Source organism: Ictidomys tridecemlineatus, chromosome 2 (genome assembly GCF_052094955.1).
Source record: "Ictidomys tridecemlineatus isolate mIctTri1 chromosome 2, mIctTri1.hap1, whole genome shotgun sequence".
Taxonomy (NCBI): Eukaryota; Metazoa; Chordata; class Mammalia; order Rodentia; family Sciuridae; genus Ictidomys; species Ictidomys tridecemlineatus.
In genome coordinates, this window is record NC_135478.1 from 227,893,046 (window position 1) to 229,040,544 (window position 1,147,499).

Here is a 1,147,499-nt window from a genome sequence, read left to right on the forward strand (position 1 = left end):
AAAAAAGATCGGGTGGCGTCCTGTAGAGCAGCTTGGGTGAGCTGCGGGGGAGCGAGCTCCTGTATCCTGAGGGGAGTGTGTTGAGCCGGATCTCAAATGGAGCAGCGCCTTGAGACCAGGCCAGCTCAAGAGAGGGAGGGGCAGGGCAGACCCCCTGCATCCCAGCCCCTGCAGCCACCAGCTTGCTCTCTGGTATCCTGTTTTTGGACCAAATACCCTGATGTTCTAAATAGCCACCTCTTCCCTTGCTCCCACCCTCCATGCCTGCAAAACACTGAAGACATTAGTTGAGTTATTCTATCAGGAAAAAAAAAATTAAAACTTCAAAGATCCTTTAACAAAAGCTTTTTTTTTCCCCAAGAAGTCAGGAATGCATCAGAGCATTTCAATTCTTATATTAAATCTATATGTCCTTTTTAGTACTCAGCTGAATTCTCTAGAGAACTGTTCCATCCATGAACAATGAGAAGTCAGTAGTATATTAGTCAGCTTTCTGTTACCATAACAAAATATGAGAGGTAATCAACTTATCAAGAGAAAAGGTTGATTTGGCTCAGCGTTTTGGAGGTTCCAGTCCATGTGGGTTGGCCCAATTGCTTTGGGCTGTAGTGAGGCATCACAGGAGATCCAACAGAGCAAAACTGCTCACTGTGTTCAGGAAGAGGAAAGAGCTGGGGTTCCAAATTCCCTTCAAGGGCATGCCCCTTGACCTTAAGGACCTGCCATTGACCCTGCCTCTCAAAGGTTCTGCTACTTCCCTGAAGCATCACACCAGGGAGCAGGCCTTTGGCCTTTGGCCCATGGGGGACATTCTAGATGAAGACTGGAGCAGACCATCATGTAAGGAAGGGGGGACATCCAGGCCACCTTGGAGTGGAAGCCAGTTTTTCCAAGGACAAACTTGCAATGGCTCTAAGAAGTGGACAGTGAGCCTGTCACCTGTCACCTACCGTGGTGGGTAGCATCTGCCACATCGGCTGTTCTCACCATGGGGCTGGGGATCAGGGAAAGTGGAATCACAGCTACGAGGGGTTCAAAGGCAAACAGATTCACCAGCTGCTCTACCCTCTGATAACCACAACCAAAACTAGAACTGTAGGTATCTTCTCCCAATGACAAGTCCAATTAAAAACAGCATCCCAGGACTAATTAAGGGGATTTCCTCAATATGTTTTTTGTGTATAAGTTCATATTTCATAAATGTTTTTGACAACCATAAGGCCTTGGAACTCTGCAAAATTCAGATAATTTTCATGCCTGACAGAATAGACAATATTAAAAAGTTAAGCTTCTATCTGCACAAACTAACTGATGCTGTTTTTTCCATGTTCATGAATGTCAACTCAGTACTGAAGGAATTGGTTCCATGCTACATATTCTTCTGGCAATTAAGAGTAAGTTGCTGGCAAGTTATCAGATGTCTAATATGCATAGTTAAACTAAGAGGGGCCACACTTAATGAAGGCCAGCTGGATACAGGTACATTCCTGAGGACCCTTCCCAGAATCCATGACGGTCACTCTGGCAGATGCAACAGAAGTGTGTAAATTGGCTGCTGAGATGTTGTGAGCATCAGTGACAGGAGATGGACAAGTTCTAGAGCCTCTGCAAACATGGTTAGCTGTATGAGCACATGGAGCTTAATTAGGTGGATAGATCTGGGGTAAGCATTCTCACTAGACAGACATACAAAATCGCAAGACAGTATGAGGAGACCCCGGGAGGTGCCAGTTAGGTCTGCTGCTTTGATTAGGGTGAAGCTATCACAGGGGTTGGCACACATCCAAACTCATCAAACCACGCATGCTAAATACACGCGGTTCTTTGTTTATCAATTGTACATCAAAAAGGATTCTGACAAAGGAAACTTGAAATGTAGTTCAGGCAAACACAGGTACTCAGACACAACACACGCCATCATCTGTATTATCTAAGACCTTCACTGGGAAATCATTAATTAAATGTGTTGGGGGTTTCAAACGAGGCAGACTGTGACTAGGCAGCCCTGAAATTGACAGCTGTTCTGTCTGAGACAGGATTCCCTGGGATGCATCACCAGCCAGAATGTTCTCTGTAGGAGGGCTTCAAAGGGAGCGCTGGGGTGCAGATTTGCCCGTGAGGAGCTGGCTCTCTGCTCTGGGCTCCAGGCTGGGTCTGACCCCTTCCTTTAGCCTTTCTGCAGGAAAACTCTGTGCTCAGAGTGGGCTGTCCAGCCTGAGGACCAGGCAGAAGTTCCTCTGTGCCGATACTTTTAGCACGGAAGTCCTTGGGCAAAGAAATGCAAACCACTTCATTCTGCCTTGGCCCACATGTGAAAAAGGGGGTTTGGATTTGTGGTTAAAAAAGAAAAAGAAAGAGAAAAGAATCAAGCCGGCCGGGAGGCAAAGCAGAAAAAGAAACTGAGAGGCACCTCCTTAGGCGCTCCCATACCTGCTGTCCTCTAAACCCAGGTCAGCCTTGGACGGCTTCCAGAACCGGATCGCAACGGCACCTGGGGTGGGGCGACTCTGTTCTGGCCCTGTGGGTTCTGGACTTGGGTATCGGTGTCCCTCACAGGGTCCTGTGGTCAAGGCTGGTCCCCACTGTGGTGCTGTTGGAAGGGGCGGGGCCCTCAGGTTGTTGGGGTACACCCTGGGAGGGGTGACGGCACCCAGGCCCCCTTTCCTCTCTGCCTCTTGTCCATGAGGGGACTGGTGTTGCTCAGCTGTGACGTGCTGCCCGACCACAGGCCCAAACACAGCGGAGCCAACCAGCTCGGGGAGAAACCTCGAAAACCGTGGGCCAAAGAGCTTTTCTCTTCCTGAGCTGACCGCCTCAGGTGTTTGTGAGATGATGGGAACCTGACTCTCACGGTGGCCCATAAAGCTTCAGGTTTACATAATAAATGAAAGTCTGACTGCAAGGTTCCATGGGGAGCAGTGGGCCAGGCAGGAGGCCCGACCCCTCGGTTCTGCCTTTGACTACGGCACCAAGAACCATGAGGAAGAAAACACACTCGTCTTGTCTTTAAAACTTTGATGTGAATCTTCTTTGTTTTTATGAGAAGCACATTCAGAGACATCAGAGCGCCTCTTGGTGATGCTTCACCTGTCTACCGCGTGCTTCTTGGCGTTCCTGTACTGTTCCCCGAATGTCCAGGAAGCTCACAGACGGACTTGCACAAACTTGTCCCTCTGCAGGGCCTCAGTCTCTAGGCGTCTCTCCCTCCACCCAATCACATCTCTGAGAAGCACAAAGAACACCCGGGCTGGCCTAACTACGGCCTCCTTCCTTTCCCACCCCACTTTATGAAGACTGTTCTTATTCTCAAGAAATAGAAACTTTCCCGAGATAAAAACCTACCCATCCCTGAGATGGAGAGACCGGCCGGTCTGTGTTCTCTCCTAGAGAGATAAGAGGCTGTCGGTCACCATTCTCTCCTTGATTCTCCTTGAGAGATAGGAAGACTTGCCCGACTCTGTTTCCAAGAACAGAAACTTGCCTTCTGTAACATCAGGGATGCTGGCTATGCCAGTCACAAGGGCTAGAACCACCCCTCATGGGCAGCCATGGGTCTGGACTATAAAAGGTAATGCTCGACGGGGAGCTGCCGCTGCCCCGTCTCCCGCCGCCCCCCACTTGCTTCTCTCCCCCTACCCCTTCTCTCTCCCCCTCTCTGCTCAGAGCAGCCTGTCAGGGTCCTCACGGCAAATCTTCTTATGCCTCTGTCCTTGGAGCGTGCCTGTGTGATCATCCTGCGCCAGTTTTCTTTCAACCTGCTTTTGGTCCAACACCTAAACAAGGACTTTCAGCAGATTAAAACTTGGAGAGCAGATGGAGTCCATATAGCTGCTACTTAGAAATACCAATAAGGTTGATGAGCTTGGGGCTGGGGTTGTGGCTCGGCAGTAGAGCACTCACCTAGCACATGCGAGGCCCTGGGTTCAATCCTCAGGATCACATATAAATAAATAAATAAATAAAATAAAAGTGTGTGTCCAACTATAACTAGAAAATAAAGTATTAAAAAAAAGAATGATGAGCTTACTATGAAGGCTTTACCCCACACCAAGCGCTGTGCTGGTCACCGTCCATGCACCATCTTCACAGGCATGAAAGAGTGACCCATGTAGGTGCCAGTTTAATTGTTTCACAGATGGAGGAGACCGAGGCACAATTCAATACTGAAGTGGATATTCTGCCTCAGTCAGGTACTTCAAACACATTTCACCAGGGAAATATCTGCTCATTAGAGAAAGCTGGAATCAAGCGCAAAGGGAAGCGATTAAGCACATCTCTCTGGAAGGGAAAGCCGTCCTTTTGTCCTAATCAAAAGTTTTCTTGATGACTGGCATGAGCTGTTAAAGCAATTCACAGGGAGACTGCAGCGGAGGGCACGGAGTTTGGGAGCAAGTGCTCTCTGGAAAGCTGACACTTAAGGCAGGATTTCAAGTGACTATTTCAATACTAGCTATTGGCATGAACTAGTTAACACTGGCCAGAGCTAGTTAACACTGTTTTTAAACCCGCTGGTATCCAAACCCAAACCTCGTACCCCCCAGATATGACACCCCATGACCTTAGAACCTGCCACTGAGCCTGCCTCTCCAAGGTCCCGTTACTTCCCTCACTTTGAAAGTGAGGGCCTGTGTCTTCAGGGAGCCCCGAGGGTGCAAAGGCCAACTTTGTGCCAAAGCCGATCAGGATCCCTCCCTCTCTCACCCACCCACCTAGCCAGTGTTCCTATGGGAGGAGCGTTTCTACCCCCTTTCATTAAAACCAAGGTGGTGAAAGCCAGCGGGGAAGGGACCCAGCCTGCTTGCTGCAGAGACATGATTCAGATTTTAACAACAACAGAATGTGACAAGGTCACAGAGGAGCCTGGCTCCAGCAGGAGGGCCGAGAAGAAGGAAGCCAGCGGAGGTCTGCGCGGGAGTTAGCGGGGACCTGTCTGCATCACCTGCACAAGAGCAGGCCTGCTGTCCCCAGAGCACAGCCTGCCCAGCAAGCACCTTCGCCTGCGCCCTCCTTCAGGGTTGTGCGGCTAAGGGAGATGTGCTCTGGGCATGCAAGGCTACCACAGGTTCAAAACCTTTGCCACTTGGTTGTCATGGACCTTGGTGGCTCCTTGGCTTCCTCGTGTACCAAGTGAGAATGGTCATAATAATTATGCTAATAGTTGCTGTGAGAATTAAACTAGTTAATACATCTTTGAACAGCCCATAATGAGTGCTATAGATTTTTAGCAATTATTACAACTTTGTTAATATGTAACATTAATTAATGCACTATAATCAACTTTCTATAATTATACAATGTCATTTTAATTAATCATTGTAATATATTTAATTGTAACTAATATAAAATATATGTGAAATATGTTAAGGCAGTTCTAGCAACTGCTAAATTCTATAGCACTAATTATATGCCATGTATTTAAGAAACACACACACACACACAAGCAGAAACTTTTAAAGGGTAAGGTAAACTTAATGTAAACAAAATTTACGTTTTCCTCTAGCCCCACAATACATGGCTTGTGAACTCCCTGGGTGTGTGCATGCTCTAGTGGGAACATAATTTTCCATAAAGGGTCAGATAGGCAGCATCCTCAGGCTTGCAGGCCACCGCAGCCTCCTTAGCAGATACTCAACACAGAAGTAGCACAGACAATTTTTAAGTGAAGGATTATGCACCAATAATAAGTTTGTTTTGAGTTGTTTTACAAACCCAGGGGCAGGAAGTCCAGGTCTGCATAAGGGCCACAGTTTTCCCACCCTTTCCCTTGGGAAAAGAACTGGACAAGCATGGGGCAATGACGAGGAGTGGGACCAGCTCATCCTAGTTGTGAACGTCCCAGCAGGCCGGCTGTCTTGTGAACTTCCCAGCACCGGGGTTAGAAAGCAGCACCAGAGGAGGCCCTCCATGCACCACTCTGTAGGGATTCTGAGATCCAAGGGTGTGGCTAGACATAGAGTTTCACAGACCTTTCTGAAGCTCAGCCTTAATTTCGTAAATAATGCTGAATGTAGATCATCATAGGTATTCTGGGAGGTCCAGAGGTGAAATATAAAATGATTGCTATGTCTAAGCAGTTGTAGAAGAAGAAACAGGAGGCAGGTTTAGCCTTCCTTCCCAAAGTTCTGAGGATAGCCAAGTTCTCCTAAAATCAGATGAGTTTGAAGCAGCATCAAGTGTTCTAAATGCTGCCGTCACAGGGCAGGAGGTGTACCAGGAGGCACGATCTTTATCTTTTTGGTGATAGGCACAAATGGCAGCAGCCTGTCTTTCAACTTGGAAGTCACCAAAATGCCCAGAATCATCCCTGAGGTGGGAGGCCCTGACCTTTCATAGGCTCTGTCCCCCGCTCTCCAGGTTGCAGGTGTCACATGAAAGTACCTGCCACTCATCAGAACTAGGCAGGATGGTTTGTGGACACAGTGACATTCTGTGGAGTGTCAAGACAAAGCCCGTATCAGGAACGACTTCACCACCGTCAGAGTCCTGAAGCAAGATTGTGAAGTCGAGCTCCCCTGGCAGGTGAGAGCAGCCTGCTTCTCATTGCCCTCGAAAAATAACAGGTGGGAAAAGAATCAGCCACGTCCACAGACGCACACCAGATGCTGGGGGGTGTGCTGACGTCTCCCAGGAAAGGTCTACATCAGGAGCAGCAGGGGGAGTGGAGTCACCACGCCATTCCACCAGGATGATCCAGAGGTATTCCCCAGGGCCTCCAGCCACCCGACACCTGCACAGGGAGCAGGGGAGGCGAGACAGGATCAGCCGCTGTGTCTGTGGAGGTGGACTGCTGGTCGACCAGCGTGGCAGGGAGGGAAGCTTCCCGAGGCTACTCCGTGGCCCTTCCTAGCACAGTGGTCCTCACCCCTGGTCGGAGGTCTAATGAGGGGATTCTGCCAGTTACTGAACACATTAATTCCAGATGGACATTCGGGACTTAGGGAAACGGCCACAGGTGGAGCCTGGACTCTGCACCCACCAGCACTGATCAGCTCCCACCCCACGTGTCCCCTGACCACCATGCCACCCATCCGGGAGCCCGTGGCTCCTCAAGCCATTCAGAGGCACCTGTGCTTGCTCTCCTGAGGAGAGAGCCCACCCTGGGAGCAGCCCCCTGCCTTCCTTACACCCGGAATCCAAACTCAACACAAAAGCAACCGCAGGAGAGGCTGACCTTCTTAGTGCTCACTGTGTCACCCTTTAACTTTTATTTTTTTAAACTTTCCAATTAATTTACTTAAATTCATTGATATAGCAAAAGTATATTTACCAAATCAGGACACAAGCCTGCTCCCTGTGCAGGTGTGGGGTGGCTGGAGGCCCTTGGGAATATCTCCGGATCATCCTGGTGGAATGGCGTGGTGACTCCACTCCCCCTGCTGCTCCTGATGTAGACCTTTCCTGGGAGACATCAGCACACTCCCCAGCATCTGGTGTGCATCTGTGGACGTGGCTCATTCTCTTCCCTCCATGTTATTTTTCGAGGGCAATGAGAAGCAGGCTGCTCTCACCTGCCAGAAAAGACCAAAGACTTCCTTTTGGTCACCTCCCAAATTTTATATTGTAAGCCCCAGGGGAAAAGATTAGATTCACTTACCCGAAAAAAAAAAATGTCCTTTGTCAGCCCAGCCCATCTGTAATCCTATTACTGGTCGGTCGAGAAGCAGCATTACAGTTAATAGGACACCAGGGGCCTGCTGGGAGTTTATGACGATTTCCGGGTCCCACCCAGCCTTTACTGGGCACTTTATCCTCATCATGCCAGGTGCCTGATGGTCCCTGGGCACAGCAGACCGTGACAGGTATTCTAAATTATCAGAGAGCAGAACCAAGCGCTAACTGCGAGTTCCCCATTTGTCCTGTCCTTTGGACTTGGTGGGTATCTGAGATCACATATTTCAGAAGAGCGGCCAGAGCTTTTTCGCTCCTCCCAAGAGAGAGAGCTTTCCCTAACATGGGGGCCTCAGCGGTGGCACTTCCCATCTCTGTGCCATCAGATGTCCCCGCACTCTGTCCATAGTGTCAGCTTTGGCTGTCTTGCTTCTGTCTTTTCCTTTAGCGTCGACCCTGGGGCCAGAGAACCGACGCTGGGATGTAACCAGGAATCGTGGACACTGAGTAGGCAGGTTGCTGCTCTGTGATCATGTTCTTGAGGAAGAGGTGACACAGACATCCTTGACGGACACCGACGGCAGACTGCCACTTCACCTCCCCTGACAACATCACCTGCAGTTTACTAATTGTCCAATGCCTGCCAGACACGCATTATTTTTTGTCTGCTCTGTAATATTTCAGAAATTGCTTCAGTCCCTGATTTAATGGGGAGGAAATTGAGGTTTAGGAAATCAAATGATTTCTCCAAGGTTACGTGGCTGGGAAAGGGCAGGGCTGCAATTTCTACGATGATGCCTAAAAGCCCGGTCTTATTAAATCTGTAGTCTGGAGACAAGGAAGCCAGGCAAGAGCCGGGCACGCAGAGGAAATCCATTTTCCGTGGCGGGGAGTGAAGCCAAGGTGTTGGGGCGTGAGACATCTCTCTCTCCCCTCCCTTGATCAGCTCCCCCGCTGTGGACCCTGGAGCGTGAAGCCACCATGACAAACAGTGACACTTGGTTCTGCTCTCTGATAAATCTGACAACTGCGGCTCTGCTGTTACCATTAGGGAAGCAGAGTTTGGAAGAGATGAGGCGTCCCCAGTTATAGCACTTCTGAATCCTGGTGCAGGGTTAGAAACTCAAGGTGTAGCCCTAGGCAACCTCAGTGGGTCTCCTTTGCTTCAACCATGATTTATTCAAGGATCTCTTATGAGCTTATGGACAGAAACCTAAGCCCTGGGAAGATTATGATATGCCGTCCCTCACCAAGGTCAATTCAACATGAAAACAGTAATAAATATAGGCAGACAATAAAGTCGTGACTCTGACACTTTCTTGAGTTATCAAATGTCAAGTTGTTCTAAATACTTTTTGTTCCTTCTTTGCTCTGCTAATCCCTTCTGTTTGGGGCACTCATCCATTCCACCCCTGAAATCCTACACCTGGTCACCTGTGCAGCCTACTCTGGGAAGATCCACGGGGTCAGGTTGGAGAGTCAATCCCATGGAGAGTGGCTGACGTCTCACTGGCACTGACCAGGACCTGCCACAGACTGGCCTTCTGCTCAGAGATGCTGTCTCCACGTGGTGCTGCCCTGTGTGTGTCCAGGTGCTGTGGCCTCTGCTGCCTGAATGTGTCCAGGTGTCGTGGCCCTGTGGTCTCTGTTGCTTGCATATATCCAGGTGCCATGGCCCCATGGCCCCTTCTTCCTGCACACGTCCAGGTGCTGTGGTCCCTGCTGCCTGTGCATGTGCAGGTGCTGTGGCCCCATGGCCTCTGCTGCCTGTGTCCAGGTGCCGTGGCCCTCTCACCCCTGCTGCACTGCCTGTGTTCAGGTGCCGTGGCCCCGTGGCCTCTGCGTCCCTGTCTTTGGACCTCATCTTCTTGTCATTTTCTGCCCAATCCCCACCCACCAGGCTGACTCTCCCCAACCCACCTGATTTGCGTCACGCCCTTTACCATCTGTGCATAAGGCCTGTTTGTCCTCCCGTCCTCTCTGTTGGCTCTGCATCCTGCAGTCCTCTGCCCCAGGCCCACCGACTCACTACAGCACCACGGAGCACACAGTACACAGGCACCCCCCTCTGTGCTCTTCTGTGCCCACGGGGCCAGGCCCATGTGGGCTTCCCAGCCCTTTCCAACACTGAGTGCATGACTGAAACTCATGCACACTACATCTTGCCTGGGCATTTTTTTTTTTTTACCAATTTGTGTAAAGCAATCAACACTGACCATGGCTCGGCAGTGTTTATCATCCATTGTGTCTGCCTGGTGCCATCTCCTGATCTGCAGAGCACTCAAGGCGAGAACCAGTGACAGGTGATGTGAACAGAGAGTTCAGCTCTTCTTTTCAAATTCCCCGTTTTCAAAGATGACAGAAATACAAGTGACTTGTCCACACGTATGAACTTGAACACTGACATCCTGCATTTCCATCTCCCTTGGTTTATATAAATAACACAGCCTGCATGTCCTTGGTGAAGTAGTGATAGGTTTGTTCAGTTCAGTGTTCACCCTTCTTTGCAGCTTTGGAAACAGTTTTAGCTCCCTGAGGCCCCACTTCCTCCTCTTCAAAAGAATGTCCAGGCTCTCCAGACCCTGTTCCCAGTCCACTTACCAGGCTATGTTGAAACTGAAAATATGGCAGAACTGTTACTCAGCTGTGGGTTCCAGAATAAGCCGTCGGCCAGCTCCTTTGTTCTCCATTCCAGGAAAATCGTGTTTAGTGCCTTTCACGGTAGAAATGTCGGTGCCTGAGCCAGGCTGCGAGGACAGATCCTTTGGCAGTGGCAGGGCAGTCCTCCATCCACAATGCATCATCAACTACACCATCCACCTGTCGCATGAACACAGGTATCTTGTGCATGGGATATGCCCAAATATGCCGCAGGAATGGACAGAAGAGAAACCAGGTGGAGCAGGTCAAACCTTCCTGTCATGCACGTGGGCACCACGTTGTTCTGACTGGAGACCATATTAATAAGAACATGTATTGTTCTGGTCTTCCCTGTTGCTCCACCCACAATCGTGAGCATGCCAGGTAAGCCCATGGGTGAATATACCTTCTAGGAGACCTTGAGGCAATCAACTGATAACCTGGGAAAAGAGCAACTTGCCTTCTATTTAGATCCTTTTTTGGGGAAACACTGCTCTTTGGCTCGAGATGGTATAGAGATGAGGGTGGACAGATAAGCTCTACATTTTCTTAGTCTTTATGTTAAAGCAGAATTTGGTACGATTTATTAATCAGTCTGTGGAGAGTTGAAAATGAATTCTAGCCACTTCATTGCAATCACCAGTGTGATTTCATGAGGAAAGGGTTATGCTTCACCAGCTTGTTAAGGAGTCTCTGAATTTTACTTCACTTAATCAAAGCAACTGCAATGTGCCCACACCATAGCAGTGGGTCATCCATACTGCTTTATCACAAAGTTTCCTTGTGTTGAGTTCAACTTCATTCAGGGGACAGAGCAAGCAATATGAGCCAAGAGCAAGAAATTCAGTAATGCTGCCAACGGCACAGAACCAGCCGCAGACCCAGAAGCAGGGAGTCCCAGATCTGGAAAGGTCTTCGAGACTCCGGGCCATTCCCCAGATTTTACAGTCAACAGTTCCCCAGAATGCGATTCTCATCCTCCCTAGGAGCAGCAGACTGGAGAAGACGTCTGCCCCTGGGGCATTTTTCTTCTTTCTCAATAACACAGATTTCCTCTCGGGTTCTGCAGGAGTCTCTGTGCACGATGGCATGCTGTTTCTGTTGATGTTACGGAGGTGAAGAATGATATGGAAAGCGCAGCTTTTCAGCCCAGTACATGATACTAACTAGTGTTACGTCGACCAAGCGGTAGCAATCAGGTCCTGAGGAGCAAGCCTGGAAGGAACTCCAGATAGGACTTCAGGGGGCAGACATGATGAAGAACAGCTGTGTGGGCAACGACACCTTCCTGAACAAGGACAAAAACACAATAAAATAAACTCTTACAGCATTCCCAGAATTCCCATTCTCTTATTTTATAGATGAAAACTGAGGCTTCAACCGGCTGGGATTTACCCAAAGTCTCTTGGTGATTACCAACTGTTTTGGTTTAAATGTGAAGTGTCCCCAAAAGGTCATGTGTGAGACAAGGAAAGAAAGTTCAGAGATGAAATAGGAGGTTATGAGAGCCTCAACCTAGTCAGTGCACTAACCCTCTGAGAGGGACTAACCAGGTGGTGACTGTAGACACGTGGGGTGTGGCTAGAAGAGGGAGGTCACTGGGGTATGACCTTGGGGTTCATATTTTGTCCCTCATGAGTGGAGCCCTCTCTGCTCTCTGGTGATCACTCTCTGGGATGCTTTCCTCCTCCACACTCTCCTGCCGTGATGTTCTGCCTCCTCGAGGGCCCAGAGCAGTGCAGTTGGCTGGCAGTGCACTGAGACCTCTGAAACCATAAGTCCCACATAAACGTTCCTCCTCTAAAATTGATCTTGTTGGGTCTTTGGTCACAGTGACAGAAAAGCAGGCTAAAACACCAAGTATGGCTAAGCCAGTGACAATTTCAGATTTTGACAAAACTTGGACAAATAGACACAGAGACGAGCTTTTCTGAGAATCCCCTGCTTCTCTGGGACTGATGCTATGCCTAGCTCAGACAAACCCAGGTCCTCATCTCACGGGGAATTATCACTACATCACTCAATGGACCACTCTGAATCTCTCAATCCCCCAACACCTCTTCTCAAGCTTTCAAACAATCAGTACTGACAGAGCCAGTCTTTCTATAGTGTCAAAAAAGCCTCTTCTTCCATTGTTCCCGTAGATACAATGACCACATATGGGAGATGAGCTAAACTGGATCTCAGAAACTCTATCCCTAGTGTGTCTGTAGATAGATACGTACATAGATACACAGACAGATACATAGATACACAGGTAGATATGAGAGATACATAGATACACAGACAGATACATAGATACACAGGTAGATATGAGAGATACATAGATACACAGACAGATACATAGATACACAGGTAGATACGAGAGATACATAGATACACAGACAGATACATAGAAACACAGGTAGATACGAGAGATACATAGATACACAGACAGATACATAGAAACACAGGTAGATACGAGAGATACATAGATACACAGACAGATACATAGATACACAGGTAGATACGAGAGATACATAGATACACAGACAGATACATAGATACACAGGTAGATACGAGAGATACATAGATACACAGACAGATACATAGATACACAGGTAGATACGAGAGATACATAGATACACAGACAGATATGAGAGATACATAGATACACAGACAGATACATAGATACACAGGTAGATACGAGAGATACATAGATACACAGGTAGATATGAGAGATACATAGATACACAGACAGATACATAGATACACAGACAGATATGAGAGATACATAGATAGACAGATACATAGAAACACAGGTAGATATGAGAGATACATAGATACACAGATACATAGAAACACAGGTAGATATGAGAGATACATAGATAGACAGACAGATACATAGATACACAGGTAGATACGAGAGATACATAGATACACAGACAGATACATAGAAACACAGGTAGATACGAGAGATACATAGATACACAGACAGATACATAGAAACACAGGTAGATACGAGAGATACATAGATACACAGACAGATACATAGATACACAGGTAGATACGAGAGATACATAGATACACAGACAGATACATAGATACACAGGTAGATACGAGAGATACATAGATACACAGACAGATACATAGATACACAGGTAGATACGAGAGATACATAGATACACAGGTAGATACGAGAGATACATAGATACACAGGTAGATATGAGAGATACATAGATACACAGACAGATACATAGACACACAGACAGATATGAGAGATACATAGATAGACAGACAGACAGATACATAGAAACACAGGTAGATACGAGAGATACATAGATACACAGACAGATACATAGAAACACAGGTAGATATGAGAGATACATAGATACACAGACAGATACATAGAAACACAGGTAAATACGAGAGATACATAGATACACAGACAGATACATAGATACACAGGTAGATACGAGAGATACATAGATACACAGACAGATACATAGAAACACAGGTAGATATGAGAGATACATAGATAGATACATAGATACACAGGTAGATATGAGAGATACATAGATACACAGACAGATACATAGAAACACAGGTAAATACGAGAGATACATAGATACACAGACAGATACATAGATACACAGGTAGATACGAGAGATACATAGATACACAGGTAGATATGAGAGATACATAGATACACAGACAGATACATAGATACACAGGTAGATATGAGAGATACATAGATACACAGGTAGATGTGAGAGATACATAGATACACAGACAGATACATAGAAACACAGGTAGATACGAGAGATACATAGAAACACAGGTAGATACGAGAGATACATAGATACACAGGTAGATATGAGAGATACATAGATACACAGACAGATACATAGAAACACAGGTAGATATGAGAGATACATAGATAGACAGACAGATACATAGAAACACAGGTAGATACGAGAGATACATAGATAGATACATAGATACACAGGTAGATATGAGAGATACATAGATACACAGACAGATACATAGATACACAGGTAGATACGAGAGATACATAGATACACAGGTAGATATGAGAGATACATAGATACACAGACAGATACATAGATACACAGGTAGATACGAGAGATACATAGATACACAGGTAGATATGAGAGATACATAGATACACAGACAGATACATAGATGATTAGTGGAATTTGGTTGAAAAGGTAACATTCCGTATTTTCTCACCCTTGCCACCCTCATCCCCCATTCCCCATCGCTCGTCCCCTCCCCCTGTTCCTTGTGGTGCAGGCGAGGTGACCTGCTTTCTTCCTTCTCCCCGCGGTGAGCATTGGCTCCCGTGGGTGGCACGCGGCTGACCCACAGCACGCCCAGGGCTGCAGAACAGGGAGACGGCTTCTGGGTGGCTGCTGAAATGGCGAGTGGGAGCACGAGTGTGTTAAATCCCATTGAAGCAAAGCTTCAGTCAACAGGAGGGAGCAGGCAGGTGGCACGCCCTCTCCCTCCTTCCAAGGGGTTTTGGAGAGACGGGTTCTCCTGCCTTAAGAGATGCGCTTGCTTTCTGTGGACCTCCTGCAGAACAACTGGCCGCATCTGCCTCTTCCTGGGCGCTGCAGTTGGCGGTGAGCTTGGGGAAGCATCGCACACGGGGCTTCATGTCCTTTCCTGTCTCCCTTTTCTCTCACTCTTGGATTCCATAAAAACAAAGCCTTGCTGGTTAGTTTTGGCTCTGGGTCTGGTTTCTGGAAAAACTATGTTAACACAATCTGTATCATGCAGTTCAAGTTATGCACTAGGAGAGAAGGGAATAAAAAAATGACTGGGTTACTCTCAATACCACTGGCAAATATCTGGTCTTATAAGTAAGATGCAGTTTAATTTCCAAGAGCCATTTCAACCATTCCTGTAGAAAAAGCATTTCTCTTCTCTATATAAGAAAACCCAGAATGGCAATCATCAAGAATATAAGTAATAATAAATGTTAGCAAGGATGCGGTGAAAAAGGTACATTCCTACATTGCTGGTGGAACTGCAAATTGGTGCAACCACTATAGAAAACAGTATAGAGATTCCTCAGAAAACTTGGAATGAAACCACCATTTGACCCAGCCATCCCACTCCTTGGTTTATACCCAAAGGATTTAAAATCAGTTCACTATAGTGACACAGCCACATCAATGTTTATAGCAGCTCAATTCACAATACCTAAACTATGGAACCAACCTAGGTGTCCCTCAATAGATGAATGGATAAAGAAAATGTGGTATATATATTCAGTGGAATATTAGTCAGTTTTAAAGAAGAGTGACTCTATGGCATTCACCAGTAAATAGTTGGAGTTGGAGACTATCAAGTGAAATAAGCAAATCCCACAAAACCAAAGGCTGAATGTTTTCTCTGATATGCAGATGCTAATTCACAATAAGGCAAGGGGGGCACTAGGGAAGAATAGCATTACCTTAGATTAGAGAGAGGGAAGTGGTGGGAGGGAGGTGAGGGAATGTGGGGATAGGAAAGATGGAGGAATGACACAGACATTATTACTGTATGTATATGTGTGACTGCAAGACCAATATGATTCTGCAACATGAACACTCATAAAAATGAGAAAAACGATGTTAACACAATCTGTATCATGCAGTTCAAGTGATGCACTGGGAGGGAAGGGAATAAAAAATGACTGGGTTACTCTCAATACCAGTGGCAAACATCTGGTCTTATAAGTAAGATGCATAAAAATGAGAAGTTGTATGCCATCTATGTATGATATATTAAAGTGCATAAATGCATTCTACTGTCATGTATAACTAATTAAAACAAATAAAAATAAATAAAATAAAAACTGCCAAACAAACAAACACAAAAAGAAAACCAGTGCACTTATAGATTCTCCCTTGCGAGGTCCAGAATGAATACGGTATGGGAAAATCCAAACAGTGTTCTTCCAGGGAGTGGAACTGTTCCTCTTGTTATTTCTTTCTCTTTTCCCCTGCTCTATTAACTCTCTGAGCCTCTACCTCCATTCACCCAACAGTAAGCCAGGAGTGACAGGACGGTGTCCTAACAGCTGATTGCAGAAGAAAGCCTTTGCGTGGGAAGCTCCACTGAGGATCTGCTGGATGTGGCTTTGCACAGCATCCGAAGCCTCACCTTCCCGGTCGGAGCCAATAAGGGTTGGAGAACGGCCGCGGGTTCACCTAGTGTGGCTGGGCGCGTCATGAGCACATGGGTTTATTCAAACAAATGGCTTTCCTTTACATAGCTCTTGAAAGAAGTCCTATTCCACCTCTGGATGCTAATTGCCTCTTCAGATTAGGAATCTCATTAAGCTCTGTGTATCTTCATTTTCTAGCCTCAGTGGTAATTGAGTGCTCCGTCATTGTTATGTTCACTATCCTGACAACATTTATTAAAATAAAGCAATTAACTATTGTCTTAAATGGAGTTTAGAGGTAAGGCTCATTAGACTCAGGCGCATTACAATTAACTTAAATGATAAATGCAAAATTATTTTATCCAAAGCTTTACCCTGAAAATTAGTTCAACTGGATTTCTCTAGAGCTGTCTTTCCTTCCTCTCAGAAGAGCAGAACTGCTTAGGAATGTCTTGGTGAAACACAGTCTTCATTAAAAACATATTATTAGAGATGTAAAGCCCCGAACTGGCTCACAGGGGACCTGCACTGCTAACCCCCGACCCAGAGCACAGCTGGCTTCACGGGCCGCCTTGGAATTGCACTCCCAGGCCTCTTGATTGCAGGCACAGGAGGAAAGAGGCCAGACTAAAATGGCTCAGCCTCGCCCTGAGCTCAGCTTCACCGCAGACGTGTGCCCTGTGCTGGGCCATGTGAGGGTGATGGGCAGGGAGAGGTTCTTCTTGCCACCGGGTGTTGAGAGCCACAGCCAAAGGGGCCCCAGCAAACTTCCAGCTGCCGGCTGATGATTGGCTCACAGTGGCCCCAGCAACATCTAGCTGATTGGCTCCTCTGCGTTGATGTTCATTGGGCTGTTTCCCTGCCCTTCAGACTGCCAGCTGATGATTGGCTCACAGCGGCCCAGCAACATCTAGCTGATTGGCTCCTCCACGGAGCTGCTCATTGGGGGACTTCTTTGGCTCCGCCCACGCGACCCAGCCAATCGGCCTCAAGAGCAGGAGGATTGTGGGAGGTGGAGAGGCTGGGGTGGGGGTGAGAGGCTTGTGGAAGTCGGTGGTGGCAGTTGGGCTCTGAGGGTTTTTCCTGAGGAGCTGTTTTGTTTGGCGTGTGTGGTTCTAAAAATAAAGTTAGTTTCTTTTTGACAAGTGGCTCCTGAATTGTGCCCAGCCAGACTGCGGCAACCGGTTTGCTCTGGGGAGGCTCTCAGAGCTGAGTGGTTTTCTATGGGGTAATTGGTAGTGGTGGAAAACTGTGCTTTCCCTGGCTCTCTGGCCAGACTGCATGCATTCGAATTTTATTTTTGTTCCAAAAGACTTAAGAAAAGGTAATAGAAGTACAGGAAATCTTGTCTAGCTTCATCCGATCCCTTCCGTATCACATCTCAACAGAAAGGAAGTTTCTGGAAAAGAATCGTCTCAGGGCTGTGCCCAAGCATGGGCTCTGGAAAAAGGCAGGGCATAGTCCTCTCCCGAGGGTACCATGAGTCCCCATGTGATGCCCAGATGCACACGGCCTCCCAGATCTCACTTCTGTGGCCTTAAATAACCTTGGATCCTCCAGTTGTGGGACCAGATGAGAAACGAAGGAGAGCCCCTGACACGGTCTCAGGTGCAATGAACACGAAAGGGTACGTGCTCTTCCACCCGGGCTTCTGTGGGCATCCTCACCACTTATGTTTAATTGTTTTTTTAAAAATAAATGACAGCAGAATGCATTACATGTATTACATGTATACAGCACAATTTTTCATATCTCTGGTTGTATTTAAAGTATGCTGACACCCAATTCGTGTCTTCATACATGTATTCTGGATAATGATGTCTATCACATTCCACCATCCTTGCTAATCCCCTGCCCCCTCCCTTCCCCTCCCACCCTTCTGCCCTATCTAGAATTCGTCTATTCCTCCCATGCTCCCCCTCCCTACCCCACCATGAGTCAGCCTCCTTATATCAGAGAAAACATTCGGCATTTGTTTTTGGGGGGGTTGGCTGACTTCACTTAGCATTATCTTCTCCAGTAAATATTGGTGAGGATGTGGGGGAAAAGGCACACTCAGCAAATTGCTGGTGGAACTACAAATTGGTGCAGCCAATATGGAAAGCAGTATGGAGATTCCTTGGAAATCTGGGAATGGAACCACCATTTGACCCAGCTATCCCTCTCCTTGGTTTATACCCCTTAGACTTAAAAACAGCATACTGCAGGGACACAGCCACATCAATGTTATACAGCACAATTCACAATAGCTAAACTGTGGAGCCAACCTAGATGCCCTTCAGTGGATGAATGGATAAAAAAAAATGTGGCATATATACACAATGGAATTTTACTCAGCAATAAAAGAGAATAAAATCATGGCATTTGCAGGTAAATGGATGGAGCGGGAGAAGATAATGCTAAGTGAAGCAACCACATGTTTTGATAGAGAGCTTTGATATGGATGTGAAGCTCTCTCCTAGAAGTCCAGCAGATGTTACCTGTGCATACAGTTCTGAGTTTTCCCCTCCCATGCCAATGATTATTATGTACTCTAGTTTTTGATTCAGAGGATAAGGCCTCTTTAATATGATCCTTAGAATCACGAATAGTCTTGAAATATTTAAAACAGTCCTCTCTCAGTGACCACAATTTGATGTGACCTAACGAAGGAATGTAAGAAAAGGGGGAAATGCATCGTGACCTCAAAGCTGAACGTGAGCAGACTGGGGAGCTGTGGGGCAGGCAGTGATGGGAAGAGATGGGGAAATGAATAAATCAGGTAACAAAACCAGAAACATGGTGGCTTAAATAATCAGATTTTGTACTTTTTTTAACCGTACAAAAATCTAGGAAAGATGTCATCAAGAGGGCAGAACAGGAAGCCGCAGACCTGCCTGCCCCCCATGGAGGCAGTAGTTAAGCAGCAATACCCAGGTGGATCCCTTTGGAAGAAAGGCAGAAAGTAACTGAGAGGCATCTGTCCCTGGCAAGTGGGAAGCCAGCCACACTGACACTGATGGGAATTTGGACCCACTGTTTGAACCAACACACCCAGTCCTCTGCAGGCTCGGCTGACGGCCAGCAGTCAAAATCTGCTACCACTTTCTGGCTGCCATGGGAAAGAGTGAGATCATGCATCCAGTGCTCTGATTTCTCCAGGCTCCAAGGAATTGGCTCCTGCCTCCTGTCTGGAAGTGCTGACTGGTCCTGGCCTACTCTAGGCTCTTGGGAGCCACTGAGAACCAAGATGGTGGTCTGGACTAGCATGAAAGTTTCAGAAGCTGTAGCCAGAATAATTAAGGTTTTCTCCTGAATGGGTGAAATGCATGAAGAGGGGGATACGACTTTTTCCTTAGTATATAGATAGATACTCTAGGATCAAAGAAAATGAAGAGATGGGGAAACAATTTAAACGAAGGAACAAGATAAAACTCTAAAAATCGACCACAATGAAACAGAGATGTGAGTTACTGACAGCTAGCCATTGTAAAAGTGGAAATGGCCCCAGGATAGAAATGTAACAAAGTGAGAATTCACCATCAGAAAATCTTAAAAATAGCAATCTTAGCATCAAAGAAATACAATCACTGAATTGCAAAATCAATAAAAGGGTTTGAAAGAGACTAGAGAAAACAGAGTTAAGAATCAGTAAGCTGGAAGATAGGCCACTGGAAGTCATTATAATCAGAGAAGCATAACAGCAACCAAAAATTGCAAAGGAGTGAAGAAAGTCGAGGGGGTCTAAGGTACACCACCAAGCACAGCAATCCACACATTGTGGGAGTCTGAGAGGGATGAGAGAGAGGACCCCAAAGCTTGTTCAAACCAGAGTGGCAGAAGGCTTGTTAGATCTTGGGGGGAAATGGGCAGCCAGATACAGGAAGCCTAAAGGATCCTAAATCAGGTGCACTCAAAGAAATCCATCCCAAGGTACATCACAACCAAATTCACAAAAGTCGACGACAGAAGCATGGTTGGCCAGTACTTTGTCCCACTCTGCAGCTGCGATGGTCACTCTGTTGTTGCTTTTACTGTGCAGAACGGTTTGGGTTGGATGTGATCCCATTTGTCAATTTTTGCTTTTGTTCCCCATGATTTGGGGTCCTATCCAGAAAATCACTGCCTGCCTCCATCTCTTGAAGGGTTCCCCCATGTTCTTTTCTACTTGTTTCAGGATTTTGGGTCTTACAATGATTTTTTTTTACACCTTTTGGATTTATTTTATTACGCAGTGAGAAATAGGAGTCAAGTTTCAATCACCTGATAGAGAGTTAATATCCAGAATATATGAGAAACTCAAAAAACCTAACAACAACAACAAATGCAATCCAACTAGAACTGGGGAAAATGACTTAAATAGGTAATTCTCAAAATGAGAAATATAAATGACCAAGAAATATATGGAATATACCCGTCAGGGAAATGCAAATCAAAACTACACTGACATATCATCCTATCCCAGTTAGAATGGCTATCACCAAGAGAAAAATATTAACCAATGCTGGCCAGGATGTGAAGACAAGGCAAGTCTCAGTCACTGTTGGTGGCAACATAAATTAGTGTGGTAATTACGGAGAACAGTTGAGGGTTCCAGTCTACCAGACGATCCAGATCTCACTCTTCTAGGTATATATCAAAACAAAATGAAATCAACGTACCAAATGCAAATCTGTGTGCACATATTTATTGCAGCACAATTCACAATAGCCAAAATATGAATTCAGCCTAGATACACATCAACAGACAAATGGACCTAGGGCCACTCATTTTTGAATGATTATCAGTGCAATATAATTATGCATAATAGCCGGGTTCATTCTGAATTATTCATAAATGCAGTGTGTTCCATTTCAGTCCTCAGTACTTCCTCTTTTCCTCCCCTCTTCCTTCCCCAGGTTCCCTTCCTCTACTCTTCCTTCTGCTCATGTTTTGAATTGGTGCATATAGTTTTATATGAAGTTGGAATTAGGTAAAAAATAGGAATGAATTACGACAATCCATACATGCACAGAGTATATTTTGGTCAACTTTATTCCCTGGATCTATCCCTTTCCCTTCTCTCCTTGCACATTTCGTCCCCGACTTCTGCACTACTGATTTCCCTTCGATTTTCACAAGATCCCATTTTTTAAATTACTTTTCCGTCTCTAACTTCTGCATAAGAAAGAGAGGTCAACTCTCAATTTTCTGAGTCTGTCTTATTTCACTTATCATGATACTATCTGATCCCATCCACTTAACAGCAAAGGATATGGTTTCATTCTTTTTTATTATTGAGTAGAACTCTGTTGGGTAAATGTACCACATTTTCTTTATCCATTATCTATTCAGTGGGCACCTAGGCTGGTTCCACAACTTGGCTATTGTGAATTGTGTTGCTATAAACATTGATATGTATATATCACGATAGTATGCTGCTTTTTAGTTCTTTTGGATAAATACAATGAATGGGATAATTGGGTCATATGGGGTTCCATTCCTAGTTTTTTGAGGAATCTCCAAACTTATTTCCAAAATGATTGTATTAATTTTCAGTCCCACACACAAAATATGTGTACGATTTTCTCTCCTCATCCTTGCCAGCAATTATTGTTTCTTGTATTCTTGATGATTCGTCATCCTATGGGATGAGATGAACTCTCAGTGTAATTTTGATTAGCATCTTTCTAATTGCTAAGATGTTGAACATTCTTCATATGTTTGTTAGAATTTTGTATTTCTTCTTTTTAGAAATATCTCTTTAGATTTTTTTGCCTGTAGTGAGTGGGTTGATAATTTTTTGGTGTTATACTTTTGAGTTCTTTATGTAATCTGGTTTTTAATTCCCTGTTGGAAGAGTAGCAGGCAAACATTTTCTTTAATTCTAAAGACTTTCTCATATTGCACTTTTTATTGTTTCCCTTTCTGTGTAGAAGCCTTTAATTTAATGCCATCCCACTTATTGATTCTTGGCTTTATTTTTTAAACTTTTGGAGTCTTATTAAGGAAGATGGGGCCTACACCAAAGCATTTTCAGTGTTTCTGGTATAATTCCTAGATCTTTGATCCACTTTGAGTTGATTTTTTGTGCAGAGTGAAAGACAGGGATCTAGTTCCAGTTTTCTATATATGCAAATCAAGTTTCCCAGACATCATTTGTCTAAAAGGCTACTGCCACATCGATGTTCATAGCAGCACAATTCACAATAGCTAGACTGTGGAACCAACCCAGATGCCCTTCAATAGATGAATGGATTAAAAAAAAATGTGACATTTATACACAATGGAGTATTACTCTGCACTAAAAAATGACAAAATCATGGAATTTGCAAGGAAATGGATGGCATTAGAGCAAATTATGCTAAGTGAAGCTAGCCAATCCCTAAAAAACAAATGCCAAATGTCTTCTTTGATATAATGAGAGCAACTAAGAACAGAGCAGGGAGGAAGAGAAGGAGGAAAAGATTAACATTAAACAGAGACATGAGGTGGGAGGGAAAGGGAGAGAAAAGGGAAATTGCATGGAAATGGAAGGAGACCCTCATTGTTATAAAAATTACATATAAGAGGTTGTGAGGGGAATGGGAAAAAAACAAGGGAGAGAAATGAATTACAGCAGATGGGGTAGAGAGAAAAGATGGGAGGGGAGGGGGGATAGTAGAGGATAGGAAAGGTAGCAGATACAACAGTCACTAATATGGCATTATGTAAAAATGTGGATGTGTAACCAATGTGATTCTGCAATCTGTATTTGGGGTAAAAATAGGAGTTCATAACCCACTTGAATCTAATGTATGAAATATGATATGTCAAGAGCTTTGTAATGTTTTGAACAACCAATAAAAAAATAAAAAATAAAAGGCTACCTTTTCTCCATTGTGTGCTCTTGGAAACTTCGTGAAGAATCATATGACTATATTTATGTGAATTTGTCTCTGTGTCTTCTTGTCTATTCTACTGGTCTTCATATCTATTTTGTCGCCAATAACATGATGCTTTTATTACTATAGCTCTGCAGTTAACTTGAAATCAGATAGTGTGATGTCTCCAGTCTCACTCTTGCTGATCAGGATTGCTTTGGCTATTCTGGGTCTTTTATTCTTCCACATAAATTTCATAACTTTTTTCCTAGTTATGTGTAAAATGTCTTTGGCATTTTGATGGGGTTTGCATTGAAACTGTAGATCACTTGGGTATTATGGCCATTTTGACAATATTTATTCTAACTATCCATGAACATGGTACATCTTTTTATCTTCAAAGTTATTCTTCAATTTTTTTTCAATGTTTTATAATTTTCATTTTAGAGGTCTTTCACCTTTTTAATTAAATCTATTCGGACCTTATTTGAAGCTGTCATGAATGGAGTAGTTTTCTTGATTTCTTTCTCAGCAGATTCATTACCAGAGTATAAGAAAGCTATTGGTTTTTGTAGGTTAATCCTGTATCCTGTTACTTTGCTTGGGATTTGTCTATCAGCTTTCAAAGTCTTCTGGTGGAGTACTTGGGTCCTCTAGTATAGAATAACATCTTCAGCAAACAGAGATAGTTGGACTTCTTCTTTTCCTGCATGGATCCCTTTAATTTCATTCTCTTGCCTGATTGCTCTGGTTGGAAGTTGCAAGAACTATATTGAATAGAAGCAGTGAGAATGGACATACTTGTCTTTTTCCTGATTTTATAGTGAATTTTTTGTTGTTGTTGTTTGTTTGTTTTTTCCCAATTCAGTATGATGCTGGTTTGGCTTTATCACAGGTAGCCTTTCTGATATTAAGTTAATTTCCTCAATTCATAGTTCCTTCAGTGTTTTTAACATAAACGGGTGATAAATTTTGTCGAAGACTTTTTCTGCATCAATTGAGATGATCATGTGAGTTTTGTCCTTAATTCAATTTTGTGATGATTTACATTCATTGATTTATGTATATCGAACCAATCTCACATCCTGAGTGTGAATCCAACTTGATTATGTCGTATAATCTTCTTAATGTGTTCTAAAATATGGTTTGCTAATATTTTATTAAGTTTTTTTCATAACTATGTTCATCAGAGATATCTGTCTGTAGTGTTCATTCCTTGGTATGTCTTTATATGGTTTTGTATCGAGGTGATAGAGATCCATATTATGAGTTTGTGAGTGTTCCCTCCCTTTCTAGTTCATGAAATAATTTGGGGAGGATTGGCATTAGGTCTCCTTTAAAGGTCTGTTACAACTCTGCTGAGAATCCATCTAGTCCCAAGCTTTTCTTTGTTGGAAGCCTTTTTATTACTGTTTCAGTCTCATTGTTTGATACTTGTCTGTTTAGATTTTCTATATCTGTTTGGTTCAAATTTAGAAGGTCATATGTGTCTAGAAATTTGTCAATATCATGTAGATTTTCCAATTTATTGCAATATAAATTTTTGAAATAGTCCCTAATGATCCTCTGGATTTCAGAAATGTCTTGGATAATAACAAAAAAGTGTTCCAATTATTGAGGGTCTATTAAGCAAACACTGCTATACTGGTTGCTGTAAATCTTGTTTTATTAGTTACCACAATGATTCATATCCTAGGCAGAAGTCATTATCACTTCCACATTCAGCAACAGCCACCAAAGCATTAACTAGATTACCAAGGTCAAGGAACAGGTTAGTGGCAGAACTGATTGGTGAGCAGTTGGGTCTGTCTCACACCTGCACACTGTATGAAATATTGAGCATGACACCTACATGGAGCGGTAGGAAGTAAAATGAATGAAGACAAGCTGCAGCTCTCCCGGTTTCCACATGCCAGCTTCCCCATGCTGTCAACAACCTGCGGCTGACAGGTTTTGATTTGGCATTTGCTCAGTGGTTGAGGAGGAGCAAGGATATTCCCTGAGAGATAGAGCAAGAGATTGCCCGGTGCAGCCCTGGGTCCCTTGAAGGCCAGATGGTCCTTGCTGTGTGCTTTCTGCTTGTACAACTCAGCAAATAAATTTTCTCTGACTTTAATTGCACTTGACACACAAGGACAAACACATTTGCTTTTAGCAATCCTTCAGTGGTCTCTGGAGCATGCACAAGCATGGCATTTACATGATCCCCTGGCTGCTGCTCTGAAAGTGGCCCCAGCTTGACTGCTTTGGCATCTCTTCTCCTCCTCTTTCTCTCTTTGCTGTTACTTCTATTGTTTTATAGATTTAGGTTTTATTCAGGAACATGACACTCTTTGAATTACTGTTATATATGATGTGAGGCATGCAATTCAATTTTTGCATTTGTTTATCCACTTGTTTTAGGCTGATTGTTGAGAATACAATATATGTAAAAATTTCTCTTCACCTTTGTCAAAAATCAATTCTCCATATATGAGTGGCTCTATTTTTAACTCATTTTTTGTGATTTTTTTTCTATTTCTCTGTCTTTAAGATAATTCTAGAGTACAATAGCTTTATAATAAATCTAAAAATAAGGTAGTCTTGGTCTTACAACTATTTTGAAGATATGTTAAATATTCTAGGTCATTTGAATTTCCATATGAATTTAAAAATAGCTTGCCCATTTCTGCAAGACTTCTGCTGGAATATCAATTGAGTTTGCAATGAATCCACAGAACAGTTTGAGAAGAATTGTCATCTAAGCCATTGAGTTTTACAAACCACAAACATGGCATAACTCAGTCTATTTAAGTCTCTGCTTCCTATCAGTGAGGTTTATGGTTGTCAATGCAGTGTTTTCAGAGAGCCTGAATACCGTTTGGGAGACGTGAGTACCTGCCTGCCTACGTAGTTCATGCTTTTCTGGCATTGTAGGCAGTATTTTTAATATGAACTTTTTATTTTAGAACAACTTTAGATTTGCAAAAAGACTGAACAGGTAGCATTGAGGGTTCTAATACACTCCTCAGCAGGTACCTATTCGTATCTCACGTTGGTAAGGAACCCCCACTAGAACTGGGGATCTGCTTAAGTTCACACTTCATTTAGATTTCCTTAGATGCCCCCTGTCCTTTTTCTGTTCTAGACTCCCATCCAGGGGGACACATGCCATTTAGTGGTCACATCTCCTGGGAGTCCTCTTGGCTGTGACAGCTTCTCACACTTTCCTTGATTGATGATGCCGTTGGGAGGGTCGAGAGGTATACTGATTATGTATTTTGTAGAATGTCCCTCTCTTGGGATTTGTCTGACATTTTCCTCATGATTTGACCAAAGCGATGTGTTTGGAGAAGGCACAGAGGTAAAGTGCCCTTCTCTTACTGTCACACCAAGGCTGCTTCTATCATCAGGTCACCATGGATGACGCTGACCTTGGTCACCTGACTTGAGATAGTGCCTATCCGTTGTCTCCACTGCAAAGTTACTGGTTTCCCCCCCTTTTTCATATTTACACTCTTCAGAAGGAAGTCAGTATGTGCTGTTGGCACCTGCCGTGTGGGAATTCCACCCCTTTTCCTTGAGGGTGAAGTGTCCGTGGGAATCATTTAGAATTCTTCTGCAAGGTAGATTTGTCTCTTTGTCCATACCTATTTATTTGTGTATTTATTTAAGCATGGGCTCATGCATACTTATTTTAAATTTTGAGTTATAATCACATATTACTTTATGCATTGCTTGCTCACAATTGGCCATCTGTTGAGGTGTCCTTCAGTTGATTGGTTCCTGTGTCCCTGTGACCTACCCCCAAGCCTTGTGTAGTTATCGCTACTGTTTTGGGTTGTTTTCTTTTTTTTCCATTTCCTTACTCTCTGGAACTGCAAGATGCTTCAGTATTCTCTTGGATACTTTCTTCCCCGACCTAAACTCAGCCATTTCTCCCAGGATCCTGGTTTCTGTTATTGCAGAGGTGTTGGGCCCTGAGAGCTGGGCACCAGGGGTACTTACTGCTGCTGGGTGGGGAGACAGTGGTTCTTAGGCTCTTCAGTTCACAGAGCAAGGAGATACTTGTGGGCATTTTCATACCTATGCAGATAAGGGTTTCTACATGTAACAGTCATTCTACAGTAAGCTAAGCAGGAGTTTGTACTTATGTCTCCGATTCCAATACATTTCCACATGGATCACTCTAGCCTGAGGAGGGGGTTTCAAATGGGAAATTATTTTCTCTTGATTACTATCGTGATTAGTCTGTGACACAAATCTCTCAACGTCTGGCATAATATGCTTTTCTCTACATTGTAATGGCTTCACTTGGTCAGGGCAGGCTAGGCCTATTGTGAAAGGCTAACCTACAAATCTCCGCAGCTTGACAGATTGCACATTGCTTTATTACTCCTGTTACGTGTCCAGTGAGGGCCATGCTCACCAAAGGCTGCATTTCCACCTGTGTCACACAATCGAACAGAGGAACATGGAAATCTAAGCACTGACAGCTAGAGTTTGCACTGGGAGTGAGTGACATGTCACTTCCACCCGGGTGTTACTGGCCAAAAGAACCAACATCGGATGCATCACTTGTCCTTAAAATACTAACTTTAAAATGCCTAACTCATCATCCAACTATTGGATGAACAAATAAATATATGAATAGATTCATCAACTGAGTAATTAAAAAAAAAAAAAAAAGAATCAACATCGGCTTGACTGATTGGAAACAGAGCTGGGAAACCCAATTCTATTGCAATGCCCAGAAAAATCAAAGCCAGAATTTTTATGGACACCTGTAATATTCACCAATAAAAGTCAGGGCTGTGTTTGGCTTTCTGTTCCACATCTGCTCATTCAAGTGTGTTAGTTTTCTTTTTTCTTTTGTTAGTTGAGGTTGACATACAAAAAGTCATACATAATTGAAAATATACAGCTTGATGAATTTGGAGATGAATACACATCCATAAACCCAAAACAACAATCCATGCTTATACCTCACCTCCCAAAGTCTCTTCCCCTCCCTCTCTCCATTTATGATCATTATTGGGATGAGAAAGTCAACATAAAGTCCACTCTTACCACTTTTAGAATCAGGGTCTTGAGGAGTCTCCTGCCTGCCCATGTTCATTGCCACACCATTCACAGCAGCCAAGACAACGAACAAAGCAAGTGCCACAGCCGATGAGGGTCAAGTAGAACGGGGTGCCTGCATGTGGTGGAGTGCGATTCAGCCTTTAAAGGAAAAGAGAAAGAAATCATTCCCATTTACACCCACACGATGAACCTGGAGAAGGTCATGCTGTCAGTGGAGCCAGACGCAGAAGGACCAACCTTACATGATCCGCTCATGGGATGAACCTAACAGGAAACTCAGAGGGGCGTGGTTTCCAGGGGCTGGGGAGGCAGGGATGGGAGGGAGCTGACTTGTGAGCACTCTGAGAGACCGCCTGCCCGGGGGTCATGACACTGAACACGGCCCCAGCGAGACGTGGGCAGAGAGAGGTTCTCCTCACTGACTTGAGTGGGTAAGAAACAAATGAAACAAACGTCCCTTCTTGCTCTCTTGCTGCTTCCTGGACAACATTAAAAATGCAAAGTGAAGCGGCTGGAGCGCTGGCGTCCTCCTAGTTCTCACTCAGTGGGCCCAGGATGAGAAGATACGGAGCCTTCATCTCCTGGCAAGCGCTCCAGGCATTTCCCTCCCCCTCCCTCCTTTCCATCCTGAGGCACGCGTGGAGGGAGAGGCCCACTGTCTTCCACGCTGCGCACTCGGGGGTCCTTCCACAGTAGAGCGCAGCCTCGGGTCCTGACGTGGCAGAGCATGAGGAGGGGGAAGAGGAAGGAGGCCCCCTGAGGCCTGCTGTGCCCTTGCTGGTGCTCAGGGGCCAAGCTCCCTCTAGTCCACTGTCCCCAGGCCTCGGTGAGGGCTGTCTGCCCACTGTTGAGTTCCCAGAAGGCTTTGCACATTAGAAAGGAGAGCTGAGAGGACTGGAATCAGTGATAGTCGTTCCCCAGCAGCCTCATCCCGACCCACGAGGAGAGGCCTGTGTGCACTGTGATGAGAGGCAGCTCTGAGGGGGCTGTGCCCAGGGTCCCACAGGGCAGGGAGGTGGAGCATGACGAGGAGGCTCCAGGAAGAGTGTGCCCTAGGGTTCTATGACCCCAAATAAGTTTGATCGCGGAATTGTAGGTGACCTCAAAAAGCCAAACAAGGTGGATGCAGATAATGCAGAAAAGTATCCTGTTAGGTTACGAGGGGTCAAGCAGAGCTAGCTTTCCACCTGCACTGATCAGGGCCTGTGCCTTGTTGCCCATCGACACAGGGACCGAGCCCTACCCTCCTGGAGGAGAAGGGAAATGAGATTGGCATTAGTGATTCCTTTAGAAATACAGCTGCTAACTAAAGAGAAAGATGTGTCTGTCGCAATTGTGGCAGGAGTAAACAGAGTGTGTGTGTGTTGAGCACTTACTATGTGCTGAGTGCTCTACAAAATAAACTCGTGGAATCATCACCACCTGTTGGAGAACAGTGTGCAGAGAAACACCTTTCCCACGTCTCAACAGGAGCCAGGACTGAAACCCAGGAAGTCTGTCTCCGGAGCCGCCGCTCGGCTCACTCAGATCACAGTTCAGATCTCAGCCAGGGCCTCTCAAGGTGGCCCGGCCTTTTTCTGTTTGATTACAAAACAATTTTCTGGTCCAGCTCCCAGGGGCTGCTCCTAGGCTCATTGGAGGAATCTACAACTGTCATCGTCCACCCGAGATCTCGTGTGTGGATCTGGTCGTCGACAGCTGGCGCTGACCCTGTGGCGCCTCGGCCTTCCTACCTCCAGCCTGGGACACTTGCTCTCACTTAGCATCACTCTGTGTCCACCGGGGATCAAGCCCCTCTGGGTCCCCTCCGCCTGGCCAAGGCTCCCAGGAACACTCCCGGGCGTCGGAGGCACAACTGGAAGAATCAGCTGGCCCCCACAGGAGCCGGGAGCAGGGCCCGCCGGAGTCGGGGCAGATGTGTCTTAAGAGACGACCTGTTTTCAGGGAACAGAACCCTGGGCTTCCTTGAGGAAGCTTTGTGGCCCTCAGGCCCTGCTTGGTTCAGGAGGTTCTCAGCTGGAATCTGTGCAGAGGCCTTGGTACCCATGTCGGCTGGAAAAGGTCCCACCTGAGTCTCACTTCTTCCTGGGCTGCTCCAGCATTCACAGGTAGGAGCATTGATGATGGATGATTGGGGACATTGTCTGCCCCACATGCGATGTCCCCCACACCAGTCCCTGCACGTTTTCTGAAATGTTCCCATTCCATACTGAGTTCTTTACACTCTTTAGGATGATGATTCCCTTGAGTATCTGGTGAAAGTTGCAGATTGTCTCTTTAAAATTTCCGTGTTTGCTTGCACACACGAACACCCAGAGCTCCAGGGGCTGCCCACAAGGCCAAGACGCCGCCATCAAGCTGTTCCTCTTGGATTAAAACCACGCTGTTCTAGAAGCATGCCTTGAGGATGGAGCCCCCTGTAGGGTGTGGTACCCAAACGAAGACCTGGCCTTCCAGACGTGGCTCTATCAGAAATCAGCAAACCAGACACGGCTTGACTCCGACAGAGAACGGTTTCCTTGGCGGAGAAGAAAAGGCCTTTTAGAAGGAAGAAAAGATCCTGAGCCCTGGCTGGGCTTCGGGATGGTGTCAGCAGACACCCCAGGCAGAGGCATCTATTCCAGACCCTCTTGCCTCACCCCCTCCTTCCTTCCCGCTCACCCTGAAGGCACCAAGGTCAAGCTGCTTGTGGTTCCAAGGACCACAGCCGCCTTCTGCACCCCAGACACTAGCTCTGACAGCACTTCCACCATTTTACAGATTAATGAACCAAGGCCCCGAAGTCCAAGTGGCTCAGGCAGGTCACCTAAGGAGTGAGTCACAAGCTGCAGTCCAACCCTGGTCCTTCTTGGAGCCGGCCTGCAGGTGTGTGCTACACATATGCAGGACTCAAGAACTGTCCATGTAACTGAGGTGACATCACGAGCAGAACGTGCCAGTGCCTGCCCTTTTGAGGGAACTGCACTAATCCTACATGTGAAATAACCAAGAAATAAAACAGGTGGTAGAGTAGCTCTCCTTGAGCTATTTCCCATCTAATTAGGAAAACAAGATTAACCCACATGAACTTAGAATAGTGATTCACATCTGTGGCTTCTGTGATGGGCCTTGGATTTTTCAAAACTGTGCAAATATTATCTGGATTAACCATGGAAATAAGTAATTCCATGCAGTTCCGTTTTTACACAGGACTGAAGAGAAGTTGGTGCATGACCTGGTAAGTGGACCGTGCAGGACTTTTAAAGCCAACGTACCTGAGTGCAAGTTCTCACAGTGGTGGGGCTTCCTGAGGCCCTGTGGGCATTCAGTACAGGAGTCTGGTGACAGTGAAAGGTGGTCTAGCACCTTGACGCTCCTTGCCAGCGTGCTCACCTGTGGGCAGGAGGACTCCAGTCATGTGACACCAGCCTGGAGTTAAGATTCCGAGTGCTGCTTTTTTTTTTCTTTTTACTTTCAAGCCATAAATAGCACTTGATCAACCTAAAATGAGGAGAAGGGAATGTGCACCTCAGGAGTGTTTATGCCTGCAGTTCTATGATAACCAACCCTTATGGGCTTCTGAATTGTACCTGAAGATGTCAGTCACTCTCATGTTAGTACTGACGATAAGTGACCCATGAATCATTCGGGTACAGTGGTATGTCACTATATTTTCTCCCATAAAGTTGGCTCTGGACCTGCTCTTCTGTGAAGTCCTCCTATTCCTGCTAACCATCAACTAGCCGTGAATAAAAGTTGTTTGACAATTTTTGCACTAAAAATATAAGATGACGCACGTGAACTCGTGCAGTGGTGGCCTTAGATGCCCATGAGATCAAGGAGGGTCATCTTCACCTGAGCCACTGCTCTGAGGGTGTGAACTGGAGAGCTGTGCGTTTGCACAGGAACTGACTGATGATTGATTGGTTGACTGGCTTGAACCGGACCTTGCTCGAGGGCCAGAAGTGGCCACAGTCTAGTGGGGAGAGAAGGCTCTTTAAGCGAAGGGGCTCAAGCCAGGATTTGGTAGAACAAGTGAGTCCTCTGCAAAGCGGTGAGAGGAGGAAAGCCGTTTACCAGGAGCCACAGCCTGCCAGGAGCGGGGTGGGCGGTGCCCAGTGTGCACGTGCATCGTCCTGTCGGCAACTGTCCACCTGAAGCCATGGGACTCGTTAACTGTCAACTCTACCTCCACAAGGTAATGGGGGAGGGACTTGTCCACAGATGACCAGCAGTGGCCTTCTTTCCAGAAGAGTTAAAATAGCACACCGACCAGTTGTAGCATTTGAGGGACGTAGCAGGCCATCCCCCTCCAACTGAGATCGCACACTGTCTCTGGGCCTTTCCCTTTGGGAGTGCAACCCCTGAGCCCCTGTGAGCCGGGGGGATGCTGAGTGACAGGCACATCTCAGGAAGGGAAGCAGGAAGAGAGGCTCAGGGGACACCTTTAGCTGCATTGTGAACCATGTGTGATTCGCCTCAGGGAGAAGATTCTCAGGGGCAGAGAGCATCTCCCAGCCCAGACAGCACGGGGGAGTGTCTGAGGCTGAGTAGGGAGTGAAGGGAGCAGTCTCCACCACTGCCCTTGAGTTTCCACCCGACCCCCGGCCTCCCCTAGAGACTTCTTGGATACTGGAGGGGAGAGGGGAGAAAGACTCCAGACGCTCTGAAGAGGAGTTGGGACTTGGACAGTCTCTGAAAGGTTCAAATTAGGGAGTGATAGGACACGGTCTCTGTTTTAGAAGGAAATTCTGGAATCCTGATTCTGGCATATGATAAAACTAAATATCTTAATATTTAAGGCCTAATAATCAATTTCAGTAATTTTAGAGATAAGTTCTAGATTTGGTTTTGTTTTGCAGATCAGAATGCTGGTGAAATTCTGTACTTTGCATCTTTTTTGTTCAATACAGTAACCAGCAACTTCACATTCTGGACCACTTCACAAATGGACCACTGTGGGGGCTGTCTCCACGGCCTGCCCTTCTGTCTGTCTGTCTGTCTCTCTCTCTCTCTCCCCCTCTCCCCCATGTCCTAGTTAGTATCCCTGCATGCCAGACTTTGATGGAAAATTCCAGAAGGTCTGAGAGGACTTCCTTCCAGCAGGCATTAATAGCAGGTCTACTTGATCCAATAATGCACTTAGAGTCTCGAGCGTGATTTCTACCTCTGGGGGATGATTTGTCCTTCCTGCTGGGTCCTCGCCTCCTGGTGTGATGGACTCTAGGGTGTCTCCAGCACCATGACTTCAGGGCCCCTTGCCAGAGGTGTAAGCCGACCCCCTAGGAGTCAGCCCAGCCTCAGCAACCTCCTCTCTAGCCTCGACCCTGAGACCTCACTGCCGCAACTCATCTCCAACATCTTCAATGGCTGGCAGTTTCTTTTATCCTTTATTGAGAGTTTGTGAATATTCTTGTTCAGAGATTTGGTCTGATAGGATCGACTACATCACAGCCAGATACAGAGTTCCTGGCGCCTCTTCTGCCCCCTGGGGGTTTCTCTTCAGCTTGTTCCCATATCATGGGGGCATTGCCCTTCTCTTAGAAACCCAGATACATTTAAATTTGCATAACAGAATTTGTGTTTTGTATTGGAAAAGTCTTCTAAGGGTAGATGGACAGTGGAAAGCAGTGGAATGTGTTACTTTTATACATTTTTATATGTCAGATATTTCATAACTCATAAAATATTTTATGATGGTGACTAGAGTATCATCAGGAAGTGGAAAAAACCTTCAAGCAGAAAGATTTTGGAATAATGCAGGCACCTTAAAGGGAATGAATGAGGGTCGTGATCATTAAAATGGAGTGTTTTAAATAATGAAGATTTTCAAAGGAGATCAATAGAGGAAAGGAACCAGGGGTAGAAGTCGGAGATGCAGGGGAGAGATATTGGCCGGATTGCACTATCATATTGTGTGCATGGGTGACTATGTAACATCAAATCCCATCATTATGTATAACTGGAATGCACCCATGAAATAAGTGGAAAGAGAAAAGGTAATGAAGAATTTGGAGAGAAATCTTCTCTTAAGGTTAAAGGAAATAATCTTAAGAGGTTAAATTAAATGTGGTGGTTGGACTACTTAGGTCTCTAGAGGAAGAAGAGTGTGGGTGCTAGTAGCCCACGGGAAATGGAAGGTCTTTTTCCAAGATAAGGGGTAGTTCAGGAGGAGTAAACGGCATGGAGAAGAGGTCGGGTGTGGGTTCACACTGCCTTGGAGTCACCTGCGGTGACCTTGCTGGTGTCAGTGAGTGGTAACACCCCAGGTCTGGATGGTTGACAGAAGCCTGCCTTCTAGTGGTGCTGAGTCATGTTGCACGGAACTGCAGAAGACAGGCTCGGGCTGTGGGAGACAGGGGACCTGGGAGGGGAAGAGGAAGGTGGGGACTTCAGCAGCAATTCACCCAAATGGGCAGCCACCTGCGTTGGGGTTTTGCAAGATGGTTCCATGTGGTGTGTTAAGACCTCCCGACATCAGAGGAGGAGTTGTGTGTTTGACACTTCTTGGTCATTGCTTGTTTGGGGTGACATGTGAACTGAAGGGATGCTAATTCTGGTCTTCTCATCTCCAGTTTCATATGGGCAGTTCCGCCCTTGCCTCCAGGCCAAGCCTTGGCTGTGCCATCACCCACCCTGGGAGCCCGCCACCTGCCACTTCCCACAAGCAGCCATGGCCACGGCCCTCCTGTCCCTGTCTCCTCCCTGTCCTTCACCTTTTCCCTCTTACCCCCCTGCATTGCTGAGTGCTGGACCTCAGTGCTGCCCACATGTCAGCTACACTATACACGTTTGTTGGACAAATGCACGGATTTTAAGCCTGGCTAGGAGTCCTACTGTGAAACGGTCACTGTCCTGGATCCAAGTTGAACTGGTGTGATTTTACCCAACCATGGAGATCAGAGTGCTGGAAGGAGTGGGAAAAGGGGGCTTCTCTGCCTTCCAGAGTGGGGCGGACCATCACGCCACCCTGCCCCTGTGCTCAGACGAAGCCCTTGTAAGATACAGCTTGAGTCGGCAGCAGGTCCGTAAAGAGGACTCTGTTCTCTTCCAGTTACTCGGAAAGAACGGAGATACTAATGGGGACAAGAATCAAAGTTGCAAGTAAGTACACAAAATATACTGCCAAGAGGCTCGCGCAGAAGAACATTAGCCATATCATTAGGAAACCTGCTTAAATATTGATGTAGCTTCTTATTTTTATCTGAGGCAAAAGAATTCACAATAACTAAGACTCTTTTCTTTCTTTCCTATGAAAAAAATATGTGGGTGTCCATATTAGAATAACATCATAAGCCCTTTTATAAATATTTTATTCATGCAACTCTTGTGTTTATCCATATTTGCCTGGATTCTAGATATTATTTGTGCATGTCTTTTGAATTGATGGGTTTTATTAATATTACCAGTTCTGCTATGACCCTGCCCGATGCCCAGAGGTGGTCTTTTCCCAGGGCCAGTCTTCTGAACGAACCAGGGCGGGGACTGCCTATGTGCCCTACACAGACAATGGCCAGAACATCCCTCCACCGGGAAAGACCTTTCCTTGAGCCTTTGCCGTTTGCCGTGGGTGAGACATGCTGACGGTGGTGGGTAACTTCAGGCTGAAATGATCTACAGACCTGGTGTGGGTCAGTAATGCCTAAGGAACAAAAGGAGGTGAGACCAGCGAGCTGGGCTGGGGCGGTGTTGGGAACGGCTTCACAAGTTACACCGCGGAGCTTGCATTTCACCTTGCAGGTGTTTCCGAAGCCTTGGAGATGTTCCAGAAGCTCGGCTTTGCAGAGACGTGACTCTTTTTGCAATGTGAAGAATAAGAGCACAGGGAAGGTCTCCGGAAGGGACGGCGAGGCACTCAGTCAAGTCAGGGAGAGCAGAAACTGGGTAGATGTAATCCACCCAGGACATTCATGAACCAACAGCAGTAGATAAGGGTGAGGAAGCTGTGGAGAAAGACTTGGCACTTCCTAAGTGACCAGGCAGGTAGGTGGTGGTGTCATAAAAGGAGACGGAGAAGAAAGTGGAGAATATCGGAAAGAGGCTCTTGGATTTAGGAGCGCCTGGTGGTGCCAACATAAGAAAAAGCAGTCTTAAGCTCCTTACATTGATCATTTAATGTATACATTCAAAAACATTTAAACAGTTTTGTTGAGATATAAATGACATAATTGTTTTGTGCAGCTCCACAAATGTTGCTGTAGCTCTGCTCCCGTGACTCTGTGTCCACAAGCCACACAGGAACGCCGCTGCCCTCCCCAGCCCTGCTCCCCTTCCCCTGGCCCACCCCAGCTGCCGAGGTGACCTCCCTCCGCTCTCTGTCATTGCAAACTCGTGTCTGGCTTCCAGAGCTCCAGGCAGGTGCGAGCACAGGCTGTGCACTCTCCTTTTGCACAGATTTCTTCATCTGTGAGCCTCAAAAGACACTCCCTTCTTTTCCGATTCACTGTAATCCTCCTTTCCATCAGTCGTCCAGTCGCATCAGTTGGTTTTTGAATGCTGAATTAGCTTTGCCTTCCTGGGCTGAGATGCACTTGCTCACGACTCACTGGCCTGCTGTACACTGTGGGCTTTCTCTGCCGGAGCTCAGGGACCAGGCCTTGCTCTGTGTAGGAGGGATGCTGAGCAGGAGTCTTCTTATTTCCCAGTGTCTTTATCTAATTCTGATACCTGGGAGGTGGATCTTACATCTTCCTTAAATGTTTGCAAAATTTTGAAGCCATCCGCGTCTGGGATTTCCACTGTGAGAAGGTTTCCTAAACAGCAGGTGTGATTTCTTGAACAGATCTAGAGCTGTTCAGATGGCCTCTTCTTTTGAAGCGACGTTTAATGGATTCATCCATACAGCTGTCCATCATGTGCCCTGGCTCTCCTTTCTAACGACCACAGATCTGTCCACGTGACTGTTTCATTCCTGACTTTGGCAATCTGCATTTTCTCCATCCTTTTTTTTTCTATTCAGTCTAACTAGAGATTTATCAATTTCACACCTCTTCCCAAAGAATGAGCTCTTGATTTCATGGATTGTTTTGTTGATTTCCAATCTGTATTTCCTTTTCTACTTTTATCCCAGTTGCTAAAGTAACTGAATTAAAGTGTGGTTAACATAGGTGGTTATCACCAACATTTTCTAAGCACCTTTTCCACTGTAGCCCCCAAACTTTGATAGATTATGAAAACTCAATAGTTTAATTCGTTTTTGCCAGTACACCTTTCGATTTCTTCTTACACCACTTGTTATTTAGGAGTGTGTTGTTTGCTTCAAAATACTTATGAATTGCCCCAAAGTTTATTCCTTATTAATTTCTAATTTAATTCTATGTGGTCATGGATCTCATTTCCATGGCTTGAATCCTTCAATACAGATTAAGGATTATTGAATCCTTCAATACAGATTAATAAGACCCATCACGGTCAACATTCTGCATGACTTGAAGGTAACACCCATGTTTTCAGTGCTAGCACGACCCACGTCTTCCATACCTCCCTGCTTTAGTGACTCCGTCTGTTAGCTTTCTGCTCCTGATCGGAAACCTGTCAGGAGAAAAGATTCAACATGGCTCAGGGTTTCAGAGGTTTCTGTCCACACTCCCTTGGCCCCTGGCTTTGGCCGGTGGCACAGGAGAGCATCCTATGGGAAGAACGGGGAGAAGGAGCTGCCGAGCACACAGCAGTTAGGAAGCAAGGAGAGAAGAGGCTGGGATCCCAGAGTCCCTTCACGGTCCCCAGTCACCCGACCTCCTGCACCAGACTCGTGGCCCAGGCCTCCCCCTTGCCTTTAACATGTGCCTTCTGGGGGCCACTGCAGGTCCAGGCCACGGCACTCCGTCTCCTTTGTCTTATTTAAAGATGAATGTTTAAATCCTCTTGACCTCTATTTGTGGATAAGGCTTTTAATTCTTGAATTGTCCTAGTTTGTGTTTCATATTTATTGAAATTATGTTTTTTAATATTTTTTCAGTTGTTCATTCATTTATTTGTGTGTGATGCTAAGAATTAACCCAGTGCCTCCCACAGGCTAGGTCAGCCTTCTACCCCTGAGCCTCAACCCCAGCCCTGAAATTACGCCATTTGGTGCAGAAAGGCTTGGAAAGTCCTCTTGACCCCGTTTATCAATAAGGCATGGCTCACTTCCCCTCGTCACGTTCTTGATCTGAAATCTACTCCATCGGATATTAATATGGCCACTGCACCTTTCTTTTGATTTCATAATTTCCACCATTGAATATTTTCCATCTTTTTACTTTTAGTCGATTTTTATTTTTATATTTCATGTGGCTTTATAATAAGTAGATTGTGGTTGGGGCTTGCTTATCTCTGCCTTGTAGTGAGGTCATTTAGGACATTTACAGTTAATGAGATGGTTTCTATTGTTAAATTTAAACACATTGTTTTATTTTTTAAAATATTTTTCCCATTTGTTCTTTGTCTCATTTCCCCTCTCTGTTTGCCTCCTTTTGGATTAGGCATATTTCGGAGCTTCATTGATTCTCCGTGGGTGGGTTAGTGCAGTAGTTACCACAAGGTGTACAGCACGTATTTGTACCACCACAGTCTGTTTCTTCATTTGTGTTTTGTACCAGGGATTGAACCTGGTGGTGCTTAACCACTGAGCCACGTCCCCAGCGCTTTTTATTTTTTTATTTAGAGACAGGGCCTGGCTAAGTTTCTCAGGGCCTCACTTACTTGCTGAGGCTGGCTTTGAACTTGTGATCCTCCTGCCTCAGGCTCCTGAACTGCTCAGATTACAGGTGTGTGCCACTGGGCCGGACTCTGAGCCTCGTTTTCACTGATAAGTGTACTACTCAGAGCACAGGGCATTTCTATCAGCACATTGCCACTCCCCAACCACGTTGCCGCTCTTGTCCTCTATTTCACTTCTGCTATTACATAATAAATCCCTACATACATTGAGACAGGGGAGTGGGGGAGATTGGATGCAGGGGAGGTGGGGACACTGGAGGCAGGGGAGTGGGGGAGGCTGGTGGCAGGGGAGGGGGGGAGGCTGGAGGCAGGGGAGGTGGGGGAGACTGGAGGCAGGGGAGGGGGGGAGGCTGGAGGCAGGGGAGTGGGGGAGGCTGGAGGCAGAGGAGTAGGGAGACTGGAGGCAGGGGAGTGGGGGACACTGGAGGCAGGGGAGTGGGGGAGGCTGGAGGCAGGGGAGGTGGGGAAGGCTGGAGGCAGGGGAGTGGGGGAGGCTGGAGGCAGGGGAGTGGGGGAGACTGGAGGCAGAGGAGGTGGGGGAGACTGGAAGCAGGGGAGTGGGGGAGGCTGGAAGCAGGGGAGTGGGGGAGACTGGAGGCAGAGGAGGTGGGGGAGACTGGAAGCAGGGGAGTGGGGGAGGCTGGAGGCAGGGGAGTGGGGGAGACTGGAGGCAGAGGAGGTGGGGGAGACTGGAAGCAGGGGAGTGGGGGAGACTGGAGGCAGGGGAGTGGGGGAGGCTGGAGGCAGGGGAGTGGGGGAGGCTGGAAGCAGGGGAGTGGGGGAGACTGGAAGCAGGGGAGGTGGGGAGGCTGGAGGCAGAGGAAGTGGGGGAGACTGGAGGCAGGGAAGGTGGGGAGGCTGGCCCTGGGTGCTAGGCACAGTTAGAGGAGGGAGGAGCTCTGGGACACGAGTGCACAGCAAACTGGAGCAGACAGCAATGTCGGACTGTTTCAAAAAGCCAGAAGAAAAGAGTTTGGATGTTTTCCCGTGAAGAAATAATAAATGAGGAGCAAACATTACATAATATATGAATGTATTAGAACATCACGTGGTATCTCATAAATAGGTCTAATTTTTACATTTTTATATATCAGTTAAGATAAATTTAAATTCAAGTTTTGTAAAGAGTATGAATGCCAAAATTATTATGAAGCTAGAAGTTTCTAAGGACCTAGATTTTAATTGCCCGTGATAAATATCCATTTTTATCAGAATATTTGGACATTGACTTCCAGGTAGGATACACAGAGAAGGAAACACCGTATAATTCTTTAGGGATAACGGGAGAATCCATGGGAGACTTGGGAGCCCTGGCTGTCTGAGCGAGAGCATCGGAAGGTTCCCAGAGGAGCCATGACAGAGAGCTTCCTTCAGACGCCGGCTCCTCTGGGCAGTCCAGGCAGCGTGATTAACCCGGTCCCTGGCTCTGACAGCTGTACAGGAGCAAGGCCTCCTCGGGCCCCTTTCCAGCTCTGGCACCTCAGCGGCAGGGGGCTCCCCGTGGTGGCAGTGGGTCAGAAGGAGCTGCACACTAGGTTCCGGTCTGTACAGGTGAGCCCCACACCCTGATGGGCGCAGCAGAGAAGGGAACGCAGTGCAGTGTGCGTGGGGAGGGTCCATATCAGCCCTGTGGCGAGGGGTGGGGGTGGTCAGAGGGGAAGGCAGTGTCCTCTCTTTCCAGAAGTGCCTCCACGTGGGCACCATTATGTAGCTGTTTTCAGTAGACATTCTTTATATATATATATATTTTTTCCAGTTGTTGGTGGAACTGTATTTTCATCTGTTTATGTGGTGCTGACAATCAAATCCAGTGCCCCCCCCCCCCCCCGCTGTGCTAGGCAAGCGCTCCACCACTGAGCTCCATCCCCAGCCCCAGGAAACCTTCTGTTTACCTTTAAGGAGCGAACAGTGTAAACGTCCTGAGTTTGTCCACATTTGTCTCCTTGGGCCCCACTTTCCTCCACGGCAGCCTCCCTGAGGCCTGGCTTTGGGAGGATATGTTCCATAGACATTCTGAAAGTGGAAGGAGAGACCTGAGCTGGAGCCATTAGAAGAGCCGTCACCTAAGGGCCGATGAGCCCCTGCGGTCACCCCGACTGATGCCCAGAGCCAGGTGGGAGGGGAGTGTGCCCAGGGGAGCAGGAATCTGGCCTCGCAGTGGGCTGACCCGCGTCAGCTTAGCAGAGGAGGAGAGAGGCTTCAAGGCCACCCTTTGTCTCCCACCCAGAGGGCACTGTTCTGGGGACATGGGGACAGTGTCTGGACTGCCATGCTCCGAGAGGAAACCTGGATACACCATCTGCCTTCGGCATCTCCTCTCTGCATTTTCTTTTGAGGAGTTTGATATGTGTGAACACATGCTGTACTTATTGTTTTTGATATGTCAAAACAAAAGACGTTTCCTTTCATCCGAGTTGCTTGTATTTACTGCAAAATCATTCTAATTTAGTGTAGAAAAGAAAAATATTGGAGTGAATACAATCGGGCGGCATTGTCTGCGCGGTTCTGCGTGATGGTTCCTCATGCCGCCTCCTGTTTGGCATCACACATCTCAGCCAAAAAACACCCCTTAGTTTTTCTTGGTGACTTTCTGCAGCTCGCCCTGCTTCCTGAGGGTGTGAAGTCTTGGGGTGAAGTGACGGACCGACCTCTGGTTGTCGAGGGCCTGAGCTCCCTTCCCCATGGGAGTTGTTCTGGGAGAGTCTGAGACTGAGTGGCCACATTGAGAGGACTGGGCTTTGTGTGGAGGTCAAGGGAAGTCCTGAGGACAAAGCCCCCACCCAGTGTTGGGCTGGTGGTCCTGGCACTCAGCCTGGCCGAGCATCCTTTCTGGGAGCTGTGGGGCCGGGCTGATTTCAGCAGGAAGAGGAGGACGGCCCCTCACACCGACTTCATCAGGTGTGTCCCGGGCACCACACTGTCCAAACAAACCTCAGAATGCTGTTGTGGGTGGGTCGGTGGAAAGATCCACCCTGATGCAAGGGCCAGATAACCAGCAGGTATTCTGCAAATCAAATAAATTGATGTGCAAAAGAAAGAAAGGAAAGAAGGAAGTAAGAGAGAGAAAGAATGTGGTGTTTTCAAGCTTCAGAATATACCAATGTTCAACGGAAGGCTTGTTAGACACCGACAGCTAGGTCCTGCTCCTGAGTTCTGGCTATGCTGCAGTGGGACTCTTAACAAGTTAGGCCGCAGCTGGGTGCACTGGTACAAACCTTGAATCCCAGTGATTCAGGAGGCTGAGGTAGGAGGATGAAAATTTTGAGGCCCACCTCAGCAACTCAGAGTTCAATCAGCACCCCAAAAATAAAGACAAAGAAGTTAGCTCCAACAAGGTTCAGTGACACTGATACTGCTGACCCAAGGTGCACACTTTAAGAGCCCAGCCCAGCCCAGCAGGTTTGACTCAGATCACAGGGGACTCCAAGTCTCCAGCCAGGTCAGGTCTGAGCATGTGAAATGACGTCACCTTGGCCCAGGAAGCCCCACTCAGCACTCCCATTTTGCTCCCCCCTGGGTCCTGGTTTTATCCTCAGCCCTCTTCCACCCGTGTCACCACCCTGATGACAAAACCAGTGCGAGCTCCAGGCCTCGCGTCTCCTCAGCTTCTCCTCCAGTAAGAAAGATCAACTTTCTCTCTCCTAATATTAAACTAACATTTTTTGGCTTAAACTGGAAAACATATCCATTTTCCCCTAAAAACCTCCAGAACCAAGGGATGCTGGCTACAACCCGCAGGGCCAATCCTTGGTGCTGATGGAGGTCAGCTTTATTTCATCCCAAGAACAGAGCTGGGGGAAGGACGGTCACTGCGGAACTCCAGCACAGGGGTTTCCAGGACAAAGTGAAATGGATGGCAGCCACCTGGGCGGATGGGACCACAAGAGCTCTCCTCTGCAAGGCTCAGCTGATCTTGCAGTAAAAGAGCAAGTGAACCAATGTCAGAGCCCGAGAGTTCTGCAAAGACAGCTTGCTGGGTAAGGACGGGAGGAGAGCGTCTTCCAGTCAGGGCTGGCTCTGGACACTGTGGGGCTCGGCAGATGGGGCTTTCTGGGAATTACTGGGCCTAAAGACTGTGGGTCATTGTGGTCCCCAGGCATGAGTTCCGGGCCTGGCCCTGACAGAGTTGTGCCCAATGCCTTCCCTGCCTTGGGGGAAGAAGGGCCGTGGTCCGTTCCGATTCTCTAGGATTCTCTATCTGTCACTGACACCACTATCAATATTCACTTAGGAGGTAGGTCTCCACCCTCCCAAGCACGAGCGGAGGCTGGCAGTTTTCAAACGCCAAAGCCTTTCGGTGTGGATTACAAAATTCCTGACTCTAGGGGACAAAAACGAGACATTCTTGGGGGGGGGGCAGCAGGATGGGGAGTTGGCTGTCAGGACTCAGGTCCTTCCTGGTATTGGGGGCAGTGCCCCCACGTCCATCTTGCTGTCAGCCCTCCAGATACCCTTCACAGACCTCCCTTCCCCTAGGTGTGCCTAAGAAGAGAAAGAGTACCATGGGGCCCCATAGTAGAAATTACCTCACCACATTCACACAGACCCCCACCAAGCCCCATGTCACCGGAACGCACATCTAGGGTACAGCAGGTCTCCAGTGAGCTCGCGTGGTTGTGTTCCTGGCAGCGAGCTGCCTCCCTGGGGCCCTCCTCTCATCCCACAGGATTGCCGCAGCCTTCATCCCTGTCTGTCACACACACGCGGCTCTGTCAGCCGCAGCCAAGCCACCGTTAGGAAGCCGAAGAGCAGCCTCTTCCTCAACCTCCAGTCGGCTCCAGGCACCTCTCCCTCAAAGACCGGGGTGGAGGGGCCGGCTCTGTGCAAACCTGCGGGGAGAAAGCCGGTCTCCCCTTCTCTGTTTCCCAGGGAGCTCTCCCTGTGTGCGCTCCCGAGTCAGAGCCCTGGGGGAAACAATGGCCCCGAGGATCAGCCAGGAGAGGTGTAGGCATTGTGGGGGCCGAGCATGGATGGGAAGCGGCAGGCGGGCAAAGGTGGCCGCAGATGACAGGGCTGAGCAGCCGTTTGGGCAGGAGGGAGATCACAGACTCCGCAGTGAGGCTGCGGGACGCGTCCCTGCCTTCAGGTGGAATTTTTTCCTTCATTCAACCGAAAAATACATCTACCCACTGTGGCAATTTTACAGCTATTAGATTTGAGCCAGGAATTTCTACCTTGCAGAGATGATGCAGTAACAGGGCCAGGAAATAAAAACGGAGTGGGAAGATCAGGTGCTATATGGAGCCTAGAATTCCGCAAGGGGCTCACATACACTTTAGTATCTGTAGCAGAGTACACGCTATTGTCCCAGCAGTGTATGCTAACTGCACACACCCAGGAAACAGAACAGGGAGTGAGGAGGAAAAACATTACTCCTATCACCAAATAATATTTATTTGTTCGTTCATTCATCCATTCATTTTTCAATTCTGGGGATAGACTGAGGGCCTCATGCATGCCAGGCAAATTCTCCACCACTGAGCCCATCCCTCAGCCTGATAATTATTATAATTATTTTATTGTATTTCCCTCTAGCCCTTATACTATTCAAAAGTTGTTAATTTTTTGTGGTTGTTTTTCACATGTTTAAGATCACATTTTTTGAGACCTAAAAAAGCAGGATATGAAATTGCAATTTATCACAATTTTATGATTAGTTCAGAGAAGAAAATGTACTTCCTTCACTCTGACGTTGGCCAGCGTCTTGGTTTGTGGTGTTGTGACGTGTCCAGGGGAAAACATCCAGCAGACCCTTCACACTCAAGAAGAGGTTGTCTCAATTATTCACTATCCAAATTAGTAAGAGACTCACAAATTTTAGCAAATGCTCCATTAGGCATGCTTTAGCCTTAAGATAATTATCACTTAAGTGATCCATTTTGAATTTGCCAAATCTGGGAATAAAATTTTAAAAATTAAGCACTGATCCTGCCTCACTGAGCCCTGTGCAGTGAAGACCCCTGAGGACTTCAGCACTGTGTCCCTGCAGAGATTCTGTAACAACCGTCTCAGAAATGAGAACAGCCACCACTCCCACCCCTGGCCTCAAGGTATTCCTCAAAGCCTGTCGCCCCCTGGCCCCGTGTGACCTGCTGCCACGCCACGTGGCATATTCAGCTGTTGACCGTCAGCTCCTACACCACCCGGTCCTTCATGGTCACCTCAGTCTGTAGTCCAGCAGTGGAAGAGTCTAGCATACAAAATTGCCTCAAAAAATATTTGTTGAATAAAGACTGAATTTTTAAAGGATTTAATCTCCTCCAAGAATATTGCAGAGGTGGGTGGGAAAGGAGACTCAAAATTTCAGTCTAATCTGGTAAATTTACTTGGATGCAATAATTTAAGCAATGTCTTTAGGCAAACTCTGGCTCTTCAGATAAGCTGCTGTGGTCGGGATGTGAGGTGTCCCCCAAAATCTCACGTGTGAGATAACGCAAGAGGGTTCAGAGGAGAAATGCTTGGGTGGCGAGAGCCTTAACCCAATCAGTGAATTATCCCCTGGTGGGATTAACTGAATGGTAACTGCAGGAGGCAGGTGGCATGAGGCTGAAGAAGGTGGGGTATTGAGACGTGGCTTGGGGGTACATATTGGTATCTGGCTAGTAAAGACCTCTCTGTCTGGGCTTTCTGATCATCACGCGAGCTTCCTCCCTCCCACACACTCTTGTGCCATGATGTTTGGCTTCACCTCCAGGAATGGAGCCTGCTGTCGATGGACTGAGTCCTCTGAAACTGTGAGCCCCCACATCAACTTCTCCTCCTCTAAAGTTGTTCTTTTTTTAAAAAAAAAAGAGAGAGTGATAGAGGGAGAGAGAGAATGTTTAAATATTTATTTATTAGTATTTGGTGGACACAACATCTTTGTTTGTATGTGGTGCTGAGGATTGAACCCGGGCCGCACGCACTCCAGACGAGTGCACTACCGCTTGAGCCACATCCCCAGCCCTCTAAAGTTGTTCTGATTGGGTTTGTAAGTCACAGCAGGGAAAAAGCTGACCAAAACATGAGCGAACCTTGTAGCGTACTTGTGTCCCTCTTTTCCTCTGAAATGGCGACTAAATCAAGGGGGACACGTCAGATATTCTCTTTCTAATCCCCAGCCCAGCCCAGATCCATCCTCCGTCCTTTTCTGGAATGCTGTCCAGGAGGACGCCCTGAAGGGCTCCGCTGGGCTCCCCTGCATGCCGGCTTCTGGGTTTGACCAGTGGACGTCGCTGCCAGGGGAAGGAAGACAGGAGAGATCATGCAGGGGGCACCTTCCTCCCACCCCCTTGCTCCTGACAGCGGCTGAGTCGCTTCACCCCTCCTTGGGCAGGCCTTCCTCCAGGGCTCGCACCCTGCAAGGGCCATATCCCCTCCAGGCCTCCCGCTGGCCCCAGAGGGTTCGACCTGTCTGCTGGTTCCCGAAGACTGCTCCCCCAGCTGAAGCAGCCACATCATCAAATCCTCTTCAAGTTCTGACTTGCTGTACCTTCTCTTTCCTCCTGGAACCTGGAGGGCACGAGGAGCCAGGGGTCCTCATGGTCACGCTGCCTCCTGCCTTGGTTCCAGTAAACTGAGAAGCAGACACCAAGATGAGACTGGGGGTGCTTGTAGGGAGGGTGCAGAGGGAGGTGCAGAGGAGGTGGGCACGTCTGTGGGGGAGAGGGAAAGAAACACTGGACCCTGGGTCTTAGACGGCAGTGCAGCTCCAAGGGCAGCCGTGCTAGGCTGAGGAGTCCTCAAGCCCAGGTCCTCCTCTAAAGAATCCCACCCTTTGCCCAAACGGGCCTGCCCTTCCTGCCCACATCTGCTCAGCCCATGTCTGGGGCAGCCCATGGAAGACATGGCTTCGGTGCTTAGGGTGATGGACAAGGGCAGCAGCTGAGCCATTGGTCAGCTGCCCCACAGCAGAGGTCTGAGGGGTTGGTTTTGCTGCTGTCACGTGGCCCATCAGTGCACCATCTCCACGAGGACACAGCTTCACCCATGTACCCTCCATGTCCCCCACTGTCACAGTGCATGCCTCCAGAGCCCTTCTCTACACAGAGAGCTGAAAAGTGCTGACCATGCTGGGCTCTACAGAGGCTTTTTTTTTTTTTTAAGTTGGGAAGACAGTTTTTAAAAGTTAAAAGAAGAGAAATAACTTTCAAAGTGATGTTTGTAGCTGTATGTATGAGGAATTCCCAACTGTGAAATACCAAAGGGCAAACTGGAAGGAAAAGTGTTACATTGTTGGATTTTGCTGTATATTTTCTTACTGGTTACATTTACACTATTAATATATGTAAAGAGGTGGCAATTTTCTTTTTCACTGGTGAAGATGGGGGCTATCTGAATGGACAATTCAGCTATGGATATAACCCTTGACTGGGATTTCACTTTGGAATTATCTGATTGCTATAAAGAAATTGCACCAGGGTTATTGAGAAGAATGAATTTGTCAGAATGTGCATCTGTTTACAGAAACAGTAAGTCCATGTTCTCACAGAAGTTGGGAGTTTTAGTTTGGTGAGCAGTTGTGTAATAGAGTCTGGGCTACATAGATTTATTTGTTTTTACTTTCCAAAACATTTTTAAAGGTTGCAGTGTGATCCAACATTTTATTAGAGTAACCCTTCTATGGGCATTGGAAACCACAACATGAAGCCTGTTTAGAATATCCAGAACACGTCCATGCTGCCAGTTCCCCAGACATATAAGCAGCACAATTCTCATGGAACCGATTCCACTGTTGTTTCCTCCACTCCTGAGGGAGGAGAGGTGTTTGGGACCCAGGAAGGCCTGTAACAGTGTAGCTCCACATTTTGTGTGTGTGCACACAATGATTCGCTGAACTCCACAAACCAGCCCTGCACGAGCACCTAGACAGTCCGGATGTGGGGACCTGGGTCCTGCCTGGTATTGGAAAGGTGGCACCACATTGAGTTGTGTAACAACAACAACAATCCTAACAGTGGGAAACATCTTCCCCACAGAAATGAGTCACTCAAGGAATGAGCCCCACACCGCACTTATTTAGGTTCTCTACTTCTATGGGGAAAACTCCCAGGAAGTTAAATATGAGCCTGTAGCTAAGGGAGTGAAAATAGCCTCTTTATGTGATTTTCCAGCAGATGGGCCACGAAGTGGTATCCACTCTGTAAATACAACCAATATGATGGGGAAACTGGGAATCCTTACGATGCAGGTTATGTGACAGTCATTACAATGACCCAACAGTGTTTCATGAAACAGACATTCCATCACCACCGAGTCTACTATCAAAGAAGAGCTGTCAGTGAAGCACCTGTTGATCACACTCCATTCATGTTGCACACTGAGCTTGCCCGTGGCTGTGCCGTACATGCAAACCTATGGATTTTTATCAGATTTAGAATTAGTAGAGATTTAACACTAACAGGAAATTCATAAAGAATCTGACCTTCCATTCTTTCCTACCTTGACTTCTGCCTTTGTTTCCCTAAATCTCTGCAGTCAATACTACCCTTCTGTATTGGTGAGACACATTTGTCTTTGACTTTGAGTCCAATTTATGTTCCCAAACCTTTGAATTTTTTTGTCACTCTCATCTCCCCCACACATACTCCCCATGACTCCCAAGGTCCATCCATTTGGCCTCATTCTTCCCCTTTTTAATTAAAATTGATAGTTAGCTCCTGTATCATGCATATCATGATCCTGATATCATGCATTTCAAAAAAGTATCATCCAACAACTATTGAGCATTTACTATTGGAGCAAATGTCACCCTCCTGGAAGAAACAGAGAAGAACAAATTCATCAGACCATAAAGCACTCTCTCTTTGCTTACTGGATCCAATACAGTCTCCAGAGGCCTCCTGGGACCTCACAAGAGTGAAGGCACCTAGACCCACCAGTCACCATTTTGAGGAGAAATGCCCAGGAAGACTGTCTGATGGGACATCTGCACAGGAATATGCAAGAACAAGAAATAGGCTTTCACTCTTTTTTTTTTTTTTTGTAATCAGGGATTGAGCTCAGGGACACTTGACCACTGAGCCACATCCCCAGCCCTATTTTGTATTTTATTTGGAGACAGGGTCTCACTGAGTTGCTTAGTGCCTCACCATTGATGAGGCTGGCTTTGAACTCCTACCTCAGCCTCCCAAGCCACAGGGATTACAGGCTTGCATCACTGCACCCCGCCAGCCTTTCACTCTTCTAAGCCACTGAGCCTGGGGGCCAGCAGTCCCAGAAATCATGCTATCATGACCAATATAGAAATTAGAACCAGGAGTGGGGTTTGGCAAGAAGTTAAGAAGGGAGAGAATATCTAAAATATAGGACGATAACTTCATGATTGAGCAAAGGGGAAAACTGGCATAAGAATTATTGTACAGTAATAAACATTTGCTAAAGCTGCTGCTTGCCACAGATCAGGGAGCAGACGACATATCTACTGAGTCAGCAACCTCAGCCGACATGATTGGGAAAGATGAAAGTCCTGGTATGGGGACATTTATTGGATGCATTTATCAAAGTGTCGTCAGAAAAACTGATTTCAAAAACCTATAACATGAGAAAGAGTTCAGAACACGGAGGCCTAAATGGCTGGCCTGCTCCTGAACTCAGTCAGAGAGCAGGGGAGTCTTGGAGCAACACTGGGAGTCAAGTCTCAGCCTTCCCGCAAAGACCATAACCACTTTTCCATCCTTCCCTGATGACCAAACTTGCATGAGGCCCCTTTAAGCCCTGTGAGAACTATGCTCCTATGGCCTCCTTGCATCTGGTTCCCCAGCTGAAGTGGATCCCTGCATGTCAAAGGAAGCCTCTGCTGCTCTCCGAATCCCAAGACTGTGTAAGAGTCGGTCTGCCCATGAAGCCCTACCCTGCACGGCTGAGCACTTCTAGGTGAAACGCTGCTGTGTCTCGCCCCCTCCTTCCTGCACTCTAGCCAATAGGAATGCCTGGAGAGAGCCCTATTCACTCAGAGAAGGAGCTGGTAGACACTGATCCTTTGTGACCCTTGTGAAAGGCACTGCATTTTACATTCTCCCTCTTACTGATGGCCAGACACCCACCCTACTGGAGGCCCCTCTGCAGCGATACTGCAGTTTACCTCTAAATAAGAGCAAAGCATGTGGACAACGTCTGCATTGAGTACTGGGAAATACCCCGTAGAAGGAAATTGCCAGGTCCAGAACCTAGAATAAGAGTTGCACATGTTATTTGAGCAACTAAGTGATAGTCAATATAAGAGATGCAAAAAGAAGCCACAAAGATGAGGGACAAAGCACTGTCATATCTAGAAACAATTTTCAGTTCAACCTGGGACTCTTCCCCTCTCTGGTGGCCCCCCACCTCCCGATGGAGGAAGCCCGTCTCTGACCTACCCCTCTCCTCTAGCTTGGCAGCATGGACTGTGCATATTATGTTACCCCAGAGGATCTGGATGAGAGTTTGTATTTCCAGGCCATAATTTACTATTTCAATATCAACGTGAATACGTGGGTGTAAAAGTTAATCCTGCTTTGTACCTGGGAGAGGTTCCTCAGAACTTGGAGTGTCTAGTTAGGCATCACCTCCACAGGAGCATGTTCTGCCAGTGGCTGAGACGGGCCAGACCTGGGCTTCCCCCCACTCTATAGCTTTGGCTTACAGTCACTCAACAGTCTGGTTGTCAGACAGAATGTGCAAAAACAGAGCTTTGTGATTCTGAGTTATCCTCTTTTTCTCTCTTCATATATTCTCACTTTTGAAACTCTTTCTCCACTATGGATCAAACAAGTCAGTTTTGAGACTAAAATTTCATTCTGCATGCCAAAAGCTTAACACCATAGATATAGATATATGGATGATGGCTTTATAGATAGATGATAGGTAGACGATAGGTATATAGAGAGATGATAGATAGATATTCTGTCTTTGCGTGTAGGTGTGACAATCCTAAACTGCCAGAGGCAACTGAATTTCTCTAATGGAACAGGAGAGATCACCAACAAGGAAATGCAAAAGGGGAGTCTCTCAAAGTCATTTAGAGAAATGCTGTTCCTATTAAACTATGGTCAGTAAAATGCATATAATTCATCTTCTAAAACACACTGAAGATGGTAAAAAGCTACATGAAAGAGCTTCTCACAAATGAAACAGTAAAACAAAGCCCAGTCGTTTATCACTGAGAAACTTTCAAGAGAAAAAAGCGGGGCCTTGGGGCCTTCGGAGATAAGACACTCACCTGGGTTTCCTCTTCCTTCTGATCCTCGGGACTGAGCAAAAGATAGAGAGAAAAATCTCCCTGCTCCCCCACATCCTAATTTAAGCTTTTGTTTGCATTCCTGGTGCTGATTCCGTAGGGACTAAAGGGTCACAGGGTCAGGCTGTCCACTTCTCAGAGCCGTGTCCCTGGAGTGGTGGGAAGTGGCAGCTTCACCTTCAAGGGTGGTTCTGTTTGCAGCATCTGTTTCTCCATGGCCCTGGCTCTTGGCCCCCTCCCTTCTGCTCTCAGGGCACAGACCCCGCCCTGCCCCAGGTCACCCGAAGCAAGCAAAGCAATCACATCGCCTGCCATCCTGAGTGTGGTTGAGACTTAGGGAGTTTCAGAAATCATGGTGGAACCTCTTACCCACACACCAAGCAGCCATAGGGATCAGATGGCAAAAAAAAAAAAAAAAAAAAGGGCGACGATTAAAAAACTGGAACTTACGTATCCAAAGGAGTGATTTTTTAAATTGATGCTGTGTTCTTTACCAGCATTGCTTGAGGCTCTGGGCACACTGCAGCATGCCTGGTTTGCCTCCCACTTGGAATCAATAGCAAAATGCAGTAGAGCTGTGGGGACTCTTGCCCAGGAGGCTGGAGCGAGGGACTTTGCTTGACAAAGGGGATCCCTAATGTTGGCGCCCTGGTCCCGCTGCCGCTCTCCTCTTTCCACTTTGCCATGAGACCACAGAGCAAAGACAGGAGGGGGGGATCCAGGACTCATCGCACTCTGCACATCATCAACAATCACATTCTGAACACAACCTCCTCAGCTCTTGTGAGTTGCTGAGTGATGAGAGGAAGAAAAAGAGAGGGAGTGGGGAAGAGAGACGGAAGGAGGGAGAAGGGGAGCAACAGAAGTGGAGAATGGACAGAGGAAGAAAGAGAAAGTTTTCCAAGGAAGTTCTGGGTTTTTTAAGTTTTGATGCACTTAAAGTTGATGAACAAGTTAAAATTTCCCTATTTCCTATAAAAATTGGCCAGACAATAAAGAAAATCAAAATCTAGATCAAAGCACCAAGAATATATTGAAGTCAACTCAAATGCTATTTGAAATGTAATATTTCCATCCGTGAACCAAAAATATCTTCTTGGGAACAAGAACTGCGGCAGGGAAGAGTCTGGCAGCCGACAAGCAGCCAGGGGACAGCGAGCCCAGAGTGCCCTTGGCTGTGCCACTCCCTGGATGTGGTGCTAGGGCGCCGAGTCCACAGGGACCCAGGAGGCAAAGTGGAAAAAAATAAATGGTTTCCCAAGATCGAGACATTGTGCCCCCTTCTTCCCTGCCCCTCAGCTCTAGAAGGTCACGCTCCACTCCCACTCCTCACTGCCCCCTCCTCCTGTACTCACCTCAGGCACAGCCCATATCCCCAGAAGGTAAAGCCCGCTGCACTGTCACCCCACCCCAGACATCCCCGTGAGTCACTACGAACACTGCTACAGATGTGCCTCCTGGACATGGCGTCCAGCCAGGAAGGCGAGGAAGGAGGCCATGGGCACTAAGCTGGCGTCTAAGGTTGGGAACATGAACCCAAGCTGGCGGCTTGTTCCAGCAACACGTCGACAATTCACAACAGCAAGAAGGGCTGCTGGCAGGAGAGAGGAAGGGACTCTGTGCATAGGAGGGGGGATAAAACAAGGCTTCAAAGACACCCAGGTTTGTGGAGATGACTTTGAAACCAGGATGATCATTTAGAAAAACATAAAAACACAATTAAGATTTTGAAAGTTGTAAAATACTTACAAATTAACCGTGAAAAGCAACAAATGGATTCACACGTGGACCCAACTGACAGATGATCCCAGACTCTCTCTGCCAGCGACCCTAGATCACAGTAGTTCCCGAGGACAAGACGAAGAGTGGGAAACGCTGAACTCTTTTCTGTCATCTTGTTGGTGGCCTGGGGTGGCGATGGAGCTGTGGTTCCTGCTGTGGGACAAAGCAAAGCATTCCTTTGTTCACGTCTCTGAGACTAGGATTTTTGAGTAAGGGAAAAAAAGAAGTGAAGATGTAACATTAATAAAACAAACAGAAAGAAAACCATGTATAGTCCCGAATTTTAACTAGAAATACTAATGTGGACTCATGATGTCTTATACCTTTGAATGATTCCCTAACCCCATCTGCAGAAAATGCACGTTTTTAGACACTGGCAAACCCCAGAGCACAGAGCTCCCCTAGTGCCCGGAGTGTGACCTCCAGCAATTGCCTACTAAAAACCAGGGCTCTTTGGAGAAAAACAGATTCCATGTTTGTAGCAGAAAATATACCAGGAGAGCCTGCAACGTCTTGAAACAGCAGAAAGCGAGGAGGATCACCAAGACCCCCAGGTCCTGGCCAAGGACACAGGAGCCATTGCTCAGGGGCTCCCATGGACCAAAAGTGGAGCAGCTGAGCATCAGTGGATAGCGATGGCCATGGCCTGAAGCGCACGGTGTTTAGGTCTAAGATTCGTACTGAGGCTAACTAGGTGAAGACGTCATCTGTCACCTGTGGAGGGTGTGACCATCTCCTTCCCACTGTCACTTTCTCTGGTTGATTCTAATTCCCTTCCTCAGGAGGCTTTCTCCCCCCGCCCAGGGCTGGGTTTGTGCCCTGCATAAGCATATCCTGTGGTCACTGAGTCAGTCAGTTTCACAACTGTGACTAAAACACCTGACAAGTCACGAGAGGAGGAAGGCTTGTCTGGCTCATGGTGTCAGAGGACTCACTCTGGCTGGCCAGCTTCATTGCAGAGACACCATGGCGGAAGGAAGTGCATGTGGAGGAAAGCTGTCAGCTCATGGCAGCTGAGAGGCAGAGAGAGGAGAGGCCAGGACAGAGTAAAAGCCACGCCCCAGGGCCCACTTGCTCCAGCAGGCCCGCCGGCATGTCCTTTCAGCTCTCCACAGATTCGTCCAGCAAGTGGGTTAATGCTCAGTGAGGGCTGAGGCCTGGTCTTTTCTAAAAGCGCCACTTCTGAACCGTGCTGCATTGGGGATCACGCTCTCAGCACATGAGCTCTGGGGGGACACCCTAGATCCAAACCAGACACGCAAGGACTTGGTGGGTACTTAACGGAGCTCAATTTCAATTAATGACGAAGTGAATTAGTTACAGGTAGGAGCAGGGGAGGAGGAAGAAGGGCAGGAAGGAGGGAAGAGAGGCAGGAACATTCAGGTGTTTAATAACCTGAGACAAACTCTGGTCTGGTAAATCCTGATTATACTAAAAACCAACATAATCCTGAACTACAAATCCTCCAGTAAGTAAATGTACAAATAAATTATGTGTAATTAGCATTAAATAATGTTGCCATATAATCAGGAGAATATTCTTAAAGTGTATCAAAGCTCTATATTCATTATTTCTGGATTATCTTTAAATGAAAAGACCCTCAAAAATCTAAGAACAAAACCATGTAATAACGGCTGTACCAAGTTGGTATTTAACTTTACCACTGGAACCGATTTCCTAACCTGTGGTTACTTAATGCATTAGTTTCTCACCAGCAGATATTCTTTATCCTGGTGCTGGCCACAGTAAGCACAGGCAATATTTTTAAATCCTAAGGAACAATCCAGACCAAAACCAAACTTGTTTTCTTTCTCATCAGTGCCAGCGGCCTGGCTTTTGCATCTGAGCTTACTCTGTGTGGTACCCTCATTGCCAGAGGAAGGTCAGGGATACAGCGGCACGTTCATCACCAAATCAGTATCGGCAATAAACAGCTTCAGGCTGCTCCATTATTCTCCCATGCATGATCAGCAGGAAGAGAGAAATCTTTCTAGTGAGTAAAATGAACAGTATCACAATTATTACTGCCATTGATCCTCACCCACTGTGTGGGCAACAGCGAGTCACGGGCACTCAGAGAAACAGCCCCCAGCAAGTGCCACTTAGGGTGCGAGAGGGGCCCGTGGAGCAAAACTGGGCACTAGTGCTGGGCATCAGGGAGGCAACAAGTGGGTGAGTGCAGAGTCTGGGCCTGCGGTGTGCAGGTGACAAAGGACATGCCTGTGTGGGAGTGAATGGGAGACACAGACACAGGGGAGTCAGTCACAGGAAGCCAGGCTCCTTCCTGGCTGGGGGCTGAGGCTCCCTATGAAGGCTCTCACGGGAGGGCTCTGTGTCTCACCTCCCAGCATGCAAGGGCCCATCCCAAGAGCAGTTTAGCATAGAACCCTGTGACTTAGAGCAGTGATTGTGAGCCCCATTCTGCAGATGAGAAAACGAATAATGAAGGAAGATAAAAGTGACTTAATTTTTTAATGATATTCATAGTCAAGCCTGGAGCCCAGGGATTTGGGCGTCTTCCCTGAGATTTCACAATACAAGGGCTCGAGCTTAGGTGTGTGCAGAAAGACCCAGTGCTCATCTATAGGGTATCGTTTGAGAGAAAGGTAGGAAAGGCTCCAGGGCCCACCCCAAAGCACCTCCATCAGTTAAGAACCATTATGTAAAGCTGAGAGGATCGTGGGGTGGAGAGCCCAAACTCCCTCAATGTGCCTGTCAGTCAGCTGTCTCTTCCTAGGTTGGTTATGGGAGAAGACAGGAACCTTTTCCCCCAGAGTGAGTGGCATAAGAGTAGGGAAGGCCCTGCACAGAGAGATATATGTGCCAGGATGCTTGCAATTCCGATAGATGACTGGATCCTGGGCAGACAGACAGATATAGGTAGACAGACAGACCAGTACATGGATCATGGACAGATGGACAGACCAGATGGATGGATGAATGGATAGATAGATAGATAGACAGACAGACAGACAGACAGGTGTAGGGGACACCCTAAATAGAAAAAGCAAAATAGATGATGGGTAGATGGACAGACTGGATGGATGAATGGATAGCTAGATGATACGTTAATAAATAGACAGATAATGTATAAGGATTGAGCTGGGCCCTGGACCAGCTGTTTGTAGCTGGACAAAAGGTCATGTTAATCCATAATCAGGGATTGGGTATCTATGGAGACAGGGCCACCTGAGGACATTAGCACCTGGAAGGACATGAAAATGACTTGGGCACATTATGTACTGCCTCCCTGGGCTCCTACGAGGCCGAATTATGCTCTAGACCCTTTTCCTGCAGGTGTCTTCACTTTTAACAAGATTCCGGGGCAGCTGGGTGTTGATATTGTACCACAAGTCCATAGCTCCTGATGGGTTCATTTATATTTTACTGCAGTGATATCTGTGAAGCATTATTGGGCTGCAGCTAAGAGACATTTTTCTTATTGTTTCTTCCTTCCGTTCATCTAATTGACATCTGTGTTTTGTTCTGTATTATCTCTTGGTATTTTATGGCAAAATGCTCACATTTCTCAAGCAGTTACCCCAAGGTGTTTCTTGCAAGCAAAGATGATTCTTAAGAGACACGGTTTCCCAGCTCCTTCCAATTCTGTGCTTATTTCAATAGCTTGGATTGTTTGACAGAAGAGACTTCAAAGTTGATTGCAACAATAATCTACAAAACTAAATAATGACTTGGGAGGCCTGGGAAAAGATCTATTCTTATAAAGTTAGTACTGGTTCTTACCTGGTACAAATGCACAAATAGACTATTTTTACATATAACTCAGTGGGTATAATGAAGTTTTAAAAACAGCTATAGAATTAAATTATTCCAAAATCAATTGCAAAATTCACCTTTTTGAAATTCAGATCCTTTATCATAAGATCATTGAATTTCTAAGCTACAAGGATCTAAGAGGTATTATCTAATTCATTTGGGGGCCTCCATCAATCCAAAAGTGAATCAATCAACCACAGTTTTTCCCTGTGACTGATGTAAGTGAAGCAACAATGAACCCTGCCCGGCAACTTGGACCCAGGACTTAAGCTGAGGAGTCCAGGCGGAGATCTGGCACAGTGTGTGCCTGCGAGTGGTTTGCAGATTCCACGAAGGGAGAAATCGGAGCCAGACCTCTGCATGGAAGAGGTGGAATTTGAAACTGACTTTGAAATCGCACAACTCTGGAACTGGAGAGAGGAAGGTGGTGAGGCCTGGAGCCTATCGGAGCCCGCCAGCACAGGTCTAGGCCCAGGGAGAATGCAGGGCGGCCACACCTGGGTGGAGTCTTCAGGTCTCTATCAGTGGGTGCAGCAGACTTCAAGTACTCAAAGATGGGTAAGTCCTGATCACTTTAAGGCAGAGTCCAAGGAGGAAAACCAACTCTAGAGAGAGCTTATAAAATGGGAGGATCACCTCAATGACTCTGTGTGGCCCCTGACTTCAAGAGCTGAGTTTTCTCTGGCCCCTTCTCTGGACTGCTGCAATTCCATGCCCTAAACATGATCCTCATTATGTGACTCATTTATGTCCATCAGTGATGTCTGAGACCCCCCTGATGTACACCACTCCCAGCAGTGCCTGAAATTGCATTGGGTATGCTGCTTTAGAAATTCAGGTACGACCAGGCCTGGTGGTGCATGCTTGTAATCCCAGCAGCTAGAAGACTGAGGCAGGAGGATTGCAAGTTCCACACCAACTTCAGCAACTTAGCAAGACTATGTCTCAAAAAATAAAAAGGGCTGGGGATGTGGCTCAGTGGTTAAGTGCCCTGGTTTCAATTCCTGCCCCCCTCAAAAAAGAAAGAAAGGAATTCAGACCCAAGCCCACCAGTGCTGGGGCTCCCTTCCCAGGCCCACTGTGCCCCTGCAAGAGGTAACCACTCCTACACCAGCCCTGTGACCACAGGAGCAAGGCCTTCCTTTCTCCACCCCAGTTCTGTACTTGCCCATTCTGAACAGGGAAGACCACCTGCTTCTCTTCTCTCCACTGCTGTAATCTTCCCGGTGTTTCTTTTCTAGGGGAGACTCTGTTGGGTTTGGTGTGCACACGTGGCTGGTGTATCAGCACCAGAGACTCAGGCCTTGCCTCTCCAGCACCAGTTGTTAGACGCTCTCCTTCCAACGGTGGGCCTGTCATTGAACCCCTAACTGTACACGTTTACAGGTTCTACATGTTCATGTTACAGGATTAGGTGGCTACATTTAAAATTGCTGTATCTTCAGCAATCCATCAATGAGTAATTAATTTCATTATTTAAAAATACTTCCCCTTTATATTTTCTCTATGTTCAGTTTAGCTTATAGCTTACTATATATTACTATTTTCATAATTTTCCTAAAAAACAAATTGATATTTGTCTTATGTATATTTTTTAAATATTTCAATTTTTTTCAATTTTTTTGAGGTATAATTGACAAAATGTTTACATCCACAGTGTATAGTTTAAGGTTTTCCCATTCATTGATTCTCAAGTTTCTTGCGTTCTTATGGTTCATGTCTTCAGTTGGAGAAGTCTGGCCAATTCTGTAATGAATAGTTTGTTTGGATGGGTTTCTTCCACATATTTTTTTCTTTTCATTTGTCCTACTTTTTCTGTACTTTTCCATCTTGCTCCCGTTTTTCCTAATTTGAGGTCTATTTTTGTTGTTTGCATTTTTCATTTCATTTTCCCTGCACTAGTTTGGATGACATTCTTTTTTGTGTTGTTGTTGTTCCTTTTAGTTATACAGATTCTGGCATCCCTAAGGGTCTCAGCATTCCTGATTACCTTTCGCCAGTTTAAAGGACAGCCTAGGCTTGGAATGCAAGTGAGTTACATCGCTGTAGCTGGGGCCAGCCTTTCTTGACCACTGGACTATTGTTTCTAACTTCAAGAGGTCAGTTTGTGTGAGCATATTTCTTGTAATTTTTGTTTATTTCTTTGTAGGCTTCACTCCATATTATATTTACATCTCAAATTTTTCTGTACTTTTTTTCCTTGAACTTCGAACACTGATATTCAATATGTGGACTGCAGATTAGCATTAGCCTGCAAACTGCTAGTTACTGCTCACCCCACAAGGAGCTTGATCCAGAACACAAATGAACCACGTCATTAGGAACTGCACTTATTGCCCCTGACAGGTTCCTCATAGCAAGCTTTGTTAAAGAGATCCGTCTCTTTATATTCTGAAGAGAACTCTTTGCTTGTCTTGGACCTACCTATGCCCTGAAGTACACAGAATTCTGCTAGTGTTAATTCCTTCAGATTTTTTAAAGCAAAATGTTATTATTTTGTGTTTATTATGAAAAAACAGTTAATGAGTAATTATCAATTGAGAAATTCTATTTGCTGATTGCACTGTTGAGAAAGTAGTGCTCAGTCTAGTCATCATTCCATTGCAGCTAAACTTTTTCTAAGAGAGATTTCATCTTTACTGTCATCCCTCTGGGTCGAGATTCCTTCTGATTTCTCCTGCATGGGACTTATTTGCTTCCTATATCTGAAGGTAGGGTTTTCACCAACCACAGAGGATTCTTTTCCATTATCTCTTCAGTGACTCTTGATGGTAGTCTGATGGGATCAATTTCAGACCTTCTTAGTTAACCCTCTCTGTCCCTTCAGTTGCCTGGCATTTTGATATAGCTGTCTATGTGCTAACTTAGCACTTCCTCTAGATCTGTCTTCCAGGTCAATAGTCTTCTTCAGCATCATCTAGCATGAATCTTGTGAAGTTCAGAGACAGATATGATAGTTGATAGGTAAAAAGGTGATAGGTAGATAAACAATAGATAAATAGGTGAAATTGATAGACAATAGAAAGACTATAGAGAAATGACAGGTAATAGATGCTAGACAACAGTCAGCTTTCTGTCACTATAACAAATGCCTGAGTCAATCAACTTATGAAGAGAAAATGTTTATTTTGGCTCAAAGTTGTGGAGGCTTGGTCCTCTAAAAACCGAGACAGCTCATTTCAGTCCCTGAGCGGTCCCATTACTCTGGATGTTCGTTTGTGCATCGTGGTGAGAGTGTGGGATGGAGCTAAACCACTCACCTCCTCAAAAGCAAAGGAGGGGAAGAGAGGGCTGGGTTCCCTGCTCCTCTGGGGGACACCTCCACAGTGACCCCAAGGTCTCCACGAGGCCTCACCTCTTAAGGGTTCCACAGCCTCCCGAGAATCCCAGTCGGAGACCAAGTCTCTAACACGTGGCCTTTGGGGGACACCCAAGATCCAAGCCACAACAGATAGAGGACAGAGAGATGACCGATAGGTGACGGCTGGCTTGCTTCTGACAGAAGATAGGAGGTCTCCGGGTCAGAAAGCAGCCTTAAATACCCACAGAGCCTCTCAGCCTGGACAGCCGCGGGGCAGCGCCATGGAGCCAGGTGTTCAGGGCACAGTTTCCAGGTTCTGCTGACCACGCTGAATCGTCACCTGTTTCCTGTGGCCCTCTCAGGCACTTCCTGTCGTCCTCCCTGAACAGAGAGCTCCGAGCCTCTGTTCCTGCAGACAGTGCTTCCAGTCCTCGCCCTCCTGGGGGACTGTGCCCTCCTTGGGCACTGGGTCCTCCAAGAGCCTGCGTGGAGCCCCCTGGCCTTCGCACCTGTGCTCACCCCGAGTGGTGCGCTCAGGGCGGTTTTCTGCCACGGGGTGTGTCTGTGCGCCACACTCTGACCCGTCAGAAAGCCCGGCACACCGTAGCTGTCAGTGTCCACGTCTCTCATCAAACAACCATTGCTCTGGGGATTCCTGTTCCTCGTGATATTTTGTAAGTTACATGAGCATGAAAAAACTCTAGGGAATAACTGTTGCCTTCTATGAAGTTGTTCTATTTAGAGTGCATTTTGTCCGGGTGCTAAGGATGGATATCAATCAGGAAATTCAGTCCCACCTTCTCTTACATCTCATAAACCAGTAAGTTTGTGGGCCCAAAATATCAAATCATGGGCAGAAGGAAAAGTGGGTATCTGCTGGAAAGGAGGGAAGAAGAGGGCCTGTGGTCCCAGCAACTCCGGGGCAGAGGGAGGAGGATCAGCAACTTAGTGAGGCTCTGTCTTAAAATATAAATAAAAAACAAAGAGGGCTGGGGAGGTGGCTCAGTGGTTTAGCACCCTGGGTTCCATCCCCAGTACAAGAATAAAAAGATGAGGAAGTGGCCATTGGGCAGTGAAACACTTCAATAAATTTGTCAATCTATTAGTAATTCCTCTCCCCCAGCAAATAGCTTGGTTTAGAGAAGGAAAGGATCATAGACATTTCTATCCTTACATTGTAGACATTTTCCCGCCTGCACGCTGAGTTCCAATCAGCCATGCGCGAGTTGACAGAGCAGCAGCTCTCCCGATCTGTTCAGGAGTTCTGAGACCCGCGAAGCTTCAGAACCCTTCGCATCTGCTGATTAGGAATTCTGAGCCTGTGCTTCCCTGCTGATTTTTCACCCGCAGAGGTGGAAAAGCACTAACTGGCAATTTGTCCCTTTAATTTTCCTGTGCAAACAAAGTCAGGGAACAAGGAAAGATGCATAGTGAAATGTCATTATTATTTTATCAAGAATAATAGTACAATGCTCCATTAGTAGAACTTCCTAGTAATAAATGCACACAAAGGCAAGAGAGTGCAGGCAAAAGTGAAATCCCATAATGCTACATCAATTTTTGCATCCCACCAACTATAGCCTCTCATTACCTAAGAGATTATTGCAAACCTCACACTCTGTGTCTGTCTCACCAGCTTTCTGACCATTGGCCAGCTATGTGATGGCTACCCAGCCAATGCCATCCATAAGCAGGACCCTCGTCCACGGTACAGGTCTGCAGGGCTACTTCTGAGGTGTGTGATGTCAGAGGCTAGTGATAGAGATTTCTTTAAAAGGAAAACGATATCTCCCAGGTGACTGAATGGTACAGCTTAAAGGGTTCCTCTCTGGGGCGGGGGGAGTGATAAAGGTCATGAAGTTAACTTATCCTTCAGTTGAACTGATGAAGGTGAGGTATAATTTAGGTAGAAAGCACCAGATAAATGTAATGCTTGATGTAGAAAAAAGGGAGCCCATGAAAGAATATAGGGAGCATATTACATATTTCATTTAATCACTAAAATGGTGAATATAAACAACAACCCCATTTCATTAGCAAAACCTATGACTCTGTTTCCATCAGAAATAAATATTTTTTGCTATTTCTTTACAGTAGTTATAAACATCTTGAAATGTTTATTCCCAGCATGACTTTGAAATTATAATTGTCCTTATAACTGCCACATTTAATAATCACAAGTGTTACATATCAAAACTTGGCTTTTAACAAAGTTTGAATTGTGAATTATCGGTAAGATTCATTTCCTCCATCATCCTATGTTCTCCTTTTGCTATATCTTCTTCTCTTTGCCATGAAGAGCTCCTTTCTGAGAAGCATCTCCAGACTTTGCCCTGGGCCCAGGGGTCCAAATCTCAAACAAGGTCAAGTGCCTCTGGCTCAAAGGTCAGAGGAGGAGGGAAAAGTCGGGGCTCTGTGAATCAAGATCTCCAACTTCACGAAGTTGCACTTGGCCAAAAAGCACCGGTCCCTTATGAATACACTAATGGACAATTTAAAAATCAATTCCAGGGTAATGACAGCGAGCACAGCTTCCCAACAGAACTCCTGTCAGTGCTGCCAGGGGTTCACGCAGACCCAGAACCCTAGTGGGGACCCCTGGGCTGGAGACTCACTTTTTACTCAGCAACACAAGGGCCCCGTTCCTGAGGGGGAGACTGCTTTGACTGGTGTTAGTTGAGGTTTACCAGCAAAGGAAGAGATTAAGTGGCAACAGAAGGACCAGGCAAGGAAACCTCCCTTTTCCCCCAAAAAAGAAAGGGAGAGAGCACACGCCCCTTTCCTCCTGCCTCCTAGCTCATCAGGATCCGTTTGTACAAACATTCTTCTGGGCAAATTTCTAGGAATTGGATTCTCTGATTGGGCCATACTGCTAATCAAATGAGACCAAAAAAATCACCACTTTTGAGGGCTAATTTTGAGCTAGCTTCATTAAATGAATGGATATTTATTGAGCACCTACTGCATGCCAGGTACTTTTGTTTTTAAAATTTCTCTAGCTGTAGATGGACATAATACCTTTTACTTATTTTCTATGTGGTGCTGAGGATTGAACCTAGTGCCTTACGTACGCTGGGTAAGAGCTCTGCCACTGAGCCCCAACCCCAGCCCCAGCAGGGACTTTTCTACACCAAGGGTTGGCGACTCTTTCTGTAAAGCACCAGGTCGTAAATACCAAGTGCAGTGTGAAAGCTGACATGAACATACCCCGAATGGGGTGACTGTTCCCATGAAACTGTGTCTATAAACAGGAATGGGGCCATATTTATCCCATGGACTGTAGCCTGCTGACATCACAGCAGTGAACAGAAGCTTCAACGCTCCTACTAGGCGGAGCCGACCTCCTAGCCAAGGGGGCTGCAGGGTGAGCAGGGTGAGCACTCACTGCACAGATGGGTCCTGAGGTGCAGCTGGCCCTGGGGAGGAATCCACAGGCTCCCGGGTGGCAGGGGTCATGAGAGAGGTCACGGCGTAGCTCTCACTTTAGAAGGACATGTTGGAGGACGTTTTGGAGAAAACGAGGGACCAAGCCCCAGGCAAGAGTATCCCAGTTTCCAGACTCATGGTGATGACGGTGCAGGAAGGCAGAGCAGCATCCGTCTCTGGGAGAAGGAACACTGGGAATTGATTTGCACGTCAAGACCCTGATAGCAAAGCCCACTCAGACCAGCAACCCTAGAGGCTGGGGGATGCTGATCCATCTAGTCATTGTCACTGTCGGCCTGAACTCACCTGATTTATTTTAAAGAAAACAGCCTCACTCCAACAGGGACACTTGTCGGACATGCCACCGTGTCTGAGCCACTGTCCTGCTGGGCAGGGTCTTCTGGAAAGCGGACACCAGCTCAGGAGTGAACATGACAAGTTCATGGGGGAGATCATGGGACAGAAAATGGATAGGACCCTGGGAAGCAGGGAGAGCCAGGAGCCTTGACAGAAGAGTGAATGAACCCACCGCTCATCCCGTGTCGGTGACCCTTCCTGGCTGGCCTTGCTAACCGGAAAGGAAGACACTTTCAGGGGGAGGGCTGCGGACAGTGGTGACAGTGCGGCTGCTGCAGCGACTCCATCAGGCCCAGCTAGCTCCCCTGGTCCCTCCCAGCACCTGCCCTGTCTCTGGAGAGGCACCTCTGGAGAGGCCATGGAGAGTTAACGGGAGAACGACAGAGACCCCTTTTCCTGGTGTTCCTGGGGTCCCTCATGGTGGGGTAAGCCCTTGCCATCTCTTCTGGACATGGCCCGGCTTTTTATTCCTGTTTTCCCAGAAGGGTGAGGGGGGATTTCCAGAGGTTGGTACTTGGTGTCACTCACTGTATTTGTCAGCTTTTTTGTCACTGTGACCAAAATCACCAAGAAGAACAAGTGAGAGGAGGCAAAGGTAATTTGGAGCTCACATGGGCAGAGACCCAGTCCGCCATCAGCTGGCTGTGCAGCTCTGGGCGCGAGGTGAGGTGCGGAGGAGGGGTGAGGAAGCTGAGAGGGAGCATGAGGAGCCAGGGACAAGTCCCCAGGCCCACCATGGGGACCTATTCTTCCAGCCAGGTCCCACTGCCCGCAGCCAACACCAGGAGGTCGTTGGAAGTATTAACCCATCAAGTGGATTAACCACTGATGAGGGCGGCCCTGTCATCCCCTATCGCGTCACCTCTGAACACCTCTGCATTGTCTCACACGTGAGCTTTCAGGGGACACATCCAGATCACAGCACCCTCCAGGACAGTCCCTATCCCTCATACAAGCCCAGAGTGTTCAGGGGCCTGAAAGTCCATGTGCTCTAAGGTGCAGAGCCGTCCGCCCCTGCACTGTGTCCCTTGGTCTCAGTCCTCTTTTTGAGAGTGAGCTTGGCCATGGGCCAACCATGCATCCACTTGCCCCTGGGCCAACCATGCATCTATTTGCCCCTGGAGCTTTGTACAGTAATAACCAGGACTTCTGTGAGTCCTTCAGCTTTGGGCACCCCTCCCACAGACGGAGACACGAGTCACCAGGAAAGCCAGCAGAGGTTCTCTGCTCCCACCCTCAGCCCCTGGCCCTTCGACAGCCTCAGCCTCTGCTCACTTGGTGTAGGTGTTTAGACATCTCCCCATGGCCAGCCCACTCCACTTTTTATCCACCCTGCTTCTCTAGCTGCAGGAATTCATGAATGCACGACAGCTCTTGCTTGCAGAAACCACTGAAATGTCTGTTTCAAATTCTTTCAGTGAGCTTCTAAAATCCCTTTCCCACTCAAACTTTGTGATGGCCGAGGATGGCCAAGTTCCAAGTGACCTACCACAGTCCTTGAAGGGCAAGTGGACCACACTCACGCACACTTGCGCCCTGGGTGAGAAAAGAGGGAGCTGGGTCTTGGGATGCTCCTTCCCTAAAGAGGGCGTGCCCGTTGCGGGTGGGGAGTAACCGACCATCTGGGCGTCAAGTCCCTGCAGTGGCCCCTCTGGTCTCCCGCAGCACTGCAGGCACAGTGGCTTCTCTTCATGGTCATTTTCAAGGGGCCTGAGGGTCCCTCAGACTGACCAGTGAGTGTATCGAGCCCAGGAATACACAGCCATCCCCGCAGAGGGTGGTGTGCAGCCAGAAGCTTGCCAGTACTCAGGGCAAACCCTGACTCGGTTGAAAGAAATGGCACCACTCAGCTGTGAGCAGAGATCCACCTGGTCTGTTAACAGGGCTGATCCGGCTGCTGGTTTCATAAGCTCAGAGAATAAAGCAAAAGCAAGGAACCACCCCATGCAGCTCTGGGCAGATTTCTAGGTCCCCTGGGAAGCACTTCACCCCAGCAAGGAGCACTTTGCTCCCATGGAACACACACAATCTGCAGAGAATTCCAATGTTCGTGGGCTGTGACTTTTGGAGCATTTACACTTCTTTTATCTAGTTCAAATTAATTCTTGGAAAACGATGGGGTGAAACCCAGCAACCTGGATACCACACATCCTGTGATCAATTTGATTCAAAGTGCGTTTATTTCAACGCCATGTAAGTCAACCCATCAAAGCTGCAGGGCTACTTTCAAACTTGATGCCGTGTTCCCAAAAGATGAGCTGTGAAGAAGATACCTGTGTTCTCTGGGGAATGGTTTCATCTCAAAACCCTACTTTAAACTCGATTCTGAAATTTACATGTTTATCTTTCTAATTATAAATCAGGACCAGGTTGCGAGTGCAGAAGTAGACTTAAGATGCCAGTCAGACACGCCACCAGTTCTGCAAGCCATCCTCCAGCATGTCACTCTCACTATGAAGGGTGCTCATAAGCAGGGGTGATCCATCCTCTGCCCAATACTCAACACTCCACATGTACTCCCAGGCCTGGGTGGGACCGGAACTGCAGCTCCTCATCACGAACCACAGGTTACTTACGGCATATCTGTGCTACACACCATGTAAAAGTTGGAGTGGGGGTGTCAAGTGGGGAGGTATTTAAGGATCTGTTGAAATTAATTCTCAAGTTTTCAAGCTCAAACTTCTAGGGACCCTACTAACTCTGGGCCTGTGACAAAGGCTTAGAGGAAACCCTGTGCCAGCAAGTCCAGGTTCAGTATATTGCCACTTCCCCTGGCAGAGGTGCGCCTCATTATGCCTGTGGATCAGCGGGGATTGCATATTGTCTCAATTAGTACTAATACACTGATTGGCAGCTTGCCTCTAAAAAGTATGGACACATAATTTAGAAAATGGCACAAACTGGGCCAGGGCTGTAGCTTAGTGGCAGAGCGCCTGCCTAGCATGTGTGAGGCACTGGGTTCAACCCTTAGCACCACATAAAAATAAGCAAGTAAAATAAGGGCATGATGTCCTTCTACAACTAAAAAAAAAAATTAAAAAAAAGGAAAATGTCACCAACTGTACGTAAAACTGTACTATTCATTATAACCCCAAAGTATTCATTCCCACATCTGGACATTAAGCCTGGTATTTGGTGGTTCCAAGCTTCTCTGTAATAAGACAATGCCCTGACCGTCCCACTAAGACCAACCCACAAAGGACCAAAGCTACATTATGCACAATCCCCAGAGAGGGAACAGAGATCACCGGTGAGAGCCAGATGTGACCCAACCAGACCCAAGTGTGTGTGTCGAGAAGGCAAAGGCTGGAGCTGGGCTTGGGCCACTGACAAAGTCCTGGAACACAGTCAGCAAGCACAACTCTGCTTCCGTGGGACTCGGAAGACGGGCAGGTCAGTCTTGCCTGAGATGAAGAAGTTCTGCAGACTTAGAAAGGCAACTTAACGTGTTAGAGGTCAAAGAGAATTCACTCTGTCCCGAGAAAGGACCGTGTTGCTCTATTTCAGGAGTGGTCTCAGGACAATACCCAGCAGGCCTCCACCTCCCACACAGGCTCTGCCACCACCTTTACACACCAAGCCAGTGACACACTCACTGTGCTCTGCACTCTTCAGCTGTGAGCAGAGATCCACCTGGTCTGTTAACATGGCTCATCTGTTAACCCACGACTCAACTGAGTGGGCACCTCTGTAAATGGACCAGCCCTGGGGCGGATGCTCCGCCCCTAACACAGGATAGTCCAGAGGGCCCAGGGGTCACACCTGCATCCTAGTAACTCAGGATGCTGAAGCAGGAGGATCACAAGTTCTAGGCCAACCCGACCCTGCTCAAAAAATAAATAAATAAATATAAGTTTAAAGGGCTTGGGATATAGCTAGTGGTAGAGCATCCCTGAGTTCAGAACCCAGTACCACAAAAAATTTTAAAAAATATTACCCATAATTGCAATAGCTGCCAGACCTGGATATCACTCATGTCATATTAATAAAAACAATAAATATGCCGGCATTATTTTACCTAAGTGGAATTTGATACCAATTTAATTCTAGAGCACATCTTGCTTCTGGTATTTTATTTTTAAAATGCTGTTAGATGTCCATAGAAGGTTTAACATAAAGGCATTTCAAATTAAATATTAACTCTGAAGATTTCAAATATTATTTCATGCAAAGCTTTTAAATCACAATAAAAAAGTTATGAAACAGCAATAACTTAGCAGTCTTTCTCCATTAGCTTTAAATTGCAAGGTATTATGCTAAAATATTCCGTAAGTCGACTTTCTCTTTACTGACTTGCCTTAAGGTCTATGGTACACTTACATCTTGTGCTCTTCCTGAGATGAACTGCTTTTGCTGACCAAATCCTAACCATTTTAGCTTCTGCATCCTCCATTGTTTGACTGTCCTGGTGATAAACTCACATGTTGAAGTATAACTTTGAGGCAAGCATATAAAGCAAAGTTCATTTAAAAAAGGGGTAACACAAACTACTTCTGGGAGGGAGAAGTGGGCCATAGCTGGTATCCTGGTATCCCAAGAAGGGAGAGTGTTTTGCCTTTTTATATATCCCAGACTTCCTTTGTTCTCCTGCTCTCTTCCCCTTATCTCTCCTTTCTGCATATGGACTAGGCCCAGGCCATATGGACCTGGCCACCAGACCAGCTGTTTCTGACCCCAGAGTAAATGATGTCACTGAGAAATCCAGTGGTAGCTGATAAGGATTGAAAGGGGGGTCAAAAGTCCCCAAATTTAGTATAAATAATAGAGCAAATGAATCGATATGCAGCCAGCACACAAGCTGGAGAGCCTGATGAGGACCTGGACTGGCACCCCATCACTTGTCATCATTTGCTGATCCTGTGCACTTCCTCACCACCCTCCAATTCTACAGCCACATGTTGACCCTGGTGAGAGCTGCAACTTCTCCCCAGGATCACCTCCTCAGCCAGCGTCAGCTCCACCCCAGGAGAAACCTGCCTTGGTTCCGGACCTGCTCATTGCGGTCAGAGAGAGTGTGCATCTGCTGGACTTAAAGCTTAAGGCTTGAGACTTTTTGACCTGACACTTGAACTTAGCCACAGAGGGAACCTCTGTCATGAGCCTGTCATGATCGTGTTTGCAGTGCTTAGACCTGATTAACCTAGAACTGCTTGCTGTGAATTAATTAATCTAGAATTGTCTGCTGTGAATTGATTATGTCTATTGCAGTGCCCAGTATTAAGGATTGTCATTTTCTTGATTAAGAACCTATAGAGTGAAATTTTTTGAGTGATTTGAGTGAATAAAGCATTGAAAAAGGCAGAAGCATGTAGACATCCTTTATTTCTCCCCCTTGAACCCTGGTAGCCCTTATTAGCTTCATTACAATATTTCTTGGATTTTTGTTCTCAATGTGCGCTGTATCGGATTGCACTTCTAGTAGCCACATTAATAAATGTTTTGTGACTGTGTTTCCCAAAGAAATTAAGAAACTGCTGGCACAGTGTAGGAGCTTTAGAAATACTTGTTGATACACAGGAATTTGGGAGAGTTGAATACATTTATTTTCTTTCATTGCGAACACAGACATACACACAGTTACACTGTGGTTAAAATTTTAAGCCAAATTGAAATGTTGAATTTAAAACTCTCAAAAAGAGGTATAGCGTCACTGGGATTAGCAGTGCTGGACTCCTGTCCCTGTGGAGAGCACAGGGTCGGGTTTCTGCAGCCTGGCCTCAGCACACCTTTGCCAACCAAGCTGGTTCTAGATGTGTTAATATTGACTCACTAACACCCAATTGCCCAGAGCACCGTGGCTCACCCTGAATGAAGCCTGTCTCTGTGAGGCACGTCACGATGGCCTTTTGGACGCAGACAGCACTTTGCTATAACGCAGCAAAATCACTGGCAAAAAGCACAGCCCTGAAAGATGTGGCACCAAACAGGAGGAAAAGGACGCTGGCCTCCAGTGTGAGCTGAAACAGGAAGGCCGGGCTGCTGGGGATGGCTGGGCTAACACACGGGGACTCCCAGGAGACAGGACCGACTCTGGTACCCTAACCCTCCAGATCTGAACCAGGAAGGTCTAGAAAATCTGAGCAGATCAATAATTGATAATAGGATTGAATCAGTAACAAAAAATGTCCCACAAGGAGAATCTCAGAATTGGATACTTCACTGCTAAATTTTGTCAATTTTTTAAAAGAAATACTAGCACCAATTCTTATACTATTCCAACAAACTAAAAGAGAAGGAAGTCTTCCAAACTCATTCTATGAGGCCACCATTACCCTGATACCAAAGCCAGACAGAGACACAACAACAAAAGGAAACCAGAGACCCTTACCCCTGAAGGACATGGATGCAAAAATTTTAACAAAACTCTAGCAAATTGAATACAAGAGTTAATCAAAAAGTTTATATACCGTGAGCAAGTGGGATTTATCCCAAGGATGCAAGGAAGTTTTAACATGCAAAAATTAATAAATGTCATATATCAATTAATGCAGTCAAGGGCCCCAAATGTATGATCATCTCAGTCGTCACAGAAGAAAATTCAATAAAATTCAACAATCTTTATGATAAAAACCTTAGAAAAATTAGGTGTAGAAGGAACGTAGCTCAACACAATACAGGCTGTGTATGTCAACATTCTACAGAGTGGGGAAACGCTGACATCATGCTCACTAGGGTCAGGAAGATCAAGGACAAGACAAGGATGTCCATTTTACCACTCATATTTCACATAGCATTGGAAGTCACAGCAAGAATGATTAGACAAGAGACCAAAAGGACATCCAAATGGGAAAGGTGGAAGTCAAATTATCCCTTTTTGCACATGACATGATTTTATACACAGAATAACCTAAAGAATCCAACAAAAACCCATTATAACTGAAAAAAAACATGTTAGCTAAGTTACAGGATACAGAGTCAACATATAAAAATCAGTAGAAGTTTTATACACCAATAGTGAGCTTTCAGAGAAAGAAATCAAGAAAGCAATCCCATTTACAATACACACACACACACACACACACACACACACACACACTACTTAGGAATAAACTGAATCTCATGAATAGATGTCTCTCCAGGGGGGTTAGGGTCCCAGCAGAGAGCCCCAGCCCTTTGTACCTCCCCTTCACAGGAAGCTGCTGAATCACCTATCACCAGACCCTTCCTTCTCTCCACAGATGCCCTATTCCATTGCTCACTGGGCACATTTCCACAATAAAACTTATCATATTGGTGTCTTCTGTTAGGGAGGGAACTAGTTCACAGGTCTATGGGCTTCACAGAAGTTTCTGCATTCTCCAAGGCAACATGTAAGTAGGACCATAGGGCTGCTTTAGAGAAAAAGGTCCTGTCTTTGTGGAAAACAGTGGAAATTCCAAGGCTCTTGGGCACAGAGTAGTATTGAATATGCATAGTAACTCACACTGTGGAGAAAAGTATTCAAGATAGCTCTAACCAAAGGTTCATTTGGAATGAATATAATTCAAACTCTAATTTAATCTATATTCAAGAAATTGCATGTTGTATTATAATTCCATTCTTTAAACTCATTTCCCTTTTATTATAAAATGTATCTGACATACACCACCATGAATCTTTGTTTTTAAGCCTTTTACATCAAATACAGCTTTTAATTCCTTATGATGTAGAGAGAATCTGTAACAACCAGATTTGAAAGGGTTGAATATTGTTATAATTCAATAAAATGAATAAATAGCATTTTCATTAAATTAAAAAGTCCTTCATCTCTTCTTAAATTTTATTCATCAATAAATTATTCTATGTCTTCATTTTCTCTTAAAACAGGAGGAAAATGCAGTCGGTTTTAGTTTTAAAAGCATCATAAATTTAAGAAAAACTTAGGAAAAATTACTTAACCCAACTTTATTTTTAATAAAGGAATTAGAAATAAAATGTAAAGTACACTGGTGTTTATCCTGAGTAAGATAATGTAACTGCACTCGGCAGGAGAGCGAGGACCTGTGAAGACCGCTGGGCAAGACCCAGTAATCACTGCTCAGGTCGCTGAGCACCTAGGGGCCAGCCCGTGGGCACAGTCAGGGTAGCCAGCGGACACGGAGATGCACCAGACTCCAGGTGCTACCTCCTGACCAGCCTCTCAGCCTTGACCCACCCACTGCAGTCCAGCCTGGCTGCCCCTTGCTCTTCTCGGCCATACCAGGCAGCGCACATGGGGTCAATGGTAATGCATCGACAACACAGACTGAACGATTTGCTTTAAATAGGAACAAGAGTGGGTACTCTATTGATTGTTGATGACAATACTGACCAGAGGCTCTGGGCAACCTCGCCCTTTGGGAACACTGGTCTATGATGATAAAATTCAGTGTTCACAGGGCTGTTAGAATATACTACCATGGACAGCAAGGATCCACTTGGAGACCTGGCCTTGCCTGCAGTGGGGAGGCGTTGCACACAGCGGCCAAGGGATGCAGGGCAGAAGGGACACACTCAAGTGCACTGGTTTGCTCATGAAAATGCCGTTCCTGCACACCGTTCAGCCATCTGGATGGTGAGATAAGGCAGAAGTAGATTCCGTTGCTTCTCACTGAGTGGATGAGACCCTAGTGCTCTATACACATGCTCAATATGGGTTCTGCATTTTAAAACTGGAACATGGTTATTTCTAGCAACCAAGTTGATTAAAAGAACAAAAAGTGAATTACGAACTGCACCTGGACTTAATTTAAGATTACGTCTCTATGGGACTGATTTTAAAAAATTTAGAGTACATATATCATTTTCAATGTATGTGCCTTGAGCTTACATTTTTTTTCTATGCAGCTGCTTAAAAGTATAATTCCTAACTACAGACAACCTCCGGATAGGGTTCAGGATATGCTACTCCCCAAACAGCACCGTGGCCCTGGAGAACGCAGGAGCAGGAAGCTCACTCTCCCCTTCCGCCTGCTCCCTGCAGCAGCTCCTGAGACCTGCATTCAAGAGGCACCTCCTCAACAGGGGAGGAAAGGGACCAGCCAGGAGACTGAGCTGGCAGGCCTTGCTGGGTCCCTCCCACCTGGCCACAACCCAGGCACATCCAGCTTCTGTGCACCTGTCCTTCTCCCCAGCCATTGTCTGTCCACCAAACCCAGCATCAAAAATGCACAACTTTTCCTTCTTCTTTGGGACTTTATACCTGAAGGCTCCACATCAAGTAAAACTTGTGTTAAATTAATGGGTAGGCTTTTCTCTTGACAATCTGTTTTTGTAATGGGGCATTGGTCACGAGCCTAGCTCTGGGTAAGGAAAAGATAAATATCTTCATCCCCTGCATGATTTCTATGGTTTGGATCTTAAATGTTGCCCAAAGTCCATATTCTAGAGGTCACCAGGCTGCGGTGCTGGTTGGTGGATCTTTAGGAGGTGTGTCCTGTTGAGAGGAAGTCATGACATGTGGGTGTGAACTTGAAGGGGACTCTGGGACCCAAGCTCTTCCCATCTCTGTCTTTCCTTCCTGGCTGCCATGAGGTCAAGTCTTCCTTCATCATGCATTCTTGCCACCATGATGTCCTGTGCGATCACAGGCCCAGATCAACAGGGCTAAGTAACAGAGACTGAAACCTCTGAAACTATGAAACATAATAAACCTTTCTTCCTTGTAGGTTCCTTTTCTCAGGTATTTTATCATAGTGACAGAAAGCTAACACAATTGCAGTCCTTAGAACCATATTATCCCCTGATCTTTCAAATGTATTTAAGTTGTATCCCATAAGTATACATATTATTATTAGTCAATGAAAAAATATAAAAAATAAAATAATTCAAAGCTCCTAATACTGGTCTATAAGACTACAAATGATTTATTCATTGCTTTGTTTAAAACCTTTTTACTTAATTACAAATTATTTCAAACAAGGGAAGCAGTTTGGGTGTTCCAAGAAGTGTCCCAGGAGACGTTTATCCTACATTTTGCCTATAGCTTCAGGTTCTGGTTAGGAAGCTACATCAGAGATCTGAGCTCCCGTCTCTGCCCACTTGCTTCTCCCACCCTCCTCTCCCAGGAGTGTCCTGGAGCTGTAGGTGGCTTCCATATCTTGCTTGGCACACTCACTGCTCCTGACAGAATCATGGAACACAGTCTGGTCCTGATGTCTCGTCTCCACGTACAAAAAATCATTCTTACATTTCCTCTGAACTTCTTATACGGTTAGCTGTTTTCCCCAAACTGCCAATCTCTTCCTTCTAATCATTAGCCAATCACTTACCTAAGGCAGTCATTGATGGATTAGGACTTAAGTCTGCCGTTTTATGATTATTTGATGATTGTTGTCTGTTTTACTCTTTCATTTTACTCTTGCTCACCTTCCTATGGGTTCTATGCACATGGTTTTAAGAGTCCAGCTTGGTTTTTACAGCATATTTGAGTACACTTCTTCATCTAGTTTTCCAGTGGTGGTTCTAGGTGTTAGAATATACAAACGTCACTTATTGCAGTCCCTAGAGCGGGCGCCTTACCACTTTGAGGCATGTGCAGGAATCTCCCTCTGTCCGATCTCTTGACCCTCCTGTGTATTTAGATGTCTCAGGTCTCTCCTCCCTGGGCTTTGAGCATCACATCAGATGACATCATAATTTTTGCTTCAACCATTAAATGCGATTTTTTAGAGACTCATGAGGAGTAAGATGGTCTGTTGTGTTCAGCAATGTTTTTATCCATCCCTACACTCCTTCTTTCTGAAGTTAGTAGTTTTCCTCTAATATCATTTTATTTTTTTTATAAAACTTTCCTCTCCCGTTCATTAAGGGTAGATCTATGCCAGCAATGGATTCCTCTCGCTTCCTTCTATCTGGCAACATCTTCGTTGCTCTCAGTTCCTGGAGGATAACTTCTGTGGATGTGGAATTGCAGCTGACAGTTACTCTCTTTCAGCACTTGGAAAGGGCTTGCTTCCTTCAGCCTCCATGGTCTGTGATGAGAACTCCGCTGCCATCTGAGTGGGTGTTCCTCTGTGAGCAATGTGTCACTTCTCTGCCTGCTTTAGAGGTCTCTTTTTTCTTGGAAGGCGGGGATGCACCTTAGCTCTTTCATTACCTTGTTCAGACAGGGTAACCTGTATCCATCAGCCCTCAAGTCCACTGATGCCACCCTGTGTCCTCTCCATTCTCCTCCTGAGGCCACCCAGAGTTTTATATTTGATGCTACTAATTCCACTTCACATTTTATTCTCACTTCTTTTTCTTTGTGGGATTTTCTTGTTTGTTTCAAGAGAATCCATAACTGCTTCCCCTTTCCTAGGGCGAGGCTGACCTGCCTGGTTTACCCAGACAGGCTGCAGGAGGTCTTCCCTCCTCTCTGAGCCAACAGGGACAGTCTGGAGGAACATAAACCCTTCTCCTTATCTCCCCAGATCCTCCTGTGTCCTCCAGGTCACCACTGCTCCACAGGGTCATTGGAGCCCCCTTGTCTGCAGCTCCTGCCTCCCTATCACTAATACCACACGCCTGGGGACACAGAACCTGCAGGCAGCATTAGGAAGCAGGAAGAGCCCAGAGAGGAATCCAAGCTTTCTATGGGGGAGCCCTGGTGTATCGATGATGCTAAGGTCACTTCTAAACTCTTGTCATTTATTTTAAAACTCTATAGGGTTTTCTTTACTTCATATCTTCCATAAACAACAAGTATTACTTCATTTTTATCTTTTTGCTTTTTAATTCTTTTGCTTGCCTTAGTAATCTGACCAGGATATCAAGTATCATACTTGGTAGAAATGCCAATAGCCATAAAAGCACCTTCTTTTTTTACACGTTCAATCCCTTTTTTAGGTGGTAGGGAGTACCTGAGATTGCACTCAGGGGGCACTCGACCTTTGAGCCACATCCCCAGCCCTATTTAGAGACAGGGTCTTACTGAGTTGCTTAGCACCTCACTGTTGCTGAGGCTGGCTTTGAACTCATGATCCTCCTGCCTCAGCCTCTGGAGCCTCTGGGATTACAGGAGAGCACCACTACACCTGGCCTGTTCAGAAGTTTTTATAGCCACTCTATATTACCATTCCTTTCCCCCTTCCACAGACAAATATTTTATTGTGCAAAATGGACTCCTTAAATATATACTAGAAAATTGACATCATTGCTTTGGTGCAGATATTTTTAATATTGGTGAGTTACGTTATATGGTACATACTTTTCTTTTTTCCTAGGGGTTAGCAAATTCTGACTCACTGGCTAACTCCAGTCTACCACCTGTTTTCATATAGACTGTGAGATTAGAGTGTTGTTCACATTTTTAATTCATTTTAAAATTATCAAAAGAATATTTCACGATGTGTAAACATGATGAAATTCAAATTTCAATCCATACAAATAAAGTTTTATTGGAACACATCTGCTCCCCTTGGTTTACATAGGGTCGATGGCTGCTTTTACACATCAGCAGAGCTGAATGGTTGCAGCAGAAATCATCTGCATAGCCTGAGTATTGAGTGCTGGACCCCCCACAGAAGCTTGCAAACACCTGGTGGCCAAGTTGCCTGGATGCATTCCATTCCCCTGCATTGGTCGACCTAGCACACAGCACTCCATGGGCATTCTGCACATTTTCCTTTTCTACTCTCCTAGTAAAGAACACAGGAGCTATTACCAGCCCCATCATTGCACACAATGCTGTAATAGGCTTTCAAATAAGGGTCATTACAATTAGAGAGATGGAGTTTGCATTTGGTATGATAAAGAACTCTGGGACTAGTTAATGGGCTGTTTACACAACAGTGTGAGTGTACTTTCATGCCACTGAATCCTACATTTTGAAATGGCTAAAATGGTAACTTTATGTTGATAGGTAATTGATAGTTTAAATTGTTTAAAGACCATTTTTTCCCTTAAGTGGTTGAGTTTTATTTACACTATTGATCCACTTAGTCAACCCCCCTTCATAGAGAATATAAAAGCAAAGCAGCAGATTCTCAAATAAATATGGTTCTGTGTAATAAACCTCCCTCCAAATATAGTAATCCACTTAATTTTCCTAAAGTGCATGTATATATATTAAATATATGTAGTACACAATGTACAGAGTCTTTTCATGTTTCTTCATTAAAATATTCCAGATCTTCCAACTGCATAGTGGCAACGACTTTAAGAGAAGCAGACTATAACTTTGAAGAGCATATTTGACAGAGGTGTGTATATTGACCATCAATATCAATTCCAAGGAAGTTAGTCCACGGGAGTTGGTGGAACTGACTCTGGCACAGCATGCAGGTCTCATGGAGGAACTGGGCAAGCGACTGAGATTCAGAGGACAGGGGCAGAGTGCATGGTTTGCTGAAGGAGGCGGCCCCATGTGCAGGAAGGAGGTACCTGAGACACAGCCTAGGATGGGAGGGGCGCAGGCCAGGCACAGGAACACCTGAGTAGGTGTAGATTAGGGGCACGGGGAGGGAGGGCAGTGGCAGACAGGACAAATCACGAGGGAAAAGGTGGCAATTCTCCCTGACACTTGCTGAGTTCTGCCAGGATGATTTTAACATCTAATTAAAATAGGAAGAGAACAAACAGTGGACTTTGCCTCATCAGCATTTGTGGGGTGTGATAATAATTCGGCCCACTGCATTGACCTAGAGTGGGTTCAGCAGCACCTGCCTGCTTTCAGGAGTGCCCTGAATCTGGCTGCTAGGGCTGAAGGCTGAGTGGGATTTTATTAGCTAGGAAAAGGGCAGCAGGGAGGGACCCACCTACTCAGGTGGCATCACCGGGAGGCAGGACAGGTCATTTTCTACAATTTCTTGATATGATGCTCTTTCTGCAAACATTCAAGCAATTCTCGTAACTGAAGAACGAGAGGGCAACCTTGCAGGCTCTGCCGAGAACGCAGACTGCACTATAGATGTTTGTTAATAAAATGCTACCTCCTGGACAAGTCTATCTGCAGCGTGATCACACCCTGAACCGGTTGTGCGCAGGTGAACAAAGGAGCCCATCCCGCCTCGGCCTCCGCGCTCAGGGCCCAGGGCCCAGGCAGGTCCCAGGCGCTGCGCAGGGTTCACACAGCGCTATGGCCGCGGGCGGCTCCTTGGGACGGCTCCGTACTAGTCGTCTGGAGGGAGTTCCGTCAAAATGCAGGTCATCGCAAGTCACTGTCTTCACCCCAGGGGCGCTGCTCCTGCCCGGCCACGATGGAGAGGCCCGCAGATGGCTTTCTCCGCTCTTATGAGACGTGAGCTCGCGGTGCCGCCTCCCCTGTGAGACGTGAGCTCGCGGTGCCGCCTCCCCCGTGAGACGTGAGCGCGCCGTCTCCCCCCTGAGACGTGAGCGCGCCCTGCGGCCTCACCCTGTGAGACAGACGTGAGCGCGCCGTCTCCCCCGTGAGAGTGAGACGTGAGCGCGTCGTGCCACCTCACCCCGTGAGACGTGAGCGCGCCCTGCGCCTCCCCCGTGAGACGTGAGCGCGCCGTCTCCCCCCTGAGACGTGAGCACGCCCTGCGGCCTCACCCTGTGAGACGTGAGCGCGCCCTGCGGCCTCCCCCCCCCCCCGTGAGACGTGAGCGCGCCCTGCGGCCTCACCCTGTGAGACGTGAGCGCGCCGTCTCCCCCCTGAGACGTGAACGCGCCCTGCGGCCTCACCCTGTGAGACGTAAGCACGCCGTCTCCCCCGTGAGAGTGAGACGTGAGCGCGTCGTGCCACCTCACCCTGTGAGACGTGAGCGCGCCCTGCGGCCTCCCCCCCCCCCCCCGTGAGACGTGAGCGCGCCGTGCGGCCTCACCCTGTGAGACGTGGGCGCTCTGCCGCCTCCATCAAGTGAGGCTATTGGGGCGGTGGCCGTGAGGCTGTGCCTCCTCACAGGCCTGGGTTGGGGGCTCTCCCCAGAAGTGGACTCCAGGTTGAGAATTGTGGCCTAGGGCTGGGGAGGTGCGGCCAGGAGGCCACTGGACAGCGGGAGGGGAACCCGTGAGGGAAAGGAGTAGGAAGCCGGTCCTGCGGGGCGGGAGGAAGCTCTGCGGGGGGTCAGCGGCCAGCAAGGCCCGCACCCCAGGGAAGCCCGGGCGGCACTCCTGCCACGTCTGTGGGGGGCAGGGGCAGGGGCGCCAGCGGCTGGCGAGGTCCCGCGGCACAGCTGGCGCTCCGGCTCCCTCAGTGACCCCAAAGGAAGGAAGCCAAGCACGGCTGCGGGCTGATGGGGAGCCCAGGAGGACAGTGGGATGGCGCACCTCGAGGACCTTCCCTGGGTTGGAGGGCAGCACTTACTCTGGTCACCATCTACCATAAGGTTCTAAGGGCACTTTTTTCTTCGTGGGAGGTTTTGAGAAAATTACCTAAATAGTCGGGTGGTCAATTGAGAAGACTAAACAGGCCTGAGGCAAGGACACAGGTGCAGGACGGTCACCTCCAGAGAGCAGAGGTGCAGGGCAGTGAGGAGCCCAGGGAGGGGAGGAGCAAGCGGGGTGGGAAGAATGGATCCTGGAGAAAAGGGTGCTTAGGGCAGCTTCTGACTTCAGGGTCTGTTTGCCAAGGGCAATGTGGACTCCTTCACAGTTAGCCTGGAGCCATGTAATCAACTGGGCTTCAACAATGGCAGAGAGTGACAAAGCATCAAAGCCATACACATGCGACAGTCACAGGTCCTGAGAACACAAAGCCTTCAGATTATGAGTCCAGCCAGTTGCTGGTAATTTTCTCATGACCTTATTGGATTTAGGAGTATTCCAGAATTTACCTAGATGCCAGTGTGACAGATACATATTGGAAATAATGTTCTGCAGGACCAGGAGCTCCATGAAGCACCCATGGAGTGCTTAGCAGGTGCTCAATAAATGTGACCGAATTCCAGTGGTACATTAATCATGGGAGTGGTAGGTGCTCCTCCTAAGACAACCTTCTCCACCCTGGGTGCATTTCTTTGTCCTCTTCTAGAATGATGGCAACAAATTTGGTTCACTGTTCTCTCAGATTCAGGACTAAAGGTGAAATGGACAATATTTTAGTAAGCCAAAAAAAAAAAAAAAAAGTCCATGGTCATTGCTTGTGCCTCTCTCTTCCTCTGCTGCAAATGCCAGATGTGAGTTTGCAAAGCACATGGTTAAAGTACAACTATCTCACTCTTCTGAACGAGACCAGAAAGAATATAATGTGCGGCACATAACCTCACCTCTTAGTGTTCTGCTACTGCTCAGCCCAGTGTGGAAGGTGAACTACTAAAAGAATGAGAAGTCAGCAGATCTTAAACTTACTATCAGAAACATGGAATCACCACCCCCCCCCCAAATTGGATCCAAAAGCTCCCAGCACTGGTGGTATAATGGTGACCACATAGCTTATTCGCTGGAGCAAGTGCTATTCCCAGATATTCATTCTTTCCTCTGCTGCTCACTATCAGCACTTGTGCTTGCCTACGTTCCTGATGAAATTTTGTGAAATGCAAAATATACACTTATGAAGCAAGAAAATGGAGCCAAATGAAGCCAATGATATGTGGCTGCATTTTACTTTGAAAAACCAATGTTCGACCTGCTTTAAATCCTGCTTTCCTCATTCTTGGTAGGAAAGGGAGCTGGCAGGTAGGTGTAGGGTACTTTCCAGAGCTCAGGATTCCTCTGTCATGCTCATACTGGGGTGGTCTGTGTGTGCTCTAATTTAAGAGTCATTGAAAAGATATTTAGGTGATTTGAAAGACAGGACCTACAGGATGCAGGAGCGATTTCATAGCTCACCAGTGTCCCAAGAAAGAGCTGTGTGGAGGGGAAGGGAAAGCAGGAGGAAGTTTCTGCTCATCTTCCCCGAATTGGACCCTTCAAATCTGATATAGTGCAACCTATTGTGTGGAGGGCTGAATAGTGGGCCTCTAATGAGTATTACCACATGTATAAGTTCCAAATTTTACTATTAAAAAGTACAATTTATCATTGTAGCTGGCCACACTACTCTGAATGCTCTAACCCTCATTAATTACTAAAATATGTATTGCGGTTAGAGTAGGCTGCTTCTAGAATGGCTCCCAACAACCCCACCAGAAGGGAGATGTTTTTCATGAAATGGCAAAATCTTGGTGATAGTGTGGTCTGGAACTGTGTTGAAAAGAGGGGTACCCAACAGTCTCGGTTCCAGCTGAGCTTCCCTGGAAGTGAGGAAGGGGGCACCTGGGTTTCTCTTGCTGCTGATGGCATAACATGAGACAAGAGACTTAAATTGGGGGGAAAATACTAAACAAAAGTACAACAGGAGAAGCTAAGATCAAAAAAAAAAAAAAAAAAGATACCAACTGACACTGTTTTAGCTTTGAGAGGATGGCTTGGAAGTTACACCTCCACACCTTCAGGAAAAGCCTGGGTAAGCTGGAAGTCAACAGCATTTGCTGGACAGTCAAGAATTAAGTTTCCAGACAGGCTGTCACTCAGGAACAGGCAAAAACAGGAGAACTCAGGAAGTCACAGCTGTGCTCTGCTCACTGGGGGACAAAGCCTTGGAATCACTTCAAGAGGCAATGGGATGACCTGCCTGAGACTGAGTGGAGGGGTGCGAGAGTGGGGCCTCCTGGGTCACATTCTTAGGGCCCCCACACTGTGGATTGCACCTCCAGAGACCCCGCCAAGTTCTCACAGCAAGGAGCAAGAAAGACACCACCATGGCCTCTGCAGAAGGTGAGGAAGAGTAATCACTGCGACCTGACTCCGCTTCCTCCAAAGACCTGCTCTCAGAGGAGCACCTGCCACTTTTCACACTCTGACTACACTGCCCTTTCTATCCCTCCTAAGGGGGGTGAGATACTTGTGAAGATGACATCCGAGGGACAGCAGCTCTCTGAAAGACTGAGATGCGATTATGATGTTCTAGACTGCTTCCCCCCTCCACACCTCACCACCACATCTCAGGGCTGCCACACCATAACAGGGTGCTACAGTGTGTTAGGGTTGGGATCGAGGTGTCCCCCAACAAGCTCATGTGGGAGACAACGCGGGGACGGTCAGGGGTGAAATGAGCAGAGGTCGAGAGCTGCACCTATGCAGTAGATTAATCCACCTCATGAATTCCTAATTTGAATGGGACAATGGGTAGAACTGTAAGTGGGGTGTGGCTGGAGGAGGTAGGGGTGTGCCCTTGGGGATTATATCTTGCTCTTTCTCTGCTTCCTAGGTCCTTGGAGAAGTGGAGGATTCTAGTGGCAGAAAATGTAAAGATAAGTCTGAACACTTCATACTGCCACAGAGTCAGGAAGGATCCACCACACACACGTGCGCACACATGATGATGGAAGTAGGACGAAGGTGCCCAGGAGCTACTGAAGGTCACCGATGACCAATGCCAGAATCACTTTTAGCCCCAAACAAAACATTCACGCTTTTATATATCACAATGTGAAACATAAATATCCACAAGTCCATGGCCATATTATTAAATTACTGAATATATGGGTGAGAAGACACAGCCTCCCATGGAGAGGAGCACCAAAGACTCATACCGGCCCTCTAGAGGCGTATATCACTCCCCTCTCTTGAAGCCTGGGCTGCACAGAAGCTTCCCAGTGCCCACAGAAGACAGCCTGAAAATCAGTAAAGTCAGTATTAACTCTACTGTGAAGAACCTGAGGAGCACGCTCAGGCCAGGACTCTCCCCCTGTGCAGGCTGGTTCAGATTTCCCACCTTCCTCCCCCTGAACAGGCATCCCTGCCACTAGTGCCCATGCCCGTCCCACTGCTGTCCTGGATGAATGGGTGGGGAGCCATCTTACCCCACCCCTATCAGTACTAGGGATGGAAACCAGAGTTCACCTGTGCTAGCCCAGTGTTCCACCTCTGAGCCACACCCCAGCTGGCCACCTTGCCTCCTTACCTTCACAGGTCTAACGATGGAGGGCGGCTGTGCCCCAGGGGCACCACCCAGGAACCTCATTCACACCTGGATCTGATCCAGGTATGGAATCTGACTCTGAGCTGCTGATGAGTGGGGTGACTTCCCATGGGAAGGGACACAGATCCGTGGGGGCTGGAGGGCAGACTGACAGATTGCTTCTCCCAGGGCTCTCAGTGATCCTTCCTCCAGCTGCTCATACCCTGTGGGTGTGGATGGACTTAATGACTTGCTCCTAAATTAAGGAATGTAGTACGGGGAAGGCTGTCGCACCATGATGCAGCTGTCAGACTGTGACCTCCATCTTGCCTGCACTGTCTCTGGCTCCTCTTGAGTACTTGCCTGATGAAGCCTACCCATGTAGAAAGGGAAAGTAGGAAGCATCACAGAACTGAGGCTCCATGCAAAGTCTTGGAGGAACTGAATCCTGTCCACAGCCGTATTTCCCAGCACAGCCCTCTGATGAGACCACAGTCCCAGCTGCCCACTTCATTTCCACCAAGGGGGAGAGCCTGAAGCGGAAGACAGAGCCAAGCTGTGCCTGGATCCCAGATCCTGAGAGACTCAGAAAGGAAACGTGTTTTGTCTGGACCTTCTTGTTTTCAGATTATTTGCTAACTATTAATGAGTAGTTTAAAATGGTACAGACATTTGGAAAATGATAATTTCCTTAAAATGCTCTACCTGCATCTACCTCAGGATCCCCGATTTCCACTCCTAGATATTAATGAGAAATGAAAGCACATGTTCACAAGCAAAACTTATACACAAATGTTCATTTTGATTCCTTAGAGTAAAAAACTAGGATCAGCACATATACTCATTAGTAAGAGAATAAATAAATAATGGTGCATCCATGGAAGGAACTAGTGAAATATGCAAAAACATGATGGAACTCATCAATGCTGTTCAGTGAAGGAGTTCAAATTATATGATTTAATTTATATGAAATTCTAGAGCAAGCAAAACTGGGTGATAAAATCAGAAGTTACTGCTTGTGAGGTAGGTTTCCTGGAAAGTGGCAGGAAGCACCCCTCTGAGGATGGTGAGGATGAATCCCACAGGGTGAGGGCTAATCAACATATGCATGTGTCCAGACAGACCTGCTGTTTGGTTATTTTTCCCCCCTTTACTGAGTTACGATGGTTTTATTACATGTAAATTACAACACAATAAAAAAGCAGATGGGATTCAAAAATGAAAGAAAAATAGTGAAACCCAAAGTCTTGGAATCTTTTGGAATAAAACTGTTCATGGCATGGAGAAAAAACTTTCTAAAGCACAATCGACTATGTCAAAGTCAAACATACCTGTATACAAGTGACACAAAATCAATTAGGCATCAATGGCTTTCCTGTCTTTTTATTTGTAACTTTTCAAGCTTGATTAATCAAATATGTTTTCTATACAGGGTGAACCATCCAGCTTGGAGGTCATAGGAAGTCTCTCTGGGCCACTGACAACTGCTCCCTTGAATCATTCTCCAGGACTGGTTTCCTCCACCACATCAGAGCCTGGTCTAGAAGAGGAGTGGGAAATGCGCACGTGACCACACGGGTCCTTGCACATGAGCAGACACGGCCAGAGAGAGAGTGGAGTCAAGTGATAGTGTCTGTGGACTAGCATGAAGTGGGTGGATTCCAGACGGTGGGCAATAACAATGTCTGCCATTTATGAGCTTCTGCTACTATGCCAGCGGCCCTCCATACATCCACATTTCTAAGCCTTGGTTTTCTCACTTGGAAAACACAGCTATAACACCTGCCTCAGAGATGTTAAGAATCATTGAGAGAAATATAATTTGCACAAAGATACACATTAGCAAGAGCCAAGCCAGGGTTCTAACCAACATCTGCCCACACCCAGCAGAAATGTGGAGCTGCTTTTGACTTCAGTAGGCAGAAGCAAGCAAACGTGAAAATGTGTCTCACAAAGTGGGGATTATTCCAACTTGGAAATGGGAACATCAAGAAATGATGAACAGCAGCAAATAACTTAAGAATTAAAATTAATCTCCTCTTATTCTTAAAGCATCCCATGGGGTGCTTATGTCGCCAAGTCAATGTGCCTGAAGCACAGTGAGTGAGTCTGGGGTCCTCATCCAGGAGCCCAACTTATTGATGCACTTTTCACATGATAAAATTGAGGAATCAGGTCTGGCAAGTAGACGTTGAATTACATGCCTTGATTTTCCATCCAGAATATTTAAACTCAGCTCTCTCTGCCTGAGAAAAAATCTAAGAAAAATAAATAAATAATGACCTTATGCTCATTAATATGTGCTCCTGATCACCATTTGGACTCATTCTGCAATGTTGCAATGCAGTCTTCATGAAGCGGTTGCTCTTTCCTGATTTTTCTTTCTTCTTCCTCACAGGTCAATATTCCTTCCACCTGTGTCCAAATGCTGCCTAATTAGATCATAACTTCACAGTTGCCAAAAGAAAGACAAGGCAAAACACCAACCCACCAACCGCAGGGCCGGCATCAGGGGAGGCAGGGTAAGCTTTAGGGACCAGCAAAGACTTCTCTTGCACAAAGAGGAGATTTACCCTGCTGCCTTCCACTAAATAATAATAAGGCCCGAGTCCAGCAGGTGGGGCCGCCCCAAAGGAGACCTGGTTCCTGGCGCACAGCGTCCACCGGTGGACAGGGTGCTTATATCCCTCAGCAGTAGCTTGTAGGGACTGTGCCAAGGATCCGGGGTAGGATCCCTGCTCCTCCTCCGCCCCCTCCACTTTCTCGCCTTCGCCTGTGCGGTGGCTCTGGCAGGGCCTCGCGTGCCACCTCCCGACCATCCCGAGAAGGTTTAGCGACTGAAGCCCTGAGCAGGCGCTGCAAGCCAGAGTGGGCGCCCGCGCCTCGGAGTTGCCTGCAACTCCGGTCTCAGTTAACCCCTACGGCGGAGGGATGTGCTGGGATCCGCTCTGATTACGCTCCGCTGGAGCCTTTGGGGGTGTGGAGGGGTTTGCAAAGGTCCGTGCGGGAGCGGAGGGCCAGCCCCAGAGTCCCTCGCAGCGGCGGCGCTGCCCCGCAGCGGGGCGCGAGCGCGTTAGGGCGCGCATCTCTTTCTGGGCTTTCGCGGGTTTCCCCTCCCTTTGCGCAGGGAAGAGCTCAGCCCTACACACCCCGCTCCCGAACACACCTCTTCGCCCCTCCTCTGAGCTCCTTTGGGTTTGCTCGGGCCTCTGATCTTGAGTCCTGGACTGTTTCCCAGGAAGGCAGTACTGGGCAGAGCGCCCTTGGAGCCGCTGGCGCCGGCCCGGGCTCCCTCCGGGGTCCAGGCAGCTGCTTCTCCTCCAGCGCGGGGCTGCGGATTTTGTCGTCCCTAGGCGAGGAGCCTGACAGAAACCCGCAGCGTGAAGACTCCCTTCGCCCTCGCCCTCGCCGCGACCACCTGGAGAGGGAGGACTCACCTTGCACCTCATCAGAGGGGCGCACCTGTGCCGCCAGCCTCCACGCGCCGAGAAGTTCTCAAGGTAGCGAATCCGGAACCCCCAACTTCCTCTGGACATGAATCAAACAGCTGGAGCCTCCAATAACATCAGGTGTCCCCCCGGGAAAGGCCACAAGGTAAGGGATCCGCGACGGAGGGGGCTTGTGCGCGTCTGGAGAGCGGGTCGAGGGTCCAGTTTGCTGGCGAGGAGAGACGCTAGCTAGCTTGCAGGTCAGAGCAGACGCGGGTCTGCGGGTCTGCCCGCGGGTCCCAGCCGGGTCCCAGCCTAGGCGCACTCCTTCAGCTAGAAGATTGCTCGGCCGCCGGGGTTTGCTAGATGTGAGATGTGTAATGGACCCACAGCCAGCCGCCCTGCTCTGCCTGGGCACCTGCCCCTGGCTACCCTGGGCGGGTCTGGAAGAACAGCTGTTTCCCGTTGACGAGTTGCCAGGGAGAAGTCTGTGGTGAGGGTCCGCGGGTGCAAATCCCTTGGGGGGAGCTTGCAGAGGAGGCGTACCTGAAGCGCGTGGGGCTCCCCCCAGGAGGCAGTTCTTTTCCGCACGGCGGACACGTGCTTCATTAACTTTAATGGACCAACTCGTGCATGGGATTATTTCCAGGAAATTATTGAGGTCCAGAGAAAGTAGGACCGGCAATGCCTGAGGAACCCTTGCGGCACCTCTCTAGTGCCAGAGTGTGCAGGGAACGTGAATACTGGACACGTCTACTTCCAGGCGGGGAAAAAAAGAGCTCACGATTCGCCCACGTGCCTTGTGCACCTGGCCCAGCCTTCCTGGGCCTTGCCCACCAGTCCTCCTCTCTTCTCCCTTTTCTCGGCTTTGATTTAGGTCGTAATTGTAAGGAAATTCCTTACCTGGGTTTTTTTTACATAGGAAAGTCACACAGCAATACATGGATCAATGTCCTTTTAAAATATTTTAGAGTGTTTGTATTTTCTTTTTAAATCTGAAAGGCAGAAAGTAAAACCTGAATCTATGTCTGGAATTTTGTCGTACGTTACACCTATTTCTGCATATACATTCTATATGCATGTTTATTAGCCTATTGAAATATTCTCATTAATATCTACTTGTTAGGGTTTGAGGCTTGGGTGGAGTTGGAGTGATGATGTTGAATCCATTCGAGGGATAAAGGAACTTGTGGTCTGGTACAGTTATGTAAGATGAGGATTTAGGGCTGAATACTTTCAGCTGAGTAATATCCAGTATTTCCTTCTGCTATTAGATTTCGATGAAATATTTGAATCAGGAAGTCATATCTCTGATCTCTGTTCTCATTAACTATGATTCTAGTAGTTACATGTTTCACATTTACTTTATTTAATATCCATAGGAAATGTCTTTTTAATACATAGTAGCTGACATTATCCGATTTTAAATGAAAAATAATAAAGTTTCACACATCAGTGATTATGTAGTGTAGATATCTGTGCAGTTCAGCAGATCATCCAGTAATTTCTTTTAAAAACTGCCTTTGGCTCCTGTGTTAAAGTGGCTTCTTGGCAGAATTGGACTGCAGGGTATTGACACCAATAAACCTTTCTGGAAAGTGTTGGAACACACACCAACAACTGAGAAGGTACTGGAGAACCTGTTCATCGAGAGTCGGTGATTACCCTGTGCATCCATGAAGTGTCCAACCAAAACTTGGTCCATGGACTCATGTTAATTCAAAATATAGTCACCATTAATATTCATTTAGCAAACAGAAGCCCCTATGAAGTTCCAAGAACTGAGAACCCAAATGAAAAGTTGGTCATTACTTTTGTTCTAACCCACTTCTAGCCACTGCTCCTTTGCTGTGCTTTAAGATCTGTGGTGACTGACCATTGCTGACTGTGAGACCATGGCTGTTTGTTAGCTGAGAGAACAAAGGCCAATTCCTTTTCTCAAAGAAGAATCCACACAATGCGTAGTTTGCTTTCAAAGTTTGTAGTTTGTGTTGAAGGTTATTGTGGTTCATTGGCATTGTTGGAGATGGAAATGATGGGGGACAGATGTCCCTGGGTGCTCTGGGGAATGACGGACACAAAGGCAGCAGCCGGTGGACAATTTATATTGGAGAATACTGGAAAGATCATGTGGGATTTAGGATGCAACATTTTAAATTAAAATATCAACCTCAATAATGCCGGTTTATTTCATTAGGAGTTTGAAACAGGTTTGCTGGGAGCTGGTGTTTGGATTGGAGCCTTCCCTGGGGGAAGGCTGGGACCTCTCGGGAACTTGTGCTGGCTGGGCCGCTTTGTCTTGTCTCATCCTCCGCTGATTACTGCTGAAGCATTTGAAACTGGCAGTGTTATTGTGATTTGTTCTTGAGCTGACGTTTCTTGAGAAGCACTTTTTGTCTTTCTCTTTCCACTGGTTACTTGATGGTTGACCTTAGCTGCACTTAGATGTGTTACCACTCGGCCCATCCTTGAACACCGAGCCTCAGAAATGAGAAGCAAAAGGCCTTTGTTGTAGCTTCCTAGTTTCTGCCTGTGGGGCAGTCTGCTAAGGACCACAGAGGGTAACTGCCCACACTGTCACCCTGGTATAGGCAGGAGCACTGCTCCTGAGAAGAAAACTCCAGGAGTTATAGCCACATGGGGTGGGTAAGTTCAGATAGCCCAGCTCTTACCCCAGCTGTGTTCTATGCTGGGCACAGGGGCTGGTGTTCATCACGTCCTGGCCAACCACCAGGGCTGTTCTCCAAATAGCTGAGGCTAGACTGACGTGGATACTGCCCACAGCCTGATGGATAACTTTCCTACGTCGTAGTTGGAAACTTAAAAGGGGGCATCCATTCTTGAACAAAGGATACCAAATTGAGTTTTATGAAAAATGTGACGTTTGAACATGTGACTGGAACTTTAGTTCTGGAAGCCTGCACTTACCTCCCAGACAGAGCAAAGGCACCCAGGTAAAGATAATGGCAGCCCGAGCAGAGGCTCTTCCTTCAGTCTCAGGTTTCAAGAGGAAACTTCTGTGGCGGCTTGTGGTCCACATTACCTTAGGCAATAAGTCAGGTTGTTTCTCAGCCTCTGGACACCTAGAGCTAGCTGTCTAGAACTCGGACTTGGAACCCAACTGACCTGGTGTCATCGTGGATAAATTAGCCTCAGTGTTCAAGTTTCATGGGGCCTTCACTGTAGACGTACTGTGAAGTTCAGGTAACAGTCCACGTGTGGGGCTGACAGCAGGACCTGCCACACAGGGAGAGGCATCACGCTCCTCTGGAACTCCCCAAATCAGGGATAGGAGGACTTCACTTTATCCCTTCCATTTACTGCGGCACATAGTGCACAGGTTTGGATACCAGCCACTTTTTACATGGTCACCCCCTTTCCTAGACAGTCCGCTCCTGAGGAGCAGGTCCCAGAGAACATGGGCAAGGAGGTATGCTCCTTAGAAATTGGGCTTTGTAGAGAGACACATGGTAATAAGCTAGAGATCCTGCAAGGAGCAAGTGACAAAGGACCTGATTTAATTTCTCTTTATAGATCTGGAAAAAGTGACTAGAGTGTGGCCTCATCTTCCCCAACCCTCGGGAGAACCTATGCAGCACTGCATTATTGTTCAGCAGGCAGAGTCTAGGTCGCTATAGGATAGAGCTTGATGCTCAGCATGGGCAAGGTGTCGAGATATGGGAAAAGTTCATATATATTATATATTTGTAACACAAAAAGGTCTTTACATCACATATAATCAGAGACCTCATTTTATCTCAGTTCTTCAAAACTGATATTTTATGTCTGTTTGCGCTTTTCTCTGTCTTTTAAGATTTTCTCCTTCCTTTAGTTTTCCACATTTGACTAGGATGTGCCTAGCCATGGGTTTATTTATCCTCCAGGAGGTAGAATTCTTGAGACCTTAAAATCTTTCACCATATTTGGAGATTTGACATCCTTATTTCTTTAAATATTTTTCTTCCCCATTCTTCACCTCTTGGGAAAACAGTTGCACACATATCACACAATTTTACTGTCTACTGATTTATAAATTTATAATACCCACTGGTGGATCCCTCAATGAAACCATGGTCACTAGAACAGGTCTCTCAGCACCTTCTCCCTTTTGAGGTTCCTTTGCTCGCCAGCTTTTCAAGTGAGAACTCCCGGTGAGCCAGCAAAGATCCTGTCAGTTTAACGCACAGCCAGGCACAGCAGCCTGAGGGTGAAGATCAAAGACTGTTCTTTCTGTTGGTGGAAGTGAATGCTTAACATGGCACCTTTAGTTCTCACCCTAGCCTTCCCGTGTCCCAACAGACCAGGCTGTGCTGGTTTGCTGCAGGGCCTTTGCTGTTGTCACCATCCGTGAGACTGCGAGCTGGGTTTTGTCTTGACTGAGCTGCTGCAGTCCCGGGAGGGTGGGGGAGTCCCCAGGTGCTCCTCTATAAATGGCGAGATGGGTAATCACTGTGTCTTGGTGACCCACATGGTGGGAGCCCCGCATGAGCAGGAGGTCAGGCAGTGCTCAGCACCTGGCACTGTTGTGGGGACAGAGCATGACTTTCTGCCTGTGAATTGCCAGAACAGTGGCACTTCCTTCACAAGTTCATGTGGTAAAAAAGCCCCGGGTGTTGGCTTAAAGCTGACCCCAACCACCAAGGGCATTTTCCACAGCGCCAGGCTTGCTGCCCAGGCCTGCTGACTCCTGCCAGCTCTGGGGGCATTCTTTCCGAGAACTTTCTGAGTCTCTCACTTTGTACTTCTAGAGTGACTTCACCCCAGGACAGGGCAGCAGAGGGGGGCTGTGGGCCATGTGCCTTGCCTGTCTGCCATTTCCCTTGAAGGCATGAAGGGGAAAACTGTACCATTGGAAGTCATTCTGCCAGTAGGAAGGCACTTCATGAAACACTACGAGCAAGCCCCCCTGCATCCCCCACCCCATAACAGTTCTGAGTGGGCAGGATTTTGTTCCTCTTTCCGCCTTCAGGGATGGGGTTCCATTAGTCTTAGGTGTCAGGTTTTCCTGTGGAAGGGAGGGAAGTGGTTTGCTGTGTTGTTCCCTATCTGCATTGTGCCATTTTTCTCAGTCTGTTTTCAGGACCTTCTCCTTGTCTTTGGTTTCCGGTCATTGACTGCTATGTGCCTGGATGTGGTTTTCTTCTTATTTATACTGTTAGGGGTTCAGAGATCATCCTGAGTCTTTAACTGTACCTTATTTTGTACCTTATTTGTAGTCATTGCCTATTTTTTGATCCAATTCTTAATCTGTTTGGATGACAATTATACATCTGTTATATATAAAGTTCCTATTGTTCTATTGGCCTCGGAGATTCCTCATTTTTTGCAAATTATTTTTCAGTCTTTGGATACAATTTCTGATCCTTTATCTTCACATTCAGTGACTTTTATGTCTCTTCCATTCTGCTGTTTGCACATTCAGAGGTTTATTTCAGATATTGCTTTGTTAATTCTAGAATTTCCACTTTGTTCTTTATTATACTTTTTATTTTCTTTATTTTACTTTTTATTTTGAATTTACTAGTTTTTATTCATCATGAGCTCTTTTACTTTTTTTTTTTTTTTTGGTATTAGGGATTGAACCCAGGATACTTTACCACTGGCTACATACCCAGCCCTTTTATTTTTAAAGTATTTAAGCCACAACCCCAGTCCTTTAAGTTTATGTTTTAAAAATTTGAGGCAGGGTCTCCCTAAGTTTCTGAGGATCTCATTAAGTTGCTGAGGCTGGCCTTGAATTTTTGATCCTCTTGCCTCAGCCTCCCGAGTCTCTGGGATTACAGTTCTTTTTCCTTTAATTAAGGGATCCAATTATGATGCCACTTTAAAATCTTTGCGTGACAGTTCTAACATTTGAGTCATCTTGGAGTTGTTCTATGTCAACTGTATTTTCTTTTTCAGTACTGGCCACATTTTAGTATTTCTTTGTGGGCTGGATAATTTTACATATTCTGGACATGATGACTGTGGTTGTGGAAACTCTGGATCCTTTTACTGTTTTGCTGATTGCTTGTCTTAGGGAGTAATTGGCAACTCAGATGTCAGTTTGTTCTTTTGCCCCCATTGAGGTGGTTTGGAGTCTCCCAGCCCCATGTGACTCTGGGTGCAACTAGGGCCTTGGGAGCCTTGTACATAGACTGGGAGGCTGTCTTTGCAGTTTCTCAGTTTCAAAGATCCTTTCCCTTCCTAGCTGATGTGGTGACCTTGCTGCTCCTCTCCCCAGAATCTGCCACCCTTGGGCTCCTCTCAGGGACATCCACATGTGTCTCCTGCCTGTGTGAGTGTTCGACAGGAGCTTAACCGAGGCGGCCTCCCTGGCCTGCAGCTCCCTGCTTCCCTCCCTAGTGAGTCCAGCACCGAGTCAGACCGTTGTGCGGCCTCTCTCCTTGGTCTAGAGGCGGGTGGTGGGTTTCTAATATAGCTCTGCAGCTTGCTCTTCTGACACCAAGTGTTTCACCAAGAGTACTGCTCTCCTCGCCTTGTCCCACGTCCAGGACAGAATGGTTCCCCGTTTCCCTCCTCCAACATTGCTGTCATCTACTGTGTTCCCGTCAAGACTTTGTCCTCATGTTGGGGGGCCTTTCTTTCTTTTGGTACGAACTCCATCTCTGTTTTGTCTCCTCTTCTGCCAGTTCTTCTGCTCCTGCCCCCCTTCATTTTCCTAAGGTGTCATAGTCTCCAAATCACATTTTTCAATCAGTTGGATCATCTAATGGTTTTCATTTGTTCCTTTTTTTCCCTCTTATTAAGAGCAATATCTGGGCTGGAGCTGGGGCTCAGTGGCAGAACACTTGCCTGGGACGGGTGAGGCACTGGGTCTGATCCTCAGCACCACATAAAAATAAATAAAATAAAGTGTCCGTCTACAACTAAAAAATACTTTTAAAAAAGCAACATCTGATTCACAGTTCTCCCTCTCTCCAGATGGCCTCTGTCTCCCTTTTCGACACCCCTGCTCCCTGCCGCTGCCTCTTCCTCACACGCAGACCTCCGCCTTCCTGGGGCGTTGCGTCCCTGTCCATACTTCTCCTAGGTCCACACAGAGCTAAGCACCCCTCTGATGTCCACAGTTTCTCAATGTTCAGACATAGCTCAGCACGGGCTTCCTTCTGTGGGAGTCCCTCCCACACATGACCAAGTGTTCCACTGGTCCCCAGGCCACCCTGGCCAAGACAAGCTCCCTGAGGCTTGTGACTTTAGTGATGGTGGCATGCCATAGCAGGGTTCCTTTCTGTCTCCTTTCTCACACACACAGCTCCAGAACCAGTGCCCCTCGGCCACAGGATGTTACGGAGCCAGAGTTCCCTTAGGAGGGTTCCCCCACTCCCCAGGGGCTCAGGATAGTTCTTGCGGGGGGGTTGGTTTTAAGTTGAGACCTGCTCTGACACCTCTGCGCACCGTCTCTGAGCTGCCTTCTCTTCTGAGCACCAGCTTCCTGTTCTGCCCGCCCCACGTCGGTGTCATCTTCTGGGGTAGTGTCCAGTTCCTCCTGTGCTACAGAATCCTCCATCCCTAAAGGCCACATTTAGCACCAGTGTCTAGCCTCAGGGGTCATCTCTTTCAACCCCCTCATTTTCTTAAAAACTGGGATCCAAAAAAATGGAGCCGGTTAGTGAGAGAATCCTCATCCTCTGACGCCCAGTTCTTGGCCCTTGCTGTTATGCCAGGCTGCTTCCTGGCTCTCTTCTCCATGTGAGCACGGTGTCAAGGGCCACTTCTGACGTACTCTGGGCTTCGTGCAGCCTGGTGAACCAGCCCGAAGGTCACTGCACCAATTCTTCATACGGGAAGGATGTGTCCAATTCAGTTTCTCTCGCCCACTCTTGTTCTGCATAGTAAATGAGAATCCACTTGTTTGGTTGGTTATTTCCAAAAGAAGTAGGAAAAGGCACCCATATAAATAAAAAATGTAAATTCATTTTACTACCCAGAACTTAAATCATCATGAAGGTTTTTAGAAAGTTTAATGCAATGCATAAAACATAAATTGCTTTAATGACTTCCAGGATATTAGTGAAAATCTATTTATGATATTTTGGCTTTACATTTTATTGGTTTTAAAGTTTTTAATTGTCCTTGTTTTTTGAGTAAAATACATAAAATGAATATAAACTCCTGCATAAGTTAATTTCCAGGAATAGAAAGCAGTAAATGAGTAGTAATTGTTTTTCTGGTTTTATTTCTTAGATTACCTTTTTTTAAGTAACAAGCTGTACCTCCAGTGCACCACAGTTAGTCTTCCCTATTCATTGGCCCTATATTCATTTAACTGATTTAACTGACTGTGGATCAAAATTATTTGGAAAAAATTGCAGCTAATCTGAACATTTACAGATGCTTTTTTCCTGTCATCGTTCCCTGAACCGAGGACTTCAAAACAACTGTTTCCATAGTATTTGCACTGTGTTATGTAAGTCATCTAGACACAATTTAAAGTGTGTGAGAGGATGTGTGTAGAATCTATGCAAATACTGCACCACTTTAGTATGGGTACAGAAGGGACCCGGCATCTGAGGGGTTTTATATTTGCAGGGCTTCTGTGTCAGATCTCCTGTGGGTTTCAAGGAGTGGTCTCACATCTACTCTGTGGTGGAGATAGACTGTCTGAGATTTTGCAGGACCACCAGATCAGATGCTGTCTTATCCTGGCCCTGGAAATCTGTGGTTAGTCTACAGGCAGAGACAGAAGTCATGCTACTCCTCCCTCATCTTTGTCCCACCATTTTGAGGCTTTCAAAAGTTTTATCATTTTCATCCCATAGAGATACAGTGTGCAGAATGTGTAGGTTCTGTCTGTATCTGGGTCTTCCTTTTCTAATGAGAGATGTAAATATGGTATTAAGAGATCACAAAGGGGCTGGGGATGTGGCTCAAGCGGTAGCGTGCTTGCCTGGCGTGCGTGCGGCCCGGGTTCGATCCTCAGCACCACATACCAACAAAGATGTTGTGTCCGCCAAGAACTAAAAAAAAATAAATGTTGGAAATTCTCTCTCTCTCTCTCTCTCTCTCTCTCTCTCTCTTTCTCTCTCTCTCTCTCTCTCTCTCTCTCTCTCTCTTTCTCTCTCTCTCTCTCTCTCTCTCTCTCTCTCTCCTCTCTCCTCTCACTCTCTCTTTAAAAAAAAAAAAAAAAAAAAGAGATCACAAGGCATTTAGATATCACCACAGCTTGCAGTTACGTCTGACAACACATGCCCGCACCAGAGCAGCCGTGTATTTTTCTTAAGTAAAAGGGTTCAGAAGCCTGGGCCCTTGCAAGGCCTCATAACTGTACATGTTTAGATGGGGAAAAGCTCCCCAGGAGGGTTACCCATGGAAGTCAAGACAGGGAAGGAAGAACTAGTGCACTAGACCCAGCGTTTGCTGAGCTGGGCCTCCTGATGGCCAGCCATTGCCTCTCTGAGCCTTTGCACAGCTGAAAGCTGAGGGCATGCACTGGGCTCTCACTTCATGGTGCTCTAACCCTAGGAAGAGCCATAAGCAGCGCAGTTGACACCATCAAGGGTGCCTGGGCATAGACAGCAAAGACAGTTAAATGGTAGATTATCCTTCACATAGAGCCAAAGCCGGGGATCCTTCAGAGGTGGTGTAATAGCAGTCTTTCATGGACACAGCTTGCATCTCATGTAAGGCAGGTAGATACCTAGGAGTGGGATATCTGGGTCATGTGGTAGGTATGGTTAACTTTTTAACGTTTAATCTGTCAAACTATTTCCCATGAGGTGTTAGAATTTTCCATGTCGCCCACAGTGTATAAGGCTACTGGTTCCTCCAAGGCCTTGCCAACACTCAAAAGGCTCAGTCTCAAGGAGGGGCCACTTTGGCAGGCTTGGGCTTGCCTGTTGCAGTGTAGCCTTGGACTCTTCTAGTGGCTAATGAGGTTTACATCTTTGCACTTGCCTCATGTTTTTTGCTGAAGAGTCCATAATAAAAGTGACAAATTAAGTGGCTTGATCGTATTCTATGGAGTTGAGGGTTCTGCGTAAATTCCTTTGTCATATTTGTGATTTACAAGAGCTTTCTTCTCATCTGTGGCTTGATCTCTTAGTTCTCTTCATAGTGGCTTTTAGAGAGCAGAATGGTACACTGTGGATATCTGCATGCAGGAAAAATAAACAACTTTGCTCCACCCTGGCCACTGGGTGAGAATAGTGTCTCAAGTGGATCTTTACTACGAATGTGAAACCAGACTGTAAGAATTCTAGAAGGGGCTGGGCTGTGGCTCAGTGGCAGAGTGCTTGCCTAGCATGGGTTTGATCCTCCACACCACATAAAAATAAACAAATAGAGGTATCTATCCATTTACAATTACCAAAAAAAAAGACTTCCCGAAGGGAGCCTGGGCAGTGCTGGTCTGGCCAGAATCAGCATTTTATGGGTGTTCTGAGATAATTAACTTGTGACTTCACTCTTCTCTATGCTTCTTTTCCTTCCTATTTTATTGATTTCTGCTCTGATTTTAATGTTTCTGTTACTTTACTTTGAATTTAATTTACTGCTCTTTCCTACTTTTAAAGTAAGAGCAAAAGTCATTAATTTAAGCTTTTCCTTTCTAATATGGATATTTAGCATGATAAGTTCCACAGTAAGTGGGTTGCTTTAGTGACAAATTTTCCTTTTGTGACAATTCTGCATGTTGTGTTTTCACTTGAACTCAGTTCAAAATATTTTCTGATTTTCCTTTGTATTACTTTTTTGACCCACGAGTGTGTATTATTTTTTGACCCATGAGTCACATAAAGTATTTAGTGGTTTCCAAATCATTGGAAATATCCAGAAATCTTGCTATTTTTTATGGCTGATTTAATTTCCTTGTAATCAGAAAACAAGCTGAACAACTTGCATATTTTTAAATTTAGTAAGACTTGTTTTGTGGCTCAGAATATGGTCTATCTTGGTAAATATTCCAGTGCACTTGAAAACGGTGTGTTCTACTGGTGTTCATTGGCATGCCTCAAAATGTTAATCCCATCTAGATGAGCAGTAGCATTGTTCAAGTCTCTTATAGTTATATGAGTTTTCTTCCTATTTATTTGGTAAATTGAAAGAGAACTATTGAAATCTGTAACTGGAATTGTGAATTTGTCTTTCTCCTGCACCTTTATTAGTTTATGTTTTAAGGATTTTTTTTTCTTTTGTTTTTGGTGAGGCCACATCAATATTTGTATAAATGTCTAGAATATTTCTACCTTTTAGTAAATTGATTACTTTGTTATTATAAAATGACTTTATTGGGGTGATATCATTTGCATTGAGATTGAACTTGTGTGATATTAACGTAGACATTCAACTGTTTTTGATTGGTATTAACATGGTAATATCTTTCTATCCTTAGACTTTCAACTCATTTGTGTCTGTATATTTATAGGGCATTTAGTTGTTTTTTCTCAATCTGACAATCTCTGCCTTTGTTTGGGATTTTAGATCATTTACATTTAATGTTATTATTTATACAGTTCTGTTCTTAAAAAAAATTCTTTTTGTTTTCTGTTAGTCTCATCTGTTATGTAACCCCCTTTCCTTTTTATCTACTGCATGTGTATGAAGAACTTTTTCTGATTTTAGTTCCATCATTTGCTTGTTAACTATAATCCTGTTTTGCTAATTTAGTAGTAGTTTTAGGTGGTGTAGGATACTCTCTCCACATTTTCTGGAATCTTTCACTTTCATTTTTGGAAGACATTTTTACTTGCTGTAAAATTCTAGGTCAACAGACTTATCTTTCAGCACTTTAAAGATGTGGTTCCACTGATTTTGCGACTCATGTTCTTAATAACGATAAGTGTTCTGCCATCTTTATCTTTCTTTTTTTTGTACAAGCAAGTTTCTTTTCTCTGGGGGCTTTTGAGATTTTCTCTTTATCACTGGTTTTAGATAATCTGGTTGCTGGATGCCTTGTGAGTGATTTTCTTTCTTTCTCCTGCATGAGCTTTAATGAGATTTTTATAACTAACTGTAGGTCTATCTTTTTCATCAAATTTGGAAATTTGAGGGCATTTCTTCAAATATTTTTCCGCATAGTCATCTTTCTCTCCTCCCAGGGTTCCAAGTGCTTACATATTAAGCTGTTGGAGTTTCACAAATGTCACCGATGTTTTGTTGTTTTCTTGCAATTCCATTTCCTCTGTTTTGTTTTGAATTATTTATCTTCTTATTTCTTCAAGTTCACTAGCATTTTCCTCTGCAATGACTGATTTGTTGTTGATCCCAGCCAGCATCTTTTTTATCTTGCATGTAATTCTTTTTCTCTGTAGAATTTCAATTTGGGTCTTAGTATGGTTCATGTTTTCATTTAATCTGTCTGTATGAAGGACAGCTGTCGTGACTCTTATGTTCATATTTGCTGATTTTAAAAGCTGGGTCAGTTTTGGCTCAGCTTCAATAGATAGTTTCCTTGTTGACTAACTATGCGTCCCTCCTCCTCTCAGGCCTGGTGGTATTTGCTCAGATGTCAGTTTGGTGGTGAATTTTACCTTGCAAATGCTGGATATTTCTCTTCCTGTGCATATTCCAAGGAATGGTTTCTGGAACTCAGTTAAGTCACTTGAAAATACAGGTTGAGTGCCCCTAATCTAAAAAAATCTGAAATCTAAAATGTTCCAAAATCTGGCATGTTTTTAGCACAGATATAATAATCAAAATGTTTAGATGTCAGGACATTTAGGGTTCAAATCTACACATTAGGATGCTCAGCTGGTAAAGTCTATGCAAATATTGCACAATCCAAAACCCCAAATCTGAAAACTTGTGATCCTAAACACTTTAAATCAGGCACACTCGGCCTTCACATCTTACTTTTAAGATTTATTACTTGGAACCAATAATGTGCTCTCTCTAGGACCCATTGTCCCCCTACAGGACGTAGGCCCCTTCTGTGCACCCCATGTCTCTGGGTCCTACCGTTGTGTAGACCAGCTGTGTGTGGAAGGCACTCTTCCCTGCCTGTGTGTCAGGGTCCTTGCTCTCTAGTTCCTTCCCTCTCTTCCACAGTTTCCCACAGGTGTGGCTTTGTGAGTGGAGCTGACGTTCCCAGGGGACCCCTGGCAGGTCTCCAGAACGCCTGTCCTTCCTGCTGTGTCCCCTCCTGCACCCCCTCGCTGTGAGCTGAGGACTGTAAACTGCATCCTTCTGCCCACACTCCTGCTCCTTCTCTTCAGTTCAGGAATCACCTGGGCCCCTCTGGGTTCCCGTCATTCATGTGGCCTGAGACTTCACGGCAGCAAGCTGAGGCCGGCTCCTCTCTTTCATTTCCCATCTGTCAGAAATCCGGGGCCTTCTTTCCTGGAGGCTGTGTCTCGACGTGTTTCCGGATTTGCACGACACTTTTCAGGAGGGAGAATCAGTCTGTCCCCACTTAGCCATTTTGGCCAGAAATGGAAGTCACTAAGGAAATCTTTTCTATCTCCCTTTCCATTCAGAAGTCCTGATGTAACTCACAGTAGGCATAGGAGAGAAGGCGCGGGGTAAGGAAGCCTGTCCTGCTGAGCGGCCTGGCCCCAGCACTCAGTGCTTGGCGCTGAGACGGGAGGCTGAGGTGGGAGAGGCAGCCTGAGTCCCCTCTCCAGCCTCCAGCCTCCAGCCTCCCACTATTTGTGACTTTTCTTCTTTGAGTGTATTTCAAAGTGGTTTCTTTTTTTCTAGCTGCTGTCAATGGGATTGTTCTCTTGGTCTTCTTTGTCTTCCTTGGTCCTCACAGTGACCCCTGAGACAGATGAGCTCTTATCTCTCCTGTCCTTTTTCTCTTTGACTAAGGAAATGGGATGATCCTGTGCAGGTCTCTATGGCTCCAATTGAAAATGTGTAAATCATGATCTTTATCAGCAGCTTCTGGGATCAAAGGATCTAAAAAATAATTGCCCAGACCAATGTTAGGCTGTTTTTCTCCTATGTTTTCTCCAAATAGTTTATGTACAGCTGCATATCTTGAGTTTTAAGTCTTTCATCCTTTGAGTTGGGCTTTTTGTTCTCTTGCATATGGATGTTCAACAATTACTGACATTGTTTATTGAAGAGACAGTCCTTTTCCCATTGTAGAAAATCAGTTGGCTGCAAGGGTGGGGGTTCGTTTCTGAGCTCTCTTTTATCTTCCATTGGTGATGTGTCTATTTTTATGTCCTTACCATGCTGCTTTAATTACTATTGCTTTGCAGTATAATTTAAAATTAGGTAGTGTGATGCCTGCAGTGTTCTTCTTTCTGCTCATGATTGCCTTGGCTATTCAGGGTTTTTTCTGGTCCTGTAGGATTGTTTAGTGGCATGGAATGAGGGTCAGGACACAAGATCTGGACACAACACTTTATCAGCAGTGCCAAGGCCCAGAGGGATAATCCCCAAAGTCTGAGCCCCGAGGGTAGCAGGCTTTTACTTTAATACTTGAGCTAGTTTGGGGTCCATCAAGGCCAGGGAATTGGTGCAGTTCTACTGGAGGGTGCATCTTACATTCCTTACACAGGTACAAGCTTGTCAACAGCTGAGGGACTTTTACCGCACCAAGCCAAAAGGGGGTTCTTCTGTCCCTGGTGCTTTGTTTCAGCTTCTGCTCCCGTGGTTATCTGTCACAGTGCCCGCAGCTGCTGCAGGCCTCTGGGTTGAAGTGTCAGTGAGCAGAGCTGCTGTAGGGCAGCCTGCAAAGCCATGGCCTGTCAGCTCCTGAGCACCAAGGGTTCCTTTGTTCTGCTACAGTTTTACTGTATCTATGAAAAATAACACTGGGATTTTGATAGGGTTGCCTTGACTCTAGGTTATTTTGAGTAGCACGGACACTTGAACAGTGAATTCTGCCAGTCCTTGGATGCAAGTTGTCTTTCCATCTACTTGTGTCTTCTTCCATTTCTTTCATTAGAGTTTTACAGTTTACAGGGCACAGGCCTCACCTCCTGGGTTGAGTGTATTTCTAAGTGGTTTCTTTTTTCCTAGCTGCTGTCAATGGGGTTGTTCTCTTGGTCTTCTTTGTAGAAAGTTCTTATAAGTGTAGAGAAATGATCCTCGTTTGTGCAGGTTGACTTTGTATCCTGCAACTCTATTGAATTTTAAGAATCAATTGTAACTGTTTGGGAGACCCTTTGGGGCTTTGTGGATGTGAGGCCCTGTTGCCATCCAGCAGCAGAAGTTTCATGGCTTCTTTTTCGTTTGTTTCCTTTCCTTTCTTTCTTTTGCTTTCTATCAAGGACTCCCTAACCCTAACCCTAACCCTAACCCTAAGCCTAACCCTAACCCAGCACTGTGTTAACACACCATCATTTGCACCAGTGCAGATGGAACTGGGGGTCCTTGAGTTTTGTGAGATAAGCCAGGCACAGAAAGACTGTGCAGTCACACTCACGTGAAACCTGAGAAATCTGATCCTATGGAAGTGGAGAGTAGGAGGGTGGGCTACAGAGGGGTGGAGAGAGGAATGGAGCCCCAGGAATGGAGGAATGGAGCCCCAGGAATGGAGCCCCAGGAATGGAGCCCCAGGAATGGAGCCAGCCTTCTGTGGACTGAGAAGTCTGAAACAGTTAGCCCCCAAATAAACCTTTTCTCCTCTAATTGTTCTTTTCGGGTCCTTTGGTTGGAGTGGGTTGTCCTGGCTGAGGTTTATATGGGAGGAGTGGTGGCCTCATTAAAAGATTTTAAAAGCAGGCCCTACTGCTGAGTTCTTGGAATAGTGTGTGGAGCATTGGTGTTAGTCCCTCTCGACGTCAGCTGGAGAGCCATCAAGCCCTGGGCTTTCTCCTCACTCGTTCTTGGTTTGTTCCAATTTATGTTTTCTTGATTCAGTCTTTGTAGGTTGTATCTGTCTAAGAATCAATGCTCTTCTTCTAAGTTATGTGGTTTTGTGTGCATTATTTTACACAATAGTCTCCTGATTTTTTTTGTGGTTCCACTGTCTGTTGTGTTAGTTGTAACATGCTACTTAAGATTTTTTTTTTGGAATCTTTTTCTTGGTTAGTGTAACTAAAAGCTTTGATTCTATCTTTTTAAATTCTCAGTTTTGTTAGTCTTTTGCATTGTTTTTCTAGTGTCAATTTCTTAATTTCTGACATTGGCCTTAATTTGTTTCTCTTTTTCTATTGCCTCGAGGGGCATGTTATTTGTGATTTTTCTCCTTTTTTTTGATGCAGGCATTTATTGCGAAAAGCTTTCTTCTTGGACTGCCTCTTGCTGCAGCCTATAAATTGTGTTGTGCATCCATTTTCATTTGTCTCCACATGTTTTAAATTTCTCTTTTAGTTTTTTTAATATTTATTTTTTAGTTATAGGTGGACACAACATCTTTATATTATATTTATGTGGTGCTGAGGATCAAACCCAGTGCCTCACACATGTTAAGTGAACTCTCTAGCACTGAGCCATAACCCCAGGCCCTTCTCTTTTAGTTTTTAATTAGCCAATTAATTGCCCTGAAAACCTGTGCCTTGTAAGTTCTCAGAAGTACCTCCTCTTACTGAATTCTAGTTTCATGCCGTTGCAATGTGCTTGATATGATTTAAATTTAAAGTCTTAAATTTGCTAAGGCTGATCTTGCCTGACATGGGCTCTGTCCTGAGGAATGTTCTGTATGCATTTGAGTAGAACGTGTTGCCGTCAGATTTTTTTTTTATGTCTGTTGGGCCTGCTTTGTTCAACGTACTGTTCATATCCAGTGTTCCATGATTGATTATCTGTCTCCATGACCTGTGTTAGTGAAGCTGGTGTATAAATTCCCCTACAGTTGCCTCACTGCAGTCCCTCCTCCTTCAGATCCTGTGTATACTGAGGTTCGTCCCCCGTTGCACATGTATTCACAGCTGTCATATCTTCTTACTGAGTGCACTCCTTTATCATCACACCCCAGCGTTCTTTGTTGCTTTCTATAGTTTTGACCTAAGTCTATTTTGCCTGGTGAAGTCACAGCTGTCCCCTCTGTTTTGGTCTCCATTTCCATGGAATAACTTTTTCAGCCCTTCACTTTTGCTCTCTGTTTGTCCTGAATGGTAAAGTGAGTCTCTTCCAGGCAACATATAGTTGGATCTTTATTTAAATCCATTGATCTACTTTGTCTTTCATTCAATAATTTAACCCATTTACATTTAATGTAATTTTAAAAATGTTATTGTATTTTTTTATATCTTTATTTTGTTTATTTTTATGTGGTTCTGAGGATCGAACCCAGGGCCTCACACATGCTAGGCAAGGACTCCACCACTGAGCTGTAACCACTGATCACTAATGAGATTTTTTGACAGGTAAAGACTTCACTACTGCCATTTAAAAAATTTCTCTTTGTAGATTCTTTCTTTCTGTTTTGCTGGATTCCTTCATGGTTAGTGATTTCCTACATTGTTATATTTTGAATCTTTTTGTTGTGTTTTGTGTATCTACTATAGATTTTTGGTTTTGATCACTATGAGGCTAAAATAGAACATATTATGCTTATAATATACTTACTATGGCCTTTTTCAATATAATAAGAACTTTTTGTACAATAACTGGACACTTGACTCTCCCTCCATGTTTTATCTTTGTTATACCTGAATTGACATCATTTTATGGTATGTCTCTCTTGAAGATTTACTTTAGCTGTGGAGTTCACTAATAGTTTTGATTTTTTAACCTCATGCTATGCAAAAAACAATATATTACTTTTGTAGTCCTGCAATGTTCTGAATATTGATTGTTATTACTTATACCATTGTGTTTTGTGCTTTCCTGAGTTTCATGTGTATTAACTAGAAGCCTTTTCTTGTAGTTTAAAGAACTCTCTGGAGCAGTTTCTATAATACAAGTCTAGTGGTGATGAGCTCATGTGGCTTTTGTTTTTCTGAGAAAGTTGTGTTTCTCCCTCATTTCTGAGACTCAGCTTTGACGGTCAGGTGCACTCAGTAGTGTTTTCTTCAGTGCTCTGAATGTGTTATTGCGCTGTCTCCCAGTCTGCAGGGTCTCTGCCAAGGAACCTGTTCATGGCTGTCATGGGACTCTATGTGGTATATTTCTTTTCTCATGATGCTCTCAGTAGTTTTTCTTTGCTTTTGAATATTATGTGTTGTGAAGGATTCGATGGGATTTTGAATTTGATGGGATCTTGTCCTGTTCCTAGATAGTACATTTTTTCTTCAGGCCAAGAAAGTTTTTATCCATTATTTCTTTAAATACTATTTCTGGACCTTTTTTCTGATTTTTTTCTCCTTGAGTTACTGTTATGCATAACTTGAGTCTTTTAATGATGTACCTTGATTCCTGTAGATGTTCCTAATTATTAGTCATTCAAATGCTCTATCTTTGATCATAAAAAGCCACTGAAGCTTTCTATTGCATTTTATCATTTAGTCATTGTATTGTTTGCCTCTAGGATTTTGATTGTTTATTTAACTAGTTCTTTATTACACATCTTGTGTGTATGTGTGTGTGTGTGTGTGTGTGTGTTGTGGTTTTGTATGGTACTTAGGATTGAACCAAGGAGTTGTTTACCACTGAGCTACCTCCTTAGCCCTTCTTCTTATTATTGTTGTTATTATTTTGAGGCAAGGTCTCCCTAAGTTACCCAGCCTGGGCTTCAACTTGTGATCTTCCTGCCTTAGCCTCCCATGTCTCTGAGGTTATAGGTGTGCACCATTACACCCAGTTTAAACTTCACAGAACATTTTTAAGAGGATTGTTCTGAATTATTTTTCTGTCATTTCGTTGGTTTCTCTTTCTTTAGGGTCCACTGTTGGAGACTTCATAGTTTCTTTGATTTCCTGCGTCTTTGCAGTCCCAGGGTCCTTGCACTAGTGTTTGTGTATGTATGGAAACGTCCACATTTTTGGCTTTTGCAGGTATTCTTTGGCAGCCCACAGTCACTGTTGAGTCTGGCCTGTGATTCTGGATAGGCTAGTAGATATTGACCCTCAGCAGACAGAGCTTATTTTCGGGTTCTATAGATGACTGAGCATTTGTCTGGGCCCTGCTACCCAGTGAGACCACTGACCGAGCTCTGCAGCCAGGCTGAGCTCAGGAAGGACTCTGCCATCTCTTGGGACCCAGCTGGCTACAGATGTGTTCCATGACCACAAGGTACTGCTTGTTGAGTGCAGCAGTTGGACAGGTGCAGGAGCCATTAGGTTAAGTGGTTCAAAGTGGACAGCCAGATACTCTCAGGAGGAATGCACGGTTGGGATGTGTCTCCTCTGTGGGTAGGGCCTGAGGGTGTGCTGTGGGGCCACAGGGAGCACTAAATGAATTCCCAGGTAAGGCAGAAGCAGTGCCTGATTTTTGTCCAGAAAAACAAGTAAATAAATTACTGAATTATGAATCCCTTTCTAAGCAGGAATGGAGATGACGGTGCTTTACTGGTTATTATTGCACAGAGCTCACGGAAACTGAAATTATCAGACAAGTGGAGGGTGTCTGTAGCCTTCATGGCAGGAGATAAAGAGAATAGCAACAAAAAGCTGCCGGCACCCTGGAGATGCACTTGGGAGCAGAATAGAAAGGTTGCTGTGTTATAGCTTGTTTTTCAGAAAAGCGTCCGTAGAAATCTTTTGGATTCACTAATGTGGTTTACATCCGGACCTGGGGCTTTTGTGACAAGTAGGTTTGGCAGTTTTATGTGACATTAAGTAGAGGTCCAAGGTGGGAGTATGGCAAGAGCCTAGACTGCCCAGAGGAGCTCGGAAAATCCAGGTCACCTCCACAATGTGTCTGTCTGGTGTTTGCTTTCTTGCTTGCTTTTTAACTTTCACTTTTTCTTTGAGCTACTTTGTATGGGTATCGATTATTTTCTTTTGCAATCAAAAGAGCTCTAACAAAAATGATGTATTATGTACCGAGCACCTTGAAGGCTTCAGTAAGCACTGGACACGACCTGCACCCTTCAGCAGATTCATCAGTGTTATACCGACTGCGGTGGCCTCAGGGACAATCATGAAACAACTTGATTTTTCTTTCTCCAGCTCTCTCTTCAAAACAAGCCTTTGACTAGTTTTAGCCAGAACTACCTTGGCTTTTTAAGACATTATTGCGTTTCCTGGTGCTTTTGCATTACAAATTGGTAATGCCCAGTCCCGCCGTGCAGTGTCCCTAACTCCATGTTCTCTCCAGGAGGAGGCTGTGCTGGGCCTGCTCTGGGCCTGGACCCCTGTCCTTCAGAAGGACAGAGGCTTCTCCTGGGCCTTCCCAGTGCTCGCCTCAGTTTCTCACTTCTCCAAGTCTGTGGTCAGCGGGAGCAGGAGTCCAGGAGCAAGTGTTATGTGACTTACCGTTTACTCTGGTGGCGGGTCTCAGTGGACGGAATGAGTGCTCTCAGCTGACACTTTCCTCATGGGGACCTTGGGGGACTTTTCAGATGCTCAGACCAGACACTGAGATGGCATAGCCACTGCTCCTGCTGCGTTACCACTGCCACTCATCCTCTGCTCCCTGTTGTCACTTCTGCTTGTCGCTGCCTTGGTGGAGTGCCTTCCAGAGTGGCCTTGTCCTCTTGGGGTCCGTGAAAACAGCCCATGTCCCACTGTCACCAGAGTGACAGACACATCTTGCTCCCAGCTCCCCCTCAGCTCCACCATGGGCACTTTCCAGGGGTCAAGATGCCACTGCTCATGCTCGCAAGGCACCCTGTCCCTCAGAACGCAGGAGGACGCTGCAAGCCCTGTGAGTGGTCCTGTGACACCCTCCTCCTGGCTTGTGCCCAGAGATAGTGGTTGCCCATCCCCTCCTTTGCCAGAGACGGGGACGCCAGAGAAGCCCACTCCTCACCGTGCTGGAAGCTCCCTCTCCGGTGGGTGCTGTAATACGTGCTGACCAATTTGTACCTGTTTGCCGTTTCCCTTATTGATAGTCCTAGAGACCACTCAGGCTGTAGGACACCTGGCGGCCATTTCTACAGTGCTTCACCATTGTGCCTTGGCTGAAGCTGAGATAGGAAGATGTGGGTGAGTGTGGTGATCTGGTTATCCTTTATTTCTAGCAATGCCAGCCAGTTGTGTGTGCATAGGGCTAGAGCTAAGATCAGTGTGTGTGTGTTCAGTCTCAAGTGATGGAAAAGGATTCATGGCAGGGATGGGGCTTCTGCTGGGTGGGGAGGACCCGGTGTTACACCTGAGACCCACCAGGATCTGGAAAACACTTGCAGCCTCTCCAAAGTGGAAGCTTTCCATTTTGTTTACACACTGTGATCCACCCTGACCTGTGGTTTCACCTTCCACAATCCTAGTGACTCACAGTCAACCATGAAACAAAAATATGAAATGGAAAATTCCAGAAATAAACAATTCTTGAGTTTTGGGTTGCCTTCCAGTCTAGTAGCAGGGTGCAGTCTCCTGCAGTTCCACTCCTGCTCGCCCAGGTGTGAGTCATCCCTTAATGAGTGCGGTGTGCTCATTGCCCACCCGCCAGTCCCTTGTGGCCCTCTCGGCTGTCACGGTGCTCCTGCTCGAGTGACAGCTGCTTTCCCTCATAGCGTGACTTTATTATGGTCTATTGTTCATCTCCTATTGTTTCTACTCTATAAACAAATTTTATAGGAAAAATGTAACTCATGGGAGTGCCCCACGCCCTTGGTTCCAGGATGTGCCGGAGCCTTGGAGCTGTCCCGATGGAGAAGGGGCTGACTGTGTGCAGTTGCCCCGTGCCCGGGCACAGGGGAAGGGGAGCTTCTGGATGGCTTGCTTTCCCGCTGCCAACCCCCCATCTGCTTCCCAGATGTCTTTGTTCACACAAGTCACCTGGGTTTTCTTGTTCAGAGACGCATGAGTTGGTCCAGCGGGGAGCCCCAGAGTCTGCATTTCTTAAAAAGCTCTCTCATCTGTGGCTGCTGCTGGCCCTCTGTCCACTCTTTGAGAGGAGGGTCCCATTGCTTTTCTGAGTACTATACACTGCATTGGGTCATAGATGAATGACAAATTGGTAGAATTTTTTATTTTGTGGAAATGATCCTTGTGTTAGTTTGTTAAGATGGCTTTTATTTCCGTGAATGATCAGGTGGCATTTATGAGGAAAGGAAGAGTGAAGGAGGGAGAAGCAGCTTAGGTTTCCCGTCAGCTGGGCTAACTACTGGCTTTTTGGCTGTGGACAAGCACCTGCATCCCCCGCCTCTCCCAGTGGACCAGGCGTTTGTGTCCGAGGTGTCTCCAGAGGTCTGCCAACACGAGCATCCTATTTCCCAATACGCTTTCTGCTCCTCTGCCCAGCGACATCATTAAAACCTTGGCAGCTAAGTCTGTAGTTTTATATATATATATATTTCTTCCTGGAACAAAAGAGAGAACTTTGCCATTAGAGGCTGTTCATCAGACATTCACGGATGTTGATGCAGAAGAACTTTGAACACTGGAGCCCTGAGAGCAAATCTAGACAACGAGGAACCCACAGGCTTTTAGAAACTTCTCTTTAGAAATCTTTATTGCTTAATGACATCAACTTACTAAAATGAAAAGAATAAATCTCATCATGTTCATGTATGGTGAGTTTCTTTTTTCTGAGTTTGACTTGGGTCAATAGAGGCAGCTTCTCCAAAATCTACTAGTAACAGTAGAGTTAAAACAAGATCAAAACAATTACTTGTTGAAGGAAAAGACTAAAAAGCTGTTAGCCCACACGTTTCAGTGATTCTTCCTCAGTGAGATCTCTAGCTTTAGAACATGATTCACCAAGACATCATGACAACCACTTAATCTTTCTGGGTGGCTACTATAGCCTACGACTGTTTTAATGCATCTATTTTGATCCAATCCGCATCAGATTCCACACAATAATTTTAAAAGTCAGTGATGGAGCTATGAACTGTCACTGTGATTTATTGGGTGTGGGATCCATAACTCAAGGAGACTTGAGAGACAGATGAGCGGGGAAGGCCAAATGGCCTGTTGTGGTCTTGGAACCATGTGTTATTACAAATGAGGAGATGTCACTATGACATTTACCAGCTCGGGAAGGAGGAGGAGAAGGGGAGAGGAGCAGGAAGTGGGTGATGTTCAGAAGTGCCTACTTGATAAGTCTAAGCGATGCCAAAGAGGTGACTGTTCCCATTTATTGAGCAGAGCAGGAGAAGAACACTCACTTTTCTTCTACCTGTACAATTATAGCTATTGCTTTAAAGAATAAAGTTTGTACTTAATGCACTTTGAAGATAGGGACAGAACATTCAAGTGTTGAACTTACAGCTTACCCAACTTCCAGAAACATCAGTTGGCATTTATATATCTTTATTTGATATTAGTGAAACTTCAAGATCTTGTTCTGGACAAACATGCATGAGTTTTTAAGTTGAAGTCACTCTAAATCGCAATTCCTTGGCAGCACTGTTGTTTGGAGAGCCCCCCATGTTTGTATTTGTTGTTCACGTTATGAAGTGAATACTAAACAGGTGCACGGAGGATGCGTGGGAAGGCCACGGTGAGGAGCGTGGGGCTGAGGAAATTGGGACCAATACAGCTCTTCACAGCGGCAAACCTACCTCAGTGTCTGAGCAGGAGGCTCGGCATTGGAAGGGTGAGGGTTGCAAGAGGAAAGCGTTACTTGGATGTGTGTCTGGTATTATGGGGAATGAGCTAGAAACTTAGTACAGGATCACTACGCAGTATTTAGACAATGGGAGAATGGAGTTTAAAATAAATAATGTGTAAGTCTGTGGAAAAGGAATTTTAACTGTCTTTGGTTAAGTGCAATGACCTGGGAGAGGACAATGCAGTCCTTGTCAGTAATCGGGGAAGAAAAGGGCGAGAGAAGGATGGGGCCCTGTGTGCCAGGACATGTGTGCTTTCGCTTAGCCTCTGGGACCCCGTGGGACTGTGCTGTGTCAAGAGCACTCGGGGTCCCAAGTCAGTTGCCTGCAGTTAACTGTCTGTGGAGGTGCAGATCCTGGCTTCACGCCCAGATTCTGAGACTAACAGCTTCATCGTAGCTCTAGGTGCCTGATAAATGGTAGAAAAAGTAAATCAATTAACACGACAGAGTCGCATGGGTGTTAGTTAAAGTGGCTTCTATGTGAAAGTTCCTCCCACCCTGTTGGAGCAGCCCTGGCCAGTCTCATGGTCCTGCTAGAAATCCTGGCTTTGCTCTATTGGTTGAAAAGCCGCTGGTTTTCATTAGCTGATCTTGTACCTTCATCTCACAACTCTCTCATTAGCTCTAGCAATTAATTTTGCTGATTTGCATAGTTGATCGGACTACCTACAAACTATGGTAGTTGCATATCTTAATTTCCATGCCTTATCATTCCCATTTCTCTTTTCTTAATGTCTTTGTTGTTCTATATATTTAAGTTGCCCTGGGTAAGATATGTAGGCACCAGAATGGTTAAAACAGGCTGATTACTGTGTCCCTTGTCCCATGCAGTCTTGGTCAGCCTCTGGTGCTTGTGAAGCAGTAGTGCATCTCGAGAGAGTCGCTCACATTCTGCCATGATCAGAGTCATGGTGGCTTCATTTACTACAGGGAAGAAGAGGGAGGACAGTCTAGAGGCAGATATTGTCATCACTGGATGTGTCCATGGAGACTTGGCCATGGAGGTCTGTCCCTAGCTCTGGAAGGAGGTAATCTTAGAACATTTAGACATCATCAGCTTACAGGTATTAAGCTGTGAGGTCGCTTTGCAGTTTTTCTCAGGGGATTGAGAAATGGGGAAATCCACATAACCTTATGACAAGGTAGAAAGAGAGAAGAGGTCATAGTTCAGCTAGCTAACCCGTCCACAGGCTGACATGGGACATGGACACTTTTGGCAGACCTGACTCATGTATCGTCAGACCTTAACCAGGGAATTTGAGTTGAAAGAGCAGGTGATTGGAGGTGGTCAGGCACAGGCCCTTGGGCCTGCTTGTGTGGGGGAAGAACAGGGCTCATGTTCTCTGGAAGTTGTGGTCTTTCTGTAAGTCCACCATTCACAGGAAAGACTGGGAAGAGTGCAGAGGAACTTCCTTGCAGGCTTGAGGGAGGGGAAGGCAGCTGTGGGAGAGGCATTGAATCCCTGAATCCTGCCTGGGCCTACCAAGGGAACTGCTGCCCTTTGCCCTGCTGCCTGCCTTTGCAACTGGGCATGGACATGGGAAAGACACCTACTGCAGGGAGTGGACAGGAGTGCGTGCAGGGTGGCAAGCTGCAGCTGAGAGGGGAGGAGCACTTACTACTGAGCTGAGAGGGGGTAGCCATACTGCCAGGAGCAAAGGACACAGGACCCAGGTCAAGCCATCAAGCTGAGGCAAGTTAGACCAAAGAAGGATATCCTGAACATGCCGTGTTGATGCGTGAATATGAAGCTGGCAGTTTGATAAAGGTAGAATAGCAACTGAAAAGGCCTAATTAAATTACACTTCTCCTTCCTAATTTCACTGCTCCTTGCTATAAAACAAATCTCAAAACCCAGTGCCAGTCCTCACTAGATTAAAACAAACCCCCATCCAAAGGCCTGGGAGAAGGAAAGAAATGCCAATTTATAGGCAAAACACTAATAACCCAGCTCTCAACAAGGAGAGAGTGTGAGGAACAAGAAGACAAGAGACAGAGCCATGCGAAGAACCAGGCTCAGATAAAATGCATGTAGAGCCATCCAGCAGAACCTCAGAAACATCATGCTGAGGCATGAGTAGAAAAGGTGACCAGATCTGGTCACTTGGGTAACTTTCAGTGAAGAAGAGTCAAATGGATATCCTGAAATTAAACCCAGGTCACCTTCATAGGATATAGTTGGTACTCCTCAATTGCTCATAACCAAAGTAGCCATCACTAGATAGGAAGGTAGAATAATAGCAGTTACAAAAAGTGAAACACAAGAGACAAGAAAAACAAAACGGAGTCAGCATCAGTGAGAAGTGGAATAGCACAGAGTGGTCTAACACAGGCATTATTGGAACCCTGAACGGGAAAGAGAGAGAGAGGGGAGAAGAAATGTTTGAAAAAATGTTAGCCTAGAATCGCCCTCTCCAAGACAGCCCATCCCAGACAACAACGAATATCCGATAAAGGGTATCACCTGTACAAGGGCACAGACAGACCCTGTAGCACCATGTACCAATGCTGGAGACAGGGAGGAAGGAAGCCCCAGGCATCCAGGGAAAAGAAAGGCACTGAGGACACAATGAGATGGCGGCAGACTTCTTGACTTTTTGTGAGAACGTGCAAGGCAGAAGACCACAAGGTGTCAGTTTTAAATGCTGAAAAAAGTCAACAAACTGGGAATATCATCAGACAAACTAAAAGAGGGAGAAAGATTTTTTGCCAGTTGACCTACATTGAAAGAAGTTTTTTTTTTTTTAAAGAGGATATTAAAGGGATATCTTCCAACAGAAGGAATAAGAAACCTGGAACAGTGAAATAAGAAATGTTTGAGAAAGAGTAAAATACTTCTTACATTTAATTGCTCAAAAAGATAACTGATCTCTCCAGAGCAAAAATTATTAGCATTTACTAAATATAAAATGGTTTCTACAGAGGACAAAGATGTTCAATTTTGATTAAAAAAGAAAACCACATTATAACTTTCTTCAAGAAATCCAATTGTAATATAAAGATTCAAATAGGTCAAAAGAAAAATAGTGTAAAACGTGTCATGCAATCATTAACTAAAAGAAAAATGGAGTATCTAGATGAATTTTAAGATAATTTTAATATCAGAAGTGATAAGGAACATTGCACAATGGTACGGGGGAGTTCTCCAGGTTGGCACTGTCCTAGGTATGTGTGCACTGACAACAGAGCCTCATTACACATAAAGCAGAGTGATTGCATAATGAATTTACTTTCTCACAATAATACACATGCTCACAACATATAGATTTTAAATAATATATATGTGCATATATATATAGGCATGAAATTAGTAAGAATTTATAGGAACTGAACATTACTCATGCAGTTTAACTAATGACATTTATAGAACATCACACACACTAGAGCAAATTAAACATCGTTTTAAGGGCACCTGGAACATGTCCTGGACCATAAAATGAACTTTATCAAATTTAAAAGAATAGAAAACATGTAAAATATGATGTCAAACTATTAGGGATTTGAACTAGAAATTAATAACAAGTATTTGGAAAATCCTCAGAGTTGTGGAAATTAAATAACACATTTCTAAATTGCCCATGCATCAGTAAGAAAGCTTCAAAGAAATATTTTTAAAATTTGAAATATGTGGTGACACTAGCCTGTAATGCCAGCCTCTCAAGGGGCTGAGGCAGAGGGGACATGACTTGGAGGCCAGCCTTAGCAATTTAGCAAGACCCAGTCTCCAAAAAAGAAAGGGGGAGGAGGTGAGGAGGGTGTAGGTCAGTGGTCTTCAACCCCTCGTACTGAAAAAAAATCAAGTAAATGAAAATACAGTATGTGAAAATTTTTGTGAAAACCATGCTCAGAGTCAAAGGTAATCTATTGAAGGCTTTTGTTGAAAAAAAAAAAAAGACAGAAACCAGGCAAAGAAAAGACAGAATGGCAATTATCAAGAATACAAGCAACAATAAATGTTGGCTAGGATGTGGGGAAAAGGGCACACTCATACATTGCTGGTGAGACTGCAAATTAGCACAGCCAACATGGAAAGCAGTTTGGAGATTCCTTGGAAAACTGGGAATGGAACCACTATTTGACCCAGCTATCCCTCTCCTCACTTTATAACCAAAGGACTTAAAATCAGCATCTACAATGACACAACCACATCAATGTTTGTAGCAGCTCAATTCACAACAGCTAAATTATAAAACCAACCTAGGATGAAGGGATGAATGGATAAAGAAAATGTGGTGTGTGTGTGTGTGTGTGTGTGTGTGTGTGTGTGTACACACACACACACAGTGATATTACTCACCTTAAAGAGAAATGAAATTATGGCATTTACTGGTAAATGGATGGAGCTGGAGAGTATCATGCTAAGTGAGATAAGCCAATCCCAAAAACCAAAGGCAGAATATTTTCTCAGATATGTAGATACTAATTCACAAAAAGGGGCGGGGCTAAGGAAGAATACAGGTACTTTGGATTAGGTAGAGGGGAGTGATGGGAGGAGAGGGGTATGGGGGTAAGGATAGTAGAGTGAATCCCACATTACCCTGTGTACATATGTGATTACATGACAGTGTGGTTCAACATCATGTACAACTAGAAGAATGAGACATTAGACTCCATTTATGTGCAGTGTGTGAAAATGCATTCTACTGTCATGTATAACTAATTAGAACTAATAAAAAAATTTAAAAGATGAAATGGAACTTATATAAAAAGGAAAGAAATAATAAAGAATAGAAGCAAATAATTACATAGAAACAAATAAATCAAAAATTTTTAAAAAAAGCAATATTATCAGAAACACAAGAAGTAACAAGTTCTGATGAGGATATGGAGAAGGGGGCATATAAGTTAATAAAGCCATTGTGAAGAACCATATGGAGATTCTCAAAAAAATAAGAAATATTCAGAACTCTTTAATATAGCTAAAATTATTTCAAAATAGAGTTAAATGAAAGGATAGTATGTTAATGGCTTACAGCACATAAGAAGTTAGTTCATTAGTTCCCCTAATGAACTTGGGGGACATTAGGGGAAGAGCAGAGGAAGGTGCCCTCCTGGAGACAGAGGGAAGGCTCAGGGCAGGAGCAGAGCCCCAGGAGGGGTGTGTCTCATGCACACGGAGGTGGAGGCTAGGATCTCTCGAGGAGCCTTCTTGCAGAGCCTTCTCCTGTGAATGCAGAAATGGGTCCAGGGTCAGCCAGTCTTCTGAGGTCAGCGCACTCCACAGCTCCAGCAGGCCCTAGGATGGGCAGAGTATTGTGACTGAGAGGCAATGATGACTTTGAAAATAACTCTGAGGCTGTGGAGGCAGTAAGGAGCAGTTCTCTCCTCAGCTGCTCTTGAGAAAAATGAAGAGAGAGTTCGGGTGAGTTGTCGAGAAAGAGTTGTTGGAGTGGTCAGGACATGATTTTTCTGGTTCAGGTTTCCACCTAGATTACAAAGCAATGGCTGTAGGCTTTGAACAGGTTGTCTTCCTGTGAAGAGGATCAACCCTTGCTGTCTTCTCATAACCTGGACTTGGAAGAAAGCAAATAAATATCACTTCAAACTGCTAAAGAAGGAATAAAAAAGAAAACTGAAAAATGATTGCCATGATAAATTTCCCTGGCATATTTAGTGTCATTCTTTCCTGAAACATTTGTCAAGGAGACGTTGATGAGGACCGGACCATTTCACACACTTAGGTGTGCTCCCTGAATCATTTTAAAAGAGGGAGTTTCAAATGCAGATTAATAAATTACCCATGCAAGTCAGGATAAGGAAGCGCCATGATTTTTTCTGGGTCCATTGCACATCTTGCCTGGGCACACTGAAGTCTTTCACCAGTTCCGAGTTAGCTGCCCATTGTATTCCTTTCCTGTTGTTTTAGTCCAAGATGAAAAATAGCCCAGCAGTTTGCTTAAATCCCTTATTAATCCTTGATCAGAATCCCTAGGGGCTGCAGGGGAAGCCATTCCTGCAGAGAGGCAGCTTGGCAGGGAGTGATTGGCAGGGAAGATGTTCTGGAGGGGGCACACTGGCCTTTTATCTGGCTGGGTGCCGTGAGGAAGCATCTCCTGTGGTTCTCCTCGGGGCACGGGGAGCGGTTGGGGGTGTGTGCTGCTCACATCACCCCTCCACACACACACACACACTCCTCACTGCTCATCAGCCCCCTTGAGGGAAGACAGGCACAGTTTGTCCATGAAAGCGTCTGCGTTCTTCCCTGCGGATCTCCTAGGGAAGAGGGAGGAAGGCCGATTGGTTTCTTGTCACTCTGTGTTCCTCACATAAGCCACCCCTTATGACGCTGAGATGCATGGAGATGTGAAGCAGTTTCCAGGCACCATAAAAGGCCTTGGCGGGGTGAAGTCATTTCCCTGTGAATCTGCCTCAGCATCGCAGTCTGTCACTCCTTTATGGAGAAATAGATGACACCTGGCGAAAATAACAAATTCAACCATCGTAAGGATGATTGAAACTTAGCCTATTATGAGATGTTACTGAAGATTTTTTTGTATATTGAATCTGTCAAGTCATAAAGCAGAATCTGGAGAAAGTTATAGGCCCTTCCCCCAGAGGACGTGCATACCTGTTGGATGTGAGCGTCTTATACTTCTCATAACTGTTCCATCTACAGGGAACAGTCCACCACTGGACACTGCACCTTCTGTATCAGCTCCAGTTTGTTTGGAAGGGTTTCATCCAGTCCCATCTTTGGGCTGGACTCTGTGTCCTCCAGACCAATAACATCTTCCCTTACCCACACCACAGTGACCCGTTAGTTCCAGGAAGTTAGGCAGTTAATCCTGACATTCCCCAAGCATGGCTCAGGCATGGCCCAAAGATCTTAAACAGCAGGCTATTTGCTGGATATCCAAGACACAGCTGCTGTCCCTCCCGTGGCTGGTGGGAAGCTGAGAATAACAGAGTTCCAGTGTTTGCTACGGAGGAGGCTCACCCTGGTGCATGGTGATGGAGCTGTCAGCCAGAGGCAGGCACAGTGAAGGGGTTACAGGGGATGAGACTGCAGGCCCCTGGATTGGGAACACAGCCAGTTCCTTATGTGAGCTCACCTCCTTCAGCCTATGGGTGCTTGTGGGTGTTGGTGTCTGTTCCTGGAAACGCAGAGTCCTAAGTGACTGTTACAGAAGTGCTAGTTAGGTGGTGAGGCAGGTGGGGAGCTGAAGGAAGGGCTGGCTGTGGTGCTGTGGCAGGCTGTTCTGTGTGTGCACAGAGCTGTCACACACCCAGAGCCGTGCCATGTTTCTCAGGAAGGCAGCCAGCCTCAGGCCCTGCTCCCCTCTCGTCATCAGTCTTAGTGAGTGAGTGCCAGGACCTGGTCACATCTAGCAGCCTAGGAGAGAGGGACAGGCTGAGTGAGGGACCAGGCCACCTGCAGCCTGGCTGCACCAATACCAGCTGCTGCACCTGAACAGACGTCCAGCTGTCCCCGGCTCTGGGGCATCCCCTGGGAGGTTGACCACTCCTGCAGGTGACAGGCTGGCAGCCCTGTGAGGCGTCACCTGCTTCACTTCATGAAGGAGAAGCGGGGAACCAGCAAACCTTCAAAGCCAGCTTGGAGTGCAGTACCAGGCACATCTCAGACACATCGAAGGACATGGCCAGGTGTGCAGGCACTGGGTCAGGTGTCCCTGACTGTCACTGTCACCTCTCATTTGGGGCATGTCCTAAAATCAGTATTAGTTATAAAGATATGGAAGCTGAAAATACACGTGTTTGATACCTTTTCCTCCCAGCTCTGGTAAAATGAGGGGAGGAGCTTGATACCCCAGTGCTAGGTGCTGGAGAGCTTGCCCGCACGCTCCTCCCCAGGGCTCCACAGAGTATTCACAGAACCATTGTCCCAGGAGCCCCCACTGAAAACAACTTCCATGTCCATAAAGGCGGTGGGATAAATACACTGTAGTATTTTTAATATACTAGAATGTGGTTCATCTCACTTTTTTAAGTAATTTTTAAATTTGCTTTAATTAGTTATACATGACAGTAGAATGCATTTATGCACTTTGATATATCATGCACAGATGGGGTATAATTTCTCATTTTTATGAGAGTACATGTTGCAGAATCATATTGGTCAGGTAATCACATTCATACATAAAAGAGTAATGTCTGCTTCATTCTACTATCTTTCTCATCCCCACTTCCCCTCCCTTCCCTCCCATTCACTTTCCTCTACCTGATCTAAGGTAATGCTATTCTTCGCTAGTGCCTACTGCCTTATTGTGAATTAGCATCCACATATTAGAGAAAACATTTGGCCTTTGGTTTTGTGGGATTGGCTTATTTTGTTTAGCATGATATTCTCCAACTCTATTCATTTACTGGCAAATGCCATAATTTCACTCTTCTTTAAAGCTGAGTAATATTCCATTGAGTATATATACCACATTTTCTTTATTCATTCACCTATTGAGGGACACCTAGGTTGGTTCCATCATCTCACATTTTTAAGGGAACTAATTCATAACTTCTCTGCTAACACCTCCTATGGTGCTTGGAACAACAGTCACTCTATAGATGTAGTTTGTGCTCAGTGCAGTTAGTACTCAGGGAATAAACTAAATGACTCCCTCCTTCTCACCACGTGGAACGTGGCACATGTAATCAAGGTGCACCAACAAACATGGTGAACCTGTCATCAGCATTTGGGAGGAACACTGATGTCATCTAGCCCATCTTGTAAATCCTAACTCATCAACCTGGAAGCAAAATATGTATTTGATGTACTTAGCACAAACTTAATTGTAGCACTCAGAGTTTCTGAATTGCAATTATGTGATGGTAAAAATGATAGAGAACATTGTCTGCTGATGGATTCTATCTTGCTTATTAATATTTAGCTGGCATTCAGCCTGTAATAACTTATATCACTGAGAAGAACCAAATTGTTTGAAAGATAGACATTTGATAATCCTGAAGTTTTCAGTTAACTGTTTTTGAAGAATTAGCTTTGCAGGATATATTGTGATAAAAACGGCTTAATCTCAGATGAAGGCATGAGTATGACTTCCGTTTTAAATCTTTACCTCCCACAGAGTTAAATTGCAGTGAAGCTCATAAAAATCGTTGTCTGTAATTGATGGGACATTGGACTTTTAATGATATGCTTAGGAGTAGGAAAGGACCTAGTGGTCCATTACTAATAGGTCACCAAAATAAGGTCATTGTTTCTGTTATTTTTTCCCCGAATCCTAAATTTTATAGGGAACAGGCACATGGATAAAGTTATGAAGTAGATATCGATTTTATTCGTGTTTACTAGATTTGAATAAAACAATTTAAGGAAACTCTTAAATCCTTAAATATCAGATCAAAGTTGAAGACTGAGTAAGCACCTTAATCGTTGCGAGGTAAAATCTTCTGTAGTAGCTAACAGATTCCCAGGTAGCCAGGGTACTGGGGGGAAAGGAGGCTGAAACTGCCTCCAGCTTGTGGTCACCCATACGCCTGGGTAGTGGGCCCGCCGAGTGGACAGTGGACGGCAGCTTTTCTTGTTGCATCATTCTTGTTTTGTTTGTTGGTTTTAATGTGTGGATAATGACAACTGGGACCCGGACTCAGTTCAGAGCCTCAGGGGTGTCAGAGAGAAGCCTGAGAGACAGGAGCTGGCCGCCGTGGACTTTCACAGGCCCACCTGTCCATTCCACTGCCTGTTCCTGCACCCTCTGCTCTGCCCCTTCGTGGTGTCCACTCTCCCCAAACAGCAAGCAGTGCCGTCTGCAGACTGAGCTCCCGAGGGAGGCTCCTGCTTTCCTTATGGTGCAGCCAGACTGTCGCAAGGCCTGGCAGGTAGGGTTTAGTGCACGTTTGTTGACTGAATTAATGACACACAGTTTATATTTGGGAGGACCAGTTTTGTCCCCCTCCCACCTTTTCCCTTTATGAGTCTCTTCACACATTTCCCAGGTCTCCTCATTTTTTATTTTCTTTTCAAATTTTAATATGCTCCATTTTTAAATTTGTGAAATGTTTCCTTTTTAACGTCATGGCCGTGTCTTGCAAATTCACTTAAAATTCTAAATAACTTCATTTTGAGTTCTCTCACTGACAAGTGGATGCTGTCTTTATTTTTACAAGTGTTCTTTTGTATCTTTAGTGGTGCTTGCCTTCTTCCTATAGGAATGAAAAACAAATGTGTAGAATTTGAGAACTTCAGAGCTTATGCTTTTGAGTGTAATGTTTTATCCATTGGGGACCCTAACTGAATGTATTTTCCAAGACAGCATTGACTTGGTGCATTTATTTTGTACTTGGCTATGTGGTGAACTTGGACTAACAGGTGGCTTCTTAGGTCTTGAGTATTCTTGCCAGACATTCACAGCCCTTCCCCTTCTCATTTGCAATATTTATACTTCAGTATTCTTATATTAACCCTTTAGTGTTATTAATGATCCATGACTAGAAATATCTGTTCAAAGTAGTGATCTCATTAGCAAATAAGGGATTACACTATCAATACAGGTGTGAGCACAGTGAAAATAGTGTGAACTGTCACACAGCATGTCTCAGATGACAAACACCATAAACATGCTCACAACCATAGTAGTTAAAACAATAGAAATTAAAATGAAAGTGCTACATTGGTCTGTCCACTTGGGCAAATCGTTGCTTTTATCCTTTCCAGTCTGTCAGTGTGGCAAACACTTGCTGGCTGGGAGCAAGGGGTGAGCGCACTCCAGGCCTGCATTGGCAATGAGTGTAAAAATCCGGGTGTGGGGGTGTGGGTGCAAATCTCCTTTAAGAAATGGGTCTTGAAAAAGTAATTGGAAAAATACACAAAAAAACATTTGTAGAGAGATGTTTATTAGAATAGAGTGCAAAGGAAATGATGTAATATCCAAATTGAAGAACATCTCTGAAGTCTTGTTTCTTGCACATGCAGCATAATTGAGGAAAGCACTGTTTGTTTTTAAAGATCAGGTATTGGTATGTAAAGTTTTAAAAGCAGGCGTGCTGTGGTTGGTTGAGCCCTTGCGTTTGAGTGATTTGCACTTGTTAGCCTTGAGCTTATTGGCCTTGTCTGCTGTCTCTCATGAGCTATGAGCTGGAAGTGCCCTCTTCGTGGGACCCAGAGGTACATGTTGGGAACAGGCCTGAGGAAGGAGAAACCTGGGGCCTCCTGTATCGGTGGCTCAGCTAGCCAGCCTGAGGGCACCAGTGCTGAGCCACCCACCTCTATGCCCCAGTTTTTCTCTAATGACAGGGAAAATTAATTCGAATTCTTTAAGACTTGGAGAAAAATCGTATTTGCAGACGTTAACTCTGAGAACCTCAAAGCTATCTGAATGCATTAGTTTTGGGTCATGGCTTTGAGGGTATTCTTTTTCTCCTTTACGTTTTGTGACATGCCCAACCACTTGTCAGAACTGTCCCTGGGAGAACCTGTCTGAATCTGGAAGTGTGGATCCACTGGCATTTGTAGCATTTGATGAGCTATAATTTGTGCTGCCAGTTAATGACCTGTTCACGATTAGGTGATCTGAGGAGTTCCTGGGTAAAGGTCTGTAGTCATGCTGGGAGAAAGAGCCAGATGACATGGTGCCATTAGCTCATTGGTTCCAGAGCTCATCAGCTCAGGGCCCACTCTGGCACTGCCATAGCTGACATTTCAGTCCCCGGGAACCACATGTGCTTTCCAGTGGATGCACCACAGTAGGCGCTGGCCAGCATGGTTCAGCGGTCGTTGCCAGCACCTGCGAGCACCAGCTCAGAGTTCCACTATCAACACTGAGTGCTGTGACGTTCAGTTCACACCTTGTGTAACACCAAGAAATTGTTAACATCACTGCTGTCCCATGGGAAAAAATCCAGGTGTCAATAGCAGCGCATATGAGAGGCCGTCACTCAAGGTCTTCATGGCCCACAAGAGAACAGGAGGGTTAGGCACTGTGTTTTCTCTGAATGTCTTAATATACAATAGGTTGTGCCTTACAACTGATGAAGTCTTGGAGTCAGTCTAATAAAGAACATAATTGTGACTTGCCCTTTGAACCCGAAATAAAATTCACAAATAGTAAAACTACCTACTTATGTAATTTTTGAGAACAGATGTAATTGCCTCCTTCCACAATACAGATGAATGAATGGATATCAGTGTGTATTCACCATGAAAAGGACTTGGCAGTGCCATACCTGAATACAGAATGAAGCTGTCAGGTGTCGTTTCTACCTGTGGTGAATAGCATCAGATTTAGGAGAAACGAGACAATCAGAAGCTATTATCAAAGGAGAAGCCCAGGAAAATGGAAGACATAGGCACACTCGGATGCTGGAGTGAAAAAGGAAAGCTGTGATAAAGAATGGCAGGTGAGATTTATTTGTATTGATCAGCAAAAGAATAAAATAACCTTAATTGAAGTGAAGATAATACATTTGGAAAATTATAAACTGTTGAAGGGGAAATGATGAGGAAGTGCTTTCACAGAGGAGCTGGGACTCATTTACAAATATAATATCAACATAATTGTCTTTGTTATGACATGGGACGGGTTAGTGACAAACAGCATGGAAAACATGTTTTTCGATAGGGGGTCCTGATAGAAGTCCAGGTGTGCATTCTGCTCCCAAGAACTTAGACTTTGGAAATAATACGCAGCCTTCTCCAGAGGTCCACCAGGAGCACCGTAAAATCGGAGCGTGCAGAGAATTTGCGTGTGGACCTCTGGGGATGTTATCAGAGTGCAGAGATGGGCATCACAGTTCACTGCAAGTGAATAAATAATTTCAGCAGCTAACTTTCATAAAATGAAGTTGTATCATTGTGCTATATAATTATTTAAATGTAGGAACTGGCAATAATACGAAATATTTTTAAGAAGCCATCTTTATTAGTGATGTTCAAAAAGATCCCTGAATCTCATGTGGCTGCTCATGTAATTGTGTTTGGTTTGAGTCTCCTAAAAGGAGTCTCCAGTCTCCTCTCTACATCATTGCCATTGGATCCATATGCTCCTGCAGAGCTTTTGTGATTGCTCTTTTCTGCTGAAAGTGAAATTGGAAGCTTCGTCATACATCGAGTGGATGTATGAAGTGGCCAAATTATTCCATTATTCAAGACAGTATCTTTAATTCATGTGAGCACTCTTCTCCATAACAATATTTTGAAACACTTGTACTTTTATGAAGGTTCTGGTAAGGCATTTCCAGGGTGATTGTGTCCCCATATGTTAGTAAGATAGCTTACACACCAGGTTTCATCATCTGAGACATTCGAAGCTCATGAAGAGATGAGGGGCAGTTTTGTTCTGCAGCATTGACCTGTTCATTGAAGAATAGTTAAAACACCCCCTGATCTGCAGAGTGCCAGCAGCACCCTGACCAAGAACACTCAAGTTTTTAAAACACTCCTCTCTGGGCTGGTGTGGCACCCATGAGAGTGGCTGCAATCCCTAGCCTTGAAGCTTGGAGTAGAAAGCAAGTAAAAGAGGAAACCTAAGTCCACTCCCCGGGCTCTAGTTGAACACTACTGTCATACAGGGTGTTACTTACGTACCCTAGTAGGCCAAGAGTTTGTTCCCCAGGTTGGATCCTTCCATAAGTCAGCTCAGGAGATTAGGAAACAAGATTTTAACTTGGGAGATCCCTCACTGCAAATTAGGACCTGATGTTTAGCCAGAGATACAGTTTCTTCACAATGATGTGCAGCTATTCTGCAGAAAGGAGCCCACAGGCTTGTCCACCTGTCCTCATTACTGCACCCCCAATACCTTAAGATGCTCTTCAGCCACCTCCTCCACCATCTTCCTCCACGAAGGATTCCTCCAATAGACTGCAGCTGAGACTTGTCAAATTATCAGAGAAAACAGCCAGCCTCCTGCCTTCCACACAAATGGACAAACGGGTCACGTTCTTGGCCTCCCTGGCTCACTCACTTCACATTCTTGAGAGTGCCCTCCAACTGTCCTAACGAGGCTCCCAAGTCCCAGGAAGCCTCAGTGCCCATGTTCTGCCTGAACAGAGATGGGAGACAAGAGGCCCAAGATTCCTGCTGACCTGGGTGACAGTGTGGCAGTCCCCAGCCCTAGCACAGGGTTAGCAGGGAGATGGAAGGCCTTTGCAGGACCCTGGAAAGCCCTGTGCTCCCGGGGACATGCCTGAGACTCGTGCTCTTCATGTGTGTTCACTGTGCCTGGAACATAACACTTAAAAATATTTATATTAACCCTCGCCAGGTCTAAATTGGTTTGCAATATTTGTGCTTCAATGTAATTTCACTTCACATTTTATGTTAGGTTAAGCTTTTGAAAGAGATCTTCCTGTTTTTGTCCCTGTGCCCTCACAGTGAAAAGTCGGAGGAGCCATCAAATGATGACATACCCCGTTTCGGTGACTCTTGGATGCTTGCCTTGCCAAGGCTTATTGGGAGAGAGTCTTTCCCTCACCACGTCACACCCAGCTTCTTCCTCCCTCCAGGTGTGAGGTCTGGGGCCTGGTCAGCGTGCTCCCAGGACTAGGGAAGTGAAGACAGGGTGAGGGTCGTGTGTCTTCAAGAACCTGGTTGGCCACCTTGGCGAAGCTTAGGGGGCATCATGTGATCTTCCATTTGGTGATGCAGTTAAATGTAGATCTGTTAATTATAGTCATTCTCTTGTTTAAATCTGGGCTAAATTAATTTGATGTAAAAGTCTCAGAAACATTTGGAGAAATGTGTTTTACCACCAATTTGGGGGTTTCATCAATATTCTTAACCAAGGTTCCTCATCAGTAAGCTAGAAGACAGGCCTGAGGAGCCTGTGCTATGTTTCAGTGTCCCTGAGGGTGAAGCAGTATCAACTAAACACAGGTTTGTGACAAGGGTACTCAGGATTACAGAGTTTGCAGCTCAGTGTACACGTTCTGCCCACTCACGCCTCCAGATGAGTCCAAAAGCCAGTTTTCAAGTAGTCTAAATAATGATCATGTTCCTACAATGGCAGCAACCTGCCTGAACCCATAATGTAAGTTAAAGCATGATAGAGGGCTGGGGTGTGGCCTGTGGTGGAGCATGTGTGGGCCTGGGTTTCACCCCAGTGCCAGGTGGGCACACACCCCACAGCGGAAGACGAGGGCTCATGCGCTGCAGGCTTGACTGTGAGTAAGGCAGGGTGCTGTTCCATCTCTCCTCAGAGAGGGACTCACCTCGACTTCCTGGTAACGAGTTCCTCCTGTTTGTAAGGCACATACCCTTTCCTTGTTCATCAGCTTCATTTTGCTGGAATCGTTCAGCGTGAATTCTTTCATTACTTTTCCTTTCCTCTTTGTGAGGTACAAGTGTGCTAATGTATTCTGTTTTCCTATATCCTTTGCATTTTCATTTCTGTATGAATTTTAGAATCAACTTGTGAATATCTACAAACACTATTTTGGGATTTAGATTGAAATTAGGTTGAATCTGTAGAAATTCGGGGAGAATCAGCACCTTATCAGTATTCCGAACCAGTAATACTTACATGGCCTGTTAATTTCAGAAGAGTCTTGTCTGGGAGACTGTGAAACTGGTAATATTCACTTCTTGAATGCTTGCTAGATTCACCCTAGAGGTCCTTTGAGCCTGTAGTTTTCCTGGTGGAAAGGTGCTCAGGAACAAATTCAGTTCCTCTGGTAGACGTAAGACTGGTTAGACTGCAGATTTCTTCTTGGGTGGATTTTTGTAATGTATGTTCTTTCCAATAATGAGACCATTTCATTGATGTTGTCACGCAGTGTTTCCTGCAGTTACTCTTGATATTCATATTATCCTCACATATCTACCATGATGCCACCACTTTCATTTGTTTTGTTTGTAGGTGTTGTCTTTTGTATTTTTTTCCTGATTATTTTGGCTAGAACTTTATTTTTATTGATCTTCTCAAAGAACGAGCTCTGGTCTTATCTATTTTCTGCACTGTTTTCCCAGTTTCTATTTCATTGATTTCTACTCTGAACTTTTATTATTCCTGTTCTTCTGTTTCCTTTGATTTTATTTACTTTTCTTTTTCTAGCTTCTTAAGATAGAAACCAAGTTGTTAATTGGAAACATTTGTTCTATTCTAACATAGACTTCTTAAAAATTCTTTGGATCCTTTTATTAAGGGGAGAGAGATAATGGAAACCCCCTCTGTTCTTTCTTTTGAGGCCTGCCTTTCCCAGCAGCAGCGTGTTTTCAGGCATATTTACTACCTAAATGGGAGTCGTTTAGGTGTTTATATATCAGATGGCATTAACAGTCAATTCTTTCATGATTGCATCATATTTTGAAACAGACTTTGAAGGCAATAACTTTCCTTTTTAAAAATATATATGTGTGTGTGTCTGTGTGTGTATATACACACACACAGACACACACACAAACACACACACACACACACATATTTTAGTTGTAGGTGGACACAGTGCCTTTATTTTATTTTTATGTGGTGCTGAGGATCAAACCCAGTGCCTCACGCATGCCAGATAAGAACTCTACCACTGAGCCCTAACCCCAGCCCCAATAAATTTCCTTTTAAGAATTTCTCTAAAAGAATAACACAAATATCGTTTTCATTCCTTTCAAAATCATTCATAATTTTTTCACTTCTTTTTTGATTTCTGTATTATTTGAAGAAGTTTAGTTTACTTTCTTTCTTTCTTTCTTTTTTTCTTTTTGATACCGGAGATTGAACTCAGAGGCACTAAACCACTGAGCCACATCCCAAGCCCTATTTTGTATTGTATTTAGAGAGAGAGTCTCACTGAGTTGCTTAGTGCCTCACCACTGCCATGACTTTGAACTCGCGATCCTCCTGTCTCAGCATCCCAAGCTGCTGGGATTACAGGCATGCGCCACTGCACCCAGCATCTGGTTTACTTTCCAAATATTGAGACCTTTTCTGGAGACCTTGCTGTCACTGGGTTCTGATTTATTCCACTGGAGCCAGATCACACACCTCTGTGACTGGACTTCTTTTAAATAAGTTACAAGACTGGTTTGATGGCCCAGAATGGGGTCTGTCCCGAGGAGTGTTCTGGGTGCAGTTGACCAGGTGGCACATTCTCCTGTGGTGGGTGCTCGTCATGAAGGAGACGGTGCTGGGTGACGCCGAAGCTCCTGGGCTCCACATCCCCATTTACTTGTTCTCACCATTGTTGAGAGAGAGGTTCTGTAGCTGCTGTTATAGATTTGCCAGGTTCTCTCTGTGGGCCGAACAGCTCGCTGTATTTGAAACTGTGCTATCAATTGCGTAAATGTTTAGGGTTGTGGACTCCTGACAACTTTGTCATCACAACATGACCTGTTTTCTCGTAATATGCTTTGTTTTGTAATCTACTTTATCTGATGTTGGTGCAGCTGCTCCAGCATTTCTTTGACCAATGTTAATATGGTATTTGGGGAAGCATATGATTTTATCCCAATGGAAGGCCGGCCCTTATCTCTGGGAACCTCAAGATCCCTGAGATTTCCTGAGTCATGGAGGAACTTGTCATTCACACTGGGTCTGGGGACCACAGCTGATCTTCCATGCTGACTGTGTGATCCATGCTGAGAATGTCACAAGTGGCCTCTGGGTGAGCTGGAGATGATGCTCAGGGAGCCACCAGGCCCACACAGTGAAGCCTCAGGAAAACCCTGCTGAGCCTCCTGGTTGGCAGGAGCTGCGTGAGCTGCTACATGTCCACACAGGAGGTTATGATGGGCAGGACAGAGGGAAGGGAGACAGGTAGAAAGACCACAGAATGGAAGGGAAAAGACCCCGTAGCTGCAGATCTAAAACCCTCAGCAGACTTATCTGTTTTTTCCTCCAGGCCTGTCACTTTCAAATTTCTGAGAAAACTACAAATCTTAGGACTTACTCTACCCACTCATCTATGAAAATTCTCTCATTTTGATTGAAGTTTTAGAGTACTGTGAGGATGTATTTTCAGATTAGATAAAGCAAAGATGTGCTTTAAGAAACCTGTAATAAAGGCACATTCCAAAGCCTGTCTAGACGGAGGAGGTGGTGTGAACCTGAAGACCCTGGAGGGGACCGCAGCTCCCTCAGTGCCCATGATCAGAGAGCCGAGCTCACCAGGCCCACCTCGTGCCCACGTGCCTTCCCAGCGCCCCCTCACCAAGTCCTGAGGCCCCAGGAGCCCTTCTCCCCCTGCAGATGGCCCCTGTTCTCTGAGGAGGCATTTCTTCACCTCTCATTTTCTAATAAAGCCCTTCCTCTTTGCTAAGACCTGATGCCCTGTTGTTCTTTTCTGTGACTGGCCTATTGAACCTATCAGTGGACAATGCTGGTGCCCACAGCCAGCGGTTCTTGTGATGCTTTGACAGCCGTTAGTCTTCCCGGTATTCCACTGTCTTCTGACTTCCAAGTGGCTCCTGCAAAGGGTTCTGCTGATCGGATTTTCAGTGCTTGGTTATCTGACTTCTTTCTTCTGGAAGTTTGTTTTTGTCCTTTAATTTTGAACTTCTACAGTTTAGGTGTGAATTGTCACCTGGCTAATTTTTCTTTTGCTGTGACTTGAGTAGAGTTCATATTGCTTCCTGAATATGAGGCCTGGTGGCAATAGCCAGTTCCTGAAAAACCCCACCTTCCTGTTTTAATGCTTCTGCACGCCTGCCCCGTGGCCTCCCTCAAGAAGTCTTTTATAACTTCGCAGTCTTCTCCATGTTTCTGCTTTACAACTTACATTTTTTATGGGTCTGAATTTTAGTATTTATGTTCTTTTTAAAAACTCACAATCAGTTCTGTTTAATCTATTGGTTTATTTGAATCACTTTTCCATTTCTAGAAGTTGTCTTTGAGCTTTTTCCAAACTCTTCATTTTGAGTCTAATCATATATTAGAGTCATTTTCATCATTTGAGCTTGTTAGAAAGCCGTGTGTATGTTCTGTGTCTGCTCGTTCAGACCTGGCCTGCTCGGAGTCTGACTTCTCCTGTTCTGCAGGCGCCTCTTGCCTCTGGTATTTGGTGTCTTTTCAGTTGGTCGCCATCACCTTATGCAATTCTGTGCTCCTTCATTGTCCTTCTGACCTGCTGCAGGCTCCATCAGAGGGAGACCCTCTGTGCTTTGCTCATCTCTGCACATCCCTCTCTATAGTCGGACCTCAAAGACACTCCTATCTGAATGGACAGGGACTGCTCAGGGCTCTTGGGAGGGAGGCACTGACCTGGAGCACCTTTTCCATGAGGGAGAGACTTAGGGGCAAAAACAAAGTGTTCAGAATTTTCTTCTTGTCTCATCACATGTTTCTCGGTCAGATGCAGCAGACATCACTGGCAAAGGCACAGGGTTGTTAAGACTTTTGTGGGGCTGGGTGGAGCCCCTTCCTCTGAGGTCCTTCCTGGGCTGTGAGATATGGAGGGGACCTAAGTAACATTGGGATAGGTGTTGGCAGCTGGCTCTTGTTTTCCATTTTTCTTTGAAGGAACATTTCTTAAGTGTGTATATGTGCTGCACTGGCTTTTGTGCTGGACATAGTGGACGCAACCTGGCCCTCGGGGCTCACACACGTCCCTATGCAGTGCACCACGTGAATCCACTGGAGCCTGTCTACCATACTCATCATAGTATGGCAAGCTCCTCCTGGTAGAAATGTTTGAAATTTGCCCATTCCATTAAAAGGACATTTTCTTCAGTGATCATTAATTATATTAAGATGGATTTGCACCATTGAGACTGGATTAACTGTCTCTATTCTTCTAATAATGGTACATTTGTAATTTTAGATAAGAAGGGAATTATCAATTCAATTTGACCATAAACTGTATCTCAGAGACTAAAAGTGATAGTAGCAAGTCATCTTGTATGAATACTGTAGAATATTCTTTTTATTGTTAAAGTTGTTTGTGATACTTTGCTTGTGTGGCAAGCAGTTGGTGGTGGGAGGAGAGTGTGCAGCACCTCTGAACTAGAGCCCTGACGCTTCTTCATATCACCTTAATGTCTGGGTGGAAAACTGTATTCTTTTAAAGAGCATTTTCTTTTCAAATTGCAAAAACAAAGCATATTTTATTTTTCAGTTTCAACATTAAGAGATATATCTAGTACTCACAAAGAACAAACAAGAAAGCCAAGTTTGAAAACTCAGAATGGCTCAAGACAATGCTGGGCATAAGCCACGCATCAAATCTCTTTCTAAGTGCTCTGTCTAGCACTGGTCCCTCCAGTCCCCTCTGATCCCCACACCATACACCAAAGGCAGCAGGCTTGCAGTTGTAGAGGAAAGGAAGAGTATTGGGTCATGAGTTCTGTATCCTGCATGAAGGGTTCCTCGGAGTAGGACCAGGGGGAGGGTGGCAGGAAAGGGCTGCAGCACCTGCCGTGCAGGGGCACTACTGAAGCTGACGCATCCCTGGGCTTTTGAGGGCAGAGCAGGAGCCTGGGGACCCTATGCTGGGAACAAAAAAAGGGAAAGAAAGAAACTGAAAGTGGTCTCATGGCAGAGTTTGGAAACTCTTTTGGAGGATGTAGAAAACTGTGGGAACTCTCCCCAGCAGGTATGTAAACAGAAAACCATGCATTAAAATTCAGAGGTTCCTTGAGGCCGCTTCTGCCCTCCGTCCGGTCGGTGGTGGTTCATTAAACCCGGCTCTCCTTTTCCACCCTTACCCTCTCTTTCTGAAGTCTTCACACATCTAGTATGTCACTGTATTTTCAAACAAGTTCTGTTCAGGAAGAAGGGCAGATATGGATCTTATCTCTACCACAGGTGGGGAAGCACACAGGAAGTTCAGTGACTAATTCAGGACCATGGTCAGGGGGCCGCAAGGCTGAGTCCTTGAATTGCTCAGAGCTGGAGCTCAGAAAGCTTCCACCTGCTGCTGGAATTCTGTGCAGCCCCGTTAGCCAGCTTTGGAGAGCACACACCTAACTCCACATGACACTGCCACACCTTCTATAACCCCCAGCTGCTCTGCTTCCTCACCTGTGACGCGGGAACAAAGATCCCCAGCACTGAGGTTCCTTCAAGGGTTCAGTGAGGTTGAAAGAAGTAATGGAAGCTCCAGCTCCAGGTCCAGGGCTCGCCTGTGCCTGCCGGTGGAGAACTGGTCCCATCTTGAGTGGCCTTGAGCTTTCCTGAGGGGCTTTGTTGCTGAAATGTGAAACTCATACTGAGGCTCTAATCCAGTTAGTATTTCCAAACAAAAATTCTATTGCAGAAATTTGACAGAAGATAAGAAAGTAAAGACAAAAATATTGGCTTCTTGATGATATCTGAAGTTGGCTCATGCACTGCCTGAAGCAAGGCATCTGATTACCCCTCTTTCAGTACAAGTTATTACACTCCTTCACTAAATTATTGATGCTTCAAGTGCACTGAATTTTCATCTCTGTGATGGTGCTGCCTCCCATTTCCAGGCCTGTTCAGAAAATCCATGGGAAAAGGAGATCTTAATTCTTGTTTCTGAAGATAAAACTAGGTTCCAAAGTTATAAAATTGCATTAATCATAGATCAAGCTCCCTTATTCTTATAAATACTCTGGAAAGAAGTGCATCAGGAAGTCCTGCTGGCTCTGCTTCAGGTGTACCAGAATCTGACCATTTGCATTACCATGCTTACCACAGTTCTGAGCCACCACGGTCCCTTGCCTGGACAGCTGTCAGGGCCTCATCACGGCCTCCTTCCTTTCTCGTTCACCTCCCCTGAGTGCAGCAGACATGTGGTCATGGAAAAGCATACATGGGATCCGTCACTCCCCTCTCCAAGTCCTACATAGGCACCTCGCCCATGGGGGATAAAGCCATCCCTACCCATAGCCTGTCAGCCTCAGGGACCCCCTTGGCCACATCTCCTATCTGTCCCCACCAGCCTGCGTGTTCCACACCCCTGGACTCCTCTCCAATGCTGGACTGCCCAGCCCACAGTGTTTGTTCCCAGCCCAGATAAACTGATGGTTAACTTAATTTGTCAGCTTAACTGGGCCCTGGAGCACCCAGGTTGAACCCCACGTCTGAGTGTGTTTGAGTGTTTCTAGATGAGATGACCATTTGCATCTTGGGATGCAGTCAAGTGTGAGTGGGCACCCCCAGTCCACCGAGGGCCTAAGTGGAACAAAAGGTAGAGGAAGAGGAACGTGGCCCTTCACTGCCTGCTGGCCTCAGCTAGGATGAGTCTTATCTCCTCTGGACCCCAGACTAGGATTTTAACCAATGGCCACCTAGTGCCCAGGTCTTTGAACTTGCACTAAATTACACCTCCAGAGGTTTTAGGTCTCCAGCTTGCAGACAGCAGGTCATGGGACCTCACACCCTCCATGATCATACCATCCAGTTCCTCAAAACAAATCTCACATGCATGAGTGAAAGATTAATGTGTGTGCACACATGTAGATGAAGATACCTAGCTAGAGAGAGAGAAGTATCTCTTTTCTATATTGTACATTACATAAAATAATCTCCTTTCCTATAAATTAATATATATACATAAATATATGTAATTTATGTAAAAGCAGATTCTTATAATTAAGAAGACAGTTTATGTATAAACTTATATGAATTTATTAATACATAAACTTATTAATATAAGTTTATGTATAAACTTATATTAATTTATTATATATTTCATATATAAAGTATATAATTATATATGTATGTAAAAAGAATTTATAAGCTTTAAAAGGCTGTATGTGTATAAAGCATATATGTGAATGTACATTTAATGTATATGTATATATGTATGTAAAGCTATGTATATACTAATTTAGACATAAACCTATGCACATGTGTGTGATAAAGGGACATATGTATAACTTCTTTGGCTCTTTTTCTCTCGAGAACCAGGCTGACAGACCCTCCTTTCCTTCAAGAGCCTGCATGCCTTATTCCCAGCAAGGTCAATTCTTTGCTCAGATGTTCGCTCTTAAAGATCTTTCCTGCACCTGCTCACAGTTGCTCCATGCTCCCTAAGGCTCTTGAGAACTCTTATCTGTCTCCACTTGTGTTCTTTGTTACAACACCACAGTTCATTAATTGTAATGCAAAGATTTTTTTCCAAATTTTAGTCTCTCTGAAATTGGGATGCATCAGGGGAAGTGGTGATACTGTTGCTGTTGTTGTAGATTTGCATCAACACCTGCAGCATGGGTGTCAGAGGCTGGTGGGAACACCCACAGCGGTGATGCTGCGGAAGTTGGCGTGTACTCTCCCTTGGTCTGCAGGGAGGAGTGATTTGGAAGAGGCGGCCCCGAGGGTGAAGGTGTTCTAGAAATGCAGCAACAAACCCGTCTTGTTTATGTTTTCCTTTCTAATTATTGACAAGGATGATATGTGACAATAAAATACAAACAGATGTGCTCCTCTAATAAATATTTACATGAATTTAAAGTGTCAAGATGGAGCCTCTTTCCCATGGTGCACAGAGTAGGAGTCCAGCACAACCGGAAGCCTCTGGGACTTGGTAAAATGCAGCGTCCAGTGCGCTCAGGTCTTGCCCACACTATCCATGTGGGAAGCCTCAGGGAGGACCAGCAGCACCCCTGCTGTGGGTCACGGGACTCGCCCATTGTGGTCCTGACTGCCCTCCGTCTGGCTGAGGGCAGGCTGACGTTGACAAAGAGGAAGGACGGGTGTACATAGGAGGCTCACAGTGTGGCTTTCTGTCAGCACTCGTTCCTGGTCCATGTTAATGGTGTGGTGTCTCCACATGTGCCCTTCCTGCACCGTCATCATCAACGGGACTGCAGCCTTCCACTCCCTGCTAATCCCCTCCTACCTTCAGATCGACCTTTTTTACTTTCCATGTGTTCAGGAGCACGTGTGGTTCTTGTCTTCGCGTCTGGCTTGTTCTGCCAGACGTCCAGGCTGCTTTATTCAGTGGTTTCAGAGTTTCCAGTCTTGTATTGAGGTCTTTGACCTTAGGTTGATTTTTTTTTAATAGGGTAAGATGTGGCAGGTTGGACTCTTCTGCACGTGGAGACCCAGTTTTCCCAGTGCCACTTGTTGGAAAGGCTTTTTCTGGTGTGTGTGCTGTCCATTGGTCTGTGTGTCACTGTAGCTTGTTAGTGTGTCCTGAAGTCAGGTGCTGCAGTGCTCCAGCTTTGCCTTCCTCTCTCTTGGCTGTGGTGCTCCTCCGCGGGTCTTAGGATTGCTTCCTGCAGTTGCCATTCCAGGGGTGCAAGAGTGCTTTAACGAGGCAGCGTGTCTATGATCCTAGTCTCTCCACGGCCTTTATCCTGAAGGCACGATGGCCTTCATCACATGCTTTGCCGCATCTGTTATAGTGTAGATATTGTTGTCCCCCAAAAGATCATGTGAGAGACAGTGAAGAAGTGAAGACAGCCTAGAGGTGACGCTGTTGGGTTATGAGCACCTTAGCCTAATCAGCGCATTAATTTCCTGATGGGGACTAGCTGGGTGGTCACTGTAGGCAGGGAGGGTGTGGCCAGAGGAGGGGGTAGTTGGTGGTGTGCCTTCGGGGTTTATGTTTTGTCAGTGGTGATGGAAGTCTCTTTCTGCATCGTGGGCCATGTCCTAAACTATTTTCCTTCACCACACTCTTCCACCCTGATGTTCTGCCTCACCTTGGGCCCAGAATGGAAGCCTCTGAAACTGTGAGCCCCAAATAAGCTTTTCCTCTCCTAAAACTGTGCCTTTCAGATCTTTTGGTTATAGCAATGAAAAAACTGAATAAAACAATACCTATTGAGATGACCACATTGTTTTTCTCCTTCATTCTGTTGCTTTGTGTCACACTTATTGATTTACGCATCATGACCCATCCTTTCATCCCTGAAGGTACACCAACTTGATTGATGACAGTGTTTGCTTTGTTTGATGTGCTGTTGAATTTGATTTGCTGGTGTTTTATTATTTTTGCACCTATGTTCATCAGGGATATTAACCTGTAGTTTTCAATTTTTGTTGTGTCCTCCTTGATGTCACAAGCCATCTGTGGGCTGTGTGTGGATTGTGATGCACATAGTAGCCTCTTGAGGGGACAGGCCTACCTCTGTGAACTCCCTGTTAGGGATTGAACATGTGATGCAGGTGTGTATTCACCTCTAGCTCTGCCCAAGACCCACCCAGCACCTGAGATGGGTGTGACTCACCAAGATGTCAATCAATCTGTTGACCGGAGACATCTCAGAGCAAGACTCCACCCTTGAAAAACCTTATCTCTGCTCTCTTTCTGCGGACCCTTAAAGTCAGAAGGAGCCGACACAGCGATCCCAAAGAAAAAGGGAGGCAACATGGCGGCTGGTGAGGAGGCAGCACTTTCAATACCTCCGCAGTAACGGGATCAGAGAGACCCATAAATACACCTACATGCGACCTGCTGAGGAACTTCTAGCAAAATTCCGCTGAAAGGAGACCTGCCGGGAATTACATCAAATAAATTTATAGGAGTAAACAGTAACTCAGCAGTCAAACAGAACAAGAAGCAAAATGAGCAGCATGAAAAAGCAAGGAAGAAAAGGAGTACAAACAATGCAGGGCAGCCTAAATATTCAGGAGGACCTAGAGTCATCAGAAAAATGGTCATATAAAGAACTCAAGGAATACCTTAGACAGATGGAATGGAACCTTAAAGAGGATACGAGACAGCAAATTCAAGCAGCAAAAGAAAACATCGAGAATGAATTACATAAACAGATAAAAGAAGAAGTTAAGCATCTTTATCAGGAGATAGAGATTATAAAAAAGAATCAAACAATAATCTTAGAAATGAAGGAAATTATAAACCAAATTAAAATCTCAAATGAGAGTATCACTAATAGAGTGGAGCAAGTAGAAGCCAGAACATCAGATAATGAAGACAAAATATATCATCTTGAAAAGAGTCTAGCCAACTCAGGCTGGTTAAAAATCACGAGAGAAACATACAAGAGATATATGATAATATAAAAAAAACAAATTTAAGAGTCATCGGGATAGAGGAAGGGATAGAGATTCAAACCAGGGGAATGAGTAACTTACTAAATGAAATAATTACAGAAAACTTTCCAGAAATAAAAAAGGAAACAGATATACAAATTGTAGATGCATACAGGACACTGAGCATACAAAATCACAGTAGACCAATGCCAAGACACATTGTTATAAAGATATCCAATATACATAACAAAGAGAAAATATTAAAAGCTACAAGAGAAAGGAGGCAGATTACATTCAGGGGTAAACCAATAAGGTTAAAAATGGATTTTTCATCACAGACGCTGAAAGTGAGAAGATCCTGGAACAACGTATTTCAAACACTGAAAGACAATGGATGCCAACCAAGAATTCTATATCCAGCAAAATTAAGCTTCAGGTACAACAACGAAATAAAAATCTTTCAGGATAAACAAAAGCTAAAAGAATTTGCAGCCAGAAAACCAGCATTGCAAAGCATCTTGAGCAAAACACTACACGAGGAAGAAATGAAAAACAATAACCAAAGCCAATAGTGGGATGTACCTCAGTAAAGACAGACGGAGAGGGGAAAGCTAATCATGGAGAAACAAATTAAATTAAAAAAAAGAGAGAGATAAATAATCAAACATGGCTGGAAGTACAAACCATATATCAATAGTAACTCTAAACATTAATGGTTTAAACACTCCAATAAAGCGACATAGGCTGGTAACATGGATTAAAAAAAACAAATCCAACATTTATGCTGCCTCCGGGAGACATACCTGACTGGAAAAGACATACACAGGGTGAAGGTGAAAGGTTGGGAAAAAATATACCACGCACACGGTCCTCGCAAGTAAGCAGGGGTGGCCATCCACATATTGAATAAAATCGACTTCAAGACTAAGTTAATCCAAAGGGATAAGGAAGGACATTATATATACTGTTAAAAGGAACCATTAAACAACAAGATATAACAATTATCAATATTTATGCACCAAATAATAGTGCTGCAAAGTTCATAAAACAAATTCTCCTCAAGTTCAAGAATCAAATAGACCACAACAAAATAATTATGGGTGACTTCAACACACCTCTCTCACCATTGGACAGATCCTCCAAACAAAAGTTGAATAAAGAAACTATAGAGCTCAATATCACAATCAATAACCTAGACTTCACTGACATATATAGAATATATCAACCATCATCAAGTGGATATACTTTTTTCTCAGCAGCATATGGATCCTTCTCAAAAATAGACCATATATTATGCCATAGGGCAACCCTCAGTAAATATAAAGGGGTGGAGATAATACCATGCATTTTATCTGATCATAATGGAATGAAAATGGAAATCAATGATAAAAGAAGGAAGGGAAAATCCAATATCACATGGAAAATGAACAATATGTTACTGAATGATCAAGGGGTTACAGAAGACATAAAAGGAGGAAATCAAAAAATTCTTAGAGATAAATGAAAATACAGACACAACCTATCGGAATCTATGGGACACAATGAAAGCAGTTTTAAGAGGGAAATTCATCGCCTGGAGGTCATTCCTCAAAAAAAGGAAAAACCAACAAATAAATGAGCTCACACTTCATCTCAAAGCCCTAGAAAAGGAAGAGCAAAACAACAGCAAATGCAGCAGAAGGCAAGAAATAATTAAAATCAGAGTGGAAATCAACGAAATTGAAACAAAAGAAACTATTGAAAAAACTGACAAAACTAAAAGTTGGTTCTTTGAAAAAATAAACAAGATTGACAGACCCTTAGCCATGCTAACGAAGAGAAGAGAGAGAACTCAAATTACTAACATAAGGGATGAAAAAGGCAATATCACAACAGATGCTACAGAAATACAGAAGACAATTAGAAATTATTTTGAAAACCTATATTCCAATAAAATAGAAGATAGTGAAGATATTTATAAATTTCTTAAGACATATGATTTGCCCAGACTGAGTCTGGAGGATGCACACAATTTGAACAGATCAATATCAATGGATGAAATTGAAGAAGCAATCAAAAGACTACCAACCAAGAAAAGCCCAGGACCGGATGGGTATACAGCGGAGTTTTACAAAACCTTTAAAGAAGAATTAATACCAATACTTTTCAAGTTATTCCAGGAAATAGAAAAAGAGGGAGCTCTTCCAAATTCATTCTATGAGGCCAACATCACATTGATTCCAAAACTAGACAAAGACACCTCAAAGAAAGAAAACTATAGACCAATATCTCTGATGAACCTAGATGCAAAAATCCTCAATAAAATTCTGGCGATTCGGATACAAAGGCACATCAAAAAAATTGTGCACCATGATCAAGTAGGATTCATCCCTGGGATGCAAGGATGGTTCAATATACGGAAATCAATAAATGTTATTCACCACATCAATAGACTTAAAAATAAGAACCATATGATCATCTCGATAAAAAAGCATTCGACAAAGTACAGCATCCCTTTATGTTCAAAACATTAGAAAAACTAGGGATAACAGGAACTTACCTTGACATTGTAAAAGCTATCTATGCTAAGCCTCAGCCTAGCATCATTCTGAATGGAGAAAAATTGAAGGCATTCCCTCTAAAATCTGGAACAAGACAGGGATGCCCTCTATCACCACTTCTATTCAATATAGTTCTCGAAACACTGGCCAGAGCAATTAGACGAAAGAAATTAAAGGCATAAAAATAGGAAAGGAAGAACTTAAATTATCACTATTTGCGGACGACAGGATTCTATACCTAGAAGACCCAAAAGGGTCTACGGAAAAACTACTAGAACTAATAAAAGAATTCAGCAAAGTGGCAGGATATAAAATCAACATGCATAAATCAAAGGCATTTCTGTATAGCAGCGACAAAACTTCTGAAACGGAAACGAGGCAAAACACTCCATTCACAATATCCTCAAAAAAAAAAAATACAATTGGGAATCAACCTAACAAAAGAGGTGAAAGATTTATACAATGAAAACTACAGAACCCTAAAGAGAGAAGTAGAAGAAGATCTTAGAAGATGGAAAAATATACCCTGTTCATGGATAGGCAGAACTAACATCATCAAAATGGCGATATTACCAAAAGTTCTTTATAGATTTAATGCAATGCCAATCAAAATCCCAATGGCATTTCTTGTAGAAATAGATAAAGCAATCATGAAATTCATATGGAAAAATAAAAGACCCAGAATAGCAAAAGCAATTCTAAGCAGGAAGTGTGAATCAGGCGGTATAGCAATACCAGATTTCAAACTATATTACAGAGCAATAGTAACAAAAACAGCATGGTACTGGTACCAAAACAGGTGGGTGGACCAATGGTACAGAATAGAGGACACAGAGACTAATCCACAAAGTTACAACTATCTTATATTTGATAAAGGGGCTAAAAGCATGCAATGGAGGAAGGATAGCATCTTCAACAAATGGTGTTGGGAAAATTGGAAATCCATATGCAACAAAATGAAACTGAATCTCCTTCTCTCACCATGCACAAAAGTTAACCTAAAATGGATCAAGGACCTTGATATCAAATCAGAGACTCTGCGTATGATAGAAGAAAAAGTTGGCTCCGATCTACATATTGTGGGGTCGGGCTCCAAATTCCTTAATAGGACACCCATAGCACAAGAGTTAATGGCAAGAATCAACAGATGAGACTTACTTAAACTAAAAAGTTTTTTCACAGCAAGAGAAACAATAAGAGAGGTAAATAGGGAGCCTACATCATGGGAACAAATTTTTACTCCTCACACTTCAGATAGAGCCCTAATATCCAGAGTATACAAAGAACTCAAAAAATTAGACAATAAGACAACAAATAACCCAATCAACAAATGGGCCAAGGACCTGAACAGACACTTCTCAGAGGAGGATATACAATCAATCAAAAAGTACATGAAAAAATGCTCACCATCTCTAGCAGTCAGAGAAATGCAAATCAAAACCACCCTAAGATACCATCTCACTCCAGTAAGATTGGCAGCCATTATGAAGTCAAACAACAACAAGTGCTGGAGAGGATGTGGGGAAAAGGGTACACTTGTACATTGCTGGTGGGACTGCAAATTGGTTCGGCCAATCTGGAAAGCAGTATGGAGATTCCTGGGAAAGCTAGGAATGGAACCACCATTTGACCCAGCTATTGCCCTTCTCAGACTATTCCCTGAAGACCTTAAAAGAGCATGCTACAGGGATACTGCCACATCAATGTTCACAGCAGCACAATTCACAATAGCTAGACTGTGGAACCAACCCAGATGCCCTTCAATGGATGAATGGATTAGAAAAATGTGGCATTTATACACCATGGAGTATTACGCAGCACTAAAAAATGACAAAATCATGGAATTCGCAGGGAAATGGATGGCACTAGAACAGATTATGCTTAGTGAAGTTAGCCAATCCCTAAAAAACAAATGCCAAATGTCTTCTTTGATATAATGAGAGCAACTAAGAACAGAGCAGGGAGGAAGAGCAGGAGGAAAAGATTAACATTAAACAGAGACATGAGGTGGGAGGGAAAGGGAGAGAAAAGGGAAATTGCATGGAAATTGAAAGAGACCCTCATTGTTATACAAAACTACATATAAGAGGTTGTGAGGGAAATGGGAAAATAAACAAGGAGAGAAATGAATTACAGTAGATGGGATAGAAAGAGAAGATGGGGGGAGGGGGGATAGTAGAGGATAGGAAAGGTAGCAGAATACAACAGTTACTAGTATGGCATTATGTAAAAATGTGGATGTGTAACCGATGTGATTCTGCAATCTGTATTTGGGGTAAAAATGGGAGTTCATAACCCACTTGAAACTAATGTTTGAAATATGATATGTCAAGAGCTTTGTAAGGTTTTGAACAACCAATAAAAAAAAGAAAAAAGAAAAACCTTATCCCCCTCTGATGCTTCTGCTATAAAATAAAGGGATTCCGAGCTCATGCTCCCTTTTCCAGCGCTCTTTCCAGCGTGGAAGCTGACCCGTAAGGTCACAGAGCCATCCTTCCGTCGCTTTAAAAACTACTCTCTGTGTTGTGTGATTTTTCACCACTTTCTTAGTTTAGTGTTGCAGCTAAGAGCTGTCCAGCTCTTTTAAACCCAGTTCGTCTCCTCTACATGGGTCGTGGGCATGACCTTGAGTTTTGGTAACCGAGTGATGCTGGTCATGCATAGACTGAGTTTGGAAGGGGTCCCTCTCTTTCAATTTGTGGGAAGAGTTGAGAAGCATTGGTGTTAGTTCTGATTTAAAGTTTGGTAAGACTCAGCCGTGGATCCATCCAGCCCTGGGCTTTTCTCAGTTGGGAGACTTTTTGTTAGTGATTCAATCTTATTACTTGATATTGATCTGTTCTGACTTTTTGTATCTTCTTGGTTCAGTTTTGCTAAGTCATTTGTGTCCAGAAATTTTTCCATTTCTTCTAGATTTTCTAATTTGTTAGCATTTAAAACTTTTTTTAAAACCCTCTGTACTCCTTTGTATTTTGTGGAAGCAGTTGTAACATCTCCATTTTTATCAGTGTGGGTCTTCTCTCTGTTTTCTTGATGGGTGAAGCCAGAAGTGTGTCAAGTTTGTTTATCTGTTGAAGAGCCAACTCTTTCATTAATCTTTTCAGTCTCGGGCATGTATTGCTGTTCTGATCTTCGTTTCTTTCCTTAAACTATTTTGAGTTGGTTTCTTCTTGCTTCTCTCAGTTTGGGTGAGTATCATCAGTTTGTTTATTTGAAATCTCTGCAGGTGCTCAGCCCCACCTCACCTTCATCCTTCTGGCCCCCACCTAGAACCCCGCCCAGGCCCTGGCTCCACTCCTTGCCCACCCACTTTGCCCTTTTAGATCCTTCAGATTTAAATGTCCCTGGGGATACCTTCCTGGAAGTGCCCTAATCTGTCTTCTCTGAATTCCCAGCCCTTTCAACTCCTGCCACTGAATGTGTAAGTCACTTTTTCATTCATCCATTTATTTATTTGACAAATACTGGTTGATGTTCATGCATCAGGCACTGTTCACCACCTGGAACACAGGTGACTGCAGATGAGTTTATGGATGTCGCTCGCTTTCCAGCCACAACCTGGCCTGAACCCCACGACAAGGAGATCACACTTCACCCTGTGCAGTGCCTTCAGTGACGCCTGTGAGGATGACGACGGCCCGCCCGGTTTTTGTTGCCTGTCACATCAGGCTCTGTACTGTATAGCAAAAATGAAAATCAAAGTGCCACTGAGTCCCCTTTTTTGCTTATTAAGTGTGATTCCTAATTCTGGCTCGTTTGTGAACTGTCATGCATTTGACCCTTGAGGGCCTTTAGGAATGAGCATTTCTCTTTGGTACAGTAGTGGGGGTACCAGGTGGATGGAAACTGACCTAGCTCTAGGGAACAGAGGTAGGAAGGAGCAGGGGGAAACAGAATAGAGAATGGAGAATGTTTCTTTTGAATATACGTAAACACTAGCATGGAAATCTGATTCACCAAAACGAACTGGGAATCAGACTTTGGGCTGTTAAAAATGATTTATCGGGAGCCTGTTAGTGCCCTCTCAGCTCCCTCTGTCTTACCAGAAGTCTGTGTCACAATGTAAAATCTCTGTCCCCTGTCCTGGCATGTAAACGTCAAGTCATAAGTCAACATTTATAAAGTTAAAAAAATTATTAGAAATTAGAATGTATGGAAATCTCTTGGCTTAAAGACGACAAGTGGGTTCAAAGTCCAAGGGATCTGGCAGGACATGCACTGGCTGTGAGAGTAGACAGTGTCCAGGTTAAGACCCTGAAAGCAGCCTGCTTCCTGTGAGCTCGCCACTCTCTCCTCAAGTTCAAAGTGCAGGAAGCATTGTTAGGTGGGGTTTTGGCTGGGTGTGGGTGGAGTTGTGTGATGAATTATTCCTTAAATGCTCTGAGACCCGGTGCGTGCTCTAATCTGGCTGCTGCCAGCTTGGTCGCAGGAGGAAAGGGAAATCCAGATGGAGACTTTGTTGTGCATCAAAGCTAAACACCTTCTGTCCCTGCCCACGTTTCATTTCCAAATACCCATATTGATTCCACCCACGACTCCAGTCCACACTGCGGCTTGAAAGAAGAAGCCTGTGCCTGGAAGCTGGGGGGGGGGGGGGATGAGAGAGAGAGGAAGGTCAGCTGACCTGCCCAGCAGCAGGGAGGCCTGGAACAGAAACACTGAGCACCTCACCTCAGAGTGAGGAATGCCTGCAGGCGCAGCACCCAGGACTCCAGCAGCGGCCCAACCGGCCTCTCCTGCGCTTCCTCCTGCTGCCCACTGGGTACTTCCTCCAGCTGTATGGAGAAGCAGTGGACAAATAAGAACTACCTGTGTTGAGGTGTACCAGGAGATATTGTGATGTGTGTATGCGCTGTCGAGTGTCACCTCACTTGAGCTGAGGTGTCCCTACCTTGCTGTCATTCTGTGTGTGGGAGTGGGGACAGAATGCTCCAGGGCCTCTCAGCACGTTCAAGCACACCCTGGTGTCCTTGGCTGTGGTTCCCTGCTGTGCTTTATTTCTCCAGAGCTTATTTCTCCTGCCTCTTCAAGTTTGTAGCCTCCCACCAAGATCGTATCCTGCCTGTGTCCCGGGCCTCTACTCTGTTCCTAAGAGTTGGGCTTTTACGTTCCACATACCTGGAAATCTTGATGTGTTCTTCTCTCTGTGTCTGGGTTTCCTCGCGTGTCCCCAGGCTTATGCCTGCTTCCTGCGCACGGTGGCTCCACCTCTCTCTCCAGGCTGAAGCACATTTCATGCCCATGATTGGATACTGACTCATGGGTCAGCGGACACTGACATGGCTTGACTTGTGATTAGTGACCGTCAGCATCTCTTCATATGACTGTGGGCCATGTTGCTGTTGTCTTTGAAGAGCTTTGTATCCAAGCCCTTCACTTGTTTGCTAATTGGCAGTTTGCAGTTGAGTTGCACAAGTTCCTTATTCCTTTTGGGTGCTCTGTGCTTCCTGGTGGACCCAGCATCTCTCTGTTCCTCCCCTGCACCTTGCCCTGCACCACACTCTGCACACTTCAGTTCATCCCTGAGCCCACAAGAAGACGGGTGACTGGAGGGTCAGTCATGGGCCTTGACCCTTCCCCTGGGATGGCCATGAGCTTGCAGGCTCTCTGTAGTGCCACCTCCCTGGAATTCCTGTCCTTTCTCTGCTCTTCTGTGGACCCCACTTAGACTGTCCAGTGGGAAGGGTCTGGCAGCCCCTCACTCAAGGTAGGGGTGGTGACTTGCTTTTCTGCCCAGGAATTCAGTTCCAGAGACAGTGAGACAAACCCCATGAATGATGTGCTGCTGCATGGGAGCAGCTGGGAGGGAGCAGCGGACAGCACCGGAAAACCTGCTGTCTGGGGTCTGCTCCCTGCGGGATGCAGCGGGGCCCACTCACCCTGGCCCTCGCCTAGACTGCATTCTCCTGTCTGACAGAGTGGTGGCTCTTTCTGTCTGCCTCCCCCAGGGCTGTTATAAGGGTCACCAAGTTGCCTGACTTGAAAGCATCCACATGAGCTCTAGCAGTATTCATGTGTCAGGGGTCATCACTGTTGAGCTGTTCTGTCCCAGGGAACATGTGTGCAGAGGTCCCCAGGGCCTTAGTGGAGCTCCCATTAGAAGAGCAGGCACACTACTGAGGAAGATGCTTGGGTGTCCTGCCCAGGCCCCAGGGCACCTGTGTGGTCACCCCAGGCTGATGCTCCAGGCAGGTGCTCTGACGAGATGCTGGGAAAGTGGCTCTGATTCAGCTGGGCAGGTGCCATGCGGCTTCTCAGAGCTGCGAGGCTTGTCTGCCCTTGACTCGTTGCACAGTCATGTTGCTTTACAGCAGCTCATTTATGGGACCAGTGCATGGCTCCTGGGACTTCAGAGCGGCAAGAGAAGTCAGAGGTGGTAAGACTGCAAGAGGGACAGTAAACCAAGCCACCATGAGCTGGGAAGTTTCCATGTCACATAAGACACATTGGCAGGGATGTGCCTATTGTCCTGCATTTTTATTTCAGTATCAACAGAAATACTGCCACATTCTACAGAAGAACCTGAACACCTGACCCAAATGCTGGGGCTGAAGGGAAGGCGGTGCCATTGGTGTCAGAGTGACAGGAGGAGGCAGTAGAGAAGGAGAGTCAGAAGGAAGGTAGAGCATTCATCTCTCTAGTGCTTTTCTCAGAAACAACGGAAATTTAAATGGAATGGCCTGTCTTTTCCACAATATCCCTTTTCTCCTATCTATTTTCTCTCCAAATTAACCCTAATACCTCCCCCTCAACAAACATCACAACATCTGTCCTTGGGCTGCAATGGGCACTTTTTTTTGGTACCAGGGATTGAACCCAAGGACACTTAACCACTGAGCCACATCCCAGCCCTTTTTATATTTTATTTAGAGACAGGGTCTCTCTTAGTTGTTTAGGGCCTTATTAAGATGCTGAGGCTGGCTTTGAACTCAGGATCCTTCTGCCTCAGCCTTTGGAGGCACTGGGATTACAGGCGTGCGCCACTGCACCCAGCTGCACTGGATACTTTTGACTGAAAGTCTGAAGGCTCAAGTTCTAATTCACTCTCTTATTACTTCATTGAGAGCTTAAGCATTATGTTAGTGATAAGGACATAAGATTAGGAAATAGACCCTGCAGCCCCAGAACGAAGCCCCGACTTATTGTTCCCACGGCCCCCAAGTTGATCTTTCCTGGAATGCATCTGTGTGTGTGGCTGGGGCCCATCGTCTGCCTGGCTTCTACCAGGCTAGGACTTAACACATAGCTTGAACAGACCTTGTGCTTCCCATAGTCCAGACTGTTGCCAGGATGTGACAGGCTGCTTACCCTGCAGAGAAGAAGCGGTGACTCAGAGGGAGAGGCCTTCAGGTGCAGGTAGCTCCTGCTGCTGAATCTGGGATGCTGGCTGGATTGTCTTGGCCAGCACCTCAGGAAAGTGCCCTGCCAGGGTCCCCTGGCCCGGGACCTTCTTCAAGGTCGGTTGAAGGAGGCTTAGCAGGCTCATCAGTGCATGAGCTTTTGTTCTTCAGTGCCTTCTTGGTGGGTGGACTTCACTCCAGTACCTATTTAGAACTCCAGCTCTTCTGGGGTGTGGCTCAGGGTGTGAGTTAGGGGCAGAGACATTCCTCCATCAATTAGGAAGCCAGGCAGCCCAGAAGGAACTGGGTTCCAGGAGAATGCTGAGAGTGCTCCCCCCCCCAAAACCTGCCACCTGCTGCATGGTTGTTGATTTGGGGTGTGCCTGTCATTTCTTTGGGACTCTCTACTAGTGGAAGGCAGTATTTCCATCCTCTAGAAGCTGCCCCTGAGCCATGGTGGGAGTGTCACCACCAAGATAGAGAGGCCAAGTCAGCTGAGGCAGCTGTAGATTTCACAGCTGTCTCCTAAAATCGCACCACGGTCGTGTGCGTGCCCGGGTTCTGCTGAGAAGCAGGACGGCATGATGGTGGCATGTGAGTGCCGTGTCCTCGTGGGTCTTCCTCATCCCAGCCTTGGACTTTGCTGCTGGTGGTATTTTGGCGAGCATGCTACCTATGGAAAGCAGGGGGCAGAGCAGGCCACTGGGGGTCAGGGCCAAGTGTCCCCGCGCTGCTCCGTGGTTCTCAGCTGTCCCCAGTGCCCTCCTCATTCACAGGCCTCCAACCCAGCCCCCTGGGGCACGGGGTCCTGGGGAAAAGAGGATCCTTCAGACGTGCCACCTGTTTCCATACCTGAGAAAGTTTTTGTGGGCCTCCATAGACCTAAGTATTCCTTTGACACCGTTCCCAACCAGCCAGCGCTCTAGAGTGGGGGTCTGGGCCTGTGCAGCCCAGGCTGCTGGAGGCTGTGACTGGGAGGGGCTGCTGGGGACAAGAGCACAGCCTGAGGGGTGATGCTAACAGGCTCTGCAGGAGCCAGAAGAGCCACTCAAAGTGTGGGTTTTAGAACAAAAAGGGTCACAGCTCTGTGATTCTTTGCCTCTGGACCCAAAACCAAGAGGTGTAACTCTATAGAGAGAAGGACTGAAATCAGGGCTTGGAGGCCGGGGGATGGCGATTCCCGCCCTTGACCTGGGCGTCTGGCAGCTTGACTCAGGACCCCCTCAGCCATCTTCCCAGCCTGCTGGTGTCTCAAGAAAGCCTGGTACCTGAGGAGGGCACAGAATACTGCAGCCAGAACAAAGACCTGCTCCAGGCAGAGAGGAACAGACCCTCCTGTGTGTCACCAAGCATTAATGCTAATGAAGATGAGTCCTGGAGACTCTTAAATGCTGGATTCTAGATCAAATGCTGAATGAACACCATTTTAAATCAGAATTACCCCAGGTTAGCCTGACATGGAAACCCCAGCAATACTCAGCAACAAAGGCTACCTAAACCCAGGGAACTGAGCCTCAGTCAGAGAAGGTGGAACTCTGCTCCTCTCCTCTTCTGCATCAGCCTGCTCATCGCTCATCTCCACACTGACTTACCTCCCACTTGTAACTCGAGCTGATATTCATAAACTGGCATCCCCAATTACTGCTCAGTATTCCACATATTTTAATACAAGATGCCTACTTAGCAGACTAAGGAATGGCCAGTATTTTTTGAAGGCCTAGCTAAGTTTTCAGTGTCAGTGTCAATTATTATATAAATTAATATTCTCATAAAATATCATACCCCAAACTTAATTTCAGATATATTTAAGTAAATCAATAGAAAAAAGATACTATAAAGACAAAAATGAAAGTAAATATTATTTCTCAGTATAGAATATTTTACTCTCAGAATAAAATGATCACAAACAAAAGTATTCTTAGAATTTTACTAATAGACATGTCCTGTATTTAATCATCAAGCATAAGTTTTTCAAAAATCTAATGAAATATTTTGCAACAAATTCCAAATGTCACCATATTTAACATATTAAGAGATCAAACATTTATTAGAAAAATCAGGTAAGATAGCAAAGATATTCTAAAAAATAAAAAGAAACAAATTTGAACTCAATAATTATTATTGCTGCTTATAGCAGTGAAAAATTGTAAATAAACTATTCCCCTAAGGTGAAATATTCACAACTGCATGCAAATTATGATACATTTACATAATATTTAAATTGGAAAATAAAACTTACATAATGAAATCCTGACTCTTCCCAAAGCTACTGAAAGAAGACTAAATACTTGTGAAAGAGCCTTTGTTTATGAGATACTGAAAAGCAAAAGAGGACGCAGCTGGCCAAGATTTTGACAAGTTTCTGTAAGAAGGACAGTCAATGGGGTCAGTTAACACAGGCATGTAAGTGAAGGAAACCAGGCTCAGTGCAGACAGAGGGGTTCCAACAGGTGAGACCCATTCCCTGGGAGGCTCTCTGTACCCTAGCCACCCTCCCAGGGGAGCACAGAGAGACCAGGTGAAACTTAGGCCACTGGTTTGGCCTAGATGCAGAGCTATGTGTCATGCACACACAGGTGTAGATCACATACTCAGGTTCATCTGGCCACCTTATCTGAAATATACCTACAATTCCATGAGTAAAAAAAGAACTAAATAGAAAAACAGATGAGTGACACAATCCAGCAATTCAAAGAGAAAGATGCAAAAGGCTAATGAAGATGGGTATGTGATTCCAGACTTTATTCATAATCAGGAACTTGTCAACTAAGCTGGCCTCAGACATCACTTCACACCATCCTCACGGCAGAAGTAGCTCCCTGACACTATGAAGTGCTGGAGCAAAGGGCTGGGCTGCTGCCCTGCAGGACAGTGGGGAGCTGTGGAGGGAGCAGTTCCAGCCCTGGGTATGAACTGTGCCAGAGCTAATGTCCATCCAGAAATGGGCTGGAGAAGGTGCACAGCATCACTGTGTGAGAGAGGAGGGGCAGCGACTGGAGCATGGGGAGTGGGGAGAGGTGAGTGGAAAGGCTGCTCCCTGGTATTAAAACAGGAGCAAGAAGTTTGGGTGCTGGTGCAGCAGGGCGACAATAGACAACAGCTATGAACTCTGCTGCAAAAACTAGCAGAAAGCATATTGAAGGTTTTTACCAACAAGAAATGATAGGTGTTTGCAGAGATAGTTTAACCTGATTTAAACATTTCACAATGTATGCAATATGCAAATATTACATCTTATATGTACAGCTTTTCAATTAGTACTATAGGCAATGAAAAATCTGAGAAGATTGTGCATGAAAAGTTGGTAAGAAATGGAGGAAAGAATTGAATAGTGGAAAAAAGTTTTTATTCTTCATTTCTAGAGGTGGTAGTCAGTAGATTCTACTTGAGGTTAATGAATCAAGAAGTGAACGTGTGTGTGTTCCCTAGGTGTGTGGAGGGAGTCACCAGAAGAACTTGAGTCAACATCATGTGAAGTGGTTTTCTTTGAGAATGTGGGCTGAGAACGGTGGTCGTGTTGGCTTTGGGGCTCACGAGTGATAATTTACCATTACTTTTTAGTACTGTTTTGAATTTTGACTTTCTTGTGCATGGGTAACTTTTATAATTACTTGATTGATGATAGAAATAGTGGTAAATATAAGCTATAAAATTAAATCCAAGAGCAGATCCACTTTGATAATAAGCATCCATACTCAAGGATTGAGAGATGATATTTTTTCATAATTTTATTATTATATTAACAAATCACACTGTTAAGGGGGAGATGTAGGTAGAAATTGTAGACAAATATTTTTACATAAATGTGCATATAAAAGACTAGGAGGGAACCACTGTTATTTTTCTGAATTTACTAATAATAGATTATATTGCCGTCGTTATTTTTGCTTACATTTTGTCTTTAATTGCTATCTTTCTTTATGATAAATTATATTAATATCCATACTTTTGCATCTAGAAAATTGATATCAACTTTGTTGTCAAAAGATGGGCTCTGAGGGGGACCCCAGGGCTTGAGGGAAGCAGGACGGAGGTGGTGGGGTGAGGATGTCCAGTGCTGGAATGGTAGGTGGCTAGCTGAGTGCATCGCCCCATCCACGTCACTTTATCAGGTCCTCAGTTTTTTATTTGCCAAGTAACGTTTGTATTTTCACCACCTACAACCTGGACAATTTAATGCGGCTGTAAGACACAGCAGATTAAAGATCACAAGGCCCTGCGGTAGGAGAGCACTGTTTCATTCCATCTCAGGTGATAAGAAAGCCTTTGTAATTCAGCAGGAATCTGCTGCCTGTGGCTTTCATCCATGGGCTGTACTCACAGAAAACCAGCCTCTCCGGGGGAGCACTCCAGCCCCTCTCTTCTCCAGACATCCCAATGTCTCCTCCCCGTGGGACTCCCCATCCTCATTTCATCTCTGAACTGGGGCTTATGGCCCAGTTAGTGCCCTTGAAATGTTCTGTTTTATGTGTCCCCCAAACTCTGATCTTCCCCTCGGTGATTTGTCCAGGTAAGCTGTTTGCAGGAGAAAATTAGAAAAAAAAAAAAAAGTAATGCCTTTTATTATTAAAAATTTAAAACAAAAAAACCTAGGTGGAAGATGCCCTAGTGCTCCCTTCCCATGTACAAGCAGGTGACAGTCTCTACATGCCATGTAGGTGTGATTTTTAAACATCTAATAATTAGAAAGTATTGCAGAAATAAAATCAGTACGTTGATACCCAGCAGCATGAGAATGATTCAGCTTCCTACCGTGGAGGACAGAAATGGTCGTCATTTCTGTTTGTATGCGTTTAGCTGATCTAACAAAAATTACATTTGTAGGAGCCCAGCCAGGGATATTTCCAAGTAGTAAAGTATAAATTATAATGCTATGGAGAGACTACATCCTTTTCTCCTCTTAACATTTCAAAGAAATTACCTCTTATGTATCACTTAAATAACATCAGGCTTTCTAAGGACTTTAACACCATCTTAGCAGGACTGACTTAAATATATCTTCAGCATGATATTTTTCCTGGTCTTTAGGGGAGCTTTATTCAAGTGCTTTTTCAAAGGTTTTTCAAAGTGAAATATTCAGAGAGGGCCTCATGCATTATTGCTGAATTTAATAATTCTTAGCAATCAACTGAAATCCATTCCTTTTCCACTCAGCTGCCTTTCCTAATTCTGTCATAACCACTCTCTTCCTCGAAGGCTACTTGCCACCCTTGCAGAAATGACAACTTGTATTTCAGCAAAAAGGTATGCATTAATTTGTAAACTCTGGCCTTTGCCTTGCTCTGCGTAATTCTTGATGAACACAGAAGCCGGACAGGCATCTGTGAATCTTGCCCAGTGAAGAGCTCGATTCCCATCTCATCCAGCAGCTCTCCCAGCTTCATCCCACCTACACCCTCACAGGGACTTCTGGCCTGAGTCCAGTCAGTGGGAGCCATGGTGGGAGACCCCAGGGGAGGGGTGAAGAGGCTGGGTCAGGGAGGTGGGCCGATGTGGTGATGGCTCTTCTCAGAGCTCCCGTGAGGTGGCCTTTCCTGCAGCAACAGGACAGCCAACGCAGGACAAAATCCCCAACCCAGAGCCCACTGATTTGCCTACTGCTCCTCTAGTTCCACCTTTTCCAGGATGACACACAGATGGAATCGGGAGATTCCACTTCGGGGATGGAGACAGGACTTAGAAGGGAACAGGAGGGACCTCCTGGGAGAGATGAGGATGTCCAGTACCTCGACTGTGGTAGCCACCACATGACCACATCCTCAAACAGTAAACCAAAAAGAGTGAAATTTATTGCATGTGAATTGTACTTCAAGAAAGCCAGCCACGGTGAGAAGAGCAGAAGTAGTGATTGTGTGTTTCACTGCAGTCCGTCGCCCTCTCTGCAGAGGGAACCGGGAGCCTGGCTGTGTATCTGGTGTTTCTATCAGGACACTAATGTTTCCACAGGTGTCTCCATCCCTCCTTATCTCGATTGTGCAGGGAGAGACTGGACCACACGTGTTGATGGAGAAGGTCATGCGGTGGCCAGTGTCTTCCAGTTTCCTCCTTGATCATATCTGGGGTGGGTGTTGGGGTTTGTGTCTTCCTTGGTAACTGGGCAGCTTCATGACCAAATTCCTACTTGTGGAGTCTGAAGGCTCAACTATTCAGGATACAGATTTCTTTGTACAGTGAGCCCCCCAAACTTAAGCTAATGTCTCCTCAATTCTAGTGACAGCACCTGCATCTCAAGATTGCCATTCCCTGGCTCTCGGTCACTCTACAGCGGCTGGCCTGAGACGGTCAAGAACAGTGCAGGTGAGGCAGCCCCTTTGGTCAGGCCCGTGGCCCAGGGCACACTGCAGACCTCCACGGGTCCTTCCTGGTGAAGCTTTCCGCACTCCAGCTCTTCCTGCTTGTGTTCAGGGAGCAGCCAGCTTTTCCTGACCTCCAGGTGCCACTCCGTCCTTCCTGCATCTCATCCGCACACTGTCTTCCTTTCCCCTGGACCCACCTACGTCCTTTCTGTTTTGTGGTAGGAAAATGGTCCTGGTTTCTCATAGGAGAGGGACCCCTTTGAAGGGGACTGTTCATGGGCAATGTCCAGAAGACTCTGCTATGATCTAGACACCGTTTCCTTCCTGCATCCACTTTATGCTGTCTTCCAGGTCTTCTCTGACTTCCCCAGATGTTCTCAGAAATCTGGGGAGCCCAGATGCCAGAGTATTAGCACAGCATTTGTATCTCACCCAGTTGATTCCGCTATCCTCCCCTGATGCCCCCACACAATGCCCCTTAGGGACATGCACAGTGTATCTTGCTCATTTTCCTGTCTCCTCTAGTTCACTTTTAGGGTCATAGTTGACCCCCAGTACTTGTTTGCCACATGAAATTGTCTTCATTAAAAAAAATAAGGAAAACTTGGCCACTGTGTGTGGATTGCTGAGCATGCGTGCCTGCTCCTGTGGAGACCTGGGGTGTAACCCTGCACAGTGTTTATTTATAAAGATGTAAACCCGAGAAGGAGCCAGGACACGGCAGCACACATCTGCCTCACTATGTACCTCACACAGCCCATCTGAAAACAGTAACTCCTGGGAATCGAGCAGCAGGGTTGTCTTCACTGAAGAACAGAGCTTCAAAGTGTGTGGGGTTTGCATAGATGGGAGCTGGGTGCTGGACGTGTCAAACTAGAGGAAAAGCGGAAGAGACGGCTTTAGGAATGAGCCCTGAAGGTTGGGAGATAGTAAAGCAACCTGCCCACCAAAGTGATCTTACGTTCTGGGATGGAATTAGGTTGCCTGATTTCCTGTGGATTTTTCTAGACATGGAAAATGAGGCTACCTTTTCTGTGATTCTGTGCATGCAGCCTCCGGTCTTAGTGAACTACAACCACTCATCTCCATGTCCTTGGACTTCTTGGTTTGCTTAGTTGGGTCTCAGACATTTTTAAAGGCTTTCAGTTTCCTTTGCTTACAATAGAGATTCTGAAAATTTGTATTGCTATCAATAGTTAGATATAAAACATTTCTGCTAATATACTTCACCTGCTACAAATTGATTTTTGTATTTTTCTTCAAGGGTCCAAGTATCATCACCCTCATTAAAAATTTGCCTCCAAGCTCTTATGTCCCTATTCTGCATACAAAATATCTATTTGGCTCCCAGGAAGATAAAGAGGTAAAGAAGCCAAGATGTGAACCTGGGGCATGCAATTTGTGATCTGTGTTGACCTTTGCTTAAACATTATTTTCAACATATATAAGCATAACCATATAATATAAAGATTATGTACAAATATGGATTTTGATAAAAATATAACATTGTTCAAATGTTTAAATGTAATAGAAAGCTAAAAATAGAACTAAAATAAATAACTTTCATGATGTTTACTGGGAAATTTATGAGAATCAACTGTTAAAGACTGAGTTTGAAAATAAAAAAATTAGGATTCATAGATGAAAACATTAAATCATTTAATGATCAAATATTATGAAGACATTTTCATGATAAGTTGATAATATGTAAATATGACTTTCTCATGTTTTAGAAGATAACAACACTGAGGTATAAGTTACATCTAGTTATAATTTTAGCAGTTTTCTGAAGAACATTTAATCTGTCGAAATATCCATAAAGAAATCAGAGATGATGTTATAATTGTTATTGTTATTATTAATATATATTATTCCCTGTTCTTCCTGTCAGTTGGCTCCTCTCCAGCTTCTCTTGGGTGTTTTCTAAGTGTTAGGGTCTGGATATGAGGTGTCCCCAGAAGCTCATATATGAGACAATGCAAAATGTTCAGAGATGAAATGTTCAGATTATGAAAGCTATAACCCAATCAGTGGATTGATCCACTCATATGAGTATGTATATGTGTGTATTATATATATATATATATATGTTGTATAATATATATTATATTGTGTGTATAATATATAAGATATATCATTATCAATAATAGTATGTATTGATAATGATATATATTATTATACATCATTATCAATAATATATATTCTTATATACCACTATCAATATATATTATTATTAATATATAATTATGATATATTGCCTCAGTCTGGCTGGGCACGAATCACTGAGCCGCCACAAAGCACTTGTATCTACAAACAGGAAACTTTATTGCCTGAACTCCAACAGCATTCCACGCACACTCACTCTCCGGGAACTCTCCCCAGTGCCCACTCGGCTCCTCCAGGAACCACCAACCGGAAATCCCTCCTCTGGAACTTCCCCAACCAATGGGAACTCTCTGGGAATCCCTGCGAGAACTCCAAAGCAGGGCGCCCGAGGCAGCAAGAGCTGCCCCACTGCCCAACAGCAAAGGCCAAATATACAATACAACCAACCCAGCATCACAGCAACTATACACAGCCTAACTCAAATCATCATCTCAATGGTTTGCTGGCATCACCTCCCAACCACTCTGTTCTGGCAAAAATGCCATGCGTCATTCGGACTCGGCTATGGCTCTCAGCAATATATTTTATCAAGTAGGAAAGGATTACCTTCAATTTGAGAGTACATTTATGTGCAAAAATGAATATGAATGGATACTTGCATATGCATGAGAAGCTTCCAAAAGGTTACACAGAGACTCTGGGTACTGGGGCTGACACCTGAGATGGAGCTGGGAATTCACTTTTCATTTCTGCCTTTCTGTGTTATTTGCAAATTTTACTATGAGAATTTATCACTTCCATAATTGAAATGCACTACCTTAAGGCTATAAAGGAAGATGATCTTGAAAACATATAATATTTAAAAGACCTTGTTGGAAATAATATTAAAACTAAATTGAATATAAACCATAGAAATCTGGATTTGGGATAATTCCAACACAAGGTCCCTGGAACCCTTGGATGTATTTATGTCAAAATTTTAGTTTCTTTCCAGTCATCCCTGGGGCGAGGTGCAGTTAGAGAGATACATTATGGTGGTGCGTTGCCTTGTGTCTGTGTTATCTCCATGGCCACATGGCTGGTGAAGCAAAAATGCAGGACTGTGAACAGTAGTGGAAGCAAGAGTTGGCAACTTTGGTGGCAGGGGGTTCCTCACAGCAGAGCATTATAAAAAGCCCTCAGTCTTTTAGAGACCATGTTTTCTCTTGTTTCCCCCTAGTGTATATAATTGCCTGTCCTCCTTTTTATCCCTCTCTCCCTTGCTGACCCCCAGCCTCTTCTCTGATATTTGTTATGTCAGGATTTCTGTCCACACTCTTTCTGCCAATCATGGAGTGAGCATCTTCTCTGTGTCAGCCGATGTTACATCTAGTTATAATTTCAGCAGTTTTCACGTTGAGAACAGCTGTGCAGAAACCAGCGTCACTACCAGCATGGAGCAGCTCAAGCACACTGACTGAGTTCGGGGTGCCCGTCGTGTGCAGTCTTGGACACAGACAGTGAAGCCACTTCTCGGGGTGGAGGAGCACCCTTCCTCTTCCAGTAGGACCAAATGTCAGGGGGCACCACTGTGTGCTGCACTGTAGGCATCCAAGGCAGGCAGGCAGATACTTCATCCGAGATGGTGATTCAGGCACAGAGTTGTCTTGGAACTTGGGATTCACTTCATTATGTGTTTATAGGAAACTGAAATAGAACAAGGCAAATAGATTTAGGCTTGACAATAATGCACTCGCCTCCTGGTTATGGCTTCAATCATGTGTTAAATTGTATAAGCCCTTTCCAATTATATTAATTTAGCTCTCCATCAGAGGCAGGGGACTGGTGTTGGGAACTTGGTCGGTTTCAGCAGTTCACCAGGAGCCTGCAGTGAAGTAAATAGCTCAGGAAGAAGTTTCCACTCTTCTCAGATGAGCTTGGAAGGGTTCCAAAATAACATCTTCCATTCAACTTGCTAAAGGAACTTCTCCTGCCAAATTGTTTGCTATGATAACATGAATCTGTGTTCATTTTAAGAAATGAAACCGTGATTGGCTCACACTGGTCCCTGACGATCTTGAGAATCTCACATGTCTTCTAGACTTGCTCAGAGCTAGCCTACGTCAGGCAGCCTCTGGTAGACTGTTTTTCTTAGTGTGATAGTCAGTCTTTCATCTCTGTGACCAGCAGACCTCCCAAAACATAACTTAGAGAAGGAAAAGTTTATTTGGCCTGTGGTTTCAGAGGTGCCTTTATGACTCCATAGCTCTGGGCCCCAGGGGAGGCAGAACATCATGGTGGGAGAGCTTGGTAGAGGAAGGCTGTTCAGGACCTGGTGACCAGGAAGCAGAGAGCTCTGCTCACCAGGGACAAAATGCAAACCCCAAAGGCACACCCCATAGTGAGGACCTCCTCTAGCCACGTCCTACCTGCCCACCATTACCACACAGCTGATCCATATGAGTGGATGCATCCACTGATTGGGTTACAGCTCTCATCATCTAACCATTTCATCTCTGAACATTTTGTATGCTCATATATGAGCTTCTGGGGACCCTCAAATCCACTCCCTGACACTTAGGAAACACGGAGAGAAGCTGTCGAAGGCCAACTGACAGGAAGAGCAGGGAAGAGCAGGCCACACAGAGTGTTGGCAGGGGCTTGCTCTTCTCCCTGTATCCATTTCACGGTTGGCCACCGGTGGTCATTCTTGTGTTTGTGTTCAGGGGCACCAGCTTGGGGACCTGGAGGATGTCCTATTAAACATCTCCATCATGGCTAGCATTTTAGCTCCTTCCCAGCCTAATGTCCTGACGACTTAAACAGCATTGTGCCCAGAGAGAACAATATCTCAGGACGTCTTTCAGGTATTTGGGCCCAAGAGCTTAATTAGGCAAGAGAGAAGATGTAAGTCACTTTATTAAATATCAACTTTCACTTTCAGGAAATAAAGGGTTTATGAGCATTTTGTAAGCAAGCTGTTTGGCATTTGTTTGACTCACCAAGCGTCCATACACATTTTTATTTAGATGTAATATTCTTTTTACATTTTTACAAGTCATACTGGAGAAGAGGAAAATTTTCCAGGAATGAATTAACTTTAAAATGAGAAACATTAACACATCCAGTATTTACGAACCTTTGACCAGTGCTCTCACATATTGCCTCCCGTGTATCACGTGACTAATTTCACATATGGGGTGTCCAGCAGATGGCCCTGAAGCCCAGCTACAGGCGCAGCACTGCGTGAATTCAAGGTGGACCCCAAACAGTGTCAAACAAACCCTCCTCCTGGAGACTGATTCTCGCAGGGGGAGGACAGAACTTTTCCAAGGGCAAGGCCATGTTTCAGGATGGTCTCGAGGGAGACGGCAGAGCCACGCACACGGCTGAGTGGAGGGGCGGCCGGCAGAGCCCTCCTGAAGAGGCATGAAGAAGCCAAGGCAGGGCGAGGAACGAGGGGCCGCCAGTTAGGGTAGAGCAGGGTGCACAGGTGTTCTCTGTAAAGGTCAGCACGGGAGTGGTTTTATCTCTGTGACCCACACGTCACGACTTCATGAAGTGGCTTTGGCAAGGCCAGAGCACCCAGAGGCAGTGTGTAAACCAGCAAGTGTGGCCTGTTCCAGTGAGACTCTTCCATGGACTTCAGGATGAACATTTTACATACTTTTCATGGGTCACAAAATAGTGTTCTTTGAATTTTTTTTCAACCATTGAAAAATGTAAATACCATTCTTAGCTCAGAGACTGTTCAAAGCAGGCAGAGTTCTGGGCTCGGCCCTTGTGATGGGTTTTTCCCAACCCTTGGGCCCAAAACTAGAGAGAGACCTGAGGTGGGCAGGAGGGATTTCAGCAGAGGAAGCAGCATGGGTTGATTCATGGCGTCACAAAGCCCTCCTGGTTACTGTTTGGCTAAGGGTTACAGTGGGCAGTGTGGAAGCAAGAAGGCTAGTTAGGGGGCTGCAGGTGCAGGCTGGTGGGGGTTTTAACCAACTCTAGAGAAGTGCAGGTGTGTGTGCAAACACCAGTGCATGAAGCTGTGCGGCCTCTCAGTCTTCAGGTTGCAATCTGCCAGCAGCTCAGACTCACAGATGTTCCAGTTCAAGCAGCCAGCTCCTGCTCTCTCCTCTGTTAGCCACCCATGAATGCTGACCCTCCGTTGGTAACAGAGGAGCAGACAGAAGCACTCGCTCTGTGTTGGGAGGCCTCCAGCACGAGAGGCCTCGGCCTCCCTTGTGACCCCTCTGGTTTTGATGTGTCATCTGCACATTAGATGCTTCATGGCCACTCTCTTTTGCTGTGGAAGTGAATCTGATGGCGAGGGTGTTTGCATTTTGTAAGAACAAACTCCTAATAGAGTTTAGGGACAGCGACCCCTTTTCAGAAGGTGCTCACGTAGGCTAGTTTTCCCTGCGCAGTTTTCCTGATCCCGTGCACTTGGTGGTACCACTTGCCTTGGGGAGAATTTGAGCAGGGCCTGGGGGTACATAAATACGTCAAGAATCCATGGCCTAAGTGCAATATTAATGTTGGCCAATGAGATGCCATAAAAAATATGGGGTACACGTAGTTAGATATTGCAGTGTTGAATATTTAGCAGAGATTGGGCTTTTTCTATATGCATATGGCTATAAACATAAGTTTCTGAGCAGATTTCAGTCTGTTGTCTTTTTGAATGATTACAGTCTTCACATGACATGGGGCAAGGGTGATGGTCTACTGTAGTGTTGTCACATCCCAAAGCACCTCCTGACATTCCTGGATGCAGGATGACTTTCGAGGGAGGTATTTGCTCACTTCTCAGTGAGATACAGCTAAGAGGCCTTTCGTCTTCCTCTGTCTGGGACACTTGGGACTTGCCCTTGGCACTTGGTGAGGGCTTTGGGCTGCATGGTTCCTTTGCTGAGACGTGGCATCTGTTGGAGTGGGTTAGTGTTGATATCCGGGTCTCCTGAAGTTCTCCCAGGTGCTTCAGTGGGAGTGCACCGCATTGTGACAGGGGTTCACAGGAGCTTACCAGAGCTGTTGATGTGAATAGTCCCCAGTTAGTTCCTGTCTCCAGACCTTTGTCACCTGACTCTACTCCTATTGCTCTGAATCCCTGTGTAGGCAGGAGCACAGGGTGTAGACAGACACTCCAGGACTTAGACATCCAGGAGGTAGGGTGAGCGGCACTCGCCAGCCTGGCTCTGGGTGCTGCCTGCTTGGGGTTCCACTCCTGTCGCTGTGCACACAGTCCCAGATGGTCTCCCTAAGGCTGAAATGCCCGCTCACCGAAGAGTCCACCTGCAGAGTCCACCTCACATCTGGGCTCCTGTGTTTCTTGCAGTTGGACTGTGGAGCCCGTTCTTTCCTGGGGCATCCCTAGGACATAGTTGGCCCTGCTCATCGCAGACCTGTGAACCACTTGTTCTTGGCACAGCTGTTGTACTTTGCCATGTGCTTCAAACTCCTGACCGTTGGTTAGTAATGGGCATGTGATTAACCCAGAAAGACTAGAGGTATTCAGGAAATAGCTGCACCCTCCTTTCCTCTGGGATTATAATGCAGCAGCATCACAGATCTCCACCAACACACTTAACCCTTCTGGGCTGGGCTTCCTGAGTCCCAGTTCCCTGAGTCATGGTTTATTCACATGGAAAATGAGGACAAGAGCATCTGCTTTGTTTAGTGCCTCTAAATATGAAAACCAAAGGGCCAGCCGCGTTTCTCCCAGAATAAGTTGGTATGGGTGCAGATCACCCTTGGGTTGAGGTGGTGCTTCACCAATACGCTCTCCCTTGATTCTAGAAACCTTCATGTTTTCACCTCTGTCTCTCAGGTGAGTAAACGAAAGCTCAGCAGGATGAGAACTGTTCATGGGATGACCTGCTAGCGAGTTGCTTGTACTGGAACGTCAGGATTTTAATCATACTTCAGTATCTTGCCTATTAAATAATTGTTGAATAAATGATCAATCGAGACAAGAAAAAAGAGTGTATCTGTTCATACCCTGAAGACAATGTGGCAAAAAAACATAATCCAGGTAGAGTAAGTAAGTACATTGTAATGCTAGATTTCAGGTTGGAGGGGCTGGGGCTGGGGCTCAGTGTAGAGCGCTTGCCTACCACGGTGAGGCACTGGGTTCCATCCTCAGCACCACATAAAAATAAATAGATGAAATAAAGGTACCATGTTCGTCTACAACTAAAAATATTTAAAAATTTTCAGGCTTGATTGTTTAGGTAGATTTGTGTTTCCCAGTGAGCACTCTGCACTGTCCAGGCAGCCCGCCGCAGGGCAGGGCCACACTTGGGCAATGGCATTAGGATTGAGAGAAAAGCAAGCAAAACTGACAAGGCAAGGATTTGCTTCTCTTGGCCCAGGTGACACAAGGTGCCCTTCATTCTTAGGCAGGCAGGAAACAATGTCAGTCAGCATGATGGTCATGAGTCCAGAGGTGACCTAATGCAAGGAAGCCTAATTGATTTTTAACACTGGGCTGCTTGTCAGTTTTATTCCTTTGTAATATAATTTTTAAACAAAATGCCAGACAAGTAATTTGGTGACAGGTGTGATTGCTGCTGATATGGCTTCTAAGTAGCGGTGAGCTGTTGGAGGAACACTCTAACGGGCCATCTTCCTGGTGGAGTTAAAATACCTAGAAACTAAAAGACTAAGTTTGCCCTCTGCTGGAGTTCAGAATTACACCACTGGGGCTTCATGTATATGGCGAGGAAACGATCTGTATAATTTTTCTTCACACATTAAAAATATCAGGCTCCTTTTACCATATTAGTTGTTACACTTCTGTTTGGTTCTAGACATAGATCAGATTCAAGAACCAAATGCTTCCATGGAAGGTGGCTTTGAGGAGTGAGGGTCAGGTGTTCTCCAATAGAATCATAGCGGTGATTTGTATCTTCTTGTTAATTTGCAAAATGTGAGGAATCCACTAACATACCATTGGGAGCCCTGGTTATTTGGGGTTGCTGTTAGGTACTTAGTCTACCCAGAAACAAAACCATGCCAGAGTGTAGGACCCCATCACATAGTGCTCAGAGGGAAGGCGATGGTGAGGCAGAAAGTTGCTCATAACCTTGATATGAACTGCGTTCCCAGTGCCTGGGTGCTGGGCATTCCTGGCACAACCAACTGGGTGGAGGTACTGGGGACACAGCCTCTGGACCAGTGCTAGTGAGGGATGCAGGCTTGGAGACGTTGGGGAAGATAAAAATGGATCACAAGAACCATCAGCTGCAAAGCACTGTTCCTAAACTTGGCTGTAGACACAGGGAGTGTAGCCCTGAGTTGTCCTGTCCTTCTAGCTAGACAACTTGCAGGTCCCTCTTATCTCTCTCCAAAACCACCAGCTAGCTGGAGCCTCATTTTGTCATGGCATGAACATTGGCAGGCACACCCTCACTGGTGCAGAGAGTCCAGAAACTGGAACCTAGGAAGGAGGCTAATGAAATCATGGCCCATGAAATCATCTCGTACATCTCCCTGGCTACAATCTTTTTCACATTTTATTGCATTTGGCCAAAGGTTCAGAGGGAAAATAGAATCAATAATTATCTACCTAATATAGAGTAAGTGTTTGAAGGGGGTGAAGAATAGCATATTCTAGACCTAGTCATCACCATGCTGTGTAGACTTCAGTATCCAAAATAGTAGTTTGCTCTGATTTTGAAACAGAGCAAAGTGGGTTTGAACCATTCACATGTGTTTCCATAAAGAACATCATACAACATGTCTTTCTGGTTTTCTACATTGCTAGAAACCTTTTGCTGTTTGGTACACCAAGGTGGTCCATTGCAAAAGTGGAATAATAGATTTTTTCCAAGTTTGCAGAAAAAATAGAGGATCAAATTTTATACACATTTGAGTTTTTTCTCAATAATTTTTTTATAACTTATGTGTTGGCCATGACTTCAGCACCGGCCAGAACTCAAGGAAATGAGAATATCTGAGGTGTTTTCACTCTGAGTTTAGCGTCTGTCCAGGTCAGTGAGATGGTACACACTTATCTCTAAAAGAAAGTGGGGGATTCTTGTTATTAATCCAAGCTACTTGATGTCAGTCATCGACCATCAACTGTGTGCCACATGCATCAATTAACTAAGTCAGTGTTGCCACCAACCCCGCGGCACGTATCATTAACTCAAGGGTTTGGTCAAAGAAATAGAGGCTGAGACCACTGAAGTGGCTTGACTAACTCACTTGGCTCACACACAGCAGTCCCTGGAGTTGGACTCAGGTTTGTCGGGTCTCCAGCTCTCCAGGCAGCCTATTAACTTAAAGCCTCTTGTCCACCCAGAATGGATACATCTTAGCACTGATGCAGGACCCGTTTTCTGGCACCTTCTTGGGCATAAAATGGTCAGGGATACTCTCTTCAAATGACTGTAACTTTCATAGCTCTGGAGTCCTCTGGAGGTCCTAACACTGTGTCCTGGGGGCTATCATGAAAGCTAGTATTGGGGAAGAAGCTACTCAGGGAAAGAAAGGCTGGAGCCATCATTGGAAGAGAATAAACAGGGTGGTGGCAGTTCCCAAGAGGGTGGGCGCGGAGAGGTGTCCCCATGCTGATCTATAGCCCTCATTCTGGGCTTCCAGGGGCTGCTCGTGGGTGTTGAGGGTGAACCTGGGAGAAACCCCGACATCACAACCCAGTGGAACCTCAACTGGAGAATGAAGCATTTAGGGTGCAGGTCCCAGGGTCCAAACTACCAGACCAGAGAACCTGGCCAACACTGTCACACAGGAAACCTGGTGAGCCGTGACAAACTTGCCATGCTGCCTGACTGTTTTTCCGTGTCCCTGTGGAGGTGACGGACCAAAAGAAAGAGTTGGGTTCTCTGTCTGGTGCCACTGACCAGCGAGATCTGGATCCCACAGTCAGGCTGTTGTCCTGGCAGGTTGAAGCAGAGTGTAGAGCCCTTGTGGGGAGGCCCCTCTCTGAGGGGGGCAGGGTGCACCATCTCGCTCTGCGGAGCCCTGAGCACACTCACTTGCCAGAGGATCAGCAAGGGAGTGGTGAGGTACCCAGTGTGTCGGGCTCAGTGGGTGGAGCCTGGGGACCAGCCCCAAGGCCAGCTTGCACCCACCCGCCAGCGCCCACCCCTCCACGGATGGTCCAATCCCTGAGGAGCCCAGCAGTGAGGACACTTCCCGCTGGTGCAGGCTTTTTCTCTCTGTGATCACAGCTGCTCCTGCAGATTTCTGCCCTGCACGCTCCACCCTCCACGGGGTAGAAACCCACACGGCCCCACAGTGACACAAGTGGAGTCTTTACACTCAATGGTCGGGAGGGTCCAATGGGTCTCCCCCCACAGCAAGCACCAGCACCCCTTGGAGGACCTGTTCTGAGCAGATTGTGGTGCCCGCTGCCCGCCTTCTGATGGGGGGAGAGGCCCAACACTGATTCTGGACCTTGTGTTTGCACTTCTGTTTTGCACTCAGGTGGTTCCTGCTGGTCATACTGTGAGAACCAAGGGTTTTTATCAAAGATGCATCAAGCCAGGCATGGTGGTGCACGCCTGTAATCCCAGTGGCTCAGGAGGCTGAGGCAGGAAGATGCTAGTTCAAAGGCAGCCTCAGCAACTTAGCAAGGCCCTAAGAAACTCAGTGAGACCCCATCTCTAAATGAAATATAAAAAAGGCCTGTGGCTCAATGGCTGAGCATCCCGGGTACCAAAACCAAAACTAAAACATAAAAACAAGAGCAAAAAATGAGTTTAAAAATTTCCATTGACAAAGTGAAGAGAACTCTACGGCACCACGGGTGTGTGTGCTTGTCTTGGACCAACGATGGCAGCTCTCTTACAAACCGTCATGTCCCCAAGTCTTCTGAGAAAGCAGTTTCGTCAAATGCAGAAATTTATACTACTTCAACTCTGTACAAGGACAAACCCTACACAGGACGCCAGTTTCAACGAAGACCAGCTCTAGACCTCAGCATGTAGTTCATCCCAGCTTGCTCACTTGTTGCAAAACAGATAGGATTTCAGTAATGTTACTAATCCTAAGTACTAATTGCATAAAAATATCTGAGAAGAGTGTACTGCCCAGAAAAGCCCAGCTCAGGCAAGAGTGCAGGTGTATACAGCTCCTCCTAAATTGTCAGTTTGTAAGTTCAATCTTAGAAATTAGAGCATCAAATTAAAGGTTTTGAGCCGTCTAGTACAAATTATTATACTTTTCTTAAAACAACTTACATGTTCTGACATGTGCCAGTCGTAACAGTATTTATTCATTAAGTCAGAGTTTTAGCCCTGTCCCTTGGTATAAGGAAGTGGCTTGGAGATGACATGCAGATCTGCAGATGGGAGACTCTAAGGCCGTGTAGAGAAGCCTAGTGCTGAGAGTTCTGCAGCTTCTGGGAATGGCCGGCGGGAGAACCAGCCCCATCGGTGGCTGTAGAACTTGAATCCTCATACCCAGCTGCTCATGGAGAAAGAGCAGACATTTCTGCCAAGGACTCGATACATGATCACCGAAAGCTGGGGTGGGATCATGTTTGCCTCCAGCAATGATGGACCCTGCCCTCCGTTCTTACTTCGTGGGACAGGAAGCTCTGGGCAGCTTTTCTCATTTGAGCTGGGCCTATAAAACAAGAGGCCAAAGGCTTTCCTGGGGACAGTAAACATGAACAGTGCCCACCATTGGTGAAATAACCATGGAGACAGCAAAATAAGGACCTGTTCTTGGGAGGGAAACCATAGCTCCAGAGAGAGCCGAGAGCCCCACCCTGAGCTTCCTCAGTGGGCTGCAGGCTGAGCCACAAAGAGGGTGGGAGGTCCCTCATGATATAATGAGGTACACGGAGCCGATTGCCTCCTCACCAATAACATTAAATGTTGCCCTGATGATACATAATGGTGGGAGTGCTTGGACATGGCACCAGGATTTTGGAGAATGAATTGCCAGCCCTCAGACATATTACATTGCTCTTACACAGAGATGCACTCTGAGAGTCAGGATATCACTTGGTTGAGTAACATGGAGGTCTCTTCTCCCCAGAGACAAATAGCGTGAACACCCAGGCCCCCTTCTTGTGGATCTCAGCCATCTCGCCTGCTGACAGCCCACTTTTCATCCCATCCCAAGGGCTGCGTTTGGGCTGCTGAAATTCATTTTTCTTGTGCTGAATGAGGCATCGAATTAAATTCTCTAAATACAAATTAAGGGTATCTGCATTACCAGGAAGATTTGTATCTTGTTACAAAATAAGATGGTTGGAGTCGAATGAGTTTGCAACAACTACTCGAACCAAATTGGCTTTGCCCATGTTTTAAAATCTTTTCACATTTCACTTATATATTCCACACAAATGCATAAATCTTAAAGCAACTAGAGTCAGCTGAAAAAAGAAACATTCTAAGCATTCACCACGAACAAAAGATATTTGAGAAAGTAGGCTGAGGAAGATTGGGGAGAGTAATGAAATGAGTATGGAGAGCTGATAAGCTGCGCCTCTAACACCTGGAGAAAAGAGCAGGCTGCAATCAGCTGGCACCATACTTTTTCCTCCTGTGCAATATGTTTGTCTTGCCTTATGTATATGCTTCCCAGTACAACCTGTTGGTAGCTACGTGATCCTGTATGAGTCACTAGTTTAATATGTATCTGTGTTTCTCTGGGCTTGTCATCGACAACTGATGGACAGGAGGACAAAGAGACCTGGATGGAACCAGCTGTAGGACATGGGCAGACAAAACAGGAGCTCCTCACATTGAGTGCATGGCTCTTGGAGGTGAGAGAGACCTAGAGTCAGCGCCTCTCATCAGTGTGCACATTTACCCCCAGGAAGGTGCAGAAGTGCCATCAAACCTGACCCACACGGCACACTGGGTTCTGCTCTAGGAAGTGCCTCCCGTGGGTCAGTCTGCATGTGCCTTCATTTTCAGTATGTGTTGTCTGGTTATATGTTTTTTTCTTATAATTTACCATTCTTTGTTCTTGCCAATCATTTTGCCTAAGAAAATGGATCAGTAGTGAATATGTTACTTTTGTGGTTAAGATATTCTGGGGTTAATATTCTCATTTTTTTACCTGATAGCTTCTCCTTTATTTTTCTGTTTTGCATTCATATTTTCCTTTATGGTGTTTGCCTATTAAATCCTGTTTAAAACTACATCAATATTCCCAAACTATGTGTTTACCTTAATTGTCTTATCATCCTTTCATGAATTTTCTCTTTTACATTTAAATCTTTAAATCATCTATTTTATTTTACACTAGTCAGTAAGGAAGGGATAGGCCTTAATTTTCTTTCCAAAAAATTAACAAGCTGTCACAAAACCTTTTGAAGTAATGATTTTTTTCTCTGGTTGACAGGAAATCCACATTTAATCCACAGTAAGTTTTTCTGAATATTTGTAGCTATGATTGAGAAATGGACCTGAATATTGGAAGAGACTCTGGGGCACAAGAGGCACTCTCACATGGCTCAGATGGTGTCTTGGTCAGAACCACACAGGTCCGCTCACTCTTGCACAACCGTGACAGTGATAGGGAAGAGGACCCCCCCCCCCGCACCCCCCCAAGAGACTTTCTGGATGGATGAGATTAGAACGTGCATGATTTTTCACATGTCAGAAGAATATTCTTTTCCGATTCTTATTTCAACACTTTGAAAATGTAGCGGATACTCTTATCTCACGGATCATACAAGAGATGGACCAAATAGGGCCCACGGGACATGGTTTTCCACCCTTCTGTGTGTGGTAGCACTTCAAATACTTCTCGTTAGTAATTAATACACTTTATAATGCTTTGAATTGACATAGGTATATATTATTTGAGGTGAATTTCCATGAAAAATTATATAAGCAAATATAAACTTGTAAGTATGATCAAAATGAAAAAAATAAGAATGTATGTCCCAGATTTAGATGAATTAACACATCATTAAATTTTGCTATGAAGTTTCTGGAAGTCAAGACATAATGAGCAATATAATGAAGTGTTTAGCTTTCATTTTTGAATTAAAGAAGTAGGCAATTCATCAGAAGAAATACAATTTAGTACCAGGAAATTTTTAAGACAAATTTGGTTTTAGCACATGGATTCTCTTTAGGAGATATTTATCTATGTAATAGATAATGTATCACAAAATTTTTTTTGAGAGAGAGAGAGAGAGGGAGGAATGAATTTTTAATATTTATTTTTTAGTTTTTGGTGGGCATGACATCTTTATTTTATTTTTATGTGGTGCTGAGGAGCGAACCCAGCGCCCCACGCATGCTAGGCGAGCATGCTACTGCTTGAGCCACATCCCCAGCCCCTATCACAAATTTTTTATTGTACAACTTTTTTTTTTAAAATAAGCTAAATTTGAGATCCTGTATTAGGAATCTATGTAGTTGAACCTCATTTTTCCATAGCTAAAATCCATTCCTTAGTGACTACAGTAGTTTCCTCCATTCTTCTTTTGAGGAATATATTTTAAGTTATGCTATTAGGTTTAAAGAAGTGCATTCCTTTTACCTTTGTGACTTTAATAAGGCTTGTGGTCTTAATGCCTGCCTTGTCTGTTGCTGACACGTTGCTGCAGATCTCTGTTGACGTGTGTATCACGTATTTTTGTACTTTCAATCTCCATCTATCTGGATTGTGGATCTACCTCTCCCAAATAGCACAAACCAGGACTTTAGTTTTCTGTCTGGCGATCTCATTCTTTCCATTTTAGCCTTAACTCTGATGATAATTAGGGATACACTGGAATCCCCTGTTCTGCGTTCCATTTATCTGCCATCCTTGGCTGGGTTGTTCCTAGACTTGCTTTATTTGGAATAAAACAAAACAAAACAAAACAAAACATTTTTTGCTCCAGAAGTATGAAAGTGAAACACTGTATTTCTGTTCTTTGGTGGTGTTTGGACATGCACATTCAATATAGAAAGCTGAAACTTAATTTCTTATTCTAAACCAAGACTTCAAAGCAATTTAACTTGAATCTGCCTCTCCTTCCCCATTGCCCTGATTATATTCCTCTTACTGCCCAGGTTTTGTGGTACTTTCTTTTACTCACACATTTGTTCATTTTAATTGTCTTAATTATTTTGATTGTTAAAATTGTTTATCCAATGATTTGCTGTTTTCTTTCTCTTGGGTAAATATGTAAGAGTAGAATCCTTGCTCCTATGATAGTGAACGTTTTACTCTATAATGCCCTGCCAAGCATCTTTCCGCGTTAGTCAACGTTTCACCCCCGTAGCTGTAGCTCAACAATACAAGTTTCTGTTGCTCCAGGTCCTCATCAACATTTTTCGTTGTCTGTTTTAATTTGAGCAATTCTATCAGGTTTTAACTTTTCTCCCTGATAACTTACAATGTTGAGCAACTTCTTTTTCTTCTATTCTTACTGGCGTCTCAAATTAATTCTTTGAAGTATGTATTCAAGCCCTTTTTATTGTTTTAGCACTGGGTGGTTTGTCTTTTGATTGTTGATTGGCAGGAACTCTTTACGTGTTCTGGATATATGTCTGATGTCAGATGTAAGCACAGGTATTCTTCCAGTATGCCCCTTGCCTTTGAACGCTGAATGTTGCTCTTGATGAACAAAAGTTTTTCACATCGATGAAGCTCAGTTTATCAGCTTTTTCCTTTGTGTTTACTTCTGAGAAAGATATTTGAATCTATTTTGTGGTCCGGCCTATGCTTCAACCTAATGAAAGTTCACGTGCATTCCCTTTTCTGTCGTCCAGTCTCTCTCCTTATGGACTTCCCATTGTCTGCATCATGCCACTTGATATTGCCCCAGAGAGCCACATGCCCTGTTCCCTTTCTGTTTTCCAGATTGGACAGTTACTGTTGACCTAGTTCAAGGCCATGTCAAATCTGGTGTTAAGAACATTCTGCAATTCTTTTATAAATTTCAGATGATTTTCAGTCTTAGAATTTCCAGTTGTTTTTACCTCCTCCCCTGTCATTTTCTCTGACAGCTTTACCCTTGAAGCCCTCCACCTTGTTTATGGTTGCTGTTTGAACCTTTGCTAATCCTATGTTGACCATCTCAGATGTCTCTGTTGCACCTGTATCTGGACTATGCATGACCTTCCCTGTTTCCTTGCTGCGCAGTGATTTTGGAGAGGATACGCTGTGAACGCTGCAATGAAGATCCTGGGCCTTTGTTTCGGCAGGAAGTTAGATGCAGGCATCTGCTTGGCCGGATGGAGGTTTGGTTCAGTGCTTCATGAGTGTAGGCCTCGGGTATGAATTCTGCCATTTTAATAGTCTCTCTGAAGTGTTTGCCGAGCCTCTCTAATTTGGAGGGAGTTGAACTTTGCACTCTGTCTTCCCCCAGAGCAGCGCCTGCACTCCACGCTCCTACAGGGCTCCTCCTGGTGTCTTTCAGGCACACCTGCCATCACAGTGCAGCCCCTCCTCGCGGAGCTCTTCACGGGTGGGATTTCTCACCTCCGTTTAGCTACTCTGGTGGTCTCACACTGTCACCCAGAGATATGAGCCTGTGGCTGTCAGCTTTCTGGCTGACCCTCCTGGGTGATCGGTGCTGGTTGGACTCCTGGGGGCTACTGACTGCAGTGGGGTCTCACACGGTGCAGTTCTTTCTTGGTTCACCTTATCTACTTTAAGGAACTCTCTAGAACCATCAATTTATCTACTTTGTCACTACTGGATCAGAACTATCCAGGTGGACACTGAGCTCGTGGTTCTCTGGAGCTGTTCTGTGGCATCCTACCTTCCCTTAGTCTTGGTTTGCCTTTCACCATTTTACTTCTACACACCACTTCGTTGCTTTTCTAAAGGGGGTGTCAGTCTTGATTGGTTCTCGCTCGAGTGTCCTTTCAATCGTCTCTTTTCTCTTTAATCACATTTAAATACTCATTTCATTCAATAACCTGTCCTCCGCCTTATCTTAGGAGCAGGTATGTGGGGTGGGGGGGGGAGGTTGTCCCTTCTGGCTTTAATTTACAATGGCTCATTTCCTTATGCTTACTGAGGTATTTTTATCACAGGTTTTCCCTGTAGTATATTAACTGTGGCAATCCATTGAGCATGGACATTAAAATGCATTTCTACAGAGAAGAGTTTGTTTTATTCTCTTCTACCAAAATATGGAGACATAACCACTACCAGATTGCCTTAATGTTTGACTTGATATTTTATAAGCCATATAGTGTTATCAGTAGTACAGTGAATGGGGGCCCTGAACCCAGAGGTGGTTACAATTATTAGCAAGCACGCGCACGCGCACACACACACACACACACACACACACACACACACACACTCATTTCTTTTTCTTATTTTCTTCTAACACTCTGTAGAGCATTACGACTGAGACAGCCATGTCCCCAGCCCACCACTACACCTGCTCCTGGCTGTGTCTTACGCTCTTGACCTCAATCCAACTTTGCCTATTGCTTGGGCCCAGGACTTGGCTCCTTTCAATGCTCCATAAAACCCTAAATAGAATTTTCATTTTAACCCCCATTAATCCATATGATTTTTTTTAAAGAACTGTTTAACATCTTAGCCATCACTTTGGAATGCTATAAAAGCCAATTTTCCCCAAAAAACTCTTTTTTAAAATTTCATTGGAAGTAGAGATTTTCCTATATTGTATTTCATGTATTTTGGCAATATTGTTAAGTACACTAAGGGTCCTAACTTTTCTTAGGGGTCTTTGAGAATTGATCCCAATGCCAGCACGAGACGTCCTTCCTTGTAGATGGTGATGCTGTTGGTTTTGTGAATTCTCCTCTGTCTCGTGTGAATCTTGCCACATCTCCTTTTCTTTGTGGTTAGCATTCATTTTCTTGATAAACCTTAATTTTCATCCCTCATTCAATTTTAAGTATCTTTTTCATTCACTGAAAAATAAAAAATAAATTTGCATTGTTTACAGGACTCCCTCAGGTACCCAGTGGATAATTGGGGACCCATTAGTCGTTCCTGAGAACATTAACAGGACTTCCTCGTGCTGTGGTTTGTGCTTTCTTCTTTGTGGCCTTCCAGTTGCTGCCCGCTCTGGCACTGTGGTCTGTTGCTGTGTAACCACAGTACTGTCCCCGGGGTCTCAGGACCTTATGCTGATTGTCAGGGGGCACAGGTGCTGGCACTGCACAGCTGGTCCTTGGCTTGGGACTCTCGCTGCCATCGCCAGGATGTCAGCAGGCCCTGGTCTCACCGGAGGCTCAGCTGGGAGGGTCTGCTTGCAGGACCCCATGGCTGTTGGCAGCTTGGCATTCCTGTCTGGAGGTCATGCTGAAGGCCACCTTCCTGGCTTATAGGCCTCTCTGGTGACAGCTCAAAGTGTGGCAGATGCTTCCTTAAAACCAACAAGGGAACGAGTCAGTCACCCAGACAGAGGACACGTCGTGCAGGGTGCCGCAGACATGCAGGTGCAAACACCACAGGCTCCTGCCCATGGGGTGGGTCAGGAGGAGACCTCAGTCCTGGCCCCATTCAGAGAGCGTTCAGAGCACAGGAATACCAGGAGGCCTCGGCTTGTCCCCATGCTGCCTGGGTTGTCCTCGCTGTCCGTCACCTTCTCTGGCAGCTGGGAGGGTGTCTGCACTGTAGCTTCCCCAGCAGGGCCCATGTGGTCAGCCTGGCATGGGCAATCTTGGGCTTCCTCCCATGCCTCCTGCGGTCAGCTCACCTCCTGACCAGCCAGAATTCAACTTGAGATTTAAAAATTACACAAGTACGAATGTTCAGCAGTCATTTAGCTTAGTAGCACACTGTTAAAGTAGGCAGTGTGGTTGTTTGCACATTCTTTCATTATTAAACCATTTCTCCACTTTTTTTTAGGCCCATTTCTTCCTCTGAGGTTTCTGGGACATTTCTAATATTGTCTTCCTCCGGCTCCTGACTTGCACCTTGGCTCCTCCATGCTTGGTTCAAGGCTGGTTTTCCTCCAGATTGTTCAAGTTGCTGCTTGGTTCTCCCTTTGTCTCCAGTGTTATGAGTGAGACTTCTGGGTCAACTGGATGTTTGTTTCTCTGTACATAATCAGATTATTGTCCTTTAGTGGCTTTTAAGAGTTTCCTCTTTGTCTTTGGTTTCCTAAAACGTGACAGCCAGAGTTATCAATTTTGGTTCACTTGCTCGTGTCTTTGTGGCCCTCTCGTTTACGGAGGATGATTCAATGTGTTTTTTTCCAGGTCTAAGAAGATTTCTATGGTTATGCTTCATTTGTCTCCTACATTATTTTTATTACCCTTTTCCAGAAGTTCTAGATCCTGTACGCTCCTGAGCCAGCTTCTAGGTCTCTTCTTTCTTTGGCTAAGTTCTTGAAGAATTCCCAAGAGTGAGTTCATGGCTGTGCACTTTACATTTTAGAGAGCTCTGCCAGTATTTGGTGCTGTCCCACGTTGTCATTCCAGTGATACGATTTCTATTCTGCAGGATTTCTATTTAATTTGCACATATCGTGTTCTCTCTCACTTTACATTTTTCTCTTCCTTGGCTACCAGTGATTTGGTCTTTGAACTTCGTGTTTCATGGAGGTTTCTCCCTCTGACAGCAGATGAGTCTTGGTCATGCTCCTGGCTTTCTGTTGGACTCCACACCTGGGCAGCCTTGTTGGGAGGAGTGGCAGACCTGCTGGAGTGACCACAGCATGCACCAAGACGTGCAGTGTGTGCTGTGAGATGTGGGGAACACACCTGAATGAGTGCGTGTTTGCACATGGAACAACAAGCCGTTGATGACTCATCTTCCTAGGAAACTTAGTGTTTGTCCTCTTGAAAATGAACTCTGGTGTTGTATGTTCTCATTGTCAATTTTATCACTAGTTGAGCACTTTATTGATTTCAGTGCACCAAAATGCATTTTGTTATGTTGATGAACTCTGTTTTAAGCCATTTTCCATAAAATGATGGATTCTATTAGTATGTTCTAACTTTTAAAAAATTAGTTTTCAGGCTGGGGATGTAGCTCAGTTGGTAGAGTGCTTGCCTTATGATCACAAGGCCCTGGATTCAATCCCCAGCACCATTAAAAAAAAAAAAAAGAGTTTTCCCTTTTTAAGATGATGGCAACTATTCTATATTCCTTGTGTTTCCATGAGGACTTTGAGATTGTACTTTCTAGTTTTCCTTTTTGTTCATGAAAATTGGACATCAGGTATAGTAAAATGTGGCAATTCTGAAGTTCAGACCACCCCTTCTTAGTGCTTTGTTGTTGTGATTTTCTTAATTAGTTTTTTAAAGTGTCTTTTTTAGGTATGGACCTCAATAGCTTTGCTCAGGCAGCTTAGTGGTCAGTTAATGATTGGACAGGTAACCCTCCCACCCCCAGCGTTGGTCCGGAGTCAGTAAGTCTCTAGTCTTGCTCAGTGTGTTTTGTGCATGTGGGGCACACCTAAAGATCCAGCCAGGCATTGGAAAACCCCTGCCTTAGTGCTCTCTGCCTGTTTAGTTGTGCCTCAAGGCGTGCTTCAAGGTCAGCCAAGGTGACAACATCAGCACCGAGTCTCCTCTGTCCATGTCTGTGTCTGAGGGTATGTGTCTGGCCTTCCATATTCTCAGGAGTGTGTTGAGGCTTTCCTTCCCAGCCTCACCTCTTTTGCTTTTTGGTTGCCTGCTGTTTCTCCCAGTGGCTGTGTTGTCCCCATGGACACCCGAGAAGGTGAATAATTGACTCAGTCATTTCGATAATTTTCCCAAGATCATAGCTTTCTGGACAGAGCACGCACCAAGTCTCATCAAATAAGATGGCCTGAGCCACCTTCCAGGGCACCACGGGCAGGGCAGATAATGTCAGTTCTCTGGAAATGAGGCCATGCAGGAGCCTCGGAGCCTGCCCTTCCTGCAGTGCTGCCAGGCCGAGGTGGCCCTGCAGCTGGGAAGAGTTGGTGAGGAGTGGGCATGGGACAGGAGAAGGGGAAGCACTACAGAGTTCACCATCAGTGGCCACTCTCCAAGATAAGTGCTCCATAGATTTATAGTAAGCTTGTTTCTAATTTCTGTATATCTGAAAAATTGGTTCTGGCAATTTTTGTATGTTTTCTCATTGCTTTAATAGAAAAGAAAATGTTTAGAGGGTCTTACTCTGCCATTTTCATTGATATCCTACTAAATTTTATTTCACTCGCAATATCGTATATGAAAAGCATTAGTATCAATCTGAGACTTTGGATATGACCAAAGGAAAGCTAGTCCTAAGCAGGATTAAGTCTTAGGTGCAGTCTTTCCTGTAGACTCGTGTTGGACCCTGCACCAGGAGTTGACCATGGTCCTCACTGACGTTTGTGCCCCTCTGCAAACACACATGCCCTGGGTCCCGTTCCCAAGGTCTCTGCTAGCTCATGAGGATAATTAGTGTTTAATGTTAATGACTATAGTGGCACTTTCTGTGATCTTTCAAGTCACATTTTCAAGGTCACCTAGGGCTTTTGTGTTTTCATCCAAGGGAGGGAGCATGTACACAGTGTCTGCTGTGTGAGAGGGTCAGTCTGTCCTGCACAGAGGAGCTCCAAGCAGGACAACATTCCCAGACAGGTCAGGTAGTATGTGTGCAGTTAGATCTTCTTTTATTGAAAATGCCCAAACATAATCTTATTCAAAGCCTATGAACATCACTGCACCTCCTATCACCTCATTTATTGTCTATTTACATTTGCAAAATATTGATGGAAATTATTAGATACATGATTATGGTTTGGATGTGAGGTGTCCCCAAGAGCATTGTGTGAAACAATGCAAGAAGGCTTGGAGGTGGAATGATTGGGTCATAGAGCCTTGACCCAGTCAGAGAATTGATCCCCTGACAGGATTAACGGAGTGTGACTGAGGGCGGGTGGGTATGGCTGGAGGAGGTGGGCATTGGGGATGTGGCCCTGGGGTATATATTGTGCATCTGACAAGTGGAGACTCTTATCTGCTCCCTGATCGTCATGTGAGCCACTTTCCTCCACCACACTCTCTGCCATGATGCTCTGCCTCACCTCCAGCATTGAGGCATGGAACCCCCTGTCGATGGACTAAGACCTCTGACAATGTGAGCCCCCAAATAAACTTTTCCTCCTCTTAAGTTGTTGTTGTCGGGTCTTTTAGTCACAGCAGCGAAAAAGCTGACTACAACAATGCTCCAAATCAATTCCTTTTTCTGCTACGCAGAAGCCTTAAAAATGGAAATAATTTATTTTTTTACAAGGTCACATTTTTAGTTCACAAACTAAATGAAAACCTTCATCTAAAAATTTTGAGCATCTCCCTTTTCAAATAAGTTGATAAAAATTCTTAGTAGTTATTTAGAAAGTATTGGGTGTAATTCTAATTTATTACTGTTTCCTGAGAACTCAGACACCCTCTGTGTTGTGTAAAATTGCAGCTGCTGGCTGCTGTAGTCAATATTTAAAGTGCTAAGCTCAACACAAAATCTCAGATTCTGTCAGAAAGGAACTATTTCTACTGCTTGGAAAATGTCCTCTCTGCTCAGCCCCTGCACTAGTTTTCTAGCATGTGATTTTGGAACAAAGCCACAATTCTCCTTCCAGCCAGTGCTGGGGATACCCTTTGAATGTTAAACCGTTCAGGATGATTATTCTCCCTCCATGATGCATCCATTGTCCCTGCAGAACTGAGACCTCCCTTCAGCCACATGGATGCTGAACAGACGGCACCTACGCCGAGGGTGGCGCCTGTCTGAGGGCTCACCTCGGCACACTGGCTTCCACAAAGAGGTGGCTCCCGAGATGCCGAGATGTCAAGATGTCAGTAGTGTTTGACTTGTCTGATGCAATTCACATCAGATTTGCATGGTTTTGAAACCTCATTAAGGGCAATGACACATGTTTGGATTTTTTGACAGCTGGACTTGGTTGTGGCCAGGTGACCTTTGTATTAATGAAGATTAGGTTAAAGCAGTGAATTAATTGTACACAAATGTTACAAGTTGGGTTCTCAGTAGACTCCAAAGTTCTCTCTAGCTCCAAAGTCGTGCTGTTGGGACTTTCGTCAACACCGTTTACCTACTGATGTGCTTGTTACATTTCATTCTAATTAGTCCTTAGCATGTGTCAGGAGCGTGTTAGCCAAACTTAAATTATGTGGTTTTCCCCTTTATTTTTACTCTTCCCTATTTACTTGAAAATGACAAGATAATTTCCTTTGCAATCAGTTGAAAGAGGCTCAGCTGAGTTAGAATGAGCTGATTAGTTGGACATTTATGGTGAACTGTGGCGAGTCTTTGAGGAAGACGTGTTGCTGATGATTTTCCCACCAGAAGTGAGATTTTGCTCCTGCCTTGGGGAAGGTCAGCCCAGGGCACTGGTTTTGCTGTAAGGCAGGTGATGGACAAAAATTTTCCAGGTGTCAAAGAAAAAATAGAGACGCTAGTAACAGAGTCAATGCCATCTTCCTCCAGGGGAAGGGCTGGACCTGCCTCCAGCCTGGACACTGGCCTGAAGTTGCCCTGGACCCATAGATTCTGTGATTCCTGGCCCATTGTGATGGCGTCCTCCTCCAGCCGCCCTGTTGTGTCAGCTCTTCCCAGGAACCTTTGCTCCCTTTGAAAGCTCTGCAGGGCCCCTGTCAGCCAGCTGTGTGGGAAGAAAGCCAGGCCCCTGCACAGGGACTCCACACGCCGCTGGGCCTTTCCGGTGTCCCTAGCCAGGGATGTTTATTGAAGGTGAGATTTCATGTTCTTTTCCATTTTTAGGACTTGCTGAATCGAGGGGCAGAGGGTGGCTGGACACTCTGGTGGAGGCAGCGATGATGACCACTGTCTGCCAGGATCAGGGTGGCGTCAGGCTGTGTTGTGACAGTGTGGTGTGGTCCACGACATGCCGGGAAGTGGACACACAGCTCACCACTGCGGCACCGTTCAGAACTCTGCCACGACAGCAGCACGTGCCTCCACGTGGCCCTGCTGGGCTGCTCTTTAAGTTGAGACTGGTCCCCAGTGAGAACGAATCCGCAGATACATCAGAAAGCAAACGTGACGACAGTGAACGGAGCCCTCGCCCGTGCACTTAATGTCGGGGTCCGTGGGCAAGAGGCCTGAGCGGGGGTGGGGGTGGGGGTGGGGTGGGGGGGTGTGATGGGCCAGAACCCAGAGGCAGGCCCGGCGGAGGTGGAGGTGGACAGGCCCCGGCCCCAGGCTCCTGAGGGCCGTCTGAGGCAGGGAGGGGGGCCCGGGCCGACTGTGCACCCAGAGGCAAGGCTCACACTCCACCTCTGCTCAGGCTGGAGGCAGCTGACCCCCGCAGGGGACCCAAGAGCACCGCCCAGTGTCCGAGGGCGATGACAGAGGTCTAGACTTCATCTCACACGGGACAGCCTGGGTGAGAAGGGAGGACTGAAGTCCACGCGGTCCCAGTGACGTCTGTAGTGTGAGGACACAGTGATCCCCACCCACGCTGGGTTTGAGAGTCCCCTGCAGGGCGTAGGAACTCGACTGCTGTCGTGATGGTCGTGAGGCGATGGCAGCCTCTTAAGCGGCAGGACAAACCCCGGCAGGACTGGGTGGGCTGCTGTGAGAGCGTTTTGTTTAACGTGAGGCGCCTCTGACTGCCACCTCCGCCTGCGCCCGCTCCCACCTGGTCTCCTTCGCCATGCAATGACCCAGCATGAGGCCCTCACCAGATGTGACTGTTCAATCTCCAACTTTAGTTTCTAGAACAGTAAGAAATCAATTTCTTTTCCTTATAAGTTATCCAGTCTCAGGTACTGCGTTATAGTAGCAAACGATGGACTAGGATGGACAGGGTTACGTTGGCTACTGTCTGTCAAGTGCTCAGGGTAGCATCTGACACAGTCTTCGCTGAAGAAAGGCTGTCCTTACAGTTTTTTTAATGATAAAAATCAGTATTGTTTTTGCAGGACAGATGGTCGTACCATCTACTGTAGTGTATTTACTGTTTCATCCCAAAGTCTACACTTCTGTCACCCGAGGGAATCTCCCTGTGTCCACTGTGTGTGCAGTACCTCCTTTTGCCCTTGGGGGCCTCTCCCTCCTGCCCATTCCCCCAAGGAGCCTGACTGGCTTGGTCAGTAGGAGCCCTGGCAGGAGAGAGTGAGGTCAGCGGGCTCTTTTCCTGACCCCTGGGTTCCCCAGGCTGGAGACAGGGGTCCAGCAGGTGGCCGCCACACCCTCTCAGGGTTCTGGCTCCTCTTGCTGCTGTGGCTCCTTTAAGCCCAGGACTGGGCTGGCTGTGCCGTGACCGGTCCACACACTGCGCTGCCTTTGGGTGGTCCTCCCAAATCTTGCTCCTGCCGTAAACTGGTGCCCCTCTGCTAAACGGTCCTCCACTTTTCAATGTGAGTGGCCTTTGTCTTCCTGCCACAGGCACACACAGTCACACTGCTGCCCTCACAATCACACCCACGTCGTGGCTTCCGTGGCTCCAAAGCTGTTGAGAGCCCACTTTGCCTCCTCTCTGCCGTGCCCACCAACTAATGCGACTCCTGTTACTGCCTCTGTCACCAAGAGCCACAAGCACCAAGTGCACAAACCTGGCAGAGGAGAGAGGAAGCAGGTCTGGGCCTGCATCCCCCGTTTTAATTATGTAGGATGTGTTAATGTTTAAAGCATCACTGAGATACTTAGGATGGAGCAGGTGTTTTGAAATTGCATTTTTATCACACTTCCCCATATCAGGCATGGAAATTATGATCTCTCCTGCAATTTCACCATTTGCTAAATGTTCCTAGGTAGTTATCATGGATAATGCTTCTTTTAACATCGTATTTAGACATTTAGAACTTTTAGGTTAATTAATTTTATATATTAGAAGAAAGGCCTTTTATGCATTTAAGGCAATGAGATTAATATTATTAACAATAATATTTATTGTGAGCTATGGACATATTTAGAATTCATTTGTATTAAAAAAAAAATAGTCCCTGCTTGCAAAAATACTTGTCTATTAACAACACAATTTGAGTTCCCAAATGCAATCTTTGTGAGTAGCTGCACTTTCTGAGTAAAACCTATTTGGCCACAGGCTCCGTATAAATAAGTGGGAATCATTTATTCATGCATAGCAGGATCTGAACAGACGTCTCTCAAAAGAAGACAAACGAATGGCCAGCCTATAAATGAGCTAGTGCCCAAGATCTCTCCTCAGAGAAATGCAAATGAAAACCAAAATGAGATAGGAACTCACGTTTGTTAGATTGACTTTACCAAAAATGTGAAAGATAACAAGTGTTGGTGAGGATGTGGAGAGAAGGGGACGTTGCTGATGGGAATGTCAATTAGTGTGGCCATTTGGAAAACGGTGTGGAGGCTCATCGAGGAACAACAAAAAAGAAAGAATTAGAATTCCCATATAATCCAGCATCCCCGCTCCTGGGGGGCCATCCAGAGGGGTTGGGATCATCGTGCTGCAAGACTCCTAACAGCCAAGACGTGGAAACAACCCGAGGGCGAACTGGTGATTTGGGGTTCCGCAGCCCAGGCAAGTACTGAAACCAGAGTGTATCACTCACCAAGCGGAAAAGTCAGGTTGGACACGAGGCTCCCCTCCAAAGACTCCACATTTTGGTGGCCGAGTCCTCTTCCAGAGCACCTTCTGCCACGTCAGTGATGGTCACCTTCACCCAGAGTGTGGAGGTCCCACCTGTAGCCCAGCTAACCCTCATCCTAAATGCTGGGCTTAGTTTCGTGGTGTGGTTTTTCTTCTGTTTTAATCTTAGGCATCGTATCTAAATAGTTACTAAAACATATTCTCCTAACATGCAGACCTTTTGGTAAGTAAAATGGCAGACACGAATTCACACTGTGCAGACATTTTCAAAGGGAAAACAAGCTAGGTTTGGTGGCCCCAGTGCTGTTTTCTTATCCTTTGTTTTTCTGCATTTGTCAACAACAATCAGTACGTTGAATATTTGGAATACATTTATAAAAATTGTACAATTAAAGAAGTCTAGAGCCAAACAATAAATGAGTAATGCATTACTAAAAGTACACATCATCAAAGGTCAATTTTCTTAATGCAAAAAGAAATCATGCAAATCAATATGCAAAAAGAGAAATAGACCAATGGGAAAAAACTGGCAAATATCACAAACGGTTTACAGGAAAAAAGATACATAAGAAGATGTAATTATTGTAAGTAATATTAGTTGAGTAATATTCTGTTTTAAATGTTTTATTTCTGCTTAAAGCACATAGATGTGCATTCATTAGGTGTCTTTGGATGTAACTGGCTTCTTGCTTTCTTTGTTATTGAATCTCTCCATCCTGCAGTGCTCAGGTTTCCAGTCTTAGTTTCTTTGAAACCCAGAACTTTAAACCATCTAACTGCACGGGGCTTCCAGGTTTCCTTCAGCCTATTTTCTATCAGTTTTATTGAGGTAGAATTATCACATCATAGTATTCACCCATTTAAAACTCAGTGATTTGTAGGATGCTTGCAGAGTTGTGCAGCTTTCAACTGAATCTAATTTTAGAATATTTTTGTAAGTCAAAAAGAAAAAAAAATCACCCTTAAACCCATCCCAGGTGGCTTCATCCTGATCCCCACTCTTCCCAGTCCTAGGCAGCCATTTCTCTCAGCCTGTCTGGACTTCCCTGTTCTGGGCATTTCATATCCATGGGATCCTATAGTATTTTCTCTCTTGGGACCGACCTCTTTCATTTAGGGTAAAGCATTTCCACAGTTAATCTGTGTTGTAACATGTATCAGTACTTTATTCCTTTTCATGGCTGAATATTATTCCATTGTAAAATTCACACACTAAACACATTTTGTTAGACACAATTTTATCTCTTGTTAGTCTGTGGACACTCAACAGTGCTGCCATAGTATTTGCCTACAGGTTTGTGCGAGGTGTAAGTTTCTATTTCTCTTGGATGTGTGCTCAGGATTGGAATTGCCGAGTCAAATCGGAACCCTGTGGCCAAGGTATGTGTAACCAACAAGCTGTTCTCCACAGAATCTGTACCATTTTCCTTTCCCACCAGAGATGGGTGAGGGCTCAGGTTTCTCTGAATTCTTTGTGGTGCTTATTGTTAGGTGACTGTTTTATCATAGCAATTCTAAGGGGCCGTGAAATGGCAACCCACTGTGTCTTTGAGTTTAAAATTCTTTTTGTAGAAAAGCAAAAGGGTCAAACTTGTGACTTTAAACATAACGTTGGGGCATTTTTAATAGGGAAGAAATGACATATGCAGTACAAACACTTCCCCTTAGCCCTACAGAGAGCTTGCAACCCCAGAACTTGTAAAATCAGCTCTTCTTCATTACTGAGATGGATAACGGTCGACTGTGTGAGTCCCCAGAACACAGCACCTGACTCGTATTCGTGGGGAGGACCTGATGTGTGTGAGAGCAGAGGTCCAGCCGTGTGCTGCATCCCACTCTTCACCGCTGGCCTGAGAACCTGCGCTCTGCACATGTGCCCAGCTGAGGATTGGAATTGCTTTTGCTCCTTCAGGCTTTTGCTCCTTTCTGTGTGTACAGAATCTCAGGATCAGTGGGGAAAAGGTGAGCGAAGTCGGGAGACCCAGGTGTCTCTAGTTCTGTTGCTCCACTGGCCCAACCTCGTCTGCAGTGGAGAGGAACTTGTCTCTGGTACTTGATGGGCGTGGTGGGAAGATGAAGCACACTGATGGGGGGGTATGAGCTGTGGCCCACTTGGTGTTCTGATGATGTGAGGTGTCCACACACCCTGCTCCCACATGCACCTTGGGCCACTTGCACTGCGTCAGTGGCAGACAGTGGAGATGGCAGAGCATCCGGTAAAGCCGGCTGTGTACACAGAGCCGCCCCAGGGTTTGTGCTGCTGCTGCTGAACTTGTTTTGGCTTCTTTTTTAAATCCTGGGGAGGGTGATGGATTTATGGATACCCTCTCTTGTCTGGGAACCCTAAACTAAACCTTCAAAATGTGAAAGGGGGGACTCTTAAGTTATTACCCCTTTTATAATACAGCTGTCACCTAACAACTCCAGCCTGGGGGACACCTGGGGGACAGAGGACGTTTCAGTGGATAAAATATGGCTGTAAGTAAGTCATGCGAATCAGGGGCACATCTTATTCAACTCACTTTTTTGCTAATAATATGATCAATATGATTTTCACCCAGGAATCTCTCATCTACTACTTCTTGTTCAGTTCTGTGGCCTGTCTTGTCACAGTGGGCACCTCCTCCCATGGTGGCTGCCCCTGCAGTGGGCGTCCCACAGTGACGCAGTCCTCCTCTTGAGCCTTCTGTGTTTCCCTTCCCGTGTCCACACTAGGGGGCCAGTGCCTGCTGGTATCCGTACGCTGTGCTGTTGACCTGCCCAGCTCGCCCTTCACTCTCTTCCCAATAGATCCTGATGTCTGTGGCGGATGTTTTGCCCTGAAGAACAGTTTTCCTCCGGGGTCTCTGGGAGCCCATTTGCTGAGCCTCAGCTGGGCGCGTGTGCAGGTTCTCAGGCCAGCGGTGAAGAGCCGTGCTGCGTCCCGAGGGCTGGACCTCTGTGCTCCCACACTCATCAGGTCCTCCACACGAACACAAGTCAGGTGCTGTGTTCTGGGGACTCGCACAGGCACGCCACAACAGCTCCAAGCCCAAGCACGGATGCTCTCCACCATGGCCGCAGAAGCCCACTCCGTCTCCTCCAGACCCACGTTGATGAGGGTGGGAATTGGCACACGTGGTGTTTGTTTAGGCCCTTTTAAATTGTTAGTAAAATATGCAATGTTCAAATGTAGCTAGTTCTCCACTGGTGGCCAGATACAACTAATTCTAGCTAATTTAGCAAATCTCATATTTATTTCTAGTTTAAAAACAATAATGTATGTTGAGTGCTCGCTATTAGCCTGGCACTGTTTCCATGAACTAATTCATCTATAGGAGTACTTCACAGTTACTCACATGAGGAGCCCAGCGGGTGCGCCCTTTTGCCATTTTAGATGAGAAAACTGCAGCTTGGTCTCTTGCAGCTGGGGAGAGGCAGAGCTGTGGTGGTGCTGGTGACCCACACAGGAGCTTGTTGCTGAGCACTGGTTATCTGTAAAGAACAGTTCTTAATCAGGAAGAACCCGTGTCTCTTCCACCCTTCATTTGAACAGTGTTTCAAAGATCTGCGAGTGATTAGCTATAACTGAACTTGTATCATGCCTTATCAGAACTCTGTAAATAGGTAACTGTGGCATTTAAAAATACATTCATTTAAAACTATATTTGAGGCGCACATAATTTTAAATAAAGAATAAAATTCTGATCCCACTCATAAGGTTTAAAATTTAGCTTCAGAGATTTAAAATATCATAATCATAAAATAAACAGATATGCAAATTTGGCAAATAACACGAAGTAGGATTGTGCAGGATTATGGGAGCCTTTGGTGGGGGGCTTATTCCAGATCAGGTATTGAGGAGGGTCTCCCTAGGGTGTGGATGGGAGGACCAGGGGTGGCCCTGGCCCTGAAGTGGCAGGTGGGTGGCTGAACAAGCCAAGCCCCCTCAGGACCAGCCAGGAGAGGTGGGCATTGCACGGCTGTCATGGAAGGGCGGCTGTGAGCAGCTAAGTCTAAAAGGAATGGGAGGACAGGCGGGGGAGGAAGCAGGGCTGCCACTTACCATTTGCACGGGGCAGCTGGCAGGTGGGACTCTGCGGAATCAGGGCTGGCCAGTGAGGAGAGCCCTGGGCTCCACGCAGTGTGGAGATGGACACAAGGATCTCAAGACTGAACGCCGAGTGCTGAATTGAGACCACTGCTCCTGCCTAGCCGCCTGCAGGGGGCAAGACCAGATGCGCTGTAGAGGAAGACAGAGCGTCTGGAGCCCCAGAGTGTCTTTACAAATGGCACTGAAAACCAAACCCCAGTCAGAAATCACCGGGGAGATGATCAAAGTCAATGATAAAGCATAGAGTGTGCACAGGGGCGTGCCCACGCGCGCGCACATACACGAAGGCTTGTGGTACACCAGAAAGAAACCATCAAATGTGGACTTCAGTAAACACATCATTAGCACATTTTAAGAAGTAAATTGTAAGGTGGAGACGTATGCCACATGTTGGAATCTGTTGAGAAACACAAAATGGAAATATTAGAAATGCAAAAAAATTAAGGTATGAAATTATGAACTCACTGGATGAGTTTAACAGCAGATTTAACACAGATGGAGAGAGTAAGTGAGCAAAAAAAAGTTTGTGGTCAGAGAAAAATATAGAAAAGAGCATAATATACCCGACACATGTTGAAACCTCTAACATGGCTGTAGCTGAAGTTCCAGAAGGAGAGGAGGGAGGAAGTAGAAGAGAACCTCGATGATAGATGGGAACATCTCCAGAGCAGCAGAATGAGCCCACAGATCAAGAAGCACCAGGAAATCCAGCCTAATTTATAATTACATACATAAATTTACAAAGACAAGGCAGCCAAGGACAAGACGATCAAGTTCCCAGGAGCTGAAGACAAGAGGATCTCGAAACCTGAAGAGACGAAGTGTGCACCCCCACCCCGGGATGATGGTGAGGTCGGAGGTCAGAGGTGCCTCACTGCCACAGGAGCAAGGGAACAGGCGCCAACCTGGGAATCTGTGCGCTCTGCACTTCTCTTCAAAAACAAAAGCAAATTAGGGCAGTTTCTGAAAAATGAAAACCTAGAAAACTTGTCACCAGCAAACTTCCAGTAGAGGGAAAACTAAGGCATTTCTTTGAATCCCAGAAACATGATCACAGATAAAAATGGGAAAGCTATAAAAAAAAAAAGAATGGAAAGGATAAATATCTAGATAAATCCAATTAAATATTGGGTGTGTAGCAAAATAATTAGAAAAACCCTATATCAATAATTCATGACAAACAGGATTTTGTTAAATGCCATTTGATTATTCAAAGTTCCTTATTACTTGGAAAATTGTAAATTTATTTATCTAATTATAAATTAAACAATATTAATCATTTAAATTAATATAATATTCAATATATTATACTACTTATATTTACTAATAATATATGTTGAACCTCATGGATAGACATTGAAAGAATAGTGATAATTGGTCTGTAACAAGAGGGAAGGAGAGTCATCAACAAAGATAATTAAGAAAAGGAGAACAAATATAAAACTAATAAGATGATTGATTAAAATGCTAATACATCTGTAATTGTGCCAATGCAAATGGATTGAATGCCCAGATTCAAGGAGAAAATCTGGCAGATTGGATTAGCAAATAGATGTAGCTCACAGAAAAAAAAACATAACCTGTGTAAAATACGTAGACAAAAAGTAACTGAAAATAAAATGAGAGTAAATTAAATACAGTACAAGTAAACAGTAGGCAAAATAAAGTTGATATATATGGTCTTGCATATAACACTAAACTAGTAAACATAAGTAGGGGTGTTTCACACTGAAGAGACTATCTGACAAGAATGTGTTATTTTAAATCACTATGCACCTAATAAAAAAGCTTCAAAACATGTAAAGCAAAAATGGACAGAACTTATTAAAAGGGCAATAGATATATCTATAATCTGAGGTTTTACCATACTACTTTGAGTAACTAAAAGAACATCCAAACCAAAGTTAAAAAGGATATAGAATATTGGAAAAGCAAATGTGAACAACTGTGACCTAGCTGAAATTTACAGATGCTGCATATAACCTCAGAACATATATTGCATTCTCTCCAATATATTCTTTGCCAAATTGAAAATAAGCATGCACACACACAGTCTCTCTCTCAACCACAAATTATTATTATTGAAATTCTTAGCATAATTTTTCTCTTAATAAAATTAGTTTATTCTTAGCATAAATTTTCTCTTGATAAGATTAAGCTAGAAATCAATACCTAAAATATAGCTAACATATCCCTAAATGTTTAAAAATCACTTCTAACAACATGTTGGCAAAAGAAATTACAAAGGAAATTAAAATCTCAATTATGTAACTTAACATCTCAATAATTTAGACAACAGAACAGCAAATAAAAACCCAAAGAAATTAAAATAATAAAATAGTACACATAAACATCTTTATTATTTGAGTGGGAAACAAATGTGTGATACACTTCAACAAACTAAAAGTTGTTTTCTAAGCAACTAATGAAATTGATAAACTTAACATTGATGGAAATTGATTAGATTTCAGATTGATTTGTTTAGAAATCAAGTCTTACTACATTCTTGATGAAAAAGGAACATCATGTTAATATAATTCAAAGAGTAGTAGAATATATTTCCAATTCTTATTAACTGACAAATTATTTATATCCTAGGCATATTAAAAGATTTTACAACATAAATTTAAAAAAAGTCTCAGACACTAGAGTTAACAAATGGATAAAAACACTGACAAGTACTCACAAAAGGAAAATGGCACACTACAGGGCCACACCACATCAGTGTTCACGGCAGCACGATTGTGGAAGGAGAGACTTGGACTACAAGTCACAGCATCCTTACTTAAACTGAGCAGCTAATGATGATGGAATTGATGAGGGCATGCTCACAGCAGGGAGCCAGATCACAGTGAAGACAAGCATCACGAGTCTCCCCAGCACACGCCTGAGTCCAACAGCCAGGCTCAAGGGCACACGTGGTCTAATCCCCTTTACATGAAGTTCAGAGCTCGACAGTGTTGGAGGGCCTGGTCAGTGGGGGAGAGCACCTGGTCAGTGGCCTGGTCAGTGGGGGAGAGCACCGGGAGAGCCGCTGACCCAGCTCGGGTGCCGTGTGCTTGGAGTGGTGCTACGCAGTCCTGTGCTCCCTTCCAGATGGCTCACGCAGATGCGGACTTGGGACTTAACACACATCTCTGAATATGCTGTACTTGGACAAAATCTTTGGTTTGTTTTTATTTTTAAACAGCAGGAGAGCATTTAAGGTAAAGGAAATAACAAGTAAAGGCCTTGTGCAGCAAGTGAGAGAGCTGGGTTCAAGGGCGGAATGGAGCCCCTGTGCCTGGAGTACAGAGATGGAGACATGCAAAGGTGCAGGGGTGCAGAGGTGGGGGAGAGAGAAAGCAGGGGGACAGGAGGAGAGAGTGAGGGCAGGAAGGAGAAAGAGAAGACCAGAAAGAAAAGAGTGCTCAGACAGGCCGAAGAAGGGCGTCCACTGCCTCTGTCCAGGGTGCAGGAACTTGGGAGCCTTCCCTCACAGCACAGGGAAGCCAGCCAGGGGTTGGCAAGTGTCCAGCTGAATGCATTGGAAAGGAGCAAGTAGGTAAGGGTGGGTGAGCCAAGAGCTGGCAGCAATGGCCTGGAGAGAGAGGATGTGATACCTGGGTGTGAGCAGCACAGTGGTTAGATAAAGAGCCAGCACCGGTGAGGACCCGGGGAGCAGAGCCGGGGGACCGGGGTGACACTGTGCTTCAGATCCCAGGCTGAGCTCCCTGACTCCAAAATGCTTAGACATCATGTAAGCATGTATTTCTCTTGTTTCATAACCCTTTTATCTTAATTGCCTGTATCCGGTTATTAAGAGCTTTTGTATTCTAGCCTAGTAATACTATTTTGTGGATTAACCATTTCAACAGGGGTTTCCTAGTCCATCCAGTTTTATTTATAATCTCATTCAAAGAAGAGTTTTATTATATGTTTGATAGTGGTGGGCCTAACAGTCCCTGCCCAATAGCTGGGCATAAGTAATACATTTTTCAAAATTTACTACCCACTGTTAATTTCTCATCTTTTTTGAAAAAAAAATAGACTGACAATTTTGACTTATCTATTAATTATTGTGCCACTTTTTGGGAAAATAACAAGGCATATTTATGAATGTGCCTCTCAGCTTCTTTCCTGAAACTATTTATGCCTGAAAATTATAATTTAAGCTAATTTGATTGTGTCATATAAGTTTTATTATAAGCAAATGAAAACCCCTCCTTTTGCATAAATATATTTTCTGTGCATTAGCTTCAGTTTATAATTGTTTGGCCATTTTTGCCCTATAAAAGATTCCATAGGAACTCTATAATAGAGAGTCTGCCCTGCTGTTTCTGTAAAATAGACATATAATGTGAAGGAATTTCACTTTACCTAAAGAGGATTCTCAAACATTCAACTGCTTCTATTTTCCAAAATGTGCTTATTTACAAAGATTCTTTATGATGGTCTTCTTTCGTATAAAGAACCCATCAATAGTCAGCATTTTCATATTTATCACACTTCCTTGTGAGTATCTAATATTGACATCTTACTGCTCGAGTCAAGAGTCCTTATCCAACGTGTTGGAGTCAGGAGACTGAGTGGCTGAAGTAGCTGTGGCCTTGGGCTGACATGGGGCACCACTAGGGATATGGAGCCCAAACGGCCTGCAAGTTGTTCTTCCACTTGAAATGTGGGTATGTGGCAGGACTCACTTGTTGATATTCAGAGATAAGCAAGGGGAGGGAGACAGGGAGCTGGATCCCCATGTATTTTGGTTCACTGAAGCCTCTTACCCAACATAGAAAACCCCTAGGGCCAACCCAGTCCAGAGGATTTGGTCAGAATCATCTCATTCTGAAAGTTTATGATTTCAGTGAACTTAGGAAAAACTGTGTCATGTTAAGCAAGGCCTGAGATGGAGGTTGACTTAAACAATGTCTGTGATGCTTGCTTTACTCTGGCAAAGTGAGATCAGGTCAAGGTGGAAGGTCTTTTAAAAACTGAAACATTTATGTAAACACTTGTGGTTTCTTCAATCAATTTTTATCAATAGGGCAACATGCCCAGGTTTTAAAAGGATATTTATTTTTAAATATTATAAATGTCGATTCATGATTGACAGTGTCACAGGAGAGAGGTGGTGGCACATGTGCCCCTTCATTCATCGTAGAAACACCAATTGTTCGCTCGCTGCTTGTCAGTCAGATTTTGGAGCTGGAGGGTGCAAACGTGGGTGTGGTGGGTGCTTCTGTGGCAGGTTGGGACACGTGTGTAAATACACGTGGGATTGCTAAGAGTGCTGTGTAGCTCAGGAGGGGTGGCTGAGGAGAAGGCCAGCTCAGCTGTTTTAATGTCACGCTGTCCTGGGGAGACAGGAAGTTTCGTTTCCACCTCTCCACAGGGTCCCCATGTGTGGCTGGACAGGAGGATGGAGAACCATGACAGCGTGGGCAGAGGTGGCGCTGCACAGCTGGTTCTGTGGGTGAGGCAAGGTTGCCTCCACTCTCGTCCCAGAACCTCCATGGACTTACCCTTCGCACACAGAGTTAGTGCAGGAGCTCCCCAGTTGCCCCGCCTGGCTCCTGCCTCTCTGTCCTTGGAGGGGAGATTAGAGGAGAAGCCACCGCTTTTCCAGCAGGCTGGCTCTGGCTGCACCACTCTCCGCCTGGGAGGCCTTGGCTGCGGCAGTCCAGTTCCCACATGGAACGGCTCACGGAACCCCTTCTGGGGTCCCCGTGTTTCCTTCCACCCTCTTTTACATCCCTCACCCTGTGTCCCTGTGTGAGTGTTCTGAGAAACTCGTGAAGCTCTGCAGGCACTGCCCTGCTCTGGCTCCACATCCCTAATGACCACGTTTCTAATGGTCCGACTGATGCATTGTCTGTCACGACTCTCGCCCAAACACCCCACCAGCACTTTCCTCTGTATTCCTCTGTCATGTTTAGACTATTATTGTTACCATTGTTAATTTTGATGTCTCCCATCAGACACTGTGAAATCCTCAGAGGCTGGGACTGTGTTCAGAAAACCAACCCATCACCTATCATTTGTGCCACAACATATTCTATTTGTCTAATTTCTGAGTGGATGGAGAGAAGGTAAAAATGATTTGTTATGTGCTGCCTCCAAACCATTTTCATCCTATCTTGTGCATTTGGTAAAATAAATGCTGACCAATCTCATTTTTCCCAATAGATCTCTTCCTGAAATTTGATGAGTAAATTAAATTATATAGAGTGAATGATGTTTACAGAGCAGTGGGATTTTAAAGAATGCCAGCAAAGAATCTGGGTCAAAGAGTAATCTGTGATGAGAATAACTGCTCTGTTTTTCTATACCACCTGGACTTTCATGTTGACAAACTGGGAATTTCACACGTTGAGTTTCCTTACCATGGTGCTCACCTAGGTAGATATCCATGCAGATAAACTTCAAGGACTAAGTAACAAGAAGAGAACAGAGATAATGGCTGTGAGGAACCTGTTCTTGTGGTGAAAGTATTACCTGATAGCAAACGTGAAACTGAACATTTTGCGGGAAGTCTCAAGTCAAAGCTACTGTAATCAAAGAAGAGCTGATGCCAGCAATTCATAAATCAAGTATGGAGCCAAACTTAGGCAAAACCAGTGGCTGCATTACAGCAGGTCTGGAGGGATCCTGCCAGGGTGAGATGGATGCCCATGAGTCAACGAGAAGCCAAGTAAATGGAGGTTGGGGCAGGTCCCCATACCCCAACCTCCAGAAACACCATCGTGCAAATTACAGGACAAACATACTCTTCTGCAGATACCTGCCCGTAAATGTCAGAACCACATTTGTGTCTGCTAAGGTTTTTCTTAACTTTTCTATTGATGCATTATAATTTAACAAAATAGTGGGAATTACATATAGTTGTATAACAGTTGTTACATATTTGCACATGCACACAACAGAACAATATAATTTGGTTGTGTCTGCTACAGTCTGAATGTCCCCACCAAATATTGAAATGTATTCCCCCTTATGAAATATTAAGAGGTAGGGCCAGTTGAGCCTTCAGGAGGTAATCAGGATTAGAGGAGGTCGTGAGGTGAGGCCCCCATTGCTGCGGCAGTGGGTCTGTAAGAAGGGGAAGAGGCCAGGTCAGCATGCTCTGCTATGTCTCACCATGTGACATCGTCTGGAGGTCCCAGTCAGACCCAGCTGCTCAGTCTTGGACTTCCTAGCCTTTAGAACCATAAGTTGAACAAACCTGTGGGCTTTATAAGCTATTCTCTCTGTGCAGTTCAGGTTGAGCAATGGAAAATGGACTAGCACAGTGTCCCTACATATGGAGGCAACAGCTCAAGAGAGTTACTCAGGGTGGGAGGGGGAGAGAGATGCCATTTTCATGTAGTTCCTACTCTAATTTTCTCATAGGATAATTTATTATCCACAGTCAGTATAGAGAAGGAGACTCACCTGTTCTATTCTCCTCCTTTCTCACAGAGACCTCTTTTCCATCATTCTTGCCTTCCCAGCATTCCACCTGGCGATAGCTAAAAGCCAATGAGTTGCAAAGAATGAAAAGGAACATACTTGAATTCTTTCCTCTTCCATGCCTTCCACTTTTCCTCTTTGAGCTTCTTAGCCCTCTTTCCTGAGGCTTTTTGGCATCAGGTGGCCTTGGGATGGGAGAAGACCCCTTCTTTAAAGATACTTGAAAACTGTGTGCTCTTTGGAGTCTTTTTCCTAATTCTGGGTGGGAAAGAGGAAGACTCCAGATGAATTAATGTTACTTCAAAGAAAGCAGAAAAACCATCATTTTAATGCTGCTTAAACAGACTGTACTGGGTTAGACTGAGATTCAACTGTGCACAGATGATTGGTGCTCCAGAGTTCATTCTAGAGAACAGTGGTGATGAGAAGCCTGTGGTCTGAATGTTGTGTATGCCCCCACTCATGAACTGAAGTCCTGACACCCCAGGTGACAGTATTTGGAAGTGGGGCCTTTAGGGGGTGGTAAGGTCATGAGGGAGGAAACCTCAAGTATGGGGTCAATCAATATCCTTATAAGAGACCCCCCAAAGAGGCCTCTCCTCCAGTGGTTTGAGGACACAGCCAGAGCTGTAAGTGTGAACCAGCCAGACAGGAAATCTGCTGGTGCCTGCATCTTGGACTTGTAGCCTCCACCACTGTGAGGAATAAGTTTCTGTTGTTTATAAGCCACCCACTGTGGGATTTTGCTTCAGCATCCAACAGAAACCAAGATAATCCTAACCAGGGAAGAGTACTTCTAGAACCTAATATATGCCTACTAGGTAGGCAAAACATAATCCCCATTCCTTTAAAAGCTACTTTTCAACCACAGGACTTTGGATTAAAGTCTTCTTTATTAAAGTCTGCTTATTTCTCAAGCCTAAATCATTAGTGTATACCTGTACTGCTTATGTGCTTATATATATTTGTGTGTGTGTATATATAAAATACATATGTAATGTATAATATATGCAGGCTTAATTGACATGTAACTGCTGTTGCAGTTACTTCAAATTTTCTGCTTCCGTGAGTTAAAACTGGCCTGATTCCTTTTTACACAGAAGAATTTTTATGAATGTAAAAAAAGGAAAGGCTTCTCAAATCTCTACCAGACTGTCACTCCCGCCGCTGCCCCTCCCTCCCAGACGCGGGCGTGCTCCCCCGCCGTACCCGCCCCTCTGGCTGCGAGTTCTAGCCGGAATGCCTGTTGGATTGGAGCGGCCTGGGCGATTCTGCACGGGAATTTGGCCACCATCCGCTTGCGCGCTCTCGAGAGCGCGCGTCAGTGGGGTCCAGGCAACGAAATCGCGTTTGAGAAAGATTTGTCCGAGTGCCCAGGGGTGGCGATAGGGGAACCCAGGGCGTGGCTACTGGGCAACCCGCCTCTTCCGGCAGATAACAGAGAAATGGGCTCTGGAGTCTGAGCCCCGGAGGGTGGTGACAGCATCCCGCAGAGCCCTAGGTGCTGGGCTGGGCTGTGGGAAGCGGACCGGATCAGATCTTGCTGGCAGGGGAGAGGGAGCCGAGAAAACGGCGGGGCTTGAGGGGCCTGCAGGGTGGAGGCCCCGAGGGAGGCGCAGCCTGGGAAACCAGGTGCGCGGCGCGGATGCGGCGGTTCCAGGCGGCCGGGAGCGGGTGGCTGTGGCCCCCAGCAAGGTGCTGCGCGCTAGGGAGCGGCTGCGGCCGGAAGAGTGCAACCGTGGAGACCCAACGTGTGCCTCCAGTAACCGAAACATTTTTCATAATCCGCCATCCCAGCCTCCCACGTCTTCCCCTGCGCCTAAGCTAGACTTGGGGCCGGCGCAACCCCGCGCCTGGCCTCCCAGGCTCTCCCTCCCCTCGCGGGCGCCGCCGAGAGGTAGTCGCAGCGGATCAATAGTTAACACCGGGCAGCGGGAGGCGGCTCCACCCGCGGCAATCGCCCTAGTGCCTGTTTGTAAAAGCCGCGCGCCTGCGCCGCGGAGGGGGCGTCTACCGGGGAGGGGTGTTTGGGGAGGGGCTCCCATCGCTACCCAAACAGTTTGGGCTCCTTAACCTTGCTGCAGCCGGAGGCTTCCCGGTCCTGCTCGGTTCAGGCAGAACACCCGGCGCGCGCGTGCACGCGTGTACACACACACACACACACACACACACACAGCCGTGGCGTCGCCGCCTGACTGGCCCCCGCCCTTAGGGACTAGTGCAGCGACCGCTGCGCCCAGCGCTGCCAACCAAGAAGCCCCGCCAGCCGGGGCTGCGCCGCCCAGTGTCCCCGAGTGAGCCCCGCGCGCGTGCCGCGCCGCTGTCGCTCGCTCTGTGTTGACGGCGAGCGCGGCGGACACGCACGCTGTCTGCTCGCCGGGCTCCCAGCCCCTTCCCCGCCTCGGCTCCGGCTTTTTGTTGAAAGCATCACTTCCACCATCCGGCTCTTTTGATTTTCTCCCTTCGTTGGCGGCGACTGAAAAGAGTTGATTGGTATTGGATCCGCTGGGGAGCGGGAGTGAAGGTGGGGAAACGGAAGACCTGGAAGAATCTCGTCTTCAGAAAGGCATCTCCGCCCAGTCGCCAGCCAGCCCAGCCTCTACTTTCATCCTCGCCAGGACAATGGATTAAGTTACTCTTCCTGGGGCAGAAGTCGGTTTCAGATTCCGGGCAAAATGAAGGAAAAGGCGATGATCAAGACGGCTAAAATGCAGGGGAACGTGATGGTGAGTGTGGACGGCGGGCGCGCGGGATCTGGGGACCCGCAGTGAGGGGCATGGAGGGGTGTCTCTCCTCGTCGGTCCCTAATTCCACGGAATGACGTCCACCTGGTACCCGTGCAGCACCGCTTCCACCGCTTGCCTGTGGCGCCCTGGGTGCCAAGGATCACGCGTTTATTTGCAAATACCAACTTGATGGCTTCGCGGTCGCTCTCCTTTGGGCATGTGGCTTTGTGTCTTTGAGCACAGACTGCGATGGAGCCCTTGCTGGCCTCGTGTCTGTCAGAGTTCCAAGCAGATCCCAGGGTCTATTCTGGGAGAAACGCAGAGAGAGGAGGTCATTTCAGCCAGGATCAGGGCCACTGAGCTCTTATACTTGCGCTGGCCTCGGGGTTGAGTCCCCAGAGCTCAAGACCTGTTGGGGTTTGCTGAGGCTTTGGTACTGTCAGGCCAGTCACTGTGCCTGAAGGCTGCCACTGCGTCCAGGGCTGCTTCCCCAGCCAGGCCCTACTCCCCAGGTTTAGGAAAGATGACTCCCAAAAGGTTGATGGTGCCAGAGAGGGTAATAATGGCACATCACTGCCAGCGATGACCTAGCACGAGGGGATCACCCCTTGTTCTGGGGAAGCCCAGGTTTGCAGGCCCAGGGGCCTCTCAGCATGGACAACTTTGCTGACTTGAGGACCTGGAGTCTCACCTTCTCAGCAAGTGAGACACCCCCTGCCTGCTCCCAGCTGGTGCACTTGACCTAAGCACACCTGCTCCCTCATTTCCTGTAGAGAGGGTTGGGGGTGGGGCATGGGACACCTGGGAGGATGCTGGAATCTCCTGGTGGGGACCAGAAGGTTGCCATCTTGCTCTGGTGTGCCTGCTGTGTGTTTATTTGGGCCATGTTTTAACCTTTCAAGTTGGTGAGAGATGAGGGTCCCTGGTGTTGTATTGCTAGCTGGTACTTTCTGTGTGAGGCTGGGACAAGGAGATAGGATGGCTGTGTTCCTTTGGAAGGTCCAGCAGGAAATGCAAGAATTGTTTCAGCTGCAAGATCTAGAGTTGTTTACAAAAGTGGGCATGGGCAGCGTCCAGGGCAGAAGTGTGAGGAGACGTGTTTGGAAGACCCAGATAGTGGGCCATTTGGAGGTCTTCCTTCAAGCAAAGAGAGGAAGGAAATGGGAGTTGATTTAATTGAACAAATACAGGCTGGCTTAACCACACCCACAAGCAGCAAGGCACCTGTTGCCTGGCACAGAGCAGCAGGGTGGGTTGGTCCAGAACTTGACTTTTGATGAAGTATGCCCTGCTCCACTCAAGACCCTAGGGTGTGATACCTGCTCAGAGGCCACCTCATGGCCACAGGCCCTCAGTCAAGGGCTGTCTTCAGCCCGGGTTCTGCTGCTGGCTGGCCTAATTGCTCATTAATGTAAGCAAACTGTTTTCCTGATTTTTCCACCCTCGTTTTAGTCATTGTGTTATTTGGCATGATTCCTGTATAATAGAGCAGAAACGTGTGTAGAGTAATATTTTCTAATTAAAGGTCCACCCACATCTATAAGTTTTTTTTTCATATAATGTGCTACAAAAGCCTTCCCATTGAGGACTGAGGGTAAAGATAAGGGTACAGGTTAGTTACATTGATATTATGATGACATATCTCTGTCAGTGATTATCACCAAATAAGTCATAACTTACATGGAATGTTCTAGTGTAGCATCATCTTAATTATATCTTCTTTGAAAACTTTTAGAGTGTTCTCTCCCATCCTCCCCTTTCTGCCTTTACTTCAGAAAATGAAGAATTAGAGGACTGCTGGCCACTTGCTGAGGAAGGCTAGCCCATTCTCACATGTGTTCTCCCAAGCCTGAGGCTAATAAGTATAATTAGAGCAAGTTGCAGCGCGCCTGCAGAATTCTACAGCAACCAGTGTGTTAAGAGCCATCCATTGGACCAAGAGCAAAAGGAGAGGTGAACTGGCTCAACTTTTAAATGTCCTATCCATTCTTTGATTGATAATTATGACTTTGCAGTCTCGTTTGTAACTTATTTGAAACTTGCTTTTCCAACTAAAAGTGTGTAGCTTCAATCTAGTGATGGTTCCAGGTTTAAATCATAAATCCGGGACTTCATATTTTATCATTTGCTTTGGAAGTTAATCATAGCCTGTCTTGAATTAGGTGACTGGCACTTGTGTGTACTCCCAACTTAATTGAAATTCGGGTGATATTTAACATTCACAATGTGGATTAGATGATTTACTCCTGTTTCTTGACAGTTGAGTTGCTGCACATTCAGCTATAAAAACCGCCAGTGTTTTCTGCTGTGCTGTTTCACTGTGTCCATGCACACGGCAGTCAGAGCCAAAACTGGGTTCAGAGTATGCAGTGCTTCTTGAGGTGCCTGGACTCGCAGGAGCCTTGATGTTGAAGGAGGGTCGGGACAGAGAGGCAGATGCGGCCTTGGTACTGCCCTTGTGACTGGGGGGATGCTGTGGACGTTCACCCAGTGTCACCTCTGAAGCGTTCACACTGTGTGTTGGTCCTGGGCTTGCAGAGTGGCCCTTCATGCCAGCCCTGCTAGGCTGGGGCAGCAACCTCCTGGCTGGCACTGGCTGTGCCATGTTGCTTGGTTGAAATTCATTATAAAATCTTATTCCATCTTTTATTCTCCAGACATTGCTTTTGGAAACTTTTTCCTGATTACAACTGGATGATTAAGAGAAGACAGATTATTTGTACCCTCTGTGTTCTTGTTTGGTGTTAATCAATGAGTAAAAGAAATACTACCAGTGGATAGTTCACAACTGCTGTTTTAATTCTCAGAATGAGTCTATTTCATAAATATTGTGAGAACTCACAGACTAATCATTCAATCTGCCATTTACTATACTGAAAAAGAAACAGGATTTTCTAATCTCTTGGAACAAAAACTGATTTTGAAAAGTAACTGTATTTTCATGAAATCTGTTTGAAAATTCTTGGGTGGGGGCTGTCAATATGTTGAGATCCTGCGTATTGAATAGAGGCGTAGCCTTTTGCAGTCATTCCTGAGATCAGTGGAAAATTTTGTTATCCCAAGGATATCACTTCCTGCTAAATTCCCCAGCTCTGTGCATATGAACTTCTTCCAGAAACTGAATTGGTGAGTAAAGGTTGGTTAAAAATGAAAGTCTTTGGGGACTGCAGTATGATCAGTAGTGACTCTCCCTCTCCTGGGGGATTGGTGAGGGTTGGACATGCCTTTCTGACCAGAGTGGTATCAGAGGTTCTTGGAAGGATCAGGGGTCTGCCAGCCATTTACCTTGAGAATCCTGTCATTGATGGGTGTTGGATTTAAATGAAGGTGGCAGTCTGGGAATTCCCTGTATAGAAAAAGCAACTTTTTCCTCTTGCTTACTGGAATTGACTTAAGCCTTTGGTCATTGATTGGATGTATCTGTGATACCATGAGCCTGGAAACTTTTCAGAATTATAATCTTCCCCATCCTATGTTGGATAAACACCTGGATCTGCACTGTCCACAGTAAGAGTTTTCTTTTCAACCACTTGAACACAGTCTGACATCCGCCATGAAGCTCTCCCTGTAAAGACGCAGGTCAGCAGAGGCTCTTTTAGGAGAGTTATTGGGCTTATGGGGACACGGCCTCCTGTTGGGAAGCCCTTCCGTGGATCATCAGCCTATGCTCATGAGATGATTTTTAGGGGGTAGCCTTTGGTACTGCAGTATTTCCCCTCTCTGGAGTACTTGGGACACCATTCTTGCTGCTGCTTACACACTGGTGGTCTGGAGCTGGTTCTAACCGTGGTCATCGCGGCGTGGATTTTGAAGAGAATGTGCCTTCTGTTAGTGGGTTGCAGAAATGACTTCAAGGCCTTGGGTTCTGAGAGTTCTCACCACGTGTCCCAGTGATGGATGCTCAGCATGCATTTTCTCTTTCCTGGTTGTTCAGCATCCCTTCATGGGATCACCAACCCTGTAACTAGACTCCTTTGGGAAATCTAGATTAACCCTGTTTGTGCAGAGAAAAGGTCTAAGCCTTAGTCCATTTTCCGCAACTTCCTAGGTGTGGGAAGACCTTAGCATGTTAGCAGTCTGTAAAAAATCAAATAGCAGGAAGAAATCCCCAAATTTAGATAAACAGACAGTCAGCTCAGGATGTTTTGTAAAATGTCTTAAATAAATAAAACTTGGGTGGAGAGGGCTGTCCTAGTTTTCTGCAGAGCCCCAAGCAAGTCTTTAGGGCCTGCATCCTCTGGGTCTGGATGTTTGTTCTCCTCTTTCTATAACCCATCCTGGTTACTGATTGCTTTAAACCTGTGTATCATTTGCTCTTTGAACCCTCTGTGTTATTACCAAGAGATGTAGTGCATTTTAAATTATTAGCATTGATCAATGACAACAGTTTTGCCTGGTAAGCCCTCAAGTGGATGAATCTGTTAAACGAGTGGATGGAGGGTCTTTGACAGGACTGTGTGGCCTGGGCCTGGCCTTTGTGAGAACGGCCCAAGGCTTCAGTTGTACATTACTGTCTTTCATTTCAAGAACACCTTCATGTCTGAATCAGGTAACAGGAGAGAGAATTCCATCGTACAGTCTTTTTCCCCCACTTTTGTAATAACATTGAACCATATGCCCAGTTTACTATTAGGTAACTGCTGCCTTCACGCAGTTTTTATTTGGGGAGGTAAATACATTTACTCCAGGCCAATGGTTTTCTTTTCCATTTATTAGTTTAAAGTAAATGCAACAATATAGGAGAATTGTGTGAACTGCTTTGAGAGCCAATTATATCTAATAAGACCATGTGTTAGAACTCAAGAGCATGCCCCCAGACTTCGTAGGTGTTGTGTGCTAAGAACACAGGAGTAGACAGAACCAACTGGAAGTCCCTTGGTTGTGTGTGGCTTGCTGGCAGGGTGGGAGAAAGGTTTCCACTGAGTCGGTGGCTCTTAGCAATGAGTGGGTGGTTTTGAGAAATGCAGGGGCGTCCACAGTCATGGTGTTGACCAGTGGTTGGGGATGGAGGTCTGCTGCCCTGCCTTGTGCTGTCCACACTCTCCTCTGCCTGGCCTCCCTACTGTCCCCAACCCGACACTCTAGAGATGTGAGTTAGCTGCCCTGGGCTGCTGCTGGGCAGTAACGGGTTTAATGCTGGTTCTGTGGTGCGCCGAGGTCCAGAACCACAGGATGAGACGTGAACTTTCAAACGCTGCCATCAAGGACTCGGGAGTAATGGAGAGACTGCAGGAGGCCTTTAGAAAGTGGCAGTGGGGCCTGGTCTCAGCCATTGTGGAGGAAGCAAGATCCAAGGAGAGACGTGGAGGACAGGCAGTGAGGGGAGCAGGGAGGGAAGCGGCCACCTCAGGAAAACAGAGCCAAGGCGCAGGTCTTCTAAACATTGGTCTTCAGTGGACACCTAAAAACATAGAGGGCATGTTGACGGGGTCACAGGAGCATCTCGCTGCTCTTGAACTCTCAGTGAAATTGGTTCCCTAACGAAGACAGATGGGTGGACGCATTATGTGATATTTACGCCCGGTGGATGTGTCTGTCTCCTCAAACATTCACCAGTTTTTACGGAGAAAACTTTGGAAATCCTTTCTTCTAGCTTGAGTTTTTCCTTTAGGTTTTCTGGGCTCCGTTGTAACCTATGGAGGGGGAAAAGCAAGACTGTTTGAAGAAGCAAAGCTGTGCCTCTTTCTCTCTTTTTCATGCCCTGAAAGAGTGATTGTTTTCTTTGAAGGATGACATTGTTTGTCTGCGATTCACCTGAACATTTATTTCACAAGAAACAAAGTGGGAGCAAGGAGGTGACCGCCTAGCTGGAGAATGCGGGGCCAGCAGAGAGGTTCTGGGATTGGCCAGGACGGGAGCAGCCTCTGGGCAGCTCTGGGGCCTGTTTTTCTCCCCTGGGAAATGTGGGCATTTGAATAGATTGTTCCTGAAGTCCTGTTCGATGTCCCCTCCCTGTCCAGGTAGTCTTATTGCCGTCTCTCAGGCTTACTCCTAGAGCATGCTGTGGAAGTCACCTTCCCTGCCACAACAAATAATCTACTGGCTGTGGTCTGTCCTGCACTGACCTACATGGCCTCTCCCAGCTCATCATCAGTCTGTCTCCCACATGTCACCGTCTCCCGGTAAAATGAAATAGGTGGCATAAATTTATGAGCCTCTAAGCTGCAAGATCTGGAGTGATCCCACCACAGCGGCAGAAGACCAGGGCAGAGGTGTGAACAGAGTGTGCAGTCAGCACATGTGCAGGGTGCACACACAGGTGTCATAGGAGCAGCTACCCCCTTCCTGGTCACAGCTGCGGGTCTGCAGAGTAGAGCAGTCATGGGCACAGCGGCCTTGACCGCTTGACTTTCTTGACTGTTAAATAAAAATCACGGTGCTCTGATAAGGTGGGAGCGAGCACCTGGTGTCGCGCTCACTGCTGCTCATCTGTGCAGATGGAAGGGAATTGCTGGCTGGCCATAGGGGCGCCTGGGAGAAGCCTGGCGGATCACCCTGTCCTCACTGATTTGTAAGGTCTTCCTTTCTGTCATTTCCCCCTCCTGCTACAGTAGTGACCCTCTGAATGCAGCATTTAATTTTACTTCAACTAATTCTCATTTTATGATTTTAGTTTTATATGACCAACATGTAGTCAAACTTCTGCAAATAGGCACCCAACCGTGAACTTGAGCAAAGCAAACTAACAACCTCAGTTGATCTACAGATGGAACATGTAGGGTTGGTCCCGCCTCAGATCAACCAGCTCCATTTGGTGTACCTTTGTCTTCCGTATTTTGGGGAAATAAGTATTGATGATCTTTAAGCCTAAAGATCAGAATTATTTGATCATAGGCTGGCTTCTCTCTGCTAAGGCAAAAGAAACACATTTTAAATATACTAGCTATAATTATCTGTAAGAGACAAAGTTTTATAGTTAAATACTAATTTTTTCCCCAGATATTTCTGTTTACCAGACCAAATCAAGTCTTGAGTAAACATTTTACAACAGGAATTTTTTTCTTTTGCTGTTCTTCTTCCTGTGACTCAGTAAACTGTGCCTGCATTCACAAGGTGCCACCCTTTCATTTCAACATTATTTAATAGCTCACAGTGGCATAGAGCCTTTTATAGCTCACAATATAGTTTTCTGTACACGGTGTCGTTTTCTTAGGGCAGCGCATTGTGTTGGCAGGACAGACGGTGTTTGGGTTTTGTGTTGAAAGGGCAAGACTTGGAGCGATTACATGGCCACAGGGAGGAACCCAGGTGCATGCCATGTCCGGCTAGGTCCTTGCAGTCCACAGCATCTCATTTGGAAGTTCTCCACTCTCCAGTCACTCCTAGAGAAGGACTAGGGTCTGAGAGATGGGGATGTGGAAGCTTCTAGAGCAGGGCCTCTACTGCTCTGTCTTTATGGCATCTCTAGCCTCTTCTGGGCCCTGGAAACTTCACCGTGGCTGAATGTTCCATTTGTTAGGATCTTCTGCAGGGAAGAAAAAGGAAGTTGATCAGTTAATGGCAGTATCGGGAAACGAGAACCCCCTGCACTTGTGAGCCACTTCAACCCTAGGAGGAGGTTCTCCTGGGAGCCCCTACCTCCACATCGTGGAAAACACCTGCATTTCCTGAGAACCCTGGGCTGGAGTATCCCATGCCCACTGCAGCAGCAGAGTCTCCACCCTGGATTTGTAGAGCAGTATTTCTCTGGGTCAGGGGAATTTTACAGAAATGCATTAGCAAAACCAGAAAAACACAACTTGAAATCACAGTGAGAAAACGGTCAATGAATGCTAAGGCTTTAATATGTTTTCTAGCACTAAATTTTTCACCATTGTGGAGAAATGGAAACCCTGGACATGGGTGTAAGACACTAAACTTTGAAAACCTTTCATCCTAACTGCCGAAGTTGTCTGTCTACATAGCTTATGACTCAGCCATTTTACTCCTGGGTATTTCCCAAAAGAAATGTATAGATGTGTGTCCCCTAGAGAATGGGCAAGAAGGCTTGTTGTGCAGTGTCAAACTGGAACAACCCAATCTCCATCGGCAGTGCAATGCACAGATACCTTGGTGTGTTTGGACAGTGGGTACAAGTACAGTACCAGGCAGTAGTGAGGTCATTCCACTTGACACTCAAAACTGTGAGGCTTCCTCAACTGTGGCATTGAGTAAAGGACATCAGACCTGGAAGAATGTCTCATGTGATTAGTTACATAAAGTTAAGAAATTAGTCAAAACCGAAATATTGTGCTAATGGATATTGACATAGTGCCCATAACAGAAGTGATAACATTTTCAGAAAAATTAGGGGAATTATAACTGTCTATTTTACAGTAGGCGGGCCATGGTGGAGGGGGGTGGGGTGTGGGGACTGTGGCTGGGAGGCACACCCAGGGGCTTCTGCAGCATGGGTGGTGCCTGCACAGGCTGCTTCCTGTGATCTAGTTTTCTGTCTATGCGCACAAGTTTGGAGCACTTCTGTGTACCTCTGTTGCATTCACAATGTGTAAAGATCTTGAAATGTGTTCATATTTACTGAATGAATGTCCTGTGCCTCTCATAGGTGGACATAAGTCCCTCATTCCTGTGGAGGGAGATTGAAGTGTCGAGGTGGCCGAGGCCATGATGTCCAGTGTGCCTCCATGTCTAAAGGCATGGCTGTGTGCCCACAGGCAGTGGCCATTTAGAAGTTGCTGTGTGGAGCCGTGAGTGGACTCAGAGGACAGCAGTGGAGGGGGGATCTCCAAAGGCAGGGGCCATGGAGCACCCAGAGGGGACATATCAAGGCAGGAACCTGGGGGACATGTCACGGAGGCTGGGACAGGCGGCAAGCTGCCACTGGAGTCTTTGGGAACAGGCATGCTGGCTGAAGGAGGAGGGTGGACAGCTGCTTTTTCCACGCGGGCTCAGTGGCCTTCCAAAGTAAGCTATGTTGGCGGGAGGACAGGGTGAGAGAAAGCAGAAGTGACGAGAGAAACCTCCTTACCTCTCTGAGAGCAGGGGTCATGCCCAGCCTGCCAGGCACGTGGTGAAGCAGGGTCACAGTGAGCCTGCTGGACCCCGGTGTGGAAACGTGAAGTTTGTCAATCCGTTCAGATCTGTCGCTTTAATAAAGAAGTTTCCTGCATTCTGAGTAGTTGGTTTTATGAATTATTGCTGATGATTTGCTATTATATAAGAAGGGAGATGGCAGAATACAGGCTCTGGACTTTATTAGTGTTTAGAATCACAGCTGTGTACGAAATCAAGGACAAATGGAAAGAAATGCTGCTTTTCCCTCCTTCGCTCCCTTCCTGGTCCTCTTCCCTCCCCTGCTCCTCCCCTGGAACACGGATGTACCCTAGACTGAACTTGCACTGCCGCCCAGCATCGTGGACCGCCCTCATCCGTTTTCATAATGGGAAATTGCATGCCACAGTGGGGGACAATTTGATCACCTCAGATCTGCCATCCAACCATGATCCCAGACTGAGGGAAACAGTGACTTGGCACAAAAGAGCCCAGGAGGTGGCTGGCAAAGAGGTAGGTGGGTCTTCTCTCTTACTCGTGTTTCCTTGTTGGTTTGTTTTGTTTTCTTGTGTGACGTATTTGTCCCTGATCAACCTGGCCATGTGGTGACCTATGTGATTTTTATATGTAGGTTTCCTTGGGAAACGGACCTATCTTAGTCTTGGATTTTGAATATCATTAAAGTTCTCCTGGTGCCTTGCAAATCATTTTTCGCAGAACACTTCAGCGTGATCCAGTCTCTTGCTGCTGCTTAGCTCTGGAGAAATGTGTTGTGCTCCGAGTGCCCGAGGCTTTATTGGCTTTATTAAAGTCGAAGGTGCTGGAACCAGCAGAGCCGAGGGCCTCTTTTTCATGTGTGTGTCAAGTGTGAACGTGAGTGGACAGGAACGTGCTGTGTGTGTTCATGTGCTTATTCACGCTCAAGAAGATAGATTTTGCTTCCCTCCTATTATGGTTGGGATACCAAGGGTCCCCAAAAAGCTCACGTTTGAGACAGTGTAAGAAGGTTCAGAGGAGAAATGATTGGGTTATACAGGACTTAATCAATCAGTGAATTGATCCCCTGATCAATTAACGGAGTGGTGACTGAGTGGTGGGTATGGCTGGAGGGGGCATCGGGGGCTTTGGAGTAACATTCAGTGTCTGGTGGGTGGAGTCTCTCTCTGCTTCCTGATGGTCATGTGGGCTGCTTCCCGCAGCCACACTCTTCTGCCATGATATTGAGCCTCACCTTGAGCCCTGAGGAATGGAGCTGGCTGTCGATGGATGGAGACCTCTGAAACTGTGAGCCCCAAATAAACTTTTCCTTCTCTAAAATTGTTCTGGTTGGGTCTTGTAATCACAGCAGCAAAAACAAAACAAAAACAAACAAACAACAACAACAAAAACTGATTAGAACACCTTCTTGTGGTGGCTGAAGACCATCATTATCCAATCTGGGTCAACTTGATGTGGACCCCAGTCTGGCTGTGATGGTAAGTGGAGGCATGACTTCTCTGCCGTCACTGGAGGTCAGTCTCATCAGCATGCGGTGCTTGGATCAGAAGTGTCAGCATCACCTGACACTGAGGTTTGGGGGAGTGTCCACCAAAGGCCATGTGGTGAAGGCACTGTCCTCCGCCTGGAGCACCCTGGGAGGTGGTGGACCTGTGAGAGGTGAGCCTAGGGGGAGGAAGCTGAGTTGTTGGTATGGCCTTGTGGACCAGGGTCTCATCCTCTTCTTCTCTTTCTGTTTCCTGGCTGTGGTGAGGTAAGGCCACCTTGCACTCCCACCATGATGTGCCACCTCACAGGCCTGAAAGCAACCAACCTCCAGAACTGTGATCCACAGTGAACCTTTCCTCTTTTTAGGTTGATAATTTCTAGTATTTTGTTATACTAATGGAAAGCACGTGATACACCTGGGAACATCAGACGCACATTTTTGGGCTCCATCTGGAGCTACTGCAGAAACTCAGAAGCTGGGAGGTTATTCTGAAAATTTTGTTCTAAGCTAATCAGTTATCAAACTGTGGTGATAGGGTTGGTTTTTCTTCTTGTTTTCAACATTTTCACTCTATCATAGATCATAGAATATTATCGGAATGAAATAATTATAAAAAATGTTGTACAAAGTACAAACACATGTTCTGTATTGTTAGATCCAGAAATGTAAAATTAGTCTTCAAATTTCTCTAAACTGTTCTAAATAACATACTCTTGATTTTCCTATTTGACCCTTAGAGAACCATCCAGTGGCCAGCAGTACGTGGACAGGCTGGTTGCAGGTGATGCTCAAAGCAGCCGCCCCTTTCTGTTATGTGTCAAAGCTGTTGATGAGGATCTATCATCAAGAAGGGAGTCCTTCCACCCAGTAAACCTCCCCATGAAAGTAGAAGAGAAGGCAAGGTTGCGTTGCTCAGCACTACGCGATCTTGCGGTGGCCATCCCAGACAGACCCCTGAGAGGTCACAAGGACAGATTGAAGTCCCATGCTTCTAAATAGCATGTTGCTCATTCTGCTAGCTGAGTTCTGCAGTTCAGAGTCTGGTGACATGTTAGGCCATCTTCTTCAGGAAACTGGGATTCAGTTGGTCTCCCTTTGCCCAAAGAGCTGGTGCCACAGTCCTTGATGTGCACATTCGTAAAGGACAGAGAGATGCTTGGAAAGCAGGGTTGTGTGTCCGTGTGTGGTGTCTCTTTCCTTGCTTCAAACGGAGAGGAATCACCTGTTATTTTTAACCCTGAGGGTGCTGTGACTTTGCTTGGCTTTTCAGCCTCATCTTACTTAGCTGATTTTTGGTGGCAGGAAGGCCTGTGAGCCATGACCCCCCAAATTTTATTTTCTCAGTATAACTATTCCATTTTAATTTCAGTTCACTGTAAAGTGCTTACATGGTAGAACTAGGGTCAAAGAGATGTCTTTCCTTTCAGAGTTTTATTGTTAAGGAAGAACTGGGTATTTTCTCTATAAAGTTTATTTTTGGCTATGATTATTTAAACAGGTTCAATTTTTAGACATCTAGGAAATGTTAATTACTGCAGATAAAACTCCCAATTCTAAAGCCAACCACAAAAGCTTTTCTTCTTCTTCTCCTTCAATACATAGAAAGGAGATAGTGTTAAGATACTCTTATGCAAATTTTAAAATTCCCTGTTACATTAACAATGCTAATGACAGTTAATGCATTCCTAAAGCTTCGGTGAGATCCAGAACATTCAAAGTGCTTAGAAATGTTTCAGGACCACCCTGCAAATATATGGGAATAGGATTTTCCATGGCGATTGGCTCTTTGGAAATGGTGGATATAAGAGATGAGGAAGAGTGGAAGGTCAGTGTAATGCACCCAGAGGCTCTTCCAAATCAGGGGTGAGACCCTCCTCCCAGGCCACTGCCAGGGTGGGCACAGCACTGAGCTGGCCTCTGCAGTTTGGTCAGAAGGGGAAGCTGTCCTTCATAAAGCACAGTAGAAGACAGTGAGGGGCAAGGTGTTAGGATGGTCAGCCGATGGTCCTGAAGAGGCTCCCTTGCCTCCAGCAGGACCACTGAGCAGCTGTAGGAATGGCATCATTGTTTAGTATGTGTGTCAGCTTTCTGTTGCTGTGACAGAATACCTGACATAAATGAGGTGAAGGAGGAAAGGTTCGTTTTAGCTCATGGTTTCAGTCTATGGTCATTTGGCTGTTTCTTTGGGCAGTTGGTGGTGTAGTGTATCATGGTGGAAGCCTGTGGAACAGGAAGCTTCTCAGCTCATGGCAGCCTAAAAGCAAACAGGAAGGGGCTGAGTCCCCTCTAGGGCACAGCTCCAGTGACCTGACTCCTTTCCAGGCTGCCTCATAAAGGTGCCAAAGGCTGCAGGTGAACCCTTCAACACGTGGCCTTGGGGGACGTTTAAGATTCAAACTGTAATAGTAGGAGCATGTCTGTAAATCCAGTATCAGAAGAGAAGTCCTAATGTTTCCATGACTCAGGAAGTTCTTCCTGCAGCCAGGTTTTAAGAATAAACAAAATATGTATTTTAAGAATAAATATCCTTTGCAGATAACTTTTTTTCTCTTTGAGAAAAAAAGGGTGCTCTAGAGTCTTCTGTACTGCCTGTTTTCTAGACGCTATCTTGACAGCATCAATCTGTACTTTTTTCCTCCCTTCTTCCTTGAATTCCTTGATATTAAGCACAACACGGGGACTTGTGTAACTTACATTAGGGTTTAGGGACTTGTGTAACTTACATTAGGGTTTAGTTGTAGCAAACAAGGCCATGTGCATGTTTGGGGGAGTTCAAGTTTCCAGGAAGGGTTGGTGTTTGAGCGGTGTCTGCTGAAACAAACTGGCAAGAGATTCACAGGAGTCAAACATGCAGATCTGTTAATGTGCAGGTGCACGGGAGCCAGGCAAAATAGGGAACTTGAAGAAGGTCCAGATGGTTGAGAGGAAAATGGGAGCTGTAGAAAGTTTTAAAGGGGAAGAACATGATTTTTAAGGAAATGCATGGCCCCTTGGACAGAGTGCCTTGGTGCCCTAGGTGTGCTTGACTTTCAGGCTCTTCCTGGGTGCTGTGAGTTCAGTCTTCCTTGGTTGACGACCTTCAGGAAGAGGATGAAGGGGGCTGTGTTCTCTTTGCTCCTTCCTATCTTTAAGACAAACAGGGACTTCAGGAAAGCCGCCTTCTGCCTTCGCTGCTCACAGGGGCTCTCAGTCTGAAGTCCAAGGCAGACATGTGAGGATGCTGCTCTCAGCCCCAAAGGTGCCTTCTGGAATGTCCTCCTTGTTAGGGTTTGGACGTGAGGTGTCCCCCATAAGACCACATATGAGACAGTGCAAGCAGGTTCAGAGGAGAAATGACTGGGTTGTGAGAGTCTTAACCCAGTCAGTGAAATAATCCCCTGATAGGATCAATGGGTGGTAACTCAAGTGGGGGGTGTGGTTGGATGTGGGAATTGGGGGGGTGGCTTTGGGGCATCTATTTGTATCTGGCAAGTGGAGACCTCTCTCTCTGCCTCCTGATCATCATGTGAGCTGTTTCCCTCTACCACACTCTTCCGCCATGATGCCCTGCCTCGCCCTGAGCCTTATGGAAGGAGCTGGCTATGTATGGATTGAGACCTCTGAAACTGTGAGCCTCCAAATAAACCTTTCCTCCAGAAATTGTTCTGGTCAGATCTTTTAGTCATAGCAGTGAAAAAAGCTGACTGAAACAGAAATTGGTACCAAGAATTAGAGTCGTTGCTGTGGCTAACCTGACCATGTGGTTCAGAAGCTTTTTGAGCTTTTTGGAATAGATGGGAGGAATTTTCAGATGCTTAGCAGTGGCTGCTGCAGATCTTTAAGTTTTTGTGAGCAAAGCTTACCGATTCTGGTGGAAGCTCAGAAGAACAGAATGCCAGTAGGACTATGGACAATGCGAAAGGGCTCAAGAGAGTTCAGAGGATGACTCTGTTGGAATGTGGAGTAGAGGCTATTCATATTGTGTTCTGGCTGAAAACTTGTCTGCATTTTGCCTGTGTCCTGAGACTTTCTGTGAGGCTGATTTTCAAAGCAATGGACTTCTTAATCTGGTGGAAGAAATGTCTAGGCAGCAAAACATTCAGGAAGTGTCATGGGTATTGCTGGTGGCTTTTAGCCAAGTTTACTGTGATATTCAGAAGCAGAAAGCAGAGCAAAAAGATTGGAAAATGTGAACTTGAAAGGCAGGAGTAAAACTGGCTCTAAGGAAGTTGCAGTTGTTAAAGGCATTATTGCCACTAGAGAAATCTTGAAGACTTTGCCCAGAGATGATAAGGCCATCTCGGGAGCTGGCAACCACCCCCATTTCAGACTCAGGCAAGTAAAAGTAAAAATTCTCCTGAGACCAGTGGGCACCCTTGTTGTACATGGGGGCCCAGGAAGGTTTTCCAACATTCTCAGCCACCCTGGGACTCAGAGGCTGCTGCAGCCAGGGCTGTTGGAGGTTTGACTACTGCCTGAGATGGTGGCAGACCTTGGCATCAACCACATGGTGCTGGTTCTGTGGGATTGCAGGATCCTGGGGTTGGAGGGTCATAGAGGCTTCCACCAAGATTTCAAAGGAAGGCATTGGAGCCCAGGCAAAGTGTCCCAGGGTCAGAGTCCCTGTGGGCAGACCCTGAGAGTGCAGTGCATGGAGATGTGAGGAGGAAGCCAAAGCTGCAGTGGAGACCCCCAAGATTAAGAAATGCCACTAGTGTGGGACATTGTCCTAGGAAAGCGGCAGGAATCAACCAGAGACAATAAGCCAGCAGAAAGGCCACTTGGGCACAATCAGCAAGGCCACAGGAGTGAAGCTACATAAAAGCCCTTTGGAGAGGACATGATGCCATGTGCTGCAGAGGCTGACCGCACCTCAGGACTGGTTTGCCCAGCTGGATTCCTGTGGTCCCATCCCTTTTTTCTAAGCCCCTATTTTTGTGAATGGAAATGTTTATTCTGTACTTTATATATTAGGTATTTGTAAATTGCTTTTAATTTTACAGGAGCTCACAATGCAAGATTGCCTTGAGTCTCAGAGAAGACTTTGGACTTGGAAATTTGAGCAATCTTGGAACTGTTGAGACTATGGGCACTCTTGGAAATGGTTGAAATATGCTTTGCATTGGGAGCTTTTGGGGGCCAGGGGCAGAATTTTATGGTTTGGATGTGAGGTGTCCCCCTAGAGCTCACATGAGACAATGCAAGAAAGTTCAGAGAAGAAATGATTGGGTTGTGAGAGTCCTACTCCAATCAGTGAATTAATCCCCTGATAGGGATTAAATGAGTGGTAACTGAAGTGTTGGCTGGAGGAGGTGGGGATTTGGGGACATGGCTTTTGGATATATATTTGTATGTGGCAAGTAGAGACATTTTTCTCTGCATTCTGATCTCATGTGAACCACTTCCCTCTGCCACACTCTTCCACCATGATGTCCTCCTCCCTCATATCAAACCCTGAGGAATGGAACCTGCTATGTATAGACTGAGACCACTGAAACTGTGAGCTCCTAAATAAAACTTTCAATTGTTCTGGTCAGGTCTTATGAATCGGGCACCCCCTTTCTCCACAGAAACGCCCTCTTCACCACAGCTGATTTTGGGACTGTCAGCAAAAGAGTCTCTGTGAAGGAGTCCAATGTAGATCAACTTCCTATTTTCGTGTCGCCCTGTTTTACTTGGCCACTGGACGAGAAGATACCAGCACTCCAGGTGCTGGACACCCCCTTACTAGTTTTCACAAACATATCCAGTAGAACACTTTGAAGAAATGTGTAAACAGGCCTCTGGCCTTGGGCTGGGCTTCACAGAGATGTTCACATTTTAAGATAAGTTACAAATGGGCCCATGGTAACAGCTGCAGGGGGAGGAAAGAGAGGGGAGAAGAAGCTCTCCCCCTCTCAGGTGTTGTCCTTGAAGAGTTAACATGCTCAGAACAGTGAGAGAAAAAGCTGCTTTATGTGAACTTCTGCAGACTGGGAACTTCTGAGCCCTTCCCCCTACACACTGGGTATAAAACTCTGAAACTCCCTGAACTCGGGGTTCAGGGGATTGATTGATTACAGCAAAAGCTGTGCCCTCTGAACCTGGCTGCAGCCCAATAAAACTGTTTCCTGCTGTCTTCGTTGCCTTGCCTCCTTTGTCCCTACAAACACTTATAGTCTCAGTGGCAAAAAAGCTGACTGAAACACTTATGGAGTCTTTTTGGTAGAGGCCTGTTGGGGGAATATAATTAAAAGCAGAATCCATTCCCACACTAGAAATCCTGTCCGTGAAATGAAAGAAGAGAAAGAACACAGTCATTAGTTGAACAGGCACTGGGCGAGGGCGTGCACCCCAGACTGCAGCCGGAAGACTGCAGGGAGAGAGGAAGCTCTTGCCCTTCTCAGCCAGGCAGAGGCAGCCCATTAAGTAGGTGTTTTCCAGGCAACGCTAACTAGTTCTTCAGGAGGAGGACTGGCGGCATCATGGGTCACGCACAGTCCATCCTCAGTCTACCTGGCAGTTGGGTGGCAGCTGTGTTAGCTGATCACTGAATTTATCCACAGAAAAACGAGCTCCTGCCTGCCTGGCGGAAGCACCCCTGAGCAGGGCCTCTGAGGAGGACGGCAGCCCCCAGAAGCTGGAGGTCCCAGAGCTCTCTCCTTGACCTCTGCATTTCCAAACCACAGCTCCCACGCCCTGGGGAAAGACACTCCTGGGTCATAGGCCAGCACTGCCCTACTACGCTTCAGTGACCCATTTCAAAGAGATGAAAAAGTACAGGTACCAGTGCTGTCAGATGAATTCTCTAAGACACAGGAGGAGAGAGACATCTTTTCCCTTACTACTTTTCTTCCTCTTCCTCCTCCTCCTTCTTCTTTTTAGTTGTAGATGGACACAATACCTTTATTTTATTTATTTTATGTACCCAGTGCCCCCCACATGGTAAGCCAGTGCTCTACCACTGAGCTACAACACTTTTCCCTTATTTTCAATGAGAAGAATTAAGCCTCTTATTTTAATGTGAACTCATTCACATGAGCCACTGTATTCATATGAGTGACCTACAGTGGCCAGTGACCCCAGACACCCAGGCTTGTGGTTGCCGAGGTCTGAGGGGTCGGCAGGGTGCAGCCTAACCCAAGGCTCAGAAGGCAGCTGGCAGCTGTGCGGAAAGGGCCGTTCCCCTCCCACAGGTGCGAGAGCAAGGAGAGCTCAGGGGAGTCCTTGGGGCCCGGGCCGGGCTTTCCTGTCCTGGGCTGGAGTGTGAGGTGTTGCGTGGGACAGGGAGGGCAGGCAAAGGGAGCAGGCGCTTCTCTCCCAGCATGGCTGTTTCTTCAGCGCTGTCTGACGTCTGGCAAGCAGGGAGGTGTGCATGTTCCCTGCTGTACCTCCCTAAGTCCCTGCACCTGTGACAGCCCTGCATGCAAGGGTATTGTCTTCAGTTTTCACATGGAGCTCTAACAAGTTCAATCAGCAGGTGGCCCAAGGTCACCTTGGAAGCAGGGAGAAGGCCAGTCTCCAACCCATAAGTATAGAACCCAGTCATGTTAAGAGAAGGGATCAAGTGTTGAGTGTCCCCGACTAGGGTGACACTCTTCAAGAAAGCAAGCTGTAGGCTATTAGGAGATGAAGTCATACTTTGGAAGCCCACCCCATACCTTGGGTCCCACTCTCCTGCCAGGGCTTTGAGTCTACTTTGCCATCTACCTTTCCTCCACTGCTGCCTTGGCTGGGTGTTGAAGTCAGGTGCTGGATTAAGCTACTGCGGCATTCGGTATTCTGCTCTTTCTCTCATGGAGATCAGCAGCCACGCCAGCCCTCACCATGCAGGGAGAGGACTCTGGGTAGTGAGGCTTCTCGCTGTTTTTTGCAATTTTCAGTCATCCTGTCTGACAGGTGGAGGGTGTCTAGGGTCTTGGCTGCTGGTGCAGGTGTTTTGCTCACTGAAGAGCTAAAATGAGGTTATCCTTGGCTTCTCCTCCATGGTCTTTCAGTTTCTTACACTTGGGTCAGTTTGCTTGTGCTCAGCAGCCTCAACGTTGTTTGCTGGGCCTGGGAGAGGTGGAAGCAGGGTTCCTCCAGGGCTGATGATCCATTAACGAGTTTGAGAGATGGCAGAGGGGGGTGGTGGTAACAGTGAGCACTTGAATCTCACTCTGATCATTTCTCAAAAGACTGAGTGAGTTACAGGTGTACCTGTGCTGTTTATCAAGGGTTCTGGTGTGGGTCCTGAGATGTCTCAGCAATAGACAGCCCTACCCTTCTTGGGGCAAAATATTCTAGTGACAGAAATAGCATATAATTAACTATGCAACTACTCATTTAATTGCGAGTTCTGATGTATTCATTGCAAAAGTAGATTAAGAGAATTATTATTTCAACATAGACACTTCAATCTATGTTTAGATGATTGTACACATAAGAAAAGTGTCTGGAAGCTAATATCTATGAGAAAGACATGATAGACAAGAAGATGTTTCCCCTAAATTATCAATCTAAGGCAAAACAAAACTGTCATGATTAAGACTATTTCTTGAAGAAGATGAAATCACTATAAATTGGCAATTTATTACTACAGTGAGGATTTTAAAAAGAGACTAATTTAAATGAAATTTAGTGGAACTTGGGTGTCTATAATTTATGAAAGAGTTCCACTTCACTGAGGAGAGGCACTGGGATGTGCTGGACCAGTGGGAGGCCTGCAGTTCAGATGTGGGAAACAGCCTGTGGGCAGCATCAGGTTTGGAAGGTGGAGAGGAGTTTCTCTTCAGTCCTGCGACAAATCACCAACAACTTAGAAGAGCTGATAAGAACAAAGCAATAGAAACAGAGGCCATAGAGAGGGGCCCGTGGTAGGATTCGTGGTACAAGACAGTTGGGGAAAAGAAGCTCTTTTAGTCAGTTTTTCCATCACTGTTACCAAAAGACCTGACAAGAATAATTTTTGGAGGAAAAATTTATTCGGGGGCTCACGGTTTCAGAAGTCTCAGTCCACAGATGGTTGCTGAATCTATTGTTCTGGGTCCAAGGTGAGGAAGAATATGGCGGTATATACCCCAAAGGCATGCCACCAGGGTCCCACCTCCTCCAGCCACCCTCCCACCTGCCTACAGTTACCACCCAGCTACTGCCTGTCAGGGAATTAATAGGTGACAAAACCCAGTCATTTCCCTCTGAACTTCCTTGCATTGTCTCACATGTGAGCTTTGGGGGCACCTCATATCGCAACCATAACAGAAACTAAGGAGACTAGTGCAGTGTTAGACATGCGTTGTTCCTTACCCATGGGATGGGATAACTTAAGGGCACTAAAGGCCCTTTGAACTTAGCTTTTATGCAGAGATTCATGTCTAGGTAGAGGAAAAATTTTGTAGGCATCTGTTAAGTTAATATCAAATCCCATTAGCTAAAAGAAAACCTAATAGTCAAGAGCTGAGCATTCTGGTCCTTTGGGTGCTGATCAAATTGCAACTGGATTCATAGATTGGGGTACTGTATATAAAGAGGAATGCACAGATTGGCATGCATCCAGGAGAGAGTCCTCAGAGTCATGAGAGATTGGGAAATGTGTTGTACAGCAAATTTGAAGACAGTGACGAGCCCTCACCTAGGTGTGATGGCTAGTTTTATGTGTCTGGGCCTCTGTGCCAGGGGGCTGTCACAGACACTGTTCTGGGGTTTATGCCAGGGTGTTTGCAGATAAGTCTAATGTTTGAATCAGTGGTTGTGAGCAAAGCAGAAGGCCCTCCCTAAGGGGGGTGGGGCCTAAGGGTTGAAGGCTGGCATCCCAAGCAGGGGGCGTCCTGCAGGAGGTAGCTTTGGCCTTGAGCTTGGGTAGGTCTCCAGCCTGCCATCCCTCCCGGTGGGTGTTGTACCTGGCATCTCCCGTAGTCTCATGAGTTGACTCCTTAATGTAAATCCCTTTCTGTGCCCACACACGTCCTCTTGTTCTGCTTCTCTCAAGAGCCTAACACACCAGGAAGCAGAGGCACCGCATGGTGTGTGCCCAGCATTTATAAACGTCTGGAAGGCTTTCAAGGAAGTAGAATCAGGTGTGATTTCGAGAGCTCTGCATCCCTAGGTTAAAATCAGAGGCTGGCAGCTTTTCGCTTAAGAGGGAAAAGGCAGCAAAAATCCATGCCTTGATAGGAAAATGAAGGATTGACATGTGAGACAGCAAAATTCAAAACAGGGGCCCTTTTTATAAAGTTAGTAGAACACTTGTGCAAAAAGTACTGTCAATAGATAGGCTCAGTGTGTCCATTGGGAGTTGGAATTTGAAAGGATTCTAGAAGGTTCTAATCTAACAGTTCTGTTTCTGGTAATACGAGCTGAGAAATATTTGTTTATTCCACGGAGGATGAAATCAGACGTAATCCAAAAGAGACAGTTATGGGTTTTAAATGGAAAAATTCAGACCACAGCTGGATAAGAGCAAAACAATTACAGACTCAGAGTCTGGTTGTTATTTTAATACTATTATTTTGGGGGAAATATGGGTAGAAAAATACAGATAATAGGGTATCAATAAATGGCTGACATATAAAGGAAGTGGTGGTCAGACAGTTTCTACAGGCACACAAAGAACAGAGCTTATTGCAGAAAGAGCTCTTTGTCTACAGCTTTCTTACTAAGATTGTGAGGTGTATTTTTCACTTTTTACCTTTTAATTTTCTACTGGGCATCATGATTACATGTAATCAGGATGTAATCGTGACGAGTTGTACAGGAACTTAACACAGTTGGGTCCATCTCATTCCCAGGCTTCCTCTGTCCCTCCCTGATTGCTTTCCTAATGCCGCTGGCCTCCCTTCTATTTTCATGTGGCTCCTTGTTAAAATTTTCTTCTCTCTGGCCTCTGTGTACCAGAGCAAACACATGACCCTTGACCTTCTGAGGTCAGCTTAGTTTTCCCAGCATGATGTTCCTGCTTCCACCTATTTTTCTGCAAACAATGTGTTTTCTTTCTTTATAGCTGAATGGAATTCTGCCATGTGGAGGTGCCTCATTTATCCATCCATCCGTTGACACACTCCTTGGCTGATTCCATAATTCGGCTGTTGTGAACTGTGCTGCTGTAAACATGGTGTGCACGTGTCACTGTAGTAAGATGACTTTAATTGTTCAGGACAATACAGAGGAGTGGTACAGCTGGGCCTAGAGGATGCCATCCCTAAGGTCTGAGGAACCGTGGCTGAGTTCCACGGTGACTGTACCATCGGCCACCCAGGGCTCCTGCTCTCAGCTCTGAGTGGTCTTTGGTTCCTTTCTTCCCTCCCAGCTCACAGCCACTCAGCCAGCAGCTCCAGCCTCATGTGCCTCCCAAACTGAGCACTTTCCCCTGCCGGTGCCATCGTCATCTCCTGCTTGGACCATAAATCGCCTCCCATGCAGCCTCCCTGTCTCTCTCTACTTGGGGTCAGAGAGTGCTTGCCCCTCAGAGCCTCCAGAGTGATCTTTTAGACACACATGAGGCTGCTTCCCTTGTTGTTCCCGCGGAGCTGGGATGACACCAGGATGATTCCTGGCAGCTGTGGGGGGCTGTGGCCTCACCCCCTGCCGTGGTGTGTCTCTGGAACCCATGAGGTCCTCTTCAGCCTTGGCCCCTCCACACCTGTCCCTCCTTCATCCTGGATCTTCATCCTGGATCTTCATCCTGAATCTTCATCCTGGATCTCCCTTACCCCAGATATCAGCTGCTGCTTTCTGGAATGTTCCTCCTTTAGACCTTCAAGCTCAGACCATTGTCCACATGCTATACTCTTGGCCCAGTATCAGGCACCTCTTAGCCTTTGTTGACCAGAACTGCTGACACTGACGTTTTTGTAAGGATACTCTCCACTGGCTGGTTAGTTCTCCATAGCTAGGAGGTGAGGCGACTGGTGCAAGGCTCGGGTGTACTTTCTGTGTCCCCATTGTCTGCACACAGCAGATGCTCACAAAAATCAAGAAGGAATCCAATTGAGCAGTTGTTCAGATTATGATTTGTTTATTTAGAGAAAGGTTTTTGGGCATGACCCTCCCTCCATTTGCAGTTGAAAGAGATTTCAAGGCAAGCATAACAAATTGGTAGTACAGGTGAGCAGTGCACCTTCATCGTGTAAAAAGTCCTGTGCTGATTGCTACCATGTAAACAGAATCATTCCTCTGATGGTCCTGCTCTCAGTAGCAGCAATAGAGCAGGAAGACTCCTACACCGGGGTCAGAAGGAATTCCTTCTGCATGCACAGAACGCACAAAGAGAAACACACATAGTATTCCATTATCATCACCATTTCTGTTTCCGTTTCTATGTTGTTATGCTTTGATGCCTATTTTTAAACTTTTCCTGTCACATCTTCTCCTCTTTCAATAAGATACACTTTAGGACACTTGGTGCAGCAAGGACCCACTAAGCGCTTCTTGGGGTGACAATAGCAGGCTCCATGCTGTATAGCCAGTAGTGCTGCCAGTCCAGACCACCTAGCTGAAAACCTGGCTGGAATTAGGGATTCAGAATTTTTCAGTTTCAAAACTAAGTGCTTTTATTGAATACTAGGTAACACCTTCAGTGACATACGAGGCACCACCCCCAAAGCATAGTTTCTTCTGCAAAAAATAGTAACTATTCTAGATAGAACAGATGTGATTTTTAATGTCTTTATATCAGTTCCTATAAGTTTTACCATCCAGGGAATTAAGGGCGTAAATGTTTGGTTGCCAAATATATTACAAGGAGCTTCATGAATCTTGAAATATGGTCTACCTAGGATATAAATGCAGCTTTTCTGGAGCTGCAACACAACTTTGTACATGCTCAGTTAAAAGGAGCAGGTATCCCTCCGGTATGGGTGCAGGGACAAGCTGGAGAGTCCGGGAGAGGGAGCTGAGCGGGGCTGGCAGTGAGTGCCCTCCTGGAGCAGGTGCATCTGAGAGCCTCTTCAGTTGAAGGCCCCTCTGCCAAGAGCTGAACCCTTCCCAGCCCGGATCCTCATTCTCTTTCCTATTACATTTCAGCTGCCAAAATAGCTCTTTGAAAATTTGGTGCTTAGAAGGATTTAGAGATACTAAAAATTGCAGCATTTCCTACAGTGCTATTTGTTAGAGGAAAGCAGTGGAGGTAGAGAAGTGGGTTGTTGAGAATAATAGGGCGAAATCGAAAAAGAGGGGAATAGGATTAAAATAAGGACTATCTTCTGCATATTAGTTTCCCAAACTCGGCTTTCTCCCAGAGGTCTTACTCTGGTTTTTCTTATAGGGTGGGGATTAGACTTTTCAAAGTTCACTCTCTTCTCTTCTTTCTCCCTCTCCCTCTCTCTCTCGCTGTCTCTGTCTCTCTGTCTCTCTCTCTCTCTCTCTCTCTCTCTCTCTCTCTCTCTCTCTCTCACACACACACACACACACACACACACACACACACACACACTGTTGGGGGGGGGTGTCACTGAGTTGTGAGGACTCCACTCAGGATCTCTGGGCCTCTGCATTAACACCCATCAGCCCCATGACATCATCTGATTGAAGGAAACAGAAACTCTCTGGAATAGTCTGGAAAAAGTTGCCCAGCTACTTGACCATCATGGTCATCCTGTTAGCTGGTCACAGGGACCAAAGGCTCCCCCTCCCCATGGTGACTGTGCAGACTGTCCTACCTCGATGAGGTTTCGAGATGCCCAGTCCACTCTCCTCTCCTCCTCCTCTTCTCGGTGTTCCAGTTAAGACACTCTGGTTCTCTCTAGTCCTAACATGTCCCTTCTTTGGTTTGAAGGAGGATATAACAAAATAATTCTTAAAGAAGATTGTTTCTTCTCGTGTCTATCAGCTACAGAAAAGGAGTCTCAAGGTGGCTGTGGCTGCTTCCCCAGACTGTGACACCATCTCGCAGACCTTGGCTCCACCCACGAGGCTCACTGGTCTAGAGGTGGTTTGCACCAGCACCATGAGCATCTTCTTTTACCTGACACATACTGAGTGTTTGAGGAATTCCATCTCAGCCTGGTCAGTGTTTTTTTGAACTGTAAAAGGCTACAAAGTCCAATTTGGGGAAGCATTGTTACCTTTTTCTTTTTTAGACCTTAGAAACATTTTAAAGCTTTGCAAAGGAGCCCTTTGTTCCTGCTCTGGGAACGCTCTGCGTAGGCTCCTGTGAGTAATGATGGGGAGAGTGTCGGCCACTTCTGGAGGGTGCTCTTGCACCCAATTTTCACAGTGGACAGTTGTACACTGGGAACATGTACCTGGTTCTGAATGACCAGAAACTACTTGCTTCTCTTACTATGGCCGGAGTGCAAGCATTCCTTGATATTTACTTACCACTCACTTGTTTGCTGAAGTTAGCTCCTGAGCCCAGGAATTCCCTGGTCCCCTTGCAGTACCAACAGGTGAATGTTGATCAGAATCCGCTCTGCAGGGGACCCTTCTATACACAGGCACATTTATTTAAGAAATCTATTGGGGTATAATTTACCTAGCATATTCAAGTGCACTATTCACTATATTTAGTATATTTACTAGTTGTACTTCCACCACTACCATCCAATTTTATAACATCTCCCTCTCCTCATCCCATTTTGTAGGCTTATTTTGGAAAAGCCACTTGTTCCTTTCTTTCGAGATGAGGACACTCAGGTTCAGAGATTAGCTGTCTTTGTTCCTTATTCCCAGGGTCAGCAAGGCATCCTCTGAGAAACTAATGACACATGGTCAACGGCTGAGCATCATACAAAGCAGAGGTGCTTGCTATTAGATTATTTTTGTCTATACTCGGGCTTTCTCCTTGGCACTTCAGTAATTGGGTCTGAACTCATGATTGAACACTTTAAATTGCTTTTTATATCGTCTAGCAAAAGTTACCAATGATGCTTTTTAGCTTTAATAAAGTGATTGTTCACAGTGAAACTTTTTGCTTGGCAAGTGTGTTCTCTTAGAATGAATTTGTTCCTTTAACCTGGCTGGTAAATGTGTCAAGGATCAAAGCTTGACATCAAGCCCTGTAGTTTCAGTTCCAGAGAGGGAAAAATATATTCCCTTCTCCCAGAAAAGTTGTAGGAATCTTCTAAGAATTCTCTAAACTTGCCCAAAGTGACTACTCTGTAAAGTCTTATAGAAGGTCATGTTTCTGATTCATGTCCTGGTATCCTGGGGACATCAGGTGCTGGCTGATGACACTTCAGCCCCATCTCTGATTCTGAACCTATTTCTTGCCATCTGTCCCCAAACTGGCCTCTAGCTGGGGATCAAGTTCTGGAGGTGCAGCTTGCTCTCCGAGAAGTCGTTCCCTTATGTGACTTCCTGCCCGAGTTCAAGTCAAACGAGACCTTCTTTTCAAGAATAGTTTTCTTCCTTCTATCACCAAAGTGAGGTTGGTGGGAACTGGGAGGCTCACAGTCAGCGGAGGATGGAGAGGACCCTCAGGAGGGCCATGCCAGGCATCAGGCTCAAGGGTGAGGTGAGGACTAGGCAAAGGTGGCTGTGACCGCTGGGGCTGGGGACAGAGCTGCTGGGTGGTGGGATGTGCCAGGGGACATGGGAGGTTGCCCCCGCCCCCTGGGAGCTGATGATCCTGGGCTGTGTGGCGGGAAGAGTTCTAGTCTGCTGTTCGAATTTTTGGTGAAGTGACGTTAAAGCTACAAGACAGTTATATCTTTAGACATACCTTGAAGGACAAAGACGTTGAAGTTTTAGGAGGTAAACCTTGTAAAACTGAGAGCCCCTCACCTGTGCCAGTAGCTGAGCCCCTAGGATGAGTAGTTCCTTCGCTTGACTTCCAAACAACGTGTCTGGGGACAAGTGGGCCCTTCAGTGGAGTCTTGTTCCCCTCTGTCCCTTCTCCTGCATTTTTGTGCATTGACTGAGAAACAGCTTTCAGTTTATCTGGCTCTTACTAACAGACCTAGAAGAAGGAATTAGTGATTTTTATTAACCTTTTACTTTAGAAATATTATTACTTGGCATGTGTGGTGTGTGCTAAAGAAAAACTTGTGGTTCTTTTTGTTGTTGTTGTTCTAATTAGTTATACATGACAGTAGAATGCACTTGGACATATTATACATAAATGGGGTATAACTTCTCATTCTTCTGTTCTTATTTGTCTCTAAAACCAGTGCTTTGTTCCCACAGGATTGTCATCTCTGAAATACCACCCTTCTGTGTTCATATGTTCTTCATCCACAGATTCAGGGAGCCAACTTTGCATAAAAGTACTTTTTTAAAAAAAATTTTTAAAATTTTTAGTTTAGATGGATACAATATCTTTTATTTTGTTTATTTTTATGTGGTGCTGAGGATCAAACCCAGTGCCTCACATGTGTGAGGAAAGTGCTTTGCCACTGAGCCACAACCCTAGCCCCAACATGGAAAGTACTTTTAAAACATAGTTACTGATGTGTACTCTGTGGTTAGACCCACAAAGACGGCACCTGTGCTGGGTTTGCAGGAACAGTGTCCCTCTTCCCTGAACAGTGCAGCGTGAGAACGACTTCAGCAGCGTTTTCTTCATATTAGGTATTCTAAGTGACCCAGAGACGACTTAAGGCATCCTGGATGGTGTGCGTGGGCCCTACGCAGTTACTGTTCCCTTTGGGATAAGGGCCAGCTACTTACTGGTACTGGTATCCAAGGGTCCAGGAGCTAGACCCCATGGGTGCCAAAGGAGTGCCAATTCACAGGTGTACTGTCGGTGACTGTCACCATCACAGCTGAGCTCCTGGTACTGTGGCTTTGCTTTTCAAACTGGAAATGTGCACATGGGTCCTGGACAGTCCCTTTAAAAGTGCAAACTGTGCTCCGGGGTCTGCACAGGGCTGGGTTCTGCATTTCTAACAACCCCCAGCTAGGCTGATGGTGCCTCTGGGAGCCACACTTGATGAAGTGAGTTCTCCTAGGGTCTGTAGGTGACCATCCAGGCAGGGCAAGTCATGCGCATTTCCTGGTCTGGCTGCCCTGCACCTCCGTCTGCGGTTTGGGGCACAGGGCCATGTGAGTTGGATGGGGACCGTGTTGTTGAAGGGAAGGCCTGCTGGGGAGAAGGCGTCCTCTTTCCTGTGGGTTGGCACATGTGGTCAGCTCTGTGTGTAGTGTGGGCTTCCTGCAGTGGGTGGTCAGGCCCGTGCTGGGGCTGCTGCTCACTTGTGCTGCCCCTTCCTCCTGCGTCTGGATGCCACGGGCCTGGGCAGGTGTGGAGGTATTCAGGAGTGGACTGCCACACTTCTCTACCTCCCCAGGCTTGGCTTTCCTTCCCATGACCTAAAGTGACGCAAGGCTCTGGGAAATGGAAAACCTCCATAGAAAATGGAAATGCTGACGGAGCTTCCTTCAGGTTCAGGTGCATCTGTGGGTTCCACAGGCTGCTCTGACTCAGTGCGGGAGGAGCCGGCCAGGCCTTCTGCTGACCGATGTTTGTTTTGGCAACATTTCTATCAATGCAGATTGCATCAGGACTAGGTCCTAGCAAAAGCACATCCCTTTGACCTTCTGTTGGTGGGAAAGGGAGAGGAGATGTCTCAAAGACTTCCCTAAAATGGTTTGATCTTCTCAATATTAAAATCTGTTGCCCCAATATTTAGAAAACTCAAAAATCCTTTAGATGGGTTCACTTGGGATGTGTGCCTCTCATGATGACTGGGAGATGGCATCTGGCACACTCGGGCCGCCTGGCCTGGCCTGGCCTGACCACCCTTCACTCCCAAAGCTGTCGCATCAGATAACATTTTCTGGAAAGCACTATCATAAATTGTGGTGTCTTCTTGTCTCCACAGCATGACCCCAGAGTTCTTTGCTGTGGGACTGACACTTAAAATTGAGTGAGAAATAATTTAAATTGCCTGTTGAAGGTTTCTTCGTCACTCCTTATTAAAGCTGTGGAAATGATGTTCCAGCAAAGACTCCTTCCAGCCGAATCTCTTTTGGTATCTTAAAATGATTGACCACATTAATCTGTGTGGCTATTTCTACTAAGGCAGGGGAAGGGGTAAATTTTTAATAAACAGTATTGAGTGATGTCACCTTCTTGCAGCCAGTTGGGTGCTACAGGTCTTTGGCCTCTCCAGGAAGTCTGGAGTGAAACCCAGTTTTACCATTCTGTACCTCTCGGCTGCAGCAGAGGGTGAGGGGAGGCGGGTCTCCTGCCATTCTCCATTGCGGACAGCAGTCCGAATTCCTGGGTAGAAAATAAGTACCGAACCTCAGGTGGATCTCCTTGGTCTTGCTCCTGAACTGTTTGTACCTGGGAGAACACCGGGAGCCCGGGAGCCCGGAACGCAGGAGATGCTCCGTGAGGACACTGCTCAGTTGCCAGGGGAGCTGGTCTTGCCGCCCCTCCTCCACCAGGGATGCTGGGTTATGCTTTCCTCTTAGCAGCTGCTCACGCAGGCTCTCAGGGCATTCGTTGCCAGGATTCCTGGCTGGGGTGGCAAGACAAGGGGACATTATAGGAAGCTGGCTCGGTAGGAGCCCCAGGTTCATTCAGCTGAGCGTCTAGCATTTTCTATGCCTTTAATTCCATGGTAGATTCCAGGTGTGCCTAAGTTGAATAGTTGTCTGCAGTGATGGGAAAATGATCTTAACATAAGATTTCCTTATTAGCAAATTATAAGTGATGACTTACAGAGGCTTAGAAATATATTTAGACAAAGAAATACAAACCCTGGTGGATGTGTTTCATTTATAAAAGGAAACAGTCATTCTCCAGGGGAGGGGACAAGTTTCCCAAGGTTGAGCTCATAAGTGACCCCAATCCAGCGCTCTTCTTACTCTGCTGCATCAAAAGCAAGAGGGAAAAAAAGAAAAACGTCATTCAGTGCTTACTCAGTGTGACTAAGGACTCGGGGAGTAGGGCCGAGCCTGTTCCCTGGGGCAAGTCTCTGCGTGCTGTGACCTGGCTGTGAAGAAGTGCTGGGCCACACCGTCACTGTGCTCAGGTTCTGTGGAGCTTCTCGGCCCCTCCGGAGCCCTCCGCCGCCGGCATCCAAGCCCCCACCGTCTCAGTGCACCGCAGATAGGCTTCCATTCCCACCCAGCACTCCCTGGGACCCAGCCCACCCGCCAGCCTGCCAAGTGTGGCACTCCGGGTGTGGCCAGCAGGCCGCTCTGTTGTCACTATGGTTAGCTTCTCTGAGAGGGGCTGAGGGGTGAGCAGCTGAAAAGCTGCCACTGAGTCCCCAGGCCTGGGCGTTGAAGCGCCGCCCAGGACAGTGCTGTTGGGAGTGGGTGGAGCCCTTAGGGGGCGTGCACTGGTGAGGGTTCTTAGGTGACTGGGGTGTGCCCTGGAAATGGGTGGCATTCCCAGTCCCTCCCTTATCTCTCTATGCTTCCTGGCCATGGGGTAAGTGGGTTTGCTCCACCCTGTGCCCCTGCCATGATGTCCTGTCTTGCCACAGGCCCAAGGCAACAGGGCCAGTTACTCATGGCCTGGAAATTCCATCTGAGTCCAGAGGAACCTTCTCTGCTCAGAAGTTTATTATCTCCAGTATTTTGTCATAGTGATGGAAAACTGACTAAAACACTGGTTGACAGTTTTGCTTTTGCTTTTTCCAATTCCTTTGAAGGAAAGCTGCTTTGTATGTCTGGTTGGCCCAGAAGTGGTTGACAAAACGGGTTTGCTATTCCCAGTGTTAAGATTGTTGTGATGCAACTTGGGAATAATCCTGTCTTGATTTAGTCACTAATAGAACTAATTTAAAAGGGAAAAGAGGAGGAAAGAATGAGGGAGAAGGAAGGAAACCAAGGGAGGTGGGAGTGTCTCCAGTATAGGCACAGAGCTCCTTGCGGTGGGATCTGGTCCGTGGCTCATTTCCTGTTCGGATAGTCAGCCTCTTCATTGTGATTAATATTGTTACAAATGATGCCATTAATTTCACCACCAGCATGTACTAATTAAGTCACTTCATTGAGGAAAAAAGCTAAGGCTGAAAAGGCTTCAATCCTGATATCAACCCACGTGATCCTGAGGGCGTGTGGGAGAGCGTGTCTGTCTGTCACACTCACTCAATTTGGCTGTAGGTTTGTATCAGCCAACAAAATGTAGGAAGATGTGGCGGGTGGATGTTGGGATCTGCTCGTGGCTCCCTGTGTCTCTCTCTCTCCTGTTAGGAGGTCAGCAGATACCCCAGGTGGAGCTGTGACTCCAGCCGGGGTCAGAGCGAGGAAGACAGCAGAACTCGGTGACATGATGGATGTTTTGCAGGATCAGACCGCTGTCCCTGTGAGCCACCGGGCTCTGGAGCTGTGTTAGCACAACCCAGCCCGCGCTGCCCGGTGACAGGCACCTGCAGAGTGTCCATGCGGGGACCCTTTGTTTCTGTTATTTAAAAATTTATGCTGTCACATTGTTCCAGAAAAAGATAGAATCCTGCCTGAAAGATCCACCCCACCCAGTGGAATCAAAGTGCACAAATTACATAACTCGTCCAAGCTGGCCACTAACTGATCCCACGAGCATGAGAGGGGCCTCCCCATGGCAGCCGCGGTGCCATTATTAAGAGAAAACACATTGTTTGCGGCTTAAATGGACCAGTTGTTTTCAGGCCCATGAGCACTGCACACGTGAGCAACTGAGAGGAACTGAAGTTCACTACTTCATCAGTAGCTGGGCACTGCAGAGCCCCTGAAGTACAGCGCCGGGTGAGGGCGTGTCCCTGGGGTCTGCAGACACAGTAGGACATCTAGCCTCCCCCTGCTCCTTCTCCACCCCCAGGTCCAAGTCTTCATTCCAGCAGCTTCCATCATATCTGCATGGGAAGGAGACGGCTGGCCCTGAGGAGCAGGCTGTGGCCAAGCTCAAACACCAACTTGGCCGTGCTATTGTTCAGATTGCACATGAAATGCACAGCAGCAGGCCTGGAGGAAGGCTGAGCCGGCTCTTGGCCTGTCAGGCCCGGCAGCTCCTGGCTCTGTCAGTCTGGTTCAGCTGACATCTTGGTCCTGAGTGGGCTCAAGACGTAGGAACAGAAGGCAGCCCTCAGAATTAGGGAGGAGTGCTTCCCACTCCACAGTCTGCACACCCAGGTGGGTTTACTGGCTTCATTTAGTATACAAGCAATAATCCCAGCCACCTAACACTGGCGTAGCTCTGTATGTCTTCCGATCTAAAAGACTAATTCTTTCTTTTTTATATTTCTCATATCATGGCATATCTAAAAATGGCATGTCATATTTTAATTGGAAGTCATTTTTCCTTCCTAGTGGCCCATAAACTAAGGTTGTATTGAGCAATCGGTGGCCTCTTAGATTTGATGAAATATTATACAAAGACATTGCCATGACAGAAGCATCAGCTTGCCTCCGCATGAATAAAGAGATGAGGCTGGGTTGAGGAGGCCCCTGAACCAGCCCCTGGTACTCCTGCTGGGGCTGGCATCCAGTCTGAAGTGAACAACCAGGAATGGGAATTCAAAGATGGTACATTTATGGAGAGGCAGCATGGACATAGGCAGTCTCTTGGTTAGTTAGCTTTCTGTTGCTACAATAAATACCTGAGGTAGATCAACTTAAAAAGAAGAAAAGATGATTGTAGCTCAGGGTTTTGAGGTTTCAGTCTATGGTTGGTTGGCTTGTTGATTTTGGACCTGTGGAAAATCGGTTCATCATGGTGGGAGCACATGGTAGAGGAAGCTGGGCACCTCAGACCAGCTGAGAAGCTGAGAGAGAACGGGGCAAGACTCCCAATATCCCCTTGAAAGGCATGTCCCAGTGACCTCCTCCCCCTACCCCACCCACCTCCTGAAGATTGCACCTAAAGACTGCAGTAGTACCACGGGCTGGCACCCACGGGGCTTTGAAGGACACGCTTCCAAACCACCCCAGTCCTGATAGCAGGGGTTCTGGACAGTCTGCACCTCTTATTCTTTGCTCCTTGCTGAAGGCTTGGAAGTCTAGGGAGGCTGTGCTCCTGCCTAGGGAGCCTGTCACCCGGCTGCAGGAGTGCCAATGCAGAATTCTCACCGAGTCATGGGCACATCTCCTTAAATAGTAGAACTAGAAAATGAAAGATTGGAAAATGAGTCCCAGCTTGGCCGTGCTATTGTTCAGATTGCAGCAAGCACACAGGACTCAGTGTGGCCTGATCAGTTTGTAAGTAAAGGTGTTCACTGTCAATCATCAGATGGATAACCTCAGGCTGCCTAGTAACCTCTGTGCCTTACTTTGCTCCCATGTGCAATGTGGGATAACAATATCTGCCACTTAGGGTGTACAACAAGTTCAAATGAGTACATTCATTGGTGACAGTGTCAACAGTTAGTATTAAAGTTGTTAGGAAGCTGTCCTTCCTGGTGATAGCTCACCTTCCTTCTTGGTGATTTTATTAAAACTCTTAGCTCTGGGCTCTTTTCAGAGCTTCCTCTGCTCTCTGCAGATCCCGGCACTGGGCATGTGCTCTTATTTCAGGTCAGCGCTTTGAGAAGGGAGAGGAGACTGTAGCCATGACAGGCTGATCTCTGACGCCGATGAGCAATAGACCATCTGCCCAAATTTTTGTCTGAGTCACTGAGGACCAGATTCAAAGATCAGAGGGCTCCTGGGCCAGATGTTCCTGCTGTGGTGGGTGCCCAGAGCCTGACTGAGCGGCAAAGTCAGAGCAGCGCCGTGGGCACTCTGCTGGCCAAGGAGCGCCAGGGCCCCTTGGAGCGGCCAGTGCTCTGGGCATCGGGCTTGGTGGATGGCTTGTGCTTTGTTCTGGACTTGAGGGACGCTGCCTGGCTTAGGTGGTCTAGCTACCAGCTTGCTCTTTCATGGCTGTGGGTTTTCTGAAGCCTGGGCTATTGGAGCTTGGAGCACAGCTGAGCGGGGGAGAGACGAACCCGTAATCGGGAACTCGGGAGGGCTGCCAGGAAGGCTGGTCCAGGACCCTGCTGAGCGTATCCTAGGCTCTGCTGAGGGATGGAAGGACGAACTCCCCTGGAAGCTCGTCTCAGGCAGGTTCTTGATCTTTCTGAATCTGTTTTCCGACACTCTGAACTGCCCCCTCAGTAGGGTAACCGGATGGTTACAGTGGCCACATAACCTAAGGGCCTGGCGGGTCTTCAGGCATACTGTAGGTCCTCCTGCATGGTGTGAAGATGATGACCTCCTGGGATGGGCAGCTGCTGTCACTGGTTTCTTGGGGACTCACACTCATCCAAAGGAGGACTTTACTACATCCGCCACCACATAATCTCTCCTGCTAAACTCGGAAGTCTGTTCATTCAACAGAAATTTATGGAGCCCCCGCAGAGTTCCAGCCATTCTTCTAAGGCCTTTGACATTCACAGTCTCAATTCACAGCTGCTCGGCCCTGACGTAATCTGTACCTGTCACCGATCACGTACTTGTTTCTGTCTCCCAGTCTCTAGTGCTTGCATGTATAAATAAATCACATCAGATTAGGAATCGCCTAATTAATTTGTGGAGTTCTATTACAGATTGCCTGAAATCACATTTCTATCCTATTTGAAAAGAGAAAGAGAGAACAGCAGCCCCTAGTCCAGGTGCTATGTGAGAGCACTGACATGCCAAGGGGGGAGGGAGCCAGGGGGTCATTAGGGAGGGAGAACGTCCATTCTTGAGTCTTACACTCAAAGGGTCAGAGTTTTTCCTCTATCTGGTTTGTAGAATATTTTTGGAAGATGGCGTATTTTATTTAGGTGGTTCAGATATTTGAGGCAGGCAGCTTTTGTGGAAGTTGATAGGTAATCGTTACTTGGTTGAAGGACAAATGAAGTGTAGAAAAGTTAGCTCTGCATTTTACCTCCAGATCTGCTCCCGAGGATGCTGCAAGGGACCAAGAAGCTAGTTCCTGGTGGGGTTGAGGAGGGAGGAGATTACTGGTCACTTAGAATTGCTCCTTATTCTTTCCAGGTCCACTGGAAACATGCATATTTTTTAAAAAATAGCATTTGTTGCAAAAATGTGTTCTGGGTGTGTGTTTTTATTTTATAGAAAAAAAGACGATTTATTTTACCTAAACTCTTACTATGAAAAATGAATGCACCCATATATTCATTGTAAGAAATTTCAAAGTAAAAATGTGCCTGAAATTATATCATGCAGAGATGTCGCCTTTAAAACATGGATGGACACCCTGTAGTTCATCCCTGGTGTACATGTGCCCATGAGGTGTGGAATTTTGCATGCCATGAGTGAGATCCTGAGCTCCATTTCAGTTATGCCCATTATAATACCCACAGGAGATGGTGCCATGGAGAGGGGCCAACCAGTTGCTGAGAGTGAGAGCAAGAAGTATCTCATGCTGTTGTAAACCTGGCTGAGTTCTCACACATTTGTATTATGGATGAGTTAAAAATGTGGAGCATAGAAAGAGAAAATATCCTAACACTCATCTAGACACCCTGGAGACTCAGAGAACACAGAAAAAGTCCTAACACTGACCCATCCCCTGGAGGAAGCCTGTTCCATCCGGGCTGCTATAACGACAGATCTGGTGGCTTGTCAGGCCAGGGAAGTGTGTTCTCCTAGTTCTGTAGGCTGCAAGTCCAAGATCAAGGTGCCAGCAGGCTCAGTGTCTGGAAAGCCACTTCCTGGCTCCGAGATGCACCTTTCTCCCTGGTGGGAGGGGAGCTCGAGCCCCCTCAGACCTCTTTCATAATGGCACTGATCCATTCTCCAGAGCTGCACCCTCGGACCTACTCGCCTCCCAGAGGCCCACCTCTTAATTGTCACTTTAGTGAGGTAGCATCTCAGTATGTGAATTTTTCTTACAGGGAACATAAAAACCCAGTCCCTAGCCGACTTGCACAGGCAGTGTTGGGAGGATAGGTCAGAGAGCGACTGAGGGGCCAGCCTGCTAGGGCCCCAGGGCATGGTGAAGATGTGGGCTCTGCCTTCAGGCATGGGTGAGTTTGGAAGGTTTTTAGGCAGAGTCGTGCGCGGTGATTGCCCTGAGCTTTGACAGGACAGGGCTCCTGGCTGGATTGAGACGCAGGAGACGGCTGACAGGAACCCCACACAGCCAGGAAACAACAGTGGTGGGTGCAGGGAGGTGGGCGCAGGTGTGGAAGAGAGGATGCCAGGTCGGGTCAGATGGGGACTGGGACAGAGAGGTCGGGGAGGACCCCGGGAGGGGAGCCTGGGCAACCTGAATGGTGCTGTGTGGTGTTTACATGTGGAAAGCTGTGGCTCCTGAAGCAGGCTGGGGCTGAGGATTTCTGTTGGGTGTACTTTGAGTTTGACGTTGTAGGAGGTCGAATGAGTGAGTCTGGATCTGGACACTGGCTAAGGTTGGGTGTCCTCTCAGGGGACATCAGCAAACATGTGGCGTTTGCAGCCTAATGATGGGTGAGCTGAGAGGGCAGTGGATGTGGATGGAGAAGAGAAGGCCCTGGGGCAAGACGAGCCTGAAAGGCTGTTCGTGACTGATTTGCAGATGGATTTGGATAAGGGCTCCGAGGTCCTTCCCGTCATCAAAGGATGGAGTGACCGACTCGCTGAACCTACATCTGTTCTCTGTGTTCTAGCTTTTTAATCATGGACAACGTGAAAGAAGGCATACCTGCTGTTTGATTTGTAATTTATTTGTCAGGAAGAATGAATTTTCATAAACAATATCGGTCATTTGTGTGGTTTACAGTGAAGTGAATTTTCTGGTTTTTCCTCGTGATTCTAAGTCAGAGGAGGTTCCTCTTGTCACAGTGGAAGCCGTCCAATAGTGTGGACAGAAAACGGTCCCTGGCTGGTCATTGTCTTCAGGGTAGGTGACATGACTTCCTGCTTAGCAACCAGTGACCCTGATGGTCCAGGCAGAATGTGGCCCCCAAAGACCTTTTATTTTATTTTTTTATGGCAAAAACCTCACATGCATTTATCCTGTACAGCATGATATTTCAAACTGGGTATATATTGGGGTAACAGTTCCATCAAGCTGGTCAACATTTTGTATAACATGGTGACTGTAGTTAATAACAAAGTATTGTATACTGAAAATCACTAAACAGATTTTTAATGTTCTCACCAAACATTTTATAAGTGTTTAAAACATCAGGGGTCCTGCTGGCTCTCACCAAACCCCTCTGATGTGGCCACTCAGAATCGCCAGTGGTGGTTGAGGGAGGCAGGAATTGGAATTGCCTTTAGAACCTGGGCTGTGACCTGGGGTACCTTCTCTTGAATATCATGAATCTGCAGAACTCAAGGGTCACTCAGTTGGGACAACTGGGGCGGGCGAGCTGGACCTGGGGCAGTGCTTACTAGGCTTGGCTTGGAGCAAGTCGGTGAATGCCAGCTCTACTCCCTAGGCACTCTTCATTTTGGAACAATGTGACTAAATTTCTTTTTATGGTTCTGAGAACAATTCTCAAAAAGGAATTCCAAAAATATTTTGAATAGCAGCAGCATTATTAGGATTGGCTGTGTTCCACCCCAAGGTGACTCCTGTATGGGAAAGGATGGTCCCTTGCCTGAGTAGTCTTGGTTGGCCTTTAAAAAGCAATCTTGGAAGATGAGTGTCACAGCCCAGTACTTAGCGTTCCCACTGAGTTAAAAACACTGACTAATTACTGGAAGGTATCATTTAATATCACCTGGGAAGTCAAGCTCCAGGATCTTTCTTTAGGAAAGTAAATTCAGTGATCACATTCAGAATAAAGGTGCTTAAAAGCTTTGCCATTTTATTTTTTTAAAAGTCTCACACTTAACCAGCACATTTGCCCACAGAATGAGGCAGCGACCATCCTGCAGCTCCAGGCTCAGCCTGAAGACCCCACTCTGCAGCTGCAGGCTCCCTCAGCCTGACTACCTCACTCTGCAGCTCCACTCTCTCTCAGCCTGACTACCCCACTCTGCAGCTCCAGGCTCCCTCAGCCTGACTACCCCACTCTGCAGCTCCAGGCTCAGCCTGACTACCCTACTCTGCAGCTCCAGGCTCCCTCACCTGACTACCCCACTCTGCAGCTCCAGACTCCCTCAGCCTGACTACCCCAGCCTGCAGCTCCAGACTCCCTCACCTGACTACCCTACTCTGCAGCTCCAGGCTCCCTCAGCCTTACTACCCTACTCTGCAGCGCCAGGCTCCCTCACCTGACTACCCCACTCTGCAGCTCCAGGCTCCCTCACCTGACTACCCCACTCTGCAGCTCCAGGCTCCCTCAGCCTGAAGACCCCACTCTGCAGCTGCAGGCTCCCTCAGTCTGACTACCTCACTCTGCAGCTCCACTCTCTCTCAGCCTGACTACCCCACTCTGCAGCTCCAGACTCCCTCAGCCTGACTACCCCACTCTGCAGCTCCAGGCTCCCTCAGCCTGACTACCCCACTCTGCAGCTCCAGACTCCCTCAGCCTTACTACCCTACTCTGCAGCTCCAGGCTCCCTCACCTGACTACCCTACTCTGCAGCTCCAGGCTCCCTCAGCCTTACTACCCTACTCTGCAGCTCCAGGCTCCCTCAGCCTGACTACCCTACTCTGCAGCTCCAGGCTCAGCCTGACTACCCCACTCTGCAGCTCCACTTTCCCTCAGCCTGACTACCCCACTCTGCAGCTCCAGGCTCCCTCAGCCTGACTACCTGGCCTACAGCTCCAGGCTCAGCCTGTCTACCATGACCTGCAGCTCCAGGCTCAGCCTGACTACCCCACTCTGCAGCTCCAGGCTCAGCCTGACTACCCCACTCTGCAGCTCCAGGCTCCCTCAGCCTGACTACCTGGCCTGCAGCTCCAGGCTCAGCCTGACTACCCCACTCTGCAGCTCCAGGCTCCCTCAGCCTGACTACCCGGCCTGCAGCTCCAGGCTCAGCCTGACTACCCCACTCTGCAGCTCCAGGCTCAGCCTGACTACCCGGCCTGCAGCTCCAGGCTCAGCCTGACCACCACAGAAAAGGAGACAGTTTTGCCATCATCTCAGGTTCCTTGCTATAAATGTAACTTTTCTTTCTTCAGGTAAATCTCCCAGAAAGAAAAATATTGTTCTTTACAGGAAAAAAAAAATTTATTGGAGTTACACACACACACACACACACACACACACACACACACACACACACAGCTATTTGAATTAATTATTTCATCAGCTCAACTGAGGTCCACCGAGGCTGTCAAAAGCAGCCACTCTCCGAGCATTGTTTCTGTTGTGCCCTGAGCACACATTCTTTCCACAAAGGATTTTTCTTAGACAACAATTGAATTCTAATATGTTTATTTGGGACTTATATGATGGCTGGCAGCCTAAGCTTTGTGTTTCAACAGCCTCTTAAAAATGTCGATAATGGAGGTGGAGAATCCAGGTGCCATATATCTAGTTGTTTTGAGCTTTTTGTGAGTTAATTTGCATCACCTGATCAGCTGATCAGCTGCTAAATGCGGAAAGCAATCTTCATGTGCCGGTTAATCTATGACATTGTAGAATAGTGCGATTCCAAACCACCTGGAAGAGTCACTGCTTGTTCTTGATCAGAAAACCCTCCTTCGCTTAGGAATGGCAGACACGGGAGCAAACCTTCTCTTTTACTTTGGGTTTGGCTGCTGGCCTTTGGTGTATCATTTTGTTCACATGGATTCTAGGCCCCAGCACACACAGGGCACACACACGGCTCCCTTTCCTTTTTCAAAAAACAAAGAAATAGCAACAGCCAGAGGACAAGAGGCCCTTCAGCTTCTCTCAGAGATGACAAGAGCAGGAGATGGGCGAAGCATAGAGAAGAACCTCAGGAGGAAGGCCACCTGCCCCTCGAAGACACGGAGACCCTCAAACCATGGTGGCTTCAGGAAACACACAGGGCGCCTGGAGCCCCATTTCTCCTCCAAGACTGCCCCCACCGTCTTTGTCCTCTCTATGATTATCCCTGGTTCCATGGATTGTGAGGGAGCCTTTCTTTCTGAACTGGTGACTTCCCCAACCCCAGGCTTCAGTGTTTTACGATCCGTGACAACCGCCACGGTGATCCTTCCTCCGGTTCAGATGCAGCTGTGGTCTGGAGGAACAGAGGAGTGGCCTGCGGGTCCTCCCACCCTCTGCCTGTCCAGCTTAGGTAAACCCTTGTCTATGTCGAAGGTACAACCAACTTCCTGACAACCAGGGAGACAGTCCAGGAGCGTCCTGTGTCTGTCAGCACTGGGTGCACGACCACCTTCCACTAGTTAGTTTCTTCTGATGATTCCCTAGTATCCGGCTCTGTGCATCTGCTCATGGCGAATTAACAGGCAGGAGGAAATGAGAGTGTGCTTCTTTTAGATTGCACACACGATGGTTTTGCCCAATCACCTTGTTATTTCTCGTTGGTTAACATGTTTCCAGTGTCCTCCTGTGTTTCTTTGTCTTTCTCACACACAGGTGGGCACACACATACTTGCACACCTATGTAGAAATATACAACCCAGAATCAGGCCCTCTGCCATTTGGTTCCTCCCAGGCACACGTCTTTGTCCACCTAACCAAGTGCTGCATAGCCTGCCAGGGTCAGGCCTGGGTTTCAGATCTCCATGGGGCAGGTGGGCAGACCACAGCCTGGGGCCACGTTAGCCTGCCCGGCTCTGAGCTAGTGCCACTACGGCAGCGCTGAGCAGCTGTGACAGAGCACCCCATGTCTCCCTCAGAGCCTGTGCTGGGTACCGTGGGGACCTTTACAGGGGGAAGATTCCTGAGCCCACCCTGGGGTGGCACATCCACCTCCACACACCTTTGTCACCTCCAGTTCCTGCTCCAGGAGGTGCCATCCCTGGAACCTGTGGAGTTGGGGGTGCCCTCATTTAGGTTGAAGCCCCTTCTGGTTTTCCCTGCGGGCCTGGTGGCCTGCACTTTGCCCCGCTGGCTGAGGGCAAGTGAAGAGGGTGAGTGGGGAGCTGGAAGAGCCTGTGGTCCTGCTGTTCCCCTGTTGCCCCGTAGCTCAGGAGCAACACACACCAAGGGCTCAGAGGCTGTGTCCTTCCTTTTCCCATTAAGGCTATTCTTGGGTTCATTTTGACTAGACTCCATCTGCACTAAAATAATGGTGGGAAGAGAGGATAGTTGAGGTTCCAGGGTCAGCATCTCAGGTTCTTTGACACTTATTTGTGATCCCCCATCAAAATCGAGTGAAGCTTCTCCTGGAAACAGATTGCCCTGAATTTGGCCTGTTTGCTCCAACTCATAACCATAGACCAAGGGGAGAGTATTCTCCAAGGTATGGGGACACGCCCGCGAGCCTCCACTCCCCATCATCATGATTCTGCATCACGCTCTCAGGCACCCACAGCTACTGACTGGAGCTGGAGACATTCCAGGACCACACAGTAGTGGGGAGACCTTGGTTTGCTGTGGCACCCATTTGTAGAGGGGGAAGCAGAGCACATGCCAGGTGCTTCAGTGAGCCAGGGCAGTAGGGGACCATCTGTGAGCTGGACACTGCTGGCTCATGGTGCCCTGTGGATGGACACGGGTCATCTGCTCACTGGAGCCAGGGCTGCCAGCCCCAGGGGTGGGAAGCATGGTGGCCGTGTCTGCCCGCACAGCCAGCCTTTGTGGATGAATGTGAGAGAACAAGCTCTGGCTCTGAGGTGGCCACAGCTCGCCATGTCCTCGCACTGTCCTCGCAGGCCAAGGGTGTGAGTGAGTGCCAGAGAAGGTAAGCCCCAGCAGACGACTGAGCCAGCCATTCCAGTGGACCTGCAGGAACTCGATGGCAGGACTGACCCAGGTGGAGACAGGCAGAGACACTTGTTGTCACTGGTTCTGCAGGCTGGTGACCAGCAGACGGTGGAGAAGGTGCTGGTTAGACATGGAGGGACCAGGTATCCTGGGCCTGGGGAAGGAGGGGCTCTGTCTGGACCAAGGATAGAGGAAGGGGTAAGGACGAAGTGTCCAGAGAGGGACACCATTGCCATGTGGGCTACCCTGACTCTGGCTGTAGTCATGTGATCCTTAAGCTCAGGAATAGACCACTGCCTTGATGTCACCGTTAACAGCCCAGCATTAAAATCTTTCCTGCACTGGCCTCTCCTCCTGCGCAGCCTTCTCTCCCAGCCCCCTGCACAGAGTTTGTCCTGCACCTGGCTGGGCTGGCCCTGTGCTGGGCATCCAGTGGATGGCACAGCGTGGCACATGGTTCAGGGGCCTCATGCTTGGCACAGATTATCTTGTCCCCTGTTTAGGGCAGCCCTGGGAGTTCTGTGATTTGGGCCCTGCTCTGCAAACTAGGAACTGAGGCCCAGGCAGGAGGGTGTAGGTGGCTCTGGAAACAGATTGCCCTGAATTTGGCCGCTCCCCACCTGGCTCTGGCGCTTAGCCATTGCTTTACCTGGAAGCACCTCACTCCAGGCTTCCTGAGGAGGGCAGCCCCAGGAAGACTTGGGTCCCAGCTCACACCTGCTCCCTCTTGGTTTTGGGCTCATCACCTGCAGCCGTGCTGGAGCTGGATCATGGGCCACATGCTCAGGGTGCAGCGCTGAGCCTCACTGGTCACCACCAGTGTGCATGCGTGGACCCGTGGACCGGTGGTCTAAGGGATTCTTGCTTCCTTTTGTTTCCAGAGATCTGATGTCACATGGAGCCCCTGGTTCAGCCCTGGGCCGGATGCAGTTGTCTTAGGGGAGGGGAGAACCACTCTGCCCATGCCAGCTTCTGGGCTCTGACTTCTGGACAGCATGTGGGTATTGTAATGAAGTGCGACAGAGGGTCAGTTTGTCTCCCAAGGAGCTTATGAACTGGGCCTTAGGGACAGGTGTAGATGTCCGGGTGAGATAAGCAGGGGAACAAGTTATGAGAAGCCACTCGTAACCTGCAGGCTGCACGCAGTGGGCCATCAGGTGAACGTGGCTGACAGCATGGCTGCCATGGCCAGGGCAGGCTCAGGGTGGGACCCGGGGCAGGTGCTGTTAGGGTGACCAGGGGCTGATCACCCCGCGCTTCCGCCTCCTTAAGTGCATGAATGAGGCGTCCTGTGGCTAGAAAAGAGCCTGGGAGGGAGTGCTGCCCTGGGCCGGGGTGGCCGGTGCTCCGCAGGACTGTGAGGGCACTCTTCCCTCTGCAGTGCCCACTCATGCCGCTCTGTGGGCTCTGGAGGACTGATACACCACCAAGGGGTCTGTTTCCTCAGGGGACAGAAATGTGGGGTCAGGACTCGGAAATCTTGAGAAAGGGGCTGACCTGAAATCGGCTCCCATGTGTGTGGCCAGGGGGGATGTGGAGTCGTGGCAGGGGGCCCATGGGACAGCTGGTTGTACCATGGGGCTGGGGACAGGACCCAGACTAAGTATCCTGTGGTCTCAAATTCTCGGGCCTCCCTAGGATAGACAGGGAGGTCTGGAAAGTGCCTGAACTCTGGCTGCGCGCCCTCAACCCAGGAGACGGGGATATGAGATCCACGGGCCAGCCACTCTCCAAAAGCCAGGTTGATTACATAAAAGTGGCTCCAGTCCTCCTGTCACTAGAACAAAGGAGCTGTGCTGCCCAGGATGCTCAGGGCACCTTGCTCAAGTTCCTTTATGTTCCGCCCCCCTTCAGAACTGCCTTTGAGTCTGATCCCACCCGTGGGAGAGACTTCCTAGGAGGTCTGTGCCCAGGGCTGGCCTGGGACGGCGGGTTCCTGAGCTGCCCGTGGTAGGCAGCAGGTGGAGCAAGCCCATCCTTGGTTAAAACCAGTCGAATTTCTCGTGCAGGTCTCATTCTGCTCAGAGAGAGGGGCACAGGCTCAAAAACAAACAAAAATGCTGGTCTGGCAAGAGCTGTCCTGGTTCCTGTTAACAAGGAGAACCTGGGAGCAAGGGAGACAGTTCTCAGGCCCAGCCGCCAACCAGGGTCCCTTTCCCTCTCAAGCACATGGGAGCTCTTCACAGATTGCATCAATCCCTGGTTGGAGGGCCTGAGAGTGGACCCGGGACTTCTTTCCTACATTCATTCCCTTCATACATTTGCCCCAGACAAGCAGGTCAGCTTTCTGGATCCCAGGGATTAGGGACTTCTCCTTTTGTACTGAAGCCCTGCCCTTGGGTCAGCTAACAGGTGCAGAAGGATTCAGCCAGACCGGTCATCTGGAAGTCCAGGACAGAATTTCAAATACTTGTAGGATAAATCCATTTCCAGGATGGAGACCAAACCTCCAATTCTTAGAGCAAAGCAAAGGACATGTGATCTTTCAGGACCTTTGAGGCTTTTCTGCCTGTAGGTGACTAGATGCTAGAAAGAGCCCAGTGGATGAGTGGAGAAAAAGCAGCACGAGTCAGCACTGCTAATGTGTGCGCCTCCTGCAGGCCTGCGCCCTGCCGAGCCGGGCTGCTGGTGTTCAGCCCTGAGGCCCCTGCGACTAGAGCTCATCGCTCTCACTCACCTCCTCTCCCTGCCCGCCAGCTTCTCTCCTCCTTCCTGTCTCCACATCCTGTCTCTTGAAGAGCAAAGGTAAAGAATGGAAACCCACAAACACGAAAACAAGTGTCCCTAGGCGAGATCTGAGGGGTCATGGGTTGTCACTCTGCAGAGCACGCAGCAGGCCTGGTGGAACCCCCTCAGTGCAGTGGTGGTTAGTCACACAATGTCCCCAACCAAATCTTCTAATTAAAAATTCTCAGGCTGTTGACAAAAAGACACTTTTTCAATATCCATCAGTGCCAACACAAACGTAGATTTTAATCCATTCGTGTGCCCTCAGCATACAAAGGTTTTCTTCCCCCAAATGAAGTGAATTTCTTTGCCAGGCCCTCACTGCAGTTCTCTACAACCAGAATAAAAACACTCAGTGAAAGGTTGAATGATGTCACTTTTGGTCATGTTATTTTTATTTTTCAATGCCTACAAGAATGCGCATCAAGATCATCCTCCATTACTTCAGACATACTGCCATTAGTCACGACGTTAAATATAGTACAAACTCGTAATTACCAGCTAGTATCGGCTCTGTGTTCACCGTGTCCTGAAGGCTATGCAGAGTCCGTGAACTGCAGGCCCTGAGTTACAGCAGTGTGTGATTTTCCTCCCGACTGCCACGAAGTGCTCTTATTTTACTCAACAAATACTTATTAAGTCCCTGCCCTGTGACACGGCCATGAGCAAATTGCACGGGGCCCCGGACTCCCAGAGTGTGCGGCTTCGCAACCCCACAGCGAGCACAGACAGTGAGCAATCACTGGAAGTAGTCTTAAATTGCAGTTGTGACAGGGACTCAGAGGTGAGTGAGGGACACCGTGAGGAGCCTGGCACAGTGACCTGACTCGTGCTGGGCTCTGACAATGCTTCCCAGAGGCAGGTTTTCTTAAAAGTCCCCAGACACCGGCTGGGCAGTTATTTGAGTGCATCAAGCCCTGTGCTGGGTTCAAGAGGTGAAGAGGGCAGCTTCCTGCTCTCGAGGGACCGCGCACCCCTGTGTGGAAGACGGAGATGAAGGTGGACAGTCGCACAGGCTTCAGTTACATCACTTCCTGCGCTTGCTGGGAAGGATCATGTGCTGATGTGTCTCCCAGAAACAGGACCTGAGTGACAGCTGCACTGAGGACCAGAAGAACCAGCGGAACCCATGGGACTTTGTGCAGAGTTCTCCATCCACACTGCAGGGAAGAAACACCACTGACCATCACGTGATGAGCGTCATCAGGGAGCAGAGAGTGAAGAAGGCTGGCTGATATTGTGCATGGGACAGGGACTTAGCCAGGATAAGAGTTGGAATGGTGTCTTCAGATAAAGCCATGCTAATAATGACGTCGGGCCTCCAGCTCCTCCCACCTCTCTGACTCGGTGCCTAGTTCCTGCTCCTGGAACACAGAAAGAATCGGGGATGCCTCTCCATGGCTCCCCTTAAAATCCCCTGGCTTAGGAACTCTGTCCTTCCACTGGAGGCTCCAGTCAGTGTGGGCAGGGGCCAAGATGTGTAGCTCCCCTGTTGGGACCCTCCATGTGGCTTTGGTAGGACTGATGCAGAGTAAATGAGCAGTGACTCAGGACTTTGCAGTGTGGTGGTGTGATCTCAGCCACAGCCTGGGGACTCACTGGTGATGTGCGCTGGGGCAGCCCTTCAGAGGCTGTGCTAGGTGACCCCTGGGCTGTGCGTTTCCTAGTGGGGGAGCCAAGGTCTCAGAGGTGTGGCAGTTGGCTCCAGGTTTCACTGTGTGTTAGAGCAGGGGTGGGGACCAGAGCCTGGCCGCTTCAGTATCTACTGCACTGAACAAACCATTCCCTACAGCCCCCTGTGGGCTCTGATGATGACACGTGCTAAAGCGTGGTCAGTGCCACAGGTCACACTTTGTCTAGAGCTCATCTCCACCTCTGAGAAGAGAGCCTGCCTGGTGACAACCAGAGGTGTGTCACCACCCAGGGACATTCTCCATGGTCTTGCTTTCCAAACCTCAATGCCCATAAGACCTCCCTGTGTTCCCAAAGCAGTGTAGCTTCAGGACACCAGTTTGCTGCTTGTAAATCCAGACTCTCAGGCACTGTGGTCAGGTCTGCAGGCAGAGGGGAGTGTGCCCAGGGTACATTCGCTCTCCAGGAATGATGGGATTCCCTCAGGAACTTTCCCGCTGTGGAGCAGGGAACAAGCTTGGGCAGGTAACTGCAGCAAGGGTTCTGTGTCACCGTGGAGGGGCACATGCTCTGCCGTGGTTTCCTCAGGACTGAATGAGCACCTGCCACTCAGCACAGAGCACACCCTCGGTGAGCCCAGAGGCCAGCCTCGACATGCTGGAGGACAGCAATGCTACCTTCCAGCCTCTGTGGGGCAGGGTGCCACTCCTGTGACCCATGACTGTCGCCACGGTGACTTTGGCCTCTTGTCTACAGTGAGCATGTCACCTGTAGGCTCCCTGACCTTGATGTTGGCTATGGGGAGCTGCTGGGTGACTTCAGTAGGAGGGGAGGATTCCACTCCCCAAAGGCTAGGAAGAGTCTCCCATAGCCCAGGCCTGGACCCACTGCCACCGAGGGTCCTTTCTGAGTGAATCACTGGAAGGTCACAGCTGGATGGACAGAGCCCCAGGGAAGCCTTCACACGATGACCCAAAGGAGAGAGGAAAGGTGAATTTGCTGTCCTGGCTGACGGCTCCCGAGGTCCCTGCCAGCCTCTGGCCTGTACATGCAGCCATGAAGGGTGAGTGAGCGGATCAGATCACACAGACTAAAGGGGCACCACGTCCCAGTGTGGTCAGGGAGGGCGCCTTGATGCTGGAGCTTCTGGGTGAACAATCCCGATGGGCTAAAGAGAACCAAGCTCTCTCCATCCCTCCTCCCTCCCTTTCTCTGCCTCTCTCTTTCCTTTCCTCTTTCCCACTCCTCCGCAGCATGGTTGCAGGGTAGCTTGAAATCTTCTGAGGAAACATGTTGGACAGAGAGTTGGATCAGCTGCCCCAGGTCGGACGGTGCCAGAGGGACCTGCTGCCCCCCCTCCATCTGTTTCAGTTCGGCCTTGAGTACCTTTGCACTGAATAGACCAAAGCATCTCTCTGTTTGTGCAGTCCTCCATATTAAGTACCTTCTGTATACAGGCACCAGTTCACATCCTGTATCTTCCAAACTTCACTTCTTCCCACTTCATTCTGGGTTTTGCATTTCTTTAAAAGTACACACCTCACCTGTTGGTTGATACGGGGAATTCTCCCGAGGCAGAGGAATCTTTCTCATGACACCATGTATGTTAGCCAGCGTTTTGTTGCTGTTACAAAATATCTGAGAAAAACAACTTAAAGGAGAAAAGATTTATTTTAGCTCATGGCTTCAGAGGTTTTAGTTGATGATCAGCCAACTTCATTGCTTTGGGCCTGAGATGAACAGAACATCATGACACCAGAGTGTGGCAGAGGAAAGCTACGTACAGAACCAGAAAGGAGAGGGAGGGAGGGAGGGAGGGAGGGGAGAAGGGGTCAGGCACGTCCCCAGTGACCTCCTTCCTCCGACTAAGACCCACTTCCTGCAGTCTCCACCACCTCCCTTAGTCCATTCAGTCATGAGCCCATCATTGGATTAACCCACTGGGGAGGTCAGAGGCCTCATGATCCCTTGCTTCCCGGAAGCCCAGCCTCTGACCACTGCTGCACTGGGGACCAGCCCTCCCCACACTGGGCCATTGCAGATCCACTGTGACACTGTGTTTGGAATTTAGACCCGCTCCCTGAGAGAACCCCTGGGCTGGGCAGTTGACCCCCAGGCCCCAGCAGCAGCCATTCCTGTTCTGAGGGTCACATTTTTAGGAGTGGACTGACGAGTTGCCAGAGGTGGAGAGGAGAGTGACGGGGGACGATAGGAGTGCGGGAAGGGAGACCTGGGATCCGTGGCCCCTCGTGCCACCTGAAGCCCAGAGTCAGGGGAGCCCTGCTCCGGCATCTCTGACCTGAGCTCTTGAGGGCCGCTGGCCTCCTGTGCCGGGACACCTGGGAGGTGGGCCCCTGGGTGCTCTGGAGACTGCCCCGCACTCAGCTCAGGTCACCACCTGCGATGGCCCGTGAGTCTGCCTCTTTCCTGCCGCCCTCCCCGAAGCCTTTCCTTTCAGCCTGGTATTTAGGCTCCTGATCAGTAGCTGTGGCAGCCTGATGGACAGGCCCATGCCAACTGCTGAGTGGCCTCGACACAGAGCTGACCTTTAAATGGTGTCCACGAGGACTTCACTCAGGCAGGCCCTGAGGCTGAACTGCCGCTGACCTGGTGAAGCGTGGGTGTTGTTCCAACTTCTTTGTTTTTATCTCTTTTCCCCGATATTTGCCCTCATCTTGACTTTCAGACTGTTCCAATTTTGGAAGAGCCTGTTCCTCACCAAATATCTAGACGTCCCTAATAAAGTTCTATTAAAAAGTGGTTTAAAGGGGACTCTCAGGTTTGGGAGATCTTAAATACAAACCACTTAAGATCCAAAGGCATGAATCTCTGAGGGCCCATTCACGGCACGGCCTGGGGGTGGGGAGCTATCTTGAGAGCACCTGAGGCCCCTGGTGGGGACCTGGGGGACTTCGGTGGTGTCGTCACCTGTCACCTCCGACACCCGGGAGGACACACAGCTGTGTTGGGCTCCTAGGTGGTGGGAAGGAGCAGGCAGCCAGGAGAGTTTCACAGATCTTGCCAGAAGCCGTCCGAAGGCGCCGGTGTTGGTGGAGAGCGGCTGTGCTGGGCCATCGGGCGTGCTTCTTCGGCTGTAGTAGAGACTTGGCGTTTAACATGGAAGCCTCCCTGTGCCCCGTGAAGGGTCTGAGTCTGCCTTTTCTGGTAAAGGGAATTTTAAGTGCGAGGGCTGCAGCCTCCGCCTGGAGCGCAGCCCACTGCAGGGAGCCTGCCAGGTGCTCTCTCCTGCCTCTCTCGCTCCCAGGGAGGCACCTCCGCCTCCCCGCTTGGGCAACTGAGCCTGTGCTGTGCCCGAGGGGACGGTGCCAGTGAACTGGCAGAGGAGGCTGCTGCTGAGGGGGCCCAGGTTGCTGTCGGTGGGCTGCACAGAGGAGCCTGTTCCCAGAGCCCTTCTGCCCTTCCCAGGCACCTACAGCTTCACTGCTGGTGTCCCCTGGCCTCTGTGTGCCCTCCCTCTCCACTGCAGGGAGGCCTTTACAGCACTTTGCCTGAGCCCCTAGAGGAAGGAGCAGTTTCCGCAGGACAGCCAGCGGGCGGTTTGTAGGGGAGGGATGGCGGAGGACAAGGAGCATGCGGGAGTCTCTGTGGGGGGAGGTCTCTGAGCAGCTTAGAGGCAAGGCCAGTCTCGCAGGGACAGGGAGGCAGCAGTGGCACTCAAGGCCTCACTCCACCAGGGCATATGGAATGGGAGTGCCCCTCAGGTCCTGTTTCTGCCGGATCACTCAGTATGGGGATCACTCACCCAGATCCCGAACAAACCGAGTGGCTCCCGGCCTCAAGGCCTTGGGCCCACTGTGCTCGCTCTCATGCCCTGGGGCACAGCTCCTCGAAGGTGTCCTCTGTCGCAGTGGCTGAGGGGCCTCCCTGCGGTGCCTGGAGGTTCGTTCTGCACCAGCGGCTCTGTCGCCCACCCTGCATGCTCCTCTCAGATCGCACCCGGCTCATGAACACCTCATTGCTTTATTTGCAATAAGACTCCGAGTCCATCTGTTCCTTCTTTTGTAACTTGATGGGAGCAGAGACCCATCTCCCCAGTCCACCCCAAGCCCAGGTCTTCCCCTGGCCCAGAGGCCGATGGTGAGCCTGTGTTGGGTGGAGGGATGGAAGGGGGATGACGTCCCATGGAAGGCTGCCCAGGGCTCACGGGATGAGGCAGGTGGTGTGGCTGGAGTGAGTGGAGGGGACTTGAGAGAAAAGGCTGCAGGTGAAACCAGGAAGTTAGGAAAGTAGAGGAAGGGTCTCTGGAGACCCGAGGACGCAGGCGCAGGCCTGGTGGTGGGGAGCCCGGGGCCCTTCCTCCTTCTTCTTACCCACTGTGACCCTCTTCTGACCTTTGGCTGAGGGTCTGATTCATCCCAGTGAAACTCAGATCTTACCTTCCTCCAAAGGTGGCTCTAGGAGTGGCTTCAATGACTCGTGGCCCCACGTAGCACTTGTGTTTCTCCATCCCCCATGCGCTGATGACCAAGGGTGGACTTTGCTCCCAATCTTTGTTCTTATGGAAGGAGACGAGTATTGATGTTCCGTTAGTTGATCAAAGTCCTGAATGGAGCCGTGTGAGCAGGTTGAACTTGCAGGGCTTCTTCTGTGGGTTCACGAGAAGGTCAAGACCTGGTGTCTGCCTTCACGGCATCGCGGCGTCTCTGGTGAGGGCATGCTGACCTGGCAGAAGACACAGAAGTCACAGAGGTGGCTGTGCCCAGCGTTACAGGGGTTTAGGTAAGTAGGAAACGGTCAACATGGGTGCCCGCTAGGAGGCGCTCAGAGAGAGTGCAAGTCAAGTGCTTTCAGTCCCTGAATACGATTGGGCAGTGCCAAGAAGGGATGGAGAATCCAGGCAGAAAAGAGGAGCAGTTTGGGCACATCTGGGGAGAGACCACCCTGGAGCAGGTCAGTGCTTCCTGGCGTGGAGTCCGTTCCAGACGGACGCGGTGTTCCTGCAGCAGCAGCAGACTCACTGGGTGAAGGTGGTTCCCCTCACAGAAGCAGCTTCTAAAATAAGCTCTCTCGAGCGCTCTCCTCCTCGGGCATCCCTGGAAAGCCATCCTAGGCCTCACTAGAAGCCGGGCTTATGTTGGGGAGATCATGCCTTCCAAGCTGAGACAGCAGGTTTCAGGGTGTGGGGCTGCCGTAACTAAGCACCCCAGGCGGGCGGCTTCAGCAGCAGGCACTAAAGGTCTCGGGGTTCTCCAGGCTACAAGGCTGAGGTCAGGGCAAGGGCCGGGTGGGCTTCAGGGATGGGAGCCAGGGCTCTGCCCTAGCCTCTCTGGCTTCTTCCCCTGTGATGGTCCCTCTTGTGGGAGGGGTGACCTTTTCATCTTGTCACCTGGTATCTCTGCCAGGACCCTGTAAATTTAGACTGCCAAAGACAAACAAGAGAAGGCAGACAGCTCCCCTGATCCATCACAGGACGGGAGAGCCTTCGCCAGGAAACCAACAGTGAGAAGCAGCCGGCCTGAGTGCTCTGGGCTCCGCCGATGGTGGGCAGTCCTGGAGCAGCGAGGTGGACAGAGCTGGGAGCTAGGGGAGGAAAAGCCAGGCCTGACCTCGGCCTCCTCTGAGCACTGAGTGGGCAGGAATGGCCATCCCTGCAGTGCAGGAGGTCCCTCCCTCACGAGGGTCTCCCAGCTGCCTGGGGAAGGGGAGGGGGGTCCCTCCGTGCCTGCCATGTCTCAGACTTCTTCAGGTCAGGATACCCCTTCCTTACAGTCTTCTGGTGTCCTATTTGGGGGTAACATGGCCATAACCCTGCCACCCTTCATTTCTGTCCCTGTGTCCAGGTTTCCCCTTTGTATAAAGACACATGTCATACTGGGTTAGGACCACTCCCGTGACCTCTGTAACCTGATTGCCCCGTAAAGACCCTGCCTCCAAATAGGGTCACGTTCTGAGGTGTAGGGTTGGGATGCAGCCTAGGAGTGCCGCCTAGAGTGTCTGCTGTGCTTCAAGCTGCTCTTTACTAAGGAAAAAGAGGATCATTCTAACATTGTGGCCATACCTTTTCTTGTCACTAGCAGATGGCACTTCTGTAGTCCAGGGCAGGAGCAGCCGCCTGGTTGCCTCCTGCTTTATTGTGAAGAGAAGCATTGGTACGTACGGGAACACAGGGGAGACGAGGGGAGGGCACCTTCACTGGGTACCTGCAGGAAGAGGTGGGAAATGAAGGCCCAGTGCATGCTGAGACTCCGAGATGGCCACATGTTCAGGATGTGTGGTGAGAGCCCAGCATGTCCTAGCAGTTGGTCTGCGTAGGATGGAGGTGAGGACTCACGGTGGACACCAGCCCCGGCTCCCTTGATACTGAGCTGCGTGGCTCTGGGAAAGTCACTCTGAAAACTGTGAATGTTTTAGGGGTGGGCAACTGTGACCTAGGGAGACTTTTATATATATATATATATATTTGTAGTTGTAGATGGACACAATGGCTTATTTATTTTTTATTTAGTTTTATGTGGTGCTGAGAATCGAACCCAAGGCCTCACACATGCTAGGCAAGTGCTCTACCACTGAGCCCCAGCCCCAGCCCCTAGGGAGACTTTACACTTCATCCTCCAGGCGCTTTTTTCTAATCAAATGAGGTAAACATGAACTTATTAACATATTTATGAAGTGCATCACAAGCTGAGTGAAGCTTTCACGTCCCTGTCCTCCGTGACGCAGATTCCCACTCTAGAAAGCCACCTGGGGTGGGAGGGAAGGCCATTTTCCCCCAGCACAGTGGAGACCACTGGGAGAGTTATGCCTGGGTACGGGGTGATGGGACGCCCAGCCAAGTTAGGAAAAGCACAACATGGTGGTCTGTGCTCCTCAAAAGCTCTTGTTTCATTTTGCCAAGTTTTAAAAGGTAATCACAAAATGCATGCTCAGAAAGGAGAGTAATCTTGATTATGTCACTGACAACACCGTGTGCCTCTGAGGCTGCTCTCCACCACGGAGAGCTCTGTGCTGGGCACTTGCTCAGGGTGCATAGAGCATGTCCTGCCAGCTCACGCCCAGCACATGCTGGTGGGGATTGGAACACAGCTGTGAGGTGCAGCTGAGGGCACAGACCCTGGCCTCTTACTTCTGAAGATGGGGAGCAGTCCAAATGCCCGGGAGCCTGGACCCTTTGTCCACTGTCCTTGCTGCTGCTGGGACCTCCCTTGTGGCTCCAGCCATCCCTCCCCAGCCGCAAGTGTCTGCCTTAGCACTCAGTCAGGGAGCTGCAGGCTCTGGGTTGCCAGCGCCCATTTCAAAAACTGCTTGAGGAAGATGTTTCCCAGATCTTCTGCTAGGTTTTCATGCCTCGTGCATCTTAGTGAAGGTATTTGCAGGTAAAAGGAAAAGGATACCAGGTTGTACTCTAGTCCCCTAAATCATGGAATTGATGTGTGTATCTTCTGAAAAGTGAATAAGCTGATTTTTTGACCCATATAAACTTTTTGTGATGTAGCTCTGGTCTGGGTACTGGGAACTAGGTGTACACCTGATAAGCCTCTTTTCCTCTGGTCATTGGGAAGGGTTCACTTGACTGTGCTACGTGGAGGCCACTCAGGCATCCTTGTGCTGAGTGAAACTAACTGTCGCAGCATGGTGGCCTCCTGGTGAGAGTCCCTGAGTCTCAGTATTTAGACCTTAGGCCGGCTCCCGAGGATGAGCACCTGCTCTAATGTGGGGGATCCCCAGGGTTTGGGGATCCATCCATCAAGTCCAGTGTTCTCTCTGCCCTGGGCCAGCACAAGTAATGCTCCTGCTGAGAATGAAGGAAGCTTACCGTCCAGCGTGGGGGCGGGTGGAGAAGCAGTGGTTACTCTAAAAATGCCACAAAAACTGATAGCAGTGTCCAGGCTCAAGGTAGAATAGGCACCTGCTAGAAATAGCTAAGCTCACCTGGGGACAAGGCAAGCAAGGTCTCAGGGAGGAGGAGCACTCAGGGGATTGTAAATGAACCCCGATACTTGCGGGTTGAACAGGAGTGTCAAGCAGGCATGGTGGGGAGGATTCCAGAAGTCCTGAGGCTCAGAGCTTGTCCTCTGAGATGTGCTGGGTGAGGTCTGGAACTTGGGGAGAGGTGGAGCCTGAGGTCACAGTGCACAGTGACAGTGGAAGCACAGGCACATGGGGGTTCCCTAGGGCAAGCAGAAGGGAAGGAGCTGGAGATGGCTGGCTTAGGAGGCGAGCAGGCCCGTGGGCTCTGCTAGCACGGCTGGGAGCGGGGGCCAGGACGGCAGGTGGGGAAGCGAGGAAAGGGAGATGTTCCAGGAGCAGCAAAGACCGAAGATGCCACAGGCTGGAGAAGATGCCATCGCATGCCCTCTGCCCTTTGGTGACCCTGGTGAGAGCCATCTGGGAGCAGTGGGGGCGAGGGCCAGAGCTCCCCAAGTTGGTGAGCCAAGAGCCTGAGATGGTGGGAGCAGAGTGCTGCCCCAGAAGCAGAACTGCAACTGAAGGCCGGGCATGGCTGGGCACAGCGAGGAGGGAGGTGCCGCACCCTGGGGAGGATGGGAGCAGGCTCCTGTGGAAGGCACGTGCTCACGTGAGGACAGACATCAGACGGGGGATGAGAATCAGAGTTTTGCCTGGGGGATTTCAGTAGAAGGGCAGTTTGGTGTTCCTCAAGCAGACTGTGCTGGGCAGTCTCACAGAGAGCTTCCACCCCAGAGCAGGTCAGGACAGAGAACCAGGGGCTTCCAGTGTCTCTGGAGGGCGTTTCGACCCCACCCAGCAGAGAAAGGACTTATCTGAAGATTTATTTATTAATTTTTGCTTCTATTTATTTTATGAATAGTTGATGAGTCTCAGCTAACTCTAGGTTCTAACAAATCACGTCCTTTGCCATGACGACTTGACATGGAAACAAGCATTCAGTGGTGACAATTGATGACCAGTGCTTAAAATGAGGAGAGCCACAGTCTTTCAGAGTCGTCTTGGATACAGATGTTGGTCAGCTGCAGTTTTCAAAGGCTTTCAGAGACAGCTCTAAATCTGTGCATAGTCAAGAGTATCTTAACACAGGAGAAAATTTTTAAATCTTTCCTGAAAATTTTTCATGTTCTTTTGTGTAATCTCGCGGTGTGGTTGGGGGCAGCAGAAAGGAAGGGGAATAAAAGCTGTGCTTATCTCCGGCTTGCCTCCGTGAAATGAGATGGCCCAGGTGGGCATTGCCGGAAACCCAGGGAACATAAGCATTATCTTTCTTCTGAAAATGTGTTTTTATCTTATTTAAGTTTCAAGGGTACCCTCAGATCTATTTCTTATTTTATCTGCAAAACCACAAGAATTAAATGAGGCTTGGTATTATCATTGCCATTTACAGATAAGCTGAAGCCAAAGAGATTTAGAAAATTTGCCCAAGATCACAGAGCTAGTCAGAGGTGGAACTAGAGGGTGACACAGATCTCCCTGCACTTCCTTTTTCTTAAAAAAAAAATAGCTAATATTTTCCCCACTTAACCCTATTAATGTTACACACTGTCCTTGAAACTGTCACAAATTGCTAAGTTTCAGGCTAGAGACAGTGTCCAGGAGATGAGGGACGATGGAGGGCAGGGGCCAGCCTTGGTGACTTAACTACACAGACTTTCATTATTCAGTGTCCTAGTTTCCTCTTCAGAAACCTGTGGATGGGTTTTGCTCTTATTTCTTTCTGGGGCTGGGAGTGGAATTCAGGATCTTGAACTTGGTAGATGGGCACTGTTCCCCTGAGCTACACCCTAGCCTAAGCCATGGAGCTGGTCAGAAATGGTAAACGTTATCTGAGCACCACACTAAACCGGGTTTGATACACTATTGTGGAACCAACTGACATGAGTGTGCATGCACACAAAGAATATGACTCCTGGGAACTGGCTCACGTGGTCTTGGGACTGGCAGTGTGGCAGGTTGGAAGCTTAGACGTGAGTTCTGTGTTCCAGACCTGAAAGGCAGAATTCCCTCTGTTCCAGGAATCCTCAGTCTGCCCTTATAAGACCTTCAACAATCATATTCTCGAGAGTAATCTTCTTTAAAAGTCAACTGATTACAGATATTAATAACTTCTCTGAAGGCCCCTTTGACCAATCATCTGGGCACCGTAGCCTTGCCAGGTTGACCCAGGGAGTTAACTGTCACAGCATGATGGCCCTTGTACTGTGGTCATGGATGCCTCTAACACTAACCACTACAACTGTGATGTGTCTCCCTGGACAAGATGCATTTGTATCTTACCACTGTGGCCAAGGATGCTCAGTCCCATAGGATTTCCTTTCTTGAACAGAGTGCAGAACTGACAAAATTCAAATTTCTAATAAATGTAGCTATGTTTTCCCATATTCATCTGAAAATGCTTCTATGTTAAATTCCATGGTTCTAAGCCGGAAAGAAGATGGATATCGATGGTTTTGAAGAAGGTTGGTACATTATGGAAATGGAATCAGTCTCTGATGCTTAATTTTATGTGTCAATTGGCTGGGCCATGGTGCCCCGATATTTGTTTAATCATTATCTAGGTGCTTCCTTGTATTTTTGTAAGAGATTAACATTTTAACTTTGAGAAGAGCAGATTACCCTCTACAGTGCAAGGGTCTCATGAGTCTCCAACCTTCTGGCCGCCCCTGTTCGGTTTTGCACCATCATAGAAATAGATTCCTTAAAATAAGTGTCTTCTGCAAACACATATATGCTTGCACACGCACGCGCACACACACACACACCCCAACTGTACTGTTCCTTGGGACTGCTCTAATTCTTCAACAAAGGCAGGGGGTCATACAAGTGAGAAACATGAGAGCAAGGGGTGGGCTGTGAGATTCTGCACGCGTGCAACTTGGTGTATGGCTGGGGCCCTGGCAGCCTGAAGATCCCAGTCCTTACAGAGAAAGTTCTCACAGTCCCAATCTCAGAATCATCAGATTTCGGGGCTGGGGATATGGCTCAAGTGGTGGCGCATTCGCCTAACCTGTGTGAGATACTGGGTTCGATTCTCAGCACCATATAAAAGTAAAATAAAGATATTGTGTCCAACTAAAAAAATAAATATTAAAGAAAATAAAGTAGATTTCTAAGTATTTTTAAAAAAAGAATCATCAGATTTCCTCATTTTAAAAGGTAAGCTGTAAACATGGACTTTATGTGAAGTTTTAAAAAATCTGAGTGTTGGCAACTAACACTTAAAAATTGAACTCTAGCTTTCCTGAAGACTTCAGCTTAGACGCTGCACAAGGGTGACATCTGTGGATTTCAGGGGGCATTATCAAGTTATGTCATAATGTCATTATGGACGAGATGGAGAAAAATAAAACAGCAACCTACAGGGAAAGTCCTGCTGGCTTTGAGGGACCCCATTCTTCACCCTGTTCTAGTGAATATTTGAGTAAATGACTTGGTAGAGAAATAGTCATCCTGGAGGTGAGATCATCATCATCCCCATCACCATCACTGATTCACGTGCCTGGTGACTGGGCCGGTTTTGTACTACCCTGTGTCACTGGACCTTGGTGACACTATGAGGCAGTATGACCCTCACTGTTACTTTAGAGCTAAGAATCTGAGGCGGAGAGGTAAAGTCACATGACAGGGCACATGATGGCAGATGTGGGTGCAGGACTTGAGTGTGACTTCAGAGCCCACATACGTGGCCAGGTGTGCTCTAGACGGTGGTTAAACCTGTGGAGAGCATGAGAAGGAAGACATAGTGAGTATGTGAAACCCCGAATTTGGCCCTTGTTGGCGGGATGCATTTGTCCCATCACACCTGTAAAGGGCAGGGAAAACTCTGCCCTTTGGCACCTGTTCACACTTGTGAAAGCTCAGGATGGGGCAGATGTTGGCTGCGAGTGATGGTCCCGAGCCCAGGGCAGACCCCACGTGACTAGAGAAGCCCATGGCCCCTCCAGCTGCATCGGTGGAGAAGCAGGACTCGGACCTGGACTCTGAGCTCAGGGCAGAGCCGTGGTTCTGGGGGCCTGGGCCTGCCTGGCCTTGGCTTGGCTGCACTTGCTGGGCTGGCCAGGAGCCCAGGGTTGTGACATGCAAGGCACGTCTGGTTTTTTTCCTGATTTCTTTTTAAATCGAGAATTGCTGGGTGGGGTTTTCATCCTGGGTACAATCACTGTCTCTCTCCTGTATATGCAAAGCTCCTCTCCCTCCCCTTATTCTGCCTCTGTCTCTGGGGGTGGAGGACAGCAGGAGCAGATACTGCAACTAAAATCAGCTCTCCTGGCACGGTTCCCTGAACGCCTGTTGCCATTTCTCCCTGAACATCTGGCTCATTTCCTGGGGTGTGTGGAGAGAGGCCTCTGTTCCTTCAGGGCCTGGGTTCAGCACCTGTGAACACGGATGTTAGCTGGCCAGTGACTTGGAGCAATCTGCTGGGCTTGCAGGCTGTGCACCCCCTGCCTGTGATAATAACATTTACCTGCTTGGCAGAGAGGGCCGTCCTGGGGAGCATGGGTGGACCAGCTGCGAGGAGCTGATAGCTTCTCTAACGAGAGGCATTTGTAGGCCGAAATCAATGACGGCATATTTCAAAGGCGTCCAGGAACTTGGCCCCCACTCTGTTCTGTCCGTGGGCAGCTCCCATGCTGATGGTCACTAAGGGGATGGCAGTAACAGTAATTCATGACTTTTAGTGTTTTTCTATGGTAGAATTAGCAGGGTTGGCCTGGGCTCCCGACCTCAGCTCCGCAGCCTTTTGTTCTGGTACCTGTGACCCTTGGAGCAGCAGACCATGCTTGTTATTAATGGGTCCAGAGTGAACCTAGAGTATCCTGGTGTTCATTGGTGGGTCGAACGGCAGGTGCCCGGTGAGTGTGACCCCCTTAGTGACACCACATTATGGGGGGACTCCAGTTGTTTCCATATTTCACAAGAGCACCCTGAGAAGAGTGATTGATAGAGTGAGCAGGTTACCTGCACGCACCCCACGTGGAGGCCAAACTGTTACATTTTCTACTAATTAATTCCCGCTATGAAAGAATACAGAGAGTTCATTTTCGGCTCCGTTTTGGTCAGGAGACCTAATTACAATGAGAATTATGCCCACTTCCACCACCGATCACACTTCTGGGTGTAATTGCCGTGTGATGCGTTGTTCATTCCTTTACCCGTCCCTGTTCCGCTCCCACCACCCTCCCCCATAAACATGTTAAGGCCTAAGCTGCGGTTTGCTCAGGAAGCTGGCACTGTGCATGTTGGCTTAGCCTCACAGGGGCCTGCTTGAAGGTGGCCAGGGACCCCAGGCTGCACAGAAGAGCTGGATCCCCCCGAGGGTTGCCAAAGCCCTGTGTGTTGACGAGTGTGTGCTGATGAGTGTGTGCCTGTGTGTCTGTCTGTGTTGTATGTGGGCACTGAACTTTTTAAATATGACTCATTTATTTTTGGCCCCTCTTTTGTTTTCTCTGAGTAACTTTTCCTAGGAGTGAGCTCTAATAAGCTTGTGAGACAGAGTTCTTTTTATGATGGTATTGAAACTCCTCAGAGCTCTCTGAATTCAGATGGTGTAGATTGGAAAGACACTACTGTGCATCCTAACAACTTGTTAATGAATTTCAGTGAAACCCACGTTCAGTCTCAGCGTAATGAGGACTTGAGCCCGTAGCTGCTGAAGAGCACTGCTCTGGTGTGTAAGTTGCTGTGTGTGTGTTCATGTGTGTACACAGATACACACACGTGTCTGTGTTTGTGCACACAGATATACACATTCGTATACCTGGGAAGATATGTAGAGGCAGATACATTTTATATATGTATGCATTATGCTCTTTTCTACAAATGACATGCTGAAGTGGTGTTTACCAGTGAGTACGGCTCAACAACGGGATTTGGCAGTGCCCACTCATCAACCTAGACTTAAACATACCCACTCACCTCTCATCTCTTCAAACCGCTGCCGGGGTTCTGTGGTGGGGCGTACACAGTGTAAAGCCACACCTCTGTTCTGCGCATGTGCACCTGTGACTTCTGAGCTCTGCTTTGGCTGCAGCGCCTTGGTGACCATCATGAATTGCTTCTCCTCGTGCTAGAGTGCTGGTGTTCCTCCAGCAGAGACTCAGACAGGTGGAGTGGCTGTGAGGTAAGCAACGTATCTTTTCTCTTCTTTCTTTTTTGGGGTGTGGGAATTAAACCCAGGGTCTCTGCCACTAGAGCACCCCCCAGCTTTTTGTTTTCTTATTTGGAGACAGGGCTTTCTAAGTTGCTAAGAGTCTGAGTTGACCAGGCTGGCCTCGAACTCGGGATCCTGCTTCAGTCTCCCTCATCACTGGAATCACAGGCCTGCACCACAGGGCCTGGCAAGTGACACACATTTAGTTGAAATTGAAAGTGACAAGTCATATGCCCAAGTGGTGGCCCCATTTGTAGCCCCGCGAAGTGTCTGCAGAGCCACACCCCCCTCACCTGTCCTGTGTGACTTCTCAAGCACCCCAGTGTGGAGGTGGAGTCTGGAGCGCACGGCAGCTCTGGGCACGCTCTCTCCAGCCTTCCTTAGGACTTCCTACAGAGACCAACCAACTCCCCTTATGCAAAATGCTTGGGACCGGAAGTGTTTCAGATATTTTTTTCTTTGGATTTTGGAATATTTGGACATATACAGCAAGATGTCCCGGTGATGGCTCAAGTCTAAACCGGAAATTCATTTATGCATCACAGACGCATTAAATAAACAGCCCGAGGGGATTCGCAGCTGTCTTCAGGGACTCTGTGCATGAAGCAGGGCCTCAGGGTGCAGTTTCCACTTGTGGGGTCGGGTCTGCACTGGGAGCCTTCAGATACTGCAGCCTTTCAGAGCTCTGGAGTCCTAGCGCTCAGCCTGTGTCATCCTTCGCAACACACGAGAGGTGGGAATATATAGTAACACAACCGATGGCCCCTCCCGCAGTGACTACAGAGCATCCGCATGAGCACTGTCCCTTAGCAGACACCGTCGTGCAGCTCTGGTGGGGGCGGTTTGATGATCTCCTTTGAAATTCTGTGACAGTCTCTCTCGGATCTCATCAGAAATTGAGGGCAGAGGTTGATCCCTTAAAGATAGGTTTTTGGATTTTGAAGAGCCAAAGCCATTTGGAGCCAAATTTAGCAAATGGGGCTTGTGAGGGACCCTCATTGCTTAGCTTTCCCGTGTCATGGGAAGCAGGGTTGCCTGCCTCATGCAGACGTCACTGTGCCAAAGGCATGTGCCAAAGGCACTGTGCCAAAGGCATTTCACTTGTCAAAAACAAAATTAGTCACGTGCTTTATAATCGCACTCCACTTGAGCTAGGAAAAATTCTCGTAGGGAAAGCTGTAGGAATTCGCCCTTTCCATCTTCATGACGGGGCAGTGGTGCCGGGTAAGGGTGGGCAGTGAAGGCTGAGGGGGTGAGCAGCCCTGGCCTTGACCTCCTCCAGGACATACACGCAGGGTGTTCTTCACGGTGCTCCAGCACTTGTGGACCACAGCCCAGCTGAGCATTCGTCCCTAGGGACAGGCGTGTGTGCTCTTCAGGTGCCACAGGGGAGACTCGGAGGCTAGGTGCCAGCAGACCCCCCAGGGTGTCTAAGACAGCTCCCCTGCCCAGGCCCAGGCTCCTTCAGTGTCACGGAGGGCTGGTGTCACAAAGGGCCCGTGTCCAGAGGACCTGCTCCCTGGACTCCTCCCTGGACATGACTGGCATGATAATGAGAGCTGGAAATCGTGCTGTGCTTTGAGTTTCGTGGATGTGATTATTTGTAACACCTCCTTTTATGACTATTAGTCTTTGAAAATTGCTTTGAGCTATTTTTAAGGAGTCTTGGAATAAAAAGAGATTATCAGGGAAGGTGAGAGAAGCTGATGCCGTGCGCTGCGGAGAACAATGCTGTGTGGTGTTTATCTAGGTCTCTGTGTCCTCAGGGCTGGACAGGGCCTCAGCTCCCAGGCCAGGTGGAGTTGGGGATCTGACAGCAGAGAGCTCAGGCCGCATTGCAGCTGCCCGTCCTCCAGGGAGGAGTTGGAGATGGCCGACTCCTGCTTCCTCTCCATTTGCTGGGTCAGGCCTGCCTTCTGGTGGTCAGAGGGCTGAGGCATGGCAGCTGAGCCATGGGATTCAGGGTTCATGGAGAACGCCCCCTTCCAGGGGTCACCCACTGGTGTTTGTGCGCAGCTGAGACCATCACGAAGGGCTTTGAATGTGGCTCGCCTATTGTTCCCAGATTAGACTCTTGTCTCCTTTTCTACAGGTTTTTATGATTCTCTTTTTTGTGCTTCTCTACCTCTGCCCAGACTTTGAATATTGCTGTGCCTGCCCTTCCGTCCTGGATATGTTAATTACCTAAGGTCACATGGGATATTGTCAACTCCTTTGGTCTCATCAGCACTACCTCATGCCATGTGTTCAGCCAATCCCTTCTGTGAGTTTGATTTTTATTTTGGGACTTGCTAGCAAGTGTTTCTAAATGGAAGCCCCACAGAGACCTCAAGCCCAACCCCAGGGAGTTGGGCTTGAGGTCTCATTTTCCCCTCCAAACCTTCTCTGCTTCCTATCTGCTGTCTTGGTTAATGGTGCTCTCTCATGCCCAGATGGAACAATCTAGAATAACCTTCAAACACTGCATCCCCCGCTGTAGGAACTACCCGCAGCTCCTAGAAGGCAACAGGACCTTTCTCATCCCACGCTGCTGTTCACGTTGCTCCTCGTGGGTGCCCTTCCCTCTTTCCTCTACTCCACACCCTCCCGCACACCCTTCAAGGCCCATCTCAGAGGGACTTCTATCTGGGGCACTGTTTGGACTTTCTACCCAGACTGCTCTATCTGCCCCTTCATCTGTATCCTCTAAAGGGTTGCCACTGTTTTTTTAATCATGCTCATCAAAGGCCCATGAGCTAGGAAAGTAGTTTTGCAAGTGCTGATGTGATGTTAAGGAATACACCATTTTTAAGGGTGGGAGAAGGGAGCATGACCATAAAAGAGGAAGAGAAGGTGAAGGTCAAGAGCAAAGTGTTGGAGGGGTCATGACCACACCACGAAGGAGCTGGCCCTGGAGCACCTTCTGCTGCGGGCCCTGTTGGGCCTTGGCGTAGACCCCTGTAGACGTGCTCCAGCAGGAGCAAGCTGCAGCCTGCAGAACACCTGGAGGAGGGGCCGACACCCTCCCCGGGCCAGCTGGAGAAGGCTCCCGTGTCGGACCCTGCTGGGCTGGGGGCTGAGGCCCGGGGAGCTCCTGTTGTGAGGCTGCTGCTGCACAGTGGGCTTGTCCAGCCTCCACCGTCCACAGACGCTTGTCTGCCCCAGGGTTGTGGGAATGCAACGGATTCTTCTGGAAAAGGAATGAACGATAGGCCATCTCCTGTGGAGTCTTTGGTACTGCCTCTGTCCCCTAGCAGCACCCACCCTCCTGGGCACACGGGGCTCCGTGATGGTGGCCTTCCATCAGGCGCCAGGGTTCCATCTAGGAGGACCGGCTGCCTCCTGAGTGCACCAGCTTTCCAGAGGTTGGGGCCAGTGGCTGACGAGGTTGGGAGCCCCCAGTTGTGATTTCTTCCTCATCAGAGGGACTTGCGGCTGGCCGTGGGAGCAGCTCTGCTCTCGGGCTGCAGGTCACTGTTGCTTTTCTGTGTGTTAATGCAGACAGTTAGGGTTTGGTTAATCATGACAAGCTATTAATAATTCCTGCTCTATTAATTTTCTCACATAATATAATGTTTTAACAGCTAGAATTTCTCCTGCCCCCTTATCTCATCACATTTATTTTCTACAGCCGTCTGGGATGGCATGCAGTGATTTCCCCGGCTCACATTTTGGGGCAGTTGCTAGTTTGCGGTCTCGATAACCTCGTGGTGTCTCAGCATCTGCATCTCAAACACATTCACTATTTTAATATTTGGCCATTTCTCTGGTTTTCCTTCATTGGCCCTTACAGTCCCTCTTTGGGGCACATCCACATGGCCACTAGGAATGAGGTGGAGTCCCCTGCAGTAGCTCCTACGTAGACGGGACATGACCACGTGTTTTCATCCGTGTGTTGGACCTACAGGCACCGATTCTGCAACATCCGTGTGCCATGAGTGGTGGGGGAACTGCGCTGCCCCACAAGCCTGGGGTCTGTTGGGGACAGTGGGTCTCTCACTGCAGCATCCCACTTCCAGACTGAACTGCTGGCGATTAATTTTTCTGATTGTACAAACTCCTTGCTGGTTAAATTCTCCATGAAGAAACTCACAGCCGAGCGTCACGTGTTTGGACCCATGGGGTGGGGAGAGCTTTAAAGAAGAGGTGGCCAGGGAGGACCTTTCAAAGGGCACCCCTGACTTTGCGACAGATTGGATGCAGAGGGTGAAGGGGCAGAGTCAAAGCCGAATCTGACAGCGAGCGCTCGGGCAGCGGGGCTTCTCCATCGTGGGGATTGTTGTGTTGTGAGGTGGTCAGATTGGAGAGAGTGCACACGGGATTCTGACGGACGACCAACTGTGTTAGAGAATGGCGTCACACGTGGGCAGGGTGTGGCCAGGTGTGTTGTGACTGGTCTGGTGTTGGGGACGTACATTTGCCGCGAGGCTCCTGAGAGGAAATGCTCCTGCCTGCCCAGGGCCCTCCTGTGGGGAGAGTGCTGTCCTCTCCCTGCCCTCAGCCCTCAGCGCTCAGCTTCCACCCACACCCATGTCCACCGTGGTCTTCCTGACCTCCTGCCCAGAGAAGGAGCAGAAGGACACGCTGTTGAGCTGGCTTTGTAGGCGTGTACACCTGGTAATATTATAGTTACCCTCAGCAGAAGAACCAGAGGACACGGACAGAGCGTTGTTTATCACAAAAGAAACCTCTGGGCCAGAAGTGGACTCTGAGGAGACCAGCCTCCAAAGGGAGGCAGCAAATGGCAGATAGCCAGGGGCATGCCACCTGCCTGGTGCTGCCCTCTGAGGCTGTGTGTGCACTGCGGGCTTCACTCTGTCTCTGGGCTTGTGCTGCAGGTGTGATGGTTCCCATCACCCCTGATAAGCTCAGCCTGTGAGGTTATTCAGCTCTTAGCTCTCCTATGGAGATGTCCCCACGTTTTGGATGCCAGATGTTCCTGCGAGACACATTGGGATGAGGCCCAGGCATCTGACCCTGGGGAGGTGGGCCAGTGGCCCAGCATGGTGGTTTCAACCACTTGAGACTTTCCAGCATGTCTTGCAGTGACTGGTGGTGAGTGGGGACAGTACTCTTCATTGTCACCTTTTTTCTGTGACAAGTTCCCCTGCTGACCCTGGAGACTGTTTCCTTGGTGGGTGGGATGCCTTCAGCCATCTGGCCAGGCACGTGCAACCTAGGGCTCAGTGTCTCTTGGCTTCCTGCTGTGAGATGTGGGGGCTGTGATGTGATTTACGGAGTGTGGAGGTGAGAGGTTTTAACTTTCCCCATTAACAAACCTCGACACAAATCCAAGAGTCAGAGCTTGGGAACAGGAATCCGGATGAGCCCATGGTTGGTGGCCCAGGGGATTGAGTCAACTTCTGGTTTTCTCCAGGTCTGTGAAGAGGGGTGTCTGCCTGTGTGTCTGGGCCTACAGACAGTCCCCAGGGTCTTAATAGACACTGCAGCTGGAACTTGCCTGACTGTGCCCCTGTCTTTTTCCCAGAGCCCCAATAGCCTGCACGGTGCTCAGTGCCCAGTGCTGTGTTATTTGGGGCCTGGAACATGTTGCAGAGCAGGGCGCCCATCCTCAGCATGCCCCTGAGGCAGAGTAGAGAGAGGGCAGAGGGCTTGGGGGAGGCACCTGAGTCAGGGCTTCTTGCTTCACATTTCCTAAACACGCGTGCAGAGTTCTGACTCAGAGATGCCTATGGGATGGCACAGTCTCCCTCTGTCCTCCTCCTTCCCCAAAGCAATCCGTCTAACCTTTCCCATGTGTGTTCTTTTATTTAAATAGTTTACTGTAGATGCCACATTATTGTTCTCATGGGTATTAGATTATGTTATGACAGATGTCTTCTTGGAACGTAATTCACAAACTGTAACATTGATATTTTTAAAGTCTTCAGTTCCTTGTCCTGTCATGTACGCACAGGGCCATACAACCTACGTCTTCATCTGAGCTTAGAACAGTTTCATCACTTCTAACAGGAAGCCCGGGTTTGCTAGCCTTCGTCCACCATTCCCTCCTGCACCCTGGAAGCCGTGACCGCCTGTTTCTGCGGCTGTGCTCTACGTTTCTGTAACTGGGCTTCGTGGCGGTTCCTTCCATGTGGCGTGGTGGTCTCAGGGTTCATCGGTGCCATAGCTCGGGTCAGTATTTCCCTGCCTTGTGTGACCCAGTCGCCCCAGGGTGTGGCAATACCATGTCTTGTCTGTCCACGCGTCAGTGGTGCACACCTGGCGTCAGTCCCCCCAGGGTCTGCTGTCGTGTGCAGTTCTGTGATGAGCACTCGTGTCCAGGTGTTTGCATGGATTGCTTTCATTTCCTTGGGCAGACACCCAGGAGTGCCATTGCTGGGTCCGAGGGTAACTCTTTTCCCTGCCCAGCTGCAGGAGAGGTTTCATAATAGGGGCAAGTTATGGCATGAAACCTGTCCTAGCCAGTGTCCCCCCCGTTTCTCTTGATGGAACTGTCCTCAAATAGTTTGGGTTCACTTCCAGGGTTCTGAAGGAACTGATTCGATTGTTGTTATTTTCTTCTGAAGCTCTGCTAATGTGCTTGAACTTTGCTTCCAACAGATGCATCATGGTGGTCAACCAGCCCATTAGAAAACACTCTTCTCCTCACACTTTGACAGAAAGACACTCTAAGAAGGGCATGTTGGTGTCTAAGGTCCCCTGCAATAGTTTTCTTACACCGAACAGTACATAGGCTGCTACTCTACTTCTCTTTCATTTTCCTTCATCCACTATTTTGATTTCTTTATTGAGCTGTAATTTGTATTCATCAAGTTCTCCAATTGAAGACTGCAGTTTGATGAGCTTTGAAGAATGTACAGTCGTGCAAGCTCCATCACAGTTATGAGGTGAAATGTTTCCGTCCCTGAGAGCAGTCCCTTCCCCCTGCACAGCCAGTATCCTCTTGACATTCCAGCCCCTGGAAATCACAGGTCCGCTCTCCGTTGCTACAGTTAAGTCATTTCTAGTATCTACAGTGTGTGGAGGTGGCCGTGCTGCTTGTGCCCTCTGCGTCTCTCTGGCTTCTTTCTTCTCTCAGTGCGACACTGTCAGGGTTCGTACCCTGCATCCATCAGCAGGATCCTGTGTGTGGACGTGATATAATGTGTTCTCCTATTTGGCAGTCCATGGGCATTTGTGCTGTTTCCTTTTGGACCATTTTTGTATAAAGCTATGAGTATTCATGTACAGGTAACGCAGTGATCCCAGGTTTCATTTCTTCTATGAAAATGCCCAGGAGAAGAATTACTGCTCCTGTGATCTATTTTAACTTTGGTAAGTTGTAACTAATGGTGTAGAATATGTTTTTGTCTTCTTATTTGCTGTTTGTAACTTCTTTTGCAAAAAGATTGTGCAAATCCTTTGCAAACTTATTATTAGGCTGTTACCAAAATTTCAAATTTCTAAAAAATTCAATAAAAATTTTGTACATAGTTGATTCCAACATAGGACTTAGCATAATCTTTTTAACATCCTTAATTGTCCTTTGAAGAACAATCTTTTAATCTTGATGAAGTCTAACTTATCAATTTTTTTCCTTTGATAATTTTGCTTTTTATGCCCTATTTAAGAAAATTTTTTTGTCTCACCCAAAGTCATAATGTTTTCTTCTTTGTTTCTAGAAATTGTATAGTTTTAATTTGTGCATTTAGTTCTGTAATGTACTTCACTTCAATTTCCTAAACAGCAAAAAGTGGAGTTCAGGTTTCTCTCATGCTTTGTGGAGACCCAGCTGTCTCAGTGGGAGATGTGGAAAAGTGACCATTTCCACTGAGCTGCCTTGCCACATCTCTGTCCAGTGAATTGGCTGCTAGCATGTGGCTTTATTCTGGATTCCACTCTGTTCCATCTACCAATTTGACCACCTTTACTTTATTATACTGTCTTGATTATTGTCACTTTATAAAAGTTTTAAAATTACATATTTTGGGTATATTTTCTTTCTCTTTAAAATTGTTTTGGTCACTCTAAGTTTACACATTTTACCAAAAATTTTATAATAAGTTTGCCAAATTCTAGAAAATCTACCTGGGGTATTAATTAGGGTTGCACTAACTCTGTAGATGAAGTTTAGGGAACTTTACATGTTAGTAGTGTTGAATGTATTTTTACATATCTCTCTTTGGTCCTTTTAAAATTAGTTTCTACAGTGTTTTATAGCTTTTGCTGTACCAATAGTACACATTTCAAAAATCTTACCCCTTATTTAATATTTTTAATAGTTTTGTTAAGAAACTTTTAAACGTTCTATTTCCAATTGTTCACTCTCTGTATACACACATATAATTTGTTTGCACATTGACCTTTGTATCCTATGACTTTGCTCACCTGGTTTGTTAATTTTTGTAGTTTTCCATAGATGGTTAGGATTTTCTACAGAGATGATCATTTTACCATTTTAACAATAAAGCCAGCTCGGCTTTGCCCTTTTCATTTTATTTCTTTTTCCTATCTTATTGCACTGTCTACGCTGCCAGAACACCAGTGAACAGACAGGTGTAATCCTACCTGTCTCTTGATCTCATGGGGAAAATGTTCAGTCTTAAACCACTTGGTGTCATGTGACTTGTGAGCTTTTCATGGACACTTGTTTGTGCATTATGGAAGACCTTAGAGTTTTGGAAATGGCCTTACATTTCTTCTTAGCAGCCCACAAGTTTTGATATGTAATGATTTAGTTTTTTTCTGCTCAAAAACACGCTTGTGCACAGATACGTCCTCAGCTGGAGACTCTGTAATCATGCTGTAGATCTCTAGGGCTCCTCTCCAGCATTCTGCTCTACATATTTGCTGGCATCATTGACCTCTTTGACCTCTAGACCCTGTCCTTCACCCATGAGGCAGCCAGGTTGTATGTCACATCCTGTCTTCCACCAGGCAGTGGCCGGGGGCCCAGGAAGGCCGAGCTGTTTGTTCCCATTTCTCAGGGGTCACTCTCTTGTGCTGTCTACTTTCCCAAGTCTGAAGACCATCACTTTGTGTGGTTTTCAATGTACATATTGTGGACAGTAAGTAAGTTCAGTCCCTGTTACTCCTTTATGGCCAGGAGCAGAAGTCCACTTTGAACACCCTGGAAACCTGAACTTGGTCTGTGGCTACGACTTAAGAAGGAAGCACAATGAGATGCAGAAGAGCACAATGAGATTTCAGAAGCTGACCTCCTCTAAAAGAGGAAGGATGAGAAATGTCAAACCGTGGCGGGACAGGAGGCCTGGGACAACCACTCTGGTGTTTACAGCTTTTGATCATACCTTAGCTTGACCAAGGGAAGATCCAGGAAAGTGCTGATGTTCCGTCCACCTCAGACAAACCAGATTGGAATCTGCACATCAGCATTTTGTACGCACTGTCCTCCTGAGCCTAATGTGCACCTGGGTCACTGTGAGCTCCGGAAGGTGACTCTGGCCTCTTACATGAGGTAGTTCTATGACAACTACCAGGACTGAAGGATACACAAACTACGGTGACGCAGGCGACATGATCTGGGAGTGTGCAACTCCAGACACCTTCCGACAGGCTGGGATTATTCTGTGGAGCTGAGGAGCAGTAGGGTGTGACCTCAGTCTGTACTACAGTGGCAGCTGGGAAGTAAGTCCCCATGAATATTTGCTGCTTGTGTTCAGCTTTGTGATCAGGTATTTGGATGCTTATCCTGGAACCTGCCAATCAATGATGTTTTTGCCGTGATGAAAATTGCAACAGACTTCTTACAGGAGGAATTTGATCAAGGCATTTAATATCTCTTGAGTCTCCTTATTGTTTTTAGCATTCTCATGTGTGAAATGGTCAACTTCTGTTATCTTTTAAGATTTAGGGACATTCAAGTAAATTGACCATATGGAAGCATTTAGTAATTTATTAAAAAGATGAAGGGGACTGCAAAAACATTTTGTGTGCAGTATGTCATAGGATAGTGTGATTTATTTCTAAGCCCAAAATGGCTTAGATGTAATGGTGCCTTTATAAATTAGGCTGTATAAATATAAGTATTGCTTTAATTTGAGTTGGCTCATAGAGGAAAGTAGGCTTACTTTTAGAAGAAATTAGAAACACATAAGTTTTCAATAGAAATGATTTTAATGAACAGGCTGGAAAAAATACAATAAAATAGATATGTTTTTCTCTTTTATAATTATTTGCACTTTTAAAATATTTACTCTTTATGTAGAACTGAGTCTCTTTGAATTTCTCTTTCATGTAATAAACAGTGGCATTAGTCACATGCAGAATTGAGCTCAGCTGTGGGACTTTAGGGTGTGGCATGAGACATTTGCAGCTCCTGGGGGTCTTAGAAAGATGAAGGCACTGCTCTGGCCTGCATGAGGCAGTACTTTTCCAGAATTCCATACCATTTGGAAAAGGGCTCTGGAGGTGGTATGGGCAGCACTGGAAAGGACTTCCTTGGGTCTGGGTGCATCTTCTGCTCCTCATTACGTTGTAGAAAGCCTATGTCTAGTCCAAGGTTCTATAAGTGTGTGAGTCCTCCCTACTCATGAGTCGAATGATAGGCCTGGGCATCTGGTGGTGAGGCTGGCATTTGTACTCATGTCCTTGTGGTAGCTGACAAGGTGAAAGATGGCCTTCGTATGGTGCATCATGATTTAGACATGAAGTGTCCCCCAGAAGCTCCTGTGTGATACCATGTAAGAACAGGCAGAGGTGAAATGAGTGGATCGTGAGCTTTAACCCGATCAGCAGCTAAATCTGCATGGATGGGTTGACTGAGCGGTAACTGAAGGCAGGTAGGATGTGGCTGGAGGAAGCAGGTCCCTGGGGATGTGCCCTTGGGTTTATTTTGTTCCTGATAAGTGGAGCCCTCTCTCTGCTTCCTGGTGGCCATGATCTGAGCTGCTTTCCTCTTCGACCGTGCCCTTCTGCCACATGTCCTGCCCCACCTGGGGCCCAGAGCTCTAGAGTCAGGTGACCATAGATGGAATCTCTGAAGTCATGAGTCAGCATTCTCTTCTTGTTCTGAGCTGTTCAGGTCTTTTGGTCATGGTGACACAAAGCCGACTAAAGCACTGTGCTTCAGTGCTGCTCTCCGGGTCTTGAAGGGAAGCGTGACCCTGGGCTTGGTGTTAGAGACTCGGCTCCCTCACAGGGAGGCACTTGGACTTCCTGTTTCCTCATCCATGACCAAAATGAAACAAAAACAAAGGGGTTTGGTGGAGGTGGTGGGTTTTGGCCCTCCGAGTTTACTTCCCACTCTCCGATGCATGGACTGTGTGAATGTGGAGAAGAAGAGGGAGGGGCTCAGAAAAAGCCAGACTGGAGCACACACAGAGAGGCCAGGTCCACGTCAGTGACAAGCACCCTCCTCCAGCTGCTGCTGCCTGCAGGCTCTGGCTCTTGCTCGCGCCCCGAGGGGCGAGGCAGAGTCTGAACATTCTGTCCCACGTTCTCCATCCAGGCTCATTTCAGGGCCTTTGTTGACACTTGAGACCAAGGACCCTGTGGTCAGAGACACCCTGGTCCAAGGTGCTCCATGTGCTGAGACTCCAAGCTCAGCCAGGTGGCCCCTGAGTGCCGGCTGGCCTTGCCTGGCTTGCTGGCCCTTCTACCACATCCACCTGAGCGTCACATTAGGGTTCGACTTTTGATTACGTTTCAGGGAATTCAGTTCAATTCATTCAGTGTCCCTGGTTTAGTGGATTCAGTGTCCCCTTTATTTAGCAAACATTTAATGTGTACTGAGCATCAGGCTGGGTAGTGGGCACTGGGGTAACCATGCACCACTCAATCTTGGCACACAGTGAGAATCTGGAACTTAGGAGTACCTCCAAATTTAAAAGATGTAATAAAGAAATGTCAAATACCAAAAAAAAAAAAAAGAATAGAATTCCTAGTTTTACAAAAAATGTATTCACACATGAAAGGAGTTCTCTGTGATACCACCTCTAGGTCCACGTTTTGAGGATAGATCTTTGGAAAGAGGATGCACAGAAAGCCCCACAAAGCATCTGCAAACCTGAGCCTGTAGAGACTTTTAGATTCTCTATTAGAAAAATTCTGCCGAAAGATTATGTTTCAGGAAAATGGGGATCATGCTACCCACAGGCCTTGCAAGTTTCAGAGCTGAGACTTTTTATTATGGGTCTCTAGAGAATCAAGGCGACTCGAACTAAGAAAGAGAATATGGTACATTTTCTTAACACACACTGCAGTGACAGTTCTGTTTCTTTACTTGGCAAAGTACAGCAGACGTCAGACTTCCCTGTCAGGCCTTGGTCAGGACGTTTTCTTATTACTTTGGCTCCATATCAAAATGGCGAATCATGAAGTACAAGGTAAGGTAGTAATTTTCTTTAAATCTTCATTGTTAAGTCTTTTAAAAGGAAAACGTGGTGTGAAAACTGTGGCATAGAGGCTGAGATGGGGCTTCTGTAGTAGAAATGCCTGGAATCCAGTGGCAGCTCTGCTCCTCACCGGTGTAGTTTCTGCAAACCTCTCTTAGCTCCGGCTTCCCATCTGTAAAACAGGGAGAAGGACAATCCCTACGGCAGAGTCACTATGACCAGTTGGTGGGTAGGTATTTGAGAGCTCTTTAGTAGTGCCCAGCACAGAGAAGATACCTGTGAGCTTCTGCTGTGCTCCTCTTGCTCTGTGATTGTGATGATCATCTGAGCACCCAAGACATTGCATACCCCTGGGCGTGGGCGTGCACAGGGTTCTGTGGTCCTAACCGTGAGGTGCCTGGGTCGGCTTGAAATCCTCTTGGGGTGCCTCACTAATGGACGAGGGTGAGGAAACCTGATCCAACTAACAACAAGAGCAGCACTGAGAACCCGCTGCATTTGTGCCAGGAGTCCACCAGGGTTTAAAGGAAAGGTTCCTGCTCTCATGTTCCTCTGTAACTCCTCCTGGGGACCTTTGCAAGTCCTCTCGGGGGACATTCCTGTGACAGAGAACAATGAAGGTATCTGGTCCAACTTGCAACAATGACTGCATCCAGAACTGACCTGCAACAATGACTGCATCCAGAACTGACCTGCAACAATGACTGCATCCAGAACTGACCGAACACTGTCCATCCTCTGCAGACAACACCCCGGGTCTGATGTCAGATTCCTGTGATGGTTCAGTTCCGTCTTCCCTTAGGGACCCGGACGTCATCCTGGAGCTATTTCAGTAAAAGAGCACTCTTACGGTTAAGCACTAAAATGGAAAATGTTTTGTATGAAAAAACAACATGAACTTCAACTTCCATTGAAGTGTACTTCGTAAGTAATTTTAACAAAAGTAAAGATGAGCTTTGTAATCAGGTTGGGAAGGCAAGAAACAGTTTTCATTAAAAAGGAGGCAATATGTGGATTTTAAAAGCTCAGCTGCCTGGGAATCTTGATACAGCATCACAGAATACAAAGGAAGTGCTCGTCCAGCATGAGGCTGTCCCCAGGAGAGCTTTCTCAAGTAAGAGGCTGTCGGGGGCAGGTGCTGCTGGACGTGGAAGTGGGTCAGGTGAGACTTGCTCAGAGGCACATAAGGAGGATGAAGGGATGTTAGGGGCTGCGTGCTGGTGCTGGGACTGCACAGGAGGCCCCCAGGACCTCCTGCTCCCTGGGACAGTACCTGGGTCTCAGTGCTCACCACACCCAGGCTCCTCAGTTACCCACACTCCTCAGCTGAGGTGGATCAGGTTCTTTTTCATGTCACCAAAGCACGTTAACTGGACTAATTCTGCGTTTCCTTCCTTTTGTGCCCTCTGTGTCCTACTGCCCTCCTACCTGAAGCCTGGCAGGGGAGCCCTTGCACGGACCTAACAGTAGGTGTGTTTCTCCTGGCTGCAGTCAGCTGTCATCACAAAGGTGTGCACCGCCATGCCTGCAGGCTCAGGTGCTGCTGGGAGGCAGGGGCCCAGGCTTGGAACTGCGCACTCGGGTCAGAGGAGGCCATGCTGTGGCCGACAGTAGCTCACCTGCCAGTTAGCACAGTGCTTTAAGTCCTCCTCCTCCCTGTTCTCAGGTCATGAGATGTGAAAGCTCCCTGTGCACCTGCCTCTGATCTCCACTCCTCCAGGGGACATCAGGACTAGGTCACCTCTCCTCCCCAGATGCCAGCAGCAGCATCGCACCTACCCCTTCCTCTGACAGTCCATCTCCCTTACGCACACGCACAACTCACAGGTGAAGTTTCGGGCAGGACGTTAGATCTCCCTGAACACCGTCCTGCAGTGAGTTTGTGCTCCTCCAGGGATCAGTAAGCAGTTGTGCTCATTCTCAGATCAGACCTAGGCCTCCTTGTGTCTGTGGGTTCTGCCTGTTTTACAGTTCATTAAAGAATTAAAGATGTTATATAGTAACATTAAAATTCAAGAAAGCTTCATGGTCAAAGGGCTTCCTGCTGCATTTCATAAGAAAGTTTATGAAAAACTCTTCATGGAAGACTTCTGCAGATTAATGCTTCCTGAAACCAGCTCAAGCCCCTATGTGTGGGTGCAGAGCAAGGCCTGCCCAGCCTGCTGAGTCTGCCCCTGGAATCCCAGGGTCCTGGCATGGGCTGCCTCTGAGCAGGGCCCCCGTTGGAACCGCTCTCATCCTCAGGCTGCAGCAGCTGCATGGGACACAGACTCTGTGCCACTGGCTTTGCGTAGTTGAGTCAGGACAGGAACCTGTGGGCAAAGGCAGGTCCTGGTGCCATTCACAGTGTCCACTGTGCTCTTTCTTGCATGGTCCCCATAAAGATCTTAAAATCGTTCAACCTCTTTTAATATACGCTTTCTAGATACAGAGCGCCCGGCAGGTGCCTCCTCATGGCTTCGGTGGCTCTGTGCTCCTGGAAGAGCTGCCTGGGTGGGGTGGATGGGGAGGGGGCAGCCTGGTTGTGTGTCCATCTCCCAGCCTCTGACTCCACTCTGGAAAGCCAATGTGTCACCTGATAGTCTTAGTATATCACCTGGGTGGCTTTGCCCATGCTGGCTCCCTGTGTCCCACCAGGCAGAAATCCTGCAAGAGACCCCAGGCATCACAGCGGAACAGGGCAACCAACTGTGAGGGCCAGTGCTCTGGCCATCCACAGCTCCCAGGTCAGCCTGGACAGTTGGCCTGTTCATCCTGGTGCTGTCCATGGTGCTGAGGACAGGAAGGGCTGGGATTACAGAAAATACCATTTGTCACTCCGAAGAAAAGAGTGAAAAATTGCTTTTAAATCATTGGTGTCCTCTAATTTCTTTAATTTGCTTTTGTATCGAGAGGTTCTGTTGAATGCTGTCAACAGAATAGTGGAGAAGTGCGTTCCATCTTCCAGTGAGACCACACAGCCCAGCAGAGTAGCACAGGACAGAAGAGGACCATATAACACCACAGGGAACAGTTACTACATTTGGGGTTGAGGGAAAAAATGCACTTTCCTTCTCTAAAACGGTGACAGTGAGATCCTGAAGCCATATATGGTATCCTAAGAACCTGTCTGTGAGAAAGGGACCTATTTCAAATCCATAGTCATCTTTTGAGGAACAAACTGTTGGGAAGAAAAAGTAAAAGACCTTAACAGGAAACCTAGTCATTTGAGCAAGCACAAAGGGAATTTACACTTCTCTTTCAAAACAGGAAAAATGGCCAGTACAGGTTGGGAATCCCTTATCTGAAACAACTGGGACCACAAGTGATTCAGAATGAAGGGGTTTTTTTTTGTTGTTGTTTTTTGGACACTGGAGTGTTTGTATGCATGTAGTGAAGTTCCTTGGCCAAGGGACTCAAGTCTACACATGAATTCATTGGTGATTCATATCTACCTTATACACATAGCCTAAAGGTATTTTTCTGTACTACTTTTAATAATTTTGTATCTGAAATGAAATTTCATGGTGTGGAAATTTCCACCTGGGGCATTATGTCAGTGCTCAAAGGTCTGAGAGTTTGGGAATTTTTCAGTTTTCAAAATTTCAGATTAGGAATGTTCCACCCGTGTGACAAAGAGCTCTCCAAAGAGAAAGAAGAGGGGAACGCACCCCTGGATGGGCACTCTGATGTCTCACCTACCTCCTGTCTGCTGAAATGCAAACAATGCCCTTTTCTTTCTCCATTCTCATTGAAAATAGAAAATACCTACCCATTTGACACTCCTTGAAGAATAAAGTGAAAAATTGCTTTTAAATTCATTCGATGCAAACATGTTTTCCCCAGAAATGCTCAGTGTCTTTTCTCTGTTTGTCTAAGTAGAGAAATAAGTTACCTTACTAATTTCTTATGGCCTCCTCTGAACAGTTTCCAAGAACTGTACATTTTTATGTGGTGCTGGAGATCGAACCCAGCGCCTCACATATGAAGGCAAGCCCTCTGTCACTGAGCCACAACCTAGACCAACACATTCATTTTTAATCAAGATGTGCTCCAGCCAGGCAATTGCCTAGATCTTGCAGATCTGAAACAAAAATGCCACAAAGAAAAGATTGAGCAAACAGAACAGATGCCAGCTCCTTGTCCCAGTCCCAAAGTGACAGGACTCGTGGGTGGGCAGCAGAGCAGGGAGCCGGGAACCTTGAGAACTGTGTGGAATGAAGGGTCATTTTTGTCAAGATCAATGAGATTCCATGAATTGAATTCAGTGTGTAGCAGGAACCATTGGTGAAGTTTCCTTGTAAATCCTGCAGATACTTTATTTTTTAGACATAGAGGAATTTATACTAAAGACTTTCTTAGGCAATTTAAATTTCAGCAAGAAATACCACTGTCAGCTAACGAGAGTGCCCAAAGGGTCCAAGTTGAATCATTTCATGTGAATGAAGCTTTGTGGGGAGAATCTACTTATAAAAGGAGTTTGCAGAAAAGTCTTACTGTGCCAGAGATGAGGTTTGTTTGGCCAGGCTTGATCTGTTTAATTTTTAGGCAGGCACAGATTATTTAGAAAACGAACATATGTCTTGATTTGTCGATGCTTTTTGTTCTTTGCTACATTTTGATGCACGGAGACACAGGACCTCGTGCCTCTGAGTTCCACATTACCAACCCTGCTGGTCTTCCATGATAGGTCAAGAAAACCCCTGATAAGGAGAAGAAGATGGCAGGACGCGTTCCTGTTGTTTTTAAAGCCCTCTATGAGTACCCCTCCAGCAAGGGCAGGTCCTGGCTGACTGTAGCTTCAATGTCTCCTCATTGTACAGCGTCAATGGCTGCCAAGTCCCTTGTAAATTGAGCAGGTTTTTAAAATCATCCCAACATACCTACTGCCCCCCAGCCTTAGAACAAACTCCTCTTGCCAGCTGACCCCATCATGGGGACGGCCTGGGGCCTCCTGTCATATCTGGGGATGAGCACCTGCCTGGTGAACCCACACTGCAACAGACTAGGGAAGGAACAAAGTCAGACCATCCAATTTTTTCTACCCTCAGAAAACTAACCTAAATGCAAGACCCAATCCATTTCCTTAGGACCTCCCTGGTAATCTCCCCAATACGGAAACAGGGGCAGCAGCTCAGGAGGGGGGCAGGTGCTGGCCCTAGCCAGGGGAGTCGTCACCCCAGGGCCAGCGGTGAGTGGCGGAGTGCTGTGCTGGGAGGACGTGCAGGGCCTCCTCCATGGCTCCCCTTGCCAGCCCTGATTTGTCGCCTGGTTGAAATGTGGGGTTCAGCGTGCAGGTGTGTGAGCGCAGCATGGATAGAGTGGGGCCTCCTTCAGAGCCAAGGGCCTTCATCGGGCTGTAATTTATGAGGAGCGAGGCAGCAGCAGAAGCACGCGGTGCTGTCACCCGCCAGCATGGAGCTGGTCAGAGAGGAGCTTGGAGGAGGGGCTGGAGGGAGGGAGGACAAGGTGCCACCAGGACCTGAAGTGGGGCATGAACCGGAAGCCAGTCCCCAGGCACGTGCAGAGGGCTCCACAGACACTTCTATTACTCTCTGTCCCGGGGAGTTCTGGAGAGAGAGGATGGGAGTGTTGGTGAACTTGATCTTAGGTGAGGGTTCCCCGCTTCGTTTCTCCCCTGGATGGCAGAGGAGGAGGCATGGAAGGGCCATGCATCACACCCAGAGTGACAGGACACTGGCGCTGGTGCTCCACTTCCCAGCCAGGACGGCCGACAGTGCTGATGTGGATGAGCCGGGAGCGCCCAGGCTGGACACTGGTGAGGTGTGTGGATGGAGCTGGCCACGATGTCCCTCCTGGTGGCCGCACATCAGAAGATGGAAACCACTGTGTCCTCCGGCTTCCCTGCCCTGCTGGTAAGGGCTGTGGGTGCATGTGTGGGCAGGAGGGTGGAGTGGTCAGCTTTATTCATTAGGGATGAGATCATTGAGGTTGGCACTGCTTTTGGTCTCCAAGTTCCAATCACGCCCACCCTTCGTTCAAACATCAGCCCTACCCAGCTTTCTGAGGAAGGATGAAGGAGATTTGGCAGCAGGTCTCCCCAGTCCACCAGGCGAGAAGGGCTGGGGCATGCTCACAGCCAGGAGGCCAGGTGCTGAGTGCCAGGAAGGGGGAGAGGGGCCAGCTGGGTCCGGCTCATGGGCAGATGGGGGGCATGTGGGGCGTCAGAGCCTCCCAGCCTGGATGGGGAGCTGGGGAATGAGGAGTGTGGGACTCCAGCTGTTCACTGGAGGGATTAAGGAATCCTGGAAATGTGGTTCCCGTGCACTCCAAATTAGTATGGAGACGGCAGCGCTTTCCTGAGACGTGGAACCCGGGAGTCGGCAAAAGGTTCTGGTGTGGAGTGTGGAAGTGAGTCAGGACGTTGCAAAGGTGGGGGACAGGGCGGGATGAGCTCCTCTGGCACTGAACAGGATTTCTGCACAGAAAACCTAAACCAGCGCTTTGCCCTGGTGGAGAATTGATGTGTGTTTCTGAGTGTGTGTGGATGGGAAGGGCCACAGGGCCCCTCCTGGTGGCAGCCATCAGAGAGACGGCACCCAGGTATCCTCCGGTCCTTGCCATGCGGCTAAGGGGTACATGTGGAGGGGCAGAGCAGACAGCTTGACCTTCCCAGGTTTGGGCTGAGACTCATCGAGGTTTGCACTTGCTCTCTTTGGCCTTCCGAGTTCTCATGATACCAACCCTGTCTTTCCAGTGTGAATCCTACAGATGGGGACATGGCCAACTGGGGCAGAAAGCTGGTGGGGTGAGGAAGGCAGCAGGTGTGCAGCCCTGGGTGTGTGTGCGTGGTGTGTGTGTGTGTGTGTGTGTGTGCACATGCTGCTTGCTGGGCCCCAGCAGGTATTTAAGCAGATCCTCTGGGGCTTGCTACCCCTCCATGACCACAGCACCATGCCTGCCTTCCCCTGGTGCAGGTGGGCAGAAGCAGAACTGGGCTGAGGGCCAGTCCGGGAAGGTGTGGCTCGTAGCAGGGGGTGGGGGCTCCCAGGAGGAGGCTGAGGAGTGACTCCCCACAGGGTGAGCTCAGGGCAGCCTCGCGCTGGAGAACATGGGGACACTTGGTGCAGTGCAGTGGCAGGAGGGCCTGGCTGCTGGGTGGCCCTGCCCCCAGGAGAGCCTCATTTTGCCACCAGCTTACTTCCCAGTCGTGTCCCTGAGTGACCCCCGTAGACCTGGGTGACTGTCCAGAATGCATCAGAAGAGCAGACAGGAGAATAATTTATTAAATGCTCCTAAAGGGCCACTCTTTTTATTTATTTTTTCCTTGCCCAAGGAATTGTAGTCACTTCTGATATGCCGTTGATAAGACAGGTGTCCTTGGTGCGGACCTGCTACTCTCAGGTCTTGTGTTTGGGAAACAGGTGACTTCCCAGAACAGGCTCCTTGGGTCCTGCCTTTGAGCTGGAACTCCCGGGGAAGCTGGCTTGCCTGGCAGGGGAGCAGGAGAGCCCCCTCCAGTGGAGGTTGCTGGTATTGCCTACCGTCCTGCACTGGTGGGGATCTCAGGGAGGGTGGTGACCTGTCCATACTTAATACACACGTTTAAAGCTCATTGAGGAAAAGGGCTCTGAGGAATGATTTCAAGTTTATTAAGCTTCAGAGAGACACTGGCTGGGTCCTATTTAGGGATGTTCCCTCATTTGCTGAAAATCAATTCAAATTTTATCTCCCTTCTGCCTTGTTAAAAAGTGTGAGGATACCGCCCCTGAAATGCGCAGTGACACCCCATCTTCACAGTGAGAGCATATGGGGTGCCCTGCACGTTTGGAGAAGGAAGGTGAAGGGGTTTTGAAACTAGAAGCAGAGAGCTGGCTGCAGTGTCCCAGGCAGAGTGGATGGATGGGTGGCAGGCGGAGCAGGAGTGCCCATGCCGGTGGAAGAAGGTGACCCGTGGCTTTTGCAAAAGGCATTGTGAAGACGCCTGCCTCTTCCCCTAGGAATCAGCTATTTTAAAATGTCCACCTTCCATTTAGAAAGATCGTTCTGATGTTATTTTTATAAAATGGAAAATAGGGATTTCTTTTTCATTCTCTACTTACATTTTTCTGCATTAAGTGGTTTTACATTCTTAAAAGAAAATAAACATTCAGGCAAAGCTACAGTAATTCCTCTGTTAGATTTTGATAGCTATTCTAATAAAATAGACTATACTTGTGGTTAAAAAGGAGAATGGGGGTTTCTGGTGACAGGGGTGTTAGTGTGCATTTCCCCCAGCCGCCGGGCTCTGCCACCGCTGCCTGGGCATTCTTACCCCACTCAGTCCTGCATGTGCTCCCTCCCTGCCATGGGGCGCAGCCTGTGAGGGACAAGCCGAGCCCACCAGGAGATGTCCTGCCAACCTGGGGTGCTTCTCCAGCCCCTCACCCTCGGTCCTGTTGCTGTCCGCTCTTCTCCCCTCCCTGTCCCCTCTCCCTCTCTTCCTTTGCTCCCTCTCCCTCACTGGGCTGCTCTCCTCCTCCCCTCCCCTGCCCTCTCAGGCTCTCCCCACCTTCGCTGGCTCCTGGTCTTCCAGGCTGCCCTGGTTTGCAGGTCCGGTCCAGTCTTGCCAGAGCTCCCATCCTGGCGCCCCGACACAGGCCAGTTCCCGTGGTCAGCCTCTGGTTCCCTCACCTGCCCCTTCTCCCTCTGGCTTGCCTGCACCTCCTCAGGAGCCACACCTTGCCACTCTTCCTCCAGCGTGAGGGCGGTGCCCATGACAGCCCCTTCTCTTCTGGACCCTGGCTGGCACCCCTTACTGTTTGGGTCCTGGGTGTCCCAGTCTGAAGCTCTCCTCTCCAGGGTCCAGTCCACCTCCCGCTGGTGCAGGTGGGTGCACAGGAGCCCAGCCCAGTGCCCACCATGCTCAGCCCAGCTGCACCAAGGTGCACTGTCGTCTCAGCCTCAGAATTTGCCCCTCCTGCTGTACCTCCCTTTTCTTCCTCTCACCAGGGGGTGCTCTGCTGTGCCCCAGAGCTCCCTGCCTTCCTGTCCCTTGCTTCTGCAAGGCAGCTTCTTTGCCTGCAAGGTCCCACTCTGTCGCTGAAGTTCTCATCGTCCCTCGAGTTTGTCTCTTGAGGTTTCATCCGTTATTTTAAATACAGATCACACCCACACACATGCATATGCATGTTTAAAATAATTTTACAAAAAATGGATATGACAACATACATGTCTTATGTGATGTGTTTCCATATATGTTTTCATGTAAAGTACTTCAGATGTACGTGTCCACGTTTTTCTTAGCCCTCTGCTAAACGGGAAGCGCTGTGAGTAGTGGCCACTCCTGCTCCCCTGTCTTGGTCCCCTGCCTGCCCCAGGCTTCGTGCTCCTCTGTTTCGTAGCACCACATCTGGACCACTGTCACACCCGTGCCTGGCACGTGGCTGGTATTTCAGGAGCATTCACCCAGTGAGTGGCTGAGGGGACGTTTGCTGAGACACAGGTCGAGCACCATGCCTGCTCCTGTCACCTCCCAGATAGGCGTGTGAGCTGTCCCTCTGTGCCTTCATCAGGATTGACACCAATATCATTTAAACCTTATTTTACTTGAATCATAAAACAATGTTGTAGGGAGATGTATGCTTTGTGACCTGGACCTGCAGCCTCAGCAGGATGCCATAGCCAGCCACAGCTGGGTGCTGCTCAGACCCAACATGGTCAGTCTGAAGAGTTTGTGCGTCCCCTGCTCCCCCCACCCCGGCCCATGGCCATCTTCACCTCCTACACATGTGGCTCAGGGCAGCTGGGGCTGAGGACGAGAATGGGGGCTTGGTCCTGTGCCACCTTGCCACAGTGGCCTCGCCTTTTCTCTGTCTGCCTTGCTGGAGCGAGGCTGATGAGTGCCTTACCTTCCCAAGAGCCCCTGGGGCTGGTTCTAAACCAAACTGAAAAGTAGACCCCAGTGAAGACCCTGTCTTCCAGGCACCCGCTGCCTTTCCTGCCCACACACGGGGGGAAGCCGGGCCCGTGTTTGCTGAGTGCTAACTGTGACTGTTCAGTAGCTGTGGGCTTAGTGTGATGTCTAGCCAGAGAGGTTCTTGACCAACTTGTGTCTGAACCGTTGGGTAAGTGACCTCACACTGTAGAATCGTCCGGCAGACTGGTCTCCTGTCCATGCAGCGCTCACCCAAGGCCCCGTGGCATCCTGGAGGCACTCACAGCACTGAGCCCTAATACACCCTATTTTCTCCTGTATGTGCACCCCTGTGATAGAACTTAGTGTATAAATCAGGCACAGGAAGAGATCGGCAGCTATAACTCTAAAGCAGGGGGCTCATGTTTCGAGCTGGTGGTGCTCCTCTTGCCACAACGCCTCTGCCTACCAGGAAACTGCAGCTGTGACCTCCAGGAAGGAGGTGTGGGACAACGCACTGCACGTGAAGTTACCCGGGACTGGTTTTAGAAGTCATTTTTGTGTCCGACTTACATTCATCACTGGCCACCTTCACTACACGTGAGTCGGGCAGTCTGGAGAGAGCTGCGTCTGAGTGGTGGTGGTGGCCAGTGCTGACTTGTGGGGACACGCGGCTCCAGCCATTTGACATCATCTTCAGTGGTTCCTGAGCACCTGCCAGAGTTACTCATGCTAAGTCAGAGATTTTGACATTTTTCTGGTGTTCTGTTTCTTTTTGCTAAACAGTCTTCTAAAATTCTGATTTCATGAAAGTTCTGATGAGTTGGAAAGCAAGACTTGTTCTAGCTGAAATGCAAGTCAATAGTGATGCTGACTTCAGCTTTCCTTCTTGTAGTGCCTCTGAAAGACTAAGATTGTCCCATTCACAAATGTTCCCACAGATAGGCCCCACTTAACTGGTTTTAGAAAGAGGGTCAGGAGTGCTTTGGTTTGGTTGGTTGTTTTTTTCCTCACAGTACTTTACCACTGAGCTACATCCTCAGCCCTTATTTTGAGACAGGGCTAAATAAGTTGCTGAGGCTGTTCTCAAACTTGAGATCCTCCTGCCTCAGCCTCCCCAGTCACTGGGATGATAGGCCTGTGCCACTGCACCTGGAGGATCTGGAGCTTTCGATTTGCCCTGCACAGCATCTGACCTCTCTCAGGTGAAATTCTGGCGTTAACCACCCTTAGATCCCCATATTTACTTTGAGTCAGCTTTCTCCATTCGAGATTTTCAGAAGCTTCAAAAGTGTATCATCCTTTAAATTTACAAGTGAATGCCTGAATGGAAGACAGGGATCAGGGGGGCCACCTTCAGGAAGACTGGACACTGGGGGCCGTATTCCAGTGCAGTGGCCACAGGTGAGCCCCAGCAGGGAGGGAGAGCCACTGAGAAGCCACTAGCTGCAGCCACCTGGTCACAGCGAAGCCGCCACTCACTGCCATTTCCTGCTAGTGAGACCCAAGGACAGTCTCTCAGGGGTTCTTTAAAGAAAAGAGGAAGAATGCGGATGCCGTGTGATATGGGACTCTGCAGGTGACGTGCTGGAGAGCCTCCTCTAACAGAAACGTTTTGTCCAGCTGTAGAGCCACACCCTAAAGGGCTCAGGAGCGGTCATTCCCAGGCATAAAGCACAGGCGGGAGGCAGAGGCGTCCCACTCACCTTCAAAACCCTCAGGAAGCACCACTTCCTCCAGGAGACTTCGACAGGCTCAGCCCCAGCCAGGCGCTGCCTCTGACCCTCTGGGACACGGTTCACCCACCTGCCACTTAATGTGGGGAGCGTCTGCAGGAGCCCTGACTCTCCATGTCTGCATGGACACATCCTGCAGGGGCTGGGGTTGTATCATGTGCCATTGGAAACCCAGTGTCGGCTTGTTTCCTGGCACCCACAGGCCCTTGGACTTGGTGCCATTGGTGAATTCACATGAAGCCCTGTCCCATGTGGCATTCGGGACCACAGCCATTGGATCAGGGTTCAGAAGAACCTGTGACTACATGTCATGAGGAGAGGAGAATCAACCCCATTGGGAAGTAGCAAGGGTCTCTCTTTATTTCACTTTGTATTGGCTCAAAAAGATCCATGGTTTACTTAAGGGTGAAAAAATAGTCTCTATGTTTGAGTATTTCTTTTTAAAGTACCATTTCTTAAACCTTGAGTCACCAGTCCTCCTGCCTCAGCCTGGTGGAGGTTGGAGTAAGATGCCCTTACTCTGGGAACAGTGACGCCTTTAGGGTAGTAACCGCCTCTTGAGTCATTTGCTCTTGAGACTTTCGAATAATTTTTAGGTTCTCAAGTTTTTAGATCACTCCAACAGACATATTTCCTCAAATAATCTGTGATTGATAAAGGTAACTTGGTGCCAAGAGTAATCCATAAAATAGGTATGAAAATGGGTAATAAATTATATGAAGTTTGGCTTCCAAAAGTTCGTCGTCCCAAAGGCAAGCAGCTGGTTGTCCCCCTAGAGTTCACAGAGGCTGAGCTTCTTTTGTGATTACCCACAGTGCGAGCGTGCCCTCTGCCAGGGCAGGGCCACTGAAGTGGATGACAGGTGGCTTCTGGAAAGCAGCGTTCCCTCCCTTTGAGTTGAAAAGCCGTCATCCGCACGCCTCTGTCCTCCTCCTGCCTGTAACCCCACCACAGTCCCTTCTGCTCAGGTGTGGATGTCATGCTCACTGACCACTCGGGGCAGCCCTCACAGCAGGGAAGACCAGGTCCCGCCATGGGGTCCACGGCTTGGTCCTCCACAGATGGACCGAAGGGGACCTCTCTGTGGGATGGTGCTCAGCTCCCAGGGCATCTGGACTGCAGTCTGGATGGCTACTCCTCTGCTCTCCGGGGGGCTCTCCTGAGCTGAGACCAAGCTGGGAGCCTGGTTACTCCGTTTTAGATCTCCATTCCCATGATCTCTCGGCCTCAGTCAGGTCTTACTAACCTGGTGAGTGTGTGAGTGGCGTGGTTTATGAATCAGAGTCCTTCAACATCCGTTCTATTGAGCACATGCTCCAAGTGAGACTTGGCTGGTGGCCACTCTAGGTGTCCTTCCTGGCTCCCAGTTTGCTTCCCTAGAACAAGGAGGGTTCTTTTTCTTCTCTGTGAGCGTGCAGGTACACCCACATACACACCTGCTTCATGCTCTCACACACGTATGCCTTTTCCCCCTTAAGCACAAAAATAACAGCAGCTAGCAATCAGATAAGCGAATGTGTTTATCAACCCCAACAACAAACAGACACGGGTGCCCCCTGGTGCAGCGCTGTCCAGGTGCCCGGCACACCATTTACGTTTTAATAGGAGGAGAGGAACTGGAAACAAGGAAATGCTTGTCAGGGGGTGAGGGGTGCCCGGGAGAACCATCAGGGAAGGGACAGCGGTGATGAAGACATCTGTTTCAGAAAGTGAGGCTGCAGAGGCCTCTCTGACAAAGGGACTGAGTGGACAAGGGCTGCGCCCGGAGGACGCAGGGCCGGCAGTGTCTGGTTGCCCTCCACCCTCCTGAGCCTCAGAACGTGTGAGTCAGGGGGAGCAAGGAGCGTCAGCACCCCTCATCTAGTATCCTCCGACTCACTGCTTACCAACATGAGACCAAGAAGCAGTTACAGACCCAAGTCCAGCCTCTCAAAGGCACCCCTCTCTCTAGGAGGGAGAAAAGGGGAGAGAGAAAGCATTCAAAGTTGACGGTGCAGAGAATCTGCCAGAAACATTTAACAAAATGTGCAGGAACTAGCTGAAAGATAAGTCTCTGAACATTCAGCCAAATGTTCTATATTTAATTTCATGCTGTATGAATGAAGTAATGTGGTAGGTATTTGGTCTCTTAGTAAACAGATGCTTTTAAAGTTGATCCACATCAGATTCTTAGATTACAGGAAAGTATTCTAGAAAAGCCATCACTCTGAATCCTTACATGCAGTTAAGCCATTGGCACCAGGACTCAGAGAAATGTCTGGACATGTGCTTTGACCACCTAATTCCAGACCTCTGTGTCAGGGAGATGGCTGCAAGCCCTGGGCTCGGGTCTGAGAAAAGCTACTGGAGAAGCATTGCAACCAGCTATCAGATCACCCATGGTAGAGATGGGAAGCAGTTATGTCATTTCTCTTAGTGGTGGTTGGAGTTGGACCCCCACCTCCGTGGATTCTGTGTTCCTGCGGCCCTGGAGCCTCCTCCGAAGACTGTCATTAGGATTGCTGTTGGCAGAATTGCCCGGCCTTTCTCTTCCTGTTAGCATGAACACATGGTAGCTACCTTACTTCTCATCACACCTCAGCCTGACCAAGTGTGTAGTACTTTATGATAATAAGGTTCCATCCATGGGGTCACCTGTGCCTCTGTGTTAGCAAAGGTGATCTTTTGTCCGGTAGCTTAGTCACTGCAAGGAGGTGGCAGAGTTGGAGCTAAGGAGCATCTGGGAGATGCTACATTGCCAAAGGAGGCCAGTGGTGGACTGCATCCCCAGAGCTCAGCTGCTCCCTACCAGGGAAGCTAGGAGAGTGTCCATCTTGTGGCCCAGTACAGTGTGTGCTTCCTATTCCTCCCTGGGAGGAGAACTGGGCCATTGGGTCTTGTTCTCCCAGAGTCTGAGCTGCATGGATTTTCGGTGTGGGGCCACCTTCTCCTGTGGTATCAGTGCTTTTGTCTTGTGGGAAGGATGGCGTCCCTTACCTTGGGCTGCAGCTTGCTGAGTGGTACAACTTCCCTGTAGAGAGCTAGTTCCCGGAGGTTGTTAGCGGGGCACCTTGCCATCAGAACAGACGCCTGCTGTCCCTCACACTGCTGACTACCCACATAGCTTATTTCTGTATCTCTGCTCTGCTCAGGCCTCGCTTGACCTTCGGGGTGCTCACTGACCTCGGGCTTTTCTGAATTTGTGTAGCATTTTCAATTTGAATCTGCGGGTTCCTTCAGCTTACATTCACCGAGTGCAGGCTGCATTCTGTGGGATGGAGAGAAGGTTTTGACGATGGACAGCTCCAGAGAGGCAGAGGCCACTTTAGGTCTGGTTCTTTCCTACTTCAGTAATATTCATGAATTCCAGCACGGTGGGGAAGCAAGACTAAGACACACTGACAAACCCAGGCCCCTCGAGGGAGAACGTGGACAGGGAATAATGGGGAAAACAAGACTAAGGAAGTCTGCCTTGTGAGGTTTAGAGTCATTGTGCATTTCGTGCTTATAGCTCACCTGGCCCATGAGGCTGGTTGCTAAAGAACCTGAACATTGTCCCACAGACACAAAATAGTTTGACATTTTCATTTTAAATAAAGATGCTGAATACAGTTTTATTTCAAAAGCCAGAAAACTTAGAGCAGAGGCCAGCAAATAAATGGAGCTGTTTCCTGATCACTCCATGCTGACCCTCAGCCACCTACATCTAGAATGGGGGCTGCTCCCGGGGCTGCAGGGGAGGGAGGGGTGGCATCAGAGACTGATCCTGTGCTTTTTAATAGGAAAGGTTTGCAGTAACAGGAGAAATACCTAACGTCACCAGCATTTCCCGGGTGCGTATTTGGGTCAGTGCTCTTCTACAGGTACTCCTGCAATGCAAAGTCAACTGGCTCGACCTGCCGTCCCCTGTCATGGAGGAGCACCTGAGTGGGTTGCCCCGGGTTGCAGAGCAGAAACCATGTGAGTGGAGGAGGAGCTCAGGCACCGACCCATGCTGCCATATTGTGCTCATGTGACCTGTGACATCAGGGCCCACCCAGAGAGCCAACCCCAGGAAGAAGACAGGCAGAGTATGGGGTGGGGACCTCCAAGCCCTTTTCCATCTCTAGGTAATGTTTTATTGTCCTTAATTGGTAATGATGACGAGACAGAGACTCCCAAAGATTGGTTCTTATTTGAAATCTCACCTCAGACGATTAATAAGCAGAAGTCCTGGGTTGACCTTGCCAGGTGAATGAAGGAGGAGTTGATGCGGACTCTGTTCACTCTCCTAGTACAGTGACAGTGGACCCTGGGGATGCTGCTGCTTTCAGGTGGCAGTTGGGGACTGTGTGACCCACCAAGCTGCATAGGGGTTAGCCATGAGATCCTTGCACCTTCCTGAGCACATGGGCTGTGTTGTCTCTGCTGCTCTCTAGAACTGAGCCTTTACATATTTGTACTGTGAATTGTTCACAGGCATGTGATTTCAAAGTTGCTGCTGTGCCAACCTTTTTTATATTTTTTGAGTCTAAAAAACACTTTGAAGTTTCAAAATGCAGTTTATGAAGTTTGAGGTTTGAAAAGGAGCAGCAGGTAAATAGATGGTGTGTGGCTTGGATGAAAAGCCATATTTAGTGCCCTACGTGATTCCACCTTCCCGAATCCTGGGTGTTTGCAGATCCCGAGGAAAACAGGCCCTGGCTGCCCTTTCTAGCCTTTGGCCAGCTCACCCCTAATAGGGGTAAGTAGCTGCCCTGTGAGGGCATTTGAAGGTCACTAGGCTCAGCCCACATATCTCTTTGTATGTAGAGCTGCTGTGGTACAAGGAGGGTCTGCAGCACCAGCCCTAGGCCTCGGGCTCAAAGCCCTCTAGCAGGCACAGGCTCCTGGGGGTGTGGCCAGGCCTCACAGTTTTGGATGTCCCTCTCTGGCACAGTGCTTGGAAGGTAGTAGGTATCCCCAAAGTATTATCCGACCTCTCAAGGTGTTTGGTGTGTCATTTTGAGGGAGCCTCGGGTAGGAGATGGGGTATGGATGGATGTAAGTGAACAGTCAGCTCATGTGATGAAAAGCACCTGCTGGGGGCAGTGTGAGGAAGGATTCTGAGGGAGGAAGGGCTGCAGAATTTGTTGGCAATGTCTGCCCTGGGCGTGACGGGGGTGATGGGGAGACATCAGACCTGTGTCTGATTCTCTTCTCTGCTTTGAGTTCAAGTGCAGGAGGTGGGTTGGACTGAAAGAGCTGGCACCTGCTGTGGTTTGACGTTGTTTCCCCCAGAGGCTCATGTACTGGGGACATGGTCCTTGGCGTAGCCACGTGATGGGTAGTGGGATGTGTAAGAGGTGGGATCATGTGGGAGGAGATGTGGCATTGAGGGCTCTGCCCTTGGAAAAGACTAAGGTCATTCTCTTGGGACCCCCACCAGCCCCTGCAAAGGTGAGTTGTTATGAAAGTGTAGGCGTTAGCCCTGTATCACTCTTTTGTTTCCTGTCTCATCATGTGACCTCTGTCTTTTTCATATACTCTCTCCATAATGTCCTCTGACAAGAAGTAACACAACCATGGGGACCTCCAGTGGGCCCCTGATCCGTGGAGCTGCCTGATCTTGGATTTTCCGCCTCCATAACTGTGAGCTAAATAAACCTCTTTATAAACTACCGAGCCTCAGGAATATTGTTATAGCCACAGAAATCAGACTAATACAATAAAAAACCTTCAGAGGGAGAAACATGGCTGACCAGAAAATCCTACTCCTGCCTGTCCCGACTCTTCGGACAGAGAACCCTGGCTTCCGTACCGGGTATTTCAGTTAGCTGTTGCTACGTGAGCACCCCAAACTCAGTGGCTCAGCACCACAAGCCCTCCACTAGGAAAATCTCAAAGCCAGACACATCTGGGCTGGCGAAGCTGAGGCAGCCCTGCTCCGTGTGACTCCCCACCCCTCCCTTCTGGGGAGTCTTGGCCCCTCCATGGCAGAAAAGAGAGCAGCTGGGCGTGTGCAAGGTCTCTTGAGACACAGGCTCCGATCAGGCCTGCGCTGCCCTCTCTGTGTGCTGTTGGTCCAAGCAAGTCCATGCCGAGGTCTGGGAGGTAAGTTCCATCCTTCTGCAGGAGGAATTGCAGGGCTACGTGTGGAGTTGAGCTCTTATTGATAGCACTGATGATCCTTCTGGGCTCCAGGCATGCCCAGCTAGCCATTAGGGTGGTGACAGTTGGAAGCCCATGTGGGTTACCATGGCTGGCTTCCCCTCACTGTTGACCAGTGCTTGTTGACCAGTGTTGGTTTTCACAGGCTTGTTGAGGTTAAGATTCTTGGATTGGCAGAGAAGTTTACTTCTTGGAATTTTCTTCTGTCACTGGTTAGTAAATGAACCAACCTTCACTGTGTAGCTACCAGATGAGAAGAACTGCTACCTCCTGGGCTCATGGGGACGTAGGGCTGAGGAGGAGTCAGTCTCATGTACTGGGCGGCCATCTGGTGTCAGCAAGTGTGCAAAGAACCTGTAAACTCAACGGAGTAGACAGTGCAGGGGGAGATGCTTCGTGGACTCTGATTGTTAGTTCCAGCACACATCTAAAGTGTGGAGGGATTTTAGAGCCAGTGGTGATGGAGGAAATGGACCCCATTTTCAAGGTTTGATCTTGAATGCAGAAAATAAAGTTGGTAAGAAAGAGTGTTCTGTGGCTTTGATCATGGCTGTAGTTTTGATGTGTAGGAAACAATGATAAATTGTCATCCTCCAAACTGAATTGTTTAAGTAATGTCTGCCACGGCTCGAAGCCTCAGACAGCTGGAGCTGGTTCTCCATCCTCCGTGGCATCACCTGCTGGGGTCCGGCTGCAACAAACTAACCGGGGGGTGACGAATAACTTGTGTGCGTTGATACAGCAGGAGTGGAAGCCGTTTATTGTAGGACAACAGAGGTATTTGTATATTTTGCACAGCTTATCTTAATTAGCATAAACTAGATACATCAGTCAACCAATAAGGAATCTCCACACTTAATGGCTCGCTTTTGTTACTTCTCAAACCACTCCCTCTGGCATTTTGCCAGGCACCATCCAGACTTGTTTACAAACTCTAACATTCCCCTGGCAAAATACCAGGTGTTATTTTGACTTGTTTACAGACCTTAACAATCACCAGACTCCTGCCCATGGCCTCTGGAGGGACACAGGGAGGACGACTCCTACAGCTTTACACTTGTGCACAAGGTGGTTTGTTCCTCTGACACACCCGCCTAGAACCGACGCACCCGTGGGTTCATCTCTCTTGCCAGCTGCCCCTGCACACCTGTCTCCCATGATGGCTGTTAATGGCTTTGAAGAGGCTCATGATAGTCTCTTATGCCAGGAAGTGACACTGCCTTCTGCTTTTCCTGTGTGTTTGTGGTTTTGAAAATGAGGATACAGATAGACCTGAACACAAACACCTTCATTTCATGACCTGCTAAAAGAAGTGTTAAGTGTGATGCAAATTCTTACTCTGAGTGCACACAACTGCAGGCCACTAGAAGAACCAGAGGTTACCAGAAAAGGCATGTTTTTCAGGTTTCATCTTGGAGATCATTAATCCTAATGATTATGATAATTCCTTCCACAAGAAGATACTAATTTGGTTAGACTCTGCTGGGATTCTGATCCTTATGGAACAGTCTGGAACAGCTGCCTGGGCCATCTGAGAAGTAGACCAGCTCTATTCAGGGCTTCGTGCCCTGCCTGCTGCCCCCCAGGGTGTGCTCACTTCAGCTGACTCTGCTGGTTCTGATGGGAACACATCAGACAAGGCAAAGTACTTGGAGGTTAGTCTGTGGTCAGACCCAGGGCCTGATTTGCAAGAGCAGGAAGGCACTACCTGGGAAGGATGCATACAGAGTCGGCTCATCAGGAGGGGTGTCTAGGCTGGCAGAGGGTGGAAAGGTGGAAGAGGGTGCCCAGGAGGAGAGCCGGGGCAGCCCTGGAGACTGGAGCAGGTGGGTGCTGGCATGGGACTGCTTGCTACCCTTAGTGTGGAGGAGTGGGCGAGGCTTTCCTTGGACTCGCACTTCACTTCTCGGGGGACAGATGGCTGTCCCTGTGTGCTTTGGAGGAGGAGCCAGGTGCCCTCCTTGCCATTCAGAGGCTGGCCACAGTTGTCCACGCCATGCTCATTCAACCTGCACTTCACAGGTGCCATGTTGAGTGAGAGCCGGGCTTTCTGTCCACCTAGTGATGGGTCTGGCAGACAGGATGCTGCTAGGTCTTGGGGCTGGGCTGCTCCTGGAGGTGCCATGAGCAGCAGCCTGGACTAGAGGAAGCCAGACCTCAGAGTAGCTTCTAATCAGAGACCTGGCTGAAGGTCAGTGCTTCTGGGTACTGATGGGGTGGCCAGCACCACGGAGATGGAAATGAGCCCTCTGCCCTGGGCCCTGTGATGGCTCCACAGGGACAAGGGCAAAGAAATGGTAGCTGATGGTGGGCTCGCCTTGTGCTACATGCACCCCAGAAAATTAGGGTTCAGGATTCTGTGACACTCAGGGCCAGAGTCGGCCCTGCCTGAGGCCTCAGGATGGCCTTGGATCAGAGGGGGATGAGGTGGCTGGAGGCTGAGCCAGGTCATTCTGGGTTCTATCATCCAAGGACCTTTCCAGACATTCTTTCTGAATGTCCAGAGGTGAGCTCAAGTGCTAAATTCAGCTGCCTTTGAAATCATAAAACAGGGTCAACAAGCACTGGTGTCTTCCGCCAGCAAAGCAAGCCATGGCACCATGCAGTCACGGCCGGGTTCTGAGTCTGCAGGGCCTGAGTTCCACCCATCTCCATCCTCACCACTCTGGGCATCTGAAAACCAAGGCTGTGGTTGTGCCGCGCCCTGGGGTTCCTGTGAAAATTGCCTGAGTTACAGCTGTCCCTCAGTATCCTGGAGGTGTCTCAGGACCCCCAGGATACGCCCCTGTGGATGTTCAAGTCCCTCCCATAAAACGATGCCACATCTTCCTGTGTACTCGAAGCCATCTGGAGTTCTTCTGAGTGTAATGTGAGTGCTGTCTGCACAGTTGTTACACTGTGTCATTTGTTTAGGGAATAATGTAAAAAGTGGTCTGTACACAGCATTTTTCCAAGGTTTGGGGTCTGCAGCTGGTTGAATCTGTGGATGTGGCTGATATCTGGATCAGGTAACAGAAGTGTTGAGCGGCTTGGCTGTTTTCCAAGGGTAGTCACCTCTCCCTTCAGGCCCACGCATGGAGCTTACTTGACAGGATATTGGGCTCTTTCCAAACTTTGTGTAAAGCCCAGATATTCCGCCTGCAGACCCCTGGACTCGCCACTCTGCGAGAATTCCCTGAGAAGGACCGTGTGGCGCCCTTGGTGCTGTGAGGTAGGGTCAAGGACTCCCGAGGGACCAGAGGTCTCATTTGTGTACCTGCCGCAGCTCTTCAGCCCTCCACCCCAAGTCCTGTCTGCTCAGGTGTGCCACCCCACATGGCCCACTTAGACGGAGTGGGTCTGGGCCAGGTCATCACCCTGTATGTTCCCAAGAAGTGTCCCAGCTTGCTGAGCGCCTGCCATAGGTTTTGCACTATTAATTACCTTACGACGATAGAAGGTAAGCAGTTCGCTACCGGATCCTGGCTTTTCGCTGACGTTCCTTCACAGCAGTGATCTGGCCAGGTAGGTTTTCACCTTCCCGTTTTACAAAGGTGAAAAACTGAGCTTCAGAGACTTTAGGTGACTGGCCACAGGCCACACTCATTTGTAGAGACATAGGTTCAAGGCCAAGTGTGGACCATATGGTCAGCTGCCTCGGCTGCCTGTGGAACTGGAGCTAGGACCCAGCTAGGACCAGGTTTCCCGACTGCTGCTTGCTGTCACTTCTCCTAGTCCAGGCTGGTTCTCTGTCACCAGGGGGAGGTGGGCAGACTTGAGCAGGCTTTCCTGCCATGGCCCTGGTGGGGAGAACACAATTTTAGTAAAAGTTGCCAGAAGATTTTCCTGTTGCCACATAGAAATATGGAAGTTTTTTGCTTCCTGAGATCTGTTCATCCCTCTTCTGAGGGCCTTGTCCCCGAGGGACTCAGAGACCAGCAACTTCAGCAAGTGCAGTGGTCAGGAATAGTATTTACAGCTTGGGGGGACTCCTGCACGTTAGCTGCTTCTGCATCCTCCCCGGCACACACCCACATGTCTTCAGACAGGTCTCAGCGCCTCTGTAAGTTGATAGGGCTCTGGGGAAGCCCGCGGCTCCGGCAGCGTTAGCCTCAGCAGACTGCACTTCTTCTCAAGTTAGCTTCCTCTCTCTAATGGTGCTGTTTACTCCAACTCTGCTGAGTCCTGTTCCTCTGGGACTTGAGAGCCCCTGGCACCCCCAGGGAGCCACCAACTGCCAGCAGCAGATGGCACGGGCCATCTCTGCAGCTCCAGCCTGACCAGCCGGCCGAGACTTCCAACTGTGAGCTCATCTCCTTGGAAGACAAACAGGGTTTAGCCAACGCTGACCTTGGCCTGTTGACCTTCAAAGACGGCGGCTCCAGGAGGATGTTGTGGGCCTCCAGACCCCATGTGAATCATTCCTGACCCTTTGCCCTGGCTCATGGGAAGGAATCCAGAGTCCTGCCCGGCTGACCTCCTGCTGGTAAGATGGGAAGCAGGGGTCCTGACCGCGACCTGAGATGATGTTGTGTCCCAGCCGTGGCCCACGTTCAAGACTTGCCTGCCAGCTCATTAATTCTCGCTGTCCTTTCAGAAGGAAGAGGACTGTGTCCTCTCTGCTGGGCCCTGAGCCCTTGCCACATGAAGCAGCTACCCTCCCTCACCCCAGAATCAGTTGGCACTGTGAGAAGATTTAGGGATGTTATAAAACCAAGCATGCAAACACCTGAGGAACGTGAAGCCACGTACCCTGACTCATAGAAAGCTGGAACTCTGGACTAAGCATTGCGTCCTGCTTAGAGCAGGGTTCTCCTGCCTGGAGTCACCTGGGCCACTCACAAGGTTGGGTGGGTATCTGTGGTGGGAGGCACTGTGCTGCTGTGCCTAGGTTCAGGGGCATTCCCCAAAGAGGGACCACCTCTTCTTTCTTGGGTTTGTTTGGTTTTTGACTTTTCCTGCCCTGCGACAGGCTGGCCTCTGAGGAGGCCGATCCAACTTAGCTTGAACAATGCTGGATTTTTGCCTTCATTCAAAAGCCTCTAAAAAGAATACAAATCAGCTTAACTTCCCCCTCCAAGGTCTGGCTGTGCTTCATACACCTTTCAGTGACAGAATGCAGCAAATCTGTCCCAGCAAACGTGCGTAGGGCTTTGATCTGAGCAGGCAGTTTATGGACAGCTACAGCTGATGCCCAGAGGGGCCCAGCATGTTGCAAAATCAAACACAGCCTAGAAAACAAACTGCCCCAGACTGCCGTTCAGGTGGTATCTGAAGTAGTGGCAGTCAGAGCAAAACTTGTCAGGTAAACCAGAATCAATTTTTCATCATAATATCCACTGCCTGGTGCTTCAATCATTTCTCACAATATAATGAGCCCATGTACTTATATATCAATATTTTATTTTAAACCAGAGGATAAAACACAAGATGATTTTTTGTATTTACTGTCTTACTTTTCTGTTATATCGATTTGATAGCAACTAAAGATTGAGTCACAGAATGGTTGTTTCTTTATTTCATTTTTTAAAATGGCTTTTATTTTAATTGGTGACAAATGAGGAAGGGTGCATGGCTTGGGGACATTCAGACTGAGGTCATCAAAGTGGCCCAGAATTTGGAAATTTTTATAAAACCCAACTGTGCAATTGGATTGGAACTGTGCTAAGGACAGGTTTTCAAGCCAGACTTGTGCCCAATTCCATTTGGTTCCTGGCAAAAAAAAAAAAAAAAAAAAAAAAAAAAAAAAAAAAAAAAAAGCTTGAAGAATGGTATTTGGTTTTGTTTACTTGGCATTTTGAAAGCTGGTTCATCTGGCTCCCATCCTGGTTCAGGAATAAAGAGACCTGGACATGGGAACAGCAGTGTTGAGGGGGCTGCGGGGGGCTGGTGCTGGGCTTCTAGGTCTCCAGGGTGCTACCAAGGGTGTACAGGGTGCAAGATGACCTTGACCGTAGCACCTGTGTCCCCCAGTTGCTTTGCAGCCTGATCTGACCATCTTCCCTGGGGCCAAAGCACTCTCTTCCTCCCCATCCCAAGGAGGAAGGCCTTCCACATAAGCCCTGGGTCCAGCACTGTTCCTGAGCCCTGCAGCTGCGTTAGGGCGTCTCCTTGGTGGGAGAGAGGCCTGCCCTACTTGCCTGCAGGGAGAAATGAATGCTGAAGCCTTCACCCCAGTGCTAACGAAAACTTGTCTCATTGGCTCGTGTTCTCATCGGGACACCCCACAGCTTGATCTGTGGTGTTTGGGACTAGCACTCTGAGCTCTGCCTTTGGATCACTCCATAGCACAGTAGGCAGCCAAAATCTAAGCTTATCTCCATAGGAAGTAAAAATGAATCGTTTTTAAGTGGGCTAGAAAAATAAACCTCAGTTCATGAACCTTAAAAACTCAGAAATGATCAGAATTTTGTCTTTTCACTAAAAGTATAATTTCCAAGGTGAGAGATGCCCATTTTATACATTAGTTTTTCCATGCACAGTGTTCTTCCTCACTGAAGTCATTCATTGAAGCAGTGTTAGAACTGGTGGCAAGGCCCACCAAGGGAAAAAACATGTTTTTAAACAAAACACTATTCCCTAAGGTGAATTTTAAAAATTTGACAAATTCATACTTAGGATCAGTGATGGAAAGTTCAGAGTTGGAAGGGAACTGAGTAGAGGTGAAACCCAGCCCTTGCTTCCCAGGAGAAGACATGCAGAAGCAGGAGGTGGAAGAGCTCACTCTCCAACCTGTGCGTGGGGACCCCCACCTTAATGTCCTGATGCGGAAACCATATACAGTGATGGAATGAGAGCTGACCACGCAAGACGGCCATGACCGTACTTCACCTACAGCATCTCTCTAACTCGCAGCAGGACAAAGCAGATGTCTCATTCACATGCAGGTGGAGAAACTCAGGCTCAGGAACATTAAGTAACTTTCCTGGGGTCACAAAAGGAGAGGGTGCTGGAGCCAGGCCAGTACATGGAATGACCTAAAAAGAGACAGTTTTAGTTAGTAGGAAATAAACTTTCAAAGTTTTAAGAAAAAAGCAAAGGCATACATCTAATATACAACAGAAACAAATGGAAATTTTAGAATCGAAAAACCACAATATATGAATAGAAAAGAAACAAATCTGACATATGACCACAAAAACACAAAGAACGAGGAAAGATAGAAAAATTGGCTTCATCAAAATCAAAAACTTTTGTGCATCCAAGAATGCCATTGAGGAAGTGAGAACACACAGAATGTGAAAAAATTTATGAATTCATATCTGACCATAGACTTGCATTTAGAATATATAAAAGTACAATAAATAAAGAATTCAATAACAGAAGAGACAACCCAGATGACAGTGAGAGGTATTGTGTAGACCTTTTCATTTAAATCATCAAACAGTTCATACAGCTGTTGTGTAGTCTACCCACCCTCTCTCAGTCTAGCTCTCTGGAAGGGTTTTCCTCAGGCTATAGTTGGTCTCCTGGTCCTTTGTCTCATAGCTTTGAACGTAGGACATCATAGGTTCTATCTTAATCTGAATTTAAGACATTCTTTTAAAGAGTTGGAGATTTGGTCTGGGCTGCATTTCATCCGCTGGATGCGGGGCTTGGTCCTCTGTGCTTTCTTTCCTGGCTTTGTCAGAGGGGGTCCACAGCAGAGGTCTGGTCACTGTCCCTGCACATACTGCTGCTTCAGCAGAGTCCCACTCTGACTTGTGTTTCCTCCCCCATCCTGACTGCTGCTCCCCGTGTCTCCACGGCCCCGTGCTGCAGTGGGAAGCGGCGCTGGCAGGAAGCTGTGAGTGGCATGCTGGTGCTCCCTTCTCCCAAGGGCAGCCTGCAGTGTCTGTAGTCCAGTTCCTGAACCTCAGCTTCATGTGTGGTCCAGCTCTGCAGGCAGGCCGACCACCCATTCCCCTGTCATGACCAGAGTCACACATCCCTCCTTCTTTATATTTACTCCTTCTCTTTTCAGTATACTTAATTAAGCCTTCTGCCATGTTTAAATTCTTTTATGGGGAGAAGCTGAAGATAAATAATAAACCAGCCAAACTTTTAGTCTGTGATGTATTATTTAAAGAAGCATCAGGCTTAAAAAAATTGAGGCTTTATTTGTTTTATAAGTTAAAGTAAGTACAGCCAAATATGGTTAAAACAGGAAACTGAGTGGACCTTACTCCATGCTACCGGGTCAGATGGTAATCCTTAGAAAATATCGCAGAGTCCTCACTTTGCAAGTGTGGACATGCTGCGGTCGGTGCTGTGCAGGAAGGCTGCACAGTGAGAGGTGGAGGCGCGGTCCATTGCCTGGGTCTGCGGATTTCTGGATCATGGCTCTCTGTTCCGGTCTTGGTCTCCTGCCTTGATTGACGTGTAATTTCCCTGTTACCTCACGCTTCCATTCATTTAGAAAATGCCCTGGGACCATAAAAGGTGTATAATATGTAAGCTGTCTTCTGGTGCCCTTCGGGTTACCCCGCTATCCTCTGACTTTAGCAGTCTGAGCTTTGATGCTCCCCTAGTCACCAGAGAGGGGGAAGCCAGCAGTCCTGGGGTCCTCTTCCCCACTCCCTTGCAGCATCCCACCACCCTGGCCCCGGCTCATCTGCCTCTCCCTCCAGCTCCAGCACTGGTACTGACAGGAAGGAGTGGGCTTGGGGTTCTGGAAAGCACAGCGAGGATGTGGGGTCCTCACACACAGGGGCCTTCCCCACTTCTCCTGAGTCAGACCTCCACCCAAAGAGGAGGCTTCTGAGCCAGCCCAAAAGGCACTGGAGGTTGGAGTGCGTAGTTCCCCACTCTGTTTCTGTCATGTTTCAAATTTCCCCCATTGTCAGGCTGGCCTGGCTGTGGCCCTGTAGGCACTTGGCCACCTCCTCATTCTGGACGTGATAGCAGATGAAGTAGCTGCTCTGCTTGTATTTTCCAATTCCTCATCTCCTACTTGACATCCCTCGATGTTCTGCAAGTGAAACCTCCCGTCTGGGCCCTAGTGTATCTCCTAAGGATAATGAAGCAATAGTCTGGTCTGGAAGAACCTGGGTAAAATGGGCATGGAGGATCCCAATGAAGGTCAAGTCTCAGGATACCTGCAAGAGGGCGATGGATTCTTATTAACCTTATTCTTTATGGGTCTCAGAACTGTGCTTTTAAGAAGGGTCCCACTTTTTACTCAGATACCTGAACTTCACTAAAAGAACGGTTGGAAAAGCTATTTTCCATGGACAGACTGTTCCTAATGGAACAGAACATTAAGAAGGGCCAGTGTCATCCGGGGGTGGTGGAGGTCCACAGTCCACCCTCGCTGTTTTCTGCCTTCAGCCCCACTCCCTTTGTTTGCACAGAGCTGGCCCCATCTCACGTGCTCGCTCCTGACTGCCCCTTCTGCTCGGGCCCTCCTGCTCCGTGTCCTTGGCTGATTCTGTGTCCTCCACTTGACCTCTTGGACCCCAGCCTGGAGCCTTCCCTTCTCCAGCTGTGTCTTCTTCCAGGGGGGATCACCAGCACCATGGGCTGGCATGTGCCATACTTTTCTGCCCTCGTCCCCTGAGTGAGCTACACTCAGTTTTCAAAGTACCACCGACCACTCCTGAGGTCGGACGTGTCTTCGCTGAGCACTTGGCTGGAAGCGAACTCCTCACCCAGGAGGCCCCGTGAGTGGCCTCCTCCACAGTTTTCCATCTCAGGGAACATCTCCACCGCCCACCCCGTTGCTCAGACAAGAAGCCCTGGTGTCACTCGAGTTCCCTCATGGCCATCTGTCCATCAGTGAGTCCTGTCAACCCCATCGTCAAAGTATGACCTCAGGGATTCATTTCACCACAGTCCCCAGACCAGCTGTAGCCTCCGTCCTCTGGGGGATCACTGGAGTCACTCCACAGAGGCCTCTGCTGCCACCCTCCCTGCTGCAAGCCAGTCCTCATAAGGAGGCCAGATGAGTGTTAAACGTAAATCAGACCAGGGCACTGCCTTGCTTGGTTTGGCCTCCCTTGCGATGTCCTTCCGGTGTCCCCGGCTGATCTGATGGGCTGGCCTGGTGAGGACACTCTTCCCTGCATAGCAGATGTGCTGGCCACACTGGCTCCCGTCTACTCACACCTGTGGGCTCCCCTGCGTTGGGCCTCATCCTGGCCATTTCTACCCAGAGGCTCTGCCCTGGATCTTCCCCGGGCTCTCTCCTTCCTGTCACTGCCGTCGACCCCACGGCAGAGAGGTTCTGCAGCCCCTGCCCAGGTCCCTCCAGGCTGGTCACGCCATCTGCTCATCCAGGTTACCCTAAGCATGCGTTGTGTTAAGACACTGAATGCAGAAACTCTGAGAGGTTAGCATTCCGGTTTTCTTCCGCAAGGAGAGAAGGACCTGGTTTATTGGTTTTGTTACATCAGGGCCCAATGTGCTCAATGAATGTTTATGTATTATACAAAAATTTTAAAAATGAAAACATTCGAGTTTGAAAGTAGGTTTGTTTCTTTCAGGATGCCAAGTAGGTGGCGTGCACAGTAATAAAACATCTGACCCGGGGACCTGAAACCTAGCCAGAATTTGCCCTTGCATAGGGTGACGCCGAGCTTCCCTTCACTCATTTACAGACACTTACGCCCCTTTGTCATCTTTGTAAGACTAGTGAGGAGACTGGTGGGACAAGGCCTCAGCCCAGGAGGATCAGGAAGCATGCCTAAGAATCCTTGTTTTGTTTATTTTATATTGAAATAGCCACTTGAGGAATTTTCTTTGGCAGTGTAAAGACGGTGAAATCCACATCAACCAGGCTGTGGTCAGAAGTGCCTGGTCTTCAGGACGGCTGTGCGTCCAGGGCTGTGGACGGTAGTCAGAGCAAGGCCATGTGCACATCCCCCAGGCAGCACCACCCGGAGCTTCCCCTGCAGCTATGGAGGACCTGAAAGGCGCTGTCCCTGAGAGGCTGCTTGCCTTGTGCTGACCCTGGACAACTGACGAGTTCCTTGCAGGACCCTCGGCACCGGGTACAGGCTAGATGCTTAATGAGGCCATTCAGGAGGGAGATGAAGAACAGCTGCTAGTGTAAAAAATAGAACAAGGATGCAGAAAGGGGATGAGAAGGAGAGCTAGACACCATTTTTTGCTCATTTAGTAGAATTTCATGTACTCTGCAACTGGTTTCACAGTCACAGCCTTATTTTCTCCCGAATGAGGAAGCCGACTCCTCAAGGAGTCTAGAACAGGCAGCTGTCCCTATGCTGGGACACAGCTTTCTGAGCTCACAGCCCAGCTCGTCGGGCTTTCTAGGAGATGGTTGCCATGACATTGCGCAGGAGAACCTTCCCAGCGGTTCCCATGCTGAGGGCGCAGGGTGACTGTTGCTCTTTGTACTCAGAGGAAATCAAGGTGGACTTAAACTCATTAAAAGCAGGACTGAGAGCACATTTGCATGAGCAGACTGTGAATTCCAGCAGCTTCTCAAAACCTCTCTTCTCCCTTAGAAGAGAGCCAGAACTCCTCCTGAGCCTGTTTGTTCTTAATTAAGAGGAATCCTTTTGGGATAAAAAGGTTCCATAATGGCATTTTTACCCCACGACACAGCTTCTCAAATTTCACTTTCCCCCTCATCCCCAAAGCTTCAAGGACAGCCCTTAAAGAAAATTTGAAGGGGGAATATGGAAAAACACAAAACAAATACAATAAATAGAGATAACAGTTTTAGAAGACTCTGTGCCCAGATGAATAATGTGCAGCTCTGCCATGTGTGCTGTCTGTGGTGCATCCTTGAATATGAGTAATCTGCAAAGCAAAGTGGCAGTCACCATTTTCTAGCAAGCCTAGTGCTCTCTTCTGTGTACCTGAAGCCCAGCCATTCCCAACACACATCTTATTAACAGTTTGTTATCGGTTTCAAAATTCTATTTTGTGAATACTGTTTCTAAGAGGAAAACAAATATGCTGTCCAAAGCCAGGTGCTCCTCCTTCAAAAATCCCCCTGGCTCCAACATTCTCCTTCTTTCTTTTGGTACTTAATTTTCAGCACGGGCTCGGGAGTCGGTGCACATGCGTAACCGGCTTCGATAGCTGATCATTCTGTCTCCGGGGAGGTTTTAGTACAAGGCAAGGAGCACATACCAAGCAGTCGCCTTGTCTTTCAGATTTCCTCTCAGTGAACACAGTCATTAAAGAATCGTAGCAGAGGAAACACTTTTGTAATGGGGCTCTCTCCAAATTCTGAGGATGGTGGCGTTATTGATTTAGTAATAGCTTCCAAATAATGACACAAAATGAGTTCTACACTCCTGCTCTCCCCCTCCATAAAACCTTTATAGAACAACCGTGGCCAATAATAATAATAGATGATACTCTTTAAATTCAGTCTCCCACGGGTCACATAAAGTCTTTTGTGGGAGCTCATATATGGGTCCTTGAAGCCTTTGTTCTCTCTGCTGTCTGTAGGAACTGCTTTCATTGTGGAATCTGGGTGACCATGTGGAATCTCACACCAACAAGGGCACCAATGTCTATCTTAGTCCATCTTGCTGACCACACCCTGGGTGTGTAGCTGACCAGACATCCTAGATTTCAAACTGGACATCATGACATTTTACACACAGATGCACACACACACGCACGCACACATACCAGCTCTACTCTCTAAGATTTAACTAGGTACAGGGTTTGTTCTTTGGTTTGGTCTGTGTACATTCTGAATTCTGTGTACATACTTTTAAATTTTTTCTTCAAATCAAATGTGGTGGAGCTTCTCCATAGAGATCTAGCGTGCAGAACCTGCAGGGCTGACTGTGGTATGGGTGGAGTTGGGGGAAAGGGATGAGGTAAAGGAGGGAGGTGGACAGAAGAGAGAGTAAGTAACCAGGGCAGCTAGCCGGTGACCAGAGTCCTTACTATGGCAAGGTTTAAACCTCCCATTTTGCAGGTAGTTTGGAAAACATTGAAGGATTGGCCTGGAGTCTTGGGTAGTCAGAGTTGGGGCCAGGTTCTCCGGTTCGATCCAGAGTCTGTTCTTCCATGTGGCCTTCAGTTCCAGCCATTCATTTTGTGTTTTAGGCATTTCAGCCGGTGCTCTTTGAATGCTGACTTTTCTCCAGCGTGGTGGAGCCTTTGAACATTGCAAGGGACTTTAAATAGTCTCTGGCCTCAATGAGCTCAAATTCTCACTGTGGAGATGGTTCCAGCCACCAACGGATCAGCGGTCAGTCACAGAGTGCACTGGGCAAGAGCCAGGCCCAGACGGAGGTGTGTGTTAGGACAGAGGAGTCCACGGAGAGGAGTGGCAGGAGGTGAAAGAGAAGGCTCCGAGATGGGGGTGCACACGGAGGAGGGAAAGATGGAGCTGGGAAAACAGGATCATGGTGACCCAAAGGCAGACACGACCCTGCCCTGACGGTGGGGTCTGCAGAGTGACAGAGCCCCCAGCCCCTCCACCCAGTAGCTTTTGTCCACCCAGAAGCAGCTGGTGCATGTGGAAGGAGCCAGGCACAGAGGAGGAGAGACGTCTGTCAGGGAATAGCACCGCTCCACCAACCGAGGAGACAGGAGTCTCATGGAGCCAACAGATCCGTCAGAGGATGACCCTCCCTACTGCCAGGGGAAGGGCTCAGCACTCAGCTGCTGGAACCCGATTGCCCGCACGCCTGGCCCCCATGGCTCTGAGGCTGATGGGCGGTTGCCGTTTTCTCCTCCAGGAGATGGGCCCAAGATCCCAGTGGAGTATTCATTCAGCCATAAGTAGGATTCCCAGGGTTTCCTCCTGCCCAGTCACCACTCATCCCCACAGAGTGGAAAACACTAGGGCTCAGGAGCACATTCCTGATTGCTGGGCTGCTGCAGAGCTGCCCCTACAGGAGGGCATGCTCCCCTGACCCTGGGGCTGTGCGGTGCCCCCGGGAGAGGTCTGTGTGCCCTGCTGTTGAGCAGAAGCACCTTCAGGTCACTTGGAAGAAGCAGGTACTTCCAGCTCTCTCCACCCTGCCCCCTTCTTCATTTAAAGATGGAGAAAATTTGAGATAGGAAAAGCCGTGTGTCCCAAACCAGGGCTGGCCATGCTTGTCCCTGTGGGCCAGCGGCTCACGATACCATGCAGGGCTGATGCTCCCTTCCTTCCAGTGTGTGGAAAGAGGCTGGAGGTGACCTGGCTCCATCGGCCTGCTTATTTTTCAGTAGAAGTGATTCAGCTTGGCTTGTTCATATACGAAGGGTTGGACACTCGGCCCCTGATTCCTCTGCTGCACCAGGCCACGGACCCTGAGCCTCTCTGTTCCATTCACCGAGGCCTCCATGGTGGCCACCCACTTTGAGCCTGTGGGTCTCCTTTAAACGTAGCCTGCCAATCAATGATGGTCTTTCAGAAACTCCTCACAGACACAAACTAGGAAGGTTGTTTACCAGCTCTCTGGGCGTCCTGTGGCCCAGTCAGGTGCACACACAAAACTAACCATCACAGTCACTAAGGTGAGCTCAGGTGTAAGGGGAGGGGAGTTGAATTCCACCACTCAGTGGGAGAAATCCTAGAGCCACTGGAGTTTCTTCATATATTTTTACCAGAATGAACTCTGCATACAGCTGTGGAGGGGGACCAGACAGAGCAGGAAGCTCCAGGGTGATGCTTAAATCCACTTAGATTTTTTGATATGAAAACAAAAAATAACTTATGTCAGTTGCCACCAAAAGGAATTCTCCTTTTCTTGAGAATTTGGGGAGAATCCTCTTTCTTGAGAAAAATGATTTTGAACTAAATCTTTTTTTTTAAAGAGAGAGAAAATTTTAATATTTATTTTTTAGTTTTTTCGGCAGACACAACATCTTTGTCTGTATGTGGTACTGAGGATCCGAACCTGGGCCGCATGCATGCCAGGCAGGTGCACTACCGCTTGAGCCACATCCCCAGCTGAGAAGAATGATTTTGAAAGTTGCTTGAATATGGAAAGTGAGATGCTGAGAACCCAAGTAATAAAACGTTATTTGTGGGAAGGGGGATGTTTGCACTTGGGAGGGCAGGCAAGAGAGCAAGCAGAGAGAGGAGAGGGGAGAGGCTAGAGAACTGGGGAGGCGTGAGCACCACGAGAAAGTGCAGAGCAGGGCAGATTTGAGCCGTGGCTAGAAGGGAAGATTTTTATCACTTAAAAGAACCACATCCCACTTCTTGCCACAAACCCTTCCTTCTCATGTTCTAAGGCAAGTCCCATACGCTGTCCCGTGCTTTGTGTGTGTGTTGTCTTGTGTATGCACGTGGAGCATAATGTTAGGAAGAAGCTGGACCAAACCGTCAGACTCAGCACGAGTCAGTGTCTCATGGAATATGATGGGAAGGAGGCCGGAGAAGAAAGGAGCTGGCTGCAGAGGTGGCCAGGGCAGCCTCCCTCTCCTGGGAGTGGAGGAGTCTCTGTGAGCATTCTGGACTTCCCTCCACCAGGATGAGCCAGAGGCAGCAGCTAATCTCCACCATGCCCCCCGGGGCAGAGAGAGCCCTCCTGCCACCTTGCCTTCGTGTGGATGGTGGCATGGACAGCTTTTCCTTCTCAGCTTCTAGCCCAAGAGTCAGTAAGGACCATTCCCCCTACTTCTCCCAGGGAGGAGCCTCCTAAAGCTCAAGTCTCCATCCACTCGTCCTCATCACAAGTCGGGATCACCTCTGGCTCCATGCTCTGCTGACCTCTGTGCTTTGCTTAATCCTCACCAGTGCATGAATGGTCACTGAGTGCAGAATGCAATGTGGCCTGTCCACGTCCTGCCTGGGAGGAGGCCCAGTTCCGGCTCAGCCTTGGGGTCGCCTGCACTGTACAAGGACTGGTGGCTCCGGTTCTGGCCTCGGCTAGTGTGTGGCGTGACACAGGAGTGTGCTAGAGGTATTTCTGCACATGTGCACCCACACACACGCGCACACAGAGCTATGTTCCCCAAATAGTAATGCACATTCCAAAAGCTTATAGAGTTTTGTAGTTAATTTTAATGGCACTGGTACCTTTGAAATATTACCTTCATATCTTTTAGATAGTAGATTGTAGTAATACAAAGGCCTAAGCTCCCCCAAAATAGTTTATGTATTTTTAAACTTACCCCAAAATGGAGAAAATAATTACAGAAGGTTTATCTGTCGAGGCAGTAATTAGAAAGGAGGACTATCAAAACACCTTCCTGGATTTTTTTAGGGTGATCACCACTTTTGAATGCTCCCCTGTGGCCTTCAGTGTTCTTACCATTTGGGGAACTTCCTGATACTTATTTCATGCCATCTGCCATGAGAGAGAGCTCTGCTTCCAGCTGCATGATTTCCTTCTCGCCTGTAAAATATCTCCTTTAAAAAAGTGTGGGTGAGATGGAATTATGGGAGCAAATATGGTATTTATCACTTGAACTAAAAGACCAAACCTGGCAAATAGTCCAGCTATCAATCCACAAATAGCATCTGTTGTTAGCAGTGTGAATCAAAGAGTCTGGTGAGTAGATATCTTTATATGTGAGCATCATAAGCATCAAAACCACTTTTATGTGTATTATTTTTCTTGTCACCCACAAATCATGCTGCAGGAAGATTGATGGTAATTGAATAAATTGCCATGTGTACTTAAAGACTGGGCTTGTTGCAGGCATAACAGATTTATTAGAGGATCAATTTCATTTTTTCTTTCATGCCAGTGCTCTTGGAACACTTCTTTTCAGACATAGGAAAACCAAGCTCTTTAGGTTTCGAAAAGTGGCTTCTATTTCAGGAATGACTTTGAAAGGTGGAGAACAGTGAACCGGACGTCTGACTCCCAGCACAGATTCCAGTCATTTATGGTCTCTCTGACTGAGATGGTCTGTGAGATCGGTTTGAACCTGAATGTGTTATGATTTCACCATGTAAGGCCCATTTGGGGGGTCACAGGGCTGACTCTTACCTAAGTAATTGCACTGTCATTATTGGAGATGGGCTTCTCTCCCCATGAATGCAGGGTCTTCTTCATGCCGCCGTCTTAACCCTCTTGCTCTCCTTTCCAGGCACCAAAGTCTTTGTAAGATACCCTGGACTGATATTTTGTAACCCAGAGTTTTAAACTCTTATTTCTGTGGCATGCACTGAAGCCCTGCAGGGTCATATAACCCAGCAAGTGTTCTTCATAGACTAAGCCACAGGGTGGAACTTGAGGAATCTTGAGCATACCATCTCTTGCTGGTTTCCAGAAATCATGATGTTCTGAGAAAGAAGAGGGTGTTAAGCTTTTGACTTCTAGAACTCCTTCCTTAAACCTTAATATGGGGTGCAGTAACTACTGACTTATTGGGAATGAACACTTTGTGCTCACTGTGTTGTCTGATTATTTTCCTCCTTTGTGGTTTCCATCTGAGAAGGGATCAGAACAGGAATTAATGTCGCATCGGAGCCACGGTCTTGAGGGAGAAGGCTAGATGAGGGAGTGGGTATGTTGGACTCACAAGAGGAGAAGGAATGAGAGGGTAGCCAGGAGGTCAGAGGGAGCACCCAGAGGAAGAATTTGGAGGGAGATGGAGAGATGGTTACCTTTGCCTGAAGTTGGACCATTGCCGGCCACGCTCCCGTGGCTCAACAAGATCCCCCTCTCTTCCTGGTGCCATTTGTTAAATATACAGCTGTCGTGATGGATGATCCCATGTCCAACATAGTTACCAATGCAGCTGCCCTTTCTTAAAATAATGGCTCTGAGCTCCTTAGCACTTTAAATGTATCAGCTCTCTTGTGCATTTGTTTTTTTCATAATGTGGGCTGTGACATGATAGAAGGTCATGAAATTAATTTAGTGGGTCATGATCAGCTTACAAAAATAAAATGCAATAAAAACAGTGCCCCATAGAGAGTCACTAGCAGAATGAGTGATTGCACTTTGGAATCGTGTCTGTTACTTATGTGCAGGTTGTTTGTTTACTGAGTTGCTATGTAAAATCAATTTCTTGCAGCAGAATGCGGTCACAATAGTTTGAAAGCCCTTGAATTCTCTCTTGACTGTGGAAGGGAAGTGGACATTGTAAGAAGGCTTCACTCAATAGGCCTGGGCTGCCCAAACCCACACGTTCCCATGGGAGACCTGCGTCAGGACTGGCCCTGGAGTATTTGCTGACACTGGTTGGAATCTTGCCCCCTGGGAATGTTTTTATCTTATTTATATTCCCAAGGCCTTGGGCCACATGGATCGAGTTTGATTGTAGTTTACTATAACAGTATGATGTATGGGGAATACCTGCTTTGCTCTGTGGTGGTGTGAGTAGCTGAGGTCATGTACATGCCACATGACCGCGTGACCAACCTCAATCAGCACCCTTGGCACGGAAGCATGGGTGAGCTTCTTTGGTTGGTACTTAGTTTTTCTGGATGAATTAATTGTGCCCACGAGCTTCCATTAGCATGCAACTCTGGGAGCAGACACCTGTTCACCTTTACTCTGCCGACTTTACGCTACGTCCTTTTACTGTAGCGCGCCACAGCTGGGAGGACAACTTGGCCAAGTGAGCTTTCTGAGCCCTCTGGGTGCTGCTGAATCACTGGGCCCTCGGGCATCTCCAGGACCCCAGTGAGGTGCGGAGACTGGACCTGACCTGAGAAGCTGAGGGACTTGCTGGACACAGACACAGCCTGAGCCTGGAGTCTGCCTAGGGTGTGGGGCTTGGAGTAAGGGCCTAACCTATTATGGTGAAAGGCCTCATTCTTTTCTCCATCGGGGATGACAGTGATCCTTGGACACTCCTTGGGCAAGTGTCATTTGTGAATTTAACTGCATGAGAGCCAAGGAAACAAATATTGTATTTCTTTCTTGGTCCCCATCAAGGGAATTAACAGCAGGGACCTGGTACAAAATGACAAGGTGTGTAGTCCATTTTCCATAACTATCATGGGACTTGTGGTGCTAGGCACTTCATCAAGAAATGAGGTTCATTTAGCTCACAATTGTGGGGCTCAGGGCATGGCTCCAGCCCTGGCTTGGCTCTGGTAAAGACCCTATGAGAGTGGCACATGGTGGGGAACCACATGAGACAGAGGGGTCACATGGCGAGGTGGGGAGCCAGAGGGACTCAGGGGTTGGACCTGTTCTTCTAGCACCACTTTGAGAACTAACCAAAGACCCAGAGAACCACGCCCACTTCTTTCAGTGATCAACATGCCTCCTGCAAGGTCCCACCTCTTTAAAGTCCCACCACCTCTCACCTTGAACCCCAAGAACCCAGTGCCCCACACACCAGCCCTTGGTGAACGTAGTCAAACCAGATCCAGACCTTAGCCAAGGCTTCCGGGAACTCTCTCCAGAGGCCCTCTGGCCCTTCCGATGTCTGTCTTCTGTCTACTGGTCAATGAATCCCAGTGATACTTCACATTCAAGTTTACATTTAGTCATGGCATATTGTAAGCCAACGAGCTGCCCTTCAGAGCCCACAGGACTGTGGATGGGTGGGAGATGAGAATGGAAGGCGGGGGGACAGCAGAGGCCTGGCCTCGCTCCTTGGCCCCATGGCAGCTTTGTTCTCAGGCCTCCTCGTGCGGCTCGGGAGAGTAACACAAAGGAGATTAGTCACAAAAGCTTTGAAATTTAATTATGACGAGAGAGTTCTAAAGGAAATTAAACATAGCATGTTACTTTGAAAAAATATAAATTCAATAAAGCCTCTTAGCAAATAATTCTTCTCATACTGTTAGCTCATACTTTCTACCATCAGGAGGTAGAGAAGAATTTTCGAGAACTCTTATTAACTAATGATGGTGTCTGAATTTTTAGAGCACTTTTACTGTTTCTGAACTTTGTTTTTCTACATATTGTTAAACTTATTGATTCTTTTTTATGACATGGGTTTGATTTATGACACAGTCACTTGCAAATAATGAGTATTCAGAAATGACTGTACGTCCCCATCTTCTGAGATCTAAGAGCGCTAGGCTTTCCGTGCAAGGTCCGGGACTGTGTGGATTGAGGGTGGGAGGAGGAGGAGACCATGCACGGGCAGCACTGGGGCCTCCTCCCTCCTGCCCACCAGGAGTAGCCCTGCAGTTCAGGTAAGAGCGTGGCAAGCTTGGGCGTGCGGAGGGCATCCTGGGTGCCACGGTGTCAGCTTCCTGGAGTCACACCTGAAGACTCTCTTGCTCTGGAAAGCCTTTGCCTTTTTCCTGTCCATGTCCCTTTTCTACGCCATCTGGATTTTTTCTTTAATCTCCCACTGTGACAAATCCCTCAGAATTCAATCAATTGATTTTGGCTCTTAACATAGAAGGATCAGAAAAGATGATGCCTCTGGGGCTGGGGACGTGGCTCAAGTGGTAGCACGCTGGCCTAGCACGCGTGAGGCACTGGGTTCAATTCTCAGCACCACGTAAAAATAAAAAAATAAAGATATAAAACAAAAAAGAAAAGGTGAGGCCTCTCTCTTTACACAGGACCTCTGTTCCTTCATGGCCGTACGTCTGGTGGGCATCCGGTAGACCTTGGTCTCAACACTGGGCTTCACAGTTCACTTTTTACTCATTTCCTAACCCTTCACCTTTTCCTGAAACCAATTCAATTTCTTCTCTGTCACCACCTTCTCCTTGGAAAGGCTCTATGCCTTCTGAATAGTTCTGTCCTTTGCCATGCATTTAGAGTACAAAGACCTTTTACATGATGACTTTCCCTCCTCTGACCATGAACCTTTCAATCTGAGGACACATAGCTTCTGTATTTCATTTATTAAACGCAGATCCTGTCCAGTCCACCATATTGTCCTTTCTAAAGTGTCCTAATCTCAAGCTCGGTCCTTTGGATGGTTTATCTTCTTGTGCAGCCTGGTCACTTGCTCTGAGGTTAGTCCAGGTCTTGTTTCCACCGGGCTGACCCTGCTCAGCCTGGCACCCATCAAGCCGTCCACACCTGGCTTCCAGTGGGCGCGTGCTTCCCTCCGCAGTGCTGTCCACTCTCCTCGAGGCTGCTTCTGAGTCTCCTGCCCTCTCCATCTGGGCTTCCTGTGCTCTCCCCCTTCCCTCTGCCCCGCCTCTCTGCAGTAGGCCTTCCCAGTGGATACGGGCTCTGCCCGAGTGCCTTTCCTTCCCGCCCTGGCTGCACCCGTTTTTTGGACTGCCCTTGCTGCTTGCCTCGGTCCATTCAGGGTGCTCATGGATCCTTCTCTAAAATAGGCTGTATCTTAGGCCACAAAGCAACTCAGAAAATATACCCTGCATTCTATCAGATCACAATGGGATTAAATTAGCAATCAATGATAAAATTGAAAAACTGAAGAGACTAACTAATACACTGCTGAACGAGCAATGGGTAGCAGAAGAAATCAGGGATGAAGTAGAGAATTCTTCGGGGTAAATGTGAGTAGCCACACAGCACATCTCTGGGGCACGGTGAAGGCAGTGCTAAGAGGAAGTTCGTTGCACTGAACGTGTTCTTGAAAAGAATAGAGAGTCACCAAATGAATAAAGAAGAACAAATCAACTCTAAAAGCAGTAGAAGACAGGAAGTAATTAACCCAGTTACTCCTGGGCTTGGAATCTGTGCGTGCACACACGTGCGAGGCCTAATGATGCCTCTCAGATTCTCTCTTCACGGAAAGCCTCCTTCCCTCCCCACACGGTCACGGTCAGTCTTTGTTCTTTCTTCTTCCTTTTGACTTCGCTTTAAAGAAGGTGAGGAAACCTGGTTCTGCAGCCCGGGCCTCTGCTCCGCCCCACCCCTTCACTCTGCCCCCCCCTTCACTCTGCCCCCACCATCCTATAGCTGTCCTCTGCCTTCCTGTGTGAACTCCTCACTTCGAGGCTACACCAGGCAGAAGCGTCCCAGAGTGCCATGCCCTGGCCTGGGGCCTCCCTCTGTGGGCCTCCCTCTGTGGGCTCTGAGCTCAGCTCAGCTCCCCCTATGCCACCCCCACACACTGGGGACTGGAGGGTGCCCTGTGGCCTGGAGGGTCTGGCGCTGGGCAGACATCAGGAGGTGGGGCCCTGTCTGACCCTGGGAGTTTCACTCTGAAACACTCCCAAATACTTCCAGAAATTCAGATTAGAAATTGTTAACAAGTACTCACCTTGGCCTCCAGCTGTTTCTCTGCCACCTACACATTTTTCTGAAGCCATTGACATCTTCCCAGTGGAATCAACCACGAAATCAGAAGTCACCTGTTACTCTCCTTTGCCCACACTTGTCCTGGTAGATGTGGTGGGATCAATGTGGGGCCGTGGGTGTGTGGTCCTGGGGCCAAGCTGATGCTTAAAGTCCCGAAACCGAGGGTCAGTTCAGGAGTCCCTCCCAGAGACAGCTGCCCAGCAACAGGCCACCTGAGGGTCCTCCCAGGCCAGGCCTGGGAGGCGCCAGCACTTCAAAAGATGCTTCTCACCTCGAACACACACCTGGGCCAGGTGAGGCAGGCCTGGACCTCAGTCCTGAGCTTTCTCCTGGATCTGATCCTCTCCTTTTGTGATGCCCTTCATCTGGGTACCTGGAAATGCCCCCAGAGTCCCATCCCGCCTCTCGCTGCCCTGTGGGAAAACGTCCTCTCTACAAACCCCCGGTGACCCCTCACAGCCTGACCTGTCACTCAGGTTTCCCCCTGGAAACAGCTGTCCCTGTCGCTGTCCTGGGAATTGACTGTCCCCACAGAGCTAATGCACAACCCCAGCCCCCGCGGGCCTCCCCGATGTCTGGGGACGCCTTACGATGCACACGTCTAGTCGCTGCTGGATGCCCGAGTTGGCCGCAGGTCAGAACGGCCCCACGTGCCTTGCTGGTGCTGCTGTCACTGCTGCCCTGTGCGTCCTGCCCCCAGGCTGGATGCCATCCCCCCTTCCCCCCAGAGCCATCCCCATGGTGATGTGCATGTTTATGGTTTCACCTAAGAAGCTTCAGAGAGCCGAAGTTTAAACCAGAGAATCCTAAATCAAATGCTGGGCGTCTCTGGTCCTGACCCTTGTGGTCCTACCCGAGGAGGCGCTCTCCGATTCCTCAGGCCCCGTCTTCCTCATCTCACGTGTGAAAGTGAGGCTTCTTATCGTGGGCCCTCGGGGTCCACGAACTGGGGAGAAAGCAAAACCGTCATGATGGTCTTTGCCAAGTCTAACCAGAGCTGGCTGCCCTTTGGCATGGCTTCGGCAAAACCTGGGACCCGTAGAAGTCGCAGGTGTTCTCACATCACAGTGGCACTTGTGATTTCTGAAATGTAGCCAGTCACCGTGGTGAAGCTGAGCAGTGTTCAGCCCCACCCATCGGGACCAGGCAGGCACCAGAGCGGCTCCATCTCAGGCAATCCCAGGCCCCGGAACAGCCGCTTCCAGCACACCCCCGGACAGGGACCCCACTCGGAACCTCTGGAAAGTCCCGGGTCTGGTCTTGTGTCCCTGAGGAGCTCTCCTGTGTTTTGTGTGTTATATTATGAATCATGGACGAATCAGTGTAAATGTATTTTATTTTTGGAGATTTGTGATTATATTTCAAAATAATACATGACTTAGTTTGTATATTTAAACACGTGCTTTTGAGAAAAGAAATGCAGTCTTCACTGGACCCTGGGGATTCATTTCTTGTGTCATTTTTATCTAAAGAGAAGAAAAAGGTCTAGACTATTTCTCTAAAAATAAATTAAATTGTCTCTAAATTTTAGGGACTCAATTCCTTTTCTCTTCAAAACTCATCTCTGCCCGTGCCCAAGCACAGCTTAGCTCTGTGGGACAGCTGAGCACTTTTAGTCGCGTCTCTGGGGCTTTCCTCACGAGGCAACAGCACTGCTAAGCACAGGTGACACTTGGCAGAGTCCTGTGTGGCAAGTGACTTCCCGGCGAACCCCACGATGTTCAGTCATTCGCCTAAAACCCCACAAGTGGTGGGGATGGGACCCCGATCCAGGGGTTCTGCCTCTGGGGCTCCAGCCTGGGTGTTAGCCACGGTGCAATACGCTGTGGATTCATTATAATGTCTTTCTGCATGAATACATCTGTACCTGTCACCTGCTTTGTCCCCAGAATGCACACACTTCTGCAGTCAAGGAAACTGAACCCCTCCCCTCTTTTTTCTGTCCCTCTGCTTTGGGATTCGACTCTTGCATTCTGTGACTGTGTTCTTGTTTCTGCCTGAGAGAGGCCACTCTGAGTCATCTCCACAGCCTCCTGAAGCATCAGTGTTTTCATTTAGATCCAGCTGAGACTCCTGACGCCTGACGATGGCCCCTAACCTGGTTGGGGACTGATCCTTCTTTGTATTGACTGTGGTGTTGCAGAATTTGCTGCGAGGCTGTGAATCTTTTCCATGAAGAGGTGACCTTGTGCCTGCAGCCCCTTCATCTCCATGTGTCTTTGGGCAGTTGTGTTTGTCACCTTGAATGAATTCACACACTAAGCCAACAGTTCCCCACGTTCATTGGTTGGTTAATTTTTCTAGAACAGAAATGGCTCATTCATGTCCACGGTTCCTTTGTGAAGACTCAGCAGGACTGTGCATGTATCTGAAGTACTGGGACAGAACACCTCTTCTTATGTGCTCTGGTTCCCAAGCAAACAAGAACAAGTGGTAGTTCTGACAGTCAACCCCTTTTCAATTCACGTTAGCCTGATGTGGTTTCTAGGCCCTGTTGCAGGGTGAATGGAATTGATAAGTCAGTTCATTTATAGGCACCAAGTGGCGTGTTTATAGGGACACTAGACAGAGTACTTACACCATGGTGACAGGGGTAGGAAGTTTGTTGAGGTGATTTCTGTGAATGATGTGAACTCTGTGCTTCTAGTAATGGTTTTGTAGCTATTTACATTAGGGCCTGTGAGATCATTGAGTAGCCCAGGCCTTTCCACCAGGCTGCTGTCAAGCTGAATTGGTTCCTTCCCCCAAATCGCACAATGTATTATTTTGTCTGAAGCGGGAGATGTACCTGGTCAAATCCTTTCATAACAAGGGGGGTTCTGTCGGTGATAAATGTTTCATGAAGCTTAGAGTGTGAAAGAATTCCAAATGCTCTGTTGATCCAATCTGTTGAATTTTTTTCTGAGGACATTGCAGTCCAAGAAGAGCATGAGTTTATTTGGGGAGGGGAAGAAGGGTCTAAATGATTGTCACCATGCCTTTGTCCCACCTCTGCTCACCACAGCTGGTGTCATGATACAGTTTTCTGCAGCCATGGTACCCTAAAAATTCATGAACCCTTTTCCTCCTCTCCTCCCCTCCTTCCTTCCCTCCCTCCCTCCTTCCCTCCCTCCCTCCCTTCCATTTCATGTGCATTTGTGTGTGGGTATGGGGGGTGCACATGCGTGTGTGTTTTGCTGTTGATATTAGTGGTTCATCTTGCAGCTAACTCTTGACTTGAATCAAGAAATGGTTTGCTTCAGAGCTCTACCCGCGTGGCTCAGCTGCACACACTCCTGACCTTTCTTCTTACTGTTATTTGTGGAAAAATATGCATAACATAAAATTTACTCTCTTAACCTCCCTTCCCAATTTTATTTGCACAAATTACCAGTCTATTCTTACACTGGTCATCAGCACAACCCAATACCACATTCAAACGGTGTGGAGTCATTACCCAGCCAGGTGTCATTACTCAGTAAGGTGTCCTTGCATATGTCTGGTACAAAGCCTCCCTTCCCTGCACCTTGGCATATGGAATTCATTTCAATTCCGCGTTGCCTCAATCTCCTTTCCCTTCTGTTACGGACTTCATCAAAGGTTACTGTGTCTCATTAAGGATTAACCAGTGGGAAGTTGAGAAAGTTAATCCATCACCTTATTTGGCCAGTTTTAGTCACTGAATTCAGAGATTCACGCCATCTATTCCTGATTGATGGAGCCAGGCCTCCATAAAATGGGCAGCAGCCCTGGTTCTCACGGGCCCTGGAGCTGGGTATTGACTTCTGCATGCGGAATCCCTCCCATCTGGTTCTGAACCCCACCAAACTCAGCGACCTCTGCACCCTGAGATTTTTCAGACAAAGGGCTCTTTCGTGGGCCGTGCTTTCTTTGGGTAGTTTTACCCTTCCTTTGTGGAAAATTTGCTCACTAGCTGATCACTGGGTTCAACAGACAACATATCCTTTTCTGTCACCTCTGAGTGACAGAGTAAAAGTCCTCATTGGGAAAGGATGATGGTGTGGTCAGGAGTGGATTCACTGCAGGACCTGAAAATAAAGCGAATAAGTTCCACTCTGTAATTCATCACCTTTCATATGTAGCAATAATACTGTAACACAACAATTACTTTAGCTTTCCATGTTAAATTATGGGAAGCATTTCATTCATTACAGATAATGAACCAGTAGTACAGCCGGCGGTAATGTCTTCCTTACACTAGGAATTGACTTCATTTCCTTCCTGTCCACATCAGAGTACAGCATTTGGTTGGTTGGTTTTATTTCCTTGCAGGAATCACTTGTAACGGTGGTGGTAGAACCAGGGAATTAAGACTTCCAGCTTCTGATGTGGGAATCCCACCTGGCTGTACTGACAATAATCTAGTATTATGCTTTTACCCAGAGAGACGTTTACCTCTTTACACACACCTGGAGAAACTGCAAGAAAACACAGAAGAGTCCAGAAGCACAGAATTACTGCAGAGACACAGACTGGTAGATTTTAAGTCTCGTCTCTTCCACAGATATCTGCAGAGACTATGTCCGTACCTCATTGCTGTGGACCAAGGGCATCGTCATACCATTTGCCCTTTCTACATCCTGTGCACAATATATTTATTAGCTATAATGAAGAAAATAGGAGGTCAGTTCTCCTCAATGTTAGAGACCTTGGCAAACCTAAACTATTTTAAAAATAAATTGTCTTATAAATGGGAACTCACTGGCTGAGTCTTATAAAAAAAGATAGTAATGGCATGGCAGCAGAGACGACCAGTGCCCAGCAGATGTGCCTGAGTGTGCCTCTGTGTGTGTGTGTCTGTATGTGTCGAAACAAATGACACATAATGAGTTTGCTTTCTCTCAGTGGGAAAGCTACGGGAGCTGACCTCAGATGACTTCTTACAGCAATTCTGAGGCCCCGAGTGGGGGTTTTTACTCTGTCCTTTTTGAAATCGTCCAGTTGGTGCATCTTTTCATGCACAACTGAGATGTAGAAAGAGCCTCAGCTCAGATAGTGCTTGTGCCTATCACACCCTAGCCATCATTTTTACTCTTCTTCAAAAGGAAGACCAGAAATGGACAACAGATGGCCACTCTATAGAAAGTGTTCTACCATTCAGGGAGGGGAGGTATCTTTCCACTAGAAAAGAGTTTCTGAACAGAATTCTGTCTCAGTAGTCCGTTGCTACACTTCAGTGCCCAAGGAAGAACTTTGTGTGTGGTAAGACAGCAGGTGATAGACATGTACCAACTCTAACATCAACACTGTACCATCTACCATGAGGTAGGTCCCAGCGGGAGGTAATCCTTGGGATCTGGAGAGCCAGGAGGCACACACGTTTGATGAGTGCTTGGTCATTTGCAGTTCCAGCAGAGGTTATGTACTGAGGTTAAAGGAAACCAAGAAGTGGTTTATTTGTGGATTATAGTCAAAACTACATTATCGTTTTGTTGCATCTTTGTTGGCCTTTCTAGTTCAAGGTTGATTTCAGATGCATGAGCCTTGATACAGACATTTGAAAATTCCGAGACTTGATGAAACATGGTGATCCAGAATCAGCAGGAAGGCCCTACAGGAGCAGCTTTGAGCTTGGTAGAAAGAGCCTTCTCAGGAGGCCAAGAGGAGACAGCCAGCTTTGGCCTGGACGATACTTTGAGAGATTTCTGTCTGCTTCTATTCTGTGGATGTGTTGTCTCTGCTGCCCTTTCCAGGTGTCCACCGGAGAAGTCATGGCTTGGAGTCATGTCATAAGTGCCCAGGGACAATGGCAGGCTCACCCAGGGACTAGGGCCTGAGCCACACATGTTTTTCAGGGTTTCACAGGTGGCTCTTGGAGCAGATATTCATAGAGTAGCTTTTAAAGAATCATGGCTGCTGGGATTAAAAAACATACTTGGTCATTAAAAATGACTAAATAAATGAATAAATAATTAAAACATCTGGTATCGCTAAAGAGGCATCAGCAAAAGAGCCCACTGTGTGCCTGAGTGACACATACAGCATAGTGGGTCTTCCAGATTTTTCTCTGTAATGATACACTGATCTCATAATGAATTCGACCTACCAGCCACATCTACATGTAAATACACATACCCATATAAAGGCATGAATGAAATGAGTTAATTACAGACTGTGGGAAAATTACTGGACTGGCTTATCAATGCTATTAAACTATTTGAGGGCATTTTATATCTGTTATACGTGCTGAAGAGCAATGCTCTTTTTCTAGGATTCGTTGCTGCTATTAGCCTCTTGGTGATAAATGGCCTTGCCAGTAAAATATTTTTTAAAATCCCCAATTAAAGCCCTTTCCTTTCTCACCCTGTTTGGTTCACGCCAGGTGGAGGATTGGTTCATCCCCGAGAGCTGCTGGAGGCTCAGGGGCCCATGGGTGTGCAGCTCTGAGCACTGAGTAACTTCCCTGACCAATCGGAGTCCTGTGGCAAGATCCTCCCTTGATAGCACACACACTCAGATGTTTTGCTTGACAGATGTAAAAATGATTTGTCTCTCTATTTTCACCTTGGGAATCCAGGGTGTTAGAATCCACAGATCCCTCCCCGTGTGGAAAGCACAGTGACACTTTCAGGGGAAGGACCTGACTCGGCTGCACAGCTCTGCCATGTGGCGAGACGCGGACTCGCTGGCCACAGGTTTATGGCTGTTGTTACAGCATCATTTGTTGTTTTAAAAAGTGTCTACTGCTCACCTCCAGGGTCCAGGCACCGTGACCGTCACTGGTCACAGCACCAAGGGATGTGGCAGCAGTCCCTGTTCATGGGGAACTTGTGTCTCAGGTTTTTCTTTAAAGAAAATGTGCTTTCCTTTTAGAAAAAGATATCTTCCATGCTTGTAGAATTAGATCAAAATGGATTCTGCCATCATATATAACTAAAATAACCAATGAAAAATAAACATATGTTAGCTCCAAAAAATAAAAATTCAAATAACTTTTAAAAAAAGAAAAAAATGTATATATATACATTAATTTTCTAACTGACATGGCCTGGGGCGGGGAACCTTAAGAACATTCAGAACCTTAGAGAGCAGCCTCATGGTCACCGCTAGTCTTCTTATAGAACATGCACTTTTGATTCCTGAAAAGCTATTGGTTCATTTGGGGAAAAAATACATTTATGATTTGTTTCTGAAAGGCACCATTGTTAATAAAATAGCATTTTCATATCACTAGTGTAGTTGCTTGTCCGAGCCGTTCCTATCAACTCTATAGTACCATCTTCCATCTGATCACCTGAGGAAGGCTGCAGATGTTTGGTTTTTAATGAACTTCCTTCCAGTTTGAATTCTTGCTCTATCTGCCACAGAGCTCCTTGTGTGAACCTAAACTGAATACATCTCATTTTCTTAGAACTTAGAAGACATGGCCAGTGTGGTCAAAGATGCGTCATGGGTTTTCCATGGTGAAATGAGCAGGTAACACAGGCTAGGCAGGTGTGTTTGATAAGACAGGTGCATTGAAGAATCAGCAAGACTGCTAGGACTCCTAAAATGTTACAAAGTGTTGGAGGAGCTCTTGGAGGAAGGAGATTTTGAGCTGGGCTCTGCGGTAAGGCTGTGATTGAGCCGTTTGGAAATTTAGTTTCACAGCTTCCTGGAATATGCTTCCAGGGAGGGACTTGTCACAATGACAAAAGTGGGTGAGTCAAAGACTTCTGGGATTTTCCTGGTGATGTAGCTTGCAGACAGACCCAGGATGTAAACACCATTCCCTACTGCCTGTAACACAGAACCTTTGAAATTATTAAATAGGGTAGTGTGCATAGATCACATGACTGAAACAAATTTGAATCTCTTTTTATTCATTAGTAAAACCCAACATGGGTTGACAGTCTACATATAGATTCAGACTTAATGAAGAGGCAGGCACTGGATGGACCTGTGGATAGCTTGCTTCCAAGACCACTGCCAGTTTCTAGGAGAGTATGTATTTAAAAAAAAAAAACATGGCTAAAAACAAATTATAATGTTTCCCCAAATGAATCAATAACTTCTCAGGAATCAGAAAACGTGTATCCTCCAAGACCAGTGCTGATGGACCCTGGAGCTGCTGTCCGAGGTCCTGAACTCATTGACTCTTCTCAGAGAGTGTCCTCTGTCACCTCACAGCTTCTCCCTCCCCCCACCCCAAACCTGGGTTTCTTTTTATTCTGTAAGAAGAGGAAAGTGATAGCTGGAATGAGCCTATCCAGGCTCAGTGGTGTTTGATTTAGATCCAGGACAGCCACCACCTATAGCAGTGCCTCACGGTCCCTTCCCTTCTTCAATGCCAGTTCTGTATCCAACACACCAAATCAAATATTTGTTGTGGATAGAAATAAATAAGATGAAATAATTCTTAAAATGACTGAAGGCATTCCAGGGTCCCTTCTGAGCCCATCCACTGATATGTCTGTTCTCCATGATGAATGGAAATTACACTCATTATCAGCCCCCCCCCTGCCCCCTGAAACATCTGACTCTTCACTAATGAGAAAACAGTTACGGTTCACCTACTGACTTGGCTTTACTATTTCTGAGAGTATTGCAAACATTTGGAGAGCAGCAGTCTTCCTTTTCATAGGAAGCAAAAGTCTTCTAAGGCTGTCTCCTTGCCCCTGGGAGGAGCTGAATACAGAAGCCGTGTGATCAGAATGCAGGGCTGTCCTCAGGCAGAGCGAGGCTGTGCGGAGCGTGACTGCTGAACTCCCACAGCACCCTCCAGCGGCAGCCTCCAGCCCTGAGCTGCTGGCCTGCTGGGGACCTCCGCAGGGCTCTGCTGCTGCTAGCTTGTTTTGCCTTGGCTTTTCTGTGCTCTTGTTCTGCACCTGGCTGAAGTCAGCAGGGGGCCATCAGCGTGCAAAGCTGTAAAGCTGGAGGAACAGGATCTGCACCTCCTTTCGCAGCAATGGGGAGGCTGTTGGTGTGGTCAGGTGGGAAGAGAAGCAGTTAGAAGAAAGAGTAGAAGAGAAATCCCAGAGACTGAGAAATATGTGTTGCTATCTTTGCCTGATCAAGGCAGACAACAGACAGCACACCTTGTCCAAAGTCAATCAGGCTGCAGGGGAGGGAGCACACTCTGGGGGCCTTTCCTGCTGGACTTTCCCAATCTCCAGTTCTGTGTAAGAGCTCCTGCACCATGGACAGTCCCTGTTGACTCTGCTTCATGGCTGGCCCCTGCTGGAATCATGTGAAATATGGGGTGGAACTCATCTTTCACTCAAAGGCCCTAAGCATCAGATTGTGTTCCCTGTGTGCAATTCCAAAGTGAGGCATCGTCTTGTGAAATGATGAAAACATGCTGAAAAGGAGGCTCTGCTCAGAGGGTCTGAGTGTGGAATTCTGTATGTGCTCATCTGGCTGGAATTTTTCTTACTGCTTTGTTCCTGTTCTGAGTAGGATCGACAGAAGGCACTCTTGTCCCACCTGCCGCCCACTGGGAGCCTTTCAAGCCTACCACCTTGCGGCTTGGCAGCCTGGTGGAGTGGGCTCTGAGACTGCTCTTCTGGCAACAGGTCAAGGTCAGCTTCACAGGGCCCTCAAGGGGAACTGGGTTGCATATCTGAAAGCACTTCCTGGGTGATGGGTGATGAACGAACGCAAGGATCTTGTTTTTAAATAGTGCATTCTCTTCTCCCACCCGCTGGATTCCTCCCCTCTCCTCCCTGTTTGGGGCCGGTACTTCTTTGTGGCTTCTCTGTTCTCACCACCTCTTGTATGTAAGAGACCTTTGAGCCTGAAAAACATTTTCCTCCAAATATTCTAGGTGAAGAAATGGGAAAAGTTCACAACAACAACAAAGATACAGTGAGTTTCCCCTCCCCCAGAATTAGGGACATTGGCCAACAAAATTCGGTGTAAAAGCTTAATGATTCATGTTTTAGATTATTAACTACAGACAGCATAGCATTTTCTAGAGATTAGGAACTCATGAGAAGTTTCTGATTCCCCATGTAACAGTTGATATGAGCCTCTCAGGAGCCCTGTGCTGGGAAAGCACAGGATTAGCCTCCCTAACATCCTCATGCCCTCAATGAGAAAACCAAGGCTTAGTGACTTATTTAAAAAGCCGGGCATCCAGCTGTGAAATAGGGGTGCTTTTGTCATGTAACAATTCCTGCATGAAGAGGGCTGAAGCCCTCTTAACTGGGGTGGCAGGGCTCTGGTTTCAGTTCAACTCCATGCTATTCAGGCTGTGGGTTTGCATCATTGCCAACACCTGCCCCATTTCCCATAGCCACAGAGAGGCTGCAGTGGCTCTGAGCATCAAGTCCTCACACAACTGTGTTAAGACGGGAAAGAGAAGATGTTGGGGAGGGAAGAGAGTCCTCACCCCATTACCACTCACTGTCTTTTAATGGGGAAGGAAAAAAATCTTCACAGTAGTCACCGGGGAAACTTTTCATTTTTCTTTGGTGGGAGAGATAAAATAAAACAATTCTTAAAATGTCCTTCCCTTGAGGACAGAGGTTCTGTATTGGGTGGCAGACCAATGAGAGGGATATGGAGGAGCACCCAGGTAGCCCAGGAGGGGTGGGTCGTACCAGCAGGTGTGGGTGCTGAGTGAGGAATGTGTGGACCATGTTGCAGAGGCCTTTCACAGGGCTGCCCCTCTCTCTGCAGAGCAAAGCAAACCTTTGGTCATCTTGAAGGCGCTGCTTCAGGGACACCCTGCTTGGTCCCAGCAGGCAGCACAGTGCAGAGTCAGGGTTATTTTTAAATGGATGAGCGGTGGGAGCCATCCCTGTAGAGCACTTCCGTCAAGCCTGAGAAGTTAGGTCCCACCATACCGTGAAGGGCAATGGAAAGAAGATGTGCTCCCTGAGCTGAGAGTCCCAGAGTTCCATGCTCTCCATGTCTGAGCTCTTTCCAGGAGCTTAGGGCCTTCTGCAGCCTCCTGCTCAAGAAGGACATTTGAACAAAACCAGAATTGCATTGAACTTGGTGATTTTTTTTTGCTCAAAGTTCAGTGACATGAGCTGGACATTGAAGAGTGTGAATCACTTCCTTCGAGTCTCCTCAGAGCTGCGGAAATTGGTTTAAGAAATTACATCTTTCCATTTTAATCAGGAATAGAATCTAATGGCTGGGTGTGGCTTGCCCCTGGGATGCTCTGCACCTAGGAGATGTCAGCCAGCATGTCTGATGACCGTTTTCATCACATGGACACATCCAAGCAGGCTGCCTTCCAGGAAACCAGTAGCTGTGAGGGGGTTGGATGCCAGACCAGCACCCGTCCGAGTGTCCACGGAAGACCCCTCACAACGTGAGCAGACACCTGAAGGACTGTGGTGAGCTGGGTCGCTTGCTTGAAGTCTCATGTTTCCTCTGAGAATACGCATGACTTCTGTATTCTGTCCCAGAGTCTAATCTGGATTTGATAATTTTATGTTATTTGAGCAAATTGTCTACTCAAGAAAGATGCTTAGAGATTTGAATATCTCAGTGGAGAAGCTCGGCATTCATGGAGGTCACAGTCAGCCATTTGCATCTCATTTTGAGTTGAACTCAGGCTGTGGATGAAATCGGCATCCTGAGAGAGAGAAAGGAAGGAATCCTGAAAGGCAGGCATAAATGGGGCCCGCACTGCTTCATCTTTTACCCTGAGATGGCTGAGACATCCTTCAAAGTCCTTTGAAAGCATTAATTTATCCAACTTTCCCTGTGAAGATTGAAAAGGCTGGGTGCAAAGGATGTGATTTGGGTATTGTTGGGTATAAAGAGACGTAATGGCCGTGATTGTGGGTGCATTGCAGAGGATTGAGCTAATGGGCCCTAACAGGGACTCAAAGCACAATCCAGGGAACAAATGGGACCCACCTCATCCTACCGTAGCTGAGAGTCAATTTTGTTGTTGCTGTGGTTGAGGAGAAAGGCTGTTCAAATTGCAGGCTTATATGACTAATGGATTTATTTAGCCAACAGGCAATTTCTGTTTACCTGTCAAGCAAAATATAAATATAAGTAATTGTTAAGGGAATTACTTTTTTTGAGTTCCAAATTACTATGATTTGAAATGCAATTAGTGGTATAGACAAACCTATTTTCCCCTTTACAAGAAGGAAATTGTTCAGAAATGAGTGGAGTGGAGCTGATAGAGTTGCAGTCCTCGGTGAATTGAATTACCCAGAAGACACAAATGGGTGGCTTCGTTTCAATTTTATTGCTCCTAATATAATCTGTTTCCATCGATGAGTACCTACTGCTTCTCTTATCTGATGCACCCACGTACACAGGAGTTGGTCTAGCATTGACGTCTGTATTGGGTCATGAGGAAGTCAACATACAGCACATTTGGTCTACCGAGGTCAGGTCTGATACTCCATATGGAACATCTATCATGTGCACGTTGATGTACAGCTGTAAATAGTAAATATGCACTGTGGTCTAGAGAACATGTTGAAATTCAAGGAAAATATCAAGACATCCAAAGTAGTATTGACCCATTGTTAAATTTACAGGAATATTCCGTGGAAATTTGGAGACTATCTTAAGGGATGGTGAAAAATTAAAAAAAAATGGATTTTGTAATGAGCATTTTAACGTACTTTAAAGAGTAGACTTGGGAAAATTAGGTTCATAAAAGCCAGCTTTCAACTTAAATATGTTTATTAACTTCATTGATTTTTAATTAAGGACAGTTTTTTTTTATTGCATGAAGCAATGATTCCAAAGCAGAAGCACTGAGGATTTTTTAATGAAATCAATTTTTGAAACTAAGCCTTTTCCCCCTTGCAGCTCTGCAGAGCTTTTCTGCCAAATTGCATACATTCTGGGAAGATGGAAAGGCTCTTTGCTAAGGCACAATATCAGAGTATCTCTGAGATAAGTGCCACGATTGTGATATCTTAGCTCTCGCCGTTTCTGTTTCTGCATTGACAGATCCCTTTTGGCCACTGCTGCTTCCTGAGGAGCCTTGAGCAGAACTCAGTGGTGGAGCAGAGACAGCTCACCCCTCTCTATTGTGGCCTTGAGTGAGCAGCTTCCACAGCCCCATGGCAGTGAGGCAAAGGCAGGGGGACTTCTTTTTGCATTTTTAGAAGGCCCTCCCCCTGAGAAGGAGCCTTGTTAGGTACTCTACTATGTAAGCTGTTTCCTGAGAGGAGCAGGCATCAGAGATCTTCCAGGCGCCAGGAAATGGTGTAGAAAGTTGTTCTAGCACATTATTCTAGTACAGTGATGTGCCTCAGGATCGCCTCAAAGTCTTGTTAAACACAGACCACCTGACCCCAGATGTGGTTCAGTGGGTATGGGATGGAGCCCTGAAATATGCATTCCTAAGTCCCCAGCTGAAGCTTAGGCCGCTGGTCCAGAAACAGCCCTGTGAAAGCCACAGCCTTGGTGGACTGAAAAGGCTACCCAGTGCTCCTGCAATAGAAGGCCCGGCGTGTACTGAATGCGGTTGTGATCCAGAGGTCTCTAGCAGGGTGGTTTTTTTTTTTTTTTTTTTTTTTTGTAATAAAATTGGCAGTGCTGCAAATCTTCTAAACTGAGTAAGAAATTGAAGACTGCATCTATTCACAAAAGGAAAGCATTATCAGTCAGATCATTTATAACACCATCCTGGCTCACTGTGAGGAGTGCTGACTTGTGTGCTGCGTGAATATGAGTTCATTCTAGTTCATCATTTCACCCTTGGAACATAGCACAGTAACTGGCACATTTTTTGGCATTCAGGTATTCACTGAATAAGCAAGTGAAGTGCTTATGGTAAACTCTGCCGATGCCTATACCATCTTTCATACGTGGATTCACTTTTGTTCTAGTGAGTAATGATACCCACACAGAGTAAGACATCAGCCCCAAACACAAAGGCCTGTACAATAAGCATTTATTCCAAGACTTCTGTCCACTGTGGCTAGCTGGTCTGTACTGGGCTCAGCTAGTTGGCTGTGCCCTGTGTTTCCCAGCTGCAAGAGATGGGTAGGTCCATGTCTGCTTCGGACATGTTGATTTGTAGGCTGGGCCACAGTGGCAGCAGCCAGCTGGACTTGTTCTCTTTGAATGAATCAGAGATAGCCAGGCTCCACACATATCTGCAAGGCCTCTGCTGGGTCATGTCCGTGCATGTGTCATTGGCCAAAGTCAACTACAAGGTCAAGTTCAAAGTCCGTGTGTCAGGTCAGGACTCCTCTGAAGTGGGTGTGGGGTGAGTAAAGATTTGTTGGAAAATCGTCCCATCTGTCGTGGTTTTGAACATGGGAATAATAGCTTGCCTCAGAGATGGACCACAGAACGTAGATGCGTGCAGCTTGGGGGCAGAGTCAGATGCTACATCCTGCTCCCGGCAGAGGCTGCTGCCCAGACCCCCCTTACACACCCGAAGAGGTGGCTTCTGTGTGCCCCAGTCAGCACAGTCACCCCCGCTTGCTTGCTTGTTTGGCTTTCCTGAAGGCGGGTCGTTGGCCAATTGCAGTTCACCCACAGTATTCCAGCAGTACCTTAACTCAAAGGAGTCGCCATCCTTCTGACGATTCTTACAAGGGGTGAGGGGGTCCTTTTCAAGAGGCCTTTTCAAATGTGGCCACGTGAACGACCCGGACGCCGTCTATGCTTCTCCCACCCTGGCAGGCCTCAGAGGTGGCTTCAGATCCTGATGCTATGCCATCTCAGCGTCACTATGAGAGCGTAGAGGAAGCCGGCCTCCTCCACCCTCCTCACACCACACAGCCAGGGAGTTTCTGGGAGGAGACACAAGAACCACCCGGATGGGGGAGGCCGGGCCTCATCTCACTTCATTTTGCTGTTTCTGGCAGGCCTCTCTTAGCAGGGTGGATGACCTCAGGCTCACACTCAGTCCTCCCTGGACCCTTGTCCCCAGGCACACTCTGTGCACACCATATCCCCTCCCTTTCTTGTGACTGGTTTTTAATGAAGCTGGCTTCTCTGCAGGTAAGTGGGGATGAGCTGGCACAGCTGTTTCCTACTGTCCAGAGAACACTTGGCACCTGACCAGGCCCCACGAGTCCACTGCTCCTTCCAAATGAAAGCTTGAGAATCCCATGGGTGACATGATGCAGGTGCACCCTGGGGGCTGTCTGGGCCATTGCCATGCCTCCGCCTCTCGGAACTTCCTCCTGCCTGCTGCTGACCAGGAGTGCTTGCCAAGGGTGCCAGAGAGAAGAAACACATTCTCCTTCTGGGCACAGCCACTGCCTCTGTTGAATAAAAAATTAGAGCAACAAAGTGTAGAGCCTCATTAATATGACTTTAACATCAAAGGAAACATATTTAACTTAATCCACAGAAAGTGCATGGTCTGTAAAGGGCAAGGAGCTCTTGGGGCATCTCAGAGCAGACGTCAGGTCCCTTTGAATGTCACGGCTGCAAATTAAGACATTCAGAGAATGACAGGGTCATGTGCAGATGGTCCCAGGAACACGCAGATATGCAGGCTCTGCTGCACCCCGAGGCCTGCAGCTCCTGAGAGCCCCAGAAGGCACCGTGGGAGCCCTCTTTGTGTACACAGAAAATGGCAAAACACAGAGCTTGCTCCTCCTCCATTATTCGGATCATTTCTGAGGCCTCTTGGATTGTAAAAAGTAGGATTTTATAGTTATTTTGACAGAAGCAAAGAATTTTTAGAGAAAAGAAAATGTCTAGCCTCCTGACACTGATCCCGAGAAAACAGGAAGGAAAAGCAAGAAGGGGAAGAGGAAAGTGAAGCAAGAGGTGGGGAGGAGGGCACGCGGGGTCCCAGGACAAGAAGAGCACCCTCAGGGGAGTCCACACGGCCACGGCCACGGGCTGAGGCAGTGGGTGGTCTGACCCACTTGTAATGAGCCTGGACACCTGGTTGACTTCCCGCCTGTGTCAGTGCACAAGCAGGTGCACTGCACTAGTAAATGCAGAAAAACACACTACTGGGAGATGAAAGTTCACTGATTTTGAAGAAAGACTTTTTATTGAGTTAAAAGAAATGTTTTTCCTTAAAACTTATATTTAAGTAGCAAGTTAAAAAGCTCCAGATTAAGTCAGTTCATACATTGTCTTTTTTTAAAAGCCAATAATAATAATAATAAAATAATTCTGTATGCGCTTGCGTGTGTGCTGGACTCTTCCTGTTTGAACATTTGTAAAGACGTCACATAATCCAGTCTCAAATTGGCAGTCACAAGATAAAGAACAAAACAAACAACAAACAAAAAACATTTGTTGAGAGTTACAGATTTTCAACATTGAGAATTTGCTTTGTGTATTTTCTCAAGCCACCCCAATACTTGCTTTCTCCCCATTCATACAAGGTCAAGGTGATAATATCTGCAAGATTTTGGAGCTGGTGTTTTAGGGAAGACCCTTCTTTGGAGTATGCTGCATTGGCCATTTATTTCTTCAAATATTAGTGTTAGAAAGACTAAAAATCTACACAGTCTGCTCTCTTTCCTCACCACCGACAGAAAAAGAGAGTGAACTACAGCCGACAGCTCTCCCAGCCACAAGAAAACCTCTTACCTAATACAAATCATGCTTGGGTTGCTGAAATCAGCCTTTGGTTCCCTGCATTGCTTAGGTAGCATGCAGCCCAATGGCTCCCTGTGCTGTCATTTTTAAAATGACTACCTACCACGTTTTGCAACATCTGCCTAATTCCAATGACTTATCATATTTGTTTTGTAAATTGGTTCCAGGGAAAGTAAACACAGTCACATCTTTACCTAAGAAACTGGGAACTGAATCAAAACATGGGTCAGTGGGCCTTGTGTTTTAAGCAGTATTGAGGAATTAAAGTCTTGACATGAAGTAGTCCACAAAACAATTTCAAACACACTTTCTTAATACTAGTCCAGTAAGCAGGAGTGAAAATCTGCTTCAGTACAGTAAATGGTCAGGGACAGTTGAGAGGTGGGAAATAGCGACTGTTTCCTTCCGAGCCTGCACCCACACTGACAAGGGGCAAGAGTTAAGTGACTTGTGTCTCCTAAACATGAATGGCAGCCTTGCCTTTCTCTGCCTCCCTTCCCTCATTCTACAGCATGAAACACAGTCTCTAAAGATGCTCTGGGATCTGTTTCAGTGTTTGAGACAAATTTGGATGTGCTGCTGCGTAAATACGATGCACATTCTCACACACAATCTAGAACATTCCCTGGAATGCCCCGGGAGCTTTGAGTTCACTGTGCAAGGTGAAAGAAAGCATCTGAATTCTCAACTCAGCTCAGGGCCCTGGTCCAGAGTGGACCAAGGACCACCCTTGCCCTCCTGCTGCTCTGCTCTCCCTGGTGCTTTGTCTCTGCACACCTGCCCCAGCCTGCCTCTTGCCCTTCCTGCCCACCTCTCCTGGCCTCCGTTTCTCCTCTTTAATTTTCAGATTCACGCCTCTACACAAATTTTGGTCTCAGCTCTTTCCCCAATTGTTTATGAGTTTTATGGTCTTTTTATTTTATAGATAATTTTAAATAAAAATCACACCTTCAGAATAACTGAATCCAGGATTTTTAACTTTGGCCAGACTGTAATTTGCATACCTACAAGCTCAGCTGAGAAAATAATTTTTAAAAGTGAGGCACATGTGCCTTCTTTATCAATTTATTCAATTTGTTATTGAACAAAAGATTCAAACTATATTCTGCACATATCTTTAAAGTGTGTGTACCATATTTACTATATTTGTATAAAACATATTACTATGATGTGTATATGTATATAAATATATACTTCTCATAGTTTGTGTAAAATCATACATGCCTATTTTTTTTTCTATCGTGAGCAAGACCCCAACAGCACCTATATATAGTGAAATGTCAGGATCTGAAGGCTGCAGTCAACAGCATGAGCTTTTCTCTTTGAAGTCTGCTAGGAAGGAGCTTCCTCCTATCAAAAGCACAGATGGTATGAGAGGGGAATGAGAGCCTGGGTTTCCACTTATTAAATGGGATGACTTTTAAAGTTTAGTTCCTGGCTCTTGTAATTGTTGCAAGTTTCTTCAAAGTGAAGCAGGTGAGGAAGCTCTCCCTATGCCAGACGCTTCTGGGTGGTGTTTCCCATGCAGTGAGCCACATAGTGATAGAAATATTGGTTTTAATATTTGCTACAAAGGCAAAGTGTTTTTATGTACTTTAGTGATTGCACTTTTTTTTTTTTTTTTTTAATCCAGAGTTCACAGAAACCATAGGAACGCAGGATGGGTGTGTTCTAGTTTTGACCAAAACTAAGAGCCACCCACTGGACTGGCTTGGAGAAGGGCAGCAGGGCAGAGGCATGGAAGGGTGCTGGTCCCAGCATATGCTCACTGGCCAGCAGCCCATGTCTTCCTCCAAGCTGAGGGTACAGGGAGGCCATTGCACTGCCAGACAGGCCCGGCCCTGGGCTTTCTGGCTGGGGCAGAGATGCAGGAGGTGGCTGGTGGGCTGGGGGCCTGTGGGCCTGCCGCCTGCCTATGGAAACTGGAGCACCATTTAGCCCGGGGAGAGGCGAGGATGCCTTGGACTCAGTGTGTGGAAGGGCGCGGCTGGGCCGGGGCTAATACTCCCTACCACTCTCACCAGCTTCGGGTCCTGGCCCAGCTGGAGCCCATGGCAGCCAGGAAGGACCGCAGGAAGAGGTTATGGGGACCAGATGAGAAGCAAGAGCCATAGGACCCTTAAGAAATACCATGGCGAGGGCTCTAGAGAGAAGGCAGGGGGCCAGGTTACAGGAGAGGAAGGTGGCCAGACTGCAGGAGAGGAAGCACAGCGCCGGCTGGAGCAGGCGGGCAGCACACTATGCCGTCTCTCCACACAGGGGCGCTGAAGCACGTTTTAATGCAGCAAAACCGGTTAATGCGAATCCCTGAGTGATGCACATCATTTGGGGTCAATGCGCCCGCCCCTCTCAGTTCCTTACCGTGGGAGGTGGGGTTTCGAGGGGTGGTGGAACAAGCTTTGGAAAAGTTGCTGGATCCCAAATGCTTCAGCCTCTCCCTAGATTTATGGAAAATTAAAATGGAGTTCGTGATACACACAAATAGGCTGGCACACTGGGGAGGAGCGTGCGATGGGACTGCTCCCGGGGCTCCCACTAGGCCTCCACTAGCTCTCCTCCAACAACCTTCGCCTTCTTTCCGAGAGTGAGGGAGGGATATGAAGTTGTTTTTCAAGACTTCGGTTTTGGAAAGAAGGTGGGCTCCTTAGAAGCCCCCATCACCCGACCACCTTCGGCGCAGGCCTCCCTCCTTCTCCCTCCTTCCCTCCCTCCCTGCCCGCGCCCCCGCGCCCCCGTCGACCCAGGCCCTCAGGGTCTGTGCTGTTGTTCCGAGTTGGGCCAGAACTGGAAGAGACTAGAGGGGAGCTGCTCCGAGGCGGCCGGGCGCTGCGGTCGGGAGCCCACGAGCGGTGGCCGCGAAGCCGAAGCCGAGCCACGCGCGTGGACGGGGCGCCCCCGGGGGTAGTCGTCTCCGCCCGCCGCCTCGGGAGTCTCCGAGCATGCCACCTGCCCTGGAGCGCCCAAGCTGCCCCGCACGGGCAGCGCTCGCCCCCAGACCCCTGCTCCGCGCCCTGTGCGCCCCGCCCCGCCCTCCGTGCGACCCGCGCTGCCGGCCCCCGGCCACTCCGGCGCCAATCGCCGCCCGGCGGGCGCGGGCCGGGCTGGGCGGGCCGAGGAGGAGCCGCAGGGCCGGGTGGCGGGGCGCGGAAGCGCCCTGGGTGTGCGCCGGTCTCTAGGTGGTGCCAAATAATGGGGCCTAGGCTTCCCCTCCCTGCGTGTGTGGTTCTTTCCTGCCTCCGATCTGTGATTAGGCCGTACGTGGCCCTGGCAAGGAGTTGAAAAAATAAAAAGCAGCAGAAAAGAAAGCGAGCACACAGCCCGACCCCGCTTCGCGGAGCGCCGGGGGAGGGGGCGGAGGAGGCTGAGCCAGGCAGAGTCGCCAGCGGCGACTTGAGAGTGGCGCGCGGAGGGGCGGCCGCCTGCTCGCCCTCTTCGGCCGATTCTTCCCCGCCGCCGCCGCCGTTCTCTTCCTTTCTTTTCCTTTTCCTTTTTGCCTGGAGGCGGTGGGGAGCGGGAGCCGAGAGAGTGAAAGCAAAATATTAAAAAGCACCCAAGACAGCCAGCGAGAGCGCGCGCGGTGACCGATGGCTTCGCTGTACCAGAGGTTCACCGGCAAGATCAACACCTCGCGCTCCTTCCCGGCGCCCCCGGAGGCCAGCCGCCTCCTGGGCGGCCAGGGGGCCGAGGAGGACGGCGGCGCCGGGACGAAGCCCCTCGGCCCGCAGGCGCAGGCGGCGGCGCCCCGGGAGCGCGGCGGCGGCGGCGGCGGCGCGGGTGGCCGGCCCCGGTTCCAGTACCAGGCGCGGAGCGACTGTGACGAGGAGGACGTAAGAGCATCGCGGTGGGTGGGGGGCGGCGGCGGGCTGTGGCCGAGCGCACCTTGGAGGCGCAGAGGCCTGGAGGCTCCGCGGGTCTTGGGGCGCCCTCCTCGCCTCCCCTCCCCCGCTCCCGAGCGCCCAGACACTCTGCTTAGCGCCGGATCTCGGTCACCGAGGTCCGGAGCGGGGCTCTGTCTGCGGTGGCGGCAGCCAGGAGTTGGTGGCTGCGGCCAGCAGGGTTTTGGAGCTGCTCCTGCTGGGATCTGGAATCAGATTGGGGTTCAGTAGATGCACGGATCTGTTTGTAACCGCAGGCTGCTGTAGATCCCAAGGAGGAAATTAGATCTGTCTGTGCCTACAAGTTGATAGTGTTTATCATTTATTTATTTATTTTCCTGCTTTAAGGCTCAGGGAACATCAATTTGGGGCTCTTTCTTCCCCTTGCACCTGTCACGGGAATCTACCCAGGTGCCTCTCCTCCCTTCCCCTCTCTGTCCCTCCAGGCAAGTGCCATCACATCCCCTTCTTATTTCCCCCAGCCTCTCCCCTCCCTCCCCAGCTGATGGTGGTAGTGGTGGTGATCTTTTCGAAAAAATGTTGAAGTACTGCCTTGGAGGCCATCCCTGTCCCAGGTCCAGCACAATTTTTGCTGATGGGTGCTAGGCCCTGTCCATCTCCTGGCTCCTATCCTTGGGCCAACAGCTCTTCCTTAGACTGTGTTCCTTCTCTGCAAACTTCTCTCAGACCCTTTCCTACTCTTCTCCGAGCTGGAAGCCTGGGTTTCAAAGGTTGAATTTGCATATCACCTTAGTAACGCTGACTCCTGCAGAGAACCGGGTTCCAGGGGTGGATGGGTGGAACCACCTCCTATTGATCCCTTCCAGATGTTCAGAGCACTGAAGAACCAGAAGAGAGGAAACTGTCCTTTTTCTTTGAGATAAAATCCCAGACTAGCTCCCAGGCAGGCAGGTCTGCCTTGGGTGGTACAGCCCATAAGGACAGGCAGGGTGTGTTGGGTTGCAGAAATCACTGTGTGCGCCTTTTGAGCAAAGTTGAGCAGCACCTGGGGTCCTGCACAAAATACTCGGGTCGTCTTGCCCACCACTCCCTGCACTGAGTGGCCATTGAATGTGTCCTGTCAGGTCACACTGCTTCAGCTTCAGCATGTTGTATTTCTTTAGCTGTGTGAATGCTTCCATAGGGACAGTTCTCAGTTGCCAGTGAGATTGTGCTGTTTTATGATACAGGACAGATGTGACCAAAGTTTGTGGGGGTGTGACTTGTACATAGGTGGGCACACAAATGCATGACGCATGACCCTGCATCATCCTTGCGGGAGATTTTCTTATTCTCTCTTGGGTCATTTCCAGACTCTCCTGGTTAGATAGAGAAATACCAGAGGTCCCTTCACTGCGGTGGGCCAGGTCTTGAGAAAAATGGACAATCTCAATCTCTTGGGAGGGTGAAGAATTCCTACAAAATAGCATATATATAGTTTTAACGAGTCTGACAACACATTTCTAGGGTTATATTGCTGGGGATCTTGGGAAGGCTGTTAAGCTGCAATGCAAACAGTAAAGATTCGTTTTTTGCCTCAAAGGTGACTTAACAACTAACTCTCACGTTGTGGATGTTTGGAGTGAGAACAGTGGCATTTCTCCTAATAGGCGCTAGGTGTCGCTAGGGGAAAGGAAAGGCAAAAGCTGAACACTGTGCTGCCTGCCTCCACCCATCCTTTTCAAAAATCTTAGCTTGAAGCATATATTTCTTTTTAGCGTGTACAGAACTGGTTCTCAGATAAAGCGAAAGTGTTAAAGTGAGGAACAAATCAGAATTTCACAGGTGCAAGTGATTTCCATTGATAGAGCTCTGAACAGCATTTCTTAACAGAACCTCTTAACAGCACCCCTTAAGATTTATTAAGTCCTGATCTCAATGTTCGTTTTCTGGAAAATACAGAGAGTTGTGTTGTGTGTATGTGTGTGTGTATGCCCATGCACATGTATGTTGGTATTGGGTGGGGTGTGCATAGTTAGTATACTATGGTATGTATTTCTGATTTTCTGTATATGTTTGGACGTAATCAGTACGCTTTGGCAAAGATGCATCACATGTATTTTCTACAAAATAACAGAGGTGTAGGTTGAACAGGCCTAGAGCTCTAATGTACAGCACAAAGATTGTAGGTAATAAAATTGTGCCATATGTGGGACTCACACTAATGAGCGATTTCAGCTGCTGTGTTGCAAAAGCGTGGCTGTGTGAGGTGTAAATCTGTTCATTTGCTTCACATAGTAACCTACACACACACACACACACACACACACGTGTTCCGTAACACCATGTTGAGTACCATACACACACACACACACACACACACACACGTGTTCCGTAACACCATGTTGAGTACCATACACACACACACACACACACACACACACGTGTTCCGTAACACCATGTTGAGTACCATACACACACACACACACACACACACACACGTGTTCCGTAACACCATGTTGAGTACCATACACACACACACACACACACACGTGTTCCGTAACACCATGTTGAGTACCATACACACACACACACACACACACACACACACCATGCACACCATGGCATTAATTAGTTATTTTTTAAGTGTATAGGCAAACCCATGATACTGGGCTAAAGGTAGCATCAGTTTCTTAAAAACTTTAATGAAATTTTCTCAGAAAGATAATCCAAATTGGTATATTTATGTATAAAAACCCTACCAAAAGATGATTGAATATAGCAAACCACTTTTCTTGCAGAAACAAAACAAAACAAAACAATGCATTTGCCTTAGACTCACTAGTTAAGGAAAAGACATTTGATCTGAAAACTTTTAGATGCCAGCTCTTCTCAAGATTGAAGGATCTCAGGTGATCAAACTGAAAGCCAAAGATGTGCCACCAGTTGGGGGCACACTGAGCCTCACTGTGTGTGTCTTGGCTTGGCTGAGAAACGCAGGGCATTGGCGCAGGCTTTTGTTCTCTGTTGACCCCCAGGGAGCTCAGGGCTCGGCTGGGAGCTGTCCAGGGTGCTGAAGCGTCCTCTGGGCACTTTCATCTGAGCAGTGCCCATCCAGAGCTGGTGGCCTCAGGGCCCCTCCGAGGCTTGTTAGTCAGGGAGAGCTGTTCCAACACACAGAAACAACCTCGCTGTGGTCAGTGAGGTGATGGGAAGTGGAATACCTTTGGGCTTTCTTCGTCTTCTCCTTCAATCCAAAACGGGAGAAATAAAATGTAGTTCCTGACCTCTGAGCATGTGTACGCACAAGCATGCCTGTGTGTGATTGAGAATGAGGAATTTAACCTAAAAGAGAGTTTAAGCTAGTCTTCTAGGACTCACACAGAAAAGACCCAGTGGTCTACCCAGATCAAATGCAAGCGTGAACGGCCTGCAGTTAACTATTAACATTCTGCCTGAATGTAAGCACTTCACTTAGAACAGGGCCCTGTCAGCCGGGCAGTTCCATGGAAGACCCTCTTTGGGTGGGTCAGTTCTAAGTGGCAGGCTCTGACTGTGACATAGAAACCATGCCCAAGTGTCTTTTCTATCAGTTTCCTTATAAATCAGATTCAGTTAAATATGAAGCCAATTGCTTGGGCAACTCCTCTGAAGGATCCATAACCACGTTGATCTAAAATTCATCGTGTAGGTTTGAAAATAAGTTGACTCCTAAAGAAAATGTCGTTGGAAGTGACTTTCAATGGGATTTAGTGACTTCCAATTGGAATTAACTGACTCATTTCAAAACACTGAGTTAGTCATCCTCTTGAGCATTTCTTTTCAATTTCTTAAAGGGCTTTGGAGGCCTTATGTACTGCCTGGGCAGTAGTTTTGTTAGGGTCATGTATTGTGTCCCTGTAGTCTTTCTTCTTGATGACATATGACTTCCCAACAATATGAATGTGATGAAAACAGGATTTTAAAACAGCAAATTGGCCAAAATAGGGATTGGATGGCCAATTACTACCCACGATGTCTGTTGGCATGAGGGGCTATCTTGACATCCGTATGTCTTGGGCAGCAGCCCGTCTGCTTTCTCTCTGCCTTGGTCTTTCGCTGGTATGATGTCAACATCCTGTTACTGTGTCCTTGGGATTTATCAGTTTGGCAAATGATTTCATGCATAGCCTGCCTGCACAGATGACGTCGATACATGCTGTCACTGTCTTCACAGTTTTATAAAAATGTAGTTTCTCATTATTTCTCACACGTGGGGAAAGGACTAAGCCTTCCGTCTCTGTTCTCCATCCCCGGCTCCCATCATCCATCAACTCCAGAAGGGGCCTGGGATGTCACAGGGTCCTTGGCCTTTAAACAAGGGGGCTGCAGGTTGCAGTGTCACTGGTTCCTCATTCCAACAGGAGCGTGGAGCTGTGAAGTGCCAGGGACGTGCTCAGGGAGGACGGTCTGCTGCCACGGTGCATGCCTTCCTCTCTCCACCAGCTCTTTCTTCTCTGCCTGCAGGCAGAACAAAGATGGCCTTCCCTGGTCCCTCCCACCATCCGGCCACGCTTCTTCCTTTTATTTTGCAGCTTCTCAGGCAAGTGGGGGACCACTGCTCCACTTCCTCCCCATCAGCAATCCTTTCCTCCTCTGGCTCAGATGTGGCTCTGCGTTCTATGCTGTCTTCATTACAGCCCTGCCCATGACATGGCACCAGTGTCCCCTGACTTGAGATGATGGCGCGTCTGACTCCTCCCCCACCTTGATGCGATGGCCGCTCTGCTCTTGGTGGCCACCACTCTGCTCCTCACACTTTGTATCTCATGCCTTTCATGAAGCTGCCTGGATTCAGGCCCTGCCTCTCTCAGCTCAGCCTTTGAGCTCTTTAGGAAATCATTCCCTTCTCTCCCCTTTAAGGTCTTTCTCTCCAGGATTCTGTTCTCCCCTTTTCATGTTTTCTTTGTGAGATAAATTGTCCTTCTTTGTCCAAAGGCAGCCCCACACATTGCAGCTTCTGCATTAGAAGGTGGTTAAAATGGCTTGATTACTCTGATATACTTTTGCCAATTGTTGTGAAGATAATTTGCTCTTTTATTTTACAAAAGTAGAGTATTCTAGCAATGCAGGGCCCTTGGGGGCCTCCACCTTGATCCATTTTGTAAATTGTACCACATGCCAAGTGTCCTTCCAGGTCATTTCTGTGGTCCTGGTGGGACACACTCCTAGAGTAAGTCCCTGACGTCACCTGTCTGAGCTTTCAGCTCAGCCCCTACTTCTGCTTCTTGTTTGGTGGTCTTTGCAGTTGCCAGCATGGCCCACAGTGGGAGTGTGAACACATCCCAGTCTCTGCGTCTTGGTTTCTTTCTCACAACACGATTTCATTAGATAAGTGCTAAAGCCCCTTGTGGCCCTAGAACACTACACTGAATGCTGGATGTGATAGTTTAGTAGATTTTGTGCTCCAGAGCATCCTCAGCACACAGGAAGTGTTTGTTACCTACAGTAGCGCCACCGTAAATGCGTAGGTAAAGTGAGTAATCACTTTTTCATAGAATTCTGTAACAACAAAGAGTTTGTGAAGCTATACTGTAACAATGTTAAACAAAACTCTGTTTACCATTTTGGCACAGAGAAAGTAATCATAATTAGGAAGTTGTGTCTGTTAGAAGAAGGTAATGTTGAGGTACACAAAGAGGCAGTTTTACTTGAATGGTAGTTAAAGCCAAAAATAGCACCTGACTTCTGCACTCCAGACCTGTTTAGAGTGTTATTTCATGCATCTCATTTTACCTTCACCGTTACCTTGACTGCCGTGGAAAACTATGACCAAGAGCTTCTCTTTTGGCTTGGAACATTAATAAGGGTGAGCTTAATTGGCTTTCTGTTGGTGGTTCAGTGGTCAGCTGTGGACTCTAGTAATCAAATTTCACTGTGTTAACATGATTTTGCTCTCTAAAGCCAGCCCCAAAAGGTGTGTCAGTCATATCTTCCCAGGGGATTCGAGCTCTGCTGGCGGCCAGGGATCTGGAGAGAGAATGAAACCCACCTTTGTACGACACGCCTCCTGCTGCCAGTGCACACGTTTCCAAAATTTACTCATATGTTACCTGTAGACCTCAGGAGGTACGGCTTATCAAAGGAACATCACGTTATAGTTTTGACAATGGAATCAGCTCATTTTCCCACCTTAGTATTCTGTCATCACTGGGTAGGCAGGGGTGTTTCTAGATGTTGACTTTGGACACTTTTTCCTTCCTCAAATAGAACTTTTTATTTCTTACCCAAAGCTTTTTATCCTTTAGAGTCAGATGATTAATGAGTTTAATTTTTGCAAGCAACTGGCAGGAGTTGCTGAGTAAGATGTACATGCTGATTGGATATGACCCTGTTCCTTTTAATTACTCAGATGATAACAATGCATTAATCAAGTGGGTGAGGAAAGCTTCTCCCAATGTGCAGTATTGATCCTTTCATGGAGCATTGCCTATAAAAACAATAATCACCATAATCCTTTTAAAATTAGACTCTGTAATAAATTTAGTGTTAAGGGCATTGAGGACCTGTGGGCCACGTTCTAATTTGCTTCCATTTCAAGCACATAGATTTGACTTTATATACAGATAAAAGTATATTCAGTGTTTCTCATGAACAACTTTGGGAGCTCTCTCATTCAAATGATCTAGCATTCTGAACTTATCCTAAGTAGACAATTTTAAAACTTTGGCCTCAACCTAATTTTACATATGAGAGGCCTGCAGATAATTACATGGACGCAGGGCATTGGTGTTCTCTGGAGCTTCTGTTCCTAGTCTCATGCTCTTCTTAGTGTACTCTGCTGTGCCACAATCAAGTTGGGAGCTTAATTATACCACTGAGTTAAAAGGGTACATTATAGGGGGCTGGGAATGTAGCTCAGTTGGTAGAGTGCTTGCCTTGCGTGCAGAAGACCCTGGGTTCAATCCCCAGCACCACCAAAAAAAGAAAAGAAAAAGTGTACATTATAGAACGTAATGGTCTGATATTTTGTTCCGAATTGGTATATTTGCCGAAGGGAGAGAAAACCACACTTGTGCGATAGCCACATAAAAGGTTCTGACTTATTTTCTTCACTAGTTGGACCTTTTTCCAGTGGATATCACTTTGTTTTCCAGCTGCTTCCATATCCTTTTCAAGCACAGGAATATTCAGTTCTTCCCCTGCTGGTGATGCACACGTCACAAATAGTACAGGAAAATTAGAAGCCCAGAGGCCTGAGTGGCCCAGTGGTGGAGGTCCATTGGTGACAGGCGACTGGATGTCCACTGCCCAGAGGTGAGTCTAGTGACAGGATAGAGCATGCAGAACCCTGGGGGGTGGGGAGAGTTAGGTGCAGAGGACCTGGGAGGAATGTGCCAGAGAGGGAGAGCCTGTCTCTGCAGCAGAATGGCTGGCAGGTCCTGAAATAGTCTTTATCTTTAAGAACATCAGCAAACTCACGTTCAGTCAGTCCTGCGTGTGTATAAACAACTCACAGACACTTAGAATGCATGAAAATCATCCTGGCACAAGCCCAGGGGAAAGGGGAGGAAGCACACACACATACATACACACACACTTATTGTAAATCAAAAAAAACCTAACAGTTTTCCAGATCATCCGCATCGTTGTAAAAATCAATTTTTAATTTTTCATAGTGGTCAGATTTTACTTTGGCATCAGATTTTACCTTAGATAATTTGGGGTCAAAAATTCTAACATAATACGTATGTTAAAAACAACAACAGTGGGATGAAGGATCAAGCATCCACCCCCAACTCTGATCTGAGGCACTGATTGATTTTTCCCATCTTCTTTTAGCTTTTACTGCAGGAGGATTTGGTTTAAAGGAAGAACTAGTCAAATTAATGCAGCAGCTTCTGTATAGCAGTGGCCTCTTGGTTATATAACCCATAATATCCGTATGTAATCTTTTCCCCCCCTAGTTCTGGGGATTGAGCCTGGGGCCTTGCACATGTTAGACCAGCAGTCTACTGCTGAGCTACCTCCCAGCCCTCCATCTGATTTTAGTTACGTCTGTTATGGACATAATATGTGCCCACAGTGTACTTAAAGGTGCCATTAACTGGAAGGAGAGTGGGAGTGGAACTGGGGGCCCTGGGAGAACTAGGAATCTAGGACCTCATCCAGGGGCAGGTTAGAGGAGGGAGCAGAGATTAAAGGTGAAGAAATGCCAGAGAAAAATCAGTGGACTCCAACTCCTGAGTCATTTTCTCCAAAACACTCAGTTTTCTAAATTGTTTTCAAACTCTTCTTATGCAATGGCAAATCTTATCTAATGTTTTTTAATGATTAAAATCAAGAAACTGCCATAAAAGTCTTGAGAGGTGACATTCCCTGTCTTTGAAAATGTTTGGTTTTCGGGGGCTCGTACCCTGTCTGGAGCAGCCCCATCCCAGAGTCCCGGCTCTGAAGACTAGAGAGTAGCTAGAGACTCCTTCCTATTCTGGGCTTCTCGCTGGCTCCATCTGTAGGTCCCCACTTCCCTGGCCTCTGAGATGGGCCGTCTGCCCACCCCGCAGATGAGGCTGTCTGGTCTCAAGTCTTCCCATTGTCTTCAGGCTGCCTTGGGGGTCTGCGGTGACCCTCGCCACCCCTACGGGTCTTCTCAGGAATGTTTGAGGGGGGAATCGATGCCATCTTCTAGGATCCTGGAGCTGAGCTATGGGATGCCTAGCTGCTTCCATAGTGAGCTTTGGGTCTTCCTCATAGTCCCCCTGTCCTGTCCAATGTGCAAAGACGTGCCCTTCCCGGCCAGGTCTGAGTAATGTGCTGTGGGGAACCAGAGTCCAGAGCAAATCCAGCTGTGAGTGCACCCCATGTTTGCTCGTGCACTGCAGCCCTAGCACCTTCTAGAAGGAACCCAGGCCCACTAGGACCCACATGTCACCAGTGCTGTCCTTCAGGTGTTTCCAGGGTGTGCACACCCAGAAGGACTGTGCTCCTCTGTCCACTTGGAGTCGACTGATGAGACAGGAGCAGATAGAGGCCGTCAGAGCTGATGAATGACCTGCTGTGCTCTCTCCATCTGCGTGGTGACCAGCAGTATTCCGGTGGCGCTGCACAGAGAGCAGGGTATTCGCTGGATCCGTGAACCAGAGACTGTTGCTGCAGCGTAACGTAGCTGTGCTGGCTGTTGCGTAGGACAGATGACAGGGTGCGCCTGTGGCTCATTGTTGAGCCTCGATCACATCATCTGGGGGCAGTTTACACTCTGCCTAGAGGAGGGCAGCCCTCTCCTGCAGCTCACAGAAAGCTTCCAGTTCTCAAAGAGACCAAGGGGGAATCGCCCCCGAGAGGACTCAGACTCTGCAGCGCGTGGTCTCACCAGCTCCTCTGTTTGGGCAGTTTGTGTTGTGGGGTGTCAGGGCAAGAACTGTTTCCGGAAGGCTAGTGTGTGGGGTGTGGCTGGGTGGACAGGTGGGTTGTGAGGAGCCAGGAAGAGCAAGCATTTCTGCCTTCAGAACGTCCACGAGAGTCATCTGTGCAAATGAGGCCTCTGGCCTTGGACTGCGGGCCTTGGGGTGGGAGAAGCAGAGGATCTCACAGAAGCTCTCACAGTGGAAGGTTCCCCGTCTGTGTCCCTGGTGGGCTGTGCCCTTCTGGTTTATGTGGATTCAGGACGGGGCTGTCTGCGGTCAGGTGCAGGCTGCAGGTCGTCAGCCAATAGTAGGAAGAGTGGCAGAAACATTCAGCTTTAGCAGGACCCTCGCTGTTCCCACTGTCCCCCTTACTAGCATTTCAAATCCATTTCATACATGGAAAGGGCATCATGGATTTGTCCTTCTCCTTTCCAGATTTTTAAATCTCAAACAGGAGGAAATCTGCCCCTAATGTTTCCTATGACTGGTTATCTGTTGGAAGGAGAGGGGTTGCTGGAGAGGGGAGGCACTGTTTCTATAGAAACAGGAGCTGCCGCGAGACAGCAGGCCTCTGGGCTCCGTGGCGGGCAGCTGGCCTCACTGAACACCAAATCATCGATAGGCTTCCTCATCGCCGTCTGGGGTTCCAGTGAGATGGGATCGGCAAGCCTTTTGCTTCTCAGCTCCACGACGGCACCTGTGCAGAGACCCCTGCTCCGTGCCTCCCTCCCGATGGCCTCTCCAGGCCTGCTGTGATTTCACCACAACCACCGAACAGCACAGCCTTCCTCCAAGGGCTGTTATGTGACTGTGCTGATCTTGGCGTCCCTGAAATGGGCAAGGACCTTGCGTGCCAGTCAGCCTCTCTCTGCACGCCCCACCACGTACCCGACGATCATTCCCCTGCTTGAACAGGGGAAGGGTTTTCATCATGGTTCAGGAAGTGCATCCTCCTGCACCAATCCAGTCCGAACTTGCGCAAGACACGTGCTCTCCGGGATGCCCCCACCGTGCTCCGTCTACCTCTGACCTTTCCCAGATTGGGACCAAGGGAGGCCACTCCACTTCACTCAGAGGGAAGGAAGCCAGAGTCCTCTCATGGCCTGAAGGCCTGGTTGGCCTTGCTCCTGCTGAACCCCTCACCCACACCCACGCACACAGCACCCACCTGCCCAGCCCCCTCCTGCCCCTGCTCAAGTCTTGAAGTCTTGCCACCACCCTATTTAAACCGAAGGTCATGCCACCTCTCACTCTCAGCGCTGCCCACCCTGCCCTTCCCTCACCACGGGGTTTACCACTTGCCAATATGTTGTGTAATGGGATGGTGACGCCTACTTTTGTCTTGGTCGTCCTGTGTCAGAACGTTCGGTGAACTGAAGCTAATAAGGGTCTTGGCTGCTTGGCTGTCTGATGAGAGAAGGGCCTTGTACAGTGCCTGGTGGGTGGGATGTCTCAGTAAGTGCTGATGAATCAATGACTGGCACCATATGAAAGCGTCTCTGGTCATGCCGGTATCCATAATTCCAATTCCTTAAATTCTTTTTTCTTTTTTTTCTTTTTTTTTGGTGGTACTGGGGATGAACCCAGGATCTCCTGTGTGCCAGGCCAAATCTCTACCACTGTGCCACACCCCCAGCAAACATTTGCATAAATTGTATGAGCTCTGAAGTGAGAACTCGGAGCCTTGGAAGTGGCTGCTTCCGAGTGTCCACGGGTGGATTCTCATCTTTTCGGGATTTCCCTTTGTTTCACTCTGCACAGGCTTTTGCTGACTGTCCCACCTAGGAATACAGTTGAGTAAACACAGTAGTTGTTAGAAAATCAGCAGAATTTTATTTTTTTAGCATTTGCTTAATGAGTATTATTTAACATCTGGAATATTTTATATTTCTTTGCTGAATCAAAAATGTCTGAATTAAATTAAAATTATGTATGACTGCCATGAGTGTCTTGTTAATTTGTTTGTGTGTATGTATGTGTGTGTTAGAGAGAGAGAGAGAGAGAGAAATGAAGCAGTAGAAAAGAACTACTTAGGGAGAATGTGAATCATTGCAAAGGAGAGGCACCTGGGATCCAGCAGAGCAAACGGAGCTTTTGATTAGAACCTTACATCACCCAATCCTCAAGTGAACTGGAAGAAAAGAATGGGTCTCTTTTTCTGTGATACTGTGATCATTTCCTTAGTCGGCAGGTAGGAAGTCAAATCAGAGCATCTTGGAACATGTACCATTAGAGGAGAGCTAAAGTTCTCAGACCAAGGTGCTTGATTTCTGCCGGGTGGAGAAAAGAACAATAAAGACGTTCCTGGGTTCTCTGATCTATTTGGAGCTGCCTGCGTCTCTCTGGCTGTCTCCAGCCTCCATTTCTGTGATAATGGGATCAAAACAGTCTGGTATCGGTGCAGAGCTGGAGCAGGGAGCTACGTCTTGACTTTGGCTCTGGCCTCTGCATGACCTGGGCAGCTGCCTCCTTGGGCGCTGTGGAGGCTGCAGCAGCACACTGTGGTGCAAGTCTCTGTAAACCGAATGTGCAGAGTAAAATGCACAGTTTTCATTTCCTGTTGTCCCATGGGGTAGGAGTGCAGCCTGGGTGGCTGCTTTTCCATCCACACCAAACTGCATTGAACTGATGGGCAACCTGAGGGACCAGCCAGACCCTGCCACTGTGAACTTGGGTCTCAGGCAGCATGTGGGTGGGTGAGCAGAGGCCTGCAGGCGGTTACATCCTCCGTCTGAAGACACAGTCATACGCCCAGTGGTCCTGGAGTTATCAAATAGTGCCAAAGTGTGCACAATTAGATAAAGATCAGGTGACAGATAACAGCAGGATGCATAGCCGTCCATGCTGTCCTCTGACCACTGGCTCTAAGTAGCCAAAGGGCCTCAGAAGAGCACTATGATCAGTAATCAGAGTTCAGAGCTCAGCAACCAGCTTCAGTCCAGGCAAGAGAAGGGTCATGGTACATCTGAAAAGCCACTCATAACACTGGCCACATGTTAGGGCCAGCTCTGCACCTGAGAGGACCTGGGAGCCCTGGGCACCTGCCAGACATCAGCAGAACTGCCCGGCAGGGGCTCCATGGAGTTGGACCTCCGCAGTTCCTCCTTTGTGTCTCTGGGGGAACCCAGGCTTAGCAGCAACTAAGGTAATTGGGGTGTCAGAACATCAGGACCCCCCAGCCTCTGCCTTCAGCCCTCACTCTGGGTCAAGAAAGCAGTGCTGGGACCTGAAGGGAGGTTTGGATGGGGCTGGGGAGGCCAAGGAGGAAGGAGGAGGGTGGCGGGTATTTGGGACAGGAGCCTAAAGGGGAACCACGGAGGAGATGGCTGGGCGGGGTTCTGAAGCAGAAATGGGTACAGGTGGCCTGGGTGGCCTGGGGAGTCAGTGAATCTTCACGGTTGGAATTCCTCCTGGGCTGCGGGGAAGGTCCAGCGTGCCCACGTTGGACAGCCCCGCTCAGTGCCGTGTGAGCCGTGAAGGCTGCTGAGCCAGATCCCAGGCTCTGACTTGGTGTCCTGATTTTCACTTCTCAGAGCCGGGGGTCCTTGCAGGAGCTGCCTAGGAGAGGAAGGGAGACGGAGCTGATGGAACCTTGGCCTCCTTAAAGCAATTGTGCTTTTTAAATATTTTACTTGTATATACAATTTCAATGAAAAAAAAAAAGGATTTTGGTATTGAATGAGCTCTGCTGGAGTAAGAACCAAATTATTCAATAAACTCATAGATATCCAACAGGGTTGTGTAATGAGATGTTCTTATTACAGTTCATAAAAGCCCTGCACATAGAATTCAATCAAGCCAGTGCCCAAGACCATTATTTTCGTAAGCAAGGCTGGGGCTGCGTAAGACGCTACCTGGTGGCTGACCCAAGCCCATGGAGAGGTCCACTTGGGAAGACAGGGCAGCCCAGTGTTGGACTGCTGGCCCCAGGTTCAGACTGCCTGAGCTTGAATACTGATCATTCAGTGGTAGATTCAGCAAATCCACCACCTGCTGGTTATTTTACTGTAAAATATCACTTAACTCTTTGGGGGGATTTAGCTTCCTCATTTGTAAAATAGGGGAAATGATTGTGGCGTTGTTCCTGGTGGTTTATCAGAAGGTTTTATTGACACATGGGAAACACTCAGTACGCGGGGACCGCAGGTTGACCTGGTATTGTCATCAGACCCTTCCAAGCTGACCCAGTTTGCCAGGAACAGCAGAAGACAGACATGGCTGCAGGGCAGAGCCAGCTTGGGTCTGGAAGCAGGAGGAGAAGGGAGGGCCACAGCTCCTGTGGCCACATGTGCAATTGGGCCCTAGTGGTACGTCTTCAGAATGGGCTACGATTCCAGCGTACAGGCTGCTTGAGTGGTTTGGTGATGCAGAAGCTGGTACGAGGCAGTCCAGGTCTCCCTGGGCGTGGTTCCATGCCCATGGCTTCTCTGCTGACCACAGTGTCTTTTCTCCCACGTAAGTCACGCCTTGGAGTGCTCGCCCCAGGACTGTGTATTTGGAGGTGCACCGTTGGAGGAAATTAGAACCCCAGGTGGAGTTCTCCAGGTTGTAGTAGAGCCTTATACAACACCCACCAGAGCTCTCTAGCACTTTCTGTGCCTCAGGAGGCTGTTATTAGAAGTCAGCAGTCTGAGCTCCAGAGAAGGACCTCACCAGAGCTGAAGAACTCCTGTTGTTTCCCAGCCCCCTGGGCAGGGCACTTTGTTCCAGCTGCCCAAGCTGACCAAGACACAGAGAATTGAAACAAACCTGAGCCCAGCTGCCCCCATGAGGAGGGAGAATGGGGAAGCCCAGCCTGACCCGAGATCCTCCAGGACCCGCAGGGCAGCTGAAGAGAGGACACAAGCCACTTGCCAAGTCACTCACCAAGGCCTTCCTGAGCTGGATGCCTTGTCATTGAGCTAGAGAAGGCTGTGGAGAAATTGTCACTTCTCTTAGAGTCCAATGCGTCACTCTCATGATTGAGAATTTGAGATATAGCCTGTGACTGCTCAATAACTGGCGTTTTAGCAGTGGCCAGAAGAGCCCAGCTAAAACACACTGGGTGTGTCACGGAGGAGCTTGCAGCTGGGCGACCGACGGTGGGGCTCCGCTTGAGAACCTGTTCCGGGCCCACCCCAGGCTCAGCATTGCAGAACAGAGGGCAGGAAGGTGGACTCAGTGTGCTATTTAGGAAAACAAAGTGTAAGATTTGACTGCAGGAGTTTAAAAAAAGTCACTCTAACTGTAAATAATGATCCGGAACCTACTTCTCATGTTGCTTCTGTCGTGAGTGTGCTGTGTCTCTCCACCATGTCAGAGTTTATTGAATTAATCAGTTCACAGGCTACCCGACTTTCAGAGCAGTGGGTCACCTGGTGGTCATAAGCCGGCAAACACAGTTTCTTCTTTCTCGTTCCTTCATTTCTAATATCTAGACAGTGGAGTCACACACTTCACTCAGTGATCTGTAAATAGGTCACAGAAAGACTAACAAAGGGTCAAAGTGTCCATAGGGTTTTGGGGTGCTAAGCCAGGAGCACAGGAAGAGATGTGAGTGCAAAGAGTCACTGTAGGTGGTCAGACAAGGATTTTTAAGGAACGAGTTCTGCAGAGTGTTAAAACCGAGGACGGGGTCAGCTTGGAACAGGCAGTGGGTGATCTCTCAGGCAGGAGAATTCACTTGACTGAAGCCCAAGAGGAACAGGAAATCCCAGACTCATTGCTATGGCGATTTTTCTGGACAAGACCTGGGTTGAGTGACCAGGATGGCATGGTCAAGGTGCCACCTCATCCAGCTTTGAGGGGCTCCTCCTTTTATGGGCCTCAAATGAGGAGTCCTTGTCTGGTAAGATCGAGAAGTTCCCGATGTGATTTGGGATGTCCGTGTGCCCGGTGCCCCTGGGTTTAGTTTGATAAGTTGACACATAGAAGTTATTTATCAACCTGTGCCTTATGTGGTGCTGGGCAGATGGTAGTGGTTTACTTAAAGACGAGGTGCGACGTCGTCCCACTTGGCACGTGTACTTAAGATGGAGTAGCTCGTGGCAAACTATGCTTTGCAGAACGGGGCTCGGGGTCAGGCACAGCCTGAGAACTGCTCTTCTGACTACACATTAGGGGTCAGAGCAGGGCAGGGCCTGCTCACCACAGCTTCTCTTAAAATGGCACTTTCAGCTACGCCTGCTGTTCAGTGGCCTGCCTGTCATCGATGACGCCAGCAGCTTTTCTTTTGGTTCAGCACATCCCAGAGGTCTCCTCCCTCGGGCTTCAGGGCCAGGCAGAGACCTGGGCTTCTCTGGGGGCCCATCGGGAGGCTAACTGGGTGAAGTGCCAGGAGCCCTGAAAGGCTGGGGACGCCTCCCCCGTGCAGGAGCCAGGGAGCGTGGGCTCGGGAGAGGATGCTCCAGGGCTCAGAGCCGCAGCACTGTACTGACCTGCCTCGTCAGAGAGATCCAGGTGTCCCGTCACACTCCCACGGACACGCCACATTCACACGCACCACCCATCGTACACACATAGCACGCACATTCACGCCACGTGCAACACATGGACAGACACGTGGAAGGCCAGGATTCCAGAGCCCTGGCAGGCTCACAGGTGCAGTGAGGAGCTCAGAGCAGTGTGACGTGCTGCCGTCACGGGCTCCGCAGGCGTCAGCCGAGGGTCTCTGGGGGGTGAGGAAGGCTGTCCTCTTCCTGTCCTCCTCCAGAAAGACTGGTCTGACTCCGGCCACGATCCCAGAGGGCATGGAACCTCATGGTGGCCCAAGGTGCTACTCAGGGAGTGCAGACAGAACACAGTCGAGTGCCAGGTGGCCTTGGGCCAGCACCCCTGACAGTGTACTGGTGGACACAGCACTGTTAGGGCAGAAGGAAGACGAGGCCAGCTGAGCCTTCAGCAAAGTGAAACAAACAGAACGAGATGGTAGGTGAGGAGTGTTTGGGGGGTTTTCTGAGAATTCAGAAATTACCAGGGTCAGAAGCATCTGGTGGACCAGTCAAGCCTTGGAAAGGTGGCCCAAGGTGTGCACCTGGGCCTCCCAGTCCACCTCCCAAGTGCGGCCCCCAGCGCCCAGGTGTGGCTGAGGTGACCTGGGGAGAAGCACAGGGGCCCTGTGAAGACTCTGTGGACCCTGCTGGCTGGCTCTGTGGGTGTCCCTCAGCCACTCAACACTTAGGAGGCGGTGTCCCCAGGAGTCAGTCAAAAGACATCAGGGGAAAGCACGTCCAGGGAGAGGGTGAAGAGCAAGCTCCTCAACTGGCCAGCTCAGCCACAAGGCACCATGTGGATTTCAGCTGTGCCAGAGCAGAGTGACCGGGGAGAAGCTGGCCACCACGGGAGAAGCTGACCACCACGGGAGGAGCTGACTGGCGGGAGGAGCTGCGGGTAGCTCTGAGCGTGTCGTGCTCAGGTCTGGGCATGCCCACCCTCCCTGTGATGCTGAGCTGCCAGCTCCACGTCCACAAGTCAGAGCACATCTGATTTTTCTGAATAGCGAGCAGCCACTGGCCCTCTTCCTGGTCTCTGTGGCTCGGGGACTGGCCTGTTCTCACAGCCTGGAGTTCAATGCATGTGTTGACCAGGAGAATAGGAATTCCTCTTACAGCTGCAGTTACACAGAACCTGATCTGATGTAGCTCTTGAACATCGGTGACACGTGGAAGTCCTTCACTGTCAGCTCTTCAGTTCCTTGGAAACAGGACCGTGCTTGCTATCAGAGAGCTTGGAGAGGGCTTCAGGGCATTTTCCACGCTGTCCTTTGGCAACCTCTGCACAAAGTGGCTTCTGTGGTCAAGAAGTTTGGGAACGTTGAATCTTTTTTTTTTTTTTTTAATATTTTTATTTTTCAGTTCTCGGCGGACACAACATCTTTGTTGGTATGTGGTGCTGAGGATCGAACCCGGGCCGCACGCATGCCAGGCGAGCGCGCTACCGCTTGAGCCACATCCCCAGCCGAACGTTGAATCTTAAAGGTTGTCTTATGGCCCCTGAGTGAGAGTTCACGATGCAGATCAGAATATTAAGTAGAGCTATTCCTGGCAAGGTTTCTCACTTCTGTCACTTGGGCATGAGGACAATATTTTGGGGCAAATACTCTTCCTGCTTCGTCGGGGAGGGGACGTCTTCACGTCCAACCCCCACAGCCATTCCGGTTGGATTGCGCCCTCCCTGGTTCACAGTCCCCCTCTGACTCCACTCGTCTCCAGAGCAAATCCCTGCAGCAGGCCGGCCTGGAACAGCTCTTAGGCCTGGAGTCTGGAAGTTCAGCACCTCGCTCCCCTGAACCTGGGACAGCCTTTCCTTGTCTCGCCCAGCGGCTGGCAGCCCCAGGCCCTCCTCGGCTGTGTGTGCACCTCTTCAGCCTCAGTCGCCCTCTCCTCATGGCCACGTCTCCCTGTGTCGCTCGCCTTCCTACGAGGACACTCGTGATACGGGAGGAAAAGCCCTCAGTACCAGACTGGCCTCGTCTAGGCTCCTTACAGCTGCAAGGCCCTGTTGCCAAGTGAGGTCACTTTCTCAGGGACTGGGGGTTACAACAGCATAGCTTTTGGGGGGAGAGGGGTCACAGTTCAACTGGGACACTGACATCATGACATTCTTTCTCAAGGCACGTAACTCTGGTTACCAAGGGTATTCTGGAGGTTGATTGCCAGGAAGCTGGGCTCATCTGCTCCGTGCAGTGGATCAACCATGCGTTCTCCTTTTTGGTTGTTGTTTTGCTGTTTTCAGTTCTCGGTGACCTCTTTTCATGCTTTGGACAAAGTAATTGCAGGAGGAAGAGAAGGAACTGATTTTGATATAATTGGGCTGTTTCACCTGGTGAGACGTGGGCATCACACTTGTGCATCCGCAGGTGCAGTCAATCAGGGACACATCTCAGTGAAGGCAGGGAGGGCCAAGGGCAGTGAGTGCCCCTGCGGCTGGAGAACACAGCAAGTGTTTGCAGAGCGGAGCTGCCCTTCTCCTGTGTGGGTGGCTCACTGCACGCTGCAGACTCCTGGCAGGTGCTGTGATCTGGGAAACCAGGGAAACAAGGCATAGCTAAGAACTGAGAGTGTTCTGGAAACCCCAGAATGTACACCTGCTTTTATGGCCCAAGAACTGTAAGCTCTATCCAGACAGGAAAGCATGACTTGGTTTATAGTGCTAGTCTAGGTAGATGGCTGTCACCTTCACCCAGAACACTCGTGTGAATCTTGGCTACTCTGACATAAAGATGTCTAGAATCTGGGGCTCTGAAGGTGTCCAAACAGGACCCCATGGGTGCCTGGGCTGGGTGGCATCCTCCGTGAGCCAGCATGGTGGCCTCAGGATGTCTCTGTGCCCCGTAGGAGTGAGGCTAGAACCAGATGGGGTAGAGCAGAGGTGCTCAGGTGTGGGGAGGCTCTGGACAAGCCACAGCTAACCTGCTTGTCCCAAGCCTGTGTGTCACATGCCACCTTTAGTCTGGGCTTCCTGTGGCACTGGAGCACAGGAGAAATGAGGTGAGGACCAGCAGAGAGCAGAGGGTCTTAGGGTGTGGGTGGGACTTTGACCTCCCTCCACAGCACCCCCACACCTCCCCAGGGTCCTGGCTGGACACTGTTTTGTCCTTGAGAGCAGGTGCCAGCCCTTGACTCCATTGCTGCCAGGTTTCTTTCTTCCATAGTTAAATGTAAAACATTTAATGGACACATAACAAGTTGACATTCCTGCTGTAGGGCACGGTGTGATATTTGGACACACCCGTGCTGTGTGGTTACACACTCAGCGTGACGGTGTTTCTATCTCCTACACATTTTTCATTTTTTGGGCTGGGAACATCTGCCATCTCTCTCTTAGGGGAGATCTGTATAAGTTGTTCTGTGTTCACCCTCCGGCTCCATCGCCCACTCCAACTCTTCCTCCTCTAATGGTTCTGGCGACGCCGTACCTCTTCGCTCTGTCCTGCTCCCCTCTCCCTGGCCACTGACGGCTCTTGACCACTGTGACCAGCCTTGTCAGGGAGACACCTGCATCCGTGTTCACTGCAGCCCCGTTCGCCACGGCCAAGACACGATCAACCAGCCCACCAGCGGGCGTGCGTAGAGAAACGTGGCACACGGGTGTCGGGTTGCTCGGCTCTAAAAGAGCATGGATCCTGTCGTCGGCAGCAGGCTGGGCTTCCTGGAAGACGAAGTGGAACAGGCCAGGCCCAGAAGGACACTCGCTGCGGGCTTTCCCTCCCTGGTGGACCTCAGTGTGCGAGCGTCACAAGGGAGCGGTGGCACGTGGGCCTTGCTGAGCCACATTTTCCCTCCCTGTGTGCTGGGCCTAAGCTTGAAGTTAAGCTTTGGGGGGAGCTTGGAGAGGAAGGAGTCCCACTTAAGGCCCTTCTTCCTGGTCCCCCGGAGCCCCAGTCTGAGTTCAGTGTCACTCTGACACGCCTGTGGCCCTGTGTTCTGTCGCAGGAGCGCTGACCGTGTCTGCTGGAAACTGCCTTCTCCTCCGCTCTCCTCCACCAGGACCTGGGCTCCTGTGCCTGGTTCCTGGGGTGTCTCTGACCCCAAGCCTGTGCTGACAGCTGCGCTCCCCAAGCTCTTCATCCCTGAGTCCCCCGACACCGGCCTCGGCTGGAAGAGAGGGCATCAATAATACATCCCAGGCCCACGCGGGGGAAGGAAGGGGCCTGCAGGAGCCCGCGGGAGGGCGCCTGGGCCGTGGCATTTCTCCATTATTCATTATTTCCTTCCCGGCTGCTGCGTGTCATGCTGTGTCCGACTTCACAGGAAGGAGGTTATTTTTAAGTGTGTCCTTTCAGAAAGCCACAGCACATCTCTCTTGGGGTTTCTGGCTCCTTCCGAGGCAGGAGATCACACCTGCGTTTGAGCAACAAGAGGGAAGAGTCTGGCTGGGAGGGAGGGGCCCGTGGGCTGTCACAGCAGCATGGCGGGGGCTGGCCGCTCCTGTCCAGCCTGTCACGGGGCTGAGTGCACACCTCCAGGGTCTGTCTCTGCACTCACTGGCTTTCCACAGTGACCCATTTCTGCCCTCTGCTGGGCCTCATGGCCAGCAGGCAGCACCGTGGCTCCAAGGTCCAGGCCCTGCGGCCTCTCTGCAGAGCACCTCCCCACACAGCCCTGGCCTTCCCTCCTGCACACCGGCTCTCCCTGGCCTCCACGTGTGCTCATGCTTGTCCACTGCCCCTTGCCACCTTCCCATTTCTGCAGAACGCCGGATCATCCTCTGAGGCCAGCCTAAGGGCCACTTTCTCCATGAGGGACAGTTGGAGATGGGGTGGGATGAACCCCTCTGCTCTGCAGCCACCAGGTCTGCAGCTGGTCTCACATGAGGACTGTACTCACCGAGGTGACCCTCACTAGGCCAGAGCTCTGTGCTGTAAGGATGAGTCTGAATGCTTGAAGGTGAAGCGTACTGGGGTGTGGGCGGAACTGGTGAAAGGCAGGTTCTGGGATTATTCCTTGAATGTCCGCCTCCTGATTTATGAAGCTGGAGGTCATCAATAAAACCAGCAGGAGCTGGCTGTGGTGGGACAGCCCTGTAATCTCAGTGGCTCAGAGGCTGAGGCAGGAGGACTGCAAGTTCAAAGCCAGCCTCAGCAACTTAGTGAGACCCTGTCTCAAAATTAAAAATAAAAAGGGCTGGGGATGTGGCTCAGTGGTTAAGTACCCGGATTAAATTCCTAGTACCCCTACCTCCCAAAAAGAGTAAAAAGAAAATTAACCCAGCAAGGAGACAGGTCAAAACAACTTCTGGAGCGTTGGCTTGGCCTGAGGACTTACCTTCTCTTTCTGGGAAGAGCCAAGCTCTGCATGCTTTGGGCCCCACGGGCTGCGTGGTCTCTGCCATGATGTTCCCACTGTGTTTCCGTAACACTGAAGCCCCCAAGGGAGCTGTGGACAAATCGGCATGCTGGTGGCCCAGGGGAACTTCCTTCATGAAGGCAGGCGGCGGCTGGAATTCGCCCACGGGACGGAGTCTGCAGTCCCCCGAGTTGAGGACTGAGAACTGGACACGGAGCGTCAGCAGGGACGTGGGGTGAGCGGTCTGCAGGCCAGGTGTGAGTCAGACCCTGTGGGTGGGGAAGACACTGACGAGGCAGGGGAGGTCCCTGCTTGGGGCTGAGGCGAAGGATCTCCGTGGACGGGCGCAGGTGGAGGCCAGTCAGCCTCGAGCCCGGGTTGCAGGGCGGCTATGGAAGGTTGGAGAAGTTTTCTCCGAGGCTGCGGGAGAAGGAAGTTCATGTGAAACACTGATGGGGATGACAGTGAGGGACAGTCATGCCAGCACGTGACAACAAGTCCAGGGGGCACTTGGGGACAGAGTCCAGAGCCAGAGAGTCCGAGAGCAAGGGGGAGAGCCTGAGAGCCAGAGGAGGTGGGGACGAGGGGCTTTGGGAGGAAGGCCCCAGCGCTGTCCCCTGGACCGCAGGGTGGGGAAGGGTGGTTTCAGGAGGGGGTGGCGCAGGGGAGAACACGGCCGTGCACCCGCACTGGATGTCAGTTTGGGGGAGTCAGATCCTGACCTGGTTTCTGTCCCTCAAAAGGCGTCCACCTGAGGAGACAGGCAGGGTCTGCCACACGGGGCCTGACTTCGCAGTGACACGTTAAGACGGAGCTAATAAGGCAGGCTTGAAGCCCCTCCAAACGGAACCTCCGACTCTCCCATTTGGCCTCATTAGGCGGCTCTGTGAGGACAGACGGGCAGCGTCTTGGCTGGGCAGTGCCGCTGCTGCTGGGCCTCTGCCATGCTGGTAACTAGACGTGGCTTCTGTCCAGCCTGCTTTGAAGTCACACAGGTCTTTAGACACCAGAGCGCCTTGCTTCCTCAAGGACGCCGTCCACTCTGGCTCCCTTGTGGATGCCCGTCCCCTCTGGCCCTGGGTGGGTTTGTCAGGTGTCCTGCTGTGCTGGGATATGTGAAGCACTGCTGGCCCTTGGCCCTTGGCCTCCCCCTGCGTGCCACCCCCTGCTCTGCTGCAGTCCTCCAGCTCCCGTGGATCTGCACATGGCACGGGGCTGAGCCGCTGCTGATGGCAAGTGCACACTCTCTGGGCTGTGTGGGGCCTGTCTGGGTGGGGACAGCAGTGTGCTCCAGTGCCCCGTCACCCTCTCAGTGCCTCAGGCCTGCTGTGCAGCCCCCACAGCCCTCTCCCCTGCACGGCTGCAGCACGCAGCACCTTCCTGACCTCCCATGACTCTCCAATCCCCTGTCCCCGACGGCAAGTTGTCAGCCTGGCGTTCGCCAACCCCTCGGGTGTCGTGGCTCTGGGCCATTTCTGTTGCACTTGGACCCGTTGCTTCTCCTCTGGCTGTCAGTGACAGACACATCCTAAAGTGACTGACAGGGAGCCGTCCGCCAGGGGGTGAAGCTCCCTCAGAACACCGTGGTCCTCCAGGTCGCACAGGGCACCTCCGGCTTCCTCCCGAGTCCCCCTGGCTTTCGGGTCTTGTCCAGTGCTGTCAACCCACCCCTGCTGCTGTCTAAAGACCGGCTCGCTTTCCTGTCCTGACGCCTCGCGTGCCGCTGTCCTGCGTCAGGTTCCCGTGGGACGTGGGCTCGCCATTCTTCCCATCTGCCTTCAGTCACAGCTCCTGTTGTGATGGCCACAATCAGAGCTCCTGGCCATTAGGAACAAGCTCTGATCAGGCAGAGGAGAAGGAATGAGCTGAGAAGGGGGGACGCTGTGAGCACGCGGGCAGCGGAGCCTCCTCTTGGCCACCAGACAGAAGTCCAGTCTGAGTTCCAGACGCCCTCCATGATATCCCTGCACGAGGCCCAGGTCCTGCAGTAGCACCGTGGAGTCCGGCCTCTTCACACCTCGCTGGCTTGGGACGCACAGGTGGGCCCCTGCTGTATGGCCCCGAGCATGGTCACACTGTTGGCCGTGGTCCCAGAACAATTTCCACAGGCAAATCAGCCCTCGAGGCGGCTTGAGCAAGGGCACACGTAGTGGTCAGGCCGACGGCCCAAGCACACCTGCCTGTCACTCAGCCTGAGCTCTGCAGAGGCTAGTTGCTGCCTGTGAACTTCAGATGGGCTGAGGCTCTGGGACAGGCAGCTTCGCCTCAGAGGAAGCCTGAGCTGAGGTCCCTCCTGACCCCCCGGCCTGGTGGCCTCAGACCTGAAACATGAATTGTGCTTCACCCTCCCTGAGTCCCTGCCTTGGGCAGCGCTGGTGCGCCTGTTTGTAGTGTGGGGACACCTGCTTTCCCCCAAATCTTTAATTCTTCTGTGTTGAAGTAAATGTCAGCTCAACTGAGTTGAAGTTCCCTCTACTCATGCCAACAGGCGGGCGTCAGTGGACTGTGGCTTCAGGACAGAGCCCCCGCAGGTCAGCTGTGGGGCCAGGCTGACCGGCTCCTGCTCAGGGCTGTGGGGACGCCAGCCAAGCTTAGGGTGATGTACTTCTGAGCCACCCTGCACCTAGAAGAGGAGCAGCCGTTCTGGAGCCAAGAGGCAGGAGAGCTCAGGGTCCTGGGGGGACGTGGGAGAGGGGACTCTGGAGCAGGGACTGGGGTGTAACCTGCGGGTGGTGGGGACGCCTCTCTGTGAGAGCAGGATCATGCAGGAGAGGAGTTTCCTGCAGGCTCATGCAGCCGCCTCCTCTGAGCACCTGGGCCCATGCAGGGGCTGCCTTGGGCCAGGAAGACGCCTGAGGACCTCAGTCTAGGGGGGAGGACGACCCCTGAGAACGGTGTGGAATCGAGCCTGGAATCATGCAGTCCTGCAGAGCGGCTTTGTCCACAGCAATGCGGAGGGTCCACTCCGCCCAGGTCAGTCTCCACGGACCACATGTGGCTGCTGAGCACTTGAAGTGTGGCAGGCGCAATTGAGGAGCCGAACTTCAAATTGCATCCCATGCTCTTCTCCCCCAGGTAGCCACATGCACCAGTGAGTGGCATTGGACAGCCCGGGGCGGGAGTAAGATGAGGAACTCACATTCAAGTCACGGATAGGCGGCAGCTCGATTCCTTCATTTGCTTGAAGCCCCGGAGAGTCTCTTCAGAAGTGCTGGGGCCTGAGTGCAGGATCCAGGGCCGAGACGGCGCTGCCTCCCGTGAGCCCGAGTCTTGTCTTCTCCCCCGTGACCTGACGGGGAGTGCACAGGGCCCTGTGGGAGCAAGAGGAGAGGCTCTCCATGCAGCCTCCAGGGTGCCTCATGATGGCTCTTGGAGGAGAGGGACTCGCAGGGCAGGTTTCTGCCCCTTCGGAGGCTCAGGGACACGAGGGCGCAGACGTTCAGCGGGCGAGGGACTGAAGCCCTGGGTGTGCCGGCCCAGTGCGTCCCAGGCCTGGGCTGCTGCAGGGTCTCACTCCTCAGAGGACCTTTCAGAGGGAGGAAGGGCCCTGGGAAGCTTGAGAGGGATGGGAGGCCAGTGAGAGGTCCGCCTCAGGCCTCCCGTCCGTTTCAACCTTTCTGACCTCAGGCTGAAGGGAGGGGGAGCCTGGGAAGCAGTGGAGCATCTTGCTGTCCAGCCACCTCCCAGCAGAGGCCATGAAGAGGCCGGGCGGCTGGAAGGGGTCCCACGTGCCCAGCACACGTGCCCCAGGCTGGCCCTGCTGGCCTCGTGACTCTGTTTCCCACAGCGCAGTCAGGATGCTGGGGTGGGGGGCTGAGGGGTCTCTGAGGGCTGAGTGAGCCTGCTGGGTCGGATGTGGAGGGCGCTGGCGGGGAAGGCAGGTTCCAGGCTGAGGGACACGGATGGGGTGTGCGGGACAGTGTCATCCTGCGGGGACTGGATCCAGGACCACCATGCTCGGGTGCTCACCGGTCTTTACTGGGGATTCTGGAAGCTGCAGGACGGTGGGCAGTATGGGCGGAGCGGATGCCTGGGGAACATGGGGAGCACACCTGTGTTTACAGGGTTCAGGAAGCTGGCGAGCCCGAGACAGAACACAAGGAGCGGTGCTGCTGGGGAACCCAACGGAAAACTTCATGAAAGAGAGTATGGGTTCACAGTGGACCCCTACCCCACACGCAGGAGAGCACCTGGGGATTGAGGGCAGCTGGTGTGGACAGCTCAGGTGGCCACAGCTGGAGAGAAGAGATGTCCCTAGTAGGACAGTCAAGGAGATTCTTGAGAATCGAGGGCACTGGGCAAATTAAAGCTGCAAACAGTGGTCTAAACTCGGGAGGTCCTTGTGGGCACCGGGAGGGGCCCACAGAGCCCCCGCTGGAGTGTGCGTGTGGAAGTGTAAGTGCCAGGATGAAAAGCCACCGCTAAGTAACAAAAACGGACAGTGTCGAAAGCGTGGCACGGAGCGTGCCCCAGGTCATGCCAGGCTTTCTGAGGCTCGGAGGCTCACTGCTGGGGCCTTAGTGCTAAGCCACCACGGGTTTCCCCTGCTTCACACTCTCTTAGTCAGAAGCTAACCCGTGAGAGTTGTGAAACAGCAATGATTTGGGTCCTTTTTTGGGGGGTTCATCTATCATGCACTTACACACACACACACACACACACACACACACACACACACACACACACACCTTTCAAGAGACCAAAAACAAAACAACACAACCCAAAAAGCTTGGCCACGGAACTGTGCCACCTCTCCACCTCTGTGGGCCCATCCTGGAGGTGAGACGTGCTGCCTCAGGGCCTTGGTGGTGGCTGTGTGTAGGGGCAGACCCTACCAACAGATTCTAGATCATCACAAATTTCTCTTGGAGCACACGTGTAGCTGTTGCTCTATCACTCTCTCAACTTAGACATAAAACCTTAAGGAGAAAACTCAACGGAGAGGGCTGATTTACCTAGGTTCCCCGAGGCTGACGGGAGTCCCAGAATCTGAGAGGACAGTGTGTTTGCAGATGTTCAAACGACGTTGACAAAAGTGGCTCATGTTTTTATGTTTGGCACTTATTCAAGGTTTTATTTGACTTCTCAAAAACTTCAAGTTGCTCAAGGTTGTCGGGGTTCATTGGTTATTTTTGTTTTTCTTTTAGTGATGCTTCATTTAATCATAAATCAATGTCTTGTGTTTAATAGAGTTAGGGAAGTTAATGTCCTCAAAGTGACATTTTCTTTTCATATTTCTTTTGCAAAATGCAAAACTGTGATTTCCTCAAATGCCAAGCTTTGTATCTCCTCTGAGTGCTCCAGTAGCTGATATCGGGGATGTAGGCGGAGCAGGAATGTGCCTTCCCCTGCCCGGTGGTGGGCACAGGCCCTCTGCCTCTCGGGAGGGTCCTGCCTTCCTCCCCAGAAGGGCGTGGCACGAGAGAGCCCTGCTCGGGCAGGAGGACTCGTCCATATGTGGCTGTCACAGATAGTCACTTGGAAGAAAATCTTCACACCTCAGTTCACGTCTCTCCTTTCTAAGATGAAACAAAAGACACATTTATTTCTCGGAAGGCACTTGTGATTATCCATCACTATGAAATTCCTGCTAATTCACTGAAAGGGTCCTAGAAAAACACGAGGTGCTCTGGGATTGGTGGCGGGCCAGTGAGGACCCGCCGTGGACCCTGGACGTTCTCACCTTTCCTTCAACGTCTCCGTCGGCTTCTCTAGATTTGCTTTTCTAGACATAATTAACGAGTGAGGCGATGCTTTCAGAAAATTGCCAGATGGGTTTCTTCCAATCAGGTCTACCCCTGCTCAACCCTTCGCGTAACAGAAAAGTACAGAGAGCAGCGAAAGCATTCTCCCAGTACATTGATGAATCAAGGGTATGGGAAACCATAGTGGTCATCAGACAATTCCCAGTCAATAGGTGGCCCCTGGACCCAGCTCATGGAAGCGATGAGTGAGCCGTGTTTTCTGGAGGAGTGGGGTATCAGCAGTCACCCGCTCTGGATCTTGAGCCTGAGGCCTAGGTGCTGTGATCCCCTGGGCCGGCCGCCCTGCCCAGAGCCTGCAGCAGCAGCTCGCCCCCTGCCCATGCACACATTCTTACGCTTCTTACTCTTTCACTAAATGGTTTCAGAGAGGATTTCGCCTTGAGAGTGTGAACGAAGGCAAACGTCCTGTCGCCAGGGCTTCTGGGTGATCTCTGGGAAGCCGCCGGCTCACTCTGCTGCCTGTGAACCCCGGGAGTCTCTCTGAGGGTGTTGGAGGAAGCAGGCAGGACAGCCATGTCCTTGGCCTCCTGGGCATGGCCTCCCAACCGTTTGTCTCTCTTTATTCCCGTGGTTAAGCCTGGGCACGGTTTGATCATCCTCATACCACAAATAAGCAGAGGTGCTGACTGAGGCTGAGAGGAGGAGGCCCCACAGTCAGGGCCAGGGGGAGTCCAAACCCTGCCGAGTTGAAGCAGGCCCTCCCCTCCCCCGCTTCCCGCACCAGGGGGCTTCTTGTCCTCTAGCCGTGGCTGCCCTGTCTTGGCCACAGGGGAGGAGCTTCTTCACAGACTTCCAGACCCAGGAAGGTGGTGGGGACTTATGCAATGAGACCGTTTCCCTCCCACATCACTCATCTCCTTCCACGGGAAACGGTTCTTGATGTTGGCCGGGTCCTGACCGGGTCTCATGCTCTGCAGGGTCTCACGCAGGCCAACTCCAGGATGTCTCCAGATGGCTGGGGAAAGGGAAGGGTACAGCTCTCTCCCACTCCCTGTGTATGGCCAGGAGAAATCCAGCCAGCAAAATGAGCCCAAGGTCTCAGTCACTTGAAAAGAGAGGGGTCTGGCTTGTGCTTCCCGCCTGCTGACAGCAGAGGGCAGAGCGCGCCAGCTGCATCCTGCCTCCTGGCCTCACCATGGTGCAGTGAAGCGAGAGGAGGAGGAGCAGCTTAGGGGAAATGCTCCTTAGGTCCGCAGAAGGGGTTGTTCGTGAGGAAGGCTGGCCACCGGCCCTTCTGTTGGTTCCCTTGGATTCTGTGGCTCGTCCTGGGATTTCCATGGGCGGGGAGCTGTCTTTTGGAGAACTGTGGCTTCCCCCGTGATGTTGCTTATGTTCTGAGAAAGGCCTGCCCAGAGGCCTGGCCCCCAGACCTTGCTAAGTGCCCTGGGCTGCGCTGCACCCTAAAGGCATGCACAGCAGTGGCAGGTGGGACTGGACCCCTGGGGTCAGTGCCCTGGTGTCCCCGCCTCCCCCGCAGGAGGCACACACAGCAGCAGTGGATCCTTAGTCACCCTCCACCCTGACGGTGGTATTGTGGGCCATCAGTGGCCTCCTGCTCACAGCTTCAGCGTTTGCTTTTGTCTTGTGTGCTCGGGGTTGTCAGGCCTCACGGGTAAGCACAAACAGCCTGTGGCCAGTGTGTGGACATGACGGCCTGGGGACCTGTCTGTGCACCCTGGTCGTGCTCAGGGCCCGACCTTGACTTCTGGTGTGACCCACACAGCCCGGAGAGAACGCCTGTCAGAAGACATGGGGCAGCCCCTGCCCCTGGTCTGTGCGTGGTCAGCGGTGCTGTCCCTGTGGGGATGCTGGGCTGGCATAAGAGAGCCATCCGGCCTACTTGCCCACTGGGACAGTGAGGCAGGATGACCAGGAAGGATGCAGGGAGTCTGCCATCGTGAGTCCTTCTGCCCCAGCATTTCTGCAGGTGCAGGGACCTGGAGGCGGCCACAACTCAGCTCCATGGCCTCCATTGTCCCTCATTGCCTGGAAGTTAAACGCCATCGCTCCAGGCCCTTCGTGGCCTGGCCAGCCTCGACCTCCCCTCTGCTCTTCCACACCCCAGGCTCATCTTCCCGCAGGTCCTGCGTCCCTCCTGTCCCCTGCCCGATGCGTGCCCCTCTGCAGTGCCCGATTCAGTGAGCTCCCCAGGGGTCATCTTCCCCTGGATTGGTGCCCTGTAGCGGGGCTTCCCAGACCTCCCCAGCTCCCGCTCCTGTGGTCCATCCCCAGACTGGCCTCCTAGGTAACAGGTCGGGCTGTGTGTGGTCACATCCATGCTTGTGTCTTGGCCCTGCCCACCAGACCTGGACAAGGACCCTCACATGTTTTTCTTTGCACAAAATAGGTGCTACTTGGTCATCATCCTTTCAGAGAAAGAATATGTCATATGTAACAGCATCGGGAACACGACCTTTAGTTTTTCTGCTAGAAATTAGATTGAAGTCTTTGGTAGTAAATAGAGATCTGGAGGGGAAACTGGTATTCATGGGGCAAGGGAGGGTCTTGCTATTATTTAATTTATTTTAAAATATGTGATTAGTTTTTAAATACAGCCATTCTATAGAAGTTATGTGATAAAGTTGTTTTGTCATTAAAAGGTAACAGAGTGGTCCCAGGTAAAGGTGGCCGTCAGGATGGTGTGATGCATTAGAAAGTATCCAGGTGCCCGGGCTTTGAAGAGCACACACAGGAGGAGGCCTGGGCTGCCCGGACCCAGGGGCACACACTGACGGTGGTGACCGGCAGGGGAGGGGAGGAGGAGGACAGTGTCCTGGTGAGCTGTGCTGTGTGGACTGTGACGTCGTCCTGCAGCAATGAACTATTAACTGAGGCAGGAACAAGCTCTGGAAGGCCAGGCCAGCTCTGACCTCCAGGAGGTCAGGCCCGTGGTGAGGCCTGGTCAGCTGGCTGCTGTCCCTCTAGTGGAGAGGACCGGGAAGCAGACCAAGGATGGTGGAGATGAGGAGGCTCAGCCTGGCCCGAGGCTTTCGGGGAGCCAGGCACTGTTCACACAGTCTTCAGACACAGATTCGTCCCTCGCACCCCCATGGAGAACACACAGAGCTGTTCAACGCTTCAGGACGCGGGGGACAGGGCGGACCATCAAACCCAGCTTGGGTGTAAGATATGGGCCCAAGAGACGGGGTTCCCACAGATCACAGGGAAACTATTATTTAGTGAATAGAAACTGCCTATGAAGAAAAATATAAAATTAGTTCTCTCTCTCTTACCTGAAGAAGATTCATAGAGATTAAAGACTAAAACTTTAAAATCGTCAAGAGAAAATAGAAGACTGTGTGCAGAGTTGGGGAGTGGCCAAGGTGGGGATGTTCCCAAACAGTAGGCACATGGTAAAGGGGACCCATGGGCATCTTTCTGTTAGAAAGAAGACAGAAGAGAGATCAGTGGGCAACAGAAGCCACCCTGGAGGGCCCCTCGTCCCCTGCCTAGGGTCCCGTCTGACTCGCCAGCCCCTGGGCCCCCTGCCACCTCCACAGGCCCTACTCTTGCTTTCAGACCCTACCCCATGCCCACCCGCTGCCTCTGCCACCCTCCAGGTAGGAGGCAGGCAACCCTGGCCCCACCTTCAGCCTTCTTGGTTTTTCCAGGTCCAACTCCTTCTCCCCACGAGAGCTCAGACTCTTCATTGGCTCAGGGTTTAATTTTTCCCAGGGCTCCCAGGGTAGCCAGGTGAGAGCAAGGCTGGCCTTGTGATGCTAACCATCGCTGAGCAGATAATAGTTGCTCAACAAAGCATCTGTGGCTGGCAGTCAGGGTGGGTGCACCCCAAGTAGCACCCTGAGAATCCCGAGGAGGTGGCAGTGTGTCCCATGGAGGGAGGTGGACACTTTTAACAGGAACAACCCAGTTCCCTTTCCTTCAGAGTCTCCTTCAATGTTTTTGAATTTTATAAAAGGAAGAAAAAAAATTTTTTTTTTTTTAGTCTACAATCATTTGGAAGGAAAATGAAATTGGCTTTGTTTTATAAGTCATTTTAGGTGAATTTTTTTCTCCCAAATTAAATTCTAAAACCAGGTGGCTTTCTTTGATTCCAATCCTTTTCATGTTCTTTCGTCATGTGAAAGTACAGTTGCTATGGCAACCACTCATTATTTTTCAGGAGTTGGCTAGATATTTTAACACCACCACCAACAACAAATCCCTAAGTCTTTCTAGCCTCCAGATACTCTTGATTTATGTCTTAGACTGGCTTCTAATTTTTACAATTCCTTAACTAAGCACTCTGCCACAGCTTTAACAAGCCTAACCGACCCTCGGCTCTACCACTAAATGAGCTCTGGGGAAATCCAGATTAGCCATTTCTCCTCCTATCGCCCCGAATGTGAGAGACCTTCAGAAATTTCTGACATTCTGGAGCCTTGCTGTGTCTTCAGGTGGAAGTGCACGTAGGTTTAATGACACTTAAGAATGGTGCACGTGTGTGTGTGTGTGTGTGCGTGTGTGTGTGCGCGCGCGCACATACATGCTCAAGGGGAGGACAGAGGTTCTTCTTTCCTCACTTGTCTGTAAGCTGTCTTGGAGTGCACAGGCCATGTTCTTAGCACCAGGGGCTGGAATTGCTGCAGGGTTCGAGGAGAGCCGGTGATGTCTGTGGGCCTAGCACACTGAGTGTCTGCAGTGATTAATATGCAAGTCAGAGCTGTGCTACATAAAGAGAGGTGATGTGAGAGATGATCTCCAAGGGAACGTCGGTAGGCAAACAAGGGGAAGAGTGGAGACGGGAAGGAAGGGAGGGTCGCACCTCCCAAACCGCACTGTAGATTTCATCCTCTGTCGTTCACTGTTTCACAAAACGCTGGCTGTGAAAGACCCTCCCCATGGCAGACGACTTCTCTGGCAAGTGGGACGAGGTGCCTGGCCTCTCTGAACCAGCCGCCTGGCCCCTGCCCATCCTCAGTGCCACTGTCACACCCTCTGCTCTGCGTTTACAGGCCTGCACGGCTCCATGCTCATGTGGCAGACCCCTCAGAGTTGGCCACTGAGTTGTCACACAAGAGCTGGGGAAGAGCCCCGTGAGAGATGTGTCCTGGGGAGACAGGCTGCACCCAAATCAGGGTAATTTAGGGAAAGTGTTTAAAGGGCTCCACATAGTTGGGCGTTGGGAAGCCAAGGGATCAAACAAGTGTGGGGACAACTGAAACCGCTGCCACCTGAAGCCAGAAGCACTGTGTGCCAGGAGAAGGCCCTTCGTAGAGAGGAACATGGGCACCCAGGGTGGCCGTGACGGGGAGCAGGTGTGAGCTCCCGCGGGCTCTGCTCAGCCGGATCCCTGGTGCGAGGTCTGGCTGAAGCTGGCCGCACGGGGAGCCCTCTTCCCTGCGTCCCCGCGTCTCTTGGTTGAGGAACCCAAGGACATCCCTGTGCCAGTCTTGGTGGATGAGGCTGACTGGCCCACTGGTGTCACGAGTCCCAGGAATGAGCCTCAGCTCATTCCTGGGACTGGCGTGGAAGCTGGCACCGGCCACCCCCCTCGGGGCTCTGACAGAACAATGCCTTCCTTCTTTTATACCCTGGTGCTCAGACCAAAGTCGGAGCACCACGTGTCCTCGGTGTTTGTCAGACGTGAGCAGGGCGGACGCGGGGGCATCTCAAGGGGTTCAGCTTCCGAAGGCTTAACTGGAGGAAGAAGAAGGGAGGTGGCCTCAGCGTCTCCGCTGGCAGCCCACGCCTCCTCCTGTCAGAGCCCTGCAGTGGGGCCTGGCCAGCGCCAGGCTCCATGCCCCGCTCCAGCTCACCTGAGACTGGCTCCGTCCATTGGCCAGGCGGCCTGATCCGGCAGGACCGACACAGGTATTTCCACAGTGCTCTTCAGTCAACGGTGCTGAGAGGCGGGGGTCCTGGGGGAGAGCACCTCACACAGAGCGGGGTGGACCTGGACCTGGTGGTCAGAATCGAGAAGGAGCCGTGTCCCGAGGGGCCCAAGAAGTGAGTGTGGAGCCCTAGAGAGCCCACTGAGCCTTAGTACCTTGGGTGCATCACATCAGCTGATTCTCCCATTTGAAGCTGAGGGGACGGAATTTGTCATTCAGCTAAAACACTCCAGAGCCGAGACTTTGACCTGGGCCTCAGAACAAAGTTGAGGGCTTTTTCAAGCACCTGAGGATGCCAAAAGGAGCAAGCACGTGCGCTGTGCCCTTGGATGAGAATGGAGAGGAATGAGGGTCTCCTGCTAGCAGGAGGAGAGGGTAAGAGGAGCCATAAAGGCGCCAACTACATGCTCCTTAGCTCATTCACATTGAGGATCGACAAGATTCATCTGCCACCTGTGTCTCCTGTGCTCCTCGTCACCCTGCTCCCAGAAGTGCTCTGTGACCCTGGAGTGAAGGGGAACCTGGGTCTGAACCTCCAGGCTGGCCTCCGCTTCCTCCTACCACCTTCCAGCCTCACCGGCCAACACCACCTCCATGAAGGCCCGGCACCCTCCAGCTGCGTGTCTTCCAGCAGTGCTTAGATGCCAGGCTTTTTCCTAAATGGGGACATGGACAGAGGTGACTTCATCACCACCTTGTTCCCAAATGAGCAAACCTGGAAAAAATACCAGGTGCCCTTTTCTATCACCATAATTTTACCAAAGGGTGGACATTTTAACACCAACAAGAATAAATACTCTCCTTCAATTGAGAAAAACTCATCTTCACAAAACACTCAGTGTTTTTCTCTTTCTCTTGTTTTAATTTCTCCACGAGCTGAGAGGTGCTCCGTTAAGGATGGGCCATCCTGGAGGCGCGGAGAGTCACCCCTTCGTGCCTGCCGGGCTGATTCTGTTCTCCGTCTGGAGGCCCTTCCTCTCTCTGTCCAGCGCTCAGCACTGCTTCCCACCCGGAGGAATGCACCCCCCAGAAGCCTCCCTGGACCCTCCACAGCCTTTGCAGCCTCGTCTAAGTGGGCAGCTCTTCTCGCTGCTCTCCTGGCTGGCCTCTCGCACTCCCTGTCTCCCTGCGTCCTCCACGGTGGCTGGTCACTAGTGTGTCTTGCCAACTAGACAACAAGACGTCATGCTCTCCTTTAGCTCCCAGCGTTCATCAAATGTGTATTTATTGAATCCACAGCACTGTCATCATTGGTATCCGTGTCCCAGGGGACTGGTTGTGTGACCCTGGTGGTCCCTGAACTCCTGGATGCTCAAGTCTCTTCTGTGAAGTGGCACAGTGTCCCTATAGAACCTATGTACATCCTCCCATGTACTTTAAGTCATCTCTGCATTAATACCTAATACAATGTAAAATCTCTGTCAATCGTTTAGAGAGAAATGATGGAAAAAAGTCTGTACGTGTTCAGAAAGCTTGCAATTTCTTCCCAGGTATTTTCCACCCGCAGCTGGTTGAATCTGCAGGTGCAGAACCTATAGAGGCAGAGGGCAGCCATACTTAATAGGTGACCCCTGAGAATTTGCTGAATGAAGAGAGTAGGCTCTAGCTGTGCTCCTGTTTTTCATGAACTGTCCGAACCAGTTTTGAAGCTACAGCTGTGAGAAATTGAGAAACTGCACCCCAAGTATGTCAGAGTTACAAATCAGAAAGTTTAAAAAAAGATTTGGCTTTCCAGTCTAACATTTGAGTTATATTTAGTGTTTCGTTTCTAAGCCAAATCAAAATATGGATCTTTGATGAAAGTTTTGAGGGCATTGCATCCGACTAGTTATTTAAAAATAGATGGATTAAATTCTCAATGATTTCTTCTCCCAGAGAACTTGGGAGCTGGTTGATAGGAGACAGCTGAGGCTGCTGTAGACGTAGACGTGGCCCTCACAGCCCATCAGGACTCTGCCGACACAGCAGTGAGCAGGGCTGGACACTGGAGAGGCTTTCTGGACAAAGCAGACACCAGACCATCACGGAAGAGGGAAGAGCGCGTGGCATGGTGCAGAGGGCAGACAGGTTGGGATGTGTTTCCTGTCTTTGATCCTGCGCAGGCCCTCACGTAGGATCAACCCCCACACAGCCAGCACAGGGTGGCCTTGTGAGCACCTGTGAATCAACACGGCATTTGGATAAACCCGCTAGCCACATTTCCTTTCTGGTTCTGTCGTATCTGCTGCCTCTGGGATTCCCAGAGGGCTCTGGTGCAGGTCTCAGTGCTGAGCTGTCAGCCTGCCACTCAGCTGAGCAAAGACACATGGAGCCTGCCTGTCACAGCCCAGGCCAGTGAAGGTGGCAGGTGGCTACTAAGTACTCAGACAAGTAAAGGTGACCATCCAGACCAGATGGGGTCCAGAGGCTGTGGGTGGGACCTGGACTACCTGCTCTGGAAAGAGGTGCACGGTTATGTGACATCAATTCCCCTGAGAAGGGAACCTAGGAGCCAACAGCTACTGCATGAGTCAGTGCCCCCTGGTGTCAGGGCCACCCCCAGCTGTGTGGCCAGGAGTTTGTCTTATTCTAAGAGAGGCAGGAAGGCTCTGCAGACTTTCAACAGGCAGGTGGTGGGATCTGACCTGTGCCCTGAAAGACTGGTCCAGCTGCTGTGGAGAGTGGACACTGCAGGGCGCGAGGGAGGCTGGGGAGAGCCACGCAGTGGAAGTGAACGTGGAGGGAGGGAGAGGGGAGGCCTTGGGGAGCACTGCCCAGCTCGGCACAGGAGCAGGGCGGAGAGCCTTCCTGAAAGGGGGTGACCATTCTCCGCCCATCCCTAACCCAGACCTGGAGAGACCCAAGGCTCTGCAGTGGCCAGTCTCCTTGTTGGCTGCTGTCCTTTAGTGCTCTCTGGTTCTGGTTCTCCAAGAATTGACTGTTGGAATTTGAGTTCGGTGGTCAAGTCTAAATGGGCAGTCCACGGCCCAGAGTGGTTGAGGTTGGGGGTTATTAAATCCATTGGCATTGTCACACACGCACACAAGGCACTGGGGTGGCATCCAGACTGGTGCACGGGGAGCTTCTCCTATGATCGCTGAGGGTCTTGCACACCTGGCACAGGGTTCGAAGATCTGGTGGGGCGTCCACTGATGTGTGGGCTCACCATGAAGCTGGCCTTGCCCCTCTTCTTGTCCTCTGGCTTGTTCTAGTGTGGAGGACAGAACCACTTGTCCTCTGTTGGAATCCGCCCCCTCTCCTGGTCTTGTGGCCACTCTGTTGGAGTGATGCAGCCTGCCACTGCCTGGTTGGCTGGCCTGGAGCACCCCACGGCCCTGGCTGTCCCTTGAACTGTGCTCTAAGAAGGTGTGTGTGGCCCACCTGCCCAGCACCAGCACTGCTCCAGCCCCTGGAATCCTGGCCTTGGGCTGCCTCTCAGTCTGACCCGTCGCCTAGCGACCCGGGAGACGGTGACTACTGTTCTCCCCGACTTGTCACCTGCTGTGTCTCAGAGAGGACTTGCCTGCCAATGGCTGCTGCCTGGCAGGCTCCATCCTTCCAGGGCTGTTGGCTTAGGAACAGCGCATCCCCCAGGTGGCGAGTTACCTCCTGCAGCCAGGCCCCGGGGGGAAGCCCTGGAGGAGCTTCCTGAGGCATGAGGGGAAAGGGGGAGGCAGGACTTCAAGCAGCAGATGTGACAGCCTTAGTTTTAATTGATTCTCAGTGCAGATGAGTCAGCCGGGCCACATGGCCACCCAGGACACTAATGTCATGTGTCTGCCAGCGGGAGCACGGTGAGACCTGCCACATGTCAGCCACTCAGCTCCCTGAGACCTGTTTTCAGAGAAACCTGTGCTTCCCTGGGGAGACCAGATCTGCACTAATACGAGAGCCATCAGCCACACATGGGTGTTTAAACCTGGAGTAATTAAAAGGTAGTCAAGTTGAAAGCAGATCCTGGCATCGCCGCGTTCCGAGTGTCTGAGGGTCTCGTGTGGTCACCAGATGGAACTGGGCAGCATGATGCACGGGCCGCTGCTCCAGAGAGAGAGCACGTGCAGGGTGCGAGAAGTCTGGGGGCTCCCGTTGTGAAAAATGTCTGAGCAATCTGCAAGCCGGACAGGCCGCAGCTGGACTTCTGCAGAGGGGGTCAAGAGGCGTGCCCCAAAGGCGCTCAGGAGTGGGAAAGGTGGCTGGCCTGAGCCCAAGCCCGTGTTTCCGTTGGCATGTGTCGCCTACGGGGATTGCGATTTCTCTTTTATTCAAGGTGTTCAAGTGGAGACTGGTGTGCAGGTACTGGAGCGGCCACGGAGGGGAGAGGCAGGGCAGGCCCTGCAAACATGAACTTAGTACCAGAAAACTTTAGCCCAAGTTCAAGTTTATTATTTTGTAAATAAGTAACCATTTCAAGTCACCAGAGCCTTTAAGAGTCTGCTCAATAACGGGGGAACGGTGATGAGAATCATCTCATAAAGTGCTTTGGGTCCTAAAGGGACAGAGAGAGAGAAAGACCTGAGGGCAATGTCTGGCTGCTCTGGGCAGCTGATCCCAGGGCCAGCCTCCTGCCCTCCCTAAACCCAGCCCCTCCAGAAACTGAACTGAGGTGCCAGGAAGTGAGGAAGGTGCTATCACAGGGACCAACTTTAGTGCTTTGTGGTTTGTTTTTTCAGTGAATTATTTACCGGGCAACCTTCACCATTATTAACAGCAGGTTGCTTCAGCACGGTTATCAAGTGTCAGTGGCACACTTGGGAAGCACCTGCTGGTGAGTCCTGATCCCTACCCAGCTTTGGTTGCTGCTGGACTAGCCTCGAGGCTCAGAACACTGGGCTTTGTTCACATGGAATGTGAGACCAGAGAGGCTGGAGGAAGTCCCACAGGGCAGGTGACACCAGTCCTACCCTCATTCTAGGCCCAAGGACAGGTCACAAGCAAGACTTGGAAGACGCCTCTAGGCTTGGGGCTGCAGCTTAGCAAAGGTGGGTGTGTGTGGATTGTGCCCCTGGACCGAGGCCTGGGTGGACATCGGCAGGAGTTTCCCCTGCCAGGACCCCCTGTGGGTGGCAGGGCTGCCTGCCCAGGAGCTGCAGATTCACAGAGTGAACAGCCTGCTGCGGCCCCACAGACAGAGCCACGTCCGCCGGTCTAGGAAGGGGCTGAAGGATCCAGACAACCTTTAGGATCCAGTTGTTAATCGGCTAGAAACATTTCCATCCTCTTGCACTTGATTGAACTGTGAAACGTTCCCAGTGAAAAATGTTATGAAATCTGAAGTTCGTGTTCACACCCATGACGTTGGAAGCTTGGACCCAGAAAAATGTTTCATTTGAAGTATGGATCCCTTGTGTATCAAAGAGTTTATTTTTCCAGTAATTTAAAACAACATCCACCCCCAGGAGTTCATGGAGGTTCCTGCCTGGGAGGCTGGACAGGTTGTTTCAGGTTCTCTAGGAAGTGAAGAGACGAAGCCAGCTCCCGAGGCCACCGGGAGCCACAGGGAGCCAGCGAGGAGGGAAGCTAAATCCAACACTTGGCTTTTGCTCATCTCCTCTTTGAACTGCCATCCTTAAACTTTCCCCCGTCACTGGGGAGGCCGAAACACTTGGAGTGGTGCTTCTCAAGTTCACTTCTTTGCAATTCCATGATATTTATTGGGAAGCTTGCCAGCGCCTGGGAAAACTGAGGCCAGAGGCTGTCCTGCAGGAAATAAGAAAGAAAGAAAAAAAAAAGAAAAAAAATGGAGCAGATGACCAGGGGGCCACCCCACACCCAGTCACACACCACAGTGGCACACACATCACACACTGGCACCTGCACACCACACTCACACCCTTTCTGTTGTGTCCTCCTCTACAGACTGTGGCACTCACTATCGGTCACTCCCCCTCCCTGTATCACCGATTCCTCATTTCTGCTGGTCATTTTCTCTCCCAAGCTAGCGTGCCCAAAGGTGAGGCAGATGAGAACTTTGTCACATCAGTGGGACTTTGGGCCAGGCAAAGTGTGAGGGGAGCCTGCTGGTGACTGTGCACTGAGGACACAGCATGGCCAGTGCGGTGACAGTCTCCCACGTCCTCCCACCCCCGCGTCCCGTCTGTGTTCTGTGACCCTGCGTTCTGTGCGGATGCACCCTTCTTGTTGGTGTGGATGGTTTCCTCTGATCCTTGTTGGCACAGGTGAGAGGGCTTTCTTCCTCACCCACTTCTGAGCCTGGAAGGCCGATCGGGAATGCGGACAGACGTTAGAATGAGTGCGAAGAACACAACTCTCACACCTGTACCACGCTCCTCCCTGCACCCCGGCCGCCTCCCTGCGCAGCCCATTGGCCTCTGTGGGTGCACAGTAGCTCTTGGGGCCCGTGGCTTCCTGGAGTGCTTCGGGACACGAACCCACACACTGGTTGGAGGAATGGGGTTTCAGCTCTGTGGGGCTGTCAGGGGAAGTGGGGCCTGGGAGTCAGCTGGGCGGAGCCTCATGCGGGCGTGTGCCTTCTCCTGAGGGGGTGTCTTCTGTGGACTGTGGGGCTCAGCTCAGCACCTGTAAGAGCTTCCTGTTTCCTCTCCTGCTGGCCGTGCGCCAGGGCCTGGGTCTGCCCTAGATCCCGAGCTGAGGACTCACTGTCCACTCTGAAGCTTTCCGGTACCGTCCCAGCAGGGCTGATGGCCACAGCTGCTCTGGAGAAGGTGTCCTGGGGGAGGCTCACTGATCACCCACCAGGAAGCACCTCTGCCGTGTGGGATCAGCGCACAGAGCACCCTTGTTGTCCTTAAGTAGTAGTTTGTTTAGGTCAGAGTCTGTCCTAATTTAACAGAGTGGAAAGAGTAGGAAGGAGACTGCCACACCCTGTGTTCACTAAAGAGGCAGCCGCTGGGCTCCTGGGCAGCGGTGAGGTTCGGGCCGTGTCCTCACCGGGCCATCTGTGCACACAGGGAGTTGTCCACCGTGAGACCTCTCCAGGGCGTGCATGACGGTCGGAATTGTTTATGATTCCTTCCCCCTTTTCACAAGTAAGAATGATCCCTCGGAGAGTTTGAGCAACTTGGTCACGTTCTCACTTGTCAACCCAGTAACCCCAGGTATAGAAAACGATGCCCAGGGGTGTGCCTAAAGAAAAGTCATGGTCCCTGGAGCAAGTTGGCGACCTGGAATTACTGACGCGGGTGAGATGCCCTCAGGCCGCCCTCTTGTACCCGGTTCTGGGTCAAGTCAAACACTGTGCCTCTTGGAATTTGTGCTTGTGTCGGCTAGTAGACTATCACGCCACTAAAATCAGATTTCAGAAGAGTTTTTCTTTATGTTAGAAAATCTGTGTTGCAACACTAAGTGAAAACTGTGTTACAATAAAATCCAAAACTAGAAATAAAAACCAAATCTTATAAATAATATATTAATAATACTAGCAACAAACAACATAGTGATTAAACTATATCGGTGAGCTCCTGTGTGTGAAATGATGATTAAATAGGGGTTTTCACTTAATTCTTTCTGTTTTTCCAGATATTCTATAATTAGCATCAACTATATTTATAGCCACAACAGATCAAGGGGTTTATATTTTTACAAAGCAGGTGTGAGTCGTCATGGTCATCAGCAGGACTGGCTCTGGAAGCAGGCCAGAGTGTGAGGGGCAAACTGACACTTGGATCTCCTTTTGATGGGGCGCTGCCCTTCCTGGGTCAAGGGGCGGTGGGCTGGAGCTCACTGATCTGTCACAGCAGTGTCCTTGTGGCTGGCACATGTGGTGGACTATAGGTGACCCGCGCCTTCCTCACGGCCTCTCAACTTTAGGACCAGGCTTCCCCGTCGTGTGACCCCCACATGGCCTCACTTGCCTGGCTGCAGGTCAGCTCGCCCACACTTGCTCTTCCCTGTGGCCTGCAGTGCCCAGCACCAACCAGCTCCGTATCTCCCCAGGGTCAGCAGCTGGGCACTCCCCTGCCGGCCCTCACCAAGCCTCCAGTACTACAGCACCCTCAGGCTGGACTGAGCTTGGCTGCCCCGGAAGGGACTGTGCCTGACATGGCAGAATCAGCAGCCACCTCACATGTTCAGGGCTCTCTGTGCACAGCCCGGCTCCCCTCCTGCTGCACTGCAGACCCCGGGAGGGGCAGGACCCATGCTGCCCAGCTCTGTAGCTCCTGCACCCAGCATGGAGCTCCAGGCACAGGCCATGCTCACTAAACACCAAATATACAATCATGATGGACAGATCCATCAAATCCATCTGTACTCTAGATGATTTAAATCATTATATATTTAAAATATAGCATTATCCCCATTTAAAGATTGAGTTGGATGTCTATTATATAACAAATTATCCCAACATTTTGTGGTTGAAAGAAAACAGTGATTACCACAGTGTTGGGGAAAGGAACTGGGGCTGCTTCCCTGGGGGTTCTGATGCAGGCAGCAGGCAGGGTCCTGTGTGGAGCACAGGGTCTGTGTGTAGTGTCCTCACCTGGCACAGCAGGAGGCTGAGTGGCTGGCCGCCTGCCTTTCTTTTTATCTGGGACCTGGCTTCTTCCAAATGAGTGATGGGAGAGGGGTGGAGAGGGGAGTGGGCCGAGAAGCTGGAGCGCTCTGTGTGGCCTCTCCAAGCTGGGCTCAGTCACCTCTGCTGGAGCCACTGGAGCAGGTCACAGAGTCCAGCCCACACACTGGGCCCCACCGCCAGAAGTTGGGGAAGCAAGGTCCTGTCTTCAGTTGCCACCGAGTCTCCGGGATTGAATTCAGTGAGGTTCAGGTGCACGCAGGTACCACAGGGGCCTGCGAGAAGCCAACACACGAAGGCCTGTCCACATGCTGTGTTTGGGGCAGGTGTCGGAGGGGACGCTCCTGCCCCCTGCTCAAAGACCCTCTGTGGAGGGGTTGGCTGAGCCTGCTGCAGTGGGAGCTGCCCTCCCTCCTCAGGGTGCTGGGGGTCCAGGTGCAGGGACAGGAGGAGCCGGGGACCTCCCTGCTGAGGAGCAGTAGCCCTGCAGACTTACAGAGGTGAAGGGTCCTAAGCTCCTGTGTGAGGCAGGCAGGAATGCCTGGGAAACGCTCAGATCACGAGAGCTCTCACCTGATCAGAGGATTAACCCACGGGAGTGGATTAACGGGTGGTGACTGTAGGCGGGTAGGATGGGCTGGAGGAGGTGGTCACTGGGGGCCTGCCTTTGGGGTTTGGTTTGGGCAGAGCTCTTTGTTTCCTGGCGGCCATGTCCTGAGCTGCTTCCCTTTACCGCTCGCTTCCGTGGTGAGGTTCTGCGACACTTGGGCCCAGAGCTCTGGGGGTCAGCCAACCATGGACTGAACCTCTGAAATCATGAGCCCAAATGACCTGTCCTTCTCTGTGTTGTCCTTGTAGATCTTTAGGTCACAGCAATGTAAAGTTGACTGAACCCGTGAGTGTCCATCCACTTCTGAGTGTCTATAAATAAAACAAGCAGCAAGACTCATTCCTGCCCCACGAAACCCTACACCCTCCCAGTAAGTCACGCTGAGCTGGTTGTCCATGCAGGAACGGGGAACAGCCTCTAGATTTGATTTGTGAACAATCATCTGGTGCTTGTTCTAATATACTGATACAGTTGACAGATTTATGATTTTTAGGAGAATGGCAAAGCATAGCATGTACATTTTTACCCTGCACAGGGTAAAAAAGTAAATCCAGTGAAATAAAATGGGCGTTAGCTCCATTAGGAACAAAGGCCATTTAACTCGGGAAGATGGGGGACATCCCTCCATTGCTCTGCCTTCCCACAGAAGCATAGTAACCGCCAGGCATTGTTAGACATAAAGTTGAAGATGTTGTTCAACAGCCACTCATTCATCAATAAATATCAAGTAAGCACCACATATGTACCAGGTCCCAGATACTAGCTTAAGTACTTTGGATACAGCATTGGACAGTAAAAATCCTTGACTTCATTCATTTCATGTTCTTATCATAGAAACTGAATATAAATAAATCAGCAAATGGTATTATACCCTATGTGGTGTTGGAGGGGAAAGGCAAGGATGAAGATTGAGGTCTTCGGGGATGGCTTAAAATTTTAAAAATTGTGGCCAAGAAGTCACATTGGTACGTTCACATCCACTCAAATAGCGAAAAAAGCAGGAGAGCGACCCAGGGCTAGCTGGGAAGAGCATCCTAAACAGAGCGGCTGTGCAAAGGTCCTGGGCAGGTGGTGCCCAGAATGCCCAGGAGCATACAGGAGGCCACAGTGGCCAGAGAGGGGTTCGGGCAGGAGGAGCAGCTGACCACGTTGTACCTGTTGGCCGTTGTGTGAGGATGCTGCTGTGTGTGGCTGCTGGAGGTCGGAGGGAGAGGTGGTGTGCTGCATGGACTGGCCGCGGCGTCTGCTGCTCGGACCTCTGCACTCTCCTCCTTCAAGCCTGGCTATCCTCCCATCTTTCCAAGGAACTGCCCCTAGGGCAGACTCTCCACCCGGCAGTGTCCCCAGCTGCTGGCAGAGTGGCTCCATGCTCCCCTGGCTGGTCTCCCTGTCCAGCCTCTTCACAGACCACACCCCGCAGTAACTGAGCATCCTTTGGTGCTCTGCAAATGGTTGGCCCCCCTCTTGCCCCTCTTGCTGATGGACAGAGAGCCTGCTGGTCTTCAAGTCGCACTTCAGGCCACCTGTGCAGTGCAGCCCCAGAGCCGGCACCCCAGGTTCCTTCTCCACTCTGCAGCCCCCTCAGAGTGGCCTGGGCATGTCTCACTGTGCGAGGTGGGTTGAGTGCATGCCTGGCCCCTCCTTTCCCACCTGTCTCTGGACCTCGAGTCTTCTGTTAGCTCACAGCTGTCCTCTGGGAAGCTTCTGTAGCATTTCAAATTTTAACCAGCTGGAAACATGTGCTCTGAGGTGCCTCTGGATTGGGGTGTCCTTTGGAGCTTTCCTTCGGGGCTTCCAACACTTCTATTCCTGCTCTTCTCCTGCCACTCGCCTGCCCTGGGCCAACCCTGGCTTCCTGTTTCCTGCCTTCCCTGTGTTCTCCTGAGCCCTAGGGCCTCACAGATAAAGTACAGATGCCAGGAATTCGGACTCCGAGACCTAGTCTCTCACTTGGGGCACGGTTCCCATGAAGCCTCCTGTCCCACCTCTTTTCCCAGGAAGCCCTCATTCAGCCACATTCGCCCTGTGATGGCTCCAACTCCCCAGGTGCACGTGCTCCTGTGTCCTCGGGTTCTCTCCTCAGCTAGAGTGTGAAGAATGGTTCACACAGTTTAGGATCTTCCTTAGGACAAACCTTAGGTCTGTGCACATTCACACGTACCAAAAATACCCAGAGGGTGGAGGCACAGGGGCGGGTGCTCCTCCTGTCTCTGTCCTGTGCCGGATGCCCTCCCTCCCCATCTTTCCTCCAACTTCCTTTCTCCTAGTGTGTTGATCGTTGCTATTCCTCTTTTAATATTCACACATGCACGGCTTATCTCTAAAGGGCATCTACAGAACTGGAGATGTGTTCACTCAGCATGTGACCAGATTACGAGAACCATAAACAGGTGTACTCTGAGGGCCAGGCGTAGCACACCATTCAGAATCAGAGTCCAGCCCCGAAGGAGCCGTTGCTGACCTGATTAGCCTCGTCAGCTGAGTTCTCCAACCAGATGTTGAGTTTCAGTCCCTAGGAGGTCACATGCGCAAGATGCTGTGCTCCAAAGAGACTGAAAATTGCAAAAGGGCCGTTCCACCTGTGAGCCCAAGTGGCAGTCCCCTAGTACACTGATTCCAAGAGAGGCGCCACCCATTCAGCTGGCCCTTCCTGTGTCCTGTCCCTTCTACACTCTTGGTCCTTGCAGTAAACTATCCATTACCTCACCCGTACTTAGATCTGAGGTCCCCATGGAGCGTTTAAATGCGTGGACCTGAGCCCAGGAGGAAAGGCCAGAGCTTGAAATGTGCACCCTTCTTGGGTTTGCAGAGCTCCTACGGTGAAGGCTCCTTCCTCTCTGACTTTCAAGGTGGACCCTTTGTTTGATCCACTTTGCCGCCTCCATGCCCACGTGGACCCATGGATCGTGCATTTCCTTACCTTTTGGAATCTCGTCTCCTCGTCACCCCCCAGCAGGAGACACATCACCTGTATATCCATCCCATAATCTTAGAAAATGCCCCTCCCCTGGTCCAGAGGGCAAGGTCTTGGCTTCCCTGATTTTTTGTTTGTTTGTTTTTTGTCTAGACCTTGAGAAATTTTGCTCCTGGACAATTTAGTCATATTTTATGAAGACCATTTGTCAGTGGCTAGGAAACTGGACGTGCGTGATGTATGGCTGGGCAGCACTAATGAGCTCTTCCTGCTGCACTTTGTCAAAGTCAGGTGCGCTGCCCGTGTGGAGCTTGCTCTAGGAACACCAGTGAGTGTGTTCTGATGAGGACAAAGGCACCCCATTCATAGTTCACAGCTCCTGCGACTTCCCCAAACAGCTTGATACCGTGGATTTATTGGGTGGTGTGGACGTGGGACACATTTGGTATTTTCTCAGAGGTCCTTTGGCTTTCGTAGACACCTCTGGATTGGTGCTGAATGTTTATCTGCTTGCACATGTTGAAGCTCTTAACCTGTGAATAATTCATTCAGAACACAACACAAGAATAGGGATGAGCGTTCACAGTAAGATTGAATTCTGCTCCACCCTCTGTCTCTGTCAGTCAGTCTAAGATGTCAGATGTGTTTGGAGGGAAGGCTCATGGAAGGGGCGGGACCTGGGGGACGGTGCCCTGTCTCTTTCTTGTTTGATGACATCATTCACAGGGGGAGGGATGGAAGAGAATCCGAGATGGAAGTGCACTGACGGCGAACTCGTCAAAGCAGCATCGGACTCCAGGCTTCCAGAGCCGGGCCATCTGCTTCCTGCAGCTCTTGAGTCTGAGTCTGTGAGCGCCGAGGCTTAGCTGTGGGGAGCACATGCCTGTCTGTCTACCTCCCACGGCCAGCCTGAGGCCCTCTGCACCACCGTCTCCAAAGTTGAATGTGAAGCCTGCATTGCTCATAAGTGCTCAGCTGGTGCCCCCACAGGCAGCCCTGACTCCCCTTCCTACAGTACCTTCTGCCTGTTCCCCATGTCACCCTGGGCCCAGCCGCGACCCCTGAATCATAAAATCCCCCTGGATATAACATAGATTCTGCTCCTTTGCACATTCTGTCTCCACTGCCCACGGGGAGGAGAGCACGGGCATCAGACTGCTCTGAGCGCCCCGTTTCTTCTGCTTCTTTTGCTGCACAAGGGATTGAACCAGGGTGCTCCATCATTGAGCTACACGTACCCCAGCCCTTCTTATTTTTCATTTGGGGATGGGACCTCAATAAGTTGCTGAGCCTGGTCTTGGACTTGCCATCCTCCTGCCTCAGCCTCCCGAGTCTCTGGGATTACGGGTAGGCCTGTGTGTCTGTTGTCTTCCCCACGGGGCTGTGTTCCCCTCCACAGGACCAGAGGGACGACCTGCTCCGTCTCTCCAGGGCTCAGGAAACATCGGACCCTTGGTGTGTTACTGAACGTCAGGGTAGACACCGAGCTGTCAGGTGAACCATCCCGATGAGAGTTACGTTCTTGTGAAAGGGCGACACAAACACCATTATTAGCTGGTGTGTCCCCTGCTCCCGGTGAGTGCTGGACACACTCCTACAGGGAGGAGGCCCTTGGAGAACAAGCTCGGACAGGAATCAAGGGGTCTGGCTTCGTGTAAGTGGGAGATGGGGAAGAGAGTGGGTGGGACGCTGTCTGCTGGGCCAGGAGGGTGTCCTCTGAGAAGGTGACGCCTGAGCTGAGGCCCCAGGGGTGGGTGGCAGCACCTGCCAAGCCACCTGAGGGGAGGCTGGAGTGCAGGAAGATGGCCGCCTGGCTGGCCCATGGCAGGCTCGGCTGCCTGGACCAGGGTGTGGCCGTGCACGGGCGTCGCGCTCTGCAGCAGGAGCTCTGGCAGTGGACTTCACCTGGCTGTGGGGAGAAGCAGCGCTGGCGAGGATGTGTGGGCAGGAGGCCTTGCACACAGGTAGCGAGAATGCGAGTTGGCACAGCCACTGTGGAAAGTGGTGTGCAGGCGCCTCACTGAAAACAGAACTGGGTGACCCGTTCCCGAGGGAAACGGAAGCAGAGTTGGCGAAGGTGTCCCTCCATGCTCACCGCAGCACTGTCCACAGCGGTGGGTGTGGAAGCCGCCTTGTGCCCAGCACAGTGAGATGGTAGAAGACGTGTAGACGAGCCATGGGTGTGATGTCATCTGTCACAGCACAGGTGAACCTGGAGGACAGGGTGTTAAGTGACATAAGCCAGGTCCAGCTGGAACGTGCTGAGTGACCTCGCCCCTGCCTAGAGTCTAAAGCAGTTCAACTCGTAGCAGCGGCCATTAGACCGAGAGGCAGGAGGGCTGCATGATGGATGGGAAGGGACTGAGTTGGTAAAGGTTACAATGTTTCAGCTAGAAGGAGTGCGTTTTGGTGACCTACTGCACAGCCTGGTGACTGTGGTTAATAGTAATGTGTTTTCAGATGGCTAATTGCTGAGGGCCATTGCCAAGTAGGAATGACACATTGAAATTTCCTTGCCAGCGTACCCCATGTTAAATGGACTTGCCTTGGACATTCGCTGTGACATTGTATGTGTGTTTGAGAAAGGTGACCCTGCTCAAGGACGAGGGTGGATCCAGGTTTAACGTGTATCCTGCAGGTTTGAGGAAGTATCCCGCTCCTTGGGTTTAGGGCGTTCCCGGTTTAAGACAATCTGGGTTTAGGGAAGTTCCAGGTTTAAGGTTATTGCTGCTGGGAATAGGGCGTTCCTGCTGCCTGAGTTCCCGTTGAGTTCTCATGGAATTGAGAAAGTATTTTGGGACGTGAAGGCGCGGCAGAATTTGGATTTCCCCAGAACGTGTGTAGAGGCCGGTGTGAGTTCGGGAATAAAGAATTGCTGTTTGAATCTACAAGGTGTGTGGTGGCTCATGATTCAGTGCCCAGCCAAGACTGTGGCAGCTAATGGGGTAAATTTTAAATGTTTGTGCCACACATAAAATGATAAGCATTTGAGCTTGATTAGCTTGATTTAATTATCCCAAATGTATCCCTATATCAGAACATCATATTGTGTTTCCTAAATATGGACATTTATTATTTGTTAATTAAAAGTCTTACAAAATGAACGAGGGGCTGGACATGGTGGTGCCCACTTGTAATCCCAGCTACTCAGCCAGATGAGGCAGGAGGTCGTGAGTTTGAGGCCAGCTGGGCAGCTTAGTGAGATTCTGACTTAATACAGTGCTGGGTGCAGCTCAGGGGCAGAGTGCTCGCCTACCTCGGGTGAGGCCTGGGTGCGATCCCCACCATGGGGAGGGAAAGGGGCTCCATCTCTGGGTGGATCTGGGACGGAGGCCCTGGCGAGGCTGCTGTGCTCCTGGCATGGGACTCCCTCTGTGGTTCCCTGGGTGGCATGGAGGCTGCTTGGGGGTTCTCTGTGCCTGGTGACATCACAGACTCCGTGAGTGCTCTCTGGGGCCCTTCACCAGTGTGGGCCGAGTGTTGGGGCCACCAGGGGTCCGTGGTGGTGGATTTAGTTTCCATTGTCTTTGAGATCTCATTCAGTTGATTTAATAACAAATCACTTGTGGGCTCTGGAGAACGAAAGGGAACAGAAAATCAGGGCATGTGTCCATCGCAACTCACAAAGGAGGCCCTCGGAGCTCAGCCTGTTCCCCACCTCTGATGTCAGCAGGCCACCTGTTCCCGAGCAGAGTTGCAGCAGCAGAGGACAGTGTGTGGGTCCTTGGGCACTGCAGGTTCTCATCAGGAGATCTCTGTGGCCAACGTCTGGGCCAGAGCTGGGCAGGACCACCTCGGCGGCCCAGCCACTTGGCTACCAGCTCACTAAGTGGCCTAAGCTCATCTCAGGGCCCTGTTTCCTGGCCTGCCAGTGGTCAGTTTGGGTAAATGTCCTGCGTGGACATCAGCAGGTCACAGTGTTCCACGATGCTAGCTCACCCCTCCAGGGACCACTTTGAGGCTACAAGGGAAGAAGCCTGACTGGAAGTGGAGAGTGCTGGCCATTGTCACCTTCAGCTGGCCACCCATTTTCCCATCCCTAACCATGGGACAGCCAGTATTCTGTGAAGTGTCCAGCATCACCTGGAAACATGCCAAAATAGAATCAGGAGAGCGTGTCCACGCTCCAAGGTTGAACTTCAGTTCTTAGGAAATTCAGGATGTTAGTGGACGCCAGGAAAAAAAGAAAAAACAGACAAATCCCAAAGGTGGGACCTTGGAAGGGACAGCTGGCCCACTCTGTTCAGCAGCCAGCGTTGTGTGGTGGTCCTGAGGCTGCTGGGCAGACATGTCCCAGGTCACACCCAGGGCCCCAGAAGCAGGGCCTGGTGTTGGGCTGATGCTTGTCTGTGCCTGCTGCCTCCACAAGGCTTCTTAAGAACTAGGGAAATTACCAGATGATATGAGAAAATCACATTCGTTTTAAGTGTGAAAAACGTTCTTAAATAGGCTAAGAAAATATCTAGAACCTGGGGTATCCACTCTTAAGAGCTGTCCACCACCCAGGTTTGCTTTTTAAGATATATGATGAATTATTCAGAGGAAAAACATCATAATGTCTGTATTTATTTGAAACAATTTTAAAATAGATACAGAGGAAATGTGGAAAATGAGTAACAATTGTTAAGATTCAGATGACCGGTGTGTGGAACTGACCATGCTCCCCCCTGGGGTCTGCTTTTCAAATGGTTGAGAAGGTCCCGTTTAAAGTTGCCCACTAAGATTCTACTGAGAAGCTGCTCTTCACCCCTGGCAGCCCACCATTCTCCCTGGGAGGAGACTGGTGGACAGTCACTGGCCATCCTCCAACACCCGTCAGAGGGTCTACACCCCTAAGCAGGGGTCCTGGATGTACATGCTTTGGGGGACCAGACATAATATTGGGGACCACTCTAAGCTAGTGTCTTTGTGGGGGACGAGAGGTTCCCAGGCCAGTAGCCTCAGACACCTGGGGTTCTCCCCAGCGAGGGTGGGAGAGGTTGAGTGAAACTCTGAGGTGCAGGGCGAGGGATACCACGAAATGTAGACATAGCTCAACACGTGGCTTAAATAGCTGCTGCTACTCTTTAAAAAAAATCAACTGGAGAGTTCCCATGGGGCTAAACACAGGAGGGTGGTCAGGCTGGCCAGGCAGGAGGGACAGAGCCATGGTGTGGCTGGCCTGTCTAACATCCTGCACTTGTCACCTTGGTTTTCAGCTGCAGGGGGAAGCTGTGTGGGACGAGGAGCCAGGTTTGCATCCCGAGGTCCTGGGAACACAGCTGCAGGAACTGTCAGGTCGGCGAGTCTGTTCACTTCTGCCCCCTCGTTTTGCTATTGATGCTGCTTCATGGGCAAAACGTACCGGGGAGGAGACGGGGACAGACGGCGCCCACACTGGCTTCACCGAGGGTCAAGTGGATCAAAAGAAGCCCGACTCTCAACCTTACTGGGGTCATCAAGGCAGAGTCTCGATTCCCCTCGAATCTCGAGGTGGATGCACAGTAACAGCCAGAGTCTGTAAAAATCATCAAGAAGGACGGAACGCTGGAGAAAAGGGCAGAAAGCATCTCAGGCCCCGTCACGAATCCAGCAGGAGAGAGAGCAGGAGGCTGGGAGCAGGAGTGGGTGCAGGCGTTGTGGCCGCGCCACACGGTAGCCTGGGCAGTGTGCAGGGCTCCTCAGGAACCACCCACAGAGAAGAGACGTAGTGAGTCCTGGAGCATGCCCACCTGGCCCCCAGGACCCGTCAGGAAGCTGCTCTTCCATTCCCACAGTCTGGGGCATCAGACTGTCTGCAGACAGAAGAAACCAGAGAAAGTGAGATGGGTGTGGGCTGAGGGCTTGGGGCAAGAGTTCAGGCTAGAGCCTAGAGAGGCGAGGACAGGAGTGGAGAGAAGTGTGGCCTCAAGACAGAAAAGATGAAGAGCAAGAGCAGACCTGTGTGTGGGACTGAGCAGGTCCAGACCACCCAGAATGGGTTGGACTTGAAGGGGGAACACAGATGCCTTTGAACGCTCACAGAAAGAAGGGTTTGGCTCGTGCCCTGCACTGGGTAATGGGGAGGCAGACAGACGATCCTTGGTTGCTCTTTTTTATAGTCACGGGCTCCATCGCTGCTGGTGGGGAACAGGGTGTTTTGATCACCGTTCTCCCACCTGGCTGCCAGTTCCAGGATCAGAGTGGCCACCGAGTCCAGCTGAGTTGGTAGAACAAGCGGCTGGCTCAGTGGCTCAGCTCTGCTGTGCCCGAGTCTCCTGGTCTGTAGCACAGGGATAACGATCAAGTCCATCATAAGAGTGTGTGAGAATCACGCGAGAAAGTCGTGTCAAGCACTACAGCGGTCTCTGGCCATGGAGGAGCACTCGGTAAACATGGCCATTTTCCTCCTCACAGGTGCGCGCCGTTGGGTACCTGTCAGAGCCAATCATGATTTATGCCAGAGGGTAATGGAAAATATTTATTTCAGTTATCTTCTTGTCTCGGTGGTGCCAGAGGGGATAATAAAAATAAAAACAGGCAGGCATTTTTTTCCTTTGTTTGCAAGCATGATTTAGTTGATGAAATTAGATGTCTCTTCTGATCTATTTTCTCTGTCTTCCGACTGGAGCAGAAAAATCCCATCTAAATACAACCAAAGAAAGTCCCCATGGCTCACATGACCAGGCTGTAGGTTCCTGTTGTGTTGATGGGAGGATGGGTTCAATGATTAAGGGTGAAATTCTCACATTACTAATGAATTTTTAGACATACAGCAGGATCCTTACCCTTGGCAGAAACACAGTGAAACACACGTATTTCTACTTTTTAAAATCTGAAGTGAGCAACATTGAGCAACATGTACCCGGTGCCTCCTCCGCCCGTGCAGTCACCATGCCACTCTGAGTGACCACTTGGGGAGCCTCACGTAAGTGGAGTTAGGGAATGTGTGTCCTCTCGTAATGGGTTCCAGGTCACGTGTCACGGCGGGCAAGTGCCACCTTGCGATCTGTTTATCCGGTCATCTGTTGATGGGCATTTGGGCTATCCCTGGGTCTTGGCTACAGTGAAGAAGGCTCGGGGGGACACAGGAGTGCAGTTGTTTCTTTGAGGTGTTGACTGCAGTTCTTCTGGATGACCTCCAGGCTGTGGGACTGCGGACCCTGCGGCCGTCCTGAGCCAAGGCTTGAGCAGCTTCTGCCTGCTTTCCCGCTGGCTGCACTCCTGGGCACATTCCTGCCAACAGTGTAGGAGGCTGCTTTCTGTGTCTCGCCGACCTTTGTCACCTTTTTAAAATAATAACCGTCCTAACTAGCTGAGGTGATACCTGCTGTGGATTTAATTTTCACTTATCTGAACCTGTTGGCCACTTGTCTATCTTTGGAGAAAAGCCTTGGCCCATGTTCCAGTGGAATCATCTGTTCTTTTGCCGTGAAGTGGCAGTTCTTCCGTTTCTCGGAGATTAACCCCTTGCCAGGTGCATGCTCTGCAACTGCTTTCTCTCATGAGAGGCTGGTGTTTCGCTGCTGACGTTTCCTCTGTTACACTGAAGTTCTCACCTGCCCATTTTTTCTTTCATTGCTTGTGCTTTTGGGGTCACATCCAAGAAACCATTTCCTAGACCAGCGTCATGCACCTCCTAGGAGTTTCACAGTTTCCGTCTTTATCCTAAGTCCCTAATCCATTCTGAGATGTTTTGTGTGTGGTGACGGGAGAGTCCTCTTTCATCATTTCGCATTAGTTTTCCCAACCCCGTGTTTCCAAGAGACTGTCCTTTCCCCATGGTGAGGCCTTGGCAGCACTCGCTGGTAAAAGTTGGAAGGTCAGGATTGAGACCAAAGTGGCGGCTCTTGCTGGACTGTGGAGCCTTTGTCCATCCGTCAGCCAAGAGAAGGCATGAAAGTTCCCCAGAGGAAGAGAAGTAAAAGCACCTTTATTTGCAGACAGCATCATCTTCTATGCAGAAAACTGAAACTTTCTTATCCCCACATAATATTCTGCAGAGTTGAGCTCAGGGTAGAGGTCATTTGCCCACCAGGTAACAAGGTGGCCCTACCAGAGCTCTGGGTCCCTCCAAAGCCCCATAACTGCCCATTTCTGATTGGATGGTGAATTTTCACTTGTCCACAGCGGAAGCGTCCTTTTCGGGGTGCCATCTTATAGTAGCCGAGTTACCTTGAACAAGCTACTGAACTTTCTGAATCTTGGTTTTGTTATCTCAAAATCAGGATCACAGGACCTGTTCCCCAGGGATACTCAAAGGTTAAATGAGGTCTTCTAAAGTGGCTCATCCAAGTCCTGAGTCTAACATGGTAACAAAAGCTGAGCCTCATTCAACCGTGGAGATCAAGGAGGGAAGAGAAAGTGCAAGATTGAGGAAAGAGGATCTTTCTGGTGAGCTGCAGGATTCACTGTGTGTTCTCCTCCTGAGGAGGGCTTTTACCCTGTGGGAGGTGGGAGCCCGGGCACACCCAGCCCCGCACTCCACTCCCAGGAGCCCCGCAGCAGGTGCAAAACCTAGGGACTCACTTTCAGTGCCAGTGCCACTGTTAATCTTCCATCTTGGTAACCCCCACCCCAAGCTCTGCTTTTGAGATGTTCCCACCTGTGCCGGGAAGGCTTCTGCAGTTGTTTTTGCTGCCGGGATGTCTGCCTGACTGGCACTGCCCTCCACGACATCTGGGTGTTCAGCTTGGTGCCGCACACTGGCTCTGGCTGTGGGACAGGGTCCAGTATCCTGTGTCTGCCAGCTTGAGCGACAAGGCAGAAATGGCGGGTGGGCAGAGAGGTAGGACCTGCTCGTCACTGTGGCTCTGCCTGCTGCCTCTGCAGCCCACGGGTGTTGTATGAGGTGCAACCCTGGATTCCAGTCCTGGTTTTCCTCCAGGTGAGGGTACCGAAATGCAGAGAAAACCCGAGGACTGGCCAGGGTCATGGCTACCCGCAGTGCTTTTGCTGCCATCTGATGGGGCTCCACTCAAGTGCACCTGTGCCTCAGAGGCCACTCACCAGCACTGGTGGACATGGGGGCGACTCTGCCCTGCTCACGGCATCTCCCATCCAGAGCCCAGGGGTAGTTCCTCTAGAACCACCATAAACCTCAAAGCCAGTCGACAGTGAACTTCAGCAAAACCTCCTTCTGACGTTAGTAGAGCAGAGTAATTGGAATAGCCAACCATCAGGATGCATCTGGGGCCCTTGTGAGATTCAAAAGCTTGTCCTCCTGCTCCCCTCTGCCAGAGATGATATGCAGCTCAGAGCCCAGGCAGAGCAGGCCACCTGCTGTCACATCCTGATGGCCAAAGGCAAGGTCTACTCTTGAGGTCTTATGAATAGCTTAACTACCAAGACAATTTAAAACATCAAATATGAGTTCCTATGGCAAACTTCTACCTTTTACAAAAAAATTAAACAATCATACCCACTGCACATACCCACTCCTTCCCCATCGTATTTAAATAGGGCCCATATGGTAAGATGTACACAGTGTAATTACTCAAATAGAACAAATTGGTTGCAAAAGACATCAGGGAGGAGATTAAAAAATTCTTAGAGGTCAATGAGAACACTGGATACAACATATCAAAATCTCTGGGACACTATGAAGGCAGTACTAAGAGGAAAGTTCATTGTATGGAGTTCATTTCTTAAAAGAAAAGGTCAACAAATAAATGACCTAATACCAAATCTGAAAGCCCTAGAAAAAGAAGAACATTAGTAGAAGATAATTAAAACAATTAAAATCAGAGCTGAAATCAATGAAATTGAAGCAAAAGAAACAATCAGAAAAAATTGACAAAACAAAAAGTTGGTTCTTTGAAAAAATAAATAAAATGGAAATCCCTTAGCCATGCTAACAAAGAGAAGGAGAGAAAACTCAAATCACTAACATACGTGGTGAAAAAGGAAATATCACAACAGACACTATAGAAATACAGAAAATAATTAGAAATTATTTTGAAAACTTGTGCTCCAATAAAATAGAGAATATCAAAGTCATTGACAAATTTCTAGAGGCAGCTGAGTTGCCCAGATTTTGAATCGGGATGATATATACAATTTAAACAGATCAATTTCAAGCAAGGAAATAGAAGACACCATCAGAAGCCTACCAACCAAGAAAAGCCCAGAATCAGATGGATACACAGCCGAGTTCTACAAGACCTATAAGGAAGAACTAATACCTATCCTCTACAAATTATTTGATGAATTAGAAAAAGAGGAAGCACTTCCAAACACATTCTGTGAGGCCAATATCACCCTGATTCCAAAACCAGGCAAAGACACATCAAAGAAAGAAAACTTCAGACCAATATCTCTAATGAACATAGATGCAAAAATTTTCGATAAAATTCTGGCAAATTGAATTCAAAACATCAAAAAGATAGTGCACCACGATCAAGTGGGGTTCATTCCAGGGATGCAAGGTTGGTTCAATATACACAAATCAAAAAATGTAATTCATCACATCAATAGACTTAAAGATAAGAACCCTTTGATCATCTCATCTCAATGCATTTGACAAAAATACAGCACTCTTTCATGTTCAAAACACTAGAAAAACTAGGGATAACAGGAATATATCTCACTGTCATAAAACCTCTCTATGCTAAGCCCCAGGCAAACACCATTCTAAATGGAGAAAAATTGAAAGCATTCCCTCTAAACACCCGAACAAGACAGGGATGCCCCCTCTCACCACTTCTATTTAACATAGTTCTTGAAACACTGGCCAGAGCAATTAGACAGATGAAAGAAATTAAACTGGTATGGATAAGAAAACAAGAACTCAAATTAGCACTATTTGCCAATGATATGATTCCATACCTAAAAGATGCAAAAAACTCCACCAGAAAATTTCTAGAACTAGTAAAAAATGAATTCAGCAAAGTAGCAGGATACAAAAATCAACACCCATAAATCAAAGGCATTCTGTGTATCAGTGACAAATCCTCTGAAAGGGAAACAAGGAAAACTACTCTGTTTTTAATAGCCTAAAAAAAAATAAATAAAATACTTGGGAATCATCCTAATGAAAGAGGTAAAAGACCTCTACAGTGAAAACTACAGCACGCTAAAGAAAGAAATTAAAGAAGAACTTAGAAGATGGAAAGATCTCTCTTGTTATTGGATAGGCAGAATTAATATTATCAATATGACCATACTATCAAAGGCACTGTATAGATTTAATGTAATTCCAATCAAAGTCCCAATGACATTTTTCTTAGAAAAAGTAGTCATGAAATTCATCTGGAAAAATAAGAGATCCAGACCAGCTAAAGCAATCCTTAGCAGGAAGAGTGAAGCAGATGGCATCACTATACCACACCTCAAACTATATTACAGAGCAATAGTAACAAAAACAGCATGGTATTGGCACCAACATAGACTGGTAGACCAATGGTACAGAATAGAAGACACAGACACTAACCCACATAATTACGGTTATCTTATATTAGACAAGTGCGCCAAAAACATACATTGGAGAAAAGACTGTCTCTTCAACAGATGGTGCTGGGAAAATGGGAAATCCATATACAACAAAATGAAATTAAACCCCTATCTCTCACCATGCACAAAACTCAACTCAAAGTGGATCAAAGACCTGGGAATTAAACCAGAGACACTGTGCCTATTAGAAGAATAAGTAGGCCCTAATCTTCATCATGTGGGATTAGGCCCCAACTTCCTTAATAAGACTCCTATAGCACAAGAATTTAAACCAAGAATCAACAATGGGATGGAATCAAACTGAAAAGCCTCTTCTCAGCAAAAGAAACAATCAGTGAGGTGAACAGAGAGCCTACAGCGTGGGAACAAATCTTTACCCCTCACACATCAGACAGAGCGCTAATCTCCAGGGTACATGAAGAACTCAAAAAGCTAAACACCAAAAATACAAATAGCCCAATCAATAAATGGGACCTCTCAGAAGATTATGTACAGTCAGCCAACAAATATATGAAAAAATGCTCAACATCTCTAGCAATTAGAGAAATGCAAATCAAAACGACTCTAAGATTTCACGTCACTCCAGTCAGAATGGCAGCTATTAAGAAAATAAACAATAGTAAGTGTTGGTGAGGATGTGGGAAGAAAGGCACACTCATACACTGCTGGTGCAAACACTCTGGAAAGCAGTATGGAGGTTCCTTAAAAAGCTTGGAATGGAACCTGCATTTGACCCAGCTATCCCACTACTCAGTTTATACCAAAACAGCACACTACAGGGACAGCCACATCAATGTTTATAGCCACACAATTCACAATAGCTAAACTGTGGAGCCAACCTAGATGCCCTTCAGTGGATGAATAGATAAAGAAACTGTGGTATATATATATATATAATGGGATATCACTCAGAAATAAAAGAGAATAAAATCATGGCATTTGTAGGTGAATGGATGGGGTTGGAGAATATCATGCTAAGTGAAGTTAGCCAATCCCCCAAAACAAATGTCGAATGTTTCCTCTGGTATAAGGAGGCCGATTCATAGTGGGGTAGGGAGGGGGAGCATGGGAGGAATAGATGAACTCTAGATAGGGCAGAGGGGTGGGAGGGGAAGGGAGGGGGCATGGGGGTAGGAAATATGGTGGAATGAGATGGACATTACCCTAAGTACATGTATGAAGACACAGATGGTTTAAATATACTTTAAATACAATGAGAGATATGAAAAATCGTGCTCTCTATGTAATGTGAATTGTCATGCATTCTACTGTCTAAATTTATTTTTAATTCTATATATAACAAATTAGAATTAAAAATAAATCTTAAAAAAGACTGTGCCTTGAACTAAAAATTAAAGGGTTACTTATAATACTGGAAGATCATTAGGAATAAAAGTCTTCTGACTTTATTTTATGTTGTAAATCCATTTATAAAATAAACACTTCATATTGCAGAGTAGCTTTCTGAGCACTGAGTTACAGTGGTGGCAGGTGGTGTGTATGAGGAACACTGGGTTCCTGGGGACTGCAAGGAAGAAAGCCCCACAGAGGCCACCCAGCAAAGGGCCATCACCTCATTGCTGTCAAGACCCGACTAGGGGTGCTTGGGTTTCTCTGCTGCTCCCTGTTGCCTGTAGTTTGTTTATTATTGTTTCTTCCCTCTCCTTGGTTGGGGCTCACTGTCGTCCTGCTAGTTTATTAAGGTGGAGTGGCCGGTGATGGGCTCCAGATCTTTCTCCTTTCCTAACAAGAGTGAGCACCTGCAAGTTCTCCCTCTGGGCTGCGTCATTGCATCCCGTAGTCTGGGCATTTCTGTGCCCTTGTGTCTTCCTCTGTGCCCTTGGCTGTTTCTAAGGGCGTTTGATATTTAACATGTGCATATTCCATTCTCCATCTGTTACAGAAGGTTCTGTGATCACAGAAGATGCGCTGGGTGATTCGACTCTGGTCTAGGATGACGGGGATGGGTTTTGTGGCCTGATGTGTGGCGTCTCCTGGGGAGTGGTCCCTGAACAGTGGGGGTTGTGCAGTCTGTGGGTGTCCGTCAGGTCCACAGCACACCTGGGTTCTCACTTAGGCGTCCTGGCCAGGGCGGGCTGCCGCTGTGCCAACAGTGACACCAGAAAAGCACCTGGCCCTCTTCTGTCCTGACACCACTCTGTCGGTTCCCAATTCAGAAACAAGCACGTAGTACCTGAGCAAACCTTAAAGTGGCCCACCACGCAGAGTCCTTCCACCTGACGCTCTTCTCCAATTCTGGTAACTGCTGAAAATACCCAGGAGGCGCAATGACCATTTCATCTTATTTTCTGTTTAATGTGATTTACACACCTGCACCTAGAGCTAAGGAAGGACACAGCTTCAGAACAATGAGCTCCCTTCTCCAGGACCATGTGGGTGTGGTCTGAAGGTGACCATCCGGGGCCCCAAGGCTTATGGCATGATTGGGAAAGACTTCCCATCCCAGGACCCCCATTCACCACTCCTGGGGTACTGAGCGTGCACCTGCGTGTGCACACTGGTGCAGTGATCAGAGGCAGTGGGGGTGGGGGCTGGAGCTGTGAGGTGGAAGATCAAGCACCCCCTGGCCTGGATCTAGAGCTCACGGGGGAGGAAACACAAGAACCAGACATGATCAAGGAAAAGAAGAGGCGCTCACAAGTTTGTGGCGGGATCTCAGAACGGCTTATTTTAGCAAATATAACTTCCATCTATTCTATAAAATGAACACAGGCCATTGGAAGGAGATAGGGAATTAAATGCATGTCACTGACTGGGGGGATGACCTTGGGCTTGTTTCTCAGCCCCCATGAACCTGTTTCTCCATCTGTGTAATGATAGTGTTCCCTGGAATGTGTTCAATGACTGGTTGGCACAGTATCACAAAGCGTCCATGGTGGTGCCTGGACCTCTGTGATATCGGCACCCTAGCCCAGCGGAGTCCCCTAACAGTGGGACCCCATGCTGTGGCTGTGTTTCACTGCCGTCTATCAGACCCCTCCCTCTGCCCATCAGACCTGCCCTGACCATCACTCTCCCTCTCTACCCTCTGGCCCACCTTGATTCCCCCCAGTGCTGCTGAGTGGGCCTGGGGCTAGCACCACAGCAGCAGGCACAGATGCCCCTGCTCTCCTGTGCAGCAATCAGAACTGTATCAGGGGGCGAAGCCTGGACGCAGGGACACCTTTGGGTCATTGGTGATGGAGAATGGAGCCGAGGGAAGCAGAGTGTGGGCTCCAGCTCACAGGTGGCCCTCCAGATCCGTAGACTTCTGTTCAGCCTGTGTCCAGTGAGGACATCAGTTATGTACTGTCTGCTCCTGTGCCCTGGTCCCCGAGGCCTGAGTGCTTCTTCCTTGAAGACCAACTTCGGGCTTCCTTGGAAACAGTCATATAAATTACCATATTTAGTCTAAATTCAATGGACACTCAGTCTTGAAGCTCCTTCCTAAGCATTTGATTCACATTTACAGAGAGGTATTTGGTCTTAAAATGGCCAGGGACCTAGCTCATTTCCAGTAATAGTGGATGGGGTTTTGTAAGCGGGGATTCGTGGCCATTTCCTGTCTAATGGACATTATTCTGCTCCCTGACCGAGCCCTGGTCCTCCGCTATGGCTCCTCGGATTGCTCATCAAAATGCGGTGGGTGTGCTGGACGCATGGCAGGGTGAGGGGCGTCCTGCCTTGGAGGGTGCCTCCCTCAGCAAGCAGGGCTGGTGCCCAAGGGGCTCAGGAGCCAGCAGGGGCCAGGGACCAGGGCGGTGGCGCTGGCCTCCAGGGATGGCCCCGCAGTGAGCCTCTCGCTCCCTTGTCCCCCACCAGGTTCAGTTTCCTTGTCCTCAGGAGGAGCACGCGGGTGTGTCCTGGAGGGAGGGCTGGGAGACATGCTCTTCCGCAGGGGAGCGGAGCTGCCTCCTGCACAGAGGCTCACACTGAAGTAGAGGATGAGGAACTAGTTTGGAGGCCAGCTGGGAACAGGGGGAGGAGTCAGGGAGGATGAGAGGGAGGCTGAGTCTTCAGAGAGGACATCGCTAAAGGAGCCAAGGTGGGAGAGTGCGTAGCTCTTCTCGGAGGCATGAGCCGGTCAGAACTGGAGAGGGACCAACTGCTTTATCCTAATGGCCCTGGGAGACACTGACGTATTTTAAGCCATGGAGGTAGAACACAATTGTCCCAGAACATATTCAAAGCAAAATGGCATTTCCTGGTGGATTTGGTTAGCGGGTTGGGGAAGGATCCTGAGAGCATCAGTGCTGTGGCCGGCCTGCCTGCCTTCTTCCTTCCTTCTTCCCTCCCTCCCTCCCTCCCTGCCTTCCTTCCTTCCTTCCTTCCTTCCTTCTTTCCTTCCCTCCCTCACTCCCTCCCTAGGGATTGAACCCAGGGGCACTTTTTAAGTTTTTATTTAGAGACAGGGTCTCGCTGAGTAGCTTAGGGCCTTGCTAACTTGCTGAGGCTGGTTTTGAACTCATGATCCTTCTGCCTCAGCCTCTGGAGCAGCTTGGATTGCAGGTGTGTGCCATGGCACCTGGCAGTGCTGTGGCTTTGGGAGCAGATCATTGAATATCGATTGCGATTTCTGTAACTGAGGCGCTCAGTGAAGAACACACCTCCGAGGTTAGCACACAGGCCCATGGAGCCTGGGAAATGCCTAGGTAGCAAAGCCAGCCGCCTGGACGTGGAGCGCGAGGAAAGACCTAGACGAGAAGTGAAACCGAGAGTGGTTAGCAGGCAAATAAGGTTTGTTGGAGCCAAGTTGGAAGGAAACGCAGATCAAGGAGAGGGGGCCCCTGACAATCTGGGGAGAAGGCTGAGGGGTGCAGAGAGGCCGAGGACCTGCAGGGGGGAATGTTACGCTCCAGCAGCAGCTGAGGTGGGGCACCTCGCTGCTTGTCATGCCACACGGGGTTCAGAGCCATTGCTGGGAGCAGTCTCCTAGTCGTGGGCGAGGAAGCCAGTTAGCGTGGACCGCAGGGTGCATGGAGTGAGGGAGTGAGGACCTGAACTGCAGGTGAGGACTCCTGCTGTGGAGAGAAGCCAGGATCATGGCAGGATGCCCTAAGGGACTAACCAGGGCAGGAAATCCTCACCCTAGTCTTCAGATTCTACTTGCTTCTCTCTGTGGCCTGCCTGCATGGTTGACATTTCCAGTGAAGAGCGTGCATGCATGTCTGCTAAGTGTGATGTGGTCACCCAGGAAGAACCTCGCTGTGCAACATGAGCACACAGTGAGCAGGGGTTTAGCATGACCGCTGCAGAGCACCCTTTCCCCGGAAGGCTCTGGGGCACAATGTCAAGTGGACAATCAGTTCCCGTAACAGGGCCGCTCCACTGAGGCCCTGCTTCTGACCCACGGCAGGGGGCGCATGCGCTGGTCCTTTTACCAGTGGACAAGTGTGGCTTTGTGCTGTCCTGGCTTTCTTCTGTTGGGCGTGCTAGGTGAGGGGATTCCTTGGGTTTCGGCGGGCTGCCCTGGGCCATCTTCTGGACCCCTCAGCAGAGCCACAGGTTGCCAGGGGTGTCTCCCTGCTGTTCATTTCCACTCTGACACCAGTGTGGCTGGCTGTGTGGGACTCAGCTGTCAGTGTCCTGTGGGTTTTGCTCTAGCAATCCCGTGAACCGTGCCACAGGGAGACCTGACGGTGGTTCTCACACAGGAACAGCCCGGCTCCCGACTCCAACTTGTTATTCCACTCACAGAATGCTCCCTGGGAACAGAATTCCCACCTGGGAAAACCAAACCCGGAGTGTGTTAGAGGAAGGGCTGTTGTGATCAAGACAAGCACTTGGCCATGGTCATTGAACTTGGTGAAATTTCCAACTTCTTGAGATCCGTTTTGGCTTGGAGAGACGTAGCAAACCTGTCTAGAAACCCTCAGTTTACAACCATGTGGGTCAATAGGACTTCAGAGACTCCCTGAGCAAACGTCCAGCCGTAAAAGGGCTGTATATGATACTAAACTGAATTAGTGTGAGGAGAGAAGGACCTGCAGATGGAGTGACCACATAGCTTATCACCCAAATGGGCGAAGGAGAGAGGGAAGGTGGACATTAATATTCATGTAAAACTACAAACGATCTGTCCAAGCTGTAGTCTAGGTCAGCCCTGGGACAAGCCAGGATGTCCTTCACCTTATCAGGGTTTCACATTTGCTAGGAACATTTGAGAAATGCTAATCTTCCTTGACGTGACAGGAGGGACCAGGATACTGTCCTCTCGGAGGATCAGTGAAACTCGTCAGGGTTTTGTTTAAGGTCAACAGGAGTGTCATGTTCAGGACTTTCCTTCCAACACTGTGACATTATGCACAAAATTTGGGGAGCCTTATATCACCTTATATCACCTGCCTTATATCACCTTTCTGGTCCCGTGCTCCTGTTGGAATCCACACATGGAAATGGGAGGGATGGTCTTGCAGCACAGGTGAAGAGCAGGTGTGAAATGGAGAGCGGCCCTGGCTACCAGCCTGACCCAGTTAGCTGCTCAGGTGCCGATGTCACCCACAAAGACCAGTTCACAGGTCCCTGGTTCCCACTCACCTTCACGGACGGTCATCACCTCTCAAGATGGAGCTAATAAATGATTTTTCCTAAATTCATCTGCTCTTCTCATCCCTCTGCCATTTCCTGGGAGAATTCGAAGACTTGGATCCTGGAGTTAGAGTTAAAATCATTACCTCTTCCTCTTTTTCTTTGGAATTTCACTACTTTCAAAAAATCCTGTGTGTATTGCTGCACACTGTTGTGATGATAATCTCACAGTCGCGTCAACTATGATTGATATGGTTTGGGCACTTGGTCCTGAGTTATGTTGTTTCAAAGCACTTAGATTAAAACCACGAAGTCAAAAACAAGCTAATTCCAATGACTGCTGTGGATATTTTAGGAAAATACTCACCAGGAGAAAAGTGATGTCAAAATATACCAGGTTTTTCTCCTGCCAGGAAGACATCACATTTATTTTGGGTGCAGAAAAAAATAGAGTTAAAGTCTTTGAAGAGGAAATGGAGTTGCCAGAAAGGTTTTGCTCACACGGGAGGAGAGCACGCTTCCACACAAGATGTGGACATGGGTGACCCCTGCTTTGAGGACTCGTGTTGGCCACTGCCTCTGCCCTCCTGGCTGTCCCTGGGTACAGGGACCGTGTCACGAGGAGAGCTCTTGCCAGGTTAGAGAATGGTCCTTCCCATTGACTCTCGTGCCTAATGAGGGTCAGATTGTGACCTGTTCCTCTCCAAGTTCGAAGGCGATGCTCCCTCTCTGAAGCTCCTCTTTGTCGGTCCCTCATTTTGTGGTTTCCCTGGCAGCAGGCTGAGCCACACCTGCAGCCCCCTGCGGTTTGTTTAAGTGCATGAGCTTGAACTCCAGGAGAGGCTGAAATGAGCCAAGGGCACTCTAGACCAAGGACGTTGGCTGTTCACCTCCACAGCAGCTGGGCCAAAGGCAACCTCAGCAGGGACCCCACCCTGATTTTTACTGTGGGTCTCCTCCCTGAACCTGGGACGTATAACTCAGAATCCTTCATCAGCATTAAGCAATTGGCCAAGGGAGAATCTCCCGCAGTACTTAGCTCGGTTGTTCCTTGGTGACTCAAGATGGGGTGTCCACCGTGATCAGCAGGAAAGGGCATAAGCCGAGCCCCTGAGCCGTGCCTCCTCTCTGGCTCCTTGAGGTCATTGTGTTGCATGGTGACACCCTCACCACGCCCAGACACACCAGCAGGGCAGCCCTCTGTGGCCAAGTGCGTCTCAGACTCCTCCCCACACACGGTGGACGCCTTCCCAGCCCGGAAACCGCAAGACCAGGAAGATGTCATGGCCACCCCTCCAGTCCCTTCCCTGAGTCAGGGTGTCCCACCGTAACAGGGGACTTCATCAGCGCCCTCCTGCGGCTGGGTTGGAGAGCCCTCCATGCCGCCACTCTCAGGCGGGGCGCCCCAGGGCCAGGGTCAGTGCCACGGTTGGCTGATTCACCTCTCCAGACAGAGCTGCTGGGCAGAAAGTGCAGGTGGCCCAGCGGGCCCCTCCTCTTGGAGCTCGCTCCCCCAGGCTTCCCCTCTGAAAGCATAAGCCATGTTCTAAGAGGACTCCGAGGCAGCTGGGGCTGGGGCTGGACGCGCCCCCCACTTCCTGAGGTCATTGCACAGCCACCGCCCAAGATGATCCTGATGGAACTTGGGAGAAAACAAGGCTGGACCTCTCGGAGTCTGCCGCAGTGTCTACCCCGGGATCATTACGTATGTCACATGAAAGGGTATGCGTGTGGCATGTGTCCTGGAAGCGTGTCCGCGGGCCTCCTTTAAAGTCATCTGTGAGAGCTGGGTGCCGTGAGGCAAGCTCCGTCCAGGTCGCCCCCGTTTTCTCCTGGAGCTCACCTGGGCACTGGTGGATGCGTCATCTCCTGTGTTGGCCTGAGCTCCAGCTGCAGGTGTGACAGCTGTGTACCCCCGGGTCTCACACCACGTGGAGGGTGCAGTGTCCCAGACTGTCCTCTGGGGTGAGCAGCAGATGAGCCTCTGTCCCCTGTGCCTGCAGCACTGACCAGTCTGGACACCAAGTCTGAGGGCAGCTTCTCGGCGTGGATGAGGTCAAGCACGAAGGGGCTGTGTGAGAGGGGTGGACAGGACGGGCTAGGTGCTGCAGACGAGGCCGCGCTCAGTGGCTTCGCCCCCTGGAACACACGCCCGAAGAGAACTGTTTGTCAGATGTAGCAAGAGTCACGTGAGCCTGAAGGGCAGCAGTGTTGCAGATGGAGCCAGGGTGCTGGCCCCAGGAGGGGCCGTCAGGAGTGGGTCGGGGAAACTGGGGTAAGCGTGACATTCCCAGGTCTCACCTTCAAGGGCGATGGGGCTGCGTGGTGAGATCCGTTTCCCATCAGTTCCACAGAACGTTCGAAGATGCGGCGGGGAAACATGATCAAGCAGTGCTGTGAACGCTGGGTTCCATGCAGGTGGGTTCACTTGCTTATCATAAGACTTAGAGGCCATTTCAGGCTGACGTGGACTCTCCAATGGCCCCAGGGGGGTGTGACATGCAAGGTGGCCCAAACTGATGCGGCCATGACATCTCGTGTCTGAGGAAGGAAGTTCTGTTCTGACTGGTCACACACAGGACCTGTGCTGGAGCTCAGCTGGATCATCTCAAAGGCCTTTAGCCCTGGATGTTCTTGGGCTGTGACTGCTTCCTGTCAAAGGTGCTTATTGCTAAATCCCATGCTCAGCATGATTAGGAAGGCCGCTCGGAAAAGGTCCTCTCCTCAGCTCCCTCCTACCGTTTGTTCTGTAATGATAACATGCATCGAGGAAAGTTATCAAAATTCTGTTTGGAGTGTGGGACAAAATCAATAATTGGAACATCAGTAATCAATGTTGGCTACAGGGATAAAACATGGAGCGCTGTTGCTTATGTAAATGAGGATGGTTTGAAGAACTGTCCGGGGGCCCTTTGGACTCTGGTTCCTGTGTGTCTAGTGCAAAGTCTAAAGGGAAGTAGGACAGTCTCCTGAAACTTTACTCAAATTCTAATTATGAAAGAAATTAGTTAAGTTCATAAATTGTGTACTCCTCTGCAAAGTTAAATATTAGCTTGAAAATATAGAAAGAAATTGGATTTTTCATTTTTGCATTTTTATATGCCCACATTTTCCCTCCCAAGTAAAATTTATTCTTAAATGACAAATTTGGCGGGTGGTGCAGCGTGGGGTCCAGCCGTGCTCCCCTGCCCTGAGTCTCTCCCAGGCAGGAGAAGCGTCTCCATTGCCCTGTGCTCTGCCTCTCCCAGAGCTCTTGAGACAGGAGCTCTGGGCTGGCTTCCCCACAGCCATCTTTGTCTTTGACCCGCTGCGGACAGTGGCCTGACCCGCTGGGTTGGTTCTGTGTCCCCTGGGCCTGCTAAATGTACTCTGTGGAATTGGAGTGAAGGTGTTGATGTCTTCAGGGAACCGAGTCACCCACTGAGGTCATTCCCAGCACTCAGCCTGGCTGAGCCCTGGGGACAGCCCGTGACCAGCCCACCACAGGCCCTCCACTCCGCCCTGCCCCGGGCTGCAGTCTGCAGCTGGACTTCCAACTCCTTCCTGTCCTTCCCGATGCCCCCACTCTCAAAGGTCGCCCCATACCCTGGCCACCCCTCCCGCAGGCCCTCCTTCTGCTTCGAGTCTTTCTGAGCTCCTGTGCCCGCATCTCCTGTGCCTCCCTCTGCCGCCCACCACTCCACACAGGTGGAGCAGCAGGCTCGCCCCCCCACACACACACAGTGAGTCACTGTGACCTTGTCCTGCGCTGTCACCACTTGCTCTTCCCAGAGGGCCTTTCCCACACTTCTGCACCCTCCCAGACCTGCCCGTTTGCCCTCCGCCCTGCTCCCTGCTCTGTGGGGAGGGATGCTCTTCTGCAGCCACACTGCGCTGTTCACGTCCCTGTGTTGGAACGTGTCTCCCTGGTCTGCAGACTTGGGTGGGACAGGAGGGTCCTCATGACAGTCGTCCTCACTGGGACTGATACGGACATACAATGAAAGTTGGCTCTGGGCTGAGGTTCTGTTCCTTTCCTTATTTCATCTTTAAGTCTTTTTATCCTTCCTCACAGAAACAGGTTCAGAGAAGTCCAATACTACCCCCAAGGTCACACAGCCACTCACCAGCAGGGCGGAGACCGTACTTCTCCTTCCTGTTCTCCCCCAGCTGTCGTGTCCAGTCCTGAGTGACAGCTGAGCAATGTGCAGGGGAGCTCCTGGGGTGTCTCTGGTAGATGTGAAGGGCTTTCTGCCGTGACCAGCGTCCTTCATGGGAGAGCTAAAGACACGGCAAGGAAGTGGCCACAGGAGGCTCTTCCTCAGGGGCTGTGAGCCAGGGAGGGGAGGCGGCCAGAAAGTTCCTTGAAGTCCCAGACGGGGTGACTTCAGTCAGGCGCCAGGCCCAGAGGGGCCCGGGGAACACAGGAAGGCCACTCTCCTGCAACTTCCTAACTCAGAGTGTTTGGACAACCTGGAGTTAATCAAAGGATAGATAAAAGGCCCAGGTGGGGCTGCTCCAAACTGGCAGCAGGCTCCCCACTGCACCTGGGATGGAGGCGGTTATTTTGGGGAGGGCACCCTCTCATGAACTTGGTGACTCATTCTCCTGGCACAGACCTGGCATGATCCCAGGGAGGCAGGAGGCCAACGCGGTGGCACCACGGGGCCATATGAGTCTCCACAGGCTGCGTCAGCCTCCTGTGGCCTCTGCTAATTAGGTGCACACTCTGCCCAGCATCCTGTTACTGCAGTGAGACTCACGCACGCACGGGAAGACCTTCCGAGCCGGTGTGCAAAGTCACGCCCAAAAGTTCAAAAAAGCTACTTCAGTTTGACACTGCCGTGCTGCCACTCAGTGTGGTCTTTGAATTCAGAAACACTTCCTCCCCAGCAGGCAGCCCACCTGTGACTCAGTGAGACACGCAGCTCTCCCATGTCACTTGGGCACCAAACGTGCAAAGAAAGAACGGCTGCTCCCCCACCGTGTGTCCACCAGACATTCTTTTCTTCTTTTAGCATAGTCACGTGGGGAGTCATCATGATCTTAGTCTAGAATTGTCCAGAAGTATGGCATCATGGGCACTCCTGGCCCTTCCTTTACCACGTCCTCACATTCATCTGTGGACCCTTGCTCTGGGAGGGAGGGAGTGGGGTTGCCCAAGGAGAAAGAGACACTGTGATACGATGCCTGACTCCAGAAGTGCTCCTTCCTGCTGGGCCCCTTCACACAGCTAGGTTCTGACCCGTCCTAGCACAGGTTCTGGCTCCACGGTCCTGAGAGCTCCATGAGGTCACATATGTGGGGAATCCAGAGGTGTGTGGCTCGGATCTCTTCCTCAGGAAGTCTTGACTGCTCTGGCCCCTGCATCAGCCCTGGCTTCCTGCTACATGATTACTATAAGCACACACTTCCTGTGCGTGCCACTTACATGAATACCTACACGGGTTCACACTTCCTGTGAGAGGACACTTCCTATACATGCATGCTTCTATGAGCCCACATTTCCTGTGAGCACACACTTCCTGTAAATCCATGCTTCCTTGTGCCCACACTTCCTGTGAGTGTCACTTCCTGTGATCTCACATTTCCTGTGAGTACCCCTTCCTGTGAGTGCATACTTCCTATAAATGCATGTGTTCTTGAGTCCACACTTCCTGTGAGTGCATCTACTTCCTGTGGGTGCACACTTCTCTGAGTGCACACTTCCTATAAATGCATACACTCAGGAGCCCACACTTCTGTGAGCTCACATTTCGTGTGAGTACTTCTTCCTGTGAGTGTATGCTTCTTGTAAATGCGTGCTTCCCTGAGCCCACACTTCCTGTGAGTGCTACTTCTGTGACGGTACAGTCCTTGGGCGTCCTGGTGGTCTGTGAGCACTTCTTCACTTCTTCCTTATTCCTCATACACTGCAGACCTAGTGAACTGCTTTTGGAAATCTCCATCATAATTATTCAAAGGCAGTTTTCTGGAGGAAGGTAAAAAACACTAAAATGTTAATACTAGAACTTTGAAACTTTATGAAAAGAAAATCTGCATCAGACCAATAATTTAGGTTAAGAGTCCTGGAAAATTAATCTACAAACATATCCTAATGGTAGGTGACTTGAAAAATAATATTACTCCAATTGGTATGGTCTATAAAAATCCACCCCCCTCGGCATAGTCCACTTGCAAAACTGCTCAGTGAAAATGTGTTGCACCTGTAAACAGAGCTTGAAGAGACGCCGCCTTGGCACAGTGAGAGCCCACTCGGAACCCTGCAAGGACCTGGGCAGAGAACCTTAGGGAGGCATCCTATGATCCTCAAGTCCCTCCTTACAGCTTCCTGAGAGTATCTTATCATCCCCCACATTGTCTATCAGAATGAGGAGACGGCCGGGAAATTGCTTGCATTCCTCTGAGGGGGTCTCCTAGGCCCTCTTATGTGACCCTCTGAACTCATCAAGTCTGCCTCTGACCTGGAGAATTCTCTGCTGGCCACTCCTCCCGCAGGCCCTCTTCCCAGCCAGAATCTGACCCTCTCCACTGCCTGTACACGCCTTCCTCCCTAAAATGCAGCCAGACCATGTGAGGCCTGCCCCAGGGATGTCATATGAAACCTGGGAATATGAAGGGACCACGGAGATGGCCAGGAAAGTGCCCCCCACCCCCACCCATGATGAAAAGTGGCATTTCTGCCCAGGAGTAAAATCAGTGAGGGTGGGGTTGCAGTGAGAACACACACCACAGAGCAAGCGGCAGCCCGTTGACTCCCGTCAGGTGCTTAGCCAAAGGTCTATGATGTGGGTGGGTGGGGGCTGGGGGAATTAGCCAACCTGGAGAGGTCCAAGCCCCTGGGTCAGCACCCACTTTCCTTGTTGAAGAAAGTGCCCAGAGAATAGCAGTGGCCTCTGGCCGCCATGGCCTCCACTTCTCCTCTCACAGGGCACCAAGCCGTGAGATTTCAATCAAAAATGACCGTGAGCTGCAGGGGCGTGAAATCAATGTGGCCTCCTCCTCCCCAAATATGGGGCCTTCGTTGCCCCAACTCACAGGCCTACACTGCGGTCCAGTTCTCCCCAGAAGTCGGAGCTGACCTCGTTACTGGGTCAGGAGTTCTTCTGTCTGAGCCCAGGGTGTCCCAGAGAAAAAGACCAACATTCTGAGTCGCCAGCCTGGCTTCTGCTCCCAGCCAGTGTCTTTGAATCCTTACCTCTTCCTTGCAAGTGATTTTTTTTTATGAACAGAGAATATGTGGACTTGACTGTTTTCCTTACTCTCTCGGAAGTTCATTAACAGCCTACGCGCACACCAGTCAGGGCTTTTTATGGGACACAGCCAAGATGTTTCACGCATATGGTGCCAATAAACATGCATCTCCAGAAGGGACGAGTGCTATTTATGTAAAGTAGACACTTAGTTCAGCTGAATGGAAATAGCAAATTAGGGATGCTTGATGGTGACATTGAAGATGCTTTCTAGGGGAAGACATGATTTGGAAAATCTCTGCATGCTCAAAGTTGAGAAACATTAGCATCATATCGGGCAGGTAACTCTTACATGGATCTGAATGGAAACTATAATTCTATTTGAGCAGAGCTCCACTGGAAACTCAGATCCACAGGGACGGGGACAACCCACTCCTTCAACCTGACAACATGGAGCAAGATTGTCCCTTGAGCTCTGTGCTTGTGAGACTCCATACTGATTGTCCGTGGGCAAGAGCTTATTGCATCAGTTGAGAATCTGGTACTAGCAAACCAGACCTGTGACCTCATAGGTAAAACATCAAGACTAGAACGGAGTGCTCCCTGGGCTTGGGGGACTTCTGATCTCAGACAATGAGTTTGAGCAATTTTTCTAAATTGTTTTTTTTTTTAATATGAACTGGCCAAGGCACCCATCAAAGTGAACCCCAACAAACACAGAAAGCGTTGAGGCTGTGAGACGGCTGACACCAGGTCCCTTCTGATGGGAAGGGAGGGAACACTGTCATTTATCAACATAGGCCTTGCAAGGAAACATGCCCGTTATCCTAAACACCTGAGCCCAATTAGAGGCTCCCCTGTTTATGTGGCTTCCTCTTTTCCTCCTCCTGAGAGCAGAGGAAGTTGACGTGGCCAGGCTGCAATGGGCTCTCAGCCCAGACATGTGCCAATCAATCAGGGATCTCCGGAGAAGCAGAACCAGAGGATTGCGTAGACACTGGTATAGGTACAGATAATGGGAGGGGAGTTACTGGGGGAATTGCCTTAGGCAATTAAGGAGGTTGAGAAGTCCTAAGACAGGCCATCTGCAGGTGAAAGGCCCTGGGGTGTTGGCAGTGCGGCTCAGTCCATGACAGAAGGCCTCAGAACCAGGGAGGCTGGTGGTGTAACTCACAATCTGAGGCCTTCAGACTCAGAACCTGGTCCACTAAAGTCCTGGAGTCCCAAGGCTGGAGAACCTGGCCTCTGGGGTCCCAGGGCAGGGGAAGAAGGGAGTCCAGCTCCAGGAGAGGGAGAGAATTTGCCCTTCCAGGGCCCTTTTGCTCTATCCAGATCCTTAGCTGAATGGGTGGTGCTCTGCCACCCCAAGTGAGGGCAGATCCCTTTACTCAGCCCACGGATTCAAATGGGAATCTCTTCCAGAGACCCTCAGAGACACGCCCAGAAGCAAAGCTTCACCAGCCGTCTGTATCCCTTAGTGCACTCAAGTTGGCACCTGCAATTAACCATTGCAGAGGGGCAGGGTGCGAGTGGCTGAGTGCTTTCTGATGGGGAGGACATCAGCCTTGAGTGACTTCGTGGGCCCCCCCTGGTCTAAGAAGTCCAGCGTAGGGAGCTGATGCTGTGGCCATTTCATCCTTGCTGACTTGCAGGCCTCCTGCCTGCAGTGTCCCATGCCATCATGCCATGAACTCTTTATTTTGGGCCACACCCCTCTGCACCCTGCTTCCCTCACACACCCCTGGCCCCGGCAGCAACTGCAGCTGGTTTGTGTGAGAGGCTGGAGCACTGCCCTGGGCGAGGGGTGCAGATGAAGGCACTCCTTTATCCTCACAGCGAGGTGCCCTCCAAGCCCACCTCCCTTCCCAGGGTGTAGACCACCCTGCTGGTTCCAAGTTCCGGCTTCCGCTCAGCTCTTCTTATCCACAGATGCCTTCATGCTCCTGGATCTAGCAATGACACAGAGCCCACAGGGTTTAAAGTGTCCAGGAGTAGCTCATGGGAAGGCGTCCGTCAGCCTTCCAACACATGGATTGATATGATGGGAGGAGCCCAATAACAGGTCTGGACGTTTTGCAATCTGTCCACCTGGTCTTGCCCTCTACCCAACTCTTACAAGATCTTAAACGTGCCCTTGAGGAACCCACTCAAAGTCTGGAGCCCACATTTTTACTTAATCCACCCCAACTGAGGAACTCTTTGTTATGTGCATTTTTAAGGGGCACATTTGGTCAAACATCCATCATTCTGTTTGCAAATACCAATCCATTTATTTTAAAAGAGATACCAAATGTGCCAAAATAATTAGTTTGCTGTGAAGGATTATAGAAAACAGCGATGTAACATGGTAGCCCTCACTCCGATGTAGGTGGTCCATGCCACTTGTCCTGTAGGAGCCTAAGGAGCTGAGCCTGGGGATCCTTGGAAAATCCAGGAGGTTTTGTGTGCTAATGTTTCATTCAAAATGTCATTATGTACTTAATAATCTGAATTATTTACCTGATATAACCTAGATCCATGGAGTTTTAGAATCTTTCATAGTTTCAAACGCAAACTCGCTTCTACTAATAGCACAGTGACTGACTACAGTGATTGGAGAATTGCCTCAAAACCTTTTTGGAAGTAGGCAGAGTACAAATAAATAGGACCTTCTGGTTCCCAGGTTTCCGTACTAGGGGAATCAGGGTTTGACCCATAAGTAAGTTCTAAAGTTCCCTTCTGTGTAGAAGGCCTTCGTCCTGCTTGGCCCAGCTGAACCGGAGGCCCTTTGTCTCTGGTCCTGGTTGACAGTCTTTGAGAGACGTTGAGTCCAGGTTCCTGCTGGGTTCACTGAACCCGAGGAGCACACCCCATCTGGGTGCCCCTGTTTCGGGGGGTGTGGATGTGAGGGCCCTTGCTGGCTGAGGCTCCTGTGTAAAAAGTGCTCAGCTTTAAGGAGCCATGATGAAGTTCATTCTCTGCCTCCTGAGGCTCTGCCCGTTGCCCTCTGGCCCCTTAGAATCCACTGAGCTGGCTGTCCAGTAGCGCTGCTGTTATAGGAGCCCCTTCTGTGCGTTGGCACTTTCTTCCTTGTCCCTGCCCAGCGTGGGTCCAGTCATCCCAGGTGGAGACAGCAAGGGCTACACCTGCTCACGCTGAGCCAAGACGCAGGGTTCACTTCTGTTGGTTTACGACTCTAGCCCCTTCCCCTCGCATGGTGCTTGGCATGAGGTGGCCACCCAGTGGACACTGTTTGGATGCCCACTCCTATGTCCCACTGATCTCTGCAAAGGCTTTGCACTCTTCTCCTTCTTCTGCCTCTCCTCGGGGGCCTTTGTCACCTGAGGTAGACACCCACAGCCACTGTCAGCCCACTGCTAACTTGAGGAGCGGCCGGAGCACACCTAACGCTGCTTCTGTGGGAGCCCGTTTAGAGTGAACGGCTTATGCTTCTGTCAGGAAAATAAATCCTCCACAGGTTATTTCTCACAGTCCTCAGCCAAGGGACCCACATTCCTGGCAGTCTTAGAATCAGCACCGTCAGGGGCGGAAGTAAGGAGCTAAGGACGAACAAGGAACCTGAGTCATCAGTCGGCTCATGCTGCAGGTGGATCTGGCGGTCCGCTGCCCTGCGGTTCATGCCCAGGGCGTGGCTGCAGCAGGACTAGGCCCAAGGGTCTAACCCCAAAGTCCCAGAAGGAGGGGTTACAGCATCTTCACTACAGTGTGTGCAGTTAATAAAGCACCTCCCGTCCAGAACGCTTCTTATTTGTGGCTTAGAATTGAAAGACAGCATACTCCCAGGAAAGGAGCAAAGATCACCACAAGATAAATTGATAATGACCTCATTGTTAATTCATGGCACAAGCACTGTGTTAAGTGGCCAAGATAAGTGATAGAGGTCATCATTTAAATACAGTGTATTGGTAGAAAAGTACTTGAAGTTAAGGGACATCAACGCCGCCACATGCTGGATATTGGATAAGGATGGGAGTTTGGCTGGCATTGAATAATTGACGTTGAAATTTGGTTTTAATGACAGGTAAACCGTGAACACAAATGTAAACAAAAACAGTCTGTGGTTATTATTTATAGCCTCTTCCCCCAAATATGTAAGGATGTGGAATGTGGAGATGGTGAGCAGTGACTGTGTCACCTGACGGGGACCAGGGCTGTGACCCACAGGCCCTCTTGGCAATCCTTGTTGCACTTCCTGAGTAAGACGGGGTGTCATCTGCATATCTGCTGTTTATCTGCTGTTCCTACACGTTGATCACTGGTCCCTTCCTGCCCAGGGGGGCATCAGATGGACCATCAATGTGATCCTTCACTTTAGTGCTCCCTGCTCATGTCATCGACATGACCTCATGTGACCTCAACCCTTTATCTTTGCAATCACCACCTTCATTTTGTAATTTTCTACTCATTTTAAAAAAATGAACAAAATGCACATAAACAAAAATCATTAAACACCCGAGTGTGGTGGGTGAACAGACGCTGCTGGGGGTGATCTCTCATTGCCAGCTCTCAGGGAACGACGTGGGGACTTGGGCATCTTCACAGTCCTCCGCGTGCTGCGCAGTGTCCACAGTGTGCATTGATCCCAGGTCAAAAGACCCCAAACGCATCTCTCTTTAGTAACTATGCTGAGCAGCAGGAAGATGCCAGAGGAGGCTGGGAATCTCTGGGGACATTGCCTGGGACTTGGGATCACCCTAGGTGCAACATCTGCAGGTCATGGGTGGGGACAGTTCTAAGACTGCTCCTGTAGGGTACATTCTGAGGAGCCACAGAAGCAAGCAGCCCCACCTACAGGCACAAAGGTGGCCACCACAGTGCTTTATGGGTGGCCGGGCAGGTGCTCCAAGGGCAGCTGGTCTCCGTTCTGAGTGCTGTCTATCACAGGCCGTCCTTGGTACTAAGTGTTGGAGGGAGACGCATCCCAGGGCACATGACCAATTACCCTGCTGTCGGTAGACCTGAGACTCTAGCCATGGATGTGCGAACATGAGCTTAGCTCTCAAATAAGCTTCAACACAACCTGACATTGTTTTCTTGAATAAGCAAAAGGTATTTGATGAAATAAAAAATGGAAATAGGCAGTGATCATGCCTGCAATCCCAGCAGCTCAGGAGGCTGAGGGGGGAGGATCACAAGTTCAAAGCCAGCCTCAGCAACTTAATGAGACCCTCAGCAACTTAGCGAGGCCCTGTCTCAAAATAAAGATGAATAAATAAAGAGTAAAAAATCAACTGGAGATATGGCTCATATCACCCCTGGGTTCAATCCCTGGTACAAAAAAAAAAGTAGAAACTTCAGGTTAATTTCAGGTTAAGTAAATTAAATGCAAACAAATCCACGGATACAGAGTTCACCATGAGCCCACCATCACCCGCAGGTGGTCACCCTTAGCTGTTGGCAGACGCCTTCCTTTTCAGGCATCTCTAGTTCTGTTTATGTGCACTTACTCATACCTTGTCTCTATGTCGACAGATACTTTTTCTTTACACAACGGTGTCTCTTTTCCTGCTGCTGCCATTCTGCGTAGAAGCCATGACAAGCCAGCTTTCACGTGGCAGCTGTATCTGTCTCCCTCATGGCCGCGTGGCCTCGGATCCTGGACCGCACCAGGATGATTTCACCCCTAGACGTGTCCACTGACAAGCCCCGTGTCACTGCCTCTCACGTACATTTCGCACATTCCTTAAATATTTTCCTGAAGATGGGATTGTTTTTCAGAAATAGAATTGATAAGTAGGTCAGAATTATGTTTCTCTAGCACAACTGGACACTGGACGTGTGCTGGAAAGTCGTCCTCTGGGGCGCAGGGTGAGAGAGCCTGTGCTCCCTGGACACACCTCACATTGGCCCTGGCACTGATGCCAGCCTCGTGGTGGTAGACCCTACTGCTCTGCAGTTTGCCCATTTCTAAGTGAGGCTGCATTTTTAGTGTTTGTTGATCAGTTTCTCTTGCCCCTTCACACTCACTCAGCCCAGCCGCTGGGTGGCATTTCCCCTGGTGCCCTGTATATTATTTATTCATTTCTTTATTTATATCCGTGTTTCATGTGCGTTGCACCCTCTCCCGGTTTATGGTGAGTGTGCAAACTTGATGCATCACACTCTGTGCTGTACGGAAACCTGTTTTATGTAGCCAGTCTGGCCCGTCTTTTCCGCTGTGATTTCTGCTATTTGGGTCTCTGTGAGTTCAGTTGTTCACCTGCATACTCGAGCTCAAGTACAGCAGGGGCTTGTACCTGAAGCTACGGTGTCATTTGCAGTGAGTGTCAGTGAAGTGGGTCTAGGGTCTCAGTGGGCACGACAGAGGGTCCAGACACAAAGCAAGGTAGACCTGCAACTCTAGCCACCAGTTGAGCACACACTAGTGGTGGCCCAAATAAGCTTCAATCTGCTGCCATCCAGGGGTTTCAACCCTAACCTCCAATGCTGTAGTTGGAGACAGAGCCTTTAGGAGGGTATTAGGGGTTAAACATTGTCACAGGCAATGAATTCTGCTAATGGCCAGTGGGTCGGAGGGAGACTCCAAGACCCAGAGAGAACAGCCTTGCCAGTGCCTGCCTTTCAGCCTCCTGGCCCCCGAGCCGCGAACCCTTCTGAGCACAGACTTGTGGCCCGCAGGAGCTGGAGAAGAGCAACTTGCTTGTCTTGTGCTGTTGATTTTGTGGTGACTTTGAACTTGACCTAGGAAGGTGTGCCAGCACCTGCACCCTGCCTAGGGCAGAGAGAGGGTGTCAGGGGACAAGGTCCTGCTTCTCCAGCTGGGGCTCTGTGCCTCCAGGCTTGGCTAATGGTGCAGCTGTTCTGGGGCAATGAGCCCCTGCTCCCAAGTGGAAATTCACTGGGTGACATCTGCTAGGACATTCATGAAAAGCAAGTGGCAGGAAACCGCAGGATTCAGGGTCCTCTGGCAAGATCACTGTCTTTCAGCCAAGTCAAGTCTGTGGGTGTCTGGGGTGTCCCACTAAGTGATAAGAGGAACCCAGCAGAAAGTGCATCTGTCTTGAGGTCTCAGTGTTGTTGGGCACCCGAGGTCTTCAGCCGTGGAGCCAGGGGCAGGGGCAGCACTAGCAGTGTGCCCCGGGCGTTTCTGAGAGGAACGTTCTGAGCAAGCCACCGCCTCTGGGCACTGCTTTCTATCCCTCTGCACCAGTCCATCCTGGCTCCCTGACCACCCTCTTCCCTGTCCACCCCTCTTCCCTGTCCACCCTCTTCCCTAGTCTCTCCCTCTTCCCTAGTCTCTCCCTCTTCCCTGTCCACCTCTCTTCCTTGTCCACCCCTCTTCCCTGTGTACCCCTCTTCCCTGTCCACCCCTCTTCCCTGTCCACCCTCTTCCCTGTCCACTCCTCTTCCCTAGTCTCTCCCTCTTCCCTGTCCACCCCTCTTCCCTGTGTACCCCTCTTCCCTGTGTACCCCTCTTCCCTGTGTACCCCTCTTCCCTGTCCACCCTCTTCCCTGTCCACCCCTCTTCCCTGTCCATCCCTCTTCCCTGTGTACCCCTCTTCCCTGTCCACCCCTCTTCCCTGTCCACCCCTCTTCCCTGGTCTCACCCTCTTCCCTGTCCACCCCTCTTCCCTGTCCACCCCTCTTCCCTGTCCACCCTCTTCCCTGTCCACCCCTCTTCCCTGTCCACCCCTCTTCCCTGTCCACCCCTCGTCCCTGTCCACCCCTCTTCCCTGTCCACCCCTCTTCCCTGTCCACCCTTCTTCCCTGTTCACCCCTCTTCCCTGGTCTCCCCCTCTTCCCTGTCCACCCCTGTTCCCTGTCCACCCCTGTTCCCTAGTCCACCCCTCTCCCATGCCCACCCCTCTTCCCTGTCCACCCCTCTCCCCTGTGCACCCCTCTCCCCTGTCCACCCCTCTTCCCTGGCCCACCCCTTTTCCCTTCCTAACTTCAGTTTCATGCATCTCCATTTCTTCTGCAGTCTCCATTTCCAGAGCTGCCATGGGGTTTCCGGCTCTGTGGGTCAGTGGACTTGCTCTCATGGTACATGGACCAGGCTCATGGCCCAGGGTCTAGCAGCAGTACCACCTACTGCAGGAAGCTACCCGCCTGCCCTGGAACCAGACTAAACCCCATCCCATTGCCCACCCACGGCCCTTCCTGTCACAGCCACACCTCACAGGGTGTTTGGAACGTCGCTGTGCAGGGTTCTGACCCATGGGAACCCTCCTGAGAGAGAAAAGCCCAGTGGCACTCTTACCCGCACCCCACACCTGGCCTGGGGCCTCTCCTGGCTCAAAGCAGGTCTGGGGAACAGGATGGGGGAGGATCCCTGGCTCCGTTGGGGTTGCCGTAGCTGAAGCACCTGTGGGAGAAGTTCACCGGAGCCTGCATTTGGCCTGCGTTCCTCCTGTGAGTAAGCCAAGGTGGCCCTACAGAGCAGCTGCGCTGGAGAGAGCCTGCTTAACAGGGCAGCCCCGGCCATGAGCGTGACAATCCATGGCCTGGGGCGGAGGGCAGACCCCACTCTGCAGGCTTCCTCCTCCCCGAGGAGCTGGGCTGGCTGTCTGGTCCCGTGCCCTCTTGGCCTTGTCTTGCTCCCGGAGGCTGCTCCTATCTCCACACAGCGGAAGCCTCTCGGGTAAGGAAGAGGGAAACCCTCAGACTGGAGCAGGTGTACTTCCTCACCCTGGCGTCTGCCGTAACTGCCCCTGTGTGGAAAGCTGGGGACCCAGGGACAGCTGCCTGGCTCTCCCCTGCTCCCCTGTCAGCTGCACCCGTCCATCTCTTTGACCAACAGGCCACTTCCCACCCACGTACACATTACTGAAGGAAGTTCCAGCCGCAGGCCTGCACTAGAGGGAGTGGCAGTGGCGACGGGAGGCAGGATGTCCCTAGGAGGATACTGAGGTGTCTGGGGCCAGGCTCTGGGACACAGGCCTGTCCCACCCAGGCTTGCTTCACTTGGAAGAGGAGTAACAGCATCAGCTGCCGTGGAAGTCACAGGAGAGAGTCGCTGGGTTTCAGCTGGTGGCCTCCATGTGCCGGTCTGGGGTGAGCGCTCGGGGCTGCACTTCACTGGCACCAGGGATGATGAAGTGCCTTATTTTACTATGAAGTTTCTGATTTCTTTGAAGCAATGATATTTAACTTATTTTGAAATCTCAAATGTCATTAAAGGACATGTGCTATTTTTAGGGTATGAATTTGAAATGCTTCCAAAATGCAACAGCCCCATCATCCTTATCAAAAGCATGGTTGTACCCACGGTGTCCGTAAGAGCACCTGGGGAGCATGCAGCAGCCCCCTGCTCGTGGCTAGAAGAGGCTGTGTGGGGTCTGCGCCGTTATCCCAGCCCCTGTGCTGGTTGGTGTGTGTCGTGCTGCTGTGAGCAACTGGGCCAACACGTGGCGGGGGCTTTGGGCAGTGAGTCCAGGTTCTATCCGTGAGAAAGTGGCAGAACCCTGCAGGGTGGGACGAGCACAATGGGGTCCTGTCCATGGACAGGTGGCCTCCACCCCTCCTGGCCACTCCCCTGTTGTCTGTCCATCCCCGTGTGGATAGAATATTCACACACCTTCACTAGCAGGCACCGTGATCTACAGAGGTCCTTTTATCTGGAAGCCACATGTCCCTGCACTCTCTGCTGGCTCTAGCTCCCGCCCAGGGCAGAGTCCTTCAGCCAGGCTCTCTGAAGGCCAGTGAAGTCCCCAGCAGAAGCCACTAGGATGCTGCGTGTCCCTGCTGAGGGCTCAAACCCTAGCCTGCCTTCTGGCTGTCAGGTGGGGAATTGCAGTAGGATCCCTTCCTGTGGAGCTCTGTCTGCAGGCCACCTGCAGCTGGCCCCGCATCAAGAGGAAGTGTGTGGAGTTGTTAATGATTCCTCAGAGGTCCATGTCAGGAGGCCGATCTGTCTACAGACATGCACATCCTAAACAGCTCCGGGGACTCTTTGCTCTTAGAACCCCATCCCCACTCCCAACCTCGAGAGCTTCCAGGCCCAGTGCATAGCAGGATTAGCCTAAAGATTTATCCACATCTGGATATAGAGGGGATTCTTGGATGAAGAGGAGCCAGAATAGGGTGAAGGTTGCCTCTAGACAGCAGGCCACAGTGATTGACGCCCCCTCCCAGGCAGCTCAGGCCTCCTGGAAATCCAGTCAGGCACGCACCTCTGCCTTCTGGCAGAACAAGTTGGAGAAAGACAGGTTATATTAGTGTTGCCCACACCCCTGCCCCCTCCTCTGCTGGAGCACGCCCCAGGGATCCGGGACCCAGACCTCCACCCAGCCTCTGCTGCTGGGGGACCTGGTAGCAGATGAGAGCAACATTTGGTGAGGCTGAGGAAGGAGGGTGGTTTCATAAAGGCATTTCCGCCTGCCCTGAGTCCCTGTCCGGGTCATTGTGCAGCCTCAGTCTGTACCCCCATATAGCCCTCATGCTTCAGGCTCAACTGGGATCCTCCAAAGACACCAGGCCCCTGGTTCTCACGCTTTTGTGCATGTGAAATTCCACACACTTCAGTCTCAAGAGTCGTCTCCCTGGTGTACGGGAGAGAGTGAGGGACGCCTGGTTTACAGGGGGCCAGAGAAAGAGGGGGAGGGGCTCCACGGGAAGGGGGAGGGGAAGAAGGGGTCCTTCGTGCCCAGGAGTCCACGGCCCCCTGCCCAGCACAGGGAACAGGGTGCAGGAAGAGGGAAGATGGTGGGCCTGCTGCTCAGGAGCCCAGGGTGTCTTCACAGGGCACGTGCGGCAGCCGGGCAGGGGCGGTGCACACACTGTCTCCTTCAGACCTCGGAACACCTCGGGGGCAGGCAGTGCTCCAGCCTTGGTGTCTGCAAATGAAGTGTTGTTGGCCGGGGACACCTCCAGGAGTTTAGTGACCAGGGCATGACTTCACGTGTGGCTGACATTTCAGGCCAATCCACTTTGGGGATTAGAAAGTTAACAGGAAGTAGCCTTGGAGTTCATGCGGTTCAGCTTAAACCTCTTAACTTCAGTTCCCTGGAGGATTTGTCTGGGATCACACAGCTCAGGGTCACCCAGGGCAGAGGTCTGGTGGCCTAAGGCCTGCTTCACAGCAGGAGTCCTGGCCAAGCTTCCCAGGAGGCTGGTCTGTGTGTGTGAGGCGGTCAGCTGGTGGGCTTCGGGAGGGGAGGCCAAGGGCACTGCTCAGCAGGAGGCAGGTGCTCCCTTGGCCTGGCGCTGGTGATCCTGATGTGGCTGTAAGGACGGGATCCAGCGCAGGCTCCCTCAAAGCTGGCGAGGTCTGAGACCCCTGCAGTGCCCAGGAACAGACAGAAGGCCTGGCACACGGAGGCCCTTCCTAGACACAGTAGGTAGAATTGTCTTTGTCACCCGCACCGTGTTCTGTTGTACCCGTCCCTTCTGCCCTGGACAGCACCCTGCCCTTCGTCAGGGTGGAACAGGGCCACACATGTGGTCCCGCTCTGCAGTCCCAGTGGGCCCAGGGGTGCCCTCGCCTGAGGTCGGGGGGAGAAAGCACCACCTTCTCCTCACCCAGTGCAAAGGTCAGGACTTTGTCCTCTGCGACACAGACAGGTGAAGGACAGGAAAGTGCGGCAAGTCTACCCAAGGTCTCAGGGACACGGGAGACTTGCCAAACGGAGACCCCAAGACCCAGGGAAACTGTCACTCTCCTAAACCTGGAGCAGGCGAGGGCTGAGGTTGGGCTGGATGGACAAGGGGGCGTGACCTCAGAGTGTGAATGGGGGCTTCAGCCGCCTCCTGCGTCCTGGGTCTTTCCTGTATCTCTCTGTGACTCCCTGGAATGAGACCCTGTGACCTGCTTCCAGGGAGGTGGCTGGAGAACTCCATTGTGACCATGCTCAGGGGAGGAGGGCAGGGGACGGTCAGAGATACCAATTTGCTTCTTCTCATTCACCAGGTGCCATATTTTAGGGTGTTGTGTCCTGAACCCCAGTAGGTCCTCACATGGGCAAAGTCATCTGGAGGCTGAAATGGGACTGGAGCTCTAAGAGGGGGACAGCAAGGAGCACATGCTAGCTGGTACCATGCCTTCTCTTCAGGAGGGTCCAAGAGCCAGGGACCCAAGAAGACAAGCCCAGTATGTGCCCGGGGCTTTTGCCGTCACCACTGAGCCACCCTTCCTTTCCCATGGGAATGCACGGTGTGCACAGCCGAGTAGTGCTCCCAACCTGCTTCCTGCTCATGCACACCCAGGAGGTCGCAGGCCTCTTTATTCTAAACTCAATCTCTTTCAGTCCCAGTTGGGAAGTGCTTCTAGTACCTTGTGCACTTCCTATGTATCAAATTGTCTTCTCCATTAGCAAAAGTTCCCCCCACACATCTCTGCAGGGCAGCCTCAGCCTTTTTGGTCTGTGAGTAGCTGTGTGGTGGGACAGTTCCCTTAGTGGCTGGGCATCCTCTGTCCAGCTAAGAGTGTGCATGAGGAATCACCTTAAACTCTCCTAAGTTGTGACAAAGGATCCTAGAGCCACGCTGTTAACCTGCTGCTGACGCTGAGGCACAGCTTACTGGCAGGGCCTTGGGCTTGGTATCTACCCTGAGATCATTTCTTAACTTGGACTCTCATTGTGGACAGGGCTGAGCATTCAAATCTGCTCCAGGTCCAGGCCCTGTAGGTGCTGGTTGGAAATTCTCCTCTGAATTCTTGAGAACTGAATCGGTCTTCTTTAGTCCATCTGTCCCTTCCTATGTGTCATACAGACTCAAACAAGCCAGGAGCCCTGCCCACAGGGCCAGGAGGGCCTGCAGCCAGCCCCCGGCTTCCTGGGCTCAGGTCCTCTCTCCCACTTCCCAGCAGGTGGTCTCGCTCACGGTTCCCAGGGCATGTGTGGGACCCTTCTCCACTTCCCAGAGGACTTGTCCCCCTGCTCCCTGGTCTCCAGGCGTCTTTCAGGTCACTGCCTGTCACCTGGCTCAGAAGTCAGCGTACGGCGTTCGAGGTTCGTCTAGTGGCTGTCCCCCGTGTCCGAGGTCCCCATGGTTCACTGGGTCACAGTTCCGTAGTCTTGAGCCCTTCCACAGGTGTGCTGACCTGGTCTGGTCACTCAGGTGTCTGCCGTGCCGGGAGTCTCCGTGAGGGCAGGCTGTCCTAATGTGTCTGCCCTTCAGCAGGAAGGTGTCGTCCAGCCTCTGCCTCTCCACGAGGTCTCCTCAGGGACACTCCCGCCCAGCACGACAGCATCATGGAAGGAGGGCACCAGTGTGTGGCTGCTCACTGGTGTCCCATCGCCCAGGGCAAGCCACACGGCCAGGCCCAGAGCTCTGCCAAGGGCCTGCACTGCCAGGAAGAGAGAGCCCCGTCAGGACCGAGCAGGCCGCTCCTGCTGCAGTCTGCACTGTGCAGACGGCTGCCGGCCACCTCTGCCAGGCACCCAAGATGTCACCTCTACCTCCCTTCTTAGGGCCTGTGACTGGTGGGAGGACTCACGCTGATCTGAAGAAGAAGCTAGCCCACAGATCAGATCAGTGGTGAGTCCTCCCACCGAGTCACCGTCCCCAAACGTCTACAGACAGCCTTTGAGTTGCTGCCTCTAGAGAGCCTGCTCCTTGGCCCCTGCAGATATTCTGTCTGACCACCTCATTTTTAAAAAAAATATGTCTTGTTTAGTTGTAGTCGACACAACACCTTTATTTTATTTACGTATTTTTCTGTGCTGCAGAGGATCGAACCCCGGGCCTCGCACAGGCTAGGGGAGCGCTCTACCACTGAGCCCCAGCCCCAGCCCTGGTCACCTCAATTTTAAGGATATTTCCTCTCAGATTTTTGATAAATGTCCTTCAAGCCCCACATTTGATTATTTTAGACTCTCGAATGGGCACACTTTCCCCCCCCTATTTCTCTTGAAAACCAGAGTGCCTTTGGAGTCTGTCTGGGGTTGGGGATCCTGGAGAACCTGGCCCTGGGCAGTGGGTTGGCGTGTAGGAATTTTATTAAGGAGTACCTTGGGCCAGCCCCTCTGGGAAGGGCTGGATGCTGGGCCTGGCAGGACCCACAGAGGCCTGGGAGGACCTGTGGGGAGCCCTGCAGCAGGGCTGCAGAGGGCCTCCCAGTTGCCTGGCCTTGAAGCAGGGAGTCCAGTGGTCCCCTGCACCCCACATTCTGCCCGCACCGTGCACCTTAGCCTGTGGGAGGTGGGCTGCCGGCAGAGAGAAGCACCATGCTGCACAGCTCCACCCAGGGGCTGCAAGCCGGCTGAGGATCATCCGTGCCCAGTGGCCTAGACTGGAGACGGCTGAGCAAGCAGAGACCATCTTACTGGACCTGACTGGCCCTCTCTGGGGGGACATGATAAGAGGAAACATCGTGGTGGGACAGACACCCTTCACAAACATGATTCACATATGTGCTGCACATACAACCAACAAGACAGTCTCTTCCTTACTTAGTGAAATCTCTTTCCTAATCAATTCTTTTTAACAAGTTGGCCAAGCCAGGTACAGTTTGGCCTCTTGATTGGAATTTACACCTCGAATTCAGTAAGGCTTAGACTCAGCAAGGCTGATAGATTCCATCCGCGTCACACTTAGCCCACGCGGCCACAGTGAGCTGAGCCCGCTCCCATGGGGCTGTGCTTTAAGCACACCTTTGCTCCCTGGCGGCCGGGAGGAGCCTGTCGGTGCTCTTCCTTATATAGCTGCAGGTTGTTTCCCTGGTGGGGAAGAGCAGGCTACCTTTGTGATTGTGTGAGAGGAATTTAATTTAAAAGATATAGCCTCACTGGGATAATTAAATCCTGGTGCGTGAGTCTCATTCTGTCTCAGGTAGAAGATCCGCTCGCGGTACTCACATTTGGTTATTCTGAACATTCTCGTTCCTACATCACAATTCCCAGTGCTTCGGTGTGCACATATTTTTACATCTCATATATATGAATACATCAGATCATGGTGACTCAGCAAGTTGCCGCTGCACATCCTGCATCTCCAGCTCAGGTTAGGAAACTTGGGAGACTTTAGGGAACTCAGATCCCTTCCCAGGTTCTGTTTCTACTGAGTCTCAGAAAAACACAGAGAAGCGACACCCGCTAAGTGGGAATTCATCCTGGAGTAGCTCTCTGCTTTGTTTGATTTTTCATGTAAAGTAATTTTTATTTTTTTAAATTAAGACACAAATAAATATCGTTGGGTTTAGCGACGGAGCCAGCGGTCCTGCACCTCTCTGTCCCTGACCCAGGGCTGTTCCCCAGTTGCTGAGGTCTTCCGGCAGTCGCTGAGGTCTTCTCCAGTCCTCTGGTTCCATTTATTGGTTTCGACTCTGCTCTTTGCTTTCAAACACCCCCTTTCGCCTTCCTGGTACTCCAGGTACCCCAGCCCGTGCGCGTGGGTGACACTGTGCCTAAGCCAGCATGAGGTGTGTGACTGCTGCACCCCCTGTCACCGACTCATCTTCCTGGAGCACTGGTACTCGCCCACCCCAGGGACCAGCCCCTGCAGCCTCTCCCCCCAAATCCAAATGGCCTGGCTCAGGAGCCTGCACAGCCCCGTGGGGCCCGTCCTCCCTGCGGGGCTGGGCCCTCTCCTGTGTCTGGAGCATTCTCCTCTCTTGTGGTGACATCTTATCTCTGATGACTGCCCTCCCACCTCGACTAACCCAGGAAAGGTCCAGGTGGTACCTTTCAGAGACCTGGAGTAGGTGGGCTTGTCTTCCTCTGCCTCACACTGGCTCCATCGTCTGTCTGGGGAAGGCATTCTGGGGTGGACATGAGGGCCCCTGGGCCTCGAGGGCATCCTCCTGTTGCTGTCTGGCTTTTAGGGTCACCCCTCCCCAATCCAACGCCATCCTGACTTCCACCTATTATGGCCAGCCCTCTTGCCTGACTGGGGATTTCTGGGATTTTAGTATGATGGGCCTTAGCGGGTGTCACAGAGTGACCCCTCCAGTCTAGAGCAGGGACCCCTCCCTGCTCCCCATTCAGAGTCCCTGGAGTGGAGCCCTGGGCATGTGCTAATTCGGACAGACTGGGTCTCCTTTCCTGTTCTGAGTCTCCATATTTAGGGGAGGCTGCGCCTTCATTTTCCAACCCATGGATCGTCTCTGCGCTTGGCTCCCGTTCATGCTGGTGCCAAGCCCCTGTCTTTGTTCTCTTTCTTTCCTTTCTATAACATCCACCTCTTAATGGTGAATGTGAAAATAGTTTCTGAATGGGACCCTATTTTCTGAAACTCGTAATAAAATACACATAAAACACATTTGCTCTTTTTGCATTTTCCTGCCCCCCCCCCCCGTATTATGTACCTTCAGTGGCTTATTCCCTGGGTCTCTGGCATGTGAATCCACTTCCCTCAAAAGTCTGGAGGTGCCTGTCTGCGTAGTCGGGATCAGACAGGGTTTGGAACGGGGTGAGCTGCAGACTGGCGGAAGTCCCTGTGCGCCAGGAGGAGGCGCAGCTAGCCTTCAGCCCAGGCTCCCCACTGAGGGGTTTTCTCCGGAGCCCTGGGGAGGTCCCCCACCCCTTGCCCAGGGAGTGTGAGCCTGGCTGCTGGTGTCGGGCCGGGCACTGAGGCCCACTGTGCGCCCGGCATGGATTCCTCCTCAGGGGCCCCAGCCCACTCCCCACTGGATCCCCTTTGCCCAGAGACCCCTCCTGCAGCGTTGTATGTCAGGGTGGGTTTGGGCTGGCTGCAGGGCCCAGAAGGGATCAGATGCCCTGAACCCGGCTTTGGACCCCTGTGCTTTGCTCACCTCCTCACCTAACTTGCCCCACCCCTAGATGGGCCCCTTCCCCTCCCCGTGCCTGCCCTCTCCTGCACACTCCCCTCCCCAGGCCTTTCCTAGGCCTTCACCTCCCCCCATGTGCAGGCTCCATGGCTTCAGTTCTTCCAAACCAACATTCCCCGGCTTCCTGTCTTCTGCACGGGTTGAAGTCTCTGCTTTCCCCTCGTTCTCCCTAGCACCTGGATAGGGGACCAGGGACAGAGAGGACTGCCTGTATTCTAATTCCCAGCTCTTCCAAGAAGGTGGAGTGAGAGAGGTTTGTGCAGCAGGGTTGACTGATAGCTCCGGGAAGCTCCCCTCTAGGCCTGGGCCTGCAGCCAGCCTTCCAGGGGACGCTGTGGTCTGGAGCCCAGACTTCACTGCAGAGGACCCCCGTGGCTGTGGGCTGGAGTGTCTAGTCAGTGGGCAGCCAGTGGATCCAAGGGTGGAGTCAGCTCCCGGGCTCTTGGGAAATAGGTGTCTGCAGTTCCACAACACGCATTTTCATCTAAGGGGTAGCTGAGGGAGTGGTTTAACTCTTGAATATATAAACCAAAATGTGTCTGCTGGTTGCTGCCACAGGGTCCAGGTTCATCCAGGGTCCACTCTGATGGCCAAGTCCACCTCCCACCTCCCTGGCCAGGTGCAGAGCTTCCCCAGGCAGTAGCAGAGTCTGCACCCGACCTCTGACATCACAGATGACCAGCATTCCAAGCTGGCCAGTTGAATTACTTCTGATTTTACCGTTGCTTCTTTTCAATGTAAAGTTATCCTCTGGCATGTCCGGTTTTGAGCACTGGCCTAACCAGATAGCCCACAATTACGTGTTAGAGATGCACATCTATTCCAAAATATCTTTGCACTTGAAATCCCCAAACCTGATTCATAAGATTTGTTTGCATTGACCTGACACATACCTCCTAAGCCTCCCGATTGATTGCCCGGGTGGAGCCAGCTGCGGTGGTACGGTAAGGACCTTCCCCGATTCGGTATCATGAATCACCTTCCAATGGGAATGGCAGGCAGGGGGTGGGCAGGGGTGTCAGAGAACAGCAGAGGTCAGAAGGCCTATGGACTTCAGAGGTGCTGTGGGGGTGCAGGTCGGGAACAGGAGTTGGTGGGCAGGCAGGGCTTGGCCTCTTCCTGCCTCCTCCGGCCCTGCTGGACCCCTGTGGACTAGGCCTCCTTCCTCTTTCCAGCTGTCCTCAGAGGAGAGGGTCTCGCTGGGCTCCAGCTCAGGCCCTTCACCCTCCAAAGGCTCCTGTGATGCTGCTGAGACCCTGCACTTGGACTTCCGAGTAGAGTTGCCCCAAAGCTCCTCATCACGCCCCAGCCCCAGCATCTGTGCTGAGGCCGCGCTGGACCTCCTCCTGGCACCTGGCCATATTTTCAAGGAGCTACTCCTCCTCGGCTCCAGCTCTGGCTCGTCAGACTCAACAGGGTGCCACTTACAGCTGAGAGCCTCTCATCTGGGTGTAGGGATCTCTGAGGATCACGACTGGCAATATTCTAAAGGAGCTTTATTTCCTAACTGGTGCAGCATTTCTTCCCCCTTTTAATCACACTTCAAGTCTAGAGCATATTAAACTCCAGATTGACACTTCCTTTCAGTCCAGGTTTTATATTTGTCAATCAAAGGAGCTCCACAAAGCAGCCTCTCTGTGCAGAGTCCCTGCTGGATGCCCAGGGAGCCCCTGTGGAGCTCCCTGGGCTTGGAGGGAGGGCTGTGGAGGGACCCCCTGGCTCTCACCACGGGACAGTCCCTGTCCAAGGATTAGTCAGTAACTAGGTGGGAGCCAAGAAGTGGAGTTGGAACTTAGGAGCGGGATCTCAGGCCTCCAGGACAGGAAAGGAAACAAGCAGAGATGGCCCATGGCAGGGAGTTCTGCCACCAGGCCTGGGCCACAGAGCCAGTCCCTACCTGAATACTTACGGAGAATATGGACCAGCTGCTCCTCCTGAGCTACTGGGCCACAGCCCCACTCTGCTTCTCAAACTCAGCAGGCTGCCACGAAAACTGGGAGCCTCTCCTCTAGGCTGTAGGGATCTCTGAGGACCACGACTGTGAAGGTTGGGAATCTGCCACTTGTTCCCAGCCTTGGCACGGTCCCCCCGCTAGAGGACAAAGGTGTTTACATGCAGAGGGCATCCGAGCCTAGACGTTCAGTTCTGCAGGAGACTCCAAGGGCCGGGATGCCTGGGGGCCGGGTCCAGAAGTCCTAGGCTCTGAGCTGTTCTCACTGATGAAGACCCCGGGTATCCTGCTCTTTCTTTCACACCTTCCTTCTTCTTGTGAACTATTCGCCCAGTAAGCAAACAAATATGGAGCCCTACGTCCTCGGCTGCCACTGTCCCAGGTCCCAGCGATGCTTGATCTTCTAGACCCACAGTCTGACGAGGGCCGTGTGGGAGGTGTCCCAGCTGTCCCTGTGTACTTGGACAGCTTCCCTGCTGGCAGCTTGGGTGCAGATCTCAACAATGGCGAGCGTCCACCCCCCGCGCCTCGCCTCTCTGACTTTTCTCTCCATGCCTTTCCCTTCACGCGTCTGCCTGGCCCGTCAGCTGCTCGGTTCTTTCTGTGGGTCAACTTTTGCACGTTGAACCCTGGTCACTAAAGATGATAAAATGGTTTCTGGTCTCCTGGAAGGGGGCTGACCTGCCATTGCTCCTTAAGGGCACTTTTTCCCCTGCCCCCAACCATCTGAGGGTCTGTCTCCCTCCCCACCCCTGACCTGGGCACCACCAGGCTGTTGTGCCTTAGGTGCAACCCAGGGACCTAAAGGGAAGAAGGTGGGGGTCCTAGAAGTCACTTCCTGCAAGAGCCCGCGTGTTCCCCAGGACCCACTCCCATGGGGCCAGCAGCCCAACTGCACACAGTCCCCAAATTTGTATAAGATGCCAACATCTCTTTATCAAATAACTGAAAGTAAGGGACTCACCTGCTTGTCTTCCAGAGCAGCAAGGATCCAGCCTGTTCCAGGCGTGTGGCTCCTAGACGTCAAAGAGAAGCCCTTTTCTGTCCAAGAGTTTATAGGTCTTTGCAGATTAGGGGGAGGAGTGTCCCTGCCCATGCACCCCAAGTCCGCCTACACTGTGGAAACGTCTTCAGGTAAACCACCGCCCGAGGCCACCCTCTTGCCCACAGCTGGGTGTGCCACACGGTGGTTCAAAGGGACAGGAGTGTATAAGAAGCAAATATTCCATATAGTCACTGAGGAGAGGCTGGGCAGGTAAATGTCAACTGTCCCAAAGAAACCCTCCCAGACTTGGCGCTGAGCGGCACAGAAATCTAGAGACTGGCTTAGCAGTGGTGTTTTCTGGGAAGCTACTCCGTTTAATGCCAAGCTTCTGCAGAACTGCAGAGCTATAGGTGTCCGTGGTCTTGAGCAAAGCTGTGTTCAGAATTCTTCTGAACACAGCTTGTTTGCTGAGGCAGTGTGTTTTGCCTGAGGCAAATGATTGCTTGAATATGCTTTCCTATTCTAAGCCAGACCTTGAAAGTCAGGAGCTAAACTCTTTGCATAAGCATCTGACAGCTCCCAAGGACACCCTGGTAGGGTGCTCCTCCACCTCCTCATGCCTGGTGCCTCCCAGGGGGTCTCTTCAGATTGCAGTCTACTCAGTCCAGTCATGCAGGAGACTCCAAGGACCTGTGGCCTGCAAGGGCTGGGTGGCTGTTTTACAGGGGTTTCTGAGCCCCCTGTGCAGGTCCCATAGCATTAGTTGCACGTGGACTTGGCAAGAAGAGCCTAGATTTTGCATTAATTTAGTGACTTTGTTAATTTTAGTTAAGTCTCAGTTAATGGAGTGACTCTGTCATTTGTTAAACCCTGTAAACTGCTCTCCATAAAGGATTTCTTTGATCCCCGCACAATGCCTGCAAGATCGTTATCATTCTTCCTGTTAGAGGAGTAAGCTGGAACCCACCTGGGGATAAGCCTGGGATTTGACGTGGGAGGTCTGTAGCTAGATGCTCACAGCCGCCTTGGGTTGCCCGAGGTGCAGTGCAGGTCCACCTGGGGCAAGTGCTGCTGTGCCTCCCAGGGACAGAGTGGCCTCTGGCACCTTTCCTCCTGTGCTGTTTGCCGGCCACACCAGCCTCACTGGGAGCCTCCCTCAGTGAGCAAATCTGTTTCTTTCAGGAGAGAAGCAGGTGCTGGGAGCAGGCAGTGGCTGAAGGGAACCCAGGGAGACCAGCCACCAAGCGAGGAGCAGCCCCCACTCCAGAGGTCTCAGTATCCACACAGAATGGTCAGGGCCAGGACTGAGCCCCTGAAGCCCAGACAGAGGGGAGAGAGGAGCCCAGAAGGCCTCATTATTGCTGTCCAGGAGGACGCCAGATCAATGCAGTAAACGAGCCGTTTCCTCCAGGCCGGCTGGACTAATCCAGGGATGTGGAGGCAGACAGACACATCAACACTTGATCACCCGGCGGAGCCTGCTGGCCCGGCCTCCTGGAAAGTGCAGGTGGACACAAGGCCAAGAGGTGGCACTAGATTCAGTTCTGGCCACAGTTGTGGCCAGAGGCCACGTCTGCCTTCTGTGCAGGGGCCGTTGCACTGGGTCTCAACGCACAGGGAGGCAGAGAGGGCAGCAGGCAGATATGTCATCGCACACGGCAGGTGTCAATCAGGTGGGCAGGAGCTGATTGACGTGAGCGTCTGTGAGGAGTCTCTTCTCACTGTATCTAACTGAACCCAGGTTCCCTGTGACCTCGGGATTGGCAATGTGAAGGGTTAATGGCACTAGCTGGAGGCGTGGGAAATGCATTTCTCAAGAACAGGATAAGAGCAATTGCCACTGTCACAGAGCTCCCTCCCTGAGCCAGGACCTTTTAAGCACCCGGGTAGGACACGGTGTGCTCCTGAAGCCGCATGGCTGCCTGGTCACAGAGTTCATGTTCTGCCAGGAGGAAAAGAGCAAGGGAACATGAACAGGAAACACCAAGGAGGGGTGGCGTTTTTGAGGAGTGAGACGGCAGATGACTGGCACTGTCAGTGAGCAGCCACTGAGGGTGGGGAGGGGAAGGGAAGGGACCCGGGAGGGTGTTCTTCCTGCTGCAGCCCACGTGCTGCTACCTGCTCTGCAGCTGCTCAGGAAAGTAGGGACCCCAGCCCTCAGGGAGCTCTGGGCTGGAAGGGGTCCTGGCCAGGCCTAGGGAATAGCCAGGGGCGGGCTCCTCCCAGGTCCTGCCTCTGCTGTGCTTGGAGGCTTTAATGGAAAACGCCATCTGCAGGGTATCCTCACCAAGAAATCTGTTTTGTTTGTTAAACATCTGAACCTAAAAGGAACTTTTAGCAAGAGCAGACCATTTTACATTTGAAATCCACATGAGGAGTGATTGAATTTCCGGGTGGGATATGTTAAAGGGGATCTCGGACTGTGACCACCTTCATTTCTTTTGGGGGAATTTTTGTCATATAGATTTTGTTTCCTGGCCTAATTGAAATCCCGGTTATTTTATCCCAATAACAGTAATGGTACAAGTATTTGTGAGCTCAAATAGTTTCCGTGCATGCTGGGGTGGACGGGATGGAAATCGCCAACACTGAATGGAGAGTTAGGAAATTCTGAAGAAAATATGTGGACAGGGACTTTATTCTCAGTTCTCTTGTGAGAAGCAAAGTCAAGGCAGCAGTTTGGGGCACGCGCTGGCGCCCGAGGAGCTGAGGCTAGGGAGCCGCAGGCTGGTGTTGGTCACTCCTCCCAGAAGGCCCTGGTCTCAGGCTGGGCACACCCTCGGCCCCACCTGAGCTCTCCCCGGCTCTCTGCCTGTCTCTCCCCTGGTCCATCCTCCTGGCCCTCTTGCTTTCCATGCCCTGCCTGCCTCTTTTTCTTTGGCCACAGAAAGCTGACTCTGAGCCCAGAACTGACCTCTCTCGAGTTCCACGGTTCCTCTTTGCAGTTGTGCCCTGTTGACGGAAGGAGCCAGGAGAGCATTCCCGAGCCAGTGAACTCTGGCTCCACCTGCCCCTGGGCTCGCCCAGGAAGGGGGAGTGAGCTGTTGCCATCCGGGACGGGTGGCTGCAGAGCTCAGGGCTCTGCTGCCCACATGTCTGTAAACAGGTGTGCTGTGGACCGTGCACATCTAATCCTGACGCTTTCCACGTTGGCCCTCTGGGCTGCTTTCCTAGGGATCTCGGCTGGCTGCCTCAGGTGCCGGTTTCCCCCCAGTGCCCGGCGGCAGTCCTTCTGGCCACTTAAGTCTTCCCTGGTTTCCTGTCTGTTTCCATGTTCTCTGGGTGAGAGGAGGGTGAAGCCGTGTGACCAGGACTTTCATCACATTGTTTTGGATGGATGGATGGCAAACGAGGTGGTGGCTCTGGACGGGTTCCCTACTTTCCCGAGGTTCCGTTTCCCCCACACCAGGAGTGGTGAGAACCCGTGAGGTGGCCGGGAGAAGTAAACACACTGGTCGCCCACAGTGAGCGGCTCATCTTATTCTAATTGTGCTAAAGGACAGGTAGGGTAAGCTCTGCCATCTTGCCGTCTTCCAGGCATCCAGTCCACAGGCGCGGCTGGTCTCTGTCCTGGAGAAGCAGGCCTGTGGCTCTGGCAGGCTTACAACAGAGTGGGAAGGTAGTGCTTGGGAGGTCCACCTGCCGAGAAGCAGCCCCTTGCCTCTCGTTATGAACTTGGGAGGCCCAGGCCTGGTGTCCTGGGAGCGCGCTGCCCGCCCACAACCGGCTTGCACATCTTTGTGTTATTAGAATCTTTTTCTGAGCACCGTTTCTTTACTCTGCAAGCCTGGCTCTTTGCAGGGGGATCAATATTCCCAAGGTGAAGCTGCTTATTTCTGCCTGTCTCACTGGAGACACTGGGTCCCTGTCCGAAGGCTTTGTTCCCTTCCCCCGCTCAGGTTCCCAGCCTCCCACCCCGCCTTTCCTAAGTTCTTCCCCTGTTTCTCTTGTTCTTCCTCCCCTCGCCTCCCCTCTCCTCCAGAGTTGTCAATCCACTGCTTCGAGGTTGATTCAGTGGGTTTGAAGTTGGGGACTGAGCCAGGACGGCACCCGGGGCAGCGCAGCCACGGGGCTGGGAAGCGAGGGGGTTGACATCGGTGGCTAAGGAGTGCTTTGTTCTCATAATGACATCGCTGCACTTCCTGTTGGCAAAACAACTCTGGAAATGAATTATTCATGAAAGGTTTGGAGGATTCTTCTGGCTCCCAGTTTCTGAAACTTTAACTGAACACCATGTCTGGGTCATTCCCTTGCCTGTAGAAAGACTCTTGGATGAATTGATGTTCAATAGGGCAAAACCTCATTAATTTAATTGCTATTTATTTTTAATATTACATAGCATGGAGTCATTGCCCAGCTACAATGCCTCACGGCTGAATTATTCTTAGCACTTATACATCCCATCACACAAAGTGACTTCAGTGGCCCATTGTCACAGGCAGAGTTTTGGCTCCTGGGCTCTTTGTCCTCAGGGTTATGCCCATGAATAGGAATGTCCCCAAGGAGATTTTTAGATGGAGTCAAGGCTGGAAAATAATCTTGAATTATATGGTGGATCCATAATCATAGAAACCTTGAGGGCAAAGAGGAGGCCTTGCACCCTGAAGCAGAGGATACCTCAGGGAAGGAAGGCGAGGCCTGAGAAGGTTCTGGACCCTGCCACCAGATGAGCAGTGAGCAGAAGTGCAGCCCTGCTCACACGCCATCCTCCTCAGACTCTGGATAAGCAATCCAGCCATGCTACGTGACCGTACTACAGAACCGTGCCTCAGCAAGTGGGCACTGTCTTCATCAACTGAGCTGTGGCCACTCGTCACAGCAACAGGGAACTAACCCACCGGCCAGTCACTGGTGGGTGGACGGTTCACTGACAGCTGAGGCTGACTTTCCCTACAGGAAGATAGATCCGCTGAACTCACCACAGCTCTTTGCCTCAACTACCATCTGACCAGCCGGTGCACATGCAGGGTCCCTAGCTGGGTGAGCATGGATTCCGTGTCCATGTACTAGGACAAAGTGATCAGCCTTCCAGAATCAGGGACCAGATTCCATCCCAGAACTCTGCTCCACCAAGTGAACTGAGCGGAAGGGTAGAACGTGCTGGCACACCCCACGGACAGTTGGGACGGAGTATCACCTTAGCTGTTTGACAGGGACAAGAGTTAGTCAGGAGGTAAGGAGTGCGCACCCTGAGGTTCGCCGTCAGAGCCAAGGGGAATGTGTGGCCCCAAGTCACAGGCCAGACCCTTTCCTGTCCTGGAGGGTCCACTCCCGTTCACCAGCACCACCCAGTGCATCAGAAAGTACAGAGGTTCAGACAAACCCAGGGCCAGATCTGTAGTCTCCGCCACACTTAGTGCCGGAGGAAGGTGGAATTTCTGTTCAAGGTCATTGCTAACTTGAAGGTGAAACCTTTATATAGACAACATCCTGCAATTACTACCTAGAGCTCAGCTTCCTCCATTTGTCAGGAAGCAGAGAAGTCGTTGACCAGACTCTGAAAGAGCCGGGCCTCAGGGACCACCACACCTCTGTTAAAGTGCTGCCACGCTGACCACCTTTTATTTATTTATTTATTTTTGGCTCCTGTCTTCAGTCCCTGACTGCGAAGCCAAAAACCACAGGAAGGCAGAAAAGTGCAACAAATGGGCCTTCTCTCCCCTGCCCAGCAATTGGGTCCTCATTCTGATAAGTCACGCGAAAGGAGAACCTTGCAGAAGGCCGGTTCTGGTTGAGGATCTCTACTTCACGGTGTGCCCGAGAGGCTGAGGAGGGAGAGGGAGTCCCAGAGCCCAGGACTTGGGATGGGGATGTCTGTCTGGAGGAACTCACAGCCGGGGCTGTTCCTGACACACAGCCTTGGTCACACAGGGCTTCCCCGTGAGAGGCGCTCCCTGCTGGTTGACCCCCCTGCCTTGTCCTGGAACAGCCCTTCGCACCTGAAGTTAGGGGTGCACGAGTGGGAAGCAGACGGGGAGACCCTTTGGAAGCCACCAGAGGAACAGCCTGGGAAGAGAGGGGGAGGGGCTGGCCCCAGGATCTGTGAGCTGCTCCAAGACAGAACCCTAGCAAGTGGCAGGCCCCAGGAAAGCTGGATGGTGACGGAGTCTGGGACCAGCCTTCCAAAGCGTTCTGGGTGTCAGGCTGGCACAGAAGCAGCAGAGCTGACACACTCCTGCAGCCTGTGGCGGGTGACCAGAAGCCTCCTCGCGGGTGTGCTGTCACTGCACAGACCACAGGACTCTGAGCAGGACTGCCTGGCATGGGTGCCCTCGCAGAGATGAAGTGAGTTCCTGCCAGCCTGTTAGAACAGAGCACGGGATTCAAGTTCTGTTTGCTCTAATGGAAATGAAGGAGAGGGACTCTTCTTGCACCCCTGAGTTTCATATTAAGATGACTGAGAGAGAGGTCCAAGGTGGCAGCGCTGTGTGCTTGCGTGATGGTGGAGTGAATGGAACCAGGGCACCTGTGGGGAGTCAGGTTCCAAGGCCTCCGCCTTGAAGAGGGGATTTCCATTAGAGGACCTGGGGACGTGTCCGATACTCCAGATCTAAATCCCTGACAACCCAACACTCAGCCCTGTGCCTACCCAGTGACGTAATGTTGTCCCTGAAATGCAAATGTTACCCCCGACTGCTACGCTCCTAGGCCACCAGTGGGCAGCAGCAATGGCGGTCACTCCTTTCCCCCAGGTGGAAGCCCGGTTCCCTCAGGCTTGCTGAGTCTCATTCACCCCAGGAGCCCAGGAGCCCAGACTTTCCGTGGGAGGCTGGAGGCTCCATGACACTTTTTTCTCTTTAAGGTATACAAACTGCCCTGGCGGCTGTCAGCGTGCCGCGAGAGCTCCATCCTACAGTGTCCCTGACGCTTCAGGATCGCCTGAGCATGTACACTGACACCGTCCAGCAGAGGCCAGAACAGCATGGGCAGCCTCCACCATTCACTTACAAACCAAAAAGTCACCAATATTTTAAAAATAATCTAAGCTAAAGATGATGTGACGATCCTTGGGTTTATAACAACCTCTTAAAAAGACGTGGACCCTCACAGGAGGATTGGGGTTAAAAGGTTGGAAAGGGACATTTTGCCTTGACATATGAGGAGGCACAGGATGTACGAAAATATGGCTCAGTCGCAAAGCCTTTGAGTTCATGTTTATGTTTTTAAAATTTCCAAAGCTTCCCCTTAAACACTGAGATCCATGAATGTGCCACTTTCTGAGTGACAAGGCTGATAAAACCACAAATGACTTGGAAAAAAGGTGTTATAAAAACACAGAGCTCTTTAAAGGAAAGTCTTGCATAATCAAATGTCAGAAACCTGCGTCTTCTTGCTCACATTTTCGGTGATTAAAAGTTTTCTTCGATGCTAAGTTTATGTTGTTTTCAGGGTTATAAATCTGTGGTGCCTGCCTTCCCCAAGTCATATATAAATTCAAGTTCACTTTATTTTTATCAGCCATCAATTAAATATTTATCAGCTCATCTTGATCTTTAGCCCACGTGTCTTGCTTACAAGACTCTTTCGGGGGAGCTAATAGAAACCTGGCCCGTTCAAATCCCTTGGCCTGGAACAGTTTTGCAGCCGTGCTGATTCCTGTAGCTCTCCGTGTTGCTTAACTTGCGATTCTCTGAAGTGGAAGGCTGAAGACCCTGAGAGGTTTCGCTTGCCCTGTTTCCATATTGACGTGATCGATAGGCTACGAACACATCTGATGAGTTTCGATTCCCAAACATGGCCCTGGACACCGCTGTGAATGGCTCTAATTCCAGTCAGCCTGCTGCTCGGGCGGTCATCACCACTGCTCCGTCTGGGTTTTTCACTCACAAACTCATGTCTGTCTTTTGGATGAGAAGGGAAGGCTACTGTCCAGGTGGTGGGCAGGGCATCATTTGAGGGGCATAAACCTGCCCACCCCACTCCCCACCCTGCAGCCGCCAGCTCTGGAGCCAGAAGGTCCCAGAGTTCTCTGGGTTTGTCCGGACCTCCCGGTCTCTAGGGTGAATGGCCTGTCAGTGGGGGCCCGGAATGAAGTCCCTGAGTCCCCTGTTTCCATTCAGCTGAGGAGGGGCTGAGCCCACTGAGCCCAGGTGTTCATCTGTACCAGTGGCTTGTTTCTTGGAGACTGCTCGACGGCACGTGGGCCAGGGCTGGATCCCGAACGCTCCTTGGATCCCCTGTCTCTTTATGGACTGGGATTGCTTCTGGGCTGGTGACATGTCTGCCTGGATTGAGGAGGATGAACAGGATGGTCCTCTCACTGAGGAAGTCACAGACTGCCATCACGCATGCCAGCCTTCGGGGGACTAGTCATTGATTGCTTACGGAGACCAGAAATTAAGGACATAATTTCACAAACCCTAACCTCCAAGGACAGGAGACGTTCTCTCCCCCTGGCCACGTGTCCACGGCTGCTCTACACCCCCACTGCACAGCCTGGCAGAGAGCACCGGCGCTCTGGAGGGCTTTACGCAGGCGATTCTAGGTCCCCAAATCAGGTGGCATGCCACTTCCTCCCAGGGCTCCGGGACCAGAGCTGCCACATGGGTCCTTCCAACCATAAGAGGCTGCATGATCTCACCACATGTGCCTGAGGAAGCGAGCCAGAGTGACTGGCGGCTCGTGTGGCTTACACGCCCAGGACAACCATGTGATTTCTGTGGAAAGTTAAGCCCACAGTCCCTTCCAAAGGGAGCATCTCCACACTCCATGATGGCCCAGAGGTGCAGGTGGTGTCTGGGGCACTCTGTGACCCAGTGTATCACCAGCACGGTCAACAGAATCTGCTTCCCCATAGAGAAAACTCACAGCTTAGTGCTCAGGCCAGCAGGGTGCAGGGGACGGCCTGGCTCTCCACCAGCTCAGCACCGCCCCAGAAACAGGTTCTCGGTTCTCATTCTTCTCTGCTCGGAATCCCCACCAATTCCTGAACCCATGTCCCCAGCACAGACTCTTAATAGATGTGTGAAGGTGTTGCCATTCGTCCCCTGTGTGCCCCACTCCCTGGGTCTTTGGGCACCCACCTCTTCTGTTCCTCCACCCTTCCTGCCTTGCCCATTTGGATTAATTAAGCCAGTTTTCCCCAAGCCCTCTGGCTGGCTCCTTGTACCCCACCTCTGCACCGCCGTCTGGGTGTATGGCCACCAGTGACTGTTGTAACCTATAGTATGAAGGGCCCAGAAAGATGGCTGTCCACTCTGTGCTCCTGTCCCTGCCACCACACTGCTATGGCTCATTACAGAAAGGAGCAGGCCATGTGTGGGTGAGCCGAGGGCGCAGTTTACAGGAGCTCCGGGCCTTGCAGGGAGGTCTAAATGTGAACTCAGTTACCTAAATGTGCCCGATCCCTCCTGCTAAACTTCTGTAAGGCAGAAGCACCTGGGGGCGTGGTCCTTCCAGGGGGTGATGTGAACGCCCTGTGCACAGGTGGCCTCAGCCTTGGTTCTGTCTGTCTCCTGCTCCCTCTTGCCCGCATTCCTCATTGCTGGGTGCCTGTGTGGCTTCCTCACTGTGCCAGATGCTGTGTCAGGGACTAAGATCACAGCCTGGCCTCTGCCCCTGAGGGTCTCAGGGCACGAGGGAAGAACAGCAGTTACTTAAACCTCTACAGCATGGTTCTGGGGCCCCCGTGTGTGCAGAACTGACATCTCTCCATTTCTCACCCAGAACCTGCCACAGGGCCTGGCAGAGAGTTGGGGCCAACACCTGTGTGTTGGATGGGCCACTGACACTGGGCTGTCCCAGAAATGGTGTAAAGAGCGGTGGTCTGTGCTTCCACGCCTAGCTATTGTCTGATGGCACACTGAGCTGGGGGAGGAGGGCATGTGGTGAAACCCTCCCTATCCTGGGTGCCGTCCAGGGTTGCTCTGAAACCCCTCTCCAATCTCCTAGCACAGGGTTAGGGGGGCATGGCCAGAGCCCCTCCTCTAAGCAGCTGAACGCAGCAGTCAGCGTTTAGTCTTTACCAGGAATAACAGAAAGTCCTGTCCCGGCACACCTGCAGGTAGAAGCAAGAACTAGCCCTGGCGCCCTGGGGACCCTGGGCAGCAGGCTGCTGGTTTTGAGCTGAGACAAACACTAATGTGCGTCTGTCTCAGAGCAGAATATGATCCTCACTCCAGGATATAAAAGACCATCCGAGTAAGAACAGGAAGACGGGCCATTTAGAAAACACCGCCTCTCCCTGAGCGGGTCAGAGCTGAGCTTGCAGTGGGGCACGCGGCTCCCGGATCTCCAGAGGCTGAGGCCGTCCTGTGTGGCTATTGGCTGCTCCCTGCTGCACAGCCAACTCTGTGGTTGTCGGTAAGCAGCATTAGGAGCCAGGCAGGGAGTGTCCCTGCTCTGAGAATCCCGGGGCATCTTGCTGCTTCACCAAGGAGCGCTGGCAGCCGCGAAGGCGTACCTCCACCTAGGACACGGGATGAGTGCTTCCAGGCTGCTCAGGGTGGACAGACTCAAGCAATTTTGGAGGGTGAGTGGAAGGACACAATTTACTGGATGGGGGGAGATGAGTTTAATTTCTGGGAAAAAAAAAATCGCTAACCTACAGGGTGAGATGCACTGAGATGCTTGAATTATCTTACAAAACTCCCCCGGGGAGATTCAGTCGGGCAGGCTTGATGTCTTGCCAAAGGTTTAGAATTTAATTTTAACTAATCCACAGCAGATGCCGTCAGCAGCCAGCTCAGTCTGGGTATTTACTCAGGGCAAAAGTTTTTTGGAAAAGGCAGTTTGGCACACAAGCCACAGAAGGATGTTTCGTCATATTTACGGCCACCGGGTGTCGAGCAGCATATCTGAGGGCTGTCCCCGGGGACAGATGTGAGTGTTGATGAGTTGGCTAATAGAATCCTGAAAATAAAGGGTATAGATGTTTTCTTTCAGGTTGGCTCGTCTCTGACCTCTGCCCTGTCCGACTCGGAGCAGGAAAGCTAAGGAAACCCTAACCCTTGTACTGTGCTGTCAAAGCATTAGAAAGTACTCAGGCAGTATAATCGCAGACCATTCAGATGTGGGACACACTGTGGACTCTTGTGCAGGATACCCGGCACCAAGCTGGTCTGATAGCGGAGCTTCTGGCATCTCTGTTTGCCTTCCTCACAGAGTTTGCAAAACTCGGTGCAAACCACGGCTCGTTTCTGGTTGTCAGGAGCTGGATTCAGAGCAATGAGTAAAGACTTCTTTCTTTCTTTTTTTTCCTTTTTTAATTAATTAATTAATTTTAATTAGGTATCTATGAAAGAATTCTTTCTTGAGTGGTTAGTTACTTGAGACTCAGGGTGGTCGTAAATGTCCCTGCCACCTGTCCTAATCAGAGTCAAATTCCACGAGTGGTTAAGGACCTGGGAAGGAAAGGACAGCCTGAGACTGGCTTTCAGAGACCCCTTCACATGTGACGCGGAGCTGGAAGGGAATGGCAGGTGATGGTCATTCACTCTGGGGTTATGGGATTCTATGATTTTTTAATGCCAGGAAAGGCACCCTGCTCATTAGAAATCACTTTGTTGGATGAATAAGTAACCAGCGGTTAGTGCGTTGGATGCGTGTCTGACAAGAGGAGAACGGCTTTCTCTCTGAAGTTCAGAGAGGGGCCTGGAGTGACGGAGGTGCTCTGTCGATTGCTTATCGACTGTGACATCTCTTTATTCATATGCATGATGGTGACAGTGTAAGTTTGCCAGTCATGTTGCAGTGACCTGGGAAGTGGGTTTGCATTCAGCTGGGTGGCACCAAGAGGAGCTCTCCCCAAGGCGCAGAGTATGTGGACTCCATACTCATTTCCTCTCAGCAAACAGGACGTGAAGAACATTTAAATGAAGGTGCCCTTTAGTGGATGCATGGTGCCGGTCACAAGACTCTGACCCGAGGTGGGACCGACCATGATTGTCCTCTTGATCACAGTGGGTGCTTCTCGCCTTTCATCTCCCACCCATCTAAAGTGGGCGGCTCCTCTCAGCTCTGAGATTTAATCTGAACAACATGGAAAACAGATTAGTCTCTGCTCTAAATTGACCAACATCTGTCTAGACAGTGATGGGAAAAGTCTGATTAAATTTCTTGTGTCACTTTCTGGTTGTCAGAGGGCTCTTGCAAAGTCTTGCTGGAGTCGTGCTCAGTTCTGGCTCCAGGCTTTACAGTATTTCTCTCTGGTGTCACTAGGTGGGATGGATTAGCCACTGGGAGGTGAACTGGAGGACAGTTTGTGTCTGCGTCCTTCATTTCAGCCATTCCCATCTCCACAAGCTCTGAGAGTGGGCTGCCTACCGCCAGCATGGCATGTGTCAGAAGGCGCCATGCGCTGCTCCCTGGGCTCCCTGGGGGCCATGCACGGAGCATGCAGTTGCAAAGACAGGACCCAGGCCTTTGAACTGAGGGCCCCCAGGTCTGGCCTGGTGCACTGGGAGGAGGAGTCAGGGATTTCACCAGCCAACTCCACAATCCAGATAATGGAGCCGATTCTAAATAAGCTGAGGAATCCCTTAATTATTTAGGGGATGCAAATTGGTGATACAATTACCCTGTCTCAATTCTGAATTATTCATTCCCTTTTCAATGGTAGTTTCAGGCTGATGACTTCAGGCTTTTATTAATATCTTTTTTAAATCGAAGCTAGATTAGAAAACAATTTCACAGAGGAGAACTGAATGCCTTTCCTGCAGGACTAGCAATGTAGCAGCCCCCTCAGGGGGTGGAAGCAGAGCCTCGCGTGTCCTCCTCAGTAGATCTGTCCACTTCCTGAGCCGGTCCGCACCCCACCTCTGGCTGCATGGAGCTCCCTGGTGCTGGGGATCAGTCCAGTGAAACTGCCAAGGGGGCCAAGTGCAGTGGGGGAGAAAGCAGGTCTCTGGGGTCAGCAGCCAGTGGTCCCATCAAGATGTGCGGCAGAACTTTCTCAAGAGGGCTCCGGGTACTGACATGAAATGACCTTTATCACACTGTAATTTGTTCCTGAACGCCGTGAGAGTCTTCCTGTGATTTTGGTAGCTTCTATCTATTTACATTACTTTTTTATGGATAGCAAGTAGGAAGAGAGCCATGTCTTTTAAGCAAACCCAGAACCATTCTGCCTGCGTGAGTTGGAAACAGGGAGGCTTGGGAATCCCTGCCACCAATGCTTCATGTTCAGATGCTCGTAGGCAATAGCCAAGTCTGAATGACAGATTTCACCAGGAAGTCTGTAATTCCAGCCTGGATCAGACGAGGTCATTGGATTCAGCACACATTTGACAACAGGAATCTGTGGACTGGCAAAGCAGATCCAGATTTATAAGAAGCGGCAAAACAGTCTTTTTTCTCTATTTTGGTTTATGATGAGAGGAAACAACCCAGACTTGGGCATTTAATATGGGCACAGCCCTGAAAGGCGGTGTGACACGACAGAGTCCTGAGCAGGACGCAGGGACCCTGGCTTGGCTGCCTTCCCCTCCCTGGATTTCAGTTTCCCATCTGCACAGCCGGGGGTCGGGGGAGGAAGGTGCAGATCACAGGGTGTGGCTGTGAGGTAGACGGTGGTGACCTCTAACCCCCTCACTGTTGGTGCCCTGCCTTGCGTAAGTCTGACTCCAGGTGGGAGAGGCCTGACACCAGTCCCAGCCCCCAGGTCATTCTGATGGGCGGCCGGTGGGGAGCAGGCGTGCCATCTGAAGGTCCCCTCCGCCGTGTGCCGAGGTTCCAGTGCTGTCTAAGCATTCTGCAGACTGTGCTGTGGTTGGGTTGTTCCTCTGACTGTTCTGGTCACCTCAAAGAGGACAAGAGGACAGTGACAGTAAAGGTATGAAGGACTTAACCCCAAAGTTGACTTCTCAGGTGGTTGGTGAGCGCTGGTGGCTGCCCGGAGTTCCAGTCCCTCGTGGGGTATTTTAGTCACCTTTTTCGCTGCGGGGACTAGAGGATCCGACCAGAACAACTCAGAGGAGGAAGAGTTTATTTGAGGGCTCACGGTTTCAGAGGTCTCAGTCCCCAGAAGGTCGGCTCCATTCCTCGGGGCTCGAGGTGAGGCAGAACAGGAGAGGGTGGCGGAGGGAAGCAGCTCACAGCCCGGGGGCCAGGAGGCAGCGAGACCGACTCCACTCTCCAGATCCAAAACATACTCCCCACTTCCCACCTCCTCCAGCCACATCCTGCCCCTTCAAAATTCATCCTGATAGGATTAAAACTCTTATTACGATCCAATCATTTTTCCTCCGAACCTTCCTGCATTGTCTCACACGAGAGCTTTTGGGGGACACCTCACATCCAAACCCTAACACAGAGTTCTGTTCTCAGGGGTGGTGCGCTCTGGCTTCAGGGGCATACAGCAAGTGAAAACGACCCTTTCCCGTATCCAGGTCTGCCTGGTTGCGCTGGGATGGGGTCAGATGCCAAGTGGGTGAAGCCTGACAAGACAGTCCTTGGTGTGATGGGTTTGCCATCGGCGGGGTGAGAGTCAAGCAGGACCCTGTGCTTTGGGGATGTGTCCATCTGGTTTGCTGTGCTGGGCGACTCTCCAGTCCTAAGGACTTGGCTAATGAATTCCCCGCTGGAAGAAGCCCCCAGCCCACCACGTGTCCACTCGAGGCCCCCAGGCTGTGTGGCGTGCCCCCCGTTACACTTTCCACCTTTCTATGAGACGTGAGATGTCTAGGAAGCACACCTTCCCACACCTGCACACGTGGACACTCCGACAGTGCAAAGCATTCTTATCTAGCAAGTGTCTGAGCCTTTAAATCTGCAAACCTACATTTACACGTTTTGATAAAGGAAGGAAGTGCAGTGGGATATTTCATAAGTAATGGCAGCATCTGCTGCCCCTGGGCGGTTGGAGGCAGTTCCTGTCCCCAAAGTGTTCGATGTCCCTGTCCCAGGTCGGCCTCAGTGCCCCACAAGCCCAGTCCAGCCTTGTCAGGGAGGAGGTGAGCCAGCAGTCTGGACACTGCCTTCTCAGTACTGGGCGGGAGGGGGCGAGTCACCTCCTAAGAACCTTTGTCCCTTCCTTTAAAGTGACGGGTTAGACTGCGGTTCTCTGTCTCCTCCTCATGTGCTCTGATCCTGCCTGAAACCACTTCCTTCAGGTAGGCAGGAGGTGGGAAGCCCATTTTAGAACTTTAATCCGCAGAAGGAGTAAGGCAGGGAGTGGGTCCTTCTCCTCCAGCCCACCAGCCTGCCGGCGTCCCTCAGCCAAGGGGTTGGTGCTGCAACAGGTCAGATTTGAATTTGGATTCTTTTGGCCTGTTTGAGCCTGTGTTCCCTCCTGTGTCAGGAGAGGCTGGTGATGCTGCCAGGTGGTGCAGCTTGTCTCTGGGAGTGGACAGCTCTCCCCGGCACTCAGCAGGGCTCAGTGGGTGGTGAGAGGCGGTGGCCTGCCATGACAGGCTGAGCATGGGTTCCAAGCACTTTTGCCCCTTTAGCTGAGTCTCTGCCTCTATCTGATGCTGACGGGTTCTGGGGTTGCAGAGGTGCCTTTGAAGAAGGAGACACTGCCCATCAGCCTTCTGGGACAGCCATTCCCTAGGTGCACCCTGACCAGGGCTTCCTGCAGGTGTCCAGTGGAGCCGAGACAGGCTGATTGGCAGTGGAGTCTCCTCCAGGTTTGTTTTTTCTCTAGTGTGTATCTTTCCACACCAAGCAGATCAACTGCTTTCAGCTCTGGGAGGAAAACAAACAAACAAAATATAATACCTTCCAACAGTTTTATTTCCCAAAGCCTCCACGGATCAAGCTGCCAATGACATTTTGCAGTCAGTCATTTTGAGGTCTGATAATCAGTTCTCTATTTGGCCTTGAATACCACCCCTTTGGAGAAAGTTTCTGGTTTCTTTTTCACTGACCCTGAAAAATTATTAATTAGCCTCTTTATTCATGAACATTAAAAGCTGGAGATTAATAAATATTTTATGATTCTAAAGCTGCAATGCATATCTCATTGATACCGAGGGATAAAGAAATGAGGGAAGAGAAGAGCCCTCCTCTTTCCAGAATTTGCAAAATCAATGTCAAGTGGGCTTTTGCTAACCTACCAGGAACGAGGGCTGGGGCAGGCAGCGCTGAGGGCACAGGCTGCAGGATCCTGGAGCTGCTCCAGGGGGCCTCCGGAGCCAGAGCTTGACACCCTTCAGGCTTGCAGGGAGGCTGGCTGGGATTCCCGGGGGGATGACGGGGAGGGAGGTAACACCGCCAGCTCATTTAGCCAAGTCGAGACTTCAGAGAAACAGATAGAGTAGCTCTTGAAAGTATTTTTGAAAATCAAAAGTTGGTTTTGGCGTAATAAGCAGGCAAGTCCCCGGGCCAGTTAGAAGGACATGCACACGTTTGGTTCACTCTAATTTCTCCTGCAGATGTGCTTGGGAGCGCAGGTGCCGCAGGATTTTTCGAGAGGATTTTTCTGCCTCCCCTGGTGAACCAGAACGGCGCACTGGGTTGCTGCTGATCCCGCACTTGCGGGGCCGCTCTCATAGAAGACAGAGCAGGATAAGAAGTGTCCATTTTTTCCGGAAGTCTAAAACCCCATGACTTTACCTTGTCATCCCCGGCAAGAGCTGTCTTTCCTTAAAGAGAAGGCAGCACTGCGACTCTTGACGGGTGGCCTCTAGCAACTCTCTGGCCAACGAGATCTCTCAGGAGCCTGCTTGGCTGGGGGCTCCTGTGAGAACCTCGAAAGTTTCTGTTATCAGACATTTTACAAGAAAAAACACTAAATATTTTATAAAGGGGAAATTCATACGTGTAATGTAAATTCTCCGGTGATTTGCTTGGAAGCTGGTAACCAAAGAGCTATTGATTGCAGAGAAGCTCAGGGAACACATTTGAGAATCAGGGTCTGTTGAGGTGCCATTGTTAGGGAAGTAGCTTTCTAGGTTGAGACCTATAGTGAGTGGATTGCTGGTGCCTTTTTCTGTAAGTGTTGCCTGACCAAAGCTCTAATTAGAAAGGGGTGTGTGTATGTGTGTGTGTGTGTGTGTGTGTGTGTGTGTGTGTGTGTGTGTAATACAACACACTTGTAAGATTTTTTAAATGTGACCACTTGATTATGATGTTTAGTTACAATCCCATGGTTACTGGGATCGTGGTGAGGAAGACCGCGAGCTGCCCTTGAGTCTTGCAGGCAGGCAGACTATCACGGTATCTGGGCGAGTCCTTTACTCTCCCATCTCACTTGCCTTATCTGTATGGGAGTGACAAGGTGGCTTAGCCTGTAAGGCTTCCTGGGGAATAAATGAGATCACACGTGTCATGTGCAAGTCCAGAGCCTGTTGCTCCTCAGGGAGTATTAGTATTACCCCTCGTGGGCTCTAGCTTCAGCTACTGTGCGTGGACAGGGAGGGCAGGCAGCTTGTGAACACTGATGAGGGAGGAAGGGGTGGCTGGGTGGAGAGAATGAATGAGAGCTGCTTACGTCCACTTCATCTCTACAGCCGCCTTTAGACGGAACCTTGAATCACTGAGGAGCGTCTGAGTCTCATTTTAGGGAGTCAGCCTCGTGGCTGGGTTAGCGCTGCCTCGTTGGCTGGAGCACCACAAGGAGAGCCCTGCTCCTCCGTCTCTCTGTTCCTGCCTGGCCCTCTCTGAACATCAGCACTGGGTAGTCCTGGCTGTTAGCCACCGCAGGCAGGCAGGACGTGCGCCCTGAGGTCCACCTTTGAATCCACAACTGCTCTTTGACTTAGGAAGGACGGCGGCATTTCTACTCTTCAGTTTATTGACTGGAAAAGGAGGTGTTAAGACCAATCACTTGGCCGAAGCCCTTTAGGTGACCCCTGTTGCTGGGCTGCTGTCTCTGTGTTGGTTCACTCCTTGCTGTCGTCACCTGCGGAGATGCCCACACGGAGGTGGACTGAGTTAGGGGTCCTCCTGGCTCAGGATGCCTTGTCTTGGCAAAGACTTTAGAGGTGAAAGTCTCCAGCTGAACAGTTATCACTGAATTTTATTTACCATCGACTGAGGGGATATAAGCAAGCAGAAGGAGGGTGGGGCCCAGACCAGAAGGCCGTGTCTCAGGATGGCAGGGCTCACGCAGAGCAGCACGCTACGCCTGGGCAAAGCACGGCCAACAGCGTGAAGCCTGAGCTGTGGCATGAATAGAGGATTCTTCAGGACTGGGGTCTGCTCACGCAGGTGGTGTCTCCCCCGGTGACAGGTGTACTCAGGCCTCTGAAGGAAGGGGGAGGGGGATGTCACTGTAGTAACAGTCTCAAGTTCAAACAGCAAGGTGAAATGAGAGGGAACGCAATGGTTTCTTTCTCCCTGCCAAGTAGGCATGAGAACTTGGTTGTCCTCCAAGGCCCTGCCCTGACCACCACAGAGGGTGGCAGACCTCCAGGACAAGACAGAGGGTCAGCCCTGGCTTGTGCATGTCAAACAGCTTCTCTTTTACAAGGGAAGACATCAAACCCAACTTGAATGAAGTCTAGCAAAAGAAAAAGGGTTAACCGTCCGAGGAGCTGCGGCACTTCAGGGGACACAGTCCGTACCTCAATACATCTACGATTCTTCCTTCTTAAATGTCGGTCTTAGAACACCCCCACCCCTGTTCCCAGATGCTATCACTGTCATTTTCTGATGATAAGGACAGCACAGGGATGTTTGTAAGACAAAGAGAAAATTCTAGATGTCAGAAGATACAGCCAGAGGTGAGAGAGAAGGGAGTGAGCCTGAGAATGGAGAGAGAGCATCAGGTCGTGGGCACGGGGTCATCCTTACCTCTCTGAAGAGCCCCACTGAGATGTAAGTGGCACACAGTAAACGGCTCGGACTTGAGCGTGTGCCGATGGGAAGCCTCCTCCTGTGGGCATCCAGAGAGCAGGGCCCACGGCACAATGGGCCTCCAGGGGCTCCTGCCTCTGGGCCTACTCCAGCCTCTCCCAGACAACCAGCAGTCTTTCCACCTGCCTGTCAGCACTTCCAGAAAGTTCCTCTGCATCTGTTTCCATCGGGCTTCTTACTTTCGTCCCTCTAATGCGGTCTGCAGCGATGCTTCATCATGGTTGGGTCGGCACTTCCTGAACACCCGTTCATGGCCTACCCGTCCTCTTTGTTGAAATGTCTGGTTAGATCTTTTGTTCACTGTACAACTGAGGTTTTGTTTGGTTTTATGAAGTGATTGAATTTGGAAGGTTCTGTATATATTCGGGTACAAGTCCTGTGACAACCGTGACGGGCACACATTCCCCCCGACTGCAGCTTTCCTTACCAGTCCCTTAAACGTGTCTTTTGACAAATGCAAGTCTTTCATTTTGATGACGTCTAATTTACCAAGTGGGTCTCTTATAGACCATCCTTTTGATGACATTCTTTTGATTACATATTTAAGAAATCTTTACCGAAAACAAGGTCACAAAGGTTTTCTTCTACCACTTCTAGCAGTCTCATAATTTTAGATTTTACATATAGGTCTATGATTTGTGTTGAATTATTTTTTGTATATTTTATGAGGTGTGCTTCAAAATTCTTTTGTGTGTGTGTGTGTGTGTGTGTGTGTGTGTGTGTGTGTATAGATAGCCAATTGTTCTGAAACGATTTCTTGGAGAAAAAATCTACTCTTTCTCCATGAAATATGGCTCTAGTAATAACACGCTTGATGCAAACAGCTTCCAAAATCACACTTCCAATGTGTATTAGGATCATGTAGCTTTTTGAGCGTGCAGACAGCTGCAGTCAGCAGACGGACTGTTGGGCAAACAGTGCCAGCTCTCCGCCAGGGTACCTCCTGCTCCCTGCCAAGCTCTGCTCTTGGGCTTGGAGCATGAGGCCCCACGGGTGCACGTGGGCAGGTCTGGCTAAACTACTAAGTGTGGAGGAAGAGAGCACTGGATACCAGGGACGTCACCACAGGACCTTCGCCCAGGGGCTAGAGCACGACAATTCAGGTGACCGCCCCATCTCTGATCACCACAATTGGTTGCCTGCGTTGTTGCTAGGTGATGTTTCTTAAAAACCCAAAAATTCTCTTCTATGGCTCCTCTTATTTACTAGAATCCCACAGCAGGCCCTGCTCCTTCAGAAGTCCAGAGAACATCGCCCCCCACCCCGTGCTGTGTTCCCTGCCCTGTTCCCACAGGACCCTGAGCTCCCGTCTCCCATCACTCCCTGCACATGCCACGTCCTTCCTGCTTTGTGCTGGGGCGTGGCCCTCCTGGTACTGCCCCGCTCTGCTTGCAGACACCTGTGGCTTTTGCAGAGCCTTCATGAGGCATCTCAGTGTCCCCAGCAGCACGGGTGCCTCCCCACTGTGTGCACCCTGATCAGCGTCTGCGTCTGAGTATGCTCACCACGCAGTAGGTCAGCTGACTTCCTCCCCGGGCTCCGGTCCCCAGATAGCAGGGACAGAGACCTGTTCCTTCCCAGATCTGCCCTGGCCAGAACCCTGTCTCTGGGAGCAGGAACTCACGAGGGCTGGGTAATGCGTGTGCACCCCAGGGTGAATTCTTATCTGCCCTGTTGGTCTGATTGTCACGGAGGCCCCTGACTCCACACTGAGCCTTGTTCTGGGGACCAGGGGAGGAGCCGGCAGGTGTGCTGCTGGAGAGGACAGCTGTCTGGTCTCAGGCCTGGGTTAGCAGCCCAGGCAGCCTGTGGTTGGAAGGCAAGGTCGACCCTTCTCTGCCTCCTCTGCTTCTCTTCCGCCTCCACCACAGAGCCACCCCGGAAGCCAAGCAGATGCCAGCGCTGTGCTCCTGGACTCCCAGGGCCTGAGCCAAATTGACCCTCCTTCCTTGGTAAATTACCTGCTGTCTCTCAGGTGCTGTGTCACAGTCACAAAAAGCAGGAGACTGGGGCCCTGCTGGGCCACCCCCCACTCAGTCTCCCTCTCTGCCGGGACAGCCTCCCCCATTCAGCATCTCACAGACAGACGCTGCTTCCTGTTCCAGAACCCAGGGCTCCGACTAGGTCATGGGTATTCCTGTGACCCCTGGAAAAGCCTCCCGCACTGCCAGATATGTTCATTGACATGATGAGGCAGTGAGTGAACTTGGGCACCAGGAATGTGTCCACTGAAGGCCCAGCACAGCATGCGTAGGCCATAACCACAGACAGTGATGATTTATTCAAAGAAGTAAGAGAAGCCCCAGAAGTAAGCAGCCCATAGCTTCCTGTGGGTGCTCCCTGCTCCTCCCTGGGCCCTTCCCAGCCCCAGCTCAGAGTCTTGAACACAGAGCACGGTGCTGAGGGAACAGCTAAAGAAAAGCTTGCCTCCCGTCTTGCCCAGGGAAAGGCCTCCTTCCAAACACTGCTCCTCGGAGAACATTCCTAACCCGTGAGTTTGCAAAACAGACGCAGCACAGTGTGGGGAAAGGGGACGGGTCCCTTGAAATACGCCCACGTTCCACATTCAGCTCTTAGATATCATAACAAGGGGCGGCTCTAGGGGACCTGAGCCGGTCCAGTCAGCTCTATCTATTGGCAATGAGCCCCTTTGACTTATCAATATTTCCATGCCAAGACGCCCATTTGTTCTGAATAAGAATCAATGATGTTCAATTAATATAGATTTTGTCACTGAGCAGTTAATTTAGAATGTCACTGCTCTGCAGTCCACACCCTGACCTGATAGAGTCTCACCACACAGGCCTGGACACCATACCATGGGGATGGAGCAAGGCAGAGACTCTGGTGGCCCACAGGGGCAGACACCCAGCTGTGCCTCCATCCCCGGGGCCACTCTCTGATGGTACCTCTGGCTCTGGGGCCAGGCAGCAAGTCCACTGGGGTTTCCTCACCGCGGGCTTAGATCAGAGACCAGGCAGCTGCAGGTGCCTGGCCTGGGCCCTGGGTCACAGTGGTGTTTGCGTGTGCACCTTGCCAGATTTCTTCCAGGGCTCCTTCCGTCCCCTGTGTGTGGCAGGTCTCCTTCCTGCGGGATACCCTGGCCCCTACTGCTGCTCATACAGAGGTGGAGAGTGGGCAATGGGGTCCCTGTGCGGTTTTCTTTCACTTCCTGCGTTTTAAATGACCACAGCAGCGTGAGCCTCGGCAGCTGCCGGTGGGAGGGCAAGCGTGACTGGCCTAGGAGGTGGCAGATCTTACCATCAGCTGCTGTGCGGATGTCGGCTGAGTGTGGCCATCGAGGATTCCCAGGGCCTCCTCCTCCTCTGTTGTCAGTGACCTTCAGTTCCTGTGCTCAGCAGGGGTCTTGGAATGGACAGAGACTGAGGAGCGTGGGTCAGCGAGTGACCTGGCCACGGGTTTACTTTCCTGTCCCGTGAACCCACAGCCACTTCTCTGGCTTTCCCGGACATTGGGGCATGTAACAGCCTCGGCTTCTCAGGTCACCATGAGGGTCCTCAGAGACCCTCCTTGGGTACCTCCACTCATCCACTCACCTGGGCGTTGGTGCTCCTGGGAGTCTGCGTAGCTGTGCCCAGACAGCATCGAGGCTCCTGGAGGCTGCTGGGCCTCCTGCCTGAGTCAGGTTCCTCTCTCCACCTCCCTCGGCCCAGGGTGAGATCTCTGCGGGCTCAGGTGTCCAAGGACATGTTCAGGAGGCTTGTCAGCTGCGTGTGTCTCTTCAGCCCAAGGAAGGCACTTAGGTGGCATGGAGTTTCACGTGCTGTGACTGTGTAGGGCGGAGTCCCTGCATGCCCTCTGTCCTGTTAGGCGGAAGTCTCCGTGGGTCCATGTCACGACCCGGATCACCCTCTGCCCTTCGAGGGGCTTTGGTGACAGAGCTGTCGCTCAGTCCAGGGGCAGTTTTCTCCTTGCACAGTGACTTACTGGACCCCTCTGGAGCATCCTGGTGAGGGGGCACTTGCTGTTTGGATGAACAGCTGACCCTTCTGAGGGACTTTGACAGAGCTGAGGCCTGGGTTGGAGCCTCCCCTTTACCCCTGGCTCATCCCCCCTTTGGTCATTTATGGAGAATGAGCGTCTGGGTGTTGCACTGAGTGAGTGGTGGCGTCCCCGTGCCTGTCACCGCTTGTGAGCAGCTGTCCTGACTCTGCCTGCAGAGCCCCTGTCGTCATGCCTGGCCCTCTGCAGAGGTGGGCCTGGAAAGTTCTCCCCCACTGGCTGGCACAATCCAACCTCCAGGACTTCTAATGAAAAAAGCACATTAATATCTCAGAATCCCAGGAGCACACACACTTGCAGGTCGCACTGTGGGTTCCTGTTTAATCAGCCAGCTGTGGCCTGTCCTCGGGTTTTAAAAGGCCCAGGTGACCCTGCTGCTCAACAATGCCTGGGCCTTTAATAACCCTGGAGCCTGGGTGTGGAAGGGCCGAGAGGTGCTAAGGTGCTAAGGGTCGGTACCCAAAACTACCCAGGCTGTTCTAGGGTATCTTTGTCCCCACAAACGGTGGTGCCAGCAAGTGCTGCCCGCTGTGGAAGCTCTCGGGAGGCACTGGTTGCTCTCCTGAATTAGGCTGTAAATCACCTGCTTTTTTTTTCTCCTGAGTTTTCTTTGGAAGGAGACCTAGGGTCCTGTCATTTCAGTACCTGAATGAAAGACGTAGTATTGTGCGCCCGGAGCACCGGGTCTGCTTTGAGGCCAGCTGTGGAGCTCTGGGTTACCTGAGCAGATGAGGTGGGAGGAAGGCCCCCAACCTTCAGGGGTCTTCTAGTTTTAAACATGTGCTGTGAGCGCTCTGTCCCCTAACAATGCCGTGCTTTTGAGAATAAGAAAAAAGTCTCAGACGTGGCCCAGCCTCTCTGCAGATCCCCCGGCATGGCCAGACTTCATGATCAGCAGTGAAAAGACACACGTCAACTGCAGTGATGGTGGTGGGGGACATTTTCCCTCCCAGGGTTAACGGGCAGCTGAAGGCTGGTCCAGGCTCCTGCACCTAGAATGTCCGTGCATCCACGCTGGAGTGCCGGTGCTGGAGTCTCTTTGAATCCCCATCAGGACAACTCCTCTCTGCAGGAAGGTACTGGACAAGGCATAATGGTGTGCACTGAGCTGGCTCCAGGCAGCTGTGGCCAGGCACCTCCCTTCTCTGGAGGTGAAGCACAGGATGAGACTGGTGGTGGATCAATAGGGAATGGCTGCAGCAGAAACGCAATTAGCAAATCCAGGTGTCACGGTTGTCTTGGAAAGGGAAGTCTAAGTGAGGTGAGTGGGACCGCACACCACCAAGAGAGCTTTTAAAACCAGGAAAATCTAGACTCAAGTCCAGGGTCAGCACTGAGCAACTCTGAATATCGTTATCTCATTAAACTTCCCGGATCTGTTTTCTGCTAAGGCAAATCGATAACCCTTGTGTCCCAGCATCACCCGACCATAAAAAAGGCGATGCATAGCAAACTCAGTAAATGCCGATTTTTTTTTTTTGCTAAATTAGCACATTTTTCATTATTATCGTTAGTATTATCTGAAAGTGAAGCCTGACTAGTTTTCTTAGAGTGAAGTTGGAGGAGTTTAAGTAAGCTAATAGTTGGATGGAGGGTGGAAATCATGGGACACTTCACACAGAGTCCAAACATTCTTCAGATGTGCACGGTCAGTCCTGCGTGGCAGATGCCCAGCGTGTTCTGGAACTGAGAGGTCAAGGGGCATTGTCCTTGTCCTTGTGGTCTGCCTTCAGTTAAGGGCAGCCCTGCACAAGCGGACTTACTGAAGCAGCATCATGGGAGAAGCAGGAATGCAGCGATGGCAGGGGACGTGGAGGAAGGAACTGCAGCCGAGTCTCACCGGAATGACGGTGACGTCCCTGAGCACCTTCGTGGTCCGTGGAGATGTGAGCTCTTCAAGGTCACTACGGCTTCTGCTAGTCCCACGTTTGGCCAGCCTTCCCCGCCGGCTCCCTGCCCGCCCACTCCACGCTCACTGAAGTGCACACCATTCGCGAGCTCCCCCAACACTCCTGCGCCTTTCTGTGCCAGTCCCTCTGGGCTGCCGCTCACTCCAGGTTCTGTACCAGTTGTCACATTTCAGCATGGGCTGGAGGGACCCAGCCCCTCTCCCACCACAGGCTGTGTGGGCTGAGTCCCATCCGTGAACACCCCCCCTGTTCTCCAGAACATTTCTGTGCTCCCACACGCCTCCTACAGGGGGGCAGGACAGGGATCTGGTACAGGCCCCAAACCCCCTCCAGCACTGGGCTTCTTGAAAGCAGCTAATTGGACCAATTTTATCTCTGTGTCCCCAGCAGGGCACAGTGACATTTTCCCTACTGAGGACACAAGTCATCATTGGATGTAGCAGTAGACAATAAAGCTTGGCTGTAAGGAAACTAAAGTCAGGTAAATCGGGTTCAAGTTGTGAATTTGCTACTCACTAGGTGGTGGCCTTTGATAAACTTATTAAACCAAGATTTCCTCTCTCACTTGGGAACAAGAACCATTATCACATAATGCATTTTTGAAAGTATTAAATATGGAAATGAGTTAAATCGAGCTTATGCTCAGCCTATGAAATCTGTAGCTAGGCCCAGTGTGATGTAATCCCAGTGGTTTGGAAGGCTGAGGCAGGAGGATCACAAGTTCAAGGCCAGCCTCAGCAACTTAGCAAGGCCTGGGGATGTGACTCAGTAGTTAGGCACCCCTGGGTTCAATCCCTGGTACCAAAGAGAAAAGAAAAGTCTGCAGCCAGCGTTGAGTGTGTGCCTGGTACCTCTGCCTGGTTCTGAAACTGTGTGAATCCAAGCAGACGGTGGGACACAGAGGACATTATCAGACTCCCTTGGCCTGAAGCTCCATTGGTGAGGGAATGGTTTCCTTGATCTGGATTCTCTGGGGCCTCTCCCTGCCAGGAGCAGAATCTCAGCCAGAGCTGAGGCTGAACAGGGGTGGTGGGCAGCAACCTCATCGCCAGGGCTCGTTCTGGGCTCCCTGACCCTGCACACCAGTGGGTCAGTGCTTGTGCTCAGTGCTGTGGCCACATGGGCACCACTGCCCTCCTGGGTTGCCGTCCAATTCTGCAGGAGAGAGAGGCCGCATGCAGGACGGACACACCCGGCTGAGGGGACAGTGAGCAGGTCCACATAAGGACGCACAGTGCCTACACTGAGGGGGACTGGAGTCCAGGGCCACAGGGTGAGACCTCAGGAGGGCTCCAGCCTCCTGTGCCCTGAGGGCACCTGTGGGGGGAAAGCAGCCCCTACCTTGGGCACACGTGGACTGACCTCTTCCAGACCACAGCCCCACCCTGGTGACCAGGAGGCCACTCATGCAGACTTGCTTTGCCTCAGTTTCCCATAGTGTAAGAAAATAGAGGTACGTGTCGCTCCTTTGACTCTGTATTCAGAAGGTGCCCTTTATCTATCTGGTAGTGCTTGGTGAGCCGTGGCTGCTGGGGGCCCTCTGAAGTCATGGAGCTGCGGGTGTTCAGGGGCAGCCTCCCCGCTGAGCTGGGGTCCCAGGAAGCGAGCCCTGGAAGGTGCCCGCTCTCCTCAGCCGTCTTGTTCCCGCTCCACCCAGCTCTGCTGGCTCTGAGTGCATCTGCCTGCCCGACCACCCCGCAGGGCTGGGCCGCGGGGCAGTTGTGTGTCACAGGCAGGAGCAGCGTCATATCACCAGCGTCCACCCTGGAGGGCTGGCAGCACAGCACTGCCATCTGACCGTGTAAGACGCCCCGGGAAGGCTAAATGCGGATTGCTTTGAATGGACAAGCAGCGTCTCCAGGAACTCACTGCCTCCCGCCCCCGAGTCGCTGTGGTAGGGAGCGGGATGGAGTCCGGGGGCCTGAATCTGGTCTTGACTCCACTGCTCACGGCTCCAGGGACCTGGAGTGTGTGCCCACCATACATACGTGTATTCTCATCCCCCATCTCTTAACATGTGCAGGGATAACCATTGTGAAATCCACACGGAGCCTGTGGGAGTCTGTCCTGTGCTGAGCTCCAGTCTGTCTGTCACGGGCAAGACGATGACGCCCACCAGAGCCTGCCTGAGCGGCACATCTTCTCAGCACCCTTTCCCACGGCCACCTGCAGCTATCCCTGTCCTTCCTTGACATCCCAGATGCAACTTTCCTCTAAATGTTGACTCCTCCCATTTAAAGAACAACCCAGTGAAGTTTCTTCCCCTTCTGTGTAATCAAGCCTTTTGAGAAAATCTGAAGGCATCCTGCAGAGCTCCCACGTCCCCTTGGCCCGGTTCCCTCTGCGGTGACATCCTGCAGAACTAGAGCTCAGCCCCAGGACGTTGACGCGTCTAGGCATACGACCTTCCGTACCTGCCAGGATCCCCAGGTTGCTCTTGACAGCCACCCCTCCCCCAGCCCCCAGCCCCCACTGCCCCAGTCTGGCTGGCACAATTCAGGAGCCACTTGTCAAAAGAAACAAAATTTATTTTTAGAACCACACACGCCAAACAGAACAGCTCCTCAGGAAAAACCTTCAGAGCCCAACTGCCACCACCGGCTTCCACAAGCCTCTCAACCTCCCCCACTCCTCCTGCTCTTGAGGCCGATTGGCTGGGTCACGTGGGCGGAGCCAAAAAAGTCCCCCAATGAGCAGCTACGTGGTCTGAAAGGGCAGGGAAACAGCCCAATGAGCATCACCACAGAGGAGCCAATCAGTTGGCAGCTAGATGTTGCTGGGGCCACTGTGAGCCAATCATCAGCCGGCAGCTGGAAGTTTGCTGGCAGCTGGAAGTTTGCTAGGGCCCCTTGGGCTGTGGCTCTCAACACCCACTCTGGTCTGTACTGTCTCTTTGGGTAGTTATGTGGGTGGGTGGGAGCCTTCCGTTCAGCACATTTCTTAGAACTGGTGGCAGGGACTCTGGTGGCCTCAGTCTTGGAGGACTCTGAGCCTGGAACCCTAGAGTGAGAAATGTCTCCGGATGATTCTGCCTTTGAGTGATGAGCAGGAGAGGCTTGTGGGGCTCATGGTGCCTGGGGTCCACTCATCCCTGGAGACAGGGCCATGGCTGAGGGGGAGGGCTCCTGTCTGCAGGCCTGGGGCACTATCCTCGTCATCGAAGTCCATGTAGCTGCAACAATGCAAACCTGTTGTTCGTTTTACTGTCAAGATGCCCTATCCCTGCCAGCCCCACAGGGGGCTTGTGGTCACCCCAGGCTTCCAGGCCACCAGCACAGTGGTGGCACTGTCGTGGGGCATGCAGCAGCCTGTGAATGCAGCCGCCCTGTGGCACCAACCATGCTGTGCCTTCCAGCCTGACCCAGTGCAAGGGTGTAGTGCAGGGGCTGCTTCCCTCAGTGCCTGGTGCATCTGGAATGTAATCTCATCTGCATGCAGATCCTCAGCCCCCTCTGGCCTCTCTGACGCAGTCCCTTCTGGCGTCTGCAGGTCCTCAGCCCCCTCTGGCCTCTCTGACACAGTCCCTTCTGGCGTCTGCAGGTCCTCAGCCCCCTCTGGCCTCTCTGACACAGTCCCTTCTGGCATCTGCCCTCTCAGAGGAGACCCCCTGCCTACGCCCCTGACCCTTTGGGACCAGGATGGTCGAGGACTGGCCAGCCTCTTTCTGTTCCTCTTCTCTGAGTGCTACTCTTCCCAACATGAATAGCCACCTCCTCAGGGCCCTCAGCGGTGGCCTTCCCATCCCTGGTCCAGCAGCGCAGGGGATCATCTGCCCACTCATCCTCCACTACACTTTCCAGGGTGGTCAAATATCCAGGTCCACTGCCCTGTCCATTCACTCATCCACCCGAGGCCCACGAGTCCAGGCAGACACGAAGGGGCTCCCATGCACAATTAACCACTCCTTCAAGACACTCTGTCTCTTTTCAACGCATCCAGACCATTGGCACGCCCCAGGAAAAAATGTATGTGGCATGGGTTTTACCTTAGATGATGGACATGTTCTAGAACCAGGGAGCAGGGGGGCCTGCACAACCTGTGAGTGAACAAATGACACAGACCTGTGCCCTTCAGAATGCTCAAGGTCATGCCACGTGACTCAGCCATATTTACTATGTTTTAAGTGCATTTGGAGTCACTTCAAGGTGAAGTACCCAGATTGTCAGAGAGGTGTAGACGGAACGTTCTGGAATGACTTCAAGCAGAGCTTAGATGGGTCACAGAGGAGAGGCAAGCAGAGAGACGCCTGTCTTCCTCCTGCTCCCTGAACTGGCACCGCAAGACTGCAGGGGAGCTCCGGTGTGTCCAGGTCTGGAGAGCTGTGGGGGTGCTCATGAGGGAACACTCAGGTCTGCTGTGGGCACCTGTGTGGAGGTCACACCCCTCTCGCCCCTGGAGATCCAGGGCTTGACCGGAGCTCAGGTCAATCAACACAAGGGTGAGGAGGCCTCCTGTGCCTTTCCTGACATTTCGAATTTGCAGGTGCCTTGTCATTTGTTTCCAAGTTGTGAAACGGTGCACTATCTCGAGGGTTTGCATTTTAGCTGTAGATTTTATGTAGTCTGTTTATCAGTTTGCATGGTTGACACAGCTACATGTTGCATTAACACCAAATAGCAGGAGAGGATGTTGAATTTAATATTGGCGCTACTAAGTCAGAGCACTTCATCTGTTGGGCACCCCGAGCCTGTCACACTGTAGGGTGCTGTCAGAGGCACCTGAGGGTGAGGCCATGCCCGCTAAGGCTGCAGCGTTGACGTCCTCCTCCCAAGACTAGAACCTCCACACTCGGGATTGCTGTGATTTATAGTTTGTAATAAATCAGATACGGTTGGAGTTAAGACAACATTCACACTAACCACAAACATGTCTGTTCCCAGGCAAACCCAGTTAGACCCAGAAGAGGCCTTCAAATAACATACTTTCAGTTTAAAAATGAAGACACAGAGCCCAGAGAATTTTTTAAAGTAGGAATTTAAAGCAAAAATACCCTTTTTAAAGTGGCATCTATTTTTAAGAACATTTATTTTCCTGTTTTTTTACCTGTAAAACTTCCAGTTACAAATCATTTTTATTTTTTATTCCAGTGGCATGACCCAGAAAATAGGCATTGGTTCATGGTGTCTCATTATTTTAAAAAAGAAAAGAACCCATCAACCTCCTAGGTGCTTACTAACATGCTGAAGCAAGCCACAGTTTCTGATTGTCACATCAGGGTAGGCGGAAGAGGCCCAAGTACATAGAGCCCCATAACATCCATCAAACACTTTTGTGCTACTATGACTGCTCTTGGCATTTACAGGGGTCCTGAAACAAAAGTTCAGCAATTATTCTTTGGTAAGAGTTGGCTAGAAAAATTAAACATTTCCTGTCCAAAAATAGAGCTGACCTCTACTCCTTTTAGGCTCCAGCCTTCCTGGGTTTATTAATCCCCCACCTCTATTTGAAGAGCTCCTGTTAACCCCAGGTACCCAGAGCTTCCAGTGTCCAGCCAGCCTGCTGATTCATCCCATCTGCAATGTGTGATGTGCCATTTATCACTCACCTAGTCATCCTCCTCTCTGCCCAACATAATAAATATTAAGCGAGGGCTATGTACTTACATAATTTGCAGAATTGATCGGCTGACTTAAAAGCTTGATTCTCCAACAAAAGAAAATGCAGTGCCTTGTGCAGAGGTTAAATGCACAGTTGAGTTGGCAATTGTGCATCAGGAACCTATTGTAAAACGATCACAGTTTGAGGGGACGCTCCAGATAGCACAGTCAGGGAAATAAGTTTTCATCTTTGGCCATTAGAAGTCAGATCCTGAAATTGAAGTGAAGAAATGGGGCAGCCTCGGTCTGGGTTTCTGTCTCACCAGAATGTCATTTTCTTCCTCCTACACTCTACCTCCTAACTCAGATTTTAGAACATATTAAATATGCAGACTTTAAAGATTCCTTCCTTGCCTAAATAATTTATCCCAATCTAGCCAACTGTTAAATATCAGAGAAGCACATGCACACACACAGCCGAGGATATTTTGGGTATTTACCATTTAAGGTGAAGGATGTGGAAATCCAGCAGTCTCATGAAATTGGTTTCAACTGAATAAGAGCATTTTACACCAGTGATTTCCAAAAGTACTCGAGAAAGTGCCTCGCCGGGAGTGAAGGCTGTCAAGTCTCCCCCGGTGGGAGCTGGGTGGAGGTCCTGCCTTTTGCTTCAGAGAGGACCTGGAGGGAGTGGACATCTGACTTCAGGCGCTGGAAAGAGGTTGGAGACCCATGTGTTTCCCTGAGGAGGCAGGGACTGCAGGGGCCCAGTCCCCCATGTGCACACGCTGTCTCCAGGTGGAGAAGGGTTGTCCTGTCTGTGTGTCTGGTATTCTCCGGGCCTCCTGGACCTCCCCTTCTCTCCTCCTCGGTGCTGCACTTACGGGGGCTTTCCCAGGGTTCCAGCCCTGGGGTCATCGGGGGGCCTCTGGTAGCACAGCCTCCCTGCCCACCCCAGGCGCTCAGCCTTGGAATCCATACTCTAAGGAGGTCCCCAGGTGGTTCATTTGCACTCGGAAAAGAAACACGGGTCAGCAGCACCTGTCTGTCTCTGGTCACCCGTTCACTGACCAAGCTGCCCACCGAGCAAGAGCCCAGCACGGGCGCTGGTGGAGCTTTCCAAACACCACTGCATTCCTCAGCCAGCCAGCACGTGACAGCAGGGCTGTCCCAGGACAGGTGCCTGCTGCTTCTCCAGGGTTCACCAAGGGAGCAGTCCTGGGTCAACAGATGTGCATCCTGGCCCTCTCATCCCTCCCTCTGCCAGGAACCACAGTTACAAGGCCAGTTGGCAGCCAGTTCCGCCCTGAGTGTTTGACCAGCAGAAAAAACTCAAAGCAGCCTGCCTCCAGGGAGCCCACGGGCACCATCGGGCATCCAACCGAGTCCAAGAGAGGGGGGACTCAAAAGGAGGAGCTCTGGGAAGTGAGGGGAGGGACACGCTGCTTGGGATTGGTCCTCCACGGTGGGCCCCCACCGGGCTGCCCACGGTATTCCACAGCTGTAGGTCTTTCTGCACCGCGCGCGCCCTCAAGGTCCCACTGGAGAAGCACTGGACAGGGTACTTACTGGAGGATGCGTACGCAGGGCTGCTGCCCTATGAGGGGATGAGGGAGGTCTCCGCAGGCCCGAGACGTGCAGGAGGCCCAGGGCCTGCCCGGTCCTGGGATGGCCAGAGCCTGCAGGAGCTTGCCGCTCGGGGGAGGGATGAGGAGAGGGGCCAGGAGGAGCAGGGAGATGCCTGCAAGCCCATTTTCATGGATCCGGAGGAGGAAGTGGCCCTCTCTTTAAAAGGGGCGCACGCTCACAGTCTGGAGCAGCAGAAATTCTTGTGTTTCCCAGGGAGTCGGGAGAGGCTTCCCCAGGGGCCAAGGCCAGGAGGGGTGGCTGTCCTGGGTCTCGGGAGCTGTCTCATGCCTGGTCGTGACTGTGGGTGAAAAGGACTTTGCTGTTTGGCAGAGTTTTTGTGAAGTTGTGTTTCCAAATCACAGAAGGGCTCAAGCTTCACACGTGAGCTGGTGACTTTGTGGCAGGAAACAGATGGGTCAAGAAGCAGCAAGCAGCACCCAGAGAGGAGGAGACGCCCACAGTTCATTTTACACCAGGGGCCCAGAGGGGACACACTCCAAGTCCTGAGCCCTGAGTCACGGTTTCTCACACATTTCTAGGTTATTTGGCATCATCTTAGACCCATCCTATCATTGGGGCTTTTTTCTCTAAATAAAATACAAAATAGGGCTGGGGATGTGGCTCCGTGGCCAAGTGCACCTGAGCTTCATCCCCGGTACCAAAAAAAAAAAAAAAAAAATCCTAATCTCTGCATCTGGGCTGAGGGCCTTGGGCAGGGTCTGTCCAGCACAAAGCATGCTCACAGGTGCAGGTAAGAAGGAAGGCTCCTTCCGCAGGCGTCTGTTAGCTCTCTAGTCTGGCACCAGGGTGTTTATATCAAGAGGGAGGGTCACAGTCCCAGGGCAGTTACGTGTGATCCAGCAGGAGGGACCCCTGGCCACTCAGGCTGCCTGGGGTAAGGCTGAAAGGGGAGGGGAACTGGCCCCTTCCCCAGGCCTTGGTTTCTGACCATCACATTTTTGTAATTTCATCTCACAGCCAGGTCTGGTTCTGCCCGCCGACCTACCATCCCTGGAGGTGCAGCCGCTCTGCAGGAGGGGCAGGGAAAGGGCAGGAGGGAAGTGCAAGGCTTCCGTGACCTCCAGGGTGCCCTCCCTGACCTCCAGGGTGCCCTCCCTGACCTCCAGGGTGCCCTCCACACTGAGGCAAGAGCCAGACACAGACCTGTCTCAGGAACTGAGATCAAAACACACTGAGCCTCCCACTGGTCAGCAGTCCACTTAGATGCCTTTGGGCACTGGCAAAAAGGTTGAGCAGAAGGAGGGTGTCGTCACCATGACAGGAGCATCCCAGGCCAACTTGTTCTCAGGGCAGGAGCGTCTGGCAGGGCAGCATCTACATGTCACTGTGTCCAGCTTCTGGGGAGTAGCAGGGTGAGCCTCGGGACTTCCAAATGCCTGTTTGCATGAAATAAACACACACTCACACACACACACACACTCACACACACACACACACACACACTCACACACACACACACTCACACACACACACTCACACACACACACATACACACACACACACATACACACACACTCACACACACACACTCACACACACACACTCACACACACACATACACACACACACACACACACACACACACGGTGGAATGGGAGGGAACAGAGTCTCAAATTTACATAAGAAAATCTGTGAACTGTCTCTGAGGAGTTTCTGTGTGCCCTGGGCAGCGAGAGTCAGGGCCTGAGTGCTGTTAGATGGTACTCAGTCATTGAGGAAATAGGGAGGGCCTTTCCTTACAACTCCACGCTGTTGAACAGAGTAGAAGCCCATGAGCATTAACGGACACATCCCTTTTTCCTTGGAGATGTGCATCTGTTGCCTGCTCTCTCACCCAGACTCAGGAAAGTAGAAGGCGCTCCTAAGGAATAAGAGAGGTGTGGATGGGCGTCCCTAAGGTCACGGCCCTCCTCGCCCCTCCCTCACTGCCACAGGGTGACAAGGAGCTCCTGGTCCTTTCCATTTCCCTCAGCACAGGGCAGGCAAGCTGAAGAGGGAAGAAGAAAGAGGGGGGGTCCGTGGCCTGCACACAGTGCCCTGGAGGGCCCACGGTGGGTGGGGCTGAGGGACAGGATGCACGCGGGCGAGTTGGGACTCATTCTGCGTCTCACTCTCCTGGAGCCCGCTGGGCAGTTGAGTTTGTTTCTCTTAGCATCCTCAAGTAATTAATACTAAACAAATCCAAATAAATCACATTTAAAATCCAGCCACCATTTTCTCTGGTCTCTCAGTCGTCCCAGCACCGAGCCGGACTTCACTGTAGAGAGCGGGTCCAGTGCTGGGGAACAGCCCCCCGTCTCGCAGAGACAGCAGAACCTGGCTTCCTGTTCCCACACTGGGGGTCCTCACAGTCTTACCACAATTACTGTCACCCTAAACTGCCAAATGTACAGATTACCTTCAAAGAGATGCAGGAGCACAATTTTATCTTTCAAGATAACTGAAATATCGTATTGGTATTAAATCATATTATTCAGTTAATTTATCAGCTCTCTCCAGAATTAATTACGCCGCGCGCATGTGGACTCACCTTTAGTTGCCCTAATGCGTGGAAATGTGCATTATTCATGGGCTTTCTTGGGGTTGCAGGAAACCTTAACATAGCCTTTGTTTCCCAGAGTGTCTGATGGGCTCTTTGTGTATGATCACACTATGTGGATATTAGTGGCAGTAAATTTTAAATTATATAGTCTGCAGTTTTGCACTAGGAGATGGTGGGAGGTGATTCATCATTCCCCTCATCTTCCTGTTTACATGCAGACGTATAATCCATGCTCACAATCCACCTTTCAGCTCATCTGGAAGTGTTCCAGGCACCACCACAAAATCTGTCTCTGCCAGTCCAGAACTGTAGATCATTTTTCTATTAAACAGCAGGGTTAAAAATACAAACATATGTACTTTAAATACATCTAGACATTTCTCATTTCCAACAGTTTAGCCAGAATTAAAGAAATGTCAGAAAAGCAAGTTTGAGAATTTAATGAATGAGTTATTTGACTTGGGTGCATCTTGGCATCTACCGAGGAGATGTGAGCGTACGGATTCCCCCGGTGGATTCATACTGGGAACTGAGTATTTTGCAGAATCCTCGGTACACTGAGTTTCGGTAATTACAAAGGTTGGCTTTATAAAATCATGTGTTCATGCAGAGATTACGACAGAGTTCACCGAGGAGACATCAAAGGGCTGACTTCAAATTCTCAGTTTCACACAGGGGAAGCCCTTGTCTGGTTCCTCCCTGCCCTTAGGCCCAGGCCAGCACAGTGGACAGAACCCCTTGCTCAGAACGAGGACTCCAGGCTCTGCCTGATCTCCGAGGTGAAACACCCTCACCAGACTTACTTGAAAAGGCAGAGGCGGGATTTAGACTTGGCAGAAAGATGTTCCGTAGTGACCATTTTTTTTGCCAGAGAAACAAATGCCACCAGTTCTCCACTCGCTGAGCCTGATTTAACTGTGGCAGGTGCACACTCACAACAGGGCTTGCTCACACGTGTGTGGGAACGCTCCGTGCCCCTGGTGTTCTTGGCAGGGGGAGGGCTTCCAGGCCCCTGAAGCTGGGCCATTCGGGGCTTTCCCCCCTTCACTCTGCGGCGGTGTTACCAGCTCACTTCCAGCCATTTGGCTGACTCCCTGGCTTTCCTAAGCAAGGGCCCCTCATAGTTGGTGTCATTCTTTCAGTCTCTGGGTTATGACTGCAAGGGTGTCACATGGACTGTTGGGTGCCTGTCTTGGAGGTCAGGCTCCTGTGGCTTCTGTCACATTTCAAGAACTAAGGTCACAGATCCTAAACTCACGTGATAGTTTGGTGTGCATGTCCCCCCAAAATTCATAGGTTGGAACTGAAACCCCGATGTGAGAGCATTAAGAGGTGGGGCCTGTGAGGAAGAAGTCAGGAGAGCTCAGCCCTGTGGGGTGAAGGCTTTTACAAGAGAGGCTGCAGAGAGCTCCTGCCTCTGGCCACCCGTCCACCTCCCGCCTCGGGAGGATTCGCTGAGCAAGCCCCAGCCAGAAAGCAGAGGGCAGCTCTCACCAGACACCAAGTCCTCAGGGCCCTAGATCTCGGGCTTCCAGCCTCCAGAAGAGGAAGAACATACGTTTCTGTTCTTGATAAATTTCCCAGTGTCAGGTATTTTGTGATAGCAGCACCGTGGCTTATAAGTCTAGAGTTGATGAGTCCTACAGAATTCCCCGTGTCCCCTTCCTACAGAGTTCAGCACGAGCACAGTTTGAAGTAGCGTTTTTAGAGACTCAAGGGCTCTTCTTGTGGGGCAAGTTTGGGTGCTCTGATCTCCTATAATCTCATGTTTGGTTTGATCTAGTGATCTCCAGATAAAGGGGGTTTTACTTAGATGTGTGGAGAACATGGAGAGATTTCAAAAGGAGCTCACATTTAAAAAGCATTTGACAGATTCCCAGCATGAAAACAGGGTCCCTGCTTGTCTTCATCTATTTTTACTGCTATAATAAAATAACTGAGACTGGATAAAGAGTAGGAATTTACTTCTCACTGTTCTGGAAGTCCGAGATCAAGGCACCAGCAGGTTCAGTGTCTGGTGAGGGCCACTCTCTACTTCAAGATGGCGCCCTGTAGCTGCATCCTTGGGAGGCAAGAAGCTGTGTCCTCACATGGTCGACAGCAGATGGGCAAGACAGGGCCTAGATATCTCCCTCCAGCACTTTCATGAAGTCAGCGAGCACTTTTTAAAGTGCCCTCACAGTGACAGTTAGGTTTCAGCATGGATTTGGGGAGGCAGGCCCCAGAGCTGCCAGCCACGCAGGCTCCCTCCTCCATCCATCGTCTTTCCTCCTTGATTACTTTCGTGAAAGCGCAGCGTTCGATGACCTTTTCAGTTCTCTGACTCAGTGGCTTAGTTTTTTTTATAATAAATCATAAGAAGGTGGTTCAACTACAGAAAATGTTATTAAAATGGTGATGGTAATGGCTTCATGGCTCCCTGAGGCTTCTAGGTCTCGTCTGCCTTCCAGGGAAGCCAGGCATGTGGCGGCATCTGAGAACTGCTATTAACCTGCGCTGCATCCGAAACAGGGTGGACGAGTAATGTTGGAAGGGGGCCAAACCCTTCTCAGAGATAATGGCCACATCATAGCATCCCCAGATTAAATATAACATGTTTGCATTATTAAAAAGGCATATTAATTCTTGGTAAACGGAGAGTTTAATTTTCCCTGGATTAGTTAGGGGAAAAAAATGAAGAATTTTTACTCTGCTTAATTGGTGACCAGAGGGACAGCAGAGCTCTACAGAAGAGCCTCTGAGACAAGGCCACGCCCTCTGCATGCGACCTTGAATGCCTAGCTCGGCTCCCACTCGCTCTTCTCCATCATTTGCTGCAAACTTCAGATAACCAGACCCACACAGTCTGCCCCCGTTTTCATCTCTTGGCCTTTGCTCCTCATCTGCCACCCTTCATTCTTCCAGCGATTCCCTTTAGTGCATCTTCCAAAGCACACCTCCCATCCCCACATGCCCACACCTTCTCTGCCTGCCCAGGCCAATGGGCAGCGTTAGTTGAGTTGGGGGTTAGAGAAAGGCCTTGCAATAGAGGTGAGTCTCTCAGTGAGTTCTCCAGGTCAGGATCATCATTCCTGCACTTCTGTACCTGCCTTGAGTCTGTCACACCCCTTAGCTTTGCCTCTGTGCCGACAGGTGTCAGGGTCTGTGCTGAGAACCGCACCTGCCGAGTTGGCAGTCTCAGATGATCTGGTTGCGAGGACTGTGACTGCAGGAGTTTTGGTGGTGATTGCTGTCGCTTCCCATCATCTAGGATCTGGGTACCCCATCCATAAACACCACACTAGATAATGATTTTAAAAATGATAGTCCTTGAGAAAGTCAAAAGCAACCCAGTGGGCCCGTGGAGTTCGGGTTTAAAATTGTTGAGCTAGAATAGATCTCCAGCAGGAAGAGGGGTGTGGCTTCCGTATAGGCATCAGGCATATGAGCATATACCTGTCCCCTCCCATGACAAACTCCTGGCCCCAAGCTAACCATTAAATGATGCTTTTATTAACCAGGAAGATAGGACCAAGGACAGCAAGGCACAGGGCACTGTACTGACCAGCAGAGGCTCAGGTCAGCAGGACGTGGCTCACTGACTGCAGATGATAAACATCTGTGCTTACTACTGGTTCGTTTCTTTATTCACCATCACAAACATATTTGCCAGTATGTCTTAGGAACCCACTATGTGATTGGTACCAGGGGTTCAAAGTGAGCAGATAAGGAACTAACGATGGTCAAGGAGATGGGTAAAAATCACATTCAACCACTAAGCACACACAACTAGGCCAATGTTCTGAAGCCACAAGCAAGGACGGAGATGCTGGAGATGGCCAAGGTGGCAGAGTAGGCCAGCGAGGCCCAGCCAGTCTTCTCTGAGGATCTGGGTGGAAGCCGAGTCCTGTGGGGTGCGTGAGGGCTGAGTGAGAGTGGTGGGCAGACCGCACCGCTGCGGAGCAGAGGCAGAGCCCTGAGGGGCGGGCTGGGGAGCATGTTGCTCCAGGTGGAACAGAAGGGAGAGGGCAGGTGTGTGCAGCCCTGTGAGGCCCGAGGCTGGCACAGGGAAGTTGAGCCCTCATGCTCTTGAGGTTTGGGGACCCACGGGAAGGCCTGGAAGGCCCAGGGCGGGACGGGCTGGAGACCCCATCTGCACACAGAACACCTCTCTGTCTCAGAGTGCAGAGCATCCGGGAGGACAGTGAGCATGGAGGTGACATCCCCAGGTCTCTGCCACCAGAACAGTGCGGGGGGCACCAAGCATCTGTGCGAACACAGGTAGCCTGACCCCAGGCAGCACGCAACCTGGGCTGGTAGTGATGGTGACGTAGAAAGAGACACCTTGTTAACATTGTGACGTGGCATCCGGTGACGGGGTGGCCCACTGGGTAGCACCTTCTAGGAGGGGTGGATGGAGCACCATCTCCTGGGCTCCAGACGGGAACAGAACTCAACTGGAGGGAGCTGCCCACTTCCTGTACTTGTGAGTTTGTCCCCAGGTCCCTGCTGTCAAATGCAGAGCTTTGCCTTTTGTGAAGTGGGACCGTGATCAAGATCTGTCCTTTCAGAATTGCCACGTGCCTTAAACAACACAAGGAGTAATCAGAAAGTGGATACTTCCAACCCTTCGTTGGCCTGTGGCGGCTTGAAGAGTTTTGTTTTCAAAATGGAAATCACAACTGTCCAGTGTACAGTTAGATTTCAAAATCTACCACGACTGAGCCACCGCAGAAAGAGTCCAAGTGGTGTCCAGAGGAAATGGACGTCAGCAGCCCAGGGGGAAGACAGTGAGCATGGAGGTGAACCTGAGCACAGCTGTGGGAGGCCCCTTCGTTCACTTCCCTAATCAGGAGCATTTTAAAAGCCCTGGTTTCGGAGTGAGCATGTCATGGTCAAGAAGTTGCCCTAGACCTTTAGTCCCTTTTGAGTCTTAGAAAAACGTGTTCAGACAACGTGCAGGTTTGTGATGATGGTCTACAAAGCATTAAGAAAATGAAGTGCCAGGCGCAGGGGCACACACCTCTAATCCCTGCAGCTCTGGAGGCCAAGGGAGGAGGATCGTGATTTCCTAGCCAGCCTCAGCAAAAGTGAAGCGCTAAGCAACTCAGTGAGACCCTGTCTCTAAATAAATACAAAATAGGGCTGGGGATGGGGCTAAGTGGTCCAGGGCCCCTGGTCCAATACCTAGCACCAAAAAAGAAAGGAAGGAAGGAAGGAAGGAAGGGAGGGAGGGAGGGGGAGGGGGAGGAGGGGAGTGCTTCTTTTCAGATGACATTATGGATACATATAGATGCACAGACACAGATATCGAGATGGAGATGGAGACATAGACACATGTGTGTGCTTTATTCACATGATTTCTCACCCCTGAGGCACTGAGGTACTGAGGTTGTCAATCTCAGAGAAGCGGATGGGATGGTAGTTGTCAGGGGCTGGGGGAAGTGCTTCCTTTTGCATAACTGACACCTTACACCTGCTGTGCAGTGGGCATCGGGTTCCAGTTGTACCAGAGGAAAATTCTAGAGATCTGCTGTACCACACGTGCTCGTTAAGAATATCCTACTGGACTCTTTAGATCATGTTGGCAGGGGGCGCTGATCTCACCACAGTAATAATAGTAAGAGAAGCTTGAAGCACCATGGCGGGTGTCCTTGGGATGCGCTTCCTCCTGAGTCCCTCTGCACCTCCTGCACTCTGCCCCCCAGGGGGTCGGGTGAGGGAGCCCCATGGCCAGGCTCTGTCACTGGGGTCTGTGGCTGAAGCCCCTGCTGTGTGCTGGGAGGAAACACGGGCAGAAGTGGCGAGGTCCGGGCTGCTGCGGGCCACGGCACTCCCACTCTCATGGTTACAACTCATTTAAGCTGCTTGGAAACTTCAGGGGGAGAATCGGTGGATGCAAAATCAATACTAATGAACAACCTCCCTTTTGGAATTATCATAGTGGTTATTTTTCCTTATTCCACTCGTAGCAGGAGATTTAAAAGATACCTTAATAAACTCCTTGGCCCAAGCTTAATAGAATTAATCATCAAATGAGATATTCAGATCAATGATTCTCAAATTGACTTTGTGGTCTGGTAATTCCCAGTGTGTATTCCAGACTGAATCTGACACTTCATTTTTAAAACAACTTGGAGTGACTCTTGTGCCTGTGGAAGATGCCAAGCTGATAGTATAAAGCTAGAGCTTAGAGTCACACCCAAGAGGTGACGCACAGCGAGAGCCAGTTCTTCCCTCCGTGAGTCGCCGGGCCGGGCTCATCAAGCTACCTTGGCATCTTGATGCAATTGATTCAGGTATCTGTACCTTGTCTCCTCATCTCCACCACAAAGGAGAAGAGTGTGTCCTCCATTTTAAGGCAGGACAAGCAATTGACACAAATTCTGTCTCAAGTAAGACATCACTTTGTTTTGATACTTACTTATCAGAGGAACCTCCTGGTAGCCGGAGGAGAGACAGCCACCAGGGGTGAGGGTCCAGGGGCGTCCATCTCCGTCCACTTAGTGAGACTCCCGAGACACTGCACTTGCTTCGGGTTATGGCCACTGAATTAGCACTGAAGGTGAGCCTGGATAACAGCATTTGACGTACGAGCCAGTCGGCCTGTGTGTTCTAAACCCGTCTTAGTGTGTAAAGAGCTGAGCGGAAACAGACTTCTGGTCTGGGAACTGAAGGTCATAAGGAGGTTGGGGAGCTACCAGGACTGAACTGGGAACCAGAGGCCCAGCTGTTGACATTCCTGCCTGTGCCCTGTCCCTTTGCATCCAAGCCACAGATTCTGGGCTGATGACCCCCACCAAGACAGGAAAAGTCCCAGGGAAAAGCAAGAGGAACAAGACACCGTCCCCACCTTTCCCAAGAAGCAGGTGCAGACCTGCCCTGCGAGGCGCCTGTCGGGAGGCTGTTTCTCACTCCAGGTAGAGTGGGTAAGATGGACCTTTGGATGCAAAGAATGACGTGGGTGTGGGTTCCTGGGCCTTCTCTCTCCCCAGGGCTGTGACCCCCTCATCCTCAAGGGGCCAGTGCAGCCCTACCTGGGGCCAGGCCCTGGGATCCTGGTCATCAGCTCCCCCTGGCTGTGAGCCAGGTGCATCCAGCTCTGACGGCTCCACTTTACCTAGAGGGGCTGCAGCTCTCTGCCCAGGTCACCAGGCCTCCCTGAGCTGGATGCTGGGGCCGGGGACAGCAGGAGCCCTCTGGCCTCTCAGGTACATCTCTGAACTCCTTCATGGAGGTCAGAGGCCATGGCGGTACCGAGAAGACCTCACAGATGTTCAGGCTCGGGTCACTTTGTCACTTGGTAACCTTTACTAACAGTAAGTGCCGCACACTGCACCAACCTGAAGGGCAGAACCCAGGAACCACTGGTTATAATAACTCAGTCCACACCGTGTGCGGATTAAATAATTACACGCATTTTCACATGAGTGTGAAGGAATAGCTCACCTTGCCCGCTCAGTTCAGAGCTTGATAATGGGCAACTACTTATTTTTGACATGTGTAAGATGTCTTGAAGGACAGTCTGAATACTACGTCCAGCCATCATCGACTCTTCCTGTACTCGGGCTCGTTCATTATTTTCTACCCTGCTTTAAACTCCAGCGTGGACAGGAATCATCGTGTGGACAGGGTCTTCTGTCCTCCGGTCTCAGCATCTCAGTTTAATGCAGATCACAGGGAACCTACCTTGGGAGCAGTACTGCTGGCACAGTGTCTTATCAGCTTTGTGTCACTGTGACCAAGAGGCCTGACAGGAACAACTTAGAGAAGGAAAAGTGTATTTTGGCTCAGGGTTTCAAAAGTTGAGCCCACAGCCATCGACTCCTTAGCTCTGGGCCCAAGGGGAGGCAGCACATCATGGCAGAAGGGCATGGTGCAGGGCATGGCGGAGGGTATGGCAGAAGGGCATGGTGCAGGGCATGGTGAAGGGCATGGTGGAGGGCATGGTGCAGGGCATGGCAGGATGGCATGGTGCAGGGCATGGTAAAGGGCATGGTGGGGGGCATGGTGCAGGGTATGGTGGGGGGCATGGTGGAGGGCATGGTGCAGGGTATGGTGGGGGGCATGGTGCAGGGTATGGTGGGGGGCATGGTGGAGGGCATGGTGCAGGGTATGGTGGGGGGCATGGTGGGGGGCATGGTGCAGGGTATGGTGGGGGGCATGGTGGAGGGCATGGCTAAGGACATGGTGCGGGGCATGGCAAGAGGGCATGGTGGAGGGCATAGTACAGAGTATGGTGGAGGGCATGGCAGGATGGCATGGTGGAGGGCATGGTGCAGGGCATGGCAGAAGGGCATGGTGGAGGGCATGGTGGGGGGCATGGCAGGAGGGCATGGTGGAGGGTATAGTGGAGGGCATGGTGGGGGCATGGCGAAGGGCATGGTGCGGGGCATGGTGGAGGGCATGGTGCGGGGCATGGTGGAGGGCATGGTGGGGGCATGGTGGAGGGCATGGTGGAGGGTATAGTGGAGGGCATGGTGGGGGCATGGCGAAGGGCATGGTACGGGGCATGGTGGAGGGCATGGTGCGGGGCATGGTGGAGGGCATGATGGAGGGTATGGTGGAGGGCATGATGGAGGGCATGGTGGGGGCATGGTGGAGGGCATGGTGGGGACATGGTGAAGGGCATGGTGGGGACATGGTGAAGGGCATGGTGGAGGGCATGTGGGGGCATGGCGAAGGGCATGGTGCGGGGCATGGTGGAGGGCATGATGGAGGGTATGGCAGGAGGGCGTGACAGAATGGCATGGTGCAGGGCATGGTGCAGGGCATGGCAGAAGGGTATTCTGGAGGAAAGCAGCTCAGACATGGCAGTCAGAAAGCAGAGAGAGCTCTGTTCACCAAGGACAAAATATAAACCCCAAAGGCACATCCCCAGTGACCTACCTCCTCCCGCCATGCCCTGCCTACAGACTTACCCAGTTAAATCCTTATTGGTGGATTAATGCACTGATGAGGTTACAGCTCTCCTAATCCAGTAGTTTCCCCTCTGGACGTCCCTGCATTGCCTCACACATGAACTTGTAGGGATGCCTCATACCCAGATGATCACACACACACACACACACACACACACACACACACACACGGCTGCCATGATCCTCTCTGTTGTCTCTGCCCTTTCCACGTGGCACAACTCTCGGTCCAGAACACTGGGCTTGGGAAAGGAGGGTTCTCACAAGATCAGGTTGCAGACCTGCGGAGCCCCACAGTTTGGGGCACTTAGAGTCGTTTCCATCAGGGGTGTCCCTAGGGTGACACGAGCCTCTTTCCTGACAGCAGGTGGGGTGGGTAGCACTAAGATGCATGTGTCAGGACAAAGCTGGACCCAGAAGTTCCTCTCCCTCTGAAGGCACAAAGCAGGAAGGGGTCTCAGCCACTGTGAACACTGGGGTCATCAACATGAAGTAACAGCACTAGCGCTAGAGATGGGCGGGTGCCCTTCCCGGGGGGTCGGAGCCAGCAGCACTCAAATCAGGCAAGTGGCAGCGTCTGAGAGCCTGGGGATAGGACGCAGGAGCCACGATGGCATCCAGCCCTGGCTCCGAAGCTGAGCTGGAGTCGTCATCGGCACAGGGATGCAGGTCCGAGAGCCAGCTGTGATGGCCAGCTGCCCATCTAGGCAGGACCTGACGGGGATCTGCTGGGGAGAAGAGGCGAGAAGTGGACGGCTCAGTGAGCAGGGCCTCCACAGAGGGTGAAGGGCGTGGGGGTGACGTCCGCCTGTGGGAAGAGGAGGCTTAGCCTGCCCGTCCGCCTGTGCGGCGCCTCCTCCCTGGATTCCCGTCCGTGGGGTGGGAATCTGACCCACCTGCTCCCAGCTGTCCCACGGCTCCCTCATCACTGTGCCACCCTCTGCAGGCCATGCTCATCCCTCTGCATCTCTCACCTTCCCCCAGGACCTCCTGAGGTTAGCCGGCCAGCACAGTCCGCACGGAGCTGCCCCTGTGCGCCCGTAAAAGCTGGTCAACACCTTATTTATGAGTCCCAAATACCTGAGCAGACTCGTGGCCTTTGAGGTCAACTGACATCCTTGAGTATACCCATCTTCCTACTCCACCCCAGGGCGGGGGCTGTCCATGGTCACTGCCCAGCATCAGGCAGCCGCAGGGTGGCTATGTGACGGGACTTCCTTAAAGACCCTAAAGACGTGACTTCTCTGGTCTGCTAACGCTGTGTCTCCAGCTGTATGTCCTGGGCACACGGAGAGGCAGGCAGAAGCAGGAAGTCATGGGGGAATGCAGATGGAGTAGATGGCATGTGAGTGCAGAAGCAAGGAGCGCCGGGTGCTCCAGCCTGTCTCAGCTCAGCTCATCTCCTGTGCATGTGGCAGATCGCTAGAGTTGCTGCTGGTGGCAAAAATAAAGGTGTTGCGGTTGCTGTTTTGATCACGTGATCTCACCTAGAAGACCAGGCGTGAGACTGTTGAATAAGAGGGCATCTGTGGAGAGTGGGTCAGACCAGCTGTGGACCAAGAAGCCTGGAAGAGTTGAACTCGGAAATGATCTTTTGAGAAAAGCTAGAGTAGAGAGGCAGCACTTTGGCTGGCAGGCCTGGGAACAGGGTCGGTTAGAAGTCACACATAGGTGTGAGGGGAGAGGCTCGTGGCCCTGCCACCGTGCCCAAAGGACAAAGCCAGTTCCCCGGCATGAGCTCTCCTGGGCAGTGGCCTGTCCACTTCCTCTCTCGTCGTTCCAACTGAATCACTTACCAGATCTAGAGGATTCACCGTGTGGACCCACGCAGCCCCGGGGAAGGTCTGGTCCATCTCTGGTTCTAGATGAGAAGTTGGAAGCCCTTATGGACCACTGACCTCCTGGGTGGGAGACTGCCCTGAGTGGAAGTGCAGTCAGTCTCTGAAGTCAAACTGCCTGAGTGGACATTCTCCCAAGCCACTGCCGAGGTGTGTGACCTGGGCACCCACCAGCCCCTCTCTCTTGGGCTTCACATGCGATCGGTAATACCCAGACTCATAGGGGTGTTGTTAACCCGAATGATCCAGCCAGCCGCTAGATCACAAGAGACGGTGTCTGGCACACGGCACACACCCTGAAAAGTTAATTCTGTGTGTGTTTTCTGCTTTTCGTCATAACTAAGTCACCCCACGTATCATCTCAGCAGGTCCAGGCACTTGTTCCTTACTGATGTTTAAGACTTTACTGTATTATGATCCAAGTGGCCAGAAAATAATAAATAGTTTCTCTTATAATTTTATGCAGGAAACAATTGAGATTTAAAGCCAGGATCCCAAAGTCGTTTAAATTTTGAGGATAATGTCTCAGTCCTTGATGAAAGACTTACATTTTTCTTTTGAAAGATCAGTGGGTTCCACTGCTACCGCCGTTTACTCCCCTCAATTCCGTGCCCACCACTTACTCCCAGCAGGGGCTCACCCTTGCTCATGTGTCCAGCTGCCCGCCTGTGGTGGGGCCACGGAAAGCCCCGGCCTGAACCCAGGCTTCCTGACTTCTCCTCTGCTGGGCAGAGAGCAGGTTCTCCTCACGGAGACCTGGTTTCACTTTTATCCCTCTCCTCACCCTGGAGGGCCCCACGGCAGAGCTGGGGGAAGGAAGCGAGAAGGTAGGGGACGGGAGGTTCCTCCCTGGGAGTCCCTCAGCCCTCCCCAGCTCCGTCTGGGTGTCTCTGTCGCTCACCTGAACCCCCGCCGCCTGCATCTGGAAGCTCTCCAGCACTTTCCCATTTGACCCGGGAATTGTCAATCCTGCAGCTGGACATGAGGGCGGACAGCAGGATGGGACACCGTGACATTCACCCAATCCCAAGCTGGAGGCAGGGGCAGCGTTTCCTTTCACCACCCGAAGGCCACCCTGTGTTGGTGGCCCTGATACTCCGGGAGGGAGGGTTCCCAGCCATCCCGAGCTCTGCCCGCACCTCGCTGTTCTGGGTGTGTGCACCACGGCACGGCCTCATGGGAAGCAAAGGGCAGGGGAATGAACCAGACCACCTTCAGGCGGCCACTGTCAGCGTTCCCATGGTCATTCACTCCAATCCTAGGGTGTGGGGTGCCTCGTTTCTGCCTGAAGTGGGCCCTCTCACCGGGCGTCAGACTCGCCCCGAGACTTGCCTCAGCTCCACTGGGCTGCAAAGGGGCTGAGCTGGAGATGGCAGCCGCTCAGCCAGGGGCCTGCCGGTGACAGAGCCCGACCGCCCAGAGCCTCACGGCCTGGAACCTCGTGTCCACCCTTTTTCCTTTCTCCCGAAGCCCTGCCCACGTAGGCCTGCCCCGTCAACCTTAAGTGCAGACTCAATGCCCGTGAACGTCATGGCCACCGCCGAGGCAGTTTTGGGGGCCTGGTGGCGGTCCCTTTATGTAAAACACTGCAAGATCACCTCATTGGAAAGGAGAGGCCATGCCAGCTTGGGAGAACTCAGCTCCTGGGTTCGCTTCAGAGCAAGGACGCTGACCACGGGGGCAGCATTGACAGGGAGAGAGGGGGGGTGTTTGGGCATCCGCCTGCCGGAGGCTCCTGTCCGAGAAAGAATCCCAGGACAATTCTCAAAGACGCCCCCTAGCAGAAGGAAGCCTTCGGGTTTCACGAGGACTGTGCTGATGTCTGAGGACCTTTTCCCTTAGAGTGTGTGTGTGAGAATGTGTGTGTGTGAGTGTGTGTGAGAATGTGTGTGTGAGTGTGTGTGAGTGTGTGTGAGTGTGTGTGTGAGTGTGTGTGAGTGTGTGTGAGTGTGTGTGTGAGTGTGTGTGAGAATGTGTGTGAGTGTGTGAGAATGTGTGAGTGTGTGTGAGTGTGTGTGTGAGTGTGTGTGAGAATGTGTGTGTGAGTGTGTGTGTGAGAGTGTGTGTGAGCATGTGTGAGTGTGTGTGAGTGTGAGTGTGTGTGTGAGTGTGTGTGTGAGTGTGTGTGTGAGAATGTGTGTGAGAGTGTGTGTGAGCGTGTGTGAGTGTGTGTGAGAGTGTGAGTGTGTGTGAGTGTGTGTGTGAGAATGTGTGTGTGAGTGTGTGTGTGTGAGTGTGTGTGTGAGCGTGTGTGAGAATGTGTGTGTGAATGTGTGTGTGAGTGAGAATGTGTGTGTGTGAGTGTGTGTGAGTGTGTGTGAGAATGTGTGTGTGTGTGTGTGAGAATGTGTGTGTGAGTGTGAGTGTGTGTGTGAGTGTGTGTGTGAGAATGTGTGTGTGTGAGTGTGTATGAGAATGTGTGTGTGTGTGTGTGTGAGTGTGTGTGAGAATGTGTGTATGAGTGTATGTGTGAGAATGTGTGTGTGGTATTTTTAATAGGATCATCTGGCAGGAAGGGAGAGGCTCTAAGTTGCAATGTGGATCTTGTCACTTTGGGGAAGGGTTTGCTATTTGGGATTATAAATAGCATTTTCATTTGTCCTGTTATTGTCCTCAAGCTGTGTTTGATGGCTGAGCCCCAAAATATCATCGTCTTATCAACTATAAAGATGTACACTTTTCTTGGGGCCTGAAATTAGGATTTAGAAATAATATTGACACATATTAAAGAGAGAGATTTGCTGTGAACCCTTAAGAATTCAAAGGCAGTGTTAAATTCCTCTCCTTTAAAATGAAATAGAGCACAGGATATTGAAAATAACTGGCACTGGCAAACATTTCTGAAGCCCTGACTGTGATTGGGGCTGGTGTTCTGCCCTGAGCCTTGTAACAGTGCAATTGGGAAACACCACCATCACTGCCAAATGAGGTGGCCACTGACCTGTGGCTGGGTAGGAGCAGAGCTGGATGGGAATTTCTGGATTTCTCCAGTGCCGCCGGGGCCCAGGGCCCAGATACAGGTGCTCTTTCAGGTTCTTTTATCTCTTTGATTGGAGCAGCAGAAAATTATTACCATTATTGGAAGCAAGCATCGCCATGAGCTAGCCTGCATGTGTCTGGGTGTTGGACTGGTGCAGGGAATGCCGGCAGGAAGCTCACCAGCTCTTTACCACAAAGCTCTGCAATGCTTCAGGCGATTCTTGGTGGGGCAGTGGGAGCCTGTCCTTGCCCAGGATTGAGCTTGAGGCCATTCCCTGTAGACCAGTTGTCAGAGTGTCTCATTTCCTCCGTATGTGCTTTGGGGCTGAGGTGCAGACTATCCCAGAATTCCTTCGACCCTCACCTTGCCGTGGGTTTTAAGAGGAAGAGCTTTTCCTCTTGAGGTTTCCACTTCTGCCTTCGGCTGTTGGCTCCCGGTTGTGTAACTCCAGCGGTGTTTGAAGATGCTGCCTGCACAGATTCTCAGGGTTAGCACCGGTTGCCACTGTGGAGAAGGCATGTGTCCCCCACATCACAGGGTGAGACGAAGCATCTGCCCTTTCCTTCACTGGCCAGTCCTGCCTGCCTGAACATGCTGACTTCCTCTGGACAGGGTCCACAGGCTTTTGCCTTTTCTTCTGTACAAAGAATATGAATAGAAAATGGCCATCAGGATCTGCAGCGCCATCCCGTGCCTCACCAAGGCAAGGTGGCAGAGGGAGGGGTAATTCCCAGTGTGTTAGAAACAACCATCTTCTGCAACATCACGAACATGGAAGCGCATGGTGTGAGATTGGAGGACCAGTGGTGGATGGTCTTTCCTGTGCACGCTCCCCCAGCATTCCTCATTTAAAGGTGGAGCCCAAGCTCAAAGCCTTGCTAACTTGCATGATGATTATTCTAGTATTCTCTTAGTAGGAAATAAACCATGACAGTTGTTTAATTTCATTCAATGTATTTTATGCATGATGAACATCCCATTCATTTGAAATGAGCAATATTTAACCTCGAAATGATGTCATATTAGGGTTTATGTGACGTGTGGGCTTGGACAAATACACCCTTGGGCTGAGGCTGTGACCTTAAGGAATTCAAGCTAAGAACCCCCGGTCAGCTCATTCTTGGTCTGTTGTTGGAACATCGAGGGTGCGTAGAGGAAGATGTCTGTCAAGACCTTCTTTCTCATAGTGGAAGCACATCATTCTGTGCACCAGTTGAAGGCAAGCGATGGACAAAATGCAAAGCAGCAGTAATTCCTACTTTTGGGAAAATGCGAGTTGCCTTTGGTGCACTTGGGACGGTGTTCAGACTTACTTTTCCTTGACAAGTTCTGGATGGGAGTGTGCCCTTCTGACTTTCCCTCTTTCCCCCAATCACCATTGCTCTAGAAGACCCTACTGCATTCCTGCCACTCCAGGGAGCACCTCAAGGCATCCGCTGATTCACTCTTTCTTTTTCATGTGTGTGTGTGTGAGAGTGTGTGTGTGAGTGAGGGTGTGTGCGCTCATGTGTGAGTGTGAGTGTGTGTGAGAATGTGTGAGAGTGTGAGTGAGTGTGTGAGAATGTGTGAGTGTGTGTGTGCGTGTGTGTGAGTGTGTGTGTGCGTGTGTGTGAGTGTGTGTGAGAATGTTTGAGAGTATGAGTGTGTGAGAGTGTGTGTGCATGTGTGTGTGCATGTGTGTGTGCGCGCGTGTGTGAGTGTGTGTGTGCGTGAGTGTGTGTGTGTGAGAGTGTGTGTGTGTGAGTGTGAGTGTGTGAGAGTGTGTGTGTGTGAGAGTGTGAGTGTGTGTGCTTATGAGTGTGTGAATGTGTGTGTGCACGTGTGTGTGTTTGTGTGAGTGTGTGTGCATGTGTGAATGTGTGTGTGCGTGCGTGTGTGTGTGTGTGTGTGTGCGAGAGTGTGAGTGTGTGTGTGGTCCTGGGGATTGAACCCGGCCTTGTGCATGTGAGGTGAGCCCTCTACCAGCTGAGCTACACCCCAGCCCTCGCTGACTAGGACTGCCTCAAAATCTTGCCATATCACTAGGTGCCATGCTTCCCAGCACTCGGTTTTCACATATTTCACTGTATTTTCCACCAAATGGAACGCATATCACAAGTTAGACCGTAAGCTTTCAAAAATTATCTGTCGACTGGAAAAAACAAAGAAAGTGGCCTCTGTGTCCCTTTCCCTGAAATGCTCAGGTCTCTGATGGTGGCCGTGGCTCCCCTTTGCTGCCCCCTCTCACTGCGTTCTGCTCCGTCGGTGAGCAGCTGAGTTCCTGGTGGGTGTTAGTTGGATTTTTATGTGTGATCACCTGGTCTCGCGTGCGCAGGGTGCAGGGAAACCAGAATGCACTCTGAACTTGTTGGCACTTGTGTCCATCCTTGGAATGGACTGCCATGTCGCTCACTGAAAATCCCTCTGCGTGGGCAGAGGGGCCTGCTGTTTCTGCATCCCCCCGACTGGCACCTCTGGAGTGTCCTCCAGCCTGGTTCCTCCTGCTGGTGCCTGGCGTGTGCACACCCCAGAGCAGGGAGCCTGGCCTCGCCTGGCCTTGGAAGCGCTGCCTGTTCACATGCTGCGTGGGCAGCCAGGAGTGAGAAGCCGAGGCCAGGCTGACGGCCGACGTCGGAGCTCTGAACCTGGTGACACTCATTCCAGAGGTAAGGTGTGCGTGCACACACACTCACTGAAGCTGGTTGTGTAAGGTGTGCGTGCACACACACTCACTGAAGCTGGTCCTGTTAGTCAGCTTTCTGTCACTGTGACCAAAACACCGGATGGATGAGAATAACTCAGAGGAGGGAAGTTTATTTTGGGTCACGGGTTCAGAGGTTTCAGAGCGTGGTCGGCCTGAGGCGAGGCAGAGCATGGGGGAAGAACGTGGCAGAGGGCAGCGATTCAGGACACGGCAGGCAGGAAGCAGGGAGGGAGAAGGAAGGGCTGCAGGGGAGGTGCACTCAGTGACCCCCTCGCCAGCCACACCCAACATGCCAGAGGCACCAGCCAGTCAGTCTATTCAAACTAGGACGGACGGATTAGGTCTCAGCTCTCACAGTCCTGTCATTTCACCTCTGAACACAGCTGCATTGACACAGGAGTCTGGGGGAGCGCCTCATAGCCAGCCCACAGCACTGTGGGGCCCAGAAGCACCCAGGAACTTCCCTACTGGCTTGCTCGAGCAGGTGGCGCTGTGTATCCCCTCCGGGCACAAACAACATGTGACCAACATCTGACACAATCAACTTATAAAGACGAAGGTTGATTCTGGTTCATGGAGCAGAGGTTTCAGTCCATCTTCACTGGCCTGCTGCTCCCGGGCCCCCGGCAAGGGAGACGTCATGAAGGGAGAGTGTGCAGAGGGAACTGCTTCCCTGGTGGCCAAGGGGAAGAGGAAGAGACCGGGGCCCAGCAGTTCCCTTTGAGGACACACTGCCAATGACCTGAAGCCTCCACGGCTCACCTCTTGAAGAGTCTGCCACCTCCCAACAGCACCCAGCTGGGGACCAAGCCATGACATATGGGCCTTGGGGACATTCTAGATGCAGACTCTAGCACACCTCTGAGACTGGGGGTGTGTGTGTGAGACACCAGGTGCAGTCGCTCTCTCCCTGTGTGACTACAAGACTGACAAGAACAACGTAGAGGAGGGAAAGCTGATTTGAGGGTTCCTGATTTCAGAAGTCTCCGTCCACAGCCAGCCAGCTCCGCTCCCTGGGCTCTAGGTGAGGCTGCAGGTGAGGCTGCAGGTGAGGCTCCAGGTGAGGCTGCAGGTGAGGCTCCGGGTGAGGCTCCAGGTGAGGCTGCAGGTGAGGCTCCGGGTGAGGCTCCAGGTGAGGCTGCAGGTGAGGTTCCAGGTGAGGCTCCAGGTGAGGCTCCAGGTGAAGCTCCAGGTGAGGCTCCAGGTGAGGCTCCAGGTGGGGCTCCAGTTGAAGCTCCAGGTGAGGCTCCAGGTGAGGCTCCAGGTGGGGCTCCGGGTGAGGCTCCAGGTGAGGCTCCAGGTGGGGCTCCGGGTGAAGCTGCAGGTGAGGCTCCAGGTGAGGCTCCGGGTGAGGCAGAACGTCATTCTGGAAGGGTGTGGCAGGGGAAGCAGTTTTCATGGTGATCGGAAAGCAGAGACTCCACTAGCTAGAAACAGACTAGCTAGCACCCCACCCCATGGCATGCCCGTAGCCACACCCTCAGTGCCCACCTCCTCCAGCCTCACCCGCCCATGTTCAGTTACCACTCAATTAGTGCCTTCAGGGGATTGATTCAGTTGGTTAGGCTTTCATAACCCCATCATTTCTCCTCTGAACCTTCTTGCACTCTCTCACACGTGAGCTTTTGGGGACACCTCACTCCAGACCATAACACAGCAGCTTCAAGGCATTGAACAGTTAGCACGGAGCCATCGTCCCTGGGAGAAAGGAAGCACAGACTGCCCCCGCTCTGCTGGGACACTTTCCTGCAGACCTGCCGTAGAACCGTGGCCTCCCTGCGCTGAGCAGGTGTTGTAGTTCCCGAGTCAGAAGCAGCTGGAATTTGTAGAGCCAGGGCACCGAGAAGAAGCAGATGCAGGGGGACCCACCGCAGGCTCTGGCTGAAGGCTTCCCACACATGTGGCCACAGACAAGGGCTGGGAGTGCTCGCCTGCTCAGGCTGGGAATGAGCCCCTGGCCATGCACTGCTGGAGACGCTGGCGTTCCCGCAGCCAGGTGGGGAGAGGCAGTCAGCTGAAACCTCGCAAAGTCCACACCTTAGGGGTAAGAGCTGTCCCTCGGGATAAGGGCCTCACCTCTGCCACAGCTGGACAGAGTCTAACGAAGGAAGAAATCAGATCTTTTTTTTTTTAAATATTTTTTTAGTTGTAGGTGGACACAGTACCTTTATTTTACTTATTTTTATGTAGTGCTGATGATCGAACCCAGTGCCTCTCATGTGCTGGGCAAACCCTCTACCACCGAGCCACCACCCAGCCCTGAAATCTGAACTCGACATGACCAAAGGATCCATTTGTAATTAGAACAAAACTGAACATACTTTAAAGTTAAAAAGACGTTTTCAAAGTCTCTAGAACATTTCGTCTGTAGTATATTCTAAATTTTACAATAATTAGAGTTGCAAATAAACACAAATATGTGACCCATCTTCAAAAAAAAAAAAAAAGCAGTTGATAGGAACAAACCCTGAAATGAAGATGGTTTTGATATTGTACTTTTCAGACAAGGGTTTAAAGTAGCCATCATAAATATGTCCAAGGAATTGTGGCCAAACATGATCATACTGATGAACAGAGGGAGATTTGCAGCAGACAAAACTGTAACAAATAAGATTCCAGTACTGAAGATGTATTAAATAAAAATACAACAGATGGCTTAATAGACTGAGAGTACAGAAAAAATGTCAGTCAGACTAGGAAGATGCAGAGAAGGAAATGGGAAGAGGTAACAGACTGCATTTCATGAACAGTGGGACTGTCTCTGAGTGATGAACACTGACTCTCCAAGGGACAGAAGGAGAATAAGTGTTCTTATTCTCAACAACAACAGGAATAATAATAAATTATAATAAATAATAATAAATAATAATAAATATTTCCAGTATTTGCTGAGTAGTTAAAATTTTGCTTTAAGAAGTTCAAGAAACCCCAACTGGTATATAAACATGGTATATAAACTACTCCTATGACGACCACATTTCTGAAAATCAGACCTTCCTAGGAGTTAGAGAAAAAAGCCATTTTCAAATGAGAAAACAAGGCTTTAGTTCACACTTGATTTCTTGCTAGAAAATAATAGAATACTTTTTTAGGATGCTGAAAAATGGGAAAATATAAGCAAAAATGCCCTTCTTAAATATGGGTAAAATAAAAACTATTTCAAATTAGTGAAAACTGAGAAAATCAAGAGCCAGTGAGATTACACTACAGGGCCTGTTAAGAAAGATTTCAGGTAGAAGAGAAAGACCAGAAAATTGTATTCCTAGGATAAAATAAAGGACCCAGTAACAGTAAATATATGACTAGATTGAAAATACTATTATGTTTGTTTGTCTCTTAATTTCCTTGACCTGACTATACAACGTATGATAATGGTGTAGATAGTATGGAGCTGAATGGAATTAGATTGTTATAAATTTCTTGCATTTATGTGAATTAGCATAGTATTGACTTTTATCAACTATAAGAGAGTGTGGATGCCCTCTGCAGCTGTTACGTGGCCAAATAAAAATCCAATACAATATACGTAAAAAAGCCGATAAAGGAACTGAAAATGGAATGCTAAAAATACTTGACTAGTCCCGTAGGAAGGGGAAAGGAGGAATAGAGAAACAGCCATGGGAGGTACCAGGCACAGGGTTACCCGAAACGGCAAAATCAAGGCTACACCCATCCATGATCACACAAAGTAAAGTGGATTGAATGAACAAAAAGATAAAGAGGACAGACTGAGTTTTAAAACCAAAGGCCTGACTGCATACTGTTCACAAGGACTCACACTAAACGCAGACACAAGACTGGAAAGGAAAGAGTCGTTGAAGATACATCGTGAAGCCAGGAAGCCTAAGAGAGCATCCTTGGCTGAATTAGTGTCACACGAGGTGGCCTTCAAGGCAAGGAGTGCTTTCAAAGACAAAGAGAGAGAGACTTGTGATTATAAGATGGTGGCTAATTTATTAGAAATACATAAAATAATGAATATATATGCATACTATTACAGTACTTTGAAATATATGATAACACCAGGCTTGGTTGTGCCTGTCATCCCAGAGGCTCAGGAGGCTGAGACAGTTGGATCACAAGTTCAAAGCCAGCCCCAGCCAAAGCAAAGCACTAAGCAACTCAGTGAAACCCTGTCTCTAAATAAAATACAAAATAGGACTGGGATGTGTGTCAGTGGTTGAGTGCCCCTGAGTTCAATCCCCAGTACCTTCCCAAAAGGAAGGAAGGAAGGAAGGAAGGAAGGAAGGAAGGAAGGAAGGAAGGAAGGAAGGAAGGAAGGAAGGAAGGAAGGAAGGAAGGAAGGAAGGAAGGAAGGAAGGAAGGAAGGAAGGAAGGAAGGAAGGAAGGAAGGAAGGAAGGAAGGAAGGAAGGAACAAGGAAGGCATGATATGAAAAATTGACAGAACTAGACTCCTCAAATAGTTGGAAATTGTAACATCCTTCATTTAGTAATTAATAGAACAATAAGGTGTAATTTCAGTAAGTAAGTATATAGATTTAAAGTGTACATTTAATAATCTTGACCTGATGGACATAAATGATGGACATAGACACAAAAATTTAAGAAAATACATGCTTTTAAAATATGAGTGTAATGCATAATATGCCTTAAAGTTAAAATGACATACTGACAGTAAGTTCTTTAGCCATAAGAAGTTGAATCACAAACCATCAAAAATAGAATGTTTAGAAAAAGCTAACAATACCCTTAAAATACTCTGTTAACCCATGGATTGAAGAAGGTGCAGGACAGGTTAACGCTTGTCTTTAGCTAAATGATGGTACGACCTGGAGCAGTAGATCTTTGAGGAGGCAGGTAGTGTAGTGTTCAGTGAGGATTTTGAAGTTTTAAAGTTTACTTAAGGGGAAAGACAGGATAAAATCAATGATCTAAACTTATTTTTTGAGAAGTCAGAAAAAGAAATGCAAAATGAATCCCAAATAAGCAGGAAGAAGAATTGAAGAAAAAGTAAAATATAAAACTAGCAGCAAGCAACAAATGACACCATTTCTTTTGAAATTGATGGATGGGTTTAGTGCAAGCCCAGTGAAATTCCATCAAGACAGTGGAAACTGGCAAATAGGTTCTAAAATATGCACAGGATCTCAATGCTCCTAGAATGGCTAAAACAAGCTTGACAAAGAAGCACAAGTTTTAAGGACTTCCAGAGCCTGTTTTCAAGGTTTTCCACAAAGCTGCTATGATGCAGCGTGGTGTCAGCATGAGGGAGACAGGCAGTCAATGGCACCTGTGACTGTGGAGTGGAAATGGGGGTCAGGCACCACAATCTGGAAGCAAGGCTTTATTCGGGGCACCGTGACCCTGAGGGATAATTTCCAAAGTCTGAGCCCCAGGCACAGCAGGCTTTTACTTTTATACATAAGCAGGTTTGGGATCCAGGCAAGGGAGTTGGTGCAGTTCTGTTGAGGATGCGTTCTACATTTTTTATCTGGGTACACGCTTGTCAACGCCCAGGGACTTTTAGGGCACTAAGCCTAAGGGGGATTCTTCTGTCCAGCTGCTTTGTTTCCTGCTTCTGCTACTGCAGTCATTTAGTTACAAGTTCCTGTAGGTGCTGCCAGCCCCTGTGGTAAGTCAGCAGGGCTGTGTGTCAGTCTGCAGAACCACCGCCTGTCAGCTCTTAAGCTGCCAAATTCCAATCTTGCCCTCCCACAACTGGAGAATCCAGAGTTAGGCACACATGTGTATACAGATGGTTGGTTTGTGAAAGGAGAGGTCTGGATAAAATTAAGGGAAGCTTCGAGTTCTACCTCTCATTATCGACAATTGTTTGTGTTTGATGAATCATATGCCTAAACCTAAAAACTAAAGCTATGAAGCAGCTAGAAGAAAATAATGAGAGAAGCTGCAACTTTGTGGTTGCTACAGACCTCTTAGGTGGCATCCAGAAAGTTCCCACCAATTCTACTTTATCAGAATAAAAAACTGTGCTCATCAAAGGACATTGTTCAGAAAATGAGTTGTCAGGAAATCCAATGGGAAGTCATATGTACTCCAAATGTCTGACAGAGAACTTATATCCAAAAGATGTGTGTGCACGCCTGCAGATCAATACTTTAAAATGGAGAGAAGGCTGGCAGTCCATAAAAGGAGATATATAAATGGTCAACACGCTTGTGAAATGATCCTTGATTTTATTATCAGTGAATGCCAGATAAAACTATATTGAATCCCATAAATACGTAGAATACTTTTATGTGTCAGAGTAAAAATAAATTTATTTTACATTAAAAAATAAGTACCCTGAGATGGCATTTCACAACCCACTAGAATGGCAATCACCAAAGAGGCCACCCAGCACTGGTGGGAAGAGGAAGCGATGGTAAGTCCTGCACGCTGCGGGTGTGTCCAGGAGGTGCGGACTCGAAGGTCTCTGTACAGCTGAGCCGTGCTGCCCGTGACTCTGTGGCACTCCCGAGTGTTGCCCAACAGCCATGACAGCTGCCTCTGTGTAAGACAGGTCCAGCCGCCCTACCCACCATGCCCAAGCTCCACCGCCCCCAGCGCCTTTCCACGAGATGCTGGCTGCACACTCGAGGTGTGTGCATGCAGCCGTCTACTAGTGAGCTTCTCGGCCCACGAGGGCTGCTGTCTCAGCACCGTGGACTGGGTCAACACAAGCCCTTTGCTCATGTGTGGAAGTCCTATCTCTGTGCCAGCGTGGGCGTTCTGGTGAGGGCTGCCCTCTTCTGTGTCCTCACAGAGCGTGAAGAGGGTCAGAGAGCCCTCTAGGTTCCCCCCTTATAAGGACACTAACTCTGTTCCTGAGGGCTCTGTCCTTGTGACCCAGCCACCTCCTAACTGTCACATTAGGGTTTGGGATTCTAACGTGTGCATGGTGGATCCAAACTTTTAGACCACGTAGTGAGCAGTAAGAAGACTGTCCTTCTACCATGTGAGGCCCACAGGCGGACTCCAACCACGTCTCTCTCCCTGGTGAATAAAGCCAGACAGAAAAGGGTGTGCGGTTCAACTCTTAACAAGTTCTAGACCAGTGCAAGAATCAAAAGGAAAGGCGGGGATGCTGATCCCTGTGGAAGGAAACTGAGGAACTTGGGGACCGATAGGGTGGTCTCGTGTTTCAACTGGTGCATGTACATTTGGGTAGGTGCACCTCGATAACGGCATGTGTCTGCCAGAAGCCCGAGTTGTTCGCCTGAGATGGCGTGTTTCACTGTATCTGAAACAAGGGGGCATGTCTTGGCATGTGCTACACCTGCTAATTCTAAAACTGTGCTACCCAGAGCCCACAGTGTAGCCATAAAGTGGGTGAGACTGGTAGAGAGCAATCTGGGGACCCACGTGTGTAGACCCACTGTGAAGCTGGCCATGATGTCTCAGATGGTGACAAAATCTTTTGGTGTTCATCAAGTAAACCAGGAGTAAGTGGTAAAGAGGAAAAGCAGAGGTGGGGAGAGGGCAGAGCTGGAGAGAAGGCAGACGTGGAGGGAGGCAGAGCCGGGGGAGAAGCAGAGGTGGGGTGGAGGCCGAGGTGGGTGGAGGCAGAGCCAGGGGAGAGGCTGGAGTCAGCAGAGGCTGAGGTTAGGGGAGGCACAGCCAGGGGAGAGGCAGCCTCCTTTCTCTGGACATGCTAGCAAGAGGCAGTTTACTGGCTTAATGCATCAATCCCAAGCACACAACCCACTTTCAGAAACCAAATCTAACTTTCTTTAGAAAAGAACCTTTAATGTGACAGAGAATGAAACATATCAATTAACCTATTAATTAGCCCAGAGAAAGTGTGAGCCCGGGAGATAGTCCAATTGCTTTTTGAAGGATTACTTGGCAACGGAGAAACGGCATAGTTACTTCTGCACACTCTGGTGTTGCTGCTCTCCCTCTAAGGTAAGGCCAGGATTTCTACATTGGAGGATTCAACTCTTTCAGGAGAATGCCCTCCAGCTTCCCTGAATACCAGCCCTCAGTCTTTCCAGGATCTGTCTTGCAGTGGGGAGAGGGGAGACTTGGGCCTTCCAGCGCTGGCCTGCAGCTCATAGCCTGTTGGGCCTTTGTGTCCTGAGCACGTTCAGGACCACCTGCAAACAGAGTCCTGCCTGTGACCTCGGGGCTCATGACTCCTGGTTTGCCCCAGCCCTTAGCCCTGGCACCAGAAGCCCTAGTTCTCAGCTGACCTTGCAGTTTGCCCACTGTGGGCACAGGCCGCTCTGCAGGCCAACGTGGACAGAGTGCACTTGGGGGACCAGGGCAGTTGCCCCAGAGCTGGTCTTGGTCAGTGCCTACAGAAAGCCGCCGTAGGCTTCATTCATTTACTGACTGGAAACCACACGGGAGACGGATTAGTTTCCTTCCTTCTTGTGACTCTGTGTGGGGACTAGAGAAAAGGAGGTTCCACCTGGCCAGGAAGAATGCCTTTCCCAGAGGTGAACTCAGACAGCTTTATTTAATGGGAAAAAATGTCTTTCCTGTCTCTAAATACAGTCTTCCCCAGCGGCATTCACCTGGCAAGAAGAAAAACTAGACTCTCTACTTAAAGAAGCCATATCAAGACAAAGAAGGGAGGGGGGTGAGAGGGCAGGGCCAGGAGGGGCAGGACTGAAGCCCTTGTAGGGTGAGGGGACTCATGTCTTAGAGGCACATCAGCCAGCCCCTCAGGTTGTGGGCACTTGGAGAACAAGGCGGAGGAGCATTCTGTTGGGAGGTGCTGAGAGTCACTTGGAAGTCCAGAGACAGGCCTGGCCAAGCGGGAGGTGGGCAGGAGCTGCGTGGCCAGGCGGAGGCTCAGCTTCCCCATCTTCAGAGGGGAATAACTCGACGGGTGCAGGGCAGGTAACAGGGGGTCACAGATCCTGGCCCCCCAGGGGTGCTGTTACCTGTCTGTTTCTCGACAAGGTGGAAACAGAGCCCAGAGCAGCTTGGGAGGTCGGCTGGTGCCCACTCGGCGTGCAGAGGCCTGCTGCCCAGCACATGAACTACCCCTGGTTTGGGAGATGATGCTCTGGGGATGTGGGACCCAGTGAGTGAGAGACCAGCAAGGGCAAGAGGCCATTAGAGAGCCACCACCTTCCAGAGTCAGCCCAGAGGCTGCAGTTGTATGGGGAGATTGGATGGAGATGGCGGGGTTGACATTTATGGATCTTCACTGATTAAAAAACAAGAACAAACCCCATGAAAGATCTAGATTTATGCCTGAAGAATGTCCCAGGTGGTCGGAGACGTAAGAGTCGTCCATCTGCAATGACTGAGTGGTCTTTGCCCGTCTTGCAGCCAGGGGGCTGCTACTGGAATGGCGCTGGAGACCCTCTGCCCCTGACGATTCTAAAGTATTCATCTTCAAGAGGGGGCCACCTGGGGCCTCTGGAAGCCCTTCCCTGTTGTTTGTAAGGCTTTCGATGGGCTGGGAGTCCAGCGGGTGCCATGTGACCCACAGTGAGCGCGAATTTCAGGGCGGAGGGAATGGGGAAGCACCACCCACATCCTTTCTGACGTCCCCTCTGCCAGTTTCTTTGTAGTGAGGGTGATGACGAGGAAAGGGGCAGGGCCTGGGGCAGAAGAAGACTGGAGACCAGACTCTGGGCCGTGGTGCCCCTGAGCCACGCCACTCCTTGCCCTACAGTAGCTGGTGGACTGGAGTGGGCAGGCGTGGGCAGGCGTGGGCAGGCGTGGGCCAGAAGACCCTCGTCACCTACAGGGGAAGCAAGCAAAGAGAGCCCTGCAGCAGGAGGGGCTGGTCCCCAGCGCCCACCAGCCAACCTGCACAGGAGCCTCCCATGTGATACTTAACTCTCGCCTGCCCCTGCTGTGTGAAAGTTACCAACCATTTCACCAGCAATGGCTTGGGGCATTGTTATATTTAAGGAAAACGTGCAGTTTTGTAGCAGTACACATGATTGGATGAATGTGCTGTAAACCGTGGTGATAAAAGTATCAATGACGATGGTGACGATGTGCTCTCTAGAACAGGAACAGTGTTCCAGGGGTTCCAATGCATTGTCACGTTTATTCATTACAATTATGCAGTGCAGTGACCCTATCGATGAGGACGTGGGGACTCCAAAGGCTAAGGAAATGGGTGCCACCGAGGCCATCTCTGTCTGCCCTGACTGCCTCAAGACTTCCTATGAAGCACTCTTTGCTTTTTGCCACTAGGAAGCCAAACCTAAAGAATCCCACAGTAACTGTATGAGTTGCAGGTGTAATTAGGGGCAGGTTTATTTTGTTTATTTTAAGTTTAGTTTAGGATTTAAAATCCACGTAGTATTGGCACGTTTCACATTGCCCAAATTTTGTGGGGAAAAAAAAACCTGGCTGAACTGAGCTTCCAGGAGAAAGCTGGAGTGGGGTGGGGTCTGCCTCACGCCGCTGCTTCCGACGGCCATTTGTGCAGGGGGCAGTAGGCAGGGGATACGTGACTTAGTGACGATGCCTCTAGGGACAGAGGCAGGTCTTCCCTCGATGTGTGTTCCTGTTGAGACGTGGAGCAGGGTCACCTGTCCAATGGGTCAGGAGTTCAGACAAGCAAAAGCTCAGCGAAGGAGCAGAAGTCACGGGGTTCCGTGAGTGCAGGGTTCAGTGAGTGCGGGGTGCAGGGTGTGAGGTGAGTGTCCACAGGAGACCCGTCTAGAAGACAGAGGTCGAGAGCTAAGGAGGTGGAGGAGTGAGTGGAGGAGGATTGGGGTATGAGGAAAGAAACCAGCGATGGCAAATCCAAAGAAAGGGAGCGAGACCGCCAGACCTCTGGGGGCCAAGACATCAGGGTCTCGACTGTTCCAGAGGGTGCCAGCGGATGAGTGGAGAGCCCCTTCAGGAGCCCGCTGCTCCGGGCAGGAAGCCTCCTCAGAGGGGCCGAGGGTCCAGGAGCAGGAGAGACCCCGGAGAGCTGCCACCCCCCACCCCGGGATATGCAGGAGGCGTTGACGGTCACATCCTAGAAACAGGCATCCATCTTCCTGGGGGCAGTGGGAAATGTTACGAGGTCTCTGATCCCGCCAGAGCCATGGTTAGACAATTAGAGCCGCTCGAAGGTTGACAAGGCAGCGGCTTAGGTGATTGATGCCCCAGCAGAGGAGGGAAGAGCCAGCCCAAAGGTACCTGCAGGGTGCGAGCCGCTCTGGCTGTGCCGGAGGCCCCGGGTAGGCAGGCCAGGCACACACAGAGAGCAGGTGTCCGGCCTGATCCAGGCACTGTGCGTGGAGGCCACCAGGTCCCCGTCCTCGCCTCCTTCCTGACAAGAACAGCGTCCCGTCCCCTCCTGCTGTCTCCAGCCCTCCCTGGCTCTCCGTCTAGTCACAGAACACGGTGCTTTTCGGGAATCTTTGTGCCATGGCTCTTGACTGTCCTTTGGCTTTGCAGTGCTTTTACTCTTTAAAGACAACGTGACACGGTAAATATTTAACGTCATGTGAGAGAAGAGTGGGATCCTGGAAAGACCTGGTTCTGTGTGCAGGGCTCTTGCTCTACTACTGAATTCGTCCCTCAACCTTGTCCCTTGTCCTAGGAAAGCTTTTCCTGCTAACCAGGGACAGTGGTGTCTGCCCTCTTTACCAATTTTCCCAAGGACCACATGAGATGAATATATGGAATCACACAGTGAAAACCATGAAATACTGTCCAGCCTGCAGGGTTATTTTTGCAAGAATCAAGCAAAACTGTAATTGTGTCTGAAATCTAAGAACTGATGAAGCAAAGATGTATTCTGCTGGACTCCAACCTGGTATGATTAAAGTCTGACTCCAAGAAGAAAAATCACTTCCTGATGAATTATGAGACCCAGTTTATGGAATAAATTATTGGACTGGCTTTTTAAAAAGTCCAACAGTGGTTATAATTTATCTTGATTAGTAGAAAGGTCTGTGAACTACGGCATACAAGGTATCGACCTGCTTCACCAGAGCAAGCGCAGGACCCTGTGTAGCTCGGGCACCTCTTGCTGCTCAGGGGCAGTACCAGGGTGCCGCCAGTCCTCATGGTGCTGAGCAGCGCCAGGGCCGGAAGTTATAACGTAAAACCACCCCTCTGCATGGCTGCTGGGCAGAAAGGGGGCAGGGCACTGGAGAACACCTTTCCTCCCAAGGTCTTGAACGATTTTTGAGTAAAACCTCCTTGGTACATTCATATCCTCCCTACTGCAAGCCGAGTCGTTACAGAATTTTGATTTGTGCCTTTTCTGACTCTTACATACTTTTTCTATCTGCTCAGGCCACAACCAAATAAAAGAGAAAGAAATCATATTAGTGGAGGTAGTGAGCCTCCTTTTAGAGTGGAAAGAGAGCAGTGAGGATCTGGATCATTCTCAGTGGGTCATTCTTTTTTTTTTAAATTTAAGATATACATGACAACAGAGTGTATTGGGGCATACTACACATACATGGAGTATGACGTTCTAATTAGGATCCTATTTGCGGTTGTACATGATGTGGAGGTCATTTTTGGTGGGCACTTGCTGACCACACACTGGCCATGCACTCAGCAGTCATCTGGGCTTTTGTGCTTCAGTGTCAGCCTGAGGTTCCAGGGAGGCATTGGGTGTGTTCCGGTCAGGAGTTGCCCCTTGCTGCTCAGCCTCGCAGGGAAAGGCCACTTGCATTTGGAAAAGCCAGGCCTCGGCATGAAGCCTGCTGTATTCCCTGAGTTCTGCAGCACAAGAGCCCTCTGCAGCAGTTCTTCTCCACCCAGCCCTTCCAGGGAGCACCTTCCCATCCACCCTCAGAGAGCTCACACCTCCAGGGGCCTTGCTCTGTCCACAGAGGGTGAGTTTCCCACTTGGAATCCTCAAGTTCAATGTCCAGACACATGGGGAAGGCCACTGAGTGAGACACGGGCAGTGATCCCAACTGCTTGAGTGGAGGGGCCTGCGTGGGCCGGTGGCTGATGTCATTTAATGGAGAAGGCTATCGGCAAAGCTGCAATGACCTTGATCGGCTGCCCGCTGCCAGAAGAGATCCTGACATCAGCCTGGGCCACTTGTCAGCCTGGGCCACTTTGTCTGGATCGCGGCTCTTGGCTCTCCTTTGTTCCTGAGAGCCAACATCAAGGGCAAAGCACTTGACCTCATTTCCAGTTGTCATGTCCCAGTGCCGTGTTTAAAAGCTGAAGAGCCAAAGACGTTGCTGGAAATGGCATCTATTCTAGGGCAGCAGAAGGAATGTAGAACAAGGGCAAGCTGGGAAGGGTCAGCAGGAGGGGAGATTTGCAGCAGCTGCCCCACCCTTCCACCTGTCCACATGGTCCCTGGGCTTCCAATACATGCAGACCGAGTTTGAGTGAAATGCATTATGACAGGAAGTTAGATGTGCCTCTGCTTTAAAACATAACTTGTGTTATCCTCCAACAATGTGGTTTCTGCTTTCATCAAATCCATTTCAGAGATGAGTTTCAGTCAGGCAAATGCCACACATCCCAAGTCACGAAGCAGATGCCTCCTAGAACCTGAAGGGCCATGGACAGCCAGCGAAGGGGGCACAGGTGGGAGGTCAGTGTTGCAGGACTGTGTGCCTCACAGCGACAGGATGGCCTGCTGGGTCCACGAGCAGCAGCAGAATCGTGGACGCAGGGATGGGACAGTGCCATGGAGAGGACCAGGTGCAAGTGCTTTTCAATCTCATCAGTGCCTGATGGTGCTGGGCCCTCAAGCACCTGGGTCAGAGGCACGAAGTTTAAAATGCGCATCCTGAAAAATCAAAGTCACACAGAATTCCTGCATTTAGAGGGGAATGGGGGTCATGGACAACCAAATACTCTGTCAGTGACACAGAAAGAAAAGACAGGAACCTGGTGAAAAATGTGAGTGATGTTTCCACATGTTCAGTGGCTGAGAAATGCATGGAACTGTGATCCGCGTGGCCCTCTGCCTGCAGAAGCCCTGGAGTCTGCTGGGTGGGCTGGCTCTGGGGGCCAGAGTGGGGAGCATGGGGTGCTGAGGGGCCTGTGTCTGCAGCCAGGTAGACGGTGTGAGCCCCACTGCCGTGCCAGGGCAGCACCTGCTGGGGTCTGTGTGCCTTGGGGGCCTCCATGCGGGCACAAGTGCCCAGCCCCGCAACACTTTCTGCATTTACTTGATGTTTCTCCCAGACAAAAATCACATCTTGGAAGCACAGAATTAGAGTTATGCTCAAAATGTTCTCAATATATCAATCACATTGGAGTGAGGCCAGCTCTTCAGAGCAGCATTTAACAGATCCAATAGCAGCCAGCTCCCACTCCGGGGAGTTCACAGTTGTGTTCGGAGCAAAAGACCAGCAGACACCAAACCCCGGGTTGCCAAATGCCCAGGTGAACACACGGGAGGTTCGGAAAAGGCGTGTTGGCTCAGAGAGCAGATAACAGGTATTTTCCTAAAGGAGGTGATTCTAGAAGGAACGATGTGGGCCAAGTTAGAGAAGTGAGATCACTGTGCTGGGAAGGAGGAGGACAGGGTGGGGCAGATGGACCTGGCCCAGGGTGCGAGAGAAACAGAGGTGAGCAGAAGCCAGGTGACCGTCATGAATACCGAGGGGCCTCACAGCGACAGGGTGACCATCATGAATACCGAGGGGCCTCACAGCGACAGGGTGACCGTCATGAACACTGAGGGCCACACAGCGACAGGGTGACCCTCATGAACACTGAGGGCCTCACAGCGACAGGGTGACCGTCATGAACACTGAGGGCCTCACAGTGACAGGGTGACCGTCATGAACACTGAGGGGCCTCACAGTGACAGGGTGACCCTCGTGAACACTGAGGGCCTCACAGCGACAGGGTGACCGTCGTGAACACTGAGGGCCTCACAGCGACAGGGTGACCGTCATGAACACTGAGGGCCTCACAGCGACAGGGTGACCGTCATGAAAACTGAGGGGCCTCACAGCGACAGGGTGACCGTCATGAACACTGAGGGCCTCACAGCGACAGGGTGACCGTCATGAACACTGAGGGCCTCACGGCGACAGGGTGACCGTCATGAACACTGAGGGCCTCACGGCGACAGGGTGACCGTCATGAACACTGAGGGCCTCACAGTGACAGGGTGTCTTGGGGGTCTGGGCCTGAATCCCTCTGCAGCGTGGATGAGGGAAGAGCCCCCACAGAACCCGACCCTCCTTCTGCCCCCTGCAGCCGGCCTGCTGCCTTCTCCCTGAGCAGCGCCTGCTGAGGTCACAGGGGCCGATTCAGCTGTGAGCAGGAGGGCTGGACGCCCGCCCCAGGGAGTCCACATCCCAGTAGAGGAGCCAGAGGAAGGCCGGACAGGAAGATTCCGGGTAGACACGAGGACTCAGGGCAGTGAAGCAAGGGGAGAGGGAAGGTGGGTTTGTGTGGGAGGCGGCTGTTGGAGAGAGGAGGCCTGAGAAATCCCCCCTAAGGGCTCCCCCTTTGAGTGCCCAAGGCCACGCAGGGTGGGAGCAGGTCTGCCCAGGTGATCCCAGACAGAGGAGGCAGCCCACGGATCTGTGTGGGGGAGAGAGGGGCATGGCGGGAGAGCACGCTGGGCAAGCAGGCGCCTGACGTCCAGGCGCTGGGTCCATGATAGGGAGTCAGGGCTCAGGCTGCTTCCTTGGGAAGCCACTGGATCAGCCGCCGAGTGGACAGAGGCCTGGCTTAGATGTGCAGACACGCTCCACTTATGCCGAGAGGCTGGTTCTGAACCTCAGGATGCCACTGTGTCTGCAAATCTGACCTGGAAAGTCAAAGAGCCAGGCGGAGAGCAAACAGGGATAAAGTGGTCTTTGTAGGAGAGGAGTCAGCGTTTCTGATTTGGGATAAAACAGCTTCCGGTGATTTTCTCGGAGCCCAGCTAACCTCGACAGTTATTCCTGAGGTTTAACTTTCACCCAGGGACACTGGCTAAAGTCAGTGTAGCAAAGAGAAGAATGGTTTCTGCAAGTTTCTGTGTGATCAGGTGACAGTGGGGAAGCATGTCCCTTAGTGTCATCAAGGAGCTGCTCAACATGGAGCAGGAATATCCAGGAAGCACAGCATGTGGCTGCCACAATACTTGAGTTCAAGGACAGCCTCCATTTCCACCTTGGGGAGGAGCAGGCAGAGACCTGGAGTCGTTAATGAAGATGGTGCAGAATGCCTACCCCTGCCTGCTAGCAGTCCCAGGAGCAAGCAGGTCGGAGGGACCCAGGGGCAGTCGACAGAAGCTGTGACGTGTGCAGGGTTCTCTACCGAGGGGAGAGAAGCACAGCTCAGGGATAAATGGGTGTTTCCTCTTGACAGGGCAGATTCTTCCTCTTTAAGATCCAGATTAGAAGGCGGATTAGAGCAGGGTATATTGTGCTCATGTAGGAGCAGCTTTTAACTCCCTAGCATTTGGGATCATTGCTTACGTAGCAGAAGCTAGACCCACCTCCCACGAGCTTGTGGTTCCAGGGTATTTGATGGAAGGAAATAGATACGGAGACGTGAGACCCACCGCATTTTGACTAACAGGCTTCCATGCTAAGTGGGTGCTTTGTTATCTCCTGTCTGAACATCTGTTCCTTTCAGTTTGGCAACGGTGACAATGGTGACAGTGAAGATGACAATGATGATAGTAGAGATGATTATGGTCATGGTGATAAGGGTGATGATGATGATGGTGATGATGATGATGGTGATGATGATGATGATGATGATGGTGATAATGAGGAGGATGGTGATGATGATGATGATGATGATGATGATAATGAGGAGGATGGTGATGATGATGATGGTGATGGTGATGATGATGATGATGGTGATGATGATGATGGTGATAATGAGGAGGATGGTGATGATGATGGTGATAATGAGGAGGATGGTGATGATGATGATGGTGATGGTGATGATGATGATGGTGATGATGATGATGGTGATGGTGATGATGGTGATAATGAGGAGGATGGTGATGATGATGATGGTGATGGTGATGATGATGATGGTGATGATGATGATGGTGATGGTGATGATGGTGATAATGAGGAGGACAGTGATGATGATGACGATGGTGATGGTGATGATGATGATGGTGATAATGAGGAGGACGGTGATGATGATGATGATGGTGATAATGAGGAGGATGGTGATGATGATGAGGATGGTGATAATGAGGAGGATGGTGATGATGATGATGGTGATGACAATGGTGATAATGAGGAGGATGGTGATGATGATGATGGTGATGACGATGGTAGAGGAGATGTGATGCTGGGATGACGGTGTGGTTATGGTGATGATGAGAGAGTTGATAGTGATGATGATGGTGATGGTGATGATGCCGATGACATTAAACTGAACAAATTCTCAGATTGACCTGTGGTGTTAACCTCTCTGATCACTGTGCAAAAGAAGAACTCTCAGGACATGTTTCTGCTATAGCTTGTGCCACCCAAGTTCTTGGTATGCATTCTAATAAAATAAAAACAGGTTCATTGAAAGTATTTTACAGAAACACACCATTTAATATTCCCTTGTATAATTCAAGATCAGGAAACACAGTGGTAAACTGCTGTGTTATAACCTTCATTAGTTGGTTCAATCGTAATATTAAGTAAAGTATTACTGTATCATAGCTTGTAGTAGCAAGTATCAATAAACGCTTAGGTGATAATGCAGCTGACAAAAATACACTTAAAATAACTGTTTTGACCAAGGAGTTTCTTGAATCAGGAGAAGAATGGTAGGGAAGGAAAAAGATGTCGGATTCTATTACAGTGTATTCAATGGGGTTTGCTGGATTTTCCATGCTTGTTCTTCACTGTCTTTGATTATTTGTCTTTTATTTTGGTTGCGTTTTAAACTAACAAGAGATAAGACAAGACAAAGGGAATAAACAAAGACAGACACCTGAAGGTCAACATGTTCCACGCGCAGTCTAGAAATCACGTGCTGGCAACGTGACAGGCAGGTGCCCACAACAGCCGAGCCGTGCTCCTACCCCAGGCTCCCCGGGAGCTGGTGCCTGGCAAGGTTTCAGAGAGGTGGCCTGCCGCTTCTCCTGCCCACAGGTGGTGCCCGTGGGCCAGTGCTGCTCGAGAGCACACTCAGTGCAGGCTGAGAAAACACAGATGCACACAGAACACCTGAAACAACCCCAGCCTGCCCCCAGCCTGGAATCTGGCCACTAATCCATCCTGTGGAGGAGCTCAGAAGAATGTCACTCACGAAGACGTGGCTCGGGCTCTGAAAGAAGGCCTGGGGAAGACTTTGGTCAAAGATGCCGGACTCCAAGTTCACTGGTCAACCAGCGGTCTTACTGAGTTTTGATTTTAGAATGGCTCACACTGAATATGCTCCACAGGTTACTCAGCAGCGATGAGCCTCATGATAAATTCACTTAATGAAATGACTCAAGCAGAAGTTTCCAAGTGAGTCTGAAGACCCTGTGGGTAACCATGCCTGCTTAGGAAATGCGGAGAAGTTGAAGCTATTTTCACAATAATACCAAGATGTTATCTGCCTTTGACACTTACATCCTCTTATGAGTATAAAACATTAATTAATTTGGTTTTAGAGTCCACATTGCAACTAACCTTGTCAAGTTTGGATATAGTGTCAAAGAAGAATGTTTGCCGTTATCTTATGAGGCAATTAAAATATCCCTTCCCCTCCAACAACATGTACATGTGAAGCCAGATTGCTTTTATCTCCTTAAATCAAAGGAGCGCCTTGCAACAGCCTGAAGTCAAAGCAGGTGTCAGAATCCAGCTGTCTTCTACACTCCTCCTTCTATCAAGCTAGAGGTGAATGAGACTTGCAAAAATGTAAAGAGATGCCACTCAAAGTGTTCTGGGGGAGAAATAGAGTTATTTTGCATAAATATATTGGTTATATTAATATATTATTTAAAAAAATAATTCCATGAATAAATACTTTTAGTTTTCTTTTTTCATTTTAATTTCCACTCTGGACCAGCTCCCCTTATAAGGAAAAGCTTTTGGGATTCCCAGTGACTTCTGAAAGTGTGAAGCATTCCTGAGAGCAAAGTGTTCAAAAGCCACTTGAATATCTCAGCAACTCTCAAATTTGAAAGTTTACAGTTTCTTGAAAATTCACAGCCTTTATTCTGTGAAGAATGCGTGGCTGTCCTTGTCCTCAGCGGATGTCACATCATCCAGGAAGACAAGGCCTATCTACACCAAGATGGCCAATTAACTTTTGTGTTTGGTTTGAGCTGCTACAACAATGGCTTATAAAGAACAGAAGATTGTTTCTCCTGGTTCTGGAAATCAAGGTGCTAGCAGAGTTGGTGTCCTGGGGAAAGCCTGTGTCCAGGATCAAAGATGGTCCTCTCCTTGTTGTGTCCTCATGTGCTGGGAGGGAGGAGGGCCTTAATCTGGCATCTCTTTGATAAGGGGACCAATCCCATTCATCGTAGGCACTCATGAGCTAATGCCCGTGACTTCATATTGGGCTTGGGGATTCGACATAAGAATTCAGGGTCAGACTTGCTCTGATAAGTTGTTTTTGGCGAGCAGTCTATATAAGGGACATAGGGTGTGGGTCACTTTAGGCTCATGGGAAAGGGGGATCCCAGCCTGCAAGTGAGAAATGCCCTAAGCTCTGAACTCTGGATAATCCAGAACCACTTAGGGGAGTGCCAGGGTGACAGAGATCGCTTCTGGTATAGAAAGTCAAGCTTGTGTTTGAAATGAGCGGCAGGCAGAGCAGAATCACAGGACTGCTCAGCCCGGCTTTCCTGGCACCTAGGCTGGGCATGGGGTAGGCTGTTCAACCTCTCTGGTCTTGAACGTTCTTTTCTATAAACCGTAAGTTTGGGCAAGGCTGCCTTAAGATCCCTTGGATCTTACCCCTGTAGATACTGCTGCTCGAGATAGTTTACAAGCACAGGAGTCCCCCAGATTCAGAATTTACTTAAATGGTAGTGAAGTTCTGCTTTCCCCAGACCTCGGAGGTCCGCACCATGAGGCTGCATTGCAGTGAAGGAAATGCGGGGTGAGGAGAGAGGAGACCGTCTTGCTGCCACTCTTAGGCACCTGCATGACAGTGTGCTATAAAAGTAACCTAAACAATGAGTGATACTAACCTTCCAGACTAGCCAACGGGAAGAGCATCGCCCACCCACAGCCCTCCTCGGGGCACCTTTGACTGTGGGCCAGCCACAGAGATCTTCGGTTCACGCGTCCCTTCATGGTTAGCTAGGTCTCACGTTAAATCCTAATGAAAGAAAGAAGATGAAACCCAGCGTGTGGAAAGGGCCTGGGGCTTGGTTCTTCTTTGTGAGTCTTCCATATTCTCTGATATGTGGCCACTGATTGGTCGATAGCGCTGTCACTGAGTGAGGACCAGGTGTCACGGTGTATGCGGCAGCCATCAGCGTGGCCACAGCAGGTCACTGTGCATGAACAGTGCCTCATGTCAGCTTAGGGAATCTGTCATGACCTTTGTGAACAGATGTTATGGGAAACACTTGTAAGTGAATTGGGTGGGGGGAACCACTTTGCTGAAGGAGGAGAAAACAAAACCTAAGTCAGATGTGGAGCGCCAATTTGGTGTCCCAGGATCCTGTTGAGGGCCTTGGAAATCATCAGCCTTGACCCTGCCAAATAGCGGGCCATGAAGCAACCTGTGCAGGGGACCCTGTGCCCTGAGGCCACTTGGACTCAGTCTGAAATGACTACTACATCAGGCCACACACGTGGGGGGGTTCCCTGCGAGCACAAGACGCGAAGCCCCAGCTTTCAGGGGCAGGGCTGGCCTGAGCTCTCCAGAGGGGAGTCTGGGAGTGGCGCTCCCCAGAGCATGGCTGACTCTGCCCTAGAAGGCAAGAGGCAGGTATCTGTGCCCTGGCCGTGCCTGAGCCGGAGGGCCATTCTGGCAGCTGGAACTCGGGCTGGAACTGAACTTGGATCTGAGCAGGTGTTAAGTGTCAGCGTGGTTTGCTCTTAGCCAGATACAGAACGGCCATCAATGTGGAGGTCAGCATGGGATCAGGAAGGCTGGGAGACGGTCCCAGTGGCCAGAGCCCTCCTCATTATCCACTGGTACAACGGCCTCATCTTATCCTCGGGGCTGCATCACATCAGGCAGAATTTCCAGTTGCAAGGAGCGCTCATCCCGAGATGTGATCCTCATCCAGATGTGATCCTCATCCAGACTGACCACACCTTCCCCTGCAGTCCTCTGAGTCACAGAGGAAGCAAGAAGGTCAAGGCCAGACACAGGACATCAGGCTGCTGATGTGACACAACGTCTTCTCTCAAGCCCGGAGCCTTCAGCGTCTACTCCAGCCTCCGTGTCTCCTGCAGAAGGAGCTGGTGTCTCACTGCCCTCACAGGGTGCCTGCTAACCTGCGCTCTTAACTAGGTGGATATCGTCCAAGCGAAACACAGGCACACCTCGTGCATTACTGCAGACCACCAGAACACACCTCTGTCACCTTGCATGGCCCTTTTGGGACGGCTGTGAATTGAGTTTCATGTAGTTTATTAACGTAATTGAAAAAGACATTAATCCAGAGGGAGGGATTCTGCAGATGCCTGGGTGGAGATGATGGAAGGTGGAGCCACTGCTCTACCGGCTGCCCAGCCTCCACCAGGGTCATTGCCAGGTGCACAGGCGGATCTTCCTTTTCCCATTTGGAATTTGATTTCAAAAACTTGAAGAATCAAATTTTAAAATAACTTTAGGGAAAATTATTTTAAAAGCCATAAGAAGAGTGAGATCATGTCATTTGTGGCAGCATGGATGAGCCCTGGGGACTCTGAGTGAGGTAAGCCAGGCACAGCAAGGCAAGTTAATCCAAAAGAGGACCCGGTGGTGGGTGTGAGTGGGACCGTTGTCACCCGAGGCTGAGGGGTGGGGCTGGGAGGGGCTGGTCACTGGACATGCTCTGGTAGAGAGTATTAGGTTGAGTATTGCAGCATAGTTAGAAGTGAGGGTGCTGAATGTTCTCACCAGAGGAAACCAGGTGTCGGAGGAGAGGGACGTGCCCAGCACTCTGACTTGGCTTGTCGGGGTGCCGCGGCCAGCCCACTCGGCTCGTGAGCTCCTCACCATGCCTGACCTGAACCCATCCTGCCCTTGGGCTGAGGGGTGTTCCTGTTGCTGGGAAGTCTTTTCCCCAAGAGCAGGATTGCAGGGAGATTCCCGAGCTCTGGAGCAAGCTTGCCCAGTTCACCTTGTTCTCACCAGAGGTTCTGGCAGTGTTTCCCCCACGACGGACGCGAGGCACGTTGAACCTTCGGTTTTAGAATACACAAGTTCTATGCAGCACGGTCTTGCTCCGTTTGTCCCCAGGGTCTTCTGATCTGTCTTGAGTCTGATCCATTTGAAATTCCCAAGATCCAGGACCCGTCTCGTTGTCCCAGCTCCTCTTCCACCAGCTGGGTGAAGCCCAGAGATGTGGTCCAGGGAGCAGGAGAGAGGGAGAGCTCTCAAGGCCAGGGAAAGCTCTAGAGGGAGAGTCAAGACCAGAGCCACACAGGCCTCTGAGGACAGTGGACATTAATGGTAGCATGTGGTTTGTGTCACATGATCTGCATGCCCACACACATGACTTTTGCCACCGTGACGATCATTGGCTTAGAAGTTGTCAAGTGGCAATTGCCAGGTTTTTCCTACTAAAGCAAAGGTGGTCCTGTTGGTGGACAATGACCTCCGTCTCAATGCACCTCATCATATACATGACAGAGAAGGGGAAGCAGCTTGTGTTCTGTGCGTTACTGATTGTGTCTAGTTGTATTAATAAGTGGCATGTTTTAAACTATAATTTCTAAGTGCACTTCTGTTGTTTATGCGTAGTTTGGGGAAAAAATGTTTCATTCCTTAAATTGGGTTTTCTTGAGTTCAGCCGGAATGTTGCCATCAGACTGGCATAAGCAGAGAGATGTGGGCACAGTGGCTCAGGAAGAGGAAATCACAAAGCCACGCAGTTCTTGTTACCCCGCCGTAAATGCTGTCCACATTTTACCTCAGACACACACACAGTGCCAAAGCAGTCATTCACAACAGGCATCCACAGAGCAGACCTGTGCTCTCCTGCTCCTGCTCAGGAAGCCGGGGCCAGATGGGAGTGTCCTATTGAGAGTTAGCTGTCCACATGGTGAGACCGAGCCTCACCAGGAGCAGCGGTGTTTGGAGTTGATTTATCACTGATTGAGAGCAGTGCCAAGGACTTGGGCCCTCAGCAGAAGGCGTGCACGTTGCTGGAGTTCTCTCTGCAGAATCCCACAGTCCTGCCCAGTCCCCTTCTCTACCCAGCATCCTCTTGGAGCAATGGAAACCTCATTGCCAGGTTCAAGGTTCAGATCAGCGTTGTGATGGGACTCCACAGTTCCCAAGGCGGGACATGTGCTGAGTCTCTGTGACACCAGGAGGACGTCTACAAATGCACACACAGCAGCCACTTTCTGTGGAGCCAAATGCGCAGGTGCCACAGCAGAAGGTGCTGGTCCATGTGTTTCAGCTGCCACTCTCACCCTGACCGTCCACTTGGCCTCGGGCAGATTTAGAACGCTGACAAGGCCAGTGCTTGACCTCTTGGCAACTCGGACTGTCACACCCTAAATTTTAGTACTTGCTGGTTGGGATACGTCCATACCCTTTAGAAGATTTAATTCTTCTGTAGGTTGAGTCCAAAAATGCAAATGAAGACTCTTCTTCTTGCCCTTGGGCTCTGGTTACCAGAGTCAGTGAATCTGTCTCTGTGATGTCTGTCCCGCACAGTGTCTACATGCAGGCTGGGTTCCCAGCTGGCCCTGGGAAAGCAGGAGCAGAATTTTAAACCCTGTGGGCTCACTGCTTCTCTTGTATTTCAAAGCAATATGTCAGGAATGATTTTTTAAATGAAAGCTGAACCTTTCCAAAGTACACAGCCCTTCATCCTTCCCCACCATGCAGTAGAGAACGTGCCTGGCAAATGGGTCCTTCCACAGTTGGGGTCAAAGGCTACAGTCAACATATACCGCCCATACCCTCAACTGTCCCCTGCACACCTGAGCCAGGGGTGCTCCAGGCCCGAGGCCAGCACCTGTGTCTTCCTTGGTGGGACCCTCACATGCAACTGTGGCCCCTTGTGTGCGGGACAGATGGTTGAAATCCCTGGGATTGCTCCCACTGGGGCAGCTTGGCCCAGAGACTGTCGGGTGCGGACGGGCCTCTGAGGGCTGCCCCGAGGGTCCTCTGCAGGGTGGAGACAGAGCCCCACCTGCCTGACGCCTTCCTTTCCTGCCCCACTTCTTGGGTTTCCTTGGAAATCGTCCTGGGCACCACTTTGGGCACCACAGCCTTTGGGCATTCGAGAGGCCTCGCTGGAGTTATAGACATGTCATGGCCTGTGGCCAGCAGGCCTTATGACCTCTTCTCTAAGGACGCCTTTCCCCAAGCTGAGTTTAAAGGTACCCTTGTTCCAAGTTGAGGTGACCAAAGTGAGCTATTTTTCAGATTTTCATAGTCATTTCAGGCCAGATCTACCACGGGTCAGACTCAGGAGGGTACTGAGCCTCTCGAGGCCTGCTGCCCTGGTGACCCACTACCCGTGCACCAGTCTCGCCGTCCACACTTGGGTGCTCTGTGCTCTGCGAGACTTGGGGGAGAAAGCAATCTGGAGAGCAGGCTGCACTTGGAGGAGCTGGGGTATGAGACCTTGCTGTTCCTCCAGGTGGGACAGTGGTCGCTGCTCGGTCCCTCAGAGGCCCGAGGAGCTCTGAGCTCCTCCTGCTGGAGGTTGGGTGCCCATGAGGATGGTTCCACTAAAGCACAAAAGCGCCTCATTCTGTCTAGGTCCTATGTCACCCTCAAAATGCGCATGCAGCCCGTGAGTGGTTAGTGGCTTTGAAGTGCTCACTGATTCTCCCCAGGATCCCCCAGGCAAAAGAGGCAGATCCTGCATCAAGATCTGGGTCTGCTGATTGGAGGTCACATGTACCTCTCAATAATTAGATGGTTTTCAGGGCCACAGGAGAGATGGCGTAGGTGAGAGTGGGGAGAAAGAGAATTCCCTGTGCTGGCCAGAAGAGGCTCTGTTGGGAACTAGCACTGGTAAGGTCAGGGACTGAGGCTGAGGACCTCTCGGGGTGAAGCCTGCTGCTGGAGTAGAGCCTCCACTCACCTTGGGGGCGGAGGGCAGCGTGGGGTAAGCCCTGGAGACAGGTCCATTCCTGCGGTTCTCCATGGTGCGACTGTTCAAGTGGCCATGACCACTGAGTGAGCGGGCACAGAGCCATTGCTCCCAGCAGAGATGCCGTTCCCTGGGACTTCCGGTCACAACACTCCTGTCAAGAGATGAGAGCCTCTCTAAGTGGGGGTATGTGATAGAAGAGGCCCTTCTCATGTTCGTTGTTGATTCATTGACCCTGAACCCCCAGAGTCCGCTCTGTAACTCGCCCTGGAACGGACCTGGTCTGAGATACGTGTGTTGTCCACGCCGTGGCCTCTGTGCTGCAGAACACCAGACAGTGCTTCAGCGCTGCAGTCAGGGGCTGCTTCAACTACAGAACCACAAAATGCAAAAGATGTGGCCCTAAATAGACTATGAAAAGGACGCCTGTTTACAGTGTGAGCAGAAATGAGAAGACAGAGCCGCACCTTGTACCCTGAGTGTCCTCAGCTGGGGACAGGCCTCGGGGTGACTCAGAATGTTTTCCACTCCATGTGTGTCTCTGAGTGACCTCAGAAGCACCCTGAGTACTGATTTGGGGTTGCAAACAAGCTTCAGCAGTAGGCAAGTTTTCCAGGGTGGGATCCTTTATGATGAGGGTCACCTGTTTCTGCATTCGTCCTCCACCTTCCCGCCAGTCTTCAGGTGTTAGGATGCAGCCTGACCATCAGACCAAGGCTAGTGACCTGCAACTACACGTAGGTGGGAACAGCCATGAGCTCAGGAAGCTCAACTTGCTCCTCTAGTTAAAATGTTGAAGATACAGAAGAGGAAGGCGTCATCTCTGTCCTCGCTGGGCAGTTCAACTCGTCCTGTTCAGGCAGTGTGCTGGTATATTTGCTGTCCTTGTGCCTGTGATGGCCTCTCAGCATGTTAGGGTGGAACCCTCATCCGCTAGCACTTCAGCATTTTCTGAGCCATGCTGAACAGTGTGTCAGGACGATGTCCACCCAGCAACAGGAGGGAGGTGAGAGTGACCCTTCCCAGAGCAGTTCAGCCACCCAGAAGCTGAAAGCCAGGCCTGTGGACCTGTGAACTCAACGGCCACTTTGTTTCACCAATGGGAGATTCGTGGACTCTGAGTTCTCTAGACATGGAGGGGAGGCTCCGTGAGCAGACTTGACCAGCAGCTGAAACTGCAAGACGGACGCCAGGAGCCCACTCCAAGCCCAGCGCAGAAGTGCCATGGCCTCTGACCAGCTTGCTGACGAGGGAAAAGAACGGAGCTCCAAACGCTCTGAGAGAGAGTTCTCACACTTTAGAAAATCCAAATCACTTTCATTTGCTGTTAAATCAGATGTCTTCTTTGAAGAATTTGCTTACAACCTTGTTTTCAAAGAAGCTTGAAGAGGGCTCAGGCAGGAATCAGGCCTCAACGGCTGCTCCAGCCTGTGTCTGCCTGGTGCAGATAGATGGGGTTCCCCCCACTTCCCCACAGGGACAGGCACACACGGAAGAACCTCTGGCTGTAAAGTGGTGTGTCTTCCTAGAAGTCATCACAGCCCGTGTCCAGGCACACACTTCTGCCTTTCTCTGGGCCCCCACGAGGCACACACGTCTAGAAATGCCTGGACATATTCACCATACTGTTGGAATATGTTTAATAACATTAAGACACAGTCCTTCAAGGAAGGACATGGATGTGCACGCTGTGTGTGTGTGCATAAGTGTGTATGGATGTGTGTGATGAGTATCTATGTGCATATCCATGCTTGTGAGGCAGCTGTGGGAAGAACACGTCATTTGAGGCAGGTACGGTGAATGCCATGGGTGGCCTTGTTTTGTGTATCATTAAAAAAACGAGGTGTGTGATTTTCAAGTTCTGTGATTGATTGTGATGCATAGACTCCAGCCAGAGTACCACCTTCCGTGTAGCATCACAGGACCCAGATGAGGCCTCATCTGCCTCACTTTCTAGGAAAACCTGCAAACAGGGTGGTGTTCAGAGCAGCGTACGGGCAGGGACTCCTTTCAAAGGGCCATGTGGCCAAGTGTCTGTCCTACTGTGACACTGAGCTCAGTGGCATTTAGATCATGGCCTCAGCCGTTTGATTTTTAATCCACGGTAAACCCTTCAGAATGATGCGGATGTGTCCACGGAGAGTGGAGGACCAGTGGGGGCCAGCTTTGCCTGGCGTTGGTGTTGGTGCCTGAGTGCTAGCGAGTTCCTCCTTGCTGGTGTAGCCTCTGATGCAGAACCCACACGTGGTAACCACACAGGGGACCCTTCCAGGAACAGCTCCAAGCCCTGGGAACAAGGCTGCGTCTTTCCCGTGGAGATTCTCAGCACATGGCACCGTTGTGTGGAGTTACGGTTAGGAGCTGAGGACGGCATGTGCCTAAGCAAGTGTTGACAGTGATCCGCAGAATGTTTAGATATAAGCTCCACACCTATTCTTTCCCCCAGGACTGCATCTGAAGGCCAGCTGCAGAGACTGTTCTGAGATCCAAAGACCCGCCACAGGCCTGTTGTTAGGACAAGCAGAACATTTAACACTCTTCCTGTTGTGCTAGTGTTTGTTGATTAAAAAAAAAAAAAAAAGTTCCTCTTCCAGAGTTCTTAAGTTTTAGACTAAAATGCAAATGTAGATCTGTAAGTCCTGAGTGTATTCATTTGGGCATTCGACACTAGAGTTAGGGCCAAAAAAGTGCGTCTCGGGTCGCCTCCCTCCTAAACGCGCCGCAGTGTCCGGCCCTTGGCAGCAGAGCATGGCAGGCCCCAGGCGCACGGAGACCCTCGGCTCTTTCTGCTTTCCGCCTCCTGACTTTGGGCCTTGGTTCCTTGATTGGGTAAACAGGGACAATACTGTGGGCTGCTGCGGGGATGAGGGACAATGTATCCAGCAGGGTTTGGTGTTGCTTTAGCTCTTGAGTAGACAATGGCCACAATTATGACTATTAACAATTAATCAGCTACGAATTCAGTTTGCACTCGGATTTAATCAACAATAACGAGGAGCTTCCTTACCACTCCAGTCCCAGTGTGTCTTCAGACGGAAAAAAAAGTCATTCCTAGGAAATTCCCAACATTGACATCTTTCTGTCTCCTCCCACGCCTGGTTGCTGGATGTAGTGAGAGTTGACCTTAATGGATGGATCACTCTGTGCAGACACAGATACAGATATGAGATACAGATGGCTCCCTACATACAGGGTTTCACCACTGTGACTTCACAGCGGTGCCCAGCGATCTGCATTCAGTAGGTGCTGTTCTTGGAACTTGGATACTTCCTGGGTCATTGATACATAGTATGATTCTTACTCATCATTGAGCACAGCAGGTAGCACACTGTGGCTTCCAGGCAGCCCATGTCACAGGGTGAAACCAGGTATTCTAAGCTGGGATAGGCATAGTGCGGTTGTGTGAGATGCATTTCTGACTCCTGATATCCTCCACTGGGGTGAGTTTATGGGACCCCAACCCCACCGTAAGTCACAGGTCATTGGTGTTAATGGGTGTTGTCCTCATGGCCTTCCCTGGGTAGTTACACTTGCTAACTCACTTGAACTGGTGAGGAAACTTGACTAAACTAGTAAGGGATACAGACAAATAGCCACTGAAAACAGCAGTACAACTTTGAGTGCCAAGATCTGTGCCTCCGGACAGAGACTTGGGCTCTCCCTGAATTTCTGTCAGCATCGTTTGTGAGCCACACTCTTCTCATGAGAGTAGAAATGAAACCATGTTACATGATTTAAGAGCAGCGTGCTCACGGTGAATTTCATAACCTGTGGCTAAGACTTTAGAAATCAAGTGCATCACCAAGTACAAAGAAATATAATGTAAGCAATATGAGACCTTATGATGTTATGCTAAGTGGTTTATTTCAAATGCATTTTGTGCCTCCATAGACAATCTCTGCAAACTTAAGTGAGCAATTTGGACAGGCCCTGCTGTTAAGTGGATGGATTCTTGACCTCACAACTTATTCTGTCAGTGGCGTCTGTTTTATATTTCCACGCCACATTTAGGAATTTGAACTCCTAAGGTACAGGAGGCTGCATCCTGCTACCCGAGAAACATGCAGAGCATCCTCGTCCTGCCTGGAAGACCCCTCCCCAGCCCTGAGCTAGCACGGGGAGGTCTGTGGGGGTGGGTTTCAGAGTCACAGACTGACTTGGGACATGGGGGACTTCATCTCAGTCACCTGACCTTTTAGGCCTTCACTTCCTCACCTGCCAAATGAAGAGGCTGACCCCACCTGAGAGGGTCCTCAGGCGGATTATGTTTGCTGGTGTTGCTGGGAGCTGGGGCAGGCCAGGCAGAGTGTCTGGCACATCCTGAGCATTTAGAATATCACTTCTCATCTTTCTGCATCCTACTTTGTGGGTGGCCCCATAAAGAAGGTTCAATCTGTTGTTTTCCCTAGGTGGTGGCCACTTTCGCCAGGTAATTGTTCCTCCGTTGTCCAATCTAATAACTGTGCCTTCACCAACGTCTTCTCAGGGCTGTCCCCCGCATGCATGTCCTCAGAGGTCTACATAAAGACGTTCTTTACAGCACTCGGCCACCAGGCAGCACCGCCGTGGCTCGGGTATTGATGGGCAACCCTGCATGGTGTTTTAGAACTCCGTTTCCTCCTTGCCGGGCCTCCCCTCTCTGGTGTTCTGCACAGCCCAGGAGAGGTGCGGCCCACTGTGACAGTGTGGCCCTTCCCCTGAGCACACTCTCGCCCTAGACTCGAAAGCAGGACCAAGGCGCAGCCCAGCACCACCCTGCATGGCCCTTTCTCAGGAGTGGGGTCTTTTGAGTCTCCAGTTGCAAGCTTGAGTTGCATGCTCGTTTGAAAGAGTTTACACAAAGTGGTTTATTTATGCTAGGTAGGCAGCGAAGAGAAACCAAACAGAAAGCGAGAGCTGGGCAGATAAACACAGAGTGGTTTCCAGAGGGCTTAGAAGTCATCACAGTGACTGATTGGTAACAAGAGCCTAAATGAGAGATGCCACAAGTTCTCAGCCTCCTAGATTAGGGAACACATCTGTCCAGGATCAGAACAGGCATGACATCTCCCTCTGGCCTCAGGCAATGCATACACGGTGCAGGCTCCTGACCTCTCGCATCCTGCCTCCACCTCCGGTATTCAATCACCTTGGTGGATTAGGACCAGGCTCGCCTCTGTGCAGTGCGCATCAGCCCTGGAGACAGAATGAGCTCACCTGTGCATGGGGCCCTGTTGTCTAACCCTGGATCCTGCCTTTGAGAGGCAGATAGGGGAGAGCATGAAGCAGGAGTTCTGCAGCTGCACCTGTTTCCCACTCAGCTGGGAAAACTTAAGTGAGGTATTTCAACTTTCTCTGTCTCAGTTAACCCATCTGTAAAATGAGGATTACAGGTACCTACTCAGCAGGATTATTTTAAGAATAAATAAGTTAATACATATATAAATAAGTATTGGTTAATGAGGGTTAGACATCATCACCATAACCATCACCATCATCACCATCACCACCAGCATCATCATTATCATCACCATCATCACCATCACCATCACCATCATCATCATCACCATCACCACCAGCATCATCATTATCACCATCCCCACCATCACCATCATCCCCATCACCATCATCATCATCACCAGCATCATCATTATCATCATTATCACCATCATCACCATCACCATCATTAACAGCATCATCACCATCACCATCATCATCACCAGCATCACCATCAGCATCATTACCAGCATCATCACCATCATCACCATCACCATCATCACTATCACCATCCCATCACCATCACCATCACCATCAACATCATCACCATCACCATTCCATCACCATCACCATCACCATCATCACCATCACCATCCCATCACCATCACCATTACCATCATCACCATCACCATCACCATCACCATTCCATCACCGTTACTATCACCATCACCTCACCATCATCATCAGAACAGAATAAATCACTATTATTTTGGGGATTATTTTGGGGACCCTTTAGCACAAGGTGTGAGAATTCCATAAACAAATAGGACCTGGGTGCTGCAGTCTGGCTGGGCACAAAATAACCGAGCCGCTACACAGCCTTGTAGGTTCAAAACAGGAACTCCTTTATTCTCCGCACTCCCTGGAATGCCACACACATGGCATTCTCCCGGGACACACCACACACAGAATTCCAAGCAGGGGGGGGGGGCGTCATTGTTACTGGATTCTCCTGGAACTATGGAATAATTTATAGAGGTAGATGAGTCATAGAAATTTCAACTAATTGTATTTCTAAAATTAAAAGTCACTAAAGAATCCAAAAGAATTGAAAACAGAGGCTTTGATAACTACAAGCCAGTGTCCATGCAGCATCATTAACTGTCAAAAGGTGTCCATCTGTTGATGATTGGTAAACCAAAAGTGCCACATACATACCAGAGACTGTAACTCAGCTGTGAAAAAGGAAGGAAGTTCTGATAGAGGGTCCAGTGTGGGTGAGCCTTGAAGACCCAATGCCACCGGAAGTAAGCCAGACAGAAAGGGACAGGCTCCACCTCTGGGAATCCCTAGGACAGGAGACTCAGGAGGATGCAAGCCGAGCGAGGCTGCCCGGGGCCTGGGAGGGACTTGGGCGGACACTGCTTAAGGACTTTTTTGGGGTGATGACAAAGTTTTGAGATTGCCTCGTTGTTCATGAGATCACTGGAGCGGAAGGACACTGTGAAGTGGGGAATTTTTGTCACATTATCAAGCCAGCCTTGGTTGAGTTTCTAAGAGAAATGGTTAAAAATACTTGAGGTCTCAACATGATACTGGAAGGAATATTATAAATTGGAAGAGAAACGATTGGATCTTGTGTTTTCCCTGGAAGGAGGTGATCCTGTTTTAATCTCAGAACGGATTCCATTGCTGTGCGTGTTGGACAGGCAGGTCGTGGTGGGGGTGGACCAGGGGAAGGGCAGAGTGTAAAGAGATGACCGTCCACCCTTTTGTAGGATGGCATGCCTTCACCCAGACAGACTGGTGGTAAGAAAGACAGGGGCCCTTTTGTAACCTGTGTGTCCTTGGATTCTCAAGACCCACGTGGCATCTATTGTTCCTTCGCACTGAAATGTACCTCTAAGAAATCAGAGCTGGGTCCAGGTCTAGGTCAGCCCCTGCTCGGCCACAGGAAGTCTTTTGTGAGGCCTGACTCACGGGTGCCACTCACGCACACCGGGGACAGACACTTGGGGTCAGGTGACAAGGATCACGGGCCACCAGGGACCATTCAGAGGGCAGCACTGCTCTGCTCTCTTGTCCCGTCCCTGAGTCAGCCTTGGGGGGAGGTGGCCTTCATCTGCCATGTGATATTGAGTCGCACGGTGCCAGGAGACAGGGCATCATGGAGAGACCTGAACTCAAAGGAAGGCTCCCCATGGCTGAGTGGTGGCCTCTGACCTCAGGCCAGTCCTCTGATGGCTCCATCTCTCCCAGGCCCTGGGCCTTCCTGCAGCCTTGGGGGACTGGCCAGTGGCTCCCACAGTTTTGGGGAGCAGCTCTCCCCTGACCATTACCCGCCTTGTTGACCACAGCCGAGCCCCACTCCCAGGCTCTCTGACTGCTGGGAAGGGAACCCACAGTGCTGTCCTCTGAGAGCGTCTGAGGCTAACAGCGAGACCCACGTGCAGGTGCTTGAAACGACCATGGAGGGAGGAGAGCAAAGGCAGCGCCTGCTGACCCTCGGGCAGTTGGTGTTAGGAGCCCCGTCCCGCCTGTGCGTGTGCCGGGAGGGCTGCGGAGGTCCCATCCTGCTCAGTGCTGAAGGCCACCCCAGTCGACGGCTGCCTTGGGCCCATCAGGTCACTGCTGCTCGTGATGCAGATCTCAGCGAGCCCCGCCTCTGCGGGCGTCATCTGTTTCCTGCACAGGAGCCGAGGGTGGCCAGGAGCTGGAGCAGGGAGGGACAACACGTGGTGTCTGTCTCCCACCATGTCCATCTGTTCTGCTGGCGGAGGCCACGGCCATACCCATACGTGCGAGAGCCGGACTCCCCCGTGGGCCAGCAGGGGGCGCTTGTCACTTCCACCTCCCTGATGAGCAGGAGTGACGACGGCAGGCAGAGTGGGACAGGCAGAGTGGGACAGGCAGAGTGGGACAGGCAGAGTGGGACAGGCAGACCAGCCAGCTCAGGCAGGAGGGCCAGCCCCGCATCCTGTGGGAGGGTCGCCCCAGACGTCCTGCACTCAGGTCCCATGAGATGGAGGCTATTGAAGGTGGCGGGGCCTCTCTGGAGTTCTTGGCCATCACCACAATAGCTTTCCTTCACAAAAGAGAAGTCTGGACAGACCGCCCAGTGACCCTGCTGAGTGGAGCCCAGCCACCCACCAGCAGAGCTGAGAGGCACCTGCTCCTCAGAGCCCGCTCCGGAGCCTTGGCAACCCGCCTCCCTCCCTCCCTCCCTCCTCCTCCTCTCTCTTCCTGTCTTCCTCCTTCCCTCCCTCCCTCCTCCTCCCTCCCTCCTCCTCTCTCTTCCTGTCTCCCTCCCTCCCTCCCTCCTCCTCCCTCTTCCTGTCTCCCTCCCTCCCTCCCTCCTCCTCTCTCTTCCTGTCTTCCTCCTTCCCTCCCTCCCTCCTCCTCTCTCTTCCTGTCTCCCTCCCTCCCTCCCTCCTCCTCCCTCTTCCTGTCTCCCTCCCTCCCTCCCTCCTCCTCTCTCTTCCTGTCTTCCTCCTTCCCTCCCTCCCTCCTCCTCTCTCTTCCTGTCTCCCTCCCTCCCTCCCTCCTCCTCTCTCTTCCTGTCTCCCTCCCTCCCTCCCTCCCTCCTCCTTTCTCTTCCTGTCTTCCTCCTTCCTCCCTCCCTCCTCCTCTCTCTTCCTGTCTCCCTCCCTCCTTCCCTCCCTCCTCCTTTCTCTTCCTGTCTTCCTCCTCCCTCCCTCCCTCCTCCTCTCTCTTCCTGTCTTCCTCCTTCCCTCCCTCCCTCCTTCTCTCTCTTCCTGTCTCCCTCCCTCCCTCCTCCTCCCTCTTCCTGTCTCCCTCCCTCCCTCCTCCTCTCTCTTCCTGTCTCCCTCCCTCCCTCCTCCTCTCTCTTCCTGTCTCCCCCCTCTCTCTTCCTGTCTCCCTCCCTCTCTCCCTCCCTCCTCCTCCCTCTTCCTGTCTCCCTCCCTCTCTCCCTCCCTCCTCCTCCCTCTTCCTGTCTCCCTCCCTCCTCCTCCCTCTTCCTGTCTCCCTCCCTCCTCCTCTCTCTTCTGTCTCCCTCCCTCTCTCCCTCCCTCCTCCTCCCTCTTCCTGTCTCCCTCCCTCCTCCTCCCTCTTCCTGTCTCCCTCCCTCCCTCCTCCTCTCTCTTCCTGTCTCCCTCCCTCCCTCCTCCTCTCTCTTCCTGTCTCCCCCCTCTCTCTTCCTGTCTCCCTCCCTCTCTCCCTCCCTCCTCCTCCCTCTTCCTGTCTCCCTCCCTCTCTCCCTCCCTCCTCCTCCCTCTTCCTGTCTCCCTCCCTCCTCCTCCCTCTTCCTGTCTCCCTCCCTCCTCCTCTCTCTTCTGTCTCCCTCCCTCTCTCCCTCCCTCCTCCTCCCTCTTCCTGTCTCCCTCCCTCCTCCTCCCTCTTCCTGTCTCCCTCCCTCCCTCCTCCTCTCTCTTCCTGTCTCCCTCCCTCCCTCCTCCTCTCTCTTCCTGTCTCCCTCCCTCCCTCCTCCTCTCTCTTCCTGTCTCCCTCCCTCCCTTCTTTCCTCCCTCCCTCTCTTCTCCCTCCCTCTCTCCTCTCCCTTCCTATCTCCCTCCCTCCCTCCTCCCTCCCTCCCTCCTTCTTTCCTTCCACTGGCCTACTTAGTCATCCGTCCTCCTTCTATTCACCCGACAACCTCTTGGGCCACCAACTCCCGCCCATCCATCCATGTCCCTCTCTCCTCACCAAGTCCCCCCTCCTCCCTGCCCTGCTTCCTTCCTTCTGCCCCCTGCTGTATGGTGGCCATTGTTTGGGGCACTGCAAATTCCTGTCCTGGGAGAGGGAGACCCTGGCGGAGACCTAGTTGTAGACAGGGCAAAATGACAGGGAAAGTCACACAGGGCACTGAAGCCAGAGCAAGTGGGTGACACAGTTATCCACTGGGATGGCTTATTTTTGGAATTAGGGTGCACTGGCAGGCTCGGCCACTCTGAGATGGACTCACTGTTGGTTCCTTTGTCCTGCTAAGTTCAAAGACAAGGAACGGAGAGTGCAGACCCATTTGAAAAGGGCCACATGCAGAGGGATGGGAAGGGGCAGGAGAACAAAAGCAGCGGGTGGAGGAGGGGAGAGAACACTGGGGAGGGGACCCAGTGCAGCAGAGGGGAGCAGAGGAGGGCAGCAGGCTGGCCTCCCATGACGCAGACAGCAGCAAGCCACTGGGCAGGGAGCTGTTTCCTGGACTCAGCAAACCGCCCAGGCCTGGCCAGTCCCTCTGTGGGTCGGCAGGCCTAAGGGGACCCGGGTGGTCAGGGAGGTCCTTCCATGGAGCCTCCTGTGGCCTGTGACATGTGGGGCAGGGCAGCCGATCCAGGTGCACCAGGCCAGTTCAGCCCCCTCCATCTTCACCCACCACTGCACTGAGGGGGCACCCGTGTGTGCAGGTCAAGGCAGGAAATACAGCAGCCAACAGGGCCTGTGGTCCCTGCCCTGGGACAATAAAACAAGAGCCAGGAGGGTAGAGGTGACAAACCACACATGCAGGGAGCAGACCCCACCCCACCTAAAGCTCAGGTGGGCCACCTGGTCCACATCCCCAGAGAGGACAAGTGACCTGGAACTCTTAGGGTTTACTCAGGTTTGCCCAACCCCCCACCCAGGGCCTGATGTGAACGTGGACCCTGAATGTAGATGTCTGCTCCGGACCAGGTCCTGGGCGTGGACCAGGCTGACTGGGTTCATCAGAGTAAGGGACCAAGCAGCCCCAGGCTGCAGTGGCCAGGAAACACGCTGGGGGGAGGGGTGTGAGGAGGGCGGGGCCTGGTGTGAGGGGCGGGGCCTGGTTGAGGAGGGCGGGGCCTGCCCTCTCCGGAGCCTCGCCCACGGCACAGCGGGGGTGCACACCAAGCCTCAGGCCCAGCCACCTTGTTCTGGGCCTCCAGGTGCTGCTGTAGCCAGGGAAAATGCAGTCTTCGCGGGTCACCCTGTTGCCTCAGCTGTCCCCTGACACGGTTTTGATCTGTTTGTGTCATCCTTACTGTTTTAGTTACTTCTCTTTCCCCCTTGGGCAACTCTAAAAGCTTCCTAAACTGTTCTCCGTCCCCCAGCCCATCTTCTGCTCTCTGAAAAGAGACGGGGACATTTATTGCCTAAACTTTTCAGTCATCTGCGGGGAAGGGGCTGTCCCTTGAGGGACAAGGGCCTTCTCAGTCAGCCCAACGCTGTCCCTGCCACTTCACACGGGGGCATTCCAGGTGGACATTCCTGAGGACTCCTCCTGTCCATGCCTCTCTCCTGTGTGAGGTTCCACTTGACAGCCCTTCTCCCAGGCCAGGCCCCTGGGGTTGCAGCAAGACTCTGACATAGGCCCTTCTAGAAGCCCAGCTCACTGCTCTGCCTCAGGTACCCGAGGCTGCTGACCACCTGTTTGTCTTCCCCTAACCTGGGAGCCCTTCAAGGCCAGGGGTGCACTGTGTGCGTCTGTGTTTCCCGTGTCCACACACGAACTGGCCTGTGACCGAGACTCACTAAGTGTGAATCGGAAAGAGAAATACAGGATCAGTAATCACCTCTTCTGTCTGGATGGAGTGAGTCAGGGCTCGCGGCAAGTTGGGAAACGACGTTGGCTCGGAACCTGGGTGAGTTTGCAGCCCCATCTCCAACACACGCATGCATGAGCTCTGCCTGAGCCCAGTGCGGCTCTCTGAGCTGGAGGGGCCTTGCGGTCCTTAAGCACTCGTTGGCGCTGGGACCTTTCACTTGCCCCTCAGTGCCCAGCATTAAACAGGGCCACTGTGGGTCTGAGAAGGAGGCCTGTAAGCTGCCTCTGCCCCCAAGCACTGGCCAGAGTCAGCTTAGCCAGGTTCTTTTTATTGAAAAGAAGAAAAATGTATTCAAGTTGTTTGGATAAAACACTATGTTAAGGATACAGCCCCCTGGAAATGAGAACTGGGAAGCCGCCAGGCCCCAAGGCCCCTGAGTCCAGCTGGCTGCTCCTCACCATCTCCCTCACAGCAGAGCTCCTTCCCTTCCTTGCCTCTTCCTCTTACCAGTGGGTCATTCACGCTGTCATCTTTCTGAGTCTGTCACGCACATGGCCTCATTGGAGCTGCCTGGGCTTCTCCCAGCCCAGACTCTCCTGTGGTCCTTTTCTTTGTGGCTTCCTTCTGCTCCCCATAGAGTCTGGGTTTCTGAAGCTCAAGGTCTTGGAGGAGAGGGAGACTGGCGTGATCTGTGTCTTCAGACTGTCTGCACAGCGCCTCAACCACCCGGGCCTTGCTCTTGTCCTAAGAGGGGGTGGTGAAGGTGGGTTACCATCCAGATCAGCCCAGTGATGGACAGGTGAGGCATTTCGGTGGACACCCCAGGGAAGACTCCAGTGCCCCCGTGCGGATGAGACTCCAGTGCCCCCATGCGGATGGGACTCCAGTGCCCCCGTGCGGATGAGTGCTTGGCCGCAGGCCTTTCAGAGGTACAGCAGGGTCCGTCCACATCAGGAGACCGGGCTTCTCCTAAAAGCAGATGAGCAGAGTGCTGAAAGGAAGCAGTCCCGGACCTAGAAAGAGCTTTCTGAAAGTGGTCCAGCAAGTGCCCCGGCAGCTCTGCTGATCTGGTCCATTGAGGGATCCGCATGTTGACTGCATTTCTTTTCATGGCTTTATGAAGGGCACCGACCACAGATGATAAAGACCTAAGTGTTACTTTAAAGCCTCCATGAAGATATGGAACACTGGAGCCTTACTGGTCGCTCACATGTCGTACAATATCGACTGCCCTTCTCTGCCGGTCATCCTGCTCAGGGTGGGCTTTCTGGAGTGTCCAAAGGCCCAGGTGCTGAAGATTTGATCCCCAGTGCAGCAGAGTTTCGAGGTGGGGCTGTTGGTCACTGGGTGAGTCATAAGGACTCTGACGCCATGGGTGGCTGAATTCCTAATTTGATGGCGTTATTGGAAGGAGGTGGAAACCACAGGAGGTGGAGCCCAGTTGCAGGAGGTGGGTCACTAGGGGCACACCATGCATACCTACCCTCAGTCCCTTCCCTCTTCTGTCTCTTCTGCTTAGTGGCTACTCAGCTTTCCTCTGCTCAGCCCCTCTGCCATGACGTTCTGCCTCCCCTCAGTCAGTGGAACTGTAGAGCCACCTAAGAACCCAAACCTCTGAAATTGCCAGCCAAGATAAATCTTTCCTCCGGCAAGCTGTTTTTCTCAGGTGTTTTGTCACAGCAATGAAACCTGACTCACACACTAATTCTCTATGGGCTTCCATCTCTCATCTTTCTGAGATGTGGCTCAAGCCAGGCTAGCTCCCCTGCAGTGCCAATTTCAACACAAGTGTGGTCCTTGACGGCATTTGGCTGAGCCTCTGTGTAAAGGGATATATCTAACTGTGGTACTTACGTTGCTCCTCCATTGCATGAGAACCCTAGGCTGCCTAGGGTTGGTAGCATATTTTATAAATGGATTTGTTCCAAGGAATATTGGTGAGTGTTGGAACCAGAGGCTACAGAAGGTGTTGTCTCTGATGTCAGCTCAAGCTCTGGTGGAGAAGCTGAGGAATTGGAGAACAAAAGGCTTCTTGGGCCTGTGGTCAGGTGCCATGTCTTTTGACTTCATGGGGAACTTAGCATGGGATGCACCTGTTTTACAAAAGTTCCACAAAGTGGTGCGGTAGGGAGGGCTATAGAACATCGAGTGTTATTTTATTTTACTTCCTGAATGCTAAGTGATACCAGTGAAAGGAAAACTTAATCTGCAATGTAAATCTCATTTTGTTTATTAGAATGGCGGCTCTCCCCGCTGGTTGTCTGTGTCCCCTGCTAAGCGATCATCTTTTCTGGTTCTTGGGGGGCTAGTGGAGGTTCTGCCTTCTCATTCCGTATCTCACTCATTATTTCATATAGGATATATTCTTTTTAATCTCTAGGCTGGCTCCAGCCATCGGGACTGACACTCCATTCTAATTTTTAGCAAATGAGACTTTTAAAAAGTGTAAGTCGCCTGTAACTCCCGCCAGCCTGTGGCTGATGGTGTGTCTTCCTGTGGGTTTCACCCGGGCTTTCCAACATGGGAGACGGCTTCCTCTTTTTCTTCTTTTTTACTCTTTCTCCTTTGGAAGTGGCCGTCTTGGTGGCGGCCCTGCGATCCCCGGGGTCTTAGGCTGTGAAGCCCTGGGTTCTAAAGATCCAGAGCTCATGTCAAGGAGACCAGAGTGGGAGTCGCGGGCTGAGCTGAAACAGGCTCTTGTGGGGCTGCACCTGCCAACGCCTTCACGTTGGCCACAGCAGGGCCTCTCCCAGCACAGCCTGAGCACAGCTGGCTGAGTGGTCCAGCCGACGTCCTCCTGCTGCTGATTTTACTTCTATTCTCCCCGGTGGCTGCAGGAGTGTCTCTGGCGCCCGGGGGCCTCTCTCAGTCATTCGTAAACTGTGGCCGTGGGGCGCCGTGCCGCGGTCCGATTCCCTTCCCTGGTATGTGTGTCTGGCCTCGGTCCAGCGACCCGAGCCCCCTCCGTGGTTGGGTTATTCTCTGTGTGCTGAGCCCGGGGAGGAGGAGATGAAAGGCGCCCAAGGAGAGCTCCGCGTGGTGGTGAGCAAGGCCAGGTTGGTGCTCGCGACAGGGTCCCTGGGAGACCTCACTTCTGCCGTTTAATCCTGACAGCGCTCTCCAGGCTGTCCACTGCCGTGCCCCTGAACACCTGAAAACCAGACCCCAAAGCTGGCACTAGCCAGCCACTGAGCGGACCTGGGACCTGCGAACAAGAAGTTCCTCTGACTGCCAAGCTCTCTCCTTCCTGGGGGGTCTCACCATGGGTCCAGGAAGCCAGCCAGAGACCCACAGGGCCGAGGGTACTGGGCATTAAACATGGGAAGGAGCTCTCCAGAGAGAAGGGGCTGGGCCCGGAGCTGGAGCTAGTGCCTTGCAGGGAAGACCCGGTCTCTGGGTCACCCTGGTGAAGTGCTTTTGCTTAATGTCTTCTTGAAGAAAACGCTAAGTGCTTTAGATTTCCATTGCTTTCATGCGCCTCCAGTTTTAAGTGGCCCATTTGAACATCATTTAAACATTCACTTACACTAATTTCCCAAACCAAATCAGATGCACTTTGCAAAGTTGGACAGCAGGAACTGTTGGCTGATTGTTCTCAGAGAATGTCCTGCCTGTGCCCGTTTACTGATTTATTCTGAGGTTTGGAGACATTGGACTGGTTAGGACTGGTTAGGACTGGTTAGGTTGAAGTCCTCATAACCCTCTGAACTTTCTTGCACGCGTGAGCTCGGGGGCACCTCACATCCGACCATGACACCTGCTCTCATTACAGCTAAGGAAACAGACTAGAGACGCAAAGGCCACAGCACAGGACCGCCCCACCCACCCTCTTTCCCTCTCTTCCTCATCCCCTCCCCGCTCCTCCTCCTCCGCCCTTCCCATGGCTTCCCTCCCGCCATCAGCACAGGTCATGTTACGCTTTCAGGGCACTTTCTGTTTGCATTTTTGTGAAATACATTTTATATGATTATATATTTGTATTTGCCAAGTGGCTGGTTGATGGTGGTGTGCATATACCCTTCCCTATATCCACGTATTTCCTCCTTGGGTCCTTGAGCCTGTGCTGAGAACCCACCAGGATCGTATTTCCTCCTTGGGTCCTTGAGCCTGTGCTGAGAACCCACCAGGATCTGCGTGGGCACATAATCTGTCGCTTCCACCCTCTGCTAGGAGCTGCTTGGGGTGCAGCCAATCTGTCCTCCCGTGACTCCAGTGAGGATGGCACCCGGCAGCCTCACCCCATGTCCCATGGACTCCTCCTGGGGCTTCCCCGGGCAGGACTGAAGGGTGTCAGGACCCCTGAACACGCCTGCTGGGAAAGTGGGGGGGACAAGGAACTGAACTGCAGAGCACCAGCTCCGTCGAGCCTTCCAGGACCTGAAGTGGCAGCCACCTCCACGGGACTCCAGCTTGTGTCTCCTTCCTGTAAATGACATCCAGAGGGGACAAGTCCAGAGATGCTGTGGCTGCGCTTCCTCAAGGTGCTCAGGCGCCTCCTCTTGTCTCCCATGAACCCCTGGGTGGGGAGGAGAGAGGGGGAGAGGGATGGATTTGGCTACAGACTCCTCTTCCTGCAGCCTGTCGTGTTGGTGGTGCACGTCAACTCACCAGGCCATGGTACCGCGTTTCAGGTCCAGCACCCGTTGAGATGTTGTGTTAAGAGCAATATTGTTTAAACCTGTGGATCTTGAGGAAAGTAGATCTTTCCACCGTGGGGGTGGGAGTCCTCCAGCCAGTCGAAGGACTTCCTAGAAGACAGAGGATGCCCAAGGAGGGAGGGATTCTGCAGCAGGTGTGTGAGCCATGGCTTGGCCACCAGCCAACCCATCAGCCCCCTGTCTCCCTCCCTCTCCTTCTCCTACGCTGGTCCTTTGGCCGTTTCTCTGGAGAGCCCTGACCCCCACAGTCCATTCATCAGAGAGCGCTCCAGTGGAGGCCCCTCCGGGCTCAGGGTGGGGGACAGTGGCATGTCCCTTACTCATAACCCAGTCCCATTATGGAGCAGCAAGGGTCTGGGTGTTGAGGTCCACGGCAGGCTGTACAGAGGGGGTGCCCACGAGCTTACTGCCCTTCCATGCTCTGCTTATTTTCCTTAAAGTGAACAATTTCAAAATGAAGGCAGCTCCCCATCAACTGGGCGTGGTGCTCTGCCCTTTCCACTTCTAGTTCAAGAGATTCACCACTGGGTGGGCCTGGCTGGGCAGCTGAGGGCTGCCTGGCCTGCAGAGGCCCTGGCTCCTCCCCAGCCCCTCAGGAAAACAGAGACTGCCACTGATGCTCTTAAACAACAAAGCACCACTACTCCCTCCACCAGCAAGTGGACTGAGCACTCCCAGCAGCCACTCCCCTGGGTCCACACCCGGCCAAGGCCAGAGCCTGCTGCCTTCTGCTGCTTTCCTGCCCTCCCGTCTCCCAGACTCCTCCCTGGTGCTGCCTCTGCCGGCCCATGTTCATCACCTGGGTGTGTGGCCCTTAAGTAGGGCTGCCAAGGTCAGGCCAAAGTGGCCTCCAATGGTAGCTCCTCTGGTAGAGCTCAGGCTTCCAGACAGGTCAGTGGTGGAGGGCTGATCCGTAGTTTGGGAACCTCAGCCACTTCCCATCCCCCCGGGGAATTTCCAGTGGGCTCTTTTTTCCCAACTTGTGTCTTTGGCTCTGGCATGACTCCTGTGGTAGTCCTGCCTTGCCACCCCACACTTTTTATTTTCAGAGAATTATAAGTGGGAGTAGCCTCTCTTGTAGATGGTGGGTGCTAAAACTTCAGACTTCAGAGATGGTACCCTACAGACATGCTGATCTCTACCTGATTGTACCCTACAGACATGCTGATCTCTACCTTTCTGCAGATCCCCTGGCTTGCCTGCTGCTCACAGGAGTATTGCTGTCTGGATAAAATAGGTGCTCAATGCATGCTTACTGATTAAGTGATGCTTAAGCAAAGTTCTTGCAGCTGATAGGCTGCTTGGGCAGGCGAGGGAATCAGAGGAGACATAGCCTCAAGCAGCAGAGGGACCCCAGTGTGCACATTTGCCAACAGAACTGATTAGCTGTGCCCATACCGACAACTCTGGTCAGACACACTGAGTTGGACAGCAGGTGCAGTCTGTGTTGGACAGCCGATGAGATGGCCTATGCACCTGTGGAGGACTGACTGTGGCCAGTCCCTCTGTAAGGCCCCGAACAGGTGTCCGAGCATCCTAATAGAACTGGTCAGGTGTGCTGGTGTGAGCGGGAGGTGAGAGGCCAGGGGAGGGGCTGGTGGCGTCTCCTGTAGGCAGATGGCCAGCCCCAAGCCTGCTGGCTCCAGGTGCCCAGGCCAGGGAGCACAGCCATGGGCTGTCATGGCCACAGGCCCTGCGTAGTCCTGGCCACTTGCTCTGTGTGTTTGACACTGCTCTGAAAGTCCTTCCCTGAAGAAAGGAAGTGCCTCTATTCACAGACACAGGAGCCTCTCCATCAAGTCGGCCTCCTCCTGGATACAGAGGGGTCCTCTGGGTCTCGGCAAGTCCCTCCGGGCCACCTGTTCTTTAGCAGAAGCTGGTCAGTCAGGCTGGGGCCAGGAGCCTCACTCTTTCTTTCTTTTTTAAAAATTTTTTTAGTTGTAGTTGAACAAAATACCTTTATTTTATCTATTTTTATGTGGCGCTGCAGATCGGACCCAGGGCCTCCCACGTGAAAGGCAAGCGCTCAGCCGCTGAGTCACAGCCAAGCCTGAGTCTCACTCTCATTGAGAACTTGGGAATGAGTCTCCCGCCAGGCACTTGGGAAGTGTTGGCACAAACATAGGAAGAGTGTGTGTGTGTGCACGCGTGTGCAAAAGGACTTTGATTCAATAACTGGATGTCAACGCCAACTCTGCCACCCATGACTGATGTCAGGAACTCGGAAGAGTTCCCTGGTTGTTGCAAGCCTCAGTTTCCTCACAGTGAAATAGGGGTGGGAACAATTATTATGAGGTTTTGTGACTTCCAAATAGTCACACGTGGAGTTCTAACCCCAGGACCTCAGAACGTGGCTGTATGTGGAGACAGAGCTTCTATAGAGGAAATCAAGTTGAAATGAGGTCATCGAGCGGTCACTAATCCCATCTGTCTGGTATCCTTAAAGAAAAGGAGGTCAGGGCACAGGGGGATGACCACATGAGGACCCAGCAGGAAGAGGCCATCCACAAGCCAGGGGGAGAACTCAGAGGACCCAACACCTCAATTTCAGGTCCAGCTCCAGAATTTGGAGAGAATAAATTCTGTAGTTCCAGCTGCCCCATATGTGGGACTTTGATATGGTAGCCCAAGGAGATGGACACAAGTACTAAGAGATTTTTAAGGATGAGCTAGGGTAAGATACATAAAGAGCTCAGGCCATTCTGTGCACAGACTGGGTAAATGCTTGTACTGTTGTGTATTCTAGTATTCAGGCATCTTGTGTAGCACCATATGGCGGTTTAGGGCCTGGACTGCCGAGATTCAAATTTGGGTTCAGCTACATAACTCTGCATGACCTTGGGTTTCAAATCAAATTCTGTAAATGTCAACCTCTGTGTAAACTGGGGGAAGAGCAGTGGCTGCCTCGTCGAGCTGCTGGGGGCACAAGGTCAGGAGGGGACAGAGTGCCCGGCACTGGCAGATGGCCTTTCTTGCTGTTGTCATTGAGAACAGCAAGCACCCACCCCGCCACTAAGCCTGCACATGCCAGGTGCACGTTCTAGGCCCCTCCTCTGCGCGGGGCGCTGGGAAGGGCGTGCTGAGGACTCCTGCTCCCCTGTGCCGCACTCTTGCACCTAACACGGACGCCCTGCGCTGTCCTCCCTGCAGTCCACAGGCTCTGCAGACCATGGTATTGCTAGGTGCTGCTTTCCACCAGCTCACCGTAGCTCCTGTCTTTCCCTTGGGTCACACCACCCTGGGGCACGTCCTGGACCGGCCGGTCTTTAACCTTTCTTCTGACTGAGGACTTCGAGGTGATAGTGTTGATAACGCCCGGGAGAAGGTAGTTGTGACCTCCAAGAAGAGGAGGGACCATGCATTCATGATAGTATGCAGACACCTCCAGCTCGAGAGGACAGATCAAGCACGATTCGAGGGACGCTGATTGATCTTAAAACACGAGCAAAAGCAGTCCTTCCCGTCCTGGCGGCAAGAGCACTCGCCATGTCTTCCACCACCTGGCAGCTGGACAGCCCGGCAGCAGGGTGTGCTGTCTGTCGCTCAGGGCTGCACACAGACTTCTGAACTCACTGGCCTTCACAGTGGGCTGCGGGTCCTGAGGGTCAGCAAGCCCCCGTCCCCGCCCAGGCCCAACGGCCCCACTCATTCTTCCTTCCCTGGAGGCTGACATTTTAGGAGCCTGCGACAGGCGCAGTATTTGCCCTCGGTGCCTGGCTTCTCTCACAGAGTGTGACGTCCTCCGCTTCGTCCAGGTTGTCGGGGATGGCAGGCTCCCCTGACCTTTTGCCCTTAAAAGCAAAATCAACCATGTAGAAGAGTTGGCCGCTGGGGACCCGCTGCCAGAAAGTCCAGTGGGAAGGTTCTGAGTGGCCCTTCCTGGCCGGCCGTCCACCACTCACATCTCACACTTTTCCTCCTGATGGCTCTAGATGACAGAACGTGGGGGAGCTGGGGACAGGGTCTGGCCAGGCCAGGAGGACATTCCTGTGGAAGGCCATGTGTAGTTTCACAGATGTCAGTGAACGTGGCTTTATATCCACATTCATGTTAGAGGTCAAATATTTTAAGCTCTTCACTGGGAAGTAAAATGGGAAGAGTCTGAAGGGGTTTCATGTACTCCTCGCTGTACACAGCTGAGGATCCCTGGGATGCCACCTCTCGGTTCAGCTGGAGGTTCCTAGGAACAGTGGAGGGAGAGGCCACAGGTCCCTTCACATCTGCACCTGTCCAGCCTCTCTCATCCCTGTCCTCGGACGTCACTCCTCATCCTCAGAGGACGACAGAGTTGACTGGGTTGTCAACCCATGGTCGCTTTCCATGCCTCCCACCCCGGGGTGTAAGAGGAATCTCTGGGGACAGAGCGGTGCTGAGCCTGCGACTGTGAAGGTGTGTCATGAGGCAGGGGCTGCTGATCTCACTGTGACGGAGGCCCCAGGGCGGGGGGGGGGGGGGCGCTCTGTTGCTGGTACGTGAAGGAAGAGCAACCACTCATTGCCAAGGTGAGGTTTGCCTAAGGACTTCAAGCAGCCATGGCTTCTGGGTCCATCTGTGGCTTCCTTGAATGAGGCTGTGATGGTATGAAGACCCTGAGAGTCTGCCCCCTGGCTTAGCCTGGCACCCACCCTTCAGCCAACACTGGCCAACAGGCCGGTTCCAGGCATCCCAGTATGCAGGGCCACAGATATGCATGGCAGGACTTTACCCCACGGCTGTAGCCACTGCGGAAGCTCAGAGTCCTGCAGGAGAAACACGAGCCCTCCTTGTGTCGTAAGAGTTTCTGCGGGGATTTCCTCTCCTGCTCCTGGCTGAGCCGTGCAAGCCACCAGCTTCCCTTGGAATCTGTGCCAAGTGAACCCTCAGAGTCGAACCAAGTGCAGCCTGCGTGGAGGCGGCTATCTGCCCTCTACGATTTGGATGCATCTGTCAACTCCAAAGGACACAATGCCTTGGATTTTGCCATGTTGTCTGTTTTTGTAAAAGACTTGGGGTGCACTGGGAAGGAGATGAACTATGGGAAGAAAAATACAGGGAAACCAATCTATTTGCTGGTCTCTGCAGAGATTCAAAGAGCAGGATGATTCAGGCCCTGGCCAAAGCACTTGATTGTTGTTGAGAGCAGGTATTAGTGACCAGTATGGAGATGGGCAGCCTCTTCCCATCACCAACACACCAGGAGCTGGCTGGGTGGATGGAGAGGTGCCTGACCAGGAGATCTAGTATTAGCAGAGGTCCAGGGCACACAGAGCACGCCCACAGGGGGAGTGGAGGGCCACAAGATGATCCACCTGCAAACTATGGGCTCTTCATGCATCCCTTAGAGTTCCCCCTCTCTGTGCTTTTCTCCTCTACCCACTGAAGGTGTCACTCAGGTGTGGCAGGAGCCCTGGTCAGTCCAAGATGGAGGCCCCAGCATCAGCCGACATGCAGTTCTGTCTCCTGCTCTGAGCTCAGGACGCAGCAGGGAGCCCAGTGTCCTCCAAGGTCGCTGCACAGACCCGGCCTTTTCCTTTCTTTTCTCCTTTAAGGGCCAGGAGAGACAGCCCGAAGTCTAGGCTAATCTTCTAGGAGAAATAGAGACTCTAAAGATGGAACCTAAGTTTTCTGGATTGTAAGGAAAACACAGGCCAAGGATCACAACGGCCAGCCTTCCTGCAAAACCCACTGGGCCAACAGAGAGGACCCCTCCCTGGTAAACACCCCTTCCTCCTCAAAAGCACCAGCCACTTTGCAGCAGGAAAAAACAAAGCCAGTCCCTCTGTGCCCCCGCCCAGGTGGGAGCTGTCCCGGGCGCTCCTGGGCCCATGCTCAGCCTCGCGCGCGCGGCGGCCGCACACGCGGGGCTGCAGCGGGGCTCGCGGCGCGTGGGCGCGCGTCCCCCAGCGGTCCCCTCCGAGGTGCCCTCGCGGCCCCCGCCCGGCCAGCCGGCGGAGCGCGGCCGGAGCATGCGCCGTGCGCGGCCGGGAGGCGGCGGCAGCGCACGCCCGGGCCCTGCCTGCACCCAGGCGCCGGCGGCCGGTTGCTAAGCAGTTATTGTTTCTGTGGCGATTGCAGAGGCTGTTGCTAATTGGAGAAGCCCCGCTAAGCAGCAGCACCTCCCGCTCCCCATCCTCGCCCTGCTCTTTGCATTTAAAGAGCAAACTAGGCTGCTCTCCCGCCTGCCTCCCCCGCCCCGAAATACCCCGTGATTTGGGAAGTATGGACTAGAATCCCACCCCTCCTCGCCTTCCGTTTGGACTCTGGTGGCTCCAAACTCGCTGTCAGCCCCCACTGCCCCGTGGTGGCAAGCGCCCCGGACCATGACCACTGCTAAGGAGCCCGCGGGGAAATCGGCACAGCAGCAGGAACAGGTAATGCTGGTGCCTCGTGCGTGTGCATGTGTGTGTGCCAGAGGGAGGGAGGTTCGTGGAGGACTTGGTGTGTGCTCATGGCTGTAGCCCTCTGGGCACCCAGCTGCTGAGAGTGCAGGGTCTGCCCTGCGCCTCCACCTGCTTCTATTTTTAAAGGATGCCTGGTGGTGTCAGTCATGGGTAGCCGCGAGAGCCTCTGCCTGGCAAAGTTGACCAGAGGCACCTAGGGACCAAGGTCTCTCTCTTCAAAGCTGCCTAATTTCACCTGTGTTAGTTGCAAAGGTTTCTAACTACTTTGTAATTTGGGTGAAGAAGGACATACCACAAAAATGAATACATAAATTTAAAAATAAAGCCTATTCTACACCCCAAGAGGACTGATTTGGTTCTAAGCCAAGTCACAGGAATGAAGCCATGTAGAGGACTTTGCCTTCCCCCTTTCTCCGGAGTATTTCTGGAAGGCAGGAAGAGATTGGCGCTGCTCTTCTGGTCAGAGACAGTGCAGACGTGGCCTGCTGAAGGAGGCACACTGAGGACCAGGTGAGCCCGGCTGAGAGGTCTTGGGATTTGCAGGCTGGCTGACAGCCAGAGGTCTGCACAGGGGTCCTGTGTACAGAGGGCAAGGGCCAAGGGCTGTCACCCTGACCTGGGGAGGCCCAGCTTCTGCAGAGGCAGGTGCATTTGGGGACAAAGGTGAATCTCCAGGCCCCCGTTTAGCACTCCTGTGATATTGTAATTCCCTTCTTAGAGAAGCCGAAGGGTTCTTGTCTGTTAATCGCTGCTCAGTTCACCTCAGGCGGATCATTAAAATAGATCCTGGGAGACACCGCTAGATTCGCAAAGCCGTTCGCTGGAGCTTGGTAAATCAACAGCAGAAGCAGATTTCTCCTGTGTGTTTTAGGATTGTCCTTAGGTTGCTTTTGCTAAGAGTAAGAAGGAGAAAGGAGACCTTGCTATAGTTCAGGAAAGCCAAGAACCTGAGAGCACATGGGTGACAGAATCCCACCATCATCAGCTATGTAGAGAACACATGGAGACAACTTTGGATCTCTATTTGGTGAGAGCTCCATTTTGGGATCATTTCCCCAGAGCCCGTTTTTCAAATAAAGAGGGACCATCTTATTATCATCATCTACAGAACTTGAGTACAATTTTATTTCTTCTGGGAAGAAGATCTTATAAACATGGAAATCTAAAAATTCAGTGTGAGAGTGTGCAAGGGTTAATGCTTAGTGCAGCTTGACAGGTTCACATAAACCAAACCTTCCTCCTTTTAGAATTCTACAGAATATTTGCTCAATAGAGAAACCTCCCCACCCTAAATCAGCATCTTGTAACCAATGGGGTCTCCTTTTATTACAGTTCTCTTCCCTCACTAGGTATAGAATAAACACTTGCTGGGCTGCAGGCTTGGACTAGGACTAGGGGGCCGTTCTGGCTTGGGGCAGAAGTGGTGATTGTAAAAGGAGCACAGTGGTGGTCCTAGGTGGGAACCCAGGAACCAGAGCCTGCAGCCCAACTGTGTTATGTAAAGAAGTTCCCTGGTTTTCGGGCAGTTCTCCTCTATTTCTCCTGTTCTCTCAGCACGCAGGGACCTGGCGATGGTTAATTGGGGTGTGGGGTTTGGAGGACGAATAAGCTCTTGGCTTGATTTTCTACTTTTGACCATCAACCCCCGCCCCCATCCTGAATCTGTTTACCCTTTGGAAGATGTAAACTGGTGTCCAGAGGCAGCCTTGGCTCCAGAAACCACGTGGGACCGTCAGAGGTGGCTGTCCTTGTCACCTGCAGCTGGGAAGTCCTTTTCCACCCTTCTCAAATGGCCTTTCCTTTACCCTGAAAAATTCTCAGCGGTCTCTCAACCAAGTGCATAAATGAAGGGTCAGCAGCAGGCTAGGGCAGGAAAAAATGGGTGGAGGACTAAGGTCTTACATTAGGCGGTTCACAGATGCACACATGCACATGTGTGTGCATACACGTGCACACATGCAGGCTGCTTTAAAGGCCCTGGGCTAAAGTCCAAACTGCCTAGAACACAGAGAGCTGAATAACATACCTGAAGACTCTTCTTAAGGCTGCATCATTTTTTGCTTCCTGAAGCTCTAAGCTCTTCTGGGCTCAGGCTGCAGAGCTCTCCTGGAGTTCTCCAGGTCCCCGTCTCATTGTTCCCTGTTGCTGTTGGGACTCTAGGGGAAGCCCCAAGCCCAGGCTGGTGGGTTTGCAGGGCCCATGAGAAGAGGGAGCTGTGTTCTAAAAGGGTGGGGGAGGGGCTCCTGTTTCTGGTTTGGTTCATGGTTCGGGGATATTGTTCTGACTACAAGGGCCATCTCCAAGTCACCCAACACTCGGGATGGTGGCACTGTACACTGCATATTAGGAGGCATTACTCTGAGGATTTGGATCTCATAAAGCCTAAATCTGTGTCTAACATTCTTTAGAAACTGTGATGACCCCAGTAGACCCCTGTTTCTTCTTATCAATCCAGGGGCGGGGGGGCTCACAGCCCCTTCACCTGCCACGGCTCACCTGCCACGGCTGTTGGGAGCCAGGCCAGTGGGTGGAGGGCAGAAATAACTTCTCTGTGGAGGATTAGCACAGGGTAATGAAAAAATTAGGAAAGCCTATAAAACCAATTGTTTTGCCTGTTAATTAGATATTGCTGTGTTTTCTCAAATTTGCTAAAAAAAATTTACTAAAAACAGATGAATATCTAGAAAGAGCTTTTTGGGATTTTGTTTTGGTAAAGGATACGATGTGAACATACTGGTATAAAAGGGAGAATAGAATTCTAGAAGGCAATTTTTCTCTCTGGAGATACTAAAATTTACTTTTAAAGAAAGTGTTATCAGCCCAGAAATGTTGAAAAAACAATGTATCTTTTCAGGTGAATGAATTGAGTTCACCTTTGGCTCAGAAGCCACATTGGCTCCACCTGACACCCCACCCCCACCCTGGCAGACCTAAGCCCATGCAGGAAGCAAACAGAGCTGAGGGGGGTTTGGTACAAGTGCAGCATATTCTCGGGCGGAGACTGCCTTAGAAAATCAAATTCAGGGACTTGTTCACTTAAATTAAAAGGTACAAATTTGTTTTAACATCTGCTATCCCCATTTCAAATGATTTAAAATGGAAAGGCAGTAATCTGTAATGCTATTGAGAAAGACAAGACCAAAATGAATTCTGGGTTTTTCCAATGAGCCCTTAAACATTTCTCTCAACTGTTGAGCAGGGGTCAGCTTCTAGAGCACATTCTGAGCATATTGGATGTGTGGGCACACACGAGCCCTCACATGTGCGTGATCAGGGAGGGGGGGCCAGTTTCGTCCGTGTTCCCACTCACCTATGTGTGCTGGGGAATCTCGCTGTCGGTGAGAGTGGGCCTCCTTTCCTTCTGAGGTGCCCGAGGCCTCTGGTCGTGTGGGAACGCTTGCATTCTGTTCATAACCTGGAACTTTCACTGCACCTTCAGCCGTGACTTCAGTTCTGGTGCCTGGAAATCAGCTGTGAGCACCATTCCTTGTTATGTGACAGCTGTTTTTGTTGCTTCTCAGTTTTCTGGAAGCTGCAGGAACCCTAGTTGCCCCTGATATGTCTCTTTAGCTGTTCAGTCCTGGGCCCAGGACCTAGAGCTGAGTGACAGTTGAATTGCCTTCTAAACTTTTTTAATAATGCCATTGCAGAAGAACTTTTTGAAATGGATGGAATTTTTAAAAATAACACATTTGATGGAGAGGTCACTGAAATGGACATGGTCCAGCATCCTGACAGGTCAGGTGACCTCCAGAGGGTCCATGGTGATGAACCCTGCCAGTGTGCCTTGCTGTGGACCTTATTGCTTCTTAGTAGTAAAGTCCAGAGCAGGCTGAGGTCAAGCTGGCCTTGACCTTCATGAGTTAAACTTTTTATGCCACCGTGTCAAAGAAATGTTGGTTGGACATATGCTGTCCCCATTTCAAATGATTTCACTTGGAATTTTAATGAATTGCCATTCAAAGGCAACGTGAGGCATCTAGAGTTGAGGTGATGTGGTGTTAGGGGAAAAAATATTGGAGGAAACCCTGAAGAACATGGTTCCGTGACGAGAAGAGCAGGCAGGATGGACTGAGAAGTCAGGATCCAAACTCACGGCTGCTCCTAGAATCCACATTCCATTCCATGCCAACCCATTCCCTGAGACTCTCGGGGGCTGGGTAAAGAGTGGGACCCCCGGTTCTCAGAGTCCTTTCAGAACACACCTGGGACTCGGGAACTCCCAGCGCCAGGAGGAGGGGTGCGCCGTGGTGCGAAGGGAGCTGAAGCAGGAGGGTCTCAGGGAGGACCCCAAGGTGTGGGTGTTCTGGGGGCACGGAACAAGGGCTCCGCCTGGGGGCCCAGAGGTGGCCCTGGTGTGGAGGGGTCCCGGGAGGAGAGGGATGGGCGTGGTGCTGTCCTCAGGGGGCGTTTGACTTGTCACAGAGAGAAGAGGCGGTTTCCAGCCTCTGGGACCATGTCAGGGCACTTACTAAACAAGTCAGTGGGGAGCTGTGGGAAGCTGGACGGAAGCCCCGACGGCCTGGGGGGACAGAGCAGCTGTAGGCACCGGCCGAACTCTCAACCTGGGTACTGTTCGCTGAGCTGTGGTCGTTTTAAAAGCTGAGTGGGGGCTTCCTGTTGCCATCTCCCCCGCTGACCTTGCCAGGGGAGGCTTAGCCACGACCTTCAAATGTGACGCAGAAAACCTGAGAGTGGGAGGATGCTTTGCACTGACCTTGACCCAGACTTCTCCAGCCCCCATGTGACGTGGAAGTGTCCAGCTCGCTGCCCACCACTCATCGCCATGAGCGGTCACCGGGTGTGGGCCTCATTGGGCCTTGCGGCATGAATCTCCACAGAACTGAGCCCTGCCTATGGGTGACGCTAATGGATCGGGCATCAAAGTAGATGCCATTCCCTCTCCCTCGTTGAGGAATCCCCAGTGTGCCAGGCTGGAGCTGCAAAAGCCGAGGAAGAGAACACAAGTCAGAGATGTGCCTCTCCCTGAGCCTGCGGAGAGCAGCGCCTGCTGGGCACCCCGCTGTGGACAGGCCACGGGTGCTGTGTGTTGTGCCGCAGCGTCTCTGGAGAGACGGCGTGAACTCAGATGGCTTCTTCTGAGCTTCAGCTGGGTCACGTGGTCTTGTGCAGGAGATTAGGGGAAGGACGCCCAGCGCTGTGGGAGGCTGCCTGTGGCCAGGACCTGGAGCCTCCTGACCGTGAGATCTGAGTTCCTGGAAGAGGCGGACGGACGGAAAGGGCAGGAGCAGTCTCAACGCAGCCCCCGGGGAAAGGGTCACTTCGGACACTTTCCTCCCTGTGTCCTCCTCTGGGTCCATTTGCGGTTGACTTTTCAGGACTGCCTCCTTGTCCTTGTATCTCCTTGGGCGCCTGGAACGGGCCTGACTCTTTCCTTTGGGACTGCCATGTAGCTTTTCCACCTGGGCCTTGCTAAGTGACCGAGGCAAATCCAGCCCGTAAAGAAATGCAGAAGGTGGCCTAGCACGTGACTCCCGAGAGGCCGAGGACCTCAGTGGGATTATGGGTGGATACTTTAGGTACCGGTTGTGGTGGAGCTAATGAAAGAAAAAAATAGGAGTTTAGTCATGGTCATTAATGAAAAATCACGTTGCGGTCACCGTACGGACAGCCTTGGCACCTCCGGGAGAGCGGACAGATGGTGCGTCCTGTCAGTACCTGCTTATTCTGAGTCTGCGGTAGAGATGGACTCCATCAGGCGAGGACCGCAGAACAGACCTGCTGTGCCTTCTGCGTCTGGGCACGGGGGGCCGTTATGGTGACAGAGTTGACCGTCCCTTCGCAGGAGAAGCCACCCCCTCGCCAACGCTGCGTTGGAGCTGCAGGTCCAGCTGGACAGTGCTGTCTGTTTTCGGAAGTGGCGGCTGGAGAGCAGTGGCGTCCTGGATCCCGTCCTCCACAGGGGCTTCTGAGAGCACTCGACACAAGTCGGGTCCAGCTAATCGAATGTTCATGGCCATTTCTGTATCATCGCCTGGAAGCATCTGATCAACTTTTTAAGACATTTAAGACCCCCTTAAGGAACTGAAAAAAAAGTGCCTCTGCAACCTGAAGCGCTGTGGGACTCTGCACCCCTCACCTTGCGGAGCTCAGCCTGAGCACAGGCTCTGAACCCCGCCGTGCTGCCTGTGCCGCGGGGCTGGGAGGGCCACAGCATAGGTGTCAGTCCCCTGATCAAAACCGAGACTGTGTCGGGGGCCCTTTCAAACCCTCTGGAAGGCGAGAGTCTGCTTTCCGACATGCTCACGGGACTGCTCTTGAAGATGATGGGCTCCTTTCTCTTGAAAGGGCTGATTGAACCCTCTGCACAGGTTGTATGCACAGCAAGGAGGGACATCACAGCCCCGCAGCCCAGCTGTGTCCCCATTTTCTTCTCTTTCAGACATTCCTAGGCGGCAGAGGTGGCCTTGAGTGGGAGTGATGTGGTCTTAACTTCCTGGGCAGATTCCCTTTTCTTCTTTTGGACGGGGTTTTCTTCCTGCTCGAGTGTTTGGAGCTCTGAGAGCGTTCACTCTGGGAATTCTGAAGTCCTCACACTGACTACCTGCCTCAAACCACGTCCCTGGGTGGAGAGGGGAGCAGACATTCCAGTAGCGTCCCTGATACCTCCACTCGGGAGATGCTGGCTCCGAGGAAGACGTGGTTCTGACAATTGCAAAATATGTGGGGGAGCTGGGCAGGAGGGGCAGAGCACCCCCATGCTTCCAGGGGTGGGCGCAGACAGGGAGACTCAGGGAGGGTTCACTGCTGGGAAGTGGCAAAGGTCACACAGTTCTAGAAGGAGGGGAAGCCAGGCCTGGCACCCTTGGTCCACGCGGGGGGACTTGGGGAGAGCGACTTGGGCATGGAGAGGTCGTTTTGTGAGTGTGCCTCTGAGTCCAGTCGTGCCCCTGATGGATGAGGACGGATACGGGAAGTTTCTGGCTTTCACAGAGCAAGCCGACTCAAGGGCACCTGGAGGCGGCCAGGCATCCTGAGACATTGTGGCACCCACACACCTGTCATGCCGTGTACCTTTCCTGGTACCCAGAGGGGCGTCTGTGGGAAAACTCCAGGCAGTTAGAATTTCTGGCTCTGACTTTGATAAAATAACCACTCCAGTCGGCCCACATGTGATTAAAGAATGAGGCGGACTGCCGAGAGAACTTGGGCAGATAAGAACCATTCTATCACTGAAAGCAGCCTTGGCATCTCCAAAGCTCCCGTGACGCATCTCACTGACCCTCCTGGTGCCAGGGAGCGGAGGACAGACCCTGCCTCTGCCCTGCCAGTGGGGGCAGAGAAGGGCTGCTGGGTGGCCCGGGTGCCCCTGGCCCCGTCTCAGCTCTACCACCTGCTACCGAGGCTCCGTGGTCAACCGGTCGGATCCCGTGTCTGGAAGCCCAGGCCTGGCCTGCTGTGGTCAGAGAAGGACCAGGGGAGCCCAGGGGCCACTGGTTGAATGGGCAGGTAGGACCCCAGCAGGGTGCTGAGGGGAGCTTCTATGTTTCACGTGACAAGGGCCTGCGTGTCCCTCTAAGGGGACTCTTCTGCATATACATCATGGAATGTTTGGCCCTTAAGGCATCTTCTAGACCATCTTGCCCAGTGACGTTTGAACCTTTAATTTCATAACACGAGTTCCCATAGGAAATAAACCAGGACTGGCACAAGAAACGGTGAGACCACTTCCCTGTCATCCCGAGACACGTCAGCAGGGCCCCAGAGCAGGTCAGAGCTCAGCTCTCAGACCAGGCATCTAATCCAGCCGTCTAATTTACATTGCAGAAAGGAAAGCTCAGAGAGGTACAGTGAATTACCCAAATCACACAGCTGGCCAATCGTAGTTCAGAACATAACCCCTGCTCCACATCAAGTAATCCTGAGAAATGGTAAAAATACCAATACTTGTCTACAAGTATTCTTTTCTCTTTGTACCAACCCTCAGTGCCGACTGAGTTCAGAGTGACTCTTCATATTGAGTAATTAATGACTTACTGAGTTGCTGTTGAAACAAGGGGAAACAGGGGCTGTGACGGCTGCTCATCTCCCTGATTCCTAAAGAGCAATCAACAGAGGATGGCTGCCCTGGAATTCTGTGGCCGGTCATTTTCAGTCTCATCGTCCTCTTAGGTGGCTCCAGTAGTAGGTACACAACAGGTGTGGGGAGGTGGCAGGGGGGGCAGGAGAGGAGCTCTGGATACCACCTGCGCAAACCAGGGACTGGGCACGTCAGGGGACAGTGCTGGCACATCTGGATGCTACTGGTTCACAGACTTAATCTGAACTAAAAGTGTGTGGGTCATTAGCCCTTGGCTCGCGGATCCTTCTGAGGCCCTGTTCACCAGAACTCTTCCCATATCCGCCTCAGGCCCTCCTTTGTCTGGGGATCCTGGATTGCGGGTCCCTGTGGTCTTCCTGTAGTCTGTCTCAGGGCAGCACCGTATTAGGCACCTCAGAAGAAATAAACTCGGTGCTCAAACTGCACGCGGGTGTTGACCAAGCCGCTGTGGCGCCTGGTGCTGGGCAGCCCTTTTGGGCCCAGCGCAGCGGGGTGCGTGAGGAGCCAGCCCAGTGCGGAAGGGCCACTGGAGGAGCTGGGTGGCTGAGAAGAGCTGGGTGAGTTCCGGGGTGTCTGCAGCTCACTGTTGAGGGGTAGTCGAACTGTATAAAAGAGATAGGGTTTTAGTCTTCATTTATTTTCTGTGTTGCTCTAAAAGGCAGAACTGGGGATTGTGGAATTGTGTTCCCAACAGCGGCTTTAGCTAAGGGTCAGGACAACTCTTGGAGCATGGTTAGCTCGCTGGCCCCAGGGGGCTCCAGAGGCACCATGCCACCCTCCCAGGATCCCACCTGGGCTCTGCCCTGAGTGGAGCTGGGCTAAGGGCCCAGGCAGGGAAGGGCTCAGGACCTTGACGTGGTACCCGTTTTCCTTCTGTTGACACCAGCTCTGTCCCTCTGAAGGACACACCACCGTGATGTCATTTACTGTGTCCCCAACACCAGGCTCAAAGCTCGGTGTCTGACCAGCTAATCTGTGTGCTAAGTGAATCAGTGGATGGACGTCTTCCTCTCTAAACCTCCTGTAGCCAGTGACCCATGAAGTTGAGAAACTGTGATCTTATCCATTTATTTATTCAACAAATGAGTCATTGAACAACTGGATCAAGTCTTGGGAACCCTGGAGGAACACCAACCCTCATCTGAATCGCCCCGTCCTCTCCGTCTCCCTGAGGCCCAAAGCATCATGGCGGCCCTTCTTCTCCCAAGGCCCTGAAGCCCCTTCCCCACTGTAGAAGCAGCAGCCGTTCACCCCCAGCACCGCCTGGCGGTGGCTCCCATCTGTGACGAACGTGAGGGTCCCTCGTTCACCGGCTGTGTGGATGAGAGGAACGTGAGCTGGAGACAGCTGTGACCAGGGCCTGGCCCCACCCAGTCCTCCATGTCACTGGGAGGCAGAAGCCAGGAGCCTTCCTCAGACGGTGATGAGGTGGCAGATGCCTGGTGCAGAGAGCAGGCGACTTGGATCTGGCAGGTCTGTGTTGTCTTCTCGCCCACAGGTGGGGAAGCACCAGGCAGGAGGAAGGGGACGGTGGCTCTGGACGTGTGCCCCAGAGGCCCTCTGCCAGGCCCGGTGGGGTAACCCAGGTTCTGGGGACTTCAGGTGACAGGGTGACAGAGCGAGGGTGTGACAGGATGTAATGTTCTCCTACAAAGAAGAAGGCATTAGGAAACTGGGGTGTGAGGCCAAACAGTGGGGTGTGGCCCGGGAGAACCCGGCTTTGGATCCCACAGGCCTGCAGGCAGAGCAGAGTGGTGCTGCTTCCACACCAGCAGACGCTCCGCTGTCGCTGCGGGCACTGCGGGTGGTGCTCACTGCACAGCAGCATGTGGAAGGCAGAGACAGGCCGCGACCTCTGGGGGGGGGTCCCCACGTCCCAGCTGCGGGGCTGCAGAGAAATGCCTGGCTTCTCCTGAATGCTGCCCTGAAGCCAGGCAGAAGCAGGCTGCAGCTGGAGGGCAGTTCTTGACTGTTCCTTGAGACAGAGGCCAAGGTCACCCAGGGCGCTTGCAGCTTGGTTGTAGTGTACTTGTCCAAATGCTCAAGAAGAACCAACAAAAGGAAAAGAAGGGAAAAGTCGTGTTTATGTAGGCTTTTTAAGGGCATGAAACCCTGAGATGCACTTGGATATTAAGGATCCTGGTTACTTTTTTAAATCCTTAATTGTATCTCCTTTTTGGTTCTAATTAGTTACCCACGACGGTAGAATGCACTCTGGTGCCTCATCCATAGACGGTGTATAATTTCTCATTCTTCTGGTTGTACATGACGTAGAATCCCTCTGCTCATGTAGTTATATATGTACCTAGGGTGCTAATGTCTGATTCACTCTACTGTCCTTCCTACCTCCATCTCCCCTTCCCTCCCTTCCCTCCCCTCCACCTATCTAAAGTACCTTTAGTCTTCCCTAGCCCTGCCCCCCTTTTTGTGAATTAATATCCACATATCAGAGAAAACATTCAGCCTTTGGTTTTTTGGGATTGGCTTATCTCACTTAGCATGATATTCTCCAGCTCCATCCATTTACCAGGAAATGCCATAGTTTTATTCTTCTTTATGGCTGAGTAATATTTTATTGTATATATGTACCGCATTTCCTTTATCCATGCACCTGTTGAGGGGACCCTAGGTTGTTTCTATAATTTAACTGCTGTGAGTTGAGCTGCTATAAACTTTGATGTGGTTGATGCATGTAGGATATGTTTTTAACTATTTCAAACAATATTTAACAAAGAGACTGGATGGAAATAAATCAAGGTGTTTAAAAAAAATCCTCTGCAGCTGAGATGCCAGCATAGCTCTGTACTGATACTGTTATGAACCTGCAGCCAGCCAGCGGGTCTATAGCATTGTATGGAAGGTAAACTCTGAATTGCCAGGGCAGAGATTGCTGAATTTAGATTCTAGAGAATTATGAACTCAGTAGTGAATGTGATTAGAAGTTTTTATTAGTGTATTTTTATTCTGTAATAACTCCCTGAAAGTTTCAGATTTATATAATTGTGTGTCTTTGTTTGAATGAGAAAATAATAGTTAAGATGACAGATAATAATTGAGCCAAGAAAAACTCTTTAAAAGTAAAGGTGACTGTCCACAGAGCGGCTGTCTGTAGGTGTGTGCACCTGTGGTGGCTTGCGTGTTTGTGCACTCACAGGACCTGTGGGAGATGTTCCCAGCCCATGAATACCAAGATTATATTTTCCAGTGAAATCATCATTTCATGAAGGAGACTCAAAATGCCTTTTAATTCTGCAGTAGCTTTTGAGCTGATCCAAAGTCTTGAATTTCAGATAAATCTCAGATTTAAAAATTTCCAAAAGCTTTGTAGAAGCTCTACCCTTTGGGAGCATCCTTACTTCTGATCTCAAATCACTTTTTGATGGCAGTGAAAATATTCAGAGACTGGGTATTCCACAGGCGCATCCGGAAATGTGGGTGAAAGCTCTTAAGGACCTAGGATTCCTAATTCACCTCCTCCCGGTCGCTCTTGATGTGTGGGAATGCCGGCTCCTTTCCCTCTTTATCCTCTCAAGAGGTGGACTCAATTTAGAAACGATGACAGTGATCTTGGGACAAAACTTATAAGCCACAGGTCAATTGCTCCCCCGTCAGCGAGCCCCTGGGTGCCCTACCCCGACCCTCCACTTCTGAGACTGGAAGCCGGCATCACGTCCCCAAAGGTCCTCTGCCAAGAATCTGCACCCAGGAGACGTCTCCTGGAAAGAGCGTCCCTTGATGACATTTACTGAGGAGCTGGGGCCTCAGCAGAGGTCAGGGCACAGGAGAAGTGTCCCTGCAAGGCTGGACCCAGAGCGCACCCGGGCTCTGTCACTCAGCATGTGGCTTTTGCTTCTTAGGTGCAGCAGATGGAGTGAGTGACCATCCAGTGCCACTCGCTGCCATCATGTGCTTGTGTTAGAGGAGAGCGAGCCCCGCTGTGCTGGTCACTGAGGTGGGGACACTAAGGGACCGTTCACATTGGCTCACGGAGGACTGCCAAACGGAGGGTGAGCACAGGCAGGGCACGGGACCCTCCTGGCAGCCCCCCCCCTCTGCCTGGGTCCTGTGTCATTGTGACATTGGTGCTGATCCTCATGTGCCCCCAGGCCAGCAGGGGAGGAGGAGCTGCCCTGGCTGGGGAGGTGACCAGGTGGGGACAGAAGGATGGGAAGCGCAGTCTCTAGAGAACACGCTGGTGAATTTCACCAACAGCCTTACTGGTTTCTTAAAGCAAGAATTATACCCAATGATTAACTATTTCATGTAAAAAAAATAGGCTGTTTTGATGTAAGGATGAAAATAGAGCACTTGTCCACCCCTGCCCCCCTCCACGTAGTTTTGCTCTAACACCGGTGACATTTTGATTTCCAAAGACGAGGTTACAACTCCTCCTCGTTCTCTGCATCATGTTACCTTCTGGAGTCAGTAGTGACGGTGCCACCTGGCACCGGGCACCAATGAAAACACAAGAGAACCCTAAATGACAGGATGTCAGGTGCCACATTAAAAATTAAAAAGAACAGGTGGAGTCAGTTTTAAAATATATTTTATTTATCCCATCATATCCAAAATCTTATTCTTATTACATAGAAAATATCAGTGAAGGGCTTTGTTCTTTTTCTCCACCTGGTCTGTGAAACTGAGGTGTGTTTTACACCTGTCACCTCTCAGCTGAGACAGGTGCATTTCAGGTGCTCAGTGCCCCTGAGTGGCCAGTGGCCAGCAATTGTGAGGGATCCTCTCATGACCTCCAATGTCTTCAGTTCTACAGTAAAACAGAGGATACACTCCCAGCAGGTAGAGACTCCATCTCAGGTCCACATTATTGGGGAGAAAAATCAGCCAGTGGGATTTCTGTCTGAGCTTAAACTGGCCAGTGTAGGAATTTCCTGGAATTTCAGGAAAGGGAATATTCATCTGTTCTTGGTAAGTTGTTATGGTTTGGATGTGAGGTTTCCCCCAAGCTCATGTGTGAGCCAGTGCCAGAAGGTTCAGAGGAGAAGTGATTGGGTGGTGAGAGTCTTAACCCAGTCAGTGAGTGGGTCCTGATGGGACGACTGGGTGGCGGGATTGGGTGGCAGCGGAAGTGGTGGGTGTGGCTGGAGGAGGGGGCTCTGGGGGCGTGGGTTTGGGGTAGTGTCTGGTGTCTGGAGAGTGGAGTCTCTGCTTCCCGATCTCCCGTGAGGGGCTTCCCTCTGCCACGCTCCTCTGCCTGGCCTTGAGGCCCCAGGAGTGGAGCCAGCTTTCCAGGGCTAGCGCCTCTGTACCGTCAGCCCTTCCAGAAACTTTCCCTCCTCTGCGGCTTTTCTGGTGGGGTCCCTTAGTCACGGCAGCAAAAAAGCTGACTAAAGCGAAAAATTCACTGAGCACTCCTTGAGCCCCAGGCAGCCTTGTTAGTATGACCATCCACTGAGCCGGCTCCTAGACCCAGCGCATCTGGGGAAACAGGTGTCACTGTCCCTCCACCTGTGTAATAAGATGCCTCCACGGGGCGGCATCTCTGACCAGCAGACGGACACCTGCGTCCCTGCTGGTGTCCTCCATCGCCCGCTCTCCCTCTTCCTTTCTGCCACGCATCAGGGCATCCTGCTCTGGGCGGGCCAAGCCCCTGCGTGGGAGCTCTGGTGGCCCGCCGGCCTCCACCTCCTGGTAGCTGCAGCAGGGACTGGAGAAGGCCAGAGACAGCTGGGCTGGCGGAGGAGCTTCCTCCTGCAGGCAGCCTCAGGAGACAGGCCTGAGGCTGCTCTCCGTCGCCATGCAGCAGGCATACGTTTGTGGAAGGAAAAGCAGAGGGAGGGCTTGCTTCCCCTCAGTTCTTATTGGGGCAGAATTGGCCCAATCTGTCTGACCTTTGCCCTCTGTACACTCTGACACTTCAAGAAGCACACTGAGTGCAGAAGGGTCAACCAGAGAGGGAAGGCAGTTTTCCTTTGGCCTAGAACTTTCTATTGGGTGGTATTCTGTGCCATGAAGAGAATGACGCTCAGTCATTCCTTAGACGACAGAGAAGATTTCAGACAGTATGCCGCCCGCCCACTGCCTGCAGGCACTGGGGAGTGTCCCGGGAGGGGAAGCAGCACAGGTTGGAACAGGAAGGTCACTGGGCTGTGGCAGGCCTCTCACTCCTGGTGTGTGTGGGAAGACTGTACCGTGTGCAGGTGGTCTCACAGGGATGAACGTAGCAGCCCTGTCTGCAGGGTGCTGGAGGTATAGAACACTCACACACCGGCTCGACATGCCGACTTCCGACGCCTGTACTGATGCCACCTGGCTGTGAGGTCATCCGCCTGCTCTCAGGAGCCACAGGCCACAATCGAGTCAGGAAATGCATGTGAAAGCTGCTTGTAAACTGCAAGGCTGTGCAGACCCAGATGCATTACCGTGAACGGACCTTCTGCTTTATAGCTCGTTTCAGAAGCTGGCCTGCTTGTGGAGAAGGATGGGCCCATTAGCCCTGCTCAGGAAAAGTAAATGGAACAATGGAGAAAACTCAAATCCAAATGAGCCACTGTTCCACGCACATCTCAAAAGAGTTTCTGAAGTAGTTGAGGCATGAAGGGCTAGCGCAAGCCTGACAGTTAAACTGCAAAGCCATCGCTTTCCTTCTAAGATCACTGTTCCAAGATGGTTCTGTGCAAGCTTGCTGGAGTTTATATGTAGTTCTTTAAATTGGTACAGTTGGCCTAAAGCTAAAACTGTCATCTGTATTAAAAAAGAGACAAAGAGGAGCTCGTGTGCACATTGATGGTAGGATTTGAGGGCTGCATGTAGTGCACCTCTTGGGGTGACGATGTGGGGTGAGACAGCCCTCAGGCTCTGGCCCTCCCTGGGGCACGGTCCCGTCTTGGTGACAGATGATTTTGTCCAGCCTATACTAGTATGTGTCTACACCATCTGAGTGACTTCCACCCTCTTAGCTAACTTCATGGACCCCCGTTCTTTGTCCCCCGGCCAGGAAGTCTTACCACCTGTTTGCCATCTCTCATGCGTGAAGGTGGGACCTCTTTCCCGAGCGGAGAACTCCAAGGGCCACAGCCCCTCTCTCGGAGCAGTCTGAGCCTGCTGCCTGCCCAGACTTCAACCCCAGCTCCTTCTGTCTTTCTCTGTCAACCTCAGGCCCTAGGAGGAGGTTCAGGCACACCGTCCTCAGTTTTGAAGAATTTCCATAATAGCCCTGATGCCTCCTTTTTAGCTGATACCTGTGACAAAGCCCATTGGATCTCATGGTCCCCAAGCTCGGCATCAGTGAGGTGACACAGGCGGAGACTTGAGCAACAGCTAGAGGCACAGGAATGTGTGCACACTCTGCTTTTCCACCTGCAGCTAAGAGGCGGGGGACGGGAGGAAATCCCAGTGCTGGGCTCCGCTCCTTCAGGACAGTCTGGAGTGGGGGGCCAGGTGCTGGGGTCCACCTGGATGAGCCCCACGGTTGTCTCCTGATTGGGGATCTCTCACTGATCCACTGAACTGTGCCACTGTGAGGACCCTCGCAGCCACCTGCTCACAGCCACCTCCCCTGCATGGCAAGGGGTCCCTGGTCCAGCATGCCGCGGCTTGGCTTGGCTCAACTGTGCCTCGGATGACTTGGTAGAATCTGTGTGCTGGTGCCCCCTGGCTTGCTCTCTGCTCTCGTGCCCCCGTACAGCGACATGGTGTGGCTCTGGCAGTTTCCACCCACCCCGTCCTTCACTGCTCCTTGACTGAATCGGACGAGCACCCCTGGGTCTGTCCAGCATTACCCGGGGGCTGCTTTGCCCTACCTAGTTGAACCTGCACTTGGGCCATACCCTGGGCTGCTGTTCACACCATGTCGAGAGCCATCCTGGTCTGATGGCACATTGTCACGGAGGCGGGAGGCGTGGCTTTTATGGATGCCCTGGGTTTAGGCATGATCAGGGACCATGAGGCCTGCTGAGGGGCCACACAGCTCCCAGGCTCAACCTTCCACCCAGGGATGTCTGTCTGTCCATGCACACTCTTGGGATGGGTCCCGAGTCTCCACTGTCCACAGGAGGAAATGTCATCTGGGGAGAGGGCTTCCCTGGGCTCGGTCACCAGTGAGTTGTAGAGTTGGGGCCTCTGCTTGGTCACCCGGCCCCGTTCCTGCCGTACCCCCACAGTCTCACTGGCCAGACTGCCCAGCAGGCGTCTAGGGCCTGGCTAGCAGGAGGCCTTCCCAGGGCACCTTCTTACAACCGGGCATCCCTGGTGCCTCCTCCCGCCCACCTGGCCTCCAGGATTCGCTCTGCATCTTGGCCTCGGGCGCAGACAGGACTTTCCCTTCTTCCTCTGCTGTGTTGATCCTTCTCTCTCAGTCCTCGGAAGCACTTTGAAAATCGACAGGCGTCATGTGATGGAAATTCCATCCCCAAGGGAAAAGAGCAGTGTTTCTCCATCAGGTTTCTGCTCTCATGATGCTGCGAGGTGGTCGGTCCCATTGGCTCTGTGTGCCTGGGCTCTAAAGATTTGGCTGGCCTCTTCCTGATCTAGGAGAACCGACCAAGGCTGTGAGTGTTCAGTGACCATTATTCACAACCAGAGGACAGACCCTGGCATTTCCTGCCAGTCAGACCTCCCTCAGTGTGGACCCAGGGACGTGTTGAATGGATTCAAAGAACGAAGACAAACGGAGCCTCTCTTCTTCTATCTGTTTGGAGGTTTTGTTGTTACGACTGTGAAAGAGCAGCCGTGCGCCATTTTAGTCGAACCTTAGCCTGATGCTTTTATTGAAAAAAACTAAAAGGATTTCCAGTTCCTTTCACACATTGAGGCTGAGTGAGGGGTGTGACAGAGGCAGGTGACCTCGCCTGCATGCCTCAAACTCAGATTCTTAGGATTTGGCAAAAATTGATGGATTAACCCTCCAAAGGCCACAGTGAAATGGCCAGAGGGAGAGAGGCAGACAGCACTGTGAACAGGTGATTGGCTCCTCGAAGCCTGAGTCTGCCGTACGAGCACGGGGCTCCGGTCCAGACATGGTGTGGTCAAGTCCTGGCCCCACCTAATTCATGTAGACTGCTCCTTCCCTTTCTCTCCTGCCTGTTTTGAGATGGGCTCGCTCTGGTATCCAAACAGGCCTAGGACTCCTGGGCTCTGCGGTCCCCCGTCTCGGCCTCCGGTGGCGGGGACCACAAGCCTGCACGCAGGGCCAGCACGGTCTTTCCTGTTCCTTGTCACCCCCAGAGGGTGGGAGTCGCTCAGAATCTCGCTTAAACATGGCAAAATTCAGCTACCACTGTGACAGAACTGAACCCATCTCCTCAGGAAGAGAGCTCAGAAGACCTGAGGACTCCAGCCCAGTGTTAATTGTTGCCAGGGGAGACCTGCTCTGGACCCGGAGCACTGGCCCCGGCCCTGTGTTGACGGGCCTCAGAGTGCAGCTCTGTCTGTGCGGCTCTAACGGGAGACCTGCGACTGCATGACTTAGGAAGGAGAGAGCTGGATTTTCTGTGTTCTGGAGGCTGGAGGTCCACAGCTAGGTCCTTGGGCTGTGTCACCCCATGGTGGAAGGTGGAAGGGCAGGGGAGGTGCCAGGCATCACTCTCTCAGGAACCCACTCCTGGGACAAGGACCCATTTCCACAGAAGGGGTGCAGATCCCCTGCTCCAGGCCCTACCTCTCAACACTCGTGCGTCAGGCCCTGAGTCTCCAGCCCATGAACTTGGGGAGCATAGTCGACCATAGCCCTGGCATTCAACCTCACGGCCGATCTCAGCCTGAGAGAGCGGAAACACTAAAGCCTGTGCAGGCTGTGTGACCGTCCTTGTATGACCTATGTCTTCACTGCATTAAGATAACACCTTGGTTTCCTGTCATCATCTTCATAAGGCATTAGCTGTTGAGCACTAACTCACATCTTTTATCATGGTTCATGGCAAATTAGACGCTCTCTGAGTTCCCCACAAGGAAGGAATGGAAACGGGAGTGGTCAGCCGCCTGGGTCTGTGAGCAGTACTCAGCCAGCCCTGGAGGGTGGACGTGGCTGGGGACACAGCCAGCCCTGCCTAGCGGCTTCCAGGGGCTCTCGGCCCAGTCAGGAACGTATCCAGTCAGTCCCAGCACTTTCTTCATTTCTGGCTCCCACAGGTAAATGTTGGGGTGTATGTGAAGGTGGATGCCTCTGGAAAGTACAGTTGTGCTTAGCCTTTTAGGCCATGTTCAGAATTACGACTAAAGACTGGGGATGAAGGATATTAGAATAGAGAAGGCCATAGTTAGCAGAATAAGATGATAAAAAGCAGCAAGCGCTCAGTGGGCAGGGTGGCCGTCCGTCCCGGTTTGCTCAGGACAGCCTTGGCTCATGACACTCCCCTGACTCGGGTTACAGTAGCATCTCCTCCTTCTCAGCAGTGTCCTGTCTGGGGCATTGAGTCATGTGGTCAGCACTTGCGTCAGTGAGGAATTAATATCTTTAATAGAAACAGGGTGACTGAAGATTAAAGCAAGGTCCGTTTGACATCCCCTTCCTCCCACCAGAACTTGATATGGCTCTATTTTTGTGCGCAGTGCCAACCTCCTTTCTTAGGAGAAAACGGAAGGTAAGAAAATAGCAAGCTGCTCAAGCTGTTGTAAAGTGTCTTTCCGAGGTAGCCCTGGACCTCAGCACCCAGGACTCGGCACACAGGGGCTTCATGCCTGTCCAGCACACCCCCAATGGTGGCAGGTGCAAGAGGCCGAGGAGCCCTGGGTGGGAGCACATGGCTTCGTGTCTGCTCTCTGGAGCTGGCCTCTTCCTGGGTGTGTGATTGGGTTCGCCAGGACAGCAGGAGAATCCACAGGGAGTTTTAGCCCTGATACTCTGCAAAGCAAGCCTCCCCTGCCCACGCACCTCTGTCCTGGGTCGGGGGGCAGCTGTGGGCATCAGGGCTTACAGTGGGGCGGCTTCCTGGGACCCTGTGGTGCAGTGGTGTGATCCACGTTCCGCATGGTCAGAGTTAGAGGTCTGGGGGCCGGCGCTGCATGGGGTGGGGAGACCTGGGGAAGGTCCCGTCCTCGGGACACAGCAGCAGGGTAAGGCTGGCGGGTGGTGAAGGTGAGAGCACCCCAGGGCCCCGGGGATGCAGAACAAGGCAGAACGGGGCGTGCAGGGGTCCTTGTCCTGCCAGTGGGACAGACATCGGGCTTCCCAGTGGATAGAATGCAGAAGCAGAGGCAGGGGGTCACGGATTCGGTGTAGAGGGGGGTCTGAACGCTCTGCTGGCCGGCCTGTGTGGCCTGGCTAGCAGGGAGCCCCGGGAATCCTATTGATTCTGGACTAGCACCAAGGAACCGTCAAATACTAAAGCAGCTGAAGGAGAGGCTCGGTCTTTACGTTCATCCTGCAGTGAGGAAAGGGGAACCCCAAGACAGAGGTCACTCAGCGCCCAGGTACCTGCCAGCGGTGGGGGGCTCCAGGCTCAGACACACCTGCTGCCTCCTCTCACCAGCTCCCTTTCCGGAAAGGAAGGACCCCGAGGTCCCCTGGACAGAGGCCGGGTGGGCTGGGCGGAGCCCCCCCTCGGGCCGGAAGCTGGGTCTCTGCAGGCACCTGTTGGTTCCTGTCTTCTGAAGTCCACAGCCAGGGCTGGTTAGGAATACTGGGAACGGTGTTTCTAAACGTGGACAGCCCTGTGAGCAGGACCTTCCACGTCCACGGCTCCCCGCAGACGGGGGGTTCCTGGAAGGTTCTCCTGGGGAGTGGAGACGGTGGCTAATCCCAGGTACCTCAGGGAGGGCCGGCGGGGGACACTGGCGTCTTGTCCTGTGGACTTCTGCAGTGCCCCCATTAAAGCCTTGCTCTGTTCCTGATCTAACCAAGTTCTCTGTGCAGCACCTGCGTGTTCTCTGGGCAGCGTGGTCCCGTGGGAAGGCCAGCTTGGCCGGATGGTCCCGTCTCCACTGGCCAGTGAGGTGGCGTCGGGTCAGATGCTGCCAGCGAGCTCCCCAAACGTGCCTGGTTTAACATTTTACTGGTACAGGGCATGAGGAAAGAAATGTGGTGAGGTGGCCGTAGGTGCCCGTCACGGAGAGCCCGCAGAGCAGGGAGAGCGGGCGCTCGCAGAGGAAGCCCGGGGCAGCTGGTCCTCAGCATGGTCAGCGCATCCCAGATGCACAGAGCAAGGGAGGCATGTTCAGCAGTGGGGAAGCGGGTGGACATTTGTGGGGGGCACAGAGGACGTCTGGGCTTCTAGGAGACACACGGTGTTCACAAGCCCCGTGGGGCAGCGGCCGAGCAGATCCTGGGGCAGGAGCCCACCCCGCCAGGCTCTGCCACGTCGTAGCCCTCGTCTGCCACCATGTGCCGTGGGACCTGAGCCTGGTCAGCCTGCCCTCTGGACTCCGTCTCCTCCTGTGGGAGAGGAGTCATGACTCAGAGCCTGACTCGGGTCACCCAGCCATGGGGACTACAGGCACCTGTCACCTTCCCACAGGGAGCTCCTGCCTCCCCTGCCCCCGCAGCAGCCTTCCCTCAAGACCACGGACAGTCTTGAATGGCCGTGGATGGGGGGCAGCTGGTGACCAGCGACTCCCAAGATCCTGTGAAGTCCCCCGGTGGGGGTGCCGTCCTTGCTCTGGGTCCTGTCTGGGTTCTGCATAATTCTCTCTGCTTGCAGGTCTCTGGGGCCCCACAAATATAGAGCTGCTGCAGGAGCCCGAGTGGCACTGAGCAGGGTTGGGGACGTGCAGGCAGAGGTACGGTTTTGGAGAGCCTCCTCTGGCTACCTTGACTGGTGGTCCACTCAGAGCACAGGAGCCGTCTTTGTGGCATCTGTAGGAGGAACGTAAGTTTATTTTTTCCATGTCCCACCTGCTGGCTGGGTACAAAAGGTCTCTGCCAGTCCCCTGGGCATCCTGCTGGAGCTCCACTCTAGGCAGCTGGGTGGCTGTAGAGCACAGAGTGGGCACAGGAAGGAAGAACTCAGCTTAGTCAAAGAACCTCTCCGGATTTCACGTTTTTCCCCCTTGAACTCTCACTTCTTCCAAGATGGTGGTCTCACCTTTAGACACTCATTTTTAAGATTCAGAACAGAGCAGGAGGGGGTTGCTGCTGGATCAAGAAGGTCCATCTTTGGAAGACACCATGAGGGAGGGCCATCAGGCTGTCTCGCCCCTGGGCTCTTTGGGTCTGAGGCCGCCGAGGGCTCTGGGTGCCTGTCCTCTCTCAAGGTGTCCACGCTGATGACCACATGGCGCTTATCGCAGCAGGAGGGGTGGAATGCAGTGCTTTCTGGGGAGCTGATAGCCTGAGGAGGGATGGAGCTGCGTTGTCAAGGTCGGAAACGTGTGCCCTGTGTTTCCCAGCAGAAGGTCCAGAGTGCTGAGACCGTGGTGCGCGCATTTCGGCATCCCTTGGCATGTGCGCGTCTTGGGTAGTGGGCTGGCCTTACGTGGCCTTTCCTATGTTCGTTGACTTGAGTGCTGGGGTCTGCCAGCAGAGATCACAGGCAGTGACCAAGGAAGGGATCACAAACCGTGTTCTTTGCCATGCCTTAACCCAGTGGTTTTAGGTGTTGGCCCGCATCTGGCCACCTGAGACTGGGGTCCGGGCAGCAGGTGCGGGGAGGGTCTGCAGGCGGCAGTGCCAGCCATCTCCCAGGTGGTGCAGCTGTGGCTGCCAGCCACGGGTGCCTTTGGACAGAGAGGCCCACCTTGGTGACCACACGGTGTGTCCCCTGAGGATGTTGTCAAGTGCATGCTGAAGGGTTTCCACAGAAGCTCAGGGCCAAGGGTGGCTTGTCTATCCGTGGTGTGGGCTGCAGGTGTGCAGGCATTTTGGATCCTGGGTTTCATCCGTAGAGAAGCAACATGACGTCTTCTATGTGGAATTCTGTGAACAGTCTTTCTCAGCCGCATCTCTGAGAATGTGCCTCTGGTCCTCTCCAGCTCAGGCCGCCCCAGGCCTCCCGGCCGACTTGGGCCACACCGTCACCGGGAAGATGAACTCTGGCCTCTGAAGCCAGCTGCTGTTCTGGGTCCTGGGCCCTGGGAATGGCAGTCTTGGCCAGGGGCTGGCCGGGCCCCAGGGACAGCCACTCTTCGCTACATTCCAAGCCTGGCCCAGAGAACTGTGCAGATGCCGTCCGCCAGCCCGCCTGCCTGGTGAAGCGAGCCGTGCCTCCGACGGGTCCCGAGCATTCCCTTCAGTGGCTTTCCCAGGGGCGCTTCAAGCACATTTTGTTTTCTGTGTCTGGGAGGAGTGTCTGTCTGATTCTCTGTCACCCAAGACACGTTGACTCCTGGGGTTCTAGAATGGACTGTGGTTGGATGTGGCGTTGGTTCCTGGGCAGGCTTTAGGGTAGGAGGCAGACACACCGTCTCCTCTCAGCCCCTGGAAATGGCCTCCATCTGAGCCTGGCGACAGGTCTAGCCAATAGGGCGACGACCTCTAGGATTCCGTCCTTAAGTCATGACCAGCCGTCACACAGGCTGATGCTTCACACAGTCTCAAGCTGAGCTCCCAGGCTGCATTTAGATGGTTGGAGGCATTGATTTCTCTCCCTGAAAACTCACAAGATATCGGCTGCCAAAAAAAGAAAAAACCACCATGGGGGAAAGCCAGCTAATCCGCACGGCACCTGGGCGGCCACCGCGGAGGACGAGGTGTAGAATGTAGAATTTGTCCTCATTGTCAGGTGCACCAGGGATATGCAGATTGTTTTAAATCATTGTAGAAAACTGGAGTCAGAAAAACAACGACTTTCTCATGAAACTCAGAATTTGGGATTCAAAACCAGGTTCTGTCTGGTCTTGGGCAGTTCACCCAGTACCTAACTGTGTATCCTGTTAACCATCGGGGTCAGTCATCCTAATGCCCCTGTGTTTTGTCGTGACTTCTAGCAGGGCTTTTTTGGCCACGAGTACTCTGATCAAGAGTGGAACGGAAGAGGAAGTACCCAGATTCTCATTCCTTAATGTAGTCTGGCATATTAGAAATTAGATCGTCGTAGACTGTTTCCATAATACATCTCAGAATCATTTTTACAACTCCCTGGGGTAAATACAAAACAATTTTAGTGAGGAGGAGCAATTTCAGTTTTTTGTTCTATTGTGTGCTGCACTAATTTAAATTATTCTGCTCACTAGTATATTATTAGCACCTCATCTTCACAAAGAATTTTAAATATGGGCTGACTGGATACTTGTGGTGTTTGTATTCTGTTATACGTTTTAAAAATAGGGAAAGGGGAGAAAAAAACTGACAAGATTCTCTTTTGAATGCTGTCTTTTCCTGACTCCAGGGAAGTTTCTCTCATACTGTGTTGATTAGCCTTCTATTACTGTAAGAAAATACCTGAGATAATCAACTTTAAAAGGAGGAAAGGTTTATTTTGGCTCACAGTTTCAGAGGGTTCACTTCATGATCAGTTGGCCCTGATGCCTTTGTTGAATCACCACATCATGCAGGGAGCATGTGGCAGAGGAAACGTGCTTGTCTTGTGGTGGCTGAGAGGCAAAGAGCGAGAGAGAGAGGAAGAGGCCGGGTCTCAATGCCCCCTCAGGGGCCACCTCCAGTGACCTGCTTCCTTCCATTAGGCCCACCTCCTCGGAGGGCTGCGGGCTGGGCCACACCTTCAGCACCTGGGGGACACTTTGCCCCAGCACAGCATGTAACTCATTTTCTAGAACAGAGGCTTGGAGGGAAGGGGTGGGGTGCAAGAGGGGATGGCACCGCTGCCCTGCTCCCTCTGTAGGGTGCTGGGACACGGGCCCAGGGCCTGCCTGCAGCAGATCCCCACGACCACCCTCACGTCTGCCACCAACAGCACGCCCAGGGGTCCCTGACGCCAGCCCCAGGCTCAGGAGGACTTGCTAGGAGGACTCACAGCGCTCAGGAAGGCTTGCAGTCAGTGGCCAGCGTGTAAACAGACGGCGCTCACTCCTTTAGTGTCCCTTTGTGTTTCCATTTTGTCCGGATGCCTCCTAGCACCCGTGTGTCGGAAGTGGGACGACTAGTGGTGTGTCTCAAGGTCACAGACCTGAGGCTTCCTTGGTTTCCCTGTGGACTAAGGACCCTTTCTGCGTAACTGAGTGTTTGCAGAGGGCATCTGATAAATGTGCAAGGCCTCGGTTGGCATTTTCAGGGGCGCAATGTGCCCCGCAGTGTGTCCCCAGACAGGGGTGGTCTTCGGTCACCGTCCAGTGCAAACAGAAGACAGACGAACGTGGGCAGCTGTGGACTTGGGTCTTGGGCACGGACACAAGCTGGGCTTCCCTACTGCTGTCAAAGCCAGAGGGCGTCACCCACTGCCATCTAGAGGGGACCTGACCGACTCCAGGGCCCCTTCCCAGCCCCGGTCTGAAGCTGGCGCTTTTTACAGTTTTAAATATGAGGGACCTCAGGATCCAGAGGTAGGAAGGTGGTCCGCCGCAGTCGCAGGGCAGCGTGCCTCTGTCTGCACAGGATGTTAGGAGACCCCACTGGGGGAGGTCCCTGAGGGGGGCGCGGCTTTGCCTGCCCTGTGACCCCAGCCCCCCGCGACCTCACGCCCTCCCCTGCCTGGCGCTGGCTGGTTCCCAGGCTCCCTCCTCCTGGGTCTGTCAGTGCAGGGAGGTCGGGGAGCCCTTCCCCAAGCCCTGGCTGCTCACAGAGGGGAGCCGGGAGGACACTGAGCGGGACTGGAGCCGGGGAGCAGCACGCGCAGACCAAGAGCTCAGAATCTTCACGTGAAACTGGGAATGCGCAGCAGGTGGAGAGGAGAGAGGCGGGCGGAGGAGGGGAGGGGACAGAAGCCACAGGCTGGGCTCTGCCCTTGTCCTTAGGGTATCATCAGGAGCAGGTCACGGACACCAGCGTGGGTGGAGGCCAGGTGAGTGGGGCAGTTGGTGACAGTCCTCTCCAGGAGGGTCTGACTGTGGACGTTTACGTCAGCAATACCAACCTGGGCCCTCCCTCGGATCCAGGGAAGTAGTCTGACCCCTGTCTGAATGTAGAGCTCAACCCAGCAAGTACCCGTGGATTGTGGACTTCGGATCTTGACTTGAGTCCCAGCTCTGCCACCCACCAGCTGGTGGGAAAGCCAGAGCGACCCTGTGCCTGGAGCGTAGTAGCTGCTCACCAAATGCCAGGAGCCGGGGCTACCAGAGCAGAAGCACCCAGCAGAGTGCAGAGCTGGTCCTTGGTGTCCTGGGGTTCGCTCCAGCCTCACTCTGCCTCAGGGTCCCTTTCAGCTTGCTGGGTTCCTCCCGGTGTCATGGGCCAGCGAATCCCGTTCCTGGGGCTGAAAGGATCATTTCCCTTTTTCAGTATTCATGCTAGAACCCACCCAAGCCCTAGTCTGTGGTGCATGAGGGACGGGGAGAATCTCGGGGAGAGGTGACCAGCAGACTTCATGCTCTGGCCCCAGAACACTGTCTCCTTAGTTCCCTTCATGGGAAGCAAGGGACATTCGCTGTCACAGTTTTGTCATGGCTTATCCCAGTGACTGCAAGATGCCAGAACCAGGCCTCCCCACCCCACCCTGCTGACTCAGCCCATCAACAAGAGTGATCCTTAAACCCCAAACCCCCCGCACGGCACACCTGAGCCCTGAGTGCTTACTTCACCTCACAAATATCGATGTTTTGCCACTTACCGGCTGTACAAATGACCATTAAGATGATTTGTGGGGCACAGTACACACTGTTAACCCATAAATGATGTGCAGACGTGGGCCATAAACCATGACACTCAGGATCGGAGCGGCGCCGCGGTGGGCAGTGTTTCACATCTTAATAAACAATTACTAGAGCAGATTAAGAGTAAAAATCCATCCAGGAGGCCAGTAAATCAGACTGGAAACCGCAGTCCAGGTGCGGGCAGCTCGCACTGTAGCTTTAGGGAGCTCTGCCTCTGCCTTCCAGGGTTCCCGGCCGTCCAGGAACACAGGCTTCCTGGACGTGGTCCATACTGCGAATTCTGACTTGAGATTCTGCGGAGGATCGTGGGAAGTCGATTCTGCAACACGTGTGCGGTTGTTGGTGTCGATGGCTGTTAGTCTGGGGCCCTGGGATCTGGAGACAGTAGGGTGTTTTTTGGTCTCGGGTGGCTCAGGGGGACAGCCCACACCCACAGGCCCGGACACACGGTCTAGTCCTGCAGATTGGGGGACCCAGGAGGAGCTAGGCACCATATGAGTGCAGCCTCTTCACGTAGGACTCAGCCCTACATCAGAAAGACGGGAGTCAGGCTGAGATGAGGGCGGCAGAGCTGGACGGGCACACGCACGTTCTCCCTGGAGGGCTCTCTGTCCACCTCGCCTCAGTGGCACTGGGAGGAGGGGTAAAGGCAAGTGCCACAGGTGCCAGACAGGAGGGAAGGCCAGGGCGCTGCTGGGAGACAGAAGACAGTCCAGGACAGCGCCCAGCCACCCGCTCGTCTCACCAGCTCAGGGCCAGGCCTGCTGCGTCACCAGGATCCCCAGACCTGCTGAACAAGACACCCACTCCCCACGGGGCCGTGGTCCTCCAGCGCTGGCGGGGAGAACCCACCGAGGGCAGAGGGGCAGGGAAGACAGCCGCACAGGAAGGGCCTTGATGCAGGAGGGACACGTGGGGCAGGGACCAGGCTGCCAGGGAGTACGCAGGCCACCTGCAGAGCAGGGCCCCCTGTGCAGAACTGGACAGGCTCTGTCCACCTCACCCCATGGGTGCAAAGAAGGTGTCTGTGGGGCCAGAAGTGGTGCCTGGAGGTTGGGATGGGCCACCCTGGCTTTCTGGTGAGCGTCCAGTGCTGACCAGGAGCGGGGGTGAGCTAGGGGAAGCACTTAAACACCCCAGGGCCTCCAGTCCTCCTTAGAAACACCTCAGGTAGAGAAAGGCCACTCTTGAGGGTTGGTCCATCAGGTGTCCTTGTAGGGGGGCAGAGGAAGGGAAGCGGCTTCGAGCAATGTCCCATTCCTCTAGGTGCCGGCATACTGTCGGCCATGAACAGGATCCCGGGTACCTGGGTTGTACAAACCAGAGTGGAACTGGCGTCACCTGCACCTGACTCCCTGTGGCTCCTCCCAAGGTGTCCCCATTCCTTTTTAAACCGTCCACTTCAAACAAGCCGCACAGAAGTTTTAATTGGAGCATTCAGTAGCTCTCAGCCCTGTCACAGGAGGAACAAATGTGCCAATCCTCAGGGAGGGTGGTGCATGCCCAGAATCTGGATCGTCGTGAACTCTGGAGCTTTGGCAGAGCGGGTACCCAGTAGATCCCCGCAGGCTCCATGGCTGACCGTGGAATGGGCGTCCTGTCTATTCTGCACCCTGGCAGAGCTCAGGGACACTCTGCGGGCCTTCTCACCCTCCCAGACACCCAGACTCCCCCGGCGGCAGGTCTCACCCACCCAAGCTCTGAACACAGAGCCCCTCCCCAGGCGGGGAATGAGGAGAAGGTCCCCTGCAGCTGCACTCGCCTGCCCCAGGTGGACCCAGGGAGGTGGTGTGTGAGTATTAAGTGCCAGGTGAAGGCGGCCCCTGGTTTCCCCGGGTCCCCTCAAGGACCCACTGCCTGGGGACTCCTCCCCAACATTGAACCTAAGCCTGCTCTTCGGTCACCGCACCTTGGAGGTGACTCTGGGTGGCTCCATTTCTGCCTGAGCGAGACTGTGTCCCGTGTCCAGCAGACGCTCTGTCCCGTGTCCAGCAGATGCTCTCCATTGGGCATTCATCGTGCAGATCGCAGCCTCGACTCAGATGGCGAGATTCCTTGCCAAGGTGTCCCAGGGAAGGGGGGGCCAGGCTAGAAGGCGCTCAACGTTTTTCAGGGCTCCCTGAGTGGAGTTGTATCGGGTCAGTACTGTCCTTTCACATTTCCAAGCTCCACCTGGCCAGGGGGACTTTTCTGAGGCTCTTTGTGTGCCAGGGTCCCCCTGCCGTGCCCTTAGAGGAGGAGAGCTGCTGCTGGAGGGGTGAGGGGCCCTTCAAGACAGCGGAATAAGGAAGGGCCGGGAAACCGTGCAACTGACTCTGATTCCGAGAGACCTAAGCTCTGAGCACAGCTCCAGGAAGACGTCGGGGTTCCCATCTGTGAGCGAATGAAGCCAAAGGAAAACCAGAACCCGCCCAGGCAGGAGGCCGCTCCTCCGGCAGGCCCGAGGGTGGGTCCCTGTCCGCAGGCCACCTTTCTGGGCAGGGTGCTGGGGCTCCTCCATCTTATTTCTTGCCTCAGCACCAGAGTGCGACGCTCACCGTCCTGCCTTCCCAGCCTCTTCAGAAACAGCCCAGCCCTCCAGGGACAAAGCCCCCATTGAGGGGGGAAGCCGCCCGCCAGAGTGGCCTCTTTGGCACTCACCCAGTGAACTGGCTCCGTCCTCCTTGCCTCTTTGTCCCCTTCAGAGCCTGATCTGAAAGCCGATGTGGGAGCCCCTCTGTGCCCTGGCACAGCTGCTCTCATCCACGGCCACGCCCGTGGCTTCGTGGGTGCTGGCGGCCTCACTGTCCACCCGAGCGCTGGGGCCGGGCTGTGTCCCTGAGGCTGTCAGCATCCAGCATGGCCATCTAAGCCGCAGATTTCTAAACTTGCACCAGAAGGGATGTGAGCAGGCCGGATTGTTTGTTTCCTTTTAAATAAAGTGCTCCTTGTTGGTTGTGTGGGGCTGGTCCTCGGCAGTCACGGCCACCTGATCAGCATGCAGGGGCTGTAGGAAAGTGATGGAGGGGAGTCTCCTGCTTTTCCTTCCTGGAGATGTGGAGTGGCACGTGCCAGGCATTGGAATGAGGCTGACTCGGACTCGGACAGGACGGGAGCGGAGACATGCAGGTGACCGGCGGCCTCGGGATGACTTGTTTTGCTTGGTGGTTTGGCTGGTGGGAATGTTTGCCTGCCTGGGGCTGGGGGCTTTCCTTACGCTCTCCCTCAGCTTTGGTGCACCTCATCACCTGCTGCAGAAACGACCTTGATTCTCCAGAGTGTCCTTCAGGTTTCCTGGTTCACGGGCTGTGGCGAATGATTGACCCCTCTGGTTCTCATATCGTCTGTTTGTGTGTGTGTGTGTGTGTGTGTGTGTGTGTGTGTGTGTGTTTAAAAATAATGGAGACACAAATTGCTTTTCCTATGAATTTTTTTTTTAACAAAGCTGTGCTTAAGAAATGCTTGCACTACCTTTTAACAGATGAATGGGTAAAGAAAATGTGGTATATACATACACAGTGGAATATTACTCAGCCTTAAAGAAAAATGGACTTATGGCATTTTCTGGTAAATGGATGGAGCTGGAGAATGTCATGCTAAGTGAAATAAGCCAATCCCATAAAACCAAAGGCCGAATGTGTTCTCTGATATGCAGATACTAATTCACAATAAGGAAAGGTTAGCTAGGGAAGAGTGGAGGTACTTTGGATTAGATAGAGGGAAGTGAAGGAAGGGGAGGGAGTTTGGGGGAAGGAAAGATAGTAGGATGAATCTGACATTATTACCCTGTGAACATTCATGACCACAGGGCTGGTGGGATTCTACATCATGCAGGACCAGAAGGATGCGAGGTCATGCTCCATTTATGTGTGATGTGTCCAAGTGCATTCTATGTCGTGGGTAAGTGGTCAGAACAGATTTTCATAAGAAATGCTCACGTCATCCTCCAGGTGTTGCGTGTTGCGGCAGGGTGATGACAGCTGCGGTGACACTGTTCATCTTGCAGTCAGTGCAGTTGGGGGAGTGGCCGACGTGCCTTATTCCCACTAATACGCCCCCATTTCCTCATCGTCACTGGTCACTGTCCCCTTCCCCTCAGAGGACAGCGAGCTTGGGCACTGTAAGTCGGTGGCTTCAGTCCTCCAGGCAGGGACAGCATGGAACCCATGTTGGCCCCCAAATAGTGGCCCTGCTCTTGGTGGCCCTAGGAATGGCATTCCAAGTTGACAAAAACAAAAAACAGCAAGAAGTGGCCTCTGAGGTGGCCTTTCCTGAGCCTGGACTCTTCCAGCATGCAGATGGACATGAACTGAGGTGGTGTCACCTGGACGTTCAGGACGCCGTCTCCCGTGACTGACTTCAAGGCTGTCATCGTGGACACGGGTATCCAAAGTTGCTGCTGTGACGGAGCACACTTGAATGCACGCACACTCCAATGCCTTTCTCTGTCCCTCCTCTGGTATGTAGAAAACACCAAGAATACTTATAAAAGATGCCAAGAGGGCTCTTCAGCAAGGCACTGGACAGTGTCCTGATGCCCAGGGTCCCATGTTCCTACCCTGCACTTGGGTTTTGGCCTTGGGCACCCTCCGTCCTGTCCCTTGTCCCTCTGAGGCCGGCATGGTCATCAGGGAGGAGGTAGCTGGGTGGGGCCCATGGAGGTGACCATCCTGAGATTCCTTTTGTTCGGGTTTTGGGAGTGGGACTTACCCAAAGGTGCTTTGTGACAGTCTCTAATCAGAGAAGCCAGACCCCTCCCTCCAGGGTCAGAGTTCCCTTTGCCCTCCCACCCTCTGCCAAAAACCAGTGCAGACGTGAGACCCCGAGTCTTCCCTGGGAGGGGCATTGCCTTGCTGGAGAGGAAAGTGTGATCATCTGGGGGGCCGATGGAGCCAAAACCCGCGAGAACATCTTAGGGCTTTGGTGCCCTCCAACCCTGCACAACTGCTGTGACTCGTGGGGGCTGAGAATGGATTAGGTCACCATTTTCCTTCCAATGCCAAATTTCCAAGTGACAGTAGAATCGCTGCCACTGCCCAGGAGTGAAGGACAGGCTGCCCCCCAGAGGCTGTGGGGAGAGGCTGCGGGGAGAGGCTGCAGGCAGATGGTCTACGTGGGGGACCCGGGTCCTTGAAATGATCAGTGTCTTATCGAGCAGCCAGTGTTTACTTCTTAAAGCACCTGAGATGGGACACAGGACGTCAAGGGGCCGGTGCTGGTGTGTTTGGAACATGAACTTTAAAACCTGCCTCATAACTGACGTGAGGTGAGGTTGCACCCCAGGAAAGGGACTGCAGATGGCTGAACGGAAACAGGCTGCGTCCCTGGAGGGAGGTTGGTGTTGCTGCAGGCGTCCTGCCCCCTCGGATCACTGTGAACCAGCACTGCACTTTACAGACGACCCAGCAAGTCTCAGCAAGCACAGGAATCCCAGGACACAGCCACCAAACAGCTGGCCACGGTCCAAACAAAGGCCTGTGTCCAGGCACTCTTCTCCCTGTCTTCAGCAGGGGCGTCCTCTGTCCAGGTGCTGAAGTGGAGGTGGATGGAGTCTGGATTTCTAGAGGCAGGGGTCTCAGCGGGGTCTGTCACCGGGTGCCAGGTGTGAGGTCCCACAGGCAGGGGTCTCACATGCCTGCAGGGAAGGTGTGACTGACGTGTCATGCCTCTCCTCTCCACAGGAGCTGTGACGTGGAGGGCGGGCAGGGGCGCTCGGTCCCCTTCTCCTGTAACCCTGGTCAATTGTACCAGGGTGACTTCCCTCTGGCTGTCCCCAGCATGCCACTCCTGCCACATGCCTCCCCGGCGTTGGCCTGCCTCTCCAGCCTTGTTGGCCATCTGTGAGGCAGGCTGCCGGCCAGCTCGAGCGAGGGGCGTGAAGCTCGGGAGGCAACAGTCACCTGCTTTCTCCATGGACATGACCCACGGAGGTCAGCCATGCCCCGTGCTTCCCTCTAAGGAGAGGTTCTAAGTCCTGCTCCAGCTCGGGACCAGGGCGTCACCAACGGTGAGCCCCAGCCCCAGCTTCCAGACTCAGCCGCCCGAGTTTCCCGTCTGGAGGGGCTGGGCTCATTGTCCACTCAGCAAAGAGCTGGAGAACGGGGGATGGGAGACGGCAGGGTGACTGCCAGAGCCACAGAGACAGCCCGCTCTGAGAGGAGGGCCAGAGCGGGGAGTCCGGTGGGCAGTGTGGCCTGCTCTTTTGATGGCCTCCGGACTCTCCTGCCTGCCCTCCTCCCCGCCCATGCGCCCCCTGCTCTTATTGACCGGTGCCCCCTGTGTCCACGCGTCTCTTAGTTTTCTCTCGTGTCCCCCACTTAGGAGCACAAGTGTGGAGGGGTCTGTCTGATTGGGTCCCCAGCCTATGTCCATGGGCGCTTCTGTCAGCCCGGAAGTTGACCTCATCAGAAGACCCTCCCCACGCTCCTTGTTCTGACCCTGGCCCCACCTCCTCCCTGGCCATCTTGCCCTGCTGCTTACGCCCTCCCACATCGCCTCCCTAGGAGCTGGCGCTCAGTGCCTGACACCTCTGTGTCTCCTCCTCCTCCTCAGGCACGAAAGGCCCGTAACCTGAAAGGGTCACTGTAGGGGTTAAGTGGTGTTTCCTGGCACCGGAAGAAACGGGAGTGGCCCTCGCGGCTGTCTCTGAGCCTGGGCAGCTGCGTGCACCATGTGCTGAGACACCATGCTGGGGAGAGACCACAGGGCCTCCTTGTGCAAGTGGAGCCAAGAGGGGGACTCTGCCAGCATCTCACACTCTCGCTGCAGCCCTGTGTCCTGAGGGACCCCGAGTGGCCTGGCCACACAGTCGCCTTGTCCTCAGCTCAGGGCAGTTTGAAGATGCCCCTCATGTCCAGCTGTGCCGCAGGGTTGATGCTAAGGTTCCAGCACATTCTGCGCCTTGTGTGGTCATTTGTCTTAATGCATCAAAACAAAAGGTCGTCGGGGACCCAGGGAAACCTCGGCTCGCTCACTGTCGAGCCTGGGCAGAAGGAACTGGAAATCTGGTTCTCGGGGAACTCCACCCGCAGTAGACTCTCCCCGGTTCTCTGCCTGGCCACTCTTCTGTGCAGATTGATGCAAGGGTAATGCAGTCACCGCCTCACTCCGGGGGCCCTTTTAATTAGAGCGCTGTCTGCACACACCCTTCTCACTCACAGATGGCCCCGTGCCGTCGCCGCACGTTACATTGTTACCAGTGACCAAACCCGGGGCTTTGGGAGGATCTCTCCTTTGCAGATCCTGTGGAGTACAGAGGACTGCTCCCGAGTCCAGCTTGTTCCACTAGTCCTCACGTGGGTTCACACGCAGAGGCTTTGAATTCTCAATCTAGGGTTTAAAAAATGTGAATGGTTGTGAATCAAACAGAAAAGATCAAACCAGCCTTTCCTATCCCTGGATGCAACTGTGGGTTTGAAGAGTGATGTTTTAGGCAGAGATTAGTTTTCAGAACATTCAAAGATTCCACTGATAATATTTGCAAATCCTTTCATATGCATGGAAAATTAGCAACTAAATCTGGCCATTAAAACATAATCTTTATTTGACCAAAGCATGGTATAAAAATGGAATAAACTGTAATTTATCTTAGCTGACAGCTAATTACCTGCAAGTCTGATTAAAGGGAAAACTAAATTTACTTAATTAGTGTTTTGGTGTTGAGTCTGTGTACATATAAATATGCCTATCTGTTCTTCTACATGAACATTGCTAGAAATAAATCACCATTTTCATTTGGTCCCATTCAAATGCTGCCAAACTGGGGACCTCAGAAGAATGGGGATCCACTCACAATGGGAACAGGTGTTGGCGGACTGTGAGCCCATGAGGAGGGAAGAGCTGTGGAAGCAAGCACGGGATGTTCACGGCCAAGGAGTTCTCTTCTCCCCAGCGGCGCCTCCTCTGTCAGCCGACTTGTGGAGTGGCCCGGCCCTGCCAATAAATCCTGGCACAGTTGGGCAGAAATCTGCATATAATTAAGCCCCCGAGGCGAGTGGGCTTTGATGGCTCAGGAGCTTGTTTAGAAACCCTCAAAAGCACTTGCTCGTTAGGCGTGGCGTGGACAGGGTTCCTATGCATGGTCTGCAGAAGTCGGCAGTGCTGCGGCCCGCGGTGGAGAGGCTCCTGAAACTGTCTCGGCTTCTCCCACAGGCACCGTCGGACAGCTGCGGCCCAGCTCAGGGCTGTAAGAAGCCCTCTTCCTTGCTCAGCCTCGGGAAGATGAGAGCTCACATCATACAGTTTTAAAAGTGATCTGCAAGTCGCAGATTTTGACAACTGTTTCTGAACTAGAGAGGATATTCTTACTTATATGGAAGACCTACCCACAGTTCCGTGTCACACTAATGAAAATTGGGCGAAAATACCGGTTTTAGAAAGCATTGGAAGTTTCAATCAAAGTTCATAAAGAAATGAAAATCTTAATTAAATCTGAAACTCTGCTTCCCAGGTCTGCGGTTTTGGATCATTTTTAATTCTCACAAAACTCTCTCTTTGAGATAGAACACACGTGGCAAAACAGCCAGTTATTTAAAGGAGAGCATCCGGGATCAGTGCCAAAGCCCATGAAAGTCACTCGAGAGCTGTGGACGTGGATGCAGGGGGCTGCCACGTCCTCACTGCAAGCCAGGGTCCGCTCATTTCATCGTCCTCACTCTTCTGAGTGGCAGGATTGTCCCCCATGATTGGCAGTTCTCCACAATCACCGCATCGACAGTGTTTCTGAAATTGCAGGTGGAAGCTGAGATGCCGAGTGGCACTCATACTGGGAGCCTGGGAAGGACCGTCTCCAGCAGATCCTCAGGATGGTCTTTGCCCTTTGCCCAGCCCCTGGCCTGAGGCTGAGTATAGATACTTGGTCACTTTCCGACTCGTCCCTGTGTTTGCCACTTGACTGAATGGCCCCCAGGCTACACGACACACAGGAATGGGATACAGTTGTCCAAGCCGTTTGTCCTTTGGAGCCATGGACAACACTGGATGCTGTCCTCTTCTGTGTCCTTGTCTGGTAGTGGCCCTTGGTGATGGTGAATGTGGTCTCAGTCACCCGTTCAGCTCACCATGAGAACAGGCCTGGTCAGGGCCACCCCCCAAGGGGGCCGAGAGCAGACCACGGAGACGTCCCATGAACGTCTCTCTCGGGCCAAGAACAAAAGGGCGGGAGGATGTGGTTTATGGTGCTTTTTTGCTGATGTTGGAGGGGAGCGGGGTTGGAGTGTGCAGCTACACACGGCCACACTGGCTTGACTCGGACGTGATTGCCTTACCGGGCCGGGGGTGCGGTGCTGAGAATTGCCAGGGCCGCTGTGCGGACGGCTGTTTGTGGATCGTCTCCAGGAGATGGTCGGGATGATATGGTTTTTGGAAAATAATAAACTTCCCGTAAGTCGCTCCACGTGTGGCTGGCAGCTGCCTGGGCTGGCGCCCGCGCTCCCGAACCTCGCCTTATATGGCGTGACCCATCAGGGTGCTGTGCTCAGCTTCTCTGCCCAAAACCCCAGTGCGGAGAAGACATCACATTAGCAGAGGCCAGATTCAGACTCCAGTCATTTATACTGAAGTACACCCAAAAACAAGTGTTAGGACTTTTTATGTATTTTTCGCGTGGACGATCTTTTGAGTCGGTTCTGGCTGGAGTTGCCTGCCGTCCCCGACAGGCAGGTCAGTGCTCACCCCAGAGGATGCTGGGACGGCAGGCCCCACCTCCACCCTCAGGAGGGATGACGCATGTCAGATGCACAGACCTGTGACACAGCCAGGGCTGCAGGAGGCAGATGAGTCACGGGTCACTTTTCCTGAAGGATACAGAGGGGCCTCTACCTGGGGCTGATGGACAGTCAGCCTGGGCTGGAGCTGCATGGAGTTTGGGGAGGGGAGAAAGGGGTAGACCCAGACCTAAGACAGAAGTTGAAGGCGGAGGCTTCTCAGTGCCTGGAGCGTGGCAGTGTCTTCTGTTCTTGGACAGGAGCTTGCTCATCCTGTCCCGCTGCCATGCTGGGCTGCTCAGGGGAGGAGTCAGTCCTGGGTGTAAATCAGTCCCCAGCCTCCCGAGACCTGGGCTGGGTATGGGAACTGAGTCATTAAGTGTGTCCCTGGCAGTCCCTGCCCTACAGAGGGCCTGGCCCAAGTGCCAAACCGGGAGCCAGGCACTGTTCCCGAGGAGGTGAGGAGTGGTGGCCTCCTGCCTCCCCCACCCCAGCCTCTAGCTGGAGGAATCCCTGCCTGCCTGTTCCCAGGGGAAGGACACGGGCTCCCAGCAGGACACAGCCTGCAGGGCAGAGGAGCTGCCACGTGACCATGGGGCTGTTTAGGACGGGGCCGTGGTGAGGAGGCCGACCAGTGTGCCCACACAGATGACAGGGGGCACCCCTGGGGTACAGCCGGGCAGGACTCCAAGCCTCATGCCGAGCCGCGGGCTGGGTCCCTGCTGCCTCTGAGCACTGGCTTCTCACCTGAGCAGGGCGTCCGAGAGGCCCCTCTCCACCCCGGGCCTGGGGGGCCTGGCCTGGAGGTGGCCAGGCCGGCTGCAAAGTGGGCATGAGGCTGAAGGCGTGGGAGACACCCCAGTCCACCCCTGACCGCCCCCTCTCCAGCACTGCCCCTCCCCTGCTGCTTCCACAGTGTGACCTGGTCAGGAAGGACCCCAGCAGAGGAGACGCACACACACAGTGTCGAGGCCCTGGCTCCGTCTCTTGTCCTTAAGCACAAGCTGTTTAAGGACTGATCTAGGGATCGGCTCCAGGGTCCTTTAGTGTGTAGTTTGCTGTGTGAACCAGGCACTGAGCAGCTTTCTTCTGCCTCCGTGCATTTCCATGTTAGAGATGTCAGCGTGCTCAGCAACAGGGGGCCCGGAACAGGACGTCCAGGCATGCTCGGGGCCTGGCCCTGGCCCAGTAGGTCCAGCATTCCCAGATAGCTTCAGACCTGGGGCCTTGCCTCATCATCTCTTGGGTAAAACTTGCAGTAAAGTTCCTTTGTTCTTCCTTGTTCAACTGCTTTATTGTCTTCTAACAAGAGCCTGGTCAGATTCAAAGTGCAGTCGTCCCTCAGGATCCACGAGCGGCCAGTGCCAGGATCCCTGCAGACACAGGAATCCGGGATGCTTGAGTCCTTCTGTGGCATGCTGTGGTATTTGCCTTTACCCTCTGCTCATCCACCCTTGATTTCAGTAATCTCCAGGTTGCTCATGCCGTCTAACACAGGTGGATGCTGTGTAAGTAATTGCTGTGCTGTATTGATTAGGAATAATGACAAAAAGGGTCTGTACACGTTCGGTACAGAAAGTACAGTGCAGAGGCAGGTTGGGGGGGTGGATTTGGTCCAGGAGGACGAGGTGCTGGGCCCTGGAGAGTGAAGCTGGCTGCGGCCTGCGGCAGTGCGGGAGAGCGCCATTTCCTCTACATCCTTCCTCACCCTCTCGCGCAGGGGTTCAGGCTGAGCAGTGTTCTGACGGTGTTTGGCCATTTGGGTAGAGGTGTGCCAGGGCCTCTCTCGTTTAATTCCTGTTTCTCTGGAGGCTGGTGAGCACCTTGCCTATGCTTACTGGTGGCTTCTGCAGACAAGTACCTAGGCCAGTTCTTGTTTTTGTTTTTGTTTACTGCTGGTTGCTTTGGGTTGCCTTTCCTCTCCCCCCACTTATGGATCTCCATAGAAGACCTTTGTCAGAAGATTGCAAATAGCCTCTCTCTGTGTCACCTGACTTTTCAGCCAAGAGTTTTCACACTGCAGACTTGATGGCAGAATTCTAAAACACTGGTGAAGTCTAAATTAATCTCTACTTTTTGTTTAGTTTTTTGTTATCTTTAAATAAAACTTTGCTTTCTTCTCTTGTCTCACCTAGGAGCTTTTGTGTTACCTTCCACATTTACATCTTTGATGGATCTAGAAATAGTTTTCAGTATGGTGTGAGGTAGGGAGCGTGACTCATTTATTTTCATATAGATATTGAATTACTCCAGAATGTAAAGTTCTCTGGGTGAAAACACCAACCTTTCCCCACAGTAAGGGGACAGGATCTGGGCCTGGACCTGCCTGCTCCGCTGGTTGATCCGTATACCCCAGGACTGAAACCCAGGGCAGGAAGCCACAGTGCCCAGTTGACTGGCTGTGAGTCTTGTTGGAAGGAGTTCAAGTGCTTCAGGTATCGTCCTAGGGACTGTCTCACTATTCTTTTATTTTTTTAATATTTATTTTTTAGTTGTAGTTAGAGACAATACCTTTATTTTATTTATTTTATGTGGCACTGAGGATGGAACCCAGGGCCTCACATGTGCTAGGCGAGCGCTCTACCACTGAGCCACAACCCCAGACCTGTCTCACTATCCTTTACCCTGATATTTTCCTAACACTTTTAGAATCAGTTTGTCACATCACACACACACACACACACACACACACACACACACACACATACACAACATAGGAACTAATAATATATTCTATGTATGGAAGATAAAATTGGGTTGTGTGTCAATGCAAAAATAAAATGTACCAAAAAAAAAATATAAAGTTGGTAAGAATTGATATATCTACAGCATATAAATCTCCAATCCATGAGTGTGACTTACAGCTCACTTATTGAAACCTTCAATTTGTCTTAAGGAATGTGAAGTTCTCTGAGTAGGTATCCTGCACACCTTTCAGGAGATTGGCTCCTAAATATTTGGGGATTGGTAATGCTAACACAGATGTTTCCCTCGTTTCCACCTCTGCATTTCCTATTTGTTTATATTAGGGAGGTGGAAATTCAATAACGCTAATTTTGTTATTGACTTTGCATTTTCTTAGTCCTTATTTCAAGTAGCATTTAAAATACAGTCTGTAATTTTATTTTCATTGTGGGATGGGACATTGGGATGTTTTCCCCTGTCCTCGCAGTCCTCGGCGCAGCGGCCTGTGGACCTGTTAGCGGTGGTGTGTGTGAGGGCGCGTCTCTCTTTGGTGGTCGTACACCTCCACCTGACTCCAGGGAGCTGAAAGGAGCTGGGTGTCACAGCCTCTGCTCGTCTCTGAAGCCACAGCTCTGAAGAGGAATCCCCTGGTCTGCAGGGGAGCAGTGCCTCTCCCAGACGCTTCCATACCACATCACCCTGGCTGCAGGCACCTCCATGGAAGGCTGTGAAGTTCAGAACCACACCATTAAACAGCAAAAGGAAGGAAGAGGGACAGCAGCGTTAACCAGTGTGGGGAGATAATTAGCAAATTTCATTAAGCCTGAGGCCTCACCATCTACACATTTTACATCGTCCCTTTAGAGTTTAAAGATAAGTAGAGCTTTATTGGCCAGAGATGTCACCCAAACCTGTCATTTAACAGAGGACTCGTTGTGGAAAGAAGTCCATTACTGCATTTTATCTTCCTCGTGTTGTGTTTCAAGTGAACAGTGAATAATGAATATGTGACCTTAATATATACAGCAAGAGGTTAAAGTAAAAGGGAATCCGTATACATTTAAAAAAAAAAAAAACCACATTAGTTCTCTTTGATCTTAAACCAAACATGTATAGTGCCTCTTTCATTAATGCATTATCTTTAGAAAGTAGCCTGGGTTTGTCGGAATTGAAAGAAGATTCATTCAATCAGCTATCGCAGTTCATCTGTTAAATCACAGCACTTTGCTCTCCATTTGTAAAATAATCTTCAAGCTAATGAAGTAAGGTCAATTGCATGCGGTTTTATTCTAGCCAAATTGCTGTTAATTGTATCAAAGGCTTTGGTAAGGTCAATAAGTGTCGGCTTTTTATATCCGCTCTTGAAAAGGGCAGAAAATCAACGCCTCTGCTCCGAAATGCATTCAGCCTTGGAGCCACTCATACCAGGCAGAGCCTTGGCTTTTCACTACCTGATCGGGAAATGCTCCATTTCTGAAGGGCTGTAGGAGGGCTGGTAGTTCCCAGAGCAGACGTAGAACAGGCACTTTATTTATTCCCAAGGGCTCCTCCTTGCCCTTCAGGAGTTCCCGGGTGTCCTTCAAGTGGACATGGGCACTAGACACGGGCACCTCTCGACTGGCTTGATGGAGACCATGGACTTGGGCTTTGGCAGATTTTCATGATAGACTGGACCAAATCATTCCTTATCTTCCTTGCTCCAGACAGCACAGGTCGCAGGTCAGCTCGACACTCTTGGTAGCATGACGTTTACCAGCCGGCTGACCTGGGGGGGCATGCAGCTAGGCCTGTGGTAAGGAGCAAGCTGCCTGGACCCCAGGGCACTGGACTTCGCTGTGGCCCTGTGGATGCTGCAGAGCTGACACAGCCCCTAGGGCTTGGCCACATCATCACAGGCTTCATCCTTTAGGTCGAGTGCTCTGCTAACTTCTCAATCTCTGATCAACACGTGTGTGTGTGTGTGAGTGTGTGTGTGTGTGTGTGTGTGTGTGTAGATAGGTGTGATGCCAGCTCTCTGGCAGGAGAGCAGAAAACTGCAAGTGAAGGGTGCAGGAGGCCAGGATAACAGCAGGGGGCCAAGGAGGTGTGTGGGAAGGGGCTGGTGCAGACATGGGCAGTGAATGCAGCGGGTACAGTGCATGACCCAGCAGGTGGCCGGAAGCTCTGGAAGGTACTTAGGAAACTCCAAAGCCTCTAGGACAGGCCCTTGTGCCCAGCACCTAGCAGGTCTGTCTCCGTGCAGCATGATGATGTGACCCTGAAGCAAGGCATTCACCAGTTAACGCTGTCTGTTGCTGACCACTGTGGGTACCGTGCTGCCTTCCAGGTAGGACAAGCCCTGCTCTTGGCCTGAGCGAGCTGCAGCCTGGGCCAAGTGGTGGGCAAGGGAAAGGCCAGGCTGTGGGGTGCTCACCCCCTGAAGGTGTCACTTCCAAGGGACCCCAGCCTGGCTACAGTGCCCACTCCCCTCACCCACCTTTGTTTACCCTCAGGAGCCCCCCTAGGTGGGCTACTTCATTCCTAACAGTGCCACGGCCATCTGTCATCTTACCCCCATGTCATGCAGGTTCCAAGAGGGTAGGGCTCACTTGTTCCCCCCAAGAGTTTCCAGCACCCAGAGCAGTGTGTGGCGAGGGGGTCTCGCTCTGGCAGTGCCTGTGGAGAGCAGGAGTGGGCTCACACATCCGTGCCCGTGATGTGGGAGTGGCCAGGTGCGCATAGGGCTCTGTGGGGTTAAGTCTGCAAGGCCCCTCCCCACCACCAGGCTGTGGCACATTCAGAGAAAGCCTCCCAAAACAGGCAAGGCTACCCAGGGGTTTGATATGCAGAAGAGTAAATTAATACAAAAGTGCCCTTTCCAGCCCTGAGTTCACCAGCAGACATAGGCACAACCTTTACCTGCATCCCACACAGAATGGGCCCTGAAATCCACCCAAATTATCTATGTACAGACTGTGCTGCTGGGTGGGTGATTGTGGTAATGCCAGGTAGCACTTAGTGAGTAGGAACTGTATTATATTAGAAAGGCTAGACCCAAGCTGGGTGTGTGGTAAATACCAGTAATCCCAGTGACTTGGGAGTCTGAGGCAGGAGGATTGCAAATTAGAGGCCATCCTGGGAAATTTAGTGAGACTGTCTCAAAATTTTTTTAAAAAGTAAAGAACTGGGGATGTAGTTCAGCAGTAGAGCAACTCTGGTTTCACTTCCCAGTACCACTAAAAGAGAGAGAGAGAGAGAGAGAGAGAGAGAGAGAGAACACCCAGAAGTGTTAAATACCGTAGTTGTCAGTGGCAGAGCCTGAACTTGACCCCATGAGGCCCTGCTCCTTCCTAACCTTGACACTGACAGGTGTGGACACCCATAGTCAGCTCAAGTAAGAAGCCAGTGCCCCCGCACGCACAGTAGCGGCACATTCTGATGGATCCAGGGTGCCTCCCTAGGGGTGTGGCTTTCACCTGGAGACTGGGAGTCCAGGCTGTCGGGCACGTGTCCAGGGTGGCAGTGGTCCTCAGTGCGGAGTGCTGCAGAGGCTGGTCATTCTGACGGCTGCTTGGCTTGGGGTCTAGGATGCACAGGCTGGACTCCTCCTGGCTTGTTTCACTGTGGCCATGAGGATCTTATGTTTAAGGATTAAAGCTGGCCTGGGTGTTTTGAAGCTGCCAGGCCGTGTGGGATTGTGTGCTAGGCGAACTCTGCTCATTCCCTAGTAGCACCACAGGCCCGGCCACCCTCTGCATGCTCACTCCTGCATCTCCCAAGGTCTCCACTTGGAGCCACCCCTTCTGTGACGTCCTTTAGATTTCTCTTTCCACAGCCCTAATTGCAGGTCCAGTATGTCACCCGATTTGGGGTCATCTGACCAAAACCAGTACCGCAGGCTCTCTCAGAGGTGGACTCTCCAGGCAGATTCATAATGACCTCGAGTGAGCCAGAAGAGAAGGGGGTGTGCCGGTACCTGGCTTTTCCACTGCTGTGACCCAGACACCCGAGAAGAACAACGTTAGAGGAGGAAAAGCTTATTTGGAGCTCAAGATATTCAGTCCACAGTCGGCCAGCTCCAACCCTGGGCCCAAGGGGAGGCAGACACCATGACGGAAGGGTGTGGCCAGGAAGGCTGCTCAGGAGAGAGAGCACCACTCACCAGGGACAAGTTGTCCACCTTAAAGGCATGTCCCCACTTCCTCCAGCCACACCCTGCTCGCTGGTCACCTCCCGGCTAACCCATGTAGGAGATCAGTTCACTGCTTCTGTTAAGGGTCTCATGACCCGATCATCTCACCTCTGAACCTTCCTGCATGATCTCAGCCACGAGCTCCTGGGGTCACCTCACATCTAAACCACAACACTCTGAAAGCCCAGTTTAGTGCTTTTCAGTAAATGGCTTTGCGTGACAACGTTAGTGGGTTTGGGTCTGAAAGGACCAAAGCCGGATCTGAAAATGGGTAGGAAACGCTGGCCCTGTTTTCAGTTAGCCAGGCACAGCCCATGTGACGGATGACCACATCCTTGGAAAAACTCAATTATCTAATATGAATAAGTAGAGTTAATATGGGTCTTCAAAATCGCAGGAAGCCATGCAGTTATGACCCGACCTGCCCGGAACTCATCACGAGCGTGGCTCCAGGTCCCCTTCTGCAGCGCCGGGGGTTTACTGAGCTGGAGGGTGCTGGAAGACCTCAGTTCCCTGGGCCGGGGGAGCCTGGTCTTTGGGTTTGCTTCCAGTGCGGCTCTCTGGCCAGTGTGAGTGGTCACGCAGGTTCCGATGTTTCTTTTCTGTATTGATAACTTGCCAAGTAGCAGCACGTGGCCACATTCTCAGCTTCTAGACCTCAAATTAAGTGTGTTATTCCTCATTTTTTTTCTGTAATGTCTCTGCCTGAAGATCAGGGTGAGATGAGAGGACTTTGAAGTTTTCTTCCTGCCTGAATCTTTAAGAATGTAACAAAGCCTGGGAACCCCGGTCCTGGGTCTGCATGGTAAGGTGGCCAGCGGACAGCCCAGAATCAGCCTGTGGAGTGCCATCCTCCTCGGGGGCTAGAGACCAGAGGTCCTGAGTGGGGAGATCCCGGGAATACCTGTAGCCAGAAAAGAAAGAGGGCAGACTGGCCTGGGGCCTTAGATGACTGCATACTTCACCTAGGATGACCTTGAGGCTGCGCCACAGAGACTGAGTGTGACAAATACAAGCGAGTCCCTTAATAATGTTTGGATTTCCTGATGATCCTGTGATAAGCCTTGCAGACCTGCTCACGTGCGGACTCCCTGGCTCCACACGGCCCGGCGCAGTGCCCTACTATCCCTGTAAACAGGACATTGAGGAAAAGGGACGGGAGTTGACGCCCAGAGTCGCAGGGGTACAGGGCAAGGCTCCGTTCAGAGCCCAGGCAGCTGACCTCGGGGCTGTCCCCTTCCTGCCAGGCCTGGCCCTGCTGCCTCCTGAGTGTGTGCTCCTTCGAGAAGCCACATTCGTGGTGGGAGAGGCTGACGGTCTGGAAGCCACTGGTCCACAGGCTGGGGACGGGAAGGGTAGAGAAGAGTCTCCGAGGGGGTGTCCAGCCTCACAGGTGCTTGTGAAATACTTGGGCCTTATCCTTTCCTGCCTCTGTGGGAAGAACTGGAATAAGTGGCTGGTCCCCAGGAGAGTGACATTAATAGGAGATGCACAAGCTACCCAGCCCCAAAAACTGCTGGGGCAGCTCAGCTGGGGACGGAGCCGACAGCGTCTCTAGGACCTCCAGGCAGAGTCCTGCATTCAGGGTCACGTCAGGAAACATGGAAGTGGTTTCCACTCTAAAGTTGTTGGAAGGTAGAGGTCGAGAACTACAGCCTCTGTGCCAGCAGAATCAGATCCCCCCTGGGGAAGGTGCACCCAGAGCCTCGCCTTGCAGCCTCTGCTTACACTGGTGAGAAGGCTGGCCAGAGCCGCCCCAGTGGGAGACCTGGCCACTGCAGGGGGAAGGACACGGAGCAGCCACATCAGCATCAGTTGGAGCTTGTTTGAAATGTTTTCAAAATCACAGGTGGCCGGTTCGCACAGTCCCAGATGTGGTTGTCCGTCTTCACTGCACGTGAGTCACCTGGGAGGGATTGCTCAAGGCCCAGCCAGGGTCCTTCCTCCGCCCACTGTTCTGGCATGCACCTGGGAAGTGAGGGGCTTCAGAGCGCCCCAGGTGCAGCCAGGTTGAGAACCCAGGATGAGGCCTGGCGGCCGACCAGAGAAGCCAGCCCTGGCCAGGTCCACAGTGACCCGGCCTTTATGGCTCTGTTGAACCTGCTCAACGTTCCCCAGATGAAGAGGATGTGTCCCAAAAAGGCTGAATGTCAGGGACATGCGACAGGTTGCCAGGTGAGGAGCTTTGATGGCAGTTTCCTTTTGTCTAGAGCAGGGCAGGACTCTTGTGTTTGGAGGTCGCTGAAGGAAGCAGCTGAGCAGCCCAACCACTTATCATGAGATCCACAGGTGTCCAGCGGCATGCTGGGGCCAGGTCTCCATGCAGATCCCCAGCGGCTCTGAATGGAAGGCTTGCGAGTTCCCAGCAAGGGGACAGGAGCGAACCTTGTCGGTGTCCCTCTGTTTCCTCACGTGGACAAGTCTTCTGCATATGGACAGCCACTGGTTTGCTTATTTGTTTGATTTGAAAATAGTTGTCTTTAAGGCTACACTGTAGCTGAATTTCCTGGTATTAATGCTTTCGTTTTATTCTTGGTCATATTTCTTCAGCTAACATATACTCTGTTTAATCTAGTTTATAAGTTGAGTTCCTGCGAGTTGCTACCTCGTGTTTAATTTAGGTTGTTTATCCTGGATGTTAAATCGTCGCCATCTTGTGTTTTAACATTTTTATATGCCTGGCATTGATATTTTGAAATGTTACTCGTTGGGTGTTTATTGTCTTTTAAAAATGATCTCTGCTTTCACAGCTGGGGACAGGAGTTGGGCAGGAGGAGGACAGTGCTGTGGCAGCTGCGTCCCTTACTCGGGAACCAGTGGTCTGTGTGCCTCCATGCACTGGTCTGGGTTCAGAATCACATTCTCACGCAAAGACCCGTGGTGCATGTGAACTCATCAGTCCCTCAATGTGAGTGTGAACATAAATGGAAAATACCAGAGAATCAAACTGATTGTAAGTGTGAGCAGAAGTGAAGTTTATTGTCCCAACTTTGAAAATCAAGTGATCCAGCACCTAATTAGAAGTCCCCCTTGTTCTCACCACTGCGTCCCCTCTGCACCAGCCTCTCTGTCTCGTGGAGCAGGTGCACACAGCCTGCTCAGGCCAGGCCCCTCTTAGGCCCGCTGGAGAGGTGAAGTGTAGCCCAAGGCCCCTGGGCACTGCCGGCAGCTCGGCTCCATGCCCTTGTTTGTGAGCACAGGAGGAAGGTGGTCGGAAGACCCCCGTACCTCGTAAGGCTGCCCGATGCCCGCTAGGCTTCACAGACAGACCAGGCACTGCGTTTATAAAGCTCTTTCCTTTCTGGAAGAGTCTGTGGCGCTCACTCCACCTCCCTTACAGAGCTTGGCCACAGCCAGGGGTCAGGGAGCTGTCACTCTCCCATCCTGGTGGGCCATCATGCCGTCACCCCAGCCCTCAGAGTAACCTGGGGACCAGGCACAGCCCAGGTCATGGGCGTGCCCTGTCAGAGAGTGACGTGAACCTGACGATACCAACGGTTGGACTGGATGAAATAAGTGACTGATGGCCTTTGTGGTGACAGGAATAGATCGATTATCAGAATTGTCAGGAATGAATCACTCTATAGAGTCCTGCCATCCTGGGCACCGGAGGGTTTGCCCAGTACTAGATGCTTTGCTGGGTTTGCCCAGCCGAACATGCTTACCCCGCAAAGGAGCAGAAAAGCAGAGCAAGAATAGACTTGAGAGCAGCAGAACCAGTCTGGAGATCAGTCCTGGTGGCCAGAGGTAGTGGAAAGGGTAAGACCCCAGGACACAGTGGAGCTACACGCACTCTTGATGAGGAGGAAACAGCCCGAGAGCACTGGCCCCTGCCCTGTTTCTGGGAGAGGTGAATCACGTCCCTGGTACCTAGGTTTAACCAATCAAGGATGTGCAGCTAAGGGGTCCAGGTCAAACCTGAGCAGAGCCCCGTCCATCTGCCTAGAGCGGCTGGCCTGCCCAGAATCCACAGCTAGACTCTCTGGGTGAGCCCGTCTCCCCGCTCACGTTCGCTGCCCACTTAGAGAGGCAAGGAGAGCATGGTGGTGCTGCACTTCCGGCAGCCTTCACTCCCGGGCTTCCGGGTTCTGTTCTGCATCCCGGGTGCTGTCTAGCCACAGCCCATCACCTGCACAGAGCCTGGCTCTGAGCACACGAAAGAGATGCGTTAAGGCAACTGAGTGCCCGTGTCTTCTCACTGAGGGCCGCACCTGCTCCGGGCCCGACCAGGAGCCGGGAGAAGGTGTGAGCGGTGTGAGGACCCTCAGTGGGCTGAGGACCCTCAGGGAGCTGGCACTCCCAGCAGCACGTGTGCTGGGGTGGGGTGCTGGAAGCTTCCCCACATGCAGCCCAGAGCCGTCTCCCGTTCCTCCCTGGTGCGGGAAACAGTTCTGCAACGCCAGCCTGTCTCTCATGTTGCGTCTGGGGTTGGGGGTCGCATCAGTAGCTGCAGGTGGTTCCCAACTTCAGATGCACAGGAGTTCAGGGGAAGAGCTCTAGAAATGCAGGTGCCTGGTTGGCATCTGACCCAGTAGGTGGGGGCAGGACTAGTGCATCAGTCACATAAGAGCTCCCCAGGTGACTGTAATGTGCCCCCAAGGTGGGGCCTCTGATTAAGGTGAATGACATCATCAGAGTTCCCTTAGTGAACAGGTTTGATGAGCATGAGTTGAAGAACAGGTTGGGATAGAATACACTAAAATAGAAAGAGCTTAAGGCGGGGGTGGGGGCGGGGGCTGGGGCTCCGTGGTAGAGCGCTTGCCTAGCACATGCAAGGCCCTGGGCTCGATCCTCAGCACCACATAAAAATAAATAAATAAAATAAAGGTATTAAAAATGTAAGCATAATATACTAAAAAAGAAGAACTTAAGGCAGATTAACTATGATCATTAGTATATATGGTTTTGCCTAAATCTTATTGTGATTTACTCTCTGCGAAGCCTTGAACTTTTCAAAACCATCTTTAGTAACCAAATTGCATAATATCGCTGGAAGATTAATTTCCAAGAATTTGAACAACATGGAAAAACTTTCTGACTATATTATTTTGTCTTTAAGACACTCTTCTACCTACTAGAAGGAAACGTGTTATCGACTACGACCTCTGTGCAAGAGACACCTCTCTTCTTTCCTCGGGAAGGATGCAGCACAGAGACCAGGGGCTGCCCAGTGTCCACTGGAGTTACTGACAGAGTCGGCTCCCACATGGGAGCCCGTCAGTGGTTTCCTGGGGCTGCTGCCAAGTGGTGGGCAAGAACAGATGTGCACAGGGACCTGGAAGCTCCTATCTGAGTCCCATTGTGTCTCAGGGTCCCATCTTGGGCCACAGGTGATGACACTTCTAGTCTTTGTTGGCATTGAGGCATATCATGATGAAAAAAACCCATCACGTGGATAGTTAGTGTAATTTAGGAATGTGCAATTTACCAAATTGGAAAAGTCATCCGTTTTTTAAGTCTATGAGTCTGGCTTTTTAAAGTGATTCTGACAAAACATTTTAGTGATCAAATATCTGGAAATTCTATAGCAATTTGAAAAGCATGAACACATTAAATTCTGCACCAGCATTTGTTGTATGCTTGTATGCTCCTTAAATATTAATTTTTCATTGAATTTCAAAGTCACAGGCCTTTTCTTAGGATACAGTATGGTTGTATTGACTTTCTCCCAATAGATTGCGACTTAAATCTGAGAGAAGTATGTCTGGCATTTTCTCGTAATAAAATGGAGTAGGAGGAAAAGAGAGAGAGAGGGAATATCAGTGCGCAGCCGGAGTAAGCATTCATTTCAATTGTGTCCGTGTGATCAGGTTCCAGTGTGGAGTGGATTTTATACCATGAAACAGGAATACAATTTTGAAAGCCACTATCTGATAGCATTAGTTATAATAGCTCGTGGCCCAAACAAACCACCAACATGATGTCAGTGGACTCTGCCTTGTCTTCTGATAGGTGCAGGAATCCTAGAAATCTCTGACTCCACGGTTTCTAGTTTGACCCGTGTTCTCAAAGTGTGGTCTTGGACCAGCCCCGTCAATATCCCTTGGAACTTGCTGGAAATGCAAGTTCCCAGGGGATAGGACTCATCAGAGTGAACACATTCTGTAGGTGAAGGAGACGTGGCCAGCCAGGTCTGAGGCGCCTCATCTACTGCTTTTATAAGACCTGGATCGGCTGGGGTCAGCCCTGTAGGCCTTTAAGTCTGGAGGCCAATCTGTCAGTGGTCTGGGGTTTTTCCTTCACTCTTACAGCTAATATTTATTACCAATTGTGTAGCAACTATGGCTTAAATTGATCCTCCACAGAATTTGGAACTTACTGAATGGCTAGTTGTCCTCTGTCATCCAGGGCCCCAGCAGCCTCTGTGTTCCCAGCTCTGCCCTGAGCCCCCGCGTCCTCCACCTTCCAGCCTGACCTTTCTGGTTGAATTTCACCAGCTATACCTCACAGCTCCCCTGATTCCTCAAGAACATTCCGGCAGGTGTTCATCCAGGTGCCTGGTGGTCATCACGCAGGGTGAGATGGGCAGCGCAGAGGCCGATGTGATTCATCAGGGGCTCTCTGATGTCGGGAGGCAGCTGGCAGTGAGCCTGGACACAGAGCTGGTGAGGGGGTGCTCTGAGTGTGCTCATCACATCAACCCAGGTGGCTGGCCGCTGGCTCCCCCAGTTTCTGGCTGGGATGGATTTGGGCCGCAGGGAGCCAGCACTCAGCTGCTGAGTGGAGGAACCCCATTGCACTTCTCTGCTCTTTCAAACTCTTCCTCGACCTAAATTTGCTCTTTGTAAAAATTCTGATAGCCTCCATCTCTTTGGGAAAAGGTCAGTTCTGCAACTTTAGCTGATTAATGAAAATTGGGTGATGACTTACAAAAAGGCATTTGAAATTTTCAATGTGACTCAGAAATATTCTTCTTCACAGAAATATGAGATGCAAATTCTTTCAAATATTCTACTCAGAGCCAGGTAGAGCACTTGCCGAGTTTTCCTGATTGTTTTGTCTATTCTTAATGTAGGCGAACACACCTGTTAGAAGTTGGTCTTCAGGAAACGGAGGGCAAGACTCTGATTCCTTGAGCTAGTTCCTTATCCTGGCGACTACGGAAATAGCTTTCAAACTTGATTAACGAAACCCTTGAGTTTGCTCCCCGGAGCTTCTGAAGAGCTCTCCCCGTGCAGTCTCGAGTTCTCTGCTTGTGTGATTGGAAGGTCTGCTCTGGCCACAGAAGGCTTTTCCCCTCCAGTGAGAGCCAGGAATGCAGTAGGCTCTCCTCCTCTGCCCTGGGAAGGCTGTTTCTGTCCATCCCGTGAACAGGAGCAAGTTCCTGCAAAGAGAATGTGGGGATGGATGAGTGCTTGACGGTCCCTGTGTATGATGCCACCTTGCAGGCTGGCCAGGTGTCCCCAATGGCCAGGACTGGGCAGTGAAGGATGACATGCAGAGACATGCAGACAGATCCCTCCCAGGGCCCTGAAACAGACCTGTGAACCAGAGCAGGATTTCAGGACAGCCCTGCCTTGGCACATGGAGGAGCAGGGCAGGAGATGGCCAGGGCACACCTGCCAGACACCTGCATTCCCCTACCGTGGAAGGACTCTTTCCCAAATGCCAAAAAAGGAGGCTGAAGCCAGCCTCCACACCGAGACCTCTTCCACTGACTGGCCAGGACGCTCCTCCTGCAGCTGTTCAGGGAGAGGTCACCTCCGCTCTGGGAAGCTGGCCTGTGGTCCCTGCCGGCTCTGCTGCCTGCAGATGGAGGTACCCAGACCTTTCCAGAAAGCTGACTTTGATGGGATGGAGTGTGGTGTGAGGCCAGAGGACGGGGCACCCCGGAGGGGACAGGTGCTTTCCCTGAAGAGGGGGAGTGGCTGAGGAGGTGGCATCAGGAGGAGGCACAATCAGAGCCACATCCTTGCGAGGGACTCGGGGCCGGCTCTCTTTCCAGGGTCAGACCTGATTCTTCGGGCAGAAATCATTTCAAGGATTCCTGATCATTTTTGCTCCCTGGTCACACAGCATCACACACAGCTTTGTGACGTCTTCCTCGGCGGTTTTGAAAGGAACCTGAGAGTGGAAATGAGATGATGGTACGGATGCGCTTTCTGAAGGGCAAGGCCAGCACGTGGCCGTCTGGCCAGCACCCCACCTGCTCAGCCAGTGCCCAGCGGAGCTGAGCTGCCCCCTGGGCCTGGGGGTGTGGTCACGGTCACGGTTAGGCATTAGTTCTGTGCCTGTCTCCTAGACTGGGGTGGTCCGCCGGCCCCTGGACGACAGGATCCATCTTTTGATTTATCTGTTGGGGTGTGGGGCCAAGATGCTCTGTGTGTGCAAAGGGACTAAGAGGGAACCGACGTGGAGACATCAGTTGATGTGCTCAAAACTGGGTCCACGTGGAGAACGCTGGGGAGCCGGCTGCTCCCAGAGAGGGAAGAGCGCGGACAGCAAAGGCTCCGAGGAGACCCCACTTTGCCGGTGCAGCTTGACTGCCGCACCCCCAGGTGTCGGCCCGCCCACACCCCGGGGGGCCTCTCGTGGAGAGGTGCTGCTGACTGTCCAGATCCCTGCTGCCAGGCAGAGCCGCTTGGGGACAGGACTAGCCTGCTCACTGGGCCTGGGCCTGGGGTGGTCTCGGCCCTGGCCTTTCTCCTCTGTCCCCATCACCACAGTCACCAGCCTCTCCTGCACCCGTCTGGCCCCCCACCTGCCCTCCCTCCCCGTGGGTCCCTTTACCTCCTCTTTTTTCCCTCCCTCTCATTCTTCACCTTTTTTCCTTCTGAGGAGAAAGACTGATTCCGTGTGAGGGGTGACCCCAGTGCGGTCTCAGCTGAGCTGGAGAAGGGGCTGAAGCTGCATGTCCAGGGGCAGGACCTCAGGTTCTGTCCATCCTCTTCCTGAGGTCCTCCGCTGCTCTCCAAGGGCCCGTTCTACTTGACTTCGCTGTTTCTAATAATCACTAGACGGACCACAGAGGCGGCCTGGAGAGAGGCCATCTGTGTTCACGGTTCTGCCACATGGTGAGTGGGCGTCTGGCACGCCAGGTCCAGCTCCCTCCTGTCCACGGCTCATTGCTGCAGACACACCACGTCTGTGACACTCGGACCCCGAAGAATGCGCAGGTAGATCACACGGTTTTTGGACAATTCTCGCCTTTGTCCCTGCGTGTGCTCACTTTACGAAACTCTGCTGTGGTGAAAGGTACACACTGGAGACTCCACCGCCGACCTCTTCAGACGCACAGTTCAGGGCAGCAGGCACTCGCTCGCTCGCACTGCGATGCACACACCACCCTCCCATCCCCAGAACCTTCCCCTACCCCAAACTGCAGCTCAGTCCCCACTGGAGACAGCTCCCAACCCCTCCCCAAACCCGGCACCCACCCCTCTCCATGAATGTGACAGCTCTGGGTACCTGGTGTAGATGGACCTCTGTGTATCTGTCCCTTGTGGCTGGGCCACCCCACTGAGCGTGACGTCTCGGGGTCCAGTGGTGTTTCTGTGGGTATTGGAAGTCCCTCCCCTTTGGAGGCAGAGTGTGCTTGTTGTTAACTGATTGGCTGATAAAAGTCATTCTGGAGACCAGCTGCCTTCATGCAGGGGACTTTGCCTCCAGAAACGAGACCCCTCCCCACTGCCTGCTCCTAACGAGGCACATAAAGACACTGTAGGCTTCAGAGAGCAGCAGGCCACCGTGTGACCGTGGGAAAGCTGTGTGACCTCTTCAGTTTCGTGTTAAAGGATTTGGACAATAATAGTAAAGACCTGTAGAGCTGCCCTCTGGGCCAAAGGAGTTGGTGGGTAGGTGACAGGTCAGTGTTGGTGAGGGTAGCCGTCACTGTCCCTTCAAAAGCCATTTAAGAAGATGGGTGTTTTTCCTGTCATCTTTCCCATGGCCACTGTCACGTGAGCGCACAGACAGGCGCACCGGGAGGACCTTCCCGCTCCTGGGCTGAGCGGCCTGCCTCGCCGCCTGACGCTCCCCTTCACCTTTGGAGAGAAGCGGCCCACATGATAGTGGTGATAACTCTTCTTACAGGTATTTATCCAGAACTCGTCACACGCCACTTTGAAGACACAGTATTGAACCACAGGGCGTGGGTCCTAAGGGGACGCAGGAAGCAGGTACATATGGGAAGAGCCCCATCCTCAGGTCCTTGGAGATGCCCAGAAGGAAACGGGCAGTGCTGAGGGTCGGGCAGCAGAGGGGACAGCTCCAGGGGTAGCCAAGTACGCTTCTCTGAGGAGGTGACGTTGGATCAGATTGGCCTGAGACAGGGGCAGAGTGAGATAGGGACAGTGCTAGGGACGTTTCAAGTGGAAGAGGAGCGAATCTAGAACCCATGGGTGGCCATCAGCCTGGCACGTCCCCAACGCTGGGAGAGACCACGGGGCCACAGAGGGGCCACAGGACGGCATGGGAGGGGTCAGTGGGTGGGCCAGGGGGAGGCAGTTGGCCTTTTAACCTGAGCCTTCTGGGTTGGAGTTTGTGTCCCCCCAGGATTCATGGCTGAGGCCCTGACTCGGGTGTGGCAGTACTTGGGAGTGGGTCCTTTGGGGAGGGGCTGAGGCAGACGGGGTCAGGAGGGAGGCCCAGGATGGGGTTAGTGTCTGTGAGGAGGGGAGAGGCCCCGGAGCGGTGCCTCCCCAGGGCAGGGACACCTGTGAGGTGGACAGGGACGGCCGTCTGCAGGGCCAGATCCAATGGCCTGCTGATCCTGTGGGGACTAAGCGTCTGTCCCGAGTCCCGCCTTCATGGTACAGCCTCGGCAGACCAGGGCAGGCCTTTCCCTTCCAGAGGACTCAGCCCCCATCTTCTCCCTGACTCCCAACTTTTAAAACCAGCCCTTCCTTTAATAAGGACGCTGAGAATGAGGGAGAGTCCCACACCAGCCACGCCAGGACAGACAGGTGCAGTCAGGCCCAGGAGGCCAAGCACGGCCGGTGCACAGGCCCCACCTGGCACAGCCAGGGCCACCGGCCCGGCCTCCCAAGCCCCTGGGCACTTGGGCCATGGACTGAGTGCAGGGCAGCGTTTGGCTCTTGGGTACCTGCAGGAACCCACAGCCCGGGTGACCTGCTGGACGGGCAGCTGAGCTGTGTGGACAGAGCCCACCGGGGTGGGCCTGGGCAGGTGGACATCATTACTGGTGCTGGAAGGGTTGAGGCTGCGGACGTTGCGCTGTACTTGGATCCAACTTAAAAACACTCACAGCGGAAGTACTTGAGTAGGCACGGCCACGTTAGAAAATAAAATAGCAGACTCAAGAAGAGCGGCTCCACCACCCCGGGTTTTAACCGCGATTCTAATATTTACAAACACAGTCTCTCATTATTCATCATGTGGGCAAAAAGTCAGAAGGGTTATTTTTCTCGGTGGATCAAGACTAAGTCTTACGGGATTTAAAATTTCACAGCTCTGCTAAAATTGCACATAGCAATGCCCGGGAATATGTGAACTAAATAATAAATACATTCATGCATTGTCCTTAGAAGGAATTGAGATTCAGCTCTTTACACACACAATGACCCTCCTGGATAATTGACTTACAATTGGTGGTTTCAGATATCTGCACAGTGGCTCTCGCAGGAGCAGGTCTGTCTACCCACTGGCCCGGAAAACTAATCTCCCTAGTTAATAGTTTGCAGCTTGGGTCTCATTAAGTCAAAGAACTCTGCTAGCCACACAATGGGCTGTAATCCTCTGTATTACTGGGCTGTAATTTGGCTCCTCACTAGAGGATTTCTCTGCCCATTGTGCGGTACAGTAGAAGTAGTGCAGTTTCCAGAATTCTGCTTTTGGAAAATGTCAGTGATGGGTTCTCTATTGTATTGTCTGGGTTGGGAGGGATTCCTGGGCTGTCTTTGGTGTCTGACATTAAACATTTTTAGAGATAAGTCATAAGATGAGATGCAGGAGGCAGTAGTCACCCACGGCGGAGTGTGCGAGGAGTCCCCGAGAGCTGGCTCTGTGAGGCTCACGGTCGTCGTGATGCATGGGGTGGGCAGGAGTTCCCATCCGCCTTCTGCATAGGAGGGGACAGAGGCCCGGGGGTTGGCCCCTCAGCAGTTGCAGGCTGTGATGGGGTGAAGCCTGAGCATCCGGCTCTCCAGGCTCTCCATGTGGCCTCCTTGTACACCCGACCGCACGACCCTGTGGGCCTGCCAGGACTCCAGGAGCCCAGGACAGCAGACGGCACCCCATGGTGGGCTGTGCCCAAGCAGGGGTCTCAGGGCGGCTACAGGCCCTGGTTTCCATCTGCAGCACAGCAGAAAAAAAAAAAAAAAAAGGACAAAGAGGAGTCTCACCTCATTGTCCGTGAGGATCTTGGGCTGTGGCTCCTGGGTGTGATAGTCAAGGTGACCTCAAACCACCTCCCTTACCAGGAGAAGCGCGCAGCACAAGGTCTCCTGAGGGTAGCACGGTGTTAGCTTCACGCTCACAGTGGAGGACCACCGCATGTGGGCCTTGTCTTGGAGCAAGGGTTGCCTCCTGCTCCGCGTCCACCTCTTGCTGGGCATTTCTTCCTATTTTGTTCTGGGTGTGAAAGCGGTGGGTGGAATGAGTTCGGGTGACATCTCAGGAGAAGCAAAGAAATGGGAGGTGCTCTCATAAAAACAGAGGTGGCCATCGCACAGGAGAGAGACGCAAAGCCCTCTTGGAAAACACTGTTTTGTCCTTCAGGCTCTGGGCGGATCACCGGAGGCTGGATGTCTCAGACGCAAGGATGGAGAGGGAAGATTCAGTCTGCTGTCGGGGAGCCGGGGTCCAGGTGTCGGCCACAGGGTCTGGGAGGGGCTCACTTCCTGGCCCGAGAGGCGGCCTCCTTGGCCTCTCCTCACGTGGCCACAAGAGGGTGAGGCTGGAGGCAGCTCCCCCTCCCGGCCTAATCCCCCTCCCCAACCCCCTGCAACACCAGCACACCAGGGTTGGGACTCACACGTACAGACATCTGGGGACACAAAATTTAGTCCCTAACACGTGGGTTGATGTGACCGCCCATCACAGTCACTCGGAGACAGGGGGAGGCCTTCTCCCCCGACCGGCTTAGGACTCACCAGTTTTTAAAAACTGTGGCAGCGAATTATTCAGACCAGTGCCCTGTCCTAGATCCAGGGGGAGTTCTTAAAGCCCCCTGGGGGCAGCAGGGTCACTGGTGACCGCCTCCACATCTCTAGGTCTGAGCAGCTGCTTTTCCCTGTGCCCGGGACCCTGCACACCTGGCATCCTCCCTGCGTAGGCTTAACTGTGAGGACCTTAGGGTTGAGGCCCAAGAGCGGAGTGACCACGTGGCCATGGGATGGTGAGTCTGGACCTCCAGGTCTCTGCAAAGTAGAGTGTGTCCCCCATGACAGTATCCCCAGGGTACAGAGTGTGTCCCCCATGAACAGAGACTGTGCCGCCCATGACAGGGAGTGTGACCCCCTGTGACAGAGTGCCCCCCACAGCAGACGGAGAGCGTGCCCTCGTGGCAGAGCGTGGCCCCCACCTTCAGAGCTGGGCTTTCAGGGAACGACTAGACCAAGGGGGTGGTCCATTCGATATACTGTAATTTGAATGAACTCCTGGAGGTGGGGTGGGAACTGGGGAGCTGGGGACCAAGTCTTTAGACTTTAGGGGACATTTCAATCCAGATGGTGACCTGGAGGATGCTGACCTTGGGCAGATCCTTGAAGGTGGAAGGAGCGGGGAGGGAGGCAGAGAAGGGCTCCGCGATGCGCCAGGGAACCCAGGGGCAGTGTCCTGAGGGGGCAGTGTCCTGAGGGGGCAGTGTCCTGAGGGGGCAGTGGGACAGCTCAGAGGCCCTCGAGAACGAGACATGGAGATTCAGTCCACCACTGCATCAGCTCACTCACCTTCTAGATTATCCGTGTGTGTGTGTGTGTGTGTGAGAGAGAGAGAGAGAGAGAGAGAGAGACAGACAGACAGACAGAGACAGAGAGACACAGGGAGGGCTGAGTGAGTTAGTTGCGTTTTCTTACCAGGAAGTGGGAAGCTGAGGGGACACCTGACTGACCATGCTGGCTCCTCTTTCCACCCTCATTTCTTGCATTAGACACTTCTCCTTCAACGCCAGCTTCGACCTCCCCTGAACAGACCCCGCTGCACGGAGGTGTGTGCTTGGGCTCTGCCACCCCGTGGGGTTACCAGAGGCAGGGAGACAGGGCTGCCACGGCGCCGCTGGGTGTCTGGAGAATTTCTGGGAAACAGGAGTCGCTCGTCTGTCTGTCAGTCAGGAGGCTCACGGGGAGCCGGTGGGTTGAGAGGCTGGCCTGGGCGCACACCCAGCCCGCCAGCCTGCCTGCTCCCAGTCAGTGGGTGTGGCACTAGGTGCTCACTGGGTCACTCTGTGGGACACAGAAGAGGTAGGTGACATGGGGGTAAGGGTTGCAAAGTCCTTGCTAATTAGAGGAAGTGGGGAGAACCCAGGAGCAGGGACTGGAGCCCCGGGCCGTCTCTTGAGGCGTTTGTGGGGCTCCTGGGGTGCTGATTAGGGCTGCCGCCGACTGAAGGGACCTCCCTGAGCTGCAGATAGTCAGGGGCCAGGGCTGGGCTGGGAGGAGGACTCCAGGGTGGGGTCTGGGCAGGGAGAGCAGGAGCCAGAAACCACAGCAGAGAGGTGGGCAGGAGGGCCTGGAGGAGGGAAGGACACGGCCGGCAGAAGTGGACACGCAGGGTCCAGCAGCAGCATGGAGTTTGGGAGCCGGGTCACTCTTGGTCTTAGAACCTCAGGCAGGTTCTGAGAGCAACCTGCCTGTTTCGGAAGGTGGCAGGGGAAGAAGCCCGTGTGGGCCCGGAGCCTGTGCTGGGTCCAGGCTAAGTCCCCCCTCGCCCCTGCAGAGCTGAGAGGGCAGCCAGGTTGGAAAGCCCGTCCAGTCCCGACTCATGGGACAGAGGACAGGGCCGGGTGGAGTATGGGCCGGGCTCCCAGGGTCAGTGAAGGCCTGTGACTAGTGTGGGTAATGGAAGTTGATTCAGGTGAAGAAAGGCTATTATCTGTCACCGTTTAAGTGACACTCACATGGGAGGACTCAGATGATTCAATGCAGTGTTCCATTTGTCCAAGGGTCACGTCTTACTTCTTGGTTGCTCATTTCCTTCTTAAAAACCTGGGGTGCTGCCGCTGACCCCAGGAGCTACTTTTAGCCCCATGCACTTGAATTTTCTCCACCAAGCAAACCTGTGGTACTTTAAGCCTGTTTGGAAAACTGCCCTTCTTGTTGACAGATCTCTGCCTGCAGCCGGGCTCAGAGTCCCCAGGGTTCAGGCACCCCATCCCCGATTTGTGTAAAAGTGTTGGTTGCTTATTTTGGGGAGCATCTCACTGTGTCAGCAACTCCAGAGCACCTGGGGGGGAGGAGGAGCACTGGGAGGGTCCCGCATCACCTGGGACCCCACATGGCAGGAGATACAGGAGCTCCCTGGCAGCCGTCACCTTCCCTGACGTCCAGCATGCCTGGAGGACAAAGACAGTAAGTCAGGAAAAGATGCACCCAGCCGGCTCCACCAGCTCAGCATGTGCTTGAGGTTTCAAGACTCAGTCCTCCACTCCTGCTGCAGAGAAGACTCGAGATCTCATCATTTACTGCCAGGCCTTCAATTATTTCACTGTCTCTTCGAATTTGAAAATTGACCTTTTGTGTCTTGGAATTAGTGTCAGGCATGAATATATTTTACAGCATCTTGTGATTTGTTATTTCAGTGCCTAAAATAGTTTATAAAACTCAGGCGGGGAGTTTACCTTCAGAGTTATGTGCTAGATCAGGTCTAGAAGACCTGCAATGCAGTAGGCTGGTTTTCCTTGCACTCTGGCATCCCCTAAAATGTGATTGGTGAGTTTATTCTTAGATGAAAGCTACTTAATCAAAACTCACATGGTAACTGTTATATGTAGCAATTAAATTCTCTCTAAAAGGATAAAATATGTAAGCTTTGAAGTCGGAAGGGTGATTATCACAAAAGCCAAATTAATACAATTTGGCCTCGTTTCTAGACAATGACATTGTAAGCAGCCCTACAAAAATAGCTGTTATTGTAAATATGCAAGTTTACAACATATGATCCAAGAACATTTTCGTACTTCACCAAAAGGTACACAGTCACCTGCTTGTCTTCTTGGTGGTAAAATGATGTTACTGGGGGAAAGGTTGGTGTTTGGTTACTCACTAACTCATTAATCTACCAGGTGATTTATGGACTACGTGCCCATTACCTTATCGTTCCCTTTGATCTGGGTAAGGACAAAACAATACACAAGCCAGTACTTGAGGTGTCAGGTAAAGATTCAGAGGAAGTAGGGGGCAAGACACCGTGCAGCACTGACTCCACGTGAAGGGAGGTTGGCCACGTGACTCCCTGCGGGCAGTGCGGCCCATAGCTCCTGCAGGCCAGTCCAAGACTTATCATTTCATCCTGAGGCTGGAAGGCACTGGTGTTTCAAGCGGGGAGGCAACAAGGTCTGCGTGAGTTTAGGCAGCTGTCCGGCTGCCCTGTGCCACTGTAAGGCCTGTTGAAGGGGGACCGTGTTCGGGGGCCAGGCTGCTCCTAGGAAGCCCAGGGAACAAATTCCAGGTGGGATGTGGAACCGCAGTCCTGCCAAGGAGAGCCGCAGGCCCGGAGGCTGGACAGGACCAGGCCTGCTTGGTCCTCAGCCAGCATGTCCCTGGGACGGCCCAGTATGACCAAGTGGCACTTTCCAATAGAAGGCCTTTCCCCGCATTTCTGGACCACCTACTCTTTAACAAACAGCGGGAGACCCTCCCCGGGACTCCTCTGCTCACGGCTCTACCTCTCGTGGGTCACCCACAGGGTCCTGATCTTAGGCCTGGAACCACCAGTGTCACCTGTAGCCTTGTGCCGGTGGCTTTCCCTCGCTGCCCGGGTCTCCGTGTCTATAAAGTGGCCTCATCAGCTCAGCCACCTCGTGGTGGGAGCTGTCAGAGCTGCTCTGTCTCTGGTGGCGTCACTCCTTGCCACCCTCGTCCTGCTGCTGCGCCCTGTGCTGTTGGCACCACAGCATCCAGGTCACTGGCCACGAGCGCTCACAGAAGCCTCGCGGCAGATGCCTTGCTCACACTCCCTGGTGGTTTACACGGTGTCCTGAGCACTGCTGGGACTTCTGTTTTTCACTGGTTGGCAGTTCCATGTCCTTTAATGCCAACTGTCCCTTCTGGGACCCCAGCCTCCCCAGTCTGCTGGCTTCACATGTCACCTCATGCATGCCACATTCATGCCCCTAGTGTGGGACTCTCCTGACCCCTTGCTGTTCCTCATTTTCTGCAGCTCTCCACTCCATGTGTCTTTCCAGCCTCAAATTTGGCTCCCTCCACCCCGCTCCTCCTCATGCAGACTTCAGGGAGGCCCCCCTCCGTCAGGCCGGGCAGCAGGCAGGACGGCTCCCTGTCCGCTGCCTCCCCCTGATGGCCAGTCCCTGGACTCTCAGCTGGCCCGGTGCCCCAGGTCAGCACACATTTAGAAGCGGATTGTTGGTCCCTGGGAACTGTGGAGGAGAGGTGGGGCATCAGTGCTGGCAGCAGGGGGACTGGACTCGGGGCTCCCTGAGCGAGGCACGATGCTTAGCCCACCCCCACACAGAGGCCACCTCGGCATGACGGGGTCTTGGTGACCAGTGCTCCAAGAGGACTGCCCTCCGCAGCGTCTTCTCCTGGAGGGAGGGAGGACACAGGCTGTGGAAGAACTGGAGACTTCACACCCTCCAGTAGGCGTTGGGCTAGGAATGAGCGGGTGGTGTCACCCAGACCACGACAGAGCCCCGGGTGGCCTTTCCTGCCTTGACCGACTTCGCCTTTTAAAACAGGCAAGTGACAATGAGCAAGTCTGGCGACCTTCCTGCCATCCCCTCTAGCCTCACCCGTGCCGGGGGGCTGTGCTCCTGGGCTTGAGGCCATCCAGGACAGGTTTGTCTCCTTGCTTTCCTAAGGGGGGGGGGGAGATACGTTGTGGGAAGATGTTCAGTAGAGCGTTGAAGCTCAGCAGTGTTTCTTGTTAGTCTTCAGTTAATTAGAAAATTAAATTAACCACAGCCCTCGTTCCCAGAGCATTCTGGTTAATTGATGTTTTACTGTGTTTGGCTTAGAGAAGGCCCCATGAGACCTGAGGTTATAATTGTGTAGAATTAGAGAATTGAAGGAGGAAGGAACTGCAGATAATTTGCAAAGTTCCAAGCCAGTGGGTCCTCCCAGAAGTCCAAGGCAACAGCATGGCTCTGGGAGCGCAGGGGGCAGCCAGTGGCCAAGCTGTCTGGGTCAAGAGCTCTTGAAAGAGAACTGAGGAGTTGGAAGCATCCATCTGCCACTCCACATCAGAAGAAAATAGATCCAGAGGTCAACTGTGGCATGCAAGTGGTTTATTGCTTCTAATTCGCACTTAAAATCTTTTTCTCCCCCCATACCTGTCCTTTTCCATGGTTTCCAAGTATTGTACTCGACTGATTTGGTAAAGTTTAGAAGGCACAATCTAGTCTCTCGAGGGTCCAAAGAGTAAATGACTGAGCGGTTCATTCAGACATTGTTAGTCTTAAGATAAACTTTAACTGCCCCAAAGTGTAGAACCAGACTATAATTGGAGTGATCCTGTCCTTACTAAAGTTGGAAGCATTTCAGTGGAAACAACTAGAATCTGCATAAGAGCTAAGCGTGGAATATTCTAGTGCAAACTGAGGCGGCTTTGTGGACCAAGTTTATGCCTCAAAAACAAACAACAAACAAAATGGACACTTATTGGTGACTCGGGATATGTTTAGCATAACGGAGTTGGTTATAACTGTCTTCACTCTTGTTTTTCTGGGACTTGGAGTCGGTGCCGGGAGGAAGCATGAAAGCTTTGGAAGAGGCCTGTGCAGAGGAGTTGGCTTTTGTGTTTTGTGTCCTGTCAGACCCAATAACTTTTGGATTTATACTGATGCCTTTTTTTCCTCCCAACTTTTGTACTGTGGCAAAATACGCATAATGTAAACATTTGCATCTTAGCCAATGTTAATTGCACAGTTCCGTGGCGTCAACTACATCCACAGTGTGTGTGAAACTGCCATCCACCTCTCTAAACACTTCACCTGGTGTAATAAGACCGACGTATTCTCCGCAGGACAGCCCTCTCTCCACTCCTCCATCTCTGTGTTGGTGACCACGCCCAGATCCTGTGTAACCACAATCATGAGTTTGCATTGGGGGCTGGCTCCTCTCTCTGAGCCTCGTGTCCTCAAAGCTCGTCAATGTGTCAGAAGTGTCATTTCCTGATACATGTGCAGAGCACATTTGGCCCACCCATTCTTCCCTTGATGGACCCCTGGTTTGCATCGATTTTCAGCTACTGTGAACAGAGCCTCAAGGTGTCAGAGGTCTGACTCCACAGGAGGCCGGCTCCATTCCGAGGGCTGGTGGTGAGGCTGTATACCACAGCGAAAGAGTGTGGCAGAGGGAAGCAGCTCGCATGCCATCAGGAAGCAGAGAGTCTCCACTCTCCAGATTCAAATATACGCCCCAGAGCCATGCCCCCAGGGAACCACTTCCTCCAGCCACTCGCCACCTGCTCCCATTTACCACCCGGTTGATCCCATCAGGGATCGATTCACTGATCAGGTTTAGGCTCTATCTAGGAATTTCTCCTCCAAACCTCCTTGTGTTGGGTCTCCCACGTGAGCTTCTGGGGACACCCCATCTAAACCATCACGATACCTCTTCAAGACTCTGCTCTCGGTTCTCTTGGAAGCATTGCTAGAGGTCAGCTGCTGGACTGTGTAGTGATCCTGTTTTCCACCTGAGGACCCGCTGTTCTGCTGTCCACAGTGACTGCACCCTGTTCTGATCTCAGTGCCTGGAAGCCCCGCCTGTCCACGTCTTCCCCGACACTTGCCACGCTCTCCTCTCTCCACGATCTTCCTCTTGCCTCTGAGTGGGTTGCCGTGCGATCGCTCTCCTCTCTCCACGATCTTCCTCTTGCCTCTGAGTGGGTTGCCGTGCGATCGCTCCGTGGTTTGATCTGCACTTCCCAGTGGTCGGTGATGTTGAGCATCTCCTCGTAGGCTATTCCTGGCCATGTGGAGATCTTCCCTGGAGAAACAGCCGTTCAAGTTCTTGGCCCTTTTTTTGAATTGGGTTGTTTGCTTTTTGATGCAGGTTTTTAAGAACTCTCCATATATTCTGGCTATTAATCCCTTATCTGATTTGAAAATATTTTCCACAGTCTGTGGGTTTCCTTTTTTTTGGGGGGGGCATGTACCAGGGATTGAACTCAGGGGCACTCGACCACTGAGCCACACCCCCAGCCCTGTTTTGTATTTTATTTAGAGACAGGGTCTCACAGAGTTGTTTAGCACCTTGCTGTTGCTGAGGCTGGCTTTGAACTCGCCATCCTCCTGCCTCAGCCTCCCAAGTGGCTGGGATGACAGGGGTGCACCATTGCACCCAGTTGTATCATAGCCTTTTGATACGGGAGATTCACAGTAAGTGTGAAAAATCAGGAAGTGTGAGTCCCACGGCTTTATTCTTCTTTTTAAATGTCATTGCAGATATCCGGGGCCCCTTGAGGTCCATGTGGATTATACAATGATGTTTTCTCTTTCTGCAAAAGTGTCTTTGGGATCTAGATTGGGATTGTGTTGATTCTCTCCTGGGGTAATGGCTCACTCTCTTTAAGTGGCTCTAATGAAAAGCCATCTTCTAGGTGGCTTCTGAACCGTGGGGACTTACTTCCCACAGTTGTGGAAGCTGGAGGTTCAGAGTCAAGACGCTGGTGGATTTGGTGCTTGGCGAGGGCTCACTTCCACTCACACAGGGAAGGGCCTGCAGGCTCCCTTGATCCTCTCCAGTGAGGGCACCCATCTTGTTCATCAGAGGTCAGCTCACGGGGCCTGATTCTCTTTCCCAGAGGCCCCACCTCTTTATACCATCACGTCAGGGATTGGGTTTCAATGTATGAATTTGGGGGAGAAACAAGGCTTCAAACCACAACCATACTGACATCTCAAGTCTTCCGTCCATGAACGTGGGGTGTTGGCTTCTGTTTATGTGTTCCTTAATTTCCTTCCGCAGTGTTTTCTAGTTTTCATGGTGTAAGTGTTTTACCTCCTTGGTTAATTCCAAGTATTTCATTCTTTTTGATACTATTGTAAATGGAACTGTCTTTATGATTTCCTTTTTAGTTCATCATTAGCCTGTGATTTTTCTGCATTCACTTTCTCTTTGATACTTTTCTGAATTCTTTTATTCTACAAAGAATTTTTAAATGGGATCTTTAGCATTTTCTACATTTAAAATCATATCATATGCCATCCACTTTCCTTTGAATGACCAATTCCGTTCTTCTTTATGGCTCTATGGTGTATGCATACCACATTTTCTTTACCAGTTCATCTGATGACAGACACCTAGGCTGGTTCCATGACATGGCTCTTGTGAATTGTGCTGCAATTAACATGCATGTGCATATATCTCTAAAGCATACTGACTTTAATTCTTTTGTATAAACACAATACCAAGAAGTGGTTGCTGGATCCTTTGGGAGTTCCACTTTTAAGTTTCTATCAGTTCATTTTGTAAATGTTCCTATAACTTTGGAGAAGAACATACTTGTGAATTGATTTTTTGGTTTGATTTAACTCTCCAGTCACTGAAATAATAGAAAAAGTGAAAGCAGCAGCTATGCTGTGTGCTCCCTAACCGTGACATGTGCCCTCCAGGATGTGTCCTCCACCCTTAATGCTCACGTCAACTCCCGGGGTGCTGTTGTGTGAGCCCCATTCTGCTGGGGGGCTTCATCTGCCCAGCTCCTCAGCCTGCACATGGGGCCACAGTGCTGTCGGTGTGGGGGACCCTGGTTCTGACACGGGGTGTGCAGGAAGGAGAAGAGGGGAGAGAGAGAACAAAACTCTCCCCTGCACCTCCAGAGAGGGTCATCTACACCACAGAGTCTTCCTGAGTCAAAGGGTGCTGCCCGGCGCTCTGATTGAAATGAGGCCGCCGTGCTGTCCAGGATGGACTGCAGAGGAGCCCAAAGGAGCCTGGAGCTCTCCTGGACTTGCTCATTTTTTTTCTATGCAAATAGCCACTTGTTAGTAGAGCACACAGGGAAGCTGCTCTTCGTTGCAGATACAGGGCATCGTAATAAATGACTGAATATACATGAAACAGGAACTAAGGGGTCTGCTTTTAGAATCATCTGATTATTGTGGATCAGAACAAAACGTCTTCTGATGATCCTTTTATGACCATTTAGCAATGAGCACCAGCTGCACAATAGGGTAGCAATATGAAAAATTTGCATGCTGTTAAGTTTTGGTCTGCTTCTTTTGAAAATCATAATGGAAAAGACAATCTGACTGAGGAAGAAATCAAAGAGCCACATATCAGTTTTAATTTTTCATCCATAAACTTCATTAGAAAAGGAGAGAATTTTAGAATCATCAGATCAATGGAAAAGAATGTTTTCCCCCCAGAAGTAGTGTTGCTGTTAGGAGGTAGCTCCTGCCCTCCACACTGCACATGAGATGATTTCAGTGGAAGATATTATGAGCAGATGACCCGTAATAAATCACAGGCCACCACCGCATGCTGTTGGTACCAAGGTCATCCCCTGCTGGTGAGACGCTGCCGGGTTCTGACGGAAGGGGCGCAGCTGCACGTCCTGGTGAGTTGGCCGTGTCTGCAGATGAAGTCCACTAGCAGGTGCTGGGTTCTTTGGATTTCTGGTGCCACCTTGGGGGGAGGGACAGCGATGGGATGTCTCTGATGAGCAGCCTCCTTCTTCCCAGCCCCCAGGTCGTGCTAGCCCTCGCTGCCTCTGGGCTCTGCAGCCAGTCTTCAACATAGAATAGCTCCAGGACTGAACTCATTTCAACTTAACCTCTCTAGCCTGACATCCAGCAACCGCAGTGCAATAATTATCTGGTAGTTCTGGGCACGGCACACCGGTGAGTGACAATCACAGCACTGACTGCTGTGTGTGACCCGTCGGGGTGTGACACCAAGTGTGTTGAGGCAGTATGTCGAATGTCTGTGTCAGAAACTTAACTCATGAATGTTCCCAGTACCTCCATGAGGTGGACGTTATCAACCCCATCCTAAAAAACGAAACAATTCAGGATCAGATTGTTTTATAAGTTTGCCTGAGAGCTCTCTACTCATTAGCCTCGGAGCCCGGATTCCACCCAAGGTGAATAAACTCCAGGAATCAGCGTGGAAGCACAGCACACTGCCCGACATACCTCGCAATGACATCATCTCCTTTTACATTTGCACTTCAAAGACTTCCTGATGGGTCTGAAAGCCCTGGTATTTAGGCATCAAAGTGATCGCAGGAAGAAAAAAGGGTCTCATCTTCCTTTTTACTTTCCATCTTATGATCACAGATTTTCTCCCATTTCAAATGAGTGGGAGTCCCTCCCCTCCCCCACCCACCCTTCCTGCTTTCTCACTTGGTTTTGCACCGTGAGATGCCCACGAGCAGGAGGTGGGAGCCTGGAGTGCCCTGCACACGGCTGGTCGCCCGGGCGTCCCATGCTGGTGCTCAGAGGCGTGGTCTCCGGGTGCCCTCAGAGGCCTTGTTGACTTGTCCTTCTTGGAAGCAGCCGCACTTGACACACCACACGTCATTTTGACGCGCACACCTGCTCGCTCGGGAGAGCAGATTTGAGAAGTACTCTATAGAAAGGAAGGTTTTGTTTCTGGGAGAATCTCTCCCCGTCCTTGCGCAGGCTGGACTGTCCCCCAGCCTGCCGTGTGAGAGCTGTTAAAATAGGCCTTTGCTCATTAACAAGTAGCTGCTTTCACAAATTAACAGCGAATGGAATGTTTTAACACCAACCCGGTGTAGATCCTGTCAGTGGTGCATTACTAGAGAACAAAGGACGGAGGCGGGCAATCTGGAGATTCTGTGCACTGGAGAGGCCATAGTAGGGTTGAATCCAGGGGTGCTTAACCACTGAACTACATCCCCACATCCCCACTCACCCCCCTTTTAAAAATATTTTATTTAGAGACAGGGTCTTGTTGAGTTGCTTAGATCCTCACTAAGTTGCTGAGGCTGGCTTTGAACTCGAAGTCCTCCTGCCTCAGCCTCCATAGCTGCTGGGATTACAGACGTGAGCCACCTCATCTGGCTAGTAGCTCCTTCTTGGAGGAGGAGGAGCCTCTCAGCAGGAGTGCTTGCTTCCCCGGGAACCCTGACCTCCAACCTGTGTCATCCGTTCAGTTTATTTGGTTTGAGAGTACTCTTCTCAATTAGCTGCAACTGTGTGTAGAGGGCTCCAGGATCCAGAAGGATGAAGTGAGGCAGGACCTGTATTATAATTTGTCCCCAAATCAAATGCCAGGTGTTTCTTTATTTACACATTTTGCTACAGTCAACAAATGCCGAGTCACTGTTCTGAGTTTTTATATTGAGGACATACTCTGAGAACTGTGTTTGCGTTGCCATCAAGAACAATTCCTTGCACCCAGGTCACCCTGCAGGAAAGAGAGTTGCTGGGAAAGATGATACCTGGAGCGCTCAGGACCGGGAGGAGGGAGCCCTGGGCAGGATCACCTCCTTCCCATAACCATCTTCTGCTTCTGGCCTCTCTTTGGTCAAGATGCTTTTGCAAAGCTTGATTTCTTCCTTTCTTTACCCTCCTGAGCATCTCTCTGTTGCAAAGAGCTTTCTGAACTCATTGCTCCTACATACAGATGGAGCTCTGCTGGAGATCAGCCACGTGCACAGGGCCATGTGCTGCAGCATGGGGGCGGGAGTGGAGGAGAACCACAGTCAGAGTGAACCCACGGCTGCTGCTGCTGCAGCTGGCTCTGCTACTGAACAAGGGTGCTGATGCACAGTGCAGGGATGGAGGGGTGTGCTCCCCACAGGAACACCCAAGCCTTGGGCAAGGGAGACCAGGCCAGAGCTGAATCAGTGACGGAGGAATGGGCTTTGTGTTTATTGACTTGTCTGAAGCGCTGTGTGAATATTCATTTTGCCTCCTGTTGACAGTTTTGCAAGAATCAAAGGATAGAGAGACTTCTTTAAAGGCCATCCCTCTGTGCTAGCTGGTCTGTGCACCTTCAAAGAGTATGTGGTTAGGAGAGACGCTGCCCACTGCCAGATTCCTGGGAGAGAAGGGGCCTCTGTGGTGGCAAGGACCTGCAGAAGCAGGGCTTGTGGACTCGGAGGCTGCCAAAGCTAGAGAGGAAAGAGGAAGCTCCTGGCTCACTTGTCACTCTTCCAAGACCAGGAAGCAAGCACAGAGTGGGAAGTGACACCAGCCTGCCCTTCCAGTCACCTGGACACACACGTGCCAACGCAAGGGCACAGTGCCAGCCAGGAAGGGCAGGCGAGAGGCACAGAGCTGCTGGCATGAGCCATGCGGCTCCTGGCATGGTTTTCCAGTCTTGATTTATGTTTTATAATAATCACCTGCAGACATCCCAAGGACGCTGCGCGAGCAGCCTGGCAGTGGCTCCCCTGGTTCGAGGGCACAGGTGCATGGGACGCAGAGGAGGTCAGTGCTGTTGGAGTCCCAGGCGGAACCCTGGCAGGCAGAAGTCACGTGCAGAGCTCACATCTGGACATCGTGAGAGCCATCAAGAACAAGTCCTCGTTCTGACCCGCCCTTGGCGGGTCTGGCCAGAGGCAGGCAGCTGGCCCCAGAGCACTTGGCGTAGCTCTTGACACCTAAGAGGCGCTGTTCCCAGGAAGAGGATTCTAAACGGGAGGCCTTATCTGGCCAGACTCTGGAAACATTTTCCCCCACACATTGACCTACCGCTGCCCAACTTGCTGCCTTGGAGCTTAGAGATGGAGAGGGCAGGCGTGGGCACATGTGTCCTTCCTTCCTGAGGCTGGCCAATCACAGGAGCCCAGCCCTCTCCTGGCACAGGGGTCAGCTGTGGGCTGGAGCTGGGTGGGCTGTGCCCACTCACCCTGCAGCTCTCGACAGGGCCTTCAGCCCTCCACTGTGTGGCCACCTCTACAGCAGGCCAGCTGGCTTCCCAGAGCAAAGGGCCCCTGTGTCTCGTGACTGTCTGCAAGGGACACACCATCTGTTGAGCATATTCTGTGGGTCACATGCCAGGTATACTCTGGAGAGACCCTCAAGGCTGGGAAGAGCAGACAGGATGGCAGAGCCACTGGAGAAGCTGTCCCCATGTCCCATGACTGGCCACATGAAGCCTCTTCTTTGGAGCCAATCAGAGAATCTTTTTATCCAACTTGAATCTCCCATCAGTACAGGGCATGGGTTTTCATGAGAATAAAAAGATCAACTGTCAGCCCAAAGGGTAAGCAAGGAACCACACATGCACATACAAAATGCATCTTTTTTGCATAGACATTTGCAGATAATTATTTGGAAACAAAAATTTTCTGTTCTGTAAACATGTAACTTCTCCTGGCGTGACGTGCTGTTTCACGGGAAAGAACCGTGAAGGCTCTTGAGGAGATCCTCCTTGTGCTGTTCCTGCCCTTGTTTCCCTAGTTAAGAGTGTTCCTTGGGCATCGACTTTACGGAGGTGGGCTGACCAGAGGTGGCCACTTCCCCACTCGAGGACAGCTCTCCTCATCTCACAAGCCTGCTTCGGAGAGAACACTTTGAGGATTCTTTAAGGACGAAATGGAGTCATTTTAAGAAATGACAGTCCTGGAAACTAACGTCCAAGACTGCACAGCTTGAGTCTCTTCACCACAATCCAGAATTGCAGATTCATGAGCCTCTTTGACCCCAAGAAAGAAGCAGTTTGCAAGAGCCCAGGGGATGCAGAGGAGGGGCGGGAGGGTGAGTTGTCTGCAAAACCTGGTCCTGAAATGCCAGTCAGCGATAGTTTCTTACCACCACTATGGGGAAGGGTTGGAGGCTGAATACAAGGAATGATCCTTAAATCATTGTAGGAAAAATGGAGATGAGATGCATGAGAGAAGGGGAGACAGCCGAGGACCAGAGTCCTGCTTCAGAAACACTCCAGTTCTTAGGCCCAGAAGGGTGGAGCCTTTGTGGGCAGTTCCTTCCCTGCTAAGCTGGATTGTGTGTAAGACAAGATGCTGTGGCTAATTATCTGGGTGTTTATAGACCTGAGTCTCAGCATTCCTGAGATGCCCAACGCTGTCCTTCCTTGAAGCGCGTGCACCTTGTGACGACGCACTTTCCTGGTTGTCCTAACACTCGACTCACAAGGTGGACCTCGGGGCTCTTAGCTGGTGGGCGTGGCGAGGCACCAGCATGCAGGCCAGTGGGCGGGGCTCTCCTGAGGGTGGCCAGTGGGCGGGGCTCTCCTGATGGTGGCCAGTGGGCGGGGCTCTCCTGATGGTGGCCAGTGGGCGGGGCTCTCCTGATGGCGGCCAGTGGGCGGGGCTCTCCTGATGGCGGCCAGTGGGCGGGGCTCTCCTGATGGCGGCCAGTGGGCGGGGCTCTCCTGATGGCGGCCAGTGGGCGGGGCTCTCCTGATGGCGGCCAGTGGGCGGGGCTCTCCTGATGGCGGCCAGTGGGCGGGGCTCTCCTGAGGGTGGCCAGTGGGCGGGGCTCTCCTGAGGGTGGCCAGTGGGCGGGGCTCTCCTGAGGGTGGCCAGTGGGCGGGGCTCTCCTGAGGGTGGCCAGTGGGCGGGGCTCTCCTGAGGGCGGCCAGTGGGCGGGGCTCTCCTGATGGCAGTCAGTGGGCGGGGCTCTCCTGATGGTGGCCAGTGGGCGGGGCTCTCCTGAGGGTGGCCAGTGGGCAGGGCTCTCCTGATGGTGGCCAGTGGGCGGGGCTCTCCTGATGGTAGCCAGTGGGCGGGGCTCTCCTGATGGTGGCCAGTGGGCGGGGCTCTCCTGATGGTGGCCAGTGGGCGGGGCTCTCCTGATGGTAGCCAGTGGGCGGGGCTCTCCTGATGGCGGCCAGTGGGCGGGGCTCTCCTGATGGCGGCCAGTGGGCGGGGCTCTCCTGATGGTAGCCAGTGGGCGGGGCTCTCCTGAGGGTGGCCAGTGGGCGGGGCTCTCCTGAGGGTGGCCAGTGGGCGGGGCTCTCCTGAGGGTGGCCAGTGGGCGGGGCTCTCCTGAGGGTGGCCAGTGGGCGGGGCTCTCCTGATGGCGGCCTGCACCTCACCCACAAGTTAGGGAGGGCACACGTGCTGCTGAGCATCACCTCCCATAAGCCTCGGGGAGGGTCCATCGCGCCCACCACAGGGTGAGACTCATTCCCAGGCCGTGCTGGGTCTGGGAGTTCAGAGGAAGGGACTCGGGAGGCTGGGGATGGCCCCTGGAAGGTGAGGACTTGGCAGGATTCAGCCTGAGGGTGGACTAGGAGGCCAGAGGGCTTTGAAGGACGGGCCAGCCATGGGGGCACCATGCTGTCCCCAGGTGTTTCCACCGGCCTGGTCCCATCCCACCTGCTGCAGGTGCTCACTCCCTGTCAGAACCTGAGCCTGGAAAGCAGAGAGCTGCGTGGGAGACGTCTAAATGACATCTCTAGGTGGAGGGATGAGAAGTGACCCAGGAAGCCTGCATGAGGCCCTTGAAGGGGGCGGATGTCGGGGAGACAGAGGTGGCAGGTGGCAGGTGTGGTTTTGGCCTCAGGGTTTCAGAGGTGACTCCACAGCTCTGGGCCCAAGGTGAGGAAGAAATCATGGCAAAGGACGTGGTAGAGGGAAAGCAGCTCAGGACATGGAAACCAGGAAGCACAGAGTGCACTTCGTCACCAGGGACAAAATATAAACCCTAAAGGCACGCACCAGGGACCTACTTCCTCCAGCCAAATCCATATCAGCAGATTAATCCACAGATCAGGTTACACACCTCATAATCATTTCACTTCTGAACGTTCTTGCATGATCTCACACGTGAACTTTGAGGAGCTATGTTAGAGCCAAACCATAAAATTCCACCCCTGTTCCCCCAAGACTCATGCCCATTTCACAATGCAAAATGCATTTAGTCCATTTCTGAGATTCTCCATGTCTTTAACAGTCCCAGAGTTGTCCAAAAGTCTGTGTTCAAAATCTCACCTGAGGCTCAAGGCAAACTCTTAGCTATCAGAGTAAAGGTCGAAAGCCAGTCACAGAAAAAACATTCCCATTCCACCAGGGAGACATGGTGGCATAGAAAGAAGGGATGGGACCAAAGCAAGAGGGAAACCCAGCTGGGCAAACAGGCCCTGTAGCTCCACGTCCAGCATGTGCAGCACAAGGCATCAGAACGTCTTCTCCAGTTAGCTCGTGACCCTCCACCCCTGTGCCCGCAGCCCGCCTGGCCCTTCTCGGCCGCCCTCCTCATCAGATGCTCCACAGTACTGCCGCCTGTTCCTCCCAGAGGTCTGCACTACGGCTTCCTTCTCACATTGCCCTCTCAAGGTCAGCTCAGAGGAACTCTGACCCTGCTTCACTCTGCAGAAGCCCCATGACCCCCTACTCCAGCATCCTGCAATCCTGCAGAACCAACACCACGTGGTTGCCTCTGAGGTCTGCCGCCATACTGAGCAGTAGCCAAGCCTCTAGGGGCCGTGGCTTCTGCAGTCTCTGAGTGCTTGAGTGGCTGAGCGTGGCCAAACAACTGCCTGGACCCCTCCATGTTCAAGCCAGGCACCCCCATAGTCTTGTCTGAAGGAACTTTTACTTGTATGCAATGAGCCTGAAATGGGTGTGGTCTTGCCAATTCCTGACGTGCCTTCAAGTCATCCTTCCTATTTTCTCTGTACGAAGTTCTTAGCATCACTCTAGAAGCTGTAATGTCTTTAACAAACATGACCTTGCAGTTCTGAAAAACATCAAGTTTTTCAAATATTTCTCCATTGCATCACAGTCAAGTGGGCTAAAATCCACCACAACATCCATGCCACTGCCTGAAAGCTGCACAACCTTAAATTTTCTCTGCCAGATTGATTAGTACATCACCGTTAAATACAGCTTCAGGTCATGGGGAAAATGTAGACGACTTCTTTGCCAGAAGATAACATAAATTGCCTCTAGTCCAATCTCCAATAAAGCCCTCCACCTCCGAAATCCTATGAGCTCCGTCTTTATTGTCCACAGTCTTATCAGCATTCTCGGGTGAGCAGAGCATCATGGGGGAAGGCATGGCAATTAGGAAGGAGAGAAAAAGAGACAGAGAGAGAACATCAGAGAGAGCTTCTCATCAGGAACAAAGTGTAAACCCCCAAGTCACACCCCCGTGGACCTACTTCTCTAACCACAGGCTACCTGCCTCCAGTTACCACCTAGTCAGTCTGCATCAGTGGATCAACTCACTGATATGAATCTATCTTTCATCATCTCATCATTTCACCTCTGAAAATTCTTGCATTATTCCACCCACGATATTTTGGGGGACACCTCTTATCTAAACCATAACAGCCATCAAAACAAGTGCAAGATGAAGGTGAGGATGTAGAATACTTCCTGACGTAGTCTTCTCAGGCTGTGAACATTTATCTGTTCCCTGGAAAAATAAGGGATTGTGCAAACACGGTGCATGGAGCCCTCCTAGTCACCTGCCAGTCACCTCTGACAACCCGTGTGGCTCTGCTTTCCCATCAGCACTCACACCTGCCTCTGTCACCCCTGCCTCTCTACTTGGAATGGGTTCAGATCCCGAGCCTGTGCTTGGGGTCAGGACTTCGCTGCTGCTCCCTCTGTGTGGAACCCTCGTCCTGTTAGTTTCTCTGTGCACCTGGGAGGTCACACCTCTCTGCACACAGACCGTCGCGGGCCTCGGCGCCAGGCCTTTGTGTCTGGCCTTCTCCGGCTGGAATTCTTCTTACATTTGAGTGTCCATTTTGACCTTCGGATCCCCTGGGAAGGCTCCTTCAAGTCCTTTTTCTGAATAGCTTTTAACTTTTCTTTTCCATGCCACTGGGCCCACTGCAGCTCCTACTTAAAGATCATTTTGTGTTTGTTTCATCCCGATGGCTCCCAGCTCAGCTGAAGAGTTCGGGGAGGAATAGTCCCATGTCTCGTTTCTTGGTTCCTTGTGGTGCCTGTCCAGGGCTCACTTGGAGGCCCCAGGTGTGATGTAGTGGTCACTACCTTGGTCTGGGCAGGATGGTAAATACATTCACCCTTGGTCTCTCTTCTCTTCTGCTGTCCCTTGGATCTTGGAAGATGTGTTTGGTTTATGTGACCTCAATGGTTGATTTTTCTTTTGAACCTCAAGTTAAAATTTGAGAATTTTTCAAATAAAAAGTAAAACCTGTGGCTGCCTTTGAAATAAAACAAGGCCTAGGGCTCACATCTGCGTCCCTGCGGGAGTTCATCTGTGCCGTGCCCCCTGGGGGGCCTGTGGACTCCGATGCCGCAGTTCCCTGTGTCTGCTGTGCTGACTCCTTCCTGGAGGTTGTGTGCCTGTGAAGCTCTGTGTGCTCTGGATCTTCACGGATTGAAGTTCTGTGTAGCATGGAAGGTTTTCTGTATGTGCGCTGCAACTTTCTAGCCATTTCTAAGCAAGATACATAGCGTCCACCAAGATACATAACGCCCAGAGTTAGGGCTGGTAATGGTACCAAACACCAGAGGCTGTAGGAAGGATTAAGTGAGTTGAAGAAGTACGTAAAGCAAGCCCGGCACTCACCGGGTGTGAGAAGCACTCTGCTCTTGTTAGGAACGGTGTTTAAGCTGTGGTGGTCATCTCATTTTCAAATGTTTCTCTTCAGAAACATTCAGAAACTTGAGAAAAATTCAGAAACATTTTCTCTTCAGAAACATTAATTACTTCCCTAAAGATGCCATCTCCAAGCACAGTCACCTCCTGAGGTCCTGGGGCCTTCAGCGTGTGAACTTGGGAAGGGATGCAACACAGTCTGTAACAGCACTGAAGGAAATAGGTGGCTCCAGGCCAGGAAAGGAGAAAGACGGAGAAACTTTCTCATACAGAGGATGTGAAAGATGGGGGGCGGGTAGAAAAATGAGATGGAGTAAGAAGATCATGTGTTTCAAGAAAAATGGGATGAAACATTTCTTTTTAATAGACGGAATTTTCTGGTGTGTCCCATGTGTAAATGCAGTGCTTCTGTGTCTGTGATTCTGTAATTTAAGACACCAGGCTAATTTCACAATTACCTGCTTGGGTCTTTGTTAGATTGACGTTGGAAAAGTGGATTGGTTCTTAGTTTCTTTGAGCCACATCCTAATATCTGCTTTGTGTGGTCAATAGAGCTTTTAAATATGTCTCTTTGATAGAGGTTTTTGTTTTGTTTTGCTTTGTTTTGCAATGATTCTAGATTAACAAAGAGTTTCAAAGGGAGCAGAGGGAATTGTACGTCCCTGGCCCAGTTTTCCCTTATTAATAACATCTTACTTTTCTGTGGTTCTCAGTCAAATCTCAGTTATATGGCGAAGACTCACTTTGCCATATAACTCTTAACACCACGCAGAGTTTGTAGTTCACCATCTTTTCCTCCAGTGTCCTCTCTGTGCGGCAGGTTCTAGCCCTAGTACCGCAGGGCCACATCCTGGGTGTGAGAAAGTTTCTCTGTCTTTCTCCTTTCCTGGCCTCGAGCCACCTATTTCCTTCAGTGCTGTTACAGACTGCATTGCACCCCTTCCCAAGTTCACACGCTGAATTCCCTGGACCCCAGGAGGCGACTGTGCTTGGAGATGGCATCTTTAGGGAAGTAACTAAGCTTGAGGAGGGCCACTAGGGTGGGCCTTTGTCCCGTAAGACTGTTGAACTCACAAGAGGAGCCGAGGGCGGGGGGAAAGGAGAGGATGCCCTCAGCAGGCCCAGGGAGCTTCAGCAGACACCTGTTCTGTGGTCATTGGTCTCCAGTGCCCTGACCTTGGGCTGCCAGTCCCTGAACTTGGGGGAAGTGAGTGTGGATTGGGTGTGCTGCCCAGCTGCTGCTGGTGGTGGAAGCTGTAGACAGTGCAGAGCCTCCTCTGGATTGGACTTGCCCAATTGTTCTTGACATTTCATTGTTGTCCAGCTCTGTGTGGTCTGTATTGTTGCTCAGAGGGCCAGCACTGGCCACTGGCTGCCCTTTCAGTGGGTTCCTGGGCCTCTTGTCATGGCCCTGTGCGTGTGACTTCTGAGCACTTCTTTTCTGGTACAACAAGGTGTTTCAGGCTCATTTTGTATTTTCTTTGCTGTGGCCCTAGAATTAGCCATTTCTCCAAAGGGTGCTGGCTACTTTCTTTCCTTTTTTTTTTTTTTTTGCAGGGGGTAGGTTGGGGTGGGGGGCGGTACTGGGGAATGAGCTCAGGGGCACTCAACCACTGAGCCACATCCCCAGCCCTATTTTGTATTTTATTAGATATGAATTGCTTAGCCCCTCGCTTTTGCTGAGACTGGCTTTGAACTTGCGATCCCCCTGCCTCAGCCTCCTAAGCCACTGGGCTTACAGGCGTGCGCCACTCCGCCAGTCGAGGGTACTGGTTTATTTCACTGCAGATGGCATTTAGAAACCAAGAGCGGTGGCGTGGGTTTCCATCCTTGACCCGTGGCACCTCCTTGACACGAGGTGGCTCTGTAACAGTGCCAGCCAGGACAGTCTTCCAGGCCGGAAACCCGGTTGCTCTCCAAGGTGCTGATAGTGAGAGAGTTTTCCTCCCCTGGGCTGGGAAAGAGAAAAAAAAAATATAGAAGAACCTCCCACGTCAGCAGTTAGAGTGTGTTCTTTTGGTCACACACTCACTGTGTGACCAAAGGAAGGCGCCTATGCCACTTTGGTGGAAGGAATCCAGAAACCTCACAATGCAGCGAGTCATACCTGTCCCTTCGCACGTCTATCCCTTGAAGGGGACAAGAGAGCCTCTGTAGAAAGAAACCATCCAGAATGTTCAGTCTGAACAGGGATCACACGATTCCAGATGTGCCGAACACTCTGTTCCAGTGGTGGCAGCTCAAGAGGAAGTTGCCGGAGCTGAAGCTTGTCAGGCCTCCCTCAGATGCGTGCATTTCCTGACGCTCAGGCTGGGGAGTGGATTCTGCAGCAGCAATAATGAGCTGTACGGACTTTTCTTCCAACAAACAAGTGCAAACTGGCTTCGACGTCGACATGGATTGAAATATTTCAGATTCAGATTCAGATTTGAATAACCAGTGATGTGAAATGCTACACTTTTCCCCCCTATGTCCTTCTAACATGTTGACCTGTGGAAATAGGTAGAAGGGGCAATGCTGGTTGTCATTAAATGATCCAACATTTATTTTCACTTAAGAATCCTTAATCAACAGATGTTGAAAGCAAAAATGGATTCTGCATTACTACTGTAGCAGATTTTTAATTTTAGTGCTAATAACATCAAAGCCCCATAATGTGCAATATTTTGTTTCTTTCCTTTTAAAAAATCAAGTTTGGTGTTTTCCCTTGGAGCCTGATTCATTTGCTAGATTAAAAGCCCTTTAAAATCACTGTTTTAGCACGTGGGAAAACATACTGATGGTAGCAATTTTTGAAATAAAGAAATAAGTGCGTATTTGCATCCCTGAAATAGCATAGGGTTTGCAGTTGACGCTTAGGCGTGGGGGTATCTACAGGGCTCGCCTGATCAACAGAATGTCCCCTGCCCCAACTTTGTGGGCAAGTCCCATCAAATCAGACCCTCGAGGCCCGCGTGTTCCCTTGGAAGACCCAGAGGACGACGTCCTCCGCCTTCCTCTTCCACCCTCCAAGGCCTTTTTAAGAAGCAGGTTCCTTGGTGTTCAGCAGCGATGCCCTAGAGGGGGACCCTCCACTGCCTTTCAGTTTCTAACGGCTCTGGCCGCGTGTCTGCTCTTGGGTTTGATAGTCGCCATGCTGCCTTTCCAGGGTATCTGTGAGGAGTCTTCCTGCGTCAGTCACTGACTCCACCTGTGTGGTAACCAGCCTTCCAGAAGCCAACTGTATACATGAAGACACTGTGACTTGTTTACTTCCCCGCTGAGCTGGACTCCATGGTGTATGTTAAAATCTCATTTCTAGGTCATCCTTAACACTGGAGCGCCTGAGTGCATTGCTTGTTGGGGAGAGATGGGGTCTGATGGTCCACACTGGAGTGGTCAGAACTCGGTGACATGGGGGTGGAACACACCAATGAGCTGCTGGGGCAAGAGCCCCCCGAGGGGGCTGGGCTGATCTGCTGACCTCCAGGGCAGTGGGAGTCTGACAGCTTCCCGCCAGCAGCTTCTCAACCTCACAACGTAGCTCTCCCCATTCTGGAGACCAGAATCCAAGACCCAGGTAGGAGCCGTAACTGCTCAGGGCTGCTTGTCTGGCCGGGTAGCCGAGTCTTGTCATCGTGTACATGGTGACAGCGAGGGCTGGCTCGCGGGCCTGTGTTATGGGGGCACTCTCATGAGCGCACCTCCTCCATGGAGCCCACCTTGATGCTGACCTTGGGCAGGTGAATCCAGGCAGACAGACAAGCAGACCACAGCAGGGGGCACAGCAGCCGCCACAGACGGGCAGCTCCAACAGGAGGAACCTGCCTTCTCCCAGGCAGAGGCTGGCACCACGCTGTGCTGCCTTTGATCCTGACTTGCGGGCGGCACCTTCTCAGCACCCTCACGTGGCTTTTCTCCCACTCACTCTCCGTGTCCCTGCCTCGTCTCGTTGTGCCTCAGGCCCGTAGGATCTGGCCCTGCCTCATGACCTCAGGGACCTTGACGACCTGAGAAGGCCATCTCCAAATGCAGTCGCCTCGGGGGCAGAACCTCGGCACCTACACCTGGCAGAGGCGCTGCCATCTGTGACTTCAGAACTTGAGGCTCTGCGTCCCCCTCTCACTTCCTCTCCGTGTCTGATCACAGTGACGTCATTTCCCCTAATGGCTTCACCAGGTAACTCCTGGTCTCTTTTCCCCCGACCCCACGGTGCCTATCCATTGGGTGGGTGCATAAATGTGATGCAAGTGTAGCTTCCCTGGTGCTTTGGATGAGATTTTGGCTCTAAAGTCGTACATAGCTAGGCCCAGTGTCTCTCAGATTCTTTTCACTATTAACATCTTCCTTAGCTGATTGCTGCAGGCTGCCATCTTGGAATATTCAGACTGCATTCTGAAAAAAGTTGGTGTCACCTGGAGTTATAAAGATGACGCTTAGGCCCCTCCCCAGCCCCTGCATCAGAACATGCATCATGTAGGGTGCCTGCCTGATCTTCATGCCGAGCAAAGTTTGAGAAACACGGTTTTAGAGGAGTCCTTAATATAAACTCAGAGCAGCTGCCGTCAGCATCATCCAGTCACTTGGGCTACTGCAAAATTCCCTTTCAGTCTCTTCTGAATTTGAATAAGCCCACTCCCAGTCTCCTCCGGGACTCCTTTCCCTGCAACGTCATCAGAATGATGAGCCCACATCTTATGCAGTAATTTGGAGACCACAGGCTGTTTCCACAGAGCGTTTGGTCGTGGCCGGAGCCTCTCTGCTGGTAGGGGAACAGTGCTGAGTCGGGCGGCGGGAAACGCACAGGAAGTGAGGTTGCACTGTGCATGAGATTTTTGCTCAGTGACCCCGTCTTTTATTGACATGCTATATTGATTTTCTAGAGTTAAACTGTGGAATGTTATTTGAATCTATTTGCTTGAAGCCACATTATAAGTATTTTTAGTTTGAAATATTTATTTTATATTAAAGGTACCAAAGTTTTATAAATAAGAGCTTCAAACAACAAGCTCCCCCATCTTACATCTTTTTATTATCATTGAGCTTTTAACATGTGAATAAGATCTGTGAGTCCAATTTCTTCTTTCCAACTTCTTGAAAATTCAATAATTGATTATTTAAAATAATTTAAAATTGCTTGGGAATCCAGAGTCCCAGTGAGTCAGGCAATTTCCTTCTCTTCCCTCAATAGTGCATGCTCCGAGTCGAGGGGAACCCACCTGTGTCCTCGTGGGAAGAACCGAGGTTATTTTAACAACCACAGATGCTATTCAGAGCATGTTTTCTCGGAGTTTCTGTAGTATTCAAGTTTTAAAATAGAGATAATTGAAAATGAATAAAGCATATGACCTGTGAATTGCCGCGGCTTTGAAGCCTATGTCTGCCAGTTCTTTATGGTGTGGAGAACGCTCTGACCCCACACTTGGCCCTGCAGACTTTGTGTTGTGAGCCACAGCTGGTCACAGGCCACTCTGGACATGAGCTCTCTGGGTCGCCGTCACTAGACGGTTGGCTTCCCGTGTTTTAGGTGCAGAATTCAGGCCCATGTGAATCGAGCTCATGAATGAGACTCCCCAGACCAGCAAATTCAAACGCTCTGCAAAACGGAAGGGAAGGCTTTCCGCCAGAGAGACACAGTCTTCAGCTCTCGAATGTGCCCCTCTCTCAGTTATGAGGCCAATTCAATTTGGATTGAAGGAACTTTCCTTTTATGATGTGTGGCTTCACACATCCTCCTCTGCTTTACTCCCCTTATCAGCCCTTAGAGATGCTCGGTTTCCTGTAAGGTGCAATAGAAGTTCTTGATGTGCAAGGCATCCTAAGTTGACCCCCCACCCAGCAAAGTTCTTTTCATCTTCTCTACTTGCCTTAAGAAATTCTTGGTCCCAAGTGACCTACACGTGACCCACCAAGCCTTGCCAGTCCTTCTTCACAGCCTGCCTTGGTTATCTGTTGCTGCAAACAACTCTGACTTCTGCCCAATTCCGACTTCCTCTCTTGCAGGGTTGTAGTGGGATGTGGGCTGTGGCTGCAGCATCTGAAGGCAGGACTGGGCTGGAGGCTCCCCAGTGGTGGCCAGTTGGTGCTGGCTGTTGGCTGGGGCTCTTGGGGTCCCTCCACAACCTGTTTCAAAGATCTCGTGGCTTGGTGGCTGGCTTCTGCCCCAGGACATGATCTGCAATTCCATGGCAGAAGCTGGGACCATGTTTAGTGATGCAGCCTCTGAAGTCAGACACTGTCTCTTGTACCATGTTCTGTGGGCTGGGTCTCCAGCCCTGATTTAATTTGTAAGGGTGAACAGTAAGAGGTTGGATCATGAGAGCCATCTTGGAGGCTGCCACCACAGGGTCTTTGCTCATGCTATCAAAGTTCACCCTAGCTCGTCTCCTTATGCTCCCCTGCAGCACACGGACACACCTGATTTCCTCTGGGAATCTTCCTGCCTTCTACAGGATCAAAGTGAGGGGCTCACATCTGAAAGCCTTTAGTATCTATGAGAAAGGGTGTGGAGGATTTATCTCTAGTTGTGCCACATTCTAGCTCAAGTTCCCTCCATATGGTAGGTACTAAAAAGATCCCCTAATGATTGTGACTCAGAATTAAGAAGACAAATCTGCTCCCTATGTTAACAGCTCCGACACGGTGTGGCTGTGGCTGAAGTTCACGGGCGTCTCCTCGGCCTGTGAGTGGCAGGTGTGCTTCACCTTCTTTGTGAGTTCGTGGAGAACTGGTCTGAAGCTGGAGGCTGAGTGACCTGAGGCACAGGTGGACCAGGAGACCATGTGGCATCGGTGCCTGTTTGGAAAGCCACCTGGCCCTGAGCATTCTTGGATCCTTCCTAAACAAGCAAAGGAAGATTCAGTGGGGTCTCTCTCTGACTCAGTGTTCATTTCAGAATTCTCAGGCTGTCCCTGGTGGTAGGAGGTGCAACGCGTATTTCATCTGAATGTCTATTCCTGGCCAGGCCCGGGAGGCATGTGATCAGTGTTGGAGAGGCTGGACACTCTCCCCAGAGACGGATTTGGTGTTTGGTTGAGTTTAACAGATCCTCCATGACATCCCCAAACAGTGGTTACTCTGGGTAAAGCAAGGCCAAGAGCCACGCTGGGCGGATTTGGAATGGAACCTGTGATTCTGTCCCTTGTCCTCTGCCTTCACTTTGGGTTGTATGACAGCTCTGGGGGACAGGTCCCCATGGGTAGTTAGCTGCTAAGTTCCAGCCGGTGAGTAGTCCATCTTCAATAATATGAACAAGTTCAAGTGAAAGCCCATTGAAGAGTGTTACCCTTGGGTTTCAGCTCCAACGCTGACCCCAGTGGACAGCTCAGGAAGGACTTCCAGATGGAGATTATCGAGTGTTCCGCTGGCCGGCTCCTTCCGTGTGCAAATAATAAATATGCAAAACCTCTCAACCAGCTCATTTCTCTGGTGGGTGAGGCATTTTGCCCTGTTTACCAAGGCCCTTTCAGTGGAGATAAGAAGTCGCTTGCCACCCAGGGCGAGCAGGGTGCTGTCCAAATCACTGGACCTGGTGGATGATCATTTTCTGTGTGTCTTTAGAATATGCAAACTGTGCCCCAGGATGTGTGAAGTGACGCCAAGGCGCCTGGTGATCCCAGGCCACCTCTCCTCACCTGGCGAGTTGGCTCCGGGACAACCAGGTCCTTAATTTGAATGTTTTCTCTCTGTGCACTTGATACCTTGCCAACAGTGGTCTACTACCCACACAGTGATCCTTTCCACACGCAGATTGGGTTGTTGGTGGTAGTAGGTGAACGACAGCCCTTGTATTGGCCGTGCACACACAGATGTGGGAGAACTCAGATGCACAACCCCCTGAGAACACCTGGGCCCTTGCCCAGGACGGTGTCCTAAGCACCTGGGGCCTGGTGTGCCCACCCTGTGTGCATGACCGTCTCCCCTCGGGGTGTCCCTGCTCACTCCCACTCCCACACACAAGGACAGCAAGTGCCAGCCTTGCCATCTCCGTCGCTGCCTCACAGTTCTCTGTGCCCTCTCCTTGCCCCGCACCTCACCTGTATCACACTTTCCTGGCCAAGTCACCTGCTGAGGTCCGGTGGCTGATGGTTGTGTGGACGGTCACATGGTCGTAGTTCTCAACTGTTTTCCCTGGTGGCAGCTGTACCCTTTTGTCCCCACCAACAGCGTACTTGTGGGCATTTATCCAAAAGAGTTGACATCGGGATCTAAGAGACAGCGCCACACCCGTGTGCATTCACAGCTGCATTCACAGCGGCTCACGTGCGGTTCATTGGCAGATGGAGGGTTTTAAAGATGTGGTGTAGACACACAATGGACTGTTATACAGCTGTAAGGAGGAATTCCTGCCAGTCGCCAACAGATGAACCTGAGAGAAATAAGCCAGTCATAAGTCAGCTGCGCTACAATCCCCTAACAGGAGACACTGGACACGGCCAGCGGTGTGGAAGCCCAGAACAGGATCGTGGCTGCCAGGGCTGGGGGAGGGGCGTGGGGAGCTGCTAATCAATGGGAATAAAATTCTATTACACAAAATGAGCAAATTCTAGAGCTCTGACTAGCGCCTGCTGTTAACACTCTCTGGTGGTTGAACCCGTAAATATCCGAGAGCCTGGCGCTCATGAGCAGGGTTCTCACCGCAGCAAAACTAAAAATCTGAACAAGGAGCGAGAACAAGGTGAGCGTTTGGAAGAAAAACAAATGCTGGGCTCCAGCACTGGGCAAAGCAGGGTGATAACCGACTGCCCATCACGGGGTGTCACCCGGCAATGGCCACCGCTCTAGGTGGTCACGGCAAGGTCCCGTTTTCAACATGGTTGTGGCAGTTACGTCCCTGTGCCAGGGTGCAGCCCACAGCAGGAGCCAGGAACCCACGGGCCCTCCTGCTCCCGATGCTCCAGCTCTGCCCTCACAGCTATTGGGCACCTACAGCTTTATGGCTTTGAGTTCCATGTTCTACCTCTCTGAAAATAGGGGTTTGGACTTGATGATCTATTCTGGGTAACCCACGTGCCCTGTTGGTGCGGGTGTAGACAAAACAGTGGGTCCAGAGACACCCAAAGCTTTGTGGAGTCCAGTCAGCTGAGTCAAGTCTTCAGAGGAGAACGAAACTGCCGTTTAATTAAATGTTGCTGTGCGTCTTGTTCATTCTGGTGGCCTCAGTGCCCGGCACGAAGCAGGCACAGAGCACATGCTTTAATTGGAACGACTTTGATTGGAACGACTAGCTGTATCAGTTGCAGATGCGAGAATAGATGGCATATTTAAAACAGGTGCTGAAGAGAGAATGAGGTGACATTTGGAAGGGAATGCAGGTTAGGAAACAGTAGGGAGCGATGGCGAAGCACTGGGAACAAGAGCAGCAGGAGGCAGCAGCACACATGACCCAGGAGAGCAGTACTGAGACCCGGGAGAGCAGTACCGAGACCCGGGAGAGCAGTACTGAGACCCAGGAGAGCAGTACTGGAACCCAGCAACTCTCTGAAGCAACAGGGAACGTCCTCCCAGGACATGGCGCTGAGCTGCCAGGAGCTGTGTCAGTGACCAGTCAGGTCTGGGTAGCCCAAGGTCCAGGCCTCAGCGGAACAGGGCTCAGGGGAGCCTGGCCAGGGTTTGGCCCAGGCGTGGCCTTTGTCACCTCACTAGGGAAGCATTACCTAGGCAGAGAATGTGAACAAATGGGCACAGCAGGGTCGGATGTGAAGGAAGAGTTCCATTGGCGAGACGCAGCTGGGTAACGATTCATGGACTGGAAAATCATAAGACGCCTCCCGTAATCACTTTTACAAATCAGTTGTGCTCTGCTGCACAGCTGAGGATTTTAGCTCCATTGTTTAAAGCCGAGTTTGGAAAGAACTATCGAGTGTGAGTTTATGTCCTTAACAAAACTCCAGGAAGCAGAGGAGCCAGGCTGTGCAAAGGTGCAGATGGAATTTTTCCTAAGTGCACACAAATGTGTTCTGTGGCAGGAAAATGTCCAGAAACAGAGTCAAGGAAACACGGGCTCCTCGTGGAGTTGGCGTGACGGTCCTTGTTCTCTGTCCCCGGGAAGAAGATACGATGCAGACGCATCTGTAAACGTTTTGTGTTCCTCCCACAGAGAATCTAAAACTAACACTCTTCTCCACCGTCTCTCCAGCTGCAGGCCCGCTGGAGAGGGAGGTGCAAGTCCACGGCCCAGGAGCGCTCCGTGTTAGTGACACGGTGTTGTTTTCAACTCATGTGAGCACTGACAGGCTAGGTTCACTGTCCTAGAGGACCCTGTCCCAAGGAAACCCCCAGTGTCAGTGCCTGCTGCAGCTGTGACACTCACCACTGGGGCGATTATTCAAAACAAAGCAAATTTATTTCCTGAAAATTTATTATTAGAAGCCTGCAGTGGGCTTCTGGGGGCCCAAGTCCAGGTCTGCAGGGCTGAGCTAATCTCCCAACATGACAAGAGGCTCCTGCAGTCTGCATCTGAAACCAAGGGCTTGGGGTCAGGCAGTGCCTGAGACCTCCTCCAGAGACCTACACACCTGGGAATCCGTCTGCTGTGGGGAATGTCGCAAAGAGCATTGTGCGTTGGTGTGGCTGTGACGTTCCTCTGGGCTTATGTGAGTCTTGGATGCCCCCGAGGTCTTCGGCACATTAAAGTCAATCATTTTCTCACTTCGTAATTAAATTTAGGTGAACCCATGAAGGTGACAGGCGGATGGCTGATCTTCCCCCAAAGTTGGACAGACTAGCTCAGGCAGCGTTTCTGCTCCCCGGGAACAAGCCATCGTCTTTGAGGCGACTCGGGGTCCTGTCTAAAGGATGCGCTGTGGATTTTAACAGAGTATGACACTTACTTTGGGTTCCTTCCAGAAGTCAATGGTTAACTTTTTCTTTCTCACAAGAAACACTCCCTAACCTGCACAGCGGTGGAACGCTCCTCCTCTGGGGGAGTTAGGGTCAGGGTCAGGGTCAGGGTCAGGGTTGGGGTGGACATGGACGTAGCTGTAATGGTGAAGCGTCAGCCCTGCGAGTCAGTGCAGCCCTGACAGCCTGCTCCCTGAGCCCAGCCATGCTACCCGAGGTGCACCGGGACGGTCCCTGCGGCATCTCCCACGTGTCACAGAGGCCCAGCTCTGCACCCGCCTGGGCTTGTAGCTGGTCAGTACATCTAGAGGTGCAGTGACCTTAATAACGTACCTCTCTGTCTCCTCTTTTCTTTGTAGATTAATTTGAAAACAAAAAAGTTTCTATTTTTAAATATCTAAACCGATTGGCGATATGTTTCGAGCTGCAGCACTAAAGGGTGATTTGCTGTGAGGAACTTCAGAGCCTCAGTGCATCTGCCTGCTGCCATAGAGCACCTCGAGGGCAGGATTATTAGGAAAGAGTTGACTCCCCGTGTGTCTCGCCAAGACCGTCCCCAGAGCTGTCCTCTCACTTCAGCTGTGCGTCCAGCAAAACGTTGGCCAGTAGACGGTACTTGAGGCCATTTGGCACAACACTGGGGCCCGCCACAGTTTATTCACAAATTGAACGTTTTGTCTTTTCCTCGTCTTACTGAGTTGATTATAGGACTCCAGGGCTCAACATTCAGAAGAGCCCTTGTGCCCCACAGCCGTGGATGGTTTGTGCCCTGAGGCCCCTGTTGCCCAGCCACAGCGAGGGGACTGTGGGCTGCGCTGACCAGCGTGGGGGAGCCGGAGCCCCTGGAGCGTGAAGCTCTGAGGAGGAGACCTGCGTTCCCCTTGCACTTGGTGACTGTGTTCTCACGTGTGGACGGGGGCTTTGATGGTGTGTCACTGCGCCCAGCAAGGTTGTGGCTGTGGCGTGTGCAGCTGTGTAGGGAAGACAAGGGCATCACAGCATCCTGCAGCCGTGGACGCATCAGTTTAGACCTGAGAGCTTCCAGTCGGGATGGTCACATAAAGTGCCTCAGGCACACCATTCTATACACATACATTCTGCACAGCGCACACACACACACACACACACACACAATTGCACAGCATAACTGCCGTGGACACGAGTCCTCTTGGCTGGGCGTGTTAAGGAATTAAAGAAAACTCATTCTAATCAGTCAATAAGCACATATAGGAGGTGCTGTTGTGGCCCGAGGGAGGGAAGTGCCTACCGACCTGCTGGCAGCGTGGCCCTCTCCTGCGGGGGCCTCCTGTTTAACTGTCAAGAGGCCAGGCTGGTGGGATGGGGCAGGTAGCAAGGGCTGCACCCCTCCCTGCAGGTGCAAGGTCACAGCCCAGGGCCCTGCACCCGTCAGGGTCACTCAGGAGACCTGATGGGACCCAGCCCCTCCTGAAAGGCTGTTCACAGACATGTGGGCAGAGTAGGACGACCTGGAACTGAGGCCCGGAAGGCAGTGTGTAGAGGCCAGCGCTTGGCCTCTGGGACGTGGAACGAGGCAGAGAAGGAGCAGATGAATTAAGGGAAGGGGTGAGGGGTAAAGGGTGAGCTCCCAGCACAGCACCCCAGAGAGCCTTCCTCCTGAAAAAACAAAGCTGGGAGGGGACAGGTGTCTGACAAAGGTACAGGTGGCCTTGGACCCCTGATCCTGAGCGCCGGTCCCCATCACCCAGCAGCAGCCCTGCTTGGGCATCCTCGGGCATCCCACTGAAATCAGTCCCGAGGCAGGTGTGGGGGGAGCAGGGCGCTCCTGTGACGGAGGCTTCGTCCTGCACTTCTTGCAGACACCAGCTGGGCACACTGTGGCGTAGGACCGGCCCCCAGCCCCAGAGGCTCCGGCTCAGCAGGTCTCAGAGGGCCCACAGCTCCACCTTCTCCACACGCATCTGGGGATTCCAGGGCAGCCTCCAAAGCACCATTTTGAGAAATACATGAAATTATTTCAAATGGCCTGGTCATGTCAGCGAGCTTCCTCCTCCTACCCTGGGGCCCACAGCAATGTCCCTTGTTTGTCCAGAAGCCTTTGGGCTTCACGCAGGCTCTGATCATGCTCCAGCCTGGCCCACCTTGACCTCTGCTCAGAGGTCCACCTCTAGAAAACTAGTCTCCGTGTGCCTTTCCGCAGGCTCCTACAAGTGCCCGCACGGGAAACACGCTGTCAGTGTCGCAGATTGCAGTGTTCCCTCCCGTGTATACACACCGTGGTTAAGGCGTGTGCCTCGGGTCCTCAACACTTCCTAGACTGTGGTTTGTAAAAAACAATATGTTTCACCCACAACAACAAGAAAGGTGTCCTCGAGGTTTTGAAAACTGCAATAACAACATCGAGTCGTAAAATAGCGTAAGCCGGCCACAGTAGGAAAGTGACTGTGTGGATGCTGGTGACTAAGCCCTCCCCCTCCAGCTCCTGACACACACAGCTTGCAGCAATCTCAAAGTGGGCTTCTTGGTGTGCGGAATGCCTTTGAACAGTCTCACCAGGCGCATTGGAATGTGAGCCACGTCCATTGCTGCATGATGGAGGCCACCACCTCCTGCCGGTCCTTCCCACGGCTACGGTCTCCCTTCTGCAGTGGGGTGTGGCCCCCACAGGGGTGGCCGCAGCTGAGCGTGTGCCCTGGCTGGAAGGCTGGCCGCAGGCCTCTCCACCGTCTTCCTCCAGCCTTCTGGGTGGCCGCTGGCCTTGCTGCTGCCGTCTGCCCTGGTTCAGGTGCATCCTCCCATCTTTCTCTGGTGCCTGTTAAATCCCCTTCCCCACACTTCTTCACTCCTCCCCTCTTACGTCCTGAGCTGCCCACCTGCGCTGTGCCGGGTGTCCAGCAGACCAGGTGTGTTTTCTAGTCAAAGTGCCCCTGTCTTCTGATCTGCCAAGCGAGCCCCTCAGTGACAGAGGTAAACACTCTCTGGATACTCGAGTCTCTTGGCCGTTTTGACTGGTGCTTGTCTGCACAGAGACTGCTTCCCCTCGTCGCTTTTGTGTTCCTGGCCCCAGGGAGGAGGATTCACGGGTGTTGACTACGTGGGAGGAAGAGTGGGAGAGATGTCGGGAGAGAGGCAGAGGCCAAGGGCAAGAGAGGAGGGAGGGAGGGAGGGAGAGAGGGGAGAAGTGACCCCAAACCAGTCACGTTCTCCTGGAATCACCGCCAGGCTCTGCCGGGCCCACCCTTTCCCTGCAGTGGTCACCTCAGAGTCCCATCTCCATCTGCATGAGGTGGGGCCTGCAGGGCTGGGCCTCTCTCTAATTGTGTGTCGTGCAGTTAGTCCCCGTGGGAAAGGGCAGACTGGATAATGAGGAGGAAGTGAGGGAGCTGGCACCTCCGGAATCGGAGACGCGTCCAACAGATTCCCCGCCTGACCGTTGAGGGACACCTGTCAGTTGCTAAGCGCGGTTTAAAACTCGTTCTTGCCGTCTTTAGCCACGGGTTGTCCTCCTGAATATGGAAAATCAGTGCTGAGGGAGCGTGTCGCCGTCCTGAGGTAGATGCGCCATTGATTTTGTAATTTGTTGCTACCTTCTACTTACAGCAAATGGGCCATGGTACATAAAAGAAATTGATGTCAGAGCTCTTCACGGTGAATAAATATTAGGAAGAAAATACATTTAGACAACAGAATGAAGCCGTGTGGAGGAGGTCCTGCCGGCAGGTGGGTGAGGTGTGGACGGTTAGACCTGAGGTGTGTGGTTCCACCTTGGTCTGAGTTTGGCACACATTAAAGCATGTGGAGAAGTCCTGGCCTTTTTCTGTGTTCTCTTCTGATGTCAACAAGCAAAATATGCAACGACTGATTTCTTCTCGAAGTTTCTGAGGCAGTTCACAGAAGGTTTCGCTGGCTTCCACTGTGCCTTGGATGTCACACGGGGCAGGTGACATTGTCCCTGAGGCTGCCTGTCGGTGTCTGTGGCTCCAGGCTCATGTCCCAGCACCTCACCTGGCCGTCTTGTCCAGGTGCACCCAGCCCAGGCTCAGCCCTGCTCCCTGAGCGGCCTCTGCGTGGGAAACCTGCTCAGCGGGCTCCCGCCCACCCCTGGCTTCCTCAGAGAGCCTTTGACTGCCCCCAGAGAAGCTCAGCACTCCGTCTTCCTGCTCCCACCTCGTGGCCCCGAGCGTCCCTTCCACTGTCCCCACCATCCGTCAGGTGGGCACACGCGCCTCCCTCCTGGGGCCAGCAGCACAGGGAAGTGTCTCTGCAGGCCACCACTCTGCTAGTGCTCTGTCGCGAGGCTGGTCTGCAGCACCTTGGTTAACCTTGGCTACTGGAAAGTTCACAGTCAAACACCAAGAGCAGGAAAGCCCCGTCACAGATGCCCCTGCCGGAAACCCCCTGCAGCCCCGGCCAGGTCGAGGGGCAGCTGCAGCCGCCACCCCACGCTCCTGCACCTGACACCCCCTTCCCAGAGGCAGCGCCTCCCACCCGTCAGCTGTGTAGCTGCCTGGCTTCATGGAAAGCTCTCTCCCGCGGCCTCCGCGGACGTCAGTGTGAAGCTCCAACTCACACTATAATTTCGCCCATTCTTCACCCACCTCCTCTCAGCGTGTGCCCCACTTCACTTGAGGTTACACCTGTGTGACTCACCCACCCTGAGCCCACAGCACATCTGTTCTTTTCATTTCTGTGTAGTATTCCATTACCCGGGATCTACCACTGTGCTGGACAGAGCAGTGACGCCCCAGCCAGCCCCACCTGGGTGTGCATACCGTGCACACCCAGTCCCAGAACCTGAGATTATGTGAGGTGACAGGTGCGGCCACAGGTTGCAGGTGCAGGTGAGGTGCTAAGGGTGCTGATGAGCTGATGCCGTGGCTAGTCATTCCTCTGCTCCCTTTGCCCTTCTGTTGACCAGCAGCTTTTTACCATGGACCTACCTAGCGACACTCGGGCTAGGCCAGCTGTCAGCCAAAAATAAGGCCAATTTCTCTGCATAATCTACTGCCTAAAGCAGCAAATGCCTGGGGAACAGCATGTCTCCTGTCATTCTGTCACGTCATTGGGGCACCAGCCCTCCCCTCTGCTTGGACGGCCCCTCCAGTCCCAGAGGTGTGGGCGTCCCACTGGGCTGGTGGACAGACCGGCAGATTCTTGAGGGTCTGGAAGGTGTTGCTAAGTTCCACTTGGGGTCCCTTGGAAAGGTAGCTACATATTGCTGCAGTAGCCAGTCTGTCCAAAGAAAATCACACACTGAATTATAAGTTAGTTTCTTCAGAACTACAAACCAAGTGCAGACTTCGTCACCTTCTGCCACATCCTGGGTGAGCCTGGGGCTGGCAGATGCCGGGTGGTGGGCCTCTTTCCTTGCAGTGTATCCAGCTTCTGACTCCCAAGTTTCCAAAATCAACTCAAACCCGTTTGAGTACAGCAGGCAGAGAGTGTCTCGGGACGCGGCCGCAGTGTGCCACGTCCCCAAGGGAAAGCCACGCAGCCCAGAAGGAAAGGCAGGCAGCAGCAGGGAGAGCCAGAGCGCCCTGCGCCCTTGCTCCTCGCCCCCTTCCCCGCTGCGCCTTGGTCCCCTCCTTCCTCTCACGCGCTCAACCTGGGGTTTTTGAGTGTGGAGCGTGAACTTGTTCCCAGAAACGCCCAGTAGAGAGAGCTGCCCCGTGGCCTGTGGTTCAGGGCGTGAGAGGCGGCTGTTGCCCACAGAGGCTGACGGGCAGTGGGGAAGGTGTGCTGCTCCGTGTCTGTTTCACCCCTCTCCTGGACAGCAGGATTTTGGAGCGTCTCCCAGGCATGGTGTGTTGTGAGCTGGGTCTCAGTGCTGTGGCACTGGGGGATTTCAGGAACAACCTCCTACCTTACAAACTATCAAAAGAGATCCAAGGGGGACGAGGCTCTGCAGCTCAGAGTAGTTATCATCTGGAATGAATTTCATAAGAGTCTCTCAGACCATCAGCAGTGGATCCTAAAATAATTTGAACCCTGCTGTTGGAATTTGGGAGTAAAAATAATTAAGAAGAGATTTTAGCGGGTCTTGGAGTCAGGGATTTGCCTGGTTTTGTTTTTTCTGGAATGAGTGACAGAGCAGGAGCTCGTTCTCTGAACAGAGTCTGGCTAGGCTGCAGGTGGAGAGTTGGCAGCAGCCTCGACAGAAGTGCTGGAAACGGTTTCAAAGGGTTCTGCCCTCGGGCACCAATGTAGAGCCAGGCACCTCCAACTGTCAACTTTAGAAGTGTCCAAACTTACAAGAGAGAAGGAGAGTAGAGCCCAGAGGAATCCATAGGCCTGAACAGAATGGGTGGGGGAGAGCAGGGGGAACCTGCTTGGTGGGCTTCACTACAGACAGGGAGGAGGAAGAGCAAGGGGGTCAGGGCAGAGGCACCCCGGAGACACAGTGCAGCTCAGGAGGCTGAGGCAGGAGGATCACAAGTTCAAATCCAGCCTCAGCAACTCAGCATGGCCTTAAGCAACTTGGCGAGACTCTGTCTCAGAAAATAAAAGGGGCTGTGAATGTGTCTCAGTGACAAAGTGCCCCTGGGTTCAATCCCTGCTACCAAAAAAATAGAAAAAGAAACAGTGTGACTGTCCCGGTCACAGGAGACTCTTGCAGCGTGGAGACTGTTCCAGATGAGCAGATGGGATGCACGACTGGACATGGAGTCAGCACCTGCCCCCTGCAGCTAGAGGGGCTCCTGCCTTCATGACCAGCTCCCCTTGCAAAGCCCAACCAGCTACGGACGTAGCACATCTGAATTTTAAGAAAAGCGTCAATTGCCCAACCTTGCGTCTGGCTGTCTCCGAGGAACAGCCTTTTCTCTTCTGGAAACTTGGTCAGCCTTCTAGTCTTGTCAAGTCACCTGACAGAGGTGGGGATCGCCTATAAAGATGGATGATTTCAAGAAAAAGACTCTAATGCACTTCCTCCTACCCCGGTGAGAGGGCCATCTGGTTGACCCTCTGCCTTTAGCTACGGGAAGTAAAATGTGAAATTGCCAGCTGTCCCCTCTGGGCGGGCAAGGCTGGGCCATGCTGTCACTGCGGCCTGCTGTCCCCCGCCGCCCTCCCGTGTCCACAGCTCCCCTGCTGCCCCTTCCACCATGGAGCTGCATTATTCACTGTGAGACTGTCACTCTCACCCCTGCTGGGTGCTGCTCCTTCCGTCCCTGCAGCTGTGTGACACGGTCGTCTCACCACATGAGACGGACATGTCACGAATGTGCCCTCGGAGCATCTGAGGGCCCTGTGCTGCGGGGACGCAGGTGCAGAGTTGAGGCCTGATGACGTTGACAGCTTGGTGCGTTGGGCAGTGGGCGGAGGACAGTGGGCAGTCTGGACCCTTTGCCTTCCTTATGAGGGTGGGGATCTAGTGCCCTTTGGGTAGTTCCTGAGTTTTAGGTCAAGGACTGCTGCACGGTATCTTGTGATCGTGTCGGTAAACGGTAAAGCGCTCTCCGCGGCCTCTGGGGTTTCTGAGTCACCACTGCTCTCAAGCTCGCTGGTGTCAAACCCTCACGACGGCCCCCCTCTGGGGCCTCCCCGCCCCACCCTTGGCCCCTGCAGCCTTCATTTTCTCACTTTTAAGATCATCTGTCTCTACCTGACAGTCTTCAGTGGAATCAGCTCTTCTCATCTCAGAGATGACATGATAAAGGGAAGTTCAGGACAGAGGGGACGCTGGGGCCAAGAGAGCTGGGTCACACGGGACAGTCCCCGGGCCCGTGCCAGCCGTAAACGCCTGGGCTCCGCGGGCTGGGGCCGTGGAGGAGAGAGCCTCTTGGTCAGCACACGGGACGCTGTGGTCTGCTTCATTCCGTGACCCTGTGCTTCTTCCTCTTCACATGCACAACCGCAACCACAGCATCTAGCTGCAGTCGCAAATTATAAGACAGCAGCGTTCTCTAAAGATGATTTTTTCCTTTAGAACAAACAACGTAGGGAAATGCCTGGTTTGTTGTTAGTGCCTTGTTCGTTTCCTTTCTGCCTGAGTTAAAGGGGACGGGTTTCACTGGGCGTGTCCGTCTGCACTGTGGTTTTAAGATCCTGGCTGCTGAGGCAGTCAATGCACCTGGGCTTGTGTTTACCCTTGGTTGTCTGCATCCATCAGTTGCTTTTCCTCCAGACACTCCAGCCAGGAGCTGCCTCTGGTGGAGACCTTCGCCCGTTCCTTCATCAGTGCAGCACACGGTCCCCGTGTACCACGGTGCCAAGCTTCACCGCATTGGGACCTTGGACACTGGTGCTGCGGCCTGTTTGGAGCGGCACTGTCGGTTCACTGTAATGTAATGTGCTGGACCCAGCTGCTCTACCACACACCGCTAACCCGGGGACGTGTCTCGGTCACTGTCTCCTCGTGGGCCCCAGCTGACCTCCTGGGTCTGGTACAGCAGCGCCCTGCTCCTCTTAGAGATGGGAGCCAGGCTCCCATGATGCTGGGTGCAGACCTCCACACAGAGGTGACCAGAGGCCTGCACACAGCCCTCAGGCCTGCCCAGCTGGCCCTGGACACTTGCTGTCCTCCAACTGAAGCACGGGTCATCTTGGGGACTGGGCGCCTGCCACGCTCTCCACCTGGGTTGTCTGTTCTCTGTTGTCAGCCCTGTGTGTGTCCTTCAGTGCTGCTCCCGGCCCGCTTCATCAGGAGCAATTCCTGACCTTCCAGGACCCTCCTCCTGCTTCTCCCAACGGATTTATCTGTTTGTTGTTTATCTTCCCAAGAAAGTCGTGTGACTCGGGTTGATAACAGTGTCATTATCTGTTTTATTCACTTATGTATCAAAGGTTCACAGACAGGGCCTGGGAGAGCAAGCCCTAGACAGATGTGTAACGGACAGTTGACTGGACAGATGAATGATGGAGGTGGATACGCAAATGTGGATGGACGGGTGGGTGGACGGGAGGGTGGATGCAAGATTCGTTCTTCTTTGCACAACTGGTGAAGCATAAATATGCTTTTCAATTTTTCTGGACCTCCAATGCATATGTGGTGCCAAAAGAAGAGGAGATGTGCCGTGGACTCCTTTCCACCCCTGTACAGGCCGAGAAGTGACTCGCGTAACTCCCCTGAAAACCACGCCACCAGAACTGGGTGTGCCGGGGAACGATTTATCAACTCATTTTGTCCCTCATGGGAAGGAGGGTAAGCTCTACTCACCTTTTGGGGAGTTCAGCTCTATAAATTAAGACGAGGACGGAATTTTGAGGGACAAATTAGATGTTCAGAAAAGTGTTAACCCGAACTCTAACTGCAACAGCACACTGTGTTCTGGTCACACCCGTGTAGAAATTGAATGTGCACATAGACCCCGGGGTAGAGAGAGCATGGAGAAGCTGGAGGCTGTCCACCACCTTTTCTCTCCATTGTTATCGGCACAGAGTCGTTTGTATGGTAAAGAAAATGACCTGCACTCTGAAAGTAAAATTTGCCCAATGAAAGAGGAATTTAGTGAGAATGTCTTCATCCCCGTGGGTAAGATAGCCTACTAAAAAAATGCAGGAAAACTGCCTGCAAGAGCATCTAGTGCATCTGTGCCCAGGAGCCCAGCAGCGCAGGGACCCAGCACCCCTCGGTGTATCTTGCTGAAAGGCTCTTGGTGCAGAACCTCTTCCTGGCCCACTGAGAGGCAGGAAGCAGGCTCTCTGTCCTCGTTCGGGAAGCCTCTGACTCTTACCCTTCCACCACCAGTACCGACTTCCGAGGTGTGTGTCTGTCTCCGCCCTCGAGTGTCTGCAGGACTCAGCCCTGGGAGCCTGTTGAGCTCAGCCCCTGCACTTCGCCCTGCAGGACTGCCCTCCAGGATCCTGGGAGAGCTCCGTCCACCCTGTCTGGTTCCTCCGGAAGCCGACCCTCCTGTTGTTAGGTGGTGTTAATGTTCTGATGTTCTCTTCTGCCTCTGAGAACTTTCCTTTCGGGTCTTCCTCTGCCTTCCCTTCGGAGGCTACACAGAATAGTCTTCCTCCTCTTTGTCTTCAGTAGTGCGTGTCTTGGGTTTCCGTGGGCCTTCAGTGCACGGTGACCTCTAGTCTTAGTGTTCGAGACTGAACCCTTCCTTCAGTCTCTCTTCATGTGACGTGTTCTGCAAATATCATTGTCTCCTGTCGTCTTTCCAGCCCCACTCTGTGTCTTATCGCCTGTGACAGTTCCAACATGGACCTGTGTATCATATTATGGGGGTGTCTGGGCAGAAGAGTGAGGATTACCTTTATTTTGACTGGTGTGGTTTAAGATATTCCGATGAGCTTCCAGTCACAAATGAAGATGTATTTAAGCATGGCATCGCCTACTCTTGGAGGCTGTCTCCATCCCACTGCCTCTTGGCTTGGTTATTGTGAGTTGTAATTATGGATACGATCAGGGAAGTACTCTCAGATCTAAACAAGGCACAAGTGCCATTTGCAATGTGATTCTTTGTCCTGACGTTCCTGTATAATTTGCTCTTTTACAATTAATTATTAATATGTAACTATCACGCTCTTATTATTGATTACCAATACAGTTAATATGGTTATTAATTCCTAATGATGCTCCCCTGCCTCTCAGGACTGCTATTTGGAGCTCTGAATTCATGGCCACTCACACTGAGGGTGAAGCCAGCTCTGATCCTGATGGAGGTCCGAGTTCTGCTCACCCTTTGGTGCCTTTGGCCACGTCTCAGATTCCTCCTCCCCTGCCCTCAGTCCCTGCTGCAGTGCTCATGTGGGTCCCCGGGGAGGACTGCAGACTGGAGAGGGGACAGGTGGGCCACCAGGGAGTCAAGTCCAGGGGATCTGAGGCCTGTGTGAGGTGACAGAAGAAAAGGCTGACAGTAATGAGAAATGGGCAGATGTTGATGAAAATCAGCATTGAGTATGTGTCAGCTAAATATTTAAGGTTCACAGAAGTTCATGGCGCAGATGGGAAGAAAGGGGAAGAGCAGAGAAGGCTTGGAGCTGGAAAGCTGCGTCCCAGGGTTGAGTCGGACTTGGAGGTGGACCGGCTGGTGGTAGTGCACCTACCTGCAGTCCTTAGCTGGAGCAGCAGCGGGGGGCTTCACAGCAGCTTGGCCTGGATCACACCAGATTCTTGTTGAGACCAAGTGTCGCCCTGGCGAGAGGAGGGACAGCCCTGGTCTCTTCTGCCACCGCAGACAGAGAGGCCAGCCCAGAGCTGGAGCGGCCCGCGGGCGGGAAGCTGCGTCCTGCGGTGGCCTCTGGTTTTGGGCTTCGGGGAGAGGCACTTCCCATTCTTCTCGCTGAATCCTTCTCCTTCTGCGGTTGTTTCAGGAGCTGGTGGGGAGCAACCCTCCTCAGAGGAACTGGAAAGGCATCGCCATCGCTCTGCTGGTCATTCTGGTCATCTGCTCCCTGATCGTCACCTCGGTCATCCTGCTGACACCAGGTACCTGAACTCCCCTCAGCACAGGTCACTGGCCGGGGCCGGGAGCGAGGCTTTACCCTGCGGTGCTCCCTATGCGACGACCCATCCTGTCGCGTAGAGTCCCCCAGATTCTGACTGTGCCGAGAGATACTACGGTACGGTGACAACGATCCGTGTTATATGCTTTTAATCTGTCTCCACAGTTGACTGGGTAGCGATGTGTGGCATAAATGTAAACGCACAATTGCGTATTCACTTTTGATGAACCTAAAGACAGTGGCACTAGAAATACGATGATTGTATGTGTGTCTCGTAATTCCTCCGTACTGTATCAAGGGTGAATTTTAAAAATCGCTGAAACAACATAGACTGAGTGTGAATTAAGGGCAAAGTACTTATTAGGTGCCACTGACGAGGTAAAAGCCCCAGTCAGAAATCTCTCTGGGAAAAGACACTGAAATTCACAGCACCTGTGTCCCCCATGCTCCACCCAGTGGTCCCAGCAGAGGCCCTGCAGGTGCTCGGGACAGAGGTCCCCAGGAGAAGCTTCATGGAGAAGGCAGGACAGGAGGTGGGCCTCATGGGGAGTCCAGAGCTAGTAACCAGAGGCGTGGCCGTCTCTAGAGTAGCCTTCATCTCTGAGATGACCACGCAGGAGCTGTCACAGGAAAACCCATGGTGACAGGTGAACGCGAGTCTGCTTTCTCCACTCTCAGCCATCATGGCTGCCTGTATGGAGCAAAAGGCGGAAGCCCCAGTCCTCCATAAACAGACCACACAGATGTCAGACTTCAAGATAGAAAAAGAAGTAGACTCTGCAGCGTGAGGAAGATTTTTGATGGATACAAAACACGTAGGCAAATAGGATGCATTCATATTGCCTATGATACAACCATCAGCCTTGAATTTAAATGAGGAAAGATGATCGGCATGCTGGCACCAGACTAGATCACCAGATCACAAGCAAGGGTCACCAGTGACCAGTGTCCTTAGGAGGACAGATAGGAAAATCCTTGCCAAAATAGCAGTGGACAGAACCCAGCAACCCAGAGGAAAGGTTATGCACCACCACCAAATGGGATCCATCCCAGGAAAGGAAATTTGGGTCAGCACGTGAAAATCAGTCAATGTAAATAATCCCGTAGGACAGAATAGAGGACAGAACAGACGCGGTCATCTCCACAGACATGGGAGGAACATGTGGCGAAGCCCTTTCATGATGAGACGCTCAACAGTGAGGAAAGAAGCAGTCTCACCCTGAAAACCACATCTGTGGACCCAGGGGGTCCTGAAGGGTCATAAATCTGAAATGGGTGCCCCTAGGCCAGGAACCAGACAGCAGTGTTCCCTGCCTGACCCATTTCCCGTTCCACCGCAGCTTCCACCCAGGGCAGTCAGGGGAGAGGGCAGAAGACAGGCACCCAGACAGGAAAGAGAGGTGCAGAACCCCATTCATAGAAGACCTGGACTGTACCTAGGAAAACTGAGGAATCCACCAATCGTCATGCTCCTTGTAAATAGTAAATGAGTCCAGCAGGATGGACGCAGAAGACCAGTGCACCAAATCACTGTAGCTCTGTGCACTCACAATGGCAGTCCACAAGGAAATCTCAAACACATTCCACTTGTAATAGTTTCAAAAAGAACAAGAAGAGGAATGGTCTGTTCATTTGTTAGGAATGAGACTTGTATAGAGAAAACACCCAAACTGGGAAAAACTGAGAACCCGAGGAGGTCAAGGGGAGGCTGAGGGTCGGGGAGGCTGAGGGTCGGGGAGGCAGGAGTGAAGCTGACCAAGTTGTCCTCTGTCCACATGTGGATACTCAGAGTGAACTTCACCTGTACACTTACCTGTGAATCAGTAATTTAAAAATTAAATAAATAGAAGAAAAACCAGTACAGTAATGGGAAGAGGGGAGGGAAAGAGTAAGTACTGAATTGGAGCAAATTATATTCCATGCTTCTATGGTTGTGCGAAGACGAACCCCAATATTATGTATAACTACAATGTACTAATAAAAATACATTAAAGGAATTGAACAAAAAACTTGAGTAAATGGAGGGCATCCCTTGTAAATGGATTGAAAAGATATAACATTGTTAATAGGGCCATATTCCCTAAATTGATCTGCAGGCTCATTTCAATCCCAACTGCCTTTATTAAAGAAATCGCTAATTGATTATAAGAGTCTTACAAAAATGCATGGGAATCAGAATAATCAAAAAAAGTTTTAAAAGAATAATTAGAAGACTTGATCTCCTGATTTTAAAACTTACTATAAAATTACAGTGATTAATAAATGTGTCATGCCAGCATCTGAACAGATATATAGACCCTGGACTAGAATTGAGAATTCTTAAATAGTTCCACACATCCACAGTCGGCTGCTTTTTGGTAAAGGTTCTAAGGCCATGCAAGGGGACAGAATAGTATTCCACAAATTGTGCTGACACAACCGAATTTTCACACACAAAAGAGTAAAGTTGAACACTAACCTCATACCATGCGGATCTGATACCTAAATATAAAAGCTAAAAATCTATAAATTTCTAAAGGTAAAACATAGCAATAAGTATCTGTGACCTTATACTAGGCAATAATTTCTGATTGTACCCAAAGTGCAAGCAACCAAAGAACAAATAGATAAATTAGATTTTATCATACTGAGCTTTTAGTGTGTCAAAGGACATCATCAAGCAAGTGGAAAAAACCCTCACAGAATGTGACAAAATATTTACAACCAGCAAAAGTTGTATCTGGAACAAATAAAGAAATCATAACTTAAAACAGAAATGCAATTATATAATCCAACTTAAATTCAGGAAAAGTGTTGATAAGTTATGAAAGAAAGGCAAGTGGCCAATGAGTACTTGAGAAGATTCTCAGCGCCATTGGACATTGGGGAAATGACCATCAAGCCACAGTGGAATATCACCTCGCCAACGTGGATATAAAGACAAAAAGCAAAGAACAAAGAGGAAAATAATAAGAGTTGACGAGGATATGGAGAAACTGGGACCTTTGTACATTACTGGTGGGAATAGAGATTGTGGGAAATAGTTTGGAATTAAACTACCATATCATGCAGTGTTTCTGCTTCTAGATAAATACCAAGAAAATCAGAAATGTATTCATACAGAAGCTTGTGTGTGAGGCTCCTAACAGCGTGATTCATGGTTGTCATAAGGTGGAAACAACCCAAATGTCCATCACCTGGCAGATGAACAAGCAGGCGTGGCCCGTTGTACACCGGACCCTCCCTCAGCCTGGAGAAGAACAGAGGGCCGCACGCTGGGCTTGGAAAACCTTGCCACATTAGGCTAAGTGAAAGACTGCCGGTCCCAAAGGCCCCACGGTGGATGATTTCAGCCCCGCCAAATGCACACAGAAACAGGGAAGAAGGGCAGCTTCCAGGGCCTGGGGAAAAGTGCCGTGGAACATGAAATGTCCTTTCTAGGTGATGAAATATGGTGGAACTCCATAGTGGTCATGGACGCACATTTGCTGGTATTTAAACAAAAAGGAGTTGCACATGGTAAAAGGGCAAAATATGTGATATGTAAATTTTTTCTCAATCAAGCTTTTAGTTTAAAAAATGATGGGAAAGTTGTAAAAAAAAAAAAAAAAAGAAAGAAAGAGGAGCAATCTGGGCATTTATATATGAAAGAAGTGTCATAAAAACCTGCCTAACCCCGAGAGGTTCCAGCAGCAGTTCTGCAGACCTGAGCATCATGTCGTCCTTTGCGAGTGAGCCCACGAGTACGCCAGAGACATCTGGGACGTGGGGACTTGGGGCGCCACACCATGAACAGGAGAAAATGGGCTCAGTGGTTGGGATCTAAATGGGAGGAATCGGGGAGGATTCCTCTCACAGATACCTGTTGGGGTTTGTGGTTGTGCTGCTGCTGATAGAACCCGGCAGGGGACTTTGACAACTGCATATTTAAATCACTGTGAAGGAGATCCAGCTCCCTGGACCTGGGGACACGTTGCTCCCTTTGCTCTGCACAGAGTCATGTCCTACACTAACTGGAGTGGTTCAGGATGTGTCACTCCCTTTGGGACGAAGCACACAGGGGTGTATGTCACGTGCAGTTTCTACCGCCCTCCCAGAGAGCCCACACATGTCCATGTCACTGGCTGTCGGGAGCTCACGCCAGTGTCACTCAGAAGTGGGGGAGCTCCTGCACAGATGGTCTGTAGTGACAGGGAGGTGACTAGAGTAACACAGGGCCCAAGAAGCCGCTCCAGGACCCTCCCTGAGCCCAGGTGCTTCTCCGCTGTGCAGGGAGTGGGCAGCTCCCGCCCTCTCTGTGCAGCAGGGCAGCCCCGGCAGCATCTCCCCTGTCGTAAATAGAGAATAAAGTCATCGTGGGCCGCTCTCTCTTTGCATGCTGACACCAGTGGTCAGGGACAGTGAGGAGCTAGAGGCCAGCACCAGGCTGGGGCTCAGGTGGATCTCCGTATCCCAGCAGGCTTTGAAGGGGGGTTTCCTTTATTTTTCTGTTACGCCCACTGCGGAGGCCTGTTTACCCCTTTGGTTCCGCGGCGTCCACGGTGGTCCTCACTGCTGCAGGCCGAGTTGTCCAGGAGCGCATGCCCGGGCTCAGGGAGAGCAGCGGCTGGTGTTCCTTGGCCTCCTCCCGTCACAGACTATGCCTGTCCACTCTCCTGCAGTGCTGGTGGATTTTGGCGTTCAAAACTGTGGCTGGCAGAGAAGGTCTCAGATCCTTTGACCTGCCACCAGCCCCAGGGGGGTTCTCAAACTCCCCGTATTCAGAGCACCCTCGGGTAGCCACCAGTACGACCTGTCAGTCCAAGGTCAGTGGCCCCCTGTGGGGGCTGAGGACGCACACCAAGTCCTGGGAGAAATGTGGAAATGCTGAGTGTTCTCCTGAAGCTTAGATCAGGAGACCACAGCGTGGTGGGCAGGAGGAAAACACGGAAGGCTGGACAGAAACCTGTAAGGACGCTCACAGCCCGGGGCAGTGGGGCGGGTGGCTGAGAGACCCGGAGGACGCCAGAGAGGGGACAGGAGATGCAGGGTTTATTGAAAAATGTTTGTGGGGAAGGTCCAGTGGTGACGGCCTGGACAGACGCTTTGCCAGAAAGCCCAGGGGCATCGGCAGGACAGGTGTGCTTCTGCCACATGCCGTCCTGCCGTGCTCCAGTGCCTGACCAGAAGGTAGCGCCTCCTGTCCCTGGTGACACTGCCCGGGGGCAGCCACCTGGGCCAGCACTCTTCTCCATGGGGCTCTGACCCATGCCATCTACCACAGGGAGGGGGTGGATAAGTCACTCTACAAAGGCAGCGGCGCCACCCGGCATCTTTCTAAGATAGCACTGCCCTGCTCCAAGCACTGGTGACAGAAAGCCAGTGTCCATCAGGATAATGTGCGTCTGGGCATTCTGGATGGGACTTCTCTCATTACTTCTTACCTTGTCAAGAAAGGTGTGGGGGGGATAGAAGGGGGCATTCTGGGACATGTGCTTGACTGTCCCTTTTCCTTTAAGGAGGACACCCCTAATGAATTGGGCAGATAACTGGAACGTTGACCTGCTGACCAGGACATGACCAAGGGCAGGGGCAGCGTCCACCTGAGGAAGCGGTGTGTTCAGTCTCCACATGGGGCGAGTCCCAGGAAGAGCAGCGGCACTTTGGGGACTCTGCACACTGCCTTGGTGACGCCCACGGCCCCTGGCTCCCACCCCACACTGCCTCCATTTTGGCAGACTTAGAAATTGTCATACGCACTTAAAACAATTGTTTTTTTCCAAATACTCCAGTTCCCAGTCGTGAATTCTGGAAACTCAGGTCTCCCTCCCTGCTTTTCCTTGTCCATTCTGAACCCACTGGACTCAGCCTCTCTGTGGGGCTGTGCCAGCCCACGTGGGCCTCCTCTTAGCTCAGGGAGAAGGGCCTGGTGAGCGTGCAAGGCCCATGGGTCCCTCGGGTCTGGAAGGGTCTCGGGGCCATCCTGAGCATCCAGGCAGCTCGTTCTGTGTGCAGCCTAATTACCGCCCGTTATGCACAACTGATGTTTCAGAAATCAAATTAAAAGTGTTTAAGGCAATTTTACCTCCAAAGGGAGTCACCAGATGAGAATGTGTCCTTTTCAATTTTGTGATTCATTTCTCCCTTGCTGGTCTGTGCTCTTCTCTAAATTTCTCTTTGGAGTAATAGACTCCGAGTTTCCTTTTACACTTTCTGATATTAACTGTGAGGCTGTGATGCGTCATAGACACAGGTGGCTTGGGGGCAGCTACGATTCTTGCATTCAGATGACGAGGACCGTGCTATTCTGCACTGGCACAGTCTCTATAATGGAGTCTAAGAACCTGCAGGGTGTCGTGGCTTTATAACCTCCCTGGCATTTAATGTTTGGGGATTCCTGGACCAAGGTGGCAGCAGTGTGGTGGCACACTAGACCACGGCCAGCCACAGCCAGGAGGTATGCACAGGGAGAACTGTGGACCCTGGGAAGTCATACTGACGGAAGAGGTTAGGGTCAGGCCAAGGACAGCTGATCCGAATAGGAAATGTGGCAGGTAGTCTTTGGGTGGGAACGTACAGATTGCTTTTGTGGAATTAAAATGGCATTGCTGTTTGAGGTGGGTGTAACGTCTGACCACACTGCTCAACCTCAGCTTATCTTTTTAAAATTCTGGAAAACAATATCTTAAAGCATTTTATTAGTAATATACATAAAAGGACATACATTATATATGACATACAAATAGAACATTTGCTTGCCATGTATGTGGGTATTTGTGAGTATTCTCTCTCTCCGTGCACAGGGAGAGGGGTGGGATGCAGCCAGAATGCAGCCAGCAGCCCAGACGGCCCCTCGTGCCTCCCTCATGAGGGGTCCCTTCCCGGGGAACCTCATGTCTGATGTCTTGGAATCGTTTCTCAAGTTTTAGACTTTTTTACATTTGCATCCTAAACTTAATCATAGAAGGTGCATGCTTTGTGCCTGGTCCTTTGACCACTGTGTGAGTGAGAGTCATTGACAGGTGCCCAGCTTCTGCCTGGAATCGGGTTATCTCATCCTACAGCCCCACACGCTGCCCATGGAAACCGCCAACCGGTCAGTGGTGGAAGAGCCTTGTGTGCACTCCAACAAGTCACGTGCTCCCCATGACTGCCCGAGTCCTGGAGAACCAGGCGCTTGCCCCGCACCTTCTAGGCCCTTCTCCCTCTTCTCCCTGAACACCCCCACCCCCACCATCCAATCCTGTCGCATTTCCTCCGTCCCCAACACCTGGCCCAGGCGTCTCATCAGAGGAAGCCCAGGTGACTTGCGTGGGCCCCTGGTGCTGGGCATTAGCACAGGGACAGCTCCTTGGTGCTGTCACACCCATCTGCCGGCAGAGTGATAGGTGGGTTTGTCGGCTCTCCTCATGGGACAGAGGTCTGCTCTGCTGCGGCGGCTGCTGTGGCTAATGCCGTTTCTGCCCAGGGTTCCTCGTTAGTGCTAATGGAGACTGAGGGCTGTGAGCGGGTACTGCAGGTGTCAGTCAGCTCTTCCCCTCTGTGACAAGCACCTGAGAAAAACAGCTCAGATCTGCTTTGGCTTGTAGCTTCAGAGGTTCAGGCCCTGGCTGACGGCTCCCTTGCTCTGGGCCTGACGTGGGGCGGAGCACCGTGGTGGAAGGGGGTGTGGAAGAAATCTGCTCAGCTCCTGGAGCCAGGAAGCAGAGAGAGAAGGACCTGGAGACACTAACTGCCCCTCCAGGGCACGCCCCAGTGACCTAGTACTCCTACAGCTCCACCTTCCAGTCCTCTCTTTAGCTACCAGTGGATTATCCAGTGCCAAGGTCAGAGCCCCCATGATGCAAGCACTTCCCAAAGCCCCACCTCTGAACATGCTGCACTGGGGACTCCCTTCAACACGGGAGTCCTGGGGGGCTTCTTGTCCAGACCACAGCAGCAGGTGACAGTTGTGATAGTCCAGGGTACAAGAGAGACTGGTGAGAACAGGGGCATTTCTGGTGGGCTTCGTGGAAAATGAGCCATTAAAGGTGCTGAAAGGTCCACCCGAGGTAGAAGGAACTCCAAGAGGAAGGGCCACCCTGGGCCATCGTAAGTGGCCACTGAAGGAACACGCCTGGGCTGGAGGGTGAGGGAATCATGGGGAGGGTCAGGAGTCCAGGGGTGGGGAGGCCAGATTGGGAGAGTCTGGGATAGCAGGCTCTGGATTTCAGGCTGGTCTCTACTTGTTCCACGGTCTATGCCAAGTTCTGCATGAGAACCGTTTCCAGAATCTAATGAAAACATTATTTTATCCCTGGGGGAGAGAGAAAGGGCACCCGAGAGCAGACAAACACTGGCTGAGTTTCACAAAGTTCCCAGACTGATCAGCCCGGCCATGGGCCATCTTGGCATCTGCTTGAGCACTCAGGCAAGCCCAGATGACCTCAGTGGAGATGCATGTGTCTGCGAGTACCAGGCAGCTGCATACATTGTTAGGTCCTCGGTGTCTGCAGGGTGGCACAGAACAGGTCCCAGGGTGATGCCGTGGCTCAGGACACCCAGGCTAGGTTGTCTCTACCCTTCGCCGCTGCCCCTTGGCCCTGAGAGGCTGCAGCAGCCTCACTAGCACATGCTCATGTGGGCAGGAGCGGGGGACTTCTCTCTCCACCGTGGAGGAATCAGTTCCCCAGGAGAAGCCAGGAGGCAGCTTATTTGCGGTGGCACTGTTGCCTGGAGACGTGGCTGGAGGGTGCTGGGAAGGAGGCATCTCACAGGCCTCGTCCCCCACTGGGAAGAGGGCAGCCAGGAGATGGCTCTTGAGGGGCAGCCGGTGTCTGCCACAAAGAAGACCCTTGACTTACGGATTCCTCAGGATGCAGTCTGCATTCCGGGAACTTGGACAGCGAGATTGAATCATCTGACATTGAAACCATCTGGGAAGAGGGCATCGGACAGCGGCTGGTGGAGGGAAGACGAGTTCCCCCTGCAGCTGACCTTCCAGGGAGCTGCAGGCATCCGAGTACGGAGACGCGGGCCCCGAGAGCGTCTTCGCATCTCTCTTCTGACTTTCCATCATGAATTCCAGAGGAGTGTAGGTGTGCCTTGCTTATTTATTGACTCCTACGCTAAAGGGCCATTTTTCTAAAGGATGGCCATCGGTGCTGATCATTCATGCTCGCGGGAAGACCGTGAGCCCAGGCGAGTGCCTGAGTGTTTACCCACGAGGGGCACGTTCCAGGCCCGGCTGCACCTGCAGCCCGCTCCAGGGCACAGGTGCTCTCCATGGAAAAGGGCAGATGTCACCTTGGCACCCTGGCCTCCGGGGCGTCCATGGCTGGGTTTAGAGGAGAGTCTCTTGGCAAGTTCCAGATGAGTTTTGAGAATGTTCGGGGCCACGTGCTCCAAGGGCCTGCTGATTGCTCTTTAGGGACCTTCATTCGGGCCAGGTCCAAAGGCAGCGGTTGAGGAGTGTGAGTTGAGTTGCCAGCTCAGGGTCGGGGACACAGACACCCATCACATCAGAAAATCAGAGAACAGGGGAGAAGTGGCCCAAAGTGAAGCCAGCGGCGAGGCCTCGGGGGCGTCCAGGCTGAAGTGGCCGGCCTTCTCCTGGAGCCGAGGGCCTGCACCTTCCCACAGGGCTGTGTCGAGTTCCCCAAATCCGGTTGCCTTCAGAATGAACTCCGTGTTCGCAAGCAAGGTCCTGCAATCCCCGAAGCCTAGGTTCCGGGGGGCGCACAGACCCCAGTGTGCTCCGTCTCTCGCGTTTCTCTTATGCAGACACTTCCTGCCTGTTTTCTTTAAATTCAGTGACTGTCGCTTCTGCAGGGGTCGACTCCCAAAGCTGTTAGTGGGAAGTGGGAGAGAGGCCACCAGGGATGGGGGTGTTAACCCACCACACACCAAAAAGACGTCACGTTCAAATCCCTGGAGGCTGAGTGCTGGTACCATGTCCAAGGGTGGAGGGTCTGGTGTGGTCACGTCGTCCATCTCGAGATGGGGATCATTCTGCATTATCCACTGGGCACCAAGGGCCATGAGAGAAGGGGACTCCACATAGACTGAGAGGAGATGATCCTGTGCCCAGTGGGCCAGCCAAGGAACACCGACAGCCACCAGGAGCTGGAAGGCACGGGCTTCCCGAGCACCTTGGTGGGCAGCCCAGCTGGCTGATTTGGACCCAGTGGGACTGATTTCCGACTCCTGCCTCGGGGCGCTGTGGAGCTTTGTTGCAGCCAGGACAGGACACTGATGGACACAGGGCCAACAGATGGCTTTGCCCACCCATCAGCTCCCTGCCTTGCAGGCTGTCCAGGTTGTGGGCCAGAGATGGAACCAGAAGGAGACGTGCAGGCTCCGGTCCCTGCCCTGCTGCCTTGTCCTCTCCCCTCCTCCGACAGTCCACAGCAGAAACCATGCTCCTGGTGCTACGGGTCAAGACTTGGTTCTGTATCATCTTGCCATGAAGGAGGGAATGGAAGTTGAGTTGACCACTGATGAGCTTTAAAATCTGGAGGAAGACAGCTCACTCAGCACGCCTCATTTTTATTACCCTTTCCTTTTATGCATTCGGCAGACTCGAGCTCCCCTCACCCTCTGTACTGAATCAACAGGCCCTAGCACATTAAGGAGAGGTCAACCCACAGAGCCAACAAAATCCGAATGGAATGTACACATCTGTAGGACAGATGAAGTAAGCCACCCTCTTAGACCGCGTGTGTCTGGGACTCGCTGCATGGTGCAGGCGTTCGGGTCCTTTGAATCTATCTGGGCACTGCAGACTTGGCCACCTGCCCCTTCTCTACCCAGGGGCACTGCGCCCTCTGCTCATGCTGCAAACAGTACAATCACAGGGAAGGTGACTTTGGCGGACCTCGGCCTTGACGCATCATGGAAACGTGTGCTGACTCAGGATCCGAACCTGGGTCTGAGGATCTGCTCGCGACTCCTACATGGATCGATTCATTTTTATTGTACAAATCATAAATGTAAATACTAAAAATTAAACAGTAGAAAACGACATTGGGCTGACCGACAAACATCAAAACAATGATGACCCTTTTCTCTGCCTGTTCCGTGACCAGTCCCTGGGTTCATGGCTTCCGTTTCCCCTTTGAACAAGTGTTTATCATTCAAGTGCTTCTTCCTATTAGGTCTGCATGTCCGTGTCCACAGACCACCAACGGAAGGCTGGACGTGAATCCCAGTGGAAACCGTTGTTGACACGCACAGTGGTGTCCTTAACTATCTCTGTGTAGAGGACAGTCCTTCGCTGCAGCCTAGGCCCCAGGAATCCCTCCTATTCCACATCGACTCCAAGTCCAGAAGGCCATTGGCTCCGAGGTCCCAGAGCTCCTCAGGCCTCTGAGAGTGTGGCTGAGGCTTTGGGAAGGCCCCGTCCTGGGCAGGAGTCATCCTGGGGGATCTGTGAAGTGAAGCAATGAGGGTCCTTTCCTAAGACACGGCACTGGGATGGGCAGGTGACCACCGCAGACGTGCCTGCTCAGAGCGGGAAACGGAAGGGAGATGAGTGCCGCCAGTTCCCAGAGTCTCTAAAGGCACTGGGGACGCTCTGAGGCTGCCCAGCTGCGGTCATGTCCCGGGGCTCGCGGGCCGCCCTGGGGCTTGTCCAGGGAGGGAGCCTGGCTGTAGCAGGCAGTGTGGTCAGCCTGGCTCTGCCCGGCGCGTGGGGTCCAGCAGATTCTGTTTCACCATCTCTCTCCCCTCAGTCCAGCATAACAAATCCTCGGGCAGCTGTGGGTCTCCTGTGTGTGTCACGGGGGCCTTTCTTTGACAAAGGCTCCGCGGAGGAGCCTACAGAAATGCCTGGGTGGGGTGGGGACACATGAGTCACACGCTGTGGCTTCCAGAGCCTTTGTGTGGCTGAGCGCTGGCCCACGGTCTTCCAGAGCCCTTAGCCCCAGGCTGCTCCGTCACAGCCCCCACTTCTGCCCTCTGCACAGGGGAGATTTTAATTGCCATATGTTTGCAAGCTGGGCAGCCTGAGGCGCTCCTCCAATGGACACGGACCAGGAGCCTGCGAGCGGCCAGCAGGGAGGCCGTGGCGGCACCCAGCTGGTCCTGAAGCGCCGAGGTGCTCCACCTGCGGCCTGCTGCAGCCACGTGACCATGGTACTGGCCGCCCTTCAGCTACAGGGATGTCCACAACAGCCAGAGAGGGAGACGGAGGAGAGGCGCAGCGGTGGGAAGAGACAGCTCACGGCTCCCTCTGGGGCAGGGAAAGTGTGATGAACCGAGGTCACGGTCATGTCCTCATGACTCTAACGGTTCCAACATAATGGATTTGTGCACATCCAGAGGGTGAATTTTAGGTCACGTGAGCTTTATCTTTAAAAATAGGTAGTAAACCCGTCAACCTGTGTGTTGTGCGAAGTCACAGGTGGCCAGGGGCTGTAACTTGTTGAAGGAAGAGATTTGTTTCCTATTGCTAAAGGAATGGAGTTAAACACACGCAGAGGAATGGCTACCTTCCCTGTAGCTGAAGATTTTAAAAAAATTAGATGTTAGAATATTAAAAAAAAAACGTACAGGGTATGTGGATTAAAACTGATAACTCAATTTCCGGCATTTCAATAAAAGTGAAATGTGTCTAATTTTAATATCGTGCTACTAGTTCTTTGTATGCTTTTAAGGACCTGTGGACTTATAAGAAAAAGCATTTAATATGAAGCAACATCTGGGACTTTTCATGCACATATGCTTTAGCTAGACCACAAGTACTATACTTCAGTAACACAAAGACTTTACTATTTAAAAAAGCAAGACTAAAAGCAAAGGTATAGATTGTAGAAACAAATGCTTTCTTCATTCATATGAAATCAACCACATCTGCAATGTGCCAAAACCCTTAGAAGATGAAGTCATGATTCCTATCTTAAAAAGAAGAGGGGAAAAAATCATTCCCAGTAATGTAGACTTTAAAAAAAAAAAAGAGGCCTGGCCAACTCTTCAAGTCAAAAATAAATATATTCCACAGAGGTGTCAATGGTGGATTTCCCTATAGCTCTTCTACTCTTGCTCATATAAGGTGGTTAGCTCTCCATCGCTGTGACAAAACACTCGAGAAAAGCCAATTTAAGAGAAGGAAGGTTTCTCATGGCTGAGAGCGTGAGAGCTATCCATCCATAGTCACCTGACTGTTGTTTCTGGGCCTAGGAGAGGCATCATGGAGGAACAAAGTTTCATGGTAGCCAGAGGCAGAGAGAAAAAAGAGAGAGGAAAGGGACAAAATAGCACCTGTGAGGCCATGACCCCAAGCACCTGCTTCCTCAACTAGCGCTCCCCCCCCCAGTTTCCACCGCCTTGTAGTCATCATCTAATTATGAACCTACCAGTGGCTTCACCCACTGATGAGGTCAGAACCCCATGATCCAGTCACCTCCCAAGGCCCCACCTCTGGTCATGGCTGCATGGGACCAGCCATCAATGCATGAGCCTTTGTAGGATTCTAGATTCAAACCATTGCGGTGGTTTCATGTGAGTCTCCTGCAGACTGTGCAGTTTAGTTTCCTGCCTGCGAGGTTGGGCTGTTCAGGAGCCATTTCTCCAGAGGAACGTGTTCTGATGTGTCTGGAGTCAGACTGCACAGGGAGGAGCGCTCCCTGGACACACGTCAGCGGGTGAGCAGTCTGCCACAGCTGGACAGTGGAATTCAGAGTCGGTCAGAAATCCCGGGGGTCTCAGGGCGACTTGCGAGAGGCCGCCTGGTTCTGCATCTCATTGTTCTTGGCCTGTTGATGACGCAGCATGTTATAAATTTCATCTTTCATTAGGATGAAAATCTACCAAGGAAACAGGAGTAGTATCTACAACAGGTATCGACCGCACTTCTGTTACCTAAAAAATAAAGGTCTAATTGGAAGGGCTGGTCCAGCGCCTAGCTGTGCCTGGCCCAGGGTGTCCAGCCGTCTGCACACTGGCCGAGTGGACGGAGGGTCTCAGGTCTCAGGCAGCCCGTTCCTCCTCCCCCAGCCGCACCCACTTCAGGCTCATTGTTAACGAACAGATTTTCTGCAAAGCAACCTCGTTGGACTCGGGAATTTAAACACTGAAAACTGGCAACCTCTTTGGTCCCCACCTGTTCTTCTGATGACGTGTTTGTAAGAGAGCAAACAAATATGATCAACATTCATAGGAAAGACAAACATTCAAAATAGAAAAAACGCTCGGCTCTGGGCGAGGCACAGGGTTCTGTCTCCCCTTGAAGTCTGACCTCTCTAACCCGCCGTTGTCTGTCTCCGTAGGGTTCTGCGGTCCCAGCTCTTGGTGGCTGCCACCTAGCTGCCCACACTGGGGGAGAGCCATGCAGCCTCCAGTGCCCAGCTTACTTCCCTGAGAGCCTTTCCTGCCTCCCACTCTGGCGGGCCTCTCGAGGGGTAATATACCTCGCACTCTGCAGAGTGGAGCGTAGGGTGACAGCTGCTCCGCTTGCTCACAGAAGCAGAAGCTTGCAAGCCGTCTCTGACCTGGGGGGACCCGTCCCTTTGGCAGACTTGCCAGGCACTCCCCTGCCCTGGTGGAGGTCGGTGGCACCATGAGCAGCCAGGCTGCCCCCAGATTTGACCCATCTTAGGGTGAAGGGATCTGTTCCTAGTTTAAAAGTGTCCAGAGAAGTTCCAAAGCGTTCTCTGACGGGTTTACATTGAAGAGCGTTGCTCTTGGACAAATATCTTAGGAACGAAGGGGCGGCTGAGCGGCTTGCCAGATGCACTGACCCTAAAGAGACTCCATCCCTGCGGGGGCCAGCGTGGCCACACAGCAGTCAGAAGAGCTGAGGGACTGTCTGCAACACAAGGAGCTAAAGGGCTGAAAGAAACCTGGCTTTTCTGTGATCCCCAAATTCCATCAAAACCTCACCACTTCCTCTACCTCCAGCTAGCTGCTGACTTCCTGTTCAAGTGGAGGCTTCAACACGCGTGTCTTCTGGGTTTGGGCTTCAAATATGTAGAAGTGGTAGGAAAATAAACAAGAAACACATCGTGGATTTCACAACAAGAGCAGGGTCTTCACCTGCCTGGTGTGAGAAGAGCAAGGAGAGACCTGCCCAGGAAGCCAGGCCGAGTCCCTGGCCCCTCCGGGCACATAGGCCAAAGTCGGGCTCGACAGGAAGGCTGCCATGCTGGTGTCCAGGAGAGGCCAGAGGCTGACCCTCCCCTAAAACCTGGGCACAGGGCTCTGGCCCAAATGGCCACGTGAGACCTGGTTGAGAGCCACTATCCAGACAGCGTTGCCAGACTGCCCAACGCCATCTCAAGCACATAGCTGAGAGTGTCTCATGACCAGGACACTGTGACAAGCTGGGGACCAAGTCCCCACAGAACGCATGTCCTGATGCAGGAGAACAGTTCATGAAAATTGAGGTCCAGAGAACTTCAATCCATAGGGAAAACAGAAAAAGGCATCTCAGGTTTTTAAAAGAATTATTGATGTGATTAAGGAGATTGAAACTATAAAATAATTAGAGTAGAGGATCTTGAGAAGAGCTAATTAGGAAATTTAGAAATATAAGTACTTAAAAACCCAGCCACTGGGTGAGAAGGGTCCAGGCAGGCAGGAGGAGAGGCGGGCACCTGGGAGACTGACCCGGAGGGGCCTGCAGAGAACCAGGAGAGATGTCCAGGTCAGCTCCTGCAGGCCAGCTGGGACTCAGGAAGGCAGGGACAGGAGGACGGAGCAGCTGCGAGGGATGAGGTCATTGTTGGGAACGTTTCTGACGGGCAGGTGGCCATGCTTGGGCCAGGAATGGCCATAATTAACCTCTAACCAGGACTGGAAGGCGAAGTGCAGCAGCCACCTTTTCAGACGGAACCTCAGGACAGCTCAGGTGGGAGAGGCTGCCCTTCCTCCCAGCTCTCCTGCCCAGGGCCCTGGACGCAGCAGGCCCAGGACTTGGTGAGCAGCTGCAGCCCCGCCCTCTCCCCGCCGTCCCCCCACCCCATGTCCTCTTACCTCCTTTGTCTCGCCATTTGGTTCTCTCTTTAGGAGCCCTCCCCAGAACCCCTCCCGCTTTCTCCATCCCTGGTCCCCTAGACCGTCAGCCCAGTGGCTCTCCCTGCCCCGAGCTCCATCACTGCTAGGTCCTGGGCTCCCCTGGACTTTGGTTGCCAGGGCTCCTGAGCAGGTGCAGCAGACGTGGGTCTCTCCACTGGGGGTCTTCGGGGTCACGTGGTCCGTGGAACGTGCATCACTCGTGCCTGCCGCCCCTCGAGGCCTGGGGGGCTGTGTGGACTGAAGCCAGGGTTTGGCTGGTCGTGGAACGTGGGTCTCAGCCACCCAGGGGGCCCACAGGGAGCGCCTTCAAGAGGCGGAGCTAATTGCTGACAAAGTTTCTGTCCTAAATGGAGTAATTTTTTTTAAAAACTATTCCTTTTTTTAGCTTTAGGTGGACACCATCTTTATTTTATTTTTATGTGCTGTGAGGACGGAGCCCAGTGCCTCTCACATGCGAGGCGAGCGCTCTACCTCTGAGCCCTGGCCTCAGCCAAATGGAGCACTCTGAAGAGCACAGACCACAGCGCCTTCGCCACAGCCTGCCCCCGCAGTGCTCTGTACCTTCTCAAAGTAGCTTTAGAAACCAAGAAAGACTTTTAAACACATCTGTGAAAAAGAGATTTAGCAAGTGGACAAATTCCCCTCCACCTCTCCTTCCCACGGTGGGTCTTCGGGAGCCTCACACTGTGTCTTATTCTGCGTGTGAAGACCTCAGCCTGGAGAGCTACCGTCTTCCTGGGGGCCTGACGTTCGGGTTTTAGTGGTTGTTTGTCTTGTGGCCACATGTGTGGTCTGGGAAGTGTCCACAGCTCTTAGTTGCCAGGCCACAGCACAGGAGATTAGATCCAGGCCACAGCACAGGAGATGAGATCCAGGCCACAGCACAGGAGATGAGATCCCGGCCACAGCACAGGAGATGAGATCCAGGTCACAGCACAGGAGATGAGATCCAGGCCACAGCACAGGAGATGAGATCCAGGCCACAGCACAGGAGATGAGATCCAGGCCACAGCACAGGAGATGAGATCCAGGCCACAGCACAGGAGATGAGATCCAGGTCACAGCACAGGAGATGAGATCCCGGCCACAGCACAGGAGATGAGATCCCGGCCACAGCACAGGAGATGAGATCCCGGTCACAGCACAGGAGATGAGATCCAGGCCACAGCACAGGAGATGAGATCCAGGACACAGCACAGGAGATGAGATCCAGGCCACAGCACAGGAGATGAGATCCAGGCCACAGCACAGGAGATGAGATCCAGGCCACAGCACAGGAGATGAGATCCTGGGGTCCGTAACGTGCTCAGGTCTAACCGTCTTTCCTGAGCAGAGCTCCTGGGTCAGCCGAGCCCTCCCAGGCCTGCTTCAGGGGCACAGGGAAAGCGCTTGGCTGGCTTCCACGTCGTGGGCAGCACCTGGACACCCCCACAGGTGCTCCTGTCCCAGTGAGACCCCTTGAATCACATCACTCTGCACCTTTCAAAAGACTTTTGTATCCAATGAGCCTATTTGACAGTCAAGAAATCAACCAAGACATAAAGGAAAACATGGCTTTTCAGATAACTTCAATAAACCGTAACCTCCAGAGGCCAAAAGAAAGCAATGGGAGGCGGTGAGACAGTCTCAGAAACTCGGGGGATTTGCTGAGCAGACGCGTATTCTGCCTCATCACACGATTCCCACAGAACTCCCTGCTAGCCTCCCGGCCCCACGGCCTTGAACCCCGAGATTAAAGCAGGCAACGTGTAGTGCCGAGGACCAGCACCCTGGCAGCCCGTGACGCGGAGGATCACAGACGGACCAGGAGCGGACGTCACAGGCAGGGACGCAGTGACCCGAGCCCCTGACGGTCCCACCCCCTGGCAGCACTGCAGAGTCGAGGGCACGGGGACCAGGTCTTGAGGAAAGTGCAGTGACGTTCACTGCACTGGGCAGGGCCACAGAAGCTCTCTAGAGGACAGCGTCGGTCAGAAATGGTCTCACTGAAGGAGTCCCTGGTCAGCAGGCTGGGGGTCAGCTCCTCCCCAGACAGGTGACAGTGCAGACAGCCGACTCCCAGCCTGCCCTGCTCATCTGGTTCCTGTGCCTGGGGGAGGCCGCTGGGGGGAGCCGCGAAGGCGGAGGAAGGGAGCTGGTCAGGTGGACTGTCCTCCAGGTCCCTCTGTTAGCTCAGGCTCCCAGATCCTGCATCTTTTCAAAGCAGATAAAAGGGATTTTGTGGCTCTTCTGAGGAGGAGCTAAATCCCAGAAACTTCGCCCTCTGGAGGTGGGGAAGGGCTACCAGGTCTTCCAAGCCCCGGCAGCCAGTGCCGTTAGCGGAGGGTCCCTCCTGGGCAGGTTTTAGAGAAGTTCCTTCACGGCTTATCCAGGGCCCGCCTGAGCCTGGGAGTCGAGAGGGGGCAGGGCAGGGTCTGGGAGCCGGCACACAGGTATCTGGACGGGAGGAACCCCCACCCAGAGACACCAGGGACTAGGAAGCCCACAGAGAGTAAATACCCACGGAGCATCTGGGTGCCTCCATGTTCTCAGATGCCACAGTCTGGCTGGGCACAAATAACAGGGAGGTCACCAGCCACTTGTAGGTAAACAGGAACTACTTTATTGCCTGAACCCAATGGGAACTCCACCAGAACTCAACCGAAACTCCGCAAGAACCAACGGGAACTCTGCAAGAACTCAATGGGAACTCAACGGGAACTGAACAGGAACTCCGCAAGAACTCCACGAGAACTCAAAAGCAGAGGGCACCCGAGGTAGCAGGAGCCACCTTATTTCGGGACAGCAGAGGTTCATATACACAACTGAATACACAGCTTGCCCCAGTCCAGCATCATCCAGTTCCAGCAATCAGTCATTATCTTAATGATTATACTCAGCTTAACTTAATTATCATCATCTTAATGGCTTCCTGGCGCTACCCCTCAACCACTCCTTCTGGCAAAATGCCAGGCGCCATCTTGACCTGGTTGTGGCTCTCAACACTCAGAAATCGCCATGCCGCCTGTGATTAATGGTGTCAGTGAGTGTTTGCCGCACAGGCACCTGCACCTGGCCGAGGGCTCCATTCTGACCTCTGTGCCTCCCCCTTGCTCAGCCTTGACACAGTCATTTGCTCTACCCCCAGATATGGTCATTTATGTGTTCCAGTAGGAGTGAGAAGGGGCTGTTCTGATTCATGACGCCTTACCACACTTTTGTTCTGTTCTGGGTTTTAGTTGTAAATGGATACAATGCCTTGATTTTATTTTTTATGTGGTGCTGAGGATGGAACCCAGTGCCCTCCACGTGCAGGGCGAGTGCCCTCCCCTGGGCTACAGCCCAGCCCCTTCACCAGAGTTTTTGGTAATTTAATGAACAACAGAAACCAAGGCCGGCCGTCTGTGTTTCACTGTAGGTGCTATTTCCGAATGGCCATCAGGATGTGTTGCGGTCCATCTTTATTGATTAAAAAGCAGGTCTGACCCTCTGCCTCCTCTTTTCTAGCGGAAGACAACAGTCTGTCCCAGAAGAAGAAGGTCACCGTGGAAGACCTCTTCAGTGAAGATCTCAAACTCCACGACCCCGAGGCCAAGTGGATAAGTGGTGAGTCTCGCGCCCTCCCTGCCCCGTCCTCCCCAGGGTCGGGCTCAGGCTGCAGGGCCTGTCCACGGGCAGGGCTTTCCTGTGACAGCAGTGGCGTCTGGAAGGTGGGCTCCTCACACTGTGCCTCCTCCGCCTGTGCTTCATGAGAATCGGCTGCGAGGACCTCCGTCCGCTCTCACAGAGCCATTGTCGCTCAGGCCAGATGTGCCACGTTGCTAGGCAACAGGGCCCCGGAGAGCAGCTGAGCTGCCCCCGCCTGGTCCTGGCTCTCTGCTGCTCCTGCTCTCCCTTCTCTGAGCAGAGGGACCGGAGAGAGGTGCAGGGAGCCTGGTGTGCAGGTGGGATCCATCTGTTTTCCCTTGAGGTTTAAACCGGATCAAATCTAGGTTTCTTGTTTGAGGGATTTGTCTTTTCAATAGCAAAACAAAGAATTAGGGATGGAAAGCCACGTATTCATATTTTGCTGGAACTGGACATGATCTTTCTCCCCTATCTGGGCCTGAAACCGGGCGATTGCATCCATGGGAGCCAGATGTCGATGCCTGTTCATGCTCCCGGCGGCGGCGCCTCGCCTGTGATCTCCAGGGCTGCTATTAGCATTCGGTGCAGTTGACCTTGAGAGTTAACCCTCAGGTTGGCACACCTTCCCAATGTAGTGTTCAATGCCTAGTCTACTTCCTGACTTTCAGAATGAATAAGGTCCAGAGAGGGCAAGTCTCCAGTCCAAGGTCACGCAGTGGGTTAGCAGTGCATCTGTGATTGGAAGTCCACCTCCTGGACTTGCACTTTTGCTCTCTTTCCCTGTGCTCTCTGGGAGAGTGACTCGTGTGCTTGTGTGTTGTGCTGTCAAAGTGCCTCTGAAACGTTCCTCATGCCCCAGACTCTGAAAAATTAGTTAGTGAGGCCTCTTGGCCTCAGCCTCCCACATAGTTATTGCTCCTCTTTTGTCCTCTACGACGACTCAGTGTCCATTCTGACCCTTGGATGAGCTTATTTAGCTTGAAAGAACAGGTGGCTCTTGGAAGGAATGTGTTTTATAAAACCAGGAGAAATGAGAGCCAGGGGTCGTGAAGGTGGGTGAGGCACCCAGAGAGCCCCACGAGGCGAGCAAAGGGTTCCATGGTGAGGAGCCCTGGCTTGGCACCCACTGTATGCTGTGTTGCCGGTAGCACAGGCACCTGGAGCACCCGGGGCATGCCCTGGGCCAGGTCTTGGGAAGGAAATGTGGTCCCTGTCCTGAAGGAGCCAGAAGTCGCGTTCTGGAGCAGCCATGTGGTCTCACGAGCAGGAGGCAGGAGAGCGGGATCCCCTTCTTCCTGAGAAGGCATTTCAGGGATGGCGTGAGCTGAAGAGTGGTCAGCCTGGCTGGAGAAGCTGAGGGCAGACCCCGGTAAAGCCAAAGTCTAGAAAGCTGGCCCCGTGACCAGGAGGGCCCAGGGCTAAGAGAACAAGGAAACCAAAGTGGGCGGCGAGGCAGACTGGGGGAAACCAGGGCCAGAAGTGAGGCCGACAGCCAGGCCCCAGGCTCAGGCGGCGGCAGGAGGCTGGGCAGATCCACAGGGGCCCACGCCACGCAGCTCTGTATTTTTTATTGGAATCACATGGTTTCAGACTTGGCCTGAATCAACCCTCTATATGAAAAACAAAACAAAGCACAAAACCCACAGGCAGAGGTGTGGAGGCCCGGGACAGAGGCGTGCCCTCCCGGGTGGGCACCGTTAACTGCACAAGAGGCTTGTGTTTCATGAGTGAGTGATGGACCTGGCCCAGAGGTGCCCTGGCTCTGGAGGGAGCCAGCAGAATTCCCTTCTACCTCCAGAGTTGGGGGTTAGCAGCAGCAATAGTCCGAGCCCACGTGCCCACAGAGTGCCCAGCCTGCCTGTCTGGGCACGTCAGACGCGGGACACAGCCCCCCAACTTCCCCTGGATCACCTGCCATGTCGGGGGCTTCCTCAGGATGGCTCTTCCTTTTTAAAGTGCACAGTGCAGTGAAGGAACCAGAGGCCCGGCCTTCCCAAAGAGCAGCCCCTTTGGAAAGTATCTGAGATAAATGGGTCTCCTTCCCCACTCCCCCACTTTTCTTTCGCTCATCCCTCCTCCTGAGCATTCCGTCTCTTCCTCCCTGCCAAGCGCAGTGGTTTAAGGTAAATGAAGCGACCCTCTTCCCCCATCGTCATTGTCACCATCATCCATACCATCTGCTGTGGGCCGTGCCCCGCCTCTAGGCTAAGCCCTGTTTGTACACAAGGTCATTTAGTTCTCTCTACTACCCTTATCCCATTGTACAGGAAGTGGAGGCTGCAGTGCTTCCAGAACTTGGTCAACGTCACACAGTAGGAAAGTCACAGAATCGGACTTGAACCCCGTCTCAGTGTGTGTGAACTATGTACGTTGGTGGGATTGGGCCTCCCTTCCCCGGCCAGTTCCTTTTGCCGCCCCACCACTACCTCGTGTTAGAACCAAGATTGAGGGTGTGAGCATCCCAGAATATCGCCACCCAGTACCTCCTTTACTCTCCGTGCCCCTCTGATGCCCACACCAGCAGCAAATCCCAGGTGGCCAAGGAAACCCAGCCATCGTTGCAAGAGGACCATGTCTTCGGTGTGTGTCCACCACCACCTTGAACAGGGGCAGCCTGGGTCTCGTCTTGGGGTGACTGGTCCAGAGTCGACACACTTTGGTCACCAGGGGCCCCTGTGTTGGGCTGAGTTAAGAGCCCCTCCCTCATCTTAATATCATGGGCTCATTTGTTAAATCTGCATCTTCTGAAATTGAATGGCACAGCGGCCTTTACATCCTTTAACGACCTGAAACCCTGCAGACTCCCCTCACGCGGTGGCCACAGCCCTGGGGCCTACAGAGGAGGCCTCTGGAGATGGGAGCACGGCAGCACTCCCTGTCCCCCTCTCAGCCTCCTCCCCGCTGAACCTACCAGAAAAGAGCTCGGGAACCCCCAGCCCACCCCTCCATCTCTCCCTCCTGCCACCTGCCCAGCCGCAGCCATGGGTGGCCTGCCCCCACCTGCTGCATCTGGGGAACCCCAGTGAACTGGCTTCACTTTCTCCCCAGAATTCCCAAACGTTTCTATTATTATTTTTTTGCTCTGTATTAGATTATTTCCTCCAGTGCTGGGGATTGAACCCAGGGGGGCCCCACTACTAAACTTCATCCCCGTGAGATAGGGTCTCAATAAGTTGATGAGGCTGGCCTTAAACTTGTGAGCCTCCTGCCTCAGCCTCCTGAGTCGCTGGGATTACAGGCACCCCTAGATTATGGTGATTTGAAAGAAGCGTGCTCTCGTTTCTCTTACCTTAAACACACCCCCAGCTGAGTGGGTTCCCGCCAGGCTCTGCCTGCCCCCTCTGCTCCCTTTGGCAGCTTGAAGCAGTTGCCTGTCCTGGCCTCCCCATTCTTCTCCTCTTGCCTTGAAGCCACTCCAGTCAGGCCTCCCTGAAACCCCCCTCACTGGAATCCTGGCTGTCCCCCAGGTGGCCGGGTTCAGTGGTCATTTCTCAGACCTCCTCGTTGAGCACCAGCAGCACTGGACGAAACGATTCCCCTGTTCCCTTCGCAACCGTTCTCTGGTGGCTTGAGGCCATCGCATCCCAGGTTCCGTCTCTGAGTCCTGGTGGACCCTCGCAGGCCCTGCGGCTGGCTCCCCTTGTCCTGCTCTGCTCACGTTGGTGGCCTGGGCCTCGGGCTCCGGCGTCCCCCCTTCTGTCTGCCCTCTGGCTCTCAGTCTCCTGGTCTTGGAGGGCTCCCACTCTTGACATCTAACTGGGCGTCTGCAGACCAGGCCGCCCTCCCCAGCTTCCTGACTGTCCCGCAGACATCACAGCTCAGCCTTTCTATCTCCGAATCCAAGTCCCAGCTTTCCCTAAGCAAGAAACTCAGAAGAACTGCCCTGCCCACAGCCCCCTGTGTCTGCCAATAGGAACACCTCCTGTTTTCATCATCAACGTCCATAACCGGACTACTCATACGGCAGAGATGGCTTATTAACCCTGTCACGGGCCACAACAGGAAGAAAGCTGTTCCTAGAAAGAGGGAAAGACAGCTTTCCTTCCTCTTTCCGCCCGTGAGCCACAGCACCAATCTCCTTCGAGTTAATAGGACCCGTGACTTGCTTAGGTGGCTGTGACAGCCACCCAGGGAGCCTCTGGGTGACACCCCAGCAAAGTCTTCTACTTCTGCCGTTAGGAAGGCAGGCTGGGCCCAACCTTGGAGAACCTGATAAGCCCCTGGGCTCCCAGCGGGCTGGACCACCTGCATCCTTCAGGGACTCCCTCCCTCCTCTCAGCATCTCTGGGCTGCCTGGCGGACACACGCTGATGAACTGGCCTCCAGCCCCAGGCAGGGCCCACCTCCTCCCTGCAGCCTGTTCAACTGGAGTCCCAACGCGCTGGGAGCCCTGTGCTGGGCCAGACCCGCCGTGTGTCCCCTCATTTCTCATCAGCCCCCACTTGTTAGCACAGAGCCCTGCGAGTCTCAGGATGCAGGACTGGAGAGACTGTAAAATTGGAGAAAATTGCTTCCTTTGAATGTAGGAAAATATCAGCTGGCTGGTTGATACTGGAAAGTGTATGTTTTAGAAGATAAAATTGGAGTTAGTGCACAGGGTTCAAACCAACTTGATTTGCTTTATTCTCTTTTGTTATTTTGAAAAAACAGTATTTTTTTTTTCAACAAAACTGTGGGGCTCAGTAAAGGGGGAATTTGAGTTTAAAATGTTTGGGTTTTTCTACTGCTGTTTTGGAGGCTGCAGTTTTTTATGGTGCATTGAGCCTTCAAGGGTAGAGTGGAGATGTTCCCTGGAGGCCATCTGGTGCTGTGGTGACCGTGGGTGGTGCGCAGAAAGGGCGGGTTCCACAGGAATAAGGGGCCCTCGTGGCTCCTGAGCAGATGGAGATGGTAGGAGGCACCACCTAAGTCACTGTGCAGAACGCACATCGTCCTGCCTTGGCGAAGCCCTTAGAGAGAAGCCGGAGAAGTCACAGTCTTGTCTGTGCACACTGCCAAACCCTGCTGTCTCTCCTTGCCATCTTCCAGACCCCACGTCTCCTCGGGGAGGGACCGTCCCCAGTCTGCTCACGCTGGTCCCCTGCCTTCCCGGCTCATCCTGAGCACCTCCACGGAGCCCAAGCTGCCTTCTGCTTACCTCCTTCTGGGGTTTCCTACTGGAGCCTCCATAGTCCCAACAGGAAATATGCAAAAACAGTGGCCCTTGGTGGCCCCAAAGCCAGTCAACAGCTGTGGTGGCAGAAATAACAAAGCTACGTCACATACCTTGGTGACGCTGTCCCAGCCTTTAGCAACACTCGGAGAGGGAGGCTTTTATATTTATTTATAAATAAGGAAGCCATTGATCCAAGAGGTTAAGTCCCATTTCCTAGGCCCCAGCGCTGCAGGCCTCCTGTGTCTCCCTGGGTCCTGGCTCTGCCACTGTTTCCCTCAGGACCGTGACCTCTGCCTGCGTGTCCCTGGCCAGACCAGGACCCTTGGAAGCTGACTGCCTCTGTCTCCACCCTCTTTCTCTGAAAATGCCTCTATTTAACACTTCTACTCAGAAACTTGCTTATTCTTCGTGGCTTGGTCCAAACCCGCCATTTGAGAACTCTAAACTCAGAGCATCAGCCTGACCAGGACCAAGGCCACCAACCCACGGAGGAGGGAGGCATGTCCTCACTCTGGGCAGCGAGTGAGCCTCAGGCAGGGCAGTGCCGGGCCCCCCTCCCGCCCCTGCTCCTGCCTGAGGTGTTGCCGGCCTTCCACCCGAGCAGGACTCCAGAGCCCCTGAGGGACGGCATGACGCTGGCCCTGCTACTGGGGCTATTGCATTCATGACCTGGGGATTCAGGTCTCTTAAGCCAGCCTCCCGTGTGATTTCTGTGTGCAGGGGCGGCTTCCGTCTCCTTGAATCCAGTTCCGAGCTGGCCGACGCTGTTTTGTTATAAAATGGCAGACTTGTCTTTGCGTCCATGGTGATAAGCGTGAGCTCGTATGTTTGTGTGTGTGATTCATGTTTTATTTTCTTAAGGAGGAGGATCTTAGATGAGATTTCCATGTTGTTTTCCTTCTCGGGGAGGAGACAGGTATTTCCCAGGACGTTAAGTGGTTGTCTCAAGAGCTCCGAGTCTCCTTAGGGATTTCCCTGTGGACCCCCATGGCACCCACCCCCATTTTTCCTACCTGAAGGGGCAGGTGGGCATGATGGGCCTGCAGGCCTGGTGTTGGGGGGACGCCAGGTCTTTCCTCAAGGCGAGATCCAGGCCCCGGGCAGGGGTCCCCAGCCCGCAGATGCTGGCAAGAGGGCTCCTGCCCCAGCAGCCACAGACCGGTCCACAGTTAGCAGCGTTTAGTAAAAGAGTCTGAGAACCCAGGTGAGCCCCAGCTTACGGGCCTGTTTGGCCTGAGGGACAGAATGGTCCCTCCTGGAGGGATCCTTGTGAAGCCACCCAGGAAGCCCTGCTGAGTAGAGCCTCCTGTCCTTCCACACAGCGACCCCCGCACCCGCTGCTCTGTCGGTCCTCCACCAGGGCCACCTGCTAGAGCCTGCTTAACTACCAGGGACACTCTCAAACACGGGTCCCCTCTTAATGGATAGAGAGTGGCCGGAGCGCTCCATACCCGAGCATTATCCCTGCGGCCATCACCTTCCACCTGCAGAGCACCTGCCTGGTGTCCTTGTCCTCTGCCCCCTGACCACAGGCTGCTTGGGGCCACCCCACATCATAGTGATCACCCTCTTCCCTCCTAGGCCAGGGCGCCTGGCACGTCCTGAAGTCCTAGGAGCACTGACTGGACGACTGGCTCAGCCGGTGGGCAGGCGTGTCTGTGGGGAAGGTGACTCGGGGCAGCTGAGCTCATGGCTGATGAGGGCCCACCAGGTTCTTCGTCCGTCCAGCTCTTGACGCTCTCAGGGATTATACTGATAGATACACGTCTGAGTTTATTCTCTTGGCTTAACTGGCGTCTTCTAATAGATGGTGAGACCTGCTCCCCGTGGTGAGTTTTATCCTTGTCACTTAATGGCCGCCTACTGGACGTGGTGCAGTTCTGCAGGGCACGCTCTCACCTGAGTGTGCAAAACCACCCTGAGAGGGACGTGAGGACCCGAGGTCCAACAGCCCTGAGTCCTCCAGCAGGGTGTCCACCAGAAACAAACAGCACTCCACCTGCAGAGGACACTCTGCTGTTCCTCCTCCCCGCCTGTGACCCGCCCTGTCCCTCCTGCACCTGCACCCCTTCTGGTCTCCACCTTGAGTGGACGTGGTCTCATCTCTATCCTCCAGAACACTCTACACGATAATGGTGCTCAGGGCAGGCTTTGGTGCAAGGTCACAGGCTGTCAGCGCACACCCAGGGGGGACGTGGCAGCGGGGGTCAGAGGCCCTGTCCCTCCCGCCTCCCGCTCTTCCTGCCCAGGTCTCCAGACCTGCATGGGCTCGTTCTGCTGTTGCTCTCAGGAGTTCCACTGTTCTAGCCGGTGACCAGCAGTGATGACACCCGCCCAGGGACATGGAACACGTCCAGGTTGCCATCATCGGTGCTGTGACTCGTGTCCACACGTCCAGGGCTTCGGGGCCCTTGCCTGGTTCTGATAGCCACTGTCCTCTGCTCTCTGTGAGCTCAGCAGCTTCTGGGGAGCCTTCCCAAGCCCCAGGTGGACTGGCGGGGCCTGGTGACCGTAGCTGAAGTGGCATTCATCTTGCCGTTGGGGCAGGAGAGCACAGGACCAGAATAAGCATCGGGAGTTTTCTTTTGGATGCCGAGCAGATCCTATGTCACCTCCCTCCAGGTGAAACGGGGCGTGGCACCAGAGCCAGCCCCAGGCAGGTGGGAGCAGCCTCCCAGAGCTCCTGCCCCGGCGCCCTCGGTCCTTTCCTGACAGGGAGCAGAAGCTCAAGGATTTCCCCAAACCACACGCACCTAGGACCCCTACCCTCTGTGGGCAAGGAACCAGTGAGAGAGACACTTCCCCAACTTCCCAGACCGTGTTCAGGAGGGCGTCCATCTGCACCCAAAGCAGGAGAACGGAACAGAGGGCAGAAGGTGACGGGGCCAGTGCTTCCTGTTGACACGGGCATCAGGCAGGACGGTGCCTAGAGTCAGAAGTGGCAAGACACTTTCCCCAGGTCACACAGCCAGTGGTGGCAGCACTATCCTGCTGTGGTTTGGAGAAGTGTCCCGGAAGGCCCGTGTGGAGGGGCTTTGTCACCAGTCCTTGGCACGGCTGGGAGGTGCCTGAACCTTAAGGGCTGGGGCTCAGCAGGAGGGCAAGCCCTCAGTGTCCTGCTCTGCTGTGCCACGCAATTCCACCCTGTCCCCACACCCACACCCCAGAGGCCACGAGCAACCGGACTGAAACCATGAGCCAAGATAACCCTTTCCTCCTCAAAGTTCATTACCTCATGTGGGCGTCCCAACCCCCCCAGTGGCCTGACGTGGGCGTCCCAACCCCCCGGTGGCCTCATGTGTGCGTCCCAACCCCCGGGCTGGCCTCACGTGTGTGTCCCAACCCCCGGCTGGCACACTCCCTAGGCCTTGCCTCTGCCTCCTCTGAAGGCCGCGGGGAGGCTGAGGATCCGCCTGAAGCTCAGTGGGAGGCTTTCTGGTTGTGTCTGGTTGTGAGGGTCGACCTTTAGTGTGCTCTGGGGATCTGGAATTGTCCCTGGGGGACGAGACAAGGGTGGTGTCGCTGACTGCTGCCCGGGCCAGCCCAGCCCCCTTGCTGTGCATCTCCTCCTGGCTGTGGTGAGGGCAGCTCCTGGTCCCCAAGGCCCCGAGGGCAGCCAGAAGGAGTGTGGTTGGCTTTGCCACCAGATGCTGAAGCTTATTTCTGCTGCTTTTGACTTATTTTTATCTCAGTGTCCCAGCCCATCCCAACACCCGGGGCACCAGGTGCTGTCCTCAGTGCAGCTGTGTCACAAAGACCAGCCCCGGGAAGTTGGTGAGGTGCCTTCTCGCGCACTGGGCTGCACCGTGACTCAGAGGATCCATTGAGTTCTGGGTCTGACCCACACTTTGCTGGTGGCCTTTCTGTCCACTGTGAGCTGCTTGGGGGTGATGATCCTGAGCCTGGAATTCCAGGGGACCAGTGTCTGCAAATGTCTCTCCTCTGGGAGCTCAGTTTACAGAGTGCCGTCCACAGGGCGGGGATGAACCTTTCAGACCCATTCAGGTCCTGGTCATGTGCAAATCGGCTCCCGAATGAGACCCCCAGAGGGCCTCAGGGGTGCACAGTAAGCAGAGGGGGCAGGAGGCTGCGCTCCCTGAGACCAGGCCTCGGGCTGCATCAGGGGTGGAGGGCAACAGGGTAGAGGCCCCCCTCCAGAGGATTGTCCTTCCCCTTCCTTCTCCACGGTGTCACCCACTGAAATGGGTTCTTCCTGACCTAAGTTCCCGTATTCATCCTTTAACCACGTGGTCAGCTTTGGGGGACTTAAGGTTGGGCCACGATCTCACAAGCACAATTAAATGCAAACCAGTCGGAGGAAAGAAAAGCAGAGCCTGCCCATTCTGCAGCGATGGACACTAGGAGCAGCCCCATTAGCCCCCTGGAGCCCTTCTGAGCAGCTGGCAGCCAGATCCTCAGGCTGGTCTAGAAGGAGCTGGATGACACCCAAGAAAAGCCACAGCAGAATGAAAACTAAAAGTTTCCGCTGCACTTTGACTCTCTGTCCCTGCGGCTTCCCACCTTCTCTCCACTCCAAGGGCCTCAGACCTGTCCGCAGGCCTTGCCTCCTCACTCCTGAATGGACTGGGACAGGCGGAAAGAGCAGAGACCCCCCGGCCCCACCCACCACCCAACACGCACACTTGCTGAGTGGGGGAGAAGAAGGGGCAGGAAGCACGCCGTTGTCTGGTCCTTATGGAAAGCTTGGGTGTGACACCAGCCCCACCGGCTTCAGCCATTTACCCACTTCTGCTAAGTGGGGAAGGAGGTCCCGGGCATAGAGGAGGGTTGTCACAGGGGCTCCAAGCAGAACACGGCCAGCTCCTGTGCTCTGCTTCCTTGTGACCCTGCGGAGCCTGCTCCTGTCTTCAGGACTTCCCACCTGGGAGAGGAACGTCTGGTGTTGAAGTGGGATTTTGTAACTCAAGGATTTCATCGTGGGGCCAGACAAGGCTTGCTTCTGTATAGATCTGAAACATAAAGCAACGTAACTAGGTGAAGTAGCGTCCTCCCACCGTCTTTAGCTTGCTTTTTCAATATTGCTAAAGATGCCCTAGAGCTCAGGCCCAGAGCTCGGGTACCCTGCACGCCTTGTGCTCACAAAGACGTGCACGGCACAGTTTGTACCTTGAATGTACAACACAGGGCGTGTTTTAAGTGCTAACTAGAAGGCACCAGTTGGTGTTTATTTGCCCTGCAGTGCCGGGGGCTGTGTCTGTAACACCAAGCACAGTGCCATTTTTAGTGAAATGATTACACTCCGTTCCAGAAAGAATTGGGGCCAAGTCACTGCAATCTTCAGATAGCAATATAAGATTCCAACAAGTAGGACGAAGAGAAGACAGTAAAACAGACGTCGCCCGTGCCCCCGGTGTAGGTAGGAGTGTCAGAGGCATGGAAGGTCAGAGGCCTAAAGCTGTCCCAGGAGGCTTCCTCCTCCGGGATCCCCACTGCTGCCCAGCTCATACCCGCTCCCTCCCGGCTGGCTACTGCACCGGCCCTTGTACGTGCACTAGCCCATTCTTTTGGCTGGTGTCTCTCCATCTGCATGAGGAAGCTGGTGCTAAGGAGGATCCCCAGGTCTCCCCAGGTCTCCCGGCTGGTTTTCTGTCTCCAGACTCACATGTGGAGCCTACCTGCTGCCCCGGAAGTGGGAGGAAGTCCTTGTGTTCCTTTTCCCTTTTCCCTGTGCATCTGAGGATTTAAGAAGAATCATCCTCAGCTGAAGATCAGCTGCAGAACCTCCCCTAAGGACTCAGATCTATTCTGACTGCCCAGCACGAAACAGCCGCCCAGACGGGAACAGAGCCAGTGGAACCCAGGGAGGCCTCTGCCCGTTTCTTCACCAAGCTCAGTGGCCTGTCCACAGGTCAACCCTGAGGCTCCTTCAGAAGGTGGGGCTTCTCATTGACTGGGACCAAGGGAAGCAGCCTGGAAGTTGGAACAGAGACTGGCGTGGGGCACTGGGGGTGGCCTAGGGGGGTGCTCCACCTGGGGGAGACTAGGTCAGTGGCACCGCCAGGTGAGGCAGAGCCCACCCTCCAGGCTCGCCCTTCAGGGAGTTTCCAAGGCCCTGGGTGCTTTGGGTAAACCAGGACTTTTGCAAAGGGGGCCATATGATGGACAACAGGATGACGTGATCCCGATTCTCTGTCATCCCGAAGCTCAGACCTGCGACTTCCTGGGGTTCCGTGACCCTGGGGACCTGGCCAGGTGAACCCCTGCACCTAGGAAGGCCACCAGGGACATTTTATTTAAATGGATACAGACGATTGAGGATTGGTACCTGTGGTTGGATGTCAAGATGCGGATGGCTGGACAAAAACATTTGGATTTATTTTGTTCTAAAATAGAATTGTTCTCTCCTTGGAATGCCTAGAGAGGCAAGGTAATTACTTCCAATGACATCTTCTTAGATAAAGAACACAATTTTGATATCCCTGGAAAGGGTTGTCTGTACGGAGTTGCCTGTTACTTGGCTTTCTTGAAATGTGTACTGGGCTCTAATTTGTCAAGAATTCAGGACGGAGAGCGCACTTTTGAGACTGCACGTAGGTCGGGTGTGATTCCTGAGCCTCACTTACAGGACTTACCTTTCTCTAATGTGTGAGCAAGATGGGTCATGAATCCGCCTAAACCGGCCGCTTGATGGGTCTGTGGCAAAATGGACCTGCTGGATGCTTCCAGAGACTTGTAGAATATGAGCCAAGCCAAGGAGCATGAGGACCGTCGGACGGTCAGACGCATTGCTCAGCTGGAGAGAGCAGACCCGTCAAAGACGGGGAACGGTGCCGATTCTTCTTTATTAAGAGACCCGTGTGGGTAAACTTCAGTCCAATATTAGTGAAGCTCACCAAGGCCACGACCCAGATGACCTTGGCCCCCCAGGACCTTAGAATCTGAGATGGCGGTTCTCTGGGCCAGGTGTATTCCTGAATTTGTCTTCCTCCTACATTTCAGAAGGAACTCAGTTGCCAACTTTCATAATACGTTTCCCCAGGAGATTACAGAACATTCTCCTCTTGGTTCAAAGGCCTCGTTAACTGGCCTTGGTGTGTAAGAGGAGGGAAGCTGGGCAGCTCACCCAGGTCTCCACACCAGGCCCGAGGTGCCCGCCCAGGTTACTTCCCATCGCTGGCTTCTCCACGTCACTCAAACCCATCCTTTTGATCATTCAGTCCGTTATTTAAAATGTCCTCACCTTTCGGTTAGGGAGAAGGTCAGGTAGATCCTTAAATGCCACAGTGAACCACGAGGGCGTCCCAGGACGGAGGGGTGGGCGGACGCGGCAATGCCACTCATTCTCCTGCGAGCTCCGAGCAGTGGTACTTGAATTAAAGTGACACTGGTGCCTAGGACCTTGCCAAGTTAAACTGGCTGGTGGCCTCAGGAAGGAGCAGGGATTTTAAAATCTATCTTAGAACCTAAAAAGGGCAAGAGCTGAGGCCTCTCAAATAAGCTCCAGATGCTCATTTGGCTTAAGGACGGAACACTGGGGAGGCTGGGAGATGAGACCTGCGTGTGGGTGGAGGCTGATGGACTCTTCTGAGCAGCAGGAGCCCGTGGTGGTCTCTGGGTTTCAACAGGGTTGGGTTCCCCACCCGGAGCAACCACTAGTCCTGGGTGATTTACCAGGCACAGGCTCAGGTACTCATTAGAAGAATCTCTTCCGAGGTGGGGATTTTACAGATATTATATATCTTAATTTTTAATGAGATCCCCATGATTTGTTTTGAAGACTTTTTTCTCTCCGGCATAAACACTGGCGAACCGAACTCGTTTCAGGATAAATACAAAGGTAAGTAAGCCTCTTAAATGCTCTAAACATAATCCTTCTTCTCAGAATCTGAGCCTGCAAATCTCCAGTCTAAAAGGTGAATTAATTTTCGAGAAGCAGAATGAAGATGCCGCGCACATTTGAGGCCTTAAGAATTCACTTGATATAATTAGCTTGACCCAGAAGGGACTAGGTGCGCCCGGAGACGGGAGGGTTTGCTGTATGAGAATCTCCCGTCGTCAAGGCTCACACATTTAGACGGTCCCATCCAGGAGGGTGGCTTCCACAGCCTGAGCTCGGAGGACAAAGTGCACGTGTGGACAGGCCCAGCAGGAAAGTCGGGACCGTTTGGGCCCCGACAGGAACAGAGCGCATCTCTGCTGGGAGCCTCTCGAGGCAGCCTCTGTATCAAGAGGAAGGCTCCATCCGGCTCTGATCCGTCATCAGCATCCCCGAGAGCAAGCAAGAACGGCCCAGCGCTGTTCCCCACAACTCAAACAGGGAGCACTGGGAACAGAGGTCGTCCTTCACGTCACCTTGAAGTTAAAAATGTAGCTGGCCCCGCTCTGAAGGCCCGGGGTCGATCAAAGCTCAGAACTTTGGGGTCTGCTATTTAGCCTGCCTGATGCTCAGAGAGCGGGGAGAAGCTGGATCCCTCCACTAGGAGGGCGCCCCCTGGGTCCTTGTCCGGGTGGAGCTGTGGGGGTGCACCAGGAGCCCTCTGGAGTCTGGAGGAGGCCAGCCTGCCACCAAGCGCACCGTGGGCCAAGCCCGGGGACAGCCGGGAGAACCTTCGTGGTCTTGTGGTCCAGCCTCCCGCTCAGGGTCACCTGAGCTAGAGGGCCGTCCAGCTCCACACCTGGGAGGGACGGGAGCCCAGTGTGTCCTCCTCTAGCCCAGGACCAGGGCTGCCTCACAAGGTCACCACCGGCAGAAACAGCCGCCCACCTCACAGCACTGGCAACAGGGAGGGCACTGAAACCCCACAGGCCTTTCTCACACACAGCCGGCCTGGGCCGGGGCGGGGGCAGCGGCGGAGCGCTCACCCAGCACGTGTCACCTGCCTGAAGACCACTGAGCCGGGCCCTCTGCTGCCCCGGCCACCTGGGACGCTCCTCCGCAGAGGCAGAAAGCGGCAGCTTCGTGTACCGACAGTGACAGGTCACACCCTCCCCGTCCATCTAGGGCCGCAGCTTGGTGGAGGGACGCCCTTCTGGCCCTGTGGAGGTCAGGGAGGACAGTGTTTTGCCCTGGACCTGCTGAACCCCTTGACAAACTTGGGGCTCTGGAAAAGGAAGAGCAGGCCCATGGGCTGGGCAGGAAGCTGCCACAGGTGGGAGGAGACGGGGTAAAGCAGGTCTTCCGCAGGTCACTGAGCCAGCGCCCGTGGACACAAGCCGCAGGTCCCAGTCGTGTGGGGTGCTCAGTGCAGCCTCTCTGCCCTCTGTGCCCACGGTGTCCGTAGGCTGCAGGGGCTGATCCCGGAGCCTGGGCTCCTGCTTCCTGTTCACTGCACTAGCCAACTTCACTGCCGTGAGCGGGAGGTGAGCCCGTGTGCCAGTGGGCACTGTCCCCAACTGCCCATCCGGCGGGCCACGGGAGCCTGGTGCGGCCTGGGGCGGGAGTGCAGGGGCAGCCGAGCGTCACGGACCTCTCCCTGCACTGTTCCAACTTAGTAGCTTATCGCATCTTTTGGATATCCCGTTGGCCTTTCATTTACTTTTTACTTTTTAAATAAACGAACTCGTTTTTTAAATTAGAGAATGGAGGAGTGGACTCCCAGGTAGCCACACCCCAGCTCTGACAGTGACGACACCTGGTCATTTGCCCCGTCTGCACCCTCACTGACCTTCCCCCACTCTGTGACTTTTTAATTTATATACATTAAGATAGGCACAATATCTTTATTTATTTTATTTATTTTTATGTGGTGCTGAGGACCAAACCCAGTGCCTCACATGTGCGAGGCAAGCACTCTACTCCTGAACTACAACCCCAGCCCCTAATTAGTATATTCTTTATTCTAATTAGTCATACATGACAATAGAATGCATTTTGACACATTATACATCAATGGAGTATAACTTCTCACTAGTCTGGTTGTACGTGATGTTGAGTTATACAGGTCATGTAATCATATGTGCACTTAGGGTAATAATGGGAGATTTATTCTATTATCCTTCCGATCCTCATACTCCCTCTCCTCCCTTCTTGTCCAAAATACCTCTATTCTTCTCCCCCCTTATTGTGAATTACATATCAGATCATACATTCAGCCTTTCGTTTTGGGCGATTGGCTTATTACACTTCTTAGCATAATACTCTCCAGTTCCATCCATTTATGGCAAATGCCATAACTTTATTCTTCTTTAAGTCTGAGTAATATTCCATAATGTATATACCACATCTTCTTTATATATTAATCTGTTGAAAGGCACCTAGGTTGGTTCCATATTTTAGCTATTGTAAATTGAGCTACTATAAACATTGATGTGACTGCATTACTGTAGTATGTTGATTTTAAGTCCTTTGGGTATAAACCAAGGAGTGGAATAGCTGGGCCAAATGGTGATTCCATTTCAACTTTTCTGAGGGATCTCCTTGCTGCTTTCCATAATGGTTGCACCAATTTTCAGTCCCACCAGCAGTGTATGAGTGTGCCTTTTCCCCACATCCTCACCAACACTAATTGTTGATTGTATTCTTAATGATTGACATTCTGACTGTAGTGAGATGGAATCTCAGAGTGGTTTTTATTTGCCTTTCTCTAATTGATAGAGATGTTGAACATGTTTTCATATATTTGTGGATCAATTATTCTTCCATGAAGTGTCTTCAATTCCTTTGCCCATTTATTGATTGGGTTATTTGGGTTTTGGGTGGTAAACTTTTTGAGTCCTTTATATGTCCCAGAGATTAATGCTCTATCTGAGGTACATGTGGTAAAGATTTTCTCCCATTCGACAGTCTCTCTCTTGCCATGGTACTGATTGTTTGCTGAGGACAAGCTTTTTGGTTGGATACAGTCCCATTTGATAATTATCTATTTTACTTCTTGTACTTTAGAAGTCTTGTTAAGGAAGTCAGGTCCTAAGCCAACATAGTCAAGATATGGACCTACTTTTTCTTCTTTTTTAAAATAATTAATTATGAATTGAGCTACCGTAAACACTGATGTGGCTGCATTACTGTAGTTTGTTGATTTTAAGTTCTTTGGGTATAAACCAAGGAGTGGGATTAGTTCTAATTTGTTATACATGATAGCAGAATGCATATTAGTTCATAGTACACACATAGAGCACATTGTTTATGTCTCTGGTTGTACACAAAGTAGAGTCCCACCTTTCGTGTCTTCATACATGTATGGTAATGATGTCCATCTCATTCCATCATCTTTCCTACCCCATGACCCTCCATTCCACTCCCTCCCCTTTGCCCTATCCAAAGTTCCTCAATCTCTCCCATGCTCCCCCACCCACCCCCATATGGATCTGCGTCCACTTATCTGAGAAAACATTCAGCCTTTGGTTTGGGGGATTGGCTAACTTCACTTAGCATGATATTCTCCAACTCCATCCATTTACCTGCAAATTCCATGATTTTATTCTCTCTTAATGCTGAGTAATATTCCATTGTGTGTATATGCCACAGTTTCTTTACCCATTCATCTAATGAAGGGCATCTAGGATGGTTCCACAGTTTAGCTATTGTGAATTGTGCTACTATAAACATTGATGTGGCTGTGTCCCTGTAGTATGCTGTTTTTAAGTCCTTTGGATATAAACCAAAGAGTGGGAAGCTGGGTCAAATGGTGGTTCCATTTCCAGTTTTTTAAGGAATCTCCATACTGATTTCCAGATTGTTTGCACCAATTTGCGGTCCCACCAGCAGTGTATGAGTGTGTCTTTTCCCACATCCTCGCCAACACTAATTGTTGCTTGTATTCTTGATAACTGCCATTCTGACTGGAGTGAGATGAAATCTTAGGGTCATTTTGATTTGCATTTCTCTAATTGCTGGAGATGTTGAACATGTTTTCATGTATTTGTTGATCAATTATTATATCATCTTCTGAGAAGTGTCTGTTCAGTTCCTTAGCCCATTATTGATTGAGTTATTTATTTCTTTGTGTTAAGTTTTTTGAGTTCTTTATATATCCTGGAGATTTGCTCTCTATCTGATGGTGCGTGGTAAAGATTTGCTCCCATTCTGTAGGCTCTCTATTCACCTCACTGATTGTTTCTTTTTTTTTTTTTTCCGCTGAGAAGAAGCTTTTCAGTTTGAATTCATCCCATTTATTGGTTCTTGATTTTATTTCTTGCACTTTCGGAGTCTTGTTAAGGAAGTTGGGGCCTAATCTGACATGAGGGAGATTCGGGCCTATTTTTCCTTCTAGTAGGCACAGGGTCTCTGACTTTCTTGCTTCTAATTATTCTTGCAAGGTCCTTGATCCACTTTGAGTTGAGTTTTGTGCATGATGAAAGACGGGGCTTAATTTCATTTTGCTGCATGTGGATTTCCAGTTTTCCCAGCACCATTTGTTGAAGAGGCTGTCTTTTCTCCAGTGAATGTTTTTGGCACCTTGGTCTACCATGAGATAACTGTATTTATGTGGGGTTGTCTCTGTGTCTTCTATTCTGTACCATTGGTCTACATGTCTGTTTTGGTGCCACTACCATGCCATTTTTGTTACTATTGCTCTGTAGTATAATTTATGGTCTGGTATTGTGATGCCTCCTGCTTTACTCTTCTTGCTAAGGATTGCTTTGTCTATTCTGGGTCTCTTATTTTTCCAAATGATTTCATGATAGCTTTTTCTAGTTCTATGAAGAATGTCATTGGGATTTTAATAGGAATTGGATTAAATCTGTTTAATAGTTTTGGTAGTATGGCCATTTTAACAATGTTAATTCTGCCTATCCAAGAACACAGAAGATCTTTCCATCTTCTAAGGTCTTCTTCAATTTTTTTTCTTTAGTATTCTGTAGTTTTCATTGTAGAGGTCTTTCACCTCTTTTGTTAGATTGATTCCCAAATATTTTAATGTTTCTTAGGCTATTGTAAATGGGGTGGTTTTCCTAATTTCTCTTCCAGTAGATTCATCACTAATGTATAGGAACGTATTGGATTTATGGGTGTTGTTTTTATATCCTGATACTTTGTCAATTTATTAGTTCCAGAATATTTCTGGTGGAATTTTTGGGATCTTCTAAATATAGAATCATGTCATTGGCTAATAGTAATAGTTTGAGTTCTTCTTTCCCTTTTTATATTCCTTCAATTTCTTTCTTCTAATTACCCTGGCTAGAATTTCAAGGAGGATATTAAATAGAAATGGCAAAAGAGGGCATCCTTGTCTTGTTCCAGTTCTTAGAGGAAATGTTTCCCCATTTAGAATAATATTGGTCTTGAGTTTAACATAAATAGCTTTTACAATGTTGAGGTATGTTCCTACTATCCCTAGTTTTGAACATGAAGGGGTGCTGTATTTTGTCAAATGCTTTTTCTTCATCTATTGAGATGATCATATGATTCTTGTCTTCAAGTCTACTGATGTAAATAACTACATTTATTGGTTTCTGTATATTGAACCATCCCTGCATTCCTGGGATGAATACCACTTGATCGTGGTGCACTATCTTTTTAATATGTTTTTATATGTGATATGCCTGAATTTTATTGAGAATTTTTGCATCTATATCATCAGGGATATTGGTCTCAAATTTTCTTTCCTTAATGTCTTTATTTGGTTTTGGTATCAGAGTGATACTAGCTTCATAGAATGAATTTAGAAGGGTTCCCTCCTTTTCTATTTCATGGTAAAATTTGAGAAGTATTGGTGTTAATTCTTCTTTGAAGGCCTTGTAGAACTCTGCTGAGAATCTGTCTGGTCCTGAACTTTTTTTTATTATTGGTAGGTTTTTGATGACATCTTCTATTTCATTGCTTGATCTGTTCAAATCGTGTATGTGCCTCTGGTTCGATGTGGGTAGATCACATTTCTCTAGAAATCTGTTGATGTCTTCAAGATTTTCTATTTTATTGTAGTATAAATTTTCAAAATAGTTTCTAATTACCTTCTGTATTTCAGTAGGTCCATTGTGATATTTTCTTTTTCACATGAATTTTAGTAGTTTGAGTTTTTCTCTCTCTCTTCCTCTTGTTAGCATAGCTAAGGGTTTATCAATTTTATTTATGTTTTCAAAGAACAACTTTTTATTTTTTCAATTTTTGAATTGATTTTTTTGTTTCAATTTCATTGATTTTAGCTCTGATTTTGATTATTTCCTATCTTCTATTGCTTTTGATGTTGATTTGTTCTTTTTCTAGGGCTTTGAGATGTAATGTGGTCTTTTATTCATTGACTTTTTATTCTTTTAACGAATGAGCTCCATGCACTGAACTTTCCGTAACTCAGCACTGCCTTCATGGTGTTCCAGAGATTTTGAGATATTGTATCACTAAATTTTTTTTATTTTATCCCTGATTTCTTCTGTTATCCCTTCATCATTCAATAGAGTATTATTTATAGAATTGCTTCTATTTTATTCTATCATAAATTTCTAATTTCATTCCATTATGATCTGATAGGATGCAGGTTATTATCTGTAATTTTTGTTGTATTTGCTATGAATTGCTTTATGGCATAAGATATGGTCTGTTTTAAAGAAGGATCAATGTGCTACTGAGAAGAAAGTGTATTTGCTCATTGATGGATAGAATATTCTATATATCTGTTAAGTCTTAATTATTGATTGTATTATTTAGTTCTATAGTTGGTTTTTGTTTAGAAGATCTACGCAGTACTGAGAGAGCTGTGTTAAAATAACCCAGTATTAATGTATCATGGTCTAATTGATTCTTGAAGTTGAGAAGGGTTTGTTTGATGTACGTAGATGCTCCATTGTTTGGGGAATATTTATGACTGTTATATCTTGTTGATGTATAATACATTTATGCAGTATGAATTGTCCTTCTTTGTCCCTTCTAATTAACTTTAGCTTGAAGTCCACCTTATCTGATACGAGGATAGAAACCCCTGCCTGATTACTCAATCCACGTGAGTGATATGTTTTTCCCCGCCCTTTTACCTCCAGTCTGTGGGTGTCTTTACCCGTGAGGTGACTCTTGTGAGGACAACATATTGTTGAGTCCTGTTTTCTAATCAAATCTGCCAGTCTATGTCTTTCCATTGATGAGTTTAGGCCATTAATGTTCAAGGTTATTATGGAGATATGGTTTGTGTTCCTGGTCATTTTGGTTTATTTCTAGTTTTAATCTGAATTAGTTTCTTCATTGACTGACTATTCCTTTAAGGTAGTTCCTCCCTTTACTGGTTTCACTTTTTTTTCATTTCATCTTCATGGAATATTTTGTTGAGAATATTCTGAGGTGCAGGGTTTCTTGTTGCAATTTATTTTAATTTTTGTTTATCATGGAAGGTTTTTATTTCATCTTCAAATCTGAAGCTTAATCTTTCTGGATATAGGATTCTTGGTTGGCATCCATTTTATTCTAGAGCTTGGTTTATGTAATTCTAGGACCTCTGGTTTCCCCCTACATGTGATCTGATATTCTTCTGTCTTTAAAATTCTATCCTTATTCTGTATTCTAGGTGTTTCCATTATGATGCGTCTTGGTGTGGATCTGTTGTAATTTTGCACATTTGGAGTCCTGTAAGCCTCCTATATTTGATTTTCTATTTTGATCTTTTTTTTAGTTTTATTTATTTTTTTTAAATACATGACAGTGGAATGCATTACAGTTCTTATTACACATATAGAGCACAATTTTTCATATCTTTGTACAAAATATGTTCACACCAATTCATGTCTTCATACATGTACTTTGTGGGTTTTTTGCATTATAATTCTTATTACACATAGAGAGCACAATTTTTCCTATTTGTTTATATATAAAGTAGGTTGACACCCAATTTGAGTCTTCATACATGTACTTTGGATAATGATGTCTATCACATTCCACCATCCTTGCTAATCCCCTGCCCCCTCCCTTTCCCTCCCTCCCCTCTTTCCTATCTAGAATTCATCTGTTCGTTCCATGTACCCCTCTCTACCCCATTATGAGTCAGCCTCCTTATATCAGAGAAAACATTTGTTTTTTGGGGATTGGCTAACTGCACTTAAAATTATCTTCTCCAACACCATCCATTTACCTGCAAATGCCATGATTTTATTCTCTTTTAATGCTGAGTAAAATTCCATTATGTATATATGCCACATTTTTTTAAAGAGAGAGTGAGAGAGGAGAGACAGAGAGAGAGAGAGAGAGAGAGAGAGAGAGAGAGAGAGAGAGAGAATTTTTAATATTTATTTTTTAGTTCTCGGCGGACACAACATCTTTGTTTGTATGTGGTGCTGAGGATCGAACCGGGGCCTCACGCATGCCAGGTGAGCACGCTACCGCTTGAGCCACATCCCCAGCCCTATGCCACATTTTTTAATCCATTCATCTACTGAAGGGCATCTAGGTTGGCTCCACAGTTTAGCTATTGTGCATTCTGCTGCAATAAACAATGATGTGGCTGTGCCCCTGTAGTATGCTGTTTTTAAGTCCTTTGGGTATAGTCCAAGGAGAGGAATAGCTGGGTCAAATGGCGGTTCCATTCCCAGATTTCCAAGGAATACTGCTTTCCATAGTGGCTACACCAATTTGCAACCCCACCAGCAGTGTATGAGTGTGCCTTTTCCCCACATCCTCACCAACACTTGTTGTTGTTTGTCCTCATAATGGCTGCCATTCTGACTGGAGTGAGATGATATCTTAGGGTAGTTTTGATTTGCATTTCTCTGATTGCTAGAGATGATGAGCATTTTTTCATATATTTGTTGATTGATTGTATGTCCTCTTCTGAGAAGTGTCTGTTCAGGTCCTTGGCCCATTTGTTGATTGGGTTATTTTTTATTTTTTATTTTTTTGGTGTTTAGCTTTTTGAGTTCTTTATGTACCCTAGAGATTAGCGCTCTGTCTGATGTGTGAGGAGTAAAGATTTGCTCCCAGGATGTAGGCTCTCTGTTCACCCCAGAGATTGTTTCTTTTGCTGAGAAGAGGCTTTTCAGTTTGATTCCATCCCATTGTTGATTCTTGGTTTTAATTCTTGTGCTATAGGAGTCTTATTAAGGTAGTTAGGGCCTAATCCCACATGATGGAGATTTGGGCCTACTTTTTCTTCTATTAGACGCAGAGTCTCTGGTTTAATTCCTAGGTCCTTGATCCATTTTGAGTTAAGTCTTGTGCATGGTGAGAGACAGGGGTTTAATTTTATTTTGTTGCATATGGATTTCCAGTTTTCCCAGCACCATTTGTTGAAGAGGCTGTCTTTTCTCCAGTGCATGTTTTCTTCACCTTTGTATAATATAAGGCAGTTGTCATTTTGTGGGTTGTACCATTGGTCTACCAGTCTGTTTTGGTGCCAATACCATGCTGTTTTTGTTACAGTTGCTCTGTAGTATAGTTTAAGGTCTGGTACTGTGATACCACCTGCTTCACTCTTCCTGCTAAGGATTGCTTTACCTATTCTGGGTCTCTTATTTTTCCAGATGAATTTCATGATTGCTTTTTCACTTGGGAAATTTTCTGAGATTATTTCATTGAAAAGATTGTGCATTCCTTTGGTTTGTATCTCTGTACCTTCATCTATCCTGATAAATCTTAAATTTGGTCTTTTCATGTTACCCCATAATTCCTGGGATTTCTGTTCACGATTTCTTAACATCGTCTCTCCATGGTCACCTCTGCTTTCAAGATTATGTATTTTGTCTTCATTGCCTGGGGTTCTGTCTTCTGTGTGGCCTCGTCTGTTGGTGATACTTTCAGTTGAATTTTTAATTCAGTTATTGTCTCCTTCCTTTATTTGTGTTTTTCCCCCAGGATCTCTTTCTTTATTGAAGTGATCTTTTGTTTCCTTTATTTTCTCCTTTATACCGTCCTCTACGTCACAGGTCAGTTCAACTGGGCACATTCTAAGCTCATCCTCTGACCCGTCTTCCACTGGGATCTCGATGGGTACTGTTATTGGAGTCTCTTGGCTTGTTGGGGCAGTTTGTTCTCCTGCTGTTTCATGTCGTCTGTGTGTCTACCCCTTTGGCAGTATGGATCAGAGGCAGTAGAGTTTCTACCCTGTGGAGTTACGATGTCTGAGGATTCCAGTACCTCACTGTTAGGGAGAGACAGATGGTAACAACAGCCCATGCAAACAGTGTGCCACATCAACCAGAGAGTCCTACAGTTAATTATCACAATAGACAGAAATGATAAGGTCATTCATCGCCTCTGATAAAAAGAGCGATTTTGTAAAAGGATTTACATTTTCAGATGGTGGACAGGGATGAGATGTGATGATTTGAGGGAGGAAGAGGAAAGACCAAGTAAAAAGATTAAAGCAAGGGTGAAAGAACCATACAGACTGGCTGTCCTCAGAAGAAAGGAGAGAATCAAGGGAAACAGATAGGTAGGAAAAATAACCCATATATATATGCAATTTTCAAAAAGATTAAAAATAAAGAATACAAAACAAAATTAAAATATACTAATCAAACATCCTAGTTCACAAAAAACTAACCCATGTAAAATAACTGGCTTCAAAAATGCTAGAGGTGAGAAATAAAAAAAATAGGAAACTGTAAATGTCTGTGTATCCTTAAGGTCATAGTTAAACAGTGAAAAAGAATTTAAAAAGAATAGAAATGGAAAAACAAAAACCTTGATGGAAAGTTAAAGAATCTTTTGTTGGAGGAGTTCAAAAGATTTCTCATTTTCTCTTCTCAATGGTTCTAGGAGCTGGTGCCCCTCCTCTGGCTTGCTGGAGGGAGAGAGGTGACCCTGTAGGTGGGATTCCTGGAGGCAAGGTTTAGGCTTAGGTGGGCTCCAGGCTCTTTGCTGAATGCCAGTTGGTCTGGAGATTTTAAATCAGTGCACCTCCAGTGCCCAGTACTTGCTGGTCCCTGCTGGAAGACTCTACCCCAGGGGTCTTCCCTGGGTTCCACTCATGTGGTGGAGACCAGTTCTTAGTCCTCTGTGTCACCTGCAGACCCCACATTTCCTTTTCTCAGGTTCAGTCTCCAAACCATTTCTCCCACCCCTTACCCTTCTGAGTTCCTGGCCAGATGGTCCAGTTCTCTCCCAGCAGGTCCTGCAGGCAGTTGGATGGGAAGGACAGAGGTCAGCGGAGTGGGTTTCTGCAACCAGTTGTCTCCTATGTAAACCTCTCTCCATGTTTGATTTCCTCCTGGTCACTTAAGCGCACTCTTCATCCTGCACCATGTGGTTATTGGCCTATATTTCAGGCCCAACTGTGGTTTGCCAGGAATTGGCTTCCTCAGCTGCTGGTCCCGGCGCAGTGGCTGCCAAATGTTTCCTTTCTTAGTCCCCCGCAGGCCGCCTGGAGAGATAGTGGCTTCTCTCCCCACACACGGATGTTGTGCAGCACGTCTTCCAGGTTGGCTAGGCAGGGTCCTTGGTCCCTAAACACTCTTGTCTCTGTGTGCTCTGTACCAGACACTGTGCTGTTCCTCTAATTCCCTTATCCCTCCACTCTGACTCTCAGAGGGTGTGCTCCAGCTGGAGCTTCCAGCCTACCTGGGGCAGTGGCTGTGGGACTGGGGATTTCTTTCTTATTATATCCAGCCTCCTGTGTCCCCAGTCTGCTTTGAATGTCCAGTTTTCAATTCCAGTAAAGTCCCCCTGGATTATTTTGTTCACCCACCTTGCTGAGAAGCTGCCTGTCTGCTTGTCACACCATGGGGCAGCCAGGAACGCGATCTCTATTCCACCGTCTTGGATCTACGCCGGTTCTGTGATTTGGAAGAGTCTCTCATGTTCTATTTTTTCATTTGCAAACATTTCAGAATGTGCTTTATCTAGGCTGAGGGTTGGCTGGGAGGATTCACAGGGCTCAGCATCCACACAGCTGAGGTGCCTCATGGCAGGAGTGACCGAGAAAAGTTGCTGGAGGTGCAGAGTGCTGTGGTTCTGAACAACTAGTTGCTCGGCTACCTTGTCCCGGGAGTAGGGACACGGAATCAACACCCAGACTCCGGGAGCTGGAGAGAGAACTGGCTGGAGACCCGCCTCAGGTCGTCGCCCAGTAGCTCAGTTTATTTTGGGATGCATATAATTGTTACAGGGTCCCAGTGGGGCGTGCCCATCAATCATTCACAAGCAAGACAGTATCCGTAAGCCAATCATCTTATGCCTAATGTAACCACACCATGAGGATGCTCTAAATATTGTACCATCAGGAAGGGTCTTTGTCCCTAGGGGAGGGGGTGACTTGGCCACGCTGACCACAAGTGCTCGGGATGTGGTTTCACTGACAGCTCGCTAGAGCAGAGCACCCCATCCTGTTCCCATCAGGAGCAGGCCTTCCTATCAGGCCTGAAGGAGTGCAGGTTCTTCAAGCACTCGGAGCTGCCCATAGCTGCCATCTGTTAGCTGTAAACGGAAAGTTGTCCCAACAGCAGGGCATACGGGGAACCCCAAGGGGACTGCGGGCGAGCGTCCAGTGGTTCCCTCATGGGGTACCCGGGACCTGGTGAGATTCTCCAACAGGTTGCACAGCACAGGTGCGTGTGGCATTGCTGTCAGGGGCCACGTTAGAGACACCACTCCCTCAGCATGTAGGTGAGTCAAAGGGATGGAGCCTCAGAAGGAAGGCACGTTGCAGGAGGAGGTTAGCCAGGGGGCTGCAGGAAGCAGGAGGAAGGCGTTACGATGGGAGGTGACGCTGGCGGTCTGTGTGGACACACTAAAGCACACTGGACCATGTGCGTTAAAATGCCTCCGATGGTGACGTTTTTATGTGAATTGTGTCTAAATTGTCACCATTTCTGTGAAGAAGAATTGTGGAAGATAAAGCTTCTGAGTTGATCTGGAGCCAAGTCACGGGCACTGAACGTCAGGTGAGGGGTGGTTTTGTGCCGCGGATCACGGAAGGCGCCCAGGGCGCTTTTGTCCTGGGGAAGCTTGTGCTTCAAGGCGGTGGCCCTGACAGTGGTGTATCCAGAGCAGCTGGGAGAAGGAGAGTGTGAAGATTAACTCCGTCACAGGCTCGGGGCAGCTTTGTCAGAGTTGAAGTTTGAGGATCATCAAGGTTTAATGTTCACAGTCAGGAAACTTGAACTTGTCCTTCGAGGCTTCTGCCTGGTGGGCAGCAGATGGCTGCCACAGACCCTGTGAGTGCCAGCTGCCCTGCTCCCTCTGTGTCTTTTCCAGGGGAAAGCACTGGGAATGGGGGCTAGGGGTGCCCTCGCTGTGGCAGCGCCTCCAGACACGGGCAGCCTTCAGTCTTGGCCCTGGAATCGGCACCACAGGGCTCCCCGTGAGCCTCCCTTGGTGTCTGTCCTTGCTGGCTCCCTGCCTACCCAGCAAGGGCTCACTGGCACGCAGAGGGCAGACCAGGTGACGTCAGGAAACGGGGCAGGTGCTTGAAGTCGATGGACTCCATCCCTGGACTGTGCCTGCTGCCTGAGCAGCCGCCACCTCCCGGCACTGATTCCTCTCCTGCAGTGCACCACCCCATGCTCTTCTCATTGCCTGAGGCAGACCAGGTGGCCTGACTGGACGCCCTTGGCAGGCGCTCAGCCTGGGCAGCGGTAAACAGTGCCCGAAGGGCCCAGCTCTGCTCTGCAGCCTGGTGTTGCTGCCTGACTCCAGCTAAGCATTCAGAAACCAACAGCCAGAGCGTCTCGATCAAGGAGCATTTCAAGAAAACTGTGACAGTAATAGGCACAGCATTCAAGATCAGAATCCTATTGGGGAGAAAAAATTCACAAACACGCAGGTTTTGGGGGGTTATTTTTTGTAGAGAAACCGAGGTCTGCAGATGTCTGAGACAACAAATTGATGTGTCAGTCTTCACGTGAAGGACTGAGATTAAAACCCACTGTTCTTGACGTCTGAATAAGCAATACAGACAGTAAAGGATGAGTCCAGCAGAACCGTCCCCGCTAGCTGGCCTGGAGAGACAATGCAGTTGGCAGATCAGAGCCTCCGCAGTCTGTGGAACAGTGCCCTCCAGTGGCTGCAGATGCACCTGGAAATGACAACAAGGATGCTATTCTTAGTCTGGCTAGAGGATGAATGGTAAGGCCAGCATTTAAAGAGATTTATGACCTCGCTGTCTGTGTACATGTTATATGTGCGCAGCAAATAAGCAGGAAGACAGATACGATCTGGCTTGTTAACTGGGTGTGTGATTTCTTGATCACTGACCTATTAATTCTCTTATTAATATATAATGTTACCCTGGGTGTAAATTTAGCTGCCTGTCATTTATAATAACATTAGCAAGGTGACAGATCATCATTTGAGCAACAGCACTGCTTTCTGCCAAATCCAAGAGCCTCGATGATTCCGTTTTAAAATGTGGTTAGGTGTGATTCTGAAGAGACGCGAGCACAGGAAGAGATAAGTCCAGGATCGGCATATGGGGCCTGATTTTATGAAAAAAAAAAAAAATCACTCTGGCCTCATCCTTCTTTCTTGTCCAACAGGTCATTACAACCCAAAAGCTCAATACCGTATTTCCGAAAATGCAAATTAAATACCACCTCTCAAAATAGCCTTTCTTAACCAAAAATATCTTAACTAAAAATTTAGGGAGCTCTTAGTTAAAAAACCAAAAGATCAGACGGGAAATATCCAGATTCTTTCTCTCTCTCTCCCCACCCTCTTTCCTTTTACTGTGGAACACCACTAAAGATACGGTGTTTTAGAGACCTGTGGTCTGTGGCTTCGAATCCCCGATCTTGTGTGGCCCACCACTTGAGGATCTGGGCCCTGCAAAGTGGCGGTGCTGAATGAGGCTGGAGTTTGGGGAACTAAGGGCCTCAAATGTTTGGAGATTTTCATTGAGAATGACCCTCCATGTTTTACTTGCAGTACAGAAAGTCTTGAGTGTCTCCTGACTGGTGGGAATGTCACTTGTGTCCTTGTCACTGTGTCCTGGGTGGCAGCTCTGAAGAGGCTGAGCCCTGGGGCCCAGCAGACTGCCCCTCAGACCACGGGCTTGGCACGGCTCTCTTGCACCTGTTACAGTCCCCCCACGCCTGCTAATCCTTTGCTTGAACTCCTCTGGGAGACGTTTTAAAGTAAGCCTTTTGTTTGCGAATAGACTCATAGGTACAGAGAGGTTCTGAAGACGCACAGCGGCCCCTGCCCACACGGGGCCCCTGTTGTCCTGGTCTCCCAGTGTGGCACGCTGGGCATGCTGATGAGCAGCACCCGTGCATCATTACCGACCGAGGTCTGTGCGTGCTCACGTTTCCTTGGATTTTAGTTGATGCTGCCCCCACCCCTGCCGACCATCTAGGACACTGGGTCGTCTCTGTTGTCACCCTGGGTTCAATCCTTGCACCACACGCAGTTTTAAAAAAGGTTCAGGGTTTTTGCAGCTATCTTCATAAGACGTATCGGTCTGCTGTTTATTTTTAATGTCATTATCTGTGGGTTTTTTTGGGGGGGATTAAGATCATTCTCACCTTGTGGAGTAGCAAGGAAGGGTTTCTGACTCTTCCATGTTTTAGGAGAGTAGATTTTGCTTCTAGTTTAGAACATATATTTTTCTTGTGTGTTTATAAGAGTTGGTAAAAACTGGTGCCTTTTCTGTGATTCACAAGTGAAATCCCCAGGGCCAGGCTTTATTTAGGGGAGGCATCTTGTTTACAAATTCAATCTTTTTTACCTTCTAGATAAGAGTTGAAATTTCTAATTCTTTTTGAGTCAATTTCAATAGGTTGAACCTTCCTAGAAAATATCCATGTTCTTTAGATGATTAGATTTGTTGGCTTATAGTTTTTCAAAGTCTTCATTTGTAAATAATTTTATTTCTGTAAGCTTAGGAGTAATAGTACCTTTTTTATTTCTACTCTTAGTAATCTGCATCTTTTCTCTTTTATCTTAGAATTTGGTTGATATTTTTATAGAACAAAATTTTTATTTCAGCATTTTCTCTATTGCTTTCTTATTCCTTATGTATTTCCACTCCAATCTGTAGTATTTTCTTCCTCCTGCTTGCTTTGAGTTTCATTTGCTCTTATTTTTCTATTTTCATTAGGTATAGAGTTCATTCATTGATTTGAGTTCTTTTGCCTTGAATCTTGGTGTTCATAGCTATGAATTTCCCTCTGAGCCCTGCTTTAGCTGCATCCCATGTGTTTCGATGTGTTCTGATTTTATTTCCATTCTCCTTGCAATTCTGTTTTGACCCATTTGCTAATTATGAATGTGATATTTGATTTCCACACATTTGTGGGATTCCCACATTCCCCTTATTGATTTCTAATTTTATTCTGTTGTGGTTAGACACATGTTGATATCATTTTAGTCCTTTTCAATTTTGAGGCTGTTTTGTGACCTAGAAGACCATCCCTCCTAGAGTAGACCCCTTGCACTGGAGAAGAGTGCTTACTTTCCTGTCACTGGGTGGAGTGCACTAAGGATACCTTTAGGTCTGTTGTTTTACAATGTCATTTATATCATCCGTATCCTCTCCATCTTCTAGCTGTTCTATGAATTATTGAAAATAGAATATTGAAGGCTCTAATAAATAGAGCTAGATTTTTTTCTTCCTTTGGTTCTTTCAATATTTGCTTCATGCATTTTGGAGACCTGGGTTTATACATATAAGTTTATAACCCTGTCACCATGATCAAATGTCTCTTTCTATCTACAGTGACAATCTTTTCATCCTAAAGATGATTTCATCTGATATTGCTATAGCCAGTGCAGCTCTCTTGTGGTTGCTATTTGTGAATTCTACCTTATTCTAGTCTATTATTTTTAATCTATTTGTAATGTTGTATGAAGAGTGTCACTTATAAATAATGTATAGAAGTATCATATACCATTCTTCCAAATTGTGTCTCTAGTCCACTTTTAAAGCATTATTATCAATTAGATATAATTTATGTCTGACATTTTGCTATTGGTTTTCTATATATCATGTAATTTTGTTCCTTAGTTCCTCCACTATTGCCTTTTATGTGTTAAATAGCTATTTTTAAGGTACCATTTTAATTTCCATGCCATTTTTAACTGTATTGTTTTTAAAGTTGTTTTCTGGGTTATTGCTCAGAGGCCTACATAACATCTTGACTTACAGCATCTAATTCAGATTAATACCAACTCAGTTTTAGTAGCATAAAAAGCTTTGTTCTTATATAAGTCTATTCCCTCTCTTGTTTATTCTTTTATTGTCATGCAATTCACTTCTCTATTATAATCTAATCAGTATAATTTCATAATTATTGATTTTTTTGTCTTTTAAATTGTATTGGAAAAAGGTATTTCAAATGTACATTTGTACTATCTTTTGTATTTATGCAGTCATCTTTACTGAAGTGCCTAAGTTCTTCACGTGGATTTGAGTTACTGTCTAGTTTTTTATTTCAGAATGAAGGATCCCTTCTATTATTGCTTACAGGGAACCATGAGTCTTCATGTTTCCTGATAAGAAATCAGCCGTTAATCTTAGTGAGGATCCCATGTACATATACTCACTTTAAAGAGTCTCTCTTTGCCTTTGTCTTTTAAGTTTGATCACAGTGTACTAGGTATGGATGTCTTTTAGTTTATCATATTTGGTATTTGCTGAGTTTCTTCATTGTATAGATTCATGTTTTCATCAAATTTTAGAAGTTCTTTGTCATTATTCTTCAACTACTAAGTCTTCATTTCCTCAGTTCTCTTTTTAGGATTTCCGCTATGCATATGTTGAGATATGTGATGAAGTTCCACAGATCTCGGAAGCTCTGTTGATTCTTATCTTGTTCCTTAGACTAAATAACCTTAATTTGTCATCAGATTTAATCGTTCTGTCTTCCTCTATTTTGCACCCTCGGTCACTGTGATTTTCAACTCAAGGATTTCCATTTGCTTGTTTTCCATGATACACACACCTTTAACTCTGTTGTCTGACGGGTGAGGCATTTCCCATGCTTTTCTGTGGTGCTTCAGACATGGTTTTCTTTTGTTCTTTGAACATATTTTTTTCTAGTATGGTTCTTTCCTAATCAAGTTTTTTTCCTAGTATTCCCAGTGTCTAGATTTCTTCAGGAGTTGTTTTCATTACTAAAAGTTTTATGTGGAAGTTTATTCACTGCAGTTCCTTTGTTCCTACGTGGGCCATACTTCTTTGTGCAGGTCACAGTTAAATATGAACATTTAAAATAACACAGACTAACAACTCCTTAGGTCTTGTTATTGCTGTTTCTGTTGTTCCTATTATTTATTTCACAGTTCTCTAGAACTAACTCAATGAAGGCTGCATTCTGTTCAGGAATGGCCACTGAAAACTGGTGAACGTAGTGGTCAGACAACGATCAAAGATTCCCTTAAAACCCCGGCATCATGAAGCCTCCCAGCTTTGCCATAGTTCTAGTTCTCTAAGCATATTAGAGCAATACTCCTCCAATCTACAACCCGGAAGTAGTCCTCTTTTCCCATTTTCGGAGTCTCAAGACCAGCCAGAGGTGAATGACGGGGCCTTGGCAAAACTTCCTGGAGCAGCCTGCTGCTCTTTGCATGCAAATGGCCTCCTGGATCGCAGCACTGTCCTCAAGGTTTTCAAAGCTCTGGTGGAGATTGTGTCTTTGGCTTTTCCTCTTAGTATTTTTGGCGACATCTTATTACGTTAGCTGTGTTTATGACCTCGGGCCACTGTTATGTTAAATGATCGTCACTGATTGTTTGGGACAAATGCTCTAGGGAAAAGGCCGTCTGCAGAGAGTCAGCTCTCACTCAGATGAAGACAGGCTCCTGTGGATGTGCATTGCTAAGGGACTGGCCAGGTCTAATGCAGACAGTGATCCAGGTGTGGGCTCTGGGGGAGCTCTCAAGCCGCACTTCCCCCTCCAGGAGCTTCTAGGCTAAACCTTTCGTGGCTGGTGTGATTGTGAGGCTGTGGCTCACAGGCATCTGGGAGAGGCAGAAGGGAATAAGGCAACGGATAAGGCCAAAGCTCACTCCTATTGCTGGGATTCCGTGAGTTAAAAATACAGAGCTCAGATTGTAGAAACTCGCTGGTCTGCCAAGGTCTGGCAAAGCCGACTTTGGACGTTTTGCAATCTCACTGCTTTTGTGGTCAGCAGGTTTCTGCAGGTCCTGCTCTGCCGGTGTGCGCACGGCTCCTCCCTCTGTGGAAGCTCACGTGTAGCTCTTTGTCCTCTGGGTTCAAATGGCCTGTTCGCCAACCCCGACTCTTGATATCAGGTGAAGCTCAGGGGGTTCTTGTTTCCCAGTGATGCTCTTGATGCTCTCGTGAGTTTTCAGAGATTTCAGGATGCTCACCGAAGTCTGCTACCAGGAACAGACTGTGTTGGGGTGAGTGTCGAGTACATGGAAACCCATATTTTTGACGTTTATGGGGTTTAATAGTCTATTTTGTAACAGTATAATATCTAATGAAGAATCGTATTGCATATTTATTCTACAGTGTTGAAGTAGCAAGTGCTTTGAGAAAGAATTGCCTCTGGATAATGAAGTAGGTGCTGGGTTCTTTTGGTTTGTTTGTTTAATTATCAAACTAATGAGATAGTCATTGTTGGTGAAAATCCTCCACATAACCTATTTGAAAGCAATTTCTCTTTCATTCTTTTCTGTTCAGAATGATGAAAGTTTAAAAAGATGATAACTCGCAATAGCTGAAAGAGGAAGCCGTGACTCTCTCCTTTGTCTCCGGAGGCGAAGGTCCACGTTCAGGAGAACAGAGGTAGCCTGCTCCCTGGACGCCAGGTGTAGGATCAGGAGGAAACGCAGGACATCCACACGCTGTCCTCTGCCACTTCAGTCAGGGCATGGTGGACGTGGACCCCCACACTTTCTTTTTCCAGTTGGGACAGATGAACAAGACTGCAGATGGTTTCCCTAGAATGTTCTCCTAGAGTCTGGACATTCCAGACCTTGCCTGTGAGCCCTGGGCCTCTCCATGCTGGTGGGCCCACGCCTCCAGCAGATACGGAAACTGGTTTCCAAGTGAACAGAGCGCGTCAGCCCTTCTCCTGAGGCCCCTCCTTGTTTGATGACCTCTCCTGTATTGAGCAGAAACTGCACGTCTTTGTAATTAAAAGCACTTTAAGTCAAGTGACTGAAGCCTCTTGCTACTTGTGAAATGACGGAGATTTTTTTTTTTTTTTTTTAATGGGGCTTTGTGCAGCTAGAGAATATCTAGATAGCAAACTCAGGTAGCGAGGCTGGAGAACACCGACCCGCGAGTGCAGGTGGGGCTCGGCCAGGGAGTCCTTTATGGTGTTAACCTAAGTGTTATCTCTAGAACTTTCTACTCTTGGATGGAATTATTTATTCTGGAGCAAATTAGACTCAATTTAGCATTTATTGTGATATTTATTCAAATTTTACTGGAAGTAGCTGTTACTTGTCTCTCGCCCCCATTCTGTTTATAGTCAGGACCAAAGCCAATTTGCAGGCGTGGGTCTCGCTCCAGAAGCAGCGGGAAGGCCACCCTGGTGTCCGAGTGTCCTTTGTAGGTGAAGGACCCAGGCTGTGCACTTAAGGGATGTTTTAAAATTGGTTCTTTTTAATCATAGATGACAGTAGAATCCATGTTGATAAAATTACACAAGCATGAAACATACCCTATCTTAATTAGGGTCCCTTTTGTGGATATACATGATGGTGGGATTGATTCACTTGGGTATTTTCATATAGGTACACAGGACAGTGGTGTCCGGTTCATTCTGCGTCTTTCCTATCCCCATCCCCCACCCTTCCCTTCATTCCTCTTGGTCTAATTCTAAAGAACTTTTTGTGGTTTAGCTTTCACATATCAGTAAAAACATTTGACCTTTGGTTTGGGGGGATTGACTTATTTTACTTACCATGAAATTCTCCAGATCCATACATTTACCGGCAAACTCCACTGTGTGTAGGTACCCCAGTTCCTTTATCCATCCATCTGTTGGAGGGCACCTCAATTCACAATAGCTAAAGTATGGCTCCATACTTTAGCTATTGTGAATTGAGCTGTATAAACACTGATGTGGCTATGTCATTGTAGTGTGCTGTTTTTAAGTTATTTGAGTCTGTACGAGGAGTGGGATAGCTGGGTCAAATAGGAGTTTTATCCTACTTTTCTGAGGAATCTCCATACTGCTTTCCATAATAGTTGCGCCAGTTTTCAGTCCCATCCGCCATGTATGAGTGAACCTTTTTCCCCACCTCCTCACCAACATTTATTGCTGCTTGTATCCTTGATGATTGTTATTCTGAGTGAGATAGAATCTCAGTGTGGTTTTGATTTCCATTTCTCTAATTGCTCAGATGTTGACATTTCTTCACATATTTGTTGACCATTTGCATTTCTTCTGTGAAGTGCCATTCAGTTCCTTTGTCAATTTGTTGATTGCGTTATTTGTGGGGTTATTTTTTTTTTTTGGTGTTAAGTTTCCTAAATTCTTTGTATATCCTAGAAATTAATGACCTGTGAAAGTTAACCCCTATCTCTCACCCTGCACAAAAATCAGCTCTAAGTGTATCAAAAACCTAAGAATTGGACCAGAAACCCTGTGCTGACCAGAACTAAATATAGGTCCAGCAGTCCAATGTACCTGCTCAGAAACTGACTTCCTTAATGCCACAGTCTGGCTGGGCACAAATCATGAGCCACTCAAGCAGGAACAAACTTTATTTCCCAACTCCTTCGAACTCCATGCACGGGCGGCCTTCTCCCGGGACACACCACACACCAACTGGAAATCCCTCCTCTGGCACTTCCCCAACCGAGAACTCCCCAGGAATCCCCTCCCCCAGAACTCCAAAGTAGCAGGCTGAGGCGGACAGCAGGGGTCTAATACACAATTGAATACACAGCTTAACATAACCATCATCATCTCAGTGGCTCGCTTGCTGGCGTCACCTCTCAACCACTCCCTTCTGGCAAAAATGCCATGTGTCATCCCGACTCTGCTGTGGCCCTCAAAACCTTAACAAGACTCCTAAAGTGCAAGAAGTAAAATCAAGACTCAATCGATGGGATGGCATCAAACCAAAAAGCTTCTTCCCAGCAAAGGGAACAAGAGCGTGAAGAGAGCCGACAGAACAGGAGACAGTCTTTGCCACCTGCAGCCCTGAGAGGGATCTGTCAACCAGCTAAACGCTAGTCCTAACTCAGGCCCGACCTGCGGGGATATTGCTGGAGCACTGTGCGTAGTCCAGAGGCGGATGGGAAAGGAGCTGAGCTCGGGAAAGGACCACTGTGTCAACTGCCACAGACGGTGCCCCCTGCAGGCTGGAACTCAGAGTGGCACCCGTCTCCACAGAGCTCACACGTTTGCCCTGCAGCCTGTGCCGTATCCTGAAGCTGATCACAAGCTGCACTAAGAGTCCGTTTTCTGACTTGTTACAGACTTTTGCCACAATGTGGCTCTAATAGTCGTATATGTTCAAAGGAAGTTTACGTTTGAAACATTACTTGGCAACGTGAGTTTTGTCATGCCCCGATGACCCAGATGGAATTGTTAAGGCGTCTGAATTATTAATGCAGCACCGTCTTGCCGATGCAGCAGTCTAACATTTGCCGTGAACGGTTGCTTGAGTCTCTGAGGAGCTGCAGTCCACTCGCACAACCTTGGCCCAGCGGCTAGGAACAGGATTGGCGGTCGCTTGGGGCTGCTGACAGGTGTCTTCAAAGCCAGGGCCTTGATTCTGGACACGTGCATTTGGCTTTCTGATCTGCGTCTCCTTTCAACATAACTGCTCTGACTTTTCCCCCATCACGAGAAAATCCCTAAACCCGTGAGCACGTTTCTGAGAGCCTCGTGAGGTGGCTCTGGCTCCTGATACCCCAGCTACAGAGCGATGGCACGTCTGCGTTCCTGGTGACACCACCCGCTCGTGTCCTCTGGTGCCCAGTCTCAGACGTGCGTCACACGCGGCCACACCACTCCTGGTGGCATCCTTGTGATTCTGGCAGCTTCTCCTTCACACATGGTCACTTCCAGGCACTGTGACATGTCACCAGAGCTTTAAGCCCCAAAGCGCCTTGCTCACTGGTGAAGAGAAGGGATCCCACGTTCAAAGCTGGCTGAGTTCTCACGGTGGACGTCGCAGCCAGCGATCCTGTCGTGGAGCAGCACGTGTTCAGTGGGGAGCTGCGAGGGACGTGGGCAGTGCCGGGCCTGGAGCACCCAGCCTTGGTCCCTGAAGTGAACCCCAGGTCACACGCCTCACCACAGAGACCGTGGGCAACGGAGGAGGGCCACCCCGTCATCTCTGGCCATGACAGACTTGCTGATTCCCGGATGCTCGGCTCCGCTCGGGGGCTGTTAGGGACAGCGAGCGCTTTGCACGTCTGAGCTGTGGGCCGTGGGGAGAAGCATGAGCCTGGGAAGCTGCCCGGGCTGCGGGGAGCAATCCTGCTCAGGGGACAGGAGGGACACAGGAAACCCAGCAGCCAGACGCCAGTGCGAAAACAAGCAAGAGGAGAAAGGGCCAGACAGGACCTGGGCGCATGAGAAGCTGTGTCCCCAGCAGAGGGAGCAGGTCCCCGCTGAGCCTCCTGGTCTTAGGCATCATTGCCCCAGGCTCCGCCCTGGGGACAGGCAGCTGGTGAGTGACACACAGGAGACTGTCCCGCCACCCACCACTGTGCGCTGAGCTGGGTGCCCATCAGCTGAGGGGACAGAGCTCGTGACCCACGAGGTGACCCCGCTGCCTCGACAGGTCCACGTGCCGTTGAGATGGAGGCTGCCTCCTGCCACGTCCTCCACAGCAGGGACCGGACGCCATTCCTGGCCGGAGCCCGACAGCGGGACCCTGCAGCCTGGGCTGGGTGTCAGACTCCAGTGCAGACCACGGGTCCTGCTGTGAGAGGGCCGGTTTGTTGCTCCTGACGTTAGGACCTGGCTCGGTGGCTCCAGTGGGGAATCATGGTCAGACTCAGGGTCCTGCCAGGCCGGCCCAGCTGCCCACCTCTGCAGACACCTAAGTGAAGCTTACGGCCACCAAGTTAAGATTCTGAGTTTTAAGAACATGGGGCCACGTGAAGCGTGTGCCTGTCAGTGCCGCTTGGTGATCAGTGAGCACCCCGGCCAGTGACCCTCCAGGTGACACATGTGCCCTGAGGTGGACATCAGCCCACCCTGCCCTTCAAGTGCCAGCCACACGGTCTCCCCAGGAGCGGGAAGGAGGAGGCTGTGGCTCACTTGATCTTCAGGTCACCGTGTCTCAGTCCCACAGGGGCACTTCTGTGACCCAGGGGCCCCGCCACCCAAGGCTGGCGTGGTCACCGTCATTCTCTGTGTGCCCGTGTCCCTATGCTTCTTTCCAGTGTTTTCAAAATGCCTCCCCATGGACTCAGCTGATCGGCACAGCAAGCCTTTCAGAAAAACAAGAGATTTCCTTATGAAACATGAGATCCAGGGCCTGCCTCAGAATACACTGGCAGCGACGGGATCACAGACCGCCCTGACTGCAGGCCCAGAAATTAGGGTCCGAATACAATCATACCTATAATTAGGAGCAACAGAGAAACAAAAATACTGGTTTGAAAAAGATAGAAATCTGTCTGTCAGATTCATTTCTCTCTCACATAAAAGTCAGGGGTAAGGATCTATGCTGTCTATTTGCATTTGTATTCCCTTTCCAAGTCACCTAAAGGTTTATGGTGACTGCTGTAGCTCCACCTATCACAACAGTATTCCTTGCTAATATGTATGAGAAAAGGACAGGGAATAGCATACTCTATTCCCTCAAAGAGGCTGTTTTGAAAATTTTACTGTATACTTCTGACATAGCCAGTCTGTGGCAGAGCCTAAAATAGAAGTCAAATTTCCAAATTCCTAGATGAGGTTTTCACAACTATCTGTCTCCTACCCCGGTTAGGAGTACCCCGGGGTAGGTAGTACCCGGGGTACTTTTCACCAAAGTTTTCCTTGATGAAATCTTCCTGTTAAGCATATGTCTTTCAGCCCATCTATTAGTTTTGGCTGGTAGGAGGTGATTTTTTTCCATGAAACCATGAAGCAAGGTGACTGTTTTGGTTAGACCTCTAGGTACATTTATTTGCTGATTTGTTTTGTCATTATTTAAAGTGAACAACTTTGGCATAAAACTCGAGTTTATTTTCTGCAAAAATGTGCTGCCTTCGCTGAAGCCTGCTGCCAGGTAGGCTACCCCAGTGGGAAGGAGAGGCTCCGTCCTAGAGGCCCTGCGCAAGGGGCCAGCCCTGACTCGGGCCTGGCATCTGGGTGTGTGATGCTGCTTTGGGGGAAATAGTCACCGATCCACTTACACTACGGCACTGAGATGGCACAGGCCACCTGCCTCTCTGACCAGGGGATTTAAAGATACACTAGTGGGTCATGACTCTTGAAGAATAATTCATTTTGATGACATTTGGCATCCTACAACACAGAATGATCATCTCTAAATCAGTTCAGTTTGAGACAAGCTGGTCCCCCACACCACCTCCCGAGTGGCTCAGGGACTGTTCCCAGGGCCACCCGGGGACTCTGCCCCTTCCCCACACGCACTGCTCTTCTGTCAAGGAAGTGTGCTTAGGGGTAAAGGTCACGAGGCTGGTTGACATGAATAAGCCTGTGTGGACGAGTTTGTCGGTGCGTTCACAAACAGAGAGATTCAAGAACAGCCCTGCAGATGGGGTTTAGAAGGCTCAAATGAACTTGCTGCAAAGCAGGGATAGCTGGGGCGTGGGTCCCTTGTCTGCACCACACAGACTTCATCGCACCCCTCTGGCCCACATCCTTGCCCTGCTCTCAGTTTTCTGCAAGTTACAGAGTCATTAAAAAGCTCAGAGAGCACGCCGGGAGTGGACAGGTAAAGGATCAAAGAGTCCAGCATGCTAGAGGACACAGTCACAGGAACCTATTTTGGCGGGGGGGGTGGGTACCTAGGATTGAACCTAGGGGCACTCAACCCCTGAGCCACATCCTCAGCCCTATTATGCATTTTATTTGGAGACAGAGTCTCACTGAATTACACAGCACCTCAATTTCGCTGAGGCTGGCTTTGAACTTGTGATCCTCCTGCCTCAGCCTCCCGAGCTGCTGGGATTACAGGCGTGTGCCACCAGGCTGGGCAAAGAATCTTCAGTAATGCTTGTTACGGGATGGAAATGAGGTTTGCTCGATGACAGAGCCATTCTGTTATAATCACTTCACAGGCCCTTCACAGAATCGTGGATTTTTATGAAAAATAATCACGAACTTCCTTAAGAATGTGTGACTGCAGCGTGCTCTTCCCTCACTGCGGGAGAGGACTCTGCCGACACACACTTTCGGGATGATTATTCTTTGGATAAATGTTTAAGGATATTTAATCCTTGCTGATCTTCCTTTTTCTTCGCCCACATAAATGTTGGAAAGGCTGCTCTCCTGCATATTTTCTTCCGTGGTAGCTTCGTGCAGAGACTCAATTGCAAACCCAAGTCTTAATCCTGCAAATTGCTGGTTCCTCCTCAGCCACGTGGTTAATAAGGGACACAGAAGGAAACGCTGCACCGAGCTCCGTGCCTGAGCTGCTGGAAAGTCGGAACGTGACTTTGTCCAGACCCAGAAGAGATGGTGATTCATTAGAGGAATGGAAATTCAGGTTTTCCAAAGCCGTCTGGGCAGCCCATTAATCAGACACAAAATCGGGTCATCTCAGAACTCAGGATGAAAATCAAGTGAGATGTAGTCATTTGCCACCACAAGCTGTTGGGAGGCCCGTGCCCGTCGCTGCCCACCGCCTGCCGTGGGCGCTGCGCTGTGGCCCTGGCGCTGCCATCGCAGCTCGCTGTTCCAGCACCAGGGCCGCGGGTCCTGCGCTCACTGAGCTCGGGTCTCCGAGGCCTCTTGAGAGGGGACGCCGCCCTGGTGCATTCTTGTGGGGCTCTGGGAAGGAGAACATTTCAGGCAGTTTTTCTGACTTATTCTCCAACTCTACAGGAAAATAAGTCACAGGGCGCCTGGCAGCCAGGCTGTCCTGCCACCCGGGCTGGTCGCTGACACTAGTGAGACTCCAGGACCTGACCAGAGGCAGTGGGTGGGCAGCAGCAATGGTAGCATCCTCAGCCCCCGGGTGGGGACGGGAGGCTGGGCATCCCGAGCCCTGGACTGCGCTGCCTCGGCTGAGCACCCAGGGGCCAAGCCAGCACAGGCCGCTGTCAGGAGTCCGATGAGCAGAGCTGGCTGGGACCCAGGAGGCTGCCAGGCCACCGGCACCACCACTGCCGCCCTCTGACCCCTTGACGAAGTAAACCAGAAAAATAGAAGACAGAAAAAAAGATGCAAAAAAAAAAATACGTAGCCTTTGTCCTCTGCAGGCCTCAACGGGCCAAACCGCAGCCTGCTCAGAGGCCCCTCCCTCTCCAGAGTCCCTGTTCCGCGAGGGCTGGAGGGCACACGCTGGGCACCCCCAGGGCAGGGGAGCAGCACCTCTGCCCACTGCCCACCTCCACCCAAGAGCCCGCCTAGAGTGCTCCAAGCCCTGGCTTCCTCCAGGTAGGAGTGGCTGAGGGTCTCCCCGGTTCTTCCCAGAGGGCCGCTCTCCAAGCAGCCTGCACTGCCGCCAGCCCTAGGCCCCCCTGCAAGCCGGGGGCTGTGCTCCTCCCTTTCTCCTGTGTTAGAGTCAAGCAGCCAGGGAAGCACATGGGCAAGGCCCAGCTGGACCTCGGCCACTGGGGGGGGGGCGGGGGGAAGGGTGGGCTCACAGGACCCAGCGGGCAGTCCCACCACAGCGCTGCCCTGCGCCCTGACTGGAGAACTCTGGGGTACAATCTATGGATTGGCTGGTTTTAAAATTAGGGTGGGCAAGGAAAAGGGCTATAATTAAAATGGCTACAATTGGATCCAATTCAGGTGGATACTATCATCTGAAAACGGACCACTGGACTTTCTATTTCTCACACTGTTTTATGCCAGAAACAAACAAAAAACAATCCACCACACATACACAACTTTCAGAAGTAGAAAGGGTGGCAGAGTGGACACTGTGCTCCCCCCATGGCCAGTTAACATTTGCCCTGAGTCCTCTACAATATGTTTTTGATGAAAATATTTGAATGTAAATGATGTTGCCATTTCATTTCATCTTGAATAATCAAACACGCATCTCTAAAGCGCGTCCTCCCGTAGAGCCGCGAAGCATGATCCTAGCCGCCCCAAACGCTGTCGTCCCTGACATCCCTGGATGCCCAGGCCATGTTCAGATGCCCTCATTCATTCCCAAAATACCTTCTGCCGTTTTTTCCCCTCCCAGTTTGGATCAAATTGAGGATCATAGTCACGCCTGATTGCGTCTCCCGGTGCCCGTGAAGGCAGCCCGTGACGTAGGTGGTGGATCCGGCCAGCTGTGTGTGGAAGCCCCGCTTGGGGGGTCAGTCTGACCGTCTGCTCATGGGCTGATTTAACATATTTACCCGTGAAGTCTGGTTGTCCACTGCTGGGGACCCTTAAGGGGGTAAAGAGGTGATCACTGAACCTCTCTGCCCCAAGGTGTCTTTTCCCACGAGGGCGGCTGTCCTTCTGCAGGTGTACCCTGGACCCAGACCAGCCTGGCACCAGCATTTCCCCCGGCGTGATGAGCGCCCACGGAGGCCCACGCCTGTCCTGTCAGTCAACCAGGGTGGCCAAACAGTGGTTTTCTAAACTGGTCACTCCTCCTTCACACAGAGTGGTCAGGCTGCGGGGAGCAGGGACTCACCTGTGCACACGGCAGCTGGTGTCCATGAGCCACAGGGAGAGCAGGCTGGACGGTCACTCCTTCATTTTCAGTGCTTGTTCTGGGAGTCAGGTGATGTCATGGTCAAGTCCTGCTGTGGGAAATGAAGGGTGTGGGGTTTGTAAATCTTTGGTCAGGACCATGATAAACTCATGAAAGTGTCTGCCTGTTCCGTGTGTTTGAATCAAGTATAGCATTCTTCTCTCGGTGTTCAGCCGTCCTCACTGTAGCTGCCAGGAGCCCATCCAGGGTTCTGTGTCCTCACAGCAGTCACCTGGCGCCACAGTGCTGGGAGAGGAGCCGCCAGTCCCCCTCGGCAACACGGCGTGCGTATTTCACCCTGGCCGTCGGTGGCGGATGGCCAGGTGACGCTGCTGTGGCAGCAGGTGTGTTTCCATGGCTGGGCACTGTCTGGTGCAGAGGGGCCTCCTCCTCTCCTGGGTGACCGCCAGGGCAGCTCAGCTCCTCTCCGTGTCTTTGTTCAGCCTCCTGGGACCAAAACACCAGGCCAGGGCAGAAGCCGGGAGAGGGCAGGCCGTCTGCACCAGTGCTGCAGGGGCCCACTTGCTCATGTCTGCCCAGGCTCCCCTGGGCCATCCGGGTGTCTGAGCCCAGAGCAGAGAAGGGCCCTGAGGAGCTGGACCGCATAGATAAAGTGATGGACCTGGGCCAGCTCTGCAGCCTGCTGCGGCCTTCTTGGCCTGTCCCGCTAGCCATCTGCCTTTGCTGCCCAGTAAGATGCTCCAGGTCCAGCGTTTCCTCCGTGTGCCTCGGACCTGGAAATACCCACTTTCCCCCAAGCACCGCAGGTTCCCTTTAGTGCTCACAAACACAACCTGGTGTCCACCTGCTCCTAGGCCCTTCCTGCATACGCACTAGTAAGCAGGTGAGGTTGAAACGTAAGGAGACACTGTTTCGCACTGATAATGCCCTGCCCAGTGAACATCATGGAGCTCTAACTTTTAGCTGAACTTAACAGGATTTTAAATATGGGTCTCTTTTCTCTCAGAGAGAAAAATCTGAGCTCCTAACAGCCCAGCAGACTTCCTCGTTCGTCAGAACTGCCTTTTGCGACAGCGTGTTGGATGCGGGGCTTGGCTCCAGCCAGCCCGCGTCCCTTTCTTTGCCTCGGGGACCCTGGCTGATTCACGGAACAGGGGACCCGCAGCTGGGGATGTTCAGTGAACGTGTGAAAGCTCTGCTGGGGTGGCAGCCGTGTCCTCTAAGCCCTCGATTGTCTCCTGGGGACGGCTGCCCTCTCTGGGCGTGTGTGCAGGAAATGCCTCCCTGAACGTTGCACAGAACACACTCGACTGTTTAGACTTTCTCACCTTCTCTGTGTCGCCTTGACCAGGGGTTGGAAGACTGTGGATCTTTAATGTCAAATAAATAAATATAAGATACCCAGGTCGTAGTTATCAAGTTGGCTACTTAAAAAAAACAATTGTGAGTTTCAACACCACATAAACACTGGAGTCCCTTTGGCCTTTTTGTGACATTTGGGCTCCTGTTTTTCCTTCTTGGTTTTTGGTGGCAGGACTGGGACTAGAACCCAGGACCTTAGCCTAGTGCTGTGACCACCCCCAGCCTGTGGTCATGATTTTCAGTCCATGGGATCTCTGGTGTCCGTAGAGCAAGGAATGCAGCCTTGGGGCTGTTGTGGAAATGCCTTTCGACCGTTTAAAGACTCTCTGTTTTTTCATAACTGCTGTCTTCCTCGTCACCAGGAGTGGAGACACCTCATGGGTGCGAGGCACCGGGAGGTCCACTGACCGCCTCTGAGCGTGTCCTCGGTTTCCTTGTTGGTGGCTGTGGCCTGGGAAGAGTGATGTTTTTAGATTAAAGGAGACAGTGGTGTGGACAAGGCCTCCTGGGAATAAGGCGGACCCACTTGTCAGGCCTTCTAGATGTGCTGTCCCAAAGAGTGTCCCGCAGTGAGGGATTGTCCCATGCCTGTGGCACCCAGCAGTCACCCCAGACACACTTGACAACCGAGCTCTAGGGATGGGTCCAGCACACGCAGGAGACACACTGTGGACTTTATCAGTTGTGTTCAGTTATGCATGACGGCAGAGCCCATTCTGACCTGGGGATAGAGGCACAGACCAGACCTTGTTCCAGGTGAGTCCCCAGTACCTCTCCTTCCCCTCCCTCCCTCTGCTGACCCTCTGCCACTCACCCACAGTTATTCTTAACTAATTCCTTGTGGATGTACCTGATGGTGAGGCTCACTGTGCTGTGTTCACATAGGGACCTAGGAAAGTTAGGCGGATCCTTTCCACTGTCTTTCCAATTCCCATTCCCCCTCCCTTCCCCCTTCCCCTTGGTCTAATCCAATGAACTTCTCTCTCCTACCCCCTTATTGTGTGTGAGCATCTGCCTGTCAGGAAAGACATTTGGTCTTTTGTTTGGGGGATTGACTTATTTTACTTAGCATCGTATTCTCCAGATCCATCCATTGACCAGCAAAAGTAATAAAGTCGTTCTTTTTATGGCGGAGGGATATTCCACTGTGTATATGTATCACATGTTCTTTGTCCATCCACCTGTTGAAGGACACACAGGTGGGTTCCACAGCTTGGCTATTGTGAACTGAGCTGCTATAAACATTGATATGGTTGTGTCCCTGTCGTGTGCTGATTTTAAGTCCTTTGGATATAAACTTAGGAGTGGTATAACTGGGTCAATACGTGCTTCCATTCCAAATTTTCTGAGAAATCTACATACTGCTTTCCGAAGTGGTTGGACAATTTGCAGTCCCACTAGCAATATATGGGTGTGCCTTCTCCCCAGTTCTCACCAACCTGTGTGGTTAGTTGTATTCTTGATAGTTACCATTCTGACTGGAGTGAGTTGGAAGCTCAGCATGGTTTTTGTTTTGTTCTAGAATTCAGTGTAGTTTTAATTTGCATTTTTCTAACAGCTAGAGAGGTTGAACATTTTTTCATATATTTGTTGGTTGTTGGTATTTCTTCTTCTGTGAAGTGTCTGCTTAGTCCTTTGCTCATTTTTTGATTGGGTTATTTGGGGTTTTTGGAGTTAAGCTTTTGAGTTCTTTGTATATCTGGATATCAATACCCTGAGAGGCAGGTGGCAAAGACTTCGGCCATTCTGTGGGATCTCTCTTCACGCTCTTGATTTTTCTCCTTTGCTGTGAAGAAGCATTTTAGTTTGATGCCATCCCGTAAATTGAATTTTGATTTTACTTTCTGAGTCTTGTTCAGGAGGCCAGCTAGAGAGTTGGGCCTACATTTTCTTCTGGTAGGTTCAGGTTTCTGGTCTAATATTCAGGTCTTTGGTCCACTTTGAGATGAGTTTTGTGCAGGGTGAGAGATAGGGGTTAGATTTGCTCTTGTACCTGTGGATGTCTGCTTTTCCCAGCACCTTGTGGAAGAGGCTATCTTTGCGATGATGCATTTTCTTGGCACTTTTGTCAAGTTTGAGCAACTGTATTTATGTGGGATTGTCTCTGTGATTTCTGTTGGTCTTCATATCTGTCTTCGTATCTGTTTTGGCACCAGTACCATGCCGTCTTGGCTACTGTAGCTCTCTAGTATGATTTAAGGTCTGGTATTGTGATTCCTCCTGCTTCTCTTTTCTTGCTAAGGATTTCTTTGGCTATTAAGGACCTCTTACTTTTCCATATGAATTTAGTGACCACTTTCTCTATTTCTATGAAGAATTGCCACCTGCCTCTCAGGGTATTGATATCCAGGATATACAAAGAACTCAAAAAGCTTAACACCAAAAGAACAAAATTGGAATTTTGATGGGAATTGCATTGGATCTGTATAGCACTTTGGTGGAGTCAACCAAGAATGCATTTCTATAACAGTGATTCTGCCTATCCAAGAACGTGGGAGGTCTTTCCACTTTCTAAGGTCTTCAGTTCCTAATTTTAGTATTCTATAGTGTTAGTATTCTATAGTTTTCATTGTAAAGGTCTTTTACCTCTTTTGTTGGATTATTCCCAAGGTTTTAATTTTTTTTCTTTGAGGCTATTGTGAAATTGTGAATGCAATGATTTTTCTAATTTCTTTTTCAGCAGATTAATCATTAGAGTGTAATAATGCAATTGTTTATGGGTGTTGATTTTGTATTTCGCTACTTTGATGAATTCATGTATTCTGGAAGTTTTCTGATGGAGTTTTTTGGGTCTTCTAAGTGTAAGATCATGTCATTGACAATCAGTGATGGTTTGAGCTCTAATGTTTCTATCCATAACACTTTAATTTCCTTCTCTTGCCTAAAGGATCTGACTAGGATTTCAAGGGCTTTGTTGAACAGGAGGGATAGATGTGGCAGTCCTGTTCTGTTCTTGTTTTCAGAGGGAACGTTTTCAGTTTTTCTCCATTCAGGATGATGTTGGCCTTAGGATTATCATATATAGCCTTTAAAATGTTGAGGTATGTCCCATCTATCCCTAATTTGTCTACAGTTTTAAATTGTTCTGTGAGGTAGAAGATGATGCAAGGAGTGAAATCAGAGAGAAAATTCAAGAAGTAAAAGATCTCTTCAATAAGGAGATAAGGATTCTGAAAAGGAACCAATCAGAGATACTCAAAATGAGGAATCAATAAACCAAGTTAAAAATTCAATGGAAAGCATCACTAATAGACAAAACACTTGGATGATAGATTTTCAGATCTTGAAAACAAAGCATATAATCTTAAAAATAAAGGTGACCATAGAGAAAAGATGTTAAGAGACCAGGAACCACGAGCAGAATATTCAAGAAATACGGGATAACATTAAAAGGCCAAATATAAGGTTCATTGGGATAGTTAAAGAAATACAAACTAAAAAATGCATAATCTTTCTAATGAAATAATATCAGAAAATTTCCCAAACCTTAGAGATGAAATGGAAATTCAAATACAGGAGGCATGAAGGACTCCAAATATACAAAATTATAACAGATCTACACCTAGGCACAGTATTATGAAAATCCTAACACAGAGAATGAGGAGAGAATTTTAAAGGATGCTAGAGAAAAATGACTGACCACATTTAAAGGGAAATGAATCTGGATCTCAACTGATTTCTCAACACAGACCCTAAAACCAGGAGGCCTTGGAAAATATATACCAAGCTCTGAAAGAAAATTTATGCCAATCAAGAATACAATACCCAGAAAAATTAAGCTTCAAGAAGGTAAAATGAAAACCTTCACGATAATCAAAAGTTTAAAGAATTCACAGCTAGAAATCCTACACTACAAAACATACTCAGTAAAATATTTCATGAAGAATAAATGAAAAATTAAAATGAAAACTAGCAGAGGGAGGAATTACACTAGAAGAATATTCAGTCAAAGGAGAAACTAATTCAAATTAAGATTCAGAAATAACTCAGACTGACAGGTAATAAAAATCATATCTCAATAATAACATTGAATGTGAATGGTCTAAACTCTTCAATCAAAAGACACAGACTGGCAGATTGGATAAAAAAAACAAGATCCAGCAATATGCTGTCTCCAAGAAACTTACCTCATAGGCAAAGACATCCACAGACTGAAGATGAAAGGATGGGAAAAACATCATTCACGTGGATCTCAAAAACAAGCAGGGTTACTATTCTCATATCAGATACATTTAATTTTAGTGTTAATGGAACATGGTGCTGGAGGCCACGTGTTATCAGTGGCCCCCACTGCCGTCTAGGATGTCAGTGTGGTTTGACTAAACACACTTGCATTTGGCTTTGCTTCCTGAAATAAGTATGATTCCTGATGTCAGCACTCTTGTCGTTGCTGACTCCTGCTCTGACTCACCACACAGAGCTTACTGCACAGGAATCAAAGGAAAAGCCAGTCCCGGTCAGCGTACCTCACTGCAAGTTCACACCCCTGGCTCCTGGTTTTGTAGGGGAAGGATTCATAATCTAAGTTTGTGTCCCAGTGGTTATTGTAGAAACTGGCATTAAAACCAGAACCACTAGTCGTTCGAAACCAAAATAAACATAAACACCAGTTTCAGCAAAAAACAAGTAAAAGAGAATGAAAGAGCAAGCCACGTTGCTTCATTTCCATTAGAGCTGCATGATTTTCTTTTAAATAAAGAAAACTACTGAACTTTAAAAATCCATTTTAAGTTTTTACTATAGAAAATTTAAACTTACTGCGAAGTAGAAAGAAGTGTAAATAAACTCCTAAGTGTCCGTACCCAGATGTCAGCAGGTATTTCCTAACTGCCAGTCTAGTTTGTCTGCATTTGGTCATTTCTCCTCCACCACGTTTAGGAGCAGACCCCAGCAAGGTGTCATTACAGTCTTGCAGGTTCCCAGACACACCTGGGGAGTCCACTGGACACACCTGGGGACCCTACCCAACACACCTGGGGAGCCCACCAGGCACACCTGGGGAGCCCACCAGACACACCTGGGGAGCCCACCAGGCACACCTGGGGAGCCCACCAGGCACACCTGGGGAGTCCACTGGACACACCTGGGGACCCTACCCGACACACCTGGGGAGCCCACCAGACACAACCGGGGAGTCCACCAGACACACCTGGGGAGTCCACCGGGCACACCTGGGGAGCCCACCGAGCACACCTGGGGAGCCCACCGGGCACACCTGGGGAGCCCACCGGGCACACCTGGGGACCCCACCGGGCACACCTGGGGAGCCCACCGTACACACCTGGGGAGCCCACCGGACACACCTGGAGAGTCCACCAGGCACACCTGGGGAGTCAGGACTGCCTTCCTGTTGATAGAAAAGTGTGGCCACCGCACCACCCTGAAGAACCACAGGGAGCCACAGTTTCTTGACAGTGTTGTCCCACGGTCCATCAGTGACCTGTGGCTAAGCAGCACGGTCATTGGTGGAAGCATCTGCCATTATCCTGGCCATTCTTGGTCTCCTGTTGTGTGCGTGGCTGTGGTTAAGTTTCCTCTGTCGTGCATCTCCCACTGTCCTAGCTAGGTCTAGCATCAGGTCTACTCCCACTGTCATTTGCTCCCTTGTTGGGGGGCACTTATTCCTGCTGGTGTGGCTGCCGTCCCATGCTGCTTGTCCCATTCTGTGTCACTCGCAGCCACCAATGACCCATGTCTTATTCCACTAGGACATCACGCTCATTCCATCCGTGTCTGTCAGGCAATATCTAGGGTCCACCTACAGAGGAGACTTTGGCCTGTCTATTGGTCATTCAGTGATACCTGTTGCTAGGAAAGAGGGAAAAGCTTCCTGACTTCCCTTTTCCCACTAGTTTTTCAGTTACTGTGGACCTACAGCATCTCCATGGTGATCTGCTGAATGGCCTGTTGATTGTGTGAGTATCACCTTAAGCTCATGGTTCAGGGCTGACAACTTGGGCCCATTGTGATGACTGTTCTCCTGGATGCTCCTGGACCTGTCCTGGGCAGTGGGAGCCTCCCTCAGGCTGGCTCCTGGGTCCTGTCGCTGGGGCTCTAATAGGCTCTGGTAGCTTCCTTGGTGGCGTAGATTTCCTATCCCAGATCTGGAATCGGCCATTTACAGAAGGAATCCTGCTTCGTGGGTGCAGATGAAATTGCAAGACTGCAGTGTGGGTGCTAGGGATTACAGACCCATGTTTTATGACCATTGTATCCATCTTGACTCTCTTAGGATGTCTGTATGCCATACACGACTTGTTATCAGAACACAGGTAAATGCAACTAAATTAGAGCTGGAAAAGAAGATACAACAGGCAATCAAACACTGTTTCTTTTAGCAATTATTTAAAATTAAGAAATTCATCAAAGTATCACATTTGCCCCACTCACCGTGTACATCATGAAGAATTAAGATCTGTTCCTCTGCACAGTGCTTTGTGGTGTTCACCTGCGCAGCACGTGCGCGTCGCACCTGGGAATGAGAAGCGACGTGGCCCTCTTGTTAAGTGGTGCCCAGAGCAGCCGTGGCACTGCACGTTTCCACGTAGGTAGGGGTGGCCTCCGGAAGGTGCTTGGAAGAAGGCAGTCTGCCAAGCAAAGGGGCAGCGGACGGCCAGCTGACCTGTGCTGCTCGGAGCTGGTCACTGTGACCTTATTTGGGGAAGAGTCAGAAAAATTATCTGTTCTGATCGTTACAGGGTTTTATATCATAGTTTGAGGGAACAGATTAGAATGGGAAGTAATGGCCTCCCCTGTGCTGGCCACCAGGGCCACTGACTTCTGCTGGGTCGTGCTTTCTGCTCCCACAAGCTCCCCCCATGCACGGAGCAGTGAGGCCAGCGCATGATTAAAATGCAGACCGCTGCCTGTGTGGCCGGTGGTGCCTCAGCTTCCCTGGGAAAGCGTCCCTAGGACCTCGGGCTCTGCGTCCTGCCTCCACCCTGCATCCTTCCCTCCCTGCCCCCATCCCATGGCATGGCAGCGGTGCCCGCCTTGTGGAACGTCTCACTGCTCTGCAGTGATGGGGAAGAGACGGTGGGCAGCTTCCCGTGACATTCCCTCAGGTATCATTTGAATGACCACCGTCCTCCCAGCCCACTCACTCCAGCGGGAGCCCTCCCTGCCCAGCGTTGCTCCTGTGATTGGTTCTGCCTGTGGGCTCACGCAGGGTAGAGACCCGGTGAAGCAGACTCCCGTGGCATTCACTTTCTCAGCTCATCCTACGTGTATTCATCACCTGGTCTCACACTGTCACTGCACTAGTGTCCCCAAGGACAGCAGCAGGGCACTCCTCCCTCAGAGCCACTCTCGGGTGCAGAGAGGCAGAACAGGCAGAGCGCTAGCCCGCGGGAGTGAGCATGAGCAGAATGTGCTGTGCAGAGGGGAGGCAGAGGGGTCACCTTACCCAGGAGGTGGCCTTTCCCCGAGCCCAGCAGCTCTCGTCTGCAGGAGAAAAGGGCTTTGCAGGCAGCACCGCAGCCCAGGGACAGGGGCAGGAAGTGCCTGGCCGTGTTCAGGATGCAAAATAAGGATGGCAGAGTCGGAATGCCAAGAGGCACCGGGCTAGAGCACGAAGGAGGTGACTGACAGGCCAAGGAAATGGGCCAAGTAGTCCCTGCCAAAGGGAGAAGGAAACGTGTTTTGAAAGAGTACAGTCTGCACAGAAAGGAGACGAAGGACAGCGGCCCATGGAGGCTGGCGGGCTGTCTGGGGTGCCGCGCTGGCGAGCAGAGCAGGGCGGGAGCACTGTGATGAAGGGGGTGGGACTCGAGAGGCCCCCAGGAGGGTGGGCAGGTTTGGGAAGGGCAGAGAGGGGCCCCATCCCTGCCTCCTGCACCTCCCCCTGACCTGCATGGAAGAGAATCGGGCATTTAAACGAAGATGAAGGATCTGCATCAAGTGAAGCCACTGCCCTCGCAAAGAAAACCACCTGCTCTAGCCAGGGCAGCAGAGGGCAATGACGAAACCCAGGTGTCCCCACCCCCAGGAGATCACCCAAGGTCACCTGACACACAACGAACCAAGAAAATGAAGCACTCTCTAAATGCAAAAGAAAACTAATCACATCTGACCCGAAATGAATCCGACTGTTGAGCTGACAGGGATTTAAACAGCTGTTGGACCCTCCTCAGTGAGTTAACATAAACATGGGGAGTGGAAGCTTGGGAGTGGAACCTGGCAGAGAAATGGGAAATCTCAGCAGAAAAATAGATTCAATAAAGAAAACAAATGGGAATTTCCAAATGTAGAAATAAAAATTAAAATACTTGACGGATTTGATGTTGGAAGGCTGTGACAAAGGACATGGAGTGACCTGGATGACAGCTCGGTAGATGCCACCCAAGGTAAACAGAGAATAGTGAACTAAACAGAGCAGCGTCGGAGACCTGGGAGATGACATCAGACTCAACACTTGAGTAATTGGAATACCAGGGGAGAGGACACGGGTCAAGGGACAGACAGGACAGTTGTCAAGTCAATGGCTGGAAATGTACTAAAACACAGACGTTTTCAGATACAAGATGCTCAGTGAACAGCAAACAGAGCCCACAGAAAGCCCAATCTGAAGGACTCCCTACCCCATTGTTGAAAACCAAGAGCAACCAGTAAACCTCGAAAGCAGCAAAATAAAAATGGAATAAAATCCCTGGAAATAACAGTTCCATTAATGCCAACTTCTCCTTAGAAACTGTGGTGGCCAGAAGAGAATGGAACAAAATTTCAAAAATGCCAAAGGAAACAAAAGAAAACTCTGTCCGTCTGGAAATCAGTATCCAGAGAATCCTTCAGGAACAGAGGTTAAATGAAGACACTTCCAGAGGAGACAGAGACAAACAAGGGCATGGCTGGAGTGTCCAGACCACAGAACTTCTAAGAGAACCTTCTCAAGAGGCCGATTCCCAAAGCAAAAGCAAAGCTTCTGTTTCTCCTTTTTGACTTTCACCTTAATCCCTTTATAAACCATGTTCTGTTACAAACAAAAATGATAATGACAACTGTCCTGCAGAACACGCAGGGGTGCTGGCAGTCTAGATAGCAGCTGCGACCGCAGGCGGGGGACTTGACCACTGGACAGAGGTTCATATGTCATGAGAAGGGGAAAGGTCAGAGGTACACAGGATGGTCCCTAGACGCTAATGCCGTGGCGCCAGGTACGCGGGGAGACGGCTCAGCTCCACCCACCCGTTGCCTACTCTTGTTTTGGTTGCCTGCAACTTCAGGAGTTACCCAAGACGCTCACTGCCTCTCCCATGTCATGGGCCTCCCCTGGGTGTGTTTCCCTGGCAGTTTACAGTTTCAGGGTTTAAACTTGAGTCTTTCACCCATGGTGAGTTGGGTTTTATATGGTGTGAGGTCAGGATCCGGTTCCATTCTTCACATCTGATATCCAACATCACTTGTTAAGAGACTGTCCTATCCCTGCTGTGTGTCCTTGGCCCCTTTGTGGGAAAGTGGTTGACCTTAAGTGGGTAGGTGCGTTTCCGGGACTTCTTTCCCGGGCCCTGTTCACGGTCCACTTTCTACTGATATCATGGTGTCTTGATTATCATCAATCAACATGTTGTGAAATGAAGAAGTGTGATTGCTTTTTGCCCAAGATTATTTTGACTATTTGGGGTCCTTTGACTTCACACAAATTTAAAGTTTTTGTTTTGTTTTTTTCTATTTCTGTGATAAATGCCATGGAACTATGATATAGAGACGACCTGAAGATCACTGTAGGTAGTGTAGACTGAGTGACCACAGAATGCAGCAGATCGGAATTCGTGAGATGGAGATAATGTCATCCATAAGGGAAATTGTTAGCTCCAATAGTTTTACTTTAAAGGATGGAAAATACACAAAAGACCTAGGCCTCCACCTTAACGAGGTAGAAAAAGAAGAGAGTTTAAAGCCAAAGCAAAGAGAAGGGATGAATAGAGAAGAACATGATTCCCTGAAGTAGAATACAGAAAAAATACAAGTGATCCCCAAAGGTGTTCTTTGAAATGGTCAACAAAGTTGCTACACATCTGTCCAGTTTGATTGAAAAAGAGGAAGACACAAACTAACAACTCAGGAAAGATAGCAGGGACCCGCTGCAGACCCTGCTCACCTAAAGCCCAACCTGTTGTCCTACCATAAAGATGACAAAACAGTCGTGAGTACAGAGCCTACAACGGGGAGTGTGAAGACTCCCCAGAACGTGGCACAGGGCAGAAGCAGGGCCTCCTGACCTCTGCTCTTCTCCTCTGAAGCAGGCCCCGGAAGGACTCTGACTTCCTGTGAACCAGGTGGCCAGGCCCATCCGCAGGTGGCTTCCCCACCCAGAGGAACGGAAAGGGAACACTTCTGTCCAGAGTCACAGGGACAGAGAGGACTCGGAACAAGGCTTCGCTGTGCTCCCTGGGTGTGACCTGTGGGTCCCACGGCCTTGGTCCAGTCACACGCGCACCCCGGTGCCCTGTGCATGAAACCTGGGTGTAAAGCCGCACAGTGTGTGAGCCGGCCTTTCCCGCTGTGACTGAAACTCCTGACGGACGAGAACAACCCAGGGAAGGGAGTTGATTTTGATTCCTGGGTCAGAGGTTCAGTCCTTGGTCAGCCAAGTCCATCGCTCTGGGCCCAAGAGGAGGCAGTGCATCCTGGGAAGGGCAAGGCAGAGGGAAGCTGCTCAGGACATGGTGGTTGGGGAGCAGAGGGACAGGGGACAGGGCCACAGGGAGGAAGCACCCACTCTCCCCTCCACACCCAGCTGCCTGCGGTTACCACACCATCCACCAGACGTGGACGTACTGATGGGGTGGGTCTCACGGTCGAAACCACCCCCCTCCAAAGGTTCCCGCTGTTGACCAGTGACGAGTCCTTGCTTCCCCGAATGCTGAAGTGTGACACCAGAGGAGCACGCTGAGCAAGTGTAGAGTGGACAGTGGAAGCTTTATTAAGGACAGCAGAAAGCCTTCTCCCCGAGGAAGAAGGGGACCAAAGGGGGAGTCCGTGGAAGGGGGAGCTCTTCCCTCTCCTGTAGCTAAGGTCTTCTCTTGGTCTTCCCACACTCCTGTCTTTGTTCCCCGTTATCTTGCAGTGACAGAATGCAGGTGGGAAGGCCCACAGGTGGGAGAGGTGGGCTGCAGGAGTCCTCTGGGCAGGAAGGGCCTGGGGCGGCTTCTGATTAGCACCCCCCTGTTTGCTGGGAGCTGCTTCATTAACAGTTCCTTAGGACAGGCTCGGGCCTTGGGGACATTGACATTTCAATTTCCCCAGGTGCTGCTCTGCTTTCCTGGACTCCATTCTCCATAATGGCCTCCATTTTATCTATCTCACTCAATCTGAGACCTGATTTACCTAGCTACACTGACTACCTCTCTGTGAACCTGGCTTCACAAACAAGCCTCGGCTGACACAGGGCCTGGGGGACACCTTATATCTAAACCACAGCACACAGTTTCCCTGTTTCTTGGGGACTTCATTTCTGAAGGAAGGTGTCAGTGTCCAACTGTGTCAATGAAACTCAGTTAAACCAGTGCGTGTGCTTTCCCTGTTGATCTGGCCTTGGTCACGTGGGCTCCAGGGCCAGCTGAGCTGAGGGTAGGAAAGAAAACATCTCTCCCTTAGCTGCTGAAACGTTACGACCTGTAGAGACAGGCCAGTTCCTGGACGGCCTCATGCGATCAAAATAGACTTGAGAATAAATGGGAGACTCAAATAGCTCTGTGCCAACCGAAGCACTTTAGTGTTAATTAAAAACCTCTCCACAAAGAAAACTGCAGGCCCGGTTGGCATCACTAATACATTCTGTCAAATATTTAAGGTGGAAATATGCAAATCCAACATACATTCTTTCCAAAAATAGAGTAGGATAGAGCACTTCCCAACTCAGTTTATGATGCCAGTGATATTCCAAGCCCAAACCAGACCAAAAAGAAAGAAGAGAAAAAGAAAATACTAAGGAAAAAAGAACTAAGAACTAAGACTGACTCACCTCATGATGGTGGATGCAGAATACAGCGGATCGGGACCAACACTGCGCCACGCTGCATGGTCCAGCCTTATCCTGGGACACGAGGCCGGCCTAGCACCTGAAAACCCGGGGTCTGCAGCTCACCGTACTAATGGAAGTCCATGTGATGTCTTCAGTTGCTGCAGAAAAATCATTTAACAATAGTCAGCAACCTTCCACGATAAAACCCAATAATGTAACAATGAACAGGAACCTGCTCAACGTACTAAGTTCACCTGGGAAGCACTCGCAGCTGGTGTCAAGCTCAGGGGTGACTTACTGGGTGACTTATTTACCCAGCACGGGAGTGAATCAGAGGCCCCCTCTGACCCTCTCCTTATCAGTTCTGCACCAATGGCCTGAGGTTTGTGGTCACATTGCTTTTTACTGAGAGGATATTGACCTTCTCGAAGTGTCTTGGGACAAATAGTTACATGTATAAACAGGTGGCATTACATCCCAGGCTCTCGCCACATATGCAAGTCCTTTCCCAATGAGCCAAGTCCTGGTTTTTGAAAGGAATAATCAACATTGTTTCAGAAAAAATTCAGAGGAATATCTTTATGATCTTGAAACAGGAAAGGATTTGGTTTCTTAAATAGGATAAACCAAATACTAACAATAAAAGATCATAAAATTTTGGTATATATTAAAATTTTCTACTGATCCAAATATTTCATAAAGAAAATGAAACTCCAGCTAAGAAAAGACATTTTCAACACATAAAAGTCATAAAAGTGTCATTTATAATGTATAAAAAAATCCATAAAAATCAATAAGATAAAACAGTTCAACAGAAAAAAATAGACAAAATAAACCAAGAATTTCCAAACTAAGAAATAAAAATAGCAAAGAAATATCTGAGAAGACTCAAAGTCATTCACAGTAAGACCATTTTGCACCTACTGTATTGACACAAAGTAAGAAAGCGTTAGAGCTTTCTTAATTTGGAGAGGACATGAAGCACGGGAGCGCTTCACACTGTCCATGCCATTCAACTGCCACGGCCACTCTGGAAAGTGACTTATAAGGCCAGGTGTTCACACTCCCTACCACCTGCCACTTCCCCTCTGGGGCACACGTCTAGATAGCCCTGGAAAAGACACACATTTGTACAAAATATGTGAAGAAAAATGTTCATGGCAGAAGCATTAGTCATAATGATAGAACCAGCAGTGATGGACGTCCATTGTAATAGAGGAACTCCAACACCGTGCACTGCGCAAACCTAGAGTGCACCCGACAGAAACAAATGGAGATTAACGAGGACTGCTGACAGCAAAGACCGCATTACTAAGCTCAAATGCGAGTGAAACGGGCCGGCTGTGGCTCCGAGGCAGAGCACTGGCCCAGCACGCGTGCGGCCCTGGGTTCCATCCCCAGCACTAAAAGAAATTAAAACCCAAAGGCAAGGAGAACCAAGCAGCTTGCCATGTAGGGACAGGCAAGTGTGTGAAGAGGGTCAGGGAACCATGTGCTTCAGAAGCTCGGAGGGAGAAGAGGCCACCGAATCTTGTTCTGCTCCTCAGTGGTGCCTGGTTCCTCTTTGTCACAGTTGTTTCACGCACTTCCACGATCACCAATGTTAAAAGTCGTGGCTCATGCAGTGTGGTTAGTGCCAGGAGGGTGGTGACAGCAGAGAGCTTGGGACTTCTCGGGAGGACTTGGCGGGAGGACCCCTTCATCTGAAGGCAGGTTTGAGTTTTAGAAATTCAGCATGACAGCGCTGGATAAAGTGCTGTGCAGATGGAGTCGCAGCCTTTTTAAAAATCTTTCTCTTCTTTCTTTCCTCTTTTATTTTTTTGCAACTTTCCTGTGGAACTAATCAACTGACTCTTACGGGCCTTCCAAATCAGAAACCAACAAGTTGTGGTGTAAGGGTAGCCTCACTGAAATGACTGAACCGTCCTCTGTAGACAAGAGCATCTCAGTGCATTTTCTCCAGGGGAAAGAGGGCAGGAATCATTAGATTTGTACCTGAAAGTACTACCAGAAAAATCAGTGGGAACAGTTCCACCCGAGCATCTGCTGAACCACCTGTGGCTTACATAAAGCTCCGGCAGAGCAGTATAGAACCAGGATGGTGCACAGACTCCTTTGTGAGCGGGTTTTACTTTTCCTAATAGCTGTTCTCTTGGGTTAACCCCGTCTGCTCGGCCTTTGTCCTTGGCAGCTTTCAGTGTGAAAGGCCTCTGCCTTCAGCCTACCCACAGCTCCCCTCTCTGCCCAGGAAGATGTTTTTCCCTCCACCCAGGCTTGCCCTGCCTCTCCACCCAGTCCACTTTCAGAACTCTACTCTCCCATGCACCACAGGTGTTTGGACACACACCCACACGCACACTATTTACTATGTGTTTATTAATTTTCTCAGGGAATAACTGAAATCTTGGTTAATTATATGCAAATACTGGAGCCACTGACAGGATAGTGTTAGGTTCCAGGTGTCCATGGTGGCAGAACTGACAGAACCTCCCCGAATCGCAGGAGGAGGCTGTGGTCAGGGTGAGAGCCAGTCCTGCAGAGCACGGGTGCATGGGCAGGTTCAATGCAGGTCTCAGCTGCAGGAGATGAATCCCTCCACTTCTGCTTCCACCCTGTGAACATGAATTCTTCATCTACTCAATGTCCACTGTGCAATTCTTGCCCAAGAACATTCTAGCACCTTCCACAGACTGTGTGCACGTAGTGCTGGTGCCTTTCTCCTGGAGGGCAGGAAGGGCTCAGAGAGAAGGACCGTAGAGACTCTGCTAGCAGAGAGGGGCCCACTGTCTGAACTTGAAGGGCCTGTGGATAAAAAGCTGCATATCATCCAGAACCATTTCATGTAAGTGTCCATCAGAAGCAGAGGCGAGTTGGTTGATAGTTCATGTCTCTCTCTTATTTCCTTCCCTGTAGATAAAGAATTCATCTACAGAGAACGGGAAGGCTCTGTGATACTGCGGAACGTCGAGACAAATGAGTCTACAGTGTTAATAGAAGGCAAAAAAATTGTAAGTACTCTCTCTAATGACCAGGAGAATTCCAGAGTTTTTTCCTGCTGCAAGTCAGTAAAGCAGAAAATGACTTTAGGTTTCCAGTTTTAGTATAGCCAAGGAGAAGCAATAAACTTGTAATACTACAGGCTGAGCAACTAAAGATAATGTGAAATGGAAACGACATTAATTTAATAAGATGAAAGCTGTTTCCTCCAGCGTCCGGGACTCTCTCTGCAGGTGTTGAAGCAAGCACTGCATATCAAATATAATTGGGAGATAAAGCCCTGAGGCTTTTACACATTTACAGAACAATGCAATTATGCCTACAGAGTATTTCCAGAGAGCCCCCATTTAAAGAGAGAGACGTGTCCTCGTGCACAGGGAACATTAACTGAAGCCCTGTGACTGTACCTGATGATGTTAAGTGATATTAAAACAAGTGCCAAGTCAACCAGGGTACCCCTGCCTTAGGGTCTGGGAGAGCTTTTTTCCCCCCAGGATTTCAAATGTCATTAGATTTTGGGTTCGTGTGTAAAAACATTAGGAGCATTAACTGAAGTTATGTACTAAAGCAGATCAATTTAAAGAAAATCAGCTTTTTTTGGCTGTTTACGATATGCTCATGCTCAGTATCAGAAGAAGTAAATGTGCTTTTGGGGGTTGACCATTTTCTTGTCTGAGACAATGAGGAATTCACAGGAAGAGACCAAGGCTAAATCTATGCAAGCAGTAAACTGACACAGACCGGGATTCTGAGTCAGAATGATCATAAAATGGCTCTGCTATGGATCAGACACCTAGAGACCTGGGGGATCTCCCATCTGGGACTGGAAGACACCCCGGGAAGAATCATCCAGGCGTTATGGGCTTCTCCAAGTCCTGGAGGTGGCTGGTGCTGGGCCGCAGGCCCCTGACCCAGGGGAGGAAAGACAGCCTCCGCTGTGGGCCAGCCCAGTCCAGCCCCTGAGGAGGACTGCTTCCCTCCATCCCCTCCCACAGGACATTGAGCTTGCTCTCCACATACATCTACTTCACTTCTTTTTGCTCCTAAAGCTGCGTTTACTGAGGTTTGTACTGAACGGTCCTGCCTTGTGGGAAGCTCACGTGAGGGAGACCTCTCAGGGCGGGACGACGGTGCCATCCCACACGAGAGCTTCGTTGAACTAAATCCTATTCTGCACACTAAGACCTGGAAAGAGCTGACGTACCTGTGTGTTTTGTTATGAGTTTTAGTTGTCAGTGTAACTTTACTCTGTCCGTACGTGGTGCAGAGAATGGAGCCCAGTGCCTCACACACACTAGGCAAGCGCCCACCACTGAGCCACACCCCAGCCCTGGACCTAGGTTTTTGAACTGAAAGTCGTCTTTGGTAGAATTAGTTCCTTGAAGACACCAAGGGGACAGGCCTGCTTTCCCATGTTGCTCTGCCTGTGTGGAGTGCACCCTTGAGTGTCAGGGTGCCCCGAGACCCTGGGCGAGGGCTGGCTCGGTGGAGTACACAGCTGCACCTAGTGAGGAGCCACGGGAGTCCGACTGCCCTCTCTTCCTGAAATCCACAGCTGGTGACAGATGGTGTATTTTGACTGAAACCACCGTGGGTGAAGAAGGTCCTCAATTCCACATGAGCTGGCTTATGCTGTACACTAAGTCTTTTGGCCTTAAAATGTCACCTGTGCACTTAAGAAACATTTCTTGGGCCCTGGGTGTCTGTAGCCTGATTGGTTCCTGACTCTTCTCTCAAAGCGACATTTAAATGCTCTGGAAACAGACTTCAGAAAGGAATGCCGCCAGGGCCCACAGCACAGGTCCGAGCGGGAGCTTCTCTGATTGCCATTGAGCCGATGGGTCATTTAAATGTCTTGCGCTTTAATTGCTCCGTCTCCAAGTTAAAGCTGATGATCTCCAGCAGCCTAGATCGGGGTCCTCTGTGAGACCGCGGAGGAACCTCTGCCTGCCCTACGTTGTCACAAGCAGGTATTGAGAGTGAGGCAGGCCTTCCGCAGGGTCCAGCACTCGCAGAACCCTCTGCAGCTGGCAGGTGACAGTGACCCAGAGGACAGGGAGCACAGAACAGTAACTGCCCAGATGACAACCGGCTGGCCTCTTGCTGTTCTGGTCCCAGAAACTGAGCTTGTGTAGGAGCTAAGGTGACCTGAGCCCCCGAGGCCAACCGTGATGTTCACTGTGGTTTATAGAACAGCCTGTAGCAAGTGGCAAAGTGGCCAGGACATGGGACGTTCTGGGGTCCATGGGCTTCTGAAATCTTCCCTGTGGTCTGGCTGATCCCATTCTCCTCCTCAGCTGATACAAACAGATGGTTCCCACGGTCGATGACCTCATGTCCCCAAGTTCTTTTGTCCCCAGCCCCTTCTAACTCCTTGGCCAGGCAGCTGGGTGGGAGGGATGCAGGGAAGCCCAGCAGAGAGCGGGGGACACCCCAGGACGGTGCAGCAGGGGCCGATGCCCAGCGCTGTGCTGACATGGGTGACCCCTGCCTTCCCTGACCCCTGCTTCCGACTGAACCTCTTAACCCGGCCGTCCTCTCCTGCGTCTCAAGGGTGGAAGCATGAAACGGTCGCACACTCTGAATGGCGAGGCCTGTGCAGGCACCTGTCGCACTCTGCGATCACAAGGCACCGCTCCTGCTTTCCTGGAATGCTTTTGCTTTTCACATTGTTTTATGGAAGTGGACCCTGACCCCTCCTTACGATCTCCCAGCATCCTGGGGCAAGTTCAGGCTTTCCCTCTGAAGCCGATACTTGAGTCTGCTGAAATGAACTGGCAGAGCAGCAAGTGGGAAAGCAGGTGGGTTTATTAACAGGCACGTGGGGGGCCACACACAGTATCACAGCCAGGGAGGCCAGATGGCTGAGGCTTCAACGCCTTCTCACAGGGAGAGAGAAGCCAGGCCTGCAGCGGGGAATACATGGTTTTTAGGGAAACTGGATGAGCCAGAGAAGAGACAGTGCTGGGGACAAAGTTCCTCTGGGCTCTGGGTAGATGCTATCAGGTTTCTAGGAGCATCCACATGAGAAAGGATCGGAGGCGCCATCAGCACCAGGTGGTGACCTTCAGCTCGGCTCCACCTCCCGGCTAGAACCGACCTCTGCTCAGGGGCAGCAGAACTTGGGGCGGTTGTGTAAGGTGAGGACACGCCCGTCCTGCCTCCAGGGGTGCTGTAAGACGGATGTGAGGTGTGTGCGCGTGCTGGAAGGCCACCCAGGCCACGGGAGGGTTCAGACAGCTGCACTGCACCGGACAACCTGGGCGGGCTCAGGACTCCAGCAGCAAGACCCAGAGGAGGGCCAGGGCCACAGGCACACACCAAGGGCACTGCCACACGGGCAGCCCGCAGGTCCAGGCCGCGGTAGCAGGGTGACAGCCCTTCCTGTGGGCGGGGTGAGGCGGCTCTCCAGAGGGAGGGGGCTTGTCAAAGCTGGGACTGATGGCAAGAGGCGGATCTCAACAACCAAATCCAAATGGTCAAACCCAACCCAGCTGCCCCTTGAACCCACATTTGATGTCCCAGGAATTCCCGGGCATCGTGTTTCATCTTACTTACAAAGTAATTGAAGTGTCCAACTTAAAGTGATCTTATTTTCATGCCTCCTGTCAACTCTCTTGTCAACAAATTAGCAATTATCAGCAGGTCTTTGTTATATGACTTTTGTATTTTTTTGTTGGTTCTGATTAGTTATCCATGACAGTTGAACGCATTTGACACATCTTACACGAATGGAGTATAACTTCTCCTTCTTCTGGTTGTAATGATGTAGAATCCCACAGGTCATGTACTTACCTATGTATGTAGGGTAATGGTGTCTGATGCATTCTCCTATCCTTCCTACCCAGTACCCCTCCCCTCACTTCACTCCCCTCTTCCCTAGCACCCCTCCTCCTATTGTGAACTAACATCTGCCTACCAGAGAAAACATTCGGCCTTTGGTATTCGGGGAATTGGCTTATTTTGCTTAGCACAATATTCTTCAGTTCCATCCACTTACTGGCAAATGCCCTCATTTCATTCTTCTGCAAGACTGAGTAATATTCCATTGTGTATATGTACCACGTTTTCTTTTTTTAAATTTTTTTAAACGTTTATTTGTTCATTTTTTTTCTTTTTGTGGTGCAGGGGATCGAACCTAGCGCCTCATGCGTGCTAGGCGAGCGCTCTACTGCTGAGTCACAGCCCCAGCCCCCCACATTTTCTTTATCCATTCATCCATTCCATGAAGGGAACGTAGGTTGGTTCCATAATTTATGGTGAATTGAGCTGCTGTAAACAGAGATGTGGCTGCATCACTATAATTTGCTGGTTTTAAGCCCTTTGAGTATAAACCCAGGAGTGAGGTAGCTGGGTCAAAGGGTGATTCCATTCCAACTTTTCTGAGGAATCTCCATCCTGCTTTCCATAGTGGTTGCACCAATTTGCAGTCCCACCAACAGTGTATGAGTGTGCCTTTTCCCCACATCCTCCCTCACCAACATTTATTGTTAGTGTATTCTTGATTATTGCCATTCTGAATAGAGTGAGATGAAATCTTAAAGAGGAGTTTTGATTTGTATTTCTCTAATTGCTAGAGATGGTAGACATTTTTTCATATATTTGTTGATTGATTGTATTTGTTCTTCTGTGAAGTGTCAGTTCAGTTCCTTTGCCGATTCATTGATTGATTTATTTGGGTTGGTTTTTTTGTTTCTTTGTTTGTTGTTAACTTTATTGAGTTCTTTATATAGATTAGTGCTCTATCTGAGGTGTGTGTGGTAAAGATTTTTTTCCCATTCTGTAGACTCTCTCTTCATGTTCTTGATTGTTTCCTTTGCTGAGAAGAAGCTTTTTAATTTGAATCTATCTCATTAATTGATTCTTAATTTTACTTCTTACACTTTAGGAGTCTTATTATGGAAGTCAGGTCCTAAGCTGACATAATATAGATTTGGGCTTGCTTTTTCTTCTGTTAGCCACAGGGTCTCTGGTCTAATGCCTAAGCCCTTGATCCACCTTGAGTTGAGTTTTGTGCAGGGTGAGAAATACAGGTTTAAATTCATTATGCTACATATGGATTTCCAGTTTTCCCAGCTCAATTTGTTGAAGAGGCTATCTTTTCTCACTGAATGTTTTTGGCACCTTTGTCTACTATGAGATAACTGTATATATGTGGGTTTGTCTCTGTGTCCTGTATTCTGTACCATTGGTCTACATGTCTATCTTGGTACCAATACCATGCTGTTTTTGTTACTATTGGTCTGTAGTATAGTTTAAGTTCTGGTACTGTGATGCCTCCTGCTTTACTCTTCTGCTAAGGATTGCTTTGGCTATTCTGGGTCTCTTATTTTACCAAATGATTTCATGATTGCTTTTTCTAGTTCTATGAAGAATGTTATTGGGATTTTAATAAGAATTGCATTAACTCTATATAATGGTTTTGGTAGGATGGCCATTTTAACAATGTTAATTCTGCCTATCCAAGCACACGGGAGATCCTTCCATCTTCTAAGGTCTTCTTTAAATTCTTTCTTTAGTGTTCTGTTTCATTGTAGAAGACTTTCATCTCTTTTGTTAGATTGATTCCCAAATATTTTATTTTTTTTCAAGGCTATTGTGAATGGGGTAGTTTTTCTAATTTCTCTTTTAGTGGATTCATCACTGTTATATACTTATGCATTTGATTTATGGGTATTGTTTTATATCCCGCTACTTGGCTGGATTAATTTATTAATTTTAGAAGTTTTCTGGTGGAACTCTTTGTATCTTCTAAATATAGAATCATGTTGTCAGCAGATAGTCATAGTTTGAGTTCTTCTTTTCATCTAATTGCTCTGGCTAGAGTTTCCAGGACTGTGTTGATAGAGGTGGTCAAAGAGGGTGTCCCTTTCTTGTTCTAGTTTTTAGAGGTAATATTTTCAATTTTTCTCCGTTTACAATGATATTGACCTTGGATTTAGCACAGGTGTCTTTTACAATGTTCAGCTGTGTTCCTACTATCGCTAGTTTTCTAGTGTTTTGAACATGAAGGGGTGCTGTATTTTGTCAAATGCTTTCATGCATCTGTTAGATGATCATGTGATTCCTGTTTTTAAGTCTGTTGATGTGATGAACTATATTTATTGATTTCTATATGTTGAACCACCCTTGCATGCCCTGGACAGTGATCGTGGTGCACTGTTTTGTTTTTTTTTTTAATATGTTCTTTTATGTAATTTGCCGAATTTTATTGAGAATTTTTGCATCTGTGTATATAACATTTTCCCCTGAAAATTGAGCCATGTGTCTCATAGCCCAAACAGGGTCTTTGAACATTTGACCCATGGCCTCCGGATTCCTGAAGGCTCTCGTCCCTCTTTGTTGCTGATTTCTCCTTCTTTCCTTCTTCCCGCCCTCTCCAGTAGGAGTGCCCTTAAACTGGGCTGAAGATATTTCGCTGAAGTTAATTAATCGGATTTCCTGGGGACAGTAGTTCTTATAGAACTTAACACTCTCCAATTCTTCTGAACCATCATGGAGCAGAACTTCTCAGGAGGATGACGTGTTCAGCCTTTGCCTGACACTTAGGTATTTGAGTCTGGAATGGTGTTTGGAGACTCTGTCACTATTCAGACCCTGCTTTCCTTAGAAAAGGAAACCACACACACTGTGGCTTGAGCCCCACCTTCCATGCTGTTGGTCCACCAGGAATGTTCCGGAACAAATCTCCGTCTGGATTGTGATGCTCAGACTTCTTGTGCTCGATTCACTGATAATTCCAGTGGCAACAAGAAGTGGAGAGGTGGATCCTGTGGTTCACTGGATCATTTAAATCGTGCTGGGTGTGTGGAAGGCAGCGTGGCTGTTCATTTCAGGGGCAGTAGAAATATTTATGCATTTCAAGTCACTCCAGGGAAATTTTCACAAGTAAATAATCTAAAAGGCACAGTGTTGCAGCATTGTGTGTGACAGTAAAAATGCCTGAGACTAGGCAAACAAGACAAGGAAACAAAAAACAGATAAAATATGGGGCAGCCATTGAAATAGTAGCTAGGGAGAATATTTGTGATTTTATACTGAATAAGGGGAATATAGCACAGAGCTCAGGTGACAAGTGTGAGCGCCATCAGTATGTACAGAAAGGCTGGAAGTGAACCCGGAGCCTCCCCTGGGCACGCTGGGCAGAGAAAGTCTGTGTGCTATTTCCTAATGTGCTCATTTCCATAATTGCTGGTCCAGTGCCATTCATTCAGCAATTAATCAGGTTCGTAAAATTGAGCCTCATGTTTCAGAGAGATGAGTTTCTTCCAGGGATGACTGTGCGTCAGCTGTAAGATGGTGGTGGAAACCCTGGGCCGGAAAGTAAGTCCATTGGGAAAAAGCATTCCGCGGAACTGATGTCCGTGTCCTTGTGTTTTGTTTCTTAATGACTAATTTAGTTGTGTTCATCACTTATTTTAACCACAAAATCAACATTTAAAAAGTGTTTGTTTCTCTGGTTTATATCTGCCTTTGACTTCGTATAATCATTAGACACAGAATTTGAATGTTTATCTCCATTTCTGAAAGCTAATTAGCCTGACTGCTCCCAGAGAGTGACAGGGTTGGGCCACTGTGACCAGGAGAGCTGGGAGCAGGCCGCCTCTCCAGGGGGCGCAGGGTAGAGCAGGCAGGAGCCTGAAGTCGCCTGCCCCTTTCCCTGCTTTCTCTCCACCCAGTGACTGCAGTGCTTATTCCACCTCCTTCATTCCATTAATCCCACCCCTTCTGCTTCCTTTAATGGCCACCAAGTGCCCCGTGCTGCTGCTCTCTGCCCTGTGAGGTGGCGCTGGCAGAAGGAAGCCCCGGTTCTGTGCAGAGCCTGGTGCGGCGGCACAGGAAGCTCTGCCTGGCGTCACCCCTGGTGGGGACAGGCAGCCTGCTGCATTTCAGCTCCTAAGGTCCTGAGTTCCCCTCAGGGACCTGCCAGGATCAGGCGGGTTAGCCAGCCCGCAGCAGCAGCAGGGGGCACCCCCTGCCCCAGGCTGGACTGCACTGGGCACAGAAATGGAACAGGAAGGGGACGTGGCCCCGTGGTCTGCAGCTGGGAGGGCCAAGCCTGCAGCCCAGGCTGCCTCGGAACGCTCTGACGGCCCCGGCACGTGAAGACCCAGCCTTGCCGCAGACGTGCTGTGCAAAGCCGCCGAGTGACCGACTGTGAATCTGTGGCTGTTTCTGAGTCTCCGAGGACCCCCTTCTTTCCCCCTTTTCCTTTCTTCTCCTCTTTCTCTCATTTTCTAATTCTCTTACTTTTACATGTAGTTATGCTAATCATCATCTCACAGGCTGCCCTTTTAATTTTGGAAGGTGTGCAGACTGCTTTCTACGTCGTCTTTAGGAGATCTGGAAGTCACAGGTGCTCTTCTGGGCCCCAGCAACAGTCCTGGTCAGCCACAGTGATGAGCTGTCGGTCCCCTGACCAGCTGCTGCCCGTCACTGGACACTGAGGGAAGCCTCCTCCGATCCAGGCTCTGGGTGGGTGGAGCCTGAGACAGAGCACAGTTTCTGCCCTGGGCACCTTTCAGCCTGGGTGTGGGAGGAGTAAGCGCTGTGCCATCTTTCTGCGTGGGAAGGAAGAGGGCTGCTGACCCCCGCACAGGCTCACGGTGAACTGGAGGGACGAGTGGCCCGCAGCCTGGGGGCAGAGTGTGCGGCTGGGAGGTTCATATCTGGGGCAGGGAGGTAGGGGGTGTGGAGGTGGCTCCAAGGCCCAGGACCAGGGCGGGATTCATCTTCAGGGACCTTAGTGGCTGCTAGACTTTGCTGCCAAGCAAACGGAAGGGACAGCAGCTTTGAGCAGGACAGTTCAGTGGGTTTTAGGTAATGAAGGGGATGAGAGAAGGGAAGTGGACAGTCCAGAAGTCCCCCGGGGCAGCTCGGGGGAGAGAAGGGCCCTGAGTTAAGACAGGGGTTTGAGGGGACCCAGGGCACGTGGCGCTCTTGGCCCCCTTCTGGCAGGGAGATGGCACAGGCCCTCTGTTCAGTGTCGATTCCATCTTACCTAAGCTCACCAAGGCAGCATCTAGGCAGCCTCAAGTGCAGCAGCAAAACCAGCATGAATTTCACCGTCCTTTATCACCATTTCATGGATAGAAATTCATTCTTAACAAAGACTCTGCTAAATCCAGCACGGGATTTTTTTCTTTCCTTGCTAAGTCGAGAACGGTCACCTTTTCCCTTCAAGTCAGCCCTTACAGCTCTGTCTGCCAGATCTACGTGGCCGGCACCCGTGCTCTTTGCTCGTCTTCGCCCTGAAGACGAGCTGCAATGCCAACACAGTCTGACCGCTGAGGCAGCTGAGTGAGCCTCGGGCAGGCGAGGTGCCCACCGTGGACACGCTGGACGGGGCGCTCCACCGCTCGGCAGGTGGAGCAGGAAGTGAGAGATCTCACAGTACACAGTTTGGAACATGAATGATTTTTGAAATTTCCCGTTCAGCATTTTCAGTCCATGGTTGAATGGGTAACTGCAAGTGTCGGAAGTGAAACCGTGGACCAGGGGGCTACCGGATGTCACCTCTCGACGGCACAAAGGGCCCCTCTGTTGTCACTGGACTGCAGTTGAACTGGGAGAATGCTACAGCTTCCTGTCCCTCAGCCCTGCCTGCGGGTCCCCCACTGCTGTCTCAGGATCACTCCTGGAGCCGCCCGCTCACTGCCCTCAGGCTCAAGATGCAAACTGTGGAGTCAGGTTAGCCTCCTGCAGAGACGGCCTCTGCAGCTGAGTCCCAAGGAATCCTGCTGCCAGGTTGGCGAGAGCTTGGCGGAAACACCTGATGCTTCCCGGAACCACAGCCACCCACTTTCCCATTTTCTACTTTACCAACCAGGAAGCAGTACTGGGAATGGCACCCAGGACTTCTAGATGGTATTTAGATGAATCAGGGGCCAGAGGCAGGGTGTGGCCACCACCACTCAGAATCTCACCAGCCCCCATTCCCTGCTTCCTGTTGACCAAGGGCCAGGCTATGAATCGATGAGGTTTCCTCATGACAACGTACTTAAACATCAGGAAGTCAATCAACAAACACTGTTACAACCAACAAACAGCAGAACATCCATATGATCTAATGGCTAGTGCTGAAGGGGCATCGGTGAAGCTTGTCAGCAACTTCCAGAAAGTTCCCTGGATGAGGACAGAATCAATAGCCACTTAAATATGATGTACTTTATTTACCAAGAACCAACCATCAGTGAAAACTATCCCAGTGGCAAAACCCAAAGCTGTTTCAGATGCAGCCAGCTATCGGGGGGGACCTCACCCTCACTTCAAGATCTAAGATGTTTCTGCAAATAAGTGGAAAAAGAGCTAGAAAAGAAAAGAAAAAAAAACCCATCTTTTCCTACAATTCCCTCCCTGGAAAGTCTAAAAGACATTAGATTTTTAAAAAATACTTGGTAAATTTGTCAATGCGGCTGAATATGAGATACATACTGACAACAAGAACACCATAAGAACTATAATAAACTGTACAATCTTGTTAAATATTTGAAAAAATGTAAAGATGCAGTATGGTCTTAGATATCAAGATAATAATGAAATGTTAACTCTCTTGAGGTTGATACCAAACATTAATATAATCCTCATCAGAAATCTGAAACCCTTTAGTGTCAAACAATTGACAAGATAATCTTAATGGTTATGTATAAGAATAGTCACCTGCGTGTGGCCAGGAGCAGGGTCATCCGCTCTTTTACCTGGAATGAGGACGTAATCGACGTCCCACTCAGCTCAGTGGCAATGACACTTCCAGGCTGTCACTGTGCCCAGGTGTTACGATCCCTCCTTGGAACTCTCACATCCGCCCCAGGTCACCTCCTCCGTACAGAGGCCCCAGGTCACCTCCACCGTACAGGGTCCCCAGGTCACCTCCTCCATACAGAGGCCCCAGGTCACCTCCTCCGTACAGAGACCCCAGGTCACCTCCTCCGTACAGAGGCCCCAGGTCAGGTCACCTCCACCGTACAGAGGCCCAGGTCACCTCCACTGTACAGAGGCCCCAGGTCACCTCTACCATACAGAGGCCCCAGGTCACCTCCTCCGTACAGAGGCCCCAGGTCACCTCCTCTGTACAGAGGCCCCAGGTCACCTCCACCGTACAGAGGCCCCAGGTCACCTCCCCCGTACAGAGGCCCCAGGTCACCTCCACCGTACAGAGGCCCAGGTCACCTCCACTGTACAGAGGCCCCAGGTCACCTCTACCATACAGAGGCCCCAGGTCACCTCCACCATACAGAGGGTCCAGGTCACCTCCTCTGTACAGGGGCCCCAGGTCACCTCCACCGTACAGAGGCCCCAGGTCACCTCCACCGTACAGAGGCCCCAGGTCACCTCCTCCGTACAGGGGCCCCAGCTCACCTCCACCATACAGGGGCCCCAGGTCACCTCCTCCGTACAGAGCCCCAGGTCACCTCCACCGTACAGAGGCCCCAGGTCACCTCCACTGTACAGAGGCCCAGGTCACCTCCTCCGAACAGAGGCCCCAGGTCACCTCCTCCGTACAGGGCCCCAGGTCAGGGAGTCCTCAGAATCTCAGAGTAAGTGCTGTGAACTGGCCTTTCTGGACCCGCAGTCCAGGCTTCCCACTGTCAAACTCTGCGAAGAAACAGCCCGGAGTGGTGAAAGTCTGAAGAATCCTAAATAGGCTCCCCCATGATGGGCATTTGACATACAAAGAGCTTGGGGGAAATGGACACACGGCCGGACAGCCAGGCCGCACAGAGTTCAGCCACAAGGAGCTCAGGTACCAGTTCATAAAGACAAAAAATTAAATTCTAATTGTATTAAAGGATCAACTGCTTTGAAAAATCTGTCATTTGGTTCAGTGAAAAATAGAGAACTTTTTACTCAAGAGGGGTACTCCAAAAGATAAAAGAGGCTGCTATATTTCACTTACCTTACAGAATTTTAAATACTAAAAAGGCAGAAAATATATGCAAAAAAATCCAGGCAACAAATAAAAAGATAGTGTTAGTAATCTACGGAGAGTTCTTCCAAACCGACCAGAAAATGAAAAGAAGAGGAAGCGTCTCAGGAGACCCCGAAGCTGAGCCCTGGTCACCTGGGAAGTAGATCTTGGGTTCAGTCCTGAGTGTGTGGGGTGCTTGGTGGAAACGTGGACCTTCAGTCTCGAGTGTCCCTGGCCGTCGGGGGCCTGGAGGCCGGGATGGCCGGGGTGTTGGCTGTAGGGCCCGGTGGACCCCACCAACTCAGGTAGCATGGTCCCAGCCAGCACCACAACAGGTGACGTGGCTCTGCTCAGAAAGTGGTGCTCCTGCGGGTTCCACTGGAGTCCCACCGTGTTCCACCAGGTTCTACTCCTGGAGTGACTTAGATGGAGATGGAGGTGAAGCATCAGCTCCCACTCAGAGCCATCACTACGGATGTGAAAAGGATCTGAGGATATTTTGAAGAGCTTTATGTTAATAAGTTTGTCAATGATAAAGAAATAGAGAAATTCCTGAAAGACAGGCATGACCGTGGCTCTCCAGTGGAGGACTTCTTATCGGGACAGCCCTGGGCTCATGCACGAGGAGAAGTGGCCCAGGCCGCTTTCCTGACCGGTCCCACCGACCACTGAGGAAGATGAGCCCAGCTCTACGGCACGTAGAGAACACTGTGGTTTGAATGTGTCCTTTGGGTTCACCAATAAGAAAAGGCCTACGGGTGGTGATTGGCATCAACTGAGGTCCTGAGAGATGGCCCCAGAGAAAATGAGTGACCTTATCAGACAAGGAGGACGTTCGCCAGCCAGCACCCTTGCTCTGACTTGCCACATGGTGCCCTCTGCCACATCACGATGCAGCAAGAAGCCCAGCAGACTCTGAGCAGATGCTGGTGCCATGTTCTTGGACTTCCCAGCCTCCAGAACTGTGAGGCCCACAACATTACCTTCTTTACAGATTATCCAGTCTCAGGTATTTTGTTACAGCAACAGAAAGGGGACTTAGATATAGGACAATTAGAGAAGAGGAGGAAATCCTTCCCAATCCATTTCTGAAGTCAGGAAGTCCTCTGAAAGGAAAACCCAACAAAGATATTACCAAAAAAAGTACAACCACAGTTTTCCTTCATGCACACAGATGCAGAAATCCTCAAGGGAATGCGAGCAGGTTGAATCCAACCGTAGATAAAAGGATGCTCCATCATGGCTGGCTACATTCGCTCCAGGAGTGCAAGGTGCATTTAACACTGGAAGATCAAACAGTGTCGTTTCTAATGCCTGCAGACTGAAAAGCAGAAAAGCCTGATCGTCTCAAAAATATCAGGAACTGTTTGAGAAAATCCAACACACGTTCATCATAAAAACTCAGAGCACACTGCAAGTGGAGAGGACATCTCCAGCCTGACCAAAGCATCCCCAGGGAAGGTCCACCTTGGTACCACGTGAACCAGTGAGCAGGCGCTCTCCACAAGCCCAGGTGAGCACAGGGCCTGCGCACCCCCTCCACAGCACGGTCGGGTGATCAGAGGCGAAAAGGAGAAAAGCATCCACAGAAATACAATCAAGTAGAAAATTCTCAGGAATCTTTAAAAAAAAAAACCCTAATGAAACAGATTTAGCAAAATTTCAGAATATAAAGTCAAGTTTCTAAAATGCTCTATGTTCCCGCAGACTAATGATAGAGAACTCACGTTGAAATTGAAACCTGCGTGTGTGTTTTATATGTGAAAAACATCAATCACTAAAAATTCAGAGATAAATTTAATAAAATATGGGCGAGACCTGTATGTTGAAAACCACAAGATTTCGCTGAGATAAGGGTTGAAACAACCAACCCTGGTCTCGGGGAGCCTGCCGTCTAGTGAGGATGGGTGATGTGTAAGATGGGGGAGTGAAATGTGTCTCGTCTTAGATGAGGACTGGGTCTAGGACTTAACCCAGAAAAGGCCATTATAGAAAACTGGCGGCAAAGCTCTTTGTTCTCTGCCTATGGCCGTCGGGGGACAAGAAAGCGTCACTTAGAGGTGGGTTTGAGGAAAATCTAAAAGGATGGGGGCACCAGAACATTCCGGCCAGAGGAAAGGAGGCTCAGGGTGGGGGCCCTGCGTGGCCTGGGCAGGTGTGGAGGCAGGCATAAGAGGTGGAGTGGGCGGAGGTGGACAGGCTGGGAGCGGGCAGCCAGGCAGTGCCTACAGGCCTCCACTTGGCCTGCTCCTCCGGTGGGGTGGGAAGCCGTGGGAGCCGGGCAGTGACTTCCACACCAGATGCTGGCCCTGATGGCTGTGGTGGGACCGGATGCCACTCGGGCAGAGAGGGTCTGGGAAGCCGGAAGTTCACTGCAGCATCTCAAGAGCAGTGCCCAGCCTCGGGGTGGGGGCCGATTCTGCCTCGACAGGAAACCAGCAGTGATTTCTGACCGCTGGACAGGAGGCGTGCAGAGCAGAGTGAGGAAACTAAGGCCGTCAGCCGCCAGGGAGGGGTGCTCCTCCTGGAGGGGAGGCGGAAGATTCCAGAAGCTGGGTTGGGGACGGAGCTGGGGTATGCATGGCGATGCCCCCTGGACACCAGGAGAGCTTCAGGGAGGCAGTGGGATCCGCAGTCTGGGGTCCAGGTCAGGCCCGCCAGGTGCAGATGGCCTGGAGGACTCTCAGCGGAGCCTGGAGGACTCTTAGGGCCTGGAGTCTGGATGCCGGCACCTGGGAAGTGGTTCTTACCAGAGAAGTGAGGCGCCCCAGGTCAGGGAGACCAAGGGAAGCAGGAGAGAGCCGGGAGGGAGGCCTGGAGCCAGGGCACGTGCCCAGGGCCAGGGCAGATGCCGAAGGGGCTCTGAGGAGGGGTGTGCTGGGGGTGAGCCAGGAAGCTGGAGAGGAGCGGTTTTGATTGGCAGGTGAAACAGGAGAGTGGGTTTGAGAGAGAACGGGGGTGAAATCGGGGCACGGGAAACAGCTCTCGAGGGGTGGCGGGGGCGGGAGGGGGAGTTTCTGAGGACAAAACCCGTCATCTGCACCATAGATAGGGAGCCAGCGCCCTGTGGGTGGGGACATGGGCCCTCGGCCGTCAGTGCAGCACCTCTAACACCCTGGGGCCACACTGAGTAAAGCACCTGTGCGCCCAAGGATGGGAGCCTGTGGACATCACAGGGGGTGCGAATGCCCAGCGTGGTTTTGGAAAGCAGTCGGGCAGGAGGTTGAATCAAAAATGAAAACAGCAAAAAAAAAAAAATCCTGGCTGACCCTCACTCCCAGCCTTGGTGGCTGCCCTACAAACTCCCAGTCTGGGACGGCTGTCATCCCACAGACTTGAGACCCCTCAGGGAGGGCCCTTGGCGGTCCTTCTTCACAGGCTGGTGACTGCTGCGGTCAGGAGGCACCGTCCATCCCTCTGGTGTCCTGAGCCCCAGGTCTGTATCTGCAGATCCGCCTTCATGACCAAATTTATGTGTATCCCCCGCAGCACACACTCCTGCCGTCCTCCAGCACAGCGGGAGGAAAGGGGGGCCGTCTGGGGCTGGGCTCCGGCTGAGCCCGCAGGAGAGTCAGCTGCCTCCTCACGGCGCTCTGCCGCCTACGACTGTGCGTGGTGCACTCGGGTGTCCTGTGGAGCGCTGGGCTTCTCCACCTGCTGTGTTCTTGGGCATGTCCACTGGTAAAAGGCCCCCAGGCAAGGGCTGAGGTGCCTTCCAGCATCCTGGGTAGGGGAAGGAGTGATGTGTCTCACAGAGAGCACCCTGTGGTCAGCCTCTCTGGGCGCCGTGGGCCGGGTCAGTGCCCGGGGCCAACAGCATGCCAGAAGCACACAGGAAGCCAGGCCAGGCCTTGGTCAGTGTCACTGGGCACAGGAAGGCTGGCTGGAACCCAGGCCCGTGATTCTCCCAGGGGCGATGGCTCAGTGTCCAGACTGTGTTTCTGGTGACTTCGTGGGGTGTGACCACCAAGAGGAACAAGACTGCCGCCGTGAGCGAGGACCGAGTGAATGAGTGCAGTGGCCAGGGTGGTGTCAATGAGCGCCACTCCAGACAGACCAAGCCCCTGAGTGACACCACCTCCAGGGTCTCGCTGCATCAGGAAACAGCAGTGTGACGTCACCCGCCCTGTCTCCCTGCTTCCTGGTGTGATCACCTGAGCACGCACAGAGTGACAGCAGTGAGGACGCCTGGCCGAGGCCAGGCAAAGTGACGTGGTGGGTGACCACCTGTTATGCAGTGAAGACATATGACATAGAAAGTGACACCAAGTCCTCTGTGCTAACTCGTGGGGACGCCCACACAGGGTCAAGAAAGGTGCCGAGGCGCGTGTGCCACGTGGTTCTGTTTTAGTGGCAACTCTGCGTGATACACGCTGCTGGGTGTGAGAAGGAAGCAGAGGTGCTCTCCCAGGCCTGCGGGGGGTGGGGGGTCTGCCAGTGAAGGTGGTGTTTGAGGTCTATCCGTCTGCTTTGGTAGACACAGTCACCATTGTTCTGTTGAATTTTTTTAAAAAAATTGAAAAAGCATCAGTGAACTAAATGCTGTTCTGCTAACAAAGAAAGGCTGCACCCAGTTTTTCTCTTTCCACAGTGTTGCTGGTGCCACGTTGATGTACACAAGGGTGGGAGTGGTTGTAGGTTCACACATGCACACGTGGCCAAGGACATCCCCAGGATCCCCCCCCTCCCTCCCGTCCCCTTCCTCTGCCCACCTCCCTGTGATCTCAGGAGACCCTCCGTCACCCTGTTCTTTTCCTTTTCCCCTGTAGCCTCCGTCTATGAGAGAAGACTGTGAGTCTTGCCTTCTGAGTTTAGCTACTTCATGTGACATAAGTTTCCCAAGTTCCCTCCATTTCCCTGCAGACGACGTGATCCCATTCTTCCTCATGGCTGAGTGACCTCATGGTGTGCACACTGCTCCACTCTTCACCCACCAAGGCCGCCATCTTTAGTAGACATCGGCCAGGTGGCTGCTCACCAGTTTCACTGGCAGATTTTGAAAATGGCATCATCAGCGTGTTCTACTACAGGATTCTGAGTTGTGACCTACGACACTCTATAAATAATTCTGTTTTTCTTTTTCTTTCAGGAATCATTAAGAGCCATCAGATACGAAATCTCTCCAGATAAGAAATATGCACTTTTTTCATATAACGTGGAACAAGTGAGTACCTCCCTTTTCTGTCTACAAAGAAAATCCACATCTCTGTTCTGACGCCTCATTGAATATATTCCCTTGAACCTTACTCTTCCTGAGTTTTGAGTCCTGAAATCCTCTGTGGCCCTGGGGTTGTGTGGTACTGCCACCTAGGAGAGACGGAAGGTACAGAAACTTCCTGGGCACAGGAAGAGACTCACTTAGGAGCCGTCTCTCAGGTCTTCCTGGGAGATGGCCTCGACCCAGAGGTCCACCTCTCCTGGCTGGCACCCTTCCTGCATTATGTGAAACCCTGCCCTCCACCCTGACCACAGAAGGCACTTCCATCCCCCACACACGAGTGCCTCGCCTCCTGGTGCCCTGCTTGGGGAGAGCGGCGCTGTGGCTCCCATGTTATAGAAACGCCGTCCTCGGCACTGTATACCGACATCTCATCACATGCTGCCAGAACTCTCTGCGAATCTCGCTCTGGGCTCGGGAAGCAGCCTCAAGCTCCGGAGCCTGGGTCTTTTTTCCTTCTTTCCTCCCTCCTTCCTTCTTCCTCCTCTTTTCTCTCCCAACTTTGTTCCTCCAAATGTAGTTTTTGAATGTGACTTGAAGGCTCTATTACTTATTGGGTGTTTCAGATTCACTCCTCCAAGTGCAGACTTTTTCCGTTCCATGTCCAGTCTGTTGGTTTATTTTTGCTCTCTAGATGTCTGTTGTCTATAAGAGTCTGGATAGAGAAATAAGAACTGGGCATCTTGGTCTGTTGGACTGGGTGCAGTTGGTGAACCTGACACCCTCCAGGGCCGTGGCTAGCTTTGGGACGCCGCGTCTCCTGTGCTCACCCTCAGCTGGCTCTGGGCGTGCAATGCCTGGGCACCACGTCCTGGCATCCCTAGATGGTGCCTGTGCTTCGCCTCCCTTGGAAACCGCCCAGACCGTCACTGTACACCCGAGTAAGGGACAGCTTCAGCAGAAGGACCTTCCTTTGGCTGCCCCAGGAGCGGGCAGTTAGATGCTCAGAAGGTTCGAGGTTCTGTAGCTAGACAGTCGCTCAGTCACCAGAGGACCCAATAGTGGGACGGGAAACCTTGTGAGGTCATGAACATCCTGCTCCCAGGAGCCTTGGGAATGAAGTCCCAGGCTGGTTCCTTGCATTTTAAGAATCTGGGAAAAACACAGTTGTCGAGTAGGTTTGAGAAAGAGTCAGCCCAAGCACAGATTTCCATTTTCTAGGCTGAGATACTTGCCTGCAGGGTGGAAAAATCATCCAAACCATGTTTTTATTGTTGTGGTCCAGACTTAGAGTTGGCAAAGTGTGTTGCTTTCCAAGGTCTTGTTTCTTCTCAAAAAATCATTGCTGCCCCAAAGAGCTAATGTTTGCTAAGTGAGTTTGTTTTGTTCTTTTGTAGATAAAAAGTCTTATCATTTCATAATGTACAGAATCTGGAGGATTCTCTTGAAACTCAGCTAGATGTGGGGGGGAACACTAACTTTTATCTTGAAAACCGTCCTAACTACTAATTGGTAAAAATTGCCTTGAAATAAACTCATTGAATTAGAACATCATGTTCCTTCATGCTGAGGGATATTTGACAAACACAGTTTTCAAAACTCTTTGGGGGAAGAAAAAAAAAGGAATTTTAAAATGCAATATTTTAGATCATTTTAAAATATTAATGCATTTTGTGATTTTCTAAAAGGAAAGAGAGATGATAACTGGAAAATACTTTTCCTTTAGAGAATAAGAACAAAAAGCCCCTGAACATGGTGAAGAATCTCCCGCAGAGTTTAAAGGCGTGAATGTGGGTCTGTCCTGTGGCCGGTGGAGCTTCGTTCTGTTGCAAACAGCTTTCCCCCCAGATCTCGTCTAAATCGAAGCCCAGTTGATGGCCTGGTCATTGAGTTGGAGAGTGGTTGGCGTGGGACGGATCTGTTCAGCTCTCTGCTGCTGCACAGCCAACCTCCCACCCACAGTGGCCTGCCGCACGCAGCATCAGTGTCGCCTGGCCTCTGAGGGTCAGGACCTGGGTCAGCTTAGCGGCTCCTCTGACCCAGAGGCTGTCACAGGACTGCAGGGGTCCACGGGGTAAGGAGCCACCGCCAAGCTCCCTGTCCCCTCCCGAGCAGGACTCGGCTCCTCCTGCACTGTGGGCTCCTGGCCCGATCGCTGGCCACAGAAGCCTCTTCAGAGGACAGCCCCAGACATGGCCACCTCGGAGCAGCGAGCCAGGGTCACCAGGGTGGATGTCACAAATTCAATGACCTAATGTCAGATGTGGCATGCCCACGTGTTCTGTGGGTCAGAAACCAGCTCCAGGTCAGCCCACTCACCAGGCAGCAAGAGCAGGGTGGGGGCCCTGAGCCGTCTCAGGCGTGGCTTCCCCCACCACCAGAGTCCCCGCAGGAGGGCCTGTCCTCACGTTTGCCTGGTGCCTAACTGTCCTGCGTCTGCTCGAAGGACGGGCTCTGTGCCTGCAGACCGTGATGAGCCCCTCTCTTTGTCACGTGGCCCGGAGTTCCATGAAGGGAGCGAGGCAGGGGGTGAGCACAGCCAGGCCTTGAGAGGGCGCTGGGCGGGAGTCGGGGCCCCGGTCCCTCGCTTCTTGGTGACACTTAGCTGACGGGGCCAGACAACTGCAGCCTGTCTATCAGAGAATGGAGATAATGGGCCGTTCCACCGTGACGCAGGGGTCTGTGAGCCAGTGGGGACAATCAGCTGAGTTCTGTACACATTCAACAGACGACGCGAAAGGTCCCCAGCCCAGACCTCGATAAGCAGAGAGTACTCCACACTGTCGTCCTGTGCCACTATAACTCAGGCTGAGCAGGGACCTGCCTAGGCCCACAGAATGCAGTGCTGCCAGGACCCTCTCAGGAGCCCAGAGAAAGACTTCTGCTACTGTGCGCTCCCTACCTTCAGAGCCTCAGGTGCAGCCAGAAACGTGCCTGGACGCGTCCTCTCTGGGGAGCTAGCACGTTTCCAAAGGGTGTTTAGGTTGTCCATGAAAAGGAGGGTTTCCTGGGGGATCTTCAGAGCAGCCTCCTCCTCCTCAGGGCAGAGGTCCCAGGCAGCCTCCTCCTCCTCAGGGCAGAGGTCCCAGGCAGCCTCCTCCTCCTCAGGGCAGAGGTCCCAGGGCAGCCTCCTCCTCCTCAGTGCAGCCTCCTCCTCCTCAGGGCAGAGGTCCCCAGTGCAGCCTCTTCCTCAGGGCAGAGGACCCAGTGCAGCCTCCTCCTCCTCAGGGCAGAGGTCCCAGAGCAGCCTCCTCCTCCTCAGAGCAGAGGTCTCCAGTGCAGCCTCCTCCTCCTCAGGGCAGAGGTCCCAGAGCAGCCTCCTCCTCAGAGCAGCCTCCTCCTCCTCAGGGCAGAGGTCCCCAGTGCAGCCTCCTCCTCCTCAGGGCAGAGGCCCCAGTGCAGCCTCCTCCTCCTCAGGGCAGAGGTCCCAGGCAGCCTCCTCCTCCTCAGGGCAGAGGTCCCAGGGCAGCCTCCTCCTCAGAGCAGCCTCCTCCTCCTCAGGGCAGCCTCCTCCTCCTCAGGGCAGAGGTCCCAGGCAGCCTCCTCCTCCTCAGGGCAGAGGTCCCAGGCAGCCTCCTCCTCCTCAGGGCAGAGGTCCCAGGGCAGCCTCCTCCTCCTCAGGGCAGAGGTCCCAGGGCAGCCTCCTCCTCCTCAGGGCAGAGGTCCCAGGGCAGCCTCCTCCTCCTCAGGGCAGAGGTCCCAGGGCAGCCTCCTCCTCCTCAGGGCAGAGGTCCCAGGGCAGCCTCCTCCTCCTCAGTGCAGCCTCCTCCTCCTCAGGGCAGCCTCCTCCTCCTCAGTGCAGCCTCCTCCTCCTCGGGGCAGAGGTCCCAGTGCAGCCTCCTCCTCCTCGGGGCAGAGGTCCCAGGCAGCCTCCTCCTCCTCAGGGCAGAGGTCCCAGAGCAGCCTCCTCCTCCTCAGGGCAGCCTCCTCCTCCTCAGGGCAGCCTCCTCCTCCTCAGTGCAGCCTCCTCCTCCTCAGGGCAGAGGTCCCAGTGCAGCCTCCTCCTCCTCAGGGCAGAGGTCCCAGAGCAGCCTCCTCCTCCTCAGGGCAGAGGTCCCAGAGCAGCCTCCTCCTCCTCAGGGCAGAGGTCCCAGAGCAGCCTCCTCCTCCTCAGGGCAGCCTCCTCCTCCTCAGGGCAGCCTCCTCCTCCTCAGTGCAGCCTCCTCTTCCTCGGGGCAGAGGTCCCAGGCAGCCTCCTCCTCCTCAGGGCAGAGGTCCCAGAGCAGCCTCCTCCTCCTCAGGGCAGAGGTCCCAGGGCAGCCTCCTCCTCCTCAGGGCAGAGGTCCCAGGGCAGCCTCCTCCTCCTCAGGGCAGAGGTCCCAGAGCAGCCTCCTCGTCCTCAGGGCAGAGGTCCCAGGCAGCCTCCTCCTCCTCAGGGCAGAGGTCCCCAGTGCCACCCCACCTCTCTCCTACAGACCCTCCTGCTGAGTCCTGAGTCAAGATGACAGGACAGGAGTTCCCCTTGCAGGAGTCTGAAGCTGTCCCCCGGGGACAGACGGTCACTGTCCCTGCACTTGTGGGGACTGGTGCAGCTGGTTTTTCCAACTCAGGGACTGTGGAATCCATGATTCACGAGGAGCTTGAAATGCCCACAGGACGGTCCTGACGGTGCCCGTGTGCCTGTGTGTGCGCCTGTGTGTGTGTGCCCGCCTGTGTGTATGCGTATGTGTGTCTGTGGGCGTCATGCCCCTGCTCCTGGGGCTGCTGTCGATCTGTGAGAGGAGGCGTTCAAAGACACCGAGACTTACCACACGACGCGGCTGTCAGCTCGGAGCCGGGTGTCTGCACTGGCGTGCGACCGTGCCCAGTTGGTGGCCTGGCGCTGCAGACGTGCGATCCTGCGGTGCGGAGGCCGCCCTTGCTGAGATGTGGTTCTGTGCTGACCACCTCCCTCCGCGTTGGAACCGCCGAAGTCTTTCCAGGAGTCACCGAGCAAAGCCTTCTTCGTCCTGGACGTGGGACACGTTCACCTGAACTAGTGACCAGCTGACTCTGGTGTTCGTGCTGAGTGACCCTGTGCCCCTCCAGCTGAAGCAGTGTGTCCGGCCACTCTGCAGCCGCCCTGCTGTCCGGCCCGAGCCCGGCAGCGGCTGTGATGGCGGGAGCCGAGGACAGCTTTCAGCAACCCCCCTCTCCTGCAGAGAAGGTGGATCACCCACAGGACAGGAGCTGTCCCGGCCCCTCCTGGAAGTGCACCCGGACCCGTCGGCGTTTCTCAGGAGCCACTGACGCTGGGTTTGTTTCTGAGCTGTTTCAAGCAGCTCTCCGTAGCCAGACTCGCCCTCACGGTTCAGATGGCCCTGCCAGCACGTGCCACCTTCCTCCTTAACTATGTGAGGCCACTTACTGTGACTCTCACCGTGGGAGGTCACTGAAGGTGCTCACTGACCTTTTGACATGTATGGTTCTGTGTCACCCGGAGCTAAGCACTGAGCGTGGGCTTCCCAGCACATGGGTGTCAACGCACGCGAGGCCTCGGGGCACCCTGCCAGGCTGAGTCCGATCCGAAGGCAGGGTGACAAAGGGAATGGGCCTGACAGACATCGCAGGAGGGGTGCCGCCTCCGGGTCTGAACTCGGCAGCTGGTGGTGGGGCCTTTCTCGTTTTTGAAAGTGTAGGTTTTCAGCTTCTTGTTGGTGTTTTTGTCATTGTGCTATTATTTGAACACAAAACTGCTTCAAACTCTCTCTCTCTCTCTCTCTCTCACACACACACACACACACACACACACACACACACACACACTCACGGAGTTTTTACTCTGGGGGTTCATTTTATGTCTAGCTCTATTCAGGTTTTGGAGCTAAATTTAAAAGCACAGATGTCGACATAGGAAAAATGTAGCTCAAGCCATGATTCTTTCCTCAACAGTAGCAAGTGTGGAGACACTTCTGTGTGAGTGTGTGTGTGTGCCTGTGTATATGTGTGCCTGTGTGTGCCTGTGTGTGCATGTTTCTGTATGTGTGTGCCTCTTTGTGTACCTGTGTGTGTGCCTATGTGCGTGTATATGTGTATGTGCCTGTGTGTGTGCCTGTGTGCATGTGTCTGTGTGTGTGTGCCTATGTGCATGTATGTGTGTATGTGCCTGTGTGTGTGCCTGTGTGCATGTGTCTGTGTGTGTGTGCCTATGTGCATGTATGTGTGTATGTGCCTGTGTATGCACCTGTGTATATGCGTATGTGTTCCTGTGTGTGTCTGTGTGTATACATGTGTCTATGTGTATGTGTGTATGCCTGTGTGCATGTGTGTGTGTGTCTGTGTGTGCCTGTGTGTGTGTGTGCCTGTGTGTATGTGTGCCTGTGTGTCTGTGTGTCTGTGTGTATCTATGTGTATGCCTGTGTGTGTCTGTGTGTGCACCTGTGTGTATGTGTTTGTGTGCCTGTGTGTGTGTGTGTGTGCCTGTGTGTGTGTCTGTGTATTCACCTGTGTGTATGCATTTGTGTGCCTCTGTGTGTGTGTGTGTCCCTGTGTGCATGTGTGCCTGTGTGTCTGTGTGTGCACCTGTGTGTATGCGTTTGTGTGCCTGTGTGTGTGTGTGTGTGTGCCTGTGTGTGTGTGCCTGGTGGGGACAGCATCCCCAGAAGAGGCTGGAGGCAAAGAAGTGGCTGCTAAGCTGAGGACAGGTTCTGGGACATGAGGGACAGTCCCGCCAGTGGCTGCAGAGTGTCTGAAGGCAGCCCGGAGACGGAGAATGGCTGCCGCAGCGTCCCACGGCCGGCAGTGATAATGAATGGCAATATAGTGATGATTCTTAAAGACCCCGGCTCACGGGGGGCTCTGGGTAATCAGAATTAACAGTGATGTCTGTGTAATTGGTAGTAAAAGGAATGAAGAAATGCAAATGAGCGGAGCAGTGCGACTGAGTGACACAGGCCGAGAGCACAGAGAGCGTTAATGGCTCTTATTATGAATGGTCCTCATTGTAATGTAGTCAGGGAGAAAACGACTCAAATTCCTCCTGAAAGGTTTGTTCTTGGGTTCCAATTTAGCAGTCCATGATTGCGGGCGCGCTCGTTAACAGCAATTATATGCAGAGACTCAAAGCTGATTAATATGGACCAAGCCACCGAGGCCCGCGAGCCAACAATTAGAGCTCAGAGACTCACTGTGCACCATTATCTCTGCTTGGCGGCTGAGCATTTCTGTGCTACTGAAAACTGTAAAGACGAGTAACTGTGGTGAGTCAGGAGCAGCTGCATTTCTGACCTTCAGAACCAGCTCCTGGGAAGAGGGTGACTTAACCGGCGTGAGTCAAGATGCCTCCTAGGGCATCGCCAGCAATATCGTGTGCGTGCCCATCTTGGTGCCCGTGAATCAGACCACTGTTTCCAGAGGCAGGCGAGGAGGTGCTTTGCTTTGCTCCTAGCCAACTAAAATGATCTTGGGATTGCAGATACATGTTCCAAAACGTGGTTTCAGAAGCTGACCGAGTCCCATTCTGTCCTGAGTGTGCCCCATGGGAGGAAGTGGTGTCCCTTGCCACCCGTCCCCCTGCATCCTGCCTTGCCATCCTGCAGTTTTAGCAGACCACAGGCTTCTGTGTTGTGGTGGCGTCCTCTCCCGCACACCACTGGGTTTTTGTTTTGGAGTGTCTGCTAGGCTCAGAGCCCACAAGTGGGCACCGGAGCCTCAGCATTGGCCGCAGGCTGCACGTGGCAAGGCACAGAACCCCGTCGTTGCCTGGCAGGTTCTTCTGGTGCAGCTGCTGCGGTGGTATTTTGGGCCAAGTCCATAGCTCTGGGCTTTGAATCTGTAGAAATTAATGAGCATGAGTGATGAGTTGCTAAAGTCCTAAATTGTGCGCCTCCCTGGGCCGGGCAGCACCCTCTCCCTGCTAGATGGGGGCACCAGTCCCACAGGTACCACAGGGTTTGTGCTGGCAGGGCCCCCCACCCTGAGTGGACGTGGTGTGTGCATGCGTGGGAGCAAAGGGACTCTCAACAGTTTCCCTGAGTGGGGACGGCGGGCGGAGGGGGGCTTGCAGTGCCGTTCCCCCTGCTCCCTGCAGTGTGCTGTGTCCTGGGGCAGCACAGGCTGAAGAGGGGCTCTGGGTAAAGTGGAGGGAGCAAGGCCGGTGGCTGCTGCCTTCCTAGCCCAGCCTGGCACCTCAGCTGTGAGAGGGTCTGAGTTATTTTGGACGGCCCTGCCAGCTACCAGGGATAACCAGTTACCAGGAGATGAAAAGCCTTTTGGTTTCTTCATATGAGAATGGAGAAGTGCAAAGGTTCTGGGGTTCCCGAGTGGAGCTGGCAGGTATCCACCCCACTGACAGCTTCTTAGATGAGGAAAGAAGACTTGGTGAAACCAGCCAGCACTTCCACCTGCGTAATGTGACGGCAAGTGGCCTTACTTGCCTGTCCCTGCCCCGAGTTACCGGATTGTTCTGACAACCTCCAAGCCCAGAGGGCGTCCCGAGAGCCAGGGAGAGCTGCTCTTGGCAGACTCCCCTGGGTTGTCAGGACTGGGATGCGACTGGCACCTTCTGCTGACACTCACCAGGACCCTGGAGTGGTGACAGAGAGCCCCTAGTGACAGGGAGCAGCAGGGAGGGAGACGACAGGCTGGCAGGTGCCAACATATCCCAGGTGTTTCAATGTCCCAGTGAAGGTTCATGATGTGGAACCCAGAAAGGGACAGAAAAATAAGAAGATCAGGGCAGCTGACTGTGAAGCCGGACAAGCCCGTGTGGGGACCGGCGGGCACACTACGGAGGCCAGCGGCCAGCAGGACTCGGGTGCTGGGGTGCAGGAGGCTCAACACCTGGTGCATGCGGGAGCAAGACCCTGGACAATCAGCACTTTCCAGACTGAGCCCTTGTTGGCCTCTGAGTCTCCCAGGTTAGCAATGGTCCTGCACATTGAGGGGTGGTCAGCGGTGGCCCAGCCTGCCTCTCTGGTGACTTCCCTCGCACGCACACTGAACCTTCACTCACTGACTGGTCAGTTTTCTCCCAGCTGAGGCCAAGGTCCTCTTTCCTGGGGAAGGTAGAGAACCCTGGCAGGGTCAGCTCTGCCTGTGGGGCGCCATGTTGGTGAGGTTACTTTGTGAGCAGGGGAGTTGCTTGCTGGTGGCTTGCTGGCTATGCCTGGGGACACGGACGTGTGGCTTGTGTCTGCCCCTCCCCTGATGCAGAGCCGCCTGTCCCTGACAGCACCTTTGCCACCTTCAAGTCCCCGGTCTCATGCATGACGGTCCCAGGGCTCTGTGAAAGCCATGTGCCTCACAGCTTCATGAGCTGCCTGGTTGTTCCCGGAGGACAGAGGACGGGGCTTGGGACAGGGAGGGCTAGGAGGAGACGGCCTGGGACACAGGAGGGTACAGTGACGGCTGGTGGAGCCCTGGGAACAGAGGGAACCAGACCACAAGGCCACGAAGACACGGTGAACATGTCGCCCTTGCTTGTTGACACTGTCTCCGTGAGCAGAGGGTAGGGGTCAGAAATGAGCTAACTTACAGGACTCCCGTGGCGGGCTGTTCGTCTGACCGCCAGTTCTCCAGCTCGGCAGCCTCCACCTCGAGCTTCCAAATTGTGCAATCTCAGCATCTTGAAAGAAAGCGGGACCAGGAGCCCTCCCGCCCAGCCCTCCTGTCCCTGCCTGTTCCCCTCCCCGCTCTCTGCCACAGGCTGAGCTCAGCCTCCCACACGCCAGGGAGGCCCACTGTCCCATTCTACAGATGGAAACCCGGGGCTTGGGACAGCACGGGGCTTAGCCAGCACTTGGGGGGAGGCTGTGGCTCAAGGTGCTGGGTCCGTGAGGCACCTGCTCTTTGCACTGGGTTGCTACCCAGGTCAGGGGCATCTGGCCTTGGCCCCACCACCATGTCGAAGCCCTCTCTGGTCTCACCAGCAGTCCCTGGCCTCTGAATTCACGGCGCCCACCCTGTTCAAGTTGGCCTCTTGGCAGAACTGAAGCTGCTGGCCACCCGTGTCCTGGAGGGCTGCTCCCTTCCCCTGGTCAGTTAGGGTCCATCCTGAGCTCAGACTTGGGTGGCTTTCCCAGAGCCCTGTGTGACGTGGCCACACGCTGTCCCTGGGCACCTTCAGCGCTGCAGTAACGACACCAGCTAGGGTTGCCCGCGGCTGGTAGCCAAAGCCCACGGAGGCTTTGGGAAGTGCTGACTCGGCTCAGCCTAAATCCTGCTGGGAGCTGGACGGCCTCACAGTGACTGTACCCTGACTCGTCCCTTGGCCCACACTCCCCCCTTCCTTCGTCTGACAAAGACACATTAAAAACCACCACCACCTCTATTGGCCAGGACTCGGGTGTGGGCCTGTGTCCACCCCACCCAGCCATCCTGCACCCTGCCCTTTGGAAGTGTCCACTCTCTGCTCCCGGGGCCACCACCCATGCTCCCACCCTCAGCTGTTGTCTAAGGAGCCACATTCAGCTGTCCATGGCCACTTTGCCTCAGACACCCTCACGTCCATGCATCCTCCAAGCTGCCTTCAGGGTGACATTCTGTGTGACAGCCAGGTGACACATCCCTCTGCTTGGCTCCCCTCTCATCTTCCTGCCACTGTCCCTCTCCCTCGCCTCAGGGAGAGTCCATGTGCTGAGGACAGAGTCCACCGCACACCCCACCTCAGTGTCCTTGCTCCTGTGCCCTCTGCCAGGAGACTGTCCTCCGCCACCCGACTCCTTCCCCAGCCCCCTCCCGGCCCCTGACGGCAGGTGGAGTGCGCGGCCCGCCCGCTCCGCAGGGTCCTCTGCACTTTGACAGTTTTCTCGTAGCCACTGATGCACCTTCGTCCCACGACTTTAAGACCCTGAAGGTGCCTCACTTGGGCCGACCCATGAGAGGTCCTCAGAACACAGGCTCCATGGTGCCGCTGCCCAGGGGCTGCCAGGGGCCCCCTGGGCTGGCAGCGTTTGTGTGACTTGGATTTGTTTCATCAAATGCTGTCTTGTTAGCCGCCCCTCGGAGAGACCTGTCCTGTTGGGGGTGCGGTGCCACACTGAGGCTGTTGGCCACTGTCCATGGGCTATTCATGGGCCACTGTTCAGTCCCCGGGTTTCAGTTAGAAGCATGCTTCCATGCCCCAGGGCACAGAATTTATTTTCATTCTCCTTTTTTAAGGCCTGTTCAATTCTGTGAGTTTTGAGACCTGCGTGGACTCGTGTACTGCAGCCACACGTCAGGGGCCTGACGTCCTGCTGTCCTGCGAGCAGGAACCCCTGGGCGGCCCCTTCCCAGGCAGGCATTCCTCCACCCTGCCCCTGGCACCCCCAGCCTCACTTCTGTCCCTGTATCTGCCTTTTCTAGAAGGTCCTAAAGTGGCACAAATGGCATCTTACCTCTCAGACTAGCTTCAAGGTGGACAGTCCTTTATGTCCCAACCTGAGGAGCATCCCAGGCTCCTTCCACATCGCACTGGGCTCTCAGCTGTGGCCTCTCAAGGCTTTTCCTGAGGGAAGGCCTTTGTTGTCTTAGTGAAACACAGGACGCTGGGCGAGACCACACGGGGTTTCGTCCTTGGCTTCAGTGTCAGAACCCGGCTGGCCTCTGAGAGCTGCACCCTCCCCACAGCCCCAGAATGCCTGTCCCCAGAAAAGTCACTCGGGAAGAACCAGAAAGTGGGTGAAGGGAGCCTCAGCAGGGCAGGGCCCTCTGCACAGCAATCCCAGGTCCAGAAGGCCCGGACCCAGCACCGCTGACGTGGTGGTCAGTGGGGAGAAGAAGGCCAGAGACGTGCCGGGCGCGGGAGAGGGGACAGCAGAGACGTGCCGGGCCCAGGAGATGGGACAGCAGAGATGTCCTGGGCCCAGGAGAGGGGACAGCAGAGACGTCCCGGGCCCAGGAGAGGGATCAGCAGAGACGTCCCGGGCCCAGGAGAGGGGACAGCAGAGACGTCCCGGGCCCAGGACAAGAGAATAGACATGTCCTGGTCCCAGGAGAGGGGACAGCAGAGACGTGCCGGGCCCAGGAGAGGGAACAGCAGAGATATCCTGGGCCCAGGAGAGGGGACAGCAGACACAGAGGCTCCCTTCTCTCCCTCCCTCTGCAGGAAGGTTCTCCTTTCCCGTGTGTTGATTTTAACGCAGTCCGTGACTGTAGAGTCAGAATTCTGGGACTGAAGGGCAAGTGGCAGGTGTCTGACTTACTCTCTGCCAGACTTCTCCAGAAGAGCCCCGGGCTGGCTCTCAGGGACACAGCTCATCCTGGTAGACCACCCCAGGTGACATGATTTTGCCAGGCTCCTCCTAACTGTCTAAGCCTGCTGTCTGAAAGGTCTCATCTGCTAGACTTCTCCGCCTTTGCACCCAGTGTCCTAGAAGTGCCCTGGGTGATGGGCATGTCCCATGATGGCACTCCTGGAGACGGGGCTGCTACCCGCTCATGCCTGCAGAGCACTTGCAGTGTGAATGATGTGACGAGGAACTCGATCTGTAGTTTTGTTTCTTTGTAGTTAACTTAAAATCACATGGCCAAGGGCAGTGGTGGCTGTCCCTCAGGACGGACAGCTCTTGAGCAACATGGACGAGGCGCTCGAGGACCCCCAGGTGCTGAGGACATCCCTCCCACCTGCACCTCTGGCCCGTCCCCTGCAGCCCAGAACTCGGTTAGAACATGTCTGGATCCACCCCTGGATCACCTGGGTCACCTGGAGGGACAGGATTTCCTAGCATCTCTTTAGAACTGTCCCCATCACAGCGTTCAGATGTGTTCTGAGCTGAAGGCTCTCGCCGTGCCACACTAGAAATGGAGAGCTAAGCTTGGCAGAGGCACCTCCATCGCTAACGAGGCAGGCACCACCAGTGACGCCTGCCCAAGAGCTCTTCTGTTAACATGTTTACCGACTCACGCAGCGTCTCAGGCCAGGCGAAGAAGGAAGGTGTCCGCACCAGTGCATCCCCTGGAGGACACCCAGGACGTGCACAGTGGCTCTGCACTGGGCCTCGTGGGATGGCAGAGGAGGCGACCCTGGACCAGGAAGCAGAAAAGCAAGTGTGGTGAGCCTCACCCTCCTTGAGGACTGCAGCATCTGCCGTTGGCAGTGAGATCAGAGACTAGAGACGCAGGGACAGTGCCACCAAGACCACTGGGGGAGTGGCAGCCAGTGACTAGGAACCGAGGGGCAGCTGGCTCCCTATGGCTCTGTCCTGGGCTGGTGAGTGTTGATGGCAGGAGGTTTGGGGCCTGGGAGGTTAGGATCAGCTGAGGGGTGAGCTCTGCCCAGGCCCTGGAGACTGGTGACTGCTGGGCAGTGGTGGCAGAGGCTGTCGTGAGGACAATGATAACGACCACCACAGTGACAGGGACGCCAGTGACAGCCCTGCTGACTGCAGTGCTGACGAGGCCCAGGTGACGTGGAGGCGAAGACGGTGACGAGCAGAGGAGCACTGTCACCCTCAGCAAGGTGATCGGGAGTCTGGAAGGAGACGGACAGGGGACATTGGCACCATCTGCGGGCTGGACGAGGCAGTCAGGATGAGGGCTCTGCCCCATCCACAGCATTTCCACCACTCGGACGGGAAGAGCCAGGGCCTGCTGCAGCAGAGGAGCCCCCGGACCTGGCCACACCCCGTGGCCAACACCCAGGACCTGGTCCGGCATGGAACGCTCCACTCAGGGGGAGTCAGGTGGCCCTGTGTGTCCGGGGTCAGGGAGGGCGCAGGTACCCGTCCCCTGGACTGTGCTCTCTGCGGTACCATCGAGACCCTGGTAAGGTCACAGCTGGCAGTGACCGCTGAGCCATGCTGAGTGCAGGGAAAGGCCGGGACCCGGTGGGGTGGCAGGTGCCTGGCTCCTGTGGCCCTCTGTCCTGCCCTGAGGAGGGCTCACAGACCCCGTGACACGATCTTCCTTCCGCCTCTGGATCCCAGGGGGCCCCCATCAGGGGAGCGACGCCAGTGCCCCGTCTTTACAGAGATGGGCCAAGACCCTTCTCCTTGGCACACTGTTGCCTGGGGCTGGGGTGAAGGGCTGGACGAAGCAGGGGAGAAGGCGCATCTGCAGCAGGTCACCAGGACCAGCACCCTGGAGCCTGAGGTGCCAGCTGTGCCTCTCCGCTGACCCGTCAGTGCCCCCCGTTACCCGGCAGCCGTGGGCCCTGTCAGGGACGAGGCACACTGTGGGTCCAGGGCATGCAGCGGCAGGCAGAACAGCGGAAGCCCCGCTCTGGGGGTCCTGCACGCCCCTGGGGAGCGACTTCCCAGAATGGAGTGCAGCCTGTCAGGTGGGATGCGTGCTGGACAGGAAGCCAACTAACAGGAAGGGCCGAGAGGGGCCACCTGAGAGGACAGTAGCGGTGGCCTTTGAGGAGATGGGGAAGAAGTGAGAGGAGGTGAGGGTCTCTGGGGCGGAGGGAAGGCGCTGCCCGGGCCTGGCACTGTTCTAGGCCTGCTGCCATCCCGGGGCAGTGAGCCAGGTGATGCAGCTCGTGGTCAGCAGAGTGACGTTCAGGTGCTTCACCTGTAGGACCCCCACCGACAGGCTCACACCAGCTCCCCCACCCGTCCTCATCCCCACCCACTCAGCTCCCAGACCACCTAAGAGCATCACAGAGTGAGTGGACGGCAAGCCCTTCATCACCCGGGGGGAGGGGGCAGTGTGGTCTTCCCTGGCCAGCATGACGCTCCCTCCGATCCAGACACCCGTGGGCAGGTGCCCCAGAGCCGCGACGTGAGCGTGCAGGGCTGGGGATGTCCCCGCCACACAGGCCAGCAGCCTGCTGTCCCTGGCCAGCTGTTCAGTGTTGGTGTCAGGAGAGGATGCATCAAGGGCCCCTGGCAGTGTCCCAGACGTCACCGGTGGCTGTGCTCCACAGGCACAAGTGTCGTTGACGCCACCATATTAGAGTTGGGGATCCACAGCTCCGGGCCAGGCAGGAGGAGGGCAGAGCCGCACACGGCCGGGCTGATGGCCACGACGATGGCCTGGTTCCAGGCGAATGACAGCTGCCTGCCTAGGACCACAGAGCAGATTTTCTTTTCTGTGAATTTTTGAAAAAAACCAATGAATGGTATTTTGCTTCAAAAATTAGATTGTGCTCAGTCTCTGTGCTGTTCAAATTATGAATTGGTCTGTCTTGAATGTTGAACCTAGCAGGCTGTTTATGCAGAACTCTAGGACAATCATATTTAAAAAAAAAAAGTCACATTCTCCTTGGACCTCGGGTGCCACTGTGTGTACCTACATAAGGAAGAATAGGAACATGTGCCAAAAGAATGGCTTCTGCCTCTGAGCCTGAGCCTTATGCCAGGTCTGGAGGGAAGGGGTCCCCTGGCTGCCCCAGGGAGAACCCAGGCACATTCCACATGGCCCTCTGTGCTGGGCCCAGAAGCTCAGAATAGCAAAGCCCTGCCCTGTAACCCCGGGCCCAAGTCAGACCTGCAGATGACCCAGCTGGTGAAGGAGCACAGCTCACCGCTGAGTTGTGTACAGCAACCGAGTGTTGTTGTCCTGAACCCCTGAGCATGCTCTGATGATGACCCACCCCTGTGTGTGATGGGATGATCCACCTTCTCAAAAATCCCAAAGCAGCCTGTGTGGAGGCGGAAGAGCCTCCAGGAGCTTTTCAACAAGAAAGTGTGGTGTGTAACCCCAGGGCTAGGGAGAATCCAGAAACAGCCACGGGGCCCTCACCTCCTGAGGAGTGACTCCCGATTCTTCTTCACACCGAGGGTCACTCTAGGCGTCTGGTTATTCCTGGGGGCCCCTTGGTCCAGACGGTCCTCATGGATGGAGGAAGCAGGCACCAGGCAAGTGGGGTATGGACAGAGGTGCCAACTGTGAAAGCTCACCTCCAGGAGCCAGCCGGTCCTACTGAGCACAATCTAATGCCCAGGTCCGATTCTATTTGCAGACTGCAGGCCAGATCACAGTGGGCATGGGGTGGAGTCCAGACCCCATGCTAGATTCCACTCCTTAAGGTAGGAGTCTGCCTTACTGCATCCTGTGTCTCACCCTAAGAACTCATACTAGGTGAATCAAGAAGAGGAAATTAGTTTCCCTTCAGTATTGTTTTCTGTTGCTAATAACACAATGCCAAAGGCTAGATACATTATTAAGAAAAGAGGGGCTGGGGATGTGGCTCAAGCGGTAGTGCGCTCGCCTGGCATGCACACGGCCCGGGTTCGATCCTCAGCACCACATACAGACAAAGATGTTGTGTCCGCCGAGAACTAAAAAATAAATATTAAAAATTCTCTCTCTCTCTCTCTCTCTCTCTCTCTCTCTCCTCTCTCACTCTCTCTTTAAAAAAAAAGAAAAAAAAAAGAGGTTTACGTTGGCTCAGGGTTCTAGTCCCATGTCAAGGGTGGCACCTGGTGATGTCTTCTCCTGGCAGAGTCCCGAGGTGGTGCTGAGCATCAGGTAGTGAGAGACCGGCCCTAGGAGACCTAGCCAAACTGGCTTCTAAAATTCATGTGTTAATTCATTCGTTCATTCATTCATTCAGGGGACTGAACCCAGGGCTTCTACCACTGAGCTACACCCCCAGCCCATTTTTAAAAACGCTTTCAGAAAACCAATAACTAAATAAAATTAAATAAAATGCTTTCAGACAGGGTCTCCCTAAATTGCCCAGGCTGACCTTGAACTTGCAATCCTCCTGCCTCGGCTCCTGAGTGGCTGGGATTGCAGGCTGCACCACTGTGCTGGCACACACTGGCTTTTAGAGCATGTGCACTCTGGAGGTAACCGTGAACCCGTTAGCTCATGAATCCGTCGACTACATAAATGAATTAGTTCACTTATGATGGCAGAGCCTAATCACCTCTTACAGGTCCAGCTTCATCCCTCTTCACACTCTAATGGGTTTGAATTTCAGCACGAGTCTCTGGGGAACAGCCATATTGAAATTGTAATAGGAAGCAGGAATTGTCCACCTCACCCTGGTCATCTAAGGCCAGATGCTGTTTGTGACATAGCATTCCTAGCAGTGTCTCCTGCCTCTGACTCTTTGACATTGAATCCTGTCTACTCACGCCCTCTATGTAGCCTCCTTAGGGTGCGTATTTGATGTCACCCAGGATCCCCAGGTGACACTTCACTGTCTTTCTCTCCCCTCCACCCTGGCCCCGTAGCACCCACAACCCTGAACTTACAGTGAACTAAGGTTTCCACCAGTGGAGTTGGACGGGGCAGGTCTGTGGGATACACGTAGGATTTAGGTCTGAGCCAGACCAGAGGCAGACCCTGCCAGGTGCCCAACCCTCCTGTGCCTGGACAGGCCACGTGCACGGAGACCTGAGGTCCTGGGGCTGCTCAGATGGGGTGTGCAGACCCAGGGGTTTTGACTGACTTTGTGTATTTTAACCCCATTGTACTTTCCATGTTAAAGCTTCTATTTGATATTGATGATTTAAAAATCGCTGTGTCTCTCGGGGTGATCCTGAATCGGTTTAATGGAGGACGTCGGTCCCACTCAGCCACAGCACATGTCTGCTGTCCCCTCGCCTGGGCTCTGCCTTGCCCTTCCCTCTTCTCGGCTTCTTCCTGGATCCCCAAACCAAATTACTCCATCAGGCAAGAGTCCTGGACTCGGAGCCAGGGGATCGGGTGCTGATGGCCGCCGCTGCTTCCTGCCTGGGTCTTGAGAGACCTGCCCCAGGGGGCCTCTGGACCTCTGTTTGCCCTCTGCTGGGCGAGTGGGTTGGACGTCTATTGAAGGCCGTCTACATGGTGGTCTTGAAAGTGGGCCCAGGGCTCCTGCGGGCTGAAGGGCTCTGTGTCCATGGCCACTGAACAGACTGGGTCCACTCTCCTCCCTGGTGCCAGGAGGTGGCTGGAGCCGTGCCTCCCGCTTGCCAAGTAAAGTCCCCCACCGTGTCCATGCCCTGGAGGGAGGGCAAGGCCACTGCCCCGTGTCTGCAGAGGAGCTGCGGTCACTTGTCTTTAACGTCTTCTGCCTAACGGGCTCTGGCAGGAGCATTTCTCTGTGTGTAAAAAGGCCTCATCTCACACTTGGAACACACGGTGCTCAGGTTCTCCAGGATCAGGTGTTCACTCTACTCATGAAAGGAAAAGGGCATTCGACCCCAATTACAAAGACTATTGAAGTAAAACATCCCATTTTTTCCTTGAGCCTTCAGTGAGCACCTCCTGCTTGCAGGCAGGGGGCTGGGTGCCCTGAGCAGCCAGGGAAGAGCCGGTCCTCCCACGCAGAGTGGGCTTGCCGTGCAGTCACCCCCCACACCCACTACCCCTGCAGCTATTAGTCATGAAGACAGCCCAACACAGTTTGGAGGAACCCTTAGAAGATGTTCACGATGCCCTCGAGGCCACTGTGTGTGAAGGTGTTCAGGAAATGGCAGCAACAAGAAGACTGGCATGGTGCTGATGGACATGGGGAAGCTTCTAGAAAGAAAAGGCTCATGGAGTTGAGTCTCGAGGCAAGAGGGCATCACAGCACACGGTAGAGTACGAGCAAAAGAGTGCCCGGTGTTCTGGGATGAGTCCGGAATGACCCAAGAGACCGGACAGACGGCCCCTCCCACCAGCGTGACCCACTTGGGCCAGCGGGGCCCACCTGAGCAGCACTCGGGAAATGGCACTTCTGCCACTGCCACGCTGCAGAGTCCCTGACCCTAGCTGCATGAGAGGAGGGAGAGTCGCACTTACTGGCCCATTTGCTTTATTTTAGGAAAGTCTGAAATACGAGGTAGAAAGAGGCTAGGGGTAAATCACTCCTGAAGTCCCGGGCTTGTCATTGGCTAACGTCACTGTAAGGTGACTGTCTAAGGAGGTGTCTCGCAGCTCCAGATTCTGGGAAGGAGAAGAAGCCTCCAAGGGTGCTCAGGACTTTAAGGCAGAGAGAAGGACAAGCAAAGGGACTGGCAGCAGGAAATCAGGGCCAGCTGTCTGTGACGAGCACAGGGAGGGAGTCAGAGACAGCGAGAGACAGCGAGACAGAGAGACAGCGAGAGACAGCGAGACAGAGAGAGAGACAGAGAGAGAGAGAACGAGCTGAGAGGGGTGGGGGGAGGAGGAGGGAGTGCAGACAGAGACAGAGGGAGAGGAAAAGGGAACCAAGACAGAGAGAGGAGCGTAAGGGGAGAGCTGGAGCCAGCACAGAGAGGCTGGGTTATGGGAGGCTCGGGGCCCAGGATCTCACAGTCCAGCAGCGAGGCTGCCGAGCTGTCATGGCAACGTCCCACAGGGTGGGTGAGGTGACACCAGTGCTGCAGTAACGACTCCTCGTGTCATCTCTCAGCCCTGGAGGCCAGAAGCCCCAGGTGGAGGTGTGGCAGGGTGGGCCCCTGGGCAGTGGGGAGGTCTGTGCCTGGCTTCAGGAGGTCGCTCACCATCCTTGGCGCTGGCACGAGGAAGTGTCCCCCATCTCTGCCATTGTCGGCACAGGGTGCCCTCCCTGTGGGTGGCAGGCTGGCTCAATCACCCTGCAAAGTCTCCAGTTCTGAATGAAACCACGGGCTGAAACCCTGGGTGTGAGGACCCCCACCCCCCGGGGAGATGCACTTCCATCCCTAAAAATGGCTAAGGAAAAGGTAGCGAAGTTGGTAAATGCTTTCTGTTTAGGCTTCTGTCTAAACACCGTCATGTCTGTTCACCAGAATCAGGGCCAAACTGTAGCCAGTGTCATCTGTCAGTATGTGCAACTGTGCTTGGACCTCACATGTGCACTCAGATCTCAGTCCTGATTTTCAGATGTAGCCAAGTCAGCACTTCATAAGGAAAAACCACTTTGTAAAGTAAAACAGAAAAAAACTGAAACAGTCTAGCCCTGAAGCGAGAGGTCAGCTCTGCAGTGCACATTTCTTTTCAGGGAGCGTTACTGGATGTGGGCTCCTGGCCGTTGTGAGACCCCAGGCAGGTGGAATGTCCTCTGCCAGGTCCTGCTCAGTTTCCACCTGCCAGCCAGCATGTGTTGGTGACACTGATTCCAACAGAGCCACACTGGTGCATGAAATCAGCACCTTGTAAACAGATGGCAGCAGCTCCGCTGGACAAAAGGCTGGTCCCTGGAAACAGCTGCACACGGTCCCAGCACACGTCTTGCCAAGTTCCTTGGTGGCTCAAGAAAGGGTCCTGTCAACAGAGAAGGCACACAGGCTCCTCCTGGCATCTGGAACTCCCCCTGCCCACTCCTGACGCCAGCCTGGCACACCTGTGGGCACCTTCCAAAGGGCTGGGGTCTGCGGGGCACTGTGTTTGCTCACGGCTCTTCCCGTCACTGTCACCTTGACTTGATAAAGTACTGTTTGATGTGTCCACCTCGGGGAGCTCACCCTGAGACCATCGCCTGACACTGATGACTGCTTCTGCCCTGAGCCCTGGGAGGAAGGGGGCTTCGTGGCACAGGGACCCTGGGAGCAGCTCACTACCTCCCCAGGAGGCAGAGCTCGACAGAGCTGCACCCTGTTCTCGGGTGACAGATCCCCCCTTGCACAAGGGTATTGCTGCCCACTCCTCTGTACAGCAGCTCAGTCTCACAGATGCTGCAAGTGACATCAGGGAAAGGGGAATAGAGACACCTTGGGGGGCCTCGAGGGCTGCCCTCCACTCCAGGGCAAATCAGGGTGGGCAAAGAGGGCTGTCCGTGGCCAGCCTGCGGGCTGCTGTTCTGTTGTCAAGTGCTGTCGATGGTTCACGTCTTCTTCCTCACAACATAACTGCGTGGAGTTGCCAGGGAGGAAGGCGTCACCTTCATCTCATAAAGGAGGGAGTGTCGTCCAGGTGGTGGGGGGTCCTCGGCGGCAGAGCTGAGAGAACCATCTCACCGGCCCCCTCCTCTGGAGCAGCCCTCCAGAACCCGCCCCGTCTCCCAGGTTTGGTGAACACTCACCTCTGCCTGCCGTGACAGTGACACTCCTCTTTGGATGTGGGGCAGCCCAACAGGGCCACCTGGTGTCCGTGGCCACTCCGTTCTGCCAGCTGCTTTGGAAGCACAAACTGTATGGAATCATATTCTGTTTATGTCGTTTTTCATCTTGTCCCCGAGACAGGCTCATAAAGTGATCATAGCGGCAGCTGAGTGCCTGCCGCGTGCCAGGCCCTGCGTTGGGAACTGTGCCCGTCACCTCGTTTAGTCTGAGAAGAAGCCTGGGGTGGAGGCTGCTCGTCCACCCCCTCTGCAGAGGAGGAACCAGGTGCAGGGACATTTACTCAGTGATGACTTTGGGAAGCCAAGTTGCAAATCCAGATCTGCCCATTTTTCAAAGCTTGTGTGTTTTTTAAAAGTAACAGAATATTGTTTGTTTTTCTTGTTTAATCCTGAAACGTTTCCGCAGCATGGAAAAGTGAGGATGTTTTTACGTATAAGCACCCATGTTCCGGACTTGGACTTACATGAGAGCTATCCTTGAGCACGCACCTGGGCTCCTGAAGAGGAGGCGCCCACTGCCGAGGGGTGGCCTGCAGTCCGTCCGTCAGGGCCCACGAGCTACCTGCATTCAGGTCTTGGACTTAACTGCTGGGGGCTTTGTTCCTTTTCCACCTTTCCATTATTGAGAAGCACTGCCGTCTCCAACAGGGGCTGGGCTGTCTGTGGCCTTTGCAGGGCACCTGAGATTGGCTTACGAAGGTCGAAGCTCTTGCATGAAGAACTGATGGGCTTAGGATCCTTACGTCTTGCTGCCTAACGGACCCTGCACCCTGAGCAGGGGTCCCTGGTGGCACCTCTTGCCTCTCTCAGTGCTCCTTGTTCTGCGTTTGGTATTGATGCAGCCTTCGCCACTTCTCTTGGGTCCTGTTCACGTGTCACAGCTTCCTCATCCGCTCTGCCTCTCCGTATGTTCAGACATGGAACCTGTTCCTACTGGACGGCATATTGTTGGATCTTGTGATTTTTTTTTTCCCAGTTTGACAACCTCTGCCTTTTGAACAGAATATTTAGACCAGGGATAGGCAGACAGTGGCCTCTGGAGTCCAGCACAGGCACGCACTCCCTGCTCTGTAAATGAAGCTGTGCTGGAAACGTCAGGAGGGTCTGTGAGCCTTGCCTGAGGCAGCTTTTGCACCCACAGAGCCGTGGTAACAGAGCCTCTGCGGCCTGCACAGCTCAGGCCTTCTGACCCTCCACAGAGGGCACCTCCTGACCCTGGTGAGACCCTGGCATGTGAGCCAGTCACCAACACGGTGGGTTTAGCCTGCCATTCGCTGTTTGTTTCTGTGTGCACCCCTCTGGTTTCAGGGGGGCTGTAGATTCTGTTAGTTTTGTTTTTCAATGCTGGGCTGGAGCCCAGGGCCTCGGGCAGCCTAGGCCAGTGCTGGACCACTGAGCTGCACCCACATGCCCATCTGAGTTTGGGTTCAGTTTTTTTGTGTCTTCTTTTGGTTTCTTGAGTGTGTGGTTCTTGCATTTTACCTCAACCGTTGGATTATGGCCGAGCTCTTGCTCCGTAGCAGTTGCTGGGCTTTTCACATCTTTAACTTATCACAGTCGTCTTTAAACAGTCGAGCACCTTACACAAGGTGTAAAAGCCGTACAGCGGCGCGTACGCCATCCTTTCTGATATCTCGACATGCGTCTCATTTCCACATATGTTTAAATCCCGTAATACGTTGGAATTATTTCTAGTTTCAAAAATCAGCATCTTTAATATTTCTTAAATGAGATTTATACTTATCTACTTCTTAATTCTTAACCTTTTTTATTGAAAGAAACTTCCTCTGGCATAATTTTCTTTCTGCCTGAAAACATGATTTTTCTTAGTTTATTTTGTTATTTATTCTTTCATTTTGAGACGAAGTCTCCGTGTTGCCCAGGCTGATCCTGAACCTCAGGCTCAAGCTGTCCTGGGCCTGGGTCTCCCAGGGCGAGGACTGGGTGCCCATGGCAGGGCCTTGCCCCAGGGACTTCCTTCAACGCTGTGACACCGCTGTGCTCACGAGGAAGCCTCTCTGTTCTATTTACCTGAAGGATGCTTTACTTCAGTTTTAAGATATTTTTGCTGGGTAAAGAACTCCAAATTGGGCACACCTGCCAGCCACAAGGCCCCCCACTCCCCACCGTGGCCTCTCAGTCTTGGATCTCCAGCCCCTCGCCATCCATTTTGGCTCATTACAGTCACCACCTGGGGTTCTCCCTGTGGAAGTGCAGTGGACCAGGACCCCACCATCAGGATACAGGACAGTTCAGGGACCTGCGTGACTTTCCTGGTGGCCACAGACCACCTTCCAGGCCTCCCGGCCTCTGGCAACCACGTGCCCCTGGTCAGCCGTCGGACGGCGCCATCTCAGCAGTTGTTTATTAGCGGACTTATGACGGGGACCCACGGTTGCTGCGCGGGTCAGTAGTTCTCTCCTCTCTTCCCCGTCTGTCCTCTCGTCCAGGTGTCTCTGCGGTGGGTGAGTCATCCACTGTCGGTGGTGTTGGGGGCTTAGGGTTTGGAGCTACTTCACAGAGAGCTTTGTTTCGTCTTGTGTACATGGACACAATGCCTTTATTTTCGTTATCTATTTATACGCCATGCTGAGAATCAAACTCACACGTGCGAGGCAAGCGCTCTACCGCTGAGCCACAACCCCAGCCCGACAAACAGTTCTCATGAGCCTCCTGCACATGTTTTTAATGTATCAACCATCATTTCTCTGCAATAAATGCCTTTGATAATTGCTGGATCATTTGGAAACCAGCTGTTTAGTTTTTTAAGAAAGTGCCACAGCGAGACGCACTGTGACACCAGCAACGTGGACAGTTTCTCCGCATCCTCACCAGCATTGTGTTGTCGCTGTTTTGGGTTGGGGCTGTTCTGGTGGCCGGGTTAGTCCACTCGACTTCTGTAGACTGGGTGGCAGGAAGTCAGGTAGGGCTCCAGCAGGGCCGGTTCTGGTGACCCGTCTCTCCTGGGTGGCAGACTTCCAACTTCTTCTTGTGTCCCCTCAAGGCGGAGCACAGAGAGGGGAGACGAGCTCTCTGTGACAGCCATAAGGACCCTCAGGACCGCCTCTGCTCCCGATGCCCCCATTTTGGAGGGTGACGGATTCCCCCGGGCATTCTGGAGGGGGCAGAAACGCTCCATTCGCGGCAGCTGGGGCTGTGTTCATGTAGTGCTCAGTGTGTGTGAGTGCTGTGGCGCTTCCCGGGAAGGGTTGGGCTGGGAACCTTTCTTCAGCGATGAAGCCAGGCTGAATCCAGGATGCACTCGAGGCCGCCGAGCTAGCCCTGGTGGTACTCTGCCCAGCACCACGTCCTCCACTCCTGTCCCACGTTCTCTTGATTCAGTGAAACTTGTGATGAAATGCGTTTCTCCTAAAGTCGTGAAGATTGGCAGCCCAGTCCCAGACCTGGCCCTTGATTCTCGGCCATCCAACACATGCAGAGGCCGAGCAGCGGGACCTGGCTGGGTGTCGTCCAGCTGCAGGCCAAGGGGCCCTGGCAGAAGACCATTTCTGCTCTCCCCACACCTGTCCTTTGAGGTGGCCCTGCAGAGCTTCCCTCAGCCCCCTCGCCCCCCAGGCCCTCGGCCGCCCTCCTCCCCTTCCTGACCCTGCGCTCCGGAGCATTCCTGGTCTGATGCTCTCCTGCTCCTCCTCCTCCTCCCTCTTTCAGTCGTGGGCTGCGGGGGGTGAGCTGGCCCTCGCTCCCTTGAGTGCCTTTGCTCTGCTAGTTTTTAATTTCCCGCTCTTGTCCATTCAGTCCCAGGAGGAGCCGCAGACTGTCTTACTACGTAGTCCTGGGTGGCGAGGTTGGCAGGGGAGAGGGAGACCAGGCGCCGTCCTGTGTGCAGAGCAATGCAGCCACTGCTCCTCTGCAGGCAGAACTCAGGTGCAGACCCTGGGCCTCCGCGTCTCAGGGGCGTTTTGGTTTATAGCTCTGTTTGTCTCTGACAATGTTGTCCTGCCTCTGCTTGAGGACCCTGCTTTCCGAGTGACTCGCGTCCTGTTGGTTGTGCTTACACTGATGTCACAGCACTGTGAGGAGCAGGGGCTTCGGTTGCACTCTCCCTGGAGCTAGCTGAATTGTTCCTGTCTCACTCAAGGGATTAGCATTGACCATCTAGAGTGCTTCTGTCAGGTAACAGGAAGACAGGAGGGCGCCCTGAGGACTGTTTCTGTGAGAGCTCATTGAGGACTCACCCTGACAAAGGACTGCAGAGTGGGCGCAGTTGCCTCTTGTCTCCCACGTCCTTGGTGTGCAAACTGATCATTTGCTTCCCCAGGGGATTCAGGGAGGCTCATCCAGGCAGATGCCTTGGGCTCCCTGCATGCAGTAGGGCCTGGCTTGGGCACCATGGTCGGCAGGAGGTCGGCTTCAGCTGGAGAGGTTTGGAATTTCAAGTGTGCATGTCCTGGGGCTGTTCCTGCAGGGGAGGGTCCTGCACAGGAGTGAGGTGTGTGGAGCTGGGTGGTCCGGAGGCCTAGGTTTGGCCCGTCTTTATCAATAAGAGCTTCCTCAGCTGCAAAACAAGAAGAGTGGGCCACAATCCTTGGTGAGCCTGATAGCCCTGCGATCCTAGCACTCATTCTTATTCCACAAGTGGCCAATAATAATAAGCCATCACTAACAGTAAGAAAGAAAACAGAAAACCTCGGAGCCCAAGTCACAGCTCATGCTCCTCCTATCGCAGCCTCTCCTCCGAGGCTCAGTTACCAGAGAGGGCATTTACATTTTCTCTCTGAGTGACTATCACTTCTACTATGTACATTTCTTTCTAAATGAGTATCAATCACATATTAAATTTAAAACCATTAAAATCCATTTCCCTTCAGTATTTGGTGATGTATACGCCCGCTCTGCGTCAAGTCAACCCTCCATAACTGTGCAACCCAGTGGCACTCCGCACACTCACTACTGTCTACACGGAGCCTTCGCTCATCCCCAGTGGGAGCTCTGCAGGCAGAAGACAGGGCCCCTGCCTCCCCCCGGGGGATAGTCTCAGCTCTGCTCTGTCCTCGGAGGAGGTGCTTGTTCCAGGGCCCGTATCAGCAGAACGGGGCAGCGTTGATTCCTCTGGCGTTTCCCCTCCAGTGCTGAAGGAGAAATTTTCCTTTCCCTTGGAAAGAAGGTGGGCCACCAGCTCCCTAGTGACAGTCCAGCCCAAGTAGAGTCACATGATCACAGGCCGCGGGCCCTGACCCAGGAGCCTCACACCTTCCACAGGACAGGCAGCTGTTGCCTGACCAGGACCAGCTCCCGGCAGCAGCCTCAGGCATTATCTCCACCAACCCCCAGAGAGTGAGCCCGAGCATCACGGCTCCAAATGTTTCTGAGCCTGAAGAGCTCCCAGCAGCTGAAGAAGCTGATGCTCAGCTCCAGCCCTGGGGACTCTGATGCTGGCCAGGACATTGCCAAGGACAGTGCTCTCAGTCCTTTCAGAGTGGAATATAGTCGACCCTGGGCATGCATGGGGCTCCGTGCCAGAATACCAGAATCTAAGGAACTCGGGTTCCTTACGCGAAATGGTGTAGCATTTACCTGTAACCTGGGGACATATTCCTGTGTGCGCTGAACCATCCCTAGATACACAGTGTAAATACTATGCAATAGCTGGCTGCTGTCCTGTGTTGTCTAGGGACAATGGCAAAGAGAAGCAAGGTCTCCGTGTGCCCAATACAGACGCAAGTTTTCCTAATTATTTATTATCTGCAGTCAGGTGTGGAACCTGCAGGCATGGAAGTCTCACTGCGCCATCTATACAGGTCACAGTCATCCATGAAACTGTGATCCTAAGAAACTCTAAAATCCCCCTTTATTTTTGAGTTGGAGGAGGGAAGAATCCAAAACAGCATTAGTGGGAGTCTGAAAGACAACACAGAGGGTTGCAGGTTTGGGAGGGACAGAGGCTGGCAGGTGAGGACAGGGATGGGGAATCCTGTCCGTGACCCCTGGGTACCAGGCACTCACTCAATGCACCAGAAAGTCACTTCCGCCAAATGTGAGCTAGCTCTTTTTAACTAGAACTGGGTTCAAGTAAGTAAAAGGAATCAGTGTGAGTAGGAGAAGAAATTAGCAGGAAGCTGACATTGAGCGCAGCCAATGGCTGCCTTGAAGTAGCCATGGGTCATTCCGGATGTGGAAGAGTTCATCCCATTCAAAGGAAGCAAATGCCCAAATTCCCCAATCTTAGTTTCTTAAAATACAATCTCATCAAGTCAAAACCCATAACCTTTTGTTGAGGCAAACCACAGCTGCAAGTTGGAGGTCCTGGAACTGCCTTCCCCAGGGACCTCCACGTGACCACTGACGTGGACGCCATTGGCAGGTAGCCCTCCCCACTTCAACAGCAGTGTTCAAGGTCCTGCTGCACATCAGCCTGTCTTGTGCAGAGGGTGCTAGGTCCAGTTTTCAGAAGGCCCAGCAGCCTAGCCAGGACGTCCAGCATACAGCCAGCCCAGGAGCTTCTGCAGGGCCCAGTGCCTCATGGTCAGAGCAGACAGAGGAGGGGCTAGCTGTGGGGATGGCACCTGGAGGCCTCTGTCCTCCCACAGGACCTCTCCCTGCACCCATGGCCCATGCTGGAAGCAGGAGCTTTGGGAATACGGACTGCATGGTGGGTGATTGCGGCCTGGGCAGCAGTGGTGAGGAGGCAGGGCACCTGGTTTCTGACCCCACCACCCCTCCATCTGATGAATGAGCCTGTGGAGACGTGCATTATGACGGTGGGATGAGATCCCTTGGCCAGACTTCCTGACCGAAGCTGCCGTCGGTGGCCGGGCTGTTTTATCCCTGGCAGTCTATGACACACAGCCAGGGACTCCAACCCCACCCCCTCCCCCCCATACACACACACCGGCCCTGACTGTTGGTGACTGCTCGATGGACACTTGCAGGTCAGATGGACAGATGTACACGTCAGGGGATGAGTACCTTAATAAACATGTGCATGTGTAGGTCACGTATTTATCAGCTTATAAATAAGGAAAGAACGGCTCCATGAACTTCCTCCCAGGAAACAGCAAATCATTCTCAGGAGAACTCTAAAGAGAAAACCCAGAGTCCAGGCCAAGGGAAGATGGGTGGGGGAAGAAGGAGGGTTAGGACGACAAGGGCGCTGTGGGTCACGGGCTGGGCCCCGCTTCCTTCTCGTGGGAAATAACACTTGACCCAGAGTGGCCTCAGTAGGGAAGGACCCGCCCAGCTGGCCGCCCAGCACTGGCCCAGGACTCCCCTCGTTCAGCCCCCTCTCTGTTCACCGTGAGACTCTTCACATGTGCTTCCCATGAGAGTCCTGGCCACCTTTCCTAACTCCATCCCCCTGTGGTTGGAGAACAGCTGCCAGTCCAGCATGTCACCCTGTGGGGAAGAGCACATCCACTTGTCTCTGGACCAAGCAGGCCCTGCCTGAGTTGCCGTGGCCCTCGGAGCTGATATCTGGAGAGGCAGAGGGAGCTGTGTGCACAGAGGCCCAGGGTGGGCCTCCTCTGCAGCCAGCCCATCTGGACCTGCCTGTGCACATGCATCATGGCCCTGCTCCCAGGGTGGGCCTCCTCTGCAGCCAGCCACATTTGGACCTGCCTGTGCACATGCATCATGGCCCTGCTCCCAGGGTGGGCCTCCTCTGCGGCCAGCCCATCTGGACCTGCCTGTGCACATGCATCATGGCCCTGCTCCCAGGGTGGGCCTCCTCTGCGGCCAGCCACATCTGGACCTGCCTGTGCACATGCATCAGGCATCGTGGCCCTGCTCCCAGGGTCGGCCTCCTCTGCAGCCAGCCCATCTGCTCCTGCCAGTTCACATGCATCATGGCCCTGATCCCAGGGTCAGCCTCCTCTGCAGCCAGCCACATTTGGACCTGCCTGTGCACATGCATTGTGGCCCTGCTCCCAGGGATGGCCTCCTCTGCGGCCAGCCCATCTGGACCTGCCTGTGCACATGCATCGTGGCCCTGCTCCCAGGGACGGCCTCCTCTGCGGCCAGCCCATCTGGACCTGCCTATGCACATGCATCGTGGCCCTGCTCCCAGGGTCGGCCTCCTCTGCGGCCAGCCCATCTGGACCTGCCTGTGCATATGCATCGTGGCCCTGCTCCCAGGGATGGTCTCCTCTGCGGCCAGCCCATCTGGATGTGCCTGTGCACTGTGGTCTTGCTCCTCAGTGGGGCCCCTTGTATAGCAGACACCCATCCTCCAGAAGCCACAGTGCAGAATGGAGCCTCAGACGTCACTGAGTTTGATGCCAGGAAAGCTCGTGTTGTGCCCAGAGCCATGCTGTCCTGGAAGGCAGACTGCAGCTCCCCTGCACACTTCTGGGGAGTCAGTTTCCATGCAGGCTGCTGTCTGGGTGGAGAGCTCGGCACACACCTGCCCCTAGAACGATTCCTGTGCACCTTCTCATCATGTCATCATCTCTGACTGCAGCACGTGGGCTCCAGGCTATTGTCCCCAGTTCATGAGAAAGCAGAGTTCCAGTGTATGTGGGTCACTCTCCCAGGGTTGCACAGTGGCACAGTGGCCCAGTGGCCAGGCTGAGTGGTTATCCATGCCGGTGCTGCCAGTCCTGCACCGTGTCTCGTTCCTGGGCGTTTGTGCTCCATGCTGTGGTCAACAGTGTGAAACCTGCCAGCTGCGCATATTCGCTGTTACCTTCAAGTCCCCCAGGCCTGATACCTTTGCCACTTAGTTGTCAGCAGCAATGCCACTGGGATCTGGGTTCGATGGGCTCCCTCTATCTTTTCCATTTTATAGAAAAGCAAATAGTGAGTCATGATAATGAACCGTCACCGGAGATGCCCTCACCTGCCACAGTGACAGACGAGCACACTGGCCTGCACCCCGTGCTAACGGGGGGTCGTGTTTGTGACTGGGGAGGGATGGAGAAGTTCTTGACACAGGATGGAAACTCCTGAAAAGGCCCGGTATCCTTCAGTGCTGGGGCTGACAGCAGAGGACAGCAGTGGCCAAGGTCAAGCACGTTGGCGTGTGTTTACCTGCTGGGGTGCAGATTTATAGGTGTGTGGAGATCTAATAGTGTCTGTTATCCTGAGAAGGGTCGCAGGTGCCAGTGCACGTGGACTCCCGTGACAGCAGCCTAGTGAACCAGGCTCTTCAGTGGTGTCACCTGAGCTTTGTGTAAGTCCAGGTAATTCCCAGTGGAGCCAGGGCTATAACCCAGGACAGGCTCTCCAGTGCCGTGTGCCCACCCAGGGGCCCTTCTGCTGTGCCTGCATAGCCTCGTCAAGGCCTCAGGGGCTGATGCACAAAGCTGGGCAGACCCAGGAGCCCACATGCTCGGTTCCAGTGTGAGCCAGGGCCCTGAGGACTGCCCCCTAGAGCTGGGCTGCAGAAGTCGCTCTTGGAAAAGCTCCCCATGGCCAGCTAAGTTCCTCCAGGACCTTCAGCTCTGGGAGAAGCTGAACAGAGCTCAGCAGCCTGGTCCAGATCTGGGAGGATCCTCCTGAGTTACAGTGAGGGCCTTGAGCACGTGGCCAGTGCACAGCCAAACCGTTGACCACATGGTTCTAAAGTTCTAGCATTAGATGTTGCCCTGCCCCCACCCCCACTTGACAATCTGTCCTCAAAGGCACAGCACGCTGTGATTCCTGAAATGCTTTTGGAATTGTTTGCACCGGAAGCTATAGAAAGAACCCTTTAGTGTAGCGCACCAAGTTTCCCTTTGAACAGCTTTACCAAGCAGGATTGGGGGGGGGGGGCTCAGAACGACCCAACTGGCCCAGGGCAGCTGCATTCTCCTGCAGCTCATGATTTTTTTTTCTATTTTGTTATATATGACAGAAAATGCATTACAATTTGTATTATACATATAGAGTACAATTTTTCGAACCTATGGTTATACACGAAGTATATTCACACAATTCATGTCTCATTCATGTACTGAGGGTAATGATGTCCATCCCATTCCACTGTCTTTCCTACCCCCACATCCCCTCCCTTCCCCTTGCTCCCCTTTGCCCTCTCTATAGTCATTTTATATTAGACAAAGACTCAAAAACGTACACTGGATAAGAGACGGCCTCTTCAACAAATGGTGCTGGGAAAGCTGGAAATCCATATGCAACAAAAGGAAATTAAACCCCTATCTCTCACCATGCACAAAACTCCACTCAAAGTGGATCAAGGACCTGGGAATCACACCAGAGACTCTGTGCTTATTAGAAGAAAGAGTAGGCCCACATCTTCATCATGTTGGATTAGTCCCAGACTTCCTTAACCGGACTCCTTTAGTGCAAGAATTAATATCAAGAATCAATAAATAGGATGGATACAAATTAAAAAGCTTCTTCTCAGCAAAAGAAACAGGTGAATAGAGAGCGTACATTTTGGAAGCAAAGTTTCACCACGTGCACACCAGATAGAGCACCAATCTCCAGGATATATAAACAACTTAAAAATCTCAACACCAAATAAACAAAAACCCAATCAATAAATGGGCCAAGGAACTGAACAGACACTTCTCAGAAGGTGATATATAATCGATCAACAAATATATGAAAAAATGTTCAACCTCTCTAGCAATTAGAGAAATGCCAATCAAAACTACTCTTAAGATTTCATCTCACTCCAGTCAGAACGGCAGCTATTAAAAATACAAACAAGGAGTGTTGGTGAGGATGTGGGGAAAAGGCACACTCAGACACTGCTGGTGGGACTGCAAATTGGTGCAGCCAGTATGGAAAGCAGTATGGAGATTCCTTGGAAATCTGGGAATGGAACCACCATTTGACCCAGCTGTCCCGCTGCATGATTTTAACTGATGCGCTACTCCTGCACAGGTGCTGCTGTAGCGTGCTGTCACAGTGGAAGTTGTGTGGAAGGCAGCAGTTATTTTCCCCGCCACCAATCGGAGAGCTCTTGCATTGTGTGCTCATTTTCAAACCCTTGTTTGCACAGTGCTGACCTCACATACAGGGTCTACCAACACTCAGATAGTTCATGTCCATGCTGTCTGGAGGATCCTGCCCTGTCCATCACGGCAGAGGGCTCACAGGGAGAGCCAAGCTCAGGCCTCTGCATTGAGGCCCGCAGGGTTGCCTCCAGTCTCAGGCTGAGGCCCTCGTGAGCTCTGGGAGCCCCTGTCTGGCTTCAGAGTGCCCCACAGTTCACATCTCCCGGGACGCCTTAGGAAACGTACCTGGACATTTGTAGATGGAGAGAGGCGACCTGCCCTGAGGACTGAGAATGGAGGCCCCATCTCATGACGGCCCCCACATTCCCCAAGCTCTCTTCCCAGCACCAGCCAACTCTGGGCCTGGGCTGTAGGGACCCTGCCCCCGGCTCCCTCCCATGTGCCTTGGTGTCTGATGGTGTCCTAGCTTCCCCTAGTGGCCCTGGATGACCCCTAGATGACCCCAGCAGTGCCATGCGAGGAGGCTTAGAGGCTGTAGCTGGCTACAGTGACGTTAAGGGAGAGGCCTCTGAGGCCTAAGCCGAGGGCACAGGAGGCCAAGGAGCTGAGTGCTCCAGCGGCAGGAGCAGCCGGGATGGAGGAGGGGGGAGCTCAGAAGTGCCTCCCTAAAACCCCGCGGGGACACAGGAAGGACGAGCATGCGTGTGGCCAGCACAGGCAGGTCACTCTCAGCTGACTGTTCCTGGTGCATTCTGGACTCTAGTCACTCCTCCTATCAGATTTTCTCTGCCTGTGAGGGATTCGTCATGAGAGACTTGGCCTAAGCTAAGGTGACCTTGGTTGGGAACACCGTTTCTGGGGTCGGGTTTCAGCTGCAGGACAGGAATGCACCCCAAGGGCCATCTTGCTCTTTTTCCCAGTGCCAGTGCTGTGCTTGGCGGGACTCTGAGCCCCTCCAGCATGCAACATGCATTCCTGGTTGAGAGGCGGCGTTCCCAGTAGGACCTGGGACCTGCAGATAGCCCAGCCCCAGGCTGATGGCCGACACCCAGGGGTACAACTCACCCCTGCACTGCTAACAATGGCCTCTGCAGAAAACATGCTCAGGGACTATGGTCTGTGGGTCTGCTACGCACTGTGCTGGAAACAGACCGTCCCCTGGGTAGTGGCAGGTGACTTGTTCTCCAGGCCTGTGTGGCAGCCTCAACAGGCAGCACATGGCGCTGTGTCCTGATTCCCCATCCCATCAGGATGATTGTACCCAGGACGATTGTACACAGGACGATTGACTTTTCCAACAGTTCTCCAGGTAATGCTGATTCCAACAGGGGTCACATTTGGTGGCTTAGGTTCCTCAGACTGCCATGACAAAGAACCGAAACCAGGTGGCTTAGAACAACAGAAATGTGCTGTCTTGGAATTCTGGGGCTGGAAGTCCAAAATCAGGTGTGGGCAGGGTGTGGCCCTGGAGCCTGTGGGGATCCTTCCTGTCTCTCCCCAATCGTGGCTCAGGCCTGTCCTTGACCTGCCTCGGCTGAGCGTGCGTCCCTGATGCCTCTGTCTCCACCCATGTTCCCATGTCTCTTCCCTCAATGTGGGTCTGTCTCCTTGTCCCAATGTCCCTTTGATAGACATAGAGGATGGGTGCCTGAAGACCTCGTTTTAATCTGATCACCTCTGTCTAGACCCAGTTTTCAAACAAACTTATACTTTAAGGTACTGAGAGTAAGAACCTCAACTTATGAGCTTTAGAAAACGTTCAACCCAGGGCTCTCGGAGAACCCCTGATAAACAGTGGCTAAAACTTTTTTGATAATGACAGGGAGGCAGACGGTGAGCACATTTTACCACCTCACCTAGAGTGTAGTATCACACGTGCAGAATGTCCTTCACTTATGTCTTACTCACTGATATTTTTCTTGCTTACTATTTTACATTGCTCCCTTGATTCAGAGATTGACCTACACTTTTCACTAGAGTGGTGCCCACGGTAGATGCTCAGGACATTCATCGAGTGCATGAATTCCTGTACTGACCAGTCCACCTTGCCAGGAGGCCCTGTGAGCCAGCCTCAGAGTGGGAGAGAGAAGCATTGTTAACAAGAGCCTCCAGCACAGCGGACACCTTTGGTGATGCGGCTGTCATAAGGCCACTGCTGCCTACCTCTGTGGCTATGAGGAATATCCAGTGCCCTCCTCTGGGGCAGCAGGAGGCTCCCTTAAAGCCTCAAGGTCCAGCCTCACCTGGTGGACAGCAAAGGCTCCCTACACTTGGTGACCCATGCAGCCACTCAACCCCCCTGAGCACAGAGCACCTCCAGCCGTGCCCGGGAGCCCACAGACTGAGCCACGCCAAGTCCTGCAGGTCGTGTTCTGCGCGCCCACGGCTTGTTGCCACGGTGGACTTGTTGGCTTCTTTCTATGTTCGCTGTGAAGCTGAGTGTCCTCCCCACCCACAGCTGATCTGGTGGCAAGTGAAGGCAGCGAGGGGCTTGGAGACCCAGCATGGATTGTGGGCAGCGGAAACGGAGCTCACCCGACTTCAAACACCTGTGGATGCTCGTGGCGGGACACGTGTGCCTACGTGGATATAATGACAAGTTCTACCGACAGGTGGAACAGTACAAAACACGGCGGGGAAGCCGAGGAGGCCAGAACTTCTGGTATCAGGAAAGGCTCACGGAGCAGGAGCATTGGGCCTGGTGGGATCCAAGGGATTTAAAGGACGTGGGGATCTGGAAGGACGTGGAAAGAGGAAATGCAAGAAGAGAGTGGCCCACCCCAGGCCAAGGGTCAACAGGGCTGGTGATGGCCTCTGGGGAGCTTCAGGGGTCGGGGGGACAGAGGGAGCCGAGCAGCAGCAGCTGCTGAAACTGGGAAGCGCAAGTTGAGATGCAATCCCTGGAGGGCTGGATGGGGCAGAGGGCTGGACACGGGGCGGGAGGGCTGAGGGTGGGCCTTGACAAGCGGTGAAGGGGACGTGCAGAAGGTCACGTGAAGGGGTGGAAGTGTCGGGAAACACGCAGCATCTTGGGCAGCACTGAGACAAAGCAGGTCTGTCCTGGGTTCTCCAGAGAGGATCAGAAGGAGGGAAAGGGCAAGTTTGGTGGCAGAGGAATAAGTGGCCCTGAGGACAGGAGGTGTCTGCGGTGCCACAAACAGGAAGGCCAGGAGGATCTTGACAGCCTCCCTGCCCACAGCCTGGCCATACCAGTGGGCAGAACAGCCAAGCGCAGGGCTAAGCAGGTTGTCAAAACTGAGCATTGGAAGGATGCATTCCAATGTCAGAAGGGACACTGCCTGGCGGGAAGCCAGTTCCATATGGATACAGACACACGAGGATCCTTTGTAAGACCACTGGGGGTTGGGGAGAGGGAAGGTGGAGGAGAGGAGGAGAGGAAGACGCTGAGTCGGCTGGACTTCTCCCCTGACCGCTGTGAAGACCGGCTCAGGTGCAGCCTGGGCACCGTGCACATGCACACAGACGTTTCCGTGGCGCATGCAGACGCCTGTATCGTCACAACACGTGCCAGACACTAGGCTCCGTCCCCTCAGTGCCTGTTTACCCAGGAGGAGATGTGGTGTGCCACTTTTGTCTGTCCTCGGGAGGGAGCCCAGTGCCCCTGACCTCCGGCACCAGAGGAGACAGTTGCAGTGGGGGCTGGGCAGGAGCTGGGTGGGGCACAGTAGCCAGCCCCTGTCTGCTGGGTGGGCACGGTGTCCTCCATCGGCTCCTCCCACGGCTGCCCTCAGTCCCTGTTTCCACACTGTCTCAGCACCTGCCTTGGAGTCTGGGCCATTCTGAGGAATGATTTCCATGACCAGCAGCTGACCCCTCTCTGTAGGGTGGTAGCCATAGCTTCCGTATGAGTCTCCCCAGTTCTTTTTCAAATAACAGTCTTGCAAAGGGACCTAACAGTGGAGCATTTCCAGCCGGTAGAGAAGAGGTGGTCTGGGGTGGCAGAAGTTTCCTCCCAGCATTTTATCCCAAAAGTAGTTTCAAACTAATATAACAACAGTAATTCTCTGGTTCCCTTCCTTTGACATGATGTGACTTTGGATGGATGGATTTTTATCTCTAAGCCTCAGTTTCTTAATTTAAAAGACAAAGCAAGGAAAAACCGATCTGGCAACAAGGGAAGTCTTCCTGAAGGTCAATTTAAGGATGAAGGAAGATGTTTTGTGAATTCTGAAGGCACGGACAACATACGGACATCATTTTTATCTTGTCTCTCTGGAAGGCGGATTCTCAGCAGTCCATGCAGGTGAGAGCAGGAAGTCAATCAAGCCAGGAAAAGAGAAGAAATGGTTGCATCCTCCAGGAAGATTTGGAGTGAGTCCACAGAAAGGTCTGGCAGACAGCGGACTAGAAACGCAGGGAAGTCAGAGGCCAGCTGCCAGGGCCAGGCAAACCCGGGCATCAGTCCTCAGTGTCTGGCCAAGGAGGGGACAAGGATGTGACATACTTGGGAAGGGGGGAAGGCAAGCTGGTGCATGTTCTTGACATCAGATGGGGAGGGAGTCTCCTGGAGCCCTCCATGGGGTGCCTCCTCGCCACTCACTGATTTCACTGGCTCCAGAAGAACCCAGGCCCACGATGCAGCTGTCAGAACTGGAACATCCAGGTGGAGGCTGGAACGTCCAGGTGGAGGCTGGGGGACATGACAGAAGTCACCCACGTACTCCTGGCTGCAGAAGATGCTTTTGAGGTGGATATCTGGAAACATCTCTAGAATCACAACTGAAACTTCTGCTGCTCATCTCTGAGATAGAAGATATTTGGATGCATCCTCACTTCAATCCTTTTGCTGCCATATGTAAATGTTCTCTTTGTAGAAACCATGAGTGAAATACTGCGTGTGGAGGAGACAGAGACTTGGACAAACAGGGATTGGGCGCAAGATAATTGCTGGGCCTCAGAAGAAGACACTGAGGTACCCATTCAAACAGGCTGCAGGTTCAAGAAGGAAGGGACCCCACTTCTACCTTCTTAAATTTAAAAGGGTTTGTGGAAGAGGGGTTATTCCAGGAGGAGAGATGGAGACTGAACCCTAAGGGTTTGTCCATTAGTTTTGCCTTTTGAGTCTGACAACTGTACATTTGTGTGCTGACCCTTGCCTACATTGTTGCACTACACTGTAAGTTGCTCCTAGTGGGGAGGAATTTGGTTGCTGTGCAACCATATCTTTCCCGTGATGGTGTGTTGGTTTGTTTTCCATTGCTGTCATGAACTACCCAAGGCTGGGGAGTTTATAAAGAAAAGAGTCATGTTGGGCTGGTAGTTCCCGGCTCTGGAGGTCCAGGAGTGTTGCTGCCGCTGCGTTCAGCTCTGGCAGAGGCCTCGCAGCAGGTGCAGTATGTGGTGTGGGCATGTGTGGGCACTAACAGGGGCCCCACGAGAACTGCATTAATCCCACCTGATGGTGGTACCCAATGACCTGACCACCTCCAACTGAGTGTGACCTCTTAAAGCTCTGCCACCTCTTAATGCCACCACATCAGGGACCCCACTTCCCACATGCTAACCTTGGAGGATACATCCAAATCGCATCTAAACCAGAGCGCAGGAGAAAATCAAGAACTTCGAGCTTGCATTATGTCTTCCCACTGTTGGCCTGGTGCGTTCTGAACTCAGCACGTTCACTTTTTGCTCTTCCCATCTTTACCTAGTTACCTGGGGTCCTGTAGGAAGCGTTTCCTCTTACATCATCACAGGAGGTTCGAGTTTATGAAAATGCTACGGAGCCAACGGGCGGGGTGTGTGGGAACGTGAGCCGAATGCAGTGCTCGGAGCCAGGTGCTTGTGGCCTCCGCCTGAGAAGGAGTAGCCCCTGCACAGGGACTAACTCACCCACCATCCTTTAGCTTCCACAGTGGGACTTCCAGTTCCCGGACCACCAGCCACGGGTGGACAGAGACTGGCAGGAACTCCCAAGTGGGGCAAGAGTCTTGGGTTAGTGCCCGGGAAAGACGCTGAGGGAACAGGAGATTGAAATCCCAGCCGAGACCGTCTCTGCGAGGGGCCGAGCCTCCTGCAGAACCTTGGCAAAGAGAGAGTGTGCATCTGGCATGTAGGAGGGACATCAGTAATGTTTGTCGTAGCCACCGCTGGTCAGATTCGACATGCTAGGGCTTGAGCTCATGGATCCAAGGTCCAGACAGGGTGGCTGCACTGAGAGGCAGTTAGACTTTTGCTCTAGGCAGGGTGGAGAGGTGAGGGCAGGAGCAGCCGTGCTCACCTGGGACTTGAGGAATCTTTGCGACTGAGTGGAAAGAAATTGCAGTGGTCACCTGGCTCAACCTCACCACCCCTGGGCTTTCCTGGTTGCACCAGCAAATGGCTTTTGTGCTTTTGTTAACAGGGTCGATAAGCCTCTATGGCAGGGAGTAGTTTCGGTAGATGGTTGCCCCAGCCTGTCTCCTTGATGTGTGCATGTCAGCAATCCTCTCTCCCTGAGAGAAAACAGGAACACTAACTCTTGGTGCCCTCAGACCTTGATGGTGTCCCCCTGGTCCCTTGGTCTTCTCTGGATGGTCCACCTCCACTGGCTCGTTTCCAGACTTCAGTCAACCTGGCATCTTCTCTGGATGGTTTCAGCTTATTGACCTCATTCTAGAAGCAGTGGCACCCCCACTGGCCCATTCCCCAGAGGTGGAGAGAAGGCTGCTTTCCAGAAGGACCATAGGAACCGGTCAGTGCTGTGTACACCCATCGCGTGGGCTGTCTCCAAGGAAGAAACCTCATGGTGGGGGGGCATGTGGAGCCCGCTGTCCAGTCACGGCAGCTGGGATGCAGGGAGAAAAGGCGCAGGAAAGATGGAGTCCCCAAAAGGCCAACCCGCTAGCCCAGCGCCACCTGCCTAACTTACCACCCAGTGGTCCATTCAAAATACTGCTCCACCCAATAGATCAACCCACTGGAAAATGAAATCCCTCACGATACGATCGTTTCCTAAAACCCACCTCTAAGCCTTGCTGCACTGGGGACCATGCTTTTAACACACAGGGCCTGTCCAGATCCGAGTGATAACAGAGCTAGAGAGGAACTGACCAGGAACCGGTGACACAGCAGGCTTTTCAGGTGAAATGTCACCGTGATTGAAAGAGAAGCTAAAGGGGAGTGTGTCCAAGGATTTTTGTTTAGTGATTTGAGTTAATATTCCCCAGATTTGGGAGCGAGACTGGTGGACAGGGTTAGTGGAGGAGTCTTCAGAGAGCAGAACAGGCTGACCTTCAGCAAGAAGCAGAGGGCTGGGACCCAGACTTCAAGGTTCACCCAGGGAAGGGGAAAGATCGGCTCCTTCTCTGGAGGCCAAGAGAGGAATTTGAATGAAGGCACCTTCCCCAGGGGTGAGGAGCAGCTAATGGATTTGGGAAGACTCCAGAAGAACCGCACTCTGGGGTCAGCTGAATTGGAGTGAGGGAAGGAAGGGGCGGAGAATGGAGTCATGGATAACTAAATTTCCAACTCACTTTACTGAGTGGACGGTGGAGCCACAGCTGAGCTGGGAATTATCACAGGAGAACAAGGCTGGGCCGGGGGGGTGCTGTGCCAGTCGATTCTGGAGCATATTGAGTTTCTGGTGCCTGTGAGGCAAGGACCAAGCTGGCCAGAGCCATCACCCACAGAAACTCCAGCCACACGTGGGTCCTCCTGTCCTGCCAGGTCTCGCCGACTGTGCGTCATGGTCTCTGATGACCGCAGTGTCCTTGTTAGTTCTGTGCTGTGTTTAGTTAAACCTGGTGTCTGTGTTCCTGATCTGATCACAAGCCAAGTAGCCACAAGACGCCTGCAGCCTGTGGCTGTCCTTCAAACCATGCAAGTGATGAAGATAGACAGGATCTGCAAGTCAGCCTCCAGGTCCATACAGACCTACCTCAGGCTACCAGATGAGCTCCTCTGCCCACCAATGTCCCCTAGGATTTGCTGATTTGAAAAACCTGACCGTCCCAGCCTGTCTCCGTGCTGACTCTTGCCTTCTGTCTTTCAGATATACCAGCACTCCTACACTGGCTACTACGTCCTCAGCAAACTTCCTCACGGGTAAGACGCTGCTTCCCTTTTCTTCTACTTAGAGACCTACTCAGCCCCGAGATGGGAACTGGGCTCCCTGACCTCTGCAGGGAAGGGTCCTTGTGTTGCTGAATCTGGCGCCTTCCTCGTTCACTGCTAGAAGGGGTCACTTGGGTCCAGCTGCTGGCCCATTGTGAAGCCACTCTGCCCACTTCCTGCTCTGGTTCCTGCAGCCTCGAGGCTCCGCAGAGTGAGATTCCCCCTGCCTCACCATTAGGCACAGCCCGTGGTTGTCTTATGATGCCCAGGAGGCTCCCGGTCACAGCCACACTAGTGCCTTGAAGCTCCCACTGCACCCTGTGGCCTCACAGACATGCAGGACAGTCCATGAGGAGTGAGGAGTAAGAAGCCCTGTGCCTTCAGCTTTGCCTTATACCAGGCAGCCGTAGCCACAGGTTGGAAGAGCTGGCTGCCCAGCTGCCCCCTGGGCACGTCAGTTTGTGCATGGTGGAGGGTCCTTCTGGCATTGCGTTCCCAGAAGTGAGGTCTCAGTGCCCCCTTCTGACTGGGCCACCCGACTTCATGCTGCTTCTGCCTTGTATTGCACTGCTTGGCTCCTGGGTCTCTCGAAAATGCATGACTCAGAGCCTCAGAGTATATGTGGGAGGGCAGGATGGGAGGGCAGGACAGGAGGGCAGAATAGGGAGGGCAGAATGGGAGGGCAGGACAGGAGGGCAGGACAGGAGGGCAGGATGGGAGGGCAGGACAGGGAGGGCAGGACAGGAGGGCAGGACAGGGGGCAAGATGGTAGGGCAGGACGAAAGGGCAGGATGAGAGGGCAGGACAGGGAGGGCAGGACAGGGAGGGCAGGACGGGAGGGCAGGATGAGAGGGCAGGATGAGAGGGCAGAACAGGGAGAGCAGGACAGGGAGGGCAGGACAGGAGGGCAGGACGGGAGGGGAGAAGGGGAGGGCAGGACAGGGAGGGCAGGACGGGAGGGCAGGATGAGAGGGCAGAACAGGGAGGGCAGGACAGGAGGGCAGGACAGGGGGCAAGATGGTAGGGCAGGACGAAAGGGCAGGATGAGAGGGCAGGACAGGAGGGCAGAACAGGGAGGGCAGGACAGGGAGGGCAGGATGGGAGGGCAGGATGGGAGGGCAGGACAGGGAGGGCAGGACAGGAGGGCAGGACAGGGGGCAAGATGGTAGGGCAGGACGAAAGGGCAGGATGAGAGGGCAGGACAGGGAGGGCAGGACAGGGAGGGCAGGACAGGGAGGGCAGGATGAGAGGGCAGAACAGGGAGGGCAGGACAGGGAGGGCAGGACAGGGAGGGCAGGATGAGAGGGCAGAACAGGGAGGGCAGGACAGGGAGGGCAGGACAGGAGGGCAGGATGAGAGGGCAGAACAGGGAGGGCAGGACAGGGAGGGCAGGACAGGAGGGCAGGATGAGAGGGCAGAACAGGGAGGGCAGGACAGGGAGGGCAGGACAGGGAGGGCAGGACAGGAGGGCAGGATGAGAGGGCAGAACAGGGAGGGCAGGACAGGGAGGGCAGGACAGGAGGGCAGGATGAGAGGGCAGGACGGGAGGGCAGGACGGGAGGGGAGAATGGGAGGGCAGGAAGGGGGGTAGGATGGGAGGGGAGAATGGGAGGGCAGGACGGGGGGTAGGATGGGAGGGCAGAACAGGGAGGGCAGGATGGGAGGGCAGGACAGGGAGGGCAGGACAGGGAGGGCAGGACGGGAGGGTAGAATGGGAGGGCAGGACGGGGGGTAGGACGGGAGGGCAGGACGGGAGGGCAGGACAGGAGGGCAGGACGGGGGTCAGGATGGGAGGGCAGGTGTGACGTTTCAGTTTCCAGCCGTGGGCACACAGAGCCACACAGCATCTCCAGGCCTGTCTGGCAGCCTCACTCTGGGACCCCGAGGGTGGTGAGGGCTGGCTGGCATCTGGTGAGGCCACGGTGGGGTCAGCGCAGAGGCTCTCCAGCAGGCGACGTCCCAAGTTCTCACTCTCGTTCTCTCCTAACTCCTCTCCTCCCCCTTCCCGCCCTCCACCTCTCCTTGTCCCTCCTGATCTTTTGTCCTTCCTGAACTTCCTGTTCCCCACCCCTTTCCTTCATCTACCCTCCCTGCTCTGTCGTGGCACTTAGAAAAGGCCAGGTGTTCAGGAAGAGCTTAAAGAAACCAGCGGGGTCACCGCCGCATCAGGGGGCTCCTGTGGATACTTAGGTAGCGCCATCCTGATTTTCCCAGAGCAGCAACCCACAGCGGGAGCTGAGGGCAGCACCTACCTCAGCTACAGCTGCTTTCCACCCCGCGTCGGTGGCACTGGGCATGTCCTCAGAAGACAAAGGTGGACAAAAATATTTTGTTTGGACTTCAGACAAAGAAGAGGTGCATGCATGGAGACAGGCAGCAAACTGTGATTGACAGATGCTGTCCAATAATTCAAAAAATTAAGCCAGAGGCTGCTGGGACTGGGGCTGGGGCTCAGCGCTGCAGAGTTTGCCTTGCATATGTGAAGCCCCGGGTTTGAGCCTCAGCCTCATTATTGTAAACTGATAATAATGTATGTATGTTGTTGTTATTATTGTTATTATACCAAAGAAACTGAAGATGGTCTTCCCTCGTAAAAACAGTGTCTCCATAGGAACCTTTTGTCAGAAACATATTTCAAGTAGAAACTCACATGTTCTTCAGTAAAAAGAAATTATTCTATTTCTTTTCAAGCAGATGTATGTCTTCAATGGTGATGGCAGGCAGGAATATAATTATGCATTGAGATTTATCTACTGCTGGGAACCATAGAATTTGTTATAGATGATGGATCTTTCATCTCATCTTACATAAATTTGTGAGACACAAAACTCTAAAAGCAGTTTATTTCTAATGCATTGTGTTAATATTTTACTGCACCAGTCAGAATTGAGCAGGAACAGAGTCTAAGAACTTGGCACAAGAGTTCGCCAAACAAGCTGGCAGGCTCAACAGTGAAGCTCAGCTTGCACCCTCAGAGCCCTGGAGGCTTGCTCGGTCCCCGTCCTAGACGGTGCCAAGGAGTGATGAGCTGTTTTTGGCATCTTGAAAACAATGAGAGTCACTCACCACCATCATTAATGGCTGTGCTTTGTGCACCTTTCCCCTGTGCAACAACCTTGCAAGAGAATTTCTCCTATTACCATTTTAAGTGAGAGCTCAGAGAAATTAAGCCACTTGCCCAGAATCTCACAGCCCACATACAGAAGAGCCAGATCCCGATGCAGGGCAGGCTGACGCCAAACCCCCTGCTATTAAAGTGACCCCTTGGGTTAATTCAAATTAAGATCAGACTTAATGATGTGGAGAACATGCATTATAGCTACAAAGGTCCGGCTTTAGTGAAGCCTGGTTTATTTCTTCCTGAGCATTCTTGTACGATTGGAAGAGACAGCAGACAGATTGTCCCATTTACACCCTCTGGTGGGCATTGAAGTCAGTGTCCCTTCCTGCCACCACTTTACCCACAAATGTCACCAAAATGGCACTGCTATGTCTCCCTCCCCTCGTCTTTATCATAAGACCAGTGATGGGCTGTTCATCAACTGATTATAAATTGAGTGTTGTCCAACTCCTGTTTGAATCAACAAGAGATGAGTTCCTGGACAAAACTGCCCTGTACACTTTCCCAGTGGCAGAAGAACAACCCTGGGACCTTCAAGATATCACTATTAAAATTTGCAAATTTATATTATTCATAAACAGAAGCCTAAGAGTCTTCCTGACAATCCTGAAGACGGACATTGGCACCCCTTCTACTAATGCCCCTGCCTGTCCTTCCATAGCTCCTTCCTGGGAGCTAGAACCTCAGATTTCCCCACCAGTCACACAGATGTGTTAGATAATTCTTCAGCGTCCTCTTCCTGCCTTCTTTTTTGCAAGCGATGAAGGAGAATCTGGAGAGGGCGCCCCTCTGTCCTACTCCTGTGTTCTTCTATCACATGCGCTAGCTGCTGTCCTCCTGAGGTTTTGACCTTGAGGGTGGGGATAAGCGTGCCCCTGATGGCTGGAGCGCTAGGCATCTGCTCTGCATTTCTTCAAGACCACTCACCTGTAGGTGGATTCACTAGACTTGCACACACCAAGTTTCTAAGAAGTGTATTCTTAAAGAACATGCATCTTTCATGCAAATTTGTTTACATAAATGGATTAAAGCTGGTTATTTTTAATCATAGAACATTTCACTAAGTGTTTATATCGTTATCTCAACAAAATACATCCATCTTGCCCAGTAGAGATTCTAGCCAGCTAAATGTTCTCTGTTATGAGTCTCCTATGTGTTTCAGACAAGATTTTTTTGTAGATTGGCTGCCTTGTGACATTTTTCTGGCACAACATTTTTTTAATTAGTTTTGCCTTTGGCTCAAGTCCTTTTAAAAAAATGTACGTGTGTGTGCATGTGCTTAAATTATACAATCTCATATCTATTCTACTGTTCTGAAAATCATAAAGAGAAAATCAACGCCATTTATAACAGAAATCCATTTTTAAGAAAAATTAACTTGTCCTTTCATTTGGGGGGTCTGGCAAACTCAGAGGAACCACGAGGGGGATTGGCAGATGTTGTTTTACGGAGGTCCTTCTGCCTGGAGTTGCACCCTTAACTACACAGACTGGGGTGCAGAGGGCTCCCCACTGTTTAGGAAGCACATGTACCAGTGCCCAGTGCCTCACGTAGCAGTGTGACGTGGGCATCCAGGACTGTAGCCCTGCAGTCTCAGAGCCCTGAAGGCACATGCCCTCTCTGCCCCCGACTGCAGCTGTGTGCCCTAGAAAGCTGTTCTGCTTCCACTGTTCTTAGTTTCCATACTTTTAAAAAGATGATAGTAGCAGCGCCCACCTCCCAGGCTGCTTGTGACAACTCAGGGGATGATACACGTGAAATGCAGAGAGGAGAGTTTGCTTTTGGTGAGCTCTTCATTCTTAATATTGTAGTATGTACCTGATATGTATTTATAGTCTTATAATTAAATATTATCAGACTACTTCCTAGCCAGCCCAAATCCCCACTGAACAAGGACAGCTGTAATATGCCTCTACAATAATGAAATTTCCTCTAATTATTTTTCTAAAGCAGGGCTTGTTCCATGACACTTGAGTAATTCTGCAGCCCATGTAATTTTAATTTCCCTCTTAGAAGAGGTATTTGTAGCCTCATCTATGTACAGTTCTAAATGCTCAGTGAATTATTTTTATCTCATCTTGTTCTGACCTAGTGCAGTTCATTTTTAGCCATTCTTGTTTAGCCCCCATTGGAAGCAGTAAAGTCACTGTGAGCCAGCAAGTGTTTACTGAAAGGACTGTATCAAGCCATGGAAACTTGGTTGCTATTGTTAAGAAGTTCAAATTCTTATGGAAATTCTTATGGAAAAGGAAAGATACAGAATTGCATAGCAACATACAGTAAGATACACCCAGTGGGTGTTTTAAATCTGTGAAGGAAAAAAGGAAGGGTCTGGGCACTCTGATCTCAGGAACAGCCTCACGAGGGAGGAACGGGGCCTGGCAACGGGTCGGTTTGTTGGTTTGTTCTCGAGGTCAGAGGCAGGAAGGAGCAGGTCTAGGCTGGGGAGGGCACCCGTGCCACTGGACCTTCGAGACGCGCCAGTGCTCTGGGATGCAAGAGGTGCTGGGCAGGCTCCAGCTGCTGTGTGCCTGGGACACCACAGCGTGGAGGGGGGCTGGGGGAGTTTTAGGGTGTGCCTGGAGCACAGGCAACCTCAGCACCACCCGGCGTGGTTGGCTTTTACAATGAGAACATGGCAAAAGTTTTGAGTAGAAGGGAGGAGACATGGTGGATGGCATGCTGGGTGCTGGCGCAGAGTAGACTGAAGGGAGGTGAGAGGTTTCTAGTCAGTGAGGGGGTCTGGGGAGGGGTCGTGCAGGTGTGGACGGCATGACAGCCCAGCCAGTGCGGAAGCCACATGGACTGTGATGACGGGAGGCTGGAGTTCTCTTAGAAGATGGAGACAGGTTTTGCATCTGCTTCCGTGCCCCTCTAATTAAACCTGTGTCGTGTTGTGAGTTGAGCCTGGTGCATGAGAAGACCCCGGGGTGCATTCAGGAGGGCAGCAGTAAAATCCTCAGCTCCAGCACCGTTGTCCCCACAGCTTAGCGCGTTGCCTTTCTGAGTTTTCCTATCAGGTGTGGGAATCCCTGGGCCTGGTGCTGGGCGCATGCAGACAGGCTTGGCTCTGCAGAGCGCCAGCCTTCACAGCTGCCAGGGGTCGCCTGCTAGAGCTGATTCTGTACCGTGGGGCAGTTCCACTGTGGGGGGAAAAGGCCATCTTAGCCTGGGTCTTGATGTTTCTGCTGTATCCTCAGGGGCCAGAGTCCCACTGCATTTGGCCTCCATGGTTTTCAGAACTGTGGACAGCTCCTAGCTCTCCCCAAGACCTGGACTTGCTCTTCTTTGCTTCTCTCTCCCCCTCCACTACTGTCTTCCTCCCCTTCTTCCCTCCAGTTGAAATCCAACCTCTCGGCAAGCATTACCAGAAACCATGGCTCTGCAGTCAAATGGACCTGGGTACAAGTCCCTGTTAGCCTCTCTGCCTGGGCAGCCACTCACCTCCCTGGACACGATCACTCTGTGTACAAATCCTTGCTGTGCAGGACTCTGTGAAGGTCTGGTGCAGTGTGGCACTACTGAGGTGTGAGTCTGAGCACCTTGTGGGTGCACAGAAAGTCTACAGGCTCCATTCCTGGCGGGCACCCAGACCTTCCACGATGTGGACAGATCTAATTGACCAGCCTTCCCCAAGGTTTCCCAGCCCTTGGGATAGAACACACATTTCGGCCTCACTGCTAACTCTGATCCATCCACAGTGGTTCCCTGGAGCAGATGTGAGTCGGATGGAGTCTCCGTGGCTCCACGGGAAGGAAGGCCATATCAGGGAGCTGCTTGTGGTGAGTCAGGAGGTGCAGACATTCGCCCCCCGCCCTCTCAGGGTGCCTCATTTCACACTCCCACACACATCGGCACATCAACGTGTGCAGCAAGAACCTCTGGCTCACTGTGTGCCTTGTCCAAGTCCTTCTGATCCTCAGGCCCGACTTTGAAAGCTCCTGCTCTTAAGGAGACGTGGCTTCCCACGCCACGCGGTCCTTGCTCCTCGTCTTACCTTGCTGCTGCCCCTCCTGCAGGAGGCTGTATCAGGGATGTCCAGGAGCGCGCGCAGTGGCCTTTCCCCGACGGCTCCTCTCCTTCATTCCTTGTACCCGTTGTACCCAGCTGTGGCACAGGCAGCACCGACACGGAAGCTGCCCCAGCAGGTCCTGCTCTTTCCTGTTTAAGTCCCAAGTGGAGCCTGTCGCTGGTGAGACCCACCAGCTCCCTGCACGGGGCCTGTTTCCGCTGTGCTTTCCAGTGGGGTCGTCCCCTGTCCTTGGGGACTCCGTCAGCCCATCCAGCTGGGGCTGTGAAAACACGCCTGGCTCGTCACTCTTCCAGGCTCTGGGTATCCTTCAGGGTACGTTCATGTCCCCCTTCCCTGGCCCAGAGGGGCCCATAGATGCTGGCTGGCTGTTGGAGGAAGTGAATTAGGTAGCTAAACAACATGGATCCGCAGGAGGGGTGAGCCTGGACACACCCCAACTGAGTGAAAAAGACCGAGGAGGCCAGTGTCCTGAGCCACCTGGGGCTGTGGTGTGGACTGGTCAGCGGGGCCGCCCCTCCTTGCCTGCCTCCTTGCTGAGTGACGCCAAGGCTGCAGTTGTCTCTGGCACAGCCACTGGAGAATTCTCCTGAAGCATTCATTTCCTGGTCATCTCAGCAGGCGCAGAAGTCGTGCTGGATCTAGGATCAACAGAGCTCTGGGCTATCTCCGTGATGCCGAGAGGCTGAATTTGGCCCCTGCCTGAATGGGAATGACTTGCTCGCGCTGAGAGTGGAGCCTGAGGGCCTCCCCAAGGCCTGACAGGCCAAAGCAGCTGGGAGGGAGGTCACCCAGACCCCGTCCGGCTCAGCCCACCGACGTCTGCCTCTGTGAACTCCCTGCCTTCAGAGGCACCTTGACTCCTCAGGCCACCTGTCACCTGGCTTTCCCTTCTGTAAATCGCAGCTGCTCCTCAGTCTGGCTGTGCCTCCCAGTTGATCAGACAGCACAGCTCACTTGCCCTTTCCATCTTTTGCCTACTCCTCTGTCGGCGGGTAGCTAATCCATCCAGGGGGAGCCGGGCAGCGTCCCTGGGCCAGGCTGCCAGTGGCCGTGCTCCGTCCAGGCGCTGCCGTGCCAAGGTCACACTGTGGAGATGAGGCAGCTGCTCCTTCGGGCCTTCGCCTTCCCCAAAAAGGGGCGCATCTCCCCCTTTCCCGGGCTGCCCACATTCACACTTCCCAGGGCTCCACCTAGTGGACACAGCCATGAGGTGGACCATTTGGATTCCTGCCTCTTGGGGACGGACCTGTGCTGCAGGCAGACATGCGGGTTCCAAGCACTCTGTCCAAAGCTTCCCGTGCCTTTGCTTTGCTTTGTTGTTCTTTTCCCATCCAGCGGCTGCTTTCCTGCCTGGAGGAATCACAGGCTAATTTTAATTCATGAAAACTTAGAGGCAGGAGAGCCGCGAGCTTTCCGGGGGTAGCTGCTCTCCCCACAGAGCTCTGTGAGGAGCGTGCTCAGTGCTCAGGCTGCGCCCTGGACAGCCCAGCCAGGTGACGATGCTGTGCCTTCGTGCCGGGGACAGAGCAGGTGGCACCCAGAGTGCTCCAGGCACAGGTTGGATGGTGACCAGACCCTCACTAGCCCTTTCTGTCTGGTGGAGGGCAGGAGGGGGCTGCAGGGACGGAGCAGGGCCGGCCCTCTAGACGGGGTGGTAAGCTGGTGAGAGAAGACATGTGGAGCGTGCGGCTGGCAGTTTACCTACAACGGTCCACGCTTCAAAATGTACAGCTCAGTCGCTTTTGGCCCCATCTCCCCCGATGCCACGCCCCTCCACCCCGAGGCTCTCTCTGGTGCCTCTGCCATGTCCCTTTGCCTTTCTAGAATGTGCTATCAGTGGAGCTTCACAGGGTGGGTTCTGCGTCAGGCTTCTTCATGAGACATGACTTTCACAGTCACCCTGTGGCCACGAGGGTCTGGAGTTCATCACGTCGCTGTTGAGGGGTGGTCTATGGCGTGGAGACATCACGTGTCCCTTCACCCGACGCTTGCTGGGCATTTGGGCTGTTCCCCACTGGGCGCTCTGCAGCATGATCGTGGCGAGTGTCTGCCGTGGACACGGCTTTCCTTCTCCTGGATAAATGTGGACCTATGTCTCTTCCCTTCCCCTCTACCTGGAAGTAGAAGTGTGGTCATCTAGCAAACTGCTGTCCCACGTGGCTGCACCACGCAGGAACCTCCTCTGACCGGTTTCAAACAGTCTACGCCATAGAGCTGTTTCCAGGCCTCTGTCCTCCATGTGGTGTGCCCTGGGAGGGCTTTGTCCGCTTCTGGGGGAGGTGCCCGGGATTGTCCCCCAACACCATCCCATGGCCTCCTTTCTCCACCGGGCCCCTGGGGCCTCAAGGGCGAGTGTCCAGTCTGCAGACTCCCCTGTCTTTTGTCCCCACAAATGACCTGTGCAGCACACCATGAATGGCAGACCGGAGCTGGAGCAGTCAGCCGCTAGGCCACGCAGGAAGCAAGAGCCAGGAGGTGGAGGGGAGGTGGAGGGGAGGTGGAGGGGAGGTGGAGGGCCTCCCTGGGGAACGGCGCTGTGGCCTGGGCCTGGGCCTCAGGAGCAGGCAGGCCAGCCTGCTGGCCCAGTGAGAGCAGAGGTGTTAGGAAGCCACGTCTTTACCACAGATGCCCTCTTTGTCCTCCTGAGGACCAGCTCCAGAATGTACACGACCCTGCCACCTGGGCCTGGACTCACTCTATTGCTTCGTGGTTTAAGGGGTGAGCTCAGAGCCTCTGTTCTTGGGTGGGCTAGAGGCCTAGGCAGCAGGAAGCAGTCTTTGGACCTCAGGGTCTGCAGCTCAGGCTGGCCACGGCCAGGAAGCAGCGTTCTTGGAGGGGCGTGATGATCTTTTCCTGACTTCTTCTTCCACCTTTCCTTATATCTTCACCACCATGAAAGAGACAGTAGGTGCTGCTGGGCCTCCCTGGGAGGCCAGTGGCTGGCACAGTGCACAGCCCCAGCTGCATGTTGAACCCACAGGTACCTCTACAGACACCTGCTGTGGACAGCTCAGGAGAGGACAGCCTGTCCTCAGGGAGAAGGCCCACTTCCCGGCAAGGGCAGAGAACCCAGGGCTCCCTGGAGGGGTGATGGCAGAATTGCCAGGGTGTCGGTCGCACATTGGCCTGAAGGTGCCGCCGGGTCCGGAGCACTCGGATCAGAAGAGGCCAGAGTCTTGTCCAGATGGGGAAGTGTTTGACCCTGTCTGTCTTTTCTACATCACAAAAGGAAGCCAGCACACACCTGCCCGGGGGACGGAGGCGACAGAAGTTCCGGGAGTTCACCTTTTTATAAACACAGGGTTTGGACAGCCAAGTTCCCATTGGCTAACATGAAGGTCAAGCACTTCCTAACTCACGCTCATCATCGCATTGTTGCCCCAGGGCAAACTTCGGTTAAAATGCTTGTAGGAGCTCTGAGGACCCTGAAGCATACACCCTGACAGCTTCCTGTGCTACACGAGGTACTGGAACTGCACTAAATACTAGTTCTGCACAAGGTACTAATATTACCCTAATTCCCATGCTATAATAGGTACTAGTGTTGCACTACATACTGTCATCACACTAGGTCCCTAATAGTGGTAGGTATCAGCAGAGCACTAGGTACCTGTACTCTACTGGGTACTAATACTACACTAAGTACCACTATTGCACTGGGTATTAGTACCATGCTACATACCAGCATGGCACTAGAGCCAGCAATGTATCAAGTACTAGTACTGTACTAGGTACCTGTACTACATAAGATAATCGTACTGCACTAAACACCAGTATTGCACTAAGTATTAGTAGTGCACTAAGCATCACCATTGCATTGGGTATAAGCAGTATACTAGACACCAGTATTATACAAGGTGTCAGTTTTGCACAAGGCACTAATACTGTACTAGATACTAGTATCTCATCAGGTACCAGTATTACACAAGGTACCTTCATTGCACTAGGCTCCATTATTGTACTAGGTGTTAATATAGTACTAGGCATCCATATTGCATTTGGTATCTATTCTGTGCTAAGCACTAGTACTACACCAGTTACCAGTACTGAACCAGGTAACAGCATTACACAAGATTCTAGTATTACACTTAGTACCAGTATTGTAAGAGATCCCAGCATTGCACTTATCATAAGTACTATGCTATGTAATAGTATTGTACTAGGTACAAGTACTGTCCTTGGTAATCATATCTACTAGGTAGTAGTACTACACTAGTTACTTATACTGCACTAGGTACTAATATTACATTAGCTGCCAATCTTGCATTAGGCTTCATATTACACTAAGTACCTTACCGCATTGGGTACCAGTGCTGCACTAGATACCAATATTATACTAGGTACTAGTACTGCACTAGGCCCCATAATTGTACTAGGTGCAAGTTTTGCCTTAGGCTTCGTATTGCAGTAAGTACCTGTATTTCACTAGATTCTGTATTATACTAAGTACCAGTACTACCCTAGGTACTGTGGATCACTGGGGAAAAAGAAAACCCTTCTGATTCTCCAGGATCCCCGGCCCTTTTTGTGTAGTTTATGTGGTTTGAGCCCCTTCTGTATGGTCTGTGTGGTTGGCGAGACCACACTCACCCTATTAGACGGGCAGCGCCACGTCCTTGAGTCACCAGGTGCAGGTTGGAACCTGCATTGTCAACGCGTGTGAGAGTTCTGCTCTTTTTTTCTGGAGTTCGCTCCCCAGTACCTCTGTCCCCTCCAACTGGCCGCACTTAAGCTGCACGGTGTTGGCTGTTAGTGACTGGAGCATCACCCGGAGCTGGGGCCAAGTGAGTCGGAAGTCCATCTCCGCAGACCACAGGGGCCTCATTGTGTCAGTGCGCGCCCAAATTGGCACAGCTGCGGAAGGCTCCTGTCTGTAAGGACTGAGCCTTCTCTCCAAATCGCTTCAGTGACATTAATCATCTCAGCAGGATTCCAGGCCCAGCCTTCACAATTTACAGATGGGCTGCTAGAGGCAAGGGACCAGGCGACTAACTGGCCATGGAGGAGACCCCGGGCCAGCACTGTCCTTCCAGCTCCCTGCAGCTGCAGCTGCCAGCCCGCAGCCCAGGGCACCTCATGCACCCTCAGGAAACAAGACTGTCTCAGGCCCTTTTCTTCTAACAAGGTCCCAAATTAGGTAAGATCAACAGAAAGGCTCAGCAGGCCACAGCTGGAGGAGGAAGAGGCTGTCAGCGAGCAGGACGCCATCTTGAGAGGCAGCGGAATCTTCCAGCACTATGGTTTCTCTGCAGCTGCAAGCACGCCAGCCGGTGCCAGGACCCAGGACCAGGACGCTGTGGGGTGGGGGGGAGGTACGAGGTCGCCGAGCAGCCCTGCCCCCGTCCTGCAGCGTCGCTCTGGGCTCTATTCTGGGCTGTGAGCTCCGTTCGGGGCTCTGTCTCTTCACCCCCTACCTGAGCTGCAGAGCTCAGGGACGGACTGGCTTCTCTCTGCTTTTCTTCAGTCCCATTCATCATCCCTGAGTTCAGGCCTTTTTTATTTTTTATTTTTTGCACCAATATGCACAGTTAAGTTGAAATTTTTTAAATGATTCCTTGAAGGGCCTCATGATTGTCCTCGTGAAAACAGACACGGCTCTCAATGAGGTGGGACGTCATCAGGGCCAGGGCCAGAGCCAGGAGCGCCTTCCTGCGCGTGTAGCTGCGCTCGGGTTTGGCCAGGCGAGTGCCCTGCATCCCCAGCTCCTGCTGAGAGCCAGGGCCGCCCCTGTGGTCAGAGCACCCCTGAGCCCCAGGGGCTGCTCTTCAGCTGGGCCAGGGTGCAGCCTCGCGTGTTTCCACACCTGGGTTTCAGGGTGTGAGCACGTTCCCCTGCACCCAGCTGACGTCTGCAGACTGGCCCCGGGCAAACTGGTCAAGAGCGTGAAGGGAGGGGCTGAAAGCAGTGGCCACTCCCCTGGGAGAGGCAGCCATCCTTCTGGGGAGCAGCACCGCCCGCCACACACCACTGCTCCAAGCCCTCTGCCCCTGACTCACGGGGGATCCTCTGAGACCTGGGAGGAGGGGAGCAGACCCACCCATGGCCACTCACCACCAGGAGACCTGAGGCACCCTTGCCGAGGAGCCCATCCAGGGCCGGGGTGGACCCCCGTCTGTCCACCTGGTTCCTGAGGTGGCAGGTGTCCCAGTGCCTTCAAGGAGGCAGGGCAGGGACAGTGGAGGAGCTAGAACAGCAAATCACACACGCCCCCTCCACCCCCTGTGCCCATCATTAGCAGCAGCAGCCACAAAGCAGTGGCCCTTGCAGGCTGATCCCAGGATCCAGGTGCTGTGCTGAGCACTCAGACTCTCATTTAATCCTCGCACGAGCCAACGAGGAGTGACCCTGCCCCACAGAGACGCAAACAGAGGTTCAGGGAGGTTAAGTGACTTGTCCAGAGCTTGAGAACGGCCACTGTGGGGACCCAGCCACGTGAGTCAAGAAAGGCCACAGTACTCCTCGCAGAGAGTCAGGGGGCACGGGCGGCTCCAGTGCTGCCTCGCCCGCGGGGAGGTTCTGCTGCTTGCCAGCTGACCGGTGCTCTCTGAGAAAGCAGGCCTGGGAGGTGCGGCCAAGGAGAGGGCACCGGATGCAGAGCCTGACCCTGAGTCCCAGACTTGTGCAGCCCTGGAGGCGGTGGACGCTCCCTGCCCCACTGCCCACCTCCTCTCCCCCCTCTCTCACTCCGTCCTCCTCCTCCTGACTTACTGTCTCCTCACACCATGCAGTGTGTCCCCTAAACCACACAGCCCGAGCCTCAGCGCGTCCACCAGGCCTGCAGCCATGGCCTCTGTGTTGGCCTCCTGTCACTGTGCACCTAGCCCCGAGGATGACCTCTCTTTAAAAGAGGAAAGGTTTATTCCAGAGGTTTCAGCCCACTGTTGGGTGGACCCGGTGCCTCTGGGCCTGTGGGGGTCAGCACGCCATGGCAAGGGGGACATAGTGGGAGGGGCCACCGTGGCACTTCCAGTGAGGACATCCCAGCTGTACGCCTGCACCCGGGCCGGGCAGGAGGAGGGGAACTCTGGGGCAGCCTAGGGTACAGACTTGCCATGGAGTTAGCCGTGTCTCGGGCCTCAGCTGTTGGCCACTTGGGGAAGTATTCATGCCAATGGCTTCCTGCCCTTGAGAATTTAAATGCATCACTTAAGACACACCTCAGAAAGGGTAGCATGGATCTCTGAGCACTGCGTGAATTCAGGGGTTACTGACCCTAACCAATCCATAACTGGAGATTAGACTGGATCCTATTTCTAATCCACCCGTCTCTCTACTGGTTCCGTTGGTATTTATTGAGCACCTATTTGGGGGCACTTGTCTTGGGCTGGGGCATGTCCGCCTTCCTCTGTCTCCCACTGTGCTAGTACACAGGAAAATGAGCACACGCATATTGACACTGAAATGCTGCTTTCTATGCCTTTAGCCATGAAAGCTTAAGAGCCAGCAATTTTTAACTTTATTTCCCCCCAAAGCTGTAATCTTTAGGAAGCTTTTCAGTCACTCAAAATAGCTTCGAAGATGAATGAGTAGAGTTTGCTGCACTAATTCACTCTTCAGATTTCCACATGATTTATGCCTTGTTTTGTTTATTGCTCAAATAAGCAAAATCAGAATGGAGTGCATGTTTATTCTGAGATATGCCGAGTCCAGATCATTTCATTCTTCCCGAATCATTTCTCACCAGTCCGTCTCCACCCGCAGGTGACCCCTCACGAGCCTGCTGTGGATTCTTCAGAATAAACGAAGAAGTAAAAAGGGAGGGGAGTGGTGGAAGGGCACAGACCGCCCGGGGCCTCCGCAGCCCGAGCTCTGCCTCTCTCTCTCTCTCACGCACCACACACGCCGGAGCATGTCAGAACAGCCCAGTGCGTGGTGGACATGGACTGTGGCTTGGACTACCTGGAGGGCGCTGCTGTGGTCCCCGAGGGAGGCTGGCCCGGGCTTGTCAGAGGGAGACTGGGTTCCACCAAGCAGGACTTCCTCAGGAGTCCCTGGGTCAGGACTCTTATTGAGAAGTCTGGAGACGCCAGGGCTGTGTCTCTGCAGGAAATCAGCACAGCAGAGGGACGTCTGCACGCCAGGGTCTACTGCAGCTTTGTCCACAATAACTAAGGTGCAGGGTCAGCCCAGGGACCTGTCAGCAGAGGAAAGGATAAAGAAAATGCAGCACATGTGCCCAGTGGAGCATTATTCAGCCCTAAAGAAGAATGAAATCCTGCCATTCCAGCACAGTGGATGGAGGGGGCTGTTAAGTGGAGGGAGTCAGGCACAGGAGACGAGGACCGTGGGAAGTTCTGTGTCACACGTCACAGAGCAGTGATTGCCAGAGGTTGGAAGGGGCAGAAGACGGGGTGAGGGAGGCGGACTTGATCGGTGCCTGGTCCACGTGTGCAGACACCACTCTCAGTCCACTGACATTCTCGACTAGTGCGTGGTCACTGGAAACAAGACGCACGCAGATCCGTGAAGCTCACCGCCGACACCTGTGTGCCTTCCTCACAGGGGGGCAGGACGGGCAGCCCGGGGAGGTGCGGCTTCGCGGTTCCTGTGCTAACTGCCAGTGGTCGTCGGTGCCGGGGACGTCGCTCCTTGTCTCGTACCACGGGGATCCTGTGGCTCCTCCTCCTTCTGTTCTGGGTCGGTTCCAGCGATGTCCACTAGGCAGAAGGAACTTAGAAGACTATTATAGAGGTCCATCATTTAATAAATGGTATTTCTGAAGCAGACAATGTCTGAGTGAGCAGCAGGTGGGCAGGGGCAGGTCGGAGGATGGGGACGCTGTGACAGAGGGTTGGCCATTCTGTTTCTCTGTGTGTGGGTGACAGAATGGCCTCGGGGAAGGGGAGGAGTGAGGCCCAGGGACCAGGAGCCTGGCCCAGCCGCAGAGGCCGTTCACGGGCCTGGATGCGAACCCTTCACGGGGGGAAGCCTCCGGCCAGGCAGAAGGTGGCACTTGTAGGACAGGCAGGACTGTGGCACGTGGGAAGGCCACGTGGGAAGGCCACGTTGGCAGGAGCCAGTGGGCAGGGAGGTCAGGTGGAGCGCGGGGGAGCCCTTTCCACGCCCCAAGGGAAGCAGGCACTCCTGAGCGATCCCGTGTCCGACTGGCTCGTCGTCGTCCCCAGTGCACTGCGGAGGCGCCCGTAGATGATTCAGGAGACCCAGGGTGGGGGGAGGGGATGCGTGGAAACCGTACTTTGTTCAGAGTTTCCATAAAAACTGTTTTTAAAAAATAGAGCCTCTGGGCACGGTGGCACATGCCTGTGATCCCAGTGACTCGGGAGGCTGAGGCAGGAGGATCCTGAGTTCAAAGCCAGCCTCAGCAAAAGCCAGGTGCTAAGCAACTCTGTGAGACCCTGTCTCTCAACTAAACACAAAATAGGGCTGGGGAGGTGGCTCAGTGGTCAAGTGCCCCTGAGTTCCATCCCTGGTACCAAAATAATAATAATTAAAATTTTTAAAAAGCCTATTAACTTCATAAAGATGTCCCACGAAGGCTAGTGGAAAGGAAAGGCCACGGTGGCCCACTTGGGGACAGGAAGCCCTGGCTTGGACAGAGAGGGACCAGGAGGAAGGACAGGCAGCACAGTGTGGGAGAGCAAGCAGAGCAGGGCCTGGCAGCGGGTCCTGGGGAAGCCCGGGCTGGGCGCGTGCAGAGGTTGGCTGAGGTGAGGCCAAGGCGGGGAGAGCTGGGAGGGGGCACATGTGGCCACTGCCAAGGGAAGCGGTGATGGCCCTGGGACCCTCAGCCTCCTGCCGTGGCCACTGGGACCACCCCAGGGCCGCAGAGCAGGGCCTGCCTGGGTAGCAGCTCCGGACCAGCAGAGGACTGGAGCTGTCCCTCCCGCAGGCCTTCCTTCCTGAGCCACGATCCCGTGGGACCCCAGCCCGCCCCCTCTGATCCCCGACGCGGGGACTGACGCCCTGTTTTCATGGCTGAATTCCTGGGGCGAGGGGCAGCGGGGCTGGGCCCCTGCCCACCGCAGTGTGAGGCCGGCCCCAAGGCCCTGGGCTGTCGGCCACTCGGATGCTGGTTCCCAGAGGGAGCCTCCCGGGTCGGGTGAGTGACTGTGGGCCCTGCTCATCGCTGACGCCCAGGAGAACCGTCTGACAAAGCGGTGGCAGCAGGGTCCGCCCGTCGCCTCCTCTGCCCTCGGACCTGGAAACCCGCGGAAGCCCCGGCCGAGGTGGGCCGGGTGGCCTCTGGACCGGGCTGAGAGCCGCCCTCGCCCAGGTGGCTCCTGTATTCAGAGGCGGGTGTCCAGTGCCCACGCTGAGCCAGAGGCGGTCACTTCTGCTGCCAAGATGGCGGGTGTCGAGAGGGAGGGACCCACTCTTCACCGTCTCCACGACAGGCCTCAGAGCCACGAGTCAGAAGGTGGGGACATGATGCGGCTTTTTATTCTGGACAGTTCTAGGCTTTATAAAAGGCTGCCCTCGGGGTGTGGAGGTGGCCTGTCCCCCGGGCGCCCTCCTCACCTCAGAGCAGGGACCCGTCCCTCGGCCGACCTCGGGCCACCCTCCACCTCCGCCAGGCTGCTCCCCCGTCCCAGGACCCCAGGGCCCTCACACCACCTGCCCCCTCCCCCGTCCCCCTGGTCCTCCAGGACCCCATGACTTTCAGAGAGAGCTGGTCAGTCACTTTGAAGAGTGACCCTCATTTGGGTTTTCCGGTGTTTCCCGTGTGTGGAGGGAGGTGGTGTTTGGGTTGGCGACTCTCTGCCCTTCCCAGGGTGTCCCGTGACCGCGGCTTGGCTCCTGGTGGCTGGCTCGTGGGACCGTTCCTGCCTGGCAGTTGCCGGGGTCTAGGGAAAGGCTGGGACGGAGCCAACCTCTGAGTCCAGCCTCCACCAGGGGCCGGGCCTCTGTGCTGGTAGCGGGAGGGACTAGGTGGCTGTGGCCCCTGGCGCTCACTCACATGCAGGAGGAGGGTGCTCTCCTGCCCGTGGCTGGCGTGGCCACTTGTCCAGGTTGGAGTGAACGCCGGAGGCCTGCTCTGAGGTCAGGCCCCTACTGTGAAGGCCACTGTCCTTCCAGGGTTGGACTTGGCTGTTGGGAATCCCTTAGGTCAGCGTCGCATTCTGTCTCCCATCCCGTTGGAGCCTCCTGATCTTCTGGCCCACGAGACGCCCAGCGCCTCCCCTGCCTCCCGTGCACTGCCCAGAGGCCTGCCTCCTCGTACGGGACCGTGGTGTTTAGAGACCAAGGTCTGGTCCTCCGCGGTGCTCATGGCTCAGGTGTCCCTGGTCCTCGGCCTCGTGGAGGGCGGCACAGGGACTCGTGTGTGTGGAATCTAGCTGTACGTGCATTAAACACCGTTGGTTTACCCGGATACCTCTTACTCGGGCCACCTGCGCCTCCCCTCGGAGTTTCCCTCCCGCGGTCGGAAGGCCCACCGTGGCCTCCGCGCTTCCCTGGCGGTGGGATTCTCGGGTTCAGACATTTGGTTTCAGATGTGAAACCCCCACCCCTGAGAGCAGCGCGTTCACTCCCTTGACTGCAGATCTATCCACGGTTCTTCTCATCTGCAGGGTCACGGTGCCCCGTCAAGATCCGCCTCCACGAGTGGCCCGTGGCCGGCCATGGCTGCCGGGGCCCTTCAGCGTGGTTTTGCAGGAAACCTTCTGTCCAGTGTTGGGTCACCCTCTGTCGGACCCACCCTCCCAGCCTCTGCTCTCTGCCACCCTCCTGCCACCTTAGTACTCCCTAAGAGAGAAGGAGGCTGTGGAGTTTCTCCAACCACATATTGTTTCCAGTGTTTATCAAGAAAAATGAAGTTGGATGACCATAACTCTCTGTGCTCTTGTGCTGTTGGAGGTGTACCCTCCTGGATGTGTCCCTCCAACACGAGCTCACCCACCCTGTGAGCAGCAAGTTATGAGAGAGCCTGTTCCCCTGCAGCCTCGCCAGCACCATGTGACATTCTTGTCTGTGCCCCTATTTCTCGGGCCAGTCTTATAGGGGAGAAATAGATGGTTTGATTTCTGCTCCTCTAATTCTATGGGTGCTTCTTCATGTTTGACGGTCATTTTTCTTTCTTGTTTGTGGATTGTGTGTTCCTGTTTTGTTCTCAGATTTTTATCATGTTTGCCTTTTGTGTCCTCCATTTTCGAGGCCCCCTTGGAGACCTCTAAGTATTTGGGGCATTAGTGACTTTTGGCAGGTGCTATGAACATTCCCAGTGCATCGGTCTGCTCTTGTTTACGATGTTTTTTTCCATGCAAAATTTTCAGTGTTTCATGGAGTCAGACCCATCAGTCCGTCTTGCCTCTAGGTTCTGAATCGCCCTTAGAAATAGCTCCTCTACACCAAGCTCCCGGGATGTTCCCCACGTTTATGAAAAAGACATTTGAAGCATAAAAAAATCAGGGTTTTTAGTAATCTATCTGCAACCTGCAGTGACCAGCCCCTCTGCCAGGTGCCCCAGGGCCACCTGGCCAGGCGCCTCCCCTTACCTGGGACCCCTCCAAGCCCAGGAACCTAGGGAAGACTGCCCTGGAGCAACAGAGACCCACATTCCCAAGACTTGGCCTCCCGCGAGGTTTTTGTTCATGTGTTTCTTTATTTTGTTCTGTGCGTTGGTCCGCAGTGAGTTCAGAGTTCTCTCCTGATTCCTGCCCCTTCCTCACCTGCTTCACCCTCCTTCCCCTCTTGCCTCATCCTTTGTTCACACAACCCCTAACACCCAGCATCCTCTTTTCTCAAAGACCATCCCGCCATTTTCTCTGGGGATGAATGAGCGCCGTCACAGCCCCAGCTTTGGCTTAGGAAACACGACGTCAAGGTAGAGCGCCCACTGTGCACCTGCCAGCGCAGTGGGAGCAGGTGCCACTCCTCCCACGTCATCCAGAGCAAAGGCAGAAGTCGTCTTTTCCGCACGTTGAAGGCAGCAGTCGATAGAAAAAGCACCGAGATGCTGAATACTTGCGATGTTTTCAGGGATTGTTTGGTTTTCTAAAATTTCCCGTAACCTACATTCATCATGACCTCGAAGGACAGGGAGAAGACTCTGTTGTCATGGTATTTTGCGTATCAGTGAATGAAGAATGAGACATTTTAGTGAGGTTTGATAGGGCAAAGCCTTCCGGTCCCCCTTCTCTCCCCTGCCTCTGTCCCCCCTCTTCCTCTCTGAGGGTTCCACCCAGAACGCCCCGTCCTGAGACAGTCAGAATGACCTGGGATTGTGCTCAGGAAGGACGGCCGTCAGGAGGGCCCGAGGCGACAGTGTGGCTGGGAGCGATCGCAGGGCTGTGTGTGTCCGGGCTTGGCCTTGACCGTCCTGGGTCTTTTAAAAACTGGTCTGTAGCCCTCTCTGCATGTTTTCTCTGGGGGAATACTTAGGCTTGGGTTGAAGGGGGGTGGCCTGTCACCGCCGTGTGAACGTGTGCAGTGCGGCTCCTGGGGCGTGGGCCACACGTGGCATCTGGACGCAGAGGAAGCTCCTGGAGTCAGCGCCTCGGGACGGGAGGAGGGGAGCTGGAGGGTGAAAGCCAAGGCATCGTCAGCTCCTGGTTCCCACTGTTTGTCTGTGTTTCTGTCTGTCTGTGTCTGCAGAGATCCTCAGAGTCTGGACCCTCCGGAGGTGAGCAACGCCAAGCTTCAGTATGCAGGATGGGGTCCCAAGGGCCAGCAGCTGGTAAGAGTCGCGGGCAGTCGCACGTCTGATCCTGACGGGGTGTTCCAGGGCGAGCGGATGAGTGCACGTGGCTGGCGTGTGAGTGGGTGTGCGGGTCCAGCTGGGCTTGGTGCACAGGCCGGGTCAGTGCGGGAGGCAGGTCACAGTGCTGGACTGGCCTCTCTCCTGGTTCCCTGGCCCTTCAGCGGAGCCCACCTTACCTGAACCTGGAGGCTCCACAGGTGGCCTCCTGAGGAGGAGGCAGTGGAATGTCCGGATCCTGGAGTTGTCGGGCCTCTTGTTCTCTTCTCCCGTGGAGGGTTCTGTGTCCACACGCAGAAGCCCCCAGCCCCCCAGCCCCCCAGCCCCTCGGCTTCACGTCCTGGATCCCCACTCATCCTGGCAAGGCTGGTCTGCAGCTGGTAGCACGGTGTGGTGGAAAGGCCCAGCAATGCTGTGAGTAGGGTCCAGGCCTGGACGCTGTCCCCCACAGCCCCTGGGCCACTGGCTGGGCTGCAGCCGACAGTGAGCAGCCTCTGATCGGGTGAGGGATGTGATGGCTGGACCCCCCCTCACCGACTCTCACACCAGGGGTGTCTGCAAGCCCTGCCCACTGCACAGAGGGACCCTTGCCCTTCCAGGGGCCCCTCGGCCCGCAGGACAGGCCACTGGGCTGACTCAAGTTGGCAGTGTCATTCTTAAAGCTCTTGAATCTCTAAAGACGACATCAGAACAATATGGGTGCCGACTTCTCTGCAGAGCCTCCCCACCCCCGAGCCCCGCACACGCTGCCAGGCAGCCCGCTCTGGGGTCCCTCTCCTCCCACTGTTTGTCCCAGACGCTGCCCGTGGCGTGTAGACAGCCCGGGCCTCTGCTGGGCACTGCCCTCTTCACCTTGGTCCTCTGACGTGCCGGGACTGGCGCCTGCTATTTTTTGAGGTAAAGAATGAAAGCACGGACAGACAGACTGGCTCATCGACTAACATCTTGCCTAAACCACGAGGCCTGAAGTAATCCCAGAGAGGTCAGTAGGACTGAGGACAGATGCCAGGATGGCCCTAATGGTGCGGGAAGTCCCCCTCCTTCCCACTCCACGGAGACCAGTGTCACTGAGCACCAAGTGCTAATGTTGGACTGAGTACCAAGGCGCTAGGTGGCTGTGGAGGTTTTGAGTTTTAAACTTCCCTGGCCTTTGGGGTTTTATTAGGCACCCTTATACGGCATTTAAGAGGCAGCAGGACGTGTTACAAGAGTGTCCATGCGCTGAGCAGGGGCCTGTGGCCAGGAGTCCAGGCCTTGCAGCCTGAAGGCTCCCCCCACAGCCGTCCCCCGTGTTGTCATGACACACACGCAGACAGGACGGCAGGAGTCGGGGGGCGTGGCTGCGCCCCAGCAAGTCCTGTCACCAAGGCGGGAGGACCTGGGCAGCTGGTCCGCTGACTGACCCTGGCCTTGGATCTTGTCCTCTGTGGGGCTTCCTCGACTGGGAAGGCCTGACCCCAGGCCACTGCCCTAGTGACAGGGACACTGAGCCTGCTCCATCTGCAGACGAAACCTGTCATCGAGAGCAGGCCTCCCCACTCTGGTCTCCAGAGTGAGGGCCAGCAGCGAATCCCTGGTGGCCGCTCTGTTTTGGAAAGTCAGTGTTGCTCCCCAAGTTGCTCTGCTCTCACGGTGACGAGCCAGGCCTGAGTGGGTGACTCTCCTCAGGGAGCAGACAGCTCAGCTGCAGTCAAAGTCCCCAGGGACTTTCAGAGGCCACAGCCTCCTCATGCTGAGTGAGTGACTTCAGCCTTTGGCGCTGCCCTGTGAGTCCCAGGAGCCGACTCAGGGCACGCCCTTCTGGTGCCTCTGCGCAGTGCCCGGGGAGGCTCCTACCCCCAGGTGAGCTTGTCCAGCCGTCAGGTTGTGCCACCGGTGGGAGGCCTCCTGAGGGGCCGTGCCTGCCGGAGGACGGGAGGAGCAGGGCGCAGGGGCCTCACGGGGCAGTCGGCCTCTGGCCCGTGCGGGTCTGTGGTGGCACTGTTCAGGGGAACAGATGTGAACTTGCCGCATGGTATTATTTACCCTTTGGAAATGAGAATGATGGCCATTTTTGCAGAGAAGGCCACACGGCACAGACAGCATTAGGCACTCAAGGCTGGGCTCCTCCGGAACTCTCAGACCTCAGAGGCAGACAGAACGGCCACCTGATGCTGATGAACGAGCAGCTTTGGGAAGCACACTTAATGAGTCCTTGGGGAAATTCAACAGCTCAGAAAGTGAAAAATGAAGAGCAAGGGGAGGAGGTACCCAGGAACCTGCCGTCTCCCGAAAGCAGGAGGCCCATGGCAGCTGTGGTGGGGTGAGCGAGGGAAGCCACCTGCATATGATCTCCCAGGGCATGAAAGGCCACCATGATGTCCTGAGACAGGAAGAGACAGTTAAGCATTGTTTACCCAGACCAGAGGCTGCAGGCCAGACATCAGGAAGAACTGCCTTGCTGGGAGCCAGCATTGAAACCCTGTGTCTCTAAATGGTTAAGATGGCGCTGTCCTGGGGTATGAGCAGGGCACCCTGGATGCCCACTTGTTCCCAGCACCCAGAGCTCTCTGGAATGTCATGGCGATGGTCAGCAGCAGGGCTGGTAAGCCAGCTAGGGTGAAGCCCCGAAGGCCGTCCCTGGAGTAACCTGTCTGCCTCGCCTTCTCCCGTCTGTCTGTTCCCTGCTTTGAACACTCGCACCTCTGGAGGCAGGTGGCTGTGTTTCCTGCCCTTGGCCTGGCTCTCTCAGGGCCACCCTCAGAGTGGCCCTAGCCCTTCCACCCATCATCTTCATGCGCTCTGAAGCTGGTGTGGCCCATCTGCCGTGGGCCCTGGGCGGTGGGACCTGGCCATGTGTGATGCTCTCCTTTTTAACCAAGACCTCGGGCCTGGGGGGGCACCACAGTCCAGGCTGCCATGAAGCACAGACAGAAGGGTCCCGTGGGCAGCACCACCGCATCTGCAGTCAGCCCAGGCAGCCTATGTGGTCAGCAGCCTCCTGTGGCAGCCACCAGGGGGCCGAGAAGCGGGACAAGCCCTGCCCCCAGGGCAGCCCTCCTGGGGCACCAATGCTCAGACAGATCCGCATTGGGGACAGCGGGGCAGGGAGCGTCCTACTAAGGTTGACAAATCTGGCAAGGGGGAGAGAGCTCTGTTTCCAGCGAGAGGAGAGTATTTAGTGAAATGTCCTGTGCCTGCCAAGGACCAGACTCGAGGGACGTCCATTAATGACTTATAAAGGCCTCTGATCGATTTGGGTTAATTTGGTATTCATTGTAAAAACATTCGTCACGGGCCCTGAAGTCCATGACAGTAGCCAGGAAATTAATATCCAGGGATGGAAATCGCCCAGATAATGGATGGAGACAGTTGGGTGAGTGATTTACTAGTCCTACCAAGGGCCCTTCAGAGGCAGCGCGACGTGTTCTGCCGCGGGGCTCTGCGGGGCTAAATCAGCTTCACGTCCCTGCACTCCAGTAAATAAGCCGCGTTTTTGGTAATTAACCTGAAGGACGGGGTCGCATAGCAGCGACCAGATGAGTTAAAGAACTAGGAGTCAGGAAATGGCTGCAGAAGCTCCTTCCTGCTGCCGACCATCTCTCTGAAGATGCAGGGATTCAGAAGACAAAAGCTGAGTCGTGACCATGGTCACGGAAAACGGCATGGAGGCTCATGGGAGTTTGAAAAGACAGCTACCGTACAACCAGCAGGCCCACTCCTGGGCACGTATCCAAGGAAATAAAATCGATGCGTTGAAGACACATCTACACCTCCGTGTTCACTGTAGCACAATACAAAACAGCCAGGAAACGGGATCCCCCTGAGTGTGCACCAGTGGACACGTGGATAAAGAAATCGTGCCCCCCACACACAGTGGAACATTGTCCATCCGTGAAAAGGAATGAAAGCCCGTCATTTGTGACAACATGGATGGGACCAGAAGACAGGGATTTAAGTGAGATCAGCCAGGCACAGAGAGACAAGAACTGCGCAGCCTCATCCCAGGGAGAAGCGGGATGCTGTCTCCAGAGGTGGAAGTCAGGGAAGCTGAGAGTGGGATGCTGTCTCCAGAGGCTGGGAGGGGAGGGGAGGGAGGGATGGGGACAAGGTGGTCGGCAGTCTTGTCTTAATGAGACCCCAGGAGTAAGGCTGGTGGGCACTGAGCGACTGTGAGGCACTGGACACACCAAGAAGCCAGGAGAAAGGATTCGGCATAGATTCACCACAAGGAAATGACCAGGGTTCCAGGAGACAGATTCGCTCACCCCAATTTGAACACTGCACAATACACACATATATCAAAACCTCACAAGGTGCCCCACCTGCAGGTACAGGTGTGTACATCCATTAAAAATAAATTTCAAAAAAATGCCCCTTCAAAAATATGGCTAGGAGGGCTAGAAGAACATGGCACGCAAGCCTTCCATTAATGACACGAGGACTCGAGATAAACTGCGGGGTGTGCGTTTGTGTGGGGGGAAAGGATTGGACTCCTGTATTCATCAAAATAATTATTTCGCGGGTCAGGCTGTGGGCATTTCCCTGTTTCTAAAAGTTCTTGGATGCAGCAACATTGTATTTCCATTTAAAATTGAAAGGAGTGGACAATTTATTGGCAGATGTGAGATGGAGGACTCCACTCGGTCGGCCCCTGCTCGGTCGCCTCGTGAAGGACCGGCACCCACCCTCAGGGTCTTTCATGGCACGGTCCCGGGCTCTTCCCAGCTCGGCTACAGACCCTTGAGGGCTTTTCTGGAACTCATTCTTTTCTCATTAATATAATTTATTCTTTGTATTGGGGATTGAGCTCAGGGCACTTGACTACTGAGCCACATCCCCAGCCCTAGTTTGGATTTTATTTAGACACAGGGTCTCACCAAGTCACTTGGCACCTTGCTGTTGCTGAGGCTGGCTCTGAACTCGCCATCCTCCTGCCTCAGCCTCCCAAGCCTCTGGGATTTCAGGTGTGCTCCACCATGCCCAGCTCGTAGAATTTTTAATGAACAAATCCTAGTTATATGTACTTATGAGGTACAAGGTGATGTATATTTAAAAATAACTAAGATTTATTTCAAACATCTTAACTCAAAAAAAAAAAGTGTTAATGGAACTCACCATTAAGCCTGAGCAAAATGAAGGAAAAGTATTTGGGGGCTGGAAACAGAGCCTGCCTGGCTGCCCACCAGGTCTGTGAGGGTCAGTCTCTCCTTTCCCTTGCCAGAGCTCCCTAAATGTGATTGCCACCAAAGCAGAGGATTATTTCTTATGAGGAATCAGATTTGGAAGGGAGCCCGACATCAGCCTCACAATATTGGGTTAGGGAATTCCAGGATGATCTATCAAAGCGAGTTCATAAGCAGGACTGGGTTCTGCATTAAGGAGGAGTGCATTTACTGATAGGCTCTTGAGCCAGCGTAGCAAGGCAGCTAGACATCAAAATAGCCCTGCACATGTCTGGGCGGGGAGAGCCAGGGTGGCCTCTGCAGCCACAGAGGAAGAGGCCCGGACATTTAGAAGTTTCCAGGGTTAGAGGTGGGCAGGCAGCTCTGCTGTCTGCTGCTCTTTCTCCTGGGTGCACATAACGGTCCTTTGTAGATTATGGAATTCTCCCTTTTGGGGATAGGGCACACCTTCAAAATAATTCCTGCAAAGTTTCACAATTGGCAGGAATCAGCCTCAGGCTCTGTCTCCTCTGCTGTGCAGAATGACCGTGCCTTTTTGTTCACGAAAGTGCTGAAGTGTTGTCGGCCCCACTTACTGTAGCAGTTAATCTTACGCTTCTTTGTTTTATTATTCAACTCCTTCGCTTTTGAATAACTTTATTTCCCAGACTGGATGTAAGCTGTTCAAGGACAAAGAGTGTTTCTCATGATGTTTTTATCTTCCATGGCCCATTGCTCAGTATTGAGCAGAATATAGGATCTCGACAAATACTCGTTAAATGAATGATATCCAGGAGGAAAAGTAAAATTAAATGTCAGATTTATGGATGAAATGTTCAAAATCCATGGAAATTGGAAAAACTTGATGTCCTAACCTAAAAGATTCAAGATGGAACAACTTGTCGGGGGTTGATTAGGTCAGCTGTTCCGATGGAGCAACTCGAGGTTCTTGAGCCAGACATTTTTCCCTAAAAGGTTTGCTGTGCTACAAAAGGTCTTAAAGATGTGAAATCTGACTCTGGAGACTGTTGAGAGTGGGCTGAGCTGAGCAGAACGACAGGGTCAGAAGCCCCTGGCTTGCCATGGGAGTGCAGGGTGAAGGGCCTGTGTGGTCCCAGGCACCACGGGAGACGTGGTTCTTACTGTCACAGGGACGAGCCAGCCCTCATGGGCTGCTGTTCATATGCACCCTCCAGCCTGGAACTGAGACTGACCCTCCTGAAGTCCCCTCAGAGGTGAGGTCTGGTCCCCTAGGACTGAGGTGGGGCTGGGCACCAGGAGCCCCAGGGATCCTGCTCTGCACTCACATTGGAGGGTCACCGGCATGGGTGTCTGCAGACTCCAGGACTCTGTGACCTCTTTAATAAACTTGGGAGCTTCTCAACAACTCCAGTGTTGTGACAAAACAAAGCCCACGTGAGATTGTTTTGAGTAGGAAGGCCTCTAACAAAGACGTGTTTTACACAAGAGCACCATGGTTCAAAGCACCCCGGGAAGCTCCCCTCTCACATCAGCCGGCAGTGTCAGCCGAGCTGCCGTCTGCACAGGTCCTGGCCGATTCATGCATTCTACCCAAAGTTCAGTTCAGGATATTACAAAACTGGTTTGTTTTCTTTTTCTTCTAACCCTGGGTGAGGAGTCAGTGTCTGTATCCATCCATGATTTATGCAATATCAACCGTTTTAGTGTCATTTTCTCCCATCAAGCCATAAGCAATCACATATACTGAAGTGACAGCCTGTTGCAGCAGAAGCACTGGATTCCAGACAGAGGGTCCCAATGGGTGGCTGTATAGGTCAGGACAGATCACCAATAACTGCAACCCTTGATTCAGGTCTTGCAGTGTCTAGCCTTCTTGCTGGGAATCTTGTACTGGATATTGCCTCTTTTGCTCATATTATCTCCATTTAGCAGTAAGAAAACACAAGTTCAGTTAATGGTTGGCTTTGACCAAGGTCATGTGGTGATGGTATTGTAACTGAAATCCAAGTGCCACTGTCCTGACCCTTCCCTCTGCACCAAATTCTAATCTGAGTTCAGTGTCCAGAGTGGCTTGTCTCAAGTCTCTGGGAAAGGTCTTTCAAATGCCCTGCAAATTCCAAGTGTTATTATGACAGTGAATGCTGCTGTCTGTATTGAAGACCACCCACAAGAACATTTTCTTTGGCAGTACACAGAGGCAGTGTCTCCTGATGCAGCTTCTGGGATGTTAGCCTAATGCCCTTGTCTTTCTCCATACTGAGCATTCTAAACCTGAGTGGTATTCTAACCTAACCAGTATTGTCACCAGAAATCTTTGCAGGGCCCATAAAAGAGCTGCTACAGCCCCCAAGCAGACACTAAACCCCAAATGGAGTGAAGTGTCCCTCCTTGAAGCACTCCTCCTCTGGAAGGCTGGACTGTCAATCCAGGACAGTCCATCATGTGAGGGATGAGCAGGATCATTTTAGAGAATGGTTGAACAAATACAGCTGTGTGTCTCCTTCCCAGGGAGTGACCTAGACATTTTCCAAAGTTTTCTATGTTTTACTGGGGTTTGTTTATTTTAGATGTATTTTTATATACTAATGAAGTATTTTATAAGTAAAGGTTGTCAAACTGAGCCCTCATGCCCTTTACTCAGCATGAAATATTGAACATTTCCAAGCCTGGCAGAGCTCTGAGCCCCATCCCATCCACATTCCCTCCTCCACGTGATGGATTCTCGTTATGCTTCTCTGACAGTTTATAAAAATAGCTTTACCATGTATTTGTGAATCCCTAGGCAATATCGCGTTCATACTTTTAACTTCATAGCAGCTATTACGGCACGGCGTAGGCACTCCCGCCACTCTGTTTTGCACTGAGTCTGTGTGTGGTCTTCACGGGTGCTGACGCACAGAGCTGTGGTTCGTCATGTTCACACTGCGTGGTGCTCCTGTACACTCATGTGTCAACACCAAGCGGTGGTCCCTTTGCCATGTCTCAGAATGTGTGTATCCAGTCTCGTGTCTGTGGATATGCAAGTTGTGTCTGGTTTTCATTTTAAATCTTTCTACAGTGTTGCTGTATGCATTTTGCTCCTGTTCCCCAGTGCACCCGAGCAAGAGTCTACGTAGCTTTTACTGTGCATGTAATTGACTGCTAAGGAATTGAACGTCTTTTCATAGATACAGTTCCTCTAGGTGTTACATCTTTGTGTGTGTGTAGGGGGGTGCTGGGGACTGAGCTGTATCCCCAGCCCTAGGTGTTACATCATCTGTAAATCACCTGCTCATGTCTTTTAATGTATCTTGGCGTGGGGGGGGGCTGTCATTTTCTTATTGATGTGATCCTTTCTCCAGTTCTTTTTCAGTGATGCCATTTCTAATATTTTTTTTGATTTTACAGCTTCTTTTTCACTTTAATATGAATATAATTTGGTTGTAAAATATATTAATTTCAATGAAATTTATCATTTGTGGTTTGAATTTTTATATCTTCTTAAAGAAACTTCTTCCCACCCTGAGGACTTAAAAATATTATTTTATATTACCTTACAATATTTTTATGATTTTATCTTTCACAATTATGTCTTTACTCTACCAGAAATTGATTTGGGGATAGGCATGAAGCATATTTAATATTAATTTTCTATAGATATTACCACACATCTCAGAACTAGTTATTGGAAAAGTCTCCCTGTGTTCATCGATCCTTGGAGCTGCTTCTGCCGTTTATTAAATGTTTGGGGGGTGGGTTTGGTTCCAGACTCTCCATTGTGTCCCCCTGATCTTTTGTCTGTGGAAGTAGTTAAACATTCTTAACCATTGTAGCTGCATGAGAGTCCCCCAAACACACAGTGCTTGAGAGTGCTTTGGCTGTCTTTGGTCGTGTGTGTGTGTGTGTGTGTGTGTGTGTGCGCGCGCGCGCGCGCGCACAAACAACTTGCAATAAGTTTAGTTCTTTTGTAAAACTTTTGGGAAATTAATATAAATTTCATTAGATTTATACACAAATTGAAGGAGAATTTTATAAGTTTTGATATTGAACTGCCCAGTATGTAGCATTATTCTCAATTTGTTTACTTAAAAAAAAAAAGGTCTTTCACTAAGGTTTTATAAATTTTTCTGTGTTGCTTGCAAATCTTTTGCTTGAATTTATTTTTAGATATTGTTGTATTCAGCTTTTTTTCACTGTGACCAAAGGCCTGACAAGAAAAATGTAGAAGAGGAAAAGTTTGTTATGGACTATGGTTTCACAGGTTCAGTCCATGTTTAGCCAACTCCTTTGGCCAGGGCCCAAGTGAGGCAGGACATCATGGCAGAAGGGTGTGGTGGAGGAGAGCAGCTCAGGACATGGCACCAGGAAGGAGAGAGCTTTGCTTACCAGGGACAAAACATAAACCCCAAAGGCACATTCCCAGTGACCCCCTCTTAGCCACCCCGACCTTCCTGTAGTTAACACCCAGTTAATCCATTCAAGTGGATTAACCCATTCAAGTGGATTAACCGTTGGTCAGGTTACAGCTATGATAATCTAGTATTTTCAGCTCTGAAGATCCTTGCATTGTGTCATAAATGATCTTTGAGGGACACCTCATATTTAAACCCTAACATTCCCTCCTGGCTCCAAAAAGCTCAGGCCAACATGCAAAATACATTTAGTCCATATCCAAGAGTCCTCAGAGTCTCAACAGTTCCAGCATTATCCAAGAGTTCAACTCCAAAATCCCATCTGAGAGTCAAGGCAAACTAATGAATGTTTTCCCCTGTAAAAATCAAAAGCAAGTCACATATACACAATATATAAAGACACAGTAAACATTTCCATTCCACAAGGGAGAAACAAAGGCATAGAAAGAAGGGATGGGATCAAAGTAAGACAAAATTCAGTTGGTAAACAAGTCCTGGGGCACACGGTATCATGACGTTCTTTCCCAAGGGCTTGTGTCGCTTTCCCGAGGCCTTGCTGGTCACAGCCCGTGGCTCTGTCTTGGCTTGTCTCTGCACCTTTCCTTGGGAGTCCAGGTCCACAGAACTGGAAGCTCTCGATCGTGGGGTCTCTACTGCAGCTTCCTACTCCCTTTGCGCATCACCCTCTCAGATGCAGCCCACAGAGACACTGATCCTGCGGCACGTTTCCTGAACTTCCACGCCTTCCTTTGAAACCTTGGTAGAGGCCTCATCACCCCCTAATTCCAGAATGCCACCATCCTGCAGAACCAGCTCTACCTGGTTGATGCCAAGGTTCCTGAGACCATGCAGCAGCAGCCTATGAGTGCCTGGGTGGCCGGTCACTGTGAAACAACTTCCTAGGCCCCCCTGGACCCCCGTGGTCTCTTCTTGAAGGAATTTACTTTTGTACTCTTGAGCCTGAGATGAGTGTGGTTGCCAGTTCCAGGGATGATCTCAAGCAATCTCTCCTATTGGCTCTTGGTAAAGTATTTGGCATTTCTTTAGTGACTATAATCTCTGTAAAACCACACATTCCTTAGCCCCAGTTTTGCACTTTTCTGATCAAACTCCAAGTTTTTCAAATCTTTCAAATCTTTCTGCTTCTGATTATCACAGCAAACTTGGCTAAATGTTGCCAGAAATGCCCATGCCACCACCTGAATGTTGTACTGCCTTGACATTTCCTCTGCCACATTAAATATCCCATCACCTTTAAAAGCAGACTCACATGGTGGCTGATGACTGTAATCCCAGCAGCTCTGGAGGCTTAAGCAGAAGGATCAAAAGTTCAAAGCCAGTCACGGCAACAGCAAGACACTAAGCAACTCAGTGAGACCCTGTCTTTAAATAAAATACAAAATAGAGCTGGGGATGTGGCTCAGTGGTGCCCCTGAGTTCAATCCCTGGTACCTGAAGACAAAAACAGACAAACAAACAAAAAATCTGTTTATAAAATCAACCTCACAGAAAGTCTCAGGACTTGGAGAAAATATAGACATTGTCTATACCAGAACATAACATTTGGCCTCTGGTCCAATTCCAATAGAGTCCTCCTGTTCTGAAACCTCATGAGCCCAGTCTTTACTGTCCACAGTCCTATCATCATTCTGGTCTTTTGAGTTCCCACTAGAATTATCCTCAAGTTCTCTTACAAAATTCTAAAGTTTTCCCAGCTTACATCTCTAATGTAAACCAACACCAAAGGCTTCTGAACCACATGATCAGGTTACTCACAGCAACGGCCCTACGTCTCAGTTCCAATTTCTGTGTTACTCTGCCTATTCATCAATGTAACCAAAGACCCAACAAGAAAAATGTAGGAGGGGGAAAGTTTATTTTGGTCCATTGTCTCAAAGATTCAGTCCATGGTCAGCCAATCCCATAGCCCTAGGCCTGAAGTGAGGCAGAACATCAAGGCAGAGTGCATGGTAGAAGAAATCAGCTCAGGACGAGGCAGCAAGGAAGCAGAGAGATCTCCAATCACCAAGGACAGAATGGCAACCCCAAAGGCTCACCCCCAGTGACCTACTTCCTCCAGCCACGGCCTACCTGCCCTCAGTAACCCTCCACTAACCCACTGATTAGGTAATAACTTTCTAATCATTTGCCCTCTGAAATTCTTGCGTTGTCTCTCACATGAGCTTTTGGGGGCACCTTATATCTAAATCATAACTGGTATTTTGTTTAGATAAATGTGGCACCATTGTATATACTTCATTTTTAAAATATGGTTTTTCTAACTTACGTTCTAGTTAATAGAATTGCATTTGTTATTTTATATTTATTTTGTACCTAGCAGCCTTGCTAAACTCATTCAATTCCAATAATCTGTGATTTTTTTTTTTACATACATATTAAGTATGTAGACTATCACATCCTCTCCAAATAATGGCGAGTTTATTTCTTCCTTCTTCATCCTCTGCCCGGGCTGCTTCCTCTTTCCTTCTCCAAGACTAAACTATATTAAATAAAATGCAACAGTAGGATCCAGTCCTCATGGTGTATCTGATCAGGAAAGAAATGCTTTCAGGTGTTTACCAAGTACTGTGAAGCAGATTGATTCTTCAGATTCCTCAGTTGGTCCTAGACAGGATATCTCTATTTCTGATTGTATGAATTTTTGTTTGTTTGTTTCTTCTTATTTTTGTTGCTCTTGTGGTTTGAATTCTATTTTTCTTTATTTTGAATGTATTTTGAATTTTATGAAGTGTGTTTTTACATCTGTTTGGATAATCGTGGCATTTCTCTTTAATCTGTTAGTGAGGCACACTGTCAACCAATGCAGAACCAGCCTTACTTACCCAGGACAGAATCCATCTGGGTGTGATACATTTTCTTTCTTGTACAGATATTTCTAGATTTCAAACTAATATATTCTTTTTTTTTTTTTTTTTTTTATTTAATTTTTTATTTTTTTATTGGTTGTTCACAACATTACACAGCTTCAAACTAATATATTCTTTGGGATTTTTGCATCTGTGTTCATCAGTGAAGTTAGTCTACTGTTGTGTTAAATCATGTTATTTTTCTTAAATCACTTTATTGAAATGGCTTTTAAACAGGTATAAACACAAACTAGATATGAACTTAGATAACTAAAAGCCAAGTACAATTTATCAGTTAACTTCAGCAAATCCAGAAAAGCCACAGTAATGCAGTTTACAGTGCTGAGCTCACAGCAGCTCCCCTGGGGTCCACCCTGATCTGGGGCCGACTGCACCTGCTCACTTCCTGTCCTTCCACACACCCTGGTGGTTTCGCTCCAAGCTCTTCACCTGGTGATGATGCTCACAGCCCTCTTCTGCGTGCCCACCCACCCCGTCTCGTGGCCGTTCTTGCCCTGGACACTGCAGGGCATTTCCTCGTGGCCTTGCTCAGAAGGAGGACGTCCTTGGCAACTTGGGCTCCCTTCTATTATTTCCTCTTTGGCCCACAATAATGAAAGACGTGCCCTTTGGCACCAGGGGCTTGTCAACACCAGCTCAGGCAGATGATAGACCCAGACGACGAGCGGTCACCTGTGATGCAGGACACCTGGTGTAAATTTTAGGCTTCTTGTCAAAGTGCACGTGTGAGGCTTTCCCACAGTGTTCACGTGGTCTGAGAAACATGGCCCAGAACTCGTTTTGGTTTTCTTTCCCAGAGGGACCACTAGCCCGAGTCTGCCTTTGAGCACATGCTAGCCTCCCATTTGGAGCTGGAGGTGAGAGTGGAACTGGAGGTGAGGGGTAAGGCTTTCAGGAAAGGCCCTCCCGCCCAGGTGTCATGCAGGAGATGGCGGAGCAGACAGCAGTTTGCTCTCTGAGGGTCACTGCTTTCCATCAAGGGCTGGGGAGAGAGGGAGCCATGGCCCTGGGGGAGGGAGGGGAGAGGCCCTCCACCACCCGGAGGAGAACAGGTGGGCCAGGTCTTCCCCTCCTGCCACCCACGCAGGCCCGAGGCATGCCGACAGGAGGCCCCTAGTCATCCCCTTCGACGGCTGCTTTATTCTCATTGGAGCCAGACTTTGATGAAGTGTTAAGAGGGGGACAAACACACACCCTGGTGGTTTTGCTCCAAGCTCTCCGCCTCGTGATGCCGCTCACAGCCCTCTTCTGCGGGCCCACCCACCTGCCTTGGGTGCCAACTGCCTGAGTGTCTGCGGGCTCTCCCCTCCTTCCTGGTTGACCCTGAATAGTGTAAGCAAAACTAGTAAAACCTGGGACATTCTTCGGGTTTCCCTGGTGGAAAAGGTTTCTTTCTCAGGACCACCTGTGGTAGTGATTTTCAAGTGTTTTGATGAAACTCCAACAATTTTATGAGATGGTTCTTGTCCACACACTACATGAGCAGAATTCCTTAAGGTCACAGAACAAGAGGATGGCCATTTGCATGGTCAGTGATGGGGATTTAGGAATTACAGGCCGAGGGTCCCGGAAGACTGAAGCCCAGAGGAAGGAAAGGACTCCATTTTCAATTCTCTTTCTAACTTTGGATTACAGGCAAGGAGAAGGCCCCTGGCATCTCCTGGTACATACTGATTTCACTCTTCAACAATGAGAAAGTAAACAGACACAGAACCTTAATCATGCTTCCACTGAATTAGTAATAATGCTTTGGGTTGTTTTGATTTTTTTCCTATTTATTTTATGCTTACTGCTGCTAAGAATATTGGTGTTCCCTGCAGTGGTGATACCAAAATTCACTTATCTATAAAACTTCTTTACGTAAAAAGGAAATTGATTGAAAAAATAAATACTTGCAACAGTGTCCCTGGAACATTGCAGCAAGTGGTGCCGTGGCTGTTGGTCAACCCGACTTTAGGGAGGAACACAGCATTGAGGACCAGTTTGGGCTGATTGGAACCCCACCCGGACTCCCCAACCTCAGTCTCCTCACCCATAAATGGGCTGCCAAGGCCTGCCAGGGATGCTGCGTAGGTTCCGTGATCTCACCCACAGGTAGCGTCTCTTCCACAGCAGATGGAGTGCCCTCTTGGCCTCAGGTCCTGGGGAAGAAATCTAATATTATCTTGGATCTGCACCAAAGACGTAACGATTTTTGCTCAAGTGATGAAAAATTTACCAAGTGAAGAAGCATGAACTTCCAAGCAGACCATTAGCCATTTTGACCTTGAACCTTCTGAGTCGAAACCCTCATCCATAAAATAAAGATGATTAAGAGAACCACTCTGCATGATTGTTGGGGGCGTGTAAGGTGGTGTGTACAGTGAGCCCACCCAGGAGTGATCACAGAGGTGCGGAGAAGGCAGTCGGTGAACTGTGGCTACTTGACAGTGCACGTTGGGGGACTTCCAGGACTTGCCACCCACAGATGGTGGCAGCTTTGTCTTTTGAACAGTGTCCTCGTGTGTATCAAATGGCTTTCAGTGTCTGGACGGAAACCCTTCAAGAAATGTTCGGGGTCAAGAGACAACAAGACCTCGAGGGGCATTTCTCCAGAGCTTTGGGAGTTTGGGCTTCTCAGTGTGAACTTTGTGACTCAGTGTGGCGCCAAGTCTCAGTGGACACACCCTCACTTTGTTAGTTAAAAGTTCAGGGCAGCAGAAGCCCTTTCTCCTTGTGATGCTCTTTTAAATGGTTCTTTCTTGGGTTTATTTATCTACTGATAATCACACTCTAGGCTATTATGGGTCTTCTTAAGGATTCTCGGGTGGAGGCCTGGCACCCTGCTGGCATGTTTAGAAGGCACCAGCCTCCGATGGGTGTGAGCTGAGGTGCGACTGTGGGCCTGTGGCTGCAGCTTGTGCTGGTTTCCATGAGGGAGGGCAAGCGCTGGAGTGGCCCTGGAGGGGGCCCTTTGCAGTCAGCATTCAGTGAAACTCCTCCAAGTCACATTTTCATAATACCAAGTGATATTATGCAGCTGGGATGTCTCCTGATATTTTAAGGAGTTTGAAATTTTGCTTTATTAATTAACATTTTCATTTTGCTTAAATTCTGGAGTGCACTGATTTTCCACAAGTGCTAATTAGCGAGCTCAGAGCTGAAGGCTGGCTGCATATTAAAACATTTCATCACACGCTCCCTGCCGCGCTCAGAGATGTCCTCATTCAGCCCCGCCAGCCTCGCAGATGGTGGGAGCCCCTGGCTGGTTCTGCTCACAGGCTTGGGGCCTGCTCGGACCAGGAGGAGTCCCGGTTCCAACAGGCTCCTCATTTTCAAGGAGCTATAACCTCATCTGTCTTTCAGCACACTCTATTCCTGGTGCCAACACCAGCGTGTGACATGAGACCATCAGAGCACCCAGGACTGTACCTTCTGCCCACAGCCGCGGCACAAGTTCCTGTCGTGTGGCATGTCCAGGCGTGTGACCCTATCAGTGGAGAAGGCCCTGGAAGCATCCATCCAAGCCCCAGGGTCACAGGGACAGTGTACATACACAGGGAAGGTCTGTGTACCTGTGTCCATCTGGGCTTCTGTGGCAGAATACCAGAGACTGAGTGGTTCGCAGAGAACACAAACTCATTTCTATTCAGTCTGGAGGCTGGAAGTCAGAGACCAACGCTCAGAGGATTTGATGGACACCACAGAGGCCTGGGGACCCTGCTCCTGCCCTTTCCTTGGTGTCCTCTAGGGGAAAGGGAGGCCAGGAGCTCTCTGGGCCTCCTTCCCACGCTTGAGGACGCACCTGCCTGACCCCATCACCACCCTGAGGTCCCACCTCCTCACACCATCACCTTGGCATCAAGGGGCACATGTGGTCCGTAACACCGTACAGGAACACCGGGAATCTGGGATTTATACACATAATTTTCATATTGACCATCCGGAGTTTCCAATCCTTGATAAAGTGTGAAGATCGGCTCTGATCCCTCAAGGCCCGGCAGGGCACCTCTGTCATTTAGACACCTCAGCTGACCTGGGGTTGCCGACCCTCCCTGGACAGAGGGTCCCCAGGACGTTCCTGTTAATGCCAGCAAGTCCAGGGCAAGCCGATGGCTGTTGGCCCCACGGAGAGCTCCCTGGGTGTGGAGGCTCCTCCCCCAGCCCACCAGAGTCAGCCCCCGCCCCCGCTCTCCAGGTACACGTAGGCACACACATGCAGGACGCACAGGCACACACACGGTCCCTGTGAGTCCATCTGGTGATTCATTCTCCTGTCCCCCACTTACTCCTGGTGTGCATACAAAGTGAGATTTGCCACCTTGGACAAAACTTCAAAATAGCTTTGTATTTGAAATAGGCCCTGGGTCTGCGGCCAGCCAGAGCGTTTGCAGAGGCATTGGAAGGAGCACGGGAGTAGAATGGCTTCACCTGAAGGGAGACCTGGGAGGCTGGGGGGAGCATGTGGCTCGGTCCTAGGCCCTCTGTGGGAGCGCGGCAGTGGAGGAGCAGGTGGGCTGGCGGGGCCCAGTGAGCTGAACTCAGGTAGCTGCCCTGGTGGGCGCTGCAGGATGGGGACTGAGAACTCAAAGGAGCCAGACCCACGCCATGAGCCCCTCCGCTGGCCCGGAGCCCTGCTGGGGCTTACACAAGCTAAAGAAAAGGGTGAAGGCCCCATCGTGGCCCCAAGGAGATGAATACTTGACAAGAGTGTGGCTGCGACACAAGCTGAGAGTTCTCACAGAGTTTCAGAAACCAAAGTCCCACGGCCTGTTTAGGAGAAAGAGGAATTGTGCACTCACCACTATGGTTCAGAGGGGCTGAGAGCTCTGCAGCACGTGGTGACCTGGCCTTGGGGGCGTGGGGAACTTGAGAGGCAGGCACGCAGGGGGTGGCAGGTGTGGGCCTGTGGGTGGCAGGTGTGGACCTGTGGAGGTGGCAGGCGTGGGCCTGTGGAGGTGGCGGACATGGGCTCTGTGGGTGGCAGGTGTGGGCCTGTGAAGGTGGCAGACAGGGGCTCTTCTGGACCCAGCAGGATGAGCTCTGTGGCAGCTATGTTTGCTGCAGGTGGCAGGTATGTGGGCCTGTTCAGGTGGTTCAGGTGGCAGGCGTGGGCTCTGTAGGTTGCAGGTGTGGGCCTGTGGAGGTGGCAGGTGTGGACCTGTGGAAGTGGCAGGTGTGGACATGTGGAGGTGGCAGGTGTGGACATGTGGAGGTGGCAGGTGTGGGCCTGTGGAGGTGGCAGGTGTGGACCTGTGGAGGTGGCAGGTGTGGACTCTGTAGGTAGCAGGCGTGGACCTGTGGAGGTGGCAGGCGTGGGCTGTGAGGTGGCAGGTGTGGACTCTGTAGGTAGCAGGTGTGGACTCTGTAAGTGGCAGGCGTGGACCTGTGGAGGTGGAGGCACGAACCTGTGGAGGTGGCAGGTATGGGCTGTGGAGGTGGCAGGTGTGGACATGTGGAGGTGGCAGGTGTGGACTCTGTAAGTAGCAGGTGTGGGCCGTGGAGGTGGCAGGTGTGGACCTGTGGAGATGGCAGGCGTGGGCTGTGAGGTGGCAGGTGTGGACTCTGTAGATGGCAGACGTGGACCTGTGGAGATGGCAGGTGTGGGCTGTGAGGTGGCAGGTGTGGACTCTATAGGTGGCAGGTGTGGGCCTGTGGAGGTGGCAGGTATGAACCTGTGGAAGTGGCAGGTGTGGACATGTGGAGGTGGCAGGTGTGGACTCTGTAGGTAGCAGGTGTGGGCCTGTGGAGGTGGCAGGCGTGGACCCGTGGAGATGGCAGGCGTGGGCTGTGAGGTGGCAGGTGTGGACTCTGTAGGTAGCAGGTGTGGGCCTGTGGAGGTGGCAGGCGTGGGCTGTGAGGTGGCAGGTGTGGACTCTGTAGGTGGCAGGTGTGGGCCTGTGGAGGTGGCAGGCAGGGGCTCTTCTGGACCCGGCAGGGTGAGCTCTGTGGGTGGCAGCTGTCCACTCTGTGGATGACAGACAGGGGCTCTGAAGAGTCGAGGGCTGCTGAGGAGGAGGGAGTGTCGGGCCCTCGGGCAGCTGGGTGGACAGACCCCAGGTGCCACAACGCAGCTTTGACCTGTCTCGTATAACTGGTCTGGAATTCAGTGACTCATCTGAAAATGGTTCCTACAGACACAGAAATGGGGAGGCCAGAGACCTGGGCTGGACCGGGGCCAGTGTGGGTCATCTGCAGGTTTCTTTACTGAGCAAACACTCCATTCAGAAGCCTTTGAACCCTGGGACTCTGTGACCCTGTGACCTCTCAGAGGAAGGCAGGCCCTGGGATGGTGGCATAGAACGTGACCTTCCACAGTGCCAGCACAGAGTGTCCACGCAGGGCACCAAAGGGCCACTCGTGATCCAGGCCCAGTCTCGCAGGAGGAGAGCAGGCCACATGGCTTGGCCCTGGGTGTCACCTTTTTGTCACTGTGACAAAAATACCCAAAAAGAGTAACTTGGCTTCGGAGTCTCCGTCCATGGTCAGCCAGCTCCGTGGCTCCGGCCCGAGGCGAGCCGCACACCATGGTGGATGGTGTGGCAGAGGACAGCAGCTCAGTCCACGGCAGCCTGGGAGCAGAGAGAGAGGGACTAGTGACAGACGTGATCCCCAAGGACTCACCCCGAGGCCTCCTTCCTCCAGCCACAGTCACCAGCCCTCAGCCACCTCCAGTTCATCCACTCAGACATTAACCCACCAGGAGGACTGATGGCTGAGGCCGTCACAGTCTCCCAGTCCACTCATCCCACCTCTGGGCATGCCTGCGGGGTCGAGGGGCTGTTCAGGAGCAGCTCGTGTCTGCAGCATGAGGACACCAGGAGTCGTCCTAGCAAGAGGACCTCCTGCTCTGTCCTGTGGCTCTGGCTCCTGGCTCTGGAATGAGTGTCTCAGTAGTTGGCACCCTGGGGCTACAGAGGACGGGGGCTGCCACGGGGAGAGGGAAGGGAAGAAGGCTAGGACCCGGGACCAGAGCCTGGACCCCCGGGCTCGCCTCTGCCCATGTTGTGGGAGGTGACTCCGGGCTTCCTTTCACACGCACGTGTACCCCCACCCCATGATAAATGTCGGGGTCTCTTTCCAGTGACCTCGACTCTCAGGCAGAGATTTCTTGGGCACCACTGGAGCTGCAGTGCATTACCCAGGGTGGGAGGGCAGCTGGCCCCAGGCCAAGGGCACATTGTTGGAGCCAGTCTAGAGCCAGCTGGTCCAGACCTGGCCCTGCCACCCTCTGGCTCTGCCCCACCGGGCAAGTTCCTGAGCCTCCCTGTGCTTCTCGTCCCTCTGGTATGAGACCTCCTGGACTCACCGGAGGACACAACCAAGTTAGTACAGTTAGACCACCTCCCTTGAGGAGATCCTGTCTTGGGGGGCAGGCCTCTGTCTCGGGGGGCAGGCCCCAGGCCTTATCTACTCTTGCCCTCCCTGTGCCACTGTCCCCTGGTCATTGCCTACAGACACCCTCTGTGCCCATCATCCACAGTCAAGGCCTGTGTGTCCAGACCTGGTTCTGGAACACGGATGATGTCATTCTAGGACTTCATCAGAAGAAGAAGCTGGGCACAGTCCCAGCCCCCACGGGCCCCCACCTGGTCCACAGCCTCAGCCCTGGGGCTGGCAGGTGGCCCTCCTGGCCCCAGCTTCCTCCTGGGAGCCAAGCTGGGGAAATTCTGAGGTCCGACCAGGGGAGGGCGCCTGGTCCAACCCTGGGGCCGGAGGTTTGCTCTGGGTCTCTGTCTCCCTCTGGAACACACAGCGTTGCTTTTCGTATCCATTGCCCATTGGCCCAGGGACTCCTTGTCAAGGAGGCGGGATTGGAAGAAGCTTGCATGGGCAGGGGAGAGGGGCCAGGCGGACACGGACCTCCACCTGTCCCCAGCGATTCCTGTGACCCGGATGGGGCCTGCTCCTGGACAGCACCCTGCCGCTCCTCGTGGGCACACGCAGTGCGGGAGACGCTGTGCAGAGGTCTTTTCCCACCACGTGCACCCTCGGGCCTGGTGTGGCGGAGTCCAATCCCAGGTGCTAGTCCTGGTGGCAGGTTCCTTGTAGGGACTTTATCAGTTGTTACCTTTGTTCATCTTTTCATCCATGTAAACACAGAAAATGAAAAAATACAAAAAACAGGAGCGAAGCTTTCTGATAATAGACCCAGGATCTCTAACGACTACTAACATTTTATTATGTTTTCTTTATCGTCAAGACCAGGAGCATTTTTATAGCTACGATTAGTTTTCTGACCTACTGTGATATGATTAGCATTTTACACAATTAAACACTTACTGTAAACATGATCTTAATAGTTACATAATATGTCATGGAGTAGACTGGAGAAAAGTTAATTACCATTTCCTCTTGGACAGCTAAGCTGTTTATAACACTCCACATTGTAGCTAGTGCTGTAGAACACTTTGGGGCCTCCAATGCCCTGAAGTGGGATTACAAGTAGAAAACAGTGGGTTTGCTCCGGGCTCTAGACGCCGCCTGCACACTGTGCTCTGTGGGCCTTAGACCCGCCCTGATTGCATCCTCCCCAGGGTCAGGTGAGCAGCACTCATTTTAGGGAAATCTTGCTAATTCTATGACTTAAAAAAATCTTTGCTAAAGAATTCAGTTGCATCGTTCCTTCAATCAGCATATTTTAGTTATATCCCTTACTTGATTAAATTTGCATATATTGAGTAGCAAATGGTTTGTTTTCTATAAATTATTACCAGTGAGCTCTTCCTCGTGAACTCTTTGGCTCTATCAGTGGCAATTTCCCTTTAAGGTCTTGGTATATAAACAACAGAAAGAGAAAGAAGAGTGCCCAGCTGCCTCTGGGTACCTTGCAGTTGAACCAGGAGCTAGTCCCAGTCATGTGGCTGCAAATCTCAGAGCATTTGTGTCAAAGTTGGGAGGCTTCCAAGGTTGACGGATTCTTTCCCTACCCGCCCTCGGCCAGCCCTCGGGGGAGGTGCTGGTGAGCAGGACCCGAGGCTGGGAAGACACAGAGCCAGCGGAAATAGGAGCTTCAACCACCTGGGATGACCTACAAGTGGACACGGAGCCCGCAGGCTGCAGGAGTCGGCTGCAGGTCAAGTCACCTTGGAGAGCCGTGCAGCTCTGTAGTTAGTCACCTTGGGAACACAAGGCAAGGGCTCCAGGGGGCGGGCTGGCTCTGCCTGAGAAGCGCGTGGGTGCTTGCACTCAGGCAGGTCTCCGTCACACCTCCTCACGTGCGCGTGACCGGCAGACTAACCAGGAAACCTGAGTGGCATCCACTCTGGCCCTGCCCCTGACTGGAGCCAGAGGCCCTTCACGCTTGGACGTATGCGGAAAAGCCCAGAAGTGCTCCAAGAAAATATGGATTTTTCTATTACCTTAGGAAGATATTGAAAATCCATTCGCTCCTTTGGAGTCAGGGGCCAACTTCTGGCAAGCGATGAGTCTTGAATTTAATGCAGAATAGAAAGACCTGTGCGGGGAGCAGAGCTCAGATTGCTTTCCACCAGTCAATGAATCTGGCCGTTGTCACCAGGCGTGTGGGGGCCAGGTCACGGGCGTGTCCTCCAGGTGTGTCCCATAAACCCTGGGGCTCTGCCCACGGCCGGGGCTGCGGGATTGCTGGTACTTTCCAGCTGGCAGCGGTGGCGAGGCCGCGCCATGTGGGTGGATCACCAGAAGGTAGATCACCAGAAGGGGTGGCTGCCCACACGGCGGGCCCTGCTGGGGTTTGACTCAGGGGTCTGGGCAGGACGCGGAATCAGGACTCCTAACAAGGTCCCAGCACTGCTGTTGGGAGCCCCCTTTGAGAACCACTGGGTCCTCAGTATGATCTCCCAGTTATGGCCCTCGTGAGAGTGTGGGCCACAGCTGACCTCTGCGGGACACGCCTTCCCTCCTGAGGGACTGGAAGGTGTGATGTCCAGAGCATGAGCCGCCAGCAGATGTGGCCATGTGGGGAGTGAAGTGGGAGCCCCCAGGGCCGGCCAGTCCTGCTGCAGACACCCGGGGCTCAAGGCCAGGGTCCTTGGTCTTAGAGATCCGCTTCCTGGGGAGGCACCCTAAAGGGTTGCAGTGTCAGGGAGCTGGGCCGAGGTGCTCCACACAGTTCAGAGAATAGTGGGCAGGCGTCCCTCTCAGGAGAGACCACCAGGCAGTGGACCACAGGAGCGCTCAGACCCACCTGGCCTTAGAGCTCCAGCAGCCAAAGAATTGGAGAGAGGGCGGCCTCAGGGTTTGGTCTCTGTCCCTTGAGACCTCCTGCCCTGATTGGGCTCATTCTAAGGCCACGTTACAACAGAGGTTTGGGTTACTTAAGCGACGTCTCAGTGAGGTCATCCTTGCGTGGCCCCGACTAGCTGCTGTGCAGGGCTGGCACACCACGACCCCAGGACAGACAAGTGTCCCACGGGAGTCCAAGGTGCAGCCATTGCCTGTGGCTAAGGTACATGCTGGTCATTGAGGCCTCTCTGGTCCATCTGTTCTGTCTCGGTCACACCAGTCACCCAGAGATGCAGGGCTGGCTCAGTGGTGGCCAGCCACTCCCCTCACAGCAGGATCCTCCTTGATTCCCTGGTGGACGTTCTGCCCCGATGGCCAGCGAGGTAGGCGTAGCGTGTCCTGCTCCCCTGCCCTCTTTGTGGTCCAGCCAGCCCTCTCCTGTGTCCCTTGTGCTGCCTGATACACTCTGGGCTCAGGGCTGCCCTCAGGTCCCAGCCTCCACCAGCTGTGCCTCCCGTGCAGGTCCTGCGAGAGCCCCAGGCCTTCCCCTGTGCGGGGCACACGAGAGTCAGGGCGGGCTGGGCTTCAGTTTGCAGGGAGGGTGCTGCAGAGGCGGCAGATGGTGGGGAGCTGCTGCAGTGGCCCCGACCAACACTGTCATTTCACCTGTGGGACACACACCTGCCCGTGCTGCCTGTGTGGAGTGAGGCTCATCTCTGCGGCTGCCCTTGGTGGAAGGTCGTGGACCACCGCACCGCGCCGCACCGCCTCGAAGCCCTGTTAGACATCCATGTGGCTCTAACGTGCCCCCACCCTCAATTTTTGAAAAAGTTGCATTTTTAAAAATGCGACTCAAGGGTTAATGCTGACACCTGGTGGCGAGATCACACACCCTCAAGGGACAGACAACTAGACAGAAGAGCAGGGAACTTGGGGTGTACCCAGGAGCGCTGGCCCTGGCTGAGAGGGCCGTGGAGGTGCTGGCTTGGAGGGTCTCAGGCACAGAGAGGCAGGAGAAGCAGGAGGGTGGCTTCCAGAGGCTGCTTCACAGATGGGGGTGTCCATCGAAGCCTGAGGAACGAGCACCGTGCACACGGGGTCAGCTCATCCTGCCCTGCCTGAGCACCCGCCAGGGGCCACTGCCATCCACATGGTCAGCTACTGTGTCTAAGGTGACCTCTTGATCTCCCCACCCTACCTGCCTCGAGCAGTCCATCCTCCTTCCAGATTGCCAGCTGTCCCTGACACCACCACGCCCTCACTTGTCCCTGACACCTGCCATGCCCTCACCTGTCCCTGACACCTGCCACGCCCTCACCTGTCCCTGACAATGTCAGGCCCTCACCTGTGTCCACAGCAGTGTGGAGCCCCAGGGAGCCTACGTGCCACTTCACTGCATCCTCATGGTGACACCTGGCCCAGCCAGCCCGCCCCTCATCTGGACCACCCCGCTGGTGTCCCTCACCCACGCGTCCCCTCTATCTTCTGCTACACGGGGTGGCACAGCCCCCGCCCTCTCTCTTCCTCATAACAACCAGTAGGCATGACAGCGGAGCCCCTCAGAGGCTCTGCATGGCCTCAGACAGAGCCAGAACCATTGCTGTGGCCTCTGGTCACTGAGGACCGGCCTCCTCGTCACCAGCCTTGTCCCCACACTGCCTGTCTGGGCCCAGCCCCCAGCCCTCTGCATCCCTCTGCGGAGTTGTGTCTCCCAGGGCTGGTGAGTTCATTTCCTCCTCCCGGTCAACCCCTGTTCACCTTCAGATCTCAGCTCTCAGTGTGGACCTGCCGGCCACCAGCTGAGAGTGCTCCGGGCCCTGTTGTCAGACTGTCTTCTCCCACTTCTTACCAACCTGGAGAACTTCAGAACTTCCAGACCACTCAGTGGTCACTCTGGTCCCACTGGTTGGTGGGCGGTCCACGAAGGAGGGTCTGCAGGCCAGTTGCTAGCTGCCCCGCTGCTTTAGCCACCTGTCCCTGGACATCAGTGCTGCTCTGACTTCAGGCCCAGGTTAAAGCCGACAGCGGCACAGGGACCCTGAACACGGGCTGCCCGTGCTCAGAAGCGCACTCTGAGTTTGAGACGCTGTCTCCGCTTTGAAAGTCATCGCCTTGGAACCTTCAGATTGCATGTGGCTGAGCACCTGAGAGAAGTCCCTCTGGGTGGGCCACCCTGGAAAGGAGGCATTTCCTCCACGTGTGAAAGCCGCATTGGTGGGAGGGTCTCCTGTGGCATTCTGGACTTTTCATCTCTACTTTATTGCCATTTTGAAAGGGAGAGTGAGGGGAGAGCTCTGGAGAGCAGAGCCCCGTGGACGGTCCAGCAGCCCTGTCTGGGCACCGACTGCAGCCTTGCTCTGGAGTCCTGACTGATTTGCTGCAGGGGGCGTTGGCGGGACGCCTCTCCCTGGTGTGGGAAGGGAGGGCACAGGGCAGGCGTCACAGGGAGGCAGAGAGGTGGCAGGGAGGTGGGAGCCCTGCGACGAGGGTGGTGCTGTCCACGAGGATTGGCCGGGTTGTCGGTACTCAGGAGGCTGATGGTGTGGTTGAGACGTGCCGTGTGACCTTCTGGGGTTTCTCCCGTGAACCATCTCCTTTTACCTCCCAGAAACGCCAGGGGAACGCTGCAGGTGTGGTCATCTGCATTGGACGGGTGAGAAATTCAAAGGCCAGCAATTAAGGGATTTCTGCCACATCCACATCCTGGGAAAGAGCCATCATTAAAACAAAATGTTTTTAATTTTAGGCAGATGGATTAAGTGGAAACTATAAGACATTCACTCAGGATAAACTTGGGATTTTGGCCCTGAGCCCGTGGAAGAAGCTCTAACAGTGTTTGTGGTGTTGATGGTGATGCCACCGTCGGGTTAAGGATCACTGAGGATCTTGAGACCCCCCTCCCGAGGCACCTCAGCATCCCTCCCCCGTCCGTTTTGCCACTTCCTGAAATCCAGCACTTTCCCAGCTGCAGTGGCTGCCCTGTGGGGAAAAGCATCAGTGCCCGTCCCCGTACACAGGTGTCACCTGGTACCTGGGAGATACCTGGCTTTCTCCCTCCTGGGTTCCTGCTTACCTGGTCCCACTGTGTTTCCTCAGTCCTTCTCTTCTGCTCTCCCCTTCTTCATGATGTTTCTTTTTATTTGGCTGACTGAGGTACGTATTTATGGGCAGAGCATGGCACTTCTGTGCAGGAACACTACATGGTGTGTGCCTGAATCAGGATAATTAGCCTTATCCTTCACCTCAACTGTCTATCGTTTCTTTGGGTTGGAATCTTCTCTTTTAGCTATTTGGAATATACAGTAAACTGTTCATTGCTGTCACCCCGATGTGAAGTGAAGCACCAGAGCCCACTCCTCCGGCCTCACCGTGACTTCGTGGCCATGGGCCAGCTGTCCCCAGCCCTCCTGCCTAGCAGTCTCTGTCCGCATCTTCTCTGCAAGGGCATTTCTGGGATGTGGTGTGCTGGCTGCTTCCCTGCATATTGTGCTTCCCTGCATATTGTTCCCAGCAGGGCACACCCACCTCCCGCAGCTGGGGGACCTCTGGGGTGCAGTTGTTAACCAAACCATCCCTCTTACAGATGTCCTTCTGTGAGTTTTCTGGTCCTCTCTGTGGTCCTCTGGTCCACCTGATGGTGTCTTTCACCACACTTCCCATAGCACAATGGACGTGATTCAGAACCCCCACCCTTACCCTGTCTCCTGGGAAGACAGTGCAGTTACACACAGAGCTTCTGCACAAAGGTGCACACAGCCGTGTTTTCATTGTAGTAAAAGGAGAAAGAGAGTGGAGCAGCTGCAGGACTTGCAGCGTGTGTGGCAAGGCACCTGCCAGGGTTTGCTATGGGATTGGCACGGCCTCCAGCAAAGCCACCCAGCTGGCTTCCTAACACAGTTGGTTAGGAGCATCGTAAACCAGTAGAGACTGCACTCTAGTGACCACCATAGGGCTCGGCTGCACCCACAAGTCAAGTCTAATATCCCACACTCATCTTTATTTACTAGGGAGGAAAATTGTCCTTGATCAGGAAGCAGGGAACTCAGAAGGAGACAGAGTTCAATGGGGAGAAGTGATTAGAAAAGCCACCATCCCCCGGGAGTGCCCCGAGATTAGGGAAGTCCCTGTGGACGTCAGATCTAGGGCCGTGCGAGGTCTTTAAGGGACAGAGGCTGTTTCCTCCCCTGACAGTCCCCTGGTGAGGAGGACTCCATTTCAACAGCATGCACTTGGTAGTAGGATAACAAATCCATTTGCAAACTTCCCAACGTGAACCTTCTTGAGACATTTGGGTGCCATGAAGCTGAAGATGGAAGAGATCCTTAGAGATGCTCAGTTAAGCTCTGCCTTGGGGTGAAGGAGGGTGGGTCCAACAAGGAGGCTCATAACCTGCCCAGAGGGGGGACGTGGCCTCAGGCCAGAACTCAGGTCCCAACCCCCAGCCATGCTCTTCTTTGTTGCCATTCTGTGCTGTCTTTTTGTCAAACACTAAGTATTCAACATGCTTCCCTTTTGGCCTTGATCTTCCAGATCTAAAAGCTAAATTGCGCCCGATTACAGTGATTATCTCATCCTGGTTCCTGTGTAATTAGCTCCCTCTTTAGCCGTGTCTTTTAGTTTCAGGATAATGACCTGGGAGCACGCAGCCTGGGCGTTCATTGTCATCACTGTGGATCTGTTTAGGAATATTAACAATATGGATTGCCCCTGGGTGTGCGCACGCCCACACACCGACTTCGCAGTGCCTTGCCTGAGAGTTCTATTAACTTTTCAGATTCCCAGAGAAGTCAGATAAACCCACCTGGCTCACGTGCTAAAGGCTGCAAGGTCTTCTGTACCCTCCTCCCATGGAAAGGGGGAGTAACATGGTATGGAAGAAAACAGGTTCACCCATGGATTCGGATTTGGTCCTATGCCTTCTACACCTACACTAGTTGTTCTGGGCAATGAAAATACAGGTTTGTGTGAATGGTATTTGATAATTACTATAGTTTTTATACCACAGATATTTAATAAGAAAGTAGAAACTATGGAACTATTTCCCTAATATGAATAGGAATTAAAGTCTTCCTTAGTTAGAAAATATACCAAGAAAACCGGATGAAGTTCCTATTCCTCCAGAGAATTCCAGCTCATTGAACTTCACAGAATTTGTTACATCTGTGAATATGTGAACCGAATTTAGTTTTAAAAGTTCATAAAAAAAATCAGACTAATGAAAATGTGGCACTTTTTAAAGACAGCAAATGTCATTTAGTCCCCATTTTCTGTCCGTTTGGTTTGTGTTTCGTGAACTCACTGTTCAGAATCAGCCTTTGGTTCTGGGTGTTGAACTTTCCGGAAGCCTGTGCTGTTCCCAGCCTTCTATTGTGAGCACAGCAGGAATCTTTGGGATGCTGGAGAACGAGGGAAAGAAGTGGTTTTGGTGAATCAAGATAAAGGCCCAGCAAAATCTGCAGGAAATAGACTTTCGCAAACTAGCTGTGTTTGGAAGCCAGCGGGTCCCCTCGTTTAGGGAGCTCTGCCATAGGAACCCCCCATTAAAGCTTCAGAGGAGAAAGGGGGGCCAGGAGCCCTACCCCATGAATCCAGAGCACACAGGGGAGGGACGACACACAGGTTCTAGGAGCACGCTCCCAGATGGCAGCAGAGGTGACAGGTTGGGAAGCGACTTCAGCCCTTGCTGGGCAGTACAGGCTGGCCAGGTGCAGAGGAGGGGCACTGGCATACCCGGGGGTGGGCACTTGCCCTGGTAGGAGTGAGCAGGGCCTACTTTGGAAATAGCAAGAGATGCAACTTGCAAGAAGGACCTGAAGTGGGGTTCACCTGGGAGGGCAGTGGGATTTCCACCCCCTGAGCGCCGGCTTCCACACTTGGGTCCTGTTGGCTGGGAAGGAGGAACAATCACACACGGCTCACAAAGGGAGTGTCAGAGCCGACAGGACATCAGGCAGAGAAGGAAGAAGGCACACATGGTTTCCAGCCTTCTTACTGGAGCATTTGCTGATGTGATGTAGGCCGAGTGGGGCTGCGACGGGCTGTTTTAAGAAATGGAATTGTAAGACAGTTCTGGACCGGGACAGCCCTTCCAGTAGCACTGGCAGCCTGCCCACACGAGGGTCTTCAGTGTGGATCAACGGAACCCTGGAGGATCTCTTTCCATTCACATGACAAAAATTGGTGTTTCCCCGGCGGTCACCTCAGCCCTGCTCTTTGCCCAGGAGCACCTTGTTCCTGGGGAAAGTGGACTTTTGCTTTGTGCTGTGTGGGTGGCTCTGAAGCCAGGTCCCTGGGCAGCTCTAGACGCAGCCTCCCATTGCCTGTGGGCCCCCTCTGGACTCAGAGGCTTCCCACATCCAGCCCATCGACTCCCCTTCTTCATCCTGTTTCTTGGTGACACACCTACCCACTGGTCCCACTGTGCGCCTGACCTCCTTCTTCATGTCCTGCTCTTCCTGCCACCCCCCTGGGTGCCCGTCTCCCCTCCGCCTTGCCTTGGCCACCCCCTGTCCTCATCTGGGCTCCCCCGGCTCCAGCTCTGAGTGCCCCGTCTCCCCTGGCCACTGCACACCATGGCACTGTTCTCCCCTCGTTTCCAAGTTTCCCCGTTACCAAGAGGATGAGGTCCGCGGTCCTGCGAGATGCATGTGTCTGAGACTCTCTCCTCCCAGGTCCCCACGCCCCCTGGCGGGTTCTTCCAGGTGACTCTAGAGCCTTCCCTGCTCGCTCCCAATTCCCTCCCTAGGACCCAGGCAGCTCCTTCAGTGCCCGGCACAGCAGGGTCAGCAACGGCCAGGCAGGCAGCGCGTGGCTGGGGGGGCGGCAGGGCTGGGCAGGGCAGGACACAGAGCTGCTCAGCAGCACGCTTTTCCCAAATGGCCAGGCAGCCCGTCCATTACAGCTGTGGCTAACGGGTCCCTGGACTTGCCCGGCACCGCCCAATGGCCTCATACTGCAGCCTGGAAGAATGAGAGATTCCCCATCAAATTGTTGTTAATTTAAAAATGTCAGTCCTTGCTGTTGGATCCCCACCCGCTGGCTGCCACCGCACCCCGCTGGCTGCAGCCCCACCTGCCAACGCCACTGGCGACTTCAGCAGCACTTTAGGTCCTCTCAGGATTTGGGGCTCCCCCTGCACTGCCGTCCCCCCTCTGCCTTCTAGCCACCTCCTGAGGGTTCTTCATCACCCACCCTCTAGAAACACTCCCCTGTGCTAACACCTCAGGACACTCTGGGTCAGTCCCTCTGATCTCAAAAGCTCCAGACCTTCTACCTGCCAAAGGATTCCTTAAAATGTAAGAAACTCAAATTCCAAATCCAGCCAGCGGAGAAGACAGCTAACAGGAGACATTTGGGGTGCCAGGTGTGTATGGCCCGCGTGTCCCCTGTCTGGGCACAGAGTTCTAGTGCCCTAAAGCCCAGAGAGCTGAGGACAGTGGACGACAATGTACCCTGTGTTTCATGGAGAACTAGAAGAGAGGGATCTGCAGGCTCCCGGCACGTGGAGGTGATAAACGCCAAGGCAATGGGAAGGCTCGTGACTCTGGGTCAGTACCCGCGGTACACTGGGGTAGAATCAGCACACCGCACACCATCAGCACGAATAATCACCAGGTGTCAATCAAAAACAAGTAAAAATAAATGTTTGCAAAAGAGGGAACAACTAACCGTCAGCAACTGCTGGGACTGTCCCCGTGCCAAGACCTGGGCCTTGCTGGTGAGTTCTGAGTACCTCCAAAGGGACAAGGCTCCTCATGGTGGGTGCCCAGTGAGCACTGGCCGGGCCCTGCACAGGGCCAGGCGCACAGCTCCGCGCCTCTGCTGCCCACAGGTGCGGCTTCTCTTCCAGCTGCCACCTGGGCCCACCTGCTACCTGGAGGAGTTCTAGGCAAACCAGAGATGGACTGTCCATGTCTGTGTGGACTGGGGTCCCTCTGAACAGACCCACTCCATCTCTGCAGGAATGTTGCATCGTCTCTGATTGGATCCTGGGTTGGTCAGAGGACTGCAGGGCAGGTGGCGTCCTGCCCCACTGCCAGGGCCCATTTTCTCTGGGCCTCAGCCTTTTAGGGCTTTCTGGAAGGAAGAGCCAAGGTCAGATGGAGAGTGAGTGGCCCCCTCCTGGGACTGGGGTCCCCAGCTGGAGCGTGGCAGGTGGTTCCTGCAGTGGGCAGGCCTTGCTGCTCCGGCAGGGCTCTGGCCTGGCCTGGGGTGGCCCTCACGTGCAGGCTCTGGCTGGGTGCCCCAGGGAAAAGGCCAGTGAGGCCGGGCAGCCCCCACCCAGAACACCCACAGGAGCTGAGCTTGCACCCGGCGCCCTGGACGGCTGGGTTCTGCTGAGAGAAGGGACTCAAGGCCAGTGTAGGTCAGAGGGCCAGGGGACCTGGGGCCCTGACCAGTGCTCTTTCCCAAGTGACCAGGGCAGCAAGAGCCTTGCTGCTGCTGCTGACTGTCATATCCACTGGGATGTCACAGGACGGGATCCAAGGAGGTCCCCAGAAGGGAAAAGGCCCCTCAACTGAGCCCTGCCTCATCCTCGACTCACACTGCAGAGAGGAATTTCAGGAACCATCCAAAGAGGCACAAGCAGAGATGCATGCAGGAAAGCAAGCAGTCGAGCAGGATGTGCACTCACGGGGGAGAGCCAATGAGCTTGCTGGCTGGCGTTGGTGGTGGAGCAGCGAGGGCTGGGCATCTGCTCCTCTCAGACCTCCAGGTTGACGTCACCCGGCTCTAGAGGGCGCTGGACTGTGCGTGTGTCTCTGGTCCCCAACAGTCTCTCCCCAGGCTTCCTCATCAGTCTAAACCACATGGCAAGGTGCCCAGGCACTGGCTCACTGGGCTTCCTGGGCCTTGTGGGAGTCCAGCTGCAGGAGAACAGGCCCAGCTGGAGGAAGGAGCTCGCCAATGGACGCCACAGGCCCCTTCCCTCCCTGTCTCCTTCCTGCCTCAGAAAGAGCTGATGGCCACATTGTGACCCTCCCCTGCCTGTTCCTCGGCCTGTGCCCCGTAAGTGTCAGCTCTGGCAGAAGTTCTCTCCCAGATGAGGAAGGGGTGTCCGGAGCATACGTGAGGGTGGGATTGCACCTCACCCAGGTGTGCGTGGTCTCTGGTAATTTATGGTAAAAAAATCACGCCTTCCATTAGTAGGAGTCACCGGCCGTAACAGGAGGCTGTGAGCCACCACCCAGGTTCCAGACCTGGCTCATCCCCTGCCCCCTGCAAGCCAGGCAAGGCCCTCAGCTCCTGTGCCCTGCTTGGAGCCCAGCCCCACCGGACGGCTACCTGGGGCAGCTTCACCTCCCTGAGCTCCCTTTCTTCGTCTGCAGAGCACGGAGCATGGCCCCTCCCCCTGGAGTTATTTTAAAGCCTGGGTTAATGCTGAGCGGGCATTAGGAAGAGCCTGGCTGGCACCTGCAGGATTTACCCGCGGTGGATCGAAGGCCTGACCGCAAGAACTCAGAATGTGAAAGTCACGGAGGGTTTAAGACCTTTGATTGGACAGTAGGTTCTTAGCTGGACGCCAAAGCACAAGCAATAAGGGCCAGGGAGAAAACGAGTCAGTTAAGCCCGGTCGCAGCCGAAAGCACCACCCTAAGGTCCAGTTCAGATGACAGCACCCACATAGCCCCCGATCACCCTCCAGACAACAGCTTTTGAGCTCTGACTTTACACCACACGCTCTTCCAGGAGGTTTGGTTTTGCCAGATTACCAGCTCCTCACATCCACCCCAGGGTAGGTTCTGTCACCTCCACGGAAGGATGAAGAGACAGAGGCCCACAGAAGCCCAGCAGCTGGCCCGGGGCGTGCAGCACCTCTCCCGTGCTCGCGGCACGGGGTGTGGACTCTGTGGCCTAAAGGACCCTGAGCCGTGGAATCCAGATGCCCGTGTGAGAACGTGAACCCCCGTGGCCCAGGGCTGGCCTGGTCCTCTCATCCCCACCCGTGGGCCTCGGGCACTTCTGTAGGAGCGACAGGGCTCGCTGCCCCAGTGAGCGCTGATCAGGGCGGGCCTGGGACTTAACTAGAAAGTTAAAGTTAACTTATTCCAGGTTTTCAAGAACAGAGGGGCATAAGGAAGATGGTGTCTGAGAACAGCCTCCCGTGCACTGGGGTCTGCTGAGAGGCGTATGGGGTCAGGGAGCACCGGCGGCTCAGCCAGCCGAGGACATAAAGAAGGAGGAGGGGACCCAGGTGCAGAAGCCCTGTGGTGCCTCACAGAACACAGCACCCTCGGAATTCCACACCCTCTGCACCGACACCTGGGCCTGAATGCCACACAGAAATGGAGACGCCCATCTATCAAATACCAAAACTTTACTTAAGACATTAACTGGCTGTAGCCTGATTCTGTTCAAAAATCCTTTGCAGTCTTAGCACACATAAAGGGGATTAAAATCCAGGAACTCGTGCTACCCTCGGGCAGACTTACAAGAACAGCTGGGAGATTCAGTTAGGGTGCACACTTGTTCTGGAAGTTTCCAACTTATTTCTGGTTGCAGGGCATACTTTAAGAACCAGGAAGCCCAAGCAGAAGACTAATAATCAATAGGGCTCTCAGAACCATCCTGCTGAGAACAATCTGGGGAAACTGCCCTTTTCTCTGCTTTATGTATAAAACATTCAATATTTATGTTACTTTCCGTATTGTAAAAACTACCTTCTTCTCTCAGTAGAATACACTGACCATATGTTTCTGAAATTTCCTTTTTAAAAAAAACACTGGTTTGATTCCTGTTCCTGCTCAGCATGACTGTTTCTGTAGACACTGGGTATTTGCAAAGGAGGACCAGAAATATTCTGTGAGTACCCACAGGGAGGTGGGCGGATGCAGGGCCGAGCAGGCCCGTGGCCCAGAGCACACGTACCCTGCAGGCCAGTGCCTGCTTCAAGAGCACCAGGCCGTTCCTGGGCACCAGTCCTTAAATTTGGCTGTACACCGAAGTCACCTGTGTTTCTTTAAAATGCCCATGCCTGGGTCCCCCACCAGAGATTCTGAGAATCGGTCGGGCTGTGGACTGGGCACTGGGGTCTAAAGTGCTTTTATTAAAAGCCATGATTAAAATCTCTATTATGCCCTGAATTCCGAGAACCCCGGCCTGGACCTTCGTCCACCCCTCCTCAGTGATATGCCCAAGGTCAGATTATCAGATCCTGGGCCATCCGGGGCCACACTGCGGTCTGCCCTTGGCGCGCCATCACCCGGAGGCCCCCAAGAGCAGCCAGAGAGGCTGCATCGTCCTGCACATCTCCCCAGACCACGGTCCACTCAGGCAGCCGGTGGCTTCCTCTGACATCCCACCAGCCTCCCTCCTCTGTCCCCTCCAGGTGACTGTAGGAGGGTCCCGTCCAGGGCCTGGCTCCCGCCCAGCCCTCGACGGCCCCAGGAGGCCTGCAGCTAATCTTGCCTCCTACTGAGGCCTTCGTCAGGGGCTTCCTGTGGCCGCAGACCCCCAGAGCTGGCTCCTGACCCGTCAGGCGCCCTGCCTGGCCCCTCCTCCACCCCTGGCGGGAAGGTCCCGGCTCCCCTGGCCCAGCTCCTCCCTCCAGCCTCTCCTGTCTGTCTCTGGTTTTCTCTCAACGCCTCCATCTGGGCCCTCCAGCGTCTCACCTCCCCTCAGCACCCCTGTGGCTCAGGTGTGAGGTCCCCTGAGCCGAGGGTAAAACAGTGCACGGATTTTCAGAGTGAGTGGTTAGACCCTGAGAGTCGGGACCTCACAGAGGGTCGGTCTCCTGCGGGGGAACTGGTGCTGGGTCATGGTGCTCTGCCTCCCTGGACCTGGAGCAATGGGGCTGGCCAACCATGGAGTGGCCCTCTGAGACCATGAGCCAAAATAAACTCGTCCTCCTTAAAAATTGTTCTTGCCCAGCCTTTTGGAAACAGAGACAATAAAGCTTCGTAAAACAGTGGCCCTAAATGTCGTCCATCTCTTGGCAGAAAGCCACTTTCTCCAGATCCTGATGCCTGCTCCAACAGGGACGAACCCTAACTGGAACTAAGGGAAGTGAGCCAGTCATGAGCACAGACACCTCAGGTTCCACCTGTAGGCAGGGCCTAGAGTAAATAAATTCATGGAGGCAGAAAGCCAAGCGGAGGCTAGGGGAGATGGGAAGGTCATGGAGATGGGTGGAGTGATGGCTGCCTCAGTGTGACTGTGCTAATGTCACTGAGCTGTGCACTTAAAAGGGACTGAAATGGCCAGGGAGAACATTCTTTATTCACTTTCTGAGGGAGGCTCACCTGTCCGCTATGCAAGGAAGGCCAGGCAGCCCTGTGAGTTTCCCAGAACTCCGGGGTCCCACCTCGCTTCCCCTGAGTCTCTCTGACTGGTACAGACAGGTCCTCACTTCACAGTTTTACAGCGAGCACAGAGCACCCAGGACCCAGATCTCCAGGCTCCGCACCCACCAGTCCTGATAACTGGGGAGACACTGCAACTGCTAAGCGCCCAGTGCCACCTGATGTTGAAGTACCCAGTAGTGCCAAGGCCGCCCATCACCCAGTGGGGCCATTGGATGTTAAATGGAGAAACGGTGATGATGCTGGGTGAACTCTGTGGGGTCTGAGTCTGACTGATCCTCGAATAGAGATCGTGTTGCTGGGGGGGAAACATGAAATGATTCTTTCAAATAAATACAACAGAAAAACGAAAATGGCTTCAGAGCGTGAGGCGGCCAGTGTGTGCCACGCCCTTGGCTCACGCGGCTTCCTCCTCTTTCCAACCAGATCTTCATCTTTGAGAACAACATCTACTACTGTGCGCACGTGGGGAAGCAGGCCATCCGCGTGGTCTCCACCGGGAAGGAGGGCGTGATCTACAACGGCCTGAGCGACTGGCTGTACGAAGGTAAGAGGAGGTGGGGGCGGCCACGCAGACCCACGGCTGCTAGATGGGCTGCTGGTGTGACCTTCTTTGCCCTTTGCCTTGGACCATAAGTTAGACTCCAGCTCCCTGAGGCCCCACTAGGTTGAGATGGCCACATGGGTTGTTGGGGCATGGGGCCGGGCACCCACAGGAGCCAAGAGCCCTTCGGCACTGCCCTGCCAGGCAGGAGGCCCTTAGTGGACGACTGACCACAGATCCTAGGAGGCCTCTGGGAACGTTCAGGAAATGGACTGCATGTGAGTCTCCATCCCTCCAGGAAGCAGAGGGCCTCGTTTCTCCTGGGGGAGAGGAGGGCTGGGGAAAAATGTCAGATTTTTCCAAACCCACCAGTGACCTGCCGTCCCAAGCACGTCTAAATTGCTGGCCATTTTCTATGGCTGGTCTCCTGTTGCTGCCAGAAGTCTTCTGCTGTATCCATTATTAAATCACCAGAATTCTGAGCAGAAGCTCAGGCCTCCTGAGAGCTCACCATGCTGGGCCAGGTCAGGGCAGGAGGGGTGCTCCAGGTGTCTCCTGAGAGCTCACCATGCTGGGCCAGGTCGGGGCAGGAGGGGTGCTCCGGGTGTCTCCTGAGAGCTCACCATGCTGGGCCAGGGCAGGGCAGGAGGGGTGCTCTGGGTGTCTCACAAGCCCGAGTCACGCTCTCCCTGTGCCGTGTGCACCCCACGCCGGGCTCTGCACGGCAGCAGCTCCGTGTCTCCAACATCACGACGCAGGTGGACACGCAGTCCAGCACTGCTCTCCGCCATGGTTCTTCTTTTCCCTGGAGACATAATCGTGCACAACAACACGCGCATTGGGCAGAGAGTGTGTCTGGCAAATGTCTGTGCCTCTCAGCCCCAGTCAGGACATAGAGCATTTCCACATCCCAGAAAGCTTCCCCCACCCGGTTCCAGAGACCACCATGGTCCTGGTCCAGCGGCCTGTTTTCCAACAGAGAAGCTGACCCCACAGAGAAAGGCCACTCTGGGACAAATCTCCTTAAAGAAATCTATAACCAGGAGATTGAAAACATCTTTTTCAGCATCTTCTTAATGAAATAAAAAATTCATTGCTTTGCATTCAAGGTGAGCTTTGGCTTTAGCACATCCATGGAAAGGATTTTTTTCTTCAAGGCATTTAAGAGAAATTGTGTAGCTATGATAACAGAGCCCCAGACATTTTACATCCATCTCAGTGATGTGGCAGCTCAATCCACTTAGAGTTGTTCCCTGGAAGGCTCTCTGCTGACGCTCAGACTTCTGAGGTCCAGAGCTGGTGCGCTGGGATCATTGCTGTTCAATAGGGGAAAGCAGACTTTGAAGATCGCCTTTGCCTAACGGGTGACTTACTGTTATTTCCAGGAGTGTTGGGGGTGGAGGAACGGGGGAAGGCAGCCGGAGCCCTCGCCAGGGCCAGGCTGGCTTGGAGACGTCAGCTGGGGGAAGAGCGGAGCCACATAAGTGCCGTCTGCAGGCTGCGAGCAGCGCAGTGCCGCATTGGTTTGTTTTGTTTCCCAAAAACAATCTCAGACATATTGAACGTGGCAGGGGAGACAGGGGGAGAAGAGGCGGAATCCCAGAGCGCCGTCCATCTCCACCCCTGGATCAGGGTGGCCACGTTCAGCGTGGAAGACCCTCCTCCGTGCACGCCCACACTGCAGATCCCAAGCTGGGGTGGGCTGTGTGCCCAGCACCGTTCCTCGCCGACCCCATGGCTGGTGGTGACCAGGGCCTGTGAGCCGGGGCTAGGTTCCCCACATGGCTGGTGGTGACCAGGGCCTGTGAGCCGGGGCTAGGTTCCCCACATGGCTGGTGGTGACCAGGGCCTGTGAGCCAGGGCTACGTTCCCCACATGGCTGGTGGTGACCAGGACCTGTGAGCCGGGGCTACATTCATTACCGTAGTCACGGCAGGTGTCTTCCTCGGGCTGCCCCTCATTCCATCCCATCCTCATACCCACGAGGCACAGTGGTGAAGCTCAGTTTGGGCCCCTGGTTTTCTCAACGAGACATTGAGCTGTTAGTGTTCCAGTTGTAATGGACCATCCATGCCTCCACTGTCACACAACCCTACACCAATACGGTGATTTGGGGAATGGTCACACCACGTGGTCAGTGGGATGATCAGGGCCACCTGAGAACAGCCTCTCTCCTGGATATTTGGAAGGGCTCATCTCAGCTCTTCTGACAGGTCCTGGGAGGGCCTGGGACAGTGGACCAGACAGCTATTTATAGAGCAGGGCCTGGAACCATTGGTCTGCTGTGTCAGGGAGAGTTGAGGACGTGGCCTGAGAGCGTTTGCTTAATTTGCTTAAAATCTCTCTTCCCACTCCCTGTGGCCTTGCCTGGCCCTCTCCAGTCCCACCTCCTCCCAGGGCACAGCCTGAATCCTGTCCACACCCCCAGATAGTCCCATCTCCCTACCCCACCATGCTCACTGCTGTTCACAGGGGAGCAGTGGGCAGCAGGTGGCCACTGAGCTGCGTGAGGTATGTGCAGGTCCTGACGCGGAACGCTGGAGAAGCCCCGCCCGGAGTGTGGTCAGGCCGTGATAAGAGTGGGCCTGCGCCAGGCACCTGTCTGTGCTCTTCACCTGTGTCGCCGCTGATGTCCAAAGTCTGGTCCAGAGACTGGCCAGGCCAGCGTGGGTGAGGCCTGCTGCGCCGTTCTTCACGGCTCTCAGAGCGACCTTTAAGGAGACCGTCTGTGTGGTGGCAGGCCAGGCGGGCCACAGGGGACGACAGAGCTGCTTGCTGACCTCTCGTGGGTGCGAGGCTGCCTTAGGGTGGTGAGTGTTCAGGAGGCAGGGAGTCAGGGCGGGTGGCATTCAGGGCAACGTCACGGGCTCAGCCGTAGCATCAACGGGCTGTGAATGGTCCTGGACGTGCCTGTCCTCCACAAGGAGCTCCAGAGGCAACAGGGGCCCCTGCTGGCCCCTGCTCCCCAGGCCCCCACAGCCACAAAGGCAGAGTGGAGCTGCACGTCCGCAGCGCGTGGGCTCGTGCCGTGGCGGCCGTGTAAGTCAGTGGCGTGGTAGTCAGCGTGCCTCACGTGGCGTCACGTGGCGTTGTGAACAGAGCAGAGCCGACTTGGACCCTGGCCCATGTGGCCGCTCCAGCAATGACCGGCAGTGAGCAGCATGTTAAAGACAGGAGGGAATGCGAGGCCGCCAGGCTGCTGCTGCTGCTTTTTAATGTTCTGATTTGTTCTTTTTAGAGACACGTGACAGTCGAGTGTGTTCTGACACACCCTGCGTGCATGGAGTGGGACTTCCCACTCTTGCAGAACATGATGTGGGGTTACCCTGGTCAGTCGTCTCACATGAACATAGGAGAGTGACGTCTGATTCATCCCACCGTCTTTCCCATTCCCATCCCCCTTTGTCCCTCCCCCACCCTTACTGTGAGTCAGCGTCCACGTGTCAGACAGAACAGTCAGCCTCTGGTTTTGGGGAATTGGCCTATTTCACTTAGCATGACAGTCTCCAGTTCCATCCATTTACTAGCAAATGCCATAATTTCCTTCTTCTTTAGGTCTGAGTAATATTCCATTGTGTGTACAACACATTTTCTTTGTCCATCAATCTGTTGAGGACACCTAGGCTGGTTCCATAGTTTGGTGATTGTGAATTGAGCTGCTATGTACACCGATGTGGCTGTGTCCTTGTAGTACACTGATTTTAAGTCCTTTGAGTATAAACAGAGGAGTCGGGTAGCTGGCCATTCTTCTTTTTTCCAGGGAGGCATTGCTAATGCCTCTTACACTACTTTTAAAACCTCAGACAAACCTCTAGAGCATGATGTTTGAAACGCACTGGGGTGTAGATTCTTGGTTGGGGACTCTGCCTGCCATTGATCTGTGACCAGCCTGGGCTACTGGACCAGGTGGTGGTGAATCAGATGGATCCCCACAGCCACCAGCGGCCTCCTGATGAAGTGATGTTCCTTAAGTCAGTTACAGGCCAGAACGGCGATGGCACTGGGACTGGTGTCCACATACGTACGTTACGCTGAAGCCCTGGACGTGTGGCTGCTGGGACTTCCGGTTGCTCACATCTCTGGTTCACCTGACGGGAAGTGTAGGTAACACAGGGAACCACCGTCAGCAAATCGAGGGGAAGGGTAGCTTCTTTACAAAGCCCCGTCGGGCCGCTGGGTGAGGCTGGGGGGGTGGGAGCAGGCCTTGGGGGCAGCGTGCCTGCGTCAGACAGCGGCTTCACCTCTCACAGGCTCTGTGGATTTGGATGAAGGTCTAACATCTTGGTGTCCCTGTTCCCTTGTCTGCAAACAAAGATCACAGCAGTGTCTGTCCCCGAAGGCCATCGTGGGAATTCAGATAAGCTGACACACAGACACTGGTGACCTCGAAGCATGGCTGCGATTTCACCTGGTGATTTCCACCACAGGGAACGCAGGGGGCCCTGCTCCACCTTTCCTCCCACGCCTGTGATTCACGATCCCCGGTCCCGGTGCAGAAACAGGCTCTGTCCACTCACAGGGCGCCGTCCGTGGCACGCTGCGGGGAGGAGCAGGATGAGCCCCAGCAGCTCAGAGCCTGCAGAAGCCGTGCCGGACCCTCCCGGGCTCCGTGCCTGGCGGGATCCAGGCTGGTCACCGTTCTGTGTCACTGACACCCAGCAGAGACATGCCTCCTTCAGGAGCTCCAGAGTCCTGGGACTCCGTGAAACTGTGCCGATGACGGTGGAAACCCAACACCCTAAAAGTCATCTGTGCTTCGTCTTTGACGACCCAAGGAGGCTGTGAAGGGAAAGGCCGAGACGAAGGCTCTGAAGGAAACGGGCGTCCGCGAGGCTGTCGGGCCTGCCAGGGGGCAGGCAGCGGGCGTGGGAGATGGAGCAGCAGCCTGGTGCCCCCAGAGGCTGGCACAGCTGGCAGCCTTTCCTGCCCTGCCCGCTCTCCCACGTGGACAGCGTGGGAAATCCACTCCATGGAGACAGAGCTGAAGCTGTCAGTTGGGCCTCGTGCGGCTCTGACAGGGACGGCCTGAGACCACCGCGAGCGCCCCTCCTGTGCTTCCTCTGACCTCTGACCCAGGGACACGCCTCCTGGCTTCCAGCTGTTTGCACAGGGCAGCCTGAGAGTGGTGGGTGAGGCGGGCCCCTGTGGGGTGTGGTGGACGAGGCAGCCAGGCCAAGCCACACTGGTGGCGGGTCCCTCTCTCCTCCGGCCCTGCCGAGGCCCTGCGGCTGCCTCCTCAAGCCCCTGAGTCCAGGCGGAGCCCCCTCACCCCGCCCTCCTTCTTGGCACTGCCCCAGCCCAGCGCCGACACAGGGGAGGTCTTCGTGCACACCAGCCTCCTGCTGCAGACTCGGACGTGCAGTTCCACTGCCAGAGTGGCACAGCCCTGCCCCCTGCTCAGAGCCCGGGGTGTGCAGCTGGGGTCGGCTCGGCTCTGGATGGCCCCTGTAGATGCCAAGCCACGGCCTCCCTCAGCTGAAGAGCAGGAATAGACCACTCTCCGCCCTCCACGCGGGCTCCGTCCACTGGGGCCCTGCGTGAACCAGCTCACCGAGTCCTCTCAGAGCCAAGGCATGTTCTGCCCTCATCCTCTGCACAGCGGTGGAGACTCGGGCTCATGGTGTTTGGTGACCCTCCTGTGGCCACACAGCAGGGGGCCTGCGATCAATGGAAGTCACATGGGTCATGTGCGCGTCAGCTGAGGCTTGAATCTACACCCGAGGTGTACGTGGCCGCCCTCCTGGCGTGTCTGCTCAGCGCCACCCCCACCCCACCCCTCTCATCCTGTGAAAGGCATTTCAAGGCTCGGAAACAGAGCACATGCCCAGGTCACAGGCCATGGGCACGTGCTGCAGATGGAAGTGCTGGGTCCCCAACTGGAGCACCCAGCACTCAGGGAAGGACATGCCAAGAGAGAGCGGGGTCTGTACTTCATCCTGGCAAACTCACCTCGTGTTGATGCTTGAGGGGTACGACCAAGGGACAATCACAGTCACGCAGCCATGGCCCCTGCACTGGGAGGGTCACAAAGGCCACGAGGCCTTGCACTACGTCCCCTCCTCTCCAGGCCTGTGATCTGATGGGCGTTGAACTGAGCCTTGGATTGCCCCAGAAGCCCAGGTTCCCTGGGACAGTCGGGGCACGTGCCGGATGGCTGTTTTGTGGCACTGACACAGGAAAAGGGCCAATATCTGTCCTCAGAATCCAGCTGGCTGTACAGGGGACATCCAGTGTAGGCTCGGGGCGTGCTTTAGAAAATCTCATTTTATTTCAACTCAGCATGAAGAGGTGCCTGCTTGGACTTGTGAAAGCTCAGGAAAACGGAGAAATCCAGTGTTCTCCAAAGGCACAGGAAGAATTCCCTCTGGTCCTGAGAAATGTCACTTACCATTGATTACCTGGTTCTGGGAGATGCTGATAAACAACGGGTGTTGGTGGCAATAGTTCTAAAACCTTTTCATTATGAAAAGGAGAGAAAGAGGAGAGAAACACACCTTCTTGGTAGGGCCCTGATGAAGTGGAAGTATTTGCGGTTGGAATTCTTGATACAGACGCCCTTGGGAACTCCAATTCCCTTTTTCCTTGTCTTCTTAAACTGTGGAAGGACAGCAGGCCACGTGCCTGTTGCTGAGTGTTGTGTTGCTTCCTGCTCGACGCAGGCTGCGGACACAGGAGGCAAAGCTGACCACAGGTGCTCAGGGCCACTCCGTGTGCAGCTCCTGGCCTTGCTGAGCTGCTGTCCCCTTGGTGCACCGGTTCCTCTCCCATCCTGGACACAGGGCCGGGATGTCTGCACAGTGCTCAGCTCCTCCACTTTCCTACCCATACACTGAGCCATCAGTGCGCGATGGCATGAGGTGGCCTTGTAGGACCTGGTAAGGCTGCCCGCTTCTACTGTGCATGTGCTACAGCCAGCTCCCCGTCGGGAGTGGGGAGGGTGGAGCCCCTGCCCTTGGCCTCTTTATCCCCTTCCCACACGCCTCCCGGCTCCACACCAGGACGTCTGTGTAGTGGCCAGGCCTTAACCAGGCAGTTCTGGCAACCTCCCTGTCCCCAGGTGAGACTACCTGCTCGAAGGAATCAGACCCTCCATGGACCCTGTGTTCAGAGCAAAGCCAACGTCCATTCAGCCAAGGGAAGAGGTCACCTGAGCCTCAGAACAACCCAAAGAGGAGGGACCTTCCCGCTCCAGTGGAAAGACTCGTCCACCCAGCACCCTGGGTTCTTTGCAGGCGTAAATACACCTGGCACACGGTTCAATAAAAGACAGCCATCAGCTGTGTGGCACCAGCCTGCAGCGTGCTTCCTGGGGAAGTGCCCTACCTGGACAGTTCTGGAGGGGTCACTTGCAGGTCCCGGCTCTGTGCCACCCTCGGGACAGAACGGCCAGGCCCCTGCAGGGCTGGCTGGGATCAGCCACACTCCACTGCTCCCCCTCCTTGTCGCTGGGTCCCCTCCTGGATCTGTCAGACCTTTGAAATCAAGTCTTACCCTTGGTCCCTCCACTCAGCTTCCCCTGAGGGTGACACCCTACCCACAGCCACGTGGCTTCCCCTTCAGGTGCCTGCTCTCTAGACAGGGAGGAGGGGACGAGGAACTGGTGGAAGACGGAACATTCCCTGAAGATGCTCCGGAGCTGGCAGTGGCCCGCAGCCCTCCCCACTCGGGAATCTCACGTCAGGTCCCTGTCACTCCACATCCATCAGCTGCCGTGCAGGGCAGGCCCCACGCACAGCGAGTGAAGGACAGGGAGAAGACAGAGGGACGGGAGAGCAGGAGGTGTCGGCCCTTCCCTGAGGAGTGGTGGACAGGGTCCTGACCGGGCAGCCAGGGATGGCCTGGGAAGCAGTTTCTGCTGCCCATCTGCTGGGGTGTGTTCTTCTCCAGCGCCTTCTGCCAGGTCCTTCATGGAAACAGGTGCTGTAGGACCCAGACTGCCTCCGAGGAGTCCACGCAGAGCAAGATGCCCTTTCCGCACACTGTGACCGGATGGTCTGAATCCACAGCTCACTGAGACACTTGGCAGAAGGATATGTTGGAATTCAAGGCTATGGAAACATCTGCTCAGATGTCCAGGGGTTCTGGCCCCCACAGCTATGCTCCTTGGTGACTGGGAGGCTTTGGCAAGGATAGTGGTCATCCCGAAGGCCACTGTGGCTTGGGGTCACAGGGGAGAGCCTAACACTTGGTCATCTCTGCCAAGCCGTCAGCATGCCAGGACCCTGGCTCCTCAGCCAGACAAAGGATTCTTTGGGTGTCAGGGAGCCGGACAGCCACACAAGTGTGGAGAGGACCAAGCCAGAAACCCAGGAGGAAGCCCAGCTCTGGGTGTTTGGCGGGACTCCGCAGAAGCACCGGGGAAGCCGCGGTCTCTCCAGCGGCGGTTCTGAGACTTCCTCTCGGCTTTGCCATTTTACCTGCAGGCTGGGCTGCGGCTCACCGCCTCGTGCCAGGGACTTCCATACCTAACTCTGTTTCATGGCGGATTTGACTGAGGCTGGAAGAATCATCACTGGGGGAAAACAAGACTGAAAGAGAAGTTGGAAACTAGGTAAGGAGCCTCACACTGCCTGGACATGGCCTCTCCAGTGCCTCGGGCCTTCTTGCTCCGAATGAGTGGTGTGTGCTGAGATTTACCAACGCAGGCCACTGGAGACAGGAGGGGTGTGTTGGGGAGGGGAAGCATGGATTTCCTGAGCTGCCCTAATGGAGCTCTGCCAGGGAAGGTCAGACCCTCAGTCACCGCCGCTGCTGGCAATGCTGGACTCTGAAATCACTGTCCTTGTGCAGGAGGATGGCAGGCCCTGTGCCCCTGTGCGGGGAGGCAGAGGTGCCCTGTGCAGCGGGTGGATCTGCAGTGAGCTGGCCACCTGTCCTGGATTCTCCCTGGTGACCTGGGCAGTGGAACAGGACGGCAAGCAGGCCTGGACCTCCCGCCCCTGAACGTGGCTCCTGGGGGATTTCCAAATGCCTACGGCCACAGAGAGAAGCCCTGGTGCCCCCCACCCGCACGCCCCTTATGAGGAAAGGAGGCGGGCGCTCAGGCCAGCCCTCAGGGGACTGCCAGGAAGCTGGACCTCAACTTCCCTGCTTCCTCAGTGAGGGAGCAGGGCAGTGATGCTGCCACCTGGTGGCCAGCCCGGCAACCTGCACCTCCCAGGCTCCCGGAGCTGATCTGCAGATCCCACTGATGATAATGAGTCACTTGCATTGCGTGATATGCAAATGGCACAGCACTGATTAGCCAGTGAGGCTGCAAGGTAAAGGCTCCATTTGCCTTCTGGCTTACGGTTCAGTGATTTCTTCTTTAACCCCCATTAAGTTCTGCTCTCAGCACCTTGGATAAAATATTCAGTGGCAGGGAAAAGGCAGCAGATGCAAGAAGGAATAAATAAGATTTTCCGTATTTAGAACGGGTCCATTTATTTCCGGTACAGATCTATCAGTCACATTATTTATGCCTTTTGTGAATTTTTAGGACTCAGATGTCTCAGGGGCCTGGGGTTTCGTTTGGCTATCAATGCAGCAGCAGTAGCTTAGCAAGAATGCAAGCCCCGCTCACAGTCGGAATCCCGAGCCACGTCCTCTAGGACAATCCTGAACCCCATCCCACTGCCTGTGCTGTTTGGGTCTGTCTCTTCCCCGTTCAAAGATGACACTGTGCAGTACTGCTGTCACTCTGGCAGATGTCTCCAAATGGCAAGGCGTGGCCAACTGCCAGACTGCAAGTAGAACAGGAAATTAGCTGGAGTCTGGTTCTCTGGATGGCTGTCCAGGAGGAGCTTCTGCCAGCTCCTGTCCTTTGATTCTGGAGAAACGACTGAGGTTCCTTGTTCTGGAGGGAGCCTCCGTGTGCCCCAGTGGTGGACCGGGCTCCACATCACAGCTGGAGCAAAATCAAGGCACCGGGCTCCTTGGCTTGGAGCAAGCCTCCATGGTCTCTGAGCTTCGGCTCTCTCTGCAAAACGGGACAACAAAGTCTACCCACGGGTCACTAGAAGGGTCACAAGAGTCACCACAGTGTCTGGCATCTTGTAAGTGTTTGCTAACTAGCAGGAAATACCTGTGCAGGTTTAGTGACACCGTTCTTCCCACGGCATTGAGTTCCACCGAAGTGCAAAGGACACAGGGTGGGCAGTTAGGGTGACTTTAATATTGTGATTCTCACAGCACCCATCAAGGGAAAAAGAAAAAAGCCAGTGGGGAAAGATGAACTCACTCAAGGCATACATGGAGCTGCAACAGGAGTCGGAGAACCTTCTGGGGTTCGCGGTGGGGAACACTGGCCACCACCTTTCTGCGCATCACCCCTCTTGAGTTCCTCACATACAACAGGAGCGAGGGCCAGGTTTCACTCTTCCATCTCGCAGTGCAGCGTGTGAAGCGGCCTCTGCATGCTGTGCTTAAGGCCCCTGGCTAACGCCTGGTGGAGACGTCCAGGTCCATTACCGCGGCACCCACTGCAGCCTCCTCCCACCCACAGCCCTGCTGCTGTCCACAGCTCAGCCTGGGGTGGGGACACCAGGCACAGGCGTGCTGCACTGGACTCATTGTTGGAAAGTCCACACCCTTCAACCTGAGACCACGACCTTGAAGTCAATTCAATGAAATGGGACAGCCGGAGGGGACAGAAACCTTAACAGGAATGGATAACGTGAGAGAGGGTCGAAAACGTCAGTGCTCGAGGACTGGTGAGGATGGGAATGTTCCGTAGGCCATAGGGCCAGGTCTGTATGTGTGTGACATGGGACGTGGTCCAAAACACCCACGCTGCTGAGTCAGTTATTAGGACACGTCTCTGCCCAACTGTGAGGACCTGCAAAATGGAGACCCTTGTGAGTGCAGAGAAGGGAGCCCTCCAGGGGCGCTGAAATGTGGATGGAACGCCTTCCTCTGGACCCACCGGGTGCATGGCATGAGCAGGGCACTCAGATCTGGCACCATGAGAGCCACCTGTCCCTGTCCTGAGCACTCTGCTGGTCTGTGACACCACACCCTGCCATGCAGTGGTTCCGGAACATGCAGCGAGCAAAGTTGGCCCAGGAGCTAAGCCAAAGAGCACTTCTGAAAGCCCTACCTTGCAAGGGGTGCTGCTTGGCTCCAAGGTGACCCAGGACATGGGGGTGCCCCCTGGGCACTGGTGTGGGGCCAGGACAGATGTGTGTTGGTTTGCCAGCGTCGTCCCCGTGTGGGGATCTTTCACACACCCCCATCGTCATTGCCAAAAGGGATTGATGGGTGGACTTCAGCTTTGCCCTTTGGTCATTCTCTCCCTGTCACCTTCGCAGCCTATACTTGGAGGGTGCTGTCCAGCTTAGGGACCCTGTCCAGGCTTGGTGAAGAATAAGGCTAATGTGCCCACCTGGAACAGGTGACCTTGTCCTTAATGGCATTGAGCACCATACACAGCCCGCAGAGAGGTGTCGGCCTGAGGCTGTACCATTAACCCCAAGAATCCCAGGAGGCAGCAGGGAGACAGGGCCCAGGAGGGGTTTAGCTGGCCTGGCCTGGCCTGTCTCCATCTGTCTGCTTCTGCATCTGTGTCCTGGGAACTGCGGGAGGACATCCTGTGACTACGAATGACCCCGTATCTGCTACAGTGGTGATGGGAACAGGCCTGAGTCCTCTTTGCTGGCACAGAACCCTCCAGCTGTCACCTGTAGTTAGATACGTCTGAACAAGTGGTAAGGCTGTCGCTTGGTCTTTGAACAATAGAGCCAGGAAAATTTAATAATCTGATGCTGTTGGGTGCAAAACTGTTTTGAGCACTATTCGTAATTCACAGCTAATTAACCTTCCTCTTAAAAAATCTCGAGACCCAATTTTCTGTCTGACACACAATGTTTTTGATATCCATGATATTCTAAAGGTGTTTTCACTGATATTAGGAAATAATTACGCAGAATCTCTCAGTCTGATTAAGGTGTCTATGGCTTAGTTAGGATTTTCTTTGAAAATGTGCTATAATGAGCTTTTCTAGAGTGCATCATAAAAGGAAATATTATTCTCATCATATAATTTTAAAACTAAAGCCAAACTATAAAGAAATATTACATACAACTTTAAGGTTATAAATTTGCTTTGTGGTAAAAACAGAAACTTTCAGAAAAGGACAAAATAAATTTCAGAAATCCTTGATAAATACAAATTGTGATAAGGACCAACAGGTAGTTAAGTTGTTATCCAGTCAAAATTCTGATTTCAGAACCTTAGTATTTTTAACTTGCTGCTATTAAGAGAATGCTCAGCTTTGGCAGAATACCCAGAAGAAAACAGTAACTGCTCGAGGAAATTAAAAATCACTGCAGGGTGATCCCAAGAATCTCCACCAATCTCTGCATAGATTATTAAATTAATATCAAATCACAGTAGTGTGGTGGGAAGTTCTTCTCTATTTTTCTATATTTCAGGAGCTGAATTGATGAGTTGTGGTCAGTCCCAGGCACAAATGCAGCCCATCTCCCACAGGTTCCCTCTGGTTGTAGGAGTATTTAAACGTTCCCTCTTAGTTTCCTGCCATGAGAAGCTGGAGGGCTGTTCTGGGCATAGAATGAGTTAATTGCCTAAGCAACAAGAGCAGCCAGGTCTCATGCCAGGGGACCCTCCTCGTCTCAGCTTGTATTCTGCCAAGTGCCCCCTGAGGCTGCTAGGTCTTGTTGGAAAAGAATAAGAAACCTAAGAAACACCGTGTGTGTGTGTGTGTGTGTGTGTGTGTGTACACACATATACACATGCACACATGCATGCACACATGTGCACAGTACACTCCCACACATGCACACATACACAAGTGTGCACTTGTGAGCTTTGGTAGGGAGAGTAACAGTGTTGCCCTGACTGGGGGTCTGCTGGGGCTGGAGGAAGGGGTGGGTCAGGGCGGCATGCTTTGTGGACTGGGATGTGCTCCTTGGTCCCTCTGGGTCGGTCTCACCTGCCCAGAGTCAGCACCCTCACTGCAGTCTTTCTTTATTATTATAAGAAGGGAAAGTGGTAGACCTGAGTGGGGTTGCTTGTTGGTCTGTGCTGTTGCAGAGGAAGTAGAATTTCCACAGACGATTTGAAAAACAAACCATGAAAACCCGCCAGTGCTTTAGGCTGTGTCCCATGGCCCTGGCAGGTCAGCACTCCTGCCCTGGCCCTGGGGGGCGGCGTGAACAAGCTGCTCTTACTCTCCTCTGCAGAGGGGGTGGTTGGTAATGAGGCTTCCTGTGATGGAGAGCTTCGTCTGCTCCCAGCAGCTCACCTGACCGTCAGATGGATGGGACCCTGGCCTCGTCTTTTGGGTACATTCTGCCTCAGCTGGGCCCCGCCTCTCTCCACACCCCAGGCCAGCATGCAGCCCTGGCTCAGAAGACCCGCCCCAGCACTTGCAGAGGGCAGCAGCAGCAGAAGCAGCAGCAGCATCCTACACACCTTGGCTAGTAGAACCCTCACTGTTACTATCCTGCCGTACAGAGAGGAGACAGGGGCTGACTCACTTGCCTGAGGTTGCACAGACGGCAAGTGGCAGAGCCAGATTCAAATCTCCAACGCCGCGCTCCTGAGCAGGGCCCAGGGGCCACTTCAGGATGGCCTGACCGCACTCTCCTAACCCTCAGCCCTGGCCCCAGTCCCTCTCCAGGAGCCTCCTGGGACCAGCGCAGCTTGCCTTCCCCTGACCTCCTCTGACCGGGAGCCTGTAGCGATGCCCGACCGAGTTCCAGGGTTCCCCTTAAGCAGTGGAGCACGGACGGGGCACGGACCCTCCACTGTCAAAACTGTGCCCCCTCCTGGCTCATCTCCCCTGAGAAGCGGACCCTCCCCTTTGCTGTGGAGGAGAGTCCCTGGTAAGCTTTGGCCTGTCTCAGGACACAAAGCCCTGCTCCTCCCTCTCCGTTCAGAGACCAGGCAGAACTGGGGCTGGACCAGGAGGCATGTGTCCCTAGAGTTATCCTGCAACAAGAGGTCTCCTCAAGTGGCTGTCGGCACTGAGCATCGAGAGGCCAAGGGCATTCGGGTCTCCTGTATCCTTGGCCACAGTGAGATCCTTGCCCCTGGCTGGTTACCCACACTCGCTCTCCTCTGCAACAGGCAACACCGTGCCTGACCAGCGGGTGCTGTGGACAGCTGTCAGGATGGGAAGTCCAGGGTGCCCCGAAAGGGAGCGTCCCCGATGATAATCCTCACTGATGCCAGGATGGCTTTTGCAGGGGCCTGCATGTCCCCCAGTGGTCCCCTCAACTCTAAATGGAAGAAGAAGGTGTTCAGGCCAGGAAATGGCAGCTCAAGGGACAGGTGGCAGGGCAGGAACCCGAAGAGTGTGTCCATCGCCACGTGGAACCCAGTGCCTCTGCGCCCCCTGCCTCCCAGGTGCCTGAGCCCTCCCCAGACTCGCCTGAGACTCCAGAGCCCACCCCACTCTCTGGTAGGCAGGTGTGGCCGCTCGCAGACTGGGTGGCTGGAGCTCTGCCGAGGAGCTGCAGGTGCTGGTGACTTTAGACGTTCAGCAAGGAGGGTGACGTTCTGTCTGGAGGCAGGAGTTCTAGAATCTACTACTACAAGAAGAGAAAGCTGAGTCGCATGGAAGTCAGGGACCTCGAGAAGCCGGGGTCGGGAGAGAGGCCAGGGAACTGCATGACCATCCTCAGTGATAGGTAGACAGATAAGTGGCCGTCACGTTACGTTTGAAGACTCCCGAAGGCACCAAGTGCTGCTGTGTGGAGGGAAAGGTGAGTCCCCTTAAAGGAGACACTGAGTGCTTCAAGCTGCACTCAAGGGCCGCATCTGCCGTCTTCCTCTAGGAAGGTACTCGAGTCTCAAAGGTTGAGAAACTGTGGCCAGTGCCAGCCCTCTCATTCATAGCCCAAGAGCTGACCCAGAGAGGGGGACAGAGCTGGCGCCCTATCCCGCAGCCTGTCCAGCTCCCGTGACAGCACACGTGCCCTGTGCGTAGCAGGTGGGGACCGCCTGTCCAACGGAGGCAATTTTACCATGAATTTTTCTCCAAAAGTTATTTTTGTCCCTATTGAAACAGATCCCCACTTGTGAGGCCAAGAGCTTATAAAACTTGTAGGACTCTTCTTTAGGAAAAAAAAAAAAAACATAAAGTGATGGCTGTAAGTAGGTCTGGGAGGGGAGGAGCCCCGAGCCCCGCTTCCTCAGCCTCCCTCTCGCCCCCCCACCCAGTCTTGCCGCTCCCCCTTCCCCAGCCAGCTCCTGCAGACTCACAGAGGCGCACTCTCCAGCTTGCTGCTCAGCTGATCTTTGCATATGTTGGATTATCACTTGATCATCTTCCCTGCTGAGGACCCACTGGTACTTTAAATGCCTCCTTCATCAACACGCCATGGAGGGTGCTGGAGGAGGGGAGTGAATCCCCAGGCTGTTTCTATGTTTAACTCAAGGGCCTTCCCTGCAGGAACAGCTGTCCCTCTCACCCAGCTCAGGGTGGCCACAGGAGGCAAGGGGGTGACCCATGGGGTAGATCCATAGGGCTCAGGCCAGAGACCAACCCCAGAGGCCAGAGCCACCTCACCAGCTCTCCTCCCTGTCCTCCTCCCCCCTGCCCTGAGCCTGTGCAAACCTAGCCCTGACCATGGCCTTCAGTCCTGCCTCACCTCATTCCAGCTGCAGCCGGTTGGGCCCCCTGTTTCAAAGCCAACTCCAGTTCAGACCTCCAGCATTGTTCCAAGTACACAGTTAGGAGCACCAGTCAGCAGATGTGCCCCTGCCTGGTGACTGCAAGGCTCCTGGCCAGCCTCTGTGTGTCTGGCCAGAGCTCGTGTCCTCTGCTGTGTGAGAATGTCCGCCGACTGGACAAATGGGTGGACAGTGCCCGAGTGAGCACATGAGCAGTGGAATGAGCTAGCCAGTGGGCAGGACCAAGAAAACATCTCAGACCGGCTGCTGTCTATTTGGACATGAGGCTCGTGAATAGAAGGCAAAGGGCCAGAAGTTCTGGGCGTTTCTCAAGAGCCCGTGGTGGAAATGGAGAGGGAAGACTGGGGAACACCCAAAGAGCAAAATAGAGGAATGGAATGCTAACCAATGGCTCAGCTTCTTTCTTTCCTTGCTGTTTTCAAAATATTTTAATGTTTTTTAATTCAAAACCTTTTATGAAGTTGACCTCAGTGATATAAACTTCAAGGACTTAAAGCAGTAACATCTATAAATTAGGAAGAACTCAGCAAACATGGCTCTCTCTGCACCCCTAGGGTTACTGGATGACTGAGCTAGATCTGACCCAGGGCTCCCATGCACACGTGTCCCGTGGCTGACACTAGCTGGATCACCTCCAGGTGCCTTCTTCATGTGGCGAGGGCTTCCTCACAACATGGCGGATGGTGTCAAGGGTGTCAGCCAAGCTGCCTTTTACAGCAGATCTAGAAGTTACACAGCACCAGTTTATACCCCATTCCACTGGTTCCAGCTTCTTGAAGGACTGCCATGGTTCAGGGGGAAGCACATCACCTCTTTGCAGAAGTTTCAAGTTCCGGAATTACCACTGTGGCCAATTTCAAAAGATAGAGTCTACAACACCCAGCACACATTGTTGATCTCAATAGAATAATTTATAGTAAGGTGTCAATGGGCACTAATAACCACAGATCAGGTCATGAAGTACTGTTGTGCTTCACTAACAGCAGGGTCAGTTCTGATAAATGCATAATTAGGTGAGTTCTTCACTGTGCCAACCCCACAGAGTCTGTGTCCACAATCTAGATGGTGCAGGTCAGTCACCTGACAGCCTCCTGATGCCAGCAAGAGAAGCCTAGGCACAGGAGTGTGAGGCTGCTGCCGACACAGCATAGCATTCACTGCTTTCCTTAGACTCTTATTCCTGCCAGGGTCTGCTCTAAAACAGTGACTTTAATACAGTGCAGTAAGCACATAAGCAGCAACACAGCAGCTTATGGTCACTATCAAGCATGTCACACTACCTGACTGTGGCAGAGCCGCAGGTTACTTTACACCAGCACCAGCCTGTGAGCCAAGTGTTACACTGGGATATTGTGGCAGTCACAGTGTCACTGGGGGATAGAGGTTCTCAGCTCCTTTGTGACCTTACAAGACCACTGTCAGCTCTGCAGTATAAACGGCAGTTGCTCTGCGGCACAGGACTATGGTTATGGATCTGTGTTCGGAAGATGCTGCTGATGCTTTTTGCTGCTCTGGGTGGCTGTGCATCTATGGTGGCTTGTTACATCTATGGAGCCAGCATGGCATTGCGGCATCTAGCCTGACCTGCCTGGGCCTCTGCACAGAAATGACCTTGAAGAAACAACAGAATGATCACCCACCAAGCTCAGGGGGCCTGGAAGCTGGCAGCGAGGGGATTCAACATGAGGCTTAGCCGTGGATTTCAGGGCCCCTGACAGGACCATGCCTCTGGCAAAAATGAGCCTTGGCCTCCCACCTCGCCTTGCCTCACCCAGAAAATGAGGCCAGCAGTGTGTTGTGGATCCCCCTCTCCAGGGCAGACATCAGAACCCTAGAGGACATGCTGCAGGTCTGATTCCCAAGCCACCCAAGCCACGTCCCCAAGCCACCGCATCGCTTTCTCTCCCTGTCTGGGTGGCCTCAAGCCGCCCTGATTCTCTTTGCTGCGTTCAGGGCCAGACAGAGCACCCCATGCATCCAGCCGCCAAGGAGACTCCAGGGAGGCCACAGCACTGGCCTGACTCACGACCCTGCAGTGCTGTCCCCTCCCTTCCCCAAGCCCTCCCTGGTCTGCACGTGCGGCCTCGGCTCTCACAGAGCGCGTGTCCCTCTCACAGCGCCTTAGAACATGGACGGGAGAAGCTCGTCTTTCCTGGGCTCAGCCCTTTGCAGAGCCGACCTGTCGGAAGCTCTGTCTTCCATGTGAGAACGTTAACATCCAGCTCTGTCTTCCATGTGAGAGGGTTAACATCCAGCTCTGTCTTCCATGTGAGAAGGTTAACATCCAGCTCCGGCTCCAGGTGGTTGCCAGAAGCTCCTGCTGGTAAGAAGGACTGGAGAACTTTTACCATCCCATGACCTCTGAGATCCTTGCCAGAGTGTCACCGTCACCGGAATGACAAGGTCCCATCCCCAAGTCTTCACTCCAGTCAGCAGCAAGGGGGAAAAGAGGCTGTGGTGGCCAACCCTGTCCCCTTAAAGGCAGGCCTAGGCCTGGTCACATGCCACTCCTGCCCTGCAGGGCCTGGGTAGTGCTGTGGGCACTGGAAGGCCACGTGCCCAGCAGGGACTCACTGGCTCTTGTTCTAAAAGAGGAAGGAGTGTGGATGTTGAGGCCAAAGACCAGACTCTGCTGTTGCACCTCCCAATAAGAGCTCTCTCTAATTTTATTTGACTTCCTTCTAACTCCTCTGTGTCCAGCCCCCGTGGTCCATAAGGTTTCTGTGCTGATCTCTGGCATATGGGGGTTGTGAGTGGCAGCTCATATTTCACTTTTTATAAACTTCTAAGCTTTGCCTCCACCAAAGGCACAGGGTCTAGTACCAGCTGAGTGCTCAGTATTTGTTCCCAAAGTCCATTTCCCTGAGCCTCCAATGCTGCCATTGTGAAGGGGACCTCACCCTGGCTGCAGATGCGGGCCTCCAGTCTCTACCTCCATCATCTCCTAGCAGTCTCCCCTGTGTGTCTCTCCTGTCACTTTTCTCCTTAAGGACATCAAGGACCCACACACTCCAGTGTGACCTGCCCATCCTGATTTATGCCACTATCGCATCTGCAAATACCCTAATTCCAAACAAGGTCACGTTCACAGGCACAAGGGCTTAGAACATCAATGTCTCTCTTGGACACACAACAAACCTCAGCGAGGGCCTGCCACTCACAGTCCCACCCTCAACAGACCTCCAGAGGCCCTGTCCTTTCTCTCTTTAGGAAGGCGCAGTCCCCCAAATAATCCAGAAGCACACCTCATGGATGCCCATGTGGCCCCATGCGTTCCGTCCCCGGGGGCAGCGTCTACTCCATGAGATAGCACGTGCCTCCAGTCGTGGGGGTTTGTTGGTGTGTTAGTAAGATCGTGCACATTTGGAGTGCCAGACGCGTGGTTTGAGATCCCCATGCACCACAGGATGGCTGCACCAAGCTCGTGAAAGAACACTTTGACCCTACCTGCCGCGGTTCTCAAGTGCACAGGGAGTAGGTAGTTAGCGGTTGCAGCACTGCGTGGGGTAGCCTTGCTTGTCCCTGCAGGCCCCACTCCGCCTCCAGCCCCTGGCGACGGCCATGCCCCCTTGGCTGCTGCGGCTTGCCCTTTCTCAGGCTGCACCTCCCCGGGAAGCCGAGCGGTGCTGGCTCTCTGTCTGCTCATCCACTGGCCTGAGGTCCCCGGCTCCATCCAGTTGCCACCAGGGCAGGGTTTCCTTGCCCTCAGGTGGGTTGTCCCTAACAGGCTGCACCCCAGCCCTGCCGAGCTTCCCACCCCAGCACGCACCGACTCTGCCCAACCCGCCAGCCCTGTGTCAACAGCACTGCCACCACATCCTGGGTGCTGCCCTGCACACCCCCAAAGACTGCCTGAGGAATGGGAAGGAGCCATACTGGTGGATACTGGTGGCCGTCTCTCAATCTGCACTGGCCAAATGACCTCCAGGGGTGAAGACTCCCCTGTATTGGACTGTTCTTGACCCCCTTGAGCCCAGGGGGTTTGTCCTCTGGTCTGGCCCGTAGCACGGTTTGGAGTGAATGAAAAGCACTTTAAATCATTGCTTTGATAGGGAGGGAAGGCAACAGCCCCTTCTGCTGTGAGCCAAGCCGCGTGGACACAGGGGCCTCTTCACGAGAGAAAGGTGGCCATGGACGAGCAAATGTCCCCAAGTGTGTCTTTCTTTTTGATACTTAAATCGTCCCCCAGCAGATCAGGGAAGGCGAGGGAAAGACACATCCTCTCCTTGGCCTGAGTTAATGGTACTTGCTCAGAAAGGCCAGCTATTGATTCTGTTCCCAGGCAAGTTTCAAGCAATTAATTTAGTTGATGAAATAGGGAATTTTCCCCTCTGTCTTCACATCTCTGTTCCTCAACTACATTATTTGGTGTGTGGCATTTAAGCAACTGCCTCATTAAGCTAGTGTTCCTGAGGAAAATGTTGCCGAATAGGGGCATTCATAATTAATGCTGTGAAGTCAGGATTTCATCTGCCCAGGCCTTCCCCCTAGTTTCTTACACTTAATTATCTCTGTAATGAGCGACCACCACACAGAAAATGAACACGCCAAGGAGTGATGTGGTAAAACACATATAGGGGAATACAGTTATAGGCTTTGGGGGCCACCTTTGGCGTCAGAACACCTTTCCATGTGCCACTGTGGCATTGTGGCTGGATTAAAGGAACAGGCACTGGTCCCCGGGTGGGCAGCAGACGTGTGTCGTTCCCCAGGGAGGTGGGCTCAAGGTCTGCCCCACGCCTACCTTGTGTAATCTGCACCCAGATGCTCTGAACAGTGAATTGAGCTCAGAGGAAATACCCTGCGTGTGTCGGTGGAATTGACAGAAATCATTCTGCACCCAGCTCAGGCCTCCACCCCTCTTCTCGGCCTCCTGGGTCCATGGGTGGCCCTCCCTGTCTATTGCTGGTCAGGCTCGAGCAGCTGAACCTCCCTCTGGTCCAAGGGCAGGTCCAGACACCAGGTGTTCACAAAGGTGGTGGAGAGGAGGCGGGGCCTCCCTTGCCTGGCCCCCTGTGAGCGGGCATGTTGGATGGCACAAGAGTGGCCTAGTCATGCCCAGGGCTGACGATGGTCACCGCTAGTCCTGGAGGCTGCTCGGGTTCAAGGAGAAGGAATGGACGGGCAGCGTCCTGGGGTGCCTGGCCATCAGGGCTGTGTCTGCCCGGCCTTTCCTCCTTCATGGAGCCTGGGTTGCTGCCAGCCCTGCTTCTCTGCTCAGCCTTCCCTGAGCTGGATTTGCTCCACCGCTGACCACAGAAAGATGGGCTCCCTTCCGCCCTGTCCCTCCGACTCTGCTCAGTCACCGTGATTGCTGGTCACCCCTTCCTCCTGCCTGCAGGGCAGGAGTGACTGAGCAGAATCACCACAGATTGCATTCAAAGGTGCCGATTTTTCCAGCAGACCAGGTGCTGGAGTCTGTCACTCTCGGTGCCAGGTGACTCCGCACACAGTCACTTCTGACCCTCTCCTCCAGCTGCCAAAGGCTCTGGCATATCCTGTAGGAGGCCTGAGACTCCTGCAGACCTGAGACTCAGCCACCCTGCTCCACAGGCAGTGGCAACACTTCTGAGGAGCTGGGAAGATGCCCAAGGTCACAGCATTGCAGGTGGAAGGGACCTTAGGGCTGCTGTACAGCCCCTAGTGTCACAGATGGGGCCTCGTGACACTAGCACAGGACTCAGGGCCCTGTGTCCACTCTCCCTTAGCTCTGTGCTGCAGCCTGGGGCACCCCTGGTGGCAGTTGGGGGCAGCGTCCTCTCCACAGGCTCCGTGCACCCTGAGGCTCTGCTGTCGGGGGCTGGGGTTGTCCCATGCCCACGTCACATTCTGCAGGGAGTCTCCCTGGGCTGCCTGCAGGAGGGTGCTCTAGAAGACAGGGAGGAGCTGTCTGAAAGGAGAAGAGCACATAATGAAGCTCATAATTCCTCCACCCGAAGGTGCCCGGGACATGGGGGGGGCACAAACCCCCCACCTCGCAGCCTCCGGGCTCCGACACCCGGCAGTGAGACCCACTGTGTGCCTGATGGGGGTGGGCGACTGGGAGGGCCTGCATCCTCCTGGAGCGTCTTCACCCCCATCTGCTCTCAGTCCCCCAGACCCCGAGGCTGGCGCCAGCTCCCAGTCTCCCTGCTGTGTCCCCCCAACAACCATGTCCTCCCGTGGTGGCCACCCCAGCTTCCCTCCAGCCTGTCCCCACTGAGGACATGCACACGATCTTTCTCATGCATCCTCGGGTCCTTGATGCCTCCCAGTCCTGCAGGGCCCAGCAGGCTCGTGATGCACCCTCCCAGTGCAGCCAGACTCCTGTGTGCTATGACGTGGACATCATTCCAGAAGAAAACCCAGAAAGGGCTGGCTCACATGACAAGGTTCCCTTTCTCACAGAGAGCCTCCTGACCTGTGAGCGGTCAGCACCGTGAGGGCCGCTCTGACTCCAGGCATTCTGACTTGGAGCGTTGGAGGTGTCTGCCCTTCTGTGCTGCAGCCTGGGGCTGCAGTAGAATTTTCCTTCTGGATTGGATTTCAGACACTAGGAGACCCGTCTGTAGGCGACACTGATTAGCCACGTCCCTGTGGGATGGGGCTGAATGACAGGTGCTTCCCGCTGAGCCTCGAGTCACCTTCCCACCTGAGTCCTTTCTAAGAGGCCCCTTTGGCATTCTTCAGCCAAACAGTGAAGCCACGCCCTCTGTTAAGGTGAGGCACACCTGGCCTTTAACACATTCTGTCTCCTCCGGGCTGAGTCTTAGGGGGCTGTGTGTCTGTGCGCATTCCCAGGAGGACCGTCCTTCCTCACTGGTTCTGTCCAGATGTGCCACACCAGTGTGAGCTGACTTCCTCTAGTTCTGTTATTAAAATAACCATCTCCAACATAGAATAGTAGTTCCACTCAAAGGCACTCATTAGCAGAGAAAGGGTTTAGAAAAGTGTAACAATTATAATAATGGGAATATGAAATTGAAGAAGATAATTAAAATATAATGATGACCAGCTTTCTCTAAAAAGCATTCCTTAGGCTCATAGTTCTCAAATGCAGACACTTCCTGGGCCCCCATGGAACGCCGGCGTGGGGACACTGCAGGGTCCCTGCACAGATGTGCAGCCTGCGGGTCCAGCCACCCGAATGACCCTGGCTCCGCCCCCTGGCTGCCTGCTCATCGTGCTCTCCTTTGTTTCCCTCAGAGGAGATTCTGAAGACCCACATCGCGCACTGGTGGTCTCCCGATGGCACGAGGCTGGCCTATGCCACCATCAACGACTCCCGTGTCCCCCTCATGGAGCTGCCCACCTACACGGGCTCCGCCTACCCCACCGTGAAGCCCTACCACTATCCCAAGGTGAGCCGAGCGCCAGGAGCCGGGCCCTGAATGGTTCATGAGCCCCGGGCGCCCAGGAGCGAGGCGGTGGGTAATCAGGCCTGTTGGTGAGCAGTGCCGTAGACACAGGCAAGATCAGTCACTTCTCATTACGTTGCATTAAGTTCCCATCTTTGTTGCGTGGAATTCGTTGGCAGGTTTACTTTACTTCAAATAATTGAGTGGCTGTTCATCATTTGCCTGAGCTTCCCTGGAACCACAATAAATACATTGCCCTCACCATGACACTGGGTGACAAAAATCGTGGTGCCACACTTCCTCTTCACGAGCCTTCGAGGACATGACTTCTGAGAAGTCCGAACAACTTCTGGCTGTCCCTGGGAGGGGCTGGCCAGTGTACCTTGTGCTTGGTCACTGCTGTGGTCTGGAAGTTTCTATCCCCCAACGCACATAGTGAGATCCTTGCCCCAGGGTGAAGACATTCGGAGGTAGACCTCCTGGGTGAGGTCACCTCCAGGTGACCACCTAGGAGGTGACCAGGCCATGAGGAGCCCTCATAACTGGGATTAGTGCCTCATAAAGGAGGCTCTGGAGAGGTGACCAGGAGAGGACCCAGTGACAAGGCCCATCTGTGTGGACGGGGCCCTCACAGACCCCGAGTGCCAGCACCTTGATCCTGCGCCTGCAGCCTCCAGAACTGAGGGAGACACATTGCGGTGTTTAAGGGCTCCCAGTTTGGGGTGCTTTGTTACAGCAGCCTGAGTGGATGAGGACCGTCAATTTCTGACCCAAAGAGCAGCAGAACACCCAGGGTTCTCTGCAGGCACGGGCATCCAGACTCACTTCATTACGACACAGCCTTAACCCGCAAGGGAGGGCCTGGTCTAAAATGTCAGCCCACTCACCTGGGGGAGGCTGAGGCCAGCAGTGGGATGCGGCTCCTGTCCACTGGCTCCAGCCGCCACTGGCCACTGAAGGGAGCCCCTCCCTGCCGGGCCTCACTGCAGCCTCTGAGAGCCAGCAGTGCCTGCCCCTCCCCCAGAACTCCCTGCACCTAGCAGCCTGTGGCTCGCTGCCCAGGATCGATGCCGTGGGTGGACGTTCTCCACCGCTCGCTCTCCCCGTGGCTGGGCTGCGTGCACCTTGCCCATCTCGTCTTCCCCTTCCCGTGACGGTGTGCCGAGGCCAGCGGGACTCGCTTGACCTCAGCAGAATGAGCCTGTTGGACGGAATGGGAAGGGGCAGGTGCTCTGGGAAGGGAAAGAATTGTCCTGGTTTTCTCCTTGCTCACTTTAAAGTTCCACCCGTGGCTGGCCTGTCCTCCACGTGGTGAAGGCCACGCCTAGTGCTGCGTTCCGCCCTCCTGCGGCCCCACATGTGCCTCTTCTGGGAAGGGTCTGCAAGGCTGGGCGCTCTGCAGCATGAGGTCACTCACTCCCGTCTCCGCCCTTGGCTCCACAGGCCGGCAGCGAGAACCCCAGCATTTCCCTGCACGTCATCGGCTTGAACGGACCCACCCACGACCTGGAGATGATGCCCCCTGACGATCCACGGATGAGGTCTGTGTTCTTCCCCCTCGTGGGTTGGAGGAGGATTGAGATGAAAGTCACTGTGTGGTCTCCCGGGGACCAGACTTGTGCATGTTCTAAAGTGTTCCTACTGCTTTATGATCGGGTTCCTGAGGGGAGAAAATAGTGAACCCCAGTCAGCAGGTGCTGCAGCTCAGCCGACATCAGGAGCGCTGACCCCCGGGAGGCTGGGCTTTTCCCAGAGGGCCATGTCTCGGGTGGGTGGCACTGATTGCACGTGGCACACGCTAGATGGCATTCCCTGGTGCAACCTCCCCAGAAAGTCCCATGAGGCAGAATGTTTTCAAGTGGTCCCCGCGTCTGGAGCAGCCCCAGAGGGCGTCTGTAACTGACCAGCTCCCCCTGGGGCTGGTGATTCCCGCCTTTCTCAGGCCAGATCTCCCACTGGGGACAACCCCAGAGCACGTCAGCCATGTCACTGACGTGTTCTTATCAGTATCTGGTTTGGTAGGTTTTTTGTTAAGTCAAAACAACTGAGTAGGATCTGCCAAAGTGGAGCCTCCTCAGTATCAGTTCAGCTTTGCCCCCAAATTCAAGCAGCCGGGGGCTGATTACACCACCAGTGTCCAGTTACGTCCCAGGTGGACCTTCCTCTGTTGAGACTATGGGTGGAGACTCCAGCAGGGGGCAGCGCGGGGTGCTGGGGGTCCGCGCGTCCACAGGTCCCCACGGCACTGCAGAGGGGCCTGCTTATGCCCCAACTCATTCATTCATGGCTCCGCAAACATCCAGCGCCAACTCTGTGTCCCTCCAGCCTGGCTCTTCGTCATTATCAGAACCTTCTGGCAACTTCTAAAACAAGAGGCCGGGCCCTCTACTCTGGCTCCCGACAGGTCTAGCTCAGTGGTGGACGCCCAGCACCCTCTGAATGGCCCTCACCGCTGTCCTCACCCAACCAAGAACCCGCACAGAGCCGGAGCTCCCCGCTCTTCGCCCTTAATGGGGCCTGAAGCCGCGGTCCTCGGGAGGGCAGAGCGGGCACCGGGCTGCTTCCATCAGGGCTGCTGCTGCCCTCTCCCTGCCCTGGATTGTTCCTCCCCCTCCCACAGGAGGACCAACGTCTCCCCAGGGAGGAGGTGGACCTGGCCCTTGGCAGCTGCTCCAGGGCCTGGCTCTGCCCATCTGTCTTTGGCAGGCTGCCCTCCGTGTGCGCTGCTCAGAGGAGTCGAATCAGCTTGGCTGATGATGTTTTTCTGGGATAAAACAAAGTTCCGATTATGACTTTGGCTCCTCTCCTGAAGACCCACAGATCTCACTGTTCCCATCCCCGCCAGCCTCCCGGGGCCTGGTGCAGCCAACTCTCTGAATTAATAGGGAAAGTCACCTGGAAAATCTCAGCCATCTGTTGGAGTTAATTGAAAGTCTCATTGAGTCAATTTGGTGGTGCTGTTTCCGCAGGCATGATTAGCTTCAAGGACAATGAGAAATCAGCCCCAGTCAGAGCTCGAAGTTTGGGTGCTGGCTGTTGGACTTTGGGCTCAGCTAAACGAGATGACGTGTTCCACAAGCATTAGGAATCTGTGATGAGCAGATGTCACTTCCCTTACTGCTTCTCTGTCTGTCGCACATCCTGAGACCTTAAAGGCGAGCAGGGGTAGGTCAGAAAGCAGAGACCAGAGGCAAGCAGACAGCTGGTGTTTGCCATCAGGAAACTGAGCACCAGAGTTCAGAGCCATGAAATTGCAGCTGGCAGGGGAAAGGGGTGAGACTTGAAGGACCGTCACTAGTAAGTAAAGGATCGCAGGTGTGAGAAGAGCCAGGATGCAGGGCATGTCTCAAGAGGAGGCCACCCCCTAGAGATGACAGTGTCACCGTTAAGCCAGATGTCCCAGCCTCAGCACTGCTGCGTTTGGGCCCTGAGGAGTCCTTGCTGGGGGCCTGCCCTATGCACTGTAGCCTCTCCACTCGTCACTAGAGCTTCCAGGCGATGACCCTGGCTTAGGGGGATGTTCTCCAGCCGACCACAGGGTTCAAGTTGTAGTTCTGTGACTCGGGCAAGTTGCCCAGGCCTGGGGATAGCTCAGTGGCAGAACCCTTGCCTCCCACTAGCCCACGCAAGGCCCTGGATTTATCCTCAGCCTCACTAAAAAGCAAAACAGAAAAGCGTTTCCTGTCATCGTGGTTGTGGGGACTACAGACATGGCACAGAGCACAGGGCAGGCTCGAGGGCTCATCCAGGCTCCTGGGCAGGTGTCTGGGAAGGGAAAGAATTGTCCTGGTCTTCTCCTTTCTCTCTTTAAAGTTCTACACTGTGTTCTTGAGAGGCGACAGCTGTGGCCCTCACGGCTCCACCTGACCTGTCTGGGAACGTCAGCCACGCGGAGCTAACCGGCTGTCCCAAGTGTCCTCTGGGCATGGTTGAAGGATGGTTATGTTTAGTGATTCTCGGGCACAGTGAAGGGACACAAGTCACAGCTTTACTTGTAATGGACAAGGGAACCAGCAAGGAGCTAGAACCAGCCCCAAGGGCATTTGAAGAGCTCGGGTACAGGGGTTAACAGGGAAGCACAAGGCTGGGTGACTGGGCCACCTCGGGGGACAGCATCCCCAGGTGCACCCTACCCCCACAGAGCTGAAAGTCGCCTATCCGTCCGCCAGCCCAGCGTGCTCTGCAGGCACACCCATGGCCCTGTGCCCCTTCACAAGGTCCAGAACGTCTTCTGACAATTTCTAAACAGCAGCTCAACCTGATCAAGTCAAAGCAGAGCCGCTGTCCCCCGCACCCACGCAGCCGTCCAGGGCAGCTCCACCTCCAGACCTGTCCCTTCCAGCTGCCCACCGTCCTTGGCAGGGGCCCCCTCCTGCAGGTGCCTCCCCTCTGGCCCACAGGTCCCCCACCTGGCCTCCGATCCGTCCCAGCCAACCCCAGGGAGGAGCAGAGTGACCCTGTAAACTGCACCAGGTCACAATGAGCAGATGTGGCCCCCTCTTCTCTCAGGTGACAACCAAACCTCTGCCACGGCCTAGAAGCCTCAGTCATGGGACCCTCCCATCCCGCGACTCCCGGCCCTGCTCACCAGGTCTCTGTGCAGGCCCACTCTACCTGCCCAGCTCCTCCCCTGAGGCTCAGGCCAGCCCCCCCGGTCCTCGTCAGGCCCACGGGCTCCTCGCAGACCCCGGCTTCACTTCAGCTCCCCGACCCCTCCTCTGCCCTCCTCTGCCCTCCTCTGCCCTCCTCTGCCCTCCTCTGCCCTCCTCTGCCCTCCTCTGCCCTCCTCTGCCCTCCTCTGCCCTCCTCTGCCCTCCTCCATTTTCTTCATGGAACCTGCAGCAGACTTCCCCAGGTACCGTGGGCCTCGGTGTCCGCGGGGAGTGGTCCAGGGCCCACAGCTAAGACCCCCCAGGTATCTGGTCTCTCTCTCGGTGACATCGTGTCTGGTATGACCTGCGCACCTCCTCCCGGGTCCTTGCTGTGTCTCTGAACCACTCACGGTGCCTCACACCTCCTGAGTGCTCTGTAAACCACTGCCACCCCTCGGGGAGCGGGTAACCGGGAAGGGGACCTCAAGGAGGATCCAGGAGGGCGGGAGGCTGGTCCTGCAGGCTGGGCCTGGCCGTTGGAGGCAGGGACAGGGCTGTGCGGCCGTCTGCCCTTCCACACTCCAGCTGTCCCTGGGTGCCTGCTCGCACCTGGCTCCCTTGGACATTGCTCTGGAAGCCCTCTGCTGTCACGCACTGTGTCTCTGTGCCACACGCTGTATTAGGACTTGGGACAAAGATTTGGTGACCTCCCCACGGGGAGCCCATAGTGCAGAGAACTGCGACAGCTCTCAGCCACTGGCCATGAAGAATCATGGCAGGAGCCACCCGTGGGAGCAGACCACCCCCCACGGCGGGCCGTGGAAGTGCTGGGTGGCCCCACGGAGCACAGGGTCCAGGCACCGAGGAAGCCGGCCAGGGAAGTCTGTTTAAAGACAACAAAGCACAGCGGCCCCAGAGCCGCCGGGCACAGCATGGGCAGGCGACCGCCGCCCAGAAGGCCTGGTCGCCCTGGGAGGAGCCACCCGACCTGCCCAGGAAGCATAAGGCGTCTCTCCTGGGGGCAGAGAGGAGCAGAGTCAGGTCATCACGCTGGCCCCGACGGGCTTCTGCGGGCCCACACGGCAGCTGCGCTGACAAAACACATGGTCATTTTTGCTGGTTTCCTCGGGCTCTTCTGCAGCCGTGGAGCGGGGTAATTAAGATGTGGCAGATACTGGCAGTATGGTGCCCAAGACGAGTTGAACTGTGCTGCGGCAACAGGCGATGACAGGCACTGACCCAGAGAGCAGCTAGAGGTGTAGACCTCTGCTCCCACCCTGTCCCCTGCCCCAGCTTTGTAATGACCTTAAACATCATGGTGTGAATGTCCAGTGCTGAGCTTCTAATTATTCAGTGATGCTTGATTGCTGGCATTCTTAAGGCAGCTGCTGTTCCTGTGGTCTTCTCTGACCCTAGGCTCTTCCTCCACACGCAATGCCCATGACACAGCCCACACCGACTTAGATATAAAACAACCTTTTTTCTTTACAATTTATGTAAATCATGACATGTTGACTATTTTTTACTAAGAATTCGGGAAGATCACTGGAGCAATAGAAATGCCACAGGATTACAGAGTCCACATTCTTCAGGACGTGAGCCACCTCCACTAGCATCACCTCCACCATCACCACAACCCTCACCTCCACTTCCATTACCACTGTCTCTACCACCTCTATCACTTACACCATCAGCTCTACCAGTACCATGTCTACCACGACCACCCATCCCCACCATCACCATACCTTCACCATCATCACCGCCTCCACCATATCACTTCCACCATGTCACCTCCACCATTACCCCCCAACTCCACATCTCCACCACTATCTGCACCATCACCATCACCTCCTCCATCGCCACCACCTCCACCATCTCCACTATCATAATCACCACTACTTTATTCTGCTGATGCACTGAAGAGAAAATTCATAGAGTTGGTGCTGATCGTGGGATTCTGTGCTCTCATTATAAGATTTCCCAGCACTTTAGAGTATCTGGGAATCAATCTCAGATGTCTGGTGTATTAGTCAGCTTTTCTTCACTGTGACAAAATACCTGAGAAAAACGACTTAGAGGAGGGAAGTTTTATGGTGGCTCACCATTTCAGAGAAGGGCACAGCAGAGGAAAGCTGTTTGGCAGCTGGGCAGGGAGGGCTGGGCACATCCCCAAGGATCCACTCCCTTCAGTAAGGTCCTACCTCCTATAGTTTCTACCACCTCCCAATAACCCATCAATCATGAACCCATCGATGGATTAATCCACTGCTGAGGTCAGAGCTCTCATGATGAGCCACTTTCCCAGCCCTGGACATCGCTGCATGGGGACCAGCCCTCGACACTTGAGAGTGGAAGGAGATGCTTCATATCCACAGCATCTGCATAAGAGGGTTCTGGTGCAGAAATGGAGGCAGGTGACTGTCCTTGCCAGTGTGTGAAAGGGCAGCCGATCCATCGTTGTGAAGGGGCTGCAGGCCATCCACAGGCCTATGGATGGAGGAGACATCAGAAAATAGCACAGCGTTCTGCGGCCCCTCCCTCGTAGATGAGGCGCCTCTGGGAGCCTGCAAACTCTCAGCACAGGACAGCCTTGGCCTGTGGAGGTGTCAGTGACACACCAACCAGGTTTCCCAAGCCCCAGCCACAGGGCCACGAGTCGATGGCGGTGACGCGGAGGGTGAGGACAGCTCAGTTTCCTCTCACAGCCACAGCAGGAAGTTCAGTGCATGGATCTGGTGGCACCTGGGACCTGGCAAAATTCAGGAGGCGGGGGCGACGCGGCCACACCTCTGCCACCCACAGGTCGGTGAGGTGTCCTGCAACCCTCTCCCGATGGCTTCTCTTCCTGAGGCTCACGAGGGCCCATTCCTTCCACTTCCTCCACAATGAACTGAGGAGGAGAGGGAGGCCACGGAGGGCAGCCGACCGTGCAGGGTCGCCCTGAGGTCATCACGGGGCCAGGCCTGCAATCCAGGTTTCCAATCCCAGTGACCCGCGAGGTCGTTCACCTCTCCTCTGCCCACTCAAACTCCTGTGTGGCTCTCAGAAGCCTCTGGAAGCACTCTCCCAGCTCCCAGCTGCCCCTGGTATTCTCGTGGTGAGAGAGACTTTCCAAGAGCCTGCTCAGTGCTGCCAGTGAGGGTTTAGGACATGTCCCTGCCCCCCAGACAGTCTGGATGCCACATTTGGGCTGATGACCCCCATCCCTACTTCTGGCCATTGGAATGATCTCTTCCGTCTCCCCAGGACCTGATTCCCAAGTCAGAGAAGGGCTGCGGCACAGTGTCTTGAGCTGAGGACAGTCAATCCCCACTGACCCTCCCCTCCCCACGGCACCTCCTGCCAGAGAGCCACCAACACCCTCTTGCCCCTCACTGGACTCGCTGCCCGTGGGCCATGCTCACAGGGGTCCCTGAACCTGGAAGAAGCAGGGGCCGTCCCTGGTGTTGCTCAAGGGCAAGGGCCTCTCACGCTGCCTAACGTATCAGCTGCTCTCATGGCTCACGGACAGAGCCGGCCCCAGTCCAGCGCCCTGCTGGGTGGACACAGGAACTCAGCAAATCTGGATTCAGACAGGAGAGACTTTAATTGAAAAGAAAGACCCTTGCAAAAGGAGAGCGCTCCAACCCCAGAAACCTGCAACAGCTCAACATGGAACTTCTAGAGGAAACCCGGGGCAGGCCGAGGGCAGAAGAGCCCTCAAGGGGGGCTGGACAAGCAGGCGATGGCCAGGGGAGCAGCTTGCTGAGTTTGAAGCAGACCTGGCAGAGGGTAGCTGGCAGCACCCGGGAGCACGTGGCAACCACAGAATACAGTTCCACTTGAGATCCACCATCAAAGACGCGTTTCGAAGTAGGAACAAGGACTGTCCCAGTGGCCAGTAGACAGGTGGACAGGGCAGGATGGGGATGCTGGAAGATGAGGCAGAACTAGAACCAAAGCCCGAGGGAGGTGGCTGAGAAGGGAGGGAGGAAGAAGCCTCGGTCACCCTGGCCCTCAGCTGCAGAGACCCCCGAGTGGTCTTGACGCTGAGCCAGAGGCTGCAGGCCTGTCGGAGCCCAGAGTGGCCAAAGCCATCAGGACATCTCCTTGTCAGTGTGCGGCCTGGCCCTGGGTGGCCAGGGACAGAGAGCGGCTTCCTGGAGGTGGCACCAGGCACATCCACGGGTGCTCGCTGCCTTTGATCCGCCCGAGCCCAGGAGTCACTCTTCAGCCCCCCACCCCACCCCGTCAAAGGAGGCCCCAGGCCCTTGGCTGCCTCCTGCCTTTCTGGTCGAGTCCCTCAGGGCTCAGCACTTTCCTCCGGTGTTTTAAGGGCCCAATCCCCCTCCTTCACGGGCCGCCATCTCCATGACAGAGGCACTCTGAGAGGGACAGCTGTGCCCAGGAGCTCGGGCCTTCTCTGTGTCCGCTGATGCCCAGCAGGACAGAGGGCACACTCCATTCCTTCCCCACAGCATTAACAAAGGCACCCTCACCAATAAGTGGGTGTGGGAGGGCCGTGGCAGGGCCTGCGGCAGCGGGTCTGACCCCACCTCGGCTCTGGGGGGCAGGGGCAGATGGCCTGGGGCTGGTCGGTGGAAGGACTGTGCGGAGGACGTGAGTGCCCACCATCGTCGCCCCTGGCTTCACTCTCCTGCCAGTGCTCCCGGGGCCAGAGCCTCCTGATGGCATTGGCACAGGCCAGCCTGGCCCCTGTCACACAGCAGGATGGGGACCTGCAGGGACACGTGGAAAATGCCCGATGTATCCTCACATGGCGCCAGGTTTAACCAGGAAATGCCTCCTCCATATTGCAGGACAGTGAGCAGGTCACGTGTGTGGGTGCCCGGAGGGAGGTGAGGGTGGGTGGTGGCTGGATGGAGGGAGGGGTAGGGGTGGGGGTGGGCGGGCGGGTAGAAGATGGCTATGTGGGTGGATAATGGATGGACAGGTGATGGCTATGTGGGTGGATAATGGATGGACAGGTGATGGCTATGTGGGTGGATAATGGATGGACAGGTGATGGCTATGTGGGTGGATAATGGATGGACAGGTGATGGCTATGTGGGTGGATGATGGATGGACAGGTGATGGCTATGTGGGGGGATGATGGATGGACAGGTGATGGCTATGTGGGGGGATAACGGATGGACAGGTGAGTGGAGGGTGGTGGATGAGGATGCCTGTGAGTGGTTATAGGTGACAGGTGATGGGTGGATGGATGGCAGACTGATGGGCATGAAAACGGAGACCTGGAGAAGGGACATGAGGAGACCCGCTCCCACCAACGGATCCTTTCTTGTAAGGCCCTAGAGCTGCTGAATGAGGACCCAGGGTCCCTAAGATGTGTTCTCGCGACACTCCTCCCCTCCCTCCCCGGGCAGCCTACCCTGCGTTCTGGCCAGCCCCCAAGGCGGAAGGAAAGAAGCCTGGTGTGTTCCTGGCCTGTTCCTGGGTTGAAAGTGAGGTCACAGCATGTGCAGCAGCCGAACTCCGTCCTGAAGCCCTGCTTCCTGGGCTTGGTGGGGTGCGCTCCGCCTGCAGACGTTATGCACCCATGCTCCTCGGCTGGAGGGCAGGCCCGGGCGGGGGCTGTGGGCTTTGGCATCCAGGGCGCTGTGCTCCGTGTCTTTGCGGTGGCCTCTGGCCACCCTCTATTCAAGCTCATCCTTTTTAAAAAACTTTCTGTGGCGATGTTTCCCATCCCAGCTTGATCCAAGGGACAGACCTGCTTAAGGAAATGCCAAGTTAGCTGCAGGCTCTTGGTGCCCCTCGGTAGTGGGGTGCTTCCTCCCGCGCCCTCTCTGGCCACACCGCTGTCAGAACCTTCGCCAGTACTTGGAACGCCAAAAAGTGACATGGCACATGAGTCCCTGTGAGAGCAGCGCTCTGTTAATATTTTACAACAAACAAATGGGCCAATAAAAAATTCATGGCCTCTGTGCGCTCCGTGCGAAGGCGCCTGGCGGGGGCTCAAGGAGCTCTGCCCCCTTCGCAGCCAAGCGGTGCTCCTGCCAGCGCCCCTCCCACGTGCTCCGTGCCAGGGCGCACCCTTCCGTTAGAGCAGACCCCCTGCGCGGACACAGACGGCTCGCTCCCCTGTCTCCTTCCAAACCCGGAGTTCCCCTGCAGCCGCGTCTGCCCCTCTCGCAGGGCTGGGGCAGAGCCTGTGGACGGCGCACTAAGCCCAAACCAAATGCTCTCTGAAGGAGGCAGCGCCTTCAGGAGCAGATCCAGTGCTTTAGAATAAAAACCGCGTCGGCAGCCCTGCTCCCAGGCACGTGGCCTTCTGTTAACATCTCAGTACTTTGTTCTCTTTAAAATGCAATTTCAATGATCATCAAGACGCGATCACCCGATTTCTGTGATCCCCAAGTCCCTCGATGTCCATCTCCACGTTGATTGATCCTCACAATTCTTCCCGTAACCAGGCCCTTCTTTTCTTCTGCCTCATGTCCAGCTTTCTCCTGTCCTTTGTGGCCAAGTCCCCCTTTGTCCTAAAGCACTCCTGCCTGGTCACAGCGATTCATTCAGAGCAAGCGTAGGAAGGGCAGAGAGGGGAGTAGAGACCCGGGAGGTGCTTGGAGTTGTCCTCTGCCCCCTGCTCGCAGACTGCCCCTCATCTCAAACCACTGGTCCTCAAACGGAATCCGGAGGGAGCCCTGTTACACCGCCCCTGCTGACCCTGCCCAAGTTTCAAGTGGAGTGTGCGGAGAGACCAGACTTTGGTTTAATGCCCTCCTGGTGCTGCTGGTTGGCCTCAGCTTGAGAACTGCTGACTTGGATCAGTAAGACGGCGTGGGGACTGTCCCCGCTACCTCTTTCTCCTCTGGTGACGGACCTCAGCTGGTTCTGCCCCAGGCCTTTGGTCCCATTGCCGTCCTGCCCTCTCTGGGCAGGCCAGGCTCCCAGAGTGAGGCTCCCGACAGGGGTCACTGCCTCTGAGTGCTGCAACCTGGGCCAGGCGACACAGGACGGGGGGATGGCCTTCTTCCATCCATCTTCGCCTCCTTGCAGGACACACAGGGGAACAATCTGGGTCCCGTTGCTACAGGACCATGTGGCTTCTCCTTACGTGGACCTGAGCAGGGGTGGGGGTGGAGGATGGGGAGGTGGGTTCAGCACCTGCGGGTATGTGGCGCCCACTGCCACCGAGTGCCAGCCTCGCTCTTCCTCTGCCCAGTCCAGAGGCAGCCGGGGGCAGACACCACTGCCAGATGCCCGCAAGGCTGGCCGTCAGGGTCACTGCAGGATTTCCATGACCCCATGCATTTATTTTGTCATCGTTGATTTTTCTTTAGTTTTGATTTTATTTCTTAATTGTATCAAAGTGGCTCATATAATGCTTAAAGGTAAAATAATATGGAAACTAAGGCTCTTCCCCGAGCTTCTTCTCCCTCCACCCCCGGGAGGTGACTTTCACTCTCTGTGGCTTCTCAGGCTAGTTACCAGCCTGTCACCAGGTAATGTGCCCAGTTCACTGTTTCTATTAATGAATGTATTTTATTGTATTTCTCATATGATAAAAAATAATTCCACACATTTTCTTCTGTACCTACTCCACCTTCTCTGTGTATATGTGCATTTTTTCTCTATTGGCTACGTTTATAACCAAGATAACATCCTCACGAGTTTTTGCATATCACATCTTAACTCCCGAGTTCATAGAGTGAGCATATCAGCCCTGCCCTTCCCCCCCCTCAGGCCTCTCCTGTCCCTCCCACCCCCCTCCTGTGTCCTCCTTGTCCCCAGTCAGGCCGCATGGAGGCTGGCATCTTCACCCTCTGCCCTGGAGCCATAACCCAGCTTCCTTGCTTTCCTGCAGGTGGATTCTAGAAGACTAAAATCCGTGGGCAGCATTCCCATCATCGTAGCTAAGTAACTGCTTTTCGTGGTAGAGCGAGTAGTGCGCCGTGGTCGTATTCCTCTTGTTCTCTATTTTTCCTGGACCTTACGTTGTTCCTGGGGTTTCCTGAGCCTTTGATTTTATTACATCCTCTCTTCCCCAAGTTCTATCAGGCTCTCTTTCTCGCTCCTTTCCCCAACTCCAGGTCTCCGTGCGCCCAGCCTGCTGCAGGATGGCCTGGCCGCTCTCCACAGCTGTGCCCGAGGCCGTCCTGCCCCGCCCCCAGGCGGGCACCGTGGCCTGGGCCTCGTACCACCTCGTTGCCCATCTGCAGCACACCTCCAGGTGCCAGTCTGGGGAAGGGCCGCCGGAAGCAAACTCCCTGATTCTCAGATACAGAAGTGTCTCCTTTTTCTCACATTTGTTTACAACTTCAGCTGTACTAAAATGAGGGTTTCAAAGGGCCATCATCCCTCCAGGTCAGGGGTCGCACTCCGCGGGCCCAGTGTTCAGGGCTGCTGCTGCGCCTGGTGCTGGTCCCACACTGGTCCCTGGTCTCCTGCCAAGGGCTTCTGGATCATGGAACAAAGATCCAAGTGAGTTCTGCCTTCCTTCTCGCCTCTTGTGTCTCCTCTGCATCTCCTGCACACGGCGTTCTTCCTGTGCTGCAAGTCCCAGGCCACCTCCCGGCCTCCGCTCAGTGTGTCGACCCCTCCCCCAGCAGAGCACCCTGTGGCTCTGGTCCCTCTGTCTGGAGGAAGGACCTGGGATCTGCGGCCTCCTGCTGTCCTCTGTTCTTGTGGGTGTGTGTCACTCCTTCCCTGTCCCCACCCCTAAGTCTCTGGAGTGGGAAGAAATACGTGCGTGTGAGCTATCCACAGCCCTGTCAGAGTCCCCAGCCTGCTGGGCAGGACCTGCTTCTCACCTCAAGGTGACCGCGGTACAGAGTGGAATGCCCTCAGGTAACGGCTCTGGGCAGGCGGCGAGTTCTGCCTTGCGACTGTCTTCCTTGGGCCATCCTCTGCTTCTTCGTCTTCTTGTTTTTAATACTTAAGCCGTCTCTCGGGCCCTGTTGGCAGCCGAAATCTTCGTTTCTCCAGGACTTGGAATGACATGTTTTTAAAGTATTAAATTCATTCTCATGTAAGCCATTGTGTTATAAGGCTGCCCAGAACTTTGGAGGGACGGATGGGACCGTGGGGGACCGTGGTGCGCCTGAGTAGTGCACCTGGGGCCTGGCTTCTCTGTGCTGCCCTGAGAGAGCCCCAGCACTACAGTCAGCGGCACCGTGACTTCCCACGACATCTTCTCATCTTTGTGGCCATAATAACGCAGGTTGGTAGAGGCCGCCTTGGACTTGCTAGCCAGCCCCACCGCACGCTAGAACGCTGGCCGTGCCGTGTAAGCCAGCTCAGCCTTTTCTTCTGTCTGTGACTGTTTGTCCCGACAGCTGTGAAACGGAGCCCAGCACAGTGCGCAGTAGGACGGGGAGCCCCTCGCTGCCGGGGGCTTTTAGAGAGTGACTCAAAGGCTAGTGGTGTTCTCTGTCGGAGCGGTAATCCACTTGTTAATTGGACAGAGTTGGTTCTGAGACCCTCAGTGCCATCCAAGTTGAATCCCTTCCTCCTGTGGTGGGTGTGTGCTCAGGGACAGGTGACTCCCTGGGATGGGGGGGAAGGTGACCCTGTGTCCCCTGAGAGATTAGGGAGGAGCAGGGGGAGAGGAAGAGAAAAAAACATGTCCTTTTAAAACTAAGTCCCGGTGGCAGAGCAGCCAGGGCCACCTCAGAGCACCACGCGGGCCCTGTCCACAGCTGCAAACCTCACACAGCAGGAGCAGGCCCTCCGTGCGGGGTCACCCTGGGAAGGCACTGAGCCTGCCATCGCCCAGGTGCCCGGCCTCCTCTGAAGGCCTGGTGGTGAAGCTTCCTTGTGGCAACTGCACTTGGTTTTCTTTAAAAATAACCAGAATTCGCCTAGGGTTGAGGCTCAGTGGTAGAGCACTTGCCTAGCATGTGTGAGGCACGGGGTTCAATTCTCCGCACCACATATGAATAAATAAATAAAAACAAAGGTCCTCCACCACTAAAAAGAATTAAAAAAAAAATTTAAATGACCAGAGCTCACTTGGCACTGAGTCTGATGGCAGAGTGCGGTTCTTAGGGTCAGGAAAGGATGGGACATCAGTGCACACTGATGAGATCAATGTAAAACCCCAGGGCGAGGCAGGGTCCTGGGCATGTGGACAGGGATGGGTGGGAGGAGGGGCACATGCCCACAGGACACCCCCCCGTGCTCACTGGGGGAGACAGAGGGCTGAAGAGCTTCCCTTTTAAAGAACTCTTACTACATCACCCTTACAGAGTCTGGGTGTATATCACTTCAGGGTTTTAAAATAGGTCTCATATTTCACCACCAAAAAACTCTCTAAAGTGCCACAGTTTACCTTTAACTTCACATGAATGAAGAAAGTGAGCAATGGAGTCCCCTGTGAAGTTAGCTGTAAAGCTTCCTCAGGCCTGGAGAGGAGCTACCCCACCCCAGACAGGAGGTCACCCCCCAGCCAGGAGGTCACCACACCAGAGAGGAGGACTCCACACCAACCAAGGTCACACCCCAACCAGGAGGTCAACACACCAGCCAAGGTCACAGCCCAGCCAGGAGGTCACCACACCAGCCAGGTCACACCCCAGCCAGGAGGTCACCACACCAGCCAAGGTCACAGCCCAGCCAGGAGGTCACCACACCAGCCAAGGTCACAGCCCAGCCAGGAGGTCACCACACCAGCCATCTCACACCCCAGCCAGGAGGTCACCACACCAGCCAAGGTCACAGCCCAGCCAGGAGGTCACCACACCATCCAAGGTCACCCCCCAGCCAGGAGGTCACCACACCAGCCATCTCACCCCCCAGCCAGGAGGTCAACACACCAGCCAAGGTCACAGCCCAGCCAGGAGGTCAACACACCAGCCAAGGTCACAGCCCAGCCAGGAGGTCACCACACCATCCAAGGTCACACCCCAGCCAGGAGGTCACCACACCAGAGAGGAGGACTCCACACCAACCAAGGTCACACCCCAGCCAGGAGGTCACCACACCAGCCAGGTCACACCCCAGCCAGGAGGTCACCACACCAGCCAGGTCACCCCCCAGCCAGGAGGTCACCACACCAGCCAAGGTCACACCCCAGCCATGAGGACTTCACACCAGCCAGGAGGTCACCACACCAGCCAAGGTCACACCCCAGCCATGAGGACTTCACACCAGCCAGGAGGTCACCACACCAGCCAAGGTCACCCCCCAGCCAGGAGGTCACCACACCAGCCATCTCACACCCCAGCCAGGAGGTCACCACATCAGCCATCTCACACCCCAGCCAGGAGGTCACCACACCAGCCAAGGTCACCCCCCAGCCAGGAGGTCACCACACCAGCCAGGTCACACCCCAGCCAGGAGGTCACCACACCAGCCAGGTCACACCCCAGACAGGAGGTCACCACACCAGCCAGGTCACACCCCAGCCAGGAGGTCACCACACCAGCCAAGGTCACACCCCAGCCAGGAGGTCACCACACCAGCCAAGGTCACCCCCCCAGACAGGAGGTCACCACACCAGCCAGGTCACCCCCCAGCCAGGAGGTCACCACACCAGCCAGGTCACACCCCAGCCAGGAGGTCACCACACCAGCCAGGAGGTCACCACACCAGCCAAGGTCACCCCCCAGCCAGGAGGTCACCACACCAGCCAGGTCACCCCCCAGCCAGGAGGTCACCACACCAGCCAAGGTCACCACACCAGCCAGGTCACACCGCAGCCAGGAGGTCACCACACCAGCCATCTCACACCCCAGCCAGGAGGACTTCACACCAGCCAGGTCACCCCCCAGCCAGGAGGTCACCACACCAGCCAAGGTCACCCCCCAGCCAGGAGGTCACCACACCAGCCAGGTAACCCCCCAGCCAGGAGGTCACCACACCAGCCAGGTCACACCCCAGCCAGGAGGTCACCACACCAGCCCAGGTCACACCCCAGCCAGGAGGTCACCACACCAGCCAAGGTCACACCCCAGCCAGGAGGTCACCACACCAGCCCAGGTCACACCCCAGCCAGGAGGTCACCACACCAGCCCAGGTCACCCCCCAGCCAGGAGGTCACCACACCAGCCAAGGTCACCACACCAGCCAGGTCACACCGCAGCCAGGAGGTCACCACACCAGCCATCTCACACCCCAGCCAGGAGGACTTCACACCAGCCAGGTCACCCCCCAGCCAGGAGGTCACCACACCAGCCAGGTCACACCCCAGCCAGGAGATCACCACACCAGCCAGGTCACACCCCAGACAGGAGGACTCCACACCAACCAAGGTCACACCTTAGCCAGGGGGTCACCACACCAGCCAGGTCACCCCCCAGCCAGGAGGTCACCACACCAGCCCAGGTCACCCCCCAGCCAGGAGGTCACCACACCAGCCAGGTCACCCCCCAGCCAGGAGGTCACCACACCAGCCCAGGTCACCCCCCAGCCAGGAGGTCACCACACCAGCCAGGTCACACCCCAGCCAGGAGGTCACCACACCAGCCAAGGTCACCCCCCAGCCAGGAGGTCACCACACCAGCCAGGTCACCCCCCAGCCAGGAGGTCACCACACCAGCCAGGTCACACCCCAGCCAGGAGGTCACCACATCAGCCAAGGTCACACCCCAGCCAGGAGGTCACCTCACCAGCCAAGGCTCCCTGGACACTGGGCAGGCTGGAGCCTCATTCTTAGTACAGTGACCCCCACCCACTCAGCTACCTTCCTCCCAACTAGAGAAGTGAAATGGAAGAGGATGTAGCACCCCATTCAGTAACAGGTGTTTCACAACATTCAGAGAAAGAAATGGTGTGGCTGCCACTTCTGGAGGTGGCCTCTTCCGGGCAGTGTCCTCACCTTGCCCTGGCTCCATGCAGGAGGCTTGTGCTGCCTTAGGTGTTTGGTGACCGAGGACTTCAAGTTGTGAGCCGGAGAACAGCTAGGTTGGCCTCGGAGTTGCTACCGCTGCCACAGGACCCCGGCTGCAGCCCAAGCTCCCCACGGGACATTCTTGATGACTTGTTCCAACAGTGTTGCCAGGGATTTGGTTACCAAAAGGAGGTTTGCATCCACCCGTGAATTTCAATTTATGATGTTTCATATGCAAAATTAGGACATAGAAAGTTGACAATGACACACAGGCCTATTTGACCCCTATGAAGAAGACTTGTGCAGAACACCACCCTAAAAACCAGGAAGACACACAGGATGTTTCCAACAAATGGAAGTAAAACTAGGCTTGTCCCTACTCAGTATGAGGGTCTTGGGGAAAATCCGTCATCCTGGGGCTCTTCCCTTTCCTTCTTGATTTCATGCCCACGCAACGTGTGCTGGCAGAGGGAACGCGGTGCCCGTGGGACTTCACAGGCAGCCTGGGTGCAGACTCCCTGGACAGGGAAGCAGCTCCCAGGCCATCAGTCACTCCTGTCCGTTGTTCCCAGAGCCCTTTAATCCCATGCAGACTGGAAGACCGGCTGTGATACCGCGAAAGATAGAACTTGTTCCATGTGAAGCAAGTCCCAAGCTCAGATCTTGAAATATTTTTAAGGATCAAAGTGAAGTGAAATGTTTATGCCTGCAGATGTTCAGAGAGATAACAAATTCCATCTTCATAATCGCTGCTCCAGCCCTAGGGCAGTGAAACTGCTGGGACCTTGGGAAATGAGGCCCAAAGAGCACATTGTCTGTTGGAGCAGAAGCCAGGGCAGAGGACAGAGGGAGGTCACAGACCTGGTAAGAAGACGGAGGGAGGTCACAGACCTGGTAAACACCCAGCCCGTTTACGGGGAGCAGGGCCTGCAGGCTGGGGAGCAGGTGGTGTGCACACAACTGGCTGCGTCTTGAAAATCATGAATTGAGCCACACATTGTGAACTATGCCCAAGTGCCAGGCTCTTTGTGCACGTATCTGGGGTGCTACTCACCACCACGTCCTCTGCAAATTCCCAGCATGGGCAGGTCCAGAGCCCCTCCTGGCCCCATGCGGGGGACCACCAGGGTCAGACTCCTTCTGTTTGGAGACTCCTCATTGTCCTGTACCCTTGATTTAGGGCGTTATTGAAAACTCGGTTATTAGCAGGTGGATTTGGGCAACGCGAGGCCCTCAGCGATTGGATTTCCTGGTTGAGGAGGGCTGGCTCTAAGCGTCTGCTGTTTAGTCCTTTCTGTTAGGATTACTATTCTGTGCAGTGAGGCCGCTCCCCTGTTGCCTGGAGATGCACCACAGCTTTTAGCGATAAAAGGTCTTGTGAGACCACAAAGTAGTGGTTCTAACAGTAGATCTCAATATAGATACGTTGGTGTAGGTGATGGAACAGTGTTAGCTGGCTTCTAGAACATTCTTGGCATTCACCCGCCACTCCTTTTGGGCACTTGGTTTCCTGACATTTTCTTCTTCTTAAACGTAAGATTGGGGAGAGGGGGGGTCACACTTTTTTGGAAAGCTCTGGGTGAAAGAGTGACCCAAAGCCCCAGTTTCCCTCCCACTAATTTAGGGGCACAGAGCACAGTGTTATTTTCAGGTTTGGGCAAAAGCAGGCGTGTAACACTCAGGAGATCAAACCCAGCTCACCTGGAGCAAGAGCCAGCCTCCCCAGGCCGACAGAGAACGGCACTGGGCAGTTTGACTTTAAGGCAGAGGAGGGTACAGCAGAGCCATGCAGCCCTCATTAGCTGGGAGCTGGGTCTCCAGGAAGCCCCTCTCCGGCCCCTCTCTCCCCCCTGCCTCTCATCCCTCCCCACCACTGCCTCTGGAGTGGGGCATTTGCCTGTGGATGAAGCCCAGATCAGCGGCACACCACGTCCAGCGGTGACCTCAGGGCGGGGACATCCCCACCTGGGTGGTGCCGGCAGTGGCTGTCTAGAGCGCCTGGCTGCCCACCCGATTCTGTGTCCTCCTGCATTCTGGACAAACCCACTCTAGAACTGCAGCGGCCTCTGTCTCCACACATCATGGTCATGGACCCTGTCCCCGGGGCTGTGGTGTGACAGGCTCCTGGTCTCCTGTGCTCCCACAAGGCTGCTCACTCTGTGCCTTTCCGTGTTTGCAGGGAGTACTACATCACCATGGTGAAGTGGGCGACCAGCACCAAGGTGGCTGTGACCTGGCTGAACCGCGCACAGAACGTGTCCATCCTGACCCTGTGCGATGCCACCACAGGGGTGTGCACCAAGGTAGGCGGAGGCCCTGGAGGGGTTCACAGGTGGCCCCTGGCTGGGCTGGCTCTGGTGCCACCTGGTGGGATACTCTGGAACTGCTGCGACCTGGCCACCGGATCCCTCCTTGCAGCACCTGCAGACCCTGGTCTCTTCCCAGCACCACTGAGTTGCGGAGGAGCCCAGCTTTCTAGCTGATGCTCCAGGGGGAGAAAGGACAGGCTCAGGCGGGAGCCCGGGTGCAGCGTTCCTCAGCCTGGAGGGCCCTTTTCGGCTGCCGTCTCCTCCCCTCAACCCAGAGCCAGGCTCCTCCCTCCCCAGTACATGCAGCCCCAGCAAGGCGTCCAAGAGCCTGGGTGACAACATGTGGTAGAGTCAAGAAAGGCAGGCCACCCCTCCAGGCTGGACACTGCAGCCACAGGGCTGGTCAGCCGGGAGCGCAGGTCCCTGGCCTCAAGTTCTGAGCCCCATGATCACACTCAGCCAGGCCTTTCAGAAACTCTGGGAATGGAAAGTGACCTTAGGGCTGGGACACCCCACCTGGGTGGTGCAGGCAGTGGCTGGGCTACCCCAGTGACTTGTTTCCAGTTGGTCAGGGATTTCCTTGCCTCTTATCTCATTTGGAGGTTCTGGTTTGTTCTGAGGGCTCCTCTGGGAGCCGGAGGCTGGACACATCTTCTCTGTGCCCAATCAGCATGTGTCAGCTACAGCGCTCCTCCCACCCAGAAAGCCCAGGCTGAAAAGCAGCCACCAAGGAGCCCGTGGGCAGGCCTGTGCCAGCCCCTGGTGCCCTGGGATGGCATCAAGTGTGCCCAACAGCTTCACCCTGGTGTTTGGGGCTTATTTTTGTTGGTGCATCTTTCTGTGCAATCCTGTGAGATCTGTTCTCATATTTTAACACTTTCAAAAGGTTTCAACCCACCAGGATTGCTCCTTAGATTAGATTCTGAGAGTGTTCCCCTGTGCACACCAGAACCCTAAAGCAGCGCAGCCCCCGAGCTTTGCCTGTAAGTGGGCACACGCCTGGTCAGCAGTGACCACCAGAGGGACACACAGCTGGCCAGTGTGACACCAAGTGGAGTAAGTGCCTCCGTCTTCCGTGGGATTCCTCTCCGGCGGGGATTGCACTTGTCATCAGGGACAGTGGCTCTCTTCTTGTTCAAGGACACTTGTGCTTGGCGCTGAGCCACACTAGGAGAGGGGGCGCCTCCTTTCCTCTGCCGCGCCGCCGTGCTCGCGAAGCCGCCATGCAGGAGAACAGATTGCTTTCTGCACTGTTGACCCCGCAGCGCAAACAACACGAAACCCTCTCTAATGCTCTTATTTTGTTTCAGAAACACGAGGATGAGAGTGAAGCTTGGCTGCACAGACAGGTAACTGTCCCTGAGGAGGGCTCTCATCCTCCCGAGCCCTCTGCAGGACGGCGTCTGTCCCTTCCCACGGCTTCTCCCGCCCAGGCACACGGGGCTCCCCAGCCAGGAGCACAGAAGTGTGCAAGGCTCCCGGGGTGGGAGGGCAGTGGAAGCCCCCGGGGCAGGACTGCAGAAGCTGTTCCCTGGAGACAGTAGAAAATCGCTGCTCTTCGGGACAGAGTGTTGCAGAGACCGAGGTTCTCTAGTGCGGTCCCTGGGTGAACCCAGAATGATGAGTTCGTGAACATTGCCAATGTGACCTAAGCTGGTTAAAGAGAAGGGCAGCCTGGTCAAGACCCCTGCTTATTCCTGGGGTGGTCTTGTCGATGTCTAACCCAAAGGGGACACCGGTGAGACTCACCAGGCCCTCCTCACAGCCTTCAGGAGCTCTTTACCTTCAGATAAAGTCAGTACGTTAGAAGAGGCTGTGGGAGCTCGCGCCTAAAAAGACCAGGACTGGGGCGTGGCGCACAAACACACACACACACACACACACACACACACACACACACACACACCAGTCAAGAGAGATTGGGAGAAGCTGGGGTAAATCAGCCTGTGACCATACTTTAAAAATAAATAATAAACTCACACACAAGAAACCCCCCAGCACTACTGTGTCCATTTTCGTAGCAAAATGCCTGAGCGAACCAGTGTGTGAGGAGGAAAGGTCTATTTTGGCTCGTGGTTTCAGAGTTCACAGTCCCTGGTCGCTGGGCCCACTGCGTGGCCTCAGGTGAGACGGTGCCACATATCCAGGAGCTGGTGATGAGCAGAGCTGCTGGCCTCCTGGTGCCCGAGAAGCAGAGAGAGCTTGCTTTTGTAAAGAAGGCCCTCCCCACAAGCCCGTGGAGCCCGAATGCACCAGGGGATCACCCCACTGCTGAGTCAGAGCCCTCAAGATCCAGTCACCCCAAAACCCACCTCCGAACACGGCTGCACCAGGGACTGGACCTTCCACAGCGAGCTCAGGAGGGACATCAAGATCCAAACCGTAACAACTGGTGTTTTCTTTCTTCAGTTCTTTCTGTCTCATTCCAAGCTCTTGCTTTAGAAAGAGCAGGTAGGAAAATGTTTCGATATGTTCTTTCTTCCTATCCCAACTAAGGAATAAAATTGTCTTAAAATCCTCAAGAATTATTGTGGAATAGTACAAACACGCTTTTCTATTGAAACCGTACCTTCTACTTACGAAAAATAACTAAAGTTGGACAATAAAACTATCATCAGAGGCCCTCCAAGAACATTCTAGCGCTCAGACTGCTATGTGCTTCGTTAACTGTGGAGCTAGCGATCAGTCACAGATTCTGTTAATTATCACAGGGAGAGAGACCTCACAAATGGACATGGCTACTTTAAACACATCTTTTTTCTGATACAAAAGAGGAAAGGTTCAGTGGGACCACTTTCGCTTCCCTGGGACCAAATTTGGGTGCCAAGTCCAAGCCAAGAAGTTATCAAGAATGAGAGCAAACTCAGGAGCCCTAAGACTGAACAACTGAAAGTTGTTGAATGTCACCTGGACCAAGCACCTGCTATCAAAAGTGATGCTTTCATGTTACCAGTTGAAATGTCAGACTGGAAAGAATCCTTTTTAAATATCCACTATCTGTATTGTCATATGTTTAGTAAATATTCATAAATCAATTATTAAAACCATCAGTGATAGTTTTCTTAGAAATAGAAAAAAACAACCTTAAAATTTACATGAAGCCACAAAAGACCCTGAATTGTCAAAGCAATCCTGAGTGTGAGCTGGAGAGATCACACCGTCTGACTCCAGAACTCACCTGGAAGCCGTAGTGGCAAAACGTGACCCTCGTGACCACACGGCATGGTGGTGGTGGAACAGACTCTCCATCAGTGGAACAAAACGGCGTGGGGGAGGGGAGGCAGGAGCGGGGAGAAGATCTACCTCCAAGGGCACTGCAGACTCGGACGTCAGGCCTGAGGCCACCCAAGCACGAGCAGAGAACGCGGGGAAGCTCCGTGACCACTGGGCTGGGCGATAGTGTTTTGGATTCAAACCTAAGAGCCCAGACAATGAGAGCCGCAGTAGAGAAATGGGACTGCATCCAACTGAAAGCCCTGCATGGCCCAGGAGACCTCAGGGGAAGAGATGACCTGCCCGACAGGAGGAGAGCCTGCAGCCCCACGCGGGGTGCAGCCCCACCACCTAGGGATCCCAGACAACTCAGTAGGGAGAGACCAAGAAGCTCCGTCCAAAGATGGGCAAGTGATGGGAACAGAGTTCCTCCAAGGGAGACACAGAGATCGCCAACGGGTGTGTTTAAAAGGCTCAAAGTCATTGTCTTCAGAAAATGCAAATTGAAATCTCAAGGAGCTGTGCCTCGGGTCTGGTGGAATGGCTGGAGAGGTGTGGAGGAAGGGAACAGGAGTGGAAGTTATCCAAGGCCTTAGGGAAGCAGCGTGGAGCCTTCTGGAACAACTACAATGGACCTTGTGTGATCCAGCAATCCATTCTGGGCGAGAGCCAAAGGGCATGGAGTAAAAACGCTGGAGAGACATCGGAGCTCCTGGGTTCATGGCGGTGTTATCCGCGGCAGGCAAGGTAAGGAGTCAGTGTCCATCAAGAGACAAGGAAAGGTGGGCATTTGGGGTGGTTTCCACCTTACGGCTGTGACCGGGAAAGGAGCCAGACACAAACGGCCACCTGTGGTGTGATTCCATTCCCACAAAGTGTCCAGGGTCAGCAAGTTCCTTAACTCAGAAAACTGCAGGGTCACCAGGTGCTGGGGAGTGGGCACTAACAGCAGTGGTCACCGTGGAGGGCAGGAGAGGCTGATGGACGACAGGAGAGAGGCTCCCACTCCTGCTTCCCTGTTCATCTCCCAGAGTGCTCCTGGCCAACCAGGGATTCACTCCTGGATGGATAGCAGTGCATGGTCCTCAGGGGCTGGGGACTGACCATCCACCTGCCCTCTGCTCCTCTTTTCCTCAGTGCTGCAGAGAGGCCTTGGATCACAGCTGGACTTTTCTGGTTTTATTGACTGCATTTCTCATGGCACCAGCCCAGGCACAGGGTGGACATCCTGAATGGGATTCAGAAACCAGGTCCTTCCCAGCCCAGCAACTCAACACTCGAAAGTTGCATAGATAAAAATAATCACTCTTTTGGTTTTAAAAGGTAAACTTTAAGGCATTTAGTAGCAAACAGCTAACATTATAATAAACAAAAGCTTAAACTAGACAAGTAGCCCTTAGTTTAAAGCCTCACGTTCTGTTAGAGAAACATTCTCCCAGATGCTGTGCTGGGGCCACAGCAAGAGGAGAGGGGACGTGTCTGGACATCCTAAGACCATGCATCTGTGTGGAGGCCATGGTTCCCTGGTGAGATCCAGATGCAAATGGCTTCTCATTTCCCCTTCTTCCCTAAAGGAAAGAATCTGTGCACTCTGCTTTTCAAAGATGTTCTTTCCTGTTTCTGCATCCTGCAAGCTGCCGTGATGTGCTGGAGGGTGACTTAGGAACCAAGTCTGGACTTGCCGCCTACTGCCACCAAGCTGGTGGCTGCTTCTTCTGGCTCAGGGGCACATAGCAGAGGTCTGCAGGAACAATCAAGGGAGACCCACGCTGAGGCCACACTCCCTCGAACATCATCTCCAAGGGTCCCCGGAGCTTGCCTCAGACAGTGTAGGAGAGACGAGGTAGGAAGTCCTGCAGGCCTGAGGCCGCCTGTCTGCCCAGAGGAACCAGTGTGCAGGTCCCTGTTGCAGCACCTCTGGTGAACCACGGCAGCACCGCCAGCCCTCTCTGGGCCTGTCTCCTGCACTTCTCAGAGTGCAGCAAAACCCACAGAGGGGAGCCAAAAAGAAGAGGCGAAGGCCTGTGTGGACGCCAGCAAGTTCCCTGGACTCCAAGAATACCCAGAGCAATGGCCAGTGCCCTCCGTCCACCCCGAGGTCTCCACAGCCCAGCACCTGAGCCTGTCATCTGCTTGAAGTTAGTCCTGCGGGTCTGTTTCCTTAACCAGATTTAGGGTCTGTGGTTTCAAGATTTGGGCTGGGAGCTTGGACAAGACAAACATATGTGAATCATGGAAAGAATTGGCAGAAATGCTCCCAAGAGCCCAGCGTGTCCCGCCGACACAAGGACTCCTTCTTCACAGACCTGCAGTGAATGGAGTCCTGGGAGCCAGGAGCCGTACCAGAGAGACTGGGAAGGTCCCCCCAGGTCAAAGGGGAAGCAGAACCAGGACTGAAATCCAGACCCCGTGAGGAAGCCCTGGGCTTTGCACTAGCCACATTCCCCACTCGGGAGCAGAGTCCGAGAGCAGCCCTCGGGCAGGGGCCTTTGCTGGTGTAGGAGGAGGGTTTCCATGGAGCCGCGAAAGGTCGCGTCCCAATGCCGAGGCTTTCTCGTTGTAAACACAATGCCTCTGGCCAGAATTAATTATACCACATTTAATCTCTGCCAGAAGTACAAACATTTCCCCCCAGAAAACGAGGAATACCGCCTTGTCCGTCCTGCTGTGGGCAAACAGAAGTCCATGGAGAAAGGCCAGTTAATGGCTGGTCTTTCCACTCCCTGTGCTTTTAAATACCCCACTTCCAGCTCTAAATAGAAAAATCAATATTTGCAGATTAAAGGTTTCATTTTATTGCAAATATTCATGAAGATTAAATGTCATTTTAATCACGTTAGTTGATTTCTCTGGGCACATCATATTTGCATGTGTTCATTCACTGCGGGGAAATGAGTTTCCCCGGGGCCAGCTGGGTGTGTTGACCATTTGTCCTCATCCCTGCATCAGCATGGAGCTCCTGGAATCAGGAAATAGATAGGTAGCCAACTAATTGGTGTTCACGGATGGACACTCTCAACCGTGAGCCTCAAAGAGTCGGAGATGCTGCTGTTGCAAAACCCCCTTTCACCCATCAAAGTGACAGCCACCGTGCTGGGGCGGGGTGGGGCTGAGCGACTGGCGGCTCAGTGCCAGGGGGCCTGAGGACGGAGATGAAGTGACAGTACACCCCTCTGGTCTGGAATCCAGGGGCCAGCCCAGGGGAGACGGGAGATGCTGGTTGTTTCCAGGAAAAAGTCTTTCCAGGCTCACTTGCTGACACAGTTCTGCCTTGTGCTGAACTTCCCTGGAGAGGGAGCCCTGGTGAGCCTTCCTCTAGCCTACATTTTGGAATTTATAGAATTTGTCCTGTTTTTTGTTTTTTGTTTTTTTTCCTTCTTCTTGATGGGCTATTCAGTATGTGGTAGATTTTTTTTTTCTTTCTATTTTTTTTTTTTTTGATACCGGGATTGAACCCAGGGGTGCTTAACCACTGAGCCCCATCCCCAGCCCTTGTTTACATTTTATTTAGAGACGGGGACTCACTGAGTTGCTTAGGCCCTTGCTAAGTTGGTGAGGCTGGCTTTGAACCGGCCGTCTTCCTGCCTCAGCCTCCTGAGCCCCTGGGATTGCAGACACGGGCCACCAGGCCCTGGGCTGGGTTTTATTAGGGAAAAGAATTAAAGGCTTGAAAGGCAGAGGAGGTTGTGACTGCTCAGAGTCGTGCTCCTCCTGGTGTGTGAGAGAAGCCACTGCAGGAACTCCACAGTCCCCGGGGTTTGCAGCGGGTGTTTGGGGGGCGCAGCGCGGAGTGTTCCGGAGCTCAGTCTCTGCTCTCAGGTGAGCTGTCACGGGCACACGGCCGTCTCTTGGCCCATGCTGTAGAAACTAGGGCTGCATTTTGTCTGCCTCTTAATTTCCCCCTGTGTCTCTTCGTGAAAACCCCCGTTTGGCTCATGATCCCCAAGGGAAGGAGAGGCCCCACACACACGGCACTTGTTTTTCCAACTGCATCTCTTTAGAAACCACCTAGAAAACGTCCCTCGGGGTGCACCTTGTCCCAGTCCACCCTCTTCAGTCAGACGGAGCCCTGTGTTGATGTGGTCTGTTGACTTTGTGCAGAATGAAGAGCCAGTGTTCTCCAAGGATGGCCGGAAGTTCTTCTTTGTCAGAGCGATCCCGCAGGGGGGACGAGGAAAGTTCTACCACATCACTGTGTCCTCATCCCAGGTAAATCCTGCTGGTTTCTACAGCTGCAGGTGCTGCTGGTACTCGCTTCTCGTGGCCAAACTCACATGTCCTTCCCAAGGGCCCCGGGGACCCCAGGCTGCTGACACTCAGGCTGGGCTCCAAGGCGGGGGCAGAAGGCTGCACTTGTCCTGGGTAGAGGTTCTGAGCAGGGCAGGGTGGAGCTTTGCTCTTTGCATTGATGCTCCAGGGCACAAGTGTGAGCGTCTGACCCATCTGGCAATGGCAGAGGGGACCCTGTTCAAACACCTGACTCTGGGCTTCAGTGGTGGGGTAGGAGCACCCCTGAGCAGTGACCTCAGAGATTAATAGACATGAATTGTGACTCCAAAGTGTGCATCCTGGCAAATGCAGTCCCCTGCTCAGAGGTGACCCTAAGAGGCACTGCCTCACGCGGAACCTTAGGAACTCTTCCCTGAAACTGGAGGTGCAGGAGCGGCATGTCCCTGATCGCAGACCCATCCTCTGTGTGTGGGTCCCATTTGGGGGGCCATCTAAAGTTATGTGGGGTCAGGGCAGGTAAATAGGAACTTAGGGAAAGCGTTAATAAGAAACATTCTGCAAATAGGAGCTTGTGAAATCAGTTTCAAAAGGAAACTCCAGGAAGGAGCACCACACCCAGGGGCCCTGGGGTGCTGGGGAGACACCTGCCCCTCCTTGGGTACCAATCACGTCTACTGCAGGGGTCAGGCGCGGCATCTGGGCTCAGACCGCTTAATCACGTGACTTGAAGAGTCTCCGTGAACCCTGTTCATCCACTCACTTCTGTGGTCTTGGTTCTGTAGCCCCCGATGCTTTGTTTTCTCGTGCGGGTACATGGCAAACAAGGTCAAGAATTTTAGATGTGTTCCTTCCACCCTGGCCTCTGTGTTTGCTGGGGACCCTGTGGACATTCAGCAGGAAGAAGGTCTCCCCTCGCCCAGGTGCCCAGGCCCTGCCTGCCCCTTTGCTTTGGAGCTCAGCAGCCCCGGACCTCCCAGGGCCTTCCATCCCCCACTCCCATGTCTGTGTCCTGGGGTTGGCCCCAGGCCTGTCACCTGAGTGATCTCCACTGTGGCATCCACCTGTCAGGGCATCCGCCTCTCATGGCACCAGCACCCCAAAACAGCTGCCCAGCTGCTCCTCACACCCAGGTCACCATGGAGACATCTCCTGCCACGCCCCCTGTGACCCACTGTTGCCATGATGGTGCCGGGCACTGAGACACTGGGGCGGGGCACCTGGGGTCATCAGCTACCCTGCTCCACCCTGTCCTCGGCAAGGGCACGAGAGTGACCAAGCCACGCTGCCCCTCCTTCCCTCCAGTTTTTCTTTTTTTGACTTTTTGAAATTTGTTCTAATTATTAACATGACAGCAGAACGCATTGTGATTCCTTGTACACAAATGGAGCACAGCTTTTCATTCTCTGGCTGCACACCACGTAGCGTCGCACCACATGGGCAGTCAGTCACACGTGTACCTAGGTAACGATGTCCACCTCATCCCCCCGTCTTCCCGCCTCCACGCACGCTTCCCTTCCCTGCCTCCCCTTTGCCCAATCAATGTCTCCCCACAGCTCCCCATTATGGGTCAGCACCCATAATAGGGAGAACATTCGGTCTTTGACTTTTGGGATTGGCTAACTTCACTTAGCATGATATTGTCCAACTCCATCCATTTACCTGCAAACGCCATGATTTTATTCTCTTTTAATGCTGAGCAATATTCCACTGTGTATATACCACAGTTTCTTTATCCATTCATCTACTGAAGGGCATGTAGGTTGGTTCCACAGTTTAGCTATTGTGAATTGAGCTGCTGTAAACCTTGATGTGGCTGTGTCCCTGTAGTATGCTGTTTTTAAGTCCTTTGGGTACAGACCAAGGAGTGAGATAGCTGGGTCAAATGGTGGTTCCATTCCACGTTTTCTGAGGAATCTCCATACTTCTTTCCATATTGGTTGCACCAATTTGCAGTCCCACCAGCAGTGTATGAGTGTGCCTTTTCCCCACATCCTCGCCAGCACTTACTATTGCTTGTATTCTTGATAATTGCCATTCTGCATGGAGTGAGATGAAATCTTAGAGTCGTTTTGATTTGCATCTCTTGAATTACTAGAGGAGTTTGTTTTGGGTGCTTTGTTTTGGTACTGGGGATTGAACCCAGGGGCACTTAATCACTGAACCACATCCCCACCACTTTTTTATTTTTTTATTTTGAGACAGGGCCTCACGAAGTTGCTGAGGCTGGCTTTGAACTTGCGTCCTCCTGCCTCAGCCTCCCAAGCCACTGGGGTTACAGGCATGCACCATGGGGCCTGGCTTCCTCCCTCCTTTGCCCATCTCCTTTCTCTTGCCCGATCTCATCCATTTCCGCACATTCCCCCTTTCCTCCCTCCGCGGCCCTTGGAGGAAGAACTCTGCTCACTAGGTTCACAGATGTAAGAGACACAACATCAGCAGCACACAAACCTGCCTCTCAGGAGAAGCTGGTCGGAGGAACTGGGATGGTGGTACCGGAGGGTGGGACGGGAAGGCTCTTCCAGCCAGGCCTTGCGGAGACCAGCAGTGGCAGGGAGGCACTGCCTTCCTCTGTGGGCTCCAGCCTGGGACCCAACCCCTCTCCTGATGCCTGTCTGTGTTCCAGCCCAACAGCAGCAATGACAACATCCAGTCCATCACCTCCGGGGACTGGGACGTGACCAAGATCCTGTCCTATGATGAGAAGCGGAATAAGATGTGAGTGAGCCCGGCTGCTGGGCCCCACCTGCTGGCGGGGGCTCTGCTATCTCTGGTCCCATCCTGTTGGTGGTGCAGGAAAAGGCGCGGAGCCCCTCCTGTCCTAGACGTGGCACTCACTCCAGCCTCCCCTGACACGCGTCGCCCCTCCAGCCGACTTCCAAAGTGCAAGGCTCCCTGCCGTGGTGACGCTTTCTGTCCCACCTCCAAGAGGGAGGGGGCTGGGGGGCCCAGGGGTTTACTGCAGTCACCTGCTGGTGAGGAAGACCAGGAGGCCGGGGCCCACGCTCGCCCCCCTGCTCCCCTCCCTGCTCAGCCGTGAAAGCTGGCAGGGTCGTGGGTGAAACCGTGTACAAGGTGTCCTCGGCCCTGGCCCCCTAGAGGGTCCAAGACATCCCCACATCCGAATCCAGGGGCACCTCCCCGCACCCTCACCAGCTGCAGCAGGACCCTGCACTGAGGAGAAGGCCCCAAGGCCCCCCACTGTCGTGTCCCGTCGCCCCCAGGTCGCGCGGGCTGTGTGAGGGCAGACGCCCTGCGGCACACTAACCTGTGCGCCGTGCCCTCTTCACAGCTACTTCCTGAGCACGGAGGACCTGCCGCGGAGACGCCAGCTCTACAGGTAGCCCGGGCTCCTCCCGCCTGCAGAACGCCCCCTTCCACGTGGGAGCAGGGGGGCAGGGAAGGAGTCTAGCCGCAAGGTCTGGAGAGACAGGATGAGAAACACCCAGGCCTGGCCACTGTTCTCTTGGGAGGAAACTTGGGGCTCTGAAGTGGAACTGGCCCCAGGTGCTTCCTGCCAGGATGGCACAGGTGAAGAGGGACAGTCAGCACCCCCTGGGCACCTCCCAACCAGAAGGAGACCCCCCGGGCACCTCCCAACCAGAAGGAGACCATAACAGACTGCTGGGGAGGGCACCCCCCAGTGTAGACCAGAGGGCAGGAGCCACGGCCTTTCTGTGGCCCCCCGCTCTGTGCTGAGAGTCGAATGCTGGCAGAGGGTGACAAGCACCCGCCATCGCAGGCTGCTTCTCCCCATAGACCCAACATCACCACTCCTCTGCTAGGGTCACTGAAATAAGGCAGTTCCCAAATTCATAAATGAAGGGGAGGCAGCCGCCAGCGGCATCCAGTAAGGTGTGTGGTTGAAGCTGCCCTCTCTCTCCCGTGAACCACCTCCACACTTGCCCAGACAGGCTCCCTTCTGGAATCTGGGTCAGAGTGGACCCTGACCAGGTGGTGTGCCGAGGAGTGCTTCCTCAGGGACCGGGCATCTCTGCATCTTTCCATTTGGGGATATACGTTAGGCCTTCTGGACCCGAAGTTGTACTTGACCAGGGTGGGCCTGGGTGCTGTCTTCAAAGCGGTGCCCACTCACCTAGCTCCACTGGGTGGGCACCACCAAGGCCACCGTGTCACCCCTTAGGGAGCTTGGGCTTTGGAAGCAGCCAGAGTTGGTTTTGGCTGGTGTCTGCAGAGTTCCTGCTTCTCACACGCTGGTGTTGGCACTCAGAGGAACGGCTGGTGTGTCAACATCTCTGCTGTCCCCACATGGCCAAACTGTCCACTCAGAGAGTAGCACATGCGGTTGTGGAGCACGGGCACTGGACCATAGCTGTCCTCACACCAAGCCACACAGAGCCATAGGTGACCACGTACACCCAGTCCCAGGGGCCAAGGTGTGGGCAAGACGTCGCGGGGGGGGGGGGGGGGGCTGGCTCCCAGGGCCCAGGCAAGGGACTGACAGGACAAGGCCCAGAAGGTCAGCAGCAGGGACCACAGCCGCCCTCGCAGGAGCCGTCTGCCAGGTTGCGGCCGGGTGCCGGGCTCTGGTTCATGGCATCTCTGCTCTCGCAGCGCCAACACGGTGGGCAACTTCAACAGGCAGTGTCTGTCCTGTGACCTGGTCGAGAACTGCACCTACTTCAGCGCCTCCTTCAGCCACAGCTCGGACTTCTTCCTGCTCAAGTGTGAAGGTGAGTGTGCCCTGAGCCCAGGCCGGGGGTGCTGCAGGGCACAGCTGCAGGCAGGGGCCGTGGGGTAGGAGCACCACGTGTTACAGGACAGGGACGGGTCCTGCCGAGGGCCACGGTGCTCATGGTCTCGAGAAGGCCTTGGCTCCTCGGGGCAAAGCCAGCGCGTCCCACAGTTTACCTCCTGATGTCCATCCCGAGCCCCGGAGCTGGCTGGGTCTCTTCCATGTCGGTGAGACTGGGCCATCTATAAAGATAGGAAACAACTTCAACGCGGAACCTTTGGGGCCTATGAAGGCTTGAGATTGCACACAGAGTGTCAAAAACATGTATCCTATGACCCAACTTATTGTTGATTGATCCTGGACATGCGAGTGCTTTACCACACCCGTCAGAGCGCCAGATAGGCCACGTGCGCGGGAAGGTGCAGAGAAGTCTGCGCATCTGTGCTCACATCTTGTGCAGCTAAGCGGTGAGCCCACGAGAAGGCAAGAAGAAATCACGTGGTCCCAGGAAAAGAGCTCTCAGAGAGGAGCGAGGTCCGCCGAGAGCGCTCCTGGGCGCGAACACGCCTGTAGGAGAGGCCTGGTGGAGGTGGGGCCAGTTCACCGGGAGCTCACTCGAGTTTCAGACGGCACAGTCAGGGTGCCGAGCAGCACCTGGACAGCCTGTTGGCAGAGGCACCCGGTGACTGCACCCCCTTCTCACCGGGTCATTAGACCTCTGGGAAGCTGCCCATGCCCCTGCTCCCCAGCCTACCCCACGTTCTGCCAAGATGAGGGGCAGGTTTCCGGGGGCTGGGATTCTGAAACGCATGACTCCCCCAGCCCCGGGGACCCTGAGCCAGCCAGGTCCTGGAGGAACAGAACCAACAGGGTACGTGTCCTGTGGGGCTGGCGTGCAGGATCCCAAGTTGGACAGGGCTGCGTGACTGTCCACAGTCTGGGGAGCTGGAGGGAGCAGGAGCTGCTCAGTCAGCAAGCTGGGCCTCGGCACAAGAGGGACCCGGACAGAGACTGGAGGGGTGGAGGTCACCCTGAGGACCACTGGACAAGAGCCACGAGCGTGGGCGGCGGCAGCAGCAAGGGACGCGCCTGCCCAGGAAGAACGCAGCTCGCCTTCCGGCAGGGTGTCCTCCTTTGCTTTCTGTTCCACCTGGGCCCCAGCCTGGTGGACAGCAGTGCCCATGCTCCAGGCAGGTCCTCCCCCTCAGTCTGCTGAGTCTCCATCCCAGTGTCTCCTCGGTGTCCTTTAACCCAGTCCAGCTGACAGTCCCACTTAACCATGGCAGTGCCCTTTGCTGTGGCCCCGGGAAGCAGGCCCCAGAGCATCACCCAGGGGTGCTCTGGGAGGAAAGAAGGTGGAGCCGACCCCTCATTTGTCAGACGGCAAACCTGAGGCCAGAAGTTAAGAGGAGCCCCCGACTCCTGGTGAGTCGGTGACCCAGGGAGGACAGGATCCGGGTCTCTGGGTCCCACAACATCATCTGCCTGAAATGGCAAATCGTGGCAACTCAGAGGGCTATAAGGCACAGAGACGGGAAATGTGACAGCCTGGTCCCCTGGAGCACAAGGCCAGGCTTCACTCCCAGCACTGGAGAAACAAACTGAAGTCTTACTGATCAGGGCGTTATCGCCTCAGAATTTTCTGGACCACTTAGAAATCTATTTAAATATTTAACCTGTTGCTTTGACTTAAACACAAACGTGAACCAGCCCTCTTCTCTACAAAATCACTCTTTAAATTGTGTGTACATCTCTGTGTGTGTGAGTGTGTGTGTGAGTGTGTGTGAGTGTGTGTGTGAGTGTATGTGTGTGTGAGTGTGTGTGTGAGTGAGTGTGTGTGTGTGTCAGTGTGTGTGAGTGTGTGTCTGTGTGTCAGTGTGTGTCAGTGTGTGTCAGTGTGTGTGTCAGTGTGTGAGTGAGTGTGTGAGTGTGAGTGTGTCAGTGTGTGTGAGTGTATGTGTGAGTGTGTGTGAGTGTGAGTGTGTGTGAGTGTGTGAGTGTATGTGTGTGTGAGTGTGTGTGTGAGTGTGAGTGTGTCAGTGTGTGTGTGTGAGTGTGAGTGTAAGTGTGTGTGAGTGTGTGAGTGTATGTGTGTGTGAGTGTGGGTGTAAGTGTGTGTGAGTGTGTGAGTGTATGTGTGTGTGTGAGTGTGAGTGTGTGTGTCAGTGTGTGTGTGTGTGTGAGTGTGAGTGTGTGTGTGTGTGTGTGTGTGTGTGTCACGGGGAATTGGACTCTGGGCCTCGTGCAGTCTTCACTCCTGCCTCCTAGTTAAGTAGAATTTTATAGATCAGTTTACTTTTTGGCTGAAGTAACTTGAGTGACCACATAATGTAACCCCCCAAACTGAATGAAAACCCACTTTTAAAAGAGAGTTTCTAAAAAGGCATAAATTTACAGACGTACAAACAAAAGGAGGGGACACAGGCCAGCTCTGAGCAGCTGGAGTGGGGCCGCGTGGGGCGCAGTCCAGGAGGCACAGGCTGAGGACAGGCCAAGGTGGGAACGTTTGAGAAGCCCCACCCAGAGCCAAAGACAACCTAAGTGACTTACTTTTCCCCACATTTCCCAGCCGTGCAGCAAAGCAGGAATTGGGGAATTCCCTTTCCTCTCCCGTTTTTCTCCGTCACACCCAGAGCTACTCTGAGAGACCCTGGAAACCGGGACAGGACTGGCTTGTCCACTGCCGGCCTGGGGGCAGCTGCCTCCCCCTCCGCCCGCCCGCTGACTCGGCCGCATTCCCAGGCTTCCTGGCTTCCCAGGTGCAAGGAGGACTGAGAACCTCCCCTCCTGCGGGGGAAGGACGTGGGCAAGGTCAGCCAGTTAAGGGATGTGCTCCACATCCGAGGCCATCCCACCACCCTGCGGCAGCCAGCTCCATCTGTCACAGGCAGAGTGACAGAGGACTGAGCAGCTAGATGGAGACCAACAAGCCCAACCAGGAGGCCAGGCAGAGTGGACACATGCAGCTGTCCCACCACATTAGGACTCCAGGGCTGGGCGTCCTGTTAGCAAGTGTACAAGTCCTGAAACCAGGACAGCCCAGGGGAAAAACAGGTAAATTGAAACAAACTTCTTCCAGACGGACGCCTCCCGCCTTTCGCAGCCTCCCACAGGCGGGCTTGCCCCTAGCTCCACAGCACAGAAACTCCGCCACCCCACTCCATGTCGTCTCAGGTGGCTGTCACTGGGCACAGGGACTGCGTGCCTGATAAACAGCAGGAGCTTATTTCTTGCAGCTCTGGAGGCTGGAAGTCCAGGCTCGGGGTGCAGCGTGGCGGGGCTCTGGTGGGGCCTCCCTCTTCTGTCAGACTTCCAGCTTGACTCCCGGGTCACCCAATGTGGCAGGGGAGGGTCAGAAGGCTCTCTGGGCCCTTGAATGAGGGCTCCATCCCCTTGACCTTGTCCTGTCTCCTGACACCATAACTGGAGGTAGGGGCTCAGCATGTGAACTTGGGGGAGGAACATTGAGTTGGTTGCAGTTGGAGCTGATAATAGCTCGTCCCCTGTTCGCAGTCAGCGCTCCTGGACTTCATTAGTCCCTGGCACTGTGACCTCTGATGTGCAGTCCTCCTCTCGTGACCTTCTCTAATTTTCATTCTTCTATAGTTTCTCAAGGTTGACGTGTTTTTGTTTCTTTTTAATTTATAATTTTTATTTTTTTTTACGTGTCAGTACAAACTTAAAACAACAAAAAATCATTTTTATATTTGGGACAGTTGCATTAGAATAGACTATAATAGGAGTGGTAAGTCTCAGAAGCGCTTGTCACACCTGAATCTGCTGACCACTGGCCAGATCCCACCGGCCAGTGCCCGTCTTCATCTCTAAAAGGCCTGGTTTAGGTGATCACTGGATGCCGGTATGAGGGTCCCCTCGTAAACCAGACCTGGAACCTTCTGGAACTTTCCTGTGTGGTGTTGGTCTGTTCGTCATCCCTGGGACAGAATACCTGGGAGACTGGGCCAAGGGAGGAAAGGTCTGTGTGGACCATGGTTCTGGGGCCTCCGTCCAGAGCAGGAGTGTGGGAGCGGTCAGCGGCTCAGCCGGGCAGCAGAGAGGAGGGAAGGAAGGGGAAAGGACAAGGCCAGGGACCCGCCCCTGTGACCTACCTCCTCCACGTGGCCCCACCCCCTGGAGTCCCCACCACTCCAGGAATGCCATCAGCTGTGAGCCACCAGGGGGTGCGTCCCTGCTGAGGTCAGGGTCCAGTCACCTCCCAGAGCCCCTGAACCCTGCTGCACTGGGGACAGGCCTTCCACACATGAGCCTTCAGTGGCCATTTCAGGCCCAAACATGACTCCTGTCTCCATGGTGGGGGCCCGGGGTTCCTCCCTGCTCCCTGTTGTCTGGCAGTGAAGCCGGCTGCACCCAGAATACTGCACCTGAGGGTTATGATGGCTTTCCTGGCTGTGCCTGGTGGCTTTGGTGCACGTGCCCGACGGGTCTTGTCAGTGTCCCTGTAAGACACCTGCTCTGAGTCCCCCTCCTCCGGCTGAAGAGCACCTTTCCAGCTGTCCAGTGGCTGGCCTCTCTACTCCTGCCGCGATCCTTCCGGTTCACCCTCCACCGCCAACAGACCCCTCAGCGTTCCCTGACTTAGCCGGGCCCTCCCCACTCCCACACCTGGGCTGCCGGGTCCACTCCTGGCACTCTTCAGAGGCTTTCCAGGGCTCCGCTGCTTTATCCCTTCCCAGGAGGGGGGAGTTAGCCGTGGGGAGATGCCCGGGCAGCCGGGAACGTCTGTGGGTTCTCCCCAAATGGACGCTGTGGGGAACTCCGTAACCCAGCTATCTCAGATGACTAGGGACGCCCAGAGTGGGAGAGGCCTGAGCTGTCCCCCACATGCTGGGACATCACCTGCCAGTCCTGGAGAAGTCCAGTTCTGTCCTCAGAGGTCGAGTCCCCATCTGAATCCGTCTCCTGGGTCTACCCTAGGAAGTCGCCATAACTGGGTGGCTTAAAGCCACAGAAGGTCCTCTCGGTTCTGGTGGGTGGGAACCTGAAAGCGGCTCTGAACACGGTGGCCCCTGAGGGAAAACCCACCCTGTGCCCCCCGCCAGCTCCGGGGGTCGCTGCCCTCCAAGGCGGTCCTTGACTTACAGGCGGTCACGGTGACCTCTCCTGTCCTCACATGGCCTCGCTGCTGTGTCTATATCCAAAACTGCATGTTCTTAAAAGGGCCCCGGTCACTGGATTAGGGCCCCTGATCCAGTACAACCTCCACGTAACCTGGTCACGTCTGCAAGACCTCCACACAAGGTCAGTTCAAGGAGACCAGAGTTTGGACATATCTCTTGGGGGTATAATCAAACTCCTTCATGACGCGTATTTCTTCTTGTATAAGAGAGAGGCGGGGGAGAGCTGTACTTGCTGTTTCCTAGGATGGTAGGTAAAGGGGGCGTCTTTACTGCTTCACCTTCACACCCTGGAAGGAGTGAGGGGCTCCGGGAAGACACCACCCCAGCCATGGCTTACGGCGGTAACGGGACATCTTAGAGGAAAAGGGGCACCTGCAATATCGATTTTCTCCAGAAATTCTTCTTCATGTCACAAAGGAAAATTAATACCCAAGTTATGTGGCCCTGTGAAAGTCAGCTAGGGTCTGTGCCGCCCCTGCATTCAACCTTCCGAGCCCCTAGACAACAGAACCAAAGTGCCCAGCAGACGTGACTTCACCATTGTAGCTTTTGTTTAGAAAATCAGATTTCTGCTTTCAAACCGAAATCTAAGTCCATGATTCGTTTTCCTTCGAGTTTGTCAAAAGGACTCAGCCAGTCTAGTTCCTAAAACGTCTCAATGGGACTCGCGTTTGGGTCAGGCATTTGCTTCTCTGTGGTAAAGCATTTCCATAGTTTCCAGGAGGGTCTTTCCCAGGAGCCCAGGACAGACCCGTGCTTTTCCTTCCTGCTGTGGTGGGGATGCATTCTGCTGGGGCTCTGGGCTTTCACACCGCCACTCTCAGTGTTAAATTGTCACTCAGGAGCCATTTCCCCATCTTAAGGTGCTTGACCATGGATTTAGCAGCCTAGTGTATTAAGATAAGCTTCTCCACTTTATAGTCGGATTGGAACAAAGTATTTCCCAGCTTAAAATAAAGCAGGTCTGTCCTAATTGCTGTCCCTCCTAGTATGGAATATCCCAAGACCCTCTGTCACCATGATGCCGTCCACAAATTCGAGAGAGGCAGAAGTCACCATGCTGGACCTGGCTAGAAACTGGGCTCTGCTTTTTGCATCTTTGTGACCTTGGTTGACCTTGCTGAGTACTCGTTCTGAAACCCAAGGGAATGGCACTGCTATTCCCTGAGGCTCCTGGGAGGATGCATGAGATAGAGCTTTAAGGTGCACACCAAGTGTCTGCTGGGAGGGTGCTGGGGAGTGTGGACTCACTGTTGTGACACTGATATTGTCACGTCATGGTCACCTTAGTGATCAGCGGAGGACTTCTGGGACATGTGCTGGCTGCTGACCTGGTCTGCAGAGGTGGGGCTGAGGCTGGAGGGGCTAACTTCCATGGGGAGCTAAGTGCCGCCACTTCATGGAGTTCCTAATGTGAATGGGTGCTCTCGTTCCTCGCGGAGCTCATGCAGAATCCCTGGGTCTCGTGCACACAGCAGCAGCCCAGAAGGTTCCAGAGGGACCAGAGCTGCCAGAGCCTCAGGACATTGAATCAGCCCTCTGGTAGGTGTGGACAGGAGAGCTGTGGCTTTGGGAGCGTGCACATCAGGTGCCCCTGCAGCTGGTCCTCTGCCTCAGCCTCCAAGTGGCCAGATTGTCCAGGCCCTCTTCACACCGGCCTGTGCTCCTCCTCTGTCCTTCCCCCAGGCCTCTGCTCCCTGGGGTCATGCGCCTCTCGTCCAGGGAGAACATGGCGAATTGGGGGAAAGTGGACATTAAGGAGCTGTCACGTCACCCCTGCACTGAGTGGAGGTCAGAACCGTGAGGTCGGCAGGTGGAAAACAGCCAGGACGTCAAGCCCAGTGGTCCAGGGTCAGTGGCTGTGCTGCCATGGTCAGAGCGTTCCGAGGCCAAGTCCAGGCTCAGCGAGAACCAAGGTCACTGGAGGTTGAGTGATGTTGTCACGGAGGTCAAAGGTATCCACTAGTGACAGTGTGAGGGCCACAGAGGTAGAGCGGGGATGTCATGAGGGGTCAAGTGGTGATTCCGTGGAGGTCATGAGGTATCCTTGGCAGTGTCCTGAAGGTCACAGGGGTCGAGGGGGGTGTTGTGGGTCAGGTGGTGATGTTGTGAGGGGTGGAGGGGTGATGTCCTGAAGGTCACAGGGGTCGAGGGGTGGTGCTGTGGGTCAGGTGGTGATGTTGTGAGGGGTGGAGGGGTGATGTCGTGGAAGCCGTGAGGCGTCCATTGGTGATGCTGTGAAGATCACAGGGATCAGGTGGCGATGGCTTCCACACAGCAAGGGAGGAGGAGGGCAGCCACCTGCCGTGCGTCTCCCCTGTCTGGTACAGCCCTGAGAACCCCGAGTCTCCTCCATGAAGATGCTCCACACCCGTGCTGCCCCAGATGGAATACACACGGCGGGTAGGTGCACCTGCCACTCACCCCACTCACCGAGAGGCAGAGTGTTTTCTGAGGGGCTGAGGTCCTAAGGCACTGTGGTCAGCTGAGAATGGCCACGTGCCGTGAAGACACAGGCGCTGGGACGGGACGGAGGGCCACTCCAGAAGTTCTCCCAGGAAAGGCGCTGCCCAGGGCTCCCCATCTGTCACAGAGCCTCCAGGTCGGCCGGAAGAAGCCTCCGCCTTCCCGCACTGGGGCCCTGTCCGGGCGCAGCTCCGTGCCGAGTCAACAGGGCAAGCAGGCGTGCGCTCCTCCGTCCTGACCCGAGGGTCACTTACAGAGCCTGCTACTGACTCGTGCCCAGCTGTGAGGAGCAGCCCAGGGCTAGAAGATGAAAGTAGCCTGCGTCCTCTGGTAAAACTGGCTTCCGACAGAGCGGCTGCTCCATTCCCAGCAGCACCCGGAGCTTGATGGGTTGGGCTCTGTAGGCCACCTAATCCTCTAGACGCTCTCAGCCAGGTTCCCTGGGTTTGACTCAGCTGCCCTTTTAACACTGGGTTTGCCCAGGTGACTGCTTGGAACCCGGCGGAGGCTCCTGGGCGCACTGCTGACCTGCTCATAAGAGCATCTGCTCACTCTCTCCGAGACCTGGAGTGATTCCCTTTGAGGCTGCCTGTACCAAAATCAAGGAGGGGATTTCGAGGCAGGTTACATCATTGGAGTAAGTTTTGTCAGTGTTTTGGAAGATGTCACACACCTGGGTAAACGCAGCCAGGCCCTGGGCAACCCACCCAGTAGGAGTCACACTGCTTCTCAGTAACGACCAAGCAAATGTCTTCTAAGAAAAAGGAATTTCTCACCTTCCCATCACTATGCAAGTGTCGGCATGCTGGTGCTTGGTGACCACCTGCCTTCCTGCAAGAGGAGAGGCCATGTCTTTGAAATGTCCATTAACAATAAATAATGGCACTCAGTGCAATCCACAGTGCCTCCAGAGTCTCCCACCCCCTCCATTCCTGCTCCCATCACTGCCCACCTTGCCCTGAAGGTCTCCCAGCTAATGACTCACTCTACTCCTGGCTGAGACGTGACAGGTCATGCTTCCTAAAGCATAGTTCTGCTCAAAACGGCTTCCCAAGCAGTTACTACCCTCTTTTCTAAGTCAAATGATAGGAAAAAAATGTAGAAATAAAAACAAATGCACCACTGGACCAGGTGAAGGAGGCACCAGCAAACCAGACCTTTGAAGAATTTTGAAAAGTAAAGACAAATCATCACAGAGAAAGTGAAAGCCAAAGGTGACGGTGCCTAAGACTATTGGCAGAAGAAGTGTCTGTCTGCTCAGAATCGTGAATTCTGGAACACCCTGCAGAGCAGAGCCGCCAAGGCGGGAGCTGGAGCAGATTGGAGCTGGGGCAGGTGCTGGTGTGAGGCGCTGGGCAGAGTGACACCCCCTGCCGTCTCCCGCACGCCCCAGACTTGGTATGGGGACTTCCAGAGGGGACAGCGGGCCACAGTGGAAGGGGAGCTCGTCTCCGGTGGCCACCGCCCCATGGTATCTCCACCTGGGATCCTGGTGTCAGGATCTGCAGGAAGCTGGGCCTTCCTCCCCTACAGCCCCTCTTCAGCATGGGGATGGCCAGCCAAGAGCTGCTGATGCAAGTGAGAAATGTGACCAGAGGCCTCAGACTGCATGTCAGCAAAAGGAGACTGGCCAGACTTTTATTTGTTCAGTGTTGGGGACTGAACCCAGTGTCTTGCACGTGCTAGGCAAGTACTCTACCACTGAACTACATCCCTAGCGATTTTTATTTTGAGACACGATCTTACTGAATTGTCCAGACTGGCTTGAACTTGGGTGATCCTCCTGCCTCAGCCTCTTGAGTCTTTGGGATTATTCTGCACACAGTGCACACAGCCTAGAGAAACATTTTAAAGGTCATTCTACCTACTGCAGGAAGTCTGACTGCAAATATCCTCAGAGAGATTCTGGAAAGTATCACCTTCATGAAACAAGAGCAGGTTGCTGTGAAAAAAGAAGCGAACTGACTGCTCTGGACATAAAATATTTCCCAAAGTTTTTTGTTTTAATGTCATAAGAACTGAATACATATTGTGGTCGAATGCCCCAGTTTCCCCAGAAACATCCTAGATATTACCTAAAGAGTAACCCAGGAAATGCAGCCCATAAGACCACGAAATTAGACAAAGATAAAAATTCAAAGAAAATTTGGGAATGTGAATGATAGAACAAAAACATGCAATCTGCTTGGAGAGGCTCTAGAAAGAGCTTGGTGAGAATCAAGGGGGAAAATAAACCAAGCTATAATGGCAAATGCTCTCCTAAGCTTTAAGTTCATCAGAAAGAAAAGGCCTGCTGAACACAATTGTAAGAATTTTTCCAAAGACCAAAATTAATATTTCCTAATGAAATTTAATCATTGTAAGGTTAAAATTTGCATAAGATTTCAGGGATAAAATTAAAACATGATCTCTTTTCCTTGTTTCCTTTTCTATTTTAAATATCCAAATTTGTGTTAGACTTCTCAGGTCCAAAGCAGGAAATAATGGAGCAAGGTTCATTAAATGCTTTTGGTGAAAAAAATACCTTTTAACTTTCAGTCCTATACCTGCTGAACTCTTGTTATAGAGTGGACAGGAAAAGAATTGGGATCCATCGCAATAGGTAAAACTTAACATTCACACACCTTTCCTACGTTCATACACCTGGAGAGAAAACTGCACACACGTGCACTTCAAGTGGCTGCTCACGGAGCAGGAAGGACAAGGAGCACAGAGCCGTGGCGAGCAGAGGAGCAGGCACCCTTCTAAAACTGCAAGCCATCGCCGTCCTTGCTGAGACCTCTAAACAGAGTGTTTGAAAACACAGCTGGAAAACATCAAGGTCATCTCCGCAGACTCTGGCAGGTGCAGACGTGCTGCGGGTGGAGGCGTGTGTGAAGGCCAGACTTGGGCTCTGAGGAGGCTGCGTGCAGGTGCCCGTGGGTCCCAGGTGCTGCTGCAACCTTGTCTGCATGTTCCGCAGAGCAGAACGGCAGCTGGGCAGAGGAGGATATTTCCATCCACTCCATTCTTACCTCTCCACACACTTGAAGATGGCCTCTGGAGGGTCACAGGGAGTTTCTCTCGGGCCTCCACAGCAGCAGTGTGTGTGCCCTCTGTGAGGTGCCCGTTTGTGTCTATCCCCACCTCGTGGTGCTGCTGGAGCCCCAGTAGAGCCCACGGCACAGGCGGGACCGTCCTGACAGCACGGTGCCTGGCTGGTCTGTTCCCTGGTCTCTTTCCTCATCGTTATTTTTGCCTTGTTCTGATATTCTCATCTACTTGTTTTAAGCTTATTTTGTCACCTGTGGTTTGTGCCTTTCTTATCTGCCTTGAATCCTTTTGCCACAAGCTCTGCACCCTTGAATCCTTTTGCCACGAGCTCTGCATTAGAGGTAGAGTGGCCAATGACCTTCAAGCCCTGGGCCTGGGAGTCAGGCTGCCCAGCCTGGCCCCTCCTCTCCCCAGCTTGTCCTCTCTCCTCAGAGCACTCCAGAGCTCTGGGAGGCACAGCCAGCTCTCAAGGGAAATGCTAAAGCCGTTTCAGTATATAAAACAGATCACCTGTAGGCATTAAAATAATTGGTTAGTCCAAAAGAATGGCATTTGCTCTTCAGTGCAGCCAAAGGGGAAAGAAGACCGTGGAGGTGTGCAAAATGTGTGCATTAGAAATCAGGGGCTGGAGGTCAAAGTTACAGCCTCTTACGAACCAGCTTCAATCTCCAGGATTCAAAGCAGACGTCTGCCGAGCCCAGGAGCACTGCCGTGTGCAGCTGATGTTCCCCTGAGCCGTAAACCCCGGAGGCACCCTTCCTAGGATGGTCTACCCGAGCTCCGAGACGCAGCCTGACCTACCCTCTCTTTGCCTTCTGTGGGCTTGGAGGGGGCCTGCTGCCTCTCCCCCTCCAGGACCTGTCTGGGGCAGTCGCGCAGTGGCCCCAGGAAGGACAGTCCCTTCTGCTTGGGCTCTTGTCACACAAGACAAGCTCCTACCCCACAGAGCTCTGGAGGCTGCAGGTCCCACATCAAAGCGGACTCCAGGTCTGGTGAGAAGCCGCTCCCTGGTTCCTGGGTGGTGCCTGGCACTGTGTCCTCCCCCGTCGGAAGGCACAAGGGGCTCTCTGGGTCCCTTTTATAAAGGCACTAACCCCATTCATAGGGGACTCTCACGGCCTAGCTGCTCCTGAGGGCCACTCTTGGTGCCCTCATAGGGGTGAGGATCCCGCAGGTGCACTCGGGGTCACACTCGACCACAGCAGAGCCCGAGTGTTGGTGGTGTTGGGCAAGAACCTCCGCAGGCTCCAGCCTCGTGCCTGACACTGTCCCCTTCCCCCTCGGACCTCGGGACTGGCCCACAGCATTAGGGACCTTAAGGAGCACCGCCAGCCACCACATCCCTCCCTTCTGGCCTCTGCTCACAGGGCACAGCTATGGCCCTGCATCCCTCGCCCTCCTGTTTCCCCCAGCATGGACTACGTGTGTGTTTGACCCACAGGTAGGTTCTACAGACCCCTAGAAATGGCAGAGCCCTAGCTTCTTCCCTAGGGCAGGATCATGACTGAACACCTGAGGGTGCGCCCCGTGTGCTGGGCGCTTGGAGGCTGACGGCTCCTGCAGCGCCCACTGACCTGTGAGTGGGAGGAGGACGGCTGTTCTTGCTCACAGGAGACTCTTTCACTTTTCTAATAGATTCTCACTGGATGTGTTTAGCTCCTGCCTCCTGACTCACTGTAGGTCACAGCTGTATAAACCCACTGTAAGTTGAAGATATTATAAGTCAAAACTTCACTTGACACCCTGGCCCTCAGAACTCGGGCACTTTTCCACAAAGCACCCTGCAGAGGGTCGCTGTGCCCTCATGGGCACACGGCTGGGCATGGCCCCTTGCTGCTGCCCAGTGTGGCAAGAGAGGACCTTACCACATGTGCCTAGCCAGAAAAGGAATAAAATCCAAATTCAAATCATGGCTTCCTCTAAATGCACTCACCTCTGCACCATCAGTCAGTAGGCCCTAACTCAGACCGTCGCACGTCAAGGACGGGCTTACTTATTTTAAGAAGATGATTATGCTAAACATCATAATTGCAATTTACGGAGGAAACCTAAAACTTTTTCTCCTAGGCTCTTGATGCTTGCAGAGGTCTGGATATCTCTAGCACTCCTCCCAATAGATACGTTACCAATACCTGTTTTAAAATGGTCATAAATCTTCAGACTGTGGCACGCTGACATCTCAAATCCAACTCAGTAGCCTGTGCGTCTCACAATTTTCTTAAAATTCTCCACCTTTCTTTTCGTTATTTGAATTGCCCTGAACATAGAATACAGTCTCCTCGCTTTGTGAGCCACCTGCCATCAGTAACTCAGAAGATCATATCTGTAAGGGCCTAATCATGACATGTTCATTATCCTGCTAAGACACCCAGGACTCACCCTGCCACCTGCAGAAGACAGACAAAGACAGCAGGAAGGACTGGCTGCCCCCTGCCGACAACCGCCTGGCCACTTGAGGCAGCGGCGAGCTGGGCTGACAGCAGCCAGGCCTTGGTCCAGCCGGATACCACAGATTGGGCAACTTGCAGTGAACAGAAAGGTACTTGGCTCACAGTTCTGGAGCTGGGAAGCCCCAGATCAAGGGGCCACATCTGTAGGGGCCTCCTGCAGCCTCCTTCTGAGGCAGAAGCACCATGTGTGAGGAGGGAAGAGAGGCCCAGCTCAATTTTATAGCAGCCCACTCCTGCAATAGGGCACGGATCACCCGGGGGTGGAGCCTGGGTCCCCTCACTGCCTCAGGCCACCTCTACCATGAGGACCAGGTTCTGGACCGTGGACTGTGGGGCGGTCAGCCTCGAGCACCGCCGGTGCTGTCTCCTAGGGTAGCTTAGCGGTCCTGAGCCCTCACGGTCCTCCCTGGCCCTCGCTGTGCGCCTCAGAGGAGGCTGAATTATAGGCTCTCTAAGCCCTGTTCCGGGGGCTGTGAGGGAACTCTCTGGAGGATCTTCTAGGAAGATCTGTGGCCAGGGGGCAGTGAGCGGTGAGGCCGAGGGAGGGCACCGCGCTCTTCCCTGCATGGGCACTGGCTTCTCCCGCCTGCTGTGAGGACACCTGGCACACCGTGTCCCCGCAGAGCAGCTGCGCTCTGTTCTTGCTCTTTGTGCCCACTGTGAGTGCCCTTGGCCCTTGTCACCTATTTAGTCGTAGGACAGTGGTGGCCCTTGCCATTTGCCCAACTCCCCCTCCTGCTGACTTCGGAGTCTCCCCGGGGAGTCCCTGCAGCAGAGGGCAGTGGTGTGATGGGCTGTGGCAGAGGAGCATCTGCCGCTCTCAGAGGGCCTTGCGCCTGGCAGGACACTCCGGGGACTGCAGCAGGCCACCTGGCTGCACTGGGAGAAGTCCCTCAGGCCTCTGGAGGCTCTCCCAGCCACTCGGACCTGCCAAAGATATCTCGTGGCCTTCCCCTGCCCTTCCCTTGCCCCGGCCCCCCCTTCCCCCTGCCCTTCCCTTCCCCGGCCCTTCCCCTGGGGATGTGGCCTGGGTGTGCCTCACCTCTCGGGAGCCCACAGGCCCTTCCCCACCATAGGAGGGAGGCAGCGTCACAGGGGAGTCCTTCGTCTTCTCCATCTGTGTAGTCAGGGCCTTTGGGTGGGCGTCAGCCGTGTGTGGGAGGACCCCAGTCCTGAGCACATTTGTACCAGGCTTGGGACCTTCTAAGGAAAGATCCTCACAAGAGGGTGCCAGACTCTCCTCCCCATGGCAGGGACACAGGAGTGGCCAGCTTCTATGACCAGGTGTCATTGGATCCAGTCACTCTAATGGAATCACGTGGCTCGGCCAAGACTCAGCCCGGGAGCTGCCAGCAAAGCCTGTGGAAGATCTGTCAGTCGGACACACGTAGTGCAGGAGCCCCGCCTGGCTAGCCTCCAGCCACAGCACAGTGCAAGGAGAGGTGGAGTCTCTTGATTTGGGGAGAAAGAAGTGCTTTCTCTCATTGTGGAGGGTCCACTCTGAGAGGGGCATCCTAGGCATCACCAGCTCTGGCCCAGCCAAGTGCCACTGGAGCAGCACCATGCCCTGGCAGGTGGGTTGTGGTCAGCTACAAGAGGAACAGAAGTGCCCACAGCAACTCACCCCAGCGCAGACATCAAATGCTCTAGCAGCAAGTTCAAGCAGGCTGCTCAGGCACATGGAGGAATATGGGGTGGACCCAGAGAGAAGGGGAAAGGGGCTTGGAATATCCATGCCCACTCCATAGGTGCTCTCCAACCTGGAAGTCTAGGTCAAAGGCACTCGTCCTTCTGACGGGGCCGACTTGCCTCTCAGCACTCACAGCCATCAGGAGGTGTCCTGATGCATTAAGCAGCATCTGTATTCCCCCATCCTGAGCCATCCATGCAGCTGACCCCAGGCTAGTGCTTGGCAGCTCACTGCAGCACTCAGAGCGCCCAGGAAACTTGGAAGAACCTCTGCCCCCTGAAGCCCGGGGCTGACCCACAGTGAGCACCACACCAGCAGCAGGAGCTCACTCATGTGCCCAAAGACCAAACACCGTCTTTTCTCTGTTCCACGTTAAGCATGTTGCTTCTCAGTGAAAGAGAGAGACAGAGCACTGTCCAGACTGACCCTGATTCCCAGGCAGCTCTGAAATTCTCCGCTGCCAACTAGGGATTGAAGACAGTGTCTGAAGCCTCCTAAGTGTGTGCGTCTGAATCCAGAAGAATCCACCACAGCTTTTTGCTCATGCCTCATGTTCTGTCTTAGTGTGGGCCAATGCCAAGTCACTGCTCACACTCATTTCCACACTTTAACCCCGCACACACACCACAGAACACCCGGGAGAACTTGCGAGCTCTTCCATCCACCAGCCAAGAAAACCGAGCATTCTGGTGCCTGGGGCGTGTCGCAGGAAGGACTTCTCTGTCTGCAGTCAGTCCTGACATGCTTTCGGGAGCCAAGCTGGTTGATCTCTGTGGGATTGTTCAGGGGTCACCATCCCAAACCTCTCCAGGATTCCAGCTACATGCTCCGCTGCTGCCTCTCACCTTCCATGCTCAAGTCACCCTGTCCTCCCCACCGTGAGCAGGTGCTCTCTGTCCCCAGGAGCTGTTCTGCCCCATCCTCAGCTCTTCCTTAGGAGAACCACAGGACCCCCCTCCTACCAAGGAAGGCCTGACACAGGACAAGTCAGGGCTAACCCAGGACCCGACACTGCAGAGTCCTCCTGACCACCTTCTCTCGGGGCCTTTCAAACAAACCAAGAAGCACATACTTGGTAGGTATCTGGACGCCACCTGCCATCTCCAGTGGCCAGGCGTGCCTCCATGCTGTGGTGTAGAACCTCTTGAACCCACGCCTCTGACACACATTGAAGAAGAGCTGGTGAGGGGACATTTATTCAGCTTTGCGGGAAGCTCTCTGCACCCCTCTGTGTGTCTGCCCATGTCTAATGGGACCTGCGTTCTCCTTGCAGGGGACCAGTTTCAGCTGCTGGTCCTGAAACCGTTGTTTTCTTTTTGTTTAAATCTCCTAAAATCAGACTTCTCACAAACCCAGCCGTGTCCTCCTCGTTGTGTGAGTGGGGACATTCTCTCCCTCTTCTTCCGTTGTCCCTCTGAGTGACAAGGAAGCCCACCAGTACCTGGAGGCCCTTGATCCCACCACCCTTCCCTGAGGCTCATCTGACAGCAGAATCAGGTCTCCTGGGTCTCCTCCGTCCTCTCTGGCACCAGCTGACCTGTCCCCTCAGTTGGGAGAGCACATGGGCCCAGAGCTCCGTAGCCTGTGCTTGAGGAGTTGGCATTTCCTACAGCAGTTCCAACACATCTGTGTCTCCTGTCGTCACAAGTTAAGTCAACATGGAATAAGTTATCATGAAATTTTGCAAAGTGAGATGCAATCCTGCCGGGGTCCTGCCCTGGCGGGGTCCAGGGAGTCCTGAAGGATGAGTGGCGTCGGCGAAAAGATGAGACAGGAGTCGTTCCGTTGGAGCAGTCTCCAGAGAGAGAGCTAATGCAGCTTTCTCTGGGTCATCTTTTATTGCAATTTTTCTCATCATTATAGATTCAGAATACGTCATTGATTATATAATTTAAAACTTTGCCAAGACATGACATTTCCTTAACCATGATCGGGGGTACAAAAAATGTAACATTAATTTACATTTTTCCAGGATATGACCTTCAGTTATGTAATTATTAAAAGTACAGAATCATTAATAAAATGCGTCACTAATTTACATTTTTCAGATTTTCCCAAGATTTACTATTTTTCACAAGATGTTATTTTCTTATTAACTAATGCCAAACTATGTAACCAGACTCTAAGTCTCCTAACCAATCATTAACCTAAAGTACACTTGTACTTTATTTCTAATCTAAAATTCCCATCTAAAAAAGTCCCTTTAAATCTTATATTTAAAATATCCTAAAGTTTATGAATCATTCTTAAAACATATCAGAAACCTATACAAATAAAAACTTAAGAATTTCTAAACTTAACAATCTAAATAAAATAATATTTCTAACATTATTCTAAAACTGTGTCTTATAAAGCTATTTTAATTAGTTCCTAAATTTATTCTCATAAAACTGGTTGAGCTGCTTTCTCAAAGAGTTTCTTTGTTTCTCAGTCAAGGTGCACTAGTTCTCATATCTTTATAATCTTTCTCAATAGAAAGTAAGTTCTAAACATCAATCCATTTTCCACCAATATTAACTATGCTCATCATATATCCTTATGTAAAGTAAGAAAGAGTTTATAAAAAGAATATATTTTTATATGTTTTAACTTTCTTAAATGTAAAAATGAGACTACATGTGGTGAACTCTGTGAAATAAGCATACTGATTAGGTTTTCTAAGAGGCCGGAAATATGGGCTTGGGTTCTAGTTGATATAATCAATGTGGTGCCTAAAATTCTCATGACCTTTCAAAGGATGATTGTTGTCCGTTATCAGGTTTGTCCACAATGTACTGAGATAGAAGCACAGCCTTCTACTTTGTCCTTGATATGCTGAGGGGTAGTAGAACAGCCTCCAAGGCATGAACTACCTGTTATGTTCTAGCCATCTGAAGTTTAATTTGTTTGGCATCTAACATACTTATGCCTCTTGTCAGAAACATAAGCATGAAAATGAAAAGTCCCAATTACATAAAAAAGGGTCTCATGGTTTCGGTTTCCCACCAACCAGCATAGCTTTGCCAGCATTCATCCTCACTGTGACCCTGTCGAGACAGTGGGAGAGCGGCTTTGCCAACACTTTTTCTCACTGTGACCCTGTCAAGACAGTGAGTGGGGGATGGCCTTCACCACAATCCCTCTTACTAAAAAAGCAAGAACCTGCCTGGGGTTACAAATCTCCCTCAAAAAGATAGTGACTTTCCCTCACTCACTATCCAGCTCATTATTGAGCAGCTACTGTATACCAGGCAATGCCCTGGGAGCTGGAGGTCAAAGGATGAGGTTGCCTTGGAGGGACTCATGGTGGGTGGGGAGGACCCTTAAAGGAACAGCCATTCTGCTCAGTAGGGCAGTGACAGACACGCACAGGGGCTGGAGGGCCTGGGGATTCTCCCACTAGGTGCCAGGAGCCCCAGGAACTTGACTGGAGCTACGGTGTGTGTGCACGTGGACATCCTGCGGGAGCCCAGGAAGCTCACAGCACATGCAGCCTCGCCTAGCACATGCTCCTGGGGTCATGGTGCTGGGGTCTGGAAGCGTCTCCGAGTCCACAGTTGGCCCTCTGCTTCCCCAGCAGCAAGCCACCTCCCACTATATAGATGAGAACGTGACACATAGCACACAGCAAGCAGGGACAGGGCCGGCTCTAGCATCAGTGTTCTTCCCCGCACACGCCGCCTTTGCTCTCTCCTGTGCAGTGAGGATTGACACTAGGTGGCTGTTGCTCCCCTTCCCCAGCCTGGCCCGAGTGTGTGGAGGCCTGGACACCAGGGGGCGCTGCAGCCCACACGTTTGTCCGCTCAGGCCCTAGCTAGGGTGGCAGTCGCTGACGGGCTGCCTGGTGCCTGGGGCTTCGCCACCTGATCTGAATGTGTCGGACCCGGGGAACACAAAGCATGTGAGCCCTCTGTGGGGGGAGTCTTTCTGTGATACCCACTTTGGCAGACACCAGGCTGGGTGCTGGGTACCCAGAGATGAGCAAGATGGAGAACCCGCCCAGGTGGCCCAGAGTCTAGGAGACTCGCAGAGCTGGGAAGCCCGTGAAGCAGACTGGCATGGGGTCACGGCATTTGCCAAGAGTCTCCGCCAGGCATGGGCTGTGTCACCGTGTGGGGCTGGCTGCTCCTGAGGCCACCAGAACAGCCTCAGGGACCTATGCCCTGGAAGTTAAAAATGGCTATTAAGTTTCAGACAGAAGTGACCAAAGTTTCTCGTGGATCAAGGGAATTTTTGAACAAAGGGAATCTATGTGGACAAGGAGTTTTGGTGTGGGTTTTTTGTTGGTAGCCTTCACAGCCCGTGGGTCTGGCTGTTGAGGAGCTGGGCTGGGCTGGGCTGGACCCTCCAGGGCAGCCCGGGACATAGAGCGCAATGGGAAGGTCTGCCTTCAGAGGGCTCAAGGTCCAGTCGGACGATCAGCACAGTTTAAAATGGAAACAGGAAGGAGCCACGGGGTGAGGAGCATTATCAGCCCGGGCTGCCAGACCCCAAGACCCCCAGGCCTGAAGCATGGCATCAATCTGTTTCTCTAGAACTCCCAGCCAGAGCTAAGGAGTATTTACCCTATTAATATCAGCTTCTGTTTTTATTTTCTCTAACAATAGCCAAGAACTGCAAAGAAAGTCCACTTGGTTTGGTCCTTGGGATCAGCACTGCTGTTCAGGCTGTACACACCAGGGGTGAGGCGTGGAGGCCAGGCTGCCCACCTGGACGTGCCAAAGACTAAGGCTCCTGGTCCCAACAGCCCCCACCTATCCTGCTGCCCTGGGATCCTGAAGTTCAGGGCCAGGAAGGGAAATCTGGTTTACTCACAAATGGTCGTGATCTAGCTTTCTTGCTGTGGCATAGAGCCAGGTGTCTGCAGTAAAGTGAGATCCTAGCAGGAGAGTGTGCAGGGCACAGCCACCCGGGATAGCCTTCTGGGATCGTGACTGCCACAGTGAGGCCACTGTGCTGCACCGCACTGACCTGAGGGGTGTGCTGGCCTTCAGCCCAGCATGATGCACACAGGGAGGTTGCAGGGAGGGGAGCCTGCAGACAGGGCCATGTGTGCCACGTGTGGCTCTTCAGAGGACAAAGTGAGACCAACCCCACTGAGGGTAGAATTTCACCTCCAAAACTGTGTTGAGGGCAAGGCCCTCAGTACTCAGAATGTGGCCTTGGTGGAAAAAGGACGCTGCAGACGTGACTCCTTAAGACGGGGAGGTGCCAGAGTCGGGGTAGACGGTGGGGGGAGGAGGCCCTCTGATGCCAGAGGCAGAAATGGGGGCCGTGCGCGTGTGTGTCCAGGAAAGCAGCCCCACCAGGGCTGGGGGGGGGGGCTTCCCGCCAGGCTCAGGGAGCAGGGCCCCCCAGGCCTTGCTGGTGGATTCCGTCCTGGACGTCTGCCTTCCAGATGGACAGACAGTAATTTCCACTGTCCAAGACACACAGTCTGCGGGACTCTGTGAGGAGGCCGTCCCCAAGTGCACCTCTGAAAGCCCCCCCTGAGCACCAGGCTGCTGTCACCTTGGAGCAGCGCACCCCCTGCGCTGTGCTTGGGCTCTGTTGGGTGCACCCTGAGGCCGCCCCTGTCAAACCCTCTGGATCAGAAACACAGCGGCGCCCACGGCCTTGGCTTCACCCAGCCCTCACCTGCGGCCAGTGTTGTCATGGAGCTTCCAAAAACACGAAGTCGGAATTCAAATCAAAGAGCTTTCTCCACCTGGCCAGGGACTGTCACCCACCCGTAGGGACTGAAGCTCCGTGGGAGAACAGCAGCTTCCTGGCCTGTGTCCTGGGACTTGAAGACACAAACCCCAGCTCAGGGGCCTCCCCTAGCGCCATGCAAGTCAGCCGATCACAGAGACTGAAACAATAATAAGCGGGACCTGCAAGCCCTAAGCAGGACAGGAATTCTCCAGTTAGCAAGCAAGCAAGCACAGAAGCTAGAAAACAGGCAATCAGCTTTGCAGTTCAGTTAACCACATTTCCAGGTTCAAGCAGGTGCTGGACAACCGTAGCCTGAGTTTGAGCAGGGGTCGGCGGGCCGAGAGTCTATTACGCAGTCATCTATACCCACACGTGCACTCAAACCCAGAATGCAGCTCCCCACGACCACCGCTGCATCCTGAGTAGGGAACAATCTGTGGAGTACAAAGTACAGAAAAACAACTTTTATAAGAAAACAGCTTTCATTTCAGCTCCTCAGAAACAGCTCTTATAACAGTTTTTTTTATAGAAGGCAGCAAAATGGGGTCTTAGGCCTGCCCATGACAGTTCTTGCTTTATAACTGCCTTATCTCACTTACCATATCTAAATCTACATTTTTTTACTAATCTATAACCTATAACTGACACTCTGGCCGATTTTATGGATCACTTTACACCACCACAGTGTGAGAGCCGCTGCCCTCGAGGTGCACAAAGCACTCTCTCTGCCTCCAGGACCCGTTCTTTTATTTAATTGTTCTGAAGTCAGAGTGGCTGCCGCCCTCTCTGCCAATGTGTTTGAGTCAGAGCGTCACCTTACAGTTGATGAGCTCGCCAGCCATCCCTAGGCCTGAGCAGCGCAGGAGGACAGGTGAGGAGCGTGTCCAGCAGGCAGAGCTGTGAGCTGCGGCGCGCTGCGGCCCTCAGGACCGTTCTTCCTGTGGCTCCTCAGCCTTCCACTCACCACGGAGGCACCAAAGCTGGCCTGGGCCCGATCTGGGGCCATCTCCAATCATGGCCACATGCCTGCCCCCGCGCCTGCACCGGCCCACGCAGGGGCTCTCCTGCGGCACCGCTCCCTGGACAGGAGCCCTGGCAGGGAAGACCCCCCTCCTGACACGCGCTGTCTGCCCCATGGTGTCCCACCCAGGAAGAGCTGGGCCTCAGGGAACAGTCGTGTCTGTGAGGTCAGTGGCGTCTAAGAGGGCAGGTCTGTCCTGTCACCCTTCACATGTTATTAGAGTGGGAGGAAATTAGTTAAAATTGTCCCTCCTGCGGCTGTTCACGTGGTATTCCTGCTTCCCCTCCACAGAGCATTCACAAACGGGTTGTAAAATATTTCGTTGTGCGTTATACATCATTAGTTTTGTTTAAATCATTCTTAATTGCTCACTGACATGTAAAAAATGAGGAGGAAATTGAGAGGAAGAGATTTTAACAACAAAAATATTTGAAGAATGAATTTAAGGAAGGAGCCCTGGGCACATCTGTATAAATGTGCACTCCCAGCCACACACAGCCACACTCGTGTGTACCCCACACACGCATCATGCACGCACGCATATTCACACACATGCATTCATGTGCTCACACCCACACACAGGCACATATTCACATACACATGCACACACATGCATGCACACACACATTCACACACTTGTACACACACATAATCCACTGTTTCATAGGAGTATCGTTGCTCATTTTTTCCTTCTCTGCTCAGTACTGGCGATTATTACCCATGACCCAACCCCTGTATGGTTTCTTTCCCCCTCACTTCTTTATCTACCACTCCATCCCAAAGCAAAGAAAATAAGACTTCTTTCATTTCATTCCCTCAAGAGAGCTAAGACTTTTTAAAAATTTGTTCATTTATTTCTAAAAATATGTGGCTCTGTATGCAGGGGACTCTGGATTCTATTTGCAGCAGGCACATTAGGATAGTCCTCAAAGGTCTTGGGGTTGAGTTGCCCACATGACACAGGGTCTCAGGGACAGTGACTCAGAGGAAGCCGAAAGGCTTGACGAGCAGCAAACCAGTCATTGACAATCTCCAGCCAGCGAAGTTGGGAATGATTTTTGATTCATGGAAGGTGAGGGCAGAAAGAAGCGTAAAGATCCTCCAATCCAAACACTCAGTCTTGTGTCAAGTCACGGAGCCCTTCTTCAGAAGGAAACCCCTGAGAACCCTGATCTGGAAACAGCGGTGCCTCGGGGACTTTCAGGCTCCCTTTGAAGACCTCTAATCTGGACCAGTGCTTCACTTGTGGATTAAGGAACTGTAAGGGCAAAAGTTTAAGGAATCAGAAAGTCTCCCGAAGGAAATAGAAATCAGCTGCAGCGGGACCCGCGTGACAGCGCAGAGAGGGTTCGGCTTACTAAGGAAATAGAGATCGACTGTGGCAGGATCCTGAGTGACAGCGCAGAGAGGGTCTGGCTTACTTAATTGCAGATTTGGGGGCAAGATGCCCACTACAGTGTCCCTGCCTCGAATGCCCAGTAATTTCACTATAGAGATAAGACAGAGGGGCAGCAAGTAGAAGGAAGCCAGGCAGCTGCCCGGGGGCTGGGGAGCAGACTGAATGGGGCCATCCCTACCCGATAGGGAGGTCCAGGCAGCTCCGTGAGGGCAGCTTGCCCTGGGCCCACAAGGACAGGCAGGACTGAACAACTGGGAGCTCTGCATGTCCCTTGTAGATGACCTTCCTGAGATGGGGGACCATGCCAATCTCAAAGGTCTCACGAACTGTGGTGCCAGCCCTGAGGATTGCAGCCAGGTCCCGGGATGGAGGATCAGCACTGCAGGGAGCTGGCCACACACAGGCATCCTGCACGAGTTCTCACTCAGTGCTCAGCACGCTCTGAGCATGGGTGGTGTTCCCACTCACAGGGGAGGACACCAAGGGCCGGCCAGCCCAATAACTGGCTCGGGTCACTGAGCCAGCTGGTGCAGCTGGGGTGAGCCCTGAGGTTGCTTGCTTCTGATCATTTAGGTAAGTGTGACTAGTGGCAAAGGGAGGGGCAGTGGACCTCACAGGTGGGGACGGCGTCTGCCCAAGTGCTCGGGTTAAATGCCAGCACTGCCACACAATTCTGTGCCGTGGTTTATTCAGTTTGCAATTTGAGGGTGTAGTGCCTGTGACGTGGGGTCATTTTAAGGAGTGAGTGAGCGGCTACACACAAAGCACGTGGAACAGAGTGGCCCGTGGTATCGTGGTGTGATCAGCACCCACAGCTGTGTGGTTGTGGCTGAGGTCGCAGACAAGGAGGGAAAGGTCAGAACCGCCCTGCAGGGAAGCAGCTTTGAGGCCATTCAGGAACTTGTGCCAAAGCCTCTGAGCTGACTTCACCATGTGCACAATTTCCCGAGACTGTACTCTAGGTGAATTATTTATCTATTCATCTAATCAGCAACTACCAGTTGGCAACTTACTATTAATAAGTCACTGAACATTTTCCATTCGGGACACAAAGTTGTATGAAATACAGTCGGTTCCTGAGTTCCAACAATGTTTGAAGACGCGAGACATGGATGCCATTTGAAATCTAGAATCTAGTCCTTTGACTGACGACCAGGGCAGAACTTCTGGAATCCCACCGTGGAAAACTGGTAAGGGCTATTACACTGTGACGGTCAGAATGACGTGAGCAGCCTAGAGAAGTGGACAGAAGAGCCTGAAGTAGGAGCGCGAGGTCCCAGTCCAGATGCTGGCTTGGCCTTGTGCGAGACAAAGCAAGCAGCCAGTGCCCAGCGTGGCATTCCCTGCCCGTGTCCTTGTCCCTGGGGACCAAGAACACTAATCCGTCCCTCATACTTGGAACTCCTCGAATTATGTGAAACACCGAAAAGTGTCACCCGGGTCATGTGACATCTCCTGGGTGCACGAGGATGCTACCACCTTGATGCAGACAGTTTCTAAAACCAGACGCTTCCATGAATCCACTACCAAAAGATGTGAGCTGAGTTTCAAGAGCGTGCAGAGAAGCCCTCGAAGAGCCTGCTCTCTGTTGGATGATCTGGAAGGCTTTCCTTCCTAAAACGCCCGTCAGGAGCCCCCAGCGTCTCCCGCAGTCTGGAGCAAGCTGCCGGAGACCGCAGAGTCGGCGTGCCTTCGCTTCCCCCATCATCTGAGAGCCTGCAGAACAACCCACCCACTCCCAGGCCCCCGCTGAGCAATGCCACTCAGCTGCTGCATGGGAAATAGAATCGCTTTCAAGTTCCCTGGACATGAAATCGGATTGAAGCAAAACTAACTGCCGTGGGGCACGGTGGGGAGGGGCTAAATCCCAGGTTTGATGTCAGCGATAACAAGGTTTCAAAATCAAACAGCGACAAAACCTGCCCGCAGTGTTGACGAGGAAATGCTGTCTCTGGAACAAATATTTTAATTATCTGCACTAGTGCTGGTGCCTGGGCCCTCCCTGTTTATCAGTATGATAATACCCCTCCATGTATACACTTCTCGCATCAGGCATCCATTATTCATGGGCTGGTAAATAAAGAGATCTGGAGTCTGCGCAGCGGGCCGCTGCCAATTATCTCGCCCGGCCAGAGCCACCCTCTCCGCCTGCACACAGCTGCCCGTCGATACCATTCATCAGCTGGAGCCGGGCGACGGGCTGCGGGGGCCCTCCGAGTCTCCATTGTTTACATACTAGGAGGTTGGCTGCTGGTGGAAATTATCTGTCACATAAGCGTCCTCCAGGACAGAGAGGGGAGCACGGGAGGCCCGCATCCTCTATGAATTTTTCTATTTATTCTGAGGACTTTTTTCCTTTATGGTTCTGTGTCCTGTTCAGTCACTTTATTCTCATCTGTCATTGTCACGTTGCTCCTTCAGGTCAGGCAGGTGCAAACTCAGGGTCTAAAAGGAAAGGGAGGGAAACCAGACGCACAGCACACATTCTCCCCTGGCGGCCTGTGGTGTGCTTCGACTCTGCTTTGAACGTCATGAGAAGGTTTGCCCCTCTGTCCTCCAGGGCACATCTGCCGCACGTGTTGGTTATAAAGTTACTGTCTTGACTTTGCTGATTTTCTTCTTCAGGAACAATACAATTTAGAGATTAATTTATTTAGCTTGAGCCAAAATAGTGCGTCAATAATCCACCTTTTAAAGGCCAAATGTTGGTGGGTTGGTTGGGTTGTTTGGTAGGTACCGGGGGTTGAACCCAGGGATGCTTATCCACTGAGTCACATGGCCCAGTGCCTGTTTTAAATGTTTTTTTTATTTTTTATTTTTTTTTTAGAGATAGGATCTCACTAAGTTGCTTAGTGCTTCGCTAAGTTGCTGAGGCTGGCTTTGAACTCATGATCCTCCTGCCTCAGCCTCCTGAGCTGCTGGGATTATAGGCATGAGCCACTGCACCCAGCCAAAAGTTGTTTCTATTGCAGTTCTCTCCTCGTTAGCAAAGGGTGAACAAATATAATTAGCTGTCTGCTGTCAGCAGGCCGCACTTCTTACATTTGTTTGAGCACTTGTATTCTTCCTGCCAGCCTCCAGCTGCCCTCCTCTGAGACAGGCCGACTTACTGAGGACCTAAGAAACACTAGGACAGAGCTGAGAATCATGGAAAATGTCCCTGTCCCCCACATGTGTTGGCAGAGGCTCACGGGACTCTGGTAGTGCACACAGGTGTACTCACACGTACCTGGATAGTGAGCGTGGGCCCTGACGGGCAGAGGCATCTGCAATGAATAGGGCAGTCCTCCATGTCCTACCACTAGACAAAAGCGTGAAGTATGGGAAGGGTGGGCTGGGAGGAGCAGGCCAGCGGCCGTGTTCTCACCCCTTCCCTCCTCCGTGCTCCCCTGCAGGCAGGGAGCACCCGGCTGCTCAGACTTTCCTGGCCACGGCCAGGGCTTCACCTCGGAGAGTCCATCACAGCCCAGTCTCCAGCAGCCCTTGCTGCTGCCGTCCAGCAAGGTTGAGGCTGTCTCCAAAGCACCCAGCTCAGGGTGAGGCACAGTCAGGGAAAGTTGGCTGCAGTGGCTTTTGTGGTGGCCACCAGTGCTCTGACCCAGGTGGACCCCAGACTACGGCCCTGACGTCTGCACTCCAAGCCCCGGGGCCCTGGGCAGGAAGGCGGTCGCCTGGAACCACAGGGCCACGCGCATAGACCTCCTGACCACTTCCTGGCTCATGCCCACCAGTGCATGGACCTCGGATGACTGTGCAGGCCAGGAGCCAGCATCAAGGTGACCCCTAGTGTGTCCGTCACCCCTGTTGGACTCGGAGTTCTCTGGTGGCAAATATCTCTGTGTCTGACACCTGGGAGAGCTGCAGCATGTGGTTGCTGAATTTAATTATTTGCCAACAAAAAGAAACTAAGAATATGAGATGTCGGAAGAACAGCAGCTAAGCAGGGTCCTCTAAGGCTCTGGCCACCTGTGAGGCTAAAGGCAACAGTGTCCAGGTTTCCCCACAGTAACTGTGTGTAGCACTGGAGTGGCAGGCGCAGGGCACTGGAAAAGCTTTCTTCTAACTAAAGAACACTCGGTTTGGGGCCAGATGAGCAGAAGACCATGGCCTTAATGGAACAGAAGTGAAGGCTGACTTAAAACTTCAGGGTAAGACCCCACAGCCTCATTGGTGACGGAATCCCTGAGTCTTTGAAAGGGATTTAAAGTCCCCCCCTTTTATGTAAAAGTCCCCACAAATCCTGAGCACACTCTCCATGCGTTCTGTGTGTTCCTTTGTTTCTTAGAGAAATCTCAGCCAAGCTCCAGCACAGGTCTGCACAAAGTCTCACAGATCTCAAGTATCTGATTTCAACTTAGAATTTTCCTACAGTTCTTTATTCCTTAGGAGAAAAATCCGTTTTGATTGAGGTGTTTTCCTAAATCGCCTGCCAATTTGCAGAAGCCAGTGGGAGGTGTTGCGACTCACAGGGACTGAGCAGTGGGTCTACACCGCTGAGCTGGGGGGAGGTGGTGGCAGCTTCCGGAGAGAACGGGGCAGCTGCGTGACAGACCTGGGCACCTGTCAGGACCTCCGTGTAGGGCAGGAACCTGGGCGGTCTGGAAGGGACTTGGTTATAATCAACAGACACAGAGTGACACAGGGCGGCCTTTTTCCTGGAGTGTGGTGTTTGTGTGTCTTGCACCAAGTCTGGAGAAGCGTGCTGTATTAAAACCACTCGGAGGGTGGCTAGGCTATAATGTGGCTCTGAGAACACAGAACACCGCTGAAGTTCTGTAAACGGAGAGACACTAGTGGAAATGTCAAGGGGCACCCTAAGTGTTGACAGAGAAGCAGCAACCTGAATTATTAAAAACAGGCCACAGGATGGTCTCAAGAGAGGTTCCCTTGGCCTAATTTAAATTTGTTACCTCGGCATGTCATACCACGTATGTGACTAGAAGGTCACTCACTCATTAGCCGTTAATCTGTAACACACACATTGGTGCCCAGCACTCAGTCTGGGATAGGGGGTAGGCAGTGGGGGAGACCGACCCCGCCCTCCGCCTGTGTACCCTCCTGTCTGTGGAGTGGAAGTGCTCACACTTTTTAAAGTTGCAATTCAGCATAATAAATGCTCTGATCTGTGCTGTTGGACCTTAAAAGGAAGCAGGAGAATTATCTGCAGCAGCACGGTAAGGACCCAAGACCCCAAACTGGTAAGAACGAGCCACAGTGTGATTGAAATGGGACTGGGGCTGGGACCCTCAAGAGACCCAAATGCCCAGCAGGTGTGGGAAGACACCCTGCCCCACTCAGGGGCTTGACAATATCCAAAAACATGTGTCCATTAGGTAAAAAAATGTCTTCAAAAACGATGACCGGCACCTCTGTGCACTGTTTGCACAAGGCCAGGTGGACGATATCTGCTTCAAGGTGCACTGCTCTGCCTTTGGTGGGAGGCCGTGGGTCCCCCGTGTTCACCCCTGCCTGGAAGGCGTCACCCCCACTGCCATGGGATCACAGTCTCCTTAGGAGATGGGGACTCGGCACGCTCCACTGCCATCAGACTGGGCCAGGTGATGTGCGCTGGCCGAGGTCACGACCAGAGGTTGTGAGAGCCGCCGTACTTCTCCACCCCCACCCCGCCCTCTGCCACGAGCACAGCTCTGCGTGGTCACACAGCCTAGTGCTGTGCACCCCCTTGACGTCTGCACCTTCATAAACGTGTTCTCGTGGCGGCCATCACAGGGCCCACTCCTCTTCCCCCGAGGTCTTCACTGGCCTTGCTTACCATCTGTCCTTGTCAGCGGTAAATGGCCTCTCATCCACCCCGCACGCTCTGTGGCCCTCCGCATGGGGGTCACTGGGCCTTCATCAGCCACCCTGCTAATCAGTAGCCCAGGGGCCTTTTGTTTACTTCTTGCACTGGCTGTCACATGAACGCGCCCCTCCCTGCGTCCGTTCCCCTGCGGACCTGTGAGGCCCCAGCACAGGGAGCCTTCAGATCTCTCAGGAGTGCTCAGCTCTGCTCCAAAGTCTCTGTCCCACCCACTCCTGCACACTGGGCCTCGTCTTCCTGCAGCTGTCAGCCTCCACACCAAGACGGTATGAAGTATGTCGCCTTGAGACACGGTGTATTATGCTACAGGTGCCTTACTTCTCCCTTACATTTTCAAGAATACCGGGTCGCCGTGTGGCACAACAGGTCTCTTCAACTCTTCCCTCCTAGCTGAGATTTTCACCCTCTGACCAGTGGCTCCCCAACACTCCCCCTTCCCCACAGGCCCTGGTAACCACCGTCCTGCTCCCCATCTCTCAGTTCTAGGGTCGTATATTCTGTAAGTGAAATGATGCGACGTTGGGCTTTCTGCACCTGACTCACATCACATGACATCACATCCTCCAGTTTCGTCCATGGTCTCACAAAGAACAGACTTTCCTTCTTTTGAAGGCTGAATAGTGTCCCACCGTGTGTCCACCACATGGTGTGAATCCATCCATCCACTGGTGGACACGGCTGTTTCCCTGTCTTGGCTGTTGTGGGTAATGAACGAGGGGTGCAGCTGTCTCTTTAAAACTGGTTTATTTTGTTTGGATCTGTACCCTGTAATGAGAGGGCTGGATCATATGGTGGCTCTATTTTAAATTTGTTGGGGAGCCTTTGTTACTTTTCCCTAACAGCTGTACTCACTGACGTTCCCACCAGCCTGTGCAAGGGCCCCTCTTCCCCGTTCTCTCCAACACCTATCCCTCGTCTTGTGATAAAAGCCATTCTACCAGGTGTGAGGTGAAGCCAAGTGTGGTTTTGAGGTGCACGTCCATGATTCATGGCGTCGAGCAGGTTTCCATGTGTCTCTGGGCCATGGGCATATCTCCTTTCAAGAAATGTCCATTCAGATCCTTTGCCCTTTTCTAACACGGTCGTCTTCCTAAAGTGGAGTTGTCTGAGTTCTCACCCATTCTGCACTCGACCCTCTGTGTGCCTCTCCCTGTCGGTGACTCCCAGGCTCCGGCTGTGGGAGCCGCTGCGGGAGGCAATCCCACTCTCCATTTCTGTCTCCTGGGCTTTTCATGTTCATGTCCAACATGGCTGCCCAGCCCCGTGTCAGGCGGTGCTCCCTGTGCTTTCCCTACAGCTCTACAGAGGTCAGAGAAAGATGCACAGGTGACCGCAAGTCTATCCCTGACGTTTTATTTAAAAATAAATAAATAACTAGGGCAAGTACAGGTCAACGTTGATGTTTGGTAAAGTTTACGGATGGGCATGAAACACTTTTATGTTATTTTTTTCTGTGTGTTAAAACATCTGCTTATGTGTAACTATGACCACCTGTATGCAGATAAACATTTCAGAACATTCCAGAAACACTGAGGCTGCTTCTGGAAGAGCAATGAGGTGGGCCTTCCCCCTGTCATTTTTCCCTTTTTTCAATATTTGAATTTTTGGGAAATGTATTAAGTTTGTGAATTAGAAAGTGAGCAAGGACTTACCCAGGCCCGGAAACTTCCTTACTGCGTGGATGTGACCAGAGACTTGAAGCCATAAACCTGTGTTTCTCGTCTGTAAATCAGGTTAGAAACATCTACTTTGCAGAACTGTTGTGAAGATTGGGCTAGAAATCATTCGTATGAAACATCCAGCAATGTGCTTTGACATGGGAGGCACTAAATAAATAATAGCTGTTTACATTATTAATAAGAGCACAGGATATGTTCTGTTTGCAAATTTACTCACCCTGAAATGTGTAGAGAAAATAGATGTAGGCCCTTTATTTCTCCATAACTGGTCTGCTCGTCCACTGTCGGCTCCCCGTGGGGAAAGGGATCCTCCTGTTGGAGAACTTAGCTTGCCTCAATAATTTAAACCTACTGTTCGTACTTGACCCCCTTCAGTAATCGCCGTCTCAGAAGCTCAGCCATCGTCCCTCCTAGCTGGTGGGGCTGGAATTAGCCAATAAAAAAAAACCAGGATGCCCAGTTACTTTTGGATTTTAGATAAACAACAAATATTTTTAGAAATACGTCCTAAATGCTGCAAGGACATATTGATACAGAGAAAACATTTGTTGTTTACCAGAGAGCCATGTGTAGTCAGGCACCCTGCATTTTATCTGGCCACCCCACTGCTGGGTGAATGGGGAGGGGCCCAGGTAGGGAAAGGCCCCTGACCCCCTAGACCCTGAAGTGCACTGAATGGGGTCTGTGTCCGGTTCCTGGGCAATCAGGCACCTGCTATGATGTCCAGAGCTGGTATGGCCACAGTCCACGTCTCTCGGCAGTTGGGACCTGCCCGTCAGTGTGCCCCAGCTGACCTACCCCACCTTGCCTGTGGATGTGAAGGGCGCTTTGCTTTTCCATAGCGTCCTCTCCAGGTCTGGACTAAGAGGTCCACTCTTAGCCTCTGCAGGAGGCCTCTAAGTCACAGAGGCCACAGCGGGCCCATGGCTCTCAGCTCCGGCGTGTGGCCTTAGAAGTGTTGGGGGGCTCCCAGAACTCCAGCCAATTCTCTACCCAAAACCACGTGTTCTGCAGTTCTGCTGAGCCCCAGGAGCTCCAAGCACCCAGAGCCCCAGCCTGAAGCCGCACGCAGGCAGCCATCTGGCCATGGGGCCCACACAGCCCAGTGTCCTCCTGTCCTCAGCCCCCCTCCCTCCCCAGCCAGGGGGCAGCCTTCCCTGCCTCCTGCGTGCTCTGTGTGGCCCGCTCAGCACCATCCAGCCACCTTCCAGGAGGCTGAAAGTCACAGCAGTGAACAGGACGACGAGTCCCTGACAGCTGTGGAGCCCGGGTCCTGGCACGGTCAGGGGGAAGGGCGGTGAACGGCAGTGCTACAGTCAGACTTCTAGGCTACCCTGTGACAGCGTGTGGCATCAAGCTCCAGGAAGGGAAGGGGAGTGAGCCAGGGCCGAGGCTGGCCACGTCCTGGCTGCCGCTCTGGACGGGGTGTCAGAGAGGGCTGTAGATCAGAGACTGACAGGCTGTGCCAGTGTGGGGGGCTGGGCACGTCAGGCCACAGGACAGTCAGCCCCATGGGGACCAGCGGGCATAGCTGGCCCTGCAAGGGGAGGAAAGGGCAGAGGAGAGTGGCAGAGAGGGTTAGAAAGGGCACCTGGCCTGCCGTCTGTGTGTGACAAAACTTCAGAGCCCCCCTCTTTTTCTCTGGACTCTCCTTTTGCTGAAGAGAATACAGAAATCACCTGCAGAGGAAGGTGCCCAGGAGCCACCATGTCCTGAACTGGCCTTTCCCCCAAGAGTGCGACAGACCTGGAGCTGGGAAGCTGCAAATGAAAGGGATCAAGGGGCCATCAAGGCGTGACACTGTCCCTGCAGCCTGCACCCAGCACCTTCGTGCACAGTGCTCGAGGGGCCCAGGGCCTGGAGCAGCTGCCTCCGGGGTCCAGCAGAGACAGACACCTTCTTCAGAAGGGTCTCCAGGAAGCCAGCACAGCGCTCTGGGCCTGGATAGCATGAATGAGGTCACACGTACAAAAACCCGACAAGATGCTGCGTGAAATGTCATTACAACAATCTAAACATTCACACAGATGCTCCTGGATGCATGATGAGATCATGTCCCTGTAAACTAATCCTAATTTAAAAATCTTAAAAGTGCAGAATTCATCCACTACCCCTCACCTAGCACCCATCCTAGCCCAGCACCTCCGTACTCTGCAGACTCTCCATCATCTGAGGGGGCTCTGGCTCCGTGCCACCTCCCAGCATCGCGAGGGAGGACCAGGAGGCACACTGCAGCACTGGAAGAGATTCAGATTCAAAGCGTAACTCCTGCCGCATGCTTGTGGCTCTGCACCACCATAAATTGAAAATCTTCAGTAGAGCCACACGGGCCTTCTGCGGCCCCTGTCGCGCGGAGCTGGGCTCCCCAGACTCCATAGTCTGCACATAGTAGGGAACGTCTGCTTGCTCCCCGTGCTCAGCTGAACTAATGATTTCTGTTCTGTCTCTCTCTGGCTCCCCGCCCTTCTCCATGCAGGTCCTGGAGTGCCCACTGTGACCGTGCACAACGCTACAGACAGGAAAAGTAAGTGCCTGTGTCTTAACGTCTCCCTGAGATTCTGCAGAAAGGAAGCCAGAAAGTCGGAGAGTCCAACCCCCAGGGTCCTCACCAGAGACAGCCCAGCCAGGTCCTGAAGTTCAGAACAGACCTTGCTGATCCAAAATGATGAAGGTGGAGTTGGCCCGGCCCAACCGTGGGCGCCCCAGCTCTTAGCTCCGGCGTGTGGCCTTAGAAGTGTTGAGGGGCTCCCAGAGGGCTGGGCCTGGAGGTCTGAGAGAGTCAGGAGGGAGGCCAAGGCTGCATGGATTGGAACATCCAGCCTCCAGGGACTTCTGACTGTCCTCCCCTGAGGCCCTGCCCTGGGACCAGGCTTGTGGGTGCCTGGAGGCCAGCCTGTCCTTGTGGGACTCTTGCTGAGGATGGGCCAAGGACTTAGACCTCAGGTGGCAAAGGGTGATCAGACCTCAGGGGCATGAGGCTCAGGCTGAACTGACTCAGCAGGGCACTTGCTAAAACTGGGCGGTGCAGGCTACTGGCAGGGCAGAGGCCAAGGTCCAGGTCCATGGAGAGGACTCAGAGGAGCATCAGGAGTGCCACCAAGCAGGGTGTCTCTGCCAATTCATGGGGCTTCCAGGGTCTGTGAGGAGCTCCTGGCCCTGTCCAGCTCTTGACCCCACTTTTCCTGACCCCAAGAAGGCCCTGCCTTTCTCCCCACCTCTGTCCTTCCCACGGAGCCCACAGTCAGTACCCAGCAGAAAGTCAGGCCCATAGCCAGTTTCTGGTTAAAACATCCAAAAGTGAGTAAAAGAGACGTGGGTAAGGAGACAGCACTTAGACAGCCATCTCAGAGAGGATGACAACCTGCCAAGTCAGTAAAGAACCTTGAGAAATCCAAGCGTCCGTGATGATAATACTGGAAATCAATTAGTGGGTTATGAGGCCATTTAGATGAGACGGGAAGTCAAAGGGGCATCAGGATGGAAGGGAGCAAGTGGGAGAAGGTGCTGCGAGGCCTTTCTCAGCCCAGAGGGCGTGGGCTTGGGGTGGAGGTGCACCTGCTTCCAGGCCTTTCCTCTAGCCTTCTGGAGGACGCTCGAGGGGCCTGGGAGGTTCGGGGGTCTGGGACACACCTCTAAGGGGTCAATGTCCCCGGGAGGACTCCAGAGGGATTTTCTGGGCTTCCCCACCCAGCCCACCTTCTCCCGCTGGTGGTGCAAGGCAGAGCCAGGGAAGCCCTCCCGGAGGCTGGCTGCAGAGTGGGCTGCAGCTGCACCCCAAAACCTGTCTTCTGTGGCTCCACCAGACACGCCCCTGTGACAGTGCTCTTGTAGATCTAGCTGTGATTTTCACTTTAAAAATCCAATCGTCGTCCACAGCGCCCACTGTGCATCTTGTCTCGGTAAGAACATGTGTGCCGTGCATTTTAAATATCTGTTAAGGGTCCGTGAGTCATTTCCTGACATTCTGTGGGTCTTTTCCTTTCCTCACAATTGATGGTCTGGTGAGATTTGAACAGGGTGGGTGGGTACCCCAACATACCTACCTTGCACTTTCCTAGCTTTGCGGGATGCTGCCCTGGGACCAGGGAGGACACAGGACCCTGTGAACTGACTTGTCACCCCCTGTGGCCCATTAATCATGTCCACTTTAAGTGTTCCTTCTGAAACCTGTGGCCTGGTACAAGACACCCACGCTCTCTAGGCTTTGGAACCTATGGCATCGCTCCTCCTGCCAGGGCCACTCACTGAAATGCTTTTACCTGCTTCTTTCAGGGGGTGGGGGTCCTCTTATTCATCTACGCAGGTCAAGGGTCGCCATAGCACCTACTTTTTGAGCCACTTTCCAGCCAGCTGTGGTCACTCCTTCAGGAGACCTGAAGCCCAGGGAGAGTCTGTGAGGAGTGGCCCTGGGGGTCAAGCCAGCCTAGTGTCCAAGGTCAGGTGTGGATGACAGTGCAGCCGACCTGTGCCTGGGATAGGTGTTGCCCTCACGGAGAAGCATTTATTTATTTCGTTTATATAAGTAAAGTTAGATGTGCAGGGTGGGGTGCGGTGCTCTGGAAGGGGGTTCACGTAAAAACTGCCCAGCTGCCCAGCGAGGGCAGTATAGGCATGCTCTTGAAACCCTTGTACATTTTATTAACCGGGAAACCAAACAATGGCTCCTTTTTACTTGTTGGGCTGCCGGGCTGCATGAACCAGTCCATCCAACCAGTACCCTCAGAAGAGAGCCTGGCTCTCAGCGGAGTTCCACAGTGGCGCTCCATAAACAGAGAGACATCTTCACGGAGCAGTGACTGTAGGCAGCTGAGCTGTCACTTTTACGACTGTGACTCTCGGAGGCAGAGAAAGGACCTGGTGGGATGAGAAGGAAGAAGCACTGTGCGCACAGACAAGGTTGGTGGGACACGCCAGCCTTCGTTCCTCTCGGCTTCACAGACAGAAGAGAAAGAAGAGTAGAATTCCCTCCAAACTTAACAGTGCCACAGCTGGGCTCTGTCTCAGCAAAGCCCTGATGAGCAAAGCCCTGGCGGCAGGGATGCCACACTGCAGTGTGCAGAGCCCTCTGAGCACAAGCGGAACTCCAACTGCTCAACGAGGAAGGAGAGAGAGTTGAAGAGAGGAGAGGAGCTAAGGAAGGAAGAGACAGCAAGAGGCCACTCGCAGGAGCTCCAGGGGCTGGACTTGGAGAAGACTATTTCGGTGTTGAGCTCCCCGTCCCTCGTTCCCCTCCTCTGCAGGTGCAGGGGCCAGTCCCAGTGCCGCCCTGGGGGGTGGCGGGACCTGTAGGTGGTCACTGGAGCAGGACACTAACCCTGGGGCCCCAGGTTGGCCCCCCACTTCCTTCTGCCTCACCTCAGGATCCCCACCTGCAGGAGCAGACCTGGGACCACCTGGAAGTGAGAACCGAGGGCTGCAGCCCCCGTGAAGCGCCAAACCCAGCACTCCGAGTTCCGGCCCCTGGTACCGTCTGGGTGGGGTGACTCCCATCTTGCCCAGCTGTGACGCCTGGTGGACAAATGCTCTGTTTTCATTTTGTCCGTCAAACTGGTCCCAGCGAGGAGGCCGGAGGCTGATGTGCTGGGCCTGCTCTCAGCAGCAGCCTCTTATCTGTGGGGTGGCTGGGCTGCAGCAGGGCCTCGTCACAGCCTCTGTGGCGGGTGAGCGCCCACAGCGGGGTTGGCGTCCACCTCAGGCGGGCCTCAGGAGGTCAGGTCAGTCACACTCCTTCATGACTGCAAAGCCACCGCAGGGACTCCAGGAGCAACAGGGAGGCGGACAGTGGGCAGCCACCCGCTCACCCCTGTGGCTCTGCACAAAGAATCCGTGGCGCCTGCACCATTGTCTGCACTCTCTGTCCCCGTGAATATCCAGTGAATGCTCCCCGTGGAGGGCCGAGACAGGAGAGGTCCCAGGGAGGGTGGCACGAGCTGCCGCCAGTGTCTGCACTCTCTGTCCCCGTGAATATCCAGTGAATGCTCCCTGTGGAGGGCCGAGACAGGGAAGGTCCCAGGGAGGGTGGCACAAGCTGCCGCCAGTGTCTGCAAGCACTCGTGCTGGCCTGGGGCTGTCTTCAGCTGGGCCACCTCAGCACATTCGTCCTCAGCATGGAACTCGGGTGAGGGTCCAAGTGCCCGCGGTGAGCAAGTCCTTTCCAACCCAGGCGGAGTGGCTCCAGCAGAGCCCGTCCTTCCAGTTGCAGGTGGAGCCTCCCTAATCCCCAAATCCCAAATCGCCAATGCTCCAGAGACATGAAGGTTTTGAGCACCAACAGGAAGACGCACACGGAGAATTCCGTGCTGACCTTGGTGCGGGGTCTCAGTCAGAGCACACGCCATCTGACGCAAATACCCTCGAAGGTTACCTGCCGGACGCCTGCACCAGGCCACCGTGAAACCGAATAGATTTGGTGTTCAGCCTTGGGTGCCACACATTTCAGGGAGGAATGCTCAACCAAGAGCCACCATCTGCTCAGCTGCCCAGACCTCAAGCCCCAGGAGCCCTGGCTTCCCGTCATTGTCACCAGGTGGCACAGGCCCAGTGTCCTCCACGGCTCCAAAACCGTTCCCAGTTCAGCCCAGCCCTGGTGAGGGTGCTGGGGCCGCGTGGCATGTGCCCTCACCCATTGGGATCCGACATGCAGAGCAGCAGGGCTCTGTCCTGGGTCGGGAAGCACCTCTGACCACCCTGAGGGGCTGAGCTGCAGAGAGCAGGGTCCAGGTGGCTGCAGCTGGACAGTGTGACAACGAGCAAGCTCCTGGACTGCAGAAGAAGCCACCACAGGGACAGCGAAGAGGACAGACACCATCAGGACCCACGTGCCCGACACCAGGGAGGCCCTGGAAGGCTGGGCTGTGCGCACCCTTGGGGCAGGTGGCTCTCGCCCCAGGCCTGCTGTGGAGGGGAAATCACTGTTGCAGAATGCCTGTCCTTTCTCCCTCTCCCACCCTGACCCTGAACCTCCCTGGGAATATTTGACTTTTTCCCCTTTAGAAAATCTTATCTACAAACAGAGCCTGCCGTGTTCACAGCTGTGACTCTGAATTATTTAAAGGCTGTTTCCTTAAGGATGTAATTATGGCTGGGCAAAGCACGTTCAGTTGGTGCCTGAGTATGCAAACAACCTGGGCGTGGGGTAGAAAGTCCTCACAAGCACGTCTAACACGTGCGTGTGACAGCTGGATCCTGGTGGCTCACGGTGCAGGACTCTTGCAGACACACAGAGGGATTCCTGGGTCGGTTCCACAGCTTCCGTGAGAAAGGTGCAGGGCCTGGGGTGATGTCAGGATGGTCCACGACAAGACCCACGGTGCCTAAACTCCAGGCCGCCTGGCCACCGAGCCCTGTGGCATGGAAGACCGTGCCCCGTGCCACTCTCCCTCAACCTCCCGGCCTCCTGCGTGCTTCCTGAGGGACGCCCACCAGGCTGTCAGGACGCTGCTCATGCCACCGCCTCTCTCAAGATGACAGGACATGCACCCAGCATGCAATCATGAAGGGCCCACGAGTGTTGCTAAGCAGCCTGGCTGCTGCCTGTAGGACCCGGAGTGACAGTCAGATCTGGGCACCATGTGTGGGTGGGTAGGAGGGCTGGGCACTGCCACGAGGAAGGGCTGCCAGGCCACTGCCCAGGGGAGAGATGAGGGCATGACCCACAGGTCAGCTGGTGGTGAACTGCTCTTTTCTGACCCTAGAGAAAGAGGGGAAAGGAGACTTAAGAGCCACCTTGTCCCTGCTCTCCAGGGAGAGGGTGACCTCTGCTGACCATGCAGAGTGTCTTGGAGTCTTCCTATGGTCTCTGCCGTCAAAACATGGCCCTTCCCTGGTCTGAGCAGAGAGGAATGGACAGGTCTTCCTGGTATCGCAGCAGCAGGCCAGTTGGATGCCTCCTGATGCCAGGCCTGTCCCCAAGAGAGGGGCCAAGGGCTTTCCAGCTTGTGGGCCAGCAGGGTGGAGTGGCCCGCCTAACCAGCCACAGGTGCTGTTCCTGAGGACAGGGGCAGACGCTCACAGGGTTTCCAAATGCAGAGCAAGGCCGACTCCAAGCCTGTGGCTCAAAATGCAGCCCAGGTGCCGGACTGAAGCCTGGTGTCCAGGTGCAGCTGTCGAGTTCCATCTGAGAACTAGAGTGTTCACATGCTTTAAGAAGCCGCGAGGTGGCCAAAGAAAGCCTCACTGCAAGGTGGCATTCAGGCGAGGACCCTTGCCAAGACTCACCCCATGCAGAGGAGGACCGAGTCAACAGTCCACAGAACACCTTGCCCATGAGTGCCCTCACACAGTGCCCACGGGTCCCCTCACACAACTCTGTGTTGTCACCCAAAGTTCTTCCTCATTGAAGAGCTTCATTTTCAGCATCTAGCGGAGACATTTTCATTTTTTTTCTATGTAGATGGACACAATATCTTTATTCATTTATTTTTATGTGGTGCCGAGGATCCAACCAGTTGCCCCTCACGTGCGAGGCAGGCACTCCACCCCTGAGCTGCTGCCCCAGCCCCAAGACATTTTCACTTCAAAACAAAACCACTGCGTGATCATGTGGCGTGTCAGTGTCCTCACGGTGAGATTCCTGCCGTCAGGCGTTTCCTGAAGCTCTACTTTACCAGTCAAACATTGTACATCCCTCCTTTGACTCCTCCTGCTGACACTTCCTTCCCACTGCTGGTCCCCAGAATTCTGTCCTGATGTCACATAGGCTTGAAGGTCTTTTAAACGTTTTTTAATTTTCCATGACCACGAGGCCCATTATTTCAGTCACCGGTGGTTCACATCAAAACCACGGAACACGCTGCACCTCGGTGGTTGTTAGGTATGAAAGGCAATGGTCGCTTTCATGTGTGGCTCTTCTTTGTCCCCTGCTGGCTCATGCACAATCGGGGGATTTTCCTAATTTCTAGAATAAGCAGAAACAACACGTTCCTATTCTCCGGCTTCTTTGCCAGTTGCTTCCTGTTTCATCGGCGCTCAGAACAGGTGAGAGGCTGTGCTCCTCTCCTCAAGCCGTCTCCTGGCCACGTGCAGGAACAGGCAGGCCGTCACCCTGAAGGCTGATTCTTGGTGATCTACGGGCATTTGGCCCAGTTAGATGCCCTGGCACTTTTATTAAAGCCGACTGTGTTGCCAGAGGGTGCCTGCCCATCACCGGGGCTTCTCTGCCAGCCTCAGTGGTCCAAGTCCTTTGTATGGAGCTCACCTGCCCACAAAAGGCACAGGGACAGGTGAGTGGCTCAGAGGCCTGCCTGTCCACCTGAGGCACGTGAGGCCAGGATGAAGGGACATGGGAAGAGGTGGTCCTGGAGGCCCCGTTCCTTCTCAGCACATTTGCTGACAGACACATGGCTGCGGAGGCCAGGGAACCAACCCAGGAACCCCTCTGTGTGTCTGCAAAAGTCCTGCTGACCCCTGGGTGCACACACACGGGCTTCCAGCAGGGAGAGGGACCATCAGGCCTGCGTGACCTCAGCTCAGCATCTTTGGTGGGCAACCTGGCATTGGGCCAATCACAGGTAGGGATCAAGCAAGCCCTCGAGGGGGTCCACACCCCTCAGAAGTACCTGCAGGGCCTCTTTCTCTACTCCAGGGCACACCAGAGGGGGCTGCAAGCCTTGCTGCTTGTGGGAAGCTCTCAGGGACTTGAGGAGCCTGCAGGTGGGCCAGTGTGACAGCCGCTGCACCACCCCCAGTGGGCACACTGTTGTCCAGGTGACTGTTGGTTTCCCTGGGATCTGGTCACCTCTTTTCCAGAACTGAGCACAGAGCCCAGGGCCATTTGGAAGTGTCCGGGAGCAGGCCGGGGCCGCGTGGGGGGGGGGGCAGCCCTGGTGAGCAGGCATCTGTCTCTGCGGGCTCACTGTGTCCAGATCTGATAATAGCTAATTCCACCCAATATTAGAGGGGCTCACATTTAATTAAGGAGTGGCCATTTGTGTGCTCCAGACTGGAGGTCCCCACTGCCCGGAGTCAAAGGAAGAGTCCTTCAGGGAATATGCCAATCTTTCCTCATTTCTCTGCAGGGCTCCTGCCCTCTTTGAATGCAATTATGGGAACAAATAAAATGGCTTAACTCAACTCCCCTGTGACACAGTCAGCTCTCTGCTGATAAAACCAGTTGTGTGGGCAATCATTAAATGAGAAATCTAATATTTAACTAAATTTAATAGTCTGTGGCTTTGGTGCTCTTCTGTGAAGGGTGGGATTTAATAGAGAGGAGCGAGCTATTCACATGCAGCTGTGCTGTCAGTGAGCCGGGAGAGCACCGAGCGCCCCACGTGAAGCCAGAACTCCCAGGCCCAGAGGCCAGTGACGGGCACTTGGCAGGTCCCCAGTAGCCCTGGGCAGGCCTCACTGAGGCCGCAAACATTACACACTGAGTAGGAAACTTCTGCTTCTGACCGGCCTGGGAGGTCGCAGAGTGATGCCAGGAACATTCGCCCAAAGGCACCAGTAAGGAAGAAGAGTGTACTTCCATGAACTGGGAGAGGGTTCTGGCCTTGCTCGTTTTGCAATGTAGTGACCCAGAGCAGGCCTGGCCACCAGGACACCTCTCCAGCCCAGGCCCTGCAGGTGCCCAGCTGCAAAAACTGGCTGAAAGCAACTGACTCACCTTCTAATTTGCTAATTGCACTAATCTTCATGAGCTCACATTTTTCTGTGGGCTCCACATTTGTACACCCCATGTCCCTCACCTGCTGCCCGTCTGAGCCACTCCTGTAGGCAGGCAGCGTGGTAAAGAGGTAAAGGTTCTCCCCAGGTCCTAGTGGACCTCCAGTGACCTGGACCTTTGAGATGAGCTGGTAAGATCCAAGCACTGGTCTGCAAATTGCCTGGATCTGGTCACATCAGAGAGCACAGCACTGATTGGGTAGTTAGTGTCTCAAGCACAGGAAGCCGTCTGTGAGCCCAGTGAACATTTGCTTTGCTTAGTGTTGTTGGAGTTAGGCGTGGAGCAGGGGTCGACCATCCGGCCTCAGCTTCCGTGACTCTTGCCACTCGACGTCTGAACACCAGGCGCCCCTGAGGACCTTGGGCTTTCTGGACACCAGGAGGACCTCTCAGTGTCTGGTGTCCCGTGGCAAAGCATTGCCCATGGAGCGTTACTGTCCATGTGTACAGTCATCCACTCTAGGGTCTCAAAGTCCAGATAGCTTTTTTTAGTCTTTATTTTTAAGTGGTGCGAGAATCGAGTGCCTCACGCCTGCCAGGCGAGTGCACCACCACTTGAGCCACAACCCCAGCCCCCAGATAGCTGTGTACTTAAGAAATCTGAAGTGATTTTGCAGGGAGAAAATTTAATGAAGACCACATTTCAGTGTCCACTGTCTTTCTTTCCCTGGCTACTTGGGCTACTGGGTTTCAACCATCTGTCCTAACAGATACATAATGCCCGTTTTCCAAAAGCTAACAGTCCTGAGATGAGTCAGACCAACTCTGCATGAGTAACAAATGCTCTGAGCACAGAATTCCAGGGGTGGAGGCAGCCTGCACAGTGGAGGGACCTGGCATCTGCCTAAGCTCCTGACTTCAGACCGAACTTCCAGCCATGGCTCTTGAGCAAGCTATTTAATGTCTCTCTTTCTTGGTCCATCCCATAGAAATGATAACTGTCACTCCAGCCCTGGCTGGGGAGCAGGAGGACGAGGAGAGGGCCCACGTGCACCCAGGTGTGCAGGTGTGCGGTGGAGGTCACCTGTCCCATGGCATGGTTGCCTTCTCTCTTGCAGAACTTTTTGACCTGGAGACGAATGAGCATGTCCAGAAGGCCATCAGTGACCGGCAGATGCCCAAGATCGAATACAGGAAGATCGAGATTGATGATTATAGTAAGTGCTCCTCTTTCCCCCCTCTAAAAAGGAGAGCTGGGGGCTGCTGTAGAACCACCCACCGTAGCAGTTGCTGCTGAGCGCAGGAGCCCGGGAGCCGTGCAGAGGCTACAGGCCTCGCCACCCACCCCACCCTCAGCTCACCGTGTCCACACCAAGGTGCTCACGGTGGTGACCAGCCCAAAGCCAGGCAGAGCACACGACTCCTCTCCTCGGGAGCCAGCAATTAAGGTGAAAACTCAAGTGAAATGCTGCCTTGGCAGGCCTCCCGGGAGACAGCCTCTCTGGAAGTCCCGCCTCCAGCTGTCTGAGGTCTTTGTGACTTTGGCCTCTTGCCTCTGGGGTCAACAGTGAGTTGACAAGGGGCTTCCCTGCCTCTGGAGGAATACAGATGACAGGTGTGGGAGGGGGGTACTGCCTGAGGAGCCCCTGTCGCCTGCCCATTGAGGACATTATCAGGAGCACTCCTCTGCACGAGGCACAGGGACCCCAGCGGAGGCTGGATGAGCCTGCAGCCCAAGGGGAGGCAAAGTTCTCATAGAGTCCTCTCACCTGCACGCAGCTGGCTCCCAGATCCACCCACCAGCCTTGAAGAACCCAGTGTAAGCTGCCCACTCCAAGCCTCCCTGCCTCCCCCGACTCTTCCCTCCCAGCACCCTGTGGCTTGTGGACTGTGCTCCACAACTTAGACCTCAAGCCTGCAGGTGGCCTTCAAGTCCTTCCCTCAGCTCCCACTCTCCCAGCGTCTCTGAGTTGTCCTCCCCTTTGGGGGAACGGTGACGGACAGCCACTGTCAGAGCAAAGCCTGGAGAGGAAGATCAGGTGACGGGCTCCTCAGAGGGAGTCAGCTGTGCTGAGGGGCAGGGAGAAGCTGCAGGCACCTGGCCTCGTAGCAGGTGCTCTGGGTCCACCCTGTCCCACTCAGAAGGTAGGACAGCAGCTTGTGGCCTGGCTCGGGGGGGGCCCTGAAGTGCGAGCAGATTCCTTGTGCTCCATGACCTAGAGAAGACCCAGGGCAGGGACCAAGGCCCACCCAGGGAAGCAATCACATGGACCACGCTGCCCGCCACAGCTCACCGTGGGGAGCAGGAAGCAGAGGCCATGCCTGTTCAGAGGAGGTGTGAGAAGGGACCCCGATGGTCATGGGACGACTCTGGGACATCAGACTGGCCCCTGCAGGGGGTGTTCAGTTGTGTAAGAAGTTGGAGTGCCACTTCAGTGGGAAGGAGTGCAGGGTGGGGGTGCTGCAGGGTGGGGCCTGCCTGGCCAAGCCACCCCACGGTGCATCCCCAGCTCACTCAGCCAAGCACCCGTGGCCTCTGTCCCAGTCACAGCTCACAGTGTGTGCAAGGTCTGTTGAGACCACCTAAACGTGGCCGGAAGGCACGTGGGCCACTGTCCTGCAGGAAGCTACGCCCACCTTCCAAAGTCCAACGAGTCTGTAAGTGTGATGTGCTGCAAGTCCCCCGCCACTGCAGAATCCAGAGTTACCCCTCGAAATGCCCCTCTGTGACTGCTCTGAGGAAGGACCCGAGAGGGGGGCCCTCAGGACAGAGAATTGAACACAGGAACACCGTTCGCAGAGGCTGGGACGACCAGCTTTGGCCAAGAAGTGTGTCTGCGCTGTGGGGTATCGTGTGGGCTCCCGGCCCCAGTGTCCCTGCCTCGCAGCCCAGCTCTCTCCCCTCCACTGCTGTCCCCACGCTTCCAGTCCTGATGCCTGGGGCACCAGCGTCACCCTCCTCTCAGGAAGTGCAGAGCCGGCCTTGAGGAGCCCATGCCAGCTCCCGCCTGCTGCCAGCGCCCCGGCACAGCTTTGCTTGAAAGTGGGCACCCGTGCAGGGAGGGGGCACTGCTGGGTGTTTGGGGACTGACGCCGCCCCTTAGGAGCAAGCACGTCCTCGGTGCTGTCCCTCCTGGCCTCTGTTTTGGGGGCCGTGGGAAGCCAGGCAGGCTGCAGGAAGGACCCCCCTGAAGGAGCCCAGCTAACTCCTTCCCCAGGTGTGCCCGCAGGTGCTGGGTGGCAACAGCAGCCCGCACCACGTTCTAGGGACAGGTGAATGACAAAGTCAGTGCCTGCCTCTCTGCCGGTCCCTGGATCACTGATCCAATTTGCAAGCCATTAACATTCAGCCGGGATCCATAATGAGAAGCTGTGTCAGAGCCAGGCTGCCCAGCCCGGGTGTGTCTGGTTAGTAATTGTGTTGAAAAGCCACTAATTCCAACTTAATTGCTGTGCCTTTGGTAATCTGGGTTGTAGTTAATGTCAACAAACAAATTCTAACTTGGGCCAGGAGGCTCGCTGGGGAGAGGTGGACAGAGGAAACCAGTGGGCCAGTTTGCCTGAGGCTCTGTTCTCACCCCACACACACTGCCGAGGACCAAACCCAATGACCACAATGGCTGCAGGACCAGCTCTTTTCCCAGGGTCCTCTTCCTGTGGCTCCAGCAGACACTCAGACCTGCCCAGCATGAACCTGAAGACAGGGACTGGAACAGCCCCCAAGGGCTGTGTCCCTCTCCCCCATCTCAGCCCCATCCCTCAGTCTTCCTGTCCCCAAACACCCATCCCCAAAATGTGGCAGAGTGGCAATGGCTGCCCTGGCTATGCCCCTCACTCCCGTGGGGCTTCTCTGCTGGCAGGTGCCGCAGGGACCTGTCCTTCCTGGTTTCAATGTACACTTCTGGGAGGTGGACCTTAAGCTCCAGCCAGAAACGGAGCCTGCAGGCACACAGCAAGCCAGGGCCACTGAAAGGAAGCCTGGGCTGCTCTCTAGATTTCCAGCCACACCTCCCCAGAGAGCCCACAGGCCACCACAACCCTGCAGACAAAGATTCAAGGGGTGCCCCGCATCCACCCTGCTGGCCCCGCCCTGACCACCGCTGTATTCCATTTCTCCACAGACTTGCCCATGCAGATCCTAAAGCCGGCGACCTTCACGGACACGGCCCACTACCCCTTGCTCCTCGTGGTGTGAGTACAGCTGCCTCTTTCCTTTGCTGTTGGGGCTCAAGGCACCAGGAGAGGTGAACACTGAGCTAGAGGACAAGCAGAGGAGACTAGACTGCAAGCACAGCACCCAGCCAGTTAAGACAGCAGCAAAGACCAGGTTCCTTCCTTAGCTCCCAGAGACACAAAGAGCTTGCAGGAGGGTGGAGGCCCCTCCCCAGGCTACTCAAAGGCAGGCTACCCAAAGGCAGCAAGTGCTGAGTCAGGCACCAGGGACTGTCTGACAGACTCGCACCATGCTGAGCAACAGAAAGACAGCTCATGGAGGGATGGTGGAGCCCTCCTGAAGATAGCTCATGGAGGGCAGGAGGGGACCTTCCTGAAGATAGCTCATGGAGGACAGGAAGGGACCTTCCTGAAGAAAGCTCATGGAGGGCAGGAGGGGCCTTCCTGAAGATAGCTCATGGAGGGCAGGAGGGGACCTTCCTGAAGATAGCTCATGGAGGGCAGGAGGGGACCTTCCTGAAGATAGCTCATGAAGGACAGGAGGGACCTTCCTGAAGATAGCTCATGGAGGGCAGGAGGGGACTTTCCTGAAGATAGCTCATGGAGGGCAGGAGGGGACCTTCCTGAAGACAGCTCATGGAGGGCAGGAGGGGTCCTTTCTGAAGATAACCCTTGGAGGGCAGGAGTGGACCTTCCTGAAGATAGCCCTTGAAGGGCAAGAGGGACCTTCCTGAAGATAGCTCATATTGGACAGGAGGGGACCTTCCTGAAGATAGCTCATGGAGGGCAGGAGGGACCTTGCTGAAGATAGCTCATGGAGGACAGGAGGGGCCCTTTCTGAAGATAGCTCATGGAGGGCAGGAGGGGACCTTCCTGAAGATAGCTCATGGAGGACAGGAGGGACCTTCCTGAAGATAGCTCATGGAGGACAGGAGGGACCTTCCTGAAGATAGCTCATGGAGGACAGGAAGGGACCTTCCTGAAGAAAGCTCATGGAGGGCAGGAGGGGCCTTCCTGAATATAGCTCATGGAAGACAGGAGGGGACATTCCTGAAGATAGCTCATGGAGGACAGGAGGGGACCTTCCTGAAGATAGCTCATGGAGGACAGGAGGGACCTTCCGGAAGATAGCTCATGGAGGGCAGGAGGGACCTTCCTGAAACTAGCTCATGGAGGGCAGGAGGGGACCTTCCTGAAGCTAGCTCATGGAGGGCAGGAGGGGACCTTCCTGAAGCTAGCTCATGGAGGACAGGAGGGACCTTCCTGAAGATAGCTCATGGAGGACAGGAGGGACCATCCTGAAGATAGCAATTGGAGGGCAGGAGGGACCTTCCTGAAGATAGCTCATGTTGGACAGGAGGGGACCTTCCAGAAGACAGCTCATGGAGGGCAGGAGGGGACCTTCCTGAAGATAGCTCATGGAGGGCAGGAGGGGACCTTCCAGAAGATAGCTCATGGAGGACAGGAGGGGAACTTCTTGAAGATACCTCATGGAGGACAGGAGGGACCTTCCTGAAGATAGCTCATGGAGGGCAGGAGGGGACTTTCCTGAAGATAGCTCATGGAGGACAGGAGGGACCTTCCTGAAGATAGCTCATGGAGGACAGGAAGGGACCTTCCTGAAGAAAGCTCATGGAGGGCAGGAGGGGCCTTCCTGAAGATAGCTCATGGAAGACAGGAGGGGACCTTCCTGAAGATAGCTCATGGAGGGCAGGAGGGGACCTTCCTGAAGATAGCTCATGGAGGGCAGGAGGGGTCCTTTCTGAAGATAGCCCTTGGAGGGCAGGAGGGGACCTTCCTGAAGATAGCCCTTGGAGGGCAGGAGGGACCTTCCTGAAGATAGCTCATGTTGGCAGGAGGGGACCTTCCTGAAGATAGCTCATGGAGGGCAGGAGGGACCTTGCTGAAGATAGCTCATGGAGGACAGGAGGGGCCCTTCCTGAAGATAGCCCTTGGAGGACAGGAGGGGACCTTCCTGAAGATAGCCCTTGGAGGGCAGGAGGGACCTTCCTGAAGATAGCTCATGTTGGACAGGAGGGGACCTTCCTGAAGATAGCTCATGGAGGGCTGGAGGGGACCTTTCTGAAGATAGCTCATGGAGGACAGAAGGGGCCCTTCCTGAAGATAGCTCATAAAGGACAGGAGGGGACCTTCCTGAAGATAGCTCATGGAGGACAGGAGGGGACCTTCCTGAAGATAGCTCATGGAGGACAGGAGGCGACCTTCCTGAAGATAGCTCATGGAGGGCAGGAGGGGACCTTTCTGAAGATAGCTCATGGAGGCCAGGAGGGGACCTTCCTGAAGATAGCTCATGGAGGACAGGAGGGACCTTCCTGAAGATAGCTCATGGAGGACAGGAGGGACCTTTCTGAAGATAGCTAATGGAGGACAGGAGGGGACCTTCCTGAAGACAGCTCATGGAGGGCAGGAGGGGACCTTCCTGAAGATAGCTCATGGAGGACAGGAGGGACCTTTCTGAAGATAGCTAATGGAGGACAGGAGGGGACCTTCCTGAAGACAGCTCATGGAGAGCAGGAGGGAACCTTCCTGAAGATAGCTCATGGAGGACAGGAGGGACCTTCCTGAAGATAGCTCATGGAGGGCATGAGAGGACCTTCCTGAAGATAGCTCATGGAGGGCAGGAGGGACCTTCCTGAAGTTAGCTCATGGAGAGCAGGAGGGACCTTCCTGAAGATAGCTCATGGAGGAGAGGAGGCGACCTTCCTGAAGATAGCTCATGGAGAGCAGGAGGGACCTTCCTGAAGATAGCTCATGGAGGAGAGGAGGGGACCTTCCTGAAGATAGCTCATGGAGGACAAGAGGGACCTTCCTGAAAATAGCTCATGGAGGACAGGAGGCGACCTTCCTGAAGATAGCTCATGGAGGACAGGAGGCGACCTTCCTGAAGATAGCTCATGGAGGACAGGAGGCGACCTTCCTGAAGATAGCTCATGGAGGGCAGGAGGGACCTTCCTGAAGATAGCTCATGGAGGACAGGGGGGACCTACCTGAAGATAGCTCATGGAGGACAGGAGGCGACCTTCCTGAAGATAGCTCATGGAGGGCAGGATGGACCTTCCTGAAGATAGCTCATGGAGGGCAGGAGGGAAACTTCCTGAAGATAGCTCATGGAGGACAGGAGGCGACCTTCCTGAAGATAGCTCATGGAGGGCAGGAGGCGACCTTCCTGAAGATAGCTCATGGAAGGCAGGAGGGACCTACCTGAAGATAGCTCATGGAGGACAGGGGACCTTCCTGAAGATAGCTCATGGAGGACAGGGGACCTTCCTGAAGACAGCTCATGGAGAGCAGGAGGGGACCTTCCTGAAGATAGCTCATGGAGGGCAGGAGGGACCTACCTGAAGATAGCTCATGGAGGACAGGAGGGACCTTCCTGAAGATAGCTCATGGAGGACAGGGGACCTTCCTGAAGATAACTCATGGAGAGCAGGAGGGGACCTTCCTGAAGATAGATCATGGAGGACAGGAGGGACCTTCCTGAAGATAGCTCATGGAGGACAGGAGGGACCTTCCTGAAGATAGCTCAAGAAGGGCAGCAGGTGACCTTCCAGAAGATAGCTCATGGAGGACAGGAGGGACCTTCTGAAGATAGCTCATGGAGGACAGGAGGGGACCTTCCTGAAGATAGCTCATGGAGGGCAGAAGGGGACCTTCCTGAAGATAGCTCATGTTGGACAGGAGGGGACCTTCCTGAAGATAGCTCATGGAGGGCAGGAGGGACCTTCCTGAAGATAGCTCATGTAGGACAGGAGGGACCTTCCTGAAGATAGCTCATGGAGGACAGGAGGGACCTTTCTGAAGATAGCTGATGGAGGACAGGAGGGACCTTCCTGAAGATAGCTCATGGAGGACAGGAGGGGACCTTCCTGATGATAGCTCATGGAGGGCAGGAGGGGACCTTCCTGAAGATATCTCATGGAGGACAGGAGGGACCATCCTGAAGATAGCTCAGGGAGGGCAGGAGGGGACCATTCTGAAGATACCTCATGGAGCATAGGGGGGACCTTCCTGAAGATAGCTCATGGAGGGCAGGAGGGGACCTTCCTGAAGATAGCTCATGGAGGACAGGAGGGACCTTCCTGAAGATAGCTCCTGGAGGACAGTGGGGACATTCCTAAAGATAGCTCATGGAGGACAGGAGGGACCTTCCTGAAGACAGCTCATGGAGGGCAGGAGGGGACCTTCCTGAAGATAGCTCATGGAGGGCAGGAGGGGACCTTCCTGAAGATAGCTCATGGAGGACAGGAGGGAACCTTCCTGAAGATAGCTCATGGAGAGCAGGAGGGGACCTTCCTGAAGATAGCTCATGGAGGGCAGGAGGGGACCTTCCTGAAGATAGCTCATGGAGGGCAGGAGGGGACCTTCCTGAAGATAGCTCATGGAGGACAGGAGGGACCTTCCTGAAGATAGCTCATGGAGGACAGGAGGGGACCTTCCTGAAGATAGCTCATGGAGGGCAGGAGGGGACCTTCCTGAAGATAGCTCATGGAGGGCAGGAGGGGTCCTTTCTGAAGATAGCCCTTGGAGGGCAGGAGGGGAACTTCCTGAAGATAGCCCTTGGAGGGCAGGAGGGACCTTCCTGAAGATAGCTCATGTTGGACAGGAGGGGACCTTCCTGAAGATAGCTCATGGAGGGCAGGAGGGACCTTGCTGAAGATAGCCCATGGAGGACAGGAGGGGACCTTCCTGAAGATAGCTCATGGAGGACAGGAGGGGACCTTCCTGAAGATAGCTCATGGAGGACAGGAGGGACCTTCCTGAAGATAGCTCATGGAGGACAGGAGGGGACCTTCCTGAAGATAGCTCATGGAGGACAGGAGGCGACCTTCCTGAAGATAGCTCATGGAGGGCAGGAGGGGACCTTTCTGAAGATAGCTCATGGAGGCCAGGAGGGGACCTTCCTGAAGATAGCTCATGGAGGACAGGAGGGACCTTCCTGAAGATAGCTCATGGAGGACAGGAGGGACCTTTCTGAAGATAGCTAATGGAGGACAGGAGGGGACCTTCCTGAAGACAGCTCATGGAGGGCAGGAGGGGACCTTCCTGAAGATAGCTCATGGAGGACAGGAGGTACCTTTCTGAAGATAGCTAATGGAGGACAGGAGGGGACCTTCCTGAAGACAGCTCATGGAGGGCAGGAGGGGACCTTCCTGAAGATAGCTCATGGAGGGCATGAGAGGACCTTCCTGAACATAGCTCATGGAGGGCAGGAGGGACCTTCCTGAAGTTAGCTCATGGAGAGCAGGAGGGACGTTCCTGAAGATAGCTCATGAAGGAGAGGAGGGGACCTTCCTGAAGATAGCTCATGGAGAGCAGGAGGGACCTTCCTGAAGATAGCTCATGGAGGAGAGGAAAGGACCTTCCTGAAGATAGCTCCTGGAGGACAAGAGGGACCTTCCTGAAAATAGCTCATGGAGGACAGGAGGCGACCTTCCTGAAGATAGCTCATGGAGGACAGGAGGCAACCTTCCTGAAGATAGCTCATGGAGGACAGGAGGGACATTCCTGAAGATAGCTCATGGAGGGCAGGAGGGACCTTCCTGAAGATAGCTCATGGAGGACAGGGGGGACCTACCTGAAGATAGCTCATGGAGGACAGGAGGCGACCTTCCTGAAGATAGCTCATGGAGGGCAGGATGGACCTTCCTGAAGATAGCTCATGGAGGGCAGGAGGGAACCTTCCTGAAGATAGCTCATGGAGGACAGGAGGCGACCGTCCTGAAGATAGCTCATGGAGGGCAGGAGGGGACCTTCCTGAAGATAGCTCATGGAGGGCAGGAGGGACCTACCTGAAGATAGCTCATGGAGGACAGGGGACCTTCCTGAAGATAGCTCATGGAGGACAGGGGACCTTCCTGAAGATAGCTCATGGAGAGCAGTAGGGGACCTTCCTGAAGATAGCTCATGGAGGGCAGGAGGGGACCTTCCTGAAGATAGCTCATGGAGAACAGGAGGGACCTACCTGAAGATAGCTCATGGAGGACAGGAGGGACCTTCCTGAAGATAGCTCATGGAGGACAGGGTACCTTCCTGAAGATACCTCATGGAGAGCAGGAGGGGACCTTCCTGAAGATAGATCATGGAGGACAGGAGGGACCTTCCTGAAGATAGCTCATGGAGGACAGGAGGGACCTTCCTGAAGATAGCTCATGGAGGACAGGAGGGACCTTCCTGAAGATAGCTCAATAAGGGCAGCAGGTGACCTTCCAGAAGATAGCTCATGGAGGACAGGAGGGACCTTCCTGAAGATAGCTCATGGAGGACAGGAGGGGACCTTCCTGAAGATAGCTCATGGAGGGCAGGAGGGGACCTTCCTGAAGATAGCTCATGTTGGACAGGAGGGACCTTCCTGAAGATAGCTCTTGGAGGAGAGGAGGGGACCTTCCTGAAGATAGCTCATGGAGGGCAAGAGGGGACCTTCCTGAAGATAGCTTATGGAGGGCAGGAGGGGACCTTCCTGAAGATAGCTCATGGAGGACAGGAGGGACCTTCCTGAAGATAGCTCATGGAGGACAGGAGGGACCTTCCTGAAGATAGCTCATGGAGGGCAGGAGGGGACCTTCCTGAAGATATCTCATGGAGGACAGGAGGGACCGTCCTGAAGATAGCTCATGGAGGGCAGGAGGGGACCATTCTGAAGATACCTCATGGAGCACAGGGGGGACCTTCCTGAAGATAGCAGATGGAGGGCAGGAGGGGACCTTCCTGAAGATAGCTCATGGAGGACAGGAGGGACCTTCCTGAAGATAGCTCCTGGAGGACAGTGGGGACATTCCTAAAGATAGCTCATGGAGGACAGGAGGGACCTTCCTGAAGATAGCTCATGGAGGGCAGGAGGGGACCTTCCTGAAGATAGCTCATGGAGGGCAGGAGGGGACCTTCCTGAAGATAGCTCATGGAGGACAGGAGGGAACCTTCCTGAAGATAGCTCATGGAGAGCAGGAGGGGACCTTCCTGAAGATAGCTCATGAAGGGCAGGAGAGGACCTTCCTGAAGATAGCTCATGGAGGGCAGGAGGGGACCTTCCTGAAGATAGCTCATGGAGGACAGGAGGGACCTTCCTGAAGATAGCTCATGGAGGACAGGAGGGACCTTCCTGAAGATAGCTCATGGAGGGCAGGAGGGGACCTTCCTGAAGATAGCTCATGGAGGGCAGGAGGGACCTTCCTGAAGAGAGCTCATGGAAGACAGGAGGGGACCTTCCTGAAGGTAGCTCATGGAGGGCAGGAGGGAACTTCCTGAAGATAGCTCATGGAGGGCAGGAGGGCACCTTATGACGATAGCTCATGGAGGACAGGAGGGACCTTCCTGAAGATAGCTCATGGAGGACAGGAGGGACCTTCCTGAAGATAGCTCATGGAGAGCAGGAGGGGACCTTCCTGAAGATAGCTCATGGAGGGCAGGAGGGACCGTCCTGAAGATAGCTCATGGAGGGCAGGAGGGGACCTTCCTGAAGATAGCTCATGGAGGACAGGAGGGGACCTTCCTGAAGATAGCTCATGGAGGGCAGGAGGGACCTTCCTGAAGATAGCTCATGGAGGGCAGGAGGGCACCTTATGAAGATAGCTCATGGAGGACAGGAGGGACCTTCCTGAACAAAGCTCATGGAGGACAGGAGGGACCTTCCTGAAGATAGCTCATGGAGGACAGGAGGGACCTTCCTGAAAATAGCTCATGGAGGACAGGGGGGACCTTCCTGAAGACAGCTCATGGAGGGCAGGAGGGACCTTCCTGAAGATAGCTCATGGAGGGCATGAGAGGACCTTCCTGAACATAGCTCATGGAGGGCAGGAGGGACCTTCCTGAAGTTAGCTCATGGAGAGCAGGAGGGACGTTCCTGAAGATAGCTCATGAAGGAGAGGAGGGGACCTTCCTGAAGATAGCTCATGGAGAGCAGGAGGGACCTTCCTGAAGATAGCTCATGGAGGAGAGGAAGGGACCTTCCTGAAGATAGCTCCTGGAGGACAAGAGGGACCTTCCTGAAAATAGCTCATGGAGGACAGGAGGCGACCTTCCTGAAGATAGCTCATGGAGGACAGGAGGCAACCTTCCTGAAGATAGCTCATGGAGGACAGGAGGGACCTACCTGAAGATAGCTCATGGAGGACAGGAGGCGACCTTCCTGAAGATAGCTCATGGAGGGCAGGATGGACCTTCCTGAAGATAGCTCATGGAGGGCAGGAGGGAACCTTCCTGAAGATAGCTCATGGAGGACAGGAGGCGACCGTCCTGAAGATAGCTCATGGAGGGCAGGAGGGGACCTTCCTGAAGATAGCTCATGGAGGGCAGGAGGGACCTACCTGAAGATAGCTCATGGAGGACAGGGGACCTTCCTGAAGATAGCTCATGGAGGACAGGGGACCTTCCTGAAGATAGCTCATGGAGAGCAGTAGGGGACCTTCCTGAAGATAGCTCATGGAGGGCAGGAGGGGACCTTCCTGAAGATAGCTCATGGAGAACAGGAGGGACCTACCTGAAGATAGCTCATGGAGGACAGGAGGGACCTTCCTGAAGATAGCTCATGGAGGACAGGGGACCTTCCTGAAGATACCTCATGGAGAGCAGGAGGGGACCTTCCTGAAGATAGATCATGGAGGACAGGAGGGACCTTCCTGAAGATAGCTCATGGAGGACAGGAGGGACCTTCCTGAAGATAGCTCATGGAGGACAGGAGGGACCTTCCTGAAGATAGCTCAAGAAGGGCAGCAGGTGACCTTCCAGAAGATAGCTCATGGAGGACAGGAGGGACCTTCCTGAAGATAGCTCATGGAGGACAGGAGGGGACCTTCCTGAAGATAGCTCATGGAGGGCAGGAGGGGACCTTCCTGAAGATAGCTCATGTTGGACAGGAGGGGACCTTCCTGAAGATAGCTCATGGAGGGCAGGAGGGACCTTCCTGAAGATAGCTCCTGGAGGAGAGGAGGGGACCTTCCTGAAGATAGCTCATGGAGGGCAGGAGGGGACCTTCCTGAAGATAGCTTATGGAGGGCAGGAGGGGACCTTCCTGAAGATAGCTCATGGAGGACAGGAGGGACCTTCCTGAAGATAGCTCATGGAGGACAGGAGGGACCTTCCTGAAGATAGCTCATGGAGGGCAGGAGGGGACCTTCCTGAAGATATCTCATGGAGGACAGGAGGGACCGTCCTGAAGATAGCTCATGGAGGGCAGGAGGGGACCATTCTGAAGATACCTCATGGAGCACAGGGGGGACCTTCCTGAAGATAGCTGATGGAGGGCAGGAGGGGACCTTCCTGAAGATAGCTCATGGAGGACAGGAGGGACCTTCCTGAAGATAGCTCCTGGAGGACAGTGGGGACATTCCTAAAGATAGCTCATGGAGGACAGGAGGGACCTTCCTGAAGATAGCTCATGGAGGGCAGGAGGGGACCTTCCTGAAGATAGCTCATGGAGGACAGGAGGGACCTTCCTGAAGATAGCTCATGGAGGGCAGGAGGGGACCTTCCTGAAAATAGCTCATGGAGGGCAGGAGGGACCTTCCTGAAGATAGCTCATGGAAGACAGGAGGGGACCTTCCTGAAGGTAGCTCATGGAGGACAGGAGGGACCTTCCTGAAGATAGCTCATGGAGGGCAGGAGGGCACCTTATGACGATAGCTCATGGAGGACAGGAGGGACCTTCCTGAAGATAGCTCATGGAGGACAGGAGGGACCTTCCTGAAGATAGGCTCATGGAGGGCAGGAGGGACCGTCCTGAAGATAGCTCATGGAGGGCAGGAGGGGACCTTCCTGAAGATAGCTCATGGAGGACAGGAGGGGACCTTCCTGAAGATAGCTCATGGAGGGCAGGAGGGACCTTCCTGAAGATAGCTCATGGAGGGCAGGAGGGCACCTTATGAAGATAGCTCATGGAGGACAGGAGGGACCTTCCTGAAGATAGCTCATGGAGGACAGGAGGGACCTTCCTGAAGATAGCTCATGGAGGACAGGAGGGACCTTCCTGAAAATAGCTCATGGAGGACAGGTGGGACCTTCCTGAAGACAGCTCATGGAGGGCAGGAGGGACCTTCCTGAAGATAGCTCATGGAGGACAGGAGGGACCTTCCTGAAGATAGCTCATGGAGGGCAGGAGGGGACCTTCCTGAAGATAGCTCATGGAGGGCAGGAGGGGACCTTCCTGAAGATAGCTCATGGAGGGCAGGAGGGGACCTTCCTGAAGATAGCTCATGAAGGACAGGAGAGACCTTCCTGAAGATAGCTCATGGAGGGCAGGAGGGGACCTTCCGGAAGATAGCTCATGGAGGCCAGGATGGGACCTTCCTGAAGATAGCTCATGGAGGACAGGAGGGACCTTCCTGAAGATAGCTCATGGAGGACAGGAGGGACCTTCCTGAAGATAGCTCATGGAGGGCAGGAGGGGACCTTCCTGAAGATAGCTCATGGAGGACAGGAGGGACCTTCCTGAAGATAGCTCATGTAGGGCATGAGAGGACCTTCCTGAACATAGCTCATGGAGGGCAGGAGGGACCTTCCTGAAGTTAGCTCATGGAGAGCAGGAGGGACGTTCCTGAAGATAGCTCATGAAGGAGAGGAGGGGACCTTCCTGAAGATAGCTCATGGAGAGCAGGAGGGACCTTCCTGAAGATAGCTCATGGAGGAGAGGAAGGGACCTTCCTGAAGATAGCTCATGGAGGACAAGAGGGACCTTCCTGAAAATAGCTCATGGAGGACAGGAGGCGACCTTCCTGAAGATAGCTCATGGAGGACAGGAGGCAACCTTCCTGAAGATAGCTCATGGAGGACAGGAGGGACCTTCCTGAAGATAGCTCATGGAGGGCAGGAGGGACCTTCCTGAAGATAGCTCATGGAGGACAGGGGGGACCTACCTGAAGATAGCTCATGGAGGACAGGAGGCGACCTTCCTGAAGATAGCTCATGGAGGGCAGGATGGACCTTCTGAAGATAGCTCATGGAGGGCAGGAGGGAACCTTCCTGAAGATAGCTCATGGAGGACAGGAGGCGACCGTCCTGAAGATAGCTCATGGAGGGCAGGAGGGGACCTTCCTGAAGATAGCTCATGGAGGGCAGGAGGGACCTACCTGAAGATAGCTCATGGAGGACAGGGGACCTTCCTGAAGATAGCTCATGGAGGACAGGGGACCTTCCTGAAGATAGCTCATGGAGAGCAGTAGGGGACCTTCCTGAAGATAGCTCATGGAGGGCAGGAGGGGACCTTCCTGAAGATAGCTCATGGAGAACAGGAGGGACCTACCTGAAGATAGCTCATGGAGGACAGGAGGGACCTTCCTGAAGATAGCTCATGGAGGACAGGGGACCTTCCTGAAGATACCTCATGGAGAGCAGGAGGGGACCTTCCTGAAGATAGATCATGGAGGACAGGAGGGAACTTCCTGAAGATAGCTCATGGAGGACAGGAGGGACCTTCCTGAAGATAGCTCATGGAGGACAGGAGGGACCTTCCTGAAGATAGCTCAAGAAGGGCAGCAGGTGACCTTCCAGAAGATAGCTCATGGAGGACAGGAGGGACCTTCCTGAAGATAGCTCATGGAGGCCAGGAGGGGACGTTCCTGAAGATAGCTCATGGAGGGCAGGAGGGGACCTTCCTGAATATAGCTCATGTTGGACAGGAGGGGACCTTCCTGAAGATAGCTCATGGAGGGCAGGAGGGACCTTCCTGAAGATAGCTCTTGGAGGAGAGGAGGGGACCTTCCTGAAGATAGCTCATGGAGGGCAGGAGGGGACCTTCCTGAAGATAGCTTATGGAGGGCAGGAGGGGACCTTCCTGAAGATAGCTCATGGAGGACAGGAGGGACCTTCCTGAAGATAGCTCATGGAGGACAGGAGGGACCTTCCTGAAGATAGCTCATGGAGGGCAGGAGGGGACCTTCCTGAAGATATCTCATGGAGGACAGGAGGGACCGTCCTGAAGATAGCTCATGGAGGGCAGGAGGGGACCATTCTGAAGATACCTCATGGAGCACAGGGGGGACCTTCCTGAAGATAGCTGATGGAGGGCAGGAGGGGACCTTCCTGAAGATAGCTCATGGAGGACAGGAGGGACCTTCCTGAAGATAGCTCCTGGAGGACAGTGGGGACATTCCTAAAGATAGCTCATGGAGGACAGGAGGGACCTTCCTGAAGATCGCTCATGTTGGACAGGAGGGGACCTTCCTGAAGATAGCTCATGGAGGGCAGGAGGGACCTTGCTGAAGATAGCTTATGGAGGACAGGAGGGGCCCTTTCTGAAGATAGCTCATGGAGGGCAGGAAGGGACCTTCCTGAAGATAGCTCATGGAGGACAGGAGGGGACCTTCCTGAAGATAGATCATGGAGAACAGGAGGGACCTTCCTGAAGATAGCTCATGGACGGCATGAGGGAGACATTTTTGAAGATAGCTCAAGGAGAACAGGAGGGGACCTTCCTGAAGATAGCTCATGGAGGACAGGAGGGGACCTTCCTGAAGATACCTCATGGAGGACAGGAGGGACCTTCCTGAAGATAGCTCATGGAGGACAGGAGGGGACCTTCCTGAAGATAGCTCATGGTGGGCAGGAGGGGACCTTCCTGAAGATAGCTCATGGAGGAGAGGTGGGGACCTTCCTGAAGATAGCTCATGGAGGACCGGAGGTGACCTTACTGAAGATAGCTCATGGAGGACAGGAGGCAACCTTCCTGAAGATAGCTCATGGAGGACAGGAAGCGACCTTCCTGATAATAGATCATGGAGGACAGGAGGGACCTTCCTGAAGATAGCTCGTGGAGGGCAGGAGGGACCTTCCTGAACGTAGCTCATGGAGGACAGGAGGGGACCTTCCTGAAGATAGCTCATGGAGGGCAGGAGGGGATCTTCCTGAAGATAGCTCATGGAGGACAGGAGGGACCTTCCTGAAGATAGCTCATGGAGGGCAGGAAGGACCTTTCTGAAGATAGCTCATGGAGGACAGGAGGGGAACTTCCTGAAGATAGCTCATGGAGGACAGTAGGGACCTTCCTGAAGATAGCTCATGGAGGACAGGAGGGACCCTCCTGAAGATAGCTCATGGAGGACAGGAGGGGACCTTCCTGAAGATAGCTCATGGAGGACAGGAGGGGACCTTCCTGAACATAGCTCATGGAGGAGAGGAGGGGACGTTCCTGAAGATAGCTTATGGAGGACAGGAGGCGACCTTCCTGAAGTTAGCTCATGGAGGACAGGAGGCGACCTTCCTGATAATAGATCATGGAGGACAGGAGGGACCTTCCTGAAGATAGCTCATGGAGGGCAGGAGGGGACCTTCCTGAAGATAGCTCATGGAGGGCAGGAGGGGACCTTCCTGAAGATAGCTGATGGAGGCCAGGAGGGGACCTTCCTGAAGATAGCTCATGGAGGACAGGAGGGACCTTCCTGAAGATAGCTCATGGAAGACAGGAGGGGACCTTCCTGAAGATAGCTCATGGAGGGCAGGAGGGGACCTTCCTGAAGACAGCTCATGGAGGGCAGGAGGGGTCCTTTCTGAAGATAGCCCTTGGAGGGCAGGAGTGGACCTTCCTGAAGATAGCCCTTGGAGGGCAGGAGGGACCTTCCTGAAGATAGCTCATGTTGGACAGGAGGGGACCTTCCTGAATATAGCTCATGGAGGGCAGGAGGGACCTTGCTGAAGATAGCTCATGGAGGACAGGAGGGGCCCTTTCTGAAGATAGCTCATGGAGGGCAGGAGGGGACCTTCCTGAAGATAGCTCATGGAGGACAGGAGGGGACCTTCCTGAAGATAGCTCATGGAGGACAGGAGGGACCTTCCTGAAGATAGCTCATGGAGGGCATGAGGGAGACCTTCCTGAAGATAGCTCATGGAGAACAGGAGGGGACCTTCCTGAAGATAGCTCATGGAGGACAGGAGGGGACCTTCCTGAAGATAGCTCATGGAGGACAGGAGGGACCTTCCTGAAGATAGCTCATGGAGGGCAGGAGAGGATCTTCCTTAAGATAGCTCATGGTGGGCAGGAGGGGACCTTCCTGAAGATAGCTCATGGAGGAGAGGAGGGGACCTTCCTGAAGATAGCTCATGGAGGACAGGAAGCGACCTTCCTGATAATAAATCATGGAGGACAGGAGGGACCTTCCTGAAGATAGCTCATAGAGGACAGGAGAGACCTTCCTGAAGATAGCTCATGGAGGACAGGAGGGGACCTTCCTGAAGATAGCTCATGGAGGGCAGGAGGGGACCTTCCTGAAGATAGCTCATGGAGGACAGGAGGCGACCTTCCTGATGATAGCTCATGGAGGGCAGGAGGGACCTTCCTGAAGATAGCTCATGGAGGACAGGAGGGGACCTTCCTGAAGATAGCTCATGGAGGGCAGGAGGGGACCTTCCTGAAGATAGCTCATGGAGGACAGGAGGGACCTTCCTGAAGATAGCTCATGGAGGGCAGGAGGGACCTTCCTGAAAATAGCTCATGGAGGACAGGAGGGGACCTTCCTGAAGATAGCTCATAGAGGACAGTAGGGACCTTCCTGAAGATAGCTCATGGAGGACAGGAGGGACCTTCCTGAAGATAGCTCATGGAGGACAGGAGGGGACCTTCCTGAAGATAGCTCATGGAGGACAGGAGGGGACCTTTCTGAAGATAGCTCATGGAGGAGAGGAGGGGACGTTCCTGAAGATAGCTCATGGAGAACAGGAGGCGACCTTCCTGAAGATAGCTCATGGAGGACAGGAGGCGACCTTCCTGATAATAGATCATGGAGGACAGGAGGGACCTTCCTGAAGATAGCTCATGGAGGACAGTGGGGACATTCCTGAAGAAAGCTCATGGAGGGCAGGAGGGACCTTCCTGAAGATAGCTCATGGAGGGCAGGAGGGACCTACCTGAAGATAGCTCATGGAGGACAGGAGGGACCTTCCTGAAGATAGCTCATGGAGGCTAGGAGGCGACCTTCCTGAAGATAGCTCATGGAGGACAGGAGGCGACCTTCCTGATAATAGATCATGGAGGACAGGAGGGACCTTCCTGAAGATAGCTCATGGAGGACAGGAGGGGACCTTCCTGAAGATAGCTCATGGAGGGCAGGAGGGGACCTTCCTGAGGATAGCTCATGGAGGGCAGGAGGGGTCCTTTCTAAAGATAGCCCTTGGAGGGCAGGAGGGGAACTTCCTGAAGATAGCCCTTGGAGGGCAGGAGGGACCTTCCTGAAGATAGCTCATGTTGGACAGGAGGGGACCTTCCTGAAGATAGCTCATGGAGGGCAGGAGGGACCTTGCTGAAGATAGCTCATGGAGGACAGGAGGGGACCTTCCTGAAGATAGCTCATGGAGGACAGGAGGGGACCTTCCTGAAGATAGCTCATGGAGGACAGGAGGGGACCTTCCTGAAGATAGCTCATGGAGGACAGGAAGCGACCTTCCTGAAGATAGCTCATGGAGGGCAGGAGGGGACCTTTCTGAAGATAGCTCATGGAGGCCAGGAGGGGACCTTCCTGAAGATAGCTCATGGAGGACAGGAGGGACCTTCCTGAAGATAGCTCATGGAGGACAGGAGGGACCTTTCTGAAGATAGCTAATGGAGGACAGGAGGGGACCTTCCTGAAGACAGCTCATGGAGGGCAGGAGGGGACCTTCCTGAAGATAGCTCATGGAGGACAGGAGGTACCTTTCTGAAGATAGCTAATGGAGGAAAGGAGGGGACCTTCCTGAAGACAGCTCATGGAGGGCAGGAGGGGACCTTCCTGAAGATAGCTCATGGAGGACAGGAGGGACCTTCCTGAAGATAGCTCATGGAGGGCAGGAGGGGACCTTCCTGAACATAGCTCATGGACGGCAGGAGGGACCTTCCTGAAGTTAGCTCATGGAGAGCAGGAGGGACGTTCCTGAAGATAGCTCATGAAGGAGAGGAGGGGACCTTCCTGAAGATAGCTCATGGAGAGCAGGAGGGACCTTCCTGAAGATAGCTCATGGAGGACAAGAGGGACCTTCCTGAAAATAGCTCATGGAGGACAGGAGGCGACCTTCCTGAAGATAGCTCATGGAGGACAGGAGGCGACCTTCCTGAAGATAGCTCATGGAGGACAGGAGGGACCTTCCTGAAGATAGCTCATGGAGGGCAGGAGGGACCTTCCTGAAGATAGCTCATGGAGGACAGGGGGGACCTACCTGAAGATAGCTCATGGAGGACAGGAGGCGACCTTCCTGAAGATAGCTCATGGAGGGCAGGAGGGACCTTCCTGAAGATAGCTCATGGAGGACAGGAGGGAACCTTCCTGAAGATAGCTCATGGAGGACAGGAGGCGACCGTCCTGAAGATAGCTCATGGAGGGCAGGAGGGGACCTTCCTGAAGATAGCTCATGGAGGGCAGGAGGGACCTACCTGAAGATAGCTCATGGAGGACAGGGGACCTTCCTGAAGATAGCTCATGGAGGACAGGGGACCTTCCTGAAGATAGCTCATGGAGAGCAGTAGGGGACCTTCCTGAAGATAGCTCATGGAGGGCAGGAGGGGACCTTCCTGAAGATAGCTCATGCAGAACAGGAGGGACCTACCTGAAGATAGCTCATGGAGGACAGGAGGGACCTTCCTGAAGATAGCTCATGGAGGACAGGGGACCTTCCTGAAGATACCTCATGGAGAGCAGGAGGGGACCTTCCTGAAGATAGATCATGGAGGACAGGAGGGACCTTCCTGAAGATAGCTCATGGAGGACAGGAGGGACCTTCCTGAAGATAGCTCATGGAGGACAGGAGGGACCTTCCTGAAGATAGCTCAAGAAGGGCAGCAGGTGACCTTCCAGAAGATAGCTCATGGAGGACAGGAGGTACCTTCCTGAAGATAGCTCATGGAGGACAGGAGGGGACCTTCCTGACGATAGCTCATGGAGGGCAGGAGGGGACCTTCCTGAAGATAGCTCATGTTGGACAGGAGGGGACCTTCCTGAAGATAGCTCATGGAGGGCAGGAGGGACCTTCCTGAAGATAGCTCTTGGAGGAGAGGAGGGGACCTTCCTGAAGATAGCTCATGGAGGGCAGGAGGGGACCTTCCTGAAGATAGCTTATGGAGGGCAGGAGGGGACCTTCCTGAAGATAGCTCATCAGGACAGGAGGGACCTTCCTGAAGATAGCTCATGGAGGACAGGAGGGACCTTCCTGAAGATAGCTCATGGAGGGCAGGAGGGGACCTTCCTGAAGATATCTCATGGAGGACAGGAGGGACCGTCCTGAAGATAGCTCATGGAGGGCAGGAGGGGACCATTCTGAAGATACCTCATGGAGCACAGGGGGGACCTTCCTGAAGATAGCTGATGGAGGGCAGGAGGGGACCTTCCTGAAGATAGCTCATGGAGGACAGGAGGGACCTTCCTGAAGATAGCTCCTGGAGGACAGTGGGTACATTCCTAAAGATAGCTCATGGAGGACAGGAGGGACCTTCCTGAAGATAGCTCATGGAGGGCAGGAGGGGACCTTCCTGAAGATAGCTCATGGAGGGCAGGAGGGGACCTTCCTGAAGATAGCTCATGGAGGACAGGAGGGAACCTTCCTGAAGATAGCTCATGGAGAGCAGGAGGGGACCTTCCTGAAGATAGCTCATGAAAAGCAGGAGGGGACCTTCCTGAAGATAGCTCATGGAGGGCAGGAGGGGACCTTCCTGAAGATAGCTCATGGAGGACAGGAGGGACCTTCCTGAAGATAGCTCATGGAGGACAGGAGGGACCTTCCTGAAGATAGCTCATGGAGGGCAGGAGGGGACCTTCCTGAAGATAGCTCATGGAGGGCAGGAGGGACCTTCCTGAAGATAGCTCATGGAAGACAGGAGGGGACCTTCCTGAAGGTAGCTCATGGAGGGCAGGAGGGACCTTCCTGAAGATAGCTCATGGAGGGCAGGAGGGCACCTTATGAAGATAGCTCATGGAGGACAGGAGGGACCTTCCTGAAGATATCTCATGGAGGACAGGAGGGACCTTCCTGAAGATAGCTCATGGAGAGCAGGAGGGGACCTTCCTGAAGATAGCTCATGGAGGGCAGGAGGGACCGTCCTGAAGATAGCTCATGGAGGGCAGGAGGGACCGTCCTGAAGATAGCTCATGGAGGGCAGGAGGGGACCTTCCTGAAGATAGCTCATGGAGGGCAGGAGGGGACCTTCCTGAAGATAGCTCATGGAGGACAGGAGGGGACCTTCCTGAAGATAGCTCATGGAGGGCAGGAGGGACCTTCCTGAAGATAGCTCATGGAGGGCAGGAGGGCACCTTATGAAGATAGCTCATGGAGGACAGGAGGGACCTTCCTGAAGATAGCTCATGGAGGACAGGAGGGACCTTCCTGAAGATAGCTCATGGAGGACAGGAGGGACCTTCCTGAAAATAGCTCATGGAGGACAGGGGGGACCTTCCTGAAGACAGCTCATGGAGGGCAGGAGGGACCTTCCTGAAGATAGCTCATGGAGGACAGGAGGGACCTTCCTGAAGATAGCTCATGGAGGGCAGGAGGGGACCTTCCTGAAGATAGCTCATGGAGGGCAGGAGGGGACCTTCCTGAAGATAGCTCATGGAGGGCAGGAGGGGACCTTCCTGAAGATAGCTCATGAAGGACAGGAGGGACCTTCCTGAAGATAGCTCATGGAGGGCAGGAGGGGACCTTCCGGAAGATAGCTCATGGAGGCCAGGATGGGACCTTCCTGAAGATAGCTCATGGAGGACAGGAGGGACCTTCCTGAAGATAGCTCATGGAGGACAGGAAGGGACCTTCCTGAAGATAGCTCATGGAGGGCAGGAGGGGAACTTCCTGAAGATAGCTCATGGAGGGCAGGAGGGGTCCTTTCTGAAGATAGCCCTTGGAGGGCAGGAGTGGACCTTCCTGAAGATAGGCCTTGGAGGGCAGGAGGGACCTTCCTGAAGATCGCTCATGTTGGACAGGAGGGGACCTTCCTGAAGATAGCTCATGGAGGGCAGGAGGGACCTTGCTGAAGATAGCTTATGGAGGACAGGAGGGGCCCTTTCTGAAGATAGCTCATGGAGGGCAGGAGGGGACCTTCCTGAAGATAGCTCATGGAGGACAGGAGGGGACCTTCCTGAAGATAGCTCATGGAGAACAGGAGGGACCTTCCTGAAGATAGCTCATGGAGGGCATGAGGGAGACATTTTTGAAGATAGCTCATGGAGAACAGGAGGGGACCTTCCTGAAGATAGCTCATGGAGGACAGGAGGGGACCTTCCTGAAGATACCTCATGGAGGACAGGAGGGACCTTCCTGAAGATAGCTCATGGAGGACAGGAGGGGACCTTCCTGAAGATAGCTCATGGTGGGCAGGAGGGGACCTTCCTGAAGATAGCTCATGGAGGAGAGGAGGGGACCTTCCTGAAGATAGCTCATGGAGGACAGGAGGTGACCTTCCTGAAGATAGCTCATGGAGGACAGGAGGCAACCTTCCTGAAGATAGCTCATGGAGGACAGGAAGCGACCTTCCTGATAATAGATCATGGAGGACAGGAGGGACCTTCCTGAAGATAGCTCGTGGAGGGCAGGGGACCTTCCTGAAGATAGCTCATGGAGAGCAGTAGGGGACCTTCCTGAAGATAGCTCATGGAGGGCAGGAGGGGACCTTCCTGAAGATAGCTCATGCAGAACAGGAGGGACCTACCTGAAGATAGCTCATGGAGGACAGGAGGGACCTTCCTGAAGATAGCTCATGGAGGACAGGGGACCTTCCTGAAGATACCTCATGGAGAGCAGGAGGGGACCTTCCTGAAGATAGATCATGGAGGACAGGAGGGACCTTCCTGAAGATAGCTCATGGAGGACAGGAGGGACCTTCCTGAAGATAGCTCATGGAGGACAGGAGGGACCTTCCTGAAGATAGCTCAAGAAGGGCAGCAGGTGACCTTCCAGAAGATAGCTCATGGAGGACAGGAGGTACCTTCCTGAAGATAGCTCATGGAGGACATGAGGGGACCTTCCTGAAGATAGCTCATGGAGGGCAGGAGGGGACCTTCCTGAAGATAGCTCATGTTGGACAGGAGGGGACCTTCCTGAAGATAGCTCATGGAGGGCAGGAGGGACCTTCCTGAAGATAGCTCTTGGAGGAGAGGAGAGGACCTTCCTGAAGATAGCTCATGGAGGGCAGGAGGGGACCTTCCTGAAGATAGCTTATGGAGGGCAGGAGGGGACCTTCCTGAAGATAGCTCATCAGGACAGGAGGGACCTTCCTGAAGATAGCTCATGGAGGACAGGAGGGACCTTCCTGAAGATAGCTCATGGAGGGCAGGAGGGGACCTTCCTGAAGATATCTCATGGAGGACAGGAGGGACCGTCCTGAAGATAGCTCATGGAGGGCAGGAGGGGACCATTCTGAAGATACCTCATGGAGCACAGGGGGGACCTTCCTGAAGATAGCTGATGGAGGGCAGGAGGGGACCTTCCTGAAGATAGCTCATGGAGGACAGGAGGGACCTTCCTGAAGATAGCTCCTGGAGGACAGTGGGGACATTCCTAAAGATAGCTCATGGAGGACAGGAGGGACCTTCCTGAAGATAGCTCATGGAGGGCAGGAGGGGACCTTCCTGAAGATAGCTCATGGAGGGCAGGAGGGGACCTTCCTGAAGATAGCTCATGGAGGACAGGAGGGAACCTTCCTGAAGATAGCTCATGGAGAGCAGGAGGGGACCTTCCTGAAGATAGCTCATGAAGGGCAGGAGGGGACCTTCCTGAAGATAGCTCATGGAGGGCAGGAGGGGACCTTCCTGAAGATAGCTCATGGAGGACAGGAGGGACCTTCCTGAAGATAGCTCATGGAGGACAGGAGGGACCTTCCTGAAGATAGCTCATGGAGGGCAGGAGGGGACCTTCCTGAAGATAGCTCATGGAGGGCAGGAGGGACCTTCCTGAAGATAGCTCATGGAAGACAGGAGGGGACCTTCCTGAAGGTAGCTCATGGAGGGCAGGAGGGACCTTCCTGAAGATAGCTCATGGAGCGCAGGAGGGCACCTTATGAAGATAGCTCATGGAGGACAGGAGGGACCTTCCTGAAGATAGCTCATGGAGGACAGGAGGGACCTTCCTGAAGATAGCTCATGGAGGACAGGAGGGACCTTCCTGAAAATAGCTCATGGAGGACAGGGGGGACCTTCCTGAAGACAGCTCATGGAGGGCAGGAGGGACCTTCCTGAAGATAGCTCATGGAGGACAGGAGGGACCTTCCTGAAGATAGCTCATGGAGGGCAGGAGGGGACCTTCCTGAAGATAGCTCATGGAGGGCAGGAGGGGACCTTCCTGAAGATAGCTCATGGAGGGCAGGAGGGGACCTTCCTGAAGATAGCTCATGAAGGACAGGAGGGACCTTCCTGAAGATAGCTCATGGAGGGCAGGAGGGGACCTTCCGAAGATAGCTCATGGAGGCCAGGATGGGACCTTCCTGAAGATAGCTCATGGAGGACCAGGAGGGACCTTCCTGAAGATAGCTCATGGAGGACAGGAAGGGACCTTCCTGAAGATAGCTCATGGAGGGCAGGAGGGGAACTTCCTGAAGATAGCTCATGGAGGGCAGGAGGGGTCCTTTCTGAAGATAGCCTTGGAGGGCAGGAGTGGACCTTCCTGAAGATAGGCCTTGGAGGGCAGGAGGGACCTTCCTGAAGATCGCTCATGTTGGACAGGAGGGGACCTTCCTGAAGATAGCTCATGGAGGGCAGGAGGGACCTTGCTGAAGATAGCTTATGGAGGACAGGAGGGGCCCTTTCTGAAGATAGCTCATGGAGGGCAGGAGGGGACCTTCCTGAAGATAGCTCATGGAGGACAGGAGGGGACCTTCCTGAAGATAGCTCATGGAGAACAGGAGGGACCTTCCTGAAGATAGCTCATGGAGGGCATGAGGGAGACATTTTTGAAGATAGCTCATGGAGAACAGGAGGGGACCTTCCTGAAGATAGCTCATGGAGGACAGAGGGGACCTTCCTGAAGATACCTCATGGAGGACAGGAGGGACCTTCCTGAAGATAGCTCATGGAGGACAGGAGGGGACCTTCCTGAAGATAGCTCATGGTGGGCAGGAGGGGACCTTCCTGAAGATAGCTCATGGAGGAGAGGAGGGGGACCTTCCTGAAGATAGCTCATGGAGGACAGGAGGTGACCTTCCTGAAGATAGCTCATGGAGGACAGGAGGCAACCTTCCTGAAGATAGCTCATGGAGGACAGGAAGCGACCTTCCTGATAATAGATCATGGAGGACAGGAGGGACCTTCCTGAAGATAGCTCGTGGAGGGCAGGGGACCTTCCTGAAGATAGCTCATGGAGAGCAGTAGGGGACCTTCCTGAAGATAGCTCATGGAGGGCAGGAGGGGACCTTCCTGAAGATAGCTCATGCAGAACAGGAGGGACCTACCTGAAGATAGCTCATGGAGGACAGGAGGGACCTTCCTGAAGATAGCTCATGGAGGACAGGGGACCTTCCTGAAGATACCTCATGGAGAGCAGGAGGGGACCTTCCTGAAGATAGATCATGGAGGACAGGAGGGACCTTCCTGAAGATAGCTCATGGAGGACAGGAGGGACCTTCCTGAAGATAGCTCATGGAGGACAGGAGGGACCTTCCTGAAGATAGCTCAAGAAGGGCAGCAGGTGACCTTCCAGAAGATAGCTCATGGAGGACAGGAGGTACCTTCCTGAAGATAGCTCATGGAGGACATGAGGGGACCTTCCTGAAGATAGCTCATGGAGGGCAGGAGGGGACCTTCCTGAAGATAGCTCATGTTGGACAGGAGGGGACCTTCCTGAAGATAGCTCATGGAGGGCAGGAGGGACCTTCCTGAAGATAGCTCTTGGAGGAGAGGAGAGGACCTTCCTGAAGATAGCTCATGGAGGGCAGGAGGGGACCTTCCTGAAGATAGCTTATGGAGGGCAGGAGGGGACCTTCCTGAAGATAGCTCATCAGGACAGGAGGGACCTTCCTGAAGATAGCTCATGGAGGACAGGAGGGACCTTCCTGAAGATAGCTCATGGAGGGCAGGAGGGGACCTTCCTGAAGATATCTCATGGAGGACAGGAGGGACCGTCCTGAAGATAGCTCATGGAGGGCAGGAGGGGACCATTCTGAAGATACCTCATGGAGCACAGGGGGGACCTTCCTGAAGATAGCTGATGGAGGGCAGGAGGGGACCTTCCTGAAGATAGCTCATGGAGGACAGGAGGGACCTTCCTGAAGATAGCTCCTGGAGGACAGTGGGGACATTCCTAAAGATAGCTCATGGAGGACAGGAGGGACCTTCCTGAAGATAGCTCATGGAGGGCAGGAGGGGACCTTCCTGAAGATAGCTCATGGAGGGCAGGAGGGGACCTTCCTGAAGATAGCTCATGGAGGACAGGAGGGAACCTTCCTGAAGATAGCTCATGGAGAGCAGGAGGGGACCTTCCTGAAGATAGCTCATGAAGGGCAGGAGGGGACCTTCCTGAAGATAGCTCATGGAGGGCAGGAGGGGACCTTCCTGAAGATAGCTCATGGAGGACAGGAGGGACCTTCCTGAAGATAGCTCATGGAGGACAGGAGGGACCTTCCTGAAGATAGCTCATGGAGGGCAGGAGGGGACCTTCCTGAAGATAGCTCATGGAGGGCAGGAGGGACCTTCCTGAAGATAGCTCATGGAAGACAGGAGGGGACCTTCCTGAAGGTAGCTCATGGAGGGCAGGAGGGACCTTCCTGAAGATAGCTCATGGAGCGCAGGAGGGCACCTTATGAAGATAGCTCATGGAGGACAGGAGGGACCTTCCTGAAGATATCTCATGGAGGACAGGAGGGACCTTCCTGAAGATAGCTCATGGAGAGCAGGAGGGGACCTTCCTGAAGATAGCTCATGGAGGGCAGGAGGGACCGTCCTGAAGATAGCTCATGGAGGGCAGGAGGGACCGTCCTGAAGATAGCTCATGGAGGGCAGGAGGGGACCTTCCTGAAGATAGCTCATGGAGGGCAGGAGGGGACCTTCCTGAAGATAGCTCATGGAGGAGAGGAGGGGACCTTCCTGAAGATAGCTCATGGAGGGCAGGAGGGACCTTCCTGAAGATAGCTCATGGAGGGCAGGAGGGCACCTTATGAAGATAGCTCATGGAGGACAGGAGGGACCTTCCTGAAGATAGCTCATGGAGGACAGGAGGGACCTTCCTGAAGATAGCTCATGGAGGACAGGAGGGACCTTCCTGAAAATAGCTCATGGAGGACAGGGGGGACCTTCCTGAAGACAGCTCATGGAGGGCAGGAGGGACCTTCCTGAAGATAGCTCATGGAGGACAGGAGGGACCTTCCTGAAGATAGCTCATGGAGGGCAGGAGGGGACCTTCCTGAAGATAGCTCATGGAGGGCAGGAGGGGACCTTCCTGAAGATAGCTCATGGAGGGCAGGAGAGGACCTTCCTGAAGATAGCTCATGAAGGACAGGAGGGACCTTCCTGAAGATAGCTCATGGAGGGCAGGAGGGGACCTTCCGGAAGATAGCTCATGGAGGCCAGGATGGGACCTGTCTGAAGATAGCTCATGTAGGACAGGAGGGGCCTTCCTGAAGATAGCTCATGGAGGACAGGAGGGGACCTTCCTGAAGATAGCTCATGGAGGGCAGGAGGGGAACTTCCTGAAGATAGCTCATGGAGGGCAGGAGGGGTCCTTTCTGAAGATAGCCCTTGGAGGGCAGGAGTGGACCTTCCTGAAGATAGGCCTTGGAGGGCAGGAGGGACCTTCCTGAAGATCGCTCATGTTGGACAGGAGGGGACCTTCCTGAAGATATCTCATGGAGGGCAGGAGGGACCTTGCTGAAGATAGCTCATGGAGAACAGGAGGGACCTTCCTGAAGATAGCTCATGGAGGACAGGAGGGGACCTTCCTGAAGATACCTCATGGAGGACAGGAGGGACCTTCCTGAAGATAGCTCATGGAGAACAGGAGGGGACCTTCCTGAAGATAGCTCATGGAGGACAGGAGGGGACCTTCCTGAAGATAGCTCATGGAGAACAGGAGGGACCTTCCTGAAGATAGCTCATGGAGGGCAGGAGGGACCTTCCTGAAGATAGCTCATGGAGGACAGGAGGGGAACTTCCTGAAGATAGCTCATGGAGGACAGGAGGGACCTTCCTGAAGATAGCTCATGGAGGACAGGAGGGGACCTTCCTGAAGATAGCTCATGGAGGGCAGGAGGGGAACTTCCTGAAGACAGCTCATGGAGGGCAGGAGGGTTCCATTCTGAAGATAGCCCTTGGAGGGCAGGAGGGACCTTCCTGAAGATAGCTCATGTTGGACAGGAGGGGACCTTCCTGAAGATAGCTCATGGAGGGCAGGAGGGACCTTGCTGAAGATAGCTCATGGAGGACAGGAGGGGCCCTTTCTGAAGATAGCTCATGGAGGGCAGGAGGGGACCTTCCTGAAGATAGCTCATGGAGGAGAGGAGGGGACCTTCCTGAAGATAGCTCATGGAGGACAGGAGGCGACCTTCCTGAAGGTAGCTCATGGAGGACAGGAAGCGACCTTCCTGATAATAGATCATGGAGGACAGGAGGGACCTTCCTGAAGATAGCTCATGGAGGACAGGAGAGACCTTCTTGAAGATAGCTCATTGAGGACAGGAGGGGACCTTCCTGATGATAGCTCATGGAGGGCAGGAGGGGACCTTCCTGAAGATAACTCATGGAGGACAGGAGGCGACCTTCCTGAAGATAGCTCATGGAGGGCAGGAGGGGACCTTCCTGAAGATAGCTCTTGGAGGACAGGAGAAGACCTTCCTGAAGATAGCTCATGGAGGGCAGGAGGGGACCTTCCTGAAGATAGCTCATGGAGTACAGGAGGGACCTTCCTGAAGATAGCTCATGGAGGGCAGGAGGGGACCTTCCTGAAGATAGCTCATGGAGGACAGGAGGGACCTTCCTGAAGATAGCTCATGGAGGACAGGAGGCGACCTTCCTGAAGATAGCTCATGGAGGGCAGGAGGGACCTTCCTGAAGATAGCTCATGGAGGACAGGAGGGGACCTTCCTGAAGATAGCTCATGGAGGGCAGGAGGGGACCTTCCTGAAGATAGCTCATGGAGGGCAGGAGGGGAACATCCTGAAGATACCTCATGGAGGCCAGGAGGGGACCTTCCTGAGTATAGCTCATGGAGGACAGGAGGGACCTTCCTGAAGATAGCTCATGGAGGACAGGAGGGGACCTTCCTGAAGATAGCTCATGGAGGGCAGGAGGGGACCTTCCTGAAGACAGCTCATGGAGGGCAGGAGGGGTCCTTTCTGAAGATAGCCCTTGGAGGGCAGGAGTGGACCTTCCTGAAGATAGCCCTTGGAGGGCAGGAGGGACCTTCCTGAAGATAGCTCATGTTGGACAGGAGGGGACCTTCCTGAAGATAGCTCATGTTGGACAGGAGGGGACCTTCCTGAAGATAGCTCATGGAGGACAGGAGGGACCTTCCTGAAGATAGCTCATGGAGGGCATGAGGGAGACCTTCCTGAAGATAGCTCATGGAGGACAGGAGGGGACCTTCCTGAAGATAGCTCATGGAGGACAGGAGGGGACCTTCCTGAAGATAGCTCATGGAGGACAGGAGGGGACCTTCCTGAAGATAGCTCATGGAGGACAGGAGGGACCTTCCTGAAGATAGCTCATGGAGGGCAGGAGAGGATCTTCCTGAAGATAGCTCATGGTGGGCAGGAGGGGACCTTCCTGAAGATAGCTCATGGAGGAGAGGAGGGGACCTTCCTGAAGATAGCTCATGGAGGACAGGAAGCGACCTTCCTGATAATAAATCATGGAGGACAGGAGGGACCTTCCTGAAGATAGCTCATAGAGGACAGGAGAGACCTTCCTGAAGAGAGCTCATGGAGGACAGGAGGGGACCTTCCTGAAGATAGCTCATGGAGGGCAGGAGGGGACCTTCCTGAAGATAGCTCATGGAGGACAGGAGGCGACCTTCCTGATGATAGCTCATGGAGGGCAGGAGGGACCTTCCTGAAGATAGCTCATGGAGGACAGGAGGGGACCTTCCTGAAGATAGCTCATGGAGGGCAGGAGGGGACCTTCCTGAAGATAGCTCATGGAGGACAGGAGGGACCTTCCTGAAGATAGCTCATGGAGGGCAGGAGGGACCTTCCTGAAAATAGCTCATGGAGGACAGGAGGGGACCTTCCTGAAGATAGCTCATAGAGGACAGTAGGGACCTTCCTGAAGATAGCTCATGGAGGACAGGAGGGACCTTCCTGAAGATAGCTCATGGAGGACAGGAGGGGACCTTCCTGAAGATAGCTCATGGAGGACAGGAGGGGACCTTTCTGAAGATAGCTCATGGAGGAGAGGAGGGGACGTTCCTGAAGATAGCTCATGGAGAACAGGAGGCGACCTTCCTGAAGATAGCTCATGGAGGACAGGAGGCGACCTTCCTGATAATAGATCATGGAGGACAGGAGGGACCTTCCTGAAGATAGCTCATGGAGGACAGTGGGGACATTCCTTAAGAAAGCTCATGGAGGGCAGGAGGGACCTTCCTGAAGATAGCTCATGGAGGGCAGGAGGGACCTACCTGAAGATAGCTCATGGAGGACAGGAGGGACCTTCCTGAAGATAGCTCATGGAGGCTAGGAGGCGACCTTCCTGAAGATAGCTCATGGAGGACAGGAGGCGACCTTCCTGAAGATAGCTCATGGAGGACAGGAGGGACCTTCCTGAAGATAGCTCATGGAGGACAGGAGGGGACCTTCCTGAAGATAGCTCATGGAGGACAGGGGACATTCCTGAAGAAAGCTCATGGAGGACAGGAGGGACCTTCCTGAAGATAGCTCATGGAGGGCAGGATGCACCTTCCTGAAGATAGCTTATGGAGGACAGGAGGGGACCTTCCTGAAGATAGCTCATGGACGACAGGAGGGGACCTTCCTGAAGATAGCTCATGGAGGGCAGGAGGGGACCTTCCTGAAGATAGCTCATGGAGGGCAGGAGGGACCTTCCTGAAGATAGCTCATGGAGGGCAGGAGGGACCTACCTGAAGATAGCTCATGGAGGGCAGGAGGGGACCTTCCTGAAGATAGCTCATGGAGGACAGGGGACCTTCCTGAAGATAGCTCATGGGGGACAGGAGAGACCTTCCTGAAGATAGCTCATGGAGATCAGGAGGGGACCTTCCTGAAGATAGCTCATGGAGGGCAGGAGGGGCCCTTTCTGAAGATAGCTCATGGAGGGCAGGAGGGGACCTTCCTGAAGATAGCTCATGGAGGACAGGAGGGGACCTTCCTGAAGATAGCTCATGGAAGACAGGAGGGACCTTCCTGAAGATAGCTCATGGAGGAGAGGAGGGGACCTTCCTGAAGATAGCTCATGGAGGACAGGAGGGGACCTTCCTGAAGATAGCTCATGGAGGGCTGGAGGGGATCTTCCTGAAGATAGCTCATGGTGGGCAGGAGGGGACCTTCCTGAAGATAGCTCATGGAGGAGAGGAGGGGACCTTCCTGAAGATAGCTCATGGAGGACAGGAGGGGACCTTCCTGAAGATAGCTCATGGAGGACAGGAGGCGACCTTCCTGAAGATAGCTCATGGAGGACAGGAAGCGACCTTCCTGATAATAAATCATGGAGGACAGGAGGGACCTTCCTGAAGATAGCTCATAGAGGACAGGAGAGACCTTCCTGAAGATAGCTCATGGAGGACAGCAGGGGACCTTCCTGAAGATAGCTCATGGAGGGCAGGAGGGGACCTTCCTGAAGATAGCTCATGGAGGACAGGAGGCGACCTTCCTGATGATAGCTCATGGAGGGCAGGAGGGACCTTCCTGAAGATAGCTCATGGAGGACAGGAGGGGACCTTCCTGAAGATAGCTCATGGAGGGCAGGAGGGGACCTTCCTGAAGATAGCTCATGGAGGACAGGAGGGACCTTCCTGAAGATAGCTCATGGAGGGCAGGAGGGACCTTCCTGAAAATAGCTCATGGAGGACAGGAGGGGACCTTCCTGAAGATAGCTCATAGAGGACAGTAGGGACCTTCCTGAAGATAGCTCATGGAGGACAGGAGGGGACCTTTCTGAAGATAGCTCATGGAGGAGAGGAGGGGACGTTCCTGAAGATAGCTCATGGAGAACAGGAGGCGACCTTCCTGAAGATAGCTCCTGGAGGACAGGAGGCGACCTTCCTGATAATAGATCATGGAGGACAGGAGGGACCTTCCTGAAGATAGCTCATGGAGGACAGGAGGGACCTTCCTGAAGATAGCTCATGGAGGACAGGATGGACCTTCCTGAAGATAGCTCATGGAGGACAGGAGGGACCTTCCTGAAGATAGCTCATGGAGGACAGGAGGGACCTTCCTGAAGATAGCTCATGGAGGACAGTGGGGACATTCCTGAAGAAAGCTCATGGAGGACAGGAGGGACCATCCTGAAGATAGCTCATGGAGGACAGGAGGGACCTTCCTGAAGATAGCTCATGGAGGCTAGGAGGCGACCTTCCTGAAGATAGCTCATGGAGGACAGGAGGGGACCTTCCTGAAGATAGCTCATGGAGGACAGGAGGGACCTTCCTGAAGATAGCTCATGGAGGACAGGAGGGACCTTCCTGAAGATAGCTCATGGAGGACAGGATGGACCTTCCTGAAGATAGCTCATGGAGGACAGGTGGGACCTTCCTGAAGATAGCTCATGGAGGACAGGAGGCGACCTTCCTGAAGATAGCTCATGGATTGCAGGATGCACCTTCCTGAAGATAGCTCATGGAGGACAGGAGGGGACCTTTCTGAAGATAGCTTATGGAGGACAGGAGGGGACCTTTCTGAAGATAGCTTATGGAGGACAGGAGGGGACCTTCCTGAAGATAGCTCATGGACGACAGGAGGGGACCTTCCTGAAGATAGCTCATGGACGACAGGAGGGGACCTTCCTGAAGATAGCTCATGGAGGGCAGGAGGGACCTTCCTGAAGATAGCTCATGGAGGGCAGGAGGGACCTACCTGAAGATAGCTCATGGAGGACAGTAGGGACCTTCCTGAAGATAGCTCATGGAGGACAGGGGACCTTCCTGAAGATAGCTCATGGGGGACAGGAGAGACCTTCCTGAAGATAGCTCATGGAGATCAGGAGGGGACCTTCCTGAAGATAGCTCATGGAGAGCAGGAGGGGACCTTCCTGAAGATGGTCATGGAGGACAGGACGGGACCCTCCTGAAGATAGCTCATGGAGGGCAGGAGGGACCTTCCTGAAGATAGCTCATGGAGAGCAGGAGGGGACCTTCCTGAAGATAGCTCATGGAGGGCAGGAGGGACCTTCCTGAAGATAGCTCATGGAGGGCAAGAGGGGACCTTCCTGAAGATAGCTCATGGAGGGCAGGAGGGACCTTCCTGAAGATAGCTCATGGAGGACAGGAGGGACCTTCCTGAAGATAGCTCATGGAGGCCAGAAGGGACCTTCCTGAAGATAGCTCATGGAGGACAGGAGGGACCTTCCTGAAGATAGCTCATGGAGGGCAGGAGGGACCTTCCTGAAGATAGCTCATAAAGGACAGGAGGGGACCTTCCTGAAGATAGCTCATAAAGGACAGGAGGGGACCTTCCTGAAGATAGCTCATGGAGGGCAGGAGGGACCTTCCTGAAGATAGCTCATGGAGGGCAGGAGGCAACCTTCCTGAAGATAGCTCATGGAGGACAGGAGGGACCTTCCTGAAGATAGCTCATGGAGGACAGGAGGGACCTTCCTGAAGATAGCTCATGGAGGACAGGAGGGGACCTTCCTGAAGATTGATCATGGAGGATAGGAGGGGACCTTCCTGAAGATAGCTCATGGAGGACAGGTGGGGACCTTCCTGAAGGTAGCTCATGGAGGACAGGAGGGGACCTTCCTGAAGATAGCTCATGGAGGACAGGAGGGGACCTTCCTGAAGATAGCTCATGGAGGACAGGAGGGACCTTCCTGAAGATAGCTCATGGAGGACAGGAGGCGACCTTCCTGATAATAGATCATGGAGGACAGGAGGGACCTTCCTGAAGATAGCTCATGGAGGACAGGTGGGGACCTTCCTGAAGATAGCTCATGGAGGACAGGAGGGGACCTTCCTGAAGATAGCTCATGGAGGACAGGAGGGGACCTTCCTGAAGATAGCTCATGGAGGGCAGGAGGGGACCTTCCTGAAGATAGCTCATAGAGGACAGGAGGGACCTTCCTGAAGATAGCTCATGGAGGACAGGAGGGGACCTTCCTGAAGATAGCTCATGGAGGAGAGGAGGGGACGTTCCTGAAGATAGCTCATGGAGGGCAGGAGGGGACCTTCCTGACGATAGCTCATGGAGGGCAGGAGTGCCCCTTCCAGGTTAGGCTGTCCCTGAGCCCAGTTATCAGAGGTCTAAGCCTTGGACCCTGCCTGCTACTGGTGTTCTGATAGCTGGACCAGCTCCCATCTCACTGTCAGGAGCCCAGCATCATCCCTAGATGGCCCTGAAGGTGTAGTTTTCCTCCAGCCAGCCAGCAGGGCCTTGCTTTAGACACCCAGATCCTTTCACATGCTCTGTAGGCACCTCAGGTGAGGCTGGTTCCTCCGCGGCTCTTTGCAGGCTGGGTTCCCATCCTCGGTGTGCATGTTAACAGGCCCCTGTGCTAACAGCAAGGTGGGGCGTCACCTGCTCTCACACTCAGAAGCTCTGGGATTGTGGCAGGGGACAGATGAGGCAAGTCCAAATAGGAACTAGAAGCAGGTTTATTTGGCTGCAGCCAGGTTCAGAGGGCACAGCTTTTGCTGTAATGAATCAATCCCCCTGAACCCCAAGTTCAGGCAGTTTCAGAAGTTTTTACCCAGCCTGTGAGGGGAGGGGCTCAGAAGTTCCCAGTCTGTGGGAGTGCACATAAAGCAGCTTTCTGTTTTCACTCTTCTGGGACAGTTAACCCTTCAAGGACGGCACCTGAGAAGGGGGGAGCTTCTCTCCCCTTTCTTTCCCCCGCTGCCAGCTGTTAGCTTATGTTAGAAATGTAGACGTCTCTGTGAAGCCCAGCTCAAGGCTAGAGGCCTTGTTAAAGGACCTGTCTTTTTTAAATCACACTTTGCATTTGTAAACACACTTCTACCAACCACTATACTGGATAAATTTTTGTGAAAACCTAGTAAAGAGGCATCCAGCACCTGGGGTGCTATCTTTCAGGCCAAGTAAGAAGTTTAACTAATTGAACTCTTGTGTAGAGACTCTTGTGCTGATGGTCCTAAGGTCAGTTATGGTCAAGATTCTGGAGAAGCTTAATCAGGATTTTCTGTGGAGGAGATGGTGCCACTACAGAAGGGCATCAGGGTCTGACACTGCCCTTGTCCACTTCCCACCTGCCCTTCCCAGACAGGGAGCGGGAGGAGCCGTGGCGCTCCCTCGCCTCTGGAGGCTGAGAAGGGTGAGTCCCAGCAGGGGCCTGCGCTGGGTGGCCATAGGGAGCAGAGGACATTGCCCACCTGGTGAACACCTGATGGAGCTCCAGGGACCTCCTGGCCTCGCCCAGCTGCCATCCTGGGCTCAGCCCCTACGTTACACAAAGGCTTTGTGATGAGTCTAACATACAGTCGCCAACCTGAACTGTGGTGTAGACGCCAACCTGAACTGTGGTGTAGACGCCAACCTGGACTCACATCCCTTGGTGTTTGGACTGGTTTAACACAGTTTCGCCAACAACAGACACACACACACACACACACACACACACACAAAACGCATGCACACTGCACATGCACCTACACACACCCCCACCACCCACACACCACCTGCACATCACCATACACACACCCCCACACACCTCTACGCACACCCATTACACCTCCACCCATGTGTGTGAACAGTTCGGCTCGCCCAGGCCGGCAGTGAACCTGGGACTGAGGGGTCAGCCTGTGGGTCAAGAACCTGCAGACACGCCGGCCCACCCTGTAGCACGCTGAGCTGTGACTGTTCTTCCAGGGACGGCACTCCCGGGAGCCAGAGTGTGGCGGAGAAGTTTGAGGTGACTTGGGAGACGGTGATGGTGAGCAGCCATGGGGCGGTGGTGGTCAAATGTGACGGCCGAGGCAGCGGCTTCCAAGGCACCAAGCTCCTGCATGAAGTGAGGAGGCGGCTGGGCGCCCTGGAGGAGAAGGACCAAGTGGAGGCTGTGAGGTGAGCATCCACCCGCGGGACGAGGGGCGCGTTCTCCGGCGGGGCTTGTGGTCAGTGCTCGCATCCTGCCCGCCACCCGCTCTCACTCAGAAAGCTCTGTGCACAAGTCCAGAGCTGGCCCCAGGGAGACCTTCCTGTGGTGTCCCCACCGCTGTGTGGCTCCGGGGTTGAGTGGTCACTACGTGTGCTGGAGGCAGAGACTGGCAGGGGGCTGCCTTGCTTCTCCGTGTGGCCAGTGTGGCCCGTGTCCACACACGTCTTTGCCATCCGTCACTAGAGAAGAGAAAGTAGGGCAGAAAGGACAGAAAGAGAACCCGAGTGGGGTCATGCAGAGGGTCACCCTCATGACGGAGGAGACAGCCCCGGGCAGGCACAGGTCAGGGGTCAGAAACATCCTCCTCGATTCTGGGGACTGGTGCATCTCCGTCCTATCTGTCCCCTTCCATCCTTGTCTTGGGCCAATGAGACCAACCAGGTGCTACCCAGGTCAGGCAGTGCCCAGCACCAAGGGGCAGGGCTCAGTCATTTACTGAAGGTCATTTACCTGGAAACAAAGAGACATGAGGAAGCCGTGCAGACCAGACGCTGGCTGTCCTCAGGCTCGCTCTGGCAGCAGTTCCCATCTTGTGGCACAACGTGGTGAGCCGCTGACCGGGGCTCCCTGGCAGGTGTCCCTGAACCATCAGTGGACTGTGCAGACGCACACTTGGGAGGGCAGGGAGGATGGGGGAGAGAAAGTGTGACCAGGCCCATGACAAAGCAGTGTCTCCAACCCCAGAGGGGCACCTGCTCCACCCTCAGGCCAATAAGGTGCATGTGCTGGGCCTGGGCGTGTGAGGGGGATGCAGAGCACAGAGCCACAGCTGACTGCCCCCTGGGCCAGTTACCATTCCAGTTTACTTTGCAGCTTTTGAAGGGGCCACATCACTGCCTTTGCAGAACATTTTCTCTTGTTTTTTTTTTTTTTTTTTTTCACAAAAAGCTGGATAGCATGTGGTTTCACGCGATAAAGGACTTTAAACCCATGAAGCAGTGAGGGGGCACAAGTGGCTTCTCCAGGGTGTTGGGAGCCGGGTGAACGTGGAGAAGGGCATACCTTCCCCTGTGTGTGTGACAGACAAGACCCAGGGAGACATCGAGGACCTGGCGGTCAGGAAGGTGCACCTCAAGGTTGTGTTTGCCTGAAGTCAACGTGTGCATGTTCACACACACACACACACACACACACACACACACACACACCTCAAATGTGCTTTAAACAAGGCGCTGTGCTGGCTCTGAAAGTCCACAGGGACAGCAGATCCCGGGGTAAGAGATCCAGAGAGCAACAGTCCCCGCCATCTGTTTGACCTTGTCCTGAGCTAACTCCTCACTGGATAGCAGGATGGCCATCAGAGGCACCTGCTCCGTGCCGCTTCATGCGCCTCCAGCAGGTTCAGGCAGGTGGAGGCCACTTCCAGAAACCTCCGTGAAGGAAGGGGGAGCTCCCCAAGACTCAGCTCACAGACCTCTCCTTCCACGGCCCTGCCCTGCCCTGGCTCATTCCGAACCCAGCACCAGCACCAGCACCAGCAAGAGAGGTGCAAGCAGTCACCCCGAGACCACGTGGGCCGCGTTCTCCTGCTGGGGCCCGCTCCTGGTGGAGGAAGGACGAGGGACGAGAACCGCTGGTCTCTGTTTTGAAGGAGGAGGAGCTGATGGGGGCAGGCCAGCAGCCGGCCACGTGTACTGCAGAAGGCTTCCCACGAGGAGGAACAGGAGGCCCGAGGGCTGGAGGCTGCCTGTCCCCCCTCCCTGGGCCTTTCCCCTGCCCCCTCGCACTCTGTCCTCTGCCCACCCAGCTCGGCTCCTCCCACCACTGAGGACCAGGTGGAAGGTCAGGTGTCCTTCAGGCTCAGCTGCAGCACTTGGCTATGCCCTGCAGCCCCCCGAGAACAGGAGGACAGGGCAGTTCCACACTCACATTCTTTTCCAAAAATAAAGAATGGACCAGCCACATGTTCAAAAACCAGATAGAACCTGTTCTAGAAAGACCGTCAGCAACGTCGAATCTCGACCACTGGAGCTCACAGGACAAGAAACAACGGCAAAACCTAGAGCCACCAGGAGGCCGCAGGGTGCCCCTGGGTCCAGCCACACAACTTTGGCTCGTGCAGAGTGGGGTCTGTGTTCCCATTACTCAGAATGGCCAGTTTGGGCAGGATCAACATCACGAGGCCCACCCAGCTGACCCCCAAGGCTCCCCACTCTCACAAGCCATCCCATTCCCCCATCTCCCTGCAGCTGGTCCTTTTCTGATGGAGCCCATTGGACCTCATGTCCCATCAGCAGCTAACAGGAGAGAAGTCCCCTGTGTGAGGAGGGATGGTCACGTCAACACCTGATGTGGGCCCCGGCAGAGCCACACTAGCTCTGGGAGCACAGTGCTACAGAAGCAAGTGACCCAGCCCAAAGAGCTTCAGTGAGAGGTGCCCGTGGCCAAGACCTTGAGGGGTGAATAGGGGACAGCCAGATGGCAACAGGAGACGCATGTTCCAAAGGCCAGGGTGATGCCAGGCACAGCCCAGGGCGCCTGCACCCACTGCGCGGGTGGACCATGGAAGAGCAAGGGCGAGTAGAGGGGTGGATGGATCCTAGCACGGAGCCCGTGGAGGGGTGGGACGGACCTGGCTGGTGAGGGTCGAGCGGCCCCTGCTTGCCCACGCACCCCTCGAGGCCTTGACCTTGTCTCCTGACATCCTTTCCTTCCAGCTAAAATCTCACCTCCTGCCCCGCTCCCTCTGGGCTCTGCGGGCCCCCAAGGGCAGAACCAGCGCCTGGTGAGGGGGTGCAGGCCGGGCAGGAGGCACAGCAGGGCCACCTGCAGACAGCAGCTCTGTCTAGGTCCCCGCAAAGCCCACAGGCTCTCTGTGTCACTGAGGCTCACGTTGCCACCCACGAGGGCTCCTTGGCCTCCAGTGGCACAGTGCCCAGTCTTAGCCGAGGGCAAGGCGTCTGCTCTGTCTGCCTGCCGAGCTCAGAGCTGCCGACTGCGCAGTCCCAGCCATCGTCACCGTTCACCGCGCTTCAGGCCTGCTCCCCGCTCACAGCACACCTCTTGAGGGTGCGAGTTTTGGGGTCCTTCCTGCCTCTGCCAGCCTCTCGGATCTCAGGCGCCCAGGTCCTGTGGCTGGTGGGTGCATCACCCTGGGTCCCACCGTCACATCACATGGCTTTCCCCGGGGTCTCTCCTCTTGGAAGGGCTCTAGTCACATTGTATTAGGGCCCCACCCTAATACACTCCAGGGAGATCTCATCCCAAATTAAGTACATCTACCATTGACCCTGTTTCCAAATATGGCCTCCTGCTGAAGTCTGGGCATCAGGGTCTCCGTGCGTCTTGGCAGGGACACAGCGCAGCCCTCACAGAGGCCCAGCACCATGGCCATCCTGCCTCCCTGCTCCTGCCCCCCCATCACCTGCCCTCCCCCACCCAGAGGCAGCACTCCCAGCCCGCCAGCCATCCCGCAAGTGTCTGCCTCTGGATTCCTTAACCCAGTGGCCACTGCTCCATTCCCCGCTGCCCACTGCCCACGAGCAGCTGAGGGGCGGGTCATGACATCAGCACTCTGGGTGCAGCGGGAGAGGGAGGGGCGCTCTGTAAACGCTCGCCAGAGAGCAGGTCGTGGGCAGCTCCTGTCCTCCAGCCCTGCCTGACTCTGGAAGGCTGGGGCAGCACCATTTGGAACGCAGACCACACGTAATTGGCCTGTCAGGGTCCCACCCTGTTCCCGCCTCCACTGAGCCCGTGTCTCAACGTTGGGAGCCCGTTAAGTTTATCCCGAGAACGGAGTCCCTGAAGTCTAAGGACCTGCCTGAAGGCCCCAACGCCTGTGCTGAGTCACAGTGGGAGGCAGGGATCCTGACTCTGGGAGCAGAAGCTTCTGGAAGTCAAGACCTGTGTGTTATGTGACATTTGTCCCCAAGACTGACCCAGGGCCTGATGAATGGCAGGTACTCAGTAAGCAGGAGGGGAAGGAGGAGGAGGAGGAGGAGGAGGCCCCCTGTTCTGCGCTCAGCTAGTCCTCAAACCGAGGCCTGGAGGGCAATGGCCTTGGTCCCAGTGTTGTAGAAACAACCTGGGGAGCCCACTACACTACACAGTGACGTGACAGCCAAAGTCACCCCAGTTTTGCTGAAGCCAAGGAAGTCACCTCCCGTGGCCCTGGGCGCTCCAAGCACAGTCTCACCCTGCCCCCCAGAACTTGTCTTGTCTTCTGTCATCAGCAGAAGAACGCTGTTCCACCCAGGGCCGGCTGCCGCGTCCTGGGGCCCGGGGTCCTTGGCAAGTTGGCAGGCCTAGGAGGGGGCCCCGGGGACCCAGCACCCAGAGCTTCACACCTCTCCTGGCCGAGGAGGGCGTAATGAGTGCAGGTGGCACCATCCAGCAGAATGGAACAAACAGGAGCCAGAACACACCAAGAAGTGGAGAGAAACTGGAGAGCAGCCTCTGCGGGCAGGGAAACCCAGCCAGCTATCCCGGGAACCCCCAGCAGGTGGCAGGACGGATGCAGAAGTAGGGTCCGGAAACCAGAGACTGCAGTCACTTTGAGGACACAGGAGGACACAGCGGGGAGGGTGGGAAGATTCTGGTGAGGAGGCAGCAGGCCCTGGGACGTCCGAGTGGACACCAACTGGTTGCTCCCCAGCAGGGCCAGGGCAGGGAACTTAAGGAAGGAGTGTATCTGGTCATCAAGGGACAATACAGGAACCTCCTCCAAGATCTGGGGACAAAGGCACCACAGTGGGATGAGCTCAGAGGTCCACTCTCAGCCCTGCAGCTCACAACCAGGGCTCCTTGGGCCCCTGCTGGCCCCAGAGGACCACTCCTCAAAGAGGGGTGTTCATGCTGGAGATGGTGGGAAGTGTCTGTGGGCCACTGGGCACAAAGCACAGCCCTGGGGCCACTGAGTCCCCTCCCTCCTCCTTGACCTTGCAGGACCATGCTGAAGGAGCCGTACATCGACAGAACGCGGGTGGCTGTGTTCGGGAAGGTGAGTGTGCCGTCTCCTGTCCAGGCCCCTCTGCTGCGTCTGGACCAGGCTCCCCTGACCTGTGGGGTTGTCTGGGGTCTGGGGAGTGAGTGCTTATTTTTGAAGAGCAGGAGGTTGGCAGCGTTGTGTTTGCAGCAGAGGGAGCCGTCATTCCTCATCCATGACCAGTGCTTCTCCTCGCAGGACCTGAAAGCCGAGAGCGCGCGGCCGGGTCCTTGCTGGAGGGCTCTGTGTCCTCAGTATCTTCTTCCGGAGCCTGTGCCTGCTTTTGCTGTGGGACCCAGGAAAGGAGGGCAGCGGGAGTCTGTTTCTGGGTGTCCTCCTATCTCCACCTTTGCTTTGTGGAGGGGGAGGAGGCTCACTGTCAGACCAGAGGAGCGTCCACCTGGGGGCTCAGGTCAGGGCTGTGGCTGGTATAGGCAGGCCACAGTAGAGGCCCAGGGTTGGGGGTGCCTGGAGAGCCACACTATGGTTCTGATGTGTCCACTACCCTGTGTCTGGACCGAGGCCTCTTGATCTCCAGAAGACCACGGGGCTGTGCACAGAGGCCCCACCATAAGCCCCCTGCAGGGGGAGGCGCAGCGGGTCATCTGGGAAGCAGCTCCAAAATCATGGCGCCCAGCCCTGGGGAGGGAGCGTGCGACCTTCCTGGTTGTGGGACAGACCAGAGCCTGGGACTATCTCAGAGGCTCTCTAGGCATATGGAGGCCACTCCCTGCCTGAGAGGCCCCAGAGCCAGCTGGATGGCCGATGAGTCTATCCCAGGGGTCACCTCTCATCACGTACCTGCCTCTGGAAGTCACTTCCTAAGAAACTGGTGGCCGAAGCTGGGGCGCTGGTCAGTCTCCATGGTCCTCACTCTCCCCAACACGTGGATGCACAGCCGGAGAGCTCGGCCTCCATTCCTTGCCTAGACATCCCACCCATGAGACCTTTGCTCTGGACACAGCAGGTGCAAGGGTCACCTGGTGGTCAGTGGGCTGTCCCAGTGATGGCTGGCCCAGCCTGCAGGAACCCAGGGCACTGCGGAGAAGGGACCGTGCACCTGTAGATGTGGCCCACTCACCCAGCCCACAGCAGGAGTCCGGCCGGAGGCTTGCGGCCCCCGCCGGCCTTTCTTGGGCCCTCTGCCCTCATGGAGACTCACGCTCCTTCCAGGGGCGGAGTTGTTGGGGTTGTTTTGACCTAAGACAGGTTTCGAGAGCCTGTGAAGGAAGCATCCTGCCGTCCCTGAAGGTTGGCCTTTGGGGACCTCCTGGGACCCTGTTTCCTCTGTGTCCACTCAGGTGAGCCCAGGAGCAGCTGGGCTCTGTGTCCTCATCATGCCGTGCAGGACCCAGGCCACACAGCCCCGAGCAGAGGGTCTGCTCCACACAGGGAGGGACGCCTGTGCCCCCCGAGACAGGGAGAGAGCGGGGGTCTCCCCATCCCGCCTGCGGTGCCCCCACTCGCCACAGCCCCAAGCCCAGCACAGGCCCACACACTCACACTGACAGACCAGTCACGCAGACTTACACACATGCTTGCTCACCCGTCCCCGTGCACACGTGCACACACTCACACGCATGCTCTGAGGCTTGCTCACACACGCCTGCAGCCCTGACCCTCTCCTGGCTCTCTGGGCCTTTCTCCTCAGAGCTCGCATCTGTGTCCTGGGCTCTGCTCTTCACCAGGCGACCAGCTCTGAGGGTGCTCTGTGGGCGTGATGTAAATCTTTCCCTGGGGAGCTGCCCTTCGGGACAGCCCAAGGTCAACTGAGGGCTCAACCCACCCACAGGACACGTGTCTGTCGGGTGCAGTCCTGGTCCCTCCGTCCTCCCCCTGGCCTGGCCTGGCCTGCACTGGGGCGTGAAGGAGAGCAGCCTGCTCCAGCCCCTCGTGCCAGCGCTGCCTGATCAGCAGCAGCATCTCCGCTGCACCTGCACACAGCTGTGCCACTCGGCTCGGAGCCCAGAGAGGGCAGACCACCTCTCCTCCTGCCCTCAAAGAAATCTTCAAGTCATTTATTAGAAAGAGAAAGTCCAGGGGCTGGGGCTGGGGCTCAGAAGTGGAGTGCTTGCCTACCATGTGTGAGGCCCTGGATTCAATCCCCAGCACCACATAAATAAACAAAATAAAGGCATTGGGTCCATCTACAACTAAAACTATTTTTAAAAAAAGAAAGAAAGTGAAAATATTCCCTCCTCTGAGGGGTTCCGTGGTGCGGGGTGGACGCAAGCTCTCCTTTCTGTCTTCTCTCTCTGACGTGCCCTCCCAGGACTACGGCGGATACCTGAGCACTTACATCCTCCCGGCCAAGGGTGAAAATCAAGGCCAGACCTTCACCTGTGGCTCTGCTCTGGCGCCAATAACGGACTTCAAGCTGTACGGTAATGCCTGGATAGGACCTGGCACTGGGCCCCTTTGTGTGGCCCTGACACTGTCCCCCACAGCACCTCTGCACCCCAACCACAGGCACCTTCAGTCCATACCAAACCTGGGAGCGGGGAGAGTCAGGCCCTGCTTCTGAATGAAGAGTCCATCCTCCTAATACCAGCAGGTCTCATTCCCCGCCCACGAGACCAGGAGCCAGAACTGGGGGCCAGCTCTCAGGAGTGCAGTCAGGACAGAAGGCAAGGAGGCCTCCAGGACCCCTTGGGCTGCCCTTCTCCTTGCTGCCAGAGTCCAGGCAGGACCCTGCACTGAGCTGGGCACCTGGAGCGTTTGGCAGGCATATGCTCACTAGAAGGGCCGGGTGGGTGCGAGGCTTGGCTGCTCCTGGATGATAATTCAGCGAGGTCAAGAGTTCTGCGCCACCCGAGTGCTCTCCCTGGCTGGGCAGGCAGCAGAGTGGCTTTCCGGGGACGGGTGGTTAGGGTGACTGGCTGTGGGAGACTGGTGGAGGTGAGACCTCCAGGTCAGGGTGGGAGCAGCCCTCTGCCCAGGCACAGATGTGGCCCCTTTGGGATTTAAGCTCCCTGCATTGTCCTCTGATCACCCAGCCCTTTTCTGACTGTGAGGGGCTTTGTGACCTTCACGCATCTTAAGACGTGCAGAGGGGTGGTTTATGTGGCTCTGAGAACTTGCTCTTGGCTCAGGGCTGAAGGCAGCCAGGCAACCCCACGCAGTGCTGGCTTGTGGGTGGACAGCCCAGGGCACCTATTGGCCAGAGCCCTGCGGGAAGCCCCCAGTCGCCACGCCCTCCCACAGCCCACATGCCCTATCTCAAAAGCGTGGACCCCAGGCAGCAATCCAAGGGCCACTGTGGTCCAGCAGCCTCTGGGCGCCCACCCCTGATACCCCATCTTGGCATGAACGCTCCATGATCTTTCCAAGGTAGATTTCAAGTCAGAATTCTACAGGAAACTCTCCTGGTTCCAATTTTGAGTAAGAGTCAGTTTCCCCTGGTATCTGCGTGGCATATATTTGATTTTTAAATTCAGTGAGATTTTTTTTCTTAATTTCTTAATCATGCTGTTTCACATTCACCTGATTCAAATGCATGCACATGTGGCCCTCTGTGTCATGTGTGTGTGTGTGTGTGTGTGTGTGTGTGTGTGTGTGTGTGTGTGCGCGTGCGTGTTTTGCTGGCCACGCAGCCCAGGACCTCCTGCATGCTAGGGCTGCACTTAGCCATGGCCACAGTGCTGAGATGGGGAGTCCATTCTCTGTCTCTGCCACTCATGAAGGACTCCCCAGAACCCCGTGATGGGGGGAGAATTCCTCCTGGCAGAGCAGCCCTGGCCTAGGCACTGACCTACGTTGGCATCTGGCCAATGCCAGGTCCCTGTAGGTCCTGGACCTGGAACTAGGATCAGGCAGGGACGGGCCTAGATGTGTTAACAACATAAGTGGATGCTGATAGGAATGTGCTCTCTTGCCATGTGTTTCTGTTCCTGTGTGTGGACAGGAAGTGGGGCTACTCCTGATGATCTAAGATCTAGCTTAGTTAGGTTTGCTAATTCCAGTTTTGCAACACTCCTGCGTTTGAACACACCACTGCACTCTCTTACCGCCCACCCAACCACCAAGATGCCCAGACGATGTTTAAAAACAAACATTTTGCCATGAAGTGCGGTGGGTGGGTCCCTGCACCCAGCCCATCCCGCGGGTCTGGGCTCACAGGAGCTGACCCTTCCTCTGCCCCCATGCAGCGTCTGCGTTTTCTGAGCGGTACCTGGGCCTCCACGGACTGGACAACAGGGCGTACGAGGTAGGTTGAAGCACATTGCCATGGGGAGATGGGGCGGCAGGTGGAATGGGGCGACCTCTTCTCCCCCACTCTCTGCTCCCCTCTATCTGGCCCCATCTCCAGCCTGCCCCTCTCTCTGGGCCAGGGCCTTGGCCCCTCAAAGCCCAGGCTGAGCTGGGCATGGTGGCAGAATGCCTATCATCCCAACTACCCAGGGGCTGAAGCAGGAAGATCCAAGTTCAAGTCCAGCCTCAGCAACTCAGTGAGACCTGTCTCAAAATAAAAAAATGAAGGGGACTGGGGATACAGTCCAGGGATAAAGCTCTCTGGATTCAATCCCCAGTGCCAAAAATAAAAAGACCCTCAGGCTGAGAACCCCAGCTCATCCTACCACACTCTGTACTGGGTTAATGCGGCCTCTCCCAGTGCGGTCTGTTCCCAGCACAGGATCTGAGGTCCGGCTGGAAGAGGCCTGTCCTGACCCACTGGGACACAGGTGTGGGTGGCTCCTGCCCCTGCTCCTGAGCTGTTTCTCCTCTGGGAAGACAGGCTGTGGACAGGCACAGGAAGTACTTCTGGTACCACTGACGGCCTGGGGCACCCAGTGGACTTGGTGTGGCTCTCAGACAGGACACCCTTCCGCTCTGCCTGGGGGCAGGGCCTCTCCAGGGGCTCCAGATGACACGATGGCCCTCCGAGGCCATCTGCCACTGAAGAAACTCCTTTTTCTCTCTCCCTTCCTCTCCTCAACTGCCTTCTCTCCCTAAAAGTCTGAGCAGAGGACGGGAGCTGGGGCTCCAGGGCGGCACTGTGAATAGAGCACCCCAGTCCCCTAGTGTTCCCCGGACACCTTCCCGTCCCAGCCCACTCTCCCCTGCAGCCCCTCACCTGTCCCCTTCCCATGTGTGCAGATGACCAAGGTGGCCCACCGGGTGTCGGCGCTGGAGGAACAGCAGTTCCTGCTCATCCATGCCACGGCGGACGGTGAGGACCAGCACCCTCGCCCCAGCTGGTGGAGACGCCCGGATGGTGTTACGGTGTTGGCAAATACTTTGCTCTTCCTTTTTCTTTCTCTTTCAGAAAAAATCCACTTCCAGCACACAGCAGAGCTCATTACACAGCTCATTAAGGGAAAGGCTAATTACAGCTTACAGGTACAGTGTGCACATCTGCTGTGCTTCATTCTCGGAGCAGGACGTCCTCTTCCTGGGGAGAGAACGGAGGGGCGCACAGCACTCGTGTGTGCTGGGCACATCGGCGGTGGGCTGGGCACAGCCTCTCAGACACTGGCACACGGTTTCTTTTTCTCCTCGCGACAGTAGCTCAGCCCCACAGTGTCTCAGGCCAGACGAGATCCTTTAGGAACACAGGCCAGCACACACGCCGTCCCTGGGCAGTGAGCAGGGCCAGCCAGCACACGCCCCACCCAGCAGCATGGCCGGTGGGGTGTTCCTGCATCGGGACATGGGTTGGCCTAGCTCTTGCCAGCATCCCTCTGGACAGTGCCACACATGGCCACAACACTTGCCATGCAGTCCCAGCACCGTCTGCGGCTGTTACCAAGTGCTGCGACCTCCCAGGGACCAACCCACTGTCCGTCCTCACTGGCTCTGAATACTAACCCAGCACCAAGCCTGGGCTCCCTCCAGCAACACACGGGGTGGCCTCTGGACACTTCTCCCGTTTCCTTCTTGCCCTCTGGTTCCTTTGGTATACTAGGTAGGACCCGATGGTCTCTGGGGCTTCAGAGATCCATGGGGACTCGGCGGGTCACCCTGTCTTCCTCAGTGTGCCCTTGCCTGGCTCTGACTACCATGTGTGGCTGGCGGGTCAGGCGAGCTTCTGTCCAAGGGAGTTTGGCCCCAGATGATGAATGATGAACGGGACGGATGGATTTTGTCGTATTACAGTCAGCTTTCCCTCTGAACATGATAGTTGTGGTACTGTGGATACTTCACGTGCACGGTGCAGCCACCGTGGGTTAGAAGGTGGTGCGCTGAGTCCAGCTGGCTGGTGCTGAAGAGTGTGCATCACTCGCTCGACCTGTGCCCACAAAGAGACCCCTGTGCCACGCATGCAGGCACAGCGGTGTCCTAACAGACACTTAGTGAGTTCCTAGCCCTGACCAGCTCTAGGGGAGCATGTGGGGTCAGGGGAGAGAAGGAAGAGGAGGCAGACCTCCTCCTCCATTCCCTTTTGTGAGCTCCCTATTTTGACCTAAGTATGCAAGCCTAATGAAATCATAAGGTAAAGGTGAACGCCACCCTCAGCGACATAAGAGAATTCAAAACACAGAGCCGCCTGGGGTCCCTGAGAACCCACTTCTGGCAGACGGCACAGCGCCCCCAGGGGCAGGCGGTGTCATTGCACTGGGGGTAGAATAATGGGCTCTGACCCAGCAGGACCAGCCCGCGGGCCAGTCCTCCCACATCCCAGACCTCCTCTAGGTGCTGGACGGGTGTTCTCCCATCGACTTCTCACACACCGTGTCAGCAGAGTCTGTCACAATCACCCTCCCACCTGCACACCTGGAAGGCGAGGCCCAGGCAAGGTGCACGTGTAGCCAGCCAGAAACGGCTCGGCACCTCCGGGACCCTCCCCCCCTCAGAGGGTGGCTGGCGTGGGCAGCGTTCTCATGGAAATCCTGGCACCCCCATTTGGGATACAGCCTCTGAAGACCCCAAGTGTGTGTCCAGGTCGCAGATTCAGAAAAGAGGCCTAGAGGGCTGAGTCTGTTGAATGTGGTGCTTTCTAGCACACTGACTCCCGCTGCGCGCCGCGGCCCTTGGCAGCGGCCCGTACCAGGAGAGAATGGCGCTTGCCATTGAAACCCTCCAGAACCGATGGTGCCAACTGAATTCAGTAGGAGGCCTGGGGGCTCCTGGGTGTGTCTCCTCATGCGCGTCGCTGTGTCCCCTGGGAGGGTGGGCCAGGGTGATAACTCCTCCTGGGCTTCTTGCAGATATACCCCGACGAGAGCCACTACTTCCACAGCGCTGCGCTCCAGCAGCACCTCTACAGGTCCATCATCAACTTCTTTGTGGAATGCTTCAGGGTCCAGGACAAGCTACCAGCCGCTGCAGCGAAAGAGGACGAGGAGGAGGACTGACCGCGTGCCAGCCCTCGGCACAGACGTGGCTCTTTCTACCACAATATGCAACTGAGGAATCCCCCTGCCGCCCTCCTCCCCCCGGGGGCCGGGCGGAGGTGTTGAGGTCCCACAGCATGCCTCCCGGGTACCTAAGGCAGTTTGGCTTGGGGACCAGCTCCCTCCCCAGTGGAGATGTGTCCCCTCGCAACCTGGAACCCCCAGCTCGGCCGCATCGCCTCCTCCTGGCCCCACCGTGACTGGCACATCCCATGGCCCCTCCCCCAGGGGACACAGCAACGGACAGATGGCAGTGAGGGCCACTTTGAGCCCACAGGAAACCGGCCCCTAAGTCCAAGCTTTCAGTCGTAGCATTAAGACCACCCCCCGCGCTAGCGTGCTGCGGCTTGCGGCAGGAGTGCGCCCTGTGTGACTGGACTGTGCCGTGGGAGTGGGGACGGCGGCCAGGACAGCCCCTTGTCTTGGCTGGATGTGTCCACACTGGCCTGTTCGTTTCTATAACCAGGAGTTGGCATCACTCGGGACTGCGCCAAGGAAACAGACCCTTTTCTGTACAAAGTCTTACTGTAGCTACGTAATGGTTAACCTGATAGAATTAACTCATATTTTTCTATGGTTTTCGCCTGACGCTCCCTGGTCTGGGCTTGTGGGGTTGTTTTCCTGTGCTTTTTCTTCCTTCTCTGTCTCTTCCTGTTGCTTTGTTTTGCTTTCCATTGGGCACTTGTTTGGATGAAGTCACCGCTCTGTCCTCAGGGTGGTCTTCAGACTGTGGAGGCATTTCCAACCCTGAGGAATAGACAGACCCCCCCTTCCAATGAGCCATGTTAGGATCCGGCTGTAGGTCCACGTTGTCCATGCACACCTGTCCTTAAGCCCATCTCCTCCTCTTTGATAAGTTGTCAAGTCTTTCCAGATGATATTTGGCTAAAAATCATGCAAAGTGTCGATCCCACCCACAGGTCTGTTGAGCAAGCTCCGGCAGCCCTGGCGGGCAGCCCTGCCTCCGACCCGGGATGGCTTGTTCCCCTCCCCCGCAGACAGTGAGGTCCCTGCTGTTCTCCGCCAGCCTCGTGAGATCCACTCTGGCCGGACGTGCGGCTGCTGTTCCCAGTGTGCATTTCATTTTGTTGTATATAAAGAAAGGACTGCGTGTCCGTCCAGCGTGTGTGCAGACTCCCCCCGCAGCACTGACCTTGTGTTGAGCTTGCATGCAGACACCTCTTGGCTGGTCTGGACTCCCTAGAGGTCTTAGTTTGAAATCTATCAATCACCATCATTTCCTTTTGAGCTTGCAGACAGCCCAAATGTCAGTGCTGATTTCCAGCTTCCGGTTCTGCTGGGGTGCCCTAGACGTCCTGTCCTCAGAGATGTGTCCATGTTGCTTTTTGGTGTTGGGGGTCCTGGTTCCACCCACAAGAGCTTTGAAGGTCAGTCCTTGTAAGATCCCTGGAAGGTCTGATTGTGGGACTTTGCCATGTGCGTAGATGACCACCGTGCCAACCAGCAGGACCGATCCAAAGTCCCATGGTGTGCTGTGCTCTCAGCAGGCGCGACTGGCTGCTGAGCCCAGGAGGTCCTGAGGGGAAACCAGCATGGCCGCAGGTCTGGCCGGAGGGAGGGACGTGGGGATGTGGCATGGCAGCGTCTGTTCATCATGGAATAAAACATTATTTTACCACTTGGATTGCTCTTTTCTTGCTTCTCTGCCACCATGTCACCTTAGAAAGTGGGCAAGAACTCCAGATGCCTTTAAATACTCATGGGCTCCCAAGACTGACCGTGAGAGCCCGGCGTGCGGCAAGTGAGATCTGCACCCGCCGTCGTAGCGGAGCCACAGAGGACAGGGTCAACCATTTTCACGTCCCGAGTCAGCCAGAGAAAGTGGGTTGTCCCCAAACGCCGAGTCACACCGGTTCTCCGCTGACTCCACAGCACGGCATGCGGCAAAGCTCAAGAAGGGCTCCATGTTGGAAATTCACCATTGGTTTTGTGGTTAATTCAAGTGTCTGGTGTAAACAGGGCCCAGCCTGGAGGCAGAGGGATTGGTGACAGGGACACCATGCGTCACTCAGAGACTCGGGTCCGTCGGCCACCCCCGCCAGTTTAGCTGAGTCTGGCAGGCTCTCCGGATTGCTCCTCAAGAGCCCAGGGGCATTTAAAAAGCCAGAACTAACGGGGGCATGGAGGTCTAGGAGCTCATCTGGGGCTGCCCTGACCCGTCCACCTTTCTGTCCATCTTCCTCGGTGGGGACTTCCCTCAGGAAAGGAGACGCAGCTTCACATCAGAAGGTGAATTTTCCCACTTTGGAAAACTTTGGGATCAGAGTGAGGAGACAGGCAGGACCTTGAGAGCCCACCCTGTCCCCCACCTGGAACCCCTCCAGTGCCCGCTGGGAAGACCCCCTGTCGGGACCCACAGCTGCGGCCACTGTGCCTCCCCACCTGGGACCTGACACCCCCCAGGCAGGCCCTCTCTGGGGGTTCAAGCTGAATATGGGTCCCACTGTTGAACGCTGTCTTTTGTTTATTTTATTTTATTTTATTTTTTTTTGTTTGTTTATTTTAAATTAGTCATAAAATACTTTTTTATGAAGCGGGGTTTATTTGAAAGAGGGTAACAGACTTCTCCTGCCAGGGAGAAGGCGGCCATAGCTGGTGTCGTGGAATCCCAAGAGGCGAGGTGTTCTGCCCTTTTTATATGTCCTGGGAGTCCTTTGTTCTGCTGCCTTCCCCCCAGAAAATATTGTTACCTTAAAAGTTCCACCAGGCTGCTGCGGGGGCCCCAGAGCACCCAGGCTCCTCAGTGCCCAGGGCAGGGACCCCCTCCCGACTCCTGCCTTCCCGGGACTTGGGCCAGCATGTTCACAAAGGTGTGTTTGTCCCACTGGCCTGAGACGTGCCCTCCCCTCCTGCCTGGCCCAGCAGCTCCAGGAGCCATGGTTTTGTTAAAGGGACAGTTTTGCCTTCAGCAAGCCCCTAATTTAAAACCCCAAGAGAGCCCAGGAGGACACTGTCAGACAGACCCCCCAGCCCTCCTCCTCAGCATGTGGCATGGGTCCTATGGTCATCACAGAAGGACAGACGGGAGCCTGGCCAGGGACTGGACATACAGTGGACAACGGCTAGACCACGATGCTCAGTGGAGCTCTACCTACCCTGGCCGGGACCCAGCCAGAGCCTGCAGCCGTCAGCCCACCACAGCCAGGACTTGGTAGGGAACCGACAGCCTCCCGGCCACCTCCACCAGGGCACGCCAGGGCCCTGCTCCCACCCCGAGGCTGGCCCGCTCCTCTGCCCGCCTAGAGGCTCTGCCCAGTGCTGGACACTGGTGCTGGTGGCTCCCTTGCTGTACCAGGCCCTGCACAAGTGGCCTTCCTGCACTCCCTGTGCTGGTGTCCCCGTTCTGCTGCCTCAGAACAGCTCAGACGGTGCTCCACAGGAATCCCCTCCTCACAGTTCTGAGATGGTCACTCCCTGGTGAGGGTTCTGCTCCAGGTTTGCAGATGGGTGACGACAGGGAGAGAGGGCAGGGGCAGGGGAGAGTACACACAGCTCAGCCTCTCTTCCCAGAGGACACTTCTCCCCATGGGGACCCTCCACCTATAATATAGAATGCTGATTACCTCCCGAAGGCCCATTTCCAAAGACGGTCGCATTGTCGGTCAGCCTCCTGGAGAGGAGATCCTGAAGATGGACCCCACTTTACCCAAAGGCTGACAAGGCCGGGGAATGTGGCTCGCTGGATTTCACTACCATGTGAGAGAGTGGTACTTTTTAAGTAAATATGTAAATATAGCAAATTCATCGACTGGGAGAGAAATGAGGCCAATAATTTCCCTGAATTCTATTTTGAACACATCAAGACTGGGGCACTTTATGGCTCTGAGTGTGTTGGCAGATGGGTCCTTCCCCAGGGCCATGTTGATGGAAGCACAGCACTGGCTGGAGGTGAGAAGGCAGGAGGAGACAGACCCAGCCGATGCTGAGCGCTGTCACCGCGGCAGCCTGTGCTGACGTGGACTGAGGACTGCTGGGGTGTGCCAGCAAACTGCCGTCTAAAAGAAGAAACGTGGACAGGGGGTGTGTGAACGCTCCCTCCGAGGCCAGTGGCCGCCTGGCATCCCAAATCCCGGCAGGCAGGGCCAGGAAGCACGATGCAGGCTCCCCTCTGGAGCACAGTCCAACAGCAGCAGAGGGGACTCAGGCCGTGCACAGTGCACCTGGGGCTAACCTGGGGGTAGTCGGTGAGTGGGCTGCTAGAAGGCTGGGGGAGGGACACCAAATGTCTAGGGCAGCTAAACCACTGGTTTCCAAGCCCTGGAGCCCGCCTTGAAGCCTCCGCTCAACGAGCCTGGCCAGGGAAGGAGGGAATGAGCACTTGCAGGGGCTGCAGCCAGGTGAGGTGCACTGAGCTCCAGGCCAGGCAGCGGCCGACTGGGCGGCACAACCCAAGTCAGAGTGGCGGGGAGAGCCGGGCAGGGGTCTCCCGCGGTGCCCGCCACTGGCTCATGCATAATCCATCAGGCTTCATAAACATCAGAACACACCCCAGCTGCTAGCTCTTCCTGAAAAGCCTGCAAATATGTCTTTAATTATTTACCCCCTGTGCTCAGGAGCTAGTCAGCTGCCTCCGAGTTACATTTTATTAAGTATCACTTACAGCACAGTCGCAGGGCCAGCTCCTCTGCCTGGAAGGGAAAGGGCTCTCCTCCTGCCCTCTTTTTATTGCTGCCTCTCTCTTTCTTATCCACCCTCTCCCCCTCCCTCCCTTCTCCCCACTTCCCTGTCTACAGAGGCCATCAGGCAGGCGTTGGTCCAGGGTGGCTGTGGGCTGAGAGGAAGCCACCAGGATGGGTCCCCAACACTAGGGGATGAGTCAGACGTGGAAGAAGAGGCGGGGAGAGGGGGTGGGTGGTGCTCTGCGGTCAATGTCCTGCACCTGGGTGTGGACTGGTTGCACCAAGTGCTGGCTGTGTGGCCCTGGTGAGGCATTTCATCTCCGCAGACGTCCACTGCATCATCTATAACAACAAGCACAGCCACCCTAGCAAAGAGCCACCAAGTGGGCAGCTGCGCAGCTGCGGGACCAAAGCTCGTGGTCTTGGATGTTTAGAGGCTGGAAGCCCAAGGACCAGGTGTCAGCAGGGCGGGCTCCCTCCAAGGGAGCAGGGAAGGCTCTGCCTGGGCCTCTCTCTGTCAGTCTTCCCACGGTGCTGCCCTGTGTGGGCATCTATGTCCACGGTTCCTGGGTCACAAGCACACCAGTCACACTGGATTGGTGCCCACCCTAGAGGGCCTCACCTCACTACCTCTGCACAGACCTGTCTCCACACAAGGTCGTGTCCGGAGGTGCCAGGACTTATCAGATCTTTGGGGGACACAACTCAGCCACCAGAGCAGGGCTTCCCACCAGGGGTTATATCTGGGTGGCAGGGGGTGGATAAATTGTGAGGCTGGCAAGACCGTCCTGAAGAAAAGAGCCTGCCCAGTAGGGCTGGAGGCCCATGGTTATCCACGACCCCCTCACTCCTGCCCGGCTGACAGCAGCCAGGTAGCTCCGTCTGGTAGCAGGCAGGTGGCCTGTGTGACTGTGAGCAGGGGCCTCACAGTGAGTCTGAGCTCCTGCAGGGACACAGCCCTGCACCTCTGGACTCTGCAGAGCTCTGCCCCTGCCCATGGATGGCGTTGATGCTGTAGGCCATGTGCCACCCTCATCCTCAGGGTGTCCGCCGAGCTGGAGCCCTGCAGGCAGCCCGAGCTCACTATTTCCCTCCAATGAGCAGCTTCGGAGAAAGAGCAGAGATAATGCCCCTGGAGGGTCGCCATTAGGGTTATGATGAAGGACCTCACGAAGGCTGAGCTGCTTCCCTGTGTCCTGCAGGTCCAGGACAAGAGGCCAAGGAGCTCACCCAGGAAAGATGAGCAGGAGAGAGCCCAGCAGGGCTGGGGGCAGCTGGCTGGTGTCAGAGCTGCCTGCCACACTGCCAGAGAGGAGCCAGGGTCCTGGGGTGGGTGGGCCTGCAGTGGGGTTAACAGGAAGCAGCAGGCCTGAGACCTCGACAGAGGTAACCGATACTCTGCAGATCAGGAGGCCTGACCACTGCACTGCCCCAGCCCTTCCCTTGGGTGCCCCACCACACAGCACCCAGAGCCTGGAGCCCCATGGGACCTCGTGCCCCTGGACCGTGCCAGCTCTCCATGGTCAGGGCTCTCTTTCCTGTGCTCCACTCCTTATGGCCTTAAGTGCTGCCCACCTCAGTGACCACCAGCAACTCTGATCCCTCACCTCAAGCACTGGTTCAGGGCTGTGACATCAGCTAGTGACTGCTCACGTGTGTGCAGAGGGGACAGATGGCAATTCAGAACACACGAGCAGGCACTGTGAAGGGACACCTATATGTGAACCAGGCTCAGCCTTAGAACCCAGGTATTTGGTCAGGATGACTCTAGATGCTTCGGTGGAGGTGTCTGGGGATGAGAAGAGCAGGGCAGGCGGTGTCCCCAAGCCCTGAAGTTCAGTCACAGCCTGTTGAGCTGGAAGGGGCCTCAGACCTCTCTTGCCTCTGGAGCAGAGCGCAGTGTGGGTGGAATTCGTGGGGGTCTGCTCCAAGTGCTGAGGACGACAGTCACTTCTGCCTGCAGGTGGAAGCTCGGGGACAGGCACTTCAGCCTCGTCTCCGAGCAGTTCATCTGTGTCCTGTGAGATGCTGACAGCATCCCTCGCCTCTACCGCCTGATGCCGGTCCCCCACCCCAAATCACGACAGTCAACAACATCTCCAGATACTGCGAAATGTCTTCTAGGTGCACATGCTCTAGACTTCACAAATTAAAAGTACAAGGTGCCTTTAAATGTGAAATCCAGGTAAATTGCAAATAGTTTTGACATAATTACGTCTCATGTAATATACGAGACATACTAAAAAAGTAATTTGTGTTTACCTGATGTTCTGAAATAACTGTGTGTCCTGTATTTCATCTGCAACTACTACCTGTGGGAGAAAATGCGCCCCATGCAGACCGGCTGATCAGGTGAGGAGGGCTTGAGAAACAATGGCCCTCCTGCGGCATGCTCCTCGCAGCTCAGGGAGAGGGCTCCGGCCAACACTGCTCTCCACGTGGGAGCAGAAGTCACGGCTGCGGATGAGGGGCTGGCCCAGGTCAGCGGGGCAGTGGGGTGGACTCCAGACGAGGCCTGGGCCAGGGCACCCGTCACCTTCCCAGACCCCTTCCTCTGTAGGAACGGTTAAAATCACACTCCATAACTGCATTGGCAGAACTGCAGATGCTGCTACTGATGTTGCTAGTAATAGGGTGTTATTACATGTTATACCTATTATTCTGTTAGATGTATTATCTGTTAAAACATATTCTTTTGCTTAAACTTTGTTTTTTACTATGGATTTTAGTAGAAATTAAACTATGTCCCTAAGTCCTAAAAGTGACTGTCGCCCCAAACCCTGAGCCCCATGCCCAGTGGACCAGTCGGCCCCCACGTCTCCTGCTCAGTTACCAGCTTTCCCCTGCTTGGTGCTCCCCCTGGTGGCCAACCTAAGCTACGATGACTGTGGGTAGACCTGCCCGACGGCTCAGATCTGGCCAGGGCAGGGGAACCAGCTCCAGCAGCACGGCCAGGAGAGATTTACCTCACTTCCTGGGGCCCTCCTGACCCTTGTGGTCACCACAGGTCCCCCTGCATCTCAGAGCTGTGCCCCTCTGCCCTGTCCCACTCCCCCAGGGCAATCTCTGGCCAGTTCTTCCCTTGATCTCTCCCGGCTGGTCTGGCCCAGCCTTCAGCCAGTGGCAACCTGCTCCCCACTGGGGCAGGGCACCCCTGCAGCCTCGGTGGCTCTGGTCATCAGGTCCTCTGGGCACTGCTCCCTGCCTCCCTCACTCTTTCCCTCTCTCTCCGTGTCCCCCGGTCCCCAGACACTCGACCCTGGGGCCCTCCAGAGGCAGCCTGCCCCTGCCTGTCCCCACCTCTACTCCAGGTATTGGGTTCCCCGGGATGAGACCAGAGCTGGGCTTGGAATGAGGGAGACCCTGCCCCGCCCAGCGTGCTCCCTGCTCCAGGGCAGGCTTGCTCCTCCCTGCAGCATCCAGGGTGGACCTGTGGGGAGGGTCACGGAGCCCTTCTCAGGGGACACACGTCTCTACTTTCTAACTCTGAAAAGCCAGGAACTCTAACTCAGCCCTGCGGTTTCTAGTGTGGAAAACGAGCTCGTCTCCAGCTCCACGGGCTTCCCACTCCACTCCGACGCCACTCCTCACCTTGGACTGTGCTGCTGTGAGCCATCTTGAGAAATGAGCTTGTGCCTCCCTTAGGGACAAAGAGTCACTTGGTTCTGGTTTCTAGAAAGTAGTGGCCCTGGGTGGTGCTGTCCTGTGATGGCACCCCAGAGGGGCAGCACCCTGGGGCTTGGGGCCAGAGTGATGGACAGTAAACAGACCAGCCATACTTCCTCTAGCGCGTCCAGGTCGCAGCACGAGCCTGTGAGTGAGTGAGATCAGTCCCCGGCCCCCAGGGGTCATCAGGGATGTGTGCCGGGAGCTGAGCATCAGGAGGGACGGTGCCTGGATGTGACAGCCAGGGGGGCTGGACACCAGTGCTTCCATGTCTGCTCCCTCCAGGCATGGAGGTCGGAGGCACCTCCTGGGCCCTCGGGTGGAGGAGGTGCTGCCAGGGCTTGAGTGGGGCAGTGGACACACCTGAGCAGAGCCCACAGGTCAGGGTCTGCTCTCTGCCACAGACCGTCAACTGTCCACACAGCACTTCATGTGTCCATCTTTCCCTGAAGGAAAGGGCACGGAGCAGGCGCCACAGTGAGAGACCAGCTCCCATCTCAGTAAATCTGAGGCACTGAGGCTCAGCCAAAGCTCTCCTGGCCACCAAGGGCATCAGGACTGATGTTGGAAACTTAAACAGCCACTGGCAGCAGTCGGATCCCAGGGACTTCAAGGGTGAGCAGTTTCCAGGCAGCCTGTGGGTTCAGCAAGTCCCCTTGCCTGGCACGAAGGGCACCACAGAACTCCTCTGCCCAGTGCGCAGGACTCGGGTCCTCACAGCTCTGCAGCAGAACCCCCGGTCTTCCACTGCAGGAAGGGCTTCACTGTCCACCACTCCTCCGGCGTCCTCTGGTGCATCCGACTCAGATGTTGATGACTTGATTTAACAGGGAGAAGACCTGTCATCTGCAGACCTCATATGGGCCCTCCGTGTGCTGCAGGGCTTGCTAGGTGTCTCTGATTGTTCATAAATTGAAAAAGAAGTGGATTGGTGACTTTCCTGTCCCTGTGTGTTCTGAGATTGCAGAGGCATGCGGGTGCCCCCTTTGCTGCGCTTGTGAGGACCACGCCTTGCAGGGGGCTGGCCTCTGCAGAAAGGCTACATTCCAAGCCAGCGCCTTTTCTCCAGACCCCTGGACACTGGGTTTGTAGTACTCTTTCAAATGTTGCTTCCCCAGTGCGCTGGCTTTAGTTACTTACCCATCAGGCCGCAACTATGTTGCAAAGGTTTAAAAATAAAAGCCAGACCCCACAGTTATGCTTAGGGGTCCAGGTGCTTCCCTCTGAGCCTCACAGTGTCACACAGGTCCCCAGAGAAGCTGCCCTATCTGCTTATGTGATTCACTGACACAGAATAGAAGAGGGTATCAACCCAGAAAGCTCCACCCAAGAGACCCCAGACCCACCTCATATGCCCCTCATGTGCCCAGCCTGGTCTCTCTCCATGAGTCTCTGATTCTGGGCCAGAAGTACCGCCGGTCATTCTCACAGAAACCCTGGGAGCTCACGTGAGCCTGCAAACCTGCCCTCTGGCCCCACTCTCCCTGCAGCCCCACATCCTCCTGGGTCAGCAGGGGTCACACGTGCCAGCAAAGGCCTTGGCTTTTAGTCTTAGGAAATGGCAAGCAGGACAGCGCTGGGTATCAGACAATGGGATCTGAGCAACTGGCTGATGCTGATCTGGTTGCTCTTAGCAGCCCAGGCAGAGCCAGGGAAACAGGGCTGGCCCGGGCCTCTTATCTGCAGTGTGGAGCAAAGGCCTTGATCTTATTGTTAGGCCATGTTTTCTCAATGTCACCCACCGGCACTTCATAGGTCAGCATGTAATGACATCTCTGTGCCCCAGGATCAGTGTCCTGCATGATTCTCTCGCAGGGACTGGCTGCAGCGGGCCATCAGCTCTGTTCTGCTTCTTGTCCTTTACCAGCCATAGGCAAAAAGCATGATGACCACCAGTAACTGACCCCTCCAGTGATGGCAAGTCACTGAATTCACCGGCCACTTGTCAGTCACTCACACCTGCCTTCACTTGGGGGAGACCTCCGGCCAGATATTTACCTCCACTGTGCGAAGATCTTCCCAAGAGCATGGGGGCAGGCCGAGCCACGAGATGGACTCCTGAGCAGAGTGAGGTTAACTGGCCTGCGGATGTGCCAGCATCACACTCAGGGCGGGAGGGCCCGGGCCTCGAGATGGGCCTTTCTAGGCCTCAAGAGAACAGAGGGAGGAGAAAAGGTTAAACCCTCAGCTGCAGAAAAGCAGCAGCTGCTGCCAAGAAGAATCCCTCCAAAACGCCTGTCTCCAACACGAGCCCTGGCCTTCAGGAGCAGAGACGTCACCGTGGCTTCCCTCAGCAAATGGGACACACTAGGTCCCCGCACCAGATAAATGGGCAGGGAAGCGGGGGCGAGTCCCAGGGAGCTGGACTGGCGTGCATTCTAGTTCTGAGGACACGGAAGACACCGCTTTTGAATCTGTCAGCTGGTTCAGATTCACTTTTGGCGGAAAAACAGAGATATGAAAATTTGTGGTATATACGTTAATAAGGATCATAATGCATTCCGTTGTCGTTTATTTATTTTTAAAAATTAATTTAAAAAAAAAAGCAGGACAAGCTCCGAAAGTCATGAAAACAGTCTCCAACCGGCAGGATGAGACAGAGAAGTTTGGGCAATGGTTAGGAGCGCCACAGACCCCTGTGGTGCTCTTCCTACCCAGGCGGTGCCGTCCCTCTGGGAGGCCTGTCTTAGTGACTCCCTGCCCACCAGGGGGCTTCATGTCAGGAGAGGGAGGCCAGCAGAGTGCAGGGAGCCTGGGCTGTAGGAGGCGTGCAGGGGTGCAGGGCTCTACCAGCCCTCTCTCTGGTCCCTGCCACATGTCTGAGTGACCCTGGGTCACACTTTTCACAGTAAAACAGGGTCATGCCTTCTGCCTCTGTGGCTGCAGGGCTGGTGTGAAGTCTCAGTGAAAAATCAGTACCTGGGAACCTTGGGAGGCCCCAAAGCCGTGTGGGAAGGAGTGGAGACAGGAGAGAGCCCGAGACCTGCCCCTCAGAACCAGGAACTGGCCAAGGTGCCTCCTACCTGTCCTGGCCACTCGTGCCCTCCTTGCAAGGGGCCTGACACCTGAAGATGTGCAAGGCCCTGGACTCCCAAGAAGCCCAGCTCCCGCCCAGCCCAGCTCCGTCCACAGTCAGCTCTACCGTCTCCCAGACTCACTGAGGGGGGGTGACTGTCCCCAGAATGGTATGTTCCCAAATAGCCATCACACTTGGCTCCCTCTTTCCTTGGGTTGACAAAGGTTTTATGAAGATCCAACCCCTCTCCATGCAGAGCAGCAGAAAACACTCCCAGACGAGGGAAGGACACTGCTAGTGACCAGGGGACCCTGGGGCAGGGTCGTGCAGTTGCCAGCAAGGCTGCAGGTCAGGGAGTCAGTGCGACTCTGCTCAATCTGCATTCTGGCCACCAAGAGCAGCTCTTCGCCAAGCACCCAAGCCCACATGCCTGCCCTGGGAGGTCATAGTGAACACCAGTCCTCGTGGCCTCAGGGTTGTGCTCCGTAAAACTGAGCTTGGGACACCAGAGCTCTGGGGCTTGCTAGCCCAGGATGCACCCTGCCATGGGGCAGTGGTTGATAGAGATTTCCTCCCTGAAGTGTGTTTCTTGGGATGGCCTACTCCCCCTCCAAGCCCAGCACTTGCTTCATCTGGAGTAGGTGGAAGAAGGCGGAAGGTTCCATAGGCCTCACGAGGTAAATGGCTGTGAACCGACTCTAGGCTGTGGCCGACGTCCTAAGTAGCCATCAGGTCCATGGTGACTCTGGGCCCAACACCTGGAGCCAGCAGGTGTGTGGAACCCACCCTGTGGCCGGGCAGGTCAGGACTCAGTGCTAAGGGGCGCTAGGGTGCAATTCGGCGCCTCTCTGCCCATGCCCACGTGCCTGCCTCTGCTGTGGGCCTTAGTCTGGGGTAGCTGGGACCTGGAAACCTGGGCACAGGTGAAAGCCAGTGACCTCTAGGGCCCTGAACGTGGGAGGAAAACATCAGCCTGACTTTACCATCTTAGACAGGTCACTGGAACCTTTCTGGGCTTCAGATGTCAGAAAATGAGAAGACTCGAGGACCCCGGAGAGGCTGATCCTGTGACTCCTGAGCAGTCACAGATGGCCAAAAGGCAGGAACACTCGGGGCCTCCTCATCAGGGTAGAGCTCTGTGGAAGTGCAGCAGCCGGCTCCCCGGGAGGCTGGTCTGGAAGGCAGGTGCTAGGGAGCTGTCCAGCACAGATCCTGGGAAAGCGCTCACAGCCTGTCATCTCACAGACTCCAGCAGGTGGCAGCAAAGGCCACACTCTGGCCCAGGGGCTCCTGCAGACCACTGGGCACTGTGGGCAGGCTGGGTCCCAGAGCAAGGCAGGCAGCGGCCGAGCCTGCAGGAGCCCACAGGAGCCCTCCTGTGATGGCTGAAGAGCCTCAAGGAGTCCCCAGGAGGTCACACACTTTCTGCAGGGCATACAGGGACCAGGAACCCACCCTCAGGAACAGGAGAGGGGGAGCATGGGCCATGAAGGACAGGTCTGCCCTCCAGGGAGTCCTAGGCAGTGCCTCTGGGGCAGGGTGGGTGCAGTGCTGGGAAAGTGGGGCGCCTTCCTGAGGGTGCTCCCTGCCTTCCCATCTCTCCCTGTAGGACCCAGCAGGGGGCCACTCTGGCTGATTAGTCAGGGATATATTCCCAGACACAACATCAGAATTCCATAAAGACACATAGGAAGGATTTTGTCGACTCACCCAGGTACAAGGTGAGTCTGAAAAAAAGCCCGTGGCACTCCCCCAGGGTTGGAGCCCTTTCTGGCACCAGAGGTAAAACTATGGCAGGAAACCAAAGAGAGGCACAAGGACCTGCAGGATCCATGAGCTGCGGGCCAGGCGGCCAGCAGCCAGGCCAATGAGGCCACATGTCCACTGGCCTCTTCTTGCTGTGGCCACAGCAAAGAGCCACAGCCGGGCTGGCATTATGGAGTCTGCCCTGTCCTGCAGACGGGTTGCTCCTGAGAGCACCTCCTTGGCTTACCCATGGTGCCTTCCCTGTGCCCACATGGTCATCCCTCTGTGGCTGCCAGTCAGCCTGGATTCAGACCCTCCCATGTGACTACCTTCTACCTTCAAAACTTCAAAACTCTGAATAAGCCACACGCTGGGGTGCTGGGTGGGGTCAACATGCATTTGGGGACACAGTCTCACTGTTTAGCAGACCTAGGGTTTGCCCGGACACCCCGTTGGCTGACTTTGAGATGCTTACAACCAGTGCAGGGTGTTACCAGGCAGGTAAAACTCAGAGACCAGGGGCTTGGGGATGGCCCAGGCACCACTGAGAGGTGGCACTGCTGAGCAGCTGATGCAGGCTGGGCTCAGAGCCTCCTGGGGCCTGACCTGGGTCTGGGTGCCAACCACTCCCCAGGCTCCTTGTGTCCAGAGAGGATTCAGGGATCAGGCTGCGCTGATTTCATCCACACCTTACCACAGGCCTATTGGGGGCAAGAAACAAGACACAGAGTTAAGAGAATGTCCAGATCATTAAGCTAAGTAAATAAGCTAAACTCAGAAACTCCAAGACCAGATGTCTTCTCTCACCTGCGGAAGCTAGAGGAGAATAAAGGGGGGGGGGGGAGCAGCACCTGAAGATAAGGGGGATCAGGAGGAGGAGGAGGTGGAGGGGAGAGGGGGATGGATTCTAGAAAACCACGTAATGCACATGCATAAGCCACAGGGACTGCCTTTATGCACAGGTAGAGAGCGCCAGTCAAATACAAATAAATAGATGGCAGAAGGAAGTCCAGAGAGGGAGGAAGGAACACGGGGAGGAGAGGGGCCGGAGGGGAACCGACACCGAGTTCCCTGGGTGAGAGAGTGGCCGTGGACACGTAACCCCACCACTGTGCACAGAAAGCTCTAACAGAAGTCCTATTCCCTCTCTCTCCTCCATCCTAGTCCTAAGACAGGCTTTTGGTATACACAGAGCAGAGGGGGGAGGCAGGATGGTGCTAACTTGAAAAACACAAAATAAGGCAAACCTGCAAAATCCCCACCTTTATTATTCTCAATATGTGGATTGGCCAACAGGAACTAGTCCTAAAATTGGTTTTCATTGAGTCTTTCAACATGAAAAAAAAATCTGTAAATCACGACTGTCCAATTTTCATTTCTTCTTTTCAACACGAATACTCCCCACTATTTTTGCTTCTCTGTGTGTTGGAGAAAACACTCGAATTTTTAACAAATTGGTTGGCTCTGTGCTGCACCCAGCCTCAGGGCCCTGTGGCCACCTTAGGGCAGCAGGAACAAGGCCCACCAAGCTCAGAGATACAGATGCAAGGGCTGGGTTGAGCCTGGGGACCTCACAGCCCAGCGCAGGAGGGAGTGGACTAGGAAGCGGACAGCAATCGCCCACTCTAGAGCATTCGCCTCTTGCCTGCGGCTCCAAAGGCCCACCCCACTCTCCTCTCTGCCACCCCTGCACACGTCAAGTGCACTGCAAATGGTCACCTCAATCCCCATTCCGCACCACCTCCCCAAACACCAAGCCCAGTCTGTTTCCAGATCCTACTTTAAAACTCCTGGTCAAAAGAAGAAAAACGGGACTGCCTTCGAGTTTGAGAACAAAGGTTTGAAAATGCCAGTTTGGAGACTGGGAGCAGGAACTGAGCAAAGAGACAGTTGACAGTGTCTGTGAGGGGCTCGATGATAAACTTCTGGGTCAGAGACCATGAGGTCTGTCACAGCCTCCTCAGAGGGAGGGTCGCCAGGGAATGATGAGCAGCAAGGCTGGGTTCCAAATATACTGATTTACAAAAACATCTGGGGGGCCAGATTTGGTCCCAGATTGGAGACCGTCAATCCAGGAGGCACAGAACACAGGGCTTCTGCTGCTGCGGACTCTAGTGAAGCACAGCGCACATACGTCGTAAAGGTGCACAAACTTACGGATCACCACGGAGCTGTCGTGGCCATGTCACTGTCACACAGGCTTTGGCTGCACTTGCTCTTCACTTGGACGCCACTGACTGTGGAGATCTTGCGGCTGGGCAACACCACTAAGGTCGCACTGGCTGGCTGTCCATCACCCCTCGATGTGGGGTTGTGATGTGAACGGTTGCTGAGTTACTCCTGGGGACTGAAGGCCAATTTTGCTGAGAATGCCGGTTCTTCCCTTGGGCCTGCAGAGTCCCCTGGGTGACAGGAAGGGTGGGGAGGCTAGCTTCTGTGTCTTCGTGCTCTGCCCCTCTGCTGCCTACCCCTCAGGGTCCGGCTCTACTCAGCTCTGCGTGTAACGTGTGGGTAGTCGGAGGAACATTTTGCCTGGACTGTGATACAGGTTTTGACTTGAACTTCTCTTGCCTCTCTCTCCTCCTTCAAAGCTAAAGACACACCTACTAGAAACGGAAGTGCCTGGAAGACCTCCATCTACTCCCAGGAAGACAGGGATACCCCTCCCCTTGTTAGCACCTCTCTCCCTCACTGCTCCGCCCCAAGTCGGCAGGCCCTCTGCCTCCGGGGGAGAAGCGCGTGTGCCAGCAGAGCTCTCTTCTCCACTCTGGCTGGCCACTGAGAGCCTTGACTTCTCCCCAGCAGGATGCAAGCCTCCCCCTGGGCCTGAGGCCCTCGTCTCACCCCTCCGGCTGGTCCCCTGCCATCTTCCACTACCTGCTGAAGGGGGCTCAAGGCCCATCCCACGGCTCCTGAGGACGACCTTAGCAGAAGCACCTCACCGTCACCAAGCTCCCCGCTGAACTTACCAGGCTCCTTTGGAAATGTCCTCTCTCTCTCCACAGCTCCATCCTAACCCCAGTTCTTCCTGCTCCTTACAGAGGGGACTATCGTGTTGTTCACCTACCTTCCTCCCCCCACCACCTGCTTCCAAACGAATCCTGGAATTATCATCTTGCTCCCTCCAAAAACTTGCAAAGGCTCTTCACTTTGCCATGCAACTTCAGCTCAGTGGACTGTGGGCAGACGTGTACCAACGCCAAGCTTTGCACTAGGATCTGGGCACCGCGTCAGTTTTCTACTGTTGTTATAACAAAATGCCAGATTTGGGGGCTGAATCCAAAGGACACAGATCCATCACTGACAGCCGAGTCCAGGAGCATGGCGGGGTCTCAGCCCATGGAAACCAGGTGGCCACTGGCCGCATTCCTTTCTGGAGGCACCAGGGGAGAATCCACTGCCCACACACTCTGGTTGTGGTCGTCGGCAGAAGGCAGTCACTTGCATTTGTAGGGAGAAGACCCCCAGGTCCAGCTAGCTGGACCCAGGGCTGTCCTCTGCTCCTGGAGGTGGGGGCACTCAGCCTGCAGGCAGCAGCAGAGGTGGGGTCCTCTCACATCTCCGTGCCCCACTCCTCTACCCTCCCTGTTCACTTTTAAGGGCTAATGTGATTGGCTTGGGCTCCCTTGAATAATCCAGGCTAATGTCCCCATCTTGGGGTCCCTAACCCTACTTACATCTGCAGAGGTAACATGGTAGCCACGGGTTCTGTGGAGTGGCACGGACAATTTGGGGGATTAATTCTGCCTTCCTATCATGACAGAAAGGTGAGGAGGGTCTGATCCTGCCTCTGGGGCTTTTATCAGTGCAGGGAAGGAACAGACCGCCAGCAAATGACCGCAGGCCTCCAAGGCACCCGCTACACTGTATCAGAGAGGGCTCAGGATGGAGAGAGGGTGGCAGGAGTGTTTCAAGCTCAGGAAGGGTTTCCCTAGGGGAGTGCCCGGGACGCTGCCGGAGGAAGGAGGTCACTCTGAAGAGGCCGGCAGATGAAGTCAGGAGGTCATGATGTGTCCGGGGCTTGCACAGCAGCAAGTACTTCCAAGCGAGTGGCAGGAATGAGGAGTGGACGGGACGTCACGAGGGATTAAGATTCCAAACACAAGAGTTTGGGTTTTTAGCACGGCTGTGACAAGCAGAATCTTGTCGGGTAAACTGTTTTGTAACAGGACAGAGAGCAACTTGGCAAGGACACTATCAAAACCTTACTAACACTGAGGAGGGAGGAGCCCGCATGGGCAATGGATTCCGCCTATGGGACAGGAGAGGCCAGTTCTGGGTAAGTCGCTCCAAGCACTTAGTTACCACATGGGTACTCAGGAGCTGACACGGGTAGGCCCCAGCAGGCTGCTACGAGGTCACACTGGAACGGCTCAGGTGGTGTCTCTGCTGACGGTGACAAACACCAGTCATACTTAAAACCTGAGGGTGCCCCAGGTTAATCAGGCCACCACAAAACCACCGCAGGTCAAGGGACAGACGGGAAGCTGGCACTGTCAATGTCGCTCCTTACTTTAGAATGCGAGGTATGTGATCATGTCCCCAGAGCTCTCTCCTTTCCATCTACAGAAATGACGCACACAGGTCCCATGGGAGTGGAGAGACACCTGAGGAGCACAAGCATCACAGTCTGTGGGAGCCTGAGCAGGGCCAGAGGGAGCAGCTCACTCTGTGCTAATGCTTTTTAAAATGTGTGCTCCCTCTGACCTGTGCTCAGGAGCTGAACTGGAACCACTGTGTGATGGAAGAACAACACTCAAGCCCATCACAAACCCTCGGTATTGTCACGAAAGCAAACTCAGGGTTTCAGGAGAGCAGCTCTGTACATCTGCATGGGACGGTCATCTAGATCTGAATAATGCCAGCGGCCACGCCAGCAACCACTACTCGTCCTGCCCTGCACTCAGAGCCCAGCCGGGCAGGCGCTGCAGTCCAGTTGGAGCAGAAATAGGGTGGTGTGCCCTGGAGTATCTGGCTCTGAGCTCGGTGCTGTGTCTGGGGACTGCTGGGTGGCCCACGGCCTGGTGGGGACGCTCAGCCTAACAGAATGACTGCTGCAGGAGAAAACTTCTCACCCACATTTTGCCTTGGAATGACTTCAAATGCCACCCAGTGGGATGCAACTTGCATAAAAAATGTGGAAAACAGGGGTCACTCGATTCTAAGTGAAGTTCAAAAGTACATTTATTTAAAATGTTGGCAAGATATCAATATAAAAGAAAAGAGTATAAGAAATAAAAATAATCGCAGTACAAAACATTTCAAATCTTTAACATCCATAATTTAGATAGCAAGGTCTTCATTTACATCACTTTATTTGTAGCTGAAGTTCCATATGGTTTTGTGAAAACATTTAAAAACCTGGTAAATGAATCATAAAACCTAATGTGGGCTCATAAAGTCATATAGTACAAAACATAATTTATGTTTCCTCAGAATAAAATCACACATCTTAATAAGATGCAGTATAAGTGACACACGTGTTCTCCTGCGTCTGCATCTGTCCCCAAGGGAGCAGCTGGAAAACAAGCACATCTGAAGGAAGCCCTGGTGTCGCCATGATGGGTGGCCAGCCCTGGGCTCGGATCCGGGCTGCAGCACGCAAGGCCATCAGTTGAATTTATACGTGGGCTTGTTGAGGAAAAGGGCTTCAAAGGCAAGGCAAAAGAGAAGCATCAACAGACCTCTACGGCTTTAGGTGTCTTAGAGAGTGCTGCAGCACTCTCCTTACCTGTCCCTACCACAAGGGACTGCAGACCCTGATGCACATGCAGGGGGCCACTCAGCTGGAGCCAGCCCTGGAGCCTGTCCAGCCTGCCTGATGCCAACCCAAGCCACACCTGAGCTCAGCAGCAGGAGTCTCCTCCTAACTAACACATCCAGTGCGCATCCTTGGGGGTCCACATCCCCAAGCCCCAGCACAAAAACTGACCCCCCTGTGTCCCCAAGAGCTCCTGCAGTCCTACACACACACTCTGGCAAGATTTTTCAGGCAACTTTCAGGCTATGGTATCAAAAAAGGTCCTAAAATAATATCCACAAATCACTCATGTAAGTTTTTAAAAAGACACAAAAGGACATTCATAAAGCTCAGTGCTCAGGGCATACCTACAGAGACTGAGCAGGTCTTCTGTCACCTCCCTCACAACTCCTGCCTTGCTTCTAACACCCTGCTCTGTGCCAAAGAGGAGGGGCTCTGAACCAAGCAGCATCCCCCACCATGCAAGCTCCGACCGCTGAGCTGACCTTGGTTTCTGCAACAATCCCTCTTAAAGTGCCTTCACCACGGCACCCAGGGGGTCTTCTGCACAACGCTCTGGGGTTAAAGCTCTGTAACACTGCGTTCCTGTCATCTTTCAGGGCCAGAGGAAATGTGCGATCAACTGAACAACGGACAAAGGAGGAGCACACCAAGGACTCCGATGGACCCCCTCCTGACCTCTGTGGCTATGCACTCCCCACCTGAAACAGATCCCCGTGTCACGAATGGCCCCTCAATGCTGGCCTCCGCTGGAGGTTGTGGGCACCACTGCACTCAGAGAGCAGACCCCGACCCCACCACCCTGCCCACGGGGAAGGTCCAAGAAACATGACCCGGGCAAGGCATAAAGTGGGGTGGAAACACATTCTTGGTAAGGATTGTAAAGTACACTTTGCTTCACTGAAGGCTGTCACACATTAGAACAATATTTCATATTTTTAATAAGGACTTAAAAAAACAAGGCTTATTGTTTATCTGATTGCCTGAAATATAAAAATGTTACAGTCATTCTAAAAGCCTACTCTTGCTGCCATCGCAGGGTGCTAGGAAGTCACTCGCCGCGAAGCTTCTGCGCTGCTGAGCTCTCCCATCTCAAAGCTCCAGGGGCAGAGTGCACACCATCTGCACCTCACTTTGAAAACTACGACCTCAGAAACAAGTGGCTAAAAAGAAGATAATACTTAAGACTTGGTTTATTTTTGCAGTATTTCTCTTTTATCCAACTACATCAACCAGACAGCGCGTCCTTTCTAGTGAGCAGTTTTCCTGAAACCAACCCTAGGTCTGTGACGTCATGCACCCGAGAGCACCCAGGGCCAGGTGCCAGCGCCGAGACCCTCACTTCTCTTTCAAAAAGGATATGATTCATAGTCCAGCGTCTGCGTGAGCACCCCAGTGAGGACAAACTCCGCGTTGTGCACCTCTGGGGGAAGCAGAGCCACACCGTTAGGGCCAACCCATGCCAGGCCGCGCCCGCAGGCCCAGGACACGCCGCAGGACAGACCGCGCCTACCTATTCCGCGGGCAAAGTACTCTCCACACAGGTGCAGGTCGTTTTCACAGGATATCAAGATGATCTCCGACAGGCTCTGGGGAAAAGAAGAAGAGCGCCTCAGTGACGAGAGCCTCGCCGGGAAGACCCGGGACGGCCCGGGACAGCACAGTCCTCCTCGCTCACCTTGTTCTGCTTGTGTTCCATGAGCTTCCGGAAGGACGGCTGCTTGGCCAGGACTTTCCCTCCAGCACACTCCACGATCGCTTTCATAGTTGAAAGGCTTGGGCAGATTCCAGGGGTGATATAGAAATATTTTGCCTTAAAGTAAAATTAAAATGTGCATACTATTTTTTGAATGCTCTGATTTTTAGAATATATACATTTTCATACTCTACCCTGAGATTTTAACAAAATGTGGAATTTCCTGAAATTTTGAAATTGAATTTCCCCACTAATTAGGCCTAGAAAAACCCCGGAATGTCAGTTTGAGGATAACTAAGCACTTTTCCATATGAAATTTGACCTGTGATAATCAAAAGTGACCAGATCCCTAAGTTCCTAAAAGAAATGAAGTCAGGGCTGGGGCTGGGGCTCAGTGGCAGAGCACTTGCCTAGCATGTGAGAGGCACTGGGTTCAATCCTCAGCACCACATAAAAATAAATAAAGGTATTCTGCCCATCTACAATTACAAAAAAAAAAGAAAAAAGAAATGGAATAAAAAGAAAAGAATGGAGTACTCTGTGAATAGGCAAGACTGTTGTAAGCATTTTTCACAATGTCCTGGGGAATGACTGAACCCAGGGTACACTACCTCTGACCTGCATCCCCAGCCCTCTTTACTTTTTGAGACAAGACCTCATTAAGTTGTTGGGATGGGCTTGAACTTCATCCTCCTGCCTCAGCCTCCCACGTAGCTGGAAAGACAGGAGGCACCACCACACCTAGCTCACAATTTCTATACAGTTGTAAATCCATATTCCCTTTCACCACACTTCCTGCCGAGCAACAGACTGACAGCACTACTTCTGGCCTGCAATCTTCCTTGTCTTTATTTTCTACTATCTGGACTCAACCACAGTCAGAATAACACTGACGCCTAAAGACTTAACTTTGTGGCAAGCTTACTCCTATGTATGTCAGGAAATACTACTTTGTTTTCAACTGTTCTTAAAAAAATAGCCAAATAAATATGTAGACAAGTTCGATCACTTTAGGTAGAGTGCAGGAATGCATCCTAACTCCGTATTCCAAATCACTTCTAATTCCTAAGCTGGCTCCTTAAGAAGTTCAAAGAGCAGATTATCTTTATTGATTTGTTTAGCTCTTTGATTAAAAAAAAAAAAAAATTCCCAACTGTTTCAAATCTCTTATCTAACAAATATTTTAAAATCTTTAGTTCTGAATTATTTATGCAACTTTCAATTAATATCTTTTCAAGTACCTTCTCCAGCTGAATACATATTTATTGAGAAGAATATAAGCAATGTCCTTGAAAGATTTTCTAAAAGCAGAAAAATGAACTTCAATGTCTGTTAACAACTGGATTATTTATGACCATCTCCTCTGAACATCTTATCTCTAATAAATCTATCAGTTTGATTTTTGTACCAATTTTTTTAAAAATTTTTTCTTGTTATAGATGGACACATACCTTTATTTTATTTATTTGTCTTTATGTGGTACTGAGGATTGAACCCAGGGCTTCACACGTGCTAGGCAAGCACTCTACCACTGAGCTACAGCCCCAGCACCATTTTGTACCAATTTTTAAGAAGCTATTGTAAAGAGCAATTCTCCAGGGGTGCTCTGCATTTCCCCACAAGGTGACCACATGTGGCAGTATCCTGGGAGGAAAGGCCACTAGATGGCCAAGTGATCACCCAGTCACCAGCACATGCAGCTGGACACCACTATGTGTACCCTGGCTGATGTGGGTTTTCCTCCCAGTGTACCTTAAAGAGCGGGGAAACGTGTGCTCGTTTTAGTGACTCTTCCAAACTGAAAGAGAAAAGGACTTCAGCCTCAGCATCTCGAAGGATGTAGTTCTGCTCATCTGGAAAACAGAAGTGCACACACTCAGAACACGCAGGGGCCTGCAGCGCTGGGGCAGCACAGGTCACTGGTGGCTCCTCTGCCTCTGCAGCCTGGACACTCACAGCTCCCCCTGTGCTTCATTTACCTCCCTGAAGACAGCCAGACAGAAAAAGGCACATGTTCTTTCTCTGAACAAGCGACCATCAACTCCTTAAAGAAAACCGCCCAACCAGGGGCCCTCCTGGGCGCTGCCCCTGTCTGCCTGGCGCTCACTGCAGTCCTACACCGTTCTGGGAGCTGGCCAGCTCTCCCAGTCCAGGCCGTGGTGAAGAATGCCAGGCCTCGAGGGCCAGCCTCAGTGGCCTCCACATCCAGGTGTGAACACGGCCAACCCAGCAGAGCCTTGAAGGACATGAGCGTCCATCAGTGAGTATCAATTAGGTGGGTTGGTCACACTTCAGTGGCTTGCCAACACACATTCCCTTTAAGGGTGTAAAAGTGTACAGTGCTCAATCTTCACACACACACACACACACACACACACACACACACACACACACACACACACAATGGGCCTCCATCAACTTTTTAAAGACTTCTGAGGATTTTTAATAGCCTGGCTTTCAGTGTTTACTGGCCTTCAGTTTTAACACCTTCCCAAGGTGCCAAAGTTAAAGTACACAAAACGTCCATCTTCTTATGCCGTGTCTGTGTTCAGAGAAGCCTCCTCCTGCACTGCCTACCCACACAGCACGACGGACAGCTGGACTCGGCCAGACATTCCCAAGGGCAACAAGGGGTGGAGAGCTGGGCCAGGTGACACGTGTTCCAGGATCTGTGGGCCAAATCCTTCTTCCTTTTCTCAAACACTGCTTGGTAATGACAGTGGCGCCACGGTGATCCCAGTGACTCCAAAGGCTGAGGCAGGAAAAGAGGGTGGCCAGTGTGAGGTCAGCCTCAACCACTCAGCTACAGCCTACCTCACAGATAAAAAATAAAGAGGGCTGGGGATGCAGCTCAGTGGGAAAGCATCCCTGGGCACAGTCTCCAGTATAGAAAAAAAGAAATCAATGCTTTACAAATGTGAAAAGCTTTCTTTACTCATGGACAGTCTGCCGATCCTCTGGCAGTCCCGTCACTACCTACACTCAACATCCAGCGCAAAAAACGAGTTTGGACACAGACCTTATACTCTATAAAAATTAACTCAAGGTAGAAAATAATATAGGAGAAAATCTACGTGACCTTGGGTTCAACGATGACTTTTCGATATTGCATCAAAGGCATGATCAGTGGAAGAAAAGAATCCATAAGCTGGACTTCACCTACAATTAATAACATCTATTCTATAAAATACGTTGTCAAGAGAAGGAGAAGGTAAGCCACAGACTGGCAGAAAATGTTCGTAAGAGACTTACTGACAAAACTATTACTAAACATCTAGAGAACTCTTTAAAACTCAACAGGAAGAAAACACACATCCTGATGAGAAAATGGGCAAAGGTTGTGACCTCACCAAGGAGGACAAATGGCAAACGGATAGGTGAAAAGACAGCATCAAAAGTCAACCAAGTCATGCCTACACACACCTGGCACAACCACCAGCATCCAGAACACAGCACCACACGCTAAAAAGCACGTGGAGCAACCCAGACTCTCAGCCATTACTAGCAGGAGTACAAAATGGTACAGTGGAAGACAGTTTGGCAATTTCTTACAAAACTAAACACACTCTGACCATGGGACCCAGGAACAATGCTCCTGGTATTTACCCAAACGAGCGGAAAGCATGTCCACAAAAAAGCCTGTGCAAATGTTTACAGCAGCTTTAGCGAAAAATGCCAACATTAAGAAGCAGCCACATCCTCTTTCGTCGATGAAGAGATAGCAAGAGGACTGTGCTCAGTGCTGAAAAACAGCTCAAGCCACAGGCAAACATGGAGGAATCTCACATGCACACTGCTGAGGGAAAGAAGCTATATAATTGCAAATACAGGAGAAGGCAGAACCACAGACACAATAATAAAACCATCAGTGGTGGCCAAGGGCTGGTGAGGGCAACACGAACAGGCAGAGCACAGGATGATCGTTCCGCAGGACCCTGTAACTGTGGCTGTCCGTCATTACACATCTGTCGAAGCCCAACAAATGTGCAATGCCAGGAGGACAAGAGGGAACATTATGAACCACAGGCGACCACAGCCCAAAGGTCCACACAGGTCCACTGTGCCTACTGTGCCACCCTGGCGTGGAATGCTGGTCATGAGTGTGAACATGTGTGTATGCAGAGAATCTGCCCTTTCTGCAATTTTGCTGGGAACCTCAACTACCCTAAAAAAAAAAAAAAAAAAAAAAAAAAGGGTTCCTTTTAAACAGAATCATTACTAAGTTGGAAAAATTCTCTTAGAAACTCTAGAATTTGGAGGGTACAATATAAATTTTCTCAATATTAAATGCCTATAACTGAACTACTTGATAAGTCTCAAAGATCAATACAGCAAACATCTATTCACAAAGCAATAATGAAATAAAAGTCAACCAGAATTTTCCACCAAATATGAAATGTGAATTTTTTAAACAGATAAGAGAGTCTGTTCTCACAGACGGCAACCCTGAACGTATGGGAACTGCAAATTCACTACACAATCATCTGCAACCTGGCAGGCTGGGGCCACCAAGCAGCTCCGAGAGTCCCAGAGACCCACGCTGCAGGGCTGTTATGCTATGTGTGGTGATGGAGCAGGACAGCCCCCCGGAGCCCACCGCCCCCTACACAGCAGAACCCGAGGAATCACAGCATTTCAACTGAGAACAGAGTGTCACACTCCACACAGCATGGCTCTTCATGTTACAGAAAACTGGGGACACCACAACACATCTGTAGTAATTGTATCTACAACTATTTCTTCTGTCTTGTCCTCTGTTTCATTAGTATCTTTTCCCTTAACAAAAAAATTTCCAAAATTTCAAGATACTACTTAACAAGTGAGCCATGTTATTCATGGATTCCATACTTGCGAATGTGCCTGCTCTGAAACGCGTCTGTAACCCCAAAACCAATGCGGGGGAAGCTTGTCTTGCCCTTGGTGCCTGTCCCTACCTACCAGACCAGGGGCCCCTGGGATCCAGGACGCACATGGAGAATCTCGCAGTTCCTGCTGGGGTGGGGTATAGGCAGGCACGATGACCAACGGAACTCAGGATATAAAGGCTCATGCTCATCTGGGCTCTACTGTCTCCAAGGAGAAGAGCACAGGACATGGGCCTGCTGTGCACGTGGCAAGGACCTAAACACATGCAGGGGCCCTCCATGGCCCACAAGGGTCCTCCCCACATCCAGCCCCAAACACAAGCACTCTGATCCACAGCAGCTCAACTGAAAGCAGGTCACAACTTGTCCCTCCAATAGGAACCAATGCTCAAAGCTGTACCTGGACATATGCGTGCACCTGTTCTCCCTCCAAAAAGAGGAGAACTTGCACTTCATAGACAGTGAGACTGTCACTTGCGGCCACATTTCCAATAGAATACACGAAGCAGAGAACAGAGGGGGATGTGGAGCTTATGTGTCCCTGACATCATTCAGATGTCCAAGACCTTCATATTTCACCGTAAAATGTAGAGATACCAATCAGATGAATCACTGGCACATGAAATAAATTCATAAGCTTAAATGAATAATTAGCAAACAATACTCTAGTTGTATATTTGGATGAAAACGCAGATCAATCTGGTAAAGAGACCGAAGCCCCTGGCACAGCACAGCAAGCCGCCACTCACCAAGGAACTTCTGACACTTGAAGCACTCTTCCAGCCACTCCGGCGTCACGATGTGCTTTACCACAGAGATGGCCGTCAGGAACTTCACAGTACGCGTCACCTTGCTGGCGATGAGGTGGGTGCACTTCTGCGCAGACTCAGCAACCTCCCCGCCAAGGATGTAGAGCTTCTGGAGCCGGCAACGGAGGGAAGGAGAAGTGCCAGTGAGCAGAAGGGCTGGGAGCAGGTCGCCCACCTGGCCCAGAGCCACTACGTGTGCAGCGGGCACAAGGGCACTTCTGCAGCCATCTCTGCAGAATCAGTCGCCCAGCAGCAGCAACTGCCCTCAAGGAACTAGCAGAAGGGCCCAGGAACGGCAGCTCACTTGCAAGTAAAAAGTGGACATGCCCAGACCTTCCAAAGGAAGACAGGGGTCACTGCTGCCCCACTATTTCCACTTTAAAAGTGATGGCACAGGGCTGGGGCTGGGACTCACGGGTAGAGCGCTCGCCTGGCATGCGTGGGCCCTGGGTGCGATCCTTAGCACCACATAAAAATAAAATAAAGGTATCGTGTCCACCTATTTAACTAAAATATAAATATTTAGAAAATAAAAGCGATGGCATGAGACTGGACCAAGAAGCAGAGTGTAAGGAGACCTCCAGTCACACTCACATCTTAAAAGTAGAAAGAACAAATTAGATTTATAAAAAAGCACTTATAATTTATTTTCCTTAAAAGAAATTAGGAGTATGATGTATGAATCCAGCCTTATGTAAACCAGTTATTTTTTGAAAGTGTTTTATCAGTATATAACACCCACACAGAATAGCGGGTCTCACTGTGGCACACACACACAGGCACAGGATTTGATCAACTTCAGTCCCCAGTATATATCCCCAGAGGTCCACTAATGACACCACCCTCCCCACCAAAACCAAACAGGATCTCATCATCTCTCATACTGCTGTTTCAAAAACTATATTTTTGATTCTGTTCCCACTTACCATTTAACATATACAACCTCCCCCACATCCTGAGTTAACCTCCTTTTTCCCAGAAAACTAATCCTGATAAACTGTGTTTCAATCAGAGAACCCGTAGAGTTCAACGGGCCCCTGGAAGCCAGAGACTATGGAATATTAGCTATGAAGAAGGGAATTATGGCATTTCCTGCCAAATGGATGGAACTGGAGACTCTCATGCTAAGTGAAATAAGCCAATCCCCCAAACCAACAGCCGAATGTTCTCTCTGATATGCAGATGCTAGCACACAACGGTGGTGGGACAGAAATTCATTGGACTGGATAAAAGGGAACGAAGGGAGGGGGAGGGGAAAAGAAAAGACAGTGGAATGAAGTGGACCAACTTGCCCATGTTCATATATGAATACAGGAACAGTGACACTCCACATACATCCACAAGGACGGGAAGCTGCACTCCATGTATGGATGTTAAAATATACTCTACTGTCATATATAACTACAAAGAACAAATTTTTTAAAAATAAAAAAATGATATCCAAGTAATTGTAAATGTCACACAGTGATAAAAATGGCTCCTGGGTCCCACATCTGAATAAAAAACCAAGCACTGAAATGTGACGTTGATGTATGACGTGACCTTCAGAACTAGGCAGGAAGTGACTTGTGACTAGATGTTAACCAAACAGACTCCTACAGCACTTCATAAGAGAAGACCACCACGACCAGACAGCCGGGTTCCACACTGGCTTCACGAGCAGCTAGCCTGACACACACACACACACACACACACACACACACACACACACACACACAGTGCTGGTCGGCCCGCGGGCCAGAGCAGCATGCAGGTCACCTTAATGTACTGCTGAACCTGGGCAGGCTCGAATCCTGTGAAGAGCACAAACGGGGTCAGCTCTGGAGTCAGCTTTTTAGTAGGAGGCGGTAAATCTTCAATCCTACAAGACACAGGCACCAAACAGTGAGGAGCTCCATGTTTCCTGATCATCAGAGTGTTCCTAGTAGCAAGGGAGTCATCAGTCCAGCAGCTACGAGAGTGTGTGTGGCACTGTCCTCCCTTTCCCACTGACATCAAGTCACCCCAAAAGAGACCATGTCAGAACCGCCAGGAGAGGCACCGGCTAACTTCTGGTTACGTCAATGTGCCCAACCTCATCGAGTCCCCCCAACTCACCTTTTAAATGCACTTTGAATGGAGGCAATATTAAAGCTGGTTTTCCCACTTTGCTGACTTTGCTAGCTTCACTCTTTTAACACTGCTCTCCACTTCCTGCGAGTTTTAAAACTAACTGTGTGTGACTGGGGTGGACCCCACTGTCATAGGCAACAATCGTAGCTGGCCAAGGAAGAGCGCCCGGTGGCCTGCTGTCCGCCCTAAGGACCCAGCGAGCTGCCCCACCACAGCACGCAGCCTAACCAGGCCTCCAGGCGCTCACACCTGCCTGGCACCTCAGTACATCCTAATCTCGGTTTATATTTGAATGAGATGGTCAAGCAATTTTATCTGTGGCTCCCAAACCAATCTCGTAGTTAGGATCTCATTCAGCTTGTGAGCTGGACCTGGGAGGGCAGGAGAGGACAATGGGGACAACTCGGCTGCTTTTCATCCACAGGCTCGGAACCAAGGTTGCTCTAGAACTGAGGAAGAGGTGGCTTGGCACCTGCCGTGCTCTGCTCCCTGACCAGACTGGCCAGCGTGTCTGCACCAGATGAGTCTAAGGTCTGCACATGAATCTGCCACACAGGCCACCCCACCCACCACAGCCAGCCGCCTGAGGCACGCCTTCGCCCCAGCTACCGCGGGTCCTCTTGCCCGCCCCGGCCTGCACTGCCCGCCCTGCCCTGCCCCGGCCTGCACTGCCCCGGCCTCCCTCCACTCTGGCCTGCTGCGGGTCACACACCTCCACCTAGGAACCGCAGCTCCGGGAGGCCAAGAGGCCCAGCGCGTGCCCTGGGGCAGTGCACCCACAGCACCCTGGCCTGGGCTGGCCCAGGGCTCCAGCTGTTGCCCCCACAGCAGCTTCTGTTTTAATGCTGGGGCTGTGGTAAGCTTTTACTTAAATAGAAACTTTTTTTGTTGCTTTTTTAGTAAAAAAGCAAAAATTTGTCTTTATTCACTATCTGCAGCAATAAAATGAGGCGCGCTGCGACACATCATGAAGGAGAGAACTGGACTTTCAGGTCCAGCTCGTGGGAAATACCCCGACGCCCGCGCCAACCCCCGACTCTGCGAAGGGACCTGTGAAGGACAGCCAGATCATACCTGGCCCTTTTGGAAGAAGGCTGGACACTGGCGACTTCGTTCTGCTTCAGTTTGGGAGGTAACCTTCCACCCTGTAATGCAAACACCGTCCATTAGCTCAGTCTCCACGCGACACAGAAGCCTCAGGGCGCTTCGAGGGACCCAGTCACCAAGGGCAACCAGAACCCGCTCGCCACCTTCAGGACAGAGCTCACCTGGGGAACTGGCACGGGCAGGCTGGGGGGGAGGCCAGGCTCCAGAGACCCCCACGTCACTTTGGCTTTCTCCCACGACCCAGCCTCTGCCCGCTTCTGTCCTCACCTCGTGTCATATATCTAGTCCTCAACCCAAACTCCTCAGAACTGTTTTTATTTCAAGTATTTTATCCTGTGTCCCAACTTGGCATGTGAGAACTATAATCCCTGCAGTCCCATCTCCCTAAAGAGACTACTAAAACAGGAACATCATCCATAGTGTCACGAAAGACACATGACCATCAGATTAGCAGTGCTACCTAAGGCAAGACAAGGTACTGAACTTCCTGACTTCATCTCAGGAAGGAGCTGAGATCCTCTAGAACCAGCTCAAGCATCTGGACTGGGACAGAAGAGAGCCAGGCAAGAAGGAAGAGGAACACGCAGCTCCCTGTGGGGTCTTGACAAAGCCAGCCCTCAATCCTGCTCTATCCTTGTCCACTCCTCCTCCACATTTTTTTTCGGGGGGTACTGGGGATTGAACTCAGGGACACTCGACCACTGAGCCACATCCCCAACCCCATTTTGTATTTCGTTTACAGACAGAGTCTCACTGAGCTGCTTAGCACCTCGTTCTTGCTGAAGCTGGCTTTGAACTCACCATCCTCCTGCCTCAGCCTCCTGAGCTGCTGGGATGACAGGCATTACATGCACCACCACACCTGGCCCTCCTCCACATTTTGAACTCAGAGGTTCTCTCTGTGTCCCACCACGTGAACCGCACTGCTTTCACAGCCACCTCCAGACCACGTCAGTCGCCACAACTCCCAGTCCCCGACCACCACTGCTGCCGTGTCCAGATGTGCAGATCTGCACGGCACCTGAGACCCACCCCACCTCTCGGACCCGTAGGACCAGCTCCTCCTAAGCCGCAGAGGGGCTTCCTCGCCATGCTGCCCAGGCTGCCTGGAGCTGCTGGGCTCAAGCCATCCTGCCTCGGCCTCCCAAGCAGCCAGGACCACAGGTGTGCACCCAGGGGGCTCTGGGACTCTGCATTTTAAAGATACAGGTTGCCATATGTGACCAGGTGTACGTGGTCCTAGGTCTTAGGCCACAAAGCACTGACTAACGGGGAGGACACTGCTGTCCTCACAGTGCCGACATACCCCAGGCAACTGCGGCAACAGAGGTTCCAAGTGAAATGACCGAAATGGCCCCGTCTGTAACTGGACAGACACTCAACGTGGAGAATCAGCCAGTCAGAAAGCAAGGTTCCACTTGTCCACCTTGCGGGGTGAACGGGACCCTCCACATCCACAGCCACGTGCCTGGAGCGAGCCACACCCACACTCCAGCTTCCCAATGGAGCCAGCCTGGCCTCCCAGGAGCCTCCCCGGCACAGCAGCCTTTGGCCTCCTGCACCCTTGCCTGCGGTGGGCCCCACACCTACTCTACTAGCGGCCTCCACCTCGGGCCTCTCCCCATGGAAAGCAGGACTGGCCTCCTACTTTATTCTGTTCTCCAGGTCCAGACACAGTCCTCGGCTCCTCAAGGCAACAATGCTCCCCGCCACACACGAGGACGGACAGGAGTCACCAGCCATCAGAGACACAGGCCCGGGGCACGGGACCTCCCATGACAAGGAGGACACAGCCTTCACCTGTGATCACACTGGCAGATGATGGGGACGTTTTCACTCCCAAACACGACCTTGAAACACACCCCACCGCACTGCAAGGCACAGCAGTACCAGGGGACGTTTCGTCTGACGTACCATCAACAGCTCTGCCGACACCTTCAGGGGGACTCGCCAAGCGTCTGGAGAGAGAGAGAGAGAGAAGGTACGTCCCACCATGACCCTCTGCTGTGCAGACCTCTCCTGGGCTGCTCATGCTGAACCAGGGAGACAGGAAGAACTGCACCACACGTAGGAGACAGGTGAGGGCCAGCTGTGAGCACCGAGGCTCCCAGTCCTGCGTGGCACCTCTGTGAAGTGGCGCACACACAACTGGCAGCAAACACGGAGACCAACTGAAGGCACTTGCCACCTCTCTCCTGCCGTGTGGCTAGACACTTGTAAAAGAGGGAGTCCAGGTCTGGGTGTCACAGTCTGGCCACTAACACATGAGTGGCGATGAGATGTGACAGGAAGGACACACCCGAGAGGGAGAGGCTCACCAATGGGACCAGCACGCTCACACTGTGGGCAAGAGTCCCTGCAGAGTGGCTTCCGAGTTGAGGTCAAGCCAGCAGGTGCGTTACAGGGACACAGAACAGGGCACAGGGACAAGAAGAGCTCTCCCATGATCAAAGCCACCCTGGTAACATCGGGATGGGCTTCCTTAAGAGAAGGTCAAAGCACCCCTTGAATGACCTTTGTGAACCCTGTTCGACTCTGCAGGGCAGAGGAAGAGCTCAGGGTCACCCTGTCTGCAGGGGGGTGGGGGGGGAGCCTCCCGGGTCTTGTCTCTCAGACCAACAAAAGCCTGGGCAGCAGGCAGAGGAGTGTGGAAAGGGAACGGGAAGAACAAGACCTGGCGGAGGCCCCCGCCGCCCAGCCCAGCGTGTGAGCCCAGGTGGCAGGCGGCTCCCAGCACTCCGAGAAGCCAGCCGGGGGCTCCACTCACCCAGCAGATTCAGAACCAAGTGCTGAGTGGGCGCGAAGGGGTCCTGCAGGTTGAAGGCTGTGTAGCGGCTGTACTGGATCTGCCGCAGGGCCTCGAAGTTCCCCAGCAGGATGTCCCCCAGCCACTGGGCGTTCACGCACGGGATCCTCCACTCTTTGGCTTTTTCATACTTTAAACCAGTTGGTCTTTTTTGTTTTTGAGGAGAAAGCACATTTATTAAATGTTAGCACTATCTACTGTAAATTGGTATTTATTTTCACAAAAAACAGAAACATGACTCCAAGCAGCAGTGGCGGGCACACTCTGGGTCCCTGGTGCAGGTACAGGCACGCGGGGCCTGACTGGGCCACAGCCGCCTACGAGTGCCATCTGCACACCTCATTCCTTTACCGAAACCCGCCAGTCCCCCTTCCACTAATCCCTTCCAAGTCACAGCTCAAGTGACTCGCAGGTGATCCTGCCATGCTCCCATGAACATCACTGCCGGGCTTTTCACAGACCTCAGTCTACCCAAGCACAGCACGTTAGAAACAGCGGTCCCAACAGCCGCTCTGCGGGGTGTGACCTCCGACTAAACGCGGTTTCCAACTTGGCTTACTCTTTACAGATGAGCACTGTGTTGCTCCGGCACAGGTACCCTGTGTATTTGGCACCTGCCAAATACGCCATTAGCTTCAGGTCGTCCCTGTCACTGTCAACAAATCCAGTCACGGAGATAATCTACAGAAGAAAGAACAAGTAAGGTTAGACCCAAAACACAAGGACGACTTCTTCAACTTCTTGGTTGCTCTCCTTCTTTTGCATTATGGGGCACACAAGGTAATGCCAGTCTTAAGCAGTAACGGGCAGACCTTCATCACCAGTGACCTTGCTGCAGCGAGACCTCCTGGAGTGGAGCACTGTGGCCCACCGTGACTGTGCACATGCGCCCAAACTAAGGAGGCGGGCACACTCCAAGCATGCACACTCTGCCATAATGCTGTTGTGCACAACCGGGACACTGTTGCAACTGTCACAATTACTTAGCAAATGACTACCTAGCAAAGGATAACCAATTAAAATATGCCTCACATAATCCTAGCACCTCCGGAGGTTGAGGCTGGAGGATGGCAAGTTCAAAGCCAGCCTCAGCAACAGCGAGGTGCTAAGCAACTCAGTGAGACTCTGTCTCTAAATAAAATACAAAATAGGGCTGGGGATGAGGCTCAGTGGTTGAGTGCCCTTGGGTACAATCCTCAGTACTAAAAAAGAAAAACAATGTACTTCACCATAGAAAGGAAGACAGAGGGGACAATGTGTGACAGGGCTGACCGGGGCTGAGCTGGGACAGGTCTCTGCCAGGCCAGGCTGCACTAACATGCAGCCCTGTCTCTGCCTCTTTGTGCCAGGGCCACAAGAGCGCTGCACACGACCCCTTATGGAGGGAAGGCACACGAGATACCAAGTCCAGGAAGAAGTCGGTACGAAGACGAAGGGACAGGGCTGAATGCAGAGTGGTAAGACTGCGGGAGCCACGACCAACAGGGTTCCGTCAGGGATGTGAAGGAGTCAGTCCTCCACTTCCCTCGACAACCCCAGTGCCAAGAGCTTTAGACGGGCAAACCCACAACTGATAGTGTTCTCCAGCAGTGGCTGCTGCTAGGGCCAAATGCCTAATGTGTGTTAGGATTTCACACCGCGCGAGAGACTGGAGAATCCGTTAAATATCTACTACGTGCAGGAAATGACTGAAATGGGAAAGAGAGGAAACAAATAATCCCCACACCAGGCACTTCTCAGCAGGGCCAGAGAACACTGGAGAAGGAACGGACCTTCCACACTGGACAGGCGCCCATTTCCCCGAGAAGAGTGGCCAGAAACCACACAGAGGCCCCTTACATGCTGGGAGCAGGGCTTTCCCCCGGGGGGGAAGGCCACTGGGAAGTGAAGGGCCCGATGAGGCGGCACCATCTTCCTCCTCTTCAGCACCGTGTTCAGCCAGTGCGCAGTGACACACCGCTTTCTCTCTCTGATCGCCTATGGAACACAAGACCACAGGTGGCTGTTTGGGAATTTTTTCTACAATGGGACTGAACTCAGAATGGTAAGACTGGATGAGTACAATGTCCCATTAGCAGATTTCATGACATTCAGCACACAGTCTGCTAAACCAGCAAACTACAACAGTGTGGCTGATTACTCCTAATGAAGCAACCTGAAGATGTCTCCAGGGACAAGAGCCTGCAACGAGTGCTAAGAGCAGCAAACTTCGGGACAACCTTTAGGAGTAACTTGAATCACGAACGACATTGAGGATGGTCAAATTAGAACGCCTCCATAAGAACAAAAAGAGTCCCAGGTAAATCAAGGTATAAAAATGTAACCGTCCATCTAGAATTAACCTCAGGAAAAAAGCTCACCAGTGTTTGTACATTTTTAACAGCAGAGCAGATCCAGGAAGAGCTACCGCTAGGGAGCTTGTTCCTTCCTCTGTGGTGCTGGTGGGAACCCAGGCCCTGCATGTGCCGGCAGTGCTTTCGCTAAGACCACCCTTGGCCCAGGAGGGCTTTCTAAAGGCTCTCTGTCATGTTGACCTCTACAAATAAGAACTGTTATGAAGAGACAAAGACGGAATTTCAGGACGAGAGAAGGAAGCTGCTGCCCAGTGGTCTGGAGGTGCCTGCCTCCGGGACCCCTGCCTGCAAAGCGCTCATGGTTCCAAATCCTTTCCGCAGGTGGCTTGATAGTGCTACCTGCAATTTCCTTTCTTCACTGCTCAAAGAGTGTCCACAAAAGCATCTAGGCCACCAAAAACTCTGTGAACACTAATAAGAAGCAACTTTTCTACTTCTAGAGGTAGGAAAAAAGTTCTTCCCCAAAAGTACCCAGCACTAGAAGCTGAGAGCTGCACACAGGAAGGGCAGCTGGCACCGGGCACGGGTGAGGGCTTCCTTACCTGCGCATACATGCTGCTGACCTGGCTCTCACAGAGGAGGTGTGTGCAGCGGCTGGTGAACGTGGGGTCCACAGTGCCACCGTGTGCTTGGATTATCTGCACCAAAGAGCCAAAGTTGTCATCAACTATCAGGAGAACTCTAAGTCCCAACAGGAAGGCTATTAAGAGGACCACCACACACCCACATGGCACAGAGAGAGGTGACATTTATCACTCCCCCACATGGCACAGAAGGAGAGGTGACATCTGTGCCTGCTGCACCCAGCACTAGAAAGCGAAGTGAGCCCCAGCGCTCATTCCATCCCGATTTCCAGGGAGGACACTGACATTATCATTGAGCCACGGAGCTCAACTTGCCCCAGCTCCATCCCCAGCACCCCCCATCCCACCCCCTCCACCTGTTTCTCTTGAATCCATTTACAGTTTATTATTTTTTAATGCTTTCCTCTTATAGCACGGTTTTCCATCTTGGCACTACTGACATTTTGCAATCTGGACCAGAGCTGGGGCCACCCTGAGCAGCACAGGGTGTGCAGCAGCCTCCCTGATCTCAACCCCTACCCTCCAGCAGTGGCCCCTGGCCGAGAGCCAAGCCTGCCTGTGAACACTGCCACCTGTCCCCGAGGGCAGATGTGCCCCTCAAGAACCACTCCTCTAAAAGGAAAGGAAAAGACAGGAAATCAGAATGACATCAGTAAATACCAAACACTGATTTTTAGACTCAGGTTTAGGGGTGAAGGGACCATTCTGCTCCTTGACAGCAAAGATACATGGCACCAGGCATGTGTCAAAGCTCCAAACGCTGCCCAGAAGGAGCGTCTGCACATTAGTTGAAACACTAAAAAAGGCCCACAAGAAAGGCTGTCTCCCTCCCTCGTCTCTGTGGTGAGCAGGCACTTGTTTCCTCTGTGACACTCCCAACGGCCTCAGGAGGAACGAGGCCCTGCCTCTGTACAAGCTCCTGCCTCTGCCAGCAGCTGCCACCTACTCGTCCTCTGCCGTCCAAGCCCAGCTCAGGCTTGGTGCAGCTTCTTAGCACCTGGGTGCCATCTGTGGGCCTGCTGCTCCTCTGAAGGCCGCCCCTCCCACGGACAGGACCCTGCTGGCCTCGATTCTGTCCTACTGTCACTTAGCTCAGCCATGTGGTTCAATGCTGGCTGCACCTTTGCTTCCTCGAGCCAGCAATTACCCTGATCTCCTGCTCTCTTCCCTTTTCTTTGCAACTCGCACCCTTTCACGATTTTATTCCTGACATTCCAGAAATCTGTGTGCAGGGGTTTAAATGTGGCCACAAAGGATCTGATGCTCTGAGAATCGGAGTTCCACTCCTGCAGCCTGGAGCTCGGGCTAGACTTAAGACACCAGCTGGCTCCCTCCTTCCGTCTCAGCCACACTCTTGGGAAGGAAGTCAGGCCATTCTGCAGCCATCCAAGTAGCCAGGAGAGCCTATGTGGTGAGGAAGTGGGCCGCACAAGACAGCCTGAGTCACAGCTGCCCTAGCCCTTTAGGATTCCTGACCCAAGATGCAACGGAGATCATGAAAGCGTCTTGTTTGAAGTGTCTAAGCTCTGGAGCAATTTGTTATACAGCAAACAAATGCCAAAAGCACATCCTGCTCCATCTATCAGCCACAGTCCGACTCGCTCCAGCTCCTACTCCCTCATCTTCCCTCTCACCCTAGGCCTCCCTTCCCCATTCAGGAGCAGTGGCTCCCTGAGAAAGGGTGAGTGCTCTGACTGCAGGAGCCTCCACACACCTCACCACGCCTGGCTGACTGGTGCTGCACCGTACTCCAGACTGGAAATCACTGTCACTTAGGGTTTTAAAGATGCTCACGGAAACGGCTCCATGTGCCACAAATCAGGTGCAACACCCTATGCAGACCCTCAGCTTTTAACATTCTCCCTCCACTGAGCTTTGAAGTCCTTCCTCCAGTGTTCGGAACATTCAGAGTTGCCCAGACACTGTTCTCTCGTTCCTTTCAGCTGGAGACACGTGTCATTACATGGTAAGCTGTTTTCTGAATGCTTTTCCCCCTTCATTTTCTCTATTCCCAAACTCCTACTACTGATGGAGGATTTCTTATATAACCCTTTAACATAAAACAAAATGAAATAAAACAACAAGAAAAAACCACTACCTTTCATACTTTCTATTTTAGGAAGGTTTCTGAATGTTACTTTCTTAACTTCTGGCACTTTTCTAACTGCTCTAACTCTCAGCAATGCCTCCTGTTCCTCTCACCCTGTCATCACCCCTCAGCTGGCCAGCAGTCACCCTCCTGGCTGGTTTCAATGTTTACCACGTAACATGGACTTCTGACAACTTCACTCACCCTTTTCTATTAAGGTTCCAAGAAGGAGAAGTCAAATTCACTGTGACACAGCAAGTAAGTAGGGTCTTAGAAGACAGGCAGCCTTTGCCTGCCCTGTCCTGGCTCCAGGGCCCCGGGCTGCAGCCTGGACCTTCCATCCACTTCTGCCTATGGCTTCTGCAGACTCTTGCCTTGGCTAAAGCTGCTCCAGCTGGACAGTCCTCCTGCTAACCCTGTAAGACTGAGCCCCCAAATCACCTCTTCCAGAGCTCTTAACACCCAGCACCCTGAGAAGTCAATGTTCTCTCTTAGGCTCCCAGAACACCCTGTGCCATCCCTGTCTGCCAGACCCCGGACTACCTGCTGTTTACCTGTGTCCCTGTCAGCCTGCCCAGGTCCTGAAGCAAGGCCTGGCCATGTCAAGGGTCTAAATACAGAGAATGTCAGAGAGAAGCAGAGTCAAGGTGTGCTTGAAACTCACTCACACTCACTTTTGAAGGCACTGTGCAAAATAACAACAGACTGCCCTTCCACAATTTCACGAGAAGCTTGAGTCCCTCTAGCCTGAAGAGGCTGGGATTCTCTAGTACGTGTCTTTGGAGAAACATGTTGAAGACATACACTTTGGGGTCCTCATCTTAGGTCACCAAACACCTGATCTTATCCCACATCCTGATTACAGACAAATAACTAGTTCCCCTTAAAATTTCAGAGCCTAAATATTGTAAGAATGATCAAATACAACATCCTCACCCAACCGCTGGAAATCTACAGCCTAGGAAAGAGATATGCTCAAGGTCACAGAGAATGCTAACAATAAAACACCAGAACTTTCTCAAACACACACAATTGCATCTCAGAGAAAGCACTGAATGAACAGGAAGTCTACATTCAGAAGGATCAGCGTGGAATTCAGAGTCGCCTTCCTCCAAATGCAGCTCACCCTTTTCCAGGTAGCCAACAGCTGCTTATCAGACATCTGCTCTGGATAATCCGCGATTGCAAACACACATCCTAGTAAGAAGCCTTCTTCTGGAACTAGAACAGAATTATATAAGAAAAAGAAAGGACTTCATGAATATGTATGTTGCTAAGTTCATGTGAACGTATTACACTAACAAGGCTTAAATATGAGATAAATACACAGCAATCTGGACACATTTGGAACATTGCCACAAATATTCTAATTTAATAACCCATATAAAATGATCATTAAAACTAAAATTAATGAGGCATGATGGCACATGTCTGTAATCCAAGCAACTTAGGAAGCTGAGGCAGGAGTACCCAAGTTGCAGGCCAACCTCAGCAACTTAGTGATACCCTGTCTCAAAATAAAGAACAAAAGGGCTGGGGATGTAGCTCAGTGGTAGAGCACCCCTTCGTTCAATCCCTAGAACCAAAAATAATAAAAACTAACATATTTTATGTGTGACCACTAAATATTCTTGAGTTAGTCCTTGTGGCAGTCTGGCTGCTCTACAGGACCCCAACATCTCTTCGGTATGTGATGGCTGACCCAAAGAACAGAAGACAGCCTAATGATCCCATGATGACTCTCTGTCAGGCATGAGATCTGCATTCTCCACCTTGGGGACTACCAGAGGTGAATCTTCACCCACACCCTCAAACACTCGAGAAGCATCTATGCAAGTATGAGGCCTGCAGTACAAAGAAAGCAAAACCCCATTACTAACTCTCCACTGCTGGGTCGTGTCCAAAAAGCTGCTGCTGCTGATGCTGGGGTGGGGGTGGCGGGGGCTGCGGAGGCTGCTGGGGTGGAACCTGGTGCTGGAGCGCCTGGGAGGCCTGGCTCAAGTGTTGTGCTGTTTGATTCTGCATCTGCTGCTGCTGCTGTTGCTGCTGCTGCTGCTGCAGGCGCTGTAGCTGCTGCTGCTGTAGCAGGTTGTGCTGCTGCTGCTGCAGCTGTGCTAACTGCTGCTGTTGCAGTTGGTGCTGCTGCAGCTGGTGTAACTGTTGCTGCAGGGCATGCTGTTGCTGAAACGGCTGCAGCTGCTGCTGAGGGCGATGTAGCTGCTGCTGAGGATGCAACTGTTGCTGTGGAAACGGTAGTTGTTGCTGAGGAAACTGGTGCTGATGCACTTGCTGCTGCTGCTGCTGCTGTGAGAAGGGATGTGGCGGCTGCTGGGGGTAAGGCTGCTGGGAGATCTGCTGCTGCTGCTGCAGCTGCATGATCTGCTGGGGCTGGAGGTGCAGAACTGGGTGCTGCTGCTGCTGTGGCTGGGGCGGCTGCAGCATGTGTGTCTCTGGAGCGCCCTTCACCTGGCTAAACAGCACAGCACTGGCGTTGGCGTTGGCATGTCCTGGCTGGCTGTGATTCACCTGCTGCTCTAGATTTTTTGTGGGTGCTGAAAGGGACTGTAATATCTAGAAGACAAAAGTGGGTTCAAGTCATTATACAGAGTTCCTGAAAGGTACTATGGTCTCTCCATCAAAGAAAACAGGACAGTCTATGTGGTTAACATTCAATAAAACAGGAACATCGAATCACTGCAAACTTCAAAAACAATATCTCATTTTTCTTATGTATTGATTTTTGTATCACCAACTTCAATAAAGTGAATAAATTCCTATTTTTGAGAAAACCATTCTCAAAAATATTTTGAAAACATCAAAATTTTAAACTACACAATGGAATAAGCTGATGAATTAAAGCTGACAATAAAGACTCACGTGGCTGCTGTGTTTCAGAGAACAGTGACAGGGCAGTGAGACAGACAAACTGGCAATGCTGTCCTGTCCTCGTGGATCCTTGGCAACTGAGCCCAGGGGTCCTTGCGTAACCGGCAGCACCTCTGCATTGCCCATCTCCCTCCCACAGGACTGTGGCCTTCAGGGACCAGGATGCACTGGGGAATGACAGGTGCTGAAGGGATCTAGTAGCCAGACGCAGCCTCACCCAAACCTTCCACAGCTGCCATGTTCCGTTTCCCCTGCCTTGTGGTCCAGAGTCCAGTGAAGACCCACGAAGCCACCTTCCAGATGACAGCAGGTGTTCAGATGGCAGCAGCGGGGCTCAAGCTTAACACCAGGAATGGTTCAGGCAGCAGTGAGGCTCAGCATGGCCTCTCCACCTTCCCCACTGCATACGGCTGTGCAGTGCGTGTGAGAAAAAGAGGAGCAGACAAGGTCCCAGCAGCAGGTCTGTTGCAGTGGTACATGTCCCTCGACTAAGACATCACATCACAGCTGGCCGACAACCCTTCCTCAAAGAAGACTCTGAGCTTCTTAGATGGACAAAAATTTCAAGCTAGAGAAAACCATTTGCTCCAGACCATTTCCCTTCTAGGTTATCCTACTTCAAAAGAAGCAAGCTGAGAGCTGGATCTATGCTGAGGGCGTGGAGGGGAAAGAAGAGGGATCCAGAGATGTCCACCAAGCAGAGAATCACACTTATATCCTGCTCAGCACAGAATAAAACAAAACCAAAGCAACGTGTCATGGCATAAGCTGTGTTCAACATGCTCAAATGACAAGTCTGACCACTTCTTATGGCCCTGAAACCAGCACAAGAACTGTTTCTTCTCTCTAGTTAAAAGACTTCAAAAATACCCAGTCAAGGAAAGTGGGAAATGAGCCCCATCTCTGGCCACCCCAAGGGCTGAGCAGCCTGGGATGTGCACAGGTCCTCAGAAGGTGGCTGGAGACACTGGCCTGCACACATGTGCAGTCTGAGTGTGCAGCCGGCCAGGAGGCCACCTCCCAGGGAAACATAGCGGGGCTGGGAGGGAGTGTGCATGCTTGCTACCATGTGGTACCCTTGGGGGGCTTTATATTGCACATATATTATTTTCATCTTCCACAGAAAACACACATGGGAACTTCATGGATCATAGGAAATAAATGCTGCGGCCACAATGAACAGAGATGACCTAGCTGTCTGCCACCTGCTGCCCCGAGAAGGAAGACCCCACACAAATGTGGCAGCACATCCCGGGACCAGGGCACAGGGGAGCATCTGGAGGCTGCGCTGCCCTCCTAGCACTCCTACTTCCCTCAGAGTGGCACAAAACTCAGCTGGCTTGGGTGACTGCATGGGGAGACATGGTGAGAGGTCGGAGGAGGCCAGAGTGTGACAGCAGGCAGCTGGAGCAGAATCTGTGCTGGGCTGGGGAAGCCAAGGTCACAAAGGCCATCTGACCCGGAGCCAGAATCCACTGCCCTTCACAGGGTCCCACCACTCTTCTCATTTCTAAGGTCAAAACCTGAAGAACTCTTCTGGCCTCTGGCCTGTTTTTCATCATGCCCACTTACGCGTGCTGCAGAGTCAAGACAGGCTGCACCCAGGACCGCTTGCTCGTCCCCGTGTCTATGCTCGGACCACACCTACATGCCTTTCTGCTGCCAGGGAGACCCTGCACCAGCCCCAGCCCCAGCCCCAGGGGACCTTTAGCCCATGACTTGTGGTCTCATTCTTATCCTCTCAGGATGCCCTCGCCCATCCTTCCTCCCGTCCCTCCCATGCACGTACTTAACATCGGGAGCTGCGGCTGCAAACTCCACGGGCCCTGACCACGTTCAGCAATGCTGCCCTCCCACCCTCTAGAGCCCTCCTGCACTCCGCGCCTGACAGCTATCCTCTCTCCCCGGGACCAGGCCTTCCAATCCCCTCTAGCTCCCACCTCACTAAGCTCGCCACCTTATCGTCTTGCAGCCAACCAATTCTTGCCTACCCTCAGGTCTTGGAAGTTCTTCTCCTCTCACCTGGCACTCTGCCCCCAGTCCTCTCAGGACTGCCCTGTCACTCAACCCTGAATTATGCCACTTCAGCCACAAGGCCCTCCCAGACCACCTGATCCAAAGCAGCCTTCCTTCTCCCAGTCGCTGTGCTGTGACACTACTTTCTTCACAACATCTAAGCCACCAAAACCTTGCTCCCACATGCTGGCCTGCTGTTTTCTCCACCTAAGTGGACTCATCCTCACTGGCCATTTTATCTCCAGTGCCGTTCAAACACTACCTTACACCTACTTAGAACTTTAAGAACCACTCTGTACCAACAAGCTCCAGCTGCAAACTAAACTGAAATCAAGGCTTCTGCAGTGAATGAGTTTGACTTATACTATTCACTTGCCATGGAGTTCTTGATGGTCGTCAGGGACGACCAGTAAACAGCACTCCAGCCTTTGCCGTCACTGCTCATTTTAACAGGGGGAGAGCGCTCCACCACTGCGTCCTGATTCTGCTCATCCATGCCGGCTCTACACCTAATACACACCGTTCCCCTCTTGCAATAGCGTTTAGGACCCTAAAATATGCAGCACATGCTTGAATATGAGTCAGACCCGTAAAACCTACTGCCAATCTTAGAGGACATCCTGAGAAATGCATCCTGGGGCGACTTCACTGCTGTGGGAACATGACAGAGTGCATTTACACAAATCAAGACCACTAGACACCACCAGGTGACATGACCACATGGGACCACCACACTGGTCAACTGTCAGCCCAAATGGTGTTACTGGGCACATGACTGTATCTGTGCATACGTGACTGTAAAAGTTGTTCTCACACAAACAAACACAGCTTGTGAGTTACCTGGTCTGAATCAGCAGAAACAATACACTATACTGAGAGAAACATGAAATCCAGTTCTTATATCCAATATTTAAATTTCTTTTAAAGAGAGACTTACATGTGCTACATTTGATGGTCGGTTAACCTGCTGAATGTCAGCATTATTAGTAATATTTCTCAATGTCCGCACAGCTGGACTCCAAGTAGCGATCATTTCTGATCTTTCAGAACTCTGGAGATTCTGTCCAGAAGCCATTAAGTTACCCCGGACATCAGGAGGCAGAATGTTACCTGGGACGGGCGGGACATTGGCACACAAGTTAATGAGCCCAGGTTCCTTTCCCTGAGGCAGCCTGCGCTTCGCAGCAGCCAGCGGAGGGACCTCCGCCGGGGTCCAGTTTAAGTTCCGCTCTTGCTTTTCAGGTGACGAATCTGAAGAGTCATCAAACATCAGTTCCCCTTTGGACGCCTCGGTGCTGGGTTTGGGTGAAAACTGCTGGTCCCCGGAAGGAGAGCCTTCCTGGGAGCTGGCCGGGCTGGACTTCTCCGTGCTGCCCTCATTCTGTGAGTCCTGCTCCTCGTTCTCCACCTCCTCCTCCTCCTCCTCTTCCTCCTCCTCCTCCTCCTCCTCATAGATGATCAGGCGAGGGTGGTAGAAGGCCTCATCCTTCCGGGTCTTTCCAGATACGCAGTCCAGGACCCAGTCGGGAGTCACGACCTTGATGCCGGCTCGCTTCACAGCACACTCGTACTTCTCCTGTGAGCAAAGCACAAACACACCGCACAGCCATGAGTGCCGCCAGGCCGGGCACCCTTCCAGAGACACTCCACCCGCAGCACCTCTCCTGTTGGGCAAAGGGCGGGAGCCGGGTCAGGAGGTGCCACGCGTCCGTGCCACAGGAAGTTCTCCTGCCCACACAGCAGTCTTAGATTTTGTTTAACTTACTGTTTCTCTAGGCAGAATGCTGAAGGTGCCAACTGGTTTTTTTCTTTTATTTTTAAATGGGTGCATCATAATTATACACAAAAGTGGGATTCATCATGTTGTATTCATATGTATACATAACACAATTTGTTCAATCTCCTTCCTTATTATTAACTTCACTTTTAAAGTGATACTTTAAATACACAAGTAGCGCTAGGAATGGACTTCTTCATCAGATGGAAGAAATTTCTAGGCAGCATAGGATTCAAGCATTTGCTTGCCTATTACTGGCAGCTTTTAGCCAAGTTTATTGTGATAATCGGGAACAGAAAGCAAAGCAGAAACAGTTAAAAACCTGCAGTTTGACCAGAAAACTGCAAGTAAAACTTGGCCTGAAGAAGTGTATTGTTAAAGGGATCAAAGCACTAAAGAAATGCTGATTACTTCATCCACAACTAGAGGGAGGTTGGCTTGAGGGCATCTCAGGAATTTTCAAAACCATACCCATCTCAGGCACAAGTGCAGGAAAAGTCAAAATTCCTAAAAGCAGAGACCAGCGAGGCACCCTAATTGCAGGGAGGAGAAGGGCAATGAGGAAGCTGTTTCACAGTGCTCACAGCCCAGGCACTCAGAGGCTGCCGCAGCCAGGGTCCCAGGTTTGGCTACTGCTCAAGATGGCGACAGACCTTGGCGTCAACCATGTGGTGCTAGTGTTGCAGGAATGCAGGATACTGGAGGTAGAGGTTCATGGAGGCATCCTTCCCCTGCAACCAGCAAGATCACCAGGGCAGAGTTACACCAGCCTTGGGCAAGAACCTCATGATGCATGTGGCCCAGGTGCTGGACAGGGAGCTACAGGCTTGTTTGCCTGGCTGGATTTCGGTCTCTTCTTCTGGTCCCATCCCTTCTTTCTATGCTCCCATTTCTCCCCTGTGGAATGGAAATGTTTTTCTGTGCCTTTAAGGACTGGATATATGTGACTGACTTTTGATTTGTATAGGGCTCATGATGAGAGTTTGCCTCGAGTCTCAGAGGAGACTTTGAACTTAGATTTCTGGATAACCCTGGAACTGTTGAAACCATGGGTACTCTTGAAAACGGACTAAATGTATTTTGTGTTGTGAGATGGGTATGAGGCTTTAGGGGCCAGGGGTAGAATACTATGGTTTAGACATGAGGTATTCCTCCAAAAGCTCATGGGTATAACAATGCAACAAAGTTTAGAGGTGAAATGATTAGTATGAGCCTAACCTAATCAGCACATTAGTCCTCTGACAGGTAACCCTCTGGGTGGTAATTGTAGAGTATGACTGCAGGAGGCGGGTCACTGGGGGCATGCCTTGGAGATTGATATTTTGTCCTGATGAGAGTTCTCTTTCTCTCTCTGCTTCTAGGTGACAATGTCCTGACCTACTTTCCTCCACCATACTCTCCTGCCATGATGTCCTGCCCCACATTCGGTCCAGAGGAGTGGAGCTGGCTGTCTATGGATTGAGACCTCCGAAACTGTGAGCACCAAATCAACTTTTTCTCCTCTAAATCTGTTCTTGTCAGGTGTTTTGGTCAGAGCAGTGAAAAAGATGACTGCCTTCTCTTAGTTTCTTTGGTGTACATGTGGGCATTATGGTTTCTTAAAACTATTTTGGTACAGAAGGACTATTTGTTACAGACAGGAATAGCAGGTGCCTGAGTCTAGTTTTTCTCATGGTGACTAATGGACATCTGCCGGGTATGCTGTGAGCACTACTGCCCATTGTTGTTATTTTTACTATTGACAAACAAAAAACCTGCTTTTAACAACCTTTGCCATTGCAGAGGAAATGCAGTAAGCACTAAAATAAAAGCTCCTTTTTCTCATATTAAATTAGTTCTTTTAAAACTGGGAAATTAAAATCGGAAAGGTAAAAATGTTTTTTCTTTCTTTTCCCATTTGTAGATAAAAATCAAGGATGAAGAGTAAATAAATTGCATGAAACAATATTATAATTCCATTACAGACTTTAATAAGATAATCCCTAAATATATGCAGAGTGCATGTGTACATATAATATCTTAGGTATTAATCAATCCTTTAAAATACAGAGTATTTGCTTTCTCTAAAAATAATTACGGCAGCACATTTGTTGTTTCATTCACAAGCACACGTTAAGTCAAATAAAAAGATATGTTTAAAGTGCCTCTTTGGTGAGATGAATAAAACCCCACACTATACACACACAAGATCTTAGATATGGCTTTCCTCCAAATAAAATTTTTTAAAAATTTCACTTTTAGTTATACTTTAAAAAATTAAAGTCAATGAGTACTTTAAAATATATATTACAACCAGGGCTGGGGTGTAGCTCAGTGGTACTGTTTGCCTAGCATGCTCTAGGCCTTGGGTTCAATCCCCAGCACTGCAAAAAATACATAAGAATTATTAATTAAAAATATACATTACATCTGGAAACTTAAGGAGTTTATAAGGATTTACAACAATACATTTTCAAAACATGTTGGAAGGAAAAACAATTAAGTGATTTAAGGCTCTGAAATTAAAAGTCAAACTATGAACATCTTTGACAAACCTACTCTTCATACATTTCCTCTTACATTATAACTGACTCCTCAGAAGTATTCTTTCAGTTACAAAAGTTATAAAGAGCTCATTTCTCCTTCAAACTATTTAAATTCAAGTGATTTTTCTGTAGCTGTACATCAATACTGATGTAAGAAGAACATCTACAATAATTACTTAAACAAAGCACATTATCAGATTATTACACAAAATGTGAATTTTGACTTAAATAATCCTTAAGAATCCCACCCCAGGTTTCAGAGAGGGTTTCTTCTTGGTTAGAGGCTTACTAATAACGCTGAGCTCCAACTAGCCTCGCCAGCTCAAGGCCACCTGCGTCAGGAAGCTGGCATGATGCACAGCACACACCTACGACTCCTGGGCTCGCTTTCAGATTCTGTGGCCGGAGTGCTTGGCAGGACACGGGCCTCACCTCAGCCCTCTGCCACACGATTCCTTTCTACACTGAGGACTCTGTGCACACAGATAAAATAATAATGACGACAGTGTCAATTCAGAATGAAAGCAATTTAAGAATGTGGAGCCAGTGACTGATGTATGGAGACAGGAACCTACACAGACTCACTAACCTCTACTCTCAACACTGCAAAGAACTCGGGAGAGAGCTGCTTTTCCCTTTCTTGCCTCAGCAACCCCAGTGCTTCTTCAAGCATCAACCCTGGGACTGAGCTAGTCTGGGAAGGGGCGGGGTAGCCTGCATTTCTGAGGAGGCCCAAGGATCCCACCTGAGGAACCCATTCCTCCCTGCCTGCCAGTGCTTCAGTGCATGACTAGCATGCCTGGGACCCAGCACTTCCGGGCGTGGTGGCACGTGGGCACACCTTTGTTCCCAGTGGCTCAAGAGGCTGAGACAGGTGGATCACAAGTTCAAAACCAGCCTCAGCAAAAGTAAGGCACTAAGCAACTCAGTGAGACCCTATCTCTAAATAAAACACACAAAAAAGCTGGAGATCTTGCTCCACAACTGAGTGCCCCTGAATTCACTCCCTGGTATCAAAAAAACAAATAAATGAATAAATAAATCCCCAGGGGCTACGGTTATAGCTCAGTGGTGGAGCACTTGCCTAGCATGTGAGGCCCTGGGTTCTACCCTCAGCACCACATAAACTTAAATAAATACAATAAAGGTATTGTGTGTCCATCTACAACTAAAATAATAAATTTTTTAAAAATCCCCAGCACCAAAAAAAAAAAAAAAAAACTTAAAAGTTAAAAAAAATAACATTGTTGAGGGGTGTTCTAAAATTTTTTTCAAAAAAATAAACTGAACTGGGTACAGTGGCTCACACCTATAATCCCAGTGGCTAGGGAGGCTGAGACAGGAGGATTGCAAGTTCAAAGCCAGCCTCAGCAAAAGCAAGGTGCTAAGCAACTCAGTGAGACCCTGTCTCTAAATAAAATACAATAGGGCTGGGGATGTGGCTCAGCGGTCGAGAGCCCTGAGTTCAATCCCTGGTACCAAAAAAAAAACAACAACAACAAAAAAAACTGAAATCTTATGAAATTAGAAGGGAATTTCTTAAGATTTAAAAAGCTACATTCCCTATAAAATAAACCCAAATTTCTTTGTAACTGAAAGTCATATTGGCTCAAATCTTCTATGAAATGAATCTGGATGTAAATAATATAAGCCAATAAAACCAGCTCTTGTAAATGGTATGCAGTAATGTTAAAGAAGCTCAAAAAAGACGTGGTTACTGCAAGTACTTAAATGACACACAGAAGGACAACGCCTAGGACACACTTACCCCCTTTGGCTCTGGCACGACCAAGTGTGTGCATTTCCTGTTGAGGTTCAGCTGGCAGCTCCCGCCATGGAACGTGAGCAAAGCCCACAGGGTGCTTCTGTCTTCAGATGACACCTGGCACAATTAGAAAGGAGGCTTTTACCAGACACGCAACCCAATGAAGCTCCTGTTTTCACTTGATTATTGGAACGTGTACTGCCATAACAATGGTGTCTACTTTTCTGCTTTAGTGAATGAAACGTAACGTAAGGATATCAATGGAAAAAGTCAGAGAAGCCCTTAATTTTAGTCCTATCACAATAGTTTTATGGATCTAAATCATCTTTTGCCTTGTCACCAAATCAACAAAATATATTTATATCCACATTCCAAAGCTGGAATGGAAGATTATCTCAGTCTACAACAGAAATGATGGGGCAAGATCTAGTCCACATTCCAACTTCAACTTGGGTCATTTTTGAAAATGTTTAAATGCAATTTCAACATCAAAACCACATTTACAAGAACTCCTTAAATCCTTAAATAACAAATACTAATTATGAGTGGAAAAAATAAAAAGGTAAAAGTACAGTAGTTCGTAAGCTCAGGGAAAACACAAATGTCATTTAACACAAAAAACAAATACGGCAAGTACTAGAGGAGTCACAGGAAAACAGACACAACGGCTGTGTTGTGACCAGGCCTTGGTGGCCACATTCACTGCCTGCCTACTGTGTGCCAGGAACTGTGCCAAGCGCTCTCCACACCCTGACCCTGAGCACCGCCACCCTGTGAAGGAGGGGAAAGCAGCCACACTGCCCCAGGCAACTGGAAAGGCCTGGCTGTGAAAGCCCAGGCCTGGGCGCACAGGTCCGACCCCTACTGCCCACTGTCCTGGAGTGCTTCGCAAAGCAGTGGCCCGTGGGAAAGCCAAAAGCAGTACAGACTTTTCTCCCCCCCCTAACAGTACAAACTGGTTTTTTTTCTGAAAAGTGAAAGAAACAGTTAAGAAACAGTATGGCCATTAATTCTGAGATGATCACATAAACAGGTATTGGCTTATATGATTGGGGGGATGAATTTATTTTCAATTGAGGATTGTGGGTACTGCAGATTCCTGAACTTGTCTCAAGTTGATTTTTTAAAAATACTGATCAACAGCACATTAATTCATGTTTAATTGTCGGTACGTAGCTTGCCACTAATCTAGTACTCAACATCCACATCCACCACATCCATTTATAAATAGTTTTAGAAGCTATTGTGTATTCCACACTACTCTGTGCATGACAAAAACACACTAACTTACTTTCCTTACTTTCCTTTTCTTTTTTGATATTGAGATGGAACTCAGGGACACTCAACCACTGAGCCACATCCTCAGCCCTATTTTGCATTTTACTTTAGAGACAGGGTCTCACTGAATTGCTTAGTGCCTTCCTTTTGCTGAAACTGGCTCTGAACTCACCATCCTCCTGTCTCAGCCTCCCGAGCCACTGAAATTACAGGCGTGCACCACCACACCCAGCAAAAACACACTAACTTTCTAAAGTCACCTTTAAAGTCATTCCTTTCTATTTCTTTAATTGCATAATTATCCAATGTCACATTTCAGAAGAGGAGACAAGATTACTTTCAGGAGAGGCTTTCATAGAAACATTTATTTCCTACAGCATTTAGGGTTAAGATTTAATTATAGGACCGGACAGACTAATCTAATGAACCACCTCTACTAAATGAAACTGAAAACGTAACCTAGGTATGCCTTCATCACCAAGGCTTGGCCATGCTGGTGGGGCATTAGCTGTATTCACTACTGCTGCAGCTCCAGCCGGGTGTGAATGGCACGTGGCCTGCACCCCAGATGCGCCCCTTGCCAGGATGCCCTATACTCTGTGGAAAGAACACCAGAGTGACAAAGGTGAGCTGGAGTGCCCAAAGTGACTCCAATAATCAGCTCCTGTCAGCCTAGAAATGTCCATGACTCAGGCTCTCCACCAGTGCATTAAATAACCTGCAATGCCACACCAACTCATTTCATGTCTCTGCACAGCATAATTAGGAATGCTCTTACCACACCAAAACATCAAGAACAGTTCCATCGTGGGGACAGTTTTATTTTCATCTTTATAGTTTTCTGTATTTTCCAAATTTTCAAAAGCATTAATTGAATTTTATTACTAGGGAAAAGTGGTTTTCTTTTATAAAAGCCATTTTCTACGAACGGCTATCTTGACGTGCCGGCTCCAAGGTCCTGCTGTCTCTTCGACGTGTTTAGCTAACATCCGAGAACTCCAACATGGCCTCAAGGCCCTCCTGGCCTGCATGGCTTCTGCCAGGCAGTGCCACTCCCACATGGACCTTAAACACCAACTGCATTTAAATAACATCCTAAAACATGGAAGCTTTCCCTGTGCCCAGGCCCTCCCCACCCCCTGGCTCCTTCTCCTCTAAGATCCAGCTCAGATATCACTCCACTGTACCCCAACAGGCTGCAGAAATCTGAACACTCCCCACACTCTCCACGGGTCTGCGGTTTTGTCCCCCACCCGACACTGCTCCAAGCTTCAAGGGGCAGAGGATTAGAATCTCACCTCTTCCCCAGGAATAAATGATTCCCTACAACCAATCAAAAGTACCCTCTCTTCTACTTTAGGTCTCATCACCTGCCAAAAGACCGTCCAGTCTGAGTGATGAGCTAAAGACTAAAGACTAGGATCTTACTACAGATGAGGGATTACCTAAGATTCTGTCCTACACATATTTGAACTTGGTACAGTGCAAGGCACATGGGTAGGCAGTCAAGAAATATTGAAATACAGAATGCAAAGGACATTCATCTTAAGACTTCCAGATTCAAGTTATGACCTGGGCAGGCTCTCCATTAGACTCTGAACCTACTCCCCGACACCTACCCCACAATTACAACAGAGGCCTCAGCCTGCATCAACACCGACTCAGAAGAAGGCAGATGATCTCTGTGCTTCCCAACTCCTGGTGGCACAAGCTCCCTTCCCTACCTCTCTCTGGGAGAGTTCTGGAAGACTCCAACAAAGAGCTCCAGCTTGTATCAACAGCCTGACAGGAAAAGACAGAAGGTCACTGAGAACCACCAAAGCAAGGTGGGTCTGGCCTGGGGTGTGCATGTGTGCATGGTGTGCTAGGGCACCAAGGAAAGGCAGATTCCTTGGTGGTTTCCAACCAGAGCAGAGACTGACCGCCTCAATCAACCCCTCCTGCTACTTCGGTAGCTGGTGTGTCCACCAGCGTTTCTGTGTACTTGTTCATGTCTGGCCCGTCTAGACGGTGGTTAACACATGCCTCTTTGCTCTCTACAGGCTGCGAAGGAGGCACTCTTCAAGGACATGTTGGGCCCGAGTCCTCACTGCACACTGCACATGCCTGCTCGTGTATCTTAGGACCAAATTAACATTTTCTAGCAACCACATTATATTAGTGCTCCCAGTGTACTTTTCTTAAACTAAAATCTCCAGAGCTTCTTCATATAAATATGATCAAAGTCTTCCCCATGCATACTTAAACCACTTTCTAACTCAAGTGCTTTTTATTCTACCTCATGACATACTAGGAATTTCAGTTCAGCACAGTAAGTTACAAATTATAATAAGTACAGGGAGGGACCCATGAAGATCTACTGATTCTGAATTCTGACTTCTCACCTAATGAATTTGCTGAGAGGGTACAGAATATCAAAGACCTTGCTAAGTTCCCCTCTCTGCCTTTCATCCAAAAGCTGTGAGCAGAGCTCTGCTCAGCTGGCCATAGGAGGGCCCTCTCCAGCCCCACATCTTAGGATCAGACATTAGGCCGTCTGGCCACAGCTGGGAATCCAGCTCTGAGGCTGTGCTGACTATGCTGGTGTCCCACAGCCTAGAAACCAAGATCCACCAGCAGAGCTGAGTGGCGCTGATGGAGCCAACCAAGACGCATGCTTCACTAGCCTGCACCCTTTCTCTCGTCTGCTCCTGGGCCACAAACAGGACTGAGGGAACACACAAGGCCCTGTGCAACTGTCTGCCACAAATCCATGCTCTACATCCTCATCTGACACACTGCTATTTCTTAGCAATAAAAATGATTAAGTCTGACTTCATTTTTTACTTCTAAAAACAATATCTTATTCCTCCAAGGTCTTCTTCATTCATTTTCCCAATTCTTTCTGTGAGAAGGCCTCCTCCCTGTGCATGTCACCAGCGGTTCCACCCTGGGCATCAGCTCCACGCAGCACGACGCTGTGGGAATTCCCTTCATGCCACACCATGTCCAAGTCCTAGGTTTGGATAGCCCACCTACCCCCAGCTCCACCTTTCAAACCCACATCACCGCCTTCTCTCACAAACCAGGCTCCTCTCTCTTCCATCAGCAATGCACAGCAGAGCTCCAGCTCCTAATTTCCATGGGAAGGAATCCACCAGAGACCTGGCACAGATCCGATCTAAAGTCACGGCTTCTGTCTTTGCCCCACAGGATTCCCAACTCAGTGGGACCTGCCAAGGCCCCTCTGTTGCTAGGTTCCGTGTTATATGTGCTAATCAAGATCCAAATCTTTGTCTTCCATCTGTAAGACTTTCTACCCAGTCACATCTAATCTTCACCGGACCTCTACGACAGCTCTCAGACCAGGTTCACCTTCAATCATAATAAATTATTTTTATTTTGGGGGGTTGTTTTTGTTTGTTTCCCAAATCTGTAATGTAAACATTTATAATTCAAAATTAGGAATACAAAGAAAAAAATAAAGACGCATCCTACTGGTTTCTTTACCAGTTCCAAATTCATACACCTGAGGTTTGAGGTTCTCCACAGTCTCTACCCACCTGCCTGCCCAACTACATCCTCCCTCTACAACCAAACACAGAACCACTGCTCTGACCACCTCGTCCTCTTCCCTAGCCTCCCGCGTAGGCCGCTTCCTCCTTTGATCTTGCTCTATTTGGAAATCCTTCTCACCTCTTTACTCCAGTTCTGCCCAGATCACACTTCTTATCAAGGCCTGCTGACACGCTCCTTTCTAAACATGTGCACGCACACCACGCCACCTCATCTAGCACACCATAGGAGTGTGTCATATACATTGTATCCCCACTTGTATGTGTCATATTACATTAAGGGTTACCAGACTAAAAATGTTCTGTAGTGCTAGACTCAGTTAATATTTAATAATATCTCATACCGAATGTAAAACACTGCAATCGTCTTATAGGCACATGATCTGGTTTTATTTCCCCACGTTACTGACCTACATCTCTGAAAAAGGCGCCCAGGGCTCCCTGCCCCACCCCAAGCCAGCATGGTCCACTTCCTGGTCCCTTTTCCACTGAGTCAGACACTTTCGGGAGAGGAGGCTCTGAGCCTCTGAGGTTCTGAACCCAGAATTCAATCGATATTGTATAAGCAAATGAAAAGTATACACTGTAGCCAAAATATACCACATTTATGCGTTTATGTGTAAGTAGTAATAAAATGTTTTTGTTCTTGGGCCGGGAATGTGGCTCAAGCTGTAGATGTCTGGCATGTGCAGGGGCTGGGTTCGATCCTCAGCACCATATAAAAATAAAGATGTTGTGTCCACCGAAAACTAAAAAAAATTTAAAAATAAATTCTCCCTCTCTCTCTAAAAGGAAATGTTTTTGTTCTTAATTTTTCTAATATGCTGATTATAAATTTAGAACATACAGAGAAAGTATAAGGAAAACAATAAAAATAACATATAGCCATAGCACCCAGCATTAAAAGGTTTTGTTTTAGTCAACTTTAAAGATCATTACCATGTAAATATGTGTATTTACACTAGATATGAAAAATACAAATTCCTGTTCAGATAGAAAAAAAAGCAATTTTGCTTTTTTAAGGATCTGCGTCAAATCAATGCAGCAAAAAATGAGAATTTTGCGATTTTAAAGAACTCCAGAATTTATAAGAGACAGTAATAAGAACATATTAAATTTACTTACCCATTGCTTGGGCAAAGGAGGAGACAAATTCCAACTGGTAACATCCCTCGTGTGTGTGGGGAGCTGGCCAACAATCCAACATGAGTACCCCCACCACCAAGGCACACAGAGAGACTGCAGTCAGACTCCCTTCCTCCCTCAGCACCCCTGATTTGCCCTTCCTAGAGTGCGCCAGGAAAGGAAGCAACAGACGCCCCTTAGAACATCACCCGAGAGCAGCCAGCGGCCAGCAGGGGCTGCCAGAGAAGTGACGTGGAAGGACTTCCATTTCATCTTCACCAGGATGATGACCATTAAGTCTAAATACACTGTTCCATGTCATTTGAAAGTGAGTTTAAGTAATACCAACTTGAATTTTTAACAATAGCTTTTATTATAGCTTAAGGGATTTTCACAGCTGGGAACTAGGACAAACTCCAACAAAGAAGCATAAATATCCAATTCTCTTGCTCTCCAGAATAACCACCAAGAACATTTTCATCCCTCCTTCAGGTATTTCTTCTCAATGTTACTTGTTATTTAAAACTGTACATACCTGTGATATCTGCTGCTTTTTTCCATTTAAAACATTTTCTGTATCTTCTAATGTTTTCATAAGATCTTATTTAAAAATTGCTAAATATCTAAACTACTGTGTAAGTACTGTACAGTAGGTTTCTTAATCATCTCCAAATGGTGATCTGAGTGTTTCCAATTTTACCCTCTTATAAATAAGCAATGAACATCTTTATGCACTATCTGTCCAGACCTCAGACTGCTAAAGGAAAGAAGAGCGAGGAGAATGCCTCCAGGCTCCGGACACCACCTGGCTTCTCCAGACAGTGTCCCTGGGGCCTACACCCTGCCAGCAGGGAGCCACAGACTCTGTCCTCAGCGTCCCCACCAGCACTAAGCACATTGTTACATCCTCGATCAACAAAAATTCTTATCTCACTGCTATGAAAATGTTCACGTCTTTAATCAGAAACTGTATCAAGTACGTGGTTATTACTTGTGATTCCTCTCTATAAGGTTGTATATCACTTCTCTTGACTCATCTGCTAAATCTTTGTTATTTTTTGTTTTGTTTTGCTTTGTTTTCATGGCATGAAGCACCTGATGATGTTGCTGTTTATTTTGTAATAATCTCCTTCCTGATAGGCTATTATTTTTTTTATTATATATGAAAATACAGATTATTTAAATTCTTCAACTATAGTCCTGACTGAATTTCCCTTGTCATTTTTTAATTTCATTTTAAATATTTTTCACATTCAAGTTTTAAATCTTTGTATTTCTTTAAATTAGAAAAGTTTTACTCAATTTAAAAAACTTTGAATCTTAACAGGCAAGATATTTAAATAATTTAAGTGTGTCAGAAGTTTATACTGACATACAGTCAATTTAGTACAAGGATTCTCTAAAGCAGGTTAACAAGTCGCAAATCTAATCATGTAAACATTCAGAACTATCATATGCAAATAACACAAGACTAACTGTAACCAAGCTTACCTGAGAAAGGCAGGCAGTGATTCCAAAAAAAATCTGACATGACTCTGGAGAAAATCCATTGACTCTGTTGTATAGTTATTAAGATTAAAACGCAGTAAGAAGAGTGCAGGCCGGGCCTCCCTAGCACGCATCCCTCATTTGCCCACTCCCCCTCCATCGACACCACTCAGAAGACACAGGCCTGAGCTGACCACAAGAGAGTGCAGAGTAATCTGGAACAAGTAGGTAAAACACAAGGAAGTCACCCATTTTCAGTGCAGTTCATTTTAAACTCCAATCTCTCCACTTACACATTCATGGGGAAAACACTTTCACCTCCAATAGCCAATTATCTACACATCCACAAGTGAAAACACACACACACACACACACACACACACACACACACACACACACACAGAGAGCACCGCAATTATTTCAAAAGCAGAGTAAGAAACCCTGATGTGAATGCTCCCACTCCATGGTAGAAATCTCCTTCATAGGACAGCCTGTGCTTTATCACCACCATCTTGTGCACTCTGGCAAGACAGCCAAGTCCCCTTTCTCAGGAGAAATCTGAAATCCCCAGACCCTTCCTAGTTCTACAGCTGATCTTAAACTTCCTTCAACTCAGCTACCGAACGTCACTATTCACCAACCCTGAGATCAGGCTACACGTGAGGCACATGGGACTCCAGGAGCCTGCAGATACAGATACCTGACCCACCAGAAGGACGGTCTCTGAATGTGGTCGCGTCCAGAATTCAAAACAGGCTAACAGAGTACTTCTTCCCAGAGGAGGGAAGCTCCCCACTGAGAGCGGTGCAGAAGAGCAAGGACTCAAAACCACACTGTTCCTGACATCTCCTCCACGGGCCCATCTCACAGTGCTGAGTCTCCCTGGCCATCGAGGACCTGCAGTACAGGGAGGGCTTCAGCCCCACCCCACCCCACGTCAACCGAACGACCCAGCTCCAAGACAGGGACCACAGGAACCTCAGAGCACACTGTCAACCAGGAGCCAGGTCCCTTCTCCAGTCCTTCAGGCTTCTTAAGGACAGGCAAGAGCTCAGAAAGGCGTGGAGGGCATCCGCAAACTCCAGGGAGTCAGGTGTGCGGAGGAAACAGTCCCCTCAGGGAAACTGGCCAACCTTCAAAGACTCCGCCAGGCCCGCAGTCGCTTTTTTTAACCTGTGCTCTAAAAACAAAAACCAAAATAACATACACACACACACACACACACACACACACACACACACACACACACGAGAAAAAAGGAAAAAAAAAAAAAAAAACAAGAACTTATTTCCTTCAACTCTAGACTGGGTGAAAAATCTTGGAAGAACTGCTTTTAAAGGGATATTTTCCATTTCTTTTAGGCCCTCTCTAAATCCTCATTGTATGATATCTTCTAAGTGCATTGATTTCCTAGGTAACAAGTGCACTCAAAGGAAGTCCCTAGTACAGCTGCAAAGTCAAACAGGGTGCATGACAAACTCTTGTCCAAGCCCAATCTCAACACTAACGATCTGAGATCAGGACTTCTTCAAAGAAGTGACTTCCACAATCAGGCTCTGCTTATAGTCAATCTCCAGGGAAGCTTCCTGCCTTCAGAGAGAAACAGAAGCCACCATGCATGGGAGTAAAGAGCGTATAAGCAGATGCCCCATTCCTGGCACCTGACAGTGCCTGGGGCAGTTGCATGCAAGAACGGCTGCGAGGGAGCACGAGGGATCACCCCACTCCACTCTCAGCAGCCAACGCGCAGCAGGTGCTGAAATGGTGCACGGAATGAACAACCCTTCCGGTGACTAGAAAGACCAAAAACGCATGCTTTAAAACAGAACCTGCCTCTCCTGCTGTCCCCAAGCACTCTGAACCACTCACAACTTGGTTTACGTAGACTTTGGATTCTAGAAATACTCGGCCTAGGCTTCACAAAAGTTGAAAAGAACTACAACTCCTGCTTCCCAGTCCTAGCCAGAGCTGCTTGCCACAGCTGGTCCCCTTTTGACATGGATAATGACAAGGATCAAGTCCATAACATTTGATTCAGGATGGAAAACAGCAGGGATAGGGTACAAACGAACAGTTGGTCCCCAGCAACGAGTCCACATTTCACTCAGTAATTGTCGTTTCAGTCTTAAAACCAGAGCAACCCTTTCCCGCCCCTCAAAAAAGGATACGGCAGAAGAGCTCCACACTGTACGGACAAAGTCACCCACGAAGGCTGAAAAAGAAAAGATTAAGTCAAAAACTTTTTTCAATATGTGATCAAAATGACATCATTTCACCAGAAATTAAAAGAACATTGTGACTGATTATAAAACATCCAGAAATAACACTAAGAAATAACTATGGGCACTCAAGGGACTGAGCAACCTCACAATGATTATACCCAAACCCGAACCTCAAATCCAGATGAAGCACCATCATGCAGACACATTTAAATTTTAGGTCCACAAACTTGTGAAAACAGACTTAAGAACCAAAGGGATGGGATTGCTACCTACCCCTCCCTCGCCTCAGCGAGGTACTGTCAGGGCCTCATACATCCCTTTTTGAATCTGGGCTCAATCAAGTCCAAATTCAAATTTTTAAAAAATATTTTCTTAGTTGTGGATGAACACAATACCTTTATTTATTTATTTGTTTTATATGGTGCCAGGGATTGAGCCCAGTGCCTCGCACATGCTAGGTAAGCATTCACCACTGAGCCACAACCCCAGCGACATTTTTATTTTTTAAATAAAGCCAAGATATAATGTTTATAAGCCATAAAAATTATTTCTAGCTGCATGGTAATCTTATGAATTTCAAAACAGACACTAAACATAAAATAGATGAATTATTACCTTTTTAGGTATTTTATATTCTTAGAAAATTATTTCATCTCATATCTCTATATTTAATTTTTTTAATTATACTAATCATTATCCTCATAGCTCTATTTTAAACAATTACAAGCTAAAAATATACTAATGCCCCCATTTAGGCATATGACTTCCAGAAACTTCAGCTAAGTGGAATACTTATAGACTCATTACTCATCCATCAGTGTAGTCATCAAATATTTATTTCAGATCTATTTTGTGCAGAGATGGTGCAAGGCACTAAGGGGACAACGATGAAAAAGAGAAATGCAGTCTCTGCCCCATTCATACCACCTGTATTTCAAGCTAATGATCCTGGAACTATTTTCTTCTTGATACTGGGGATTGAACCAGGGATGTTCTACCACTGAACTTCATCCCTAGGCCTTTTTACTTTCTATTTTGAGTCAGGGGTCGCTCTAAGTTGCCCAAGTTGGCCTACAACTTACGACGCTCTTGCCTCATCCTCCCGGGTAGCTGGGATTACAGGTCTGTGCCATCACACTGGCTCTTCAAACTACTTTTATCAAGTTAACTTTAATGAGTTTCAGACAACAGAGAGCCCCCACAGCATTATTTAGGTGACATCTATATTTCTTCTAAAAGTTTAAGCCTATTTTCTGTAAAAAGATAAAAATAAAAAACCTTTTACAAAATATTGGTTGTACTTGCACTAATTATTTCATAATGATTTGATAATTACTCCAAAATGTTTAACTTATTGGATAAGATGCGCTATATTGGAAAGAAAGCCCTTAATGTTTCTGTGCAGGTGCTTATCTAAGATAAGAAAACACCTTTCCTGTTTTGATAATCCTAGAGAAGTCCAGCTGAAGTCCAGTGCTGGGCTGGCATCAACAGCCTGCGTTCAGAACACCTTTCTGTGGCATATTCATTCTCAGCAGTGACACCAGAAGCCCCTGGAGCTAGGAGCCGTGACTGGGCCCCACAGGAGAGTTCCGTGGATCCACATTGCCAGCTGCCCTCGTCTGGTACCCAGGAAGGTTTCCAGAGCCTGGAACAATGCACTGTGTGAAGGTTAGGATGAGTGAAGGACGATCTTTCCTGCCAAGGGCAGAGGAGCTCTGTGACCACAGGCAAGCTCTCAGGCAGCTCTCGGAAGGACCGGTGTGGAAACATACACCCTTATGGCCATCCCTGCATCACACACCCTGAAATGCCTCCCCAGGGAACAGGCCAGGCTTTCCCAGTTTGAAGACTGCAGGTGTAGCTAGCATGAAGTCTAGTCCAGGCAGACAGAAGAGAATCACCTGGGGCCTGCAGCTCAGGTTATCTATGTAGAATAATGCAAAGTTAAAAAGGGACACTTATGTTACAGCAGAAATGGAGAACTATAACAGCAAAGTAGTAAGGAGAATTTATCCCAAGAGCAAATAGCAATACACAAAAATAAGCCCACTACAAGTCAGCTAATCAACATTTCCAGTGATGTTTCAAGGCCACTGAGAAAAACACTATTATTTAGAAAATCATTTCAGAAGTTCTTTTGCTTAAAATTTGAACTTTAAACATCTATAAAATTCAACAATGATAGATAAATTGTTACTGTGCACAAGGATGCTGTATTTGTAAAGTGCACCATCTAACTGAATATCCAGGTAAAGGCCAAGGGTATGCTCCTTAAGAGCCAAGCCTATCTTTGGTAGCTGATTTTAGACTCAACCATCAGGAGCAGAATCCACTAAGAAAGACCTGGTTGGACTAGGAACACAAGGTCTCCCACACTGCCCTGAAGGGCACCAACTGGGGACCCACCCTGAAAAGCCCTCTCAGGGTGCATGCAATGCAATATGACGGGCCCTGGACAGTGCAGGTGCTGCCACAGACGACAAGTGGGCTGGAAGGCTAACCAGGTGCAGATGGAAGAGCATTCGTCTTAAAGGACTATGGTAACTGGGCAGCGGAGCAGGGACATGACACACTGCAGCAGGGACATGACACACTGCACTGGCAGACGGCAGTAACTGCAGAAGCCGACTGAACACTGCGGAGGTCCTGGGTAATTGATGCAGCCTCATTATCTACTGACTTTCCCAGGAATACAACTACTGTATGAAATGGAAACAGACTGCTTGGCTTAGCCTGCAACTTTACCAAGGACTGACCACCATTCTGAAATGTCACCTCACAGCTGCCGGTTCAGGTTGCAGGCTAGGAGGCTGGTTCTGCACGGGCAAAAGTCACATGCTGTGATCCTACAGAGAGCAGATCTGACAGCTTCATTGCATCCTCCCACGTGGCTGTGCACAAGTGTTTACAAGTAGAAATGCACGCTTGTCAATCATTCTCCTTTGACTTCTCCTTTCCATTTCAGCTTGTGCATTGTATGTTTGGTTTTGGTGCTGGGACTACACAGGGGACCCAGGCATGCTGTGCATAGCTCTATCACTGAGTTACACTGTCTGCCATGTGATGTTATCTTACATGTAAATTTCATTTCTGGATAATAAAAGGGATGCCATACAGTATTTATGCCAAAAATGGGTTAGGGATCAGACAGGTCTAACAACACTGATGTTGCTGGTCTACCAACAGTGACTCCAACCCCAAAAATGTGTTAATAAGATTAACCTTTCATATGAAATCTGCATTAAGATATGCAAAGTACATATCTTTAGTACAGAAATAGTACAAGGCCTCTGAGAAAGTTAGCAGGAAGGGGAAATGAAGTGCAGAAGGGAACGAAGAGGTTGCCCTGTTCACAGCCTAGTCCCTGGAGACAAAGTGGCATCAGGTGAAAGGACCAGGAAACCTGGTGACCATCAGTCTTCAGAGTGGGCCAAGGAGACATAATAAGACATGCTGCTGGTGCAAATATGGCCACTGCATTTATCACTGCCAATCCACAATCACTCTGACTGAGCAGCTTGACAGTGTCGTTCATGAAAACCTCTTCTTGAGATAAACCCACTTTCAGGTTTATTTTCAAAAGTCAAGTCTTTAGATGGCACAGCAGTTTCAGACCCTGGATACAGTGATGTCACCACTTCCCAGCAGCCAGACAGCATCTCTGTGGACATCTTTCTTAACTCCTAATCCTAGCATTATGAAATCACAATAACTTCAATACTGACTCTTTTTTTCATTAAAGTAAGTGCATGCAGAGGAAAAACATGACTGTGTAGAACTATTTTAAAACAAACATAATAGAGAAGATTATTACGAAATTAATTTAAGAACACATTTAATTGCAGTCTCTTGTTGGCTAAAGCAGATAGCACAGTATGTAGATCAACGGAATCTGAACACCTTATCCACCAAAGTCCCACTTTTTATAATAAACTACCCACAGGTCAAGTTGACAGCAGTCCAGATGGCCACCATGTTCACAGTATAACTAATGGCTATTGTAACCATTGTCACACTAGTTAAATGGCACAACCAATGGGTCAGCTAGAAATCAGGACCACTTGCCACCCCAAGGAAGGAGAGCAACCCTGTCCCAGGCTACCTCCTCCTGAGATTAGCCTGCTTTGGGAATCAAATACACTTTCCTACAATAATGCAAATACCCACCTGATTCCTGACAACAGATCCAACTGCTAGGACAAATTTCTTTGGCTGGCAGTGTCCAGGCAGTGGTAGCACAGGAACTGTGACAGACCTAGAATTACTCATACAGAACCCTGCTATATCATGAGAGAACTAAAAGGCACAAAACTAAGGCAGGTTACTGAGCTATTAAGGGCTTTACTAATCTGGCAACTTCCCATCTTCAGCAGAACTTCAGGGAACTCTAAAAAGAGCTACACTGAAATGCCAACCTACTGCTTTCAAGTCACATGAGGAAAAGACAAAATCAGATTTCTACTCACCTTTACAACAGGTAAGTCAAAGACTTCTCGAGCTTCTCCAACCTCGGGATTATCCCCGTCCTCTGAAATTATGTGTGAGGCTAGGGCATTGTAAGAGACCTCCTTGGCTTTTCCAGCCTTAAGAAGCTGAATAACCTAGCAAAACAAAAACACATATTAAAATGGAAACACTATATATACTCCTGATTTGTGTAAATAATTACTGGAAATTTTTAATAAAAGTATACTACCTATCCTACATAGTTAGTAGCTTTACTCTAATATGCCAAGGAAATGTTTGGGAACAATAAAAAGCAGCAAATCATGATCCACTAAGTGACACAAGACATTGCAAGCCAGCTATTAGGCACGGCGTATCCTCAAGACAGGACACAGAAGACACTGCTGAGATGGGGCCATGGAGAACACTCCTCCCAGGTCCCCAGCCTAGAAGTCTGGGATGGACATTTGCACCACAATTAGGAAAGTTTCTGGAGAATTCTTATGAATTTACAGGTGCCAGCCAGGCAAACATACGTGCTGGGGAGGGCACTATGTTCAAGGCATTGGTCAGGTGAACTCAGATCAGACCTTAAGGGTCTCTTATTAAGCATTATGCACAGTCTGTCTCTCATTCACTGAAGGACAAGCAGGAAAGCAACACACTCAGATCTTAAGATGAGTCTCGGCCTGAGAAGAGATTGGGGCTGGCTGCATAACCAGACCGGAGTCCAATTTAAGACAACTGCTCTAACCCAAGTGAAGAGGCAGGCAACTTCATCAAAGGTTGCCATTAGCAATAGGAAGCAGGAAAACATGAGGGAATTACCCAGACAGTGACTGGAAGGGCTGCAAGCATAAGGGAAAGGCAAGATAGAAATGCTGGGGAGAGCTGGCACTGCTCCCTGAGGAATGCATCAGAAACACAGGAGTAAGGAGTTACAGCATGGCCTTCAATTTGGGGGAACACTGTTCTTTGGTGCCATGTGTGACACCTGGCAAGATGCTTCCAGTTACATCTAGAAAGAGATTTCATCTCCCAGGACAGAGTATAGCATGTTAAACACATGGCAGTCAAAGCTCTGAGAATGAGATCCCCCAGAATGCAAAGTGTGGGCAGTGAACTGGAGGTCAACTGCTGATGACACTTCAGAATCAGTGGCAATAACAACAGTTATCAAAGGAGAGCAGCATCAACAGAGCCAGGAATGCGGGTCAAGGAGATAGACAAACTGAGAGTGCGCACCAAATACGAAATGACATGGTATTGACAGCTAAATTAACCCACAAGGGAAACCTTTCTTAGTTACTGGCCACCGATAGATCTTTAATATCACATCCCCTGCACCTGCCATACTTACATGATATACTCGTGCCTGCAACAGACCCCTCTCGGGCCCCTTCTCTGCTTCCTTTTCCTGAAAAATTTTCTGTGTTCACTTCTTACTTCCTATTCATTCAACTCCCTGCAGACCTGGTGCTTGTAACAAGACTCTACTGAAAACACTGTTTTCATGAGCTTTTTGGACACCGAATCCAGCAGCTTCTTCCCAAAATCCACATTATTAACCTCCACATGACAAGAATTATCTTTTTTTGCTCTTCTCTAGACTGTGGTCATCTTGAGGTATTGCATGTACATAAATGCCTTCAATCCCTAGCACTTATATTCCCCATGAAAGTCATCTTTCGCCCTCTTAATTTCCATTTATCTCAAGACTCTACTTAGCCACATTTCAGCGGTATCCTCTCCCAGACACCCAGTGGAGAAATGTGTTCACCTTTCAGCAGTACACCACTGTGCTGCGGCTTGTTCCTCCCTATGGTGATCCTAACTGACCGGACACCTATGTGTGGCTCACAGATGTTCATCACTTACGCACTTTTTGCATCTACACTTACAACATTCAGAGAATGGATGCTGGGCTCTAAACTTTTTATATATATATATATATATATATATATATATATATATATATATATATATACTATTAAAGTGGTTTGCCAAAGAAATTTTTAAGTATTTAGATTTAATTCATAGTTGAACACATACTCCAATTCGGCTTGTTCCTGGCTTCAAGAAACATTTGGGTCAAGCCCCCTGTAAGAGCCAAAGTCCTTGAGGAGCAGGAGGGAAAGCAAAGAACAGGGGGTAGTGGAGGGGAAAAGGCGGAAATTACAAATACTAGAAGAAAAAGGCACCCTGTACAAGAACTCACTTTGACCACTCTAAGTTCAGACCTGTTGAAGTCTTTAAACACAAAGCTAGAAGTCTCTGCACCCCGAAGTCACAATGGAAAAGAGCTTGGTTACTAAGATACAAGTCTCTGAAAGGCCAAAATGATCAGCCTTCCACAATTCCTTCTACAACACCCAAATTTATCTGTTGCAGGTCAGTATCCACCTCCTGTGCCTGTGTTCTAATCGCCCGGGCAGTCCCAATCCTTCAAGCTCAGAGCTGAGATGTGACACCCAAGGCAGCACAACTGTACAGTTTTAGGAAAGGAAATGTTTTGAAGATCTGACCTGAAGAGTCCAAACTCAGGTGCATTCCTCCCGCGGAGAGTGATTAAACTGATGAACCGCTTAGGAAAACCCACACCACCGCCGGGCGTGGGAAAATTAAATGCTTACTGTGGTATTACCGGGGCATTTCCCAGGTTTACAGTGCAATTCACCCAGTTAGGAAAATCGGAGAACAGGAAGGCCAGCCCCTGCAGGGAGCGCTCCCAGCCCGCGCAGGACCCGCGGTCACCCAGGAGGCGGCCTGTCCCCGCGGCGCCCGGGCCCGCGCGAGCTACCGGCGGGAATCGGGGCCCGTGCCTCCCGGGCGCGCAGGCCGGCTCTCCGCGGCCCCGCCGGCCCGGCTGCGCGTGCGAGGAGCGGCGGGCGGGGGCGGGGCCGGGCCGGACGGGACCGTGGTGGCGCACCCCGCGCGCCCTCCCGCGCGGCCCGGCACCGGCGGCTGCTCCCGCGTCCAGGAGCGCGCCCGCGAGGGAGCCAGACCGGCCGGGCCAGGCGCACCGGGCCGCGGGGCGGTACCTGCGGGTCGATGTCGCCCACCGCGTAGTACTTGACCTCTCGGAACATCTCCTCGGGAACTTCGGGCGCCCGGTCGGACATGGTGGCGGCGGCGCGGACGGCTGCGGAGGCGCCCGCCCCGCCCCCGGCCCCCGCCCCCGGCCCCCGCCCACCGCCCGGCCCGCGCGGCCCCGGCCGGCCCGGCCCTGCGAATCGGGGCTCGCTCCCCCGCCCGCTGCGCCCCCGCCCGCGCCGAGCGCCCGAAGCGCGGGAGCCGCGCGCGTCTGCGGGACGCACCACCGCGCCTATCGCAGAGGGGGAGCACCCGGGAGTGGCCCGGAGGTCCGCACCGCCGGCACCTTCGCCACGGCCTCGCGACCCCAGAGGTGCTGACGTAGGCCTAGCCGCTTCGCACACCGGTGGCACGAGCTCGCCGCCGTCCCGCGAGGTGCCCTGGAACGCGGGACAGCGGGCCACTCCCCCGCGGGGCCGCAGTGAGCCGGTCCGGACCGCGGCGCGGCCCCTCCCGTCACCCCGCGCGGCCGCGGGCGGCGCATGCGCGGGGCGGGGCCTCGCTCTGGGGCGGGGCTACGCGGGCGGCGGCCTTGGCGACCCACCCGGCGCGGATCTCCGGGCCCGGGCTGCGGGCGTGTGGTGGAGTGTGTCTGGGCGGGCGTGTGCCAGGGGAGCTCCGGAGGTCCCCCGCCGGCCGGCCGGCCGACGCGGCGACCCTTGGGGATCAGGCCTAGCGGGGCGGGAAGGCCCACAAGCAGCGCGCCCGGGAGAGCCGGTGAGACGACGGCGCGCGGCCGGCTACGCGGGGCGGGGGCCGGGGCGGACGGAGGGCCCGGCGCGCGGCCAAAGGTGCTTGGCGCTTGGTCGTCGCCGCATTGTCGTCTCGCGGTTGTCCCCCTGAACAGCCCGAGGCCACTAGGCTGAGCCTAGCAGACCTTTACAGATGCCGAGAACGGCGCCCGCCTGCAGGATGACGCGGAGTTTGCGCGGCGCCGGATTTCGTGGCGGCGCGCGGCACCGGAGCCTCCAGGGCCCAGGGAAGGGTTGAGTGGAGACGGCGTCGGCGCAACGGTCGTGGGTCCCCAGACCGCATGCCGTTAGCCCTGGTGCGCTCGGTTACTCTCGGGTAGCAGGAAGGCGTGCGTGGTTTCAGGCTGAGGCTGGAGGCGGACCTCAGCCGGGGGGTTTTCAGGTTAAAGCAATTTGTGACCTTCGGCAAGGCCAGTTTGGGAGTCCCCGTGGACGATCCCATCCACCTTCCCGAGTGTGCACGGGGTCTCACTGCGCGCCCTGGGCAGGCCTGGAGGCTTTCAGAATCGTCATTGCCCTGGGTCTCAGCCACTACCCAGTATTGAAAAATAAAATTGTTACTTGAAAAAAATTCATTTGTATAATAGATAAACTGACATCTTTTAAAAACTGACATCCTATAGTCATGAAGAATGGAAATTGAATTTTCAGTGATAAACAGTAAATCTCATAAAAACACCATCTTAAGACAGGGTCCACATCTATAATATAGAATGTCCAACTGCAAAGTTACAGGAAAAGTGCCCCATGGAGGCTTCCATTTTATATTCTGGATAGCTAGATCTTATCACTGATTTTTGTAACACTTAAAAGATGACCCACTTTAGGGTAATATTTCATTTCTGGAAGCTTCACATCTTTTGTGATTTGGAGGCATATACCACCCCAAATATAATAACCCTAATGTAGATGAATTTTGAGTTTTTCCAAATAAATTCCAAGCATGATCATTTTGCTTGATAACCTTAAGTGAATAAACAGCCTGCTTACTGCTAATTTGGTAAATATAGTGGTATGTTTTTCATTTCCTCTTAGAAATTTAGATAGCTAAGGAAAAGTCAAAGTAGGATTGAGAATATTTAGAATAGTACCTACTGAGATAAACCTGAGACCATTATTTAGATAAGAATTTCCAAATGGCTTTTTTAAAATGAATTTTTATATTGAGTATCACAGTCTCTTAGTTTCATGGTCTGTTCAGTTTAGCTAGACACAGACCCCCTAAAATTAGATATTAATGTTTAATAACTCTTTAACCTGGATTTATAGGTCACCACACTCAGTCTTAATGGGCCAGAGTTTCATCACAGGAAAGGTCGGAAACCCAAAGGGCATCCTTTGTGGGGAGGTTTCTACAAATTGATTCTGAGAGCTCAGTGCTACCACTAGTGTGCAGTGTAGGAAAACTGAAAAGCACAAGTTACCCCAAATTCCTGTTGAGATCCTTCTAGACTGTTCGATATAGATTTTTCCTTTAAAAAAAGGTCACACACCATGCATTTCTTTTGCCACTTCAAGAGAAAGAAAATGTCAAGAATGGCCTTCCATGTCTGTAAATAATAGATCCATTGTTTGACTTGCTAATGGAAAATAACAATTCTGCTTTGAGGAAATAAAAATAATTGTTTATTCTGAGCTAAATATGAGTGACCATGCCCTAGGTAGTCGAACTCCAGTTACCTGGAAAGATGCAGCTCCCCATGGAGAAGATTGCGCAAGCTCTTACAGACCAAAGGAAATAGGTGGAGTCATCAGTAAGCAGACTGCCAAGGAACAGGGAAACCTGCAAGATTTGGATGTGTTCCAGGGAATTCAGGGGCTGTCTCCTGTCTCATTTCCAGCCTTAAGGTTGGGAGAGGCCACAGGTTCATCAAGCTTAGCATACATTTATCTTAGCATACATTTATCCCGTGGCCACAAAGATGCTAAGTCAGACACCAAGGCCAACAAAAAGTGTTAAAAGGGTCCCAAGGTAGTCCAGTACAGTCTTGGCTTCTTAATGAACTCTGTGTTCCTAGAAGCTCCCAAATAAAAGTGCAGCCCCTACAGAGAACTTCAGTTCACAGCCTTCCATAATTTAATTCTGTGTTGCACATTCACCACTTCCAGTTTAACAATTACAAACGATGCTTTGATGAAGCAGATCCTCTTAAGATAGGAGTACATATAGGATGCAGTAAAGATAATTTTAAAATCTTTAATTACCTAATAGATATTTATTGAATTGGGGGTTACTTGCTTTATATGACAAAAATAAATCCCGTGCTTTCAGATCAGAAACTCCCATCCCTGAGCACAGTGCCTGAGCTCAGAGCGCATTGGTCAAGAGGATTTGAATCACTGATGCTGAACCATGGCAGGCACTTTTGCAACCCCTGAAAGATAACACGTTTCCACCTCCAGCCACTTGCATTGGCCAGAACCTAGGCTCATGACCCCAACCTCAACTGCAGGGGAGCTGGGTCTTCCTGTGTGTCTAAGAAATGGCATTGCCAATTTCTGTAATTTATGGTTTTTAAAGAAAAAAATCTACAAAATAAAATGAAAGTTTTTAAAGATAACTTTTTTAAAAAAAATATTTAATTACTCAATAGGTATTTATTGAATTGGGGTTATTTGTTTTATGTATCAAAGACTCATAGTCTTTTTACAAAGTAAACCTCTAGGTTCATTTTTGCAATCGGTGTTTATCACAGGCCTGTAACCAATGTTGGGTATCTTTCATTTGACTGCCCACCCTCAGATCTAAACTATCCTTCACTGATTTCTACCCTAGTAGCTGACTCCACTAAATTACACAAATGGTCTCCCTGGTACTCAGGCTTGAATTGAATCTGACCCATGGGGAGTTCCAGCAGGAACTTGAGAACTGAGGAGTGGGAGGAAGGTCATAGTGTGTTGATTCCCACCTACCTTGGGAGGTCACCTCGAACTGGCAAAGGAACCTGTTCTACATGATCCCTCTTCCCCGCCTGGGCATCCTTACCTCTGGACCTAAGGGGGGTGAGGTCTCCTTGATTCTTTCCCCAGGTTCCTTCCCCATTGTTCACTCTGCCTACACCTTTGTGAGTAGTCCCTTCATAAACTCTCAGGTAATTCTGAGTACAAATGTCCTTATTGTGGCCCTGTTATAATGGACATTAAACCTCAAAGGGATAGCAAGATTTCTTACTTTAAAATATTGTCTGTTGGGGCTGGGGATATGGCTCAGCGGTAGAGTTCTCACCTTTCATGTTCAAGGCCCTGAGTTCGATCCTCAGCACCACATATAAATCAATAAAATAAAGTTGTTTTGTACAACCACAAAAAATAAATATTAAAAAAAATATTGTCTGTCCTGGAAAAACTAACAAACATGTGGACACATGAGCCAAACACGGATGGATTAATCGTGCAAGAGGTCCCTGTACGCTGCTGAGGATGCTTGGATAGGTGAGCAGGGGGGAGTCACAGAAGGGGCCAGAATGCTGGTACTGATGGAATAAAATTTTGCACATTTTAGATGGTACATCATCAATGATTTCATGTAAGGTTAAAAACTAGGGAATAATGAAAGACTTGTGTCCTGTGTGTGAAGATGGTGGGGTCCCATCACCAGAAGAGGTCGTTGCATTGAGACCTAATAATCCCATAGTTTACTAGCCGTGTGAAGTTAAGAACCTCACGACAGCCTGGCTGTAGGATTCACTGCTTACTCTTGGGGATTGAACTATGTTTTCCCAACAGATATTATTAAGTCTTAACTAAGATTCTACCCCTGCCTGTAAATGTAGACTTATTTGGAAATAAGGTCTTTGTACAAGTTAAAATGAGGTTATACCAGATTAGGGTGGGCCCTAAATCTGATCACTGGTGTCCTTATAAGAAACATTAAATTTGAATACTTAGGGAAGATGCCAAGCAGTGATAGAAATGGGGTAGGAGTGATTCTTCCCTCAAGCCTTGAGAGAACAAGGCCCTGCCATTTCCTTCATTTCTTACCTCCAGAACTAAGAGTAAGTTTCTGTTGTTTCAAGCTAACCAGTGTGTGATTTTTGCTACAGCAGCCCTAAGAAACCAATACCTGGGCATCCCTGAAGGACAGTCCCCAAACAAAAATGTTCACTCTTGAGCTATAGGAATGTGCATGCAAGCATTCCATTTGCCGTAGCTTTCAGATGTTAACAGGTAGGAAGAGTGAGAGACACCTGAAAAACACATTTTGCTGTGATGGGAGGGACAGAAGTCAAAAATGAAGCTAAAAGATTAAAATATTGGACCATGTTTAGAATTTATTTAAGTCAAACAGCATACCAAACCACAGGACTTGTAACTGTTACAGAACTGTGTGATTATTCTGCCAAGATAGTTACTTCCGTTCTTTCTTTCTTAGGACGTGCTTAGTGTTCGCTTTTTTTCCTGTCAGCATCACACAAGTCCAGTGGTCATCTGGACCAGGGTGGGTCATCTGTCAGCTTCACTAGGCTGTATGGTGGGCAGCTCCCAGGTTTCAGTGGCTCCCTGCAAAGGTCACTTCCCACTCATTGTTGATTGCAAGACGAGCACACCTCTGTCCCTGAGTCGTCTTCCCTGTGCTCAGCAGAGGTGAGCACAGCTTTGGCAGCTGAGGAAGAAGCATAACGAAGGCTCATGGGGTAGTTCTACATAGCTCTTCGGAACTCACCTGCATCCCACTGCCTATCCTCATTGCCAGGGCTGACGTCAGTGTGGCAGCCACTCTTACTCCCTCTGGGAGGCACTGCAAGTCATGATGCAGAGGGCAAAAGATTCTGCCCAAGTGGCAGCAAGTAACTGAGGGCAGCCATGAAGTCTGCTAATCGTCCTTCTTGACACAAAAGTGAACCTGGGCTCATACTGTATAGTCAGTCATAACCTGGGGCGATAATCCAGGAACTCGCTGGACCTTTACAGCAACTCCAGATGTGGCCCCTCTGGGGCTTAGCAGAGCCTCTGTCCTCCCAGCACACCCCTGGAACCTGGAGAGGATAACTGCCATGGGTGCCCATGTAGCTGGGGAGAAATGGATCAGAGCATCAGGGAAATGCCTCCAGGCAGGACTCCTTCCCTGTTCCTCTGTTCAGCTTTGAGAACCAACCAACTTCTGAGTTACGCACCAGCACATGCTCCTGAGTCCGTGCTTTAAGTCAGGTGCAAGGTGAAGGTGCAGAGGTGCTGGCCACCTCAATGGTAGGCAGAAAGCCTGGGTGAAAGCTTCTGTCCACCAGGCCTTGGAGATACCTTTCACTGGGTTCTCAGAAGGTCCTATTGGGACCATGGCCCATCATGGGGCCAGTTTGGGTTTATGTCCCTCCCACCCTGATTCAACCACTGGACAGGAGTCAGTCTCACTTCTAAAACACACTAAGGATGAGGAAAATGAGGCCAATAGAATTTAAGTGACTTGCTCATGGCCACAGTAACTAGCTGAGTTTAAGCTAAACCCATCCATCTTTTTTGGACTTATTCTATAAAAAATTTAAAAGGAGAGGCTGGAGATATAGCTCAGTTGGTAGAGTGCTTGCCTCACATGCACAAGGCCCTTTTGAAGTTGGTTGAATTGAAAGAGACACTTGTTAGATCTAAATTCAGAACTTCCAAATCTTAATGTCTTGTGTCAGTTTTAATTTTCTGATTTAATTAGTTTCCTAATTAGAAGGGTTAAATTAATTAACCTCATTATTTACTATATATTTAATGATTTCTCCTCTATAGGGAGTTACTTAATTTTCAATAATTGGAAAGCTTATGACAAGAGGGAATACCACCAAGTTCTACACTTATTGTGTTATGGTCAGCAGCTGGCCTAGGACAGATTAATGGAAGTTTGAGTGAGATTTCACCCACTTTCTTCCGACTTGTTTTGAAACAGAAATCTTGTAAAAACTTGGATTGGGATTAAATTAGTGGAATGTCTTTTATAAAAGGTATCCTGTAATAGAATTTTATAATGTAAGAAATAGCTTTATTACATATTGGACAATGAAATCATCATCAAGCATTAAATAATACTAAATAAGTTTAATGAAAAGGACAATTTCTGAAATAGTCATCTAGTTATCTAAGATTTATCATGCAAATATCACACAATACAATATTGTGTTTCTCCTCAGACTTGTCAGTGGTGGGTGACATTTTGGGAAAACACAGTAAAATAATCAGTCTAATAGATAAATGGCTTATGGGAATCAAATGTCCTGTTACTTCGTGTTTATGTATGTAAAAATGTACACATTCCCATCTGGAAGAGAGGCTGAACAGAGGCCTGGGAGGAAGCTGGATGGCAGGACCAGGAATCCACTCCTGGCTGACTGGAGGAAGGTGATGCAGGGTGGAATGTGGCGACGCGTAGAGAAGGGGGTTGGAGGCCTTCAGGAAAGAGCTGTGAGATGATGACTGTCCGTGTTTCTCAAAGGTTAGAATCCATGTGTTTTAATTTCCTACCAAAAAATTTTATGGGCTGAAATTGAGAGAGTAGAAATTGGTCTTTCACTTCATTCCACTTGGAGACTATTTACCCTGTTCCATTCATGGTGAGCAAAGCAGTCCCCCTGGTTCCCTGACACTAGCCCAACAGTGTCCCCGTGGCTCTGACCTCCAAATTCCATGGCCCTCATTGAAGTCTGATCCACTGAGCCTGCTGCTGGAGAACCCCTCTCTCCACCTCCAGCCTGGAGGCCCTTCTGCCACGGCCAGAGCTCATGCCCTCTTCTCACCACGCTGCAGTGCTGCCTCTCTCCAAACACGCCCACTTCCCACCTCGGCCCTGGCTCTGGCCCATGGGAAGGGGCCCCTGCTCAGACCTGTCCTCCAGCTTTGCTCAAGTGCTCCATTTCATGACACATCTCTGAAGCCTGGAGAGGGAATTTCTTTGGTCCCTTCTACTAGTGATCATACATAAGTATAAACCAAGAACGTAACTGGAGTCCTTTGGCATGAGTCAAGGATGACTAACCCAACCAAGTATAAGAGAGTGACTTTGTGGCTGGTGAGATTCTTCTCTGAACCATTTTCAGAGCAAGGAGTATAATCAGAATCAAAAGGACTCTCAAATGTGAGAGAGAACTTCATTTAAAATATCAAAAAGCCTTTGAGGTACTTCACTATCTCACCACCCCCACCTCACCCCCCTCCCCTACTCACATAGGTCTTTCCTCACAAGTCTCCCCCGCCACCCATATTTAGTATAGTGTCTGATGCCAAGTGGCGGATAAATAAATGTTTAATAGGATTTTTCACCCCAATTTTTAAGGCACCATCACAGATAATCATGATTTTACAAATTTAAAATTCATCTCTTCTAGTGAAGTTCCTTTGCTGTGTTTTACTTTTCAGATGGAAAAAGAAGCCCACAGAGATTAGGTTGGGAGCCTGCAAAGTCTTTTTTTCCATTAGAAGAAAATATTTTAAGCTCTGTGGTCCACACAATTGGCACTGCGACTTCTCGGCTCTGCCGCTGCGGCGTAATACTGGCCACAGACAGTGTGTGTGCTAAGGAGCTGTGTCCAACACACCTTTTATGCACAGGCCAGAAGGGGCTGGACAGACCTTGGCTTTGGATCCACGACTGGTTGAGCATCTGAGGTCGGAGACCAACACCCAACAGACATTAGCTGGCTAACCAGCCGTGGGGCCCCAGCACGGCATCCTGCTTCCCCTGATGGCTCTCTGACTCAGGAGGGGTGTCTGAAAGCTTGACCATCAGGGAAACAAGGGAATTAGGGCTAATTAATTAGTCAAGTCTTTGAAATCCACAGAGAAAAGAGCCTCAGAATAAGTGCAAACTATTCATCCTCAGTAATATATTTGTAGCACTTTCATTAAATTTTCTCTCAGATCTTGAAAACTATCTCCTGGCTGCGGAGATTTTCATTGCAGTATAATTATGAAGCCTCCCCAAATAATCACTTTTTAGTTTGTGATACTCGGTGGGGCACCATGCCAGCTGCCAAGGCCTGATGGAGCTGTTCAACTGGAGACTCATTAGCACAGCACAGGTGAAAATGAAGAGTCGTGGTGAAACTTGTTCCCAGAGTATAAAATGTAAATGCCATTGTTTAGGGAGCTTCATGGAAAAAAAAGAAAGAAAGAAAAGAACAGCAGTAATACAAAGAAAGTTAAAATACCCTGGCATCTATCATGATGAGATATTAGGTCCGCTTTCCACAGATACTAATGGAAGCCATCTTTACCACAAAGAGCGTGGATGTTTCAACATGTGATAGCCATTTTTATGAATGACATTCACAAAGACAAAGGGTCACTGGTTTGGTATGTGACTCGTTAAATGAGTTCATTATTGTTCATTTTAGCCTTTTTTAAAAAAAATTTTTTAGATGTTGATGAACCTTTATTTTATTCACTTATTTATATGCAGTGCTGAGAATCAAACCCAGTGCCTCACACATGCTAGGCAAATGCTCTACCACTGAGCCCCAGCCCCTTAACATGAGCAAGTGTTTGAGCTTTAACTGAGAACAAGTTTAGAGACTGCAAATCTAAAAGGGTATCTATGAGCTACCCTTTGTTCATGAACATTCTAATCCAAGTTAATTCTCAGGACACATTTTCAAAGATATTAAAAATCTAGCTCCATGGAAGCTCTGTTACTAAACTGCATTTCATGAACATGTTTCATAAGGAATTCTCTTCTCAGTTGTAAATGGGTTCAATTTTCATCTCTTAAAAACTTAGTATTCTTGGGCTGGGGATGTGGCTCAAGCGGTAGCACGCTCGCCTGGCATGTGTGTGGCCCACATACAAACAGATGTTGTGTCCGCCGAAAAACTAAAAATAAATATTGAAATTCTCTCTCTCTCTCTCTCTCTCTCTCTCTCTCTCTCTCTCTCTTTCTCTTTAAAAAAAAACTTAGTATTCCTTAGACAAAGATAGTAGTTTTATTTTTATTTATTTATTTATTTATAGTAGATTGTTACTGATCAAGAGTATGGGTAAGAAGAATCAAAACACAGGTCACATCAAAGACTTAAGTGCCGCCCCCGACCAGTGCATGCGGCTGAATTTAAGGTCGCTCGTGTGAATTTCCTGGGATATTAAATAAAACACAGACACACATTTTACCTTTAAATCAAGCTTCAGGGCAGCTCCTCTGCGCTCTCAGCCTCAAGCTCCCCAAATGGGAGAGCGAGGAAAGTCAAAAGAGGCTAGTGAGAGAGAGAGCGAGCACATTCAGAAGTGAGCTTTTATTGGGGGGACCCTCATTCTTAGAAAGTTCCATCCAAAAAAGGTCAGGAGGGACAGGGTTACAACGACAGGTGAGTAATTCCACTCCTGGGGCTGCAGGAAGGCACGCCTACATCTGAAGACACATTCTGCTACTTTGAGGATCAGGGCAATATCCAGTCACTATGAAAGTGACCAACAGAACCTCTGTTCACAGGAAGGAGAATGCCAGTCGTTCAGTGAGACAGCCTCCCATACTTCAGAGTGAGACCCAAAACTCGAAAATGTGGAAAACACTTCAGGACATCAATTTGGATAAAGATTTCTTGATGTGGCCCCAAAACACAGGCAACAGATAGGATCACATCAAATTAGAGAACTTCTGTACAACAAAGGAAACCATCAACAGAGAGACGACTTGAAAAATGGGAGAAATTATTGACCAGCTATTCATCTGACAAAAGTGGGCATGCAGAACATAAGCACTCAGCCACAAAAACAAAATTAAAGATGGGCACAGGATCTAAATAGACATTTAGACATCTCTGAAAAGAAGAAATACAGATGGCCAACACATATGAAAAAAACACTTACCAGCCCTAATCATCAGGGAAATGCAAATCAGAACCACAATGAGATGTCACCTCATTCCAGCTAATCGGCTCCTATCAGAAAGACAAAAGGTATGCAGTGAAGATGTGGAAATGGGAACTCTTATCCATTGCTGGTTGGAATGTAAATTAGCTCAGCCATTATAGAAAAAAAATGTGGAGATTCCTCAGAAACACAGGTACTATAGGATCCAGCGATCCCTCTATGGGGTCTGTATCCAAAGGAACTGAAATCTGTGTAAAGGACATCTGTTCTCCCATGTACATTGCAGTACCACCCAAAGTTGCCAAGTTACGGAATCAACCTAGGTGCCCATCAACGTATGGATGGCTATGGAGATACGGTCTATGTATGAAATGAAATATTATTCAACCATGTAAAAGAATAAAATTCTGTCATTTGCAGTTACATGGATGGAACTGCAGGTCATTGTGTTAAGTGGAATTAGACACCACATGTTCTCACTTAATATGGGAAGCTAAAACACTGGTCTGAAATAAGTAGAGAATAATGGTTACCAATGCCTGGGAAGGGTGTTGGGGAGGGCAGATGGAAAGAAAATGGTTATAGGGTACAGGGTGCGGTGGATGGGAGGAACAGCTGAGGTGTCGTAGATAGCATAGTCATGTACAGCAATCAATTGAGTAATCCAAAATGGCCACTATTAGAACATTCCTAATACAAAGAAGCAACAAAGATATGAGGTGATAATACAATTACCCTGATCTGATCAAATGTATACAATTGCAACGTGTCCATTCAAAATATTTTTTAAAAAATATCTCCTCTGTGGCCTGGCGCGGTGGCACAGGCCTGTAATCCCAGCAGCTTGGGAGGCTGACACAGGAGGATCACGAGTTCAAAGCCAACTTCAGCAACAACAAAGCACTAAGCAACTTTGTGAGATTGACTCTAAATTAAATACAAAATAGGGCTGGGGATGTGGCTCAATGGTCGAGTGCCCCTGAGCTCAATCCCTGGTACCAAACAAAAAACCCTCATGTGTTAAAAAATAACAGAAAAGGAAAGGGATCATAGAAAGAGACAGAGCAAGCCGACTGGATGGCCTCGGCTTCCCGCTCTCCCCACTGTGGGATAAAGATCCACGGCAAGGATAGAGGTGTTCCTCTGGCTCTGAGGTACCCCACAGCCCCAGGGAGGGCCCGTCTGTGGGGGCAGAGGAAGACTGGAGAACAAAGGACAACCTCAAGGAACATGAAACAGCTTGTTTCTGGAGTGTTTTGTTCAGGCAACCTCAATAACAGAATGCGTAATAGAGTTCTGGACAACTCTAGTGTCTTCCTGAGAGAGGGCACTCGTGGAGTGGGAAGCGAGCTGGGAGTCGGCGACCTTGTGTGCTCCATGTTCTGTTCCCGTGAGGTACAAGTACCCTTCTTCCAGCTTCTCAGGCCAGTAAGGGAAGACGGACCAGCCGCAGCAAAATGTATGAGCTGACCCTGACCCCGGGGCCTTGGCGAGGAAATGAGACACAAAGAAGTGCTTCAGCCTGCGCGTTTTATTCTGCATTCCAAGAAGAGTGGGGTTGTGGGCAAATATGATAGGGCAAAGACTGGGAGCCAGGGCTGACACGCTGGGGAACACAGTAGGAGCTCTTCCCAGCCCTCGCTGGAGGGTCTTAGGCTGCTTCAGGGCAGAAGAGGGAAGAGGGCAGGGCCTTCCTGCCACTTCCCAAATTCCTTCAGCTTGAAAGCTCAGTGTGCCAAGGAGACGGCGGCAGCACCTCCCAGACCCCATCAAGTGTGGGCCCAGCACAAAACTGGACCTGTACGTTCTGTTAGGCTTTGTGATGTACGGCTTTCATTCTGCACACCCACGACATTCGCTAGAATCGGAGACAGAAGCTTCCTTCCCCCTGCTTTTTGCAGTGGTACCTGCATAAAGATTGACCAGAGATTGGCAGGCTTGAACCCCTGTCCCTGGATATCTGCCCAGTGGCCATTCCTGGTGTTTTAGTCAGCTCTTTCGCTGCTGTGACTAAAAGATCTGACCAGAACAATTTTGGGGAAGAAAAGTTTATTTGAGGGCTCAAGGTTTCAGAGGTCTCAGTCCACAGAAGGCCAGCTCCACTCAGGGCTTGAGGAGAGGCAGGACATCATGGCAGAGGGGTGTGGTTGAGGGAAGCAGCTCCTGTAATCAGAAAGCAGAGAGTGACTCCACTCTCCAGACACACCCCTTCCCACCTCCTCCAGCCTCACCCAGCACCTCAGTCACCTCTCATTTATCCCCATCAGGGGATTAATTCTCTTTATAGAGTTAGGACCCTTACAACCCAATCGTTTCTCCTCTGAGCCTTCTTGCACTGTCTCACATGTGAGCGTTTGGGGAACTTCTCGCATCCAAACTATAACACCTGGAATCTATAGTAGGGCAGCGGCTTTATTTCCCACCAAGGGTTGTTTTCAATTATAAACTGCGGAATTCCAGCTCTCTTACTGCTAAATAAAGACCCAGAACTGCAGAGAAAGGGCAGAGGCCTCACCAGGGCCCAGGTGGGGTCCCACCCAGCCGTCCTTTTCTCCCCCACTCCACACTGGCCCATTGTTTACTTGGCTCCCTTTTTCCAATCTTCTTCCATCTTGTTTGATTGATATTTTGCTTCCTTTCCATTCTCTACTGCCAAGAGAGCAGCTTTTATCAATAAAGTAAGACAAGCTACAGGAAGTTAAATCGGGTCAATTTAATGTGAAAACATGCTGTTCTCACCTTGAATCTTACAAAACCAATTTGGCTCATGAAAGTTAAGCATTTTGTTAGAGGATTTTCATCCTTAATGGCAAAAGCAGTCTTGCCTCTGTGTGCGTTCATACCTGTGCATGAGGACTGCTGTCTCTGGGAGCTTGCTCCGATTCCCTCCAGGGACAGCCTTAGGCTTCCGGGTAGCTGACGCACACATCCACCTTACCAATCCAGGGGCCCTGTGACGAAGGCCCATGGAAAACCACAACCACCCACGGCTAACCTGGGTGTTGCCAAGGCAAAGGAATACAGGATGAGTAGAAGAAGAAAGCACAAGTGTGATCTACCATCTGGAAATTAAGCATGGTTCAAGGCAGTGTCCGCTGCACAAAGGATGGCGTGGACATGGCTATGCTGTGTCCACTCTGCTGGGAACGCACTTCTCAGCATTCTCTTCCAGGCATGCTTGGGGTAGGCACCGTCCTGAAAGGCATTTGCCCATGGTTCGCAAGGCAGACGTGGGTCAACAACCATGTCTTTCTTGTGCTCCAGAGGCTGGTGCAGGGCATGGGACACTGGTGCAGCCCATGCACATTGTCACCTTTCTGCTGGCAGCAGCTGCACCCGCAGCACTTCCTGCTCCTGCTAGGTCCTCCTTCAGCTCTCCCACCTCCGGGGCCAGCGTGTTTAAGTCCTGCCGCGTCTCCTGGCCACCCACTCACTGAAGTTGGAGGATTAAGCTTAATGAGAGACTAGTGAGGGCTCCAGCTGAACCCCACACAGTGCGGAGCAGAGTGCCTCCCTCCTCTGGCTTCCTTCCCACCATGCCCCGGGCACAGCCCTGCAGCCCCACTCAGTGGCTGTGGTCACGGCTCAGTCTCTGAGGCTGATCCCTTGAGCCCCCCTTGCTGCTCTGCTTCTGGGTGAAGGCCAGATTCAGGGTAGGCGCTACACAAATTTGCCCTCCTTTCCCTCCCTCTAAAGCTTCAAACCTGATTCCATGTGCCTGTGTCCTTAGGAACCTGCCCATTATTTCCTCTTCCTTTTATTTCTTCAGCCCCTCCTTATGGGGTCCTCAAGGAAGCCTTTAAGTAAGCTCACACTTTTGCAAACTCCCCCAACTCCAGTCTCCTCTAACTTCCCCTTGTTTCCTCCTTCCTCTGGAAGGAGTTGTGTTTAATGTTTCTCTCTTCACGTCCCAGCTCCTCAGCCCATCTGAACTGACTTCCCCTGACAATTCTCCAGGTACCAGTGACCACCATATTATTAAATCCACTAGCAGTGTTAGCCCATGTCCAGTTGACCCCTGGCAGCCAGTGATGCTGTTGACCTCTGTCCTTCATGAAACACTCTTCCTGCTGGGCCTCCAGGCTGGTACTCAGGGGCTCACTCTCTCTGCATGGCCCAGTTTATTTTCTCAGAGGCTGTCCTAGTGCCTGTGGGGTCAATTCTCCCCATTACAGGTTGAAGATTGTGTGTCCCAATTCCCATGTAAAAATCCTTACCCTAATGACATGGCCCTAGGAGGTGATTAGGTCATGAGGGTGGAGCTCTCTTCATGGGATTATTGCCCTTATAAGTGACCCAGAGAGCTCTCTTGCCCTTTTCCCTTTATGAGGACACAGTGAAAAGCTCCCTCTGTGAACCAGGAAGTGGCAATCCAGCTGATTGCAATGCACTGGGGACTCACAGCCTCTAGAATTGGGAGAGATGAGGGTTTCTAGCTGAGCTGCCTGATCTGTGCATTTGTGTTGTGCAGCCCACATGGTCTGAGGCCACCCCACACTGAGGACTCACTTCAACCTCCAGCTCCACCGCCTTCAGACCTGCAGTCCTATTTAATATCTCAAAGCACCACAAACTCAACACTCCCAAAATCAAACTCACATTTTATACTAAAGTGTGGTTCTTTCTCTTTTCCACATCATGAAAGAGCCATTCAACCAATTATGCAGGTCAGAAGCCTAGACCTTCAGACCTCCATCTCTCCCACCCTCTCAGCTCACGCAGCATGTATCCCCAGAGGTGACCCCTACATTTCTCATGAATGATGTTCATGTTTCCATCTTCATCCCACCCATGCACCAGAGTCCACGTGACCATCATCATGAGTCAACACTACTGTAGTGACCTCCTTGCATCCCATCTGAGCTTTCCCCTTTTTCCTCCATACGGTCCCCAAGCATATCTTCAAAACACAAATCTAATTGTATTATCTCCTGTTTTTTAATATACTCCAACAATTTCCCCTGTTGCATGGTCCAAAATGCCATGTCTGACTACCTGTCTCACCTTTCCAGTATCAAGCAGTTCACATACATGTAATTGGAGTTTCAGAAAAAGAGGCAAGGGATGGAAGGAGAACATTTGAAGAAATAATGAATGACATTTTTCTTTTCTGATATAAAATGTAAACCCTCTATTAACTAAGAACACCCCAAACTGAATAGCTCAAAGAAAACAACACCAAGGCATATAATCATCAAATCATGGAAGCCACCATCTGGGAGAAAACATTTGCAATTCATGAATCTGGCAAAAGACTTGTAGTTAGAAAATATGAAGAACTCTCATAACTTGACAATATGATGACAAAAAAAAAATCCTAAAACCTGTAAAGATGGGCAAAAGATCAGAACCACTATCTTACAAGAAAGGAAGCATAGCGGTCAGTAAGCACCTTGGGTCACCACCTTGAGCCATTCAGGAAACACAAGTCAGAGTGACAAGATCCTATGTTGTGTCCAGGTGTCCAGTGAGACAGCTCACATGGGGAAGACTGGCAACGCCAGGTGTGGCTAAGCATGGGGCAGCTACAAATCCTGCGCATTGCCAGTGTTAGTGGGGAGTGGTGCAGCCATTTGGAGAATGGCCCGAGAGTTTCACGTGAGGAAAATGTTTACCACATGACCCAGCAATTCCACGCCTTGGCATATTTACTCAAAAGAAATAAAAAGGTACAACCACAAATTGCTTATACACAAATGTTCCCAGTCTTGTTAGTCCTAAAACTGCAAGCCGGACACCATATGAGGTGCTTTGATTGCCAAATTGCAAATACAGTGTGGTATATCCATTCAATGGGATACACATAAATGAACCTTAGAAGTACTCTGCTGACACGTGGTTAGAAATGCATTTCATTTATGAGATGTTTTGGAATAGGCAAAAATGTAGCCACAGAAATAAGGTAAGAAATTGCCTGATTTCAGAGGAATCTTTCTGGAGTAATAGAAATATTCCATACCACACTTGGCATGGCCATTACATGATAGTGACTTGTCAAAACTTATTGAACTGTGCACTTAAATGGGTATATTTTGCTGTATTAAATCATACCTTGATAAAATTGATTTCTAAAGTGATAGGAAATTGACTATACTGATAACCAATTATCTCCAAAATAAGACTATTTTTTCTAATCTCCATATGTTAATTTCTACTAATAACTATCTATGTTTTAATAAGTGATGGTATGATTTAGATTCTTTGGAAGTTATTGAGCAGGGGAATAATATGGTCTGATTTGTATTTTTCTTTATAGACTTTATTTTTTTAAGCAGTTCTAGTTTCATAGCAAAATTTACTGGAAAATCACACCAAACAATTGTGGTGTGATTTTCCAGTAAATGTACAATTACTGTATATATATTAAAAACAGGGACCAGGGGTGTAATTTAGTGGTTAAGCATGTGCTTAGCAGTCACAAGCCCAGGGTTTAAGCTTAGAACCAAAATTAAATAAAAATAAATATTTTAAAAAAGAATAAATTCAAGTGGAGAGTATACTGTTCACACGAGCCCCCAATCCCCCAGGTGCACAGCCTCCCCATCATCAACGTCCTCCACCGGAGTGTCCATTTCTTAGGATGAACCTTCACTGAAACGGCATTCCCTCTTGGAGTACACAGCCTACATTAGGTTTCATTCCTGATGAACATTCTGTGAGTTTGGCTGGATATATCATGTGCATTTTTTAATGGTCCCTATTGATGATGGATGCATGTGATTTAGGTTCCCAGATGTGCCAAGCACTACCTCCAGCTTATAGCTTCCATCCTCGACCTGGTCCACTCCTTCATGCTACCTGATTATTGTTGAACCACGAAGCAAAGGAAAGACCACCAACTCCAATTTTAAATCAAATTAAAGCAAGCTTATATTTTGTTTGTTTACACAAAGAAAGCTGGCCAGGACTGTCTCTCCCTAAGCTAGGGAGAGGTCACCATCCCAGTTCTCCAGGAACAAGTTTTAGAGCACAAAAAGTTGCAAAGGGGGGTGTCTTGAGGTAACAGGATTTTGACAAGCATAAGACAAAGGCAGAAGGTTAATGATCTACATGGCTTAACATTTCAAGGTAGGGAATAAATTCAGATCCCAACATCAGAATTTATGAGATGCTGCTAAGTTTTCAGAGAGAGGGTTGTTATCTGGCCTGGGAAAGCCAGGCATGGGTGAGTTCAAGGCACGGGCAGGAATTCCAAATAAGTTTAGAAATTGCAGTAATTCATAGTAAAATAGAAATTAACTTTTCTTGACTTTGTGACGAGGTGGCTCCCAATCCTAAGATAGAATTAGGTTAGGTTCAACAATTATAACCCAAGCACTTTTGAGTTTTAGTGACTCCAGGAATTTTACAGGCCCAACCCATGGCCTTGGTCCAACGGGCAGCAGGATGAAGCTCATGCCCCTGAGAGTGCTATGCAAGATGGCAGGGTGTAGGGGGGAGTTAGTCAGCTTTTCTTGCTACTGTGACTAAAGACCTACTCAGAACAATTGCAGAGGAGGAAAAATGTATTTAGGAGCTAACAGTTTTCGAGGTCTCCATCCATAGACAGTGTCGCAATGAGCAAAAGATGCGACTTATGCAGCTGAGGGGAAATATAAAGAATGACCAGGTGATTCTGCCCTTTTCAATGCTTTGTTCACTCAAATCACTTAATACAATTTCACTCTTTAGGTTCTTAATCAAGAAAATGATGAACTTTAATGCTGGGCACTGCAATAGACATAATCAATTCACAACAAACAATTCTAGATTAACTCCAAGCACTGCAAACACACTTAATCCTGACAGGCTCATGACAGACGTTCCCTCTGTGTGGTAAGCTCAAGTGTCAGATCAGAAATCTCAAGGCTTAGGCTCTAAGACCAGCAGACCAAGGCAGGCTCCACCTGGGGTGGAGCTGACAGCAGGCTGAGGAGAGGGTCCTAAGGAGAAGTCCTGGCTCTCACCGGAGTCAAGATGTGGCTGTAGAGTTTGAGAGTGGTGAGGAGGATGCAGAGGATCAGGTAAATGAGGAGAAGAACTGGGATGTCAGTCCAGGTCCTCATCAGGGTCTCCAGCGTGAGAGCATCAGTGTCGGCTGGCTGAATGTCTGCTCATTTGCTCCATTATTTATACTAAATTTGGGGGCTTCTGACCATCTTTGCAATCCCTATCAGCTGTTACTGGATTTCTCAGTGATGTCATTTGTCCTGGGGTTAAAGCATCAGGTCAGATGGTCCCCACCCTGATTCTCTTCTCGCTCTTATCAGGGTGAGGGCAACAAGCCAGAGGCTTTACTGTGAGTCTATCAGGGTGAGGAGAAGTGACTTGTTTGTGCCTGAGGGCCACGCTGGAGGGCTCCATTAGCCATGCCTGGTGAGACTGCAGGTTTCAAACTGGAGTTTTAAAATGGAGTTGCTTAGGCTAAGGGCCATCCTTACAGACAACAGGCTCCATTCCTCAGGGCTCAAGGTGAGGCAGGACATCATGGCGGAAGAGTGTGGCAGAGTGAAGCAGTTCCCATGGTGATCAGAAAGCAGAGAGAGGTCTCCACTCACCAGATACAAATATATACCCCATAGCCACGCCCCAGTGAGCCACTTCCTCCAGCCACACCCTACCTGCTTCTAGTTATCACTCAGTTAATGCCAGCAGGGACTAATTCACTGATTAGGTCAAGGCTATATCCAATCATTTCTCTTCCAAACCTTCTTGCATTGCTCCCATGTGCCATTTGAGGGGTCACCCCATCTAAACCACAACAGGAAGACAGATCCTAGGTGGAGCTGGCAGGACGGGAGACGATGTGGTAGTAAACCATTCAGACCTGGGATCAAGGACCAGAGAGGAATAGCTGTCCCTGTCTACCCTGCCCAACCTGCCCCCTGCCTTGATCCTCCTATGACGCTGGAGACTACGGCCCAGAAGGCGAATCTTACCTTTCTATGGCAGAAACTTAAGAGAAAAAAGAAAAAGAGCACTCAATTTATTACAGGCCTGAGTCTTTCATTTCACAAGCGCCTGCATTTGTAGGTTGATGGCTCTCACCAGCCCCAAACCCACCTATGCAGAGCTGCCCCCTGGGGGTAGTAAAGTGAAAGCCACCTGTTCTGTTCATGCCAGTCGCTGCAGCCAGTCGCAGCAGGTGGACTTGGGTCCAGTGATAGAGGGGATGGGGGCGGGGATTCTTGCTAAGCTGACCAAACAGAACTCTTGCTGAAGACAGGCCAAGGACTGAGCCATCAAAGGAGGATGATGAGGAACTTGACCAGATGCCAAAGGCAGGCAGACAGCAGGAGGGAGAACTTCTAGGGAGGACAAAGGCACACTGGCCGGCTGAGGCCGAGCTCTGTGGGAAAGAGTGCTGGGGAGTCCAGCAGACTTGGTGGTGAAGAGAGCAGGGCCTCCGTGTGCTGACGCAGCGCCATTCAGTGTGCGAGGGTGCTGCGGGAGGAGTGCTTCTGCTGTCCCAACAGGAGGCCGGCTTCACAGTGGGACTGGTCACAGGAGGAGTCAGCTCTCCTGCCTGTCCTAGTTGTGTGTGGGGTGGTGTGCTCAAGGCTGTGTGGCATGACCAGTCAGCTTTTCTCAAACATTTGAGCTGCTTAGCTACCAGGATTGTGTGACAGATATCACTGAGTGCAGAACCTTCAGTGGCCCCTCCAAGGTTCCTGTGAATCTGACTGTAGAGCCCAGGCAAGGACAAGGCCCCAGTGATCCAGCCTTGAACCAAAGCCATTAGATTTTACAAAGTATGCAACTACATTAGGAAATAGTTTCCAAGAGCGTGATAAGAAACCAAAATAGACTTCAAGTAGATTCTTTTTTTAATTTTTAAGTTGTAGATGGACACAATGTCTTTTTTATATATATTTGTTTTTATGTGGTGCTGGGGATTGAACCCAGGGCCTCACACGTGCTAGGCAAGTGCTCAACCGCTGAGCCCCAGCCCCAGCCCTCAAATAGATTTCTAAGAGGACATTGACATCTAAGTGTTAGGTCGGCAGCCTTCCCGTCCCCCTCCCCTTCCAGGAGGCTGTGAGCAGGGACTTTCCACCGGGCTGAAGAGACCTGAAATGGCCAGTCAGAAGCTGACATGGCAAGAGACTCCAACCACCACTGTCCTGCTGGTGGAAGCAATCGCCTGTCAACTCAATCAGCTCTGACCACCCCGCGAGACATGGTCCCCCTAAACCCTGAGGGCCAACCAGCTGCCCATAGCTGCAATCTAGATGGCCAGGCCCTCCCACCCATCTTCCCTGGTTAGCACTGTTCTTGTTTTTCCAGCCTATGACTTCCAGCCCTCTCCCTTTTGCAGATCAGTGAACCTCGCCCGGTGAAGCCAGATTTAAAGTCAGGTAGTCAGTGTAGTTAGGTAAATCGGGTCTAATATCAAGTAAGATCTAAAATGGAGGCCATGTTGAGAATGATTCCGGGAAACGCAGGACAACTCATGGAATGTTAATGAAGTCCAGAGAAAAGCCCTAGGCCCAAAGTCCATCCCAAAGAAATGTTAATGAAGTCCTTCCTGCCCTGATTACTTCTTTGGCCCACCTGTGTCCCACCCCTCGGGCCTTCCCACCTACATTCCATCATTGAAAGAACTATAAAAAGGGGAGACAAGGACACTTCCACAGATTCCACCTCTTGTATCCCCTTCTTCCTCCTGGAGAAGTCTTTTCTGCTGTCCTTTAATAAACTTCTAATTTCTGCTCTGACCTTGCCTCAGTGTGCTTCTCTGGTGTTATTCTTCAACATTGGGGAAGCAAGGACTCACTGGTCCACAGTGGTAACACCGGGAGGGAGCACCTCCCAATCAAACTTTTGGTGCCTCATTCTCCTTCTGTGGTTCCTGGTCTCAGCGCCTCTTTCTGCTTTGCACTAAGGAAGGGCCATTTAAAGTTTTGTGACATAGGAAAATACAATGAGAATTTTCTCTTCAACAGGATCACAGGCTTTGAGAAACACATTTGACAGAAATATCTACTTTACCTTGAAAAGCTCAGTTGCTCTTCATGTGAAGCTGTCACCATCGTCATTAACTAGATATTAATGTGACTGAATGCAAGCTGGTTCATTCAGTAGGTTTTAAAACAACACAGGTTGCCTGGGCTTCCTGCACTGGCTCGCTGGCAACGTCTCTGTTACTGCTGTTGGCCAGTGAGGAGTCTTTGCTTCCCCAATGTGAAGAATAACACCAAAGAAGCACACCGAGGCCAGGTCAGAGTAGAAATTAGAAGTTTATTAAAGGACAGCAGAAAAGACTTCTCCCGGAGGAAGAAGGGGACCCAAGAGGTGGAATCGGTGGAAGAGCAGTTGTCTCCCCTTTTTACAGTTTTGGTGAAGGAATGTAGGTGGGAAGGCCCGAGGGGTGGGACACAGGTGGGCCAAACAAGTAATCTGGGAAGGAAGGACTTCATTATCACTTCTTGGGATGGGCTATCTCTAAATCTGTTGGGGACTGTTTCCTGGGTTCCATAAACATTTCTTTGGGGTGGACTTTGGCCTAGGGCCTTTCCGGGACTTCATTAACATTCCATGAGTTGTCCTGTGTTTCCGGAATCATTGTCAGCATGGCCTCCATTTTAGATTTCACTCGATATGATATTAGACCCGATTTACCTAACTACACTGACTACCTAACTTTAAATCTGGCTTCACCTCAAGTGGCACAAAGCTTAGGTGGGGACAGAGGGCTGGGAAGTCAAGACCAGGGCAGCAGGGGTTGGCGGCCAGCTGACTGGTCCAGGGTGGGCCCTGCTTCCTGCACAGGAGACATGGTCATTATCCACTGCTTGGAAGTGCAGCATGAGGCTGATGGGCCTCAGGTTCCCTCATCATCCCTGAGGCAGATGCCCCTGCTCTGCAGCATGGATGCTGGGCCTGCCAGCCGTGCTCCCTGAGAGATGCTGCCCTCAAGGAGAGAGAGCACACCTCACCAGGACCACTATTTGGATCTCCCTGTGTGTGTTTCAAAGGTTCTAGAATTGGTGAGTGTGAGGGTGCAGTAGAAGATTTATAATGATGTTTATCTTTTGAAAAGATGGAAAAGCCATGTGCATGCTGAAAGGAAAGTGACCACAACACTCGGAGTGACCAAAAGATCTTTATTGCAGCAGTGCAACAAAGAGAAAAGAAAGAAAGAAAGAGAGAGAGAGAAAGAAGAGAAGAGATGAACAGGGAGAGAGCAAGAGCAAGAGAGAGACAGAGAGCGCGCGCAAGAAACATAAAGAGAGCAAGAGAGAGAGAGCGAGAGAGAAAGAGCAAGAGAGAGGGGGGCCTGGCAGGAGGGAGTTTTTATAGCCCAACTCTAATGGGGCCTCTGGGTCTGCAAGCTGCCTTGTTGGCCCAAGGGGGGTTGAGTGCTCAGCCTTGAGCAGGACTTGACACAAACAGGTGATAAAGGACCAGACAGAGGGGGTTTTGAGTTCATGGGCTATCTTGCAGCCAACATCTGTTCAGCCTGCCCTGCAGACAACACAGTTCAGCCTGCTCTGCACCCAACATTCCTCCCTTTTTGTTTTTCTAAGTGACATGGGGGACGGCGTAAAGTCCTCTGGCTACTTCGTGCTTAATGGTGGGCGACGTTGGACCTAGGAAGGGGAAGTGGAGGAATGTTCGGGGGACAGGTCTGAGAACACCAGGGCAGCCAGAAATAACACTCCGTGGCTACAGACAACTACTGTGGTAGGGTAAAGTCCATAAAAGTTCCTTGAAGCCACAAGTCCTCGATGGCATCAAACCAGTCCTGGATGGAGGAGATTCTTGGTATCAGCCACTGGTCCTGTAGCAGGGACTCTAGGAAGTATCAGAGGTGGCTTGGTTGAATCCAGTAATGTTAAGGGTGACAACCTGATTGCAGCTAGTGGAAGTGTAAGGGACTAGCGAAACGTTGGAGGAAGAGACCACAAGAGACTGGCTTCATGCAATAAGCATAAGGGGATTTTTATTGAGGATCCCGATTCAGCGCGCTGAGGCTCCAGGCTCACTCAGGAAGGGAGAGCAGCCCAGAGCCCAGAGCAGGGGTTGAACAATGCTTAAGGACACTTTTTGGGGAGGGCGGGGACTTTACATACATCACAGTCTCCTTTAACAAATCACCATACACCACGGGAAAATCAAACAATTCTTAGACTTGATTAGTACATTCATTGGCGGGAACAGGGCTGGCTGGAGTGATAGGTCTTTCCTAAGGAGGGGGTTACATTTAAACTGATTGGTTCGGGCCCTGAATGTCTACGTGACAAGCAGCACAGGGTCTTGAATGCTTACGTGAGGAGTTACACAGGATCCCAGGCCATAAATCAACTTAAATGGCCAGTAGGGCCTTATCTTAACTGCCTCGGGAATTTAACCCATGCTTTGCAGTTTAGAAGCAGGTTTACAATGCCTGGTCCTTTACATTTTAACTCAGGCTTTGCAGCTTAGAAACTTTACCCTTTCAGAAGGGCAATCGCCTTGACCCATAAACTGAGAGTGGGTGGTGTCATCCTGGTGTCATATCGCTTAGATGTAGAAGCGGCATCTGTGGTTTGAGATAAAAACTCGAGAGAGAATAATGATTAGTAAAAGAAGAAGAGGGTTGGCGAGAAATTTTGAGTTTGTTGGGCATGGTGGAAGTCCAGGACTGGACATTTGGAACAAGTGCCTTTTTAAGGTGGGAGACATGGTGGTACCAGGGAGAGTTTAGGTTTGATGCTTTCTTGTGGGGATACCGTAGAGCAGACAGAATAAGCAGAGAGGACATGCTGGAGAGTAGTTCTCATTCCTAGGAAGTGAAAGAGGGGTTGTGAAAACTGGAAAAAGGGGTTAGAGAGGGTTTTAGATGGGCACAGAGTCTCTGGAGCCAGAGGAGTTGGTCATGAGTCTTAGGTCTCTGTCTTGGGCACCAGGGCTGGTAGTCTTAAAGAAGTAGTTGATTGACTGACTGGTTGGTGAATTTGTGTATCTGATCTTGCAGGAACTTCTATAGGCAATTTAATAGACATGGTCCTATTAGGAGGAACATAGAGAGAACTAATAGGGATCCTGTGAGGGGGATGTTAAGTTAAGGCCATTCTTGACTGAACATTCCCCATGGAGCCTGTTGCCTTAGTTGCTGTCTCGTCTTTTCTAGCTGTTCTTGTCCTTCATTAGTAACAGGAATGACTGTGTTTTGGCTTAACTCTTTTGGGGAGGTGTTTAAGATCAAGTTGGTCAAAATTGACTTTGTTTCTATCTATTGTTAAGAGTCAGCTAGTTCCCATAGGGGTCACCTGTGGGGGAACTTGAGAGCAGCTTCTCAGTTCTTCTAGTGCCATTTGCACTAGGATGGGTCCAGGTCTTGCTTGACCATGTGGCTTCCCTTTGGAAGCATCAGAGATGTCTCCTATCTCCAGTGACCCTCCTATTCACAGCAAGTGCACTGATTGGCTTTCCATTCTCCTGATCAGGAGGTTATGTGGCCCAGAGTTGCAAAGCTCTTTAGAGAAGTTCCCTGTTCCCTGGATTCAGACTGACTCAGAGGGCCAGAGCCAAATATTGGTTTTCTTGGCCATTTTAGTTTAACTTTAAGTCTTGATCATAAACATCCAGCAAAGTCAGTTTCACCCTAAATTAAGAGTATTTGGCTTTATCTGAAATCTGGCCTACTTTGGAGTCATTCTGATATGTAGTAAGATGGAAGGCACAGCCTTATCTCAAGTAAGCCAGGGCTCTTTAAATCTTAGGTAAAGTGTTCTGGTATTGAAGCTGATCTTTTTTTTAAAATATTGTTTTATAAAGTTTACATATATTGTTGCTTGATGTCACATGAATACTAGCTAACACAATATGAAATTACATTTAAATTGCACCCAGTGCATAGAACTTTATATTAATCTTACTGATAACAGGTCCAGTTATAAAACATTAAATGATATAAATAAATCTCCAATATGTTATTTTTATAAGCCTAAAATAACCATGCAACCTTTTGGAGAACAGCAGCTTGATATAGTTTTTTTTTTCCTCTGTTCTGGGCAAGTTAACCCTTCAAGGACACTTGGGAGGGGGAGAGCTTTTTCTTCCCTTTCTCTCCTCTTTCTTCCATCCTCCCCACCCCCTGCCAGCTGTTATCATGGAGCCCAGTTGGTAACCTCCTTATCTTAGACATGTAGCCTTCTCTGTGAAGCCCCAGCTCAAGGCCAGAGGCCCTGTTCACATATTTTGTGAAAAACTAGTAAGGGGGTGTCTAGCTTAGGAGTGCTGATTTTTCCAGCCAGTGACCAAGTAAAACAGGGCAATAAGAAAATAGGAAGTTTATCTACATTAAACTTTTTGTAGAGATTCTTTTGCTGAAAGTCCTAAAATCAGCCATGGTGAAGATTTCTGGAGAAGGTCAGTTAAGACTTTTCTGTGGTAAGGAGGGGGAGACAGGAAGGTGGGGCTGAGAGCAGCTCGGTGGATCTGAGAATGAGGAAGGAGAGATGTAAAAGAATAGGATTTTCCCTAGCAAGGAAAACTTGAGCAGTAGAACAGGTAGAGCAGAGGGGAGGATGGGAGTGGATATCCCAAAAAGGCTGTAAGGGACAATTCTTAGTAACCTGTTTTCAGTGATGACAAAGCAACTTTAAAGGCCTTTTCACCAGATCTCTGATAGGGGTCCAAGGGCTCTCCTCAGCTGGTTTGAGCTTTGGGTTAGCTGGTAAGAGGACCTGGTGGGACCTGGTGTGGGCACTGACAGGAGAAGAGAGGAGTGAGTGGGTGCAGGGATTCCTTCAGTACCTGCTACCTCAGGAAAGAGGCAATGGTTTGAGGAAAGGCGGTTGTTCAGGTTTTTGATCTAGTGAGTGGAGAGAAGTCAGGTTGTTCAAGTGGGGGAGACAGTGGAGGGGCTGCGGCAGAAGGTTGAGGGTGAGGACCTATTCGAGTTGGGCAATAGGGTGGAAATTCATCAGTAGGGTCAAAAGTAGTGGATGAGTCCGGAGGAGGAGAAGATTGGGGATCAGTGGTTGTGGGTGTTGGTTTGCAAGCTAGAAAAATTTGCAGAGGTCTGCAAGAGGTGCAGAGAGTACAAGCAAGAAGAAAGCTTTGATGTAGCAGCTTTTTACCCATTTTCTCGAATGCTCACAGTAATTGTAGAGATCCCTTAGAATGGAGGGAACCAGGGACCCAAAAGGAGGGCCATCTGCTTTGGTTGTCTAAGGGATAAGTGCGCCAGGCCTGGGTGCTATATTTGATCAATTTTGGGGGTTTGATGTCTGGTGTCAAGGAGAGAGTTTTGAGGTTATCCAAGAGGCATTGTAGGGGAGAGTCGACCGGCAGAGAGGACACATTACCCAAGTCGCAAAGTAGTATAAGGAGGAGGGAAGGGGACGCAAACTTGGCATAGAGGAGAAGGAAGGAGACGCAACCGTAGTATAAGAGAGAAGGAGGAAACTGATTTATTGGCAAAAGGGGCGTCCCCGCTAGAGCCAAAAATCAGGAGTGCCTTAGTGGCAGGTTCGAGCTGCAGAGATTGGTCGTCACCGAATCCTGACAGTCGAAGCTCTCGTCCTGGGAGACCTTGGCCAAGGCTTTTCTTTTCAGAACCCCTCCTGGAGAGGCCAGAGACTTGCAGGGCCAGAAAGAGGGGAAAGAGAGAGACAGGGGAAGAGAGAGGAAGGGGAGGGTAAGCGTCTCTCTGGCGGCTGAGTCTTGAAGGTGAGGACTAGGATTTTAGGAGAGCCACCAAGATGGTGAAGGTCTGGGTGGGGTGTGATGTTCAGTTCTCAGTTATGTGTTCCTGGAGGTTACACAGTTCTTCGAGGGAGACCTACAAAGCCTATGCTGGTAACTAACAGCTGGGAAGGGAAGGGAATAATTTTGAACCCAGGAGTCTATTCTGCCCTAGGAAGGAGTCCCTGAGGGCCACTGTGGCCTTGAAAGCTGTGGTGGGGTGTTTTCCTACCCGCAGGCGGGCAGAGAGGTTTGCCGAACAATCAAATCCTCCTGACACCACCATTGGGTTTAGGACTCCAGGAGGGGAAACTCATCAATCGAAGGTCGGTGGTGGATGGAGTTCTGGCAGTCGAGAAAATGGGTTCAGGCCTGGGTTCAGGCCATCCAGTGAGTGGCACTTCCGAAGGAAGAGGGACCCAAAAGTGGGTTTTAACCCTCTCCCGGGTTTCGGCACCAATGAAAGGAAAGTGACCACAACACTCGGAGTGACCAAAAGATCTTTATTGCAGCAGTGCAACAAAGAGAAAAGAAAGAAAGAAAGAGAGAGAGAGAGAAAGAAGAGAAGAGATGAATAGGGAGAGAGCAAGAGCAAGAGAGAGACAGAGAGTGCGTGCAAGAAAGATAAAGAGAGCAAGAGAGAGAGAGAGAGAGAGAGAGAGAGCAAGAGAGAGAGAGAGAGAGAGAGCAAGAGAGAAAGAGCAAGAGAGGGGGGCCTGGCAGGAGGGAGTTTTTATAGCCCAAATCTAATGGGGCCTCTGGGTTTGCAATCTGCCTTGTTGGTCCAAGGGGGGTTGAGTGCTCAGCCTTGAGCAGGGTTGAATGTTCAGACTTGAGGCAAACAGGTGATAAAGGACCAGATAGAGGGGGGTTTGAGTGCGTGGGCCATCTTGCAGCCAACATCTGTTCAGCCTGCCCTGCAGACAACACAGTTCAGCCTGCTCTGCACCCAACACGTGCGAGCAGTGCTGACCACGGGAAGCCAGTTCCCTCACCCCTTTGTCCTCACCTTTCTCTGCCACATGGACCAGAAACCTAAGGACACATTTTCTGGCTTATTTCATAGCAAGCACTGGCCATATGATAAAATTCTTGCCATGACATGTAAGTAGAAGCGTTCCGAGGGGCGACTCTGGACTTGCAGTAGGAGGGCTCAGGAACAGCCCAGCTGAGCAGTCTCTTCCTCACCCTCTTCTTTCTTCCTGTGAGTGGATGATGTGTTGGGACCTGTAGCAACCGACTTGCAACCGCAAGATGACAAGCCAACCTGAAAGAGTGACATGCAAAGATGGAGCTGACCCTCGAGGGTGTCCTAGCCCAGCCACTGCTCTACCCCTGACCACCCACTTCTTGTCACATGGGATGGTCTCATTTTGGAATGGCTGCTGGTGGGCAATTCTGTTACTTGCAGCCAACTGCATACTTGGTTTAGAATGGCTACAAAACCATGCACAAAGCAGGACAAGGTTGCCTAGCCTTGTGGCATAATGATTACACGATTTGATTGTCATAACTTTTTGCAGTAGGGTAAGACTGAATATTGCCAATAGGAGTCCAATATGTGGCACTCTCAATATTTTAAAATAAATGATTTAAAGATGATCAAGAGTTCCTAGTTTTGCAAAAAGTGGTCATTGATGAAGGAAGTCATTAATCTGAAAGACAATTCGTACTGGAAGATACTAAGCTGCTTTGATTTTGAAGTTTTCATCGAAGTATAATATATACTGTTTGAAACAGAATATAAATACAGATCATTATGTATAATAAGGTGCACAAATCATGAGTGAACAGCTCAAGGAATATCACAAGTGAACACATTTGTGCAATCCACATGAAATGGAGCATTCCCAGCCTGTCACACCCTTTTCCAGCCCCAGTCCCCACAGAGGATGACTATGGTTAGGATAGGATGCGCCCTCCCCCAAAGTTCCTGTGTTCATTCAGGAACACTTGGAAGGGGAATGATTGTGAGAGCTATAACCCAATCAGTCCATCCTGGTTTGGATGGCCAGGGTGGTGGCTGTAGGCAGGTGGGGTCTGGCTGAGGGAGGTAGGACGATGCCCCTTCCCCTTCCTCTCTCCTGCTTCCTGGCCACTATGTCCTGAGCAGCTTCCCTCTGCCACACCCTTCTGCCTGATGGGCTGCTTGTCTTGGGCTCAGAGTCAGCCGACCATGGACTAAAACCCTGAAACTGGGAGATGCAACACACTTTCTTTTTCTAAGTTGTCCTTGTGGGTATTTTGGTCACAGCAATGCAAAGCTGCCTCACACAGGTGACTTCCATACGTTCAAGAGACGTTTTCTGCTCCTAGGTTTAGATACATGGAATCCCATATTGGGTTCTAGTTTATGTTTGGTACCTTCCAATCTGAGTTGTGACTGTGAGATCCAGCCATGTTCATCCATCTTGTGCACAGTAGCATTCCAGGTGTGATGTACCAGGTGGCCAAGTCACTAGAGAGGGCAGTCAGCTGGTTCTCAGATCCCACTATTATGAATGTGCCGCTGCACACGTTTCCATCACACCATTTACTTAATGAGCACAGGCAGGCTTCCCTGATGGCTGCAGGCGGTGGTGGCAGGGCGAGTTTGCAGGTTCAGTTTCCCTTGCTGACAAGCAGTTTTCCAGAGAGGCTGTGCTCTTCACCAGTATTGGAGGCACACTGTCAGTCTGGGATGTCACACTGATGTCAGTGCTGTTGAAGTGTAGTTTTAATGTACTTTTCTTGGTTAACAAGGTTGAAGGCTTGGTCATATGTGTACATATGTAATATAGGAAGTTTATTTTGCATTTTTGCTCATTTAAAATTTGTATATATATTATATCACATATACATTATATATATTTTTGGCATCTTGGCATTGGCACCAGGGCTTGCCTCCCCTATGACTAATCTGGCTTTACCCTGGAGTTCTGTTCTGGCACCTGCTGCTGACCTCCCCTGCCCAGCTGCCTTTCAAGGCCTACCATGAAACTGAGGCAGTGTGGAGACCCCCCTCTTCAAACCCTCTTTCTTCAATCATGCCAGAGAGATTTCAAGACACAGGCAAAGATTTCAGAGTACCAAGAGTGGGTTTTCAGAAGGGATGGGAAAAGGGAAAGGGGACACTCTCAAGGGGGGAAGTGGGTCTTCCCAGAGAGGAGAGGGATGGTGGCCTCTCCTGCCCTCCAGCTTGTCGCCACGGGCGGGCAATGGTGCGACCTGCACAGCCGGTGGGGGAGATAAGGAATGTCCATGCGCCCATGCCCTTTTCAATGCTTTATTCACTCAAATCACTCAATACAGTTCCACTCAATAGGTTCTTAATCAAGAAATGACAGTCCTTAATGCTGGGCACTGCGATAGACATAATCAATCCAGAACAAACAATTCTAAGTTAATTCAGAGCACTGCAAGCTCACTTAATCACGATAGACTCATTGCAGACATTCCCTCTGTCTGCTAAATTTAAATGCTAGATCTAAAGTCTTAAGTCTTAGGTCTTAAGTCCAGCAGATGCCCACTCACTCCCACCACAGTGATCAGGTCAGCAACCGGTGGAGTCTTCTTCAGTGGCGTTGACGGCTGGCTGAGGAGAGGGACGTAGCTGTTCTCACCAGAGTCGAGAGGCTGCTGTAGAGTTTGAGAGCCGTGAGGACGATGCAGAGGATGGGGCAGATGATGAGAAGAGTTGGGATGTCAGTCAGGCCCTCGTCAGGCTCTCTGACAAGGGTGCATCAGTTTAGGCTGGCTGAACATCTGTCCTTTTGCTCTACTGAGAAACCAGCCTCTACCTCAGAGCAAAGCCTGTCCAAGGAAGGGGGCGTGACCCTTGTCCTTGGAAAGACCCACAGAGCACCCCTAGGCACATACCCACCCTGCTGAGTTGTTTATCTACAAATAACAGGAGAGAGCTGCTGCACCAGCTGTCCCTGACTCAGTCAGGCTAGGTGGGGACCCATAGCAACCCCCTAGCAGCCACCAATCAGCATGAGACAGGGAAAATACCTGGGATGCCAGATGACCCTCCCAGTAGTTTATGGTGGTTGATAACGTGTTGGGAAACCTTGTAGTTCAGCATGAACACCCCTCATGGCCTAAACCAATCAGTTCAAATGAATCCCCCTCTTGTAGTAACCAATCACCCCTACCCAACTTGTTCCCCCCAGTGAATGTGCTAATCATGTTTTAGAATTGTTATTTGATTTTCCCGAAGTGTGTGATGATTTGCTAAGAGATGCTATGATGTATGTGAGGTCCCTGCCTTCTCCAAAGAATGTATAAAACTGCTGCAAACCCTGGGCTCGGAGCCTCTCAGTGTCACCAGTTGCTGTGTGTGCACGCGGAGGACCGAGCTAGCTCGCAATAAACACCTCTTTGCTGTTTGCATCGATCTTAGTCTCTGGTGGTCTTTTGGGGGTCCCGAATTCGAGCATAACACCAGAAAGTGTCCTTGCCAAAAAGTCCAGACTCGAATCTGACCTGCCTCTGAGTCTCATTAACACTTGATGAGCAATACATGCAGCAGAGGAAATCACGGAACTTTGCAATTCAAGACACAGTCATCTAAGTCAAGAATGTGGGACTTTGGAGGATGGCCACAGAGTGGTCAGCAGGGCAGTAGCTCAGATGTATTCTAGAAAATACAGAGAGGTACTGGGTCTGGGGACCAACAGACTCAACCATTATCTACATTTCAAAAGATCTCTGGGCGATTTGCATCCACTTTGAAGCTGGAGAGAATGATGTGGAGAGCAAACAGTCAATCCTCTTCAATGAATGTATTGTAAGAACCCAAAATGAGGGAGAAGAAACTCAGAGACTCAAAGACTTCAGAGACACATCAACCAAATGCAGCATGCAGACCTGTCCAGATCCTGATTTCAACAAATCAACTACAAAAAAGTACCCGAAATGTGAACATTGTCTGAAGATTTGATGGTGGTGAGGAGCCTGTGATAAACTCTAAATGTGATAAAGTCTTGGCTACACTTTTAAGGTCATCATTTTGGAGATACTTGCTGAAGTACAGTGTGGAGTCCCCCAGAGCCCATGTGTTGAGGGCTTGGTCCAGGTGCTACCAGGGCCTGGTGGGAGACTGTAAGGTCCCTGGGGGTGTACTCTGAAGGGCACTGTGGGAACTTGACCTCCTCCACTTTCCTCCTCTGCTCTCTGGCTGGAGATGTGGGTGGTTTTGCTTTGCTCATGTGCTCCTCACCATGAAGCAGAACTTTCAGAATTGAGCCAAAGTAAACCTTTCCTCTTCATAACTGGATTGTCTCAGGTATTTGTTATAGTGACAGAAAGTCAACACTCCTGCTTCGAATTGAAACGTTGGGACCCGAGGAGGAAGACCCGAAGTGTCAGAGATGTGTTTGATCACACTTCTGCAATGGCCGCAGAGAAAGAGCACTCAAGGTGTTTTTGACCACAGGATCCCAGACGGTAGCTAGTCCATCATGGGATGCCTAGGAATAAAGTGTATGGGCAACCTAATAAGGTGTCACTTTAATTAAAAACAAAAAACAAAACTATGGGTCTGGTGGGCAGAAATTTGACTCAGATTGCCCCAGTGGAGGTTCAAGGCCTTCAGCCAGTTCCCAGACCTGGACCTCTTCATGGAGGAGCAGGCTGGACTCTTTCAAGAAGATTCCATGCACTAGGCCACCCAAATTCACTATAAGTCTTCCTTCAAGTCTTGCTAGAGAGGCGCTGGCCCTTTGTTAGGGTACAAGGAAAACACGCAGATGCCACACAGGTTTCAAACACTATGGTGGAGAAGGCGTGCCGCGAGGGGTTCCGTGTGATCCAGCTGCAGCTGTGCAGGACAGCTCCTACAGCCCCAGCACGACCCCGGGACACGGAATGTGCCCCAGGCTTCTGCTCAAGGCCTTCTCCAAAACCATGGGGCAGCTGGTGCCGTGGCACATGCCTGCAATCCCAGCTGCTCGGGAGGCTGAGGCAGAAGCACTCAAGTTCAAGCTCAGCAACTTAGCAAAATCCTGTCTCAAAATAAAATTAAAAAGGCTGGAGATATCAGAGGTAGAGTGCTTACAAGTATGCAGAAGGCCCTGGGTTCAATCTCTCGTACTGAAAACAATAAATAAATAATAAGCAACACGGGGGACTGACTTCACCTGCACGAAGAGGCCTGCCCTCGTGGTGGAGGGGTGTGAACTGACCCTGCTGGGCCAACATTGGCCTCCAGGACCCAAGTCTGTGGGCGGATGCTGTAGCTTCCTGTCCCTCTGAGAGGCATCTAATGGGTGTTCTCCCCCACCTAGAGGTGGCCTGGGCCTCGTGTCCATGGCAGCAGCCAGCTCCTCATTGGCTCTTCCTCCCTCCCAGCCTCACGGTCCCTGCTCCTCCACTCCTGCTTTCTGGAATGTCCTCCCAAATTACCTCCTTGAACCTGTGGGCCTTGCCTCATGCTTGGCTGGGGACCCTAGGAGGAAGAGCTGAGCTGTCAGAGACGTGTTTGATAAAGCACCACGGACCGCAGGGAAAGAGCACGGTATCCCGGGCAATGGCAACCAACCACGCCGTGCCCAGGAGTAAAGCACATGGGCAACCTAATAATTGTTGCTTTGATAAAAGGAATCATGGGTCTGGCGGGCAGAATTTGACTCAGGTTGCCACAGGGGAGGTTCAAGTCCTCCAAGTGAGGAGCAGCATGTGCATTAATGTGGCCCTGTGGGGATGCCACCTGCCACCATGGCCCGCCAGTCAGAGTGGCGGTGATGGGTCTTCCGGTTGCACTCAGTGGTTGTCCCCAGTGTTTTCGATGCCCCGTTACATGGAGGCACCAGCAAGCTGCAGAATATCCACGTTGGCTCCCTGGTCCACAAAGTGAAAACCAGCGGGGACCAAGAAAAGGTGAACTGAAAGCCCATGAACCCTCCTGCCCCTCTGCTCATCCTGGGGCAGCAGAGGTTTGGAGGCACGGGGCGTGGTTCCAATGAACTGCTGTTCAAATCCTGTTTGACTCACAGGAAAGAGGGGTGACTGGGTCTTGGATAAAGAGCGTGGATCATGCTACTGCATCGAGGTCCCAGATGCTATTTTAAAGGAGTAAATTAACTTAAGACGCTGATACCTGAATGTAATAATGGATCTGTTAAATGATGCTTTCTTGGTTCAAAAAAAGAACCAATGGAAGCCATTCTCTTTGACACCTGTGTGGTCATCCCATTGCCTCCGCCCTTCCCACCCTGTGCACTGGAGTGGAACCAGGGCTTACTAGCAGGGTCCCTCCACTGGCCACAGGGCCCTGCCTTGTCTTCTTGCTTGAGGATTCCGTCAGCTCTCCCGTGCTCTGTGTGAGCCCTGAAGGAACTTGACACCCCGAGCAACACCAGCTGGCTCTTACATTAAAACCTGAGCTTACGGCCCCTGCCAAGGAGAAATTAGCAACCCACAGATCTCTAGGTCACGTAGTGGCCTGTCAGAAGATGAGAGAACCCAGGAGAGGTTCTGGAAGGATGTCGAGTGGTACGGAGTATATTAGCTTATCCCCTTTAAAGAGAAGGAATGTCTCACCTTACAGAAAGTGGCAGAAGCTGTCCTATTGGACTTTGTACTCCCTGTGGGTGGCTTCTCTGACCTACTCCCCAGTTTAGGAATAAGGCGGTGGGTTTAGGGATAAGTGCCAGGTGCGGTGGAAGCAGGCTGCCAGCCGGCAGGAGCAGGGTGGGTGGGTCAGAAACCGAATCAGGAGGCTGTCCTGCACAGCAGCACCAGCTCATCCTGGTCAGCTCTGTCCAACAGCCCTGCGTGAGTGCCGCAGTCTGGCTGGGCACAAGATCACAAGCCACTCACAGCCTTGTAGATTCAAACAGCAATTCTTTATTCCCGAACTCACACAGGCCCTCTACAAACACGTTCTGGGGAGATTCCAAGTTCTGCCACGCAATTCACGTCCCAAATACTTTCTGAATTCCACGAGAACTCAACGGGAACTCAGGCAGCAGGATACGCCCTATTCCCAGCAGGAATAATCTTAAACCTGGAACCGCCCTCTAAACCCAGATTGTCTTAAACCGGGAACTCCTTAAACCCAAATTATCCTAAACCAGGATACTTCCTAAAACCTGCAGGATACACCCTAAACCTGGATCCACCCTCGTCCTTGAGCAGGGTCACCTATCTCAAACACACATGCAATGTCACAGCGAATTTCCAAGGCAAGTCCATTTAACTTGGGGTACGCTGGCAAGGAAATTTCAATGCGTCATTCCTACTTGGCAATGGCCCTCAGCACGTAAGCCCTTTCTGCAGTCACCCTAGTAGGTAGCTGCAGGTCCTGGGGGCAGGACTAGAGGAACCGCTCTGGCCCAGCCTCCCTGCTGTGTTGCCTGCTGTTCCTCCTGGAAGCCTGGCTTCCTTCTATCGCCCTAGGTCTCCAGGTCACTCAGGTCTGGAGCTGAGCAAGGGGTGTGGCTTTTTGTTATTGCCTCCAGTTTAGGGTTTTCTGGTTTGGGTTGCAAGGGTTAAGTCACCCCCTCGTGGTGGCCTGGCTACTTGGGGATGCAATGCTCTGTGAACCATTCCCCATGGCCCTGGGGTCAAGCACCCTTGGCCACCTCCTCAGTCCTTATGGGAGTCGTGAGCTCCGACCTTGCTGACCCAGTGCCTCCACCTGGCCTCTTGCTTGTGATGTGTCACCTGCCTGGATATTCTGAGCCCCACTGTGAGAGCCACCTCTCTTCCCATCTCTCCTGGCTTCGGGGACGTCTGCCACTGAGCTTCCACCAGTCCTTTTCTAATGGCCATGGAGAAGGGGCATCCCTGGGTCCCTCCACCGCACACCCGAACAGCGCTCTGACCACTGCTTTGTGTAATGAGCTTAGTTGGTTTTCTGCCTGTAACTCCAGGACTGGGCCATCTGTGAATAACAGAGGTCTGGGGCGGAGGCCTCTGGCCAAGCCTGACACGAGACGTGGGAGACAGAGCAAGAGCAGCAGCTCCATCTGTTCGCCTTCTCACCAGGCCACTCCACTCGTGCTACTGTGAGACCCCCCTCCCACCCCATCAAATCCTGATTACTCCCCGAAGGACCTACCTCCCAGAGCCATCCACATGTGAATCTGGGGAGTAAGTTTTATACACATGAACTTTTCTGGGACAGTCTCCAGCCCCGGCGACTCTCTTCCAGCAAGCCCCCTTCACTCGGCCATCTCCCACCTGCCCAGCAGCTCACCAACTCACCACCACTTTGCCCAGGCTCCCAACAGCCGTCCTGTGAGTTCCCTGGGCCCTTGCTGGGGCAGTGAGTCCTGTGTCCCGACAGTGCCTCCAATCGGCGGCTGTGTCCTGGCCCCGTTAGTCCACCTCCCTCCACCTCCGATCCCTGGGGTCCCCCTCTCTAGACAATCTTGCAGCCCCTCTGTTTGGGCCTGTTTCTCCCTTATCAGGCCCAGGACTTCCTCAGACAGGACGCTTTTTTCCCTGTCAGTGCTGGGGAAGGAGCCCAGGGCCTCGCACATGATGAGCAAGGGCTCCGCCACTGCGCTGCACCCCAGCCCTGACCCCCTTTAGACCTGAAGCCAGGGGAAGGGAGAGCAGGTCCTGGGTGGAGGAGGGGGAGAGTCCTCTGGGGCAGCTGCCAGCCTGGAGGAGGTGCCAGTTCTTGCTAGGGGAGAGTTGGGTCGCCCTGTGCCCCTCTGGGCTTCTGGGCCTTCTCAGGAGCCCATGTCCTTTCCCTGCAGAGAAGAGCTGCATTAGAGAATGCGCTTCCCAGCCGGGCTTGGTGGCGCATGCCTGTAATCACAGCGGCCTGGCGGCTGAGGCAGGAGGAGCGTGAGTTCAAAGCCAGCCTCAGCAAAAGCGGGGTGCTAAGCAACTCAGTAAGACCTTGTCTCTAAATAAAATGTACAGTATAGGGCTGGGGATGTGGCTCGGTGGTGGAGTGCCCCTGAGTTCAATCCCCAGCACCAAAAAAAAAAAAAAAAAAAAAAGAATGCACTTTCCTGCGTGGCTTCTGCAACAGCATACACAGACTGAGTTTGGGGTCATCCTCAAAAGAGCCAGGGGACGCTAGTCATGGAAAATTGCTTCCGCCCACAGCATATCACGCCTGTTACTGCTTCCCCACTGACCAACAGGAGCCATGTCTATTTCAGAGGCGGTTTTCTGAAACACACCTGATAATCGCTGAAGCCGACAGTCGGCCTGTTAGGAGAACTGGCGACAGAAACATGAGCAGACTATCCCCATTCCTTCCCCGTGGCTGCTGTTCTTTTGATTTTATTCCGATCCCTGAGGAACATGAGGGGGAGAAAAGCAAACTGAGATCAGGGTGTTTTTTGCACCTGCTCCGAGAGTGAAAGATGCAGTGTGTCGGCAGAAGCCTTGCCCGCTCCGCTCGCCGCCCGAGGCGATGCTTCAGCACTACTAACCTCGCAACTGCGTGAGGGTCCTGTGAGCTCCTCACGCCACAGGAAATGTCAAAGCTGAAATAAATACGAGTTGTCCCTCCCTCCTACAAACTGCACTTCAGTCTCATCTCAAAAATTCTGTCGGAGTAACTTTGTCCAAGAGAAGCAGCTGAGCATCAGGATGCTGCTTCTTCAGACCGTGATCCCAGGCTCTGTGTTTAGGGTCACCTCACCACGAGGGGCTCTGTGTTTAGGGTCACCTCGGCACCAGTGCTTGCCAAGTGCTGTGAGAGACGTTAGCAGAGAGGGGGGACCCATCTTTTAACAACAGAAGGTCTTCCCTGCGGGGAACTTAGGCTGTGCTCCCTGGAACAGACTCTGAGCAGAGGACGGAGTCCACTCAGGGTGAGCCGGCGAGGAAGCAGGGTGCAGGTGCAGAGGGGAGAGCTGGCCAGCATCCTGCAGGGAGCTTCCGGCAGGAATTGCCCAGCAGAGCTGACCCGAGCTGAGGCAGGGCCACTCTCCCCACGTGGCCACTCACTGTTGTGTTAGGCAGGAGACCAGGCATGGGGAAGGGACCCCCTCAGGGCTCTCCGAGGGACCCAGGCCCTTGCAACTCCGCCTCATGCTGTGAGGGGGATCTTGCAGTTAAAGTGAGAAAGCTGGACAACCCCGAGGCGAATTCCAGACCATGCAGGGCAAGCCCCCGCCTCAGACGCGCGACCGCCCCCAGCTGCACGGTCATCTCAGGCGAGCGACGCTGTGCCCAGGGTCAGGCCACGCTGTCCTTCCCCATGCCCCACCGCCTCCTCATGTCCTCCTGCTGGTTAGCGACTCCTCCTTGCCTGCCAGCCGGTTGGTGTAAGCAGCCCTCGGTGAACAGTTGAATGGGACTGTCACCATGACACCCAGTGGAAGCGGTGCTCCTTCTAGGTCCACAGTGAAGGGCGCTGCAAATACAAGTCTTTGAGTGCAAAGGCCAGATGATGTCCAAGGGCACAAAAAGAAGGGTGTCCCAGCTCTGAGACACAGAGAAGGGGAGAGGGAGAGGGAGAGGGAGAGGGAGAGAGAGAGGGAGAGGGAGAGGGAGAGGGAGAGGGAGAGGGAGAGGGAGAGGGAGAGGGAGCACGCGAGCACATGCACAGTGACAATTCCCCCCTCCTCTGCCTTTTTGTTCCTTCCAGGTCTCAGCTGACCGGTCAGGGCCCATCCTCACCGACAGGCACATATCTACCCCGTGCACTGACTCACACGCCAATCTCTTCTAGAAACCTTCAGAGACACACCCAGAGAGAACGGTCTACCAACCATCTGAACGTCCCTTAGTCCAGTGAAGGTGACACTAGAATTATCCAGGACAGAGTGTGTCTGAATCTTGGAAGGGTTGGTTGCCGCCTTTGGAGCCCAGGTATTTTCCTAAGGACTCTAGCACACTGACAGTTCTCTTCCTGCTCTTCAGCCCCTGTCACCAGGGCACACCAAACAGGGGCACTGGGACATTCTGATGAGGGCCCTGAACAGCAAGTCTCAAATATTTTGGCCTCAGGACCCCTTTATGGTCTTTAAAATTTTGAGTACTCCAAAGAGCTTTCATGTTCATGAGTTGTATCTGTTTATATTTTCTGGAATATATATTTATGAGGAGTCATTTTAAACCTGTTTGTGCATTAATTCACTAAAAATAACAAACCGTCACGTGTTTACATAGAAGACACATCTTTATGAAAATAACTACCTTTTATAAAACAAAAAAGTACACTGTTGAGCATTTTTGTAAATCTCTCCCGGAACAGCTGGAACCTCATCTGTCTCCACATTCCATCTGCTGGGATTTGCTATTTTGGTTTAAGTTGTGAAGAAACTCCAACCTCACACAGATACATAACTGAAAAAATAGACAAGTATTTTTAATAGATTTCTCAGATAATTTTGGATATTTTCTGGGATGCTATATTAGAACTCAGTGAATGGTACTTTCTTAAATGTTTGTGCAGTGTGGAGTCTGAAATCCTTCATGCACTTTTTGTGATCTGTCATATTAAACTCCTATCTATTTTGCCTTCTGGAATGACTTTGATTCATCGTTTTGTAGCATCAGACTGTGGACATTTGGATAATATTAGTTTACTAAATTATCCAGCTTTTCCAGATATTACACGTTTCATAATACAATGTCAAGAAATCATATTTGTTAGTATCACCACCATCTCATCAGAAGGGCTTTAAAATATTAGGAAGGTGTCAGGCTCACAGTGGTGGAGATGAGTTTCTCAAAATGGGAATTTTCATGTGAAGACTCAAATTTTGTTATGGGCAACACTTTTTTCCCTGGTTCTGGAGGTTTAAACCAAGGGAGTTCTACCACTGAGCTATAGCCCCAGTCCTTTTTATTCATTTATTTATTTAAACACTTTGTTGAGACAGGGTCTCTGAGTTGGCCAGGCTGGCCTTGAACTTGCCATCCTGTTGTTGCCCACGATCCTCCTGCCTTGGTCTCCGAGGAGCTAGACTTAAAGGTGTGCGCCGCTGGGCCCTGTTGGGCAACAAGTATTGCTGGTTGTTTTCCTTAAATTGAAGGCTCGCTTTTTGTAGAAAATATTTTGTAGTCAATATCTTCCCCAAACCCTGCGCAGCTGCCCCCGCCTATACCTGGCTCTGTTTACCAGCTGGCCTCTCCCCTGCTTCTCCAGGGAGGCCACAGTGGACTGCCGAGTGTTGAGTCACCGGGACAAGGTGAGAGAGAGCTGCCGTAGGAGCAGTGCGTCACAGAACTGGTAATTCGCTGGAAACGTGCATCATCCCAGTGCTTGTCCTCGACGCAGTGCCTCCCTCCAGCGAGCATCAGAAGCCTGGGTGCAAACTTTGCAATTTGATATGCAGAATATCAGGAGAAGGTGCGTCAAAGGTCAAGGTCTAACACCACTCATGACTTCATTGTGTCCCTAAGGCCTTCTTAAGGGAAGCGGGCCACTTCACTTCTTGTCCTGAGCGTAGGGTGGTGAAGAACGCTGGTGAGGGACAGGGGACGTTCTGCACAGCTGCCCAGGAGGGGTGTCATCAGGTGTGCACCCCCAGGGGAGAGCAGTATTGTGAAATGGTCTCACCCATGCAGCCCCTGGAAGCATTGGGGACACCGAGGTTATGGACCACACTTTGAAAACCGTCGAAATAAAGGAGGCTGCATGGGTGACTGTGCCTATGGAACTATCCAGACTTCAGGGCAGTCTGTGACAGAGACAGGGGTCAGCAGGCCTGAGCTCTCGTGCTCGCTGCCGCCTGTTCTGGGCGGGTTGCACCTGCTTGCTTGCTCTTTTCTTTTTGCAGAGCTCGGAATTGAACCCGGGCCTCACAGAGCCAGGCAAGTGCCCTCCACGGAGTTGCCCCCCAGCCCTCGATCCTGCTTCCTGAGAGGAATGAAAACAGCACTGTGTTGCTTCACTCCTACCAACGTGCCCACGCGGTCAACTCTGCACAGCCTGCACAGCGGGTGACACTCGGGTGGGTCTGTGGGAGACCACCGGCACCTGTCAGGGTCCAGCCAGTTTTCATAGGGACCAAATGGTGACCCAGAGGTTTGCCATTCCCCTTAGATTCCCCTGCACGGTTTTGTTTCGCTCTGCTATCTTGGCTCCCAGATGGGGTGAGGTTTTGGAGACATCCCCTTGGGTTCCCTAGGTATTAAATAGCTTTTTGTTTTCCATTCCTCTCAGAAAGCAGGATCACAGGCCAGGACACCACTGTGGGATTGTGCTGATGACCATGATATGCATTCCAGCGGTGACCATGGGGTCTAAAGAAGCGAGCTGGGCATAGGGGATCCACTGGCCAGTGCACCCACCCGGAGCTGGACCTGTACCTGGCTCTGCTTCCTAGCTGGCCTCTCCTCTGCTTCTCCGGGGAGGCCACAGTGGACTCCTGGAATGAATGTTGAGTCAGTCCTCAGAAGTCTGGATATTTCCTTTCCAGAGGCACAGTCCCCTGTGCATACAGCTGTAGGTTCTCTGAAGAAGGGGACTGAGGCTCTTTCTACTGAAGACTCTTGATCCTGTGTTGTAGGGGTTGTTCCTCGTATATACCTTCGGCCCAAGAAGTGCTCAGGTCTGATGACTGGGCAGGTGATTATGGCTTCATTATTAGGCTACCTAGAGTCGCCTTCTAGGCCATCCGCCCCTGATTCTTTTCAAGTGCACAAATTAAGCAATTCTCCTGTTGAGTGCCCAGTGGAATGTAGGGCCACTATGTTCATTACACTACCTTCCCAGCTCTGTGGATTGGCCTCTCCTGGCTGCCACTTGACCCTGTTGCAATAATTATGGGAGGAGCCCTTCATCAGCCTTTAGTGACAGTTTCCAAAACAGTGTCCTAAGCTAATTTCTTTCTTTTTTCTTTTTTAATTTTTTTAAAAGGGGGAGAGAGAATTTTTTTTAAATTTGAAAGGTTGCCATTGTTTAATTTATTTTTTTATTCTTCTTTTTTAAAGAGTGAGTGTATGTGTGTGTGTGTGTGTGTGTGTGTGTGTGTGTGTGTGTGTGTGAGAGAGAGAGAGAGAGAGAGAGAGAGAGAGAGAGAGAGAATTTTTTAATATTTATTTTTTAGTTCTCGGCGGACACAACATCTTTGTTGGCATGTGGTGCTGAGGATCGAACCCGGGCCGCACGCATGACAGGCGAGCGCGATACCGCTTGAGCCACATCCCCAGCCCCTAAGCTAATTTCTATAAGACTTCAGTAACAACCTGACATCTATCCATTCTGGATGTTCTGCCTTGAGTAGAACAATTGCTTTTAAAAAAAAAAAAAGTGTAACACCACTCTGAGGCACCCCAGGGGGTTAATTTTTGTATTACAGTGTTTCCACTCGGATACTCTTGCTTGTTCCTCCATTAAAAGCCCAAACACTAGTTGTTTACTCAGGTGATAATTTTATGATAATTCTTTTTTTTTGAAAATAGTTTTTTCAGTTATTGATAGACCTTTATTTATTTCTATGTGGTACTGAGAATTCAACCCAGGCAATTGTGCTACTGCTGAGCCCCAGCCCCAGGCCTTATGATAAATCTTATGTGATCCGATGTTTATGAGAGCCTAACATATTTTTAGGCTCTTTTCTGGGTGTCACAAGAAAACAACAATAAACAAGTTTAATAACCTCAAAAATTAATTACCCAACATACTAGACTGCCTACAGCGTGGGCAGCTCAATAGCTCTTAATTAAAATGGAGGTGCGGCCCACACAGTGGTGCACATCTGTAATCCCAGCTACTCAGGAGGCTGAGGCAAGGGCACCATGAGCTCAAGCCCAAGATCAGTAAAATCCCATCTCAAGAAATAATCCACCACCAAGAACCAACAAACACACAGCCATTCTGTCGACTCAGAAAGGCTTGGCATTAGGGTCCAATTATGAGCTCAAGCTGAAAGAATGCAGCAGATGTCCCCAAGCCTGCTCCCAACGATGGCCCTCAACCCTGGCTACATCTTCACATCAATCAAGTCCACATGTGTGGTCCTGTGTTCCTGCTGGAACCAGAGAATAATATATGGTTAATGGTCTCAAAATTGTGCATGTGAATATCAAGTGTGTGAGACAATCTATGGGGTGTGGTTTGACAATTTCTTCCATTAGTTTCTTTTTATCCTTTGAAAAAGAAAGATTGTGTACTTTACCAACATCTTGTTACCGGGTCACCAGCAGACTCAGTTTGTGAGAGGTACCTGGCTCCTCAGAGGTCACACAGGAAAAGCAGTGCTCCCCCCATTGCAGTGGCACCCTTGCTTTTGTGTGTGTGTGTGTGTGTGTGTGTGTGTGTGCGCGCGCGCTAGGGTTTGAACCCAGGGCCTTGTGCATGCAAGGCAAGCACTGTACCAACTGAGCTATACCCCATCCCACCTTTGCTCTTTAACTTTCAGCATAGTGACATATGATTGTTGTCTATGTTTAAATAATCTCAATGGATAAGAAAATAAGCTTTTCATATATAAACAGGAGTAAGCAGCTTTTTAAAAAGTGGAACACTCCCCCTTAAGTTGTAGCCTGCATGCATGCCAGTCACTCTATCCACAGAAGTTCTTCTTAATAAACAGAAAGTTTGGATTTTCCTGGATTTTGTTATGCACGTGGAGAAGGTAAACATTAGAATGGCCTTTCTAGCTATTCCTATATTTTACTGTACTTGAAAAAGTTGGTTGGGAATGATCAAGAATTCTGTATGTTGATTTGATCTTTCCCTTGTCATTTCTGAAAACAGTAAGTGGTCTTCGGGGTGCCCACGGACCAAATCATGCTTCTGTGGATTTATATGTTGAATCCCTAACCCCCAGTGTGACCATTTATGGAGAGAGAATCTTTGAGAGGTAAGTAAGGTTAAATGACGTCATAAGGGTGGAGACCTAGTCCAATAGGACTCTGGCCTCTCTCCTCTCCCTCTACCATGTGAGGACAGAGGGAGAAAGTGGCTATGTCCAAGCCAGAGGAGAGCCCCCACCAGAATGTGACAGTGCTGGCACCCTGATCTTGGATTTTCAGCCTCCAATACTGTGAGAATATAAACTTCAGCTGTTTATTCCACCCAGTCTCTTTGTTGTGTTTATGGCAGTCTGCACTGACAGAGCGAGGGCTCAGCTTGCAACGATGGTGACACCCTGATTATTAATACAGTAAATCCCACAGAAGCAGAGCTCAGTCTTTTTTTTTTCAAAGAGAGAGTGAGAGAGAGAGAGAATGAGAGAGAGAGAGAGAGAGAGAGAGAGAGAGAGAGAATTTTAATATTTATTTTTTAATTCTCGGCGGACACAACATCTTTGTTTGTATGTGGTGCTGAGGATCGAACCCCAGCCACACACATGCCAGGCGAGCACCACATCCCCAGCCCCAGAGCTCAGTCTTAAAGTGACTTTCAAATTCAAACATCATTTGATTTGGGGCAAGTCACTTTATCTCTAAGACACAGTTTCCCCAATTATAAAATAGGGTCAACAGTAGTCCACAAAAATTTTGAGGTATAATCATAAAGGGACACTTATTTAATGCTTGGTACATAATGAAGATTTTATATAATTAGAGCCACCTTTAAAGACTCAGTGATTTCATAATATTTTGATGGATAGTGTGAGTAGGAAAACTGTGGCCCACAGCATTCTTGTAAGGGGGATAAAGTCAGGCTATGTTGTGCATTATTTATTTTTTCTCATTTCCAAACATGTAGGTTAAGAATCAGCTCCAATCTGAATGAAACAGATGCACACTGTCCCGTGGTAGAAGATGTAAAATGAGTGTTTTTCTATATGCCTATGATGTGGCTTGATCACAGACTTCAAGTAGCCACCGTAGACATCTGGGCTTGCCCTCTGATGATAGTGAGGGGCTACAAACTGGATCCTCTAAGGAACAGGTCTGAGTCGACGGACGTCCTGTGGTCTGTGAGTGCCAGTGACCCCACCCAGCCTGGTGCCGCGTTCCATCATCTGCTAGTACCTTCTGCAAGGGTTTTGCTGGGTGGTGTGCTCATTTGCTGGGAGTGTGACAGCCAAACGTCACAGACTGGATGGCTCTGACATAAGGAGTGTCTTTGCTCACAGTTCTGGGGCCTGGAAGTCCGAGAGCCAGGTGTCGGCAGGGCTTGTTTCTTCTGAGTCCTCCCTCCTTCGCCTGCACAGGGCCACTTCTTGCTGTACCCTCACATGGCATTTCCACTGCACCCTCATCCCTGGCGTCACTATGTGTGTCCAAATATCCTTTTAAAATAAGCACATTAGTCAGACTGTGTGAAGATCCACCCTAATGGCCTCATTTTTAATTAACCACCCCTTTAAAGAGCCCATTTCCAAATATAGTTACACTCTGAGGTTCTGGGGATTAGGGCATCAGCGTATGATTTTGGGGGGATGAGGGATATGTTCACCCACAACAGGTGCTAACCCAGGAAGTTCTGTCCCTTGATGCTGCCTTTTAAGATTTTTCTCAACTGATATTGGGCCCATGCTTTAAGATTAAAAGCTGTGACGTTCTGGTTTCCTGCCTGTGTCTGTGTGTGACACACTGGACAGAGTCTCTCTCTTCATCTGGAGAGAATCTGTTGACTCTCCTAGTGGGGGCACTCTGTTCAGTTCCCATCTTCACGCCACTTCAAAGTCTCCAAAAATATCCCCAGCTATCCCGGCCTGGACTGCTGCTCACTTAGGTCCACCTTCAGAGGCTGTGCCCCTCTGGCACGGGAGACCATCACAAGCCCACACTGCCTCTGAAGGTCTACGTGGAAAGCTACACCAAGGCCACCACTGCTCATCCTGCCCCCCAGGTCACCGACTCCTGAACCCAGATGCAGAATTGTTTAGGGAATTTTTCTTTCTTTTCTTCTTTTTTTTTTTTGAAATAATAACAGTCACTATCAACTTTTGTTTAACTTTTTTTATAATCTTTGTTCTTTTTAAAATATTTATTTGTTTGTTTATTAGTTTTTTAAGTGGACACAATATCTCTATTTTATTTTTATGTGGTGTTGAGAATTGAACCCAGAGCCTCATGCATGTGAGGTGCGTGTGCAATCACTTGAGCCACATCCCCAGCCCCAGGGAATTTTTTCCAAAGGAGATTTATAGTTTAGAATTCATCCCAGTTGATTTTATGACCCTAGAAGGTGACGTGCTCTAAGCAAGCATGAGCCTGCTTCTTGATCACAGCCACACACTGCCACATTTCTCATGAGGTCGCTTCAAAGGCTGTTTGGTGAAGCAGCCCAGGAATATTCCTGTTTTTAATGAATAATATTTTCACCAGCCTTTCCTCAGAGTACCCTCCCCCACTGGAGGAGTCCCTGTGTCCTCAGTGCATTCTCTTGATGCTTTACTCTGTTACAAGCAGAATCTTAGAAAAAAAGTATTTATCATTTTGAAATAGTTTAAAGCCTTCGGGCCAAGGTTACTTGTAAATGTATGAGATTGCATAAAACTCTTTGAATGCAATATTTAAAATATTTAATGCCACCCGACTGTTCTGTCATGTAAATTTCATCTTCTTTCATCTTGCTGGATCATGCATATCTCTGTGGGTGCTTGAAGTCAGGATTTTGAGCAGGCTCTTCTGTGGGTGCTTGTGTAGTTGTCTATATGTGCACTTGAGGGAAGAGTTCAATGCTCCTCTGCTTTCCTAAGTGTCATGGAGCTTATGTAATGCGGTGCATCCACCTTTCGCTTCTCAGCAGCAAGGCAGCAGAGCCCCTGGGGACCCCGCAGGTTTGAGGAAGGCTGTGGAGCACCGCAGCTCCTAAACCTCAGCCACCTCTGGAAACAGCCAAAAATGCCACCTTGCCTTTTCCCCTTTAAAGAAAACAGTCCTTTAAAAAAAGTGTGAGACAGAAGCACTCCTGTGCTGAGATCTGGAGGAGAATGCGCCGGACGCCTCACTCGGGGTTGGCACGCGGACACCAGCACCCTCCAGACCTCCTCCCCCAGGGACGTGTGCGGGGTGGTCGGGAAAGTTCATTGGCCAACTTGTTCCCCGCAGGGGACCCGCTTCACACAAGAGCGACAGGACCGTGGACAGCGCCAGAGCCGCGAGCCCGGAGAGGGGCGGTCAGCTGACGTCTGACGTCGGGCTGGATCCCCACTTTGATCAGGCAGGTCCGGGGGGCGCGCCGTTCGCTCTCTGAGCCGCCGCCCCAGACGCGGTGGGCACGGGACAGGGGCAGGGCAGAAGGCAGTTCCCAGGGAGCAGGCACCTGCCCGGCCTCCCCGCGCGCAGCTCGGCCGCTGCCCGGTGAAGCACCGGCACCGGGCAGCCCTTAGAGAGCGTCCGCCCTGACGCACAGCCCGGCTCCGGGCACCCACAAGCCGCGGGGCCGACCCGTGAGACGCTGGGCTCCGAGCGACCGGACAGCGTCTCCGCGGAGGTGAGGCACCCGGGACGGGTCACCTCTTAGGCGGCCCTGGTGGGAGGCTAAGCTCCTTGACCCTGCTCTCCGAGACCCCGCCTGCAGCCCGCCTCCCTTTCTCTCACTCCATCTCTCCTGGATGCTCACCGGCAGGAGGCTGGGCCCCATTCACGGCGCTGCCCAGAAAGCTTGCCACTGACGAGAGGTTGCCAGCGCCCACACTGGCTCTGGGGGCAGTGGCCACCTTGAGTCCCCTGAACACCCTTTGTTTGAGCACTGTGGCCCGTGTTCTGGTCCCGAAATGGATTTGCCTGTGAACTTGACTTTTTCCCTCTCCACTGCCTCCTTTCTGGAGCCCAACCGCAGTCTTGGTGCGGAAAACCTGCGCCCCAGCCCACCCCTCCCCTCGGTCTTCGGAGTGCTTGTTCTGACCCTGCTAGGCTTTCTGGTAGTGGCCACGTTCGCCTGGAACCTGCTGGTGCTGGCGACTATCCTCCGAGTGCGCACTTTCCACCGTGTGCCACACAACCTGGTGGCTTCCATGGCCATCTCGGACGTGCTGGTGGCCGCGCTGGTCATGCCGCTGAGTCTGGTGCATGAGCTGTCGGGGCGCCGCTGGCAGCTGGGCCGACGTCTATGCCAGTTGTGGATTGCGTGCGACGTGCTTTGCTGCACAGCCAGCATCTGGAATGTGACGGCCATAGCCCTGGACCGCTACTGGTCCATCACGCGCCACCTGGAGTACACGCTCCGCGCCCGCAAGCGCATCTCCAAAGTGATGATCATACTTACCTGGGCACTCTCGGCTGTCATCTCTCTGGCCCCGCTGCTTTTCGGCTGGGGGGAGACATATTCTGAACACAGTGAGGAGTGCCAGGTCAGCCGTGAGCCCTCCTACACCATCTTCTCCACCGTGGGCGCCTTCTACTTGCCGCTGTGCGTGGTGCTCTTCGTCTACTGGAAGATCTACAAGGCCTCCAAGTTCCGCGGGGGCTCCAGGAAGACCAACAGAGTCTCTCCTGAACCTGAAGTTGTGGAGGTGGGTGCTGCAACGACCCTTCACTTGCATCTGTGAAGGGTTTGTCTCTCCTACTCCTCCCCCATGATGCAGAAAAAATAACTTTTTGGTTGGGGGGGAGGATATCCTGGAAAGAGAAAGTGAACACCAGACCCTCCTGTGGTGCAGAGCTGCACATGTCATTTGTGGCTCTGAGGGATTGTTGCCGTACAGATAAAATGAGGGGTTTGAGCTCCATGTTCTGCTTGATCCCCTCTGGCACTAAAACCATGTGGGTCTGAAACACCGTTTAGAACATCTGAAAAAGCTGGTTGGTGTCTGGGGTACACTGAGTCAATACCCTGGAAAAACCTGCATCTTCCTGCCCTGAGAGCAGGATACTCTTGGGCAGGAAGTGAGCATGATTGCTAGGAAGATTGCCACGTATCAGTCACAACAGCTTAGGGTTTTGTTTCAGCCCTTTTTTCTTTGCAAATTATAGCAACTGACTTTGTAAATACGGCATCTCCTAGGCTACGAGCTGTCATTGTAAGCATCCTTGCCTCCTGGCATAAGATTAAAGATGTTTACAATAGTCTCAGTGCCTGCATCTGCTGTCTGCTTCTGTTGCCTTGTGGGGCTACTTTCTGGGTCTGTCCCCATGGCCCCATAAGGCTGGATGTGCAGCTGAGGGCCACTTGTCTGCCTTCCTGATCAGGAGTGAAACTGCAGGAGGAAATTAAAAACCAGGGCAGATAACTCCCCTGCTCCCTACAAGCAGCACCGAATATGTGACAACAGTGAAGCCTTTTCTCATCTTCTCTCACACTTGCTTCCCTGCTTTTTGTTAACTCTTGGTAATCTGACCCTGTGAATCAAAATTCTGAAGTTACAGGAAAGCAGAATCCACTGGATGTGGAGACTGTGCTCCCCACCTTCCCCTCTTCACGACCAAGGATGCCCCTTTGAACCTCAGTCACATATTTAAGTTGTTATTGGCTCCAGGACCACAAATACAATTAATTTATAAGTGTATGTATGCACATTATGGCTTGATGATAACACATGGTCTTTGCACATGAAGAGTTTTCTCTGGTGAGGGAGATGGACGCCCCTCTGGAGCCCTGCATGTGGCTGCATTTCCTGTAGTCAGTACCTCATTCTGTCCATACCCAGTCATTCAAGCTTAGAGGGACCAAAGCTGTGGCTAGGGGAAGAAGGGGAGAGTATTATTCTAAAAGAAAGAAGGAAAAAGGGACCAGAGGATACCGTGTCCTCAGCCCAGGGTGATACTGCAACCCAGGGAATCCTGACCATCTGGAGACATCTGACAATCAAGACCCGTGCAGGTGTGCCAATGGCATTTGTGCAGAGAGGCCAGGGCTGCTGCCCAACATGTGTGATGCACAGACTAGCCACCTCAGACCAAACGTCCACAGTGCCAGGTTTTGGAAACTCTGATCTGTTGAATTTCTACATGATACAAGGAGTACAGCCAGGTATAAATGCTAGGGCTTCCACTACTACAGAGCCCTGAGCCAGCTCCATGTGTGTGACTGTCCACCCAAATTCCAGGTCAGGAGCAAGAGGACGGGCCACCTCCAAGGGCCTTCTTCACATGAACCTTCTTCAGCCAGGATGCTCATCCAGGCAAACATGGTTTTCAGTTAACACCACACACAGATTTAGGAAGCAAAATTAATTGAAGTTCTAATTCAAGACTTATTGTGGAAGAAAGAGCACTGCTCTATTTCTCTGCTTTGATGATAGGGGAAGCAAAAGCATTATGTCGTCTGTGTGTGTGTGTGTGTGTGTGTGTACGCGCGCGTGCACACACACACACACACACACACACACACAGCTTGTTTTTGCTCTCTTTGCCCGATTACTTTTGGAGTCAGATCCTGTGGTTTGCAAGGCCTCTGCATGATCCAGGGCTCTGCACATGTTGCAGGGCTGCGTTGGTCCTTATGTTGAAGGGTTAATTACAAACCAGGCTTCCTGATTGCTCTGTGATAATGGGTGTCAAAATTTCTAAATACAGTTCTACCACCAGCTAGCTGTGTTACCCAGGGAGACCACATCCCATCTTCCTAGTTTCTTTATCTGCTGAGTTTTATTCAAATTTATGCTGAAGCCCTAACCTATGTGAGACCCTCTGCTGGGAACTGCCAGTCCTTGCACAGGATGAGGGGCCACTCTTGAAGCTCTGAAGCAATATGACAGACAGCCAGACTGGTCAGGCATGCCCCCCTGAGCAGAGAGCAGGACACAGGTCTTAAGGGTGCTCTGGGAGGTATGGAGCTCAGGCTCGGCCCCCAGGTGCGAGGGTGTCGACACCATCTGAGCAAGCAGCTGTTCTTTGCTTGTATCTCTGGGGGTGCTCATTGAGCACACCCCTGGTGGGCTGACTTAGACGTGCGGGGCTGACACTCAGAGGCTGGTTTGTAAAAGCACCATCACCAAACTGAGTTGCCCAGGATTAGTGGAACAGCTTAAAGTTGGCTCTGCATTTCAGTCTTTTCCTTAGTCTACGGAACATTCAGTTGTCAGCCCTTCACTCTTGGACCTCATGTAGCCAAAGCTTCTGGAGAGACCATGGAGAGCTGTCCACGTTTTCACCCCTGGTTTTGGTTCTCCTTGAAGGTGAGGTTTCACCTGTGAAGAGCTGATGGTAAGATCGCATGTCCAGGGACAGGAGTGTAGCTCAGTGCGGGAGGACATGCCTAGCATGCAGAAGGCTCTGGGTTCCATCCCCACCCCTGGGAACAGGGAGGACCGCGCATCAATTAGCATGATTTTAGCCTTCTTTAAGAGTCATGTGTTAAATCACCCATCAGGTCAGCCTTGTGCAGAAGCATGTGAAGTCCTGGACTCTGAGCAAACAAGTGTAACTAGACACACTATAAGGAAGGGACCCGAAGAGCTCCTGAACGCTCCTGAGATCTCCCAGTTCCGCTCTGAAAGCAAGTCCCAAAGGTTCCAGGCATCTTTCTATGTCTCTAGGTTGACTTTTCTTCTAGCTTAAATATAGATAATTTTCTGCTGTAGTAATCCAGTTACAGCATAAGGAATTAGCTCTGCTTGCCTAAAAGAAATGTAAGGCTATTCCATTAATCATGACCATGTGGGTTAGGATACTTAAGCTGCTTTATTGTGGCCTTAAAGCCTAGGCTGTAGAATTCGCTATGCCACCAACACAGGCATTATTCACTATGCGTTTTTTTTTTTTTAAATGAAAACCTGTATTTATCTAACTTCTATGAATGTGGTCACTATCATAGTGTTTTCACTGAAAAAGTTGTATCCTCTGGAACTTTGTAAGGAGATACAGTCCACGAAAGTATGAGAGAGTAAACCCTAGAGTGGCCTGATTTATGGTTCTGTTGGGCACTTCACCTGGCTCCTGGGAGAACATGGAGAAGCTTCCCTCAGCACAGGATGACGGTCCAGGATCTACGCAGGAGGTCAACTCCAATGTGATCAACTCCAACGTAGTTGTAGACACATGGTTCATGAGTACTACCCAAGGATCACCGATTCCCAGGGTCATCTGCTTGTTTCAAGGCTTTGGTCAGCCACCAGTGTCCACACTTCTGCATTAGAGGCCCTCTGGAAGCCCTCAGTTTAGAACTATTTTAGGTGGCACCAAGTTGTCCAGTAATTTACATTATTCTTTTAAAAGAGTACCTGAAGAAGGTGCTTCTATAGCATGTTAAATAAGTGTATTATTCTGAACACATACAGTTGTTACTCTACTATTTTTTAAGCATTTATTTTTTAGTTATAGCTGGACACAATATCTTTATTTTATATTTATGTGGTGCCGAGGATTGAGCCCAGTGCCTCATGTGTGCTAGGCAAGTGCTTTCCCTCTGAGCCCCAGCCCCAGCCCACGTTACTTTACTTTTTAATCTTCTCTTTTATTTGAGTAAATTGGCATGTCCTGGAATTGGCCACTGTTCAGCCATTGAACAATTTGACTTCTGCAAGAAACTGAATTTCATAAGAGAGACTGGACTGCTTATTTTATATCAAACCTGGTTTTGTCCATTTTATTAATATTTATTAAATAAAATATCCATCTCCAAACAATAGTCAGTTGGAGCATGGACCTAGTGTTGCAAAGGTCTGATCTATACAAGGTCACGTCAATTTCAGAAGCACCATCAGGATGCTGTGATTCCATCGGCTGAGGATTTTAGAGTGGCCGGGTCCTGTTTGTTTGAGCACTGGCTGGTACTGGGAAGGGAAAATCACTACTACTCAACTGGCGGGAACCATTGGGTCATTTTAGTTAGCAACTGGGGCGTATTACATGTGGTGACCCAAGATTTAAAGGCCTACCCTAAAGTGTTGACTACTTTAGTTGATGCTGGCAATTGGCAGGGAGGCAAGGCCTTGGTGACTCGATGAGGTGGGGACTAGACTAGGTCATTGTTCTTCCACAGGTGTGACCTCGTGGTGAGCTGCATAGAGCATGGCTCAGCATGTTCTTTTATGTATGAAGATAAAAGTTTATGACAACCTAGGAAGAATTCATCTGAATCCATGCATTCTGTGTCCATGGATCTGTCTGGCTGTGGGGTCTCCTGTCCTAGGACAGAGGTTCTAGTGACTTCTTGAGCTACACACGGTAGAGGTATTCTCCTGCCTAGATCAACTACAGTCTGGTCAAGTAGAGGGCTGCAGCTCTCATCTGAAAGCAGCTCCTACCTGTTGAACCTGTGGATATGTCACAGGGATGAAAGAAGTAGTCTTCTGATAATGACCTTGAACATCAGTTGTAAGTTGGCACATAGGATTGCTAAAGATTCTTGCTACTTGAATTTTTCTATCAAACAAAGTTGACTTTCCCTCAAGCCTTTAAAATATTTAGTATGTAGTCATAAATTTGTCTTTCATTATTTCCCTTTACCGTCTGCTACAACCAATCATCTTGTTAAAGAAATTATTTCCTGTTCTTAATTTTTAAAAACTCACTACAAGTTGATTTGCTTCTTTGCTTCAGCTAACTTTAAAAAATTATGCTGAATGATCTGATGTTCTGTAGTGGAGTTAGAGGTGGTCATAGGGAACCTCACACAGCAAGAAAGACATTCATAATCACCCTTGGATGGTGAGAAGGGTGGGGATTTGTTGGGTGGTAACATCTCCCTTGAAGTTGCTTTGTTGGACAGACTTTAGATGGCTGTCATTCTGCTTTTTAGCTAGTCTAGGATGTTGAGCCTCTTAAGGACCTGTTTGCTGGGGACATACATATATAGTAAGGCTGAGGCTGGCAGGACTGACCGTGACGCGTAGCACAGAAGCTCTGTGCTGGCTCAGCAGTTCATACTTGTAAACAATGCCTCAGGGTCTCAGATCTCTGACCACATAGAGGCAGGGAGGGGCCTTGCGATTACTACCCCAACCATCATTGAGCTGGACACCCATTAAACACAGTGGCACACTCACCAATTTCCAGGACAGGATGGTTCTCCCAGATGTTTTGTAGGCGACCCAAAGCAAAGTTTGACCATTAGTTTTTCACAAGCTGGCCAGTTGTCTAAAAGTCCTCAAAGCATCTTGGACCCTCAGGTCTGCTTGAGTTGCACTGGAAGCTTACCAGGCCTATGCCTTCTAGAATAATCTCTCTCATCATCATCATCAGAAACAGGCATTCCAAGACCCACAAAAAACTGAGCCCAAGACTTTGTTCGTATAGGCAAACATAGCTAAACCCAAGTCAGCAGCAGTAGAGCGCCATCATGTTTGCTAGTGGTACAACTCCAGACAATAGGTCTAAAGCTTTATGTAATGGTCTAAGTCAATGACCTAATGGTAGACCTCTCAATCAGAAACCTAGGTACTTCATACAAAGACCTTGGCCTCGTGACCTTGTGTCAGGACATACTTGGTTACAAACCCTAGAACAGTAAAGTACACTGAGCAGCAAAGCCCAGGGGACTCAGAGGAACTCGGACCACCAGCATCAGTACTTACCTACAGAGCTGAAGGGCAGCTGGAGTTGGGGCCCAGTGAATGTACCTGGGGTCCAAGGATGCCACAGTCCTCAGGTCCTGAGTGGGACCACCAGAACTGTGCAAGGGCGAGACGGAAAGATGGAAAGACCAGCTGATTCATGGCACCGATTGTTAAGAGAAAGCTCTGGGCTTCAGGCATCGGCCCCAGAGCAGAGAAGCCTGTGTGCCATTGCTGGGGGCTGGGTGGCAGAGTGCAGGGGTGATTGGGAGGAGCAGTGAACTGACATCATCTGAACCATAGGGTTGCTGGGGCTGAGAGGTTCTCAGAGCTGCACTTTGGGGGGAGCCCGACCCCATCGGCTGGCAAATCATGCAAATGGTTTTTGATGCAGAGCAAAACACGTGCCACCCAGTGTGACCACCTCCTCAGTGTCACCTGTGGGAACTTCCTGGGGGTGGGAGAGTCTGGCCAGGATTGTTTTTTCATTTTTGGACAATGGGGAAAAATGCTCTCCCTGATACGGTTTTGAAGTTGAGTTTATTTAGGAAACTGGTAAGTGTCCCTGTCTCCTTATTGCTGAATATTGCATACACATTTCTACAAATGAGTCCCTAGAGACACATTCCCAGATGTGCATAAAATAAGATCACAAGTAACTGGTTCTGTTTGGGGTGTGAGTGGGATACAGGAAGAGGGATTTTTCACTTCCTCTCATGTCTGATGTTAAAGATTACAGTGCTCTAAACTAGTTGTTGCAATATTTGTCTTCTTTTCAACTGCACAGCACTTGATGTTTTACTTTTTTTTAACAAATGCCAGCAAGGCTACCATCCAACTAGAATAATGCATACACTGACCGTATTATTTTAACCACAGTGTTCTTATTTCCATCTCAGATATTCTGAATGAGAGATCTGGGTCTTTTGACTCCGATTTATAAATGTATCCACGCACTGGTTAAGCGGTTGGATTCAACCAGGCATATTTTCTGATAATCCTGGTGCTGATAAGTCTGCATGTTGCTTAAGGACAAGCTCCTTTAAAATACGTGGGAGCCACAGGATGCTGGAGTCTGGAAGACCATTCAGTCTCACCTGCCAGAGAAGCACCGATTGGCCCAGAACCAGCCGCGCGTTTTGTTTGACTCAATCTGTGAGTTCATCCATCGCTTGCAACTCCTTGGAATTCAGGCTGCCACCTCATCAGCCATTCAGTTCCTGTTCTCCTGAGAGCTAAAAATAGGACTGGCCTGGAGAGGAGTTTCTTTCCCAGGAATTCCATTTCCTGGGGGAAGGAAGTGAGCCAGGGCTCAACTCTGCAGGACCCTTCCCTGCAGAGGCCCGGGGAGTCACCAGGAGGGCAGTCCCAGAGTCTGGAGTCTGTCCCACAGGCAGAGATGCCTGCAGTAGGCACACGTAAGGGCTGTCCCCTCTGCTGAGCAAGCGGATGCCCCTGCCGTGCCACCTCCTCTCAGATGCAAGTGGACGCCCAGCTCTGTCACTATGTCCATGTCCCAAGTCGGGTCCCACGGGCCTCGGGATCCCACACTAAGCCCCACACCTTCCCTCAGAGCGGAGGAGCAGGGCCAGCCCAGGGGCACCTGGCTGGGCCTGGCCGCGTCTGGCAGGTGGGACAAGGGGGCTCTCCACAAAGCTTCTGCTTGTGTCTTGCAGGTGAAGAACTCTGCTCAGCAGCCCCAAATGGCGTTCACGGTCCGCCGAGCCACCGTCACCTTCCAGACAGAAGGAGACACGTGGCGGGAGCAGAAGGAGCAGAGGGCGGCCCTCATGGTGGGCATCCTCATCGGGGTGTTCGTGCTCTGCTGGATCCCCTTCTTTGTCACCGAGCTCGTCGGCCCCCTCTGCTCCTGGGACGTCCCTGCCGCCTGGAAGAGCGTCTTCCTCTGGCTCGGCTACTCCAACTCCTTCTTCAACCCGCTCATCTACACGGCCTTCAACAAGAACTACAGCAGCGCCTTCAAGAGCTTCTTCTCCAGGCAGCACTGAGGAGAGGCCGCCGGTTCCCCCACAGCCCGCGACGTCCTCCCGGTGCCCCAGGCCCGCCCCAGAACTCGGTGGGCTCCGTTCTGCACTCGCCCGGGGCACAGGCCTCCGGAGGCTCTGGTGCCGCCACCTGCCCAGCTCCTCTGCCACGTTCTGCGACAGCCCCTCGCCTGCCAAGAGCCTCTCCTTCCTCAAGCCCACCCCAGCGTGGCTGTCGGAGGAGGCGGAGGAAAGAGAGAGGGAGGGACGTCAGAGTGACAAGCCATCACGGGCCACGGTGGGGACGCGGGGGGAGAGAAGACCAACGTCCCAGCTTCCTGGGTTCTGCCCGGGTCTGGTGAGATCTCCCGACTGAGTATTGGGTATTTACGGTTTTTACTCACAAAATATCATCTCCAAACATATTAAAGGGCATGGCCTCTTCTGTGAGCCAGTGACTTTTGGCTTTAAGATTTTGTTTGTGGCATTTACACACACACACACACACACACACACACACACACACACACACACACACACCCTATGGAAGGACAAGTGTTCCAATTGGTAGCTTACTCCAAAGCACGACCCATCGGCTTGGAATAGGTTCTAAGAACCAAATGTAGTATTTTCTGCCCTTTTGAAGCAACTGTCTACAAACATCAGAAAAATGGACTAGTTTCAAAGAATCTGCCAAACTTGCTGATTTGCTCTGGGTTTTGTGTGCGTGGAATTCCTTCAGTGTTTCTGGGCAAGGGCCATCATCCTGGGATCATGGGGTCAGAGTGAACCCACTGTTGTGAAGTTGCGGAGTTCTTGAACACAGCTGCACAGCCAGTGACCACGAGGACACGGTCACCAGGTGTGTGTGCTTTACCAGGACTGGATGCATCTGTGGTTGCTGCTTTGTTGGCCTGTGAACTCCTGCCAGGAAGCCGACTGGGTGAGCAATGAGGAAGACATTACCATGCCACAGGTGGCCACCCTCCACAGAGCAGCAGTCCAACGGCCAGGCAGGACGAGGTGCCGTGGCCTTCATGACCACACCCACGTCTCCAGAGCCAAAGGACCTAGAAAAACATCCCCAAAGAGTCTGAAGAGATAGTAGACACTGTCTTTCTAGAATAGTGTGTGTGTGCTGACCTCGCACCAAGAGCAGATGGTCCCTCATCCACAGGGACCTTCGGGCAAGAGGAGTGTGTCACCGTCTCAGGATACTTAGTTCTCAGCAAAATCCCCACCGATTCACTGCCTCTGCCGTGACCATGGCCACAGACGGGAGCAGAGGATCTGTGGGTTAAATCACAGTGGTCTGTCACAGGATGCCTCTCTATAACCATGGAGAAGCCGTCTGCTGAGGGGTCCCTGGTGAGCGGGCAGGAGAGGCCATGGGCTTTGGCAGTCACCTTCAGTCGGACAAAATGTACTTCTTTAATTGACCAGAAGTGCAACTGCTGTCCTCCTCCAAGGTTCTGACCTTAAGTGGAGCCGATGTTCCCCAAGACCAGAGACCTACCGTGTAGGGACATTGGCCTCGAGTGACCGTGTCTTACCCTAGGGGACTCCGTCTGAGCCACTGTCTCACATCCACACAGGATGGACAGCAAACGAGGCCTCTTCCTCATCCCTAAGAACAGGCCTCAGATCCGTAAGCAGCTTCTCACAACAAGGCTGTGCTACCGGTGATTGTTAAGCAAGGGCTTTTTTACCTCCCTCAGAACTGATAGAATACATTGGAGACTCACTTGGGGAACCCTGTGAAGTGCTTGCAACACGTTCTAAGTCGAGTAAAACCTGAGCTGTTTTCTTAACTAACCATGGCTCTTTAGTCAGGAGCCCTCGGTGTGGCCAATCTTAAAAGCAAAAAGCAAGTAGCAGCCTGATGGTCTGCCTCTTTGCTGCACTTCCTTGAGCTCTAGGTATAAATAGCCAGCTGTTGGTGTCTACCAGATTCTGTGATAAATATATACAAAAGGTACCGTATTTCATCCTGTCACACCAAAGGATTCTGACCCCTCCAGATCTCCCCTGTCATGGCATCTGGTGACTTCACTCACATCAAGTAGCAACCAAATAACAATACACCTTGGCCATTGCCCAAAACTTTAGCCTGCTCCTGGCCAATAAGCTCCCTGTGGCTGCTGTGTCCCTGTCCTTGCACAAGTTCAGAAGCTGTGTCTTACAAGGCTCTCTTGAGTTATTCTGGCACACACAATAATAAATGTGTGACACATTATGTAGAATGAACTTCATCAGTTAGGCTTTCCAAAATAGGAAGTGAATGACGATTTCTCTGTGTTCTGACTTGAACCTTCGTATCCCATTGACTGCGGAGCCCGTTACGGGAGGGAATGTCAATCACTGGGCCTCATGACTCGGAAGCTGAAGTCAGGCGCCTTGTCTGCCCTGCAGGAGGAAGATTCACTGAGGGACTTACCCGGACACGTCTTTAAGTTTCCCTTCCTTCTGTGTGTATCTTTTGCACGACTGAACTCACAGATATTTAAAAGCACACACTATTATTTACTCACTTTACCTGTCTCCACTTGCAACGAGAGAGGTCCTCAAATGCCATTTGTATTCCAGTGTCATAATAGATGAAGCCACCCATCAAGTGACCCACAGAAGAAAAAAGTAAACTCCGACATGGGAATCCAGAGAGCAGAGTCCGGAGCAGGTTTCAATGTCAGGTTGACCTGAATGTGCACACGAGGGCTCTCCTGCTCTCCTGAGGTCAGCGTTGGTCTTGTTGTTAGTGAGAGGCATGTTTCCTCCAAACTTTTCTTAAATGGAAATTGGGAAGACGTGTGGTTCCAATGCTTCCTGACTCCCCCATGGTTCTGTACACCCAATAGAGAAAGACGCTGTTATGATATTAATTCAGTCTCCAGCTAAGGTGATTATCAGCCTTTTCATAAGATGACTAAGATGAGGCCCCTTATCAGCCAATATGTACTTGACGTGTCCCAGACAGCGCTGACATGATAGAAAACACATTCTCCCTGTGACAGCTAGAGCAGAAAGCACTTGGTGTACAAGAAGGAATGAGTGGCAATTAATGAATTATTTTGCTTCCGTTTCAGTATGAAAAGTTAAACAATTTTTCATATTTATCCCAGGGGAGAAATATCATGATTCTGATTTTGATTGAGTCTGTTGTGTGCAATTCAAATACTTTCATTTACTCTTGGTTGCAAACGTGTTATCAGGTTAGCAATAAACCCAAATCACAAACATAAGGAACCTATTAAACAGCAGCTCCCTGTCCTTGTGCCTTAAGGTAGGGAAACCGAGGGGAGGAGGGTTTCCTGCACATCCTGGATTCTCCACGGCCACCAGGCCACCTGGGAAGCTCCTGCAGAAGATGTCCATGAAACAGCAGCTCTGTCCCCACTAAAGATGTCACACTAAGAAGGCAGTTCTCTGGAGACGGACGGTCTTATACTCCTCAGGGTCATTTCCAGTTTTGGTTTTCCTTGTAGAGTGGTGAGGGGCAGTAGCTGCTTCTGACTCTGTATTGACCCAAGGTCATTTCATGGACCTTATTCCTGAGATGAGCTGATTATTTGCTGCTCCTCCTAAGAGGGGCTCTTCTGCTTCTGTGCTGGTCTGGTGGCCTCTGTGCTCTCCTCGTCGTCCAGAGGCCACGAATGCAGTGACCTGTGGCCCTGCTGTTAGGAAGGACGTAGCCTGAGCGTGAACTCACAGTGCACATGGATTGCTAGCTGCGGTTGACTGAGCAGGGGAGACGAGGCTTCTCGGTGGGGGCCAGTGTCGGCCCTGCACTCTCCGGAGCTCAGGGGCCCTGACTGGCTGCCTACGCGCGGCTGTGGGCTGGATGGTCTTCCTTCATCACAAGGCGCCCCTCCTGGCCTTGACCTCACTGTGCATGCAAGGCACCTGCCCAGGGTGCGGGCGGCCATCTGCAGGCTACGTGACTCTGTTAGGAACTGTTGGTTCCACATGGTTCCTTCCAGCCGTCTCTGCCTTCTGCTCTGGCTCCATTCAGCCTTCAGTCCTCCTGGAAAGGACACCTGCCTTCAGGCCTCACCTTCAAAGCCCACGACCCTGTCACCCGCAGCCTCCTTTGCCAGCCTTGGGCTGGAGGCTGCTGGGCCAGCGTGGCTGCCCAAGGCAGGAGACTCAGGACAACGTCCAGCTAACTCACAAGGTTCCCTCAGGGTCAGAGGCCACCCTGGACCAGGAGTGGTCATCCACATGTGTTGGGCGCTGACTGCATGCAGGGCAGGGTGCTGAGCACATGAGGTTTGCCTTTGGTCCTCACAGCGGCCCTCTGCAGTGGAAATCGACTCGAGGTCTCTTGAGTCATGTAAAAACGAGCAGGGTTAGAACCTGGGTCTGACACCAAAACCACGCCCTTGGGCTCTGCCCGTAGCACGGAATCAGCCTTTAGAAGTGAGAAATGGTGTATGGGGTCCAGGAGACGGCAGAGTTTGGGCAGCCCCTGGCTCCCGATGTCCCCACCCAGGGCACCTGCACACCAGCTGCAAAGGAGCCAGCTTCCCCAGGGGCCCTTTGAGCCTTCTCCACTGCATCCTTATAAAATCTGGGGCCTGGGTGTCACCCATGAGTGACCCCAGCTGTCCAGTCAGCCCTGCCCTGTGTCAGGACCAAACGGACTCACACACCTTGGCTGAGGGCCCAGTGGGTCCCACACAAGGTTCTGGACAGATGGGAGACTCTGGGTGGGAGTCGGGAGGGTTTGGCGCTCGAGGGTGACCGGGTAACTGGTAAAGGGAGGTGCTGATGCTGACCTCCGTACCCTTAAAGCCCAGGCCACATCACCTCTGGCAAATGCCCCGTGTTGCCCTTCCGTCCTCCCAGGACCTCTGTAGACCCGGGTGGAGAGAAGCCACACTTCACCCGCCTGCCCTGCCAGCTCTGGAGGGAGATTGGGGGCTGCAGCAGAAGAGGGACCTCGTCCCCGTGGGCAGTCTGTGGTGAGTGGGAGCAGCAGCTGGGCCCTGTGGGCCTGTGTCCTGCCCTTGCTATACTCCCTTGGAGTGCCAGCACTGCCACCGCAGCTCAGCAGGGTCCCCAGCTCCTGGGTGGCAGAGTGGGTGGGCAGGTCCCCTTTCTGAGGACCTCAGCCCTGGTGTCTGCAGGTCAGGCAGCTGTGGGGTGCCCCTCAGGGGCGCAGCTGGGCCCAGCTTGTGTGAGCCTCTGGGTCTCAGCAATCCCTCCACCTCTCCCTTCAGCCCAGTCTGTCGGCCCTGCTACACTCTGCATGAAGTTCTGTTCCTGGGGCTGGTGGGGCTGCACTTCCTGGCTGTGCTGGAGACGCTGAAGTGACGTGCAGCGGGCAGGCGCCATGTGCCAGGGCAGGCTGGCTAGTTCGGGCCCCTCTGTGGGGTCTGGTCTGCTCAGGCCTGGTGGCTGGCCCAGCAGCTGACTGCTCCTTTATTGTCACCACTGCACCTCCTCCTCTGAGGCAGCCCGACAGGACGGAGGCGCCATCCAGCCTCCAGTGGGAAGAGGTTTTGGAGGTGAAGCCCCTCGGGGCTCCCAGAGCAGGGTGTGAGGTGGGGTTGGCAGCGACGGCAGCTCCCGGGCTGCCTGCCTTTCTCTCCCCTTGTCACTTACAAACTCTGATTTTGCCCTTGGTGGTGACTCAGTGTGTTGGCTGACCGCTTCTCTGTGAGCAGACAATTTGTAGCAAAAGCAGGGAACAGCAGGCGCAGCTGCCAACCAAGCACCTTGCAGCCTGAACTTCTGCTCCTGAAGATCCGCCAACGCCGGTCTTCTGAGTGCTCAGCGGCCACGCAGGGGTTCCCCCCCGCTCTCCAAGTTCAGGGCTGTTCTGTTGCGTTCCCTTGGTTTTCCGCTTTCTTGGAGATTGTCCGTGGGGGACTCCGCGGTAAGCACCAGTGTGGGATGAGATGGAGGACTGCTGACCGCCCAGCCAGAAGCAGAGGGATGCACCCGGGGCCTGGATCCCCGAGCTGCTCTTCAGCAAGTGCTCAGAACTTTGAGTCCATGGGTTTTTCTTGACAGCACCCTGTTCTCCATGGGGTGGGACCGTCCCCGAGGGGAGCTGGAGTAGGCTGTGTGGATGGGGCCTGGTTGTGCTCAGCTCTTCTGGGGGGAGGAGAAAAGGTGACGGGGATAGTAAACCTTGCGTCCTGACAAAGGGACACCTGTGGGGTCAGGTGGCCGGGACCCGTGGCCATTGGGTGTTGTGTGTGCCCTGGGAGTGGTGAGGGCCAGGCCGACCCCCCAAGAGCCAGGAGCCAGGGGAGAAGCCCCTGCTCCTGCCACTCCACAGTGGCCTCTCCTCTGCGAGCTCTGGGACAGAGACCGTGGCTGGGCAGACTGTGGAGGACCAAGGTGCTCTCCTTCCGAGGGCAGGTGGCTTGTCCCGAGGTGCCTTGGGCGTGGCGCTATCCCACAGCAGAGCCGTGGCCAGGTGGTTGGTCAGGCTTTTCTGGCAACAAGCCCCTCACCTGTGCTCCCACTCCCCAGAGGATCAAGTGGCCGAGGTGGCACCTGCTATTGGGTCAGCGGCCCCTCCCTCCTGGGGGTGCCGAGTCCACCGTCAGCTCCATGTAACCAAAACCCCGTGGACCTTCTGAGACACCGAGGTTCTGGATGTCGCCTGCTCCTCTCTCCCATCGCATGGGAAGAAGTTTTCTAATACTCTGCTGAACCGGTGTCTCCTCCCTGGTGCCACCTGATTAACAGCAGTGGGCACCTTCCACTCCCGCTCCACACCCTGGCCGTGCCTCTGTGCTCTCCGTGCGAAGCTCATGCCAAACCATCATCCCCACTCCTTGGTCCTTGGAAGATCTTGAGGCAGCTGATGAGAACCAGAAAATGAATCATTATTGTGATAAAGCCTACGAGGGCTTCAGAATATCGGGGAGAAATGAGTGCTTTTCTGAAAATGTCAGGGCACCCATCACCACTGCTCTTTCCCTTCACCCGCCCAAGGGGGCCAGCAGCTCTTCTCGAGGCTGCAGAGTACGCAGGGAGAAGCCAGAGGTGCGGAAGCAGATTCTAGAAGCCTCCTGAATGCCAGGCTGCCCCGAGAGGGTGGCCACGGCCCCCGCCTGGTGAAGGTGCTGGCCCTCAGCCTGTGCAGCGTCTGTCTCTCAGGCCCCCGAAATCCATGCTGGTCTTAGAGACCCATGATCTCATACTCCCCCCGACCATGGAAGCCAGCTTCTCTCCAGGTAGGATCCTTCGTGGTTGCTGTTGGAGCCAAGGGTTTCCTCCTGCAGGCGCTGGGGTAGCAGCCAATATGGCGGCAGGGCGTGCTGATGCCCAAAGCACTGGACCTTAGATAGTTTTTGCCAAAAACTGAGAGCATCCCTGCTAGCTGAGGTCCTCATTAGAGACGGTGACAGGGCTTGCAGATCTATTGTTCTAACAAATGGCTCCCGGTGGCTGTGTTCCCAGGGTTTGCAGAACTGAGCAAACTATTAATTAACCAGAGACTTCAGCACATTGGGGCTTTGTTTTAAAAATGATGGGCTTGTTGTTTTTGAAGTCGTCATGTCTTCATGGAGGTCTCTAAAAAAAATAAAAGCTGATTTTTTTTCAGGTTTAAAAAAAGAAAACAAAAACCTTGATCTCTGAGGCTCCATGAGAAACTGAAAATAGTTTTCCGTGGGGATCATTCGAGGTTTCAAGAAGAGCAAAATCAAGTCTCACCCAGTACAGTCCTTTCTCCGTGTCCCTAGTGTGTCCTCTGGTCTGTGTAGCTTTGGGTTTCAGTTTTTTTTTTCACTTGCAAACACCCCTCTTGGAGACAAATGTTTGTGTCCCTGCAACCTTCGTGTGTGGAAGCCCAAAGCCCAGCCTGATGGCCCTGGGAGGTGACCGGGGTGAGACAAGGTCCTGAGAGCAGGACCCCCGGGAGCCTGGCTCTGCTGTGCACCTGTGAGGACTCCCCAGGAAGCCGCCGTCTGGCCAGGAGTGGAAGCAGCTGGCACTTGGGGGAAGCGATTTCTGCAGTTCAAGCTGCGCCCTCTCTGGTGGGCGGCAGCTGGGCACTGCTCACCTAAGGCAAATCCAGGTGCCTTTTTGAAGGGACATGCTCCTGGCCTGATTCTGAGGCACTTCCACACACAGCCTTGCCCTGGGGCACCGAGGTGTCATCCGCCAGGATCAGAGGCTAAGGCTGTTCAGAGAGGGGCAGGGTGGATGCCACCAGCTTGGCCACGGAGCAGGAGTGTGGAGGGGACACCATCAGTCCTGACAGGCGTGAGAGGAGGCTCCACGCGCCTCTGCCCCAGCTTTAGAGCACTCAGAAGTGTTTTGAATGGAAGTGAAAGGCCCAAGTCTGCCTTTACCACTGTGGGGTGGGGAGTGGACACGGTGGCTGAGCAGTGGGGGCAGGCACCGACTCCTGATTTCTAGCCCCTCTGGTGCCAAGCCTGCGGAGCCTGGGGACAGGGTCAGGCAGTGCTCCTCTGCAGCGTTGGCTTCACCAGTGTGTGTGCAACAGGGAGGCAGAGTGGCAGAGCAGAGGCCACAGTGCCACCTGAGCCAGGGCAGGGCAGGAGGGGCGGGCTGGAGGGACACTCAGGTGCTGGGGAGGAGGAAGACCTGACAGAGGCGGTGGGGCTGGATGGTGGGAAGGTGGGGAGGTGGGGTGGCTGGGGTGGGGCTGCGGGCCAACGCCAGGGGCCAGCACCAGGTTCAAGCACATAGCCTCAGTGGGCAACAGGGACCAACTCAGAGGTCCCTGGCCCCCCGGAGGAGAGCGGCATGGCCGTCCCACAGCCTGGACAAGTGTGGCTCTGGGGCAGCTCTGGGCCACGAGCCCCGCACCTGCAGGGGAGGGCCAAGAGCACACCTGGCCTCCAGGTGTGTGACCTGACCAGGTGGAGCCATCCAGATGGTGATCCTGGCCCCCGGGCTGGGGCGGGAACGCAGGTGCGCTGTGAAACGGCTGGAGCCTGCAGTCCTGTGCACATCCTGCAGCAAGATGCGCCCCACACCGCCCAGCTGTGCCCCCCAGTCTTCTGTGGAAACGGCATTGCCCAGTGGATGGTGCCAAGCCTCGGTCCCGGTCTCGTTGACCCTGTGCCTTTAGATCTGCACAGTGAACAATCTCAGGACAAAACTGAACCTGACGGGCTTCCCTCTGTCCAAGTCAGGGGTTGGCAAAAGGCCAGAGAGCGAGTCTTAGGCTTTGGGACTCCCGGGATGGCTGTCCTTTGCCTCCGCCATCATACAGACACAGCCGAGGGCAAATCAGAATCCAACAGCAGTGGCCGCGTTCAGGGAAACTCCCAGATACTGAAATTGGGATTTCACAAGATTTTCATGTCAAAATATTTTTAAAATCTACTTCAAAATTTTAGAAATCTTTGTTAGGGGTCATTGAAAAACAGGGACAGATTGGCCCACAGCCTGTGATTTTCCCCGCCCTGTCGAAACCTTGTGATCTTTAAGCTTCTGGCTCCCTGAAAAACGGTGACTGGGACCTGCCCTCTCTCTCGTGGCCACTTTTTAATAAGGCCTGGCTTCTTTCCGGACCTGTCTTGAGGAGTTTCTGCTGTTGCTTGTTATGTATTTTTCTGTTGGAGGCTGGGGCCGGCCGAAGTCCCTTTATTCTCACGGGTCACACTGTTTGCTCAGGAGGAAGTGCTCACCCTTATGTTTTGCTCCTGGGTCATCTTCACACGGGGCCTCTGAGTGTTTTCCCAGCACACAGGACCTTCACAGGACTCCTCCGGGTCTCACCTGTGGAGCAGGTGGGGGTCCAGTCTCCCCCCCCCCCCCCCGCACCGCCCACCCATCGGCCTCCTTCGCTGCCCCGTCCCCTCTCCTCACGTTCTCCGTTGTGCTTCTCACTGTGCCTTCGTCATCTCTGTTCGCATTGTTCACTTTTGTGATTTACTCTTCAGTTTTAAGTTAACGTTGGCCTCTCCTTCTATTTCTTTCCTAAGTTTGGTAAGTTTCAACTTTTTTCTTTAATTGTTCTCTATTTATCTCCTCAGTTTGAGTTTGCAATTTGTGGTGATCTCATTTGTGCATTTAATTATCTCAAATTTACATGAGATCGACCAAATTTCCCTCCGCATTAAATGTTTTATGTGACAGAAAGATTTGAATACAAAACTGAGCTGAGAATGTAGGCAGGCCACTCAGTTACACACAACCAATAATAAATAGTATCTATTACAATAAGAATAAGTGTATTATTCCGTCTTTTAATTAGGAAAGGGATGGACAGGACCCCGTGTAGGCATGGTCACGGACCCCTGGTGGCAGCCAAGATGCCGCCATCCTCTCAGAGAGCCGTGCGGCCTGCTGAAGGTGGAGGCTGGGCTCCCCTGGAGGGAGGGGCTGTCTTTCAGAAGAGCCTTTGTGCAATCAGCAGCAGAATCGAGCTCTGGAGGCGAGTTCACACTCGGACCTTAATGTGACTCCGGATGCAGGACAGTTTGCAGGAGGCAGGGACTAAGGTGGGACTTGGTGGCTTCCCAAGCTGCTGTGGAGAAAGACGGGAAGCAGTGGACGCGGCTCACCAGGGGACTGTTTTAAGGAGATGCGATGAGTTCCCATCCATGAGAACAAGCCGGGCTTCGCGCTGCGTGCAGTCGCGGGTCTGAAGGAGCACGGCCCCGGGACCCCGAAATGCAGGCGACGTTCCAGTGTTCCGGGGGTTACACAACAGAAAGTGAAGCTTCACAAAGGTTGGTGACCCCAAGCCTGGAGTCGGCTGTGACCTGAGGATGAGGGCAGCCAGTGCCCGGGGGGCAGCAGGAGGACCACCCCTGAGGACTTTAACTGGACACAGGGCACCCCTGAGGAAGTCAGCTGGACACAGGGCACCCCTGGAGGACTTCAGCTGGACACAGGGCACCCCTGGAGCACACTGGCTGGACACAGGGCACCCCTGGAGGACTTCAGCTGGACTCAGGGCACCCCTGGAGGACTTCTCCTGGACACAGGGCACCCCTGGAGGACTTCAGCTGGACTCAGGGCACCCCTGGAGGACTTCAGCTGGACACAGGGCACCCCTGGAGGACTTCAGCTGGACTCAGGGCACCCCTGGAGGACTTCAGCTGGACACAGGGCACCCCTGGAGGACTTCAGCTGGACACAGGGCACCCCTGGAGGACTTCAGCTGGACACAGGGCACCCCTGGAGGACTTCAGCTGGACACAGGGCACCCCTGGAGCACACTGGCTGGACACAGGGCACCCCTGGAGGACTTCAGCTGGACTCAGGGCACCCCTGGAGGACTTCTCCTGGACACAGGGCACCCCTGGAGGACTTCAGCTGGACTCAGGGCACCCCTGGAGGACTTCAGCTGGACACAGGGCACCCCTGGAGGACTTCAGCTGGACTCAGGGCACCCCTGGAGGACTTCATCTGGACACAGGTCACCCCTGGAGGACTTCAGCTGGACTCAGGGCACCCCTGGAGGACTTCAGCTGGACTCAGGGCACCCCTGGAGGACTTCATCTGGACACAGGGCACCCCTGGAGGACTTCAGCTGGACACAGGGCATTTCTGGAGGATGCTGGCTGGACACAGAGTGCCATAGTGGACAGAAGGAACCGTGGAGGGAAGCATGGGCTGGGGGCACCAGCCCTGCCTGACCCGGGGGTCTTCTTGGGCTCCTGTGGCTGCCGTCTGTGCTTTGCCATGTGACTGCAGCCCTGACATCCCCTTTGCATAAGACCAAGGGAAACCTGAGCTTATCACATCAAAACCCAGGTTCTCGGGCAAGGTGACCTAGCTCGGGATCCCCAGCTGCACAGACCCCATCACAAAGGCTCTGTGTTCCCTGCAGGGAGGGTCTGGGGTGATCTCTCAGATGCCTCTCCCAGCAGGATGCTGACCCCACAGGGAGTGGGCCTGGACCTGCCATCCTGCTGTCCACCCTTGATGCTTCTGCCCCTGTGTCTTCACAGTGGAGCCAACAACATGAGCTACAGGCAGAAGCCTTGTTGTCCTCACTGGCCGCCCTGTAGTGACTACAGTGAAGTGGTGACAGGTCTGTGGACACACACATTCTCCTGGCAGAATGGGAATGGAGGGGAGGAGAAGCAAGATCGTCAACAATGCTCATCACAGCACTGTTCCAATAATAGGAAAATGTGGAAGCAACTTTAATGTTAACTGGGAGAGAGGTACATAGTGGAATATTACTCAGCCATAAAGAAGAATGAAATTATGACATTTTCCAATGAATGGATGGAACTGGAGGCTATCATTCTAAGTGAAATAAGCCAATCCCCAAAAAACCAAAGGCCACATGTTCTGTCTGATATCTGGATGCTGACTCACAATAAGGCGGGCAGGAAGACTGGAGGTTCCCAGGATTGGACATGGGGGAATGAAGGGAAGGGAGGGAGATGGGAACGGGAAAGACAGTAGAATGAATCAGACATCACTTTCTATGAAGTATATGAATATACAACCACATCATGTACAAACACAAGAACGGGAAGTTAGACTCCCTGTATGTATGATATGTCAAAATACACCCTACTCTCATGAATATCTAAAAAGAACAAATGGGCAAAAAAGGAAAACAAAATACAATGTTAACTGGGAGAGAACTGGGTTCACCGAGTCACCTGTGGTGGGCGCCCCGGACCACTGCAGTGTGTGTGTGTGCATTGCAGCAGAGAGGGCCACAGTGTGTTTCTGTGCAAAGAGAGAGCTGTGCAGCAAGACCTGGAGTGTGACCCACGCATCCATACCCCGGGTCTCCTCACCCCCAAAGTCATGAGGCGAGACAGCGTGGCGCCCAGCTCCGTGGGTTAGGACGGCACAGGGGACTTCTTATTTTCACTTCCTAAATATTTTCTGACACTCTTGTAATGAGTAAAATTTTAATCAGAGACAAAAGCATTTGTAACTTTGAAAGCTATATGAGCTGAAGACAAAGCTAACTTTGAGAGGCAGAAAGCTTTTTTATGTATTTCAAATAGATTACTTTAGCAAAAATTTTTGGCTGGATAATGACTAAAGAAGCCAAATGCTCCTCTTTGAAGTTTGGCTGGAAAAGCAGTGCTTTTTTCTTGGTGATTCCCCCCTGTGATTTATTAAAGTAATCAAGGCTTGTTATAGAAAATTCCAACAAAGTGTGTTTTATTATCTTTCACAGGGTGATCCGAACCGGGCATGTGGCTCCCCCATCTGTCTGCTTAGGTCCAGGGACTTGGGGAGGGGTGCGCTCCGTTCCTTCTCCTTGCTGGCGTAGCTGTGTTGACGGGTAGATGTGACTGTGGGCAATGAATTATTAATAGAAGAAGCTGTGAGACCATAAATATTCAAGGACATGCATCTGGTTTCCCTGATGCTTTATGTAAGGCAGAAAATGCACGTTTTTACTGAGTGCAGCTAATGTCAGCCCCAGATCACCTGCCTGCCTGGACCTGTGCACTACAAGGGGAAAGGCCCTTCTGACACTTCCTGCAGGCGTCTAGCCGAGCTGCGCTGGTGACGCGCTGGTGAACGGGCACAGCTGCAGGACTTGCCTGGCGGAGACCTGAGAACTGTGAGTCCCGGGAGCCCTCGGTGGGGCAGGGCTGTCCGCAGGGCTGGGCAGGAGGGAGGCCCCCCACTCTCACACAGATGAGATATGACACTTGAGAAGACACCTGAAGTTTTTGGGGGTTGGACTTCGACTAGAAGACTTTCCACCAGTTTCCCTCCCAGGAAGACAATGGAAATCACCTACTTGCCCACCTCTCCACCTGCAGGCACCTCTGCTCCCAACACCCACCTTCAGAGCAGCTGATCCAAGGAAGCTCCCAGTAGAAGGGACCTGTTCCTGCTCTCTGTGCCAGGCGGGTCCTCTGGGGGCGCGTGTGGCACTCACAGGACTCTCTCGAACATGGAGCCTCGCTCAGGACTCCCAGGGATGAGCCACTTCTTCCGAATCTATGAAGACCCTCACTGGGTCTGCTGTCTGGGGGGGCTGAGCTGAGTCTGCAGACTGCTTGGGGTGGCGTTTCAGCAGTGTGGGTCCTCCCAATCCGCGGACATGGGGGGTCTTTCCGTTTGTGTCCTTTTCGGTTTCTTTCTTGGAGAAGGAATATTTCTCTAACCAGCCCTTGCATTTTTGGTATTGGGGATTAAACCCAGAGTGCTTAGCCACCGAGCCACATCCCCTGACCTTTTTAAATGTCGTGTTTAGAGACAGGTCTCACTGAGTTGCTTGGGGCCTTGCTAAGTTGCTGAGGCTGGGTTTGAACTTTGATCCTCCTGCCTTCGACGCTGAGCCCCTGGGATTACAGGTGCGTGTCACCATGCCCCGCTCAACCAGCCTTTCCAAGGTGTGTTTCACAAACCCTAGTTCCGTGGAGTGTTAGTGAACTGTGCTACTGTGAGTGTCCTGTAGGAATGCCACCCGGGACATTCAGGATGTGTGGGGAGGTTTCTGGTTGTCCATCTGGGATGGGGTGAGGGGATGACTGGCAGGTGGTGTTTACTGGCTTCCAATGGTGGAGGCCAGGGCATGGCTGCAGATCCCGCCATGAACAGGCAGCCTCCACAACCAACAGCTTCCCAGCAGTGCAGAGGCTGAGGCAGGCTGCCTACAGGCATCGAGGACGTGACCTCCCATCCACCCCTCATCCCCAGAGCGTTTGCACAGACTACTGAGTGTCCCGTGGTGCACAGGTAAGGACTTGCCACCTGTGTGCTCAGCCCTGATGGAGAGGTAACTTGTGAGACAGGATGTGAGCCCTGTGCAGGGTCAGTGGGTGATGTCCCTGACCCTCATGACACTGGGGAATCAGCTGCTCAGGTGGATGGTGCTCCCCAAGCAGGCTCTTCTCGGGGGTCCTCCTCATGCTGCTGTGACATCATCAGGCCCCGCGGTGGCCTGACCTCCTGACCTGAGCTCCTTGGGGAGGCAGCGGGCGCTCTCCCGTCTCACGGGGGCACAGCGGGTAGTCTCCCGAGCGCGAGGACGGGAGCTTGAGGGTCTGGAGGAGGCATGACAACGAGTTCCAGTTGAGCCCCAAGGATGTCAAAGCAGATATGACTTGTTGCAGACACAGAGCTTATAAATCCATGTTCCTCTTTCAAAACAGCAGCAGCAGCAGCAGCAGCAGCAGCAGCAGCAGCAGCAGCAGATACACTCAGCGTGGAGGTGAGTGCCCCATGCGGGAGGGAGGGGCTCTGCACGTGAACAGGAGAGTGGGGAGATGACGCCCTTCACGAGGGGGTGAGGGTCAGCACCGGGAGGCCTGGGGGCTCAGCCTACACCCTGGGCTGGGAACGCTGCATTCTGCAGAGAGGTCTCAGCAGGTAGAATCGGGGGAAGACAGCAGAGAACAACTACTCACTTGTAATTGTTACAAATTGTTTAGACCAAGGCTTTTGAAAAGATGAATATTCTGGACTTACGAAGATAAAAAGGCATTAATGGGACTTCTGTTTACAAGACTGGATTTGCCAACCGAGCTTTTCTAAATTAAGAAATCTAAATAATAAATCAAGGAAATAAAAAACTCTGCCAAGACTCTAAGACAGTGATCTTTCCGCTACCACAGAGTGGTACTGAAGCCCATAGTTACTAATTTAGTTGACTGTGAAATGTTAATTCAAATCTTTTAAACCTGTCTTCCTTTTTAAGTTTTTAAAACTGTTTTCAATTTCATTGTGAATCCAGAGGCAAAAGTTCAGACCTAAGTGCCCGTGCAGCTGATGATCTTCCCCCTGCCCCAGGGCGAGCTGTCTGCTCCCGTCACCAGGACCAGGATACAGGCAAGAACATCTTGGAGGAGGGGAAGTTTCTTTGGGGCTCACAGTGTCAGAAGTCTCGGTCCACAATTGGCTGAGTCCACTGCCGGGGCCTGAGATGAGGCAGGTCATCCTGGCGGAAGGGTGTGCTGGAGGAGCATGCTCCACTCACGGTGGCCACAAAGCGGAGAGGGAGTGGGGGAGCCAGGCCACCCCCAGTGACCGGCCTCCTCCAGCCACGCCCCACCTGCCTCCAGTTACTGCCCAGCACGGTGACCCTTTCACATTATTAGTCCTTCCAATGGAGCAGGCCACTGGTGAGGCCAAGCTCTCACGCTCGTATCATTGACCCTTGACTGTTCCTGAACGTCCCATGTGGGCTTTGGGGACAACCTCGTATTCAAACCTATCACTGAGGGAGGTTTTCAGATATTTTTAAAGCCTAGGAGTAAAACACATGAACAAATATTGTCATAAATTACTAAGGGACAAAATGCTTAAAGGCAGCCGGCATCTGCCCGCTGGTAGGGAGACCGATGGGGAAGAAAGCCAGCCCCAGCTGCTCACTAAGGCATGCACCGACCCTCAGGCCTGAAACTGTCCCTTTCCCTCCCCTTCCGCCTCAGACAGACACTTTCTCTGTGTTCTACTTGGAGCTTTGGCATCATCAAAGTTGGAGAGCAGAGGGCAGACAGTGACGTGTCTCTACCCAGGACAGTGGTGGGGACGCCCAGTCCCCAAGGAGGGCAGAGGTCAGTCTCCAGGCCACCAGGTCAGCGTGTAGGGGCAGCTGCCAGGAGATACAGGACGTGGTGAGGAAGCCAGAGCCGTCCAGAGGAGCAATGCCCTGCAGACACATCTACCTGTGGACACACAGGAAACACCAGAAAGGGGAGGGACACAGGCCCCACATGTGGCAGGTAGGAGCTACTGGTCCCGAGAGGAGACAGACTGTCAGCGACTTTTTACCCCGGGTCCCCAGGCTGGTATGAGGACCACAGCATGGGTTCAAGAGTGTCTTTTATCTCCCCTCTCCTCCTCCTCCTCCTCTTCCTCCCCTTCTCCTCCTCCTCCTCCTCTTCTCTTCCTCCTCCTCCTCTTCCTCCCCTTCTCCTCCTCCTCCTCCTCTTCTCTTCCTCCTCCTCTTCCTCCCCTCCTCTTCCTCCTTCTCTTCCTCCTCTTCCTCCTCCTCTCTCTTCCTCCTCCTCCTCTTCCTCCTCTTCCTCCTCCCCTTCCTCCTCCTCTTCCTCCTCCTCCTCCTCCTCTTCCTCCCTCCTCTTCCTCCTCTTCCTCCTCCTCTTTCCTCCTCTCCTCTTCCTCCTCCTCTTCCTCCTCCTCCTCCTCCTCTTCTCTTCACCTCCTCCTCTCCTCCCTCTCTCCTTCCTCCCCTCCTCTTCCTCCTCCTCTTCCTCCCCTTCTTCTCCTCCTCCTCCTCTTCCTCCCCTTCTCCTCCTCCTCCTCCTCTTCCTCCCCTTCTCTTCCTCCTCTTCCTCCTCCTCTTCTCTTCCTCCTCCTCCTCTTCCTCCTCTTCCTCCTCCCCTTCCTCCTCCTCTTCCTCCTCCTCCTCCTCCTCCTCCTCTTCCTCCCCTTCTCTTCCTCCTCTTCCTCCTCCTCTTCTCTTCCTCCTCCTCCTCTTCCTCCCCTCCTCTTCCTCCTCCTCCTCCTCCTCTTCTCTTCCTCCTCCTCCTCTTCCTCCCCTTCTCCTCCTCCTCTTCTCTTCCTCCTCCTCCTCTTCCTCCCCTTCTCTTCCTCCTCTTCCTCCTCCTCTTCTCTTCCTCCTCCTCCTCTTGTCTTCCTCCTCCTCCTCTTCCTCCCCTTCTCTTCCTCCTCTTCCTCCTCCTCTTCTCTTCCTCCTCCTCCTCTTCTCTTCCTCCTCCTCCTCTTCCTTCCCTTCTCTTCCTCCTCCTCCTCTTCCTCCTCCTCCTCTTCCTTCCCTTCTCTTCCTCCTCCTCCTCTTCCTCCTCCCCCTCCTCCTCCCCTTCTCCTCTCCTCTTCTCCTTCTCCTCTTTCTCTCTCCCTTTCTCCGGGGCTCAGATGAACCCGGGGTCTCCTGCACACTAACCCTGTGCTCTACAACTGAGCTGCGCCCCCAGCCTCAAATTGCTGGGGGTCACATCCTCACTGTAAGGCTGTCTGCTGGGCAGCTGTCTGTCCTCAAGCCAGGCCCTGACCTGACCCCCTGTTGTTCCTGAACTCTGTCACACACTGGAGGTGTGGCTCGGGTACCTTTTCAAGAGACCTCACATACAGATTGGTGAACATCTCCTCCTCCTCCTCCTTCTTGTGACCGACTCACTGACCCTGAGCTCCCCCAGCCAGCGGCCCCATAGCTCAGCCGCTGAGCTGGTCTGACCCCGGTTCTCCACAGGGCTTATCATTGCCTCCCAGCTCCTGGGCACCCTGTTCAGCACCTTGCTTGGGGCCACTTCAAACAGCAAAACGCCTCCAAAGGCACAAAGATGCCAAATATGTGGCAGGAAACGATGGTGAGCAGGACACTTAGTGTTCACAGTGTGAGCTGGAAAGGGGTCAGCAGCTCCTCGTCCTGCCTCAGGCAGACCACCTGCGCCAGGCAACTGAGATCCCCTCTGGGTGTGTTCTCAGATGACCACACGGTGGCGTGAAGTCCATCCTGGGATTGCCCATACAGTGGCAAGTTTGCCAATGTGGTTCACAAGTCATGAGGATCAACTGTTTTATGTAAAACCAGCACATGGCAAATCTACATTTTCATTTACCTCATGCACAAGTGAACAAGCTGAGAATAGAGACAGCCGGTTGAAAAAGAATTTCAGGAACTGGCCTTACTCTGAAAATGGAAATGCTACCAAAACAGGCTAATGACCTACAGGGCAAGAAAGGTAACCTGGGGGTGTCTCAGTGGCCACCGGGAGGCCAAAGACTGACCTGCTGGTCAGGTGAGTGCAGGGAGCAAACTGGGTAGGACTCCTGAGGGCAGGCTCCTTTCTCTTTGGGTCATGGCTGAATTTCTCTAGAGCTTAGAACAGTGCAAAGCCTTAGCACAGGCTTAATAAGCCCACGCTGATGAGCAACTGGGATCCAGAGTCCTGTGCTTCTTTGGGTATCTAAAGGAGTGGCATTCCTGGGGGTGAATTCTGTTTAACTTTGAGGAGCTGCCAAGCTGTCCCCATAGTGCTGAGGCTCATTCCCACAGTCCTGCACAGGGTTCCCACTCTCCACACCCTCACCAACATGGTTATTTTCTGGCTTTTTTTTTGGGGGGGGGGTATTGCTATTCTAGTGGCTGTGAAGTGGCATCTCCGTGTGGTTTTGATTTGCATTTCCCTATCCCTCCTTGGGGCTATTTGTAATCTTCCTGGAAGGCATTTCTGTTCAGATCCTCTGCCCATTTTAAGTTGGCTTGTTGGTCACCAGAGAGCAAGGCCTGTCTCTGGGGATCCAACAAGTCGGGCCGGGCCCCTGGGCCCTAGGCCAAGCAGCAGAGGTGAGGGGAAGACCAGGAAAAGGGGGGGACATTTCCTAAGCCCTGTCTTCCAGGAGCTGCAGTGAGTCTGGGGTTCTGCAGAAAGGGGAAGGAGGGCCAGGGTGTGCGTAGCTGGAGGCTTTGCCAAGGCAGGTGGCCTTGACCAGGTGTGGTCTGTCCATCGTCATCGCATGGTCTTCCAGGTGGGGCCTTGTCCCAGATGAGAGCGTTGCTGTTTCCTGGGGCAGGGACGGCTATGGATCAGACCTTGCTGCTGGAAGCCAAGGTGACGGGAAGCCAAGGTGACAGAGGCAAGAGGGCATGGGGAGCCGGGTCTCCATCCCGTGTCTGGCCACCCTGGACATTTGCAGGCAGAAGTGAGGCATCTCTGTCCTTGCTGCAGTCCCTCTTTTTGCTGTGGAGGTACAAGAGTTCTTTGTATTTCTGGAGACTCTTCTTTATACAATATGTGGTTTGAAACAGTCCTGCTCTCTGCAGCTGTGTGTCTTCTCACCTTGTCTCCAGAAGTGAAGTCCTTTGACGCACAGTGTTTAGTTGTGATGAAGTCCAGCTTACCACGTTTTTCTTTTGTTGCTTATGATCTTGGCGTCATATCTGAGAATCCATGGCTGATCCAAGGTTGCCGTGATTTGTCCTTTGTTTTTTTCTGATGGTTTCATCTCATGTTTAGGTGGTTAATCCATTGTTAGTTCTTCTTCTTTTAGGCTAAAGAAGTTAAATAACTTGTTTGGTTGTTGTTTTTTATTGATGCAGGTAGAGTTGAACTCACTCTTTTGCATGTGGCCCCTGGAGTGTGGGTTTTATGTAGCTCCCCAGGGGACTCTAACAAGCAGCCAGACAGAAGCATCACTGACCCACTGCACCCCCAGGAGGACCTGCGGCCTGTGGCTCTTCCTGGGGTGCAGGAATCTAAGAGGAGCTTCCTTCCTGTTGCTGCCCCTGCTTCTTGTAGTCTTTCTGCTCCGTGGAAGAATTTCTCTGGTCTGGGGCAGGATAAGGGGACACTCTGGGCTCAGCTTCTGGTCAACCCAGGCTGTCCACACCCCATTCCTGTGGAGTGTGGGCTTCAGGAATCAGGCTAGGAAGCCCTGGGCCCTCTCTGCCTTCAGTCTGGACACAGTTTCTTCCTGCAGTGACCATAGGCTTGACTCCTGCCAGCTCTGAGGTTGCGGTTTGCGGCCCTCCTGCCCTGCTGGACCCCTAGGCCAAGGCTGTTTGCCCAGGTCACCATTTGTGCCAGTCTCCATGTTCTCTAATGTTTCACCTTTTCGATGAGCTTCCTCCAATTACCTGCAGAGAAGCTTCTCCTGCTTCCTGAGCGCCAAGCCTCATCTGAATTAGCAAAGCATTAGTTCATATGAAGATCATACGGCGTAGGTATTGTGTTTTTAAATTTTTTTACTTGTAGATGGACACAATACCTTTCTTATTTTATTATTTCTGTGTGGTAATGAGGATTGAGCCCAGGACCTCACATGTGCCAGGCAAGTGCTCTACCACTGAGCCATACCCCAGGCCCGACATTGTATTTTATAGCTTCCAAATACATTGTCGTTCTCCCTGGTCTTGTTTCAGAAGAACTTTGAGGTTGGTACAGAAGTGCTATTTCCATTTTGCCAAAAGAAATGGGATCTGGACAGCTGGTTAGACCTGGGCTCTATTTGGAAATAATTCTGTGTGTCCCCTAAACCTTCCTGTGTTGGGAGCTTGGTCCTCCTGTGGCGATGAGGGCGGGATGGACTGTTAGGATGTGGGCCGAGGGGGAGGGAGTGTCCCCAGAAGGCAAAGGTGTGCTGGGGTCTCCAGGGCAAGGTATTGTAGAAGCCAGCCCGCCTGCTCGGGCTTCCTGTCTCCAGATGTAATGTCTTCCTCCACCCACACTCCTGCCACTTCGATGCGTCACCAAAACCCAGCCAGTACCGGCACCCTGTCCTGGAACCTCCAGAACTGTGAGCTAAATCAACCTCCACAAAGCTAGTCTGCCTCAGTACTTCATTATGGCCACACAGAATGCCCTGATCCAGCCTCTTCCTGCCTGTACTAGTGGCACATGGAGGAGGACTGGTACCAGAGCTGTGGATCCAAAGAATTCCGTAGTCTGGGTGCCACTAGCTTTGGAGGAGGACAAGCAGCTTTCCCTAGGAATCAGGGAGAGTGGGACATCCCCGTGCAAAGGCGGTTTTGCCCTGCGGAAGTAGCACAGGAAAGCCACCAGGGGGCAGCACGCGGCACCTCTGCTTACCTGGGAAATGTCCCTTAGTGGCGCAGTCACTTCCTTTCTGCAAATGACACTCCAGTCTAAGAGCTGGTTGTTTTTCAGCCACGAGAGCACACCACCAAGTGGCCTGTGTCTGCGGATTCCTCCTGAGCGACCCTCAGACGCCTGGAGGGGTGCACTGCCCCACCGCTCCGCCTCGGCATCTACCCTGGCTCCACGAGTGGGGGGCTCCAGACCCCTGTCCTGAGCTCTTCCTCCAGTGCGCGTTCTGGGGGCCACTGCGGCTGCACTTGTGTTTGTTCTGTCTGCTTCTCTGGGGGCTCACTTGCCCCCTGAAACCACGTATTCTTGCTTTCTCCTGAAGAACAAAGGGCTTCTCACACTGAACGTAAATTGGCAATTTCAGTTACTCTCTGGCCGCCCAGGACTCAGTGACATTTCTGAGAGCTGCTGCTCAATCCTGAGGGAGCAATTAAAATCCTGGAGGGGCATCCTCCTGGGGCTGAGGAGCCGAAAACAGACCCACCCTGTTGTAGGAGAAGCTGCCGTCCTCCAGCCGCCGGGTGACGGTGACGGAGGAGGCACGTGCCTGGGATCCATTGGGGGCCCAGAATAGGCTCCATTCAGCAGCTTTTCCTGAGAATTCTCCAGGCCTCAGAGGTGTGGTGTCTCTGTAGGGCATCCTGTATGCGGTGGCCTGTGTCCACCAGGGAGGGACCAGAACTGGCTTTAGAACTGGCCCCTCCCTGGAGCTCTGGTTGAATAATCATGGGTAGAGGACAAGTCAGGAGGGTGCAGCTCCGCCACACCGCCACGTTGGCTCTGGAAGGCCGTGCCCTGACTTACAGGCACCAGGCCCTCTTCCGAGGGCTCCATGGTGAGGAACCAACGGAGCAGCATGCTCGGTAAGCTAAGGCTGCCTGCTGGGGAGCGTCAGGGTCCCCATGGCCTTGGGTTGCATGTACACTTCTTCTGCTGCCCGAGAAGGAGGCTGCTGTGGGACAGGTCCGTGCTGTTCTAGAAGCTGATGGGCTTACATCCGCGGCTCTGATGGCGGAAAGGGCCATAAGAAACCCGCCTGTCAGTGGAAACTTGCAAGGGCCCATTTCTTGATATTTTGCCCCGACACCCATTGTGCTCCAAATCAGAGGTGGGTGATATTTTCTTTGCTTCACTTTTAGAAATGTATTTTTTTGATTGACCAGTTACAAGTGGCCAGTTCAACTCCACCAGATTAAGCAACAAGAACTTATTAGCTCATGAGGTGAGAAGGACAGGTATGGATACCCTCACGTAGGACTGATTTGGTTTTGTTTGTTTGTTTTAACAACCTTTTTATTTTACAAGAGACTTTGCTTTAAAGGACAGTTGCCACAAGCCCCGCTGTCTCCAATATCAGCATCTGACACAGGGTAGTCTGCCTCCGTGGATGAATCGATGCAGGTGCATTGTGTTCACTAACGTCCACACCTTATTCTTGTTTCCTTGCCTTTCCTAACTCCTTTCCCTGTCCCAGGCTACTATCCAGGACATCACGTGACGTTTCGGTGTCCTGTTTCCTTAGGATCCTCTTGGCTGTGCCCATCTGCTCCTAGAAACTTCTCTCGTTTTCTTGGTTTTAGTAACATTAAGACTCACGAAGAATCCTGGTCACGTGTTTTGTAGAGTATCTCTCCCTTGAGACTGTTGGTTAATTTTCTTGAAAGTGTGAACTGAAATGCCTTCAAGAGGGCTGTGTTCCAGTGGAGCCCCATCACCCCTGGGCAGCCTGGGTGGCTCTGCACACCCTCACTGGACCTGCCTGTCCCCATGCAGTGGCATTCACGCCCACTGTCTAACGTGTGCTGGGATGAGGGAGGAAGGAGGTGAGGTGGCCTCTTGCCTTCCCCCAGCTCTCTGAGACCCGAGGCGGCTCCCTGAAGGATTCTGGTTGATGGACTGGTCTAAGCTCTTTCATAAAGGGGTGGTCCCTCCTGTCCTGTGAGCCCATGCTTCTTGCTCGGCCCTCTCCTTGTGGGCAGGGTCGGTGCCAGTGCAGCTCCTGGGAAAGCAAGGGCGCAGCCCGCACGGCAAGGCCCAGAGCGAGTTGGACCCCGTCAGGTATTTATCAGACACCTCCTTCCTTGGGGGCCGGGTGGGTCCTGCACGTTCCTGCACCTTCCCTTCTCCAGGTCCAGCGACAGAACTGTGTGGGGTGATGGCAGCAGACTGTGGAACCAGGTGGAAGTCCAGAAACAGACTGAGGTCCCTGGGCTGGGGACCGTGATGACCTGGGCATTCAGATGAGCAGGGACAGTGGCCTGCCCATGTAGGAAAATGCTCAACGATGGCCTCCTGCTCTAGATAGAGGTGACCGCAGGGAGTCTGTAACCATGAGATTAGGACAGATTCCAGGGAGAGACCCACACAAACAAAGAGCTTAGATATTGGAAGGCACTGCTGGGGTTGGTGGGCGCCCTTGGAGTCATGTGTTGGAGACTTAGTCCCTGTGCGGGAGCCCCGGGGAGTGCTCCCTGCAGGAGCACTCACGGGGATCATGCTGCGATGGCTGGAGCTGGCCCCATTGCTCTCTCCCCCGCCCACACACCATGTCTTACCACGCAGCATTGGGGCCTTGACCATGGACCTCTCAGCCTCCAGACCACGAGTTTCCCTTCATTATAATCCGCCCAGTCCTGGGTACTCTACAGAATAGACTGAGGCAGGCTCCGTAAACAAACTTACTAGTCGTTCCCACTTACGATTTTAAGAGGCTTTTATACACTCAGAAAATGAACCCTTCGTCATACCCACCACGAATTTCCTATGGCGTTGGCCTATTTCTCCATTTGAAAGGTATCAATTCCATTTTGTGGTTTTATTTATTTTGTCACCATTGGTTGGTCACAAATGATTCCTCTGAACCCTCTGACCATTTGTCTGTGTGTCCCCCGGCACGGTAGGGACCTTGGTGGTCCCTGTTGAGTGGTGGGACAGATACCCTACAACATGGAGTACTCTTCAGCTCTGATGAACGAACAGGGCAGTTCTATAGCTAGAGAGCCAAGTGCACGGAAGATACATTACCCAGTCTCTAAAGTGAGTGCACATGCACATAATGCAGAGTATCCTGTGTCTCGGCTGCGTGAGCCTGGAGAGGAGGTGGCCTGATACCCGCCACTGGAACTCAGGAGTAGGCAGGCGGGGGAGGTGTCAGGAGGAAGGACAGGTACCTGCTGGTACTTACGTACAATGATATTTATGTGCAATCGAGGAAAGTTGAGTGTGAGACTGGGACTGTGAGGTGTAGCGGAGGGTCACCAGAATGTCAGGAGGGCGCTGTGGCCCGGGAATGGGGTCGGGTGCTCCTCTTTTCTCCAGGCTCTCTATGAGCGTGGTGGAGTCTACCACTGGTCTAACGGCAGGTCACCTGGGCTCACAAAGGTTAGGGAAAAGAGAGATTTTTGAACCCTAACAATGAGGATCGGCACTTTCTAGAGGGCAAACTGCCAGTGTGTGTGTGCAAAGATCTGTTTACGGCAGTTTTACTCAGACAGTAAAAATAGATCTGAAGCAATTTATTCAGCCAATAGAGGATTGCTTAAGTTATGACATTAGAACTACTATTAAGTTTTTAAAACATTGTTTTAGTTATGTCTCTAACACATTTCTAAGATAATGACTTTTGATTTAAGCAACAATAACAAAAACTCAAAGTTAAGCTGGGCACAGTGGCACACGCCTGTGATCCCAGCAGCTCAGGAGGCTGAGGCAGGAGGATCACGAGTTCAAAGCCAGCCTCAGCAAAAGCAAGGCACTAAGCAACTCAGTGAGACCCTATCTCTAAATAAAATACAAAATAGGGCTGGGGATGTGGCTCAGCAGTTGAGTGCCACTGAGTTCAGTCCCCAGTACCAAAAAACCAAACACCAAAAACCAAAAAAAAAAAACAAAACCCCAAAGTTAGAACTACATGGAAGCCAGTTTGGAGACAGATGGAAGTGGAACTTCTCTGGCTGAAGTGGGGGTGGTGTGGGGTAGGGGTGGTCAGAGCCCTGCATTTTACCCCACCCACACTCGGCCAAGCAGCCCTCCTGAGAAGACGAGTCCTGGTCGGCAGGACGGGATTTTCACCGTGCATCGTGTGAAAGTGCTGATAACGAGGCATAATCACACCATGTTCCGTTCATAGCAAATATGCGCACATGAGTGTTTTCATCTTAGCAAGGAGGAACATATATACCAAGAGCCAACATCATCAATCCCTCAAACACTCAGAATGTTCTGGAAGCCTGCATGTCCTACAGTGAGCACTGGTGGATCTTAGAGGGTGTTTTAAGGTCCCTGAAGTTCTTCCCTTGTTCAAGTTCCCCTTGCCGACTAAATAGAGCCTGTCCTTGGGAGCCTGCGTGGCTCACTGCGTTGGTGTCTTTGAGCGTCTCTGAGAGCGATGTGAGGCACCTGTCCCATCAGCACATAGACCCCTGGACAGCAGGAGCCACAGAACGTCTGCAGGAGAAAACACGGGCCAGCTGCGTCACCAGCCACTGGGTGAATCGCACTGACCTTCCCTCAAGAGAATGTCTCTTGGGCCTCTGCTGATTCGAGTCTGAACAGGCACAGGGAGCATCATCAAGTCAGTGCAAAGCCAGAAATAAATTCTCTGCGCTTCTGGATCCTGGGTGTGGAACACAGGACATCTTGAGAGCAGGCAGATCTGTGCATGGGGTTGGAGAGGTCAGAGGAACATCCTCTGATTGGCAGGTGATCCAAGATCATGCTAGGGACGGGAAGGTGAGACAGGGCAGGACGCGGTGATGACGGTACTGTAAGAGGGCCACCACCGCAGGCAACTGGGGCGGCAGGGGGTGATTCCAGGCCAGGGGTACTCAGTCCCCCAAAGTGGAACATGACCCCCTGGAGCCCACCTCCCTGGGCAGACTATAGCAAAGCTCCCGGGTGGATCCGCCCTGCAGACAGAGCACAGTCCTCTGAGCCGTCAGTCCCTGGCCGGCTGGTTCTCTTTTGAGCGGCTGCTTTTTACCTGCCCTGGGGGCAGCAGGCTGGGTTCTGAGGAGGCCCCAGGCTTCCTTCTGTCCAGACACTGCCTCTGGATGTGCGAGCAGTGGGCGCAGAAGTGGGGAGGGGTCTGGGCACTGCCGAGAGGGTCTGCAGCTGCCAGGCAGGTGCAAGTGGGCAGAGGGACCATCGTGTGAAGGATGGTGCTCTTCTGATCTCAAAATGAAAACGCCGGTGTTGGAAGGTAGCAAGAAAAACCAGGACCGGCTTCCATTCTGGGTGAGCGAACTGAGGTGAAGAACGGCCGGCGCAGGTCAAGGGGGGACTCAGAACAAAGACCCAAGAGGCCTTGCCGGTCTTGATGGTCAGGGCACAGTCATGGGAATGCCTGGCTAGGCAGGTGGGGGACAGAGTCCTGAAGGTCAGGAGAAGAGATGAAAAGCAGGAGCCCGTGGGCGCTGACAGCATAAGGGACGGCGACAGGCTGGAGGCAGGTGGGCTGCCCATCCTGCGGTCACCCTCCTCCTGCGGGAGGGTCAGGAGCCGGGAAGCAGTGTGAGGCCCAGGGAGGAGGATCCCTAGACCGAGGCCCAGGGTGTGTGGGGAACAGTGCCACCTCCTGGGGACGGGGGCACCAGAGGGCAGAGCACTGGGTTGGTGACGTGAAATGTCTGACAGGGGCAGTCGCCTTCCTGGGACCTGCAATCCGAGCACGTCTGAGCTGGCGGTTGAAAGGAGAGCGGGAAGCTCAGCCCTCCTCATGCTACACTCACTTCCATGGCTGCAGGGCCCTCCCTCCTCTGCCCACCCGCTTCCTCTTCTCTCCTCAGTGTGTGTCCCCAGGGCCCACCCCAGTACCCACTCTCCACCCCGGAGAGCATGCTGTGGGACCTACAACGCACATCTGCACAGAACTCTGGGCCAGCACACAAGAAGGTACCTCGATGTGACCCGACAGGTAAGGGGGTCACTCCGTTTGAAGTTTGACTCTCTGTTGGAGAATGGATAAACAGACGTGGGACAGTCACACAGACAGCATTCCAGAGCTACGGAGAAGAACGCACGAGCTCCAGGTCTGGCAGAAGGACGAAGCCTTGAACACACCGTTGAGAGAGCCAGACCACAGGAGGTGTGCTCATTGCACCACGTACATCAGTCGTTAAATCGAAAGGCGACTCCCTGTGTGAACAGAACACACGTATCTATGTGATCACAGGAGCCAACCTGGTGCGGTGTCAGCGCCTATTGAATGTGGATGGCCAATGGCCCTGGGTGGTAGAGGGACTCATTTTGCTACTTCCATCACTACCACGACTGCCACCAGTTACTTACTACTCAGCTCCTGGTCTCAGGTCCAGTCGAGGAGAGGCTGCTCTGATGCTGGCTCGTATTCCTTGCCCACTGCAAGACCCACATGTTTGGATGGTCCTCTGCAGAGGGTCTGCACCTTTCTTTTTTTTTTTTAACTTTTTTTTTGAGAGAGAGAGAGAATTTTAATATTTATTTTTTAGTTTTTTCGGTGGACACAACATCTTTGTTGGTATGTGGTGCTGAGGATCGAACCCGGGCCTCACGCATGCCAGGCGAGTGCGCTACCGCTTGAGCCACATCCCCAGCCCGGGTCTGCACCTTTCGAGGGCTGTATAATTCCTTGGCGAGCTCTGAGGCTCCCGTAGGGCAGTACCCAGGCAGTACCCCCCCTGGTGAGTGCCTGGGCAGCCTTGCCACCTGTGGACCCATGAGCTCCCACCTGTTCTGGAGTTGCTGGTCGAGCAGCGGTGGGCACGTCAGAGAGAGGCAGGGGCAGGCAGCTGCCGTCAGGAAGGGGTACATGGTGCCGGGGACATGGGCCACACAGGGTGCTGGTGGAGTGGGGGCTGCACCCGTGCACCCTGCCGTCCATGTGGGGAGAGCTATGGAAAGGCTGTCCTCTGCCAGGCTGCAGGGGGACCTGGCAGATCTCCCCCGGGAGGTTATAGCACTCATGAAAGAAAAGGAATTTCAACAACAGCTGGTCTAGAAATCAGCATGACGTGGGACATGACGGGGTAATGGAGTGTCAGGGGACCTCTCCTTCTTGGTAAAGTGAAGAAAACTACGTAAATGAATACAGACTGGAGGCTTGACCTTCACTGCCAGTCGCCTGTGTCCCTAATCCACCCCACCCCCACACCAGCAGCACACAACTGACACTGGTGTGTGTCATCAGCGTGCACCTGAATTTGCTTTTTACTTAAACTATGTGGGCTGGGCTCATACCCGCATATAGGGGTGTGTGTGTGTGTGTACGCGTGCGTGACTCTGTGTTATAGGGTTGCTCATTCCACTGGAGGATGTCACGTCATTCCTGATCCTTTGCAGTCACAGCCAGTCAAACAGTAAATGGGGCGATTCCAGGAAGCGGCATTCCGAGGTCGGGGGGAACGACCCACGCACGTGCTCCACAGGGCTGCTCTGGTGCCGCTGCCGTGACCCAGGGGTGGCCAGTCCTCTCCCAGCGGAGGTCGTGGACTTGGTGGGCCACTGAGCTTTCCAATCTCCCCACTCGAGGGGTAACAGGACATCTCAGAGTATTCTGTCTGCGCGTCTCCTTGTGAGGGAAGTTGGCATCTTGTCCCGACTGAGGTGACTCAGGCTGCGTTTCCTGTGCAGTTTCCGTATCCGTCTCGTTTTTCTATGGAGCTGCGGGAGGGTCTTCACCTGAGCACTCGTGGGCTCTCTAGGAACTGGGAAAACTCGCCCTTCCCCCGGGGTGTTACTAACAAGTCCTCTTCCAGCTCTATTTACCTTCTGACTGACATAAAAAAATAGATTTCTGCCTGACAAAGGGACCACCATCAACTTGATTAATCTTTCATTCTGTGCTTCTGGGTGTGGTTGTGTTTATACCACAGCTCTGGCTGAAGGAGATTTCCCACTGATTCGTGACCACGTACTGGTGATATTTTTGCATTTAGGTTTTAAAGCTGTTTGGAATTCCTCCTGGAATCAGGTGTGTGGTGCGAATCCACCTTTACTGTTCCCATGAACGCCAACCTATGGCCTACGGCGGCTGCTTTAAACTACCCCCCAAGGCCCAGAGGGGTCGAGGGCCGGGAAACCTCTCTGTGTGGGTCTTTAACAGTGGACGTGTGTCATCATGTTTTTGTCAAAATCCATAAAATGTACGACACCAAGAGTGAGTCTGGTGTGAACCAGGGCTTGGGTCCCTCTGTGGGTGTGCACAGGGCCTGCGGTGGGTGGCGGGGGCGGGGGGTGGGGGGTGGGTGGGCAGGGTTACATGAGAAAGCTCCCCTCAGTTTTGCTTTGAATCTAAATCTGCTCTAAAAAATTAAGTGTTTAAAACAAAGAATGAAAAATATGACATCAATCACTTTATCTTAATCACATAATTAAAAATTTGTTATTTTGAATGTTTTCGCTGAGTCAAATCTATCATTAAAATTCAAAACTGCCCATGACATTCCTCCCTCCCCAGGCGCAAAGGTGGAGGCTCACTCCTCTGCTCCCAGCCGTGGGTCAGACTTAGTGACGTGCGTCTATTAACAGAACGGGATGGAAGCCATCCTGACCCGTGTGGCATGTGGCCTCTGGGAGCCGGCTGACGCATTATACAGTGATTTGGGTTCAGATAGTCACCCAACGTGACGTAAAGTACCATGGATGACTTTTAAAAAGATAAGCCCCGAGCTGTGTTTTGGGGTTTTCTCAGCCTTACTTCTCAACATACCCATAAAAAAGGTTTAAAGCATAAGGATTGGGGACCTCTGATTATTGCAGTAGTTTGCCAGTGTCCTCTAGGGACAGTGCAACCCAGAGGTGGAGGGCCCTTGGTGCTGGACGGCCCCAGCCTGGGCGAGTCTCTAGCAGCCCCTGGGGCTCAGGTCCTCTCTGGGCAAAGTGGCGGAGGGGACTCGTGGCCTCAGCGGCTTCGCCTGGTGCCTGCCCCGTGCCCAGTGTGATCTGTGAGAATGGTAAGTGCTCCTTAAATACTCCTGAAATACTTAGGCGACAGCTGCCCGCTGTGATGGAGCATGGAGCGACTTTCGCAGCACGTAAAGAAGATGACAGACCCTTCTGATTTTGGTGAAGGAATACAGGACAAGTCTGCATCGGGGTGGGACGCTGGGGAGGTGATTTGCGTTTTGTTCCTATTCTGTTCTGCGTCCTGGGCAGGACGCCTCCTTCCCTGAAGGAGAGGGAGGCCTGGCCATGAGCTGGCACAACTCTAGTCCTGCCTCCTGTCCCTCTGTGGCCCAGCTGTCCCCAGCAGCCCCAGGAAGCGAGGTGGACACGTTTAAAAGAACAGCGAGTTGGGCTTTCCTTCCTGACTCACTCTGCTTCCTGATACATATCACCTGTGGCAGATCCGGGGTGAGCCAGGCTGTCCTGATCGCTCGTGGGGAGCAGGGGCTAGTCCCACTGTCTCAAATGCTGTGAGAGTCCCCCTGAGACTCGGGTCCCCAGTCCAGGCATCCTTCAGCCCCTCCCTCCCTGAGCCCCAGCATCCCTCGGTCCAAGGATCCCAAGTCCTAGCACACTTGGACCCAATATTCCCGAGTCCAACTTCTCTGGGCCCCAGCCTGGTGGTAGCGCCTCCTCCTGGGATTCGGGTTCAGAGCTGGGGCAGGTGCACCTGGAAACTCGCCTGTGGACAGAGCAGAGAAGGCAGAAGGGAGCAGCTGTATCTCAGCTCTCTGTGCTGGAGGCCTCGACGGGGATGGAGGAGTCCCCAACAGGGAGAAGGGTGCAGCTGCTGGGCAGGCCCCGGGTGGAAAGTCCACCAGCACAGCGTCTTGCAACTGAGAATGTCCTACTCTCAGCTGGTGAGAAGGGCCAGGTCGTGTTCAGTGTGTGGGCGGGCAGCACTTCCACTCGGTGAAACAGAAGTTCATGGATAACCCTGAGCGCCTGCCTGTGACTGCAAAGTCCCTTCCAGCAGGGCCATGGGACACCGCAAGCCCGCAAGTCCACGGCACACAGGATGTGTGCAGGGCTGTGTGCCACCTGCAGGCCCTGACCCCTCTCCTGCTGTGGTGGCCAGGGTGCAAGAGCCAAGGGCAAGCTGTCTACTTAGCAACACTGTCTCCGCCCTGGAGCTCGGCTGCCTCCTGGCTGCAGCGGAGCCCAGAGGGTTAGCCAGAGGGTTAGCCAGAGGGTTAAAGAGCCCGTGGTGGGTTTGTTTCACCTCCTTGCTCTGATTCCAGAAAGGGGGAGGGGATCAGACCAAAGTGCACCCAGAGACACACTTGGTCCCATCCAATGATTGTCTGGCTAAATGGTCCCCAGATCTCCCCCAGAAGCCTCAATGAAGGACATGGAGTTTCTGAATGTCAGTAGCTAATATCCAAATGAGTGAGACTCCTGCTCACCCCCACCCGTGGAGGAAAAGGACGGCTGTCTTAAGCTGAAAACTAAAGGCCCACTGCCTAGTCCACTGGGGTCGGCCTCGTACTCGGGGGCCTCCTTGCCTACAGCCCGCCCAGAGGTGCCGTGTGCTGCACCTCCCACCCCTCCTGACTCCCCACAGACACTGGCTACAGTAACCGCTGTGCCCAGCCCTGACGTCCAGGGAGCACAAGAGAAGCTTCCCTGGCCAGCAGCCTGGGCTTCTGGCTGCCTGAGGTGCACAGGGGCAGGGGATGGCAGTGAGGGTGCCCAGGCAGCATCGGGGCTGGGAGTAAGAGGCCTGACTTCCAGCTGTCTTGGCTCAGTAGTCACTGGCTCTAGAGCCTGGTCGACAATGAGCCACGGAAGACGGACCAGGGGGAAAAGGAGCCAGTGGCTTTGGGCCATCATGCAAAGTGAAGAGTACATTTTACATTTAAAAAAAATAAATGCAGGGTGAAAACTGACAAAACTTCGTGGAACTTGCTGTCTATTAAGACTTCGGTGTTTTCTATGTGCTCAATTCCAGTTTAGAACCACACAGTCTTCCCTTGCCAAGCCGATGGTGTCTCATCGCCCACCACGTGGGACGGCTGGACCACAGCCCCGGATGGCCTCGCTGCACTAGCGGGGCTCCCAGCACCAGCCACTTCCTGTGGGACACCGAGACCCCCAGAAGCTGTAGAGTTGGGGAGGGACATTTGTGTTTAAATGACTGTTCCTATTAATTCCCCCTCAGTGTCAAAGCAACAGATGTTAACCATGAATATTTGGAAATTTTTCAAAAAATCAAGGAGAAATCAAATCTGCAGCGATCTTGCCCCCAGAGAAGTCCGCGAGATCCAGGCTCCCACTTTCCCAGTCCCCCTCTCTGCCGCCCCGTCCTTCCCTCCCAGAATTAGTCTCCTAGTGCTGTGAGCATTCTCTCATATTATTCTTTGGAAATAAGGTTGTAAAGTTTGCATGCTGCTGTGTCGTTTAGCTAGAACTTTATCACATCTTCATTTCTTATTGGGGACATTTACTGACGTATTCCATAAGCAGCCCTCGGGTGAGCATCTCACTGTGTACGTTGCTAACTCTTGGTTTTGTTAAGAGGAAAAATAAAATACGTGAAAACTACCTAGGAGTGGGGCAGGTGGGTCACATGGTCGTTCCCTGCATGGTCCTTTGAGAACCCTTCATACTGATTTCTGCTAATTTGCCTTCTCACCAACAAGGCACCTTCAGCACCCCCTGCCCCCTGAGCCTCACCAGCATTTATTATTATTTGTATTCTTTTAATTTTTTTGGTACCAGGGATTGAACTCAGGGACACTTGGCCACTGAGCCACATCCCCAGCCCTATTTTGTATTTTTAAATAGAGACAGGATCTCACTGAGTTGCTGAGTGCCTCACCATTGCTGAGGCTGGCTTTGAACTCCCAGTCCTCCTGCCTCAGCCTCCCGAGCTGCTGGGATTACAGGCGTGTGCCACGCGCCCGGCTGTCATTATTCATTCTCGATGGCAGCCATTCTCATGGGAGTGACATGGGATCTCAGGGCAGGTTTGAATTCCATATCTCTGACTGCTATGTATGTTGGATTTTTTTCATATATTCTTTGGTCATTTGTGTTCTCTTTTGCAAAGTATCTGTTTAGCTCATCTGCCCATCCATTGATTGGCTTATGATTTTGTTGGTCTTGAGTTTGGGGGTCCTTTATGTATCCTGGATATTAATCTTCTGTCAGAAGAGTAGCTGGTAAAGACAAAAGTAGATAAATGGATAAATGGTTATTATATTGAGTTTCTGGTTTTAGAACATGAACATGTTTAATTGCCCTCTGATTAAACTGCAGTAAGACAGTAATCAAATGAATTCTTTTTCTTAATGCCATCAAGATGGGTTATATTTTCATAGGTTTTGAGTATAATTTATCTTTATGAAAAGTTATAGAGCTTATTGATAAATGTTTTATATCAACCAGTGAAAATTCAAATCACCATTAATTTTTCTATTAATTCAGCTCCATGACACATTAAATATGTTGACCATCTTTCAAAATACTCAAAATAACTAAAAGATCAAGAGTCTTTAGCTTGGGTAACTAGGAAAATTCATGTTTTCTCCTTGGGGTTTGGAGGTGTGAACGCTGTCATTATAGCATAATGCAAATGGAAAATATTTTGTCTTTGAAACTTTTTCTGAAAACTTCAAAGTTGTCAGCAAGCACCAAATTGTGTAGAAGTTGTCTGTCATTTTTAAAGGGCAACCTGTATTTCTGATCTTATTTTTTTCATAAGTTAAGACACATCCAAATGTTTTTGTCTGCCCTTTATATTGCAGAACTTCCAACACAAGGTCCACCTGTCCCCCTGCCCTGTGGAACGCCTGTTCTCTGCCCACGCACCTGTCAGTGACTTAGTGGATGACGGCCTCTCGTGTTTGCACTCACTGTCTCTGGTCACCAGAGGTGGGCCACTTCATGGTCTGGGCACTGTGTTGTTTTGCTGGGCATGTTTAAGTCCGTTTCTTACTGACTTGGAACGTACACACTGTTCATTATGCATGAGAAACATCTCCCCCAGTTTGTTAATAGTGACACCTGAAACAGGTGACCATCAGTCACATCGTGGAGGTTGTGAAGCAGATGACAACAGACAATGAGCCCAGACGCTCCCCATCACCGTCTCCATGGTTCCCTGGGGGGAGAGGATTTTAGGCTTGAGAAGGCTGAAGTTTGCAGGTCCCTGGTCAGATTAGTGATATTTCCTTTGTGACTTATTCCATTCCTTTTGTGCTTAAATATTTCTCTGTTTCAAGGTCAAATATTTCACTATATATTTCTGGCCTTAGTTTTATTTTATTTTTTTCACAATCAACTCTAGTAAACCAGGGAGCTATTTTTGAATAGAAAATTTGTTCCTTTAAGAAGCAAATGCAGTGAGCTGGGGAGGTGGCTCAGGGGTAGCGCGCTCGCTTGGCAGGCGCAGGGCGCTGGGTTCAATCCTCAGCACCACATAAAAATAAAAAATAAAGATATTGTGTCTACCTAAAAAAATAACTAAAAAATAAATATTAAAAAGAAGCAAATGCAGTTTTCTGGGTGGAATGTGTGAACACATTTCTTCACTATGGGTCACTTAACAGGTGTGTCCTTGGACTGGGACCACAGTGGACAGTGGTGATTTTGCCAAGTCATATCATTTGCTGGCCCTGTGGAAATTTGTCATTTTACAGCATTCGGTGCACAATGTTTTGCCGCTGAGTGACGACTTCCCATCACACTTGTTCCTTTTGACTCAGTCCCAAGTCTTCACAAACAGGGTGCTGAAAGGAGAGTCCACTTGTTCTTAAATGTGTTTTAAGGTGTTGGTACACAGGGAAGTCTGGACCACCATCAGGACACAGTCTACCTGGGTTTCCTGGGTGCCAGGACCCTCGCATGTGGCTTTAACATAGGATCCCAGAACAGCTTCCCCAACTCCAGGCCGCAGGTCCCCAGGGACAACTGGTCAACCAGCACATCTCCTGGCGCCTCCTGGCATTTGTTGGCCTAACGAGGCTTCCGCTCCCAGCCCGGAGTCGCACAGTTTAGGGAGGATGCAGGTTCTCAACTGGCTGTCATCTGACGACTTTCGGGGGTGGAGACGGGTGTCAGGAAGTTGGATTTTATATGACTGTCCAGTGACCATCTTGACTGTTGATGTCATATGATGTAGAATCTTTGAGCCAGTGGAAACAACTCTGATGGTATTGGGAAACGGGAAAAGCGATTGAGTCCATCAGTTCAATCAGAAGATAGAAAACATAGGCCTTCTCCTGACCTCAGCTCCTCACAGGCAGGAGGCGCAGCACAGAGAGCACAAGTGTCATCGTGGCCTGAATCGTGTCCCCCAAGTCCTGCTCCTGGTACCCAGAGCGTGGCCTCATTTGGAGAGAGGGTCATTGAGGATGCAATTAGTTAAGATGAGACCATGACAGCTTGGGACAGGTCCTCATCCAGGGTGACAGGTGTCCCTAGAAAGACAGGAAAGAGGGACACGGAGACAGTCCTGCCCACGGGGAGAAGGCTGGGTGAAGATGAGGACAAGGGTCCGGTGGAGTGCCTGCAAGCCAAGTGTCGCCAAGGACGGCCAGTCACCAGCAGCCCAGAGGGGGCCTGGACGAGCTCTCCCTCACAGCCTCAGAGGGAACAGCCCTGTTGGCATGCTGGTCTCTGAGGCCTTCGGAAGGTGAGGCCACCATTTCTGGTGTTGCCACTGCCCAGTTGTGGACCTGGTGATGGTACAGGAGGCACAGGACTGGGCCACTGCTGTGCCTGGAGGCCCGGGCTGGGAGGCCCACCTGCTTTGCCCTCCTGTGCAAAACCAGGGCCGTGCCAAGTCCAGGGGTGTCGTGTGCAGGATAATGAGATGCAGAGCCTACCAAACACCCGGCACATAGGAGGCCCCGTGGGAGGGTCAGGCCCCAGAGAGAAGAAGTCTTGTAAATAATGAGCCACGACAGATCTTGCCTTTCCCCATCCCCAGTGTTGAGCTGACCCTCAAGGACCCCCTTCTCTGGGACATGAGAATACAATCTCACACAGTACTGCCCTTGGCCTCCTCCCGCTGCCCAGTGCTGCCACGTGGCTTTGCTTCTGTGACCATGCACATCCACAGCACGTGCCACTCTTTGTAGAACTGACAACCTCACGTGTGCACTTGAGTGAAGGCTGTCACGGCTGAAGTTCTCCAGAGGGACAGGTGCAGCCGGCATCCCGCCACGTGCAAGAGGGCACAGCTTGGCGGGGTGCATTTGTATTGAAATCCTTAGGAAAGGAGCCTCCTCTTCTCTTCCGCTGTGGCCCGTCGGTGTGCACTGAGCTCCTGGTGGTCACCTTCCATCTCATCTCTGCGATGTAACTGGGTCATGCATCTTCTGAGTAGAGCGACAGTCGGATTTATAGCCCAAATTAGGACACTTGGAAGATAAAGGAGACCTGATAATAATTATGCCAGGACTGCTCTTGAGAGTGAGGCCGTGAAGCCTCAGGATTAGCTGACCTCCAGTGTGCTGTACAGAGTGGGTGAAGAGTTCGTGAAAATGGAAAAGTGTCATTCAGCAAGGGCTCCTTGCACCCCTCTGTTCTCCAGAAGGTTTGGGCGGGGGGGTGCTCCTCTGCGTAGTGGGTCAGGTTCAGGGGCTGGTGGAGGGGCATCCCCAGGCTGTCAATCATAAGACAGCAGCCCTGCCACCCATCATCCTGCTGGGGTGCAACTCCTCTTTATGGGGAAGGAGGAAGAGCCCCGGTTCCTGCTGGACAGTTTCCAAGGGCCTAGCGTGAGCTCCTGAGGTCAGTTCCAGATGAACCTCTTCATTTTGGAAAATGCAACAGAGAAAGCTTCAGGGCGGAGGGAGCAGGAAGGGTGGAAAGGCGCTTCCTGGCAGCTGCACCGAGGTCAGTGTCTTAGTGCACACGATGCCGCAGGCCTGGTGCCCATTGAAGAGCATATAGAGGGGTTTTCAGAACGGAAAGGAAATCTGGAGACCAGACAGGGAATGGCCCAGGGATCTCCGGGAATCCAGGTGGGTTGCCCTGGTCCCTGATGCCATGGGACTTGGACAGGCTCCAAGTGCTTGGGTCATTGTGTCGTCACTCTGCCCAGGCTGCAAGTTGCAGGGTGAAGCATCTTGTTGTCCTAGTGTGGTGGCCACATGCCCACCCTTGGCTGCCCATGAGAAAGAATTTGGGTCGATTGCTCTGCCTGATTGCATCCAACGAGAGAAGCAAGAAGCCACAAGGGAAGATCTGGGTCCTCTCACTAAGGGAAGAGAGTGTGCAGACTAAGTGGGAAAAGTCCAAGCCACGTTTATGCCCATCAACTTTACCTCCTTAGAAGGTCTGAACAGTGTCCTGTAGGGGTTTAGAGGAAGGAAAGCTCTGGCTGACCCAGGAGACACTGACCACATAAAACATGCCATGGTATTCTGTGTAGATCACAGTGGGTTTACAACAGGTTAGAAGACACAGTATGACTCTCTTCTGTGAGTGACACAGGCTGGGCCCCGGACCCCAGTCTGCCGGGTGTGCACACGGTGCTTCCGAGGCCTGCCTTTGGTTTGCCCCTTTACAGAACCACTAGTCAACGGGCTTCTCCTCCTTAAAAATAATGTATTTTCTGTTCGTTGTATATCTTATAAAAATCTCCTAAAATTTTCCTCAGTTCTAAAATTTCATGACTACATCACACACATTTATTTCTCACTTCATCCACTGATTTTGTTTAGTTAGTCTCAAGTTTCAAGATATTCAACTCAACAATTTCCAAATGGAGACACACAAGAAACTGCAGCCTGACAATTCCACCAGGGGCCACAGGATCGCCACACACCAGCTATGATACAGGGCAGTGAGCTTGGCCCTACGACGGGCTCTGTGGGAGATTACAGCCACTTAGACAGGGAACAGCTCCCCTTGGCAAATTCAAGGGCCTGTCACACCCTCCCCTCTGGGGGATCCTGCGGGTGGAGGACTGTTTCACTAGGTGAAATCCTGCTTCCTCGGGGCTTTTGGCTCAACTGACAGTGTGCACAGGACCAACCACATCCCAGAGCCCAGTGTTTCCTGATGATGCTGCTCTCCTGCAAGCCCAGGGGCTGAGCAATCCTCACAGAGCAGCTGGGAGGAGGGAGGAGGACAGGCACAACACTTACTGTGGAGTTGTTACCAAGGTCCTAGCTTGTGTAGGCTGTTTCCCTTAATCTCCCCCAAATCTTGTGAGATAGGTCATTCTCATTTTATGTCTGAAAAAAACTAAAGCTCAGGGAGGTCAAAAATGTGCATGAGGGTCACACAGCTAGGGAGTGGCACAGCCAGGATACAAAGGCAGGCGACTGAGTCCCCAGCCTGCCTGAGTCAGTATCCTGCCCGCAGCCAGGCAGGAAGTTGGCTCCTTCTAATACAATCGGGATGACTATAACTGAGTGATTGCTCTCTAGAGCCCCTTCAGTGGTGGGTCTCAAATCCCACTTCCTTTATATTAATCATTGCAATTGCAAAATCAAGATTCCAAGAAGGAAGTAACAGTTCCTCTTTAGACTGACTTCCTCTTCTGTCAAGAGACACAACACAATAATTCTCAGTTTTCCATCAGTTTCCGAGCTAATCCACTTAAATGAGGACTGCTTACTGGGGCTCCTGGCTGCAGGGGTCCGTTGATGTTTGGCCCCAGTGCCCGGGCCCTGTGGCAAGACAGATGGTCAGGCAGGAGCTCATGCTGGAATAGACTGCTTGCCTCGTGGTGGCTGGGAAGCAAAGAGAGAAAAAGAGGCCAGGGTCCCAGTGCCCCCTTAAGGACAGCCCCAGTTTCCAGCCTTCCTGCCATGATGCCCCAGCTCCTAGAGTTTCCCCCCAATTGCACCTGCAGCTACCTGGACCAAGACTTCAATACCTGGCCCTCTAGGGGACATTTAAGATCCAAAACAAAGCATCAAAATTGGGAAAATCCCAGCAACATGGCTGGCGTCTGTGTAGACCTAGATGGGGGCACTGCCCTGGGTGCCCCACACACATTAGCTGCAGTCCTCGATACGGGTGGTATTGCCCTCCTTCAAGCTGAGGCTCAGCGCTGTGCCTGGTCCTACGCTGGGGAATCCCAGCCCGGCATGCTGGCTATCTCCTCTGTGCAATATGGAACCCAACGTGAGAGTGTGAACACGGTGGCCATCTGGGCTTCGCCTGCGTGGTTCTGGCTCAGGCTCTCTGACGAGGCCGTGGCTGGATGGAGCTCCGACACTCAGCCCAGAGAGACCTGCTCCTCCTTGGCTGACGTAGCCCTCCCCATGGGCTGCTCACAACACAGCAGCTGGCTTTGCCAGCACTAACAAGTCAAGAAAGAGTAAAGAGGGCACCCGGGAGGTCAGCCAGTCCTCAGTAACCCAGGTGGGACACATGCCAGCACTGTGCCCTCTGCTCTCCATCAGACATGAACTGGGAAGTCCGGCCACCCTGGAGGGCAGTTGGGTGGCACCACTGTGAATTCAGGGTTTGAGGCTGTTGGGGGTCGCCTTAGGGGCTGCCACCAAACCCTGCAGCCTGCAGCCTGTGATTAACATGTCCTGGTGTCCCCCAGGAGCCTCAACCCTGCAGTCTAGACCGGGGTTGCATTTGTGAAATCCCTTGTGAAGTTATTGACTTACTTTTCTTCTGAGGTGTTGGCTTTTCAGAAGGAAACGGAATTCTGGATGCACAGGGTTGTGAGTTTGGAGCCCTTGGGATTGAGCCTCACCTGCAAAGTTTTGAAGAAGACTTAGGCCCCTGAGAATGTAGAACAGCTTTGGTCTCACTCAGGCATCACACTAGAAAAACTGCCAAGGTCCTATGATGCCTGAACTGCTGGAAGAGTCACCATGTGGAACACTTCCACTCAAAATAAGACAGAAGAATGGCCACACTTTGCAGTGTCAAGTCCATCATCACCGTTATCAGAGCAAATCTGCACCTAGACCTCAGACTTCCTTGTGGCTTCCACCAAAGAAAACCTCTCATGCAGGAGCCTGGCTGGCTTGCCTCTGGAGGGATTGGGGTGCAGGGGGTCTGTGCATGTGCTTGTAGAACCTTTTCTTGGTATACAAGACAGTCCCTGGCTTGTGAAGGCTCTGTTTATGATGGTGCAAAAATGATAAGCATTCAGTAGAAACTTCACTTTGGATTTTTAATTTTGTCCCTGGGTGAGCAATAGGTGGTAGAATCTTCCTCCAGATGCTGGGTGGTAATAGTGCACCCAGTCAGCCCATGATCATGGGGAAAACAACTGAGACTCTACAGCATACTCTGCCCAGGTATTCAAAAAATTAGGTGCAATTATCAACGCTTTATTATACAATAAGATTTGTGTTAAGTGGTTTTGCTGCACTGTAAGATTTCTGTGCATGGTTAGGTAGGCAGGCTGAGCGTTGATGTGGGTAGGTTAGGTGTGTGAAATGCATCTTTGAATAATGAGATTTTCAATTCAGGATGAGATCATCAGCATGTGACAGGATAATCATGGGATTGTTGGTAGCACCTGTGTAATACAAAGTTTTGGAAGAGGCAAATCCTGTCCTGTCCAAGACCCTTAAATCCTCTTTCAATATTGTGCATTTACACTCCATCTTTTTTTTTAAAAAAAAGACTTCATATGGGAGATCTGTGTTCCATTCTTTTTATTTTGTCAACCACAACATTATCCAACCTATCTTTACAACTGTCTCAAAAGGCTCCCTTTTGGAGGGTAGGGAAGAGACTACCAATCAATCCCAACAATATAAGCCAAAGTCCCTCTGAAAGGTGCTGGAAGTGTCTGATATTTCTGTCCTGGTATAAAAGTTTCCTGTAGCTCTGCCTTGGTGCATTAGAGTGAAATCCCCTAAGAGCCTTGCTTAGGTGGAGGCTTTCTTGCTTCAGAACTGAAGAGTATTTTGGTGCCTTTACCCCCAGAAAATAAGAGAGAAGGAGCAAATGAGGGGGAGTATAGGCGAGAAGCCCACCACGTAGGCTCAGGGAGCCTGACTCCCACCCTCACGTTCCGCTGAGAGCAGCGGGGGCTCCAGCCTCCAGTCTCGGGGAGCTCTGCACGCTGCCTCTGCAGTGGCCACGTGCCCTGAATTTTCTAAGGCAGGTTCAGACTTCCCTGGGCCAAGCATCGCTGTGGAGCAGGCCTGCAGGCTGCACCATACTGTCAGGACGTTCAGCTCCTCGCCAGAAACGGAGCCTCTGGGAAAGCACAGTGAGAGGTTAACACAGCCAAGGTCACGGCCCAGCACCCCTTCCTGCTGCAAACCCTGACCTGACCTCCCAGGCGACTGACTCCAGGGAAGACCTGGCCAACCTGGCCATCCAGCAGCACAACCTGGACAGGGCCCTCACGTCCCAGCAGAGGCTGCTGAGCACCGCATTGCCAGGTGAGCATCGACCAACAGGTAAGCCATGACCCAGCCAGTCATGCCACTCAGGGGCTTTGCTTCCAAGCACAGAATAAAGCACCTTGTGGTCTTTGGGTTTAAAAGGACGATGCCGGTTTTTGCAGCCCTGAAACCCATCCGGTTTCTCTGTTGGACAGTGAATCCTGTTACTTGGTGCTAAGGCTTTCAGCTCTAATAGTCTTCATTTTTTCTTTTGCAGTAGTCTGTGGGTATCCTCAGAATCCATTTCCTACTAATCAATTTGAATAAAGATACTAATAAAGCATGTAACTAAGTGTGATTAGACATTTACAGCACTGCAGATGTTTTCTTGGATTCTTTTAGGAGCAAATGTTGCTTGTCCTCCAAATTGTCTCCGACCGCCCCAAGATCCAGTCTCTGCCCCCACTGTATTTAAGTTACAGGGCCTAATCCACCCTGCAGAACAAGTCTGCCCAGGAATGAAGCTAACAAGGAAATAACTGACATTCCTTAAGCTCAGGGGCCCACAGCTGCCTGGAGCCAGCCCACCTTGGACCTTCCAGCTGTGGGAGCCAAACATGGCTTTTACTTGAGTTAATTAATTTTCTGCTGTTTGCCACCTAAGTGGCTCAACTTACAGATCAGGGCACAGTGCCTCAATCGGCCACAAGACCCGTCGTGCAGGACATCGCAGCCTCCAGTCACCTGTGTCAGAGAGATGACATGTCAGCAAGGGAGAATCGCCTCGCTTCCACCCAAGGTCCTGGGGCAGGACCCAGGTTCTGCTCCCAGGCTCACGCTGTCCCAGGCTGGAAAGTGCTCCGGCGACACCCTCAGTCACCGAGGAATGTCAGCCCTCTGTGTCGGGTCCCTGGGTCATGGTGTCCTCAGAGCCACCTGAAGTCAGCCACTCTGCTGGACTCCGCCTCAGTCTGGGACCACATCTTCACCTGGGACTTCTCTCTCCTGCTCCCCAGGTAAGAGCCATCCTGAAGAGGATTCCTGCCTCCTGCCTACTGTGTGTGGCCTGGCCCCAGGCCTCCCGTGACCCTGCAGCACTTGTTAGAGAGAGCAGAACACATAGGAAGCAGTCGATGATGTTTTCTTCCTGAGGCACCAGTGGCTGGCAGGGCTCTTCTCCCACGGAGGCAGCCACCACTGGGGTTCTCTCTCTCTGACTGGAGATCAGCCAGGCTGTTGGCCAGCTCCAGTGGTCAGGGTGCTGCCTGCCCTTTCCCTCCTTCGCCACATTGATTCAGACTGATCTGGACACATCCACCTTGCCCACCTTCCCCCAAATCAGAAGTGACTGCCCTGCTGGGCAGAGAACTGAGATTCTCATTTTCTTGGGCAATGACAGATAACGTTGCAGTTTCTGAGAAAATTAAGTTATCAATTCCCAGGCACCTCTGACATCATCAACAATGTCTAGGCTAGAGAGCCACAGGCCCTCGATTTATTATTGGAAATAATGGGTGAAAGGCAAGCAATTATGTGGTGACATTGCGCTGTATACCTTGTGAGGGTGGAGAGGCCTTGTTCCAGCCCTGGGGTCACATCAAGATCTGGAACCAGATCCCAATTTGAAATAACGTAAACTAAAAGAATTGGTTAGACCGGTGCCATTTGGAGTGCGTCTCTCTGAACTGCTCACAAATCCCTGCAGGTTATAATCTAATGCACAATAATTGCACCAATTTCCAAGCGACACTGTAGGGTGGACACCAAGTAGGTGACAGACACCCTGAGCCCTGTCTGGGCTTGGCCTCCTGCCGACGGGACCTCAACAGCTGTCCTTTCAATGGTGCCAACATGCAGGCCACATTGCTGGGCTGGCCCTGCCCTCCATCATGAAGGCAGATGGTCATAGCCAGAGGTGCCCACTGACGCACCTGGAGGCACGTCCAGGAGGAGCAGGTGAGATGAGGATGACAAATCTGAGAGGGGCCAGGAGAGGTTCGGTTCCTGGGTGTCAACCCCCAAACCTGGGCAGGGCCAGGTGTGGCAGACAATCAAGAGGAAGGAGAGCAGGTGGAATATTGAGACCCGGGGCCTGCTCCAGCCAAAAAGTCAGGAAAGAGGACCCAGCTAGCTCCCCAGTGTCAGAGGGACCGCCATGCGGCCTCACCAGTGTCTGTCAATCGTCTTGAGTCCCACAGACATTCCCATCAGAACAGATGATCTCATTAATCCAAACCACGTTACGTTTCTGACATTCGACCATCAGATGGCAGTTCCATCAGGTTTGATCATAAACCTACGGCAATTTCCCAGACCACTGGGTTCCCAGCACCAGAGTCCTGGAGGATGGTTTTGCAGGCAGGAGACATTCAGGCAGGGTGATGGCCCTTGTCATGGTCCACTTCCCACTGCCGCACCAGAGACTGGGCACTGTGTAGCAGCCCTGGGGCCCAGAAAGCTGGGGAGCCTTGTGCCTGGGCTTCTCACTGGGATGCAGCTAGTGGCAAGGACGGCACCGTGGGAGGGAGAAGTCCGGCCAAGTCGTCCCTGATCAGAAGCCCACCCTGGCGACGAGAGCCTCCACCCATCCCGACCATCACCTCTCGAGGGTCCCACCTCTTGGAACTGTGGCAAGGGCCAACGAGTTTCACGTGAGTTTTGCACAGAACAGTCAAACACAGCCGTGCCACGTGGGCCTTGTGGCACTTGACAGCCACAGGGACGTGGTGGTTGCCCTGATTAAGAGATGGGCTGGGGACTCTGCTGCCCTGCAGGTGAGACCCATCTCCTCCTCTGCGGCTGAGGCCCTGATGCCGGGCTCTGTGCCTGGTGATCCCGGACAGCTTGACCCATGGTGAGGAGAGCCCTGAGCCAGGGGTGCAGGCCTGGGCTCCAGGTGCTGCGTCTGTCATGAGCCCGGCTCGTGCCAGGGTCCCCCACCTCTAAAGCAAAATGGCCTTCATTTTCCTTCTGGGGGCATTGTGCTATTTCAGTGGCACATGTATCCAGTGTCCCCTCCACCTTGCCTCTGTGATTCCTGACACCCGGCATGTTAGCACCCCTTCCCGAGAAGAAAATGAACCTGCTCAGGAATTGACGTCACCATCTGGCCAAAGCTGCTGGAGCCAACAGATGGAGAAATGAAAAATAGATGCAGCTCCAGGGAGTCCCAGGTGGAGGCTGACCCTCCTGGGGCCAGGGCCTGTGATTGTGAGTCACCTGGTCTGCAGACAGCCAGGTTGCAGTCCCGGGGCCTGCCTCTCACTCCAGGTGACCTTGAGCAAGTTATTCTACTCTCAAGACTCGGCTCTCCCTCTGCAGAGTCTCAGCAACAGCAGTTCTTCCTCGTGGGGTGGTGGGGACGGTAAATGAGAAGGACCACACTTGCTGCGGCTCAGTGTCAGCTCTGCGGCCAGGTTGAGCACCCCTGAGGCTGTGGTCCCCGTGGGTGAGTGGCTCCTGGTGGCCCCTCTCCCCCCAGGCAGCCCCCCTTGTTACAGAGGAAAGACTTGGCCGAGCCGCCTGTGAGGCAGGGGCTCTGGAGCCTCTGTTAGGGTTTTGTCCTGGGGAGCTCATGGTACGGTGGAAATATGGACGTCCACAGTGCTCCTCACACCCCTGGCCTCCCTCACAGCCTCCCCTCGCCTACCTCAGACGAGCCCAGAGCACTTACAATGGACGACTGTTGGGTGACACCACCTCACGGGGCCTACTTTATAATCAAGTGTCGAGCATCTTGTGAGTTGTTGAATTCAGTTCTCAAAGTGAGAGTCAGAATGTAAGAGGCATTTCACAGTTCGGACCCCAAACCAGGGGGTGAGTCACCGTCAGTGGAGGACCACCTCGAAGGTCAGGACCATCTATACACAGAGAACGGCTCATGGTGAAGTCCTCGGCCCCACCAGGTGTGCAGATGCTTCCTGCTCTGCTCGCGTGCTGAGCTGTGCACACGGCCCCAGGACAGGAAGGCTGGGCGCTCAGGAGGCTTCACGTCACTCAGCCCTGGAGCACCTGCAGTCTGTCCACTTCCCCTGCTGCTGGGTGCCTGGGCGCCGCGGGGGCAGTAAAAGCCTGGATCTCTGCGTTCAAGACCTGAGCGAGGAAGGCAGCCCGGGCTGAACTCGCACCTGGGTTGTGGGGAATGACATCTTATTGGTAGCGAAGGTCATCACTGCCCTGCCCCAAAGCATAGGGTCAGGTCTTCAGAAGTGATGACGGGAGTGTCAGGCCCTGAGAGACTCTACACCCCACCCTACAAGATAATTAGGAAGGGGGCAGGCTGGCATCTCCCAGAGGAGCAGCAACGTCGTGGTTCCCTCTGCTCTCACACCACAGTCCACCCAGGAGCGTCCTGACGTGGGACTTGGGAGTTTTCCCCACACGCCAAGCCAGCAGGCAGTCCAGCGGAAGTGGACACCAGCTGGGAGGCCTCCGGTCAACTCCATTCTGACCCAGGTCTACCTGGAGGCAGCATCAGATCCTTAGGGTTTAGAGTCACAAGCTCCAAGTGTGGCCTGTGTCTCTGACTGACCAGTGATAAACCAGGTCTCACCACCTGCCAAGGTCTCGGCTTGGCACCAGAATCACGAGCCACCACACACCTTTGTAGGTTCAAACAGCAATTCTTTATTCCCGCTCTCACATCGCCTCCACACAGGTCCAGGGGCAATCGCGTTCTGCCGTCTGCCCGCACAATTCACCTACTCCACGAGACTTTTTTCCAAATTCCATTTTAATCTCATGAGAACTCAACGGGAACAAGCAGCAGGAACACCCTAATCCCAGCAATAATCTTCAACCTCCAACTTCCCTAAAACCCATTGTCTTAAACTGGCAACGCCTTAAATTTAAGGAGCCGGTTACTTCCTCAAACCTGATCAGCTCTAAACCCGGATCCGCCTTGGTCCTTGAGCAAGGTCACCTTATTAAAGCATGCATGCAATGTCCCATCGAATGTCCTCTAAGCAGCATGGGGTACGCTTGGCAAGGAAATTTCGATGCGTCATTCCTACTTGACAATGACCCTCAGCAACCACCCACACCCTGGGTTGGATTAATTTGCTTAAGCAGCTCCCAGAACTCAGGAAAACGCTTACCTGTGCTCCTGGCTCAGGGGAGGGTATTGTAAAGGGTGCAGATGGAGAGACACATGGGGAGGCCTGCAGGAGGGGTGCATGCCCTGTCTGGGTGCACCACACCCTCCACGTGTCCAGCGGCTCAGAAACACTCTGAACCCTGTCTTTTCTTGTTTGCTGGCTTGTTTGCTTGTGGTGCATGTGAGGCAAGACCTGCACCTCTGAGCTCCCGACCCCAGTACCTCTATTCCTATTTCTGCTGAGAATCATGAACTGCTCTACCTTAAGTCTGTACCTGTCCATCAATCCCAAACGATCTCATGGTTGTTGCAGATCCACTCTTAGCTGGGCACGGTGGTGCACACCTGTGAGGAGCTCTTGAGTCAAGGCGTTTGCAGCTAGGCTGGGCAGCACAGTGAGAGCTCCTTCTCCAAGAGACAAGGTCTCACCATGTTGCCCAGGCTGACCTCAATCACAAGTGGGGCTTTGCCACACAGACAGAGTATCCAGTTGTCCTGGTGGAGGTCTAGTTCTTGCTGAATGACGACAATAGTGGCTCAGGACAGTTTCTTCAAGTCATTTTGAACTGCAAAGGCTTCGGACGTGGCAGGAGACACGCTGTTCACAGTCTGAGCAGTCTGGACATTCTGAGTGAGTGAAGCAGCCGCAGAGGCTGAGGTGGCAGTGGTGGGTACCAGGGCAATAACCCAGTGAATGAGCCTGACTGCCCGCCTTGTCTGGTGTAGGATCCCGTTCAGAAGATTCTTCACCTCCATCTCCCATGGACTCCTCCACTCTGGACAGCTCCACTGGAGCCAGACTGCCGGGGGCACTCTGAGGATAAATACACGTTAGCTGTCACAGCAGGGTTAGACAATTTGTGAGCCAGCAGGATGTGTTGACTGCACAAGGGGTCTCTGTATGGGTGATACTATGCCATCAGTGTCATTGATTATTAGCATGGCAAAGGGTGGCCTAACACAAGCTTGTGCATAGTGGGTATGGGCATCATTTGGCACAAAGGCAAAGGTCAGGGTCTGGACTCGATATAGACCCATTCATCCAGCCGGCTGCTGCCCATTTGATGGTCTTATCCACCAGCAATGTTGGTGTGACATCCCTCATGCCATACTGATTTTTTGTATATGGTTGGTAATGGCTTGTCCCACATAGCAGGTACTGCAGTGGCCCATATGGTTTTGGGCACATCAGTTACATTCCAGGGGGCTGCGCCTGCCCAGGTGCATAGACGATGTTTTTCCCTGGAGAAATTCCTCTTATCAGGGAGATAAGGTGTGGCAGTGACACACTGGTTCCATAGGACTTGAGGGGGACCCAATGCTTATGTGCTGCTGTTACTGTAGAAAATTTTGAAATTGAAAAAAAAAATTAAAGCAAATAAGGTTTTGTTCAAGGCATCATGAGTGGACTTGGAATAGTTTCCCTCTGTTTTGTAGCCTGGTCTTTAATTCCTTGTGTGTTCTTCCTATGATGCCTTGAGTCTAAGGGTTGTAGGGATCTCAGTTAAGTGCTGTATATTCCAATCATTGCAAACTGCCTGAAATGTCTTGCCAGTCTATGCTCATCCATTGTCAGTTTCTACAGACATGGGAACAGCCATAATTCCAAAACATTTAGGGAGATGGGAGATGACCTTTTTGTGGTTTCTCCTGTGGAGGTGGTGACCATTTCACAGCATGAATAGATATCAATGATTACATGAATATATTCAAATTTCCAAAAGGTGCATAATGAGCGACATCCGTTTGCCATAAAGCATTAGGTTTTTAACTCTCAGGGATTCACTCCAGCAGGTTGTAAAGGGCCAAGGGGAGGAAAGGTGCACGTTTTTGCAGTCTCTGACTAGCTGTCTGCAAGCTCCTTAGTCCTGCTTTTATGCAACTGCCATGGCTGAGGCCAGCAGGGAGGCTTGAGCTGCTTGTGTCCCTGTATCCTGAGTGGCCAAAATCCAGTCATCCAGTGTGCCATTTCATGCTGGTGCCACTGCGTACTGGTGCCACTGCTGCCCTTATGTTCCTTCTATCCTTATTTAGTCCATCCCAGATCAATCCCTTGGCTAAGGCTGCCCTGGGTTTTTTGTGAGACACCTTTCCTTCTACCGCCTTGTTTGCCCTGTCAGTAAACTGTGGCAAGTCCTCAGGGACTTTCTTCCTTAAGCCCTGTGTAGAGACCATGCCTCCCCCCTGGCAATTCCTCCAGGCTCCCAGAGCACAGAGCCGCACGTGGTTGAAGTGATTTGGTGGGCCTGTAGCCTGTGCCACAGGGGAACTGTAGACCCCCTCTCCCTGTAGGCATTCAGCCGGGAGGTTAACATTTGTGGCCTGTTCACATCCATCACAGAAGAATGCCTTCCACTTCAAAGATGTGGCAGGCTCAAGAGCTGCTCTGGCGAGGTCTTTCCAGACTTGAGGGCAATTAAGTGCAAGACTGAGGGATTCCAGCATTTGCTCTGCAAACAGCCACCGGGGCCCATCCTCTTTTACTGCCTTCTTTAACTCCTTCAGGGCCCCAATGTGTGTGGATACCCAGTGGCAGGGCGCTGTGGTGTGGGGGCCGTGCTGATTGGGAAGGCTTGCATTCCCTTACCCCACTCCTCATCTCTTATCTTACATAGATCTTCAAAAGGACCTCTGGTCTCCTGGAATGGGTTTCTGGGAGACCTTGGCTTGGACATGTCCAGTGGCCTGGTCATTTCTAAGCTGCCCTAGTCCCTTGCTGGCTTGGGCATGGCCTCATAAGGAGGCGGTGGTCATTGACTCGGGGAAGGATTTAATCCTGGCCTGTCGGTAGAAGGTGCACATGCACCATTTGTGGTCACCTTTTCCTGCACCATCAAGGCTAGAGGTACCGTTTCCTGTCTCTCTCCCTCCTGCACCTGTTGTGGTTGCTCGCTTTGAAGTAGATTTTTGCCCTGATTTCCTGTGCCTGCGGTGGTTGCTTGCTTTGAGGTCGATTTTCACCCCTACTTTTTTCCCCTTGTGTGTCTCTCACAGCGTCATCTTCCCTCAGGGCCATCATTCTATGACAAGGGTCTGTTGCAGGGCCCTCTGAACTTTGCTGAATGGCTGTCACAGTAGAAAAAAATATATATAGCGGTAAAGTATACCCTGTCTCACTTCAGCTTGCAGCACATTTGCCATTTTCTTCTTCCATATCCCGAGATCAGGAACATCAGCAGCACTAATCCATGGGCTAGTGTTTATTATAACACCCCAGGACTTATGAGCTTCTCTCTTATTCAGGGCTAAGCCTCTAGTATCTAAGGGAGTGTGCAGCACTTGCAGCTGCGAGTCTTTGGTGGAACTTGGTAGGTTCCCCATTTCCTCTTCCTCACCGCTCTGTGAGAGCCCTTTCGTATAAGCTTACATCAGGTCCCTGTTCAGGTGCCAGCTGCGTGGGCTCTCTCTTGTCCAGGGAGGAGGTCCACAGAACAGAGTAGAGGAGACTGTGGCTGCAGAGTCACTGTTCAAGACCTCTGGAGACCAAGCTGGAAGCAGGTCTAATTTTATTGTGCAGTTATCATGTACATATACTAAGCAGATTACAGGCAGCCACCAAAACAACTTCTTGCCAACTGTCCCTACAGCAGCCAATCGAGGAGTGGGCCATGGAGCAAGAGCAGGGACTGTAACATGTGGCCTCATGCCCAGGGCTGTGCCTACGAGGTAAGCGGCCTGCTGCTCATGGCCTAGCGTGAGGGGAGTGGCCTGCCACTCAGGTGCCCTTATCGTACGCCATGTATGCTCTTGTCCTCAGAGACTTCCCAGTTTCCAGAACTGTGAGCAATAATTATTTTTCTGTGTAAATAAAACACAAAATGCACAAAATACAGGGTCACTGAGTGAGAGCCCAACATATCAAAATGAGTTGTATTTCTACATACTAACAAAAAATTGGGGAATAAAATGCACCCAGATAAAAAGAATAGAAAATGTCAAGTACCTAGAAATAAATCTAAACAAAAAAGGAAAATATCTGTCCTGAAAACTACAAAAGAATTACCGAAATCAAATAGTACCTAATAAATAGATATATACCATATTCATGGACTGGAAGACTCAATATAAATAGGTTGAATCTCCCAATATGGACTCATGGATTCCATGCAATACTGATAAAAGTCCTACCAGTTTTTTGGATTTTGTTTTTGAAAGTTGACATGCTGCTTTAAAAATGCATATGCAAATATAAAAGACCAAAAATATCCAACATGATCTTGAAGAAGAAAAGAAATATGTGGCCTGAGTAACCACTCACCAAGACCTGTTTTTTTATAGTTTAGGTATGAGGTGTCCCCCAAAAGCTCATGTGTGACACAATGCAAGAGAGTTTAGAGGTGACTTGATTGGTTTATGAGGGCCTTAACCCAATCAGTGCATTAATCCCCTGAGAGGGATTAACTAGGTGGTGACTGAGCAGGTGGAGTGGGGCTGGCGGAGGTGGGGCACTGGGTCATGCCTTTGGGATTCATATTTTTTTCCCTGGAGAGTGGAGTTTTTCTCTCTCTGATTCCTAGTGCCATGTCCTAAGCCACTTGTCCTCCACCACACTCTTCCACTATGATGTGCTGCCTCACCTTGGGCCCAGAGCCATAGAGCCGGCCATCTATGGACTGAGACCTCTGAAACCCTGAGCCCTCAAATCAACTTTTCCTCCTCTAAAATTGTGCTTGTCCAGCCTTTTGGTCACAGAGGCAAGAAAGCTGACTAAAGCTATCCCAGAGCTGTAGTAAGCAAGGCCTTGAGGCGCTGAAGCCAGGATAGTGACCGGGTGATGGACCAGAGCGCAGGGTGCAGACACAACCGTCCCAGGTTGCTACCTCTGTGATCGACCTCCCCGCCAGCTACTTGGTTGGATTCAGAGCAGCCCTGGGACAGCTGGGGGACCCCAGGCCTGAACCTCACACCCCAACCATCTTCTCTCTGTGGACTTCTGGGTGGGTCACCTCCTCCCAGCCTGGCCTGTGGCAGTGCAGAGTACTCCTAAGCAGGGACACAACCCGAGCCTCTGTCAGGTACTGTCCACATGGCTGACCTTCAGTCTCCACTTCCTCCAGAGGTCAGAACTGACACATGCTGCCCCAACGCCCCCCGGCAAAGTGCAGTTAGATGCCCAGGGGCCAAAGCCCCCAAGAGCAAAGACACTGCCCATGCAGGACCCGGGGTGGGGGTGACCGTGGGCTGGGCTTCCCGGCAGATGAGGCAGAGGTCAGTCCTTGAGGGCAGCTGGAGTGGCACCACTCGGCTTCCCATTGCCCTTTGGAGCCTCACAGAGCACCTGGCTCACTGCCCTCCTGCTTCCCTGAGTTTTCTGTGATGAACACTCGCACACACAGGCTTCTTATTAAGCTGGTGGGGCAATGGGTGAGCTGCAGCCAGCTGAGACCTCCCCAGGGGGAGGTCAGAGCAGCCAACAGTGGGGTCTCTGGACCAGGTGCACCCCCTACCCACCACCTCTGAAAGCCAGCTGGTGTGCGTCCTGCAGGTGGACCCCCGCCCTGGCTGCCTCCCACCCTTCACTCCCCACCATGGGCAGAGCTGGGAGTGGTGGCCAGCTAAGCAGGACTCAGAACCCACCATTCATGTGTGGTCTCCCTAGCCAGCATCCACGGCAAGGTGGGGCAGAGCCTACGTGCACCCTGTGTCCCTGGTCCTGGTAGAGTAGGGTGGCAGGTCCTCAGCACAGGCTGCTTTCAACACGGAACCACATTCTCCTGGGTCCTGTTCTCCTGGGAGGCCACACCTGCTGTGGGTGGGAGGCAGCCCTGCCCACCGGGGAAACCAGAGGCCACAGAAACCCCCGCCTCTCGGGGCAGCATCTCCCCTCACCAACGGAGGCGACCCGTCCAGAGCTTCCCACGCCACACACCAGGCGGCTCTGCTCCCCACAGGGACGTCTCTGGTTGATGGAGCAAGCACTCCATGTGCCACCCCAGCATGGCGGCTCCCACGTGGGTCCCCCACCTCAGAGTGGGCTCTGGGTCCCAGGAACAGTGGGCGGCCTCCTCTGCCATCTCAGACCCAGCAAAAAGAAGGCCCAGGAGAGGAGCTGGGGACGAGGCAGGGAAGGGCCTGGCCACCCCCAACCAGCCTCACGTCGGGCCTGGGCTCTGTGGCCCCCACTGGCTCCTGGGGTCACCCAGCCCCGAGGACAGGACGTCGTGCTTCTCAAGTCTTGCCCTGGTTGGGTGGTCTCAGCACCCGCCTGCACCAGCAGTCCAGCCCTCCCAGGAGCCGTCCACCAGAACCACCCCAAACTCTTGGTGCACCAAGCCACCGGCCTGCTGGACAAGGGGCTTCAATTGTCCTGCAGGGGCTGTGGGAGCTGCCCCTGAAAGTCTGTCCTGCAGAGGCCCTGAGGCCTCTGGGTGGAGGAGCCTCCGGAGTGGGCGGCAGGAGACTGTGGAAGAGACGTCAGCAGTGGCACTGTCACCGAGTCTAGGACAGAGCCCAGTGGACTCCAGGATCTGGGCCACCGTGGGCTGGCCACGCCTGGAGGACAGGCCTGGGAGTGTCCAGGAGGTGAGCACCCCCGGGTCCTCCTCCGCCTTAGGGCTTCTGTGTTCCCTGGGATGAAGAGGCACAAAGGCCCTGGGCAGGGGCAGCCACCTCTTCAGTCCCCCTCACAGAGCCCCAGCCTGTCCTGGCTCTGGCTGCTGGCCTCCAGCAGGTCTGTGGGGCTCCTGCCCTCCTCCTGCGGGAGGCCGCCCTCTCCCATCTCCCTCCCTCCTTCCTCTAAGCCTGGAGGAGGGCCTTCCCCTGGGGCTGCCTCTGGGCCTTCACTCAGTGCTGGAGCCCCCAGGACAGGATGAGGCTGGAGGTCGGCTGTTTCCTTAATAAAGGCCAGCTGCTCACTCTCTCCCACATCAATTTACAATGGAGACCTCGCTCTGACAAGTCAGCACTGCCACCGTCTTTCCTCTCTGGCTTCTCCTGGGCCCTGGGACCCAGGGGTTCCATTTGTTTCCATTCTGCCTCCAACGCCCCGCACGACCTTCTGACCAGACTTGGCTCTGCTCTGGGTGTGTGCTGCTTCTGGTGGGGACTTGGAGTCTTCTGGTCCCCAGGACGCGCTTTTCTCACGTCCACCCAGACAAGACGTTCCCTGGCACGTGGTCTCACACCTCCTAGTCCTTGGTGGCGTCAGCTGTGACTGAGAGACAGAGCCCCCAGCAGTGCTGCCATCATCTCCTGGCAGCTAGCCTCCCGCTGTGGCCTCGTGGGCCTTTCCCAGGCCGGGGAGGGCCAAGAGGCCCAGGCAGGAGCCCTGTGCCACACATCACTACAGGGCTCCTCGTCCCTTTCTAGCTACCAGCTACCATCCAGAGAGGCCCTGGGAGGCGAAGCGCCTGGTGGCAGTGGGGCGTCAGGGATGGGGTGGGAGTCCACTTCCAGGAAGCAGTTCTGAGCCCACAGGGCTGGTGAAACCCACCCAGGGCAGCTGGCAGGATCGGGGTGCGGGGCCACCCTGTGGTTCTGCTGCAGGAGCTCCTGGGGATTGGGATCTGGGAATCTGCAGCTTCCAGGGTGGCAAGTGGCTATCCCATCGCATCACCAGCGTCCACCACTCCACCAGGCTGGCCATCGTCCCTGTGTAGGCAGTGGAGGGATGAGTGGACAAAAGGGGGCCCCAAGTCTACCTGGACGGAGAAAATGGCCACTATCGTGGGCTTCGCTTGTCCTCTGGTTCACCTGCACGGGGACAGCACGCCTAGTTCACACATTTGAACGAGCAAACGAGTTTACACTCAGGAGTGGAAGCGCAGCCAGCCTGGCCCACGCCCAGTGCCGGCCACAGCCTCCCAGCGCCGCGCCCTGCTCTGCAGACGTGCTTCTGCATCATCACAGATGGCGCCTGGGATTGGCATGGCCCACCAGCTCTACTGGGCGCCTCCACGACGCGCTCAGGGAAAACCAGGACTGGTGGGTCTGTAAGGAAGTCCGACTGTTTGCTGCCTGGACTCGGGAGAAGAAAGCCGGGCCTGAACGGAGAGCCCCGGCCTGACGTGGAGAGATGGGGACGTGAGTCCCAGGCCACCCGCCTGGGGGCTGGGGACAGGAACACTCCAGGGAAAAGCAGGCTCGGACTCCTGGCTCTGCTCTTGACCTTGAGGGAGTCACAGCCTCACGGAGCCCCAACTGCTTAGCGGTCAAACCATTTAACTTCTGTCGGGGGCAGAAATGGCCCCCGGATTTCACAGGTGCAGCCCAGTCACCAGTGTGGCTGTATTTGGAGACAAGGCCTTTAAGGAGGTAAGGTAAACAAGGTCACAAAGGTGGAGCCCTAATCCTATAGGACTGTGGCCTTGTGAGAGAGGGAGACCCTGTCCCCTGACCCACCGGCACAAGAAGGTCTGCAAGCCAGAAAGAGCTGCAGGAGCCACGCCTCTCCATCTTGGACCTCCGCCTTGGGGCCACAGGGTGACGTGTCTCTTAAGTGGGGACAATCCCATGCGAGGCTTCGGTGCTGTCTGCAAGGCTAGGATCTGCAGCAGATCACACTTGATGTCCTAAGTGTGCAGCTGAAGGGGACAGGGCCCTTGCACAGGCCACCTGGTGACTGGAGCAACACCCAGCCCCTTGCTTCATGCTTCCTTCTCCACACATGGCTTCCCTCCTGCCAAAAAGTGTGTGTGGTGGTGGGGGGGGGGGCGCAGGGGGGGGGCTCCTAGAAACTCAAGCAGGAAGCCATTCCTCCTGGTTTCAGGGTTGTTCCCACAGAGCGAGGCCCTGCGCTACCCAGCACGGCCACTGGGCGGCACTCACACCCTCAGAGCGAAATGGCTCCCACACTCTGGGGCTGGAGGCTGGAAAACCCATTTCTGATTCCACTGAATTTAAACTGAAAGACGGAACCAGTGTGAATTATTCTTCCCTTAAAAACACCTTTATTCTTCTGTTGGGTTACCTTTAATGGTCGGTCATTCAGTGTCTGACTGGAGACGTGCTGTAACTGGAATGCCTGTGGGGACTTCCAAAACAACAGGAACAGAGCAAAACAGAGGACAACCAGGCACCTGTCTGTCTCCTGCTTGTGCAGTGAGAGCCCAGAGGAGCCGGCACCCGTTTCCATGTTGAGGGAGTGGCACCAACACGCTGGAGCCTGCCGGGGCTGGTCCTGGCTCCTGGGCTGGAACAGTGCCAACCCGCGGGCTCCGGCCAGCGGTCCCCAGCTCCGCATCCTGGCCTGCAGTTCCCAGAGTGTGGCCAGGACCCGGTGCCCCCAGACTGCACAAAGCTGTAGGAGAATTCTTCTCATCCGCTTCTTTCAGTGTTAATGTGGGAAGGGCATTTGAAGCTGGAGGTGTGGCCGGTTCTGTTTCTGTTGGGCTGACCTAGAGCCTGCTGGGAACCGGGGTTGGCCCTTGACCCCCACCGAGGGAGAGAGGGAGGAGGGCTCAGCGAGGCGGGAGCCAGAGCCGCAGCCCTATACGGGTGCAGGCTGGGAGGTGGGACTTATGCCCTGCTCTTAACACTGTCTTTACCAGAGGACTCATCCGGGGCCCCTGTCTGTCATCGATTCAGCCGCTGTCTCCTGAGGGAGCTGCCCGGGGACTCAGGGCAGTTGGTCCCCCTAGCATCTCTCAGCCCTGGACGGCTCCAGTGCACACCTGTGGGAGAGCAGGGGTTTGTGGGAATGGGTCTGACCTTGCAGACCTGTCAGAGGGTGGGACTCAGGACTGCTAGAGGGCACTGGGCCAAGAACGGCAGGCCACGATGTGGAGCTGGGGTCAGCTGGCTGTAGCCAGGGCAGGCACTGTTCCAGCCCAGGAGTGAGGGCCAGCCCCGGCAGGCTCCAGGGTGTTGGTGCCACTCCCCAAACATCAAAAGGGGTGTCAGCCCCTCTTGTCTCAGGCCCCTGCTCCCCCACAGTGCACCCCTGAGGGCATGACTGTGCGTGTGGGTGCTGTGGGAGACACGGGTTCGTGCCAAGGTGGACCCTGCGAGCCGACACCTGCAGGGTGCACTGGCGGACGGAGCCCAGGGAGGCGCCCATGGTCTTGGGTGCAGAATCCCTCTTGCTGGGGGAGGAGTGATCCCAGGAGATCCCTCTTGGGCTGCTGGGACAGTGCCGCAGGCTGGGCACTCCACAGCCAGCAGGACCTCACGGTGCTGGAGGCTGGGAGGGCCAAGAACCAGGCTCTGTGAGCGCTTTTGTGCTGCCTGGAAGTGGCAGAGACGTCACAGGGCGGGGGGCACATTGCTTCTAGGAGGAAAGCTGGGCGGAGGGTGCTGCCTCCTGGCCTCCTGCATCCTCCCGGCCTCCTGCAGGCCTCCGCGCAGCTGTTCTGGGGCTCGAGCTTCCACCTCGTGGACTTTCTTCACTGCAGCAGGGCAGAGGGGGTTAGAGTGCCATGAGGACCGGCCATGCTCTCCGAGGGAAGAGGGCAAGGGACCCCTGAAGAGTGAAGGACAGTGCTGCTGCTTGCCTCAGGTGGCCCTCCATGACTGGCCAGGGCTGTCGGTAGAACTGGAAGGACCCACACCCAGGGTGCGCCCTGCGACCTCCCCAGACAGCAGGTGATTCTTCTCACCTTGCTCCAAATCAAGGGTTCGAGTGCAGGGGGCCTTGGAGAGTGTGGACATGTGGCACTAGCTGCAAGTCCACGGGTAACAGCAGAAACACAAATCACTTCCTTTCAGGTTTCTTCCTTTTAATGTGCAATTTGTATTAATTGCCAGGGAAAGAAATGGGAGAAGGTGCTTTCCTGGTACTATACCCACAGAGAAGCGCCCGACGCTGCATGGGCAGAGGCGGACACAGGTGAGACTGCAGACTCCAGCGATGTGGGGGGTGAACTCCGGGTTGGCCCTGTGCACCTGCCACGTGCCCTCCCGCCCACCCAGTCTGTGCCAGGTGGTGTCGCCCACGGCAGGCCTGGGCCTGCTGCTCACCGCACAGGCTGCACGCCCCGTCCTTACTCAGAGGGAGCTTGGAGAGGTCACGAGGTCAGTGGAGACCTACACAGGAGTGGCAGTGGGCACAGCAGAGGCGGGAGTCCCTACTCGGTGGCTGAGGCAGAAGGACCTGGGAGTCGGGGCCCCCTGAGCCCCGCTGGCTCCGCAGCACTCTGCGGGAAGGGGCCGCTCTCCTGACACCTGGGGTCTGCTGTGTCAGTCTCAGCTGGAAACAGCTGGAGGACCATGTGCAGTTTTCATGGCAAGGGAATCCCACCCGGAGACAGTTCCGAAGCCGAGCCCTTTCCCCGGAGCCCCACTGTGCCCGCCCAGGCCTGTCGCTCTGTCCTCAACGGAGTCCACACGCAGCACCCCGTTTGCTGTCCTCTGCCCAGGGAGGGCTGGATTCTCCTGGGAGTAAAGCAAGCTGCTGCTCTCCTTTCCCTGGTGAGGGGTCCCAGGGCTGAGGGATCAGTGCTCCGCAAGCTGAACTTGAACTTGGCAGGATGTTGAACAAGTTCGGGTGGCCTGGTGGGAGACGTCAGGACACTGTGGGTTCTTAGCAGAGCCGGGGTGCTGTGCCTCCCACCACCCACAAAGCAGTGCGTCACCACGGGAGCCGTGTTCACCACACTGACCCGGCCAACCTTGCCTGGTTAGGTCAGTGTCTTCCAGGAGTTGTGCCTTTGGGGACATCTGGCAGGTCTGCCTGGTGGTCACAGCTGTGGAGGGAGCATTGTCAGCACCCACCGTCAGAGCCTGGGGAAGCTGCTGAGCACCCTCCATGCTCAGGACTGCCCCCCGCAGGGAGTCACCTGGGAGAGGCCTGGCGTAGGCGCTCACCTGTGGCAGGCAGGGTTCCTCTCACACTCCCACTGGGTGGAGCCTGCTCAGATTCACGTCTGAAGACCACGAGAAGCAGAGACCTCAACCTGCCTCCAGGTCACTGGCTCAGGCCCTTGGACTCTGGGCGAGAACCAGCGCCAGCCGGAGCATGAGCTGCAGGATCACCACGCCGGCTAGGAACTGGTGGGAAGACCAGCCCAGGTGGGAAGACCCTCGCAGCTCAGTGACAGCAGCAACCCAGAGCTGTGGCCTGAACCCCTTCCTGGGCCCGGGGCCAGAAGCTTATTGATATGCTGAAAGGATTTGGTGGCAAAGTAAATGAAGCCTCCAAACTAAAGCGAGCGTGGGGGGTCCTGAAACAGATGAGAGGCAAGGCCGAGACCACCCGTGGGTGTCCTTCAGGGGGAGGACAGTGAAGCCCCTTGTTCCACTCCCAGGAAGCAGGCCCAGTCAGAGGAACAGTAGAGCGGGCCCCGTGGGGTGCCCAGGTCAGCGCCGTCTTGAAGGACACCAACTCTCTGCCTCGTACACTGCTGCAGGGTGGACGAGCACCCTCTGTAGCTGCCCTCTCGAGTGCACACCAGGACAACTGCCTGGGATGGTGGCCGTACAAGGACCAAACAGATGAACGATGTCACTGCTTCTGTAGCCCAGCTTATCAACCCTTTCCCTGCCGTAGCTGGTCACATCAGAGCACCGTGGAGAGGGAAGTACCCGTTCAGGTGCCCGCTGCTGGGCAAACATTGAGGAGATTGAAGATGCACTTTCTGAAGAAGCACCCTGTGAAATGGAGGAGAACGTGCTCCGACACTTGCCTCTGGATCCTCCCCGTGAGCCTCTCTGATGAACCTCTATCCCATGCCCTCTCCAGGTCTCCTCTTGGCTGTCTTGGCAGCCTGCCCCACTGCCCTAGCACATCTGGGCTGTGGATGGTCCCAGGGACAAATGTGAAGAAATGTTCAGGTGGACACACCCTGCTCCGCGTCCCTCGGAACCCTGTGGGCACAGGCTGGGGGAGAGCTGCAAACAGCCGGGTGCACGTGTCAGCTGTCCGCTCTGCCACGGTGCTTTCTGAAACAGGATCACGTGCCTTTGCTTGTTGGATCAGACCTGGCATCTGTGGGCGACGTCAACAGAGATATTACTGAGCTCATTTTATGGATGGGCTCAGAGAAGCAAGCCGTGTGACTTCCCAAGAGTGGAAGTCCCTGGACTAAATCTTAGTGAAAGAGAAACTTAAGGGGCCGTAGTTTACGTTCACCTTTTGCCATTTTAGAAAGCACACATGATCAGGATGGAAAGAACAAACAAACGAGGGTCACTCTTGTCCACCCCTGAAGTGCCATGCACATGCAAGGTGTCTTACAGCCCTTCTCCCTCTCCCTCCTCTCTCTGATACACACACACACACACACACACACACACACACGCATGTTTCTGGGGATCCCCCTGGATGTATAATCATAGATGCTTCTTGATGTAATAATATGTGTGACCATCCTGTAATGTGGCTTGAATTCTTCTCGGAGCATTGATTCAGCGGCTGGCTCCGCAGTCCTGAGTCTGACCCGTGCCCTCATGCACCCCCTTAGATGGCTTCTGTCTGGCTGGTGGGGATAGCACTGTGTGCTGTTTTCCCTTGCTGGGAGTTTGTTTCTCCCTCTTACCGTGATTACATCCAGAGCTGCACCTGGGTCTGGCCCTCTTCCTCTGCTCTCTGACCAAATTTCCCACTCGCTGTGCTGACTGCCGATTTGACATCTTTTTTTTTTTTTTAAGAGAGAGTGACAGAGTGAGAGAGAGAATTTTTTTAATATTTATTTTTTAGTTTTCAGTGGATACAACATCTTTATTTTTTTGTGTGGTGCTGAGGATCGAATCCAATGCCCGGTGCATGCCAGTGCATTACAGCTTGAGCCACATCCCCAGCCCCAACTTGACATCTTCGATTTGATGGTTTTATCAACCCTGACTTTCCAGGAGCAGTATCTGGTCTTTTCCCCAATGTTGGAGGGCATAGACCATGTCCCTCAAAAGCTCCTGTGTCGATGCAGGAATGTTCAAATGTAAAGTTGTTACCAAAAGCTCAGCCCCTGTCCTGATACCGACTGAATTACAAAGACATGTTTTTGAGCAAAGGGGAAAAGAAGTATTATTGCTTTGCTAGCAAAGGAGAAACAAGATTCCTGTCCCAGAAGTGGTGATTCTGCCCATCGGCAGGAACAGGGGGCTTTTAAAGAGGGGACTCAAAGGCTCCACTCCAGTGTTCTCTGTTGAGTTGTAATTCACTTGTTACTTTGGGAGACAGTCATTTCTGTGATCTGCTGGTGCCACCCCCAAAGTCTGACTTACTTTGTTCCTATGGTGGGTGTGTCCTCGAGGACAGATAACTCTGCCTAGGATGGGAAAGAAAGGTAACCCTGTTTCACCTGAGATTAGGGAGGGGAAGGGAGAGATTAGGGAGAGCAGGGGGAGAGGAAGAGAAAGAAACATGTCACAGTGGCAGAGCAGCAAGGGTTGTATTCGAAGCATAAAGTGAACCTCTGTTGCAAATGATTGGACTGTGAGCGCTGTGAGCTGAGAGGTCCATTCTGGTTCGGAGGGACTGGCTGGGAACCATGGGCAGGGGCTGTGGCTGCAGGAGGGTCACTGGTGGAATGCTCTAGAAGGGTGCATCTTCCCTGTGGTCCCTTCCTCCCCCTCTCTGTGCTTCCTGGACACCAGGAGTGAAGCAGCTTCCCTCTGCCACTCCATGCCACCAAGATGTCCACCCACTTCTTGTTCCCAGAGCAATGGACTCACCTAACCAAGGACTAACTCTCTGGAACCATGAGCCCATAATAGACTTGTCCTCCTGTGAGTGGCCCATGCCTGGTATTTTGGTCAGCAATGCAAAGCTCACTAGCACAGCGATTGCTGCTGAGAAAAGGAGTTGTTGCTGTGACAAATGGCTGGAGGGTACACATGTAGGGGCTCATCATGTGGCTGGGGGTGCACACGTCGGGGCTCCTCATCATGTGTCTGGAGGATGCACCTGTGAGGTTCCTTAGATGGCTGGAGTGTGCACCTGTACTTGCTCATCAGGTGGCTGGAGGGTGCACCTCTGTGGGTCAGCATCACATGGCTGATTTGTGCACCTGTGGGGTTCATCACGTGGCTAGAGGGTGCACCTCTGTGGTTCATCACATGGCTGAATTGTACACCTATAGGGTTCATCACGTGGCTGGAGGGTGATGAGACTTGTGGGGCTCATCACATGTCTAGAGGGTGCACCTGTAGGGGCTCACCACATGTCTAGAGGGTGCACCTGTAGGGGCTCACCTCAGGTCTAGAGGGTGCACCTGTAGGGGTTCACCACACGTCTAGAGGGTGCACCTGTAGGGGCTCACCACACGTCTAGAGGGTGCACCTGTAGGGGCTCATCGCATGTCTAGAGGGTGCACCTGTAGGGGCTCACCACATGTCTAGAGGGTGCACCTGTAGGGGCTCACCACATGTCTAGAGGGTGCACCTGTAGGGGCTCACCTCATGTCTAGAGGGTGCACCTGTAGGGGCTCACCACATGTCTAGAGGGTGCACCTGTAGGGGCTCACCTCATGTCTAGAGGGTGCACCTGTAGGGGCTCACCACATGTCTAGAGGGTGCACCTGTAGGGCCTCACCACATGTCTAGAGGGTGCACCTGTAGGGCCTCACCACATGTCTAGAGGATGCACCTGTAGGGGCTCACCTCATGTCTAGAGGATGCACCTGTAGGGGCTCACTGCGTGTCTAGAGGGTGCACCTGTAGGGGCTCACTGCGTGTCTAGAGGGTGCACCTGTAGCGGCTCATCATGTGTCCAGGGTCCACCTGTGGATATCATCACGAGGCTGGAGGGTGTGCCAACAAGCCCTCATCGTGTGTCCAGAGCAAACACCTGTGGGGGCTCATCATAGGGCTGGAGGGTGAACATGTGGGGCTCTTCACATGTCCACAGGGTGCACCTCTAGGAGCTCATCACGTGTCCAAGGGTGCACGTGTAGTGGGTCATCACATGGCTGAAGTGTGGGCCTACAGGGCCTCATCAGGTGTCTAGAGGGTGCACATGTGGGGCTCCCATATCAAGTAGGTGCACTTGTGGGGCTCAACGTGTGTACAGAGGGTGCACATGTGGGACTCATCACATGGCTTGAAGGTGCTCTGATAGGGTCTCATAACATGGCTGGAGTGTGCACCTGTAGTTGCTCATCTTGTGGCTGCAGGATGCACCTGTGGGGCCCATCTTGTGGCTGTAGGGTTCACCTGTGGGGGCTTATCTCATGGCTGCAGGGTGCACCTGTGGAGGCCCATTATGTGGCTGGGGGTGTACCTGTAGTTTCTCATCATGTGGCTGCAGGGTGCACCTATGGGGCTCATCTCGTGGCTGCAGGGTGCACCTGTGGGGGCCCATTATGTGGCTGGAGTGTGCACCTGTAGTTGCTCATCATGTGGCTGCAGGGTGCAACTGTGGGGTCAACATGTGGCTGCAGGGTGCACTGTCGGTGCCTATCACGTATGTGGGTGGAGGGTGCAACTCTGATGAGCCCGTCGCGTGGGGCGGCTCTGGTTCTCTCCGTGGCCCCCTCGGGCACTCTCCTTGAAGTGTGTCCCGCCTTCCCCAGAATGAACATCCGAACACCGAGGCCAGAGCTGTGCTGCTCTCCACAGCCTCCGGAGTCGGTTCATCGATAACCAGCTGCAGCAAGAGACACAAACACTTTCTGAAAGGGCTGTGTCTGGTCCGCTCTGTGACCTCCCTGCCTTGGATGGGGCTGTCACAGAGGTGAGGACCTGGACCATCTTTCCAAACCTCTTCAGGGCTCCCTGAGGTCCAGTGAAAACACGTTCCCTCTCCGTCTCTTTTTCTCAATGGAGCTCTGGGACTGAAGCCGCCACAGATGAATGGCAGGAGATGGGGGCGGCCCCTTCAGGCTGACGGTAACCACGTGAAACAAGGCCACTCTTCACATGAGTCTGTTTTGTTTAAAGTACATTTCCTTTTTTGGAAAAAAGAGTCTTATTTATGGTTGTATGTAATGGGTCTGGTTTATTTTAAAATGAATTCATAAGTGTTTTACGTTTATCACCTTTGTTTTCCAGTATGGTAAATATCAGAGGCTGGGATCCACTCCAGCAAATCCTCCGGCATTCTCACCTTCTCAAGCCCCTGCAGAAGTTCAAGACCAGTGGGTGCCTAGGGAACAGGGCAGCGGTCCTGGAGGCGGAGGACGACCCAAGGATCCAAGCCCCCTGCTGTGTGAGACAGACAAGGTAAGACTGCGGTGCACAGCAAGAGCTCCTTTATGTAACCTCAAACAACAGCAGGACTTTGCTTCACCTTGATTCCACTGCAAGAATCCTCTTTGCACAAGGTCTGGTGGAGATGGCCGCAGGGCTCCTGGGGGCTCCTGGGAGGAGGCGGGAGGTGGAGGAGGACTTTCACTTCTCCCCTGTGGATCTCCACACTGTTTGAACATTTGACAACGGGATTTGTTCACCTACTACCTAGCTTTCTGTTTCTGTTTCTAAGAACAGAGTGGAAGTTAACAGAGGGACTGGCCTCACCCAGCTGGGTGGACTCTTCAGAGAAGGCAGGTATCAGAGGCCAAGGACACTCAGGAGCGCTTTGTACCTGGTGCCCTGGAGTATGAGAATCCTGTGTTGGCTTTACTAATTCAGGTGCCAGAAACGCTGATCAGTACATTTAGGAGGCCCTGGCAGAGGATCTAGCCAGCTCCAAGGTGTGTGGTGTACACGGATGTCTGGGAACTCAGCCAGCTGGCCCTGGGGTGGAGCCGACCGGCCACAACCATAACAGGCCACTGTGTCCTGATCTCTTTTTAAACACCCTCGAGCCACGGCTCCCACGCGGCACCCCAGAGCCTCTGTATCAGGGTGTCTGAAGGCAGGAAGCCTCAGAGCACCACAGAGGAGCCTGTGGAGAGAGAGCCAAGGTCTCCAACCACCCCCCCCCACCCCCACCTTCTTCACCCAGGCACCAGAGACCCCTGTGTGTGCAGGGCGGAGCTTTGCTCCATGGCAACCTCATCACCATGGTAACTGCAAACTGGTCCAATGGGTCATCTTGCAGTAGAGGAACAGGAAGGGAGCTGGGGGTCACGGGTACCGCGGCGTCCCAGGGAGCCGGCCTTGGTGGAGGTGTCGGTGCTGACGATGACACCTACATAACTGGGGGAGGGGCTGTGCGGTTTCCACCTGCGGCCCACCCATGGGCCCTCCTGGCACTCCATGTTGTGGGTGGGAAGGGGGTCGAGGCTCGCCAAGCCCAGGCCAGGAGGTGGAGGAAGCAGGCGCTGGCCTGGGCCTGGGTGCCCAGGGGCCGTGGCCTGGTCCTGGCCACCCTGCGCGTGACCCCCCAGCTTCACAGCAGGCAGTCGTGCACCAGTCCCGCGGGCAACCCCAGGCCGCCGGCCACCACCCTGGCTCTGCGCCCTCCTTGCACGGCCTCCTGAACAGGGTTGGTGAGGACCGAGAGCCTGGACGTCCCAGGGGATTTCAGGAAGAAGGTTCGCTGACTGCGACGTCCAGAGGGGCTGTCGCCGGGACCCTCTGAACAAGGGTTCCGGAAGTTCCTGGGACTTCCCACCCGGGGGCGGGGCTCGGGCTGCTCAGAGCCTCCCTCGGAGCTCTGGGGGGGGGGGGGCGCCTGGCCTCCTTTCCCAGGACCACGGAGGCCCGCAGACGCCGCTTCTGAGACAGAGCGGCAGGGACAGGCAGCGGCCACAGCGAGCCTCTGTGAGCTCCTGGGAGGCTCTCTACCGCAGGTCCCGGGGTCTGCAGCCGCCCGGGGTCAGCCTGGGCCTGGCCGGTCACCGCCGTCTGTATGACCAGGACCTGGCGCTCGCGGGCACAGAGCCACCGAGGATGCACCACCCAGGCTCGGCCCGAGGTCCTCCACGTGCAGCTCACGCTGTGTGCTGCCTGAGTGTGTGCACACGGCCCTCGCCCTCGGGGGCACACAGACACAGAGGCTCTGTGTGCTGCCTGAGTGTGTGCACACGGCCCTCGCCCTCGGGGGCACACAGACACAGAGGCTCTGTGTGCTGCCTGAGTGTGTGCACACGGCCCTCGCCCTCGGGGGCACACAGACACAGAGGCTCTGTGTGCTGCCTGAGTGTGTGCACACGGCCCTCGGGGGCACACAGACACACACACACACACACATACAACCACACAGACAGACACACACACCACATACCACATAGACACACACATCAACACACACCACACAGACACACCAACACACACCACATAGACACACACATCAACACACACCACACAGACACACCAACACACACCACACACACCAACACACACCCCACACCACATACCACACACATACACCAACACACACCATATACCACATAGACACACAACCAACACACACCACACACACACACCACATAGACACACACACCACACACACACCAACACACACCACGCACACACACCAACACACACCACATACACACCCACCCATACCATACCACATACCACATAGACACACACGTATACCAACACACACCACATAAACACACACACTACATAGACACACAAACACCAACACACACCACACCACACAGAAATACACACACACCATACCACATGGACACACACCCCACACGCACAGACACACATACCACACAGACACACACACACCCCACACAGACACACACATACCACACAGACACACACACACACACCACACACCACATGGACATACCCCCCCCACACACACACACGCACCCCACACAGACACACACACACACCACACCACATGTACACACACGCACCCCTCACAGACATACACACCCCACACACACCCCACACACACACCCCACACACCACATGGACACACACACCCCACACAGACACACACACACCACACAGACACACACACCCCACACAGACACACACACACGCACCCCACACAGACACACACACACCACATGGACACACCCCCCACACAGACACGATGAGCAGTGGCCTGACCTGGGGACCAATGTCTTCCCAGGGAGGGGGCCTGTGGGCTGAGGGGAAGGTGCAGCTGGACCTGGAGGAGCTCCCGCTGATGTGGACCTGTTCCTCAGGACACAGCCTGGACACTGTCCCCTGGCTGGACCCCGTCTGTGCGTCCTTTGGTGCCCTGGTCAGCCGTCCGTCTTCTTTCTGAGGAGAACGTTCCCTGGGGCCGTCACCTGCTCCCAGGTGGTCCCCCAGCTTCTCCCCTCCTAGTAGCTCTGACAGTTCCTCCTTGGGTCTACCTGGCATCCTCTAGGGAGGCCTGGCGTTCCTCCTTGGGCTTTGGCCACATGGCCAAGGGGATGCAGGGTGGGACACACTAGGGGGTCTCTGAGGACAAAAAGCTGGTTCCCCGCAGGACAGGCCTTTTCCGCCTACCGGCTCACCAATCCCTCCCCACTTAGTCCAGAAGGTGGCGCAGGACGTTCTGTGTCACGGGCCACTAGGCGAGGCCGGGGCCACGGCAGGAAAGCCCGGCTCCTGCTTGCCACGCTGGTGCTGGCGCCGCTCGGCTGACCCCACGCCCTCCCGCTTGCCCAGAGAGGCCCATCTCCTCCCTCCCCAAGGTCAGGGCCTCTGCCAGGCAGAGGCTGTGGCAGAGAGAGTGGGCTTCCTGGGGTCTCTCCTGAGACCTAAGGGAGACAGGGAGGAGGATGGGTATCCCAGTGACCCACCCAGCACCCACCCAGCACCCCCGCACCTACTGAGCATCCCAGTAGCAACTGACATCCAGCACCTACTCAGTGCCCCAGCACCCACTTAGCACCCTGGCATCTACTCAGCATCCCACCACCCACCCAGCACCCACTCAGCACCCCACATGTACTTAGTATCCCAGTGACCCACCTATCTCCCACTCTACACCCCAGCACCTACTGAGCATCCCAGTAGCAACTGACATCCAGCACCTACTCAGTGCCCCAGCACCCACTTAGCACCCTGGCATCTACTCAGCATCCCAGCACCTACCCAGCACCCACTCAGCACCCCACATCTACTGAGTATCCCAGTGACCCACGTATCTCCCACTCTACACCCCAGCACCTACTGAGCATCCCAGGAACTACTCAGTGTCCCAGCACCCATGCAGCACCCAGCATCTACTCGGTTCTTCATTTGCTCTGAGCTGCTACAGCAAAACTTCACAGACCAGCAACTTACGAGGAGCAAGCAGTTAAGTGGCTCGTGGGCCTCATCGTGTCTGACGCGGGCTCTGCTGTGTCACAACATGGGCTCTGCTGTGTCACAACACGGGGGGAGGTCTCACAGGGGAGGGGTAGATGGAGAGAGGGGCGGGCATGCCCCTCCTCTGTGAGGGTCCCACTCCCACTAACAGCACCAATGCCGCATCACCCCCTGGACGGCCCTTCCCAAACACTGATGCTCTGCAGAGTCCCCAGCACATGGACTTTGGGGACACATTCAGGCCACAGTGGCCATCAGGGCACCCACTTTACCTGGAGTTTCTGATGTGTCCCTCCCTGGAAGGACCTCATGCCTGAGCCCCCGGGGCAGCCAGTCCCACCCCTGGGGTACTGCGCAGTGTCCAGGCTGTCCTCAGGAGCCGAGCAGCAGTGAGCCCAAGTCCCTCTGAGTTTCAGAACCTCCCACAAACCCTACAAATGAAGCCATCGAGCACTGAGACCTAGCTCCCCACGGCCCCAGGAAAGAACCTGGGCACCTCCAGGTGCTCTTAAACATGCTAACGACCAGAGAGAGTGGATGGGGGGCCTCCCGTTTAATTTATTTACTTGTTTTTAATTTGTTTTACGCGACAGGAGATGCATTTTGACACATTGTGCACAAATGGAGCACAGCCTCTCCTTCCTTGGCCGAACATGGTGCAGAGTCACACTGTAGTGTAATCAGACATGTACACAGGGTAAGGATGTCCATCTCCTTCTGCTGACCCTCCCATCCCCACACCCTTTCCCCTCCCCTGTTGAGAGCCACAGTGAGTTGGAATGGCCCCTGGCATTTTGTCAGAAGTAATGGTTGAGAGGCGAGCCATTAAGATGATGTTGGATTGATTCAATTGTATATTAGACCTTTACACCAGTAATAGGGCGCCCACTACTTTGGAGTTCCCCTTGAATTCCCGTGGGGTTCCGAGAGTGAATGGGCGTGCAGCCCAGTGGAGGGAGTTCCGGTTGGTGTGTGGTGTTCCTGGGGGCCCGTGGGTGGCATTCGGGAGAGTTCCAGGGGAGTGTGCGTGGAGTGCTGGTGGAGTTTGGGCAATAAAGTTTCCTGTTTGAAGATACAAGTGCTTTGTGGCAGCTCGTGATTTATGCCCAGCCAGACTGCAGCACTCCCCTTACTCCCCTCTGCACAATCCAAGTTTCCTTCATTCCACCACATCCCCATTAGGGATTAGTATCTGCTTATCAGACAAAAACATCTGGCCTTTGGTGTTTTGGGTTTGGCTGTTTCACTTAGCATGATATTCTCCAGCTCCATCCACTTGCAAATGCCAAGATTTCATTCTTCTTTTGAAAGGGTAAAGTTTCTAAGCTGCAAAGCCTGAGTTAAAATGAAAAGGACTAGGTATTGTAAAGTTTCTGAACTGCACACAGAACCTGAAATTCCTGTGGCAGTTAAGACAATGCCCAGAACTGACCATTTAGTTGTTAAATAACCTGGACCCTGTGCAGTTTGGCACGTAGGCATTCAGGGCCCAAACCAATCAGTTTGAATGTACCCCCCTCCTTAGGACTGACCTATCACCCCCGCCCGACCTGTTCCACCAATGAATGGACTAATCATGTTTGAGAGTTGTTGTTCAATTTTCCCGTGCCTCATGATGATTTGTTCTGATGTATGCAAAGCCCCTGCCCTCCCCAAAAAGTGTACTTAAGCCCCCTGCTCGGGGCTCTTGGCCACTCTCCCGTCTTGAGTGAGCCTGGAGCCCCAGGGCGCTGGATTGGATCCCCAATAAACCCCCTTTTGCTGTTGCATGAGTCGGTCTCTTGGTGGTCTCGTCCTCCGACGTTCACCAGACCCTTACACTTTAAGGCTGAGTAATATTCCGTTGTGTATATGTACCCCATTTGGTTTATCCATTCACCTATTGAAGGGCATGCCAGTTGGTTCCACAGCTTAGCTACTGTGAATCGAGCTGCTAGGAACATTGATGTGGCTGCGTCACTACAGTAGCCGATTTTAAGCCCTTTGTGTATGAACTAAGGAGTGGGACAGCTGGGTCCAATGGTGGTTCACTCCCAGTTTCCTGAGGACTCTCCATCCTGCTTCCCATGGTGGCTGCCCGGGTCTGCAGTCCACCCGCGGTGTGAGAGTGGGCCTTTTCCCGCGTCCTCGCCGACACCTCCTGTCGCCTGCAGGCCTCCTGTCTTAGACTCCAGTTGGTCTGTGTGTGGCCAGCCTGGGAATCGCTGCTCCTGGCGTCTTGCGGGACCTAGAAGCAGGAAGGAGACTGACCGCCTGTCACAGCAGGATGGCTTCCTGGCCTCTGTCCTTGCCTGTCAGGTAGAGGGTGAAAGGAGCAGGGACGTCGGGGGCTCCGAAGGACTCACCCTCCAGCGAGTGCCCTAGTGGACGGAGTCCTCTGGCCTGGCTCTGGCTCTTCCCTCAGCTTGCTCCTTGAGCCGCGCACCCTGTCACTTCCCCTTCTAAGCCAGCCGCGGCACTGCCTTCGCCCTGCTGCTGCGGTGTGCGAGGGGCTTGGCCTGGGGACACACGCTCCAGGGCCAGGCAGGCCCCACATCCTGTGAGGCTCTGCACCTGCAGAGCTGATTGTCCCCCACGAGGCTGGGGTGGCAGTCTGGGGTGGCAGCCGTGTTCTGCTGGCTGAACCCACAGCAAAAGCACAAGCAGCCAGTGTCCGGTGGCTCCGCCAAGTGGAGCGGGGCTCGAACTCCGCGGGCTGATGCCGGCTCTCCTGCCAGCCCCTCTCCCAGGTCCTTCCAGAGGCCCCCACCACGGCTTTGGGATGTGGGGTTGGGTTTTGCTGAGAGGGGCAGACACCGACGGAGACGTGGGGGCTGCAGGCCTGTGGAAGCCCCTGCACCAACTTCAGACTCAGGCCACACGTCCTGCAGGTAAGCGTCAGTGTGGTGCTGAAGTCCTGTCAAGATTCACCTCTGGGTCAGTGAGTCACGATGCGTCTGCCGGCCCGAGGTCTCACCTCGGGCCTGGGGTCAGCAGCCTGCGAGGCCCGGGGTTGGGCTGGAGGCAGGGCCCGCGACCCAGCGTCTGGGGAGCTCATCCTCCTTGTGTGAGCTCCTGGGCTCTCCAAGGCCCCTTCCCTGCTGGCATCTGGTGGCTGCTGGCTGCAGGAGGGAGGAGTAGTCTGACAAGGTGTGCCCGTGGCTGGCCTGGAAAGCGGGACACGGCCTTCCCCTGGGCGGGGGCCGCACCTGCTCAGGTCTGAGCCGCGAACGCCCCCGAGTGTGTGGGAACTGTGCACAGACAGGCAGGCGGGCCGGAGCTGCTCCATGCCGTCATCACCATCACTGACGGCACGTGGGAGGGGGTCCTGGCAGGTCCCAGTGGAGCTGACCACCCCTATCACCTGGTGGTGCGGAGCTCTCATACAGACACCCATAAAGCGGTGATTCTAATACAACCGTAAGTGTTGCCAAACAACAGACCCTTACTGCTTGGAGCAAGTTTCTGGGGAAAGTTTTGAAAAGAACCAAATGGCCTTAAAACGGAGACCAAGGGTCAGGTCCTGCCAAAGCACCCTGCTTCCCACGTGTGGCCCTGCTGGAGGGAGCCTCCCTCGGACTCCGCTGCACAGGGAAACCGGATGCAGGCTCACCTGGAAGGGCAGCCCAGGCAGCCGCGGACAGCCGTGACCAGGCCCAGCTGCTCAGACCCTCGGTCACGCATGGTTCTGGGTGTTTCTGGGTAAGAGGAGCCTCTGAGTCAGTGGGCAAAGGAACGTGGACACCTCCACAGTGTGGGTGGCCTCGTTCGCCAGTCGAGTGCCTGAGTGCATCGGAAGAAAGGCCAGTGCCGAGGAGTGAGGCTTCCTGCCTGCTTCAGGCTGGGACGTGGGCATCGTCTCTGGATTGGATCAGCACCGTCAGCGCTCTGCACCTTGCTGACTGCGGAGCTCGTCAGCCTCCGTATACCCCGAGCAGATTCCTTACAATAATCTCTCTCCACACACAGAGCCAGGGTCACCTAAGGATGGGGACACAGTCTAGAAATAGGTCTGGTGTGGACACACTAGAGTGCACACACAGGGCTGGTGGGGGGCCGGTCCACGGGTGCAGTGCAGAGCCAACGCGAGTGCACGAGCCGCTGCCCGCCAGCCATGGCACTGAGTCGCAGTGGCCTTCTTCAGTAGGAGCCACTCCAAACAGTGACACCCAGTGCAGCCAAGGAAGACCACAGTCCGTGCCACCAGCACATCCCCGTGCGGCTGTGAGTTGCACACGGTACCACCATGGTTTGGCCAATGTCTGCCAGGCACCAGGTGACAGGCTTTCCAGCTGCATTGTGACCTACGGGCCACCAAGGCATGTGCCTGTGGTCCCTCCTGGGCTGAGCTGTGGCTGTGGCCTGTGGCTGTGGCGTGTGGCTGTGCTTAGACACACAGCACATGTCACCTCTGTCCTTGGGGTTCTGTGCTGTGCCAGGCACCAGCCCTCAGTCCAGAGCTCTGGGCTTCTCCTGCCGTGCCCTGCTGGGCTCCGCTGTGACCTCTCCTGGCCACGGAGAGACTGGAGAGTAAGAGCCTGGGGTCCCTGGGGGCTGCAGAGGGTCAGGCAGGGCTCATGGCCTCGGGGAAGACAGCCAGCAAGTGAGTGCCCCCAGCCTGCTGAGCAGTGAGCCATGGGGGCGGAACGCAGCAGGAGACAGGCGGTGACTGTTACCCTGGGGATGACAGGAAGTGGGGCTTCTGTGCAGGGTCCAAGGGGGAGCTCCTGAGGAGGGGAGCAAGCCAGAGGGAGTGAGCACAAGCATTGGGGCCACCGTCCCCAAGGGCAGGGCTACGGCCACCCAGGGCTGCCTCAGGCAGGGTATGAGCAGCAGGAGGCCCTCCATGAGCTCAGATGCCCCCGGGGTCTGGTTGTCCACTCTCCCGCTGGGAGCCTCCTGTGGACCACCTCCCTGGACAGTGCTCCTGTGGGACTTGAGGCCTCTGGGGGAAACCCAGGACAGGGCACGGGAGCAGCGTGGCAGGTGTGTGTCACCTGGTGCCGGGGAGGCCGGGTGTGCGCAGGTGCCCAGCAGTTGCCACCTGTGTGTGCCTCTCCTGTGGCTGCCAGCCGCCCTCGCTGCCTGGCTCTGTGCCCCTGCCCCCCTGGCCTTTCCCAGAATCTGGGTGGGGCAGTGCCGTGTGGGGCAGGTGCCTCTGCGGGCGTGTGTGCTGGCTGCAGGGGCCTGGCTTGCTCACCTGGCACCCCCAGGTGCCTGGGCCCTCATCCCCCTGGTTCGGGTAGATCCCTCTTTCCAGGCTGGCCCGTGGCCCGCAGTGACTGAGGAGGAGAACTGACAGAACCAGAACCATGCTGGGGGCAGCCCGGCTACCCGGCAGGGTCCAGTGAGCCCGGCCTGCCCCACGGGCTCCACTGAGCACCTGTCGTCTCACCTCCTTGGTCCTCAGCAGGAGCCCTGGACCCCGCACCCCGAGGCCCTCTTGGGAGACCCACAAGACCCTCCCTTTCCCAGCCACATAACCGTGTGTCCCATGCTCTCCATGCCCCTCACTAGGACACCCACTGGCGAGGACGGGGTGCCCAGCAGATAAGACAAGCCCACGGCCGACAGGAAAGATCCCCAGGACACAGAACGAGGCCACTCTGCTCACTGAGCTGAATTTTGCCTAGGAAGAAGGGAGCACCGTCCAGGGCGGCTGCCCACAGGCAGGCTCAGCCGGGAGAGTGCACGACCAGACCCGGGGGGCATCTGAGCCCATCTAGCTGTCGTGAATCATCCATGTGAAGTCTATGGGCTCTGCTCCTGTTGTGTTTTAGTGAGTGGATAAATAACTTCCAAACATTGTGGGTTTAGCTTCCATCCCGAGAGTGGTAAATAGGGAGAGCTACCTCCCACGGAAGTGCTCTCTGGGGTCCTCAGTAACTTTTAGGAAGGTGAAGAGGTCTCCGGCTGGAATGTTGGAGAACAGTGCTAGGATCACGGCTCTGCACCTCGCCCAGAGAATGAATGCCTGTCTCAAGTGACCCGAGCTTCTCAGGTGACCGAGAGCGGCAAACACTGTGCCCTCTGTTCTCCAGGTGCTGCCTGAGCCTTTGCAAACATTGGCTCACTTGATCCTCCTCTGACACCCAAGGTCGCACGGTCTCCACCTCCTACGCATGAAGGACACAGAGGCTGGGACACGTGTCTGGGGTCTCACGGCCAGGAAGTACACAGGCTGCAGCCCGGGAGGCCTGGCCTCCTGTGCAGACCCCCACCCCTGGCCGCTCTGCTCACCAGCCCTGTCTCTCCACGGCTGTGTCCCACTGCAGTCCCTCCCTCTGACTGTGGTTTCAGGCTCAGGGTCCTGGCTCCCGTGTCTCAGTGACTGTGTGTGAGCATGTGTGAACGTGTGTGGGTGTGTGTGAGCGTGTGTGAGGCCTGCTCAGCTGCCGTCACAGAACACTGCACGAGGCCCAGGGTGTGCTCCAACCACAGAGCTCACCGCCGTGGGGGCTGGGGCCGGGGGTCAGGGGTCGGGGCTGGTTGCTTCTGGATTCTGTCTCCTCCCGAGTCCTCCTGAGGTCCCTGCACCCCACGGGTGTCTAGGTCCTGGTCTCTGCTCGCCACTCGGTTTGGGTGGAGCTCAGCCTGGGACCCCACTTCACCTCCTAAACACCCTGCCTCTGCAGGCAGCCCCATCCTGAGCTGCTGGAGCTATGGCTTCCACAGGGGGGTTGGGGGACACACAGGGGTTTGGGAACACACTTGGGCCTACCACAGGGGCCACGCTGGGTCTCACTGGCCGAGGGTGCCACTGGCTTTGTTGGGGGAGAGAGGACACGTTTCCTGATCTCCTTTCAGAGAGCCAGCTGGGCTCTGGGGGCTTCAAGGAAGGACGAGCCACGGCGGGATGGCCGAGGTGGCCCCACCAGCCTCAGCTGCTCCCCTCTCAGGGAGGTCCCACGTGCCCCGCCCCGGGCTCATCGTGCCCTCAGGCGCCTGGCGATGTGGGCAGTGTCGTGTGCTCCCGGGGCAGCGGGAGGTGGAAGCCCACAGCACCTCTTGGCTTGCGTGAGATCTGCCTGGAGTCCTCACCCGCCGCTCCGTGGCCTGAGAGGCTGGGGGTGCTTCAGGGCAGCCACGGTGGGGCAGGCTGGCGGGGACCCCACCTCTGTGCCACGCCAGGGCCCCCTCCGCCCACGGGCAGTCGGCCTGCTCTTCATCACGCTCCAGTGGCTTCTGTCCACCTTTCTTCACAGGCTCAGAGCATGTCCCTGCAGACCTGACCCTGGTGGGTCCCCACCAGCTCTTCCCACCTGGGGGACCAGGCCAGGGACCTGAGACACACTTCTCCACAGGAGGCCTGGCCAGGCCCCCAGAGTGGATTTACAGAGCCCACAGGGGGCTCCGGGCTGCTCTGGGGACAGGACTGCAGATCCCTGAGTCCAGGCAACGGCCAGCCCCCAGCCTCCAGGAGCACGGTTCAGGAATCCCGCCTGGTCCTCGGGCCTCGGGCACACGGGCCCACCTGCTTCTGTTGTTAGGACTTCAGTTACCAACAAAAGGACTCTGCTAGTCAAAAACAGAACAAACAAACCAGAGAGCAACAGAAACCCAAGACAGGTCCCCCTCGGCGCTGTGACCTGGTCAGGCAGCTCCTCATCTGACCGTGCTCCTCCCACTTCCTGCCCCCCCCCACGGTTCATCTTACACTTCCTGATGATAAGGGGGGCACCTCCCTCCCTTCCTGCCTGGACCTCCCCGTGGAGTGCCCCCTGCCTTGCTCCTCCTCCTGGCTCCCTCACACCCTCAGCCCTGCCCTGTTCCCCCAGGGTCTCTGCTGCTCCCAGAGCACACAGCAGATGTGTATGCCCTGGTGATGAGGGAGCCCATTGTCTGGCCACCCAGAGGACATCGGGGCAGCCTCCATGTCAGGAACCAGTTTCTCCTGGGCTGTGGAGGAGTCCTGCCCTAGGCCACCACAGTGTCCCCTCCACCCTGTCTCTGGGCTCTGTCTAGCAGGCAGTGCTGGGCACACATGCAGGCAGAGGCAGGTGAACCTGGCCACTCTGGGCCTGAGGTGGCAATAGCCATGTGGGACAGCAAGTGCCCTGTCCTACTGGGCTTTGTCTACCTCTAGGACTACCTTCCAAGCTGAGGGAGGGCCCCTCCCTTGCTGGGAGTGGGGGCCGGCACCTGCTGTCCTCTGCCTCCTGGCCTCTGTAGATATGGCCAGTCTCCAGGGCCCCAGTCCCTGGGAGTGCCCGCCCTCGCCCGCCCGCCAGGCCGCAGGAGGGGCGCCCACTCCTGGCTGCCTGCCCGTGCTGTGCGCGTCTCCTCCTCTAGTTCCACACACTCCACAGCCGGCCCAGCGTGTCCTTTTGCCTGGCCCTGGCCACCTGCAGGAGGAGACTGCTGGCTGTGAGGGCCGGGACACTCAGGGCTGCTCTGAGTCTCTTGAACTGGGTCTTTCCGTGGTCACTGTCCCTTGCTCTTTTCTTCAGCCCTCCCCAAATGAGGCATCAGAACTTACCTCAAAGGCACCGGATATGAGGCCGAGAAGTTGTCACTCTGTTCAGAACCCCGGCTGGGCCAGGGGTTTCCCCTATGGGCGGAGCATGGTCACCCTCCCTTCCTTGGGCAGGTGGTCAGTACAGAAGGGCACCCAGCAGTGGACCTGTCTCTCCAGCAGCTCTCCCTCCTGGCTGCCCTGGTGGGCTGCACAGGCGGATGGTGGAGTGGAGGTCTGGCCCTCAGTCTCCCCTGCTCTCCTGAGGCCCTGCTCATGGGTACCTACGAATCCCTACGAGGACCCTCCCTACGGCCAATTTCATATCCAATGTGATTCCAAGAACAACAACAAAACAGGCTTCAGGTGAAGCTTAAGACACAAGATCAGGCGGGGTTTTAAGCTGGCTTCTATTTTTAAGGACACAGCACGGGGTGGGGGCGCCATGACTGCCCACTGGCAGGGGGTTGGCACCAGGTGACGGGAACCCCAGGCAGTCGTGGTGGGAACCCCCAGGCAGTCATCCAGGAGTCACGGGCCTACAAAGAGTGTGTCTGCCAGAGCAGCCTGTGCCTGCGGAGGCTGAGGGCTCCGGACGACAGGGAAAGTGGGGGATGGCGCCCAGTGCATCCGGAGAACCCAGGGAAACCGGCACAGAGGAGACCGTCGCCCCAATGTGGGCCAGCCTCTGAGGGAGAGCCAGGGGCCAGGTCCAGCACGTGGCTCAGGTGTGGCGGCCTGGCAGCTGTGTCCCCAGCAGAGGGAGCAGGCCATCAGGTGAACAGCCGACCCTCCCCAACACACCTCACTCCCTCCTCTGAGGAGCTGAGGGGACAGAGTCCACCCTGACAGCACCGAGGCCCAGCTCTGACCCCAGACGGAGCGCCCTGGGCAGGGTGGCAGCTCTGCCCTCTTGCAGCCATGGTCACCCCAGGGTCACAGGTCAGAGTGGCAGGGATCTTACTGAAAAATGGTCCCCCATCCTTCCCCAGCCTCTCCCTGTGATGCACCCCCTAGGAACACCGAGAGGACCCCCGAATACAAGGCTGTGAGGACCAGGAGGAAGAGCCTCATCACACATGCGGGTGACCTGTGTCGCTTCCCGTTGGGGGACACTCTCTGCCAGGCTTCCTGCGGGGTCTGTTCACCCGAGGAGCAGGAATCCTTGTTCCTGAAGAAGCCATAATGCAGCCCAGGGTGCTGCTGGCCACAGGGAGTGCCCCGACCCTGACCCTCCACCAAGACGGCCCCACAATGAACTCTCTCTGCTCCTTGGTCCAGGCCAGGTGGGCACACTCCGTAGCCAAAGGCCTGGACTAGAGGGCAGAGCAGCTATGTCAAAGGAGGCCGGTGTTTCAGAGAGTGACCTGGCGTGACCCACTTCCTGTTACAGGATCCAGGAAAGCTTCTGCCTTTGGCTCCCAGTTGTGGTGCACTGCCAGGTCCCCTGGCTCCCTCCTGCTGTCCCTGGGCCTCGCCCCCTTGGTCTTCAGGCTGGGCCCTGGGCTCCCAGGAGTGCCGCAGTCTGGCTGGGCACAATTCAGGAGCCACTTGTCAAAAGAAACTAACTTTATTTTTAGAACCACACACGCCAAACAAAACAGCTCCTCAGGAAAAACCCTCAGAGCCCAACTGCCACCACCGGCTTCCACAAGCCTCTCTCCCCCACACCAGCCTCTCCACCTCCCTCAATCCTCCTGCTCTTGAGGCCGATTGGCTGGGTCGTGTGGGCGGAGCCAAAGAAGTCCCCCAATGAGCAGCTCCGTGGTCTGAAAGGGCGGGGAAACAGCCCAATGAGCATCACCACAGAGGAGCCAATCAGTTAGCAGCTAGAAGTTTGCTGGGGCTGCTGTGAGCCAATCATCAGCCAGCAACTGGAAGTTTGCTGGCAGCTGGAAGTTTGCTGGCAACTGGAAGTTTGCTGGGCCCCTTGGGCTGTGGCTCTCAACACTGGAGCACCCTCTCCCTGTGTCCTGGCCCTGGGACTCGTCCAGCACCACTTCACCCTCAGCCCCTCCGGCACCTGGATTAACGCCCCGTGGGGCCACCTCCTGGCACCCACTTCACTGCCCTCTGCGGTGATCTCAGAGCAGGGGGGAGTCATGATGTGGGAGCCCTGGGTGACCTGAGCTCCTGTGGCACCTGCTGGGGGAGAGGTGAGGGGGAGGGAGGTCACAGGCCCAGGAAAGGTGCCTAGCAGGAGGAAGGAAAGGCGGCCCGTCTGGGGAGCCAGAGGCCCAGTGCAGGTGCCCGTCCCGGTGTCCACAGGACCTGTCTCTCCTCTGCCCGGCTGGGCCATGCCAGTTGGTGCTGCAGAGCTGGAGCCTGGCCCCACTGGCCGTGTGCATGCGCCTCATTAGGAGAAGTGGCTCTGGGCCTCGCTGGCCTCACTGTGTAAAGGAGCTGCGGCTTTGGAGGCCTGTCTTGAGGAGGACATCCACCCGAGGGTGCTCAGCGCTGGCTGTTCTGCCCGCCGTCGGTGCCATTTCCACCAACATGAGCTCGTCCACGCGAGGTCCTGCGTGTTTCTCTAAGGGCTTCGCTGTGCTGGCCACAGTCGTGTTCCGTCACGTGGGGAGGCCTGGTCACCAACAGCCAAAGTCCTCCTGTTCAGCTGAGAGGCCACGTGGTGGGAGCAGGGTCCTGGAGCCAGGCCCAAGGGAACGCTGCACGCACACCCACCCAGCAGGGACAGCTTCTTGTCCAAAGGGAGACAACTTCAGAATAAACTGTTGTTTTACCTTCGAATGTGAAAAGCCCACGCAGCTGGTTTGTCATGCTCTGAAGATACACGTCTGACTGAGCAGGCTCCTTACTGGGCTGTGCCCTGCTGCTGTGCACTGCGTCCAGCAGTGTCCAGGGTGTTTCTGATGGTCAGGACTTGGGAGGAGAAGGACTGCTGCTGGCCTCCCGTGGTGGGGCCTGCAGTGCTGGACGGTCCACCAGGCAGCTGGCCTGGCCTACCCCGGACCCTACCCGATACACCCAGCCACATGGGAAAGGCCTGGAGAGGGCCAGAGGACCAACAGGCCCCCAGACAAGAGGGTCAGACCCAGCGGGAGGCAGGACAGTGAGGCCAGGCCCCCAGAGCATGCTGTCCTGGTGGCCTGTCCCTGTGTGCCACAGAACCCCATGAGCAGACATTCTCCACACCCTAAACATGGAAGCAGGACACAGGCCAGGTCCCGGGGGGGCTTCCTGGGGCAGAACCTGAGGGAGAGCGAGGGAAAGTGGCTGGGGAGGGGGTTCCCAGCAACATGAGGGGGGCTTTGCTGTGACACAGGCAGGGACAGTCTTGAGCCCCTCTGAAGTCAGTCCTTGGCTGTGAGTGATGGGGACAGGTGGCCCAGGGGGATGGAGCACTGGTCCAGCGTGGGGATCTGGCCACAATGGTGCCACTGGCCAGAAATTTCCACCATGGACTGGGATGCCCATCCCCCTGGGTCCCAGCTGCGTGTGACGTCTGGTTCTGAATCCAGAGCATCCCACCCTGTGAGCACCACCTCACGCCCTCATTGGCAAGCCCAGTCTCCCAAACGATGTTCCTTGGGAGCCAGGAAAGAGGTGCTTTCCCCAGAGGTGGGCCAGTGTCACCACATCTGCCTCCTCTTCAGATGGCTCAGGGGACATCTGTCTGGCTGAGGGCAGCTTCAGGCTCCTGTGGAACAGCCCCTGAGTGGGGTTAGCTGGGGCAAGACCCTAGGGCTCAGGACACCGCCAGTGCCACGGGCCTTAGCAGACAGCCCAGCCTGAGAGCTGCCCCCACTTGGCTCCAGGAGACATTTAGATGGACCCAACTTATCCATCTGAGTTTATGTATGTATGTAGGTACTCATGTATGTAGGTATGTACACATGTATGTATGTAGGTACATATGTATGTATGTAGATATGTACACATGCATGTAGGTATGTACTTGTGTGTGTATGTATGTAGATATGTACACATGTATGTAGGTAGGTAAGTTTATACACATGTATGTATGTAGGTAGGTATGTACACATGTATGTATATAGGTAGGTAGGTACACATGTATGTATGTAGGTATGTACTCATGTATGTATGTAGGTAGGTAGGTACACATGTATGTATGTAGGTAGGTATGTATACATGTATGTATGTAGGTAGGTGCACATGTATGTATGTAGGTAGGTATGTACACATGTATGTATATAGGTAGGTAGGTACACATGTATGTATGTAGGTATGTACTCATGTATGTATGTATGTATGTATGTAGGTACACATGTATGTATGTAGGTATGTACTCATGTATGTATGTATGTAGGTAAGTACTCATTTATGTATGTATGTAGGTAGGTACACATGTATGTATATATGTAGGTAGGTACACATGTATGTATGTAGGTAGGTAGGTACACATATATGTATGTATGTAGTTAGGTACTCATTTATGTATGTATGTAGGTAGGTACACATGTATGTATGTATGTAGGTAGGTACTCATGTATGTATGTGGGTAGGTAGGTACTCATGTATGTATGTAGGTTGGTAGGTACACATGCATGTATGTAGGTAGGTATGTGCACATGTATGTATGTAGGTAGGTATGTACACATGTATGTATATAGGTAAGTACTCATTTATGTATGTATGTAGGTAAGTAGGTCTCATGTATGTATGTATGTAGGTAGGTGCAGGCTGCGGTGGACTGAGGGCAGGGCAGGGTTCCCAGAGGTCTGGGCCTGCAGTTAAGGTCAAGGGCACCCAGGCAAGGGAACTGAGAGTGCTGGACGGCTTGCTGACCCCAGCTCAGTGCCTCACATCACTCACACCATGGACAAGTCCCAGACCCACACGTCCAGCTGCAGGCTCTGGTGGCCCTGTCTTCATCACCCACCAGCCCTCCTGGCATCAAGCCCCACTCCTGTGCTTCTGGGCAGCCCAGGGCCCTGCAGGAAGCCTGCCCCAGCCCCCTGGGTCCCTTTCCCGATCACTGCTCACCTCTGTGTGAAGGCACCAAGGTGCAAGAGCCCAGGGGAAGAGTGAGCAGGACGTGTGGAGGGTAAGGACAGAGTAAAAGTGCAGGGACAGTGCAGCCAGAAGAAAG

General features: G+C 51.4%; 3 protein-coding genes, 4 long non-coding RNA genes and 1 other non-coding gene across 28 annotated transcripts; 5 read left to right on the forward strand and 3 right to left on the reverse strand.

Moving 5' to 3' along the window:
- Positions 1 to 85,958: 85,958 nt before the first annotated feature.
- Positions 85,959 to 946,149, forward strand: Dpp6 (dipeptidyl peptidase like 6). 6 transcript variants are annotated; one of them, XM_078040897.1, is made up of 26 exons: positions 85,959 to 86,190; positions 608,501 to 608,615; positions 628,070 to 628,168; positions 686,060 to 686,154; positions 703,141 to 703,215; positions 742,850 to 742,902; positions 763,620 to 763,701; positions 799,041 to 799,161; positions 821,983 to 822,137; positions 823,578 to 823,675; positions 841,678 to 841,801; positions 843,118 to 843,156; positions 849,122 to 849,229; positions 851,874 to 851,965; positions 852,540 to 852,587; positions 853,823 to 853,941; positions 886,790 to 886,837; positions 896,037 to 896,135; positions 899,040 to 899,109; positions 931,964 to 932,158; positions 937,137 to 937,191; positions 939,449 to 939,560; positions 941,325 to 941,383; positions 942,274 to 942,346; positions 942,443 to 942,516; positions 944,325 to 946,149. In XM_078040897.1, the coding sequence occupies exons 1-26, from the start codon at positions 86,131 to 86,133 to the stop codon at positions 944,469 to 944,471; spliced, it is 2,415 nt and encodes an 804-aa protein (XP_077897023.1). In that variant the 5' UTR covers positions 85,959 to 86,130; the 3' UTR covers positions 944,472 to 946,149. The 6 variants fall into 6 exon arrangements, with proteins under 6 accessions (XP_077897023.1, XP_077897025.1, XP_077897022.1 ...); XM_078040899.1 differs by lacking the exon at positions 85,959 to 86,190 and adding an exon at positions 192,640 to 193,151; XM_078040896.1 differs by lacking the exon at positions 85,959 to 86,190 and adding an exon at positions 324,159 to 324,759.
- On the forward strand, positions 331,634 to 331,706 carry Trnaa-ugc (transfer RNA alanine (anticodon UGC)). The gene has a single exon. It is a non-coding gene; the product is annotated as a tRNA-Ala (tRNA).
- Positions 577,257 to 578,624, reverse strand: LOC144370456 (uncharacterized). The gene is made up of 2 exons (XR_013430438.1): positions 578,321 to 578,624; positions 577,257 to 577,601 (listed from the first exon to the last, which is right to left on the reverse strand). It is a non-coding gene; the product is annotated as an uncharacterized LOC144370456 (long non-coding RNA).
- On the reverse strand, positions 850,905 to 887,310 carry LOC144375507 (uncharacterized). 15 transcript variants are annotated; one of them, XR_013435528.1, is made up of 6 exons: positions 886,923 to 887,303; positions 880,043 to 884,736; positions 868,073 to 874,827; positions 863,294 to 863,382; positions 862,324 to 862,378; positions 859,238 to 862,136 (listed from the first exon to the last, which is right to left on the reverse strand). It is a non-coding gene; the product is annotated as an uncharacterized LOC144375507 (long non-coding RNA). The 15 variants fall into 15 exon arrangements; XR_013435535.1 differs by lacking the exons at positions 859,238 to 862,136; positions 862,324 to 862,378; positions 863,294 to 863,382 and adding an exon at positions 863,532 to 865,090 and having other exon boundaries at positions 880,043 to 883,724; positions 884,287 to 884,356; positions 884,531 to 884,736; XR_013435532.1 differs by lacking the exons at positions 859,238 to 862,136; positions 862,324 to 862,378; positions 863,294 to 863,382 and adding an exon at positions 863,532 to 865,090 and having other exon boundaries at positions 880,043 to 883,933; positions 884,287 to 884,356; positions 884,531 to 884,736.
- A 16,595-nt stretch (positions 946,150 to 962,744) lies between the features above and the next one.
- Positions 962,745 to 1,010,025, reverse strand: Paxip1 (PAX interacting protein 1). 2 transcript variants are annotated; one of them, XM_078040902.1, is made up of 21 exons: positions 1,009,888 to 1,010,025; positions 1,006,867 to 1,007,001; positions 1,002,344 to 1,002,387; positions 1,000,179 to 1,000,242; positions 992,734 to 992,847; positions 987,601 to 988,239; positions 983,642 to 984,332; positions 982,888 to 982,982; positions 979,631 to 979,726; positions 978,574 to 978,711; positions 977,294 to 977,415; positions 976,696 to 976,880; positions 975,843 to 975,886; positions 973,896 to 973,966; positions 972,468 to 972,570; positions 970,650 to 970,818; positions 966,788 to 966,888; positions 965,018 to 965,152; positions 964,853 to 964,928; positions 964,702 to 964,762; positions 962,745 to 963,204 (listed from the first exon to the last, which is right to left on the reverse strand). In XM_078040902.1, exons 1-21 carry the CDS (start codon positions 1,009,966 to 1,009,968, stop codon positions 963,189 to 963,191), a joined length of 3,180 nt encoding a protein of 1,059 aa, XP_077897028.1. In that variant the 5' UTR covers positions 1,009,969 to 1,010,025; the 3' UTR covers positions 962,745 to 963,188. The 2 variants fall into 2 exon arrangements, with proteins under 2 accessions (XP_077897028.1, XP_077897029.1); XM_078040903.1 differs by lacking the exon at positions 978,574 to 978,711.
- A 412-nt stretch (positions 1,010,026 to 1,010,437) lies between these two features.
- LOC144375509 (uncharacterized) lies at positions 1,010,438 to 1,011,262 on the forward strand. Its single transcript, XR_013435540.1, has 2 exons — positions 1,010,438 to 1,010,656; positions 1,010,787 to 1,011,262. It is a non-coding gene; the product is annotated as an uncharacterized LOC144375509 (long non-coding RNA).
- Positions 1,011,263 to 1,035,171: 23,909 nt separating this feature from the next.
- Positions 1,035,172 to 1,038,726, forward strand: LOC144375508 (uncharacterized). Its single transcript, XR_013435539.1, has 2 exons — positions 1,035,172 to 1,035,804; positions 1,038,191 to 1,038,726. It is a non-coding gene; the product is annotated as an uncharacterized LOC144375508 (long non-coding RNA).
- Positions 1,038,727 to 1,056,836: 18,110 nt separating this feature from the next.
- On the forward strand, positions 1,056,837 to 1,073,963 carry Htr5a (5-hydroxytryptamine receptor 5A). Its single transcript, XM_005326692.4, has 2 exons — positions 1,056,837 to 1,058,393; positions 1,065,992 to 1,073,963. Exons 1-2 carry the CDS (start codon positions 1,057,656 to 1,057,658, stop codon positions 1,066,322 to 1,066,324), a joined length of 1,071 nt encoding a protein of 356 aa, XP_005326749.2. The 5' UTR covers positions 1,056,837 to 1,057,655; the 3' UTR covers positions 1,066,325 to 1,073,963.
- Positions 1,073,964 to 1,147,499: the final 73,536 nt, after the last annotated feature.

Bases quoted from the DNA above. Each gene is read 5' to 3' on its own strand.
- Dpp6 (XM_078040896.1), top strand. From the start codon at position 324,517: ATGGCTTCGCTGTACCAGAGGTTCACCGGCAAGATCAACACCTCGCGC. The intron at 841,802-843,117 runs GTAGGCGGAGGC...ATTTTGTTTCAG, and splicing joins CCACAGGGGTGTGCACCAAG to AAACACGAGGATGAGAGTGA. The intron at 932,159-937,136 runs GTGAGCATCCAC...TTGACCTTGCAG, and splicing joins GACCAAGTGGAGGCTGTGAG to GACCATGCTGAAGGAGCCGT.
- Paxip1 (XM_078040902.1), bottom strand. From the start codon at position 1,009,968: ATGTCCGACCGGGCGCCCGAAGTTCCCGAGGAGATGTTCCGAGAGGTC. The intron at 970,819-972,467 runs GTGACCTGCATG...TGCCGGCTCCAG, and splicing joins AGGTTCAGCAGTACATTAAG to AAGCTCTACATCCTTGGCGG. The intron at 964,763-964,852 runs GTAGGCGCGGTC...TGCTTCCCCCAG, and splicing joins GTACTTTGCCCGCGGAATAG to AGGTGCACAACGCGGAGTTT.
- Htr5a (XM_005326692.4), top strand. From the start codon at position 1,057,656: ATGGATTTGCCTGTGAACTTGACTTTTTCCCTCTCCACTGCCTCCTTT. The intron at 1,058,394-1,065,991 runs GTGGGTGCTGCA...TGTGTCTTGCAG, and splicing joins CTGAACCTGAAGTTGTGGAG to GTGAAGAACTCTGCTCAGCA.